Source organism: Penicillium digitatum, chromosome 1 (assembly GCF_016767815.1).
Source record: "Penicillium digitatum chromosome 1, complete sequence".
Taxonomy (NCBI): domain Eukaryota; kingdom Fungi; phylum Ascomycota; class Eurotiomycetes; order Eurotiales; family Aspergillaceae; genus Penicillium; species Penicillium digitatum.
In genome coordinates this window covers 7,072,224-7,894,430 of record NC_089384.1, presented here as the reverse complement: position 1 = coordinate 7,894,430, position 822,207 = coordinate 7,072,224, and the positions used below count along the sequence as shown (strand labels likewise).

The 822,207-nt window shown below is 48.7% G+C and overlaps 266 protein-coding genes and 17 non-coding genes across 283 annotated transcripts; 141 read left to right on the top strand and 142 right to left on the bottom strand.

The window, feature by feature from the left end:
* Window positions 1-903: 903 nt before the first annotated feature.
* Window positions 904-2,279, top strand: Pdw03_5056 (Ferric reductase transmembrane component; the record flags this gene model as incomplete). The annotated part of the gene is made up of 6 exons (XM_014683188.2): window positions 904-1,101; window positions 1,160-1,313; window positions 1,508-1,897; window positions 1,947-2,014; window positions 2,070-2,141; window positions 2,208-2,279. The coding sequence occupies 6 exons, from the start codon at window positions 904-906 to the stop codon at window positions 2,277-2,279; spliced, it is 954 nt and encodes a 317-aa protein (XP_014538674.2).
* A 471-nt stretch (window positions 2,280-2,750) lies between these two features.
* On the bottom strand, window positions 2,751-4,085 carry Pdw03_5055 (Serine/threonine-protein phosphatase; the record flags this gene model as incomplete). Its single annotated transcript, XM_066100932.1, has 5 exons — window positions 2,751-3,040; window positions 3,095-3,426; window positions 3,492-3,676; window positions 3,737-3,879; window positions 3,932-4,085. 5 exons carry the CDS (start codon window positions 4,083-4,085, stop codon window positions 2,751-2,753), a joined length of 1,104 nt encoding a protein of 367 aa, XP_065956332.1.
* Window positions 4,086-4,743: 658 nt separating this feature from the next.
* Window positions 4,744-6,405, bottom strand: Pdw03_5054 (Alpha/beta hydrolase, putative; the record flags this gene model as incomplete). Its single annotated transcript, XM_014683191.1, has 1 exon — window positions 4,744-6,405. The coding sequence occupies one exon, from the start codon at window positions 6,403-6,405 to the stop codon at window positions 4,744-4,746; it is 1,662 nt and encodes a 553-aa protein (XP_014538677.1).
* A 296-nt stretch (window positions 6,406-6,701) lies between these two features.
* On the bottom strand, window positions 6,702-7,929 carry Pdw03_5053 (Carboxy-cis,cis-muconate cyclase; the record flags this gene model as incomplete). The annotated part of the gene is made up of 3 exons (XM_014683192.1): window positions 6,702-7,057; window positions 7,127-7,600; window positions 7,677-7,929. 3 exons carry the CDS (start codon window positions 7,927-7,929, stop codon window positions 6,702-6,704), a joined length of 1,083 nt encoding a protein of 360 aa, XP_014538678.1.
* A 561-nt stretch (window positions 7,930-8,490) lies between these two features.
* On the top strand, window positions 8,491-9,105 carry Pdw03_5052 (4-carboxymuconolactone decarboxylase family protein; the record flags this gene model as incomplete). Its single annotated transcript, XM_014683193.1, has 1 exon — window positions 8,491-9,105. The coding sequence occupies one exon, from the start codon at window positions 8,491-8,493 to the stop codon at window positions 9,103-9,105; it is 615 nt and encodes a 204-aa protein (XP_014538679.1).
* Window positions 9,106-9,441: 336 nt separating this feature from the next.
* Window positions 9,442-10,783, bottom strand: Pdw03_5051 (Glycoside hydrolase, superfamily; the record flags this gene model as incomplete). The annotated part of the gene is made up of 5 exons (XM_066100931.1): window positions 9,442-10,094; window positions 10,139-10,236; window positions 10,294-10,358; window positions 10,421-10,632; window positions 10,687-10,783. 5 exons carry the CDS (start codon window positions 10,781-10,783, stop codon window positions 9,442-9,444), a joined length of 1,125 nt encoding a protein of 374 aa, XP_065956331.1.
* Window positions 10,784-12,990: 2,207 nt separating this feature from the next.
* On the bottom strand, window positions 12,991-14,586 carry Pdw03_5050 (1,4-beta-D-glucan-cellobiohydrolyase, putative; the record flags this gene model as incomplete). The annotated part of the gene is made up of 1 exon (XM_014683195.2): window positions 12,991-14,586. The coding sequence occupies one exon, from the start codon at window positions 14,584-14,586 to the stop codon at window positions 12,991-12,993; it is 1,596 nt and encodes a 531-aa protein (XP_014538681.2).
* A 1,143-nt stretch (window positions 14,587-15,729) lies between these two features.
* Window positions 15,730-16,593, top strand: Pdw03_5049 (Formyltetrahydrofolate deformylase, putative; the record flags this gene model as incomplete). Its single annotated transcript, XM_014683196.1, has 1 exon — window positions 15,730-16,593. One exon carries the CDS (start codon window positions 15,730-15,732, stop codon window positions 16,591-16,593), a length of 864 nt encoding a protein of 287 aa, XP_014538682.1.
* Window positions 16,594-20,537: 3,944 nt separating this feature from the next.
* Window positions 20,538-22,544, top strand: Pdw03_5048 (uncharacterized protein; the record flags this gene model as incomplete). The annotated part of the gene is made up of 5 exons (XM_066100930.1): window positions 20,538-20,604; window positions 20,657-20,667; window positions 20,923-21,048; window positions 21,384-21,911; window positions 22,257-22,544. 5 exons carry the CDS (start codon window positions 20,538-20,540, stop codon window positions 22,542-22,544), a joined length of 1,020 nt encoding a protein of 339 aa, XP_065956330.1.
* Window positions 22,545-28,536: 5,992 nt separating this feature from the next.
* On the bottom strand, window positions 28,537-30,015 carry Pdw03_5047 (reverse transcriptase; the record flags this gene model as incomplete). Its single annotated transcript, XM_014683197.1, has 1 exon — window positions 28,537-30,015. The coding sequence occupies one exon, from the start codon at window positions 30,013-30,015 to the stop codon at window positions 28,537-28,539; it is 1,479 nt and encodes a 492-aa protein (XP_014538683.1).
* A 1,194-nt stretch (window positions 30,016-31,209) lies between these two features.
* Pdw03_5046 (reverse transcriptase) lies at window positions 31,210-32,169 on the bottom strand (the record flags this gene model as incomplete). The annotated part of the gene is made up of 1 exon (XM_066100929.1): window positions 31,210-32,169. The coding sequence occupies one exon, from the start codon at window positions 32,167-32,169 to the stop codon at window positions 31,210-31,212; it is 960 nt and encodes a 319-aa protein (XP_065956329.1).
* Window positions 32,170-32,419: 250 nt separating this feature from the next.
* Pdw03_5045 (reverse transcriptase) lies at window positions 32,420-34,177 on the bottom strand (the record flags this gene model as incomplete). The annotated part of the gene is made up of 1 exon (XM_066100928.1): window positions 32,420-34,177. The coding sequence occupies one exon, from the start codon at window positions 34,175-34,177 to the stop codon at window positions 32,420-32,422; it is 1,758 nt and encodes a 585-aa protein (XP_065956328.1).
* A 909-nt stretch (window positions 34,178-35,086) lies between these two features.
* Pdw03_5044 (putative SAM dependent methyltransferase) lies at window positions 35,087-36,525 on the top strand (the record flags this gene model as incomplete). Its single annotated transcript, XM_066100927.1, has 8 exons — window positions 35,087-35,163; window positions 35,231-35,287; window positions 35,348-35,377; window positions 35,432-35,473; window positions 35,523-35,648; window positions 35,702-35,914; window positions 35,965-36,393; window positions 36,453-36,525. The coding sequence occupies 8 exons, from the start codon at window positions 35,087-35,089 to the stop codon at window positions 36,523-36,525; spliced, it is 1,047 nt and encodes a 348-aa protein (XP_065956327.1).
* A 7,567-nt stretch (window positions 36,526-44,092) lies between these two features.
* Pdw03_5043 (Dihydroorotase, homodimeric type) lies at window positions 44,093-45,276 on the top strand (the record flags this gene model as incomplete). The annotated part of the gene is made up of 3 exons (XM_014683199.1): window positions 44,093-44,147; window positions 44,197-44,276; window positions 44,344-45,276. 3 exons carry the CDS (start codon window positions 44,093-44,095, stop codon window positions 45,274-45,276), a joined length of 1,068 nt encoding a protein of 355 aa, XP_014538685.1.
* Window positions 45,277-45,342: 66 nt separating this feature from the next.
* Pdw03_5042 (MIND kinetochore complex component Mtw1, putative) lies at window positions 45,343-46,499 on the bottom strand (the record flags this gene model as incomplete). Its single annotated transcript, XM_014683200.1, has 3 exons — window positions 45,343-45,939; window positions 46,010-46,336; window positions 46,446-46,499. 3 exons carry the CDS (start codon window positions 46,497-46,499, stop codon window positions 45,343-45,345), a joined length of 978 nt encoding a protein of 325 aa, XP_014538686.1.
* A 660-nt stretch (window positions 46,500-47,159) lies between these two features.
* On the top strand, window positions 47,160-47,636 carry Pdw03_5041 (Oleate hydratase; the record flags this gene model as incomplete). Its single annotated transcript, XM_014683201.1, has 1 exon — window positions 47,160-47,636. One exon carries the CDS (start codon window positions 47,160-47,162, stop codon window positions 47,634-47,636), a length of 477 nt encoding a protein of 158 aa, XP_014538687.1.
* A 128-nt stretch (window positions 47,637-47,764) lies between these two features.
* Window positions 47,765-48,514, bottom strand: Pdw03_5040 (CENP-S complex, centromere protein X; the record flags this gene model as incomplete). Its single annotated transcript, XM_014683202.1, has 2 exons — window positions 47,765-47,812; window positions 47,873-48,514. The coding sequence occupies 2 exons, from the start codon at window positions 48,512-48,514 to the stop codon at window positions 47,765-47,767; spliced, it is 690 nt and encodes a 229-aa protein (XP_014538688.1).
* A 374-nt stretch (window positions 48,515-48,888) lies between these two features.
* Pdw03_5039 (Appr-1-p processing) lies at window positions 48,889-49,706 on the bottom strand (the record flags this gene model as incomplete). The annotated part of the gene is made up of 4 exons (XM_066100926.1): window positions 48,889-48,980; window positions 49,039-49,408; window positions 49,475-49,533; window positions 49,619-49,706. 4 exons carry the CDS (start codon window positions 49,704-49,706, stop codon window positions 48,889-48,891), a joined length of 609 nt encoding a protein of 202 aa, XP_065956326.1.
* A 493-nt stretch (window positions 49,707-50,199) lies between these two features.
* On the bottom strand, window positions 50,200-51,369 carry Pdw03_5038 (Tautomerase; the record flags this gene model as incomplete). The annotated part of the gene is made up of 2 exons (XM_014683204.1): window positions 50,200-50,919; window positions 50,980-51,369. The coding sequence occupies 2 exons, from the start codon at window positions 51,367-51,369 to the stop codon at window positions 50,200-50,202; spliced, it is 1,110 nt and encodes a 369-aa protein (XP_014538690.1).
* A 1,141-nt stretch (window positions 51,370-52,510) lies between these two features.
* Window positions 52,511-52,582, bottom strand: Pdw03_tRNA30. Its single transcript has one exon. It is a non-coding gene; the product is annotated as a tRNA-Glu (tRNA).
* A 268-nt stretch (window positions 52,583-52,850) lies between these two features.
* Window positions 52,851-53,194, top strand: Pdw03_5037 (uncharacterized protein; the record flags this gene model as incomplete). Its single annotated transcript, XM_066100925.1, has 2 exons — window positions 52,851-53,044; window positions 53,107-53,194. The coding sequence occupies 2 exons, from the start codon at window positions 52,851-52,853 to the stop codon at window positions 53,192-53,194; spliced, it is 282 nt and encodes a 93-aa protein (XP_065956325.1).
* Window positions 53,195-53,388: 194 nt separating this feature from the next.
* Pdw03_5036 (uncharacterized protein) lies at window positions 53,389-53,721 on the bottom strand (the record flags this gene model as incomplete). The annotated part of the gene is made up of 3 exons (XM_066100924.1): window positions 53,389-53,461; window positions 53,532-53,605; window positions 53,656-53,721. 3 exons carry the CDS (start codon window positions 53,719-53,721, stop codon window positions 53,389-53,391), a joined length of 213 nt encoding a protein of 70 aa, XP_065956324.1.
* A 912-nt stretch (window positions 53,722-54,633) lies between these two features.
* Pdw03_5035 (BTB/POZ fold) lies at window positions 54,634-55,309 on the top strand (the record flags this gene model as incomplete). The annotated part of the gene is made up of 3 exons (XM_066100923.1): window positions 54,634-54,680; window positions 54,747-54,873; window positions 54,923-55,309. The coding sequence occupies 3 exons, from the start codon at window positions 54,634-54,636 to the stop codon at window positions 55,307-55,309; spliced, it is 561 nt and encodes a 186-aa protein (XP_065956323.1).
* A 3,027-nt stretch (window positions 55,310-58,336) lies between these two features.
* Pdw03_5034 (kinase-like protein) lies at window positions 58,337-59,771 on the bottom strand (the record flags this gene model as incomplete). The annotated part of the gene is made up of 4 exons (XM_066100922.1): window positions 58,337-58,363; window positions 58,432-58,910; window positions 58,995-59,620; window positions 59,728-59,771. 4 exons carry the CDS (start codon window positions 59,769-59,771, stop codon window positions 58,337-58,339), a joined length of 1,176 nt encoding a protein of 391 aa, XP_065956322.1.
* Window positions 59,772-60,971: 1,200 nt separating this feature from the next.
* On the top strand, window positions 60,972-62,478 carry Pdw03_5033 (uncharacterized protein; the record flags this gene model as incomplete). Its single annotated transcript, XM_014683207.2, has 4 exons — window positions 60,972-61,103; window positions 61,187-61,608; window positions 61,666-61,889; window positions 61,940-62,478. The coding sequence occupies 4 exons, from the start codon at window positions 60,972-60,974 to the stop codon at window positions 62,476-62,478; spliced, it is 1,317 nt and encodes a 438-aa protein (XP_014538693.2).
* Window positions 62,479-62,570: 92 nt separating this feature from the next.
* Window positions 62,571-62,955, bottom strand: Pdw03_5032 (uncharacterized protein; the record flags this gene model as incomplete). The annotated part of the gene is made up of 2 exons (XM_014683208.2): window positions 62,571-62,807; window positions 62,860-62,955. The coding sequence occupies 2 exons, from the start codon at window positions 62,953-62,955 to the stop codon at window positions 62,571-62,573; spliced, it is 333 nt and encodes a 110-aa protein (XP_014538694.2).
* A 1,105-nt stretch (window positions 62,956-64,060) lies between these two features.
* On the top strand, window positions 64,061-66,019 carry Pdw03_5031 (Reverse transcriptase, putative; the record flags this gene model as incomplete). Its single annotated transcript, XM_066100921.1, has 1 exon — window positions 64,061-66,019. The coding sequence occupies one exon, from the start codon at window positions 64,061-64,063 to the stop codon at window positions 66,017-66,019; it is 1,959 nt and encodes a 652-aa protein (XP_065956321.1).
* Window positions 66,020-66,066: 47 nt separating this feature from the next.
* Window positions 66,067-70,208, top strand: Pdw03_5030 (reverse transcriptase; the record flags this gene model as incomplete). Its single annotated transcript, XM_066100920.1, has 5 exons — window positions 66,067-66,223; window positions 66,471-66,701; window positions 66,860-67,543; window positions 68,060-69,276; window positions 69,666-70,208. 5 exons carry the CDS (start codon window positions 66,067-66,069, stop codon window positions 70,206-70,208), a joined length of 2,832 nt encoding a protein of 943 aa, XP_065956320.1.
* Window positions 70,209-74,815: 4,607 nt separating this feature from the next.
* On the bottom strand, window positions 74,816-75,625 carry Pdw03_5029 (Aspergillopepsin, putative; the record flags this gene model as incomplete). The annotated part of the gene is made up of 1 exon (XM_014683210.1): window positions 74,816-75,625. The coding sequence occupies one exon, from the start codon at window positions 75,623-75,625 to the stop codon at window positions 74,816-74,818; it is 810 nt and encodes a 269-aa protein (XP_014538696.1).
* Window positions 75,626-77,690: 2,065 nt separating this feature from the next.
* On the bottom strand, window positions 77,691-78,965 carry Pdw03_5028 (Activator of stress genes; the record flags this gene model as incomplete). Its single annotated transcript, XM_014683212.2, has 4 exons — window positions 77,691-78,138; window positions 78,194-78,348; window positions 78,772-78,784; window positions 78,832-78,965. The coding sequence occupies 4 exons, from the start codon at window positions 78,963-78,965 to the stop codon at window positions 77,691-77,693; spliced, it is 750 nt and encodes a 249-aa protein (XP_014538698.2).
* Window positions 78,966-81,800: 2,835 nt separating this feature from the next.
* Window positions 81,801-83,521, bottom strand: Pdw03_5027 (Nonsense-mediated mRNA decay protein Upf3, putative; the record flags this gene model as incomplete). The annotated part of the gene is made up of 2 exons (XM_014683214.1): window positions 81,801-83,211; window positions 83,277-83,521. 2 exons carry the CDS (start codon window positions 83,519-83,521, stop codon window positions 81,801-81,803), a joined length of 1,656 nt encoding a protein of 551 aa, XP_014538700.1.
* Window positions 83,522-84,847: 1,326 nt separating this feature from the next.
* Window positions 84,848-85,927, top strand: Pdw03_5026 (uncharacterized protein; the record flags this gene model as incomplete). The annotated part of the gene is made up of 5 exons (XM_066100919.1): window positions 84,848-84,850; window positions 84,915-85,017; window positions 85,405-85,455; window positions 85,510-85,636; window positions 85,711-85,927. 5 exons carry the CDS (start codon window positions 84,848-84,850, stop codon window positions 85,925-85,927), a joined length of 501 nt encoding a protein of 166 aa, XP_065956319.1.
* A 396-nt stretch (window positions 85,928-86,323) lies between these two features.
* Window positions 86,324-87,585, top strand: Pdw03_5025 (serine/threonine protein kinase; the record flags this gene model as incomplete). The annotated part of the gene is made up of 2 exons (XM_066100918.1): window positions 86,324-86,561; window positions 86,621-87,585. The coding sequence occupies 2 exons, from the start codon at window positions 86,324-86,326 to the stop codon at window positions 87,583-87,585; spliced, it is 1,203 nt and encodes a 400-aa protein (XP_065956318.1).
* A 165-nt stretch (window positions 87,586-87,750) lies between these two features.
* Window positions 87,751-89,487, bottom strand: Pdw03_5024 (Putative SANT domain DNA binding protein; the record flags this gene model as incomplete). The annotated part of the gene is made up of 2 exons (XM_066100917.1): window positions 87,751-89,066; window positions 89,121-89,487. The coding sequence occupies 2 exons, from the start codon at window positions 89,485-89,487 to the stop codon at window positions 87,751-87,753; spliced, it is 1,683 nt and encodes a 560-aa protein (XP_065956317.1).
* A 1,564-nt stretch (window positions 89,488-91,051) lies between these two features.
* On the top strand, window positions 91,052-92,500 carry Pdw03_5023 (Dipeptidase; the record flags this gene model as incomplete). Its single annotated transcript, XM_014683216.1, has 3 exons — window positions 91,052-91,262; window positions 91,322-91,534; window positions 91,593-92,500. The coding sequence occupies 3 exons, from the start codon at window positions 91,052-91,054 to the stop codon at window positions 92,498-92,500; spliced, it is 1,332 nt and encodes a 443-aa protein (XP_014538702.1).
* A 12,675-nt stretch (window positions 92,501-105,175) lies between these two features.
* On the bottom strand, window positions 105,176-105,654 carry Pdw03_5022 (uncharacterized protein; the record flags this gene model as incomplete). Its single annotated transcript, XM_014683218.1, has 2 exons — window positions 105,176-105,500; window positions 105,581-105,654. 2 exons carry the CDS (start codon window positions 105,652-105,654, stop codon window positions 105,176-105,178), a joined length of 399 nt encoding a protein of 132 aa, XP_014538704.1.
* A 2,258-nt stretch (window positions 105,655-107,912) lies between these two features.
* Pdw03_5021 (SWR1-complex protein 5) lies at window positions 107,913-109,035 on the top strand (the record flags this gene model as incomplete). The annotated part of the gene is made up of 2 exons (XM_014683219.1): window positions 107,913-108,289; window positions 108,357-109,035. The coding sequence occupies 2 exons, from the start codon at window positions 107,913-107,915 to the stop codon at window positions 109,033-109,035; spliced, it is 1,056 nt and encodes a 351-aa protein (XP_014538705.1).
* Window positions 109,036-109,560: 525 nt separating this feature from the next.
* Pdw03_5020 (Ribonuclease T2, putative) lies at window positions 109,561-110,524 on the bottom strand (the record flags this gene model as incomplete). The annotated part of the gene is made up of 4 exons (XM_014683220.1): window positions 109,561-109,610; window positions 109,671-109,863; window positions 109,921-110,215; window positions 110,310-110,524. 4 exons carry the CDS (start codon window positions 110,522-110,524, stop codon window positions 109,561-109,563), a joined length of 753 nt encoding a protein of 250 aa, XP_014538706.1.
* A 702-nt stretch (window positions 110,525-111,226) lies between these two features.
* Window positions 111,227-112,929, bottom strand: Pdw03_5019 (MFS multidrug transporter, putative; the record flags this gene model as incomplete). The annotated part of the gene is made up of 5 exons (XM_014683221.2): window positions 111,227-111,745; window positions 111,801-112,227; window positions 112,279-112,411; window positions 112,462-112,575; window positions 112,632-112,929. 5 exons carry the CDS (start codon window positions 112,927-112,929, stop codon window positions 111,227-111,229), a joined length of 1,491 nt encoding a protein of 496 aa, XP_014538707.2.
* Window positions 112,930-121,951: 9,022 nt separating this feature from the next.
* Pdw03_5018 (Regulatory protein brlA) lies at window positions 121,952-123,675 on the top strand (the record flags this gene model as incomplete). Its single annotated transcript, XM_014683222.2, has 2 exons — window positions 121,952-121,964; window positions 122,318-123,675. The coding sequence occupies 2 exons, from the start codon at window positions 121,952-121,954 to the stop codon at window positions 123,673-123,675; spliced, it is 1,371 nt and encodes a 456-aa protein (XP_014538708.2).
* Window positions 123,676-128,080: 4,405 nt separating this feature from the next.
* Window positions 128,081-130,960, bottom strand: Pdw03_5017 (Spt20 family; the record flags this gene model as incomplete). Its single annotated transcript, XM_066100916.1, has 4 exons — window positions 128,081-129,124; window positions 129,185-130,287; window positions 130,340-130,552; window positions 130,612-130,960. 4 exons carry the CDS (start codon window positions 130,958-130,960, stop codon window positions 128,081-128,083), a joined length of 2,709 nt encoding a protein of 902 aa, XP_065956316.1.
* A 753-nt stretch (window positions 130,961-131,713) lies between these two features.
* Pdw03_5016 (Peroxin 22-like, putative) lies at window positions 131,714-133,073 on the bottom strand (the record flags this gene model as incomplete). The annotated part of the gene is made up of 2 exons (XM_014683224.1): window positions 131,714-132,337; window positions 132,390-133,073. The coding sequence occupies 2 exons, from the start codon at window positions 133,071-133,073 to the stop codon at window positions 131,714-131,716; spliced, it is 1,308 nt and encodes a 435-aa protein (XP_014538710.1).
* Window positions 133,074-133,447: 374 nt separating this feature from the next.
* Window positions 133,448-135,233, top strand: Pdw03_5015 (Trimeric LpxA-like; the record flags this gene model as incomplete). The annotated part of the gene is made up of 3 exons (XM_014683225.1): window positions 133,448-133,498; window positions 133,555-133,684; window positions 133,780-135,233. The coding sequence occupies 3 exons, from the start codon at window positions 133,448-133,450 to the stop codon at window positions 135,231-135,233; spliced, it is 1,635 nt and encodes a 544-aa protein (XP_014538711.1).
* A 3,417-nt stretch (window positions 135,234-138,650) lies between these two features.
* Pdw03_5014 (Protein BNI4) lies at window positions 138,651-140,821 on the top strand (the record flags this gene model as incomplete). Its single annotated transcript, XM_066100915.1, has 4 exons — window positions 138,651-139,349; window positions 139,418-140,288; window positions 140,346-140,716; window positions 140,774-140,821. 4 exons carry the CDS (start codon window positions 138,651-138,653, stop codon window positions 140,819-140,821), a joined length of 1,989 nt encoding a protein of 662 aa, XP_065956315.1.
* Window positions 140,822-144,178: 3,357 nt separating this feature from the next.
* On the top strand, window positions 144,179-145,754 carry Pdw03_5013 (MFS transporter, putative; the record flags this gene model as incomplete). The annotated part of the gene is made up of 2 exons (XM_014683227.1): window positions 144,179-145,529; window positions 145,588-145,754. 2 exons carry the CDS (start codon window positions 144,179-144,181, stop codon window positions 145,752-145,754), a joined length of 1,518 nt encoding a protein of 505 aa, XP_014538713.1.
* Window positions 145,755-146,019: 265 nt separating this feature from the next.
* Window positions 146,020-149,316, bottom strand: Pdw03_5012 (Glycoside hydrolase, family 35; the record flags this gene model as incomplete). Its single annotated transcript, XM_014683228.1, has 5 exons — window positions 146,020-146,812; window positions 146,871-147,030; window positions 147,085-147,378; window positions 147,432-148,428; window positions 148,516-149,316. The coding sequence occupies 5 exons, from the start codon at window positions 149,314-149,316 to the stop codon at window positions 146,020-146,022; spliced, it is 3,045 nt and encodes a 1,014-aa protein (XP_014538714.1).
* Window positions 149,317-149,917: 601 nt separating this feature from the next.
* Window positions 149,918-151,614, bottom strand: Pdw03_5011 (Fatty acid elongase (Gig30), putative; the record flags this gene model as incomplete). Its single annotated transcript, XM_014683229.1, has 2 exons — window positions 149,918-150,757; window positions 150,826-151,614. 2 exons carry the CDS (start codon window positions 151,612-151,614, stop codon window positions 149,918-149,920), a joined length of 1,629 nt encoding a protein of 542 aa, XP_014538715.1.
* Window positions 151,615-152,499: 885 nt separating this feature from the next.
* Window positions 152,500-154,173, bottom strand: Pdw03_5010 (glyceraldehyde 3-phosphate dehydrogenase; the record flags this gene model as incomplete). The annotated part of the gene is made up of 3 exons (XM_014683230.1): window positions 152,500-153,843; window positions 153,911-154,003; window positions 154,072-154,173. 3 exons carry the CDS (start codon window positions 154,171-154,173, stop codon window positions 152,500-152,502), a joined length of 1,539 nt encoding a protein of 512 aa, XP_014538716.1.
* A 420-nt stretch (window positions 154,174-154,593) lies between these two features.
* Pdw03_5009 (phosphoglycerate mutase family protein) lies at window positions 154,594-155,049 on the top strand (the record flags this gene model as incomplete). The annotated part of the gene is made up of 3 exons (XM_066100914.1): window positions 154,594-154,723; window positions 154,778-154,899; window positions 154,957-155,049. The coding sequence occupies 3 exons, from the start codon at window positions 154,594-154,596 to the stop codon at window positions 155,047-155,049; spliced, it is 345 nt and encodes a 114-aa protein (XP_065956314.1).
* Window positions 155,050-155,161: 112 nt separating this feature from the next.
* On the bottom strand, window positions 155,162-156,095 carry Pdw03_5008 (Glycosyl hydrolase 71 family protein; the record flags this gene model as incomplete). Its single annotated transcript, XM_066100913.1, has 4 exons — window positions 155,162-155,315; window positions 155,361-155,438; window positions 155,491-155,915; window positions 155,976-156,095. The coding sequence occupies 4 exons, from the start codon at window positions 156,093-156,095 to the stop codon at window positions 155,162-155,164; spliced, it is 777 nt and encodes a 258-aa protein (XP_065956313.1).
* Window positions 156,096-160,250: 4,155 nt separating this feature from the next.
* Window positions 160,251-160,945, bottom strand: Pdw03_5007 (family 43 glycosylhydrolase; the record flags this gene model as incomplete). Its single annotated transcript, XM_066100912.1, has 2 exons — window positions 160,251-160,656; window positions 160,734-160,945. The coding sequence occupies 2 exons, from the start codon at window positions 160,943-160,945 to the stop codon at window positions 160,251-160,253; spliced, it is 618 nt and encodes a 205-aa protein (XP_065956312.1).
* A 1,349-nt stretch (window positions 160,946-162,294) lies between these two features.
* On the top strand, window positions 162,295-163,368 carry Pdw03_5006 (uncharacterized protein; the record flags this gene model as incomplete). Its single annotated transcript, XM_014683232.1, has 1 exon — window positions 162,295-163,368. One exon carries the CDS (start codon window positions 162,295-162,297, stop codon window positions 163,366-163,368), a length of 1,074 nt encoding a protein of 357 aa, XP_014538718.1.
* A 270-nt stretch (window positions 163,369-163,638) lies between these two features.
* On the bottom strand, window positions 163,639-165,885 carry Pdw03_5005 (Pseudouridine synthase TruD/Pus7, putative; the record flags this gene model as incomplete). The annotated part of the gene is made up of 2 exons (XM_066100911.1): window positions 163,639-165,634; window positions 165,686-165,885. 2 exons carry the CDS (start codon window positions 165,883-165,885, stop codon window positions 163,639-163,641), a joined length of 2,196 nt encoding a protein of 731 aa, XP_065956311.1.
* A 1,423-nt stretch (window positions 165,886-167,308) lies between these two features.
* On the top strand, window positions 167,309-167,604 carry Pdw03_5004 (uncharacterized protein; the record flags this gene model as incomplete). Its single annotated transcript, XM_014683234.1, has 2 exons — window positions 167,309-167,372; window positions 167,444-167,604. The coding sequence occupies 2 exons, from the start codon at window positions 167,309-167,311 to the stop codon at window positions 167,602-167,604; spliced, it is 225 nt and encodes a 74-aa protein (XP_014538720.1).
* A 417-nt stretch (window positions 167,605-168,021) lies between these two features.
* Window positions 168,022-171,018, bottom strand: Pdw03_5003 (Hsp70 family chaperone Lhs1/Orp150, putative; the record flags this gene model as incomplete). The annotated part of the gene is made up of 1 exon (XM_014683235.2): window positions 168,022-171,018. One exon carries the CDS (start codon window positions 171,016-171,018, stop codon window positions 168,022-168,024), a length of 2,997 nt encoding a protein of 998 aa, XP_014538721.2.
* A 747-nt stretch (window positions 171,019-171,765) lies between these two features.
* On the bottom strand, window positions 171,766-172,832 carry Pdw03_5002 (uncharacterized protein; the record flags this gene model as incomplete). The annotated part of the gene is made up of 2 exons (XM_014683236.1): window positions 171,766-172,106; window positions 172,157-172,832. 2 exons carry the CDS (start codon window positions 172,830-172,832, stop codon window positions 171,766-171,768), a joined length of 1,017 nt encoding a protein of 338 aa, XP_014538722.1.
* Window positions 172,833-174,644: 1,812 nt separating this feature from the next.
* Pdw03_5001 (Tubulin/FtsZ, GTPase domain) lies at window positions 174,645-176,349 on the bottom strand (the record flags this gene model as incomplete). Its single annotated transcript, XM_014683237.1, has 5 exons — window positions 174,645-174,906; window positions 174,980-175,470; window positions 175,540-175,978; window positions 176,028-176,227; window positions 176,278-176,349. 5 exons carry the CDS (start codon window positions 176,347-176,349, stop codon window positions 174,645-174,647), a joined length of 1,464 nt encoding a protein of 487 aa, XP_014538723.1.
* A 342-nt stretch (window positions 176,350-176,691) lies between these two features.
* Pdw03_5000 (uncharacterized protein) lies at window positions 176,692-178,764 on the top strand (the record flags this gene model as incomplete). Its single annotated transcript, XM_014683238.1, has 1 exon — window positions 176,692-178,764. One exon carries the CDS (start codon window positions 176,692-176,694, stop codon window positions 178,762-178,764), a length of 2,073 nt encoding a protein of 690 aa, XP_014538724.1.
* A 1,175-nt stretch (window positions 178,765-179,939) lies between these two features.
* On the bottom strand, window positions 179,940-182,125 carry Pdw03_4999 (Protein LCHN; the record flags this gene model as incomplete). Its single annotated transcript, XM_014683239.1, has 6 exons — window positions 179,940-181,078; window positions 181,128-181,477; window positions 181,540-181,707; window positions 181,767-181,836; window positions 181,906-181,940; window positions 182,016-182,125. 6 exons carry the CDS (start codon window positions 182,123-182,125, stop codon window positions 179,940-179,942), a joined length of 1,872 nt encoding a protein of 623 aa, XP_014538725.1.
* Window positions 182,126-184,665: 2,540 nt separating this feature from the next.
* On the top strand, window positions 184,666-185,519 carry Pdw03_4998 (Emopamil-binding; the record flags this gene model as incomplete). Its single annotated transcript, XM_014683240.1, has 4 exons — window positions 184,666-184,870; window positions 184,931-185,094; window positions 185,153-185,387; window positions 185,446-185,519. The coding sequence occupies 4 exons, from the start codon at window positions 184,666-184,668 to the stop codon at window positions 185,517-185,519; spliced, it is 678 nt and encodes a 225-aa protein (XP_014538726.1).
* A 728-nt stretch (window positions 185,520-186,247) lies between these two features.
* On the top strand, window positions 186,248-191,410 carry Pdw03_4997 (3-beta-hydroxysteroid-Delta(8),Delta(7)-isomerase; the record flags this gene model as incomplete). The annotated part of the gene is made up of 1 exon (XM_014683241.1): window positions 186,248-191,410. The coding sequence occupies one exon, from the start codon at window positions 186,248-186,250 to the stop codon at window positions 191,408-191,410; it is 5,163 nt and encodes a 1,720-aa protein (XP_014538727.1).
* A 336-nt stretch (window positions 191,411-191,746) lies between these two features.
* On the bottom strand, window positions 191,747-194,761 carry Pdw03_4996 (DsDNA-dependent ATPase (Rad54b), putative; the record flags this gene model as incomplete). Its single annotated transcript, XM_066100910.1, has 2 exons — window positions 191,747-194,429; window positions 194,499-194,761. The coding sequence occupies 2 exons, from the start codon at window positions 194,759-194,761 to the stop codon at window positions 191,747-191,749; spliced, it is 2,946 nt and encodes a 981-aa protein (XP_065956310.1).
* A 415-nt stretch (window positions 194,762-195,176) lies between these two features.
* Pdw03_4995 (DsDNA-dependent ATPase (Rad54b), putative) lies at window positions 195,177-196,890 on the bottom strand (the record flags this gene model as incomplete). The annotated part of the gene is made up of 3 exons (XM_014683242.2): window positions 195,177-195,936; window positions 195,994-196,569; window positions 196,625-196,890. 3 exons carry the CDS (start codon window positions 196,888-196,890, stop codon window positions 195,177-195,179), a joined length of 1,602 nt encoding a protein of 533 aa, XP_014538728.2.
* Window positions 196,891-199,763: 2,873 nt separating this feature from the next.
* On the top strand, window positions 199,764-200,784 carry Pdw03_4994 (ubiD family decarboxylase; the record flags this gene model as incomplete). The annotated part of the gene is made up of 2 exons (XM_014683244.1): window positions 199,764-199,912; window positions 199,986-200,784. 2 exons carry the CDS (start codon window positions 199,764-199,766, stop codon window positions 200,782-200,784), a joined length of 948 nt encoding a protein of 315 aa, XP_014538730.1.
* Window positions 200,785-201,888: 1,104 nt separating this feature from the next.
* Pdw03_4993 (Heat shock protein Hsp98/Hsp104/ClpA, putative) lies at window positions 201,889-204,687 on the bottom strand (the record flags this gene model as incomplete). Its single annotated transcript, XM_014683246.1, has 1 exon — window positions 201,889-204,687. The coding sequence occupies one exon, from the start codon at window positions 204,685-204,687 to the stop codon at window positions 201,889-201,891; it is 2,799 nt and encodes a 932-aa protein (XP_014538732.1).
* Window positions 204,688-208,763: 4,076 nt separating this feature from the next.
* Window positions 208,764-211,865, top strand: Pdw03_4992 (uncharacterized protein; the record flags this gene model as incomplete). The annotated part of the gene is made up of 1 exon (XM_066100909.1): window positions 208,764-211,865. One exon carries the CDS (start codon window positions 208,764-208,766, stop codon window positions 211,863-211,865), a length of 3,102 nt encoding a protein of 1,033 aa, XP_065956309.1.
* Window positions 211,866-213,204: 1,339 nt separating this feature from the next.
* Window positions 213,205-213,648, bottom strand: Pdw03_4991 (uncharacterized protein; the record flags this gene model as incomplete). The annotated part of the gene is made up of 1 exon (XM_066100908.1): window positions 213,205-213,648. One exon carries the CDS (start codon window positions 213,646-213,648, stop codon window positions 213,205-213,207), a length of 444 nt encoding a protein of 147 aa, XP_065956308.1.
* A 3,048-nt stretch (window positions 213,649-216,696) lies between these two features.
* On the top strand, window positions 216,697-218,313 carry Pdw03_4990 (P-loop containing nucleoside triphosphate hydrolase protein; the record flags this gene model as incomplete). Its single annotated transcript, XM_014683249.1, has 1 exon — window positions 216,697-218,313. The coding sequence occupies one exon, from the start codon at window positions 216,697-216,699 to the stop codon at window positions 218,311-218,313; it is 1,617 nt and encodes a 538-aa protein (XP_014538735.1).
* A 60-nt stretch (window positions 218,314-218,373) lies between these two features.
* On the bottom strand, window positions 218,374-218,674 carry Pdw03_4989 (uncharacterized protein; the record flags this gene model as incomplete). Its single annotated transcript, XM_066100907.1, has 2 exons — window positions 218,374-218,407; window positions 218,472-218,674. The coding sequence occupies 2 exons, from the start codon at window positions 218,672-218,674 to the stop codon at window positions 218,374-218,376; spliced, it is 237 nt and encodes a 78-aa protein (XP_065956307.1).
* A 1,678-nt stretch (window positions 218,675-220,352) lies between these two features.
* Pdw03_4988 (polyketide synthase dehydratase-domain-containing protein) lies at window positions 220,353-221,169 on the bottom strand (the record flags this gene model as incomplete). Its single annotated transcript, XM_066100906.1, has 4 exons — window positions 220,353-220,357; window positions 220,405-220,418; window positions 220,670-220,730; window positions 220,779-221,169. The coding sequence occupies 4 exons, from the start codon at window positions 221,167-221,169 to the stop codon at window positions 220,353-220,355; spliced, it is 471 nt and encodes a 156-aa protein (XP_065956306.1).
* Window positions 221,170-221,951: 782 nt separating this feature from the next.
* On the bottom strand, window positions 221,952-223,554 carry Pdw03_4987 (uncharacterized protein; the record flags this gene model as incomplete). Its single annotated transcript, XM_066100905.1, has 6 exons — window positions 221,952-222,162; window positions 222,223-222,385; window positions 222,438-222,677; window positions 222,854-223,317; window positions 223,366-223,374; window positions 223,427-223,554. 6 exons carry the CDS (start codon window positions 223,552-223,554, stop codon window positions 221,952-221,954), a joined length of 1,215 nt encoding a protein of 404 aa, XP_065956305.1.
* A 3,672-nt stretch (window positions 223,555-227,226) lies between these two features.
* On the top strand, window positions 227,227-228,823 carry Pdw03_4986 (P-loop containing nucleoside triphosphate hydrolase protein; the record flags this gene model as incomplete). The annotated part of the gene is made up of 4 exons (XM_014683252.1): window positions 227,227-227,289; window positions 227,359-227,547; window positions 227,831-228,592; window positions 228,680-228,823. 4 exons carry the CDS (start codon window positions 227,227-227,229, stop codon window positions 228,821-228,823), a joined length of 1,158 nt encoding a protein of 385 aa, XP_014538738.1.
* A 1,526-nt stretch (window positions 228,824-230,349) lies between these two features.
* On the bottom strand, window positions 230,350-231,482 carry Pdw03_4985 (Atg27p; the record flags this gene model as incomplete). The annotated part of the gene is made up of 3 exons (XM_066100904.1): window positions 230,350-230,545; window positions 230,626-231,136; window positions 231,221-231,482. The coding sequence occupies 3 exons, from the start codon at window positions 231,480-231,482 to the stop codon at window positions 230,350-230,352; spliced, it is 969 nt and encodes a 322-aa protein (XP_065956304.1).
* Window positions 231,483-232,249: 767 nt separating this feature from the next.
* On the top strand, window positions 232,250-232,949 carry Pdw03_4984 (Prefoldin subunit 4, putative; the record flags this gene model as incomplete). The annotated part of the gene is made up of 4 exons (XM_014683254.1): window positions 232,250-232,267; window positions 232,347-232,478; window positions 232,549-232,616; window positions 232,757-232,949. The coding sequence occupies 4 exons, from the start codon at window positions 232,250-232,252 to the stop codon at window positions 232,947-232,949; spliced, it is 411 nt and encodes a 136-aa protein (XP_014538740.1).
* A 661-nt stretch (window positions 232,950-233,610) lies between these two features.
* On the bottom strand, window positions 233,611-235,742 carry Pdw03_4983 (Heat shock protein Hsp70; the record flags this gene model as incomplete). The annotated part of the gene is made up of 4 exons (XM_014683255.2): window positions 233,611-233,810; window positions 233,863-234,301; window positions 234,350-235,282; window positions 235,344-235,742. The coding sequence occupies 4 exons, from the start codon at window positions 235,740-235,742 to the stop codon at window positions 233,611-233,613; spliced, it is 1,971 nt and encodes a 656-aa protein (XP_014538741.2).
* A 738-nt stretch (window positions 235,743-236,480) lies between these two features.
* Window positions 236,481-237,831, bottom strand: Pdw03_4982 (N2227-like protein; the record flags this gene model as incomplete). The annotated part of the gene is made up of 2 exons (XM_014683256.2): window positions 236,481-237,594; window positions 237,713-237,831. 2 exons carry the CDS (start codon window positions 237,829-237,831, stop codon window positions 236,481-236,483), a joined length of 1,233 nt encoding a protein of 410 aa, XP_014538742.2.
* Window positions 237,832-238,562: 731 nt separating this feature from the next.
* On the top strand, window positions 238,563-239,188 carry Pdw03_4981 (20S proteasome chaperone domain-containing protein; the record flags this gene model as incomplete). Its single annotated transcript, XM_014683257.2, has 2 exons — window positions 238,563-238,646; window positions 238,940-239,188. 2 exons carry the CDS (start codon window positions 238,563-238,565, stop codon window positions 239,186-239,188), a joined length of 333 nt encoding a protein of 110 aa, XP_014538743.2.
* Window positions 239,189-243,286: 4,098 nt separating this feature from the next.
* Pdw03_4980 (C6 transcription factor, putative) lies at window positions 243,287-245,662 on the top strand (the record flags this gene model as incomplete). Its single annotated transcript, XM_014683258.2, has 1 exon — window positions 243,287-245,662. One exon carries the CDS (start codon window positions 243,287-243,289, stop codon window positions 245,660-245,662), a length of 2,376 nt encoding a protein of 791 aa, XP_014538744.2.
* A 625-nt stretch (window positions 245,663-246,287) lies between these two features.
* On the top strand, window positions 246,288-246,919 carry Pdw03_4979 (uncharacterized protein; the record flags this gene model as incomplete). The annotated part of the gene is made up of 3 exons (XM_066100903.1): window positions 246,288-246,319; window positions 246,643-246,767; window positions 246,819-246,919. 3 exons carry the CDS (start codon window positions 246,288-246,290, stop codon window positions 246,917-246,919), a joined length of 258 nt encoding a protein of 85 aa, XP_065956303.1.
* Window positions 246,920-247,045: 126 nt separating this feature from the next.
* On the top strand, window positions 247,046-247,427 carry Pdw03_4978 (uncharacterized protein; the record flags this gene model as incomplete). The annotated part of the gene is made up of 3 exons (XM_066100902.1): window positions 247,046-247,198; window positions 247,255-247,301; window positions 247,367-247,427. The coding sequence occupies 3 exons, from the start codon at window positions 247,046-247,048 to the stop codon at window positions 247,425-247,427; spliced, it is 261 nt and encodes an 86-aa protein (XP_065956302.1).
* Window positions 247,428-248,142: 715 nt separating this feature from the next.
* Pdw03_4977 (Reverse transcriptase, putative) lies at window positions 248,143-250,101 on the top strand (the record flags this gene model as incomplete). The annotated part of the gene is made up of 1 exon (XM_066100901.1): window positions 248,143-250,101. One exon carries the CDS (start codon window positions 248,143-248,145, stop codon window positions 250,099-250,101), a length of 1,959 nt encoding a protein of 652 aa, XP_065956301.1.
* A 47-nt stretch (window positions 250,102-250,148) lies between these two features.
* Pdw03_4976 (reverse transcriptase) lies at window positions 250,149-254,297 on the top strand (the record flags this gene model as incomplete). Its single annotated transcript, XM_066100900.1, has 2 exons — window positions 250,149-251,631; window positions 252,148-254,297. The coding sequence occupies 2 exons, from the start codon at window positions 250,149-250,151 to the stop codon at window positions 254,295-254,297; spliced, it is 3,633 nt and encodes a 1,210-aa protein (XP_065956300.1).
* Window positions 254,298-256,195: 1,898 nt separating this feature from the next.
* On the top strand, window positions 256,196-257,478 carry Pdw03_4975 (Acyl-CoA thioesterase II; the record flags this gene model as incomplete). Its single annotated transcript, XM_014683259.1, has 4 exons — window positions 256,196-256,297; window positions 256,364-256,793; window positions 256,858-257,381; window positions 257,434-257,478. The coding sequence occupies 4 exons, from the start codon at window positions 256,196-256,198 to the stop codon at window positions 257,476-257,478; spliced, it is 1,101 nt and encodes a 366-aa protein (XP_014538745.1).
* Window positions 257,479-257,827: 349 nt separating this feature from the next.
* On the bottom strand, window positions 257,828-258,666 carry Pdw03_4974 (Hsp70 family protein; the record flags this gene model as incomplete). The annotated part of the gene is made up of 3 exons (XM_014683260.2): window positions 257,828-258,242; window positions 258,316-258,438; window positions 258,494-258,666. The coding sequence occupies 3 exons, from the start codon at window positions 258,664-258,666 to the stop codon at window positions 257,828-257,830; spliced, it is 711 nt and encodes a 236-aa protein (XP_014538746.2).
* Window positions 258,667-263,085: 4,419 nt separating this feature from the next.
* Pdw03_4973 (MFS transporter, putative) lies at window positions 263,086-264,993 on the bottom strand (the record flags this gene model as incomplete). The annotated part of the gene is made up of 6 exons (XM_066100899.1): window positions 263,086-263,591; window positions 263,658-263,705; window positions 263,775-264,150; window positions 264,209-264,622; window positions 264,690-264,862; window positions 264,939-264,993. 6 exons carry the CDS (start codon window positions 264,991-264,993, stop codon window positions 263,086-263,088), a joined length of 1,572 nt encoding a protein of 523 aa, XP_065956299.1.
* Window positions 264,994-276,857: 11,864 nt separating this feature from the next.
* Window positions 276,858-277,744, top strand: Pdw03_4972 (Allantoate permease; the record flags this gene model as incomplete). Its single annotated transcript, XM_066100898.1, has 2 exons — window positions 276,858-276,867; window positions 277,191-277,744. 2 exons carry the CDS (start codon window positions 276,858-276,860, stop codon window positions 277,742-277,744), a joined length of 564 nt encoding a protein of 187 aa, XP_065956298.1.
* A 16,024-nt stretch (window positions 277,745-293,768) lies between these two features.
* Window positions 293,769-294,122, bottom strand: Pdw03_4971 (uncharacterized protein; the record flags this gene model as incomplete). Its single annotated transcript, XM_066100897.1, has 2 exons — window positions 293,769-294,009; window positions 294,085-294,122. The coding sequence occupies 2 exons, from the start codon at window positions 294,120-294,122 to the stop codon at window positions 293,769-293,771; spliced, it is 279 nt and encodes a 92-aa protein (XP_065956297.1).
* A 2,195-nt stretch (window positions 294,123-296,317) lies between these two features.
* On the bottom strand, window positions 296,318-298,954 carry Pdw03_4970 (uncharacterized protein; the record flags this gene model as incomplete). The annotated part of the gene is made up of 1 exon (XM_066100896.1): window positions 296,318-298,954. The coding sequence occupies one exon, from the start codon at window positions 298,952-298,954 to the stop codon at window positions 296,318-296,320; it is 2,637 nt and encodes an 878-aa protein (XP_065956296.1).
* A 663-nt stretch (window positions 298,955-299,617) lies between these two features.
* On the top strand, window positions 299,618-299,953 carry Pdw03_4969 (DOC family protein; the record flags this gene model as incomplete). The annotated part of the gene is made up of 1 exon (XM_014674926.2): window positions 299,618-299,953. The coding sequence occupies one exon, from the start codon at window positions 299,618-299,620 to the stop codon at window positions 299,951-299,953; it is 336 nt and encodes a 111-aa protein (XP_014530412.2).
* Window positions 299,954-301,465: 1,512 nt separating this feature from the next.
* On the top strand, window positions 301,466-302,185 carry Pdw03_4968 (DOC family; the record flags this gene model as incomplete). The annotated part of the gene is made up of 4 exons (XM_066100895.1): window positions 301,466-301,499; window positions 301,558-301,863; window positions 301,927-302,055; window positions 302,112-302,185. The coding sequence occupies 4 exons, from the start codon at window positions 301,466-301,468 to the stop codon at window positions 302,183-302,185; spliced, it is 543 nt and encodes a 180-aa protein (XP_065956295.1).
* A 1,340-nt stretch (window positions 302,186-303,525) lies between these two features.
* On the bottom strand, window positions 303,526-304,380 carry Pdw03_4967 (uncharacterized protein; the record flags this gene model as incomplete). Its single annotated transcript, XM_066100894.1, has 3 exons — window positions 303,526-303,782; window positions 303,833-304,291; window positions 304,344-304,380. 3 exons carry the CDS (start codon window positions 304,378-304,380, stop codon window positions 303,526-303,528), a joined length of 753 nt encoding a protein of 250 aa, XP_065956294.1.
* Window positions 304,381-306,305: 1,925 nt separating this feature from the next.
* Window positions 306,306-306,377, top strand: Pdw03_tRNA31. Its single transcript has one exon. It is a non-coding gene; the product is annotated as a tRNA-Glu (tRNA).
* Window positions 306,378-307,423: 1,046 nt separating this feature from the next.
* Pdw03_4966 (Transposable element tc3 transposase, putative) lies at window positions 307,424-307,715 on the top strand (the record flags this gene model as incomplete). Its single annotated transcript, XM_066100893.1, has 2 exons — window positions 307,424-307,636; window positions 307,713-307,715. The coding sequence occupies 2 exons, from the start codon at window positions 307,424-307,426 to the stop codon at window positions 307,713-307,715; spliced, it is 216 nt and encodes a 71-aa protein (XP_065956293.1).
* A 1,640-nt stretch (window positions 307,716-309,355) lies between these two features.
* Pdw03_4965 (ras GTPase activating) lies at window positions 309,356-310,132 on the bottom strand (the record flags this gene model as incomplete). The annotated part of the gene is made up of 1 exon (XM_014674924.1): window positions 309,356-310,132. One exon carries the CDS (start codon window positions 310,130-310,132, stop codon window positions 309,356-309,358), a length of 777 nt encoding a protein of 258 aa, XP_014530410.1.
* A 1,044-nt stretch (window positions 310,133-311,176) lies between these two features.
* Window positions 311,177-312,291, top strand: Pdw03_4964 (Mitochondrial phosphate carrier protein (Mir1), putative; the record flags this gene model as incomplete). The annotated part of the gene is made up of 4 exons (XM_014674923.1): window positions 311,177-311,224; window positions 311,286-311,356; window positions 311,423-311,842; window positions 311,907-312,291. 4 exons carry the CDS (start codon window positions 311,177-311,179, stop codon window positions 312,289-312,291), a joined length of 924 nt encoding a protein of 307 aa, XP_014530409.1.
* Window positions 312,292-313,293: 1,002 nt separating this feature from the next.
* On the bottom strand, window positions 313,294-313,896 carry Pdw03_4963 (Proline racemase; the record flags this gene model as incomplete). The annotated part of the gene is made up of 1 exon (XM_014674922.1): window positions 313,294-313,896. One exon carries the CDS (start codon window positions 313,894-313,896, stop codon window positions 313,294-313,296), a length of 603 nt encoding a protein of 200 aa, XP_014530408.1.
* A 1,487-nt stretch (window positions 313,897-315,383) lies between these two features.
* Window positions 315,384-315,455, bottom strand: Pdw03_tRNA29. The gene has a single exon. It is a non-coding gene; the product is annotated as a tRNA-Arg (tRNA).
* A 754-nt stretch (window positions 315,456-316,209) lies between these two features.
* Window positions 316,210-316,293, bottom strand: Pdw03_tRNA28. The gene has a single exon. It is a non-coding gene; the product is annotated as a tRNA-Thr (tRNA).
* Window positions 316,294-316,579: 286 nt separating this feature from the next.
* On the top strand, window positions 316,580-316,663 carry Pdw03_tRNA32. Its single transcript has one exon. It is a non-coding gene; the product is annotated as a tRNA-Thr (tRNA).
* Window positions 316,664-317,755: 1,092 nt separating this feature from the next.
* Window positions 317,756-320,017, bottom strand: Pdw03_4962 (Poly(A) polymerase Pap; the record flags this gene model as incomplete). The annotated part of the gene is made up of 8 exons (XM_014674920.1): window positions 317,756-317,809; window positions 317,945-318,062; window positions 318,116-318,230; window positions 318,280-318,901; window positions 318,952-319,163; window positions 319,222-319,596; window positions 319,660-319,808; window positions 319,869-320,017. The coding sequence occupies 8 exons, from the start codon at window positions 320,015-320,017 to the stop codon at window positions 317,756-317,758; spliced, it is 1,794 nt and encodes a 597-aa protein (XP_014530406.1).
* A 428-nt stretch (window positions 320,018-320,445) lies between these two features.
* Window positions 320,446-321,843, bottom strand: Pdw03_4961 (Homoserine acetyltransferase; the record flags this gene model as incomplete). The annotated part of the gene is made up of 6 exons (XM_014674919.1): window positions 320,446-320,579; window positions 320,632-320,711; window positions 320,776-320,923; window positions 320,979-321,088; window positions 321,147-321,642; window positions 321,699-321,843. 6 exons carry the CDS (start codon window positions 321,841-321,843, stop codon window positions 320,446-320,448), a joined length of 1,113 nt encoding a protein of 370 aa, XP_014530405.1.
* A 979-nt stretch (window positions 321,844-322,822) lies between these two features.
* Pdw03_4960 (Flavin reductase-like, FMN-binding) lies at window positions 322,823-323,608 on the bottom strand (the record flags this gene model as incomplete). Its single annotated transcript, XM_014674918.1, has 1 exon — window positions 322,823-323,608. One exon carries the CDS (start codon window positions 323,606-323,608, stop codon window positions 322,823-322,825), a length of 786 nt encoding a protein of 261 aa, XP_014530404.1.
* A 930-nt stretch (window positions 323,609-324,538) lies between these two features.
* On the top strand, window positions 324,539-329,967 carry Pdw03_4959 (Endonuclease/exonuclease/phosphatase; the record flags this gene model as incomplete). The annotated part of the gene is made up of 4 exons (XM_066100892.1): window positions 324,539-326,067; window positions 326,190-327,480; window positions 328,216-329,135; window positions 329,526-329,967. The coding sequence occupies 4 exons, from the start codon at window positions 324,539-324,541 to the stop codon at window positions 329,965-329,967; spliced, it is 4,182 nt and encodes a 1,393-aa protein (XP_065956292.1).
* A 612-nt stretch (window positions 329,968-330,579) lies between these two features.
* Pdw03_4958 (C6 transcription factor, putative) lies at window positions 330,580-333,894 on the top strand (the record flags this gene model as incomplete). Its single annotated transcript, XM_066100891.1, has 4 exons — window positions 330,580-330,695; window positions 330,793-330,880; window positions 330,952-333,118; window positions 333,179-333,894. The coding sequence occupies 4 exons, from the start codon at window positions 330,580-330,582 to the stop codon at window positions 333,892-333,894; spliced, it is 3,087 nt and encodes a 1,028-aa protein (XP_065956291.1).
* A 546-nt stretch (window positions 333,895-334,440) lies between these two features.
* Pdw03_4957 (flavoprotein oxygenase) lies at window positions 334,441-336,750 on the top strand (the record flags this gene model as incomplete). The annotated part of the gene is made up of 1 exon (XM_014674916.1): window positions 334,441-336,750. The coding sequence occupies one exon, from the start codon at window positions 334,441-334,443 to the stop codon at window positions 336,748-336,750; it is 2,310 nt and encodes a 769-aa protein (XP_014530402.1).
* Window positions 336,751-337,710: 960 nt separating this feature from the next.
* Pdw03_4956 (Nucleotide-binding, alpha-beta plait) lies at window positions 337,711-338,393 on the bottom strand (the record flags this gene model as incomplete). The annotated part of the gene is made up of 4 exons (XM_014674915.1): window positions 337,711-337,921; window positions 338,070-338,176; window positions 338,246-338,318; window positions 338,374-338,393. 4 exons carry the CDS (start codon window positions 338,391-338,393, stop codon window positions 337,711-337,713), a joined length of 411 nt encoding a protein of 136 aa, XP_014530401.1.
* A 545-nt stretch (window positions 338,394-338,938) lies between these two features.
* On the top strand, window positions 338,939-339,311 carry Pdw03_4955 (Thioredoxin; the record flags this gene model as incomplete). The annotated part of the gene is made up of 2 exons (XM_014674914.1): window positions 338,939-338,961; window positions 339,014-339,311. 2 exons carry the CDS (start codon window positions 338,939-338,941, stop codon window positions 339,309-339,311), a joined length of 321 nt encoding a protein of 106 aa, XP_014530400.1.
* Window positions 339,312-339,740: 429 nt separating this feature from the next.
* Window positions 339,741-341,654, bottom strand: Pdw03_4954 (Laccase TilA; the record flags this gene model as incomplete). The annotated part of the gene is made up of 3 exons (XM_066100890.1): window positions 339,741-340,797; window positions 340,873-341,350; window positions 341,411-341,654. 3 exons carry the CDS (start codon window positions 341,652-341,654, stop codon window positions 339,741-339,743), a joined length of 1,779 nt encoding a protein of 592 aa, XP_065956290.1.
* Window positions 341,655-342,779: 1,125 nt separating this feature from the next.
* Window positions 342,780-345,346, bottom strand: Pdw03_4953 (Homeobox and C2H2 transcription factor, putative; the record flags this gene model as incomplete). Its single annotated transcript, XM_066100889.1, has 2 exons — window positions 342,780-344,284; window positions 344,971-345,346. 2 exons carry the CDS (start codon window positions 345,344-345,346, stop codon window positions 342,780-342,782), a joined length of 1,881 nt encoding a protein of 626 aa, XP_065956289.1.
* A 5,844-nt stretch (window positions 345,347-351,190) lies between these two features.
* On the bottom strand, window positions 351,191-354,133 carry Pdw03_4952 (uncharacterized protein; the record flags this gene model as incomplete). Its single annotated transcript, XM_066100888.1, has 7 exons — window positions 351,191-351,212; window positions 351,286-351,312; window positions 351,529-352,130; window positions 352,476-352,938; window positions 353,762-353,796; window positions 353,848-354,036; window positions 354,089-354,133. The coding sequence occupies 7 exons, from the start codon at window positions 354,131-354,133 to the stop codon at window positions 351,191-351,193; spliced, it is 1,383 nt and encodes a 460-aa protein (XP_065956288.1).
* Window positions 354,134-354,897: 764 nt separating this feature from the next.
* Window positions 354,898-355,899, top strand: Pdw03_4951 (Six-bladed beta-propeller, TolB-like; the record flags this gene model as incomplete). Its single annotated transcript, XM_066100887.1, has 1 exon — window positions 354,898-355,899. The coding sequence occupies one exon, from the start codon at window positions 354,898-354,900 to the stop codon at window positions 355,897-355,899; it is 1,002 nt and encodes a 333-aa protein (XP_065956287.1).
* Window positions 355,900-358,086: 2,187 nt separating this feature from the next.
* Window positions 358,087-358,440, top strand: Pdw03_4950 (uncharacterized protein; the record flags this gene model as incomplete). The annotated part of the gene is made up of 2 exons (XM_066100886.1): window positions 358,087-358,124; window positions 358,200-358,440. The coding sequence occupies 2 exons, from the start codon at window positions 358,087-358,089 to the stop codon at window positions 358,438-358,440; spliced, it is 279 nt and encodes a 92-aa protein (XP_065956286.1).
* A 665-nt stretch (window positions 358,441-359,105) lies between these two features.
* Window positions 359,106-361,285, bottom strand: Pdw03_4949 (Reverse transcriptase, putative; the record flags this gene model as incomplete). The annotated part of the gene is made up of 3 exons (XM_066100885.1): window positions 359,106-359,984; window positions 360,039-361,136; window positions 361,241-361,285. 3 exons carry the CDS (start codon window positions 361,283-361,285, stop codon window positions 359,106-359,108), a joined length of 2,022 nt encoding a protein of 673 aa, XP_065956285.1.
* A 1,353-nt stretch (window positions 361,286-362,638) lies between these two features.
* Pdw03_4948 (Glutamine-rich protein 2) lies at window positions 362,639-362,985 on the bottom strand (the record flags this gene model as incomplete). The annotated part of the gene is made up of 3 exons (XM_066100884.1): window positions 362,639-362,720; window positions 362,766-362,919; window positions 362,979-362,985. The coding sequence occupies 3 exons, from the start codon at window positions 362,983-362,985 to the stop codon at window positions 362,639-362,641; spliced, it is 243 nt and encodes an 80-aa protein (XP_065956284.1).
* A 2,533-nt stretch (window positions 362,986-365,518) lies between these two features.
* Pdw03_4947 (putative RNA-directed DNA polymerase from transposon X-element) lies at window positions 365,519-366,989 on the bottom strand (the record flags this gene model as incomplete). The annotated part of the gene is made up of 3 exons (XM_066100883.1): window positions 365,519-366,077; window positions 366,351-366,793; window positions 366,984-366,989. The coding sequence occupies 3 exons, from the start codon at window positions 366,987-366,989 to the stop codon at window positions 365,519-365,521; spliced, it is 1,008 nt and encodes a 335-aa protein (XP_065956283.1).
* A 2,751-nt stretch (window positions 366,990-369,740) lies between these two features.
* On the top strand, window positions 369,741-370,411 carry Pdw03_4946 (HAT dimerization; the record flags this gene model as incomplete). Its single annotated transcript, XM_066100882.1, has 3 exons — window positions 369,741-369,807; window positions 369,858-369,868; window positions 370,124-370,411. The coding sequence occupies 3 exons, from the start codon at window positions 369,741-369,743 to the stop codon at window positions 370,409-370,411; spliced, it is 366 nt and encodes a 121-aa protein (XP_065956282.1).
* A 38-nt stretch (window positions 370,412-370,449) lies between these two features.
* Window positions 370,450-374,773, bottom strand: Pdw03_4945 (putative RNA-directed DNA polymerase from transposon X-element; the record flags this gene model as incomplete). The annotated part of the gene is made up of 4 exons (XM_066100881.1): window positions 370,450-370,454; window positions 370,508-371,096; window positions 371,832-373,122; window positions 373,224-374,773. 4 exons carry the CDS (start codon window positions 374,771-374,773, stop codon window positions 370,450-370,452), a joined length of 3,435 nt encoding a protein of 1,144 aa, XP_065956281.1.
* A 2,695-nt stretch (window positions 374,774-377,468) lies between these two features.
* Pdw03_4944 (uncharacterized protein) lies at window positions 377,469-378,561 on the bottom strand (the record flags this gene model as incomplete). The annotated part of the gene is made up of 3 exons (XM_066100880.1): window positions 377,469-378,140; window positions 378,202-378,395; window positions 378,447-378,561. The coding sequence occupies 3 exons, from the start codon at window positions 378,559-378,561 to the stop codon at window positions 377,469-377,471; spliced, it is 981 nt and encodes a 326-aa protein (XP_065956280.1).
* A 966-nt stretch (window positions 378,562-379,527) lies between these two features.
* On the bottom strand, window positions 379,528-380,488 carry Pdw03_4943 (Rad9/Ddc1; the record flags this gene model as incomplete). The annotated part of the gene is made up of 2 exons (XM_014680584.1): window positions 379,528-379,940; window positions 379,999-380,488. 2 exons carry the CDS (start codon window positions 380,486-380,488, stop codon window positions 379,528-379,530), a joined length of 903 nt encoding a protein of 300 aa, XP_014536070.1.
* A 558-nt stretch (window positions 380,489-381,046) lies between these two features.
* On the top strand, window positions 381,047-381,771 carry Pdw03_4942 (kinase-like domain-containing protein; the record flags this gene model as incomplete). The annotated part of the gene is made up of 3 exons (XM_014680585.2): window positions 381,047-381,372; window positions 381,466-381,517; window positions 381,640-381,771. The coding sequence occupies 3 exons, from the start codon at window positions 381,047-381,049 to the stop codon at window positions 381,769-381,771; spliced, it is 510 nt and encodes a 169-aa protein (XP_014536071.2).
* A 563-nt stretch (window positions 381,772-382,334) lies between these two features.
* Pdw03_4941 (uncharacterized protein) lies at window positions 382,335-387,308 on the bottom strand (the record flags this gene model as incomplete). The annotated part of the gene is made up of 2 exons (XM_066100879.1): window positions 382,335-384,695; window positions 384,741-387,308. 2 exons carry the CDS (start codon window positions 387,306-387,308, stop codon window positions 382,335-382,337), a joined length of 4,929 nt encoding a protein of 1,642 aa, XP_065956279.1.
* A 1,816-nt stretch (window positions 387,309-389,124) lies between these two features.
* Window positions 389,125-389,660, bottom strand: Pdw03_4940 (uncharacterized protein; the record flags this gene model as incomplete). Its single annotated transcript, XM_014680586.1, has 2 exons — window positions 389,125-389,273; window positions 389,321-389,660. 2 exons carry the CDS (start codon window positions 389,658-389,660, stop codon window positions 389,125-389,127), a joined length of 489 nt encoding a protein of 162 aa, XP_014536072.1.
* A 1,332-nt stretch (window positions 389,661-390,992) lies between these two features.
* Pdw03_4939 (uncharacterized protein) lies at window positions 390,993-391,604 on the bottom strand (the record flags this gene model as incomplete). The annotated part of the gene is made up of 4 exons (XM_066100878.1): window positions 390,993-391,025; window positions 391,084-391,112; window positions 391,160-391,165; window positions 391,223-391,604. The coding sequence occupies 4 exons, from the start codon at window positions 391,602-391,604 to the stop codon at window positions 390,993-390,995; spliced, it is 450 nt and encodes a 149-aa protein (XP_065956278.1).
* Window positions 391,605-392,372: 768 nt separating this feature from the next.
* Pdw03_4938 (uncharacterized protein) lies at window positions 392,373-393,096 on the bottom strand (the record flags this gene model as incomplete). The annotated part of the gene is made up of 5 exons (XM_066100877.1): window positions 392,373-392,377; window positions 392,427-392,780; window positions 392,837-392,876; window positions 392,950-393,014; window positions 393,081-393,096. 5 exons carry the CDS (start codon window positions 393,094-393,096, stop codon window positions 392,373-392,375), a joined length of 480 nt encoding a protein of 159 aa, XP_065956277.1.
* A 466-nt stretch (window positions 393,097-393,562) lies between these two features.
* On the top strand, window positions 393,563-394,567 carry Pdw03_4937 (uncharacterized protein; the record flags this gene model as incomplete). The annotated part of the gene is made up of 2 exons (XM_066100876.1): window positions 393,563-394,079; window positions 394,134-394,567. The coding sequence occupies 2 exons, from the start codon at window positions 393,563-393,565 to the stop codon at window positions 394,565-394,567; spliced, it is 951 nt and encodes a 316-aa protein (XP_065956276.1).
* A 2,831-nt stretch (window positions 394,568-397,398) lies between these two features.
* Pdw03_4936 (CBL-interacting protein kinase) lies at window positions 397,399-398,562 on the top strand (the record flags this gene model as incomplete). Its single annotated transcript, XM_014680588.1, has 1 exon — window positions 397,399-398,562. The coding sequence occupies one exon, from the start codon at window positions 397,399-397,401 to the stop codon at window positions 398,560-398,562; it is 1,164 nt and encodes a 387-aa protein (XP_014536074.1).
* A 1,668-nt stretch (window positions 398,563-400,230) lies between these two features.
* Window positions 400,231-400,302, top strand: Pdw03_tRNA33. Its single transcript has one exon. It is a non-coding gene; the product is annotated as a tRNA-Glu (tRNA).
* Window positions 400,303-401,052: 750 nt separating this feature from the next.
* On the bottom strand, window positions 401,053-401,344 carry Pdw03_4935 (Transposable element tc3 transposase, putative; the record flags this gene model as incomplete). Its single annotated transcript, XM_066100875.1, has 2 exons — window positions 401,053-401,055; window positions 401,132-401,344. The coding sequence occupies 2 exons, from the start codon at window positions 401,342-401,344 to the stop codon at window positions 401,053-401,055; spliced, it is 216 nt and encodes a 71-aa protein (XP_065956275.1).
* A 306-nt stretch (window positions 401,345-401,650) lies between these two features.
* On the bottom strand, window positions 401,651-401,722 carry Pdw03_tRNA27. The gene has a single exon. It is a non-coding gene; the product is annotated as a tRNA-Glu (tRNA).
* A 755-nt stretch (window positions 401,723-402,477) lies between these two features.
* Pdw03_4934 (uncharacterized protein) lies at window positions 402,478-403,279 on the top strand (the record flags this gene model as incomplete). Its single annotated transcript, XM_066100874.1, has 3 exons — window positions 402,478-402,594; window positions 402,666-402,737; window positions 402,869-403,279. The coding sequence occupies 3 exons, from the start codon at window positions 402,478-402,480 to the stop codon at window positions 403,277-403,279; spliced, it is 600 nt and encodes a 199-aa protein (XP_065956274.1).
* A 398-nt stretch (window positions 403,280-403,677) lies between these two features.
* On the top strand, window positions 403,678-403,984 carry Pdw03_4933 (uncharacterized protein; the record flags this gene model as incomplete). The annotated part of the gene is made up of 2 exons (XM_066100873.1): window positions 403,678-403,714; window positions 403,767-403,984. The coding sequence occupies 2 exons, from the start codon at window positions 403,678-403,680 to the stop codon at window positions 403,982-403,984; spliced, it is 255 nt and encodes an 84-aa protein (XP_065956273.1).
* A 2,095-nt stretch (window positions 403,985-406,079) lies between these two features.
* Pdw03_4932 (uncharacterized protein) lies at window positions 406,080-407,910 on the bottom strand (the record flags this gene model as incomplete). Its single annotated transcript, XM_066100872.1, has 10 exons — window positions 406,080-406,145; window positions 406,193-406,236; window positions 406,314-406,381; window positions 406,640-406,717; window positions 406,795-406,858; window positions 406,938-407,143; window positions 407,197-407,538; window positions 407,612-407,621; window positions 407,690-407,756; window positions 407,803-407,910. The coding sequence occupies 10 exons, from the start codon at window positions 407,908-407,910 to the stop codon at window positions 406,080-406,082; spliced, it is 1,053 nt and encodes a 350-aa protein (XP_065956272.1).
* Window positions 407,911-408,311: 401 nt separating this feature from the next.
* On the bottom strand, window positions 408,312-410,153 carry Pdw03_4931 (Protein kinase-like domain; the record flags this gene model as incomplete). The annotated part of the gene is made up of 6 exons (XM_014680589.1): window positions 408,312-409,138; window positions 409,190-409,592; window positions 409,644-409,795; window positions 409,844-409,944; window positions 409,990-410,041; window positions 410,096-410,153. The coding sequence occupies 6 exons, from the start codon at window positions 410,151-410,153 to the stop codon at window positions 408,312-408,314; spliced, it is 1,593 nt and encodes a 530-aa protein (XP_014536075.1).
* Window positions 410,154-410,558: 405 nt separating this feature from the next.
* On the bottom strand, window positions 410,559-410,657 carry Pdw03_tRNA26. Its single transcript has one exon. It is a non-coding gene; the product is annotated as a tRNA-Tyr (tRNA).
* Window positions 410,658-410,928: 271 nt separating this feature from the next.
* On the top strand, window positions 410,929-411,947 carry Pdw03_4930 (protein crossbronx-like protein; the record flags this gene model as incomplete). Its single annotated transcript, XM_014680590.1, has 2 exons — window positions 410,929-411,259; window positions 411,325-411,947. 2 exons carry the CDS (start codon window positions 410,929-410,931, stop codon window positions 411,945-411,947), a joined length of 954 nt encoding a protein of 317 aa, XP_014536076.1.
* A 707-nt stretch (window positions 411,948-412,654) lies between these two features.
* On the top strand, window positions 412,655-413,806 carry Pdw03_4929 (Ubiquitin-conjugating enzyme, putative; the record flags this gene model as incomplete). The annotated part of the gene is made up of 4 exons (XM_014680591.1): window positions 412,655-412,716; window positions 412,768-412,862; window positions 412,918-413,678; window positions 413,726-413,806. 4 exons carry the CDS (start codon window positions 412,655-412,657, stop codon window positions 413,804-413,806), a joined length of 999 nt encoding a protein of 332 aa, XP_014536077.1.
* Window positions 413,807-414,357: 551 nt separating this feature from the next.
* On the top strand, window positions 414,358-416,197 carry Pdw03_4928 (Ubiquitin-conjugating enzyme, E2; the record flags this gene model as incomplete). Its single annotated transcript, XM_066100871.1, has 4 exons — window positions 414,358-414,672; window positions 414,726-415,156; window positions 415,216-415,574; window positions 415,635-416,197. The coding sequence occupies 4 exons, from the start codon at window positions 414,358-414,360 to the stop codon at window positions 416,195-416,197; spliced, it is 1,668 nt and encodes a 555-aa protein (XP_065956271.1).
* A 287-nt stretch (window positions 416,198-416,484) lies between these two features.
* On the bottom strand, window positions 416,485-418,526 carry Pdw03_4927 (GMC oxidoreductase, putative; the record flags this gene model as incomplete). Its single annotated transcript, XM_014680593.1, has 6 exons — window positions 416,485-416,717; window positions 416,778-417,381; window positions 417,444-417,980; window positions 418,048-418,264; window positions 418,314-418,433; window positions 418,483-418,526. The coding sequence occupies 6 exons, from the start codon at window positions 418,524-418,526 to the stop codon at window positions 416,485-416,487; spliced, it is 1,755 nt and encodes a 584-aa protein (XP_014536079.1).
* Window positions 418,527-419,916: 1,390 nt separating this feature from the next.
* Window positions 419,917-421,392, bottom strand: Pdw03_4926 (Oxoglutarate/iron-dependent dioxygenase; the record flags this gene model as incomplete). Its single annotated transcript, XM_014680594.1, has 1 exon — window positions 419,917-421,392. The coding sequence occupies one exon, from the start codon at window positions 421,390-421,392 to the stop codon at window positions 419,917-419,919; it is 1,476 nt and encodes a 491-aa protein (XP_014536080.1).
* Window positions 421,393-422,271: 879 nt separating this feature from the next.
* Pdw03_4925 (CUE domain-containing protein) lies at window positions 422,272-423,156 on the bottom strand (the record flags this gene model as incomplete). Its single annotated transcript, XM_014680595.2, has 1 exon — window positions 422,272-423,156. The coding sequence occupies one exon, from the start codon at window positions 423,154-423,156 to the stop codon at window positions 422,272-422,274; it is 885 nt and encodes a 294-aa protein (XP_014536081.2).
* Window positions 423,157-423,964: 808 nt separating this feature from the next.
* Pdw03_4924 (Peroxin 7) lies at window positions 423,965-425,110 on the top strand (the record flags this gene model as incomplete). The annotated part of the gene is made up of 2 exons (XM_014680596.1): window positions 423,965-424,128; window positions 424,219-425,110. The coding sequence occupies 2 exons, from the start codon at window positions 423,965-423,967 to the stop codon at window positions 425,108-425,110; spliced, it is 1,056 nt and encodes a 351-aa protein (XP_014536082.1).
* Window positions 425,111-425,636: 526 nt separating this feature from the next.
* On the bottom strand, window positions 425,637-426,463 carry Pdw03_4923 (DUF1014 domain protein; the record flags this gene model as incomplete). Its single annotated transcript, XM_014680597.1, has 3 exons — window positions 425,637-426,150; window positions 426,217-426,317; window positions 426,407-426,463. The coding sequence occupies 3 exons, from the start codon at window positions 426,461-426,463 to the stop codon at window positions 425,637-425,639; spliced, it is 672 nt and encodes a 223-aa protein (XP_014536083.1).
* A 404-nt stretch (window positions 426,464-426,867) lies between these two features.
* Pdw03_4922 (GPI anchor transamidase, putative) lies at window positions 426,868-428,064 on the top strand (the record flags this gene model as incomplete). Its single annotated transcript, XM_014680598.1, has 1 exon — window positions 426,868-428,064. One exon carries the CDS (start codon window positions 426,868-426,870, stop codon window positions 428,062-428,064), a length of 1,197 nt encoding a protein of 398 aa, XP_014536084.1.
* Window positions 428,065-429,735: 1,671 nt separating this feature from the next.
* On the top strand, window positions 429,736-432,341 carry Pdw03_4921 (CDC45-like protein; the record flags this gene model as incomplete). The annotated part of the gene is made up of 2 exons (XM_014680599.2): window positions 429,736-430,494; window positions 430,545-432,341. 2 exons carry the CDS (start codon window positions 429,736-429,738, stop codon window positions 432,339-432,341), a joined length of 2,556 nt encoding a protein of 851 aa, XP_014536085.2.
* A 414-nt stretch (window positions 432,342-432,755) lies between these two features.
* On the top strand, window positions 432,756-434,332 carry Pdw03_4920 (3-hydroxyacid dehydrogenase/reductase; the record flags this gene model as incomplete). Its single annotated transcript, XM_014680600.1, has 3 exons — window positions 432,756-433,533; window positions 433,594-434,057; window positions 434,126-434,332. The coding sequence occupies 3 exons, from the start codon at window positions 432,756-432,758 to the stop codon at window positions 434,330-434,332; spliced, it is 1,449 nt and encodes a 482-aa protein (XP_014536086.1).
* Window positions 434,333-434,763: 431 nt separating this feature from the next.
* Window positions 434,764-436,380, bottom strand: Pdw03_4919 (Transcription factor jumonji/aspartyl beta-hydroxylase; the record flags this gene model as incomplete). Its single annotated transcript, XM_014680601.1, has 1 exon — window positions 434,764-436,380. One exon carries the CDS (start codon window positions 436,378-436,380, stop codon window positions 434,764-434,766), a length of 1,617 nt encoding a protein of 538 aa, XP_014536087.1.
* A 386-nt stretch (window positions 436,381-436,766) lies between these two features.
* Pdw03_4918 (GTP-binding protein Obg) lies at window positions 436,767-438,512 on the bottom strand (the record flags this gene model as incomplete). Its single annotated transcript, XM_014680602.1, has 1 exon — window positions 436,767-438,512. One exon carries the CDS (start codon window positions 438,510-438,512, stop codon window positions 436,767-436,769), a length of 1,746 nt encoding a protein of 581 aa, XP_014536088.1.
* Window positions 438,513-439,611: 1,099 nt separating this feature from the next.
* Window positions 439,612-439,685, top strand: Pdw03_tRNA34. Its single transcript has one exon. It is a non-coding gene; the product is annotated as a tRNA-Ile (tRNA).
* Window positions 439,686-442,391: 2,706 nt separating this feature from the next.
* On the top strand, window positions 442,392-442,465 carry Pdw03_tRNA35. The gene has a single exon. It is a non-coding gene; the product is annotated as a tRNA-Ile (tRNA).
* A 576-nt stretch (window positions 442,466-443,041) lies between these two features.
* Pdw03_4917 (uncharacterized protein) lies at window positions 443,042-445,112 on the top strand (the record flags this gene model as incomplete). The annotated part of the gene is made up of 6 exons (XM_066100870.1): window positions 443,042-443,050; window positions 443,101-443,463; window positions 443,655-443,754; window positions 443,806-444,274; window positions 444,326-444,606; window positions 444,652-445,112. 6 exons carry the CDS (start codon window positions 443,042-443,044, stop codon window positions 445,110-445,112), a joined length of 1,683 nt encoding a protein of 560 aa, XP_065956270.1.
* Window positions 445,113-446,236: 1,124 nt separating this feature from the next.
* Pdw03_4916 (uncharacterized protein) lies at window positions 446,237-446,548 on the bottom strand (the record flags this gene model as incomplete). Its single annotated transcript, XM_066100869.1, has 1 exon — window positions 446,237-446,548. The coding sequence occupies one exon, from the start codon at window positions 446,546-446,548 to the stop codon at window positions 446,237-446,239; it is 312 nt and encodes a 103-aa protein (XP_065956269.1).
* A 1,641-nt stretch (window positions 446,549-448,189) lies between these two features.
* On the top strand, window positions 448,190-448,773 carry Pdw03_4915 (uncharacterized protein; the record flags this gene model as incomplete). The annotated part of the gene is made up of 2 exons (XM_014680603.1): window positions 448,190-448,540; window positions 448,600-448,773. The coding sequence occupies 2 exons, from the start codon at window positions 448,190-448,192 to the stop codon at window positions 448,771-448,773; spliced, it is 525 nt and encodes a 174-aa protein (XP_014536089.1).
* Window positions 448,774-449,157: 384 nt separating this feature from the next.
* On the bottom strand, window positions 449,158-450,104 carry Pdw03_4914 (Protein kinase-like domain; the record flags this gene model as incomplete). Its single annotated transcript, XM_014680604.1, has 2 exons — window positions 449,158-449,585; window positions 449,642-450,104. The coding sequence occupies 2 exons, from the start codon at window positions 450,102-450,104 to the stop codon at window positions 449,158-449,160; spliced, it is 891 nt and encodes a 296-aa protein (XP_014536090.1).
* A 3,322-nt stretch (window positions 450,105-453,426) lies between these two features.
* Pdw03_4913 (Transposable element tc3 transposase, putative) lies at window positions 453,427-453,718 on the bottom strand (the record flags this gene model as incomplete). Its single annotated transcript, XM_066100868.1, has 2 exons — window positions 453,427-453,429; window positions 453,506-453,718. The coding sequence occupies 2 exons, from the start codon at window positions 453,716-453,718 to the stop codon at window positions 453,427-453,429; spliced, it is 216 nt and encodes a 71-aa protein (XP_065956268.1).
* Window positions 453,719-456,005: 2,287 nt separating this feature from the next.
* Window positions 456,006-456,079, bottom strand: Pdw03_tRNA25. Its single transcript has one exon. It is a non-coding gene; the product is annotated as a tRNA-Ile (tRNA).
* Window positions 456,080-456,282: 203 nt separating this feature from the next.
* Pdw03_tRNA36 lies at window positions 456,283-456,356 on the top strand. The gene has a single exon. It is a non-coding gene; the product is annotated as a tRNA-Ile (tRNA).
* Window positions 456,357-464,289: 7,933 nt separating this feature from the next.
* Window positions 464,290-464,363, bottom strand: Pdw03_tRNA24. Its single transcript has one exon. It is a non-coding gene; the product is annotated as a tRNA-Ile (tRNA).
* A 4,789-nt stretch (window positions 464,364-469,152) lies between these two features.
* On the bottom strand, window positions 469,153-469,431 carry Pdw03_4912 (uncharacterized protein; the record flags this gene model as incomplete). Its single annotated transcript, XM_066100867.1, has 2 exons — window positions 469,153-469,252; window positions 469,307-469,431. 2 exons carry the CDS (start codon window positions 469,429-469,431, stop codon window positions 469,153-469,155), a joined length of 225 nt encoding a protein of 74 aa, XP_065956267.1.
* A 723-nt stretch (window positions 469,432-470,154) lies between these two features.
* On the top strand, window positions 470,155-471,612 carry Pdw03_4911 (Calcium/calmodulin-dependent protein kinase II isoform; the record flags this gene model as incomplete). The annotated part of the gene is made up of 3 exons (XM_066100866.1): window positions 470,155-470,372; window positions 470,436-471,013; window positions 471,077-471,612. The coding sequence occupies 3 exons, from the start codon at window positions 470,155-470,157 to the stop codon at window positions 471,610-471,612; spliced, it is 1,332 nt and encodes a 443-aa protein (XP_065956266.1).
* A 1,306-nt stretch (window positions 471,613-472,918) lies between these two features.
* Pdw03_4910 (Histone H3) lies at window positions 472,919-474,898 on the top strand (the record flags this gene model as incomplete). The annotated part of the gene is made up of 3 exons (XM_066100865.1): window positions 472,919-473,304; window positions 473,842-474,056; window positions 474,345-474,898. 3 exons carry the CDS (start codon window positions 472,919-472,921, stop codon window positions 474,896-474,898), a joined length of 1,155 nt encoding a protein of 384 aa, XP_065956265.1.
* A 4,279-nt stretch (window positions 474,899-479,177) lies between these two features.
* Pdw03_tRNA37 lies at window positions 479,178-479,251 on the top strand. Its single transcript has one exon. It is a non-coding gene; the product is annotated as a tRNA-Ile (tRNA).
* Window positions 479,252-479,862: 611 nt separating this feature from the next.
* Pdw03_tRNA23 lies at window positions 479,863-479,936 on the bottom strand. The gene has a single exon. It is a non-coding gene; the product is annotated as a tRNA-Ile (tRNA).
* Window positions 479,937-481,245: 1,309 nt separating this feature from the next.
* On the bottom strand, window positions 481,246-485,394 carry Pdw03_4909 (reverse transcriptase; the record flags this gene model as incomplete). The annotated part of the gene is made up of 3 exons (XM_066100864.1): window positions 481,246-482,124; window positions 482,179-483,395; window positions 483,912-485,394. The coding sequence occupies 3 exons, from the start codon at window positions 485,392-485,394 to the stop codon at window positions 481,246-481,248; spliced, it is 3,579 nt and encodes a 1,192-aa protein (XP_065956264.1).
* Window positions 485,395-485,441: 47 nt separating this feature from the next.
* Window positions 485,442-487,304, bottom strand: Pdw03_4908 (Reverse transcriptase, putative; the record flags this gene model as incomplete). Its single annotated transcript, XM_066100863.1, has 1 exon — window positions 485,442-487,304. One exon carries the CDS (start codon window positions 487,302-487,304, stop codon window positions 485,442-485,444), a length of 1,863 nt encoding a protein of 620 aa, XP_065956263.1.
* A 2,510-nt stretch (window positions 487,305-489,814) lies between these two features.
* Pdw03_4907 (uncharacterized protein) lies at window positions 489,815-493,392 on the bottom strand (the record flags this gene model as incomplete). Its single annotated transcript, XM_066100862.1, has 3 exons — window positions 489,815-489,884; window positions 489,947-490,760; window positions 491,412-493,392. 3 exons carry the CDS (start codon window positions 493,390-493,392, stop codon window positions 489,815-489,817), a joined length of 2,865 nt encoding a protein of 954 aa, XP_065956262.1.
* A 1,060-nt stretch (window positions 493,393-494,452) lies between these two features.
* On the bottom strand, window positions 494,453-494,526 carry Pdw03_tRNA22. The gene has a single exon. It is a non-coding gene; the product is annotated as a tRNA-Ile (tRNA).
* An 878-nt stretch (window positions 494,527-495,404) lies between these two features.
* On the bottom strand, window positions 495,405-495,937 carry Pdw03_4906 (uncharacterized protein; the record flags this gene model as incomplete). The annotated part of the gene is made up of 4 exons (XM_066100861.1): window positions 495,405-495,446; window positions 495,516-495,638; window positions 495,714-495,783; window positions 495,840-495,937. 4 exons carry the CDS (start codon window positions 495,935-495,937, stop codon window positions 495,405-495,407), a joined length of 333 nt encoding a protein of 110 aa, XP_065956261.1.
* Window positions 495,938-498,575: 2,638 nt separating this feature from the next.
* On the bottom strand, window positions 498,576-499,235 carry Pdw03_4905 (uncharacterized protein; the record flags this gene model as incomplete). The annotated part of the gene is made up of 4 exons (XM_066100860.1): window positions 498,576-498,730; window positions 498,788-498,960; window positions 499,070-499,119; window positions 499,191-499,235. 4 exons carry the CDS (start codon window positions 499,233-499,235, stop codon window positions 498,576-498,578), a joined length of 423 nt encoding a protein of 140 aa, XP_065956260.1.
* A 3,655-nt stretch (window positions 499,236-502,890) lies between these two features.
* Window positions 502,891-504,894, top strand: Pdw03_4904 (Major facilitator superfamily domain, general substrate transporter; the record flags this gene model as incomplete). Its single annotated transcript, XM_014675200.2, has 3 exons — window positions 502,891-502,987; window positions 503,114-503,987; window positions 504,078-504,894. 3 exons carry the CDS (start codon window positions 502,891-502,893, stop codon window positions 504,892-504,894), a joined length of 1,788 nt encoding a protein of 595 aa, XP_014530686.2.
* A 1,219-nt stretch (window positions 504,895-506,113) lies between these two features.
* Window positions 506,114-509,367, top strand: Pdw03_4903 (C6 transcription factor (UaY), putative; the record flags this gene model as incomplete). The annotated part of the gene is made up of 3 exons (XM_014675201.1): window positions 506,114-508,319; window positions 508,372-508,424; window positions 508,486-509,367. The coding sequence occupies 3 exons, from the start codon at window positions 506,114-506,116 to the stop codon at window positions 509,365-509,367; spliced, it is 3,141 nt and encodes a 1,046-aa protein (XP_014530687.1).
* A 995-nt stretch (window positions 509,368-510,362) lies between these two features.
* On the top strand, window positions 510,363-513,264 carry Pdw03_4902 (Heat shock protein DnaJ, N-terminal; the record flags this gene model as incomplete). Its single annotated transcript, XM_066100859.1, has 5 exons — window positions 510,363-510,459; window positions 510,524-511,609; window positions 511,748-511,835; window positions 511,896-512,295; window positions 512,365-513,264. The coding sequence occupies 5 exons, from the start codon at window positions 510,363-510,365 to the stop codon at window positions 513,262-513,264; spliced, it is 2,571 nt and encodes an 856-aa protein (XP_065956259.1).
* Window positions 513,265-514,253: 989 nt separating this feature from the next.
* Window positions 514,254-514,396, bottom strand: Pdw03_tRNA21. The gene has a single exon. It is a non-coding gene; the product is annotated as a tRNA-Gln (tRNA).
* Window positions 514,397-515,240: 844 nt separating this feature from the next.
* Pdw03_4901 (uncharacterized protein) lies at window positions 515,241-515,441 on the top strand (the record flags this gene model as incomplete). The annotated part of the gene is made up of 1 exon (XM_066100858.1): window positions 515,241-515,441. One exon carries the CDS (start codon window positions 515,241-515,243, stop codon window positions 515,439-515,441), a length of 201 nt encoding a protein of 66 aa, XP_065956258.1.
* Window positions 515,442-517,607: 2,166 nt separating this feature from the next.
* Window positions 517,608-519,180, top strand: Pdw03_4900 (Adenylosuccinate synthetase; the record flags this gene model as incomplete). The annotated part of the gene is made up of 4 exons (XM_014675203.1): window positions 517,608-517,647; window positions 517,700-517,768; window positions 517,882-518,333; window positions 518,470-519,180. 4 exons carry the CDS (start codon window positions 517,608-517,610, stop codon window positions 519,178-519,180), a joined length of 1,272 nt encoding a protein of 423 aa, XP_014530689.1.
* A 582-nt stretch (window positions 519,181-519,762) lies between these two features.
* On the bottom strand, window positions 519,763-521,923 carry Pdw03_4899 (ATP-dependent RNA helicase mss116, mitochondrial; the record flags this gene model as incomplete). The annotated part of the gene is made up of 2 exons (XM_014675204.1): window positions 519,763-521,491; window positions 521,556-521,923. 2 exons carry the CDS (start codon window positions 521,921-521,923, stop codon window positions 519,763-519,765), a joined length of 2,097 nt encoding a protein of 698 aa, XP_014530690.1.
* A 499-nt stretch (window positions 521,924-522,422) lies between these two features.
* Window positions 522,423-523,595, top strand: Pdw03_4898 (Apoptosis-inducing factor, putative; the record flags this gene model as incomplete). The annotated part of the gene is made up of 1 exon (XM_014675205.1): window positions 522,423-523,595. One exon carries the CDS (start codon window positions 522,423-522,425, stop codon window positions 523,593-523,595), a length of 1,173 nt encoding a protein of 390 aa, XP_014530691.1.
* Window positions 523,596-524,324: 729 nt separating this feature from the next.
* Window positions 524,325-525,359, top strand: Pdw03_4897 (Oxidoreductase, zinc-binding dehydrogenase family, putative; the record flags this gene model as incomplete). The annotated part of the gene is made up of 1 exon (XM_014675206.1): window positions 524,325-525,359. The coding sequence occupies one exon, from the start codon at window positions 524,325-524,327 to the stop codon at window positions 525,357-525,359; it is 1,035 nt and encodes a 344-aa protein (XP_014530692.1).
* Window positions 525,360-525,891: 532 nt separating this feature from the next.
* Window positions 525,892-526,882, top strand: Pdw03_4896 (Succinate dehydrogenase subunit CybS, putative; the record flags this gene model as incomplete). Its single annotated transcript, XM_014675207.1, has 5 exons — window positions 525,892-526,030; window positions 526,140-526,157; window positions 526,345-526,411; window positions 526,510-526,629; window positions 526,717-526,882. The coding sequence occupies 5 exons, from the start codon at window positions 525,892-525,894 to the stop codon at window positions 526,880-526,882; spliced, it is 510 nt and encodes a 169-aa protein (XP_014530693.1).
* Window positions 526,883-527,345: 463 nt separating this feature from the next.
* Pdw03_4895 (Acetylserotonin methytransferase-like protein (ASMTL), putative) lies at window positions 527,346-528,185 on the bottom strand (the record flags this gene model as incomplete). Its single annotated transcript, XM_014675208.1, has 1 exon — window positions 527,346-528,185. One exon carries the CDS (start codon window positions 528,183-528,185, stop codon window positions 527,346-527,348), a length of 840 nt encoding a protein of 279 aa, XP_014530694.1.
* A 1,057-nt stretch (window positions 528,186-529,242) lies between these two features.
* On the bottom strand, window positions 529,243-529,836 carry Pdw03_4894 (Helix-loop-helix DNA-binding; the record flags this gene model as incomplete). Its single annotated transcript, XM_014675209.1, has 1 exon — window positions 529,243-529,836. The coding sequence occupies one exon, from the start codon at window positions 529,834-529,836 to the stop codon at window positions 529,243-529,245; it is 594 nt and encodes a 197-aa protein (XP_014530695.1).
* Window positions 529,837-530,115: 279 nt separating this feature from the next.
* On the top strand, window positions 530,116-530,975 carry Pdw03_4893 (Glutathione-dependent formaldehyde-activating enzyme/centromere protein V; the record flags this gene model as incomplete). Its single annotated transcript, XM_014675210.1, has 2 exons — window positions 530,116-530,233; window positions 530,287-530,975. The coding sequence occupies 2 exons, from the start codon at window positions 530,116-530,118 to the stop codon at window positions 530,973-530,975; spliced, it is 807 nt and encodes a 268-aa protein (XP_014530696.1).
* A 968-nt stretch (window positions 530,976-531,943) lies between these two features.
* Window positions 531,944-533,577, top strand: Pdw03_4892 (Fungal transcriptional regulatory protein, N-terminal; the record flags this gene model as incomplete). The annotated part of the gene is made up of 5 exons (XM_066100857.1): window positions 531,944-532,247; window positions 532,298-532,348; window positions 532,428-532,492; window positions 532,552-532,695; window positions 532,744-533,577. The coding sequence occupies 5 exons, from the start codon at window positions 531,944-531,946 to the stop codon at window positions 533,575-533,577; spliced, it is 1,398 nt and encodes a 465-aa protein (XP_065956257.1).
* Window positions 533,578-534,525: 948 nt separating this feature from the next.
* Window positions 534,526-535,569, top strand: Pdw03_4891 (von Willebrand factor, type A; the record flags this gene model as incomplete). The annotated part of the gene is made up of 1 exon (XM_014675212.2): window positions 534,526-535,569. The coding sequence occupies one exon, from the start codon at window positions 534,526-534,528 to the stop codon at window positions 535,567-535,569; it is 1,044 nt and encodes a 347-aa protein (XP_014530698.2).
* A 1,420-nt stretch (window positions 535,570-536,989) lies between these two features.
* Window positions 536,990-538,956, top strand: Pdw03_4890 (anaphase-promoting complex subunit 4; the record flags this gene model as incomplete). The annotated part of the gene is made up of 3 exons (XM_014675213.2): window positions 536,990-537,021; window positions 537,072-537,276; window positions 537,328-538,956. 3 exons carry the CDS (start codon window positions 536,990-536,992, stop codon window positions 538,954-538,956), a joined length of 1,866 nt encoding a protein of 621 aa, XP_014530699.2.
* Window positions 538,957-539,391: 435 nt separating this feature from the next.
* On the top strand, window positions 539,392-542,291 carry Pdw03_4889 (Anaphase-promoting complex component Cut20/Apc4, putative; the record flags this gene model as incomplete). Its single annotated transcript, XM_014675214.1, has 6 exons — window positions 539,392-539,635; window positions 539,742-540,670; window positions 540,720-541,463; window positions 541,519-541,585; window positions 541,640-541,789; window positions 541,861-542,291. The coding sequence occupies 6 exons, from the start codon at window positions 539,392-539,394 to the stop codon at window positions 542,289-542,291; spliced, it is 2,565 nt and encodes an 854-aa protein (XP_014530700.1).
* Window positions 542,292-544,681: 2,390 nt separating this feature from the next.
* On the top strand, window positions 544,682-545,092 carry Pdw03_4888 (Cytochrome P450; the record flags this gene model as incomplete). Its single annotated transcript, XM_066100856.1, has 2 exons — window positions 544,682-544,741; window positions 544,793-545,092. The coding sequence occupies 2 exons, from the start codon at window positions 544,682-544,684 to the stop codon at window positions 545,090-545,092; spliced, it is 360 nt and encodes a 119-aa protein (XP_065956256.1).
* A 1,703-nt stretch (window positions 545,093-546,795) lies between these two features.
* Window positions 546,796-549,774, top strand: Pdw03_4887 (Importin beta-1 subunit; the record flags this gene model as incomplete). Its single annotated transcript, XM_014675216.1, has 7 exons — window positions 546,796-546,894; window positions 546,980-547,786; window positions 547,850-548,475; window positions 548,529-549,078; window positions 549,138-549,375; window positions 549,434-549,542; window positions 549,594-549,774. 7 exons carry the CDS (start codon window positions 546,796-546,798, stop codon window positions 549,772-549,774), a joined length of 2,610 nt encoding a protein of 869 aa, XP_014530702.1.
* A 2,933-nt stretch (window positions 549,775-552,707) lies between these two features.
* Window positions 552,708-553,441, top strand: Pdw03_4886 (40S ribosomal protein uS8; the record flags this gene model as incomplete). The annotated part of the gene is made up of 3 exons (XM_014675218.1): window positions 552,708-552,840; window positions 553,118-553,187; window positions 553,252-553,441. 3 exons carry the CDS (start codon window positions 552,708-552,710, stop codon window positions 553,439-553,441), a joined length of 393 nt encoding a protein of 130 aa, XP_014530704.1.
* Window positions 553,442-553,787: 346 nt separating this feature from the next.
* Window positions 553,788-555,089, top strand: Pdw03_4885 (Histidine phosphatase superfamily, clade-1; the record flags this gene model as incomplete). Its single annotated transcript, XM_014675219.2, has 4 exons — window positions 553,788-553,823; window positions 553,876-554,204; window positions 554,342-554,932; window positions 555,002-555,089. The coding sequence occupies 4 exons, from the start codon at window positions 553,788-553,790 to the stop codon at window positions 555,087-555,089; spliced, it is 1,044 nt and encodes a 347-aa protein (XP_014530705.2).
* A 538-nt stretch (window positions 555,090-555,627) lies between these two features.
* Pdw03_4884 (Ubiquitin supergroup) lies at window positions 555,628-557,346 on the bottom strand (the record flags this gene model as incomplete). Its single annotated transcript, XM_014675220.1, has 2 exons — window positions 555,628-557,010; window positions 557,080-557,346. The coding sequence occupies 2 exons, from the start codon at window positions 557,344-557,346 to the stop codon at window positions 555,628-555,630; spliced, it is 1,650 nt and encodes a 549-aa protein (XP_014530706.1).
* A 383-nt stretch (window positions 557,347-557,729) lies between these two features.
* Window positions 557,730-559,361, top strand: Pdw03_4883 (Phosphatidylserine decarboxylase-like protein; the record flags this gene model as incomplete). Its single annotated transcript, XM_014675221.2, has 1 exon — window positions 557,730-559,361. The coding sequence occupies one exon, from the start codon at window positions 557,730-557,732 to the stop codon at window positions 559,359-559,361; it is 1,632 nt and encodes a 543-aa protein (XP_014530707.2).
* Window positions 559,362-560,012: 651 nt separating this feature from the next.
* Pdw03_4882 (Auxin Efflux Carrier superfamily) lies at window positions 560,013-561,879 on the top strand (the record flags this gene model as incomplete). Its single annotated transcript, XM_014675222.1, has 4 exons — window positions 560,013-560,211; window positions 560,273-560,439; window positions 560,506-561,737; window positions 561,810-561,879. 4 exons carry the CDS (start codon window positions 560,013-560,015, stop codon window positions 561,877-561,879), a joined length of 1,668 nt encoding a protein of 555 aa, XP_014530708.1.
* A 1,011-nt stretch (window positions 561,880-562,890) lies between these two features.
* Pdw03_4881 (Lipopolysaccharide-modifying protein) lies at window positions 562,891-564,834 on the bottom strand (the record flags this gene model as incomplete). Its single annotated transcript, XM_014675223.1, has 2 exons — window positions 562,891-562,942; window positions 562,997-564,834. 2 exons carry the CDS (start codon window positions 564,832-564,834, stop codon window positions 562,891-562,893), a joined length of 1,890 nt encoding a protein of 629 aa, XP_014530709.1.
* Window positions 564,835-565,382: 548 nt separating this feature from the next.
* On the bottom strand, window positions 565,383-567,539 carry Pdw03_4880 (Multicopper oxidase, type 3; the record flags this gene model as incomplete). Its single annotated transcript, XM_066100855.1, has 9 exons — window positions 565,383-565,386; window positions 565,469-565,512; window positions 565,601-565,858; window positions 565,910-566,306; window positions 566,363-566,566; window positions 566,620-566,777; window positions 566,835-567,166; window positions 567,223-567,339; window positions 567,401-567,539. 9 exons carry the CDS (start codon window positions 567,537-567,539, stop codon window positions 565,383-565,385), a joined length of 1,653 nt encoding a protein of 550 aa, XP_065956255.1.
* Window positions 567,540-568,551: 1,012 nt separating this feature from the next.
* Window positions 568,552-570,714, top strand: Pdw03_4879 (Phosphoesterase; the record flags this gene model as incomplete). Its single annotated transcript, XM_014675225.1, has 5 exons — window positions 568,552-568,680; window positions 568,733-568,815; window positions 568,874-569,138; window positions 569,194-569,317; window positions 569,411-570,714. The coding sequence occupies 5 exons, from the start codon at window positions 568,552-568,554 to the stop codon at window positions 570,712-570,714; spliced, it is 1,905 nt and encodes a 634-aa protein (XP_014530711.1).
* A 263-nt stretch (window positions 570,715-570,977) lies between these two features.
* Window positions 570,978-571,627, bottom strand: Pdw03_4878 (uncharacterized protein; the record flags this gene model as incomplete). Its single annotated transcript, XM_014675226.2, has 3 exons — window positions 570,978-571,028; window positions 571,145-571,491; window positions 571,558-571,627. 3 exons carry the CDS (start codon window positions 571,625-571,627, stop codon window positions 570,978-570,980), a joined length of 468 nt encoding a protein of 155 aa, XP_014530712.2.
* A 2,023-nt stretch (window positions 571,628-573,650) lies between these two features.
* On the top strand, window positions 573,651-575,856 carry Pdw03_4877 (Choline kinase, putative; the record flags this gene model as incomplete). Its single annotated transcript, XM_014675227.1, has 4 exons — window positions 573,651-574,408; window positions 574,463-574,982; window positions 575,038-575,181; window positions 575,233-575,856. The coding sequence occupies 4 exons, from the start codon at window positions 573,651-573,653 to the stop codon at window positions 575,854-575,856; spliced, it is 2,046 nt and encodes a 681-aa protein (XP_014530713.1).
* Window positions 575,857-576,144: 288 nt separating this feature from the next.
* Window positions 576,145-577,257, bottom strand: Pdw03_4876 (26S proteasome-associated ubiquitin Carboxy-terminal hydrolase, putative; the record flags this gene model as incomplete). Its single annotated transcript, XM_014675228.1, has 3 exons — window positions 576,145-576,964; window positions 577,072-577,166; window positions 577,216-577,257. The coding sequence occupies 3 exons, from the start codon at window positions 577,255-577,257 to the stop codon at window positions 576,145-576,147; spliced, it is 957 nt and encodes a 318-aa protein (XP_014530714.1).
* A 1,580-nt stretch (window positions 577,258-578,837) lies between these two features.
* Pdw03_4875 (C6 transcription factor RosA-like, putative) lies at window positions 578,838-580,752 on the bottom strand (the record flags this gene model as incomplete). Its single annotated transcript, XM_014675229.1, has 4 exons — window positions 578,838-579,948; window positions 580,001-580,228; window positions 580,290-580,595; window positions 580,643-580,752. The coding sequence occupies 4 exons, from the start codon at window positions 580,750-580,752 to the stop codon at window positions 578,838-578,840; spliced, it is 1,755 nt and encodes a 584-aa protein (XP_014530715.1).
* Window positions 580,753-584,710: 3,958 nt separating this feature from the next.
* Pdw03_4874 (Cyanovirin-N family protein) lies at window positions 584,711-585,194 on the top strand (the record flags this gene model as incomplete). The annotated part of the gene is made up of 2 exons (XM_014675230.1): window positions 584,711-584,843; window positions 584,998-585,194. The coding sequence occupies 2 exons, from the start codon at window positions 584,711-584,713 to the stop codon at window positions 585,192-585,194; spliced, it is 330 nt and encodes a 109-aa protein (XP_014530716.1).
* A 2,160-nt stretch (window positions 585,195-587,354) lies between these two features.
* Pdw03_4873 (Armadillo-like helical) lies at window positions 587,355-590,347 on the bottom strand (the record flags this gene model as incomplete). Its single annotated transcript, XM_014675231.2, has 3 exons — window positions 587,355-587,456; window positions 587,519-590,134; window positions 590,246-590,347. The coding sequence occupies 3 exons, from the start codon at window positions 590,345-590,347 to the stop codon at window positions 587,355-587,357; spliced, it is 2,820 nt and encodes a 939-aa protein (XP_014530717.2).
* Window positions 590,348-591,242: 895 nt separating this feature from the next.
* Window positions 591,243-594,229, bottom strand: Pdw03_4872 (Inositol phosphatase; the record flags this gene model as incomplete). Its single annotated transcript, XM_014675232.1, has 3 exons — window positions 591,243-593,168; window positions 593,234-593,952; window positions 594,016-594,229. The coding sequence occupies 3 exons, from the start codon at window positions 594,227-594,229 to the stop codon at window positions 591,243-591,245; spliced, it is 2,859 nt and encodes a 952-aa protein (XP_014530718.1).
* A 572-nt stretch (window positions 594,230-594,801) lies between these two features.
* Window positions 594,802-596,435, bottom strand: Pdw03_4871 (Magnesium transporter NIPA3; the record flags this gene model as incomplete). Its single annotated transcript, XM_014675233.2, has 7 exons — window positions 594,802-595,252; window positions 595,310-595,601; window positions 595,659-595,819; window positions 595,873-595,963; window positions 596,017-596,107; window positions 596,234-596,303; window positions 596,422-596,435. The coding sequence occupies 7 exons, from the start codon at window positions 596,433-596,435 to the stop codon at window positions 594,802-594,804; spliced, it is 1,170 nt and encodes a 389-aa protein (XP_014530719.2).
* Window positions 596,436-598,148: 1,713 nt separating this feature from the next.
* Window positions 598,149-600,693, bottom strand: Pdw03_4870 (putative glutamic acid-rich protein; the record flags this gene model as incomplete). Its single annotated transcript, XM_014675234.2, has 2 exons — window positions 598,149-599,576; window positions 599,632-600,693. The coding sequence occupies 2 exons, from the start codon at window positions 600,691-600,693 to the stop codon at window positions 598,149-598,151; spliced, it is 2,490 nt and encodes an 829-aa protein (XP_014530720.2).
* A 455-nt stretch (window positions 600,694-601,148) lies between these two features.
* Window positions 601,149-602,864, top strand: Pdw03_4869 (Coatomer subunit delta, putative; the record flags this gene model as incomplete). Its single annotated transcript, XM_014675235.1, has 4 exons — window positions 601,149-601,151; window positions 601,208-601,651; window positions 601,705-601,901; window positions 601,964-602,864. 4 exons carry the CDS (start codon window positions 601,149-601,151, stop codon window positions 602,862-602,864), a joined length of 1,545 nt encoding a protein of 514 aa, XP_014530721.1.
* A 1,413-nt stretch (window positions 602,865-604,277) lies between these two features.
* Window positions 604,278-607,246, top strand: Pdw03_4868 (Fungal transcriptional regulatory protein, N-terminal; the record flags this gene model as incomplete). Its single annotated transcript, XM_066100854.1, has 5 exons — window positions 604,278-604,373; window positions 604,433-604,689; window positions 604,766-604,877; window positions 604,928-605,703; window positions 605,767-607,246. The coding sequence occupies 5 exons, from the start codon at window positions 604,278-604,280 to the stop codon at window positions 607,244-607,246; spliced, it is 2,721 nt and encodes a 906-aa protein (XP_065956254.1).
* Window positions 607,247-608,348: 1,102 nt separating this feature from the next.
* Window positions 608,349-609,955, bottom strand: Pdw03_4867 (plasma membrane iron permease; the record flags this gene model as incomplete). Its single annotated transcript, XM_014675238.1, has 2 exons — window positions 608,349-609,115; window positions 609,175-609,955. 2 exons carry the CDS (start codon window positions 609,953-609,955, stop codon window positions 608,349-608,351), a joined length of 1,548 nt encoding a protein of 515 aa, XP_014530724.1.
* A 731-nt stretch (window positions 609,956-610,686) lies between these two features.
* On the bottom strand, window positions 610,687-611,943 carry Pdw03_4866 (Aldolase-type TIM barrel; the record flags this gene model as incomplete). Its single annotated transcript, XM_014675239.1, has 1 exon — window positions 610,687-611,943. One exon carries the CDS (start codon window positions 611,941-611,943, stop codon window positions 610,687-610,689), a length of 1,257 nt encoding a protein of 418 aa, XP_014530725.1.
* Window positions 611,944-613,969: 2,026 nt separating this feature from the next.
* Window positions 613,970-616,061, top strand: Pdw03_4865 (Fatty acid hydroxylase, putative; the record flags this gene model as incomplete). Its single annotated transcript, XM_014675240.2, has 4 exons — window positions 613,970-614,964; window positions 615,018-615,167; window positions 615,964-616,009; window positions 616,059-616,061. 4 exons carry the CDS (start codon window positions 613,970-613,972, stop codon window positions 616,059-616,061), a joined length of 1,194 nt encoding a protein of 397 aa, XP_014530726.2.
* A 58-nt stretch (window positions 616,062-616,119) lies between these two features.
* On the top strand, window positions 616,120-617,949 carry Pdw03_4864 (RNA splicing factor (Pad-1), putative; the record flags this gene model as incomplete). Its single annotated transcript, XM_014675241.1, has 4 exons — window positions 616,120-616,742; window positions 616,794-617,102; window positions 617,160-617,639; window positions 617,691-617,949. 4 exons carry the CDS (start codon window positions 616,120-616,122, stop codon window positions 617,947-617,949), a joined length of 1,671 nt encoding a protein of 556 aa, XP_014530727.1.
* A 664-nt stretch (window positions 617,950-618,613) lies between these two features.
* Window positions 618,614-620,350, top strand: Pdw03_4863 (Protein phosphatase 2C, putative; the record flags this gene model as incomplete). The annotated part of the gene is made up of 2 exons (XM_014675242.1): window positions 618,614-618,674; window positions 618,744-620,350. 2 exons carry the CDS (start codon window positions 618,614-618,616, stop codon window positions 620,348-620,350), a joined length of 1,668 nt encoding a protein of 555 aa, XP_014530728.1.
* A 257-nt stretch (window positions 620,351-620,607) lies between these two features.
* On the top strand, window positions 620,608-622,033 carry Pdw03_4862 (CDP-diacylglycerol-inositol 3-phosphatidyltransferase PIS; the record flags this gene model as incomplete). Its single annotated transcript, XM_014675243.2, has 5 exons — window positions 620,608-620,670; window positions 620,762-620,858; window positions 620,913-621,176; window positions 621,240-621,616; window positions 621,680-622,033. 5 exons carry the CDS (start codon window positions 620,608-620,610, stop codon window positions 622,031-622,033), a joined length of 1,155 nt encoding a protein of 384 aa, XP_014530729.2.
* A 2,832-nt stretch (window positions 622,034-624,865) lies between these two features.
* Pdw03_4861 (protein translocation complex component (Npl1)) lies at window positions 624,866-625,336 on the top strand (the record flags this gene model as incomplete). The annotated part of the gene is made up of 2 exons (XM_014675244.1): window positions 624,866-625,242; window positions 625,309-625,336. The coding sequence occupies 2 exons, from the start codon at window positions 624,866-624,868 to the stop codon at window positions 625,334-625,336; spliced, it is 405 nt and encodes a 134-aa protein (XP_014530730.1).
* A 1,124-nt stretch (window positions 625,337-626,460) lies between these two features.
* Window positions 626,461-628,865, top strand: Pdw03_4860 (Protein translocation complex component (Npl1), putative; the record flags this gene model as incomplete). Its single annotated transcript, XM_014675245.1, has 6 exons — window positions 626,461-626,490; window positions 626,547-626,631; window positions 626,698-626,924; window positions 626,999-627,656; window positions 627,713-628,651; window positions 628,717-628,865. The coding sequence occupies 6 exons, from the start codon at window positions 626,461-626,463 to the stop codon at window positions 628,863-628,865; spliced, it is 2,088 nt and encodes a 695-aa protein (XP_014530731.1).
* Window positions 628,866-632,237: 3,372 nt separating this feature from the next.
* Window positions 632,238-633,439, bottom strand: Pdw03_4859 (C6 transcription factor, putative; the record flags this gene model as incomplete). The annotated part of the gene is made up of 3 exons (XM_014675246.1): window positions 632,238-633,030; window positions 633,098-633,195; window positions 633,248-633,439. The coding sequence occupies 3 exons, from the start codon at window positions 633,437-633,439 to the stop codon at window positions 632,238-632,240; spliced, it is 1,083 nt and encodes a 360-aa protein (XP_014530732.1).
* Window positions 633,440-635,615: 2,176 nt separating this feature from the next.
* Pdw03_4858 (Sugar 1,4-lactone oxidase, putative) lies at window positions 635,616-637,370 on the bottom strand (the record flags this gene model as incomplete). The annotated part of the gene is made up of 1 exon (XM_014675247.1): window positions 635,616-637,370. One exon carries the CDS (start codon window positions 637,368-637,370, stop codon window positions 635,616-635,618), a length of 1,755 nt encoding a protein of 584 aa, XP_014530733.1.
* Window positions 637,371-637,910: 540 nt separating this feature from the next.
* On the bottom strand, window positions 637,911-643,653 carry Pdw03_4857 (Gelsolin repeat protein, putative; the record flags this gene model as incomplete). Its single annotated transcript, XM_066100853.1, has 4 exons — window positions 637,911-638,163; window positions 638,222-638,546; window positions 638,625-643,397; window positions 643,497-643,653. 4 exons carry the CDS (start codon window positions 643,651-643,653, stop codon window positions 637,911-637,913), a joined length of 5,508 nt encoding a protein of 1,835 aa, XP_065956253.1.
* Window positions 643,654-644,488: 835 nt separating this feature from the next.
* Pdw03_4856 (ADP-ribosylation factor-like protein 2) lies at window positions 644,489-645,301 on the bottom strand (the record flags this gene model as incomplete). The annotated part of the gene is made up of 6 exons (XM_066100852.1): window positions 644,489-644,620; window positions 644,680-644,760; window positions 644,828-644,973; window positions 645,020-645,036; window positions 645,085-645,195; window positions 645,243-645,301. 6 exons carry the CDS (start codon window positions 645,299-645,301, stop codon window positions 644,489-644,491), a joined length of 546 nt encoding a protein of 181 aa, XP_065956252.1.
* Window positions 645,302-646,302: 1,001 nt separating this feature from the next.
* Pdw03_4855 (Acyl-CoA N-acyltransferase) lies at window positions 646,303-648,151 on the top strand (the record flags this gene model as incomplete). Its single annotated transcript, XM_014675250.2, has 2 exons — window positions 646,303-647,954; window positions 648,022-648,151. 2 exons carry the CDS (start codon window positions 646,303-646,305, stop codon window positions 648,149-648,151), a joined length of 1,782 nt encoding a protein of 593 aa, XP_014530736.2.
* Window positions 648,152-648,713: 562 nt separating this feature from the next.
* Pdw03_4854 (RNA helicase, ATP-dependent DEAH box, HrpB type) lies at window positions 648,714-651,231 on the top strand (the record flags this gene model as incomplete). Its single annotated transcript, XM_066100851.1, has 2 exons — window positions 648,714-650,474; window positions 650,527-651,231. The coding sequence occupies 2 exons, from the start codon at window positions 648,714-648,716 to the stop codon at window positions 651,229-651,231; spliced, it is 2,466 nt and encodes an 821-aa protein (XP_065956251.1).
* A 377-nt stretch (window positions 651,232-651,608) lies between these two features.
* Window positions 651,609-654,155, top strand: Pdw03_4853 (Fungal transcriptional regulatory protein, N-terminal; the record flags this gene model as incomplete). The annotated part of the gene is made up of 6 exons (XM_066100850.1): window positions 651,609-651,680; window positions 651,737-651,807; window positions 651,876-652,251; window positions 652,316-652,397; window positions 652,454-653,240; window positions 653,297-654,155. 6 exons carry the CDS (start codon window positions 651,609-651,611, stop codon window positions 654,153-654,155), a joined length of 2,247 nt encoding a protein of 748 aa, XP_065956250.1.
* Window positions 654,156-654,892: 737 nt separating this feature from the next.
* Pdw03_4852 (Sugar/inositol transporter) lies at window positions 654,893-656,716 on the bottom strand (the record flags this gene model as incomplete). The annotated part of the gene is made up of 4 exons (XM_066100849.1): window positions 654,893-655,549; window positions 655,618-656,036; window positions 656,120-656,539; window positions 656,632-656,716. 4 exons carry the CDS (start codon window positions 656,714-656,716, stop codon window positions 654,893-654,895), a joined length of 1,581 nt encoding a protein of 526 aa, XP_065956249.1.
* Window positions 656,717-657,462: 746 nt separating this feature from the next.
* Pdw03_4851 (Amidohydrolase 2) lies at window positions 657,463-658,452 on the top strand (the record flags this gene model as incomplete). The annotated part of the gene is made up of 1 exon (XM_014675253.2): window positions 657,463-658,452. One exon carries the CDS (start codon window positions 657,463-657,465, stop codon window positions 658,450-658,452), a length of 990 nt encoding a protein of 329 aa, XP_014530739.2.
* Window positions 658,453-658,754: 302 nt separating this feature from the next.
* Window positions 658,755-659,172, bottom strand: Pdw03_4850 (uncharacterized protein; the record flags this gene model as incomplete). Its single annotated transcript, XM_014675254.1, has 3 exons — window positions 658,755-658,811; window positions 658,877-658,941; window positions 659,001-659,172. The coding sequence occupies 3 exons, from the start codon at window positions 659,170-659,172 to the stop codon at window positions 658,755-658,757; spliced, it is 294 nt and encodes a 97-aa protein (XP_014530740.1).
* A 1,998-nt stretch (window positions 659,173-661,170) lies between these two features.
* Window positions 661,171-662,943, top strand: Pdw03_4849 (Glutathione reductase; the record flags this gene model as incomplete). The annotated part of the gene is made up of 3 exons (XM_014675255.2): window positions 661,171-661,553; window positions 661,614-662,449; window positions 662,507-662,943. 3 exons carry the CDS (start codon window positions 661,171-661,173, stop codon window positions 662,941-662,943), a joined length of 1,656 nt encoding a protein of 551 aa, XP_014530741.2.
* Window positions 662,944-665,269: 2,326 nt separating this feature from the next.
* On the bottom strand, window positions 665,270-667,189 carry Pdw03_4848 (MAP kinase kinase (Pbs2), putative; the record flags this gene model as incomplete). The annotated part of the gene is made up of 2 exons (XM_014675256.1): window positions 665,270-665,659; window positions 665,714-667,189. 2 exons carry the CDS (start codon window positions 667,187-667,189, stop codon window positions 665,270-665,272), a joined length of 1,866 nt encoding a protein of 621 aa, XP_014530742.1.
* Window positions 667,190-668,464: 1,275 nt separating this feature from the next.
* On the bottom strand, window positions 668,465-669,526 carry Pdw03_4847 (Short-chain dehydrogenase/reductase SDR; the record flags this gene model as incomplete). Its single annotated transcript, XM_014675257.1, has 5 exons — window positions 668,465-668,865; window positions 668,921-668,989; window positions 669,042-669,125; window positions 669,192-669,268; window positions 669,327-669,526. 5 exons carry the CDS (start codon window positions 669,524-669,526, stop codon window positions 668,465-668,467), a joined length of 831 nt encoding a protein of 276 aa, XP_014530743.1.
* A 3,655-nt stretch (window positions 669,527-673,181) lies between these two features.
* Window positions 673,182-674,633, top strand: Pdw03_4846 (Thiamine pyrophosphate enzyme, C-terminal TPP-binding; the record flags this gene model as incomplete). Its single annotated transcript, XM_014675258.2, has 1 exon — window positions 673,182-674,633. One exon carries the CDS (start codon window positions 673,182-673,184, stop codon window positions 674,631-674,633), a length of 1,452 nt encoding a protein of 483 aa, XP_014530744.2.
* Window positions 674,634-675,280: 647 nt separating this feature from the next.
* Window positions 675,281-675,654, top strand: Pdw03_4845 (Spherulation-specific 4 family protein; the record flags this gene model as incomplete). Its single annotated transcript, XM_014675259.2, has 3 exons — window positions 675,281-675,415; window positions 675,467-675,531; window positions 675,609-675,654. The coding sequence occupies 3 exons, from the start codon at window positions 675,281-675,283 to the stop codon at window positions 675,652-675,654; spliced, it is 246 nt and encodes an 81-aa protein (XP_014530745.2).
* An 861-nt stretch (window positions 675,655-676,515) lies between these two features.
* Pdw03_4844 (Anaphase-promoting complex, subunit 10) lies at window positions 676,516-677,887 on the top strand (the record flags this gene model as incomplete). The annotated part of the gene is made up of 2 exons (XM_014675260.2): window positions 676,516-676,996; window positions 677,070-677,887. The coding sequence occupies 2 exons, from the start codon at window positions 676,516-676,518 to the stop codon at window positions 677,885-677,887; spliced, it is 1,299 nt and encodes a 432-aa protein (XP_014530746.2).
* A 263-nt stretch (window positions 677,888-678,150) lies between these two features.
* On the bottom strand, window positions 678,151-679,592 carry Pdw03_4843 (3-isopropylmalate dehydrogenase Leu2A; the record flags this gene model as incomplete). The annotated part of the gene is made up of 6 exons (XM_014675261.2): window positions 678,151-678,383; window positions 678,454-679,081; window positions 679,168-679,263; window positions 679,314-679,379; window positions 679,432-679,452; window positions 679,542-679,592. 6 exons carry the CDS (start codon window positions 679,590-679,592, stop codon window positions 678,151-678,153), a joined length of 1,095 nt encoding a protein of 364 aa, XP_014530747.1.
* A 2,266-nt stretch (window positions 679,593-681,858) lies between these two features.
* On the top strand, window positions 681,859-682,401 carry Pdw03_4842 (Putative Mitochondrial phosphate carrier protein; the record flags this gene model as incomplete). Its single annotated transcript, XM_014675262.2, has 3 exons — window positions 681,859-681,866; window positions 682,116-682,161; window positions 682,210-682,401. 3 exons carry the CDS (start codon window positions 681,859-681,861, stop codon window positions 682,399-682,401), a joined length of 246 nt encoding a protein of 81 aa, XP_014530748.2.
* Window positions 682,402-683,847: 1,446 nt separating this feature from the next.
* On the bottom strand, window positions 683,848-685,486 carry Pdw03_4841 (Peptidase D, putative; the record flags this gene model as incomplete). Its single annotated transcript, XM_014675264.1, has 2 exons — window positions 683,848-685,226; window positions 685,375-685,486. 2 exons carry the CDS (start codon window positions 685,484-685,486, stop codon window positions 683,848-683,850), a joined length of 1,491 nt encoding a protein of 496 aa, XP_014530750.1.
* Window positions 685,487-685,963: 477 nt separating this feature from the next.
* On the top strand, window positions 685,964-687,697 carry Pdw03_4840 (SPla/RYanodine receptor SPRY; the record flags this gene model as incomplete). The annotated part of the gene is made up of 4 exons (XM_066100848.1): window positions 685,964-686,447; window positions 686,509-686,814; window positions 686,871-687,316; window positions 687,383-687,697. 4 exons carry the CDS (start codon window positions 685,964-685,966, stop codon window positions 687,695-687,697), a joined length of 1,551 nt encoding a protein of 516 aa, XP_065956248.1.
* A 1,225-nt stretch (window positions 687,698-688,922) lies between these two features.
* Pdw03_4839 (CAMP-specific phosphodiesterase, putative) lies at window positions 688,923-690,655 on the top strand (the record flags this gene model as incomplete). The annotated part of the gene is made up of 3 exons (XM_014675266.1): window positions 688,923-688,979; window positions 689,161-689,846; window positions 689,896-690,655. 3 exons carry the CDS (start codon window positions 688,923-688,925, stop codon window positions 690,653-690,655), a joined length of 1,503 nt encoding a protein of 500 aa, XP_014530752.1.
* Window positions 690,656-692,660: 2,005 nt separating this feature from the next.
* Window positions 692,661-694,619, bottom strand: Pdw03_4838 (N-acylethanolamine amidohydrolase, putative; the record flags this gene model as incomplete). Its single annotated transcript, XM_014675267.1, has 3 exons — window positions 692,661-693,784; window positions 693,845-694,428; window positions 694,492-694,619. 3 exons carry the CDS (start codon window positions 694,617-694,619, stop codon window positions 692,661-692,663), a joined length of 1,836 nt encoding a protein of 611 aa, XP_014530753.1.
* Window positions 694,620-694,821: 202 nt separating this feature from the next.
* Pdw03_4837 (GPI-anchored wall transfer protein 1) lies at window positions 694,822-696,371 on the bottom strand (the record flags this gene model as incomplete). The annotated part of the gene is made up of 2 exons (XM_014675268.1): window positions 694,822-696,216; window positions 696,276-696,371. 2 exons carry the CDS (start codon window positions 696,369-696,371, stop codon window positions 694,822-694,824), a joined length of 1,491 nt encoding a protein of 496 aa, XP_014530754.1.
* A 420-nt stretch (window positions 696,372-696,791) lies between these two features.
* Window positions 696,792-698,462, bottom strand: Pdw03_4836 (Helicase, C-terminal; the record flags this gene model as incomplete). Its single annotated transcript, XM_014675269.1, has 1 exon — window positions 696,792-698,462. One exon carries the CDS (start codon window positions 698,460-698,462, stop codon window positions 696,792-696,794), a length of 1,671 nt encoding a protein of 556 aa, XP_014530755.1.
* A 2,081-nt stretch (window positions 698,463-700,543) lies between these two features.
* Pdw03_4835 (Basic-leucine zipper (bZIP) transcription factor) lies at window positions 700,544-701,365 on the top strand (the record flags this gene model as incomplete). Its single annotated transcript, XM_014675271.1, has 1 exon — window positions 700,544-701,365. The coding sequence occupies one exon, from the start codon at window positions 700,544-700,546 to the stop codon at window positions 701,363-701,365; it is 822 nt and encodes a 273-aa protein (XP_014530757.1).
* Window positions 701,366-702,026: 661 nt separating this feature from the next.
* Pdw03_4834 (Acyl-CoA dehydrogenase, putative) lies at window positions 702,027-703,466 on the bottom strand (the record flags this gene model as incomplete). The annotated part of the gene is made up of 3 exons (XM_014675272.1): window positions 702,027-702,393; window positions 702,455-703,303; window positions 703,372-703,466. 3 exons carry the CDS (start codon window positions 703,464-703,466, stop codon window positions 702,027-702,029), a joined length of 1,311 nt encoding a protein of 436 aa, XP_014530758.1.
* Window positions 703,467-704,666: 1,200 nt separating this feature from the next.
* Pdw03_4833 (Monooxygenase, FAD-binding) lies at window positions 704,667-706,715 on the top strand (the record flags this gene model as incomplete). Its single annotated transcript, XM_014675274.2, has 6 exons — window positions 704,667-704,721; window positions 704,778-705,019; window positions 705,081-705,191; window positions 705,249-705,709; window positions 705,773-706,121; window positions 706,191-706,715. The coding sequence occupies 6 exons, from the start codon at window positions 704,667-704,669 to the stop codon at window positions 706,713-706,715; spliced, it is 1,743 nt and encodes a 580-aa protein (XP_014530760.2).
* Window positions 706,716-708,591: 1,876 nt separating this feature from the next.
* On the top strand, window positions 708,592-709,650 carry Pdw03_4832 (Short-chain dehydrogenase/reductase SDR; the record flags this gene model as incomplete). The annotated part of the gene is made up of 2 exons (XM_014675275.1): window positions 708,592-709,236; window positions 709,288-709,650. 2 exons carry the CDS (start codon window positions 708,592-708,594, stop codon window positions 709,648-709,650), a joined length of 1,008 nt encoding a protein of 335 aa, XP_014530761.1.
* Window positions 709,651-710,294: 644 nt separating this feature from the next.
* Pdw03_4831 (Malate/L-lactate dehydrogenase) lies at window positions 710,295-711,368 on the top strand (the record flags this gene model as incomplete). Its single annotated transcript, XM_014675276.2, has 1 exon — window positions 710,295-711,368. One exon carries the CDS (start codon window positions 710,295-710,297, stop codon window positions 711,366-711,368), a length of 1,074 nt encoding a protein of 357 aa, XP_014530762.2.
* Window positions 711,369-711,414: 46 nt separating this feature from the next.
* Window positions 711,415-711,933, bottom strand: Pdw03_4830 (Ser/Thr protein phosphatase superfamily; the record flags this gene model as incomplete). The annotated part of the gene is made up of 1 exon (XM_014675277.2): window positions 711,415-711,933. The coding sequence occupies one exon, from the start codon at window positions 711,931-711,933 to the stop codon at window positions 711,415-711,417; it is 519 nt and encodes a 172-aa protein (XP_014530763.2).
* A 746-nt stretch (window positions 711,934-712,679) lies between these two features.
* Pdw03_4829 (Senescence/spartin-associated) lies at window positions 712,680-714,781 on the top strand (the record flags this gene model as incomplete). The annotated part of the gene is made up of 5 exons (XM_014675278.2): window positions 712,680-713,316; window positions 713,374-714,258; window positions 714,410-714,435; window positions 714,494-714,679; window positions 714,746-714,781. 5 exons carry the CDS (start codon window positions 712,680-712,682, stop codon window positions 714,779-714,781), a joined length of 1,770 nt encoding a protein of 589 aa, XP_014530764.2.
* Window positions 714,782-717,245: 2,464 nt separating this feature from the next.
* Pdw03_4828 (Serine/threonine protein kinase (Kin4), putative) lies at window positions 717,246-720,506 on the top strand (the record flags this gene model as incomplete). Its single annotated transcript, XM_014675279.1, has 3 exons — window positions 717,246-718,529; window positions 718,593-718,887; window positions 718,945-720,506. The coding sequence occupies 3 exons, from the start codon at window positions 717,246-717,248 to the stop codon at window positions 720,504-720,506; spliced, it is 3,141 nt and encodes a 1,046-aa protein (XP_014530765.1).
* A 3,438-nt stretch (window positions 720,507-723,944) lies between these two features.
* Pdw03_4827 (tRNA dihydrouridine synthase, putative) lies at window positions 723,945-726,248 on the top strand (the record flags this gene model as incomplete). Its single annotated transcript, XM_014675280.1, has 3 exons — window positions 723,945-724,147; window positions 724,200-726,104; window positions 726,167-726,248. The coding sequence occupies 3 exons, from the start codon at window positions 723,945-723,947 to the stop codon at window positions 726,246-726,248; spliced, it is 2,190 nt and encodes a 729-aa protein (XP_014530766.1).
* Window positions 726,249-726,497: 249 nt separating this feature from the next.
* On the bottom strand, window positions 726,498-727,202 carry Pdw03_4826 (Peptidase M24, structural domain; the record flags this gene model as incomplete). The annotated part of the gene is made up of 1 exon (XM_014675281.1): window positions 726,498-727,202. The coding sequence occupies one exon, from the start codon at window positions 727,200-727,202 to the stop codon at window positions 726,498-726,500; it is 705 nt and encodes a 234-aa protein (XP_014530767.1).
* A 769-nt stretch (window positions 727,203-727,971) lies between these two features.
* Pdw03_4825 (B-cell receptor-associated 31-like) lies at window positions 727,972-728,908 on the top strand (the record flags this gene model as incomplete). The annotated part of the gene is made up of 4 exons (XM_014675282.1): window positions 727,972-727,992; window positions 728,170-728,304; window positions 728,362-728,465; window positions 728,521-728,908. 4 exons carry the CDS (start codon window positions 727,972-727,974, stop codon window positions 728,906-728,908), a joined length of 648 nt encoding a protein of 215 aa, XP_014530768.1.
* A 530-nt stretch (window positions 728,909-729,438) lies between these two features.
* On the bottom strand, window positions 729,439-730,752 carry Pdw03_4824 (Mitochondrial distribution and morphology protein 12; the record flags this gene model as incomplete). Its single annotated transcript, XM_014675283.1, has 1 exon — window positions 729,439-730,752. The coding sequence occupies one exon, from the start codon at window positions 730,750-730,752 to the stop codon at window positions 729,439-729,441; it is 1,314 nt and encodes a 437-aa protein (XP_014530769.1).
* A 2,717-nt stretch (window positions 730,753-733,469) lies between these two features.
* Pdw03_4823 (uncharacterized protein) lies at window positions 733,470-733,806 on the bottom strand (the record flags this gene model as incomplete). Its single annotated transcript, XM_014675285.2, has 3 exons — window positions 733,470-733,568; window positions 733,638-733,648; window positions 733,710-733,806. The coding sequence occupies 3 exons, from the start codon at window positions 733,804-733,806 to the stop codon at window positions 733,470-733,472; spliced, it is 207 nt and encodes a 68-aa protein (XP_014530771.2).
* A 2,905-nt stretch (window positions 733,807-736,711) lies between these two features.
* On the top strand, window positions 736,712-737,023 carry Pdw03_4822 (uncharacterized protein; the record flags this gene model as incomplete). Its single annotated transcript, XM_014675287.1, has 1 exon — window positions 736,712-737,023. The coding sequence occupies one exon, from the start codon at window positions 736,712-736,714 to the stop codon at window positions 737,021-737,023; it is 312 nt and encodes a 103-aa protein (XP_014530773.1).
* Window positions 737,024-742,508: 5,485 nt separating this feature from the next.
* On the top strand, window positions 742,509-744,387 carry Pdw03_4821 (Zinc finger C2H2-type/integrase DNA-binding domain; the record flags this gene model as incomplete). Its single annotated transcript, XM_066100847.1, has 3 exons — window positions 742,509-742,852; window positions 742,953-744,012; window positions 744,076-744,387. 3 exons carry the CDS (start codon window positions 742,509-742,511, stop codon window positions 744,385-744,387), a joined length of 1,716 nt encoding a protein of 571 aa, XP_065956247.1.
* A 1,553-nt stretch (window positions 744,388-745,940) lies between these two features.
* On the bottom strand, window positions 745,941-747,490 carry Pdw03_4820 (Transcription factor TFIIA complex subunit Toa1, putative; the record flags this gene model as incomplete). Its single annotated transcript, XM_014675289.1, has 4 exons — window positions 745,941-745,980; window positions 746,028-746,983; window positions 747,229-747,330; window positions 747,473-747,490. The coding sequence occupies 4 exons, from the start codon at window positions 747,488-747,490 to the stop codon at window positions 745,941-745,943; spliced, it is 1,116 nt and encodes a 371-aa protein (XP_014530775.1).
* A 686-nt stretch (window positions 747,491-748,176) lies between these two features.
* On the bottom strand, window positions 748,177-750,027 carry Pdw03_4819 (Cell division cycle protein Cdc20, putative; the record flags this gene model as incomplete). Its single annotated transcript, XM_014675290.1, has 1 exon — window positions 748,177-750,027. One exon carries the CDS (start codon window positions 750,025-750,027, stop codon window positions 748,177-748,179), a length of 1,851 nt encoding a protein of 616 aa, XP_014530776.1.
* A 612-nt stretch (window positions 750,028-750,639) lies between these two features.
* Pdw03_4818 (Kelch repeat protein) lies at window positions 750,640-752,888 on the top strand (the record flags this gene model as incomplete). The annotated part of the gene is made up of 6 exons (XM_066100846.1): window positions 750,640-750,823; window positions 750,873-750,959; window positions 751,034-751,486; window positions 751,540-751,613; window positions 751,708-751,734; window positions 751,848-752,888. 6 exons carry the CDS (start codon window positions 750,640-750,642, stop codon window positions 752,886-752,888), a joined length of 1,866 nt encoding a protein of 621 aa, XP_065956246.1.
* Window positions 752,889-753,292: 404 nt separating this feature from the next.
* Pdw03_4817 (Beta-glucosidase, putative) lies at window positions 753,293-754,953 on the top strand (the record flags this gene model as incomplete). Its single annotated transcript, XM_014675292.1, has 4 exons — window positions 753,293-753,546; window positions 753,624-754,096; window positions 754,164-754,749; window positions 754,815-754,953. 4 exons carry the CDS (start codon window positions 753,293-753,295, stop codon window positions 754,951-754,953), a joined length of 1,452 nt encoding a protein of 483 aa, XP_014530778.1.
* An 805-nt stretch (window positions 754,954-755,758) lies between these two features.
* Window positions 755,759-756,283, top strand: Pdw03_4816 (UMTA; the record flags this gene model as incomplete). The annotated part of the gene is made up of 1 exon (XM_014675293.1): window positions 755,759-756,283. One exon carries the CDS (start codon window positions 755,759-755,761, stop codon window positions 756,281-756,283), a length of 525 nt encoding a protein of 174 aa, XP_014530779.1.
* Window positions 756,284-757,226: 943 nt separating this feature from the next.
* Pdw03_4815 (MFS allantoate transporter, putative) lies at window positions 757,227-758,941 on the bottom strand (the record flags this gene model as incomplete). The annotated part of the gene is made up of 5 exons (XM_066100845.1): window positions 757,227-758,266; window positions 758,329-758,403; window positions 758,449-758,613; window positions 758,666-758,696; window positions 758,756-758,941. The coding sequence occupies 5 exons, from the start codon at window positions 758,939-758,941 to the stop codon at window positions 757,227-757,229; spliced, it is 1,497 nt and encodes a 498-aa protein (XP_065956245.1).
* Window positions 758,942-761,392: 2,451 nt separating this feature from the next.
* Pdw03_4814 (DNA repair protein Dds20/Mei5, putative) lies at window positions 761,393-762,244 on the bottom strand (the record flags this gene model as incomplete). The annotated part of the gene is made up of 2 exons (XM_014675297.1): window positions 761,393-761,485; window positions 761,546-762,244. The coding sequence occupies 2 exons, from the start codon at window positions 762,242-762,244 to the stop codon at window positions 761,393-761,395; spliced, it is 792 nt and encodes a 263-aa protein (XP_014530783.1).
* A 162-nt stretch (window positions 762,245-762,406) lies between these two features.
* Pdw03_4813 (Ubiquitin-protein ligase Sel1/Ubx2, putative) lies at window positions 762,407-765,102 on the bottom strand (the record flags this gene model as incomplete). Its single annotated transcript, XM_066100844.1, has 4 exons — window positions 762,407-762,801; window positions 762,876-764,804; window positions 764,883-765,014; window positions 765,066-765,102. The coding sequence occupies 4 exons, from the start codon at window positions 765,100-765,102 to the stop codon at window positions 762,407-762,409; spliced, it is 2,493 nt and encodes an 830-aa protein (XP_065956244.1).
* A 935-nt stretch (window positions 765,103-766,037) lies between these two features.
* On the bottom strand, window positions 766,038-771,473 carry Pdw03_4812 (DNA-directed RNA polymerase; the record flags this gene model as incomplete). Its single annotated transcript, XM_014675299.1, has 4 exons — window positions 766,038-770,882; window positions 770,942-771,012; window positions 771,085-771,241; window positions 771,345-771,473. The coding sequence occupies 4 exons, from the start codon at window positions 771,471-771,473 to the stop codon at window positions 766,038-766,040; spliced, it is 5,202 nt and encodes a 1,733-aa protein (XP_014530785.1).
* An 834-nt stretch (window positions 771,474-772,307) lies between these two features.
* Pdw03_4811 (WD repeat protein) lies at window positions 772,308-774,005 on the top strand (the record flags this gene model as incomplete). Its single annotated transcript, XM_014675300.1, has 5 exons — window positions 772,308-772,377; window positions 772,437-772,498; window positions 772,567-772,655; window positions 772,725-772,865; window positions 772,931-774,005. The coding sequence occupies 5 exons, from the start codon at window positions 772,308-772,310 to the stop codon at window positions 774,003-774,005; spliced, it is 1,437 nt and encodes a 478-aa protein (XP_014530786.1).
* Window positions 774,006-775,136: 1,131 nt separating this feature from the next.
* On the bottom strand, window positions 775,137-776,419 carry Pdw03_4810 (Methyltransferase type 11; the record flags this gene model as incomplete). Its single annotated transcript, XM_014675301.2, has 2 exons — window positions 775,137-776,031; window positions 776,088-776,419. 2 exons carry the CDS (start codon window positions 776,417-776,419, stop codon window positions 775,137-775,139), a joined length of 1,227 nt encoding a protein of 408 aa, XP_014530787.2.
* A 2,603-nt stretch (window positions 776,420-779,022) lies between these two features.
* On the top strand, window positions 779,023-780,914 carry Pdw03_4809 (WD repeat protein; the record flags this gene model as incomplete). The annotated part of the gene is made up of 6 exons (XM_014675302.1): window positions 779,023-779,332; window positions 779,606-779,705; window positions 779,853-779,919; window positions 780,063-780,400; window positions 780,543-780,669; window positions 780,774-780,914. The coding sequence occupies 6 exons, from the start codon at window positions 779,023-779,025 to the stop codon at window positions 780,912-780,914; spliced, it is 1,083 nt and encodes a 360-aa protein (XP_014530788.1).
* A 624-nt stretch (window positions 780,915-781,538) lies between these two features.
* Window positions 781,539-782,333, top strand: Pdw03_4808 (Protein TMA23; the record flags this gene model as incomplete). The annotated part of the gene is made up of 1 exon (XM_014675303.1): window positions 781,539-782,333. The coding sequence occupies one exon, from the start codon at window positions 781,539-781,541 to the stop codon at window positions 782,331-782,333; it is 795 nt and encodes a 264-aa protein (XP_014530789.1).
* A 205-nt stretch (window positions 782,334-782,538) lies between these two features.
* Pdw03_4807 (TRNAHis guanylyltransferase Thg1, putative) lies at window positions 782,539-783,939 on the bottom strand (the record flags this gene model as incomplete). The annotated part of the gene is made up of 8 exons (XM_014675304.1): window positions 782,539-782,751; window positions 782,816-782,920; window positions 782,972-783,060; window positions 783,139-783,314; window positions 783,389-783,433; window positions 783,488-783,619; window positions 783,786-783,875; window positions 783,926-783,939. 8 exons carry the CDS (start codon window positions 783,937-783,939, stop codon window positions 782,539-782,541), a joined length of 864 nt encoding a protein of 287 aa, XP_014530790.1.
* Window positions 783,940-784,214: 275 nt separating this feature from the next.
* On the bottom strand, window positions 784,215-787,529 carry Pdw03_4806 (Fibronectin, type III-like fold; the record flags this gene model as incomplete). Its single annotated transcript, XM_014675305.2, has 4 exons — window positions 784,215-784,237; window positions 784,301-787,180; window positions 787,236-787,429; window positions 787,486-787,529. The coding sequence occupies 4 exons, from the start codon at window positions 787,527-787,529 to the stop codon at window positions 784,215-784,217; spliced, it is 3,141 nt and encodes a 1,046-aa protein (XP_014530791.2).
* A 619-nt stretch (window positions 787,530-788,148) lies between these two features.
* On the top strand, window positions 788,149-790,590 carry Pdw03_4805 (Lipin Smp2, putative; the record flags this gene model as incomplete). The annotated part of the gene is made up of 3 exons (XM_014675306.1): window positions 788,149-788,257; window positions 788,322-788,690; window positions 788,753-790,590. The coding sequence occupies 3 exons, from the start codon at window positions 788,149-788,151 to the stop codon at window positions 790,588-790,590; spliced, it is 2,316 nt and encodes a 771-aa protein (XP_014530792.1).
* Window positions 790,591-791,306: 716 nt separating this feature from the next.
* On the top strand, window positions 791,307-792,188 carry Pdw03_4804 (Transcription initiation factor TFIID, 31kD subunit, putative; the record flags this gene model as incomplete). Its single annotated transcript, XM_014675307.1, has 1 exon — window positions 791,307-792,188. The coding sequence occupies one exon, from the start codon at window positions 791,307-791,309 to the stop codon at window positions 792,186-792,188; it is 882 nt and encodes a 293-aa protein (XP_014530793.1).
* Window positions 792,189-792,933: 745 nt separating this feature from the next.
* Window positions 792,934-793,548, bottom strand: Pdw03_4803 (Cytochrome c oxidase biogenesis protein Cmc1-like; the record flags this gene model as incomplete). Its single annotated transcript, XM_014675308.1, has 2 exons — window positions 792,934-793,190; window positions 793,380-793,548. 2 exons carry the CDS (start codon window positions 793,546-793,548, stop codon window positions 792,934-792,936), a joined length of 426 nt encoding a protein of 141 aa, XP_014530794.1.
* A 432-nt stretch (window positions 793,549-793,980) lies between these two features.
* Window positions 793,981-794,946, top strand: Pdw03_4802 (U3 small nucleolar RNA-associated protein Utp11, putative; the record flags this gene model as incomplete). Its single annotated transcript, XM_066100843.1, has 2 exons — window positions 793,981-794,076; window positions 794,170-794,946. The coding sequence occupies 2 exons, from the start codon at window positions 793,981-793,983 to the stop codon at window positions 794,944-794,946; spliced, it is 873 nt and encodes a 290-aa protein (XP_065956243.1).
* A 1,184-nt stretch (window positions 794,947-796,130) lies between these two features.
* On the top strand, window positions 796,131-797,172 carry Pdw03_4801 (Fe-S cluster assembly protein dre2; the record flags this gene model as incomplete). The annotated part of the gene is made up of 2 exons (XM_014675310.1): window positions 796,131-796,785; window positions 796,865-797,172. The coding sequence occupies 2 exons, from the start codon at window positions 796,131-796,133 to the stop codon at window positions 797,170-797,172; spliced, it is 963 nt and encodes a 320-aa protein (XP_014530796.1).
* Window positions 797,173-797,637: 465 nt separating this feature from the next.
* Pdw03_4800 (Phosphoribosyl-AMP cyclohydrolase, putative) lies at window positions 797,638-800,384 on the bottom strand (the record flags this gene model as incomplete). Its single annotated transcript, XM_014675311.1, has 3 exons — window positions 797,638-797,837; window positions 797,910-799,472; window positions 799,535-800,384. The coding sequence occupies 3 exons, from the start codon at window positions 800,382-800,384 to the stop codon at window positions 797,638-797,640; spliced, it is 2,613 nt and encodes an 870-aa protein (XP_014530797.1).
* A 3,553-nt stretch (window positions 800,385-803,937) lies between these two features.
* On the top strand, window positions 803,938-805,654 carry Pdw03_4799 (Mannosyl-oligosaccharide 1,2-alpha-mannosidase; the record flags this gene model as incomplete). The annotated part of the gene is made up of 4 exons (XM_014675313.1): window positions 803,938-804,161; window positions 804,218-805,268; window positions 805,322-805,496; window positions 805,569-805,654. The coding sequence occupies 4 exons, from the start codon at window positions 803,938-803,940 to the stop codon at window positions 805,652-805,654; spliced, it is 1,536 nt and encodes a 511-aa protein (XP_014530799.1).
* Window positions 805,655-806,699: 1,045 nt separating this feature from the next.
* Window positions 806,700-808,301, top strand: Pdw03_4798 (Guanylate cyclase activating protein 2; the record flags this gene model as incomplete). Its single annotated transcript, XM_014675314.1, has 3 exons — window positions 806,700-807,249; window positions 807,306-807,371; window positions 807,424-808,301. 3 exons carry the CDS (start codon window positions 806,700-806,702, stop codon window positions 808,299-808,301), a joined length of 1,494 nt encoding a protein of 497 aa, XP_014530800.1.
* A 2,182-nt stretch (window positions 808,302-810,483) lies between these two features.
* Pdw03_4797 (Major facilitator superfamily, general substrate transporter) lies at window positions 810,484-811,128 on the top strand (the record flags this gene model as incomplete). Its single annotated transcript, XM_066100842.1, has 3 exons — window positions 810,484-810,674; window positions 810,863-810,897; window positions 811,016-811,128. 3 exons carry the CDS (start codon window positions 810,484-810,486, stop codon window positions 811,126-811,128), a joined length of 339 nt encoding a protein of 112 aa, XP_065956242.1.
* A 530-nt stretch (window positions 811,129-811,658) lies between these two features.
* On the top strand, window positions 811,659-812,880 carry Pdw03_4796 (Actin-binding FH2; the record flags this gene model as incomplete). Its single annotated transcript, XM_066100841.1, has 3 exons — window positions 811,659-811,740; window positions 811,797-812,816; window positions 812,870-812,880. The coding sequence occupies 3 exons, from the start codon at window positions 811,659-811,661 to the stop codon at window positions 812,878-812,880; spliced, it is 1,113 nt and encodes a 370-aa protein (XP_065956241.1).
* Window positions 812,881-813,511: 631 nt separating this feature from the next.
* On the bottom strand, window positions 813,512-815,176 carry Pdw03_4795 (Tetratricopeptide-like helical; the record flags this gene model as incomplete). Its single annotated transcript, XM_014675317.1, has 1 exon — window positions 813,512-815,176. One exon carries the CDS (start codon window positions 815,174-815,176, stop codon window positions 813,512-813,514), a length of 1,665 nt encoding a protein of 554 aa, XP_014530803.1.
* A 644-nt stretch (window positions 815,177-815,820) lies between these two features.
* Window positions 815,821-816,237, top strand: Pdw03_4794 (putative mannosyl-oligosaccharide alpha-1,2-mannosidase 1B; the record flags this gene model as incomplete). Its single annotated transcript, XM_066100840.1, has 2 exons — window positions 815,821-815,951; window positions 816,006-816,237. The coding sequence occupies 2 exons, from the start codon at window positions 815,821-815,823 to the stop codon at window positions 816,235-816,237; spliced, it is 363 nt and encodes a 120-aa protein (XP_065956240.1).
* A 132-nt stretch (window positions 816,238-816,369) lies between these two features.
* On the bottom strand, window positions 816,370-817,124 carry Pdw03_4793 (Superoxide dismutase; the record flags this gene model as incomplete). The annotated part of the gene is made up of 3 exons (XM_014675318.2): window positions 816,370-816,477; window positions 816,540-817,016; window positions 817,077-817,124. 3 exons carry the CDS (start codon window positions 817,122-817,124, stop codon window positions 816,370-816,372), a joined length of 633 nt encoding a protein of 210 aa, XP_014530804.2.
* Window positions 817,125-818,015: 891 nt separating this feature from the next.
* Pdw03_4792 (NAD binding Rossmann fold oxidoreductase, putative) lies at window positions 818,016-819,269 on the top strand (the record flags this gene model as incomplete). Its single annotated transcript, XM_066100839.1, has 2 exons — window positions 818,016-818,414; window positions 818,670-819,269. The coding sequence occupies 2 exons, from the start codon at window positions 818,016-818,018 to the stop codon at window positions 819,267-819,269; spliced, it is 999 nt and encodes a 332-aa protein (XP_065956239.1).
* Window positions 819,270-820,836: 1,567 nt separating this feature from the next.
* Pdw03_4791 (Major facilitator superfamily domain, general substrate transporter) lies at window positions 820,837-821,956 on the top strand (the record flags this gene model as incomplete). The annotated part of the gene is made up of 5 exons (XM_066100838.1): window positions 820,837-821,015; window positions 821,215-821,271; window positions 821,318-821,408; window positions 821,466-821,677; window positions 821,731-821,956. 5 exons carry the CDS (start codon window positions 820,837-820,839, stop codon window positions 821,954-821,956), a joined length of 765 nt encoding a protein of 254 aa, XP_065956238.1.
* Window positions 821,957-822,207: the final 251 nt, after the last annotated feature.

Here is an 822,207-nt window from a genome sequence, read left to right as displayed (position 1 = left end):
AAGCCCTAAGCTAAGCCCTAAGCCCAAGCCTAAGCCCCCCTAAGCCCTAAGCCCTAAGCCCTAAGCCCTAAGCCCTAAGCCCTAAGCCCTAAGCCCTAAGCCCTAAGCCCTAAAGCCCTAAGCCCTAAGCCCTAAGCCCTCTGTAGCTTACGGAAGCTCTGGTACAGTACACTGTAATGGAAAGGTCATAATTATCTTATTGACAGTGCGAATGGGAAACCTCTGCCCTGTTCTAAAGTTGTGCTAAAATAGTTGTACTCTATTACCATCGCCCACAAGCCTGGCACCTAGTCATATTCTTCATTGCCTATGCATATCCTAGTTCATCAAACACGGCACTTGTCTTTCATAAACCGGAGAAGTCGATTCGTCCGTATGAGGCTTGCTGCCAGGTCAAGCTTGATATATGTTTTCACCCGATTCGTGAATAGGACGAGGGTATTGTGACTCCTGTACTCTTTGTTGGTCACTCGGTCATTGAAAAATGTAAAAAAAGTAGTATGTACCAAGTTTGAAAGGTCTTTGAGCCACTGGTTCCGCATCGAGGAGTCAAATATATATTTGCCCCTTCCCTCCCTTTGAATTCGCAGTAAGGTCGAATCCATATTGAGTATGAATGTATATGCCATTTACGCAATTACTGTAAGCGGCATATTTCTGGCACTCTTGTTGATTCAAACTCGTCACGTCCTAGTTCACTGGACAGAATCACTTTCTGTTTTACTCTCCAGATATCTGACCCTGCCTGTCCTCGTCCACAGGCACCGAATCCTTGGACCATGGTCCCGAACTGGTGTCCTCCTTCATGTCTCTTACATCGCTGTCAACATTGCTTTGGTATTTTTTCGCACCGACTCGCTCGTAAACTCGGGCCTCAGGGCAAGCGAGCTGGCCCTCATCAACATGGCCTTTCCTCTATCAGCCGCCCATCTTAGTTTTCTGGCTGGACTGCTTGGAATCTCCTGGCGTTCGTGCCGCAAGATTCATCGGGCAACGGGCTGGATGGCCGTTGTTCTGCTGTCATTTCACATCACCGCCGAGCTTCAAGGCCAAAAGTTTAGCTTTTCCCTCAGTGAGACACGAAACCTGCTCACTGTGATCGTATGAACCCTTCTCAATACAGTATACAGTATGAAACTAGCTCCGCTAACAGGCGTAGGGTGCTTCTGCACTCGGAATCCTAGCTCTGTTCTCTATTCCATACTTTCGACTTTGGTCCTACGAAATATTTCTTCGAAGCCACCGGATATTTGCCGGAGTTTTTGTTATGGTACCTTGCAGCATCTCCCGGGCCGCAACGGCTCGGCAAGGCTGTATGTCCATGTTACACTGAGCATCCTGGGGCTAACGACGTTTCTAGAATTGGCAATCATTTTATACAGCAACGGAATACTTTCTGGCCGGGGTGCTCCTCGAGCCCTTATATTCTTCTCAAGCAAAAAAATTGAAGAGAAAATCCTTCCCAACAGAACAGCTGCAAATGTCCAAATTATTTTACCACGACCAGTGCAGGTCGAACCTGGCCAATACATCAACCTCTGGATGCCATCGGTTAGTTTGTGGTCATGGACCCAGACACATCCTTTCACTGTCATATCTTGGTCCAGAGGGAGACAGGGCACTCTGAAATTACTCGTACAACCTCGAAAGGGCTTCTCTGCGGATCTCGTACGTCATGGTGCTCTGCCCACGGATAGCTTGATATCATTCTTGGCCTTATTCACTGGGCCACATGGAATCACCGAGGACGTGGATCCGTACGAAACCACTCTGATCATTGCGACCGGGTTCGGCATCGTGACATCGATTCCATATCTCAAGAAAATGATTCATGGCTACAATACATGTACGTCCCACACTCGTCGACTGCATCTAGTCTGGCAGGTAGATTCAATGGGTGTGTGCATTTACTATGGTTCCTTTTCAGATCCAAGCTAATAAGGAAGAAATTGTGACCGCGGCCGAAGAGCATCTTGATGATATTCTTCAAGACGATATCATAGATAAGGGTTATGTCAGTTGCATCTCACTGAAAGCTCATACTATTTACTGACACAAGACTTTACTAGATACCTATCATATCCATTTACATGGAGTACGGCCTTGCAAATAGCAAAACAGCGATTGGAAAACATGAAAGTGTATGTTATTACCAGGGTGTACCCGATTATCGGAAGATAATTTCAACCGAAGCCTCTGGGAGCCAGATAGAGAGACTGCCTAACATCCCTGATGAGCCGTGCAGAACTCTCATAATGGGTGAGCAGGTTTCCATCTAATATGACCGTTACTACTTCTAATATTATATATATAGTTTCTGCGGCTGATGGTCTTTGAGACCGCTTACGCGACCTTGCAAGAGGCTATCTTCATCAGGGAGTTGAGATTTCAGAACTGGAATATCAGCCTCAGTAGAGGAATGACGCGATTCAATAGCAGATACGTGGATGCTATTTGAGTGCTTTGTGGAGACCACCTTTGCTTGTAAATTCCGCAGTCTGTCATTCCTTTTCTTGATGCTAAAGAAGGGCATTGGCGAGCGGGACAGATACGCCGCGCTCCCATCAAGTCATCAGAAATCCTGTTCTCTTTATTCAAAAATCTTTCATCCATGTTCCCTTTTTGGTTTCTCATATCAAAACACAAGGCGTACGCATCATTAAATCTGGTCTAAATCATTATATAATGCCAATTCTTCCGCCCAATTAACAAACCGAACGCCAGCGCCGGTGTGGAACTCGTATCGCATCTTACAAAAAGTACTCGCTGCGCCCTGGCCGTGAAGTTGGGACATGCCGCTGGTCATCGCTGACTGCACTAAACAACTTGAAGGTAGGTTTGAGATCTTCTCCGATTTCACAGACCGAGGCCAGGTTTCCGCATCGGTAGCAATAATTTGGCGCACTCCACACGGTGACGACATTTTGGTTGTTAAAGTGGTATTTATAGCCTTCGTTGACCAGCTGATGAGCCCGTGCGATCAATGAAAGATCGTTGACATGGCAGAACTCATCCGCTACTCTGTCTCCAAATAACCATCCTGGCAAGATTGTCAGCTCTATGTCCCAAAAAAAGAGACCCGAATAATTCTCACCCGCTCCTCGGGGACTGACAGCCCACGTTTCCACATCATCGGGGTCAGACCATACTAGATCACAGAATGCACCCTCGTGGGGAATCTCCTGTGCGCGGGCTACCACCCGGACTTGGTCCAATGTGCGTATCTCAGGGCTGAGACCGCCATGAACACACAGCACCTTGCCGTCAATGATGGCACCCAATGTCATGAAATCAAAAACTTGGCAGCATGCCTTCCATACTGAAGCACTGCCGTATTTTTGGAAGCATTCTTCGTAGAAACCGTATACCTGAGTGATTTGGCGCGACTCGTGATTGCCACGAACCAATGTGACTCGATCAGGGTATCTAGCATATTGAAATCAACAGTGAACACTTGTCATCAATTCCACCAGGAGGTGTGTGGCACTTACTTTGCTTTGAGACAGAGTAAAAGCGTTAACGTCTCCAGACTAAAGTATCCACGGTCCACGTAGTCACCCAGAAATACAAACTTGCGGTTAAGCTGGAGCTCGGTAGATGTGTTGCTGGCCGATTGGCTTCGCGAGCTCGAGTCTTCCTGCTCGTCATTGGAGTTCACGTTGGGACCGCGAAGCTTCTTGCGAATTTTAGGGTCTGAGATGCTTGAGGGGGGTTCGATATCGGCGGAGGTAATTACAGAGGGGGAGGTCTTCGGGGGATCCAATTCTGTACCATCTGGCATGCCTCCAGAAACTCGAAACAGTTCCAAGAGATCGTAGAATTGGCCGTGGATGTCACCGCAGACTGTGACAGGCGTCGACACTGGTTGGATATTTGATTCTGCAAACAAAGTCAGAAGAAGCAAACAGAGATCAGACTATGCAAGACTTGCCCTCCATCATGTATTCCTTGACAATCTCACACAGCTGCTTCATGTGTGGCTCCGATAAATACTTGCAGTCTTTTGCTGCCTCCAGCCACTCGTCAGGGCCAGCATTGCGCTTGAGTTTGGCAGGACCGGGTTGAGGAATCTTGCTCTCAGGCATGATGAAAAGAAAAGGAACAATTTAGTAGAAAGAGAAATAGTAAATATTGAGTGGAAAACTAGAACTTGGAGAAAAATGCATGTCAAGGAGAAGTGCAGTTGACGTTTCCCCCGCAAGTTGAATTTCACCCTTGGTCGCCTTCGTCTACCGAACCGCTAAGCTTGCCTTTTCGTTTTTTGCGTCTCCTCTTCTCTTCTTCTTTGCGATTGTATTCATCAATGTTGTTTGAAACAGTCCATGCTAAGATCTTTATTTAAATTCCATCTCAGTCTGACTACTTAACATCCGGTTGTTTGAGTGCTTTGAAGCACACCTAATCAGCCTCCGGTCAACTCTCTATCCTACGTGAGACCCCTCGTCCTCTAAATAATACACTCGGACTTGGTAATACGATTTACCATACAATGGAAATGTCGAAAAGGAGTTATCTGACGTTTATGCCCATACATACACATTTCTAGACCCAAAGTCGCGAATGTCTCTCGTGGAATAATCGTGGAATAATCGTGGAATAATCGTGGAATAATTCTTCACACACTTCAAGGGAAGATATGGTCACGTCTCACTAGGGTGACTGTTCAATGAACAAATTCACCACCACTCTCCCTGCAAACGACGGGGAACAAAATCTGTCCACAGATGACCCATAGAAATGCAATCAACCATCGATTTTGCTGAAGAACTCAGTCACAACTTCTGCAAATGCCATAGGCTGCTCCACCATAGGCAGATGGCCTGCACGTTCGATGATCTTAAGATCAGCGCCACCGCGTAGATCTGCGGCCATTTTCTGCATTGTCTGGGGCAGGATTCCGTCATTGGCTCCGGCGACGAAGAGACCTGGTACAGTGGCAGCAGCCATGCGATCCCGGATATCGTAGGCACAAAGGGCCTGCACGCTATGGGCAAATCCCTTTAAGCTGTTGGTTCGAACGGCCTCTTTGACGGGCGCAAGGACCTCAGGCTTGGTCTGGTATGACTCCGGTATGAACCAGCGACGGGTGGTTAATTCGGCCAACTCTTCGCCGACAATGGGCTCCTTGGTCTCTGGATCGATAGAGCCTTCCTTCTCAGAGATGGCGATACGGTCACCCCATGCCTTGCGATTGGATTCGGGGGCGGAAGAGTTGGTGTCGCATGCGATGAAAGCTCCAATGCGTTCTGGGTGAAGGAGAGCCGCGTTCAAAACGGTCACACCACCTAGGCTAACACCGATCAAACGAGCGGCCTTGGGGGGCACACGCAATGCCTCCAGCAACGTAGCTAGATCAGAGGCAAGCAAATCAATATTGACAGCCTGCTCACCACTTTGCGGGCGTCGTCCTCTTGTCAAATACCGCACAACACGGTAGCGTTGGTTCTCTTGATGGGCAAAAAACGCGTTAATGAAACCATCCCAGATGTTCCAGTTGACCAGGATGGAGTTGCTCAAAATGACGACAGGCGCGTAGGGGTCGGTGCTACCCTCCAGACGGTAAGGGATCTCAACGCCGTCAGAAGTAGTAACAAATGACTCGACAGCCGGGCGGGCGGCCGAGGGAAATGTGCGAGTACGGCCATCATTAGAGTTCCAAGGTCCCACAACATCCGGGGCAGCCAGCGAAGTGAGCTCACGAGGAGCAGGGCCGAAGGTGTAGTACCACTCATATACACGACGCTTTTTGGAGATGACCACCTCGCTCATGAGACGCGTTCCCCATGGGGTATTCATGGCGGCTTTGTGGGCGTCACCTCCAAGACCATTGACCGGAGCATACTCATGAAGAGTTAGCGATTCGCGCCGGGCGGCGGAATCGATTGCCGCAGTGACGAAACGGCGACTCCGACGCCATCCAGGCACACGGGAGAGCATTTCAAAATGTTCCTCTCGGTACCATTTTTCCAGCTCAGCTTGTTTGGCGGGTTCGGGATGAGTGGCAACTCGGACGGCGATGAGGACGCTACCCCGCGTCTCGGCATCTGTATCGACTTGATATTCTAGCGGGCGAAAGGTGGGGTTGCTACGCTCATCCACTAGGTCGTACAGGAAACGGCCGACATCGATTTGGGCCATAGTCTTCTTCTCCCGTTCGGTTTTAATCAAGTCGGTTCTTAGATCCAAGTAGGTCTCGCGGGTTAACTCGTCCATATCGGTAATATCATATAAAGCCACATATTCAGGTTGCTCTCCATCGGTAGCACGGAAGCGAAATCCATTGGTGACAAAGGGCAATCGCAGACGCAGAGGTCCATGTTCAGTGTTATACCAGTCGTGGAACTGGGTGTCCGGCAACGAGCCCTGGGGCTGCATTGTCACGTAAAGAAGACCGGGGGTAGGCATAATGAAGACCTTGCAATAGAAAGGATTTCCAAAGTCAATCGACAACTCACAAGACTCTGAAGATGCAAAACATTCAAAAGGAGATCCCAAAGAAAGACATTCAACATGAGAATAAATCGGCTTTTGAGAATTGCCCCTCATTCGGGTGAGAGCATAACCCGACCTTGACTGCCGATGAGATTTAATCTCCGTTTCCTGCCATGATGAAACTAATCTTTTCAAATTCCCAAATACTTCATGTTCATTCTTGGATTTGGCATAAAAATTTGATTATCAAATTTTCTGAATTTATTTATTCAATCATACCAGATAGCATTCATTCCAAATCCTTGCTCGGGGATATCTACACGGGCAACGCGTGCCAGCTTCTCGTCACGCCAGCGGTACATCTCAACGAATCCGAGTTGGTCATCGCATAGTGCGAGCCACTCATCACTGAAGTCGCAGGGGCTGACGGCGTTGGAATGGCCACCACTGGTCGAGGTGGGGCTGATGAAGAGCTGGCGCTCGATCTCGCCATGCGAGCCGAGCTTGAACGCAGTGATGTAGCCGGTCACGTCGAAATGATTTGACCGAGTAGTGGCAAAAAGGTATTCCCCACCTTTGGTGCAAAATGTGACATCTCCACGATACTTGTTGCGGGGGGGGAGACCTAGCGAGGAGATTACTTGTTAGTTGCCAATGTCATAGGTCGCACATGTCCAGAAGGCCTGAGACTTACCCGAAGGCAGTAATGGATACGTGATGTGAGTGAAAACCGGCTTGTGGGTGCGCTCATCGATCACGTAGACTGCCAGTCGATTGCCCGCCTCCATCAGCGCGTACAGGTACTTGCCGCTCGGGTGCATCTCAACCCAGCGGGGGTGGTCACCAGCATCAGGAGCCTCGAGACAATCCACCAGTTCCAGTGCGCCTGTCTTGGGATCCTTGATATGCGTCCAAATCTTGTTGGCCGTGAGATCGGCGGAGTACAAGTAAGTCTCCGTGGGATCGAAAACCATTCCATGGATACCAGTGTTGGGGACATATTCGTAGTTCTGGATGTTTCTATCTAGACATCCGTCGGGCTTCACGGAAAACACGTTGCCATAACCAGCGTGATTGTAGAAAGGGTTGCCGTAAACATTGTATGGAGGCTTGTGAGCAGCAAGCACGAAGATAGCACGAGTGTTTGTCTCGCTGCTGGGAGCCAGCGCTAGCAAAAAAAAACAAAAGAAGAGAGCGTTAGTGAGGGGATTTGGATTTGCATTTCATTGACTTCTTGGACATACGGTGGCCAGCAACCGGGTGCGACACTTGGTGAATGATCTCTGTCGGGCTGTTGACGGCAAAACTGTTCCACTTCTTCATAGCTGCGCCATATATCGCCTTCTTGTCGTGAGAGAAGGTCATCCATGAGATGGGCTCCGCTTCTGGGATTTCGGTCTTTTTCACCAACTTGAGCGTGAGAGCATCATCATCAAATTGCACGGTATAGATGCGCCCGGGGGCGGTCCAGGTACCAACCATCAAGTGATGCTTCATATTCACGATTGAGGAGCTGGAAAATGACCGATGGATCAAAACAGCCGCCCGTGAGAAAACAGAGCGAATCATCCATAGTCGAAACTTGAAGACAGCGAAAGCCCAACGATATCCGCATGCGGGGGAGCTCATCGGCATCCAGGGGCGGCACCCCGCGGGAGTGTGTTTTGACTCCAATGCCGTGGTTGGGAGACAATCGGAATTTGTTATTTTGTCTTCTAATTAGATCTCCGTGGTATGAGTGCAATGCGAAATAGTTACCTATTCCACTACATTTTTAAAACTTCGAGTGCCTTCTACAATAATCCGGGGAAGCATCCATGCAAGGTAGTACGTGGACATTTCTACCCACACAGCTGAGGAAGATGCCGGAGAAACACTCCCCCACAAGGGCGGGTAAGACATTTCCCACCGCCCCTCGGCATCAAGGATTCCCCACCCCGTGTTGCGACTATTGAGGTGCCGCTGAAGAGATCATAATGCTTTGAAACCGGAATCTGATGTGCGTGTATTATCTTCAATAACACACTCAAATCAATCGCGATCAATCATACACGCACCATGCGTCTGCCCTACGCCCCTTCCACCCCGCCTGCCGACGCAGCCCCGGACACCGCCGACATTTATGCCCGCATCGCGGAACGCAGAAACCCCCGTCCTTTGATTCCTCTTGACCTATCCCTTCTTCACAGTCCACCTGTGGCCGATGGTTGGAACAGCTTCATCGGAGCTATTAGGTCGCGCACTTTAATCGACTCTGGTATCATGGAATTGGCAGTCTGCCGTGTCGCTGTACTTAATAACGCTATTTACGAATGGAATGCTCACGCTCCGCTGGCTCTGAAAGGCGGCATTAAGCCGGATCAATTGCAGGCTGTTCTTACACTTCCCTGCACCGCCGAGGGAGACATTGTTGAGCTTGAGAATAGCGTACTCACCGCGCAGCAGCGCGCTGTTCTACGCTATACCGATCAGATGACTCGCACCATCAGGGTTCAAGATGCTGTTTTTGCTGAATTGAAGACGGTCGGGTACGGTGACCGCGAAATCGTGGAGCTGACCACCGGAATTGCCGGTTATAACTGTGTGAGTCGGTTCTTGGTTGCGTTGGACGTCGGCGAGAATAATGCTGGCGAGATGAAGAGTGCGGATGAGTTGGTCGCTACTCTTCAATAGCAAAAAAAAAAATTTCATACAGGAGATAAAATCTGAGTGAAATCTTGCTGTGGGGAAAGAAAACACCAGGGGACTCTCGGTGAACGTTTACAAAACCGGAATTTTGATTCATTCAAGTCAACCTAAACCGTCTGAGCTCTTGAATAATGAATAAACGATGAAACGAAACCTTGATTCGGTAAGAAATATACGACTCTCATCCTACTGTAACCGATGCCTATGTGTTCTAAGGCCCTAGTGCTTTGTCCATAGGCACTGTAAGTAGTAGCCGCTCTGCAGTTGGAAAGGGTTAGAGTTAGCACAAGTGGTTGCACCAGTCCAGTCATTTCCACCACATTATGCATTATGAGCTGCGCCAGTGGTGCCTGATCCAATTGTGGGGGTCTTGGTTGCAGCAGCGACAGTTGTTGTGGAGGTAGTGGTGGTGACTGCAGTGTTTGTCCCACCTGAGCCACCTGAGCCAGGGAAATACCTCTCTAGAAGACCCATGTAGGAAGTATAGCCTATGCCAGAAGGAGGCTCTAAGCTGTACATGTAGTCTCCCCACCATGGTCCAGCAGACCACCAGGACGCGCCAAGCCAAACATCGCTATTCGCTTGCAAGTAATCGAGCATACCTATCACTGCACTTTGACAGACAGAATTGGCACCCCCAGCAAATTCGCCTAGGAAGGCCTTCTTGTCATTGTCCTTGAGCCATTGTGTGGCAGCCACAACTCGTTCTTGGCCGATAGTTGAGCTAACACAAGTCTCTGATGTCCCGGAACCGTCAGAGTCAAGGTACTGGTGCATCTCGTAAATGATCAAGTCCTGTGGATCTGTCAAAGCTTTCATGTTGTCATTAACAGTTGTCCATGTCCATGCACCAGTCCACGAGTTGCCCTCCACGAAAATGTACTGCGATTTGGCTCCTGCAGCTCGAATGGCGTTGATAGCAGCTTGGTTGAGGTTCAGAACCAAGGTTTGGTCCTCCGAATTGAATTCGTTATCTTCAAAGTTAGTACGGCTTAAATTGAGGAATGGGGGTTCTCACTCGTGTCGAAGATGACATTTTTATTCGATGCGAATTCCGATGCGAGAGTCGTCCAAAAGGCTGCAAAGTCGCTAGTAGATGTGATTATGTTGCCATAACTATGCAAATATGGTCAGATGAATCCCCTCACTGCGCAATGCAAGCTGAGAACTTACTATCGTCCAAAATTGTGAGGATCAACAACAGCAAATCCACCGTTTGACGTGATATAGTTGACAGTCTTTTTCAAGATTTGCGTCAGTGTTTTCTCATCGATGGATAGTCACGATTATAAATACATACACTTTTCAATGAAGCCAGGTAGGTGGCATCCGCACTCGATGTCAGAGTTCCGGGAACCAACCGCTCCATTGCAAAGGGAATGCGGAATATGTTCATTCCTGCACTCCGCAGGGTTTGAATACTTGAGTTCGATGGCCAGATATAATCGGTGTTTAATTTTCCTGGAATTTTCCCGCTCCCAAACTCTGCGCCAGCCTCGTTTGCGCCGAACCCTATCAACGAATCAGTCAGATGTTTAGTTAAATCACGACTATGACACTTCATACAAACAAAGGAAGATGCCCTTTTTGATATTGACGGGCCTGGTGCTGCCAGCACAAGGCCTGTGGCACCAGCTAAGATAAGCAAAGAGGTAAACCGCATTCTGAGCAAGTGATCGGACGTCCAGAAGGGTGTTGCAAATTTTGTAAATGTATCGGGGGTTACAATGGAATTTGTATCAAGTTAAAATGGACAAGAACGACAAGGAGCAAATTCCTTGATGAGAAATTGCTCCTTAGCTAGAACTGAAACTCCGAAGCTTTGTTCTCACGTGCACGCAAACACTTCAGCCCAGCTGAGAGGTCTACGGGAATCATCTTCATGTCCTCAATTTGGTTTCTTTCCACGGACCGCCACCCGAACTAAAATTATTGAAAAGAGAACGGCCAATATGCGAAGAAAAACAGTCCAGATTCGACACGGCATCACAATCCCTAGCTGTAATCTCGGCGATGAGGTTTGGGGGAAAGGAGGGCGCCACTGGTGGCACCCTAAACCCCGAAGAATGAAGCGCAATCAATCCACATGAAAACGAAGTGGGATAATGTTACCGACACGAAGTACCTATTACCAAGAGCCTAACGCTTCTCAGAATGCCATGCTTATTTGTGGTGATTTATCCGACAAATCCTACGGGCATGGAGTTTGAACAAGGAATAAGGAAAATTTTGAATGGGGTGGACTTTGATTTTAATCCGACGAACAGAATCCATCACCCAGCCGCTCGTCTGGCCTTTCAGCTGAATTTGCATACCATTTCATGGAAGCATTTTTATTTAATGTAAACGAGATAGATATCAAACAGGAGATGATCAACGACAAGAATAGTTCACATAGAACCCACGATTAAAAGGCTAGGTCAGTGTCCAACTGCTACTGGCGATTGGCATAAATACATCTTGTCAGTCGCCTGCAGTTTCCGCAATTACAAGTTCCCCACGAAATCATTCGACTTCCAATGACTATTTAATTAACTCGCAAGTGTATATCATTTGGCAATCCCTAATGGCACAGAAAAATCCCTACTAGCACAGATGACTAAACCTAAATAGGATAGTCATCCTTGGCGCTCCATTTTCAATACTTGTGCAATTTTCTATAGTATCGCCATAGTTTTAAAACACTGCCCCCTAAAAATATTGGCCATATTGACTCACTTATACCGGGATCTACCTAGCCCTATGTTAATTAACGCCTTTATAATTATGCTTTAATTTTATACCTATACTAAAGTCAAAAAATCTATATAGGACTAATTTACTAGGGCTAGCCGAGTATCCTATATAGTGAAATCTCTATAAACCAATTATCTGTCACGGTGCGAACCGTGATGCTTAGTTAGAGGAAGATCACGGCACGTGATCTCCGACCTGTTTATCTGAACTTCAGTTCTAGATCCTGTTGTAGCTCTTCGAGCTACGTCTTGTATAATAGCCTGCCCCTGCCTGTACCTGTCAAGTGGAATCTGATCTGTTATGACCTGTTCCTACCAGTCATCTCCTATCATACCGTACTGCCAGCCCGCACCCTGACATATTGTATATAATAAACAGAGTGTAAAAAGAAAGCTTTTACTATGGGAGATTAAAATTTATAGACGGTGATTGGTATGTAGAGATTTTTCTGTGCGGGATACTCGGCTAGCCCTAGTAAATTAGCCCTATATAGATCGTATGACTCAATGGAGGCATGAAATTGAAGTATAATTATGAAGGCATTAATTAAAATGGGGCTGGGTAGATCCCGGTATAAGTAAGTCAATGTAGCTAATGTGTTTAGGGGGCAGTGTTTTTAAACTGTGGCGATACCATAGAAAATTGCACAAGTATTGAAAATGGAGCGCCAAGGATGACTATCCTATTTAGGTTTAGGCATCTGTGCCGGTAGGGATTTTTCTGTGCCATTAGGGATTGCCAACTTATATACACTTGCGAGTTAATTAAATAGTCATTGGAAGTCGAATTTCTTGACGGAAGTAATTTTAAAGCCAATGCTGCGTGTTGGAATACAAGTACGTACTCTGTAGAATAGCAGGTAATGGGGTTAACAAAGTTGTTTTCAAGAGGATCCATGAACTAACCAAAGAGAGAATGTGGTTTAAGGGCTTAGAATAAAATTGGAGAATAGAAATTTTAAAGAACAGATGCGGGTTTTGAGTGGAAATGTAACAAATATCCAAACTCTTAACTAAAATTCAAAACACATCAAAAATAACACATAATAGAGAGCGTGATTTATTGATCCAGTAGTCTCGTATTCTTCACCATTCTCCAAATTTCTGCCACTCGACTCCCAGGGCTGCCTATTGCCTAAAGACACTGCGAGTAGTACTCAGTCTTCTTCTGACAGGTGTATGGGCTAGCACAGGTGGTTGCACCGGTCCAGTTATTTCCACCACACTGAGCGTAGTGAGCAGCGCTGGCTGTGTTTGACCCAGCGGTGGTAGTTGTGGTAGTTGTGGTGGTTGTAGGGGTGGAGGTGGCGATGGCGGTAGTGCCGGACCCTGGGCCAGTCGAGCTGAAAGTCGAACCGAGAGGACCAACCTTGATGTTTGAATATATAACATAGGCGTTCGCATGGTTAGCTTCAACATCGGTAGGCTCGCCAGAGGAAATGTCGCAGCTACCACGAACACCACCAGGAGTCGTCGAAGAGGCGGTGGCTGGGTAAGTGCTATCAAGCCATAGCATATTGGCTGCGTGGTCGTCCCAGAGACTCATCACCAAAACCATGCCATCAGCAAGACCAGCCCCCATGCCCGCCATGCCTCCATGTTGAGTGAATACATCCATATCCCCGAATGCGGTCTTCTGAGCAGAGCAGAAAGAGTCGGTGATAGAGTTTCCAGTAACAGTGCTGATGGTAGATACAGACTGGGGGATAACCTTGCCATTTTGCACATAGAAGCGCTTGATTTCCGAGAGGGTGCCAGTAGATGTACCGTCATTGGTGATAAACTGAGTCACGACAGTGAAAGGGGAATTTGTATCGACGGTCTTGCTCGGGCCATAAAAAGACTGGTTTCCCATGCGATACGGGTTGAAATCACATCCATCAGGGTCACAAGTACCACTATAGCGGTCACTGCTGTATGTACCGCCACAGGCATCTCCAGTGCACCTAGTCTGAGATGGGTCATCGCAGGGATGGGGTGTGACTGCAGTGGAGATTGAGTTGGCCTCCCAAATATCCATCTCAGCACAGCAAGAGCCATAATTGCCAGTACCAGCATTGACATCGTTGGAAGACGGCTTCCACCCTTCAACGTTGGCCTGGCCGTTGATGAATTTGAGATCTCGCGGGCATTGAGAATCACAGTAGCCAGTACCATACTTAGCACCGGCTTTGTTGGCCGGATATCGTGCCATGCCACCATCTTCATCCATGGACACGAAGTACAGCGCACCGTTCAAGCCGCAGGGAAGGTTTGAGACGTCGACATCAAAAGTGAACTCCTGATTGAGCAGTTGGAACATTTCGTACTTGCTATCATCTGCCATCAGGTAGAGACGTGAGCCAATGTTCTTCTGATATGCCTGGGTGACAAAGTTCAGCCGCAAAGAGCTGCCGCTGGCAGTAACACCATAAGTGCCCGAGTAGTCGGCACCTTCTAGGGCGCAGTTGGTGGCACAAGTAACATCGTCCGGGCAGATGGTTGTATCCCATCGATTACCAGTATAGCAGTTGGTGGAGCCGGCGGTTTTGTGAACCCAGCGCCAGTTGGCGTCGACGACAACCTTGCCGTTTTGGGAAGTGCAGCTGCCTCCAGTGGTGCACTTTTGCCAAGACAAGGACGGATGGACTTCAGCAGTGTTTGTGCCCACTTGCTGTGCCTGTGCAGCCCCGAGAAAGGCTGTCAACAGCAGGGCATTTCTGTAGATGTTGAAGGAGGGTGTGGAGGTCATGATGTCCATTGTCATGTGCACCGAGTCAAGAACTTGATTGTTGGGTGAATTGATGAGGTATTCGAGACTAATGTGGATAGAGAAGCCCTTTTATATTCCAATAGGAACCGGGGGGAGAGATACCAGCGGATTCACATGAAGCTTCATGCCACGGGTTTCCGGTCCGTATGACCGGATGACAATTAACTGGCATGTTTCCCAATGGAGAGAAGCACGACAAATGCTCCGGGGACACGGAGGGAGCTCCCTAGATCCGCGACGGGCCTCAGATGCAGTTGATATTTTTTTGTGGAGGTTCCTAGGGGTTTAGTACTTCCGAGATGCGCCCTGAACACCCCATCTCTTAGGTGGAAATTGTGTTCAGCCTGCTAAAATAGGCTACGGCAATATAACTAGAATCGGGTTGAACCACATTAGCGGCTAAGTGGCCAGCCTCCAAATTAGGCAGGGACAACGCCATGTTGTTTACAGTTGTTTACAATGCCTGACTGGGAGAAAATGAAAAAAGTTGGCATAATCGGATTAGGCAAATACCTCGGATCCGTGACTAGGTAGTAACTTCCCGGATTCTGCGAGATCTAGACAAGGCATTATCGGTAGTCTGCGTTGGCTGCGCGCTCTGGCTCGTGGGAGTGCAGCAAGGCGCACTAGCGTAGTGAAGGTAATTTAGTTTCACGGGGTTTAAGGAATCAATACCGAGCATCGCCCTGTTACCAATGCAGTTGTAGTCTCATGACACCGACGAAATAGGGAGGTAAGACCAATGCATAATTTTGGTACCGGGTGGCTTTGGGGCGCTAGGGAAACAGTGACTAAGGAGATAGAATCCGGTGCTTCAAGAGGAACGTGGGACTAGCGAGATGATGATTTTGGATTATCAATCCCAAGTCACAATGATCTGGATAGATCTTTGGGAGTATTTGAAAAGATCAAAATGATGAAGATTGAAAAGAAAGGCCAAGGGCGTTCGGGCTGATCCACCTGACTTGGAGCCTTAAAACTGGCCGATGAGATGAGTCATCGCCGAAACCGGAAAGTGGGATTAAAAAAAAAAAAAGAAAGAAAGAAACAGGGCTACTCACTTCCATCATCTTAGCCATTTGAAGAAATAACAGCGGATTCAACACCGTTCTCTCATTTACCATGCCTTCTAGCTTCATTTTGACTCTTTCCGGTCCTGATCGCCCGGGTATTGTCCACGCGGTCACTGCATTCCTCGTGCAGAACAACCTCAACATTATCGATTCGTCGCAATTTGGTGATCCTGCCTCTGAGCGTTTCTTTATGCGGACCCAATTTGCGATTGCAAGTGGAGGAGATGAAACTCCTGCACTTGAGAAATTGCGCACTGCCTTCGAGCCCACTGCCGAGTCATTCTCCCTCGACTTCGAGATCAACCCCACTGTGAAAAAGCCCCGCGTGCTGATCATGGTCTCCAAGATTGGCCACTGCCTCAACGACCTCCTATTTCGCCATTCCACCGGCCAGCTGAGTATTGAGGTGCCTCTAATCGTTTCCAACCACCCAGATTTCGCTACCCTCGCTGCAACCTATAATATCCCATTCCACCACCTCCCCGTCACCGCAGATACCAAGGCGCAGCAGGAGGCCCAGATTTTGGAATTGGTGAACCAACACAATGTTGATTTGATTGTGCTGGCTCGGTATATGCAGGTGCTGTCCCCGACTCTGTGTACCGCCATGTCCGGTCGCATTATCAACATCCACCACAGCTTCCTGCCCTCTTTCAAGGGTGCTAAGCCCTATCACCAGGCCTACGACCGTGGTGTGAAAATCATCGGTGCCACTGCCCATTTCGTCACCAGTGACCTGGATGAAGGCCCGATCATCGAACAGAATGTTGTTCGGGTCAACCATGGTATGAGCCCCCGGGAGCTGACACATGCCGGCAGCAACGTGGAGAGCAACGTACTCGCCACTGCTGTCAAGTACGTGACAGAGCGCCGTGTAATCTTGAACGGCCACAAGACTGTTGTCTTCAACTAAGACACTTGAATCCCACTCTCTTCCCAATTCTGCGATCTATGCTACAATTTTGCACATCTGGCTATCATTAAAACAATCCCTTTCAGCGGCTTTTTTGCGACACCTCTATGGGCAACGTTATAGACCATAGAACCACCGAGAAAAGAGAATCAAAACCAGAAAAAGTTCAGATCTTAAATATGTATAATTTGAATCCATGAACATGTACAACTGCCTTTACAAATGACGTTCAACTTTTCGACGGTTACAATTAGACTGCGACATCGCCCATGGACGGGCGGGTGGGCTTTGCCCACGGGCCTTATGTAAGCGGAAAATTGTCCCTAACGTATTCGGTAAGCGAGCTGGCCATGTAAGCGAGCTACCCACCCCAACCAACTTCTTAATTTAAAATACATTTATATCAACCAAAACGCCATTAAATTTAATATACTAAAATCATCTATCTAGCTAGGCATCTATTAATCTTATGTCCTATTTCTCCACAACCACTACACTTTGGGGGGGGGCCCGTATACGTGGTTGTAAAGTAAAGCTGGCGAAGGGCTTCTTCGTGGAGGGAGAGGAGGTACTTCAATTGCTTCCACCGGCTCAGTAATTAATTGAGAAGCTTCTTGAACTGAGAGGCCTTCTTCAGCAAGTATCTGCCTCCGGGATCTGGTACGCTTTTGCTTCTGCTTCTCGTTGGCGGCGCGTAAATTGTCACGGTGCGAACCGTGATGCTTAGTTAGAGGAAGATCACGGCACGTGATCTCCGACCTGTTTATCTTGAACTTCAGTTCTAGATCCTGTTGTAGCTCTTCGAGCTACGTCTTGTATATTAGCCTGCCCCTGCCTGTGCCTGTACCTGTCAATGAGAATCTGATCTGTTACGACCTGTCCCTGCCAGTCATCTCCCATCATACCGTCCTGCCAGCCCGCACCCTGACACTACGTAGCTCCTACCCCTAGGAGTTGACTGTCTGAAGATGTCTGAACCAGCCCCGCAACCTCCGTTCCTGCCCAGCGACCTAGAACAATTCGCCGAACACGCGAGAGACTAGACTTCCGCACGACCCAGTTTGGGTCGAAGGTCTCGACCCAGAACCCAACCCAGTCTGGGTCTGGGTCGAAACCTCATAACCCAGACCCAACCCAGACCCAGTGACTGGGGCCCCAGAAAACCCAGTATAGCCCCAGTTCGACCCAGTTTCTGCATAAAGTATGGCATAAATATTTAAATAACATACTGTCATTTTCCCCTGTTATGGTTTCTACATCGAAATGCTACACTCTCTACCAACAAGGCAAAGGAAATTTTAAGAAATAACCTCGTTCTCCAAAGTAATATATCTGGTTCAAGATTAATTACTTCTTCAAATGCTTTATTTCATAAGGAAAGGTGGTATGTGTTGGCTGCTGGTTTTCTCAGGCGTAGGATTGCATTCCATTTAAAATACAAAGTATACCCCAAGTTGCAGATATATATATCAACACACATCAACATAATATATATTTTCATCTACAGAGTAAAATAATTTTTGAATTCATTTATTTCTCTTCTTCTGTTTAATTCTAGAGCTTATATAACTATGGATAGATATCTAGTAAACTTTTATATTCAAAACTACTTACTACCTCTTAATCTACTTGGTATATGCGACTTGAAGGGAGGGTAGGAAGAAATATTTTGAGAAGGATTAATGGAACTGGGGTGGGAATTGGGGTTTGACTGGGGTTTTACTGGGTTTACTGGGTTCTTACTGGGTTAAATGGGTTATGACTGGGTCTTGACTGGGTCTTGACTGGGTTATCTCAGGGGTATTTCTTTAGACCCATATAATTTTAGTATAATAGACCAATCAACAAGAGTAGGATGATTTACTATATTTGATATATCAATATTCCTAGACACTTCTACAACTTTAGTGCATTTCTACCTTTGTACGTTAAAGAATTTCTCCCCTTACATCCATTTGTATATATTATATGTCATTCTCATGTTATGTCTCAAAGCCAACTTTCCGACTTTGCATCGTCGCTCTATGGTGGTGATCTTGACGATCTCTCATATATTTCAACTGGACAAGTCACACCATCCGCAAGTCAACACACAATCGACTCAAACTTCCGAAGACCAGATGATCCCTCCCAATCCCCCCTTTATTGAAACGCGTTGGACCCGACCGTAGGAAAGGGTTTATTCTATACGATACAATGTCACATAACGATTTTGTGGACTGGTGGTTAGAGACTGACTACGGGAGGAAAAGCAAGCTTAAATGGGATTCGAACCGCCATACAGAGATCTGGAATAGCTACCATCAGGTAGCTCAGGGTATTGATGGCGCACCAAAGGTTATGTGCAAGCGCTGTGGGAAGATCCTAGAGCATCCTTATACACTAAGCCCGAACAGCACAGGCAAAGCGCAGTATCATGGCACATCAACCATCCAGAAACATCGGAAAACGGCTGGTTGTTTACGGTCGGAAAAGGGGAAGAAAGCGGAGATTACAAACTTCCTACAACGAGAGGTATATTTTCTATCATAAAATCAAGTAACTATACTAATTTATTATTATTCTAGGGAGAAGTTTCAGCAAGCATACCCTTCTTACAAGAAGATTGGGAGGAGGATCTCCTCCAATTTCTTACTCTCAACCGGCTCCCATTCCATCTGATCGAGCATCCATCATTCAAACGCATCATCAATAAAGCTCGTTCCGCCCCATCCCCTCCAGTGATCCCATCTGCCGATACCATCCGTCGCCGATTGGGCAGTCTAGTCAAAGACCGGCAGCAGCGTATCCTTCGTACGCTGCCTTCTGGCTCAAAGATATCCATTGCGCTTGACTGCTGGACATCTCCATTCTCGCAGGCATTTATGGCTATTACTGGCTATTTCATTGACAGTGATTGGGTATATCGTGAGGTACTACTTGGGTTTAAGCCGCTTCATGGTACACATACCGGCTCTTACCTGCGTAGTGTTCTTATAGAAACCCTAGTGGAGCACAACATTGAAGATAAAGTATTCGGGTTGACAACAGATAATGCATCAAACAACAAGACATTAGCTACTGCTCTCCAACAGGCTTTGTCAGATGATACTATTATCACCCGAATACCATGTCTTGCCCACGTTATCCAGCTCAGCCTCAATCAGCTTCTTGCTCGGATCAAGGCAGTTCCATTAAATGAATCAGCCGAGACAAGGTGGACAGAGAAGCAGTCAAGGCTAGCCCAAGAAAATGCGAAGCAAAGTCAGATCTCCTCCACACTGAACAAAGTCCGTTATCTTGCGATTTACGTCAATGCAAGTCCCCAGCGCAGAGAGACCTTTTACAATCTTCAGACAACTAATATCAAGATCGTTCCAATCCAAGATGTAAAGACACGATGGAATTCTACGTTCCTCATGCTTCGCCGGGCAAAGAGGCTACGTGCTATCTTCTCTTTATTCTGTACAGAGTATGATTGTGAGGAGATGCTACTCAGCGAGCAAGAGTGGCGTCAGATCGACTATCTTCTTTGTATCACCGAGCCCTTCTTTGATTATACAACACAGCTATCAAAGACTCGAGATGTCACTGCCCACTATGTGTTTAAGATCTACAACAAACTGTTTGATCATCTTGAGCGATCACAGGCACAGCTACGCCGAAAGCGTGTCCCATGGAAAAAACAGATGCTAGAGGCCCTTGAAGCTGGTCGGTCTAAGCTTGATGAGTATTACTCCCAAGCTGATGATCTTCGAGGGAATATCTATGCAATCAGTACAATGCTTGCACCGGTGAACAAATTCAAATTCTTCCTCTCCAGTGATTGGGATCAGAAATGGCGAGATACCTATCGACTTGCTTTTGAACAAGCCCTTGTTCCATATCAAGCACAAGTTAGAATAAGCAGTCGTGATCTACAAAGCTCTCTAACGATAGCCCATCCAAGCTCAAGGCTAGAGGAGATGCTTGATGGAAGGGATATACAACCACGAGCCATTACTGATGAAATCAGTCAATATCTTGACAGCGGTAAGTAAATACAAAGAGTATGTGTGATAATAATACTAATATATATATATAGATACTGTTTCTGTTAGGCCGCTTACTTTCTGGAAAGAGCACCAGGCTCGCTTTCCGGCCATTGCTGCCCTTGCACGAGATACACTCTCATTTCCAGCAACTGGCGCAGGAGTTGAACGCCTCTTTAATACCGCTCGAGATATTTGTCACTATCGTCGTGGTAGAATGAAGAGTGAGACTGTCGAGGCATTAATGATGTTTCTTTGTACAACGAAATTTGATATGGAGGAGCAGGAAGCAACACTTCTTGAGAAATTTTTCTCCCAGGATGAGCTTGAGGCGGCAAAAGAGGAGAGGGAAGAGAAGCTCAGTGAGATTGAGGTTGATCCAATTAGTGATACAGAGGAGCAGGAGGATGAACTGGAAGATAAACCAGGGGATGCAATTGAGGTTGTAATTGAGGATAGACCAGAGGATATACCGGAGGAGAGGCCCTTACCTACAAGTGAATATGGTCGTCCTTGCTCGCCATCATTACCACCAACCTGTACACAGACACGAGCATCAGGGAGAAAACGTAAAAGCAGGGAAGATGATTTATTTGAATACCATTAGCTTGCTTGACAAAGAATCCTCAATTATACGCATCTCTTTTACCCTTTTTACAAATAAAATTAGATATAATCAAGTAAAGCAAATACTCAAAATTACCGCGAATAAATGCATAAGTTATACATTTAGAATCCTTAGCATGTTTGTTTAGTTTGTAACCCAGTTTGGGGCCCCAGACCCAGTACTGGGTCGAACCCTCCGACCCAGACCCATTACTGGGTCGAAGGGTTCGACCCAAAACCCAACCCAGACTGGGTTGGGTCTGGGTTGGGTCTGGGTTTTACTGGGTCGTGCGGAAGACTACGAGAGACCATCCTGACCAATGGTTCGAATACTGCCGCCGCGCGTACGACTACATTGAGACCACCCAGTCCGAGGCGACCAACGCTCGCGAACGAGTGGACCAAGCCGAACTGCAGCTACAAGCCGCGAGGATCAAGATCACCCGCCTGTCAAGCGAACTGACCGCAGCTGAGCGTGATCACCTCCGAGATGTCGCGGTCCTGGAATACCAGAAGAAGCTTTATGACGAAGCGCAACAGAACATTGCCCGTATCGAGGCTGCACGAATGTGTGCAGCCGAACTCGCCATCCCGACGGGGAATACCGTACCTCCCCCTGTCCCTGAACCTGCCGCTGAGCCTGGTGTAGCTGCTGCTATGGGAACGCCTCCGTCGCTTACTCCCGAATCTTCCGGCTCCCACGTACGATCTGAACGCCTTCCCGACCCTGACAAGTTTGAAGGGGACCGGAAGGATCTCCGCCGATTCTCCTCCCAGATTAAGGAGAAGCTGAACATCAACCGCGACCGTTTTCCGACCCCGCAATCCCGAATGACCTATGTCACCAACCGTCTGAAGGGCATACCCTATGCCCAGATTCTGCCTTACATCCGCGATGGCATCTGCCAACTGAACGACTTCACCGATATCCTGGACATCCTGGAACGAGCCTTTGGAGACCCAAACCGTGCCCGAAATGCCCGAAACGAACTGTACCGCCTCCGACAAGGAAACAAGGAGTTCAGCCTGTTCTTTGCAGAATTCCAGCGTCTTGCCATGGAGGGCGAGATGCATAATGAAGCCCTACCCACGATGCTCGAACAAGCAATCAACCGAGAAATGAAAGGGATGTTACTGCATCATGAACCGCCTAAGGGAGACTACCTCGACCTAGCGAGGTTCCTCCAGAACCTGGAAAACCGCCGAGTCCAATACGACAGCGGTCCGTCGACCGCCCCACGGACCTACTCTGCTGCCATAAGAACCGCCCCGAAAGCCCCTGAACTGAACTCTGGTAGACCCGGTCCTGAGCAGGCGCTACCACCCCGCCTGTGAACCCTGACGCTATGGACCTGTCCACCACCCGCCGACGATTCTCCCGTACCGCCAGCCATCGTCCCATTACGAACAAAATGCCTGCTTCCGCTGTGGCTCGAAGGAGCACTTCGTCCGAGACTGCCCGCAAGCCGATAAGCGCCGCTAGCGGCTCGCCAAATGAATATCCTCCCCCGTTCGCCCTCTCCGATCAGCAGCCCCCGCGGCCGCTTTACCCGTCCCCGCTCGTTATCTCTGGAAGACTCGTTAAAAGGAGTCAGCCTGGCCTAAGCCGCGACCAGGCCCTGCAACCGCGCGTTATCCGTTTATCCGCCGCCGCTATGAACGGCCTCTCCGTCGAAGAGGAGACCCGCCGTTCTGATCTGATGATACTGCCTGTTACACTGAACCAAAGAGAAGAAGAGTTCCCGAGCTATGCTATGCTAGATTCCGGAGCTGAGGGGAAGAGATTCGTCGACCAAGAATGGGCTCGAGAGAATGGTCTTACCCTCATACCACTGACGAAACCTATCCAACTGGAAGGATTCGATGGACAAGAAGCTGAGTGTGGGCCGATCACCCACTATGTCCAAATGCACATCCGCATCAGCGATCACCGAGAGAAGAAAGCCTGTTTCCTAGCCACCCAGTTGGCACACTACCCGATCGTGTTAGGCCTTCCGTGGCTGAAATTACACGACCCCTATGTCCGTTTCGCTGAACACAGCATTGAATTTAACAGCGAATACTGCCGAAGGAACTGCAACATACCCTTGCGGAGCGCGAAGATCCAGGCGCTCCACGAGATACCTGTAAAGTCCCGTCCGAGGAACCTGCCTGCACGACCAACTGGTCTCGAGAAACGAGACATTGCAGCCGTATCGCTAGCTGCGTGTGCTGCGTATGCAAGAAAGAAATACAGCATGTTCGCAATTACAACCGCGGACATCGAGACTGCACTGAACCCCAAGACCGACACTGAACCTGACCCCGTGTCTGCACTGCCTGAAGAGTTTAGAGACTTCGCCGAAGTGTTCTCACCCAAGGAAGCCGAGCGCTTGCCACCCCACCGATCATACGACCACAAGATGGTCTTACAAGAGGACAAACCCTTACCTTTTGGGCCCCTCTATCCCATGTCCCGAAATGAGCTCGAGGTCCTGAAAGACTGGATCGAAGATAACCTGAGGAAAGGGTTCATTCGGCCCAGCTCCTCGCCCGCTGCCTCGCCTGTTCTGTTCGTGAAGAAACCCGGCGGAGGTCTCCGCTTCTGCGTGGATTACCGTGCACTGAACGCAATCACTGTTAAGGACCGTTACCCGTTGCCGCTGACCAAGGAAACCTGAATAACCTGAAAGGGATGAAGTTCTTTACGAAGATTGATATCATCTCCGCCTTCAACAATCTGCGAATTGCGAAGGGACAAGAATACCTGACTGCCTTCCGTACGAGATTAGGACTGTTCGAATCATTGGTGATGCCATTTGGTTTAACTGGAGCCCCCGCATCCTTCCAACGATTTATCAACGACACGTTACGAGAGTACCTGGACTGTTTCTGTACTGCTTACCTGGACGATATCCTGATTTACAGCCGCACGCGTGCGGAACACATAGAACATGTACGAAAAGTCCTTCAGCGCCTCCGAGAGGCAGGCCTGTTCGCAAAACTATCGAAATGCGAATTCTGTGTGTCCGAGACGAAGTTCCTTGGTATTATCATCGGTGAAGATGGTATCCGTATGGACCCCGACAAGATCGAAACGATCGTGAACTGGAAAACACCGACCTGTCTGACTGATGTGCAAGCCTTTATTGGTTTCGGCAACTTCTACCGCCGCTTTATCAGAGACTTCTTGAAAGTCATCGCCCCGCTCGTGAGACTCACGAAGAAAGACGTCCGTTTCGAATGGACACCTGTCTGCCAGCTGAGCTTCGAAGCCTTGAAGAAGGCGTTTACATCTGCCCCGGTTCTGAAAGCGTTTGACTGGTCCAAGGAGATAGTCTGGAAACAGACGCGTCTGATTTTGTCTCTGCCGGTGTACTGTCTCAGTACGATGACGCTGGAATACTGCACCCTATCGCATTTTTCTCGAAAAAACACTCCGCCGCCGAGTGTAACTATGAGATATACGATAAAGAACTGCTAGCCATAATCCGCTGCTTCGAAGAGTGGCGTCCCGAACTGGAGGGCACACCCTCGCCCGTGAAGGTCATAACTGACCACCGCAATCTGGAATATTTCACGACAACGAAACTCCTGAACCGCCGCCAAGCCCGATGGTCTGAATTCCTGTCCCGGTTTAACTTCAAGATCACGTACCGTCCCGGAAAACAAGGTGCAAAGCCCGACGCCCTGACCAGGAGGTCAGAGGATATCCCTAAAGAGGGAGATGAGCGCTTAGCGCATCAGAGCCAGACTGTTCTGAAGAAAGAAAACCTACAGATAAACGTCACAACACGACAGAGAAACGGAGTCACTACAACCACTCCACCTGAACTGCCAGACCTGCCAGAAGAACCGCCTGCTACCGCTGAAGTCCCGCCTACTATCACCGTTCCGCCCGACATTGCCGATCCGCCCATCACCGCTGCTCCTGAAACAAGAGTCCGATTCATCGAGAACAACCTGCCCGAACCACCATCTACGATCAAGGATTTACTGCTGGAAGCCTACAACCAAGATAAAGTAGTACAATCTATCCTGGAAGCGTTAGACAAGAACGCTAGCCGTCACCCTGAGATTACACTTGCCGACTGCGAACGAAGAGGCAACTACCTCTACTACCGGAACCGCTTGTACGTCCCTGACAACGATGAACTGAAAGCTGAAATACTGCGCCTGTGTCATGACAAGCCCACCGTGGGACACCCTGGCCGGTCGAAGACCTATGAACTGCTGTCCCGAGAATACTACTGGCCTAGAGTATACCAGTACGTGAGCGACTGGACCAAGAACTGCCATACCTGCCGCCGTATCACCCCCGCCCGAGAAGTCCGTCAAGGGATCCTGAGACAACTGCCCGTACCTGAGAGAGCCTGGCAAGATATCAGCATGGACTTCATCACGCACCTGCCCCTGAGCTACGGTTACGACGCCATCCTAGTCGTGGTAGACCGTCTGACCAAGATGAAGCACTTCATACACTGCAAGGGAACCTGCAAGGCTGAAGAAGTCGCCCGCCTGTACACCCGTCATGTCTGGAAACTGCACGGCCTGCCGAATACCGTTGTATCTGACAGAGGACCCAGTTCGTGGCCCAATTCTGGAAACACCTGACAAAGCGCCTGCGAATCACCAACCTGCTGTCAACCGCTTATCACCCGGAAACTGATGGCCAGACTGAACGCGCGAACGCCGTACTGGAACAATACCTCCGAGCGTATGTGTCCTACTTACAGGATGACTGGTCTGAATGGCTCCCGCTTGCCGAATTCACTGCAAACTCTCATTACCCCGAGAGCACCCGAGTTTCTCCGTTCTACGCGAACTATGGGTTCCACCCCCGCATCGGGTTCGAACCATCCCAGCCTGCCAGTCACCCTGCGACCCGAGACGCGGAAAAGTTCGCTACACGAATGCAAGAACTGACTGAGTACGTCCGCGCCGAGATACTGTCCGCACAAGCCCGATACGAAGAACAAACGAACCGTCACCGCGCCCCTGCCCGCCGATACCGTCCTGGACAACTGGTCTGGCTGAACGCCAGGAATATCCGAACCCTCCGCCCGCAGAAGAAACTGGACTGGAAGAACCTAGGCCCCTTTAAGGTCCTAGAAGCTATAAGTGCACACGCTTACAAGCTCGAACTGCCTGCTAGTATGAAGATCCACCCTGTGTTTAACGTCAGCCTGCTACAGCCTGCCGCCACGAACCCGGTAAATGGACAAGTTACTGAACCCGCACCGCCTGTCGAAGTCGAAGGACTGGAAGAATGGGAAGTTGAAGACATCTTAGATTCCCGCTGGGAACGACGAGGCCGAGGAGGCCCGCGTCTGAAGTACACCGTCAAATGGATTGGTTACGACGAACCCACTGAAGAGCCTGCTGAATACCTGGACCACGCCCGCGAGATCGTACGGAACTTCCACCGAAGATACCCGCACAAGCCTCGCCTCGACGGAGCTCGGCTCTAAGGGAGGGGGTACTGTCACGGTGCGAACCGTGATGCTTAGTTAGAGGAAGATCACGGCACGTGATCTCCGACCTGTTTATCTTGAACTTCAGTTCTAGATCCTGTTGTAGCTCTTCGAGCTACGTCTTGTATATTAGCCTGCCCCTGCCTGTGCCTGTACCTGTCAATGAGAATCTGATCTGTTACGACCTGTCCCTGCCAGTCATCTCCCATCATACCGTCCTGCCAGCCCGCACCCTGACATAAATCCTTGTTTTCTTTGGCGAGTAAGATAGCTGTTACGGACCTACCCGTCACCAATCAGTGGTGACCCACCGGGTACACAGATGGGCCACCGAGAGCCAATCAAGCAATCACGTGATCACAGGAGGAGTATATCCCTGCACGGAGTAGGATATACTCAGAGGGGTCGATCTACCCCGGGGGGTAGGATATACCCCCAGGAGCACTGGCGACCCCAGGAAGCGAAGGATATATAAGGACACTCTCTCATGTACTTAGTTTAGTTCTTCGTCTTCAATCATACATTGTTACTTGTGTTTACCTTGCGACCTTGTTGACTCACTTACTATATTATCACTTGACAACACCAACGAACAGACCAATACTGCGGTATAGATCTGCTCGGCGCTCTATCTGGCATCGTTCCCTGATACCCTCAAAAGGACTTAGGCTGGATAAGACTGTGCGCAGCAACAGCTCGGTTGAGAGACAGATCATTGACGTTGGAGGACCAGCACAGGCAAGTATAACCAGGAAAGCTTCTAACATAATTGTGACCAGTTAGGCAGTGCGTAACAATATATTAGGCCCTAACATCCGTTAGGGACTACATGTTATGGAATTAACCTGGTTGTGGTAAAGATGATCTTATTACTAGAGAATTGTTGCGTAGGATAAGTACGCTGCTTAATAATACGTATGTCATCATCCATCCCTCACAACTGCCCACGTCGAAAGCGTGCTGCCGCCCTCGGTAGCATCGGATGTGTGCCTAAAAGTCCATTGCAAGCTGGTCGTGCGGGGAAAGGGGCGTCTGTGGTGGCGGCCGGATCAAGGTAGCTGTCGATCTTCCCGCCGGTCGACGGGCCTGGTCTCTTTCCATTGCGTTGTCCGTCAATCGGATGAGACATGTTAGATCTATCCCAACACAGGGCGTATAGGGTATAGTCATCGTAGAACCAGCATATTGCGAGTGCAAAGGATTGTTCGGTATGGGTCGCGAACCGTGTCACGTTAGTCTTCGGTGCGCCGGGTAGCTTAGGCTATGGGTTGTCCGTGGTCCAACCACCATCCGGTGGGCTAAGTACCGCAGTAAGTAGGCCCAGGTCATTGTCATCAGCCACATCATCTGTAAGCGAACCGCTGTGATCCTCAACTAGCCTGGATTCATCACCAGCATTAGTTGTCGCGTCCCCGTCAGAGTCCGTGGTAGCGAGACTGCGGGCGCGTCCACGTCCTCGTGTCTGACATGGGGGACCTCGACGAGATCCCCTTGCCGAGCTTGGGGGGTTTGAGCCAGGGTTGGCTTCTGAGGTGTTTGGGGAGGCATTGGGGGTTGGTTAATGCGTTGGTCTGTTATGTTGAGGGTAGATCTGGATAAAAAATTGATGAAACAGTGATAGTTCTGATGAAGAACTGAGAGATGTGAATGGAAGAAGAAGTAGCAAGAGAAACACATGAGAGTAATAAAATAAACAAACAAGGAGCGGGCATCAGCAAAGGGTATATCAAATATGAACGCTAATATAAACAAGCCCGCTTCAGATGTATGATTAATTTGTGGACTCCTGCGTATGACGCAGGACGTCTTGGAGGTATTCTAGGACCTTTTCTTCTGCTCCCACCAGTTTATCCTCATCCAGCCACTCCAGGTGTTCATTCCCCACTCCGGACCACCGGACTAGGTACTGCTTTCATCGACCCCGTCCGCGGCCTCTGTCGCATATCCAGGACCGCGTCTACGTCTGCACGATCTGTGTCTTCTGGGAAGCGTGGGTCGAACGTGGGGGGAGGTTCAGCTGAAGAGAGATCGCCTTCTTGAGGGGCACGTTCTAGGTGTTGTAATGATACCACTGGGTGAGCTCTAGCAAGCTCTGGCGGCATCTGTAAGCGATACGCCAGGCGTCCGACGCGTTCAATGACACGGCACTTGATATGTCGCTGGGTAAGTTTCCTTGTGATGTTGCGCGATGGCCATACATAACCCGGCTCAGTCCCTTGCGCAAGACGTAAGTATACGAAGTCATTCTTCTGGAAAAAGATAGGCCTGTGACGGCTATCGTATTGATTCTTTATCCACATAGCCGCGTACTTGGCACATTCGTCGGCGTCCTGTCGGCTCGCTTGGGGAGATCCGACAAAAGCCTGACGGAGGAGATTCCACGGCATGCGTAGATCGACACCGAACATAAGCTTGTGTGGTGAGTCGCCAGTGGATACATTGACTGAGGCATTCAGTGAGGCTTGCATTGGCGCGAGACCTTCGTCCCAATCCGCTTCCTGGTGGATATTCTGCCAGTGGCGTAGCCAGATTTCGCCTGTTTGGTTCGAACGTTCAGATTGGCCGTCCGCCTGTGGGTTATACGCCGCCGTGTATAGGAGCTTAGTGCGTAGGGCAGTAGATATACCTTTCCAGAAGCCTTGAACAAAGCGCTTGTCCCGGTCGGAGATCCACACCACGGGGATCCCCCAGTTGCCCTTCTGGAGGTCACGGAGGACCGCGATAGCCCATTCTTCACCGCTCCGGGTCTTCTTTCCGGGCGTCGAGCCGATACGCTTTGTGGATTTACATGTGTAGATTGCCACCGCATCGAAACCCTTCTTCGTGCGTGACAGGCTGGTAACAAAGTCAATTGTCAGCGTATGAAACGGGATCGGTGGCGCGAGAATCGGCTGAAGTGATCCGTATGTTTTGTGACGATGTACTGCGTTTTTCTTGCACTCGTCACACTGGCCGATATACACCGGGAGCTTTTTTGCTCCCTTGTGTATGACAAAGCCTCGCATCTTCTGCCAGGCGCGATGGAAACCGAGGTGTCCGTCACCGTGTGCCATTTCGAAGATATCATCTTTGATCGCCTCAGGAATACACAGCCACCGGTCGCCGTCGGCCTGCGTTGAATACAGCAAGCCGTCGTCGGTTTCGTAGGGTAGACGTGGCTTGATAGGGTCGGGGTCCTGTGTCACCCTTTGGAGCTCGTTGAGGACAATGTTCCATTTAGGGTCTTCCTTGTAAGCTGTTCGCACACGCTGCTTGAAATCATCGGAGGGCTGTACGTAGGGCGTGAGGAAGGCGTAGGCCTCATCAGGAACGTCCCATGTGGATGCCGCGCCAGGCAACGCCAGGCCAGACATCAAGCTGACAGGCCTAACTACGTCAGACGCAGGGTCGGCGTACAGGGCTTCCAGGTCATCGTCTTCACGGGGCTGGGCTTTGTCCACTGCCGATAGACGGGAAAGAGCGTCTGCGACGTAGTTTAATTTGCCCGCCTTGTGATGGACTTGCAGACGAAACTGCTGGAGATACTGAGACGCTCGCACCAGACGCAGGTTTAGTCGATCTGGTGACGCGGATACCAAAGAGGTAGCGAGATTAATCGTCGCTATGTGGTCAGTGTAGGCTACTGGTGTCAAGTCTTCCGGAGCTGCTTCGATCATGTGTCGGATTTTGCGTACGACCCAGACAATGCAAGAGACCTCTAATTCCGTTGCCCAGTACTGTTTCTCGGCTGGGGTCAGCAGTCGACTCAGGAACATGATTGGTTCTACCGCGGTCGACGGTGGGGTCATCTTCAGGTTTGTGTGTGTGTAGTCACGCTTCACATGGAATACCATAGCTCCATGACCGCCTTCCTGGGATGCGTCGATGTCGAAATACAATCGCCGTGTCCAGTCCCAATGCGCTAGCCATCGGGGATCCTGGAAGACCGCTTGGATGGCGTCGAAGGAGGCGAGCTCACGCTCCGTCGGATGCGCGTACCGTGTGCGGGTAGACCACTCTCGACGTGGACGTCCTTTGACTGGGCTTCCACGTAGGAGCTCGGTCTTTCGGATCTGTAGTGGCTCGGATTTCTTTGCATAGAACGGGACGTACTGGCGTAATGCGCCAGTCATACCGAGGTACGTTTCTAGCTGACGCAACGTACGTGGGAACTGCAGGCCGGCGATGGCCTTAATCTTGTCTTCGGGTGTGGTCATGCCCAATGCGTCTACCCGCTGGCCTAGCAACGAGACCTCGGGAAAGGCGAAATACGCCTTCTTAGGCTCCAGGGATACTGAGTGCTTCTCGAGAACACCCAGGACCAAAGACAAGTGCTCGATGTGGAAGTGGAAGGCGTCCGACGCCACAACGATGTCATCAAGGTATGCCCTACAGAAGTCTGCAAACTCCTTCAGAAGCAAGTCCATCTGACGTTGGACATATGGCACGCTATTGCAAAAGCCTATAACGGCCACATGGAACATCTCCTGGCCCCTATGTGAGACGACACATATACGATCGCGGTGGTCACGTCGGACACGCCACTGGTAAAAGAATTTCGCTGCGTCTTACACAGAGATATATTGCTTACCCTGAGTTAGGAGGACGATGTCGTCTATTGTAGAGATAGGATAAATGTCTCGCTGGACGACTTTGTTTAATGGACGGAGGTCGACGACGGCGCGACCTTTTCGCTCAGGCTCACGCCCTGGGTGCTGGACCACGCGCCAGACGACAAAGACTGGGAAACCTGTAGCCGTGTGCTCAGTCGTATAGCTCATCTTTCCTTGGTTGTGTAGAGGCTGGAAAGTCTCATCGATCACGGCACGGTCCCTCGGGCCGACAGAGTAGATTTTGGATTTTGGGAGTTTAGATTCCCAGCCTGGGACCAGCGGGATGGTCATCCATAGATCCTCGGGAACGTCAACCACAGTAGGCCGATTGCCCCAGACATCGTATGACATCAAAAGTTCCGTCAGTTGTTGAGCTTGGGAAGGCTGTAAACCGGCCCATAACGTGATTCCGTTATTTAGCTGAATACCGTCGTCTTGCGCATGACGTTGGCCTTCATTAGGCGGGTTAGCGTTAGGATCGAAATCCGTTTCGGTGGTAGAACGGCCGAGCTCCGCAACTATTGGTTCCACTGCGCAAGCCATAGGCATATCTGCCTCATATAGGGTGCCAATGCGATCCCGCCGGCGAAGGGAGATCGGGTCGGCAGTATCGTTGACAGCTTGGACCCAGGCAAAGTTTGCCTCGACCAAATGAGAGTAAAATGCAGCTTGGCGATGACGACCTTCAAACACGTAATCCCGATCATCGGGCAGCGTTGCCTGCACACGCGCTGGCACACGCACAATAGAGCGCGGGGGAATGAGGACGTGTTCAGCTGCGTAGACTGCCCGCTGGGCCGCGTGGTGGGGCTTAGCGTGTGTGGAAATCGGAATCTCCAGACCCATACATGACGGGATCTTGACTGTCTTCGCGTCAAAGTCCAACCGGAAGCCTTCATGACCTATGACGTCCATCCCGATCAAGAGCTTCGCTTTTAGGTTTTCGACCAAATGAGCCTCGATGCGGATTCAAGCTGCGTTATCCGCGCCGCGGAAGAAGGCATCGAACGAGACATATGCGGACGATAAATGGCGGGATCCGATCCCGGCGACGGGCACTGGTGTACACTTTTGCAGTGGGATTCCTAGGGACTTTGCAAGGTCCGCGTCAATAATGGTCATGACGCATCCGGTAGGTATCAAGGCATGCGACAAGCAGCTTGTGCTAGTCTATCAATCCGACGACGGTCGACGCATATCGCCAGGACTTGTAAGCCATACCCGGCTGAGTAGCTCGTGCCCGGTCTGATCTGATTATTGGCAAGTCCGGGGGTAGGGCATCCGTCTCAGTACCCTCCGGCTGGGATACGTAATACGCAACAGTGGTGTCATCATCTGCGGCTGCTGTGTGTCTCGAAGCGCAGTCCTTTAGGTGCGCATGGAGCTTGTTATTGGATAAAAAGGCGGCAGAGCAGTGTAGGCAGGTGGCGGTAGGTGTGAGATCCTCTGTCACGGAGTAACATGGTTGGTCATGGTCGTCCTCGTTGTCCTCGTTGTCCTGAAAAGGAGGGGCCTGCCAGTACGCTTGAGGATCCTCCTCAGGGTACTCCGCATAGCTGTTGTATTCCTCATCTACGTAATACGCGTCATTGTGGGGGTCATAGAAGTGCTGGCCGTCGTAAAACGCTGGCAAGCTCTCGTCGGGAGGAGCAACTTCCTGTGGCTCCGCTTGGTATGCTGTGGCTGGCCGAGCGCGTGGCTGCCGCGCTACGTAGCCTGTGTTGAAGTAACTGGCTTGATTCCACGGCTTGTCAGAGAGCACGAGCTGGCCGGCTTGGTTGGTCTGGCCCTGCGGCTGCTGCTGACGCGGCTGGTAGGCTCCTTGTGGCTGTTGCTGCTGAGGCGGTACGTAAGACGTACGCTGAGCCTGGGTTTGAGGAACATTTGGCGGTGGCTGGTAAGCATTCCTAGGGAACCGCTGCTGTGATTGACGTTGTACGTTAGGAATCGAATTCCACATAAGCTGGCGATTGTCAGTTTGTGTGTCCCGTGGCCGGAAGGGTAGCTGGTATGCTTGTTCTCCACGACCGTAGGCGTAACCTGCGTTACGAGGATTATACTGGGGCTGGCGTTGCTGACCTTGGTAACGAACTGATTGGGGCTGCGTCTGACGCTGCATCGGTCGGGCGCGTTGCGACATCTCATACCATTGTCCATAACGCAAATCTAAGTCTGCCATGAACTGCGAGATCGTGGTAGCTGGGCTGGGTTCCCGTATGTCACGCTGAAGTGCTGGTTCAAGACGTGTCCACACTAGGCGGAGCACTGTTGTAGTACCTGTTATCTCGGCTGCTTGGGCGTCTCGTAACATGTTTTGGGCCCATTCTGTAACACTGCGCCCTGCGCGTACGTCCCGCCAGGAGTAGACTGATGACGGTGCCATCACTTTGACGATCGCCTCTGTGGCGCGCGGCTTGAACCGTCTTTCAAGGGTGGCGAACCAGCCCAACTGCAGAGAGCGGACACTTAAATCCTGCCTCTCTTCGTCTGACAGCTCCGCGCTGTACCATCGAGCTGCTGCCTCCCGCAGGCACGATGGTAGGTTCGCTCGGACCACTTCCTCAGATTTCAACGGGGTCAATGCCTTTAGCTGGTTGATGAAGGCATAAACATTCGCGTAGTACGTGGTTCCCCGAAGAGTGCGTACATGTACGTCTGACGTAGGGTCAGGTGTGAAGTAACCTACGTCGTCCGTCTTCCAGTGCGCGGTGCTATGTGGTGCATCCTGTCCGTCTCGACCCGGTGGCCCGCGGATATCGTCACGACGCGCCGTGATGACTTTGTCAACTATTGCTCGAACGTTGTCGACCTCGCGTGTACGAGCTCGAGTAAGCGCGTCATCAAGGATTTCATGCAGTTCAGCCCTCGACAGGGTGATATTGGACGAAGGTCCCTGCGGGACGTCCTGCTGTGTGCCCTGCATTGGGGCTAGTGGGGTAGTGAGCTGAGGGAGGCGTAAGTTGTATGCGAAGCGTAGGTGATCTTGTAGGTGATCTGAACCCTTCCACCGCTGGTAACCCAGGGGCTTAGCGACCGGAAAATTCGGTAACCGTATGGTATGCCTAACCAGAGGACCTCTGGCTTGATCAGGACATGCTACCAATGTGTTATGGAATTAACCTGGTTGTGGTAAAGATGATCTTATTACTATAGAATTGTTGCGTAGGATAAGTACGCTGCTTAATAATACGTATGTCATCATCCATCCCTCACACTACAGGAGCAAACAGGGAAGTCACATGACTTCCAACAAGTAGCTTTAAGAGTACAGTATACGGTATAGAGCGGTGCCGAAGGCGGTCTATAATTGAGGTACGCCAAGGCATCAACCCTACAAAACCAGGCCTTTGACCTTTGGCTACTTTGCAACTTCGCACTCTACCATATTTCTATTTTGATAGGGTCACCGTAATCAATTTTAATGTGGGCACCCTTGCTCAGCACTAGTAAGACCCCCGTCAACTAGGTGCCCAAGCATAGGCTAAATTACGTTAATATTGACCAGCCAATAGCAGGTCCAGCGGGAAGATGTTGGTTCTTCCGGGTGGGGAAAATGCGAACGCAAAGGTTTCAAATTCCAAGGTTGACGAAGTTGGGCAAGTCTCGAGAGTGGAAGTTCCTATTTCCCCAGCCAATCAGCAATTCCCTCGCGGGAAACAAAAGTACAAAAGTCCAAAGAGGTCCACGGATTTTTAACATAAACCTTAGTCTCTCCAGGGCTCTGATGTTCTTTTCTCCCTCCTTGTTCCTCAAATTCGAGTACCCTATTATTTGCTTTTCTTACTTGCGCTTCGGCCATATTTATAGAAAGAGAGAAAGAGAGGAAAACAATATGGGTGTGGAGGCCATCGCTGTGGATCCAGACTTGTACCCTCCTGAGAGCATGTATAGTCCTGATGACTGGCAGTCGTGAGTTTGCAAATGATGAATGATATCATGTACAAACATTCTTCACATGTTCCTTACGCATCATTAGGGAGACTACCTCGATAAGGTCCTCCATCTATCGTGGTTTGATGGACAATGGGAGGCGGTAAGAGCTCGAAAATTTGGATCACTTTATGATATTCAAAATAACCTCATTTTCCTATAGATATCAGTCGCTTTCGACCAAAGAATATTGGTATGTTGTTGAATTTTTAAATGTCACATTCAGAATAGACTAATTTCTTTATAGTGTTCCATCCGATGAGCAACAATTCGAAACCTATGAAGCAGGGTATATTTTCCAATCCTTGTCTAGGATACGCGTCTGACTATCACGGTAGACATCTTGTAGATCTCATCATGGACTCGGATCGAGACAATCCATTGTTTCGGTCACCCGTTGGGATAAACCAAGAACGCCCGCTAGAGGTTCTCGACATTGGAACCGGAAAGGGCACTTGGGCCATGTACGTAGACTGTTCCTATGCCATTGAAAAGGCTAAATGCTAATCAGTCTTAGTGATGTCGCTGATATGTTCCCAAATGCTATCGTCCGAGGAGTTGATCTTTTTCCCCCTCCAGTCACCTGGATGCCACCCAATTGCATTATGGAGGTCGATGATGTGCTACAAGAGTGGACATGGCGCAAAAAATTCGATCTAATTCATATGCGCAATATGATCGGATCATTTAACTCTTCTGAGTGGGACATTGTTTACCAGCACTGCTTTGAGTAGGTTATCAATGGAGCTAAGTGACTTTGCCAATCTGACAGCAGAACAGGAAAATGGCCCCTGGTGGATGGATTGAACAGATCGAGGCTGGCCCTTTTATCACAAGTGACGATGAGAGTCTCCCAGCCGATAGTGCCTTGTCCTCATGGGGCCCGCTTATACAAAAGTGCGGTGAACGCGCGGGTCGCTCTTGCGATATCGTCTTCACCATGTCGGAGAGCATCAAGAACGCAGGGTTCGTGGACGTGCACGAAAAAATTTACAAATGGCCAATTGGGCCATGGGCCAGAGACCACAAATTCAAGGAGGCAGGTATGGTCAATTGCCAACATTGGATGTTTGGTATGGAGGGGTGGTGCATGTGGCTGCTGACAAAATTTGGTGATCCCGAGCCGTGGACTAAGGAGCAAGTTCATGTGTACTGTGCTAAACTACGCAGTGAACTAAAGAACCCAAACTATCATGCGTATCATAAAGCGTAAGTTCCGATATATCATCGCTCATTATCTCCGCCATCCAAACTGACCACTAGCACAGAAGAAGGGTGTGGGCTCGTAAGCCGATGCCTGGTGAAGTCCCACCTACAGCAGCCGCTTTGAACCAAATTTGACAATGCTTATTAATACATGTGTAAGATTCACCGCTAGAGTTTCCGCCTTTTGTAGTTTATAACATTGTTGGAAGGTCACGCGACCACCACTGTTTGCTCCCAGTACTTAGTCTCAGTCATAGCATGTAGATAGTTTCTCTCTCTCTCAACGCATCAAGAGATTTCCAGTTACATCTACATTCATCGTAGATCTCTAGTATCTCTAACAAACATAATACATTCCGCCTATTCTAAACTTACCTTTCTTTCTTGGGACCACCTCAATATGCCACCAGCAGTTGATATTGAGCCTTAGAGATGAGATTATATCTCTCTCTCAGGGCGGTGCATCTATAAAGGCTATATGTGACTCACTTCATAGTATGTATAACCTTTAGACTTCCGCAAAGCCCAACTTTGGGCCCAAGGTCCGGGCTCGAAACCCGACCCGCAACGAGCTGGGGGTCGAAATTGCATAAAGCATGGTGTCGAGATGTGTGGTGCCACCCTGAGACATGAACAAATGCCTCAATGGCGTCATGCCGAGACAGATAAACTATATGTGATGTTTAGTCAGCATTGTCCGCACAGATTGCTTAAAAGGCGCGGACCTTGTCATTATTTAGAAGAAATTCAGAGTATTTTTTCATACCATTTCAAGTGTTCTACAATCTCTTTCAGTTATGAGCCCGGCTTTGTTCCATTAAAAAGAAAAGATCATTTTTCCTCCTCGCCCTCGGTACACATAAGAGAATTCATCTCAAATCACCGAGGCAACCCCTGAAACCGAAGTAAAGAAACGGAGATAAATCAACAACAACGACGAAGACATGGATGATCATCTCTCCGCGGGAGTATCCACCCGCGTCATCCTAAAGGATACAACGACGTGGGATTCATGGCTACCCTACATAAAGTCAATTGCAACCATATACAATGTGTGGGAGTTGTGTGATCCATCCCAAGAAACGGCACCATTGCCGTTGACACCACCTGCCGAAGTGCTCTCCATTGACGAAGCAAGAGCAAAGTACAAAGATGACTGGGTCGACGTGAAGAGACTTCTTCAAGACGAATGGGTCGCAAAGAATGCGATCTATACCCAAAAGAAAAAAGGGTTAGGATTGGTAGTCGCAGCGATTAGGAGCACAGTTCACCCAACATATCAACCCATGATTGTCGAGTATGAAACTCCATGGGATTTGCTTCACAATTTGTCTCAAAGATTCGCTCCAGAAAACGATCCGACGTACGTCGCTGGGCTTCGTCAGCAATGGCGCCAACTAGACCGAGGACTAGATCGAAAACCGATATCGACAAGTGGCTTACCAGTTGGGAGACAATGCAAAAGTGGTGCAAGCGAGCCAAAATGCCAGAAGCAAACGATGTTAAGAACCAATTTCTTGATGCAATCTCCGTCATGTCACCTAACTTTCATGAGACATGGGTCTTGAGATTGCAAGACAAGGGTGACATCGAATTCACTGAGCTTCTTAATCGGTATAAAGCTCATTGGAAGATCACATACGGCAAGCAAGCTAGCCAAAGGGGGATCTCAAAAGCAGTCTTTGCAACATGGCAAGGTCATGAAGAAGTGAAGCCCAATGAAACAAAGCAAGAAGAGACACCCCTAGGAGACAGAGCATGCCCTTGCGGAAGGGGTTTCAAAAAACACCAACCATGGAAATGCTGGGAAATCTTTGAAGACATACGACCAAAGAACTACAAACCAGTAGCGTCAGCAAGACAGAAATGGGAGAAAGCTATGAAAGCGAACCCTACCTGGAAAGCTCTTGTTGAAAAGGAGAGAACAGAAATGAGCCAGAGCAAGAAACCCACCGAACAAGCAAATGTTACGCTTGGAGGAGAAGCTTTTGGTTTTTTCACCACCCCGGCCATACCCACCAAAATCAGTGAGATACCAACCGAAAAAAGGTGGGTAGTCGACACCGGCGCACAGGTTCATGTGTGCAATGACCGAAGGTTATTTGTGACTTTCGAGGACGCCCAGAGCGTAGTGAAGGTAGGTACAGAAACAAGTGTCAAAGGAATCGGCACTATAGTCATCTATGGTGTTAGCCCGGTCACAAAGAACCCAGTGAGGATGGAGTTGTATAACACAAGATACTCTCCGAACTTCCACAGTAATCTGATATCCCATGGATTGATGATGAAAGCCAGCTTGCTCGTTAATTTCAGGAGCAACTGCATTGAAACCACTGAAGGGAGACAGGTATACCAAGTGTACCAGGACCAGAAGTTGACTTGGCTAACACAGCCAAAGGGTTTTCAATACCCTAAGTTGTCACCTGAAAACTTGATCCTCGCCACGAAGAAATCAGCTCAAGAACCAAGATCCGAAGGATCTATTCATACCTGGCATAGACGCCTTGGTCACGTTGGGACCGAGCGTATCGAAAAGCTTGCAGAGATGACTGAGGGCATCACCATTGAAAGCAACCCTGGCAAGAAGAAGCAGGTATGTGAAGCTTGTCAATTGGCAGATGCGCCAAAGCAGATCTCTCGCAGGAAGATAGGCCAAGCATATGGTGTGTTCGGAAGGGTACACTTCGACTTGGTACAAAACCAAACAGCACACAATGGTCATATTTGGTTAACGCACTTCTATCTTGATGGTATTAGATGCCACTTTGTGTTCACACACACAAAGAAGAACGAGTGTCAAATGGCCGTCAGAAAATTCATAGCACTAGTGAAAAACTGGTTAAAGATTGAAATCAGGGTCTTTCACTATGACAATGAAAGAAGTGCTGGCAACGAAGTGGAATCCATGATAGAGGCCGAAGGGTGTACCATTGAAACACTCACCACCAGGCCTACCAGAGATGAATGGTCCCGCCGAAAGATTGGGGGAGTGGTTGTACGAACTGCAAGAGCCCTCATCAATGACACCGATCTTCCCCGACACCTTTGGCCTGAAGCAGTGTACGCAGCAGCGTATATACTGAACAGAGTACCCACAAAAATGAACAACAAGTGGATGATTCCATGGAATGAATTGCTAAAGCATGCCGCACCAGATGGTGTTAAGGATCAAGTGATTAACCTCTCGAATGTGAGGTTATATGGCTGCTTGGTGTACTCGAGAATCCTAAAGCGAGTGCAGTCAGAAAAAATGGCGCCAAGAGCGGAGATAGGATATCTTGTCGGGTATGTCTCGAAAAATCTATACAAGATCTGGTTTCCACACAAAGGAAAAACCGGTATTGGAAAGGTTGAAATTGTCAGAGATGCTGTGTTTGACGAAACAAGACGGTATTCAAAATCCAGGCCACTACCTGACTCAGAAGACGCTATTAGTACCATGTCACAGGGACTAGGCGTGCAGCCAACCGTGCTTACCATGGAAGAAGCACAAGTTGAAATGAGCATCCAATCGAGGATGCCAAAGTCAATAGCAAGGATAGCTCTTCATGATGAAACCGAGCATACCAATCAAGGAGAAGACACAGAGGTGGTGGAGAGAGAAAGAACCCCAGTGCTAGCAAGTTCAAAAGCAGCATCCGATCTCCCATTGACCCCGCAGTCCACTATGAGACCAAGGGAGCAAACAAGAAGTGAGGATACACCAAGAGATGCCTCACCACATCTCTCACCACTACAACCATCACCGCCATCACCAATAGTTTCAACCTCTCCAATTTTGTCAACCCAAATCCCAGCATCAGTGCCAGATCCGATCTCTGTTCCACAATCAACCGGATCTGGGGGGGTGGAGACAGTCGATGAAGAAGAGGAGATCGAGAGACAACTCCAGAGAGAGATGATATACTCACCAACACCAGAGTTGTCATCTCAACAACGAGCACCGAGAGACATCTCAGCGAGCATTGAAACATCGAATATCGTCACTGGCACAAGAAGCAGGAAGCCGAGGATCGATCCAGACTATGCAACATACCTCTCACTTGCTCAAGAAGAGCCACCAAGCCTACTTTATGCATTCACAACAAGCATGAATCAAAGGTTTAAAACGAAACCACACAGAGAGGATCTTCCACCACCACCTGAGAACTGGATCCAAATGAAGAACCATCGATTTGCCAAGGAATTCATGGCAGCAGCAAGCTTCGAGGTACAGACATTGAAAAAAAAAAGAGACATACACAGAAGTTCAGACACCGAACCGAAAAAACACACAGGTCCTGAAGTGGGTGTTCACATATAAATTTGACGCCAATGGTGTGCTCGAGAAGTTCAAAGCACGAATCTGTGTTCGAGGTGACTTACAATGGTTGTCTACCGACGAAAAGAGAGCTGCCACACTAGCAGTTAAAACTGCGAGAGCTGTATTTGCACTGGTCGCTGCCTTCGACCTCGACATGAGACAGCGAGATGTGGTGACGGCATTCTTAAACTCGTCCCTACAAAGTGAAACCTACACCAAGTGCCCCCAGGATTCGAACGGGAAGGGCACTGCTGGATGCTTCACCGAGCACTGTATGGTCTTCGGATGTCCCCAAGACTATGGCAACAGGAAGCAACACGGGTACTAGTCAACCTAAGGCTTACCCCAGTACCAGAAGACCCCTGCATTTTTACAACAAATGGCATCATTGTCTTCTTTTATGTTGACGACATCATCATTGTTAACCATCCCAACTTCGCCAAGCAAGCTACGAAGTTGGATCAAGATCTAAAGAAGGAATGGGAAATGCGAGAATTGGATGCCACCTGGTTTCTGAATATCCGCATTCTCAGAGACAGAGATCAGAAGAAGCTATGGCTCTGCCAAGATAGCTACATTGAGAGCATGACGAACAAGTACAACCTCGTCACCACAAGAAAGGTTGGCTCCCCACTAGGAGTTGAACCTCTTGTCCCATATGATGGAGTGGCTACACCGAGCCAGATACATGGATACCAAGCCAAAGTTGGATCTGCTCAGTATGCCACTACCATTTCAAGACCAGATGCCGCAAAAGCAACATCCAAAGTGGCAGAATTCCTGACGAATCCCGGCCCCAAGCATATGGATGCTATCGATCGGATCATCCAGTACCTCTATGAGACCAGGTATTGGGCTATTGAGTACGGTACTCGACCACGTGATGCTTATCCAACACAGTCCGAAAACAATCTGGCCTATCCCTTGCTGCGAAGTCAATTGAATTCGCAAGTGATGCTTCTTTTGGTGACAACCGAGACCGGAAGAGCTCGGAAGGTTACCTTTGTAAGCTGTACGGGGGCCCCATTGACTGGAAAGCGTCTAAACAAAAGACTGTTACGACATCGACCACAGAAGCAGACTTCTTGCCCTCGCAGAAGCAGGAAAAACCATCCAATGGTGGCGCCGAGTCCTCCATTCATTAGGATTCGAACCAGATCACCCACTCTCCATCATGTGCGACAACCAGCAAACCGTCGATCTATTGACAAAGGAGGGGGCAGCAATGCATACGAAGCTTCGACATGTGGACATTAACCGATGCTGGATGAAACAAGAAAGTTAGTGAAGGCCGAGTCAATGTGGACTGGGTTCCCACTGCAGCTATGCCAGCAGATGGGCTCACCAAGGTGCTACCAAAGCAGAAGCAACACGTTTTCGGGAGCTGCTTGGTATGCGTGAAATTCGCGACAGAATCATCCCAGAAAGTGATGGAAGAAGCAGTTCTTGAAGCTCTGAATAGCTTCAAAAACTGGGGGGTGTGTCGAGATGTGTGGTGCCACCCTGAGACATGAACAAATGCCTCAATGGCGTCATGCCGAGACAGATAAACTATATGTGATGTTTAGTCAGCATTGTCCGCACAGATTGCTTAAAAGGCGCGGACCTTGTCATTATTTAGAAGAAATTCAGAGTATTTTTTCATACCATTTCAAGTGTTCTACAATCTCTTTCACATGGTCTTGGCGTTCATAAAATGGCTGAATCACCCAAATAAATGACCGTCTTTTACCCATGTTTTGGTTTATACATGGAATTCTACTCGATTATAATAACAAGTAAGGGGAAACATTTGGAAATTCTAGTGAATAGATACATGTCTTTGATACATTAGCATTATGACTAAGCATTATGACTGTACATATCAGTTTGTTTGGAATGTTCTACGCTTATGAGGTATTACCTACAGAGATATATATTCTGAACTAGGAACTATGTGTATCTTTATGGTCGAGTATCAATATCAGACCAATATCAATTACAAGTGGCTTAACTTGTTCGAATTTTGTATTAAAAGAAAATCTACACATTTATCATTTCTAAGGGCCTTTTACATTACTAGTCCTAATAGTTTTGGATGAGCTACCTATATTTAAAACTTTCTCATGGCTAATCAGTTAAAACATTTTGAGGAAAATCAAGTTCCAACGAGCTGGGAATGGGCCGGGAATGGGCTATTCATGGGCTTTTTTACGGGCTTTTAATGGGTTTTACGAGCTTTCGTCGAGCTTTATGGGTTTTTTTTAGAGCTTCAGGGGCTTTTTTCGAGCCGGCCCCACTTATTATATACAACTCAACTAATCATATACTATTATCATCACCCTCTATTTTGATCTATCGATTATTGATTTAACTAGTTAAGCAACACTTATAGGTGGTAGAGCTTCTTGTAATGTATCGACCCTCCTTTATGCATTCTCAAAAGCCCTTTCTGTTATAGGTTTTATTAACTCTACAATGTCCCAAAGTCAGCAGTCTGAGTTTGCATCATCACAATTCGGTGGTGACTACGATAACTTATCCTACATCTCTATATCCTTTAGGATAATGTGGGAAGTTTCCGCGGAGAGGGGATCTATTATTACATGTCAAACCTCAAATACGGCCTCCCTAGGCCATAAACAGGAACCTTGGTTTTTGTTATGGTCTAGTGGAAAGTACGCTGTATTTCGTTCAACATTATAACGAATCATTTTACTTGTATCGTGATCGAGGTTCAATCGTGGTTCGATCGAGTTATGATAAGATTTCCGATTTTCGATTTTAGGAGTTTACTTCGGCGCTAGTTTATTAACTCGGTGTCAATTTATAACCTCTTCTTCGACGATAGCAATAAGATTTCTTCAGTTAAACGATTCCGGGCTCATAACTGATAGAAATGTAACTATATGAAATATATTGGTTAAAATGATAGGCATCAAATTCTCTGACTCACTAAAAATGACAAAAATCCCTATTTATACAATCTATATAGGATCTGGATTACTAATCTTTGTATTTTTATTATGGAATAGCCGAGTCCCCCGAGGTCACATGTGGTTTCCACTATGTATGGCACCTGGTATTCTGACAGAGAGTAGTCCGTGCGGAGAGAATAGCGCAGGTAAGATTTAGATATTTCTATTTTCAAATCAACCTAGCTTCTTCTGGTCACACAATTTACTTAGAACTCTTCGATGTAGGACTTTTATTTCCAAGAATGTAGAGATTCAAAGAATTCAAGAATGGAGAAGTGCTGGCTCTGGCTCGGGTTCTGAACCTGGGGTCGCCACCGCCATTGGCAGAACTTTTCCAGAAACGGCGGGGCAAAAGTGAAGATTGACCATTCTCTTTGAACCTATCGGCATTTCAGGGATTTCACCGTTGCAATTGGTGCTTGATTGGCTTTGATTTTGAATAATGCCTCTTTCCAAGCTGCAGGGAGCAAAGCTCTCCGCCTCGGCCGACTTCCATGGTACTGAACGATTCCGGGGAATTACTAGATGCAAGCTGACCAAAGATAGTCCATCTTCGCGATGGTCCAATGATGGAGTTGGTGACTCCCACTATCCGACAGGGAGGTGTGAACACCGTTTTTGTTATGGTAAGGGTTTTTTTTGCTTGAAGAAACAGATCCTGTCTTTGAGAGCTAAGTCTAATACACTCGATAGCCCAACCTTGTGCCACCTATCACAACCGTCGACCGTGCTCTAGACTACCAGAGGCGCCTCCAAGCCCTCGAGCCGAATGTCAAATTCCTTATGTCGCTGTACCTCCACGAGACTGTGACCCCGGAGACCATCATTGAAGCCAAGAAGCGGGGCATCAGTGGTGTCAAGAGCTACCCGGCCGGTGTGACGACCAACTCCTCTTCCGGCGTGGTTGACTACACGCAGTTCTACCCTGTCTTCGAGGAGATGGAGCGACAAAACATGATTCTGAACCTGCACGGAGAAAGTCCCTCCGGGGGCGATGTGACAGTGTTGTCCGCGGAAGAGCGATTCCTTCCCAAGCTCTTTGAGCTGCACTCCAAATTCCCCAAGCTGCGCATAGTTTTGGAGCACTGCACCACTGCTGCGGCTGTGGAGGCAGTAAAGAAGTGTGGTCCAACGGTTTCTGGTACCATCACAGCTCATCACCTATCAATTATCATCGATTCGTGGGCCGGCGACCCATTCTGCTTCTGCAAGCCCGTCGCAAAGACCCCGGCCGACCGTGATGCCCTTCTCCGTGCTGCTGTCTCAGGAAACCCGAAGTTCTTCTTTGGCTCGGACAGCGCCCCGCACCCGGCGGCATCCAAGCGTGGTGGCGAGAAGATCGCTGCCGGCGTCTTCACCCAACCATACACCACTCAAGTTGTGATCGATGCCTTTGAGCAGGCCTGTGATAATGGTATCCTCAAGGAGCACGAGATCACGCCAGAGATTGTCGAGTGTTTCATGAGCAAGTTCGGGCGGGCCTTCTATGGCCTCCCGGAGGAGAAAAATGAATTCATCACCATTGAGAGGAAAGGCGAAAAGATCTCGGAGATCCTTCAGTCAGACAAGATTGACGTGGTCCCCTTTAGAAAGACCCAGGAGACATGGAGCATCACTTGGTCTTAGTAACCCGACTAGGACTTGTTCAATAATAGAGTCGTAGAACAAAACAGTTTTCACATGCACATCCTCTTACACAGACTTGTCTTGCGTAAGCATGTTTGCCACGCTTTCAAGGGCGTGGGCCTCTCTGATGTCGATTCTGCGACCTGCGACCACTGGGCTTCCATCGTCGCCCATAGCAAGCTGACCAGCTCGCTCCAGATGAAGGCGAATTCTGCTCTCGATATATTCCTTTCTCTCGTCTCTCTTAGACTTGGTTTCCATTGACACCGTTGAATTGGGCAAGGCTGCCAGTTTCGGCCGGAGCTGCTCAAGTGTCGTTTGCAACGCGGGCAGCTGCGAGAGAATGAAAGTAGTGTTGGTTGTAAGAGGAGTGGGTTTGGCATTTGGCCCAGTATCAACTCCAACACGAAGCTGGCGTGCAGCTGGGGTAGAGGTCAAAAAGGACAAGTCGACGGATTTGTTTTCGGCCGTCTTAGACACACCATCTGCCTTCGCTGTTTCCACTGCCGAGAGGATAGATTGCAGCTGCGAGATTACCGCGTCATTTCGAGCGCGTTCTTCTTTCAAGGACCGGTTTAATTTCTTCGTCTCGATCAACTTCTTGCGTTGCCCATGGATTGTTTCTGGCGTCGGCGTGTCTGGCGAAGATCCAAAATAGAGACCCTAGCACGATGCTTATTAACAAAGGATCAAGCAGAATCAAATCCAGATACATTTAAATGACTCCGCATACCTCGTAATGCTTCAGCCGCACCCAAGAGAGCAGGTCTCCGGGCACGGTGAGAATGTTGCGAAGGACGTAAATCTCGAATTTATCGAAGGCTTTATCAACATTAGCTTCTAGCAGCGTCTCCAGCTGATGCAGTCCATTCTCAATCTCTAGCTTCGCCTCGGGATAAACCACATTGCCATCCTCGTCTGTTTCCGCGATGCTGGGACCACTGCTGTCATGGGAGAAGCCAAGCCGTTCAGGCGGCGTATTCAGGAGTCCGGACTCCAAGCTAGAGATCGCTTGATAGATCAAGTTGTTGATCGAGTTGATAATATCATCTATGAGAGACTAGGGAGCTGTCAGCGAGATTCCTGGTTGCAAGGAGTGGGCACTGAGTCGCAGGTCGCAGGTTGCGCGTGCAGCACGAGTCAATGCAAATCGGTCTCGATCGACGTACCAAGGGTGTGTAACTGAAGTGTTCAGTGAGCAAGGAGGTCGTCGCATCATCCATAGCGAAAAGATTGGTCTTCTCGGGCTAGGCTGGACGTGTCGAAGAAACAAAACACGCGGGGGAAAACCAACCAGCCACCGCCTTCCGTCAACTATCAACGAACTACAACATTCTTGGTGACGTACAGCTTTCGTTTAGATCAAACTGGATTTTTTCGTCTTCTCCCTCCTTGGATTTTATTTTATCATTTCCGATGCATACTGCGGGCTTGCTACATTGTACATAATTTGATGTCAGACTGACACATGAGTCCCGTTCCGACCTCAGAACCCAGTCACCAGGTACCCGGCAGCGTTGATATCCAGCTGAAGCAAGACCCCTGTGCCTTAGCTGTCAACATGTTTTGTACAAGGTGGCAGATGATCACCCCCTGGCAAACGTTCTAGTTTGAACGACCGGGCTGTTGGGCCATTGGAAGATTATCATTTAGTCCAAGTAAGACGCCGACGTTGCCCCTATGTGTCTCCTATCTGTAGAAAGAAGAAATTAATATTTAAATTCTGTTTGAGATCTCTGGGAAATCTTCCTAGGTAGCAGTGCGCCCTTTTGAGATTACTGAAAAGGCGTAGAGACAATTCCAATATTCCCTCTTGTCTATCTCGGTAAGAATTCATTCAGGCAAACCTCCAAAGGGACTACTCCTCACGTCCCCAGCCCAGGATGTCCCAGGGAAACCCCCTCCGAGTCCTAGTCATCGTCTCGCACCGGAGTTCTCAGATTTCCAAAGCCCTAAGCAACCCAGAGGCCCTCATGCCAAAAGCTGTCCGCCTCCTCAAAGCAAGTCATCTCTATATCACACAAGAAGTTCACCCAGCAACAAAATTGGTGGCAGCTCAGAAGTGGCAAACACGGGTATTCTTTGTCTTCGACATCTGCCACACGGCATACGACGCCAAGCTCGGCCATCTGCCCGAGCAGAACAAGCTTCCTGTTGCTGTTGTTCATCTCAGCAAAAAGAACACGGCCTATGTGGCGAATGCGTGGTTGTCGAAGAGGGTTAACAGAGATATTGCACTTTTTCACAATGCCAATGGGTTTGAGGCTGTGCCGCCTTTTGTGGAGGATCATACCGTGGGCAAGCCACCTGAGTATATGAACCCGAGGGATATTTCACTCTTGCAGGCCTCTTGCGTTTGAATATTGTTGGATCAAAAGTGTCGCATGCGTTCTGCTAATGCTGTGGTATCTTGAACAATAAACATTAAGCCCTATGACATGATAAATTTGAACCAACGCCATGGCCATTCATAGGAGAGACGCAGGGACTAGAAATCCATCGTGAGCTGTGGGGCCATTTTTTCAAGATCTTCAACCTATATTACTGATCAGAAAGCCAGAATAGGTGATTGTAGGAAACAAAAATGAAGACTTACCTCGAGGAACCCGTCCCCAAGACTTCTGCCCCCAGTATTTCCGTCCGACTCAGCCCTCTCAAAAGCAGCTCGGGCGATGGCTTCCCTCACAAAGACATCAACATACTTTGCAACAACTTTATTGGCATCTTTCGCGACCTTGGTCTTCTCACTCTGGAAATGCTGGTGCAGTAGGCGTGTGAGCAGTTTTGAAGGTATTTTTGGATCGCTGGACGTCACATCTTCTGTTTGGGTTGAAGTTGTGATTTCAGCAAGGATATAGTCCGGCTCTTGAGAGAGCGAGCGCGAGCGACTGCGGCTCGATCCATTGGAGTCGGAATCGGAATCGGGTTCGGAGGCAGAATTGGCATTGGCTGCCGGAGAATCAGATCGGGGACGTTTCCCAATACTGGTAGATTTACTTTGGGTTGTAAATTTGTTTTCGCCTGTGGATTTGCTCTGGGTTATGGACTTGCTTTGAGTTGTGGGTTTGCTTCTTGTTGCTTTGGGCACGGTTGTGGACGCGGAGGCTTTTGTGCTGGTTTGTTTCGCTTTTCCTTTGGCCTTCGGCGCGGAGCTGGATGATCCCGCGCTAGTCGTGCGACTAGGAGGTTTGAAGGGGAGACGCGGGCGCTTTTGAGCTGGTTGAGGTTCGCCGGGCATTTTGGTATCTTAGATAACTGTGGAAGGTGTGCGATGGGTGTGAAGGTTGGAATGGTGAAAGTGGTGATTCGAGATTTTGGGAGAATTGGGGAAATGCCCCAATGCGCGCGCTCTCTACGGTACGCGCTATCAGGTGATGAGGAGAGGCCCTACTTTTCTAGTTACAACATGCTTGGATCTTGTTTTTCTCGTCTTCGCTCCATTTTTGGTTCTTTCTTGTACCGCAGTTACGTACATGCCTTCAAAGATCACTGGTCTCAATTGTCATCGTAAAATGAATGTGATGCGCTAAACCCTCGCTACTTCTCAACACACCAGGTAGAAACCCACAATCCGAAACCATTGCTGGCAGGGAGGAAGTAGATAATTTTCATTCAGTCCTGTTCAACCTCGCTGGGACGCGCCATGTGAATGGGGCGAGGGCGGCGGTTTCTGGCCTCAAAGGGGTAGGTAGTACACATTGACACTGAGACCGACTGTGTTGATCAATTTACAAATGCGTTCCCAGGGAACATTGAACAAACCAGTGCAGAAGCGACTGGAGTAAATGCTCTGTGGTCGCTCATTACCAGTCTCCGAAGCCTGCTGGGGAAGAACTTGTAGCTGTCTACTCAGGTCTTGTAGGGCAGCAAAGGTGCTATTGACAATTATATCCTCCGAATCGACACGCATTCTATACTTCTCCGAGGTAAATAGACAGATTATCCAATGGCGCCGGCGGTGTAATATAAAGTCGCTCTTCTGGGGTGGGATCAGGAGAGCGGTGCCGAGGGGACCGGGAACAACGAGAGAGGGCAGCGGGTCCTCATCGCGTAGGTCGGTGATCATCTTGGTGACTGGGTGGCTACGGTAAGTGAGGCAGTGATTGCGATAGATCTCGTAGGCAGTGGGATACTATTAAACAGCGTCTTGTTAGCTCTAGGTTTTTGCGTACGGTGAGTGGTCTAGTGAGTGACCAACCCGCTCACGAAATGCACGGGCAATGCCTGCACCCCAGACACCCTGACAGTTGCACGCATCTACAGTGTTTAAGAAGTTAGTTAAGAATCTAAATATATTAAAGAGTCAGTAAAGGGGGGGGCGGAGGAAGGAGAGGGTTCTCACGGATCAGAGCAGCACCATTGGGGGCATCAAACAGATCACCAGGGGTCTCCTGTACAAAGCTAACAGCAACAGGGAAAGACGATGTCATCGGGACGAATGACTCATTGCTATCCGTACAGCCAATCGCGACAACCTGGTCATTACCCGGTCAGACATGGTACTGTGTTGTGGGCAGAGAAAGCAAACGAAGAAACTAGAATTTACTCATGCTCCCTTGGAAGAGCTCAGGGATGCGAGGAGAATATTAATAGGAAGATCATAAGAGAGTTTGACAGAGCAAGATTTGGGTGTTTTCTCAAACTATCACGGTCCCATGTGAAGCCCACAAGGCTACGCATCTTTACCAATTTCAAAAGAAATATGTATATAATGATTGGAAAGGATGAAAGTGAAAGGGGCAAATGCATGCTATATTAGAAAGCGGCCATTGAACTCGATGCACTGTGGCCAAGGATGCATGGTACAATCATACAGAATTAATGGTTTGATACAGCGAAACCACATGCCAAAGCCCTTTTTAGAGGATACCCCAATGCAAGCAAATACTTTTCTTATTGCACTTTCGGATTCTCAAACGGAAGTCAAGCCTTCTTCTTTGTCACTGTGAATGGCTTCTTTGTGGTAATCTCGCCCAATTCGCCCAAACGACGGTTGACAAAACTCTTCAGGCTCTCTCTTTTCTTTAGGCTTCGTTCGCATTTCTCATCCACGGAAGAGATCTGCTGGGTTGGCTCTCCTTTTGGTGACTCTATCGGCTTTTTTGCATCTGTTTGGTGTGGCTTCGGCGGAGAAAGCTGACCTGAGGCAAACGTGACGGGCGAAGTTGAAGTAGGCGTTGCGACATCAGGACTCATGACGGAAGTGAGGGAAATCGGAACACTATTTCCGCTACTCGATTTCATACGACGACTCAAGGATCGTGAGATGGACTTGAGGATCGAAGGACTATTACTAGAATCACTTCGTTCGAGGCGGTCGATCTCACTCCTAGTGGTCATCCCATTTGTTGCAAGATTGTCTTCGCTCACTGGAGTATATATCACGACGCCTCTGTCGGGCCCAATGTCAAACATTTCTTGGATGGTTGATTGGATTATACCCGTGTTGCGGAGGTTGGTGAGCGGTCCGATCAAACTCGAGAGAGCCGTGATCTTCAACAGGTACGCCGAGCCAGAGATATTTCCGAAAAGCAGGTGAGCATTCTGGTCAATGGTTACTAGCATTGATGTTTCCGGACGCTGATAGACCTGGGCAAGGAAGTGGGCGAAATCCGATAGTAACTTGGATACATCATCCTTTACCTAGTTGATGGGTGGGTTAATAGAGAGGGATCATCGAGCAGATATCAACACGTCACAAACTTTGATGTTGGTCTTGAGCTCAACAACAATGACAGATTCGTGAATTGTTCGGTCCTTGGGGGAGTTGTGTGATCCACGGGCCGTAAATGCGTCTTCGTAGTACAACTTCTTCACTTTTGTTAACGGCGAATCGTCCACATTTTTCAGGGAATGATAGATGGGCATGCTCTCCGACGCAAGACGTGTGACAGGCATGATATTCTCTTCGTCGTGCTTGTCTTCCTTGAACAGTGATGAAGTTCTCGCTGGCCTCTCGGGCATGATAATCGGTGGTGCGCCGGCATCGAGGGTTCTTGGTAAAGCATTGCACGATGCATTGATGGACTGCTGCAGTAGGGGAATGTTGGTGGTCAAACTATGCAAATACGATTTCTTCTTAGAATGATCCATTTTATGTGATAATTGGTTTGAGTATGAGGTGATGAGATTTGAAATGTTATAAGATGAGACGAGGGATGACCCTTGGACCTTAGAAGGCACGCCCCCCTCCCCCTCCCCCGTGGAAGAAAAAAGAATCAACAAAAGAAATTGCGGAAGGTTCGAAAATGCGAATTTTCAAAGATGCAAAGGTGGAAGGTACAACTTCAAGCGAGAAAGGCCAACTCCCTGAACGCTGAGTTTCCAATCAAAAAGATTGTGTCAACACGTCTCCTTCGATCCCAAAATAACTTCCCCCTTGGTGTGTCTAATATACAACACCCGATGTTGTGGAATAAAATCCTCGTCGGCTGTCTCCTTCTTCCAACTATCCATGGTAATTTCTGTTGAACGAAATACAGCGTACTTTTCCACTAGACCATTACAAAAACCAAGGTTCCTGTTTATGGCCTAGGGGGGCCATATGTGAGGTTTGACAATTTCCTTAAATCGGTCCACGAATCCAATGATATAGTTGCTGCGTTCAAATGACGAATCCCAGGTAATGCGATTAATAATGTCTGTGCTCCCTAGATCGTGAGATACCTGTCTCAAACTACCTACCTCGAGCCGGGGGTAGTCTGTTTTCGCCAGTCTTGGGGTCATATTTAGGCGAAACACTTCGCTGCTCCCGCTTGCGAGGCGAGTTTTGAGGCAGCCCTCTTGACTCTGATAAATATGGGGCTGCCTCTCGTCCCGTAGTCATAATGGCATCTGTTTCGCTGGGGTTATTCGAAGCCATGCTCTTCAATGATTCAAGAATCCCGGGATCTTCGAGTTGATTTTCACTACCAAACCTGGGAACCGGAGTGATTTATGTATCACCACAATAATTTTTCTATCGCTTTCGCTTTTACGAGCCTCGGTCTTGTCCGGCTGAAGATGCGATATTGGAACGATTTATGTGTAGTCTTAAACAGAGCGATAATGTGTGACTTCTAGTGATGGGCGGAAATAGGGATGAAAATGACTCAGAATGCGATCGTAGCTTGGCCTCGGTGACTCATTGATTCCACTAGGACCAACGACATTCCCATTACTTGAAAAAGGACAAAATGCAAAAAAATGAAAAAATTTAAAGAAAAAAGAACTTTGCGAGCAACTGGAACAGTAGCTCCGATAGGGGGAATCGAACCCCCGGCTGCCGTGTGAGAGACGGCGATGTTAGCCACTACACCATATCGGAGGGGGACAGCGAATTTCCCTCTTAGGTTTAGCCTTGACCCCTTGGGTTTAGCATCATCGGTCGCTGTGCGTGCCCGTACGTGGTTGTATATAGATCCCTGCTTCCCCCTCTCTAGCCTACAGCTCAGATTTTCTTTTTCGCCTTTCTTCTCTCTTCGCCCCGCAGGTGAGGCATTTTTGCTACTGATCCAGATCACCGAGCTCCTGAGCTCCGCCACCCCCTTTTCCGAGCGATTGGTCAGTCAATTCTTCTATGATCCCGTAATTGCATGCAGCCCTGTTTTCCCCTCATCTCCGATCAGTGTGCTCAAGATGATGACTTTTCATCTGGTCTGCAGCACATAGTCTGTCGGTCCATCGTTGACCTTTGTGCACTGAGGCGCATTCTCCCTACTCTTTTAGGACGGCAGTCCCTGTGCAACGAGGCTGTGCATATGGCCCGGGGCAGACTTGTTGTGATAGAGTTAGGCTTACATTGGCTGAGGGTGTTAGCCTCATTTCAGAACCGAAGTTGACCGGGATTAGATTGACTCGTCTACGATTCGCGTCAACCGTTCCCCGAATGTGGGTCATAGGGATGGGTTCTTTGTTTGCTAGACAGAATCATCCATAGCAAACAAAGAAAACTGCGAGCAAGGATATGAAAGGAAAACAAAAAGACCTGAACTTTTCTTTAAATCGCACTGATTCTCCTACAATTCACGTTTCCATAGCCGACTCTGAGATCTAAACATCCTTATCCTTAAAACGCCTGCCACTCATCTGATACCGCAATGTCAAAGAACAATCTTCTGCGCGAGCTCCTGCCTAGGGATAGGTCAACTCGCATGGAGTATTTCGAGAATGAATCGTCGAAAAAACAGCGGCGAGTTTCTCTGGCCTGTACTGAGTGTCAGAAGAAAAAGTCCAAGGTTAAAGATATCGTCTATCTATCCGAGGAGAGAGCTAACCCAAAACAGTGCTCTGGTTCGAGTCCTTGCACAACATGTACAACTGAAAGTCGCCGCTGCTTGTATAATCCAGCCTGTGACCGGAGGCGTTATTTTTTCAACCAGCAAACCTTTTCAGACCTACATTTTTGATAGTCAACGGTTTTGATACGATTGCAGACTGTGACGGGCCATCGCGCAAATCCATCATATTCTCGAGTTGTAACATATCTTCACGTTGGTGTGTGGGACGCCAATTCCTAAGCCAGGTCTGCAACCCAAACCTATTGATCCAGATCGACTTATTGTCATATGGCCATAATTGGTAAGAGAAGTCCTCAGCTAGTTTCACCATTGGATGGACCGCATCAATGTGGCACACCGAGTCGTGCCCGATAGCCCCCTTAATTATCGGTTGCTCGATCACCTGGAAAGACGTAAAACCCGATGGATTGAAACGGTTTGGGGGAGGAGGCGACAAGACTGTAACACTTCCGCCATTGGAAATATACCAAGCAAAAATGGCCGAGGCACCGTGTATATATATTGACTCCACGCATGTGAAGTTTTTTTAGATTTAAGACAAAGCGGATTCTCTGGCATCATCAGTGGACCCATGGCTGTGGTCAGAGTCTGCATTTCATGCTCATCGGCCCATTTTTGAGCATCTTCACGCATCATACCACTCCACAGTACCTGACGATCCTTATTCCAAGAACCAGATCGAAATTGGTGAATAATTTGAGTTGCTTCCTCGACGGTTAAGTAGTATCGGAAAACCTTCACAGCTGGCGCTTGCGCTGAGCTCTCGACGGAGAGACACTTGATTAGATCTTCTTCTCCTTCCATCAGCTTTCGCAATATGCGTTGAGTTCGGTAGTAAGCCTGTTGTTAATCCAGTCGTAAGTTATGCTTTTCGCCACTTAAATGGGAACAGCAAACATGGACCCTAATAAAGCAAGCGGCGGAGGCGCATTGGGTTACTAAGCTTAAATGTCTAGAAATTTCGACCGCTTTGTATAATCTAATGTTGCTTATTGACGACAGTAATACAGCCATGAACATTTTACATTAAATGTCACCACAATAATTCTGAACGTAAATACAACTTCCAAGAAAGGAAATGGATATTTCCTCACAACCTTCGGGTGTCTTAGGAGCTCTTTCACGGTTCGTGAACAAATTTAACTAATGGAGATTATATGGTACAGTGTGGCTAGGCTTACACAGTATCAGATGTCAGAAGTCCGGCGAATTCACAGATCTGACATTTATCTGCGAGGGAGAAAGTTTCAACGTACACAAAGTAGTGGTTTTCTCTCAATCTGATGTACTTCATGCCGCCTGTACTGGCAATTTCAAGGTCAGCAATCTACCATAGGACTGCCGAGAACAAGTTCTCAATCGTCTAGGAAGCGTCATCTGCTCTTTTTGACTTGAACGAAGATTCAAAAATCATAGTTGGAAAGCTAGTCAGCTTCTTTTACACGGAAAACTATAGCAACACAATCCAGGCCTCTAGAACAGAGCAGCCAGTGTCATGCTCTGCTCTTCACCTTCACGTCCGAGTCTTTATCTTGCCTGACAAATACATCATCAAGGGTCTACTCGCATTATGTGTTGAGAAGTATCAGAAGAGACCTCAGTTCTTATCCGATCCCATCGAATTCATTGAATCCATTCCGGAAGTATATGCTTTACCTCCTACAGCACCCAGACCCTTGAAAGAAGTCGTAGCGCGTTTTGCGCGGATCAATATTTCGAATTATCTCCAGGAGAATACTGTTAATATGGCCTAGAACAGTGTTGCCCAGAGCGTGCCCGAGTTTGTCAAAGAACTTCTCGACTTGTTTATCGAAACACCGTTGCTTGGAAACTGTGATAATTGCGGACAGCACGTACCGATATCAGCTTTGCAAGGGAGATGTCGAAGATGTCGACGTAGTACATCAGCGATTGATGGGCGTGTTTAATCTGGGGGACCGGGTCATTTTGATGCACCCTCATCCTCAAAGGCACCTTGTTATCGGAGTACTCATTGACTTCACGTCCGATTGGCAAAGGAAATGACAGGAAAGGAGAAGGTAACTGTGGCACATTGATGTTCTTCCAATTTCTTACTCAATTCCAATCGGCCAGGATCATCTTAATTACCCAGCCAGTAGTTTTCCACGAATTGATGCTGATTTAAAAGAAGCATTGGAGAATGCGAACGTCCTGCAAATTGCACAATAATCTACTCCTGATACCGAACAGCAAACCGTGAGTCTGGGCCGGATTATCAAACCTACATTATCTGAGATAATTTGTAGATTTGATAAAGTTTTAGATTCTGTTCAACGTCTTGGATTGTTCGTTATGTTTACCTATCCTGCGAAGAGTGGAAGGAACATGCAGGCTTGCTTCCGTGTTTCGAGAACCCCTGCAAGGGAAAGAAGAAGTGAGATCAGACGCTATAGCAAACTAAGATTGGTCGAGAACCATACCAGGACAGTGCTCAGGAAAATGAACAACGAGATGAGGGACTTTGAAGGTTTTATATAATCATTGAATGTAATTGACATTTTATGTAATAAATCCAAAAACAAGAAAAGGACAAAGGCAGAATATTTACGGCACATAATCACTCAAGGGCCTCGAAAGAATTTGCAGTGGTCCGTTGCCACACGGTGTGTACCATGCTCTGGGTCATGGCAGTCACAACCAACAAGAACCTTTGCCCAAAAATGGCAAACCCGAGTAACAACCGCCAAAAATATTTCCCATTTCCAATCAAAGCAGCTTTGAGAAGTTGAAGGAGGAGTTCGGCTTTGAGCTTGGGCGTGTACTGGCTGTCCGGATGCTCAGCCTGCCATATCATTATTCGACCAGGTGTTGTCATTTCCAGCATCGAAAAAGGAACCAAAGCCGAAGTATTGCTATAAAGGACTGGGCATAGATATAGTATCCCTCTTTGGGTTTTTCTGGCAACCCGCAACCCGTCGGTTCCGGACAGTGGCTTCCACTCTGGATTCCTCCAATGCTGCAGTGCATGACAAATTGTGCACCAAAAATATCCACCATGATCAAGAAGGAATGCGCACCCAAATATTGAGCCTTTCATCTCGTGGAGAGGGATGTCTAGCTTCCATCCAATTGCTCCTATCCTCACTGTTTGTTCATCCTCCTGCCGGATATGCAAGGTGTCCCAGGGCTGGTCACATTTTTAGTAATTTTCTCGGTGTGGAACAGAAAGCTTACTTCTAATTTCAAAACCATGAGATAAGAAATCGCTGCGGAGAGGCATGACTCCATTTTGTGAGTCCCAGGAGGTTTCAGTTAAATTTTAGCAGGGAAGCAATGATATGTAACAAAAAGAGGGCAGTTGTATATTGCTATCTAATGGTAAGATGTAATTCCAGGTAAAACGTCAAACCCCTTCTTATACCAAAGCCCTGAATCAGATACACCCTCTTTATCGATCACAACCACGATCCGCTCTATCACATCTTTGCTTTCACAGGTTGGAGTTGGTTGTTTCAATAGTTTCAATCTTTGATCCTTTGCCGCATCTGCCACAATTACCGCAATCCTGTCTAAGGTCTTGATTTTTTTCAACGATTTTGCTGCAACCAGGCTTAAAACAGGGCAAGAAGCCCGCGAACACTTTCGTATTTCCACAGGAGAGATAGGTATAGTATTGATTCCAGCACATGGCTGTGCGCAGCGACTTATTCTTTTGAATAAACATTAGCCCTTCGATGCTCAAAGCGTGGATGATTTTACAGCTTGGAAACTTGCTTGTAGAAGGGAGAATGCTCTAAGCTACGAGTTTGCGAGTTCTGATTTCTGGGTCGAAAGTTAGAAGAACGAATGGCAGTAAAATGCACAGAATATAAGAATAAAGCAGATGGTAAAATGATTATGATAAAGGATAGCCCTAAGGTATCCATTTATATCAAATAAAAGGTCAATCGCTTCATTAGAGCAAAAAATATAAGATGTCAGCGTGTATCCTATAAAGAGTTTCTTATATTGTATCATTGGGCCGCGATAGTCCCTTTCATAACCCTCCATCGGGAAACGGCCACAGGGAAAAGCAAGAAGCTATCGAAACTACCTAACACTGGTGGGGCGGAAACTTGGCCTTCTCAGGCGCCATAACAGTATATTTGGTGTTTTTGTCTATATAATATCCCTCAAATTCTTATATGGCTCGTGAGCGGCCATGAATTATGGTAAACAGACAGGTCATTAGAATGGTACCACGAGCAACATTTTTGTAGCAAGGGAAATTCTTCTGGGGTAGTACCACTTGCCCTGATGAAAGAAGAGAAAATTTTTTCTCATACCGTCTTATTACAGTGCTAGGTGAGACTTGAAAATAATTGGGTCATATATGGCGGTCTCGTGATTAAGCAAAAATATAAAATTTGGAGATTCAGACGCGTAATAAGAGACAAAGAGTGAGAAGATCTTCTCATTTTCACAAATAATCTTCCTCGCAAAAGTCTCCGAAAATCCAGTTTTCTTTTATTTTTGTTTTCTCTTCAAGTGATTCAGCCGCGTCTAAGGCGTCCGCGAACAGATTCCTTTCGCGTCGTCTTGCCTCGTCATACAATGCAAAAGGCACCCACCCCTCATGTCCCACTCCAATTGCTTCTTGACAAGCCTGCAGTTGTTCGTCTGCTTCAGTTTGCGCGCTCTGCAACTGTAGACATTTACCCGACTCTTCCTCTGAAAAAAAAATTGGGCAATGTGATTTCCCCTGAGGATCCACCTTTGCCCAATCCCTTGAAAGAGTGATAAGATCAGCTTTGAGGCTCGTATTATCACCTTCCCAAGGATCACTGGCGTGGTGAAAGAGCCTTCGCCTTAGAGTACTCAAATCAGATGTTAAAGCATCGTAATGCTCTGAATTGTACTTTGCCGTGAAATTCACATAGAAGTGGTGGAGTTGGCGCCTGCGTAGAAGTTCGGCTTGTTCAAATTGCTCCCTTTCTTCCAAATTGTTGAAGTTGTCTGGAAGACATGGGATCTGCAATGATTCTGAGACCTCGTCACCATAGTTTTGTAGACTGTTTGGAATTCCGCATTGCAGGAAAAGTGGAAGAACCACGCTATGTTGCCAATCAATCAGGCCAGTGATTTCCAGTTTATCAGAGACGAATATGTTGTTAGGCTGGAGATCAGGATGGCGCATAACAGGACGGGTGATGGCTGAATTATTCTGTGGTATAAGATAAGGCGCAATCTGCAGGTATTTTTCCAGACTCGCAATATGCTCAAGAGGTGACTGTGCCTGGTAGTTGTAGATCTCTCGACGAAGACGCTGAAGAGGTTGCAGAGGTCGCCCAAACTTCGTGAGGTATGCGATCTCTTTCTTGGCACCGGCAGTCAGGGCCGCTAAAGAATCGATGTCTTCAAGAATTAGTTACTGACACATTGCGATGCTGACACGAGTTTGATGGGGAGGAGAGGAAAGCTAGGGAAACAAGCACTTACATGGCCCACGCCCAGCCGGCAAATCACGTCGTTTGCCATACCATAATCCAAGTGTTGTATCAGGACCAATGCAGAAATGACGTTTGCTAGTCGGCAAAGTGCTTGAAATGTCCATCCAACTGGATTTATCTTGCAAATCTTCGCAGTAATAAAGGCTCCCACCTGCTGGGAAACGTAGAGAAAGGAGTCGAGACTCCATCTGAACAATTTGAAACACCAGATTTATCCTCTCTTTTTCCGATAATTCAAACCAGATATCACCTAAATTATTTCCCTGTACGAGCTCCATGAATATGTATTCTGTTCCCGCAGCGTTGTCCGACCTGGCAGAGTACCCGAAGACCTTCGGAACAGGTATACCTTGAGAACGGAGGAAATCCATCGTGGCAACTTCGCTCGCGATGACGAAGAATTTTGGCTCGGTGACCGGGTAAGGGATACGTGCAACAAGTTGGAAGCCATCTTTCATAGTAACAAGGAAACTTCGATTGAACCCCCCCTCAGCTAGCTTTTCGAAAGTGGAGACGTCTTCTTCCTTCCGGTGAACTGATACTGCTGCAAGTCGCTTGAGTTCAGGGACGTTGAAAGCCTGTCTTCTTTCAGATTGCCGTAGATGGTCATTGTAGCTTAAGTTGATCGTTAGTCAATGATACCTTGGTCAAAGCAAAAAAATGCAAGAGCGAAGGGGAAGGGGAAGGGGAAGGCAAAGCAAAGCCATGACAATCCTACGTACATCCATCTCCCGGACGTATATTCAAATAAATGAGAGTCTGGCATCTTCCCTTGAGTCGAAAAATGGTGTACAGCTCCCGGACTCACTTTGCACGTCGTGATAGAAAGTCTAGTAAAGTGGAAAAGGCGAATGATATATTGGAGGTTTCTCATTTCTTGGTGAAAACGAAAAGAATTTTCGCGCGTCAGGCAGTGTCCTTTATAAATTTCTCTCGTCCGCGTTGTAACCGTGCCAAGCGCCCAACCACCCATCCTGGGTAGTTGGGCGCTTGGCACGGTTAACGCGTTCGGACAAATGTCGTGACTGCTACCAATGCTGACGTAATATATTAATGACATAAGCTATCAAGCCATGTTTACAAACATTACCACTCGCTGGGAATTTTATCAGTCTAGAATGGTGTACGTCAATTGCATCTTTGCTTCCTCAACCATATTTTTCTTCTATGCTTTATATTTTTGTCAAGTCGGGTGAATGTGTGAACCCGCTAAGCAAGTTAATAGCGAGGTACCAGCCATGTCTACTGCACGCAAGAAATTATTATAAACGCAATCCACCTAGTTCTCAGCTATCTTCGTGCTAGAGAGTCACAGATATGTTCGCAACAGAGAGCTATTGGTTGGCATTTTCCAAGTACGACGGATAATAGTGAAATTGTGTAATGTTGCTTCTCGGGTCTACCTAGTTGGGACCTCCTAAGGACAAAGTCACATTTAGCGTTTGACGGAAGCCGCAGCTTCGCTCAGCCCCTTCTCGACATCTTCCTTCGTGCCTTCCTTTTTCACCAAGGCAGTAGCTTAGGGCTTTAGGGCTTAAGCCCTAAGCCCTAAATATGATACTTGAACAGTTAAACTGCATAACAGAAGAATATATGTATTTATTTAAAAAAGGGGGCTCGATTTGGAAGGTAGAATGGACGACTTGTGACAAAGAGGGGGCGGCTGGAATATGAAAACGACTGGGGAAACACGGCTTAGTCTTTTTTAGCCCTTCATCAGCGGTTGGAAGAATGACCATCAATGCACACCCTAGTCTTTTGGGATCAGGCTAAACTGTTTTGAGATTTATGCGGAACACGTGTACGAGCGCCAGGATATGACACTTTATTGGCCACTCGCGGCCTAGACTTTGTGAGGGTAAGGGTCATTTGGGGGCTGTGCTCCTGAGTTGCAGCTGGACAAATTGTTATTAAGTACCGCTTTACACTGAAGCCTGGCCTGAATGAAATCTTCACTTTTGAAAACATGACAAGCAGTTTAGAGCAAATTGACGCAGAGCTCAATGGAATCCTCATTCAGCTTTCTCATACACTCCACAAAGTCCAGACGAAGCTCTCCGTTGAAGAATGCGAAAATTATTTTAATCTGACTTACGATGTACGTCAAAAAGTCAGAAAATGAGAAATGGGGATCTAGGAAATACGAGCTTTGCCAACTCTCCAATACTCATTTCGTCCAAGTTCTCCGACATTTTTGCAGAGTGCATGCAAAACCCTCAAACATTTTTCAGCGAGATTGGCCGAGATCTCACCCGAGCCACGGATGACATGCCCGATGTCTTCTTCGAGATACATGACGAAGATAAGAACACTGGAATTCGTGCTGAGCTTTGCGTGCTTTACCGACGATTCAAGCTCCGCAATTTCTACCTATTAGCCGTCCGTCTTGATTATCACACAGGTGAACGATGGTGCAGAAATGCTTCCTCTCAGCTCGCGAATGAGATCAGGAAGAAATATCCGTCACGGAGCTTAGGTGACGATGATCTCAAGCAATGTCTGGATGACTATGTTCGAATTGGTCAAAAGTACAATAGATGGGCAGAAGAACTAGGCGGACCTGGTTATTTACTTGCGTTACCTTTGGAAATTACAGAAAGAGAGTGAGTTGCATAATCTTGGCAGATTCACGTTCGGAGCTAACATAAAACGATATTTAGATACACAGACAGACACTATTCTCGGTATATTCCAGCTGCCATTGAAAGATTTCGAGTGAACGGCATAGATCAAATTGTGAAAACGCAGGGTCTTGATGTCTTAGGTAAACACATTGCCGATAAACTAGCTCAGTCCGGATCTTCACATGAATCGCTCAAACGGCCATTGACAAAGTCAGCAATGAGGTCCAGGAAAAAAAGGAAGCAGGAGTCGGGTGGGCAGAGTAAGTCAACAAAATCATTTAAGTTCGGGATTGACTCAAAGCAAAAGTAGGCAGCATTATCAACGATATGCGGACTTCTTCCAAAGCTCCAAGGTCCGACCTTGGGGTTGCTACTATGACGGAGGATCACTCTGAAAGGTTACTGCCTTTTCCAGAAATACAAAATGCACTCAATGCTACGCCACAGATCGATCCATTGAGTGCAGGGTTTCTTCCTACAGAGTTCCAGAATGCTCTCGAGGCTATTGCACAGATCGACCCCACGAGTGCGGACTTCCCCTCTGCAGATTTCCAAAATTCATTCGACGCCATTGCACAGATTGACCCCACGAGTGCGGACTTCCCTTCTGTAGGCTTGGAGAACGGATTCGATGCCACATCGCAGACTGATCATATAAGCGCGAACTTCCAGACTGCACTCAACGTGACTTCACAGATCGATCTCGTTAGCGCAAGCTTTCCTTATCCGGATTATTCTCGCACATTTGATTCTCGACCAAATCTCGACTTCGGGGCGATAACAGATTGGGGAAATGAAGAGCGTCGTTGGCATCACGACCATTCCAAAGTGGCATCAATAAGCATTTGATACTCGGACATTCAAGTGTCTGCATGTATCATAATAATCTTGATAACATCAATTCACCGCATACAAGATGAGTTCTAGTACATTTATGCTATTCATTTTCCCTCCGGCAAATAGACAATAAGACAATCCAACTGCGCGGTGAAAGTCAAGGTGCTATTCAATTCAATAAAATTGCCAGGTGTGAGTAGTTCGCCTGCCACCTGTACCTCCCCTGACGCTACACTGTCATTCCCGGAACCGACAGACAAAGGAAAGAAAAGTGTCTTCAGATCAGGTCGTTTAATGATTTCTGTCTCCCCAGACGTGCGGTAAATATGATAACCATGGCCCTGTGAATTTTTCAGCTATAGCCCACTAACATGCTGTTGTTCTGAATATTACCGGTATTTGGTCATACCCCAATGCTTTTAGTACAGGGAGCGTCTTCTTATAACGATCCACGTCCACACATTTGATAAGGCTCTTTTCTTGCTTCATTTCGGCACTAACGTAAAGCCATGTTGCCAAATCCTTCAACTTCGCAAGGGCTTCGTCGTTAATTTTAGTTGGTGGCATAGCTGAGATAGGACGTGGCCGGACTGATAAGATCGTGCTAAAAATATAAAGACACCTTAGCATATATGTTTGCAGAAAACGGATGACCCTGGGATGTTACCTTCATTTGAAAATTGAGTAGCTCTACAATATCAACATAGATGCAAAAGGTGACGGGAGGAAGGAGATGAAAGCCCCAACGGCGGGGTAGTTAGGACTCAAAGTGGGATGAGAATGGTTCTTTGCCCGACCTTTAGCTTCGGTATCGGAAAACCTATATCCGTTGAAATATGCCGCCATGTTCTTTTTTACGTTCAGGCTCTTATTGCTAACCAGGTGACATTATAAATTGACATATGACATCAAAGTGAAAGTCCACTCTCATGGGTGTGTCTTCTTCCTCCATATGTTGGCTCTTTCAAAGTTTGAATAGTGTATATAGCTGCATGTACTACTCACGTGATAAGCCGAGTCTGAATTTAGCCAGGTTGTTTCCCTGCAAAGTCGCTTTCTGTTATAGTCCTTGAGATTTTCTTATTTAAGTATCATCTCTATTGCTAATAATGTCTTCTGGTTTCAGTCTACCTGCTTTTTGCGATCTCATATCTGTGGTGGGCTTGGAGACAAGCCTCCTTAGATGCAGTTTCATTGGAACAAAAGCGCGGCGTGCCGGCGACGGCTTCATCCGTCTTCCTTAAAATCGAGCATCATGTTGTGAAGGTGTACCACGACAGCCTGCCGGACCCATCCCTCTTCTCTTGACCACAGTTGGGGGTTTTGAGTTCGAATCTCAGTCAGTTTATTACGAACAGCCGACACCGTTTGCGTATAGAAAGGCATGTTTGCAGGGAGAATTCCTCGGATTTCGGATCCTCGATTGATGAGGATCTCCGCGATCGCCTCATGCTTGAAGCCAAACAACTCTTTTTGCCCAGATTCAATTTTTGTTCTATCTCGCCAACCAAGGGCCTACAGGCTCTCAAAATTAGTTCAAATTCTTTCTAACTTCCGGCTCTATCTTTTGATCCTATTTTATAGGAATTGAAGGATGGCTGTCGCCGGTGGTGGAAGAAAACCAAATTCGCCCCCTGAAACAGAGTTTTCAAAGGCACCCCCCAAGAAACCACGGAACCACTTTAGTACCATGGAGGAGCTCGCTCAGAGTGCTAGAGAGGTGCTGAACACAATGGAAAATGACGGAAGAGGTGAGATATATATTATCAACTTTGTGAAATCCGTCGAGCAATACGCACTGAACTCCCTGAAGGGGGACAAACCGCAGGTTCAGGTCATGGAAAAGGTGCAACAGGCACTCAACCGACTCGACCAGCGTATGGATAGCATCGAAAAAGCTACGACGGCGATCAAAGCAACAGCAACGACACCGTCCACACAAACAAGCAATTCGAACGACTCGGCAGCCTTCTGGGCACGGCTCCAGAAATGGGGACAAGGGACCGGCTCCGGCCCCCCCCCATCTCTCCCGACAAGCAATGGATCATCCTCGATCGGAGTTTCGCCAGCTGAGCTCCGCGAAGATCGAGAGATTATCGTCAAGATTCGTGACAGCGACACCCGCGAAACCCTCCGCCGGCGGACACCAAGGGAGATCGTCGAGCAGGCTGAGAGGACACGGGAGCAAGCCGCCCGGAGGAAAGCCAGTGCCCCCCTTGGTGGTGGCTGCCACTTCTTAGCGGCGAAGGTTCTCCCCTCTGGGGATGTGAAGATGACGGCGAATAGCGCTTCCGGTGCGGAGTTGCTACGAAAGCATGCTGACGGCTGGTTGAAATCATTCGGCCCAGCAGCACATGTTAGGAAGCCGACATGGGGGGTAGTAGCGCGCGGTATCGATACGAAGACGATGCTGTTGACACAGGAGTCGATGGCGGGGATGGCGAAGGAGCTGGTACGCCAAAACAGCCACTCATGGGGTGATACCCAGGTTGAAATCCTCCACCTTGGCTGGCTAGTAAAACCTGGCAAGCGTCGTGAAGGCTCTATCATCATTGAATTCACCGACCCGGTGGTTGCAAACCAGGCGATCACGCAGGGTACGCTCTGGCAGCACCAAGTGCACCAGACTACCCGCTTCTGCCGAGAAGGCCGTTCGAAATTATGCCTGAAATGTCAGAAACCAGGACATGTACACTCACAGTGTCTAAACGAATACCAGTGCGGCCACTGTGCGAAGCAACACCCGACCTGGGAGTGTGCTAAGCAAGGGGACGTCGAAGTGAAATGCGCCAATTGTGGCGGAGGCCATAGGCCAACGAGCGACGCATGCGAAGTAAGAACAGCAGCGAAAGAAGGGGCAAGACTAGCACTGGCTAACAGCCCTCTATTCCATCGTGTGCCACTCCACTTCCGGCAAAGGGAGACTACGAAGGGTAGTACCACTACCTCCCAGTCCCAACAGGGACTCGATACCCCAATCCACGCGCCGCAGCAAACTGCACAGCGCACGACGATATATCGGGCAGCACCTACATCGAATCGGACGGTGATCGCATCGCATCCGACAGAGAACGCACCTCATCCGACAGAGAACGCATCGCATCCGACAAAAGAAATTCGGAGGATGTATACAAAGGTTGGGGTGGAGAAGCCCCAACGAAGAAAGGAGCCCAGCCATGTGATGCGAACTAGATCGAGAACGTCGGAGGATGACGATCTACCTATCATACCAGAGGAGCTCGCTGAAACTGCCTCAGCAGTAAGCCAGTCGGCTCGCTCTTTGAGGTCACAGAACCAAGAGACTATGCAGTTCATGACAGATCCGGAGAAACAGCTCCAGACGTCATATAAGAAGAGGAGGATGACAGCACCAGCTGATGATATGGCGGAGGACTACGTTATGGATGAACAACCCCGAACGACTCGGCGATACCAACTGGTACGACACAAAGTTGCTGAAATCGACGAAGATGCGGAAGAGGAGTTCCATGATGCGTCGGAGCACAGTGATGATCCAGGAACAGACACCAACAACACCACCACATCTCAATGAATTACTTCCAAATAATTCAATACAATGCACACAACGCCCATCCAGTCATGGCCTCATTTCTGTCAGACAAAGCAGTCCAGAAAGCGGATGTGATTGCGGTTCAGGAACCCTGGATCAACTCTCAATCAACAACAACCCACTACCCAAACAAGGCCACCCAAACTAGTCTTCCGAAGGAGTTGGAAGGTGAACGAGCCAGGGTCTGTCTGTTCGTGTCGAAACGGATCGATCCAGGTTCCTGGTCATGCAAGACGGTGTCGAAAGGATACCAGCTGCTGAAACTGCGGAGGAACCATCTAGATGGGTGGACAGACCTCTTTATGCATAACATATAACAACGACGATGGTGAAACGGTGGAAAAGCTCAATAGAGAGCTTGCCCAGAGACCATACGCAGAACATATCCTGATCGGGGACATGAACCTACACCACCCAACGTGGAGTGGAATAGGTTCCAAAGCGAAAGCGACCGCAGCAGCAGAGAGACTTTTAGATATCGCGGGGATTCATAATCTGTCACTGACGACAGAGACTGGATCACCGACATGGCGAAGAAACGAGCAGGCATCGGTCCTAGATCTCACCTTTGTCAGTAACACACTAGCAGAGAGGGTGGTTGAATGCCAGGTCGGTACCGATCATGGGTCGGATCACTACCCAGTAGTGACAACAATCGACATCGGTACCCCGCCATACGAACCACCAAAGAGGAGAAACTGGAAGGCCACAGACGACAAGAAGCTGATAGAATTCATCGAGCGACAACTCACCAACACCACCACAACACGAATAATACCACCACCACCAATACCACCACCAACCCCCAAAACCTCACAACAGCCGACGATGTGGAGGCTGAGTGCCAAGCATTCATCCAAATCATCAACGACGCAGTCGATATCTCTACACCATGGGCGATCCCTTCGCAGTGGGCAAATCCCAGCTTCACACCAGAGTGTCAGGAAGCAGTCAAAGAAGTTCGACAGCTCCGCCGTCGACACGAACGGACAGGGGACCCTTACGACAAAGAGCTATACAAAGCAGCACGAAACCGGAAGACCCGGCTGATCAAGATCGCGCTCCGTCGATACCACCGCCGTAAGGTACAGGAGGTTATCGAGGAGGGTCCTGGCGGTATGTGGAGGATGAGCAAATGGGCAAGAAATCGGCAGGGGGCATATGACCAGGGGGTCACGCCGTCAATCAAGATACCAGGGGGACTAGCCGAGACAGTCGAAGAGAAAGCAGCTGCTTTCCAGCAAGCTTTCTTCCCAGTACCGCCACCGGCAGATCTCTCTGACATCGATTCGAAGGTGATCAACCATGATCCGACGGAGATCAATCGAGGGCCAATCCGCTTCCCAGAGATCACACACCAAGAGATCAAACAGGCAGTCAAAGCATCGCCACCAGACAAAGCGCCAGGAGAGGACGGCCTTCCGAACTCCCTATGGCATAAGCTTATTGAGATACCGACAGTACTCGACACCATCTCTCGAATTTACAACGCGTGCATACGGCTTGGTACCAACCCAACACACTTCCAGAAATCGATTACAGTGGTACTACGTAAGGCTGGTAAGCGTGACTACCAGCTTGCGAAGTCATACCGGCCAGTTGCGCTTCTTAATACACTCGGCAAGTTCCTCGAGGCAGTGGTTGCCCGACGAATTAGCTACGCAGTGGAAACATACAAATTGCTTCCGGATACCCATTTCGGCGGGAGGAAGGGAATCTCAGTCGACCATGCTATCCAGTCGATCATCGGCCGGATACGAAGAGCTTGGGGGAAAGGCAAGATAGCAAGCATGCTACTACTTGATGTATCCGGAGCGTACGATAACGTTTCTCACGAAAGGTTACTCTACAACCTCCGCAAAAGGGGACTCGGTCAGCTCGCACCTTGGGTGAAAGCATTCCTTACATCCCGAAGTACTAGAATCCGTATACCAGAAGGGGTGTCAGAGAGTATCCCAACACCAACTGGTATCCCACAGGGGTCACCTCTCTCTCCAATCCTTTACCTAATCTACAATGCAGATCTGGTAGAGGGCTGTGAGGGTGTGAAGACAAGTGGATGGGTAGACGACGTTGCCTTCATTGTCATCGGGAAGGATGAGCATGAAACCATCTCAAAGCTGCAAAAGGCATGCCAATATGCCGACGCCTGGGCAGCTAGGCATGCCTCGGTGTTCGATCCTAAGAAGTATGCCCTTATCCACTTCGTTAACCCGGAATCTGGGGGGGAAGAGCACACACCACTAGTACTGCAGGGCACCACAGTACAGGCCACCACAACAGCGGAGCGGTACCTCGGGGTCTGGCTAGACCCAGGGTTAACTTTCCAGCACCACCGGCAGCAAATGCTTGCTAAGGCCGGCGTCAGTTTACAAGCACTAAGAGGACTGACTGGCTCCACATGGGGAGCATCTCTCTCCGCTATGCGTGCTATCTACCAAGCAGTGATGATCCCACAGATGCTCTTCGGAGCAGCTGCCTGGCACTCACCGCTGACCAGCACACTAAGAGAACGAAGCTACGTGAAACAATTTGCAAACATCCAGTCAAGGGCAGCCTGTTTAATGAGCGGTGCCTTCAAAACAACTGCTAGGGAGGCACTGGATATTGAACTGCATTTGCTACCTATGCAGCAGCAGCTTGACCGGCTAGTCCAGTTGGCTGCTATTCGTATACGTACAGGCCCGGCATACGCAGTGCCGAAAACAATGCTAGTGGAGAGAGGACACATGCAAAAGCAAAGGGGGGGGTATACACCGATGGAGGCCCAAACCTGGAAGAAGGGTGGCTGCCTCACTACACCCTTGGGGCCATTGGCGAGTACTTGGGAGAGCAGGAAGGCATACATCCAGGCACCATGGACCAAGCCACCAAGGGTATACATTGAGGAGAGAGAGCGAGCAATAAACACACACAAGCGAACCACCGAACAACTCTATGCACCAGCAAGGCTCTATACCGATGGGAGCGGGTATCAAGGCGGCATTGGGGCCGCAGTGTACCCGGCATACCCATACAGGCGGAATGAAGCCAGGCTGTGTAATATGGGGACCGACGACGACGCCACTGTGTACGCTGCCGAGCTACGTGCTATCGAGATGGCATTGGAAGTCATCAAAGAAAGGTTCAATGATGACAACGAATGGCGGGACTGTCTGGCTAAGAGTGGAGTGGTCATCTTTACAGATAACCAGGCGACGCTCAGAGCCATCCAAAACCCACGAATGCCATCTGGCCAGGTATATCTTGAAGGATGTCTCCGGCTGTTGGAATGGTGCAATGATAAAATCCAGGTGGAACTACGCTGGGTCCCCGCACATGAAGGCATTCCGGGGAATGAGGCTGCAGACATGTATGCAAAAGAAGCAGCTACCACCACCGAGACCAACATTCATGATACCAATGCCAATGCCAACACCAATGCCAACACCAATGACAACACCAATGTCAACACCAATGTCAACCACAACCGATCTATCCGGCTTGCCGCCGCAGCGAGCAAGAGTGTGAAGCGAGAATCGACGATCGCGTGGGAGAAGGCATGGACAAAGGAGGATCAAAGAGGACAGCGAGGAGGACGAGGAGGATGATCGAGGTGCCAAGCAAGTCAAATTTGACTTATTGGAAGGGCCTGCGGAAAGCGACAACATCAGTTTTGATCCAACTCCGCACAGGTATCATCGGACTTGCTGAATATCTGTCCAAAATCAAGCGAAGCGACTCACCGCGCTGTCAATGTGACCTGGGAAACCAGAGTGTGAAGCATGTCTTGCTGGAGTGCCCGCTTCTGAAGGAACTGCGGTCGGAGATGGTGGAGGAATTGTTTATGGAGGGGGTGTCGACAACGCTTGGAGAACAAGCAATGTTGACAGAAGTGAAGGCAGCGCCGATCGTGGCGAAGTTCATGATCGCATCGGGACTCTTGGGACAGTTTCAGTCAGTGGACTCGGTCGCCATGGGTAAGGAGCAGGGGGAGGAGGATTCAAAACCGAAACCAACCCAAGACACTGCGAATGTTGGAGAAACAGGGAACACATCACAGTGGCCGGGCGCCAGGTCCGCCGAGGTCACCTCACACCAACGCACATGGAGAACAACGCACGCTGCCGATGAAGACGAAGAAGCATGGCGCCATGACCCGAACCTATTCGTGTTCGACCTGCCGGAGTGATGCAGCAAGTAGACCTGGCAGTCCTGGGGATACAGGGACTCGGTGACTCGGGGAGCTGGATGAAGAAGTGGAGGTAGAGAAGTGAAGAAGTGGAAGGTGCATTGCAGAGAAAGAAGGGGACACTCTGCGCCCGCGGGGACTACGGGAAACCATCTACACCGGGCAGATGGATTGACTTTCTTTACATTTCTTTTGTCTTGTTTGCATTACGCCGGCCGGTTTGTGGCCTTACTTTTCAGGTGGCAGGACCTCGAGAAATCGAGTCCTGCTCACAGGGTGGATCTGCATACTGGGAATGCACCACCATTTATCGTCGGGAGCGGGCTCTGGGACGCAACCCCCGCATAGCAGCATGTATGTAAAGCGAGCTAAATCGGGTCAATGAATTCATCATCATCATCATCATCATCATGCTTGAAGCCCCACATTGCAAAAACAAGAAGCACAGCTGCCTTCTCTTCGGTCCGCCAAACGCCCGTCATGATTATGGCTTTAGTATTTTTATAGGAACTGCGAGTTGAAACCAATTTATAACTTCAATGAACTGGGGTATCTACTGTTGCGCAGGCGTGCGTAGGTGTTGCGCAGCAAGTCTTTCCATAATAAAGAAGCACGCCAACCAATGAAAGCCTTTATTTTGCCGCATGAAAATTGTTAGAGATACTAGAGATCTACGATGAATGTAGATGTAACTGGAAATCTCTTGATGCGTTGGGAGAGAGAGAAACTATCTACATGCTATGACTGAGACTAAGTATTGGGAGCAAACAGTGGTGGTCACGTGACCTTCCAACAATTTCAACTGCCAGCACTTAGGTACATATGTCGAGACCTACAGCTTCCAGACGGATTGAACCTTTACTGTTTCCAAGGTCAACACCGTATCGCTGCTGCGCTTGAGTGGCTAAACCCAAATGATCTTTGGTGGAATTTTGAGATTTATGATTCTGCGAAATTGGATGATGCAGGTCGGAAAAGACTGCGTGAATATGGTCAACGGTCTGAAGACTTTGGCGATGGGGAAATATTTCGGAATTTCAGGCACTATCAGCTCCGAGGAGAGAAAGAAGCTGCCGGGGAATGGCTAGCGAGATGGTCTCCTACGAAGTGCCGTGAATTTAACCGAATCTACGATCCTAAAGCCAGCAAAGAAGCTTTTGCCGCAATGGGAGAAAAGCTGGACCTTCTACTTCCATACGGGGCCCTTTGGAAAGCTTGGTTTATGGGCATTCATCTTCCAAGCCTACGATGCCCCGAAGTAAGTATTGACTCTTAATGTTCACGTATAGAAGAATGGCCATGCGTTCTAATGCAACAACTATAGGAGCTGGCATACTCAATATCTGAGATATACCACGCCTGGCAATCTTTAACCTGTCAAACACCGGATATTTTAGATCCTAAAACTCTTTCACTATTGGAGGGACGGTGTCCCAGTCTTTCGACTACAGATCAGTGGCATATCCAACAAATATTCCTGGATGGAAGGGCGTTTCCGGAGGTTACCAGCTCTGATCGTCGCTCCCAACTTCAGCATGCAGCCTTGTCTTACAATAAAGTTATACCATCTCTCCGGATCTTTCTTGAAAATACTAATCATCTCAGAGCAATGACTGATGTGATGAAGAAGATTCTTCCCTTGAAGTTTAAGGGCACCATGCGGGAGACAATGCTTAAATATTACCAAGAACCTACTGGGACACAGCATCAGATCCAACGGTCTGAGAATGACTTTGACCAGGAACAAGGCTCGAAGGAGTACGGGTTTTGGATGGCCTACAGACAGTTGTTTCTCTTTGCAATGCGGCATTTTTTTGGTCTTACCAACGTTCGGCCACTTGCCCTCAGCTCTCACAGATCGAAATTCGAAACGTCAGAGCTATGGAGAAGGTTCAAGTCATGTGCAAGAGCCATTGGCTTTGTTCTACCTGGTTCGAATTGGCCGAAGGACCGCAATCAAGGTCCTTTTCCTTCGGGGTACACACTCGAATGTGCTGCCATACATCAATTAATCACCCGCCTACGACCCCCTGAGCTGTTCTCTTGCGACCAAGCTAAGTTTTCTGAGACTAGTGGTCAGATAATCTCTCTCCTGAGCACAATCACCGCACGCAAACTCAGTAATATCATAACTCCGCAGACATGCGAAATGATCGAGACGTGGAGTGTGGAGCGGCGCTGCGGTATGCCAACCGCGGATACATTCTTCCACGACCAGAAATATCTTTTCATGCATTACATAGATGCAACAAACCAACCGGCTGGCGTAGGGATGAGCTCCTTTGCAGTAAAGCGCGATATCTTTAGGTCATTCTTTGCGGACTTTGATGATGGTAGCCGCATGGACGAAACCATGGCCCCTGTTACGATGGTATCCATATCAGAGCCACTGCGAGATATACCCGTCAGCCTTGAGCTACAACAGAATCTAGAACTGAAGTTCAGATAAACAGGTCGGAGATCACGTCCGTGATCACAGGAACCCGCGCGGGTTATATATACGGGTTCGGGTTACGGATAAGAACCTCTTGCCAATTCTCGGGTTTTAGCGTAGACCAAGTGTTATGTCATATACTCCATAGCATCACATGTGTAGTATTTTCTCTCTTTTTTCTATACTCTCTGTACAACAATACCACAATGCATCATTGTGCCTTTATGATATCATCTACTATCATACATATCTCAACATGGACCTAAAGTCCGTAAGCATTGGGTGAGCTAACTATTCGGATTTTTGATACTTGAAACGAAGGAGCAGCATGTGAGGGCACTCGCCCACGAAAAGTTTGATGTTTTATTCACCGAGAATGAGACCATCACAAGTTTTCCCCACTATTTCTCACATTAGTTCCTGAGAGATAGCAACCTTGTGTCACGAATTTTGTGGTTCCTCCGGTGCAACACAAATTTAAAACCGAGATTCAATCAGATGCCTAGTATTAAGCTCCACTTATCATCACTAGAATTAAGCCCTCATGCTCAATTGTCCACTAGTACAAATCGACTCCTTTAATCAATTAGCACGTCATTCTATCAAGTGTCAAGCATAGAAAATGATGCCAGAGCGGTGTTCGCGGTTTTCAAACGGGGCGGTATTGCGATAGTTCCCATGACCTTCGACTACGGAATCACTGTGATTGACCCGGATGCATTGAACCGGATTTTTCGCCGTTAAAGGAGACAGCCACACAAGCGATATGCAATGGCTGGAAGTTACTTTCTGTATCAAGACATTCATGTTCTTCCCCCCCCCCCCCCTCCCCCCACCGCCCAGGAAGCCGGTATGATCAGATTATTGACCGTAGACTTGGAGTTTCCTCTGGGGATTGTTCCGCCATAGCGCACTGATCATCCGATTATTTAAAATCTTCCACCAGAGATACTAAGAAAGAGCGCTATTGGGGAAACTCTAGCGATGTTGGTAAACGAGGTGCCTTGCTAGAAGAGTTATCTCGACTTGCTGCCCTGGAAGAACTCCCCCTAATGGGATCGTCAACAATATCACCGGTAAAGGAACCAAGAATGTGGTCGAGGACATCGAGCCAGAGATTCTCGAAGTGGTAGATGTAGTTGTCGATTATGGAAGATAATAGTCTCACTATCCTCGAGCCTCCTCAACCATTATCGATCTCAAAATGCTAGATGATCCTCGGAACGTTAACTCAATTGTCTGAACAGACTTATGAGAACAGGATATGAAATTTCTACTCTAGTTGCAGAATTTCAAACAATTTTCTAATAGAGTTCTGACCTTTTCAACAACTAACCCTGGAGACCAACAACTCAACCACCCCAATAATGACTTTAAGTAATGGCTTTGCATTGCGTGTCCACATTTTACTTTCTGTGACTTCTAAACGGACATCCCATTGCTTTAGTAATGACTAGGATCATTTGAGAAGATGAGAGCAATCTAATGTCCAAGAAAGCTTAGTTTAGATTTTTGGTGTTGAAGTTGTTGCAGAAATCCTACTTTAATTCTGTCGGCATGAAGAAGGATGTAGTTCCTGCGCCATCCTATAGACGCTTATTTGCTAGCAGGCTAAGGGCTGTTGGGCAATTATTCTACCAGGTACAAGTGCCCAGGATTTTTATTGTCAGTTTATAGTATTGTTGGAAGCATGTGAATATTCACATGCTACCACATGCTCCTAGTACTTAGTTTCCCATCTTGTCGATAGTTTCTCTCTCTCTTCACGCACAACAGAGATTTTCCAGTTACATCTACACTTCATAGTAGAAACTGTAATACATCTCCATCAAGTAATCTTCCTTGTCTCTCTACCACTATAAGTTACTAGAGTAGTTATGCCTCTCGGTGTGTTGACAAGAAAGAAGCAGGTCACCCCCTTAGTGTCTTTCAATTGTGTAATTAGAGATACGAAAGCAAGATGAAAATCTTTCACTCGAAGCGAGACGGAAATTCTATGCTTAACCTCTTGTGGTATCCAATCAAAAGTATAAGCACCTGAAACAATGCAGTGACACTAAATATCTGTTCAAATATGTCATCTCAGCTCTGACTATCTGAACGAACGTTGCACCAGGATATTCTAGAGATAGGTTTGGAGAATTTGAACTTGGCCTTTGTAAGAGCTAAAGAGCTAAATGTAACTGACAGTGACAGTGTTTTCAGTGACAGAAGAAGACGTGAAAATCCGATCTTGATAGATGTCCATTATAATTGCGCCCGATGGTCCGTAAGTGTTCCCATTGCGCGAGGCAACTGCATTGGAGAATACCACGTTGCCAAAGTTGGCAAAAGGAGCCAATGCATTGTTTACAGAAAAGTCCTCCACAATCCATTCGGCATTGAACTCACATAGGTCACCCCCAAGGCCTTTACGGAATGCATGCGTGATAGATGCGCCAGTCGATAGATTCTCAATAGTAGCAGAGCCAGAACTTTTCGAAGTTGCATTGACTATCATTCTGATCACATTCCCAGCCGAGATTTGGATATTGCTAAAGTCATGGGAAAAGTCTGGATACCATTCGTACCACGCGCTATATGATGTAGAGCCTCCTTGAATACAGAAATCGATTCCTGTTTGTAGAATGGCCCTACTGCAAGTATCACCGTCAATGCCAACCCATGCGGAGGCGCAGTAATTCGTATAAGAATTTGCATCATTCGGGAGTCGGGGTATAGGAACAACCATCTCTCCGGATACTGAAGTGTATCCTGCACCAATAAGCACAGCCCCAGCCCAGTTTGAGCTGTAAGTCTCCTGAGCCGTTTGATTCAGATAGAATACTTCCGAGGTGCCTGGACTATGAGGCCGGGTTGTGCGGCGCGGAGCTTGGGTATATCGATGCATTTCACTTTCTACCTGTCGGCGATGAGTGAGTGGAGAGGCGATGATAGATCTGGAAAGAAGCGTAGCACTGATTATTGCAACAGCGAACTTCATAGTGAGAATTTGGGAGTTGAGCCGCTATAAGATTGTTCCAGTTAGCCAAAACGAATGGTGGAATTGGCTTTTAGAATGTTGAACTGCTTGTGAATATAAACTGAGTACGAAAATTGATTGTAATGTAGGATTTGCTCCGATTTTTCATTGAGCTTAGAGGGGATAAGTTCATGTTGAATTAAATGATACGAATAGCTATATTAAGAGATGCGAGAGAATGACTCTGAATGCAACTTGGCCGCAGTGTAAGATGGAGACAAAAACCATAGATAACCGCTGTCGGAGACCGAAGGCTATGGTGACGTTGTAAGGTGACAGAAATCTGTGGTGCAACAATATAAGGGACGTTCAATGAAGTTAGCCTATTCCTATAGTCTATAAATCCCAACAGTATATAGCCCGTTAATCTATGTAAGAAACCATCGTCATAGAGTTTACCCTCTACCTTCTACCTTCTACCCCCCTACTTTAACCTCTCTCTCTCTCTCTTCCTATATCCCCTCCCCACCTACCTTAGATTTGGTTAATAGTAAAGTTTTTCTAAATAGCTGATTAGTATACTTATCGACTATAGCTAAGGTCTTATCTTATGGTATCGATTTTGTTATTAGCTTATACCTATTATCTTCTCTTCTATACCTAGGTCTATTTATATAAGGCCTATCGATTTATCCTTATTATTATCATCGGTCGTTACGTACTAGACTAACTCTAATCCTTAAATTACGAAAAGGATAAGATTCCTTACACGACCGTATAGAGGCACTTGATCTTTCTGATCTTAAAGTATAGGGTAAGACTATGTTTATATATTTTTCTAAAGAGAGATAAGTTTAACCCCCAAAATCGGACCCATGAGTAATTAAAGTGTAAGAGGATACAGTTTTCAGGTGCAAGGCTAAGATCCGTAAGCCTCAGAACCTACGTCTACAGTCACTATAGTTTTCCATCACCCTATCGAGCGGCTGTTGTCACTGGTTTGCGTATGATTTTATTCTGATCACATTCAAATTAAATCGAGTGGTAAGCCAAAAAAATTACGTTATAATTACATAGAAGGTTAACCTAAATGTCAGCCTTCAACTGCAGTGTCTGACTGCGTTACCCCAGACAGATTTGGTGTCTGACAATGGGATAAAACTTAACTACCCAACGACACGCCTAGCGCTAATATCCAAACAACTCTCTCTCTAGAATTCTCTCCCATTTTACAGAATATGAGATTGAAAATCCTACTGAATGGCATGGCTTTGGCCTCGCAAACTATGGCTGCACTCTCTGAGTCGGCGCTGCAAAAGCGCTATCCAACAGGATCCTTCTCCATTCTTGCCTATGGTGTCGCCCCTGCGGGAGTCAAAGTTTTTTTTTCTGACGGTTATTACATTTTTTCCACATGAGACTGATTCCCATCTGATCTGATACCTAGGACTTGCATATGTCGGCGATTCGTCTCAGTGGGTGTCTGGATCGGTGACATCCGACGTTATGTGTAGGATTTATCGCTTATTTATCTCTGTTGCACTTGTGTTTTTTTTAAAAAAACCCAAGAAATCTGCTAATCCCCTATTAGTCGTTTTCAAAAATTCCCAAATTATCGCCACAGCTACTAGCAAGGATTGCACCTTCGATGCTGACACGTTCTTCTACATCCGTCCCACACCCAACAAGGTGCTACCTGTGGGATTCACAGGAAACGACGTCGATACACCGGATGATGCGAAGGTAGATCGATTTCTTTTTTACGGCAGATATCTCATGTGGCAAAATGAGAATGGACTCTTGTGCGATTCCTTCCGTCTGAAGGGCACAGCTGTCGATGATATTTACCAGCTTTACTGGGACACTTCAAACATTTATCCCCCCGGCTTCTTGATTCCAACTGTTAAGTCGTCTATTTGAAAAAACAGTGAGCCTAAATCTTGCAGTTCTTCACTTTGCAAGCCCAGATACGCGTATAGTCCTACCAAGCATTATAGGTTCCAAAGTTGCACAGGTAGTTCGTCACTAATAAACTATCATTTCATCAAATCGTACTTGACTCAGCGAGAAATGGGAAACTATCCCATTATGGCAAATCCATACCATCCCGATCAAACAAAGTCCCACCAATCATAGGGGGTGAGGCAGGAGGAGCTGTGCCATCGTCCGAATGTAGCATGGCGCAAGATGTGACAGTCTGCGATAGTAGTGGGTTCTCATTTCTCGTTTCTTCTTCCACACCCCCCCAATTTTGTGTCCGCGGTATTGGCGAGCTCTCGTTCAAGTTAAAGATCCGATTGACGTATTGACCCCGTCGCTGTCGGGCTTGGGCAGCGAGTTGGTGGCGCTGTTTGCCTATAGCAGCCTCTAGCTTCGTTACTATATTCAGATAATGAACTGCCTGGGCAGACTGCGACGCCATCACGTGCAAGATGGTCAGAGCACCGCGGAATACATCATCAATCTCAGAGTCAATGTCGCGGCAAGAGAACATAGAGAACCCGAGCACCAAGGCTGCGGCAAAGAAAAACGCTCTGTTTGATAGATTTTAGTAATGAAGTCAGTAGATGGGTATTCGCGCAGACATACTTGAGTTTACACATGTTCCGAAGAAGAAGGCTGGACTGATGAACCTCCAGGCATGTTTGCAGCATGTATATGGCAGAATCAACACAGGCTGCTGCGAGCTGCGAGTGGGCTGGGTTCTCCGTTAGCACCTCACTAGAATCACCGGCCGAGAGGCTCTGGTGTCACCGGGCCAGCTGAACACTCAGGACCGAGATGAGGAAAGGTCGTGTGACTAAGATCACTGCAAAATGATATGAACATGCAACGTGCATGTTTCCAATTGTACGCTCTCGGAAACTGCTCTGGTCTTTGCGTCCTAAAGATGACATCCTTAACGATGATGGCAGATGTTCACACCAGCCGTTTGATTTGCATTGTATGAGGTCTGCCTGCTGTGCTGATGCGGCCTTTTCATTGTAGAAACACTTGATTATTTCGTCCAGGATCAACGATACCTGATGTGAAGCCACCAGACCAAGATCAGCCGGCGCGGCCACAAACCAGCTATGTGCTTGTCGATTTTTGGGCAATGAAGATTAAATGGCAGAAGGTCTTCCGAGGATCGAACTGATCAACAAATCGAAAATGCATGAGCTCACCCATAATCGTGATCTGTTGGGGATTAGCTGGGCTAAGTGAATCCTGCGAAAACTCTTTACCGTTCATTGCTCTTAGCACTATCATCGGGGCCTACTGACAACGAGAAGTCTGCATGGAACCCAAGCGCCACGGCTGCTCGTGATGCCACTCCCAGGTACATGAATGCCGTGTTTCGACGGCACGCCGCCAGCATGTAGAAGGACATGAGTAGAAAACCTCAGACTAAATCCACGCTAGGATCTTCCAGCACGTTGGCAAACGTTTTTCGTTGACCGCGAGCAAAGTAGAAACGCTCCACTTGGAGATTTGTTCGGTCATTCGGGTAGGATTGTGCTCCGATAGCAATCATAAGGTCTATGATGGCCGCACTAGTCTCTTCCCGGTCCGTTTTGGGCTCTGCTGGGCTAGTCAAGGCAGATGAAATTTCGTCACTAGAGCTCAGATTGAGAAAGCCGCTTGTCTTGTGAAATATCCACAGTTCATGATTGGCGTTCGTCCTACCGCTGCGTGATAATTCTGGATGAATTGGACCTTCTAATCAACAGTGCAACACTCTTTGGAGAAATCCAAAAGATTGCCACAAGCTTCTGCTTCTAGCATATCTTTACTACCCCTTTTGTGAGAAAACTGTGAAGGCACGATATGTTGGGTCACTGTATCCCGAAGCAATTGGAGAAATAATAGAGCGGCAGCTTTCCCGAAGTACAGTCTCAACTAAACAATGCGCATGCCACTCGCAAAATTCCATTCCATACCACTTTTCCCTTGCAGATTGCGGAGCATGCGCGGATGCGTCTGATGCAAACAGGCGAGCGCGATCCCGCCTCCAGCTTGTCGAGCTCGAGATAGGGCGCACCAATATCGCTAGATTGTAACCCTAAGGGATTTTGCGACTCGACTGTAGGTTTAGAAGCAGGAACGGGGCGGCTTCGGCGGCCTGCAATTAGCAAGGACTTGAATGGGGTGCATGAGCGGCCACGCCCTTTGTGAATACAGTCAATTAGTACATGGGAAATAACCACTACAGCGCTTATTGGATGCACGGCAGGTAGTGCATGCGGTGTTCACTCGTAGCCGACTCGCTGGATGGACCTTGGGGCGTGGCATGCTTGAAGAGTCTACAACTCGACAGGTCTTGGGATCCCCGCATGTCAGCGGTGATGACAGATTAGTGGACAAGCGACAAGCATACGCGGCCCGACAATTACGGGTATTTCGGAAGAGACACTTCGACAGGAAGTTTTTTAGGATTACTTTCACATGTGGAATGCTACTTGTGAAATGCGTATGAGACTACTCAGTAAAGTACCACAAATTATGTAAAAGTAGGCCATTTCTCTGGAACTAACGGGCGCCTTCTGGAGACTTGCACCACAAAATTTCACACATGTACCCCCAAAAAAACGTTGCCCAAGTATAGCTACAGTAGTTATGAGACTTGGAACGATAAATTTGGTCTCAACAAAGATTTTGAGTAAACGATGTGGTTCAGAAAAGAACGCATATATGGTAGTTGTGTGACAGACCAAAATCGGTCCCACACCCCCGTGGGGCGATCCCTCCGATAGAAAATTTCTCGATATTTTCATAGGGGGCCTGATGCTACAGAGAGACACAACAGTCCCTCAGATACAATAAAACTATGTTGTACAACATAGATGAAAATTGATAAAACGATCCGATGGAATTGATGACTTGCACGGCGATGATTATTTTGTAAAACTCCACTAAAGTCGAGTGGGGTCAGGTCCCCTTTCCCAGGATGAAGGCGGTGAGCCGCAAAAGCGGTCTCTATACGCCCCATTATCCGTCCAGCAGAAAGATTGCTCTCTTGTCCCTCGTTCTATGTTGTATGTACAACATAGAGTCACATTATGTACCTAGTAGATAGTACCCAATGAGTCGGTGAACAGAACCAAAAAAAAGCCAGCATGTCGAAGGTGAGCTCGGTTCCGCTCTAGTCCCAAAGTTTGTGGGTGACACATAATCATGGAAATAATAACTTTGAGAGTATGTTGTAATCAACCATTGACAAGGGTTGGTTATAGACCACGGAGTAGCAGAAGACCGAAGTTGAAAATTTTTACTCCGTAAGGTGGATCCGCCCCAAGAAATGGTGGCAGATTATTGGATCAACTTTCAAAAGGCGATCCACCAGGAAAAGGCCAAACGAAACCAACTACGCAAACCAGGCAAACACATGACGCTCTCGCTTAGCGCTAGCGTGATCAGCAGTGGTATAAATCGGCCTAGGCACCCGGAACTTCTTTCGATTTTCAAGCGACTCTACGTATGTTCCTACCCCCCCCCCCTTTCCTATTCTCAACAGTTGAAAATTATCTCTCGCTGTACCTGAGAATTACGCTGACCATTCCCGCAGTTCAAAGAATCACTTTAGAGTAGACGTCCCCTTTCTAAACTCTTTAAAAGAGCTACAGAATCTCCACCCTTGCTGATGACTATATGTCCTCGATGCCCTAAAGTGAAACCTTTGACTCCCGCATCGACTGATACGCGTCCTGTTCGCAGTATCTGTGTTTCGGTCCAGGGAGTGGTGATGATCTTGACCTGGATTCGACGTCTGACTTCGGTCGGTTGGTCCTGGTGGGTGTCGAGGAGGTCTGAAAGGTCCTCTTCCATCTTAGTGGAGAAAAATGACGAACTCCAAGGCAGTGGTGCAAATAGCGAAAAAATTCTACTTGGTGTCTATCCAGCTTTAGTCCCATGACGTTTCCATCGTAACGTAGCATGTTGGTAGGTGGTGTGAGCCGGAGCCTTGTTTTCATCCAGCGGTCCAGATCACGTCCTTGATTGGCAGAGCCTTGAATCTTGTGCTTCTACCCTGGCTTCGCTATCTTGACTCTGCTACCCACATCCTGAAAAACTGGTTGATATGCCTTGTTCTTGATTATGTCATGGTTCATCAAATCCTTTGCCGTGGCCATCACACAGTTGTCAGTAAAACTTGTCATGCCTTCGGGTATCATGTCTCATGAACTGCTAAAGAACTAGATATCTCGGCCCGGTCTCACTCTGCCTCGGTGCCTCCTGTCTTCTCTGAAGCTCCAGCGCTCCCCTTGGGTCCCTTGTTTCGTGATCCACGCCCTCCACGAGATCCGCGGAAGGAGCTAGCATTACTTCCAACATTAATGCCTGTTCCTGAAGTGCTTCCAGCAGTTTCGGTAGGAGCCTTGGCCGTATTGGGTGTGAAACTCTCGCGACCTTTCCGAGTTTTTTCAATTCCGGGATTCTCTTTGCGCTCCAAGACCACCACTTGACTCTGTGCCACCGACACGGGACTTGCAGCGATAGCTTTGCGAAGGGCTTCCGGTTCAGCAAAATCTATGTATCCGAAACCCTTCTTCTTGTCAATCTCGACCTTCGTCACTGCCCCGAATAGGGTGAATGCGGACTGCAGGAGCGCTTCGGTAACACCCTGGGATGGGTTGGCATGCTTGAGAAATGCTTGTTTAGCGGTTGGTGGGTGCTTTGCTTTGCCGCCCTTAATGACCTTCACCGGTAAGGTTACAGGCGGCGCAGCTGCCGCATCGGGCCGCGAGGATAACTCGCCGTTCCTGGGCTTTGGAAAATTGGCTGCGGATGATGCGGCTTTGGGAGGCCTGGTTATCTCCTTCTTGAAAAGATCGGTTGGTAGGATAGCTGAGTCTCGAGAGCTCTCATTCTTAGGTGAGGCAGAATCAGTCGAACCACCTTTGCCGCGTCGCCGTCCACCAGATGTCGACAGTCCAAGATCACGCTGAAGGATCTTGGTGGCTACTATGACATTTCCGCGCTCTCTCCTCCGCTCTGGAGCTGCCGCTGTCTCCTTTGTAGTATTTGGTGTGGCATTCGACTTGTTTCCCTTGGCATTGGCAGCGGTTCCTTGCTTGGTTGCCTTGCCTGAGTCCTTGGTTGACTTTTCTCCTTTAGGTCTTTTGTCGGAAGGGTTTGCCGAGTTTTCCTTATCGCCTCGTTGCAAAAGCTTTTTCGCTTGAACTTTCTCCTGCTTTGATTCCTTGTCCGACCGACTGTGTTTAGATTTGGACCCACTGCCGTCCTTTAACTTACTGGCTTTTTTGTCTTTGATAAACTGTACTAGCGGGGTAGTCACTATAGTTTCCTTCTTCTTGTCCTCGCAATCTGCCGTGGAATCCACAGCCGCGGGTCTAGTAATGGGCTGGGTCAGACTTTCCAAGAAAGCGATGAATTCTGAATCTTGATCAATCGTGCCTTGACGAGCATCCTTGCGTGAGCGGCTTCCGGGGGTCTTAGCATAGGGTGCAAATTCCAGCGACGGAGGTCCAAGTAGAATGGGATCATGTAGAGTGTTGCGAGCATCCTGGAAAGAAGCTTGGCGCACGGCATCCGAGAGCGAAGAGACACATTCAGTGGAAACAACGTGAACATATGCTCTTGACGGGCGAGACGATTTGTTGGGGCTATTTGAAGAAGTCTGGTTAGTCGGAATCGATAGGACCTTGCGTCGGAGGATGGTGAATCGTACTCTTTTGACACCTTGCCAGGTTTGAATTGAAGCCAGTCGACGTTTCCTGCCCCGGCCTTCCACTGGTCTCCAAGGGAATTCTCCAGCTCAGCTCGTGTTAAGCCAGGCGGTAAACGCCGAATGAGAAGTTTGAGACGTGGTGCGGGAGGTTTAGGTGTTTTTCTTGCGGGCGCCCCAGAGCCTGACTTTTGCATAGCTCCTGCCGAAATTGGGAGTAGACCGGCCGTGATCTTACCGGGTTGCATGGTAGTGATCCTTTTAATGTGGAGAATTGAGGTTGGGTTTCTGTTTCTCAAAAGGAGGTTCATGGAAATCCCAAAGAGATGTTAAACGGAGCCTACCTTGTCCAAGCTGATAATACTGGGGCATCTACGAGGGCGAAGGCGGTGTGACTTGGCACGAGCTCTCACTGCCTAGTCAATCAGTCAGCATCGCCATGAGCACGTGCTTAGGCAGGTGCCATGGATCCATAGATCACATAATCAGTTGCCATAACGTAACGTATTCGGTAAGCCAGTGGGCCACCCAACCCAAAACGCGTCCATAGATTAGCACTTGGTTAGTTCAACCACCCACTATGCCACCAATTCGATCCCGATCCTCTAGCAATTCAGCAGAGCAAGAGGGTAGGATTTTATTAGCTATCCAGGCTTTTAAAAATCAAGAAATCTCTTCAATTCGTGAAGTGGCGCGCCGTTTTAACGTCCCAAGATCCACCCTTTCTACCCGCCTGAATGGTATACAACACCGCGCGATTTCTCGCGCCAACTCTCATAAATTGACCGATACTGAAGAGGTATCTCTTCAGAAATAGATCCTCTCTATGGATTCTCGTGGATCAGCCCCCGGGCCCTCTATAGTACAAGAAATGGCAGATCTTCTTCTTCAAAAGCGTGGAACTACCCCGGTTCTTTCGGTCGGCGAGAAATGGGTATTTAACTTCGTGAAACGGCATCCTCTCCTATCCTCCCGATTCTCGAAACGATACAACTACAAGCGTGCGAAATGCGAAGATCCTAAAATCATTGGGGAGTGGTTTGGTTTGGTTCAAAAGACAATCCTTCAATTTAGAATCGACCCTGATGATATGTTGACCACGACCATTATGTCTATATGCTACTTCTTCTCTCTACCAACGGAAATCTTAGCAATGATCCTTGGACATATCTCAATTCACTCCGCGTCTGACACTCAGGTGGACGGAACTTCTTGGGTATACAATGGTAGTGTTGCCAATGGACAAAATGCACCTGGTGTTCGCATTCATCGGATGGACGGTGGCTCCGTGACGAATGGAAGCAAGTTTTTCAACGGAGACATGTCCGAAGATGACTTCCGCCGAGTTTTTTGTAATGGCCGCTAGTTAAGAAATTCATTTGTGCAATCTGCCACTCTGCATCTTTACGTACAGTAGTGCACGATTTCACTCAAGCCGAATCATCATCGTAACCTTGGACCAATGACACTCGGGGGCGGTGACGGCCACGTGATTAATAACCCGTGGCCCCGCGCGATCCTTTGGGCAAGACGGGTAGGTGTGAACATTGTGGAACCCAATAGTAACCGCCTCTATGGTATGATACCGGTCTTCGAGCTTGAGAAAAGGCATGGACTAATCCGTGCGCCTGGCATTCGCAGATTGGAAACTACATCTCCCCATTCAGCCGGCGGGGAGCGGATGGTCCGTTCCTGCTCACTCAAGCCGCCGATCAAGCCCTACGTCGCCTGGCCGAGTGGGCTCGTGAGCAAGCTTGTTAGAGATACTAGAGATCTACGATGAATGTAGATGTAACTGGAAATCTCTTGATGCGTTGAGAGAGAGAGAAACTATCTACATGCTATGACTGAGACTAAGTACTGGGAGCAAACAGTGGTGGTCACGTGACCTTCCAACAAATAGCTTGGCCATCGTGGAAACCGCTCAGGCTCCGTCGACATACCAGATTGAAGGTGGTAGGCCCTCTTAGATCAAACCTCGGCCCCACCATCAATGACAGCGCTTAGTGCTAGACCTAAGATCGGCGAGGCTCCTGGCCCACTGTGGGCCAGGCGTTAACAGTTCGCCGTACAGCTTTACGAGTGATATTGCTGCTCATGGAATAGTTGGAGAAAAGTTGCTAGCAGGCAGACTGTTCATACTCGGTCACTAATCAACGCGAATATTCGACTTGGAAATATTGTGAGCGCTCAAGCCCCCTGGAAAGTCTATATATATGCCTAAGTCAAAACCCAGATCGATCCTTTCCTTCCATCTCCACCAAACTTCTGAACCAGCACTCAACGATAATCAGACTCCCTGGTGCCCTTTTAGTCCAACGATCGACATTTAGCGCAAACCCGATTTTTCATTATATCTTCAAGTGGGTATCAATGATTATCGCCAGAGAAATTGCTTTAGCTAATATAGCTAATATGTAATATGGATGAAATATAGAGACATCATGTGTCAGAAGCTCGTTGAGACAATCGAGTATCTGTGCAGGCATAGAGCTGATTCTCCCGGCAGGATCAGAGAACTCAACGGCTGCAACAATTGCGGCATCATCCAGAAAACAGAGCACCTCGGCAAGACGACCAAAAGGGACCCGTGCGATGACTGTATCGCCAATGGTACTTATGTCAAGAGCAATGGCGTTTGGAAGAGGGCCTAGTGGATAATTGGGATTTGCGATCTTCACAGGAGGAGTCTCGCAATTTCGTGGTTCTTATCTGTATCTCCTTGCACTCGCTATGAAACTATCTTTTAGTGAATCCGAATCCTCTGGATTTGGCTTGGAATGCAACACCTACATGTTTCATCTATTCGTATAATCAATCTTCAGTGTTGGGAAAGAAGTCTCCTGGTAAACTTGGTCACTTTAAGCCAGTGTTCTAGCCTGAAACGAAAGGTTAAAAAGGGGTGACTAAGCGCGAGTTAGCCAATCATAACTGATTATGTCACTGCGCCCCATCGCTTCACTTCTCTCTTCCATTCACCCCTTCCGTCTATAAGTACAAACACGTTACCTCTATCCCTTCTTCTCCTTCTCACATAATATTCCTCAATCATGGATATCCAACGCCAATATCCCAGTGTCCACTGGATCTGGGGTGGAGGCATCTCCTTCGTTTACGAGGTCCACCCTCGCATTGTGGTCAAAGTCCCGAAGTCCGGGGAATTCGAGAGGCAACAATTCCATAAAGAGCTCGAGATATATCAAGTATTCTCGCAAAATCCACCTTGCCACTCTATTGTGCAGTGCTTTCTCTTTTCCGACAGTGGCATTTTCCTCGAGTACATGAGAGGTGCGACCCCTATTGAAAATTAAATGCTTGAAAGTGCTTGCCTTTTACTTTGTCTCTAGATCAGTCACTTTCTTCTAGGATTCAAAACAATCATATCCGAGACCAGCAAACTATGGTGGTTACTACCGTGGAAAGATTAGAACCTCTATCCCTACGTTTAGAATGGATGAACGATCTCGCTCAAGCCGTCGCTTTCTTGGAATCCCTCAATCTGGCTCATGGTGATTTACGACCGGAAAATGTTCTACTTGACCGCAACCGACTGAAACTATCCGACTTTGATTGTACGGCGAGGATTGGAACAAATTACGAAGCTTGCATGGCTCCATATGGCAGAATACTCAACCACAGGGAATCAGATCAAGGAGAATGTGGAACATTCGGCTTCCTGGGCCCTCGAACAGAACAATTCGCCCTTGGTTCCTTATATTATCTGATTAACTATGGCTTTGAGATTTATGGCGATCGCTGTCTTGCCGAAGATCCTTACGAACATGGTCCTAAGGTCGTGGACTTGCTACAGAACATGGAATTTCCGAATTTGGATGGAAATCCCTTGATTGATAACATCATCATCAGATGTTGGCATAACAAATATGTCAAAATTTCAGACCTAGCTGCGCACACGAAAACACTTTTGAACGAAAGAACCGTTGCGATGGAAAGTAGCGGAAGCGGAAAAAAGGAAAGTCGCGAAGTGGCAAACCTCGTTAAAACAATGTTGAACGAACGATGGTATATGGTCATAGGTCGCTTATTTCATGGGATATTTTATGGCCTAGGAACGTGGTGGAGATCGTTATTACAGAGTGTCCGCGGCGAGTCCAGAATCGCCAAGCGAGTCTGTGGCGACCACAATGATGTTGTAGATCAAAACTGCCTGGAAAAGGATTTTCTGTCCAAAAAGGAATTCTGTCAAGACCTGGAGAAACGTGGACTTCTTGAGGCGCTTACTTTAGGCGAGCCTGAGGAGATTGGGTTCACTTTTGATTGGTATAGGTACAGCACAGTCTCTCAAAGTTAAATGCTCCTAATAAGCTTGTCTTGTGGCTGAAATTTTATCTTCTTTGTCCGGCGAAGGTCCCCGTTTGGGATTGAGAGACTCAAGATAGACTTAAAGCCCACTCGTATCATAACCATGACTGGTGTCTTCTTCTGTTCTCGTGCGGGAGCAGTAATGTTTCTTTGTTCATTTTCTTTTACGCTTCTTGGTCCGCAGCCGAGGTTGGCCAGTAGGCCGGCTCTGAAGCTTGGTAGAATAATGTACTTGCAACGATGATTTTTTGCGGCCAGGAAAATGTGCCGTAATTTCGTCCCATGTCAGCCTCTTCTCTTCCTTCAATGTCACCAACAGGTAGTTCTCATCGGGCGAGTAACGCCGATTTTTGCCCTTGGCCTGACTGGCGCGACATTTAGTCACTGACTGCTTCCGGTTCTTGCTCGGCGCCACAACTTCATGATTGCAAGGTGTACAGAGGCGATTGGGCGAAGGAATGTTGTCGGGCACTATTGTCAAGAAGAATGTAGGCTTCGGTCCTTCTGAGTCAATTGTAAGAATGGCCCGCCCGATGATATCGCGACTCGTGTTATGACAATTCGGTAAGTCATCACGAGAACCCTGAAATTCGTACGAGGCGTTTGTGCTTGTACGAGGGCGCGGGCAGCCCAAGACCTCATTGCTCTCTCCAACAGACAACCCTGATTGGAGATTGTTTCTTATAAAGCCCTTATCCGTGGAGTCGCCGGACCTCTCACTTTCTCTACTAAGAGACATCTCCGATGAGGCTGACTGAAATTTCGATCGCGCACTTCGTGTTCGTCTTGATCGCACCGGGGGTATGACAACAGCAACAGGAGGATATTTCCTTTTCTGACATGGTTTTTTGCTTGTCTGCTCGTTTTCGAGTCTCTTTTTTCTCCTCTTCAAACTTGTTGTTGTAGACTCAATCTGGGTCCATGCCATCAATGATTTAGACCTAGCCGGCGACACAAGTTTCATCGTCTCAGCTTTCTCCGCCCGTACTGGAGTGACAGACTCAGAGCTGCTTCGGAGAGGAGCGGTCGCATAGCAATTGTCCAAATCGTATATAGCTTCCTTTCCTGAATACTGGTGTGTATCGTATCTTTCTTTGTTGTGATCTTTCGAAGCGAGATTCAGAAAGAAATCCTCTTCTGAGGCTTCAGTTGCGAGAGAAACTGATCGGGAAGAGGACGAGCTTTCTGTGAAGCGCTCAAGCACAGAAGTGGATGTATCGGATGAAACGCAGTCGTAAATCGTGCTTGGATATCTGGGAGAAAACGCCTCTTCTCTCTGTTGCGCGACTTCCACTTCAGGCGATTGGTTTGCATCGCCGATCAAATTTGCAGAGTCCGGTCGAACGATTACCATGGGGTCAATCTCGACGAGCGGCGGATCGCGGGCGCTGGGACGAACGGGTGATGAAGTTTGGGAGGGGCCTATATCGCTTGGCTCAGAGACACGATTTACTCTCGCTGAAAATGGCGCTATTTTACAAACCATTAGCAAGTGGTTAAGCTCTGATTACAGTTGACACTTACGATCAAGGGATGAGTCTCTGTCAAAACCCTCTTCGTGACCCAAATCAAATGTCGGCAGTGAATCGCAAGAGGCGCCTTCGAGAGCAGCGTCATTGGCCAAAGGCGGGAGGTCTTCCTCCAAACTCTTTCTCAGTTCGATATCAAATACGTTCGGTAAAACGGCAGTCTGCTGGTGTTTCTGATTATTTGCGCGAGAAGCAGTTGAGCGACTCGTCAATGAGCAACCCGTTGTTTGGGAGGAATTAGGTCTCTCAGAAGACGGAAATACGCCAGTACAATACCCCCTGCTGCTAAATGTAGAATGCGGTGGCTTGGAAGGCTTTGAAGGGCCGTCATAAAATTGGATATTATCGAGAGTCACAGACATGCTGGTATTGCAGATTGAATCAGAAGAGTTCAAGAATGAAATCAGTACACCTTTGAAACAAGAGATGAATGAACCTGAGGGCAAATAAGCTGAAATAAGCCTCTCGTTCCCCTCTTCCTTCCGACAATGATTTAAATCTCCACTGTTCACACACACAGAGAGTGTCTGGCACGTGTAAGATAGGGACCCCTTTGGCGGGCTGTCTTCCAATTCAGCTTGGCCCGTGTGTTCCTGCTTTCACGCAATGTAACCCTCCCCATGTCCGTCATCTCACCAAATAATTCGATATGAAGCTATTAGGTTTGTCGCAGGGAGTTGGAAACGTAATTTGCGATCTGTGTCCAATGGCAAAAACCGCGCACCACCTACACCAGGCAGACAAGTGGCACAATGAGTAGGGATTTCCGTGGGCTGTGCATTGTCGCCCAGGCCGTCCCGAGGTGCGGTGGGTCAGGTTTGCTGGATCATATGCAAGAAGCACAACGTCTGCTGAACGTCGTTGCAGGGTCTGGGTGGTATCGTTCCGCCAGGTAGGAGTCTGAGACGAGCTCGAAAACTCAACGATGAAATGCAATCCGATTCTGGAGTGTCCATTTCGACGCCAGGTTATATGCCTCTAGACAAGATATTGAGGGACTCCGACAGAGCCTTGTAAGTAACAGGGCGAGTAGCCATTTGGCCGAGAGAACAAAGCGTTGCTGAAAGGATGGTGTGAGTGGGGACGGATGGCAGTGCTGCTAGGAAAACATTAGCAATCAGCCTATAAAAAGTGATCCATCCAAGGCCAATGCCCCAATCAAATCCATGGTGGGCTTGCTGGGAGAAGGGAGCGAGACAATTAGAGAGGGTGACGATGGAGCGACGCACCGCGCCTTTATACAGTCGGGCGGCGAAGTCGCCCGGCGGTGAGGGACCAGGGCGGTCCCGTTGAGGGTTAGCTTGCAGGCTAAACCTCATCTGGAGGCGCTAAACCAGTCTGAGGGCGCGTGGGGGCGGGGGCTAAACCGGGATTGGGGAGCTGCCGTTTCCGGCGGCGGCCCAAATCGATTTATTACCTCGAAAATTATCGTTGAGTGAGAATTATCCTTGAGTGGGGCGCTTGGCACGATTATTGGTCAGAATGAAGACTCAATGGTCCCGACCGTCCGAGGTTAAATCACGCTTATCGATAAGCATCTGTTTCTGCTCTCTGTCAGGCCGAAACCTGACCCACCCTCAGCGAGTCAGCTTCCCCTCCAGAGATCCTTGCCTGATGCCTTCCAGATGGACCACTTTACTGATTTCCGACAGAAGGGAAAATCCAAAGGACTTGAAGCAAACTGATGGGTGAAAGAGATTAACTGAACTCCTAGGATGGATTCTTTTCTTCTTGGGAAACTAATAAAACATGAGGGGTAAGAACATATAGTCCTGGCCCGACGGCAATACTGACCGCCTCCCGGAGGCGGTCATTAAACTCCGTCCTAATTGCTACTCCAATACATGATGATGAGAAGGACTATTCCCCCTTAAAAAATCTTTCCTTCCGACACTCTCTTCAACCTCGTGACACTCTACTTCATAAATGCCCAAAATTAGCGACAAGAAGAGCCTCATCTTGGAGAGCCAAGAGGATGGACCAACCTCTGGGCAAAAAAAGCTTCCCGTTAATCAACTCTGGCTGTTTCTCTGTATCATTCTAGTGGGCGCCTGGTTTACAAGCTCGTGCTCTCCTTTCGCCCCCCTGAGCATTGAGGAAAGGGTGGAGAAGATCCTGTCACAGACTCCATTGATCGGTATGAAGATTGCAGAGAATTATTATATGTGGAAAATTAAGACTGATGGCCTAAAACAGACGGTCATGATGACTTTCCCATCTTGGTCCGGGAACTCTTCCACAACCGTGTAAATGATCGCAACTTCACTGAGGCTTTTGTCAAGGGGAAATTTCCCGGCCACGTTGATATTCCTCGATTGAAACAAGGTAGAGTTGGTGGCACATTTTGGAGTGTTTTCGTGCCCTGTCCCGAGAATGGGACCGATTTCTCCAACGAAAATTACGCAGCAAGTAAGGGAACTTGACACGATGGCTGTTGTACAGTAGGATGCTCATGTTGGAACCATAGGCGTGCGAATGACGATGGAACAGGTTGATGTCATGTCAAGGGTTCAACAAGCATATCCCAAGGTCTTCTCGAGTCCCCTTGATGGTACTACTGCCATGTCCGCTTTCCGCGAGGGAAAGATTATCTCACCGCTTGGTATCGAGGGCTTGCATTCTATCGGCAACTCACTGGCTCTCCTCCGTATCTTCTATGACCTTGGAGTTTCTTACGCAACTCTCACACATAACTGCCATAATCGATATGCCGACGCCGCCGTCATCGAACTTCCAGGCGGTGGATTAAGAAAATCCGATCCTCTCTGGCATGGCGTCAGCGAAGAAGGCCAGAAGCTAGTTTTTGAGATGAATCGCCTTGGGATGATCGTCGATTTAGCCCATGTCAGCACGGAGACTATGCGTGATGTGCTGGGCGCCGGCAAGTCTGATTGGATAGGAAGCCGTGCTCCAGTGATTTACAGCCATAGCTCAGCATATGCACTCTGTCCCCACCCACGCAACGTACCCGATGACATCTTAGAGCTGGTCCGCGAGAAGAACTCCCTGGTTATGGTCAATTTTGGACCAGACTTCATTTCCTGCACGGCTTCAAACGGTGCCAATGGGATCCCAGACCTGGACCCCGTTCACGCCACTCTGGAACGAGTCGCTGATCACATCCTGTACATCGGTAATCTTGTAGGCTTCGAGCATGTTGGGATCGGTAGTGATTTTGACGGTAATCCGACGGTTCCTCGGGGATTGAAGGATGTGTCCAGGTTCCCCAATCTGATCAAGGAGCTACTGAAACGAGGGGTCAGTGACAAAGATGCAAGCAAGGTGGCCGGAGGTAATCTACTGAGAGTATGGAAAAAAGTTGATGAGGTGGCGCTAGAGATGCGATCCGAGGGTGCACTGCCTGTGGAGGAATAATTGGACAGATGTCTATGAGTTCAACACTGTATGGAACTACCAATAGATATGGCATGAAAAATACTCAGAGTTCTCTAACTAACTGAATTGACAAAATCCGCTCTTTTAAACAATTTGTGCGGATAAAGCTGACTAAACGTTATACACAATCTGTGTATGCGACACCATCATGGTGCTCCGTATGGTTTCGGGTATTTTGCACTATTTTCAGCTATAGGTTACACCCTTGGTTTCGACACCCTGTTTTCGGCATTGGTTACACCTTTGGTTGATGATGATGATTTCAGTGACCCGATTTAGCTCGCTTTATATATGTGCTGCTGTAAAGGGATTGCGTCCTAGAGCCCGCTCCCGACGATAAATATAGTGTGTCCCTAGTATATAACTACACTATACGAGTCCTATAACCTAAAAAGTAAGGCTATAATCCGGCCGGGGTAGTCTAAATAAGACAGAAGAAAATAAACGTAATAAAAGTAGCTATCTACCCTATATAGATAGTTTCCTATGGTCCCAGCGGGCGTAGAGTATCCCCTTCTTTTTCTATAGTGTACCTTTTACTACCTTACTTCTTTATCTCTCCACTTTCTTTATCTCTCCACTCTCTTTATGTCACGGTGCGAACCGTGATGCTTAGTAAGAGGAAGATCACGGCACGTGATCTCCGACCTGTTTATCTGAACTTCAGTTCTAGATCCTGTTGTAGCTCTGGGAGCTACGTCTTGTATAATAGCCTGCCCCTGCCTGTTGTTACGCACTGCCTAACTGGTCACAGTTATGTTGGAGCTTCCCTGATTATACTTGCCTGTGCTGATCCTCCAACGTCAACGATCTGCCTCTCAACCGAGCTGTTGCTGCGCACAGTCTTATTCCAGCCTAAGTCCTTTTGAGGGTATCGAGGAACGATGCCAGGTAGAGCGCCGAGTAGATCTATACCGCAGTATTGGTCTGCTCGTAGGTGTTGTCAAGTGATAATATAGTTCATGAGTCAACGTGGTTCCAAAGGTAAACACAAGTAACAATGTAGGATTGAAGACAAGTGTTACGCACTGCCTAACTGGTCACAATTATGTTAGAAGCTTTCCTGGTTATACTTGCCTGTGCTGGTCCTCCAACGTCAATGATCTGTCTCTCAACCGAGCTGTTGCTGCGCACAGTCTTATCCAGCCTAAGTCCTTTTGAGGGTATCAGGGAACGATGCCAGGTAGAGCGCCGAGCAGATCTATACCGCAGTATTGGTCTGTTCGTTGGTGTTGTCAAGTGATAATATAGTAAGTGAGTCAACAAGGTCGTAAGGTAAACACAAGTAACAATGTATGATTGAAGACGAAGAACTAAACTAAGTACATGAGAGAGTGTCCTTATATATCCTTCGTAGACTGCGGCATATCCGCTCCAATGGATATCAGATCGATCCTTATATCCGCAATTTGCGGATATTGGATATGAGTTGATATCCACATCCTGTCACGGTGTGAACCGTAATGCTTAGTAAAAGGAAGATCACGGCACGTGATCTCCGACCTGTTTATCTTGAACTTCAGTTCTAGATCCTGTTGTAGCTCTTCGAGCTACGTCTTGTATATTAGCCTGCCCCTGCCTGTACCTGCCTGTCAATGTGAATCTGATCTGTTACGACCTGTCCCTGCCAGTCATCTCCTATCATACCGTCCTGCCAGCCCGCACCCTGACACTACGTAGCTCCTACCCCTAGGAGTTGACTGTCTGAAAATGTCTGAACCGCCCCGAAAGCCCCCGAACTGAACTCTGGTAGACCCGGTCCTGAGCAGACCGCTACCACCGAAGAACCGCCTGCTACCGCTGAAGAACCGCCTGCTACCACTGAAGAACCGCCTGCTACCGCTGAAGAACCGCCTGCTACCACTGAAGAACCGCCTGCTACCGCTGAAGAACCGCCTGCTACCTGTAAAGTCCCGTCCGAGGAACCTGCCTGCACGACCAACTGGTCTCGAGAAACGAGACATTGCAGCCGTATCGCTAGCTGCGTGTGCTGCGTATGCAAGAAAGAAATACAGCATGTTCGCAATTACAACCGCGGACATCGAGACTGCACTGAACCCCAAGACCGACACTGAACCTGACCCCGTGTCTGCACTGCCTGAAGAGTTTAGAGACTTCGCCGAAGTGTTCTCACCCAAGGAAGCCGAGCGCTTGCCACCCCACCGATCATACGACCACAAGATGGTCTTACAAGAGGACAAACCCTTACCTTTTGGGCCCCTCTATCCCATGTCCCGAAATGAGCTCGAGGTCCTGAAAGACTGGATCGAAGATAACCTGAGGAAAGGGTTCATTCGGCCCAGCTCCTCGCCCGCTGCCTCGCCTGTTCTGTTCGTGAAGAAAACCCGGCGGAGGTCTCCGCTTCTGCGTGGATTACCGTGCACTGAACGCAATCACTGTTAAGGACCGTTACCCGTTGCCGCTGACCAAGGAAACCCTGAATAACCTGAAAGGGATGAAGTTCTTTACGAAGATTGATATCATCTCCGCCTTCAACAATCTGCGAATTGCGAAGGGACAAGAATACCTGACTGCCTTCCGTACGAGATTAGGACTGTTCGAATCATTGGTGATGCCATTTGGTTTAACTGGAGCCCCCGCATCCTTCCAACGATTTATCAACGACACGTTACGAGAGTACCTGGACTGTTTCTGTACTGCTTACCTGGACGATATCCTGATTTACAGCCGCACGCGTGCGGAACACATAGAACATGTACGAAAAGTCCTTCAGCGCCTCCGAGAGGCAGGCCTGTTCGCAAAACTATCGAAATGCGAATTCTGTGTGTCCGAGACGAAGTTCCTTGGTATTATCATCGGTGAAGATGGTATCCGTATGGACCCCGACAAGATCGAAACGATCGTGAACTGGAAAACACCGACCTGTCTGACTGATGTGCAAGCCTTTATTGGTTTCGGCAACTTCTACCGCCGCTTTATCAGAGACTTCTTGAAAGTCATCGCCCCGCTCGTGAGACTCACGAAGAAAGACGTCCGTTTCGAATGGACACCTGTCTGCCAGCTGAGCTTCGAAGCCTTGAAGAAGGCGTTTACATCTGCCCCGGTTCTGAAAGCGTTTGACTGGTCCAAGGAGATAGTCCTGGAAACAGACGCGTCTGATTTTGTCTCTGCCGGTGTACTGTCTCAGTACGATGACGCTGGAATACTGCACCCTATCGCATTTTTCTCGAAAAAACACTCCGCCGCCGAGTGTAACTATGAGATATACGATAAAGAACTGCTAGCCATAATCCGCTGCTTCGAAGAGTGGCGTCCCGAACTGGAGGGCACACCCTCGCCCGTGAAGGTCATAACTGACCACCGCAATCTGGAATATTTCACGACAACGAAACTCCTGAACCGCCGCCAAGCCCGATGGTCTGAATTCCTGTCCCGGTTTAACTTCAAGATCACGTACCGTCCCGGAAAACAAGGTGCAAAGCCCGACGCCCTGACCAGGAGGTCAGAGGATATCCCTAAAGAGGGGGATGAGCGCTTAGCGCATCAGAGCCAGACTGTTCTGAAGAAAGAAAACCTACAGATAAACGTCACAACACGACAGAGAAACGGAGTCACTACAACCACTCCACCTGAACTGCCAGACCTGCCCGAACCACCATCTACGATCAAGGATTTACTGCTGGAAGCCTACAACCAAGATAAAGTAGTACAATCTATCCTGGAAGCGTTAGACAAGAACGCTAGCCGTCACCCTGAGATTACACTTGCCGACTGCGAACGAAGAGGCAACTACCTCTACTACCGGAACCGCTTGTACGTCCCTGACAACGATGAACTGAAAGCTGAAATACTGCGCCTGTGTCATGACAAGCCCACCGTGGGACACCCTGGCCGGTCGAAGACCTATGAACTGCTGTCCCGAGAATACTACTGGCCTAGAGTATACCAGTACGTGAGCGACTGGACCAAGAACTGCCATACCTGCCGCCGTATCACCCCCGCCCGAGAAGTCCGTCAAGGGATCCTGAGACAACTGCCCGTACCTGAGAGAGCCTGGCAAGATATCAGCATGGACTTCATCACGCACCTGCCCCTGAGCTACGGTTACGACGCCATCCTAGTCGTGGTAGACCGTCTGACCAAGATGAAGCACTTCATACACTGCAAGGGAACCTGCAACGCTGAAGAAGTCGCCCGCCTGTACACCCGTCATGTCTGGAAACTGCACGGCCTGCCGAATACCGTTGTATCTGACAGAGGACCCCAGTTCGTGGCCCAATTCTGGAAACACCTGACAAAGCGCCTGCGAATCACCAACCTGCTGTCAACCGCTTATCACCCGGAAACTGATGGCCAGACTGAACGCGCGAACGCCGTACTGGAACAATACCTCCGAGCGTATGTGTCCTACTTACAGGATGACTGGTCTGAATGGCTCCCGCTTGCCGAATTCACTGCAAACTCTCATTACCCCGAGAGCACCCGAGTTTCTCCGTTCTACGCGAACTATGGGTTCCACCCCCGCATCGGGTTCGAACCATCCCAGCCTGCCAGTCACCCTGCGACCCGAGACGCGGAAAAGTTCGCTACACGAATGCAAGAACTGACTGAGTACGTCCGCGCCGAGATACTGTCCGCACAAGCCCGATACGAAGAACAAACGAACCGTCACCGCGCCCCTGCCCGCCGATACCGTCCTGGACAACTGGTCTGGCTGAACGCCAGGAATATCCGAACCCTCCGCCCGCAGAAGAAACTGGACTGGAAGAACCTAGGCCCCTTTAAGGTCCTAGAAGCTATAAGTGCACACGCTTACAAGCTCGAACTGCCTGCTAGTATGAAGATCCACCCTGTGTTTAACGTCAGCCTGCTACAGCCTGCCGCCACGAACCCGGTAAATGGACAAGTTACTGAACCCGCACCGCCTGTCGAAGTCGAAGGACTGGAAGAATGGGAAGTTGAAGACATCTTAGATTCCCGCTGGGAACGACGAGGCCGAGGAGGCCCGCGTCTGAAGTACACCGTCAAATGGATTGGTTACGACGAACCCACTGAAGAGCCTGTTGAATACCTGGACCACGCCCGCGAAACCATACGGAACTTCCACCGAAGATACCCCCACAAGCCTCGCCTCGACGGAGCTCGGCTCTAAGGGAGGGGGTACTGTCACGGTGTGAACCGTAATGCTTAGTAAAAGGAAGATCACGGCACGTGATCTCCGACCTGTTTATCTGAACTTCAGTTCTAGATCCTGTTGTAGCTCTTCGAGCTACGTCTTGTATATTAGCCTGCCCCTGCCTGTACCTGCCTGTCAATGTGAATCTGATCTGTTACGACCTGTCCCTGCCAGTCATCTCCTATCATACCGTCCTGCCAGCCCGCACCCTGACACATCCGCACTGCGGATATCCTTGGATATCCGCACTAGCATAACTCTCGCTTACTTTCCCCCTTATAGCCTGTCACATGATCTTAATGCAGCTTACCAATATTTCCTTACCACTGAAATAAACGCATGTTTGGTCCTGACAGAACCAACCCCTTCAATCGACAGTCGGCCCTTTGAAATTTTAGGAAATAGACATGTATCGAAGGTCTCCTTATACAGTATTTGTAGGTGGTGTCGTAGTTTTCTTAGTCCAACGTTTTCATGTAAAGGTGGCCGTAGATTAACGATTTTGTGGTAAATTACATGTAGAAATATATATTTAACTACTGTTAACTATGATAAACTTCGTAGGAGATAGAACATGGAAAATCAAAACCTTTATTATTGGATAAGTTCGTTCGATTTTAGGCTCAAATAAAAGCTAAGAGTCCCAGCTGTCTACTGATTATTTTCTTAATCCGTTTGACTACTAGAACTTGAGAAACCCGAGATAAAAGTTCTCAAAATGCGGACTTTGCGAGTTTCGATGTCTTGCGGATATCTTGTGGATATCCACAAAATATCCACAAAATATCCGCAAGATATCCTTAAGATCCGCAGGATATCCTCCAATTATCCGCACTAATATACAATACAGCCAATCATTTAGGTAAACCATATCGAAAGTAAGTCTAAGTCAGAATATCCTAGTACGTTTACTTTACCCCTGATTCAGGGGCCCTGAAAACCTCTACTAGTTTAGATGTAAGCTTCTCTGTTCTTTTAAGCACCCTACTACACTATATATTATAATTGTTAACTTCTCAATGTCTCAATCACAGTTCTCATTCACCAATTCGGATGTGGATTTAGCTTCTGATCAGATTTATCCTGACAACTTCTCTGATTTTTTGGGTATCCAAACACCGGTCCCATCGATATCGCCGACTCGTTTAACTCGTTCAACTTTTGCGCCCTTATCCCTTACTCGTGTTGGACCTCCCCTTCAAAAGCACTGGGTTTTATATCCATCTGATTCTATATGTGATGACATGGAGGACGTACGCAATAAATTCGTTAGTTGGTGGCTTACAACTGAGTATGGATCTCAGTCTGATATTAAGAATACAATTCGATGGGAATCAAAAAGCAAATCGGATATCTGGGACAGCTTCTACCAGGTTGCGAATGACAAAAATGGAAAGCCGAAGGTTATGTGCAAGGCATGTCTCTGTACAATTGGCCATCCAAGATTCCGGCGTGCTGGTTCTTCGCCTATGACAGCGCACCTCAAAACTGGCGCATGTTCAAAAAAAAAGTGGCCTAAGAATCGACCAGCTTATCAAAAGAATGGTATGTCAACCAGGGTACTTAACTGGCGTTACTACAGTGGTTAAGTTCTTTACAATTTAGCAGCTAACATTGAGTACTTTAATCTAGCCAGGTACCACTAGTATATCATTTACCCAAGACCGTCTCTCCGATGCTATTCTGAGATTCATTTCGACTGCACATCTACCCTTTCGAGTGATCGAACACCCCCAATTCCACCGCATGTTAGAGGTTGCTCAACAATCATCCACTAAACTTACAATTCATCAGCACGAACCATTCGACGTCATCTCGATATAACAATCCAGAATAACCAGAAGGGGATTCTACAGAGGCTTCCAGAGGGGTGTCGGCTATCAATAGCCTTGGATTGCTGGACTTCTCCTTTCCAGCAGGCCTTTATGGCTATCACTGGTTACTTTATCGATCATAACTGGGATTATTGTGAGATTCTTCTAGGCTTTGAGCCTCTTCATGGCTCCCATACTGGTGAAAATCTCAGTAAAACCGTGACCCAGATCCTAACAGAGCATGGTATCTCGGATCGTGTCCTATCAGTGACTACAGACAACGCAACCAACAACAATACTTTGATGCAGAGTGTCCAGGACCACCTTCAGTCTCAGCATTCATCAGATCTCTCAATCTTCCGCGTTCCATGCATCGCGCATGTGATCCAGCCGAGTCTGAATGAGCTTCTTGGGAAGCTTAAGGCAGTGCCAAGCAATAAGGAGATCGAGTTAGAGTGGTCCGAGGAAAAAACCCACTCTTTCCAGAATAAGCGCAATACCTCCGGCAGTATCCAGATCACATATACATTGAAAAAGGTATATCTTCTACCCCTAGATCCTTATAATGGCTAGACTAATAAAAGTATGGAAGATCCGAGGACTAGCAGTCTTTATTAATGCAAGCCCACAACGTCGGGAGGCATTTATAGCCCTTCAGCCGGAGCCTGCATTGATTCCAATCCAAGATGTTCGGACACGATGGAATTCAACATTTCTGATGCTCAACCGTGCCAAGAAGCTCCAGCCATTCTATGATCAGTATTGTACTGATCATCAATATCTTTATTTCAAGCTCGATCAAGAAGAGTGGCGTCAAGTCGAGTATCTTCTTCTTCTGACAAAGCCCTTCTTTGATTTCACAATGATGCTATCAAAGACAAAGGATATTACCGCACACAATATCTACAGTATCTACAATAAGCTTTTCTCTCATCTCGATGCAGCCGAGGCGAAGCTTAAGAATAAAGGTGTGATCTGGAAGAAACGGATGTTATGGGCACTCCAAACAGCAAAGAAAAAGCTCTCCAAGTACTACACTGCCACCGAATACGAGCCTTATGGTGACATCTACGCTCTAGCAACAATCTTCTCTCCATCAAAGAAGCTCCGTTACTTTTCCTCGACTGATTGGCAGGGCGATATTGATTATGCGAATCGTTATCAAGAGGTCCTGAGCCGAGAGTTCGATCGATATAGGAAGATGCTTACGCATGATACTAATGACCCAGCGGCACTGGAGACTTCTGGAGTAGCCATCGATGAGAATGATGACTGTGATCTTGATGCTGCTTGTGCATCCCAGAACCAGCCATTGGAAGAGCTTACAAAACCAGATGACGACGAGATTGCACAATATCTTGCTCGTGGAATTGAGCGACAGAAACCTCGACTTTTCTGGAAGGAATATGAGAAGAGCTTCCCGACCCTAGCTAGGATAGCAAGGGACATTCTATCTATCCCTGCTAGTGGTGCTGGTGTTGAACGACTATTCAATTGTGCTCGTGATATCTGTCATTACCGTCGTGGTCAATTGAAGCCGAGTACAATCCGTGGCCTGATGCTGCATCAGTTTGCTACCAACTTTGATCTTCGGCAAGAGGAGCTGGAGATTATCAAAGAGCATCTATCTCAAAGTGAAGCTGCTTTGCTAGATCAAACTCGGAGATCATTACCACAGCTTGAGGTCTTAGAGCCTATCAGTGATAACGAGGAGGAGGATCAAGAGACTGGACTCGAGGCTACCCAGCACACTGAGAGCGGTGATAATGACTCGGATGATGATAGGGCTGAGCGATGTAGACGGGCAAAAGGAAAACAACCTCAAAAACGACCATGCGAGGCTGTTGAAGAGGATGATGAGCTTCCAGAGATGCTGGTCGATGGGAGTATTCCAAGTCGTTCAGGGCGGATTCGAAAACAGCCAAGGTTACCAGATGGCTTCCAGTTAGATCTGTAAATAGCAAATAGGTCCTAGAAGATTCAAATTCGTAAAACCCCCCAAAAAAGCATAGACTGAATTTCTGACCGTGGTCAAAGACTAGATTTGCGACCGTGGTCAGAGATTCCAATTGTATACTACTATAAGTAGAGCAGTGCTTAACCGTCTACCCATAATTTCTGACCTCGGTCAGAATTTCCAATTGTATACTACTACAAGTAGAGCAGTGCTTGACCTTCCACCCATAATTTCTGACCGAGGTCAGAAATTATACTTACCTGGTGATATTTAACAACCTCGAGTACCAAGTATTACACGAAAAATACATAGGAATGTATAATAATAATGCATACCCCTTGAGGTCACGAGTCTAGGCATGTTTGTATTGTTTGATATCCATTGGATATCCGCAGATATCCAATGGATATGAGGTCCATATCCAAATCCTCAAGGCTGCGGATATTGGATATCAAAAAATATCCAAATCCGCACTTTGCGGATATGGATTGCGGATATCCGCGGATATTGCGGATCGTGCCGCAGTCTAATCCTTCGCTTCCTGGGGTCGCCAGTGCTCCTGGGGTATATCCTACACCCCGGGGTAGATCGACCCCTCTGAGTATATCCTACCCCGTGCAGGGATATACTCCTCCTGTGATCACGTGATTGCTTGATTGGCTCTCGGTGGCCCATCTGTGTACCTGGTGGGTCACCACTGATTGGTGACGGGTAGGTCCGTAACATAAAATTGTCAGGGTGCGGGCTTGCAGGACGGTATGATAGGAGATGACTGGTAGGAACAGGTCATAACAGATCAGATTCCCATTGACAGGTACAGGCAGGGGCAGGCTATTATACAAGACGTAGCTCGAAGAGCTACAACAGGATCTAGAACTGAAGTTCAGATGAACAGGTCGAAGATCACGTGCCGTGATCTTCCTCTAACTAAGCATCACGGTTCGCACCGTGACAAAAATCGTCCCAAAGCTTAAAGGAGAAGTCAACTAAGCTAACTAGAAACACCGGTTTTACATAGCTTTAAAGGAGAATAATAAGGTATATATTCATGTTATTAAGAGTATACTCGTCCTTCCCGACCTAACTTCGTTAATATCACAGAATGTCACGGTGCGAACCGTGATGCTTAGTTAGAGGAAGATCACGGCACGTGATCTTCGACCTGTTCATCTGAACTTCAGTTCTAGATCCTGTTGTAGCTCTTCGAGCTACGTCTTGTATAATAGCCTGCCCCTGCCTGTACCTGTCAATGGGAATCTGATCTGTTATGACCTGTTCCTACCAGTCATCTCCTATCATACCGTCCTGCAAGCCCGCACCCTGACAACCACCTAAATAGTGAAAACAGGTAGTTCTTGAAGCTCCGAATAGCTTTAAAAACTAGGGGGTGTATCAGAATACTAGGTACAATATATATAGGAAACCATACATAACCTCGGGGGACTCGGCTATCCCACAACAAAAGTACGAAGATTAGTAATCCAGATCCTATATAGATTGCATAAATAGGGATTTTTGTCAAACCTCAAATTACGGCCTCCCTAGGCCATAAACAGGAACCTTGGTTTTTGTTATGGTCTAGTGGAAAAGTACGCTGTATTTCGTTCAACAATTTTTGTCATTTTTAGTGAGTCGGAGAATTTGATACCTGTCATTTCAACCAAAACATTTCAGACAGTCAGATTTCTGTCACTTACCATACGCGGTGGCACGTCTGGGGTAGGGAGAAACATTGATAAACAGAAACCAAGGCCTAGATCTATACAAGGAATACGAGGATACCTCGAATAAACAAGGCAGGTAGGTATGTGGTGTTCCTGAATCATCCTTGCCGCTGATGGCCAGGTACAAATTCTCGGCGCTTCGCCATCTCTTATCATAGGTCACGATGGCCACCCTTGAGACGAAAGAGACCTGTTGTTCAACCACAAATTTGATACAAACCACGCGCAGACTCTATCTGTGGGTCTAGTAGGCGCTTTAGTGCTTGTTCCCCGATGTGTCTGCCAAGTCTGAATGGTAGGCAATTATGCTCCGGGGATGTACAACCCCCAGTTGCAAGGCCACTCACTAAAATTCCCGACGGTCCTGTGAATTCAACTCAAACCCCCCAAGGGGAATTAGCGCGGCCGTTTCCCATTGAGGCGCTCTGCATAGCTTATTGCAGTATTACGGGCTGAATGTCGTCTTCGGAAGACGCGCTCATTTGGTTTACTTTTGTGATAGCATAGCGCTTGCTACACTAGTCCCTTGGATCAATCCTGGGACTATGTTTCCGCAAATTTACATATCACAGCTGATATCTGTTGACATCATTTGAGACAGAGTCGTTTGAACATAGTACCTGCCTTTGCTTTTATCCCCCTCCCTTTCTATCATCGCCCCTGAATGGTTCTTCGTTCCTTCATATCAACTTCAAGGAGTATCCTTGCCGGCAAGGTTGTCATTGAAAGTTACACACTCTCCGTCGGCCCCTCTTTATCATCTTACAAGACCCAACGACACTCCTTCATCATGACCTTAAACTCATCCCCAGACATGGAGGAATCAAACTTTCTGGAACGGAATCCGGTCATTCAATTTGCACGACGTGGTCTATCTTTCTTGATTTTCGGTGTTGCTATTGCCGTTGTAGCGTGCGAAGCCCCGCCCTTGCGACATTATAAGAACACCTCCCAGTAGGCGAGTGCCGGTCTCGCACTGTGGCCTTTGAACTTTGACCTCCATCCAACAATCGTCGCCATTTCGCGCGGCTGTATAATCACCATCTTGAATTTGGTATATATCGCGGTTACGCTTCTGCCATCCCAAGTCTAACACCCCTCCCATTGTGTGGCCACTCCTGCTACCACAAACTAACACCAATCCAGTCACACTCCCGTATCTGATGACTTAAAATCTACGCCTCAGCTTCAGCCATCGCAGGCTTTTCAAACACCCTGGTTGGCATCCTATTTATAATCTGCCTACCGTTCTCGGATTACCCAGCAGGGTTCAGCAAGAACGAATGCCTCCACAGCTGGACCTGCAAGTGGAAAACCGGGACAAGCAGCACTCAGGTACCCCGTCACTTCGATCGTGACTGCATCAACACTCGTACTGGCTTTGCGTTGTTGCGTGTTCATCTTGGAATGGAGGTGTTGGTGGGACTCGTTGCTACTGTTGGCATGTGGTTCCAGCGGGAAATTTCTTGTCGTCAGACAAAGCAATTCCAAATCAAGAGGTAAGAGATTGCTACGAAGCAGGGGCATCGCAACTGACGAGTTGGCGACTTCTGGAGAACTTGGGTGCTGCGTAAGTGTGGCGTTGGTTCATCAATCTACATGTACAAAAATGGTCAGCCGCTTGTGTGGCCTAGCGACGTATCTTGTTTCTTTCTTTCTGGTAGAATTGTTGAATGTCTCGATGAACGTCTTTTTGTAGATTTCTTCTCACTATTGTCAAGGTTGACAGGTAGAATTAAAAAAAAGAGGCAGGACAGGTCTTGAAACGTGTGGATAACTTATTGATGAATAAAAATGTGTCCCTCTGTTCAGTAGAAGGAATGTGTTCATGGTGAAATATATGCTAGGAATTGATTCGCTGAGGGAAACGGGCTCGATTTCTCTGTGGTTTCCTTTCACTTAACCATGGGTCATTGTTTATTGCATTAAATGCTTTGCAGCAAGATGTAGGACATGATTTGCTTTTAAGTATGCTGTCATTCTAACTAATATCCCAGAGTAAAGATTCCAAAGCCATCAGTCTCAAAATGCAGCCCCTATTCCTAAAATGACAAGAGCCAACCAGCTACCAGCATAATTTGCAACTGCAGCTCCCTCTGATGGACTCGTTGACTTTTCATTCACAATAGAGGCTTTAGTCGGTCCAGCAGTGGTAGAAGAACTGCCAGTTATGGTTAGACTAGCATCTGTGTCTGTAGGTTGTGCGGCATTAGACCCGGGCAGAGTCCATGAAGGTGCAACAGTGGTCTCTCCTTGGTCATATGCGTTCGCGGTAGCGCAATCATTTACACTGAGTTGTTTGGCTGCGGACGAATCCGGATCGTCATCGGAGCAGTCTACATAACAGCTGTTCACGTATGTTAGTACTGGGGGTCGGAGGTGCATTCTATTGAGGAATCGCAAGAGTCAGAAAGATAGTCTACTCACCTGGCAATGTTTGCAGCGCCTGAACACTTGCAGTCCCAATCACTTGAAGCACACTTTGCGAGTCCACGCTTCATGATCGCGACACATGAATCTACTACTCTGTTTATTATAAGAAGCAAATCTTAAGTGGCAAATCGTAGGCGATTAGAGGCTCATCAGCTTACTTTTGGGAAGTGCAGTTCGAGTTGCCGCTTGTGCTTGCAGATGTGGGTGTTGCATCTTGAGCGGCGATGAGTGTAGCCGATGCAGCAAGTAGAAGGGAGAGATTAGTAGTAAAGAAATGCATCTGGATGATGAATAGTTCTATATAAACGAATACAAGGACTTAAAAAAATGCGAAGATGCGTTCCGATAGGTATAAAGTAGAATTTGAGAGTGAAAGTTCAAGTTGACTCACTGACGATCTTATATTGGATGTGTGGGAGCTTGGATTTTTGGATCTCGAACGTTACATTCATCTTAAAAACAATGAAACCATTGGGCCCTCTTTCAAGGCCGTGTCTATTCCCGGAGCGTTGACAGGAGGGGGAGTCCGAAGAAAGCTCCCGCATGGAAAATCTTTTTCAGGCCCACACTCTCAGCCAGGCATTATGCACATTTATGCCCAAGCAAACTACGTGGGTAGAAGAGAGAGATTGAATAAGCCAACTATAAAAGATGGTTCCTTGCGTGTGCCGGGTTAGTATGAAGACCTAAACAACAAGTTTGGTTGAAACTCAAGATCGAACCAGAAGACAAATTCCCCCAAAGCAGTATTCTGGCTCAAACAGGATTGCGAGGTACCATGGGAGTTGATTATAAGGTGCTTCTGCGACATCATGACCCCTTTTGATGTCGCATTCCAGATCTCTGGGTTGCATTCTTTAGTCGAAGCCTCTGCTTGCGTTGGCCAATGGTGAATGACCAGAACCGCATTAGGAATATCTGAAGTCTCCACCAACTGGCTACAAGTTCCTATGTTGTACTGTCGCATTTAATATTAGTCATGCAATGGAAAGTAGTTCGCTACTCGCACATCCCTCATCGAGATCTTCTCCATATCCATACTTGGGAATCGTTTCTTGCCTTTGTAAATCATGATACCATGATGTCTCAATAACATAGTCTACCATAGTAGAAAGATGTAGAATGATGTAGAAAGATATTGAAGATCCAACTAAGTACTTCGCACCTTCCTATACAACGAGGTCGATCTAAATCGTACCTGCCATAAGCGCATAAATTAACGATCCCACACCCAAGAATACCCGGAGCGATCGCGATCTTAATAGATACAACATCTGAATTTTAAATTGCCAAACTATTACCACTCAACAGCACAATGGGACAGCTATTTTCCTCACGGTCTGCCCCCAGGTCTGACCGCACATGATGATGGCAAGGCTGGGGCGCCTTAGGCCTCCTTGGGAGACTGTGGGTACATACCTAATAACGCTCTCTGTAGGGCCAGGTACATTTTGGCCATAAGCATTGAGGGATTTGGAGGGCAAATCGCCCAAGTCAACAGACGCCATAATGGCAGTCTTCGGTGTCCATCACGACAGTCGAGGGTTTTATCTGGCAGGAAATTAGTAGATTATTCACTAGCCACAAGGGCCCAGAGGGGAGCTCCATTTTTATCAAAAAAGACACCTAAAAAAAATTGCATCTGAAATATAATGTTCGTAGAACAGAAGGCAAAGCGCAAACGCTCTAAGCTCTACCATTTGAGCGATGGACACCAACTCCTTATAAACTTCTCTTCACACAACTCCACCTCCTAGCTTGGTACTGCTATGAATCTCAACAGTAAGTAGTTCAGTGCGACTCTTTCTTATATTGCTTTCTTGGGTCCTTTTGTTCCTCTGACTACTGCTGTCAGTTTTGGGAAAGATTTATTTTTCTTCCCTATTCTTCTTCTTCTATCAAAACGTGAATGTTATCTCTTTGTTTCATTGCTACCCCAGGTGTCAATCCTCTACCATGCTATCGTGACAATCGCAATCTAGTCCCATGTGTTCATCAAGGGAGCAGGCAGCAGATGGATGTCCAGGACTGCCAATGATGTGGATGGGTTTATGCTTTCCAGAAGTGCCGCCAGTAGTAGCAGCATATGAGATCTCCAGAGATGAGATGTGCCATTTGAGAGAGTTGGGTTCAGCTGTATTTTGTAGGAGCTCAGGCCAGCACAAGTAGAGCTTTGATTGCAGAGATGGGTTGATCTATCCGAAGTTGGAGATGACGAACATCATACATAGCTGCGACACCGCCTTTGGCAGAAATTCATCCTTCTACACTGCACTGCGCCTTGTCCGTCTGGATCTCCTCCTGGCACGCGAAAAGAACATTGACCATGACAACCCCTATTTTGCCAGAAAATCAGGACCTCAATGAGGAGGCCTATGACTCTGCCGAGGATGAAGATTTCGAGCTAGACGCGGCACCCGACGACTCCGACTTATCTTCCGATGCCGATGAGGCCGCAGAACCCGCAAAGAAGAAACGAAAGACAGACACCCAATCTCAATTCCCCAAGGTTGCAGAACTCGACTCTGGAGATGAAGCCACAATCAGAAAAGCGAGGGAAAAGAAAGAAAAGAAGGCCAAGGGAAAGAAACCCAAGGGCAAACATGCGCGCGATAGCGACGAGGATAATGACGACATTGACATGGATGACGATGAAGGAGGAACAGGAGGATTCGTACGAACACGCGCAATGAAACAACAAACGTGAGTTTTCGGTTCTAGTCAAGGTTTACTGACTTATATCGGGTTCTAATACGCGTTTCCCGAGCAGACAAGAAGAACAGCGCAAACCGCTGGCCGGAATTGACGGCGCGACCGTGGATATAGACGCCCTTTGGGAGCAGATGAATGCCCCCCAAGGCCATACCAGCTTGCAGCCACCTCAGACCCAGCAGATACCCGAATCCGCTCCCGAATCCGAGCCAATGAATGCACAGGACCAGGGTGCCAGAGATGCGGAACACAGAATCGGCCATGCCACGCACGTCGATCAGATGATCAAGATCAAGCGCACCTACAAATTTGCCGGAGAATGGATCACCGAGGAGAAGGTCGTGCCCAAACACTCGGCGGAGGCTCAGGCATTTTTGTCGGGTGGGGAGAATGTCGAACACACCGATGAGGATGCCGCAGCATCAAACGCCGCTCGTAACCTTCGGCGACCGCTTCGCAAGATCTCGCGATTCGACCCCAACCCGACCGGTACGATTAAGAAGAGCTGGGAGAAGAAAGTCGTTGCTGATGACAAGGGTGCGCGCGGACCCAAAATCAACACCGTGGAAAAGTCAAGACTCGACTGGGCCTCGTACGTTGACTCGGCGGGTATCAGGGACGAGCTACGCACACATAGCAAAGCCAAGGAGGGTTATATCGGTCGCATGGATTTCTTGGGTCGTATGGAAGACAAGAGGGAAGACGAACGGCGGGCTGCCCGGCTCAAGGGCGCATGAAAACAGCCCTCGTGCGTTCTCTACCCAAACCCCTTCTGGTGTCAGATACACTTTTCCTCCCCGCCGCAGGCTGCTATCAGGACATGGCTACCGGAGTCGTGATATTACGAAACTCTCCTACGGTCTTTGTTTATGAGCAACGGCTCACTTGAATCCGATCGCAAGGGTGAGGTCTCGACCACAAGCCTCACCCGACTCACCGGTGCCTAAAATGGCTTTGTGCTCAATGTCTGCTGCAGGGCCAGGATTTATTCACGAGAGTGGCATACCTCCTTGCCTCAAAACTTCGAGTCCAAACATGACCATGTGGTCAACGGCCGTGAGGTATAACGACCAGTTTACCTTTCTACCCAGTGAAATGTTACGATCAATCAAAAAGATGCTCATAATATCAGATTAACGAGATTTCGAATCTGTGTCAACATGTACTATTTATAACAGTCATCCAGAAATACCACTTCAGCGACACTTTTTGCAAATCCACAAGAACCATCATGACCAGGACACATCAAACCCGTTCCCTATTCACTTGGGCACATACTTGATGCCAGTGTCTGGGCAGCCAGAAGCAGTGACTAAAAGGATCAAGTTGTCAGCAAAAAAGAACCCACCAGAAAGAAAACAAGAAAACTTACGCGCATCGACAGCCTTGTATTTTCCATGAATAGTATTGCCCTTGACATGGAAGAAATACCAAACCTGGTTCAAGTTGCCACTAGAGCAGCCAAGGTAAACCGAGGCGCCATGCATGGAAGTAAGAGCCTGCTGGATCGCGCTGAGAGTGTAGGTTTTGGATGTACTCGGAGTAATGCCAGCAGCGGCAAGAGCCTGGGAAACAGTCAGAAACGAACGGCACATGTCATGAAGGGCAGAGAGAGGACAGACCTTGTGCGTATCCAACCTCTTGAACAAATTAACCGTCTTCTTGAAGAAATCACCCACTTCCTCCTGTGGCTTATAGCTGGAATAGCAGCTGGGGTCGATGGTGTTGATGCAAGTACCGTGCTTGCTCCACTCGTGCGACCAGAAGTTCTCGTTATCCCCATTGATATCAACCCAGTACTCTTCCATGTAGTCGACCAGGTCACAGAGACCCTGGCCCTGCAGGATCGCTGTGATATTTGAGTAAGCGCGCTCCGAGTCGCAGTACGACTGGTATGTGCCATCACAGTTGTCGGGCCTGAAGGGACGGATCAGTCTATGGTCTATGACTTCGGGTATCTACAAGGGGGTGATTGTCTTGTAGACCAGGTTGAATGTCAGTTTTTACGTACCACAATCCGTGGATGGTCCATGAGTCGTCGGGACCGGATGACGGGTTGGTATCCCAGAATTGAGTCTGGAGGAGGGTACCACCTGGGTAATTGAAGCAGCAGGTGGGTTGGGTGGAGGAGCTCGAGCAGCTGAAAGCAGTCCTGCTCGGGCAGGTTTCAAGGTGCCCGCTTGTACCGGTGATTAGGCCCATTGCTGCTAGGGCAAGCATGCCCATTGAGGATTGAGATTGGACCATTTTTTCCCCCCAAGATTGAATAGAGGTTTGTTGAGCTAAGTGAAGAGATGCAAGAGGATCATCGAACGGTTTTATGCTTGGGCTCAGGGATACATTGCCAATGTAGCACATGCACCAAAAGAAAGACGCTGATTTGTTCTCGGATGTCGCCGCTATATTGTACACCGATCGCCTTGGGGGCATAAGTACCATGAAGGACCGTACGGAGTAGTGCTAGTCCAAGTAGGTGACGATCATCGAGCGGGGCAAGGTGAGTGGTGGATTTTTCCCCCCTTCTCTCCAATGACAAGTCAGAAATCCACAACGCACTCAAGCGCTAAATCCTGGTCCGACGGTTTGCGTCTGAAGACCGACAAAACGCCTCTGCATTGACCGGGCTACTCCTTCGGATCTCCGACTGTTGCTCCAAGTCAATCCAAGATGCCTCGACCCTGCAAGATGGAAATCCGCCGATCGCCCAACGCTGACGAACCAAAATGTGTAGCCCTCGATTTGGACTGGATCTGAAAGCCGGTGTTGCTTCACTAGAAAAAGACAATGGCTGTTGTGGGTATCTCTAGGTACAATCCTAGAATTCTACGGGAGTGTCTCGTCCGTGCAGCTGACAGTGCGTTCTCCACATCACGGAACCCGTGTTGGCTTGCTTGGATGTAATGAAATGGAACCAAGAATTATAGAAATTTAAGATAAGAACGGGTCCTGTTCCTCCTCATTGGCCCGTGGAGATAGCCCAAGTCGAATGTGCCAAACGGCGATGACGGCAACAACGAAAAAGAGAGAGGCTTGCAAGAACGGCAGTCCCATCCAGGCAGTTCCAAGATGCATGCCTAACCGGAAGAGGTTGGCAAATATTGGGCCGGAAACAAGTGTTCCCAGGGCCTGTGCAATGGAAATTGCCGAGTATAAAGTGCCAGCATGGTCGAGTTGTACGAGTGAAGTAGCCAGACTGCGTGTGGTGACTGTGAATGATGAACCGATTGACAAGATGACCTGACCACCGATCAAGATAGACGGTGTCGGAGCGATGGAGATAATGACGAACCCAATGATCGAAAGCACGCCGCTACCTTTGCTCAAGAAATGGTCGCTACGTTTCCCATGGAGGTTCAAGTGTTTGACGGTTAAGAATGTCAGGATTGGCATTATGATCAAATATGTCACGATAGAAAATATCCCGCGCAGCGAGATCAAGAGACTGGACTAAATTCTGGTTAATTTGTTTTTCCCATTCGACCGAGAGAGAACGGGCACATACGCGACGAATACTCCAGTCAAACTTCTTTGACACATATTGCAGAAGTAGGTTCGTGGATTGTCGACTCATCATTGTGACGAACATCACGAAAACCATTAGACAGATGTTGGAATCAGTCCAAATGAAACGTGTGGACTGTGTGAACTCGCGAACTTGTCGGATGACCTCCTGCAACACTGTCCGCTTTCTCGGCTGGGACTGCTCGCCTTCGCTATCCTGTTCTGGGCCTTCTCGATTGACTCGCATTCCCTTGGCGTTTCTGAGAGTTTCGGGGAGGAAGAAGACTGGAATACTGCCCACAACAATGATGCAAATTGATAGCATAAAGGGAACCATTGGACCAAAGGTCATCAAATAAGCACTAAGTGGGGTGGCCAGAATTTCTGCGATTTGGATGCAAGACTGTAAACGGAAGAGTGCGGTTGCTCTGGATAGTTGTTAGAATTCACAGCAGAGAACGATCAAATCATCCAAGTACCTCTCATCTTCAGAGAAGATATCAGCTACTACAACCATGGCAATGGCCGTGAGGACTTGGTCGCCACCGCCGATGATCTTGAACACAGCTGACAGCCAGACCATCCGGAGGGGAATGACGGTTGACCATAGACCTAAGTTACGAATTCAGTAAAACACCGGCCAACCAGTTTCACCCACCTACAAACTATCCTGACCCAGATCTCCCCAAGGAGAATGCCTAGCATACTAAGATATACGAGAGGCTTTCGCCCCCAGCGATCCGCCATGACACCGTATGGCAGCGAGAGTAAAAGACCTGCATTTCCAAAATCATTAGCATCCTAAGGTCAGTCTATCGTAAAGGGCACAAACCAGGCACCACATCGAATGCATTTTGGTATCCAATCACAAGCGCCAGTTCTGCCTGTACAGCCTCTGCTTTACACGGGTTGGCCTCTGGAATCAGAGTCCTATTTGCTCTGTGAAGAGGAGCCTGGTTTCGACAGATGATTTCCTCATAGACAGCGATTTGCGGTGCAGTGGACAAGAAGAATCCGAAGTCGACCGATAACAAGAATATAGCACACACGATGGAGATCAGTAGTTTCTTTGGGTGCTGGAATGATTTAGCGTGTGCTAACAGCGGTTCAATTTCTGTGAAGGTGTTCATTGCGTTCATTTGTAGCATTGGGGAAAGAAAAAGAAGCCAAAAGGCAAGGAAGTTGGTGATTACGCCATTCCCCCTTTAAGATTGTTCTCCGAGTCCAATCGCCGTTGGCTTCGGGTGCTTCTTTTCTTCTTTTCTTTTTTTCTTCTTTGTCTTGGCTTTTTGACCTTGTATTGATCTTTCTACTCCGTAATTATCCTGGACACTGGATCCAATGAAAAAATTCCATTTGAAGAGTGTTGTTTAGAACTCGGAGTCCGTCACTTTCATCAACTCCACGTCTTTGACGTATAAGGCTCAAATCATCAAATGGTATCAAAGACAGAATGTCCCTGAATTCTTATGACAAGGACTTCTGTGAAACCAAACCGGCATGAACGCATCCGGGAGGACTAGGAGAAACGTGGTCTTGGAGAATGAGCTGTGTGATCTGTTTCTTTTACGACATCTTCCTAGGAACGTAACCCCACCTTCATGCCGTTCCCATCGGTCTGAGCCCAGAGAGCATGAGCCACTCATTCACCCAGGCGAGGGTGGCGGCAAACCAATACCCAACAAAGATGAGCCGTACAAGTCTCGAGGGGATACAGGGATATCTCACAACGAAGATTGCTGACCGCATTTTCTTGACCACGCAAATATGCAAGTTTCCGTCGGTCTCGCTTTCTGTATGCGCCCGAACCTACACTTTGAGATTTCGAATCTGACCGCCGCCAACACTGTGGAGATCGTGGAAATCCCCGGGGAGTTTCTCGGAGGATTTAGCGAAGACTTTTCCGGCCTTTTTTGCTTTCCTTTTTGGTCTGCGGCTTTCCGTTGCACACGAGCGGGAGTCGGGTGGCGCCCACGTCGTGAAGTCCGACACGTTCGGCTCTGGGCTTGCATTGTCGGAGATGAGATTCTTATCTATCCTGGTGACTTATCCAGATCATTGGTTCTTGGGTTCCTCGTGTTTCACTGTCTGTTCGAGGATTGGTGATACGTGTTCGTCCCGGCTGGTTATCTTTGGGTTGTCACGACTCAAATGTGGGCAATGGACTTTTTTTTTTTTCCCCCGCATGGTTCGGCCTTGGGACACGCGGGCAGCCACTTGCTTGCAGCATGTGGATAAGTTGGCATTTCTTCCAACTTCTCGCCGTGTTCTTGAGTGGTTGCCGAGTCTGTGGTCTTTGGACAGCTATTCACGTTAGGAAATTGATGCGAGAATCTTGGTATTTGCGTCTTTACTTCCTGGATAGGACTGCCGTTCTTGCAAGCCTCTCTTTGTAGGACTCATCTACTCCGTAGTAAAGGACAAGTTCGGCATAGTGAACGAGTGAATCATAACCTCTCAATGTAGAGAGTATCACGTCATATCAACATGTCTACGATTAATGGTTGCATCGCACCTTCCACCTCATACACCCTCGTAAATAAAAGATAGTCTTTTTTGACTTTCTATTCTCCTCTATCTGCAGGGTGAGAATGGTTCATTCTGCTAGGCTGCTGCTACTAATAAAAAGGACGGGATGGGCACAAAAGACCATCGTCGGTACACAAGCCATCAGCCCTGAGTCACGAGCCATGAGCAATAAGCATGAAAGAGTGAAAATGGCAGCAAAATTGTCGATGCGCCATATCAGAGCGAGATTTAGGTCATAGCAAATAGCAAGTGAGAGGAATAGCGTTTTCTTCAATTTGACAAACTATGCCACGTTCAAATATCGTTATCTTCTGCCTCATTGTCGTCTCAGATTAGGTTTTGACTTTATTTCCGTTGCATGCCTCGATGCATTCAAGTTCTACAGCAGACACAGAAGGCTCATTAAAGTCATCGGAGTAAAGCACATTGTGGGTGCCAGGGTCTGTCCAGACATTTCCGACAGCTCAAGTAACATTGACGGCAGTCAAAATCTGCCGAAAGCCGAGCTCTCTCTGTTGGGCAGATACATCCGCCCATCTCCTCTACAACGGTGGTTCCTTTGTTTTGGGAATGACTAGTATGCAGCCATATGAGAATAAGGACGAACAGGTATTCTTCTCCTAGCTCCCAGCTCTAAGAAATAATTCAAGGTTAGCATTACATTCTACCAATGTTTCAGGCTAACTTGCAGTGTGAGCTGGTTGCTCGCGCTTCCACTTCATCTTCGAATCTAAAGGTTATTGGAATTTCCTTGGAACGCCAAAAAATTGGACTGTTTCTTGCCTGTTCCTGCTTAGAGTAGAACTGTAAGTAAGGTGTCATAGATACATTCAAGTCTACTTAGAAACTCCAGTCACATTGGCGGTGGCCGTCTCACGAGTAACCCGATCTTGATATGTCGCTGAACAAAAGGGGAATGAAAAACAAATTGATAACTCGACCGAAAAAGTTTTAGCCTTCAGGGGTCTTTTTCTGTCCTCTTTTCGGTGATATTCCCCAAATCTCTCAAAAAGTGTAGACAGGAGGAAAGGTTAGACCAGCTAGGATGGATGTATTCGAGGGGTAATGAGTGTGGTTGTGGAAAGGAAGAGAAATGTTGGAGGAAGGTGAGGGTAGTCATATGACATCTGTTTATATCATCGCTCACCAACCTTCCCTTCACTTATATGTTATGTCGACTTTAAATTGAGTTAATCTACATTTACTTCGAATTCTAAACTGCTAGAACATGCTATCGTGATGAGCCCGACGCTGCGAAGTGCAAAACACTATCGGCACGGACGCAAATTTCTTAGCAAGTGCAGGCAGAGACCCAGGACAGTGAATGAATTTTTAGTACATCACATCATTCGTCTGGCTCCATCTGTAAAATGATTGAGATTATCTGGTTGCTTTTTTGGCTACTAGAACAACGTGCTATGCTTAAGGTGACCTAGAATATGTTGTTTCTGTACTTGCATTTTTTAAGCTACCGTACAACTACTTAATATATCAACCCACCACCACTTAGAAAACACTACCAGCAGATATTCGGAGTGAGTTGACCTCTACAAACTATAGGTCTGAAATGATACTAATGTAGCAAGTTTTTTCGGTCAAACTAGCTTCGCTAGTAGAATCCCACTCGATAGTGCCACAGTAACTGCAAACCATCTACCACCACACTACAAACGAGCAATGTCCCTCAAGGATGGGCGCATCCAAGAACTACTACTAGAGCCTAGACTAAGCTCGTTGACGGTATTCTTCTCAGATCTTACGAAGGTTGGAGGCTGCCCTGCATCTTTGGTGTTTACAATTTTGCCACTTATGTGTCTGTTGTTTTTGGCCCCAAGAGGATGGGAGAAAGACAGAAAAGACATCAGAAAGGAAATCAGAAAAGATAAATAGATAAGCCGTTCAGAGGAAGGTCAAGTCACCATCTTCCAGAGGTTTGCTGCTATGCTTCATACATCTACGTGCTCCCTAGGACGAACATCCCCTTTGAAAGCCAAATTGCTACAAACTTTGCTGTCCAGAATACTAATTTACAGATCAAAAACGAGATTCTCCTCTAAAAAAATCTGACAGACACCAAGATGATGGCCATAGAGTTCTACGCTATCTGCTCCCCAACTTGACTTGGCCTTTTTGCCCAGAAACCTACACGAAGAGCGTATGACCACTAATCCATCTCTCATCTGATCACATATCGGCCGTGCCTTATCCGAACCCGCAACGAGCATGTAGAAAACCAAGGAAATCAAAAATGGCATACGACAGCCCTGCTTCATTGATCCGCGTGACTAAAGTTCACCCCAAGCACAAAGAACACGCCTAGACCCTCGCAAGCCCAACCTCACACGACACTGCAAAAGCATTACACTATAAGAAGATTACGAAAAACAATCCCCCCCCCCCCATCCCCATGGTCAAGCACCGGGGTGGCGGCCCTGGAGCCAATATTTGGGGAAAACGAAACCAGCATCTAATAACAGCATGTATGTATCCCAAGTAGGCCAGACAAACAGCGGGTAGGCGTAAGGGCCCCAGTGATAATATGATATCACCAGATTCTCACCAATCAGGGGGGAGCCTCGTCGCCGGCCGCGTAGGCTAGACATGGTTCGTGCTCTGCAGAGTTCCTGCAAAAGCACCTATGTCTGACATTCTCCAGAGAGTTCGATGTGCAGGGGTGAACCAGTTCTTATTGAAGCCTCGATTCTTACTTTTGTTTTTTGTTTTTTGTTTTTTTTTTTACGGGCGCATGCTCATCCTACCCTATGTACATCCGTAGCTATTTTGGTACTAATATAGACTGGGCTACATAAGATTGTGGCAGCGGGCATGCATGTATGGGGCTTTGAAGTGAATAGAGCAGATCAGTATGCTTGCACTGGTATGTGATACAGGTGGGATTATTGCAACGCTACATCTTTGCGACACTGTAAGGTTTCCTAATTGTTTTTCTGATTGACAATTCAAGTTCTGGGAACCGATCGAGCTGGATTTTAGTTTCAGACGCGAGTCGCGAATCGCGGTATCAAGTATCGAAGTGTTATGTGTGTGCTCCCTTCATCACGACTCACGTCGGGCCCCTGGGAGCAGACCGGTTCCCAGGTAAGATGTTCACAGGTACACGAGGATGCGTATAGAGGAATCCTCGAAGGGTAACTAGGCTAGATAGAGGAGAACACGGTCCAATAACACTAAGCAAGAACAACTCAACAGGGCTGACCTAGAGCCCTCCCAGGAAGTTGGCACATAGACCTTTGCCACAATAAAGATGGTTCCTGGAAACCGGGAAGAAATCTATGCAAGGCAATGCAAGTCAACGTGGAGTATTCACTGGAGCAACATCGAATTAAAAAAGCAAATCAATAATTTTTTAAATGTCTTAGTGGGCGAACGAGAGGCCGTTATGTGAAGAAAGAAACCAAAGTCAACAAGCAAGGGGAGAGGGGGGATGGGTGTAGGCGGGAGGGAACCCATTGCCAAGGGCACACACACCGAGAGAGAGAGAGAGAGAGAGAGCTACAACGAGCACCGACCAGGTGCCATTTTTGGAGTTGTGCATAATCACGTCTGCGCCAATGCTATTTGGTTGTACTATTGATCACTTGTGCAGCCTCGATCTCTCACGCGTGCTTCCCATAGGCCGCTCCACTTCGTCCCTGCATGATCTGGCCCAAATCCCGGATGTTCTTTGAGAGAAACCACTGTCTGCAGTGTTCAAATTGTATAATGCTTATTTCACTCCCCTGGAGCCCACAATGTGAGGAAATCTACTCCGTATGCCAAGACAAGAGACTACTTCTCTGGCGACACCGATAAAATGATCAGCACTCAGGGTCTTTTTCTACTGCCATTCAACCAGCCGATCGCTGAATTCTTTTGTCGAGAGAGACAGCAATGCATGTTTGGACATTTAGACTCAGTCCTAGCACGGTCCTCGATTAAACAAGCGCTTTGGCTTCAAGAGAGTATACCGTTTATTGGAACATGCCTATCGAACCTAAGTTGAAGTATTGGTATGACATCAGAAACCCAAATTTTTTTTTCACCATGAAATCTGAACGTGAAACGCCCAGTAATGGGCATTCGTAGTGGCGTCAGTGGTACTTGACGGACCTGCTGCACCTGCAGCCCCCCAGACACGGGTGACACTACGGGGAGGAGCGTTGTACATACCGAAGAATGTCAATGTCAATCATCGATCAGTGGTTCGACACCATAATAGGTAGTACAACAGACAGGCAAGTATGTTGGGCCACAATCGAGTGAAAGTTTGCATGGGCGGCCATCTATTGCCGACTCTGATAAAATTGTTTACGACATACGACAGAATAGGCAATTGTGCTGTCATGGCGGGGAGAGGGAGACTTGCATGTCTTGCTGATCACCTAGGCCATCTGGATTATCTGGGCTGCAGTCTAAACTCCGAGTTCTTCGAGCTTCGTGGAAGCGGGGGAGAATCTCAGCAGAGGGCCAAATTTGATAGCTCTATTTGTTTGTTCCGGGTACCTGGTACCTTTCAAGTGAGAAATCGTGCTAATGCAGCCCTCTCCCTACCACATAAGCCCGGACAAGGGTTGCCAATTAGGGATTTGCACGGTGTGTGTGTGTGGACTAGGCGATGGGATTTGCACTGTTTTTCTGGTAGAAAAATCAGTTCGACTATCTACCAGCGCATCAATCCACGATGGTATGTACCCTTGTAGTATGCGATGATAATCAGAAAACGACAACTACTCCGTCACGAGATTATCCGTTTCAGTCGCCACAGCTAGTATACACCTGAAACAAAGTAATGCGATCAACCGAAGACTAGACATCGCAAAGAGCCTCAGTGAGTCACCGCTATCCCAGGTATTCACGGGACCCATTCATCTCCCAGAAGGCGAAAATCCCGTGGTCAGAGCAGCGGTGGCGAGTTGAGCGCTGTAGATCCCTTGTGAATCCTGTAGCCGCAGATGGGAAAGGCATGTACGAAGTCTCGGACGCCTGCCGATCACCCCCAGACAAGCCACACTTTATTCCACAGCCACCGGCGATCGCAGTGGCGTGGCCGAGGAGGCCACTGCGGTTGTGCCGACTACGGTATGACTCGAAGCCACGACAGCCCAGCCATCGAAACCTTCCGATGATAATGGCATTTGGATTGATTGGATGGATGCTTCAGTAGTGCTCTCGGAGGCTCAGGTATTAACCACTATTGCAATCGGATCTTTAGATGATTGTCATTGTGTCTATCGAAAGGCAAAGCCCCCAGATGGATGTAATGTTCAGACGCAGGGGCTCAAAGATCTGGGGGAGCACTGGGATTTGGTCGCCCTTGCTGCACTCAGGTCTGGGCGTTGCGAAATGAATGGACAAGCTCTGGTGGGATCAAAATATCAATGATGCAAAGTTTAAATGTTGAGAAATATTTTGATATCTATATGTAATTTTTTTTTAACTTGTTTATTTTTAATTCCAAGCGGTAGAAATTTTTGGACTTGGCAAGGGTAGCTCCGCGGACGCATATCATCGAATAATCCAATTATCCAATGGGGATCGACAAAAAAAATTTAAAAATAAAAATTTAAACTTCCATTTTGGGTCTTGGCGGGTTTACTTCGAAGGTTCCAAGTTTTCGGGATTCCAAGCACAATAGTTTTGAAACAATTGCATGAATCCATGCACCTTACCAATAAGGGCTTGAAGAAGCGTGTCAAACCGGTTTTTGAGCTCATGGGAGATAGCGCTGGTGCATCAATAAAAAGCATGACGAAGAAAGGGCAAGAGTCAATCTGCACGAAATAGAGGGAATTGGAGTGGGGGAGCCTGGCTCGATCGGACCGTCGATATAGAGCAGTGAGCATCCGGAGTGGAGTATCCGGAGTAGCCCCGGCGGACAAAAGCGAAAACGATCGACGAAAGAGGGGCCGAGAAAACGCCTTCCACCCTGAGGGTCCAGAATTTCCTTTTTAACCCCGAATTATGATGGTTTTAATTGTCGATCCACTAGGCCATACATGTAGGTGATACACAGGCAGTGAAATCACTGAATGATCCGGAACATGGAGACTCGGGACCTGCAGAAACCAACATTCGAGGCCGATCGCTATCCAAACGGAGCAAATTTCAAACGAGTGGTGGCGTGAAACGAGCGAGGAATGTAAAAAAGTTTGCCTCTGACGATTAACCAGATAGAGAGCGAAATGGATGCACATTCAAATGGACAATCATTCAGGTTTCAACTGACGCGTGATAGATCCGACAGAAGTGCCTTAGGCCGACACCATCCGAACCGTTGGGGCGGACTTTTCTTCGACCCAGAGGGATGGATGCTAGTTGTTCCCCGAGGGTTGTAGTTCTTTGCTTTTTTTTCTTACTTTTTTTTGGTCTTTCTCTCACATTCCAAGGTCCAAAAAATATTGATTTGTTGGGCTTGGAGTAGCTCTGGCTGAAGGTATGCACGACCATAGATGTAGAGTCGATTGGGGGTGGAGAAGTGGAGAGAGACTAGACTCAAGGAAGATAATGGGAAAAAACAAAAACAAAAGAAAACAAAAGAAAAGACCAGGGCGATCCACCAATTCCTTGGCAGAAAGAAAGAGAGCGGAGATATAGGGGGAATGTTGCACTCACTGTGGAATCTGAAATTGCTAGAGATGCAGCATCAACCAGGTTCGCACAGACCCGAATTAGTTCAACGTCTGACCTATCGCAAAAGTACGGGTAAGATCGGTGCCTACAACATAAAAGGTCAAATTTTTTAGACCTTTTCTTTTTTTTTTTTTAAGGAAGTTTTTACAACGGTGAAATTTGAATTATGGGATGAGTTTAGCTAATTTTCTTTCGGGGGCAGGGTTTACCTCTTAGACCAGTGGAGAGATCAAGGTGCATTATGATCGACACGGAAAGTCTGGGGACGCGACCTGCATGTCCAAATAGACTCTGCTCACATTTTACGGAACTACAGGACATTCCAAGTGCATCGCTGATTGGAAGAAGATACCCTTCATCAGGAGGGATTCCAAAAACAGATTTTTCCCCTAAATATTTCAAATGTTGAATATCTTTATCTTTTTTAGGGGTGGATTTTTTTTTTAAAAAATAAATATCTTAAAAAACTAAAAAAAAAGAAAAAAAGGTGAGGGATGACAATCCGCCCCAAGTCTCTCAAGCACCAGGTACCAGGAACAAGCTTCCCCGTGGATCATTGCGTTACTGTGACTCTGTTAAGACATCCGTTCAACACTCCTTGCTGTACTTATAATCTCCCCTCCCCTCCATAGAGACCACCCCCCCCCCCCTAACCTATATCAACCCTATGAATCTGAGACCAGCCTCCTTCCACTTATCCAACTTAAACCGAAGGGTAACAAACATCCGATCTTGTTCTTGGTGTTTCACAGCTTCACTGCCCATCGTATTATCCCAATTGGGCAAGCTCAGTCTCATTTGAACGCGAAGCAACGCGAAACCACGTGAAACAGCCTTCAAACGTACCGGCCTCGAACGTGAAGTCGATCCCAGCCACAGATCCGTGACCTTTGCCGCGGTAACGGAGGGGGATCTCAGAGTCGACATTCCTAGCCTTGCTTGGAACTTGAACGCGACCTCGAAATTTGGTAAGTTCGAATCTAAGCTTAGACCATGGAGTATAGCTGTAAGTCCGATTCTCCACCCCCCCCCCCCTCGGGATTCTATGCTGGACCAATTTGTTTATTTGTGCTCGTTTGTCCACCATTCCCTTTCCTTTTGAACATTCTTTCCATTCCCTATCCTCCGGGACATAATACACATTCTCTTGTCTTCCTTTTTCTCTCTTTCCATCCCTGCCTTTCATTTCAACTCTCCTTTCAATCTTTCTTTTACACTGTCAACCCGCGTGCTATTCAATTGACTGGTCGTCTACTTGACCTCGTCTTTCAATCTTACACAACTATCATCAAATCAATTTTGAAAAACCAAAGAGCAAAAATCCAAAAAAAAAACCAATCACTAAATTCCTCGGCGCAGGTGACACCATCAGCCCAGCTGCATCTCGACATTTCAAAACGGAAGACCTGGACGATATGAGATCTCACGGACAGCAAATCTCGGATCGGTTGACTGTGGAAGTGGACTGCCACTCTCTGGGCCCAAGTGACTGCCCCTCGATGACTTCGAGCTTCTCTCCTTTGGACTCTCCGACTCCTACCCCTACAAGTCTCTACAGCCAAAGCTCAATGGCCTCACCTGTGTGGCACGAGCATTCCCACTACCACCATGGCCTCCCAATGGAGCGCCGTACTTCAGCCACCCCGTTGCGCAGCGCATTTAGGATGACCGATCTGACTGCTGGTGACGGCATGATGAACATGCCCTGCGGTCACATGGACCGGCAGGAGCAGATGCCCCTCCCCGATTATCTTCCTGGATACGATGACAACGTCGAACAACTCTGGATTCCCCAGGAGATGCCAAAGACATACCAGGAGCCTCAGTTTCCTTACCAGGCCTCGATGCCTCAGTACAACCAGATGGCTCGCAACTACTACCACCGTCCTCAGCAGGCTGGATATCTGCCTGAGTCGGCCTCCAATCCTTGCTTGTCTCGTCCGATCTTTACCCAACCCATGGAGCGGATGCCCAACTCCGCCTCGATGACCAACATGCTCCACTGGATGCCTTCCCACGAGTCTTTGGTGCCTCAAACCATCACACCTGCTCAGGTCCAACCATATCCGTCAGGACCCGTCACGCCTCCTTCTTCCGCTTACTCCGACTTCCCCACGAACATTCCGACTTTCAAGTCCCACACTCCTTCTACGCCCCATCGATCCGTGTCCATGGGGACTCCGTCGGGATCCGATACGCCAGTCAGTCGGATCTCCGGACACAATGATTACCAAGAAGAGTTCCAGCTCTCTCCTGTCTATCGTGAAGGCATGATGCAACGTCATCGCCAGCCTTCGCGCAAACCCTCCAAGAAGCAACTCCTGCGCTCTAACCTTAGCCTCGAGAACTTGCCGTCCATCATTAAACAAGTGCAATTCAAGTGCAAGGAGCCTGGCTGCAAGGGGCGTTTCAAGCGCCAGGAGCATCTCAAGCGCCACATGAAGAGCCACTCCAAGGAGAAGCCTCATGTCTGCTGGGTTCCTGGCTGCCACCGTGCCTTTTCCCGCAGCGACAACCTCAACGCCCACTACACCAAGACCCACAGCAAGCGGGGCGGTCGCAACCGCTACGTCGCAACCCTAGATGAGACCAGCCAAGATTTCGACCCCGATTTCCGGGGACAGCTTACCCCCGACGGTCGACCTATCTATGGCAGCAAGCTTGAAGATAGTATGCCTGACTGTGGTGAGCTGAGCGTTGATGGCTGGGATGACTAGTCGCACGACCCCACCCAAAAAAAAAAGCAAACCCACCAATCGAAAAACCATGTCCAAAATTCGTTTATACAAAAATCAAAGTCCACGCGATTCTTTTCCAAAGAATACATGGCATCATAGACACACCAACCAGAAACGTGGCCCTCATTGGGCCATATTGATACCCCGTCTCTGGCCCATTGCTTTTATGAAATGGCAGAGGGATTCTGGGGCAGATTGACCTCTGGCCGCGGCGTTGTACATGTCTCCTAGCGGATAGGAGATGGTAGATTTATCCTCTTGTTTTTCTCTTTTTTCTTTTTCTTTTTTTTTATTTTTTTTTCCTTTCTCTTGCATAATTTGTCTGGTGCTAATGGCTGGGAGGTTATATTCTGAACATGGAACTTAGGCGTTGCATATGTCTTTTTTTTTTGGTCCTCGGGGGCATCGCCAACTGGGATAATCATTTGGGAGGACGCACTCGGGGGCGATCGTGTACAATCTGCTACAACTTGCTTTAATCTTTCTGTTGATCGCTTGTACCACCACCCTATTGTCACATACGGGCCTAATATACACAAAAAAATCGAAACTCGAGATCTACATTGTTGCACCGCATTACCAGTGCCGCAGTTCTCTCCCGCATACCACTCTTCAACTTACCACCATCTCGGGTTGAACTCGTGTTACAACATGACAATCTTCTCACTTTGCATCTCGCACGGGTGCCAATATCGAATGACTTGAGACAGGCCCCTAAAATGTTACACATCACACCCCTCGGGGCTCTAGGTCAGTTCCTTGATCTCTCTAAACCGATCTATCCGCAAGTGTGGATCAAATGTGGAACAAATCGGGCCTACTGCAGAAATCGAGCCTGATCCATCTGTACTTTTCACTCGGCTTTTCTCGAAGCTTTCAACACTCCACCCCGAAACGGGGGCCTTCCTATCCGGTCTCAAAATGGCCATGTCATCATCTCTTCACCGCGGCTATGGGCATCGTTCACCATCACAATCCTACTACGATACGATTGATGGGGAACATAGTGTCCCAAACATGCACTGCGACACTACAAAATACTACATACCACAATGGACGAGCCGATACTCCACTCCTTGACCCGCGCCACTTTCGACAGCGCAACAAATATCGCTAGTAGCATGTATCAGACAGCCATGTGGAGCCCCGTTCACCCGTTCTCTGTGAAGACTGAAGACCCCGTGAAAAAAATGGCCTTCAACCTTGTTCTAAGTGTCGCACAGGGCGCAACAACAAAATCAGGACGAAAACGAGACCGGAATGAGAAAAGGCAAAAAGGGAAATTCAACATGCGACTTTGTACCGACTGCGTGGCAAAGGATCCCATACGGTCAAGAGCCGCGCTTCTATGTGCCTGGCCTTTCGCAAAGGTGGATTTCCATGCACCACCCCCCATTTCTCATTCCCATCTCCTCGGGTACTGGCGCTTTCCAAGCAAAAGAACCAGAGATCAACGTCCGATGGCAAAGGTCCCGTTCTTTTCTGGATGAACTTCCATTGCTTTTTCCACCCGTGATCGTCGTGCATGGAATATCTTACCGTTCTTCCAAGCCCAACTAGCGCAGGATGTTGAAGATTTTTTTTTAAGATCCTGCACATCCACTACCGGCATACACATTCTTTGTTCTTGTCGATTGCAAACTACAAAGAACAACATCCAATGGCCTAGCCTTCATTTTGTCCCGATAATTAGGGAGATAATCCACTAGCTCTTAACTGCATTCCCCAAGTCAAACTCAATGATTCCAAATCCCCATTCCAAATAGCCAGAGTCCACCGCTACACCGATGCTCTTGGCAAATTGTGCGGTGAAGAAGCACGCCGTTAAATTAGGCCGACCATGCCCTGCATGTATTGATCCTGTTACACCGAGATATGCATATGCCACGCCGTACAAGTTGGGAATGGGAGCACCCCCCCCCCCTCTTCCCTAACGGCATGATTTGCGGGAATGATATCCAACCGCCTTCCCACTCTGTTGGTATTTCCTTCCTTGATTTCGTCCGTCTACCATGCACAATAGTACCGATGAGCATTAATATCTGGAGATGCACCCACCTATCCGCCAATAGGCTATTGATCCTGTACAGCCTATTTTTTGTTTTTCCTGGTCACAAATCGTTCCATTTCTGGATTGCATGCGTGAACGATCGGTGAACTATTTCCGCTTCGTACTCGCCCTACTACTCTAGACCCAGTGGTCCCATTGTAGCGACCACGAACTTGTTTGGTTTTAATTTCCGCTAATTTCCGCTAATTTCCGCTAATTTCCACTAATTTCCAGATTTGGAACCCGATTTGAAGGCATTATCACATCACTACACTTTGTGCTAGTGTATCACATTCCAGGGGCAAACTCTCCCACTTGGATGATCACGATCACCACACCGAATGGGTATGTCTGTGCGCGTGTACTTTGTGGTCGAGGTAAAATGCAGTGATGGCGGGCATCAAATTTTGGAACAGTATAACGACAAACCTTCCAGCATTCGTAGCCAGTCGTATCCGTGTTGATGCAATGATAATCTTGCTTGGCGTTCATCTGCGACCAACCCTTTTCGATTGACCCTGCATGCACACTATACTGATCTAGGTAGAACTAACTCTGCGGAGGATACAATGTGCATGCCTTGGAATGTGATATTAAAACGAAGCCAGCTCTAGACTGTGAGATTGAGTTGTTTTAGTAGGGTTGGTTTTCTGGAGTGATCTTCGTTTCGCATGCAATGCAACGTCAATACTACTACCCTCTAAAAGAGATCTCTGGCGATTCTTATTCACTCGGCTCCCTTGGTCCTCAGGTGATGTCAATTGCAAAGTCGGAAGACACCCGAACCCCTCATGAATCCTTTGAAATGTGCGTATACTCTGTCCTCGGCTGTTGACATCTTTCCTGGTTGGGAACACGCTTAGTCACTTCCAAACCTCCAGAGGTCGGGACCCACCAACGCTGACACACTATTTACGTAATCACACGATATAAAAATCTCAGCGCTCCGATTTTCAATAGCTTCTTCATAATAAATCTGCCTTCTTTTGTCGGCCACCATCCAGCAACATGCTTTGCCAAGTCTTTGCCCAAGGGATTAATGTCGTCTCCTGGTTATTGGCCTGAGCATTGTCTCTATCTAACCCCCCCTCGGCCTCATGAGACAACTCTGGTCCCTCCGTACTATGATGATCACCATTTCTATTGACATGAACTTCTCCATGAATGTTTCAAAAATTATCAAGCTCAACAGTCTGAGTACCGATTGACCAGAGAAGAGTCTCAAGGGGCGATGGCCTCTGGTCATTTCATTTGGGCCTTGCCAGTGACGATGTCTTCTAAATACCTCCCCTCCCCCCTAATTTCATAGCTCTGCCCGATACCTTTTGTATCCAATTGAATACTTACAAGATTGCCTCGTGCCTTTCCCTCTCCCACAGCTTTGCAGCTCATAGCACGGATGTCAAATTGCGATCCGGCCCTTTCATGGCCGCGGTCGCGCCGAAGAAGTGCTTATATCGAAATGGAGATTTATCTCCCTAGCCAGTGAGTACTAGATTTTTGTCCTACGGTTCGCCCGAGGTGTCAAACATCCATTGAAGATCTGGAACATGAAACATTTCGTAGACTTTGTATTAAACATAAATGAATTTGTCATCGTGACTGAGCTTCGTCTGGTCCCTTCTCTGCTTGAGCATTTGGACTTCTCTTTGACTGGAGCTTCAAAGCAACAGTGAATGCTCCGCGATCAAGTGTCAATGTTCATAATGTCATTCATTGTTAAAATCTGTCAAGATGTCTCCTAGTGGAAATAGGATCGAGCAGAATTGAGCTATCAAGCTATGATCGATCCTTGCAACCAGACTAGACCGACATACAGATGTCTGTCTAGATAAACAGCATCCAATTCTTGCATTTTGTGTTGTCAAATTCGAGGTATTTTCACATTGCAATTTTCAATCCAAACCCCATAGTCGCGTCGTGATGTCAAAATAACTCCTGTACAGAATGGTATCGAGTTTGATAAATCCCAGGGTTCCCACCGAAAGCCACGCCCAAATAGTACAATTAAAGAAAAGAAGATAAAGGAGCAGTTGAAAAGAGACAAAACGCCATCCTCTCCAATCTCCACAATGCCTGGTCCCTATACAAAACCCCGAGATTTCTTTAGAAAAAAAACCCCTAGAAAGAACGAGAAAAGAAAAAGCCAAGAGAGCCAGTGAGCGGTTCTTAACCAATGACCCACTGCCGTGGGGTATATGCTGATCAAAAACCAATCTCGATCCAGATTTTACACTGGCGAAATTGTAAATGTGAAAAAAGCTTCTGACCTCGCAAGTTATCATCAAGCTCATATGTTGCCATGTTATAGCAGTTCCAGCAAACAGACTACGCTCAGTTATTCATACCACCCATACTATGCATCGAGCCCTGTGCTTGCATTTGCTGGGCTTGCAACGCAGCTCGCTGTTGCTGTCCGCCATCTCGCTCACGTCGCATAACCTCGGAGACCCAAGCTTTCGCGGTCTTTTCTAGCCCAGGACCATACTGCTGCGCAATATTTGAAGGGTACTGGTTTGGCGGGCCATACTGAGCCATGTAGCGCGTCGACATATCATGTCGCATGCGAAGCAGTCGTTGTTGGTAGAGCTGAGTGTATCTTTGTGCTTGATTTATGGGCTGTCCGTTTTGACCCATTTGGCCACCATTCGCCTGAGCAGCCGCCATCAGCATCTGCTGCTGTTGGTGGTTTGTTAACTGCTGATTGCCTTGGTGTGGCTGGGCTTGTTGGCCCTGCATTTGTGGGTGCTGGCCTTGCTGTTGATGCTTGACTATTTGCATCTGCGCATATTGAGCACGCATTAACTGAGCCTGGTATGCTTGCTGGCCTTGCTGAGTAATTTTAGGAACACCCTGATGGGTTTGTTGTTGTTGTTGTTGCTGCTGCTGCTGCTGCTGCTGTAGCATTTGGTGTTGATGAGATTGAATATTTTGTTGAGCATGGGCATTGGCTTGCAGTTGGGCTAGCTGCTGTGGCGTGAACTGGTTGTGCTGGATGTGTCCTTGCTGTTGCGCCTGAAGAAGCGCTTGCTGTCGGTGTTGCAGCATCATCTGCTGTTGTGGTGTGAAAGACATGCCCCCGTTCATTTGCGGCGTGGCTGCCATGCCCTGATTCATCACTGGAGTCTGACCCATCGAGTGAGTTGGACTGCCATGACCCATTCGCTGAGTAGGCGTGACGTTCCGCATGATTGGCGTGGCATGCGACATAGCCGGCGTACCCTGGGTCATCTGAGGAGTACCATGACGGCTTGGTCCTTGCTGGCTTCTCGAAGGTGCCATCGGATGGCTCATGACATTCGGGTGCGCATGCTGTAATGCAGATGGAGGTCGCGGTGGACTGCCAGACCCAGACGCAGTCATGGTCATTGGAACCGCCTGCGGCATAATGTTACCAACCAGTGGCGATGGAGTAGCATGTGGGGTCTGGTTACGTACAATAGGCGAAGACTGCTGGCCTTGGCTAATGCCATTTGGCTGAGCCATTATGTGCCGATTTTGCTGTTGCGCAGCGAGTTGGGCCTGCGCCTGCTGGGCAGCAAGTTGTTGTCTACGCGATTCCTCTTTCGCGTGTTCCTCGGCTTGTCGCTGCTCAATCGCACGGCGCCGCTCTCTCTCCTGTTCCTGCTGCTGTCTCTTGGCCAACTCCTGCTTCAGCTTCATTTCATGTTCACGTTTGGCCTTCTCCTCGTGTTGCATGCGAATCGTTTCAAGTGTCTTGAAACGAGAGAATCGGGGTTCAAATGGTGCCACACCACCGGCGTCATCCACAGCAGCAGCCTTCGCGGCACCGCCAGGACCAGAAGCCGTGGGTTCCAGACGCTCGTCCATGATTAGCATGAATCTCTCCTCTTCGGCTGCCAAAGCTTCATCCGCGGCAAGTTCGGCAACGGTCCTCTTCCGGCGCTTGGGCAGGGGGGGCGGGTCGCAATGCAATGGGCTTTCCAGGTGCTTAAACAGCTCCTGGGCAGCTTCAATACTATGCACTGGGTTCAAGAAGAGAGGAGGCGCCAAGGCCTGTATCATTTTTGATTCGCATTCCAAGAGATCCTCTGGTTCAACCAGCATTTTCTGTCTCTTTGTGATGTGTCCGCGATCTGTTTGATTGCCCCCCGGGGTGGCTGAAGAACTGGAGCTAGGTTGTGCTGGTGCTTTGTTGGCTCTCGGATCGGGAGTGGTGACCAGCAGCGTCAACTCTGCCTGCATAGTTCGGGCAGTGGGATGAAGTACTGTGGTGAATACTCGAGGCTTCACAAGAACATTTTTCTGACTTTTGTTGTCGCATTTGTCGTCCATCTGATCACCAATCGCCAGGCCGTCTGTCTGTTGGTTGGCAATCGGTGTCCCATCGGCCTTGGCGCCTTGTGTGGCTGACGTGAGCTGATTTTGCTTTGGGTATGGAACAAAAGCCGACGGGGTAATATGCTCATTATAGTTATGTAGAGAGAATGGTGTGTTGTTCTCGTTGGATGAGGTAGTTGATGCTTTTCTCGCTTGCGCCGAAGCAGACTTGTGATCAATGACACGGACGATGAGGCAACCTTACGATGTTAGCACGGGGTAACCCGACTGTCTGTCAAAGCAGATTATTACCTTCATAGAACTGCACACCGCCTCGCAGAAGTTCCTCGATCAGATCATGAGGAACTGTCCCGGCACGAATGTGCTCGATGATGACCTTCATCTCGGAGTTGTAAGGAAAGCTGCCATCTTGCTGTTCAAATCGGAAGTGTGTAGGATGCAAATGCACAATAAGGGATGGGGGGCATTTCGAATATTTCTTAAGGATATAGGATGTAGTTTTCACTATGAGAAGAAAGTCAATAGCCGCGCATTGGCCTTGCGAATGTTACGGAACTCCTTACCATAGGGTTCTGGTGTTTTTTTTCCTACTCGGTGTGCCTGATCTGTTGCAGCGGTCCTCGTTACTGGCCGGCCAGAGCGCGAGGACTGATCCGTGGGTCTTTGCGACTGGTTCCTGGTCCGATTAAGGGGGCCTTTGGTCGTGGAACTAGCCACACTGGCCACACCATTTGTAAAATTGGAAGTTGCGTTGACGGAGGCCCCCGGGGGAACACGTTTTGCGGCGGATGTGGGCGAAGACGAGAGGTGCTGGCCCTTGACTCCGTTGATCGCGGCCTGGCCGAAAGGCGGGGGCGGCCGCTTCATCTTCTGGGTATGGGAGGCCGGCTTGGAGATTGCGGTCGCCATCATATCTGCGCCGATTGCGCAACCTCGGCGTGACCAGTGGGTTAAGATTGCGACTTATCGGAATGCTGGTTTGATGATGTTGAATGAAAGCCGTGCTCGGGAAATGAGTGAGATGGCCGATGCGCGAGACATGTGGGGATAGGTAGGGCGACACCGGTCCCCAGCACAGCTGGAATCAATGAGAAAAAGCGGCGGAGGTTGACCGAATGGGATTAAAGAATGTAAGAAAGAAAGCACCCGTCCAATAATGCTGCTGGGAAGGGGTGAATAGGAGAAGCCGCTGGACAAGGTCTTGCAAGGCAGGTCAACTGATGATGCCAAGCCGTGGGTCGACGTGAGGTCGGTCACATGACTAATTCTGGATTTGGACTAGCTTTAGTAGATGGAACAGTGAGATATAACAAGGACAATGAGACCAATTCAGTTTTTGATTTAAATAAATAGGTTTCAATACCTGAATAGTTTTAATACGCTGCTGTTTAAGTCATGCCACATTAGGCCTAGTGCTATGTACATATCAGGGCTAAGTGAGCCAATTCCGAAAGTTGTCCATGTGGTAAAAAGGTGCAGCTTGCGACAAAAGACGCATGATTTATTCCGTCAAAGGTGAATTTTATCAAATGAGAGCAAGAAATCCCGGGGGAAAAGGGGGGAATAGGGTCAATCCGTCATAAGGGGGTGTAGAAAGAAATAGGTATAGACATGCAAGCAGACAAACATCAACATCAAAATCATGGGGCCACCACTCGATCTGACCTAGTCCAGACCACGCACTCGTCGTCGCCAGTCATCTCCGACTCGAACAACATCAACCACGTCAATGCGCTTGCCAAGTCCCGTAACACCCTCCTTCTTCCACCACTTCTCTTCCGTTTCTCCAAGTGCTGACTCGTCGTCACTGTCGATAAGCCCGCCACAGCCACCCTCGTCTCCGACAACGACGATAACCTGGCGAACCCAACCAGAGATATGGACGGCAGGTTCCCCCTGATCTCCAGTCAAAGACTCTTGGACATAAACAAGCTCTGGGAATAGATGGCGAGCGAGGTGCACATAGCCACCAGGAGTGCTGAAAGGCATGATCATGCTGTCCTTCTCAACAAGCGCTCGTGCCTGTGTGTACAACGTTTTGAAAAAGCGAGAAGTGCCCTCAAATTCGTCGTCGTGGCGGGGCGCGACCGCAGTCAAGCCTCCAGAGGTCAGTTCTCCGACAGAAGCACCTTCTTCAGTGCCAATGTTCGAATAAGACGAAGCTATAGATGGTGTGTTGGTATATGAGCTTCCCTTCTTGATAGCATGTTTCAATTCCGGGGCATAGATCAACACAAAGATCTTGGATGTTTCCAGATCGACATGTTCAGGGAGATGGGATAGAATTGACTACGTTTGTCAGAAAAGCCTTAAGTGAGTATCAAGGGCGACGACTTCTTACCGCATGTTCAGAAGAAAACTCGTCGGAGTCATCCGATGAAACCGAAGAGACAACAATTGCGACGATCTTCCTGTCCTTCGGAACGGTATTTGCTGGACGGCTCGGCAATCCACCACTCAAAGTCGGCGCAATGGCACCTTGCTGGCTTCTCTCGTGAGCTCTGGCTTGAGCCTCCTCCGACCATCTGGAGTGGTCCTCGTAGTCACCCTCACCTTTGTTATCTTCACGAATTGAGGTGAGAGCGCCACCGACAAAGGCCCCTGCAGCAGTGACACCAGCTACTACTCTTTTGCTGGCGCCATCGAAGATCTGTTGAGGGCTGGGCGTACGGCGCAAAGCACCTTGCATGCGAGCCATCATACTATGATCATAGGAAGCATCTTCAGGCAAGACTTCTGCTCCTGTGCTTCGAGGATAATTTCCGGTGGCATAAGAAGGTGAGTATTCACTCTCGGTTCCAACAGGAGGCGGGTGAGGGCGGCCATCTCCGTGAGGGAGGTCGTTTTCGTCTTCGTCTTCATCGTCATTTCGCTCACTCCAAATCCAGGCTACAATGCTAATAGTTGCAATTCCAGCAGTCAAGGCTAAGGGGAGCCAGTATCCAATGGTTTTTCGTCCGCCGATTGAGCTGAACCCAGTGCCGGCTCCGCCGCGGCGGCGCCGAAGGTCTTGAGGGAAGGACATTGCGATCGCGGGTATTCAATTAGAGGTGGCACGTTGCACGGTCATTGATGGCGGTCGCAATGACTCGCAGGTTGCATTTCACACGTCGGTTTGTAAAATAAGAGGTTGGGGAAAAGGGAACGAGGGAAAGGAGGCAGACGCCCCTCGGATCCCAGAAACATGTGGCTGGTGATTAACCAACTAGTAACCGCGGGTGATCATTTGTGTTTGTCCTGTTTGCGTCCTGCTAAATCTAGAGGCGGGTTTGTATCACGTGATGTCTCCCCTAGGATTATGTAAGTGGTATTTCTGACTCCTCCGAAGCAGAGCATATCGGATTTGGAGAAATATACGACTAGGTGTGAGGACTCGCAAGCGCATCGTTGGTTCAAACCATGCCTCACTCTGTATCTGTACCACCAACAGGCCTGCAGGCCCTAATTCTTGTGAGCAATCAACTCCCACATCTCTGTCTTGAAACAAAAGCTAACAAGCAAACGAGTGTGGCCCTGGTGTATCGCTCAACACATTCACTTCGAACCCCGAGGAATACCCAAAATGCCTCATCCCTGTGGCCAACCGTCCGATGCTCTGGTATGCTCTAGACTGGTCCAAAAGGATGGGCATCACTGGTAAGCGCATTTCCACCATCAAAATAGCGTGCGGGGCATCCCATGACGCCATGTGCCCTGTCGCAAAGCATCGGATAGAAGACTGACTATGCTAGATGTCACTTTGGTCACTCCTCCTTCTTCACTCGCTCCTCTCCAGGCCGCTCTACGACAGAACCCACATCTTACCTCACTCCCTTCGCCATCAGTCATCGCACCGGCGGAACTCGAGATGACGACAGGCACAGCAGAGCTTCTCCGTCTGCCCGAGGTGCAGACATGTATCAAATCAGACTTCCTTCTCTTGCCCTGTGATCTAGTTTGCGAAATACCCGGAGAGTCTCTGCTGGAAGCATGGATGGTGTCTGGCGGCGAGAAAAATCGCCGGAATGGACTCAGCATGTTCTATCAGACACAGGGTCGGGAGGAGAGTGTGAAAGGTGAAGCTACAGATTTTGTGGCAGTTGCACCACTTGAGCAGAACGAGGCTCCCACCGTATCTCATGCCGCGCTTCGTTCCTCGCTCTCCAAGCTAGTCCTCTCTATGCCCATGGCCACATTGAAAGAGAAATTGGAAAATGACAAGGGTTTCCTTATGCGCCACTCCCTGGTGGATACGCATGCGCAGGTGAAGTTATTAACGACATACCGTGATGCGCATATTTACGTCCTACCTTACTGGGTCAAGGACATGGCTCGTTTAAACCTGCAATTCCAGTCGGTCGGTGAAGACTTGGTTGGATGGTGGGCCAAATCGGAATGGCAGCAAGGCCTCAGTGAGAAGTTGAAGATCAACGAAATCTTCCAGCAGAAAAGCCGTCGCCAGAGCCACGGGCTCACTCTAGGCGAGAGTGAAAGCCATGACGGTGAATCCTTGGATGGTGAATCGTTGGAGGAGGAGATTGATCTGGAAAGCATGAGCACTACCAAAGCCACCCCGGCCAAGTTCAGCACGGCCACATCAGACCCCCAATTTGCCTCTCGTGCCAAGGCTCCCACGCAAACTGTTAACAGTCCCAAGTCAAATCTACCACCGATGCTTGCTTACGTCCAAAAGGGTGCAGCGCCTTTTGTTCGACGGGTTGATTCATCTGCCGTCCTTCTCTCTACCTCTCTCCATCTTGCTAAGCTGGAATCCATTGAAGAGGTTGGCCGAGTTGCTTCGTCGGCATTCGCTCACGCCTCCAAGGTGGCGAACACAGCTAGCATCGCGCAACGTTGTACCGTCACAAGGAACGACTGTCTAGTGGATAACAACACGACGATTGAGGAGAAGTGTGTGATCAAGGAGACTATCATCGGTGCCAACTGCCATATCGCCAGCGGTGCTCGGCTGACTCGTTGTTTGATCATGGACGGTGCCGTTGTTGGCGAGCGCTGTCAGTTAACAGGTACAATTGTTGGACGCCGCAGTAAGATTGGCCGGGAAACCGTACTGAAGGATTGCGAGGTTCAGGACGGAAATGTCGTTCCTGACGACACTGATGCCAAAAACGAAAAGTTCATGATCTTTGAGGGTATTGACGATGAAGATGACATGGATGGTTCGGAGGATGACCAAGATTTTTGATTCTAAATATATTTATCTTGGCTGAATGTTCATGAGATAAGATCTATAAGATCAGGTAGATGAAAAATTAGAATTTATACCCCTGCGTCCACCAGGTTATAAAAGTTGAAAGCCTGGCATCCGAGGCAGAGATACAGTCTTAAATGGCTCTGGAAATGACCCGACAATATCAGGCGTGATCCGAGCAAGGCGGGCTAAGCGGCTCAAAAATACCACGGTACAAACGCCTAGTGTATTGCCAATAGTCAATCCGCTCCACCTCGTGCTCCCCCGGATGCATGCTCCAATTTAGTACTCCATACTCCTTACTTACACCACCGCAATGCTGGCGCAAGCACGGGATTTTTTGGGGCATTATCTTGGTTGTGGGGATGTTAGTACATTGGCAAACTGCATAAACTATGCTCCGCACGAATGAGCAGTTTTGAATGCCTTTCTCAGGAACTTGTGGCATCCACCCATCAGACATCAGGCCATAAGGTGTGGATGCGGGATTTGGATAGGGTGCCACAAGGGCAGCATATGGATACTATCTGAGGTGGAAAGATTTGATTAATCATCAGATTTTGAGGTCTAAGGGGGGAGCGTGTCTTCTCCGCATTTCCTTCACGACGGTCCTTGGCCAGTGCCCGAAATAGCCCCTGATCGGCCACATAGCACCGTGCATATTATCGAGGGTTGCCCCATAGATTAGGAGATTAGATTTCGGCGTACAGAGCGCTGGGAGTAAATGAAATTGGGAGGGGGGGGGGGCGTTAGAATGCTAAATCCCTATTGCTTTGCGGAATCAGATGTGCCCCCCCCCTCGGGATGCAATCTAACTTGTAAACACAACCCTACAGTATAAGCTCGGGAAAGGTCGGTGCCAATCTGTATGGAGAAAGAGATACGTTTTGGTATACTCCACAAGTGTATGAAGTATGTTGCACTGAGTACGAAGTACGAAGTTGACAAATGGTCGAAACGATTCGAGTAGGAGAAAAGTGTATGCCGATCACGCGGGAAGTTGTCTTGGATGTGGATCGGCGGATTGGTTTGGCAGCAAGTGGGGAGGGAAAGCGGGACAACTTTTGACGCGGAGATTTCGAATTGCATGAAGGCAAAAGTTTACCAGCACATTATACCCCTATGCAGAGTATCTTTTAGCACGCAGCACACTATAGGCATGTCTAGATTTGCGAAAGGACTTGCAGATTTAGCCCTGGAGTGGCGCCGTACCAATAAGCTGAACTGCACATTGCACCAAGTTCCATGTCAAACTGGCTGTCATTTTTGCGAGGGCTTCGTCATTGTGCATTTACCGGTGAGAGTTTGAAAGCTAATTGGAGGGCGCTGTAATGTAGGCTAAACAGTGAAGTAGAACATCGAATCGCACGAAAATAAATTAAAGTCTCCAAATTTTCGGAGCCATAGAAATGATCACGCCATGATATACGGACGGAGTGCTCGGTATAGAACCAGGAACTTGGCCATTTTTGTTGTAACCTTGGACAATGTCTCAGATGTTTTCCCTTATGGTGACAAGATATCAAAATGATCTAAAACGACACTGGTAGATTAGGTTGAGTGGACCATGGAAACAGCTCGGACTTCCCAAAATTCGGAGCTGTTCAGCGGGTTCTCTTTTGGGTTCGTGAAATTGTCCGATTCGGGCTTTTGATATTGTTAATGAATATATACGGAGTAAACAAAATGGGAAAAACAGACAAAATACGGAGTACAGAATATAGATTAACGAGGGCTCCGTACTGTACACGTTTTCAAAGCAGATGTTTTCATCACATGTGGATTCGAAGGAAAAAGCCGAGATAGCACACTTAGCTTAGTGCAGGCACGAATCTCGGTGGTGCCAGACCGATCGGATGCCAACCATTTAGCTCGCTAATTCCTTCGCCCACATTCTCTGCAGAAGGTTCACTGTTGCCTCAGCTTTTAGTTTGGGGACATGTGATAAGGTACCGGGTTACAAAGTACTGTACCTTCGAAGAAGTGTACAAAGCATGAGATATTTTCCCAATTCTTACCATGGGAATATTTTGGCTAAGAACGGAATGAGTGGTGGCTATGGAGATGTCTAAGAATATCCAGATGGAGCATTAAGGGAAGGCCTATGATTGGCACATAAATTTGGAGGTCGACCCCCTTTTATGAACGGCTTCGGGGGATGAATACAATGCACAAGTATTTGAAGTGCAATTACGGAGTACAGAGTCTTTAGTTAGTCTATCAGGATAATATTTATAGTACATAGTAAAAGTAGACATGAAGTGGTAAACATGAAGTAAACATGAGAGAATGGATTTGCAAGTCAATTATACATAGATTAATGTTGCACTCCTGTATCATGCAAAGAAACGCATAAGCATAATTATTTCAGAGATGACAGGGTTTTTCGGTTTTTTTTTTGGGGCTATTTGATGACTATTTAACTATTTCATTCAGTTGACTATTTCACGATTTCATTCAATCCGATTCAATTTCAATTCCATTTGAGGTTCTGGAGTACTTCCCGGACCTAATCTACCCCGTGTCTACCGTCTACCGTCTACCCTCTGATCTCCCTCCCCCTCCTATTTTCCCTTCTCTCGTCTTTTTCCCTTCTCCTTCTCTTCCCACTGAAGCGAACAGGCACTGTTGTGTCATTTGGAAGGTTCTGGGGTTATTTCTTTACTCTCTTTTTTTTTTCTTGTACATGGCTCTCCTATTCTAGAGACGTCTGATCATCCTGGGGATCTCTCCCTGTTTTTTTTTTGGGCCCATCTTACCTCCTTTCATTTCTTCCAACTCGCCTGGTTTTCGAGTTTCATTCTTCTGGCATCGAGCGTCACTTTTTTTATATCGTTGTACCACTATAGTGTATGTCCACGTTACTTAGAACAGGTATGGTTACCCCCTGGCTGATGCAGTCCCTTATTTTCCCCCAACGTGCACAGCAAAAGAAAGAGAGAGAGAAAAAAAAGGCAAAGCACGCCCCCTTTCTTTCCAAACTCCACCTTTGACCGCATTAACGTGAGAGTCTTATTTCATTTGTGATGGATAGCTGATAGCTCCTTGGCCACAGCATCCCGTTTCGTTCCTCGGATCCCTATTTGACACGAACACTTCTCGGGCTCATATTCTATCCCCTTTTTTTTTATGCGAGTTGCCTTAGATCACAACCCTGGACAACTCGTGATTTCCGTTTCGACAATTTGCTGGAACAACATGGCTGCGTTGGTTCAAACAATTCCGCAACAGAGTGGCACGGTACCTGTGCTTCAGACACGTCCTTCATCCTCATCAGGCACGTTCTCTTCTCCAAATCAGAATCACGGCTCTCGTATCCAGACTATGTCTTGGACATCATTCAATGCTGGTAATTCCGGGAGTTATCGAGCGAGCCACCCGGTAGTGGCTCCTTTTGCCTACAATCCGAACATGGGCCAATCCCCCGTCCAAAATCGGCAGTCTTGGACACCACATCTCCGCCCAGAACATCGCACCTTTTCCGCACCTACCACACCTCAAGTGCCGGTAAATCCGACATACACCGGTGCCAGCCCCCGGCCCTCTCATCCTGCAGCTGGTTCTGTATTCAATTCCTCTAACCCTTCATCCCGTTCAAATGTTTCCAAGGACGACAGCGCACTTCCCTCACGACAACCCAGGAGTGACCAACCGATCCGTCCCCTGTCTACGGCCAACGTCCCCTCCCCACCCATCATGAATATTTCCTCCCCGAAACCCTCCCCGAATCGGTATCGTCGTACCCCACAACGAGCAGAAGCCGCACCACCATCCCCCGTGACTCCCTCTTCAATTCCGACCGTGATTGTCGATGATTTTGGGGGACCTCGACCAGCTCACCAGAACGCGCATAATCGGGTTGCAAGTGTGGATGATTCATCTCATGTCGATAGGGCCCAGCCTGAACGATATCGAAGACGAAGCTTGGGCAACATGGATGCTACAGCGTGCCCAAACGTATCGCTAGATTTCCCGACTTCATCTTCCGCTCAATCTCCATCGGGATCCTACGATTTCATCACATTTGATGCGAATCAGCGACCTGCTTCCGCTCACTCTCAGCGGGACAGCGTGGGTAGCGTTCACTCGACTCTTTCGTCGGCTTCCTCGGTAGGATCATTTACAAGGACTCATGGAAAATTAAAAACAACGCGGAGCTAACGGTGTCTATCTCACAGGCACGAGAAGGGACGCCATCGGACTCCAACTCCGTCACTAGCAAGACCGGCAAGGCAGACGAAAAACGTACGAGCAAGCCATCGCCATTATCGCATCCAGTATCGACAGGACCAGAAGCCCCCAAGCCCAACCCTCCAGCGGAAACCCAGAAGAAACCAACACCGCCTACATTGGATTCCCCCGCTGCAAAGCGTCTGAACGATTTGAAACATGACACAAAGCGCCCCGGGAAATCTCGCCTTAGACGAGCTTTCTCATTCGGCAGTGCCTCCGAGCTCCTGAAGACGTCTGCACAAAGCAACGCCACCAAGCGGGAAGCATTTGCCGTGGAACAGGCGCGTCGGGATGCACTGAGGGAACAACTGGGCCCAGAACAGGCGGCCATTGCCGAACAGCAGGAACTAAGCGGACTAGGTGAAAGCATATACTCTCATCAAGGTCACTTCTTCTCCGGGTCCACCGATAACCTGTCAGTATCATCGACCGCTTCATCGGCGTCGATGATGCTTCGCAAGATGGGCAAAGGTATGAAACGCTCCACTCGTTCCTTGGTTGGAATGTTCCGTCCCAAATCGGTGGCCAGCATCAATTCTATAGAGGGAACGGGCCACGAAGTATCGCCCCCACAAATCACCGTGGTGAACGTGGAGGCGGAACGAAAGAATGTTGCTGTCAACCCCGACCCTGCAGATTTGCCACGTGGGGCTACCGTCTTTCCCAAAGTTGAGAGCAATGCATCGGAGATGAGACGATCCGCTTCCATTCGCGAGAGAGCTGCAGCGGAGAACTCTCAGGCGCGTAAGACCCTCATGGGAGGAGAACGAGAACGGGCGGAGATCCTCGCGGCCGTCCGGAAGGGTATCTTGAAGAGTGCGTAGTTCTACACAAGCACACTTGACATTTTGGCATTCTGACTGACCTAATTAGAAACCCACTTGGAATCAGGCGTTTCCTCGCCTACACAGGGACTGGCCGGTGGTGACTCGCCACACTCCAGTGCTCCTCCGACACCCGACGAGTCGTCTCGTTCCCCAGCCCAACAAAACGATCCAGTGAAGATTGCTGGCGAGGATTACTTTCTCACAAACGCAGGGCGCTTCTCGTCTTCTGAAACGAAAAGTGCACCCATTACCCCTTCAGCTGTTGGTGGTAGAAACATCGTCTTCAGTCCTCGAATCCAATTCCATGAAACATGGCCTAGTGGCGAGTACGATCGACGTGGAGAGGTTGCGACTTGCAACCGTCTCACCCCGCTGCTTGCCCAGCAGATTCGGGAAGAGATAAACAACTTTAAGATGGCAAGTTGCTTGCATTGTTTTCATACCTGAATTGCGCCATTACTAACAATAGTTCAGGAGATGGAAGTCCATGAAAATTCCAAGATCTACACACACTTCATTTAAAGTTTTGGGCAGAAGTCTCTTGCATCGCTCCGTGGCCTAGAAATGGCCGTCTCTGACCAGGATTCTGTCCATTGAGCCTGCGCTCTTGTCTAGACATGCATCAATTCCGGCTGAATAGGGTGTTGGGTGATTTCTTCATCGTATGAACAGAAGCTGTGCGTACTGTCCGGATCTACATTGATTCCATGAATTGGTGTACGCTCCGTTCAGAGTGACTTGACCACTGCAACTGTGCTTCCGGTGGATATTTCGCCAATCTAAAAATGGTGCAGCTCTTCTCAAAAAATCTCGGTCTCTAGATAGGCGCTGCTAGCGCCAGTCCATCCTAACACCTAAGACCTTCCTCTCGTCCCTTCGAGGATCTTATGTTGGGCGTCGATCTAATGAATGTTCCTCCTACCATCTAATTGGTGTGGTGGCGCAAATTTCCTCACTTGCTCTCTGCCGTCATTTTCTTTTCTAAATTCTATTCTCTTTTTTTTTTCCTGCATCGTGTGCATCTGAGTCATTGTCATTGAGTATTACTGGGAGCGTGGGTTACTGGACTGTTTTGTTCTTTCGTTTTATTTCCTTTTTCTCCCGTTATTCTCCTGTCCTTCTAGCACATCATTCCTCATGGTCATCACTAGGCCCATTTCATACTTATCACTCACTAAGCTCTTCTGAATCCAATGTCTAAGCCTTGTTGCATTCTGTCTTGCCCGCTCATTTTTGGTATCTCTTTGGCTGCTGTTTTGGGTAATTATGTTTGATGGGCGGTTCTCGTCTGCACAGATCCAATTTTTCTCGTTCCTCATGACCATGCTTCCACTATGTTGTAATGTAAGGTTGTTCTTGGTATTTTAGAAAGTAGGGGCAGATCCACATCCTTCGTATTGGTTTGTCGCAATTAAGGGGTTTGCAGGCCATCAATGTGTTGGAGGTGTTTATTTTCTTGATCAGATCTCGCGTGATTTTGCTGTTCCCAAAGTTGTTGCCAGGAGGTAACCTAGGCGAAGCAACAACTAGTATAGCGTCAAAATATGAGGGGAATATCGAAGAGTCTACTAAAAATGTATCTGAACGTTGGTGACTTGCCATACAGACGAGTGAAACATTCAGCATCGGTCGTTGTTAGTGGGAACCCATACAGTGACTTAATTCTTCATTACATGAGCCTCATAAGTTTCAGAATTTTTTTCGATATTGTCAGGTTAGCAGATGAGCTATATGAGGTAGTTTCTACCAGTAAACCCTGCTGATAGTTAGTATAGTCAAAGTTTATGTATTTTTTTTAAAAAAAAAAGATCTTGCACACAGTGCACTTTCTTAATCGCCTTCACATTCATCTAGAAAGAGATTTAAATGGACCTAACAAGGTCGCATGAGCGACCGACTATGGTGGAACTAAATTCTTCAACATTCGAGTTTTGTACCTCTTAGGTTGTCAGGCCTCTTGGGATATTACATTCTCTAGGGCTGTTACAACCTAATTTTGAGATTCTCGTAACCCAAGCATTATCCAAAGCTCATAGAGAGCTAATGAAAATCTTTAGTAGCAAATCAGAAAGTAACGGCGAGTCCTAGGGAGGAACACAGAATCAATCGTGGGCAGATAGGGAATACCAAGAGCATCAAACAGTTGCTCAGTGATTGTGCCAGAACCGACATTAATTCCCTCTTCACACCTACCGTGCCGTGAGTAATAAAGCAGATGAGAGGAGATGTAAGAGTGATGTTGGAGGTGGGAAAAGAATCACTTGGTGGCGAAGGATCGAGATAAATTAGATAGATACTGGATCGAAAAGAAAAAAGATATTTGCGGATTGGCAATTCGACTAACTTGAGTTGGAAACTAAGAGATAGCCAGTGAACTAAGTAGAACTAGTATCTTGTTTAGAATTGAAAAATGGATATTCCTATGAAGAAGCCCTATCCCTAGGCCGCCTCAGTTATTCATTAAAAGGAATCGTTAGAATTGGAACTTTGTGTTAACCAGGCCGTTTCTGTCTGCATGTCTCACCCAGTATTTTTCTGTTATAGCTTCTTAACTGTAGTTCTGGTAGCAAGGGCAACATTGACACAATATTTGGTATTCTTTTGGCATCGCAACTGACGGTTTGGTGCACCGCCTGATGGGTCTGATTTTGTGAAGGCCGAAAAGTCTTCAAAATCGAGGCATTCTTGGTCTAGACCTCGATTTGTAGGTAGAGGGATATCGAAGTTAAGTCGCCGGCCTATCAAAAGTTTTACATTTTTTCATAGTTGTTGTCTGTTCGATATTCTACATCATTTCTACAGGCCGGGTGACTGTTCGGTCCGAAGAGGAACCCCCCCCCTCCCCCCCGCCGAAAGCAATAAACGGACCGGGAAACCGAGAATATTAAGACGAATCTTGGGGGTTTAAACCCTTGGTATTACACTGGAAATAGCACACTTCAATTAGAATGCGTGGGGTCGAATGCAGGACTGAACTAGGGTTGATTTTGGGGCCCCCACCTATTGAACAGATTGCTTTAAGATATTGTTCATCTAAAATAGACTTAGATGGGGGACTGACTTCTACAGTCCTCTAGATGTGTTTTCAGAAATGAATGCTGATGAGAAAGCCTTGATATCGATCATTGGAACATGTTGCCCACAAAGGCTATGGAATACAAGTGGATACCATCTTGTTTTTTTTAGCCCTAACTTGACTAGGAGAACCCGAGACACGTCCAACCTCAATGATGGGCTGCATCTATCCTTTTGTGTATCCCTCACTTTGAAATGCCGGGCAAGAAAACACTCACATTGGACTGAGACTCACTCCACGCCGTACAACCTTTAGTCCATAAATACGCTTAAACACGAGCAGCATACTCCACGAGGGGAGATTTTTTTTCTACGCCTAGCCACACCCCTTGTCAGCTCTCCCCGCCAAAATTCGGTAATGATGTGATCAGGATGACTCCTAGATCTGAGATTTCCTAGATAAGTTCAATTTCTCTGTGGGGGAAGATACTTGTTGTCCCATCCTTCAACATAGGCTTGACAGGTAAGACATTGATAGCCAGGCAGGTTTTCGATACGACTTGTGTCACACTCTCTGGAAAATCGATATTAACGCCAGATATTTCGCCCCTGCAGAAAGCAGAAGATTCCAAACTTGCAATTCTTCACTCGCCCCGACTTGCCGCGAGTCTTGCTTCCCACGTTTGCGCTTTTTCCCCTTTCTTCTTCTCCCTTCTTACATCCCTTGCTTTCGCTGGTATCTTCTTATTAATCTCGGCTTAGACTAACATATTAAACAAGCTGGTGTTGTCTTGTCACTTATTGGGGCCCTTCGTTCATCTTCCTACTGAATTATCTTTTCTCACACCATAAAAACAAACACCGATGTCTCTCGGAGACCCGGACTTCGAAGTAGAAGATATAGACAAATCTCGCTTCGACACTGTCGAAATTGTTGCTAATGCCGACAGGCCCAATCCTCGGAAAGAGGCCCCGGCCTACGTTGCCAACCTGAGCCCCGATGAACGCACACAAGCTGAGAAGGCCCTTGTCCGTAAGGTTGACATGCGCTTACTACCCATGATAATTATCATGTACATCTTTAACTACCTCGATCGGGGGAATCTCGCTTCAAGTCGACTAGCAGGCCTCGAAAAAGACCTAGGTCTTGTGGGCGACCAGTTCGCGACCTGCGTCAGCATACTGTTTGTTGGTTACCTGTTGATGCAGATCCCATCCAACCTGATGCTCAATAAATTCGGCAAGCCTGCTCTCTACCTGCCTATTGCTATGATTCTCTGGGGTACCATTTCCACAGCTACAGCCGCTGCTCAAAGCTACGCCGGTCTAGTGGTTATCCGCTTCTTCCTAGGTTTCGTCGAGGCCGCCTACTTCCCAGGCTGCTTGTACTTCCTGAGTGTTTGGTACACCCGCAAGGAACTAGGCTTCCGCACCGCAGCGTTGTATTCTGGATCCTTGCTCTCGGGTGCTTTCTCGGGTCTGATTGCAGCGGGAATCACTAGCAATATGGACAACGTACTAGGAATGCGTGCCTGGCGGTGGTTATTCATCATCGAAGGTGCCGCAACTATTGTAATTGCCTTTATCGCAATTTTCGTCCTCCCCAACTTCCCTCGCACAACCAGCTGGCTCTCAGAAGAGGAGAAGCAACTGGCCGTATGGCGTCTGGAAGAAGACATCGGCGAAGATGATTGGATGGACAGCGAGCAGCAGACCTTACTATACGGAGCCAAGCTTGCCTTTACCGATATCAAGACCTGGGTTTTGATGCTCATGATCTTTTGTATTGTTTCCTCCACCTCCGTCACCAACTTCTTCCCGACGGTCGTCAAAACACTCCAATACGGTGACATCGAGACTCTACTCCTGACAGCCCCGCCGTATTGCCTGGCTGTTATCTGTGCCTTTGGAAACGCATGGCATGCAGACCGTACCGGAGAGCGGTACTTCCATGTCACCGCACCGCTCTATATTTCCATCGTGGCATTCATCATTGCGGCTACTACCAAAGCTACTGCACCACGGTATGTAGCGATGATGCTCATGGTGCCATCTTTCTACTCCAGCTACGTTGTCGCCCTCGGCTGGATTTCAAATACCCTTCCTCGTCCAGCTGCGAAGCGTGCGGCTGCTCTGGCTGCTATTAATTGCGTTAGCAACGCCAGCAGTATCTATGCCAGCTACTTGTATCCTGATTCTCAGGCTCCAAGATTTAGTATGTGTGTCTCGACTAATTGTTGTCTTTCTGGGGATCCCAGCTAATACTCTTCTAGTTCCTGCCATGTCTGTCAACTGCGCAACGGCTTTCATCGCCATCATCTCTGCAACGATGCTCCGATTTATGCTCGTACATCTCAATAAGAAGCTCGACCGTGGTGAGGAGGTCGAGGGCGCTGTTCCTGGCGAAGGAAGTCGTCGTGGTTTCCGCTTTTTGGTTTAAGAGTCGATCCGTTTGATTTTGCCCCGGTCGGTTTTGTGTCGTGGGAGTGAGGGTTTTGGCTCACGATCACACTCGATATACGTTTTTGATGGCTATTCTTGCCATCTGAATACTATTCTTGTAAATTGACGTTGGGAAAATCACAGAATTAACAAGACATTCATGATATTTATGATATACACTATGTAACAAGCTGGAATGCTAGATGCTAAATGCGTCAATCTGAATAATTTCACTCCAGCCACCCTTTGTAAAGCTACTGAACTCAAGCATATTTCTTCCTCTCCTCAGTCCATCCAGGCCTCAAATACTTGGTATCAAACGAAGCCACATCCAAAGAACTGCCGGCAAGATAATTAATCCGCCAGTCAATTCCAATGCTAGCCCCTTCGTCACTTTGCGCCCAAACAGCCACACCGATCGTATTCTCTCCGGTGTAATCCAAAATTCCCACAGGAACAGGATAAACAACCTGATTTCCAATGTAGGGATGGTACCTTCCATACTGGTACCCATTGACAAACAACTGAGCCCGATACTTCGTTGTCGCACCAGCCGGCGTAGATAGAACAAACGAAATAGAGACATCAGTGTTCGCAGGGATATCAAGGGGAATGGTGGTACGGAAGAAGCGAACCGTCGCACCCTTGAAGCTGAGGACAGATGTTGTCAAGTCCTTAGTTTGGGATTTCTCCAGCCCCCAGGCTGAGTCGTCAAAGCCGGGTAGATGCCATCCAACACGCTCGGCAAATAGTCCGTCCTCGTTGTAGACACCGCGCACCGGGTCCAAGTCTAATTCTCCGCCTGCGGTTCCGGCTAGACGCCAGTGCGTGAAGCCCGAGTCTGAGCCGAGAAGTTTTGCGTCCATGATACCGCGCGGGTTGAGAGCGCCGGTGGTTTGATCATGGCCTGTGTCGTCGTGGACGATTAGAAGGACGTTTGGTGTGCTGGTGTGCACGGTTGCGTTTGTGAATGACAGGGTCAGATTTGCTTGGGATGTGGTTGCATCGCCGAGGTAGGAGGTGAGGAATTTGCCGTTTAGCCAGGCGGACCAACCGCTGTAAGTAGCAGGTTAATTTAATTTTGTTTCAATGTGGTGGTGGTCGTAGAACTTACAATGCAGATCCTCCTTGGACGTTGATGAAGGCTCCCGTCGCTGTTCCGTTGAAGTATCCGCGCCACAGACGGACGCCGTTGTGGAATCCGTATTGGTCGGCATAGAGAACAGGTAGGCTTGTCGGGGTGCGAGGGTTTAGCGTTGTCATATGGTTGGCATCTGCGAAGATCAGCTAAGGTTTGTCGATTGATTCTCATCCAGTAGGCAACTTACCAACCCACGCCACACCAGAATCATCATAATCTGTGAACCGCTCTGGCAGACTGTCTTTCGATTTCCATGAAGTGAAAGCTGGCAGCTTGATAGATTTCGGGGCATCGAGCGAGCCCTTGAGACTGCCATACTCGGTCGAGTTGGTAAGAACCTTCTTTCCATTCCAAGTCACAGAGTTTACACCCTTTGGTGCAAAGACATCCAGGGTTGTTGCGTTGACGACGTCGCCTGTTATCGCTAGCTCGGATCCGGTCAACTTAGCGCCGCGGACGAGATACGGACCCTGGACGAGAACTGCAGCGGCAATTAGAATTTTGAGCATATGAGAAACAATTAAGAGAACGCACCACTTTCTGTCTCCGGCACAAATGGATCATTTGTGAGTGCAGGAGCCCAGAAGTCATAGGCCGATGTTCTATCAAGCACGACCACTCTAACATCATCATCGAATTCCAGAACAGTTGTGCCCGTAGATTGCGTGAACGATGTCGTCAGACCGCCATGTTCCTTGATGAACTTCACCCGCGAACATCCCTGACATTTCTTGATAGAACCCTTCTTGGCGCCCTTGAGAGAGAACTCACCAGACTCGCCAGTTGGGACCCAGAGAACCAGGGTAGGCCGCTTATCGAAGACAGCATACGTCAGCACTTCGGCTGTGGAGTACAGCAGAGTCTTCGAACCGAATGTGAAGTCCGTGACGATGATCTTCGATTGATGCCCATTCAAGCGAATAGTGCTAGCATATTTAGGGACAGTCAGAGCACCCACCGAAGTATTGATTTTCAAGTGGAACGGCTCGTTCGTCGCGATGGAAGTGTTCGAGTGGAAGGTGGCATAGAACGCAGCATTTGTCTCCGGATTCCGGAGTTCATAAGCCCTCACAGCGGAGTTATCAGTGTACTGCGTTCCATTACCAATCCACTCCGTCAGGGTCAGATCCTTCGCAGAGCGAGTGAACAATGCCAGCAATTTAGTCTCATGGTATTTCGACCAGATAGATCGGTCCTCTGAGATCGGCGCCGAGTAATCGTAACTGGTAGCCGTCACTGGCGCAGCAAGGGCGCCGTGGTTTTGACCACCGAACATCATGTACAAGGACATTGCTGTCACACGCTGCCCGATGTTCCAGCGGTAGAACAAGTTTGCAAAGTCATCGCCGATATCGCCAGGGCAGCCACCCTCTGGTCCGCCCCAGGGATTGTATGAGCCACCTTGAAACTCGGGCATGAAACTAGGCATACTAGGCTGAGATTCTTGGAAGTAATCGTGGTATTCAAGGACCTGGAAGGGTACGTATGCACCATTGGTGGAGGTGCACTGGCTGATATCGCAGGTCCAACACTGATAAACACAAGGTAATTAGTTTTTGTTATTCTTCCTCTTCTTGTCTCATCTTCCCTCTTGTCGGAGAAATGGAAAGGCACATACCGAAGGATACGAGTCCAGACCAGGGACATCAACATTACCACCAGCATCAGACCAGTCATCCCCCCACGAGTGCGTGGCCATATTGGGATCATTCACAGTCAGCGGCAGCGTGATACCATTCTTACGAGCATTGGCCTTAAGCAGCTCCATGTAGGCAATGGCAGTCTCATTCGGCACACGCAGGGAAGGATCGCCCAGCCATTGATTGCCGTACTCATTTTCAATCTGATAAACAATGGAGTTGTGTCCATTAGTCACCTGGTGGCGACTGGTGATCTCCGTCACTTCGGTAAAGTACGGGGTCCAGGCATTTGTGTAGCGGGTATCATTATTGCGAAGGGTGCCGTACTCACCCGTAGTCAACCACAACGGGAAGCCACCAGCATTAGATTCCGCGTTGACGTACGGTCCAGGCCGAACAATAATGTACAACCCCAATTCCTTGGCGAGCTCGAAAATGGGGGTGATATCGCGGGGGCCGGTTGTGAAGTCCACCGTTGCGTTGTTCGGTGCGTGGTACGCCCAGCTGGAGTAGAAGGCGAAGGCTGTGAAACCAGCGGCTTTAATTTTCTCGAGGATATCACGCCATAGAGCTGGGACGGGAATGCGCCAGTAGTGGAATTCACCGGAGAAGATGAAGATGCGTTGACCGTTTACTTGGAAGCTGTAGTGGTCCCATTGCACGACGTTGTTTAGGCCGTTATCATGCAGTGGCCATTGCGTGACGGCCTGGTCATCTGCTATGGTTGAGGCTCCTAGACAAGCTAGGAGAACTAGCAGGAAATTGAAGATGCGCGTCATATCGGGTCGTGGACCGCTGTTTGACGACTGGCATTAGGGCATTACCGGGGTGGCCATGATGAATTTATAGTCTCAACCAGCCGCTGGGATTTCGAGTAAATGGGGCGTTTGTCAAGATCCAAGCAAGGCGGATGTTTATTTTCCCTTTCGCGCTAGAATTGTGGAATCTTCGGTGCTTGGCCGGTGGTTTTTCCTCCAACGGGATTGCTCCGGAAAATCATGCATACACTGGCGTAATCACATCTGCACTTTTAAAAATGCCGTCGTTTGATCAAACAATAAAACAGCAGTGATTAAAAATGTACCAAAAAAATTTCATATGCTCATATCACACAAAAGACAAAGACGCTGTAAAATCAAAACCACCGTTATTTCTCCAGTCCCCTCTACGAAACTCGAATTGTCGAGTCCCCGGGGAAAAATAATCCGGGGAGATGGCGTTTCCCCGAGCATACCCCGGCCCTAGGCTTGCGGGGAAGATAGCTGCACGTGAATACAAAGCAAAGCTTCGTAGACCACAGCCGACAAAATAAAATTTTTTTTTTCCCCCAACTACAATTTTTATGCGGTATAGGAATATGCTAAAATTTAAAGGTGCCATTCAAGCATTGTTATCCAATACCCCGAATGGGTTCTCACCCTTTGTGCTCGGGCTGGAGGAAGATTGCTTTTCGACCTTTTGCTTCTTAGCGCCCCTCTTGGCGGGAACTTTTGCAAAGCCTTCTTCGGACTCCGACCGACTGACTGATGCCGAGGCAGTCTTTGTCTGGGAAGCAGCAGCCGAGCGGGTACGGACCGGCGAGTCAGGGATGACCTTCTCGACGACCTTCAGGACCTGAGCCTTGAGAACCTCATCATCGGTGGTAACGTCGCTGTTCTCGCCTTCAATGGCAGCCTTATGAATCTCGCGGCTCAGACTCTTCAGAGCATCCATACTGGCCTTCTCGGCGGCCTCCATGTGCTTAAGCTGCTTCACACCGGGGTCCTTGCGGTTCAGGTAGGAACGGACGAAGAAGCGCGCAAAGAGGTAGGTGAGGGGAAGAAGGTAGCAGACGTTCAACCAGATAGCAAAAGCCTGTCCGGCGGTGTCTGCACAGGTCACCATCTGCTGGGAGTAGCCGGATTGCTGGACAGGGGCAGCGTGGAAAGAAGTGCCCACATTCTCGGCAAGTCCTTCTGCGCCCGCAGCCCGGAATGCCAACTTCTTCAACCAGGAGATCGAACCAACCTCGGCGGTAGCAGAGGCGGCAGCGGAAGCGGCGTTCGTCAGCTGCTGCAGGGCAGCGCTACCGGATGGGTAGGGGATAGTGTAGTGGACGAATAGGTGGGCGGCGGCCAGATTGGTTCCAAAGACGAACTGGGTGATTTGCATGGTGGTCAAGCTGCGCTTGATGGCATTAGGGACGCGAATGCGGAGAGCCGTGATGGTGTAGTAGGTGTACTAAAGCGAAGAGAAAAGTTAAGAAGCTTTGTTTAACATATCAAAAGCAATGCAATTGTTCGGCTTACCATCATCGCGTGAATGGCTGAGTTAACCAGGCAAAAGATCCAAATCGGAGCTGCCATGTAGCGGATACCAGCCCACATACACATCATGGCTCCTGCATGGTGGTAGGTCTGTAGGGTAGAGCTCTTCTTGCCCTTGGCTAGAATGATCGCGGTATCGACAACTTCGTAGAACTTGGACAGGTAGAAGAACCAGCCGAAGTAAGCCAAGCCCTGGTTCCACAGACGGCCGGCATCCGTGGGATCTGGCATGCCGTTGGTGAGGTGGAAAGTGGGGTTGGGAATCGACCACTTGTCAGTGACAGGGCTATAGATGGCGGCATTACCGTAACCGCGGGGTCCATTGATCTTGCACAGCGAGTCCACAAATTCAACCAGTCCGTGAGGGCCGTCGCTATCCGGGAAAGAGCTTCTGAATGCCTGGAACATGCCCACGAAGGTCCATGCGGAGTACACAGCTAGGAAGACATTGTGGAGAACGACAAAAAGCTTGAACAAGCGGGTGTTGCTCAAGGCATATGGCTTATACCCACGACTCTTGTTGATGCGATTGATCAGGACCACAGTGAACGCATAGACACTGGCGATTGTGATTGGTAGCCGGACGTCGAGCACCTGGTTGTAAAGATCATTCGGGATGTTGAAGGGCTGCTTCCATGTTGGGGAATCGACATGAGGCGCGGGAATTGTCACCGGAAGCTCGTTAGAAGGGAAGGCAAGAAGCGATGCAGGAGGTAAGGCAATGCGAACAATCGCCTGGCCAAATTTGGTGGGCACGTTGAAATCGTGCATGGTGATCGCCACGCAGAAGCGTTCAATCCAACGCGTCAACTCAAGAGTGATAGAATAAAATATACGAGAAAAGATTGTGTGATATGAAAAAGAGCGAAAAAAAAAAAAAGGAAATCGTTGAAGTGTTGAAGCCCAGTGGGTCCCCGATGAACTGCGGTTTAAATTTCTCAACAAGGGTAATGGCCGACGATCTCGATCCCGCGTTTAGTTTGTTGGGAATTTCAAGACTTGGCCATCAAACGTGCCGAGGTTGGTATCGCCACTTCCCTTAAAAGGTAAACTGTTGACGCTGTGTACAGTTCGATGTACAGGATGTATTGGACTCCGTTTCTCAGTTTCATATTATAGTATTGATCTTCCACTGCGGCATTGGTGATGGGGGAATTGCACTGCTAATAATTAGGGTCTCCATTTTTTTTTTTAAAAAAAAAAACCAAAACCAGAAAGTCCGTACAAGTACGGAGTACTCTGATGTATAAAATCTCTGGACTTGTGCTATGCCCCGCTCGAAAATATTGCTGAGTCATCACATAGATCCGACCTCGGTTCCCTGCAAACTGAAAGCTTGGAAGCTCGGAACCTTCAAATGTGGTGACCTCAGACTATCATTCGGGATCAGCTGCTTGTTGGGGCATTTGTACCACCCGTCCCAACGGGGATTTTCAATCACATAGTAAACTGGATCACATGCAGTCTCGGTCTTTCTCTATGTTGAAATACGTAACCATGAGACTCACCCGTATTGAATTGACTTTGTCTGATGTACAACGTAAAGCCCTCCTAGTTTAAGATTGAAAAGAGAAACACTCATCGAGGCCAGGAAACACCGGGAATACACAAAGTACAAATATACACAGTTTAAAGTACAGGTCTTGAGTACAGTCCTTAGCGGGGCTTGGTGCTATGGGGAATGGGAGGAGGCCCCGGAGCTGATGGTGATAAAGCGTCAACAGGGGAGGCACGAAATTCGGCCCGCTTGGGCGGAGGTGCCGGAGAGGCCTTCTTGTGCTGGGCTTGAGTCTGGAGATCGGACTCCACGGGTGAAACCGCTGCAGAGTTCGACTGGGCCACGGAGAAGGGACGAGAAGGTGGGAGTGGGCGTGGAATCCGTTTGTTGGCTTCGGCGGAGAATTTGCGGTCCTCCACAAATGTGTTGAAGCGCGATGTGACTCCACTCCATTTCTCTTTACCCATGTCGATCTTGTCCGCATGGCGCTCGCGGAAACCTTGCACAGAGGATGTGCCCCGCGCGGGCTCCGCCGGTTCTGAGTTCACACTGGAAGTAGTGTTCGACGCGGGCCGGGCCGGTGGGCTAGGCGCTGCTGGAGAGGAACTAGTGAGCTGCAATGCATAGTCACTCAACTTCTGTTTGCCTGAATCGATCGAGTCCGCGTGGCGCTCACGGAAATCGCCAAACTTCTGTTTCCCTGAGTCGATGGTAGATGCATGGCGCTCGCGAATGTCACCATATTTCTGTTTTCCCGATTCGATGGAGTCGGCATGGCGCTCGTTGAAGTTGTGGATAGAAGAAATGCTGCTCGCAAACTGCGATTCAATGTTCATCGGTGCCTGAGCAGGCGGGGTGGATGTCGACGGAGATCTCGAGGTAGCAATTTGGGAGAAGCGTGACTGTAACTCATTCACAGGTGTATGTGCAGGTGACGAAGATCTCCCCCGACCAATCCCCAATCCAGGAACCGAGACGCCCGCGTTTGCTAGGCGCGATATAGCATCTTGATTGATATAATCGTGGGAGAGTACCGGTGCGGAAGAATAAACGGGGGGCGGGTCGGAGCTGGGGGATCCATTACGGGCGGGAAGTCGTGGCGGGGGTTTTGGCGGCTTTTCCTTTGAGATCGAGCTTGTTGAGGCGGAACTTGCCGAGTCCAGTCGCCGCACTGGTGGAGGAGGGATATTGTCTGTAGATAAGCCGCTTGTGTCGACGCGATACGGTACCTGAGGCGGGGCGGGCATTGGAAGCTGTTTCTCCTCTGCTTCGGTTGCTTGCTGTCGATGAATTTTCTGGGCGTTAATCTGATCCTGGGATAGCGAAGCTCCTAGGCCCCGTCGGTCGGGTGTTGTTTGATTTGGCACCGCAGCTGCTCCATGGTAATTGATATGTTTGGGAGGGGGTCCAAAGGAAGATGGGTCCTTGAGAGATGACAATGGCCGTGAGACATGGTCAGAGCGGTTGGAGTCGTCTTCCTTGCCCTTTTTCATCCACTCAGACTTTAAACAAGCACAAGTCAGCATCAACCGAGGTGCGAGTCTGAGAGGGGTGAGGGGGGGAGCTTACTACAGAACTTCTGATACCCCCTTTGGGTTCGGATGTCTGTTTTGAGCCTGTGCCCGAGGATTCACCTTCCTTACCCTTTCCCATCCACCCAGCCTAGCAGCGAGCACAAGTTAGCATCAAGGGCCGTTGGATATGCAAATTTGCAAGTCCCAGGGGCTTACCACTTGGTTGATGCCTTTAAAATCACCACGCCAGCTCTCTTTTCCACCTTCCTTGCCTTCAGGGTGCCAGCCACTCTTCATAGTATTGCGTAAACCACTCATTTTGCAGTAGACCTCGGGAGTGCCTAGGTGCGGGGATGACGGTTGCTAAGCGGTCAGGGAAGTGTGAGAATTCCCCACCTGGTCACGTGCGATCTTGATACAGTAATTGTAATTCCGTAACGTATTTCACCAATCACCGCGCTATCAATATAACCTAGGAAACTAGAGTTTATGATATATTTTACTAGAATACGCAATTTTCTATGGCGATACCATAGAAAATTGCATCTCACCGGTTCAGTCCATGAAGAGCAAGTTTTTGTGTCTGACGAGCGCGGTATACAAGGACGACTTGAAGGACGATCGGGAACAGTTCTAGGGGCTGTCTTTAGGGCTCAAAATCAGGATCTTAAGCTAGGGCCTCTAAAGGGTGCTCAGCCGCCTTATCAAGGATACCTTAAAGCCCCTGATTTTGTGCTTATGACCTCATCCAATGTTGCTAAGGTCCTAGGAGAAGCCAAGGTCCCCTGGATAGCAGAACACTGTCTCGACAACCTAGTTGATGAATTTGAGAATGGTGACACGGAACAAACGTTGAGGCACGCACTAGGTCAGCATTATAAGCTAATAGTAGGAAAAGACTCTTACTAACATATACCTATAGGCCAAATTGCGCGATACATGCTTGAGACACGCCTGAAGTATGGATTCTTAACCACGTACGAGCAAACAATCTTCCTACGAAAGGCAGATGCTGGTCGAGTATGGGGACTGGAGTATTCTCCAGTAATTTACCATCGCGACAGAGGAACCAAATCGGGTAGAACGGTGTCATTTTGTCAGAGTCTTTATCATATTGGATTGCTAGCCCTCGCAGACTCAGCTTTTAACACAGGCACAGGCATACGGAACCAGTTTTGGACGCGTAACGCCTAAAAGGGGACGATATAGTTCGCCGCGTCTATCAATTACATGATTGTATTGTTTTCTAGCATAGCCAAGCAAAGATCAACGTGAGACTGAACGGAACATCATACCTCTTCCTTGGCTACCATTTCCAGCGTGAGGTATCCTTATCCCAGTCTTTCCATCTGACTGGAGCGTCTGGTAAAGCAAGCTCAAAAGTCGCGATCCGTTGGGCAGGCTCAGCCGAACGTCTGGGTTCACCTACCATAGTCTTGCTTAATCGACCGATGAAGTAGCTATATTGAATCAGTAAGTAAGCTAAGATAACATGGTTCACATACAGTGTTTGAGTCTCCCGGTGCCAAACTAAACTTCTTGCCCTACCCCCGCTCGCGTACCACCCATGCCCCTTCAGCTTGCTAAATTAAAAATCAGATTCAGTGATAGAGAGAGAAGTGTTATCGAACTTACACAAGAGCGTTAAGAAAGGATACGCGGACTTGCTCTCTTTCATAGCTTTCAAGACCCCAAAATGGACCAGCACCATCACTGTCGCTAAGACGTAGCCCCGGAAGAATTTCCCAAACAAGCCATATGATGAACCCACCCGGAACTAGCGCTGAGCGATCTTGAGTGCCAGTCTTATGTCCGAGGAGCTTTGGTGTGACACTTGATCCTTTTTCAGTTAGATCCAGCAGGGAAGCTAATTCTTGCGGGATCCATGACGCGGCTTGTTCGCCTCTGGCGTCCGCATTATCCATTTCAGTTGTTCGATGGGGAACTTGAATGTAGACTCTCATAAAGGCTTTCGTTGGATATCGTTGAGGATCACAACATAGGAATTTAGCCGAGGCGAAAGAACGGAAGCCATATGCCTTATTTTGCTCCACGGTGGCCTAGAAATTAGGGTCGTTCAGATTCTCGAGGATCGTGTAATGGGACGAGAGGGGTCATACCTGATCGTCATACTCATTAAGCTTCTCAAGAATTTTCCACCGGGAAGAGAGGGGTTTATCAAGGGTGATAATAGTTCCACGGTCGGTGCCCTTGCGAAACCAGGGCAACGTGGATGTCATTCGAGCTGCGTTGGATGGGTGCTGTGGGTGTGGGTGTGGGAGAGAGTCGATTCGAAGGTGGATCGAAGCCAAAAGTAGTGGGTGAGGCTCTTATGTGGGTCAAATGTGGGCCAAGACGGTCGGGATCCGGAGGCGGTCAGTCAAACTGGTTTGACCGCCTCGCTCCCCGAGGAACCCCTTGAGAACGAGATACTATCAACTAATAGCAATTTCGTCTACAAAGCTCTCCACCATACAATTTTAGCCTACGTCGGCCTCAACCTCCGAAGCAGATTATATCTCGCCGAGCAAAGTGAATTCGTTGTTATATTACTAGTTTACCTTCTATTACCGACCTGATTAAACTGCGACATCGCCCGTCCATGGGCACTAGGAAGTGTCCACGGCCCGTGGGCTTTTTGAAATTTGACGCCCATCACCCACTTTTATGCAAAAACATTGCAAAAATTACCCTATTAGGCTATTTTTTATATATATAATCAATTCTTGGCAGTATCCACTTTGCCAAGAGTGCCCACATATATCTTGGCGACGCTAAAAGTGTCTCTACTTTAATGGGCGTTATCGCAGTCTAGTATGGTGGGTGGTTAAACTTAGTACCCGGTCCTCGCCAAGTAACCCCACCCCCTTCGGGTGTAGGGTTACCACACCGTAATGGAAACTCTTGCCTAATGTCAATTTTAAAGAACGCACCAAAAATTTTTGTATTTTTCTCAACACACAACGCCTATAAAAAATACTAAAAATTGTCAGGGTGCGGGCTGGCAGGACGGTATGATAGGAGATGACTGGTAGGAACAGGTCATAACAGATCAGATTCCCATTGACAGGTACAGGCAGGGGCAGGCTATTATACAAGATGTAGCTCGAAGAGCTACAACAGTGTCAGGGTGCGGGCTGGCAGGACGGTATGATAGGAGATGACTGGCAGGGACAGGTCGTAACAGATCAGATTCACATTGACAGGCAGGTACAGGCAGGGGCAGGCTAATATACAAGACGTAGCTCGAAGAGCTACAACAGGATCTAGAACTGAAGTTCAGATAAACAGGTCGGAGATCACGTGCCGTGATCTTCCTTTTACTAAGCATTACGGTTCACACCGTGACAGTACCCCCTCCCTTAGAGCCGAGCTCCGTCGAGGCGAGGCTTGTGCGGGTATCTTCGGTGGAAGTTCCGTATGATTTCGCGGGCGTGGTCCAGGTATTCAACAGGCTCTTCAGTGGGTTCGTCGTAACCAATCCATTTGACGGTGTACTTCAGACGCGGGCCTCCTCGGCCTCGTCGTTCCCAGCGGGAATCTAAGATGTCTTCAACTTCCCTTTCTTCCAGTCCTTCGATAGCAGGCAGTTCGAGCTTGTAAGCGTGTGCGCTTATAGCTTCTAGGACCTTAAAGGGGCCTAGGTTTTTCCAGTCCAGTTTCTTCTGCGGGCGGAGGGTTCGGATATTCCTGGCGTTCAGCCAGACCAGTTGTCCAGGACGGTATCGGCGGGCAGGGGCGCGGTGACGGTTCGTTTGTTCTTCGTATCGGGCTTGTGCGGACAGTATCTCGGCGCGGACGTACTCAGTCAGTTCTTGCATTCGTGTAGCAAACTTTTCCGCGTCTCGGGTCGCAGGGTGACTGGCAGGCTGGGATGGTTCGAACCCGATGCGGGGGTGGAACCCATAGTTCGCGTAGAACGGAGAAACTCGGGTGCTCTCGGAGTAATGAGAGTTTGCAGTGAATTCGGCCAGCGGGAGCCATTCAGACCAGTCATCCTGTAAGTAGGACACATACGCTCGGAGGTATTGTTCCAGTACGGCGTTCGCGCGTTCAGTCTGGCCATCAGTTTCCGGGTGATAAGCGGTTGACAGCAGGTTGGTGATTCGCAGGCGCTTTGTCAGGTGTTTCCAGAATTGGGCCACGAACTGGGGTCCTCGGTCAGATACAACGGTATTCGGCAGGCCGTGCAGTTTCCAGACATGACGGGTGTACAGGGGGCGACTTCTTCAGCGTTGCAGGTTCCCTTGCAGTGTATGAAGTGCTTCATCTTGGTCAGACGGTCTACCACGACTAGGATGCGTCGTCGTAACCGTAGCTCAGAGGCAGGTGCGTGATGAAGTCCATGCTGATATCTTGCCAGGCTCTCTCAGGTACGGGCAGTTGTCTCAGGATCCCTTGACGGACTTCTCGGGCGGGGGTGATACGGCGGCAGGTATGGCAGTTCTTGGTCCAGTCGCTCACGTACTGGTATACTCTAGGCCAGTAGTATTCTCGGGACAGCAGTTCATAGGTCTTCGACCGGCCAGGGTGTCCCACGGTGGGCTTGTCATGACACAGGCGCAGTATTTCAGCTTTCAGTTCATCGTTGTCAGGGACGTACAAGCGGTTCCGGTAGTAGAGGTAGTTGCCTCTTCGTTCGCAGTCGGCAAGTGTAATCTCAGGGTGACGGCTAGCGTTCTTGTCTAACGCTTCCAGTATAGATTGTACTACTTTATCTTGGTTGTAGGCTTCCAGCAGTAAATCCTTGATCGTAGATGGTGGTTCGGGCAGGTTGTTCTCGATGAATCGGACTCTTGTTTCAGGAGCAGCGGTGATGGGCGGATCGGCAATGTCGGGCGGAACGGTGATAATAGGCGGTTCTTCTGGCAGGTCTGGCAGTTCAGGTGGAGTGGTTGTAGTGACTCCGTTTCTCTGTCGTGTTGTGACGTTTATCTGTAGGTTTTCTTTCTTCAGAACAGTCTGGCTCTGATGCGCTAAGCGCTCATCCCCTCTTTAGGGATATCCTCTGACCTCCTGGTCAGGGCGTCGGGCTTTGCACCTTGTTTTCCGGGACGGTACGTGATCTTGAAGTTAAACCGGGACAGGAATTCAGACCATCGGGCTTGGCGGCGGTTCAGGAGTTTCGTTGTCGTGAAATATTCCAGATTGCGGTGGTCAGTTATGACCTTCACGGGCGAGGGTGTGCCCTCCAGTTCGGGACGCCACTCTTCGAAGCAGCGGATTATGGCTAGCAGTTCTTTATCGTATATCTCATAGTTACACTCGGCGGCGGAGTGTTTTTTTCGAGAAAAATGCGATAGGGTGCAGTATTCCAGCGTCATCGTACTGAGACAGTACACCGGCAGAGACAAAATCAGACGCGTCTGTTTCCAGGACTATCTCCTTGGACCAGTCAAACGCTTTCAGAACCGGGGCAGATGTAAACGCCTTCTTCAAGGCTTCGAAGCTCAGCTGGCAGACAGGTGTCCATTCGAAACGGACGTCTTTCTTCGTGAGTCTCACGAGCGGGGCGATGACTTTCGAGAAGTCTCTGATAAAGCGGCGGTAGAAGTTGCCGAAACCAATAAAGGCTTGCACATCAGTCAGACAGGTCGGTGTTTTCCAGTTCACGATCGTTTCGATCTTGTCGGGGTCCATACGGATACCATCTTCACCGATGATAATACCAAGGAACTTCGTCTCGGACACACAGAATTCGCATTTCGATAGTTTTGCGAACAGGCCTGCCTCTCGGAGGCGCTGGAGGACTTTTCGTACATGTTCTATGTGTTCCGCACGCGTGCGGCTGTAAATCAGGATATCGTCCAGGTAAGCAGTACAGAAACAGTCCAGGTACTCTCGTAACGTGTCGTTGATAAATCGTTGGAAGGATGCGGGGGCTCCAGTTAAACCAAATGGCATCACCAATGATTCGAACAGTCCTAATCTCGTACGGAAGGCAGTCAGGTATTCTTGTCCCTTCGCAATTCGCAGATTGTTGAAGGCGGAGATGATATCAATCTTCGTAAAGAACTTCATCCCTTTCAGGTTATTCAGGGTTTCCTTGGTCAGCGGCAACGGGTAACGGTCCTTAACAGTGATTGCGTTCAGTGCACGGTAATCCACGCAGAAGCGGAGACCTCCGCCGGGTTTTTCACGAACAGAACAGGCGAGGCAGCGGGCGAGGAGCTGGGCCGAATGAACCCTTTCCTCAGGTTATCTTCGATCCAGTCTTTCAGGACCTCGAGCTCATTTCGGGACATGGGATAGAGGGGCCCAAAAGGTAAGGGTTTGCTTGTAAGACCATCTTGTGGTCGTATGATCGGTGGGGTGGCAAGCGCTCGGCTTCCTTGGGTGAGAACACTTCGGCGAAGTCTCTAAACTCTTCAGGCAGTGCAGACACGGGGTCAGGTTCAGTGTCGGTCTTGGGGTTCAGTGCAGTCTCGATGTCCGCGGTTGTAATTGCGAACATGCTGTATTTCTTTCTTGCATACGCAGCACACGCAGCTAGCGATACGGCTGCAATGTCTCGTTTCTCGAGACCAGTTGGTCGTGCAGGCAGGTTCCTCGGACGGGACTTTACAGGTAGCAGGCGGTTCTTCGGTGGTAGCAGGCGGTTCTTCAGCGGTAGCAGGCGGTTCTTCAGCGGTAGCAGGCGGTTCTTCGGTGGTAGCAGGCGGATCTTCAGTGGTAGCAGGCGGATCTTCAGCGGTAGCAGGCGGTTCTTCGGTGGTAGCAGGCGGATCTTCAGTGGTAGCAGGCGGTTCTTCGGTGGTAGCAGGCGGTTCTTCAGTGGTAGCGGTCTGCTCAGGACCGGGTCTACCAGAGTTCAGTTCGGGGGCTTTCGGGGCGGTTCAGACATTTTCAGACAGTCAACTCCTAGGGGTAGGAGCTACGTAGTGTCAGGGTGCGGGCTGGCAGGACGGTATGATAGGAGATGACTGGCAGGGACAGGTCGTAACAGATCAGATTCACATTGACAGGCAGGTACAGGCAGGGGCAGGCTATTATACAAGACGTAGCTCGAAGAGCTACAACAGGATCTAGAACTGAAGTTCAGATAAACAGGTCGGAGATCACGTGCCGTGATCTTCCTTTTACTAAGCATTACGGTTCACACCGTGACAAACAGGATCTAGAACTGAAGTTCAGATAAACAGGTCGGAGATCACGTGCCGTGATCTTCCTCTAACTAAGCATCACGGTTCGCACCGTGACAAGTACTACTAGAGTTATATATATAAAATTATTTTATTTATATTAAAACACTTAAAGTTATTTTAAAGTATACTGTATAAAAAAGTAAATATAATAAATAAAATTAAACATAGATAATTTATACCGCTTAGACTCTTACTATATTTACACTATTTAGTAACCCGATAGGTAACCCGTAAACCTATATAGGTTACCTAATATAACCCAAAACTTAACCTAGTTACGGCTTAGGTTTTTTCGGGTCTGTGGGTTTGCGGGTTTTAGCGTAGTTTAGTTTCAACACTGTATAGAACTACCAATAGATATTGTATGAAAAACACTCTGAGTTCTCTGACTAACTTGAATGATAAAATCCGCGCTTTTAACGATCTGTGCGGACAAAGCTGACTAAAAGTTACATACAATTTGTGTGTGCGACACCATCATGGTAGTCCGTAGGTTTTCGGGTATTTTGCCCTGTTTTCAACCATAGGTTGTTGCACCCTTGGTTTCGACAGAAATTAAAATGGAAGCTGTACGGAGTACTCTTGATGTTAACGAATCCTTCTTAATGCGGGCACTTATAATTGGCTAATTTAAAGGCACGTTCCACTACTGTCAGCATCGGCGTCAAAGCGTTCCGTAGAAGATGGAAGCCAGCTGATTCTACGTGGACCTATCCTATATTAGCGCCAACGTCGTAAAAATAGCATCTCTGGGGAATTTCTAATCCCTCATGGATTTGAAGCTTGGATGGTTAAATTATAATGACTATTTGTGCGATACACAGTTAACTTGAGGGGTAACTGTGTCAACTTATAGGGATCAGAGTCATGTCACCATTTCATTGACGCCGAATCTAGTACTGCAAGTCGAAGAGCTTCTTTGTTAGAGCGTCTCATCTTGAGAGCAGTGCTTTGAACCCCACTATAGGGGCTTTGAGTCTGTACATTATCTGTGAATGTTCACTTCAATTCTTCGAAAGCCTCGGAATTTTGCAGTTCCTGCTAACTTCCAACTTACCTGCTCTCGAATCGGGGTACAACTGATCCTTTTTTTTCTAAGACATTGGGGAGTTAACTGGAGTGGTTATTGAAAGAGAAAATTCTAAAGCCAGGGTCTTTTGTAATGTCTTTCGTGATTGTTCTTTGTATTCTCTTGGAGGCCTTTGCATAAGACAAAAGTATCCTAAGAATCCAACTTCAACCCACCATACCTGCTACTACTATGGTGAGACTCTTATGATTCTTACCATTTGCAATGTTGAACGCAGATACCCCGAATCCCATCCGAGCGCAAAATAATCCGGCCTCGGTGGCATTAGCAGGCCAGGATGTGGTGATCACGAAGACACACAAAAACCTTGCACCAGAAGCATCAGGTTGGTTAGATCCGGCGGCAATAGTGACAGGTCTCTACCATGGAACGGTTTCATGGCCCTCAGCCAGCGAGTTGACCACATATCCAACACCAAGTGAGACGTCGGCTGTTAGTGGCATCAGCTCAGAAGCCATTCCAACCGGTACACTGGATACAGCAAGCTCATATCAATCACGATCATCAAAATCAACGTTCTGGACTACAACTACAACTTCAAGTTTAAGCTCATCCTCTCTAACATCCACCCCAACAACAAGCAAAATCTCGGCAAACGGCGACTCAACTGCCTTCTCCGGTGGTCCATCAAAAACAACCAAAATCGCCATTGCAGTCCCAGTCTCCACAATCAGCCTAGCTCTTGTCCTCGCGCTCCTATTTTTCCTCTTCCACCGACGATGCCGTGAAAAGGAACGCAATGCCCTGCCACCACCTTACGATATGGCAACAGGCCGTCGAAGCGTGGTTCCAGCACATGAGCTAATGATTTCTCCCAAAACCTTGACGCAGGAGCCAAGGTGTTCACTCTCGACACCAGCAATGGCCTCAACGGCAACGTCAATGCCATTGCCTATGCCGCGGATCCCGATAATCAGCATCTCGCCCTCCACGGAAAATCGGGGCCGAACGCCTACTCCCGACCCCAGTCCTAGCTCGGGCTCTGTGCACCGCATGCCTTTGGCCCATGGATCGAGTGATTCTGAGACGGAGCTTGGTGTTGCGGTTGTTCTTTCGATGGATCAGAGGCGGAGTGCTACGGAGCAGGATTTGAGGGGCCGGGTTGCGTCTGTTACATCGTCGAGAGGGCCGTCGCGGTTGAGTAGAATGCCATTTGTGGATTTTTCAGATGATGATGATGATTGTGCTGTTTCTGTTGTGTCGGATTTCGATGGACGGAGGAGGGAGAGAGACTTTGATGAGGTTTCGCCGATAGGTGAGCAGGAGAGGCGGTTCTGAGGAGTTTGAGGGTGTCCTTAAGATGATATGATTATAATGAAGCTAAGCTTGGTCTAGGGCGTTGGCGTTTTGGGTGAGTTCAGTGAGGGAGGGGTTCATTGTAATATGCTACAAGTTATGGATTTCAGACCACATACACGAACGTTGGAATTTGACTGGAATGATATCCTGAACACAATACTAGCCATAGGATGTTAGTCATAGTATTGGGAGAGCTTCGGCATTATGTGCAGTTTGAAGACGAACTGTTGATGCTGATTCTTGTTGCGATTATCTTCCACCGCCAAAGTCAGCCTTATGGGCTGTGGCCTTGCCGTGAGTCAACTCCCGAAGAGCCATAGTAGCGTACTGGCTTGATCCCAACTGGAACTTCAAGACAACGGCCAGCTTGTCAGCTGCGGTCTCGTCGGTCATGGTGGTATCGGCATTCTCATCCTCGGACTGCAGCTTTTGCAACTCCGTTTTAACGAACTGTTGATCATCCTTGGCATAAAGCTTCACGTCAAAAGAGTACTTGTCACCAATCATGCGGCTGAAGATCTTGCGGTAGCCTCCGCTAAGACTGATGTCCTTCCACTTGCGGCGCATGTTGGACGGGTCAAGGCGACCACCCTGCTCGCTTTCCATGAAGCGACGATAGAATTCCTTCATTTCGTTCTCGGGATAGATGATATCATATCCAGGCTGGGGAAGCACCAGGTCAAAAATGGTATATTTGCCACTGGCTGCCTCTTCAGCCGTCAGAGCACGTGCCCGCATGAACATGTCCTCGACTGCAACGGCACTGTCCTCACCCTGAGGTACAACAATAATTTCACCATCAGCATCGACTGTCTCGGGTGCCTCGACCGTAGAGGCAGATTCCTTGTCACGGTGCTCTTGGATGATGACGAGATCGCCTTCCACTACCCGGTCGCCGTAGAGTCGCCAGCGCTCACTTGCAGCAAAATTCCAGACAAGCGACTGGTATGCGTGTACATACATCAATCGGAGGTTCCGGGGAATGCTCTGCAGCGCACCTAGATAATCCTTGCTGTTCCTTCCGAGGTGGCGGATTAGATTGTTTTCAGCGGAGAACTTGCGGGGGATCTTCTGCAGAGCGTCGGTGACGCTACCGCCGGTCTGGAAGATGTTAATAGCCATGGCGCGATCCTTGTCATCAGTGCCGATGTTAGCAGTGGACATTTTCCCCTCCATTGCCGCCTGAAGAGATTCAGGAGCATACTGCAGAATAGCATCGCATGCGCCCTTGAAATCTCCCTGCAGCATCTTGACGCCGACTATGTCTGTCCGGGTTGCGAAGGTTCCAAATCGCTGGAGACCGTAATAGTTAAAGTATCCTCGCCGGTAGAGGTTCTTCAGAGAGGCGCCGACGACCTCGGAGGCCTTGGAAATTGCAGCCTTGGGGTCACTCAGACTCACGCCGGGAATTTCAACGTCGCGCAGAGTAATCACAAACTCATTGCCCTGCAAGTCCCCCAGCTCCAGACCTTGCTTGCGGTACTCGAAGTCGCCGATATAAGCATTACGCAGTTCTGAGTTCACCTGTGCAAGGCGATCGACCTGAACGCGTACCGCACAGGCACGCTGGACGGTCACACCCCGCCTATCCTTGGTTCCAGCGAATTGTAAACTCTTTGGGTTCATCTTCATTGAGCGAGCGATGTATCCAATGACTTCCATTGTGTCCTTGTTCTCCTTGTAGATGGTGAAATGCAGATATGGCCCACCGAGTTCTTCCCAGTTTGTTCGGTGGCCCTGCATCCGGCCATTAGTCCGTCCTGCGGTCGCACCGCGCTTGAAACGGTTGTTTGCCGCGGTGATCGCCATGTTTCCATCGGCATCGGTAGAAGACTCTAGCTGAGAGTTGAAAATGCGACGTATGGCCTGGTGGATTTTGGTGCGAAGGTCGCGATCCGACACGGCAACAGTGACGTTTCCAAATTCACTGGGTCGACCCTTTGGCTTAGCCATAGCAATCTTGTGGAGTGCAATTATTTCGGCGGCGTTCAGAGGGCCAAGGTATTCTTCCAGAAGAGTGTGGTCCTCTTCCGAAACCTTGAACTCAGCTGGGGTTTCCGCCTCCTTGACCGGGGTACTCTGAGTTTGCTCTGTAGCCTGGATTTCCGCCTCTGGGGCTTTTAGCACAGGCGTGGGCTCTGCTGCAGTAGGCGCAGACTTGTCGGGCTTGATGGGCGCATTGAGGCTTCGGAGGTGGACAACTTCGCCGGAGGTCATGATCTCGTTGACCATGAAATCCGTGTATCTGCGCATGATTGTTAGCGGAATCCTAAACTAGAGAAACGGGATATCTTGCCTCTTTTTCAGGATACCCGAGAATCCTTCGCTGTCGTTGCTCACAAACTCTGTGATACCGACCTCGCCTTCCTTCAGAGCCTGCGCATCGGAGACTGCAGTAGTCTCAGTTGCGCCACTAACGGCGACAGCGACCTCATTTGAGACCACATCTTCGGTCTTCTGTCGCTTACGTGGAGATTCCACATCATCCTTCTCCATATTGTCTCAATCGTTCGTAATGGGTGGGGAGTTGGATGGAGAAGGTTGAGCTTCAGGAACTTTTCTTGACTAATTGGGTTTAGCGCACGAGGGCCAAGTGTGGGGCAGCCCTACTTGCCGTGTTGGGACGGGGAAACATCGACTTCACCTCTACCCTCATCTCAGTGAATGTCTGACTTCAATAGTGAACAGGCCCATCCAGGGTAGCCTTATAAGGCACCTCTTTTTATCTATCAAGCCTATCATTGGAAATATAACCATAACTGTGTGAACACAAACTGACAATCCCTTAAATACCTTCAATGCCCCGAATGGAATTAACGTGTAACAGCAGTGGTTTGACAATTGGTATTCAATATACAGAGAGAGGGAACCCCCAGTGCAAGAACCAAAAATCTCTTGAGGATGGAGTAAATCATTGTGAGCCTTTGGAAAACAATCGCACGTGGACACTTCCGATGCAGCTACCATCACAGAAACCGAGTCTCGGATTTTGATCTCATCACCAGTTGACCATTGTCATCATATACAGGTCTATTATCTCCTAATGGATGCCTTCGACCATTGGGACAAGGTGCAGATGTTTATAGTTGATGAAGGAATTCGGGAAATCGCCCACGATGATGATTTCGTGAAATTCATGAAAATTAATCATTGCAGAAATAAATTGTTTCACAGACTTTTGGGGCAAGCCCTGAGAGACCATTCGTCCAATGTTTTATCAAGTCTTCTCAAGAAGAATAGCCATGCCTAAGCCGAACAAGCTGCATAGGCTTACCTCAGATTGGATCGAGGTTTTTGCAAAATAGCTAGACAAATTTGAAAGCACGTATGGTTTTTTTTCTGAAGGTCTAGAAGGAGCAGAGTTAGCATCTCCGTGCTCGCTGCTTGTCTACTGAACTAATCTCGTTGTAAACCAGAGATCAAGTTAGAAGCAACATGTCTCAGTTTAAGGAGTCGAAGCATGTAACTATTGCGAAAAGTATGCAGCACCTCCCAGATCTCTATGCCTAGCATGAATCAAATACGCAGCATCAAAATCCTAACTCAAAAATCTGGCAAAAGCACCACACTTCATAACCAGGACAACCACCAATTCTAAATCAGACGTGCCGACAGCGCAATTGACTGGATGCTACACATGCAACGCAGCGAAAAAAATTCGCTCAACCTCCGATCCCAGCTGACAAGTCGGGCTGATCGGTCCTGTACTGTGGAAGGAAGATGAAGCCGAACGTCAAGGTATAAAATGGGAGGTATTCGCCCGCTGTTCTGGACATCAGTTCTGTAGGAATCTATCTTCCATCTCTACCAAGTTTACCCGCAGAGTTATTCGGTGAGACTCGTTATTATCTCACATTTATCACATATCTGAAATTAGCTAATCACTCACTGTCATTGCTGAATAGCTCGATCCAAAACAATGAAGCCCAACTTCATCATCACGCTCTTAAGCCTTGCTCTGGCCGCTGTTGCAGCTCCTACTGGTATGTCACCAGCTACTCGGGCTCTGAGTTTGATTTTAAGAAAAAACAATCTAACTGAGTGATCATAATAGGCCCTGGCGGACTTGGCGGCGGCAGTGGTGCTGGCGGTTCCGTGAGCGGTGGCGGCGGTGGCGGCGGTTCAATCGGCGGAGGCCTTGGTGGAGGATTCGGGGGTGGCTTCGGCGCCGGTGCCGGTGCTGGTGCAGGTGCCGGTGCCGGCGAAGGGATCTAAAAGGATCTTTTGAGGCTGGACTGGTGCGCTTAGCATCGTGTAGTCCGTTGAAGTGCTCTCTCGCTATGACAATAGGAAGATAGGACTGATAACAAGCCCTAAGCCCTAAAACCTCCTTTCAGCCCTACTTGACTCCTACTTAATTTGCATTCATGAATTTGTAGACTTCACGTAGTTTTCATAGCGCGATTGGCTGTGAAGTAGAGATCGCGATAGTAAAAGGAAATAGGGAGATTGATGATGATAAAAGTGCTACCGCTCAGCCCAGAATCCATTGTGATTCTTTTTCTATCTTCCAGGATGTGGTGTGTACATGATATATTGGTTGTATTAGGATGAACTGCTCTGTACGAGTTGAGTGAAAAAAAGCAAGCAAATGGAAAATGCATAGTGAAAAGGAACAAGGGGATGTTTATTTTACAGCTCATCTTTGGGAAGATCCTCCGTCTCCTTGGGCTGTTCCTTGCCCTTGCCCTTGCTCTTCTCAGCCTCGGGCTTCTTCTTTTCTTTAGATCCCTTCTTACCGCCACCGTTGCTGCTGCTGCTCTTCTTCTGCTGGCCAGCGTTTGCAGTCATCCTCTCGTACATGCGGTTAAGGATGCGCTCGAACTCGCGCAGCCGCGAGTCGACCTCCACAACGGTCAAAGCAGGGTCATCAGACTCAGAAAGCTTCTCTTGCAGACTGAGCTGGGTCTCGAGCCAGGGGTTGGTGGAATCGTAGGCATCTGTGATGGCCGTGAGGTCGGCGGGAGTAAAGAGGGAGTACTTGGGGCCTGTAGGCTTGGCCGTAACAGCACTCTTGGTAGATGTGGTAGAAGATGAATAAGCGGAGTGTGCGTCTTCATCGAGATCATCGTCAGAGGCGGTGGGGCCTGGGGTCGATGAGCTGGTCTCGGTCTCGGTGGAAGTGGAGGAGGCGCTTGAGGCCGAGAGAGAAGATGAGTAGATCTGCTCGTCATTGTCGATCTGGTTCTTGATCAATTCCTTCATGGACTCGGCATTCTTGAGCATGTCCTTGAGCAACTGCACGCGTGCTGGGCGAGAAGAGCTCTCCTTCATCCGCTTTAGTGCAGGGTTGACGATTGCCTTTAAGTCCTTGAGCTTTGACTCAAAATCGGCAGTCTTAGCGTTGTCACCCTCTTCGTACAACCAGTCACTGGTTTGAGAGACTCTCTGGGAGAGAACAGTCAGCTGATCCGGCTTGACTGCCTTGATGAACTCCTCGTTATCGGCAAGGTCTCGGCTACGATAGATGAAAGATTCCAATTCGTTAATGGCCTCTTCGCGCAGGATGCGGTCACGGTCCGAATTATCGAAAGCAAGGAGGCGGCCGTTAATGCGACTGAGCTCTGCCACTGATGGCGCCGGAGTTCCAAGCGCAACAGACTTTAAGCTGATCGGGATGACTTCAAGCTTGACCTGAGGGGTGGCCTTTGCGTCCTTCTTTGCGTCCTTCTTTGCGTCCTTCTTTGTGTCCTTGCTTGATGAGGGAGTGGACTTGGAACTGGCGGAAGATAAAGTGGAGGAATCCATCTCGGGCTCAAGGGTGATCGATTCAAGAGGCTCGCCATCTTCGCCGAGGGGCTCCTGTTCGTCCTTCTTGCCAAGGCCGAAGAAGCCCTTGACGTCCTCGACAATCCCCTTCTTCTCGGGTTCCACCTCGCAGCTAACGGTACCAGCCATAACTTCAGGAAGGCCGTCCACGGGGCTGAGGCGAATCGTGAACTTCGTGGTAATGTTTGCAGTGGTGCAGCCAAAGATATCCTTGAGCTTTGTAACAGACGCAGTAAGGTTCTGGGTCTGGACACTGAGAATTGGTTGTTCTTCATCCTGGGTAACATGCTGGCTGAAGCTGAATTCAAAATCCTCCAGGTTCTTCACAGTGACTTGCTTCTCAGGACCAACCTGGGAAGTGGCAGTAAATAGCTTCTGATTTCTTTGCTTGCCGTCTGAGTTCCATTTCAAAGAGATGGGATATGTAGCAGCGTCACCAGTGCGGATATCTTTAACACGGAAACTGGGGCTCAGAGCAGCTCCCTTAAAGGCAGCACCAAAGACAGCCGCCTCATCAGCGTTGACATTGGTTCTGATCTTCTTAGAAGAACCGGCGAAGCTCTCCAATTGCTTCTGGACGAACGGAGTCCGAACGGCTCCACCATGAAGCACGATAGATTCGATATCGCTCAGTTGGAGGCCAGCCGCTGTCAGAGCCTGCTCCACTGGGGTTCCAATACGGTCGACATGCTCAGCAGCCATCTTCTCGAAGTTGGCACGGCTTAGCTTGTACTTGAAGTTGACATTCTCGTCGTAAAGTCCCTCGAGGCTGGTCGATGTCTCGGTGTTAGCGCTCAGAACCTGTCGGAGTTTCTCTGCATCCTTCCAGAGTCTGGACATAGTCTTTCCGTGCGCCTTGATTTCAGCCGGAGCAACCTTATCTTTGAGAATCTTGTCCTCGACCAATTGAGTGATCATATCGTTCACGACAAGGTCGTTCAGGGAGTCGCCTCCAAGCGACTTGTCCCAACCAGCTCCAACAACATGAACTTCTTGGATAGTCTTGTTAAATTTACCGACATCCTTTACCTTGCGGCTCTGAAGCCGCAAAACACTCGCGGTCGTAGACCCAGCGCCCATGTCATAGACGATGTGGTATTCAGGCTTCTCGCCATCAGAAACACTGGGGAAAGTGCGACTGGTGGCATAATTCAACCCGACAGCCAACCCATCACTAATAAGAGCCTGGATCCTCAGACCGGCCAGCTCAGCTGCCAACTCGAGGCTGCGCTTCTCCTCCGCGGTGTAGAATACGGGGTAGGTAATGACGACATCGCGGACATCAGATCCCTTTCCAGCCAAAGTATCAGCGTTAGCCTTGATCTGCTTCAACTGCATTGCCAGAATCTCTTCGACTAAGAAGGCTTCTTTCTTTTGCGCCTCTCCTAGCCGGTTGCTACGGAGAGCAACAGAGCCACGACCATCGGGGGCGGCCTCCAATTTCAACGCGGGGAACCTGCTCCAATAGGCCTTGACAGCCTCCTCGTTTCCATAATTGAACGGAACGCCCAAAAGAGTCTTCAAGTTGATGTAAATGTCGTCCGGGTACCGAGCCGCGAGGGCAAGCGCATCACCACCATAGAACCGTTCAGGGAAAGGTGCATCGCTCTCTCTTGTAGGTTTGAAAGCGACCGCAGCTGACTCTTTGCGCTTCGAATCTTTAGTGAGTACAATCTCGAGCGGAATGCCGGGTTTCACGAGAGCAGCCTTGAAATATTCCGTGCCGATGTCGACGCCCAGAACGGCCGATCCGGCGGCAGAAACGGGCCCAGCAAAGCTGAGGAGAGATACGAGGAATGGGATGACCACGAGGTATAGCATTGGCGAGCTCGAAAATTGTTGGCGATTTAAGAACGCCATGATCTAATTCATAGGCTCCGGGCTGCGGGAGTCAGCCAGATTGCCGATTCGGGGAGTTGCTTGTAGTTTCAACAGGGAAAAATAACCCTTTTGTGTACATATATAGAAAAACTGACAGACGTTCAATCACTTTACCGGTGTGCTGAATAGTGTGTTGTCGAGGTCCGGGCTAGCTTTGCGCCAGATGGATGGTCGGATGGAGCTATGGAATAGCTCGAGATTGGTGTTGGGTTGGCAGATGGGGGTAGGGGACGATGGACAGCAAAAGAAAATCAGAGAAATGGCGCAAAATTTAGGCCATTTGAAAGCAAAGGGATACTGTGGCCACCTGGCAGTAACGTAACTTGAAGCCTGAAGAGCTTGGATGAGGACACGGGTCATCATGCAAACACGCCGGACGATGCTTTATGTTTGCACCGCTTATCGTTATCGCTTCATGTCACAGCCCTAATTTCAAAACAGCTGAATTGGACACCAGATGAGATGTTTTATCACCATGATGGAAAGGGTGGGTTAAGAATGTGAGCAAACAACGATTCAATGACTAGAATTAAGATCTTCCTGATTATGGTTAAGAAGCGCCTAGTTGCCAAGAACCCCATTAATCACTGTCATCCTGACATCCAATTTTTTTGGGAAGTTTCTGTAAGTTTTCTTTTGGGCGTTCAAACGTTCGCCCGGTTTCTCAGAGGCCACTTCCAAGATCCATGATATCAGATCTGACAAATCAACTTCTATTTAGATCAATTACAGCAGGACAAACAGAAGGGTCAGGCCAGGAATGAACACCGCAGCGGATTGGTGGATAACTGAAGCACTGTTAAAAGCAGGAGACGAGGAGACATTAGGAGCGGAATTGAATGAAGTAACGAGGGTTGACTGTTCTGGTGCAGTGAGCTCAGTAGCCGAGGGAGGAACTGCGACAGAAGTTGTGGAAACAACAGGGGGAGTTGTTTGTTCCGTGGAAGGGGCTGTGGGCTGAGAGCAACCGTCAGTGCAAATGGAAACAGACGTCACGGTGGTCGTATCAGCGTGGGCCATGGGGTGCGTGTAAGTTGACGAGCAGCTTGTGACAGTGCTCCAGGTGACTAGTTTAATCAGCAATTGTAATTGATGGAGTGATCAGAATTCTACTCACTTGAGCATGTGGTTGTGGTGTAGGTGGTGGTCACGACGACCGGAGGAGACGTGGCTGTGGAGTTCTCGGTCTCACAGGAAGTGATGCTGACAGGAGGAGGCGAAGTAGAATTGTCAGTCACTCTGGGTGTTGAGCTCGCAGGGGAAGAAGCAGGAGCATCAGTCACACAAGGAGTTGAGGTTGGCTTCGTAAAGGGAGGCAGAGTTAAATGCAAATTTGTAGGTTCAGTCTCACATGGGGCTGAGTTATATGTCAGAACTGGGGGATTAGTAGGCATCACACCTGAGAGAATAGTAGGCGTGTCGGTCTCGCATGGGGTGGAGCTCTCAACAGGCGGGGGAGTCTCAGGAGGCGGGGTCGGATTATCAGTTTTACATGGGGTCAAGGTAGCTGTTATCACCGGAGGAATAGTAGGCGTCACAACTGGGGGAATAGTCGGTGTGTCTGTCTCGCACGGGGTGGAGATCCCGGGTTTGGGAGTTTCAACAAGAAGAGTTTCAGTCTCACAGGGAGTCTTTTCTGGGGGACCACCGTCACCGTGACCACCATGGTCACCGTCCCACCAAGGACCATCGTTATGCACAGCAATGTGAGCCTCATCAGCATGTCTGGGAGAAATGACCATGCCGCCTGTCAAGCTCACGGCGTAGAGGAGAACAATTGGAGTGACCCGCATCTTGACAAGCAAATGAATAATCTTGACGCACGGGAACAGATAGGGTTGATATGTTCCTTGAAACGAAGGACGACAGGAACCGAAGTGAGAGAGTTCCTAAGCGGTCTCTATCGACATTTGAAATGATTCTAGGACCGAGGCGTTGAAAGCAGTCGGGGGAGTAGAGCAGACTTTTAAGTGCCTCGGTGGTGAGATCTCCTCAAAGCTCTGATTCCTGTTCGGCTGGCTCACTGATAGCTCCGTTATGTTGGCTAGCATGGACCAGCTGGTATCACATTGGACACTCAAAAAAAAAAGACGAAAGCCAGAAAAAAGCGGCGCTCATGTTCTAAGGTCAACTGGAACTGAAACGAACGACCAGGATTCAGCAGTCGACCCGAAATTTTCCAGCTAAGAGGCTGGTCATGGTGTACAGTGTGTGGATTGCCAGAACCCGAACTTTGCGCACGAGTCTGGTTGAATAGGCGACCAGGTACTGTGGTTGCGCCAGTGATAACTTGACAAGGTCTCAGACATTGACATTTAGATTTTGACCTCGAAACCCATAATCGGAACTAAAATCAAAGTGTTCAGAGCCCAATGCATGAGCGGATCCTGACCCTGATGATGCAGGTCGGCTCTTGGCAATGCGGGAAAATAGCTCTGTGATTTTTCATCACAATATCTACGGAGCACATACGCAGGTTCAGTTAAGATTTGCGGCTTTTAATTTTTTATTTGGTTGTATCTTTCTCTTTGTCCTGATACTCCATGGTGAAATGAAGTCTGTGAAATTCTCTATTACACACAGTATGAGATCAAGCTATGAATGACTCCTAGTTCAGCCGGCCTCAAATTTCCAAGGAAAAATGTGAGGAAACTGGAGAAATATCACCAATGGCTCATGTGGAGATCGGAAGCAAATCTCGATCCAACTTAACAAGAGTGAACTATAGGACTCCGGCGAAGCATTAAAGGCTCCGAGAACAGCCCGACATCGATGCCCTTCTAGAGTCTGGACTGAGGTTATCGGGACCTATTCACAGGCGATGATTGGAAAATGGTTGATTGTTTTCTGTCGATCTGTAGTATGTTAGTAAATGTGATTACACTGCCCCGGTGCCCAAGTGTGTTGTATCTGTAGAGTACAGAGCATAGAATACGGAGCAGTCACAACGAACCCCTGACCAAGTGTATCCAGAGGTGACGCGAGCCCACGCAGTTGAAAGTGTCTCAAAATGACCCAGTTTAAGCCAATGTAGTATAGTGAATGTTGGGAAGTAGCCGAGACCCTTTCTTCCGCAGCCTCTGCATTATTGGAAGTTTACCGTGTTCAAACCTCTTCCGGTCCAGACTATTGGATTTCAAATTCGACCGATGAAGCTCTTAATCCTGTTTTGACAAAAACCAATTGAACAATGGACAATTAGATGAGCTCTAGGGCTTCGAGGGTACACTCCTTGAGGCAAAGCCCTGCGAGTGTGAGATTAGTTTACCTCTACACCAGTAGTGTGATGGATATGTTTTCATTTAACGCAAGTGGACCGAGAGATGGTTAATGAAGGTAAAGATTTCATGTCCCAGTCATCGCACCGGAAAAGATAACGGTAAATGCTACTACTGTATAGGGGTGATTCCTTACACGAAGTGGGCCTCAAGCCACCAGATCCTTTTAGGTATTTTCCTGGGGCACACAGTGGTGATATTACACATCCCGTATATAGAACCAGAGTAAGGATTAATAGTCGGCAACTACCATTTGAAACCGGCAATGTACCCTGTCATTTTGTGACTGCGATAATGTCAACACAGGGTCTAATTCAAGGAGTGTGTCTAATCGTCTTCATCGTCAGAGCCACTACTCCACCCCGTCTCGTAGTACTCTCGAATCTCGCCAAGTCCATTTACTAAGGCCTCGCGCTCGTCGACTGAGACCAGACGTGCGGCAGTTGCCGAGATAGCTTTGATCCTCTGAGCTGTCCTCGTCGAAGCGGTCAATGCAGTAAAAACATTTACTCCAGAGCCTGTCTTAGGAGTCGGGAACATGTTGTACGGGAAACTGTCAAGAATAGGCAAGCTGAGTGACGTGTGGAAACTAAGATAGCGGGATAAAATGTGAGCGTGTTGGATGAGAAAGTGAAAGCAAATGCGCAAACTGAGAAACCTACCTTTGCAGCGTCGACTCCGAGTTGTATCTTCTAAGTTTGCGAAGGTACCCAACGTCCCTATCCTCGATAGATTCACTGTCCCTTTCAGGTTCCTCTCCACGGGTTACCTGAACTTGGTTAAAGATATGGGCGCCCTTGTTGTGCTCGCCGTCATAGGAAAAGTCAATGTCAAATTCAATTTCGGCTTGCGTTTTGCTGTCATTGATTTTGATTTTGTTGATGGAAGATTGCAATTCGAAGATGGTGTGCGTGCCATCTTCGCCGGCGAGAGAGGCCTCGAAATGCCGATACGGCCGCAATCTGGAAGGCATTGTGACGGTCTCAATAGCTGAGGCCAGCAGAGCTGTTTTCTGCCATTCTGATTGGCGATCGACGTTGAGATAGCTGGGCAGCTTATGCGGAATGTCAATAACTGGAGAGTAGACCGATGCCAGTGGAGAGATCGAGCAGAGTGACCTGGCCTTGTTCGTATCCTTCTTGAACTGGTGATGCTATGCAAAGTTCGAAACTTAGCCAACCGAAATCGCGATTCTTCAAAGTGGCACCACTGTGTCACTTACCCGCTGCGTTTTGGTGCTGTCTTCAATAGACCACACCCAAATGCTTTTCTTTCCAAATTCATCTCTCAGTCTTTCCATATACTGGGCAGCGAATCCGCCCCAAGCATCATCTGACCCGGAGAATAGTTGCAGTGCCCGCAAGTGGTCACATTCTTCAAGGAGAGGTCTCAGGTCACGGTCCAGCAGGTCGTGCTCCTTATCAAGGTCTTTGAATAAATCTTCTCCGACATTCCAATCCTCAAAGGGCATAGTCTGAGAGTTGAGGTCGTATTCATTTAGCTGAACAATGGATCTTGGATGATAGTAAATTCTGTTATAGTCTGACCAGTAGCGTACAGACTCTGAGGTCAGCCGAGGGGCTGGAGTGCCTAGATCCAAGCTTTTCTGATATTCACTTTGTTGAATCAGAGTTTGCTTTTGGACAATCTCTTGACCATCCCTGTGAGAAGTTAGATTAGAAGACTGGTCCATCAATTTGAACCACATACCATAATCCTTGGCCTGGCATGGAATCTTCATTCAGCTCGTAAAGTGCATTGTATCTGCGTAATGTTCCAAATCCGCCTTTCAGATCATAGATTACTGTGCGTGGAGTGTAGGTCTCGGAACCATCCGCTCCAACTCCCGGTCGAAAGTGAATATCATGAACAACATCACTCTGTTCTCCGTCATATGTAAAGTACGATTCCTAGTTGTGTATCAGAACCATTGTTTGTATCTGACCGCAGATAGCAGTACCTGCAAATTCCAAAAATGTGTTGCTAGGTAGTTAGCCCGCTGGCCCAGCTGAAGTGTAACAATTTCATGCATGTTGATGGATGAAAATGGCAAATCGCTATGTAGCCCCTCAGTAAATTTTGATATCGAGAATGCCGCTTGGAGGCGCACAGACACAACCAAAAGATGACGCTAGGCCTGATATGGGGGAACACCACACGTGATTGTCTAACCACATGTGGGAAGGTTCAGAGTCACCAGGGCAACAGTCACATGATCCGTCCGAAGAGGGCAATAAACATGTTTCTGTTGGTGCGTCACCACCCTAACTCCACAACGGCGATTTTCCCTCGTGAATCTCCTTAGTCCTGTGATGATTCTTTGACCTTTTGATCTTCACCGGCTGGATCCATTACTTGTCACGAAGCATCTACGATGGAGTCTACAACACGTCCCATCCTGAGCCCCTCAAAAGCGCTCTATCCGGTGTCGCCGGAACGCATGAATCAACAAACCATACCCGCCTCTCCCTCACTACCTTCCGATCTCCTCACACTACATCACAAGAGCACTCGAGGTGTTTCAGAAGTACAAGCTAAAGTGGCGTTTCTAAACGGCCTCTCTCGAGGAGGTAGCCCTGCCAACTCTGCCGCAAGCAATGCCGCCCTACAACGGGCTATCCTAGGCCGCGAGGAAGCAGAGTCTGCCCTAGCCATTGCACAAGAAGAGTTTTCAGAAGCACAGACACGAGAACGCCGGATCAGTGAACGCCTTGAGTCGTTACTGGAAGAGCTACATGGTACGAAAGAACGCCAGGCCCACGAACGGTCAATTTTTGAAAAGGAAATCAGAAAAGCCCGCAAAGAAGCTTTTCGAGCTGGATCGACCTTGGTCAAGCTTCAAGAAGAATTGAAACACGCGAAATCAGAGGTCAGAGCACTGAAAGATGAAGTGGGAGCAGAACGCGAGGCGAAGGACAAGGCCAAACAGGAGGCGTTCGAACGCGCCTATGCTCTCGCTGGTCTTACAGAAGAACTTCAAGTCCTGAAAGAGAAATTCCGTGCCCTGGAAACAGAGAACCACTCGAGCACCCTCGAAGTCCGCGCCCATGAGATTCGGAAAGAAGACTTCGGGCGACTGTCAATAGCAGAGGGCGACCTCGCGTTTTTGACTACTCCACGCAGAACGAAACGAGCTGCTGCGGGATCTGTTCGATCCCCTGCCCCGGCACGTGAAGAAGACCACGTAGAAGCCACTCCTCCCAAACGCCCACGTTTGTCGGACTGTGTACATAAGACAGAGAGTGAACAACCCGAATCGGAGACGGTAGCGGAACTGAACGCGGATCTTTTGGAGGAGATGAAAGAAGAGTTAGTCTACGAGCGTCGCCGCAGAGTCGCAGCCGAAGATATGGTGCATTTCCTGAACATCGAGTGCCAGTTTGAACGCTGCTCTTGCAGGCTTGCTGAGAGCCAAGGTCGTCGCTACATTTATGATGCTGATTACTATAACAAATTCCAAAAGCCTCAGATCGAGGCGGAAGAGAAAGCTCGTGCTCAGCAAGCCAGCGTTCAACAAGCTAGTGTCCACCAAGCCCATCCTCACCCAGCCAGCACCCCCTCGGCTAGCCCACCCCCTCCTCCACCCCCCGTCCACCGATCTCCTGTTCATCAGACCACCGCTCCCCAGGTGCTGTCTCTTCAACATAGCATCTACCAGGAAGAACACGAGCCAAGCCGTACCCCTCTGGCCGCGCCACCTGTTCCTGTCCACCAGCACACCGCACCTACCGTGAAGGCCGAACCTATAGATCTCCACAAGATGCAGATGCCAGCTGAGCCCCTAATTACATTTTCTCCAGAGACTGGCACATTCACGGCATTCCCATCTCCTCTCCGAGACAACGTCAGACCTCCGCGGTTGGATTTCTTCAGCACACCTGATCTCGCCGGGGCTCAGCCGGGTGTCCACAAAGGTCAAGATGATGCCTCTGTATCACCAGACCAACAGGTCGACTCGCTCACGCCCTCTGGGGAGCCAGCTCGGGCTAGAATGCCCCGTCCCGCCCCATCTGATGGTGCCGCCGAACATACTTGTGCACCACTTTCCGCAGCGGCCAATCCGTCAAGATGTGTCGAGAGAAATCCCCTTGGATACCGCCAGCCCATCAACCCCCCGAAGAGAGCTCCGTCCCGACAAGTGCCACAGGCACAGCGTACTTCGCACCCTGGCGTTCCCGATACACCAATTGACCGTGAACAAGCACTCGCACAGATTAGGGCGCGACGAGGCCGTACGCATAGCAAGCAGCGATCAGTCAGCGCCAGCGAGCCTGGCCGTGCAGCTCGCGCCTCAGCGGGATTGAACCCGACCCCTGTTCGGGGACCTCGACGTCTTCCCAACTCCAATCTTCGGGCTGATTCGAGGACCGAGAACGAACTCGGTGAACGCCGAGATATGAGTGCTCCTGTTCGGATGTTCCGACGTCAAGGAATGCCCAGGGATTAAAATCTCATGATGCATGTTTATGTCTTTCTTTTGCATGGTCTGTCGGTACTTGTCGTTTCCTCTAATACCCCCACCCGGCGCTGCATTAATTGTCTTTATTTCATTTGCATGGCGATTGGAAGCAATGTGGTTTGTTTGTTTGTGTTTGGATCTTGCAGCTCCGATGTTATGTGCCTTAGTATGCTACGGATTTAATTTTCCAACTCTCTGTCCTTCCTTTGATACACGTTCGGCTCTACTGTTGGTCCCTCTTTCCACATTTCCTATGTCTGTCTCATTGTGTTTGTCTCATTTATCTTCTTCTCTATGTGGATTCTGATTGCTGAGAGAAAATCCCTCTTCATATAATCACAGTCTTATACCATAAATGAAAGTTTACATGATTCAAAAAATACACCTTACGAGTAAAAGTCCAGCGATGATCAATTTTTGCCTACACCCTCCTACCAACATACATCTCCACAACATGCTTTAAACTGCACATTTGGTTGTTTTTAACACAAAATAGATTAATTAACAAATTTTAAGGCATTTACTGCCTAGTGCATTGCACTTTTACTTTCCGCCTAACTAGTAAGCAATCTCCCAGGCATAGAGCGGATTAATTGCATCCTGATTATCACATATAGCATTCATAGGATGCGTCTGGTCCGCCTAGGTCCTACAAGATACCTATCTCTGCCAATTTGGGATACAGCTTTACCATTTGAAAATTTCATAGCTAAGCGACCCTTGCATGTTTTTTTCTAAGAATAACGGACCCTCCGTTCGGAGGGTCCGTCTCCCAAATGCAACTATACCTCTTACCACAACAGTTTTTAATATTGCAGAAGTTTTGTAACCTAGGATATTTAACAATCTGGTCTCTTTAAAAATACCATATTCGAGTTCCAGCCTAGGTTTTAGCAAGCCCTCTTATAATATTGTGATTTGAGATTTCAACCTACCCTTGTCTCTTGCACAGGATATTCAACTAGAAAAGCACAAATTGTGTGAAGGACTTTTCAACAAATAAGCAAGAATATATCGGAACTGCAATCAAGTGAACCATGTTGAAAAATGTATGGAGTATAGTGACCTACAATGATGTTTAATATATGTCCAACAAAAACGTAAATCCCCCCACGAGGATCTTCAAAAAACAGCTCTCAATGAAAGAACAGCGAATCGGCTTTTTACAAAACTGAAATCCCACAGCATCTAATTCTCGCACTGTCAACCTTAGCGCCACGACCCCACCACAGAGAAACCAACTCCTCAACAAACACCCGATCTGTCGCACTCCACACATCAAGCCCCATCTCCGCCATATCCGCCACCGTAATCGTGACAGTTTCATGCTTACTGCCGTGGCGGAGACCAGCTCTCGACTCGTGACTCGCAAATCCGCTCACATTCGACCGCTGCCGGAGCAGAGGCGAAGTCCCTTCGTCATCGTAGATAGACTGGCGAGACATGGAGAGCGAAGCATCGGTATCGTCGTCGTCATCGATGTATGGCGCATCATTATACACCTCCTCGTCTAAGTCGCTGTCATAGCGCGCGATAGCGTCAGCCAACGTAACGAAGATCTGCGATGTCAGACGACGGAAGTACGCGACCAGCGCGACTTCGAGCGGCTGCTGGTCTTTGCTAAGGGAATTGCGGAGTGGACTGGGCTGTGAGTTTGAGTTATAGGAAGGGCGGGTGAGACTCTCGACGCTGGCCAGAAGGCGGGAGTCTTGTTCCATCTGCTGTTCTTCTTCTTCCTGTGACAGGCCGTCGCGGTTCTCGCCAGCAGATGCCCACCAGATGAAGGATGTGTACGCCAGCCGGGTCCAGGATATAGGCTCGACGACGGCGCTGGAAGAGTAGGTTGAGTCTGTGTCTGAGGGGTCTTGTTTTAGGGATGTGGGGCGGTCGTTGAAAAATTGGCGGAGGCCGCGGCGGAGCATCGAGTAGCGGCGGGCGTCGCGCTGGGTTGCTTTGAGCTCAATTTGTTGGGTCTGGTTGGGTTTACCGTCTGTGCTATGCACTAGAGAGATTTTGGGGAAGGCTCGCTGGGCGGTTTGTTGTGAGTATGGTGCGGGGACGGTGACGAGGACGTCGAAGAGGTCAGTTTTCATGGTTAAGACGGTGTCGGTGGAGCAGGCAATCCAGCTTGGGTCTGTTTCAAGATCTATGATGCTGCGCGACGGATCGAAGGAGGAGAGGTAGGGGATATCATGGATGCCGACGTTGAAGAGGGGGCGGGGGCGTAGTGGTGGTATACGGTCGTTGGGGAGGAGCTGTAGGAGGGAGTTCGGCAATGACGCTAAGAGAGATAGATCATAGACTGGGTCTAAATCAGCAGTAGATCGATTTATATGCGCATAGGATCGTACCGTAGTTGCAGGATGTGTGTACAGGAGCCTCGCCCATGAAGAGAATCCGTTTGCGAAGCAAAGCGGCTCTGTAGAGGGGGAAGATCAAAGGTCCGAAGCAATCCGTGAAGCCCGGAAGCGATGAAGCGGGGTGAAAGGGTGTCAGGGCCGGCCTGAAAGTTTCCAGCACCATTGCATCGCTGAAGGCGTGGTTCCGACTCGAGTGATCTGGTCGCTCGCCGAGTCGAAACTGAAGACTAAGAGGCGAGTCGAGGGGGGAGTCAGGCGCTGCAGAATCGGTCCCTCCTATCTTATAGGTATCCCAGTAGTCGCGCAGATGCTGCATATCTGACACGTTCTCGGCGTATTTCCTATCAGGCACCGGTGTCAGTAATGATCTCGTTCATTGAGCGTGTCTGAAGATGATACGAACAGCGTCAGTTCCTTGAGCCTTGGAGCGTGGCGCCAGCTCTTCCCAAGTCTTCCGGTGCTTAGAGGCACCAGTACACCAATTGCAAACATCTTCGCATTGCGTTCAGCCTCCGTGGCAGGATGATTGAGGAAGGCGCTGATACCAGCATACTGTTCATGGACGAAGTACCTAGAGGAACAGTCAGCAGATATGGCACCCAAAGCTTTTAAAGTTGACGAGAAACATACACTAGGTCTTCAGTCACATTGTGCAACCCCGAGGGCAGTGATTTGTATTCCACAACCCCTTCGACCTCAACTATTGACTCGGCAGTCAGTATGGCGCATCGGAGCAATTGTAGCCTCGGTTAGATAGTTGATTGCTCACCCCCCGGCGCAATTCGCTTCCACGAGACCTCATATCTATTGTCGCAGATTTTCAGCAATATGTTCCTAAGCTTGAGAGCTGCGATGCCCAGGGAAAGGTGTAATACTAACCCGGCTCTGATGTCGAAGCTTATGACGAACAAGGCGGCAATAGCTGGTGGCGACTCCACAATGGAATGAGATTCGTCAATACCCAAAGGCCTAGTGGGTTTAGATACCATTGTTCAAGAGATTCATGGGGTGCGACACGATTCAAGTAGTGTCGATGAATCACGGTAACCAAGTTGAGGGGTGAGCTTCGTCGGGGGACCTTGTGCATGCGGAGTTGGTGCCTGAGGCAGCACTTCGGGAACTAACTGTCGAATCCTATGTTACCGTACAGTTGAAAACAGATGAAAAACCCGGAAATACTCGGACCGCCATGATGAAGTGCAAATTGCATATTTTGTTTAGTCAGCTTTGTCCGCATCTCTGGGGAAACAACCAGAATACGCAGGAAGTGATCGGCATGATATCGTAAGCGATCTGGGACTAGCTCGGTAACCAACTAACCATAGACTAGATTTATAAGTGGCCGCGTATCAGTTCCTCCTACAGTCCAGAGGTCTCTAGGACGCCTTGGGATTCTAGCAAGAATTCGTCTTGATACTTCTGTACCAACACATTTTCGTCTTCCACATCGCCATAGTGTCTTACTCGGTTAGCAGGCCGTACACCTGAAATAGTTTGCCCTTGAACATACAACATAAATTGGCTTCACCCACAAGGGTCTTGCTATACATTTTATCATTGTAATGAAAAACTATGTTGAACTTAGGAAGTACCTATTAAATTTTTGACTTGACAGGCTATAGGGAATGCTCGGAATACCAGCGTTACAACATGCTACAAAGGACTCCTAAAATCTCAGAACTCCTCAATAGCCACATCAGGCGAGAACAAATATCGGATTTAACCCTTAAGATGAGACTAGGTAGGGTCAAAGCTGGTTATAAAGATTGAAGCATACTTGATTACATTGAGATCTTTCTAAATATAGAGTGTCTCCTCGTTAAGGGTTACCAACATCTTCCTCGCGTCGACAAAGTCTGCTTATACCTTAGCTGCAAACTGTTCTTCGGATACTTTGGAAAAAATGACAAATATCGGTAATCCCTTTTCCCCCCGACTTTTATTATTTAGAGTCTAAATCCGTTGCATAAAAATCAAAGCTCTAACACGGAATCAACTGCTAATTTGACTTGAAAGTCGCAAATAGGTATATTGCGGGGATTTTTGGAACTTCATTTATGAAAGGAGACCACCAGACTCTCTCACAACCCTTTAGCTATAGACAGACTATGTGTACCCTATACTGTAATAGTGGATCTGTATCCATGTGACTCTGACCCTTGTAGATCGGAATCACAAATTACCTTCTCCATAGCGAGTCGCACGAGGGAGCATGCCTGGCGACTGGAGGAGTTTCCACCTTTCACACGGCGGTGTAATTCCATGATGACGAGGCCGTCTGTCCGAAAAGGAATGAGCGTGTTGAATGTCAAAGAGGTCAATTGTTCCAAGAATGAAATTTCTTTGGCCTTGTTCAAGGCCTCATCGGTTAATCGCACAAGAGATATAGGGAACGGGGCCCGCATGTCCGCAATAGCCGGGGAGGTAGCAAGGAAAAGAGCTGAGCTTGGTCTCTTTTATATTTGAAACGTGCCTGTGCAGTTTGATCCGCGGGTTTGAAGTAGAAGCAAGATAGATCATGGGTAGATAGAATTTCTGTGGATATAGTTATAAACACTGCAGCGTAGTGATACGATATAAATAATTTCCGTCGACGAATCTTATTTTGTGACGGATTAGAACGGCCTCCTCCCCACCAAATAAAACCATGGCGCAACCATGCTACCCCCAGTCTCAAGTTCGGCACTCGGTTCCTTCAGATCCAGTCGCATGACTTCCACCTTGGCAGTGTCCGATTTGCTGGCATCAAGAGTAAGGTTTAATTTCTTAATACCTATGGGGATTTCAAGAGGGGTCACTTGTATCTAGATTTGACAACTACCATTCTTAGAATTGGACATTCAACTATATACACCTGTATTGTTCCCAGGAAAGATTGTCGTGTTCCCAGTTTTGTTCATTCTGTATACGAGGGTCTCACGTATATGTAGACGAGGATCAGTATGCTCCCAGTGGAGTCCCAAGCCCCTAGTGACTTGTAGATATTGTACTGTAGACCCAAGCCTAGGGAAGTTGCTATGTGTTATGTCTGCGAATGAAGGGTTGAGAAATTTAGTACCTGAATTTGCTTTGCCAATGCTGCATGGCTTCTCAGATCTTTAAAGAAGGAACAGAAGTAGTCAACTTGTTGTATCCAAACAACATACAGCATCACAAGTTGAGTGCGTTGTGAACTGCATCAAGTGTCTCAGGCACTGGTTGTTGCCTGAGGGATGCAAACAGGCGAGAAGGATGCTGAAAGACAAGCACATTAGATACAAGCTTGAAATGCTTGTGTTGCTGGTTATTAATTTTTGCTTGATTAATTTCATCTCCGATTGTCGTCTTCTTTCAAATTGAAGCTTCATTTGTAGATCCAACTAAGCATGTTATTGGCTAAACTTAAATCCACCCCCTTCACAAAAGGAACCATTTCGACGTCTGTCCCTTGACCTTCCCATGCTCCATACTTTTCTATATTGGTGTTCACGAGATATTGAAATTTTCAGCAGATTAGACCAGAGTTCTAATTGCCAGAGGTACTGCAAACATGCCCAGTCCTCCATCCCATCCATATTACCCTCTCGATGCCAACGTTGTGGGCTATGAGCCCAACCAGACCCCAGTGTTGGAGCTTCTCATCTCTGCTGGTGGGGCGTGTACTATTCTTCTCGGTGCGACTTTCGCGTTGGCCAGCTATGTGAAACCGGCACTGCGTATGACGGATCGAATCGCCATCCTGTGGTTTGTACTCTGTAAGGCGCCAAGACAAGAACCAGTTGAAGGTTGTATGTTGACCATATGGGGATATATAGCTGGAGCTCTGCACTGCTTCTTCGAGGGTTACTTTATGTTCCACCATAGCCACATGGCCTCTGCCCAAGATCTTTTTGGTCAACTATGGAAAGAATACGCTCTCTCAGATTCCCGGTATATGACCTCTGACACGTTGGTGCTATGTATGGAGACCATGACCGTGGTGAGTCACACAGCTTTCTATAGGACAACTCGTGGATTCACCGCTGATTCTCACCAAGCTTCTGTGGGGACCATTGTGCTTTGTTGTTGCATACTTGACCGCAACCAGGCATTCTCTGCGCCACTCGATCCAGGTCATTGTGTGCATGAGCCATCTGTACGGCGACATGTTATATTATGCGACCAGTTTGTTTGACAAGTATGTCCATGGCCGACCATATTCCCGACCGGAGCCGTATTATTTTTGGCTGTATTATTTCTTGATGAACTTCATCTGGATCGTTGTGCCAGCCTGTATGTTCTGCAATTCACTGGCTGCCCGTGACAAGCTGATTTTTTTTTTTTTAAATAGACTATCTCTACCACAGTATCTCCACCATCTCGGCTGCACTCAAGCGCCAGGCAGAAGAAGACAAGACTAAGTAACACCTCTTTCGTCATAGTTGGTATAGTGGGGTTCGAGGCGCAGTGGAGCATTGGGCTAGAACTGTGTTGGTACAAAATCTCAAGGGGATTTGGTGTCGAGTAGATGAGAGGGTCCGAAGGGAGAAATTGGTCTCTGTACAGCATCCTGGATCCCATGATAACCTTACGGAATACAGGATGATTCTATGAGGGCTATCTCTAATGAATTCATTCATCTTCCCAGACTTGATAGGTTTAATAGGCTGAGTTTCTTTAACCACAAGTAAGTACCCTATGACGCTCATGCGCAGACCTGACGCGCAACCCGGCAAAATTTTAAAATTCCTCTGGCTCCCCAGTGATTTCATATTGAATTTTCAGACCGAGGTCATCTTCAACCGAGACTCACCAGATCAGACCACGGGGTGTTTCTCCATTTAACAAGAACTTCTGAGGTTCGCACCCGACTTGGTTTCCCGGCAACCAATTCAGTGCGGGAGGGGGCTTATCGACAGCCCCAACCTCCAGAGGGCCTGATTGTTTATGATCCCTGAAAGGATTTTCTTGAGATCATCCAAAAAGCAAATGCTCCAAATTTTTATGAAGATCTTTGGGGGCTTTGGTAAGTGGAGACTACTGTGACTGTTGAAAGTCAACAAACCCCAAGTTTTTGTCGGCTGTTTTTGACAACAAAACCTTGAGAGAGCGCCCTACTAAGTGTCGCCTTCAATTTTGCTCTGTAGGTACCGATGCCACCTCCTGCGACACCACAACGTCCCTCCAATCGTGGAGCAACTACCAAACCCACAAAACCGCTGGACATCGGAGAACCGCTGGGGGCGCACGATACGAATACGGTGCGTTCTAGAGTGCGAAAATGGCAGCAACAAGGCGGCGGGGTGGTGACGATAGACGATCCCTATGCCGATGATGAGGAAAATAATGCGAAGCCAAAACCAATACCTGCCAAGATCAAGATAGAGAAGCTAGAGAAGCTGGAGAAGCTGGAGAAGGTAGAGAAGCCGAACAAGGGCAATCTCCCGACCACAAGAAATCGCAGCCACAGCACGCCGCGCAAACGTGTCGTGAGTGACGAGCATTGGAAACGAACCCGAAATCGGGCCTCAACCCAGTCCTCGTCGCGCAATCTACCCGCTCCTAAGCGCATAGCCGAATATACCATAAATGAAGGGCCCACGTCCTCACGGGGGAAACATGACGATAACGGAGATGAAGATGGGAAAGTTCGTGATCTCCCTCGACCTCAGGCAAAACGTGGCACCGTGACAGGGTCTAAATCTCCTGTCCAAGACATCAAGTCCGCGGGTGCACGACAGAATATCGACGTCATCACGGAGAGCGACAATGAGACGGACCATCCCAAATCAGTCGAACCTTCAGAGCTCTCGGATAGACTAAAGACGCACTCGCCTCCCCCAGAAGATTTATGGGCAGCAAGCGAAGCGGATTTCTCTGAGCTATCAAGGAGACGCAAGCGCGGCCCAGCGAAGCCTCCCAAGGGTGGTATATTCGCACACATGATCGACGAGTCCAGGAAAATGTTTGGGATCCACGAACCCGAACCCCCAAGACCTATACCCACACCGACTGCGGGCCGGGGTGCCAAAATCGAGGCATGGCTTTCTGACACACCGGATCCTTTTCTGGATGAAGCCGGATCTAAAGTTGATATCCCCGCTCCTCTCGATCTGAAATCGGGGCGAGCAAGACGATCTCAAAAACTTGCAGATGGAGACCTACAACCTGGTACCGAGTCTGAAACATCAACGATCAGCGAGTGCCCGAAGAGCTCCGATCGTCCAAAGTGCGCTGCGAGTGAGCAATCCAAAGAAAATGACCGTTCCTCGTCAATCGAAAAAACACCAAAGGCACAAGATGGCGAGATAACCTTGGAGTCAAAGCGACATAGTATAGATATGACCCCTAAGTCATCTGTCAAGAGCAAAGACGACGATCTTGCCCAAGAGATGCCTTGTGAGGATATTCTCGCACCTTCAGAGCCCGATTTACAGCCGTTGTCCGACAGCGGCTCTGAAGTATCGGGACACAATGCACCTGTACCACTTGGCCCTCACAAGACATTCCCAACCACCGGTTACCACCGTTTATCAACAATTGCCTCGACGGACACCCTGGGTACCACCCTGACAGATGGAACCGAGCACGTGCTGCAGTCTACCTCCACCGAAAATAGTCAATCGAAACTTGTCGAGGAGGCAGAAGAAGCAGAAAAAGATGATCAGTTTGATCCAGACTCGCTGCCGGTGGTATCCTCGCAATTGAAAAGACGGCTTACTACTCACAATGACCTAATGTCTGTGCTATCTGTTCCGGCTTCGCGGAGCAGAAGCACCCGGTCGAATCGGAGTATTCGCACTAACAAAAGTCGCCTGGCCCACGCCACAGTTGATGATCTGCTCTATGAGCTGTCGGGTGACGAGACCAAGTATATGCGCGAGCTGAAGACGCTAGTCGGAGGTGTGATTCCGGTCCTCTTGACTTGCGTGCTGTCCCGCTCTGATTCGGCCATTGCAGCAGGCCTGTTTCAGCCGTCTTTGGACCCTGAAGATGATGTGAACTTCTCAAAGCCGATTGTCGATATGGGAGTAGCGATCGAGCGCCTTAAGAACTTGCACAAGCGAATCCCACAGGACAATGCGGATGCATTGCTTACATGGGCGCAAAGTGCTCAGAGAGTCTACCGCGAGTACCTGAACGCGTGGCGCCTTGGATTCAAGGATGTCATTGTCAACCTAGCTCCTCTGGAAGAAGATGAAGTCACGAACGATGCTGACACGAAGAGCCTGGATGAAGGCTTAGAGAGGGACGAAAACGGTGACATTGTAGACAGTGACGGGGAAAAGGTCGATGTGGCCTATCTCTTGAAGCGACCGTTAGTACGTCTCAAATACCTGGCAAAGAGTTTCAAAGGGATAAATATGCTACAGCCGTCCCCAAAGGCCGAAGAAACCGCTGCCACGTATCAAAGTCTTGTGATCGATGCCCGGAAACGCGTTCGAGATGAAAGAGCAAGGTTGGAAGATGACTCTGCTGCTAGCATCGACCCAACACGCACAAGAGACCCGATGACCTTAGGTGTCCTTCGTGGGATTGGCATTGATCAGACTCGCCATGTTCGTGCTCGTGATTTCTTTAATCTATCGTTGTATCACTCAAGTGGCCAACTTGTGGATTGTCGAGCCGAGCTTTTGTATCGAGACAACCCCTCTTGCAAAGGGCCTGGAGGTGACCTTTTGATTTGTGAAATTGACCACTCGGATCGCTGGCTTTTATTCCCTCCCATGGACCTAAGATGTGTTTCAGCCCGCAGGGGAGAAACAAAACATGAGATCGTGGTCATGCTACGCAGCGCTCCCGGGGATGAAATGAAGTACTGGCAAGAATTACTCTCGCTCCGCATTGACGAAGAAGAAGTTGGGGCTGAGTGGATCTCATTGCTAGGATCTGACCCTATCCCGCCACAAATTTGTCGAAGCCAAAGCTTCATAAGCCGAGCCAAGCAGAACAATTCTCGCAAGCACTCTGCCAATAGTTCTCCACCTAGGCCACACCCAAATGACATCGACATCCCCATCGGCGAGAAGGCAACAGGGAAACGACGCTCATGGACCCCCAAAGAGCACTCGTCTGAGCCAAGGACGGTGAGCTCTGCTACCGATGCCAGGAGCTCTTTGTCCTCGACTGCCACTCGGGAGACGGATTGCACTACTGGAGGATCGGAGCTTTCTATAAAGCCCGCCCGCCCTGAGCTACCTCTTCTTTCGCCAAGTGGCTCGGAAAAGACTTCCACCGGGCTCAAACGATCCAAGGCTAAGAGACTCTCTCGCTATGGGGAAAGCTCAGCTTCTGAGACGGCCTCTCAGAAAACCACTGTATCTGATAAATCACCTGAGCATAGCAGGCCTGCATTCGCCTCTTCTCAACCCCCAAGTACGCCAACGGGTGGTAGATTCTATGGCGAAACGGAGCGATCCCTGGCCACGGGATCATCGAGAGAAAAATCTCGTTCGAAGATTCCTCAACCTCAGAAGACGCCTGTTAGAGAACCCGAGCCGGAATCTCCTAGGGTTTCATCTGTGCCCTCAGCAACTCTCCCACTGATTCCCAAAATCCGAACTCCTAGTAGCCAAACTCACCTCTTGAAATCGACAAGCATCGGCCCCGAAGACGAGGAAGACTATCCTCCACTTGAATGTTTGCCCAAGCAAGAAACACTTGAGACGCCAACAAGAACTAGGAGAAAGAAGTCTCGAAGACGGCCAAAGGATGGTGACAGCCCTCCCCCTCCACCGCCTCATCGCTCGCCTAGTCCTGCCAATGGCAAGCGCTCAAATCCTCCAGTTCTCACTCCTAGTGGTAGTGGACTCAAGCGACGTGGCTCTTCTCCCCTGAAACACGAATATGAACCATCTACAGCTTCGGATTACTCAGAGACCGACTCAGACGCGTCAACAGTGCGCCACTATCCTTGCTCATCATCTGGATCCTCACGATCTGGTGGCCTTTCTGACTCAGAGGAGGACTACTCCTCGGTATCTGAGGATGAAGAATTTGTTTATCCCAAGCCAAGGACTTCTGACACGCTTTCTGACACTAGTTCTCTCTCGCCTTCGAACTCTGTGTCGCAAAGTGGATACCGTACTGTGCCTCTGCAGCCTACCAAGACCAACAAAGCCATTGCGTCTGCCTTTGCATGGTCCAACAAAGGCAACTGGGAGCCTTTGCTTCCTGACGAATGTAACATCGTCGTTAGTCCAGGTCTGATCGAGGCCTTTGCGATGGGCTCTGAACCTGATGAGCACTTCGATCCCATGTCATCAAGGCCACTCATCTCTCTTGAATTGACACCTCTTGTTCCTATTCGCCGAGGAACCGCCATCGATATCAGTATTCGCTCTCCTCCCACCGAGCGATCCACGATTTCATCTAGCAACAACATCATGTTCCGGTCACGCAACCCTGATGAATGCGACGCCCTATATAGTTTGATCAATCAATCGAGAATCAACAACCCAACATATATCGCGCTCCAAAACGCCCGCGGTCCGTTCAATCATCATGTCTCTAACTTCGAGCCTGCCCCGAAATCCGGCGGAGGCCCGTTTGGCTGGCCCCGCCGCAGAAAGAGCTATCGCGCATCGGGCTCCCCGCGCTCTTTAGGCGAAGCATCTGAAAGCAGCGTGGGAACCATGAGCAGCGCCTTCTCTGCCCTCAAACGCCTCGGTGCTAGCAGCAGAATGTTCAACATTTCTCGCTCCACCATCGAATCCCGCACCGGCCGCGAAGGAAGCATCCACTCCGGCTCTGGTGATTCCGGAAACGACCCATCCCCCAACTCGGGCATAGGCCACATCGCCGCATCAATCAAAGGAGCCGACGGCATCGGTCTCTCAAACGCCAAGGTCCGCCTGTACGCTCGTGAATCCGCTTCCAAGTGGCGCGACATGGGCGCCGCCCGTATGACCATCATGCCCGCACCACCCAATAACCTCTCCCGCCCGGGTACTGGCGTCAGCGGCCGCAGTGACAGCAATTCCCCGCATGGTGACAATTCTGACACTGCAAGTGGGACTTCGCCTCCCGGATCAGGCTCGGCTTCCCCGCGCGGCGCCACCTCGGCTGAGAAGCGCATCGTCATCCGCGGTAAGACACGTGGCGAGACTCTCCTCGATGTCTGTCTGGGCGAGAGCGCCTTTGAACGCATTGCTCGTACGGGTATTGCGGTGTCCATTCGTGAGGAGAATGAAGACGCTTCCATCGCGAAGAAGGGTGGTGTTGCTACTGGCTCTGGCAAGATATTTATGATTCAAATGAAAAGCGAGGCCGAGGCGGCTTATACCTTTGGACTTGTTGGTAAGCTCAGGTATTAAGTGCTGTGATGAGTTGACATTGGGTTTTGGATCTGGTGTACGTTCATGTGTGTGAATGAAGTGTGGATATGGGGGAGGATGTTGTTGGCTTTTTCTGCCTCTTTCTCTCCTTTCCTTCTTCATATTTTCTTGAACATCTTGAATCACTTTTTTTTGCACAGTTAGATTTACCTGAATAATATCCTGGCCGTGGAATAATGCAATTGTGTCTACTTTCTCTCTTCTTTGGTGCTTGGGGGTGCTTCTAAGGATGCCTTCGAGGAGTGTGTGTACAATATGCCTAGTCTAAATCCATGAACATCGATTACAATACATCATCCCACTGAGCAGAGCTGTCTAACTCCTGATTTCCGCCCCATTGGTCTTTTTAAAAACATATCCTATCAAGTTACACTCATCCTTCAGCATGGAGACCAGCACATCATCATCAATGGCAGCTTCAAGCTCCTCATCTTCAACCTCAGTCCCAGCATTAGAATCGGACTCAGCTGCAAGCGGAGTGGGGTCAATATGCGAGTACTGAGCCAAAGACTGGTGCATCTTATCTTTTTGACTCTTCGCATGGCCTTCTCTCTCTTTCGTACCCTTCTTCCCCTTCCCAGCCATCTTAGAACGATAGGTGCCGTCGCGGATAGACTGCTCTTGTTTCTCTATATCGACTTCAGAAGCTTTAACAAGAGTATGAGGTTTCGGCAGCGACCCATCTGAATCATCATCACCACCCTCATCATCAAAGTCAGAAGGCGGATCCGACAAATCCTCAACCTCAGACCCACTCCCACCATCAACAGTAGCAGGTGTCGCAGGCCCAGACAAAGAAGCCTGAGAATCAGCTTGAACACCCCGTCCACTACACCTACAACCCAACAACTCGTGGGTCTGACATGCTCTATCCTCGTCAAGCCTGAACAAATCCCTCAGCTCAGCAGCAGAGAACTGCGCACCACCATTACTGGTATTCTTCTCCTGCATAACACTATCCGCAAGACCGAGCTTAGTAACCTGTCTCTGCCAGATCTTCTCCTCGAGACTACCCTTGAGCAGAACACGGTAGATACGACAAGGCCGTTTCTGGCCGTCGCGATGAATACGCGCCATTGCCTGGATGTCTGTTGCCGGGTTCCAATCTACATCGAAGAGGATGAGACGGCTCGCGCCGATCAGATTGAGACCTGTGCCGCCAGCTTTTGCGGAGAGCAGGAAGGCGAAGCAGGAACTTGCGGGGAGACGGTTGAAGTCATCAACCAGGCCTTGCCGTTTTTGGGCTGGTGTGCTGCCGTCGAGACGGAGGTATGGGAGGCCCAGGGAGGTGAGAAGGGTGGCAAGGAGGGAGAGGGTTGAGGTATAGTTTGAGACTAGAACTATTTTCTCGTCTGTTTTGTTGCGCATGGTGTCAAGGAGTTGGTCGAGCACGCGGATTTTTGCGCTTGAGGAGGGGGACAGATGGCGGTGGAGGGGTTGGGGGATGGATTCGATGAGGGCACTCATTGTTTCATTGGGTGTGTCATCGTTGTTTTTGGCTGTAAGGAGGGAAGGGCTATTGCTGAGCTTTTTGAGGATTGTGATTAGCTGCAGGGCACTTTCGGCATTTCCCATGGCAGTTTGGAAGATCGGGGAAGTGAGGACGGCTTTGTAGATATTTGCTTGAGGGCGTGTTGGTTTGCAGAAGAGGACGTATTCGGTCTTTGGGGGGAGATATTTGGCCAAGATGTCTGCTGTTCGGCGAAGCATGAATTTGGAGGTGAGTTCTCGCAACTCTTCACCTCTGGACTCTCCTTTCTCGATTTCCTTTCTTGTAGCTTCTGGTTGTCTGCTGCGTACGATTGGAGTTTCGAATTCTCGAATAAAGGATTTGAAATTGCCTAGGATTCCTGGGTTAACAAGGTCCACGGCTGCAAAGAACTCTCTCAGATCGTTTTGGATTGGCGTGCCGGAGAGAATGACTCTCTTCACAGCGCTGAGCGATTGGATCGCTTGACCACTTTTGTTCTGCAATGTCTTGAGCCTGTGGCCTTCGTCTGCGATAATGATATCGACTCCAGAACTATTCGCCAAAGCTTCCTGGACTGTTCTGAGCTTCTCATACCCAACAATCATGATACTATACGCCCTGCCCTTGGTGAAATCCGTAAGACGCTTACTCTTATCATCAAAGACGAAAACTCCAATGCGCTCACTGCCGAGCCACTTGCGAAATTCCTTCCTCCAGTTGTTGATAAGAGTGACAGGACACACAATCAAAGCCTTCTTAATAACAGGCGGGGCTTCAAAGACAGGGTTCTGCTTAAGCAAAGTCCAAAGCAGCGCAATGGTCTGCAAAGTCTTTCCCAAGCCCATATCATCCGCGAGAATGGCACCTTCACCATTAAACGGCCGCATACCCATGACACACTCATACAAGAATTTCACACCCTCACGCTGATGTGGCCGTAAGTTCTTGGCCAAGAGAGGATCAACAACAACATCCACAACCTGCCTCCCCTTGGGCACCGATTTCGGCCGCGGCATAACCAACGCACCAACTGCCTTGGGGTCATGACGTGGGACGACCTTCCCGACAACCTTGGGAGTAACCGTGTTCACAAGCAGCGGCGCTTTATAAGCCGCAAATGCCGCCGGTGCGGCTCCAGGGTTTGCGTTGGGGTTAGTAACTAGAGCTAGTGAACGCTTGAGGGACTTGGTCCGCTCCGCAGCCGTAGGTTTGCGTACTTCTCCCTTCTTTCGGGCAAAAAGGGCTTCTTTTTTCAGTGTAGGCGCCGGGTCTGTTGTGGAGGTAGGTGCTTGCTTTTTGCCTTCCAAGAACTTTCTGCCGGAGATGTATTCCTTTTTTGATATTTCGGAGTCAATTTCAACCTCTTTTCCGGAGATTGACAAGGTTGTTCCCGGCTCGAGGAGGGCTTCGTGCACCTTCCGTCCCATCTCCTTTCCAGCAGTGTCTCGTAGACACACCAGATCTCCACGGGTGGAGAGGATTCCGTCTCCATCCCATGTTTTGTGCTTTTTGGCGCTTGGTTTGCGCCTGTCGGGGTTAGCTGGTTCGGTGTAATTGGCACTCGCCGTGTGAGGGATCAATGTTCTGAGGACCTACCAGAGAACATTGAAGTATCTTTCGTCGGATATATCATCTTTGGTCGATCCACTGGATGGTGAATTTATCACACTGTCTGATCCTCGATTGTTGACTTGTAGGAGTGGCTTTCGACTGGCTATTGGTGTTGATTGCACATCCTTGGGTGCTGGTTCATCTTCGAGGCGGGGCTTTTTGGTAGGGCGATTAATCTCATCGGTGGAGCCGGTGGATAATGTAGCGGGATTCCTAATTAAAGGGGACTTGAAGGGTTTGAAAACCATGGCTGTCTTGGTCTCTTTTCCTTGATCAAGATGGCGTTGGGATGAGGACGCGACATAGGCGCGGAACGCGCAATCACGTGAGACTAAATATCAATTTCGTGCATTAAAGGACATGGTCTACTGCGTAGAATCATGTCACAATTGATTTAGTTTTAAAGACTTTACTGCTAACCCTTGAAGGAAAAGAGTCTATATTAAAAAATTGGTGATTGGACACAAAAAAATGATTTATGCTTTTACAGTAGCTATACATAGAGTCGGGAAAAGCCCAACACAAGGAGAAGTGTGCAAATGGTGTATATAACGTGAAGTCGCATCATGAAAGACGAGCATTTTAAAGCTGACAACGAAGAAATACGCTGTGCCAAGCAACGTTGTAAACGTAGAATGGTTCTTCGAAAATCTCAAAGGAAATTTACCGAGCATCATCAGCCAGGGCCTTGTCAGTTGACGGGACATGCTTCGGGCCAACGTAAGAGCCCTGGTGGATGAACCACCAGATGGCAACGAAGATAGAAAGACCACCGGTCATTAGACTGGCATAGTTCATCGTCGCGGCGCTAGTAGGGATGGCGTAAGGGAAGCAGAAGATAACAGCGAAGACGATGAGGTAGGCACAGGACAGGGAATTGATGACGTAGCCAATTGTGTTGTTCATGAAGAAAAATCCAGGGACGAAGGACGAACGGCGGGTCAAGATGTGAGGGAAGATTGCCATGAAGTAAGAAAGACTGGACAACTGCACGAAGCATCCCACAAAGGCGCTGAAGGCGGTAGACGAGCCAAGGTAGATACACGCTAGCACGGTGATGAGGCCGCAGCAGGCCAGGGTGGCGTTGAAGGGGTTCTTGAACTTGGGGCTGATAGTTCCAAGCCATTGTGAGAACGGAGTGGCGCCGTCGCGAGAAATGGTCCAGAGCGTACGGCCGGCGGTGATGTAGCAGCCGCAGGTAGTGATAAAGGTAGGCAGGAAAGCGACAACTAGGAGACCCACAGAGCCGGCATGAGAGCCAGTAGCTTGGCGGTAGATCTCAGCAAGGGGGAAGAAAGTGCTTGGGTCGGACACCTTGTCGAGGTCGTTTATAGCATAGAAGATTGCGATCATGTAGCAGATACCTGTGACAAAACCGACACCCATCTGGGCTAAGATGGCCTTGGGGATATTTCGGCTCGGCCTGTAATTTCAAGTCAGCATTGATACTATTTGGGAATGGGAAACGAGGAAGACTGACTTCGGGATCTCCTCAGCCAAGTGAGATGAGCAGTCAGGGGTGCCAACACTGTAAGCACCGTTGAGCATACCAGCCACAAAGACGAATCCTTGCTGGGAATAACCGGTTCCATTCTCCCAAGTTGCCCACACAAGATTATCGGTAGCATATCCAGAGCCGGTCACATGAGGCATCACAGCGCACACGATAATGGTAACGAACACGCCGGCAATAATGAAGAACATGCCAAGGTTTCCGATGTGAGGCAGTAAGCGGTTCATGAACAGCACGACGCAGCAGCAAGTCCAAGTGCAAAGGAGCAAGCTGACAAAAACGTTCCATTGTGAGGGCACAAAGTCGGGATGCATCTGTATATACATAGCCACGGTCTGCTGAGCGAGAATCAAAGACATGGATGCGGCACCAAAAATCCAAGCCAGGCAGTTCCACCATCCAGCATAGAATCCACACACGCGACCGTACTTGCTTCCCGCAGTGATAGTTGCCCAGTGGTAGACACCACTGGATGAGGGCATCCCCGATGCCAATTCGGCAATTGATGCGGCGACTAACCAGTAGCAGATAGACACAGCCATGCTGAATAAAGAAGTTAGTTTCAACTTCGTTAGACTAGCAAGGGAGGTCGATATACAATTCATAGATAGTCCCTGCAAGCCCACCATTGCTCAGGGCCACAACGACACTACCACCTTGGGCAATCCATGTGTTTCCAGTGGTCACGGCCACAGCACAAATACTGATGAGGCCAAAGTTGCGCTCTACTTCCTGGCGATGGCCTGAGGCGTTGACTAACTCTCCATCAATTGGGCCATCGTGAGTATAGTCCGGCGAAGGTGTGATTTCCCTCTGAGGGACGTAGCTGACCTCCTTCTCCGGTAAACGATTGATCTCACTCATATTCGACGTATTTTAGGGATTTTCAGAATACTCCTTGACGCATAAATTCCGAAATTCACCTCCCGGGCGTAACGAATGAAGTGGGAAGAATCAAGGTGAACACAGATGCTAAGAAAAAGCAAGCAAAACAAGGCGTACAACGTACATTATCAATGTCACGGCTGAGCCGATCAGATCAGGTTGGCTACAATGAATTCCCTCCGGACTCCACTACATTCTCAATCTTGAGCCAATCAACCTTTACTACAGCACATCATTCGATGGCTAACTGGTTCACTGTGGAGTCGTCCCAGACCTATGATTGGGCCACTTCGGAGGCAAGGGGCATTGCATTGTACTCCGAAAGCTCTAGCAAATAAACGCGGTATAGCTATCTTGCGCTTAACCTAGAAGGGGAGCTTCAACAGAAACCTTGGAAAGAATATTCCATGCCCTAGGGCTTAGTGCCATTGATTTCCTTGATCTTTGACTTCATCTCTACTCCGTACATCTTTCTTATTTGAGATAAGAGATACTTCGAGGCTCTTAGGCGGGTCTAATGACCCCAGACTCGTTAAAAAAAAGATGAAGCCATTCGCCAATACTCTAATTAGATTTCCATCTGTGCCCTCCCCAAAAGGATGCATACTTTACATAAAATTTCAATATGCCTATGTTGTAGTTGAAACCTCCTATATTTTTCATGCAGGTTACGTTACTTCGTACCCACATAGAATATGCGTAGTGTTACTCCGTACACTATTCCAAATTTTCTTCCAAGACCACCCCCCCCCCCCCCTTTTATTTGAACCAAAAAAACTTCGATTTGCCACTGAGACAAGTGATAACTAAAGTACGGTGTACTCCGTGTCTGGTAAACTAAAGCACAAAAGTAGGCTAATTACGAACCCAGGTAAGTCCTCAAGTAGCCCAGACACATGCACTTCCACCTTCCTAATTATGTGGTCAAGTCATACCAAGTGGTACTGGATGTGGGCCTAAACAATCTACGTTTTTCAAGCTAACACGACCGGGGTGTGTCTCACACAGGTCATATGTCGGTATATGGCTAGAGGGTGGCCTTAGATCAGCCTCTGTATCCACTTAAGACCAAAGTCCCAATGTAAAATGTCCAGTACGGAGTAAATGGTGAGTAACTTAATAGGAAACTATCGGACGCAACCCAAGGATTCTTGACCTTGAGCCAAAACCTTTGGAAGTATAAGTATATAGTGCAGCTGAGTGTGGACAACCTTCGATCTAGTGGGCATACAATATAGTGATCTAGTACAACATAGACCGTGTGGTCTATAACAAAATTGATCTTCCGCTTCAATTAACTACTATTAATCCACCAAATTAATTGAGACGTACGTTACTTGGGATGAATTAATTTGGATAAGTCAGGTTCCGACCTAAAATGGATTCTGCCGAAGTCTAGCGAGATAGAACAAAAATTCAATCTGGGTAAAGTCAGTGTACAATGTACGGAGTACCCAACTTCAGCAGCAGTCTTATGTTCCTTCAAGCTGGAGAGTCGATCAGACATAGCATACTTCGAAAAATGGTCCAAACCCTTGCAATCTCAGCCAATTCAGTCCGATATTCTCTTAAATTTTTCAGTCCATATGCAACATGGGGCATCAAGAACTCTCGTCTCTGTAGGTCACGAAAACGATTCAGGAGACTTCCATTCCGAGTAAGGATCCACTTCGTTTCCACCTTCCAAAATGACTTGAGAGGAAAAGGCTCGGACTAGTTGCTGTCTCAAGGGTGTTGTTAGCGCCCCACTCTCTTACGCTTGTTGCTAATGGCAAACTCTGAAGAATCCGAGTGCTCGATCTGGGCGTGGGCTATTTTGAGGGAAGTCTTCAACAAAGTTAGTTACCACGTCTATCATCTACTGCCTGGGATTTGTTTAGAATTTTGGACATTGTGTTGTTGAAAATCGTCGTTGGCAAACCATGGCATGTATTTGCTGATCACCCTCTCGGCTCCTCCACTGTGGGCCTTTCCCCCAGAAAGAGCTCTGTTGCATGGCTATCTTCGCTTGGTGACGGTTTACCATTGGGAATAGACGTAAAAGATCTACGGATGGGCCATGTCCTATTGCCTAGTCAAGCAGGTAGTAATTGAGTTCGTTATGGATCTACATACTATGTTGTGCTCCGTAGCACTAGTACAGTTCTGACGATATAACCGAAAACCAGCCAAATTTGCATATTTCTACTCCAGGCATTAGATGTTCCAGAGCAGAAGGTGAAGTGGACCACTGACCAAAATTGTTCCCAACGTCTTGAAATCAATTTCCCGTACTAATCCTATCCAAGGAAACGCTCGCCATCAAGAGACCCCACTGTCCCATGGTCACTCTCGGTGCTCCATCTTTCAATGATTGGCGTTTTCTTCATCATGCCTAGAGCTTTCTAGTATACTTAGAACCACCCCTATCTTGTGATTATCGGCATATGCAGTGATCGGGACTTGAAAACTATACATAGCTCACAACCCTGCTAGTTTCTCAAGTTGTTTCTCAAATTGTTGGTGTGTCTGCTTACTCTTATTGCTCTCTTGATTCTTGTTAACCTCCTTTTGACCAGGCCCGGGGTAATGTCTGGCTTAGGGGATCGTTATGCAGTGGAGTTCGCTCGTGAATCATGGGCTCTATATTCCGTCGGCGTTCTAGGTGCCATCTTGCGATGGCAAGTATCAGTTGGATCTCCCAATTAACAAACGCCTACTGACCAAGCACTTTTGATAGGGTTGCTCGGGTTCAACGGTTAGGCATTCGAAATCTTCAGTTCGATGACTATTTTATGCTCTTCGCCGTATTTTGGTATACGATACTATGTGTGTCATTAAATAAAGTCGCATCTGGTGGAGGGTCAAACCTTATGACCGAGGATGATAGACTACACTTGACAGATGAAATTATCGCGGAACGGGTGCGTGGTAGCAAATGGGTCTTTGTATCGGAGCATGCCTTTCTTCTTTGCATCTGGAGTTTGAAAGCATGCATGCTGGTGATCTATGCGCGTATCACGTATGTTGAACCTCAACTTAGATCTTGTTCTGTTTTTTTCCTTTCTTTTTTTTTGGCTAACGCCAACCAACAGTGAAGGATTAAAGCAGAAACGCTGGATCAACTATGTCACAATTTACGTTGCACTAGGGTTTGTTGCATCCGAACTGTCGCTCTTCCTACTCTGTCGGCCATTGTCACACTACTGGGCCGTCGTCCCAGCGCCAGAATACCAATGCTCTTCCTACCAATATTACGAAATCGTGCAAGGTTCCATCTCGATCTCTGGCGATGTCTTAATGCTTCTCATCGCCATCCCGATGCTGGTCCAAGTCCGTGTCCCGCTTAAGCAAAAGCTGATTCTGACGATCCTTTTCGGCATGGGAATCTTCGTCATCGTCGCCGCCGTCCTGAACAAGGTCTACTGTCTCGTCCCATCTCTGATTTCCTATATCTACATGAACTGGTACTTTCGCGAAGCAGCCGTCGCCATCATGGTCACCAACCTGCCGCTAATCTGGTCACTTCTCCGTGACGTCTTCCCCATTCTCAAGAGCTGGACCGGAGGATCCAAACGCGGCACCGATCGCTACAAATCCGGAGCCTGGAATAGCCAAGGAAACTCCAATCTGCCTCACTATGGCCCGTCAAGCCTTGTGCGATCGGGAGTCTTTAGCATGCAAGAGTTCGAGGGCACCACCACGATTACCCCAACAAAGGCGACTGCCTCTGATATCCATATCGGCGAAGAGCACGATGCAAGCAGTGATGATGGCTCGGCCCGCGCTTTGCGCATTCGTCAAGATATTACCGTTACGGTGCAGCATGACTCCCAGCCGGAGGACTATGATGCGATCTCTTCGCGGATTACCCGCGCCCGCGAGGAGGTTTAATCGACTCCTCTTGTTTTCGGGGAAACAATTCCTTTTTTTTACGATTCCACGAATTTCCCCAGGGTGGATTGATACTCGGTCCTACACAAATGTCATTTAATTGTGTCTGGACACGCTCACTTCTACACCCTTAAATTTCTCTATAATTTCTCTATAATTTCTCGGAGATGATCGAGATGCCTACCTTTAGATATGGACTTTTCTCTAGAGAATATACACAAGAATTGGCTCAAAATTCAAACTCAAGAATCGCATATGACACTTTGACTTTAATTTCCAATCTCCACTACACCTCTAAAATTCGACTCTGGTCCCAGTAACCTATGCTCAATACCACGCTTTAGTTATTGCCAATTCCCGTCGGTCATGTCTTGTAGAATTTCCAACTCCCGTTTGGTTGTATTGATCAGGAACTTGAATATCTCGAAGGATTTTTTTCGAAGGATTTGAAAGTGTAAATTCTCAAACTGTTTCATTTGACACACCTCAGGAATCAGCCTTTCCTCTGAGTTCAACTGAGTTGCGATATCCTTCCACGGTCTCTAGCATCCATGTATATGGGGTGCGCACCTTCGGGAGCACTCTAAATATGGGGACATATTGCACCATCTTGCTTTTCTAGATGCCGCTTAGACCTCAAATCACATGGTATGGAACAAGTTGAGTAGTGGATGAAAAGGTTGTCATTTACGTAAAGTCTTTCTATGTTACATTTAATGCCCGGGCTATAGATGTAGTGTAGACCTATTTTGGCTACATTTTTCCGAATTCTTTAAACCACAATCAGCCTCGAGTTCGTGATAACTTTTGATAATAACAAGTCTAGGGGTTTGTTTTGCATGGAATTTCGAAGAACAGACTTGTATTAACATGATTACTGCCAAGGCTAATACGATATCGACTCAAGAACTATCTACCCAGTGATTACTGCGCTAGTACATGAAAAGAGAATGCAAAGAGAGGATACCAACGCCGTGCGAGAACATAGAAAAGAAAGCGAGGCCAAGAAACAAAGCCATAAAGACAAATTTGTGTATCATCTCATCGCTGGGTATGTTCAATTCTTTTTTTGGAAATAGGAAACTGTGAGAAAAATTCATCTGTTTAATCGTATAGATCAGGCGAGACGGGGTCATCATCCATCTCAGCATCGAGATCATCCTCATCCATCATGTCGTCATCGCTGTCGTCACTGCTCTCCCCAAGCTCGTGATTAGGCAGGACGTCGATGCGACCTTCGCGCATGACAACTCGGGCGCTCTCGCCATCCTTGATACTTCCGCGCAAAATGAGGACAGCTAGACGGTTGAGGACCTCGCGCTCGATGAGTCGGCCCAGTGGACGAGCACCGTAGGCTGGGGAGTAGCCTGCTGAGCCAAGGTAGTCCTTGACTTCATCCGTGCACTCGATGTTGACATTGCGCTCGTTGTGATCAAGCCGTTTCTGCACCTCGGAGAGACGGAGGTCCACGATCTTGCGGATCTCGCGTCTGGTAAGACGGTTGAAGATAACGGTGCTTGAGATACGGTTGAGGAATTCCGGCAGGAAGTAGTTGCGCAGTGCTTCCATGACCAACTCGCGGGTCTGGGGATCGATTTTACCATCCTTGGCAGTGGGGCGGGCGAGATATTGGGCACCCAGGTTAGAAGTCATGACGACGATGCAGTTCTTTGCGTCAACGATACGGCCCTGGCCGTCAGTGATACGGCCATCATCCATGAGCTGCAGGAGAACAGTAAGGACTTCCTTTGCAGCCTTCTCGACCTCGTCGAATAGCAAGATCGAGAATGGGCGGCGACGCAGGCTCTCGGTAAGTTGGCCACCGGCGTCATGTCCAACGTATCCGGGGGGTGCACCGATCATACGGCTGAGCGAGTGTCGCTCCTGATACTCGGACATGTCGAACCGGATCATTGCCTTTGGATCATCGAAAAGGAATTCAGCAAGCGCTTTTGTGAGCAGGGTCTTACCGGTACCAGAGGGACCGCAGAACAAGAAGCTGGGGGGTGCGTTGGGGTTGCTGAGACCTGAGCGCTGCAAGCGAATAGCGTTGGAGACCGAAACAACGGCATCCTTCTGGCCAACAACAACTTTTCCGAGGTATTTCTCCATGTTGAGCAGCTTGTCCTTTTCGGTGGTCTTGAGTCTCATGACAGGGATACCGGTCCACCGCCCAACGATTTCATTGATCTGGTCAGGACCAACTGCATCGGCAAGAAGGGCTTCACCAGCATCGCCTGACTGAGCGCGTCGTTCAGCATCGGCCTTGGCCCGGTCGGCCTCGAGGCGCTCTATAAGGCTCTTGGTCTCTGGAATGGCGTAGTATTCGAGATCAGCGGCTGTCTGGGTATCGCCTGAACGTTCGGCTTCGTCACGCTTGACCTTGAGAGAGTCAAGCTTGATCTTGGCCTCCTGAACTTGACGGCTGCGTTGCTTTTCACTTTCGTACTTCTCGCGCATGGGCCTGAGCTCCTCGCTAACGTTGGCGGCTTCTTGTTTGGCAGCCTCAAGACGAGTCTTGGAGGCGTCGTCCTGCTCGCGCGAAAGAGCGTGAATTTCAATCTGAAGCTGGCGGGCCTTTCTTTCTAGTGTGTCGAGAGCTTCTGGCTCAGACTCGCGGGTGACTCGGACTGCAGCTGCAGCCTCATCAATCAAGTCGACTGCAGAATCGGGAAGTCGACGAGCTGTCAAGTAGCGAGAGGCGAGAGTGGCGGCAGTAACGATAGCTCCGTCAAGAATGTTGACACCGTGATGAGCTTCATATTTTTCCTTTAGACCACGAAGAATCGAGATGGTCTCTGGGACTGTAGGCTCCTTGACAAGAACCTGCTGGAATCGTCGCTCAAAGGCCTGATCCTTTTCAATATACTTGCGGTATTCAGAGAGAGTGGTGGCACCAATACAATGCAACTGGCCACGAGCCAGCATGGGCTTGAGAAGGTTCGCAGCGTCCATACCACCTTCGCCGCTAGATCCAGCACCCATAAGTAGGTGGATCTCATCGACGAAGAGAACGACGGTATCCTTTGAATCTTCAATCTCCTTGAGAACACCTTTCATACGTTCTTCGAATTCACCGCGGTATTTACTGCCCGCAACCAAAGAGCCGACATCGAGAGAAAGCAAGCGGCACTGAGCTAAGTTGGCGGGAATATCGGCGTTGACAATGCGGCGAGCGAGACCTTCGACAATGGTGGTCTTACCCACACCGGGTTCACCGATGAGCACAGGATTGTTCTTCGTGCGTCGACTAAGAATGCGAATGACGCGACGGATTTCCTCTTCTCGGCCAATGACCGGATCGATCTTGCCCTCCCGGGCCAAGGAAGTCATATCAATAGTGAACTTCTTCAGGTTCTCATTCTCGCCTTCCGCATCGGCGGTCTTGGAGTCGACCCGCTTTGTACCACGAATTTGCTGAATAGCAGTGTCGATCAACTTGAGATTGGGGATGTTGGCATCGCCCAGAGCACGCTGAACCTGTGAATCTTGGCAGACGGACTGGATGAGATGATCAACCGCAACGAAGCTGTCCTTTTGGGTCTTCGATAAATCGGTGGCTGATCGAATGACTTTGGACAGTTGGGGAGAAACACTAGGGTTTTCTGGAGGAGGGTCTTGACTCGGTAGGCGGACCAGTAGCTTCATTAGCGATCGATCGAGGAGCTGAGAGTCGCCATGAGCCCGCTCGACGACCTGACGGAAGAGAGGGGCGGTTGATGAATTATGGGAAGCATGGGCACTAGATGGAGTCTGTTGATCTTCAGACTCATCCGGGGAGGGGTTAAGCAACGCGACTGCCAGGTGAATAGGCATAATCTGGGAATGTGCATATTGCTCACAGAGGCCGCTGGAGTCCAGCAAGGCCTTGTTGGCCCGATCTGTGAACTGAACGCTGTTCATTTTGAACGGAAGAGTTGGGTAATGTCAAAAGTTGTAGATGCTGATGTTCCGAAGTATGGAGTCGTAGTTATGCAAGAGTTGTAATTTAAGAGTAGAAATTAATTGAGTAAGTAGACTTGGAGATTATGTAGCTTGAACCACGACAATGCAAGTTTATATGCTCCAGGCGCGCGGGGTGCCCGAAGCTGCCATCAGGTCCATGTCGTCACTACTGGCTTCCACCGCCTTCCAGAAGTTGCCTGATGTTGCCTGATGTTGCCTGATGTTGCCTGAAATTGCCCAACTGCGCAAGGATCACCCGAATGTACCGGGGAAACTATTGCTCCGGGATAATTATGGATTGCATGAATATCGATACACTCACTCAATGACAATTACATTCTGCTACACACATGTGCCCTAATTTAGTCAATTGCCAACTTATTCCAGAAGGCAACAGGTATCACGGTAGTTGCACAGTCAACTAACGTAATTCCCAAGCGAGCTGGACACCCAAGCGAGCTGGACACCCAAGCGAGCTGGACACCCAAGCGAGCTGGACACCCAAGCGAGCTGGACACCCAAGCGAGCTGGACACCCAAGCGAGCTGGACACCCAAGCGAGCTGGCCACCCCAACCAAAACACGTCCATGAATTAGATCTTAGTTAGTTCAACCACCCACCATGCCACCAATTCGTACTCAATCCTCTCGAAATTCAATAGAGCAGGAGGGTAGGATCTTACTAGCTATCCAGGCTTTTAAAAATCAAGAAATCTCTTCAATTCGTGAAGTGGCGCGCCGTTTTAACGTCCCAAGATCCACCCTTTCTACCCGCCTGAATGGTATACAACACCGCGCGATTTCTCGCGCCAACTCTCATAAATTGACCGATACTGAAGAGGAATCTCTTCAGAAATGGATATTCTCTATGGACGCTCGTGGTTCAGCTCCACGACCTTCATTGGTGCAAGAAATGGCGAATGTTCTACTTTCGCATCGCGGAATCAACCCATCATCTACAGTCGGCAAAAATTGGGTCACTAATTACATTAAACGACATCCCAATCTATCCTCGAGATTCTCCAGACGTTACAATTACGAACGTGCTAGATGTGAAGATCCAAAAATCATTGGTGAATGGTTTACACTTGTTCAAAAAACGATTCTTCAATACGGCATTGACAACGATGACATTTATAACTTCGATGAGACTGGTTTTGCAATGGAATTAACCGCAACTACTAAAGTCACTACGAGATCTGAATACTACGGTCGGCTATCACTTTTACAACCTGGAAATCGCGAATGGGTGACTGCAATTGAATGTACAAATGCTTCAGGTTGGGCACTACCTCCATGCATTATTTTCAAAGGCAAAGTATTCATTGAATCTTGGTTCGACAATCTTCCAAATGATTGGCGCTTTGAAGTCAGTCCTAATGGATGGACCTCTGATGAAATTGGCCTTCGATGGCTTGAAAACTATTCATTCCATCGACTTGTTCACGGACAAAATGTCAACATCGACTTTTGATACTTAACGGACATGGAAGTCATTTGACCCCGAAATTCGATGAACTTTGCGAAAAAAAACAACATAATTCCAATCTGTATGCCTACACATTCATCTCATCTTTTACAGCCACTTGATATTGGTTGTTTTGCGGTATTAAAACGCTCTTACGGTCAACTTGTTGAAAAGAAAATGCGTCTTGGCGTCAACCATATCGACAAACTTGATTTTCTTGAAGCATATCCAGTTGCGCGACTTGAAGCTTTCAAATCAGAAACTATTCAAAAAAAGCTTTGCAGCTGCTGGTTTAGTTCCTCTTTATCCAGATCGAGTGTTATCTAAGCTTAATATTCAACTTCGAACTCCGACTCCCCCATCTAGTCGAGGTAGTGAATGGGAGCCAAAAACACCAACAAATCACATTCAATTATTGAAACAAGCATCCTCAATCAAATCATTACTTCGTCAAAGATCCAGAAGCCTGCCAAGTCCACTCAATTCGGCGATAAACCAGGTTTTGAAAGCTTGCCAAATGACGATGCAATCAGCAGCGATTCTTGAGAAAGAAGTTCACGATCTACGATCGCAAAACGAGAAAAAGAAGCAGAAAAAAACTCGATCTCGAAAGCAGATACCTGCTACAGAGGGCTTATCAGTTCAGGAAGCTACTGCTTTAATTGTGCAACCAGAGGAAGTGATTGAACCTCCCCGCCCCCAGGTCCGCGCGCACAGGAAAGCACCTTTATTACCAAGAACAAGGGCATTACCGAAATGCGGTGCATGTGGAAATCAGGGCCATAGAAGAGATGCATATCCAGATAGACCTAGAATTTAGCTGATTGAATTTGATGGAGTTTTGGTTGAAATAAATGCGTTTAAAATTAATAGGGTGGGTGGGGTGGCCAGCTCGCTTGGGAATTACGTTATTGCAACGTAACCAACCCCAGTACGTACTTGGTTTGATCTTTCAGATTTTCATCATGAATTTTTGCTGACCAAGAAGATCCACCCTTCATATATTCGAAGAGTAACGCAAGACGACTTCCAATTCTTTCTCACTGGGCCCTCGCGAGCTCATCGGTACTATATACCGATCGGTGCGCAATATAGCATATGTCATAGTATAGTTTATGGAAAATTGTTAGAGGGGAAAACACTAAATCAGTATTAGCTATAAATCAACTTCCGTTATAGGGATCACGTACAATACATCCCAGGAAGATATGCATCCATTAGGATAGCGGAGGCAATATGTGATATTATGCCATCATAAGGAATTGTGGCTTTTCCACTTAATCGAAGAAAGTCGATAAGGTGGGAACTAAACGCTCCATCAAGTGGGTTTTGTTGTCTTGTAGCAGCCACAAAGTCAAACTCCCTAAGAGGGGAGAAGCATATTTCTCGTGTAGCTAGGTTAAAGAGGTCACTGAGATGAGTTGCAGAAAACATGAACTTATGCTTTATACGAGTGAATCGAGTGTCATGAAGCTGGCGTGAAATATCTGCGCTATGGGATAGAAAGCGGGCATCGGAAGAAAGCTCGGCTGATGGTAGACGGCAAAAACGGATATCGGAAAATGCCCGAAGGAACTCGGGTTCAGTAGAACGGATATCAAAAAGAAGGTATGTTTCATCAAGTACATCCTGAGTGACACTTTGGGTTGTGGTAGTGGTGACAATAATCACCCTCGGTCGTATAGAGTGTGGGAGAGAAGATGCAGATCCGATGCGCACCCAGTTTGATAGCACATCACGCACACCGTGTAGACCTCCGACATCATCGGCAAATATACAAATCAAGTGAACAAACATGAATAACAAACGGGAAAAAATTATATCTTGTAATGAGTGGTCTTGAGGCAATGAGGTCACAGGCACCACTTGGTCTTGATGACAGCCCCTCGCTCCTGCTATTATTGGTTGTAGCCCTTGCGATACGAGATCACAGTCGGCGAATAGCCGGTGATGTAAGGCATGTAATGTCCGATTGTCAATTCTGATATTGATGGCGTTTTTGCGCAGTGGCCCTTTATAGTTGCTATCACAAAGGGATCGGAGAACAAGATTGTTGGATGCCTCAGGCATCACATGTAGGATAGACCAACTAGATAGTCTTCCTTCCACTCTCACCTTCTCTCTCTCCCCGTCCATCCAATTGAATACTGTTTTACCTGCATACATACTAACATTGTATTTGCATCAGGTTCTGAGCCTCTTCTGCTAGCTGGACCACTAGCAACTCTTTTCTCTGAAGCCATTTTCAACTGGAGACTTTTGACGATCTGACCCCACTGTGGACCCACCTCTGTGTGGGACACAACATTCAGATCCAGCCAATAACATCTAGGAAATCCTTCGAGCCCCGCCGGCAAAAGCTCCGTTTAGCTTTAACATCCAATCATGGCCGACACCGAGACGGACAACGAGGGGGACACCAACCCTCACCCGCTTGATGCACCAACCCATTGGAACCCCAGATCCCGTCCTTTACCAATCCGATCCAATTCACACAGGATGACAGTGATAGTGAAGATGAGGACAACACACCGCCCCATCAGGGACATGGTCTTCCAGCGATTGCAATGACCAAAATCCAGAAAGTTCGGACACTGGGACACAATGACACTGATCCAAGTGGTTGGAAACAGGCACTGGCTTACCAGCCGATCCCATATGCATTGGAATGGTTGTTAGACAGCAACATTCCCAGACCTCACAAGTCGCATACTTCATTCGGAAGATGGAAGTACTGGTCTCGCTTGGTTGCTAGCTGGATGTACAACCAGATCGACGTCACCATACAGAACAAACTACGCAACCTGTCCAAGATGCCTAAATACGCCGATCAACTGTATGACGAACTCATGTCAATGACACAAGGAAGTGATCGGATGCAGACAGCGTTGATCGAGATGCGGAAGTTCGACAAGATGAAACGATCGGACTACAACTCGGCAAGCGAGTACATTGAGGAATACCAGCGACAGTACCACGTGCTAGCTAGATTCAAAGCAGCACCACACCCATCACACAGCTTATCACAAGTTCTTCAAAACCTTGAACTGGAAGTCATGAAAGTACAGTTCATTAGGGAGGAAGTTGCAAGTCTGGAGCCTAAGAAACTCACCCTCGACAAGGTGGAGGAGTACTGGAGAGCACTTCAAGCAGCAGCTGACATGGAAGGTGTCGCTAATTCTACTTACAACAACAATGCCGGCCGAGGCCGAGGCAATGGAAGAGGTGGTCGTGGAGGAAACCGAGGTGGCCGAGGTGGTCACAACAACAACGGTCACAATGACGACAACACCCAATCCAAAAAAGATACCAATGCCGTCGATGATGATACAGCTACTGCTAAAAAGAAGAAGAAGAAGGGTCTTCGCAAGCAGCCTGCCGATGGCAAAGACATTCATGAATACGCAAATGAGATGCGTAATGGCACACAAAAGGATGACAACAACATGTGCTCATTCTGTGGCTTTGGACCACACACTGCGAAGAGATGTGCCTATCTCAGTGAGAACCCTCCAGTTTCGTGGGAACCGTCCGGCAACCTCTGGGCCTATTCAAAGGCAATCCAGAGAGCTCAACGTCAAGATGGACAAAACAATATGGTTGTTGCAGCTGCCAATTCTGTTGATAGGAGGAACGATTGGTTGCTTGACACTGGATCTGACAAGACATTGACGCATGACATCGAAGACTTTCACACATACCAACTGGATCATCCTGACACTGCCTATGCGTACAAAGACTACTCTGGCAATAGAGTTGTCACGCTAGGTCATGGTCAAATCATTGTGAGAACTGCTCTGCCAGGGAGAAATGGTAAGACGCACTCGTTTATGACAACTGGTTACTATACTCAAGGAGGACACGGCAAGCTATTAGGCATGCAAAAGCTTCTTGAAGAGCAAGACATCTCTTATGACACACGTACTAAGTATCTCACAAATGGTGAGGGTGACATTGTGGGGTATGCAGATACATCAGCTGGTGTCCCGTACCTTGTCAGTCCAAAAGACGACGATGACCCCAATGAGGACAAATCTGACATAGATTCCGATTCTGATGATGAAGAAATTGGATTCGTGAACAAAGTGACTGCGTACGAGATCCACCGACGTCTCGGAAATGCTGGAAAAGCACGAATTGCCTCCACATTACAACATGCTGAACAGCTAGGTGATGATGAACAATACGGCTCGGAGCATTTCGACTGTGATGCCTGTTTCCAAGGTAAATCAAAGCTCAAAATTTCTCGTCAACCACAGGCAAGGGTGCAGGATGTGGCATGGAAATTCCACGTAGATACACAACCAATGAAGCCTACCGGACCAAATGGAGAGAACTACTGGTTGCCAGTCGTCGACGATGCATCTCGACTGATCCAGGGAATCATGTTGAAGAACAAAAGTGATGCCTACTATAAGCTTACTGCGTTCTGTGAGAAGATCAAATTGCTCACTGGCAGATACCCAGGCATCTGGCGAATGGATGGTGGCACAGAGTTCAAAGAGTTCATCAAATGGGGTGAGAAGCATGGTATGACTTTCGAGATCACACCACCATACACTGCTGAACCAAATGGCACCGTGGAGCGCTTCGGTGGACATATCAACGACATCCAGAGAACGATGATTATTGATGCAAAGATGACGGAAGAGATGTGGCCGTATGCGACAGACACAGCCATCTACATCTACAACAGACTGATCAATCCGAAAACCAAGATCTCGCCGCTAACACATTGGCGTCAAGAGCTCGAGATTCCAAACGCAGAGCCTTCTTTGAAGCACCTTAAACCATGGGGAACAACTGCATACGTTCATATTCCGAAGCCTAAGAGGATTCAGGCTAGGAAAGCAGCACCCAGAGCATGGAAAGGAAAGCTCGTTGGTTATGAGGGGGACGGTGGTCATGTTTACAAAGTATGGGATCCAGCTACTAGGAAACTAGTGGTATCTCGTGATGTTGGCTTTCCACAACCCGGAGATGACGATAACGATGATACGGGATCAATGCTAGTCAACGGAGTACCTACCGATCCAAAGGACCCAGATGGAGATGACGATGTCGTCGGATTCATGCCTGTCTCACTAACACAAGACGATGAGATCTCGAAGCCAGAGATTAAACAACGACAGATGGTACGTACGCTACCGGTACAGACGCCTACACGATTGACTGTACAGGCACCTGTCACGCCGTCTACAATTCATCTTCCAACAATCTATGGTAGTGCATCTACAATGCCTGAGACACCACAGAAGACAATTGTTCCACCAATGAGACAACGCAAACTCTTTCAAAGTTTTCTTCCTACTGTGGGGGAGGAGCCTATGATGACAGGCGCAAGAATTACTGAGATTACGAACCCTCCTACAGAGAACGTTCCAGATGTCATTAAACAGAAGAAAGAAGACCTTGGGAGGAGACTTCAACAGCTGACTACCCAAGCATCTCAGTTAGCTGAGAGCATGGACGATGTTCGTCGAGATGCTGACAACATTGAGAGATCTGCTAGTAAGGAATCAGATGATTTGACTCCTTCTCCAGAGAGACAGAGAGCAGTTTACGAATACCCGTTCTCGTGTCCAATTCAACAAGCTAGTGTGTCACCTAGTCGTGAGATCATCTCAATTCAATCGTCACCAGACCCTATCTCTCAAGAACGCAGCTGACGGTTTTACAAAAGCATTGGCAAAGGAGCAATTTGAGACTTTTGTTGGTTTGATCGGCATGATTTAAATGCATATTTGAAATGCATGATTTGCAGGATTTTACTATGAAACCCAGAATTCGGGGAGTTTGATGGAACATGGTCTATGAGGGGGATGTTGGATGCCTCAGGCATCACATGTAGGATAGACCAACTAGATAGTCTTCCTTCCACTCTCACCTTCTCTCTCTCCCCGTCCATCCAATTGAATACTGTTTTACCTGCATACATACTATCATTGTATTTGCATCAGTACCAGTCAATATCTAGGACGAGGGCCCAACAGAGATACCCTGTGATTTTTCCGATTAATGAAAATGTACTTTCCGGCTGTCAGCTCCTGAGGGCTGGTTTCGAATTGTTTATGGTCACGTTATTATTTGAGGAACTAGAGCAAGTATGTCATGCTTTAGGATAATGCAGAAAAACAATCACAGTTGATCCCGAGCCTATCACCGGTGCTGTATGCGTAATCTTCGTGAGGGAATCTGTCAGTCGGCCGACAGGTGTTATACTCGAATTATCCGAGAGAGACACGATCAACATATTGCCCTCCGGATTGCCAACTGAACGGTTACTGGGGAAATGCCAAACAGTGTATCCCCATTCCTAACACCAGTTTAGCAACATGAAAAGAGGATGATAAACGCGGTATCCGGTCCGGAATCGCTGGTCCCCTTCTATTTCGTTCTAGGCACTCTACTGATGATCTGCTCAACGACACGCGAACCTAAATTCCATGGTGGCCGCTGAAGACGCTCTTTCGAAATAGACACGAGATTTCCTAATGGATTCTCAGAGAAAACAGGTATCGAAGCCACAAATACTGTAGCACTCGGTACCAGTAGGTAGCGAGCTCTACGTCTCCTTACACGTTGATGGCCCCTCAAAAATCGGCTTGTAAGCTCATTTGTCATTCCGCCCCTGCTTGTTTGGGGTTACATTGGGTTGAGCTAAAAGATTAAACTGTCGTTTCTGCATGCTTTTATCGACTCGCCACGCCGCATCTCTACCATCCAAGTACTCTTGACGAGATCTGTATACAGCGAGCTTTCATCCTCCTGCCATGTCAAAGATACTGGGGCAGTCACATGCCTAAAATGCACAAAATGGACAATAAGATGTCGAAGATGAGGAACAACCACAAGTATCTCTCTTCGCTCGGCGATAGGGAGTATAGTTCCCTGGGATAGACGGTGTCTGTTATAATTTAGGATATGGTTGTCAAATGGGTTCTTCAGGACCTACCTGCTCACCGATATCTTAACCGTGGACTAGAAAAGGGAGGAGCTAATGCTATGTCAAGGGCGAAGACCGCGCGGCTTGTCGTACACGACAGGCTTGGTGTAATCGTCGACTAACGGTAGCGGATCGTTGCCATGCCCTTGATGCATTGCGGCTAGAATCTTAGCCAGATTGTCGTCTTCTGTGGGCTTTCTAGCAATCTTGACATGTCTAGACAGCCGAAGAACATAGACAGGGATTGCAGTAGTGACTTCGTGAGCAGTCTCATAGTCATAATCGACATTGTTGACGTCCACAACGAAGTAAGAGTGACGACTGATTATTCTCAATGCTAAGAAGCGAGTCTTTGCATTTGGGCGGCAACGATTCACGGACTCTTGGACCTTTGTGACGAAGGGCAATATTGACGTTAGAAAGTCCTCGGACTCGAGGATCGCTGTAGGTGTATCACCAACTAGTCGGAAACATGTCGGTATGGTGGTTTGGAAGAATTGGTTCATGGTATCTTGAATTTGGCTCGCAATCAAGCTGCATGTATCTTCTTGATTCATTATAAAATGACGGTTTGTGATAAAGTTGGAAGGGCAAAATCTGAAGAAGGATTTGGGATTGAATTTATCGGACGAGTGGCATTCGTACAGAAGTGAGTTTCAGAGCCGAGCCACGTGATATTACAGGCATTTTCTCGTACCCTTGTCGCCCCTTGCTCAATCACTCGAATTGGGAAGTTGATGTTGCCCAGCCGCTGCTTTAATGGATATCTCACTACCATTACAGGTCAGGAAGGGAAGATTGGACATAGTGGAATCTTAATTTAGGTTGAAGCATACTTCAGGCCTTCTCCATAGGCCTTCTCTCGAAAGAAAGCCTATTCTGAATAGGCTTAGATCCCTACGCCACCAAGAGCCTGGGGAAGGAGACAGCTTGATGACCACGAGAATCTAGTGCACTGCCATCGTACCTGCTCCTTTCCTGGTCATAATCTGCCCTCCATAAAGTATTATCGCGGTCGCCCATACTCCTCCCGAGAGCCTATAAACTCTGCCTCCGTGACGAAAAGCTTCCTCAGAATACGTTCGTACTAGCCGTGCCATCTATATTCATTGTGTCTAATCCGCGACCCAAGTGTCAATCAAGAGCGCATCCGCGCAGGGCTAGTGGGTAAACCCACGGACAGCACGCACCAAGTGACTATACATTCATACATCCCTCTGTTAAAAGAAGTATTGTGAAGCCTTCAGATCAGCCTTTGTTGTCAATCCTCACTCTGGAAAAATATTTTTCTTTGTATCTAGCCTCCTCAAACTGGTCACTGGGTGGTAGTGTTTGTCGGATTCGTCCGCTCTCAAAGTCAAGCCGGACAAATACGCTGCTGCGATGCTCCAGAATTACCTGGTGCGCTTCAGAGATGACCCAGTGTCGGCCCGAACCGGAATAATGTTGATGCAGACATTCCTTCCATAATCCGGAAGGGGTGAGCGAGGCAACCCGGCTGCTTCCCCTCTGCTCCCCTCTTTCCTCCATCTCCGACGTTGGTATTGTATAGCGTGACTCTATACACTACGTATGTACGAATCATGTCTCTCTCGATTCAAAGATTATGCCATCTCCTTTACGCAAACCCCTGGGTTTATAGTGCTGTTTGTGGTCGTGTAAAAGTCATTTCAGCGCAATGAACCACACACAATGTCATGGAAGCTAAAATAGTATCTGCGAACTCATTACCAAGAAAACTTCAACGTGCCTGGGTTCGGATAATGTAGAGCTTCTTCCGTGGCTGAAAGCTGGATTGTGAGGACCATTTGCCAGAAAACCAGGTGAATATTAAAGCCAGCGTCATCTGTGATCACCGCATATTGCCAAGAAATGAATCAATGGCGTCAATTCTATCGTGATTCAGTAATCTTTAGTCGACCATCGAATATGATTTGCTTCAGCTTGTTTGCAATCTGGAAGTCCTGCCTCCCTTGGCCAACCACCAGAACCATGTCAAGAAGCGAACCTACAGACACAATCGTGCCCGGCTCTACAAATATCGACCCAATGATTCAAACATCCTTACAAGACAAGAAGGAAGTTTTAAGCGTGGTCAAAGCCGAGATTGATTTCGGTATATCCTTTTTTCGAAGCCTACCACGGACTCATCATCAACGAGTATGGGCCATACCTGTTATTTTCAGCTCGTCTACGAAAACGCCCTCGGACGATTCATTTTATCTCCTGTCCGATCGAAGTCCGGGCTGGAAATCTCGAACCAATCGATCGATCTATACTCCATCTCAATCTTGATAACGCCCGAAATATGGTACCAAAGTCAGCCTGGAAGATTCTTAGGATGGAACCAAGCGATGCACTTTTGATTTGTCCGTCTGAGCAATAATCAAACCCAGATTGCATTGGTAAATGTCATGTACCGAGTCGCTAAAAGTACTCGCTCCTTTTTTGGGAGAAGGACAACGTGCTGCATGGCTATTCACTTGGAAGTATACAGTGTCTCGCATAATCCAATTTTATATAAAGAGCCAAGTTTATGATGGACCTGCATTTCGAGGATTGTAAGCCATAGCAAATTCTGTCCCGAGTTTGCCGCTTGCCCTAGCTATATTGTGCTGTTGGTCAACATTCATCATTGTGTCTCTTCTCTCCTACCTAATTCGAAGGGAAGCTACGGAAGCTCGCTACTCGCTTTCATATTTTCATTAAGCCCTCCGCCAATGGCACCAAAAGGTCCTTGAAGTGAGAATTTATATTGATAAAGGGGAAGCCCAGGCAATAAGCAGGGAGAGAAACGATGCATCCAAGTCAAATCTCGTCATATGAACAGGTAAGGCAGAACAGCCTGGCAAGAATTCGCAAATACTAACCTGGTTTCCAGGAGATGTACCGCGGAAGAACAGCCCTAGGAAATATACTTGTTCGTCGACATCCTCGAATGCGCGCTACAAGCCTGATGTTTTGCTGTGTCTGTGAGAAGGGAGTAAGAGGAGACGATCCCTCTGGACGCTTTTGTCGCCAGTGCGGACACGAAAATTGTCTTTGGTGTTTGTGGATCAAGCGAGAAGGCTATGCTTTGTGATAACTAGGAGCTTGGAGGTGGTTTTTGGCGCTTAACAGAACAAAACCGTAACGAATATTGCAGTAGCCTGGTTTTTGAGCCACCCTGTTCACAAGCGAGGCAGTAGATCGAACCTATTCTAGAATGCTGCGGCTTACAGACGGCATGCATACACTGAACTTTATTGGATGTAAGATCGCTAATTGGTATGCAGCAAAGCCCTTCGGAATAGAGGCACTGTAGCTGGACGAAATGTCACTGTGAAAAGCAGGAAACGATCTTGTCCTGCAGTGTTTACGCAAGCTCGATAACTTGACAAGACGGGTCATCGCGAACTGCATAGGACCAGAATCAAGCTTACCCTGTACTCGGCTTGTTAGGGTGCCAACCCGCAACCTGCCACGACCGTGTATATAAATTGAACCAATTGCTTGATCGTACATTGTCGACTGAACCACATTTTCGACGCCTCTTTCTTCCAACCCTATCAATCATGAATCCAACGGAAACTGTATCCTTTTTAGAAGCGCCCGAGGCCTTGCTTGAAAGCCTTCTACCCGGCTACAGGTTCTTTGCTCGTCTTGTCAAAATTTACCTCCATGCAAATGCCTCGATCTTTCTCCTTGCATCCGCGGCTCTTTTAGTAGCCTGCATGTATTTTTTCCCGGTACTCTGGACCCGCTCTTATCACTTTCTTCTTCCGTTTTCATCCTCAGTTCAAATCAGATATCACGATGCTATATACAAGGATGTGATGTGCTGGGTCTCACAGTTGCCAGAATTGAGCACAACACAAGACTCAATTGCAGGAACCAAAATCGGCTTTGTATCTCCCTGGGACAAGGATGATCAGAAGACCGAACAGCAACAGGAACTTTCTGAAGAAGAGGTTGTCCAGTTCGAGAAGGACGAACGGGAATTTTGGATCAAGATTAGGGACCTGACGACGATTCAACCTATTCGCTATACACCTGCACCTCCTGGTATTCACTTCTTCCGATATCGAGGTACTCTATTCGGTTTCTGTCGTCAACCGTACAAGGAAGCTGGCAGCCCTTGGACTGATCACCGGGAGAAGCTATATCTGTATGCCTGGAGTCAGCATGCCCTTCGAAAGCTCTTGCAAGATATACAGGGGGCTAACATAAAGACGACCAACAACCGCGTACGCATAAGCCAGGGGCTCAAGGATGGACCAGCGCGACAGTGGATGAGTTTGCCATCTAAGATGCCAAGGCCCCTCTCGACTATCATTATAGATCCGCTTATCAAGAATGCGCTTGTCGACGATCTGACAGACTTCCTCCATCCGCGGACTCGTTCCTGGTACCAGAAACGTGGCATTCCATATCGAAGGGGGTATCTTTTTCAAGGCCCACCGGGCACTGGCAAATCAAGCCTGTGCCTCGCTATTGCTAGTCTGATAGGCCTCGAAATCTGCACAGTCAGTCTCAACTCAAAGAATGTCGACGGTGACAGCCTCACCCGCTTGTTTTTATCTCTACCGGAGAAATGTCTCGTCCTTTTCGAGGATGTGGATCAGGCCGGCATAGAGAACCGCAATATCAGCAAATCGTTCTCCCAGGTTGAAGATACGTCAGACGCTGATAGAAGCCATGAATGTCCAGATCCCTCTGATCGTTCGCAGGGTGGCCTAAGCCTCTCAGAAATCCTCAATATCATCGATGGTGTCTCTGCCCAGGAAGGGCGAATCTTGATCATGACCACAAACGACCCAGGGTCTCTTGACAAGGCCCTCCAACGCCCAGGCCGGGTGGACCGAGTCTTTCCCTTCCACTTCGCTACCCCAAGAGATATCAAGGAGCTATTCCTAACATTCTTTGTGAGGCCTGCAGACCACCTTTATATTGTCGATCCCCATGATATGAGAATATGTTGTTCTCTGGAACCAGCCTCTTCAAGTTGGTCGCTGAAGGATATTGTTCAGTTGTCGAAATCTTTCGCTGCCAAGGTTAAGCCGAATACGTACACTGCTGCGATGCTCCAGAATTACCTTCTGCACTTCAGAAATGACCCAGTGTCGGCCGAGCGTAACGTGACTGTCTGGATGACGTGTATGGATGAGGGCGAGGTATTCGTGGTGGCTTGACTGGAATGGAAGTTTCAAAGCACTGAAGCAAATGACGTTCGTGTGCTTTACAGTACCGGTCTAAACCCCCGGAGTTTCAACGTAGGCAGGACGACTAGAAATGTCGCGAAATGTTAGCTGGAATATAAGATGTCGACCCGAAGGAAATAATAGCCCACCTTATATTTTCTAGTGCCTCTATGTTCATGTGGTTTCGGAATTGGCACGAATTGGAGGATAAAGGATGCGAGTCTTGGGTCACACGAACCCGCAAACGTGCCACTCTGGACGGGTTCCGCACAAGGTTTGATAAGCAATTCAAGTCAAGGTGGCTTCTTCTGACACCAGATTGCTGTTTAACACGGTCGACAAAGAATGTCATGCTGAGAAGTCAATTCAAGGGGATTAAGCTCCCATCCATCGTACCAGGATCTGTATTTTTGACCTTGTGCTTCTCGCCCCTCTGTACACACTCGTCATGGGTCGTCACTGTAGCTGTCGTAGAACTGAACATTCAAGTCCGATAGCTATGCATCATGACCCTGTTTCTAGCCGTCATTGAATGATGCTAAAAAGTATGTTGGTGGTGATGCTTGTTTATGAAGCCACCGACCTACCTCTGGGATCGGGATCATTATCAAATGTAGAGCATACAATCCCTGGTATACTATGTACTGTGACATGCCTTTATGGTGCTGAATTACTACAGATTCGCATGTCCAAAAGGAAAGTAAGGCATTATCACCCATTGTCCCTATAATCCTTTTCCCCAGCAATCTGAAACAGGCTCCTTGGTATTTTCTCCCGCTCACAGCTTGGACATGCAGCCGGGTCGCAGGTCTATAATGACGAGCCTTCTACTATCAAATTGACTAAAAAGTAAAAAAGTAACCGAATGGCAAAACCATGAGCCAGGCCATCGGAGAATTTAAAAATTATTAAAGGTGGACCGGACCGTACCCGGCGGGTCCGACTAGAAAATATCGTCAGTCTGTAAAAGATCGGACTCCAGCAGGATCCCAACCAGCCTCTTAAACGTACGAAAACCAATCGGGTTATGATGAAAGAGAATGCTGAGGTGGAGTAGTTTGTGTTCTACAGGCTAAAATCCAACTTTCTATTAGTTCCTTCCAAGGTTCGTCCTCGATGCGATCAAGGAAGCTCTCGATCGCGCTTAACTTTGAAGTGACCAGAAGAGTACTTGCTAGGCGGGTTACTCATATTGATACTGAGATTGCATCGGACAGCACGCGAATTCCCATGATGTATACAGGAAAATGCTCATCCTGAACCGCCATGTCAGAATAATAAAAAATCTACTGCTGATAAGACCTTGTCGTGAGGAAGCACTGCAATCTAATTACTGCTAGCAAGAACCTCTTAGAAATGAGCAGTACACCTTTGACATGATATGCTTGTCGATAGTCAAGAATGGTTCATTGCGCAACAGCAGCACGGTACAGGTTAAGACCACAATACATCACATTATCGACTGACAGCTTCCCGAGCCACAAAGCAGTACGTAACACTTGAATAATTCTTAGTAGTAAAAATCTAATGATTTCAATAAAAAACTGGCAAATCTTTAGCAAACAATCATCTGATGAAATTCAGTTGTTAGTCTATAGCGAACGTAATCATCGATGCGAGTAGACCCGTCCGAACAGACTCCCCCCGCCTCCATATCTTCCATATCCCGAACCAATTTATCGATGTATTCACCTGCAGCACTAAGATGAAGAATTCGCCCAATGACACGATGTAATTCCAATAGTTGAGGAGAAGGGGGCTCCACACTTCTGTCGGGTGTGATGAACAGCGGGCGGGTAACAGGAAGATTGTCGGGTCGAAACATGCGGTTTGTGTTTATATAATCGATCTTGTACGTATGTGGCTGATCAGGAACCGACTCGAAAGCGATCTCAAAATTACCAAACAACTGATGAAGTTCTTGAGTCAAGGTAAGCGCGTTCATCGGTCGGTCAATGTCAATCCCGCTGATGAGGTAGACAGCGCCGGGGTTAAACATCTTGAGGATCTTGTGCGCTATTTGTTTTCGCTCAGTCTAGAAGACTTGTAAGCAGAAGGCTATAGGCATTGGTAATGACGTACTAGTTTCGACTCTCCTGAAATGTCGCTATGAGACATAAGAGAGTGGGGAATGATATGCGCCACTTCTAGAAAAGTTGTATTTCCAGTTTCCTCTAGCAGGGAGTTCCCATCATCATCTCTAACGTTCGATCCGTCGATTCTGTATCGCGCTTCAGCCTCACGTACGTCGAATTTACGGGTTACGACACATCGATGCCGGTCACGCGTAAGGCAGCATTTTCGCAAGTTGGAGACGCGCTGTGGAGTGCCGATAGCTGGATCGGACAAATCAGGACGAGAAAGAAATGCCGGCGTAGGCTGAGGAGTCTTTGCGGCTAGTGATTTAACTGACAAGAGTTAGCGTCTCACGATTCAGGTACATATCAATGACGTACGTGGTAGGTAAAAATTATCCATCAGAAAATAAGAGAATTCAACCAAGCTTTGACTTAGTTCATGCTGTTCTTCGGAAGTCCATCCCTGAAAGCTGCGTAGGGATGCTAAGGTCTCAGCTAGAGTGGTTTCCGGGACTCCAAGTCGATCGCATTGAATAAAAGTGAAAAAAAGTTCTAGAAACTCATCTCCAACGGAGACTCCTCCTTTCGTGAGGCGTAAAAGTGTTAATGGTTTGTAGCCCTTGTTAGATGCCTGCAAAGGCTCAAAATGCTCGATGAGGCTGTTGAAAAGTTTAGTGGCTTCGTCGTGCTCTTCTGGCGACAAGCGTCGAGGTGGAGGAAAAATGACACCTTCCAAAGAGGTTCGATGGCGATGATGGGGTACAGCCATCATGTTATAAGTAGAATGTAAGCTCGGTGTTGTTTCACGGTTCTAGATACTTGAATCAATGTTGTTCTGGATTCTGAGGCATGTAAGGTGAATTGCAGCTCTTGTAGTCACTGAAAGGTGCTTATCTAGCCTAACATTTGATATCAACTGATTTCGGCTTTACCATCTTCCCGGGCGCACATTAACCCGATAGCCGTGGACCCCGCCCCTTACCCATCCTCACTCATCCTCACCACCGGTATTGCCTGGGCCATCAATGACGTTGTTCCTTTGCGACCCCCCTAAGGTGGTGGTTATGGTTTTGGGGTTGTAGGTCCGACCCCCCCGTCAATCTAGAATACGTAGCGTGGTCTCTATACTATGAAGCTGTGAGCTTCGACCGTACTAGCAATCATTTAGTAAATCTTGCAACATGTTGCATATATAGCGTTTCGTAATTAATATCTCGTTGCTAAGTGCACCGTTGATCAGTTTGAAGCAACCATAAGTTTTCTGCCTGTGTTTGCTCAACAAGACTTGTCATTGGTCTTTTAGGTTCCTTGCCCGTCGATTCTGGTGCACAGCTGATCAACTGGCATTCCATTACTATCATTAGTATAGACAAACCCCTTGTAGCATATTTGACTTGTACGATATGTATAAACACCTACACTGATATACCTCTACGCGATTATTAAAAAACTTGTATGTAAGGTGATCCTAAAGTTCTTCGTACAGGTGGGGTATATCACCAGCAAGCTTTACCGAAATCTCCAAAACCACAGGAGAATGATTAAACAAATCTATGAGAACGTGAATACCAGGCTTCCTCCAAAAGCGAGGCTATGATATGTCCAAGCATTATGAGGATCAAGGTGAGAAAATTGGCAGACAATTGCCCAAGGAAGGACGCAAAAAAGGTTGGAAATGAGACTCTGCACGAGATACCACATCGGACGGGTGGCCAGCAGTGCGGTGGCAAGCTGGGTAGACATCGCATATAGAATGTAACACCTTGAATGCATGAGTGATTATAGACAATCAGGAATTCAGTAGTAGCCACTGGGAACTTACCAGTCTATCGTCTGCCACATATGAGCCGTGATCTCAGCAACCCTTTCGGATTGACTTAGATAGTATGCAAACGGTTTGCACCCTACAGTAGCCAGAAGGATGCAGATGGGTACTTCGATGGCTAAAGCTATACCAGCAGAGAGAAAAGCCGGTCGCGTGACCACTACAAAGCATAAGTTTTGTGCCCGAAAACTGCTTGATGACTTGGAACTTACTTGCAAGTTTTCTCCAACGCCCACTTTGTATATTATTTCCCTTGAAGATAGCCCAGAAATGCCCCACAAAAGCGAGAGACGTAGCCTCCAGTGCCTGAACAGGCACCAGAATCAAACCCCATCGAATTGTAGTGAATATTCCCCATGCTGTAGCATAGTCTGCGGACATCGTCACGATTCCTGCAACCAACCAGAGGTATAGCGCATTTCGAACTGCCGACACGACAAAGGTGATCAAAACTGGTTTGAGAAGCGTTAAAAAGGCAGAAAATTTGGGATATTTCCAATCCAGTGCCAGCTGCGTCGTCCTTCGGACAGGTTTATTGTCTGGATAAAGTATGCTAAGCCAGTAAGAGCCGCGACCATGTCACAGCTTAGACGAATAGCAGCCTGCATGTTAATATTAGGAGACCAACCACCCACATGAAACTCGGATATGATCAGGAGATCCAAGATAATGTTCACGACAGTCTTGACCGAACTAATCACGAGAGGAACGTCGGGCTTGTCCAGGGCCCTTGTCGCGTTGGATACTGCAACTTCTATAGCAGAGCTGAGGGCTGAGAATGCACTAATCTGAACATAGGTAATACTTGCTTTCCGAGCCTCGCGCGGGATGAAGGTGGCCGTGAAGGCTTTGGCAGCGCTGGTGAGAATTATGCTCATGATCAGACCGAGGACTGTTTGGAACGCGACCAGAGTATGTGCGAGTTCTAGACGAGACTCGTATGACCGCGTAACTTGATCGGCGATAGTCACCCAGACGGCACGAGGAAGACATTCGTTAAGTACCTCGGCAACAGTGCCGATATAAGTATAGACATCCGTTGTAACCACCAGGGTAGAGTCAATGTTCGCAATCCAGATCTTGACTAGAGTGCTTTACAACGCAGGGAGCATAAAGGAGCCGACATTGTACAGGAGACACCCTGCATAGCTGTAGACATATATCAGGGGTGAATCCTTCACATCGTTTGCCTTGCACCCACCTGGATCGGCGCCACCAGCCGCTCTCAACGGTCCATCGTAGAGACAGAAGGCTATCGTGTGTATGTTCATCGTCCAGGTCGGTCACCGCATGTACTTCGGCAGTGTTATTTCCCAAGGTCGGGCCCATTGCTAGGAGTGAGATATTCTTTCAACGAAGACAATCGGAGACCGAACAAGAAGAGTGCCCAAGGGGGGTAATTTAGTTCTATAGGATGAATGATGGCGGCAGAGTTGCATCAACTTTCCCCGCTCTATGCCAAGTCAATTGCGCTCCAATCAAAGCAGACTGAAAAGTGATACGAAGTCAGCGACATCAGGGCTTGACATGACGACGACTGCCAGTGCTTCATCTTACCTTGCTAAGTCCCTGCTTAAAGAAGACTGAAACATCCTCTAGCTTCTAGTCGCTGCAACAAATCAAAGACATGACCCTTATATTGCAATCATGCGAGCAGCCTAGGAACCAAGTCAATCTGTATAACGAATGGTTGTTTCGGAATTTACGAGAAAGCTAAGTCGCTGCCTGTTCGCATCCGGTAGAAATTAGAAGTCCGGCATCGAACTCTTGCGAGACCTAACCAACTGGGCTGGTGTGGCCAGAAAGTATTTGACTAAAACCGTCAGACCAGGGAAGCAAGGGGTCAGCACACTTCGTGAACTCCGCTGCAGAATCGAGCCTTCTGTCCGGATTGAGTCGTCTTTTAGGTGGATTATATCGTTTGGTTTCAAGTTCTGTAGGCGCTTGCCATGCGCTGACGATTAGAGCTCTCTCAGAAAAGAAATCGTTCATCGTTCGTGAGGGCGGATTAATTGGTTGATAAAGCCGTACTGTCCTGTATTGTCCAACTCTAATACACTCTATTATTTTGTCTGTTATCGACAAGCCGATGTACGTAAGGTCATAGTCGAGCCACAGTGTGGCGTAGAAGAAGCTGATACGGTACAATGTATACCAAGGAAGCTGTATCGTTTCCAATGAATGGTATATAACCTAGCGGTGAATTTCAGTCTTACCGCCTTGAGAAGAAGTCATCCATCAGGCGATAGATTTAATTCAGGCGTTGTCCAAGCTCGGGCGGTGAGAAAGATTTCAGGCGGTATGTAACCTCGAGCGGTGGACTGGTCAGACCAGTCTAGGCGGTGAACCAGTCGAGGCGGTAAACCAGTCTCAGGCGGTAGACCAGTCGAGGCGGTGGATCTAATCGGAACATCAACTCCAGTAGCAAGCAGTAAATTCACCTCACCGTCAGATGATTTTCTAGTCAACTTGTTGAAAGTCGCATCTTCATGCATGTATACTTTCAAATGAATGTGAACTTGCCTACCACGGCTTTGCAAATGCATTTGTTGGAAGGTCACGTGACCACCACTGTTTGCTCCCAGTACTTAGTCTCAGTCATAGCATGTAGATAGTTTCTCTCTCTCTCAACGCATCAAGAGATTTCCAGTTACATCTACATTCATCGTAGATCTCTAGTATCTCTAACAGCATTGTTGAATGAGCGGCGTTGCTAGCGGGCCAAGGCGCAGCCTTGTTTGGTATTACGCGTGCCCTTGCGCTCGACTTGGGCCCTATTCAGGTCAACCTCGTCAGCCCTGGGACGACGGATACGGAAATCCAAGGCCCCGAAGAGCAGCGCAAAAAGAAGAAGGCGGCCGGCGGCCGCTGCGGCCTTATACATACCTGACGAAGGGCTCGAATAAGACGGGCACTTGTATAAGCACCAGTAGAGGGGACTTGGTTCAGTAGTGCGAAGGGCAGATAGGCCAAAGGTCAAAGGCGTGATGTTATAGAGATCTGATTGCCTTGCTATGCCTGCATTATGCCTTATTTTCAGATTAGTAGAAATCAAAATACCGTTATAACTATGACAGAGGGCTTGATCCGCAACTTGTTTAAACCAAGTTCATGACAAGTCAACACAACATACAATCTGTTTTGGACAGCGCCGTCCTTGTGGTCCGAGAATTTACCGAGTTTTCGTCCCCTGTTTTCAGCCAGATTTTGTACTATAGGTCTCGATAATACCTTGTTGCACCTATCGATTTTTGTCTTAATACACGGTACACGGTATAGAACGGTGTGAAAGTGCGGTATAAAATCAGATTAGGCACGAATACTACAAGAGACCGCATCGGACCACTGGCCACAATACACCTGCGTACACCACCTAGCGGTCTGTATTCCAGGAGTTTCATGCCCTGTTTTCAACCATAAATTGCAACCTAATCAGTTGTTCAATAGCTAGTTGACTAGGTAATGTTCGACCAATCTTGTAAGCCATTTTGACAAGTCTCCCGGAACTTTTAACGAGTCTCCCTCCGTTGGATCGATGATTCGGGATTGAGGCCCCTTGGAGTTTGCGTGCCCTACAGTGGAGCATTGAAATAACCAAGTTCCCCCGGCTCCTCTTACCCGCAAAAATCAAAACGTGAACAAGCGATGATCCATTTTACAATGTGCCACTGACGCCTGCCCAGGCACTATTTACAAAGCTCCAGTCTTCAGGTTACCTTCTGCCCTGCGTCGCTTTACTTTTACATTTTATATCGTGTTCCACGATAGCCGACAGAAAAAAAAAAAAAACATCCCACGGCTAGTGAATGACGTCAGGTCGAATTTAGGCAGAGCAATCAGAATTCGAAGAAATCGATCTCCAACCTTGCCCAGGATCAGACCCCCTGCAAGTATCTACTCATATTGGGCTGAGGGAATTTCTATACAAGATACCTCTGTGCTCTCGACTGGAATTATCACCGTTTAGGAAGTCAACTTTCACCGGGCTGCATGGAAGAGGAGTGTCCCTCTCTGGTGAGGAGCTACGAGACGACTGGACCGTGGACTGTGGACACTTGTTCCAGGTCAGCGTATCCAGAATTGAAGGTCGATCCACCCAAACTGCCCACCAGTTGTTTCCCCATTGGCCGTTGGTAGCCTCTAGATTTTTCTTTTCCTTTTCGTGTCTGCTCGACGAGGGGAGAGGAAAAATAGAAGCGGAAAGGTTCCTGCGGGGGCAAAGAGGGGCAAGAGGCTTTCTGGCGTTCACGATTCTGATGTCGCTTCTCTGACCCTTGCTTAAAAGGTATGACGTTCATGTTGAACACGGCTTCGAGGCTTTTTAGATTCTATCTAGACATTGTGCACAGGTAAGCAGGACTACAGGTGCTGATTCTGTATGAAATCCTCCAAGACAATGCTAAGATGTACGAAAACGGATCTTGCTGCTCTGCTAAAACGTGTATGTACAACTTCGGGTCAATTCGTAGATCTCCTGTTTAAAAGCAGATCCAAATTCATCTAATTTTTTTTTTTTTATTTTTTTTTTTCCTTTTTCCTTTCTGTCTCCATGGAGAAGAGTAATATCCAAGTCTGGTACCTTTCTGTCTCCCGAGGCCAGACAAAAGGAAAAGGCAAGGAAAAGGCAAGGAAAAGGCAAGAAAAAGAAAAGAAATGGATCCTAAACCCTGGTACCTCTTTCATTCGTTCATTCGTTCATTCGTTCATATAAAGAGTTTTTTGCCCCCTCTCATTTCATTCTTCCACCATCGTGATTGCAGTTGAGACCATCGAGAAGCTTTTACATTCCGCACGGTGGTGAAAAACTCGATCCGCCAACCAGAAAAATTTTAATCTCGCCACAGCTTGAACGGCTGGATTGGCATTAGCCTTGCATTCATTGATCAAGAGGCTTGGTCCCCTGCATGGTTATTGACCATTCCCTTTCGTGATTTTCCCTGAGACGGAGCCTGCAGATTGCAGTTTATCTCGGTCGAGATTAAATTTTGTACAGCCTACGAAATGTCAGGCAAGCCGATTTTTGTGGCTACGCATCCGCGAGCATGCTCGACGGCCTTTGAGCGAGTAAGAGATCTTGAGAGACCCTGATTCTGATCAAAATTTCATTCTCAACGCATAGCTAACGGACGATAGGTCTTCATGACTCAACGTGAGACGATCCAATGTGTCCATGAGCCGTTTGGCGATGCATTCTACTACGGCCCGGAGCGACTCTCCAGCCGATTTGCAGGCGACGAACATGCAAAAGCACGTCTGGATAGTGGATTCGCCAATTCGAGATATAGTACTGTGATGGAAAGGCTAGAGCGAGAAACTACTCAGGTCCGACCCTTCTTTCTGCGAAATCGATCGCGTTCTTACCCATCCCCTTCGTAATGCCCTTCCGGTTCTCCTCTGGGGGTCGAACAAGAAGGACGATTCCTTCCCTATTCACGATTTCTATTGTTGTTTGTACCGCGGATGTAGCCCGAGGCAATCTGTTCCCCCGTTCCCCTCTACAGACTTTAGATCGCAGACGGGCTCCAAAATATTGAATCACCCATGGAGATCCACGCGGCGGAATGGAAAATTCGCACGTTTTGAGGGGATACTTACCTCGTCACAGGGAAAGAGAGTCTTTATCAAAGATATCGATCACTACCTGCTGCCACCGAATGGCCAACCCGCCAGCATCGCTCCGTCTCTACTGCGCCTTAAGCGAGGAGTTGGCACCAACGGCGAGTCGCACAAGGCCAACGGGGTGAACGGTGCTAACGGCACTGTTTCCACCAATGGCAACGGAGATCCGAACGGTGTGAACGGCCACATCAACAGCATGATCAACAGTCACACCAATGGAACTTCCAAGGAACCCTACCCGTACGACACGTCCACCGAGCCGGGTAACCCAACCGTGATGCCGCGCGAGCTGCAAGAGGGGTTCCACTGGGCATTCCTAATCCGCGACCCGCACTACAGCGTGCCGTCGTACCTGCGGTGCACGATCCCACCTCTGGACGAGGTGACTGGGTTCCACAACTACGACCCCCTTGAGGCCGGATACGACGAGCTGCGTCGGCACTTCGATTATCTGCGCGAGACTGGTTTGGTCGGGCCCCACGTTGCCACACGTCCGGAGTTAACCGCCTCTCCTGGTGCGCAGGCGACGACTGGTGTCGAGGTTTGTGTCATCGATGCGGATGATATGCTCGACGAACCGGTGAAAACCATCGAGGCTTTCTGTAACAGTACTGGTCTGCCGTATCGCCCGGAGATGCTGACGTGGGATACGGAGGAGGACCATTCCGTTGCTCGGAATGCGTTTGAGAAGTGGCGTGGATTCCATAATGATGCTATTGAGTCGAAGGCTCTGGTGCAGAGAGCTCCTGTGAGTCGTTTTTCTTTTTTTTTCATTCTTTGTTCTTGTAGAACAGCAGGCAAAGGTATTGGGACTTCGGGCTAACACTCTTCATAGAACCGTACAATCAAGTCTGAGGAGGAGTATGACGCCGAATGGCAAAAGAAGTACGGTGAGAAGCAGGCTGCTCTCATCCGCCAGACAGTTGACGCCAATATGGCCGATTACCTGTACCTCAAGTCATTCGCCATGAAGGTTTAGGAAAGGAAACTGTCAAGTCGTCTGTAGTGCCCAAGGCTCACGAAACGGGTGAGATGAAAAAGGAGAAGAAAGGGTCGAGGGCAACTTACCCCAGTCTCCTTTGCTTTGTTTTTTTTAGGTCTCTGTGCGATATGAGAACGATTCAGTCCGGATGGCGCCATCTCCACGGAGATTGGTTGGTAACGATCGTTGCACGTGTTCTTCCCAACTGTTTGCGATTTGCTGTCGGACTTGTCGCGTGTATGTTGTAGTTGGCCTAAAAATACAAGTCGCTGATCTTCAATGTTGTTGTTATATCTGTACTCCGTATGGCACATGAGCTTGAGGTTGATGCTTAGTGTAGGGTTACAAGTCATGGTGATAGGAGGGTCTGCAAAAGCGAAATCTTTTTCATCCATTGGACGTACTCAGAGTCTGGAGATCGGTCGCAACAACCGGATTGAGAGGAGTGAAGTATCTATGAGGGGTCGAGCGGTGTTATTTCGGTCTTGACCTTAGGCTTGTGTCTCCGATGAAAAGCCAAGTCTTGAACTTCTTGAGAGGCACAAGGGTGGGGACCAGGAATTTGCGAAAGAGAAAAGTCAATGGTTTGGGCTAAAAAGGAAGGCACTCCCAAAGGCCATGCAGCTCTTTTCAAGGAATGATATGGGGCCTTCGGTATGTCAAACACGCTATGCGCTATAGAAATCAACTAACATGGGAAGGATACTGATGAATCTATACATCACACCGATCACCAGCATATAGTCAGTATGCCTTTTCAGGCCACAGGATCGTCTCTGACTGTAACCATCAAAGAGATTTTCGACTTGGTCATATCAGCTTTCGATTCATTCTTCTCCTTCAGAGGTGACCTGTCTACTATCTCAGCGGGATGAAACTGCATGGATGATCTCTTTTGGTGTGTAGTGACTAGCCATAAGCTGTCCTCATCGGAGCGAGGGTAGGTAGAAGTCAAGGCATTTGATAGGTCTCAGAGGATTGACAAGAAGCATCGACCACAGCGACTGAGGCCCGCAATCCTCCACGGAGAGCCTGGAAAGCTAGGCTGTTAATTCCTCACCAGCATCCGAAAAATGCTCGAGCCGAGGGTTCAACATCGTTAGACGTTCAAAGAGTATAACGGTAAGGACGCGCAGATTCAACGAACTACACATGTGGCCTTTTCGTGCTACAATGTTCACCGGGAAGAGAGAGAAAGATGAATCACCGTCTGTTCAAACTAACAAGAGCAGGGTAGTTTGACCCTGACAGCATCCAAAACCCCTCAAGCCTACTAGCAAACGGCCTTCTAGGGGATATTCCAACAGCCTTGAAATCACATCATTCGTTGTGGCCACATTAGCTCCTCATCTAGCGCCACAAAACCTCATCAAGAAAACTTGCATTGGCGGACTGCCTGCAAGCAAAGCAGTGAACCCCCGGTCAAGATGGCCTAGTCAGAAAAGGAAAATACACAAATGGATTGTATCTTCAACCAAAAGTACAAATGGCTATGGGAACCAATTTATCCAAGCAAAGGTCCTTCATACCGCACTGTAACCACCCCGTGACCCCGCTCCTTGCAGGGAGTTGACCACACGACGGAGCCAATCCTGGAAAAGGTAGGGGATATCGCGAATGGTGTCGCCGTGAGGGAGGAGGTCCCAGCCACGGGCGCCGTAGCGGTTGTAGTTAAGCCAGGAGCCGAAGATGATGTAGGCAGCGATACAGAGGAAGGCACTGGATACATCGATCAGCAGAGCGTTTCCATGTGGACGGAACAAGAGAAGGAAGCTCCTAGGAACGAGAAAAAAACTCACATGATGATCAACCAGGTGAAGAAACCCCAACTGCTAGAGCTGGAAGTATCACCCTTGTCTTTCTCGTACTCGTCACAGGCGTACTTTGTGCGCCAGTCCAGTCTCAAGATGTAGGTATCATCGTCCGACGGACCAAAGCTCTTGAACTGCAGACTACTGCTGCTGTTGCCCGACGGCGCACTGCCCTCCTCACTCTCTGCTCTTCGTCGTCGCTCTTTCGTCTCCGGGTCCACTTCAAGCGTGTGGAGGCCCTCCAGTCCAGATCGCTCATGGTCGCACTGGAACTCAATGATAGCACCTGCATTCTTGGACTTCTGGTCATTTCCATCTCCCTTGTAAGAGCCACCTTCCAGCTTAACGCGCAGGCCCTCGGTTTCCGGATCGATCTCCTTCAATCGTTTCAGCTCTGGGTTTTTCGAGCCTTGGCCAACCGGGTCGAGGCCGACGATCGGGAAACCGAATGTAGAGCCGCCATTTCCGTCCTTCGCTATTCGGTGCACGAATCCGCAAACTTAAAGAATGCATCAATTAGCGTGACAGCTCCCAATCCGAGGGCCACTTCAACATGGTCGCGTCATCTCGACCTGGAACGTACCGTTTTTGCTAGTCCCGCACGTCGCATCACCGTACCGAGCACCATCCCCGAGAATATTGCAAATGTTCAATCGGTAGGTTGTATTCGTCACAAACTCATCCGTCGTCACGCTGTGAGTCAGCTCGTGAACGCCTTTTAGGGGACTGAGATCGTATTTGTAATTATCGAGCTTGATGTGCGCGCAGTCGAAGCCGGACGCGGATGCCAGGCTTGACAGGAAGGTGGAGAGGAGGAGTGAAACTCCGTTTGATTGTATTCGCATTTTGACCAATTCGCCGCTGGCTGGGTCGCGAAGGGTAGGATGGATTGACGAATGAACGCTGGGATGAGGCTTTCGCGCGGGATGGAGCTCGATGGCCCAGGTGGAGATGGTCACGAGGCCAGGTGTCCACAGGACAAGTTGACTACACACAGTTGAAGCGAAGTTGGAGAGATCGGGTTACCCGGTTCGAAGGTGGTCCCTGTGAAGTTGAAAATTGACAATGACGGGGGTTCCTGCGGAGGTGTTTCGTTTCTCCGGTGGCGGTGTTTTGGCACTACAGATCTGATGCGTACGGAGCACACTCAACTCGGAACTAAGATGGCTCAACATTTTTGAACCCATTTCTTGGAGTTTGATATCTTCGGCTCAAAGGTATTTGGTTTTTTTTTTAAAAAAGAAAAAATTTAGAGTACAAGCTATGATGTCACACCAAGTACTCAACGGCCTACCCAATCCGGTGTATGGATGTAAGGAATATAGAAACAAAATAGAAGATCTGCTACATCCGAGAAAGAAGCAGAAACGAACCCTGATCAAATTCCACACCCTTTATAAACTATTAAAGTATCCTCTCTAGATCGTATCCTCTACAAACAAACATCAACTATCTCATCGCCACGCACGGACCACCCACTCAAATCCGATATCAAACCCGCCAACCAACTAACCCGCAACGAGGACAAAAACAAAAGCCCAAAGCACGAAACACGAAACAACAGACAATTCCCCCAAAGACCAGCCTTATCTCCCTCTACAAGAAAGCCAAAATGGTGCAGCCGCGTATGGTAAGCCCACCCCCACCAAGCTCAAGCGCGACAAACCCCGCCAAATTCCAGCTCTGAAGCTAACCGGACCAACGCACAGCTCACAAAAGCGGACGAGACGTCCGTCAATGATGAGAATGAAGTCCGCCGCGAGGATCAGGAGAAGATCAACCGGTTCAGTCGGTTGCATCAGCGCGAGACTGTGCTCGAGGAGCAGTTGAAGGGGAAGCAGGTATGGAGTTTTGATTTCTGAAGATCTTAGTTTCTGGAATGTATTGGATAGGTTGCTAACTGGTTTCTAGAAGGATAAGGAGGATTTGGAAGAGGTTTCGATGGAATTGGAGCTTGCTGATGAAGATGAGCTTGTGCCGTAAGTAACACCCTCTTTCCTTTTCATTAGTTATCTGTTCTGTCACGACTCTTCTCTACAAGGTTTCTCTTGGAATATGTGAAGAAACTAAAATCCCCAAGAGCAAGAAGTAAAGGGATCATGACTAACAGCCTTCCCAGCTACAAAATCGGCGACTCATTCTTCCAACTACCGCTATCAGACGCGCAGGGAATGCTCTCGGCATCAACAGAGAAGATTGACGCAGATGTCTCAAAGCTAGAGGACTCACTTGGTGATCTACGTGAGGAAATGCAGCAGCTGAAGGTTGCGCTGTATGCGCGGTTTGGTCGGAGCATTAACCTGGAGACCTAATTTTGGATGAGTTGGATGTGTTACCAATCTTCCTTTTTGTCTATTGGGACTTGTTTCTCATTGTTTTCTACTGCCTATCTGAAAAATGGGAGATGTGGCAATCGTCAGTTGTCTGCCTTGGGTGTGCTGAATGGATAAACTTGATAGGTTAGACGGCATGACATCTGCCTTGTATAAACTTATAATCATGAGCAAAGAGATGCATAAACATGTAGATAGGACTGGATATTATTAGTTAGATGAGGACCACAGCCCGTCCATATTATTCAAACAAAACAAGATAGGCAAGAGGTATCTAAGAAGGAAACAGAAAAATCAAGGAAGAAAAAGGGAAAACGCAACTAGGAACCGCTGACGAAGCAAGTAGGCAAAACGAATAATTTCACAAACCTGCAACATACATCTAGGAGCGGCACAGGATTTGCCAAGAATAAACACAGAAAACGCCTATTCGCCGGTGCAGTGATGCCCAATCATCCGGTTAGGGGTACCTGACCAGTACACCGATTCATGACTAACGTGAGGGAAATTTAATAAAACTTAAGTCATGGCCAAAGCTCTGTTCACCGATGATGTCGTGGGTCTCGTTCAGGAGGGATTTAGATGCGGCGCGCGTAAGTGTGTTTTCATCTGTGCCTCCCGTGAGCGAAAAATGGTTAGATCAACGGAACTTGGCACGGCAACGGCCCATGATCTCATTCTGGCAAACTAATTCGGCGCTGAATTCACTGCCATCGAGGGTAAGATAGATGTCGAAGTAAACACGGTAGAAGATCCCCTGAGGTGTATCCATGCGCTCAAAGTCAGTCTCGAGGTTCTTGCGTGATAAATCGGATGTGAGTGTGACGACTTCCTTGATGCCTAGCGAAAGTATTAGTGATTGGTACAAGGGAAATGAAAACTCTCCACTTACGTGGATCCTTGGTGTACTCGGGGCAGACGTCCTCGTCACAGGCGTATAATACATCCTCATACATGAGGGTGGCGCCAGGTGCAACTTGACGGAAGAAGCTGACCTTGACTGGTTCGCCAATCCTGACACGCTCTCCCTTTTGGACAAAAATCTGACGGGTATACTTGCATCGATCGCGACCATCCAAACTCGGAACACGATACTGTTCTGGGTGATACCCCTCCTTGAATGGTTGAAGTGTGGCCATAAGATAGTGCCGGCGTGCTACACGATGTGTGATGACCCGCTCGGTGATACCCGCGGTGACTGCGCCCTTGACGATCGCAGCCACAGAGTCCATCGGGCGGACCACCTTAGTCTGATACTGTGGCGGCACGTGGAGTTTAATCTGCTGGAAGAGATATTCGGAAGCACCGAATCCACCGACGACCAGAACATTCTATATCTTGTTAGCTTGGCGCTGAAGATCATACTGAGATGCTCTTACCTGGATCTGACGGTTCTGTGCTTGTATAGCGATAATCTGGTTGCGGACCAACTCGAGGATACGGTTCACGACAGGCTCGAAGCACTGAAGGATCTCCTCATTCATGAAGGTCATGTAACCCTCCTCAATACCGGCGTCGGGGAAGTCGGCCTCGATACCCACGTCCACTGCCCATTTTTGCCCGTTGTTGCGGAAGTCGGCCTTGATCCGGTTCTCAAAGTCCATGATACACTTCGCGTAGACCTTGCCCGCAGTTCGAGAGCCATCTGGCAGCTTCATCTTGCGGATCTTTGCCCGTAAGATGTTACTGAAATTCCGATTTAGTGCTGTTGAACCACACGAGTCACCAGATCCGGCAGTACATTCCATCACACTGAAAGGCTGCTCTTCCTCGACCTCATATGCAATCAAATCCACGGTACCACCACCGCAATCCACAATCAAAATAGCATCGCCCACCTTCAAGTTGAGCAGTCCGCTCTTGGCACAGAACAAGGCCGCTGCCTCGGGCTCTGACACTAGTGTGAGACGGTTATCGTTCTCATCGCGCAAGAAGCCAGCTTGAATAGCAGCAGTCCGCGTCGCAGCTTTGCCGGCGTCATTCCAAATAGCCGGGACCGTCAGGTAGTATCGGATATTGCGTTCCTCACGCGTGAATACCTCTCCTAGGGCCTTTTGCAGCTGGGCGCGAATGGCTTGTCGTAGCTTGAAAAGGTAATCGGCAGCGACATCGATTTCGGACTTGCCCGGGGGGAGGGGGGGCAGGTTGATGGGATCAATATAGGTGTTTCCGGAGAGCATCAGCTGAAGCTTGAACCACTCGACCTTTTGTACTTGAGGTTTGGGGTATCCGGTCGGAGCGAGAGCATCGGCGATGTCGGGGCCCCATCCCACTACTTTTTGGTATTGGTCGTAGTAGAGGACGGTAGGAATCTAGTAAAATATCCCGTGGTCAGAATTGCATTCATGAGGGAGACTTCTTCGTCACGATCACCTTTTGTTTTGCGTGGGTTCCGGCCCCGGGCCACTCCGTGATGATGTCCTCGCTCGCCTGGTTGTTGGTTGCGAATGCATATGCGACTCCCGAGAATGTTGTACCGAAGTCAATCCCAACAATCAGTTGGGCCTTGCTCCGACCCCCACCCTCAACCTCGACCGCCGGATTGCGCCCTGGATACTGGGTGTTGGACAGTGCCGGTGGAATACTAGGAGCCACCTGTAGCTGCATGCCATAGCCCGGCGGACCGTTCAAGGGAGCACTCGGGTTGTATTGGAGGTTTGTAGTGATAGGCGGGGGCTGTTGTTGGCCATGCACCATTGGACTCGTTGGTCGATTGTTTGTATAACTTGGTGGTCGGCCTAACTGGGGCTGCTGTGGTTGCTGATGGTTCATTGAGAGACTCGTTGATGAACTGTGACCGGAGGGCGGTGGGGAACTAGGGGTGGGAGGAGCAATCGGTTTAGACTTGGAAGATTTGTGTTTGTTCCTAAAGCCAAATGACTTAAGTCGGGAACTCATGAGATCCATGTGTGACAAAACAGGGAAAAGAGTAAGAAACTGGGAAGGGATGGAAAAGATGAAAGAGGGGGAAAGTGAGGCTGAGGTCTTGAAATTGTGGAGATCAAAGAGACTTGAAAGAATGACACAAGTCATGACATTTTATGTTGTAGCTGAAAATTAGTATGGGGAAATTTATATGCAAAATTGAAGAAGCCGGGTTTAAATTCCCGATTGTCTGTGAAAATAGGTCTACTCTATACAGATAGTTGAGGTAACTGTGAGATCTGATCTCTTTCAAGTACGGAGCCATTCAACATAGACAACATCGACAACTTAGATCTTTAATTCCCCAAATTGCATGTCGATTTTACTATTTCGCTTGGCGCCTAGCTCCCCGCGGGGTAGGAACATCTTCGTGGAAGACATGAACTTCGATATATACGGAGCATAGGTAGCATACAAAGATCTAAATAGTTTTAACCCCAAGTCCTACTATCTAATTCTCAGATTAGGCTCCTTTGTCCGAGATTTGGCCCCCAAAGGTGAGAAGAGAAAAAGAAAAAAAACAAAAAAAACAGCAGCTAATGGATCCGAATTACAGGGGTTAGTCCGCTTTCCGACCGGCCCCCATTAAACTGGCAGTTTCCGTACCACCCAGTGGGAGGGCTGATAAAGATTTTGAAGCATGCTGTTGGGATCCTGAATGTAGCCGCAGGCCTTTCGATCTCCACGCTTTTCAAGGCGGAATCCCATCCGCTCCATAAGGCTCAGCACTTCTTCCTCAGACAACTCCACATTACCCGGTTCGCCAATCCCAGCCCCCTCGTATTCGGAACCACTTCCTCGCCGGGGGTGACCGTCATCGAAATGCCATAGCAACGGACCCACGTTAATCCAGAGGCCATTTGGTTTGAGGCTGTGTCGGATTGTCTCGATGTACCGAATAAGGTTTGGTGCCGTGTCAATGAAGAAAACAGTCGCTACGGCGTCAAATGTCTCATGGTTGTTCGGCTGGGTATACAAGACGGTAAAATCCGCCGCGGACATGGACATCGCACCCAAGCGGCGACCAGCATTGGCAGCCTCCTGCATGGCAAATCCGGGGTGCACGTCAGGGATCATGACTTGCTGGAGTTGCTGTGCTCGGGATTGAAGATTGGAGAAATGCAACGCAAAAGGATGAAGGGGGTGCTTTGCCGGCCCGTCGGTGTGGTTCAGAACCCAGCTACTGGCTAGCAGTTGGTGGTAGGAGATCTCGTTTCCCTCGGCGTGATAGCCTGCCATACAAATTTCAAAAACTAAACGGCCCAGGCCAGCGCCAGGAACGAGAACACGGAGTTCCTCTCCGCTATCACCCCGTGTCTGGAACTCCTCATCGAGAGCCCGGAGAACGGGGTCATAGCAGACTTCTCTCTCGGGTCGTCCTTCAAGGCTCCAGTCACGATAGAACTGGCGTATCGTTGAGTGCGCTTTGTTGACGTCCGATGAAGTTGCGATGTCGTACCAATTTTCAGTGGGATCGGTTGTGTCGGGACTCGCAGAAAGACCAAATGACTGGAGACCCAGCTTCAGAATTGCATCGGCGATTTCAGCGTTGGTGTCAATGGCATCGTCGACTTTATTGAAGTTATCAAGGATGGAGAATGGAGGCTCCGAAAGCATCTGCCAGTGGGCCGAGGGCAAGGCATAGAAGGCTTGCCTTCGGCGATGAGTTGTATTCATATGTGCAGTTCGCCGATACTGTCTGTGGATATATTAGCCAACCCCACTGCGATTCTATGTAGGCAACTGGTCGTTTCACTCCGACGCAGAAGCTACAGGCCAGAAAGATGTCTCTTGTTATCAACTGTCTACCCACGTACCTGAACGAGTCAAATGCAGCGAATAGCACTCTACGCTCTTCTGGATCAGCAAAAGGATCGAAGTCCCCTCCCCAACCGCTCTCCTCCTCGGCCTGGGGCTTTTGATTATCGGATGCCATGCGGAGGACGTCAGACTAGGGCCACATCTAACGGTGCTACTTAATGCTACAGTGTGTGACACGCCCTATGAGAGAATTGGCAGCGACAAAGAAGCAACAGTTTTGAAAACACACGAAGAAAGAAAGTATATGGAGGGGCAGACGAAACAAGTGGGAGATCCATCCCCAAGACAAACAATGATTCTTATTGGGTGAATTGGCTTTACCGCTCTACTCTCCACCTCCTTCTTTGGAAATCACACACCACCGAATGGATTTATACCGGCAATCTACCTGGATATAAGAACCTACTGCTCTAATTTTTCGACACTGTAATGGGTAATCAATTGTGTTTTAATGGAAAGAAAGATCAAAGAGGCAAAAAAAGTTTTAAAGGGCAGACAAGTGAGATTCTGCCGGCAATACTGCTCTGGGAGCCAATGGGAATTTGGTCTCACGTGGCTGTGATGGGTTACCGTAACAGTGCCAGAGCGGGAATTCGTCGTTGAATGTCAGACTTTCAGCAACTTGTCTGAATACCATTCTCGCCTACGTTTTCTTTGTAACTAAATCTTTCTTCCTCTCAACCCAGATCTGAAACCCAAATTAGCATGGCGACCGAAGCTACACCAGCGGTTCCAATGGTAGAGCCAGCCACTCCCAGCAGCAAACCTCAAGAAATCTCCTTTACCTTGCCCAAAGCTTTTCATACAACAGCACATCTTCACTTGAACTTCTTGGGCCATTGTACCATGGTATTTCTGGCTACCTCATCGCCAGGCGATTCGGGCGGCTCTGTCAAACCCATGGGAAGTTTCGTCTATGCGATGCCTGATGTAAGTACCTTACCCGCCAACTTTTAAATTCTTATCGGATTTCAAGCAACGGCTATGCGCTTTTCTCATGCTATAATATATGGACAAGTGATGGCATTCTTGTTTTGCATCGCTCTAGACTGGCTTTCCCCTGTTCAGCCTGCAATTGATCTGCTGCACACAACTGAACCTCAAGCTCCAATTAACCAGAAGACTTATCGCGCTAAACGCAAATCCCTGGATTAACTGGAATCTCCTTGCCCTTTTCACTGAGAATTTTTTGCGGTTTCAGGAGATGACTGACATCTATATAGCGCATTTCACCCAAGTCGACAATATCAACAACACTCTACACATCACCATCTAGCATTGAATACACAGCGCGCATAGCCAAGATCCTGGCTCAACGGTTCTCCATGCCAGTCTATGTTGGCTGCAGTATTGACCCGCATGGCATGGGGTTGGAAGTTGCGGAGGAAATGGAAGGGCTATCCAAGATCATCAACGTGATCATGGAGAAATGGGAAGCGCACAAGCAGGAGAAGTCTGGAAGTTCTAGATAAACATCACGAGATATATAACTTTTGTTTCAATCCTCCATCATCAAATATCATCTAATTGAAGCCACTAATTCGCCTGATTTAGATGGAATTGTGCCTTTTTTCCTATCTCGTCCAGATATGTCTTCTTATCCCTTGTTCTACTGCTGCCTAGAGGAGCTGATGATCTCTCTTAGCCTTTGTTGATGCCTGATCACATCTTCATGGTATGCTTATTGCGGGGACACGACAAATGAACCGCCAAGTCGAGAGACAATAATCTCGCCTACCTACAGCAACCCAACTAATATTTTTACTGACCTCAATCCAAACCAACAAAGACACAGCACTCTGGCCTTAAAATGAGTCTTAGCCCCTACGAAAGATCGGTACAGATCTGTCGGAAATTATTTATCGGCTCCTCGGCACGGGAATCTCCAAGGAGTAGTCAAGCAGAGACAAAGCAGCTTTTTGCAGCGAACACCGACTGCAAGTCAGCACCTAAAGCCTTGGCGATAGGGAATTCTGGCGCTTCTCAACACCACACCCAAGCAATTCAAGCACCTGCGACAGCCACGACACACTTGTCAGAGCCACCAACATCATGATTTACGACAGGTTATTTGTGCAGTCAACCAGCAGGCTACGTCGCTGCGTTAGTTGAAACGAAAAGCTTCTTGTTGATCCGCCGTGCCCGCATCGTATACGCATCACACGTATGACTTCTACTGGCCTAACTCCGGCTCCAGTGTCCGGCCATTGATCGGCACTTTTGAGAGGTTTCTATCTCCATGTACTTTACGGATGTAGTCACAAGGTTCGGTGGAAAGCGTGACCGAACGCCCTGGATACGTCGGTTTTTTTAGTCCTGTTGCATGTGCTTTGGCTTCTTGTGGAGTTGTAATCATGTCAGCCAGACCTATAAGAAGCTGTTGGAAATAAATTTGCGGCAGAGTTGGAGAGAAGCTCTAATCGGTCCTGGTATGGTCCTGCATTCAGTTTGGCTAGACAATGCCGAATCTTCCTCGAAAGGTTAGAGTGCAGGAAAATTCTTTATACCCTTGTCGCGGGAGCGAAACACATACGGACTAGTCTCATCCGCCGGGCAAGACGTGATTTTAGTCTGTGAACTGTCAGGGGTTTGCAAAACTGGGTGGTAGACGTTTGATCGGAGTAGAAGGGTACCTCGTAAATTCTACAAAGAGGTGTGTGTGAGTTTGGTTGGGGAAGTTTGTTGGACTGATATTTAACATATGGATATAGATGTGTTGGTATCCTTTGAGAGATTGTCATCAGAAAACTCGTCCTTGCTCAGGGACACACCACCTTTCCAATGTGGATGAGTTCCGACGGACTTCCGCAAGAAAAATATTATCAGCCTGACTTGTCGAATCTAAGACACCAATATAGCTAAGCTTTGATTAACGCATGTGAGACAATGCATGCACGTTGGTTCTAGGATACCAATACGGAGTACGGAGTACTCCGTATGTACCTCCAGCTTATGTTGTGCTTATCACATATTTGAGCGTTGCATCCATTGATTGTGGACATGGATCCTTCAAGCTCCGCGCTGGTATATGGAGACTTGCATGGCCTTACATTTTGTTTCTGCCTAACGATCCCAAAATCAAATGTTGAGCCAAAAAAAAATTCATACCCAAACTTCCTACCAAAACAAGTCAGAGTCCGATTGAAAAAACCACCCAACATCCACCACCGACTCGGTAAATAACTCGAGACATCTCAGATCTTCAACGTAACCCCCTCACCCCCATTTGATCTGAGACACACCCGGGGACTAGCACACGGAAGACATCGGGAGTCTCGGGTTGACAACCGTGGCAATTGCCAAGCAGAGCAAATCGGAATGGCTCGGTTGACGGGTATTTCATCTCGATCGTTGTCCCGCTGTGGGGCGTTGACGCAAGGGCAAAGAACAACGAATTGACACATTATTTAAAACTTTTGGTTGAGTTAAATTGCTTGTGTGCGATTGCTGAGTCGAGGCGGACTTCCACCTAGTTGATTCCAGACAGGGAGCAATGTCCGGTTTAGACCTTGAAAGTGGGGGAAGCCCACACTTAGGGCGCCAAGGTAAATTTTTACTCTTTTCCCTCGGGCTGGGTCGATCTGCGTGCCTATTTGATCGAATGCTGAGTATCAACACGGTTGTGGGCCGAGAGCTACGGTGATATGCAAACAAAGCATATGAACTAGAACGGGAGCGGTACTTGATAGTCTTGATGGTCGCCATGTGGAAGTGTTCCAATTGAAGCCTCCACAATTGGAGGAGATCAAATCAAGAGGTTGCACATGCCAACCGGTGGAGGAAGCGTGGTACACCGCAAGTTCCGATGGCTAGCTTCAATTTAGGCGCCAACAAGTCAGTGTTCCTGGTATCATTGGGAGCATTTGATTAGGTCAATGCTTTACACGTGCTACTACTGAACCCCTGCATGGTATATGGAGATTGGTTCCGGAACGAACCGAAGAGACTGTCTTCGTTAGGGTTAAGCGTCAAGCTGCATGAACACGGGCCCCCTGCAACCAAGGATTGACCATTTCGGTCTTTCCCGAATTGGGATATGATAGATACTTGGTAACTCCACAGTTTCTTGGCTGTTATTTGATTGGTGTTTATCTTAAGTTTGTCGGCAAACAGTTACGCGTTCCGTTTGACTTTCGGAGCGAGTTCCCCAAATGTCGGCTCATCTATAACCAAGGGGGGAAAGAAGCCTAGAAGGCGAAATTGGGTGGCACAACGACTTGCAAAGTACGTTGATTCTGCAAGGACCGAATGTCAGCAAGACAACATACGATTTGGAGGCTTGAAAGGGAAGTGGTTAATTTTTTTTATCGCTTGATGAGCCGACCGGAGAAGTTCCGAGAGCACATCCGTGAGCTGGCAAAGATTAACCAAGGACTGGCCAAGCGGCTGAGGCTGTCTGGGCTCCAGGAACTTTGGTGTTGAAGGGGGGGGTTTCTTTTTTCTTTTCTTTTGGTTTCCCTGCACAGCATTCACACAGTCCGTACCCAGTAACAACTGATGCATGGAATAAAGCACCAGTGGTATTGTACCGCATACATTCTCCGTCCGTTCTCGAGACTAAACCCAGATGGGATGGAACCCCGGAGCTTGGGATATTGCATTTAAAGAGAGGGCTTGGCGGGCTAAGGTGGGCTGGCCGGAGTGCTCTGTATTATTTGGTATATATGGATAACATATCTACTCCGTACTCCATACTCCATACTCCGTACGAAGTAGATAGACGGCAATAGGTTCAAATTCGGGAGAGCAGGGTTTGATACAACATAGGCAATGGACGAAAAAAAAATGGCAAAGAAAAAGTCATCAAATCCGGGCCAATGCTCCAAGTGGTCCCGGTGCACTTCCGAAGTCGATCGCCAGGGCTTGCGGAGATCTTTGTGGACAACTTTTTTCTTTCGGTTTATTTTTGGGTATCATATTTTTACGTCAATGTGCTGTTGTATTAAGATCGTTCCAAGGTGACTACTCCGTACAGATTCTCCATTAACCAAGTGGGACGAAGCTCACCAATACCTAGGACATGACTTTGTCTTTCAAGCAAGATCTAAACACTGCCACTGCCGATCTCGGGCTCACTTGCTTATATTACCAGTATATACAGATGCCACAGACGCCATCCTCAGAAAAGAGTATCTCGGCTTGGATTGAAAATGTTAGGTAGATGGTAAGGCTCTTCTTCGTCGATCTAGTAGTTCTCTCCTTTTACTCTTATGTTCCCCTCCTCTTTCCTTTCAACGTTAATTTTACATTCCCCGTTCTCCCTTTCTTCACAAGATTCTTTGATCTTCATCTTTCCCAAACTCGGCATTTAACATGTACGATCGTCCCCGCCTTTGGGGTGTATTTCATTTTTAATTTTTAAATTTTTAAATTTTTTTTCCTTTTCTACTATCTCAACAATGGCTTCGCCATTCCTATTCGAATAAAACCTGGAGAGAAATCGAAATCTTGAATGCGCTTTGGAACTGTGGAGATAGCCCTTATCTTACGTCGCCTCTAAGATTCTTACCCCAACTCTTCCTTAAATTTGTTCCCCTCATATTTGTCTATTTATCGGAATACATCCAACCATGCAGCCCTCTCATTTTCGAGGCCATCAAGGCTACGGGCTGCCACCCGTGCAATCGATGACGTCGGGCGCATTCCCGGCTCCTGCACTGCTTTCCGCTCCGCCGAGCAGACCTGACAGCGAAATGCGAATGTCTCATTTACTGCAGCCTATGCCCTCAGCCGGGCCGACGACATCACCGTACCCGCGCTTTTATGATTCTGCCTCAGTCTCTTCCGGTGAGACTGCGCTTCCCGATGCGCCACCAATGAACTCAGTCTACCAAACCAGCCCCGGACATGGGCAACAGACCGCCGCGCAACTACAACAGAAGCGCGCGTATCGCCAGCGTAGAAAAGACCCTAGTTGCGATGCTTGTCGCGAGCGTAAGGTCAAATGCGACGCATCCGAGTCGTCCAGCTGCACCGAATGTAACAATCGCAGGGTCCGCTGTCAGTTTACCAAAGAGACGAACCGCCGCATGTCATCTATCAAACAGGTCCAGGATCTGGAGAAGCAGTTACAGAATACCAAACAGCAATTGCAGCACTTGCAGACTGGCATGATGCGGCCGGATCGCATGGTGGATGTGGATGAAGGCATCTCGCAGCCGATGATCAAGTTGCCTGAGATCGAATATCGACCCGTGCGCCGTTCGAAGGCGCCCATCCCACAGGATTTCTCCGAGGTGCGGTCTAATATCCGATATTACGGCCATGGCATCTTGAAGGTGCCCACCCCATACCGCCAAAAGGGTGCAGAGTCATTGGTGACTGGCAATGCGCCGGAGCTGCCGCCAAAGGATCTAGCCGATCATCTACTGGCCCAATATCTGGGTTGCATTCACGCGGTACTTCCGGTGCTCCATTGGCCCATTTTTATCGCAGATTATGAGAGGGTTTATCGGTCGGGGTCGTTGTTGGGTGTCTCGACTGAATGGGCGGCTGTACTGTTTGGTGTGTTTGCCTGCGGCGCCATCCACACGAACGAGGCCAATCGGGAGGAGGAAGGCAAGAAATACTTACGCACATCCTGTGCGATTATTGATGTTTGGCACGATAACTTCAATTTGGATCGGGCTCGCGCGGCGCTGCTGGCAAGCATATTTCTCTACGAGGTCAATTCGAAGTCGGCTAGTTGGGTGTGGATTGGCTCGGCAGTACGTGTGGCTCAAGAGATAGGGCTGCACATCAACTCCGGACCGTGGCCTGCAGTCGAAGGGGAGATGCGGAAGCGTGTTTGGTGGGGATTATACACCTGGGACCGACTACTGGCGCTTGAGATGGGGAAGCCAGTGTTGATCAACGATCAAGATTGCGATATCGATCTACCATGTCCCGTGGACGAACAGTACATCACAGAAGGAGGCAAGATTCTGGAAAGTCAGCCAACCACACCATTGCTAGCTACGATCCACGTCGTCCGGTCCATCGGCCAACTCACGCGCACCCTACGCTCAGCAACCATTAGCCCCGCCACCCTTGAGACCTTCGAACTCCACTTCAACACCTGTCTTGCAACGTTCCCATCTCAATTCCACCCCAAGACCGACCAAGATCTTGACCCCCGCTCCCTCGCCCCGGTAATCTACCTCCAAAACGCCCGCCTCCTTCTCCACCGCCACAACATCTCCCCCTTCTGCCCCGACATCGTCCGCACCTCAGCAATGGACTATTGCGTCTCAACGGCCCTTGACACGGCCAACATCCTCGCCCGCTGCATGCGCAACTACTCAACACACCCAGACCCACCATGTATCAACGATCCCCGCTCTCACTTCGCCTCCTCCGCGGGTTCCCTCCTCTGCACACACATCTGGCGCTGCACGCTCCTCCTCCTCTTCCGAGGCGAGTACGCCGGTGCTCTTGTCTGTGTACAAGCACTCTCATCAATCGGCGACATGCGCACTGTGAACGCCGCCTGCGGGCGATACCTCGCCTTCTTCCTACGGCGTCTGCTCGTTCGCATCCAGCCATCTGAGGGCAACTTCTCCGATGTCGACCACGACGAAGAATTGATGGCATATGTCTCGGGCGACATGCAAGGAACTAGCGACGGCAGCTGGATATGGCACGGATCCGAGACGGGGTCTCAATTGGAGAGGATGGGGATGGGTGTCTCGACGCTGACATCATCTCATAATCGAACGGAAATGAAGATGGATGTCGGGTGGGAGGGTTGGGGTTGGGTTGAGAAGACTGTGCAAGATCTTTTTTCTAGGCAGCATCAGCATCAAAAACAACAGCAGCAGATTGCTTTTGGGCAGCGGGATGTTCCAATGGGACAGCCGATTTTGGAGACGTCTTCTTCTTCTACTCTTGCGCCAGAATCCACTTCTGATACAGACAGACGGTCGAGCTCGGCACATTCACGCATGACGATTGCTAGCATCATTTGAAGCGGACATGTTTTCTGCACATTTCTTTCATTTCTCGTCTCTTGGTCTCGTTGCACCAAGTACACATCGGACTTCACATGCGATGTTTCTAAATCACTGTCTCATGTCTCTAAAGCCTCCACCTACGTCAGTAAACATCGCACATCACAGCATTGCTCTATCAGGCGTGAATGTGTTTGGCTCCGGACTCGATACGGGCACTGCCACTTGCTTCGCGATTCTTTACATATTCCTTGCAAATATTGCATTGCCGATACCCCATACCCAAGAACTTGTTTCTAGCCTTTCTCATTTATATATACACAACCTTCTCGATTTCCGAGAGTTATAGCATGCATTTCCTTCTTACCTTTCCAGTTCTAGCCGAATGAACACTAGGTCTCAACAGTTTGACAAAGCTTGAGCCAACTTTAAGACTACCCGGTCCTCGCCAAGTAACCCAACGATCTCAGTCAGTTTATTTCACATTCACGCAGTTCCCATGTTCCATGATTGCTATGTATACTTTTAATGCCATGAGAGACGGTCCGTTATCAAATCAGTGTGTATTTATAGATCAACATGAGAGGCCTTGTTTAGAAAGACGTCAAAGAGCTTCTTTCCTAGCTTGAGGCTTTTCAACTTCATGGCTTGGCCCGGGCTATGTAACTTTTACTCGTAAGCGATCAGAAACACATGGTCATTGCGACAAAACGAGGCAGAGTCAAAGGCTATGATGAAATCACAGAAGATTAGCATTGTTCTAAAAAATGGAGTGTTTAATCAACGGAGAACCAATTGTGTTGCTGCATAAGCGATAAAGTGAGGTGAGTGGAGACCAATAACAGACATCGGAGGCTGTGTTGCCCGGTTGCCCGAGGCTGTCCTAATCGGGCAGTACAATTCGCACGAGACCTTCCCCAGTTCATGGTTGTCATAAGATATATTTAAGTCCCTGCTTCGGGACGTCTTTTTTTGTCTTGTTCACTATCAGAATCCAGAATTGCGAGCCTCGTCTATACTTATCTTGAAACCCGAGCAGTCGTCGCCTTGCATAGCAGCAACACCTCCAATATCCATCTCCAAGTGCTATACTTGCCGGGAAAATTATTTTGTGTACTCTGCGGTAAGTCTTGAGCCCTAAAAAAGGTGTAAGATTCCACTAACACATTGTCAGTCGACTCGATTAGCTCTGATCCCAATCTTGAAAGATGTTCCTCAATCTCTTTCGGTCCAAAGAAGCCAGGAGAAGAAAGGAAGAAGAGAAACGAGTTGTGAAGCAACAAGAGGAAGACCGAAAGCACCAGCAAGCGGCTGTTGCTTCATCCAAACCAACTTACATTCCGTATTATACCCCTCCCTCCACATCCGCGTCGTCGACTACCTGGAGTGGTAGCAACTACAATGCCATGGTTGGCAGTAGCAATTACGACTCAGGAGCTGGCAGTAGCACCCATCACCATCATTCCAGTGGTGGGGACAGTGGCCATCACTCTGGCGGTGGAAGTAGCAGCAGCGATTCATGCGGCGGAAGTAGCGGCGATTCAGGTGGTGGAGGTAGCGGTGGCGATTCAGGAGGCAGCTCTGGGGGTGGCTGCTAAGCTATATTGCAGCTCATGTTATCGGGTCTGAGTAGCGATCTGGAGACTTTGAACGCAAGGTGAGCTAGTGAAGACACTCATTGTTCACAACGAAAGCAAGCGTTCTGATAGTCAATCATATTAGAACTACTCTCTCTGGGTATCCAGCCGTACATTCCTCTCATGAGGATAGCATACTCTTCTAGACCGCAATTTCATACTTGGATTGATTTTGTTTAGGAGAACCATGGAAATAACGTTGAGTCTAGTCGTTTTGAATCTGAATGTTATCTTTTTTCTACTCCCACTAGAATTCAGCTTGTCCAATTTAGTGTAATCCCACAAGCGCCGCTATAAGCTGCTCAAGTTAGTACAAAGCAATAAACCTCGATAATTCTACATCCCATATGTCTTTTCACAATGTCAAACTTGAGTCAAGCTCAACAAGGTCTTCTTTCCCCGCTGATTCTGCCAAGCCGTTCCCCTGGCTGAGAGCCAACTTGCTGTCGCACACCTGTCAAATCACCAAATTAACTGGATCTCGGGTCTCTGCATAATGTTTCAAGAGAAAATATCTATATCATGTTTGAGGAGAACGCTTAGATATTGAATGACTAAATGAATCTACGCATAGCGTAAAATTCTTCGAGAAAAGTCAGTCATGGTTTATAAATATCGAAATCAGAAGAGAAGAACAGTACAACTATATAGGGTTGACAGGTCCATAGGTAGTTGCATCACAACTTCTTTAGGTGGGATGTGGATTTAAGTATATGATATGATAAAAAAAACAACTCTTTTTGCCCAGATTCAATTTTTGTTCTATCTCGCCAACCAAGGGCCTACAGGCTCTCAAAATTAGTTCAAATTCTTTCTAACTTCCGGCTCTATCTTTTGATCCTATTTTATAGGAATTGAAGGATGGCTGTCGCCGGTGGTGGAAGAAAACCAAATTCGCCCCCTGAAACAGAGTTTTCAAAGGCACCCCCCAAGAAACCACGGAACCACTTTAGTACCATGGAGGAGCTCGCTCAGAGTGCTAGAGAGGTGCTGAACACAATGGAAAATGACGGAAGAGGTGAGATATATATTATCAACTTTGTGAAATCCGTCGAGCAATACGCACTGAACTCCCTGAAGGGGGACAAACCGCAGGTTCAGGTCATGGAAAAGGTGCAACAGGCACTCAACCGACTCGACCAGCGTATGGATAGCATCGAAAAAGCTACGACGGCGATCAAAGCAACAGCAACGACACCGTCCACACAAACAAGCAATTCGAACGACTCGGCAGCCTTCTGGGCACGGCTCCAGAAATGGGGACAAGGGACCGGCTCCGGCCCCCCCCCATCTCTCCCGACAAGCAATGGATCATCCTCGATCGGAGTTTCGCCAGCTGAGCTCCGCGAAGATCGAGAGATTATCGTCAAGATTCGTGACAGCGACACCCGCGAAACCCTCCGCCGGCGGACACCAAGGGAGATCGTCGAGCAGGCTGAGAGGACACGGGAGCAAGCCGCCCGGAGGAAAGCCAGTGCCCCCCTTGGTGGTGGCTGCCACTTCTTAGCGGCGAAGGTTCTCCCCTCTGGGGATGTGAAGATGACGGCGAATAGCGCTTCCGGTGCGGAGTTGCTACGAAAGCATGCTGACGGCTGGTTGAAATCATTCGGCCCAGCAGCACATGTTAGGAAGCCGACATGGGGGGTAGTAGCGCGCGGTATCGATACGAAGACGATGCTGTTGACACAGGAGTCGATGGCGGGGATGGCGAAGGAGCTGGTACGCCAAAACAGCCACTCATGGGGTGATACCCAGGTTGAAATCCTCCACCTTGGCTGGCTAGTAAAACCTGGCAAGCGTCGTGAAGGCTCTATCATCATTGAATTCACCGACCCGGTGGTTGCAAACCAGGCGATCACGCAGGGTACGCTCTGGCAGCACCAAGTGCACCAGACTACCCGCTTCTGCCGAGAAGGCCGTTCGAAATTATGCCTGAAATGTCAGAAACCAGGACATGTACACTCACAGTGTCTAAACGAATACCAGTGCGGCCACTGTGCGAAGCAACACCCGACCTGGGAGTGTGCTAAGCAAGGGGACGTCGAAGTGAAATGCGCCAATTGTGGCGGAGGCCATAGGCCAACGAGCGACGCATGCGAAGTAAGAACAGCAGCGAAAGAAGGGGCAAGACTAGCACTGGCTAACAGCCCTCTATTCCATCGTGTGCCACTCCACTTCCGGCAAAGGGAGACTACGAAGGGTAGTACCACTACCTCCCAGTCCCAACAGGGACTCGATACCCCAATCCACGCGCCGCAGCAAACTGCACAGCGCACGACGATATATCGGGCAGCACCTACATCGAATCGGACGGTGATCGCATCGCATCCGACAGAGAACGCACCTCATCCGACAGAGAACGCATCGCATCCGACAAAAGAAATTCGGAGGATGTATACAAAGGTTGGGGTGGAGAAGCCCCAACGAAGAAAGGAGCCCAGCCATGTGATGCGAACTAGATCGAGAACGTCGGAGGATGACGATCTACCTATCATACCAGAGGAGCTCGCTGAAACTGCCTCAGCAGTAAGCCAGTCGGCTCGCTCTTTGAGGTCACAGAACCAAGAGACTATGCAGTTCATGACAGATCCGGAGAAACAGCTCCAGACGTCATATAAGAAGAGGAGGATGACAGCACCAGCTGATGATATGGCGGAGGACTACGTTATGGATGAACAACCCCGAACGACTCGGCGATACCAACTGGTACGACACAAAGTTGCTGAAATCGACGAAGATGCGGAAGAGGAGTTCCATGATGCGTCGGAGCACAGTGATGATCCAGGAACAGACACCAACAACACCACCACATCTCAATGAATTACTTCCAAATAATTCAATACAATGCACACAACGCCCATCCAGTCATGGCCTCATTTCTGTCAGACAAAGCAGTCCAGAAAGCGGATGTGATTGCGGTTCAGGAACCCTGGATCAACTCTCAATCAACAACAACCCACTACCCAAACAAGGCCACCCACCAACTAGTCTTCCCGAAGGAGTTGGAAGGTGAACGAGCCAGGGTCTGTCTGTTCGTGTCGAAACGGATCGATCCAGGTTCCTGGTCATGCAAGACGGTGTCGAAAGGATACCAGCTGCTGAAACTGCGGAGGAACCATCTAGATGGGTGGACAGACCTCTTTATGCATAACATATATAACAACGACGATGGTGAAACGGTGGAAAAGCTCAATAGAGAGCTTGCCCAGAGACCATACGCAGAACATATCCTGATCGGGGACATGAACCTACACCACCCAACGTGGAGTGGAATAGGTTCCAAAGCGAAAGCGACCGCAGCAGCAGAGAGACTTTTAGATATCGCGGGGATTCATAATCTGTCACTGACGACAGAGACTGGATCACCGACATGGCGAAGAAACGAGCAGGCATCGGTCCTAGATCTCACCTTTGTCAGTAACACACTAGCAGAGAGGGTGGTTGAATGCCAGGTCGGTACCGATCATGGGTCGGATCACTACCCAGTAGTGACAACAATCGACATCGGTACCCCGCCATACGAACCACCAAAGAGGAGAAACTGGAAGGCCACAGACGACAAGAAGCTGATAGAATTCATCGAGCGACAACTCACCAACACCACCACCAACACGAATAATACCACCACCACCAATACCACCACCAACCCCCAAAACCTCACAACAGCCGACGATGTGGAGGCTGAGTGCCAAGCATTCATCCAAATCATCAACGACGCAGTCGATATCTCTACACCATGGGCGATCCCTTCGCAGTGGGCAAATCCCAGCTTCACACCAGAGTGTCAGGAAGCAGTCAAAGAAGTTCGACAGCTCCGCCGTCGACACGAACGGACAGGGGACCCTTACGACAAAGAGCTATACAAAGCAGCACGAAACCGGAAGACCCGGCTGATCAAGATCGCGCTCCGTCGATACCACCGCCGTAAGGTACAGGAGGTTATCGAGGAGGGTCCTGGCGGTATGTGGAGGATGAGCAAATGGGCAAGAAATCGGCAGGGGGCATATGACCAGGGGGTCACGCCGTCAATCAAGATACCAGGGGGACTAGCCGAGACAGTCGAAGAGAAAGCAGCTGCTTTCCAGCAAGCTTTCTTCCCAGTACCGCCACCGGCAGATCTCTCTGACATCGATTCGAAGGTGATCAACCATGATCCGACGGAGATCAATCGAGGGCCAATCCGCTTCCCAGAGATCACACACCAAGAGATCAAACAGGCAGTCAAAGCATCGCCACCAGACAAAGCGCCAGGAGAGGACGGCCTTCCGAACTCCCTATGGCATAAGCTTATTGAGATACCGACAGTACTCGACACCATCTCTCGAATTTACAACGCGTGCATACGGCTTGGTACCAACCCAACACACTTCCAGAAATCGATTACAGTGGTACTACGTAAGGCTGGTAAGCGTGACTACCAGCTTGCGAAGTCATACCGGCCAGTTGCGCTTCTTAATACACTCGGCAAGTTCCTCGAGGCAGTGGTTGCCCGACGAATTAGCTACGCAGTGGAAACATACAAATTGCTTCCGGATACCCATTTCGGCGGGAGGAAGGGAATCTCAGTCGACCATGCTATCCAGTCGATCATCGGCCGGATACGAAGAGCTTGGGGGAAAGGCAAGATAGCAAGCATGCTACTACTTGATGTATCCGGAGCGTACGATAACGTTTCTCACGAAAGGTTACTCTACAACCTCCGCAAAAGGGGACTCGGTCAGCTCGCACCTTGGGTGAAAGCATTCCTTACATCCCGAAGTACTAGAATCCGTATACCAGAAGGGGTGTCAGAGAGTATCCCAACACCAACTGGTATCCCACAGGGGTCACCTCTCTCTCCAATCCTTTACCTAATCTACAATGCAGATCTGGTAGAGGGCTGTGAGGGTGTGAAGACAAGTGGATGGGTAGACGACGTTGCCTTCATTGTCATCGGGAAGGATGAGCATGAAACCATCTCAAAGCTGCAAAAGGCATGCCAATATGCCGACGCCTGGGCAGCTAGGCATGCCTCGGTGTTCGATCCTAAGAAGTATGCCCTTATCCACTTCGTTAACCCGGAATCTGGGGGGGAAGAGCACACACCACTAGTACTGCAGGGCACCACAGTACAGGCCACCACAACAGCGGAGCGGTACCTCGGGGTCTGGCTAGACCCAGGGTTAACTTTCCAGCACCACCGGCAGCAAATGCTTGCTAAGGCCGGCGTCAGTTTACAAGCACTAAGAGGACTGACTGGCTCCACATGGGGAGCATCTCTCTCCGCTATGCGTGCTATCTACCAAGCAGTGATGATCCCACAGATGCTCTTCGGAGCAGCTGCCTGGCACTCACCGCTGACCAGCACACTAAGAGAACGAAGCTACGTGAAACAATTTGCAAACATCCAGTCAAGGGCAGCCTGTTTAATGAGCGGTGCCTTCAAAACAACTGCTAGGGAGGCACTGGATATTGAACTGCATTTGCTACCTATGCAGCAGCAGCTTGACCGGCTAGTCCAGTTGGCTGCTATTCGTATACGTACAGGCCCGGCATACGCAGTGCCGAAAACAATGCTAGTGGAGAGAGGACACATGCAAAAGCAAAGGGGGGGGTATACACCGATGGAGGCCCAAACCTGGAAGAAGGGTGGCTGCCTCACTACACCCTTGGGGCCATTGGCGAGTACTTGGGAGAGCAGGAAGGCATACATCCAGGCACCATGGACCAAGCCACCAAGGGTATACATTGAGGAGAGAGAGCGAGCAATAAACACACACAAGCGAACCACCGAACAACTCTATGCACCAGCAAGGCTCTATACCGATGGGAGCGGGTATCAAGGCGGCATTGGGGCCGCAGTGTACCCGGCATACCCATACAGGCGGAATGAAGCCAGGCTGTGTAATATGGGGACCGACGACGACGCCACTGTGTACGCTGCCGAGCTACGTGCTATCGAGATGGCATTGGAAGTCATCAAAGAAAGGTTCAATGATGACAACGAATGGCGGGACTGTCTGGCTAAGAGTGGAGTGGTCATCTTTACAGATAACCAGGCGACGCTCAGAGCCATCCAAAACCCACGAATGCCATCTGGCCAGGTATATCTTGAAGGATGTCTCCGGCTGTTGGAATGGTGCAATGATAAAATCCAGGTGGAACTACGCTGGGTCCCCGCACATGAAGGCATTCCGGGGAATGAGGCTGCAGACATGTATGCAAAAGAAGCAGCTACCACCACCGAGACCAACATTCATGATACCAATGCCAATGCCAACACCAATGCCAACACCAATGACAACACCAATGTCAACACCAATGTCAACCACAACCGATCTATCCGGCTTGCCGCCGCAGCGAGCAAGAGTGTGAAGCGAGAATCGACGATCGCGTGGGAGAAGGCATGGACAAAGGGAGGATCAAAGAGGACAGCGAGGAGGACGAGGAGGATGATCGAGGTGCCAAGCAAGTCAAATTTGACTTATTGGAAGGGCCTGCGGAAAGCGACAACATCAGTTTTGATCCAACTCCGCACAGGTATCATCGGACTTGCTGAATATCTGTCCAAAATCAAGCGAAGCGACTCACCGCGCTGTCAATGTGACCTGGGAAACCAGAGTGTGAAGCATGTCTTGCTGGAGTGCCCGCTTCTGAAGGAACTGCGGTCGGAGATGGTGGAGGAATTGTTTATGGAGGGGGTGTCGACAACGCTTGGAGAACAAGCAATGTTGACAGAAGTGAAGGCAGCGCCGATCGTGGCGAAGTTCATGATCGCATCGGGACTCTTGGGACAGTTTCAGTCAGTGGACTCGGTCGCCATGGGTAAGGAGCAGGGGGAGGAGGATTCAAAACCGAAACCAACCCAAGACACTGCGAATGTTGGAGAAACAGGGAACACATCACAGTGGCCGGGCGCCAGGTCCGCCGAGGTCACCTCACACCAACGCACATGGAGAACAACGCACGCTGCCGATGAAGACGAAGAAGCATGGCGCCATGACCCGAACCTATTCGTGTTCGACCTGCCGGAGTGATGCAGCAAGTAGACCTGGCAGTCCTGGGGATACAGGGACTCGGTGACTCGGGGAGCTGGATGAAGAAGTGGAGGTAGAGAAGTGAAGAAGTGGAAGGTGCATTGCAGAGAAAGAAGGGGACACTCTGCGCCCGCGGGGACTACGGGAAACCATCTACACCGGGCAGATGGATTGACTTTCTTTACATTTCTTTTGTCTTGTTTGCATTACGCCGGCCGGTTTGTGGCCTTACTTTTCAGGTGGCAGGACCTCGAGAAATCGAGTCCTGCTCACAGGGTGGATCTGCATACTGGGAATGCACCACCATTTATCGTCGGGAGCGGGCTCTGGGACGCAACCCCCGCATAGCAGCATGTATGTAAAGCGAGCTAAATCGGGTCAATGAATTCATCATCATCATCATCATCATATATGATATGATACTTACCACTTAGTGGACATAGTTACCCAACAGCATTACATTCCAATGACATAGGTGATCCGGCACTCATCACTTTGGGAATCGTATCATATGAAAAAGTTGGTCAAATAGAAATTGCTTGTGCTACCGCCGGGATGTCAGATCGCAACTAAGAGACTATTTCTGCGGTTTGCTTAGATGAGTCTCTGAGGGATCACAGACCTCGGCTGCGGTTCTGCGTTCAACTTTCTCTTGTGAGCTCACTCGTAGGCTCACTCATCTTGCTCACTCATCTTGCTCACGGTGGATCCAACTTCTCACACGCTCATTATTTGACATTTTCGTTTGTTTTGCTTAATTTCCCGGATCCTGCATTTCTAGTACTGTCTTTTAAAGTTTGCTTTGCGCTTGCACAACCATCAGTATGCTAGATTCTCCATCCGAGGATATCTGGACCACCTCCCGACGGACCATACCCCCGGGCTAATGTGGCAGATGCCTCATGGCTATGGAAGGTGGTAGCAGCCTGCTTTACAGCTAGCTGGGTGAGTTTCATATCACCATGAGATGTGAGCATGACTTGGAAATTGGAGGTAGCTTACTATGGAATTGCTGTGGTTAGGTAGATGATGCTAGCTGTGGTAGTGGGTTTCCCTCACCATGAGCTGCGAATCCATGTTACTGGATCTACTGTTACTGCATTTGTGTTTGTCGGTTCTTCTTATGGTGTAGTAGCCCCCGACTGCTTTTGTTCAGCATCACTGAGGGCTGTTCCTCCCTCGTTCAATCTCTGTTTAATTTTCAGTGACATCCAGGCCTCTCCCATCGGCCATTGACTCATAATTGCAGCCCATATTTGACGATGAATCTGCTCGCGCACATGAAAATCGTGTTTCATGTCAACGGGAGAAGCCTATAGATGAATACCTTGCAAACTATAAATCTCTGCTTACCCACTGCTTTCTTGGTGTCTTACGCTCTCGCAGGGACCTTGATATCCCGATAATATGGACGTTACTGAGTGGAGAAAGGCACACCGCTACTCACCGAGGAAGAGATACAATTCTCCAATTGCTTGGTTTCTTGAGGGAACAAAACACCGGTGCACCATTGCTTGATCTTGTGCGAAACACTTCTCTCTTCGATTTACCTAAGGAGAGAGCGCAAAAGGGCTGGAGTCAGTTGACTCCTTGAAGTATATCATAGCGCAGCAAACATCGGATATGATAATTTAAAAAAAAGTGTACAACCTCGGGAGTAATTTAGTTTGAGATTAAATTGAATCATATATTATTTCCCGCTCGTTTAGCTGCACCAAATGCACAAGATGTACGGAGGACAATGTTGAAGACCCGTAGTGGAGAAATCCCCACTTGGACCTCGGCTGTTTTTTTGCAGGGGCCGACCGCATTTCAAACCTCCAGAGAAACCGTCATCCCTGATATTCAGTTGAGCATTTAACCCCTTTAACACTTATCTCTCCTGGATACAAACTACAATGTCAAAGCGCGTGACAATCTTCGATCCGCCAGCGCAGGATCATTCCAAGGCTCTGATCGAGAATGTACTCGATCTGACGCCAGTGGTGGACCTCGGCCGAGTATGACATTCCTCAATTCCTTGATCGCGAAATGGATCATATTCACAAATTACTCTTAATTTCTAGGATGTCTTTACCAATACTCGCCCGCTATGGCATCCCCCCGGAGCTCGAGGAATTTACGGCGGAGCCGCGATCGCGCAGTCCCTCTCAGCAGCCATGCTGACCGTCCCCGCCGACTACGTTGTTCACAGCATGCACTGCTACTTCGTGCTTGCCGGTGACTCCGAGATCCCAATTCTGTACCATGTCGAGCGGGTACGTGATGGGAGGAGCTTTGTGACCCGAACCGTGCAGGCGCGGCAACGGGGGCGGCCGATCTTCACCACTACACTGAGCTTCAGCCTGGCCGGCAGTGGTGGGAAGAAGACGCTTGACCACGCCATATCGATACCAGACATCCCATTGCCCGAAGAGGCTGAGCCGGGAAGTCTGAAGGCCCTCAGCAATGCGGGTAGTGGTCCGATTGAATCGAGAAAGGCGGGCATTTTGAACCGTACGTCCCTGACCGGAAGCTCCATGATGTGCAGGTTGTACTTATAGCCAACGGAATCAAATAGGCACATCTCCCAATCAAGAAGATAAGAAAGTCCGGCGATACGTTCGCGCCCGCGGCGCAATCTCCGAACATGGCGGTTACCAAGCACACCTGTCGGCGCTAGCCTACATTACCGACAGCTATTTCATCGGTACCATCTCACTCGTCCACGATATCCCTCGATTCTCTTCCCCGGCCGAACTCGAGAAACTTCTGAACGCACTGAAGAATCCATCCGATCTGGATGATGAGGATATCACGCGAGCTCTAAAGGAGTTGAAAGAAGAGGAGGCAGCAGAATTACATCGCCGTCTAGAGGGGGCTTTCAATAGGGCTACGACGGGCCAAAACGAGGCAGATTATAAAGAAATTGGCATGATGGTTAGCCTGGACCATTCAATTTACTTCCACAATCCCCGGGCCTTCCGTGCCGATGAGTGGATGCTGACGGAGACTGAGAGTCCGTGGGCTGGCGAAGGACGAGGCTTGGCAATTCAGAAGATTTGGTCTAAGGACGGGCTGCTCATTGCTACCTGCATTCAAGAGGTATAAATTTTCTTCTTGTTTGTTCTGGGATTTGATGCTAATTCGATTATAGGGTGTGGTGCGGTTAAAGCAAGACAAGCCACTGTCGAAGATTTAAAGAGCTTATACTATACCCCTAACTTGAAGAAATTATCTTTCTCCTATCGCTTTCCCTTCTGTTTGCATACCTTCACTTATATTATAGACTTGGGTTTGGTTCCTCCTGGACTTCCTGCGGTTTTACTATGTACTGAAGCTGGCCATTCTTAGCCATCCTCACCGCATGATAGCGTTATCAATTCAATAGAATCAGTTTAGAAGCCCTAGTACACGGGAAACGCAAGAGTAGGACACAGTTCAGGAAGAAAAAGAGAATACAACTTTTGCGTTGTTAACCAAAAACCCGACCCAATGTTGATCCCCCGGAGCCAAAATGCGAAAAGAAAACAAAATGATACACTGTCCACTCAACCCTCATTACTCCCATCTTTCTCGGTTGATTTCTTTTCCTGGCCAACCTGTTTCCGATAGTATTCCAAAACTTTAGCCCCCCAAACATCCCTCCCCTTATACTCACCCACATAATCAGGCCAACTCTTCATCTCCTTAGCGAGATTATCTAGCTCAGCCATGGGAAGCTCATCCAAAGGTGTGAGATACGTCTTGACACCGAACACGATCGCCCCTGTCCGCGGTAGACGACGGAAAGTCTGCCTCTCGCGACGGATCAGGATGTCTGATGGTAGTGGGCTGCTCAGCTCTTTCTCGCAGAGAGAGCCAGGCCGGTAGAGGGTTTCGGTCAGGTTTTCGTTTGGCCCCTTGACTTCGACGAAGTAATTTGATCGTTCCATTGGAGATTCGGGGGTTAAGCGGGCGAGGAATCTAAGGATGGTGGTTAGTTTGTTGTTTTCTCTTTGTTGGCTGTTCTGCTTCGTCTCATTTGAAGATCACTTACTTGCTAACGGAGTTGCCGACTTGTTGGTGCCATAGTGGCACAGGGCCATGCAGTTGAGAGATGGTCCAGCCAATTCTCTGGTTCACTGTCCACCCCGTTGGGAAGAGACTGGCACTAGCTGCCCTATGATGGTGTTAGGGTTGGCGAATATGGCTTCTATGCATGGATTTGGACATACAGGTAGAATTCCCCCTCCTTATTCATCATCAAAATACTAAGATCCTCCATCGTGAGACGGACAGCAGCCTCGAGTGCCTCGGTGAATCCCTCTTTGGGGTTGCGCCCGCTGACAGTGAAACTATCGCTGGTCATCCGATTTTCAACGATCTTTCGGTCGTCTTTGACTGACATTTCGAACATATTGGGGAACCTTTCACAGAGAAAATCTGAAACTTCTTCCAATGCTTCCTGGCACGGACCTATTGACTCGGGTAAACAGCGCAGGACCTGTTCCTTTTTTTCGTGAAGCAATTGGGTTCGGACCCGATGTTCATTCATATAGTTCTTGTCAATGGTAAGCCAATTCTGGGCGTCCAGTTTGCGAATGTCCATCATGATGCGATATCGCTCTCTGCCTCTGATGGGCTGTGCTGGGTATGGTGCCATACGCTTGACGTCGGATGGATTGGAGACATTTTTTGAACCACTTTTCCGTTTCAAACTGTGTGATAACAACTGTAAGAGTTCTTTTTGGTATCTAGCCGCAAAAAGAAAGACGAAGATTGGAATCGCAACTAGTGAGAAGGTGGTCATCCTTTTTCCATTCAAATGTTTCAAGTATAGGTCGTTCCGACTGTTTTTTTGGAATTGAAAGGCAATTAATCAAGAACGCTCAAGGACAAGAAACGATAAAAAAATGAAAGTGTTTGAAAAGGTGAAGATGATGAACTATGGCCTAGACTAGACGATATAAATATGATTTTTAAGATAGGCTATGAAGTCACCATCGGGAACAGGCAGCAAAGGAGAAGATCACCAGACGATAATTTCAAGTCAGATTCACTAGGCACAAAAAAAGAATAGCCCCAAGGTATGGCAGCTGCATTCCACATGCCTCATTCAGCGAAGTTGTGCCTACGGAACTGCTGTGATACGCCCAGGGATTCCCCGCAAAAAAAAAAGTCAGAGTTCACCGGGGAGAACTGTCAGCCACATGATGCCAGACAAATTTTTTTTTGGATTTTTTTTTGGATTTTTTTAGAAAAATTGAATTTCCAAAAGTTCCAGAGAAAGAACTGACATTCAGGGCTGTGCATAAATAATCAGCTCCGAGTCGATATAAGTGGAGATGGATTACAACCAAGCCCTGCTAACTGGCTGTTGATCTTACCAGTCGGAGCACTCCGTACTTGGAAGCCATCTGGGCCCATAGTTGCCGGGATCAATTCCGTAGGGTCTCCACGATCTAGACACAGACGGCTGGTTTTAGCTTCCTTTAACTGTCAAGCACGTTTATACCGTCCCATAAACCGCTATGGCTAGCTCACTAGGGGGGAACGATTCTTGCCTAAATAATTTACTAGATAGGCTTCGGATCATGTCGGCACAACAATGTCCAATACATGATTCAAACCGCGTAGGGCGCTTGCCAATTCCTGTTTGCGATCAAAGTCCGAAAGGACCGAATGTTTGATCTGGGGTCACGCAGGTCCAGCTTCAGCTATTAATCAATACCGGTATTGTTGACTGACATGTGAGATCTAATTGGCTCGGCGGATGAGCCGGGGACCGATCTAGTTCAGGTGCATATCACATCCGAGCTAGGTAGATGGGCACATGGAATGATTCTGACCTATCATAGTCATCCCTTTTGTGTGGGGATCTCAAGGGGCTTTTTCTGGCTTTTTTTTTTTCTTTTTCCTCCAACGGGTCCGGTCTCCTCACATCAGCCCCAATTCAAAGATACCAGGATGACTACAGGACCTTCATTTTGTTCGGCTTGAAGCTGGGCTTACGCTGTCATTGCATTGGTCACCCTCACACTTAGCCTCAAAATTCATTTAAAAAAAGAAACCAAAGCGTAAATTTTAAAAGTAAAAGTGGTCTCACTCTCGATCACCGGGCCACAAACCAAATACCCTTTTTAAAGAGGCTCCACAGACTACAGCTGGGGTTCCCGCTACAACCGCACATCCCCTTTTTCACGCAAAGCGCGTTTGCCGCTAATTCTTTTTTTTTCTTTTTCTTTTTTTTTAAAAAAAAAATCTCGGACCCGATGAACGACGTAAGTTCTTTCTATTTCTGGGTCTCAACTTTAATTCTTGATATTTTGGGATTGCCCTATTCCCTGCTTTTTTTGGTTTCTCCGTCATGGCTTCATTCCAGGCTGATGTGCCCCTGTTCATATTTCATAGATCACCATGACTAGCATCGGATCGATCTACTAAGCATAGTATTTCGCAACAGCTAATGATCTTTGCTTGTTTGCGCATTTCACTCATAGCTAGATGAGTCGGTAACGCTGTACGGAGCATATAGTGTTCTAGTGTTCCGTATGCCGTACTCCGCACAGAATCCTCTCCTTGCTATTTAATCAACATAATACATCCACACGGCCGAATCAATTCCTCCAGCTAGACTTTTTCCAAGGTTTTGATAGAGTCTGTACCTCAACTATATTCTTTATATCTTGAATTCGTGAAGTCTTCGTTCTAGATCTGGATCACAACATTTAAAGTGCAGACCAATGCAAGTCACTTGAGGCTTTGTGCAATCGCCCCGTCAGATCCGCAAAGTCGTTTTTTTCTAATTTTTTTTCTCTTTTTTTTTCTGTTACCTGTTTCTTACACACAGACGTTTAGATGACTTGCAGCTGTTCTCCCTCGTTGAGTTGTATATACCCAGGTGGATCTTCTGTCTACTCGGGGCCTTTGCTTGTTTTGCATCAGTAGCGCTCCAGCCGCTAGAAATTGCCCTGCACATATTTACGGAAACACGATCTTCAATAGGGGTTATGTGTCCTTGACAGGGACTTTGGTGGCACAGGATATTGTTAACTGGGCTACAATTTAACAGATCACATGGTGGTTATGTTTCAGCCGTATAGGGGTACATATTTTGCACATCTGGACTAAAGGGTCATTTTCTTTTTCTGTTGTCCAGCAAGTACGAAGTCTTCGATCAAGTTTTTATTCGATACAAGAGAAATCAACCGTGCCGTAGTACTTGAACAAGTATTCACAGCGCGTTTTCGAATAGTTGCGACCAGTGCCGGACTGTTCAATGTTGATTCCTTAGCAAAAAGGGATAAAATTTGCCATTTCCCCGGGCACACCTCAGAACGATACATGCTGCGATTTCTTCGGCAATTAGAGAATGTCAAATCGAAACTTGAAGAATTTCCGTCAAGCTTCCTTTTCAAGTGCATGGACAGCTATAGGCGCGAATCAACTAGATTTTTCTACGAGAGGTACTGTTTGTAGCGTTGGACTAGAGGATCGAATTCGCAGCGGTGTTCGGCTGAGCGCGTGCCGCAGATTCTGGATAGACGACGGAGATAACATTGACCTGCAAATTTCCGGAAGAGAGCCATTTCAGGTCAGATACTGAATCTGATCGCTTTGGGATCGTCAGGGTCTAGAGTAACTCCGACGTCATCCTCACTGGGTACAAAGTCTTGTATGCTCTTTAGTCGAGCAACAAATTCTAAAGAATTTTCCAGAGATATCAATGACCGTGCGAGCCGTAGGAGTGTCGCGTTTGCGACGATAAGCCAATATAAAGCCATGCCAAGCTCGGCAACATTGGTCGTATTCCGATGTAGAACGGTGAAAGCAATCAAGATCACTGCAAGATTCATAACAAGACAATCCGTAATTAGCTTCAGTCAGCACTATAGGGAGAGACGAATGTAGAGAGGCTTTTGAGACAAGTCTAATGACTTGATATTTTCGTTCACAGATTTTTCTTTCCAACCAAATGCTCGGATTGTAACAATGCCACTCGCCTGAAGACTTGTGTTAGAAGCAAGATCCTTATCAGGCTGTAGGAATACCACATACCGTGTCTAGGAATTTGGTGAACACCGATAACTATCCATTCAAGAGACGGCCAGTGAGGGTGTGTTGTGGAACTTTTTCGCATGGGTTGTGGTAGCTTATGACGTTGTGACTTTAGGGACTTCACGAGGCTAGAAAGGTTTGAAGCGAACAAGAAAGGGAAGAAATTCAAATTCATTACAACTAGACTAATACTAATTTCTAGGATCTTCCTGATAGAAGTTAATAAAAGCAATCTGAATATCAAGCAGCGCTCGCCCGATACAATCTCTTGTCCTAGGTAGATATTATGGTGGGATGTCTCAACATGGGGCACAAAAAGCAAAACCTAAATGAAAATGCAAGGACCTGTTCGTTTCTCTCCATTCGATAGGAGCGTGATTTGAAGCAGTTGCTGGAGGTCCCGTGCTGCTCAAACATTTCAAGTATGTGATCATGGTCATGTCACTCGCCTCGTGGAAAGAAAATTCAAACTTCGAATCGACAAACCGATGAAATCAAAAATTATAGAATATCAGATGAAACGTCCCAACACATGTCAAGAAAGTAGTCATGGAGACAATCCTCGATAAGGTAAATCGTGAGAAGCACTGAACCTCAGACAATAAACCGCTGACCATCTTCAACAAATTATCGACACTTTATCAGTGCGAGCAGCATTGATCCTCGTCGTCGAAATTCCAGTATTGTGGAATGAAAAAGGCTCCAGGGTATCATCACCATTTGTGAGACAGTCCTCTCTCTCTCACCCCAACCGCTCAGACTCCTTGATTTACTTGAGCTCCTGACAGAACTTGCTGTTTGTTCTGATGCGGTCGCCATAGCGAATGAAAGCGAACGGGATTAATGAAACGCCCAGACTGAGGAATGCAATCAAACTACAAGCCCAAGGCACGCCGAGCCGGTCGAACATCGGCTTAGCAGCGAGCGGGAGCACAGCACCTAGAATGCTTCGTGTACAACTTGCGGCGGATTGTGCGCTAGCGGAGAGGGTCTTGTAGGCATCGGTCAGGTAGTTGAGCATAGCCATGAAGATCAACAGGAAGCCCATTCCAAACGGGATGCCGGAGAGGAAGGGCACAACCCAGTGGATGTTAGGCGAGGCTGTCCAGCCTATCCAGAAGAGGGAGATCACATATAGGGGTCCGCCGATGCAGGCGAGGGGGAGTCTGCGGTATTCCTCGATGGAGGTCCAGCTGGCGTTGCGGGCCTTTGCTCGGGCTAAGAAGCCATCGTACCATATGAAGATCAAAAAGGCAAGGACAGCACCAATGCCGACTGTTGTATTGACATCAGAATATAAAACTTTTTGACTTGAAAAAATGCGTGTGTGGAGAAGCTTACTAGGAAGAAACATCAAGCCTGACACACCAGGGCTCATTTTGTAGATACCTGAATGATATTTGTTAGTTTTTGGCCCCAACAGGGTTTTGCACACACTATCTGGGGTGGGTTACCAACCTTGGAAGATGATTGGATATGCCTCAAAGTAGAGGTAGAAGATTGCATATGCCAAAGCAAGATACAAAGAACTTAGAGAAACGATATGCTCATGAATAACCATGCGCAAGGGTCGTGAGATTGTGCTAACAAGCATTTCTCGCACATTGCGGATCTGAATCTCCAACGGCGATATGATGCTTAAATTGCCAGTCTCTTTGCGTAGCTTCTGTGCACGACGCTCCAGAATGACCGGGGCATAAGTTTCAGGCATGAAGATAATCAGTGGCAAAGTAGCGCCGGAAAAAATCAGACCAATCCAAAAACACCAACGCCAGCCTACAGCTGCCACGAAGCCAGATAGCAAAGGTCCGATAGTTGGTCCGAAGACTGTACACTATTAAACAATTAGCTTGGACCCAACAACTCTAGTTAAATCTGTGCAGCAAGCTTACGGCCATGAAATAAGCAATCAGGCGACCTCGCAACGTGGGGTCGTTATGTATATCGGCAAACGATGCACCGACAATAGCGATAGGCGCCGACGCGACCATGCCATTCAATAATCGGAAGACAAGCAGAGATGCATAAGAATCTGCCACAGCGCACGCCATCGTGAATATCATGAATAAAACGAATGAGATGAGCAAAGGGGCCTTCCGACCAAAATACTCAGAGCTAGGACCCCATAATAATGGTCCTACAATATAGCCGATGAGAAAGATGGAGATGGGCAAAACGAGGACTGTTTCGTTGGTGATGTTGAATTCTGCTGCAATTTGGGGGATGGCGTTACTACAAATTGACGAGCCGATAGTACTGTTCATGACCTGCAAGATACCAGCTGCGATAACAAGGGACTTCTTCCCCTGGTGGACGCATCAATACTCTCTTCGTCGCCTTGCTTCAATTCTTTTAGAGAATATCCCCACATACCGTTCTCCAGTTGACGGGGTTTTCTGGGTCATTGGGCCCGAATGAAATAACCGTTTTGGACGCCACTCGGTGGAATCTAGAGTACGAAGGGTTTCCATAGCGTTCTTGGATGGGCTCATGGTCTTCAGAGTCATGGGAGTGCTGTAACTCATAGGAAGGAGCCACTTCGTGCTCTATACAACAGATTTAGCACGTCAAACCCTAAAGATTTAACGTAGAAATCATGCACTTGGAATATGGGTGACTGACCTGTTGCCGATATGATCTTCTGCACATTTTTCTCGGCATCTACATGGTCTAACATCTTGGCGACCTTGGCTGAACGACAAAATCGAGAGTTTGCACGCTAGATGACGATCCAGGAGGTGCGGAGGAGTGATGAAGTTTTTGAAGTTGAAAAAGAATATCCTCACAGAGTGCCAGTGGATGATCGACTTGGGACAAGTAAAATTGATGTTTGATTGACATCCCTTCAATAAGTCCTGCGACAACTCCCACATTTTTTAGCACCTCGCATGTCGCCCCCCCAACCACCCTGTTTTGATTTTTCTTCCTACACCCACAATACACTCCTTGGGTGTTTAGATCTCTGAAAGAGGGGTATCTAGAGTGAGCTATCCCCTAAGCAACGTACCAGAATTGAGAGTGTTCTAAAAGCTAGGATATCTACCTCGAAGATTGCGGTCGAATACGCAATCACCATAGCACTAGATCCGTACTACAGAGTGGGTTTGGAGCATAAACCCCCCCTGAAGACATCGCACTGGCTAACCCCAAATCTTTGACTAGAGCCTCAATAAAATTCATTTCTTTAATAGTTTCAGATACGACGTTACAATGCATGGTTAGAAACAGAGCATGAAACCCCGGGAAATGCCCTAACCGCCGTGATGGTACAGTTTCTACACACTGCATGATTTATTCACTCAGCTTGTCCCGTACAGATTGGAAAAGAAGCGGTTTTATCATTTTAATGAGATTATGATATACGAATCCAATGTTGTTGGCTGCCTCAGGCATCACATGTAGGATAGACCAACTAGATAGTCTTCCTTCCACTCTCACCTTCTCTCTCTCCCCGTCCATCCAATTGAATACTGTTTTACCTGCATACATACTATAATTGTATTTGCATCAAATGTTCGTGCTATACCTTGTTGCACTATAGTTTTCCGTCAATGTACATTGATGGGGTGCGGACTCCACATCCATAGAGCACTCTCTGACTATACGGCCTAACTTTGAAAAATCGAGTTTGGGCGCGAGTCCAGTCTAGGAATACAGAACAGACTAACCTTCGATGTCAAATTTGACATTTGGTGGTGTTGATCAGTAGACCTGGCTAAGGTAGGATAGCTTTTCCCCAACTGATTGGGCGAAAACAGGAGCCAAGCAGCTCCAGATTGCTAAAGTTGCAATTGAAAATATGACTACAAGAAATATCACAGTGGATCCCGCACAAACGAGCGACATGACGATCCTTGACAGACTAGCGTGTAGCTTGTGAAATCACAAAAGCAATCTAAGCCCACAAATTCAAATCCTAAAGTAAATTTCTCTACTGCATGCATCTAGTCACTTGGATATTGAATTCTTCATTGTGCTATGAGGGGTGAAGGCCCTGCGGACCAATCATTGGTCTTGCATTGGCAATTGCGCCAGATAGTTTCTCTATAATGTAAATCAAGACCAATGATGCAAGCTCGATTAAGCTGACGAGGACTTGTTCCCATGATGTATGTAAGTGATTTTCGCAGTAGAATCAATAACCCGGTCAAGCTATGGCCGATTTATAGTATGAAGAGGTTCTCTGTAGCGGGGACGCCAAAGCTGGGGCACAACGGGAACGGGGTATTCGGGATATTCGGTGCATTTTGCACAGCGTGGGCTCCACTTGTTTTGCTCTCGGGGAATGGATCTGGAAGCTCTCCACATGGAGTAAGCGAGCGATGCCATTCCAGGGGTATATGCTGTCTCTTTCGATATGCACGGAGTAGGCTTGGGCAGCTCGTTCCTCAGGGCTTTGGCTGATGTCGGCTGAATTCTCCGGTGGCATTTTCAGTTGCCTGCCGACGAGTTCGGCTTTCTGACCGATTTCCTATGACTGCCCAAAAGTTGTGAGAACAATAAAATGGAAGAGTCTCTCGCAACGTACCTGCCTCTAAGATGATGTTCTTTGGGAAGAAATTGAGCTCTAATAATGTGGCCATCCAGTTTTTTTGTAGAGGATTCCGGAACCAAGTGAAAAAATCCAGGTGAATAACAATAGTATGGGACAATCTATTAATATGCTCAGATCTGACTACATCTACCGGGTAATGGTGCGCTCTTGAAGATCCCCAACTTTCACCAGATACCCAATCCACAATTTAGGTATCTTTTGATTTACCCACCTGAGAAATATCTAGTAGCAATTCGAAAATTCTCACCCTTCGAACTAGCTCAAATAACAGAAACAATCCATGTAAATCACATCAGTCTAGCTTGATTAATTTAACGCTGGTGTTGATTCTCGAAATCTAACGCGGAGGAAGGATTTTGATTTTTATAGAAAACGACACTATTAAACGCATTTCACAAGCGAATAGCCATCTCCAAAACACGTTGTAAATGCAGTAGATTAATTACAACTTGATTTCTTGACCACGTTGGTCTAAAAGATCCTTCTCCTCTAGCCTAGTGCCCAATAGGTAAAATATAGCCTCTTGAGGGAGCTTATTAGATTTTCTAATCTTTCTCACTAAGATTTAAATATTTGCAGCTCCTAGTTTTCGGCAAAGCTTGAAACGACACTACTAAGAATTGTTGATTTCTTCGAAACAGACGCAAAAGTGCTAATAAGTTTTGTCAAAAGCTGTCGACAAAAAGTTGGATAATTCAAGAACGTGGTTGTTGAGATAACCTTGAAGCAGACCCTTAAACCAATCGATCTTTTAACTTTCACCTCTTGATCTCTTTTCTTCAGCATTGGAAAGCGTTTTGATGCTTTCGTCTCTTATTACCTCAAAGTTAGCCCAAGTTGAGTCTCCTTGACTGATTTCCCTCAAGTAATTAGGAATGCCCCCACTGTAGTAAATAGGATTTCCCAGTAATGCGTAACGACAAGAAACTTTTCCATAAAAATCGCTTTTGAATGCCGCGTAAACTTTTCTATTCCATGTTTGCATTGCCTCGGGTGAAGGGTGGATGCCTACCAGGCCATCCTTCTCAATCCGATCAATCATCTTGGCAATCCAATTGACTTGTACGTCAATGCACGTAGGCAAATTGCTTTGTTCACTAGGAGCTTGCGGTCCGCATAACACAAAAAAATTGGGAAATCCATAGAGCATTAACCCAAGATAGGTTCGAACTCCATCGGCCCAGCCTTCCCCGAGGGAAACGCCGTCCAGCCCTTTGATTCCCAATGACTTCATGTTCTCAATGACATTTTTGAATCCAATGGCAGGGATTACCATATCATGATGACGAAATTTGCCCTCCGTTGTGACAATTCCATCATGGACAAAGGATGCGATGGGAGTATCGCGCAGATTGACAACGTCAACGTTAGGGCGGTTGAACTGCTCAAAGTATCCATTATCCAATCCTGGTCTCTTGATTCCAAAGAGATAAGTGGGCTCTAAGGGTGCAAGTGCATCACGCTTTCTCCGGTCATGGATCTTCGCTCTTGTTTTCCTTGCCCAGAAATCATAAGCAACCCGATTTGCGGCTTTATTGGTTGTAAGGTCATTGTAGCCGGATACCCAAAAGCTCAGTCCTCTGTCAAAAAGCTGATTGAGTTTCTTTTCACGCTCTTCCTCTGAAACATCAAAAGTTGAGATTTTTTGTGGTTCCCAAATCGCTAGACCGGAAGGGGTTTTCATTCGAAATGCGATCGCTTTTTCCTGCTTCTCTATCGAGTCTTGACCTTCGATTTCATCGAATGGAACTACCGGGATCGGTAAAGCAGTGTTGTAACAACGCTGATAAACAACTAATGACTTCGCTCGCGGACCCCAGTCTTGAACGATTTGGACAGCCGTGGATCCAGTGCCGATGATCGCGATATCCTTGCCTTCAGGGGAAATTTCTCGGTGTGGCCAATTGGAAGGAAAATAGACTTCGCCATTGAGTAGCTTCAGGTCCTTGTCCATAAGAGTGGGCCTTTGGGATGTCACCCCGATAGCGGAAACAAGGTACTTGGCGCTCAATGTTGACAGATTGTCAAGACTGACCTTCCATTCGTGCGATAACTGGCTAAATTGTGCACCGATAACTGTTCTATTGAACAGAACGTGTTCTCGAATGTGAATTTGCCGATCACAGTGGTCCATAAATTGTCTAATCTCAGTGTGATCAGGGAAACAGCTGCTCCATTTCCAAGTCTTCCAACATTCTGGAATGTTGAGCTCATAAGACGGTATGCCAGAATCTGTACGGGCCCCTGGATATCTATTCCAGTACCAAACGCCACCGATGTCTGCCCCTTTCTCCACAATTTGACAGGTGAGGCCAAGCTTGCGAAGATGATACAAGGCGCTGATACCTCCGTACCCGGCGCCGACTATAATCACATCGAAGCTACAAGGATTGTAATCTTCATGTCTCAGCTCTTTTGTGTTGACAGTCATGCTGAACGGTGAATTTTCTTCAAGGCTCTTTGGAGAAAAGGTCAAATTGAAATCCTCTATAAATTGTTGTACTTTCACGTATACATCAAGGCTTGCTGCTTTCCTTGTGCATAAAACATGTAGAAAGACATGGCTTATCCCAATATTAAATATTCCATTTTGCTCAGGTGACTATTAATGTGAATACTGTTTCCAGACATCAATCATCGTGCTGATCAATTTGGCAACCGTGCCTCAGAACGCGCAAACATTTTTCTGGGTGCCTATTCATTGGACCACGTAGATCGGTTCATTAGACTTACGCCGATTACGGTTCTCATTCGGGTCTAATGCATCAGCCGTACTACAAGTAAAACAGGGTTTGAACCAAAATCGAATCAGATATGTACCTCTGCCTAAACTGCAAAAAAGTCACCTTGTGTAACACACAAGAAGCGTATGACATCATCCTTTTCGTCTCCCATTTACAGCAACCCGGGAACTGAACTAGCTGCTAATCAATGTAACTATCGTGTTCCAGAACCGAGGCATAAAACAATTTTTTAGGCTGTCCCCAGGGTTGAACTTGCCCTAGGTGTGTTCGCATCGCGCTAGAGTATGATGATGAATTCATTGACCCGACTTAGCTCGCTATTCTATATATGCTGCTATGCGGGGGTTGCGTGCTAGAGCCCGCTCCCGACGATAAATGGTGGTGTATTTCCAGTATGTAGATCTACCCTGTAAATAGGACTCGATATCTCGAGGACCTATCACCTGAAAAGTAAGGCTATAAACCGGCCGGCGTAATTTAAATAAGACAAAAGAAATGACGATATCGAAAGTAGCTATCTGCCCGGTGTAGATAGTTTCCCGTAGTCCCTATGGGCATAGAGTGTCCCCTTCTTTCTCTGTAATACACCTTCTACTTCTTTACTTCCCTACCTCCACTTCTTTATCTAGCTCCCTAAGTCACCGAGTCCCTATATCACTGGGACTGCTAGGTCTACTTACTATATCACTCCGGTAGGTCGAACACGAATAGGTTCGGGTCGTGGCGCTATACCTCGTCGTCTTCGTCGGCAGCGTACGTTGTTCTCTAATGCGTTAGTGTGAGGTGACCTCGGCGGACCTAGCGCCCGGCTACTAGATTGTGCTTTTTGGTTTAGATAATGTTTTTTATCGGATTTTGATAGTCTTTGATTGGATTATGATCCTTATCCGCTACCGTACAGCTCCCTTATCCACGACCATATCTTGGAGACAGCACGTTGAAACTCCTATTTCTCAGTGAATGACATGTCATCTCGGGGTTTGAACGCTATCCTTAATTCGGGGACTCAAATACAACTTGTTGGAAGGTCACGTGACCACCACTGTTTGCTCCCAGTACTTAGTCTCAGTCATAGCATGTAGATAGTTTCTCTCTCTCTCTCAACGCATCAAGAGATTTCCAGTTACATCTACATTCATCGTAGATCTCTAGTATCTCTAACACAACTACCTTAGAGACCTTTTAAGTACTGGCTGGATCGCCAGATTCCTTCCATTCTAGTCTCCACAATAAATCCCATTTATCCAGGGTATATGCAAGTGTATTTTGAGCTACACTTAATCAATTCCAAATCTACTACCCGGAGTGGAGTCACTCTATTTATTCCTTAGAATTCGAATATCTAGCCATTCAAATGCACCCCTAGAAAAAGGCCAAAGGCTTCTGCCACTTGGGACAAGGAACCTTCTCCCTGAACTTTGCAATTGCTGGTTCAAAGTGGCTTCTGGTAGCTCCCGTCATGACAAGATTTCCCAATGCGTCAAGTCTACCAGGAGCCCACATTAAATGTTGATGCTCATTCGGATCCATGACGATGAGGTAGGATCTACCGTCAGAAGACAAGAGAGATTTTCGAGACTTCATGGCTTCAACTATGAAATGAATTTGTTCAATCCATCTCTTACTTTTTGGTGTATGAAACAAGTCGTTGCCCACTTGATCATGTATGCAAGTAAATTTCAGACCAGTCTCTTCCAGGAATTCCCGAACCAAAGCTTCTAATATCGTTTCTCCGGGATCAACTTTGCCCCCCCCCCCCCATGGCTCGTACATTTTTGGTGAAAAATCATGCTTAGCACGCTGTCCCAGGGAGACCCGTATTTTTCCCCTCTGCCATCTGCAGAGCCAACCTCTCACACTGATCCCAGATACTTTGCGAATATCATCCTGGGGGTTACACTCCTCTTTCCGCTTTCTTAGATATTCTTCCCATGGGACGTGGAATTGTTGGAGGCTCTCTGCGACACGGCAGGTGCCGAATTTGGTTTTGACGAGGAAATAAGCGGCGTTCATCGTTCTCGATCACTAGCAATGGGTTATATCACTAGATAATAAGAGTTAGGATCTCCCTCAAAAATTCATTGTATGTCAAAATTCGAACCTTGAGAAAATGACAAATGCCAAAGTGATCAGCAGAATAGAGCCGGGGACGAAACTGACATGAAACTATTTAAGCCTTTAGTTCATGAACACTGTAGTGTGAGCTAGAAACAGCACATAAGCAGATGATATGACTCACACTCGAAAATAGAAACTAGCACACCGTCTGTTCTAATCAGCTCACCCTTGGCTCTTTATATCAGAAGCCACAGCTGCCAGGCTTATAATGTGATTGCTTCGTTCTACGCACAGCGGAGGTCATCCGGAGCGGCTCGGAGTCTCCTGCTGCGGATATCGTGCCAGCAGTAATGAATGCCGTCCGTTAATATTATTCCTACAGTACAGGAACTTGAGAAACATCGAGCTGACTAGCGGATTCTGGGCGTCTGGTGGCAGATTTGAAAAAGCATTAAAATGACGAGAGCCATTTCGGCACTGAAGCGACTAGACAAATAGAGAGGCATCTCACTAGTCTCGGTCATTTTCCCTTCTTGAGACAATGCTAACAACACGACAAGTTCTAGGGTCGAGATTTTGCTGAGCTCTTAGACGATCACAATATAGATTTACGGCTGTTGCCAATTATTTCCGAAACCTCTATGGCTAGGCAACACATCAAAGAGAATCACTGTAAAAAATCAGGTTTGGTATTACAATGACAAACCTCCAGGATCTGCTGTTCTACATGTTACCGAGCGCGTTCATTGGTCAGCTTAGAGCCTCGTCAAGGCCTCTTATGGCCTTACTGCCTTTCGAATTGTTAGGCTGCCCCTGCGGGGCGCGGCTTCGAAACTTCTCAGCCCAGTCCAGCACGGCCTCGACCGTCCTGACCCGCGACACTCTGTCTGGCCCCGGAGCTGTTCGCGTCTTTTCCTGGTGATGTGTATAAGCTCGGTTCTTTTGGCTGCGAAGCAGGACCCGGTTTGGTAGTAGTCATCGATAAAGACGGATGCACCGCCGGGAGAGTTGACAGGTTGATCGAGTGACCAGTCACTGGCTTAGTGATTTCATATTTGTTTTCGAGATATGATTTATGGTCATTTTGTAATTATAGATATTCTGTCGTATAAAAAGAATGCAATCACGCACACCATGCCCCTGGGAGTGTATACCGGTAAGAATGGGCAGGCGTCAATAGAAAGGTACCAGGGTGCAAATACTAATAAAGCGCCAATGTATTATCCTGCCCCAAACCCAAGAAAGCCTGACCCGCAGATGAGTCGGGAGTTTGAATTTTGAAACCCCGCGATAGTTATCTTGGGTACTGTACACGCGGGTTTCGGAGCGGGTTACGGGTGACTTCTCTTACCTATTCCCGGATGTTGGCGCAGAGTGCCTGGAACCAAGCCAATTGTAACGGTGCTTTGTGGGCATATATCCGAAATAGATTGACAGAAATTTACAGAATAGCTAACTTGATCTGGACTAATATTGTTGCGGGTGATCCGCGTCATCTGGGTGCTGGATGTGGAAGGTGTCTTAGGGCTGGTCAAGTTAGCAAATGTTAGTGACGAAGAAATGAAAGAAACTCCCGATTGGAAAAATGAAACAAGAATGATGCCCCTATCACTCGAAAGCGCTACAAGAATCCGCAAGCTTTCCCTGCATATTATCATGGAAGTCACAGTTAACAAGTGTCGTTGCCCTTGAATGGCAAGTTCGAGGACTAAACCTCGGGTATTTCCCATTCCGATCAGATCGGCTTTGATAACTTGAAAGAGCAATTTGGATTTCAGTCGGAGGTTGTATTGAGGCATTGGGTTTTCAGCCTGCCAAATTATCATTTGACCAGGCGTCGCTTTTTTCCAGCCTAGAGTGCGCAACCAAGGCGCAACCATCACCATAAAAGACGCGACATTCATGTAGTAGCCCTTTTTGTATTTTTCGGCTAGCTCGCAGGCTATACGTCCCGGATAGAAGTTTCCACTCTGGAATTCTCCAATTCCACAGTGCGGGACAAAGTATGCACCAATAATATCCTTTGTGGTCGAGAAGGAAAGGATATCGGCAACTTAAAGACCGATGCACCTAGCCAATGCGCAGGCAATATACATAGCATGTGAAGTTATATGTTCGAGACTAACCAGATCAATAGCACGCAGGTGGGTGTTTCTAACCCAGCTAGTGCCAGATTCTAGGCCTTCGAGTTGAAAGTAGTACTGAATGAAGTGATAAGACTCAGGATTCGCTCATCAGCTGGCCCCTGGTGCCCCACTTCACCACGCTGGCTACCCCTCTGTCAGCTTTGAGTCGACCGCTACGCAGGAAATGTAATGACTCCGCATCGGATCATGCTAGTTGTGTTAGAAGTCACATGACTTCTTTGTTTGCTCCTAGTACTTAGTCTAGCTAAACCTGTAGATAGCTTCTCTCTTCTACAACGCATCCAGAGATCTCCAGTTTCATCTACAGCTTCATTTGTAGACTGAACATCATCTCTCTTAAGTTGCTTATGCAGCTCTAAGTTTGATGTAATGCACTCAGCTGGGTGCCCCTAATCCGGTTGGCAGAGAACTGATCACAACAGACAAACGCCAGTTAATGATCAGCGAGGGAGATCAGCCGAGATCCCAAGGCACAGGGCATTGTTGTTATGTCAACACCGATCGAGGAGGCTGGTGTCTCTATTAATGGCCGACCCCAATTGACCCTCTTGGACTTAGCTTAGTACTAGCATAATCCACTGATACACCGTAATCTTATTGTCATAGAACTTTCAGTAAAATTGCTGAGGGGGCTTAGAGGTAAAGTGCTAGCCGCTGGGGCGTCAATATGGTTAGCGTAAAAGGACCCAGGGCGAAGCCCCCACGGGCCTTCCAGCTATCGGGAGCTAGCGGCCAATGATGGCCAAGTTATCGTCTGCTCACTATAAATAAATAAATGACGGCTCTAACGAACTAATTGTGTCCGCGGTGCGATTATACAAAAACAACATGAGGCAGAGTCGGGGAAATTGAGAGCAACAAGGTTCCTACCTCTGGTGTCTATTGCGTATGCTAGACTCCAACAGCAATGGGTAGCAAGCCTACCGCTTGTACTATACACACTAATATAAATGCCACTAAGACGTCTAGATTATAGTGTGCCAAGAACGTGGGAAAAGAGAAGATTCAAACCAGAATTTGAGGTCGGACCGGGTTACATCGGAACAACGACCTGAGGCAAGAGCGCCTATTGTGATTCACCAGATCCTTGCAAGCCTGGTTCCTAGGGATTTCTTCTGTGAGGGTGAGTGTAGCCAATGTGTGCTTTCAGCCAGAAGCAAGATCTATGTCATGCACATGAACACAGACTACCCCTTCGGAGCTGCGGGGACGTTTTGCATTCTGCTCTCAAGGCAGCACAAAACCTCATTCCTACTCACCAAGCCTGCTCCTCGAACCATATTATAGGTAATCCAATTTCATGGGCTATCTGAACGTACATGGCTCTAAACTAATTTATCATAGCCGCAGTATGTCCCATGACGAAAACGCATTCAACGTCACTGGCTTCCCGTTTATGGAAGTCTCAACAAACCATCCCTATGGCCCAACATACAACCCGCTACCTCCGGAGATATGTTCGGAAGTATGTATCCATCCGAGCATTCCACAATCGGAAAGATGGTTAACAGGATGCCTGTCTTCAACAGTCACTCCTTCTCCCTGGCCAAGTTCAAGGTATCGAAAAATAAGACCTCGGCCGGCACGAACGTCGCCTGCACCGGGAAGCAAGAATGAAGACATCCAGCTAGACCAGAGGCCCACTAAAAAGGCACGTCGAACGCAATATCGGGTTACTGGCACTATCAACCAACCAGCCCGGCGTAATCAAACGAGGTATGCATGGCCCGTTCCCCCAACATTATTCACATTGGCTAACTAGGTTCTTTCAGTGCAGCAAAAACACCGCCAACATCGAGTCACGACTCTGCCACTGAGCTCCCTCACTCTCGCTCACTCGATTACCCTCAAGAAAGCCCTCAAGCTCTTGTCGAGACTCTTCAGAAAGCTTTGAAGGTTCAAGTGTTGCACTCACTCAGGGTTTTGCGCAAGATTGCTATGGATTATCCCGCATTCAACCTGGATTCTGATTTGATTGATGGTTGGGTGGCAGAAATTGAAGGAGTTGATGCAAAAAATATCCAAATTACAATCAGCATGACAGCGCACATATTTGGTCCATTCGCAAGATTGACCTCAATTCTCACGGAGTGCATCACAGCTACGGGCCCCATGCAAAGCGTTACTATCAGAGATCAGGCGCTCGACTTGTTGGAATATATTGTCAAACCTCAAATACGGCCTCCCTAGACCATAAACAGGAACCTTGGTTTTTGTTATGGTCTAGTGGAAAGTACGCTGTATTTCGTTCAACATATATACTTGCTTATGCGGAGAAGTACTACCTAGTCCAAAGCGCCCAGGTGTATTTTGATATTGGTAGATGAATAAAAAGGCTTACCCAAATAAATATGAGGGGATAGGAATGACGCTATTGTCCGAGGGCCTGTCATGTTCCCTTGTTCTTCCTATACCATATCGTGTCGGATAGTTAAATGGAATAGCAATTAGGATGGAGTTCAAATGACCGCCTCCCGGAGGTGGTCATTATTGCCGTCGGGCCTGGACAATGTATATTGTTGGAAGGTCACGTGACCACCACTGTTTGCTCCCAGTACTTAGTCTCAGTCATAGCATGTAGATAGTTTCTCTCTCTCTAAACGCATCAAGAGATTTCCAGTTACATCTACATTCATCGTAGATCTCTAGTATCTCTAACATATATGTTCCTGCCCTTCATGTTTTATTAGTTTCCAGGAAGGAATCCATCCTAGGAGTTCAGTTTATCTCTTTCACCCATCAGTTTGCTTTAAGTCCTTTGGATTTTCCCTCCAGTCGGGAATCAGTAAAGTGGTCCATCTGGAAGGCATCAGGCAAGAATCTCTGGAGGGGAAGCTGACTCGCTGAGGGTGGGTCAGGTTTCGGCCTGACAGCTAACATCGCCGTCTCTCACACGGCAGCCGGGGATTCGATTCCCCCTATCGGAGATTAATCTGTCACGTCTTTTTGTCTGCGGTGCCAATTTCATCTTACACGGGAAAAAGAGAAGTGGGTGAGCGTAGGATTGGCCAAATAATTTTTCAGACATCGTTCTACGATGTGCAAAAGTACGAATCTTTCATTACCTACAACATACACACTTATTGTCACGGTGTGAACCGTAATGCTTAGTAAAAGGAAGATCACGGCACGTGATCTCCGACCTGTTTATCTGAACTTCAGTTCTAGATCCTGTTGTAGCTCTTGGAGCTACGTCTTGTATATTAGCCTGCCCCTGCCTGTACCTGCCTGTCAATGTGAATCTGATCTGTTACGACCTGTCCCTGCCAGTCATCTCCTATCATACCGTCCTGCCAGCCCGCACCCTGACACTACGTAGCTCCTACCCCTAGGAGTTGACTGTCTGAAAATGTCTGAACCGCCCCGAAAGCCCCCGAACTGAACTCTGGTAGACCCGGTCCTGAGCAGACCGCTACCACTGAAGAACCGCCTGCTACCACCGAAGAACCGCCTGCTACCGCTGAAGAACCGCCTGCTACCACTGAAGATCCGCCTGCTACCACTGAAGAACCGCCTGCTACCGCTGAAGAACCGCCTGCTACCACTGAAGAACCGCCTGCTACCGCTGAAGAACCGCCTGCTACCACCGAAGAACCGCCTGCTACCGCTGAAGAACCGCCTGCTACCACTGAAGATCCGCCTGCTACCACTGAAGAACCGCCTGCTACCGCTGAAGAACCGCCTGCTACCACTGAAGAACCGCCTGCTACCGCTGAAGAACCGCCTGCTACCACCGAAGAACCGCCTGCTACCTGTAAAGTCCCGTCCGAGGAACCTGCCTGCACGACCAACTGGTCTCGAGAAACGAGACATTGCAGCCGTATCGCTAGCTGCGTGTGCTGCGTATGCAAGAAAGAAATACAGCATGTTCGCAATTACAACCGCGGACATCGAGACTGCACTGAACCCCAAGACCGACACTGAACCTGACCCCGTGTCTGCACTGCCTGAAGAGTTTAGAGACTTCGCCGAAGTGTTCTCACCCAAGGAAGCCGAGCGCTTGCCACCCCACCGATCATACGACCACAAGATGGTCTTACAAGAGGACAAACCCTTACCTTTTGGGCCCCTCTATCCCATGTCCCGAAATGAGCTCGAGGTCCTGAAAGACTGGATCGAAGATAACCTGAGGAAAGGGTTCATTCGGCCCAGCTCCTCGCCCGCTGCCTCGCCTGTTCTGTTCGTGAAGAAACCCGGCGGAGGTCTCCGCTTCTGCGTGGATTACCGTGCACTGAACGCAATCACTGTTAAGGACCGTTACCCGTTGCCGCTGACCAAGGAAACCCTGAATAACCTGAAAGGGATGAAGTTCTTTACGAAGATTGATATCATCTCCGCCTTCAACAATCTGCGAATTGCGAAGGGACAAGAATACCTGACTGCCTTCCGTACGAGATTAGGACTGTTCGAATCATTGGTGATGCCATTTGGTTTAACTGGAGCCCCCGCATCCTTCCAACGATTTATCAACGACACGTTACGAGAGTACCTGGACTGTTTCTGTACTGCTTACCTGGACGATATCCTGATTTACAGCCGCACGCGTGCGGAACACATAGAACATGTACGAAAAGTCCTCCAGCACCTCCGAGAGGCAGGCCTGTTCGCAAAACTATCGAAATGCGAATTCTGTGTGTCCGAGACGAAGTTCCTTGGTATTATCATCGGTGAAGATGGTATCCGTATGGACCCCGACAAGATCGAAACGATCGTGAACTGGAAAACACCGACCTGTCTGACTGATGTGCAAGCCTTTATTGGTTTCGGCAACTTCTACCGCCGCTTTATCAGAGACTTCTCGAAAGTCATCGCCCCGCTCGTGAGACTCACGAAGAAAGACGTCCGTTTCGAATGGACACCTGTCTGCCAGCTGAGCTTCGAAGCCTTGAAGAAGGCGTTTACATCTGCCCCGGTTCTGAAAGCGTTTGACTGGTCCAAGGAGATAGTCCTGGAAACAGACGCGTCTGATTTTGTCTCTGCCGGTGTACTGTCTCAGTACGATGACGCTGGAATACTGCACCCTATCGCATTTTTCTCGAAAAAACACTCCGCCGCCGAGTGTAACTATGAGATATACGATAAAGAACTGCTAGCCATAATCCGCTGCTTCGAAGAGTGGCGTCCCGAACTGGAGGGCACACCCTCGCCCGTGAAGGTCATAACTGACCACCGCAATCTGGAATATTTCACGACAACGAAACTCCTGAACCGCCGCCAAGCCCGATGGTCTGAATTCCTGTCCCGGTTTAACTTCAAGATCACGTACCGTCCCGGAAAACAAGGTGCAAAGCCCGACGCCCTGACCAGGAGGTCAGAGGATATCCCTAAAGAGGGGGATGAGCGCTTAGCGCATCAGAGCCAGACTGTTCTGAAGAAAGAAAACCTACAGATAAACGTCACAACACGACAGAGAAACGGAGTCACTACAACCACTCCACCTGAACTGCCAGACCTGCCAGAAGAACCGCCTGCTACCGCTGAAGTCCCGCCTATTATCACCGATCCGCCCATCACCGCTGCTCCTGAAACAAGAGTCCGATTCATCGAGAACAACCTGCCCGAACCACCATCTACGATCAAGGATTTACTGCTGGAAGCCTACAACCAAGATAAAGTAGTACAATCTATCCTGGAAGCGTTAGACAAGAACGCTAGCCGTCACCCTGAGATTACACTTGCCGACTGCGAACGAAGAGGCAACTACCTCTACTACCGGAACCGCTTGTACGTCCCTGACAACGATGAACTGAAAGCTGAAATACTGCGCCTGTGTCATGACAAGCCCACCGTGGGACACCCTGGCCGGTCGAAGACCTATGAACTGCTGTCCCGAGAATACTACTGGCCTAGAGTATACCAGTACGTGAGCGACTGGACCAAGAACTGCCATACCTGCCGCCGTATCACCCCCGCCCGAGAAGTCCGTCAAGGGATCCTGAGACAACTGCCCGTACCTGAGAGAGCCTGGCAAGATATCAGCATGGACTTCATCACGCACCTGCCCCTGAGCTACGGTTACGACGCCATCCTAGTCGTGGTAGACCGTCTGACCAAGATGAAGCACTTCATACACTGCAAGGGAACCTGCAACGCTGAAGAAGTCGCCCGCCTGTACACCCGTCATGTCTGGAAACTGCACGGCCTGCCGAATACTGTTGTATCTGACCGAGGACCCCAGTTCGTGGCCCAATTCTGGAAACACCTGACAAAGCGCCTGCGAATCACCAACCTGCTGTCAACCGCTTATCACCCGGAAACTGATGGCCAGACTGAACGCGCGAACGCCGTACTGGAACAATACCTCCGAGCGTATGTGTCCTACTTACAGGATGACTGGTCTGAATGGCTCCCGCTGGCCGAATTCACTGCAAACTCTCATTACTCCGAGAGCACCCGAGTTTCTCCGTTCTACGCGAACTATGGGTTCCACCCCCGCATCGGGTTCGAACCATCCCAGCCTGCCAGTCACCCTGCGACCCGAGACGCGGAAAAGTTTGCTACACGAATGCAAGAACTGACTGAGTACGTCCGCGCCGAGATACTGTCCGCACAAGCCCGATACGAAGAACAAACGAACCGTCACCGCGCCCCTGCCCGCCGATACCGTCCTGGACAACTGGTCTGGCTGAACGCCAGGAATATCCGAACCCTCCGCCCGCAGAAGAAACTGGACTGGAAAAACCTAGGCCCCTTTAAGGTCCTAGAAGCTATAAGCGCACACGCTTACAAGCTCGAACTGCCTGCTATCGAAGGACTGGAAGAAAGGGAAGTTGAAGACATCTTAGATTCCCGCTGGGAACGACGAGGCCGAGGAGGCCCGCGTCTGAAGTACACCGTCAAATGGATTGGTTACGACGAACCCACTGAAGAGCCTGTTGAATACCTGGACCACGCCCGCGAAATCATACGGAACTTCCACCGAAGATACCCGCACAAGCCTCGCCTCGACGGAGCTCGGCTCTAAGGGAGGGGGTACTGTCACGGTGTGAACCGTAATGCTTAGTAAAAGGAAGATCACGGCACGTGATCTCCGACCTGTTTATCTGAACTTCAGTTCTAGATCCTGTTGTAGCTCTTGGAGCTACGTCTTGTATATTAGCCTGCCCCTGCCTGTACCTGCCTGTCAATGTGAATCTGATCTGTTACGACCTGTCCCTGCCAGTCATCTCCTATCATACCGTCCTGCCAGCCCGCACCCTGACACTTATACCCGGTCCTCGCCAAGTAACCCCACCCTCTTCCGGTGTAGGGTTACCACACCGTAATAGAAACTCTTGCCTAATGTCAATTTTAAAGAACGCACTAAATGTTTTTGTATTTTTCTCAACACACAACGCCTATAAAAATGCTAAAAAAGCTAATAAATATTTAAATGGCTGATACATCATCTGGTGGTGGAATCCACGGTATAAAACGGGGTCCTAGTGTCGGCGTATCCTCTGTTGTTGACTGCTTTAGAATTCGTCTTTTTAACCGCCTCTCTTCCTGCGCCTATTCCTTTGATTCTCGCGCCCGGATAATTCGATTGGTATCACTAGCTGTGAGAGGACCACTAAGGTTAATCTAGCGTTTAGCAGTACGAGTATCCTGATTAGACTTCCGCACGACCCAGTTTGGGTCGAAGGTCTCGACCCAGAACCCAACCCAGACCCAGTGACTGGGGCCCCAGAAAACCCAGTATAGCCCCAGTTCGACCCAGTTTCTGCATAAATTATGGCATAAATATTTAAATAACATACTGTCATTTTCCCCTGTTATGGTTTCTACATCGAAATGCTACACTCTCTACCAACAAGGCAAAGGAAATTTTAAGAAATAACCTCGTTCTCCAAAGTAATATATCTGGTTCAAGATTAATTACTTCTTCAAATGCTTTATTTCATATGGAAAGGTGGTATGTGTTGGCTGCTGGTTTTCTCAGGCGTAGGATTGCATTCCATTTAAAATACAAAGTATACCCCAAGTTGCATATATATATATTCAACACACATCAACATAATATATATTTTCATCTACAGAGTAAAATAATTTTTGAATTCATTTATTTCTCTTCTTCTGTTTAATTCTAGAGCTTATATAACTATGGATAGATATCTAGTAAACTTTTATATTCAAAACTACTTACTACCTCTTAATCTACTTGGTATATGCGACTTGAAGGGAGGGTAGGAAGAAATATTTTGAGAAGGATTAATGGAACTGGGGTGGGAATTGGGGTTTGACTGGGGTTTTACTGGGTTTACTGGGTTCTTACTGGGTTAAATGGGTTCTTACTGGGTTCTTACTGGGTTAAATGGGTTATGACTGGGTCTTGACTGGGTCTTGACTGGGTTATCTCAGGGGTATTTCTTTAGACCCATATAATTTTAGTATAATAGACCAATCAACAAGAGTAGGATGATTTACTATATTTGATATATCAATATTCCTAGACACTTCTACAACTTTAGTGCATTTCTACCTTTGTACGTTAAAGAATTTCTCCCCTTACATCCATTTGTATATATTATATGTCATTCTCATGTTATGTCTCAAAGCCAACTTTCCGACTTTGCATCGTCGCTCTATGGTGGTGATCTTGACGATCTCTCATATATTTCAACTGGACAAGTCACACCATCCGCAAGTCAACACACAATCGACTCAAACTTCCGAAGACCAGATGATCCCCTCCCAATCCCCCCTTTATTGAAACGCGTTGGACCCGACCGTAGGAAAGGGTTTATTCTATACGATACAATGTCACATAACGATTTTGTGGACTGGTGGTTAGAGACTGACTACGGGAGGAAAAGCAAGCTTAAATGGGATTCGAACCGCCATACAGAGATCTGGAATAGCTACCATCAGGTAGCTCAGGGTATTGATGGCGCACCAAAGGTTATGTGCAAGCGCTGTGGGAAGATCCTAGAGCATCCTTATACACTAAGCCCGAACAGCACAGGCAAAGCGCAGTATCATGGCACATCAACCATCCAGAAACATCGGAAAACGGCTGGTTGTTTACGGTCGGAAAAGGGGAAGAAAGCGGAGATTACAAACTTCCTACAACGAGAGGTATATTTTCTATCATAAAATCAAGTAACTATACTAATTTATTATTATTCTAGGGAGAAGTTTCAGCAAGCATACCCTTCTTACAAGAAGATTGGGAGGAGGATCTCCTCCAATTTCTTACTCTCAACCGGCTCCCATTCCATCTGATCGAGCATCCATCATTCAAACGCATCATCAATAAAGCTCGTTCCGCCCCATCCCCTCCAGTGATCCCATCTGCCGATACCATCCGTCGCCGATTGGGCAGTCTAGTCAAAGACCGGCAGCAGCGTATCCTTCGTACGCTGCCTTCTGGCTCAAAGATATCCATTGCGCTTGACTGCTGGACATCTCCATTCTCGCAGGCATTTATGGCTATTACTGACTATTTCATTGACAGTGATTGGGTATATCGTGAGGTACTACTTGGGTTTAAGCCGCTTCATGGTACACATACCGGCTCTTACCTGAGTAGTGTTCTTATAGAAACCCTAGTGGAGCACAACATTGAAGATAAAGTATTCGGGTTGACAACAGATAATGCATCAAACAACAAGACATTAGCTACTGCTCTCCAACAGGCTTTGTCAGATGATACTATTATCACCCGAATACCATGTCTTGCCCACGTTATCCAGCTCAGCCTCAATCAGCTTCTTGCTCGGATCAAGGCAGTTCCATTAAATGAATCAGCCGAGACAAGGTGGACAGAGAAGCAGTCAAGGCTAGCCCAAGAAAATGCGAAGCAAAGTCAGATCTCCTCCACACTGAACAAAGTCCGTTATCTTGCGATTTACGTCAATGCAAGTCCCCAGCGCAGAGAGACCTTTTACAATCTTCAGACAACTAATATCAAGATCGTTCCAATCCAAGATGTAAAGACACGATGGAATTCTACGTTCCTCATGCTTCGCCGGGCAAAGAGGCTACGTGCTATCTTCTCTTTATTCTGTACAGAGTATGATTGTGAGGAGATGCTACTCAGCGAGCAAGAGTGGCGTCAGATCGACTATCTTCTTTGTATCACCGAGCCCTTCTTTGATTATACAACACAGCTATCAAAGACTCGAGATGTCACTGCCCACTATGTGTTTAAGATCTACAACAAACTGTTTGATCATCTTGAGCGATCACAGGCACAGCTACGCCGAAAGCGTGTCCCATGGAAAAAACAGATGCTAGAGGCCCTTGAAGCTGGTCGGTCTAAGCTTGATGAGTATTACTCCCAAGCTGATGATCTTCGAGGGAATATCTATGCAATCAGTACAATGCTTGCACCGGTGAACAAATTCAAATTCTTCCTCTCCAGTGATTGGGATCAGAAATGGCGAGATACCTATCGACTTGCTTTTGAACAAGCCCTTGTTCCATATCAAGCACAAGTTAGAATAAGCAGTCGTGATCTACAAAGCTCTCTAACGATAGCCCATCCAAGCTCAAGGCTAGAGGAGATGCTTGATGGAAGGGATATACAACCACGAGCCATTACTGATGAAATCAGTCAATATCTTGACAGCGGTAAGTAAATACAAAGAGTATGTGTGATAATAATACTAATATAGATATAGATACTGTTTCTGTTAGGCCGCTTACTTTCTGGAAAGAGCACCAGGCTCGCTTTCCGGCCATTGCTGCCCTTGCGCGAGATACACTCTCATTTCCAGCAACTGGCGCAGGAGTTGAACGCCTCTTTAATACCGCTCGAGATATTTGTCACTATCGTCGTGGTAGAATGAAGAGTGAGACTGTCGAGGCATTAATGATGTTTCTTTGTACAACGAAATTTGATATGGAGGAGCAGGAAGCAACACTTCTTGAGAAATTTTCTCCCAGGATGAGCTTGAGGCGGCAAAAGAGGAGAGGGAAGAGAAGCTCAGTGAGATTGAGGTTGATCCAATTAGTGATACAGAGGAGCAGGAGGATGAACTGGAAGATAAACCAGGGGATGCAATTGAGGTTGTAATTGAGGATAGACCAGAGGATATACCGGAGGAGAGGCCCTTACCTACAAGTGAATATGGTCGTCCTTGCTCGCCATCATTACCACCAACCTGTACACAGACACGAGCATTAGGGAGAAAACGTAAAAGCAGGGAAGATGATTTATTTGAATACCATTAGCTTGCTTGACAAAGAATCCTCAATTATACGCATCTCTTTTACCCTTTTTACAAATAAAATTAGATATAATCAAGTAAAGCAAATACTCAAAATTACCGCGAATAAATGCATAAGTTATACATTTAGAATCCTTAGCATGTTTGTTTAGTTTGTAACCCAGTTTGGGGCCCCAGACCCAGTACTGGGTCGAAGGGTTCGACCCAAAACCCAACCCAGACTGGGTTGGGTCTGGGTTGGGTCTGGGTTTTACTGGGTCGTGCGGAAGACTAATCCTGATGAGTTTTGTGGCGTAAAAGTATGGAATTGTCCTCGGTAAGCTGCGTAGTAAGCTCCGCTAAGATCCGCGCACTCCGGCATAGTAGCTTTGCTCGATGTCGAATAGCTATATATAGCTCGCTATCTAGTAATTTAATATCGGCTTCTAATTTACGTATACTCTTATTTATGCGAGAGATTTCACGGGGTAGTGATGTCAGGGTGCGGGCTGGCAGGACGGTATGATAGGAGATGACTGGTAGGAACAGGTCGTAACAGATCAGATTCCACTTGACAGGTACAGGCAGGGGCAGGCTATTATACAAGACGTAGCTCCCAGAGCTACAACAGGATCTAGAACTGAAGTTCAGATAAACAGGTCGGAGATCACGTGTCGTGATCTTCCTCTAACTAAACATCACGGTTCGCACCGTGACAAACTACTTAGGATCGGTATCTTATAAATCCGGTGTTTTAGGCTATAGAATACCCTAAGTAATTATATACGAATAATACCGGTTATTAGTAGTAAGGGCAAGGTAGAGAGTAGTTTACTAGTCAGTAAAATTAGATTATCCCCTTAGTTTTAGGATAGAGGCCGAGATATCAATCTCGTTTAGACTAAGAATATAGTCCTCGATCTCGTAGGTTTATTCTATCGGTATCGTGACGATAGCGAGGGAGGGATCAGCGACGTGATTAGTCGGCGACGACGAGGTTGGACCCACCATTCAATAGATAGTATCCAGAAAGGTTAGACAAGGTGTTAATCGTGTCTAAAAAAGGGTTGGCGAGGTGTTAGTCTCGTCAAATGGGATTGGTGAAAACTCTGGTTTGTGGGGTCAAAAATCTCCACCGTGGTGCGACGCAAGCACCAAAAAGGGGTTAACCAGGGTTTCGAGGGTTGCGTTACACAATGGCCTCGAAAGCAACGGCGCTCATAACCTGATAGAGATATACTACAGTTCTACTATGAAGTGTAGATGTGACTGGAAAATCTCTGTTGTGCGTGAAGAGAGAGAGAGAAACTATCTACAAGATGGGAAACTAAGTACTAGGAGCATTTGGCAGCATGTGAATATTCACATGCTTCCAACAGTTAAGTTATATTTAATGCATCTTCCATCACCAGCAATGGGCAGAGAAGTAGCACGCAAGATTGCTATGCTATGAGGCGGAAAAAAAACTTGAGGTCATATGCGGTCACTACTTATACTGGATCTTTCTTCTTCCCTTTACAACTGCTATAACTATTTGGTTTTGATGGAGGCTCATTGTGGGATCATCAATAAATATAAAGAATAAGCCATACTTGTGGTTGTGGTGAAGTGTGACGGAGATATATTCTAACCCTTGCATTCTACATCACCACAACATATCTGCTCTACTTTATTGATTTACGTAGGGAGTTGTGCTAACTTAGCCTAACCTCTTGTTAGATTTCATATTCTCCGCAGCGTAGCTTCCACAACTCCCTACTCAACCAAGCATCTCACATTCCGCCATAAACCTCAAAGTAATAATACCATCTCTTACCAGGTTATAATCCCCCGGAACCTCTATTAAACCTTCCCATCCACGCTCCATAGCCTCTCCATCGAAGCCATCGTCATCCGTCCTCGTCATCAACATTGTCACCATCGGACACCACCATCACAAAAGCCCTTCCATGCGACGCACCAACAGGCCAGGCCACACACCGACCTAAAAACGATATCAGATACCTACAAATGATTTCAACAATCGTGCCTTTGTCTCTCTCCGTTGGTCACCCCTACAGACGGATGTCTCAGCCATTATCAAGCGCTATCATCCCACTGTCCGCTTTTCAACGCGGTCAGTACCTCTCCTTCAACGCACCTCAACTTTGCAAGTGCCTCTCTATTCGACGTACCTCATGTTGCCTTTCTTTTAAGATGTCTTTTACAACCAGCTTCACAGAGCCTAAGCTCTCAGAGCTCGTCCCAATCCTCATCAGCGCATCTAATTTTACCTCGTGGTCAACATCACCCCAATTTCACTACTGACCCCGTCTTTTGTGACGCCAATTCAAGTTTCAAAAGGAAACGCTCCCGCCAAACCGAAGCAGTTATGCACCTTTCACCAGCGTACATTGGCGCCACATCAGAGCAATGCTATCCCAATCTTGCCAATTCCAACACCACATCAGCTAACATGGTCAAAATTCCAGCTAATCACACTCCGGCCACCACCGGCCACCACCCCCATCACAGCGAATGTCGTCACCTAAAGCCTTGAACAATACGTTGCAATAACTTTTTCAACAATTGGGGTTACATTTCGTTTGGGGGGTTAGAATTCATGCTCTTTCTAGCCTAGCTTCTACCAATCTTCGCTCAGCCAAGCATCTCACACTTTACCATGCGCTTCAGCGAGATCCTCTCTTGACACCTTTGCAAACTTTACATAAGCTAGCCTTTTCTAGGATAAACATTTCGTTCTGAATAAAATCTGGCACAAAATCCTGAATGCTTTCTCAAGAGATTTTTTTTGGCTACTATTTCTAAAAGGGATTTCTATATTGCGTGTGGTATAGGCCGCAGCACCTATTAGAGAGACTCTTCTCCCCTATCTCGGGCACCCTCTACGGTGCTGCCCCGGTTATCCACGCGGTTTTTTTCCCTCACTTCTAGCCTAATCACCTGGTCCACAACACAAAAAAGAAGCTGAGGATTCCCTTATAACTAGGTGCTTCATAAGGCGTTGACGTTAAAATGTGGATTTCTCGTCTCTGCCTTGGCTTATAACTATATTGTGCAAAGGCTTTAGCGTAGCTGAAAACGTTGAAGGTCGTGTTCGTGTGCCATTTAGCTGTGCGGAGTCAATGTAAACTGTTCTTATCATCGCCGCACAATCTCTCCATGAATTTCTCCATCCCTCAATTCACCGGAATCCTTACCCCCGTCGAGCCCGTACTACCAAAGCTCGCCATATCCCCGCACTTCCAGAGGTTTCATGAAATCCACAAATGAAAACACTCGTCTTTCGTGCATCCCATAAGGCTTGTCTCCCAACTTTCTCTTTATACTGGCCCCCAGTGTTGATACCACCCGCGGAACTTGTGGCTTGGATGATTGAACTTGATACTGAGGGGTTTAGACCTGGCAGTTATCCCTCGGCTCCCCAAAACTTATGTAACCTGGTTAGTTTGATTTGAAGGTGTTGTTGTTATTTGTGATCGTGTGTCATCCTCACCAGCTGTTGCGGTTGTCTCATCCCATGCCCGTGGCGATAGAATCCACTCCCCGAAACTGTCCGGTTTCGTCATGAAATCCGCGACGAAAAAAATTGCGGATGCCCTCAGTAATCCCACTCTTACCAGTAATCGATATTCCATGGCCATCCAGTTCGTCGAACAGATGTCTACGCAACTCTTTTGAACCCCGGGAATCCAACAAACTATGTGGCACACTCTGGTATTCAATCACAAACAAATCCCAGCGAGTTCACCTTCTTGATCTTTGCTAGATACTAATTTGATACAACGATAATGATACTTGTCTACGTCTATCTCTTGACCGAACAGATTCCTTCTCTCTACCCTTTCCAAAATTCTAGTGTCTGCTAACGCGGAAATTCGATTAGTTTTCTCGATTTCCTCCTCGTTTCCCTTGACGCCGTCTTCCTCCATTCGTCCTCCCCGGTGTCCGGCTCCAGCCTTCCTGTATCCACTCTAAGGCCATTTCAACACCTCTAAGCTTGGCTGCTTACATGGTGGACATGTCATCGGCGCCCATCTGTCACCCTTTTCGACACTCAATGTGCCTGTCACTGCCGCAGCGCCGATGAGCTCAGTGTATCCACTTCCGTCAGTGAATATGTGGGGGTGGGGGTGCCCAGTTCTCTCGCCTTGTCGCACGTTGTCCTCGCTGCTTCACGGTCTTCGATAACCTCTTTTGATGGTGCAGAACATGGTGCCTGGATGAATGCTTGTCAGATTTTCCACTCAATTGGTGGCATAGGATCCCGGAGACCTCCAATCTTCTTCCATACCCGCGCTTTCATTAGTTTCCACACTACCTTCGAACGGTAGGCTGTGCTTATAGCAATGATCAGGAGAGAAATGTATTGCCGAAATTCAGGTAGGGATTATGGACACATGTTGTATTCTATGCGAAGGTTGATTAGTACCTACTGTTTGGCCTAAATGTTTCTCCTATAGCTTTTTGTGTTCCTCTCTATTCCATTCGTCTATAGCTTCGATAAACCCAGAAAACTCTGCATCTTCTTGCCATTTATGGTCCTCGAGTAATACACAAAGAGATTATCCGACTTTGCAGTCTTATCACCTCCGAATCGTCGCAAACCATCCTCTACGCATTTATTCTGCACACTTCGCTGTCGACACCGCAATTCTGCGAGGGAAAAACCAGCAGGACTATTAGCTATCCTCGTCCGCGAGCTTCATCCACGAAGCGCACCGCGCGTCTTCCTTCCTTTCTCCCTTAACACCATAATTTTCGACCAATCCTCATCGACAATGCACACTGCGCATATTCCTCTTCGCTTTCATGACATTCAACCGATCGTTATCGACAGAGCACGTCGTGCTTTCTAGCCAGTCCCCAAACCGCATTCCCATGAGCACCTTTCTCAACACCCGCGATAAATCTAAGCACGCACCCTGGCCTAAGACACCATGTCGGGGGTCTAAAACATAGGGAATCTCTCCCACATGAACTAAACTACGCTGGTTAGGGGCTTTTTGTATCAAGACTTCTCCCATGACTCGGTTTTTTTTCTACATCTTCCCTTCGTCTATAGCCTTCATACACCCAATGAATTCTGTTCATAGCGACGTTGCTTTTTGATCCTTCGATGTCGACTCTTCCTATCATACCGAAGCAGCATTCGGTAAGCGTTGGATTGTTCACCCATTAATAGGGAACGCGAGCTGGGTTAAGACCGTCGTGAGACAGGGTAGTTTTGCCCTACTGATGAAGGTCGCCGTAAAGGTAATTCAATTAAGTACGAGAGGAGCGGTTGACTCAGATAACTGGGTTTTGTGGCTGTCTGACCAGGCAGTGCCGCGACGCTACCATCTGCCGGATTATGGCTGAATGCCCCCAAGTCAGAATCCGTATCGAAACGCGGATATTTTGCCCGTACGTTGTAGTTGGATACAAATAGGCGTTCGGACCATGCACCTCAACAGACTGGCGACGGCTCCCGGGGAGAAACCCTCGGGAGCTGGCTAGCGGATTGTAACGTCACCTCGCGCGGGGATAGATCCTGTGTATCTTCATGCCCTCTATGGTACCCAAGTGGCCCCCAACGATCAACAGATTCATGATCCATCTAGATTACTACCCTTTGTAGACTGCCATTTATTACTTCTCGGTCTCATAACACTTCAAGTTGATGGCACCGTGCAGCCCTCTGGGGTACCCTGCCGTCAAGGTTCTGGAAAGAGCCCAAAGACTACTGATATCTTAGATTCGGCCCATTTTTCTCTTTTACTAAATGTTAGGTACAACCCATGCATAGCCTATGTTGGTTATATGTATAGTGTTGTGGGAGACTACATTCATCATCCAGCCCACCCGGGACGGTCAATATTTCCAGGCAATCCAGCTTAGCATAAAGGCTCAATGAAAGTGATCCAGCTCGGTATCCGATGGTTAGACAAATCCAAAATTAGTTGTGCACCTTTCAGCAATCGAGACCACTGGCTTTTAGTCGGAGGGCCAACTGATCACACCTAAGAAGGTCGATTAGGAGAATCCACTGGCGGATAAAGCGAAGCTGAGGATGAGATGATTGTATTAGATCGCAAGATGGCCAAAAACTATCTGGACATCTTAATTTTTGTGCTGCTGGAGTGTCCGCATGCCACGTCCATCAAAATCTCCATGTGGGATGGGTATCCATGTGCCAAGGCTGCACTGCATAATGCAAGGACCGTGCACGCACGCCATACTAAACATGGCTTAGCGTGTGACCTTAATGATCTATAAATCTTACGGCATCTCAACGACCTGTATCTTCAGTTGGCAAAATGGTGCACTTTTATAAAGCTCAGCTGAACAGACTTATAGGTATGATACTTTTGACGCGTCTAAGTCGATGGATGGGAGCGGCGATGGTATTATCCAGGGGTATAAGCCTATAGAGTGTACACACTGTCGTATCTTCTTTTTACGACTCTAGAGACTATCCAGGACTACAATATTACCTCAATAACCATGAGAAGTGGGTTTCGCTCAACAAGCAATTATTTGAAGAGGGGAAGTTGACAAACGGGGTTCCAATTAAGGACACCCCAGGTACAAACGTTACAAACGTACCTGCCGACCCTTGGGGTATAAATACCCTCTACTTCCCCCCCCCCTCTCTTTTTTTTTTCTTTCTTCTTCCTCTCCCCAACTTCTCATACCATCCAACAAAAATCGTTCTATCAAAAAATTTTGTCTACTCTTGATCTTCCATTAGGTCTTCCATCACATCACTTCATCCATCTTTCCACTCCCACATCTGATAAGATGAAGCCTACCATCACCATGCTCAATGCATTGGCCTTTGTCCCGTCCACATCCATCACATGACTGGTCAGTTATGCTGTCCACTTCCAGCTTTCTTTTCTTTCCTCACTTACATTCATCTTCAGACGACCCACCCATATCACAGCATGTCCCTTCAACATGTCTGATACCCAAGTCACGTCCACACAAGTCACGTCCACACAAGTCACGTCCACACAAGTCACGTCCACACAAGTCACGTCCACACAAGTCACGTCCACACAAGTCACGTCCACTCAGGTCACGTCCACTCAGGTCACGTCCACTCAGGTCACGTCCACTCAGGTCACGTCCACTCAGGTCACGTCCACTCAGGTCACGTCCACTCAGGTCACGTCCACTCAGGTCACGTCCACTCAGGTCACGTCCACTCAGGTCACGTCCACTCAGGTCACGTCCACTCAGGTCACGTCCACCCAAGTCACGTCCAGCCTTGCCATGACAGCCTTCGGCTTCCGAATAATCGGTAGGCTTGCAACGACAGGGAATTTGAAACCAACACGAAAATCAAAAATGAAAATTAAAATAAAACAACAAACCCAAAATGTCAAAAAAGGGTCGAAAAAAAAAGAAAAAAAAAAAAAAACAGAAAAAAAAAAAAAGAAAACCACATTCAATCATTCAATCATTCAATCATTCAATCATTCAATCATTCAATCATTCAATCATTCAATCATTCAATCATTCAATCATTCAATCATTCAATCATTCAATCATTCAATCATTCAATCATTCAATCATTCAATCATTCAATCATTCAATCATTCAATCATTCAATCATTCAATCATTCAATCATTCAATCATCCACATTCGGCCATTTACAACGCTTCAACTTTAAAAGAGGAGGAAAGAAAAGAATCGGTCTTGATCGACAAGAGTCTCCGCAGGAGTGTCTCTGAAGGAGACTTCTCGTCAGGAAGAGGTTACAACGTGTACCCAAATGAAGGAGACTCTCAAGACCGTTTGCTGTGGTGGTAAAGAAAAGTTGTTGCTCAATATCAGCCCTTGGCCACGTCCACTTCACTATTTCGATAAACCGCATCAAACAAGTATCCAAATCCAAATGTCCAAATCCAAATATCCAAATCCAAATATCCAAATCCAAATATCCAAATCCAAACATTCAAGTTCGACTATCTATAACGCTTCAACTTTAAAAGAGGGGGAAAGAAAAGAAACGGTCTTGGTCGACAAGAGTCTCCGCAGGAGTGTCTCTGAAGGAGACTTCTCGTCAGGAAGAGGTTACAACGTGTACCCAAATGAAGGAGACTCTCAAGGCCGTTTGCTGTGGTGGTAAAAAAAAAGTTGTCACTCTAAATCAGTGCCTGGCCATGTATGTCCAGTCAATCATTTTCAATTAGCCACGTCAATCCATCAATCATTCACATCCACGTCATTGTTATTATAACTTTGCTCAATTAATAACATTACATATAGCAGCCCGTTGTGTAGCATACTTAGCCTTTTCTGTAGGCGTAAACCAGAGCTGGAAAGTGAACTCGGCTAGGATCAATTGATGAATCAAGTGGTACTCAATTGATTCAAGCTAAGTAAAAAGCAATGTATCAATCTTAATTATACTATTCTCCCCCTGAACACCATGCACAATCGTGGCCATTCAACCGTCACTACCATTTGTGACCATGTGAAATTTCACGCCTCTTGGCTAAGTGCCACTTTTCTTAGCAGGCATGGCGCTTTTGTTTTTATTTTTATACATGAGAGTAGCGCCGAAAACATCTAGTGTAGATCCCTTCAGCGAATAAACCAACTCCTTTTTGTGCCAAGATCGACCCTCGATCGTCGATATTTCCCATGTTACTACTCTAAACTCTGAATCACTAATGGCGCTAGTGTGCTTTATTTCTATTTTACAAGCTACAATCTAGTTGTAATGGAGAAGTTCATTCATAGCCAGCCTCGTTTTTTTCGGGCGGTGGTTGTTAGAGACCGTAGGTTCCACGCGGCGCTGCTCGTCGAGCCATCCGTGAGATCAGAATCGTTGACTGAGAATAAATTGGCGGTGTCTGAATTCGCGCACACAGTTTGGCCGGCAGCCAAACAAGTGAATGGAATCTTGTCGCATGGTGTGCAGCTTGGTACTAAGAGGATCGGGCTGTGAGCACCAAAATGCCTTTTCGCCCGACCCTAAAAGGCAGTATGCTAGCACCAAAAGGTACCAGAGAACCACGAGGAGGAAATGGAGAAGACCCTCCAGCATGGTGAGAATTGGACTATTCAAAATTGGTTAGGTCCGCGCAATATCCCTTGAGTGTAATCGGTAGCCTTTTCAAATTTTTGGAGCGTACCTAGTGAACAGGCCAGATGAATCTAGAGAATAGTTCATATGATGTGAGAAATACAATTCAAGATAGTTTAACTGAATTCTGATATTCCCGATGTCAGTCAAAAGCATGGATTCAATTGAAAAGATATGTCAAGTCACACGCAAGTTGAAACATTTACGAAGAGATGAGTAATTTTAAATTATGGAGATGTAAATCAACCTAATTTGGTAGAAGTACTGATGGTGGCCTCCCGTGAGAAGAGATATACTATAGAGCAGTACCTTTTTAATCCCAAGAAGTGGAAATAGAATCTTTCTTCGCAAAAACGAGGTTTTAGTATCGAAAACTACTTCTTAATAGGCAACTCATAGGTTTCCTTAGGCGGATAATAATCTTGATTGAGAATATAATTTTAGGTGATTGGCCCTAGGTTTTAAGCATGAAATTTCACTCCTCCGTTATTTTTTCTGTCCCCCTTTAGCTTCTGGGCGTAGCCTGAATGGTAATGAGAGACCCCATTTACACGCAAAGGAAATTTATACAGGACATTCGGTACCCTTTTGGGGTAGCATTTGATTAAGTGGAGTTGATCCAGGTGCGATGGAGTGTAACGCACTTCCGAAAACAAAGGCCGCACCGGTTGGTCGGATGCAGGTGATTTGTGCGTGAGCCAGGATAGAGTAGAAAGATTTGAGATTCGGCGTTTTAGAACAAGATGCGGCGATTGGGGATATTGGACTTTCGTTGCCATGTTCGGGGCTAACAGTTAACTCCGAAGGTTGAAGCCACGCTTGAGCCATGCCTGGAAAAGGGCTAGACGTTTCATTTCTCGCGATAAGAACTCCACAGAAAATCCCTGAAGCCAGTCATCGTCTCGTTTCTTTCCTCTGATTATTCATGTTCCAAATCACGCAGGTAAAAGTGACTGTAGCTAGCTGTTTCTAGATCCTGTAATATGGATGATTCACCGCCAACCTCCCCACCCTTCTACAAGCACTCTGGAGTCCCATATGGCGAGTATAGCATGCCTAATTACCAATTATGAGGCATGCAATCCAAATAGAGGACTCTGGCCTGACTCTTTTTTTGCTATTAGCTCTTTCCGGAGAAGAATAGAGAACAGGCTAGCATGCGGCCGGCGAATCAAGCAACCGCGTTCGACAAGTATCATCACTGCGGTTCCAGCCAAGCGTGCGAGCCTTGCTGACGGTGCTAACAAATTGTGCCTTTATGGTCTCATCTACTAGATCGTACATCCTAACGGTGCCAGTTCATCAGCATTAACGCCGGTTTCACCACCACGCTTGGCCACTATTTTCGACCACGTCGGCTTCTCATCCGTGGCGCAACCAGCCAAGTCCATGGGCTTGGCCTCCGCTGTGGGGGCTTCAGACTTGTCCATCGGGACCTTAAAATAATCCGCCAATAAGTACCACAGCATTTTTTTTTATGCCTCCTCGAGGTGATGATGATATTCGACCTTCAAAAGGCGATACCATGACTGGCAGAGTGACGAGGATCCAGTCGCTTGCCTCTTCGCTGTGTGACTGCTTGACCAGATAGACAGTTATGGCACCAGCCACCAAGTTTACTTCGCTAGTGGGTGCTCATAGAGGGCAAAAGAAAAATGGTGATTCAGAAGAACGAGAAGACCGTGTAGGATTATAAGAAGGTGTAGAGGAATCGAATCTCTTCATAGCCTTGTGTAGATCTTGTCGCTCTTTGAAAACCTGCAGCCATGTTGTGAGACAGAGGCCATCGGTGGAGTGCCTAAATTGTCTCAAGTGTCAAAGTCTCAAGGATCCGCTCTGGGTCCACACAGTGGGCTGACTCTCCACTCCGCTCCACTCGAAAACTTGGAGGTCGATGAGTGGATTATGGTGGGTTGAGAGGTGATTTGGATTTATGGCAAATGCTCGACGACTCCCACTTTTTCGGTCGAATTTTTGTTCCACTTTTTCACTGTACAGCCCTTGAAAACCAAGGGTCTTAAGTACCAATCATCTCGAGTCAATAGGATCGGGTAATAAAATCCACCCCTTTGAAAAAAAGACCTTCTGGATGATTTAGGCATGATTTTTGAGGTTCACAATAGCTATGCTTTGGAGTCTCATCCATACGAATGTGGTCTCTAGTTCTCTCTGATTCACTTCTACTAAGAAAATTCAATGTGTCAAGACTGGGATTCGTTCAATCAACTTTTTCAAATGATACATTTCTTAAGATTCTTGTCGGATCCGTGAAGCTTACAAGATTATGGACGCAATCTTTGCAGGTTCCATCCGTCCACGTCATCTCCGGGTTGTGGAAAGCCAACATCACGAGATACCACTAGTTTCCTAGTAGCTGGATCCCATACTTTGTAAACATGACCACCGTCCCCCTCATAACCAACGAGCTTTCCTTTCCATGCTCTGGGTGCTGCTTTCCTAGCCTGAATCCTCTTAGGCTTCGGAATATGAACGTATGCAGTTGTTCCCCATGGTTTAAGGTGCTTCAAAGAAGGCTCTGCGTTTGGAATCTCGAGCTCTTGACGCCAATGTGTTAGCGGCGAGATCTTGGTTTTCGGATTGATCAGTCTGTTGTAGATGTAGATGGCTGTGTCTGTCGCATACGGCCACATCTCTTCCGTCATCTTTGCATCAATAATCATCGTTCTCTGGATGTCGTTGATATGTCCACCGAAGCGCTCCACGGTGCCATTTGGTTCAGCAGTGTATGGTGGTGTGATCTCGAAAGTCATACCATGCTTCTCACCCCATTTGATGAACTCTTTGAACTCTGTGCCACCATCCATTCGCCAGATGCCTGGGTATCTGCCAGTGAGCAATTTGATCTTCTCACAGAACGCAGTAAGCTTATAGTAGGCATCACTTTTGTTCTTCAACATGATTCCCTGGATCAGTCGAGATGCATCGTCGACGACTGGCAACCAGTAGTTCTCTCCATTTGGTCCGGTAGGCTTCATTGGTTGTGTATCTACGTGGAATTTCCATGCCACATCCTGCACCCTTGCCTGTGGTTGACGAGAAATTTTGAGCTTTGATTTACCTTGGAAACAGGCATCACAGTCGAAATGCTCCGAGCCGTATTGTTCATCATCACCTAGCTGTTCAGCATGTTGTAATGTGGAGGCAATTCGTGCTTTTCCAGCATTTCCGAGACGTCGGTGGATCTCGTACGCAGTCACTTTGTTCACGAATCCAATTTCTTCATCATCAGAATCGGAATCTATGTCAGATTTGTCCTCATTGGGGTCATCGTCGTCTTTTGGACTGACAAGGTACGGGACACCAGCTGATGTATCTGCATACCCCACAATGTCACCCTCACCATTTGTGAGATACTTAGTACGTGTGTCATAAGAGATGTCTTGCTTTTCAAGAAGCTTTTGCATGCCTAATAGCTTGCCGTGTCCTCCTTGAGTATAGTAACCAGTTGTCATAAACGAGTGCGTCTTACCATTTCTCCCTGGCAGAGCAGTTCTCACAATGATTTGACCATGACCTAGCGTGACAACTCTATTGCCAGAGTAGTCTTTGTACGCATAGGCAGTGTCAGGATGATCCAGTTGGTATGTGTGAAAGTCTTCGATGTCATGCGTCAATGTCTTGTCAGATCCAGTGTCAAGCAACCAATCGTTCCTCCTATCAACAGAATTGGCAGCTGCAACAACCATATTGTTCTGTCCATCTTGACGTTGAGCTCTCTGGATTGCCTTTGAATAGGCCCAGAGGTTGCCGGACGGTTCCCACGAAACTTGAGGGTTCGCACTGAGATAGGCACATCTCTTCGCAGTGTGTGGTCCAAAGCCACAGAATGAGCACATGTTGTTGTCATCCTTTTGTGTGCCATTACGCATCTCCTTTGCGTATTCATGAATGTCTTTGCCATCGGCAGGCTGCTTGCGAAGACCCTTCTTCTTCTTCTTTTTAGCAGTAGCTGTATCATCCTCGACAGCATTGGTATCTTTGTTGGATTGGGTGTTGTCGTCATTGTGACCGTTGTTGTTGTGACCACCTCGGCCACCTCGGTTTCCTCCACGACCACCTCTTCCATTGCCTCGGCCTCGGCCGGCATTGTTGTTGTAAGTAGCATTAGCGACACCTTCCATGTCAGCTGCTGCTTGAAGTGCTCTCCAGTACTCCTCCACCTTGTCGAGGGTGAGTTTCTTAGGCTCTAGACTTGCAACTTCCTCCCTAATGAACTGTACTTTCATGACTTCCAGTTCAATGTTTTGAAGAACTTGTGATAAGCTGTGTGATGGGTGTGGTGCTGCTTTGAATCTAGCTAGCACGTGGTACTGTCGCTGGTATTCCTCAATGTACTCGCTTGCCGAGTTGTAGTCCGATCGTTTCATCTTGTCAAACTTCCGCATCTCGATCAACGCTGTCTGCATCCGATCACTTCCTTGTGTCATTGACATGAGTTCGTCATACAGTTGATCGGCGTATTTAGGCATCTTGGACAGGTTGCGTAGTTTGTTCTGTAGGGTGACGTCGATCTGGTTGTACATCCAGCTAGCAACCAAGCGAGACCAGTACTTCCATCTTCCGAATGAAGTATGCGACTTGTGAGGTCTGGGAATGTTGCTGTCTAACAACCATTCCAATGCATATGGGATCAGCTGGTAAGCCAGTGCCTGTTTCCAACCACTTGGATCAGTGTCATTGTGTTCCAGTGTCCGAACTTTCTGGATTTTGGTCATTGCAATCGCTGGAAGACCATGTCCCTGATGGGGCGGTGTGTTGTCCTCATCTTCACTATCACTGTCATCCTGTGTGAATTGGATCGGATTGTTAAAGGACGGGATCTGGGGGTTCCAATGGGTTGGTGCATCAAGCGGGTGAGGGTTGGTGTCCCCCTCGTTGTCCGTCTCGGTGTCGGCCATGATTGGATGTTAAAGCTAAACGGAGCTTTTGCCGGCGGGGCTCGAAGGATTTCCTAGATGTTATTGGCTGGATCTGAATGTTGTGTCCCACACAGAGGTGGGTCCACAGTGGGGTCAGATCGTCAAAAGTCTCCAGTTGAAAATGGCTTCAGAGAAAAGAGTTGCTAGTGGTCCAGCTAGCAGAAGAGGCTCATAACCTGATGCAAATACAATGATAGTATGTATGCAGGTAAAACAGTATTCAATTGGATGGACGGGGAGAGAGAGAAGGTGAGAGTGGAAGGAAGACCATCTAGTTGGTCTATCCTACATGTGATGCCTGAGGCATCCAACAGAGTCCCTGTTCGAGTCTGTCTGCTGCAACGAAACACCGTGTAGGTAGCATCTGAAAGTAATATAAAGATGTGCATCTTCCCTTTCGTTGAAGTTGGACTGTGTTTTCTGTTAGAACTCTCAGAGGCCTTGACAGGTTGCTTATTTCAATCACAAATCTATTTGAACATCCGACTCCATTTATTGTCACATCTGCTTTCTTTGGAAATGGCCACAAAGAGGCTTTGGTTTCTAACAACCAAACAAGTTGAGCTACTCCATACATTACTTGTCATTCCCCGTTCTGCTCCGGTCCAGCCCACCTTGCTGGAGTCTGCAATCTATTCGCCGATGAATTTGAAACACTACGCAAAGACCGAAGATGTTTTCCAGCTTGCTGCGAACTTTGCTGAGAAATTGATGAAAAATCATCCCTTTCAGGACGGGAACAAACGCACCGCCTTAGTGGCGGCTGATATGTTCTTGAAAATCAACGGTTACTCCCTACTAAAGGAACCATTCTCGAATGATCCAAACAACAAGGGGCTAGCAGATGCTCACGTCGCCGTCGTTACCAATCAGTGGACCACTCAGCAGTTGGCAAATTACTACAAGTCTATGGCGGTGCCTGTTGGTCCGTTGACTGCACAAATCTTGGAGTATAAAAGCTCAGTCATTGAGTACTAGCCTCATACTCTCCGTCAACATCGTCGACGTGCACGACATCTGGATGGTGTTTTTGGGGAAGGGAAGGGAGGCTCTTATGATGCAAATCTTTGTTGATTAAACTTACTGGTGTCACTCTGGCTACTCATCTGAGGCCGTATTGAGTCTGCCACGCTTGTCTTTGATAGCCACATTGATACCTGAATAAATGAACATGTGCATCGATTGACTCACGCATATTCTGTAGACAAGTCTGAAAACTTATTACATTTGAGTTGTGAAAGTGGTTTTGTTTCCGGTTCTCCGGGCTGGGGAGTGTTTAACACGAAAAGGATTGTTTTCCACTTTTCAACAAAACACTGCCACTGGATTTGACCGAGACCAAGATCTAAACCATTGGCATGTTTCTGTCCATTAGGCGGCTATTGATTCTGTCAAGCTCGCTGATGGCGTCTCTTGCTTCTTTAGGTGGGATTTGGTTTTCTGTGATCGGGTTGTAAAAGCCAACAGATGGATTGTCAACTAAGGTGAGACATAGAGTATATAGATACCGAGTCGCTTTATGGTGTGCCTCTAGATGATACTGAGATATTTTCGGTTTATCAAGTCTCTGTGGAGGACATATCATGTGGTTAAAGCTAGCATTTACGTTTGTGTTAAGAGGCGTCCCCCGGCTATCTAACCTAGGAGGGCTTGCATATCTAGTGAATTGTAGTGACATCTTACCTTTGACAGTATTCCGAACCTGTTCCTGATAGAGACCCGCTAGCATTTGGCCGAAATTTATAGGGAGGCTTTCGGACATCCCGAGTGCATTGAGATAAATTGTCTTTGACTAACCCGGCAGTCAACTTTAAATAGATGTTATAGAGGAACATGAAAACCGTGGTCAACCACGGTTTCCAGACCATGGTTTCGCCAGCCATGAGATTTCTCCTCAGTGGTCGCCCTATGATGAGCCAGCCCGTCGTACATTCGTTGTTGCGTTGTGGATATTGAAGAGTTTTATTTCGAGGAAACTAATACCCGTCAATGCATTACATCACGTCTTACGAGATTTTGCGTATCTTTTGGATTAAAAATAAGCACCCGGAAAGGGCGGGGTCGACCCGCTCGGGCGGATATTATACCGAACTGTAGGGGCAAGGATCGTGGAGGATCGATCCACTTGATTGGCCCAATCAATGGTCGTCGATGACAAGTTGGGTAGAGGAACCAAAACCCTATTCTATTCTAGAAAAACAAAACATGTATTTTCTGCGCGCAGCTGAAACTTTTTGCACAGAAATTCCCCACGCAGGTGGCCACCAACCAGAAAAGAAGCAGTCGGGGAAAAAAGCAGCAGGCAGGCGGTGAACTCGGTGTTCACCGCCTTTTTTGGGTTGTCGGCTCCGGATGCCACTACTTATCAATTGTCCTGTGCGCCTAACTGGGATTCTCCGAACGCAACTGATCCGCTGATATATTCTTCCACTCCGAGACAAAGGGTATGTAAGAGCACTGCTCCCAGTCAATCCATCACAGACCTTTGTTATGCTTATGTGTTCTGCAACCTGTCCAGCCCATTGTACGTCTTGAATGCGAAAGAATTGCCTGTCCCTTTACTAACTTGAGTCTTCAATTAGTCCGATCCAATATATTTCGCAGCACTTTTCGCCCCCTCTCTTCCTTTCCCTGCTCTAGAAGCGCTCGTAGCGCGCGACTTCTTCATCACGTCACAACAGATTTCATTACCCATGACGCGAGAGGAGATCTGGTTACCAGAAAGGTGCCTGTTATTGTTGGCGACCCGGGAGAAACTTACATTTTGATTGAGCAAGAGGTTGGCAGTGCACTCCGTGCTGCCAGTCCCTTTATATCAGCATCTGCAGCTAGTGCTGAATATCGTTGTAAACTTACGTTTTTCCACGATTCTCAACACTTTGGATTTGGTATGTTGTCAGTGTGCGAGAGTCTTATTCAGCCGAGCCTTACCAGTTTGTCTTCATTGCTAGGATCAACGAGTTATCCCCGTCTCAATGCCCCAAGCCAAATTCCGCGCCAGACAGAGTTGAATACAAGCCCTGCAACTTTGTTCATTGGCGGAAAGATGCACCATCTAGTTCTAGATGGAACACCTGATGGTAACCAATCACTAATCCTCCCGTCTTACGTGTACTGATCCATAATGCCTACCTAGCAATATTTGCGGAGAACGCAAACGCCACTGGACGGAACCTGGCAAGCGTACTCGACCAGCTGAAGGATATGTGATGTCAAGCTTGTTTCCCCTACTGCCATGTGGGGAATCGTTTGATACAAGACCGTCGAGACGGGTTGACAATCTACGACTAGAACCTGGGAGAAGGATTATCGGTAAATGAGAGATCTCATTGTCATCGAATAAGCTGGCTATGATCCTCGATAATTTTCGCGGTAGAACAAGTGGTGCTTTGTAATCTTCGAGGCAACGCCCAAAATCTAGAGAAGAGGGTATCAGCTTGAGATGAACTAAGCATATACGTAGTGTCGGCAACTTCATTCTGACCTCGCATACATGTTTATAGTGCAAAAGAGTAGCATCTGACATATCCTGACACTGGTACCCGAAAATAGGGCAGCTCTTCGGCGTTTCTCTTCGGCGTTTCAAGCTTTCCTGCGTATGACTCGCAAACCATGTGCCCACAAAGAAAGGTCACCCAGTGATATCGCTGCATATAGCAGATCTTGCATTTCAATGTAAGCCTTTCCATTTCCTGGGAAAGCATCACTTCGGTCCGTTTGTGCGCCTCCTTCATGAGATGAAGTTCGTCTCGAAGCATTCGTTTTCTCTCTTGTAACAGTTGAATTTCATGGTCAACTGTCTTTCGGAGCTCTTCAAAAGCGTAATCCTAGCTATTCTTAGTCCGGGTAGAAGAAGATGCTGTGATCAGCGGGAATTGGTAAACAGAGAACCATCGGGGTTACGAATGGATTGAGTGAGCAAGACTGCGCAGCGAAAAGTGCAAGCGGTTGGGTATTTAAGGTTTCCTAGCTCCGTCGGTATATGTGGAACACCCACAATTCCAATAACAGTCACATTTCGGACTCGATCTTCATTAATTGCCTCCATCTGGACAGGTCATCACATTAAAACTGCATCATCCTACTGCCATGAGAAAACACCAAAAGTATTTGTGAAAATTCAGCGATTTCTGAAATCGTGCAAGATCGGGCAGTTCTCATGCAAGCACGCAGCTTCCAAGTACTGGACATCTTTAGCCAATATTGGAACTCAGCACAACTCGAGAAAAATCAGTATTTGATAATCAATCATCAAGACCCTAGTATCTAGGTGCTGTCCACATTCACTGGGACCACTGTTGGTTACCTTATGTGTCACTGAGCATGACGAAAAATCATCTCACTAAATTGACATCAACAACGGTAAAGATGTAGCTAACTTGTTCAAATCAATTCCACATTTTGTTCCAGACTGAATGCTAACAAGAATATTTCGCCATATAGTTGGAATGAGTTTTGTGTGTTAGGAAAAATTGGAATTGGTAAAAAGGATAAAAACAATTCGAAACCAAGCATTGCCATAAATTGCAACGAGCCAATGCAAGACGAGTTCACATTCGAGGTACTGACTGTCTGGCCCTTTTGATCAATCGTTCAGATCGTCTCGGTTCAAGGGAGACGCCGTCAGCATCTGAAAGTTTGCGTTTGGCTGACCATCTGCCATAAGAGCCATGAGGTGGTTCACTCGCAATACATTTCGTGGTGCTGTGTGGTGTTTCCTGCGCCTGAGATTGATCCGTTATCGAGATGGTGTCCGGCACACCGCAAACCGGATAGTTATTATCTTCGTATTTGTTTCGATCAGTTTCTAGCAAAGGTCAACGAAAAGCATGTTAAGAGCTAAGGGCTATAACATACCCGCTTGGCTAGTTTGACCATAGAGAGCAACGGAGTGATCTTCCATCACCTTAGGCGCTCTATCCTTAATTGCTTTATCGTCCAAGCGAGGACAATTCTGCTCAACGATTCGAGGCTCTTCCAGATCCTCGCAGGCTAGCTGCGTAGTGGGGGGTAGAACAGAAACAGAGTTAACGTCTGCACGCTCGTCTGCTGGGGCTGGTAAGCTTTCATCGATCAACTTCTCCCAGAATTCTGGTGTAGCCATGATCTCAGTGTCGGCATCAGAACCAAGCTGCTCTGCCTCATCATGGCCACAATCCTCGTCAACATGAATCACTATAGGGTTGGAGGCCGAGCCAAAAGGAGCAGGATCATCTCCAATCACTATGGGATTGGCCTCAGTGCCTAACTCGGAAGAATCGATGAGTTCGTATATGACCAGTATAGGCCAGTCCGAACGCTCATCGGGGATTGATACTTCGCAATGCCAAGTTGGCAATATCCATAATGCTTCTAGAATATCCCTCACCGAAGGACTCGCGCGCATTGTTTGTAAAAGAGCTCATACTGACTGGAGCGGGAAGTAGAGGCGGAAACAAACGCTTAATGATTGATGTAGGGTAAGACTAAGGGCTGTGATGAAGATCAAAGACCTAATCCGATTCTTGACTGTTGCTGTTGGAGAAACAGCGTGCGAGATACATGGCTTTATATCTCTCGTCTGGCCGATTACGCCTTGTTCAGCCTGCAGGCTGAAGCGGGCACCTTCGTCCAGGTCTCAACTTCAGACGGCAAGACCCAGCAGGATCGCTTCCAGACGAGGCCTGTCTGCCAGTCGTCTCCATATCTAACACACATTGCATAGGAATACCGTATGAAAGACCAGCTTATCGTCCATTTGATCCAATAAAATCACAAAGCGCTGTTGCTATTTACGGAGGACTGCACTCCTGCTCATCGACCGCGCCCAGCAACATCGCCACCGTTTCGACTGAGCTCCGGTTGCCAGTCGTTCCATGGCCCAGGACAGAGGACGAAACATGCAAGACGGACCAACACGGAGACTAAGGACCCCCTCATCATCCCCAGTCCGCGCGACGCAGATACACAGAGCGCCTTCGGTGACAGGGGTTGGGACTGCGTAGATCTCCGGAATGAGGACGACCGCGACTCCGAGATGATACCATAATAATGCTGCTATTCCTGGAGAACTGCAAGTACGCGCATCGTCTGCGCCCAATGTTATCACCACTAGATTGATTGAGCTCTGCTCGCCAGTCGTTCCATAACTCGAGACAAAAGACGAAACGCGGAAGAGCGGACCAACATGGAGACCCATACTACCTCCATCTCTAGTCCGTATGACCTGTTCCTTGTGCTTCTATCTGGTCCTCTGTGCCAATCGATCGTGAAGTCAATGAGTTCGGTCATAAGGAGTCCTGTCAATTGAGCTCTACTTGCCAGTCATTCCGTAACCAATGGCTGTGGATAAGACGCTCATGACGTTCTGACCGAGAGATCAAAGCTGCCTAATCGCCTCTGGTCCATATGTAGCTCCTGTTGAAGGATTCACCCCCTGCTGTCTTATCCGTCCATCTCAGCGTGTCTGCCAATGGATAACCACGCGAAAGGGGTCGTTAAGGACAAGGCGTACTTGGCGAGCTGAGTGGACCTCAGCTATTTCTGAAAATGGAACGATAGAACGAAGGATGGAGAGGAACCGGGGCGTGTAAACGGTCTGGGGAGGTCGGCGAGCCATTTCAGAGATCATTGAAGCGCCTCAACATAGCCGCTTTGGAAGCTTCACATCATGAAGAGCAGGGAAAGAGGGGGTTGATCATATTATCCGGCTCTCGCAGACGCTTGAATCGTTAGCTTGCGCGAATTGTAGAGAGGAGCGTCCGGTCGAATATGCAATTGATGCGTTTTAACCAACATTCCCCGAGGTCCGAAACTGATTGGACACCATCAGCCACAAGGCTCTCACTCTCGTACTGGGCCCCAAGGCAGATCCATAGACCCGCTGCACACAGGCGATTGTCCACAGAGGGTTAGGGCGACTGAAACCAAAGGGCGCAATAGATCGACGACGGATCTGCCGACTGACATGTGATATGACGGACCAAGGGCAAAAATGCCTCATCTCGATCGTAATAGTGAGGGCTGAGAGGGAACGGGGCAGGGCGAAGGAAGCAGCGCAGATTGCGCTCCAGGGCTCGAAGGACCGCAAAGGACTGGCTGGTTCACGCCGGCGACAACGAGGGTGGCGGAGCTCGGTGAACCGGATCAATGGCAAAAATGCCTCATCTGCAAGGCGCGCATGGGGGCGGGCCAGGGGGGGGAAAGGAGAAGCAGGAGGGCCAGAAAGTTGAAGGGGCGATGGGGAGGACTTTATAGAACCACGCACGGCGACGCACAGGGCGCTGTGACGCTAGACCGAAAAAGCCAGCGCTAGGCCTAATAACGTAATTTGCGGAAGGAACTACAACCATCCGATATGGTGTAGTGGCTAACATCGCCGTCTCTCACACGGCAGCCGGGGGTTCGATTCCCCCTATCGGAGTTGTTAGTGTGGTTTTTTTCGGTGTACATTGTGCACAAAATAAACATGAACTGTTAAATAACTAACCGGCCCCTGAAATTTTTTTTTTTCAAAAAATACGGACTCTCGCAAGCGAGGGTCTGCCACCCATTTGCAATACATCACCCAAATGCAAGGTTTTTTTTCTCAATTTTTCATTTTTACTTTGATCGTCAACCACACCACCAAGAATGCCTCAAACCAATAAAGACATAGAGAAACAGCTTCAGCTTGCTCTCGATTCTCTATCTGAGCAGACAAAGCCCAATATCACGAAAACTGCGCGAGAACCCGCGGTTCCTATGCACCGACTACGCCGGCGATAGAAAGGTGGAAAATCCCTTTTTCAACGAGCACCTGATGGTAGGGAGCTCAATCCTGAACAAGAGCAGGCTTTATGTGATTATATTGATTACTTTGATACGGTCGGAGTATCGATAAACCGACGCCAAATTGCTATTGCTGCCGATTCAATTCTTGAGAATGACCATACCGATCCGACTACGCCTGCTCCACAAATTGGTGCCCACTGGCTACCACGTTTCCTGAAAAGACACCCTGAGTGTCAGGGTGTGGGCTGGCAGGACGGTATGATAGGAGATGACTGGTAGGAACAGGTCATAACAGATCAGATTCCACTTGACAGGTACAGGCAGGGGCAGGCTATTATACAAAACGTAGCTCCCAGAACTACAACAGGATCTAGAACTGAAGTTCAGATAAACAGGTCGGAGATCACGTGCCGTAATCTTCCTCTTACTAAGCATCACGGTTCGCACCGTGACAGGGAGGGATATACTCCCGAGAGGTTTTTAGGGTTTATTTCCTCTCGGTACCTAAGGTACAGTCACTACGCAAAAGTTTTAACACCCCCTTTGGCCCCACCTATATACCGCCTTCCATTATAGTATACACCGCTCTATATCACGCGCTAGTGAAGCTCGCCCATGGCGCGTATATCTCGCGTTTTTCTACCTCTCTCTGCTCTCTATACCCCTATAATATTCCTATTTTATGGGCTGCCAGTAATGCCTGTTCGATCTGAGCTTACCCCGGCTCTTAGAGAGAGGATATGTGAGCTTCACTCGGCTGTTCACTGGGGTTATAAGCGCATTCACAACCGGTACCCATGGATTTCTCTCTCTACAATCCGGTATACAATTAAAAAAGAGCACGAACGGCGTGCTGGTGTTACGAAACCTCGCTCTGGTCGACCAAAGAAGCTTGATGCCACCGACAAAGTACGTCTTTTGGTTGCTATCTCGAATAATCCACGTATTACCCACGAAGACCTTCTTACTGAGGTATCTTATAAAGTGAAAATCGACTCAATTCGACGCCTTTTAAATGCTGAAAACCTCCGGAAATGGAGATGTAGCTGGAGGCCTTATTTATCTGAGGAAGCTGCACTTAAACGACTCCGTTGGGCCGTACGTTACCGACACTTTACCCCTGAGGATTGGGCCCGTGTTTTTTGGTCTGATGAGTGTACGGTTGAGCGTGGGATTGGTGTTCGTCGAGAATGGACCTTTATTCGCCCGAGAGACCAGCCGAAAGAAGGACAATGTCAAGGATTACCACACCGAGGCAAGCAAGTTAAACAGATGTTTTGGGCTGCTTTTTCGGGGGCTACGCGCCGAACGGGGCTTATTCCACTCTTTGGGAATCCTGAGGCTGAGCGTACGGGTATAACTGGTCTTGTTATTGAAGAGTAATACCGCCGGATTCTACCTACTTTGATGTCCAATGAAGGTGCTATTTTTCAACAAGATTATGCGCCTACACATACTGCATACGTTGTTCGGGATGCTTTACGTGAAATGAATATTGAAGTTATGGAATGGCCTCCGTACTCGCCGGATTTGAACCCAATTGAAAACCTCTGGGCGCTATTGAAAGCTGAAATCTAGAAGCTTCGGCCCGATCTCATTCATATGAGGAACAATGACGAAACTAAGGCTATTTTGGTAGCTACAGCGCAGCTTGCATGGGATCAATTAGATCTAGATCATCTAAAGCATCTCTTTGAGACCATGCCGAACCGGGTGGAGGCTATTATTGAGAGCCAGGGGTGGTATACGCCGTACTAGATAGATGGTTTTAATCCATGGAGTTTTATTCCGGCAGAAAATTACATAATATATTGGTGTGGGGCCAGGGTGTTAAAACTTTTGCGGAGTCACTGTAGCGGCTTAGGCGGCGCTTACAACATAGGCTAAGTACTCGGTCATAGGAAAAGGGGGGGTTTAATATTGGATAAGCGAGGGCTTAGTTTGTTATATAGTAACCCTATAATAGCTAGTGTTTAGCACTACCTAATAGAAACCATGCGATCCTTATAGAGTCTCACCTATTCATATGAACTGAGAATTCACATTCGTCTGCCTCTTTGTAGAGGCTTGTCTGTGTAGGCTGTCGTAACCGTATCCAGTGAACTACCCCAAAACGCACCCACGTTCCCTCATGAGTTTCCGTACGATTAATCAATGCAATGGGTCAGTGTCACAAAATAGATGACGCTTGTATGAGCTATAACAGATATGGATAGAACATAAAGATCCATACCAGATTGTGCAGGACGAACATCTCGGATCATGGGAGCCTAGGACAAATGTAGCCAGCCACACAACTTGTCAGTAGTGACTAAAGGAGACTTGGCTCTAGGCATTGATTCATGCAAAAGCGTTGTGAGAGCTATACGGAGTAAATGACTAAAGAAAGTTTCCTTCCTTGAAAATGCCTCAAAATAGCGGTCTCGGGTTGTAGCGATAACGACTTGAACGGGTAACAAATTGTTCAAAAGTGTCCACAGTGGGGATTTGGCTTGTGCGAGGCGCGATACTTTAACAGCCAACTGACCATTTTCATTATTTTTTATGCGTTCACATTGCTCGAAATGGAAAGTTCGAGAGATCTTCTATATTGAAAAAGCTGTGGTGAAATTCCCCACGCCTCATGTCTCACTTTTCAATCTCTCCCATCATCCGCTCTGCTTCCCTTGCTGCAATTCTTGCTTCGTCTCCAATCTCTTCAAATTTAGCCAACTCCCCAAACCTCTCTTTCCAAAACTGCCACCTCTCCTGAGAAAACCCATGTTGACCTTTCCAGAGCGGACCTCCTTTCCCTAGGTTGCCATCAGACCCTTTATTCCACCGATAGATGTCTGCCCCGAGAATTGTGATCCACGCAGCAGCTGCAGGAATCAATGCTTCTAGATTCCCACCGGAGGATCGGTCTGCTGGCGTTTCCAGTGCGCCTCGCAGAGTAATCAGGGCAAACCACGAGTATGCAAAGACAGGTTCTTTCGTCGCCATCAAATGTGCGGTGAATTTGTCCCGGTTGACAATACGCGAGATTGCGTTTTGACGAGAGTCGGGAGGTCCAGCTGGCACGGTTGCATTCCACTCATCGCGGAATTGCCAGCCAAGCATTGGTAGGTCCTTCCATACTTGCATATCATAGAGCAAAATGGAGTCTCCGTTTGATGCTTTTGCGTTTGGGAGCTTTGACAGTTGGACTAGCACACTGACGAGTTTATCATGGTGCTCGGGGGAATTGTATGCACATTTGAATAATAAGCTCCATAGACTGGAAATTCCTCCCTCGCGATCTGAATCGTCTGCCAATGAGATTGAAGCCAGATATCCAGCGGCTTGTTGTGCAGATATACTGTCGCTGAAGAGGTCTTGTAGAATAGCAAATCGAGGGGCAGAAAAATCTTCAGTGATGGCGACCATTTTCGAAGATCAACAATCGGGGTTATATGGTAAAAAGCTGCAGTGAGGTTGTAGTTTTTTTCTCGACCCAAGTTCCAGAGGGATTTAATTGTTTCTTATCACCTAGCGTGAATATTGGTCATTTCGAACCTCAGTATCCCACAATGGCCTCGTGTCCTTTATCTGCTGATCTCATTGGTTCTGATTTCCAAGATTGCATAGCTTCACCTAAAATTTTAGCAGCTTGATAGCCCTGAACACGCTAAGCCATACCCTGTACGGAGTAGAGTTCGGGTAATCAATTTTTACCCTGGACTTTTACATCGATTTCTTCGAACCTTTTGTGTCCAATACATGATCCATGGGCCAGATAGTATAATGCATGTTGGTTGTATACCGTACCATATCGAACAATAATCTTAACCGACACTTGAACGTATTCCTATATAGCTTATACACTTCCAAGATTACGAGCATAAATACAACACAACGGAAATACCTACCTTGACATGTCAGACCAATTCGTGTCCACTGTGACGTAGGGAGAGAGATGTGGCACAATCTTCCACCTACGTGGGGCCTGATATTGCATTTATTTTGATTAGTGTAGCAATGTACGGAGTACTATACCAAGACTTCAACTCCAATCCTATTACTCCGTACTATGAATAAATTTCATCGTCAGGGCCACCTTGGAATGTTACCCCTATCCTTTTACGGTTCCTCATCCCGCCTATTCCCGGCAATGAGTTCCAACCACCTAGAATGACGTCTATAGCCCAAACTCAACCTTGAGGCTTTGATAGTTAGATTAATCTAACTAGTATACAACAACTGACCATATGAGAAAGATACTAAAGAGGCTTTGCGGTTGACCGGGCGATCGGAGCTAAGTGTGGCTACCGGGCGGCTTCCGCATTGGCCGCGAAAAGTTTTCGGGTTCGGCCCCATCCCTTTCAAATCCTTTCTTCTTCTTTTCCACTCCTAAAGGCTTCAATTGCATCCCCATCTCCCATCCTCTCCTCTCAATAACGTTTCTCTTTACGTTATTTCACATCCATCAAAATGGCCGCCCCTACCGCCCCCAAGGAGGAGATGAGCGCTCTCAACCTCGTATGTTTTGAGCCCTCAAACTGCAATGCTTTAATAACTGACTCTAGATTCTTGCTTCCAGTACTCTCGTTTCGCTTTCGCCGGTGCCATGTGCTGCGCCATCACCCACGGTGCTGCCACTCCTCTCGATGTGTAAGTTTCTGAAACTTTTTGCCAGCCCGTGGGGTAGAATTTCCGCTCATATCCGGTCCTATACAGCGTCAAGACCCGTATCCAGCTTGACCCCGTCACCTACAACCGCGGAATGCTCGGTGGTTTCCGCCAGGTCATCCAGAACGAGGGTGCTGGCGCTCTTCTGACCGGTTTCGGTCCTACCGCCGCCGGTTACTTCCTCCAGGGTGCCTTCAAGTTTGGTGGATACGAGTTCTTCAAGCAGCAGTCCATCAACGCCCTTGGCTACGAGACTGCCAAGAACAACCGCACCGCCGTCTACCTCGCCTCCGCCGGTGCCGCTGAATTCATTGCTGATATCGCCCTGTGCCCCCTCGAGGCCACCCGTATTCGTCTTGTCTCCCAGCCCACCTTCGCCAGCGGTCTCCTCCCTGCCATGACCCGCATCCTGAAGGAGGAGGGCATTGGGGCCTTCTACTCTGGATTCGGACCTATCCTGTTCAAGCAGTAAGTTTTTTTTCACTTCTCCGGAAAAATCCTCGCGAATTCCCCCTGACTCGATTTCCCACAGGGTCCCCTACACCATGGCCAAGTTCGTCGTCTTCGAGAAGGTCTCCGAGGCCATCCTCTCCAACGTCAACAAGGAGACTCTCTCCGACGGTGGCAAGACCGGTATCAACCTCGGCTCCGGTCTCATCGCCGGTCTCGCCGCCGCCATCATCTCTCAGCCCGCTGACACCATGCTCTCCAAGATCAACAAGACCCCCGGTGCCCCTGGTGAGGGTACCATCACCCGTCTGGTCAAGATCTCCAAGGAGCTCGGTATCCGTGGCTCTTTCGGCGGTGTCGGTGCCCGTCTCTTCATGGTCGGCTCCATCACTGCCGGTCAGTTCGCCATCTACGGTGACATCAAGCGCATGCTCGGTGCCACTGGCGGTGTTGAGATCGGTAAATAGACGACTCGGGTCTAAATGCTCGGGAGGATTATAGAGACTACCCTTAGAATTCCTTTTGTTTTACGCCTTGTCCATCCCCCACACACGATGTACAATATTTTGTCTCAACTTCCTTTCAAGAACAAGCTGGCCATTTTGTCAAATTTCTTTCCATTTCTTTCGTAAAGTGCCAATAATCGATGTGACATTGATTAGGTATACGTGCCTTGGTTACAACTTGAATTGATTTCAAAGATGCAGTTAAAGATGATGGCGGGAATACTTGCAGCGAGACTGTCAATGAGACTGGGCTGATACCGGTCATGTCGGCGCTTGAGAGAGATTTCATGTTGGCCTGGTGAGTGTGAATATACAAGGAGAGTGGAACATCTATCCCTACATCTCAACTATAACGTCTTCTAGGGCAAACAGGGGTGGAGAGAGAAGGGGAGAGCACAAAAAAAAACAAAGACATCGCTTTCAAACGAACGGCGATCTTGCGGCGAAAAGAACAGCAAAAAGGATGAAGTATATATATGGGAGGTCCATTGGTAAGCGGCGCCGTGTCGCTCATGACAGCGCCATGTCGCCAGCTTGACCATAGGCCCAATCCCTAAACCTAAGCACGCACGCTTCAACTTAAGTTTCAATGGGACACCTTAAGATACAGGTATTACACTGCACTACTTCAAACGGCATCTACAAAGCAATGTCCTTCACAGAGAATCCATCCACTCCAAGACTATCCTCCTTCTCTACCACGAAGGAATGATATCCGGTGTAATACGCATATCCCTCCACGCAGACTCGAACGGTCCGCTGGTCTCCTCCATTTGTATAAGCAACATCAAGGACAGACCCAACAAATCCAGAAAGACCTCTCCATTCACGAGTCACCAAGGAGTTGTAGATCCTTCTCTCACCCGCGGGCAAAGTTCCTTTGGTATGTGCGAGAGCCACCCTCGCAGCGACACAGCCTCCAGTGGGAGACCGGTCAATCTGCTGATTTGCAAAGAAATAGAGCTATGTCTCCTCGCTACTAGCATCCAGCTGCGCACGAGCAGCCGCCGTTCCCTCCGGGGCACTAACATGTCCCAGCCGTGTATCTGTGATCATAATCCCGTACAGAGCTCCTTCCTCGGCAGTTCGAATATCCCGAGTAAGATATCGCAAATCCGGATTGGTAACCAACGCCTCCTTGAGCAACTTCGTCGCATTATCCATATTCGGTAACTTGACTTCGCCCAGACCACTAGGGAAGCCCAACTCCTCAGCACTAACCATACAATAATACGCACCGCCATAAGCAAAGTCTGCTGTAACCGAAGTCTTTCCACGAAGCTCGGCCCAGCGATACTTCTCTGGGACAGGAACCTGTACATGCAGACTAAGAGTCGTTGTGCGGGACTCGGGATCAGATCTCAATTCCTTCCGACGAGGAAATACCTCCTCGTCAACATCGACAAGGAACCGGCCCAGCGCGATCGTCGCATGTCCACACATAAGCGAGAACAATTCGTTGTGCATAAACAGAACGCCCATATGGGCTTTCCCGGAGTTGACGAGCTCGGTATCCGGGCGTAAAATTGCGCCATACATGTCATAGTGCCCGCGCGGTTCAAGCATGAGAACGCGGCGGAATTTGTCGAATTAAGCTTTTGCTTGCGCTCGTTGTTCCAGGAGTGTACCTGTCAGGTGTGGGATACCGTTCCAGATGATTCGTGTTAGCTCGCCTGCTGCGTGCATTTCTACGCAGGTGATCGGCTTGATGGGGCCTGGAGCTTCGAGTGGTTGTGGGACTTCCATGTTGTGCGGTGGGGCTGTTGGAATATGGGAGGTATTTTGAGGCTTAAATTGTAGTTTATGTTGTATATTAAAGGAAAGACTTTGCTCTAGTCGATGCGGGCTGATAATGGTTTTTTTATACAAACGGTTCCCCGAGGTCGGAATGTGTTCCCGAAAATTCTAGATCGCCTTTATTCTTCCCCCGAACAGGCAGGTGGGTGCTGGTCAAGTTAAGGGCGTGGGCACCAATAGTCGCTCGAGACATGGGCTTCTCATTTCGTTTCCCTTTCTTGCTAGACACGTAGACTTTTTTGGTCTTGACAATTGTATACATTATCTTTTGTTTGTTTATTGGGGAGTGGGATGGTGGAGCGGGAGGGGTTCTGTCCAGATCCACTTTTACGTTGACATTTCAATCACTAGTCAGCCAGAGCATGGATAAATAGTATCTATTCTGGCATGGTAGTGAATAGAATGATATTTCAAGGAGGATGAAAGTAGGAGTTAATCTAGGAGTGAGTAAGCTGTTGAAGACTGCCATTTTCCGATTGTTATGCTGAATGGCCTTGTGAATTCCAGTACAGTCCGAATATCCTTGTAGCACCGATGGCCAGTGATGATAGCGAGAAAATGAGATAAACTTAACTCTTATGTCTGAACGACCTATACACCAAACAAAAAACCTATATGTTCTTCCATTGTAGGTGCCGACAGGGGGGATTGGTAACATCGAAAAAAGGTATCCCAACACAGTCCCATCTCACGTATTTCTTTGATGAGTCTGACATGTTTGGATGGCCCTTTACGGGGGGTATGCCACTTTACCTCATGGCTATTTAAAAGCATTGACTTTCATTAGATGTGGGGAAGGACTTATATGGGGGCCTCTCTCTTTCGAGAATAAACCGCACCTGGCGACATTTGCGTGTGGAATGCCAATAGGTGGTGAGTGGCACAATCAACACACACCAAAGAGGTTCAATTGCGACAATGGTCAGCTCGCGATATTTTTTCTGGCAGTTCTACTTTGGCGGAATATACATATTATCAACCCTAATGTCACCCACACATATTCACTTGGCAGTTTACCAATCAATCAATGTCAAACGTATGTTGGGTTTATGTGGATCCTACATATCTGAACAAAATCGAACATCTCACATCCTATGATCCAATCTTGGTCTCTCTCTTGGTAACCAGGTAATCACCCCCAAAAACCAAGAGTCACTCAACCAAATAAACCCACAATAGGTTCGGCCGCCATTATAACCACACATCTTCTCGGGCAATACTGGAGCAAAAAGAAATCCAGAAAGCCACCAAAAAATTGACCAACGCAGGGATCGAACCTGCAATCTCTTGATTCGTAGTCAAGCGCCTTGCCATTGGGCCAGCCGGCCATGAAGAACGTTGTCATAAATTTGAAATATAAGACACGGCCCTTAGCCCCACTTGAAAAGTCCGCTTCCAAATTTATGCGCCGTTTTCAATAGCTATTTAGGTATACTAGATCAATTCAATTTTAGATGGTATAACGTTAAAACAAAATGGTGCCGATCGAAATCTTTATTGTGCATCGTCAAATTTGTACTTTTGAGTAACACACAACGACGTTTTCGCATCTGATTCTGAGAAGCGCGGTCTGTGATCTAGGACAAACAGTAAAGACACATTGTCATAATATCAACCCTATGTTGAAGATATTCCGGCACGATGAAACCTCGATTGTACCTTTCGTGCATACCGAATGACCCAACGGAGCATCGCTTATACCAGACTAAGTCACCGGTATACCTCCCATTAAGATGCACCCGAGAGAGTGCGAGAAATTACGATTGAAATCTATTGATGACCGCTTGGAGCTTGCACACTGCGAATAGGACTGTATTCGGTGCAGTTCTCAGTACAAGCTTCCATGCCAGCCACTGGTTCCCTACTCTTGCCTCTAATTTCCTGACACAGTGGCAACGCGCTTCCAACAACATAGCTCCGACTCCTGGCATGCATTGCTGGTTTACAAACCGTGGTCTGGGTTAAAAGTGTTAATGGTCTGTGTTGACACTTTTTTGTGGTCTTGCGGGCAGGAGTGAAAAGAAAAGGCCTTGTTACTAATTGGTTCATGGAGAGAAATTGCGAAAAAGTGGCAAAAAGATATGCTCACATGCCGATTTGAACGACAGACCTCGTGATGGACCAGAGAGTACTAGTCACGCGCTCTACCAACTGAGCTATGCGAGCTTGGTATAAGTGGCTGACGTCAGAGCTTTATAGCCCAGGACTTGAAGTTTTGCGGAGTCACTGTAAATTTATTTTACTTTGTATGTCTGAAACTGTTTGCATGGATCAGCTCCACTTGATTTTAGATTGCGAATGAAGATACCTTGAATGAGTATTATTTTTTAGATGAACGCACTCCTTTCAAATGCGTTCAATTTTGCATTTCTTTGGTTGTGATCCAGTACTTTTTGAGCGATCTGGCGCCCATTTGGACTTAAAGTTAAATGAGCACATAAAGTCAACAATTGCTCGCATAGCTCAGTTGGTAGAGCGCGTGACTAGTACTCTCTGGTCCATCACGAGGTCTGTCGTTCAAATCGGCATGTGAGCATATCTTTTTGCCCAACTGTCATAGTTGTTGGACATAGAAATTACATCTCTTGTTGGACATACATATACTGAAAAGTACGCTAGGCAGCATGTAGAATTTGATTTTATGAAATCTTTTAAATGTCTCCCAAGGTGTAAACCCGAATTGGTACAACTATCTAATCTCTTCATACCTAAAAATGAAGCCACATAAATGGCCTCATTTTCACCTCTGTAGATTCATCTACCTCTCACTAGCTGACATGCATATGTTATGATTACATCAGGAACAAGACATTAAAAAGAGCGATGACAGCGTCAAACGCTGGATTCTTCTTGGTTCCCTGGGTTGTACATTGGTTGGAAGACGACCATGCATTAGTATCAGCAATGGAAGTAGTTTGAATTGACACACCATCCTTCGATATAGGATACTCGAGGGCATCACCGAGGATTTTGGTTCATGCCGTTTAATAATCAAACCGTATTTTTAGCAAATCACTTCTTGGGCTACAACAAACAACGAGGTGAGAAGGATGAAATATAGCCCAAAGAAATATGACTGGGATGCGATCAACATAGCGAAAGACAACTTGTGGATTATGTGTAACCCACATAATGTGGGACACGTCCTTGCATTCGACTATCTGAACTATCTTCAGGGCGACGAATAAATACGCCCACCTGGGCAAAGGGAAGCCACCTGTTCCACCGACAACGAAATACTACACCGACCAAATAGATGAGATAGTGAATAAATCCGGCCCATAAACATGTGCGCCGGGAGAAATATGCCGAGTAAGAGGTAAAGTGCCAAAGAGCGGGGGAAAATAGAGGTGTCTAGTCTAGCTGCTGGGCAAGCAACGCAAAAGACAAAAGACGAAGAGAAGAACGAACCAACCTTGTGCTTCGAGAGCATGGGACGTTCACTGTAGAGAAGGGTAACACTCAAAGATGGCGAGGATTTACATGTTCGGTGGATGGAGGTAGAACTGCAAACAGCAATATTAGGTCAGAGACCACAAGCATTTTGAGGTTCTGGTATCAACTTGATGTTGGGGACCAGCCCCGGCAGGATGAAGGGAGCGAAGGAATGAGAGAGAGGAACTCTCGTTCAGGCGGGAGTTGCGGAGGTAACTTGGCGTTTCGCGGCTCCTTCGGTTGAACCCTGGGAATCGAAGTTGGTATTAGTTATTCTTAGTTGTCGAAATCCTGGGGGTTTGTTTCGCACGGCGTTGGATCACGAATTCCAAGGTTGATGTTTGCCAGGTTAGGCCGATCTCACACGCTTCGGGACACTTACGTCCAACTCGCCAATGCTGCGTTTCTGACCGGCTGCCTCTGACCGTTTGGTAACTTTTTTCTTTGGTCGAGAGGCCCGGGTCTCACCGGGTTGGAAGACATCGTCGGGCAAATCAAAACTAGACAGGTTTAGATGAAATCCAAACAAACCGCAGACAGAAGCGGATATTACCTGCGAACATGGGTGACGGCCAGCTCCATGACTTCTTCCTGATATCCTGGCCATGAGGTGCAAGTTGACTTGAAGATCTGTGAGTCTGTAGAGATATCCAGAGATCTCGATTGGCCTTGAGAGAAACTGTTAGAAGTGTCATGTAGGGAGAGCGATGCAATTACCTGGCTCCAAAGGTTTCAGCTCCAGGCCGATGTAATAAGTCGTCGTGTAGACAGTCTGGCCATCGTTATCGACCGTGCCCTCGACCTTGCCCTCGGCTGGCGCTGGGACTTCTGCATTTTCCAATGTGTTCTGGATTGCGGCCTGGTGAGCATGATCTTTAGTCTCATCGGTCATCGCGGTCTTTGTGCCTTTAGCCTGATGTTGTGTAGACCCATTCTTGACTGCTTCCATTTCTTGCTCGTTCTTGATGATATGGATTCTTTCAAACCCTTTGGGGAATGGGTGGGCCACTGCAACAATTGGCTTTCGATCTAAAGCGCCAACGAGGTGACGCAGCTTGGACTCCACGAGACCTGACCACACGGACTCGGCCTCCTTGGTCTTGCTAGAGGCGGTGATGCTGAGATAGTACTTGTAATCGTGAGTGAAGAATGTGTGGCGCGCAAATAGATCCTGCCACGAGAGCTGTTTCATAAAGATCTTGTCTACTATGTCGCCACCTCGCTGCAGCTCCCTGAGAATTACGGCCTTGGTGGACATACTGATGTTGTGGGTTGCGCACATGGATGGATATGCGGGAGTGATGATGGGCATAAGGTGGAATCGATCACCATGGTAAATCTGCAAGTTCTTAGCCCAAATCGTCAGCGAAAGCAGTGCTTTGTGCTTACCTTTGGGTTCCAGACTTTGATCTGAAGGGGTCCATCCTCGATCTGTTTCAATAAGACAGGCTGAGGCCAGTTCCACTTGTTCATGATTCTAAAAAACTTCCCCACAATAACAGAGCCAGTTGCTTGCGGGTATAGTTGGCAAACCCGAGCCACTAGCATCGCCCATGCAACACCACCAGGGAATCCGACAATGTTCGAGTAAATCGCTCTTCCTAAACAGATAATCAGACAATTTTGGATATTGAAAAACAAAGATTTAGCAACACTTACGCTGGGCCCAGAGTTTTATCGCACGCAATGCAAGGCGAAATGTCTTTTGTTGGGGGACGAGCTCCAGTATTTCATCTGTGACACGAGTCCCATTTAGCGATCGCACCTCTCGTTCATCCAGTCCTCTAAGATAATCATTATTCTTTAAATCCAGGTTCATCGGGATAGCCGGAATGACGAGGCGGGCAAAAATCAGATCGATACTGATTCCACATAGCTCGAGCTTGATAATAGGGACGAACGCATCGGGCACGGGTGTCATCTTTTCAATGGCCCCTTCGGAGGCCATTCTTTGAAGGATAGGGGGGAATTCAGCAAAAAAGTCATCGATCAGGACATGCTTAGGTCCAACGACTAGGGTATCAATATCGGAGCCTGCAAGCAATCATCGTCAATACATGCAAGAAAGCTTGAATCCATACATAGCTCAACACTCACCTGGTCCGTATACACCCAGTCTATAACTTCCATATGTGAAAATTTTACCACCGGAAGCCTCAACAGCAGCAGGAGAAAGACCCTTCTTGCGACTGACAACTTGAACAAATTCTACTGTGACGCGCTGAAGTAACTGGAGTACTTGTTTTCTATTCCGTGATAATCAGTTTCGGGGCTCTGGCGCTTTCTTTGTTGAAATGCGAACACACCTCCGTTCCGTTTCAGTCGGTAGCTCGAAGTTGTTCTGGGCCTTGAGCTCAGCAATGAGATCGTCGTTCGCCGAAAGCTCATCCTTGGTCGGCAGGACGGTCGATATTGGGGGTGTGACACCCCATTGTCGGACAGATGGCGTAGCCATTGCGAGGAGGAGTCCGAGAAGGTAAAAATTCGAGATATAGTCTCACAAGCCGTGTGAAGATAGGGATTAGACAACGAGAGCAGAGTTGTCGACGAGCTTCCGAGGCAAGCAGCCCAGGAAGAGAATTGGGTGCTGCTGGGACAGTGAGAACAATCAATGGAAAACAAATGCAATTCTTGAGCGAAACGGGAAGTAAAAACAGAAACCGAAAGAGAAATGGAATTGGAGAGGGAAGTTGGTCGCCGCGCAAGGTTCATCGGCGCTTCCAGGGCCCGGGCAGGTGCTTACTCAGCATCACCTGATCAGCATCTATCTACTTTTTTTTGGCAACCGGGAGCTAAAATTACGGTTTTCAATAGTTAAGAGATCTCAGTCATGGTTGATCTCCCATTAGAATGTTACATTGTCGTATTTTGCGACTTTTCAAGTCAACTGAGCGTGCTTTGGAGCTTCTCGGCCCGAGAATTGGCACCATCACCATCGTTGTCTGCAAAAAATTGAGTGATCTTGTTGTCAAGCCATTTAACATCCTCCGCACTATCACCTGGACCTCCTGCCCAATCTATTCGCTGGGTTAGCTTTGTGCTTAATTAGTATTTGAATTGCATACTCACGACCCCAGATAGAAGGGAATACATCTAGTGTTCCAATGCCTGGCTTCATGCAAGCAACCTCGTACTCCGAATCTTCAGGCCTAAAATGACAATTTTCAGGTTAGTCTCACTATGTGCTAAAGAAAATAAACCATTCCAACTTACGGGAAATAAAGATCGGTTTTTGACGGCAAAACCAGCACTTTTGCTTTGATGGCTGCCATTGCCATCTCAAAGTCCCCGTTGTATGGATCTTGCTGCGAGACATCACCAATTTGCCAAGTCTGTAGCAAGACTAGCAGATTTTCGGGTTCTTTAGAGCATTTATCAGTTCTTTGATACGACTGATTCATTGGGATCAACAGTACCTTTCGAACAAGCCCAGGTCTCCCAGAAGTTGACCATGAAATCTTCAAGTCCCTTGAAACCCAGCACAGTTTCATACAATCTGTGTCGATAAAAGGCCTGACTGAAGCCCCTGTTTCTAATAAGTCAAGTAGGGGACAAAATTTGAAGGTCAACACAGAGTTTCTTACCATCCAGCATACACACGGCCCAGTGCCTTTAGGCCAACATCCTTCTCTTCGGCCGTCCAAGCATACGCCTCAGCCGTCCTTCTATTGAGTACTCCCTCTCCCGATCCCGCAGAACGGCTTTTCTTCACCGCAATCAAGGAGCTTTTGACGCCCTCAAGGAAGACCTGGTTGTGCAGCGAAGTTTTTGCAGCCGAACAAAAGGGGACCACAATATCCATGAAGTCAGGATACTGTGTTGCCCACTGAAAAGCCTGGGCTCCTCCCATAGACCAACCGATAACGGCACGCAGATGCGTGATGCCCATGTGTTTGGTAACGAGCTCATGCTGCGCCCGCACATTGTCGTAAAATGACACTTTTGGGAATGGTTCGGGGCTCAGCTGGTTGGACGGAGAGGAGGACTGGCCATTTCCGAACAGAGCTGGAACTACTATGAAGAAATTGTTCGGGTTCAGGAGCTTGTCGTCTCCGATTAACCAGAAGTTGTCAGAGAGAGCTAGAGGTAGCATTAGAGCATCGTTGGAGGCATTGTGGAATCGAAACTAGACACACCTCCTGAAAACCAAGTTGGATAGATGATTGCTGGAGTCTTGGGATCGCCAAATGTCTTGTATGCGATATGAGCATCCTCGATTTTCTCTCCGCTCTGGAGCCCCCAGTCCCCAAGCTTGAAAGTTTCGTATTGCTCCTTTGACATTATTGTGCTTTCTCTTATTTATTTCAGATAACCAAAATAAAACGGTCTGTGCTTTTGATAAGTGGGCGTCTTCCGATTTATGAGTTGTAGTACTTGTCAACCCCGCTCTGTCCTCCGCACGAGACACGGCTTGAGTCGGAGCTGCTTATCCTCCATCAATTTGATATCTGTAGTGTGAAACATCTTACCGCGAGGCGTTTTGAATCAATGTTAGAAGCTTCAGCAAGATATCTAGTAAGAATCTAAGATATCGTGGATAGACCTGTGGATTCAATCCCTCCCTCAGGGTCACACCGGGCCCCGGGCAATACGGCAGCCCGGGAGCGCAGGGACATGGAAATTCACACACACATTTTTTAGATAATTAGACACCTACGTAGCTAAGTGTCGGAGCATATGTAACTTCTGACAGCAATCTATTCTCGCTAGTGCGCCACTTTAGATTCTCACAAAGTTAGAGTTTAGTAACTCAAAGCATTGAGAATTCAAAGCATAGAGAAAAAGACTAGTTAGATGCTTTAACAGCCTTAACACTTCTATTTTTTGGTAGGCTCCTCGGTATATAGTCTTTAAATACCTCATTTTCAATCTCTTTCTATTCGACATTTCCACCCGTAATTAGTGTTAGCGGCAAAATGCAGAATCCAGGCTGTTAAAAAGGTGCAAAGTGTTCAACTCCACTTTTCTATTATAACAGATGAAACTACGCGGTTAAGAATTCATCAGTTCAGAATTGGAAGTGTGGAGAACTAGTTCTAATTTAGACCATACTGTTGATAGAGTCTGAACGGGGGGCACTGGCCGTAATAGACTGCCGTAGTACATTGACTTAATATTGGTTCTTAGATTGGGCATCAATCAAAGTCATGCAAGCTGATCTGCTTCCGACTGTATGAGTTCAGAATCTATATATACCCCTCTTCATCCCCAACCCTCTAGATGACATAGCTCCTTGAATTGAAAACCGTGGACTAGAGCCTTAAAATTGCGGTCTAGGGATCTCCATGGCCTCCGTGGTTCGGCCATACGAAATACCCCCTAGGCGACTGATAGGCTTAAGAACCTTCAAATCGACAATACTTCTCTCCTCGTTGATGGCATCATCTCTAACCCAGAAACGAACGCCCTCAATGATAGCAAGCACACCCGACTTTTTACCAGGGGTAACCCGACTCTCAAACTCCTTCAACTCCACGAGCTTGCCCTCGATAGAAAGAATAGACTCCTTGACACGTGCAGGCTTCACAACAGAGGTAGGCGCCTGGTGCAGCCCCGACGTCTCCCATTCAGAGACACCGTAAGGGGCATTGATAGCAGTAGAGTTGGCCGCTTCGATAAAATGTTCCGAGATGATGTTGATGACACACTCCCCAGTCTCGTTGAGGTTCCTCAATGAATCCTTGGCTCTTTCCATCGACCCAGAAAATCCAACCGTGAACAGCGGTGGGTCGTGATTGATGACCTGTGCGTAGCTGAACGGAGCGAGGTTTGTAGATTTGCCGTCTGCAGACTGGGTACTGACGAGTGCGATCGGTCGTGGGACCATTCCTGAAATCAGGAACTTATAGTTCGAGGTCACGGGGCGACCCTCCTCGTTAGGGTCGATCTCGACATGGTCTTTCTCCAGGCTCTCGCCGTTGTCATTCGCGCCATCGCCTTCTTTCCACGTGGGGTTTGGGGACTTGGTGTATGTGATCTCGGTGTCGCGGCGAAAATCTGGCCGCGAGGCCTGGGTTTTCTCGAACTCCGGGCCGACTTTGAACATTTTGCAGGTGTGGCTGAATAGTCGAGTGGGTTGATTGGGTTGAAATGATGCGCGGGTTGTTGGAAAACGATTAGCACTTGAGATTATAAATCAGCTGTGGTGCTCCATGTGGGCTGCCCCGCGTAGGAGGTGTGGTGACGAGAGGGTAACCTCCGTCATGCTGGCTAGAAAGTGAGGGCAGTGAATTACTTACTAAGATTGCAAGAATGAGAGCCGACGAGGATTTCGGTAGGCAAATTCAAGCAGACACATGGAGATAAACGAGGCAGTTCTTTGATTTCATGAAATCCTTATCGCCATGCTATCGCCATGCTATCGCCAATTCAAGCTTCGATTTTAACCTAGTGCCACGCCTGGATCTGTTGAAAATCTATATTACCACGCACGACATGCCGCCTTGTGTCCTGGAAAAATGCGTGGATATATTTCCTCTACCAACTATCGGGCCGACTCCGGGGATCTCCCCGAGGAACTGGAGAGATCACACCGAGCCAAGTCATCTATGGATAGCTTCCTTGCTCAACAGTACATACGTCAACTTGGTGCTTTTAGTGTGTCTACGAGAATGATGAAATGTGCTTCCTGAATTGATACACTACCGTGAAAACGTGGGGAGTGAAATACGGGGGCTCAAATCCACTCTCCCCATGATCGCTCCAGATGCCCCGAAGTCTCGACGCCAGATACTCGGACTTGATGCGACAAATTTCAATGATTTGATCCTGTGCTAGATTACCTTACCCTTACACAAAGACATCGTGAGAGTTCCAAAAGGGGTAAGGAAATGTAAAATGTGCCCTTAGAGTGGCGTAGTACAAGGACAACACCTTTACAACCATCTGCGAAATAGGGGCACCTTTGAGAAAAGGCTCCCAGACTCCCAGACTGTCTCTATTCTAATCGCTCAACCCTTCCGGTGACCCTCCCATCATGGCTGGTCCATCCACCCCCGACCGTCCCATGGACGCGCGAAATGCCGAATACACTCGGCCCCCCGACCCCCCCTCCCCTACCAACCTCAACACGCGCGCTGGAAAACGGATGAAAGCACCAAAGGGCCAGCTGCCCCCCGGTCCTCTCCCAAAAGGTGCCAGCGCCATAACCACAACCGTGTCCGCCTCTGCTGCCATCACCGAGCGGCTGGACGCAAAGGCCCGAGAGGCCAAACTCCTGAGGGAGGTCTTTGAGACCTTCGCCAAGACGGTTGACACCTTCGTCGCCTCTTGCAAAGACGACAAGCGACCCATCGCACACCAGATTAGCTCCCAGGTGGTGAATTTCATTTCTACAACCTACTTTGCGAGCACCGATGGCAACGACTTCGTCCCGATCAGGGCCCGAAGCGACCCGGAGACAACCTCCAAAAAACCCACAACCTGGGCGGGGATCGCCCAGACCCCGAAAAACCCTGACATCGAATCTCAGGCAAAGGGTACCCACCGGGTAGCCATATCCAGTAAGGCCGCCCCGACGTCGGCCCGGAGTGGGTCAACCCTCACCTCCCAACAAAGAGACGACCCTCGCATCCTGGTAGTCCTAAAGCAGGAAGACCGCCTTGCTCGCAAGGAACCATATGCGATACGAAAACAACTCGAGAGTGCCCTCAAAGGAGTCACACCTCACACCGACATTCCTAAGATCACCCGCACTGCCACAGGGTGGGCGATCACGCCCGGCCCCCTAGCCCGCCCTAGCCTCATCACTGAACAGGGGCTCAATGCCATCAAGGACGCACTAAACGCCCACAGCGTTAAAGTCCCCCAGAAATGGTACAACTATGCGGTCCCCGGAGTACCCCCCTCGATACAAGCCTGGGACGGCACCCTTATCCAGACCGGCTCTGTGATTGAAGATGAGGTCTTCGCGCAGACGAAGCTTAAGCCAGTCAGCTGCCGTGCCTCGAGGCATGGAGCCAGCCCCACCAACCACAACATCACCTGGGTGATCTCTTTCCTCAGCCCAGTTGCCCCATTCACGCTCTTCAGCTGCAGCAGCGTCGCCAGGGCCATTCTAAAGAAGCCGCAGATCCAACACCATAATCCTGGCTGCCAAAGCTACTGTCACGCAGCCCGGTGCAATCGTACCCCCCGCTGCTCGAACTGCGCAGCCCCAACGAACGAGCATAACGGCCCCTCCGGGGCTAATTGCACTAACCCGGTTAGATGCGCCAACTGTCACGGCCCACGACCTTCAGGGCACACTGACTGCCCAGTCCGCCCTTCTCGCACTGCGAAGGGAACACTTAGCTTCCCCTCCCGAGCTGAGGTTGATAAATTCCGACGATACGGCGACAGATGGTATAGAGATGCCCACTCTACACCTACTCCACCACAAAACGACGACACCTCCCCTACGGCACCCACCAGCAAGAGGAAAGTCCCCCGGGTCGGGGAGGACGGTTTCCAAACTGTCACTAGGCCGTCCAGGAAAGCAGCCTTTAAAGGCAACTTCGCGTGGACGTCGCTTAGGGGAAACAACGAGTCCCCACCTAGCTCCCAAGTCTCTGTCCCGACACAAGAAATGGACGTCGACAACAGCACCCCCGCCTCGTCTGAATGATAGGACACCCTAATAGACTCAGACGCGCGCGGCGCGTACGACCCTCGGTCCCACGGGAGGTCCTAGTCTTCTGGGCCAACGTCCGAAGACAGACGGCGTGTCACACAACCGCCCTCCAACTTGCTTACGAATCCGCATGCGATGTGGTCTGCATCCAGGAGCCCTACGTCTCTGCTCCAACAAAGAAAACGGGACACCCGGCATACGATTGCTACGCCCCGACCGACGAGTGGAATAGCTCTGACCCTACCTCCTTCGAATTGGAGAGACCACGAGTTCTTACCTACGTGAGGAAAAACTCCGGCCTCAATGCCCAACAACACCGGTCTAGCCAAGACCGAGACCTCCTCTGGGTCAATGTCAATGGCTTTCTCATACTCAATATCTACCGCCAACCGACCACAGACAAAGTCATTGACTATGTAACCAACCTCGCCCCCCCACAGAACTCCCTAATCGGAGGGGATTTCAACGCTAGGAACGAAGCCTTCGAACCCGGCGTCGCTAACGCTAACCGCGGAGGCGAAATTGCACAGTGGTCAAGCGACAGCGGCCTTGATTTCATCGGAGAACCAGGAGTGCCCACTCACCAGGCGGGACACGTCCTCGATCTCACTTTCTCCAACATACCCTACGCCTCGACAGTCGTCAGGGAAGACCTTGCCACCGGGTCTGACCATGAGTCCCTCGTCACTCGCATCCCGGGTCGCGGCAGGGTCCCCCTCGAACAATACAACTATAGAGTTCCCGAGTCTAAGCTACCAAAACTGTCTTCCCTCATCGGGACTGGGATCCGCTCCCTACCGGACCCAAGCAGCATCGAGACCCATGATCAACTAGACCAGTTCGCGGCGACTCTCACAGCACTTTTCCAGGACGCTATAAAGACAGCCGGGTCCCTGAACCGCACTCATACCTTCACCACCCCGTGGTGGACCTCCGAATGCCAAGCCAAGCGCCAACAGTGGCTAGGCGTAAGACACACGGATCCAGATAAGGCTGACACCGCTAAAAGAGCTTTTCTCTCCTGTGTACGCTCCTCGAAAAGGGCCTACTGGAGGGACCGCATTGACAATATCAAAACGGACTCTGACCTATACAATATCATCAGCTGGCATAAATTGGGCACCGACCTTAAGGCCCCTCCCCTTCTCGTCGATGGCCTCCCTGTGGAGGACACCATGGAAAAGGCGGAGGCCCTACGCCGCGCAGTCCTTGGCCGTTTTAGCCCAGACGACGACCTACCAACGGACCCTATCCCTATCACCACAACCTCCAGCCTTCCATGGCTACAATCTGTCACAATGGAAGAAGTTGAGGCTAACACAATTGGCGTCTCCAGCACGTCGCCTGGCTCAGATAGGATAACTGTGCGCCTACTCAAAGCCTGCTGGGAACACCTCAAAGACATAGTCCTCTCTCTGTTTAACCGATGCCTCGCCCTCTGCCACATCCCCCTGGCCTGGAAGGTCGCGGAGGTGGCTATGATACCCAAGGTCGGCAAGAAGGATAAGTCCTCCGTGCGCTCCTGGAGACCGATCGCCCTCCTATCCTGTCTCTCTAAGGGACTAGAACGAATCATCGCGAAAAGAATTGCCTGGACTGCCCTCACCCACGGCGTCCTCAGCCCCCAGCATGCGGGGGCTCTACCCAAACTTTCCGCCACAGACCTAGTCGCCTCCTTCACCCACGATGCCGAAATGGCACTCTCACAGAACAAGCAAGTCACCCTAGTCACGATGGACGTCCAGGGTGCATTCGATGCCCTCCTCCGGAGACGACTTCTCAAGCGCATGGGCGAGCAGGGCTGGCCACGAGAACTGCTACTTCTCGTGGACAGCTTTCTCACCGGACGCAAAGCCCGCGTCCGGCTGGAAGGCTCAACCACCCCTGAGTACGATGTGGTCTGCGGAACCCCCCAAGGCTCCCCATTATCACCAGTACTATATATGCTCTACCTAGCCGAACTCCTCAATATGGACCAAACGCTCCGTTTCGGGTATGCCGACGACCTAGCTCTATACCGAGCCTCCCACGATCTCACCCAGAATGTCAGACTCCTCGCTAAGGACGTTCAGAGCATTCTTGCCTGGGGAGAATATAATAAAGTGGCCTTCGCCCCCGAGAAACTAGAGATGATCCATATCACTAGACATCGAGGGGATGAGTCCCCTTCAATTGTAGTCAACGACCGGCTCACCATCGACCCCGTTCAGGCCAAGAAACCAGGATACACACCCACTCTCCGCTGGCTGGGAGTCTTTTTCGATAGAAAGCTCACATGGAGAAGCCACATTCTCGCCCGGGCGGGCAAGGCACGCGCTGTCGCACAACATATCCGCAATCTGGCCCGCACGACCTGCGGCCCGCCCGCGAGCTCACTTCGCAAAGCAGTCATCACCTGTGTTATACCCTCCCTAACGTTCGGAACTGAGGCCTGGTATGGCGGCCGGAATAGGCCCGCAAAACAGGCTAGCAAGGGCACCGTCAGCGCCCGTGTTGGCTGGCATATCAATGTCATCGAGTCGACCCTGGCACTCGCCATCCGCGGCGTCCTCCCTGTATGGCGCACCACACCAACTCCCTCGCTCTTTAGGGACGCGGGAATCCCGTCTGGATACGCCACACTTGAAGAGGCGAAACTACGGTTCGCTCTAAGGCTTAACACCATCCACAAAGGTCACACCCTTGTCCGTCGCATTCGACCCCCGATGATCACCCGAGGCCGCGGCACCGGCACCCGCCAACCGGCAAAGACAATTATCCAGAGACTTGGGAGCATCCTCCCGGAAGTCCCAAGACCGACCCTCTCCCCCCCGCACTACTCACCGGGCTGCAGAATAGATCCTACAGGGGGTATAGATAAGGCGACCGCGTCTAAAGCTTTCCAAGTCTGGCAGGAATCACTCCCACCCACAGATATCTGCGTCTTCTCAGATGGCTCCGAGCAGTGGCAGGAGGGCATCAAGTACGTAGGCTATGGCTTCGTACTTATGGCAAACGGCACCCAAATCGACACTGGCGCTGGCGCTATCAACTCACGCTCTCATGTTTTCGACGCCGAAGCAATCGGAGCCTGGCGAGGGCTCGAACGGGCAATCGCGGTAGCTCCGCCTAGGTCGAAAATCTGGCTCTGTATTGATAGCACATCCGTTATCTGGTGTATTAGGGGGAATGCCTCGAACTCCTCGCAATGGGCATTTTTAGCCTGCCACCGGGCTATGGAACAGCACAATATCAGTCTCCGATGGGCCCCTGGGCACACTGGGATCGAAGGGAACGAAGCTGCTGACACCTTAGCCGGTGAAGGCGCGCTACGCGGTAGTGCTATAGGGATGGAAGCCGAACCCACGATTAGCGGGATCCGATCCATCTTCCGGGAACTTCGGAACGAGGCTCGCTTGCGCTGGTGGGACACGGTCTCTCAAAAACTCTCCCAGTGGTACCGACGCTGGTCAGACACCTACGAGATTGATTCACTGCCGGAACTCGAACTCCGACGACCAGCGCTCCACCGCTGGCTTGCCCTCCGCTCGTCGCATGGCGACTTCGACTGGTACCACCGCAAGTTCAACCACGAAGACGCCAAACTCGACTGCTCATGCGGCCGCCGAAAGTCACCAGAGCACCTCGCTCTCTGCCACAAAACCCAGAGGTCTTTCCGACACTGGCCAAAACGCCCCCCGACACCTCCAACCGACAGGACAGAGGCAGTCGCCTACCTTCGCAGCCTGGACCCCAAGCAGTTTGTTGAACTACTGGAGCTCACAAGCTTCTACTCGCGGGTCTGCACGAGGTAACTCCTTCATTTGTTTCCTCAACAAAGTCTTTTGGCACCCGCCAATCACCACACACCTGGACCCCCCGGGACCCCCCGGGACCCTCACCCCCATGATGGCCGGCTCACATGTCGGAGACAGCTGTCATCAACTGGCTACTCAGCCCTCGCATTTACGAATGCATGAACTGCAATCTGTGGAGAAAGATCTTTGTATTATAGAAACCATAGCACTGCACGTCCCAATACCCCATGGGAGGTCGCAGGAGCAAGCTTTCGCTTGCTCCCTGCCGGACGTTAAATATATCTACCTACCTACCTACCTACCTACCTACCTACCTAGTACAAGGACAATCACGAAGGCTTGTTGACTTTCCTCTTCCCCATTTGTTCTCCCTTGAACATTTCACACATGCCACTTTGTAATCCCTTACTAGCCTTGAATATTGGCCCCCGTTTGTTGCCATCCTAATGAAGTTTTCTCTATCGCGCACCTCCCCTACTTCATCTGTTCAGTTCACCTCCTCTCCGAACATTAGAATCCAAGCTCCGCGCCGAGATCCCACCGAATTGCTGAAGTTGAAAGTGTGCAGGTACTCAATGGGTCAAGGCCTCGGATAATTATTGGCTCGCTATGAGCTCCCCTTCCCCCAAGAAGAAGAATGGCGGCAATCCTTCTGCTCCCAGACAAATCCGCTTTGTCGCAACTGACGGCCAGCCGCAAACCAAGCGCCGCCGCGTTAATGCTGCGTATGTGGGCTCGAGGACTCTAGTTAATAAATTCGTCGGTCAAGACGCTGACGTCACTTTAATTTGGCATAGTTGTCTAACATGTCGCCGGCGCAAGATTCGATGTTCCGGTGAACAACCAGGTAGGATGTGCAGAATCTCTCGCTTATGGATACCTTGCTGACCGGGCATGTGAGGAGAAGTGTGTAAGACTTGCTCCGACAACAATCATGTCTGCCTCGGTTATTCCGATTCGACCGCACACCTGCGAACGCAGTCTGACTCCGCATCTCGAGCGCCGCCGCGCCTTTCGGCTCTGAACGAATCGGCAAGCCAGCACGCTTCCCGGGCAATCGATAGCAGCTCCCCCGAACCAGTGCCGACAACGATACACAAGGGCCCCACAGATAAAACAGCGAATACACAACCGCCCGGATCAAAGGATGTCTCTGCTTTTGGAGACATTTGTTCACTCCCGAACAAGGGATGGGATACACAAGCCGTTGGGGACAGTCCAGCGAGTGTTCGTACCTCTATGAGCTCAGAGAGTCGCACGAATGTCCCGTATTTTCGATACTTCGGCCCTACCGCGATCGTACCGGGGTTCAAACAAATGATTGTGCAAGTTCGAGGTTCTCGGAAGAGTAACCCGTCAGCGTCCTCAGACTCGCCCTCTCCTCTTCGGAGCCCTAAATCGTCCAACATTCCCACAAGACCCCTGGTCAACACTGCGGATAACCGGGACAGTCGCGATGTGAATCTCCCATTTTATGACCGAGATGACACGCTTCCTGCTTCAAATCTTGTATCTCACTTGTGCGAACTCTTTTTTGCTCACCTGGGTTGCAGCTTTCCTTTCCTACAACGAGAGAGATTTCTTCAGGACCTCAACGAGAAAAATGTTGACACCATGTTGGTGGATGCAGTGTGTTCCTTAGCTGCGAGATTCTCAACACATCCATCACTTGGCCCTCCACAGGCTCCTCCTATCGATTGCTCGCAGCCATCACTCGACGACAGAAAGTGGGATCGTGGTCTGCCCTTTGGTCATCGTGCGATGAGCGCTCTCGTAGATTCACTGCCGTGTCCAACTCTTTCTGCCGCCCAAGCGTGCCTATTACTCGCTTATGAACAATTTGGATCAAATCGTGACAGTGGACTCTGGATGTACCTTGGAATATCCATTCGCATGGCACAGGACCTGGGACTGCAGAAGTTCCAAGGTCTCAAACATAGCTATGGCAAGACCGGCGTTACACCGAGTGAAGTGATGACAGGCCACGCTGAGAAAATGAGAGAGGAACAATATGATGATCTTGAAGTGCATCTAACACCGAATACTGCCCCGAAACCTTTGGTTGAGGAACGAGCCCGAGAGCGTGAACGGGTAGACTCTTTTTGGAGCATATTTTTCCTAGACCGAGTTATCTCTTCGGGGACCGGGAGGCCAGTGACACTACGCGACGAGGATATTGAAATTTGCTTCCCTCCTCAGTATGAATCTCGGCTATCAAATGGGTGGCCCGCGCCATTCCCCCCGCTCATTCGGATCATTCATCTGTACGGCCGGGTGACCGACCTTATAAATGGCATTCAGGATGTCAAGCTCGTCACCCCGGACACATTGAAGACGTTAGCTGGCATGGAAAGCGATCTGACTGGCATCTATCAAGGCTTGCCCCCAAGACTCCATTTCAACGCAGCCAACTTTCAAGCCTATGTCAAAGCCAAGGAGGGAACCAATTTTATTCTTCTCCATTTTTGGTTCCATACTCTAATCGTTCTCCTTCACCAACCGACGTTGTTGAATTCATTTGGTGGATCAATCCAACATCTCTATCTAAACAGTCGTGAGCTATCAATGTCGTCTGCCAAAACTATTGCCGACATCCTGTCCTTCTCGGAGCTTGTCGATGGGAAAAGCTTCATTGGCAATCCTTTCACGAGTCAGCCGATGTACATTGCTGCGTGCGCATTCCTCATGGAAAGTGCTTACTATGCGTCTCCATCTTCGGGGGCTAGGTCAAACCAACCCCAGCCATTGTTGGCGAATCAATCCAGTGGGTTCGTGATGCCCACTATGGAGTCCTCACATGGGACGGAACGAAAGTCGACTGCGAAACATATCCTGCTTGCTTCTGCGGCCAAAGAAAATTACCAGCGGTGTTATAAGGCCTTGAAAGCACTTAATACATACTGGGAAGGCACTGGATATATTTTGACAGTGCTGGATCAGAAGGCCAAGGGGATTGTCGATCCCCTCCTCTACGCTGTGGAGGATATGGAAAATATCGAATGTATCGCCCCAGGGCAACACATTAGGCCAGGAGCTTGGCGTGCAGGCAAATTCCCGGTGGACTCTGGCTTTGATCCAGAACGAGCAGCAGGGGTCGCTGACATCCCATCGGAAGGGAAATGGTCGCCACACATTGATCCAAGCCAAGGTTTGTTGGATCCGTTAATATCCATGATAAACACACCACTGATAGGTTGTGTCTCTACAGCTATCGGATGGGCACTTACAGGAGCAACAAATTCTTCACAGCCAAACTTAAGCCTTCTCTATCAGATGTCCACCACTGAGGCTGAGTCTCCGCCCAGTAGACCAACATATTCGTCGCAGTACAGCCACAGCTACCCAGTTCTACCAACGAATGCTGGCGAAGGGCCAAGCTCTTCATTTCCACCATCGATTGCACCAGCCAGAACTCACGAAGAAATGACACCTTCACTCACGACAGCAAATGCTAAATACCCCAATGTTCAATCTCGAACAACCAGCACCAACTCGTCTTTTTACATGGATATGAATCCAACGTATGCCGAATCAAACACACGGACTACACAGCCCGTACAGATAGCACAGACTACATTCACCGGGATGCTATCCTCCGGGCCACCAACTTCACATGTGACTACCCAGTCTTCCGCCTATAATTACTCGATGCCTCAAACCACAACTGAGCACCCAAACAGAAACCCAATGGGGACTGGCGACCCAGGTACCGATCTCCAATCGACCATGGATGATGCCAACGGCATGATGATCGCGAGTCATGAGGTCGATATGAACTCCATCCATCATCAAGACTCTTTCCCGTTCGTTAACGGCGAGATCATTCCGTGGCTCGAATACCTCCCGCAAGATGTCCTGAGTTTCTTCGGCGACCATCAAGATTATTCGCTTTTGAGCCCCGACGATGTGTCACGGCCTCCGTAATATTTGAAATTCCTTCTTGTCATACACATTCATAGCTTCCGTGCCATTTTCCTTTGCCTGTGTTCGAGCGACTTGCTTTTCCCTTGTGTTTATTATCTTTCTGCTAGATCTACTTTTCCGACGTTAGGTTAGATGGTATTCTTCGCCAGCACTATATCGCCTGCGTTTGGTTGTGGATGTGAAACTGGCATCTTTGACTTGGGACTCAAGCCCCGCAATTTTGAATTTCCTTAAAACGTCAGTAATTCCTACGAGATCTCACCAGAAAGTGTAAAGCCAGGATAATTTTTTACCGTTGAAGATCTAAATGGTTACGCTGTACTCGAGTACATCGTGGGGCCTGATCGAAAAAAAATCCGTTGCCCAGAACAACGGGGGCGGTGAACGACTGGTCAACATACGTCAAGTTGTCTTGGTTTCTACGTTGACACCAAGGAAGGAGTTATATGGAATTGATTTTACCAAGTCCCTAGCTCTTTGGTTCTTACAGATAACCCTCGAAAGTCCCAGAGCGCAATCTCTCGCGAGACATTGCATGAGTATTCCATGGCGAAGTTCAATGACGACAGTCATCAACACGTCGATTGCACAGAAATCCTAAGCCCACAACCTTTTGCCCCTACAGGCAAAGGCTTCCTCGTGTCCACCCTCGAGTCCAGCAACGAGTCCGCCGAAAATGCCCGTATGTCCTCCACTCAAGATTATGAATCCAACTCTTCCCCCTCCTCCAACCGCCATTCAACAAGCGACGTATTCGGCCGTGAAATGGACGATGACCTAAACCAACTAAAATCCAGAGCATCGAGTCGCTCATCACTATCCTCAATTCCAGCCTCCGTCCTCATCTATCCAGTCGACAGGATGAAGCAAATGCCAAGTATGGACATCCACGAAAAGAGAGCCGACTACAGAACAAAAGAGTCTGAAGCTAGCTTCAGCGATTTTAACACCGTTCCTGCTATTGTCTGCACTATCCGCCAGCGCGAAGCTGCCTTCCGAAAGCCGAGTTCCGTAAGAGCGATGCAGATGCATACAGAAGACGAAGCCGACGACGACGATTATCTAACCCCCTCGCGCCGACGACAACGCCTCCACTCAGGGTCATCTGGCCCCTCACCACTGAGACGATTACAATATCACTTGCCCAATACATCGAAACAGCCCAAGACCAGACAGGAGGCGCCGCTAGTATTGCTGCACTGCACCCTGCTTCCGCCGTCCATCCCAGTACCTGGGGCATCGGACCCCAGAAACCAGGGGATCCTGGAGGACGAGCTACCGGCAGAATACTGGAAGCGCTGGCTACGACTCAAAGACCGGGTTGGATCGGGCGTGCTTCGCGATCGCGGAGTGTTGATCTCACACCCGGAGGATCTATACGATATTCTAGAGGAGCGACTGTTAGAGAGTCTCGAGCTGCAACGACCGCGCCTGCAGAATGGGCACTTTGTGGGTCGGGAGGACAACACCTCTGGCTCTGGCTCTGAAGGGGATTTCTCGGATATTGAAGAAAGCGAGACCGACGGCGAGCAGGGCGATGAGTGTCCCGACTGTGGAACACATGTACGACACGGAGATAGTAACCGCAAATGGGAGATTCGGGTATTTGCCGCGAACGGACTAATGCGTTCTGGGGCGTGGGCTGCTGCGTGGCGAGATATGGAAAAGGTTGATGTCGAGGTCGGGCTTTGGTTGCCTTCTGATGTGCGCTTTGGCCTGGAGAGAAGGCTCGCGGAGGAGCAGATGGCGGTCGTAGAGCATGCTCAGACTCAGACTCCGCAGATGCAGATGCAAATGCAGATGTCGTCCCTGATTAACAGTGTGCATCAGGTCCCACCGGAGATTCTGCAGTCGCCTAGGCAGAGCCATGCTCGCATTATCAGTGGTATGGGGTCTTTTCAGGCTGATGGGATGATGTCCAGACAGGGTTTCCTTGAAGCTGGAACTCGTCTTGACCATGCGCCTGAGTTTAGACGGGGAAAAAAGGAACGTGAGGTTGCTCTTTCGACTCTCTCTGTCAATTCTATTCGTGTTCTGGCGGCTGATAGGCGCAACATTGCCCTGCTTTTTCTCAGTATCCTTGTGGCTTTCCTGGCTATAGGTTCTTTTTCTCAGCAGTTCCCGGATGTACCGAGCTTCAGCGTGGTTCCATCTTTGGTTTCTTCTGCTTATTCTGCGAGCTTGGGCAGTGCGGGCGATATATTGGCCATGAGCTCAGCTGACTCCATGCCGACTAAGTCTGTGGGTGGACGTGAGAGGGAGGTGATTCCAATGTCTGAGATAGTAAAGCCTGCTTCTCTGGCTGTTGACTCCCCTGATTTTCATGCTCAGCCTACAATCTTGCTAGAGCCCACCGAAACTACAGCGCCACACCAGCTGCTGGAGAATTCTCAGGCCCAACTAGAAGAGGCAGCAGATTCTTCTTCTTCTACTTCTTCTTCTGCCGTTGGGACCTCAGAGCCCCCTCCTTCCACTGACTCTGTTAAGTCTTCCATTCTGTCGGATGTGTTTGTAGAGACTACACTCCCTCAGTCTGAGGAAAGCGCACTGATTTCTCTGGGAAACACTGTGGAAACCCCTGCTGCGTCTACAGGGCCCTTCCCTTCTTCAACAAACTCTGATGAATCTTTTGTTCTGCCAGACATGCCTGCAGAAAATGACATGCCCCAGCATGAGAGCGAAGCAGAATTTTCTTTGAATAATAGTGTTGAGCCTCTCGCTATATCTGCAGAGCCTTCTCCTTTCATTGGCTCTATCGAGTCTCCCATTCTGTTGGATGTGGCTACGGAGACTGCAGATCCTTATACTCAAGGCGAAGAAGAACAGCAAAGCGAAGAAGATGAACAAATTATATGATCCTGGGAAAGCAATATTTATCTTTCCTAATCTTATGACTACGACTGGAACGATATTAGGCGAAATATTTGGGATCTTTTATGATTGGTACCATGTTCCACACCATTTTTGGCATCTTTAAATGATTTAGCTATAGTCGCTCGTTTGAATTTAATGATCAGGTTTCTAATGGCGAGCCTCATCGGCTCTTTTTCACAAATCGTAGCAAGTACGAGAACCGTAGGCTTCATAGTAAGTAGCCCAGGTTCTAGACTGTAGGGTGGATCCAGACTATAAGTGGTGGATCTCCAGGGCTGAAAAGATGCTAGCGCACAGTGTAGAATTGACTGCGTAGGTCTAGCGTCGTCCCATAGCCTTGGCATTTGGTCAACTAGGCTACGAGACAAGATCCAGATATATTCAAGCAGCCTTTTCCGGTGTATCAAGCCCTCAATACTTTATCACGAGAAGTACTCTCTATTATCACATGACGTTGTTTTTCGATGACCCGCAGTTTGTTGATACGAGCATAGTTGAAGTTGATGTGCTAGGAGAAGTCTATCGAGACGTCGAAATGCATGGTGGAATGTGAATTCACATGTTGCAAGGTGATGGGTTCTGACCAGACGACTGGATTATAAGGCTTTCCAAACATCACCAGAGGTCCCATCCGGTCTGACACCTACCTTGCTATCTACAGATTATAGTCTACTTGACCATTATATCCAAGTGACAATAAGCCTCCGTTGTTACATCACGCACAATCTAGACCAGGAACGAAAAAGGAACGGAACTGATTCAAGGATCGATATTATTGATTATCGATTAAAGGTAAGGTTAGTTGAACGAGTTCGATTTTGTATTGGGCAGGTTCAAGTGTCACTGGCCCAGCGAATTTATCCGTCAACCCATAAGTCACAACCTTCGTAAAAAAAAGTGCTAATCACGTCCAGACCTTCGTAAGCTTCGTGACAGGAACATCTAGTAACCGCCGCCGTAACCGCCCTGGCCACCCTGCTGGCCACCGTAGCCCTGACCACCACCGTAGCCGCCCTGGCCACCGCCGTAGCCGCCCTGACCACCACCGTAGCCTCCGTTGCCGCCACGGTAACCACCACCGCCGAAGCCGCCGCGACCACCACCGGCAGCGCGCTCAGTAGCCTTGTCAACGCGGATCTGGCGACCGTCGAACCTGAACAAAGAGATGGTTGTCAGTACAGGTTTTTTGAGTGGGAGCAAGAGAGCTAGAATAGACGACGCGGATCATGCGCGATTCATTCCAGCCCAAGTTTACTAGTTGCGAAAAGTGGAAGAAATCTTGAAGGAATCAGCTTGCTTACTCCTGGTTGTTCATGGCGTTCATAGCGGCAGTAGCCTCCTCATCGGTAGAGAAGCGGACGAAACCGAAACCGCGGCTGCGGCCGGTATCACGGTCCTTGACGACGGTCTAGGTAAAAAAAAGAAACAAGAGTCTTAGCAGGTTGGGCGATCAGTGTTGGAAGTCAGAGCGACTCACAGCATCCTCGACAACGCCGAATTCCTCGAAGCGCTGGCGCAGACTGTTGTCGTCTGTGTTCCAGGAAAGACCGCTAGAAACCGATGATCAGCGGCCGCATGTTAGTTATTCAGTTAGATCACTCTTACCCAATGAAAAGCTTCGACATTTTGATGGAAATGGGGCAGAGAGATCGAGAGGGGAAAGGGTGTTGGTGTGAAGAGGGGCACAGCCGAGCCTGATCTTAAATACAACCCGGGACGGAACAACATCACCCCACAGATTTCTGATTCCTAGTTTTTCAGGCTCACTTATTTTTTCAGTAAATTTCTTTAAACGGATAATTTGATGTGATGAGAATGAGGTATAAGTATTGCCTTGATATATGGACTTGATGGGGGAATCTGTTCACAGGTATTCTGTAGCGTCATAGTGGACCCATATCCCCACGCTATAGAAAGTGGCTCCAGACAACACATGGCATGATACTCTGCATAAACCTTGGAAATAACATCGAACACACGAAATGAATCCAATTGATCCATACAGTATGATGAACATACCTAAAATTAGCATGGTTCTGAGGTCATTCTTCAACTTGGCCCTCAACATCACCCCACCCGTGGACTTTTATAAATTCTTCCTCTCTTCCTCTCAGCCATAACCATAACCAAACCGACATCTACAAACATTACTATCAAGTCCATCGTAAAGATGCCTGCCACCGAAATTACCAGGTTAACCTCCCTCACGGTCTTTGATGCATACAAAAACTAATCCCCATCACAGCAAAGTCGACTTCCTACAGAAGGTCCTCAGATCAGAAGACCCCGTCCTCCTCAACTGCTACGCCGATTGGTGTTCGCACTGCAAAGCCATCGCACCCAAGATCGAAGAATTCAGCACTGTCTATACCCAGGTCAAATTCTACCAGGTGGATGTCGATAAGGTCGAAGATGTCGGACAAGAGCTGGGTGTACGGGCTAAGCCTACATTCATGCTGTTCAAGGGTGGGGAAAAGATCACAGAGATTGTTGGGGCACATTTGAATGCCATTGAGGAGGGTATCAAAACTCACCTTCTTTGAGTGAGAGGGGGTCGTTGACGTGTTCTTTTTATTTCCCCTCCCTCCTTTTTTTTACCTTATCCACCGAGGTGCTTGCGCTCGTGGAATACATGTGTTCAGCCATTTGAGACGCTGGTCACTATGTGATACGGAAATGTTATCGACCAGACAACTGAGTCTCTGGTCCTGCTTTCAATAGATTTAGCACTTTTATCAAAGCTGCTTGACAGGAATCATATTTTTCCAATTCTTTTGAACTCTTTTGTGGTGCAAAACATGCAGATATTGAGGAAATTTTGGGCACTTCATTGTCCCGTGTACATTCACACCAAGCACCGTGCAACCTACAAAACATCACACCAAAAAAATAGCCTCAGACATCCAACCTATACACTTTCCCGATACCCATCCTCCATCAAACCCTCCGTTTTATATCTCCTACACGATCCACTAAAATCCAGCAGCAATCGCATAAGCTGGTGGCACAGTAGGCCAAACATCAACCCCATCCAACATCGCCAAGACCATCCCGCCACTCTGATGAACCTGAATATGACAGTGCATCAAGAACGCACCGGGGTTTACCACATGGTATCTGATAGCCGTCCAAGTCAGACCCGTGACAGCCGGTAGCGTAGGGAAGGTATCACGATACTGCGGAGTCTGCAGATTAAAGTTCCCAGGAACAGCCTGTACCGCTTCCGCGACCGAATTCCAACTGAAAGTACCATTCCCCTGACCTAGAATGAAATGTTTATTCGAGTGCTTGTGGATCGGATGCGGGGGCTGCAAGATAGTATCTGTTTGGAGAATCAAGTCGATCCAGGTATCATTTTTCGTTCTGACAATCAAGTCACTGGGAATGGAATTCTGGTTGAAGAGCAAGGGCTGTGCTTCCTCGAGTTCGAGGCCGTAGCTGGCATTGCCGAGTCTCCAGCGGTACGCGGTGCCGACTTGGTTGATGTGAAGGAAGAAGGTTTGTGCTATATTGTTGGAAGGGGTGAGCACCGGGAATGGGATGACCTGGGATTCGTCTAGGAAGACGGTATCTGCCGAGACAGGTTCGTTGTTGATTTGGATCCACGGGTTAGATGGACGGGTCATCTGCGGCAAGCCTTGGTATCGCATTATTGCGGTCGTGTTGAGGATCTGGTTTATGCTGGCACTAACCATGCGCACAGTGTAGTCTCCCGCTAGCTTGGTAAGGGGGATCAGAACCGAGTAGCGGTTTGAGTTTGGCATGGTGACCGCGTTGACTCTACGAGGTTGGATATATCGTCCGTCTATAGCGTATACCCACATGTCGTGCTCGTCGATTGAGAAAGTGAGTTCTAGCAGGCCGGCTGTGCTGGTGAGATCCCAGCTGACGTACTGATGGGCTGCGTTGACAGTGAAGATTTCCTGGAGACCTTGGGATGGTACACATCCTTCAAACATGGTTGGGGGGATGGCAGCGTAGTTGTGTGGGAAGTTGAATACTGTGTCGGTAATGTTGGGAGGAAAGCATCTAATGACGAAGTTAATTTATTCATCATGATTATCAAAAATAGTCGTTGGACCATGACGGATCCAAGATACTCACGCCATATCCGTCAATCTTAGATCATTACCCAGGCTCGTTTTTTGAGCGGGTGTTGTCAGAGCATCAATCTCAGCACGTGGTAGGCAGGTGATGGACCCTTTGCCATTGATGAGCAAAGCATTAGCACAAAATGAGTCTGTCCCAGAGGCCATCTCGGCAGCCCATATCTCCTCTGATGTGAGGATACGCCACTCCGAAAGCAAAACGGGACAGGTCACGCTCTCTGCCTGGATCATAGCCTTCAACTGAGCGGGATTGGTGGTGATGAGGCTGAAAGGCTTTTGCACCGAGGCGGCAGGGGTAATATAGATTGGTCCGTAAAGCCCATCTTCGAGAGAACCACGGTGATGCGCGTGATACCAGTAGGCCCCGTACTCGGTTGCCGTCCATTTATAGAGGAACGATGTGTTTGGCCTAATTGATCTCTGTGAGACACCTGGGACACCATCAGACCAAGGAGTTCCCAATTGCTCAATTCCTATAAGATAGTAAGATCGTATGTTCATCTCAAGGCAGACCAAGCTATCCAGAAACTAACCATGGAAGTGTATAGTGGTATTGAACGGGCACCGGTTATCAACGAGGAACTCAACAGTGTCACCTTGATTGATCCGTAGCGGAGGACCAGGAAACTGGCCGTTTGTCGAGATCACCGGCCTAGATACTCCTGCAACAGTTCTATCCGCCCAAGTCAAGGTGACTGGAAAGAACACCGTAGCTGCAGATACCAATTGGACGAGGCACAGAAGCCAGAGGGACAGGCTTCCTAGAGTGAAATTCATGTCTAGAGATAACGCCAGACTGGAAATCTGTATCAAATTGAATGGCCTACTCTTGACATCCCATGACTTTAAAGGAATTCCCACCCTTTTATGTGGGCCCAGGGAGGGCCTAGAGCATTGCATGAGCATATGCATCTCGGAGCTTTTATGCGGGTCTATCGCATGAGATACATGATTTCCATGGGAGCCTCTTGCTTGCGAGCTCGCCTTAGCGCAAAGCAAATGAAAAATCTCTCCATGCTTTTGCCGCGAACCAATCCAACCCTTCGGTGAATGGGCAGAAGGGAAATTCATGCGAGCATCAGTATATTGATCTCGAGTCTTGAAGCCTGTTTCGCAGCCAAGCTCGAATTTTTCCATTGGAAGCAAGGGACGTGATTGGGAACAGCAAGCCGACGCCGGGCGACCGAAGGACTCAAAGTTCAAGATATCGATTCACATCTCGGAGACGGTAGTCCCGAAAAGTAGCTTGGCGGTGCTGTAGGGTTTAACCTCCGAGGAAGCTTTTGGCACCTGCTTATGTGTAAGCATAGAGCCCTCAGAAAACAGGGAACTTTTTGAGCTTCGGTAGATTACTGGTAGTGTGTGTACCCGGAGCTAATGGTGCATGCTGAGTGTAAAGTTTCCATGGCCATGGGAGGGTCTCACTTCAGAGTCTCGGTATTAAACATGTCACACAGGTAGAAATAAATATCACTGGTCTGATCAAAGAACTGCCGGCCTCGGTCATCATCGGACTGTGAGTCAACCAGTCACAGATCAGGCTTCATCGAAAAAGGGGCGGCGGAAACCTCAATCCCGGACTTAACACAGAGCCACGTGCTGATGACCGAATCAAGGTACGCCATTTTCAGGATGAAACAAAAGCCTTAGGTGAGGGAGAAGTTGGGTTCTAAATTGAACCCCTCACCACAAGATTGAGGTATGGAAGCCGCCTGGATGGAGCGAAGATCTAAAACAAGAGAAGAAAAGTGAAAAACGCCGATTGATTCGTGGTATTGTCGAAATGTGATAAACATCCAAGTTACACGTTATGTATGAAACAATGAAATTTTGCAGCAAAGTAGACTCTTTTTGCTAGGCATGATCCTTCATCATGGCGGAATAAAACAACCATCGAAGATATCAAAATTTGCGATTGCCAAAGTATCCTGGCGTATCATCATGGGTGGCATTCGATGCAGGAGGGTGGCCCACTTTGGAATTGAGAAGAGCTACCGGATCTGAAGCAGACACATCACCCAGCAGAGATGAGGCGGTGGGCGGACCAAGTAAGTCTTTATTTGGCCATCCTTGTTCTTCGGGGCTTTTTTGGCCATCGGCGCGATCTAGATGCAAGCCTTCCAAATCATCCGGATTGATTTCACCGTAGCTGTCATTCAGTCGTTGTAGGAATTCTGGGTCAAATCCCATTTGTACCAGAGAGTCAGCTGTGCTTTCCCCCGGGGCAGATTCAGTGGTCGGAAGACTACTAGCCCAATCCGAGAAGGACAGATCAGGACCAGCTGACACCATCCCTGCACTGCCAGCGTAACTGCCTGATAAACTCCCCGGTCGGCTGGGCCCGGCAGAAGAGAAGCCAGTGCCAGGAAAGCCATGACCGCGCAGGCTCGGGTTAGAGATGGCAGGACTGTGGACGGGGGCCCCTTGAAATACTGTTCGCGCTAGTGTATTGATCTCCCGGGGTGCAGCTCGGAGGCCGCCATTGATAGCGAATGGAGGCTGCATGCCAAGATCGGCAAATTGGATGCTGTCGTTGTTCACAGTAGTCTGTAGTCCACAATCGCGCTTGAGGACACTCAGCCAAACAATGTTATCTGCGCAAGTCTGGTTCCAAGGATCATCACATCCATAGATGACACGGCGAGCCTCAGCTTGTATCATTTGATCTGATGGTACACGACCTTGTGCCTTTTGATCATGGATGTATGTGGTGAGTTCGCGAGAAAGCCGATGGTAACAATTGATATCCGTAGGAACAGGAAGCCCAAGTGCGGTGCCATCTCCCTTAGCTTGCTCAGTAGCCCAGGGATCAGGGGACCGCCATTCATAGTCAATCATGTACGGTGGAATGGCGTTTTCGACCCGAGCTTGAATCTGGGGATCAAAGCCCCAATCTCCTTGCCATTGAGCCATGCTAGCTCCATTTTTGAAGTGACCGGCCAAATGGTCCACTCGATCTTTCCATTTCTGGAAGACGGAGCCACAGAATCCACATCGGGATTTGATATCTGTAATGCTGCTTTGCCATTTCTCCATGCATGGTTGAAACTTGGCATTGTGCATCAAGCGGAGGTGTTGGTTGAGATGATCCTTCCGGTAGAATGTTCTCTCTTGCACTGCCTTCTCTTGGCAACTGATGAAGTTGTGAGTTTCTAGGTGTTCATCGTCTGGACTAGCTGCCAAGCAGAAGACACAAAGAGGTATACCGTTCTGTTCAATTGTACCGCCGTGAGGGGAGCAGGTCCATTTGTCCAGGATTAAATGCATGGACTTCTCGTGCCGCTGCCAGTCATACTTAGCAGGGAAGGAGTCGGTACAGAAGGTACATTGGAAAGGACGAGCAGATTTGGCCTTCGAATGGGCCAGGGTATTGACAGGTACTGAGGCCTTGCGGCGACGACGACGTTCTTTACGATCCATTGACCCAAATGAAAGAGAGGATGGATGAGAGAAAGCAGAAGCAAAAGAGATATCAGAAATAGATGAATAAAAACTACTGGCAGAGACGGCGCACAGTTTATGTTCAGAGCTGGCATGGCTTGACTCATTGTTACTAGACCCAGGGCGACGGGCCTCACGTGACTCGACGGGGCCCCGCGTGGACGGGATGGATCGAATGGAGGATTGGCCAGGGCACGGGTAATATCGCTGATCGTAGCCGGTTCGTTTTCGGGAGGAGAGTACTTCCAACGTTCAAGAGGAGTCATGAGGGATATGTTGACGGATTCCTTCATGGGGATATACACAGCTCCTGGAACGGGAGAACTGCCCCCGGGCGACGAACGAACTTTGCCGCGTCGCCTCGCATTGGCAAGCCAATTGGCAATTTGCGTCCGAGTTAAACCACTGTGTTGTTTCAGTTTTTCTCTCTCTTGTTCGGTAGGATAAGGGTTCTCATTGTGGTCCCTCGGCCAGCCCTTCAGGATGCTGGTTGCCTTGCGCGAGAATCGAGCACCGCTTTTTTGAGAGCGTAAATCTGGGTCATTGGGATATGTGTTGTATGAAAATGATTTCAACGCTATTTTTCCAGTCAGGCTACCTGTAGGAACGTAGGCATTCTCGGACACGCTATGTAATGTCTGGAGGAACTTGCCAGGCGCTTCGGCATGAGTGAAACTGCATTCACGCCAAAAAGAGATACAGCAAGTACAGCCACAGTTCATTATACCGCGCTTTGCGACAAAACAGTCCAGTCCCCTTAGCCGGAAATAGTCGCATGGTTCTTGGGCACGGAACATGGGGTAAACCCCGTCGACCCCGACGGGGTCAGTGGCTTGTGAAACATTCACTTCGGACTGCTCCGGCGCCGATTCAGTGGGAAAATCCAATGTCTGATCGTGAACCAGTGAGTGAAAGTTAGCTGTCTGTTCTTCGGCTTCATCGAGTTCAATATCAGTCGAAGCGACATCGTCGCCTAGTTGGTTAGAGTCATGGGCAGACGAGGCGCCTTCGAAATCAAAATACTCCATTTAATGAAGGGTTCTAGCGAGAAATGCTGCATAGAAAACAGCTTTTCAGAACCGGCAGAAGGATGGAACAATAAAAGACACAGTGGAAAGCAGGAGAAGAGTCGGCCAGACTAAGACTGACTGAAAATACCCTTCCAAGGCTGGTCTGGGGTAGAAAGATAGGTGAATAATCAATTCGGGTGGAGCTCCATGACCTCGGAACTAGAGGTGCGCACCATTCAGCCGCTGAGATTACCCGGTGACTCGGCATGGACCGCTCAAAGGCAAACCCGGTGTGGCTGTTTTTTTCACGATAAACATCATAGAAGCGAAAATAATTGCGGAAGCAGATGCTTGCGTATCCACCGCATAGTTCAGGCTCCGGTGGCAGAAGAAGTCTAACACGAGGGAGAAGGGCATTGAGTGGATGAACAGAATCCAATTCCAGAACGCATCTGCGCGCCCTTCGAATGACAATGCTACGCCTATTTAGGTTAAGCCTTCGCCAACATGGGGCTGTTGCCAAGCCCCGGTGATTCATCTCTCGGTCCGCGATATCGGACATCCACTTTTTGTTTTATAGGTCCTTAAATACTAGAACCATAAAAGATGACGCGAATCGTGCCATACAATTCAAGCAATGTCGCATCTCCAAAAGGGCTAGGCCTACCCTCGGAACCGTCGAGGTCCCATAATTAAACGCCATCACCTGTCACGGTGCGAACCGTGATGCTTAGTAAGAGGAAGATCATGGCACGTGATCTCTGACCTGTTTATCTGAACTTGTCAGGGTGCGGGCTGGCAGGACGTTATGATAGGAGATGACTGGTAGGAACAGGTCATAACAGATCAGATTCCCATTGACAGGTACAGGCATGGGCAGGCTATTATACAAGACGTAGCTCGAAGAGCTACAACAGGATCTAGAACTGAAGTTCAGATGAACAGGTCGAAGATCACGGCACGTGATCTTCCTCTTACTAAGCATCACGGTTCGCACCGTGACAGTAACCGTGCCAAGCGCCCAACCACCCATCCTGGGTAGTTGGTGCGCCCCACCAAACGCAAAATTCCCACCAAACGCAAAATTTTCAATTTCTCATTCAATTAAAATACTATTTACATGTAACCACCATGACTATCTATATACCAATTTCCACTGTGACTCTCTCTTGCCACCATTTGTCACGGTGCGAACCGTGATGCTTAGTAAGAGGAAGATCACGTGCCGTGATCTTCGACCTGTTCATCTGAACTTCAGTTCTAGATCCTGTTGTAGCTCTTCGAGCTACGTCTTGTATAATAGCCTGCCCATGCCTGTACCTGTCAATGGGAATCTGATCTGTTATGACCTGTTCCTACCAGTCATCTCCTATCATACCGTCCTGCCAGCCCGCACCCTGACACCATTGAAGCTTCATGCTCAGCTTCTAATAAATCCCTTGCTTCCTGGGCCCGTTGTTGGGCTTCCAATTCTTTGGCCTGTTTTGCCTGTAGCCGCTTTAGCTTCTTAGTATCGGCATCCTGTCTTTATACCATCATCATATTTGCACATATAGGTGATAGGACACTGCCTTTAGTCCTCAGAAGCGATTTCCCATTTTTTGGTGTATTTGCAGTTGATTTGTGGAACTGAGCCTTCTTCAAAGAGGCCTTTAACAATTCAACCTCTTGGGACAAAAGCGTATTTGCATCTGCACTCCGTCGAATATGCCTCTGAACGCTTTGAGATAGATGCTCTATCTTCTTTAGATCATCGAGAAGCTTAGTATTAAGCTTTTTAACCCGCTCAATTGTATCTGGTGGTGAATTGGTGGCTGAGCTTGTAAAATCGAGGGGGGGGGGGCCGTAAGAATCCTAAGGGGGGACCCTTCAGCTTCAAGATCTCTTTGGCGTAGAGGTTTAAGAATAACCTCTGGATCTAGGGGCCAGATACCCCTAGATTTAAAAGATGATCTTGTTGTTCTTTGGGTAAAAGCTTCATCTCTAGCCGATTGAATGATCCGGAAAAAATCCCGTTTTTTGCTTGCACTTCCACCTCACATAACAATCTCATTATTCATCGTACGAAAATGATGTTTTAGGCTTTGGAATGCTGGGCCATCGAGCGGTTGACAGAGATGTGTTGTGTGGGGTAAAAAGAAATATGGGATGATGTTTTTTGGTGTGCAAAAGTCGATAAATTCGAATGTAAGATGGGAGCCATGGTTATCCATTAAAAGAAGCCTTGGACTACCCTTCTTTACTAACTTAATAGTAGCTTCATGAAAGGAGAATAGTGTTACGCACTGCCTAACTGGTCACAATTATGTTAGAAGCTTTCCTGGTTATACTTGCCTGTGCTGGTCCTCCAACGTCAATGATCTGTCTCTCAACCGAGCTGTTGCTGCGCACAGTCTTATCCAGCCTAAGTCCTTTTGAGGGTATCAGGGAACGATGCCAGGTAGAGCGCCGAGCAGATCTATACCGCAGTATTGGTCTGTTCGTTGGTGTTGTCAAGTGATAATATAGTAAGTGAGTCAACAAGGTCGCAAGGTAAACACAAGTAACAATGTATGATTGAAGACGAAGAACTAAACTAAGTACATGAGAGAGTGTCCTTATATATCCTTCGCTTCCTGGGGTCGCCAGTGCTCCTGGGGTATATCCTACACCCCGGGGTAGATCGACCCCTCTGAGTATTTCCTACCCCGTGCAGGGATATACTCCTCCTGTGATCACGTGATTGCTTGATTGGCTCTCGGTGGCCCATCTGTGTACCCGGTGGGTCACCACTGATTGGTGACGGGTAGGTCCGTAACACATGAATCCTAGCCCTAAGCCGATGGTTTGGTACGTCAAATTCCCGCGCTAGTTGGGCGATGTTAGGCTTGTTAGCCTAGGAGAAGGCTTTGACTGCAAGCTAGATTTGGTTTTCCATTTTTTTAGTTCGGTCTGACGTCGTGGTGTGGTGTAAAATAGGTACAAAAGTGACAATAAATTGGAAATTTTGCGTTTGGTGGGGCGCACCAACTACCCAGGATGGGTGGTTGGGCGCTTGGCACGGTTACCCCCTCCCTTAGAGCCGAGCTCCGTCGAGGCGAGGCTTGTGCGGGTATCTTCGGTGGAAGTTCCGTATGATCTCGCGGGCGTGGTCCAGGTATTCAGCAGGCTCTTCAGTGGGTTCGTCGTAACCAATCCATTTGACGGTGTACTTCAGACGCGGGCCTCCTCGGCCTCGTCGTTCCCAGCGGGAATCGAGGATGTCTTCAACTTCCCATTCTTCCAGTCCTTCGACTTCGACAGGCGGTGCGGGTTCAGTAACTTGTCCATTTACCGGGTTCGTGGCGGCAGGCTGTAGCAGGCTGACGTTAAACACAGGGTGGATCTTCATACTAGCAGGCAGTTCGAGCTTGTAAGCGTGTGCGCTTATAGCTTCTAGGACCTTAAAGGGGCCTAGGTTCTTCCAGTCCAGTTTCTTCTGCGGGCGGAGGGTTCGGATATTCCTGGCGTTCAGCCAGACCAGTTGTCCAGGACGGTATCGGCGGGCAGGGGCGCGGTGACGGTTCGTTTGTTCTTCGTATCGGGCTTGTGCGGACAGTATCTCGGCGCGGACGTACTCAGTCAGTTCTTGCATTCGTGTAGCAAACTTTTCCGCGTCTCGGTTCGCAGGGTGACTGGCAGGCTGGGATGGTTCGAACCCGATGCGGGGGTGGAACCCATAGTTCGCATAGAACGGAGAAACTCGGGTGCTCTCGGAGTAATGAGAGTTTGCAGTGAATTCGGCCAGCGGGAGCCATTCAGACCAGTCATCCTGTAAGTAGGACACATACGCTCGGAGGTATTGTTCCAGTACGGCGTTCGCGCGTTCAGTCTGGCCATCAGTTTCCGGGTGATAAGCGGTTGACAGCAGGTTGGTGATTCGCAGGAGCTTTGTCAGGTGTTTCCAGAATTGGGCCACGAACTGGGGTCCTCGGTCAGATACAACGGTATTCGGCAGGCCGTGCAGTTTCCAGACATGACGGGTGTACAGGCGGGCGACTTCTTCAGCGTTGCAGGTTCCCTTGCAGTGTATGAAGTGCTTCATCTTGGTCAGACGTTCTACCATGACTAGGATGGCGTCGTAACCGTAGCTCAGGGGCAGGTGCGTGATGAAGTCCATGCTGATATCTTGCCAGGCTCTCTCAGGTACGGGCAGTTGTCTCAGGATCCCTTGACGGACTTCTCGGGCGGGGGTGATACGGCGGCAGGTATGGCAGTTCTTGGTCCATTCGCTCACGTACTGGTATACTCTAGGCCAGTAGTATTCTCGGGACAGCAGTTCATAGGTCTTCGACCGGCCAGGGTGTCCCACGGTGGGCTTGTCATGACACAGGCGCATTATTTCAGCTTTCAGTTCATCGTTGTCAGGGACGTATAAGCGGTTCCGGTAGTAGAGGTAGTTGCCTCTTCGTTCGCAGTCGGCAAGTGTAATCTCAGGGTGACGGCTAGCGTTCTTGTCTAACGCTTCCAGGATAGATTGTACTACTTTATCTTGGTTGTAGGCTTCCAGCAGTAAATCCTTGATCGTAGATGGTGGTTCGGGCAGGTTGTTCTCGATGAATCGGACTCTTGTTTCAGGAGCAGCGGTGATGGGCGGATCGGCAATGTCGGGCGGAACGGTGATAATAGGCGGGACTTCAGCGGTAGCAGGCGGTTCTTCTGGAAGGTCTGGCAGTTCAGGTGGAGTGGTTGTAGTGACTCCGTTTCTCTGTCGTGTTGTGACGTTTATCTGTAGGTTTTCTTTCTTCAGAACAGTCTGGCTCTGATGCGCTAAGCGCTCATCCCCCTCTTTAGGGATATCCTCTGACCTCCTGGTCAGGGCGTCGGGCTTTGCACCTTGTTTTCCGGGACGGTACGTGATCTTGAAGTTAAACCGGGACAGGAATTCAGACCATCGGGCTTGGCGGCGGTTCAGGAGTTTCGTTGTCGTGAAATATTCCAGATTGCGGTGGTCAGTTATGACCTTCACGGGCGAGGGTGTGCCCTCCAGTTCGGGACGCCACTCTTCGAAGCAGCGGATTATGGCTAGCAGTTCTTTATCGTATATCTCATAGTTACACTCGGCGGCGGAGTGTTTTTTCGAGAAAAATGCGATAGGGTGCAGTATTCCAGCGTCATCGTACTGAGACAGTACACCGGCAGAGACAAAATCAGACGCGTCTGTTTCCAGGACTATCTCCTTGGACCAGTCAAACGCTTTCAGAACCGGGGCAGATGTAAACGCCTTCTTCAAGGCTTCGAAGCTCAGCTGGCAGACAGGTGTCCATTCGAAACGGACGTCTTTCTTCGTGAGTCTCACGAGCGGGGCGATGACTTTCGAGAAGTCTCTGATAAAGCGGCGGTAGAAGTTGCCGAAACCAATAAAGGCTTGCACATCAGTCAGACAGGTCGGTGTTTTCCAGTTCACGATCGTTTCGATCTTGTCGGGGTCCATACGGATACCATCTTCACCGATGATAATACCAAGGAACTTCGTCTCGGACACACAGAATTCGCATTTCGATAGTTTTGCGAACAGGCCTGCCTCTCGGAGGTGCTGGAGGACTTTTCGTACATGTTCTATGTGTTCCGCACGCGTGCGGCTGTAAATCAGGATATCGTCCAGGTAAGCAGTACAGAAACAGTCCAGGTACTCTCGTAACGTGTCGTTGATAAATCGTTGGAAGGATGCGGGGGCTCCAGTTAAACCAAATGGCATCACCAATGATTCGAACAGTCCTAATCTCGTACGGAAGGCAGTCAGGTATTCTTGTCCCTTCGCAATTCGCAGATTGTTGAAGGCGGAGATGATATCAATCTTCGTAAAGAACTTCATCCCTTTCAGGTTATTCAGGGTTTCCTTGGTCAGCGGCAACGGGTAACGGTCCTTAACAGTGATTGCGTTCAGTGCACGGTAATCCACGCAGAAGCGGAGACCTCCGCCGGGTTTCTTCACGAACAGAACAGGCGAGGCAGCGGGCGAGGAGCTGGGCCGAATGAACCCTTTCCTCAGGTTATCTTCGATCCAGTCTTTCAGGACCTCGAGCTCATTTCGGGACATGGGATAGAGGGGCCCAAAAGGTAAGGGTTTGTCCTCTTGTAAGACCATCTTGTGGTCGTATGATCGGTGGGGTGGCAAGCGCTCGGCTTCCTTGGGTGAGAACACTTCGGCGAAGTCTCTAAACTCTTCAGGCAGTGCAGACACGGGGTCAGGTTCAGTGTCGGTCTTGGGGTTCAGTGCAGTCTCGATGTCCGCGGTTGTAATTGCGAACATGCTGTATTTCTTTCTTGCATACGCAGCACACGCAGCTAGCGATACGGCTGCAATGTCTCGTTTCTCGAGACCAGTTGGTCGTGCAGGCAGGTTCCTCGGACGAGACTTTACAGGTAGCAGGCGGTTCTTCAGTGGTAGCAGGCGGTTCTTCAGTGGTAGCAGGCGGTTCTTCAGCGGTAGCGGTTCTTCAGCGGTAGCAGGCGGTTCTTCAGTGGTAGCAGGCGGTTCTTCAGCGGTAGCAGGCGGTTCTTCGGTGGTAGCGGTCTGCTCAGGACCGGGTCTACCAGAGTTCAGTTCGGGGGCTTTCGGGGCGGTTCTTATGGCAGCAGAGTAGGTCCGTGGGGCGGTCGACGGACCGCTGTCGTATTGGACTCGGCGGTTTTCCAGGTTCTGGAGGATCCTCGCTAGATCGAGGTAGTCTCCCTTAGGCGGTTCATGATGCAGTAACATCCCTTTCAGTTCTCGGTTGATTGCTTGTTCGAGCATCGTGGGTAGGGCTTCATTATGCATCTCGCCCTCCATGGCAAGACGCTGGAATTCGGCAAAGAACAGGCTGAACTCCTTGTTTCCTTGTCGGAGGCGGTACAGTTCGTTTCGGGCATTTCGGGCACGGTTTGGGTCTCCAAAGGCTCGTTCCAGGATGTCCAGGATATCGGTGAAGTCGTTCAGTTGGCAGATGCCATCGCGGATGGAAGGCAGAATCTGGGCATAGGGTGTGCCCTTCAGACGGTTAGTGACATAGGTCATTCGGGATTGCGGGGTCGGAAAACGGTCGCGGTTGATGTTCAGCTTCTCCTTAATCTGGGAGGAGAATCGGCGGAGATCCTTCCGGTCCCCTTCAAACTTGTCAGGGTCGGGAAGGCGTTCAGATCGTACGTGGGAGCCGGAAGATTCGGGACTAAGCGACGGAGGCGTTCCCATAGCAGCAGCTACACCAGGCTCAGCGGCAGGTTCAGGGACAGGGGGAGGTACGGTATTTCCCGTCGGGATGGCGAGTTCGGCTGCACACATTCGTGCAGCCTCGATACGGGCAATGTTCTGTTGCGCTTCGTCATAAAGCTTCTTCTGGTATTCCAGGAACGCGACATCTCGGAGGTGATCACGCTCAGCTGCGGTCAGTTCGCTTGACAGGCGGGTGATCTTGATCCTCGCGGCTTGTAGCTGCCGTTCGGCTTGGTCCACTCGTTCGCGAGCGTTGGTCGCCTCGGACTGGGTACTCTCAATGTAGTCGTACGCGCGGCGGCAGTATTCGAACCATTGGTCAGGATGGTCTCTCGCGTGTTCGACGAATGTTCTAGGTCGCTGGGCAGGAACGGAGGTTGCGGGCTGGTTCAGACATCTTCAGACAGTCAACTCTTAGGGGTAGGAGCTACGTAGTGTCAGGGTGCGGGCTGGCAGGACGGTATGATAGGAGATGACTGGTAGGAACAGGTCGTAACAGATCAGATTCCCATTGACAGGTACAGGCAGAGGCAGGCTATTATACAAGACGTAGCTCCCAGAGCTACAACAGGATCTAGAACTGAAGTTCAGATAAACAGGTCGGAGATCACGTGCCGTGATCTTCCTCTAACTAAGCATCACGGTTTGCACCGTGACAGAGGAGATGGTGATTCCAGGGGGGAATGGATAGCGTTAAGGGCGGGCTATGGTTCTTGCCAAATATCGCTTGATTTCGTACTAAGATAAGTGATGCTTTCCCACTTGAAATCGCAGCTTGCCTTTCTACTGTCTATTTAAGCTGTCTTGGGTCTATGTCTTCTTTTTCGATTGGAATACAGAGAAGAGCTATAACCGTTCCAAAAGGAGTTTATCTTTCAGATAGCTCCATACGACTGATGTTTAGGACTAATCTACTTGTAAACTCCGGATGTTAAATCTGCCGCTTCACTATCACCCGATTAACAATATCTAAGTCTTCTTTTCAACGGTGCAATCATCTCTGGTTCTTCACCGTACATAATCTCACCAATACTCGATAACTCCTACCAAGAGAGTTTCTACCGCCAAATCCAACCCCTACAAACCCCTAGCGGCGTAGACTATAGTTGGTCTTCAGAGCACCTAGCGACAGCTACATGCCACTGCGGCGTCATAGAGCTTGCCTTTATGGGTGTAGCGTATACCCCAAAAATCGACAATCGCATAGCACTAAGATTCACCGCAAACTATGGCCAATGTCCTTGACTGGGAAAGTCTGGGAAGACGGAGTTAAGACTATACGCTTAAGGTTGGAAGGTTAGCATACCTGACTCCTCATCCGACGCAGATTAGGGTCGGTGGAGAAGGCTTTGAGGCATGCCCCACACGTGAGAGGAGCAACGATGGCAAGGGGAGTTGAAAACCGCAATGTCAAGGATGGTGCGAAGTCAGTCCCGAGGTTAGCGAAGTGGAGCTTTTTGTCAAGAGTGGGATGTGCCCGAGTTTTGATCAGTGTCTAGCGCAGAATGTGCAAGGGGAAAATGCAAGACTTACTCCATACTCCGTACTTTGTCCTCAACTGCCAATTGTGGGGAAAGGTTGGGTCCTGGCATTGACTCTGGTACTTGACAGGTCCATCTCCGTCTCCCTTGACAAATTTAGAATTTTAAAGTGAGATGAAAGAATACCTATTGGCTTCGCTCATATTGCCGCCTGTGTGAGGTTGGCTTTCTGCACTCGGGTTAACAGATGTAGAGAGGGCGGTAGAACCACCTTGGATTGAAGGCACAATGTTTGAATATGCAAATGGAAATGGGATTTTTAGCATTAAATGACAATGCTTACCTTGTATCCATAAGAATCTTATGCCATGATATCCGTCACAGTGCTGATTGAATTTACTCATCACCCAATTGCTCCACCGCTTTCCTGTGTCATCACAGATCTGCACCCAGAGGCCAGTGGAGCCAATTTATTATGCGGCATGATAGATCCACTGTGGATTAGAATTGTGCTCACCGCGTGTGAGAAAGAGGCAACGGTGACTCGCACTTCATGTGAAGCCAAGGGGAACAATCGATTGCCAAGCATCCAATCACGAGGCTCAGGGCTGGGTTAGCACAGGGAGATCGACCGTGTCAACTCCGTAGACGGGCCATTTTCTCTCACTGCACTCTTCGCTTAGTGGGCCCTTGGGTCCTGAGCTTAAGCCATCCTCACGGAGTTAGCCGGAGATCCACTACCAGCACTGTTGGTGGACACAGACAGCATTAAAAGGTAACCTGATGTGTCGCCGTCACTGGGACATTGAGCGTTTGGCAATCTTGTTTCCCTTCTATCTCAATTTAGAACTCCCTTTCCTTCCGCAAACGACAACATGCGCATTCAGTCATTTTTTGAGGGGCTTTGTTTACTCTCGCCTCTTTTCACACAACCAGCCTTTGCCGCGCCACGTCAGTCGAGAAGCTACCAAACCCGGCCAGCTTCCAAGGTCTTTCAGCTCGAGCGAAATGGCACCTGGTTTGAGAATCTCGCTGTCCGGTCAAATGGTAACCTTCTAGCCACGCGAATTGACAGCCCGGAGCTTTGGTCAATTGTGCCAAGCAACAACAGTAGTAGCCAGCTAGGGCATGGCTCCCTTCTGCTCACTTTTCCCAACGCTATGAGTACTCTGGGCATTACAGAAATCGACCACGATGTTTTTGCCGTAATTGCTGGCAACGTTTCTCTCCCTAGCATCGTTTCGACCACGGGCTCATTTGCTGTCTGGACTGTCAATCTCAACAGTGCTACACCCGAGGCCAAGGTTCTAGCATCTCTCCCTGGCGGTCAGTTTCTTGATGGGATGACCAAGTTCGGCGATGACCTTCTTTTGATTTCCGACGCTCACAAAGGGACAATCTGGCGCCTCAACATCACAACCGGAGAATCGTCAGTGGCCATGTCAGGTGCTGCAATGCTCCCCGCTGCTGGGCAGGCCATTAGAATCGGCGTGAATGGGCTCAAGGTGTTGAAAAACTATGTTTACTACACTAGCACCACCCAGGAAATCTTTGCTCGCATCCCGGTTGACGAAAACGCAACCGCTGTGGGACCGATGGAATTGATCACCAGCGGGTTCTCGTTCGACGATTTCATCCTGACGGCCAACGGAACGGCCTACCTTTCGGCAAACACCCAGAACGAGGTGATTCAAATATCGCCTGAGGGACGTGTTCGTTTGTTGGCAGGTAACCAGTTTAAGTTGTCCGTTGGGGGATCAACTGCCATCGCCATCAATCATGAACATTCGATTTTGTACGTTGCGACCAGCGGAGCCCAGTTTGCGCCAGTTCTTGGACGGATGGAACCTGCAAAGATTGCGTCCATAATCTTGTAAGCTTCACGGATCCGACAAGAATCTTAAGAAATGTATCATTTGAAAAAGTTGATTGAACGAATCCCAGTCTTGACACATTGAATTTTCTTAGTAGAAGTGAATCAGAGAGAACTAGAGACCACATTCGTATGGATGAGACTCCAAAGCATAGCTATTGTGAACCTCAAAAATCATGCCTAAATCATCCAGAAGGTCTTTTTTTCAAAGGGGTGGATTTTATTACCCGATCCTATTGACTCGAGATGATTGGTACTTAAGACCCTTGGTTTTCAAGGGCTGTACAGTGAAAAAGTGGAACAAAAATTCGACCGAAAAAGTGGGAGTCGTCGAGCATTTGCCATAAATCCAAATCACCTCTCAACCCACCATAATCCACTCATCGACCTCCAAGTTTTCGAGTGGAGCGGAGTGGAGAGTCAGCCCACTGTGTGGACCCAGAGCGGATCCTTGAGACTTTGACACTTGAGACAATTTAGGCACTCCACCGATGGCCTCTGTCTCACAACATGGCTGCAGGTTTTCAAAGAGCGACAAGATCTACACAAGGCTATGAAGAGATTCGATTCCTCTACACCTTCTTATAATCCTACACGGTCTTCTCGTTCTTCTGAATCACCATTTTTCTTTTGCCCTCTATGAGCACCCACTAGCGAAGTAAACTTGGTGGCTGGTGCCATAACTGTCTATCTGGTCAAGCAGTCACACAGCGAAGAGGCAAGCGACTGGATCCTCGTCACTCTGCCAGTCATGGTATCGCCTTTTGAAGGTCGAATATCATCATCACCTCGAGGAGGCATAAAAAAAAATGCTGTGGTACTTATTGGCGGATTATTTTAAGGTCCCGATGGACAAGTCTGAAGCCCCCACAGCGGAGGCCAAGCCCATGGACTTGGCTGGTTGCGCCACGGATGAGAAGCCGACGTGGTCGAAAATAGTGGCCAAGCGTGGTGGTGAAACCGGCGTTAATGCTGATGAACTGGCACCGTTAGGATGTACGATCTAGTAGATGAGACCATAAAGGCACAATTTGTTAGCACCGTCAGCAAGGCTCGCACGCTTGGCTGGAACCGCAGTGATGATACTTGTCGAACGCGGTTGCTTGATTCGCCGGCCGCATGCTAGCCTGTTCTCTATTCTTCTCCGGAAAGAGCTAATAGCAAAAAAAGAGTCAGGCCAGAGTCCTCTATTTGGATTGCATGCCTCATAATTGGTAATTAGGCATGCTATACTCGCCATATGGGACTCCAGAGTGCTTGTAGAAGGGTGGGGAGGTTGGCGGTGAATCATCCATATTACAGGATCTAGAAACAGCTAGCTACAGTCACTTTTACCTGCGTGATTTGGAACATGAATAATCAGAGGAAAGAAACGAGACGATGACTGGCTTCAGGGATTTTCTGTGGAGTTCTTATCGCGAGAAATGAAACGTCTAGCCCTTTTCCAGGCATGGCTCAAGCGTGGCTTCAACCTTCGGAGTTAACTGTTAGCCCCGAACATGGCAACGAAAGTCCAATATCCCCAATCGCCGCATCTTGTTCTAAAACGCCGAATCTCAAATCTTTCTACTCTATCCTGGCTCACGCACAAATCACCTGCATCCGACCAACCGGTGCGGCCTTTGTTTTCGGAAGTGCGTTACACTCCATCGCACCTGGATCAACTCCACTTAATCAAATGCTACCCCAAAAGGGTACCGAATGTCCTGTATAAATTTCCTTTGCGTGTAAATGGGGTCTCTCATTACCATTCAGGCTACGCCCAGAAGCTAAAGGGGGACAGAAAAAATAACGGAGGAGTGAAATTTCATGCTTAAAACCTAGGGCCAATCACCTAAAATTATATTCTCAATCAAGATTATTATCCGCCTAAGGAAACCTATGAGTTGCCTATTAAGAAGTAGTTTTCGATACTAAAACCTCGTTTTTGCGAAGAAAGATTCTATTTCCACTTCTTGGGATTAAAAAGGTACTGCTCTATAGTATATCTCTTCTCACGGGAGGCCACCATCAGTACTTCTACCAAATTAGGTTGATTTACATCTCCATAATTTAAAATTACTCATCTCTTCGTAAATGTTTCAACTTGCGTGTGACTTGACATATCTTTTCAATTGAATCCATGCTTTTGACTGACATCGGGAATATCAGAATTCAGTTAAACTATCTTGAATTGTATTTCTCACATCATATGAACTATTCTCTAGATTCATCTGGCCTGTTCACTAGGTACGCTCCAAAAATTTGAAAAGGCTACCGATTACACTCAAGGGATATTGCGCGGACCTAACCAATTTTGAATAGTCCAATTCTCACCATGCTGGAGGGTCTTCTCCATTTCCTCCTCGTGGTTCTCTGGTACCTTTTGGTGCTAGCATACTGCCTTTTAGGGTCGGGCGAAAAGGCATTTTGGTGCTCACAGCCCGATCCTCTTAGTACCAAGCTGCACACCATGCGACAAGATTCCATTCACTTGTTTGGCTGCCGGCCAAACTGTGTGCGCGAATTCAGACACCGCCAATTTATTCTCAGTCAACGATTCTGATCTCACGGATGGCTCGACGAGCAGCGCCGCGTGGAACCTACGGTCTCTAACAACCACCGCCCGAAAAAAACGAGGCTGGCTATGAATGAACTTCTCCATTACAACTAGATTGTAGCTTGTAAAATAGAAATAAAGCACACTAGCGCCATTAGTGATTCAGAGTTTAGAGTAGTAACATGGGAAATATCGACGATCGAGGGTCGATCTTGGCACAAAAAGGAGTTGGTTTATTCGCTGAAGGGATCTACACTAGATGATGATGATGATGATGATGATGAATTCATTGACCCGATTTAGCTCGCTTTACATACATGCTGCTATGCGGGGGTTGCGTCCCAGAGCCCGCTCCCGACGATAAATGGTGGTGCATTCCCAGTATGCAGATCCACCCTGTGAGCAGGACTCGATTTCTCGAGGTCCTGCCACCTGAAAAGTAAGGCCACAAACCGGCCGGCGTAATGCAAACAAGACAAAAGAAATGTAAAGAAAGTCAATCCATCTGCCCGGTGTAGATGGTTTCCCGTAGTCCCCGCGGGCGCAGAGTGTCCCCTTCTTTCTCTGCAATGCACCTTCCACTTCTTCACTTCTCTACCTCCACTTCTTCATCCAGCTCCCCGAGTCACCGAGTCCCTGTATCCCCAGGACTGCCAGGTCTACTTGCTGCATCACTCCGGCAGGTCGAACACGAATAGGTTCGGGTCATGGCGCCATGCTTCTTCGTCTTCATCGGCAGCGTGCGTTGTTCTCCATGTGCGTTGGTGTGAGGTGACCTCGGCGGACCTGGCGCCCGGCCACTGTGATGTGTTCCCTGTTTCTCCAACATTCGCAGTGTCTTGGGTTGGTTTCGGTTTTGAATCCTCCTCCCCCTGCTCCTTACCCATGGCGACCGAGTCCACTGACTGAAACTGTCCCAAGAGTCCCGATGCGATCATGAACTTCGCCACGATCGGCGCTGCCTTCACTTCTGTCAACATTGCTTGTTCTCCAAGCGTTGTCGACACCCCCTCCATAAACAATTCCTCCACCATCTCCGACCGCAGTTCCTTCAGAAGCGGGCACTCCAGCAAGACATGCTTCACACTCTGGTTTCCCAGGTCACATTGACAGCGCGGTGAGTCGCTTCGCTTGATTTTGGACAGATATTCAGCAAGTCCGATGATACCTGTGCGGAGTTGGATCAAAACTGATGTTGTCGCTTTCCGCAGGCCCTTCCAATAAGTCAAATTTGACTTGCTTGGCACCTCGATCATCCTCCTCGTCCTCCTCGCTGTCCTCTTTGATCCTCCCTTTGTCCATGCCTTCTCCCACGCGATCGTCGATTCTCGCTTCACACTCTTGCTCGCTGCGGCGGCAAGCCGGATAGATCGGTTGTGGTTGACATTGGTGTTGACATTGGTGTTGTCATTGGTGTTGGCATTGGTGTTGGCATTGGCATTGGTATCATGAATGTTGGTCTCGGTGGTGGTAGCTGCTTCTTTTGCATACATGTCTGCAGCCTCATTCCCCGGAATGCCTTCATGTGCGGGGACCCAGCGTAGTTCCACCTGGATTTTATCATTGCACCATTCCAACAGCCGGAGACATCCTTCAAGATATACCTGGCCAGATGGCATTCGTGGGTTTTGGATGGCTCTGAGCGTCGCCTGGTTATCTGTAAAGATGACCACTCCACTCTTAGCCAGACAGTCCCGCCATTCGTTGTCATCATTGAACCTTTCTTTGATGACTTCCAATGCCATCTCGATAGCACGTAGCTCGGCAGCGTACACAGTGGCGTCGTCGTCGGTCCCCATATTACACAGCCTGGCTTCATTCCGCCTGTATGGGTATGCCGGGTACACTGCGGCCCCAATGCCGCCTTGATACCCGCTCCCATCGGTATAGAGCCTTGCTGGTGCATAGAGTTGTTCGGTGGTTCGCTTGTGTGTGTTTATTGCTCGCTCTCTCTCCTCAATGTATACCCTTGGTGGCTTGGTCCATGGTGCCTGGATGTATGCCTTCCTGCTCTCCCAAGTACTCGCCAATGGCCCCAAGGGTGTAGTGAGGCAGCCACCCTTCTTCCAGGTTTGGGCCTCCATCGGTGTATACCCCCCCCTTTGCTTTTGCATGTGTCCTCTCTCCACTAGCATTGTTTTCGGCACTGCGTATGCCGGGCCTGTACGTATACGAATAGCAGCCAACTGGACTAGCCGGTCAAGCTGCTGCTGCATAGGTAGCAAATGCAGTTCAATATCCAGTGCCTCCCTAGCAGTTGTTTTGAAGGCACCGCTCATTAAACAGGCTGCCCTTGACTGGATGTTTGCAAATTGTTTCACGTAGCTTCGTTCTCTTAGTGTGCTGGTCAGCGGTGAGTGCCAGGCAGCTGCTCCGAAGAGCATCTGTGGGATCATCACTGCTTGGTAGATAGCACGCATAGCGGAGAGAGATGCTCCCCATGTGGAGCCAGTCAGTCCTCTTAGTGCTTGTAAACTGACGCCGGCCTTAGCAAGCATTTGCTGCCGGTGGTGCTGGAAAGTTAACCCTGGGTCTAGCCAGACCCCGAGGTACCGCTCCGCTGTTGTGGTGGCCTGTACTGTGGTGCCCTGCAGTACTAGTGGTGTGTGCTCTTCCCCCCCAGATTCCGGGTTAACGAAGTGGATAAGGGCATACTTCTTAGGATCGAACACCGAGGCATGCCTAGCTGCCCAGGCGTGGATCTACACTAGATGTTTTCGGCGCTACTCTCATGTATAAAAATAAAAACAAAAGCGCCATGCCTGCTAAGAAAAGTGGCACTTAGCCAAGAGGCGTGAAATTTCACATGGTCACAAATGGTAGTGACGGTTGAATGGCCACGATTGTGCATGGTGTTCAGGGGGAGAATAGTATAATTAAGATTGATACATTGCTTTTTACTTAGCTTGAATCAATTGAGTACCACTTGATTCATCAATTGATCCTAGCCGAGTTCACTTTCCAGCTCTGGTTTACGCCTACAGAAAAGGCTAAGTATGCTACACAACGGGCTGCTATATGTAATGTTATTAATTGAGCAAAGTTATAATAACAATGACGTGGATGTGAATGATTGATGGATTGACGTGGCTAATTGAAAATGATTGACTGGACATACATGGCCAGGCACTGATTTAGAGTGACAACTTTTTTTTTACCACCACAGCAAACGGCCTTGAGAGTCTCCTTCATTTGGGTACACGTTGTAACCTCTTCCTGACGAGAAGTCTCCTTCAGAGACACTCCTGCGGAGACTCTTGTCGACCAAGACCGTTTCTTTTCTTTCCCCCTCTTTTAAAGTTGAAGCGTTATAGATAGTCGAACTTGAATGTTTGGATTTGGATATTTGGATTTGGATATTTGGATTTGGACATTTGGATTTGGATACTTGTTTGATGCGGTTTATCGAAATAGTGAAGTGGACGTGGCCAAGGGCTGATATTGAGCAACAACTTTTCTTTACCACCACAGCAAACGGTCTTGAGAGTCTCCTTCATTTGGGTACACGTTGTAACCTCTTCCTGACGAGAAGTCTCCTTCAGAGACACTCCTGCGGAGACTCTTGTCGATCAAGACCGATTCTTTTCTTTCCTCCTCTTTTAAAGTTGAAGCGTTGTAAATGGCCGAATGTGGATGATTGAATGATTGAATGATTGAATGATTGAATGATTGAATGATTGAATGATTGAATGATTGAATGATTGAATGATTGAATGATTGAATGATTGAATGATTGAATGATTGAATGATTGAATGATTGAATGATTGAATGATTGAATGATTGAATGATTGAATGATTGAATGATTGAATGATTGAATGATTGAATGATTGAATGATTGAATGATTGAATGATTGAATGATTGAATGATTGAATGATTGAATGATTGAATGATTGAATGATTGAATGATTGAATGATTGAATGATTGAATGATTGAATGATTGAATGATTGAATGATTGAATGATTGAATGATTGAATGATTGAATGATTGAATGATTGAATGATTGAATGATTGAATGATTGAATGATTGAATGTGGTTTTCTTTTTTTTTTTTCTGTTTTTTTTTTTTTTTTCTTTTTTTTTCGACCCTTTTTTGACATTTTGGGTTTGTTGTTTTATTTTAATTTTCATTTTTGATTTTCGTGTTGGTTTCAAATTCCCTGTCGTTGCAAGCCTACCGATTATTCGGAAGCCGAAGGCTGTCATGGCAAGGCTGGACGTGACTTGGGTGGACGTGACCTGAGTGGACGTGACCTGAGTGGACGTGACCTGAGTGGACGTGACCTGAGTGGACGTGACCTGAGTGGACGTGACCTGAGTGGACGTGACCTGAGTGGACGTGACTTGTGTGGACGTGACTTGGGTGGACGTGACTTGTGTGGACGTGACTTGGGTGGACGTGACTTGGGTGGACGTGACTTGTGTGGACGTGACTTGGGTATCAGACATGTTGAAGGGACATGCTGTGATATGGGTGGGTCGTCTGAAGATGAATGTAAGTGAGGAAAGAAAAGAAAGCTGGAAGTGGACAGCATAACTGACCAGTCATGTGATGGATGTGGACGGGACAAAGGCCAATGCATTGAGCATGGTGATGGTAGGCTTCATCTTATCAGATGTGGGAGTGGAAAGATGGATGAAGTGATGTGATGGAAGACCTAATGGAAGATCAAGAGTAGACAAAATTTTTTGATAGAACGATTTTTGTTGGATGGTATGAGAAGTTGGGGAGAGGAAGAAGAAAGAAAAAAAAAAGAGAGGGGGGGGGGGAAGTAGAGGGTATTTATACCCCAAGGGTCGGCAGGTACGTTTGTAACGTTTGTACCTGGGGTGTCCTTAATTGGAACCCCGTTTGTCAACTTCCCCTCTTCAAATAATTGCTTGTTGAGCGAAACCCACTTCTCATGGTTATTGAGGTAATATTGTAGTCCTGGATAGTCTCTAGAGTCGTAAAAAGAAGATACGACAGTGTGTACACTCTATAGGCTTATACCCCTGGATAATACCATCGCCGCTCCCATCCATCGACTTAGACGCGTCAAAAGTATCATACCTATAAGTCTGTTCAGCTGAGCTTTATAAAAGTGCACCATTTTGCCAACTGAAGATACAGGTCGTTGAGATGCCGTAAGATTTATAGATCATTAAGGTTACACGCTAAGCCATGTTTAGTATGGCGTGCGTGCACGGTCCTTGCATTATGCAGTGCAGCCTTGGCACATGGATACCCATCCCACATGGAGATTTTGATGGATGTGGCATGCGGACACACCAGCAGCACAAAAATTAAGATGTCCAGATAGTTTTTGGCCATCTTGCGATCTAACACAATCATCTCATCCTCAGCTTCGCTTTATCCGCCAGTGGATTCTCCTAATCGACCTTCTCAGGTGTGATCAGTTGGCCCTCCGACTAAAAACCAGTGGTCTCGATTGCTGAAAGGTGCACAACTACTTTTGGATTTGTCTAACCATCGGATACCGAGCTGGATCACTTTCATTTGAGCCTTTATGCTAAGCTGGATTGCCTGGAAATGTTGACCGTCCCGGGTGGGCTGGATGATGAATGTAGTCTCCCACAACACTATAAATATCACCAAGATAGGCTATGCATTGGTTGTACCTAACATTTAGTAGAAGAGAAAAATGGGCCGAATCTAAGATATCAATAGTCTTTGGGTTCTTTCCAAAACCTTGACGGCAGGGTACCCCAGAGGGCTGCACGGTGCCATCACCTTGAAGTGTTATGAGACCGAGAAGTAATAAATGGCAGTCTACAAAGGGTAGTAATCTAGATGGATCATGAATCTGTTGATCGTTGGGGGCCACTTGGGTACCATAGAGGGCATGAAGATACACTGGATCTATCCCCGCGCGAGGTGACGTTACAATCCGCTAGCCAGCTCCCGAGGGTTTCTCCCCGGGAGCCGTCGCCAGTCTGTTGAGGTGCATGGTCCGAACGCCTATTTGTATCCAACTACAACGTACGGGCAAAATATCCGCGTTTCGATACGGATTCTGACTTGGGGGCATTCAGTCATAATCCGGCAGATGGTAGCGTCGCAGCACTGCCTGGTCAGACAGCCACAAAACCCAGTTATCTGAGTCAACCGCTCCTCTCGTACTTAATTGAATTACCTTTACGGCGACCTTCATCAGTAGGGCAAAACTACCCTGTCTCACGACGGTCTTAACCCAGCTCGCGTTCCCTATTAATGGGTGAACAATCCAACGCTTACCGAATGCTGCTTCGGTATGATAGGAAGAGTCGACATCGAAGGATCAAAAAGCTACGTCGCTATGAACAGAATTCATTGTGTGTATGAAGGCTATAGACGAAGGGAAGATGTAGAAAAAAAACCGAGTCATGGGAGAAGTCTTGATACAAAAAGCCCCTAACCAGCGTAGTTTAGTTCATGTGGGCGAGATTCCCTATGTTGTCAGGGTGCGGGCTGGCAGGACGGTATGATAGGAGATGACTGGCAGGGACAGGTCGTAACAGATCAGATTCTTATTGACAGGTACAGGCACAGGCAGGGGCAGGCTAATATACAAGACGTAGCTCGAAGAGCTACAACAGGATCTAGAACTGAAGTTCAAGATAAACAGGTCGGAGATCACGTGTCGTGATCTTCCTTTTACTAAGCATTACGGTTCACACCGTGACATATGTTTTAGACCCCCGACATGGTGTCTTAGGCCAGGGTGCGTGCTTAGATTTATCGCGGGTGTTGAGAAAGGTGCTCATAGGAATGCGGTTTGGGGACTGGCTAGGTAGGTAGGTAGGTAGGTAGGTAGATATATTTAACGTCCGGCAGGGAGCAAGCGAAAGCTTGCTCCTGCGACCTCCCATGGGGTATTGGGACGTGCAGTGCTATGGTTTCTATAATACAAAGATCTTTCTCCACAGATTGCAGTTCATGCATTCGTAAATGCGAGGGCTGAGTAGCCAGTTGATGACAGCTGTCTCCGACATGTGAGCCGGCCATCATGGGGGTGAGGGTCCCGGGGGGTCCCGGGGGGTCCAGGTGTGTGGTGATTGGCGGGTGCCAAAAGACTTTGTTGAGGAAACAAATGAAGGAGTTACCTCGTGCAGACCCGCGAGTAGAAGCTTGTGAGCTCCAGTAGTTCAACAAACTGCTTGGGGTCCAGGCTGCGAAGGTAGGCGACTGCCTCTGTCCTGTCGGTTGGAGGTGTCGGGGGGCGTTTTGGCCAGTGTCGGAAAGACCTCTGGGTTTTGTGGCAGAGAGCGAGGTGCTCTGGTGACTTTCGGCGGCCGCATGAGCAGTCGAGTTTGGCGTCTTCGTGGTTGAACTTGCTGTGGTACCAGTCGAAGTCGCCATGCGACGAGCGGAGGGCAAGCCAGCGGTGGAGCGCTGGTCGTCGGAGTTCGAGTTCCGGCAGTGAATCAATCTCGTAGGTGTCTGACCAGCGTCGGTACCACTGGGAGAGTTTTTGAGAGACCGTGTCCCACCAGCGCAAGCGAGCCTCGTTCCGAAGTTCCCGGAAGATGGATCGGATCCCGCTAATCGTGGGTTCGGCTTCCATCCCTATAGCACTACCGCGTAGCGCGCCTTCACCGGCTAAGGTGTCAGCAGCTTCGTTCCCTTCGATCCCAGTGTGCCCAGGGGCCCATCGGAGACTGATATTGTGCTGTTCCATAGCCCGGTGGCAGGCTAAAAATGCCCATTGCGAGGAGTTCGAGGCATTCCCCCTAATACACCAGATAACGGATGTGCTATCAATACAGAGCCAGATTTTCGACCTAGGCGGAGCTACCGCGATTGCCCGTTCGAGCCCTCGCCAGGCTCCGATTGCTTCGGCGTCGAAAACATGAGAGCGTGAGTTGATAGCGCCAGCGCCAGTGTCGATTTGGGTGCCGTTTGCCATAAGTACGAAGCCATAGCCTACGTACTTGATGCCCTCCTGCCACTGCTCGGAGCCATCTGAGAAGACGCAGATATCTGTGGGTGGGAGTGATTCCTGCCAGACTTGGAAAGCTTTAGACGCGGTCGCCTTATCTATACCCCCTGTAGGATCTATTCTGCAGCCCGGTGAGTAGTGCGGGGGGGAGAGGGTCGGTCTTGGGACTTCCGGGAGGATGCTCCCAAGTCTCTGGATAATTGTCTTTGCCGGTTGGCGGGTGCCGGTGCCGCGGCCTCGGGTGATCATCGGGGGTCGAATGCGACGGACAAGGGTGTGACCTTTGTGGATGGTGTTAAGCCTTAGAGCGAACCGTAGTTTCGCCTCTTCAAGTGTGGCGTATCCAGACGGGATTCCCGCGTCCCTAAAGAGCGAGGGAGTTGGTGTGGTGCGCCATACAGGGAGGACGCCGCGGATGGCGAGTGCCAGGGTCGACTAGACTTCCGCACGACCCAGTTTGGGTCGAAGGTCTCGACCCAGAACCCAACCCAGTCTGGGTCTGGGTCGAAACCTCATAACCCAGACCCAACCCAGACCCAGTGACTGGGGCCCCAGAAAACCCAGTATAGCCCCAGTTCGACCCAGTTTCTGCATAAATTATGGCATAAATATTTAAATAACATACTGTCATTTTCCCCTGTTATGGTTTCTACATCGAAATGCTACACTCTCTACCAACAAGGCAAAGGAAATTTTAAGAAATAACCTCGTTCTCCAAAGTAATATATCTGGTTCAAGATTAATTACTTCTTCAAATGCTTTATTTCATATGGAAAGGTGGTATGTGTTGGCTGCTGGTTTTCTCAGGCGTAGGATTGCATTCCATTTAAAATACAAAGTATACCCCAAGTTGCAGATATATATATTCAACACACATCAACGTAATATATATTTTCATCTACAGAGTAAAATAATTTTTGAATTCATTTATTTCTCTTCTTCTGTTTAATTCTAGAGCTTATATAACTATGGATAGATATCTAGTAAACTTTTATATTCAAAACTACTTACTACCTCTTAATCTACTTGGTATATGCGACTTGAAGGGAGGGTAGGAAGAAATATTTTGAGAAGGATTAATGGAACTGGGGTGGGAATTGGGGTTTGACTGGGGTTTTACTGGGTTTACTGGGTTTACTGGGTTCTTACTGGGTTAAATGGGTTCTTACTGGGTTCTTACTGGGTTAAATGGGTTATGACTGGGTCTTGACTGGGTCTTGACTGGGTTATCTCAGGGGTATTTCTTTAGACCCATATAATTTTAGTATAATAGACCAATCAACAAGAGTAGGATGATTTACTATATTTGATATATCAATATTCCTAGACACTTCTACAACTTTAGTGCATTTCTACCTTTGTACGTTAAAGAATTTCTCCCCTTACATCCATTTGTATATATTATATGTCATTCTCATGTTATGTCTCAAAGCCAACTTTCCGACTTTGCATCGTCGCTCTATGGTGGTGATCTTGACGATCTCTCATATATTTCAACTGGACAAGTCACACCATCCGCAAGTCAACACACAATCGACTCAAACTTCCGAAGACCAGATGATCCCCTCCCAATCCCCCCTTTATTGAAACGCGTTGGACCCGACCGTAGGAAAGGGTTTATTCTATACGATACAATGTCACATAACGATTTTGTGGACTGGTGGTTAGAGACTGACTACGGGAGGAAAAGCAAGCTTAAATGGGATTCGAACCGCCATACAGAGATCTGGAATAGCTACCATCAGGTAGCTCAGGGTATTGATGGCGCACCAAAGGTTATGTGCAAGCGCTGTGGGAAGATCCTAGAGCATCCTTATACACTAAGCCCGAACAGCACAGGCAAAGCGCAGTATCATGGCACATCAACCATCCAGAAACATCGGAAAACGGCTGGTTGTTTACGGTCGGAAAAGGGGAAGAAAGCGGAGATTACAAACTTCCTACAACGAGAGGTATATTTTCTATCATAAAATCAAGTAACTATACTAATTTATTATTATTCTAGGGAGAAGTTTCAGCAAGCATACCCTTCTTACAAGAAGATTGGGAGGAGGATCTCCTCCAATTTCTTACTCTCAACCGGCTCCCATTCCATCTGATCGAGCATCCATCATTCAAACGCATCATCAATAAAGCTCGTTCCGCCCCATCCCCTCCAGTGATCCCATCTGCCGATACCATCCGTCGCCGATTGGGCAGTCTAGTCAAAGACCGGCAGCAGCGTATCCTTCGTACGCTGCCTTCTGGCTCAAAGATATCCATTGCGCTTGACTGCTGGACATCTCCATTCTCGCAGGCATTTATGGCTATTACTGGCTATTTCATTGACAGTGATTGGGTATATCGTGAGGTACTACTTGGGTTTAAGCCGCTTCATGGTACACATACCGGCTCTTACCTGAGTAGTGTTCTTATAGAAACCCTAGTGGAGCACAACATTGAAGATAAAGTATTCGGGTTGACAACAGATAATGCATCAAACAACAAGACATTAGCTACTGCTCTCCAACAGGCTTTGTCAGATGATACTATTATCACCCGAATACCATGTCTTGCCCACGTTATCCAGCTCAGCCTCAATCAGCTTCTTGCTCGGATCAAGGCAGTTCCATTAAATGAATCAGCCGAGACAAGGTGGACAGAGAAGCAGTCAAGGCTAGCCCAAGAAAATGCGAAGCAAAGTCAGATCTCCTCCACACTGAACAAAGTCCGTTATCTTGCGATTTACGTCAATGCAAGTCCCCAGCGCAGAGAGACCTTTTACAATCTTCAGACAACTAATATCAAGATCGTTCCAATCCAAGATGTAAAGACACGATGGAATTCTACGTTCCTCATGCTTCGCCGGGCAAAGAGGCTACGTGCTATCTTCTCTTTATTCTGTACAGAGTATGATTGTGAGGAGATGCTACTCAGCGAGCAAGAGTGGCGTCAGATCGACTATCTTCTTTGTATCACCGAGCCCTTCTTTGATTATACAACACAGCTATCAAAGACTCGAGATGTCACTGCCCACTATGTGTTTAAGATCTACAACAAACTGTTTGATCATCTTGAGCGATCACAGGCACAGCTACGCCGAAAGCGTGTCCCATGGAAAAAACAGATGCTAGAGGCCCTTGAAGCTGGTCGGTCTAAGCTTGATGAGTATTACTCCCAAGCTGATGATCTTCGAGGGAATATCTATGCAATCAGTACAATGCTTGCACCGGTGAACAAATTCAAATTCTTCCTCTCCAGTGATTGGGATCAGAAATGGCGAGATACCTATCGACTTGCTTTTGAACAAGCCCTTGTTCCATATCAAGCACAAGTTAGAATAAGCAGTCGTGATCTACAAAGCTCTCTAACGATAGCCCATCCAAGCTCAAGGCTAGAGGAGATGCTTGATGGAAGGGATATACAACCACGAGCCATTACTGATGAAATCAGTCAATATCTTGACAGCGGTAAGTAAATACAAAGAGTATGTGTGATAATAATACTAATATAGATATAGATACTGTTTCTGTTAGGCCGCTTACTTTCTGGAAAGAGCACCAGGCTCGCTTTCCGGCCATTGCTGCCCTTGCGCGAGATACACTCTCATTTCCAGCAACTGGCGCAGGAGTTGAACGCCTCTTTAATACCGCTCGAGATATTTGTCACTATCGTCGTGGTAGAATGAAGAGTGAGACTGTCGAGGCATTAATGATGTTTCTTTGTACAACGAAATTTGATATGGAGGAGCAGGAAGCAACACTTCTTGAGAAAATTTTCTCCCAGGATGAGCTTGAGGCGGCAAAAGAGGAGAGGGAAGAGAAGCTCAGTGAGATTGAGGTTGATCCAATTAGTGATACAGAGGAGCAGGAGGATGAACTGGAAGATAAACCAGGGGATGCAATTGAGGTTGTAATTGAGGATAGACCAGAGGATATACCGGAGGAGAGGCCCTTACCTACAAGTGAATATGGTCGTCCTTGCTCGCCATCATTACCACCAACCTGTACACAGACACGAGCATCAGGGAGAAAACGTAAAAGCAGGGAAGATGATTTATTTGAATACCATTAGCTTGCTTGACAAAGAATCCTCAATTATACGCATCTCTTTTACCCTTTTTACAAATAAAATTAGATATAATCAAGTAAAGCAAATACTCAAAATTACCGCGAATAAATGCATAAGTTATACATTTAGAATCCTTAGCATGTTTGTTTAGTTTGTAACCCAGTTTGGGGCCCCAGACCCAGTACTGGGTCGTGCGGAAGACTAGGGTCGACTCGATGACATTGATATGCCAGCCAACACGGGCGCTGACGGTGCCCTTGCTAGCCTGTTTTGCGGGCCTATTCCGGCCGCCATACCAGGCCTCAGTTCCGAACGTTAGGGAGGGTATAACACAGGTGATGACTGCTTTGCGAAGTGAGCTCGCGGGCGGGCCGCAGGTCGTGCGGGCCAGATTGCGGATATGTTGTGCGACAGCGCGTGCCTTGCCCGCCCGGGCGAGAATGTGGCTTCTCCATGTGAGCTTTCTATCGAAAAAGACTCCCAGCCAGCGGAGAGTGGGTGTGTATCCTGGTTTCTTGGCCTGAACGGGGTCGATGGTGAGCCGGTCGTTGACTACAATTGAAGGGGACTCATCCCCTCGATGTCTAGTGATATGGATCATCTCTAGTTTCTCGGGGGCGAAGGCCACTTTATTATATTCTCCCCAGGCAAGAATGCTCTGAACGTCCTTAGCGAGGAGTCTGACATTCTGGGTGAGATCGTGGGAGGCTCGGTATAGAGCTAGGTCGTCGGCATACCCGAAACGGAGCGTTTGGTCCATATTGAGGAGTTCGGCTAGGTAGAGCATATATAGTACTGGTGATAATGGGGAGCCTTGGGGGGTTCCGCAGACCACATCGTACTCAGGGGTGGTTGAGCCTTCCAGCCGGACGCGGGCTTTGCGTCCGGTGAGAAAGCTGTCCACAAGAAGTAGCAGTTCTCGTGGCCAGCCCTGCTCGCCCATGCGCTTGAGAAGTCGTCTCCGGAGGAGGGCATCGAATGCACCCTGGACGTCCATCGTGACTAGGGTGACTTGCTTGTTCTGTGAGAGTGCCATTTCGGCATCGTGGGTGAAGGAGGCGACTAGGTCTGTGGCGGAAAGTTTGGGTAGAGCCCCCGCATGCTGGGGGCTGAGGACGCCGTGGGTGAGGGCAGTCCAGGCAATTCTTTTCGCGATGATTCGTTCTAGTCCCTTAGAGAGACAGGATAGGAGGGCGATCGGTCTCCAGGAGCGCACGGAGGACTTATCCTTCTTGCCGACCTTGGGTATCATAGCCACCTCCGCGACCTTCCAGGCCAGGGGGATGTGGCAGAGGGCGAGGCATCGGTTAAACAGAGAGAGGACTATGTCTTTGAGGTGTTCCCAGCAGGCTTTGAGTAGGCGCACAGTTATCCTATCTGAGCCAGGCGACGTGCTGGAGACGCCAATTGTGTTAGCCTCAACTTCTTCCATTGTGACAGATTGTAGCCATGGAAGGCTGGAGGTTGTGGTGATAGGGATAGGGTCCGTTGGTAGGTCGTCGTCTGGGCTAAAACGGCCAAGGACTGCGCGGCGTAGGGCCTCCGCCTTTTCCATGGTGTCCTCCACAGGGAGGCCATCGACGAGAAGGGGAGGGGCCTTAAGGTCGGTGCCCAATTTATGCCAGCTGATGATATTGTATAGGTCAGAGTCCGTTTTGATATTGTCAATGCGGTCCCTCCAGTAGGCCCTTTTCGAGGAGCGTACACAGGAGAGAAAAGCTCTTTTAGCGGTGTCAGCCTTATCTGGATCCGTGTGTCTTACGCCTAGCCACTGTTGGCGCTTGGCTTGGCATTCGGAGGTCCACCACGGGGTGGTGAAGGTATGAGTGCGGTTCAGGGACCCGGCTGTCTTTATAGCGTCCTGGAAAAGTGCTGTGAGAGTCGCCGCGAACTGGTCTAGTTGATCATGGGTCTCGATGCTGCTTGGGTCCGGTAGGGAGCGGATCCCAGTCCCGATGAGGGAAGACAGTTTTGGTAGCTTAGACTCGGGAACTCTATAGTTGTATTGTTCGAGGGGGACCCTGCCGCGACCCGGGATGCGAGTGACGAGGGACTCATGGTCAGACCCGGTGGCAAGGTCTTCCCTGACGACTGTCGAGGCGTAGGGTATGTTGGAGAAAGTGAGATCGAGGACGTGTCCCGCCTGGTGAGTGGGCACTCCTGGTTCTCCGATGAAATCAAGGCCGCTGTCGCTTGACCACTGTGCAATTTCGCCTCCGCGGTTAGCGTTAGCGACGCCGGGTTCGAAGGCTTCGTTCCTAGCGTTGAAATCCCCTCCGATTAGGGAGTTCTGTGGGGGGGCGAGGTTGGTTACATAGTCAATGACTTTGTCTGTGGTCGGTTGGCGGTAGATATTGAGTATGAGAAAGCCATTGACATTGACCCAGAGGAGGTCTCGGTCTTGGCTAGACCGGTGTTGTTGGGCATTGAGGCCGGAGTTTTTCCTCACGTAGGTAAGAACTCGTGGTCTCTCCGATTCGAAGGAGGTAGGGTCAGAGCTATCCCATTCGTCGGTCGGGGCGTAGCAATCGTATGCCGGGTGTCCCGTTTTCTTTGTTGGAGCAGAGACGTAGGGCTCCTGGATGCAGACCACATCGCATGCGGATTCGTAAGCAAGTTGGAGGGCGGTTGTGTGACACGCCGTCTGTCTTCGGACGTTGGCCCAGAAGACTAGGACCTCCCGTGGGACCGAGGGTCGTACGCGCCGCGCGCGTCTGAGTCTATTAGGGTGTCCTATCATTCAGACGAGGCGGGGCTGCTGTTGTCGACGTCCATCTCTTGTGTCGGGATAGAGACTTGGGAGCTAGGTGGGGACTCGTTGTTTCCGCTAAGCGACGTCCACGCGAAGTTGCCTTTAAAGGCTGCTTTCCTGGACGGCCTAGTGACAGTTTGGAAACCGTCCTCCCCGACCCGGGGGACTTTCCTCTTGCTGGTGTGTGCCGTAGGGGAGGTGTCGTCGTTTTGTGGTGGAGTAGGTGTAGAGTGGGCATCTCTATACCATCTGTCGCCGTATCGTCGGAATTTATCAACCTCAGCTCGGGAGGGGAAGCTAAGTGTTCCCTTCGCAGTGCGAGAAGGGCGGACTGGGCAGTCAGTGTGCCCTGAAGGTCGTGGGCCGTGACAGTTGGCGCATCTAACCGGGTTAGTGCAATTAGCCCCGGAGGGGCCGTTATGCTCGTTCGTTGGGGCTGCGCAGTTCGAGCAGCGGGGGGTACGATTGCACCGGGCTGCGTGACAGTAGCTTTGGCAGCCAGGATTATGGTGTTGGATCTGCGGCTTCTTTAGAATGGCCCTGGCGACGCTGCTGCAGCTGAAGAGCGTGAATGGGGCAACTGGGCTGAGGAAAGAGATCACCCAGGTGATGTTGTGGTTGGTGGGGCTGGCTCCATGCCTCGAGGCACGGCAGCTGACTGGCTTAAGCTTCGTCTGCGCGAAGACCTCATCTTCAATCACAGAGCCGGTCTGGATAAGGGTGCCGTCCCAGGCTTGTATCGAGGGGGGTACTCCGGGGACCGCATAGTTGTACCATTTCTGGGGGACTTTAACGCTGTGGGCGTTTAGTGCGTCCTTGATGGCATTGAGCCCCTGTTCAGTGATGAGGCTAGGGCGGGCTAGGGGGCCGGGCGTGATCGCCCACCCTGTGGCAGTGCGGGTGATCTTAGGAATGTCGGTGTGAGGTGCGACTCCTTTGAGGGCACTCTCGAGTTGTTTTCGTATCGCATATGGTTCCTTGCGAGCAAGGCGGTCTTCCTGCTTTAGGACTACCAGGATGCGAGGGTCGTCTCTTTGTTGGGAGGTGAGGGTTGACCCACTCCGGGCCGACGTCGGGGCGGCCTTACTGGATATGGCTACCCGGTGGGTACCCTTTGCCTGAGATTCGATGTCAGGGTTTTTCGGGGTCTGGGCGATCCCCGCCCAGGTTGTGGGTTTTTTGGAGGTTGTCTCCGGGTCGCTTCGGGCCCTGATCGAGGCGAAGTCGTTGCCATCGGTGCTCGCAAAGTAGGTTGTAGAAATGAAATTCACCACCTGGGAGCTAATCTGGTGTGCGATGGGTCGCTTGTCGTCTTTGCAAGAGGCGACGAAGGTGTCAACCGTCTTGGCGAAGGTCTCAAAGACCTCCCTCAGGAGTTTGGCCTCTCGGGCCTTTGCGTCCAGCCGCTCGGTGATGGCAGCAGAGGCGGACACGGTTGTGGTTATGGCGCTGGCACCTTTTGGGAGAGGACCGGGGGGCAGCTGGCCCTTTGGTGCTTTCATCCGTTTTCCAGCGCGCGTGTTGAGGTTGGTAGGGGAGGGGGGGTCGGGGGGCCGAGTGTATTCGGCATTTCGCGCGTCCATGGGACAGTCGGGGGTGGATGGACCAGCCATGATGGGAGGGTCACCGGAAGGGTTGAGCGATTAGAATAGAGACAGTCTGGAAGTCTGGGAGCCTTTTCTCAAAGGTGCCCCTATTTCGCAGATGGTTGTAAAGGTGTTGTGATCTATAAAGAGCATGTGGGGACTGGCTAGAAAGCACGACGTGCTCTGTCGATAACGATCGGTTGAATGTCATGAAAGCGAAGAGGAATATGCGCAGTGTGCATTGTCGATGAGGATTGGTCGAAAATTATGGTGTTAAGGGAGAAAGGAAGGAAGACGCGCGGTGCGCTTCGTGGATGAAGCTCGCGGACGAGGATAGCTAATAGTCCTGCTGGTTTTTTCCTCGCAGAATTGCGGTGTCGACAGCGAAGTGTGCAGAAAAAATGCGTAGAGGATGGTTTGCGACGATTCGGAGGTGATAAGACTGCAAAGTCGGGCTCATAATCTCTTTGTGTATTACTCGAGGACCATAAAATGGCAAGAAGATGCAGAGTTTTCTGAGTTTATCGAAGCTATAGACGAATGGAATAGAGAGGAACACAAAAAGCTATAGGAGAAACATTTAGGCCAAACAGTAGGTACTAATCAACCTTCGCATAGAATACAACATGTGTCCATAATCCCTACCTGAATTTCGGCAATACATTTCTCTCCTGATCATTGCTATAAGCACAGCCTACCGTTCGAAGGTAGTGTGGAAACTAATGAAAGCGCGGGTATGGAAGAAGATTGGAGGTCTCCGGGATCCTATGCCACCAATTGAGTGGAAAATCTGACAAGCATTCATCCAGGCACCATGTTCTGCACCATCAAAAGAGTTTATCGAAGACCGTGAAGCAGCGAGGACAACGTGCGACAAGGCGAGAGAACTGGGCACCCCCACCCCCACATATTCACTGACGGAAGTGGATACACTGAGCTCATCGGCGCTGCGGCAGTGACAGGCACATTGAGTGTCGAAAAGGGTGACAGATGGGCGCCGATGACATGTCCACCATGTAAGCAGCCAAGCTTAGAGGTGTTGAAATGGCCTTAGAGTGGATACAGGAAGGCTGGAGCCGGACACCGGGGAGGACGAATGGAGGAAGACGGCGTCAAGGGAAACGAGGAGGAAATCGAGAAAACTAATCGAATTTCCACGTTAGCAGACACTAGAATATTGGAAAGAGCAGAGAGAAGGAATCTGTTCGGTCAAGAGATAGACGTAGACAAGTATCGTTATCGTTGTATCAAATTAGTATCTAGCAAAGATCAAGAAGGTGAACTCGCTGGGATTTGTTTGTGATTGAATACCAGAGTGTGCCACATAGTTTGTTGGATTCCCGGGGTTCAAAAGAGTTGCGTAGACATCTGTTCGACGAACTGGACGGCCATGGAATATCGATTACTGGTAAGAGTGGGATTACTGAGGGCATCCGCAATTTTTTTCGTCGCGGATTTCATGACGAAACCGGACAGTTTCGGGGAGTGGACTCTATCGCCACGGGCATGGGATGAGACAACCGCAACAGCTGGTGAGGATGGCACACGATCACAAATAACAACAAACACCTTCAAATCAAACTAACCAGGTTACATAAGTTTTGGGGAGCCGAGGGATAACTGCCAGGTCTAAACCCCTCAGTATCAAGTTCAATCATCCAAGCCACAAGTTCCGCGGGTGGCATCAACACTGGGGGCCAGTATAAAGAGAAAGTTGGGAGACAAGCCTTATGGGATGCACGAAAGACGAGTGTTTTCATTTGTGGATTCCATGAAACCTCTGGGAGTGCGGGGATATGGCGAGCTTTGGTAGTACGGGCTCGACGGGGGTAAGGATTCCGGTGAATTGAGGGATGGAGAAATTCATGGAGAGATTGTGCGGCGATGATAAGAACAGTTTACATTGACTCCGCACAGCTAAATGGCACACGAACACGACCTTCAAGATTTTCAGCTACGCTAAAGCCTTTGCACAATATAGTTATAAGCCAAGGCAGAGACGAGAAATCCACATTTTAACGTCAACGCCTTATAAAGCACCTAGTTATAAGGGAATCCTCAGCTTCTTTTTTGTGTTGTGGACCAGGTAATTAGGCTAGAAGTGAGAAAAAAAAACCGCGTGGATAACCGGGGCAGCACCGTAGAGGGTGCCCGAGATAGGGGAGAAGAGTCTCTCTAATAGGTGCTGCGGCCTATACCACACGCAATATAGAAATCCCTTTTAGAAATAGTAGCCAAAAAAAATCTCTTGAGAAAGCATTCAGGATTTTGTGCCAGATTTTATTCAGAACGAGATGTTTATCCTAGAAAAGGCTAGCTTATGTAAAGTTTGCAAAGGTGTCAAGAGAGGATCTCGCTGAAGCGCATGGTAAAGTGTGAGATGCTTGGCTGAGCGAAGATTGGTAGAAGCTAGGCTAGAAAGAGCATGAATTCTAACCCCCCAAACGAAATGTAACCCCAATTGTTGAAAAAGTTATTGCAACGTATTATTCAAGGCTTTAGGTGACGACATTCGCTGTGATGGGGTTGGTGGCCGGTGGTGGCCGGAGTGTGATTAGCTGGAATTTTGACCATGTTAGCTGATGTGGTGTTGGAATTGGCAAGATTGGGATAGCATTGCTCTGATGTGGCGCCAATGTACGCTGGTGAAAGGTGCATAACTGCTTCGGTTTGGCGGGAGCGTTTCCTTTTGAAAGTTGAATTGGCGTCACGAAAGACGGGGTCAGTAGTGAAATTGGGGTGATGTTGACCACGAGGTAAAATTAGATGCGCTGATGAGGATTGGGACGAGCTCTGAGAGCTTAGGCTCTGTGAAGCTGGTTGTAAAAGACATCTTAAAAGAAAGGCAACATGAGGTACGTCGAATAGAGAGGCACTTGCAAAGTTGAGGTGCGTTGAAGGAGAGGTACTGACCGCGTTGAAAAGCGGACAGTGGGATGATAGCGCTTGATAATGGCTGAGACATCCGTCTGTAGGGGTGACCAACGGAGAGAGACAAAGGCACGATTGTTGAAATCATTTGTAGGTATCTGATATCGTTTTTAGGTCGGTGTGTGGCCTGGCCTGTTGGTGCGTCGTATGGAAGGGCTTTTGTGATGGTGGTGTCCGATGGTGACGATGTTGATATCAGCAGTGGTGGAGTCAGCTGGATCGGCCGGAACGGCAGGATGCATTTCTTCAACAATTTCCTGTCGCCGGTCTCGGTGTGGCCGGTTTCCAGTTTCCTTTCTTCGGCGGCGTCGTATTTTGCGTTGCTCTCGGCATGATTGTCTTTGTGAAGCTGATCCCGTAGCTGGGACCACTCGTGGGTTGCTTGGCAGGTCATCAACTGGTACGAACAGAGGGGATCTAGAAATGTCCGTTTGCAGCAGCTCAGGCGAAGCTTGATCATGGTCTTGACTTTGTGTCCTTGTCAAAGGCTTGTCAAAGAAAGCAAAATACACGCATTGTCTCACAAAAAAGGAGGAGATAGTCTGCAGCCCTGTCGCTTCTTTGGAATGCACTTTGCCTAGGAAAAGGTGAGGTCGATCTATCGGCTGCACATGCTCGAGCGGGGGACCACAACGATGTGAAAGCGTTGGTGTCCTTCCAAGAACGGGCTCTGGCAATGGTAAAGCCTCGTGAGCGACCGCGCTACCAAAACACTCCACTAATCGGTCAATGAGTGAATCGAATGTGGCGGGGTCATATCGGTAGCTACCCGGTTTTCGAGCCTTGAGTAGAGCTTCGCGAGCAATTCTTCGGTCGGGAGAACGATTCAACATTTCAGTGACCGGTAAAGAGTCAAATCCCAATTTCTGTGCGAGTGTAGCCATATTGTGGAGCACTACTTCGTCCGCTCTTCAGCGGATGGTCTTGGCGACAACTTTCTTGCTGGTAGCATCTTTGGCCATTTCCGGGTAATGACGCATAGCAAATAACCAGATTTGTTGATAGGCGAGTTCAAAAAAAATCCGTGCTTGAGCCTGTGTGATTCCGAAAGCTCGCATCTGATGTCTGCACGAGACATGCCCCCCTGGTCGTGTCAGACTTATAGGCATGCTTCAAGGCGGCTCGCACTGTTGGCTGGCTCTTGCTCAAAACAGCAAACTGCCGCACGCCGGTTGCGCACGCCTCGAGATAAGTAGTATCGTGGAAAAAGGTGTGAATTGAAGGAATGATCCCATCATAAATGGACATTCGATCCCATATTCTAGGTCGTTCAATTTCCTCAAACTGGGAGAAGACCTCGCCGCTGAGTATATAGCCTTTGACTTCTCTCGCATCTGCAGAACAAGCCGCTGGGGCTCTCAGTTGAAGCTTTTCCACGGTATGAACATCGAATTTGGCCATCTGATGTCGGTCTAGGATGGATGGATGGGTAAATAAATGGCCCTAAAATAAAGCCAAGCGGCTTTTTGATGGAGAATCTGCACCCTTGGAACGCTCTCTGAACAGACTGTATATAATAAGAATTACAGGTGCCCTTGCTTGCAGAGTTTGCACGTAATGAAAGCAATGGGAAGATGTACTACCAATGATCGAACAGGCATTTTCCAACCAAACTGAAGATGAGGACAGAGTTCTTATGGGAAATGGGAAACATGTCGCTCGAAGGCCAAAAGTAGCTGTGCTATCGTCGATTTCATCCTCCCCCTCCCCCTCCCTGGTAGGATTGTCAATCAGTCGCCCTGACTGTACGTGCCCATAACCTAAGGGCCAGAATACATATAGAATGAATAAGGTATATTTTCTATCTACCCACGGCTGTATGGTCCCAATGAGCATCCTCATTCGCATAACTAGATACCCTTGGACAGGACAAACCACAGCCAAGGGTGGTATACTGTCTCATCATCGACCGGGTCCAAAATAGTTGGCAGGTATCTCGTATTCCATTCTTCATCCAAGTTTTCATCAAAATATTCCGGGTTTGGCCTGACGCGACGCGCCTTGCAATACTCCCAGTAAGCAGGATACCACCCTGCCTGGCCCCAATCAATGATGGCAGCTACAACTGGATTCTTCCCGGGCGATAAAAGGATATTTGGGGGCACAAGGTCGTCATGTGTGAAGACCACGGGCACCTCCCCATCAATCTCGATATCGCAGCCATTCTGAAATTTCTGGACGGCGTCTGCACCGTGGAATGGGCCAGCCAAATCCCGATGACCGGAAAGAAAGATGTCATTTAGAGGTTGATTGTCTAGGCCACCTAAGGGGTACTTTAGCATAGTTCTGCCTAGCTACCGCAATGAATTCAGATCACTTACCCACGTAAAGGACTTGGTCGGGCTGTTCTAACGATCTCCAAGTTTTGACCATGTCGTTGAGCTCTTTACAGACAGCATCTCTCTCCTCATCGTTCAAAGCACCCCATCTTTGCTCCAAGGGTTCGCCCCCAATCAAGGACATGTAGATAAATACTTGGCCACCGTCTTCGGTCCACCCAAACACCTCAGGAACTGGTACTTTGCCTTTCAACTGCTTGTATACCATATTTTGGGTCTCTGCTTCTGTAACTGTTGTGTCGGCTCCATATTTGACAATCAAGCCCAACGATGGAAACTTGACAGGCGGAGGTCGGTTGAACCTTGTACCACGGATGTTGCCTGACTCCTCGTTGATGACTCTCACCTCGGCCGGAGTAGGGAGCGTAGTCGCCCGATGCTCCCTGAAAAAGCTGGAGCCGGAAATGGTCCTTGTTGTTTTGTGGCTTGAATCGTGGAGGCCGGCATCGCCTTCAACCCCCTCGGGCGTCATCTTCGATATAACACAAGTGAAGCAGGGGTCTCGGCGGTTATAGGAAGACCCAGTCTTCGAGAGTAGTGGAATCGAAGTAAACCGAGAGACGATCCATTTCTAGTAAAAGGGAGTTCTTGAAACGACAGTAAGGTCCAGAGATAGAAACGTGTTGCCGCTGGGCATGCCAGGCAGTGAGGTGAAAAGGTGGGGGACCTAGCCAGGCCAATAACAGCTTCTAGCGCCAGACGGGATAATATAAGCGCCGGCCTGCTGTATCCACAATCCCAGGTAGAGTAATTTCACCAACAGCACTTCTCGTCCAATACTTGCTTTCGTAACCGCTAGACCTTAGGGGATAATGAAAGTAGCATCGTTTTATGGCCAGGAGCGTGGTATTCAATATAGGACAGGCCTCTTCCGGAGATTATATAAATGGCCTCCCTTCTCTTGGATTATATTGCTTGATGTATATCAGTCAGTTCATTTTTCTTTTGCCTTTCATCTATAAACTGTCAATTGTTGGCTTTCCGCAGGTCGGCATTGAGCACATTTTACTTTACCTCTTTTTTGAATACCATGGGTCTCTTCTCCTCTAAGGCAGGTGCTCCTCCGCCTCCACCCCCTCCAGGGCCCAGGCAGACTACGGCCCGCCCTCAGGCTCCCTTGCCTCCGGCAGTTGCCCCATCAGGACCTCCGGGTGCTTTCCTTGTCGAGTTGCTGATCTACAACGGTGCCCCCTTCAAAGACCACTGGTCGTACTGGGTACGCTCTCACCAGGACCCGGACCTTGGTGTCCTCATACACGCCGCCGGTGACGTGAGGAACGGCTTTCAGTTTAAGATTAAGCGTGATCATGACTTCCGAGCTACCGGTAACCTCCCAACGAAGAGGATACCGCTACAGTGGGTTGGCAAGTAGTTCTTCATCGAGAAGGCTATGTTCAACTCCGGCCAATACAAAGTCGATCAGACCCCAGTTTGCTACTTCGAAGCTAGTGCACACAAGGTCAAAGTTCCCGAGAAGACCTTGAGAGCTGTTGGTGACAAGGTAATTCTTCCAAACTGTATCTATTGAGCAGCAAACACTCTTACGGCCGTTGGGTTGCATTGCCGGCATCCTATCCGACTTCACCCCTGCCCGAGCACGCAAGCTGACTATGATATCTTTAGGTTACTTCGGCGCCTAGCAGGCTCACTCAGAGGAATTGCCAGACTTGGATCGTCGAGTCGGCCGACCAGCTTGTGAGAGACCGGATTTTTGGCGGTGAGGTTGCTGCTTATGTTCACTCCATCAAGCAGTGAATATATATGCACATTATTTGGTCAGTGTTGGTTGTCGGTCGCATTGCCAAGGATATCCTTGTTTATCTCATTGACTTCTGTTGGATGCCTCAGGCATCACATGTAGGATAGACCAACTAGATAAGTCTTCCTTCCACTCTCACCTTCTCTCTCTCCCCGTCCATCCAATTGAATACTGTTTTACCTGCATACATACTATCATTGTATTTGCATCAATAAGTCGGAGTCAGCAAATAGCTTTAAAAGAAAGTTTATCAACCTACTAGGGCATGTGGTATATCATGTAATCAAGGGGAAATGTGTCTTGTATATTTGAATGATTAATTGAATTGTCAGATTGTGATGCAAATACAATGATAGTATGTATGCAGGTAAAACAGTATTCAATTGGATGGACGGGGAGAGAGAGAAGGTGAGAGTGGAAGGAAGACTATCTAGTTGGTCTATCCTACATGTGATGCCTGAGGCATCCAACATCCCCCTCATAGACCATGTTCCATCAAACTCCCCGAATTCTGGTTTTCATAGTAAAATCCTGCAAATCATGCATTTCAAATATGCATTTAAATCATGCCGATCAAACCAACAAAAGTCTCAAATTGCTCCTTTGCCAATGCTTTTGTAAAACCGTCAGCTGCGTTCTTCTTCGTGTCCACTCGTCTAATGTCCACATGTCCCTGTGCGACAGCATCCTTAACAAAGAACCATCGTAGATCGAGCCATCTATTCGCGGATTTGCCACCTTTCTTAGTGAGCAGCAATTGCGAATTGATATTGTCTGTATGAATCTCAATGGGACGCTGCTCTGGCAGCATAAACGAGCGAGCAATCTTGCCTAGCCACATTGCATCCCGAGTAGGTTGATCTAGTGCACACCATTCTGCGACAGTGGTCGAATTGGCAGTGATGGTTTGCTTCTTTGTAGTCCATATGACTGGAGAGCCGGCGAAGTACCATATACTTCCTTCGGTTGACTTGCTATCCTCCCAGTCCGCATGAGATGCGTCCACATGCGCATAGAATCGAAGTTCTTGCGTACGACCAAGTGTAATGCCAACGTCAGGCATATGTCTCAGGTACTTGACGACGTGTTGCATGGCGTGAAGGTCTTCAAATGTAGGGTTCGCCAAACGATGTTGCAAGCGAGTAACTGCGAAGCGAATGTCTGGCCTAGTCTTGACTGCTAGCCAGTTTAACATGCCGACAACTGATTGATATTGATCAAATGAATCGTCATCTAGCACATTGGATGCATTGGCAGGTGACTCTCTCCATGCGGCTGGCAATGGTGTATCCTTCCATCCAGAACCTGCATTTGCAGTACGTAGAACCTTCTGAATATAGGCTTCCTGAGACATAGTGATCGTGCAATTGTCATAGTCTCTGTGTAGTGCACAGTTCAGATACTGCTTTGGTTCTCCGAGGTCCTTCAAATCATAGTACTGGCGGAGTTCATTGACGACTTTTTCGATATCTTCGTCTGTAGGTGCTGCAATGATAAAATCATCGACATGAATCATCATAATGGTCAACTCAGTGCCTTTGCCTTTGACATAAACACAGGGGTCATCATCCAACGGATGGAAACCAATCTGACGTAGTTTGCAATCCATCTCTTCGTTCCATAAGAAAGCAGAGTCTCGCAGTCCAAAGAGCGCTTGATTAAGCGTGCATACCCATTGGTTCTTGTCACCTTCGGCGTCTGCATACTCGAAGCCTGTCGGTTGTCTCATATAGACTGTCTCCACGTCTTCACGTGAAGCATTGAGATATGCGGCAGTGAAATCAACCTGTCTCCATCTAAGACCATACACTGCAATCAGTGTAAAAACGATTTTGATCATGCATTCGGCGACAACAGGGGCATACGTTTCTCCATCATTCTTGTCCTGGAAGTTGCCACACACGACCCATCGTGCTTTGAATTCGTAAACTTCATCTCTGGTGTTGGATTTGACAGTGAATTGCCATTGACCTGGCAGAATCTTAGCCTTTGGTGGCTTAAGAATCAGGCTCCATGTGTTTTTAGCCACGAGATCACCCAGTTGTCTCTGCATAGCATCAAGCCATTGAGGCCAGAAAGGGCTCTTCTGTGCTTGCTTGTACGTAGATGGTAGATCAACGTCCTTTGCGTATAATGGCTTCCCATTGTAAAGAAATGGCTCGTCAATGTCAACCTTTGACATTTCGGCTTTATCCATTGTCATATCAGCTGTTGCTGACATCGCACTAGGTCCCGCAGACCCCTGTCCATCACCCTCCGTCAAGTTATTACCGCCTGATTCCTTCGCTTTTGCCCTCTTGGCTGTGCGTTGAATGTCTCGGTCTCGCTTCTCGTACTCGACGGCGAGGTGCTTCTGCTCCGGATCGTGGTATCGGTCGGGTGCGATTCCGATATTCGCTCGTCTCGATCGTCGGGGTGGTGGTGGAGCCGGTGTAGCTGGGTCTTGAGAGATAGGGTCTGGTGACGATTGAATTGAGATGATTTCACGACTAGGTGACACACTAGCTTGTTGAATTGGAGACGAGAACGGGTATTCGTAAACTGCTCTCTGTCTCTCTGGAGAAGGAGTCAAGTCATCTGATTCCTTACTAGCAGATCTCTCAATGTTGTCAGCATCTCGACGAACATCGTCCATGCTCTCAGCTAACTGAGATACTTGGGTAGACAGCTGTTGAAGTCTCCTCCCAAGGTCTTCTTTCTTCTGTTTAATGACATCTGGAACGTTCTCTGTAGGAGGGTTCGTAATCTCAGTAATTCTTGCGCCTGTCATCATAGGCTCCTCCCCCACAGTAGGAAGAAAACTTTGAAAGAGTTTGCGTTGTCTCATTGGTGGAACAATTGTCTTCTGTGGTGTCTCAGGCATTGTAGATGCACTACCATAGATTGTTGGAAGATGAATTGTAGACGGCGTGACAGGTGCCTGTACAGTCAATCGTGTAGGCGTCTGTACCGGTAGCGTACGTACCATCTGTCGTTGTTTAATCTCTGGCTTCGAGATCTCATCGTCTTGTGTTAGTGAGACAGGCATGAATCCGACGACATCGTCATCTCCATCTGGGTCCTTTGGATCGGTAGGTACTCCGTTGACTAGCATTGATCCCGTATCATCGTTATCGTCATCTCCGGGTTGTGGAAAGCCAACATCACGAGATACCACTAGTTTCCTAGTAGCTGGATCCCATACTTTGTAAACATGACCACCGTCCCCCTCATAACCAACGAGCTTTCCTTTCCATGCTCTGGGTGCTGCTTTCCTAGCCTGAATCCTCTTAGGCTTCGGAATATGAACGTATGCAGTTGTTCCCCATGGTTTAAGGTGCTTCAAAGAAGGCTCTGCGTTTGGAATCTCGAGCTCTTGACGCCAATGTGTTAGCGGCGAGATCTTGGTTTTCGGATTGATCAGTCTGTTGTAGATGTAGATGGCTGTGTCTGTCGCATACGGCCACATCTCTTCCGTCATCTTTGCATCAATAATCATCGTTCTCTGGATGTCGTTGATATGTCCACCGAAGCGCTCCACGGTGCCATTTGGTTCAGCAGTGTATGGTGGTGTGATCTCGAAAGTCATACCATGCTTCTCACCCCATTTGATGAACTCTTTGAACTCTGTGCCACCATCCATTCGCCAGATGCCTGGGTATCTGCCAGTGAGCAATTTGATCTTCTCACAGAACGCAGTAAGCTTATAGTAGGCATCACTTTTGTTCTTCAACATGATTCCCTGGATCAGTCGAGATGCATCGTCGACGACTGGCAACCAGTAGTTCTCTCCATTTGGTCCGGTAGGCTTCATTGGTTGTGTATCTACGTGGAATTTCCATGCCACATCCTGCACCCTTGCCTGTGGTTGACGAGAAATTTTGAGCTTTGATTTACCTTGGAAACAGGCATCACAGTCGAAATGCTCCGAGCCGTATTGTTCATCATCACCTAGCTGTTCAGCATGTTGTAATGTGGAGGCAATTCGTGCTTTTCCAGCATTTCCGAGACGTCGGTGGATCTCGTACGCAGTCACTTTGTTCACGAATCCAATTTCTTCATCATCAGAATCGGAATCTATGTCAGATTTGTCCTCATTGGGGTCATCGTCGTCTTTTGGACTGACAAGGTACGGGACACCAGCTGATGTATCTGCATACCCCACAATGTCACCCTCACCATTTGTGAGATACTTAGTACGTGTGTCATAAGAGATGTCTTGCTCTTCAAGAAGCTTTTGCATGCCTAATAGCTTGCCGTGTCCTCCTTGAGTATAGTAACCAGTTGTCATAAACGAGTGCGTCTTACCATTTCTCCCTGGCAGAGCAGTTCTCACAATGATTTGACCATGACCTAGCGTGACAACTCTATTGCCAGAGTAGTCTTTGTACGCATAGGCAGTGTCAGGATGATCCAGTTGGTATGTGTGAAAGTCTTCGATGTCATGCGTCAATGTCTTGTCAGATCCAGTGTCAAGCAACCAATCGTTCCTCCTATCAACAGAATTGGCAGCTGCAACAACCATATTGTTTTGTCCATCTTGACGTTGAGCTCTCTGGATTGCCTTTGAATAGGCCCAGAGGTTGCCGGACGGTTCCCACGAAACTGGAGGGTTCTCACTGAGATAGGCACATCTCTTCGCAGTGTGTGGTCCAAAGCCACAGAATGAGCACATGTTGTTGTCATCCTTTTGTGTGCCATTACGCATCTCATTTGCGTATTCATGAATGTCTTTGCCATCGGCAGGCTGCTTGCGAAGACCCTTCTTCTTCTTCTTTTTAGCAGTAGCTGTATCATCATCGACGGCATTGGTATCTTTTTTGGATTGGGTGTTGTCGTCATTGTGACCGTTGTTGTTGTGACCACCTCGGCCACCTCGGTTTCCTCCACGACCACCTCTTCCATTGCCTCGGTCTCGGCCGGCATTGTTGTTGTAAGTAGCATTAGCGACACCTTCCATGTCAGCTGCTGCTTGAAGTGCTCTCCAGTACTCCTCCACCTTGTCGAGGGTGAGTTTCTTAGGCTCCAGACTTGCAACTTCCTCCCTAATGAACTGTACTTTCATGACTTCCAGTTCAATGTTTTGAAGAACTTGTGATAAGCTGTGTGATGGGTGTGGTGCTGCTTTGAATCTAGCTAGCACGTGGTACTGTCGCTGGTATTCCTCAATGTACTCGCTTGCCGAGTTGTAGTCCGATCGTTTCATCTTGTCGAACTTCCGCATCTCGATCAACGCTGTCTGCATCCGATCACTTCCTTGTGTCATTGACATGAGTTCGTCATACAGTTGATCGGCGTATTTAGGCATCTTGGACAGGTTGCGTAGTTTGTTCTGTATGGTGACGTCGATCTGGTTGTACATCCAGCTAGCAACCAAGCGAGACCAGTACTTCCATCTTCCGAATGAAGTATGCGACTTGTGAGGTCTGGGAATGTTGCTGTCTAACAACCATTCCAATGCATATGGGATCGGCTGGTAAGCCAGTGCCTGTTTCCAACCACTTGGATCAGTGTCATTGTGTCCCAGTGTCCGAACTTTCTGGATTTTGGTCATTGCAATCGCTGGAAGACCATGTCCCTGATGGGGCGGTGTGTTGTCCTCATCTTCACTATCACTGTCATCCTGTGTGAATTGGATCGGATTGGTAAAGGACGGGATCTGGGGTTCCAATGGGTTGGTGCATCAAGCGGGTGAGGGTTGGTGTCCCCCTCGTTGTCCGTCTCGGTGTCGGCCATGATTGGATGTTAAAGCTAAACGGAGCTTTTGCCGGCGGGGCTCGAAGGATTCCCTAGATGTTATTGGCTGGATCTGAATGTTGTGTCCCACACAGAGGTGGGTCCACAGTGGGGTCAGATCGTCAAAAGTCTCCAGTTGAAAATGGCTTCAGAGAAAAGAGTTGCTAGTGGTCCAGCTAGCAGAAGAGGCTCATAACCTGATGCAAATACAATGATAGTATGTATGCAGGTAAAACAGTATTCAATTGGATGGACGGGGAGAGAGAGAAGGTGAGAGTGGAAGGAAGACTATCTAGTTGGTCTATCCTACATGTGATGCCTGAGGCATCCAACAGATTGTAGTGTGGTCGTTGCAGCAATTTACAAGAAGTCACTCCACTCTTATTCTTCCAGACTGAAAGAGCTCACCTGAGCCCTGTTCTATATTTGCTGCCACAACTTAAAACGACACTGTTGCTTCAATAGTCAGTTTCCATTCTGGTCTTCCATCTCCATATTGATTCAGTCCCCAATTGCATCAAACTGGCTATCTTCTATTCTCCCAGTAAAGCACTTACCTTTTAAGAGGTGTCCGTTGCCCCAGAAACGCCTCCAAGCCACCACATCTATACCTTTGTTTGCTCAGCAAGTACGTCAAATTGGCACACAGAAGTTCATGCGCACGATCATGCAATCACACAAACTCGCAGCAACAACGATGGCTTTGGTACACATATTACTTGCAGTTAGGATTTATCCGTACCAATATTCGGCAAAACGCAAAGCTTTAAACATAAATAAACTCTTGATCCGCTTTGCCCGACAAGTGATTGCAATGCTCTCCGCTCAGCCGTGGGCGATTGTTTCACTGGTCCCTTGGCAGCCTGGGTCAACGTGACCAATGGCGAAGGAACTAGCCAAAACGGGCTTCATGGCCGACAACAGCAAATTGCGTAACGGAGATGTAAATAAAGGAGGTTCAGTCCGCTCTTCTGCAATGACTACCGGTATGAGCAGGGCTCTCTGGATCATCATTGAGGTGTCCGTAACGGGATATTTGGAGACTCTAGGTGTCCTTTACTATGAAATTTGGTTGGTAATGCAGATCAGTCTTTCCTCTTAGAAGAGTAAATTTGTTCATGACATGCTACTTGCCACCAAGAAGACTGTCTTCATAACTCTGGTACGTTTCGGACTTCACACAAATATCTGTTGGATTACTCATATAGATCCACAGTTTCAGCTCGATTCCATTTCTTAATTAAGATTTATAACATCTTCAAAATGCAGGGGCAATTGATTAGCAAAAGTTTTTCAAGACAGATTGCGAGATATTGCATGCGCCAGAACTTCGGTTTCGGATGTTCAAAGCGCATATTGAGACACCGAGTTATCCCTAGGCAGTGTTGTTGTTCAGAGGTATGAATTGACTTATTATTTTAGAGGGATACATGTGCCTATACATACAACGTTGAGCCAAGTTGGTTTCCAATCAACTTGGTCGTCTGTATAGACACTTCGGAGTGAATTCCGACGGTGCGGCTTGGTTCCTGATCTGCACCAGCCTCATATCACAACAGGCAGCCCTATATGCTGTCAGGTGGCTTACAGCAGAAACCCAAAGTCAATCGGTACTCACGAAGCCTGATATCCGTTTAATAGACACTTCGAATGCAGAGAGTCCATGCTAGAGTCTCTTTGTCTTTTTCGGTGATATCGACGTCATTCCGAGCGGCGTAGAATCTCCCAAAGAGAACACGGCCTTGTTTACTGTAGAACATGTAGAAGAGGACTGTTTTGATCTCTATGGAGTGTCAATGAGTGTAAGTATCAAGCTGCGGGAGCACATACCAAGGCCAGACAGCATTCGAGCACTCTGGTATTCGACTTTATCGGGCCACCAGCTTGGTTTCTTCACGTATGGCGACCCTTTCTTCTTTCCCATAATAATGATCCACTTGCCCAGAAGGTCTCGACACATCTTTGCATTGAGGCTGTTGAAGCCAGCTTGATAGAGCTCTTTCAGTGTGCTGGGGGGTGAAAGTCGTGTTCGCGAGCGCACTCGGCCAAAGAGTTTGCGTACGGCCTGATTTGCTACGACTTCATGGTTCCATTTGGCGCCGTTGGCTAGCTCTTTGTATCCTGTATCAATATTGTCCTTGGAATTCTCTGGTTGACATACTGTTTTCATGTAAACTACTTTCCAAAGGCTTCGCGGTCTTTTGGAACGCAATTCCTAAGGCCTTCGGTGAGATTTGACGCTGCCAAGGTAGTGCATGAGATTGGATTCAAAGTTGAGAGAAAACCTGGAATGAAACTCGGAAAATTGGCTTGAAGTGTAACTGGTGGCTCATCACAAGTGATTGTTGCTCCTGTAATCGAAAATGCTCTTCTCCTTGTGAATAAAGGGCCAAGTTGGTAGGGGGTGCAAACTTACACGCATCTGAAACTGGTGAATCTATGATTAATTGTGTACATGTAGGGTAATGGATTCAGGACCTACTTGGTCTGGAAAATCACCCTTGGCCACCCAATAGCTGGGTTTTCACTTAAACGTTTGGCCACACAGGGCAGCTCGAGTAGTTTGTGATTATACCCCGTTTTAAGAAAAAGCTTGTGGCCTTTCATCTCCATAAGCGCGATGTGCTCGGGATCCCATCTGTCTATAATTATGGTTCAAAGCAGGGTAAATCAAATCACGTACTTCCACGTCCCGTCGGCAAAGTTGAATTGCTGCCACTCGAGATAAAACGGAAGCCCTTTCAAGTCTGCCCTGGGTCCGAGGTGGCTCGGATTTGTATCCATAAGAGAGCTCGGTAAGGTTGGACGATAGTCGAGGATATTTCCAAGGTCTGAAAGGCTGTGTACCATGCATGGCTTGATGACTGGCATCTTCTTGGATATCCCAGTGAGGATGGTGGGTTGTAAGAACGGTAGAGCATGATGGAGGACAGTGGGTGTCCATCTTCATGAGAGAGACCAGGGAGAAATAAGAACAGGATGGCTGTCCGACTTCGATATGAATTAGAGAGCTGTGTTAGGATGAAAGCTGACCGAACTTGGATTGAGCAATGGCCGCTTGGACTGATATACAATGACCGGCGTCTTTGACGCACTGGCTGCGCTTCCGCAACCATTTGGTGCCACAAAAGCATTCGTCATTCGAGGGGGCTGCCCTCCTTTGACTAGATGTGCTCCACTTTCCAATCCAGTATGCATTGTCTCCCCTGGTGGGGACTAATACTAAGCCAGAGTTGAAATCTCGTTTTTTTGTTAATCTTTTTAGTTCATTTCGCAAGTACTAGTGTGCTAGCTCTTGCGTCTCTCGCTCTTTACTTTTTGGGGATGCTTTGCGTCAGGGTGTATGAACCAGTACACTCAGATAGTAGCTTGCTACCGTGGCTGATGGAATCGCCCAATGGCTCACTTCGACTGTCTGTCTGCCTGCTTGATCTAATTGAGCTCTGTAGTTTCTTGGGAAACGCTTGGCAAATGGCGACAAAAGAATATTGCCGCTCTATCCCTAACCCATGGAAAGCCTTGAGATGTGTCCCCACTGTGCAAGATAGCGGTATTAGATTCTCATTAGTCGAGAAGCGCTTTTTGCGACTTACCATCGGGGCCTCACTCGGTGAAATCTCACCTAGATTTTGATCACGGCCAGCCACATTGCGTCCATTGTGTCTCTACTAGGGACTGTGCCCAATATTAGTGAGAAACCTTGAAGCTTTTTTCTCGCAATCATAGACTCACGACACTTTTCAAGCACAAATTCAACTGCAAAGCACTTGTCATATGAGCGCCGTCCGGGGCCGCCTCCCAATGGAAGATCACAGTCAGCAATTGAGAACCCAATAGCCACCCGATAGCATCTAAGGAATTCCGGGAAGTCTTTTTTCGTGATCAAACCAAGCCCCTTGTGAATATCATCTGCTCTGTCGCCTTCTCTGGCCTTGTCGCCTTCTCTGGCCTTGTTGCCTTCTCTAGCCTTGTTGCCTTCTCCTGCCTCTCGACAATGACGATAACATGCAATGATGTCTGAAAAGAGCTGGTAACATCGAGGACAGATATAGTTCAAATCCGATTTCACCAGAGCTTGTAGCAAAATTTCGAGCTGCCTTTCCGCCTCAGACATCTTGAGTCCGAGTGAACGTAAACAGTGAAATGGAACTGAGTCTCAAAATACGACGACAACCTCTTTTATAATAAAGCACAGTGTTGCCAACGCATCCTCGGGGATGGAAATTGTTGGTCGATTAGCCGAACACTAAGAGCTAGAGGTAGCAAAATAGTCCTAGATCGCAGTTTCTCTTGCACCCTCGCATACCGAATGTCCAAGAAATTCCTTTGGCATTCCATTTTAGATCAGCTGCATGACAGAAAGGTGAAGCCCTCTGCATTTCCTATTTCCCGCCACCGTTGACCTTCTCCATGGCTTCCTTGGTCTTGATTAGAACACGGCATCTTGCAGCACTGAGAATGAGCGGTGGAGAAGCAACTTAGAGAATCAAGCAGACTGCCAGAATCTGGACTTAGGTGCAGTGGTGATTAGCTCTGGAACTAGAGAGAACCTCGATGATCCAATTTTTTGGCTTTTAATTCTAAATTGCCTCTAGCGTACAGTTCTATCGCTTCCGCGTATATCGATATTCTAAGGCAAACCACTCCTTAGGCGACAACATGTGCCTGGCCTGGCGGGTTCGATCCCGATTTCTCGAGTCCGATGATTTGGCCCCTTCCAAGACTTCACGCGGCTCAATATACACGGTTTCAATAGTCCCATTATCCATCTTGGCAACAAAAAGCAGGCACTTTCGAAAATCTGGGTAAATCTTCACCTCCCCTTTGTACTCCATCAAAATTCCAATACGAGGCGCATTTGCAGGACGTGTGTTTGAATTTATCAGCCTGTCCGCTTAGCAGAGTAAATTGGTAGTGGCCAAAGTTAGAGGCTTACTTTTGCAGAGAATGGGAAGCCATTTCGCCCAGGTATCATCGAATGGCGGTTCTTCTGGAACAGGTGGTGTACGGTTGTAAGATATCAACTCTAGAGAACGGCGAGTTGAATGATAGCACGGGCCGACAGGCACAGGCTGTGTCTCAATGATTGAAGGTGCCCTGCACACTAGTGAAAGAGGGTATGTAGGCACTTCGAAAGTGTTCACTGCCGGCCCTGCCTCTTCTTCGTGTGTATTCTCTCGAGATGGATGAGTTCCCCAGAAAGAATCGTCAGAGGTATTCCGATGGTGGTTCGAGAAGTTAGATTGGGTAGAAAGCCACACAGAAAGTGTGGTGAAGAAGCCCATAGGATCTCACGCCACACGGTACATTGCTTTCTTGATGGAGACACAAAGCTTTAGACTTCACAAGATCCTCGTAGAAGCAGCTGAAAAACGCATTGCTTTATCTAAAGCATCGAGGCTGTTAGTAATATACAATATTATAAATCCCATGAATCGTATCAATATCCTGTATAGTACCAGGATCGGAACCATTGGCCATGGTTCCCCAAACTCAGGGGTTGTTGCCGTGTGGGTTTCGTTTCCTGCATGAGGCTGATCAGATAGATTTCCTTTTTGAAGGAGGTCAAAGCAAAGTTTGGCAAGTTTACTCGGCCTAGAATGCATTGCTTTCTCATGATCTCCCAAATCCTTTATCCGCCACTGAAGCGGATTTTCATTGTGATCACGAATGATATCTTCTAATCGACTATTCGCGCTCAATGTGAATTTGGCCACCTTGTTGTTTGTATTTTCATGTTTAATTAGATCCAAAATCATATCCCTTCAATGCGATGCTAAGTTGGAATCGGATAGAACGGAACGGAACGGAACACAGAGTAAAAAGAGGACGGAACAAGAACGGGAAAGAAAATCACAAAACCTGTCTCTGTCCGTCTCCTATTTCTGTTATGCCCCATTTTCCCCCTTTTGTTCCCTTCTGTTCCGTTTTGTTTCCCTTCTGTTCCGTTTTGATTCCCTTCTGTTCCGTTTTGATTCCCTTCTGTTCCGTTTTGATTCCCTTCTGTTCCGTTTTGATTCCCTTTCGTTTCCCTTTTGTTCCCTCCCCAATTGTCTTTCACATTGTCTTGCCATGGATTCTCCAGAAAGTGTAACGAGATTTCTCAAGAGTCTTGAAGATCTGATTCTTCTCTTCGAGGACCAAGATCCCAACCCTTTAAGCGGCCGGCAGGAGCGACAATTGCTTGCATGGAACGCTCTTCTCAAAGAAGACGGTCCAGTCAAGAGATCCAGAACCCGCACACATGTTCGAATGCATGCGCGCAAAATTGCCTTTAAGGTCAAGAAAACAGCTGGTTCCGAGACAGTTCTACTTTACATGCTCAGATACTCCATCTCGAGTTTGCCCAAAATAACTTATCATGGGTTCTATCACGGGCTGCAAGAATGGTCATGTAGGACGAATTTTCCAAAATCACTCGAGGAGAAAGCATCCCAATTCTGGGCAGAGTCTTCTCCTTGTCCGGGACATGCTTTGCCAAACAAACAGGTACCTCTGCATTATGAACCCCAACTGCAACAACAATTAGACGCGGGAGATATTTCTTCGGCGAAAACAAGTCCGGATGCACTGATCCCCTTGACTTCTTGTATGGAAGCCAACCCAGATACATGGCAAAACAAGATACTGACCTTGAAAGTAGTTGTTTCAAAGGCCGACCAAACCATAAACCATCGTGTCTCAAACGATCGACTCATTGCCGAACAACAAAATGGTGCTCGCTTCCATTATGAGTCCGCTTATAGCGGAGGCTCGGCAACTACGTACAACAGAACCGAATCACAAATGGGAGGACAAAGAGGAATCGAGGTAGCTTTCGACGTGCCTTCAAACATTTTGGATACCTTCGTTGAGCTACACAAAAGATCTGAGCATTCCCAAGGACACTCGGCAATCCTCACGATTCCCACACAGCAAGACCGTGTTGCATCACTGGTGCTGTCAATTTCGCGGTCCGAAGCAGTGGCGAATGGTGGAAAGCACGACTTAACTGAGATATTCAACGCCGGCTTTCCTTCTAGTTCTGCAGAGCATGACTTGCCTGAGATGTTCAACTCTGGCTCTCCCTCTGCTTGATAAATTTCACATCAACCACCATTGCTTCGATTGCACAATCTTTTGGAACTTTGCCTATGAATGTGTCCCTCGAATCATATACGTCCCAAAGTTTCGCAGTGGTCCCAGCTTGGTACACCCGAATACATCCAAGAAGGTCCCGTGATAGATGTGGGCGAAAAACGATAAGACGATTAGTCAGATGGCCAGGTATCATTTTCAGCGTATAAGATGTCCAAGTTTGGTCGACTTCGAATAGAGATACTTGGAGCTGCCCGTCTAGCTGGATGCCGCTCCTATTAGTTTCAAATGTCTTCCAACAAAGAAAAAAGGGTAGCAGACCTCTTTGGCTTTTCCCAAGATCTCTTCATCCCCGTCTGTATCCAGCTGTATTCTCGAATAATGTTCATTTGTCGTCATCATGGATGTCTTGGGCGATTCAACCAACCCCTGGAAAAACTTCGACTGTCGGGATTCGTGTTAAAGGTTCCGCACTGCGCCAGGCGTTCGATGAGATTGAAAAACGACGGATTGAACAAGATTGTGGGAGTAGATATGATGAGTAGATCCAGAATATAAGCGGCTCGAACGGGTTCTCGGGAGTAGCTGTGAATGCCCAACCTCCATCAACGTGTCGCCTTGTTGGCACACGGCCGCTGACTTTTCGTGGTGGGGCAGAAATCCCCTCCTCACGTGACTATGACATCCAAGATAATCAAAACATTCTATCGCAATTGGAAAGCGGCAGGTAGGTTTAGTAGCAAGTCAATAAGACCATAGCACAAGTGGCTCCATTCATATAAACTTGATAAGGAAGCAAAATGTTTCGACAGAAAACAAATTTTAGATAATATTTCAGAAAATACTTCAGAATTAGAGCTCGGCACCGACCGCGGTCAAACCACTGCGGTGCCTTTAGGGAACCACGAAAACGCGGTTAAGGTTTGGAATTTCTTAATTGCGATCGGTTGGGCCACGTTCAGAAACCGCACTTGAATACTGCGGTTAGACAGTGGTTTAGCAAACAGGCCAAATACAGTAGCTGAGAGCCTATGATTACTTATTTTATGTAGACCACGTCTTCGTTATAGAATGTGATAAATTTAGATTCGTAGATCTAGATTCCACATTTACAAAGTTAAGCAAGATTTCCTTGGCTCGATATGATTCTCACCAACTGCCATGCTAGACCTTGCAATCCAAATCAGTTGTAAACAAGGGTCCAAATTGATATTTGTGAGCACTTTTATGCGTCGGTCGCTTTAGATATACGGAGAGAAGACAAAACAGACCTGTTAGAACAGGATCGGGCGAAACAGAAAGGTGCGAAACAAAAGAGGAACGAAACAAAAGAGGAACGAAACAAAAGAGGAACGAAACAAAAGAGGAACGAAACAAAAGAGGAACGAAACAAAAGAGGAACGAAACAAAAGAGGAACGAAACAAAAGAGGAACGAAACAAAAGAGGAACGAAACAAAGAACGGGTCTGAACCTGAGTTTTGATCAGCCGGATATTCCTGATATCCCCAAGACGAGACCTAATGATGAAAATGCCTCATGCATCTTTCGTTGGCGTTACGGCTTGACCTCGCTTGTGCAGCAAATTGCCGGTGGGCACCATAGGTCGAATCGCCGAAAGCCTTTTTGCATCTACGAACAACAGTGTAGTGGAGGTCCAAGCGGTCCAAAGGTGATAAAAGTCGGACCAGCTCAATATAAAGATAGCTCCATGATACCACAGCATTTTCCTAAGCATATCAAAAACTTATCTTCCGTACTTAAACTGTGCTCTTCTGTCTTCGATTCAAATTTTCTGCCCACCTGAATCAGTACTTTCGATCGTCTCTCACTTCAAGTCCTTCTGAGAACTTTCAATTAATACCCATAATATTTCTCCTATCACTGCAACTCTATCAACATTCATTTTGTGTCATGTTGTGGTTCGCGTCTACAATTGTGGTCACTACACGGCTACACTGATGGGAGATCCATGTGGAGAAGCAGTGGAAGCCGGCCAGATATGTGACCCGCCCAAGGTTACCAAACAATCCACGACGGGAACATTCTGCAACAAAACAGGCTGTGATAAGAAGCCAGGACTCAAAAGAGAAGGACCAAGTCAGTCCTCATTGAGATATTCCATTTCACGTTCTAACGAGCATACAGAGTCCACAGTGAATGGCGGACTCCAGAGGTATCTATAGTGGAGCATAAGTCACATCCAAGTTGCATTGTTGCAATGGAGTGCTGGATCTTGAAAATGGACCCGGGAGGGGGCACTTTCTCCCAAAGCCAAGAACCATTTGTTGTGGTGTACTATTATCGGGCAAGAAAGCTGTCAAGTGATAGAGCGTACTGTAGTATTCTCAGCCAGATTTCTTCCGTTAAGATGCTTTCAATCCAATTAAAAGATTCCTGATATACGTAATGACTGCCAAAGAAAATAAACGACATGAATGACAGCTGCGTACTCGGAGCATATCAAATGATTAGGGCGGAATGTTCCCAGATTGGACTAGCGTACCAAATCTGATCAGTCATTCCAAACTTCTTGTAAACCACACGTGAAGAAATCGAGTCCTGCTCACAGGGTGGATCTGCATACTGGGAATGCACCACCATTTATCGTCGGGAGCGGGCTCTGGGACGCAACCCCCGCATAGCAGCATGTATGTAATAGCGAGCTAAATCGGGTCAATGAATTCATCATCATCATCATAAACCACACGTGATCCAAGCAACAACTCAACTATCATCCCTTCCCCCTTTCCAATCAATTTATCTTAAGAGTTCTTCGATTTTTTTTTTTTTTGGCCAAAAAAAAATACCTCACTTTCTGCAATCGATCGCAATGCCCGAAAAGACGCCCCCCTTACGCAGATTGGAATTCAAGTCTTTTCAAGACCGGAACGGTGACCGTCCATCACAGACCCTGATATTTCACAACAATGGCTCTTCATGGTGGATCAAATTTACCGTAGATTGGTCACTGCCAGAACAAGTACGGGGCCTGGGTTATTTCAAACGCCGTTTCGTCTTTCAAGAATTCCTTGAAGCGATTGATTTCGGCCAGTTGCAGCTTTTGGACGATACTGTGACAAGCATTACTTTAAGCTTGACCGAGCAGAGTCAAAACTCGATCATGATACGGGATGGGCACCAAAATCCAGCAAACTCCTTCATTGCCGTTGCCCATCAAATGCGCTGCAAGATCGCAGAAGATCCAAAGAGGGTCACATACCCGACTCTAGCGCGGGAACGATGTTTACCAATATTTGAGGCTTGTTGTTTGCAGACTGTTGAGATTGTCGCTCCAACAGTCTCCAGAGTTATGTTTAAGCAACACACGTTTGCTTACAAAACTATTGACCGCCCTATCTATGAGCCTGAAGACACGAAACATGTGATGAACGAGATTGGTGTCCTTGCAGAACTCCGCGGACTTCCGGGCATCGCGCAGCTAGTTGGCCTAGTTGTTTCGGAGAACCCGTATAAGACCTACCCGTCAACCAATATGCCAGCAGTGATCACAGGATTTCTTCTTGAATACTATTCCAGAGGGTCGCTTGAGCAAATTTTTGAGGACGAGTTTCGGTTTGATGCTTTGCCAATACAATGGGCCTTACAGATTGGCACAGCATTAAGATCGTTGCACAAGAGAAGGCGAACTCATCTTGACATCAAGCCATCGAATATCGTTTTGGATGCCAATGAAAATGCCGTCCTTATCGATGTTAGCGGAACCGGTGGTTACGTGTGGGAATGGCTTTCACCAGAGATGCAGATCCTCATTCAACAAAACAGTGAAACAAGTCCTGCCAATACGCCATTTGAGGCACGGGTTGCCACGGATTGTTGGGCTTATGGAAGATTACTCTCGGCTCTCGCCGAAAAGAGTGGCACCCCTGGGATTAATAAAAAACTGCAATTTATCGCTGATGGTCTGACCAAGGCGGCTCCCGAATCTCGCATCTCACTATGCGATGCTCTCGCGCAACTGAATGAGAAGGTGTAGCAGTCGTCCACAAGAAGCTGAACCTTGCGAGGATAGAACCGTGTACATCAACTATATTGTTGAATTTTTTTTTTCCATTTAGCAACTCACTTTTCTCCGTCAACTCAAAAATGCCACCCGATGGTCGAGGTCTGTTCTAAATTGTCTGTGTTTCTGTTTTCTTTGCTGTCACCTTCCTTCGACGGCTAGCGGACACCACCACCACCAAATAATGGGTTTCTGCTGGCTTCCCTTTTGACCGCATCTCATGGCCATTTTTATCACTATAACTGTGTCATCTTCTCGCTTTTGAATGTTCATGTCAGAAATTCACTCTGTGCTCCAAAACTGTCCTGTGGTATCTGACCAGATGAATTATTCGATAGTATGCAATCTCTAATTTCCAAGTTTAAATCTTGTCCAAAGCCGTCTTCAAGCTTGAAATATTTCTCGCTTCTATGGCAAGAGGCTCCATGCGTTTCCCTCTACCTCCACAGCTTCAATGATTTATCTAATCATTGACAGAGTGTTCATTGAGTCCAAACTTCAACAGTGGAGTCAGCAAGAGGTGCATATAACAAGGATTTATCCTCGGAGTGCTTCAAAGGCAAATTCGATGCCTTGTGGACGTAAATGATGTTCTCGTTACATTCGATATTCAGCATATCATCGGCTTCTATGCTAGTTCTCCCATCTTTACATTGGATGCGTCTTACATTGGATGCGTCTTACATTGGATGCGTCTTACATTGGATGCGTCTTACGTTGGATGCGTCTTACATTGGATGCGTCTTACATTGGATGCGTCTTACATTGGATGCGTCTTACATTGGATGCGTCTTACATTGGATGCGTCTTACGTTGGATGCGTCTTACATTGGATGCGTCTTACATTGGATGCGTCTTACATTGGATGCGTCTTACATTGGATGCGTCTTACATTGCATTATGTCTCCTTCTTAATACCTCTACATCGTAGGCTTTAAATTAGGTGGGTGCCTACTCTTATTCCACTCGGCATCATCCAATCCGCAATTTGTGCGCAGGCTCTAGGCCTTCAATCAAAAGCAAGGCAAATCCGCTACTCAACTGTATGGAGGATGACTGATTGCTGCATTAAGTCGACAGAAAGCATGCTTTCAGACTCATTGGCACAGCCACTGCATGTAGCTTGCTTCGTATTATTGGGGGACAGGCATATGATGGAGGGGGCCCTTCAGTGTCAGGAATGTAATCCGCCTCGCAAGGGCTGCTGGGAACTGAATGGTCCAGAGGCTCCTTAATCGGAGACAATACGGTGAGACTGATTTCAGGCGCGTCTGTATAAATATGCAGGTCAACTCTCAAACCAAGAGTCCTGCATTGGAAGAATTGGTTAAGAAAAACACGACTCATGAAAAGCTTACGGCGGCGACTTTTGTTTGTCTCTTAGCTGTTCCCAGTCTCCAACTTTTGTTATTCCAGAGAACAGTCAAGGCTGTTCACCGGAAACAGAAAATACTTGGGCTTATCCGATCCCTGTGAAGCTATGTTGACCAGACGGCAGCTCTGAGGTGCGTTTAAAGAGTGTCTTTTCGGCAGGCGACAGGGTGGGGTGTTAAAGTGGATCACGCACGGGTACGCACAGAGACTGATGACGCTAAACCCCAAAGCCTATAGCTAAACTAAATCGGGACTCTATCGTACCCGTCCGATATGGTGTAGTGGCTAACATCGCCGTCTCTCACACGGCAGCCGGGGGTTCGATTCCCCCTATCGGAGATTGATCTGTCATGTATTTTTGTCTGCGGTGCCAATTTCATCTTACACGGGAAAAAGAGAAGTGGGTGAGCGTACGATTGGCCAAATAATTTTTCAGACATCGTTTTACGATGTGCAAAAGTACGAATCTTTCATTACCTACAACATACACACTTATACCCGGTCGTCGCCAAGTAACCCCACCCCCTTCCGGTATAGGGTTACCACACCTTAATAGAAACTCTTGCCTACAGTGACTCCGCAAAAGTTTTAACACCCCTGGCCCCACACCCCTATATTATGTAATTTTCTGCCGGAATAAAACCATGAATTCAAACTATCCATCTAGTACGGCGTATACCACCCCTGGCTCTCAACAACAGCCTCCACCCGGTTCGGCTTGGTCCCAGAGATGCTTTAGATGATCTAGATCTAATTGATCCCATGCAAGCTGCGCTGTAGCCCCCGAAAAAGCAGCCCAAAACATCTGTTTAACTTGCTTGCCTCGGTGTGGTAATCCTTGACATTGTCCTTCTTTCGGCTGGTCTCTCGGGCGAATAAAGGTCCATTCTCGACGAACACCAATCCCACGCTCAACCGTACACTCATCAGACCAAAAAACACGGGCCCAATCCTCAGGGGTAAAGTGTCGGTAACGTACGGCCCAACGGAGTCGTTTAAGTGCAGCTTCCTCAGATAAATAAGGCCTCCAGCTACATCTCCATTTCCGGAGGTTTTCAGCATTTAAAAGGCGTCGAACTGAGTCGATTTTCACTTTATAAGATACCTCAGTAAGAAGGTCTTCGTGGGTAATACGTGGATTATTCGAGATAGCATCCAAAAGACGTACTTTGTCGGTGGCATCAAGCTTCTTTGGTCGACCAGAGCGAGGTTTCGTAACACCAGCACGCCGTTCGTGCTCTTTTTTAATTGTATACCGGATTGTAGAGAGAGAAATCCATGGGTACCGGTTGTGAATGCGCTTATAACCCCAGTGAACAGCCGAGTGAAGCTCACATATCCTCTCTCTAAGAGCCGGGGTAAGCTCAGATCGAGCAGGCATTACTGGCAGCCCATAAAATAGGAATATTATAGGGGTATAGAGAGCAGAGAGAGGTAGAAAAACGCGAGATATACGCGCCATGGGCGAGCTTCACTAGCGCGTGATATAGAGCGGTGTATACTATAATGGAAGGCGGTATGTAGGTGGGGCCAAAGGGGGTGTTAAAACTTTTGCGTAGTGACTGTACCTCTATCACCGCTATGCTTATAGTCTCCTTGATCTCTCACTCTATCCAACTACAAACGTTGACAGTTCATGTTTACTTTGTGCATAATTAATGCACACCGAAAAAAACTACATCGTAAACTCCGATAGGGGGAATCGAACCCCCGGCTGCCGTGTGAGAGACGGCGATGTTAGCCACTACACCATATCGGATGGTTGTAGTTCCTTCCGCAAATTACGTTATTAGGCCTAGCGCTGGCTTTTTCGGTCTAGCGTCACAGCGCCCTGTGCGTCGCCGTGCGTGGTTCTATAAAGTCCTCCCCATCGCCCCTGCAACTTTCTGGCTCTCCTGCTCCTCCTTTCTCCCCCCCCCGGCCCGTCCCCCATGCGCGCCTTGCAGATGAGGCATTTTTGCCATTGATCCAGTTCACCGAGCTCCGCCACCCCCGTTATCGCCGGCGTGAACCAGCCAGTCCTATGCGGTCCTTCGAGCCCTGGAGCGCAATCTGCGCTGCTTCCTTCGCCCTGCCCCGTTCTCTCTCAGCCCTCGCCATTACGCTCGAGATGAGGTATTTTTGCCCCTGGTCCGTCACGACGACCGGCAGATTCCGTCACGTCATATCACATCACATGTCAGTCGGCCGGTCCGTCGTCGATCCATTGCCCCTTTGGTTTCAGTCGCCCTAAACCCTCTGTGGACAATCGCCTGTGTGCGGCGGGTTCGTGGATCTGCCTTGGGGCGCAGTACGAGAGTGAGAGTTTTGTGGCTGATGGTGTCCAATCAATTTCGGACCGAGGGGAATGTTGGTTAAACCGCATCAATTGCATACTCGACCGGACGCTCCTCCCTCCAATTCGCGCAAGGCAGCGATACAAGCGTCTGCGAAAGCTGGATAACATGGTCAACTCCTCCTTTCCCTGCTCTTCATGATGTGAAGCTTCCACAGCGGCCTTGTTGAGACGCTTCAATGATCTCTGAAATCGCTCGCCGTTCTCCCCAGACCGTTTGCACGCCTCCGTTCCCGTCGATCCTTCGTACCGTCGTTCCATTTTCAGAAATAGCTGAGTGGAACTCAGCTCGCCAAGTACGCCCTGTCCTTGACGGCCCCTTTGACGTGGTTATCCATTGGCAGACACGCTGAGATGGACGGATAAGACAGCAGGGGGTGAATCCTTCAACACGAGCTACACGTGGGACTGGAGGCGATTAGGCAGCTTTGATCTCTCGGTGAGTACCTCATGAGCGTCTCATCCACAGCAATTGGTTACGGAATGACTGGCAAGTAGAGCTCAATTGACTGGACGCCTTGTGACTGAACTCATTGACTTCACGATCGATTGGCACAGAGGACTTGATAGAAGGACAAGGAACAGGTCATGCGGACTGGAGATGGAGGTAGCGTGTGTCACCATGTTGGTCCGCTCTTCCGCGTTTCGTCTTTCGTCTCGAGTTATGAAACGACTGGCGAGCAGAGCTCAACCAATCCAGTGGTGAGGACATTGGGCGCAGACGATGCGCGTACTTGCAGTTCTCCAGGAATAGCAGCATCATTATGGTATCATCTCGGGGTCGCGGTCGTCCTCATTCAGGAGATCTACGCAGTCCCGACCCCTGTCACCGAAGGCGCTCTGTGTATCTGCGTCGCGCGGACTGGGGATGATGAGGGGGTCCTTAGTCTCTGTGTTGGTCCGTCTTGCATGCGTCGTCTTCTGTCCTGGGCCGTGACACGACTGGCAAACAGAGCTCAATCGAAACGGTGGCGGTGTTAGTGGGCGCGGTCGATGAGCAGGAGTGCAGTCCTCCGTAACTAGCAACTGCGCTTTGTGATGTTATTGGATCAAATGGACGATAAGCTGATCCTTCGTACGGTATTCCAATGCAATGTGCGTTAGACATGGAGACGATTGGCAGACAGGCCTTGTATGGAAGCGATCCTGCTGGGTCTTGCTGCTGTGACCTGGACGAAGGTGCCTGCTTCAGCTCTACAGGCTGAACAAGGCGTAATCGGCCAGACGAGAGATATAAAGCCATGTATCTCTCACGCTGTTTCTCCGATAGCAACAGTCAAGAATCTGATTAGGTCTTTGAGCTTGATCACAGCCCTTAGTCTTACCCTACATCAATCATTAAGCATTTGTTTTCGCCTCTACTCCCCGCTCCAGTCAGTATGAGCTCTTTTACAAACATTGCGCGCGAGTCCTTCGGTGAGGGATATTCTAGAAGCATTATGGATTTTGCTAACTTGACATTGCGAAGTATCAATCCCCGATGAGCGTTCAGACTGGCCTACACTGGTCATACACGAACTCACCGATTCTTCCGAGTTAGGCACTGAGGCCAATCCCATAGTGATTGGAGATGATCCTGCTCCTTTGGGCTCGGCCTCCAACCCTATAGTGATTCATGTTGACGAGGATTGTGGCCATGATGAGGCAGAGCATCTTGGTTCTGATGCCGATTCTGGGAGATATTAATCGATGAAAGCTTTCCAGCCCCAGCAGACGAGCGTGCAGACGTTAACTCTGTTTCTGCTCTATCCCTCACTACGCGGCTAGCCAGCGAGGATCCGGAAGAGCCTCGAATCCTTGAACAGAATTGTCCCCGCCTGGGTGATAAAGCAACCAAGGACAGAGCGCCTAAGGTGATGGAAGATCACTCCGTTGCTCTCTATAGTCAAACTAGCCAAGCGGGTACATGCTTTTCGTTGACCTTTGCTAGAAACTGATCGAAAGAGATACGAAGACAGTAATTACCCGGTTTGCGGTGTGCCGGACACCTGCTCGATAACGGATCAATCTCAGACGCAGGAAACACCACATAGCACCACTGAGTGTAATACCAATGAACCGCCACATGGCTCTTATGACAGATGGTCAGCCAAACGCAAACTTTCAGATACTGACAGCGTCTCCCCTGAACCGAGACGATCTGAACGATTGATCAAAAGGGCCAGACAGTCAGTAACTCGAATGTGAACTCGTCTTGCGTTAGTTCGTTGCAATTTATGCCAATGCTCGTCTCCGTATTGTTTTTATCGATTTTACCTTTAATGTCAATTTAGTGAGATGATTTGTCCTCATGTTGAATGCCATATAAGGTAACCAACAGGGAGTTCCAGTGAATGTAGACGGTAGCTATATACTAATGTCTAAATAATTATCGAATATTGATTTTCGTCGAGTTGTGCTGAGTGCTACTTGGGAAGCTGCGTGCTCGCATGAGAACTGCCCGATCTTGCATTTTCACAAGTACTTTTGGTGTTTTCTCAATCGATTCCAGGTATCTACGAGTCCCCGTTCATCTCATCAAGGCGTCTTGTGACCGCATTACCCGTTGGTTTTATTAGTGATAGGGTTAGAGGGCGAGATAGAAGAACAAGAAAACTATGAGGCGGACTGGAGATGAGGGGCGTGGTCTGGTTCTACGCGTTTTGTATTCTGATTCAGGCCATATGCCAGACGCGAACCTTGCCTGGGACGGGTAAGCTCGATCTATTGTGGCATAATATATTGCCGCCATGGTCTATTTTCGGTACAAGTATCCTATATTTCGTAACAGACCCCGGAATACTCCCTCGGGAGCGGATAAATATGATACATGCAAGGCCTATCAGCCGAGATCAATGCACGTTGATCACCAGCCCCTCTTGCTCACCGTTGGCGAACTGCTCGCACTCGCACAGATTTGTAGGTTGATCGTAGCGAAAAAGTCGACCAAGATGAAGAAATCCATTTAAGCATGTGGTTTTACTCTGATATATGCAGAGGCAAAGCTCACCAGATGCATATGTATTGCTGTAAGCGGTTTGTTTACAGTTGAGGGGTATAGTGAGATGATTTGTCGTCATGCTCAATGCCATGTAAGGTAACTAACAGGGAGTCCCAGTGAATGTGGACAGTAGCTAAGTACTAGGGTCTGGATGATTGATTAAGAAACCGACCGATCCACACGGATACGGGCCGAAAATGCTTCATGCTTAGTTACCGTGCATAATTGAATTGCTACTTCGTTAAAATGAGCACCCGTCCTCACGTCACATGAAGACGTTTCGAGTCAACAATCTCTGGTTGAGGTAGTCGTCGTTTTGAGACTCGCGGCCGCTGCAAAGTCCACAGCGCCGACGTGGTTCCTTTTCCGATGACGGTATACCCATATACGAGACAAGTAAGTTTGAACGGCGCACCGTACGCCCCGCAACCTCCAAGGGGTGTACATCGGTCAATGTTTTCGTCCAATTGTGCTTTTAGCAAACGCACCAAATCCTCGGACGTAATCGGATGCTGCGGATCGTCATTGCTTCGACGATGGAGCATCACATTTGGACAACAGTCGTCTAGAAGACCGCCAGACTGCAACCCGAGTAAGCATCGCTGGGTGCCAAATTGCGCATCGCGGTGGCGGGACTGGCTGTCTGGTCCTTTATCAATCTTCCAATGCAGATAACGCATTGTTCCGCAACCTCATCTCCCTTGCTTCTATCAACGCCTTTTCACACAAGCTCAAAGCAAATTCAAACAACAGGACTAGGCATCACGCCCAGAGAAGGATCGCATTAGTGGAGGACGTCCACTATGTCAGTCCTGTGGGTTGATACTGAGTTAAAAAGCTTGTTACAAATTTCGTCATCCGCTGAGACTACCGAGAGTCAGACCCTGAAGCTTAAACCATACAATAGGACTTACCTGTGATATTACGACAAGATAGTTTCGAACCCGCAGGCCACCCGCTACGTGGTCAACTTTATGCACCAAACAGGTCTTCTCCAGCAATTCCGACACGCTAGAATCGAGGACGACGACGAACCGGTAGGCCTCACGGCAATGGATCTAGGTGTGGAAGACGATGGGTAATAGACAATGACGAGAATGAAGCTGAGACGCGAGAAACTCAGCTATGGATGCGAAATATGCCAAAGAATTGGCCACCAAGAACGTCACCATCAACCGAAACTGAGGCAGGGGAGGAAGCAGAGAGAGGCGAGGCATGGAGGTGAGAAGGGAGTGAGAGATTGAAGTAGAGGGTGCACTCCACGGCGTTCATCAAACGATTTCTTTTGTATGGGTTTGGGCATGGTTTTGCGGGTATGGGTTGAACGGGTTACGGGAATGGGCTGATTCTGCACTCCTCACTTCGGCATCATCTGTATACTCTGGGAGCGATCCCGCTCGGCGTTGGGTCTCGAGTTCTTGCTTCGGTTGGAGAAGCGCCTGCATAGTCATACGCAACTAGTTAGACTGCAACAGGTTAATTGAACTTTGATTGATTGATTGATTGATTGACTTACCTGTGATGAGCCCCTTTCCTTTCTGATCCCAGAAGCCTTGTCGTTGGATTGAAAATTCCACAGCCTGCAACGCCCGATTAATTGCCTCGCATTGGCACGTTTGCAATTCTCCATTACATGTATTGAAGGTTGACATTGCATACCTTTCAAAGAACAAAAAATTCTTTCACATTCAATATCGCCGGGTGGAATACAGGGCTCAATCTGATTCCACATGTGCCCGAAAATCGTATCTGCTAGACAATCAATGTCATCATTTTCCTTGTTCGATTGATAAACACCGCGACGCGTTAACGAGTCGACCTCTCTCTCCCTGTCAGGTCCTTTGACTTTGAGTTCTTTCAGAACACTGTAATATGGTCAGTTTGGATGGATAGGCAGATGGAGCTTCTCTGGGCTCACAATCTATCGGTCACGTCATCTGGCAAGCGTATCAGGTTTCCTAGATATTTGCAATCCTCTACCACATTGTAATTTCCAATATCTCTGCATAACGCATCGTATTTTCCTCCCAAGTAAGCCCAGTTCTTGATTTTGTCTGAAATTTTGCCGGCGTCGCCGCCATCCAGTCCTGCCGCAGCAACTCTGGTGGCCAACCAGTTTACAGCGTCAGGTTGGAGATAGCTCACACAGAACCTATCCTTCAAATGATGAAAAACAACCTTTAGAAATCGTAATCGGATCGCATCCCCAGCACTCCGAGTTTCGGCGACCGAAAGTTCCTGGTAAAACATGGCAACTGGACTAGTCAATCCAGCGACAGGCTTTTCGTGGGTGGTTGGACACAGGAAAGACTCGGGTTTGTTTGCCCACAAACTCAGGTTGGGCTTTAAAAGTGCAGATATTTCAATTTGCTGATCCTTGACGGTTTTTGGGGATTTTCTGCGGCGCTTACGACCGGTAATTTCGTCCTTAGAAGGCCCGGGCAGATTATTCCAGAGAGTTGCAAGACACTTGACGAACTGGCTTTGATTAGACTTGATTTGTTTTTGCTTATTGATAGCTTACTTGTTTGTCCGACAGAACATGTTGGATGCCAGTTTGTCTGTTTCGCTCTGCGCTCGAACATGCGGTCGCAAGTTTTCCCAAAAGTATCTTGCTTTCGGTGATGCCCATGATGAAGACGCTGAAGCTAGAGCAGAGAACCCAAGCCTGAAGCTCCAGCTCATATAACAAAGAATCCACAGAAGGCTAGACCCAATACATAGTAGCGTGTGATGTGCTCGCAGGATAGGACTCTGCCCCCACACCATGTCTTTACGACACCCTGGAAATTCGACAATTAACAGCCAGTAGTTCTTGTTGGAGGCGTTTATCGATAGGCTCTGAATCGATTACCTCCGCCGCCTCTACTCACGCTAATGCGGCTAACGAAGTGAGGTTGCCTAATGCGCACTGACCTCCCTCCCTTTTCCTTACTCCATGTACTATTTTGTTCAAAATGGCCATATGTCTGCGCGGATGCATTGTATTGTCGAGTAAATACCTCAAGTGAAAGAAAGAAATAAAACATGTTCTCATTGGTAAGGCCAGACCTTTGCATGCAATTCCCGTTGGTGCTCGTTCTCGGCTAAAGCAATGAATTCACGCCTGAAGTGATTGTTCAACTCCATGGCACGGTCATAATACCCTGGACGAACCATGCCGCCCAATGGAATGAGCCCATCATCTTGCAGCTGATGAAGAACCGTGGAAATACCCTCAAGTAGATCCATCTCATCCTGATGCTGTGAGAGCTCTTCTTCTCCGAAACTAACCGGACACGGTGTTCCACCGTGCCCCATGTCATTCCAGTGTGCGACGGCAGTGATCAACGCAGCGCGTAGAGAGAATAGGTCTTCCCGGTCCCAGCATCCAGGTACCATGGTTATGGGATTCGACTTGACTTGATGAAATGGGTCGGCGAGGACTTTCCACCGAACAGGATCACTTTCCTTGATAGCAGTATAATGATGGTCTAGAAGATCACTCTCGTGCTTGCCTTGACGAGACTGCGACGCGGCCGATAACTCAAGCATTTGCGGGTGGGACCGATGTAGAGATACTGGGGAAACACAAGTCTGCTGCCAGTCAATTATGCAAGTTATCTGGTTAGTATCTGGATCGACGAAAATGTTATCAAGGTGTAAATCCGGATGTGAAATTCGATTGGGCAACTTGGTAAAAGGATAAGACACCAGATACGGAGAAAGGGCCATGTAATCCTCAATGAGGGCGATGTAGTCACTAGGTTTTTCGGGAGACGTCATAGATCGGTGAAAATTCATTCTTGGCCTTGCTGTTGAGGTAGCCCATTCAATTTCGTTCATTCCAAGCGCCAAAGCATAATCAGCAACGTTTTCCCCTAAAATCGAGTTAGTATATGACATGATGAAATTTTATATCCAGAACTGACATGGACCTCTGTCTAGCTTCATTTTGGCCTTCTCTCGTTCCCAGTGAACTGGGCTAGCTGAAGGTCCGATCGCGAATAATGGCGACTGTTTGTCTTGGAATGATCCAAACTTAGACGAAGTATTCAACTCAAGACGCTCATACCTAACGGGAGATGATTTCAGATCTGCCTCGTAGTATATGCAGCCATGCTTGGGAATTGAGATAGATGCAAATTTCTTCTCAATATCCACAACCTGGTTCACCATGTCTAGTTTTGCTTCCAAAGAGAGCTTATCCCATATTTTCCCCAAAGCCTGACCAGGAGCTTTTTCTTCGAGGATATATTCAGCTCCCACCGGATTAGATGCCTCAGATGACCAACTGTAAATGCGAGGTATAGGAAGACTCATTTTCTCACGTAACTACGTCTCCCATTAGCTTTTCAACAGATGCGATGGAGAAAAGTAACATACAAAATGGCGCGACGCGACTTCTGACGCAGTTGTGTAAAATGCGGGACCTGCGTTGGGATTGGGTAATCGAGCTATGAGCTCGAAGCCATTACTCATTGTCAGGAGGAATGCCTTATTGAATTGCCCTTCGACACATTTTAACAACTTGATACCTATATTTGACAATTAGGGCCGTAAAGTCGATGTGGGAAACAGCATACAGCTTATCCCATAAATGCCCACAGTTTTGACAGAAGCGTCAAGAAGGCCCTGCAAATTGAACTTGCGGTACCGCGTTGCAAGCTTCTCAGATTCTCCGCTCCTAGAGACGTCAGATTTCACCAAGCAAAGAATACATACGACATACAGCCACCTATATCGTTGATATCTGAATAAATCAGCCACATCGATAGGTTCCTCTAGCATTGGTCAGTTTCTAGACAACCCAACCGCACCAAGGATTTGAAACTTACCCGACCCATCCTCAAGCGCTCTAAAGAGAGGGGTCGGCGATTGCATGACGCGGGACATACTCAAGTCACGAACGCAACTCTCTCTTCTAAACCAAGGGTAGATACAGCGAGAAGTTGAGAGATTCATGTTTGACGGAGATGTATGAAGGGGTACTTAAGTCCAGCAGCGGGTTGGATAAATAATTCGCCGCGCCGGTAACCCTGCAAAGCCCCAGTCACGAGACGGTCATGTTGGCCACATACGCCCGCTGGCTTGCGCCAGATTGAGATTGAGCAATGCTATCCTATAAACCTGTACTTTCCTCTCTCTGATCAGTGGTTTTTGATTGTACGTATCTGCCGACCCTGGCAATCTTCTTTCTTGATCATCGATTTCATCGATTCGACATTCCCATATTTTGACTAATACGTCCGATTTATACCTCTTGGGTTTTTTAAAGTTCTTGAAGAGGAGAACAAAAAATCCTCTGACCCGGGATCGAACCAGGGACCTCAAGATGACAAGTTCTTTTAAGAACAGGACAATTACAGTCTTGCGCTCTTCCAGCTGAGCTATCAGAGGAGTTACTAGAATTTCAAGTTTGTTCATTAATCCCAAGCTAATCTTGGTTCTTGGCCTCGGAATGGATCGGCAGGGATTCTCTTATCTGATGTCTTATCAGTTGGCATTTCGGAACGTTGGAAGTGTGTTGACAAGACAGTTTTGTTAAACTATTTTTAGCACTTTCTGTCATTCGCGATTTAATCCAAATTTTGCCCTCAAACCCCTACAAGCTCACATGAATCTTGGAAGTAGTTAGCTGTCAACTTCAACTCAGATCACCGCAGTGCAAATGGAGTATTCAGGACTCGCTCTTTTCCCCATCCCGGCATTGGTTCGGCGTCGACTACCCCGCCCAAGTTCTTCCCAAGCCGTGTCCAAGATCGCCAAGTCAAGCGGCGATCAACACAATGGACTGAAACCTTCGTCCGAACCTCGTCTACTATGTGACGGTGATCTCTCTGCATCAGTAGTACCCGAGCTCCAAAAGCCTTCTACGGCCATCAAAGACTTGGATTCGTTCGAGTTTGGCTCCGTGGGATCAGATACCGCCCGAGAGGAAATGGGATCCATGACGAAATACGAGACCGCGTCTGGTCTGCGGTGGAATCGAGTCGTGCCCGGTGAGCCCTCGCTGACTTCTTACATGAAATTGTTCATTCCACCACTCTCACTAACATTTGTGAAGCGTTCAATCTTCTCCGCAATGCGGGATCTGAAGCTCAGCAGCCGCAGGCTGACGGCCGTCTGGCTAGATCTCTTTATTTTAACGCTCTGGTCTATCTTCTCGATGCTTTGCCTCCCGATCTGACCGCTGAGGAAACCTCAATGCTTCAGCGCAACATCCCAGAGCCGGTCAAAGTTGGGTTAACGACAGAAAACCCGCTGCCCGGGTGTAGGGATGATGCAAATCATAGCACAAGGCCTCAGCCAAGATCGTATCTGCATAAAATTCTCGCCTCGACGATTGTGCATCTCTTCATTCTATTACGTTTCATAATACCATATGCAAAGGTGTTATTGCGCCAATTATATGAGCATGAGCGGGCACGTCACATCACTGAACGCATCGTGGATACTTCACTGGAGGCAGCTGATATGGTAGAGAAAGGCAGTGCTAATATTGGAGCTGCTGTTTGCAAGTTCAACGAAGGGCGGTTTAGTCTTGCTTTCACAAATTTCGCTGCTTGGTGGATTGAGAGTGTAGCCGGAGGGATATACGAGGGAGTTCGGGAGGGGATGGAAATTTTGGGTATCTTGGGGATACAGGCAGATTTGGATAGACTTCGTTTCCCGCCGACGAATATGTAGGCATGTCAAAGACACGGCTTAGATTAGATTGTGCCCTAACGAGAGCCATGTATCATGCATTATATTCGCGGAGCTCGGAGTGCCAAATCGATAGGGCTCCGAGGCAAAATAAAGTATAGCTCAATCTTTGATAGCCAAATCGAAAGTCGCATGGGAGAGAAGCCGGGTTAGATCGACAAGTTTGATACCACAATTTTTTCCGGTAAAAATAAGTGGCAACTCGGCAAAACGAAGAAAAACACCATCACATCGTTTAGCAAGCTCCTTCGCAATGCGCAAAAACTCGGTTATCGATTTCAACAAGATTTCATTAATTTTTTTCGTTTAAAATTGCGTTCATAAGGATTAACTGGTCGGTGTCAGACGCATAGACCGCAGCTATATTCTCCTTTTGTCGTGGAGACCGTATTGGCCAGTCCAGGTTGTGACTATCATACCAATGCTCTTGTTTTCCTCATTTTTTGAAGTAATTGGCAACGCTGCCGAGGTTACCAAGAACAGGGATGGACTCGGGTCCATTTTTGATGTTCTATTTGTTGACCCTATGTTTAATCAGAAAAACTATCAACCCTTTAACTCATGTACAAGAATTGAAACTCCCAAGCTGCTCAGTGGATTTTTGAGTTCGGATGTATCGGCGATAAGCAATCGATAAGCCGGGCGTCAACCCCGGGATCTTCCCAACTTCCTCCTCTGACAAATTAGACATGTCGACCTCCAAGTTGCCCTGCATACCTTCACTTCGGAAGCAGCAGCTCCACCTGGAATTGTGAGCCTATTTATACCGCGGAGACTAAACCGTGTACTGACTTTCCCATAGCGCGAGCTTGAGACATGCAGCACCGCCAGGGGTTTATGTGAGCCTCGCGCCCGGGGACCCAACACTATGGAATGGAGTGATTTTTGTTCGCTCAGGTGAATTCGAATTGATTCTTCACTTCGCCACGTGTCGGCTAACTCCCGCTTACAGGTCCCTATGCTTCAGCTGTCCTCCGATTCCAACTCCGCTTCCCAGACACTTACCCCGACCTGCCTCCTCTAGTCACCTTTGCGACCGACTTGTTCCACCCATTGATTGTACCTCTCACTACATATACCTTTAGCACTGGCTCAGCAAGTGACAATCCTGTCAGTGCAACAGATGATGAACGATTACCGCCTGGAGGATTCAGTCTGCGCCATGGATTCCCTCACTGGTTTGGCAGGGCAAAGCGGAGCGGACTAACATCTGGGAATACCTCGCGAAATGTAAGCGGTACTAGTGCAAGTGCTGCATCGACGGGACACACAAGCTCTGCCGACCCGGTTGCAGAGGATGGTGATGAATCAAACACGTCAAGCCCTTCGGTGACATCGGCGGCTAGTGAGGATGGCGATGTAGAACCGCCACGTTTAGCACAGGTACCTGCCATGGATCTGTTTGCAGAACGAAGGGATGTTGTCCCAGTGTCGGAGATATTAGATTACATTCGGTCGACATTTGATGACGAATTGGTTTTGGATTCGCTGCCGGTCGAGGTCGCAGGGAACCCTGGAGCATGGCATGCATGGCAGGCACATCGCCGAGGGGGCCCTCGAGGACAACTGAAAAGAGGAAGCCCGCAGGCTCGACTTCCGGGGGATTGGCATTGGGATGGAATTTGGGCTAGGCGGGTGAAAGAAGAGATTGAAAACTCCCACTCTGAGCCGATGCTGTTTGGAGGTGCTGCTCGTGGGGGTGTGGATGAAATGGTATGACCCTTGGTGTGTCCCGTCGAAATAGACTAATTATCTTCTAGATTCGGTTTTCGCGGCTGGATGATGCAACCATGGACTCAGTCAAGGAGAAGATGGCTGCGATGGCAGGGAACGGGATATAAGTGCTATTATGATACCCAAAGTCCTACTTTACCTTTTTTGTGGAATTTTCTTCTACTTTACCTTGGAGAGTTCCATGGATCCTCCGCCCAAGAGCCATGGAAATGATATCGTCGTTGCCGTCTTAGTCGTCGGTTCCCTGGCAAGCGGCAGGAGCGAGCTTATGGCTTCAATGTTGTTTACTTCCCATTCTTCCTCCTCACATCAATAGATTCGAGCAAAATGACCTATAAGCTATCATATGATATCAAAAGCTCAGCTTTAATTATTGCATTGATCCTTGTTCCTATCGTTGTTCTCATCTTCGTTGTTGTCATCGCTCTTGCGTGTTCCAATTACTGGAGCATTCATACACTCAAAGAATCGTGCCTGTCGTGCCTGTCTTTCTTTAGTCTTTGGAAGCAGCAGAGACGCAAGAAGATCCCATCGGACTCAGTGGCCTGCCCCGTCACGCTCCACTCGACTTTTGCTCGTGCGACAGAGGCTTCGGATATTCGGATTGAGTTCGAGCGTCCTGCCACCGACTGGGAGCATGTTTAGATCACCGGAAACCATGAAGGACACACCAACTACGCCGATTACTGTGCTCAAACGTCGCACCCCCTACATCACACACTTACATAGAACCAACTCAACATCTAGCTCTGCGTCGAGCTTGTCATATCCAAAGATTCCTTCTCGCCGTTCATCCCTTTCTGCGAGCGTGGAATACGATTCAAGTGATCCTGCGGCCTCAACCAGAACCCCATCTCTCAGTGATAGCCTTTACAACATCGATGTGGTGAAAATTCGTCAGGGCCATGCCGCAGCTCCCCGAGGTATCCGCAAAGCGGGCCTTGATGTGAATGAAGATCCATTCATCGACCAGGTAATATCTCTCATGATGTCAGTAATTTTGTTCCTGCTGACTGATTGCTAAAGGCGTCGCGGCGCCGTGTTTACCACCAAAGAGGACTCATGACCCAGAGTGGGTATCAATTGGCGCCACAACTTCTTGTTCGTTGGAGCTCTGGGTCTTACGGTTCTATAGAGCCATGTCTATCATCGAAGTCAGCCTCGGCTTCCGGTGCGATAGAACCGCCACCAGACTCGATCCCAAAACACAAATCAAGAGTGCATAGTGGTAGGTCTTTATCGAACATTTTACGCCCAGGTTCGTCCGGATTACTTTGCCCGTTGGAGCTTCCTATCACGTTTGCCAGCGTGAGATCATACACAGGCTGGCCGTCCACGAGCACAGATTCGATGTCTGTATGGACATCAGTAAATGTATCTGCTGATGTTGAGCCCATTTTCTTACCCGACAGCTCGAGCCTTGCACCCCTTGACGTTATAATACTTTTTGACAGCTTGTGAGTTGACCCGCTGGCTTACTTGTCAAGGAAAACCTGTTTTACTGACCATTAAGCAGGCGGCAGGCTTCTGTTAGCCTTTTGACTCCAATGGTCCTGGCATCTTCTGTGTTTACTTCGAATTTGCTCATCAATAGCGACAGAATAGGCGTAGCATGGGTTGACGGAAGTTCTAAAAACGGGCTCGAGGTATTTCTTCCGTTGGGGTTTCACCCATTCGAGACGCTGAGAACTGCTCTGAATGAGTTTTCTCTCCGCCAATTGAAGAAAACGAGAAGGTGCTCGGACGCGGGTAATTCTATTCAACATGCATCTCGACTCTTTCGCCCCTCTCCTAGAGCAGCATTTTGTCATCTGGTATTCATTTCTGCATGTCCCCCAGAAAATCTGTTTATTTCTGGCGTGGACCCGGCTATTGGTATCCATACGATCTCTCCTCAGCTTTGCTTCCCTGTTGACACAGCAAATCATCCACTAGGCTGGCACATTTTCTATGATGCTGATGCAGAAGATCCACGATCCTGCGAAGTTCACTTCATGCGAAAGGTTTCCAAAGTCGTCCGGCAGCTTCGTACTGGTCTCAGTCCTGGCGCCCTATCGGACTTGAAACTGTTTTTTGAACAGGGCCACGGATGCCGGTTTGAGTCGGCAATAGAAGACTGCCATCTGGCACGGTTACGACCAGGAGAGACCTGGATCTTGAAAGCGAAAATTGGTGTGCCGATGGATTTTTATCAAGACACTCAACTGACTGAACATCCCATGCTCGAAGATTTGATCTGTCAGATCAACAGTGTTCTAAAAGCATATTCTTCTGAGCCGGCTGCCCAGCATGTTCTGAGCGCCCGCCTCGAGCATCAGCACTCTCTGCTACCGAAACCGCATACCATTTGTTTGGAAACTCATTGCACCATCTCGCGCACCCCGGGTGTGCCGCCCTGTCCTTCTGACGATCATCGCCAAGTTTCAGCGCTAATGTCGTATGAACTGGATAATGATCCTTTCAGTGTCAGCTTAGGATCTTCAAGCGAACTCAGTTGAGAGATCAACTATTTGAAATTGCTTTTTTGGGAGTCATCAGCCTATTCTTATGGACCTTGTGCTTGGTTTTTCCCTGACAGAATTGAGTTACGTTCTATATTTGTACCTGTATAGGAAGGCTCTCTCTAACTTTTGAGGTGTGCTTTTTTTAAAAAAAAAATTTGGATGCAACTCGCTATTTGGCCAACGAATTGAATTTTTTGTGCTCCACTATAATTCTGGAAGTGGTGTAGCGCAGCATCACTATTTCTTTCCCTAATGCCGGCAAATTTCGAGAACATGACGCATCAGATGCGAGCATAGACATTGCCCGCCATTCGCCATGTCTCTTTAATTAAATCCGCACATTTCTCTCCAATGCCATAAGCCGGCATCTGAGTATGTCCTCCATGCAACGTAGGCATGACACTGCAATCAGCAACTCGCAACCCTGAAACACCCCTGACCCTCAATTTCTCGTCAAGGACAGCCATGGGATTATCCTTTTTTCCCATGGCACAAGTGCCCGCTGCATGGTAGCCTATTCACAAAAATGTCAGTAAACCACAAGGCCGACTGCGATTCCAATACTCCAACTCACAAGTAGTCGCATGCTGCTTCACGTACGGAACCCACTCCTCCCTCGATTTATACGTATGATGATTCAAATTCAACGGCCAAGACCCCTTGACAATATCCTTCGTCCCAGCACCCTGCATAACAATCTCATTTCCAAACCGACAGGCCTCACTCAGAACCAACAGATCAAGCGGATCGGCCAGATAATTGCAATCAACAATCGGGTTCACCGAGGGATCCGCCGATTCGAGTACCACAGAACCACGAGACTTGGGCGCAAACAGCTCTGCAATAATTGAAAACACGTGCTGGTTATTGACCGGAAATTGGTCAAATTGCTTTGGACCGCCGTAACACTCCGTGTTGAAGAACTCGATGTTTGGCTGCTGTGGTGTGAGGCCCATGGGGTCACGGCCTGGGTGGCGGGGTGCATTTTTCCAGAGCGGTTCGTCTTTCAGTCGGTCGTCGAGACGCGCGAAGGCGAAACTGCCGAAGGGGAAGGTGGACAGGAAGCCGGTTTTCTTCTCTTTCCACTGTGCGTAGGTTCGTTCGTAGTTGTCACCGTGGTAAACGTGGTGGTCGTTTGTTAGGCCCTGTTTTTCGGTTTCGTAGAACATGAATACAATCTAGAGGGTGGCGTGTTAGGATGGATCATGTTGGCATTAACGGTTGTGTAGGGAGTACTGACGAGGTGGTCCATGAGGTTCTTGCCCACGCCCGGTAGGTCGACCAAAGAAGGAATATCATGCTGTTCGACCTCTGCCTTGGGGCCAATACCAGATCGAAGGAGGATTGCGGGACTGCAGTAGGCACCTGCGGAGATGATAATCTCCTTTCGAGCGTAGTAGATGTGAGAACTACCATCTGAGGTTTGCGTGACTACTCCGGAAGCGCGAGTCGTATTTGCCTGTTTGCTGAAGATGACTTTGTCGACAGTGGCATCAGTCTTGACGGTGATGTTCCCACGGTGATTCTTGTTGGTAACGAAATCGGCTCCTGTTGTCCGCAGGCCCTTGTACACTGTGCGAGGTACATGGCCACATCCCTGCGCAATATCGCCAGTGCTGAACATGTCGTGATGCAGGGGCATGCCGTGCGAAACATAAGAGTCCATCAGGAGCTGAGCGATGGGCGCTAGATCATGCGGCTCAGTATGAAGGGGACCGGAGTACCCATGACTCTTTTTATCAGCCTGGAACCATGCCTTTGAGTGGAAGGTCTCGGACTACTCACGTTGTCAGTAACTACTAAGGTATCGGCACCCATCCCGGCGTGAAAATAATGTCACCAACCTTCCTCATGCACTTAAAAAATTCCTCTCCACTCCACCCATCTAGCCCCCAGTCATCGTAATCCTGCTTATTGCCACGGATGCACAGTGTGCCATTGCACCCGCTAGATCCTCCGAGGAATCGACCACGACTCAGCTTCACTTGGCGGTTGTCAACTCCCGCCATTGGAGGAGTGATGAAGTTCCAGTCGGTCTCGGAATCGAAATTTTTGGACCACCTAATCTGTCAGTAACGAGCAACGCAACTAGTAGGTGTTTGTAACTCACGCGCCTGTCATATGAACATTCTCCAGGTCCTTATTGTGCTGTCCAGCTTCCAGCAGCAACACGCTGACCTCGGGGTTTTCAGCTAGACGGCCGGCAACCACACATCCAGAGGTCCCTCCTCTATCCCATGGTTAGCAATATCACAAGCTCTTTCGGACGGGTACTTTACCCGCAGACAATATAGTCATATGTATCCTTGATCCCAGCAACCATTTTGCAAGTTCCAAATCAGAATCGCACAAGAATGGCAAATTCCAGATATTTGATCTTGCCAGGTGTTTGCCACCGCACGATTTGAAATGACAGAGTAAGCAGGGGGACTCTACATACATATCACAACGAGGGGTAGGCGAGAGCATTTTTTCCTGTTTTGGTACTCCGTACAGATCGCTTGGAGGTGGCTAAATCCGTTCACATACATTAGAGACATGATTCGGTGAAAGGCTAAAAGCAGTAGCTGGCCTATAATTGGTCCAACTGGGGCTTCAGGCTGAAAAGCCCAAGTGGAGATTGCGGAATTCCACTTTCCGCCTGGTCACCCAAACCTTGCGAGAAGTTCAGCTTCACAATTATACTTTTTTGTACTCCGGTAGAAAATGCTGTGTTGCAAAGTTGATATACGTAGTTGAAAATAGGGTGTTGAAACCTTGGAAGATATCATCCTAAAGGATACCATTGAAAAGCGCATTTTGAGATTAGTTAAATTAGGGAAGTTTTTGCTCGGGTCCTTTTTAGTTCTGCAGATTCAGGGATCATACCATACCCCTGTTGTAAGCCTGGATTGCTATTCGTTCACACCTGTTGGCGCGCCCCACCAGACGCCACTTTTTCAATCTATGAACTCATCAAAGCCTATCAAAGTATTCCGTGACTGCATATATTGCATATATTGCATCTAACTATGTTGTATGGCTACCTACATATCAATTTCCCACCTATACGATCTCTTGCCGCAATAGAAGCCCCATGTTTAGCTTCGACTAAGTCTTTTCCTTTTTGGGCTGTTTGCTCGGTTTGTCTTGAGCATGTTGACAGAAATTTAACTCTATGAAATGTATTGGTTGAAATGATAGGTATCAAATTCTCCAACTAATTAAGAATGATAAAAAAAATTCCTATTTATGCAATCTATATGGGATCTAGATTACTAATCTTCGTACTTTTGTTATGGGATAGCCGAGTCCACCGAGGTCATATATGGTTTCTACCATGTATTGCACCTGGTATTCTGACACACCCCCTAGTTTTTGAAGCTATTCGGAGCTTTAAGAACTGCCTGTTTTCTTGGTTGATACGTTCGCTTATTTCTCTTATGCCGAGTAGCTCTCGAAATATATGCTGCTTTTGTTTTGGTAGCGCCTTGATGAGCCTATCTGCCGGTATAGCCGCTGTTAGCACCTAGTTAAGTAACAAGCCAACCATTTGGCGTAGGTTTAACTCGGAATTCAGGCGTTTCAATCTCTTTATATCACTCCGCTATAGAAAGACTACCCTTTTGCAAAAACCACGGTATTTTAACCTATCCCTGGTCTATTTGATTGACTGTATGGTTTCCAACACGTCATACTTTGTGTACATGTTCTAGCTGAGGTCAAAAGCGGGATCATTCCAGGTCCCCACCATGCATGAGTCTGATAATCTGTTGCGATGCCGAGAAATTCCTCAGAGTAGGGGCCTCGTCCCGGATCGCTTTCTTTCCCCACAGCGGATCCCCATCATCATCAAACTCGGCCCACTGGAAAAAAGAACACCCCTCCTTGCCTGGTGCAAAACCAGCGTAACACATCCACATGTATCTCCCTCGCGTCTCATGCTTGCGTTGCGCACACCGGAGAATCGTATGTTCACCACACTTGCAACGTGGAGTGTAGCGTGGATGTAGAGTCTCACGATACCAGCGATATGTGATATTGATACGCCTGCTCCCGGAGATCGGATGTGGGGAGATCGTTTGAGCTGGGGCAATTGAGTGCTTCCACTCCTCTTGCATCTCTGCGTGCATAATTAGGAGGGAATTGTGTGGAAGATGAATTGAGATTTGGCCCTGGGCGTCAGCGCGTGCAGCTGACGCAGTCTGAGCCCGTGGGGAATGTGAAATTGGGCTAGTCTTATTGTTATCATGACCTTCTTCCGCGGTATTATCGTCGTCTCGAGGGACCGTCCGACGGACTCGAAATTCACGTGCTACGCCTAAGCTCAAGCTTCCTATCACTGGACGGGGTCCGAGATAGGTGAGATGGTCGGAGTGATATCCTACGCTTTGGGCTGGCCCGTCATAGCAGTTGACAAACGCTGCGTTTGGCTGCCACTCTTTCGATGATTGGTATTGTAACTTCTTCCCGTCTGGATAAACCTGCCGAATTCGTTTGTTGATCTCATCGTTGACAGTTTTCTGTACTTGGTGTGAAACTGACCGTAGCTGCGGTGTTGCCTGGCGCACATTTGACCGATATGTGCCACCATAAGTGTATTCTGAGGTCTGTTGCAGGTGCTCTTCGGGTGTGGAGATGTACGTAGCGTGTGTATGGGGACTCTGGACGGTGCGGTTGAAGAGCTGGAAGTCATACCGAGAAAAGTGTTTCGACTCGTCAAGCAACTCAAGCAGAAGTGCGTTTGCTTCTTGAGCTGGCAAGAAGTTGTGGATGATGGTGCAAGGTGTGTATGTGGCAATATCCTCAGGCGAGTAAAGGTACAAAGTTTTGCCCTTTTGTGGGAGTGGAAGCTTTTTCTTGCTCGCATGTTCATGCAACGGTTTCATGGTCCCATCTTCAGCTGTTGTAAAAACATGCGAAGAGAGAGATGTCTGGACACCGAATGTTGAGGTAAGAGCAGTTCGCTTTTTGCTGACGGATCTACCACCTGTGATCCATTTTGCAGAGAGGAGTCCAATGACATTCTCCACGGATCCTTCGCAGGATACGAGCATATCCAATAGCTCATCCTGGTTGATAGTCGGAAATAGAGATAGCAGTATTGCTAGCTTGGTATCAGTTGTATCTTCGCAGGAATCTGATGACTCGTATTTGACCTCGCTCAAATCCGAGAGCCGTGAACGCTTCTTAGATGAGAAAGCATCCATGGTTCAAGTCTTCAATAGTTTGAGGCTCGGAAAAGTGATAAATGGGCCTTGGGATACTCAAGGTGATTGATAATCAATAGAATGCCTATCGGCACATGATTGCAGTGGAAGGAACCAATCAGGTTGCGGCATCAAATATGTAAGCCCATAGAATGAGATCACTACATCATCACCTCCACAGCCCCGAGTGCTCAACGACGAGAGATTTTCTTTTAGAAAGTCAAATTTTTTTTATATAGAGATTTCAGGTCTTCATTGCGGCGACCGAAACTAAAAAAATTTGTGGTGATAGTCATGGATGGGGCGGACATGCGAACTATATCAGTGGCTTGAGCGAGAAGAAAATGACATTGTACGATGCAACCAGAATCAATTGCTTCATAAAGCCTACCAGATACTGGGATTGGACTATTAACCCGTGAAGATGACCAGGGCATGCATAGCGGCAACCTTGCGTGTAACGGTGGCTGGATCGTAGTAGATTTGAAGATCGAAGGAGAAAGAGATGGAGAATGACAAACTCCACCGCTTCCTTAGGAGGGCATATTCTCATGGTGTTTTTCAAGACGGCTCTTCTAATTAGATGGGGTGGTGGGCACGTCTTCGTAGTGCTGGTGACTAAGAACCTTTGAAGCCAAGATGAGCTATTTAAACAGGTCATTGCTCTTTTCTTCTCATAACAAATAGTTCATGGAACCAGGAGATTCAAAAGTCATCGAAGGGGATATTGCACATGTAAGAATGACATTCTAACATCTACCTGACCCCAATGGAGGCCGCATAGAAGGCCAACTATTCTGATAAATGTAAAAATATTGAAAATATTGAAAATATTCGAGAAATAATGCAAAGGTCCAGGCCAATGCACTTCAATCTAAACTAAAGACTCCATTTGCTCTCTCCCAAGTATACCTGTCCCTCCCGATGGTAGTCAACCAAGCATTTCATTTGCCGAAGCCCATCAAAGACCTCCACCAATGCATCGAGTGCTACCATCGTCCACCCACAATAACTCTCACGGTGGTCTCTGACAGACTCAGATGCATGTTCCATGTTAAAGTTCGCAAGCGGCTGATCACCAATCCTCGAATCCGGGGAATTCTCCTCAACAACCTTCACCCAGCATCCACCCATATCTGCATCATTCTCAACCATTGAGGAAAGATCTAAAACGCCCTTCAAGTGCGATAACGCTTCGTCATCTAGCATCAAGCAGATGCGCAGTCTGCTCGGGAGCTCTATTTCAGGTATCCCGAGCGACACCTTGAAATCATGAAAGACCTGTCGGACTGTTTCTTCATCCACATTCGCGTACAGATCAAGTGAGTTGAAAATTTTGGAAGAATATGTGTTGGTGAGAAATTTGATTTCCTCGTCGGAGCCTGGCAATGTCCGGCGCAACGACCGGTGCACGGAGTTGTTGAGACAGCGCAGGAATACGGGAAGGAGTCGTTTGGTTTCGGGGGCATACGACGTGCGGTAAACGATCGGGCCCCATGATAGGGTGATAAAATCGCGCTCTGGACCTGGAGGAAGGGATCTCAGGCCTGGAGCTGCTCCAAGTCTGTAGACTTCTTCTTGGAGGAACACTCTGGCCGGGGATGTATAGTGCCTTGGTACTGCCACTGTGTCATCGCCTCCCAGTTTGGGTGCAATTTCAATATTGTATTGCTTTGAGCTAATCATAGCGGTTGAACTGTATGTTAAGAAGAGTGTGTATTCAATCCGAACTGAATCGAGCAGATTGTTGAAGAGGCCAATCATGGCGTCATTCCCATACTTTGAAGAGTCTGAGGCGAATATGCCGAGGTGGCTCAGATCGTACCCGTTCAAGATGATTGGCTTGAGTCAATTCTATCAAATTGAAGATTGAGAATCTAGAATGGTTCCTTCTTACTGTTGCAATCAGGGCTGGGTGCAGCTGGAGATGGAGTCCGCGAACGTCAACGATCATGAACATCAGAGGTTTTCCATAGAATAGCCTCTTTGCAGCTTTTTTTTTTTGCCGCTCCACATATGTTTTTAAAAAACACTCAAAAAGACTAGCTTATAAGACACGCAAAAAAGGCATTACAAGGCCGCAAACGCGGCTGGACCATTCTTGTTGGATTAAACACAACAAGATTCACTTCAGTCATTGACCTGTTTGAGTTGAAACCAAGGACCGCGAGAAATAGATCTATAGATAAACGTTAGTATGAACAAAAGATGAAAGATGTGTTGATGAACATAGTGGCTTGATCACTGAAGACATCAGAAAAGCTTGATATAAAGGCCCTATGAAGAGCAAACTATAAGATATCAATTAAATCAACAGATGGCGCAACATTCGACGTACATTTAAGAAAATTCCAGTGTGAATGTGAAAGTAAGGAAAAAGGCCGTGCCTGAAAGCCAAGGACCTCGGCCCAGTTGATCCCCGCAATCCAGAGATCATACGCCGAATCCAAACTTGACACCTTCATGACCGTTGAAATTTATTGTTTTGCTGCCCTACCTAGCTTAAAGATTCTCCCTTTTCTCTCCATCACTTTCCTACCCTTCCCTTGAGCTACCGGCGCTATTGCTCATCATGCTCCATTACCGCACACAAGGATTTAATGGTTGCGCTGTCAAATACTCCCCATTCTTTGACAATCGGCTAGCTGTTGCAAGTTCTTCAAATTTTGGCCTAGTTGGAAATGGCCGCCTACATGTCCTAGAGTTGACTGCGAATGGAATCCAGCCGCTAAAATGGTAGGTAGGATACTTGCAGACCCCGGAGTGCGCAACATAGCCGCAAATTGGAACAGAATTCTGACCATTCGGCGCTATCACAACCTCCAGGTTTACGACACAAGACTCACTATATGATCTCGCATGGTCCGAACTCCACGAGAACCAAGTCCTCGCCGCATCAGGCGACGGCAGCATCAAGCTATTCGACTGCGCAGCGAACGACTTCCCAATCTCAAACTGGAAAGAACATGCGCGTGAAGTATTCAGCGTAAGCTGGAACCCCGTCACAAAAGACCGCTTCTGCTCAAGTAGCTGGGACGGCACAGTCCGCATCTGGTCGCCACATCGCCTACAGTCTCTCCTCACTCTCCCAACCCACAGCTGCACCTACTCCGCATCATTCTGTCCGCATAGCCCAGACATCATCTCGTGTGTGACATCAGACTCATACGTGCGCGTTTTCGATCTTCGCACCCCGGCCTCCGCTTCCAACCACCTCGTCACCCAGATCCCCATTCACGCCGGTTCCCCCGCGCCTGCAATCCCCGGCCATCCAGGCGGCCCTTCCCCGCCAGCTGAGGCCCTCACCCATGACTGGAACAAATACCGTCCCACTGTTCTCGCTACGGCGGGTGTTGACCGTGCTATCCGGACATTTGATATCCGTGCCCCACAACAAGGGCCGCTAGCCACTATGCTCGGACATGAATATGCTGTGCGGAAATTGGCTTGGTCACCACATCTCTCTAATGTTCTCTTGAGTGCTAGCTACGATATGACCTGTCGAGTGTGGAGTGATAGGTCAGACACGGGCCCAGGCGGGGACATGGACATGATGCGCGCTGGCCCAGTGGTTGGCGCGGAACTAGGGCGCATGGGTAGACATACCGAGTTTGTGACGGGTGTAGACTGGTGTCTGTTTGGAAGTGAGGGCTGGTGTGCTAGTGTTGGCTGGGATGAGAATCTTTATGTGTGGGATGTGCGAGCTACGATGTCATAGCATGTGTGAATATCAACCCATGATATATCGCTCTGGCAGGGGGCCCAGAAGCGGACGTTCTTTTCCAGGCACAACGAAACTTTTTATATGTAAGAGTACACTGGACATTGGTTCAAGATATGGGGTTGCCAGGCAGCTTGCTGTTGGAAGCGACAGCGTGATTCGAGGGAGATAGGAATCGATTAATTTCAGAAATTTACATACCGGGAAACACAATGCATGGCACGGTGTAAAAACAATTGTGAACAAATGTGTTACGGTTTCTACTCCCCGAGCTAAATGCCTAAAGCCTTTGGTTTAACTCGGCAGCGACTTGATGACTCGAAAACGGATGGTATTCCCAACCCGCGTCAAAACGACTCTGAATCAAGAGAAGACGCTCATAATCTTGAGAAAATCATCTATATAGGGTATTTGAGATCATGAAAACTTAGGATTCACGGTCAGTGCGATAGTATCGGCACATCGCCCAAAGCTTCCCAATAATCCATGCACCTGAATGCTTGTAATCCAGCGACGGGCCAATCTATTTGCCGCCCAGTCTGCTCTCGACCTTCTTGCGCTCGTTCTCCCGAAGCGCAGCAACCTCTTCCTTGGTAGCATTGACAGCCGCGTGCACCTGGTTGAATGGGTTCTCCTCGCTCTTCTCGAATTCCTTCCGGCAGAGATCCATACGCTGGTTCCGGCGCAGACCGGGGTTTTCCTGTTCGATCTCTGGCAAGCGTCTCTCCTCAAATGCGGCATATGCGGCCTTGAATCGGCGCTCTGGGTGTCGGTCGATTTTGGATGTGTCCTTCGAGGCCAGAGACAGGGCATCTAGGGCGTTGTCGATACCAGTGGCACTGAGAGTAGACTCCTTCTTGCTGCTTGCAGGAGCATCATCCAATTGTGAGAGATCGAGGCCGCGAGTCTTCTTTTGTGCGGTCTTGGCGTTTGCGCCTTTGGCTTTGGCTGGTTGAGAGGCTTCTTCCTCGGCGAGTAAGGCATCACGCTCGGCCTTCTTGCGGGCGGCCTCGGCTTTCTTGGATTCGGATTCTTCCCTGTAGATTGAAGGTGATTAGGTCGGTACTCGAGGACAAGTTCTCTAGAAAAATAAGTTCACACACTTCTTAGCATTGCTCTTGGATCCCTTCGACCATTGCTTCTCCTCCTCTGCAGCCTTCTTTTGGTCCTCTGCTGCCTTTTTTGATGCTGCGGCGTCCGCTTTCTGTACGGCACTGTCAGCCTTTGTCCAATGACCTTATGCTCGAGGGATGTGGCAATAATAGCGGGGGCGGGGTTTAAAAAAAAACCTACACGAGCGTTTCCAGCGGCCTTCTTGCTGTTCTCACCGGCTGCTTTTTTGCCTGCCATGGTGAAATATGATGTCCAAACTGAACGCTTGACAGAGCCTGACAAATGGATGCGAAAAGAAAAAGGTGGAATCGAGTTTCTACTACGGAGTACATGATCTGATCTGCGGGACCAATATGCCGACTCCGATGAAGGCGGTGACGCCATCCACAGCCCGTGCGTCAGTCATGCCTTAGTGATTTGGCACCTGGGTTCCCCGACATTTGTAATCTCCTATCTCACCTGGGCAGCTCCTTGAAGCGGTTTGTCTATCTACTTCCGGCCAATTGTGCTATGGCCTTGATATCGCTCTTTCAATATCTCCAGTCTTTAATTTGAATTATCCTTTGTCGCTGCTGATTTCACATTTACTGGCTGGTGATACAAGCAGTGTCCTCCCTACTATGACCTGATCGCCCGTCACAATGGCTTTGCTCTTCCGCTTTCTAAAAGCACTCGCTCTACTGCTCCTTGCCAGCGCGGTTTCCGCTGAACACACTTCTAACTGGGCAGTACTTGTATCTACCTCTCGCTTCTGGTTCAACTACCGCCACCTCGCCAATGTCCTCTCACTCTACCGAACTGTTAAACGGCTCGGCATTCCTGATTCACAGATTATCCTCATGCTTCCCGATGACATGGCATGCAACCCTCGAAATGCTTTCCCCGGCACTGTTTACAGTAATGCAGACCGCGCCGTCGATCTATACGGTGACAATATCGAAGTGGACTACAGGGGATACGAAGTGACCGTGGAGAACTTCATTCGACTCTTAACCGACCGCCTTGACGAAGACGTGCCGCGCAGCAAGCGCCTGGGATCTGATGCCGGTAGCAATGTATTAGTATACATGACCGGACATGGAGGCGACCAATTCCTAAAGTTCCAGGATGCCGAAGAGATCGGCGCGTGGGATCTTGCAGACGCGTTTGGACAGATGTGGGAGAAGAAACGCTACCATGAGTTGCTGTTCATGATCGACACTTGCCAGGCCAATACGATGTACACTCATTTCTACTCGCCCAACATCGTGGCGACAGGCTCTAGCGAGATCGACCAATCTTCCTATTCCCACCATGCGGACAATGACGTCGGCGTCGCTGTCATTGACCGCTGGACGTACTATGTTCTTGATTTCCTCGAGACACAAGTGACAAGTGTCACCTCTAAACTTAATCTTGGAGACCTGTTCGACTCCTATGATGAGTCGAAGATTCACTCTCAGCCGGGTGTCCGGTGGGATTTGTTCCCTGGAGGCGAGCAAGAAGGCCGCCTACGGACAGTGGTTGACTTCTTCGGCAATGTCCAGAACGTGGAAGTTGAGAATGCCAACGCCACTGAGTCTGGCTCTCTGAAGGAAGATTTAGCGGAGATTGCGCGACTTGTCGAGAAGTGGCAAAAACGTGATGAGGAATATTCAGCCATGCTAGGTGATTCCGCTGGAAATGTCACTGAAGGCCTGCATCCATCATCTCTGCATCTGAAGCTGAAGAACACCGTTGGGCCGACAAAAATGGCGGAAGAAAGCAGCTGGGGCAAGCGGCTAGTTGGCATTTCTGTCGTTGGTGCATGCACCGCTATCTGGGTGGCTGGGTCGATTTTGGGCCGCTCTTCTGTTTAATATTATGTAACAAAGGGCCGAGTCTTTTTTGTACTGGCTGAAATCTTGAGTTTTTCCCCGGATTAATGGATGCATGGCCATAATGTCTTTGCTGGAATCGTTTTGGGGAATTAAAGCATGTTCATGGCGAAAGGCGTTAGCTCTGTGATTCTTGAATTTTAAAAATTTCCTCTGATCTATCACTTCAAGAAAAACCACTGTGTTTTCACTATGTGTAAATAAAGTAATCATCTTGCCGAAGATGCAAACTGGGAGTGGAAATCTCGTCTCCATATGTTCACTTAGGGTAGTGAGGCTGTTTGGCTGCATGTCAGCATATATCCCTCCATGTACTGAATTCAAAGGTTGTTGAGCATAGTGCGAAAACAGAAATACATGGAAGGAATTTGTTCAGATAGATATTACACGGCTTGATTCTTGGCTACTTGTTCATAGATGTAGTCCTCTCTGACTTGGAGATGACCAGCTGCTTTATTCCCATGAGATTTCAACCGGCATCTCTCACTTCCAAAGCCCAAATGGATAAGTAACTTAAGACACCAGAGAACATACTTGTATGACGATTTATTTCACAGCAACCTAGCTTTAATCTCCTGGCATCATTCATCTAATTTTCATTTTGGTCCTATTCTGACAACCTGCACACCTTTCAATCATGGCCATCATATTTTTGCCAGAAACACTGTTCAGTGGCTATTCAAAAGTCTCTAGAGAAGGGCGATGATCGTTTGCGAAGAAAAAAAAGGGCCAATGTGCTTTCTCTACATCGTCAAGATGAGACCACGACGATCGGCCAACAAGCCGCTGTAGTGCAGTGGCAATATGCAAGGGCCTGATTCGACAACTCAAAGATACATGCTGGTATTGCGGACTTTAGAGAAATCTAGGGAGGTTATATGTAAGAACAGTCCAATGTGTGTGTGTGGATGTTCTTTTGGATGTTCTTTGAAGATGTAGGCATGAAAAGTGGGTAAAGACGGCGAAGAGTATACACTGTCCAGAGGGCTTTCCCTAGGGAACAGATCAAGTTAACATCCTGAACTGGCAGCATATCTCATGGTTTGGGAGTCCCATCCCTCACATGCCCGAAGTCCGTGATACAATTTCATCTGTAACCATTCACAAGCTTCGGGTGTGATTCTGGAAGCCAGCTCGGGACCTAAGCTTGCTCAGCATATCAAGGATAGTTCCAAATGGCCTCTGCCAGCTGATACTGTGAAAGAACTCAACTTGCTTTGCAAGAGACTGCGTGGTCGGTAGAAAAAATGAATCCAGACAACGGATTTGCGCGTGGTGAGACTCAATTTTAGAATATAGATGAAAAATTTCGCGTAAAGTACCGAATTTGCACTGGACAATAAAAAGAATCAATCCATACTTCAGATAATCTATACACAGAGTTAATTCAAGGAGTAAATGAGTAACACATTCAAATTGCAAGATGCTCCATGTTAAATGAAGGGGAGCAAATGTCGTCGAGGTGATGAAGAGGTATGGAATCCCGGCACGTGCCCCCGACGCGTCGCGCTTGTTCACTTCCCCGGCGCTATGGGAGACTCTTTGCTGCAAGGGCTTCACACCAAATAACCACCTCACATTTCTGCGTTTATTCTTAAGAGTTCTCTATCTTCATGAGCTGTCGCATGAGCATATTAAAATCCCAAGCTGGCCATGTATCTCCCTCGGCAGCTCATCTCACACCTCTACCTACAACTCCTCCGATCTCACCACCCACTTTCTCCACCCGTCTTGATCCTCGTGGCATTAGAGCCAGACGCACTATGTGCCTGTCGGATTCTCACAGCTTTGTTAAAACGCGACTACATTCCTCATAAAATCCAACCAGTTGCAGGATATGGCGACCTGTCGCGTGCGGGGGAAGAGCTAGTCCGCCCAATGCAGACTACCAATGGCGGCAGCGGAGGAGTTGTCGTCTGTCTCGGTGTAGGTGGTCTGGTTGATTTGGGTGAGATATTGGCGTTAAGCAATCCCGAGGACGAGACCGAAGATATGGGAGGCGTGGAGATCTGGGTATTTGACGCGCGACGGCCGTGGAACCTGGGGAACGTCTTTGGTGGACTAGCAGGAATGGGCCAGCCCATGGCTGAGATTGATGCCAATGCGCAACGGCGAGGACGCGGTGTTGATAAAGGCTGCATTACTTCCGCTTATACGTCGAAGAATGGCGGGATCATCGTGTATGACGACGGGGATATCGAGGAAGAGCTTCGCAACGAACGAGAGGCATACTACGCGTTGCTGGAAATGCCAGAGGTAGACGATGAGGAGGAGGAGGAGGATGCGAGCGACGACGGATCTGAAGACGAAATACAAACAGAGTCGAAAAAGCGCAAATCCTGGTCAGGTCGCGAAGACGATGAGGATTCAGAAGGCGATGAGCCGCCACACCAACGGAGGAGAAGCAATTCAGTAGGTCTCGACATTTCTATAGCCTGACAATAGACTGACGCGTAAGATAGGGCTCCTCCATTGCCTCGACTCCGACTCGCCGCAAAAAGACCGAAATCAATTCTTCGAACTCATCGCGATCTGTGACACCGGCAACTGACTCGCCATCCCCAGCCGAGGCAAAGCAACCCTCAGCGCGGTCATTAAAGAAACGTTTAATTAATCTCAAGCGAAGACACGACTCTGTTCTACAATCATATTATTCGTCTGGAACTTCATACTCCGAACCAATTTCATCACTCATGTACTCTCTGGCGTCTGAGCTTGGACGAGATGACAACGACCTGTTGTGGCTTGCTATTGTCGGTGTCTCCAGTCTAGAACTCAGTGGTCGAACAATGACCGGGGTGGGTATTTCGAACACATCAGAATCAGGAGGTTCAGCAGGCTGGGGTGGCCAACGTGGTGAACACATCCGTCAAATACTTCGCGATGAAGTACATCGTTTGAACCCGCCTGATCCTCTAGAATCATACCGTGACATTCGAGGAGAAATAAACGGCGTCATTCCAACAACCGCTAGATCACCCACCGATACTTCGATTCGTCTTTCTCCTGAACCGCGATTCCTTCTTGTCCGGCACTGGTCACTATACGAGAGTATGCTCCACAGCCCCTATCTTGCACCGAGATTACATGTCTGGACTGAGAATGGCCGCAAACGACTGCACAAACTTCTGGCCAAGATGGGAATTAGTCTGACCCAGTGTCACCAATACTATACTCACATGGATATGGAGTTGAAGCGTGTACTACGATCACGGCTGCTCAAGTACGCCCCCATGTACGGCCTAGATGGACTCGTGCCACCAGAAGGATCTGGGAGTGCAAGTGCCCGTGAAGGCTGGGGATTTGTCCGTTGCTGGGGCTGGAAAGCATGCCTTTCTGCCACAGATGTAGGTGTTATCGTTGGTGCTATGCTGGAAGTTGGGCCACATGAGACTTTGGCTTCTTGGGATTCCAAACGTTTGCCACGAGTACGCGATGATACAGAGAACCGTGGAATCACAGGCGAATCGGACTTGGCTAGCCTGCTACCTCGGTTCTGGAGTGCATACGATGCCCTTTCAATAACGTCCGAATCGCCCACTATTCTCCTAGAGTCTCTGCCTCTGGCCCAGCATCTGCACCGTGCCATCCTTCGCACTGGCACCTCCTTGCTCTCTAAGCATCAAATCCGTCACCTTCGAGCATTCCGTATTGCCGTGGTCAAGGATGGACCCGACGTCAAGCTCTTCACAAATCCAGGGGCCTTGACGAAATTGGCCTTGTGGATCGCCGAGGCCATTCGAGTCCAAGAGAAAGAGCGGGGCGACTCAGTCAAGATCGGTCGCAAGAGAGCGGCAGGAACTCCTCTCGTCCTTGCTGGCCTCGATGAAGACCGCGATCTCTATGTAGTCGTCGGCACTGGAGGCGGTGGTGGCGTTGTTGACTTTGCTGCCATGTGCAAGCGCCAAGAGGAGCGCAAGAAGAAGAAAGAACTCAAGGAGACGAAACAGAAAGAGCGATCAGAACGCCGGTCTAAACGAGCAGCAGAGCGTGCCGAACGAGAAGAGGAGACTGACGCCGAAGACGAAGACTCGGAAGAGTCCGAGTCCTCATCAGAATCGGAGTCCGAGGATGAAGAAGATCCGCGTGGAAAGAAGCACCTTCTCCGCAACCGTTTTGGTATTGCCTTCCAGGAGGTAGTCCAGGAGACGAATGCTCGTGTGCGCATCGACAGCTTCGAGCATTGTGTTGTTGAGGTGCAGAAGGATGACCTTGGCGGCTTCCTTGAGGCATTGAGTTTCCGCAGTGTGGTGGGCTGAACCCCCTCTCTACGAACAATCACGCAGTCTACGACCTGTCATCTTTGTTTACTTTCTTTGATGCATGGGATGGGAAGGATATATGGGAGGGGATACTGGACTCTGAAACCGGCTACATGCATAATGACCGTTGCATGGCTTTTCTACGCTTGCAAGCATTCAAACGCCCTTCATCATTCCATCTGTCTCCAATGGCGTTTATGGAGTTTCTTGATCCTGTGAGGAAAACATGTCTGATTTCGATCTAGTCCATAGTTGCATCGAATCTATGCATTTTCGGCCTCGTCTCCGAGAACTCCCCGCACCTCCCCGCTTGTTGATCTCTAGCACTTCGCCTGCTTTAAATCCCACCTTAGAATCCTGAATCAATTAACCAACAAGAGAAGGAAAGGAGCAACAATCCAATTTTTCACCATGTCGCTGCCCGAGTACCCTATCCTCCCTCGTGAGAGTACTCTCGACAATCTTCCCGCAAAGTATCCCACCGACGCGCAAGAGCAAATCTCCCAAATCCTCATCACAGCCCCAATCAACCGGCTAGTGGTGCTAGACGATGACCCAACTGGTACACAGACCTGCCACGGCATCTCCGTTCTAACGGTCTGGGACATCCCAACACTAACAGCCGAATTCCAATCCACCAAGCCGGGCTTCTTCATCCTCACAAATTCGCGCGCCTTTCCACCAAAAGATACAGAAACACTTATCTACGAGATCTGCACAAACATCGCCCAAGTCGCCAAGACAACAAACCAAAAAGTCGACATCGTCCTCCGCGGTGATAGCACATTACGTGGCCACTTCCCCCTCGAAACGGATGTCGCGCAGTCGGTCTTTGGCCCTGCAGACGCAATTGTTCTCGCCCCGTTCTTCTTCCAGGGTGGGAGGCTCACCATCGACGATGTGCATTATGTAACTGAAGGCGACAGCCTGGTTCCAGCGGGCGCGACACAGTTCGCCAAGGATGCAACGTTCGGATACAAAAGTTCTAACCTGCGGGATTACGTGCTCGAAAAGGCGCCCGGTCGGTTCGACGCAGACCAGTTATGCTCTGTGACAATCGAGGAGATCCGCACCGGCGGGCCGCAAACCATCTGCGAGAAACTGCTTGCAGCACCGGTTGGCGGCGTGGTGATTGTCAATGCGGCTGCGGAGTCTGACATGCACGTCTTCGTAGCGGGGTTGCTACTTGGTATACCAGAGGCGCTATTCGTTGTTTGAACATGTAGATCAGATGGCTAACAACATCCAGCTGAATCTAAGGGCAAACACTTCCTGTACCGCACAGGTGCGGCCTTCGTCTCAACTCGACTCGGTATCCGTTCTAAAGCACTCATCACAGCCGCTGAACTTCACCTGCCCTCGCCGCGCCAGACAGGCGGGCTTATCATTGCCGGGTCGTATGTTGCCAAAACCACAGCGCAGCTGAAAGTGTTAATAGATCGGCGCGGCGCATCGGGGAAGTTGACAATTATTGAATTGAAGGTCGAGGAACTCATTGCGTCGCCGGAGAGTGCGACGCAGGCGGTGCTGCGCGTTGCGCAGGAGACGGAATTGCATCTGCAGACTGGGATGGATACGCTCGTTATGACAAGCCGGGCGCTTGTCACTGGTGGCGACGAGTTGTCATCGCTGAAGATTGGGTCTGTAATTGCTGAGGCGTTGGTTGGTGTTTTGCGGCGGATTGAGGTGCAACCGCGGTTTATTATTGCTAAAGTAAGACAAACTTTTCTAGCCTTTTTGTGTTCCCTCGATGGATTTATTGTTGCTAATTTTCTGCATAGGGCGGGATCACATCTTCGGATGCTGCAACCAAGGGCTTGAATATAAACCGTGCTACCATCGTTGGTCAGGCTGCACCTGGCGTACCTCTTTGGCGGTGTGACGAGGAGACTAGTCGCCATCGCAGTGTGCCTTTTGTTGTCTTCCCTGGAAATGTTGGTGGAGAGGAGGCGCTTTACGAGTTGGTGGAAGGGTGGAGTCCGATATAACGATTGGCCTCGTAGATGCGGATTCTTGGGGGCTTTGACATTTCTGGTTATACATCGAAATGTCCCTTCCACGGTTTGTATATTCACTACCTTCGCAGATATCTAAAAGACTCCCAAGAGACTTTCAAAGGGAACATCCAAAACACGTCGGTATGCTCTTACATGTTATGCACCTGATCTCACCTTCCAATCTCAGAATCAACTGATGGAATTTTTAATGTCTTACGCCGTTCAACACATAGGGGACAGAAACCACATGAGCGGCCAACCATTCTGGTGTGTACAATCATCGAGGTATTGTAGAATGACTATATTTCGATTGTGTCAGATTCGTTGTAGAATATCATCTGAGACACCATTTGCAAAATAGCAATAGATCCACCTTATTCTGAGACATCATACCATCGCGAATCTTTCACAGAGCTATTCTCTCACCCCCACCAGAAATTGACGCTGATCCCAGCCCTCAACCCACGGACGTAGTGCCACCACCCGATAGGAATATAAAGACACTCGCCTTCCTTGAGGACAGTCTCCACATAATCGGCATCCATGAACCCAGGCCACATCTCTTCCCATTGCTCATACTCAGCAGGGGAAGTCTCTATAGCTGCCAGGTCCACCTTGGAAGTGTTGGACATGTCAACCAGTCTGCGAATCGTTGGCAGAGCCCCGGACACAGGATCTGGATCTGCTGTCTCGTCAATAGACGTGACCCATTCTTGTTCACGTGGGTGTATTTGAGAGTCAGGCGTATGTGGCGAGTACAGCCGGACGTACTTGGTGCCCACGACCTGCGCAAGGATGTTGTGGTGGGGGTCGTGGTGGAGAGGGGAGATCGTCCACGCCGGTCCGATCCAGGTGTTGATAATGGGATCACTGGGGATTCCCGTAAGTGAGTCTGCATCTGAATTGTGCTCAGCTATGTTTTTTTCATGGGGTACTGTGCCCGCCTGGTGCCCATGCGATGTTTCAGAGACCTGTACTTGAACTTTCGCCTCGCGCTCTCGCTTTTTCTTCTCATATACTGGGGTTCCAGGATCTGGGCCCGGTGGAGTAATGTAGCAGTAGTCTGGAACACTGATATCGTTACGCAAGGCGGGTATTTGAGTAAGGAGATCGTGTTGTGCCATGTATGCTGTCTCTCCATCAAGGTTGGTGACCAGGGACTGGTTCTCTGTCGCCTCAGTCGGGACTCGTTTCCCTTGCCATATGTACTTATCCACAAAATCTTTGAACGGGATGATCTTCTGTCCCCAGTCCTCATCGGTATAAGACCTTCCCACCTCAATGGGAACCAATCTGCGACCCCCAAACGTGCGGTCCCACCAATAGTTCCGCGAAACCCATGGACGCGTCGAGATGGCTGGCCAGTGTTCCATTGCATCTGTTATCACTAACGGAGTGCGGATGTTTTGAACGTGGTGTTCGATGGAATCAAATGACGGTGCCGACAAACGCGGGATCGGATATTCCAGGTGGGGGTTGCGGATCGCATTAGGAGGGAAGAGAGGAGGCAAGAATTTTCTGCGCTTCGCAGTAGGATATTCCGGACTATCAACGTCGTCATATTCGAATTTTGGAGATTCTGTAGCTGCCTGTAGCGTGGACAACAAAGATTCGATCAGCTTCTCGCGGAGGGGGGCTCCAGACATGATCAAGACGTTATCAAGGATTGCCACGACGTCTGATAGCCATGGCGCGTCGGGGGAGAGCTTCGGCTCAGTTGCCTTCTTTATATCGTGGATGAGTTTTGAGACAACTAGGTGCTGAGTTTCAAATCTCGCTTTGGAGGTCAGGGCGCATTTCGTGATGATGATGATGCAGGCCTTGACAATGGACGCGTCCGTGTAGAGTCGATGCCAGCAGATATGCACATCCTTAAATGGAAAGGAGTGTAATTTAGAGTTTGCAAGCTCAAGTGCTTTCTCGGTGTCGTTGAAAAGAAGATCTTGGAGGTGAGGGTTGTCGCATTGGAGGATGGGGTCATCGAAGCTTGGCTCCGCGACAACGGACAGCGCGTCACTCAGGACCGATAAAAGAGCCATGACTGAGAAGAAGGTGACAGTGAAGACAAGAAAGAAATGAAAGAAGGGAGATAATGATAGACGCTACAACTATTTCCACAAAGTAATCCCAAAGGGCCCCCAAGGTATGGTGTTCTGATGAATTCTCCAACTGTGTCGAAAAAAAAGAAAATTCAAGATATCCCAGACCCTCTTTGTGGCAATCAAATACGGAAGAAAAATGTGCTCGAGTTTTTCTACGTCTTGTGGCATCTAGTACAGTAGAGCTAGGCTAACTAGTAATTTCAAACTAAAGCCAGACATGTGTAAGGGTTTTTATAGATGTGAGGGGAAAATTGAAGGTATATTGATGTTTATTACTTAGTATGCTTTTTTCACGATCAAGAGAGTTTTCCAATATACAGGCTTCATTCGAGAAGCTCCATCACCAATTTAGGAATTCGAGAGACACCTTCGCCTCTTTTGGCACTAACCGGAACAACACACACTTTCTCCTTCCAAGCCCTTTCATGGCCCGATGGGTGCCCAATCGAGCCATTCCGAACACCAGACAAGTACTCCTGTAGAGCTCGGAATTGGCCTTGTGTGTTTTCCAGGTCTGCCTTGGTTGCCACGACAAACCAAGGCTTCAGATGCAGAGGTGTCATCGCCAACGGAGGCAGCGAGCCGTCAGGGTTGGTATTCAAAACCGGGGCAGGCTCTCGGTCGAGTACCTGTCGCCGATGACTATCATGCGCATTTTCAGTGAATGGATTCCATTCAATGATGTCGTCTTCCTCTGCAGAGTCAGGATCTACATCGCGCATTCGCTCGTACTCTCCGAGTTCGCGCCACAGTTTCTGGAGTTCCTGTACAGGATCGCCGAAACTGAGATCCACAACAAAAGCAAGAATCCCAGCTCGGTCGATGTGTCGAAGGAATCCAAGACCAAGTCCTCGGTCGAGATGGGCTCCTTCCACCAGACCTGGAATGTCCGCGATGGTGAAGTGCGTACGGCGGACCTTCGACTCAACAAGAGGACGGCCCTTCATGTCGTCGGTGATGACAGTGCCAATACTGGGAGAAAGCGTCGTGAACTCCCAGTTTCCAATGCGGGTTCGACTGTTGGTCAATGAGCGGAGGAGCGTACTCTTGCCGGCGTTCGGTTTCCCAACTAATCCGACATCTGCAAGGAGCTTAAGCTCGAAATCGAGCTCTAACATCATTCCACCTTCACCCCGGCTTGCAAATTTTGGTCGTCCCATTACGCGTGTGGAGAAATGTGGATTTCCTAACCCGCCAATACCACCGGCAGCCAGGAGCATGGGTTTATCCATGGGTTTCGAAAGGTCCAGCCAAATCGGAGCTTTGGGTTCCATGGCTGCTATATTCTGTCGTCGTGGGTACGATTTCGGGAATTGCACCATAAGGAAATCAGACGGCTTTGCGGCGGGGTGTAACACCCAGCGGTCGTGCCTGATTGGGTTGAACTCCGCATCTTCTGTTTCTTCAAATCCTTCTTCGCCATCAGATTCAGGGTAATCAGGATCCCGCCAAACCTCTTTCTCCTCTTTGGCGAGATAGGCACTTTCTTCCGCCGCCTTGATGTGGGCCCACTCCACCTCGACCGGATCGTAACGGCTCACCTCTCGTACCACGGTGCCGACAGGTACCTGTATGAGGACGTCATCGCCTCTTTTTCCACCCTTGCTTTTACCCTGTCCATTTCGGCCCCTGCTAGCCCTGATAATGCCTCTGCGAGCTAGCTTGTGAAGACTGGTCAAGCCCTCGACGGTCTGGATGTAGATACCGCCTCCACTGCCACCGTCGCCGCCGTTCGGGGGTCCCTCTTCAACATATTTTTCGCGCAGGTAGGAAACACAGCCATGTCCACCAGATCCGGCATGTATTTTCACCCGGCATTTGTCTTGAAAAATGAACCGTGAATAATCCTCTGGAGAAGGGTCCAGATGCGACAGGTCTGGTGTTACCTCGTCAGAAAAGGCGTTTTTGCTGGGCTGAGGTGGTATTTCAGGGTCTGCATCGGTGCTCTGGAATCGACCCCGTGCGATATATGGATTTCGAAGGTCTTGTAGGAATAATCGGCTGCAACGGGCTCGTCCTGGAAGGAATGGTCGTACGGGAAGGGACAAATAGACTCGTGGATGCACCATAATGTGTGATTGGCAGCTATCTCTCGCTCATTCTGCAAATGCAGCGTTTTCAAATTTGGAAATAGTCCGGTCAAGATTGGATTTCCATAGGGCACAGGTATCCTGATTTTCAGTAAATTGTCGACAGGCTAAGTTATGACTTCAGCGGATTTCTCAAGAGCCCGATAAGATCACATGATGATACGCCATCTATAGTATCCCCACTGAGTGCGTAATATTTGCCCCAAAGTACGGAGTACATCCCCTCTGGCCGTCTCCATTTTTGTCTCTTCATTCCCCTAATTTGGTAGGTATCCCATTTTTACGTTTCCAGAAATGATCTGTGTAAGTGTAATGCAGCACCAACTTTAACATTCAGGACAAATGAGCTGACCAAGGTAATGCCAAGTGACAAACCCCCTGTTTCGGGGATTACTGATGCCTTGATGCTTGATGATTTCCTAGATGCCTGGGTTAAGACTGGCAGATTTAAGACACAATTCAAACCTGCCAACTGGCAGGCCTAATCGACCACGTTTACATGAACTGTAGATGCTCATTGGCTTCAACTATTTAGTGGAAATCTTATTTCAATGTGACATCCACTTCGAACCTTCCTTGATGAATCGAGCAAATGTAGCTTCCCTAATGGCTACAGCTTCCTCGAGTTGTAAATTCTCATGCCAAATGCAGTTTACCCTTCTCTTCTCCTTTCCTCACTATTGCTTTAAAAGGGTTTTAATATTTAAAAGTGTATATTTTCAAAAGTGGCAAAGCCAAGTCGCATTTCAACATGGTTTCCAAAGCCGGCTGCACCTGTGTTTTAGAACTGCCGAACAGGATTTCTTGCGAAATGGTTTCGTGTTAGGTAGGATCCGACAAAGAAATAACTTAGGCTTTGACGGCTTGCGAGATACGATCCTCGATATTTTCGGTTGAAAGTGACATTGTAACATATATTTACATCTGTAGGAAGTGGATCAAACAGGGAGAAATTCATACGGCTGTCTGTTGAGCTTGTCACTATTGTGTTGTTGATATGTGTATTGGTTGAGCACTGAGTGATTAATTTTTCAGAATTACCACATGTATCCCTAAACTGAACTCGCAATTCATACCTGGTTCCATAACTCAGTTGGTTAGAGTGTGATGCTAATAACGTCAAAGTCGAGGGTTCGACCCCCTCTGGAACCACACTTTCTTTTTGTCCTTTCTTTGCTATTCAGCCCAGTCATGGCAAGTTTGATTCTTGGTGTACTTTGCCAGGCGAGAAGCAAGATTAAAGGATCCGCCATCTGCTTTTGTGACCATGTTCTTCATCTCATTCTATCGGTGGATTTTTGCTTCTTATTCAAATCACAAAGGTAGACACGATATTCTGTAAACACAGTTTGTTCCCTAACTAACGTATTTCACCAGTGAGCTGCGCACACCATCGAGCTGCGCACCCCACCTAAAATGTCACGGTGCGAACCGTGATGCTTAGTTAGAGGAAGATCACGGCACGTGATCTCCGACCTGTTTATCTGAACTTCAGTTTTAGATCCTGTTGTAGCTCTTCGAGCTACGTCTTGTATAATAGCCTGCCCCTGCCTGTACCTGTCAAGTGGAATCTGATCTGTTACGACCTGTTCCTACCAGTCATCTCCTATTATACCGTCCTGCCAGCCCGCACCCTGACAATTGAGAGCGAATTGGTGGTATGGTGGGTGGTTGAAGAAGAAGAGATAAAATTAATTGACGCGTCTTAGGTGGGGTGGCCGGTTCGCCCGTGAAATACGTTATCTATAGGTTAGCTAGACTAAGTAACTAGGAGCAAACAAAGAAGTTATAACCGTGCCAAGCGCCCAACCACCCATCCTGGGTAGTTGGTGCGCCCCACCAAACGCAAAATTCCCACCAAACGCAAAATTTCCAATTTATTATCACTTTTGTACCTATTTTACACCACACCACGATGTCAGACCGAACTAAAAAAATGGAAATCCAAATCCAGCTTGCAGTCAAAGCCTTCTCCTAGGCTAACAAGCCTAATATTGCCCAGCTAGCGCGGGAATTTGACGTACCATACCATCGGCTTAGGGCTAGGATTCATAGCCGTCAGTCCTATACCGACCGTGCCACAATAACCAGATCCCTAAATTCAATTCAAGAAAAGGCGCTCACTAGCTGGGTTCAATCCCTAGATAGTGCGTATACATCACCTACCGCAGAGATGGTTGAAGGTGCTGCAAATGCCATTCTAAAGAAGGCTGATGAAGATCGGGTTGTCGGCCACAATTGGGCCTATCGCTTTATCACAAGACTACCCCCTGGATTCAACTATATCACCCAACATCTAAAGGAGAAATCGAGGGTTGATAGTGAGGATTACGGCGCCTTGCTTCTTTGGTTTAATAACCTTACCCAGGTTATGAAGCATCACCAATTTCTTCCACACGAGATCTTCAATTGGGATCAAACCGGCTACCGAATTGGCAAAGGTAAAGCACGTAAGGTTATTACCTCGCGTACAACCAGTTACATTGCTACCGGAGGCCAGTCGGAATCAATTACTGGTATTGAATGTATCTCTGCCGATGGCTGGTTGATGCTACCATGGTTTTTACCTAAGGGTAATACCCACATGGAGGAGTGGTATGAGAATATCACTACTACCGATTTTCGAATTAAGCCTACTACCAATGGCTGGATTGACGATGAAACCGCCCTTCAATGGCTATTCTCCTTTCATGAAGCGACTATTAAGTTAGTAAAGAAGGGTAGGCCAAGGCTTCTTTTAATGGATAACCATGGCTCTCATCTTACATTCGAATTTATCGACTTTTGCACACAAAAAAACATCATCCCACATTTCTTTTTACCCCATACAACACATCTCTGTCAACCGCTCGATGGCCCAGCATTCCAAAGCCTAAAACATCATTTTCGTACGATGAATAATGAGATTGTTATGTGGGGTGGAAGTGCAAGCAAAAAACGGGATTTTTTCCGGATCATTCAATCGGCTAGAGATGAAGCTTTTACCCAAAGAACAATAAGATCATCTTTTAAATCTAGGGGTATCTGGCCCCTGGATCCAGAGGTTATTCTTAAACCTCTACGCCAAAGAGATCTTGAAGCTGAAGGGTCCCCCCTTAGGATTCTTACGCCATCCCCCCCCCGATTTTACAAGCTCAGCCACCAATTCACCACCAGATACAATTGAGCGGGTTGAAAAGCTTAATACTAAGCTTCTCAATGATCTAAAGAAGATTGAGCATTTAGTTCAAAGCGTTCAGAGGCATATTCGACGGAGTGCAGATGCAAATACGCTTTTGTCCCAAGAGGTTGAATTGTTAAAGGCCTCTTTGAAGAAGGCTCAGTTCCACGAATCAACTGCAAATACACCAAAAAATGGGAAATCGGTTCTTAGGACTAAAGGCAGTGTCCTATCACCTATATGTCCAAATAGGATGATGGTAAAAAGACAGGATGCCGATGCTAAGAAGCTAGAGCGGCTACAGGCAAAACAGGCCAAAGAATTGGAAGCCCAACAACGGGCCCAGGAAGCAAGGGATTTATTAGAAGCTGAGCATGAAGCTTCAATGGTGGCAAGAGATAGTCACGGTGGAAATTGGTATATAGATAGTCATGGTGGTTACATGTAAATAGTATTTTTATTGAATGAGAAATTGGAAATTTTGCGTTTGGTGGGGCGCACCAACTACCCAGGATGGGTGGTTGGGCGCTTGGCACGGTTATAACTTCTAACAGTATGCCAAATAATCATGTGGACCCCACTTCCAAGAATGCCCAGAAGTTAGGGTGTCTGAGCTTCATGTTGGATCATGTGATCTAAAATTTAAAGAGAATGCAAGAAAGTGTGAATTGAAAGATTTTTGTTAATTAACAAAGAAAGGTTCCATAACTCAGTTGGTTAGAGTGTGATGCTAATAACGTCAAAGTCGAGGGTTCGACCCCCTCTGGAACCAGGGTCTTTACGTTTTTCCAAAATTTTTAGAGACTATGTAGTCTCTCTGACCGAGTCATCGAACTCAAAAACCTAAGACAAGGCAGTGCCTGGTTAATAAACCGGTTATGCATTTATACCGCTATAGAATTAGATCAAGTAGGAAGATGGTGTTCAGGGACAAGGGATTTAATTTACTAAATCATTAATCTTTCCCAAAGAATTCAAAAGAACTGCAGATAAAGGCGGCACAATAATAGCTGGTTATACAACAGTACATGGGGTTAATTAGAACTAGTGAAGAATTCTACTTTCTAAGCCAGTTCCTATTGGTTGGGCGAGGTCATAGTGGAGACGGGAAGCAACGTATAATCGTGCCAAGCGCCCAACACACCTTCGTGTATTGGTGCGCCCCACTCAACGATAATTTTCGAGGTAATAAATGCATTCAACTCCATATTTACTTATAACCACCATAACTATCTACATACCAATTTCCACCATTGCTATCTCTTGCCTAGACTTCATGTTCAGTATCAGCTAGATCCCTAGCCTTTTAGACCTGTTGTGTAGCTTCTAAATCCTTGGCATGCTTTGCATGTGCATGGTGAGTATCCGTGCCTTTGACCTGTGGCGATGATATACTCACATCATAAGCCTGCCCCGATTCCTGTCCAACTTCTGTATGGACCGGCAAAAGTCGCTCTAGAGGCAATGATCTTTCTGATAATTGATTCCCCGGTACTCTTGAAATGGACACCTTCCGAAAACTCCAGCCAAGATGCTAGAATGCTGCTGGACACCTGCAAGGCTTTGAGGAACAGCAGGTCTCGGGAAACGTATCTGGATGAGAACATTTCTCTTGAGGAAGGCTTGCGCGCCTTCGAGGGGAATGTTTTGCACGGTCTCAGTCACAGTACTGTTCTAATGCTAGCACTGATGACCTGGCATTTTGATGCTTCGTCTTCTGAAGCCTCGCAGGGCTTGATTACTTTCTTGAGACAGCCTCACGACAATGAAGTGAGGAGAATACTCCAAGGTCGCTACTTAAGCATTATGCGTGAGACGGCCCCTTCGAACTTCGACTTTTTTCTTGTCCTAAATTGAGCCTATCTGGTGATCAGAGAAATTGCATAGCATGAATGGGTTTAGATGTATTTAACCAACGGTATCCAAGCTTTTTCAGACGGCCACCAATGTCTTGGAGATAGCCATCATACCAGTCCCTTAAATCCTCATCTAAGCAGGAAAACCTCAAAGCATCGAAAAGCATATACAAGCACATTCCCCAGCGTATCCGACAAACTTCTCGTCAGTCTGCTATCTAGAAGGCCATCGTACGTTCCTCACAACAACCCCAAGCTCCACAAATCGTCCAAGACCTGCAGGACAAGCGTGAATCGCTTTTCCCCTTGTACTTACCAACAAGCAGCGAGGAGAGCAGCGACGGTTCTTCAAGCACTCGTCAAATTGCGCCTTTCTCTTGCCATGTCCCAACTTCGCTGCAACCATGTCCGCTCGCTGATTTCTACAAACTCGTCGTCTTATGCGAAAATCAACAGCAACTGGGGAAAATCCGCCTCCGGATTTGTTATGTGGCGTTCTTTCGCTTGAATAATGCCGTACAGCCAGGTAGCCAGTACCAATACGATGATGCTTCAATGTTCATAGCCCATCTGATAAGAGATTCGGGCTGTGAAGACTCACTTTCCGACATTGAACGTCGCGTAAGACACTGGGTTGGGCTAGGAGAGCGATACAGTCTGCTAGCTAATGACCTTGGAGGGCTGGGGGTATTGTATCTCCTTCCACAAGATGGTGGTGAGTCGATGTAAGTGGCAATCTAATAGAGAAGGAAGTAACTTTACTGACAACGCTGTAGCTGGACCAAGGAGCTGCCCAGATCGGCGAAGATGGCTAGAAGAATTGCCATGTTGAACCACCTGAGGCAGAAAGGATTGCCAGAAGAAGCTCAGACACGTGGTCTTCATGCCTTGGCAGAGGACGAGGCTGCAAAGGTTCTGGGGCCGATCAAAGCCTCATTAGAACGAGTGATGGAGAGCCAACTATCAGAGGCAAATGCCCATATTGTGGATGAAAGCCGACAGTCTAATAGGACTTGGCCACAATTAGATATCCCTCAAATTCGGCAGCCTAGCGCCGGTATGTCCTGTAAAATGTTGGCGACTTTTTCTCATATCAATTCAGGGACCCCGTGTTCTCAATCTGGATCACCAGTTGCTACACAGGTTGCTTCCACTGTGGGATCCCCATGTAACGCCATGTTTAGTGGTCAAGCGACTTCGGAAATGGTGCAAGATGTGAGCAACTTACATTGTGAGCCTTCGCTCACACAAATATCATTGCAAAATTGGCCGGACATTGTGATGTCACAAGTTCACACCCATGGGCTTGAACTCGTGTACATGCCAACGAAATCGGGATCATGTGAAACTCTCATTTCTCACAAGCAATATTCCGACCCAATGAGCGCTACGAGCAACCAAATAGCAATGATTACACCGGCAGACTTTCCTCAAACTTTCGCAGCAACATCCACCTCGATAACTGCAGATTACCCTCAAATATTTCCATATCAACAACGAACCGTCACTCCCGCGGATTACCCTCTAATGTTTCCCTGCGACCCATCTCAATACCTTAGTTGATCGAACTCCAATGCTGCAGATTTTATAATTCCGCACATTGTATTATGTAGAAGTCGGTGGAAGAGCGAGAATAAGATACAAGGCTGGTGATAGGACAGGTTCGCGTTGAAAAACTGCCGGGGTATTGGGAACAAGCAGAGGCTGGGAAGGCTCAGACAGTAATCGAGGGTGGCCGGAGATAATCGTCACTGGTATGATGTATCCTTGCTTTCCAATTCCCTCCTTTTCCACGAATTTAGTTTCCTCCAACACCTTCCACACTTGAAACCCGTGCCGCTGAAGATAATCAGGCAACTCGCTGGAAGCCTTCACTAACAACGGCTCTAGGCCATCATCATCCCAAAAAAACATATAGGTTGTCCTTGTCCTTTTTCCAGCTAGCACTTTTGAGAAAGGTAGCCAACTCATCCATGATTGATTGAGTCATGCCGAACAGGAGGCCGATCAGGTCTCGCGGGACGCGTGAGGATGGAGCGGACGACCTAATGTAGATGGTAAAAAATCATCTACTAGAATTAAGTTAGATGAGCACATGAGCAAACGATTTTTGCAACCTAAATCACCTTTGGCATCGAATGTTCGCTTTCGCAGGGAAATCGGAGCGTGGTAAAAAGTAACCGCGGGGCACGGAATATGACGTTGGATTTTTAGGCCTAACAAAGTAGGGTTTTTTGTCAAACCTCAAAATACGGCCTCCCTAGGCCATAAACAGGAACCTTGGTTTTTGTTATGGTCTGGTGGAAAAGTACGCTGTATTTCGTTCAACATTTTGCCTAATTCGCACCCCTTGGGCGATAAAGTACAGGACATTTTATCTCCGAGGAGAATGATAATGCGAAGGAGTCAGTTGATCTAACCCAATCTTCTATCCATTAGACGGTCACATCCGAATAGGGATATAGCACAACAAAACCATGCTTTTTAGCATCCAAAAGGGCATCATGATCGCCGGAAAGCGGTAGGAATAAGAGAAAATGCGAAGATTCACGTGATGAGCCGCGCCTCTACCGGTCTTACTTAAACCCGGTCGCCTCTGCTTTTTACATACATGTATAAATGACATGATCCTTAGCTACTATAGTATCGGCGTTTCTAATAGGATCCACAAAGGTACACAGCTATTCTTAGTCTTCGAGCGACATGCGCTCCATAAGAATTATGGCCTCAGCTCGGGGGTGGTTTGGAAACAGCGCGTCATTGGTAACACTGGCAGTTCCGATTATAACAGCAAGATTACAAGGGCTCGCGCTGGAACAGGCCATAAGGCGTATCGGCACGAAGACGTAGGCGGGGAGAGCATAGGTGGAATAATGAGCGTTTGTTGTCGCCGAGTCTTTATTACGTGAAGCGCGCGCGTCGACGAAATTATGTGATCGGAGCTTACTATCCGAAAGTTGTAAAGCACCAAATCCTGTGATGGGACGCTCAGTGTGCATCTTGGCCCCGACTTCCGAATATACCATGGATACCGGCTCGTGCTCCCAGGATTTATGCCCGAGTGCTAGACAACCATCGAATAGCTCTTCATTCTAACAAGACAGACGGGGATCTGTTATCCCTGCGTCGCCTTGGAGCGCTCGCATGTGAGGCTGGCCTTTCGCCATGATGTCACCTATGGTGGAAAGGAAGCTAAGGAGACTCCGTTGTGAGCGTACGATAAAAGGGGTGGCCGTTTGTCGGATCATCGTTTTCCCGTATGGAATTTCCCCTCTTCCAGCCTGACAGCGCTTCGAACTTAAATTCTCCGGCCGGCCGTTCATTCGCTTTTTACCGCATAGATCTGCTCAATTTTCAAAATTTCTGATATGCAACAGAATACGCCGATATTCTGAAAATGAAGTCAATGAATGATCAAGAAAGAACGACCCTTCATTCGTTGTGCGGTCGCACGGTTATCCGAGTCGACAACAATCTCGTCGTGAAATCGGGCAATCTCCGCTCCCACGAAGCCCAAAAATGTAAGTAGAAAACGAATAACTCAAACAAATTTACGCGCGCGGTGCGCATGGGTAAGCAGGGGTCTTTTTGATTTTATTGTAAATTTGAATGGTATAGTAGTTTTTCATTGATCACTTTAGCGCCCGTTTCAAATCGGAGGATGATGAATGCCAACTATTGGTCTTTGGTGATGGATATCTAGGCGTAACACCCACGATCGAAACGCTTCTGACTCCACGTGTACCCATTCATCTCCGTCTTGAAAATTCCAGGCAAATCATTCAATTGTGTGGCTGTATGCCGAGGTGGTTGATTGACTCATCTCGGCGCAATAGGAACAGTCACATAGCCGCCACTAGATGGAGGCGCTTTATTTGCAAAGTTCTTATCCACTTCATTGACGCCATACGCTTTCCGCTAGTGGTCCTTTTATTTTATGCCATTTCTCTCCTCGTGTGGATCATTCTCACGGTCACTAACGCTCCAGATTTTTGTGGGTATATTGCGCAAGCTGATTCAACATCGGTAACTTGAAAAAGATGCGGTAATTACTCAATAAACTTTTACCCCAATCTGATAACTTACCGTCTCAGTGCCAAACTAAAGAGTCGCTCCACTGGGACATCTTTTTTTGGCCAATGGTGGTCATTTAGGTTTTTGCTTTCCCGCTTTAGTGTGGGGTGTTGGAATTATATAGAGGCACCCAATCTGGACAAAGCCAGAGAATAGCCAACGAGTTTTGTATCAACAACCTTCAATCACTTGCCAAGATAAACACCGAAGCAACCACAAGAACTGCAATAGCACTTTTCATCTAAAAGATAGCCGACGACTCAAAGTTCCAGCATTGCCGCCCCAAGTCTGCGGCGCCAAAAATAATTGAATCCCAGCGCTCGGGAATAAACATAACGCTCAGAACGAATGTTATTCGTGCATATGAAACGAAGATGATGCCTAGCTCCCCTTCGAGGCGCCTGGTAGGGTTGCTTGGGACTCCTGATTATTCCTAAGACGTGCTATGATCGAAAAGTTATAAGAGGAGAGACCTTGTTCTTTTCTTGGGCATTTTTACTACATCTCATGCCCATATTATATTGTTCCCTCTCCATCCAAGGAAAAAAAAAGGACCTCACAACATCATGGCCACCAGAACTATTCACCTCATCTCTTTTCGCAATAGTTCATCTCAACGAGCTCACTTTGCAATTTTTGTTCCATCGGCAGCAGACCCTAAACGAGGGACTCTGATCCACGCCGTCGGTACACCCATGGCGGGCTACATCCTCGAGTTCAAACGGAACTACTCTCCTGCTATGACCCAACAGGGCCATGAGACTTTTCCGATTGGCCAAGTTTATTCGTCCAATATCGTTGACTCCGTGGACACAGCGATGACCAAAGACTCAACTCCCAGAGGCAACATTGAGATTGCTGCGTCTCAGGTCCCGACTCCTGGGATCAGTCAGAACTTCATGGCACCTGTCAATGATGTAAGTCCCCAGATTTGACTAATGCTTACTTTTCCGTGCTTTATTTTTATCTGCTTCAGACCACCAATAAGCGATGTCAGGAATGGACCATGGAGTTCGTCCGTCATTTAGTCTCCAAAGGTCTCATTACAGCGGAAGCAATTCAGATTGTTCAATCTAAACGTGATCCCCCAAACCATGGAATCGGTTTTCAGCCCGCCGGAAGACGTTCAATTCATCCTGAGTTGGCTTAAGTACGAGCAGTTGACGGAAGACGGCCTGTGGCGAAGTTTGATGCAGCTTGGCGCATACGTTCTTTTGTTGCATATCCCTTTGATTATCTAAGGACGTAGCTGGCCAATACATTTTATCTCGCTAGACTACTCGGCTTATTCGGTTTCACCGCAGAGGATCCCACACCTTGGCTCCTCACTCGTGGTGTGCTAACATCAAGGGGGATCCGTTTTTTTTTTTTCAATGGTCTAGTTTAAGTATTTCAGAACAGAGATCCAAGCGGTTTACCTCCTACAGTTGTTATAATACGTGCGTACGTGCGTTCTCCTGCCGTTTTGTAATTTCTGCGAAGTATGCTTACTTCTCCTATCGGTGAGTAGCGTTCACTTCCAGGTAGAATTGGTTCACACTGAGCCCATTGCCATTGTGTACTCTGCAAAGACCTCAAATTCTCGTAAGCGTGGACTTAGAAAGTTGTCGACCCAGTCTCGCCGCCATTCGTCCTCGTACCAACAAGTGTAGAGTGCCTTACAGTACTCCCAGTAGTCTGGATACCATCCCGCTTGGGCCCAGTCCACGATAGCAATGATATGAGCTGGTTTGCTGGAAGAGATGATGATGTTCCCTCGGTGGAGGTCGCCATGAGTAAATTTAATGACCCCACCGTCCGGTAACAAAGACCTATAGGGGTCGTTGTATTTCTTCGAAGGAGGAAGCCATGATTGTGGTAAGGAGGAAAACCAGTCGTTGAAATCCTTGATGGTGAAGAAAGGCCCAGTTTTCGGGTATGATTGAAAAACATAATCCAGGAGTTGCTGGTGCCCCAGGGAACCTGGAAACATTCGATTAGATGTAAACAATATCCTTCACATTTTGGCCGGGGCGTACCAATATACTGATCGGAAGGATCTTGTTCAAATCGGCGCAGACGGTTGACTATTTGACATAACTCATCGCAGAGCGAGCTTTTGTCCTGGCTATTGAGCTCATTCCAGCCATCCTGTAGCGTCTGTCCTTGGATAAGCTCCATATAGAGGAACACATAGTTCTCCTCGTCGATCCGCCACCCAAAAACTTCGGGAACTGGAATTTTGTCACCAAAGGTCCGTTTGATCATCCAAAGGCACTGCGCTTCTGCGATCGTGACATAAGGGCCAAACTTGACGAAGACTTTTGACTCTTCAAAGATAACAGGCTGCGGCTGTGGGTTCGCGTGGATGTCTTTCGACAAAGCCCTCACTTGCGCTGGTGTCGGAAGGCTTTTGCTGGGCTCTTTGAAGAAGGAAGAGTCGAGAAAGTTCATCTCTCGCATCGACTCATCGGTTAGATTTTTTGAAGAGAATTTTGTCATTTTGGCTTGGGTGGCTTTCTTAAGGGTTGCTTAATGATATGTGAATGCCTTTGATGAGATTACTTGTTAGATGAGGAAACAAAGCTGATGGGACCCACTCAGATCGGCTCGGTATAGTTGGCTTATGTCAGCGAATCATGACTTCGGCAGAACCATTTTCCGTTTCCGGAGAATGGTGTAGTTGTAGATTGACAATTCGGGGATGGAATCGATGATAGCACAGCTATTTTTGGTCTTCGAGCGACATGTTTCCCATTTCCCCTAAGATTTCTGACCTCAGTTCCGGTTGGTTTGAAATAGCGTGTTCAATCATCGGTAGTACATCTTCTCACTGCTTTCATTACGTGCACACACTCTGCAAGCAAGGGGACCTGTATTTCTCATTATACTGTCTGTTCAGAGAGCGCCCCAATGTATCAGGGGCTCAATGTGCAGATTCTACATCAAAACGGCTTGGTTTTATTCTGGGGCCGTTTATTTACGCATCCATCATAGGCTGAACTCGCTGGTCTGTCCTGACTTGCTGGGGAGACCAAGCCACTCCAAAGTGGAGAAAGGAGCAACATCGAACCAATCATATAAGAGGGTCGTCGGAGAGGTACGAGCCGCTAGGGATCGTTGTCGCCCTCCATAAAACCAGAAAGCGAAAACCCCCAATTTCCCCCAAATCCAACCTCTATACCTACAGATCAATATACATCCTTTTGGCACTTTACGAATTCATGAATAGGAAGTAAACGGTTTAATTGCCTGGCTGAAGCTGCTCTCAAACTACAAATATAGAAATGAAACCAGTCTCGCTTGGAACAGGAAGGCCTCGAGACCTAAGCTTGCTAGCCCTTTTAGCTCTTCTCTTTGAAGACAAACTTTCCCAATTTTCATACAAAGTCAAATCCGAGCATGAAATCCTCGTTATGTGGCCCTGATCAGTAGATTCTTGGAGTATTTCGGCATTTGACGTATCTCCGGGCAACGAAGAAGCGCTCGGCCAGTCATCAACCTCAGCAGGCACTTGGGGAATCGTCCAAAGTCTACCATCCCTGTCAATAGAGAGGCCTTCGGGGACAGGCGCAGGCTCTTCATGGACAAGCCCCGAAAGATGAGACTTATTTGAGATGATGCCATTCGGTGTTTTCACTAACAACGCAGCAAGAAGACTAGTTCATCTTGGTAACCTTATACTTAATTTGTTGAAGATGAATCACCGTGCTGATCTTTCATAGAACATATGCGAAGAGATAATATCTCAAGAACCATTTTCATCACCGCATTGTCAAACTCATGATCTTGACCAATAATATCGTAAAACCCATGTAAACCAAGCCCTGGATCATTTAGCTTAAGTAAATGCTGCAAATTTCCTTGAATGTAACCTGGAAGCCAGGCTTCACCTGGGGGAGGCTTGAGAACACACCCCTCACGACCCGCAAGATCTGATATGCCTTCGCCAAGAGGCGAACTGACTGTCTCGTAGCCACCTGTGTATAAGAAATGCACCACGGTATGCCCGATGTCTTCATCAACATTAGACATGATAAAAGTTGATAAACCAAGAAATACAGGGGCGAATTTTTGGTGACTCCGAAGGAACTGAGCCGGAATGCCATACCGCTTGCTCCCAATAATGAGGGTAACCAAAGGGGATTCGTAGCATCAGTGAATAGGTTAGACAACAACATTTGAATGCTATCAAAGCACTTACGATGATAAAGGCCGGTGATAGTCAATCTTGGGAGAAATATCTGGGGTGAAGGGTCGCCCAGGCAGCTCATTGGCCTCACGCTGTTTCGTTTTCTTTTTTGCCATTTCTTGGCCTTACTGTAACTTTGCTGGTTATGAAGTGATCCCTAAAAGATTTTAATGAAAGATAAACGAGAGAGGAGGCATGACTACATCTGATATAGCCGGGAATGGGGAGAAGCAGGGAAATGCAAGTATGAGCTGTCCTGCAAAGCGGCCGGAACATGTCATCTGTGCAGTGACTGGCAATTTAGTGTCAGTCATTGAAATGTGCTGAACGAAATACAGCGTACTTTCCACTAGACCATAACAAAAACCAAGGTTCCTGTTTATGGCCTAGGGAGGCCGTATTTGAGGTTTTGACAGTTTGACACAATACTTTTTTTAAACACGTTCTAAAAGATGTTCATGTACTGCTGGCGCCATTATCGAAATAGGATCGTCCACTTGGTATAGTATTGCAGGCTCCTGGGATCGTGATGGCGTACTCCTAGTAGCTATAGAGCTCCCAGGACATGATGTCAAACCTCAAATACGGCCTCCCTAGGCCATAAACAGGAACCTTGGTTTTTGTTATGGTCTAGTGGAAAGTACGCTGTATTTCGTTCAACACATGACCTTGATGCTCCTATGAAGCGGTCCATCGGCCCCTGGGAGGTATGCTTGTGGGGTACTTTTCAAAACATCTGTTATGCATTATACGCACGGCATGTACAGTGACTCCGCAAAAGTTTTAACACCCCTGGCCCCACACCCCCCTATATTATGTAATTTTCTGCCGGAATAAAACTCCATGAATTCAAACTATCTATCTAGTACGGCGTATACCGCCCCTGGCCCTCAATAATAGCCTCCACCCGATTCGGCATGGTCTCAGAGAGATGCTTTAGATGATCTAGATCTAATTGATCCCATGCAAGCTGCGCTGTAGCTACCAAAATAGCCTTAGTTTCGTCATTGTTCCTCATGTGAATGAGATCGGGCCGAAGCTTATAGATTTCAGCTTTCAATAGCGCCCAGAGGTTTTCAATTGGGTTCAAATCCGGCGAGTACGGAGGCCATTCCATAACTTCAATATTCATTTCACGTAAAGCATCCCGAACAACGCATGCATTATGTGTAGGCGCATTATCATGTTGAAAAATAGCACCTTCATTGGACATCAAAGTAGGTAGAATCCGGCGGTATAACTCTTCAATAACAAGACCAGTTATACCCGTACGCTCAGCCTCAGGATTCCCAAAGAGTGGGATAAGCCCCGTTCGGCGCGTAGCCCCCGAAAAGGCAGCCCAAAACATCTGTTTAACTTGCTTGCCTCGGTGTGGTAATCCTTGACATTGTCCTTCTTTCGGCTGGTCTCTCGGGCGAATAAAGGTCCATTCTCGACGAACACCAATCCCACACTCAACCGTACACTCATCAGACCAAAAAACACGGGCCCAATCCTCAGGGGTAAAGTGTCGGTAACGTACGGCCCAACGGAGTCGTTCAAGTGCAGCTTCCTCAGATAAATAAGGCCTCCAGCTACGTCTCCATTTCCGGAGGTTTTCAGCATTTTAAAGGCGTCGAATTGAGTCGATTTTCACTTTATAAGATACCTCAGTAAGAAGGTCTTCGTGGGTAATACGTGGATTATTCGAGATAGCATCCAAAAGACGTACTTTGTCGGTGGCATCAAGCTTCTTTGGTCGACCAGAGCGAGGTTTCGTAACACCAGCACGCCGTTCGTGCTCTTTTTTAATTGTATACCGGATTGTAGAGAGAGAAATCCATGGGTACCGGTTGTGAATGCGCTTATAACCCCAGTGAACAGCCGAGTGAAGCTCACATATCCTCTCTCTAAGAGCCGGGGTGAGCTCAGATCGAGCAGGCATTACTGGCAGCCTATAAAATAGGAATATTATAGGGGTATAGAGAGCAGAGAGAGGTAGAAAAACGCGAGATATAACCGTGCCGAGCGCCCAACCACCCATCCTGGGTAGTTGGTGCGCCCCACCAAACGCAAAATTTCCAATTTCTCATTCAATAAAAATACTATTTACATGTAACCACCATGACTATCTATATACCAATTTCCACCGTGACTATCTCTTGCCACCATTGAAGCTTCATGCTCAGCTTCTAATAAATCCCTTGCTTCCTGGGCCCGTTGTTGGGCTTCCAATTCTTTGGCCTGTTTTGCCTGTAGCCGCTCTAGCTTCTTAGCATCGGCATCCTGTCTTTTTACCATCATCCTATTTGGACATATAGGTGATAGGACACTGCCTTTAGTCCTAAGAACCGATTTCCCATTTTTTGGTGTATTTGCAGTTGATTCGTGGAACTGAGCCTTCTTCAAAGAGGCCTTTAACAATTCAACCTCTTGGGACAAAAGCGTATTTGCATCTGCACTCCGTCGAATATGCCTCTGAACGCTTTGAACTAAATGCTCAATCTTCTTTAGATCATTGAGAAGCTTAGTATTAAGCTTTTCAACCCGCTCAATTGTATCTGGTGGTGAATTGGTGGCTGAGCTTGTAAAATCGGGGGGGGATGGCGTAAGAATCCTAAGGGGGGACCCTTCAGCTTCAAGATCTCTTTGGCGTAGAGGTTTAAGAATAACCTCTGGATCCAGGGGCCAGATACCCCTAGATTTAAAAGATGATCTTATTGTTCTTTGGGTAAAAGCTTCATCTCTAGCCGATTGAATGATCCGGAAAAAATCCCGTTTTTTGCTTGCACTTCCACCCCACATAACAATCTCATTATTCATCGTACGAAAATGATGTTTTAGGCTTTGGAATGCTGGGCCATCGAGCGGTTGACAGAGATGTGTTGTATGGGGTAAAAAGAAATGTGGGATGATGTTTTTTTGTGTGCAAAAGTCGATAAATTCGAATGTAAGATGAGAGCCATGGTTATCCATTAAAAGAAGCCTTGGCCTACCCTTCTTTACTAACTTAATAGTAGCTTCATGAAAGGAGAATAGCCATTGAAGGGCGGTTTCATCGTCAATCCAGCCATTGGTAGTAGGCTTAATTCGAAAATCGGTAGTAGTGATATTCTCATACCACTCCTCCATGTGGGTATTACCCTTAGGTAAAAACCATGGTAGCATCAACCAGCCATCGGCAGAGATACATTCAATACCAGTAATTGATTCCGACTGGCCTCCGGTAGCAATGTAACTGGTTGTACGCGAGGTAATAACCTTACGTGCTTTACCTTTGCCAATTCGGTAGCCGGTTTGATCCCAATTGAAGATCTCGTGTGGAAGAAATTGGTGATGCTTCATAACCTGGGTAAGGTTATTAAACCAAAGAAGCAAGGCGCCGTAATCCTCACTATCAACCCTCGATTTCTCCTTTGGATGTTGGGTGATATAGTTGAATCCAGGGGGTAGTCTTGTGATGAAGCGATAGGCCCAATTGTGGCCGACAACCCGATCTTCACCAGCCTTCTTTAGAATGGCATTTGCAGCACCCTCAATCATCTCTGCGGTAGGTGATGTATACGCACTATCTAGGGATTGAACCCAGCTAGTGAGCGCCTTTTCTTGAATTGAATTTAGGGATCTGGTTATTGTGGCACGGTCGGTATAGGACTGACGGCCATGAATCCTAGCCCTAAGCCGATGGTATGGTACGTCAAATTCCCGCGCTAGCTGGGCGATATTAGGCTTGTTAGCCTGGGAGAAGGCTTTGACTGCAAGCTGGATTTGGGTTTCCATTTTTTTGGTTCGGTCTGACATCGTGGTGTGGTGTAAAATAGGTACAAAAGTGATAGTAAATTGGAAATTTTGCGTTTGGTGGGGCGCACCAACTACCCAGGACGGGTGGTTGGGCGCTTGGTGTCACGGTGCGAACCGTGATGCTTGGTTAGAGGAAGATCACGGCACGTGATCTCTGACCTGTTTATCTGAACTTCAGTTCTAGATCCTGTCGTAGCTCTTCGAGCTACGTCTTGTATAATAGCCTGCCCCTGCCTGTACCTGTCAAGTGGAATCTGATCTGTTACGACCTGTTCCTACCAGTCCTCTCCTATCATACCGTCCTTCCAGCCCGCACCCTGACACTTGGCACGGTTACCTCGAAAATTATCGTTGAGTGGGGCGCACCAAAACACGAAGGTGTGTTGGGCGCTTGGCACGATCGAATGAAATCTCAAGCAAAAAAATAAGAGTGGTTCCAGAGGGGGTCGAACCCTCGACTTTGACGTTATTAGCATCACACTCTAACCAACTGAGTTATGGAACCCATATGTATTGTACCCAATTTAACTGAACATTTAAGAAAGCGTGGTTTGCGCTAAAAGAACTCACAGCACTGATCCACTTGGCAACGCATGAGTTGATTTTTTTGTTGGGGAGGGTATACCCGTATTTTAAATGTAAGTGTCGCTGTGAGATTTAGACAACATTGGCTTTATATATGTCACGTTTGGAGCTCTAAAAGAACCTGGTTCCATAACTCAGTTGGTTAGAGTGTGATGCTAATAACGTCAAAGTCGAGGGTTCGACCCCCTCTGGAACCACTCTTATTTTTTTGCTTGAGATTTCATTCGATCGTGCCAAGCGCCCAACACACCTTCGTGTTTTGGTGCACCCCACTCAACGATAATTTTCGAGGTAATAAATGCATTCAACTCTACAACAGTCTACCCTATAAAGATTCACCACCTCCACAGTGGCGGTGTAGAGATCTGCACAATTTAGTCCTAATGAAATTTAGCACTCTGTATTCACCATGTATGGCTTTGCTCTTGAATTCCTCCTTCTTCAACTACCCTCTCTACCATACAATTCAATTCAATTCACTATGGAATACCCTGAGCCCCCTATTGAAGAGGTTCCTCGTACCCCAAGCCCCCCACCCGAACCACCGGATTCCGATACCGAGTCCTTTACCGCCGATACCACCAATTCCGCTACTTCTGCTATGCCTTGTGAGCCCTTTCCGATGGGTAATTATCCAAGTGCTTACTTTGGATAGTATTGACTGGTCGAAACAAAGAATTGCGGGATTATCTTGGTATCACCCGGAACTAAGTACGCTGGGCGATTGCACGAGGTACTCCTACGCCTCGTAAGCCCCCGGGTCGAGTCCCGAAATTGATAAGGAGTGAAGTGGATGATATTATTACTTTTATAACTGTAAATTAGATCAATCGCCGGCTTTCGTACGAGAAGTTAATTGATATTTTATCTCTTAATATTGTCACGGTGTGAACCGTAATGCTTAGTAAAAGGAAGATCACGGCACGTGATCTCCGACCTGTTTATCTTGAACTTCAGTTCTAGATCCTGTTGTAGCTCTTCGAGCTACGTCTTGTATAATAGCCTGCCCCTGCCTGTACCTGTCAAGTGGAATCTGATCTGTTACGACCTGTTCCTACCAGTCATCTCCTATCATACCGTCCTGCCAGCCCGCACCCTGACAAATATCTCTGTTGATACACTTCGACGAACCTTGGCTAGTAGGGGATATAACCGGCGTGTTGCGCTTGGTCGACCTGATATAAAGGAGAAGAATCTCCTTGAACGCCTCACTTCGGCACGAGCTCACGTTAACTGGACTCGTGATGATTGGTGTCGAATAATCAGGATGTTACGCACTGCCTAACTGGTCACAGTTATGTTAGAAGCTTTCCTGGTTATACTTGCCTGTGCTGGTCCTCCAACGTCAATGATCTGTCTCTCAACCGAGCTGTTGCTGCGCACAGTCTTATTCCAGCCTAAGTCCTTTTGAGGGTATCAGGGAACGATGCCAGGTAGAGCGCCGAGCAGATCTATACCGCAGTATTGGTCTGTTCGTTGGTGTTGTCAAGTGATAATATAGTAAGTGAGTCAACAAGGTCGTAAGGTAAACACAAGTAACAATGTATGATTGAAGACGAAGAACTAAACTAAGTACATGAGAGAGTGTCCTTATATATCATTCGCTTCCTGGGGTCGCCAGTGCTCCTGGGGTATATCCTACACCCCGGGGTAGATCGACCCCTCTGAGTATATGTTGAACGAAATACAGCGTACTTTTCCACTAGACCATAACAAAAACCAAGGTTCCTGTTTATGGCCTAGGGAGGCCGTATTTGAGGTTTGACACACCCCCCAGGGGATGCATCGATGTTGTAACTTCGAGGGATGCCATGTCGTATACATGTTCGGTATTGGTTTTTCAGTCGTATTGTATGCTTCTTCGTCCATTTTTTTCTCCCATCTCCTTTTTGTCTTATCGCTGCAGCGAATTCCTCTTTGACTCTGAGTGGGGTTGGATAAGCGCTTCCGTCTTTTTGTGAAGGCATTTTTTTTGGGTTGATCGATGGTTCGAACTAGACTGCGGCACGATCCGCAATATCCGCGGATATCCGCAATCCATATCCGCAAAGTGCGGATTTGGATATTTTTTGATATCCAATATCCGCAGCCTTGAGGATTTGGATATGGACCTCATATCCATTGGATATCTGCGGATATCCAATGGATATCAAACAATACAAACATGCCTAGACTCGTGACCTCAAGGGGTATGCATTATTATTATACATTCCTATGTATTTTTCGTGTAATACTTGGTACTCGAGGTTGTTGAATATCACCAGGTAAGTATAATTTCTGACCTCGGTCAGAAATTATGGGTGGAAGGTCAAGCACTGCTCTACTTATAGTAGTATACAATTGGAAATTCTGACCGAGGTCAGAAATTATGGGTAGACGGTTAAGTAGTCTTCCGCACGACCCAGTAAAACCCAGACCCAACCCAGACCCAACCCAGTCTGGGTTGGGTTTTGGGTCGAACCCTTCGACCCAGTAATGGGTCTGGGTCGGAGGGTTCGACCCAGTACTGGGTCTGGGGCCCCAAACTGGGTTACAAACTAAACAAACATGCTAAGGATTCTAAATGTATAACTTATGCATTTATTCGCGGTAATTTTGAGTATTTGCTTTACTTGATTATATCTAATTTTATTTGTAAAAAGGGTAAAAGAGATGCGTATAATTGAGGATTCTTTGTCAAGCAAGCTAATGGTATTCAAATAAATCATCTTCCCTGCTTTTACGTTTTCTCCCTGATGCTCGTGTCTGTGTACAGGTTGGTGGTAATGATGGCGAGCAAGGACGACCATATTCACTTGTAGGTAAGGGCCTCTCCTCCGGTATATCCTCTGGTCTATCCTCAATTACAACCTCAATTGCATCCCCTGGTTTATCTTCCAGTTCATCCTCCTGCTCCTCTGTATCACTAATTGGATCAACCTCAATCTCACTGAGCTTCTCTTCCCTCTCCTCTTTTGCCGCCTCAAGCTCATCCTGGGAGAAAATTTTCTCAAGAAGTGTTGCTTCCTGCTCCTCCATATCAAATTTCGTTGTACAAAGAAACATCATTAATGCCTCGACAGTCTCACTCTTCATTCTACCACGACGATAGTGACAAATATCTCGAGCGGTATTAAAGAGGCGTTCAACTCCTGCGCCAGTTGCTGGAAATGAGAGTGTATCTCGCGCAAGGGCAGCAATGGCCGGAAAGCGAGCCTGGTGCTCTTTCCAGAAAGTAAGCGGCCTAACAGAAACAGTATCTATATCTATATTAGTATTATTATCACACATACTCTTTGTATTTACTTACCGCTGTCAAGATATTGACTGATTTCATCAGTAATGGCTCGTGGTTGTATATCCCTTCCATCAAGCATCTCCTCTAGCCTTGAGCTTGGATGGGCTATCGTTAGAGAGCTTTGTAGATCACGACTGCTTATTCTAACTTGTGCTTGATATGGAACAAGGGCTTGTTCAAAAGCAAGTCGATAGGTATCTCGCCATTTCTGATCCCAATCACTGGAGAGGAAGAATTTGAATTTGTTCACCGGTGCAAGCATTGTACTGATTGCATAGATATTCCCTCGAAGATCATCAGCTTGGGAGTAATACTCATCAAGCTTAGACCGACCAGCTTCAAGGGCCTCTAGCATCTGTTTTTTCCATGGGACACGCTTTCGGCGTAGCTGTGCCTGTGATCGCTCAAGATGATCAAACAGTTTGTTGTAGATCTTAAACACATAGTGGGCAGTGACATCTCGAGTCTTTGATAGCTGTGTTGTATAATCAAAGAAGGGCTCGGTGATACAAAGAAGATAGTCGATCTGACGCCACTCTTGCTCGCTGAGTAGCATCTCCTCACAATCATACTCTGTACAGAATAAAGAGAAGATAGCACGTAGCCTCTTTGCCCGGCGAAGCATGAGGAACGTAGAATTCCATCGTGTCTTTACATCTTGGATTGGAACGATCTTGATATTAGTTGTCTGAAGATTGTAAAAGGTCTCTCTGCGCTGGGGACTTGCATTGACGTAAATCGCAAGGTAACGGACTTTGTTCAGTGTGGAGGAGATCTGACTTTGCTTCGCATTTTCTTGGGCTAGCCTTGACTGCTTCTCTGTCCACCTTGTCTCGGCTGATTCATTTAATGGAACTGCCTTGATCCGAGCAAGAAGCTGATTGAGGCTGAGCTGGATAACGTGGGCAAGACATGGTATTCGGGTGATAATAGTATCATCTGACAAAGCCTGTTGGAGAGCAGTAGCTAATGTCTTGTTGTTTGATGCATTATCTGTTGTCAACCCGAATACTTTATCTTCAATGTTGTGCTCCACTAGGGTTTCTATAAGAACACTACTCAGGTAAGAGCCGGTATGTGTACCATGAAGCGGCTTAAACCCAAGTAGTACCTCACGATATACCCAATCACTGTCAATGAAATAGCCAGTAATAGCCATAAATGCCTGCGAGAATGGAGATGTCCAGCAGTCAAGCGCAATGGATATCTTTGAGCCAGAAGGCAGCGTACGAAGGATACGCTGCTGCCGGTCTTTGACTAGACTGCCCAATCGGCGACGGATGGTATCGGCAGATGGGATCACTGGAGGGGATGGGGCGGAACGAGCTTTATTGATGATGCGTTTGAATGATGGATGCTCGATCAGATGGAATGGGAGCCGGTTGAGAGTAAGAAATTGGAGGAGATCCTCCTCCCAATCTTCTTGTAAGAAGGGTATGCTTGCTGAAACTTCTCCCTAGAATAATAATAAATTAGTATAGTTACTTGATTTTATGATAGAAAATATACCTCTCGTTGTAGGAAGTTTGTAATCTCCGCTTTCTTCCCCTTTTCCGACCGTAAACAACCAGCCGTTTTCCGATGTTTCTGGATGGTTGATGTGCCATGATACTGCGCTTTGCCTGTGCTGTTCGGGCTTAGTGTATAAGGATGCTCTAGGATCTTCCCACAGCGCTTGCACATAACCTTTGGTGCGCCATCAATACCCTGAGCTACCTGATGGTAGCTATTCCAGATCTCTGTATGGCGGTTCGAATCCCATTTAAGCTTGCTTTTCCTCCCGTAGTCAGTCTCTAACCACCAGTCCACAAAATCGTTATGTGACATTGTATCGTATAGAATAAACCCTTTCCTACGGTCGGGTCCAACGCGTTTCAATAAAGGGGGGATTGGGAGGGGATCATCTGGTCTTCGGAAGTTTGAGTCGATTGTGTGTTGACTTGCGGATGGTGTGACTTGTCCAGTTGAAATATATGAGAGATCGTCAAGATCACCACCATAGAGCGACGATGCAAAGTCGGAAAGTTGGCTTTGAGACATAACATGAGAATGACATATAATATATACAAATGGATGTAAGGGGAGAAATTCTTTAACGTACAAAGGTAGAAATGCACTAAAGTTGTAGAAGTGTCTAGGAATATTGATATATCAAATATAGTAAATCATCCTACTCTTGTTGATTGGTCTATTATACTAAAATTATATGGGTCTAAAGAAATACCCCTGAGATAACCCAGTCAAGACCCAGTCAAGACCCAGTCATAACCCATTTAACCCAGTAAGAACCCAGTAAACCCAGTAAAACCCCAGTCAAACCCCAATTCCCACCCCAGTTCCATTAATCCTTCTCAAAATATTTCTTCCTACCCTCCCTTCAAGTCGCATATACCAAGTAGATTAAGAGGTAGTAAGTAGTTTTGAATATAAAAGTTTACTAGATATCTATCCATAGTTATATAAGCTCTAGAATTAAACAGAAGAAGAGAAATAAATGAATTCAAAAATTATTTTACTCTGTAGATGAAAATATATATTACGTTGATGTGTGTTGAATATATATATCTGCAACTTGGGGTATACTTTGTATTTTAAATGGAATGCAATCCTACGCCTGAGAAAACCAGCAGCCAACACATACCACCTTTCCATATGAAATAAAGCATTTGAAGAAGTAATTAATCTTGAACCAGATATATTACTTTGGAGAACGAGGTTATTTCTTAAAATTTCCTTTGCCTTGTTGGTAGAGAGTGTAGCATTTCGATGTAGAAACCATAACAGGGGAAAATGACAGTATGTTATTTAAATATTTATGCCATAATTTATGCAGAAACTGGGTCGAACTGGGGCTATACTGGGTTTTCTGGGGCCCCAGTCACTGGGTCTGGGTTGGGTCTGGGTTATGAGGTTTCGACCCAGACCCAGACTGGGTTGGGTTCTGGGTCGAGACCTTCGACCCAAACTGGGTCGTGCGGAAGTCTACGGTTAAGCACTGCTCTACTTATAGTAGTATACAATTGGAATCTCTGACCACGGTCGCAAATCTAGTCTTTGACCACGGTCAGAAATTCAGTCTATTTTGTGGATATTTTGTGGATATCCACAAGACATCCGCAAGACATCGAAACTCGCAAAGTCCGCATTTTGAGAACTTTTATCTCGGGTTTCTCAAGTTCTAGTAGTCAAACCGGATTAAGAAAATAATCAGTAGACAGCTGGGACTCTTAGCTTTTATTTGAGCCTAAAATCGAACGAACTTATCCAATAATAAAGGTTTTGATTTTCCATGTTCTATCTCCTACGAAGTTTATCATAGTTAACAGTAGTTAAATATATATTTCTACATGTAATTTACCACAAAATCGTTAATCTACGGCCACCTTTACATGAAAACGTTGGACTAAGAAAACTACGACACCACCTACAAATACTGTATAAGGAGACCTTCGATACATGCCTATTTCCTAAAATTTCAAAGGGCCGACTGTCGATTGAAGGGGTTGGTTCTGTCAGGACCAAACATGCGTTTATTTCAGTGGTAAGGAAATATTGGTAAGCTGCATTAAGATCATGTGACAGGCTATAAGGGGGAAAGTAAGCGAGAGTTGTGCTAGTGCGGATATCCAAGGATATCCGCAGTGCGGATGTGGATATCAACTCATATCCAATATCCGCAAATTGCGGATATAAGGATCGATCTGATATCCATTGGAGCGGATATGCCGCAGTCTAGTTCGAACCGTGAACTTCGATAATTCTGATTTTTTGACCGTTTCGGACATGGCGGGAACAATCCGGGCTCATAACTGTTGAACGAAATACAGCGTACTTTTCCACTAGACCATAACAAAAACCAAGGTTCCTGTTTATGGCCTAGGGAGGCCGTATTTGAGGTTTGACAGTATATCCTACCCCGTGCAGGGATATACTCCTCCTGTGATCACGTGGTTGCTTGATTGGCTCTCGGTGGCCCATCTGTGTACCCGGTGGGTCACCACTGATTGGTGACGGGTAGGTCCGTAACACAGGACTGATGAGACCTGGGTAACCCCTGGATACCACCGAAAGGTACGAGTGACTCGGCGAGCTGATGAAGAAAGGCATCCTGACTGCCTTCGACCTCGAAGCCGGAAATGTGGAGGATGGATGTTTTGGGCTTCGTTTTTAGGCCTTGAAAAAGGCCCGTCCCTCTTTTGGGAGAAGGAATGGGGCTGGATTGATGCCGAAGGCTATGTCTCGCACATTGCTCCTTTAATGGAGGGATTTTTCCGCCTTTGAAAGTATCGAAACCCAATTGTTATGCAAGATAATGCGCCTGGGCATTCTGCTAAAGAAACAATTGAATAATTTGAGGAGCTTGGTGTTTATATAATGGCGTGGCCTGCATTTTCACCGGATTTGAATCCTATTGAATCTGTATAGAATTGGATGAAGGATTGGATAGAGGAGAAGTATGGAGATCAGTATATGACGCCTACTATACTCCGAGGGGTTGTTCGTGATGCTTGGGATGCTGTACCGGAGGATTTCTTGAATGGGCTGATTGAGAGTATGCCTGCTCGGTGCCAGGCGGTTATTGATGCTCAGGGGGGTGCTACTAAATACTTAGTGTTGTATGTAGTAGTGGTATTGTATATGAGAAATTGTTGTATGTGAGAGAAATGGGAGAGTTGAAAGGTTGAACCCTGTTTTTTAAATGAATATTGTAGTATCAATTTGGAAAATACCATATTAAATACCATGCTAGTTTATACGCTAGTACCGCCACTGTGGAGGTGGTGAATCTTTATAGGGTAGACTGTTATAGGAACAGTCGAGGAAACAAAAACTCTGAGACTAAGAAAATACGCTGGTTCCAGAGGGGGTCGAACCCTCGACTTTGACGTTATTAGCATCACACTCTAACCAACTGAGTTATGGAACCTTAATGAGCAGAATTTCGTCTCTTGGGTCACCATCTACACATCACGAGTGCACTTTTACTATTATTCGTGTAAGCGCCAACAAATCGACCATTTAACGTATTTCACCACCGAGCCGCCACTCTTTAATAAAGGCGTCTATAAATTAGCACTGAGTTATTCCAACCACCCACTATGCCACTAAACCGATCCCGAAGCTCTAGAGATTTAATTTTAATGAGCGAAGCGAAGCAAATGTACTAAACACAAGTCTCTTAGACCGCCCTTTGGGCGGTCGCAAGAAAAATGCCAGTGCCAGGCAACCCATAAGGGGTTCCTATAACTGTGTCATCAATTGAAAAAAAAAGAAGTTTTAAAACAGTACCTGATTCACTATATAAAAAAGAAGCCCTTGAATGTTCATTGGAATATCACCATTGGCGCATAAAAGGAATACAAAAAAAAGAATAGATGGATTTCAACAGTACCTTGGCGAACGATCAATTACTTGCTAATCCTGCTCGAACGCGCACGTCCTGTGGCAATGGTAGTACGTATCGTTGCAGTGGCAGATGTATTGGCCAGTTCGTTGTCTATACCGACAGTTAGAAAAACACCCAAAAGTGGTCATTCAGACTCCGAATCTAAATGATCACTTAGTGGCCCACGCTTTGCGGGGGTGGCTGTTTTTTCCCGAGTAGTCTCGTCGGTAGGATGACGGGATTTAGTGTGACGATCTGGGAGGACGATCTGGGAGGATTTCTGCCGGAAGTTTCCGTCTTGACGAGGTTTGTATTGTTTGATTGTTGGATCGTGACAGGACCCTATAAAGGTTCCTGTCTCGCAGGTTTCTTTCTTTCTCTCTTTCTTAGACTGCGGCATATCCGCTCCAATGGATATCAGATCGATCCTTATATCCGCAATTTGCGGATATTGGATATGAGTTGATATCCACATCCGCACTGCGGATATCCTTGGATATCCGCACTAGCACAACTCTCGCTTACTTTCCCCCTTATAGCCTGTCACATGATCTTAATGCAGCTTACCAATATTTCCTTACCACTGAAATAAACGCATGTTTGGTCCTGACAGAACCAACCCCTTCAATCGACAGTCGGCCCTTTGAAATTTTAGGAAATAGGCATGTATCGAAGGTCTCCTTATACAGTATTTGTAGGTGGTGTCGTAGTTTTCTTAGTCCAACGTTTTCATGTAAAGGTGGCCGTAGATTAACGATTTTGTGGTAAATTACATGTAGAAATATATATTTAACTACTGTTAACTATGATAAACTTCGTAGGAGATAGAACATGGAAAATCAAAACCTTTATTATTGGATAAGTTCGTTCGATTTTAGGCTCAAATAAAAGCTAAGAGTCCCAGCTGTCTACTGATTATTTTCTTAATCCGGTTTGACTACTAGAACTTGAGAAACCCGAGATAAAAGTTCTCAAAATGCGGACTTTGCGAGTTTCGATGTCTTGCGGATGTCTTGTGGATATCCACAAAATATCCACAAAATAGACTGAATTTCTGACCGTGGTCAAAGACTAGATTTGCGACCGTGGTCAGAGATTCCAATTGTATACTACTATAAGTAGAGCAGTGCTTAACCGTCTACCCATAATTTCTGACCTCGGTCAGAATTTCCAATTGTATACTACTATAAGTAGAGCAGTGCTTGACCTTCCACCCATAATTTCTGACCGAGGTCAGAAATTATACTTACCTGGTGATATTCAACAACCTCGAGTACCAAGTATTACACGAAAAATACATAGGAATGTATAATAATAATGCATACCCCTTGAGGTCACGAGTCTAGGCATGTTTGTATTGTTTGATATCCATTGGATATCCGCAGATATCCAATGGATATGAGGTCCATATCCAAATCCTCAAGGCTGCGGATATGGATTGCGGATATCCGCGGATATTGCGGATCGTGCCGCAGTCTACTCTTTCTTATCCTTTCTCTGTACTTAGTATTCTCGTTGAAATGCACTCTTTTGTTTAAAGAACTGGCTGGTAACATTTAGAAGCATTCTTCTTCGCCTTTTTACTTGGAGACTGCCGGGGGGTAGAGTCCTTACCGGTATCAACGGGGGTAAGGTTGGTTTCGGGTGTAGATGTTACGCACTGCCTAACTGGTCACAGTTTGAAGCGAGTCGGTGATGCGTCTCGATTTATCCGATATCATAGGGTGGCGACGGAGAGCAGCCCCCTTCAAGTGTACAGCTCGTCGCTAATTTTTAGCCCAACCCAGAGCATAACAAAAATTTGCTATCAAACGGAGAGACCAGGCTGGCTTGTGGATGAATCAGTGATGGCAGACGATTGGAGTTCATGCCTTCAAAGCCTCGAGGGGCACAGCGGGTCCGTCTTGTCAGTTGCCTGGTCGCCGGATGGAAGCCGACTTGCATCAGCGTCAGATAATAAGACCGTTACGATCTGGGATTTGGTCACTGGCCAGTGCACATCAATCCTCGAGGGGCATAGCAACTTCGTCATGTCAATTGCCTGGTCGCCGGATGGAAGCCGACTCGCATCAGCGTCAGATAATAAGACCGTTACGATCTGGGATTTGGTCACTGGCCAGTGCACATCAACCCTTGCTGCTAATTCTCCTGAGGGTGTTCAATTTGATAAAGTCAATCTGAATCACCTGCATACTAGTGTTGGAACATTCAATCTCGAAAACAGTGTTTCTATCAATGCCTCCCTTGACCGTTCGGCTCCTCTGCCAAATCAAACAGGGTATGGCTTGAATGATGACCGCACCTGGATAACCTATAAAGGAGAAAACCTTCTTTGGTTGCCCTCAGAGTGTCGGCCGGCCGCTCTCTCAAGATCAACCATATCTTCAAATATCGCAATCGGCTGTTCGTCAGGCCGTGTCTTGATCTTCGATTTCTCCCAGGAAACCCCTGTCATGACCCCTGTCATAACCCCACAAACCTCAAGGTTCCTTTCCAAAGCTGGCGGATATCGTAGGTGCACAATCTTCTCGCGTTTCTTTAGCAGAGAGTAGGACTTTTCCCTATTCAACTGCTCTGGGTCAGAGCTTTGCTTGTCGATGGTAAAAAAAAAGAATAAGAATCAAGCAAATTAGCACATTGCGTTATCGCAAGGATGAACGGCTGTTTCTCTTGCAGTAATGCAGTTCGATATAATGTCGAGCAGGTTTTAAAATGTTCACTAAAATACATAGCTTCTGAATGCAGTAGGTATAGGATTGTTCAGAAAGTAGCTCGTATCTAATAAACTTGTCAATTGTCAGATTGCAAGAACCTATGGCAACACCCGCTGGCTTGTATGGATGTTTCTGAAATTTCATCTCTTTCATTGGTGACCTCACCCAGTCAAAGGAGATCAGGAACGTGTGTAGTTTGGCCGTGACGGGTCACCTGTCGCTGCGGTCTTAGACCGTAGCGTCAGATAGAGTCCATCCGCACTCCCTTGTAGGGAGGCAATGTGTCTGTATATTTGTGATGGTTTCTAGATACAGAGGGAAGGTGGGAGGGACAAAACGAGTCTTGACTGCGTGAGAGATGACGAGCTACCAACAGAACAGAGGCGAGAAATTGACTCCCGTGAGGCAGTTGCAGGAGGGAAGAACCCCTCCGTAGGCCTGTGGGCTCTGTGCGGGCATCACGCGAGGCAAACCCAATAGAACTCCTTCCTTTTCAAAATAAAGGGGTACTCGTGACTAGCAGGACTGTAAAGTAATTCACATGCGAGCTGGACACACAAGCGAGCTGGACACCCCAGAACACATAGTAGAAGCGATAGATAAATTACAACATGACATCGGAACAACAGTTGTCTATATGAGCTTTTCCTTTTAGCATAATACTTTTTATATTATGTGTAGCCTCTTTAGGGAGTTCTAGGAAATTTAATAAATCAGTGACTAAGATATATAAATTTCTAGGCTTCAACGATGTAAATTTTGATAACGTGAATGCAAGTTTTTGGTTTACTTGAAATTGATATATAATACTAAAAATGCCCATCGAAAGCTATCGGCAAATAATGAAATAAAATAAATATGTTGGTTGTTGCGATATCATGTTGTAATTTATCGCTTTTACTATGTGTCCTGGGGTGTCCAGCTCGCTTGTGTGTCCAGCTCGCATGTGAATTACGCTATTTCGTGCCATGTTCCGTACCATGCGTCAAGACGGTTCGAAACAAGGATAATCTGTGGCCTAGCCCAAACAGGCTTAGGTGGTTTCACCATCGTCTTGGCGGTGCGGCTTGAAATAGTTTCTCTGTGTAGAACATGGAAGCCAATTTCGAATATTGCTGTAGTACCGTAATTTCTTAAAGGAACTGATGGAATTATCGTGCAAACGTATCAAACAAAGGGAAGGTCCTAAAAATCTAGCGATATCCTTCTTTCATTCTCCCATGTTCTGGTCTCTTTGTCACGCGCAGTCTTCATCACACTCGTTCACATTTAATAGAAGGCTGCGGTGACGCTATAGTGAACTTATCCCGGTAGGCAACCTACTTTTTTGTACGCGTGGTTTCTTTTATCTTCTACTACAATTCTCATTTGTTACCAATGCACATAGAAATCCGGTACTTCCGAGAAGCTGATATGACTGTCATCATACTAATATTGCTTTGAATTATCAATATTGCCCTGAGCCAAAAAAAAGGGGGATTACAGCTCTCTGTGTGTACGTACGTATCTGAATCCTGGTCCTGCTGGGCCAGTCTAGACATCGATTATTCACCAAGACCACATCCCCAAAATATTTAAAACTGCGGGCACCATGACTCTCTCCTGTCCCAGCAAAATCAGACAATGTGCTCTCTGCTGAGCCGGTCGCCAGCGGCGTCATAGTAATCGACGGTACAGTGCCGGCGTCTATCGCTTCTACTGGTGTGCCAGCCGTTCCTAAAAACTCTCGTCAGCAGCCATAGGCTGAGATGAGAGATGCGAGCAATTTACACGACAGTGGCACTCGTAGCCCCGGCAGGTGCTTGGCTAATGACCAAGTTGATGACACTCGTTTTCTCACTGGGATTGTTCGAATACATATTCGACGGGTCGAAAGTAACATTGCTGGCATTCATGATGAACCAAGAATTGCGCTGTCCTTGAGAATCCAATATGGAAAATAAGCTTAGAGGAAAAACGGCTGTTGGCATAGGTAGGTCGTGTTTGAATAATGCGGTTAGGGACCATGAACTCAAATCAATTTATATTCCTTGCGCACATCAGAGCCCAGCTGCACAATGGCCATATCGTCATCTATCTGAATTTTCTATGTGATTGTGATCGGGGTGCATAAGCGCTGGAATCATGGCCCCTGTTGAAACTTGATGTGGCCAGCCACGATCTAACTGTCCACTCAATGAACGTGCTTGCTCCGGTAAGTACATTATCGAAATCACCTAGGCTCAATCCAAGGGCAGGGCGCGTATTGTAACCCGCTAGCTATGCTATATGGAATTAGGTTTTTCGTATTCTGTCGCTATCGGTTGATCAGCTTGTAAATTCGTTACTTGGCGGCTTGACCCGGGCCGCATTTAGGCCAATAACAACAGCTCAAGGTTCTTAGTCATATAGCACCGCGATGAATAAAGATAGTACGCGCCATGACGCGTGCTCCGAAACGAACTCCAAGACTTGCCCGTGTCATAGGACTATAAATGTGCCCCGGAAGCCTTGTCCCACGCTTTTTGAGAACGTCTATCCAGTTTTTCCCCAAGCTTTGGACTTCCGTATCACAATCCTTAATCCCTTACAAAACATTCCCCTTGGCAACTTTTAAACGACGCATCTCCATCGCAGTTATGAGCACTTCGTCTCCTCCCACTCCGCCATCCAGGGCCTTAATAGATGATGAACGGCGATTCAAAACCATTACATTACCTTGTGAGTGGGTGGAGGATTATCGGCCAGGTGGTTATCATCCAGTCGTTCTCGGCGACGTCTTCAACCACCAGTACAAGGTCATCCGGAAGCTTGGCGAGGGCTCCTACTCAACGGTTTGGCTCGCCCATGACCTAAAGTATGTCCATCTTTCGCATTTCTACTACCGACGCTATATATCATCGTTACTCATTTCGTTTAGTAACAGTCGATATGTCGCCCTGAAGATACTTGTGTCGGAAATCTCGGAATCGACAACTGAGCTACGAATATTACGCCATATCATCGAATACGCACCAGAAGAAGGGTCCCGATATATCACGCTACTGCTGGACGAATTCGAACACCGCGGACCCAATGGCCTCCACATGTGCCTGGTACTTGAGCCTATGGGCCCGAGTGTCAATACGATGGTCGAGGAGCTGCCCCAGTTCAAACCTCGTAGGCGAGGAATGAAGATCCGCTATCCGCTTCAGATGGCAAAGAGTATCCTTAAGCAATCCTTACAGGCTCTTGCATTTCTGCATGAAAATGGTATTGCCCATGGAGACTTCCAGCCGGGAAACATACTCTTCCCTCTTATCGATGTTGACTCGACCCCTGAGGAATTGCTACTACAAGAGGAAGATGTGCAAGCCCGGTCGATCTCGCCTCCGGTACAGAGGCTGGATGGTAAACAAGATAAATGGGCGCCTCAATATCTTTGCGTTGCGCAGCCACTGGTGCCCTTTACTTGCTACGCCGAAGGGTTCAAGGTCAAATTATCCGATATGGGCGGTGGTCAGTCCCTCCATTCCTTTTTCTTGACGAATATTAATACTCACACCTCAATTCCCTGGACAGCTTATTTCTTTACCGACCCACCAACAAAGCCCGTTACTCCACTCGGTCTTCGAGCTCCCGAGTTGATTCTTACCGGAGCCGTCAACAATACCGTTGATATCTGGAGCTTCGGTTGCCTTATTTTTGAGCTAATTACCGGACAGCCACTCTTCTGTATACCATGTTCCGAGATGGAAGATGACGATCATCTTCTCTCCCTCACCGCCCAGCTCGGTGCCCTCCCCGACGAGTTATTCAGGCATTGGACAACCTCGTCGCTCTACTTTACGCCCGAGAGGAAGCTCTTTAATTGTCAGCTTGGAGGAGTCGCTCCCGGGGAGGAACCGCTTATAGTGGAGCAGACGTCCATGGAAGAGTGCTTCGATCGGGCAGGCCCGGATCTCGATGAGGAGGAAGCTAAGAAAGTGAAAGCGCTTATTCGATGGATTTTGCAATATGACCCCGGGAAGAGACCTTCGCCTACGAAAATCTTATCAGATCCATGGTTTTGCGAGATTGACGTTGAGGACGACCCATCTAAGATATCTATAGTCTAGTATCTTGCGTGGCTATGAGGAAGATATCTAAGTAGGCTGCATATCGTTTCGACGAGAGGACAGCGTAATGAATCACACAGACAAACATACCGTATGACCCAAACATGTTCATATAGAGTACTATTGCTGATAATTCACAGATGCCATTATAATCTCCATTACACTCCTTTTCAGTCTCCAGGGCTGTTAGCGTTTCCAAACCCTTCTCCACAACCTATCAGTCAGCCGTTGGTTGAATTTCCACCTAAAAAAGGCTTCCCATTTGAGCGTGCAGTTGATTGTCTCCTGGGGCCGGCAGAATGCCGTCTGGTGGTGGCAGAGGTTGTTATTTGAGTGGCTTCATGCTGCGCTGCCAAGTATAATTCCTGGGAACTGCGGAGTTGAATGATCTTGGTCAATGGATTATGGTCGCCGTCTTCCACCCAGGAGATACACGGGAAGACATTGAGAAGATAAGGGCCATGGTCTTGTGCCACCGGTGTTGTGTTTTCACCAGCGAAAGGAAAGCGATCCCATTCATTGTCGTCGGGATCAAAAGGTTCTTCGAAATCTGTCTCGAACTTCTGTTGCGATCTCTGAGTTGGAAGCCAAAATTCGGCCGCGTTCTGAACTATTGATTTGATTTTTGTACAAAACAAATCGTGCTGCGCTTCAGGAAATAGGCCATCCGTATACGAAGACATTCTCTGGACCACGGCTCGAATCTGTGCTCCCGAGAGGATTGCAGGGTTGCATACTCTCGGCGCCTGAGGCCGCTACTCAGCGGCGCTCGGACCAAGCACTTGGTCACGGGAAAAAGGGGTTTCATATTGGATAAGCGAGGGCTTGGCATTAAATCACGTGATGATACAATAATCACTCGGCATGAAAGAACCACAACGACGAATGCTCACGTGAGCATCCCTAGGCGGTCAAATATCCTAGCGCATGAACTTGCTTGTAACCGTGCCAAGCGCCCAACCACCCATCCTGGGTAGTTGGTGCGCCCCACCAAGCGCAAAATTTCCAATTTATCATCACTTTTGTACCTATTTTACACCACACCACGATGTCAGACCGAACCAAAAAAATGGAAACCCAAATCCAGCTTGCAGTCAAAGCCTTCTCCCAGGCTAACAAGCCTAATATCGCCCAGCTAGCGCGGGAATTTGACGTACCATACCATCGGCTTAGGGCTAGGATTCATGGCCGTCAGTCCTATACCGACCGTGCCACAATAACCAGATCCCTAAATTCAATTCAAGAAAAGGCGCTCACTAGCTGGGTTCAATCCCTAGATAGTGCGTATACATCACCTACCGCAGAGATGATTGAGGGTGCTGCAAATGCCATTCTAAAGAAGGCTGGTGAAGATCGGGTTGTCGGCCACAATTGGGCCTATCGCTTCATCACAAGACTACCCCCTGGATTCAACTATATCACCCAACATCCAAAGGAGAAATCGAGGGTTGATAGTGAGGATTACGGCGCCTTGCTTCTTTGGTTTAATAACCTTACCCAGGTTATGAAGCATCACCAATTTCTTCCACACGAGATCTTCAATTGGGATCAAACCGGCTACCGAATTGGCAAAGGTAAAGCACGTAAGGTTATTACCTCGCGTACAACCAGTTACATTGCTACCGGAGGCCAGTCGGAATCAATTACTGGTATTGAATGTATCTCTGCCGATGGCTGGTTGATGCTACCATGGTTTTTACCTAAGGGTAATACCCACATGGAGGAGTGGTATGAGAATATCACTACTACCGATTTTCGAATTAAGCCTACTACCAATGGCTGGATTGACGATGAAACCGCCCTTCAATGGCTATTCTCCTTTCATGAAGCTACTATTAAGTTAGTAAAGAAGGGTAGGCCAAGGCTTCTTTTAATGGATAACCATGGCTCTCATCTTACATTCGAATTTATCGACTTTTGCACACAAAAAAACATCATCCCACATTTCTTTTTACCCCATACAACACATCTCTGTCAACCGCTCGATGGCCCAGCATTCCAAAGCCTAAAACATCATTTTCGTACGATGAATAATGAGATTGTTATGTGGGGTGGAAGTGCAAGCAAAAAACGGGATTTTTTCCGGATCATTCAATCGGCTAGAGATGAAGCTTTTACCCAAAGAACAATAAGATCATCTTTTAAATCTAGGGGTATCTGGCCCCTGGATCCAGAGGTTATTCTTAAACCTCTACGCCAAAGAGATCTTGAAGCTGAAGGGTCCCTTAGGATTCTTACGCCATCCCCCCCCGATTTTACAAGCTCAGCCACCAATTCACCACCAGATACAATTGAGCGGGTTGAAAAGCTTAATACTAAGCTTCTCAATGATCTAAAGAAGATTGAGCATTTAGTTCAAAGCGTTCAGAGGCATATTCGACGGAGTGCAGATGCAAATACGCTTTTGTCCCAAGAGGTTGAATTGTTAAAGGCCTCTTGTCACGGTGTGAACCGTAATGCTTAGTAAAAGGAAGATCACGGCACGTGATCTCCGACCTGTTTATCTTGAACTTCAGTTCTAGATCCTGTTGTAGCTCTTCGAGCTACGTCTTGTATATTAGCCTGCCCCTGCCTGTGCCTGTGCCTGTACCTGTCAATGAGAATCTGATCTGTTACGACCTGTCCCTGCCAGTCATCTCCCATCATACCGTCCTGCCAGCCCGCACCCTGACACTACGTAGCTCCTACCCCTAGGAGTTGACTGTCTGAAAATGTCTGAACCGCCCCGAAAGCCCCCGAACTGAACTCTGGTAGACCCGGTCCTGAGCAGACCGCTACCACTGAAGATCCGCCTGCTACCACTGAAGAACCGCCTGCTACTGCTGAAGAACCGCCTGCTACCGCTGAAGAACCGCCTGCTACCGCTGAAGAACCGCCTGCTACCACCGAAGAACCGCCTGCTACCGCTGAAGAACCGCCTGCTACCACCGAAGAACCGCCTGCTACCACCGAAGAACCGCCTGCTACCGCTGAAGAACCGCCTGCTACCACCGAAGAACCGCCTGCTACCACCGAAGAACCGCCTGCTACCGCTGAAGAACCGCCTGCTACCACTGAAGAACCGCCTGCTACCACCGAAGAACCGCCTGCTACCACTGAAGAACCGCCTGCTACCTGTAAAGTCCCGTCCGAGGAACCTGCCTGCACGACCAACTGGTCTCGAGAAACGAGACATTGCAGCCGTATCGCTAGCTGCGTGTGCTGCGTATGCAAGAAAGAAATACAGCATGTTCGCAATTACAACCGCGGACATCGAGACTGCACTGAACCCCAAGACCGACACTGAACCTGACCCCGTGTCTGCACTGCCTGAAGAGTTTAGAGACTTCGCCGAAGTGTTCTCACCCAAGGAAGCCGAGCGCTTGCCACCCCACCGATCATACGACCACAAGATGGTCTTACAAGAGGACAAACCCTTACCTTTTGGGCCCCTCTATCCCATGTCCCGAAATGAGCTCGAGGTCCTGAAAGACTGGATCGAAGATAACCTGAGGAAAGGGTTCATTCGGCCCAGCTCCTCGCCCGCTGCCTCGCCTGTTCTGTTCGTGAAGAAACCCGGCGGAGGTCTCCGCTTCTGCGTGGATTACCGTGCACCGAACGCAATCACTGTTAAGGACCGTTACCCGTTGCCGCTGACCAAGGAAACCCTGAATAACCTGAAAGGGATGAAGTTCTTTACGAAGATTGATATCATCTCCGCCTTCAACAATCTGCGAATTGCGAAGGGACAAGAATACCTGACTGCCTTCCGTACGAGATTAGGACTGTTCGAATCTTTGGTGATGCCATTTGGTTTAACTGGAGCCCCCGCATCCTTCCAACGATTTATCAACGACACGTTACGAGAGTACCTGGACTGTTTCTGTACTGCTTACCTGGACGATATCCTGATTTACAGCCGCACGCGTGCGGAACACATAGAACATGTACGAAAAGTCCTCCAGCGCCCCCGAGAGGCAGGCCTGTTCGCAAAACTATCGAAATGCGAATTCTGTGTGTCCGAGACGAAGTTCCTTGGTACTATCATCGGTGAAGATGGTATCCGTATGGACCCCGACAAGATCGAAACGATCGTGAACTGGAAAACACCGACCTGTCTGACTGATGTGCAAGCCTTTATTGGTTTCGGCAACTTCTACCGCCGCTTTATCAGAGACTTCTCGAAAGTCATCGCCCCGCTCGTGAGACTCACGAAGAAAGACGTCCGTTTCGAATGGACACCTGTCTGCCAGCTGAGCTTCGAAGCCTTGAAGAAGGCGTTTACATCTGCCCCGGTTCTGAAAGCGTTTGACTGGTCCAAGGAGATAGTCCTGGAAACAGACGCGTCTGATTTTGTCTCTGCCGGTGTACTGTCTCAGTACGATGACGCTGGAATACTGCACCCTATCGCATTTTTCTCGAAAAAACACTCCGCCGCCGAGTGTAACTATGAGATATACGATAAAGAACTGCTAGCCATAATCCGCTGCTTCGAAGAGTGGCGTCCCGAACTGGAGGGCACACCCTCGCCCGTGAAGGTCATAACTGACCACCGCAATCTGGAATATTTCACGACAACGAAACTCCTGAACCGCCGCCAAGCCCGATGGTCTGAATTCCTGTCCCGGTTTAACTTCAAGATCACGTACCGTCCCGGAAAACAAGGTGCAAAGCCCGACGCCCTGACCAGGAGGTCAGAGGATATCCCTAAAGAGGGGGATGAGCGCTTAGCGCATCAGAGCCAGACTGTTCTGAAGAAAGAAAACCTACAGATAAACGTCACAACACGACAGAGAAACGGAGTCACTACAACCACTCCACCTGAACTGCCAGACCTGCCAGAAGAACCGCCTGCTACCGCTGAAGTCCCGCCTATTATCACCGTTCCGCCCGACATTGCCGATCCGCCCATCACCGCTGCTCCTGAAACAAGAGTCCGATTCATCGAGAACAACCTGCCCGAACCACCATCTACGATCAAGGATTTACTGCTGGAAGCCTACAACCAAGATAAAGTAGTACAATCTATCCTGGAAGCGTTAGACAAGAACGCTAGCCGTCACCCTGAGATTACACTTGCCGACTGCGAACGAAGAGGCAACTACCTCTACTACCGGAACCGCTTGTACGTCCCTGACAACGATGAACTGAAAGCTGAAATACTGCGCCTGTGTCATGACAAGCCCACCGTGGGACACCCTGGCCGGTCGAAGACCTATGAACTGCTGTCCCGAGAATACTACTGGCCTAGAGTATACCAGTACGTGAGCGACTGGACCAAGAACTGCCATACCTGCCGCCGTATCACCCCCGCCCGAGAAGTCCGTCAAGGGATCCTGAGACAACTGCCCGTACCTGAGAGAGCCTGGCAAGATATCAGCATGGACTTCATCCCGCACCTGCCCCTGAGCTACGGTTACGACGCCATCCTAGTCGTGGTAGACCGTCTGACCAAGATGAAGCACTTCATACACTGCAAGGGAACCTGCAACGCTGAAGAAGTCGCCCGCCTGTACACCCGTCATGTCTGGAAACTGCACGGCCTGCCGAATACCGTTGTATCTGACAGAGGACCCCAGTTCGTGGCCCAATTCTGGAAACACCTGACAAAGCGCCTGCGAATCACCAACCTGCTGTCAACCGCTTATCACCCGGAAACTGATGGCCAGACTGAACGCGCGAACGCCGTACTGGAACAATACCTCCGAGCGTATGTGTCCTACTTACAGGATGACTGGTCTGAATGGCTCCCGCTTGCCGAATTCACTGCAAACTCTCATTACCCCGAGAGCACCCGAGTTTCTCCGTTCTACGCGAACTATGGGTTCCACCCCCGCATCGGGTTCGAACCATCCCAGCCTGCCAGTCACCCTGCGACCCGAGACGCGGAAAAGTTCGCTACACGAATGCAAGAACTGACTGAGTACGTCCGCGCCGAGATACTGTCCGCACAAGCCCGATACGAAGAACAAACGAACCGTCACCGCGCCCCTGCCCGCCGATACCGTCCTGGACAACTGGTCTGGCTGAACGCCAGGAATATCCGAACCCTCCGCCCGCAGAAGAAACTGGACTGGAAGAACCTAGGCCCCTTTAAGGTCCTAGAAGCTATAAGTGCACACGCTTACAAGCTCGAACTGCCTGCTAGTATGAAGATCCACCCTGTGTTTAACGTCAGCCTGCTACAGCCTGCCGCCACGAACCCGGTAAATGGACAAGTTACTGAACCCGCACCGCCTGTCGAAGTCGAAGGACTGGAAGAATGGGAAGTTGAAGACATCTTAGATTCCCGCTGGGAACGACGAGGCCGAGGAGGCCCGCGTCTGAAGTACACCGTCAAATGGATTGGTTACGACGAACCCACTGAAGAGCCTGCTGAATACCTGGACCACGCCCGCGAGATCGTACGGAACTTCCACCGAAGATACCCGCACAAGCCTCGCCTCGACGGAGCTCGGCTCTAAGGGAGGGGGTACTGTCACGGTGCGAACCGTGATGCTTAGTTAGAGGAAGATCACGGCACGTGATCTCCGACCTGTTTATCTTGAACTTCAGTTCTAGATCCTGTTGTAGCTCTTCGAGCTACGTCTTGTATATTAGCCTGCCCCTGCCTGTGCCTGTACCTGTCAATGAGAATCTGATCTGTTACGACCTGTCCCTGCCAGTCATCTCCTATCATACCGTCCTGCCAGCCCGCACCCTGACACCTCTTTGAAGAAGGCTCAGTTCCACAAATCAACTGCAAATACACCAAAAAATGGGAAATCGCTTCTTAGGACTAAAGGCAGTGTCCTATCACCTATATGTGCAAATAGGATGATGGTAAAAAGACAGGATGCCGATGCTAAGAAGCTAGAGCGGCTACAGGCAAAACAGGCCAAAGAATTGGAAGCCCAACAACGGGCCCAGGAAGCAAGGGATTTATTAGAAGCTGAGCATGAAGCTTCAATGGTGGCAAGAGATAGTCACGGTGGAAATTGGTATATAGATAGTCATGGTGGTTACATGTAAATAGTATTTTTATTGAATGAGAAATTGGAAATTTTGCGTTTGGTGGGGCGCACCAACTACCCAGGATGGGTGGTTGGGCGCTTGGCACGGTTACCGCGCCCGTGGACACGGGCGTGTAGTAGCTGGTACGGAACCCTGATTTCCCGCGCCAACGGGGCGATTTTAGGATTTTTGGCTTGACTAAATGCATCGATACCCTTTGAAATTCGATCCTCGAGAGTTTCGATTTAATCGGCCATCGTGGTAGAGTGTGAAACGCTAAGAAAGTTGATATGAACTTGAAAAATTGTTGTTGAGTGGGGCGCACCAATACACGAAGGTGTGTGTTGGGCGCTTGGCACGATTACTATTATTTGTGCAGAGACTGATTCCTATCGAAAGGAAGTTATTCTTAGGAGACTGATCCTTCATACATAATCCCCATTATTGTGTATGTCACAATGATAATTCCACAGAGCCTCCGAACGAAAGTGAACTTGTCAATAATGACGGAATCACAGTTCCTGGGGCAAATGGAACGTCCCTAGCCGCAACGTGGTCATTATATCTATATAGGAATGCTACATATAACTTCTGGTTCCATAACTCAGTTGGTTAGAGTGTGATGCTAATAACGTCAAAGTCGAGGGTTCGACCCCCTCTGGAACCAACCAAACATCTTTTTTCTGAAATTTTTTTGCGGAATCCGTGGTCTTTTTGACCCTTTTTCTCTTAAACACCACCCAATACGAATACCGCCCTTGTCTTGTCTAGTAACCCTTTCAAGATCGGTATAGGCTATCTATGTCTCCGCAAACTACATCCTAATGTTTCTAGGTAGCCTTTAATCCACTTGGTTGTATTTCTCTCTGTGATTGAATAAGTTACTTAATTTTCGCTTGTTTTTCTACATCTGCTTTCTAACGTGGGTGACCGCCTGTGTAGCAACTGAATTTTTCTGACACTCCTATGTACCATTGACTAGTCACTTATTCTTATTTCTCATGTCATTATTGGAGTAGCTAGGTGGTTACGATCAAATAGCCTGACTATTGAACGTATTGAAACGATGTTGTACGTTTACTCTTGGTGACGAGGCTATACATACTTGTACCACATCATCTTTAAAGTCGGCTATCATCTAAATTTCGATTGACAAGGTAGAGGGGGGCTTAATCCTATAATTGTACAAGATCCTAACCTATAAAACAAAAGAATCTATGGGTTTAAATTGTGCGTCACTAGACTAGTTAGTGAACTAAACCAAAAAAGAAATATGGTTGGTTCCAGAGGGGGTCGAACCCTCGACTTTGACGTTATTAGCATCACACTCTAACCAACTGAGTTATGGAACCAGGTTATACAGGAATCTCTGGAATTTGCTACTATCATACTGCAGCACAGAACAAATTTTGGCATTTATCGGTATGACAGTACTTCGCCATTTTTGGTATGACAGAAATCTAATCTATGGGCACAACGAGGTAGGATATGATCAATGAACATTTAATTTTCTAACCGACTGAAATGACAAAAACCCACTCTTTTTTCTATCCTATACCAAGAAAGGTAAGCATAGGTAGTATGGCATTTACATAGAGAGCCCTATTATGGCAGTCCGAGCTTTTTTCTGGAATTCAATACCCTTTTCTAAACCATGTATTGCAACATAGTATTCAATGTATCCCTCTATCTCAATCGCTTAGCATGTTACCCAAGAGTAAGGCTTTTATCCAATCTCTTCTATAAGAAACGGCGGTTTCCCACTGCTGCGCGTCTTAAGTAGTACCCTGCGACCCAGCGAGTCGACTTGAAATGTCGTTCAAATGTTGTAATTATTCCGGCGATAAAGTCGATCAATCGATTCAAAGCTACGAGAACAAACACGCTAGTTGACATACTGGAGGGTATCACTCCCAAAGAGACTAGCTCATCTCGCCGCCATTGGGATGTGAGTCGCACGGAACAAGGAGCACCGCGGAAGATTAACTACACGAACGGGTAGCAATAGCGTGAAAGCAGACAACCAGAAATCATTTATGCGCCATTGAAGCGAGCTACCCGGAGTGTCCGCATTGTGCCGACTATCTCATGTAGGATGTTGATAAAGTCGTCAGCGGAAGGGGATTGAATACCTTCAATCGTCGAAGCCGAGGTTTTGGAAATGCACAACTCTAAACGAGAAGACTTACCTATAGCTACATAGTATGTTATGTCCCACCGGCATCAAATCGAACCACTAGCCTAGTATAATGATGATGATGATGATGATGATGAATTCATTGACCCGATTTAGCTCGCTTTACATACATGCTGCTATGCGGGGGTTGCGTCCCAGAGCCCGCTCCCGACGATAAATGGTGGTGCATTCCCAGTATGCAGATCCACCCTGTGAGCAGGACTCGATTTCTCGAGGTCCTGCCACCTGAAAAGTAAGGCCACAAACCGGCCGGCGTAATGCAAACAAGACAAAAGAAATGTAAAGAAAGTCAATCCATCTGCCCGGTGTAGATGGTTTCCCGTAGTCCCCGCGGGCGCAGAGTGTCCCCTTCTTTCTCTGCAATGCACCTTCCACTTCTTCACTTCTCTACCTCCACTTCTTCATCCAGCTCCCCGAGTCACCGAGTCCCTGTATCCCCAGGACTGCCAGGTCTACTTGCTGCATCACTCCGGCAGGTCGAACACGAATAGGTTCGGGTCATGGCGCCATGCTTCTTCGTCTTCATCGGCAGCGTGCGTTGTTCTCCATGTGCGTTGGTGTGAGGTGACCTCGGCGGACCTGGCGCCCGGCCACTGTGATGTGTTCCCTGTTTCTCCAACATTCGCAGTGTCTTGGGTTGGTTTCGGTTTTGAATCCTCCTCCCCCTGCTCCTTACCCATGGCGACCGAGTCCACTGACTGAAACTGTCCCAAGAGTCCCGATGCGATCATGAACTTCGCCACGATCGGCGCTGCCTTCACTTCTGTCAACATTGCTTGTTCTCCAAGCGTTGTCGACACCCCCTCCATAAACAATTCCTCCACCATCTCCGACCGCAGTTCCTTCAGAAGCGGGCACTCCAGCAAGACATGCTTCACACTCTGGTTTCCCAGGTCACATTGACAGCGCGGTGAGTCGCTTCGCTTGATTTTGGACAGATATTCAGCAAGTCCGATGATACCTGTGCGGAGTTGGATCAAAACTGATGTTGTCGCTTTCCGCAGGCCCTTCCAATAAGTCAAATTTGACTTGCTTGGCACCTCGATCATCCTCCTCGTCCTCCTCGCTGTCCTCTTTGATCCTCCCTTTGTCCATGCCTTCTCCCACGCGATCGTCGATTCTCGCTTCACACTCTTGCTCGCTGCGGCGGCAAGCCGGATAGATCGGTTGTGGTTGACATTGGTGTTGACATTGGTGTTGTCATTGGTGTTGGCATTGGTGTTGGCATTGGCATTGGTATCATGAATGTTGGTCTCGGTGGTGGTAGCTGCTTCTTTTGCATACATGTCTGCAGCCTCATTCCCCGGAATGCCTTCATGTGCGGGGACCCAGCGTAGTTCCACCTGGATTTTATCATTGCACCATTCCAACAGCCGGAGACATCCTTCAAGATATACCTGGCCAGATGGCATTCGTGGGTTTTGGATGGCTCTGAGCGTCGCCTGGTTATCTGTAAAGATGACCACTCCACTCTTAGCCAGACAGTCCCGCCATTCGTTGTCATCATTGAACCTTTCTTTGATGACTTCCAATGCCATCTCGATAGCACGTAGCTCGGCAGCGTACACAGTGGCGTCGTCGTCGGTCCCCATATTACACAGCCTGGCTTCATTCCGCCTGTATGGGTATGCCGGGTACACTGCGGCCCCAATGCCGCCTTGATACCCGCTCCCATCGGTATAGAGCCTTGCTGGTGCATAGAGTTGTTCGGTGGTTCGCTTGTGTGTGTTTATTGCTCGCTCTCTCTCCTCAATGTATACCCTTGGTGGCTTGGTCCATGGTGCCTGGATGTATGCCTTCCTGCTCTCCCAAGTACTCGCCAATGGCCCCAAGGGTGTAGTGAGGCAGCCACCCTTCTTCCAGGTTTGGGCCTCCATCGGTGTATACCCCCCCCTTTGCTTTTGCATGTGTCCTCTCTCCACTAGCATTGTTTTCGGCACTGCGTATGCCGGGCCTGTACGTATACGAATAGCAGCCAACTGGACTAGCCGGTCAAGCTGCTGCTGCATAGGTAGCAAATGCAGTTCAATATCCAGTGCCTCCCTAGCAGTTGTTTTGAAGGCACCGCTCATTAAACAGGCTGCCCTTGACTGGATGTTTGCAAATTGTTTCACGTAGCTTCGTTCTCTTAGTGTGCTGGTCAGCGGTGAGTGCCAGGCAGCTGCTCCGAAGAGCATCTGTGGGATCATCACTGCTTGGTAGATAGCACGCATAGCGGAGAGAGATGCTCCCCATGTGGAGCCAGTCAGTCCTCTTAGTGCTTGTAAACTGACGCCGGCCTTAGCAAGCATTTGCTGCCGGTGGTGCTGGAAAGTTAACCCTGGGTCTAGCCAGACCCCGAGGTACCGCTCCGCTGTTGTGGTGGCCTGTACTGTGGTGCCCTGCAGTACTAGTGGTGTGTGCTCTTCCCCCCCAGATTCCGGGTTAACGAAGTGGATAAGGGCATACTTCTTAGGATCGAACACCGAGGCATGCCTAGCTGCCCAGGCGTCGGCATATTGGCATGCCTTTTGCAGCTTTGAGATGGTTTCATGCTCATCCTTCCCGATGACAATGAAGGCAACGTCGTCTACCCATCCACTTGTCTTCACACCCTCACAGCCCTCTACCAGATCTGCATTGTAGATTAGGTAAAGGATTGGAGAGAGAGGTGACCCCTGTGGGATACCAGTTGGTGTTGGGATACTCTCTGACACCCCTTCTGGTATACGGATTCTAGTACTTCGGGATGTAAGGAATGCTTTCACCCAAGGTGCGAGCTGACCGAGTCCCCTTTTGCGGAGGTTGTAGAGTAACCTTTCGTGAGAAACGTTATCGTACGCTCCGGATACATCAAGTAGTAGCATGCTTGCTATCTTGCCTTTCCCCCAAGCTCTTCGTATCCGGCCGATGATCGACTGGATAGCATGGTCGACTGAGATTCCCTTCCTCCCGCCGAAATGGGTATCCGGAAGCAATTTGTATGTTTCCACTGCGTAGCTAATTCGTCGGGCAACCACTGCCTCGAGGAACTTGCCGAGTGTATTAAGAAGCGCAACTGGCCGGTATGACTTCGCAAGCTGGTAGTCACGCTTACCAGCCTTACGTAGTACCACTGTAATCGATTTCTGGAAGTGTGTTGGGTTGGTACCAAGCCGTATGCACGCGTTGTAAATTCGAGAGATGGTGTCGAGTACTGTCGGTATCTCAATAAGCTTATGCCATAGGGAGTTCGGAAGGCCGTCCTCTCCTGGCGCTTTGTCTGGTGGCGATGCTTTGACTGCCTGTTTGATCTCTTGGTGTGTGATCTCTGGGAAGCGGATTGGCCCTCGATTGATCTCCGTCGGATCATGGTTGATCACCTTCGAATCGATGTCAGAGAGATCTGCCGGTGGCGGTACTGGGAAGAAAGCTTGCTGGAAAGCAGCTGCTTTCTCTTCGACTGTCTCGGCTAGTCCCCCTGGTATCTTGATTGACGGCGTGACCCCCTGGTCATATGCCCCCTGCCGATTTCTTGCCCATTTGCTCATCCTCCACATACCGCCAGGACCCTCCTCGATAACCTCCTGTACCTTACGGCGGTGGTATCGACGGAGCGCGATCTTGATCAGCCGGGTCTTCCGGTTTCGTGCTGCTTTGTATAGCTCTTTGTCGTAAGGGTCCCCTGTCCGTTCGTGTCGACGGCGGAGCTGTCGAACTTCTTTGACTGCTTCCTGACACTCTGGTGTGAAGCTGGGATTTGCCCACTGCGAAGGGATCGCCCATGGTGTAGAGATATCGACTGCGTCGTTGATGATTTGGATGAATGCTTGGCACTCAGCCTCCACATCGTCGGCTGTTGTGAGGTTTTGGGGGTTGGTGGTGGTATTGGTGGTGGTGGTATTATTCGTGTTGGTGGTGGTGTTGGTGAGTTGTCGCTCGATGAATTCTATCAGCTTCTTGTCGTCTGTGGCCTTCCAGTTTCTCCTCTTTGGTGGTTCGTATGGCGGGGTACCGATGTCGATTGTTGTCACTACTGGGTAGTGATCCGACCCATGATCGGTACCGACCTGGCATTCAACCACCCTCTCTGCTAGTGTGTTACTGACAAAGGTGAGATCTAGGACCGATGCCTGCTCGTTTCTTCGCCATGTCGGTGATCCAGTCTCTGTCGTCAGTGACAGATTATGAATCCCCGCGATATCTAAAAGTCTCTCTGCTGCTGCGGTCGCTTTCGCTTTGGAACCTATTCCACTCCACGTTGGGTGGTGTAGGTTCATGTCCCCGATCAGGATATGTTCTGCGTATGGTCTCTGGGCAAGCTCTCTATTGAGCTTTTCCACCGTTTCACCATCGTCGTTGTTATATATGTTATGCATAAAGAGGTCTGTCCACCCATCTAGATGGTTCCTCCGCAGTTTCAGCAGCTGGTATCCTTTCGACACCGTCTTGCATGACCAGGAACCTGGATCGATCCGTTTCGACACGAACAGACAGACCCTGGCTCGTTCACCTTCCAACTCCTTCGGGAAGACTAGTTGGTGGGTGGCCTTGTTTGGGTAGTGGGTTGTTGTTGATTGAGAGTTGATCCAGGGTTCCTGAACCGCAATCACATCCGCTTTCTGGACTGCTTTGTCTGACAGAAATGAGGCCATGACTGGATGGGCGTTGTGTGCATTGTATTGAATTATTTGGAAGTAATTCATTGAGATGTGGTGGTGTTGTTGGTGTCTGTTCCTGGATCATCACTGTGCTCCGACGCATCATGGAACTCCTCTTCCGCATCTTCGTCGATTTCAGCAACTTTGTGTCGTACCAGTTGGTATCGCCGAGTCGTTCGGGGTTGTTCATCCATAACGTAGTCCTCCGCCATATCATCAGCTGGTGCTGTCATCCTCCTCTTCTTATATGACGTCTGGAGCTGTTTCTCCGGATCTGTCATGAACTGCATAGTCTCTTGGTTCTGTGACCTCAAAGAGCGAGCCGACTGGCTTACTGCTGAGGCAGTTTCAGCGAGCTCCTCTGGTATGATAGGTAGATCGTCATCCTCCGACGTTCTCGATCTAGTTCGCATCACATGGCTGGGCTCCTTTCTTCGTTGGGGCTTCTCCACCCCAACCTTTGTATACATCCTCCGAATTTCTTTTGTCGGATGCGATGCGTTCTCTGTCGGATGAGGTGCGTTCTCTGTCGGATGCGATGCGATCACCGTCCGATTCGATGTAGGTGCTGCCCGATATATCGTCGTGCGCTGTGCAGTTTGCTGCGGCGCGTGGATTGGGGTATCGAGTCCCTGTTGGGACTGGGAGGTAGTGGTACTACCCTTCGTAGTCTCCCTTTGCCGGAAGTGGAGTGGCACACGATGGAATAGAGGGCTGTTAGCCAGTGCTAGTCTTGCCCCTTCTTTCGCTGCTGTTCTTACTTCGCATGCGTCGCTCGTTGGCCTATGGCCTCCGCCACAATTGGCGCATTTCACTTCGACGTCCCCTTGCTTAGCACACTCCCAGGTCGGGTGTTGCTTCGCACAGTGGCCGCACTGGTATTCGTTTAGACACTGTGAGTGTACATGTCCTGGTTTCTGACATTTCAGGCATAATTTCGAACGGCCTTCTCGGCAGAAGCGGGTAGTCTGGTGCACTTGGTGCTGCCAGAGCGTACCCTGCGTGATCGCCTGGTTTGCAACCACCGGGTCGGTGAATTCAATGATGATAGAGCCTTCACGACGCTTGCCAGGTTTTACTAGCCAGCCAAGGTGGAGGATTTCAACCTGGGTATCACCCCATGAGTGGCTGTTTTGGCGTACCAGCTCCTTCGCCATCCCCGCCATCGACTCCTGTGTCAACAGCATCGTCTTCGTATCGATACCGCGCGCTACTACCCCCCATGTCGGCTTCCTAACATGTGCTGCTGGGCCGAATGATTTCAACCAGCCGTCAGCATGCTTTCGTAGCAACTCCGCACCGGAAGCGCTATTCGCCGTCATCTTCACATCCCCAGAGGGGAGAACCTTCGCCGCTAAGAAGTGGCAGCCACCACCAAGGGGGGCACTGGCTTTCCTCCGGGCGGCTTGCTCCCGTGTCCTCTCAGCCTGCTCGACGATCTCCCTTGGTGTCCGCCGGCGGAGGGTTTCGCGGGTGTCGCTGTCACGAATCTTGACGATAATCTCTCGATCTTCGCGGAGCTCAGCTGGCGAAACTCCGATCGAGGATGATCCATTGCTTGTCGGGAGAGATGGGGGGGGGCCGGAGCCGGTCCCTTGTCCCCATTTCTGGAGCCGTGCCCAGAAGGCTGCCGAGTCGTTCGAATTGCTTGTTTGTGTGGACGGTGTCGTTGCTGTTGCTTTGATCGCCGTCGTAGCTTTTTCGATGCTATCCATACGCTGGTCGAGTCGGTTGAGTGCCTGTTGCACCTTTTCCATGACCTGAACCTGCGGTTTGTCCCCCTTCAGGGAGTTCAGTGCGTATTGCTCGACGGATTTCACAAAGTTGATAATATATATCTCACCTCTTCCGTCATTTTCCATTGTGTTCAGCACCTCTCTAGCACTCTGAGCGAGCTCCTCCATGGTACTAAAGTGGTTCCGTGGTTTCTTGGGGGGTCCTAGCCTAGTATAATATGCAGCCCCAGCCCATGCCTTACTACTATACCAACTGCCCACTATCCGTTGGATACGTGAGGATTTGAAGCTGGCCGAGCGACCTCATCTTGCAGCAAGTTGCCGAGACAGGCTTAACAGTCTCCGATCACGGCAAATAAGTGGTCATGGCGGTGACCAGATAAGCCATAGCAAAGAAAAGAAAGCACACAACCATTGATTAGCCTTTTCATTATTGATACCTGGCTCGGATTACAATCATGACCTATTGTTTGGTGGCCCTAAATGGAAGAAATTAAATTATTTTCTAAGAATATAGTATGCGGGACAGTGGAAGTATAACTTTATCGAGAAACTGCGAAACTTGAGACTATAATGCCGGCGATAGGATGTGTGTATACACAGACCTTGAGCTGCCCCATCAGATGTCATTCTATCAGCCTTTTAAATTTGATGGTATGATTTAGGTATTTTAGTATTTCTTGCTCGCATAAAGACAGTAAATTTGAATGATAGTACAACGGACTTGGCGATAAAACCGTTAAGTAATCACATGGGTAGGCTGTTCTTATAGAGAAAAAAAATGAACCCATCATTCTCGACGTTCAGCTAAACCGAGTCCAGTGCCCTGCTTTGATTAGAGTCTGACTTGGATTCCGGAAACGATGAACTGTGTGCTTGAATGCGGAAACTCTAACTCTTGATAAGTTTTTACCACGCTATGATGTGCTTGAAATACGGGATAGTATAACTGTTAGAGATACTAGAGATCTACGATGAATGTAGATGTAACTGGAAATCTCTTGATGCGTTGAGAGAGAGAGAAACTATCTACATGCTATGACTGAGACTAAGTACTGGGAGCAAACAGTGGGTGGTCACGTGACCTTCCAACACCCCCCACGACTAGCACTATTAGTCGAAAGCATAGTTTAAACAACCCCAATTCTCCATGTAAAAAACCAGTTTTTGACCTTCATTAACCCCCCATTTGTAGTATGCAAACCGTAAATTATCCATTCAGCGCGTTTTTATAGACCGTGAGGCCCATTTGGATGATCCAGCGCTTGAATAGCGTTTTGCCAAGGGGTTTTGTCAGTCCATCCGCTGCCATATCAGCAGTCGGGATCTTGACGAATTTAACGTTGCCGGCGGCAACCTCTTCGCGTAGCCTGTGAAAGCGGATCGCGATGTGTTTCGTCGCAGCATGAAATTCCGGGTTGGAAGCGAGAGCAATAGCTCCGTTATTATCCGCATAAATCGGGATTGGCTTCCTAAGAAACCCTTCAATTCCAAGTTCCGTAAGCAGCTGTGTTAACCAGATCGCCTCTTGTACTGCGAGGGATTCGGCAATGTACTCTGACTCTGTCGTAGAGAGAGCGACACAGGGTTGCTTTTTTGACGTCCAAGAAATAGCTCCACCAGCCATTTTGAACAAGAAGCCGGATGTGGAAAGTCCTTTCTCACTGTGTGGGCCAGCCCAATCGGCGTCACAGTATCCACATACAGCTGCATCTTGCATGCTGGGGTGAAAAGAGATCGTGAGTAACTTGGTGCCGGTGAGGTAGCGAAAAACACGTTTCAGGGCTTGAAAATGTACGTCGCTAGGATTCTTGGCATGTTTAGCCAGCTTAATAACAGCAAATGAGATATCTGGCCTGGTAGAGACCATTAACCAGATCAGGGTGCCGATTTTCGTCTGGTATTCATGTATCTGTCCCTTCGTTGCAGTGCCTTCGAAAGGGATCAAAGCTTGCTTCTCATCCATAGGCGTAACAACTGGCTTACAGTTTTCAAGACCAAAGCGGACGAGAATCTTCTCAACATAGTCGGCTTGCGACAAATGTATGATGCCATTGGCATAGTGAACGTTGATTGCGAGATATCGTTGAAGCTTGCCCTTGTCGGAAGTGTCAAAATGCTTTGAAATAGCGCTTTTGAACTGTTGGATAGCGTCTTCCGATGGAGAGAGGACTAGCAAGTCATCCACATACACCATGACATAGAGTGGTGAACCACCATGTTGTCTTTTGACGAAGATAGAATGATCTGACTGGGTACGGTCAAAACCCATAGATACTAGGACATCATGGAGTAGTGAATACCACTCCCGGGGGCTCTGTTTCAATCCGTAGATCGTCTTCATAAGCAGCCCAATATGATCAGGATACTCTTCTCTTTGAATCTCAGGCAGTTCAATCTCAATTGGTTCCTTCAATTCAGCGTAGAGGAAGGCAGTGACAATATCTACATGGTGTAGATACCATCCTTTTGCCGCAGCGACTGCAGCAAAAACCTTGAAAGACATCGGCTTAGCGACAACGGCATAGACTTCGTAGAAATCTAGATCTTTGACTTGACGAAAGCCACGAGCAACAAGCCGTGCCTTGTAGGTACCGTCATGCTTAACTTTGAACACCCATCGGAGGGTAAGAGGTTTCTTCTTGCTCTTAGTCCTGGACATCACTCTCCAGGTGCCGTTAACAAGATGACGATGTAGTTCTTTGTGAGCAGCGACTAGCCATTTGTCTTTCTCGACACAGGACATAGCTTGTTCCCAACTGTTAGGTTCAAAGCCTATGTCTTTAGGCGTCAGTTTGGATACAGCGTACTGCTCATTCGAGGTAGCATTTGCGAAAAGACTGATTAGGATCTCTGGCTGTTCAGCGAGCAACCGAAGAACATTGGAATCAAAGAATGACTTGCTAGCCAGGCTTTCAATGTAAGCTCTGCTAGGATTCTTGATCCGTGTTGATCGTCGTAACTGGCCAGTTTCTGGCTGAATGGGCTGAATGGGTTGAACATAGCTTTGATCTCGACTCCTGTCATCCGGTACCGGATCTAGGCGAGAGAAATTATGTTCAAAAGTTACTTGACCATGCTGTAATGGTGATTGATCATGATACTCGTCATCTTGCAGAGGATCTTCCTGAGATAGATCAATGGTTGTTTCCAGGGGAATGTCCATATTAACAACCTGTCGGGAAACAGGCTGTGGTTCGACGAGAACCCCTCGCCCAACTGCTTCAAAGTGGGCACCAGTATCCACCCTTTGTTCCACCACACACCTGCCAAAACTGCCCGCCATTTCATCATTTGACCACGCAAGATCTTCTTCAAAGAGCGCGGGATTCGACGGGTCGAGAGCATTCGGAGCCCTCGTTTGATCCTCGGGATCATCTTCGACCGTAGGAGAGGGTGAGGAGGTAGATCGTATGTTAAACGGATTCTCGAGGTGAGGCCGTAGGAAATCGATTGGGATATGACGATCCTGCGAATCATGTTCATGTTCTTGGTTCATGCCTGTAATATTAAGATCATAGGCAGGGTCAGGCAGACTTGCCGGAGAAGGATTCTCATTGAAAATGACGTTCCGTGAACGTTCAATCTTCTTGGTACGGACGTTGTAGACCACATAGTTGTCTCCTTCGTCGTACGCGAGCAGCCTTGCCTCCTCCATGTGAGGATCTAGCTTTGTATTTCGCTTCTCTTTTGGGATGAGAAACCAGCATTGACAACCGAGAGCACGAAGGTTTGAGAGATTTGGCTTCTTGCCGAAAAAGGCTTCGTAAGGAGACATGCCAATCTTCGACGCGTAGAGGCGATTCATGGTGTAATTGATTCCACCAAGAAGAAGTCCCCAAAGATATTTTGGAAGCTGATACTCGGCCATAACAGCGACTAACGGCTCAACAAGATGACGATTTTTGATCTCGGCGACACCATTCAGTTGCTTGGTGTAGGGAGGAGTTGGATCCCATACCGTTCCCTTGCTAGCAAGGTAAGCAGCAAGTGGTTTATGCTCTGGAGCATCATCGCCGTGGACCTTCTTGATGACGTAGTTAAACTGAGTCTTCAAATAGGTCTCCAATTGTATGTAGACCTCGGTGACTTGAGATCGTGATTTTAGTAGAAACAGCCATGTAAATCGGGTCGCATCATCCGTAAACGTCACGAAATAATGCTCACCTCCGTGAGACGCGATAGAGATCGGTCCCCAGACGTCTAGATGAATGAACTCGCCAGGCTTTGATCTAATAGATCGTTCTTTGCCAAAAGGTAATGCGTGGCCCTTACCCTTAATGCAAGGAGCACAAGGAAAGGTGACGCCGGCGCCTTTCTTTAGCTTGACGCCGTCAGCAAATATCTCCATTTTTCGTACACGCTCCTCGCCGGCGTGACAAGCTCGACGATGTGCCAGATCGATGGAGATAGGTATGATCTCTCTCTGTGTAGCAAAGACAGAGTTTGGAGAGCCAGTAACAAGATTACAGTCAATCATATGATCAATCTTGTCAATGCCAGCGCAGTTCAACCAGTAATGTTCTCCTTCACAGGTAGCAAAACCAATGGTAGACTCTGGGCCATAGAAATCTTGATGTTTGAATGTCATCATGCCATTCTTTGTCCATGTGCCAATGTCTGCCTTGTCGAGAGCAGACATAGAGATCAAGCTGGACCGAAGATCTGGCGCAAGCCACACTTTCTGGAGAGTGAGAGGGGCCATTTTTCCTGATGAATCTTGATCCAGCAGGTGTAGGATTACATCTCCATATCCCTCAGTGTAGAAGACATCCCCAGTGGCTGTTGAAACAGGCAATACACACCGTCTAAAGTTGACAAAGACAGATCTGTGGGGAGTCATATGTGTGCTAGTACCGGAATCGATCATCCAGCGGGTAACATCATTGTTGTCGTTAGCCAATAGGCCTTCCTTCGACACAATATGGGAACCATGAACTGCATTTGCCTGGATACCGGCAAAGAGCACATTCGTAAAGAGATTGTTATACCGCGCTAGGGGATCCCCCGATGGAGGGCCTTTTTGCGGTACGGTGGGGTAGGATGCTGGCGCAAAGATTGCATTCGCTCCCTGGCGAGGCTGTTGTTGCGGTAGAGAAAGGATCCGACCTTGGTTGTCAACCTGGCCTATGATTTGGCCTGGTTGAGGGACTGCAACCTGTTGAAAAAGAGGTTGCTGCTGAGGTTGTTGAATGGTAGTGGCGTTTGCCGAATTCTTTAGCAAGGGACACTTGTTGGAGTAATGATTTCCAAGAGTCCCATGATGTCTGCAAAGGATGACGTTCTCTTCTTTGACGAAGTCGGTCTTCTTCTTCGAGGGTTTGTCCTTGTTGTTATTATTACTCGATGAGTTATTCGAATTGGATTGCTTGTCATTGCCTCCTTTCTTTGTGTCTTTCTTCTTGTCATTGTGCGACGACGACGATGTTTGAACAGTAGTCGAGTTTGCGTTGTAGGAAGGGTTCATAGACCGGTTATGGATGTCTACCTCGAGGAATTCGGCGTAGACTTGGTCCATGAGATTGACATCCTTCTCATCAACCCTAAGGTTCTGGAGAAAGGCATAACACTTGGGGTTTTCATTAATGGCTTTCTTGAACTGGCATAGTACATATACCGAGTTTATCTTGCCATCAATAGATGTGAGATCACGAAGAGTTTCCTGGAACTTGCGTACAAACTCGCTAGCAGTTCCATTCTTAAAGCGAAGATCAGTCCACTTGGTATAGCGGGCGAATGAATGTTGATGGGATGTAACAGCGTACGTCGCACGCAGTTTCTTAAATGAGTCCCGTACATCAGTGTTTTGAGCGATATGAGAAAAAGGCTCTGGAGAGAGAGTGCCTCTTAGTAAGAGATTCGCTCTCGAATTGCACAGATCCCAGTTTGTACATTTCAAGTTATACTCTTTTCGGAGTACAATGTTTGACTCGATGACTTGCTTCACACGATCACGAATTTCAGCAACAGAGATGACAACTGTTGTAGTATGATCACCTGCAAGATCCTGAGCTTCTTCAATAAGAAGATTGCGAACAGCTTCAGGACTGGAGTCCTGATACTCGGGGATCTTTGGGATTGGGATCCCATTAGAAATCATGTATGTGTAGTAACGGTTGTTAGCTGCAAGAGCTATGTAGAGAGCGGTTTCCCAGTCTCTGAAGTTGGATTGTCCCTTCAATTTTGGGACGGCAGATGAGATGTCAATCTCATGGCTGTTGATGGTAAAGTCCTCAATATTGTATGAGGCCTGCATGACGTCTTCTTCCGCACCGATGTGCTCGTCAAGAGAGGTATGTGATTGGCTCGCTACAGCGGGTAGCGAGTGGAATGTGGGGTTCGACGGTCCGATTTTCGGGTTGTCGAGGGTTTTCGGCGACGTGATTTGACGGCGACGAGATAGGATCCACCTACAATGGATGAAGATCCCAAGGGGTAGGCGAGGTGTTAATCTCGTCCAATAGGGTGATGAAAACTCTGGTTTGTGGGGTCAAAACGAGACCACAGAGGTTCCACAGTGGGGTGGTGCGACGCAGTACACCAAATGGGAGGAAAACCAGGGTTTCGAGTCTGTACAGTTATGTAGAGGACTCGAAAGCGCGAGGCTCATAACCTGTTAGAGATACTAGAGATCTACGATGAATGTAGATGTAACTGGAAATCTCTTGATGCGTTGAGAGAGAGAGAAACTATCTACATGCTATGACTGAGACTAAGTACTGGGAGCAAACAGTGGGTGGTCACGTGACCTTCCAACAATAACAAGTCCCTTCTTTCCACAAACGCCGCCGAGGCCTGGTCTTTCGAAACAAGATGATCATCCCCATTTGAGATGAGTGCTTCAACAAGAGTCGCTCTCTCAGCGTGTACAAGGCCGAGATACCGATACAATTACAGCTCGGACTCCAAAGAAATGAATGTGTTTGATTGTCCAGGCCCAGAGGCGTGTTAATTCCCTCTTTGTATTGTAAAAGACCTTGGCTCAGATGTGGTAATCTTCAGGGCTGCGGCTATCCCCTTGATCTTGGCGCTGGGTCTGTGTAGCTCAAAAGTTTGCTGTCAGCGTACAATGGCTTAAAAAGGCCGTTGCCTACACAAAATTAAGATCAGATCCACTGAATCCAGGCATCGTACGTGACTGGCAACGGCACAAGGTGCCATCGAGCCGTAAATCCCTTGGAAAGTCTGGGGAAGCCTTACCCGACTGCATCAAGATGACGTGAAGTCGGGGCGGGATTTGTTGGTTGATCTTTTATAAATGAAAAGATTAAGGGATCGAGAAGCAAAATTCAAAGTGAGGACAAAAAAAGAAAACGTGGTTCCAGAGGGGGTCGAACCCTCGACTTTGACGTTATTAGCATCACACTCTAACCAACTGAGTTATGGAACCGACTATGTTTCACAATGGAAATTTTATGCTATATGAGCCCAGATTTTTGAAACTAGACAAAATCCCAAACTATAGACCGATTTAAAAGCCGCCTACCTTTCAGTTTGAATAACCCAAGGGCAATCCTGAAAGGAACCCCTCGGGCTGCTATCCGGACCCCTTCTCCACTTGCTAAACCCACTGAGGCCTCCTGCAGTAATTGTATTTCCAATGCATTGCCCGGTAAAAGACATTTGTCCTTCACAGTGTTAGCGGTCAGGAACGAAGTACTTCTACTTCTAAGTAGACCCTTAGCAAAACAAAGTCACTGTTGTTTCCCGCTAGTCTCACCAGTCTTCTTAGTGAGCAAGAAGCGGTATGGAGTAGGCACTGACGCGGAAAGGGAAAGCCATCTCGGGCGGCCTAAAATCCAGTGTATATGTAGATTCGAAAAGAATCGTAATTGGAACAATCGCCAACAGGCAAGATGAATCCAAAGAGAATTTGGGAGCGAAGACATATATACATATGCGACAACTGTCTCGAAAAAAAAAATACAAAAATGATGTCCCTAGAGTCGTTTGTAGGGTCGTAGGTGAAGAGAGATAAGGAATCCGTCATTCTTTACTTAGTTGTGTGACGCTCAGTTGTTGGGAAGGTGAGATACATGGATTTGCATATCTTTATGCGCAACACCAGCAAACAACAGTGGTAGTACTCGAAAAGTACGACACTGTTGAAGACCACGGTAATGATAGGCAGCCGAGCTTACGTGAGAGATGATTTGAAATTGGGATTTAGGAATGAAGCTACATGTATTTCTGTGCAACTGGGTAAGATCACACCTTCGCAGTGAGTTACCTGATGATGCACGCAGAGCAAAGCGTGTAGTGGATGTATCATCCAGGAACGCCTTTTCGGTGTTGATTGGTCCCCTGGCCCTAGCTCTGATGTTAGATCCATCACAGGAAGGAATATGTGACCCGCTGTCACATTTGGGGCGCACATGCCGGAAAGGCAGTCACATCGTGGCGCCGGGTGGTAAGCAAAACTCCTAAATAGGTGAATTCTGCTGTACTTTTGCTAGGAGGTTCAAATACTCGAGGATCATGCGGGCTCTGTATGGACTCTATCTAGAGTTGATTAGTGTCGATTTAGAGTTCGTCCAGAATTCAGTAATTTTTACGAAAGTAGGTGTTCATACATACAGTCTGGCTGTTGAGCCTAGGACTTGATATCGTATCGGATGATCTTTGGATTTGACTTTTAGTAGGCACGCTGCTTACCGATTAACAAATTGTAACAATCTGCACGGGACACGTCAAGGGTGATACGTAGATGAAATGTTTTGTAGACTTGACGGTCTCCGGAGATCATGTTGCGGTTTGCGTGGGTCAATTATGTAGATAATCTCTATCCGGAGTAACATCATCCTTGTTGAAGTCACTGAACATTCGATCATCAAAGTACCAGCTTGTCGTAAAGGCCGCAAGATGGCAAACTAATTTGCGTATTGGCTACTTGCGAAATAACGAGACGGAGCTTTTGTTGAAAAGGAATGTATCACTTGAGATTTGGATCCAAAAAACACTTCTTGCGCTAGGTTTCCTTTTGCCAGGAGTATCGATTCAAGTAAAAAATCTAGGAAACTACAAGAAGATGTTGTTATAGTTATTGTAGGTTGGGTTTATAAAGGTGTTGAAGGTGAAAAGTTTACCTGGGTGTAATCTTTATATATGATGTAAAATTTAGTAAGTGTTAACTGGTGATTATCCAGAAACCATCAAAGCAACTTTGAAATGATCGAATGACACCACTGTTGATTTCAGCTAAGCTCGTACCACGCTGTACGGAGTAGAATTCATCTACTACCAGAGGTATGACTACACGTGACTGCTTTGGACTCAACCTTTTTTTGTGCCTAAATCGCTGCAGGGGAACCGATGTCGATCACATTAAAGAGTCCACAGTGCTCCGTACATGAAGTAAGGTGACAAAGTACGGAACTGCAATTGTACGTGTCCAGTTGAGAGACCAAAAGTTCGTGGAACTCGGCTAGCCAGCACCGTGGAGCAAAATCTAAATCAGCAAATACCCTAAATCTGATTCCCCATCGGAGACAAAGAAAAACGGGACAAAATTGATTCCAAAGAACAAGAATGCTCACATGATCACAAGAAGAATCGATAGTCCGAAAATCCTTGCCAAAGACGAGATGTGATTCGTGTCCACTCACGGAACTTTTGTAATGTACCCGTCACCGCGGCACCGGATCCCTACCTTCCGCTCGCCACAGGTGGGGATAAGGGCGATCGTTCCTGTTGGTCACGGAAATAGAAAAGACAAAATGAGATCGGACCGTAATATGGGTATAATACATACCACACATTCTTTGCCCAGATCCCTTGTGGGAGATACCTCGGGAGACACCTGGATACTGGTGCACTCACAGAGCCTTAACATGGTCCCATGGAATTGGACTTGTATTTCCATGGGTTGTTTACCGGAGACCCCTAGACAGAGGGCGAATTAGAGAGTTTATTGGTCCGCGGAAATCCCATTCAGCTGCCGGACCTGTACCACATTTCAGCTTTTCTCGGGACACAACTATGTGTGTTACATGGAGTAAAAGAGACATGCAAGGCGGCTAGTCTCCATCGACAGCTATGTCTGGATCTTGACTGTCAAAGTTTGTACATCGTATGTTGTATGCACTATGCATGAGTACTTTTTTTCGGATACACTTTGCCGATCCTACAAAAGTACACCTGTCAACTTCATGCAGCTCCAAGCAGTCTCAAAAACAACCTTTACAAATTTCAATCTTCCCCAAACTTCCGGGATCTGATACAACGCCATAGGATCTAGATCGGAAATTGCACTTGTGGCGCTTTTGTGTTGTCAAACGGCGATCAGTCCAAACAATTAGATTGAACATTCAGCCATCCATCCTCCGTAGATGTGCGCTGTAGTTTGTGGCATGTTGTGTGCCTGCACTCTCCAGCGCTGCAAAGGTCCCACCAGCATCTAGAATCAAGGGTAGCAAAAGTCCGACATAGATACTATACATCGTGTAGTGATCACGAGCACAATTAGCGCAAGGTTCCAGTTTAGAAGCAAAGGGGGGAATGAATTGCACGGAGTAGTGACGCTCAAAATAGCAATAGACCCCAAGCCTTGTTGTCTCGATCGATCGGGAATACTGCATTGAAGCTATGTTCCCGCCTATAGCCTATACTCCGCGCAGAGTATTCCACACATATCGAAAAGGACGGCATAGCCTGTGGCACTTTGTTGAGATGGCAAGAAATGGAGCCTGATTTTGATTAAAATTGAGGGAAGTAGAATGCATCTATCCGAATCAAGCGGGATCTCGACGGCCATGGGTCTAAAAAGAATGGAGAATCATGAGTTGTCTGCAATGTACATCACCCCACATTGATGTACACATCTTGTACAACCATCGAGAGGGGCATGTTCGTTTGAACCCTTGTTTTTGCTGCCCCCCCCCCCCCCCCCCCCCCCCCCCCGATCTAGGAGGTGTGCCCCTTTTCCCTTGTGCCCATTGATTCCGATGTCATCGAAGATCTAGATTTTGAGTGACGGAATTCGGCCCCCGGGAGTGTGACCCTAAAAGTTGATACATCACACAACTGGATTTTCTTCCCGTCAATCATCATTGCACAGATAAGGAGGCCGCATCGAAAAAAGTCCAAGCATCTCAGTCTCCGTGGCAATTTTGCCTGAGGTCTCTGTCCAATTTAGAATTTAGATACGTCCAAAAGAAAGCTTTCCTATATGCCAGGAAGCATTTTCCGCTTGCAGACTGGATGTAATTTTGTCTTCTGATCGTTGAGGGGCAATCCGCGCCACGCTTCAGCCATCCGGGATCTTGCGACTGTCAGAACCCGACCAAACTGTGCGGCAGCTGCGGTCCAGTGTGGATCAAGGACCCTTGTGTCTGGATTGGGATGGGTTAGCGTTGTCTGCAAAAAAAAATAGTCGACTGATCTACGCGGTGTTTGAAAACGCAGCTGTATCCTTTGGGGCATTGTATCTTGCCAAGTAGGTCAGGTTCGTGGGTAGTCGGATCCGTGGGCCGACAAGCCCCTTCGGTCATCATTGGTGCTGTGTCTGTCCTTAGAGCGGAAGTGTAGGATCTGCGCGTCATGGCTGCGCGACAGACGAGGCAGAGACAGTGTGCTGTGGAAGCTGAACCCGCTCTCTGTTTTGGTCTCGATCAGGAAGTGTTGAGGCGTATTATTCCGACATGATGTAAAACCTTCTTCACTATGGAATGATGGAAACACTGAGGGGATCATACGGAATGTGATTAAAGCTGGTAAATGAACGTATATGAAATTGCGCACGAATTGAGCCGATCGGGCTGCATTATGCCGTAAGCTGTGACCAAGCAGGGCACAGTGAGATCTTGGCAGAGCTAGCGAATCCGATCTAGGGCGATATCAAGAGCATGATCACGGAGAAGTCGGTGTCATGAGGTATGACTTCTCTCTGTACGGCGTTTGTTGACTTGTAACGCGCTTCACCGTCTTTTGCAAACCTCTTGATTTTGGGCAATAATAATTGCAGAGGTCTGGATGTCGATACGGGCTACATACGCAATGTCAGTCCAAATCGCAAGGCCATCGAAAATCCTCGACGATCACAGTCGGACAGCTTACCGGCGGTGCAGACGCAAATGACGGGGCTGTGAGAACAATACCCATGTAGGGCCTGCAGTCTACCGAGTGACTCATGGGATGCCAGGGACAAGTACCCGAGGGAGAATTTGAGGCGAGACGTCAAAGGACCCCTCTGCAGCAGATCATCAACAGAATGCAGCCAAGAGACACACCGCTTGACACCCGCTATAATCAAACCCAGGTTGTTGATGCAGACAGGGTTACTTCATCTACGTTTCTCCTCCTCTCCTTCCAAACTGGCGAGAATCGGAAGAATGATTTTAGCAGGGGCTCTTTCTACCCCACCATACATGGATGATTCGGTTGGCTGCAGGGTAGAAAAATGGCAGCCCACTCACATGATCTCCGTCCCGATTTGAATTGCAATATACATGAAACAAAAAGAAAAAGTAGGCTATAATTTCCGGCCGTTGGGTTGCAATCCTTCTTCCGAACAGTCCGAATGGATATCAAGGTAGACACGACTCTTGTTGACGGAGCCACGGTAGTGCATCGTCGCGTGATGCATGGAAAGATGACGGGTTTTGTTTCCTGAACAGTCACCGCTATATCCGCGTCAAAATACGTCGGGCTCTTTCAGTTGTTGGGTTGCGACTCGCGTGTCGGACATCTCAACGATTGCCGTTGTTCAAGCGCTCCCACCTCCCTTGTAGCCAATCGTCTCCTCGACAGGGAGACATGCATTGTGATCGACGTTTTTCGGTATTTCATGCATGGAAGGATTTGTCAAACACCCTGTCAGACCCTAGAGCTTGTATTGGCCCACTGTCAGCTGGGCACGATCACCCTACTTTCAAATCGAGTGACTCTTCTTAATCGCTTTGTTTGTCCGAGGACCAAAAGCAACATCACGACCCGACATCTTGTATGACTGGTTGTAAAAGAAACGTCAAGGGGAATTTTGCAGGTTGCAGGAGCCCCAGTCGTGTTTACAATTCTTGCTCACACCGTTCCTTGACTTTCCTCCTTTGGCATATTCTAGTTACTGGGCGCACCCCTGAGAGGCTCAAGCCGCTAAACCATGCTCAAGTATGACGTTCTTTTTTTTTTTTTTTTTTTTCTCTCATGACTTCTCACCGGCTTTTTTACCCACTCCCTCGCGTGGCCCCAGACAACTTTTCTGTCGTACAGCAAGAATAAAACCAAAGCAAAATTTAGTTTTTCTTCTACAGAGTACTCCGTATATAAGGTACTCTACTCCGTACATATGTACGGAGTAGACATTGTGTCGAATAAACACAATGGTCCCACTTGTTCCCAGCCCCTTGGGTCTTATGCAGTCCCTTCTTGTTGGGTCGGCACTTTACCGACTTTTGAATTTGATTCCACTTGCATTTTAGAGATCGAAAGTTCCAAAAAAAAGCACATACGGAATACAGAATACCGAATACGGAGTACGGAGTACGGAGCACAGGGAACAAGAATCTAGTTCGAGTGGGATTGCGGTTGAGCTATCCACCTAACTTCGCCCCAATGGCTGATATCCTCTGGGACAATTGTAAGGGGGAGGGAAAGGGGCGGCATTGGTTTCCCCTTTTGCCGATCGACGTCTAACGGCCAATAGATAGGGCTCGGGAGTGTCGGTGAATTTTTGACAAGCTCAGCTGATTCTCCGAAGTCTTCTCGAAGGTCTCAAAAATCCACAATATAGTGCCCAGAGAGTATATTTTACTGGTACGGTGTGTATTCTACTAGGATGATCATCGAATCCCCGAGTGTTTCATTACCTTCTCCCTCTCTGCCGGTTCTACTCAATTGGCTCCATCTGTACCGGGATGGCGGGATTAAAGAGAAACACTTTATGAAATTTGGGTTCTGGGGGACTTGAAAACGGGGTTGACCATTCAACAATGAGACAGTGGACGGGATGGCGCTCAAACATTGGCTAGAGTTTCCCGTACACCGCATCCTGTTCCAGTTGTATATCCTAAACATGGTTCACCTTTGTTTCAACCCAATCAGTGGGTTCCCAACTTATTCGAAAAGTAGTCCGTACTTTGTGCTCCGTACAGATTCTCCTGATCATCCCGGCCATCTGGGAAGGGTGGGTAAGTTAGCTTTCCCTTTCCGTTGAGTGGAGAGTATGACGACATGATGTTTGGTCTCTGTGAATACGGAGTGCATTACGGTTGTAGAGATGGAAAAGGGGAAGGAAAAAAAAAATTTCAAAATCGTTTAATTAATGACATCTTGAATTTGACCCTTTTCTAAAGTCCCCATCAATATACGAAGTACGAAGTAGGTTCATGCTAGTACATATGTTGTAGGTCTCGGGGAGGCGCAGAGATATCGCGGAGCTAAAAAGGCGAGATCTATCATCTCACTAATTTGCACTAAAACCAAAGCTCTGGGAACCACAAGAAAAATTTGATCTTCCTTACCTTACGCTATACGGGTGAGGTATCGTCTAGCGCCCCCTACCAAGAGACTAAGGGTTGGCCTAATGCCGTTCCCCGGGGGCCCGGTGTTCAGGACCGTGGGTCTCGAGGAAATCATTTTGGTGTTCTTTTGTTCTTTTTTTTTTCCATCTCTTGTTGGATCTGGGGGATGGATCTGTCGAATCAAAGATGATAAACTTTCTTTTTTTTTTTCTCTTACAAATTAAATTAGGACATGTAGATGTTCACTATATTTCTGTGCTGGTGTTACAGTTCGAAATCTGATCTGATTAATCGCCATTGGAATATGTTTTCCTTTTTCTCTTGTATAATATCTTAGCATTTCAAGGATACTAACCTCCCTCTCCCCCCGATGAAAGGAAAATCCGAAATAACCTAAGCCAAACATCAAATATCCAATAAATCAAATATGTCAAAAAAAAAAAAAAAGATGACGATATACCGAGTTCTTCCTATTGGATCCACCCCCTTTCCTTACCTCCGGGGGGATTCTTCCGCTTCCCCCTACTCTTCTTGTACGGAAATGTCAGGTTTCTACTCCGTACTTCGTACCTCAGATCCACATAATAGAATAAAGGATTTTTTTTTAATTTTTAAAATTAAAATTGAAAATTGAAAATAAAATAAAACAAAACACAGAATTACAATAATAAAAGAGAATCTGACCCACTTCGTTCGTCTTTATCCTGATCCAATGTTTGCCAACTGCATCCTGTACAGCTGTAACCGAAATGTCTAGTTGTGATGCTGAACGGTTGACATTTTAGTTCTTGGGCGCCTGATCATTTCTATAGACCTATCCACTGTCAAACTTCTTATTTTAATAGCTTCCCCTTTCCCTAAGTTTTTTTTCCCTTGGACTTTCTTCTATCTACTCTTGACAACTTAACTCTTCCTTGGACTTATAGATCCTTCTCTTCTTCAGAACCTCCGAGCCTCTGTCTTCTACAAACTCTCCGGACTCCCTTACAGGTGTCTCATACAATCATCCACCCTACCTCATCGGATCTTGATAGAATTTCCAACCGCAGGGGGAGCAATGCTGAAGCCCTAAAACCAAAAGACCCTGCTCCTTGCTCCAACAACGCTATTACATTCTCTCCCTCTTATTCAGGACTCTGGGGAAATTAAAGAATCAAAAGCACCTTTAATCTGGTACCTTGTTCTTACCTTTTTTCCCCCTTCTTTCTGAGCCATACAATCTTTAAGAGAAGTGGGGTGTCCCAGAAGCCTCTCTTGAAATTCCCTTGTGTCTGCTTCTAGCTCATTCCAACCCTACGATGTTTCAACGACCAGCCTGTTTACAGGGCCGACGCTTCCGCAATGGCTCTGGCGATGAATTCTCTACATTCCCAATTCGGCAACTGTTTGTGTTAGGTAAGTGTGGTACTTTTGTTCTACTATAAAAAAAAATCAAGAAGAAATACGGTAGCCGCAAAATGCGCCGCAACCCACATCTACACGAACCATAAGTGATCTTATTTGCTGACGAATATGATATAGCACTCGTTCGAATCTGTGAACCAATTGCTTTCATGTCAATTTTCCCATATGTGTACCACATGGTCGAATCATTCCATGTGACAGATGACGACCGCCAAATCGCCCTGTACGCCGGCATGATCACCTCCTCATTCACCTTTGCTGAGTTTTCTGCGGGCATGTTCTGGGGCCGCATGAGTGATCGGATTGGTCGCAAGCCCGTCCTCATTATGGGCCTCGTGGGCACCACCATCAGTATGGTGGTATTTGGATTTGCGCCCAACCTAGCCACGGCGATGGTTGCGCGCGCGCTGGGCGGCATGTTGAACGGGAACATCGGTGTTCTTCAGACGACGGTTGCGGAGATCGTGACGAAAAAAGAGCATCAGCCGCGAGCTTATTCGATAATGCCTTTCGTGTGGTGTCTGGGATCGATCATTGGACCGGCTATGGGCGGCGCTTTGGCCCAGCCTTGCGACAACTACCCAGCCCTCTTTGCGCGCCGCACACTGTGGGATAAATTCCCGTTCCTGCTGCCCAACCTTGTTTGCATCACCGTGCTGGTTTGCGGTATCGTAGTCGGTTTTCTGTTTTTGGAGGAGACGCACCCGGAGAAGAAGCACCGTCGTGACCCCGGTCTCGAACTCGGCCACTGGTTGGTCAACCTGTCCTGGGGCTCGCGCGTGCAACTTCCCGATGATTCCGAAGTGGACGTCAAGGAAAAGTACCTTGATGCACCGCCTGGATACGAAACTGCCGAATCATCGCCTTGCCTGCGACCCGTTGAGGATGGCGCTTCGGCTGATTGTGACCTGGAGGGGCAAAAGAGCCCCGCGCCCAAGGCCTTTACCCGACAAGTCATCCTCACTATCGTTGCTTACGGCATTCTTGCATAGTGAGTTGGCTCCTTCCCCCGCTCTTCAACACCACACTCTTTTATCCATTTCGTTTGAACAATTAACTGACATGCACTGCCCTCTTTCAGCCACAGTGTCTCCTTTGATCAGCTGATGCCGGTACTACTGAGCACACCGAGATCCGATGATGACGTAGTGTTACCCCTCAAGTTTACCGGAGGCCTGGGAATGGCCACGAAGACCATCGGGTTTATGCTCGCCGTGCAAGGCGTTTACTCGATGATCGCCCAACTGTGGCTGTTCCCATTTGTGGTTAAGCGTTTTGGTACTTTGCGTACTTTCCGCTTCGTTTTGCTTGTATGGCCCCCTCTCTACTTGGCCGTACCCTACCTTGTCCTTCTTCCGTCCAAGCTCCAAATGCTTGCTGTCTATGTGTCCTTGATCAGCAAGATCACATTCCATGTCATCGCTTTCCCAGCCACCGCCATCCTTTTGGCCAATGCCGCCCCGTCTTCTAAAGTACTGGGCTCTATCAACGGCGTTGCCGCTTCAACCGCCAGTCTCAGCCGGGCCTTTGGACCGACCATAACCGGTCTTCTCCACTCCAAGGGCCTCAATAGTGGATACTCCGTGCTGGCTTGGTGGGCCTGTGGTCTTGTCTGCCTAATCGGTGCCATCCAAAGTTTCTGGATGGAGGAATCCCCGGAGCCTGAACGTTTCAAGACCTGTCAGCCTGAGGTCAGCGAGTCCGAGTTGAAGCGTGAAGCCCTCTCGGACTTTGACAACCAGGATGAGGAATCTTACGAGTTGCCGGAGGAAGAGCAACGTTTGCTTTCCTTGCGCTCTAGTGTCGACCATGACTTCGACATCTCGCAACTCAACTTGAATGCCATCGATAATATCCCCCATCCCCAGGGCGATGTCACCAACGATACCAATGTCTAATACTGTGAAGCTTGCCTGTCGCACCATCACCTTTTTCTTTCTCTTCATCCTTCTGGAAAGGCATGCTCATTTCAGCGCTGAGGCGCAACGCGGATTTCTAATGTTTTTTTTTTCGTTCCCTGTTTTCTTTTTCGTCTTTTCCGTCATCATGATACCTCATTTTGCTATTTCATTCTCATGGCTTTTCTTTGAGACCGGGAAACGGCGCAATTATAGATGGTTGCATTGCATATGTGGAAGCATAACATTTGGGTCTCTTCTTTTCTTTCTTATCATTTGGGAGCATCAGCAGGTTATATTACGACTCTATTCATGTGCATCTGGGAGGCTATTCTTTGGGAGGGGGGGGAGGGGGGGGAGGTTCTCACTTTTGAGCTGGGATCTCTCGAAGTTCGTGTGTCAGTCGGTTAGAGTATCTTGCTACAGACTTGCTCAGTATAGCAGCCGTCATCTTCTCTACCATCCTTGACCATCTCATAGTCTTGTAGACTTGTAGTCTCGTGCTGGACTCCACACAATTGGTTTCACGAAAAGCCAGGGACATGTATTTCCTGACGGTGTCCAGTTAGGAAAATATCCCCTCACGTTAGCGCGATTAAATTAGCAGCCGCACGTTAAACATAATTCCGCTCGCTGTTCTCCCCGTGCTATACATCCCCCATTTGTCCAATGCCGCTATATTCTACAACTGAAAGCGGGGAGTGGGGGAGGTCCACCAAACTTCCCAGATGAAGCTGTATCAGGTTCATCCTCCAAGCTCCAAGCTCCAAGCAAAAAGTCCTGTCCAAGTTGAACTGGAATCCAGACGGCTCAAGAGATCTCGACATGTCAAAGTCTGGAATGCGTCTTCCCGAGGGCAACTCGATTTCCCAACTCCACCAAAATTTCTTGACTACATGGTTTCTTCTCTTCCCCATCTTTTCATAGGGCTCATCTATGGCCCTATATTGCAATTACTTCTTCGGAGGACAATCTAATTCGGGGTTAACAAGCTGCTCCCAAATCCGTGTTTCGGGCCATTTTCTTTTTCATCGCGGTTTGATTGCTGCGAGAATATCTATTTGCCGAAGAAAACACTATCATAGATGAACATCAAAAGTACTTCCTGATCTTATGAAGTTGGCATGGGAAGTTAAATCGCAGTTCCCGACCGCAGTCTCCGCAAAACTCCGCCAAGAAATGATCGCAACTTTGCGGCTCTCGTCTCTCGGTTCTCACAATGCCTGATCCCCCTTCGCCGTCATCACCAGTCTCTTCAGGCAAGAAGAGACCATATCCATCCGACACTCCCTTAACGCAAACCGACCCCACGACCAATACCGCTCCCAAGCCCTCCGCCCCGACAGCCGTACCCTCCGCCCCGGCAGCCGTGCCCTCCACCTCACCCGCCCATTCCAGTACCCCCGCCTCGTCCGCTTCATCCTCATTCCGCAATGTTTCCGCCTGTAACCGTTGTCGACTGCGCAAGAACCGTTGCGACCAGCGCCTCCCGCGCTGCCAGTCCTGTGAAAAGGCCGGCGTGCGCTGCGTCGGATACGACCCCATTACAAAGCGGGAGATTCCCCGCAGCTATGTCTATTTCCTGGAGTCGCGCGTAGCACATCTCGAACAGCAATTGGCGGAGAACAACATTGAATTTAAAAAGGTCGTCGCTTTCGACGAGGAGGAGGCTGTCAAGGTCGAGGCTGATGGCGACGCCGCGCAAGCTCGTTCCGGATCTAACGTTCAGGCCGGAGAGGTGTTTGCGGCAGAGAACACACGGTGGAGGAATACAACGAAAGAAGATGCCGATCGGTCGGAGCGGAAAGGGGAAGGGAACAATCGCGATGCGGACGACGGCCCCGCTAACGAGGATAATTGGCGCCTGCATAATCTGGTTTCGAACATTGGCATGGTCTCTGTACAGGGTACTTCCGACCCACGATATCTGGGTTCGACATCGGGCATTTCGTTTGCCCGTGTTGTCTTTGCTGCGGTGAGGAGCTCACTCCCCGGTAACATGCCGGAGCGTGCAGCAACTCGAACGAGCGATCGATTGCCTCAGAGTGCTGCTGGCATTGCTGGTGGAGGGAGTAGCATGCGCGATTCCTTCTTCGGGCTGCAGACAAGGCCGATGATGAAATGTGCAACTTTCCCTGACCGAGAGCTAGCTGAACGGCTTATTGATCTTTACTTTGAACACGCGAATCCTCAGATGCCGATTCTCCACCGGGGAGATTTCATGGAGCTGCTGGATAAGACATATCTGTTAGAAGAGAAGAAGCGTTCTCCGCGCGCGCTTTATGTGCTTAATATCGTGTTTGCCATTGGTGCTGGAATCATTTTCGAGGATAAGCCTCAAGGCTCGGATGATGAGAATCGCAGTAGTCGTGACCGGTCCTCGTCTGGAACGAAGAGACCGAGACTCTCGAGCCATCAGTACCAGCCGGAAGAATACCATGCCTCCGCAATAATTCATTTGGAATCGTTCCTTGGGTCCTCCTCCAGCGAAGGCTTTGGCGGATTGGAAGAGCTGCAGGCAGTGCTCCTTCTAGCCAGCTTTGCCCTATTGCGACCCGTTGCTCCGGGCCTCTGGTATATCGTCGGTGTGGCCACGCGCTTAGCCGTCGACCTTGGGCTCCACTACGAGGATGGAGCGGGAATTGATTCTGCAACGAAAGACAGCAACCAAGCGCAGTCGCGGATCGATGCTCGTGAACGCGGACGACGCGAATGGGTACGCGATACCCGTCGCCGTTTGTGGTGGTGTGTTTACAGCTTTGATCGCCTAGTAGCCACCTGTGTTGGACGGCCATTTGGCATCAGTGATCAGGCCATCAGCACAGAATTTCCGTCTATGCTGGACGACCAATACATTACTAAGTCTGGTCTTCTTACGCCACCCGACGGAGCTCCGACATATAAGCATGTCGCATTCCACTATTTTAAGCTGCGCCTTCTTCAATCTGAGATCCACGATGTCCTCCAATACCAACAGACGCGTGCTGTGCGGAGGAGAGGCCCTGGTGCAGTTATTCTCCCTCACGCTGAGCTTTCTTCCCCTTTCCTCCAGGGCTTTGACTCCTTCCGCTCGTGGCGCTATGATGTGCATCGCCGATTGGTTGAATGGCAGAACACTGCTCCGACCCGATCCGAAACGGGTGTGAGATTCTCTATTGAGCTGCTCGAGTTGAATTACTGGCAAGCTATCATTTTGCTATACCAGCAGAGCTTGACAGTTCCTGCCGAGTTGGCGGGAGAGCTTACTCCTGCTGATGACGTTTCTAGTCCGTCCTTTTCAAATCCCGATGAGGGTGACGAGGAGGATCATGTCTATCTTAATGTTGCCGAGGCTGGTCAGAAGGTCATTCGTATCTATCGCCAATTGCATAGAGTACGCTTGGTGAATTATACCTATCTTGCTACACATCACATTTTCATGGCTGGTATGTAGTTGCTCTTTGCGTTTTCGTGGCTTTATAACTGACGCTAAATTAGGAATCTCCTTTTTATATGCCATTTGGCATTCGCCTTTGGTTCGAAGCCACTTAGTAGGTACCCCCAGTCCTAGAATTTTACGTTTGTTCTCACTCTAACATTCGCTTTTCTAAGACACTCGATGAAGTCGACTTTACTGTTCTCGCCGCAACTTCTGTTCTAGGCGACCTGATGCACAAATGCCCACCGGCCGAAGCATGCCGAGATGCGTTCGAGCGCATGAGCAAAGCAACCGTTCAAATGTGTCTTTCAACAACCGGATTCGGATCACAGGTAGACATGAGCCGTGTCCACGCCACATCAAATGCCGGGAGCTCACTCCACCCCAGCCGGCCAAGGCAGCCTATGGAGCAACGACCCCGCGTAGTACAAGGGCAGCCCCGACGAGCGACACAGACACGCCCATCCCGTCCCGTCCCTAGGTTCGACATGAACTTGGCTGATCTCTTCACCGATGTTACCCCCTTAACCGACCACTCTCGACCCGAAAGCAGACCCGGAGGACTATCTTACCCTCAACCAGAATCGATAGCCCCCAACTTCCAAATAGACCAGTCCTCTCGGTCTTATGGACAACGTAATCTGTCGATGGATTACTATCTCAAATACGAGAATCCAAACTCCCCACAACCGCATCCGCAGATCTATTACTCGAACTCGCCGCAACACAGTGTTTCTCCCGGTAGCAATACTCACACTCATGGTTTACCACCTGCCAACAGCGAGAGTCCGCAAGGGATGAGTCTTGGTTTCTTGGATTTTGGGTCGGCCGATGCTGAAGATCAGGGTAATGTGGGGGGCGAAGCCAATCCCGATTCCAATATGATGGCTGTGCCATCTTTGGGTCCCAATCTGGGCCAGAATGTTGGAATTGACCTTGGCTTTGGTATGGCTATGGACTTTCAACATGACTGGAGTGAGAATCCTAATTACGATCTTTTGGAGGGCTTTTTCTTTGGTGGTTCTGGGGCTGGCGCATCTGGGGGGGATCTCTAGGATGTCTAGAGTTGTTTCTCTTGAATTTTTTTTTCTACTTTTTGTTGGGTCACTTCTTTAAATTTCCTTTCATACCCCTACCCTGCCTCGTTCTTGTTGCCTTTTTCTAAAAAGCCAGGGCTTAGCAGGGGTTGTATAATTTGGCGTGTGGTTATTCTCTTTTCCTGCTTTTGGATGCCATCAATATAGATATATACTGATACATCAAGATCTGCAAGGAAAGAAATCAATCAGTTCCAGGGTTAACAATAGCATCAAGAATTTTTTAGTATATTGTGGTTGCCTTGCATTGATATACATTAAGGGCCTCGGGCAGCAACAGCGTCAAAACAAACACTCCCGCCTTTTTTTTCCCAGCCCAACAACACACAACACCTGCAATGCTCTCCACTCATTGATCGTGGGACTCACCGCACAAAAGAAACCCGTAGCTCTGTTGGGTGCTTCACCCGATCTGCGCTTAGACCCAACTACCTGATCTCGACATCAGGTGCCCACTCCAATCTCCAATTTTCTATTCAACCTATTTCTGCCTACCTACCCCCGCTTCATTCCCCCGTTCTCACTGAAAAACGCGGTCTCCAATCGCCGAAAACCCCAAGACCAAATTCCGAACTGTTTCTCCCACACCGAGCTTTGACTAGCGCTTTTGGAGTGGAACCGGCAACCAACCGAGACCGCGGAGCATACAAGGAGGCTCTGCCCTTTCTTTTTTTCCCACCTCTGAACTGAACCCGGTCTTGCATCCTTTTGCAACGTTTGGCGAGTGAGACTTTTAGGTTTGCTAGCATTGCAGGACATAGCATTTAAATTTGTTCTGCTTGTCTGGCCCCGTTCAAAAGGCCCTGCCTTCGTGCAACGTGCTTTTTACCTTGCTCTTGGATCGATTTTCTATGACTGGTCATGCGTGGGATCGCCGATTATTTACATGAACACCGATTATGCGATTCGATCTTGTTACAACTGCATAAGTTGGCTGAACCCCCTCGAACAACATGGTGAAATCAGACGTGCGCAAGGACTACTATGCGGACCTTGGGCTGCAGCCCAGCGCGGAGGCCGAGGACATCAAGAAGCAGTTCAGGAAACTAGGTTAGCTTTGCAGAAGCAATGTCACAAAGGGATAATCGTGGTCACTGCTAACTTAGATGGAAAGCGCTCAAGTACCACCCAGACAGGAACCCAGGACGAGAAGTCGAGTTCAACGCCAAGTTTCAAGCCATCCAGGCCGCCAATGAAATTCTCAGTGATCCCTCACAACGACTAAAATACGACACCGATCGTTTACGAGCAGGCTACGGAAAGTGCTACGGACCACCTAAGGCAAATACCCAGCGCAAAACACAACCCCCCACCTATTCTCCTCGCCCTGCGCCCACCTCGGCGTCTGCAAATTCACAATACACAAAGGCGACCCCGAATACCCCATCGGCTGGCGCTCGACGATATGCATCTCATGCGCGTGCCGGTCCGCAACAATTCAAACAACAGGACGACGCGCAAACAAGGGCTGATGCATTCCATGGCTTCAATAACATGAGAGGAGGTCAGGCACCTGGGTGGCAGGGCTTCGATCCATCAACTGGTCGTGCCACTGGCGGTGTCCCAGGTCCTGGGGCACAACTTCATCCCTTTGGAACTTCTGCGCAGTCCACCCGGCCTAAGTCTGCCTTTGAGGCCCACAACTCCCATTCCAATGCACAATCTTTCAAGAAGAAGCAGGGATTTGCGCCAGGTGTAGCTGGAGGAGACGAACCGATGGCCCGCAACACCTCTGCCTATAGCAGCAACCGGGCTGAACGGATGAGCAGTCAGTATTTTAAGCCTGCTGTGCCCCCAACTGCGAAGAAACCAGCCTCAACTGAGCCGCCTCAACCCAAATCTCGCCATTCTTACACCCCGGAGTTCGAACGACCCAGTAGGAGCTACGCCCAGGCAGGCAAGGGTGAGAGGACTTTCTTTTCAAGCACTGGATTAGGACGTTCCGCAACCATGCATACCCCCCCAGGTTCTTCCCATAAAAACGAGCACATAGGGAAAACTAGCCCTGCCTCAGGGCGATCTGGGAGATACCGTAGCGCTAGCCCTTCGCCCAGGCGAAATCCCAATAACTATGACTCTACCAGCTCGAGTGGAGGGGAAGAGACCAGGCCCAAACCGAAGGCTGTACCAAAGAGTCGACTAGGGCCGCATCAAAAGTTTGCCGACTTCTACAAACCAGAAACAGCCAGCCCTGGAAATGGTATGGACTTCATCTCCTTCCCCCTCGCAAATGGTCTTCGAGCCGTCGAGCTACCAGATGGTAGCTACGAACTCCATTCGATTTCTCGGAATCTCCCCCTTATTCAACGTATCCCTGCTGACAAGGATGGTCCCAAAGGACACACCTCGGACAGCGCTGCTTTCCCAAAAAGCTCGTACCGATCAGACCAGCAGACCAACCCATCAGGTTCTTCCTCTTCTGTCAAGTATGTTCGGTATACCTACTATCAAGTTGTTTCGCCTTATCTGACAGACACTGGTCTTAGTACTGACCCAGCAAACAATGCACAAAGACCCCAATCTGTCGCCTATGGACGCAGCAGCGCGAGTGACTTGCACAAGAAGTTTTCTGCGGACGATTGGCGGGATCATTTGGGTCAGTTCGATTTCATGGGCTCTGCCACGCCAAGCAAGGAGTCACTTCCGAGATCGCCTGCCTCACAGAATCGGGGTCGTGCAAATATCCGAAACAGACCTACCCAGACATCCTCGACTGGATCGCCGATTCCAAATCCCTTCGGCCCTAATCCTCCGTATCATGCTTCACAGTCACCACAGCAACCACCAACGCCCTTTGCACAGGCAAAGTTTTCTGCAGATACATGGTCTGAACAGCTTCGAAATCTCTCGTGGACTGTACCCGAGATCGAGAAAGCCAAACAAGCGGTAAACGCTGCGCCTCGTAGTCCAAAGAAACAGCCCAGAACCGGTACTAACCTGCGGAGCGCTCCACAGCCCGCAAGTGTTGTTACTGAAGCAGACGAAGCTAAGGAAACTCTCAATGGTCAGACTCATGGGCCAGCCGAGACAGCAGCGCCGGACGTTGAAGAGATGGACCTCGACGAGGACCTTTCTACTCCGGGTATTCCGCCGAAGGTCCCTGCTGGAATGTCAAGCAGTGGCAGCTATCCCGATTTGGCTTCGCGGGCCGTACCAGACGCCCCTCAGGTCAAGAAGTCCAAGACTCCCAGCGCAGAACACCGCACCCCTCTATTCAACCTCGATAACCTTCGCAGCACCGTACCATTCACCAATACGACCGGCGGGGGCATCGAGAACTTAGAAGACATCCACACCACTCTGCCATTCGAATCCCAAGCCAAGCAGCAAAGAACCACAAGAGACGATATCCGCCCCCGCGTATTGCAACTCCCAAATCCCCCCAAACGACCCTGGGCCCCGAAACCTGTCTTTGTGGCCCCAATCTCCAAACAACTCGTCCTCCCTAGGGACAAATGGAACTGGTACGTCTCAGCAATGGGAACATACATGCACGAATGGAACGCGTTCAACGGCCGCATGCTTACGCATTTCAATGCGCGCCAAGAAGCGAACGAAACTGGTCTCGCGCCGGGGTGGATCAGTGCCGTTGGAGACTCCACTCGTCTTAAGATCAACGGCGCGGATGACGACAGCATTGACGGCACGACAAAGAAGGATCTTGATGATTACCACGTTGACGAATTCCTCATCCCCGGTACCGGCAAGGGTGGCTTCAGTGCATATCTTCGTGGCATTGAGGAGGACATCCAGGTGCGTAAGCACTGGGATGTTGCCTGTGAGCTGCATCGGGAATGTATCCTTGACCTTGGACGATTAAGACAATGGATTCGAGACGGCGGAAAGGTGGTTTGAGAGTTTTGTCCCTGAGCCTGTTCGTGATAATTCGAATCCCATTGCTGAAGCCGCATCTCCAGCTTGCGTGTTGGGAAGCTTTCTGATTTCATCTGACCTGATTTCTGCCTTCCGGCGTCTTCGTTCTTGTTTCTTTTACTTCACTTCTATTGATGTCTTCTACTTGCCTTTTTGGTCTCTCTTTTGCGTTGCATGGATGGCTTGGTGTTATTGTGAATACCCGGGATTCTTTTTTTTATCACGTCTGCATGGATGTGTCTGACTCCTTTCATCAGTTCCATCATTATCGGTGTTTTCTCTGGATTTGTATTTAAGTACTCTGAAGATGATCGTCTGGATGTATTTCAAGCTTGACCAACATTGAATCCATGTTTTCCCAATGCTCTCGTGCTTCTCTGTGCAACACAGGTAGGGTGTCAATCTCTTGATGATGAATGTCATCCGCGGGTGCTTGTTCCTCTATACTTCAAAGATTTGCATGTGTGCAGATATGACCCACGTATACGGCACACACACAGTCACTCTGAATAGTACCAGCAGTGAACGGTGGTCTTGATATTCCCCGTCGAAGAATTCTATACATAGTCGAGTTTCTGGGCATAGAGAAAAATACAGGGAGGTTGACACAGGGGGGAGGTGGCGTATGATTTGTGCAGCACTACTGGTAGTGTTGGCCAGGTCAGTCTGTGGAAGCTAAGCAGGCAGTCTCCAAGAAGAAACTGGAGCACTGGAAGGTGCTATCGAGGGCTCGGCAAAGAGAGGAACTTTCTCTCTTCTCCGGACCAGACTCATTAACAAGATTATAGGATCATAAGATTATAAGTGCAAGGCCAACCCCAGGAAATTAATTTTTTTTTTAGCTGTAGGCACTATCACAACATTGGATTTGTTAGGTGTTTGTTTCGCGAATCAACTATTTTAGTACGGAACAAAAGAGATGATTAACCAAAAAAAATATTGAAGGAAAAAAAAGATGACTGGGCAGTTGTTGCCCGACCGGGGGGTCGAACCCCGAACCTTGTGATTGATGGTGAGAACACACATACTGGGATATTGTTAGTTGAGTTGAAAGGGAAGATCAGAAGAGGGATGCTTACAAAGTCACACGCTCTGCCAATTGAGCTAGCCGGGCTGATTTGTTGAAGAGCGAATGATAACAACAAATAATAAAGGAGGTTTTGATATTTTTGGGAGAGATATTTCTTGGTTTTATTTGAGTCGGTTATAAAATTGGCTACAATTCTTTTTAGAAGTTTTGAAAGCAAAATATCATACAGATTCGAGACATGTACCATAATAAGATAATCTCCTTATTTTCGTGTACATGTGATCATGTACCTTTACCTTGGGCTAAAGGATACCTGATATATATAAACACGGGTTGTTAAGATGGTATTACTTCGTCAGATCTAAGATGGAATCGGGGTTGAAATGCTAACTACAACCTGGAATTATCGCCACGCATTTCTGATGAGCCGATGACATTGATCTTCCGAATCGCAATCAGCGCTTTTGACATTGTTTGACAGCTGCACCATCTGGGGCTACCATAGCTTCAGAAACGAACCATTACATCTGTATGGGGGATTTTTTTTAATCTATCTACAGGGGTGAAAGAGAAGTCCATATATCCATGGCCCCCAATTCAAAGTATGATGAGATTTACAGTGGTCTACCATGCTGAGTTATGCCTCGGTAAGATGATGATCTCTATTCCAATACTCGCTGTATAGTCCCGGTCGCACCACTCAACATTAGAAGCCGGTCATGGTCTACCGGAATACCACATACGTCTTGTCATACCCCTACAGTCGCTGTACAGGTGTGCTGCTTCCCTTGTCAAAAATCAAGCTTTGAAACAAGATTTGAATCATGATTCCCACCAAATTATGAATACATCTCATGGTGATAATGTAGTCATCAAGAGATAACCCCCAGGGCTTCTCCCATCAAATCGCATCTCGGGCTTACATGCCATGCGGAAACCACCATTCCCTCCCTATCCCCTGGAAAAGCTATCACAGACCGAAGAAGTCCATGACCTTGAGTCTGGGGCGGACAAAGCTCTGACCGTGAACGCAACCCTAGAACACTTCGTCTGGGAAGATCTAGAAGACCGCAAGGACGAAGAACCTCACCCCCAAAGACACCCTAAGGCGCAAGCGTCCAATGAGTAGTTTGAGATGTTTGAAGAGGTTACTCAAAGTACCTGGGGCTCACTCGAGGCGATTTACTCAACAGACCTACACCCCTCCCCGAATTCCTCGCGTCAATACCCACGAAAAGCAGGAAGATGTAAGATCAGCTCTTGAAAATGGCAAAGTGAATAGGAGATTCTTGGGAAAAACCCACACCACGTGCCTGAGAGGCAATATAAGACGACCGAAGGAAGGAAAAGAAGAATAAGAAGCGCCGGAAATCCTCACCATCTAAATTCCTCGAGGTTCAAAAAAGGCAGGAACTAAATCTAGATACTCACAAGCAGAGTCTACAAACACAACCTGGTACAGGGGGCACAAGTACAGATGTTAGGAATACCCCATTGAAGCCGATTAGCAAGATGAGTTCTAATAAGTCTATAAAAAACAGCCTGGACCTCATAGAGTGACCCTCTCTTCTCTTAAAACCCTCACCATCGACCTTAGTGAGAAGCTGGCTCAGCCCGATATCGAGATGCGTCTTTTCAAATATCATCAGAATGAGACTCAGTGCCTCGGATCTCTACAAAATCCTAAAGAGAGGATTGACAAGTGTAAACTATCCGAAGTAACAACAACTAGAAGGGCCTAAAATAGCGCGTCAAATGTAAGTCTACACCACTAGAGACATACAAAGGATAAAAGAGGCCCATACCAACTTCTGTACATATTTGGTTAGAGGATCTCCATAACCTCCTCCATACTTCCCCTGAGATAATTTTCTGTCTTGGCTTCCAATCACTACCATTGCCAACCATGCTTCTTAGCAACCAGTCCCATCTACCAACTCTGCGGATTTTCCTATTTGCTATTTGAACCTACCTGGAGATAGATAGGTGGCTTTGGCCTACCAGCATGCAGCCCTCAAACTTTTACAGGCACCAGCCAAGGTGCCAAAAAACCGAGGCAGCTTGGCAGGTAAATTGGGGAGAGCCATACCAAGCTAGGTTAAATTTCAAGTTCAAATGCCAGAGAAGCTACCGATGCCGGAAGACCTAAGACAGTATCTCAAAGATGAATTTGGCTTTGATACTAGAAGGGAAGGCATGAGGGCTGTGAAAATAACGAGAAATATGCTAGTGACTGAGCCCTAACTTCAGGACCGCGTTTGGCCTTGGAACCCATGAATGATAGGTCCTTTGGTCTGTCACACGACGGCATTGACAGAAATCCACTATTTGCACCATCGCTCAGAATTTTATAACACTATGCAAGACATGAATTCTTTCCAGATCAGAACACCCGAGTAGCAATCTCTATCTAACTACATATCAAAATGTGTGTTAATGCTTCCACAATTAAACACCGATTAGTGTATTTCTCATTAAATTTGTGGGTGCTAGCGACCCTGAATGTCATCCAACCTTTGCCTGTCACTTTAGGGGTTTGTTCCTTCTAGTTCCGACTGAATCGAGTTTCTGACACGAGATATGTGGATAGTTTAAACGCTCTGGATTGATTTTTGGATAGTAAGAGGATCCCGCACATTCCTGACCGAAAATTAGAACGTGGCATTTCGCTTTTTGATCTCTATGTTGACATTACGCATCATGCAGATTCCCACTGGGGGCCGTAAGAGTCCGTACACTGCAGTAACATCAAGGCCAAGGCTCGGCCTATTTCGTCTACGAATGACCATTTGTCGAAAAACTCTTTTTGTATAAGGTGTATTGGTATATATATGCAATATGACAATATACAATGCGAAACGCATGGGATATATTGGAGCCCTTGCCCTAACCCTTGCGGCCTCATGCTGCAAGATCACGGCATCCCGGAAACAGGGCACCAAGGCACCAAGGCACCAAGGCACCAGGGCACCAAGGCTGCAACCAAGCTCCGCCACCCCGCCGGATCTGTGACGGCGGGAGTTTGCGGAAAATTGGTCTGACTCACTGAGAAAAGAGATTAAATTGGTAAAAAAAACGCTAGGTCAGTAAAGTATAGATTGATTGCATATCCAACTACAAATCCCTAATATCAGCATCGTTAGTCGATTTGCCCAGAAAACTCAGACGAGCAAACCTGATCTTGGCCCCGCTATCGGCTCCAGACGTATTCTCTTTTGCCTTCGATCCTACCCCACCATCCAAAGCAATTGATCGTGCATAAGTCGGAATTTGTGACTTTTTCAAGCGTGCAATCATGGTTTCAATCGTTTTAGGAAGTCAATGGGGAGATGAAGGTAACAGGAACGAAATTCGACAGAGACTTTGGACATACTAACGAATAAACAGGAAAGGGGAAGATCACAGACGTGCTGTCTCAGGATGCGACACTTTGCTGCCGTGCAGCCGGCGGACACAGTACGTCCAACTTGCTTTGCATTCCCTCTACTGCGATCTGTTGAAGTTTTCAAACGGGCCATCCCCGAGGCTCGACCGTGACTGACCAACCGACCTTTTTCTATTGGATACAGATGCCGGCCACACCATTGTCCACGAGAACGTCACTTACGACTTCCACATCCTTCCCTCTGGTCTTGTCTCGCCAAAATGTATCAACTTGATCGGCGCCGGCACCGTCTTCCACGTCCCCAGCTTCTTCAAGGAGCTGGCCGCTATCGAGGCCAAGGGCCTGAAGGGTGCCGCCCAACGCATCTTCGTCTCTGACCGCGCACACGTCTGCTTCGACCTGCACTCTGTCGTCGACGGTCTCGAGGAGAAGGGTCTCGGTGGCCGCAAGGTCGGCACCACCGGAAAGGGTATCGGTCCCTGCTACAGCGACAAGGCCGCACGCCGCGGTGTCCGCGTCGGCGAGATCCTGGACGAGGCTACCTTCGAGCGTAAGCTGCGCACTTTGGACACCTCATACCGCACACGGTTCGGGGATCTAGCATACGATGTCGAGGAGGAGATTACGCGGTTCAAGGTACGCATGAAATCCGGTCATTTCTTCAGACCGTCAAGGAATGACAAGAAAATTCCATGGCACGATAGTCCAAATGGACCCTGGTTTTTATCTGTTCGTTCAAATGATCAAAACTCATATCGCTGACAATCTTTAGGAATACCGCAAACTCCTGAAGCCCTACATCGTCGACCAGCTCGAGTTCCTGCAGGAGCACAAGAACTCGCCTAACACGTTGGTCGAAGGCGCCAACGCCCTCATGCTCGACCTTGACCACGGCACATACCCATACGTGACCTCGTCATCAACCGGTCTGGGCGGAGCCGTGCAAGCACTTGCCCTGAACCCTGCCAGCATCAAGTCCGTGATCGGCGTGGTCAAGGCTTACACGACGCGTGTTGGCTCTGGACCTTTCCCCAGTGAACAGCTCAATGAAGTTGGCGAGAAGCTGCAGCAGGTTGGACGTGAGTTTGGCGTAACTACGGGCCGTCGTCGTCGCTGTGGCTGGTTGGATCTTGTCCTGTGCCGTTACTCCCACGCTATCAACCACTACACCGCGCTGAACTTGACCAAGCTTGATATCCTTGATGATTTTGATGAGATTAAGGTTGGTGTCGCTTATATCTTGCCGGATGGAAAGCGCACTACTGGTACTTTCCCTGCGGATCCTCATGTTGTCGAGAAGATTCAGGTGGAGTATGTTACTCTGGCCGGATGGAAGTCGAACACTATGGGTGTTCAGCGCTATGAGGATCTGCCTGCTAATGCTCGTGCTTACGTTGAGTTCATTGAGCGTGAGATTGGTGGTGTTCCTGTCAAGTGGATCGGTACTGGTCCTGCCAGAGAACACATGATTGCCCGTGATTAAAGTGCATCGTTTCTTTTCTGTTTGAAGTTTCTTTTTTTCTGTACCCACGAATGACTATTTCTTCGTGCATTTTACGATTAACTTGGGACCTCTGATACAAGGTTCCCGTTTTGTTCCATATCCGACGGTTTAGATGTCTCGAAAATGGATATTAGTAGAGGCGGTTAAATCTTCATCTGTTTATCAACATGCTGTTTCGGTAGAAGGATGTTGGGTCAAGATCAAAATTGAGTCCTATTTAGAATAATGGCAAATAAATAGAAGATATCGTACATGAATTCAATCGTGAAAGTCAGATCTTCGTATCCACAAAAGAATCCCACAGAACAACCAAGTAGAGTATAAGACAAAGAGGAGAGAAGTCTTAATTAGAAACACAGAGCACCCAGGGGTGTATAGTACAAAGTCAGTCCTCAAAAAGAGATGGGAGAACGCCGCCCAATGCCAGAATGGTTGCTTCATCTTTTCGCTTTTCGCTGTTTTGGTCTCACCGAACAGCATCCTTGCTATCCGTTGGAAATGCCAGACAGATTAGAGTTGCCAGCATGGCTGACAAGAGTTGATCTCTCATTCAACCCAAACTTAAAACCGGAAAGAGTCCTCGCCGAAGGAATCGTCGTAAGAGCGGCGAGGACGAGACGAGCGGTCACTACGGTCACCGCCACGAGAGAAGCCGCCACGGTCACCACCGCGGGAGAAACCACTGCGCTCGCCACGGTCACCACCACGGGAGAAGCCACTGCGCTCGCTACGGTCACCGCCACGAGAGAAACCGCCACGGTCACCACCGCGAGAGAAACCACTACGCTCACCACGGTCGCCACCGCGAGAGAAGCCACCGCGGCTTCCTCGGTCACCACCGCGGGAGAAGCCACCCTCGCGTCGCTGGCGGGTGCCATCTCCTGCGCTGACACCGTCGATTCGGTTAAGACCCATTTGCTGCATCAATCTAGGGCTGAGCTCGGGGAGGGTCTGCATGTTGTATCCCACGGTGAACATCTGGTTGAGTGCCTGGATGGCCTCTCTCTTGCTGTTGAAGTTTCCAGTGGTGGTACCGAGTTGGCCCATGTAGGATTTGACCTTGGTAGCACCGTCACACTGGGCCAGACCCTCGCTGATCTGGTTAACAATCTTGCCAACTTGTGTGTCGTTGGAGAAAGGTTGGGAAAGGTCTGCATCAGCAGATTGCAAAGATGTGTCAACATTCAATGGGAGACGGCCCAGGCGCTTCCTGTAGACATCTTGTTCGGCCCGGTGCATAAACAGCCAGCCTTCACCTTCCTTGCCAGCACGAGCTGTGCGGCCGAGGCGGTGAATGTAAGTCTCACGGTCCCGAGGGACACCAATTTGGACGACGTGAGTGACGTCCGGGAAATCCATACCACGAGCAGTCACGTCTGAGGAAAACAAGATACCCTCGCGAGCCCTGCGGAAGTTGTCTGCGCTGCGAGTGCGGAGAGCCTGTGTGAGACGCGAGTTAATCTCGAGCATTCTCATGTTACCCATGGAGGACTGGCGGAACTCCGAAGACCGAGCAATGGCGTTAAAAGCATCAGCGGAAACCTTAGTCTCAGCAGTGGAATTAAAGTAGGCGATGGCCTTGAAAGGTCGCAGCTGCTCGCCATTATCCCGACGCGTTTGCCAATTCTGAGCAAGCTCGAGAAGGGCGGGCAGGCTGTTCTCAAGACCGCGTGTGTAGACAAGCTTCTGGGGCACCCTGTGGTGGGTTGGAACTTCGTCTTCACGAACGGTATTGACGTGTTTGAAGTTTGGCTTTAGGGTCTGACGAACCATCTGCATAACTTCTCTGGGAACGGTGGCCGAGAACATGAGTGTTTGGCGGTCCACTTTTGTGGGGTCGGGAAGCATTGATTGGATCTCTTCAACATCAGGAGCAAAACCCTGGTCCAGCAGACGGTCTGCCTCATCGAGGATCAGAGTGTTCAGCTTGGGGGCAGAGACACCAGTCCAAGGGTCCGAGAGGATATCCTTGAGACGTCCCGGGGTACCGATTAGCAGATGGCATCCCTCCTGTTGGATCTTGGCAAGACCGGCACGCTTCTGCGTACCGCCTACAGCAGTCTGGACAATAAGACCAGTGCCAAATGCAACTTTTTTAGCCTCAACTGCGATCTGTTCCGCGAGTTCGCGGGTAGGAGAGATAATAAGAGCACGAATTTCCGAGGGAGCAGTTCTGACTGAGCGACGGCCAACCTTGGACACGTCGACAGTAGGGTCATTCAAAATGTTCTGAAGTGTGGGTACAAGGAAAGCAAGCGTCTTGCCGGTACCTGTTTTGGCCTGGGCAAGGCTGGGAAAAAGTTTCGCGGGTTAGCGGACCAATCAATGTCACTAATCTGTCAACTCAAACTTACATATCATCGCCCTTGACAATCTCATTCAGAGTAAGAGACTGCACCTCAGTCATAGTCTTAAGATTCATCCGGTCAGGTTGAATGATGTTCTTGATAATCTTGTTGTGAATGAGATTCTCCGCCGCCAGGTCGGAAAACTCTGTGATTATCGCAGGCTTGTAGGACTCAGTCTCTTTGACAATTGCCTCCACAGTAGCCACAGACAGCCTCGGGTAAGAGGAATGAAGCGATCTGGTTGCAGCAAGAGATGAGAGGTTCGAAGGAGCCTGCCATTTCGGTGGCTGAGCCAAGCGTGTTGAGACTGAGCGAGGCGCAGTAGCGCGCAGTGCATGTGAAACGCCGAATCGGCGAACTGTTCCAAGCATCATGATGTAATGCTAGCGGAAATTTTTTGGATGAGGAGATGATGAAGATACAAATTGCACTTGGGGCGTTGCAAGGAGAAGCGCAAAAATAATTACGGAGTCACATGATCCTTATCGATAGACAACATCCCGAGATAGGAGCAAGTGAACATTTGTGGCAAACACAGCAAACAGACCAAACAGGCCAAACACAAACAGAATCCAAGGTTCAGTCCAAATCTCAGAGATGGTGAACCAATTAAAGCAAATTACCATAAGGGCAGACAATGGGGTTGGTCAGGATTGAGGTAGATATGGAAATGGAAAATTCACCAACTAACGCTCTTTTTTTTCAATATGGCGCTAGAGGTTGACAGCGGAAAACATATGTATCCCAGGCCTACTGCTGACCCTGCATGTACGCGCGGAGATAAGATTCAATTTGTCACATATAAGACATCCCGTCCCTTTCATCAAAATCAAAACAAGAAACTTACCCTTGTCCACTTCTCGACTCTATATCATGGCTCCTATCGATATAGTCATCATTGGAGGCTCGTTTGCGGGCCTTCATATTGCTCACTCTGTGCTTCGTGACGTGCCTGATGCTAAGGTTGTGCTGATCAATCCCTCAACCAGCTTCTATTGGAACGTTGCCGCCCCACGTATCGTCGCCAAACCCAAGGCCTTCCGCCCGGAGCAGTACTTGCTCCCAATCAAGGATGCTTTCGCAGGCTACCGGGCCGACGCGTTCGAGTTCCTTCCTGGAGTTGCAACTGCCATCGACATCGCTGCCAAGTCGGTCTCTGTGACCCCCAACGAGGGCGAACGCAAGACCATATCATATGATTACCTCGTGATCGCATCGGGCAGCACTACATCTGCCACTACTGGCTCACTCACCGGCACCTCCATCCCATTCAAGCAGTCGAACCACAATGACATGAAGCAGCTGATCGAGTCGGCACAGGAACAAATTGCTGGGGCGAAGGAGATCGTAATTGGCGGTGCAGGCCCTATTGGTGTTGAGTTGGCTGGTGAGCTTGCTGAGGCAGTGGAACAAAGTGGCAATGCCGGCAAGGTCTCTATCACGATTATCTCAGCGACAGATCGTGTGCTCCCGATGCTCAAACCATCCGCCAGCTCTGCCGCACGCAAGCTGCTAGAACAGAAGAAGGTCAAGGTTGTGACCTCGAAGCAAGTCGTTGGAGTCGAAACTCCGGCCGACGATAGCTCCAACTGGACCGTCTCACTGGAAGGCGGAGACAAGCTTTCGGCTGACCTGTACATCCCCACTACCGGTGCGACACCCAACAACAGCTTTATTCCAGCTCAGTTCCTGGATAAAGATGGCTGGGTGACAGTGAACAAAGAGATGCGTATTCAATCGACTGAAGGGTCAACTCTGCCTATCTTTGCTGCTGGCGATATCACCAATAACTCGATGCGTCTCAGTTTTAAGGCCACGGAGCAAGCGCATGTGGCGGCAGCCAACCTCAAAGCCGCCATTGTAGGCGGCACTGCTATCAAGACCTATGACCAGGGCAGCAGCATCTTGATGGTTGTACCCGTTGGTGAAGCTGGTGGTACGGGTCAGATTTTCGGGTTTGTGCCTTTCAGCTTTATGGTCAAGATGATCAAGGGTAAGCACTACTTTATTGAAAAGGCTGCTGGCGCACTCGCTGGCAAGGCCTAGGTTATCCCTAGGTGTGGTTAGGTGCATTCAGTTCCGTGCATTTCAGGGCCCAGAACGGAGGTGCATATTCCAGCAATGACTATTTACTCATTTACTTAATGCATAATTTTCCAATCCAATAATGTGAATGTCTTTATGGCAAAACAAGAATGGTGTTGGATACTTTGTATAAAGTATCCAACACAGGTCCGAAATATACATCACACCATCTCATTATCCGCTTTATCCTAAAACGGCCAGCTGCTCCGATGCTTAACAATCAGCATTTTCATCGGGGTGTATATTAATCAACAATTATTACATTTTGTTGAGATGGGTCACGGTTTTCCTACCTAAAATGGCTGTCTCCGTCGGCCTGAGTTGTCTTCAATCCATCCGTTCCCCACTGTTTTGTAAAAAAAAAAACCTGGTACCGTTGCCACCGTGATGTGTTCGTCGTACACCTGTTGAATGTACAACATATGCTCGGAGTATGGGAATTGAATTATGCATGTCAAAGTAGGAACTGCAGCAAAGTGGAGTCCATCATTTGGAGAATCACCATCTTGAGAAGCTTCTCCGGGATCCATCTGGTTTGTAATTGAAAAGACAAACCTGGAAAAAAGGGACTGTATTTGATCCTCGGTACAGCCCCGCTATGATGAACAGCTCAGTCATATAAAGAGTTCCCGCCATACTTCGGGAAATTGCTACCTCCCATCTTTATCTTTCCTACCACACAGCTACAATATGTCCGTCAACAAGACTCTCGTTTTCAAGAAGATCCCCCAGGGATACCCCGTCCCCGGGGAGCACGTGGTCGTCGAGACTGCCGCTTATGATGCCAGCGTTGCCGCTCCCGACAATGGTGTCGTAATGCAATCCCTCTACACCAGCTTCGACCCCTACATGCGTGGCCGTATGCGTTCCGCCGAGGCCAAGTCGTACGCCCCCGCCTTCACTCTCGATAAGCCCATTGACAGCCGTACCATTGGCAAGATCGTGCGCTCCAATAACGCCACTTACAAGGAAGGTGACCTGGTCATTGGTCAGGTTCCAATCCAGGAGTACATCGCCTTCGGCGAGCAGGAACTGGTCCGCATCCAAAAGCTTGACAACCCCCTCGGCATCGAGGACATTCGTGTCTTCCTGGGTCCCCTGGGCATGCCCGGTTTGACCGCATACTCATCTTTGTACGAGATTGGAAAGCCCAAGAAGGGTGAGACCATTTTCGTCTCCGCTGCCAGTGGAGCCGTCGGCCAGCTGGTCGGCCAGCTCGCCAAGCACGAGGGTCTGCGCGTCATTGGATCCGTCGGCTCGGACGAGAAGCTCGAGTACATCACCAAGACTCTCAACTTCGACGGCGGCTTCAACTACAAGACCGAGAAGCCCGCCGATGCTCTTGCTCGCCTCGCTCCCGAGGGTATTGACATTTACTACGAGAACGTCGGTGGAGAGCACCTCGATGCCGCCCTTGATGCCATGAACAACTTCGGTCGTGTTGTTGTCTGCGGTCTGATCTCCCAGTACAACTCTGACCCTTACCCCATCAAGAAAATCAACAATGTCCTCGTCAAGCGTATTACTATGCGCGGCTTCATCGTCACTGACAAGGGCTTTGCCGATGTTTACTCCAAGGAACACCAGGAGAAAGTGCAGAAGTGGATCAAGGATGGCTCGTTCAAGGTGCTCATCCACGAAACTGTTGGCATTGACAACGCTGCCGAGGGCTTAGTTGGCATCTTCTACGGCAAGAACTTGGGCAAGGCTGTCCTGAAGTTCTAAGTGTTTTTACGAGACTCATGAAATAACGAGATGCATGGCGCATTGACTCTTTGTTGAAACATTGGATGCATTCAACACCTCGGTTAGGATTCTTTAGTACATGAATGTAGGGATATAATGAATATTGGCAAACCTCAAAATACGGCCTCCCTAGGCCATAAACAGGAACCTTGGTTTTTGTTATGGTCTAGTGGAAAAGTACGCTGTATTTCGTTCAACAAATATCTCTCAAAATAGTCAAATCGAACCAACGTTACACCTAATAGAAGACGAACTTCCAATTACAAATTAGTCTGTAACCAACAACTCTACAACCTATATGCTACAAAAATAGAAGGGAAGATGGTAACTGTAGGGCTAAATGTTTCTCACAAGGGCCATCGGCCAATTTCGGCTGGGCGGAACAGCCATGGACCAATCAAAGAGCCCATAAAAGGATGACATACCGAGTCGGACTCCCGAGGCCTCCAACTTCATCCGCTTGTGTTCGAACGGTGTTTCTGCTTCTTCACAATCATACTCTCCACTCACAATGGCTTCACTCGGACGCTCAACTCTGCTGCGACAGACTCTCGCCTCCCGGGCGCCTTTCCTTCAGAAAAATGTCGGCGTGTCGCAGGTCGTCGCTTTCCACGCCTCCGCTAAGAAGCAGATCCTGCCTCCGTTGCCCCGTAAGTAGAAGCCTGCCATGACGTTTGTTGACATTTTGACAAATTGCCAAGGGGGAGATCTATTGAGTGTGGCGTAGGAGCAGTTGCTAACCTGATTTTCGCGATACAGAGTCTATTCAGGGAACCAGTATGTGATTTCCACGCCCTTCCTATTTCGACCCTCCCCTCGCTTTTTGATAGCATTAAGTACGAAACTGCCTGGATTTTGCGGAGATAGTCAGTCTCCGTTGCTCTCAGCGCGCCAAAAAAAAAGCCTCCCATCGAATCGCAAAACCGCTCTCCCTGAGGCCCTTGATATTAACCTATCTGGACAGTGAACGACCCTGCTCCCATTCCTGCAACCCACCCTTCCGAGGGCAGCTACCACTGGTCTTTTGAGAGGTTTGTACTACCCTTTGCACACTACAATGCCGATCAATGCAACATTTTCCGATAACCTCGGCATGCGTGGAGAAAACACCGACTAACATCTTTCTCAGACTGGTCTGCGTCGGTCTGGTCCCTCTCACCTTCGCTCCCTTCGCCGCTGGCTCCCTCAACCCCGTCATGGACGCCATCCTGTGCTCTCTGATTGTCGCCCACTCGCACATTGGATTCCAGTAAGAGCCTCCCCACGTTATCCCGCCATTCCCCTCAGATCTACCCCAGATCTTCCGGAAATCTTTATCTAACATCTTTCTACCCAGGGCCGCCATTGTCGATTACTTCCCTCCTTCCCGTGTGCCCAAATTCCGCACCACCTGTAACTGGCTCCTGCGCGCATTCACACTCACCACCGCCGTTGGCCTATATGAATTTGAGACGAACGACGTCGGTGTGACTGAGGCTCTGCGTCGTATCTGGACGGCATAGAGTGCTGCTGTGGTTCTTTTGTTTTTTCCAGACATGAAGTCTTTCTTTTTCCTTTTCTCCCCCTGATTACCGATTTGATTCTGGTCTACCCAGGCGTTCCGTTCCGCCTCTGTATATGTCGCTGATTGTTTTTCCTTTGTCTCTCAGGCCAAATCGATTGATTGGTGCCGGATTCCTGCTGTTCGGGTTGTTTCTAAGCGACAGAAAAAAGATCGGAAAGTAACCCTTGTACGAGAAGACACTCTTGGTTTTTGGTTTCTTTCTGTACATAACGTAGATCTGCAGTCAGACTCTCCCTGCACTATCTACACGGTACTCTATTGGTAGGATATACATCGATCACGGTTTTCCCACTCACCCATCATCTGAGTCCTAATCCTTTTTGTTCTATCTTTCACAGAGGCATGATGATACAAAGAGAAAGACAGACAAGACATCATAAACCCTCATCCTGACAACCCCTTCATTCCTCATCCTCACTCTCCTCGCCATCCCCAGGCAGCCCCTTGTCATCATCCGCCTTCAGCATGACAGTTTCAATAACTCTGAGCGTCGCCTTGAGCGGCAACCCAATCACATTGTCATAACTGCCATCAATCTTCTCAACAAGAATAGACCCAAGCCCCTGCAACCCATAGCCACCGGCTTTATCCGCGCCCTCACGCGTACGCACATAAGCCATAATCAACTCATCCGTAACATCGATATCAAACCGCACCGATGTCTCCTCAACGGTACTCTCAATGGCATACCCCGGGTCCCGCGCACTAGCCAAAGGAGCCATAGCCACAAGCGCCGTATAGACCTTGTGGTTTCGGGCATCACGTAGCGAGCGCAGCATAGCCATGTGGTGTGCTTCGGAGCGAGGCTTTTCGAGGATCGAGCCGGTGGACGGGTCGACGACGACCGTGTCTGCGGCTAGGATTAAGGCTGGCTCTCTCTTGGTCTCGTCGTTGGTTTCTTTTTCATAGACAGCATGGGCCTTTTTCGTTGCTGTTGCTAGCACATACTCGAATGGGCTTAGGCTTTTTGGTAGATCTTCTGAGGCGTTCGAGGGAATGATTTCTATGTTCGGGAGGCCCAGGAAGGAGATTATTTGCTTTCGGCGTGGTGACTGCGAGGCGAGGATTACGCGCTGGCTGCGGAGGCTGTTCAGGACTGGGAGATCGAGGGGTGGCGGGCGTGGAAGAGGTGCCCCGCGGTTAACTTTCAAGAGAGGTGTTTCGTAGGCTGGGGGTGGGTCGGACTCAGTGGTGTCAAATTCTTCTATGTGGGACAGAAAGGCTTCTTTGGAGTCTGTCATGTTGGGTGATTTGGCGTTTGTCCGGTGTTTTGGACGTGGGTTTTGGGAATTGCGGGCAGCGAGGCGCTGCGGGGAATCAGGTGCTCTTTCCGTTCGTTTTTCGAGGCAACTGGTCTTTGTGTGCAGTCGATTGATCCTGCAAGGGTGTGCAAAGATATTCAATTGAGGATCCTGAGTGTTCAAATTCTTGAATGTTGCGGTTGTGTAGAGTGTATAGTCTGCGTCAGCTTCAACTTGAAGGGGCTCGGTTTCTCAGGCAGATGCCAGGCGGTAAGCCGAAGCTCTCTGGTATCTCTCGATGTAATGGCTGTTGCGACCCCTAAAATACATGTGCAGTCCATGTTCAGATACCACTTTCGCCACCGCTGCATTGATTAACTACTTGGTCTAACTGCCCGAACACACAGGACATATTCTCACAATCTGGTTGGCTACCTAGAAACTGCATGACTGCAATTATTCTCCGTAGCTCTGTTCACGTGATGCGACCTAAGTACAGCTCGGCCAAACAATTCTGGTTTTGATTAGAAACGAGCATGGCAATACGGGTGCTCAGTCAGAGCTGAAAAGAACTTGATCTCAGGCTAGCCATTGGGAAAGATAAAACGCCCGGTTGCTTCGCAGCAACAGCCGTGACCATGTACATTCTGGTACATAGGAGCAGAAACAAAACAGGCAAAAAGCTTCAATGTACAATAGTCAAAATTAGTAGGAAGACTAGGAGCAGAAAGTGTGTGGCATCGTATTGATAGTCGTTCACTCCACTAAATGCGGTGGAGGATGCGTGATAGACATCAAAATCATATGTGGAGACCAGATCTGTGAGGCAACGAGGATGCTCTGCAATTGATCATTTTCAAGATCTCGTTCGTAATGTAGGGGTCAAATAGATAGACAAGAAAAAGAAAGCATTAGTGTGGGTATAGAGTTATGTAGTCCAAGATTTGAGAAGAATCGCTCGGACTGCAGCCCCAGAACCCTCGTATTGACCAGCGGAGGAGAACAAAGGCCGCAGGATACCGATTCAAAGCTCCATGAGATGCCGGGAGAAATAGGATCACGTTGGGCGGAAAGAGTCGTCCACTCGGCCGCCTTTGCTCTCGATCTCTGCGATAAGATCGTGACGTTCTTGTAGCTTCACATGGATAAAATCCACGGTCTTCTGCAGAACAATGCTCTCACTCCGGCCCTGTCCCTCTAGACCGGGCACCAGTTCTGTCAGGCGATCGAAGCCTTCGCGAATGGCTGCGCGTCGCTTTTGCTCCGAGGCAATGTGATTGCTTTTTTTTTCTTGATCGGTAAGACGAGGTTTGTCCTTGTCCTGGGCTAATCCCTGCTTAGATGTCCCATTTGGTGTCGAGGACGACCGATCGTGGTCATCCTCTGGATTCATCGTGGTGCTTGATGACTGGAGGATTTTGAGAGAAACTGAGGGCGTAGGGTAGATGCGCCGAGGGTATGCAGGGTTCGGGGCTCGCAGTTTCGATTGGATGGCTTGGATGGCTAACACTATTGTTCTGAGTGTTCGAAGAGGTAAGGCATAGAGGGGGGAGGCGACTGTAATCGGTAGGCAATAGGAGAATTTGGAAGGGAGAGAGAGGAAGCCGAGAGACGCGGGAGGGCGATAGGAAGCGATAAGGCCAACGGCCATTGCGGAGTGTAAACCTGGAGGCCGGGAACGGGCCTTGGCAACCTCTAAACGTCATAGAGCGAGTCCACAGAACACTTGCTTTTTCTTTTTTTTCATATCAATTTTGCTTTCGCGTTCTGGATGATCCTAGTCCAATTTGCTATCTAAGATTACCACCCCTCTCTATTGAGATTTATTGCAGACAAAACGAGTGTCAGGTCGCTAATCTCCAATCTATAACCATCTATCTAGCCCCAAACCTTGCGAAGTTACCAACGCCGTGGTAGCTCTTGTACTACCATGGCCTTCAATCCGCTCCGCGGCTCATGCTCTTGTGGCCGAAACGAATACCAAATTCATATCCCGGATGATGTAACAACTCACGCCGAAGTGTACTTCGACAGCAGCCGAGACAATCGTGGGTATATCCAAGTGAAGCTTGTCGATCCCCCGGCTGATCTCGAACCCTAGGTCGATTTCACGGCACACCTCTTTCGGCGTGGCTAAGAGTGCCTCTTGGTTGGTACCAATCCCACACTCGGTCCTTCTTCCCAGATGAATCACACTCTTCTATTCGCCGCATTCATTCGCCCCGCCATGCACCTCAAACCCAGCGTGTCTTCTGTGGCTACTGCGGTACACCCTTGACATTCTGGACAGAGGAGCCCCTCGAAGAGTCTAACTTCCTGTCTGTCACGATTGGAAGTCTGCTAGTGGATGACCAACGCGCATTGGATGATCTAGGATTGCTTCCTCGGGACTTTGACGAGGAAACTCCCCCCGCAGGTATCTTCACCTCATCCGAGATAGCGCCAGCCTCCGAAACCGCTTCATCTTCGGCAATTGCTCCGCTATCTAAGGATTTTGCGGATATTTCAAGGAGTCTACAGCACGGCAGAACTGGGGGGATCCCTTGGTTTGAAGAGATGGTAGAAGGGAGCCGTTTAGGTCGTTTGATGCGTGCCCAGCGTGGCATGGGACGCAGTGTTGAACAATCGACTTCAGTCCAGTGGGAATTTAGCGAATGGCATGATGATGGAACCGGTACAGGTGGGTTTCTACAACAGGATTCGGACTCCAGCGGACACTTTAGGAGAAACAAGAAGCGGGTGAACCAGGACGATGCTCAGATTGAGTCTCCACCAAAGCGAGCAGGATGATATCTGCAAGTATCTACAGATGGATGCGTCTTGAGATTACGACGTTAAATGCAACAAAAAAGGAAATCCATGTTATAAGCCTTTCTGTCGTGCTTTTTGGATAAGTGTAAGACCTAGAGGATGAAGAGCAACAGAAAAACAATCCAATCCCTGATTATACACGGAAAATTTCCCCGGCATGGTTTACACTTTTTAGCACTTTTGTAGAGGACCTCTTAAAAAAAAAGCCACCAAAAATCCTCAATATCGGCCTGGGGATCATTAAGATCTCCTGTCGTTAAGGCCGCACTCATGCAGTATATACTTTTACAGCTAGGTGGAGTCTACATCAATTGAGGGCATGTTGTGAATGCCATTCGCTCTCGCTCGCTGCACTAATTCACATGATGATCAGAGCTAATTCGTCATCAATATCTAAATCCGACACATTGCTGGGATCAATCGTCATATCACACAATGAGGTGTAAATTATAAACTAGGCTGAGTACAACATAGGGACACCTGGTCGCAGTTTCGGAGCATGACAGTCAAGGATATAAATTATATGGCACCTCTTATTGCCCCAGATACAAGCCTGAGGTGATTTTAGTTCTAGCTTATCCCCCACACCTTTTGTTTACTGGCCAAATCAGATCTTTTACTATGTATCTCCAAGGCAACCCTGTGGGAAGTATGTGGAAGATCGACATGGAAAGGGTTGGTTCGCAAAGCATACCCGAAGCGGTTAAGCGCCGTCCAGACAACGCGGGGCTGAGCAACATCTTCTTTACCACTTCCTTCTTTTTTCTAGTCGTGGACAGTGTACAATACTTTATCAAGTGCAGAATATGGTATATTGTGGCAAGCCAAGCAAAGGATGTGGCGAGTGCAGGTCCAGGAAGATTCGGTGTGACCAAGCCCAACCGGCCTGTTCACAATGCACCAGGGCCAAGCGGGACTGTCCCGGATATCGAGATCAGCTGGCGTTAATGTTTCGTGACGAAAGCAAATCAGTAATCCGAAAGGCGGTTGCGGCTTTGACACATAAGAACAAACAAGCAGAGCGGTCGCGTCGCACTGCAATCCCAGAAGGGAACACTCTGCGGTCTAGGCTCAGTTTCCCGGTGGAGCAAGACTTTGATTTCAACTCTGATCCACAGCATGTCTACTTGATGCGACAGCTCAGAAATTACCCGTTGGAGGTCCAGCCGTCACATGAGCTCGAAGCCACCAAGTATGAAGCAGTCTGTTATCTCCTGCGATCCAATGCCATCCCCAGCAGTTTCTGGACTAGTGAGATGATCTCCACCTTTTTTTTGCAAAACGGGGGCTCTACGAGTCAGAGAGCTATGAGGGCATGTGTGGTTGCTACTGCCACGGCTATGCTCTCGCGAGTAAGAGGGATACCATCGCTTAAAGATGTAGCCCATTGGGAGTATGGATCCGCTTTGAGATTGCTTAATGCCTCTCTAGCCGACATAGAGGAGGCGAAAACAATTCAAACTTTAAGTGCTGTCGCACTGCTTGCCGTATACGAAGTATGCGATTTTGCATTCTTGTCCTCTCAGATGGTTGTCGCTGACGCTCTGCCTTATAGATTATCACATCAAGAGCCCCGGAAAATATTGACGGTTGGACTAACCATATCAATGGGGCAACAGCCCTGCTCGATTTACGGGGCACTGATCAACTTAAGACCAACGCCGGTCTTCACTTTTTTTTGTATCTTCAGTATCGGATTGTGAGCGTCGTCAATCGCTCCTTCAATCTCAAGCTAACTCCCTAACAGATCATCAGTTGCCTACAACGAGACGAACGAGTGCCTGAATCGCTACTCCACTGCACAGAAATCGCGATGTTTCTTGACCCAGCACAAGCTCACGGCAATCGACTAGTTATGATAATTGGCAAACTATCGAACCTTCGCGCAGACATCCGCATCAATGAGTATAAAAATGAGCGGGAAATCCTAACAACAGCGTTGGCCATCGAAGCCAATTTAATTGCCTGGCTAGCAGCTCTTCCTCCCGAACTTATCTACACCACCCATATAAGCTCCCCCTTTGACTTTGCCATCCAAAAGCAATTCCGAGGTATATCGCCCTACGACGATCACTACCACGTGTACCCCTCCCTCTGGGTTTGCAGTTTGTGGAACCAATACCGCAGCGCACGAATCTTGGTCGGCGAAATCATACTTACCCATGTCCGAAAACTATCCGACAGTTCCTCTTCGGCCTTGCTATCTGAAGAGTTTCATGTCCAATGCAGGACGCTGCGATTAACGACCCGGCGGTTGGCCGTGGAGATCTGTCGCAGTGTTCCATTTCATTTCAACGTCCACCTGGTAGATAAGGAGTCTAATATCCCGCCACCTGAAAGTTACATTGGGGGTCTAGTGCTCCTATGGCATCTGTTTGTCGCCGGGATTGTTGAGAGCCCCCAACATAGGCTGCGCCGCTGGGTGGTCAAGTGTCTGGAAATGATTGGAAACTCAATAGGCATTGACCTGGCATTGGCAGTGGCGGATATAGTCGCTGCTGATCCTGGAATTTTACTTTCTGTCACCGAAGCAGACACTCCTGAAGTGTTCAGTGCGCCTGATCTGGCGAGAGAAATGTAGTTCAATCAGCCCATTAGGGAGATACTTGTCTTGGGGCAAGCGACTGATGTAGTTATTTTTTTCTTTTCTTTCTCTTTTTTTTCTTACGCCATGTTAAAAGCGTTAACACACGTCTATTTACTTGTGTATTTTCTTTTGTGTTATAGTTCGGATTAGGGCACCTTCTGTTGTGAATCTCATCATGACTCACGACGTGTCACAAAGAAAAAAATTAAAGAGAAAAACATCAGAGCCTCTGTCAAAGTCGATCACAGCTTCTAAAAAAAGTTTCTCGAAAGAACCGTAACAATGGAGTCAGTTCATCCGAAGTAGACTACGGTGCGCCCTGTGCACCAGGATTGCATCTGTGGGGCTGTGTTTGCTCCGCCCCTAGTAGTTACAAAGGACCCTGTCTGTGGTTTCCCAACTCTCCGAAATGGTACTTGGATGATTGGTGAAGTTCAAACGTAACACTGAAGCTCAATGACTTTACTTTATCTAGCTGTGGCCCGGGTCTCCCAAGGTGGGGGCTTATCCACAAATGAGCAACATTGCCCCTCAAGATCCATGTCAATCATTTACATTGGGGCCGCAGCAGGTGAACTACATATATGCCTTGTGATGCATGATAGCATTTTGTGCCATACACATACTTTGGGGGCTAACTGTGAGATTGAAAAACTTGTGTCTTGACCATGTGTTTGGGGTGGATCCTTGTTGGTTAGACGTGTGCCTTGGTCCAAGCATCTCTGCCATATCCTACCCATTCTTTGAATACTGAGGTTCACAGCCGAGACCCTTATAGATGTCAGACGTAAATACCTAGGTATAAAGAAGGTATTCCCTGGCTCAAATCCTTTGTCTGGATTAAACCATTTCAAGACATTCGAATAGCCTCTAGGATACTGAAAATTAAGTAGGCAAATAGTCCTCGTCTGCACTCATCTACAACTTATGCAATATCCCGCTATGGGCACTCATGAAAAGACATCTCTATGGCACTCTCTCTCATCCAACCATCGGAAAGAGCGCAAAGAGCGCAAAGAGCACAAAGACCGCAAAGCAGAGATATCCACCATAGCAAGAACCACTGTGATCACACCAGCACATTTTCCATCATGGCCCCGAGGCCGCATCAATAGCTCCAATACATCGAACATCCTAGGAGAGCAGCCGTCAAATCTTCCACCACCGTACGTGGACGCAGTGATCCCCACAATCAGAATCAGCGCTCCCGAAGAGCCGGAACCCGATTCTCAGTACGCCTTCCTCGGTACATTTCACACAATCTTTTTGGTAGACGATAGCTCTAGCATGAGGGGCGAACTTTGGAACGAAGCCAAAGATGCCCTCGCAGCGATCACGCCAGTCTGCACCAAATACGACAGTGAGGGAATCGACATCTACTTTATCAATCACCGGTCCAAGTCCAACACCAACTTGAATTATAATTACAGCCCCAGCCGATGCCCCAAACTCGATGCCGGTGGATATCACAACATCAGGACCGCGCAACGTGTGAGCGAGATCTTCTCCTCCGTCAGACCCTCTGGCGGAACAGGAGTTGGTCGTCGTCTGTTTGAAATTTTGGACCCATATACCAAGTTGGTGGAAGCAAAGGAGGCAGAGAGGCGAGCGCAAAAGGGCCCATCTGGCCCGGGCTTGTTGGTTAAGCCGATCAATATCATCACAATTACCGATGGGGTGTTTACGGATGATGCGGAGAGCGTTATCATTAAGACGGCTCAGGTACTGGATGGACCTTCTTGTCGTGCTATTCCATGGCAGGTTGGGATTCAGTTCTTTCAGATTGGGAATGATGAGATGGCTCGGCAGTACTTGGAGGTTTTGGATAAAGACCTTGGGAGTCGGTGCCATGCCTTACATCTAAGAGATATTGTTGATACTGTTCCTTGGAGAAATCGGGCTGGAGAATGCTTGGATGGGTATGGGATTTTAAAGACTGTGCTTGGAGCCGTTCACAAGAGGTTGGATCGAGATTGGGAGTGTTAGGTATTTACGGGGGTTTGAAGTTTTTCGGGGTTCGATATTTAGGCTTAGAATTGTTCAATCTGATGCTACGAAGTACATGTTATATTTCCTCTATTTGCTGTAGGGAGTACGGGGAACTTCTCTTCCAATCGCATTATTGTGACCAACTCGGAAAATGACATATCCAAGATTTCTCTCAGGAACCGCCGAGGTGGAGAATTCTCAGACGTGTCCCTGATAGCTCGGTTCTATTTAATCTCCAGGGCCAATGGGAACAACCCGGTGATTCGCTATCAGAGCTTGGGGCCCTTGCAGCTGCGAACTGACATCGACAATGGTACAGAGAATCGACTCAACTCCAGATCAACGTGAATGTTCGTCACACCCCTCCAACTAATGATCGAGATTGAAAACAATCTACTAGATCTAACTAATCTCAGTGGGCGTGCTTGTACCTTGCATGGGGGATCGACGAACCACGATGACGGGCAGCATCGGAGGACCGCAAGCCACACCGTGTTCTGTGAGAATCGGAGATCACATTCTGTCCTTTCTCTTTCTTTTTCTTGTAATGCAATTCTAATACGGTCGACTTGAAGTAGATCAGCACTGATGATTGAACACTCCCAGCTCCACTCCGCATCACCGCCAATTTTGGTGATCTTCCAAAAGTCCTCCCCGCGCTGATCTCTTAAAAAACCTCGAATTCGCTTCTTATCCTTCTCACTTGATTTTCTTCACCTTCAGAAGGCTGAACTGTATTCTACCAGTTATACGGGTTCGATCTCTCTTTCATCTTCCCCCTGTTTCAACATTCCAACCTGCAGCGCTAAGAGGCCTCTTAGCGCCGGACTCCCCTACGCAGGAAACATTTCCAAGCCAAGTGGCTGGCGCTTCCTTCTTCCGCTCCTCATTGGCCAATATTATCGCTCTGCGCTGCGCTGGGGAAATTACACCATTGTGATTCTTGAAGCATCAGCCCATTTGATGGTGATTTGGTTTGGGTCCAGTGTGTCCAGGCCATGGCATGGTGGTGATTGTCTGCGGCGTAGCCCCGAATCCACCTGAAACGAACCGTTTATTCTTAGACCTGTCTCTCAATTCTGAAACAGGTACAGCGTGGTGTGCTTCCAATTCCCCGCTGTAATTACAGACCCGTCTGTGTGGAGTTGGCTTTATTTCTGTGAGCTCCGGCTTGTTATATAAGCTCGGGCTTCCGGCTCAAGTCCCTTTTCTTGACCTCTATATACCACTGTCTTTTTGTTGCCTGGCATTTGCGTGTGTTATACTGGGGTTCGGTCTTTTAGCTTTTTCTTTTGTCATTTGTTCTTTTGCTGTGCATTTCCTTACTCCGATTCATTCTTTTTTTTTATCTGTACTATCACCAGCTTTGCTCAGTGGTCTCTCTTTCCTGGTATTCTTGTTGCTGTCTGACCTTGCGATGATCTCTACTACCCTTATAACTTTTTTGCTGTGAGTACGCTAAGTGCAGTTAATATCTCCATGAGCTGACGAAGATTCAGGACCACAAAGCCGGAGATCCGGTCGGTCAAGCTGCTCGGATCATGGGACAATTTCTCTAAGCAATATGTGATGGAAAGAGATACGCGAGTCGGACCCGGACACTGGAGAGGATGTCATACATTTACCGATATGATAGGCGGTGGACCAGAACAGACCCAATGGCGAACAGGAGGTCTGAAGATGGGCGGTACTTACTGGTATTATGTGAGGCTCATGTTCACGCATGTGAGATGAAAGAGCTAACGAGAAAAACAGTATTTGCTCGATAATGATACAGAATACTATAACGAGGCAGAACCAACGACCACCATGTGCCCACTTCTTCCAGGGCAGCCCATGAATGTGTTGAACGTCCCTATTATTTTACCCGACAGTCGCGCGCATGGACGCTCAGTGAGTGGCAGCTCCCAAAGATCGGAACATCTTCGGACCATGCACCCCGAAGACAAGTTTATGAACCCGCGGAAGCCGCCGCCCCAGCCCCAACCCGTGCGTCTTCAGACATCTGCACCGATAGGCCGCGAACCGAGCCCTGCACACTCTTCGAGTAGATCTCCGATGGCCGGAATTCATCGGAGTGCATCTCAGCCGCCCAGTGCCACTTGTAAAGGCCACAAGAGAGATTCACGTTCTATGTCTCCCCCGAGAGCTCGAGCGCTTCTGGCTGCTTTAAGGCAACCTGCTGATGTGGATAGAAAGTTCGAGCCAGTGCAACCATTGAATGCTCCAAAGATGACACCGCGGCAAAATGAGCCTATTGAGAATTTCAGCAATATCCCAAGAATCAAGGTCAACGCTGGAATCGCAATTCCATTCTTGAGCTCTCCTGACAGACTTGGACCGTCCACCATTCAAAGTCGTCGCGCGATGAAGGCAGCCGCTGGGGAAACGGCACCGGATCGTCTTCTCACAGTGCAGACACGCCCGGAGCCCCGCAAACCCGGTTCTTCTCGCGGCGCAGCAAACGGAAACACCGCGACACATGACGAAAATCGTGCGTTCAGGGAAGCCCTGAAAGATATCCCTAACTCTGGTGACTTGCCCACGCCAACTGCTGCATTTACCAAAGAAAAGAGGCTCCCTACACTCCCAAACACGCCATCTTCAGTCATGGATGAAGCAGTTCGCGCTATCGACGAAAGGGACAAAGCGATGGATGGCGAGATCCCGCGCAGTTATTTCTCCAGCATGACAACAACAACAACAACAACAACAACAACAACAGTCGACTCTTCCCACTCCCACTTCGTGCCTGAATACAGTCGCTTCTCTGAATGGAGCACCGACACCGAAACCGACTATAGCCCGCAGGAATCGACAGTATCGGTCTCCACATCCCGCCACCACCAGGACGAGTCTTCAGCCGAAAGATGGAGAACACCAGACCTCTCGCAGTCCGGGGATGGCGCAACTAATACCGACCCAAACACCCCTCACCTCACTGTCTACTCCAAACTCTCGTCTCCGAACTCAGCATCCGGAGAGCTCCCTCCCTGGAGTGTCGGTCTCCCTCAACTCACACTCTCCCTGTCCTCGCCTGGCTTTGACTGTTCTGGGCTGGGCATAGAAAATTTCGATGAAGTGGAAAGCAATCCCAAGCGCCACGCTGCCCTATTTAGCGCCCTTGAATCCATGGAAGCCCTCGCGATGTCGTGCAGTCCCAATGGCTCCCCGATCCTCCTCCCCCAAGCCTCCAGAGGCTCTGACACGGAGCAAAATATCTTTGCCACAGAGCGTAAAGTGAGCGAGACTTCTCTCGAGCGCATTCGCTCCTGTCGGAGCAATGCCTCGTTCCAGGAGAATGCTACCATGAAGGAGTTGATAGATGAGCTTAGTTATCTGAAGAATCTGATCCAGGCTGATATGGATGGGGCTCCATTTTAATGAGAGACTCCCCCTTCAGGAAATTTGTCTCGTCTTCTACTTCTTTTGCTCTCATCATCATATTGCTGGCGCTGGTCACCGGCATTGGAGGTTTGTACTCCGCACCTGTATCATTTAGCTCTCAATAGAGATGAAATCAGATCAAAGAGAACACAAAAAAGATTTACAGGTCTCCAAGGTATAGTGTCAATTAGCCTAGTAGATGACAGAAGCAAATCGACGCAAATTGCAGAGTGACGTTGGTAAATCCCATACCAGTAGATCGGACCAAACACCAAAACACACGCGCCAAGAATCAATCCCTCTGTATCCACCACCCACGATCAACAGCTTCGGTCAAAAAGAACAGCGACACACTTCCGTTTTTGAACCTTGTTATTCCCGAAATAAGCATGGGCTGAATTTGTTATTTGTCTTGAGATAGAAAAATCCACAATGGGTGTTGATGGCCCCCAACTGACACCTGTCGGGGAGAAATCCCTACCAGCAAAATGCAAGGCGCAGGCCGTGGCGTACTGTCCCACAATGGACCTGATAGCACTGGCGACCGAGGACGAGGAATTACGCGTGTTCCGACTTAATGGACAGCGAGTGTTCGGGGGTTCTTTTGGTGGAGATCCGTACCTAGGCGAGGATGAAGAAGATGGCGAAATTAGAGGGATGGCGTGGAAGGGGAATGGTGAGTTTGAATTTCCTTGTCGCTGGTTTTTGCGATTTTTTGGTTTCGGATTCTAAGGGTCTTGTTGAATGATTCCACGCGCGATCATTTACTAATGCTACACCAGGTCGCCTCCTCGCTGTCGCATGTGGAGATGGCTCGCTCCGCATCATCAGTTCGTACACCGGGAAAACGGTGCACCACTACCAGACCTATCAGCAGAAAGAGGAGCACTCTAATCCCACCGAGAACCCAGCACCCAAGGCAACGTGCGTTGGTTGGGGTGTCAATTTCACCGATAGCAAAGCTGCACAGCGGCATTTGCATGAATCCGCGGGCCAGGTCTCCATTGAAGACCTATTAGCCCCGGGAGCATATCCCTCCAAAGCAGCCATCATGCTCAAAGCTGATTTGCCCCGGGAGCTTGCCTTGCTAGACATTGAGAGCTCGCTACCCAAGCTGAGCACCCTGCCTGCAACAGGAGGCGAGGACGATGTCTTTAGCTCGCGGGCGTCCCTCGATGCCATCTTCCATTCTTCGAAGGATAGCAACGACTCGGTTGATGTGCTCTCCGTCGGATTCGACGATGGTACTGTCCACCTGCGCATCTTTGATTGTTTTGAGATTGGCTCTTTCCCTATAGGAAGCTCCCCTGGTATCTCCGACTCGTGCCGTATCTTGCGGCATGCATCACACCCATTGAGCTCTACGCATGCTCTGTTGGTCTCGCCGGCTAAGGGTGATGCTCGTGGTCCGCTTGAGCTTGTTACGATGGATCTTCGCTTTATAACGAAGTCTGGGAGATATCTGTCTCTTCTTGCGTCGAAGACTACACAGCTTCAGAATTTGCTGCGCTATATTGGCCAGGTGCAGCGACAGATTGAGCTCGAGTGGAAGAATGCCCAGGAACTTCCTGCGCGGTTCTTGCGTAGTGTCAACGAGGAATTGAAGGAAAAATGCCAGTGTGATTTTATCACTGCTATTTATCACTTGGTGGTTACTGGTCATTGCTTTGAGCCGATGAAAGAGTTCCTCACGGATATAGTTGGAGAAAGAGTGTGTGCGCCTTGCGCTTTAGGAGACGATGTGCTAATAAACGACATAGGGCCACAAGAGATGGGATAAGGCTGTCTCCGGCGGCTACGAGAACATCCGGCGACTAACACACGAATGTCTCCTCCCAGCTTTGGAACGCAGTCAAGTGCTTCTCAGTCGACTGCTTGGATTGTCTAAATTCCACAAGCTAAGTGATGTTCTTGGACTGGACACGACCAAGCTCAATGCTATCGTAGAGACACTTGATTGCCTCCATCTTCTTGCGCACCGTGTTCTCACGCATGCCAACGAAGAACTGGGTCAATTTGCTGCTTTCTCTAGGTGGCTTCGTCACGAAATTTACGTTCTAAACAGCGAGCCCTTGTCGCAGACACTCGAGGAGCTGCAGGAGAAGAGAGACTTGTTCGATGTCCCTCCTACTGTCAAGTACATCAAGGGCGCGTTGACCAAAAGTGCTCTGCGGAACTTCATCCGCCAGCTTCCTATGATCGGAGTTGTTCAGCCCCCTGCACCTCCCACTGATAAGTGGCTCCCGGGTGGCCACGAAAGCTCGTTCTTCGATACTTTCAAGTCACTTCTTCAGCAGCAACGCGAGTCTCGGGACAAGGGCGGTGATGGTACATCGGTCGATACGCCTAAGCTGAATGACTTGACGAGGCGTCTAGGCATCCAGTTTGAAAAGGTCTTTGGGGAGATTGCCTTGACTCAGCGCAGGGGAATTCTCCATCGCTCGCCTTTGACGCTTCACTCTGATTGCGACCAAGAGGTTATTGATCTTACTTTCTGCTACGAGGTGAGTCCGAAACTATTGCATTTCATCTGGTTCCAAAAACTTACTTGCGCCACAGGATGCCGTGGAAGACCAGCCTTGCTCGATATACGTCGCGACACGATCAGTCACATCAAAACAGAAAGGTTCGTCATACAGTAACTCTTCAAAATTCAACTGCTTATACCCCTCATAACTAGTGTATCTCTACCGTGTCGTCCTCAAATCAGTCGGCGGGGTCAGCTCAACAAGAAGTACATCTCTCGCAACCATCGATCTCCAAAACGGCGAAGTCCGCCAACTGCAATTCGTCAACGACGATTCACTCATGGTTCTCTGGCGCGACAACAGTAAGTCCCTCACCCATCAACTTGTCCCATCCCTATTTCTATATGCACAATCTCACAATCTATCTAAAAAGGAGGATCCTCCCATCTCCTCAACTTTCCCTTCCAGCCCGCATCAACACAACCTCATAACGAGATAACGGACCCCTCTCCTCTGGTCCTTGAGTACATTGAATGTGACAGCACGCCATCCGCCCCCATACCGATTATACCGACTACGACACTAGATCTCTCAGCTGAATCCCCTCACGCGAGAGTCCTCATACATATCTTTGCTCTCCATGGCCCTAAAGCGCGACCTGTGCATGTCGATGTCAATGGGCGAAAGGGACGACGCGCCATTTGTGTTTTGTATGGGGATTTTATGCGGTATGAGGTTTTGGATCTGGATGCCGCCATGGGAGAGGATGAGGAAGAAGATGAGGATTATCAAGAGGCGGAAGAAGAGGAAGATGATGACGATTCGGAAGTCTTCGATAGTGATGAAGAGAATAATGAGAACTAGGCTCACACAATTACATGGGAATCATTATCCTTCATGGGAAATGGTGGATCAATGCTGCATCGCTATTGACAACTATTGATTTGATAGAGTTCACTTAGTGATCTTCCGTATCTGATGGGCAGTCTGGGCAGAAGGTGATTCGCTTTCCTTTTATGAGGCAATCATACCTATCAAGACATGTAAATTCGCGCATTTACAATTGGAACCTCTCCAATGGTTACCTACACTCGCCTTCTATGTGGAGGTACAAAAATTCCGCCCAACACTGCGGAGGTCTCACTTGTACACAAGACCTGTCGGTACGTGAACTGTTAAACTCCTGGTATGGACTTGAAACAAATGCACTGATTACAACTATTGTACATATGCGAGAGACCCGTTTTGCCCCGGCTGTCTTGACAGCGCAGTGTGGCTCCCACAGCCCCTCACCTCCTCAGCTGAGATCTTTCTTGATCTTGAACTTGGCCTTCTCTACTACACATCTTTTTTCCGAGGAGAGCAACTGCAGATTTTCGCTTTGAATCGGGCGCATAGAGTCCCTGATGGCTTCCGCAATCTCACATCGTTCAACTCACAGCTGGAAGAGTGCTCCCATCTCTCAAATTCAGTTCTCCCGGCAGTCATCGTCATGAGAAACCAGCTCTTCGTCCCTCCCAACAGCCATCCATTCATCTGTGTTAACAGCATTCCACAAAGGAAAGTTGCTTGGCAAAGGGAACAGAAGTTCATCTGCAGCTAGCACAGACTGTACTGTATCAATATCTCCATGGCTTCCACTTCTTATATTGAAGTTGCTTGCCTTCCCACAAGCCTTGTGCAAGGGTTGTATTAAACTGTTCAATTTCCTCAATCCCCACCCAGATAAACGTACCCAAGTCAGCATCCTCATACTTGACAAGAATTGTCGGATAGTAGAACATGCCTAGCCTTCGACAACTTCGGACAAGAGCCTTAAGTAACCACAAATAAATGATTCTCAAGGCTTCACCTAACTTTTCCAATATCTCAGAACATAGAATATTAACCTGCCTCCATATCACACCGGAAAGTGGCCTCCCATTGGTCTCCCACTTGCGGGTGCCATTGCTATAACCAATTTCCGATCGCATGATTCTTTCGCATTCTATACTTACACGGATAACTTCTGTTAGGACTACGCTTTACTGAAGGCTGTAATTTATCAATTCTCAAGGCCGTGCACGAACCTCAGTTCACAACAAGTCCCTCGATAGTTGACACTGTCCCAATTCATCTTCTCGTGCGCTTTGCTTGGACAATCTCTTTCTTGACTTAGCATAGCTCCTATCATTCTTGTCATCGGCGCTACAGGCAAGGATTGTTGAAGCAGCGTGTTAAATCCACTCTCGAAGCTTGATAATTGGTATGTATCCTCTTTGATCATAACCTAATTGGCAAAGATCGCGAAGTTGCTTTTTTTAAAAAGGTCCAAGGTTCTAATCCCACTTCGATTCCAATCTGCCACCTACACACCTCTATTCTCCACAGCGGGAAGTTCCATACCGCTAATCAGCTACCCGTTCGATGCCCGGGAGTTAAAGGTTACGATCTAGTCATTATGGCTTGAAGCGAGTCCTTCCCACTGCGAGGGAAACGTGCAGTAACCGGGGCAGTGACGTTGTTCCCCAGGTTCATCAGCTGGTTATCCTAGATCCCGCTTGAGTTTGTCATGTCACAGCGCTTACATCGCTGCATCACAGACTCCTTCCTCTCGATCAAGCCCACGACATACGACCTTTCCACCCGGCACCAATAACAGGTAGGAAACTAGTGAGATGAGGTCTAGGATAATCTATATCTTCTTTCTCCGATCGTACCCCCTCCTCTGTCTCATAGCTGTTCCTTCACTGTTGTCTGTGGAGGGACTCAATCAAGCATTAAGCGCCGATTTTCTCGGTCTCGGGCTCGCCGTGGGGGATCTCAAGTGTCGACGCCGTCCATTTTTTTTGGTTCAATTTATCACTCGTGCGACATAACGAATCACCGAAAGCGCTGCAACTTATGAGACCGTGGGTTTAGCATCAGGGGGGGAGGGGGGGGGGAGCAGAACAGTTTCTTAAAATCCTTTATTCACACAAATATACTAAGAATTTTCACTAGTTCTTGCGACTTAGGGGCCACGTGTCGACGACAAGGTAGACCAGTTTGCATCTTTACATTGAAAGCAGTACGACTCAACCTATCGATGCTAGTGCTTGGTCCATGTTTCAAAGTTTTGACATCGTGGGAAGTGTTAGGTTCGGAAAAGATTCAAGCAACCTGATATGTCCAGACGTTGCTCCCGGGTTCCAGCTTGCAAGATTGAAGAACCAAGGAGTATGACCAAGTATTCCGAGAATAGCCCCAAGGTCATGAACCCCTTGGTTCGTAGGATGCTCGATTCCTGTAGTCAGCCTCTTTCGGGGGGAGGTAAAAATGAGCGACCAAAAAAGGTACGCAAGTTCATCTCTGCACACATGCCATCGCATTACTTATAAATTCAGGATTGGAATATGGGGAAAAGCCCACAAATTTTGGTCTCGTGGCTATCGAAAGCCTATGCCGAGAAGAAAATATCTGCCGCTCCAACAAAGGCTGCTCTTCATGAAGGTTCACGAGTGGTTATAGTTGCTAGCAGTGAGACTAGAGCTACTACTTTGCTATCTGGGCTTAAATATCTGGCAAAGAATTTCGCAACACCCTCGCAGCTGCAACACCATCTAGATGAAGCCATGTCAGGAAGGTCCGAGGATTGGTCATACGAGAACGTCGAGTCCGTCACCCACCTCGACGAGATCATATAAGATCCATGTCGCCTGCGACCTGCAGTAATGACAGGTACACAGAGCGTTACTCCAGCCGAGAGAATCCACGTTGATAAGGACGCATTTGTTCCAGCTCAATTGATACCGACGGACGAAAGGTACTGCACCAATGCCTAATAATTTATACCAGAATATCGAACTAGACATAGAAATGTGCCCCGAAGGCGCCCCCATTTATACTCGGTAATTACTGTCCCACGAACGCAAGATTCACACCTACAACGTATGTTGTAGTTAACGTCCATCACCCATTCCTTCAGGAGCCTCTAGCTATCCCAATTATGTTGTAAATTGTAGCTATGATGGGTCTTCGCGTTTTGCTTTCCACTTTGGCACAGTTGTTCCACGTCAAATTAGCACCCGACGAGAATAGAAAGATATATGGAACCGAGACCTCAGGTACTTCCACAATCACGCTTGTCCCATTATAAATCCGATTCCACCCGCGCTACCATGATGCAATGACAGGTAGACTTGCGAGGTAAAAACAGTGGAAAAAACAAAACAATAACGAAATCTATGTTGTAAGACTTTCCCACAAGGAATTTTTTTTTTAAAAAAAAAAAATTGTCTGGGGCCCAGTAGCGGTGTGATTCGACACGCACACTCGAATCCCCCCACACCTCGGGTAATGACTGTTTTTTTTTTTCTTAATTTATACGACAGCCGCTCACATTTTGTCCTCGATGAGGACTGGAATAATCTGAATCATCTGGCTCAAGATGATGCAAGGGAGACTATGTGGAAAAATGCTGGGATATCCTTTTCAACGTCTTCTTTTTTTTTTGGATTTTTCAGTGATAAATTTAGAGACAGTGAATCCAACTTGGCGGCATAGAGTATGTACTCTGACACAAAAAATTCGTGAAGACGGAAAAAAGTAAGAGCCATACACAGGACCTTTTAAAGCCCCCCTAGTAATAAGCTAAAATCCTTTTCTGCATACACATACAAAGTATTAATGTTGTAGCTAATTCTCGATACAATTGAGGCCCTCATGGTGGGAAGTGGGAAGCCCGATGAAGATGCAACAGGCGCACAATTTGCATCGCCTTGACACTGATTATGCTCCCCGAGCCACAAAAGTCGAGCGAAGAAGAGAAGTGCAGAACAAGACCTTGAAATTGGAGCTCGTCAAAATTAGAAGATGCCCTCAGATCTATTGTAGCAAGAGAGTCCTTGACTGAGCACGGGAGACTGTAGCCTGAGGCATAAATCACGTGCACATGACTAACCCCCGCACGAGGGCCAATCAGAGGGCGACCCCCGGTAGAACCTCACTCATTGTGGTCTTTCTTGCTTCGAATCTTTGTTTTAGTCTCTTCACAGATCTTACACTTCTACAGACATATTTCATCTTCCCCAGAATTTCCAAACTAATTTCTGTGTGTTGAAATTCGGGCGTGCACTCAAGGCACCTTTTCCTCTCTGTGCCTCTCGTCGCGGAAAGACCTAGTGCATGCCGCCTCGTCATATCCACAAAAACACCCGTCCCTTCTTCCCACTCTTCCACAGGAAATCCTCTTCCACCACTGCTTCTATCGTGGTGATCACCGAGTGTCGAACCCTTTGATTGATCCGGGTCCAGAGGGGTATTCAAGGCTTTTTTTCTAATCTTTTCTCCACCTCTTTTTTCCTTCTTTTTTCTCTCCCCCCCCACATCCTTCATCTCTTTGCACATCATGGACGTCCGTCAGGTGTTGCAGAGTACCCTCGCGCCAGATGCGACCGAGCGTAGCAATGCCGAACAGCAACTCGCCCACGCGGCGGAGGTTGACTTCGTATGTATCTCCCACCAACCCCCCCTTCACGAATCATGAAGAATTTCCCAGGTTCTTGAATGCTGATACTTCTGTCGCTCGATAGGCTGCCTACCTCATCACCCTCGGCCAGGAACTCGCCAACGAGAGCAGCCCCGCTCATATCCGTGTTGCTGCCGGTATCGCTTTGAAGAACGCTTTCACTTTCCGGGACCAAGCCAAGTTGCGCGAGGTGCAGCTTCGATGGGCCCAGAGCATCAACGCCGAGACTAAGACACAGGTCAAAGAGCTTGCGCTCAAGACTTTGCAGTCACCCGACGCTCGCGCTGGAAATGCCGCCGCTACACTGATTGTTTCTATCGCCGCCATCGAGTTGCCGCGTGCTGAATGGCCCGAGTTGATGGGCATTCTTGTCCAAAATGTCGCCAGTGGAAACGACGCACTGAAGCAGTCCTCTCTCACTGCCATCGGTTACATTTGCGAGTCGCAAGATCCCGATCTCCGCGCCAGTCTGACACAACACTCCAATGCCATCCTTACTGCGGTTGTCCAGGGTGCTCGGCGCGAGGAGCCGAACATGGATGTCCGGTACGCTGCTATCGCCGCTCTCAGTGATGCCGTCGATTTCGTGCGAACCAACATGGACAACGAGGGAGAGCGCAACTACATTATGCAGGTCGTCTGCGAGGCTACTCAGGCCGATGAAGTCCGTGTGCAGGCTGCTGCATTCGGCTGCTTGAACCGCATCATGGGATCCTACTACGAGAAAATGCGCTTTTACATGGAGAAGGCTCTGTTTGGCCTGAGCATCATGGGCATGAAGAGCGAGGAGGAAGAAGTCGCCAAGCTGGCTATTGAGTTCTGGTGTACCGTCTGTGAGGAGGAGATTGCCATCGAGGATGACAACGCCGAGGTATGTATCAAGCGCACAAGACCGAGTGACTTTGACCATGTACTGACGTTCTGTTTGTTATAGGCTCAGCAGGAGGGTGTTGAAGCTCGTCCTTTCTTCGGATTTGCTCGCGTTGCTACCCGCGAGGTTGTTCCTGTTTTGCTACAATCAATGTGCCGACAGGACGAGGACGCTGATGATAATGAGTACAATGTCTCCCGTGCTGCCTACCAGGCTATGCAGCTTTACGCCCAGTGTGTGCAGGGTGATGTTATTCAACCTGTCGTGACCTTTGTTGAGGAGAACATCCGCAACGAGGACTGGCACCGTCGTGATGCCGCCGTCGCTGCTTTCGGCGCTATCATGGAAGGCCCTGAACCCACGGTCCTGGAGCCCCTGATCAAACAGGCTTTGTCTGTTTTGCTTGGCATGATGGAGGATAGCTCCATCTCTGTCCGGGACTCCACTGCCTACGCTCTGGGTCGCGTGTGCGACTGCTGCCCCGAGGTTCTCGACCCCGAGGTTCACCTCCAGCCGCTTATCTCTTGCCTCTTCAACGGCCTCGCCAACTCCCCCAAGATTGCCAGCTCTTGCTGTTGGGCTCTCATGAACGTCGCCGACCGATTTGCTGGTGACGATGGCTCGCAGACCAACCCTTTGTCGAAGCACTTTGAAGACAGTGTGAAGTCCCTACTGACCGTGACTGAGCGGTACGTTCCCTGACTGATATCCTTTCGGTTTCTTTAACCTAACGCTCGTACAGACAAGATGCCGATAACCAGCTCCGTACTGCTGGATACGAAGTTCTCAACTCTTTTGTTATGAACTCTGCCAATGACAGCCTGCCCATGGTTGCGACCCTCTCAGATGTCATAATCCAACGTCTTGAGCACACTGTTCCCATGCAGCAGCAGGTCGTTAGTGCCGAGGATCGTATTCTCCTCGAGGAGATGCAGACTAGCTTGATCAGTGTTATTCTGGCCATCGTCCAGCGCTTCGAGGCCGAGATCAAGCCTCAGGCTGACCGTATCATGAGCGTGATGCTTCAGGTCCTGAATACCCTTGGTGCCAAGTCGAGCGTGCCAGATGTCATCTTTGCCACCGTCGGTGCGATTGCCAGTGCTCTTGAGGATGATTTCGTCAAGTACATGGAGTCATTCAGCCCATTCCTGTACAACGCCCTGGGCAACCAGGAGGAGCCCGGTCTCTGCTCTATGGCCATCGGCTTGGTCAGTGACATTGCTCGTGCCTTGAACGAGAAGGTTCAGCCTTACTGCGACACTTTCATGAACCTGCTGCTCAAGACTCTACAGGTGAGATTGTGTCTCCTAGACATATCTAGGTAGATGTTCAATGCTAACTTCTCAAACAGACTTCCACCAACCAGCTCAAGCCTGCGATTCTTGAGACCTTTGGCGACATCGCCCAGGCCATCGGAACCAACTTCGATACGTACCTGACAGTCGTTGGCCAGGTTCTCCAGCAAGCCTCCAGCGTGACCACCAGCTCCGACCTCCCATACGACATGGTGGACTACATTGTTTCTCTCCGTGAAGGCATCATGGATGCTTGGGGTGCTATTCTTCTGTCTTACAAGGGCACTGCTTCGAGTATGTTGCTCTTCACTCTTCATGCAGTTACGATGTCGGCTTGCTAATTAGATCACAGTCACCCAACTGCAACCTTTCATCGAGTCTATTTTCCAGCTTCTTCACATTATCTCCCAGGAAAGCAACCGCAGCGAAGGTTTGATGCGGTCTGCCATGGGTGTGATTGGGTAGGTTTTGGCATCTCCTAGTCTCGATTGCCTATGCTAACTCTTCAATAGTGATCTTGCTGATGCTTTCCCCAACGGCGAGCTCGCTGCCTACTTCCGCAATGACTGGGTCACCTCTCTCGTGAGAGAGACTCGCACAACCAGACAGTACAGCGAGCGCACAATTGAGACTGCCCGCTGGACCCGCGAGCAGGTCAAGCGCCAGATCAACATGGGTGCTGGTATGGCGTAAAGCCATCACTATGTCTCACCCGGTTGACTACCAGTGCTTCCGGTCCGCTTCCGTCTTCCAAAGTAGCTGCCACTCACATCGGGTCTGTTGGCCTCAGTGCCCCAGGTCCTAGGGCTGCTTGAGTCCACATCTAATTGGTGCTCCTGATGTGTACATGGCAGCTGTCTCGTTCTGGACGTTGTCGAATCCGAGCGCTTGGCTGATGGCCTCAAATTCCTCTTCCTTTTATTCCCCAGCACAGGATTCCTCTCCAATCACTTCCTTTGGTCACGAACTTCGTTCCCCAAAACCCTTTGCTGGTGCTCAATTCCCTGATGACACACGTTCGAATGAGTTACTCTTCCCAATTCCTGTATGGCCCTGTCCGAGTTTCCTTTTTCTTCTTGATACAACCCTTTTCACCTTTCCCAGTCCCTTTTCTATGTTGTTTTTAATTAGACAAGACCCCCTCCCTCGCATCTTATAGCATTGCGACTCATGTAGCCCAAGAATCCATGTACCCCCTTCATCCTCTACTGTGCTCCCCCTTCATGTATCCCTTCCCCTCGTGTCACTCCCTCCAGAAAAGAGTCATTGTCATGAAAAAGCTGTCCTTGGTTTCGTCTCCTTTCCTCGTATACGCCGATACTTGCCCACAACCATGCTACCATGCTGGAACATCATGTATAGATCCATCCATCTGAACCTTGTCCACGGATGGAACAAGTAAAGGGGTGCTAATGAATTAGTAGTAGTAGAAGTAAAACTTTTGGTTTCATTGTCGATGTGAAAGTTCTATGGTGGTTTTTTGCTTTCAATTTTCAAGCAATTTCTTTCCAGCTGCTGTACTTGGTATGGTGTAGGAACAGCACTGGAGTTCCAGCTACCTTGTACATTGTAACTAAACATGCAACTACAACAGTCTACCCTATAAAGATTCACCACCTCCACAGTGGCGGTGTAGAGACCTGCATAATTTAGTCCTAATGAAATTTAGCACTCTGTATTCACCATGTATTGCTTTGCTCTTGAATTCTTCCTTCTTCAACTACCCTCTCTACCATACAATTCAATTCAATTCACTGTGGAATACCCTGAGCCCCTATTGAAGAGGTCCCTCGTACCCCAAGCCCCCCCCCCCCCCCCCCTCCGAACCACCGGATTCCGATATCGAGTCCTTTACCGCCAATACCACCAATTCCGCTACTTCTGCTATGCCTTGTGAGCCCTTTCCGATGGGTAATCTTGACCGGAAATTACAACGTTGGAACTGGCTAGAGCGAGATACTGCTATCCAAGTGCTTACTTTGGATAGTATTGACTGGTCGAAATAAAAAATTGCGGATTATCTTGGTATCACCCGGAACTAAGTACGCTGGGCGATTGCACGAGGTACTCCTACGCCTCGTAAGCCCCCGGGTCGAGTCCCGAAATTGATAAGGAGTGAAGTGGATGATATTATTACTTTTATCACTACAAATGAGATCAATCGCCGGCTTTCGTACGAGAAGTTAATTAATATTCTATCTCTTAATATCTCTGTTGATACACTTCGACGAACCTTGGCTAGTAGGGGATATAACCGCCGTGTTGCGCTTGGTCGACCTGATATAAAGGAGAAGAATCTCCTTGATGCCTCCCTTGGGCACGAGCTCACGTTAACTGGACTCGTGATGATTGGTGTCGAATAATCTGGACTGATGAGACCTGGGTAACCCCTGGATACCACCGAAAGGTACGAGTGACTCGGCGAGCTGATGAAGAAAGGCACCCTGACTGCCTTCGACCTCGACGCCGGAAATGTGGAGGATGGATGTTTTGGGCTTCGTTTTTAGGCCTTGAAAAAGGCCCGTCCCTCTTTTAGGGCTTGGAATGGGGCTGGATTGATACCGAAGGCTGTATCTCGTATATTGCTCCTTTAATGGAGGGGTTTTTTCGCCTTCGAAAGGATCGAAACCCAATTGTTATGCAAGATAATGCGCCTGGGTATTCTGCCAAAGAAACAATTGAATACTTTGAGGAGCTTGGTGTTTGTATAATGGCGTGGCCTGTATTTTCACCGGATTTGAATCCTATTGAATCTGTATGGAATTGGATGAAGGATTGGATAGAGGAGAAGTATGGAGATCAGTATATGACGCCCACTATACTCCGAGGGGTTGTTCGTGATGCTTGGGATGCTGTACCGGAGGATTTCTTGAATGGGCTGATTGAGAGTATGCCTGCTCGGTGCCAGGCGGTTATTGATGCTCAGGGGGGTGCTACTACATACTAAGTGTAGTATGTAGGAGTGGCATTGTATATGAGAAATTGTTGTATGTTGTATGTGAGAGAGATGGAGAGTTGAAAGGTTGAGAACTCTGTTTTTTAAAAGAATAATGGAGTATCAATTTGTAAAATACCATATTAAATACTATGCTAATTTATAAGCTAGTACCGCCACTGTGGAGGTGGTGAATCTTTATAGGGTAGACTGTTGTAGAAGACAGTGATGCCTTGCAAGGCCAATCTGCGGAGATCATTACCACGTGACACTTGCGATAAGGGCTGCAGCGCGCCTCAACCCTACCCGCGCACCACCCGAAAAGCAAACTTTGACAGATCATCGATTTCTTCCGCTTCATCCATCGACGACCATCTCTCGAGGTATGTGCTATGCCCTTCCCCAACAACAGCCTCTCAGCTAGTCTGGGGATGCAATCATCTTGTCTAGATTGCTTCCATGTGAGAATTATAGATGATTCTCTGGAACTGTGATCCAGGAAGCCAAGATGATACGCATCTCCCAACTCGGCACGGGCTGAAGAACTCCTTTGCAATGCAAAAAAGGGGCACTCTTTGCGCTCGAAGACTAGTGGTGGCTGACTTGAACCGCCTTCGTCGAACAGATACCTCATAATCTTTACTTTTAAACGTTACGATTTGGGAATCTCGATTCTACTAAAACCGCCAAAATGGTCAAGACCTCCGTCCTCAACGATGCGCTTAACGCCATGAACAACGCCGAGAAGGCTGGCAAGCGCCAGGTCCTCATCCGTCCTTCCTCCAAGGTCATCGTCAAGTTCCTTGCTGTCATGCAGAAGCACGGTACGTGAATTTTGAACTGTTGTCTACCTTTTGATTGACTTTTTGTTGCGTCTCGTATTGTCATTGCTGTTTCTACTCCCTGTTTTGAGCATATTTGTCCCACCCATTCGGGCTGATAACTAGGCGGCCGGTCTCAAATAACCCACGACGTCTGCCTTTTAAGTGTCCGATATATCAATTCGCGAAGATCTTACACGTTTCCAAAGCGCTGTTATGGCTTTTTCAGTATTTGACGACTTTTAAATCTTCGCAACACGCTGACTCTTTTCTCTTCCAGGCTACATTGGCGAGTTCGAGGAGGTCGATGACCACCGCTCCGGCAAGATTGTCATCCAGCTCAACGGCCGGTACGTATTCACAATCATGTTAATCAGTCTCCATGGAACATCAACCTGACTTTCTTACCTCCAGTCTCAACAAGTGTGGTGTCATCAACCCCCGCTACCCCGTCCAGCTCCGTGACCTCGAGAAGTGGGCTACCCAGCTCCTTCCCTCCCGTCAGTTCGGTTACGTTGTCCTGACCACCTCCGCCGGTATCATGGACCACGAGGAGGCTCGCCGCAAGCACGTTGCTGGCAAGCTCCTCGGCTTCTTCTACTAGATGGAATCGTCCTAAAAAGAATTGAGAAAAAGTTCTTGCTTTGACTGGTTTTGCATAGCGTTGGGTTTTACTGGGCTGGGCCCTGGAATGTAATCTGGAATTTGTAGCTGTGAACAAAAATCTTCTGTTCAGCACTTTTGATGGTTTGCAGAGTAGGGTTCGCTCGTATATCAATGCTAGAAGATTCCGGTCTGCAAAGCTTGTACCATTCATTCTCTCACTAGGCATAAATGTCGTAGGCTTGAGGAAAACTTCACCGCCCTCGGCATACGTGAATTCTGCCGATTCCCCGCAACAACAGCAAGGCCAGTACCAGGACATAGTTGAACTCAAGTATCCATACGCTATGCCTTTGGACACCATATATCTGACCCGTCATGGGGTATGCACTCTATAAAACTATCACCGCGGGCTTAAAGACCTGACTATGACAGCACCGCCTCAACTGGACCATTGACTTTCGGACGGGCACATACAAGTCCCAATTCCCAACGCCAACAGGAAACCCAGCAGACCCTGCGCTGACCTCGCACGGCGTACACCAGTCACATGAGCTGGCGGAGCACATTGTCAGCCCCCAGTTCTACCCTAAGCCGTTCCGTGTCTACTCGAGTCCCTTCTACCGCTGCCTTCAAACAATCCAGCCGTCTGTCGAAGAGCTCAAGAGAATATCGGTCGAGTCTGGAAAGAGCCAGCATGATGGCCGGATTGGGTCAATTGATCGGCATGCGAATTTTGATGTACGAATTGAAAATGGGTTAGGGTACGTAGCATGCCCTGTCTTTCTACTTATACTTCCTTCTGCCCTACTTAATCAACCCAACCGTTTCGCTTTCCCGTACTGTACAAACACAGCATTTTACAGGCACCATATCACCAGGAAAGCTAATTGGAGTCTAGAGAATGGTTCGGTGCAACAGATTTCTTCGACCACCCGGCACACCCAACCCTTCAACTAATGTCCACCCACTTCCCAACCCTCCTCCCAGAAGCTAGTCAAACCTACAAAGCCCTACTTATCCCTTCAAGACGCGGCGAGACAATCACGCAGCTCCACAACCGCGTAGCAACAGCCCTGGAAGGCATAATCGCCGACATCGACGCAGAAGTCTCCGCCCTGGAAGCAGAGCTACCATCAGACCAAAGAACCAGCAAATCCGTGCTAATCTGCGCGCATGCTGCGCCGCTTATTGCCATGGGACGGGCTCTCACGGGACATATGCCGGATCATAGTTCAGAAGAGGACTTTGATGTTTTCACAGCTGGGTTGAGTACTTTCAAGAGGAGGGGGGCTTCTTCTACTGCTAGCGTTGGGCGGAGCGGTGATACGGAAGAAGGATCGAGTGAATATCCGCTTGCTGAGGGTACGACGTTCATTCGTGCGCCGAGAACCCCGCCGCAGTGGAGGAATGGGCGCGGTGTTGGAGGTGGATGGGATTGCGTTGCGAATGGGGATTGTAGCTTTTTGAGCAGTGGTGCTGAGCGTGGTTGGTGAGTGGATTTTTTTTTTCCCCTTTTCTTTTTGGTGTCGAGAGAAGATATTGACGTAGACTTTGGTAGGCACTTTGATGGCGAAGAATCCTTTAATACGGGTCCCATGGCTCCACCTTCCGAGCTACCTGCGAGTGCAGGTGTTACGAAGTTGTGAGTTGATGATTCACGCAATTTACCAGGGCAATGGTATGCGATGAATAAAACGAGGACATCATTGCATCTTTCTGAGATCATCAATTATCGGTGACTCTGGAACTATGACTGCGAACCGGAAAGTTGACCTATCACGGGTTGGGCTGTCATGCTCTATTACTGCAATGCTCAACCGATGCCTAGGATGGCTCCCATTCTCAACTCGCTCGTGCTAGCGGTATAAGAGAGTGACATTGTTGCATAAGAACAAAGTTTATTGCTAGCTGCCTAGATTTCCATACCATGTACATTATAGGGGCATCTAGTCCAAAGCGACATGAACAGTTGACTTGAACAAGAGTATAATCGCCTAACTAAATCAATTTGAAGGAGGAAATTGTTAGGGGTATCACTTTGGCCCACATTGATTTCAATTGCACAGAGACTAGAAGAAAGACGCTACCGCTAATGAAGATATGGATATGAATGGCAAATGTACCTCCCGGCATACATCAGTTCTCTGCTGGACTCTGTCCAGACTATGCACGCACGGCAGATACCTACTCTTGTTCGGCACCTGCATTCCCCGCGCCCTCCGCCACACCAGCTTGAGCCCGTTCCTGTTCCTGCTCCTGTTCCTGGCGCTCTCGCTCCCGTGCCTGCTCCTGCTCCTGACTTTCCCGCGCCCTCCGCTCCTGCTGAGCCAAGAAAGCTTGATCTGCCGCAGTGCGAGCCTGGACGTGCCTCTCACCGAGACCGGGAACCAGACTTGCAAAAAGAAAAACGAGGGCTCGCTCCGCGCGGCGTATCTGGTCCCAAATATTGAACTCCGCGGCAGCGTCATCTGCTCCAAGCTGAGTGGCTCGATCTGCCGGTCCACCAACATGAGTGAGGCTCTCGAGATGGCGTTGGACGGGACTGATAATTGTTGTCGCAAACTGCCGCGGAATATTGGTCTCAGAAAATAATGTAACCAGCAAGGCAATGCTGACGAAGATGTAACGCCTCCAGGTGCCAGGGGCACTAGTGAGGTAGCAGAAGAGCCACAGACGGGTGAACAGCCAGATGCGGCGGATGTGTCGTGCCAGACCGGCGTGCTCGACATTATTGCCTCGGCGCTGTTGGTTGAGCAGTGCTTGGCGCAGGGCGTTCTGGACTACCGCTGCGTTTGGGTTGGGTGGCCGGGGTGCTTGAGGTACTCGGGGTGGCTGAGGTGCACCGGGTTCGTTAGCGGGGGCTGTATTGGGCAAAACCGCCTGTTGCATTGTGGGTCGGGTTATCAAGTGATTTTGTCCCATGAGACCACTGTAAAAGTCTCCTATTGGTGAGGACAGCATGAAGACCTGAGTGGGACCTGGTTGGAGCGAGTTTTGGGATAAAATGCTTGTCTGCAAATGCCTATGCTGCACGTATTCTGTTAAACGGGCGCGTTGTTGAGCGTCAAGAATACGGGCAACCAGTTCTGCAACACCGGGTAGAGGAAGTTGTCCCGTAGGCCGTGCATCTTGGATTTCAAGAAGCTGGTTCCGTATACGAATGATATCCTGCATAGAAGGCAAGATACGTCTGTCCAGTTCCCTCTCAATATCCTCAGTTTGACCTCGTAAAGTGCGAATATGCTGAGATAATTCTGCACTGTGGGCCTCTGGTGCGTTTGTGGTTGATGGGTATGGGTTAAGTGAAGAGCCGTTGACGTATTGATTGAATGTGACGTTTGGAGAACCTGGAGTGGCATCCGTTTGCCTCAGGGTGCTCGAGTATGAGGAAATGCTGTCTGTAGTAACCGAAATATCTGGATTGGGGCCATCAAGCCCGGTGGAAGAAGACGTAGAAGCTTGAGCAGAATTCCCGAGAGGCGAATGTTGCGACATCTCAGGAGCAGGAGGTGCTTCTGAGTGTGTTGGCTCAGGTGGTAGCACAAGATGCATACTGTCAATTCCTTCCTGTCAAATCAAATGCCATTCAGTCAGGACAAAATGTCAAACGGGATGAATTGGTGACAAGCTACTCACCTCCATAGACGAGACTACTGCGCTGAGTGTTGCATCATCAACAGTGAGAGGTTTCCCTCGATAGATAAGTCTCTGGTGTGATGCTTGAGGATTATTCGGAAAGGTCTGTTCGATCCGGCCCTTGAGCTGTGCGATTGTGGAGGAGAGTGGAACGTTCTTGAGTGTAAACCGGCTTGGAGGGGGTAGAGACTGGCAAAGTATATGAAGCGTGATTGTGCTCGATGCGTCTCCCTCTACCATTGGCTGGGATGATAACCCTGTCGCCATTGCGTCAAAACAGTTGTTGTTCGCAAGCTAAAAAAGCCCCTATGGAGCTGATCTAGTTACTGATATCTGGCATCAATCGATCGATAAGCGATGTCGATGTTGTAGTGTCCTCTGCGAGACTCTATAGCAGCTAGGAAGCAAGTGGAAAGCACGATGCAAGAGGAGAGCAGATGTAAAGAGTCAGAATTGTAGAATCGCTCATTTATAACATGAAATGTATTTGGATATACAAAGTAGAGAGAAAAGTAGTCCGTCCACTGGCTCTCCACGTGCAATTTTGCCGGGCGGTCAATCGGTAACAACATGTTTCTCCATTCTCGGGAAAAAAAAACGCTCTGGGCTTAGGGGTGATTTTAGCGCTTCAGGCAGATGGATTAAACATTATGGCCAAGCGCCTTTTTACTTCCTCGCCTCTCCTTCACTGCCCTCCCGTTGCCCCTCGGATCGGGGCTGCGTCGATGGAGGTTCTTTCGTTCCGGGCCACGGCCCGCCACAAAGCCAGCCTCCGGCATTTTTCATCTAAATCATGGAGACAATATAACAAAGACAATAACCCTGAAAACAATAGAGGAGGATTCGGGTCACGGCTAGGTTTCGCTCTGCGTAATACCAAAGTCGAATGGTATCCCATCCCAGTCGGACTCGGAATCGGCTTGCTAGGGTTGCTGTCCTTCTACAAGTCACAACGTGCGGAACGGGATCGGCTTGCTCGCGATGCAGCCGGCGATGAATGGGAAGATGGAAAACGGCCACCTCCTCGTCCGAGGATCAGCCTGTCAGGCCCATGGCATATTCAGATCATGTCCACTCTGCCCCTGAAGGCCATATCGCGTCTATGGGGTCGCTTCAATGAAATTGAACTTCCTTACTACCTCCGCGTTCCTGGATTCAAACTCTATTCTTGGGCCTTTGGCGTCAACCTCGAGGAGGTCGCCGAGCCCGACCTGCACACCTACCCGAATTTGGCGGCATTCTTCTACCGTAAGCTGAAGCCTGGCGTTCGACCATTGGACCCCGACCCTCGTGCCCTTCTGGCTCCCTCCGACGGCCGAATCTTACAATTTGGAATGATTGAACGAGGCGAGGTTGAACAAGTCAAGGGAATGACCTACAGTCTGGATGCTCTTCTTGGATCAGCCACGCCTGCGCACGCCGACCACAGTAAGCGGCTCACAGACCAGGGCCGAAAAGAAACCCAAAAGGATGTCGAGAACATGGCTGCGCATGAAGAGTTTGCGCGCATGAACGGGATTTCATACACTCTCCCGAGCCTTCTTTTGGGAGACGATGGTGCCCCCCAACGACGTGCTTCATTGGATGCTTCAACCGCATCCAAAGCAACCTCTGAAATCCAGGTGCAAGAGGACCTGGCTCGTGGCGATGGAACACCATGGTACGCACCCAAAACCACAGCCAACCATGCCTTGTTCTACGTTGTGATCTACCTAGCACCCGGCGATTACCACCGTTTCCACTCCCCCGCTCCCTGGGTGGTCGAGAGCCGCCGCCACTTTGCTGGTGAGTTATACTCGGTTTCACCATACTTGCAAAGACATCTACCCGGTCTATTTACCCTCAACGAGCGAGTTGCACTCCTCGGCCGATGGCGGTGGGGTTTCTTCAGTTACACGCCGGTCGGAGCTACCAATGTAGGCTCCATTAAAATCAACTTTGACTCGGAATTGCGCACGAACAGCCTGTTGACCGATACCGCTGCAGACTTGGCCGCAGCCTTGGCTGCCAAGCGCGGTGAGCAGTATCCTGGCTTTGTTGAGGCGACTTACCGCCATGCCAGCCAGACACTTAACGGACATCCTCTGCAACGTGGAGAGGAGATGGGTGGATTCCAGCTTGGTAGTTCGATCGTACTTGTGTTTGAGGCTCCTCTTGGAACTCGCAAGTCCGTCGATGCCGGCTGGCCGGAAGATGCTCCCAGTGATGGTTGGACTTGGAGTATTCAAAAGGGCCAGCGTATCAAAGTAGGCGAGAAATTGGGCTTTGTGAGCGAGGCATAACGTGTACAATGTTGCACAGCCCCGGTGCACAGCCGACAGCGGTTTGTTGGGAGATATTTTGGCCTAGATGATTTTTGTAGGTCTGTTCTTGTATTATACCACAGTCCTTTGCTCTCGGTATCTTGAGCATTTAGTTTAATCACATTTTGCTTATTTTTTTTTTTGGCCTTTGATCTCCATCTCACTGAAGTAGATAGTTAACTATCTTGCACATGTTTCCTAATCCAATCAGCACAGACCAGGTTGTGGCGTGGTGCTATCGCCTCCCGAATGCGTCATTGAGGCAGGTTTCTACAGCATTTTCACCTATGTTGTGGAAGTATTGGGAGACATTGTAAAATGTCATAAACGAAGAAAGCCGAAAGTTGAAATGACATTTGATTTACAAGCATAGCTCCAATTACACCCTAATTCAACGTAGTGGATGCAGTGTTAAGATAAAACGCAATGTCCACCACAGAGCCATCAAGGTATCAACGTGGGCGAGATTGATGGTGCCAAGCCTTCACATCTAAAAACAAGGCAACTTCTCTTCCTTTCAACTTCTTCACATCCTGTTTCCATCTAACAATACTTGCTTGACTGATGGCCATTTTTAACTCACCCCGATCATTTCAAAATGTCAATGCTATTGCTATTGCTCAGGCCCCAATGAGCAACCGCTTCTTCATCAGCGCCCATGAAAGCCATCCCCCATTTTTTCAATTAGTGCTGCTCGTCTTTTCAGCAGTGCTGGAAGTCGTCTGTGTCAGCTTACCTGGGTATATTGTCGCCCGTCAGGGCATGTTTGATGCCGATGCTCAGAAGCTCGTCGCAAACCTCAATGTGACTCTGTTCACCCCCTGCCTCAGTATGGACTCCTCTGTTGCTCTCACAATGGGATATTTCTGTGACATAGCTAACTCCTACAGTTTTTACCAAGCTGGGCTCACAACTAACTGCTGAGAAGCTGACGGATCTGGCTATCATCCCGGTTATTTTTATTGTCCAGACTTTCGTCTCATACTTATGTTCCTTCGTTGTCGCAAAATGTTGTCGCTTCAAGAAGCGGCAGTCAAATTTTGTAGCTGCCATGGCGGTATGTAGTGGGTCCTGCCATTTGTGAGGGTCGAAATATCTGATTCTAACGACCCCTTCCCCACAGGTGTTTGGAAATTCCAACTCACTCCCGATCTCTCTCGTCATTTCGCTCTCGCAGACCCTCAAAGGCCTCCACTGGGACCGGCTCCCAAATGATAACGATGACGAAGTCGCCGCACGTGGAATTCTGTACCTGCTTATCTTCCAGCAGCTAGGTCAACTTGTGCGCTGGAGCTGGGGATATCACATTCTTTTAGCGCCTAAGGATCGATATCTCGAGCAGACGGAGCGCGACGAGAGTGGCCAATCGATCATCGAGCAGGGCCAGGCGCGGTACAGCGACAACCCGGAACAGACAGACCCGGACGAACCGCTCGTCCGAACACGCAGTTCGGACGATCTACATGCCCACCACGCAACACACCCCGACCGTCAGTTCCCATCCGGCGACCAAACACCAGTGTCAACGCGAACTTATTCCTACTCGAAGCTGTCTACCACCCACTCAGATGAGCTCGACTCAGAAGATACACCGTCAGTAATTGGACCGCCGCCCACCGGCCCCTTCCTTCCCCGCCAAAGCTCCCAAGGTGATATTCTCCAGTTCCCGGATGTCGAAATTACCGCGCGCGAAGCTCAAGAATCCGAAAAAACGCGCTTCCAGCGATGCAAAGCCTCTCTGCGCAAATTGCGTGACTGCTTAAGCCTGTGGCGAGAGAAGAAAACCAATGCCCTCCACGCGCACCTCCCATCAACGGTTCAAAAAGGCCTCGCATCAACCACTCTTGGACTACGTCGCTTCCTCAATGGCTTATGGGACTTCATGAACCCACCCCTGTGGGCAATGCTAGTGTCCATTGTCGTCGCTTCCGCCCCGGTGCTTCAGCGCCTCTTCTTCGACGACGGCACGTTTGTCCGCAACTCAGTCACCCGTGCAATCGAGTCGAACGGACAGGTTGCCGTTCCGCTTATCCTGGTTGTGCTCGGCGCAAACCTCGCGCGTAATACTCTCCCCGAAGAGGCGCTGGCGGACGTGGAACATCCCCGCGACGAACGTAAGCTCATCATCGCTTCACTGGTTGCGCGTATGCTTCTTCCCACTATCATCATGGCTCCAATCTTGGCGCTCATGGCCAAGTTTGTGCCAATTAGTATTCTTGATGATCCGATATTCATTATTGTCTGCTTCCTGCTTACCGGTGCGCCGTCAGCATTGCAGTTGGCGCAGATCTGTCAGATCAACAATGTCTATGTGGGCGCTATGTCGAAACTCTTGTTCCAGAGTTATGTTGTCTGGTAAGCCCTCCCCACCCCCCCGGATCGTCAATTTCAAGCATTGATCATCGCTAACATGGCTTCTCTTTCTAGGATCCTACCCTCGACCCTAGTCCTTGTCATGTGTGCTCTGGAGGTTGTTGAGTGGGCGGCCGCTTCATAAACTCTTTGGGCCTGACCCTGAATGGCGAAGCTGGTCTTTCCCTCTAGTGCTTTTCTTATTTCTACTTTTACTCTCTGTCACTTTCCGTTATCTCTTTGGGGGAATTGGCGTTGACCAAGGCAAGTTTATTTGTACAGACTGTACTTTCTCCACCCATGGACCTATAGTGATCTCTATCTCTATGTGACGTGTTTTATCCTTATTTGCTCCGGCGTTTGTTGGGACAACTCACTCGATGAGGGCCTGTATGATAACAATGACCAATCCATACAACCAACTGCATCTACGCTCTCAACTACATACGCTTGCGTGAGAATTCACACCGCATCAACACCGCAATCAACTGCCACACATCCCTAAGAAAATCGAATGCATCAAACCGCCATCAAAATGGTATAAACGCATCACACATCTTCGACAGCTAAAAGGGTATCTCCATCTGACTTTGATACTCTGATTGTAGGGTAGAACTTGAGAGAGATGCATCTGAAAAATTAACTCAATAAATCCCGTCGAGTCGTATAGACTAAGCAACCACAGCAGGGGCAACTGCAGACCAACCTGTGGCAATATAGGCATTCTCCCATTCAGCTTGAATCGAAGTCTGGAGAAGAAAAAAACCAACCACTGTAGACTGTTCCTTCCGCAACCATTCAACCTTTTTGGTACCAAGCATCACTTTCACATAAATCAGCTCTCGATTGAACCCCACTAGAGTCCTCGAGCACACCGTAACCCCGTGAAGTGTCGAACTGGGTCATTCGATGTACGACCACAGACCATGCTGTAGCTTTCCTAGTAGAAGCGGAGACTGATAGACATTGACTCCATGAAAGGTCCTATTCAGACTGCAGGCAATAGGAATGTGCGCACGTTGTATGGCGATGTATGGGATGCAGCGGCTCTGTTGTGCATAGGACGCGCATTGGCTCGAGTGTCAATCCACCGCTGTCGTAGGGATTTTGTCAGAAAACTGACTATATTCGATAGACTTAACCGTCTACAGGACTTCTATAATTTCAATCCCAGATTCTCTCTCTGGTCATCTTGCACCCGGGCGTACCTGCAAGTTTACATTAGCAGAGTCAACACTGAACAGGCACTCCAACAAACTTACTCCAAGAAAAGTCGAAACATGTAAACGTCGATATCATCATTTCGGATTGTTTTGACCGCCCAAGATTGGCCCTCTTCACCGATGGATCGAGCAATCTGCTGACCAGCAGGATCTTCCTCGAAAAATCGGATCAATTCGGGAATCTCATTGCCGTCTTTGTTAATGGGAACGTAGTGGACCCATGGGACCAAAATGTCCTCATGCCACTCCCGAAAGAAGGTCAACTTGAATGGAACACTCTTGCTACGCATGAAGGCGTAGAACCTCCCGCTGTAGGCATGACCATCCATATCTAATAGATACCGGTATTTCCAGGCCTCACTTGCAGGATCTGGCTCCGCAAGATCGTCGAAAAACACTTGCTCGTCTCGACAGTCCTCGTCACAATCGACGATCTCCATGAAATGGGTATTGAAGTATCCCTCGATCCGGGATCGGTTTGCCACTTGGACCTCCCATCCATCACTGCGGCCCGCCGTGCATCTCGAATCGCCCTTTGACTGCATGAGATAGTGGGGCGATTGTGGATGGGTCAGGTTTCCGATGATACGCTGACGTTGTAGGTTATGCCAGGTGCCGTTCCGACTATGTCCTCCGGTAGTTTTTCCACGCCAGTATAGCTGGTGTATCTTGTTTTCCCATTCAACCGAGGTTTCTGCATCGAACCGCGACATGCCTTCATAATAATACGGCGAGGGAACTGCAATATCCTGGAATGAAGACGGACGGGACATAGAAAACATCGGGATCAACTCGTTCGTCACTTTGAAAGAGTTTGGGTGGTCAAAGACTCCTAGTCGATGTCGTAGGGACGGGCTGTTGCACATATCACTAGCGGCAGTCTGGTTGAACACAAAGCCCAAAGGACCCACTGCATAAGCACTTGAGTTATCCGGCGCGTTACTATCCAGCGCCCGAGCGGGTGAGTCAAGTGGACATGAAAGCCGCGAGTAGAGCCAGGTCTCTTGGCGCTCGATGTCGTTGAATCGGGTCGTGGACACCGGCACTGGTGGGATAGGGTCATGTACATCGCCGGGCGAGAATTGATTTAACAAAGATGGGTTACGATTCAGCCGAGCATGAGCTGCATAGCCTTCAGTGATCATCATGTGCAACTCCTCATGCGGAATTACCACTCGTGGTTCGTCGTGTACATTGAATTCCATGTTCATATCCGGTAACCATTGAGAGAATTTGTCAAGGATCTTCATTGTGGCGTCTCTCTGGAATCCTCCCTGGCCATTGCCCAGATGAATCGCTCTGCCCTCGCGAATGGCAATGCCCATGACGTGATTTTGGTATCCAAGATCCTCTCTCACGCGAGAACGAATCGTGCCGGGTGCAACTCCCCAGAAGGGCAGCAAAGCATGATATATCGTATCGAATTCATCGATCAAGACTGTGTTTCGTGACATTGCAAACGCATACCATTCGTCGAAGTGGGGGGGTGGTGGCATCTTATATCGTCGTTGATACTCCGCCACTGCCTCGTCCAATGACTTCGACTGGTGACCCAACATTTTGTTGAACGTCAGCTTGGCATCAAAAGCAAGTCGAGCGACTGGATGTTGGCAAGCACGTTCATCGAAGGCGTTCAAATCAAGCCGTGGATGCGAGAGAACATACCAAAGGATCAACATAGCCGCTATTGCCAGCCCAGGAATAGTAAAAGTTCTCTTCGTCTTTTGGAAGTTATAGCATTGAGAATTCCGTCGAGCCCCCCGAAGGAGCTGGTATTGTTGTTCCCTCCATGTCCCTGAGAGAATGGCCTCCGTCATGCTCACAAGGCCGAGCTGTAGGGACTTCACCCAAGACCGAACACAACGAGCCGGCTGCATCTTGAGGGAGTAGTTCTTGAGGGAGTAGTACTCTGGCCAACCGGAAAGATACTATCTCCCCAAATTTCGACCCATGGGGGAAAAAGAAAGGAGAAATTGTAGTCGCAAAACACGAAAACCCGAACGCGGGCCATTGGGAGGGGGGCTATCCTATCGGGGCCGGTGGGTCCAGGGATCAAGAATGTAGGTACAAAGTACTTTGTACGCAGTGCACGGTACAATTAAACTGCCGGGAAGTTAGGCCTCATTGTTGTTTTCATAGTGTCTGTCGATCTTGACTGAACCCATCCATGGTCTAGGGCCCTGGGGGCTTCAAATCACAATGTGATCCAAGGTCATCTCGAGGCTATCCGAGTACTAACAAGCGAGGAGGCGCCAATTGAGCCTTTCAAAATTGTCAACATCGTCCCAAAATTGACTGGCTTTGACACGAGACCTCTTTTCCAATAGGCTGTGAGCCATCTCCTTGCCGTACCCCTGACGATCGTCGCTCATCTCCGATAATTTCCACTTCGGGCCTAGAGTTGGTTCGGCAAAAGTTCCCAAAGTTATCTAGAACAGATGAGAAGTTAGAGTCTGGAGTGTAGGTGATTATAATTTGGCTAGTCCACAGGCGCAACGATATTCAAAATACATTTCAAGAAGCAGGGCATAATTCTCCATTGCCAGCATGCGCAACTAATCCCGCCGGGTCCCCCTGCACATCGATCAACATGACCATGCCCGTCGCCGAATGCCAGAGCATATGGCAATGAAAAAGCCAAACCCCGGGGTTATCCGCCCGGAAACGGAGAACGGCATAGCCGCGACTTGGGATCTGGACTGTGTCACGGAAAGCAGCCCGGGAGATGTCGTAAAAACCGGAACTATAACCACGATTGAGGGTCTGGGCGTCATCTGTGCCATTTCTCCACGCATCTGCGTCAGATTTTAGGTGGGGTGGGATTTTGTCAATGAAAGGATTGTAAGAGCCCCAACCAAATTCGGCTTGGTGCACTGCGAGTACGTAGAAGTGGTGTCCGTGCTGAAGTGGATATTAATTAGTGGATAGTCCCCACCAGGTAAGGGCTCTTACCATATGGAAAGGGTGGGATCCTTCGTCTAGATTGTTGATTACTAGATCTATCCATGCAGGCTCCGGCCCTGTAGGTATTGCAAATTGGTTTGCGTCCCATTTGGTTCGTGGTAGTGATGCTAATGGAATAGGTGGATCTTGCTGGGGCTTCCAGGTAGTTTGGTTGAAGTAACCGAATGGCTTGTTGGAAAACCGGGCCATCTTTTGAATCTTCGTATACACCACGTGGGTTTGTTGCGCAGTGGGGGGAATGGCACGGAGAATAGAAGATGCAGATGGTGCTTCTCCGATGTTGAGATGGTGGGCCTTGAGCGGACGTCCCTCAACGGCATTGGAACGATAGTTGATGGGGAAGGTTTGATCTGGGGTCAATGCCGGGTTAGCGTAATTGAAGGAACTGGTGTGATATTAGCAACCACCCGATAGCTACCATGACGCTGGATCGTTTCATACTCTTGATCTAACTGAACCCTCATGTGTGACTGATTTTCGGAGATCGGTAAAAGTGGCCGAAGAACAAAGTCCATGCGTTGTCCAGGGAAGAGGATACCGATGGAATTTATATTTGTCTTGTTGGAGCGTGCTGCATCGACGCTGTCAACCTGAAGCAAATCTAGGAGATGGTTGTCGAAAACGAGACTCAACCCAGCTAGAGCTCTGTCAACTGGTCAGCTAGTAACTTATTTGGCTTTGATAATCCTGTGGAATACCCTGTGTTGACTACGCGAACTCGACATGTCGTGTAGGGATCGAGGTCGATAAATGAACTATTCAGCTGCTGATCAATGCAGTCCACTGGTCTAGCAGACACCGCCATCGTACAGTCAAAATGACCTGCCCCATTAATGAGCAAGGAATCAGGAACAGGCTAATACCAGTATCAGATGGCACTCTCCAATCTCTGTGGCCACACTTCTGAACTCACTTCGTTCCCAAAATTCCCTGGGTCCATATACCATTCAAGAACATCACCTGCAGGGCGATGGTACCAGTCTCCAATGAGTAGCAAAAGTTCCCGGTCATAAGTGTAACGGTAAGGGTCATCATACCTCTGGGGTAATAAGCCCCGAACGGTCGATCTGGATGCTGGCTTGTGGACGACTAGCCCACCATAGAGGCCATCCGCCTGCGAAACCCCCGAATGGGCATGGTACCAAAAAGTACCACTCTGATCGGAAGGAATTGTCAAGTTGTAAACAAACTCTCCCCCAGAAGGTACGGGGCACTGTGAAATCCCCACTGCACCATCCATGGCGTCTAAGTGAGTTAGCTTCAATGCTTTGAATCGAGGTTTGAACGAGGCAGACGCTTACTGGCCACATGAAGGCCGTGCCAGTGAATAGCAATCAGATCACCTGACAAAGCATTGGTCACAGTAATGATCAAGGTGTCACCAGAGCGAGCCTCCACCGTTGGTCCAGGGAACAGGCCTAGTTTGATATCCTCCGGTCAGATCGACAACCGTTATACCAATCTGTTCCTTCAACTAACCGTTGATGAGATAGACCCGCTTCAATACACCATCTGGCCTGCGAAATTCTGAGGTCACACGCCAATACAAATATTGAGTCACCGGCGCCCGGTACACATGATCCTGCGGGTGAAGTTCTATCCGCGGTCGCACAGTCATGGCCTCATTTTCTTGAAGGGTTTGATGATGCTGCCCAGGTAAAACCAAGGGCACGAGAAAGGTGGATGACCGAAGCAGATAAATTAATGCGATCAACAAGCAAATTGCCAATGAGCAGCCCACAATCGGCCATGGCCGCTGTGACAGCGCCGGCATTGGTCGAAGGGCCAGCAGTTCTGGACTGGGGACAGTTTTCCGACCCCGACCGTACTGCCTCTATACAGTTCAAAGCAACCTCAAAGAGAATTTCCCGTTAAAATCTAAGCAAATCAGATATTTAAAGGTCAAAAACCAAGTGATGGCCAGAGGAAAGAACATTCCATCATGCCACCCCTGCTTCCAAAGGGGTCAACATGCAACCTTAGAAAAAGACATACAAATACACGTGCCCTTCTTGATCAATCAGAGCGAAGATAGATAATCGAATTAGATGTCCAAGTGCATCTATCCCATACACATTTAATCAATCAAGCAGGCACTAAAGTACCTGTGGCACCCTCGACTAAGCCAAAAGTGTACAAGATCGTTCCTGCCGAAAGTGTGTTCCTGTTTGGCCTTGATCGAACCATGGAACAGGAACAGAAAATTCACGTGGAGACACCCGCATATCAGATTGGATCAACAGCATTGAATGTACCATTTATGTACCTTCTCTCCTACAACCTGCTGTTTACAACATACGGACTTGCATAATTCAATTGTGCATGATTGGCGCCATGCCGCACCAAGAATGCCAGCCCATCCCTGTATTTGAATCCCCATATTCCGATTCGTTCTTTCCTTGAACCGTCTGGAGCTGTCATGAGGGAACAGCGTAGGGAACAGCGCCTACAGGTGAAACCAAGTCCCAAAGCTTGTTAGGGCGGAGGGGAGCACCCAAAAGTACATGCACGGGCAGTACTCTTCACCCACTTCTCTCCGCAACCTGCATGCTTAGTTGGGGTGTACATAAGTAGCGGGATCTTCTCTCGGTTGAATTCTTTCCCCTTATTCCCTCTACAATCACTGAATCATGGCCTTCAAATTGCCGAAGTGTATCACTATTGCGGTACTTCTTGAAGCTGGGCTCGTTTTCGGTGGATCTTTAAGCGACATCGAACATGTCGTCATCTTCATGCAGGAAAACCGCTCGTGGGACACAGTACGGTTCGCCTGCGCTATGAAACTTTTACGCCATGCTCATCAAATCGCAGTACTTTGGCACTATGCCTGGAGTTCGGGGCTTCAATGATCCCAATGTTCAGGTCAACTCCGACGGAAACTCGGTTTGGCATCAGTAAGTGCCGGGCACTGGAGTTCTGAGGGAAGACATTGGTTCTGACATCCCGCGTCAGACTAGTCGAGCCGGCCCAGTCAAACAAAACCAAGACTTTGTTACCCTGGTATCTTGGATATCAAGGTGGCGACTGGCATGACGCTATTCAGTGCATGGTCGCGGGTAGCAACGGGTACGAGGAGAATCAACAGTCTCTAAACAACGGATTGAACAACCACTGGGTGGCTAAAAACACACCCTGGAGTTGGGGCTACCTGAAGCGGCAAGATATTCCAGTTCAATTTGCTATTGCTGAAGGTTGGACGTCGGGAGACATGTATCAGGTACGTGGCCAGACTCAATTCCAAAAAAATTATTAGAGACTGATTTGCAAAATAGGAAAGTCAAATCACTGCCACAAATCCGAATCGAGTGACTTTGGTCAGCGGTTCCATCAATGTTCCTGGTAGTCCTCAGGGCAAAGACCAGGGAGGTGTCTACATTGACAACAATGAGGTACCAGGTATGTCATGTCAGCTAAATCTTCTGTTTATCTTCCCGCCCCTCCAGACAATCTTGTTTTCGGCTATTTCATGACCTGACCAAAACTACACAGGATGTGATGACCGCGGTATCAACTGCTATCCACTCAAGTGGAAGACCGTCTATGACTTTTACGAAGAGGCAGGGGTCTCGTGGCAACTCTTCCAAGACACAAACAACTTCGACGATAACCCTCTAGCTTGGTTCCAGCAATTTCAAACTGCCGCGAAAGATAGTCCTTTGGCCAAAAAGGGTATGTCCTTTGTCGGTCTTGAGTTCTTCTATCAGGCTGCCGCCAACGGCACATTGCCCGAGGTCAGCTTTATTGTTGGCCCGTCTGAGCTGTCTGAGCATCCGCCATACATGCCAAAGGATGGAGGCTGGCTTCAGAAGAAGATCGTCGACGCCGTCACCAGTAGCCCAAAGTACAACTCAACGCTTCTGATGATCAGCTTCGATGAGACCGGTGGCTTCGGCGACCATGTCACCCCCTTCCACTCGCCTAAGGACACCCCGGGAGACTGGATGCAGGATCCCCTAGGTATGTTCTCGGATCTCTTTGTGGGGCCTGGTTTCCGAGTACCATTCTACATGATCTCTCCCTGGACCAGAGGAAACCGTGTGTTCACTGAGCGTGCAGATCACAACTCTCAAATTCTCTTTGTTGAGGAATGGCTGACAGCGCGGGGGTACAAAAATATTACAACCGATCAGATGGTTTCCTGGCGACGCAAGCACATGTCTAATCTAGTCAACGCGCTTGATTTGAATCACCCAGACTACTCTCTCCCAAATCTTCCCGATGCTGGAACTGTGGACATGAACGAAAAAGGCGAGTATACTGGCACATCTAACTGCCAGTCTCGTCACAAACAAACACGTCCTGATGTTCCATATGGAGAACAGAGCAACGCAACAGATGTCAATACTCTATGGTTCGAAGAGGGGTTTAAAGAGGTAGTCGGCTACCTCACCGAGGGCCGATACCTAGTCTTTGAAAAGAATGAAGCAGGCATCACAAATCCAGCCAGAGGCAACCGCCTCGTGTCTGGCTGTACAAGCTCTGAGCACAGCAACAAAGCCCAGCGGTGGGTGATCCACTACAACAATGACGAGGAAAGTCAGAAATTTACCGTTTCCAGCGCACTGGATGGTCGATGGATTGGTCTCGATGGTGCGTTGCTTCCCCAAAGCCAGAGTTCAAATGCAGCTCAAATACATTTCACCTTCTTGGGTGGAGGCCTTGGCTACACCATGCAGTTTGTGGAGACAGGGGGGTACATTGATATTGACAAGCACGGAAACTTGAAGGCTGAAGGTAGCCAGACTAAACCTACTAGTGGCTACAGGGTGTTCAGTGTCTCCTTCCGTGATTAGATGTGAGATGCTGATTTTATGACGTCACGGAATCCTGTATGGTCATCTCCTGGTGCCTAAGAACCAAGCTATTCATGGTATCTTGGCAATGAAGCTTGAACGATTCTCATCAGCCAGGAGCTCAAAGCCTATATCTATATACACATGCTCCAATTTGTCTGTGCTGTCGTACTGGGTAAAGATCTGGTAGGGATATGACTATCGTTACACGCATAAGGATCATCCCTACTCTTCAACCAAGTTCCAAATCAAGCTGCAGTAGTCTATGCACGAACAACTGTAAATGGCCCAGCGGCATTAAACAAGGAGGGCATCTGCATAGTATTGATTAGCCCCTGGAATCAAATAAAAAGCCAAGATAAACACCGCCTGGAAGTACGTAGTCCCAACCCCTCAAAAAAGAACCAAAATGAAGAGGAAAGAAACTTGCCTGTGGTGCAGTTGAGAGAGAAGTGTCAATCCGCAAATACCAAAGTGAGCCATCCTTGACTTGAGGCAAGTCCTTTGGGATGGTGACATCAACAAGACCCGCCTTCTCCTTGATACCCCCCGTGATCTTGATAGACTTGTCGAAGGATATGGTATCCAGCTTGCGCACGGGGTTGTTGTACAGCCACACGCCGTAGTCGCTGCCAGGGTACTGGCTCAATGGGTCTGGGCAGCGTCCTGTGGGCTGACGGTCGAAGTGGACACGTACGGTCTGGCCGGCGGAGACGGTCGAGTTGTCGGGGATGCCTTGGTAGACGTTTACGCAGGCGTAATCACGTTTGCCCCATGCTAAGTGATTGGAAAGAAGGAGTTGTTAGTTATAAAACCTTGCAGATGCGTATAGAAAATGCATACGCTGGTCCTTGCTAAACAAGGCGGTGCTAGTTCCCACCAGGGAAGCGATGATTGCCGTAGTAAACTTCATTTGGAGAATTTGGCGATTCAATGATGATTGAAAAGAGGGAGAATTGTAGATGAACGATTTTCAATATCAACAAGTGGGTGAGAGTAGCGGGGGGGTTTTTTTTATATATGTAAAGTGGGAGAACATGTGCTACATTTTGTTTGTGATATAGCACCACTGACGAAACAAAGGGCCCTAATTATAGCTTCGGGACCTAAACCCCCGGTCCATCAGATATTAGTGATCATGTTTCACTCAGTTCCTCCACATGGACTGGATTTCAAGTTCCGCCTGCTTGGCGTGAAGAGTGATCGGCGTAGCCGATCTCGATCTGCGGACGTGAGCCACGGAATCTCGGCAGTCTTGGACATTGTACGGCAGAGTACTGTGTATAGGTGGTGTACATTCTGTGCTCAGCTGGGCTTTAATAAGATGGTCTCTAGAGGATGAGCCTCGTAGTCAGATACATGAGTATTTTCCCAACGCCTACAGTTGGGACGCCCAAATACCTTCCCTAGAAGACCACCACTCACGTATCATGCAAGCCAATCCCCGCGATCTTCGTAGATGAGCGCAACAAAGGTCTCTCTTCTCACATGCCCACCGTTCTACTCATTTTGGTCGAATCTTGTTGAGGTTGACTGACGGCAACGTTTGATCCTGTCCAAGTTCAATGTACCATAAATCTGAGCAATACAGTATAAGAATAATCCTGAAGAAAACCTTGAATGGTGGAAGCCATGCTATAAGTTATTTCCTCAATGCCTATCTCTTTCCATGTAATTGTGAAGGCAGCCAAACTGGGATTATCGTTGACCACTTGATACGGTAATTTTACCAAACTTCCCCTCTCTGATGCGCATCTGATTCATCCAACCTTCCTACCTTCTTGTCATTCTTGATGCTCCAAGGAGTCTGAGAATCTGAAAATGCCGATTTTCCAGCATTGTAATCCGTACTGGTTTGACTCCACCATTTCCCAGGAGTAAACCGGAGCTGCCAAATAGAAGCTTCAATGCTCCTTCCAGTTCACCCACAGGTGACAGAAAGTCATGAGCGCCTGTGGTATTGAACCATATCGCTTCTCGGCTTCCTAACCATGCAGTGTTCTCTCTAACTCCTAGTTCTGATGGCGAATCTATGACCACCAATCCTCCAGCAATTTGAGTATGACGCCTTGAGTGGTGCGGATGTTCCGGGACTTAAATGAAGCTTCACCCCACGAAATGCTACGGTGTCTGCCCGATTAGCCAGGCCGAAAACAGTCACCTGAGCGATAAGCATCCAACTTAATTTTTTTTCTCTTCGCCACTTTTTTTTAGAACTTATATTTCCCCCACCATCACAGATTAGATCAGGATTTTCTTTTCCGTGTGCCTGCTTCAACACTTACTCCGAAAGCTCTTTTTGGCACCCATTTCCCCAGATATCGTCATTTGGGATGTGTGGATAAGGGGATCCAAGTTGACCGCTGGGACGTTTCCGTTCGCTTGTCCCCGTCCACTGGTTTAAAGGGGGTCCAATTATTTTTTCCCCCACCTCGGTCTCCCCTTTTTGTCTTGGAATTAAAACGATTCTTTCGACCGGGCACTTTTTGGCTAGGAAAAGCTTTCGCAACTGGTCGCGTGCTCAAAGAGATAAGCCCATTGAGCCCCCGTATCTTGGCTTACACGTGAAGATACCATTCTTCAAAATTCAGGTAGGCTTCGTCTCCTTTCTAGCACGTTCCTTGTGCGATTCTCGTGTAGATAAGGAATCCACTGTATCGCCGTGTGTCTACCATATAAGTACACGTTGTCCCCTGGCTCGTAATTCCGTCTCGGAGGCGACTCGACTCTCGCCCCAGCACCCCATTCGAATCACTCGTCTTCCTTAACCTCAAACTAATTCCCAACAGACTCATCCACTGTGGCAACGGGGTTGGATAACTCTTTGACCAAGTCCTTGCACGCAAGTGGAGCTGTTGCCAGCTTCCCGGTGCAATACATCTGAGACAGGATCGAGAGCACGTGCCCCAAAGCCCATTGCGCAACCATCATTCACCATGCCTTCTCTAGAAGATCACTCGGGGTTCAAGCATCGCGAGGACCAAGAGCAATCTACCAGGCCCGAGGAAGATCCCCAGCAGGGTCTATTCCACCAAGTATACGAATGGCTTCACCATGAGAAAACCAGACGACAGAATCGTAAAGCACGGAAAGCTGAAGCAACCCCCCATGCAACACACGAAAACGAGTCAGCCGAAGAAGTTGGTGTTTTAAAAAGACTCAGCTCGGACACCTCGAACACCTCCGAGAGCACCTTTTCCCTGGAGAAACTGGAAAAAATCCTCCTCCAACATGCGACTGTCCGACCTAGAAGTGCAATGGGGTTGCACCACAAACAACCTGTCAAACGGCAGTCTCGACACCGTCTTAGAGGTCTACGAAGAGGATCGGCATCCGATTCTGAACTCACAGATGTCGACGGCGCCCCGCCAAGCGTGGAAGCTTTCCTTGATAATACAAAGACGCTTGCCTACACCGGTGGCGCGGCAGTAGAAGAAATCGCCGACTCCAGTGCGAGTGTGAAACAAGCAAAGGATGCAGAGGCTTGGATCATTTTCAAGTCCGAGATCGTGCGTCTTGTGCACACTCTGCAACTGAAGGGCTGGCGTAGGGTTCCCGCGGATTTGGCAGCAGAGATTGAAGTGGTCAGACTCAGCGGTGCTCTCACGAACGCCGTATATGTCGTTGAACCACCGAAGAATCTGCCACCTCCGAAGACCGATGGTAACAATTTGGTGTCAAGGAAGCCTCCACCGTAAGCAACGAAATGCCTTCCCTACTTTGGATGCATATCTAACTAGATTTACAGGAAGCTTCTCTTGCGTATCTACGGTCCGCAAGTCGGTCATCTAATCGACCGAGAGAATGAGCTGCAAATTCTGCGTCGCCTCGGAAAGAAGAATATCGGTCCACGCATTCTCGGAACTTTCCGCAATGGCCGATTCGAAGAGTACTTTGAGGCTCGCCCACTCACCCCCAGAGAGCTGCGAATGCCCGAAACGGCGAGGCAGGTGGCCAAGCGGATGCGAGAATTGCATGATGGCGTTGAACTTCTTGAAGAAGAACGCGAAGGTGGACCTATGATCTTCAAGAACTGGGATAAATGGGTGGAACGTTGCGAGCAAGTGACGACCTGGCTGGATAATGAACTCCAATCCCCTCAAAACGATGCCAAAGCTGCATTGGAACCATGGCGTCGCCGCGGCTATGTCTGCGGTGTAACATGGGACGTGTTCCGCAAAGCCGTGGATAACTACCGACGTTGGCTGATTGCCAGCTCTGGTGGAACTGCCGAGATCAAGCGACAATTAGTCTTTGCACACAATGATGTAAGTTTCCATCTCGTGCGCCTTTCTCAATTGTGTGATTGACATGTTTTGCTAGACTCAATATGGCAATCTACTTCGCATGGAGCCGGCCACCGAGTCACCACTGCTTTTACCTGCAAATGAACACAAACAGCTGGTTGTCATCGACTTTGAGTATTCTTCGGCCAATACACGTGGACTCGAGTTCGCCAACCACTTTGTAAAGTCCACCAACCCAATCGCCAATCTCAATAGATGCTAACTGCAACAGACTGAGTGGTGCTACAACTACCACGACGAAGAGCGCTCATGGGCTTGCAACAACCGCAACTACCCGACATCGGAGCAGCAGTACAACTTCGTGGCAACCTATCTTACCCACCAACCTGCCAGCGCCGGTGGACCAATTTCACCTCTAGCCTCGCCGACCATTCGCGCTCGTGCTCCTGTTGCAGTGGCGCCACTGGACTTGGACGATGTGTCAGACAGACCCAGCTCTCGGCTTTCGCAAACTGAGCAGTTCAAGGAGGCTGAGCTTGATGCAGAGGTGCGATTGCTCATGCACCAGACCCGGATGTGGCGGGCTATGAACTCTGCGCAGTGGGTAGCTTGGGGTATCGTCCAGGCCAAGGTGCCTGGCATGGAAGAAGGTATTGCCGAGATGCTTGCTGCTCGCAACGGGCCAAGCAAAGACGACAATGCCGGCGACACGAAGTCACCGCCTGTGGATGCGGATATTGATGAAGAAGACGACGGGGACTTTGACTACCTGGCTTACGCACAGGACCGAGTCATGTTCTTCTGGGGTGATTTGCTGTCACTGAATTTGATCAAACCAGAGGACTTGCCTGCGCCTCTCTTGGAACATATCAAGTCGCGGCTTGTCGCCTATTGAGACTAGAAGAAGGATTAACGATAATCTCCACGACGGAGACTTGTTCATACACATCATCCTGATTTGCAATGTGGACGCCAGTATATACCACGGCGCCAAATCGGTGATCTGTCACTCCTACATGTATCTACTCCACTACAGCGTTGGGGGTTCAACATTATTATTGAATACCATGAATACCATGTCTTGTCTTGTTTCATTTTGATCATCCTAACATCACAAAAAGGGTATCTGAAGTTGTAGAAAAATCAGAAGTAGAAACGAAAGGGCCCACTGACGCCCAAATTTCTACCGACGCATCTCAAGTTTCTTCATCGTCTCCCTCTTCGCACCCTCAACCCACTCCCCATAAGCCTTCCCTTCAGGATCCTTCTCCTTAACCCCAGCAACCCCCTTGATGACCTCCCCAATAAACCCAACGAAATTGCACCGTCTCAGCGTATTCTCCCACTGCCACGCAGCCCTCTTCCTCTCCTCCCTCTCAAGCGTCTCCACATCCCCAATCTCCCTCGCCCTCGCCCTCGGATCCCTCACGGCGGCCATGAGATTAAAATGCGTCTCCCCAGGCGGGTACCGCGCGATGCGCCTCTGCAAAACCTCAATCACCTTCTCAGGGAACTCCGCAGTACCACACGCCCCATGGCTAATGGGATACGGTTGCAGTCCATCAAGCTCATACAGCGTCCCATTGACAGGCGTGTAGGCAATGAAGTGGTAAACATCCGCGCCCTTTTCGTCGTCCTGCGGCCGCGCCGTCTCATCGGCGAAAGGGCTGGACCGCGCAAAGCTGTTGTGCGCGCTCCGGATCGCTTCCGAGTTCGAGAGCGCTTCGCCGCGTAGCTCGGGCGGGAACCCCGTTGTGAATTCTTTGAAGGAGCGCAGTTCTTCGCCGAGCTCAATTGCTGGCTGTGGCGCAGGCGGGTTGTCGTGATTGAGGATGACGGAGAGGATGGCTTGTGTGCCGCAGGCGTTTTGGATTGTCTGCGCCGCGAAAAAGAGATTGTTGTCGGTGGCGGTTTGGTCGTAAGTTCCGTCGAGGGGAGCTTCAGCGCGTGCGCCGGCGGCTTCGCGCGTCCATTTGAAGAGGAAGATTACGCCGTAGACTGGGCTGTTTGGGTGGTTTGGGGTGAGCTTTGGTTATGGGGATTTTCTGAGGGGGGGGGGGGGGGGGTTGGTCGTGGTGCAATTACGGGGTTAGAGCGTCATTTGGCTTACCCTAATGACCGTATTGTATCTGCATCTAGGGAGATGAGTTCTTCAAATTGGGTGTCTTTAACTCCGAGTGTCTCGATCAAAGAGGTGAAGAGACCCTAGCTTGCGTTACTATGCTGCTCGGGTAGATCTTGGGAGTGATAGTACCTCATCTGACTCGATGGTGCTCCAGCCGCCTACATCACCCATCTTGACTGTCTGTGATGGATTCTAAGGGTGATTGAATGGAGGGTGTTGTGTTGTCGATGTGGAAGTTACTTTCTTCCCCAAACGGGAAATGCGGTTATGTCATTCTCACGTGAAGCAGGCGTGATAGCCTCAAGTCACGTGTGTGTCCACAATAATGTAGAGAGGGTCGCTTTGATTTTCTAGTAGACATTAGAACGGCATGCAAGAAGCAATTAGAAAACAGAACTCAGTGGCATTGAAACTCCTGCTAATGCAATGACCATGACGAAGAGTTCCATCGAAGACGCGAATCTTCAATTTTGACATCAAATCTCCACCTCTGACAACAACACAGCGCATCGTGTCGTGATGATCCAACCGCCATGGTAGAAATAAAATTATAATAACAACACTCGAACTAAACCCACTATATTCCAGAAGAACCTAGAGTTGAGTGAAGAAATGTAAAAACCTTCCAACCCGTCTACCAAAAATCGACAACGCTTGATAGATAGGGCTACAGCCACTACAAAACGATTATGTCATACCACGCGGTCATCCTGACCATGCATGAAGGAGACAGAGTACGGTAAGAATTGATCTCCAGAATCAGCCATCACACCCTACAACACTCATACTTTACACTCGATATGCCGATATCCCCTAGCCCTTAGCGAAGCCAAATCGGTGCTAGCTCGGGGATACACTACCCCATTCGGACAGATCTCGAGAAGCGGCCGAATACGAGGTCTGGGGAAAAGTGGCCGGTGGGGTACCAATCAGAGAAGTGGATCTGTAGTCTAAATTCCCTTAAGATTGGTCCCATGGTTTGGAGTTGGTTCGTTTTTGTCAATTCTTAGGATGGGGTGCATGAAGATGGTTACCGGTGGCTGCCTTCGAGGGATGGGTGGTACCTGTAACTCGATATGCGTGACGTGCAAGTGCAGGTGCATTCTTTGTTTATGAGGAGTGTTGGGAGGGGTTTCTATCTTTAGATGTGGGCATGTTACGGAGATGAAGGAATGATTCCTCGTTCTGTCGCGAGTTTTGAGGTCTGTTTTTCGTGATGGCTGGATGGCTATAGTTCTGGGGCTTCAGTTCCGAATATCGAAAAGGCACAATGCTCAACACAGATAAACGCACTCCCAAGTCAGATGAACAGAAGATTTACTATAATCAGGGTATCTGTATCAATGTCAAAATATCAGTTCGAGTCAACCGCCTCCAGCTGACAACTGCAGGCGAGTATAAATCCAAACCAAGCATAAAATCGGACACAAGATCAAACATGAACGCTCATGCTCAACAGAAATGACAAGTCCGAATAAATAAGGATAAAGTCGAGTGGTGAAAACAAATCACTCGCGCATAATGACCAGAAAAGCACATGTTCACCAGATCCAAGTTCTAGTAGGACACAACTCCGTAGCCCTCCCATTTTGGGGAAATGGAAGAAACGATATCTTCCAATTCCCTTCTAGTAGCTAATGGCCAGAACCCGGCTGATCAACCCCGCTCGGGGAAGTAGTCCATAGTTTCCCATGCTGGTTGTCGATTATGGCCTATTTTGCAAGTGCAGATGGCTCAACACAGCCTGGCAGTCAAGTCCAAAGTGAAGTAGGAGCTGCCAAGCCCGGCATTTCAAACGGATGTGTTTGTGGATAGACCTCCAAGTTAAGACCGAGTGTGCCATCCACACGTGGCAAGCCGGCACACAGCACATCGCCACCATACGGCGGGGTGTAAGCCGCTGAATGAGGAATGGAAGCATGATGAGAGTGGGCATGGCCATGACCCATATCCGAGAGACCGAGGTGCACATCGTGGTTACCGAGGAGCTGTGGGGAGGGTGGGTATAGAGAATGTGAGGGTGCGGCGGAGACATAACCGTCTTGAATGGGGAAGGCAGAGTTGGTAAGAGTAGCGGTGGGAGGAGATTGCAAGGGTGGGGTATAAGCTGCGTAAGAAGGCGAGGCGGAAGCGGGCGAGGAAGAGGCGACGAGCGGGTACTCGTGTATATTGTGATGGAAAGGGCTGGGTGGGCCCGGAGAGTAGTGGTCGACTGATGAGCGGGGGGACCAGGGGAGGGGGAGGCGGTAGCGATAGCGGGAAACGATACTGCGAGGCAGGTTCATGAGTTCTAAGGCTAGACGCAGCTCGGTGTTGAAAGGGTCTGCGGCGTTGTGGGTAGCTATTATGCGGTGCATCTCTTCGATGGGACTGATGGATGGGGCGCCTAAGTATGCACCGCCTAGCTCTGGGAAGAAGCGATCGAGAGAGATGCCGACGGCGAAGAATTGGGCGAGTATTGGGAGGGTGTTGATCTCCGATTCGCTATTTCGGAGCATGGATGGTGGGAGCCAGAAAAGCCAGCGGCGGAGGGTTTGAATGCTTTCGAATGATTGTTCGGCTGTTTGGTTGGGGAAGTCGTCCCGAAATTGCTGGATGAATTCGATGAGTTCTCCTAAGCGTTGAGAGTGCTCAAGGTTATGGGAAGTACGCTTTTGTGCCATTCGTAGGGCCTGGATCGTTTGATCTAGATATACCATGTCTTCGTCGAGGGGTTGGTAAACCCCGGCCATTGAAAGATCTGTCGTGCTCAATGCTCGTTGGTTCTCGATCAACTGCGCAACATCCGATTCTTGCTTCCAAAATGGATGCATGGATTCTAGGACGCTGGAGATGCCGTGTTGCAAAGATGCCCAACTTTGCCTGTTTTGTTGTCAGTTGGAATTTTTCAAGGGAGCCGATCTAAAACACTCACTGGTCTGTAGCCTGCCAGGACAAAAGAACAGAAGCTGAGAGAATGGCATCGCAGTTCTCCTTCGAGAAGGATCCCAGAGCGGTCTGTAGTCCTTGGAGGGCTGTGACTTTATAACGGAAAGCCAACTGCTTCGTCTCCTGGTCTTGCGTAAGGAAAGCAAGATGAAACGCCGAAAAGCTCAAGATAGAGCTCATAACGAAGTCGCTGCCCAACGAAATCGCCAGGAAACTAGAGCATATCCCCCGTCAGCACATATCATCAACCTTAGCAAACGTGACAGAGTACTCACTTGGGCATCTTCTGCGCCCACACAGTGCAACCACTCAACCCCCGACGATGCAAGTCGATAGAAATCCCAATTATGTGGTGAATCAGGCGCAAATCCGTCCGTGACAAGCCAGACCACCCTGATCGCGGACACTGCAAGAGCTCCGGATACGGAGGCACGCCCGTGCGATGCCAATTATCTATCTCCATTTCGATCTCTGGCGAAGTGAGGAGGTCGGGACCGCGGCGCGCCGCGGGGGGACTACCACCTTGAGTGGTAGCCGCATCCCGGTAGTCACAGCGGCAGTTGTGCTTTGTACAATTGCGGCTAGGTGGAATTAGTAAAGGTATACCGGTGTGGTGTGATGAACATACCACTGCGGGAAAGTCTCATCGCATCGAATATGTCTTCTCTTGCATGTTTTGCAGCCGTTGCGGGATTTGGTGTGGCTCTTACGTGGTGGACCGCCGCCTGGACCAACCATTTTGGGCTTTTCGAGGGTGCGGAGAGAGATAACTAGGACTGGAGTCAAGGACTCCACAGATGAGGGTTGTGAAAGAGTTGATGGTGGGCACGTATGCCCTGTAGTTATAGAAGAATGAATGAGACGTGATTCCTAAAAGCCTCCCAGAAAGATCTTTGTGGGTTGTTGAGGTTCGAAGAATAGGTTGAATTACGCACGTGGGGGGGGGGGGAATATCTTGAAAGAGAGAGAAAGAGAGAAAGAGAGAAACGAGAAAGAAGAGATGGAAGAAATGGAGATGAGAGAGATTAAAAGGGAAATGTTGAAAAGGAAAAGAGGTAAAAAAAAAGAGGAGTATAACCAGCACTTCGTAGTCAGGCGCAAGACATGATCTGACTTGATAAAATTTCCAATTTCTTACTTTTCCATTATTTCTCACCTCTTTTTTCATTTCCCAGTGACAATCGAGATTTTGAGCCTCTGGGTACAGGGGGCAAGTAAGCCAAGGGAAATGTAAATAATACCGAAAATAAAATGACATAAAATGACATAAATGTGAAAACAAGTGAAAAAATACCCCCCCAAAATGACCGTCTAGTATAGCACTCGGCCATTTCAGGTGGACCACATGGGTAGCGGACACAGCTGCCTTCATAGGCTAGAGTGTCCATTAGGCAGTGAATGGTCTCTAGTAGAGATGTACTCCGTAGTCTGTTTTGCACTGTTCCCGATGGGGGATTCTTTTCTTCTCTACATGACTGAAGTAGGCCGGTTTTCGGTAAGAACCCTTTTAGCCCTAACCTTGGAAGGTATCCTATAGTTCCCAGTTCTACGGAGTACAGAGCACCCTATTGCTTATAAGAGAGGGTTCCCAGACGGTAAACAGAAATGAGAAGGGACCATCGGTGAATTCAAATCTGGTTCACATTTCCCACATCCCATCCCGCGTTCCAGGTAATATAGTTCCAGCCAAGAGAATATAAAAACGCAGGGGCCTACGAAGAAACCCCAGACTTTATTTAAAAAGGATCCAATAGAGAACATTCATGAAGGGATATATAGTGCCCGATCGACCCTTTTTGCCTCGCAAGGCTTTCGATCTTGGCGGACCCTGGATTGTGGGTCGCTGTCTAAGGACCCCGTTACCCCCGTTAGGAAAGAAGACGAGTCAATCCCTGGGCTATCTTGAACGCCATTCCAGGAGTCCGGAGAATTGAGGACTGGGAGTGGCGCTCTGGCTCTTCCCCTCTGGCTGAGATTCAAGCTAAGCCTGACAGGCGGAAATCGGCTATTTCCACTCCGAACCCGCCTGTGAGTCAGATGGGAGATTAAACGCCGAACTCGGTAATCACAACCGAATGTCCACGGGAAACAGTCAACTCGGTTAGGTTTTTGTGAGAAAAAGAAAAGAAAAACGAAAAAAAAAGAAAAAGAAAAGGAAAAAGAAAAAGAAAAAAGAAAAAGGAAAAAGAAAAAGGAAAAAGAAAAAGAAAAAAGAAAAAGAAAAAAAGAGTCCCAGACTTGTACACCAGTTGGAACCTGGGGATTGGAGATGACATGTGAACGTTTAGTCCGCAACCAAGGGGGAGGGGGGATGAGACCAAACTCTCGGGATCACCGCCTCCATCTCTCATTTTTCCCTTTGACGCATCTCTTCTCCTGACACTCCTACGGCGATCGACCTACTGCGATTGTTGCCCCAGGCTGGAACTACTATTTCTCCTTCTGTGGTGAAGTTACCACTGGACTGGAGCGTGGAAACCATGTCTAGTGAGCTTGAAAGGGTGCGACGGCAATACGTCTGAAGGGGGAAATGGAGCCTCCAAATGGTCTAGTCCCCGGGTACTCCGTATTGTTGTACAGGGATCAGAGGGAGTGAGATAAGTTTCAGCATCTACAACATTTTCCATCTGTTAAAAATAAAAATAAAAAAATTCAAATAAAATCAGAGAGCCTAGTGTACTTCGTGGAATGGCCCTCACTCCTGCAATGCCGAGGGGGCCTGAGTCCAGCATAGAAAGGATTGTTGAAAGGCAAAAGGGCCGCTCGCTTGGATTAGCATCATGCACTCTAACCCAATGTATTTCAAGGCTATGTCGGCATCTACACATGTATATCTACCTCCAAATCTAGAGGTGACTCCCCTGAAACTGTACCAGTGTAAAATGCCGATTTAGGTGACACCACCAGATTGGGCCTGGAGACCACGTTTTCTGGGGATCAGACGTGGAACACAAGACGTGTGTCTAAAGTCGGTGTGTCCCACCTTCTGATCTGGACGGGAACCTCTGTCCTACCATCTTTTCCATCTTTTACGGCAGCCATGACGATTATTACTCTCAAGGATGATTTAGCTCACACGTGGCACCATAGTTGGAAAGAGAAGATGATTAGGTCATCCTCCCTCCCCTTGGATCTACGGAGTTGCCCATCTTTGGACATCTTTCAAGGTAAAGATCTAATGGCCCAAAGAGGAATACTGTGCGGGTCACCGGAAATGTTCGGGCGACGCTATTTTCTCCGCAGAAGTGAAGGAACAAGTAGGAGTATCCAATCAGCAACGAGGAGTCTCGCTTGTCGCGACATCGGGCCAAACGTGGTATAGATTGGAAGCCGAAAGTCCCGAGATGTCTTTTTGACGGTGATCACCTTGATTCTTTTTAGTTTCTTTCTCTTTTGAAGGGGGATGATTTTTTTTTTTTTTTTTTTTTTCAAAAAAAAAAAAGTCTTGCCTTTTGGCGTCAGGACATCGCCGGAATTGACGGGAGATGCTTGGTAAGCGATCGTTTAATCTGGCGACCTCCACGGGGCACCCTTTCCTTCTAGTCCACCGTTAAAATAGATGCAGCAATACCGCAATCCTATCCCCCGTGATCTTAAGCCCGTCAGCCATGGTAAGCAAATCGAACTAGCTTTGAATCCAAGTTCCAAAAGAGAAATTCGAATCATGGAGACCCCAGTTTTACCGCTAATTCAGAAACACAGCCCGTGGAAGGGCAGTACGCTACCCAACTCTATATCGCCAAGACTTGGGCCATCCTAGACTTGTGTGGGGACTCTGTGATAGTCGACCTTACAATCTTGCTGGTCTATGAGGCCGTTGGATCTGCTATCCAGGGCTCCCTGTACGGAGTACTCCGTACAGCTTTGCGTATTTCCAATTCACGTAAATCTCTACACTGTAATGTGTAAAGCTCAGCTCGGAAAGAGCCTCGCAGGTGAACGTCAAGATCTAGAAAAGCAGGATTCTTTGAAAAAGAAGACATGGCCATAGGAAACCGAGAGATCGGCAAATTGTGCTTCTGGCAAGGTAAGTCCTGACCGTGGACGAGTGGAGGGATGAACCATCCCAAATAGAGTCCTTAGCGTCAACTCTGTTTCCCAACCCAAATCATCTTGTGGATCTTAATTGCCCGATCGCTGAGACCAATCGCTGACACTTGACACATGTGAATGTGAGGTTGGCAGTACTTGTTCGTATATGAGATCATGATGACCGTTCACCGTGCACGGGGGGGGGATCACACCCTAGTATAGACAGACCGCCTCGCAGTCTGGCATGGAATCTGACATTCCGGCTCAGATGTGACATGGGTGTGCGGTCGACAGTTAATGCCTCTCTTGGGGGTCATAATGAGAAAAGCATGATGGCAGAGCCACCCATCTGCCCGATTCCAAATGAGCACGGTAGAAGTCTACACCATTTCGATGTCATTAGAGGCAACAAATCCATGCAAGACATTTCTCCATATCAGGAGCCTCAATTTCGGGTTACTTCTATCCTTCTCTTTCTCCTAATGCAGTACGACATAGCCTGACGGTTCTCGAGTACCGGGACAAAGAAACAAAAGACCACCTGCACATACAACACCCACCCTTCCAAGTTCCTCTTTGGTGAACTCAATTCAGACCTCACAGAGGTTGCACCATAAGCGCGATTTCCACTGCGCCTGATATTACACCAGTACCCCACACCAAGATGGGCTTCCACGAGTCATCCAAGGGCATCAACATCAAGGATAAGCACATCCTCACTGCTTACTGCCAACGACCCTCCGGGGAACCTCGATATTCAGAACTAGATCTGAACGAATTCCTTGGGGCAAACAAGGGTATGAACAATCCCAATTCTCGATTCGATTCTGGTCTCCGTGGTGTTTCTCTCAACAGCTGGTCCAACATACACTTTCCAGCACCAGAACCGAAATCAGACCCAAAGTGTCTCCCGTATCTGATTCCAAATGAACTGACCTCAATCCAATCTAGGGAAATTGGCCTGGGGTTCCCACAACTTCTCGAAAAGTTCCCGCGATGTTGACTTCAAGCTAGAAGGTCCCAACAACGAGCCCATGCTGTGCGCGCAACTCAATGATGGCGAAGGGAATTTTCAAGAAAGCAAGGTGAACCTGGGCCATTGTATCAAAAACGTGGATGGTCATCTGAGTTACATGGAATGTTTCTAAGTGGCACAGGGATCAGTGCTTTCTGGTTCCTGCTTCGCATATAGATTGTGATTATAGGTAAGGAAATCGAACCGTTGGCTTTCGACCGGAAGTTTCCTATCGATTTCTTGGAAGGGTCCGGCTTCCTATTATCCGCCATTCAGGCTTGTCTCAGGTCGTGAAGGGGGGAGGGGGGGGGAGGCACAGAACGTGGACCGAACAACACCACATAGAATCATACGGCCGAGGCTGAAAAATCCACCCCGGGAGGATGATTGTCCCCGCTTAAAAGCAAAGGCCCCGAAAGCACTACAACTCTGTAACCCCCGAAAGAAGGCCCAGATCGTAGGATACCTATTTAGGGTAGGGCATCAATCACCCCTGACCAGAAATCCGGAATCCTCACCGAAAGAGCAAACAAGACCGACCGGATTGAGGAAGTTTGTCAAAATCCACCAGGGGATAAGTCTACAATAGCCCCAGGCACTCCTATCTGCAAGCTGCAAAAGACATAGCCTGGGTCTTCTAGACTAAAAGGCGAACAGAACCAAAGCCAGGCCACGCCTTGGGGCTTCCAATGGCGCACTAAGAACCAGACGCCCGGTACGCTACCAGTAGGCACACCCTATATCAACGCCTGTCATCGACGGCATTTCAATCACAGGGTAAGATGAGGTGGGGCCGATAGGATATAGAATATGGGGGGGTTCGTGAAAAATCGCAGTTAAGGGAAAGGCTCGCGTCTTGGTGTTTCGGGCGGTCATGGTCTGGCCAGCCAATCAGTGGGTTGTTGGGGAGTTGGGCGTTGACTTGGGGCTTTCGGTGCCGAGTTAGTTGCAATGCCCCAGTTAGGCGACATCCGTTGCTTGGTTGGGCTTATCTTACTGGTTCTGGTTCTATTTCTCTTTCCGTTGCTCTCCGTATGCCGGTAATCTCGTTATAGAATGTTGTGCTTCCTGGAGTGTATGTTGTAGGGCTTTGATGGGTTATAATTAGCAGTGCTGTCTTGATTCTTCCCTGTTGTTTGGCGATCTAAGGGATGATGCACATCTGCTACTGAGTCATAAATGGTAGGTAACGAAGTACTGGCCGCGTATGTTGTTTGTGTCGTCATGACAAGAATTCGGAGATTGCTAGGGCCCTACGGGTCTTTAAATTTTGCCCTTACTTTTTCCTCATCCACGACTCCATCCAAGGTTTCACGAGTTGATCTTGGTATGTGCGATTAATTTTCCAGCTAGGTAGTGCTTGGGGAGATGTGAGAGACAGAGAGATGTGGTCCGAACTGGCGTGGCATACGCTGGCAAGAGCATGCGATCTACTTGTCCGGCTTTTTCCCAGAGCCAGATAGGGTGACTAAAGTAGATAAGAGAAGGAAATTCGTAGTATCTATTTAGGTAGCTGGAAGGAGCAATGTTAGGTCTATGCTAGACCAACGGACTTGGTCAACAACGATACGAACATAACGGCCTTCTCAAGGACAACCCTGATAGTCCTTCATGATGCTTGCGAGCAATGGATAAAATCTTACGAGGCAACGAAACGATAATTAGTGAAGTCAGTGGGACAGTATTTTTCACCTCTTTCATACTACATAAGCCTTGTAAATAGCAGGGGACATATAGGACGGCGCCAAAAAGAATGCTTCAAGATGCTTTCCACCCGAATTAGAGCTTTACTCTTCAGGCTTTTAGAAATGTTGTTGAGATCTTCATTGACGATGAAGATCTATCTAGATATCTATCTAAAGGAGATATGAATATGCCACGCAAAAAAACCTCCCCAAACCAGCGCTGAGAAGACAAAGAAAAGCAAGCTATGAGCCAGCCCCGACTTGATGGTAACTATGCACAATAAATGCAAAATAAGAATCGAGAAGGCAAAGTCAACGAAATCGAAATCAAAAATGGTTATGCGTGCCCATTTTACAATCATGAGATGTAACGGGAAAAAAAAAAAAACAGCTAAATCGCAGATGCTCCTTCCCATGATTTTGCCCCCCTTTCTCCCTCCTCTTTCTATTAACGTGAAAGTCCGGCCGCTGACCCCCCTATGTACTGGTCCCCTCAGGGACCACCCTTCCTCCCCTCCAACTTAACTCCTGTACGATTTGAGACAGGGAAAATTATCAACCGACACCCTAGTGACCGAGGTCTAAGCAGAGAATACCAAGTGCTCGGCTTATACCTGGTAAACAGTGCGCAGTGTCTGAGCCACAGCCGGGGGTAGCTGGCCAAGGAAGTTGCTAAAGTCAGGGATCAAGGTCTTGTATCCCTGGAGGACCTAGAGTGATACATCTTGATTAGTGGGATGTGACCTGAAAACCGAGGGGGGAATGATCTTACCTGTTGGAAGGATACCTGGATATCCCGGTACTCTTCCTGTGCCAGCGAGCGGGCGGGGAACGAGGCAATTGCCTGGAAGTATTCGAGCAAGCTCGACTCCATGGCGTGCGGGTTCTTCATCACCACCTGGTTGAACCCGAGGAAGGCGGAAGCTTTTTCACGCGTGAAATCAATCTTGTCCATTGACTTCAGGAAAGGTCCGGAACACTCGCTCAAATGGGGCGCAATCTGGTCCGCACAGCAGAATCCCAGTCGCCCCAACGCCATCGCGGCGTTTTCATTTACCGAGTCGATGATTTCCTCGTTAGTGATAATCGTAAAGAGCCCTTGGTACAATTGCTCCGCATAGGGCGAAAGCGTGACATTCTCGTGGACGGCGATCTCGCCGCACGACCAACAGGCATTGTTCAAAACACTGAAACCGGTATGACGATCGTCATCGCGAATCAGGTCCAAGTCAAGCTGCTTTATCAAAACCGGGATAAGGGTGGGAAGGAAGGGCTCCAAGTGAGGGAAAATGCTTATGGCGCAGTCTCCCAGTAAAGCGTATGTTGATTGGCGGACTTCATAGTTTTCATCCTCCATACAGTAGCGGAGGAGCTCGAAGAAAGATGGCTGTGAAGTGCTCACAAGCTCGCCGCTCTTTTGTGGGTCGATGGCCTGAATGATTGCACTGAGAAGGTCAATGCTAGTAACAAGGAAGTCCTTATCCGGCTCATCAGCCGCGGCGTGTGTCGGCTGGATAGAAGCCTGCAAGTTTCCATAGATGATCTTCATACAGCGACCGAAGAGAGGCGGTGCGAATTGGGCAAAGGCATCGCCATAGGCTGCAGATATGTATCCGAGGCATTCAAGCAACGGGAAGAGCTCTCGGGAATCATCAGAGATGTAGTTGTAGCGACCGATGAGAGCAGGCATCAAGATCTCGATTAGATGCGGCCTCGCCAGCTCGCTCATTACACATTCGGCGAGCGTCTGCACACAATCATAAAGGATGTACATGTTTCGGTCCTTGTACTTACTGAAGCACGCCACAAATTGGCGCAAGATAGGCTCACAGTAGGGCGCCAGGTTGTCCTCTGACTTCTCCTCCAGGCTAGCGAAGGCTGACGCGGCAGCTTCTTGAACCTTCTTGTTATTGTCCAACATGCGATGGAGTATACCTTCCATCATGGGCTCAAAGAATTGAGCTTTCTGAGCTGGATCGCGGAGATGGGCCGCCCAACCTGAATAGCGAGCCAAGCACCAGCAAGTGATTTGCCGCACAACGGGCTGGTCATCATTCAGGAGAGAGATGAGGTAAGGGACTAATTCTGGGAGATGAGGTGTGATAGCATCCATACAGCCGTCCGCGACTGCACCCAGTGTGAGAACAGCGGCCTCTCGGTTCGGCCACTGCTCATGGCGTAGAGTTTCCATCAGATACGGCAGAAGGATTTCAAAGACGGGACGGTGGTAAACTGTGGAGAAAACATCAAGCGCAGCAGCAGAGCACTTGCGCAAAGTCCAGTTACCCGAGGGGTCATCTCCAAATTCCGAGTCCTCAATTTCACCTTCGCTTAAGTCATCGTCGCCCTCTTCTGTGTGTTGCTCGAGGGTGCGGGAGGATTCCGGTTGGTCGCCTGGCTTAGACATGTTCAGACGATCACCCTTCGATTTGGCAAACTGTGGCTTGAGATCTTCAGCACGGTCCTCGGCATCGGCATCATCTTGCTCGTCCATCAGTCGAGCCACTTCCTCCTCGTCGTAGATCATGTTTTGCAGAAGAACTGGGATGATCTTGTGCATATATGGGGCCAACTCGGCCTGCAACCGCTCTTGCTCTCCGGCACCAATCCAGAACTCAGCAGCATCAAGGGCAAGCTCTGGGTCATCTTGAGATTGTTGTTGCATGATGATGTAGTTGACCAATCCTTCCATATGCGGGGCCAAATTTTCCGGCGCAGTTTCCACAAGTTGGGAGAACGACTGGCACACCATTTGTCGGACTCTGGTGTTTTCATCACCAGCAATTCTGAACAACTGCGAAAGAAACTGGTCAAGCGAGTCTGTCAATGCCTGGGGTTTAAATGGCAAGAAAACGTGGATGGCGTTGAGAGAAGCAATCCGAATGCGCGAGCTGTCAACCGAAATGAATTGTAGCAAGCTGGGAATAATGATATCCAGGGGGCGTTGGCCCTGATAGTCACGGTCCAAGACCTTGCGGTTGTCCTCACAGACCTTGCACAAGGTATCCATTGCAGCTTCCCTAGCCGGCATAGTAACATCCCCATTGGCATTAGCGACTGTAGTCAAGAGTTCATTGACAATCTCAGGCCAGGCCAAGAGGCCTCCATGAAGCACCATTGCGGTGATAATGTTACCGACAGCCCTCGAGACATTGCGGTCGGTGTCGCGTAGGGTAACCAGAGCCGCGGATTTGATGAAGGCCAAGCTTTGGGGGGAAATCGTGCGGTAAGCAAGGGCAATCTTCGTCTTGACGTTTACGGCAGCGGCAAATCGAACAGTAGGGTATTCATTCTCGTTAATTCCTGCTAGGGGAGCAGCTTGCGGATTGGAAAAGATGTAGGTGATGTAATTGACGTAATCAGGAGAAGAGGTCGCCTGTGCGAGCATCTTTGAACCAAAAAAATCCAAGGTTAGTTTTCATCTTGAGATAGTGCATGTGCGGCGACCGCAGTCAAGAGGAAGCTCAACAGGAACGAGAAAAAAAGGAAAAGACATTACCTGCTCAGCCTCTGCTCGAGCTGGAAGGTTAGTTCCATTAAGCGAATCGCAAAGGTAGCGAGCCAGCTGCCTCAATGGCTCTTGCTGAGGTTGCCAATTCATCTCGTCTTGGTGAAGAGACTCGATGCGACAGATGTAAGTTGAAAGTGCGAGTAGCACAGGAGCCCCGCCGAAAATGTGGGAACGGACCCCCTTCGTTTCCCCAGATCAAGGGAACAAGGCCGAAATCTCCGATCCGCTAAGGCAGATCCAGAAATGAGACGGGGAATAATTGGCCAAAGGAATTTTGCATCAAGGTCCGAATCAAATAAAGTCGTAGGGGACTTCAGACTGAGAGGGGTGTATGTGCTGCGGGCAGAAAAAAGCGATTGCTGAAGAAGGTAGGCGGTCAGTCTTCTGGGTGTAGACGTCCAAGGCGGATATAAGAAAAGATTGGCTGCATTTCACAGTATATTTATCTGGAAAAGGTAAGCTTTCTGGGAATGGGAGTGGAGGATTCTGACTGTTGATTGAAGGTGCATTTGAAGTTGGGGAAATGTAGAGAAAAGTCACCATGGAAAGAATCCGAAGGGGCAGCACCGCAAAAACAGACCAAATCTATACAAGAGTGACTGAGCAATTCTGATCCTTTGCAACAAGCTGATCTCACTATGGCTTTACCAGCCAGCTGGCCACGGGTGCCATATGGATCGAAGACTAAACAATTTCACAGTCCCCTCTACGATACTATACCATCGTCCTTACACTTGAATTTCCGGGAAAGCATTCGATTGATCTATTCTAGTGATCGGTTTGGAGTGCCAGACTAGTCTCCTTTCGAGATTGGTGATAGTTAGGAAAGATACACCTAGCTTTTTTCACCAACATGATGCCAAGGCTCTCGAAGAGATGCCAGTGACGGAGGAGGCAAGCTATAACCCGAGAGTGAAGAGCCATGTGAACGAAAGAGGAATCAGTGCAAGAGATCTCGCATCTCATCTCCTTAATACCGGTCAAGTCACGCCCAAACCATCTTCTTAAGATCATAAACCAGATATTCCAACCACCCAGTCCTCTTCTTGGCATCCGCCAACGAGATGATATCAGACTGTTCAACCACAGAGACCGCCTCAAGATTCCGACCCTGACCCGCAAGCATCGCCCGCTCTATATCCAAGCAGACCGAACGAACCCGATCCATCTCCTGGACAGTCCCAGCGCTGGGCCCTAGCCGCGGACTAGCCACCGGGTTCGATAGCGGCAGGCCCTTGAATGCGATGAACCGCGTCGTCGCAGGCTTGCTACCCCGTAGCCAGGAAACGAGATCCCATTCGCTGTTGGAGCTGGCAGTAGTCTCAAGCGTGCTGAGATCGACACCACTCTGCAGGGATCGGGTATTCACACGGAGGGTGTTTGTGTCGCCGTCGCGGTAGACTATGACGAGTCCAACGTTGGCCGCTTCGTTGGCTTGGATATCTGTCAATATGGATGTGATATATGTACCGTAGTGGATGCGCTGGATGGACCGGAGGTCGATGCGCTCAAAGGACAGAACTTTGTCAGTCTCCCAGTCGAAGCGACAGCTGTAGACTGCGGCGTCTGTTAGGAGAAGTACTGATTCTTCAAAGGGTAGAGTGCGAAGGGTGTTGGGTTGGCGGGGTGTTAGCATGGTCCAGCCGCCTAGGAACTCTTCAAAGGGGCTACTGATAACGATCTTGCAGCTTGTGTCAATGGCGTTCTGGCGGAGCTTTTGAACTGAGATTCCTGGATCGGTAGTCTGCAGTTGGATGGCGAACTCGTCGAAGACGTGAGTGGAGACGTTGCCTAGCAGATAGTCGATACAGGCTTGAGAGAAGAAGTCATTTACGATATTGTTGTAATAGCGGGAGAGTGTCAGTCCCAAGTCGTTGAGGGCGCCTCTATAGTCTCGTTTGCGTGTACGGGTGTAGTCCCCCTTCAGGGCTGCGGTTGATGAATATTGCTTGGAGATGGCATCTCCGTTGTCTGCCCATAGCGTATTGAACCATTGGGTGGAAGAGTCACCGCCGATATCAATGTCAATACCTTCATTTTCCAGTTGACGCTCGAGAGCCCATTGGCCGAATGCACACTGGGCAACACCAGTGCGATCGAGACAGTCCATGCAATTGGTTCTGACGATGCCCTTTTGGGTCTGTAGGATATCGTTGTCTGCGACGATGGTGTAGCAGAAGTCATTTAATGTGTCCTTTAGTCGGTCAACTAGGCGCGAAACGTTTTCAAACTTCATGCCCCGGCACTCGCGGTGGAATTCAAACCATTCAAGTTGCAACGGCTTACCATCGATCCCACCGGCAGCATTAAATGATTCGGTATATCGCTCATATTGCTCTCCTAGCTTCAATTCCCCAGCTAGCTTGTCAATAAGAGAGACCGCCTGGATATTTCCATACCGTCGACTGAACTCTCGGAAATGTCTACTGAAGGCAAGGAGATTCGTGTCCGCTGAGTGATGGAGCACTGGAACTGGCTTCAACGCATATGGGGACTGCGAGAAATACAGAGGAATGGAGCCTCGGACTTGCAAATATGAGTAGGCAGGGTGAGATGGAGTCCACTCCGGAAACGAAAGAATCTGCTCGGTTTCAACTGTGTTGGCTGTGTTGCCCTCATCATCGACACCACGGCGCAGGTAACGAAGACCTGGTCGCTTGACAGAACGTCGAGAAATGAGAGTCAAAAGATAATCTCGTTTGCTGACATTAGTCTCAGAAGCTCCAGCAACGTGTTTTTCACCGAGGATTCGGCCTTCCTCGATTTTCACAGAGTCCTTCGAAGGTTGTTTCCTCTCAGTACCAGCGATTGTGAACTCACGTTGGCCGACAAAGCCTTGAATCAACGGCAGAACAAAGCCATGAGCCCCGTGATCAATAAATTTATTCATCAGATGCCTATTCCAAAAATACTACTAACGAGTCAGCAAGCAGATTTTCACGAAAAACATCTTGCGGGCCCTCAAGTTGCACATACCAATGGATCCACAACTTTGTGGAAGGGCAGCTGATCTTTCCGAGCTTCCTGCATATGTAAAGAGCGTGTGAGATCATAATCATATGCAAAGAAAAAATTGCGCGACGCAAATAAGAGTTTCGTGTAGCGAAGCAATTTTGGCAGCAACTCCACAGCCTGGCCAGATTTGGGCCGATCAGGCTCGCTCTGGACCCCGGCCTCTTCAGAAAGAGCTTCATCCACAGCTTCATGTTTTGCCTCACTGGCATCGCCTGAAAGACTGGAAGCTTCGTCGAACGGAGACTCTGGCACATCCTGCTCTAGAGCTCCAGGTCTGGGCAAGCCCAAGTTGTTGCGCGATACCCAATTGGCTGCAAATCTGCCGAAGCGAAATTTTTTCGCAATCACGTCTTCTGAAATACTGCCGACGCTGGTGCAGCAGGCATGGGATGTACCGCAAGTAGGTGATGCGGGCAGGCTGCCGATCTCCACCTCCGCCTCGGCTCTGTCGGTCTCGTTATCGGGGAGATCATCTTCGTCGGAGAAAGTTTCAATGGTGACTTCCTCTTGTGATGATTCTTTCTTGGCTTTTCTGATGGCGCGGGAAGCATCTGCTTGGGATGAGATCGGAATAATCGCGACGTTGGTTACAGCGTAGATCGGGCGGCCTTGGATCTGCGCTACTTGTTGACGCTGTGTGATGGAAACAAGAAATGTGTAAGAAGCGACAGACAAGAGACCTGCAGCGGCAGCGCTCTGGGATTAGTTTCTTATTTCAAACTCCACTCAGTTCGTCGACATACCTATGAGACCGTAGGCCTCAAGGGCGTCCTTTCCGTCGAGGGGCTCCGAGGCGCCAGCAGGCAAGGAGGTGATTTTGTCCGCCTTGTAGTTGATGCGGAGGGATGAGGACTCATTGTTGCTGCTAGCGGTATTCCGTGGTCCGCTGGCCTGAGCATGTAAGATCAGACCGTCGACTGTGGCGACAATCGCCAATTTGTGCAATAAAGCGGGCATTGCGCGAGTTCCCCACGTTCAAGGAGAACAAGATCACACAGCTGCCCTTCCAATGACGTCTATGGGCCCTTTGCAAAAACACATGTAGCCAAAGACACTCAGCCTGAAAATTTAAAGATGTAGGAATTGAAAAAGCAAGAATCTCAGATAGGCATGTTCCATAAACAGCTGACCTGCAAATACATCATCTGCCCAGCCCCACCCAGATAATTCGCCAGTCTGTCTATTCTGCAGAAATCCAACTAGAACTATATACAAGCCTCTCACCACGCCAGATCACCGATAGAGGAAAAAGAAGAGATGAAAACAGACAAAACAAAAAGACATCAAACCCCATCCATCCAGAGAAACCCAGAGTCATATTCAGTCGTTCATACAGACATGTCCAGTGCCTGATGGGTTCGCCCGAGTTTCAATGCAAATCTGACATTTTCGGGGAACAGTAAAAATACAAGTCGAGATCAAGCCCGTGGAAGGGAAACTTGCAGCCGAGTGTGTAGAGAGGAAGGAGAATCATTTCAAAGACCTTGTTACAAGGCGAGGATTGGAATCAGACCTTGACACAACCGCGATCAGAGCTGACTGTTTCGCTTGGTGTGCACTGCAGTCTGTGTGTTGGTCCGCGGGAAAGTCGGACCTGGCTCCCCATCACTTGTTTCGGTCAAGGTGTGCATGCTGATCCCATTCTCCGCATCGAAAGCTTGGATGAGGCCTTCACGGTCGCTGTTTCCATTGAAATATGCGCTCGAAGAACTTCGACGGGACTGCATTGAGCGACGAGTCTGGAAGCTCGTTATACCGTCTGTTGGCACTCCATCCTCGTCAAATTTTAAATTCACCATCGAGTGTCCATCAGGGTCATGCCGTGAGAGGTTCAAGAGGTACACCCCGGTGAAGATGGTAAGGAATCCACAAAGTAGGGATATGGTATTGACGGCGTCGGTGGTGTTGAATCCCTTGAAAAGGATGAAGGAGGCACAGAGGGTCGCGGTCGTGAAGGTGACATAGTAAAGTGGGTTCACGCTGTTGAAGGAATCATGTTAGTCTCGCATCTTTGTATTGATTGAGGCTTACACTCACATCGAAGTCGAAAAAGAGTTCAATGCCTTGTTGAAGTAGTTCATCTGCGTCAGAATGCAAAAACCAGTTACAATAGCAAAGACATAGGTGGATGCGTGGACAAATTGATTGTTGCCACCAATGGTCAATTTCAATGCAATCCCAAAGGCCTTGACGGACATGACAGAAACCGACCCAACAGTGGAGCAAATCGAGATGTAAACGAGAGGGTTCTTTTTGCCATAGATGGGCGCAACCCGGTAGATCATCAGAGTCGAGAAAACCGCAACTGCGACACAGTAAGAAAGGAAACCTAGTCGCAAAGTCAGCGGTGGGTTTCAGGCGCCGGACGCCGATCAAGTCTTTGTACCTGGCTGAACCGCATATCCAAGAATCTCATCGACTGTCTCCACCTGCTTGTCTGGAGGCGCATGGAGAACAATGACAACTGATCCCAGCAAGCACATCGCACAGCCCAATTTTCCTAATACACCAAGTATCTCGTTGAGGAAGTACGAGCTCAGGACCGCACTATGTCATGTCAGCTATGAGATTATGCACGCCATTGGGGAAGAGATCCCGACCCGATCAGAACACTCAGCGCACCAAGGGGCGTGACCAGAATTGCAGGCGCAAAGGCATATGCGGCAAAGTTGGCGACTTCACCAAGGGCCACTATGAGGATATTAGCATCACGGAATGTCGAATTTGGCGAATAGTTTCCATACGTGTCACTATACCACTCCACCACACAGGACTCTTCAGATATGAGAATCCTTCACCCTCAAACCCATGTCGTTCGGAGGCATGCATCAAGCCCTGTATTCAGACGCATTAGCGACTCCGCTCCGATGCTCATCGCTTTAGACCGAATTGCCGCGGTATTTGTCCAGCGCGCCCAAGATCCAAGTGCCCATTTCCCGGAAAAGTTCGTGGTACACCAACCTTTTTGGTGATAACAAAACTCGTACCGATAGCCATGGTGGATACAATGGCTAAAATAAGCCCGACGTATCTACAAGGGCGCAGCGCGCAACCATGTTAGAGTTGACCAGCTTGCCCTCGAGGAGGGGAGGGGGGGGGGGGGGGGGGGGGAGGGGGTTCATTTCATAAAGGAGTTGGAAGAGCCGTACTTATCTGGAAGCATTTTGACGTGATAATTCTAGGAGCCGGGAGCTCCTACTGTCGAAAGACCTCCAATGCCGGTAATAGATCGGGGAATGAGCGAGAGACTCGGGTGAGCAAAGGAAGGGGTTCGTGGTAACAAGCCAGGGACTTAAGGACTAGCGGAAAACAAAGGGAGCGAAAGACAAAACAGAAAAACGAGCCAGCCCGAGAATTCTGTTGAGTAAGTAAGATGTAAAGAAGCTTGGAAGGTAGGTAAATGGCCAGAAGCCAGAAGCCAGAGAGAGAGTGATGTGCCTGCGTGCGGTGGGGTTCCGTTTCAAGCCCGATCGGGGGACGCGTAAGAGAACAACGGGGCTAGAGGGCTTGGGAGGCTTGGGAGGCTTGGGAGGCTTCCAAGTACCGAGATGATTTAGGGATGCTTTAGGGAATTTTTAATTTTGATTGAACCTTTTTTTATTAGATTTATTTACACCATATCTAAATATGCATAGATAATGTAGAGCCTGAAATAGAATAGGTGGCCCCAACCCTTGTACTAGTATTTTATGCACTGTTTACGTCCTACAAGTATGTACATAACACACTGTACCTAGGTCACCACCATGTATATTGTATGTTGTATTCCGTATCACCCATCACTAATATCTATTATATTTATAGTTATGGATACTTGTCGATGTACCCAATAGGTATAGATTCCCAATGTTAGTCTCCTTTATTAGAATAAAAGCCAATTGGACCCTGAAATGAGGCCAAGACCGGCCTTTCAGCTGCCTCCGAATGCGGCGTTGGTTTCTATACTTAGCCCGAAATCCCCAGATACTCGGGTCCACTGCATGGCATTATTTAGTGTGGCTGAAAAACCTACAAACGGGTGACTTCCGGGGTCCGTACAGAGTTTAGAACTACATGTGTGGTACTATTGCAGCTAGCTAGCCAACTATCTATGACCTATACATGTCTCTGCAAAGCATCATTCTATTCTATAATTTCCTGATCTCCGCCATCCCCGGAATGTTGCTCCTTTGTGCCCCATAATATTAGCCAAATTAGGCAGATCAGCATCTCGAACCGTGGGGGATAGCATCAAATGATACCAATTCAAAAGAATTGAGACAATGTGACAATTAAATTATGAATTCAGTTGTGGAAGCACTTAAAGAGCATACATCTGGAAAAGCATATGGGGCAAAGGTTCATTGGTAGAATGCTACAAACACGTGGACTAACCCATCGCGCCGATACGCCAGATCCTAGGGAAAATGCATAGAAAACACGCAGCCCAAACGGGCACCCATCAACACCGAACAAAGATTTTGGGCCGAAGATCGGCAGTGGTATCTCGAATCGCAATGGCAGGGGAAGAGTAGTAAGAACAAAATAAGAAGAAAACGCAAGAATAGATGGTGGGCAGTTGATGGTGTCGAGATCACCCGGAGTTTGATCCAGATGCGGGATGGAGAAAGAGAAAGCGTTTGCCCCCAAGGAGGTTGATAGCATGCGCATGCTGGGGGAAGGGGTCGAACATACCTGTGTTCTGTCAGTAGTCGAACGAGACGTCCATCGGTCGAGGTCATTGCTGGCAAGGATGATTATTAGCATGTAGGAAGGTGATGGGTCGCGTGGAACGAGCATCAAGGGCTAGACTCGCTGGACACCAGGCGTGACGAATGGCGGAGATTGTAAAAATAAAAAGCCCCAGGGGTCGAAGAAAGAAAAGTGGGAGCGTGGTTTACGAAGAGCGGCGACGTTTGATGTCAACTGTGGAAACCACCGGGTCGCAGTCGTCTTCATCATCGCGAGACCGTTTGGCGGACAAGCTCTGGTTGATTCGGGGGATTGACAAGGAAGGGTCTGTTCCAACCAGCTCTACAGCCTCCGAATCGTCAAAATGGGTGTCATAGTCGCCAAAATGGTTCTCGTCAAACTCATGGTAATCAGCGCCCTCATCATCGGCAGCAAGGGGGGCATCGAATTCTTCCTCAGGATCATTGTAGTCTATACCCTCGAAATTATCAAGGGCATCGTCCTCTGTGTCTTTCGGGGGATTCTGCGTCAGGTCTACAGCGATTCCAAGTAAATCATCTGCAGGCTCTGGTGTTTGTTCCTTCTTGTCAGAGGCGCCATTCAAGCCGCTTTCAAGCGGCGGTGCCCGCCGGTCATGGGAAGGGTGGTTGTTCTCATCCTGTAGAAGAATTTCCGAGACAAATTCGTCTGTCGGCGGGGCATCTAACTCATCTGTGTCGTCTTCATCAAGGACAGACGTCTGATCAGCTGGTTCTTGAGCATCAACATCAGCATTTTCACTGGCAGTGACATCTTTTTGGAAAGCCTCTGAGTCATCGACCGAGCCAATGTCCTCGTGCTCATAGTATTCCTCGGCTCCCAGATCATTATTCTCAAGGTCCTCTCCGTAGTAGTGCTCGTTGTCTTGGTCTGTACCGGCGTCCACAACAACGTCCAGAGGGACATGATGGATATGCACTTTGATATCGCTTGCGCCAGGCAGTGCAGCGACCGTGGCAGTAGAATCGCTTTGTCGGCCTTCGGAATCATAGTGCTCTTCGTTCATATCGCCATGGCCATGATCGTGTTCTTGATCTCTTTCAATATGGCGAGATTCATCGAAGTGATCTGACTCTTTGTTCTCAGGCTGGACTAGATGAGATTGAGACTCAGGTGCAGCTTCAACACTTCGCACACTAGAGGCAGATCTATCCTTCTCCTGCGCATGCAAGATCTCTAGTTGAGCGTCAGAGACAACTTCAGCCTGGACCTGAGACTGTTCGCTATTTGGCGCTTGCTCTTCTTCGAGTCCTGGAGTCGTTTGCACTTCCGCGATTGACTGCTCTTTTTCGGCCTCGGCGGTGTAGAAGACTTCGTCTTCGTGCTCCTCAGCCCCATGGGCGCCAAGGTCCTCATCGGAACCTGCTTCGACTTCATCGTATTCATCCCATGTATGAAGCTCAAAATGAAGCTCGGAAAGTTTCTTGCCTTCAATTGCAGCGTCATTGAGATCTGCGATCTCGGCGGGGAACGCACGCTTAGTGCTCAGCGTAAGATAGAGTGCATCGGGATCGGTGGTACCATCATTTCGACAAAGTCTAAGATAAAGATCTAGGATCTGTTGCAACGTAACCTGAGACGTATGGAATGAGTCCTGAAAGCACAAGTCAGTGAGTTTGCCGATATAAGATCATTGAGAAGGCATTTACCTCCGTCATTTGGATACCGAGGGTGTCAATATCGATGACCAGGACCTCATTGCCTGCCATTGTTTTTTGAAGCACATGGCGCAGCGCCTTGAAGATTTCACCAATGTTCTCGTAAGCTAAAGCTTCATCTTCAATAAAGAAGGTGTCCGCCAAGTCTCCCTCAAGGGGAGGGAACAGAGCGATCTCACAGTCCTGATACAGAATTTTGACTGGATGAAGAGACTCATCGATGTATGCGACGTGTTGAAGAGATGTATCCTCATCTGCAACCAGGTGATTTTCCTCAGACAAAGGCTGCGCTTCTGGGTGCGCAGCTTTATGAGTGTGGTTATCTTCGGTGGAATGTTTGATTTGACTAGTCTCCGAGTCTTCCTTGTGAACTTGCGTTGCTTCAGTCTCTGACACAGCAGGGTGTGATGTCTCATTAGCCTCTTCACCAATCTCTGACTTTCCATAATGACCGCTGGTTTCGGAACTGATACAGGTTTCAGATGGTTCCTTAGCAAGGTCATCAGCATCAGCCGTGCTTAGCTGGGCCTGCGTGTCTAGGCCCTCAGCTCCAGAAGCCTGAGCTTCATTTTGAATGGAAGCAAGTTCCACAGAGCCACTTGAGCCTTGAGGTGCTGCCTCGAGGGGTTCCACGTTTGTGACTGTAGCATCCCCCTTGACGGTGCTGGTAGCGTCTTCGATGCTGCCTGCAGGTTCAAGATGAATGACAGGAGTGGCAATATTGACGTCTTCGGCCTGATCAGTCTCAATCATTTCTTCTTCGTATGGCTCTTCTTCAAACTGAACGTCAATATCATTGTCTTCATCGGCGTAGTTGTCAGCGTCGATCATCGATCCTTCGGAGGGTTCATCGGCCATGTCGGCATCGTAGATCGCGTCATTGTTGAGTTCGTTGGGGTGGGAGGTACTTGTAAATTCATCTGCACCCATCATTTCACTGTCCATGTTCGAGACATGGTCCTCCATGAGGTCGATATCGAAGTCGAAATCGTCAACCTGCCCTTGATAGGGTGAAGCCATCTCCATAGAATCGCCTGTAGCCGGGACTTCCATTATGGGGTATGCGATTAAGGAAGCTGTGGTCATGGCAAAAAAACGCGTAAAGATGTGCTCTGAGTTATGAGTAGTGTTGGAAAGTTCAGCAATGGCGTTCCATAAGAGCGGTTGAAACAAGAGTTGAAACTGAAGGAGGAAAGTTTTCGGCGATATCGAGAGCAAAAGGCTAGAGAAATAGCGAGAGAAACGATTTACTGAGCGTTGGTGATGTGTATTCAACTCGTGGGAGAAAGATGAAGTGAAGAGAAAGTGTCTGGTCGACGACTAAGCGAAAGGAATGCACGGGCCAGCCGCCGCCGAAGTGAACAGAGTAGCTCCCTACCGCTGCCAACCATCAACACCAGGGCGTACACTTCTAGCTAACCCTACGCTTCTCTATCTTTCTCTGTACTCTTTTCATTAATCACTCATTAATTGCCCTTTGTGTGCCCCTTTTGTGCTGTTTTCTCACCATGGTAAACCCTTGTTCAAATCAACTCGCGGGGGGATTGGACTAATTAACACACAACAGGTTGTTCTCGCAGCGTCGATATGCACCCGCGGAGGTAAAGCGGTTCTCTCGCGCCAGTTCCGGGAGATCTCTCGGTCCCGAATTGAAGCCCTTCTCGCCTCCTTCCCCAAGCTGGCGGACTCCGGAACCCAGCATACCACCGTCGAACAAGACAACGTGCGCTTTGTGTACCAGCCGTTGGACGAGTTGTATATTGTGCTGATCACCAACCGTCAATCGAACATTCTCCAAGACATCGATAGTCTACATCTATTTGCGCAAGTCACCACCAGCATCTGTAAAAGCCTAGACGAGCGGGAGATTCTTCGCAATGCATTTGAGCTCCTGAGTGCTTTCGATGAATTGGTGACTATGGGATACCGGGAGAATCTTTCCCTTTCACAGATCAAGACTTTCCTGGAAATGGAGAGTCATGAAGAGAGAATCCAGGAGATCATTGAGCGGGTAGGTTGTGAAACCATCGGCGTGGTTAGTTTATCGCTGACATACAGTGGTAGAACAAAGAGTTGGAGGCCAGCGAAGAGCGCAAGAGGAAGGCAAAGCAGCTGGAAATGCAACGTAAAGAGGCTGCTCGCACAGGTCGTGCCGCTGCCCCAAGAACTCCATCCTACCCCGCCTACACACCCCCAGCGCGCCCCTCCGTGCCCGACACTTATGATTCATACGAGGCCGAGAAGAAACAGTCTTTCACCAAGTACGTTTGGTTGATTCCCGATTTAACCGTTACGAGACTGCTGCTGACTGTGTGATGACTAGGCCCATTCCCACTCGCGGCAAGGGCATGCAACTGGGCAAGAAATCAAAGGCAACGGATATCTACGAGAAGGTTCGGGGTGATATGGGCCCTGAAATCGAAGAGGAGAGCCCATTGGCTCCACCAGCTTCGGCTCCAGTGCACGATATTCCCTCGACCCGCGAGTCTCTCAATGCGGAACAGGAGCCCATCCAACTCACAATCGCCGAGATCATCTCAGCCACACTTACTCGCGAGGGAGCTTTGAAGTCTTTCGAGGTCAAGGGTGATATGCAGCTCCGTATCAGTGATCCCTCCCTCACAAAGCTACGACTCGACTGTCAGGCTATTCCCACACATGGCGCACAGTTCCGTACCCATCCCAATGTCGACAAAGCTCTCTTCACCAACTCCTCTGTGATCCAACTGAAGGACACTGCCAAGCGCTTCCCTGCCAACAACTCCATCGGCGTTCTCCGGTGGCGTGTTGCCAGCTCGGCCGACAATGCCGATATTCTCCCCATCACATTCACCGTTTGGGTTAACAAGGGCTCCGACTCCACCACCGTGACTGTAGAGTATGAGCTCACCGGCGATGACAGTCTCCGCGATGTGGTTGTCACTATTCCATATGGCACGACAGAGCCGGCCGTATCTAGCTTTGACGCGGTCTATGAGGTCTCCGGTGACAGTCTGGACTGGAACCTGGGCACTGTCGACGAGTCGAACGCCTCTGGCAGCTTTGAGTTCGAGGCTATTGATGCTGATGAGAATGAATTCTTCCCGATGAGTGTCCGTTTCGCCAAAACCAAGCCTTTTGTGGATGTCGACATCAACAGTGTTTCCCTGCTAGATATGGAGGGTGAGAGTGTTGCATTCTCGAAAGATGTCCGCAGTATTGCGGAGAACTTCCTTATTGAGTAAAAATGGGCTTGGAGTGCTACTGTATAGAGTTCCTAATGATGTTCGGATTTTGGTGTTCTTTTATGGCTTCCAAGATCGTGTTGAGCCAATGCCTGATTTGATTCTTTGTTTTATAAAAAAAACTTCTTCCTCGTTCTTGCAATAATTTTACTATGGTTATCAGGCTCGGGGCCTAACAAACAAGGCCAATGGGCCCAAATTGAGCCTTAGAAGGATATAATCATCCGGACGTAATGGAACGTCAGGATTATGGGCTTGTCTCAAATTGACTCAACGAAGACGAGGGTATACCAGGGAGACGTTGGTGAGAATTGCCGTCAAGCTTTCCCTCCCCCCCCCCCCCCCCCCCCCCCCCCCCCCCTTGGGGCTTATCATCCTCTTTCCGAATTGAGGTATCCTGGCCTGAATGCCAACCAGGGACGAACCACTTTCAACGTCGGTGCCGCCACTGTCTAACGTCAGATTGACTTCGAAGCCCTGGGTCTGGGCCACCTAGACACTATTCACTATTTACGATTTATTTGGCGAAGTCCTCATATTCTATTTGTGAGAGATGGCTAGTCCAAGTCTGCGAAAGTACGTTCATGAGCTCCTTCAAGCACACAATTCAGACTTGTAAGGACGGCCCTGGGGCTCCCCTAGAGGTTGGCACTGCGGACTCTGTAAGGTTCCAAGAATGCAATTTCGACTTGAATCCCATATCACGACCCTTGGTTGCTGCATCGGAGTCCAGAGCTAGTCGGTACTAACAACCGAAAGCTGACCCTGTTAAACGGACGGATCACCGGGAGAGGTAATAAGATGGTTAAGCCAATAATTCAGGCTTTCTGGAGTAATCAGATCCATCCAAGTCCATATAGACTGTTTGGTTAATGGCAAATAGCGTGATCAATAACTAAAACAAGACATTTTGCTCATGAAAACGTTGAACTTTCGCCCCATACCCAACAAGGAGACTGAGGCAAACCCGTACACAACTATTCCTGATTTGGCGAACGAGTGGCCAATGGTGCTCATTTACTCATTACCCTAAACGAGCATTTGGATGTCATCACAGAGTATCTATCGGGCTTGACCAGCTCACGATTCCCAACGGTGCCCGAGCCCGAACCCTTTTTCCCTTCATCCTTCGCCGATACATGCTTCTTCTCATGGGTCAAATACTGGGGTATTTTTTATAAAGTCCCCTTACTTTCCTTCTCGACTCACACCAGTGTACTGACTATTTGATTTGGCATATGTCACGGCAATAACCAGTTGTTGACATTGTCATTTCAATATACATCAACGGCTCTCTGGGACGTACACGACCCAGACTCATCCAAGTAAGTCAATAGAGTGAAGATAACGTAGTCACGAATTCCACTAACATTTAGTGACCAACTTCAGTGATCATATCTTTTGTGGTTCACCATGAGTAATATCCCATTTCCCTCGTGGAATGAGCAACAGAGCCTCTTCAAATTATCGTGTGCTGATTCAGACACGTGTAATCAGTTTTCCAGTGTGGTAAGTGTGAAATCATGATCCTTCCTAGCCAAAAGTGTTATCTGATAGAGCATCGACAGGATTACCCAGTTTCTCATCTTCAACGAGGTGAATCCGAAGTGGGCACCAAGAAAATGGCCATCCCGCGACTAGCGGAAGGAGCCGAATCTGCCTTCACTTCTCCTGGTAGGTTTCATCGTCGACACGTTCGTCGGGCATGCGAGTCTTGCAGACAACGGAAGACGAAATGCACCGGAGACAAGTCCGGGTGCCGCAATTGTCGAGAGGCTGGAATCATCTGCTGCTACACCGATGGCAAAAGAGAGAAGTCCAAACGGTATGCAGAGTCAAGATAAAAGTGCACGGATGTCATTGCAAGAGCTGACGCCTCTAACCAACTCAACCAAAAATAGACAGCTAGCAAGCTTGTCTGCAAAGGTGCAGGCATACGAAGATGTTATTAGCAAGCTGAGCAATCGTTTTGGTGTGTCTGATGAGCAGCTTGTGAACATTGCCCTGGCAGCGGTATGAAGTTTGATTCACATTCGATAACTGTTCTATCTAATGCCAACCAGGAAGCGGCCCCTGAAGTGGCATTCAACCCAGAAACATGTCTTGCAGCAGCTGGAGAACGAAGGATTTCCTGGCATGCGGGTTCTGAGCCACCGCCCTCCCGAGCATCATCCGTTAGTCCGTTTGAATCCGGTGACCAGACCGAGGAAGACTTTAACAGAGATGAAACTGCACGAGCAACGGGCTTCATTGGAAAAAGCTCCGAGATCACTTGGCTTCAAAGGCTTAGCAAAGAGGTCAATAGTGAATGTGAGGCCTGGCCTGCAACTCTTCCCAACACAGATGACGAGAATGGTCTGCCCTCTCCAACTCTGACGCCTCGAACGGAGAATCCAAGCGAGCCATGGGTGGTGGCTTCCAACTATTATCTTGATGATTTGGATATTCCAACGGCAGATCAAAATGACCAGTATGGAATCCCATCACGGGAAACGGCAGGCAAAATGCTCAATGCCTATCTGACTTCGGTGCATCCATCCTTCCCAATCATTGGGGTTTCAACCTTTGTCCCTCAATTCCAGGTCTTTTTCAGTCAACCTTCTCTCAAGCCAGGAAACAAGTGGCTCGCTATACTCAATCTGATCTTTGCTATTGCTGCTAAATATGGGCAATTGACAAACTCAGGCTGGAAGGAAGATGATGATGATCATCAAATGTACTTCTCAAGGGCGCGGGCCTTGAGTTTGGAAGATCAGATGCTCCATCACCCTGACCTACAGCAGTTGCAAGTCGAGGGGCTTACTTCGTTCTATCTGATTGCATCGGGGCATATCAATCGGTAAGTTGACAGCCTGCACATTCTGTAACTCTATACTCACGGCGTTGGCTTGGTAAAATGCAGGGCTTGGAAACTTTCCGGAAGTGCAGTTCGAGGAGCTCTGGCTCTTGGATTGCATTTGCGCAACGTGGGTGTGAGCATATCGGACACTTCCAAAGAGATACGATATCGGGTGTGGTGGTCATTATATACAATGGATCATCTACTTACTATCATGACTGGGCGTCCCTCATGTGTCATTGACAGCTCTTGTACTACACCAATGCCTGTTCCTTTTGACGAGAGTGATTTCCAAAAGGATGAGGTGGCTCGGCTGATAGGCACAGCTGTGCTCCGTACAGCCAGTGGTTCCGAGCGGGTGCCCACCAACAATAGCGCAGAGGACCTAGAATCAACGGCTGATTCTGATTCGAACGATCTGCCTGCTGAGGGAGAGACAAAGATGAGCCGAGCAGAGTATCTCAAGAGTCTTCCGCCTTGCACTTCACTTTACTTCCTACAGTTGGCCTCCCTGACCAGCATTTCCAAGCGGATGACTGTAAAACTCTACAGCCCAGAAGCATTGCAGTCCCCATGGGCAAGCACCGAGTTTACCATCAAGAGCCTGATGCTTGAAATTGACTCATGGTTCATGAATCTCCCTGCTGCATACGATTTCACCTCGACACAGACATCCCAATGCCCCATAAGCCAGCGTATGGGCGTTGCCTTTCTGTTTTACAGCACCAAAATCGGAATCACCCGACCGTGCCTCTGTCGTTTGGATCAACCCTCCTCGGAGGATGAAAAGACTTATGAGTTCTGCAACAAGACTGCGGCAGAATGTATCGAGGCTGCATGTCACATGCTTACGCTATTCCCGGATACCCCCGACGCAGTGCTGCTATACCGCATGTCGCCATGGTGGTGCACATTACATTATCTGATGCAGGCAGTTACTGTTCTCCTGCTCGAGTTGGCTTTCCGGGCCCAGCATGTCCCCGAGAAAGCGACGATGGTCTCCAAAGCTGCAAAGAAAGCCCTGGACTGGCTATCGACGCTATCCAAAACTAACATGGCGTCAGAAAGAGCCTGGAAGCTCTGCGATGGATTCCTCCGCCGTTTGGCACCACACATTGGAATTGACGTGAATGATTTCCCAAGCACCGAAGAGTCAGATCCCCTCTTCGATATTCCCGATACCGCGGACTCCGCTGCAGTGGCAGAAGAGCCAGCAGCGGATGATGTGGCATTTGACCCGTCCGCAACTATTCCTGCATCAGTGGCAGTTGATGCGATCTCCGCCGAGCTGGACTCAATCGCCTGCTCTCCGATGGACCAATCCAACACTACTCCTCTCGCCATGCCTGACTCCTACGACCTGGATGCGCCGAATCTACTCGATCAGTTCATCAAACAGGAGAAGGATCTCTCGGGTCGGAGCTCATTTGATGAATGTTTCCCCTATGATCCAACCACTGGTCAGATCACGGGCTCTTTCTTCCCATCCGGTCCGAATCTGGAACTTGACCTGGGGTACTTCTGGGGTGATCCGGTATGTTGAACGGTTGGCATCCATGTTGGTGACCACATGAAAACAAAAAGCAGCAAATCAAAATGGACGCAGAATCAAATTGGAAAATCTCTCTGCAGTTATCTGGATTCGGGTTCTTTTCTTCTGTCGCTTCATTTGCATGCCATCAAAAGAAAGAGAAAAATTCTACACCTGTCTTCATATAGGCACTATAGAGAAAAGTGATTCGTGTTTCTCAGAACTTTTCCAACTACACTGATTACTGGAGTTTGTATACGGTAGCTTCTTGTACATTCGAACTGAGACTTTGATACTTCCTCTATGTTGGCATTTGGAAAAATCACACGTGTTTGAAATCCTGCCATGTACACAGATTTTGTATCTCACTTGATCTACAATCCAAGTCCATCGTCTACATCTGCTCCCCCTCATAGACCCTCCGATATTAACCCTGTCCCAGAGCCAGATCATCGAGGCCCATGTACCACCGAGGCCTGGATGTATGGAGCCAGCCGGAACCCAGCCGTGGATAGAACATGCGAATTCTAGACCGGGCGAAACAAGTTCGATTCTCATTCTCTTCGTTCATTCTGTCGTATTTCGGACTTGCCGTTAAGCGATAGATTTTATCGTGGTTCTTCGGTCACAGTGACGTGAGTAGCTGCACGAGGTGGACACTGAACCTGGCAACTAAGCATGTGCTCTCTTTTTGTGTTCACTCTGTGTTGACATAGAAAGTAATCGCCACTAGAGAGTGTACTTCGCCTGGGGCCATGCATTCGTTATTTGTAGAGATGTCTTTGGCAATTTTTCCGTCCTCAATCAGTGAAACCCAAGGCCAGGTTGCACACTATTCTCCACTCCATGACCAGTTCCAGCGCACGAAATGATAGTTCAGAGTTTTGACTCGCTTATGATCAAGACACAATCTAAAACGGATCATGCATTGCCAGTAGACTTCTAGAGTTTGGAAATGACAAGCCCCAATCATTCCTTAGAAATGTCGAAGTCATAACATAGTCGGCGAAGTAGCAAATCGGCCCAGGCTCGTACCAAGAGACCATCGCGTTGTTTGTAAGTGCATGGATTGTGGTATAAATAGGCTAGTCGTTTATATCTAGTGGTTGGAACATCAGCCTGAGCCCACCGCACTCCAATCCCTCCGAGCAGCAGTAAACAACAGCCGTCCGAGTTCTTCTTGGGGTGTGGAACGGGTGGCTTGGTTTTTCAACGGTGCTGAAGGGTAGTACACAGCCGTGACTCTCGCAAAAGAAATATCAACCGTGTGTTTCGTACGCGTGAAGTCTTCCCAGAGCATCCATTTGGAGGGTCGAAGAGGGTCTGAAACAGTAGTATCCGAGACCCCTGGGGTGACACCAAGGAGACCGCGGTCATCCCAGACGAATTTCTCAATGCATTCTAAAGCAGGCATGATTCGACGTCGGACACCGCAACCGGTATGGGCTTCGTCGATTGCATAGTCGGGATATTGTTTGAGAGAGGCGATGATGGCGGTAAGATCAGATGGAGGGCCTGGGAGTTGGTCGTTCTTGGATTCGCCAGGTGTGTGATCACTATCGTTGGGAGCTGAGTTGAAGTCTGGATCTATCAATGTTGATCCTAGAAAGATCGTCCTGGCACGCATTGAAAAAAATCGGATCATCTGGCCGAGTTGGAAGAGGTCACATTGGCTAGCGTTGTTGAATCCACCTCGGCATTGGAATCGACGAGATTGAAAAAGCACATGTGCAGACGCGGTGAAAGCTGCGCCCAATGTTCTGTTGCTTGCTACGGACCTTGCAGTGTCGGTTTCCTCCAGACCCCCATAGACACGAAGAAAATGAGCCTGTAGGTCGGTAATGGTATTTAAAACATATTGACGGCGACAATAGATTTCCTCTGCACAAAGATGTTTTAGCTTACAAGAACTCATTAGGATGCACTCTCCGGAAACCCACCTTCTAAACCATTTGGTAAATATTTCCAGCGCAAAGAATCTTCTTGAGGGGCATCCAGACCGTTTATCCAAAACTTGGAGCCCACAATGAGCAAGGCATGGGTCATGATTCTAGTGAGTCTTAGATCATTGAGGAAGGCGGATATGAAGATGATTTGTCGAATCCGATCTTCCTTCATTGACAAAAGAGCTGGGTTAAACCTGGCAAGGAGTGCCGGCTTCGATTTGCCGTATAAATATCCAATCCTCTGCAGAACATCATGGACAGCACGAGGAGAATTGAGTGAATCAGCAAGGTCGATCATTCTCGCAACAAGCGATGCAGACTGGGTTTTCAGCTCATTTTCAAACACCGCTCTTTCCGTTTCGTCGAAAGAATCGAGGCATAGAATCTTCAGAAATAGTTCGATGGCATCTTCTCCACACAGGCTGATAGAGTGCACGCTGGGAAGCCTGACGGTTGGTAGCGCATGCTGTAAAGTCGAGTCTGGTATTTGTGTTTCATTCCAGGCTTGCTTTTGGGCACTGAATTGCCTTCCCTCGGAAAACTTGGTGGGGTCCAGTAGTGCTTGAAAATATGGACTACGAGAAGTAAGACGCTCGCTTGCCACCCGCCATTTGCGCTTGGTGGGTGACGATGAGGAGTCACCGGGAGCGATATATTCGAGAATCAGATCACCATTTTCCGATATGGCTTTAATGGGTGATTGCTCGTTCTGCTCTTGGAGATCATTTTGATCTGAAAGCCCATTTTGACGGCCTTGAGCCTGGGCTGGGTTCATGGCTGTTGAGTTTCCCGAAATTCTCTGTGACTATGATCTGGCGCGAGATGGTGGCCGTGAAGGGAAAACATTGGAAGATAAAGACATCAAAAGGAGTCTGTCGACGGAGTTGTGTTATGTATTGTCGTAGTTCAGTATTTTCCAGTCTCAAGTGTCCATAGTGAAGACAACAGTTGGTGTTCCCTTAAGGTGGATGAGGTCAATTGTTTGGCAACCCAACACTAGTTTGATTCGGTGATCAGACTTAGAAAGACCAAGGACAAAACTTAATGGATAGAGGCTCCAAGTGAAGACAAACCAGGATGTCTATAGAGATGAAAGCACTTTCACTGTTGAATCCATGCCCACTTTGGCGCTCCCGGGCCCGGTGCGATTCCCACAAGATGACTAAGAGCGGATATTAGTGCCTGATAGTTCGGGCGTCAATTTCTTAACAATATTTTTACTTTGCAAATAGGTATGCCTCGCATTCTAGATAGAGCACGGGCACAAGTAAGACCTGTCAATTATCTGTTTATCGAATTCAGTGGTATATGTACAAGACACTTTTGGTGTAGATACCGACACAAGCGAGTCTTGGAAATAGTGGCTGGTGTCAAAAAGTAAATCAAGATGGGCGTAACTAAAGAATATACGCTCAACTCCAAAGTTGCCAACCTTCAGAGATGGAGCCATCAGAATTAAACAACGGCCAGCAAGTATGCAAAACAACAAGCGCTCTCTAAAGGACATTATGTAATAATAACAACTGGAAAGTGCATGATTTTCGGGCCCACTGGTGTTTCCTTTCCAAGCTCGGTGCCTTCATACTCTGCTCGGTTCTTTTCTCGAAGAGCTACCGCTTGCCTGACTATGTAGTGCAGGTATTGCGCAGTATATGGAGTTTCAGAGTCAGGGTCAGATGGTGTTATTCCATCGGGCTTGAAGGTGGAATCAAATTCAAAGCCGTGGCTAAGAATGGGTGACACAAGAGAGAATACACCGAGTGATTTTCGGTCTTCGTTGAGGCAAGGCAACGTAGCGAGTTTGGCAGCGTTGAGACCTAGTTGGGCACTCCCGTTACCATCGAATAATGCCAATTCAAAGATAGAGTTTCCTCGGTGATTTACGAAAAAGGGCTCTTCCGTTGCAAATCCGATGACAAAATCGGAGTTGGCACATGCGGCGACGATGGTGCTTTGGCGGAATTCGGGGGTAAATGCGGTATCAATAGTTCCGGGTAGACAGAGTGCAACGCTGCGGGCCAGTTGCGGGGGGATGGGGACACCGTCATCTGCGTGAAGGTGCGAGTGTAGAGTCACAGACTCAGTCGTGACCGAGATGGTTGACGATTTCCGTAATGCCGATCCCATACAGTTCGGACTGAATTCTTTCCAACCGTTGCTTGTATCTGTGGAGGGGGTGGGGATTTCAACTTCCTCGCCCAAGGAGTAGTTGTTCATCTCGGCAGAGATCTCGGTTTGGATGATCTTTGCAGTGATCGCAACTGCCTCGCGGGCGGCCAATCTCAAGGTTGGAATCAAGATATCATTTTCTTGTTGATCCACTGGAGCTGCGGGTGCCCAAGAGGTGGCCAGATTGGACCACGTCGCCGTCCTCAATGGGCCACTGGTATATGACTTCTTGATCAAGTCTGCCAAGGCCTGCCTTGTTTCCAACGGGGCATCCGCTCTGCCCATGAAATTAACCATAGGATTCAGAATCTTGCTTCCTTCCCACAATAAGAATCTATGTTTCCTAGACAAATCCTGAAGCTGTTCGATCGTATCGCTGGACCAGTCGTCGATCACATCGGCAGGAATTTGTAGTATGGCGATGTAGGGGCCGATATCTGCGGCCAGCTGGACGAGTGAGGCCGAGTCAATGTGATTGACGGAAGCGTGGGCGACGACGGGCTGCCCACAAGGAAGGGTCTTTTTGGTGGCCGTCAATGTCTGCAGGTAGGCCAGAATTGGGTTCTCGGGGGACCAGTCCCCCATGGTCGACATTATGGGGAGATGAAAGGAAGTGAGCGTGGAAGGGTATATCGTATGATGGAAAAGAGAAGAGCGCAAGTCCAAAAGAGATGAGAAAACCAAAGGTAGAGAATGTGGGAAGGAAGAGGGGGCTGAAATCTCCACAACTAATTAGTGCAATGTCTAATCCCTGCTTCAATTTGGAATTGACCACGCAAAGACCAATAAATAAGCCATGATAGCGTTGGAAGTACGGAGTCATCGTTCCGACCATAGCCCCGCGTACCGCGTAGGATAACACTAAACTCTCAGTGGAGACATGAGCCGAGAGCCGGGCGCCTACAGGGATCATCTTACACTGTACTCCGTAAATCGTACGAAGTAGTCCGGAGTTCAAGATACATACTTGATATGTACTAATTAGTATGCTGTACTTTTAATAGATGCTAGGGTGGCCTTTGGCCAGTTCAATGGGTCTTTCTGGGAGATCTCGGGTTTCGCTTCTACCCGAAAGATCAGATTTTCTGTTCCTGTCAGGCCGATACGCTTGTGGGGCTCGTCTCCAGTGATGGAACCAGAATGGGGTCCAACTGCGAATGTCCCTGTTTGTGTTAATCCGATCGATCAGTTGGTCAACGAGAAACAAGTCTGGTACATGGGGCCCCAATCTTGGAATCAAGAAGGATTGCTGAGAAACTTGTCGAAGAAGTTAGCAGTTTGGGTTGTTGAGCGGTTTGGCAGTTTTAACCTGATGAATCTAATCTAAGCCTATTTGGGTATAGTCGACACATCTATTCCTATCTCGGTATAGCCTCACAACTTGCACTATATAAAATATAATTGGCGAGTCTGAAATGATCTGCTCACCTGTTCACAGTGCTCCAGTTGCATGTACAAAGTAGCTAAGTACCTGTCTGGCTATCAAGTACAGAATCTGTACACATGCTACATCCGATAGTGACTGATGTTTAATTATCTCTTATGTTCACATTTACCGTCAGCCGCTGCTGATTCACCAATAAAACCTTTGTCATCTTATGGAGGTTGTACTTGTGACCACTTCAACGGCATTGGGCATTGTTCCCTTCACCAAGCAAGCTCTCTTGCACTGAGATGGACCCTTACGCATTCTATCTCGCCGTTCCATTCCCTATCATTTTCTCTATATGAGGGCTTTGCCAGCCCAGGATTTGGTGGTCCTTCTCCTTGTGGCCTAGTCATCAGCTGTCATAGAGCTATATTTGAGAGCTTTTTGGCGGTAGGTGGTCTCTATCTTTGGCAATTTTCATCTCAACGGTTCCAGGTATCGAAATCTTTGACATCTCTAGATTGCACCCGCATTTAGAACTAAGTAAATAAGATGCCACGCTCGTAGGTACTCTGAAGTCGCATTTGATCGAGAATAGTTGGACTCCGCAACACCAGATTGTTTAGGAGAAAGCGGCAATCCTGGACCCTTGGCGCATCTCATTGGTTGTTCCCATTTCGCGAGCTTTTGACCATTGGTCTTCTTCCCAGACACAATAGATCCGAATGCTTCTGTTTCAGGCCCCCTATAATTTTTTAAATTACATCTTCCTATCCGCTGAGCACCTGAGCTAAGCCTGGATCGCGATGTCCTCCCGAGGTCAATCATCAAGGCGGCTAAGATAGAACAGCCCCACCGATCCAGTTAAAAAGATAAAGTTATGTACATAACTGTGTCCATAACCTAGTACCTTGCAATTTTTTTTTTTTAATGAAAAATGTTGTATGTTGCAAGAATTAACTATGTACGGGGAGTACTCCGTACATAGTTAATTCTTGCAACATAGGCTATCACTCCAACTCTGATATGGATCCCGTTGAAACTTGTGGCCTGATCCAATTGCAAGTTGAGAAATCCAAGTTTTCCTCCGGGAGCGGGCGGATCCCTGGTTCTCGTTTTTTTTTTGGTGTCACGCCACCCCTGTAATTCCTATTAGTGCTGCCTTTCGGATTTTTTTATCTCCCATCCTACCCTATTTTCCCGATTTTCCTTGTTTTCTTTATTTTATTTCTCTATCGACTCTCTGCCAACATGCCTGGGAGAGTTCTGCCGACGTTTACCTCCGCCGATGTTAAATCTCACAACACCGCCAAGTCATGCTACATCACCTTGGGGTCTAACGTTTACGATGTCACCGATTTCCTCGATGCGCACCCCGGTGGTGGTGATTTGATCCTAGAGTATGCCGGTCAGGATGTGACAGATATCCTGAAGGACGAGATCTCCCACGAACACACTGATGCTGCCTATGAAATTTTGGAGGAGTATCGCATCGGGCTTGTCTCGAATGTTTCTACGCCTGGCAAAACCACAACCACTACAACGACAACTGTCATCGAAACTGAAACTGCGACTGAAAATGAGTCTGGCCCCGTTTACGCAGCCACTGGAATGTCGCGGGAGGAGGATATGTCGATTGATACCGACTTTAACCAGGACTTCAAAACACACAAGTTCCTCGACCTAAACAAGCCGCTTCTGATGCAACTGTGGTACAGCAACTTTTCCAAGGAGTTCTACTTGGAGCAGATTCATCGGCCTCGTCACTATCGGGGAGGGGAGTCTGCCCCTCTGTTCGGAAACTTCCTAGAGCCTCTCAGCAAAACCGCGTGGTACGTCGTGCCAAGTATCTGGTTGCCATGTGTTGCCTACGGAATAACGGTGGGAGCTACTGGGCTGGGTAGCGCCACTGCTGCTGCCTCCTACTTCACCGGTGGTGTGTGCCTCTGGACTTTGATCGAGTATCTGATGCACCGATTCCTCTTCCACATTGATCACTGGCTTCCGGACAACCGTGTCGGTCTTACCCTGCACTTCCTGCTCCACGGTATCCATCACTATCTCCCGATGGACAAGTATCGTCTCGTTATGCCACCGACACTATTCGTGGTACTGGCTGCTCCTTTTTGGAAGCTGGCACACGCAGTCTTCTTCTACAACTGGTACGCGGCTGCGTCGGTATTCTGTGGTGGCGTTTTCGGGTATATCTGCTATGATCTCACCCATTACTTCCTGCACCACCGCAAGTTAGTTGAACTCTCTATTTGATACAATGAATACACGCTAACAATAGATCCAGTCTCCCTTCTTGCTACAAGGATCTCAAGAAGTACCACCTCGCGCACCATTTCGCCGATTACGAGAATGGATTTGGCGTGACTAGTCGCTTCTGGGATCAAGTCTTCGGCACTGAATTGGTGTCCCCAACCCCCAAGGGCGTGAAGGCTCAGTAAGCACAATGAATCCAAGCATCAATACAGGGCTGTCACTAGTCCTTTAAGTCACGATTTAACGCCGAGTACGATCGAGATACTACTCTTCGATACTCTTCAAGTACATTGGCTACTATGGAGTTTCCGGTTGGTCTCAGGGGTCTACTTCTTGTACAGTAGACTTCGTCATGCCATCACTTGTGATGGTGCTAGATGCAAGACGAAGTTGATTCTTTTTTCTTTAACAAGCATCACTTATCAGTGTATATGACCGTTAATCATAATGCCAGAAAATAACATTTGCATCTTTATGCTACCTGCTTCATGCTAGACTCACTAGTTTCCCATATTCACCAAGGTGCACTTTTGCCTACTCATTTGGGCATTTGTCACCATTGTGGGATCTTGAATGATCTGAAAGAACAGGCTCCATTCAAAGCGTCGTACAGACAGGGGGAGAGCTAGAGGAAAAGGCATATTCTCGGCAGGTATATTCCATGTATGTAATGTTAGAAGTATAGATGTACAACAGATGTACAACATCAAGGTTGCAAGGTCGTGTGGCTCGAAGGATGTGGCTCGGCGTATTGTTTTGCCACCAACAGAATTTAGGACCCCAAAGCCTTCGCCACGGAAAATATCTCGGCCGAACAATTTTCCGCCTGTCACCGCCTCGGGCCTTTTGGGCCTTGCGACCAACCAAATTATTTAAATACTATACCATACCAACATTCAAGTGCTCATACAACTCCCTCGAAATTAGTCGCACTTAAGGCGTGACCTTGCAAGAAAGAGCCAGAGAGCGCATTAAAGCGCCGGAAACCAAGGGAAGATTCCGCTGATCCATCCCATCATAAGGGTTCGAAAACCAACTCTGCGTCCCCTTCCGCCATCTGACCCCTACAAAGTGATATTACCCCCACCCCGATCAATATTTCTACCCCGACCAGCGACAGGCTACCTCCCAAAATGTCTGGACTTGATGTAGAGGCTCTTCTAGAGTCTACTGCGGCCGCCACTACCGAAGCCCCAACCACTTCGGAAGGCCGTGACGACCACTCCCGCGCGGACCCCAGCGAGCGCCGTGATCGTTCCCGCGACAGACGCCGTCGCCGTGACCACAGCCGTGACCGCCGCCCCGATCGAGATCTCAAGGGCGATGAAGTCATGAAGAGCGACACTGCTAGTGCTAACGGAAGCCTTAGAAGCCGAAAGAGGAGCAAGAGTCGTGAATCTGAGCGACGCCGTCCTCGCCGTGACCGTGACAACTACCACTCCAGTGGTGACTTCTATCGTGGTGGAGGTCGCGCTCGTTCCCGCTCCCGTTCCCCCTATGACGATCGCCACTACCGGCCCAATCGCCGCCAGCGTGAGGAAGAAAGACGCCCCCGCCGTGACGCGGATGCCCGACGTGGTTCTCCCAGCCGCAAGTCCCCAGAACTTAATGAGGATGAACGTGACAGGCGCACTATTTTTGTGCAGCAACTTGCTGCTCGTCTGAGAATCAAGGATCTGTTTACTTTCTTTGAAAAGGCCGGCCCCGTTAAAGATGCTCAAATCGTCAAAGATCGCGTTAGCGGACGCTCCAAAGGGTAAGTTCTCATCTGATTGGTTCATACAAACGCTTGCTAATATCCGTTTAGTGTCGGTTATGTCGAGTTTAAAAACGAGGAGTCTGTTGCCGCCGCCATCAGACTCACTGGCCAGATGCTCCTAGGAATCCCCATCATTGCGCAACTGACTGAAGCGGAGAAGAACCGCCAAGCTCGCAACCCCGAGGCTACTGCAGGCAATCAGCACACCGCACCATTCCACAGGCTCTATGTTGGTAACGTCCATTTCAGCATTACCGAAGACGATCTCACCAATGTCTTCGAACCATTCGGCGAGCTCGAGTTTGTTCAGTTGCAAAAGGATGAAACCGGTAGAAGCAAGGGTTATGCCTTTGTTCAGTACGTTTTCCCCTTTTAAATTCTTAGCTTTTTTTTTAACCGACTGACTTTGACCAGATTCGCCAATCCCGAACAAGCTCGGGACGCTTTGGAAAAGATGAACGGATTTGAACTTGCCGGACGAGCTATTCGGGTTGGTCTCGGCAATGATAAGTTCACCCCCGACGCGCACGCCAATCGCCCCTCAGGTGCTTCCTCTACAAACCAATCAAACTTCCAGGGTTCTTCGTTCTCCGGTCAGGGAGGCCGTGGCGTCCAAGCCGGAGGTTCCAACAACTTTGACCGTGCTGGTGGCAGAGAAACCGAAAAGGGCGCCGGTGCTAGTGCGCTTGACGATACGGATGTTGCTGGTGTGAACTTCAACAACTACTCTAGGGATGCGTTGATGAGGAAGCTTGCACGAACAGATGATGCCCAACCTTCTGTCGACGACCGTCAGAAGTTCCTTCGACCCAAGACCGAGACTAAGCCACTTCCCATCAATGTCAACATGGCCAGTCGGTGTGTTTTGCTTCGCAACATGTTTGACCCCGCCGAGTGAGTTTCTTCAACTTCATATTAAGAGAACAAAAGCTTAATTCTTTGCAGAGAGACCGGTGAAGCCTGGATCAAAGAACTCGAGGAGGATGTCCGCTCGGAGTGTGAGGAGAAATACGGCCATGTTGTTCACATTTCACTAGATGTCAGTTCCCAGGGAGATATCTACCTGAAGTTCGATCGCGTTCAAGGTGGCGAGAATGCTATCAAGGGCCTTAATGGCCGATACTTTGGCGGAAAGCAGATCACCGCCCAACCCGTCGTGGACGCCGTCTACAGCAGTCTCTTCTCCCGGACTAAGGCCATCTAGATGCTCATCCCCGAGTACATCCGCTTTTTTTTCGAAATCTAACCTGGCACATTCTCTGAAGGCAGATCCCTCTGACGTCTTGCTTGGACATAATGGAAGGCTCTGCTACCCGGTAGGTGCCACTCCTCCAGCGTTGTTTTTTCTTGTTTTTCTTGTTCGGCCACTCTCGTGTGCCATTTGTCTCTTCTTTCGTCCCCTTCTGTGGATCTAAGAAGTGGACCTTGCTACCAACATGATCGTTTTTAGCAGCGTGATTTAGCATCTTGTTGCCCTGTTAAGTTATGAATGGAGTTACGTCAAATATGGAATATTTCCCCCTACTTGTAGTCCCCTTACTTTGTAGTCCTCCAGTGGATCTCAAGGTTACGTATGTCTACTATGTCTACTTCCTAGTATTAACGTCTTTCTTCCACAGTTTTCCATTCTAAGCGATCTTCACGGAAATGGTGTTAGTGAAGTATCACAAGCTATGTACATAGCTTTCATTAGAGTTAACGTACAAGTACATCATGTACATGGTCATGTAGTGGAACCCGCACTACAGAGCTAAATGCCGATCCGGGTCTTCTTATCTGCCGACGCTCGGGCCATGTACGTTCTCCCCATGCCCAGTCCCTTTAACCTTCTTTTCCTCCTTGCTATTTCCTTATAATTCGATGAGCCAATGACTCTCCTTTCATCGAGGCGAGTAACAGGCCGGGTCTGGACCTCGGCCGACTGTTACAGTATGTGCGACCAGAGCTACCTGCTCATCTGCGCGAAGATCCTTGAAGTGCCTAGCTAATACAACCCAGGTTTCGCTCTCCTTCGTCGAGCGCAATGCTACAGTACCGAGTCTGTTCAGCCTGGTCAGTCAACAGCTAGGAAGCAACCACAGTTCCGTGATTACTTTGTCTCCCACCTGCCGTCGTCTTCACTTCATCCGGATCCCCGTGGTCCGTCCTCGCCATTTCATAAACTCCCTCGCTCCGCTTCTCTTCCTCATACCGGAGATACCCCACAATCGCCAGCTGCCTTCCAAGCTTTAATAGATCGTGAGACAACAGTCGTGCGGATTCCACTCCGCAACGCAAAGCACCATTTCGGCGCCGTCACCTCCCGTGGAACGCGCCCCTCGAATGAAGACACGTACCAAGCCGGCGTCATTGACATCCCCGCCTTTGCGAAGCGAGCTCCAACTTCGCTAACGATCAGGCGATCCAATCAACAAGGTCCTGTGGCCCACCCCCGGGAGTCGCGTGGTGCAGAAACAGCTAGTGGAGACCCACAAGTGTTCTATTTCGGTATCTTCGATGGTCATGGCGGATCCGAGTGTAGTTCGTTCTTGAGGGACTATTTGCATGAGTATATCCAGAACACGGCATTTGATATCGAACTTCGGTCCAGCCTACGGCCTGGTGCTGAAGTGCCACCCACCACTAGCGAACTACCTGTGATGCAGGAAGGCGACCGGCGAAGAATCGGAGACCTAGAGAAATATCTTATGCAGACTTGGAGACGGGTAGTTGGTGGCTACTTCAAGAGATTCAAGCCGCCGCACTTTGCCTACAATGGCACCGAGTCTGCCGACCCGATTGTTGAAAACCACATATCCATCGAGGAAGTTGTGGAGTACGCCTTCCTGCGTGCGGATCTAGATTTTGTCAACGCTCAAGCGGCTAAGCGAGACGATGATCTGGTCCGTGCCGAAAGACCTCTGAACGAAGATGAAATCTTTCATAGGCCCAGCATGACCCGGTCTCCCCAGATCGGCGGAAGCGCCCGGTTCAAGGGTGGCAGCACCGGAAGCATCGCGATGATCTCTACTTCGACGCCAGCTTCCTTCTGGCACCCCATCGCCCCATCGAGCCTGCTGGTTGCTCATGTTGGCGACACCCGCATACTCCTCTGCTCAACAGAAACTGGCCAAGCTATCCCCATCACATCAAACCACCACCCCTCGTCTCCGATCGAGGCCACCCGACTCCGACGGTATGCCACAACCTTTGTAACAGACTCTTTCGGCGAAGAACGCATGAGCGGGCTAGCCAACACGCGCGCTTTCGGCGATGTCCAATCCAAGCGTATCGGAGTCTCTGCTGAGCCCGAACTTAAGCGTATCGAGCTTGGCCCGGCCGAGTTTTCGTTCTTGGTTTTGGTATCCGATGGCATCAGCGGAACACTCCTCGACCAGGAGGTCGTTGATATCGTCAAGGAGGCCAAGACGCCGGAGCAGGGGGCGCGTGATGTGGTCAGTTTCTCGACCGAGGTCACTAAAGAAGGTGACAATGCTACTTGTCTTGTTGTTCGCCTTGGTGGCTGGGAGCGTCGTCTCGAGGGCGGTGTTGGTAGTATGGGTACTAAAGAGTCTCGCGAGTGGCGTCGGCAGGATGCCACTGATCCGCGCAGGTCACGGACATGAATGGGGGTCTTTTTTTTAAACTCCGTATATCTGGAGGTTATGTTCTGTAAATATTTTTTTTGTGCCTCTAGGCTAGTCGTATATAATCAATGTCTATAAAAACACCCTGCTCAGGATGGTCAAAACTCGCACTTTAAGGTATCATTATATTCTACCTCGAGGACTCAAGAATTTTGTGAAGTATCACAAACAGATTCGACAATTTCTGAGACTCAAATGTTTCAAGTCCAGTTTTTATGTTGTATGTTTCAAACATCATGATCATCTCCAAGTGGACCACGTGGGGAAAGCTCAAGTCCAAGGTTCCGAGCAACCCGCAGGTCATTCCACAATCTCCTTTTCCTTTCATCCCTTCTGTCTAAATTTTTCTTTTAATTTTACATCTTGGAAGTTTCAAGTGCGTGTCAACAGCGCTTGCTTATCTCCCTTATCGTCGAAATCCTTGTTCCCTGGACGCCTCCTATCCTTATCCTGAGGAAATTCGTTTTATTCTTATCTCGGGGACACGGTGCGTTCTCCATCACTACTGCATCTGCAGTACATCCCGACTGACACCACCTAGACCAACTGTCTGGTATCCATACGTCTCCACGACATACACGAGAAAAAGCTCACCTGTCACATCTCTTTCACATCGCAATGAGCGCAAGAACACGACGACAAAAGGCTTCCCTCGCCGCTGAGGAGAGCGAAGATTCACCTAGCAATGGCTCCGTGTCGACACCTTCAAAGCGCGCCTCTTCTAAGAAGAGAGCCAGATCTGCCGCACGGGAAGAGAGCAAGGAAAACAAGGAAAACATATTCCTTTTCACCCCAAATCTTATCGGTAGGATGCCCCGCTGATGTGGCTTTAAGTCTCGAGTTGCCATCTGGTTTAACACGTCCCCAGGATATTCCCGAGTCTTTTTGACCTTCGCCTCGCTATATTACATGCCCCTCCATCCCCGGACCTGCTCCTTCCTCTATACGGTGTCCTGTCTGCTGGACGCCTTGGACGGTTATGCAGCACGATACTTCAACCAATCCACCACCTTTGGTGCAGTGCTGGACATGGTTACCGACCGCTGCACTACCGCGTGTCTCTTGGTCTTCCTGAGCTCCGCCTGGCCCCGGTGGGCCATCCTCTTCCAGGGTCTCATCAGCCTGGACATGGCCAGCCACTACATGCACATGTACGCTACTCTAAGCATGGGCGGATCCAGCCAGAGCCATAAGAAGGTTGATCCTAGCCGTAGCTGGATTATGTACCAGTACTACACCAGCAAGGTAGGACACCGCTTCGCCGAATTGATATTGCATCTCCCCAAGCTTATTTGCAACTTTTCTTAGGTCGTTCTGTTCATCTGCTGTACCGCCAACGAAGCCTTCTTCATCGGCCTGTACCTCCTGTCTTTCTCTTCGCCAACCCTGTCTCCATCGCTCCTGCAGCCTGTCTCCGATTCCCAGCCCGGAAACCCGGCCCACCCCGAGCCAGCCAGCCTCTTCGCTAGTCCCTGGAGCGCCGGTGCCCTCGAGATGGCGCGTGCGAACAAGCTCGAGAGCACCTGGCCATGGATCATCACCGGCATCTCGTTCCCCATCATGGCCTTCAAGCAGTTCGTCAATATCCTTCAGTTGGTGAAGGCCAGCAAATGGCTCGCTGAGGGCGATCTTGCTACCCGCCGAGCCAACCGCAAGAAGTAACGGATTGGAACTACATCAAAGCTACACGGTAGCTAGTCGAATTTTTCGATTCCTTCCTACTTGTCATGAATGTCTTTGGAGCTACGGTCTGTGTTTTTTTCGGGATGCGCAAGCAGACAGCGCTAGGAGCTGTCCCTTCCTCCCTAGGGGAATGGTTCATCTGGTGGTTGGATCCTATTCATGAGCATCTTGGTCAAGAATGATGGCCTTTGGTAGCCATGCATGGTCCGGATTCTTGGGCCCTGTACAATACAATACACACGCGGGTTGTGTACGTCGGTTTTTTTTTCGCCATTTGTTCTTTCTTACTTTTCTCCTCCTTTTCCTTCCTTTCCATTTACCATTTCCTCCTTTTCTCCTTTTCGCTTTTCGATCTCTTCGTCTGCGGCCTGGTTCTTCAATCTTGTCTTCTCTTTCCTCGTTGCCTCTGCCAGTCTTTCGCCATCGTTAACGCCGTTATACATCATTAATGCATTGCTCTTGTATTTGACTTTGCCTGTGACTGGATGGGAAACCTGTTTAATGATAGCTATGGCATCTTGCTCCAGATACTTGATATGGCCGATTTCTTGTTGACTTTTACCCAGGGGAGACTGGTCCCTTTCTTTTCGGCTATTGCGCTTTTTCGAGTTCTCGTTTTGGGATTCACGAACCTCACATCGTATATACATATAGATGCAAATGGTTTTTGGCCATAATCTGCAGACAGTAATGAATATTTCAAAAGGTCTGCCCGGGCGATCGCTTCACGGCCACCCCTTTAATAAAAGAATCTAAACGTGTGTGACACCTGACGACTGACTTTGCTTCCGCGTCGCCCTTTGACTAAGAGTTCTTCGATCCAACCTCCATCCCCCGGGCCTAAAGTGCCTCCTACCGGCTAACATCGAGAATCTCAGGCATTGGTAGGGTGCCGGGGGATTTACCGCGAAATGAAGCCCCAGATCGAACGATTCCTACTGAAGTAATTGGCAATTGAGGGCCAGTAGTCTACTAAGTAGGAGACCAAATTCTCAGGAACTCGCCGGTTGGAACACCTGCAACATGTAAAAAGCCCATCGCCCTCAAGGGACATTCAGATGGCCTTTGGAACACGGGATCGTGACGCCTAATATCGATTGGCAACTATGTACGGAGTAGAAACTCTGTAATTAGTTAAAGCTGGGATATCGCCTACTTCCAGGGCTGGTAAATTTAGACTCCGTTGGATCTTTGTGTCAAACAAGTTCTTTCTATCTATGGTGATATATCCATACCCGATGTGCCCCATCTTTGCCTCTATCGCTCTACCGACTCAAACAAGGCAATGACGTGAATTCATGGTTGCACGACATTTCGCACTGTATCCGTGAATAATCCTAATGGTATTCAAGATCGAGCGATGGAGTAAATCGACCTACGTCAATTAAGTCATTTGGCAGAGTTACGCTCCTCAATGTAGGGCCTACTTCTTTTTTTCGTTCGATTCTCATTCTAGAACTCCTTATGCAATTAGAGCTGATCGATGGAGATCACGTTCTAAAACCACGGACCACGTTTCGGCTTAGCCTGACTTTGCCGTGTTCTATCTTATGGTATTCTTGAAAATCGTGTGTTGGTGACACAGATAAGTAAGCATTTTCCACAATTCTGAGCTTTTGATACCTGGAAATTATCCAAGGTAGACTGGCTGTTTCTCAATCGCTTCGGATCCTTAATCCAACATTGGTGACTATGTTGTTGACCCAGAAGATAAGTGACTCAGCAGATATGTGTTTGCATCTGTATAGCATATGTTTGTTTTGTTTGTTCAAGGGGTGTCGAAGGAGACTTCAGGTGTAGAATCTTCAGGGCTAAATTTAGGGTCCTCACAAATCAGGCACTCGATTAGATTTTTGAAAGTGAGTCAATAGCCAAGGAAGCATTTCTTTCCCGAATTCCGAGGGAAAAAAATTGTTAAAAAAAAACCACTCAGAGCTCTATTGCCTTGGAGCTTTCAGGCATCCATAAATTTCCCCCACGTTGAACACGTTGCACACGTGCGTTCGATGTAAGGTGCAAAAATTTCAAACATCCCTTGTTCCAGAAAATTGACTAAGCTGACCGGAGACGAAGGCTCCGGGACCATGACTCGAATAGGTGCCTTTTTTAGGGTGATTTAGGATGGATTAATGCAGTTTAGGGTAAAGTCGGAAGGCTCTTTGTTGCCTGATCGCCCTTCCGTCCACTCTTGAGGAAATCCGGCATCGGCCCTAGTCAGTTTTCCAATCACCTCATGACACAGTATGGAGTTGTCATTTGACGTTTCAATTCTCTTGTTGTTTCAATTTTTCAAGTTTCAAACTTTTTTTTTTTTTGCAATTTCGGGACCTTATGGCTCATTGTGTTGAGGCTCATTCCCAAGGCAAATCACCTCATTTTGAAAAAAAAAAAAAAAAAAGTAAAAAAAAAGTAGCTTGACCAAGATTTGTAACTCAAGGGGTACTCGAATGACGCGATGGGAATTTCGGACCAAAAATACCGGTTAAAAACCAATTGGAACTAGTGAAGGACCTTGTACTCCGTACTCCGACCGAAGGCCTAGGACCTTGTAGGACCTGGCGCCATTTTTTAAGCCATAAGGTGATCGAAGGTGATCTTCTCTCGGGATGGTCCCACTGAGAAAGTGGGTCTTGCCCATTTTTCTCCTTAAAAGTGACTCACTTGGAGACTCACTCTATAAAGAGTCACCCCTGGTGCATGATGTCTTTCGTTTTTTTTCTCTCAGTGCCTCATCTCATCCTTTCCAGGAGGTGATGGTCGCTCCCCTCTACATCAAAAGTTCTTTCACCACTTGAATCTTTACTTCCGAGAATGGGCCAGAGGCATAACAGACGCCGTACTCGCCGTTCAAACAACCGTAACGCTACACCTCACACTGTTCTCGCTCTACATCCGATATTCCCCGTGGAAATAAAACCAACCCTTCGGAAACCTCAGAAAAGCTTTTATGCACTTGTGTTTACCGATATCTCTCCTGACTCATGCATTTCACGTGGATCTCCGGCAGCCACCCTCGCCCCATCATGGCACTATGGGTATACAGCCTGGCAGACCCGTGAGCGCCCGTCGCGACTGGAACCAGGGCTGGAAGAAGCACAGTGCCGTCTGTTCGGCGGAGAGCCGGGCGACGATGTGAGCCTCTGTTACCGGATGCTTGAGTACTTCGGTGGACTCGACTACATTGACTCGTGAGTATCAGTCTCGTTGCTGATTCACCCGAAAAAATTCATATCAAATTCTGACATCTCTTTCAGAACGAGTGGCCTTGCCCTTGGAGATTGAACGTCCGAAGTTTCCGTTTGGGCTCACTCGGACGGACTGTTTTGCCACCCACTTTTTTTTCTTCCCCTTTTCCAGTCAACAAAAGTAAACAACGATTTTTTACGATTCTGCGACGTCTATGAATCCGCATTCGACAAACAAAACAAAACTAAAAATGCCATCGAAACTAAAACCCGATCACACGACGCCCTGCGTCTTCTGTCGCCCACTCGAAATGCGCCCATACCACACTGAAGTGGCAAGAACGCCAGATCGCACGGATTATCCCGGGTCCCCGACTTGCAGCAATGAAGATGCCTCTCACGGGGTGTTGGATTGGTCCCTCTTGACCCGGCCGTGTGGATTCTGGTCCACTGATCGTATCGCACATGAGAAAATGAGTCACGCATTTTCTGGCTGAAACTTCCTCTGCTTCGTCCGGTTTGGTTGAGTTTGTGTCCAACCTTGAGTTGTTGACGCTTGAACTCCTTTTCTGGGCGGACTAGAGAGGTTTTGGTTATCTTTGTTATGAGGGGAGAATTGTGCGATGGATCTGTTCTGTCAAAACTTCTATGCCGAGAAGGAAATGGTTAAGGCTGCAAGCATGCGGGTTCGATTGGAGATTCGATTATGACGGTAACCTCTATTGAAATGTGTAATTAATCAGCACATGTGCAGCCTTGAGCTCATTCACACCAAAAATTATGAACATTTTTGACCTTGAAGAAACCCTTCCTTAAAAACCTGGCATAAATTGTAAGATAGACCAACAAATGCGCAGTATTTAATGGCAGATCTAGTTCTAGTAGTAGTGACGGGCCTCAGCTCCGTGTCCTTTCACCGCCTCCAGCGCTCAAAGAAACTGCCACGTATTCAATCCCACTTAAGGCAGGCGGTGAGTCGACCCTGCTTGAGGACACGGTCATCACCAGATCAGGAAGAGCGACATTGACTCCCCCTACATCACTCCTTTGTTTCTTGTGAGCCGGGATTTTGGGTTCTTAGTAGGCTCTTTTTTCTTTTCTGCAATCCAAACGTGTTTTCTGGACCGTCCAAAGTGGCTACTGTCAACAGCCCTGTGCAACACGATCTTTAAATTCCGCGGCCAGCGGCCACCGCTGTCTGTACCCTGAACCCGCCGCAGGATGTCGTCAGACTATACCTATGATGAGCAGGTAAGGATTGGGACCTGATTTGATAACGACACAGGCATGCTAATTTTGGCTGTCAGGGCCAATTCTTCCCCTTCTTCATCCTCACCTTGACCGGCTTGGTCACTCTCCCTCTTACCTATAATCTCCTCCGACCTAGCAAAGGTGAGCTTCGGCAAAACTATACTAGAAGTTATTGCCAAAACTCTAACCACTTTATGTGATCTACAGAGCTTGAGAATACCGCTCCCCGCATCAAATCCGATTTCAAACCTAAACATGCGGACCTCATCGACGCGCAGAAGCGCAAGCGCCTGCGCAAAGAGCGCCGAATCAAGCGCATAATTACGGTCATCCTCGGATATGCTGTAATGGCATGGATGGTCTACTTAATTGTCGCCACCGCTAGAACAGTGGTGAAGGCATACGACCCTTATGATATTTTGGGTGTCTCGAGGGTAAGTTCTCTAGCTCGGCGCATGCTCGCCTAATGCACAGAGGATTCTAACTTACTAAACTTTTCGGAACACAGAGCGCAGATGAGAAGGCTATCTCCAGACATTACAAGCGCATGTCTCTGATCTACCACCCCGACAAAATCCGCCCTGACCCCGCTAAGAATGAGACTATCGAGATGCTCAACGAGCGCTTTGTGGAGCTCACAAAGGCCTATAAAGCTCTCACTGACGAGGAGGTGCGAAACAACTACCTCCAATTTGGCCACCCCGACGGTAAGCAGAGCTTTAGCATCGGCATTGCCCTTCCCAAGTTCATTGTCATGGAGGGCAATGGCAAATATGTTTTGATGGTCTATGGTGCTCTCTTGGGCGTCCTTCTACCTTATATCGTCGGCAAGTGGTGGTATGGATCTCAGCGCTACACAAAAGAGCGGGTTCTTGTCGCTAGCGCCGGAAACATTTTCCGTGAGTACAAGGACGACATTACCGGAGGTGGAGTTATCAGCGCTTTGTCCTCTGGCGAAGAATTCAATGATATGCTCAAGGGCGCTCGGGCTGAGTCTGGTCTGGCCAAGCTCGAGAAGCGTGTGCTGGCAGATGGTAACTCGTTCCTCACGGCCAAGGACCGTGAGGTGCTCAAGCAATTGGATAGCTCCTCTCATCGGAAGGCTTTGGCTTTGTTATGGGCTTATCTTGGCCGAATTGATATTGGTGATGCCTCTTTGGATTCCGGTAAGACAACTGCCCCCATGACCTTCCGAAACATACCACTAACTGAGCCCCCGCAGAAAAATATGAAGCGGCTCCTGTCGCCCTTGCTCTCACAGAGGCCTTCACAGCTATCTCACTCGCATTTGGCAACCTTGGACCGATCATCGGGGCCTTCAAAACCTCCCAGAATCTTATTCAAGCTGTGTCCCCGGGCTCATCACCGCTGCTGCAACTTCCCCACTTCACCGATGCTATTGTCAATTCCGTAGAGGGCGAAGACTCCAAGGAGCATTTCAGCGTTCAAAGATACATGGCACTGCCAGAGGCTCAACGGCGCAGCCTTACGGTCGGTGCTGGTCTTCTCTCTGATAAGCAATACAACGACGCCGTCTTAGTTGCCAAGCAACTCCCCATGCTCCACCCGGAGCGGATCTTCTTCAAGGTTATGGGAGAAAAAGTGATCACGCCCAGCAGTCTAGTGCAGCTGGTAGTCAAAGCCCGCTTTATCCCTCCAGGCAGCACATCCGTGCCGCTGGTGAACCCGCTCGACTTGGAGGACATTGACCCCGACGAGGATGACCTGGAAGCCTTGATGGGTCGCAAGCCGGCCAAGAACCGCGCAGCCACGATGGAGGATGGCAAGAAGGTCGAGGCGAACATTGAAACCATCCAGCCGCCTCTTGCCCACGCACCGTACTTAGCGCGCGACCACTCCCCTCGCTGGAACATCTTCCTAGCAGACGGCAAGCAGGGCAAGATGGCCGTGCCGCCGTTCACGTTCACGACATTTGACAAACCGATCTTTGACGAGGCCGGCCAGCCCACCTTCAACGTCCAGACTCTCAAGATGCAGTTCCAGGCTCCCCCGCAGGTCGGCGACTTCACCTTCATCCTCCACATGATTTGTGACAGCTATTTGGGACTTGACGTCACGGCTCAAATTACCCTGCACATTGACGACCCTGCCAAGGCAGCTGCCGTGGAAGAGGAAGACGACATCAGCGAGCCAGACGAGGGTAAGTCCACCTCAGATGCCACCCACCCAAACCGCCACTTCACTTTTACTAACGTTCTCTCTTAGACTCAATCGCCGGCCAAATGCAGGCGATCAAGACAGGCCAAGCACCTAAGAAGAAGTCGAAGGACTCCGACGACTCCAGCGAGAGTGATACCGACGGCGACGCAGGCGATACCAGTGACACCAACACCGAGACGGAAGACGAGGATTGATTCCCTTTCTCATGCATTGATTGATCGATTGTAACCACAGCTTGTGTGATGTGTATGTGTGACATTAGCCTTTGATTTGAACCCTGGACCTTGGCTTTGCCCTTGCCCTTGCCCTTGCCCTTGCCCATGGGGCTTAGGCCTACTGTTGTCTTGACGGCGTTCTGGGGTTTGGTCAAACTCACTTGTTCATCGGGTAGCCACGGAGTGACCAGGAGTGACTTAGGTATGGCGATGTAATTCTTCCACTTCGTCTCTTAACTCATTTAATCTTCTGGGTGATAAGCTCGTGTAAGTCTAGGTGCTCCCGATTATCGTGATACGGTGATTTTTTAACGGGACCACTTGCAGTTTGGTGACAAATCGATTCTGGATTGAATAAATGTATTACTCTTCTTTTAGCCAATCATTCAAATCTCTCAACCTATCCGCAAGCATCGTCGGCCATTCAGATAGCCTCTAACCTTAACCAGGACTTCAAATGATGTACCCCGGACCACCAAGTTGGTTACATTAGCCAAAAGATCGGTTGATTCTGACCAATTTACCGACAATGGTGGCAGTTGACTTGCCAGTATCGATTGGCATCTACTGAAAAGACCACCATGTCAAATCTGCATTGATCGATGACCCATACACATGTTTGGCGGGTGAGACAGCAATCCCTGAGTCCAATTTCCCCACCATCTACTCGGAAGACCTCCCCCGGGTGTCCCCAATCCCCGTAAAATGAGGTTCCAAGTTTTGCCAGTAAGTATGTTCCGGTGAGATATGTGCGTGCTAAGACGACTTCTTTCAAAAGGGGCATGTAGAAGATCAGGAACATGGGTGATCCGGTCGTGATATACCCGAAAAAGTATATGTTCTACCAGACGCCGTCCCTGCACCAAGTCAAGCATCTAGTGGAATTTTATATGCGAACGAACGACCGGCGCATGTTGACGCTTTTTTCTTAAAAACTCTAGGAACAACGCCAACAAAGTCATGCACACAAAGGTCGTTGCATATGCTCGGACAACCAGTTTGCATTCTTTGATCCCCTCTGGCCACTCCTTGTTGCAGCCACGGGCTAGGTTGCCCTTGCCGAATCCCTATGCACGAACACAAAATGCCGCTAGGCAGAGCGCTGTGTCTAGAGACCGTCCAATAGACTGTCGATGATCATCTCCTGGGTGAGGATACCTTGCTTCCTCCAGGGAGGACGGTTCATTATGTCGGGGGCAGTCACCTCTATTTCCAATACCCTTTTCGGACATACCCGATATACTCGTGATCGTCCAGAGAATTTCGGCCACTGGCAGAATCATGCACTCCGGCTCCGATCATCACTGCAACCCCTGGCCATGAAGGGCGTGAATCAGACATCCTTTGGTCTGCGGGGTGCAACTAGCAAAGGCAGGGTCAGAAGCAAATCTTTCTCTCGATCAGGAAGTTCGTCGAACTGACTAGTCATCCTCACCACGGTATCGACAACATCAGCCACTGCATTGAAATGAGCAGGAAGGATTTCCACTTGCCGAGTTATCGTTTGAACCGTGCTGGGGTGATCGCCAGTGACCATGTGGACGGCTATACCAGGTCCCATGTTCTGTTTGATCTTTTGATACCTGTTGGTCATAGGCGCGGAGGCAGATACCTATATGAAGCTGCATTTTCCTGTCGAACTCGCTTATCGTGCATAGGCATCTGATCCGATGTAGCATCTCTATCCTGCTCTCCCGATGGCCACAACGGAGGATCCAGAGCACCATTGCATCCGCATCTCTCCTTGTTCGGTGATCGGTATTATATCGAAAAAAAAATCTTAGGCTGGTAACTGGTCCCCGTGTTTCAAAAAAGCATGGGTGATTTGACCCTGATGTTTATTCCTCGAGGGTTTTCGTGCTCTTTTTAAATTCTCAGAGTGACGAGGCCCCATGAACACAGGCCAAGCTATGCAAAGTTCTTGGGTTTGATTTGTCGGTTCCTACTTCGTTTTCTCACGTTGTCTCTTCCGTTCATAGTAATACCAGAAATCTTGTTTCTGCTAGCACTGGCGAGGAAAGGGCATGATACAGCATTCAACTTGTGGTATACACATCCCATGTTTGAACTGCATTGTCCGATGCTATTCCCTGTCCCATATCACACCACATCCCCAACTGCGAGATACCTCCGTCGGTAGACTACAATCGTCATCGAAATCTACATCTCAACGGGTCCCGGGACCTCCATTGAAGTACCTAAACCAGGGTACACAGACAACCCCAGCAACCGATACATTGCATGTCCTCAAGTCCCACAGACAACCCTTCCCTATGCACTCTAGTCCTTTCTTCCCAGCCTCCAGCCCCTAGCCCCTAGCCCCCAGCCCCCAGCCCCAAGACCGAACGGACAATGTGAGATACGCACTTGCTGCGATCTACGATCTCCGATTTAAACCTCTGATACGGCGGCTGTTCTCTGCCCTAGGTTGATGCTGGAGATATCTGTGTCAGGTCGTGCATGTATGATACCACTGTATGACTTGGTGCGAGATCTAGATCCGGTGTGAAGCAGTTTCGGGGTTTCCTGTGTCATCGTTTCGTCCGGGTTGGTTGTAGGTCAGCTGGGATGGGTTGTATAGTGCACAGAGTACTCAGCCGTTCCGCAGGACCTGTTACGACTATGATGGTTGATGTCGTCGGAAAAAAGACCCGAGATGGGAAGGATGGATGACCTTTCAAGCCAGGGAATGTCCTCCTTGGGATCTCTCTGACGAGGGTAAGATGAGACCATGCTAATTCTGTATCTCATCGTAGGTGGCCCTCCCAGTCCCTTCCGTACAAATCGCTGCCTAAGTCTAATGCGAGCGCTAGGAATTCGAAGAATTTAGAGTCAAAGGCATAAGAACTGGTGTCTAGATTGATAGGGCGATCATCGTTCAAACTAGTTACCAGAATCGAAAGGAAATTCAAATCCAAGATCAAGGATGACGATCCAAAGAAAGACCTGTGTAAACCCGAGAAGTAGAAGTCAAAAAGAAAACGACTGGTCAGGAAAGATTAGGGCTCAACGTGCCAGACATCTTCCAATCTTAGAATCCTGCGTGGATGTCATGCTCAATGCTCCGGCGGAGGAGTCCAAATTCAGACGTGGGGGTATAGAAAGAGGAAAAATGAAAAAAAAAAAAATTGAAAATGAAGAGCTGGACAAGAATGGAATTCAAAATGACTCGGATGAGAAATGAGAAAGTGAAATGGCACGAAGAAATATTGATAAGAAGTGAAATGAAAAGGAAAGCTGCTCAACAGCTTGTACCCCCCCCCCCCAAAAAAACAAAGCAACTAAACGAAGGTCACGGATTTCCCAAACACAGGAGAAACAGTCCATGATATCATTCATACCAAGCCAGAGTCAGCCCGAAGGAAAATTCCAGCCCGGTGTAAACCCGGAATAAAACGAGTCATGTGCCTGGAAATGGAAATCACCCATCATCTCCGCAGATAGATTCCCAGCAAGATGATGGGAATGCACATGAGACTCAGCCATGAGACCGGGCGGTAACCTCGCAATCACGGGCTTCACATCCTGCTGGGAAGTTCCGGAATCACAACATCCATCCAGCACGTACGGGAACGACAGTTCGTGGAGCGCCTGTTGAGGGTGATGCGGTAGGCCAGAAGATGCCGAGGACAGATCAACATGAGGTGCGATATCAGGGCCCATATCTGGCGCACTTAAGGACGGGCGTTGCTGCAGCGCCATGAGGTCCTGGTACCCTGCGTCTGGGTAGCTGTAGCTTGTCTGATGGACGGGCTGGGGATCCCATGGCCAGCTTGTGGGGGCCGTGCGGCTGGGCATGGATATGGGGGTTGGGATTGGGTATGGTGGGCGTGAGATGGTTGGGGAGGGCTCTGGCGGCGTTGTTGGCTCTGGGGAGGGCTCTGCTGTGACGCTACATTCGGTGGATGTTGACAGGAGTCGTAGGTAGCGGAGATCCTCCGAGTCTTCGTCTGGCTCGTCTGCGTTTTCTTCGGCTTGTTTGATCAGCCCTAGGCGGTCGAGGATCGCGTGTGTTAGGGGGTGCCCGTCTGGGGCTTCGGCGAGGGGATCGCCTGGGAAGCCTTCGTTGTTGATGCAGAATTTGTAGAGTTTCTGGAGGGCTTTTACGACCAGGGAATGATGAGATTCGAGCATTTCGACAAATCTGTGTGTGGTTTGTCTATGAGCCTTTGAGGATGGGGCATGGCTGGAGAGTTAATGCCGGCACTCACCCTCGAGAGTATACTTTGGTCTGTGTGGCTTTTCTCTCACGGAATAGGCAAGGGTGGTTATATACCGAGCAGCGATTGCAAGGCTGTTTCCCATCACACTGAGAGGCGTTAGTCACATCACAATCCCCATGCTATTTGAGTCGACCATACCTTGGTCTTCTTCACGCGACAGCGATCACAGGCCTTCAAAACATGCTTACGCTTGACCCGGAAAACACGTTGGTCGCGCTTGTCCTCGCCCGTCCGGGCCCGATGCTCTAGTTCCGACAACGAAGCCACAGCCGCAAAGTCATCAATGCTATGCGAGAAGCCCTTGGGGCGAAGCTTTGGCTGCCACGACATGGTGGATTGTATCATATTGGAAACCCCACCAGAACCCAAGCAAGGGAGGTAGATATTGCAATGCAAGAGGATGAAGGGTGGAGAAAGACGGAAAAGAGAGCACGATTTCAAGTGGAAGAGAAAAAGAACGAGAGCTTTGGCCAGCAACGTAAAAAAGAAAGACGAAAAAGAAAGGAATCGAGCAGGTGGGGTGGATGATAATGAAACGGACTTTCAGCCGCCAGGGCTAAACGCATGATAATTGTCAACGAGAAGTTGTCTCCCGCATCAGCAGAGAAGCCCTCCATGACGTGGAAAGACTGTCCAAAGCATTCAAGGGTGATGAGACCTGATGTAGGCCCTTAGGGGACTGTTGAGGTACCTAGAGATCAGTACAATGACTTTGAGCCGTGAATCCGTGACTTTGAACGATCGTAGGAATTGGGCAGAAAAACATCGATCAAGTCCGGAGGTCACCCCTTGTCACCCGATTTTCCCCTCGCGTGCTGACACTGCACGTCAGAGAGAACGTACCTGAAGATTGGGAAAGACCCATTCCGAGTGGGATGAGATGAGGTCCAATCCTTTTTTTTTTCTCTTTCTCGAATCTGCAGCTCTGAGGTCAAAGCGAGTTTAATAAAACAGGACATATCCTGGCTAGCTGCACCGAAACGTGTTACAACGTGATATGCCAGAAGATGTAGACAGTTCAACTGTCAGGTGGCTCTCTCTCTCTCTCTCTCTCTCTCTCTCTCTCTCTCTCTCTCTCTCTCTCTCTCTCTCTCTCTCTCTCTGCCTCTGGTAACAGAAGAGGAAGAGTTAACGGAGTCCAAAATAAAAAAGAGGCGGATCATTGAATCCGACTTTCTGTCTGATGCGGTGGATGATATTACCCTATTGATCCTATGACGGTTCGTCTCCTATCTCTCTTTATACCTAACGGACTCCTCTATCTTTTTCGTACAGTTTGACCCTGGTACTGCCTGCATTCTCGCACAGAAACAGATCCAATGTGCAATGATCAGGTCCCCCAAAGAAGCAGTCCCAATTCAAACAGGTGTCTAGGCTAGATCTTTGCATTGATCAATCTGCCTTTTGTACGGTGTGTGGCAGCATATGTGTGAGATGTGTATGCTAAGGTTACCTACCAGGCAGCACAGTGCTCAGCTCGAGCTGCAATAACCAGACAGTGTATCACTAATCAACGGAGTAAACTTGACTGTTCTTCTCTCTTCCCTTCCCATCCCGCACGAGATCATCCGAACAGAACAGCAATTCTGAATTCCGGGGGTGCCCCCAAGTTGTCTAGACTGTGAAATGCAATCGGATCCATGGACCTGTATGGGGACCTGTACCATGCCTCGAGGTTGGTTTGTCGAGTACTCCGTACAAGGACCATCTCAAGGTCTTTCAGCTGCAACAGGGAACAAGGAACAAGGGTTAAGAGACAATGCCAGAGACATGGACACAGTGTGATTCTTTTTCCCCGAATTTACAGAAACAAAAGATGAACGATTCCCTGTAGAAGCTAGCCACGATGTGCACAGGAATGGAATGGACTATGGACTATTGAGTGCAATATGCATCTTTTCAAAAGCAAGAAAAAGCAGATTTACGAACCTCGCCCGATGGAGGGAAAGGGCTTGGTACGAGCACCTGTATCGAACATGCAATCCACTAGTTCACCGACAGATTCACATTTCAAGTGCCTAGAGACCACGAGGCCATGAGATTTCTCGGCATTGACCTTGGCAAATGGAAAAAAAAAATGGGGGGTGGGAAAAAGCAAAACAAAGGACAAGGGTAAAAGCAGGGGAAAATGCAATCTGCATTGTCAGAGCGGTCTACTCCGTGTAGGAAGGAGATCTATAAGCCCTCATTTGGGGGGGGGACAGTTGGCGTCAAGAGATTGAAGCCTGAACATCCTCGGATGTCAGATTTGCCAACCCAATGATATTAACCATCAACCCCCAAATTTCTTGGAACTCTCAAAAAAAGAAGAAAACGAAAACGAGAATGGTGCGAGAAATCCACAAATTGACCCCGAGAGTCAATAAGAATCAACACAGCCCTCCAGTGGACCAGTCAGAACAGTCACCGAAAGATCAGCAGATGCAACCGCAACGGAAGAACCAGGACTCTCGCACCCGAAAACAAGACATTGTTTGCTTTCGACGGGAGCCTGGTCTCTCCCCTCTCATGCCCCCGGTCCATCGGGGAGCAAGATGCTCGCTTCACCCCTGGCAAGCAAATCAAAGCTCTCCTCGCTGGTCGCCGTCTCAGACGGACTAGGCAAGTGATCAGACGGTAAAGGGTACGCGCTCTTCTCCAGATCCAGCTCATCAAAGGAGTGTCGCTGAGCCTGACCCTCAACCAGCCATCGGCGATCTCCTACCCATTCGACACCATCTCCAACGCCCCTTATGTCCACCCTGCGACGTTCGTGTTCACGCTCCAGGAGGGGTAGCCTCTTGTCTTCAGGTTCCTCATTTCTTTGCCCAAGCCCTAGGGGCAGGTGACGTCGATGCCATTCGCCCACGAACATCCCGTCCGCATCGACCTCTGAACGCACTTTCATCCATGATTCCATGTCGGACCCGTACGCAGTGCCCAGCTCGGAGGAGCTAAGAGTGCGGAAGTTCTTCGCCCAGTGGGGTTTCGCGCCCATCTCCCGCATCAGCCATTCGAAAGCTTCGTAGTAGCGTTCTTTGCATGGCGGGTCGCGGAGGTATGGACGATAAAGCGTTGCGTTGAGGTAGAGTGTCGGGCCGTCGCGACAGGTCGGGTCGAGGAAGGGGCGGGGCTTGGTGTTCAGCGAGGTATCGGAGACTCGCACTTCGACTGGACAGTGTACGTACAGTCCCTTGGGCGAGAAGGGGATGCGCGCGGTCTCTGTGTCGCCGTGCAGCCAGGCCGAAAGCCGACCGATGGCCTCAGGGCCCTTTTCCAGCGGAAGAGCCCATTCGTTAACGAACTGCGAATACAGGCAGTTCATTAACAATCCCTCGCGTGCGGGTTCAACAGCCTCGGTGATAGTCGACCCAGCCCGGAAGCCGTACTGCATACCGAAGACGAACCATTCGACCCAGGGCAGGATACGCGGGATATACGAAGACAGCGCGAGAAGATTATGGTAGATGTGGTAGCCTAACGAGTCGCCGTAGAAGTTTTTCGGAGGAGCGCGCAGCGGAAGGTCGGTTTTATCAGCCCGCCAGACAATAGCGCCTTTCTCATAAGGCAGCCACCAAACGCGCACAAACTCATGCGAGGTCCATAGACCTGTAGACCATTCGTCCAGCACGCGCGGTAGCGAATATCGCTCCTGGCGCCAGGCGATATTGAACGTGGGCGCCGCTTTGAAGGTGACCTCGACGACGATTCCGAGCGCTCCGAGCGACACCAGCCCCGCGCGGAACAGATCCGGGTTGTTTGTCGGACTGCAGCGGACTAGCTGGCCGTTGGCGAGTACCAGGCCGAGTGAGTCGATGCATTCTGACACCAGGCCGTGGCGGAGGGAGCTACCGTGGGTGCCGGTGGCGATGACGCCTGCTATGGACTGGCTGTCAATGCTGCCCAGGTTCTCGAGTGTTAGGCCGTGTTTCGCCAGTTGTGCGCCAAGTGCGTGCAATCGGATGCCTGCTTCGACGGTTACCGAGCCAGTTGACGGGTCAACGTGGAGGATGCGATTGAAGTCATCGAGGTTGACGAGCCAGGACGAGGTGCAGGTCAAATCGGAGGGCGAGTGGCCGCTACCGACTGTTACGATACGACGACGACAGCGACGGGCAAGAGTCACCAGCTGTTGGATCTCTGGAATAGTTTGTGGACGAATGTACAACTCTGGGCGCGAGAAGAATGTCTTGGCCCATGTGTGATGTAAATGATCGGTCGATGAGCGGAACGGTACCGCGGGGTCGAGCTTCGAGAGCTCGCGAAGGATGGAAGGGTCCATGACTCAACTATTCACATAGCCATCAGAGAGAGTATGTATGTAAAATGTAAGAAAGGAAAAAATTTACAAATCCCAATCGAAAGATCGAGAATGGAGATATCCCAGATCGGACGTTTTTTTTTTTTTTTTTTTTTTTTTTTTCATCTCCGCCCCGTCACTCCGTTCCCGTCCATGAGCCTTCATAGGTACAAAGCACTGTACGCTAAAGTCCCTAAATGGTCCGATCAATCAGGTTGGTCTTAGGTTTAATTAATTTTTGTTAAAGGATGTTTCTAAAATAATCCTAGATCAGCCTAACTAAATAGACAATTTTGGTATGAAAAATTGAAATGTTGAAAAACCATCGCCTAAATACACCCTCCAACGCGAAATTCACCTAATCTACAGATTCCCCAGATGCCCCAGTTCCCTCTATGGCACAAATATGACACAAATACGCAGGACTCCGAAATGCTTGTAGAGCGTGAACAAAATCGGAATATGCACAAATTCAAAGTAGAAGCCCCCACAAAATCCCCCCAAAAAAACACAAGATCGCACTCAATTCTCTTCCGGTGATCGAATCGCCTCGATAACAGCATCCAGAGAGAACACGAAAGGCGTATGCTGGTGACGTGGATTCCATTTGCGGAACGCGCTTTGGCAGCGGTCGGGGACGCCTCCGAGGGCCACGAAACTTTTGGGGATGAATGGTCGATCCTGGAGGGATGTGGCAAGAATGCCATATTCGTGCGCGAAGACCACTGCAGAGGCGAAATCGGCAGACTTCTGCGAGGCTTGGTCGCCGACAATGCTGTGAGGGGAGTTAGTGTCAGTCAAGTGGAGAGCACATTGATAGGGGTAGTACTCACACGTAGATCTCAAAGAAAGTGTCCAGAACATACACATCTTTCTCAGTGATGTCTCGATAGCAGAACGGCTCGATTTCGTGAACGCAATCGTTGGCCTTGACCACTGGTGAACCCGCGCCTGGACGCCGGATATTCCAGAAACGAGTTGGCGGGCTCAGTTCGTGGTCGACCCGGAGGAGTCGCGTGCGGAAGTGGTTGTATTTTGGCTTGTGCTGCCAGTAATCTTGGCACATGTGCGGCGCGGCCTCCCTGGGGCCTGCGAAGACATCAAAGAAATCCTCGGGCTCTTCGCCCTCGGTGACTTCTTCAAACTCCCCGGTCAGACCTAGGTCCATGCCGATAAGTCTGGCTGCACCGGTTTCTTCGGGGCCACTGCCTTTGCCCTTCCATAGGTAGAGCTTACCAAAGGGAGCAGAGACAACGTAAGGGAAACCAGAGCAGAGATTGCGCAGTGAATAGTCCACCTCATCGAAGGTCATCTCGCCTAAGTGTTTCCGGCCGCAAAGCATGTAGAGAGCCGATGAGTTGTGGCGAGAGCTGGATCCCCGACGCGTGATCATAATGCCGCCAAGTGCTTGGATGAACCGTGTGGGCTCATTGCCTTGCCGAATGACTTGCAACTTGGAGTTATTATCACGAACGACTTTGCGTGCGAACGGTTGCTCATTCTCAACCGAGGCTTCAGGGACATCGTCTCCACGCCACAGGTAGACTTCCGAAGTGCTGCCTCGTCCGGACTCGAATGTGTGCACGCAAAGATACATGCTACCCTGGTACAGGATGTACTCCTGGTGGGAAGGAAGTTCCTGGCGCCTCCCGTCACCTGTGAGCTCCCAAATCTGTCGCTTGACGGTCCTGATCTTTACATCGTCCGGCTTACGCATCAACATCAGCTGGGGATCAATGTCCATCCGGTTTCGAGCGTTGGGAAATGTCTTAAAGAAGCCCGCAATCACATCACGTGCCTCTCCACCCTGTACAACCAGTGATGGGGCAGACATCTTTCTTGAAAGTCTGCGCGGATCCGTTGGTTTGGGAAGCATAACATCACCGTCTTTAGGGGGTACCGGCGGGGAGGGATAGCTCATGGGCCGTGAGACGGAACTGCGTGCTGACTCAATGATCACACCGGGGATGCTCTTCTGCTGACTCAAAGGTGAGTCCATTTGGTTTTCTTTATGACTTGTTCGGAGAGGGGACGGCGATGAGGATGCAAACCGGTTTTGCTGGCCCCAATGAGGTGGCTTTGGCGGCACAGGCAAGGGGGGCGTGGGAGGATCGGACTTCGGCGGGACAGGTGGCCCGCTTGATGAACTCACCTCTCCAGGGCTTTCGGGGCCCCTGGGTGTCGCCTCGATATTGGCAGAGGGAACGATATCGAAATCCGTTGTTGTGGAATGTGTTTGAAGTGCTTGGGGGAATCCGCTTTGGGTCGTATCGCGTTCGAGGGTATCTTGGGGAGGAGTGTTCACTTCCGGAAGTTGCTCGGTGACTGGGCTGTCTGAACAGGATTTTTTGATGTCAGGAACTGGGTTTTCATCAGGTTGCGACGGCTTCTCCGAATCGATGTCCAAGAATTCAATGGGGATTGTAGGAGTCTGGGACGGGGTGGCTTCAGAGCATGAAATGGCACCAACCTCCTTAGTGTCATCCCGAGTGGACGGGGTTGAGACATCAGTTGTCTGGGACGGGGTGGCTTCAGAGCATGAAATGGCACCAACCTCCTTAGTGTCATCCCGAGCGGATGGGGTTGAGACATCAGTTGTCTGGGGAAGTCGTCTCTTCGGGCCTCTAGCACGGCCCTTTGTGATATGGGTGAGAGGCGCAGATGGCGAAGCAGGGTCATTCTGCGCTGGGGCGGGTGTTGACAGCTGCTTCTTCGGTCCGTCACCGACAGGCGCGCCACGAGAAAGTAGGCCAGCTAGCGCAGGGTTGATTCGGCCCGCCAACTTGCTTTTAGCTGCCAAACTTGGAGTCACAGTAGCCTCTGCGACAGGCGCCGGTGGCCATTGACGAACTGGGCGGAGTGTCTTGACTGAAGGCTCCTGCATCTTCACTATGCTGGGCTCAATTGGCGTCACAGTTTCGCGGGTTTCCTCCTCGTTCGTTGAAGAGACCACCCCGGAAATTTGCTTGTAGTCGTTCGCCGCTGGGATTGCCTTATCTAGCTCCTCGTCAATGGGGTCATCGGCAGGAAACGGTGACAATGGCTGTGATTCTTGAGATGCTCGCCAAGAACCATTATCTTTCAGGGGCCAGCCCGGCTCATCATTGGCAGGCGATGGCGAAAATGGTTGCGTTTCGTGAGAAGCTCGCGATGTAATGGAGCCTCTAAAAGATGAAGTCGGGGACGACAAAGATGGTCTGTCCTGCGAAGCTCGAGAACTAAAGCGTTTAGCGGGCAAAATCGTCCCATCTACAGGTGTCTGCTTGATGCTATTTGCTCGTGTCATATTTTGTCGCATAGCAATTGCTTCTGGCACGACCTCTGTTGGTTTTGGCGGCGCATCATGCTCTCCAGCGGTATTCCGTCTGATGGAGCCTCCGCCAGCCTTCATTTCCTCTTTGCGTGACACAAGGCTCTTTCTAAATTCGTCGACTCGCTCAGTCTTCTTTGGTCCGCCAGTGTTGTTCAAAGCAGCTTTGCCTCGTAGGATCTTGCCCTTGAGCTCATCGGGGGCGACGTAGTTGCGAGTTTCAGTCTTTTTGAGGCGCCCAAATACATTTTTAAACTCTGGTTCTTTATTATCTCCGTTGTCTTTGACCACTTCTCGTTTCCGTAGGTTCGCTCGAAAGTCCAGCACCGGAGACTGTGGCTTCACCTTGGGTGAAATTGGCTCCCGCGAGGAAGTAGAGATAGAAAAGTTTGGTTTGGGGCTTAACGAGTCGGGAGGGGCCCTGCGAGTGGGAGTAGATTGAGGCTCAGATTCTTCGGATGCCGGTGGTTCTTGCGATTCGTTCTTAATTTCAGCGGGGGAAGCAGACTTGGGTTCCTCCGCGGGCTCACCGCCTGATAGGACATTGAGAGCCTCCACGACAGGCGATGGAGGAGCTGGGGTTTCCCTTTTTATTTGTCCGACGTCAGGGCTTCCGAGAACAGATGAAGATTGTGGGACTATCTCCTTCAATTTGGCTTGAGGTGTTCCAGGGATCGAGGAACTAGAAGTATGGGGCTTCTTGAATGAGAAGTCCGACGGAGATTCCAGATTGGCCTCCTTGGCAATGCTGGAACTAGAGACATTGGGTCTCTTGGCTGGGGATTCTGCTGGAGGCTCCGAGACGGAATTTCTGTGGAGTGATGAATCCGAAGTGGTGGAATTTTTGAAAGAGAATCCCGACGGAGACTCGGGTGCTGTTTCTTTGGGCTTGCCTTCAGAGCTTCCGCTGACTGACCCATCAGCAGTGCCAGGCCTCTTGAAAGGGAATTCCGAGGGGGGATCTGAAACGGAGTTCCTGTGAAGTGATGAACTCGAGACGCTGGTCTTTTTGAAAGGGAATCCAGACGGAGACTCAGAAACTGTCTCCTTCGCAGGGCTCGCAGGGATTGGCGGACCAGGCAGACCAGTTTTCTTAAGAGGGAATCCCACTGGAGTGTCAGGAACGGCATCCTTGGTGGGACTCGTGGGAAGCGATGGACCAGAAACACCCATTTTCCTCAGAGGGAATCCCAATGGAGATTCAAGGACGGCATCCTTCGTGGGGCTTGTAGGAAGCGATGGAGCAGAGAGACCAGGTAGTTTGGTTTGAGTTCCAGGAGGGGGTGTTCGCATCAAACCGAGAGGGGTGACTTCTTTGAAATTGTTAACTCGTCCCAAATCCACGCTGCCTCGCGACTGTCGGTCTTTGGCCCAGTTGGGCTGCGAGGGGGGTCTGGTGGCTTGTCGTGGTGGCTCTGGTCGATTGAGAGCACTCTCCAACCAAGAAGCCTTGTTGGGGCTCCAGCGCCTAGGATCCATGGTTTTCGAGACAAAAGGACTTTGAGAGTCGCTACCTTCTGCGGTAGCAGAGCTAGCAGAACGAGAGTGACCAGGTCGGAATGATTTTCCTGGGCTTTCAGAATTCACACTTTCTTTGTCTGCAGGTGTGACTGGTTGTTCGGTTGTCTCGGTGGGTGCCTCACTGTGACTGGAGCCTGGTCGCTGCAGGAGAGTTGGAGGTTCACGTCCAATTCGCCCAAGAGGTGGAGGGGCCAATTCACTCAAACTTGGACCTGCCACACTGCTGCGATTTGACACAATGGAGTTTGACCGCCCAGGCCCCTGCGGAGTTTGCGCACTCCACCTTTTTGACATGCTATCTGATCTTCTCATCATAGCACTTTGAACAAAGCCTCCCAAGCCCTTGGTAGGTGAGGTCGACCGCGTTCGCTCTGGGGACGTCCGCCGCTGGGTTGGAGAGGGCGACGCAGATTCCTCAAAGGAGGGATCATTCTGTCGAGGCTCGAGCTTTTGAGTCTCTGAGAGGTGCACTGGCGACCCCAACCCAGTGGCTGAAACCGATGACACAGAGAAGGGATGGCTCATGTTGCTATCTCGAGAAGCGGTTCTCGGAGGCGACGATGATCTCTCTTCTACTGTCTCGAGCTTATCTAGTTCAGCACTTGATTCTTCGCCCACTTCCGGTTCTTGATGCCCCACACCCAAATCTGGTTGGCTATCCGTCTGTTCCTCCTTCCCACTGTGTGCTAGCAACTCAGCCCCACGGTCCGGTGATGGAGGGAGTACAGAGGCATCCTGCGAGGGCCGTGGGAGCCCAAATTGGAGTCGAGATAGTGTACTCTCATCCGATGCCGTAGACAAATTTCTCAGGTGGCTTGTGCGAGTTGGGGAGCGGGTTGGGGATGTTGAGGCGGGGGACATGTTGAAATCCCGCGAGGAGGGGCGTTGCTGCCATGACAAAGTCCCCGCACGGCTGCCGGATAAGGGTGACCGTATCCGCGAGGGAGAATCCGTTCCGAAATCCGAAATCGATCCGTGTCGTTTGTCCGTGTCGGAGGCCTCCATGTCTTTACTCAAATCCACGGCGTTCGGGATCGGGGGCTCAGGTTCTGACGTCTGCGGTGTTGGTTCAAGGTGTTCGGGGGGGTCAATCGATCGGGTACTGATAGATGAAGCACTCAGTCGTGCGAGATTGATGGAGGGTGAATCGTCGGTAAGGGCTAGTGATCGTGCACGCTCTGTTTTTGAGTCATTTGGATATCAGCACATTATCGACCTGTAGTAATGCTGTGACTATGCAAACATAGCCTGCATCAAAGGGAAGAAGGCGTATGTACCGGCTCTTCGGGCTTGCCTTTCCTTCCGCCCCTGCAGGATCTCCTCCTCTAGTTTCTTGGTGCGTTCGTCGTCTTCCTTGTCACGGCGCTCGCCTAGTTCTCGAATGCGCTGCAGGAAGTCGTTGACATCCTCAGAACTCTCGTTAGGGACAGCCATGATCTAGGACTCCTGGCGTTCATGCACGCCTCCTAGAATGAGACAAAATGAGGGGGAAAGAGTTGTAGAGTGGAAAGAGGCTGTGTTCTCCGCCCTGCCCTGTTTAAATTAAATCGGGACTGGCAATGATTAACAAATGCAGTGGCTCACACATCACTTTTTTTCCTACTTGTTTCTTTTTCAGTCCATCTATTATTTAACTATAGTAAGATTATTTCCCTACAATGTAGACATAGAGAGATTTATACAAAATGCAATCACACACAAGAGTTCAGAGGTTTGTTTACCTAGCCCATTAGGTGGATGGGACCCGCAGTTTTCCTCTCCGTTCCATGGCTTTTACTCGCTCTTTCGGCTTCTTCTGGGTTTCCCTTGGTTTTCTCTCATTTTCAGGGGCTAAAAGGGTTACGGTGAACATATGGTTGGGTCATATGTGACCAAACTACTCCGTAGTGCACTTGGATATATCAGGTTGTGCCTTGCATTTGCTAGATTGTACGCTATTCAGAGATGAAATGAAACACACGTTACTCTTCTTAATATGCTACTCATTCCGATCGAATTTGAAGAGTGTGGTTTCTTTGCCACTTGAACACTTACTATGTCCTTTGTAATATGTCAACACAACTGTAAAAGGTACGTACAAACATACACCGCTTCGATGATATGGAGAAGACAACGGCGTGTTAGTTGAGATATGGCGGGTAAGACAACACAGCTTAACCGGATGAAGAGATCATTCTAAGATTTAATCAGAGTAGGAAAACTTGGCAAATTAGATATCTGGTAAGCATGGATAGCAAGAGAAAACACAGGCCGGATTCCCCTGAGTTCACTAGTAAAGGAACAGTCGGTCCTTGGCATCTTGCACCACCCATTCTAGACCTTCATTCAGATTCGTGCCTGTCATTGCACTACATGGCAAGATAGTCCACTTGTGTGTCTTGATTGAATCCAAGTCAAGACGCTGCAGAAATATGAGCCAAGTCCAGCAAACAGCCCGAATTCCAAGGAGCTTAGACCTACTTCTCGAATCTCCCGCTCACTCATGCAATGTTCCACATCTGTCTTATTCAAAAATACCAGCAGACTTGCTCCCGTAAGGCGCTGGTGGAATGAGTTCAGTTGACGCTTTCGAGAATTTGCGGATTGCGGGTGGGGACGTCATCCGTACCTCTTCAAGAAGCAGACCGGAGAGCTCCTGTCGACAGTCGTCAACCCGGAGTCGATCTGTGGCATCGACAACCCAGACTAGCGTGTCAGTCTTTTCAAAATAGTTTTTCCAGTAGGATCGAAGTGTTTTTTGTCCTCCAACATCCCCTAGTACTGTCAATATGGGTCCCACTAAAGACCTGGGTCGGCTCACAGATGTTGAGTTTGTATCTGCGCCGAATTAGCAGTGCTCAATCTTAACTAAGTAAGGAGAGATACCCCGTAAAATCAATTGTCTTGATGATGAATCCTAGAGTCGGGCTGACTGTCGTGACATCCTCCTTCATAATTCGCTTGACGATGGTCGTCTTGCCTGCATTATCAAGGCCCCTGGGATCATTAGCCTCTCGACCTGAACAACCAGCCAAAGTCCATACAGCATCAATATACGCATTTCTTTATCTTTTAAACGGGCTTTTCGAAGAATCGACAACATGATTGCGAAAATTTCCTGCTTGGTGTTTTTTTGGAGGGGAGATGCAAAGGGGAAAATGCTGCCAGGTTCCAGATGGGGATATAAGATTTCTCTCCGTTACTAGAACATGACTTTCTTTTCAAATACGTCCATCTGAACGCCATATTATTATATGTTCCGCAATTATTCTGATAGCTGGAATTTCCCAATGGCACTGTATTGGACTCGAGGTCATAGCTTCGATCAGTTGCAACGTTGAGGGCTCCAAATCAAGGCTTTAACGTCATCCCCATAGAAAAGTCGCTTTTTTACCGCCTCTACACACGTCCAAAAGACAATCTGAAAGATTTTCTAAAAAGCTATAGAAAATCAGACAGAAAGGCCAGAGGTTATGCAGTCACCTCGAAGCTTTGGATCATTCCCATCAACATCATCTCCTTGACCTTCACGCGTTTATTCAGATATCCAGAATCCAGCTTTCGCAACTGCAAAGTAGCATTTGAATGAAGACTGATTAGCTGCTTATTTGGATGATAGGGAAATAGGCGCATAAGCAGGAACTCGGGAGGGCAACCTGAAGTTCAAATTTCAGAGAACGCTCGAGGTTTCCCAGTCCCCCAACATCTATGATCATCTCTCTCTCCTCCACCCTCCTCTCTTAATCTTCGCCTTTTCCGCTCTCATCCTCTCTCCCATATTCATCTTCCTAAACTATCATCACTTCGTTCCTTTACTTTCCCTGTCCATATTTTTGTAGCAGACGTGCTCTACAGTCAAGTCTTGACAGGGAACCTACTGCAGCACTTCCTATCCTTTAGGTATGCTTGTACCATTAGTGGATTCACAGAATTTTGCAACTGCTTCCTCGTTCGTCGACGCCACATTTCAGTGAATAAAAGCGAGAGGGTGCCCCGAAACAGGCGAAAGAAGCATCGTGGCAGTGATGTTCGAAAATCGCAGCTGACTTGAGAATATCTACCAGAAACCCCAATTCAATTCCTTGTGACCTTGGTCAAATCTCAATGGCAGAAGAAACTGAGCGGTCTATGCCATTTCGTGGCAGGAATGCCGCCTATCGAAAGCCGCCTAACAAGTTCAACAAGCCAATATCGACGGTAGTCCCTAATGGCTCTAGTTCAGTTTCAGCCATGCTTCATGCTTTCGAATCCATGAACGAGATGGAAAGAAACAAGCTGATTCAGAGCATAGAGAATCTGAGCTGGACACAAACTTGGGATTTGACCAAACAGTTCGACAAACAGAGGAGAGGAAAAATGCCCCCACAGCAGCCTTTGCTTGGCATGGAAAACGAGGGTCACTCTTGCCCTGAGATGCTTCCTGCAGCGAGGGATGGACCTGGGGTTGATCTGGGCAGCAGTGTCTATGAGTTGCTCGCAAAACCCAGGACTGTCGAAGGCGTTGAGGAACCTGAGCCATGGGCAACATCTGACCCACCTGACTACCTTCCTGACGATGAAAATGAAGAAATCAGAAAGAGGATCAAACGGTCCAACAACGTGGATTTTCGGACCCAGTGGGATGCCCAACACCAAATTGAAGCAAAGGCATACGCAAAATCTCGCCGTATTTTCCCAAGTGTCCAAAATGGCATCCTCGCGTTCAAATCGGAATACCACAACACTGTTTACGAACCTGAGAGATCTCTTCTTGATGACTGGACTTTGGACATCCGAGAATTAGAGGATCTGTGGAACGAGCTCAAACACCGAATTTCATCGTTTGAACTTCCCAACACAACTGTCAGAAAACAGTTTCGTAGCTGGTGGGATCAGCTTCCGGCAGGACGCCAAGTCGACATCTATCATGTTGCCTTCTTTGACGGAACAGCGATGCCCGATGGACTGTCTTCCATGTTTTTGCCTGACACCAAGCATATTCCCACCCCTAGGAACATGAAAGACGAGCTAACACGCCTACATTGGCACGAGACAACCGAAGGCTACGTATACAACCTGGGGAAGATCAACAAAAGACGAAAGAAGAAGGAACAGGAACAACAAGAGCACCTGCGTCGCACAGCGGCCTACCGTGCTTGGCTAGAATTACCACCGGATTCTAAAGTTGTTCCACCCGGCATCTATCTACGTCCTGCGGAACAGTGTGATGCTTCATCTATCGTTGAGATCATGAACTGGTATGCACAAAACTCAGCTTTGAGCAGTGAAACCCGATTCATGGAGGTGAATGACATTGGTGATCTTCTTCATTTTTGCCGAGAAAACCACTTCCCCTTTGTCGTCGCTGCCCGACGTCCACCGGAGCGCTTGTGTCGTAACCAGATCGACCCTGTGGTTGGCTATGCCTATGTCGAATTCCATCGGCATGGCAAGAGCGCTGACAAGCACATGGGTGAGCTGCATGTCTTCGTCCAAGAGGGCAGCAAGAAGCAGCACATTGGATGGGCACTTGTCGATATGGTCCTCTCCTGTTTTGTTGTGACCTCTGGACCAAGCAAGAATTATGAGTTTGACCAAACTGGTACAGTGCAGTATGGTGCAGGCTATGGCCGTCCTCTCAGATCAATAGTTTGCGCCATTGCAACATCCCCGGAGACCCAGGAGAAGAATACCTGGATCAAGAAGTGGTTGGAGAGGGACTTTGGCTTTACGGAACAGTGTGTTTTCGAAAATGCGAGGGTAAAGAGTGGCAAGAGGTAAACCTTAGCTTTTCTGTTCACTTTCCTTTCCTCTTGGATTGTATTTGCTGACGCACGTTCATAGTTATGACCTTCGATACGTGGCTCGCCCCATTAAGACCCAACAATCGAGCGATGGGGTCAAGGGCCGATTCCAGGCTCAAGCCCAGCCCCAGGGGAGTGGTACCCGGTCTGCGATACTCAACTACCTCTGATGAGCCTTTGAATGGATGGTGCGGAGACAATGGGTGGACATCATTTTCAGAAAATCCGACGGGTGGGAGAGAACGACGGCCTAGAAGGAAAAAACGTTGAAAGCTTAATGAGACTATTATGACAAACAGCCGGCCTGTCTATGTCCAGGATGTCTCACCAGAAAAAGAAGATGATGTCTTGAATGGGCATACGGGGGATATTACGCGGAGGAAGAATGCCTACGTAAGTGGGTAACTAATTGAAAATGCATGATAATGTGAATTCTTTCTTAAAAACAACGTTGAAATAGAATGTTATGTTCAGCGAAGCAGCATTGAAGCACGGAGCACTCCGTAGAGCTGGTGACAAGCGGGCATCTCGAAACGGATCGATTATGTCATCCGAAATTTTCTTGTCACCGCCCGGGAACTTTTTTTTTGCATGTTAGTCCATTTCCTCTCGGCGAGATTGAGTTGCTTGCACAGTGCTCGGGGGTCTTGGATTTAATACTGATATTGTTTGGGAGAGTGTGAAAGACATTCAGTTACCAGAAATACACTTGAATTTGTGTCAGTCTCCAAAATGGCTCCTCAATCGGCGAAGCGGAGTTCCGCCAAAGACGATGATTTCGTATTCACACTCTCCGACGACGAGAACGAATCTCGATTCGAAGAAGAAGATGACGACAACGATATGGAAGGTGAAAATGAGCCAGTAGCAGATAACAAAAAGCGCAAACGCGAGGTCGAAGTCGTTAAGCCCAAGAACAAGAAGCAAAAGCAGCTGGAAAAGCAGCAATTGAAAAACGCCAAGAAGAACAAGAAGAATGCCGAGCCCGCACCCGAGCCCGAGTCGGAAGAGGAGGACGATGATGCTGTAACAGATGCAACGGAAGACGACGGCGTCTTGAATCCCGAGTTCGAGTTTGATGTTGGCGGTATCGCGAACCATGGTGTCACTGAAGGCTTCGATGGCTGGGGTATTGATGACAACGAGAAGAAGCGCTCCGGCGACAAGAAGGCCGTCGATATTGACGATATCATTGAACGAAGGCAGGCCAAGAAAGATGAGGCTGCTGCTAAGAAGCAGAAGAAGAAAACTGCCGAGAAGGAAGAGAGCGCCAGCGCATCTGAAGATGAGGCTGCATCGGGTGACGAAATGCCTGTTGAATTCGAAGACGATGAGCTCATGGCTGATGACGCCTTCGGTATGGGCGCTGACGGCGAGGAGGAGAGTGAAGCTGAGGGCCCCGAGCCTGGCTCTGGGGATGAAGAAGAAGAGGACGATGAGGACAAGGATGACAATGAGGATTCTGATGACGATGCTGCATCTGACAACGATTCTGTCGCCACACCCGTTGGTCACCCCGACGATATGGGCTCAGACCGGGAGTCCGATGTAGAGAGCGAGGTGGACGAGGAGGAAGCCGAGAAGCGTAAAGCGTTCTTTGCCCCCGAAGAAAAGGTCGACACCAAGGCCAACATGGCCAAGATGACTTTCCAAGAATTCAATCTTTCCCGGCCCATCCTTCGTGGTCTCGCCGCTGTTGGATTCACAGACCCGACTCCTATCCAGCGCAAGGCGATCCCCGTTGCTCTGCTGGGCAAAGACATTGTCGGTAGTGCCGTGACTGGTTCAGGAAAGACCGCCGCCTTCATTGTCCCTATTCTCGAGCGTCTTCTCTTCCGTCCCCGGAAGGTCCCCACAAGTCGCGTTGTGGTCCTGATGCCCACTCGTGAGTTGGCTGTTCAGTGTTACAACGTTTCTGTAAAACTGGCTACTTTCACAGATGTCACATTCTGTCAATTGGTTGGTGGTTTCAGTCTTCGCGAGCAGGAGAATGTACTCAAGAAGCGCCCCGATGTTATCATTGCCACTCCTGGTCGCTTCATTGATCATATGCGCAACTCGCCCAGTTTCACAGTCGATACTCTGGAGATTCTGGTTCTTGATGAGGCCGATCGTATGCTTGAGGACGGTTTCGCCGATGAGTTGAACGAGATTCTCACCACGATTCCCAAATCTCGCCAAACTATGCTGTTCTCTGCGACTATGACAGACTCAATTGACAAGCTTATTCGTGTCGGTATGAACCGTCCAATGCGCTTGATGGTTGATGCCAAGAAGAACACTGTATCCACTCTTATTCAAGAGTTCGTGCGTCTCCGCCCCGGACGGGAGGACAAGCGTCTCGGTTACCTTCTGCACCTGTGCAAAGAAGCCTACACAAAGCGCGTTATTATCTTCTTCCGACAGAAAAAGGAAGCTCACCGCGTTCGCATCATTTTCGGCCTACTGGGGTTGAAGGCAGCAGAGCTACACGGTAGTCTGAGCCAAGAACAGGTGTGTTAAACAACAATTGATCTTTTTAAACAAACACTCACTTCCCATACAGCGTATCAAATCCGTCGAAAACTTCCGAGATGGCAAAGTTGCCTTCCTTCTCGCCACCGACGTTGCGTCTCGTGGTCTGGATATCAAGGGTGTCGAGACCGTCATTAACTACGAGGCTCCCCAGAGTCACGAGATCTACCTGCATCGTGTTGGACGTACAGCCCGTGCCGGCCGCTCCGGTCGTGCTTGCACGATTGCTGCTGAGCCCGACCGCAAGATCGTCAAGCTTGCTGTCCGCGCAGGTAAAGCCCAAGGCGCCAAGATCGTCAGTCGTGTGGTCGAGCAAGCCGTTGCAGACAGCTGGGCACAAAAGGCCGAAGACATGGCTGATGAGGTCGCTGAGGTCTTGCAAGAGGAGAAGACCGAGAAACAGTTCTCTCAAGCCGAGATGCAATTCACCAAGGGCGAGAATCTTATGAAGCACGGCAACGAGATCATGTCACGGCCGAAGCGGACGTGGTTCGAGACCGAGAAGGACAAGAAGGTTGCTCGCAAGCTGGGCGCCGTTGAGTTGAACGGTCCCAATACCAAGAAGAGCAACGTCAAACTTAGCAACAAGGACAAGAAGCGTCTTGATGATGCACAGATGAGACACGACGGTAATATCGGATGGAAGAAGGGTAAGGGTGATGCGGAATCAGCCAAGAACCCCAAGAAGGGTAAGGGTAAGGGCAAGGGCCCGGGTATCAAGAAAGGGAAGAAATAAGGGATCTATGAATCGTGTACACAATTGAATACCATGCAAATAGCATTTGAAGCATATCTACGGAGTAATTGCCTTGCGATATGTACAGCCTCGATACCCTATAGAGATAACCTCCAGTGGGGCCTCGATTCACTCCCGAGGTCCCAAATCTCTCCAAATCCCCCCACCAATGAAAGTCTTCGCCCTGCTCCAACTTGAGCTCAAGCTGATTCGACGTCAATGCTTTTTCATCTCATAAGGCTTAATCCCCGCGCCCCACGTAGGGGCCAAAAATCTTCTCTCCTATTTTTATCTTTTTTCCCTTTTTTCCGTTCATTTTGACACTTTTGGGGGGATCTATCTCGACGAATTGGGACCTTGAAAAGGTGAAACTTGGAATGGCCGAGCCTCCCAAGACTAGTCTCCCCCGGAAGAGTGCCTTCTCGTGCGAGTCCTGTCGTAAACGCAAGGTGCATGCGGATCCCCTCGGACGAAACCCGAGATTTCCGAGCTAACTACTCGCCAGGTCAAATGTAACGGCGCTAGTCCGTCGTGTTCGCGATGCGCCGCACGCAGTGAGCAGTGTGTGTATAGCTTGTGAGTCGATCTCTCTCTTCACGCTATTCTATTATCACAGTCGCTGATACTACTTCCACCCACAAAAGAGCCCCGACTTTATCGTACACCAAGCAGCTTGAGGCGCGTGTTGCGCAGTTGGAGGATGCTTTATCGAAGTGCCGTGAGGGGGAAGAGGTACGGAAGACAAGATCGCCATCGTCGGCTGAGTCTAGCTCGAGTGGGCCGAAGATAAAGACCGATCCTGATACTGAAGACCTCACCCGGGCGTTTGATGGTCTCAATGTGGAAAATGACGGTCGAGTCTCATTTCACGGGCCGACCAGTTTGTTCCAGTTGCCTGGTGGGGTTGTGAGTGAAACGGCGTCGACTTCGTATTATGCGCAGGAATTGGAGGGTCGCAAAGAGCGACTCATCAATAACGCATGGCGGGAAAGGGCGTTCGAGCAAATGGCTGCCATGCCGGTATGGACCCTGGTGGATTGGATTGTTTGAATGTTACGACGCGTATTCTAATACACATCCGCAGGAGCCTTTCCAGTATCTTCTTGACTCGCACTGGTGCTGGATTCAGCCGCTGTGGAATTTCGTCTACCGTCCTTCATTTACACGTATGTTCAACCTTGCCATTATAGACAGTCTGTGACACTAAGCTTCCCCAATACAGGTGACATGAAAATCAATGGGGCTTATTACTCGGACGTCTTGTTAAACGCCATTCTTTCTCACTCGGTACGCTGGTGCAAAGCGGAACCTCAGGTTGGTCCGCTTCTGGACTCCTATGACGGCGGTGCACAATTCTCCCATCGCGCATTGACTGGGGTATTCGACTCGCTCAAAGTTGGTTATGCAGGCATCCCTACCATTCAGACATTACTCCTTCTTAGTGCCCAGGAATGCGGCCGTGGAAATCGGACGCAAGCTTGGCTTTATAGTGGCATGGCCTTCCGGTTGCTGGACGACTTGGGCATATCCATCGACAGCCGGAAATATTCAGGATCTGCCCATCTTAGTGATGAAGATATTGAAATACGCAATCGTCTATTTTGGAGTTGTTATTTCTGGGATAAGGTGGTTTCATTGTACTTCGGCCGGGCGCCGACGATGCAGCACTCTCGCGTTAGTCCGCCACGCATGATTCTTGATGACACCGCTGAGATCGAAATATGGACACCTCATGGGGTGAGCTTTACCGACGGTGCTCACTATCCACCCACACAGGCCCATTCGACGTCATGTTTCATGAAAATTTGCGGCCTAGCGGAAATCTTGAACCAGATTCTGATCCACATATACGACCCAATCCGCCGAAGTACGGACTCGGAGTTCTTTGACTGCGTTCAGGAACAGGCCAAGAATCTGGCCGACTGGTGGAATGAGCTACCGGACTATTTGAAATTGGCGGCGGTAGACCTTCCTCCATATTCACCACCGAGCCATATCGTGATTTTGAAGTATGTCCTCAATCCTGCGTAGAATGGAACACTGTACTAACTCAATTTTTTTCTAGCTGTTTATATCATACTATCAACATCCTTCTTCATCGACCAATTCTCTGCTCTCGAGAGCTGCTCAAAGCCCGCCCCGAGGCACAAGACTCGAACCATCTTGTACAGTGCATGGCATCGGCAACATCGATCCTATCTCTCTTTGATCTATATCGCCGTACATTTGGCGATAGCCACGTCGTCCTCTCTCTCGCATACAGCATATATACAGCGGCATCGATTTTTCTACTTGAGATCCAAGCCCTGAAGTACGCGGCACCAGGAACACTAGCAAAACTCAAGTTCTGCATTTTCGCCCTTGAGAGAGTCAAAGCCGCCAACCCCGTTATCACTACAGCACTCAGTCTCATATCTCTGGAGCTCCAAAGACTCCAAATCAACATCCATGGACCTATGCCAGCTCCCATTCCTCGGACTGAACAGGAGCACCCCCAACATCAGCAATCGCCCCCTCGATGCCATCCAAATATCCACCGCCCTCAACACAGCCAGTCCCCGTCAATAGGCAGCAACCAATCCCGCCACGTCTCTCCAGGCCAGCATCACCACCAATCACAAGCATCGATAGCAACGCAAGCCCAAACCACCGGCCCTGAAAACCAGCCCATGATAGGAACCTACAACACCTTCCAGCATCCAGGAACAGGGTTTAACGTCCCACACTCGGGCGACATGCCCCAGCTGCCACCCACTTACTTTCTAGGCGGGATGTCAAACGCCGTTATGACGATGGACGACCCCGGGTCTTACGAAATTGCACCTGAGGTATATGAGGCATTCTCGTATGCGCAGCCGATCACAACGAACATGACACCCATGACGCCTGTCTTTGAGCAGGGCTGGGGTGGTCCTCCTCAATGATCTTGTATAACATCACTTGGACATGGTTTGGAAGCTGGTTCTTTTCCCCCTCCCCCTTGCTCTTCTTGCTCGCCGACTTGGTTCTGTTCGCATGATTCCCCAATGCACATACACAGCTAGCAGCCTGCCATGATTAGGGTCAATCTGAGGTAGGCATATTGCTCTAGCAGCCAATGATATGACCACATGTCTTCCCATGCGCACATATATGTAGGCAACCTTGCAACCTCGGAAGCTTCGCCGCTTAATGGTTCATGCCCTTCGTCAACTACTGGGCAGAGGGAAGGTATCTCTACTGCTTGTTGCTATAGAAATTCTGGCCCCGACTCACACTCTACGCGCTCGACTTCAACAACGACTAGCATGACTATGATAACACCTATACCGAGGTGACTGGTCTGCCTGTTAATTTGCTCGGGCGATCCCGGACAATGAATATATGGGAAGTATCTAGACTCAAGCCCCAGGATTCAGCGTTGGCTGACCGAGTTGTTGCTGAGAAAAAAATCGACAAAAACCGCCCTTCAATAATTGTCCCGGGACGAGATATTGTGAGGTGGAGGGAAGCTCTAGTTGATTTGCAAAACAGACTGGATATCTTGGAGTTACCGAAATGAACAGAATCGAATTACAGTGAAAGTCAATCATGGGCCAGATAATAACAAGATGGGGGGTATCGGTAAATGAGAAATATACGCCATAACAATGGGATGCCAAAGAAACAATGGAAAGAACCATCACAAGGCCAAATCACCAGACTTTAGTACACGACCGTCTTTCGACGCAACATTCTGCGAGATGTCAGCCGGCGAAACAAGATCCCACTCCCTCGGCCTAGCCCGCCACCGCAGATACCACGGCCCATCAAACAGATCCCCCATCCGTTCAATGGGTACACCCTTCGTCTCGGGCATCCACATGCCGAAGATGACCAGCCCAGAAAAGCAAATAAGTGCCCAGAAGAGATAAGCCCCCCAGACATCCAGCAAGACAAACATATTCGGGGTAACTCGCACAACAGCAAACTGGAAGAACCAGTGCAGCGCCATACTAATCGCGTAGCTAACGTTGCGGATGCGTGTTGGGAAGATCTCCGTACCATAGAGGTAAGGCACTGTGCAAAGGCCGATGGACCAGCCGACGGCGTAGATGAAGACCGAGGCGACGGCTGCGTTGGAGGCGTTTTGGTTATCTGCTGAGCCTGGGCGCAGGCCCATGTACGTACTCATGTAGATGTGCGCGCAGAGCTGCAGGCTTAGTCCGGCGAGGGTGCAGCGGCGTCGACCGAGGAGATCGATTAGGCCCCATGTGAAGGCCATCGTGAAGATAAGTTTGACTATTCCGTAGACGCCGGAGGAGATGAGGGAATTTCCGTCGCCTTTGACGCCGGCGTACTATTTCAGCGCATGTTAGTGCTTTGTACCCAGCTTGGCTAATGATTGCCTTGTCGAAATTGACGTACCTGGAATATGCCCGTTATGTAGTATGTGATGCCGTTCCCACCGGTCCATTGAGCGATAGTTTGCATAGTCATGAGCAGCCAGAAACGCTGTCGGTAATTCGGGTTCGTCTGCGTCTCCTTGAACACAGCCCAATGAGAGACAGATGCTAAGTCTGTCGCTCGCTCCCGTTCCCGCGCATCGATACTTGCGAACTCCTTTGTGACTTCAGGATCATCGATAGCCCTACCACGTAACCGTGCAAGCGCCTCAAGACCTTCCCGGTGAAGGTGTTTCGAAACGAGATACCGAGGAGTTTCAGGGCAAAGATGTGACAGACCATATGCGACACCGACAGGAATTAAAGGCACAGCCTGAACCAGGCGATATTGGGCTCGCGTGGTCGCCATGTGGACCCTGGCGCCATAGTTGATAAAGAACCCTGCAATGACGCACCATTGATTAGATTGGGGCCGAATGTGTCTGCGATGTGTGTTGCACGATGTACAGAGAGTCAAAGCTTACCCGTGGCTAAAAATGCCAGTAGGAATACCATATAAATCCCCACCACTAGACCTCTCGTCCTAGCAGTGGCTATTTCGGTTAGGTACAGCGGCGCAGTCACCGTTAGAGCGCCCGCGCCTAACCCGGCCCACATGCGACTAAACAAGAGCAGTCCGTATATACCGGATGAGAATACTTGAATCAATGTCCCCGTTACCCACACGATGCATGCTAGGCGCCACACCACCAAGCGCCCAAGTCGATCATTTAGATCTAGGACTATCAGGGCACCAAGTGCTGCACCTAGGACATTGAAGGAGCTGATGTTCGCTTTTCGGTTAGCTAGCTCGGTATCGTCGATGCCCATGTGTTTATCGAGGTTGTAGTCGGATTTGAAGGAGGGGAGGGAGACACTGGCACTATAGCCACCCTCGTCATAGCCTTTCGAAGACAATGTGCAATTAGCAAATGTCACTAGTAGTCGCAGATCATCGTCCGATAAGCTAGTGTAGTGGGGGAAGGAATGCACATACCTTTCGGAATCCCGCCACAGGCAATGACAGCAATCACCAGGGCGCAGTAGGGATTGGTCGACCATCGCGACGTGATCCATTGCATGGCCCCAAATCAAAGCGAGCTGTGGGGGCTGTCAACAACAAATCCGGGGGAAATGAAGTGCGATCTTCAGAGTGGACAAAGGAGGAAACCCGGGTGCTCGGCACCCGGGCTAAAATGGAGGTTCGGTCAAGATCCGACATTGGTCCAATTTTTGTCTTACAAGGTCTTGAGCACCATTTGCTGCACTGCATAACCTATGCTGTATTTCCACTAATCCGTATTACTTTCTCGCATCACCTTGTCTTCCAAGACACTCCATACAACAAACTTCAATGGCGGTTCGCGCCGCAACTATCCACTTTTTGGCTCCGCTTGACGGCCCCTCAACTCATTTCACAGGCTCAGATGGCACATTAGCAATTGGAAGCGATCCTTGACGGACAACTTCCGAGCTCGAATTTCCTGCACCTAGTTGCAGGCGTGCTAGGTGTAGGGGGTGGGTCTCACAAGGCCTGTACATCGTGCTCCCTACATATTTCGCTGTTCAGACACGGCCGATGGGTAATTTTTCATTCAAAAAAAAAACCCTGCATTGCAGGCACTTGGATCAAGATCCAGGGATTTTGAAGCGGTGAAACTAGCATGATTCTTCCTAGGCCCTGTCTTAGGGTGATATCACCTTGCTGGACCTGCTCTTCTGTGAGTATCTCCCGAGGACTTTATTTTGGCCATTTTTCTGTACTTCTGCCTACTCGTTCACTATTGAAAGCGCACCGCTGTCTCTATTTACTTAATACTTATTCGAGATGCTTACCGCTGCTCAGCCCAAACTCAATCTACCTCCCGGCCCTTCATTGATATCGTTTGATGCTCGTTCCACCCATTTAGAGCAACGGCGTTCAACACATACTTCATCCGCAACTGTATCCCTGAAGCAGCGACTCCCTTCGAAGTCCTGGGATAGTCACATGCATGTTGTGGAACCTGAACGTTTTCCTGTCTCTCCAAAAGCGGTATATAAACCTGCCGCACATACGTTACCTGAAGCTCTCGCCTTCGAGTCTGAACTGGGCGTTGAGAATCTCGTATTCGTGCAACCGTCGGTTTATGGCACAGACAATTCATGTTTGTTAGATGCGTTGAGAAGACTCGGACCCTCGCGCGGCCGGGCAGTTGTTGTGGTTGACCCTGCCACTATTAGACCGGAGACTCTAAACGAATGGCATGCTCTTGGAGTTCGTGGACTGAGAATAAATCTTCAGTCTGTAGGCAAATTGATGGACAAGGCCGAGTTGGAAGAGACCTTACTCCAGCATGCTAAGCTTGCCCGACCTCGCAACTGGATCGTCGAGATATATCTTCCCCTCACAATGGTCTCGATGGTCGAGTCAATCCTCCCGCAACTAGGCGTGCGCATCTGCATCGATCATTTTGGCAGCCCCGAGCTCGCGCCATGGGACGATGATGCTCCGGATTTTAACCCCTACACCCTGCAAGGATTCTCGTCCTTGATCTCTCTGCTTCGCGACGGTAAGACCTACGTTAAGATGTCTGCACCGTATCGACTCAGCAAAGACCATCAAATGCGTGATCTTCAGGCCATGGCACGCGAGTTCTTGTCTGTTGCACCTAATCGGGTTATCTACGCCACTGACTGGCCGCACACTCGATTTTCCCGTGTTGATATCAGCCAATTTACTGAATGTTGTTTGGAATTGTGTGCGGCAAAGCCGGGGCTAGCGGAGCGTCTCTTTCGCAGAAATACCGAGGAAATGCTTGGGGTAGTCTCCGATTGATGTGGTTGCATTTGCCCCAGGTTGATGGGTAAACAGCATCTTTGGCGCCAGGAAAATGGGGTTGGTGGTCCTTTTCAATATTGCCTTGCTTCGTGAAATTCTGGATACGGCTTGGCTGATTTCTCCAGGCTGTCATCACCCAGAGATGAATCCAAATATTACAACAGAAGCGAAGTGTGATATCTGCTCGATGTCTATCCTCTTGAAATCACTGACATCAAAATGTTGACTGGACCTAGTTTCTCTTCCTACCATGTTCTAACGCGACTGTTTTCAACTGTGCCTTTGTACCCTTCTCCACTCTAAACATCTTCTGCATCCTGGAAGATCACATGGCCCGTACAGATCTTCTTCGGGCCCTGGGGAAAGTAGAAGAGATCAGATTAGCAAAAACTATGAGTCAACTGACTGAAAGAGAACCCACAATAGTATAGCAACAAGCCGGCCGAGACTGATCATCACATAGCTGAGGCTGGTCTAATTGATCGCCTAGAAAAGTAGACCGTTAGACAAATCGTGGTCAAATATTATGAGATTGTTATACGCACAGTCCAATGCCTCGTTTGCCTTTGAGTTTCCCCGTGCAGGCACCAAATCACGGCAGCAGAATGGTTGCTGAACCATGCCAGTGTGGTCCTCGGCGAAGTTACAGTGCATGTTGATCTTTTTGGCCGAGACCAGGGACAGAATGGCAGCGAAGGCGAGGGCTGAAACACGCATTATGGCGATGATGATATGGTAGCTGGTGGAAGATCAGTTGGCGTAATATCGAGGTGAAGGGGAAGTGTTTGGGCAGATCGGCTCATGTATACCCCCAGGGGAGGAAAATTCTAGGGCGAGATTTGTCTTATGAATCGGGACTACGAAGGGGCACTCGAGCGGCCAGATGCCTTGCTCCATTGGCTGGCAAGGCGTTTTCCTGGGTTGTGTTTTGCCTGTTTATTTTGTTTGGCCAGCTATAAAGGCCAGCCCTGGCTGCATTTATTGGATGATAGGAGGCGTGGTTGGTATCTCCTTGCATTCATTCTTTCTCCGTGAATGTGAAGGTTTCGGAGTGTTGTGGTATAGGCTGGATAGGGGCTGCTCTTTGACAAATGTGTGTGAGTAAGTATAGCTAGGGGTGATGCAGTAATGTAGATCGTTGCTGTTGAGATTGGTTGGGGGTTTAAAATGAGCTCATCACGCGATCCATGATATATGGATACTGTCAAGGGATGTACAACACATGAGAACTTGGGACATTGAACGCGAGGTTGTCTTACATGATGCTTTATATTGCAAATCGTAAGGCTAAATTTAGATGGATCAGTTGCAACATCGCACCCAAACTTGGAAAGCCTACAACATACGTATTGTCAAACTTGCAAATGTCCAGTCCATTTTGTACTCGGGGCCTACCGAGATTTAGATAGGTACCACGTGGAATAGTGGGATGTTTTCACTCGCCAACCAAAGCACATGAGGTTTAATATTCCAAAACCAGAGCCCACGGGGACTGATGTTCAAACCTGGTTGCTTGTCCGATGTATCAAAATATCAAAATATCAATTAGTGGACTACAGACTGGGCCCCTTTCTATTTGTTGACCAAACGTCTTCCCATGTTGAGTCAGGTGATGTTTTGTTGAGGCCCCAACGCAGTTACCTGAACAGATAAGGATTTAATCACACACCGCCCTGGACTTCCTTAGACTCCTTCAAACCCCCTCCTTTTCAGGTCTCTGGACACATCACCAAACCACTACATCTCGGTGCTACTATACTTATTCTGAAAACTATGAAACAAAACTCCTCAACACCAGCCGATATGGAACGCTCTGTCTATATTCCTCTCTGCTTCTGTCTCATCTCTTTTGCCGTTATCGCCTATACCCACTAGTTATCCGCCCGCGATAGCGTTCTGCCTCCAACAGCACCCAGACGAAGATGAAAGGATCACCCGCCGTGATTCTGGATTCAAGAGTCTGGGATATCTCTCATTCTTCGAAAATCCTCATACTTTGTTTTTATCGTGATTATACGAGCCAATCTTCTCCAGTCCCCCAAGCGCCGTCTAGTCCTTGATCCAAAAGACTGGTTACTCATGTCGCTCCAATTGAATGTTGTGACGTGGAGCCAAGATATACTTAAGCTTGGACTCGATGGCTTCCGCTTTTACATTCATCGCATTTTGATACCCTCTTTCCTGTTACTGTCATACTCCGATCAACATCTTCAGATTGATAGGGCCGGGACCCTTCTCTAGCTGAAACATCTTTCAACATTCATTGGCCTTAATTCGGTTCAATCAAATCTTTAAATTGGCCCAGTGCTTCAACCCTGGTTATTGAGTTATTGAGTTGTCTGATCGAGATTATTTCCTTGTGTGCTACCTCGAGTTTGATTCTAGAGTGCCGGTCACTCCCTGTCGCTCTTTGCTTGATTTTCCTTTACCCTTACATTACATATACCACAAATTCAATAATCCTCTACATCAAAAGTGTGGACAAAATGTAGATTCCAAATGCAATCACAATCCAAAGCATCCAAGTTTACATCGGCATGTGGGCACGATCTAGATCAGATCACGTAATCCTTGCTGAGAAATCGCCCGCGGTGACGGAAGAACCAACGCGAACCCCAATATCGTCACCACAGCCCTTCTGTTTTTTTTTTTTTTCGCTCCCCTCTCACCTCGGCCTGTATATAATTGCCTCTCTTCCCCTCTTCCCCTCTATCCATGCTCTCCCGCTCTATACAATCATCCCGGATCAGCTTTCGAGCCTCTTCATCTCTATCCCGGTCTTTCGTCGGGCAAATCCGTTCTGGTCGCTTGACCAATCGAACTTTGGCGACCATCAACTCTCCCCGCCTCACCCCTGCAGACTCAATTGGTGCCAAATCTCGTCTGTCTACAATCTCTCGACACCTTAGTTCATCCTCCACCCCGAAGAACCAACAGTCCTCCAACATGGCTCCCATCGAAACACAGCAGTATGACTACATCGTCCTCGGCGGTGGCAGTGGTGGCAGTGGAAGTGCCCGCCGTGCAGCGGGTTGGTATGGCAAGAAGACCCTCATCGTAGAAAGCGGGAGGTCTGGCGGTACCTGTGTCAATGTGGGGTGAGTACAAGGTGTAATACTTCTCTGCTCGATTGGCACCTTTTTCCTGATTACATTTAGATGCGTTCCTAAGAAGATGACATGGAACTTTGCGACCATCAACGAGATGCTGCACATTGGAAAGAGCTATGGTTACGATATCCCCGATAATATTGCTATGAACTACACCCACTTCAAGAACACGCGCGATGCCGTCATCAAGCGGTTGAACGGCGCCTACGAGCGCAACTGGGGTCGTGAAGGAATCGATCTTGTCCATGGTCGTGCTGGCTTCGTCGAGCCCCACACCATTGAGGTCAAGCTGGCTGACGGCTCCGGCATCGCTCGCTACACCGCACCCCACATCCTGTTGGCAACCGGTGGCCGGCCTAGCCTCCCCTCTGTGCCCGGCGCCGAGCACGGTATCACCAGCGACGGATTCTTCGAATTGGAGGAGCTTCCCCCGAAGATTGCCGTTGTCGGTGCAGGCTACATCGCCGTTGAGATCGCTGGTGTCCTGAACGCTGTCGATGTAGAGACCCACATGTTCATCCGCGGCGAGACCTTCCTGCGCAAGTTCGACCCCATGATCCAGAAGACTATGACTGATCGCTACGAGGCCGCCGGCGTCAATCTTCACCGTAACCACGGTGGTTTCAAGGAGGTGCAGCTCATCCGCGATGGCAAGGGCAAGGATCGCCTGCTTAAGCTCATTGGCCATGATGGCTCTGAGCTCGAGGTCAACGAGCTCCTTTGGGCTGTAGGCCGTGCTCCCGAGGTCGAAGACCTGCACTTGGAGATTCCTGGTGTTAAGCTGAATGCTGGTGGCCACGTTGTGGTTGACGAGTACCAAAATACCTCCGTTGAGGGTGTCTACGCTCTCGGTGACGTGACCGGTCAAGCCGAGCTGACCCCAGGTTAGTCACGATCTCCACTTTTCATCTAAAAAGAACTACACTGACTCAATTCTGTAGTTGCCATTGCTGCTGGCCGTCAACTCGGCAGCCGTCTCTTCGGCCCTCCGGAGCTGAAGCACTCCAAGATCTCCTACGAGAACATTCCTACGGTTGTCTTCTCGCACCCTGAGGTCGGCTGCGTCGGTCTCACTGAGCCCGAGGCCCGCCAACGCTACGGTGATGACAAGATCAAGGTCTACCACACCAAGTTCACTGCCATGTTCTATGATGTCGGCTTGTCACCCGAGGAGAAGGCAAAGAACCCCACCGAGATGAAGATCATCTGCGCCGGCCCCCAGGAGAAGGTTGTTGGTCTGCACATCCTCGGTCTTGGCGTCGGTGAGATGCTGCAGGGCTTCGGTGTCGCCATTAAGATGGGTGCTACTAAGCAGGACTTTGATAGCTGTGTTGCTATCCACCCTACCAGCGCCGAGGAGCTTGTGACCATGCGGTAATGCTGATCAAGAAGAGAAAAAGAAGCGAAACAGGTGAATAATAGTCTAGAAGATTCCGACATCCGCTTTTAATCTTTTATGCTCTGTCGAGTGTCTCTCTAAAAGGGGCCAAGTAACTGTAGGTTATTACTGCCTGTCGGAGTAAGAAGACGGCGTGGTCCATTCTTAGAGTGCAAAGGAAAGACATCTGGAAGACGCTACGATCCCCATGCACCTAATACCTCCATCTCTATGTTTAACAAGAACACTGTCGCATACACACAAAGGAACCAGTGCAGTATATATATCGAGAACTAAGTAGCAATCAAGAAGCAAAGAGATGGGACAACCAACTGAAATCGAAAGACTCATTGTGGATGGGTAGCCCGGTGTCGAGCTTGGAAAGTTGGACGTCAATACATTATTCATTCATGGTGGTAAGGGATTGAGAGGTCCATATCAAGATCATGACATGAGTTTTGACTTTCTATCTAGGTGTTCACAATCAAAATCATTCCCAAATTATTCCACACTTTCAAGGCCAGTTGCGCATTGGAATTGGAAACCCCACATTAGGATCGTGATGAGTAATCCCACACAAATGTGCTGCCCCATAAAATTATGATCTTTCCATCTGATCCTACCTCTATGTTGTCTGAACTACTCGTACGCCCAATTGCCATGTCAACTGCCCATACAACAGGCAGACTATTAGCAGCCACGTCCCAAACAACCTGCCCTGGCAAAGTCATGTCCTTGACCGCCCATATTTCAACCCAAACCAGTAGGCGGTACAAAACTGCCGGAAATTGGGTGTTGTAGTCAACTTAACGGAACACTTTTCGCCCTTCGGGGCATATGGTCAAATGAAAATATACAGAGAAGATTAGCATGGCCCCTGCACTAAGGATGACACGCTCAATCAAAGAGAAGCTACCTATTTTTTTTTTCTTTTACCTGTCCTTCGTCATGGAGATAGGATGTGGCTTTTTTGTCTCTGACATTTTTGCTACTTCGCTATTAGGAAGTCACGTGGTCGTAGATGGTCGGGGTTCAACCTGCACTACGCGCGAATGTAGAATGTCTTCCGTTTTAAATTTTGGTTTCTTTTTGGTGTTGAGATTGGATGCAAAACTCTCCTACAACACACTAGAATTAGAGGTGTATGTGGGGCTTTTTTTTTAAAGCGTTGAGGCGTCGGTAGGCCCATATCCCTATTCAGGTGGGAATATGAGCATTTGCATATCTCCACATCTCGAGCTGACAGATGACAACCCACTCTCTCCATACTCTTGTGGCATTCAAGCGAAAAGAGAGAAGATTGATAGCCGAAAGTCTGCCGAAGAACCCTGTTATGGGCACCACAGTAGCTACCTCGCATGACAAGAGCCTCCACGTAGCAAAGAGCCGGAAAAAAGGGAGCTTGCAATATCCTCTTTATGAAAGCTGAAAATTCCCCAGTTAGATCGTTTTTGACCAAGCAACTCTTCCCGAGATCAACAGGTTACCTTCTGACCCAACAGACAACATACGGCGAAGAGACTTGAAAGCGCCCCCCCCTCTCGTCCGGGCCGAGCAGATGGGCTCACGTTGACGTCCAGAAACCTAATCGAGGTACGCAAGAAGATTGCAAACACCAAACTCTCCACCGAAGCTGTCCCTATGGTCGCCAAGTTGTAGGAAGAGTTTGGGTTCAAGGCCGTTACCTCTGGCGAGTCCAGCTGCATCCAAATCTGAAGATTGACGTGGGAAGAGTTCCAGGGTAAATGATAGTGATAGACATGGTTGTGGAACCTTGGGGGGGGGGGGGGGGGATGTACGTGAGCATGATCTAGTTTTAATACAGCGTTTGATATGTTCGTATGAACAGCTTGCTAGCAAATTATTAGAATGAAACCGTTTCGATTGAGAGATTGATAGACCACAGTGACTGTATCTACGAAAACAAGACCCAATCCAGAATACCGACAAGGCCGAGCAGGGCACTTGTATCGGAGACACAGAAAGATTACAGTTCAAATGGAGGAAATTCAGACAACAGGAAAGAAAATGTGTTCCTTGCACCTGATCATATGAAGGGCGGGCGCAGCAAGATCATCCCCAATTCAGTTCAGAAAACCAAACGCTCGTAGATCCAGATGGATGATTTGTCGAAAGAGTCTCAAATCACACGCGGGACCCTGCTGCCGGTCTGACCACGCTCCAATGGACCCCAAACGCCAGGATACTCGCGGATTTGGCCCGGTAGAATCAAAAAGAGATGCAAGTCGTGGGAAACGGCGCCTGCGCCGTGAAAGTGCCCCTGGAGAAAAGGAGGATGCAATGTTCGAAATAGCCGGTGGCAAGCTCAGTCATTTTGAGACGGAGCGTGAGGATTATCGGAAGAGCTCGTGCTGACCTGATCCAGCGCGACAGCGTGAAGGGCTGGTTTCTCGGAAATGTGTAGCAACCCATCTTCTTTGCGTTTCATCTGCGTTGTCACCCACTCGGCCACCTCTTTGTCGGCCGTGGTCACAGATGAAGCGGCATCGCTGGCGCCGGACTCCTCGGATGGTGGGGCGCTGTCACCATCTGACTCGGTTGGTGGCTGCATGAGAGGGGTCAGCCAAGGGTGTCGGATTAGCATGTTGTAAGTTGGTCGATTGTTCGGGTTCTTGTCAAGACAGGCCCGGACGAACGCGTGCGCATCTTCAGAGAATCCCTCGGGTAGGGTTGGGGGTTCTCCGTGGACAATAGCCTGCAATGGAGAATATTAGAATGTTGGACTTGGAAGTCTTGTCAGGGTACTCACGTGTAACTGGCTGAAGATGTTGCTGAATGTTTCCGGTGGGTATGGGTATCGGCCCATGGCACATTCGATGATAGACAGGCCTAAACTCCAGACATCGCTCTGCACGCTGTATGTACCGGCACTCGGGGCACCCGATTGTTGCATTCCACCTCCCGCAATTCTTTCAGGTGCCATATAACTCTGGCAGCCAATGTTGGTCTTCGCAATACTAGAGACTAGATTTCCGCTGACACCAAAGTCGCAGATCTTGACTTGGCCCTTGCTGTTGACAAGGACGTTGGTTGGCTTCACATCGCGGTGAATAATATTGTGGTCCTCCTTCAGTGATTTCAATCCCATGATGGTGGACAGAGCCACCTTTCGCAAGATGTTCTCGGGAACACCGCCTTCGTAGAGCTTGTCGATCGAGCCGCCGTCCATGTACTCGACACACATATAGACGGCACCTTCCTGGAAGAAGGCTCCATAGAAATCGATGATGAAGGGAGAGATACAGCGGTGTAGAATGTCCAACTCCATTATGATTTGAGCAAACTTGGCTTCGTCCAATTCCAAGCGAATCTCCTTCATTGCCATGACCACGCCTGAGAGTTGATTCGACCCAGATTCTGGACTCGTTTCGTCCTGGCCTGGCGGACGGCTGACAATGCCACCCAGCCCCAGACCTGGCTTTCGTAGATGCGGGCGAGAGTGTCGAACCTTGTAGACCGTTCCGTAATTACCCTTGCCTAACTCCTCCAAGCGATCTACTTCATCCAGTGATATCTTGAAGCTATGGCCTGAAGAAAATTCGACACCACCTCCGTGTAGAACGGCTTTGTTTTTAAAGTTGAGAGTGCCCTCCTTCGTGTCGATAAACTCGGAGTATTTGCTGAAGGCAGTATCTCCATTTTGTTCGCCCGGCTTTTGATCCGTACCTGCTGCAGGAGTTGGGGAACCTGTCACATCCGATAGCTTGAGACCCGGCTTCATTCGCTTCGCCGCTAGCCCTCCCGGTCGAGGCGACAAAGCGCCAGGGCCAGTGGCGGTGGCGGAAGGGGAAGACGACCAATTTTGAGGATGGGGCCGTGCGACACTCGGGGGCATGCTGCCAGCAAGTGCACCTCCTGAAATACCTCCTTGTACCATGGGGATTTGCCCTGTTGAAGTAGCAGTATGTGGATGTGGAGCTCCTTGGCGGGACAACGAGAATGCCTTCATTTTTGCCATGATGTCTTGATTTAATCCACCGGCTCCTTGTGAGCTCATTGACGCCTTGGGGTGTGGTGAAGTCCCCACCCCCCGCCGCGCAGCATTGACCTGACCAAGGTGTGTAGACGAGGCAGATAACCCAATTCTCGAAAATTCGCGGGAGGGGAGGACAACGGGGCTCGAGGTCTGCCGGGGAAACAAAGGAGGAGCCGTCGAATTGCTGGGAGAGGTGGCATCGGCGTCAGGTGCGATATCCTCAGAGGCGAAGTCTCTTTCATCAGCCATGGCGAGATGAAGGTTGGTTGTCGGGGAAGAAGTTGAGCCGACACCACCGGTGCAATTGCTGTAATTATGCCGGTTTGGATCTGGCTGCACCAGATGGCAGCGCTATGTTAGAAAACAAGCAAAAACAAAAACGACAAGTGATGGCGAGCAAAGGGCGATCAGAGGAAGAAAGGAGGGGCAGAAATGACAGGTGAAATCGCAATGTGAAGTCACTTCGGGCCGTGATAGAATGTGGGGAAAACCGATTTCAATACTTTGGTATTCAAATACGTTCTGGTATTTTTCCACTCTCCATTCGTTTCGTTCTGCAAATTCCTCTACAGATATATATCTCCTGGTAGGGCTTTACAGAAAGCTCCTTTCTTCGATTTCAGAACTTCTGTACTAGACATACCTGCTTTCTCTCTATATTCTCGTGTGCATTGAGAAAATGGAATCTCCAACCGGGCTACCACACCAGCCAATCATATGACGCCAATCCACCAAAAGCAGGTTTTCTCCGTGTCATCCCCTTTCGTCTGCCGTGTTTCGACTAAACAAGTGGCTTTATCATTTGATATGACATTCCTGTGTTGCTGACGACAGCTTGCATCCCTGTCAATCATTGGCCGGGTTTCAACGTATTTGACGCCCACTCAAATGGCCATGCCAAGATGTTGCCCGGGTTTGACAAACCCCAGTTGTAGAACAACACTAGCAGCCAATGTACCCTTTTGAGATCATCGTGCCAATACGGTACTCCCGGCCGGGCTGACCCTGCACTTAGCAAGTCGTTGACTCATCCTACTCCACTGTTCCCCCGAGCATGGCCGATTGTTGGCTCGGATGAGCGGTTCCATTCCCCGAGGCTGATAGAACTCGGGGCTCTGTTTCCAAGTTGGGGAAGCAGCTTTAACCTGATGCACGTTCCTTCGACCCTGAATGAGATAAGGTTCGATTGGTCCATCTACTTTGCAATACTCCGTACTCCGTACTCCATCCCTATCGCTACAATTGCGAGCAGACAAATGAAGGTAGCAAAATCGTGCCTGGAAATCGGTCCTAGGGCCTAAAAGAGCGCGCAAAATCCCTTTGGGCAAAGAGCGTCTCATTTGAGGTCTTAGCCAAACACTTTATTGCCTTTACTGAAATCTTCGTTGGCCGTTCTTTTGTTGGAAGAGCGGTGTTTCCAGTTATCTGAATCGCATACGTATGTTTGCCGACTTCTGATTGATCTTCTTATTGCAAATACGCCAAATTTGAGCATCTTTATCTTAGCATCATATGCTCTAGCCTTCATGGCAAGACATATCCACCATCGATAAGTACATCACTTCCGGTCATGAAGGTAGATGCATCACTGGCGAGGTACAGATACAATCCCTTGACTTCCTTCACGTGGCCTTGCCTTCCAAGTGATGACATGCGATATGCCTCCTGGAGGGCCTCGGGGCCGGCCCCCATCTTTGTATCGAAGAAACCTGGCGAGACGATGTTGACTCGTGCAAAATCCCGCCACTCACGGGCAAGTGATTTTCCAAAGTGAGTGACGTACGCTTTGGTTGCATTGTAGACAGGCTGATCAGTAGGAACGTTGACAATGTGTGCGCTCATGCTCGAGGTAATGATGAGGTTGCCATGTCCTTGCCGTGCGAAAACCTCACCAGCATATTTAGCACAATACACAATGCCGTCAACTAGTTTTGGTCAATCCCACGATCCAATGTCTCGTCAAAGGAACGAATGTCATACCATTCACGGACATCTGCTTCCGGTACTCTTCTAGAGTCTGTTCCAAGATAGGCTTCGAGATTGCCATGCCTTCTCCGAATCAGCTGTCTGCTATCAATTAAAATGGCCACGAGAAACTAACCTGCATTGGCTATGAACACATCAATCTTGCCGAAGTCTGTCACAACTTTTGTGATCGTCTCTGATACCTGGATGGACTCCGAAACTGCAGATTTAAGCTTAGCATTCTGGCATCTTCTTTGTGTGCATGGAGCTCCAACTGTCCGCTTACCATCAACCTTGTAAGCAGAAGCCTGTATGCCATGTTCCCTTGCCAGGACCTGGGCTTTTTCAACAGCGACGTCATTTCTGTGAATACGGTTAACCGGTTCTACGTAAGACAAATATTGAAGAAGGGAAAACATACGAATTATACCACAGGGCAACATGAGCGCCAGCTTCGGCCATAGACTGTACTATCGCATAGCCAAGCCCATCGGCAGCTCCCGTAACAACCACCACCTTTCCGTTCATTTTAAACTGCTCCAAAACATTTGAAGGCGAATCCGGGAATGGACGAGGGAAGCCCTCCCGGGGTTGAGCGCAGTCTTTAATGTTCATAGACATCTTATATTTTGTGCAGTGGTTGAGGTTGGAAAGATTGATGGGACAACCCCTCTTTGTTCAGCATCCAATGTGGTGTCCCCATTGACCCACTGTCGGTGCCGTGTTGGCCGAGACGATCTAGAGCCCAGCATTCTCGTGTGCCTTCGTGACCTCAATATCCCAATTACTCTCCTGCTTCAAATCAAGTCACAGAAATCGGAGAGCTGGTTGAAGACCTCCATCGGGAACTAGGAATCTCCAGAGTTTCTTAAATCAAATTCACGCCATTGTGCCATGGAGTATCTTCGAAGTGTTCCAATTTCATCGTGACGATATCTAATAACTCCCTGACTATGAGTTATCACACAACCATAAAAGTGACAACCTTCCCCTAACACTTGGTTTGCGTTGGCCGTACCAAACAAATACTAACTTGAAGATGGACAGGGAGGAAAGATGGCATCATAAATAAAATCCAGACTAGCTGAAGAATTTGTTTCTGTACCTCTGTAAGCCTACATCGGCCAACGCTTCAGCCAAGTAACTAGTGTTGTAGTGCGATGGAGTCTGAGAGGTGGGAATGGGGTTTTCTATAAGAGAGACCCGTCAATTTTCTTTAGAAGCAAGCCACCTGTCTTCATATACTTGATCTACCGGCAGTACTCTTGGATTCTTTCATAAGAAAGAGTGTGTTGGATAACTAACACCGCTGAAATGGATGTTTCCCCCCGGATGTACATGCTCCTGTTCGGAGTAAAGGCCTGAAGCCCGCTTCTTCCGTTTCCAGGTCTTTAATTCTCTGTAAATATTAGGCCTTTCTCTCTTTCTCTCTTTGAGGCAGCAGGAGTCTAAATAGCAGTTCTGTTTCCCCCCCCGTGACGATCCTCTGGTGTTCTGTCAGCTCCTGGGCTCGATTGCACAATTTGGTGACTTGGTAGGGATGTGGTTAAGCTCCTCTTCCCAGGCCCTATTGAAGTGAGCTGGTCGCATATCATTGCCCAGAAGCTACACCTAGTAAGTTCAAGACCGCAAAATTTTCACTGGCCACTCGAGGAGATCTCTCACCATGGCCTGGAGTCCTCCAATCTAGCAGAAGCGATCACTACCGATGAACTCCCGGACGATCTTCATTCTCGATGCAATAAACCCATTCCTGTCAACTTCAAATCGAAAGTCTCCTTGCATGCCAGCTCTTGCTCAAAATGAGTCTGACCTCGGATACTCGACCTATGTCAGCTTTTGACGGGGACCGAGCCCTTCCAACTAAGACAATGATTGCTGATGAGATGCATGATGTCTGCTTGCCTTGAGTTTCGTATCTGAGACCTACAGAAATGGGGGTTTCATGAATAGAAACACCAGTTATGCTTCTCTTCCTTCTCATCCTCTTAACAAATTCGACGTTTTTTTTACCTTATGAAAAGCCAACCATAAGCATACTCTTTCTTACCAATGATGAAGATCTCCCTCGACTGTCTCCTAGATGAGCATCAACGGCGACTCAGAAATGCTACTGAAAAAGCTCCGAGAGAAGCACGGACTAGTGCAATCCAATCAAGAGCCTAGAAAGTTACCGGACTCCGATCTCCCTCCGATTCCTTATCCACAATACGCACTGACTGTTCAGCAGAGGTACAAGGATGAGAGCACCCGGCCGCTTCAAGTCTACTCAAGGGGCCTCTATAAATTTCTGGTGTCCCTGAATGTCACTATCATAGGTTAGATAGGCGTTTCACGTAATAGACCGAAGAACCACGCAAAAGGATCATCTCTAGATGGCGACGGTATGGAAGATGAGAGGTTTATTTGACTTGAAGTGCGCGGTAGCGCAGATGACGGAAGTGAGAATGGTGAATATTGAACAACCACTAGAATTCTAGCAAGGAATCTCCTTTCAATCGAATGAGTGTTCACTAATCATGATACTAGACATGGGTTAAACGGACTCCTTTTCAATTTCCACTGCCACCACCCACACCTGCAGAAGTTGGGACCCCAAAGGCAACCCGCAATACGGAAACTGTGAAGATGTTGCGGCAAATTTTTAGACACCAGACTGAAAACACATCCCCATTGATGCGCACGGGGAGCATTTGGGATGAAACCAAAAATGACTAGTTTTATATTCTGGTCGTGAAGATTGACAAGGAACGTTGGTTGCAGAGGTTGGGCCCAGGGTAGTGTCGTTTAATGTCCACTTGGTAACTTTCTACCTACATTCGTATCCCTAAGCCAATGTACTTGATGGCAGAACTGGAGTCAATATCCGCAACCATTCAACCAGGAACGCCATGGCCTGATCAACCTGATCGATTAACCCAGTGCCAGAACCTCATCGATTGCTCAACTTGGAAGAAACACAACTTATTAAATGACTGTAGGAATTGCTTTTCACTGCCTCCTAACCATAACGTCGTTAGAACTAGTGAAGAAGAAGAGTGCAATATAAACATGGTGACATAAGTAAAGTCGTCAACATCATGGAAAGATCGTGAGTCTTTCTCATGTAGGAATAAATCAGGTTACTCACGGCCCGAGGACTTGATGTGGTGTTGAATATACGAACGCGTATCGTCAAGTGTATCTTCAATTATCCCAATTATACTACACAACATTTTCTCTCATGAGGTACTGGAGAGATTGTGCAACGTGCTGGATTTGGTTTGTTGAGGGTCACTGGTGGTCACACCATGCTGCCTGAACATGAGAGTACGAATCCCAAAAAGGAAGATAGTCATCAAGGCGAACGATGCGTTCCCAACTCCTTATCTAAATTGGAATCTATGACAGTGGTAGCATGTCTTGATTTCGATGTTGGTTCGATGTGGTAGCACAGCTATGCCGATCTTGCGCATGACTCTCGTTCGAGTCATCTATTGGCACGCTTTGGGTGTGCTGTGCATCTCTTAGTCCTATTGCGCATGAAATCGATCACGGATGAGCATTCTACTGGCTGTAGGGTAAAGTTGACACATTCAGGCGTGGTGTTGGGAGGCTAATTTAAAGTAGTTTCATGATGGTGCAATTTGTGCTAGGGGAGGGGGAATGGGATAAAAAGCCTTGAACAGAACATCGAAAGGGTTCTACCTTTCAAGAGAGCTTGAGATTGCGTTTCAAGCAAACGTATAACATTGAACATTGTATTCAAAGCTCTTTTGGAAGTCCACAACGCCACTATGCATCTTGCTGAAGTATGAAAATGAGATTAGTTGACTCTGTTTATCCGTGCATGGCTAACAAGTTTACCTCTACGACAGTATCTGTTCCGTCGAATTCACGAGCTTGGAATCCGGTCCATCTTTGGTGTACCCGGTGATTACAATCTCCGCTCCCTTGACTATATCGCTCCCTGCGGTCTCAACTGGGTCGGTAGCGTGAACGAGCTCAACGGTGGTAGGTAGATAGACTTACTTTTCACTCGTCAGAAACTTGTGAGTCTGATAATTTCACACAAACAGGCTATTCCGCCGATGGATATGCCCGCATCAAGGGAATCGGCGTAGTCATGACAACCTTGGGTGTTGGGGAGCTTTCAGCCATCAATGCCCTCGCAGGCTCATGCGCCGAACTTGTACCAGTCATCCACATTGTCGGATATCCCTCGACGGTTGAACAGAAAAATCTACTCCCAATGCACCACACACTGGGAGATGGGGACTTCAGGCGATTTGCCAGAATGAGTGCCGAAATCTCGAGCGCCACGGTCGTGTTGGAAGACAAATCAGATGCGACGAGGCTCATCGATGAAACGATTATTGAGTGCTGCCGTTCCAGCAAGCCTGTCTACATTGGCCTCCCATCGGATCTTGTCCAAGCAGAGGTAGATCCATCTCCGCTTAAAAATCCCCTTGCTGTCGAAGAGCCTAGCCCCAATCCGACGGCGGATGAGGACTATGCCGTGGATCTGATTCTCAGCCGTATCCGGGCGGCTCAGAATCCGGCCATCATTGTCGAGACTCTGGCCGGAAATCCCCACAGCTTGAACGCAACGAGGCTATTCGTGGAAAGTTCCGGATTTCCTTGCTATATTACGCCAATGGCCAAGGGCGTCATCGACGAAGGCTTGAGCAACTTTCGCGGCGTGTACGTGGGAAAGGTCTCGGGCCCTAACGTTTTTGAACAAATCCAATCCTCCGATTTGATCCTAGTGATTGGGCCGCGTCCGGCGGATTTCAACACAGCCGGGTTCAAGACAGATTTACCTCACATCGAGACCATCAAATTTGAGCGGTACAGAATCCAAATGCAATACCAAGGGATTCTGGGGCTCGGGATGACCGGAGTGCTTGAAAGACTCAGCCAGGTCCTGGACAAAGAACGGTCCGAATCTGTCTCCACAGCGTCTACGGCCTCCACTCCACCCCGCAAGTTCGGTGGTACCCCCGATATCCATGGAGCCATCTCCCCCTCCTCCAACTCCCCGAAGGAAAGTTTGAGCGGCGATGAGTTTATGGATCTCGAGGGTCCCGTTGGTGACAAGTCTGAACCATTGACCCAAGAGTGGATCTGGCCGCGCATGTCTGCCTGGCTCGAAGAAGACGACATCATATCCGTCGATATCGGAACTTCTGCCTTTGGAATCTTATGGTCTCCATACCCGCGCGGAGCAGCTTCGCTAGTGCAGATCCTTTGGTCGTCAATTGGATACGCCGTTGGGGCGGCAGTGGGAGCCGCCCTCGCTGCGCGCGAAGACGAGAAACAATCCCAAGGCACTCGGCGCCGACGCACCATCTGCTTAACGGGTGACGGTAGCTTCCAATTGACCGCACAAGAAGTGAGCACCATGGTCCGCCACAGACTGGGGGTGATCTTATTTATTGTCTGCAATGAAGGCTACACGATTGAGCGCGTGATTCATGGCGTGGATGCGGAGTATAACGATATCCAGCCATGGGACTTTAAGCTTTTGCCGGCTGTCTTCAAGGCCGCTCCGAATACTGTTCACACTTATGCTATCCGGACTAGGGCTGAGTTGAATAATCTACTCAACGACCCACTGTTTGGCCCTGCTGATCATTATGATGAGACGAATCCTCCTCCGTTACGCATTGTTGAGTTGTACATGGATAAATACGATGCACCGGAGAGTTTACAGGGGACTGTTGATTCCATTCAAGGTAGGATGTGATGACGGTGAGGCGGTTATCTCGGAAATTTCGGTCATTTCAGTTTCGGTAATTTCAGCCTGAGTCGCTGCGTTTTTTTTTTTTTTGGTTTTGGTTTTGTTTTGGTTTTTGGGTTTTTTTTGTTCTTGTTTTTGTTGTTTTGGTTTTGGTTTTGGTTTTGGATTTTTGTTTTTCAATTTTTGATAGATCCTATTTAGAATTATAGAACACAGACACTTGTTTCAGGATATTTGAATCCCATCTCCCAAGACGTTCCACTGAAAGGGGACTATCTGCCAAGAGTTCGTAAAGCTTGACTGGCCTTGGAAAAGCTTAGGCTCGTGAGATTTTCAAGACAACGCGCTATTCCAGTTGAATCCGAAAATAAAAACAAAACCACTTGCCCTCTCTGGTCATCAGCCGGTAATACCACCGCCGGCCTCAGCCCCACTCAAAACATGGCTGCCTGTGATGGCTGAGCTATCCAGTAGGGTCTGGAATGGACTGAAAAAAAAAAGAGATTTAATCCCACTTTGGTGCTAGTACCGTCCTGACCTCTGTGCTTTAATAGACACGGCTGACCCCGGCTTATTGATCTTTTCCCTTCTTTCACCTTGCCACTCGGATCTTTTCTTACCCATTTATTTTCAACCCAAATTGATCTGCCAATATGTTCGGCTGGTTCAAGTCTTCCACCGAATCCAAGCCCACCCAGGAGCCTACCTGGAATGCGGCCACTATGGCTATGGAACAGCCCACCAACGCTGAGGCCATGTCTTCCACCAACGTCGTCTCCCAGCAGCCTGTATGTGTTCCAGATAGCAGTCGCGGATATCGCAACTAACCGATCTCGTAGAACTCGGAGTCGATGAAGATGGAACTCCGTGGTGGCGGTGAGGGCGGTGATGTCTGCTGTGGAGTGTGAGTCTTCCAAGGCTACTTCGGTGCCTGACGTAACCAACCCGAAGGTGAAACAGTGGCTGACTCTTTGACCACAGCTGCGCCGGTATCGCTTGCTTCGAGTGCTGTGAATGCTGCTGCTAGATGTTCCGACTTTACTACGAAATGATACAACTTGATGGATGAACGGCGTTGGAATGAAACTGGGTACCTGTGAATAGCACGAGCCAAGATGAACACCACTTGGTCACGATAATATACTCCCGATGGATCTATTTCCAGCTCATAGTCCGTGTTCTCGCACGATTCCTAGTAGGCTCGTAAATGGATTTCGTGCGCACCGATGTCAGGCACTGATTGGGATTGGTTGGGCATTTGTTGGAGCCTTGTTACCTGAAGGGAAAATTCAAGTACTCAGTGGGCAAGGGTTGGATTATATGAATCCAACATCGTAGTGAGAACCGGAGAGACAGTAAGTGCATTCTCGAGGTATCCGGCATTTGAGTCTCTAGCATAGGGTAGATAGCTTCCTTTCTTCTTTGCACATCTCTACAGTTTCTAGTGTGCACTACTTGCATAGCAGTCCTTGATTCTCTGTCTCACCCATTCCTTTGTATGTGCCCTCTCATTCCTAACCCAACGAGTAAGACACGTCTAAACTATCGAACTGATGGTCAATCCAAAGAAACAAGACAGGTCATGACTCGCATTCGTTTCCCTTTGGGATTGAGTTGGCCGCCATCATCTTCATGGAGATTAGCAGCACAGGTCAGACTGCAAACCATAATCCAGGCAGTGTTCGACAACCCACATTCCACTGTTTCCAATGATTGGAGATGGCATGTAGTGTCAGGTTTTAAATTTGCTGGGAATGTTCAAACGTTCATGTAGAGAAAATTGAAGAGGCCCTCATAGCTTCCAAACGGCGCTAACCACAAAAGGAAATGGAGCTCCCCTCGATCTGCGCGGAAACATCAACTTCTGCACTTACCTAGGTGTGGAACAATGCCTCACCTACGCCGTCAGCCCAATCAGCGCGACCGAATACCCAATCAAGGCTCCAATGCCCCAGGAACCCTTCGAGCCCAGTTCCAGACCCCGCCAACGCGTCACACTCCCACCAACCCGACCCATCGGCACCAACCCCCCTCTACGGGTCCAAATGCTCTCACACCCGACTCAGTCGCAATGGGGGAACATCCGGCGGCACCAATAAATCCATTCACGATATTTAGGAGACCAAGGGTAGAGCCACCGCCGCAAATGATGGATGACGACGACTTTGACGAGGATTTTGACCCACGCGGGCGCAGCATGCAAGAGCTCGGGAACGACGGGCCGCTCGACTTCGATGATTCCTTTGACGATGGTCACGCCATCGAAAGGCAACTTGATGACTCCGAAATTGATGGCGAGGAGCTGGAGGAAGAAGTTGAGGACCAATTCAATGACGAAGAGGACCCCGACCAAGAGATGCACGATCGAGGTACCGATCCCCGCTCCCATACTTTCCTCATGGCTACGCTCGAAGGTTGCAATCTAATGCTCTTGGGCTACAGAAAAATCCCCCTCCCCCTTACCTGCCAACTTGCGCGAGATCTCATCGCTGGCTTCCTGGACCGTCTCCACCTCCAAGCCGGGCTGCGGCGTCGCGGCCCTCCGCAACCCTTCCCCGGCACAGTACTGGCAATCCGACGGACCCCAACCGCACACCTTAACCCTCCATTTCTTCAAACTGGTGGCTGTCGTGCGCATCCGCGTATATCTCGATTTTGAGCTCGATGAAAGCTATACGCCCACGAAGATGATTTTTGCAGCTGGGATGGGCGGCAACGACCTTGTCGAGTTTGCAACTTGGGAAGGCGATGGCCCATGCGGCTGGGTCGATGTGCCACTGGAGAGCGTCGGCGGTAGGACCGGCGGATGGGTCCGTAATGACCCCGGGAAGTCGAAACGCCGCTCTGCGAGTATGCGTCGGCGAAGAATTGTGTACCGGAACTGTGATGACCCTGAACATGAACATGATGATGAATGTGATCCGTTTTATGAGATTGATGAACCTGATAGCCAGGACGAGGAGGATGATCCCTATTCTGGGAATGTGCTCAAGGCCATGGTCATCCAAATGCGCATTATGGAGAATCATCAGAATGGAAAGGATACCCATGTTCGTGGTTTCCAGGTGTTTGCTTGTGACGATAGCCACCGTCGGATGGCCGCTGCTCCATCCGCTTCTGCTGATGCTCGGCGCCGTCGTCCGTCCCTACGCGGGGCTCATGATCTTCGTGGACGTGCCGCAAGTGAGGAGGTTGATACTGGGTTCACTACTACCGGTCTAGACGAACCGGATTGGATGGGTGAGCCAGTGATTCGATAAGCAGAAAATTTTGTGAAGGTCAACAAAAGTACCGGCGTTGTTGGGCTTGCAAAAATGCCAACGGGAGTTTTATTTTCGGAGTTACAATGTCTTCATGATACCCAGTTTCAAAATTTTTTTTTTGCACGAGTTTGGGTCGCCAGTGAATCATTAGGCATAATTGCGCCAGTGAGATACATGTTGCATATTAAAACGGGTATTCAAATTTTTAGTTTTTTATGCTTGTCATATCTCATATAGAAACATCCAGGGCTGCTTGGTGTTTACTTGAGCAGCTTCTCCAGCTCGGCGGCGACAGCATCGCCGACCTCGGTAGTCTTGGCCGTGCCGCCAATATCGCCGGTGCGGACACCAGCCTCGATGACGTTGCTCACGGCCTGCTCAATCAGGCGAGCCACGTCAATCATGTTGAAAGAGTACTGCATCATCATGGCAACAGAGAGGATAGTGGCGACGGGGTTCACGATACCCTTGCCAGCAATATCGGGGGCGGAGCCTATGAATACCAATTAGCCATGACCAGAACGATGGACGGCGGAAAGCAATGAAGAGGGCAGAACACATACCGTGAATAGGCTCGTAGATACCGTTGACACGGCTCTTGCCGTCAGGAATGCCACTCAAACTGGCACTGGGCAGCAGACCCAGAGAACCGGGGATAACGCTAGCCTCATCGCTGATGATGTCGCCGAACAAGTTGCTAGTAACAACAATACCGTTCAGCTTACGGGGGTCCTTGATCATGAGCATAGCAGCCGAGTCAATGAGGTGGTGACCAAAAGAGATCTGGGGGTACTCCTTCTCCATAACCTCGGTGACGACCTTACGCCACAGACGGCTGGTAGCGAGGACATTGGCCTTGTCCAAACTCCAAACGGGAAGGGGCGGGTTGTGCTGCAGAGCGAGGTTGGCGGCAAGGCGGATGATACGCTCGATCTCGTGGCGCGAGTAGGGCTCAGTGTCCATGGCATATCCGGAACCATCGTCCTCCGTGCGCTCACCAAAGTAGATACCGCCCGTCAGCTCCCGGATGATGTTGAAGTCGACGCCGCGGCAGACCTCGGCCTTGAGGGGCGAGCTCTCGACCAGTGAGGGCGCCGCGAAGTTGCAGGGCCGCAGGTTTCCGAATGTGCCCATCTCCTTGCGGAGTTTAAGAATACCCTGTTCTGGGCGCACAGCGCCAGTGCCCCATTTCTGTTGGACGCAACGTGTGAGTACGTTTGTTTTTGGTGTTTTGTGCGGGTAAGGAGGGAATGGAGGGGTTGAAGATGTAGACGTACAGGACCTCCAATGGCACCGAGTAGAACGGCATCGGCGTTCTTGGCGGCGTTCAAGGCCTCGTCGGTCAAAGGTGAACCAGTAGCATCGATAGAGGCCTGCAACTATTAGCCATTGAGCTTTTGTCGCGTGCGTGGAGCATACTCACACCACCAAGCAGGTGATCCTGCAGGTTGAAAGTAACACCACGGGATTTCTCAATGACGCGGAGGATCTACGATTCAATCAGTACATTTCTTCCGCGCGATTCCAGCTTGCAATGTTACCTTGACAGCCTCAGCGGTCACCTATTCTCTTCTGTCAGTCCTGTGTTCAATTTTCTCCCCCCCCCCCCCCCCCCCCCCCCCCCCCCCCCGGAAAGCTCTCAATGACATACCTCAGGGCCACAGTGGTCACCACCAAAGACAACGATGTTGAAGGAAGACATTATGTAGTAATATGAAGAAAAATGTTTGACTCAATTGACCAGGTCAGGAGCTTCAGAATATAAAGGCGGGTGAATTTCAGGTTCAACCCCACTAACTCCGACATCGGCGCCGATGACTTTAATCCAACAATCGGTGTCGCTTATTCACGGTTACATCGATGTATAGGCCTCCAGTCTCCCTCTACCGATTGAATATTTGATTTGCCCTTCATCCAATCCAAAAAGCTTGTTGGTCTTTGTTTCTATGCCCGCACTTAGGGTGTGGGCTTTTCGGGCCCTATACAACCAGCGACTCCTTTATTTATCTGGAAAATACTAGTGGTTCCGGCGATTGGTCAATCAAGTATACCGAGGTGCTTTGGATCGAGACTACATGATCATGTACAGATATCGTATCCAAAGCTTCCGAAAGATTGTCCATGGGTGTCAAGGTATTCCTGGTCGTGGCCGTGGGCTGTGAAGCAGTATCTCTATGACGTCACAAGCCGGCGCTCCTTCCCTCCAAGTTTCAAGCGACGATCAATGTTGTCCTCTTTTAAGAAACAATGCTTCTGTCAATTTGAAATCAGCGCTGGTTACTCAATCACATCCAAATAAAACCACATCCTTCCTATTGGACACGACTGCCGGTTTGGTTCATTGAATCCATGACAGACTCCATCCCGCTCACTGTAACAACACCATCCGGAGATTCTCAATCTGGTGTATCTGTCCGAAGGCGATATCCAGTATCATGGAGTTGTCTGCCAATGTGAGCGGTTCCACCAGGTATTTGGGAATTCACAATTGAGGGCCCGAAGATGAACTTACAGGGGATGCCCGCCTAACGCAAGGTCGCATGCTTTTTCTTTTTTCTTTTTACCATTGACCGGTAACGATGCGAGTATGCATCACAGCTTCCTTCACTTGATAACTTGTAAGGCAGTTTGGATCTGGTTGCACGATTGCTACATCCAGAAGATCGTCACTTTTTTCGGAAAAACCTGAGCTACTCACGACCCTTTGGTGGGAATTTGGTGGATTTTTGTCCATGTTAAGTGTTTCACCTTCAGGATCAAGTGGCACACCTCTCGCGGCACTGAGATCTTGTTCAAAAAAAGCGCATAGTTCCGAAGACCTACGGCTACCGAACGATGATAATCTGGAGTGTCGTTTTCGATTTTCGCGCACCTTCCATGCGGGGTGGATACATTGACCGAAATCTCCATCTCTGGGACAAATGAAGGGAACCTCAAGCGAGTATTGCTTGGTAGAAGACGAAAGCCTGACCTCACCATTATCTTCAAGGTCGCTGTATGGCTGTGCATTGCAAAATGGTACTATACTCTGCATTCGTTGCGATACCATTCAGTCCTCCGTCGACAATCAAGGCTTTTTCCCTGATGTGATCGACTTTACTTCCTCTCTATTAATTGACAACTGTCGCCAAATAATTGGAGGCTGTTGCTCGCTACACTCGACTAACTGAATCGCATCATTTTCGAGGAATGTTTAGCTCCTTTCTTCCAAATGGAGCCCCGGTCACACCGGTGAGTACAATTCGCGCAGTCATAAGACTCCCACATCCTTTCGCAGTGGGTATCCCCGGCGACTTCATGGACGATGATATCTATGCCTTCTGGGGATCTCAGTCCGAAGAAACAAGATAGCAAGGGTTTCAATAGGCAGATGCTTTCATCTTTGATGCAATCAAACAACGCACACAATAAGCGGGAGCTATAGCTTCTAGCTTAATTTTTGGAGTATGATTGCATGTTGAGAGCAATTACAAGTCCCATTCTAAAAGTTGATTGTGACTGGTTTATTTGACCTGCATCTCCCAGCTAGGTTCTTGTAGCAAGTTGACCGCAGTTCGGCTGCCGAAAGCGGCCACTCCAGATGTGTTTCCAACTTCCTGTCACATCAAGAGTCGCTAGGTAGTATGTAGCCTATCAATGGTAGCAAGAATTCAGATACATCCCCCATCCCCCCTGGTTAATGATCTAATATTCTGCATTGGATTTCTACTTCCTTGCCCAACTGAGCAACTGCTGCGATATACTCTGCTGGTGGTTGGATTCCATTGTTTACCTTACTTGTCTTTATAACCTGGGTGTCTTAAGGCTGGGAGACCGACCTATGAAAGGTAGTCGTTAGTAGGACTCTCTGATGATTCAGATATAAGTACTCCTTGTCAGGAAGATCCAAGGGTTCAAGAAAGTTGAATCGACCTCTTCCTTATCGCGTCGGATCCGACTGATACGATCAATCTCCGATAGATAAGAAAATGGGTCGGTGAAACTTTCTGCTGCAACGATCTTTTCTCCACTCCTCTCCATTTTGTTCCATTCTAACCACATTTGGCATCAATTTGTTGGTCCACTTGGGCACTGATCGGGGTTTCTGCCGAAATCGAAATGTGTTTATAGCGGAAGGTGCTGGTCAAATTTAAGGAACGAGAAATTTCGATTTTGCCCCCTTTTACTTATATTCCTTTCAACGCCCCCCCTTCGTCTCTCGTTCACATCTCACAGCTCATCCTAGGTGCTTCCTGCCCTCTCTCAACAACACACTCTTTCCGCAGTTCACCGTGAGTCTTCCATCTACTCATTTTCTGCCCAACTACTGACCAGATCAGTCAGTCTTCTCCGCCATGTGGATCACCCGTGGAATCTCGCTCGTCAATTTCGGAGTCGCCTCTTCAGCGTTGGCATTCCAAGTCTTCGTCCTATACCCATGGCACAACCAGTTGGACGATGAATTCAAATCCTTGAAAAAGGAACACCAGCGAGTACTGAAACAGCTCGATCTACGCAAAATCACGGCTTGATCTACGCGACCCCCTGTGAGGATGTACACGGAGGGCGAATCAAAGCCAAAGGCCTGGAGGGGACGTGTATAGATGCAGGCAACAAGACGATTCCTTCACTTTTTTTTTTGTTTTTCAGCCTTGGTTGCAGTGATGGAATGATTACGGAGGGTTTTTTTACAAGCGTTTCTTTTATTGACAATTTCGGAGTGGCTCATGTTTTGTACTGTTCGCTGTTCATCTCTCCCAGACACGGAGTAGACAAAAGACTTTTGCATTTCAAATCAAAGACAACCGTATCCACCTAGTGAACTTATAGCCTTCAGGGGAGAATACTAACCTGTCGCAATGTCGTTCTTACGTCATGCCCATCCTTCAAATGGTCTTCCCCCCCCCCCCCCCCCCCCCCACTTAAAAATCATTGAATTGCACTGTATGAACCAATCATAACTGGTACAACATCCTCGCATAAAAGGGGATAATTATAAACGCTGCGTATAAGGGAATTTAAATCTCAGACAAAGCCCCTCTCGGGTGCGAAATGCCGAGACTCGGAAGACCCGTAACCCGTGGTGGAGTCCCAGTAAATCAAGGATATCTTTAAAGGCGCGACAAAGGAGAATGACTACTAATTCTAAAAAAAGGGTTGAAGTTGCAAGCCAATTCCAGTCGATCACTGGTTTGCTTCATGTACCCTTGTTAACTGACTCCTTTGTGAAATAACGATATATCTAGAACCTATATTGGTGAAGACACAGTGAGAGCTTCCTTCCGATCAGCGCCTGAACAAGAAGTACAAACCTGCAACTCCAATTCTTGCGAAAGCGTACAATCTTTGTCCAATCAAATTTAAGCCTTTGTAAATGGTAAAGCTTTGGGAACTGTCTCTCCGATGACTCGTCGGTTCAGCAATAACTCCTGCAACAACACCTCTCCAAACTTCTCTGTTAACCTTCTTAGTCAAAGAGCGGTTTTGCCATTAAACGCCCTCAGTTTAGTACCATCGCCAATAACAAAGCAAGAGACCGAATGCCGAAAATCAAATGAAAACTCAATAAAAATAATATACATCTGATCTAGTTCGACCCTAAGGCAGTCATAAAGTAGATCGCAGTCGCAACAGCGACCCTACCTGCATACATGAAGGTAGGATTCCCGAGGTCTCGATTTGAAATCCCCGGCTGTGATGCGCTTCTGGATAAATCCACCCGTCTTAGCTGGCTCTGCTATGTCTACCGAAAGTGGCAGTGTCGAGGTTTTCTCTATGTGAGACTCGAGTAGGTCATGGCTCTCTGTGGAAACATTTTTTCATGACTCCTAGGGCCTAGGGTCACATTCTATGTACATGTGTAATCCGTAAGTGTCTCCGCCTAACATGAAAGGGTCTAGACTGCAACCCTGTTGCAGAATCTGATACGGATGTATGGTATCTCCCGCATGCCGCTATTGATCTCGATAAATTCTACACTATGCAGATCCTCTAATGATGGCAAGCATTTCCTCGCCCTTTGGTGCAGTGGTGAGATTCTCGTACCCCGTAGCAGTCACGAGGATATCATCTTCAATGCGCACTCCACCAATATGAACATATTTTTCAGCAACGTCGAAATCAATGTATCGAGCGTACGGCTGATGGCGCGCATTGGCAAGAGCCAAAGGAGAGAAATAGAGCCCTGGCTCCACGGTCACAACCATTCCCTCTTCCAGTAGCGACGCGGAAAGAGTGCATGGCGCAAGACAAGTGGAGTTTAAGATCGGGCGATATTGAGGGTGATCGAACCCCCGGTCAAGAGCCATAATTGACCGCTCCGAAACATCGTGGACTTCAAGGCCGACATGATGACCCAGACCATGTGGGAAGAAGACTTTAGATGCGCCAGATTGACGGATCTCGAGATTTGTACCGTTCTTGAACACACCCAGAGCCAGGAGTCCCTCAATGGCAATGTCGTGGGCTAAATCGTGGAGTGATAGATAACGTGCCCCTTTCCGGATTGACTGGATGCACTCCTCTTGCATGCGCTCTACCAGCTTATAGATATCTCGCACGTAATCACTGGGCCACTCGCCGGTAAGCGGGAAGGTGCGCGTCACGTCACTTGCATAGCAATTCCACTCGGCGCCGGCATCGAGACAGACAAGGGGTTTCTTGTCGAGAGATTCGTTATTTCGGTCGTAGTGTAAGATAGCCGCATTGGGGCCCGATGCCGCGATAATTTGGTATGCCTGGTTCCGTGCACCGTGCGAGATGCAGGCGTTCAGAAATAACCCCTCAATCTGCGCCTCGTTGGACATCGTCTGAATGTTCTCTAATATTCTCCGATGGGCAAGCCCCGAGACTTTGTTGGCCTGGCGGATCATCCGGATTTCATATTCGTCCTTGACGCCTCGGGCTGCGTCCATAGCAGGCCCGAGCCGTTCTAGATCCAACGGCAGGTCTTTTGGTAGATGCTCGGGCTTCTCTGAGTCATGAATGAGGTACAGCTCGCTGCCCTGCTTTCGCTCGTCCAGCCACACCTGCAGCTCATATTTGAGCGAGGCTTGATACCGTACATGGTCCACGTCATATCGGTCTTGTGCATCTTCCCGTGAAAGGGTCGGACCCATCCAAATGGCACGGTGGAGGTCGAAATCCGGGACATAGAGAGTTAACAGGTCTTGTTCAATATTATACATCAGAGAGCAGTCGGGCTCGTCGACTCCGCTCAGGTAGTAGAAGTATCGTCGTTGACGGAATGGACGCGATTGATCGGAGTCGCGCAGACTAATTGTCGGCTGTCCGGAAAGGAAAATCAAGCCACTTGAAGCTCCAAGCTTCCGGGCGACGTTGCGCGCATGGTGCTTGGCTAGCGAGGGCGGTCAGGTCAGCTCGAGTTTCACGCGATCACCGATCGAGGTTCAATGGAGCAGTAAACAGGCATGTGAAAGGGCAGAGCAGGGCAAACAAAAGCATTCTGACTGTGCGACATCTAATCTAGGGGGGATTGTAATCACCTGGGTACTTATCGCAGGAGGTAGGTGTCACCACACAGATATTATAGGAGTCGAGGGGATTGATCATGACGTCCTGAGCCACAGGCCCCTGGGCACCTCTAGTTGCACGCATTCTTCGCGTTAAGCAACTTCAACACAGAGAGGGGGGGGGGGGGGGGGAGGATCTAGAGTAAGGAGCTAGGAGAGGGAGGGGAAGACGAGAGAAGGGCTTATCCTAAGCAGGGATAGATAGTCCGTATCAGCCCCAGGTGTATGACACTGCTATATTATAGCTACTTATGCTTGCACGAAATGACTAGTGAATTTGGTTCTTTGCGAAAACCGAAAAAGACCTCTGATTTTCTTAAAAAATTTCCAGGATCCAGGATCCAGGAACCAACTCTACATCTACAACATACATTGCCTTGCATTTTTTAGTACGGAGTTCATGGCTCTAGGTCCAGGCCGAAAACGTCTTAGATAACCCGCCCATTTTATCCGCTGCGCCCACTCTTCTCTCTCACCTCCTCTTTTAACCACATCTCAAAATTTCCCGACTCATCTCGACTTTTTTTTCTCTTTCTTTGTTCTCTCACTTGACATATGAACGATGCAGGGTCTTGAGGCTTCGAGCCTTGATGCGCTCGCAGGCCTGCCCTCGACTCTGAGCACGGTGATGAGCAATCCGACGACGTCACCAATTGGCGTTGTCTCCTCAACATTACCATTACCGACCTCGATACAAACCAATCCATTAATTTCGCAGCAACAAATACAAGCGAGCATTCAAAATGTTATTTCCTCTTTGTCGATGGGGTTCCGTCCCGAACCTATGCTGGTCAGTGGCAACTCGCCCGGGTCAACCGGCAAAGGTATCTTGATTGGGATCTTGTCTGCGTTTGGTTCGGCTGCCGTTGCATTTGTTGTTCTAGCGATCTTTTTCTTTTTTAAATATACACGCCGGGGCCGGATTATGCTCGATCGCATTGGCAGGCCTGGTGAATACGACGACGAGCAAGCGTTTTTGCGCGAGGAAGAGGCAGCTCTAGAGTCAATGGATGACTTAGCGCGATCGGAATATTTGCGAGCAAAAGGTAAGATTGGAGTTGATTTTTTTGTGCGATTTGCTTTGATCGTTTGACTAATAGTCGATAGCTTTTGTCCAAGGAAATCCTCCCGAATCGGTGCAAACCGACATCTCCCTATCGCAGTTCCTCGCGATCCAAGAAAAAGGGGTATCTGCCTGGGAATTCCAGCCAGAGTTGGAAATTGCAAATTGCTTTGTGGAAGGACGAACTGAGATTGAGTTTTTTGACTCTGAGTGCAGTGTACAAACCAATCTGCCAATTCCTAAGCAGAATGATGTCTACTACTGGGAGGCGAAGATATACGACAAGCCTGACTCGACCATGATCGGCATCGGTGTGACCACGAAGCCATACCCCCTTTTCCGAATGCCCGGTATGTGTTGCAACCGAATTGTTGCTACTGAAGAATTCCCGGCTAACAACCGCTAGGCTTCCACAAAACCTCTGTTGCCTACCAATCCACGGGACATCGCAGACTCAACCAACCATTTAATTCCACCCCATACGGACCTCCACTACTTCAGGGCGATGTTGTTGGTGTAGGCTACCGACCTCGATCTGGCACCGTTTTCTTCACACGCAACGGCAAGAAATTGGAAGACGTAGCTCACAATTATCGCTCACAAAACCTCTTCCCCACCATCGGTGCTAACGGGCCTTGCACCATCCACGTGAACTTTGGTCAAATGGGATTCGTGTTCATCGAAGGCAATGTCAAGAAATGGGGCTTGGCCCCCATGACTGGCAGTCTCGCCCCGCCTCCACCCTATGGCAGCGAACAAGGCAGCATTCTACTCGAGTCAGGACGTGAGAGTGCGGCTCAAATCTCCCAGCGTGTTTATCAAAATGCAAACTACGCGGCCTCAGGCTCAAGTGTTAGGATTCCTCCGGCGCCCAGCCCAGGTCCTTCTCGATCACCAACTGACATTTCCCTCGCTCAGCTTACCCACATTCCTTCTCATGAAAACGCTGGCGAGGGATCCAGTCGATTTGCTTTGGCCGATGCAGAGGGCAATGATGCGGCAGCTGCCGACAATCAAGAGCCAGAGGCCCCGCCACCAGAATATTCTAGTCCCAACGGCAGTCGTAGGGGCAGCGATGCCTCTGAATGTCCACCTAGTTTCAGGGCTTCTGAGGACCCCAACTCTTCATCAAATGACTCCATGGATTCTGATGGTCAAATTTTACCAAGTTACCAAACCGTGGCGGGGAGAGATCTGAATGAACACAACTCAGAGGCCAACAATAGGTCTTGATGCAACATCTATTCCCCCCTTTGCTTTTGAACATACCTCGTGGCGCATGAGAGGCTTTATCTGATTATTTCTCTGTCGTTTTATTTAGCGGGCTCACGGAAGGCGTTATAGCAGTTGGTGAAGGCAGATTCTTGGTTTTTGTGAGATCCTTTCTGTCTGGGTTGGTATAGACTTTGTGTCCTTATTGACCCTTACCCTTGGGAAGTCATTCAATGGATTTCTTGTGGAAGGGCACAATCGTTTTGCTCCCGTCGCCCTTTTTTTTTTGACCTCATACCCTCTTTGTGTTAAATGCGTGTACATCTATTTGAAAATCGATTGGCAGATCTATTAATAGGTCATAGACTGATCAATTGCAAACCTTCCGAAGTTGACAGATTCGATTATGAAAACACGCCTGTTTCACTATTTTGGAACATCTGAATCTGTTGTCTATTGTGATTTGGATCATGGTACTCCTTTGAAATCCTTTGAAGGCGAGATCGTAGTGTGGACGTCATCGGCGATCAACTTGGCAACGTCCAAGATCTGATGCCACACCGAATAGATTAAATCTCCCTCCAGGGCTCGATCTGATATCTCACTAGTCCCCAGATCTTCATTCCGTATCCGTGGCTCCGTTGAGATCATACCCCACTAGAGTCCACCCTGGTCCACTCCAGGTGTCCTCCCCGTGTCTCCGATCAAACCTCTCTTCTCTCTTGATACAAATCGCCTCCAATCGGCACTTCAGATTGCTTGCAGTAGTGTCATACGCAGGCGCGCCCCATTGTGATACGAGCCGGGGAAACATCGACCCCACAAAATAGGAGTTCTCTTATCTGCTCTCTGCCGACCCGGCCTCCGGATTTTTGTGGCTTCGCGCCTGTCTCTATCTCTCTTCACTGTCGAGGAACAACAACTTTACTTGCTAGATACTGGCCTGCTCTGTGTATGACACTTGATATGCAGAGGGCCTTTGGTTCTGAACCATATCTTGGAGCAGTCCGAATCGCAACCCCTGTGCGCCACTATCGTGTCGCGACGTAATTTCTTTGTTTCCCCAGCCTTTACTAGCCGCCTCTCATATCTCGCAGTCTGGCCATCAGCCAATCCATTCGAATCTTTGTGAAACAATCTGTCGTTGAGACCCGCCTACTATTTGGGATTAGGCGCGCTCGGACAGCTTCACTTGCTCTTGGGCTGTAACAAGTCTAGCTTATCGTTCGTGTCTCACATATCCATGATGGATGAGACAAGTGAAACAATGGCTGATCAGCCAGTATTCCAAGTCATTGTCTTGGTAAGTTATGACCCGTTCCAAGGTTGACATATTTCTTGTCTGTTGCAGCACCCGTCACGTGTAAGGCCATGTGTTGAGATGCACTTGGGCGATTTAAAAGTGGTCTTCTCAACTTGCCTGATGACGGGCTCTAGCAGATGAACCCCTGTAACTTTACTTTGCTGGATGCTGACTCCCTCAGGGCCCGACGGGTGGACCTCGTGAGGATAGCGTCACAGGAATTCTTGTCCGGTCCACGTCTACGAAATGGTCTACAGACTCGGTGGTAGCCGTGGATGCAGGTACCCTTCTTGCAGGCATAATTCGACTGCTGGAACGATACATCCCCGAATGCAAGGATGATCGCGGCGTGATGACAAGTGGGCCTTTTCAGGGGCTTGAGCTGCCTTGCAGAACAGCACAAGCAAATGCAGCCCATGTATTTCGCGAAATTATCGGCGCTGTTCTCATCACACATCCTCATCTGGATCATATCTCAGGGCTGGCTATTAACACTCCAATTCTGGAGGCGGGTAATGGACCCAAGCCCGTGGCTGCTTTACCATCTGTACTATCCGCCATCAAGAACCACATGTTCAACGATATCATCTGGCCTAATTTGTCGGATGAGGATGGCGGGGCTGGTCTTCTCACATATCAACGCTTGGTGGAAGGTGGAAACCCTCGTTTCGGCCGCGGAGAAAGTAGGGGCTATGTCAGGGCTTGCAACGGCCTGTTGACAAAATGCCTGAGTGTTAGCCATGGCCGGTGCAGGCAGCGATACCACCCAGAAAGCGGGACGCATCATCGAATCGGGAGCACCGTGTTTTCTGACCACCAATTTATGCTTCCTTCGAGAGCGATTTCAGTAGACCATACCGAGGGCAGGTAAGCTACGATTGGCAGTTTTCGCCGGAATCGTATTAACCACTGCTAGTTATTACTCCCCCGCTCGCTCCCCACGTCAACTTCCATCCAACCCCAAAGAATCAGGGATGGCAACAGTCGAGAGCTCCGCCTTCTTTCTCCGCGATCATCACACCGGCCACGAAATCATCGTCTTCGGTGACGTTGAGCCGGATGCAGTTTCCATGGGAACTCACAACAAACGAGTATGGGAAGCCGCCGCACCGAAAATCGCCACGGGCAAACTCCGCGCGATCTTCATCGAATGTTCCTACAATGACAGCACTGACGACTCATATCTCTACGGCCACATGTGTCCACGACATCTAGTCTCTGAGCTTAGTGTGCTGGCCAACAAGGTCACGGAAGTGCGAGGGTTGAGCATCGGCGAGAAAAAGCGCAAGCGTGAACCCGTAGGGCCCGTCGAGATCAGCAGCGAGCAAGTCAGCCCTCGCTCGAAACGGACTTCAAAATCCTCCACCGATAAAGGCAGGGCATTTGAGCCGCTCATTGAGCCTCATTCGCATCGGAGCGAGTCATTCGAGATCCCCCTGATACCAAAAGTGGCTCCCAGGGATGTTCTGGGACATCCAGACTCTGAGAATTGGGTTGATGATACAGCTCTTCCTCTGGAAGGACTGAAGGTTTACATCATTCACATCAAGGAGAATCTTACTGATGGGCCTCATCCTGGAGAGCAGATCCTGAGGGAGCTCCAGGATCACGGCGAAGCAGCGCATCTGGGTTGTGAATTCTTTATTCCGAACCCTCTTGAGGGAATTTTAATTTGAAACCCACGAGATCACTGCGAGGAGGCTTTCTGCTTTGTTTGTTTTGACGCGGCGTCGTCTTCGTTATTCTCTGTATATTACCCCAGATTCGTTTCTAAGCCGATGAGTACTATTAGTGCATCTTTATATACCTGGTGTAGACTCCTGTACATTAGATAACCGATGAAGAGCCATACGAGGTTAGCAGTTCTTCAAGAGTCCCTTTACTTTAACACCATGCGTACTCACCTGTTTACTAGACTTGATGCTTCTCTGGATGACTATCTCAACAATGTTGGAGAAACTCATTCCTCCAAACAGGTCTTAAAGGTTATCAATCTTCAATTGCATTGGAAGTCTTGGTCTACATCAACTCAAAGCTCTGATACCGCGGTGCAGACGAGAGCCAATAGCAGCCTCCATCAATGAAAGCCCAAAAGCCTCGAAGTATTGCAAGATCTCCTTCAAAGCGCGTTTCTTCAATCTTTCCCCTGTAAGCTTTGCAGCCAGGGGCTCTTGTTCAACGATACTGGTAATGGAAAGATTGGATGCCACCTGCGTCTTGTGTGATGAGGTTGAGATTGTTCTGAGATTGTTTAAAATGGGACTAGGTGTATAAGAGAATGTCCTAGGTTGAAGGTAACACGGGCCCTTCTATGCAAGATAGAGACAGTTGAGTGCTATTATATCTATAGCAAATTGTGCCCTATAGATTTAACCCTTTTCCCCAAAAGTAGTGACACAAGTAAGTCTCAAATCACAATATCCCGTTTACCGCCGATCCTCGTGAATCGTGTTAATTGAGCTAAGGACGAGTCCGAGAGCATAGTTATCTAGTAGCCAAACTGAATTGAGCTGGATCCGATGTGCATCAAGGAGGGTCTCGAACTGGGACGTTTAGTGGTATCATTGCTTGCACAACTAAAAACTGAGCATGGACCAAATCATTTGGAGAATTCACCATCTCGCGGTTTCACAGGAGTGTTTGGACTCCCCGGTGTAGGTATCATAAAGTCGAGCATACCAAATGTCCTTTCCGTAGTTCAAGGTCTCCACTTGAAACACTACATTGCAAGGGGGAAAATCTCAATCTCAAGCGTCCGAGCTTATAAGAGATCGTGTTGTATACTAGGCCCAGTGTGACATGGGCGTTGCCCCGATTGGAAAAGAGACCCTGAGAACTTTCAAATTTTCTGTGTGTTATTTCACGAAATTGACTAGAGATATGTATGAATATCGTGCTGCCAAGAACATCCATTATGACGCAACACGCAACTTGGGCAATATGCATAACATTACGCTAGTCGCGATCCATCTACATATGTGGTCAAAATAGCCGATCTATGCATGTTTGGTCGAAAAGGATTCTTAACCGCCAGGGCCATCTATAAAATCACTAAAGTAAATACCACATGCAAGCAATATCAGTCGAATATTAGGAATAGTCTACCCTGCATGTAAGGAGTATTGGGTCGGAATTCTTTCAAATGGAATAATTTGAAACATGAGATGGATGTTGTAGAAGAGTTTGATCTCTTGGTTTCTTCGACTTTGCGGAGAGTCGATCTATCTGATAGGGGGTTACTTTCTTTCCCCTATTATATGGCTCCTCAAAAACCCCTCAGTTCTATAGAGACACATGGATTCAGTATAGCATTGGTTATACGACATGATGCAGGTTATATGTAGAAAACTGCATGAGCGAGAGTGATCTGCATCAGTGGCGTCGATAGCACATCCGTGCAGATCCTCAGTGTCAGATATCAAATTCGGGTTACTCCGTGCAATGCGAGCCAACCAAGTATTGGCAGCAGTTTTCAACAGTAGACGCTCGATAGAGAAGCACGCAATATTTGGGCTTTGCAGTCTATCTACAACACGTCGAACCCCGTAATGGGGGAATGCACAGATAAGCTCATGGGACGTATCTTGTTCAGACGATGCAAAAGCAGTGAATAAATGCAGTGGACTATACAAAAAGACAAAGAGTTCAGTCTCCCAATGTTGGTCGTAGCGTTCCTTCTCCTTACGATATCTTCTCCTTAGCCTGCGCGATGATGTCTTCCCACACAGAGAGGTCATCAGAAGGAGTCCGCAGACCCTGACCTGCCGAGGCAATTTCATTTTCCTCGAGCAAAGGACTGCTACCAGGAAGGCCCAAGATAGGCTCTCCATCTCGAGCAAAGGCAAACAGCTCTTCTTCAGTACCCCATTCGCTCATAGCCATCAGACCGATAGGTACACCGCTATCTGGTGCATAACCAGCGGGACAACTGATAGCAGGGCATCCAGTAAAGTTAGCCAGCCAAACATACTCCATGTTGCGCACAGATGACTGGGCATCAGACAAACCGCGAGACAAGTCCGCCTCGCCGCCGTCAATGTGCCATCCAGGGATGGGCGTTGTGGGCGAGACAATGAGTAGCCCAGGGAAAGTCTTGAACAGATGCGCAAGATGTGTCATGAGGAGGTTGCGCAGCCGCTGGGAGGCTAGCAAGTCCTGTGCGGTGATCTGGTACATGCCCATAGAGACAAGCACCTTGTTTGGGGCTGTGAGTTGGCGGATCTTGCTTGCATCGACGCCGGATGCGATCTCAGCCATGATAGTAAGAGCATGGGCACGCTGACCTTCGGGCAGGTAAGGGATTGTGATATCGACGATTTTGTAGCCTTGCTCGCGGTAATAGTCGAGCGCCCGATCAAGCGCAGCGCGCACAGGGTCCTCGGCGCGGTCATTCCAGTCGCGAACAATACCTATCGTCTTCGTTCTCTTGACTTCGGGGTGCGGGGGAGTAGGATAGGGGAACTGCGAGGAAATCGGGTCCTCTGAAGCCGGTGCCGGGGTGGCCATGATGCGATAGGAGAGGGCGAGGTCATCGATGCTGGCAGCCATCGGCCCGATAACACCAACAGTGGGGGCGAGGCTTTGCGATGGTGCACCGGAAACACGGCCATGCGAAGGCTTCAAGCCCCAGATACCACAAAATGATGACGGGATGCGAATTGAGCCTCCGCCGTCTGCGCCAAGCGCTATGGGCACAAGGCCCGCCCCGACAGCATATCCAGAGCCACCGGACGAACCACCACAATAGTACTCCTTATTGTGGGGATTTCTAGGTGTTCCAAAGTTGGGATTGTTGTTGTTTGTGTCTGAAGAGCATTAGGTTACTACCTGCAGGTGAAATTCGATGAGGACCAATGGGAACCCACCCAGTCCGATCTCATGCATGGATGTTTTCCCGATGATTATAGCTCCAGCAGCCAGCCACTGTTTCACACACCACGAGGTCGCATCAATCCCGTTCTTGAAATCCATCTTTGAGCCTAGCGTACGCTTATACCCGGTGAGGTGCACCTCATCCTTCACTGCGACTGGAACGCCGTCGAGTGGACCCAACGACTGGCCGTTCTTGTATCGCTCGGTAGATTCTTGCGCTGCTGAACGGACCAACTCGGCCTGAGACTCAAGGAAAGCAGTTGAGTGTTTCCCTGGCGGCTGGGTATCACGTCGGACCAGAGGCAAGAGCGTCTCGATGACAGCGGTCGGGGTCAGCTCCCCAGACAAGTAGAGCGCATGATAATCCGCGGAAGTATAGTATCCATATTCTCCCTTTCTGCGCTCCACAATGGAAGACACTGCTTTCGCTGGTAACTCGGCCTGGCTGGTAATGTCGACTGGAATCACAGTTGGATCGTAGCGGCCGGCGTACTGGCCAAGGTGGGAGATTTCACGAATGACGCCGAAACCGGCATTACGCCAGAAATGGCTTTGGATTAACCCAATATGATGGATTCTGATTTGAACCGCGGGGAATTAGCATGTTGCGAATGCCCAACGGAACTCTCCTGTAGCTTACAATGTAGCGCCGATGGCCAGAGGTGTGCCGCGGAAGACCGGTAAGACCTGGTCTTCATACTTGTACGGCACATTTGGACCCTCACGTGCTTGGGGGTAATTTAGAAAAGACTGTTCGTGAAAGGGCATAGTGTTGGTTGCAGAATGGTTTGTACAATTCACGGGCTCATAAATTGCTCCACCATGATATCACATGCTGCGGCTAATCCTCATGTCCAAGCTTCTACGCCCATGCAAGGCTATGTCTGCGGATGCAGAACACATCAGTAAAAACACATTTATATGCAATTTTGAGTTGGAAAATACCCTATCTATGAGTGTTGTAATATATCTACAAGCTCAATTTAATGTTGTAGTTGTCCATCCCCAGAGCAGCACCAGTTAGCACTGCTGCATAGACTACTAGAATACCCATGGCCTGGGGTGTGTTGAGATCCAATGTTGGAATGCTGAGATTTACTGCTCCAGTAAGCAGGTTCGCAATCAGGAACAATGCAAGCCCACCACGGTTGAAGGCATGTAAGATGCGACTGGTCGCAAAGGACGTCTGCTCTGCCTCGCCTTCCTTGCTAGTCGCTCGGTGAACCGAGGGGAAAAAGACAGTCTCGGTAAAACAGAACAGGAAAAGCTGGGCACTGTTGAATGCTGCCACCCAAAGCACGTATGGCATGTTAGCCAGCCGACGCGACACTGGGATGTTGGCACCATAGCCAAATGCGTAGGTGGAATTAAAGAAGAACAGGGTTGACCAGAACATTCCCTGAAGAACCAGTTGCACCAGAACAGAGTTCCGTGCTTTCTGTGGCGACTTTGCGGCCGAGGTACCACGAGGAATGATGCGAACTCCAACACCCCGTCCAGCGAGGAAAATTGCAAAATATCCAATGAAAGAAAAGATTCCCTCGCGGTTCTTGGAGAGCAGATCTGGCCCCCGAGGAGACACCAGAATGTAACCCTTGAGATCGGTCGACTCCAGAGCGACTTGGTAGAGTACCGCTATTCCAAGTGCAAGCACCTCATAAGAGGGAATCAGGGCAACCAAGGAGTCGAATAGCTCCACAAAAGGAGGCAAAAAGCCAAGCGTGAAGAAAAAGTTCCAGTGGACACCATATTCCGTCACATGTTCCGCATAGTCCAATCCTTTGACGCTCCACAATCGGATGAGGCCTAGCACAAGCAGAGGAATGGAGTGCCGAGCCGACCCAATCAATCTCTTATGCAAAGCCAATCTCGGGGATTTTGAGTGCCGACCCTTCAGAACCGCGCGCGCAGAGACTACTCCAGCGGAGAACACAAAAGAGCCCACGCCCAAGTCCATTAGAGATGTTCCCCAGTTCTCTACCTTGGCGAAACGACGTGGGAATGCGCGGAAATCGACTGCAAGAATAGCTATACAGGTGACAATCATCATGGCTGCGCGGTAGGTGGTCAAGAATGGGTGAATAGGCAGGGCCTGCTCCTCCTCCTGGGAGCTTTCATTTTTGGCCTTGGACTTGCGAGGCGGTTTCGCCTTTTGGGGTATGCGCAGGCCGTTCTGGGTGAGGAGTAGGAGAACCGCGGGGGAGATGAGGAAGATGTTGAGGAGAAGCGGTGTGGAGGAGTATGCAGTCGTCGCGAATAAGATGGCGAGTACATTGAGGATGAAGTCAGTCGCGAGTGCCGCAGGACCGTAGGGTGTGAAGAAGGATAAGCGAGACTGAAGCGCAGACCAAAGGAGGACAGATGTCTAAAGCGGCCACTAGTTAGAAGATACTAATTGCAAGGTAAAGCATTGAGCTTTCTCACTGAAGCAACGAGTGTGACTGTATTGATCTCGAGGATTGTGCTTCCCGCAAGATTAGACACAAAGGCCTCCTTGCGAGCTTTGTAGCTCGGATCCATGTTGGGCAGTTATCAATATGGATAGCTGATCGCCCTCGAATGTTCGAATTTAAAGAGTGACGTGGTTGAATGGCGTGGAGGGTTGAAGCTCCAAACGTTGTGTTCACCCGCGATCACCTGACCATTTTGACAGTCTACAATCCCAAGAACAGCTGTCAAGATCAATTATGACACTGTGTCAATTGCTTCAAGGTTTCATGGATGGATACCTAGATGGCTACTCCTACAGATGGCTCAAAGCAATTGTGACTACCGTGGCTAGCTTTGAGGATGGCTTTACGACCTTACAGAGATGTGGGCAACTGTTCACAAGTAATTTTGGGTTCGATTAAGAAATTTTGTGTAGCAGGTCGTAAGTCTCTAGTGTCTATGAATAACTAAATTTTAGCACGCTGTCCTTGACATCAGGATGTGAAAGAATCATGAACTGGGCTTTCCACGTCCACCACCACGACGTGCTCCACGGCCTCCGCGGCCCCCGCGACCTCCTCCACGCTTTTTCTCAATACCGCCTCGGTCTCCTTGGCCAGCTCCGGGGCTAAGTGCATCTCGAGTCTTGCCGCCTCGGGATGAATTGCGAGGTCTAGAGGATCCGTTTCGGGCCATCTCATTTGGGTCTGCATAGTTGAAACCGGGAACACCCTTCAACCCCATCTTGCCAATGACCTTTCTGTCCATTGGTGGAGGCTCAGGACATCCCATGCCTTTGACGGCCATCTCGTTGGCAAGTTGGACAAGGCCAGCCTTGTCGAGACGAAGCTGTCTCAGAAGACCCGATCCAGCGAAGAAACCGATGAAAGACGAGTAGGCACGTTGCTTCGATTCTTCATCAATGGTGTACATGGCCTGCAAGACAGCCTTGGAGCATGAAGGAGCACCGGCATTGATCGCTTCAGTATCGGGGTGGGGCTTAATGGGCAAGTGGCGGTTGTTCTTCATGAAGAACGACTCACCCTCCGTGAGAAGGATGATAGCGCGGCCGTCAGCGCCAGCACGGGCGGTACGACCGACACGGTGAACGTACTGCTCGCCGTTTGATGGCAAACCGACCTGGATGACCAAGTCGACGTTGGGGAAATCCATACCACGACCAATAACATCTGAAGCGAACAGAATGCCGGCTTCAGCCTCCTTAAATTGATCGGTGGTTCTTGTGCGAGCACCCTGGTTGAGTCTGGAGTGGATCTCAAACACCTTCAAATGAACCATGCCCTTGCAGAAGACTCCTGCTAGTAGAGCAACCATGTGTGCAGTCACGCCAAAGACAATGATTTTCGAGCTCTTCTTGATTTCATGCTTGAGCAGGGAGGCAAGTGTGGTGAAGGTATCTGCCACAGATGGCATCAGCACGTGGTACTGGGGAACCCTTTCATGCGTTGGTGCTTCATTCTTTTCGATGGTAGAAATGCTGGTGTAGTCTCTCTTCAACACAATATTGACCACATCCTTGACTTTAGGTGGGACGGTGGCTGAGAAGCACATGCCTTGCCACCCTGTGCTCTTTTGTGGGATGAGCTGGAGGATTCGCTTCACATCAGCAATAAATCCACTCTCAAGCATCGTGTCGGCTTCATCCAAGACCAAAGTTTGGATGTTAGACAGCTTCTTGGCGGTGGGAGTTTGAGATAAGTAGTCGCATAGGCGTCCCGGGGTGGCGACAAGAATGGATGGTGCGCCCTTCATGAAGCGCGAATGAGCCGATGCTCGGGCAGTTCCACCAACGGCAACGTGGCACTCAAGCGGAGTGGGAAGTTGCGACGTTAATTCATCACATGCCTTTGCAATTTGTTGGGCAAGTTCTCGGGTTGGGGTAATGATCAAGATGCCAACCTTGCCTTTGGGTGGCGCGGAATCACCTTGGAGCAGGCAGTGCAATGCCGGCAACAAAAAAGCAAGGGTTTTTCCAGTTCCAGTTTTGGCCTGGACCAGGCAGTCGCTGCGCCAATTTGGAAGTTCAGTCAAAACACGCTGCTGGACAGGGGTCATATGGGTAAACCCCATCACGTCAAGGGCTTTGAGGAGCTTGGAGTCCAACTTCCCAGCCATTGTTGAGTATAACTGAGTGTCATTGCTGAGTTGAAGACCGTCCATGATGGTCAAATGTTGATATTCCTTGAAGAAAACTGCAGTTGATTGTTTCAACGAAAGCTCAAACTCAAACTCGTGAGTGAAGAACGTTTGAAGTTTGTTGACAAAACAAGACCAAGCGACAGTGTGATTGAATGTAGTCTTTCTTCTCTTGTTCCTTCTAAATTAGCAAAAGTCAGACTGATGCTTATTGATGTGAATCAATACAAGCTTACATTTGACAAAGAAGAGATTTGTTGCCAAGCATTTAAGATTGCCCCAAAGTCTGGCAAGCGTCATCTGATTGGTTCCAAGGACCCCACTATCTTCGCTTGATATCACGTGTATTGTGGGCTAGTTCCTGGAAAAATGAGACTAACCGCCTATGGTAATTTGCCTACCTTGGGCGGTTATTTTCCAGGGAATATGCAACCGTGCCAAGCGCCCAACACTTTTTCTAGTGTTGGGCGCGCTTGGCACGGTTAATCTATCGAAAGTCGATGGATGTTTTAGCATTATTTTGGAACTTCACCGTGATGAACCTTTCCTCTCATGGCCAATCTTGCCCGATGCTAGTCTAAAGGCGAGCAACGGATTCAACTTGAAATCCAGTATGAAATCTACAATGGTCGACCAGGGGTCACGGACCGGGTTTAAAACCAGTGGGAACGTCCGCATGCACGGTGCCGGTTAAACTGTATGTTGTAGGGCCACCATTTTCAAAATAACCGTGCCCGATTCCCCACTTGCATACCTCCACATGGATGGCAATTGCATTGTACAACGTATAGGCTAATTGACGTGGCGCCTGTAGATGTTTCAGAGAATAATCCATCGAATGTCGGTAAACAGCGTGCTTTCATGGCGGGGTTCGTAATTTGAAGGTATCATACCCATAAATGATTGGTTCTCCGAGGATCTAAGTCTCCGGGATAGGTGAAATTTCCTGAATGGTTAACATGACAATGGACGAAATCGAGGTGTAGAGATCACCCAACTTCCCAATATTCTGTCAGAGCGGACACAATGCTGCTAGAATAGTCGGAAATTGCAGGAGTTCCCCGCTTAGGTCTCATGGTGAACATAAAATCACAAAAAGGGTCAAAGCCTCGCTGCTACAAATTGTCAATCAATTCGATTCAAACAATGGCCACGTTAGATCGTCTTCTTTAGAAGATATAAGCTTGTTCACAAAAAAAAACATTTATACTATCCAAATAATAAGCCAGGACCTGCGGATACCTGGAGCCGAATCCTCGGGGACCATCGGCGTTCAGGGCCAAAGGATTCTTGTCCGCCTTTTGCTCCGTATCTCCACACGGACGTGGATCATCACCAATGGTTTCTGAATTCCTTGTGGCGCAAGTTGTATTTTAGGACAATTTCTGATGTCCCCCTTGATCGATCAACAGTCGTCAACTTGTAGCGCTCAGCAACATCCAAAATGGAAAAAGAGTGTATCTGGTAAATGCTCATCAAGGTGCGTGGCGGACATCCCACATGAAATCTTGAGTAAATGGCCGCTCATTCATCATGGCAGCAGTCGAAGACATTGGACGTGGAGAATTAGGGTGGCTAACCGTAGTGGCTGAAAAGAGAACGCTATAGCGATTGCCCGTGCTCCGTAGCTATCCACACAGTTCGTCTATTTCTCCACGCTAATTGGGCGTTTCGAGGTCTCACTTTCGCCGCATCATCGGGAGATTTGCCTGGCTTGTTAGTCAATCTGAAGAAATTGAGTTGCGTACTGGGGATTGACAATTTGGTGGTCTTATCGAGGTTATTCCGCCACTGAGAACGTCCCCTGAAACGATCTATGGCTGTACCACACAACGTTCTCTTTTCCTCTCCCCGTACAGTCGTCCAAGCGAATCTAGCCCTGAATTCGCACGATCTGTCACGTTCTACCTTGATCCCTGCTCGGCCCGGAAATAGTCTCGAGCCACCCACACGCGATCTTTCAAAATCAGTGATCCACCACTCCCCCTCATGTTAGGCTCCAGTGCTGGGTCCATGGTCACCAGCGGGGGGTTCTCTTCGAAAGGTTCTAGGCAACGGAGGGGGGATTTGTATCAAGTCTCGGGTGTAGGAGGGTACCAATAACCATGAGCTCTCAAGATGAACCGCCTGTGAAGAGGCGGGAGTCTCGATCGGGGACAAGGAAAGTCTCAACTCTGTCAGCGGAACAACTAGAGCGAAAGCGTGCAAACGATCGAGAGGCTCAGCGGTCCATTCGCCAACGCACCAAGGAGCATATCGAACAACTTGAATCTCAGGTCTCTACGCTCCAATCACAGATTGCGGAGATGCGGCTCCAAAAAAAACGGTTTGATGAAGTTGTACAGCACAACGCCTTCCTAGAGAACGAAGTAATGCGATTGAAGCACCAAGTTGCTTCTTTAACAGGCCGACCGGAATTTGCATCAAACAACGAGCCGATAGCTTCATTTCGAAGTGAGTGGTCTTTGGAAGAAGCCTCGAGTAGTGCATTACCGGGCATCCCAACAACGGGGGCATTGTTACCGCCACAATTCTCTGCAACGTCCCACACTCAAAGGCCATCTGGCCTTTCAGCATCGCATCGAGGGTCTCATCAGCATGACTGGCAACAACCCTATCCGTCCACAAGATCGCCGTCGCTTGGTGCAGCCTCCGATCCCGAATTCCCCAATTGTCTGGAGCCATATCCCGAACATGGTCAAACGCATCAAGCACAACCAATACGCACACCTCAGCAACAATCCGAATCTTCTTTCTCCGAATTCGCTTACAACAACCGGACACTTTCCCTGTCGAATGCCAGTCCCGTTCCTCAGCCAACTCCTGACCGAGTCTACCAATCCTCCGCACCAACGTACCAGCAACAGATACCTCAATCGCAGCAGACAGATCCGGCATACGAGTATCCATGGGTGCCACCATCATAAAAAAATTGCATTTGCCGGGCAACCGGTGGAGTTGAGGCGTATTCTATCCTGGGTAAAAACACAATGTCTTGTGAGTTCAGGCCAGGATGCGAATCCTCCATCCGGCCTCACAGAGTAAGTTTTGTTCAAGAATCTTAATACGGACAGACATACGGAGTACTGATCCATAGTATAGATCTCAAAGCAGTAGTTGTTCTCGGGCTCTAACTTCGTCGCGTAAACCGTGATTGAAATGTCTTTTCACACAAGATAACTACGGAAATAACAGCCGTGCTGAAAAAAAACGTTAGCTGACGGAGAAGCGCCGGTCCCACCTCCGGTCCATCTACAACATATGACTCGGGGGGGGGGGGGGCGCTCGGTAAGCCGACGCCTTGACTGCCACACCGGAAAATTATTGTTGAGATTGGAGATACAAAGAAGGCTAGTCACATTGGCATGATTGGGGGGGAGCATCATCTGCGCTGCTTCTTTCCTCTTGTATACAATTTGGCATTTACACATCTCAGTGAAGCAAATTCGAAATGGTCATAGGGGTAACCCATGATGAGTACATACCTAAAAAGATATCAACAACACGCCATATTTTGCATTCATGCATCCAGGGATGAAATCAAACTATTTCCAAACAAAATCACTTGGGTGGGTATTCGTATCTCGTCTAGTTCGTGTACTGCTTCTGAAGAAGCTTGGCAATAGTCTGCAGCTGGATGTTGCTGGTCCCCTCATAGATAGCACCGATCTTACTATCGCGAAACATCTTCTCAGCAATGCCCTCGCGGACAAATCCCATGCCACCCATCCATTCAACAGCCGAGCTGGATACCCGGCCGGCGACCTGGGAGGCGTACAGCTTAGCCATGGCGGCATCCTTGACAAAGTCCTGGCCAGCCTCCTTCTTACGGGCGGCGTTGTAGACGAGAGCGCGGGCAGCGGCAATCTCGGTATAGGCCTGCGCAATCTGGTGCTGCATGCCTTGGAAGTTTCCGATGAGCTCACCGAATTGGCGGCGGTCGTTCCAAACGTACCTTTGGTGATGGTCAGCTGATTGGATTCATGTGCGGATGGATCTTGTACTCTGAATCTTACCGTGCGGCGTTTTCCCATGCGCCGAGGGCCAGACCGGTCATCTGGGCGGCGATGCCAATACGACCCTCGTTCAAGACGCTGATGGCGTACTTGTATCCCTGTCCCTCCTCGCCGAGCAAATTGCTCTTGGGGATGATACAGTCGTCAAAATTGAGTACACAAGTGCTGCTAGCACGGATTCCAAGCTTCTTCTCCTTCTTGGCAATCGAGAAGCCGGGGGTATTTTTCTCGACAATGAAAGCAGTAATACCTTTGTAACCCTTGCTGGGGTCTATGTTGGCAAAGACGATGAAGATACCAGCCTCCATAGAGTTAGTGATCCACATCTTAGAGCCATTGATCTTATAGCCATCGGCGGTCTTCTCGGCCTTAGTCTGGAGCGCGAAGGCATCGGAACCAGATGCAGGCTCGGAGAGACAGAATGAGCCGACAGTGCCGGTGGTCAACTTGGGCAGCCAGGTCCGCTGGGCCAGGGCATCGCCATACTTCATGATCGCAGTGTTGACCAGTGTGTTGTGGACGTCGACCATCACACTGACACTAGGGTCGACGCGTGCCAACTCCTCGATCGCGACGATCGCCGCGGTGAAGTTCATCCCGGCGCCGCCAAACTCCTCTGGCACCTCAATGCCCATCAAGCCCTGCTCGAAGAGCTGCTCCACAACTTTCAGGTCCATAGTCTCGGCCTCGTCCATTTCTCGCACCTTTGGGCCGATTTGCTCCGCCGCGAACCTCGATACTGAGTCGGCCATCAAGGATTCTGTCTCGGACAAAAGCGTAATCGGCGTCGGGGTCAGCCCGGAGAGGTCGACCTCCCGCCGGCGGGGGGTGGTTGAGAATGCATATGCGCTATAAGGATAAAAGCACTTGTTAGCAAATGTGATTTCATGGGGATGTGCTCCTGGGCTAGACAGTACTTCTGTACAAGCCGACCAGCAGCAAGTCGTTTGCCCGCCAAGCGGACTGAGGGGGTACGCGACAAAGGTCGCAGCGCACGAATAATAGAAGCCATTGTGAACTAAGGGGAGATTAGCTTAATGCACTATGAGGAGGAAAAGAAAGAAAAAAAGACGACCTTGAGAGGGAGGTAGAGGACATGACCGGGGTCAGAGCCGAGGTCGGTTACCGGCGGCGTTGGGGATGCGCGGGGAGAAATGTGGGGCTCCTCTTTTTTTTTTACCTAGGTTGACCATGAAGGGGATGGATGTGATATACGGATTACGGATTTTGATCTCTATTCTAGATACTGTTTATATCCATGTCTTACACAACTAACGGCTGCCATGCTAAATAGGTCTACTGATAGCATCAACCGAAAAGATCTAGACCTTGAATGATTACCATCAAACAACTTTTCAAATATCCCGACTCTACTCACGGATCAGATCCTCGCCAGAGATGCTGATATTCCCTGATGAGGGGGACCCCAGGATCTTCTAACGTCCTCGAAATGACTCACGATATCAGTCCTAATCATTACATCCTTCGGTCCTCCAGATGTGGTAAGCTCGATCCAGCCCGACGCCATCGAATGGCTTCCTCCCTCTATATACGGTGGGCTGAAAATTGGAGTGGCTTACTGGGTTGGAATTGTTCGTGCCATCTGCTGCGTGTGCTAGAAATGCAACACAACCCAGTTTTGGTACATTCTTTCAGCGTCCTACACAGTATCCCTGTATCCTTGAGGACCTATTGTAACTGTAGCCTAAAAGCATTGCTCTATGCATGTATGCATGTCGCTGTCGTAATAATGGGCTGAATGCGTGTGAGAATTAGTTAGCTTTCCTTCATCCCACCCTCGCCCTCCAAATGCGCTACGATCGTTCGGTGGGCTCTCTCTGACTTCTTATCAACACCTGTATAGTTCTGATGGAAATACAATCTTTCAACCCACGGAGAACCAACGCCTAAGCACCCGATCCCAAGCCCCTGCTACATCCATTTCATCTCTTTGATTAGCGAAGAAGTATTACAAATTCTGGCAGACTTCCGGGCTACCCCTCCATTCAGCTTTATACACGTACCCAACACAGGTTGTGCACTTGAAAAGTTCAAACTGAAGCAGCTAATTTCCTCTCATACGTTTTCTCAAATACATTCTGAAAGACGTTAAAAATTCAACGAGATAAAGATAATGGCTCCGTCCCAAGACTTTGCATCCCACAAGGCCGGTAGTTCTGGCATTTTACCAAGTTCTGTGCCAGTGCTCATTATGGGGGGAGGCCCGACTGGCCTGTTACAAGCTCTGCTTCTGTCTCGACTAGGGGGTATGACTGTGTTCGGAGAAGTCGATAGAGGATTTTTGTTGACATGATCCATGCAGTCCAATCATTGATTATCGAACGTTATCCCGAGCGTCTAGCTGCTCCAAAAGCCCACGCGATCAACCCCCGCTCTTTGGAAATCTTGCGTCAATTTGGCCTAGGCGAGAAGCATGTCCGCCAGCTAGGCACTTCACGAGATGATAGCTTCTCGGTTAATTTTCTCACCAATCTTTGCGGGGATGCGATCGGCAGGCTCCCGTATGAGCGTATGGATCCTGCTGTATTGAATGACACGCCAGAGGTACTTTGTCTCTAAAAGTGAGAGAAACCCAGAAACGGCACTGACCAATTGAAACAAATAGATGATCCATAATATACCCCAACCAGCGCTCGAGCAAGAATTGTCCAATTTCATCGCAAAGGATCCCAACGTCACCTTAATCAAGGGATTCAGTATATATGCTGTGGAACAGGTAAGTACACGGGCGATCTTGGTTTGTAATGAAGCAACGCGATTAACCGAAGACCAGACTGAAAATGAAGTCATGGCGACAATTGAGCAACGCTCCACTGGACAGCTCCATCAAACAAAGTCCCGTCACCTCATAGCCTGTGATGGTCGTAGAAGCAAGGTCCGCGAGCTGCTCGGGATCGAGTCTGAAAGCGAAGACTCAGACCAGACAATGATGACCATTCATTTCAACGCCAATCTGCGACCCGTCGTTGGTGACCGGGTCGGCATGTTGTACTGGATAATGGACCCTTTAGCTGCGGGTTTCATCATCGGCTATGACCTTGATGGAAACCAGGTACACATCAGCCAGGTCGACATTAAACAGCATCCAGTCGAGTCGTGGACAGAAGAGATATGCAGAGCCAAGATCCGTGGTGCTATCGGTACAGCAGATGTTCCGTTTGAGGTCCTGAGCTGTCGCCCGTGGGTCTTCCGTCGACAGGTGGCTGTCACGTTCCAGGCAGGAAACGTCTTCTTGTGAGTTTTTGAAAGTGGAGATTGTCCTTGTGGAATCCTTGTTGATGGTTTGAAATCTTCCAGGGCTGGAGATGCTGCTCACTCATTCCCCCCAACTGGTGGACTTGGATTGAATTGTGGTCTTGCAGATGTTCATAACTTGGCTTATAAGATTGCCTTGGTTCATCGGAAAGTGGCAACACCATCTATACTTTCTACATACACTGCTGAGCGACGTGGTGTTGCGGATTCCTATTCCAAGCAGAGCGTTAAGAACGGCAAGGAGGTTTTTGCACTGCTGCAAAGTCTCAAGACTGCTGGTGTTGAAGATGTTGCTCAAGCACGAAAGAATATGGTGGCAGCGTTGGCGGATCCGGCCCAAAGGAAACAGGTTGAGGCAGGTATTGAAGGGCAGAGAGAACATTTTGATAATGTAAGTGGCTTCATTTTGGTTTACCCCTTCTCCTAAAATTTCCGGGTTTTCTCACACTTTTGATCATAGCTGGAGCTTCAAATTGGATACGTGTATGGAGCTACTAAGCCACCTTCTCATGCTTCCCATTATTCTCCGAAATTTGTGCCCGGGGCGCGCCTGCCTCATGCTTGGATCACTTTTCCAGAGCAGGTTTCCTCGGAGACAGAGGCGGCTAAGCGTTCCTCGCTACCTCGGGACCCAGTCGACGTATCCTACGTTAAGGAGCTTGGTGCAGATCAGGTTCGCGCATGTCAGTGGAGTACCCTGGATCTTTGTGGTCCTGACTCTTGGACTTTGATCTTGGGAAAGGAGCAGCAAAATCCTCAGATTTCATTTTTGCAGAAGCACTTTAGCGTGGTTGGTTTACCTCTTAACACCTGGCGCCTCGGGATGGATTTTGAAATCGTCAAGCAAAGCTGGTTCGCTAATGAATTGATTCATGGTGGAGGGATTCTGATTCGCCCTGATCAGCATATTTTAGCAAGGGTCTCTATTGAGGCCAAGGGAAAGGACTTGGTTACAGAAGTGAGCAAACATCTTGGGATTTCATAGGTCATAAATACCCTCGAGCAAAGCCTGGGATATGCATCGACTCCTTGTTCATTCCGACCAACATACGTTCGCAGACATCTCATACTGAGTATTCTAGGCTGTCTCAATAGGCTGTTTCTAAGCTACTGCCCAATTGAAAAAAAAACAACACCTTCTGCTTTTTGAGATCTAAGAATGTAGTATGGTGCTTTCTGCTTCAATCACGTTGACTCGGAATCGTTTGAGCCGCACTCCACTCCACGAAGGCCCTTGCTTTTCCCCACATGGTACTTCGTCTGTCTCTGTTGCCCTACGCCTCTGAAACTTATAGAACTTGATGTTGCATGATTTTCTTCATACAACTGACACAGGCATAGTATCTCTCAAAACCCATGCAGCTTGTCGTCGGCTGGATCCGTCTCAAAGTCAAACTGAACCAAATCCTCCTTGTAAGGAATGAAATATGTGCTTGTGCCCCTTAATTAACGTGAAATAACATTATATACCGGGCACACGACATGCCAAGGGGCAATTCTTACCTTTCATGCTAACTGCTAGCTTGATACTCAGCCAACATTGCTTGGTCCTCGTGGTAGCTCACCAGAGCACATTGATATCCTTTGCGTTTTTCCATAGCTCAGATCCACTCCCAAGTTGCAAAGAAGATGGCATGCAACTTACTTCAAAGTACTTTGCGTCGGTGCATCTCGCATACCCGTTTCTACACCAACCGTCCCACATCAGAGAACTCGGGAGATTTTATTGTAATGAAGTACTGCCTAACTCAGCGGATACCTTTCATCTCTACATGGTACTTGAAATGGTAACCTCGGATCTCTCTAGACGGGTACAAAGATGCGAAGTTTAGATGCCCCTTCAAGCTCGACAAGGCAAGGCATGAATCAATTAATGTCCGGCATAGGAAGATCGCAGCGGCCACATATGACACATGAGGGAAGGGAGCTGCCGTCTACACCTAGGACAGAGTCTGGCGTTGAAAACTTGCCGCTAAACTTATAGATGGATGAATACGACCCGCACGTTGATTACATGAGTTGGCTGCACGATTCCATGCCTGGGGGCTTTATGGAATTTAGCGAGACTCCGGACTTTGACACCTCCATGTGGGAGGTCTTTGATGCCAACTTAGGATAGAAGAGGTTTGGAATATAAAATATGATATAACACACAATCAAGATTTCTTGAAGCATCAATTTTAATTCTATGTCCCCGATGACTGTGGCTCACTAGCTGAGCCGCAATTAAATAGAATTCAAATAGCCTGTAGATCTTTGAAAATGACATTAACCAGGCCAACCAGGCCTTCGACATCAATTTCTGGAGGCGTGAGGTCCAGCGGCGCAGGGTCCTCCCCAGGCTGCCTCCCAAAATTACCAGCTATCATATCTCTGTAACTCTATAAGGACTCGTTCCTTGGTCGGCAATTTACACCGCCGAAACAGCACGTCCAAGCATTTTCGAATCGTCATTAGCTTGTTGGATAGCATCGCAGAATGCCAAGCCTAGCTGCGACAAGGTGGGCTTTCGGCTCGCTGGTATTTTGGCAGGACTATCCTGGATGTCGCCTTGGGTAAGAGATGCTTCCAGTATTTGCTTGGTGGTTTGCATCCTAATATTTCTTTCTACCCCTGCATTTCTTTGCCGTGGAAAATTTGGCGTGAGATATTACTGCACTAGTGTTAGCATTCCACTGTGATATTGTGCCTTCTCAAATTCTCCAGCTCCTTTTTTGGGATTTTACTGCGCACTTGGCTGAATTTTCGGCTACATCTGTGATTGGTCAACTTGCGCCAATTTCCTATTACAGCATCATGACTCTGTGCTATGCCCCTCTTTCCTCTCACTCATTTCGTCTTTCTATGGGATTTCTGAAAATATGGGCACAGTCATTATCACAGGTGCAACTGGCTCCCTCGCGCTTGAAGCAGTGCAACAACTTCTATGGTTGCATCCCTCGTTGACCATTGTTGGCACTGTCCGAAATGCGAAGAAATCCCCCAAAAGTGCTCAGTTACTTCGACTGGAAGAGATTGCACAGCGATATTGTTCCGGGAGGTTCCTGATCAAAAGTGTCGATTTGAATTCTATTTGGGAGGTACGAGCTTTCTCAAACGAAATTGCTAGCCTCGTGGAATCTAGCGAGCTTCCACCCATTTCCGCCATCATTTGCAATGCGTTCACATGGTCACTAGATGGTCAGCAATTTTCCAAGGATCAGTTAGAATCTACATTCCAAGTCAATCAGCTGTCGCACTTTTTACTGGTGCTCAAACTTCTGCGGAGCATGGATCCCGAGGGGGGTCGAGTGGTCATGCTTAGCTCGGAAGTTCACGATCCTGAACACTCTAACGCTCTTTCCAAACTTGGTGCAACCCTTCCCTCTAAAGATGGCCTTGGTGCATTGGTCTATCCTGGCGCAGATGAGGTTGGAACAGAACATGACATGGGCTGGCAACGATACGCAAACAGCAAGCTAGCCAATGTGATGTTTATGCAGAGTTTGAACCAAAGACTGGAACAGGTATGAGCAAATTTTTCAAAGTGCAGGGCATTTCACTGAGCCTGTTTTAAGAATCCAGAACTGAGCAAGATCACCGTGACTGCTATGGACCCAGGCGGTCTTGTGAACTCCCGGGCCCATCTCGCCCAGCGTTCAACTACTCGCGTTTTGTTTAGGCTCCTTGCGCTTTTGCTTCCAGTGCTTAAGCTTTTTACCTACCGACTTCGATCAAATTTAGACTCGGCCCGAGATGTCCTAGCACTGGCTTTGGCCCCTGAGTACGCATCATTGAGGGGCTATTTCAACGGAAGAAACCCTCAACCCCCTGCCCGTGTGACTGAAGACGAGGCAAAACGCGAGGCTATGTGGGAGGCTTGTTGGAATTGGGTTGATGTGAAAGAAGGCGAGACATGTGTTCCTAAGAGACTTTCCTGAATATAGTCAATGATACGAGCACAGAACGTTGTAATGACCCACATAGCTAGAAAACTATATAGTCTGTCAGATAACATTGAGTCTGCCTGAGATGATAGAATTCAAGAACAAAGATAGCCCTTTCTTTGAGACTGCATACTAGCACACTGTTGTCGCCCCGAAATAACAGAAACTTGTACGCGAAATGAGAACGCGATCACTCTTTCTCACGGGGTCGACATGCCACTCCCTCAGCAAGCCAAGTGGCTCAGCTGTTTACCAAAGATTTTGCGTCGATAATTGAAGCCTCACAGTGGACGTCTTGGTAGTCGACCCATTGGTATACTACGCTTAACTGTATGAAAAATCCGCCTGGTCTGATTTTCCATGGCATTTGGCATTGAGTGTAAATGTGATGAGCATCAAGCCCTTATAGTTTGAACGACACAAATAGATGAGGTGGCCCCTGGCGGATAAACTGACGGAACCCCACAAAGCTTGGTGGGGCCCCACCCCGTCTTTCACAACGCATCCGTCCCGCGTCTACAAAAGAACCTCTACAACTGTTGTGCAAACCTTGATACCGTCAGAATCACAACCGACAACTCCACATCTGCCTTTAAAAACAAGAAGAAATCTTCGCGAAATCTTTACTGAATTCCAAAATGCCAAACAAACCCAACCAACTCCAACAAATGCACAACATCAATCCCACAGACCTCCAAAACTTCGTCAAGCAAATCCTCATTGCAAACAACACATCACCAACCCACGCTGAAACTGTCTCCAAATGCCTCATATCAGCTGATCTCCGTGGTGTAGATACACACGGTAGCAACCGAATCCCCTCATATATGGAACGGATCCGACAAAAAGTTCTTGACCCAAGCGCCATCCCAACAATTCGGCAAGTGACACCAGCGGTGGCGCAAGTCAACGCACACAACGGGTTCGGTTTTGTAGCTGCACACGAGGGAATGAAGCTCGCCATCTCGATGGCCCAGACCTTTGGCATCGGGATGGTCTCCGTTAAGCACTCGAATCATTTCGGCATGTCCGCGTGGCTGGTGCAGCAGGCACTGGAGGCGGATATGATGTCTCTTGTGTTTACGAATAGTTCACCCGCACTGCCCGTCTGGGGTGGGAAGGAGAAGCTCATGGGTGTGTCGCCGATTGCATGTGGAGCGCCGGCTGGGAATGGAAGGCCGTTTATTTTGGACATGGCTCCTTCCATTGCTGCCCGCGGGAAGATTTACAAGGCGCTTCGTCGCGGAGAGAAGATCCCTACGGATTGGGCGTTGGATAAGGATGGGGCAAGTACAAATGATCCTGCCGAGGCTTTGCGGGGGGTTATGCTGCCTATGGGTGGGCCGAAGGGCTCTGCGTTGTCTGTTATGATGGATGTTTTCTCCGGTGTGCTTTCTGGGTCTGCGTTTGCTGGACACGTTACCAACCCGTATGATCCGTCGAAGCCAGCTGATGTGGGGCATTTTTTGGTGGCCATTAAGCCGGACTTGTTTATGACTATCGAAGAGTTCAAGGGGAGGATGGATTATCTTTACCAGAGAATTGTTGACTCGGAGAAGATGGCTGGTGTGGATCGAATTTATTTCCCTGGTGAGATCGAGATGATGACCGAGGAGAAACGGTTGGTAGAGGGAATTCCTTTTTCCGCCGCTGAGATTGACAGCTTGAACAAGGAGGCTGACCTCGTCAAGGTCAAGCATTTAAAGGTTTAAAATACACTGCAACGAGAGCAAAGTTGGGAGATTCTATATTGCGATGTCAGACTTCAACTACGAGCTCTCCATCAAATCCATGTGCCTGAGAAAAGTAATAGCCGCGCTGGTTGCTGACCACCATCTTCTCGGTACCCGCTTCAATATAACTGAAATTAAAGTGGGTATGCCCAAATGCCCATAACTTTACAAGTGGACTCTTCCATATCTCCTGCCCGGAGAGATCGCTGGCAAAGCCCGATGACAGCGAGCTATTCACATGCCTTGGATCAAGAGCCCGCGGATCCTGAGTGACTGGGCCATGATGCGTAAAAACCACAATCTTACGATGAGGCTCAGAGGCAGCGATATGAGAAACCTGTCCGTTTAACCACCGCAAGTCTGCTTCGTGAGCAGCTGTGTGATTATCAACCGTCCAGTCTTTAATGTGGTAAAAGTCATTGAGACCATAGCTGACGTGCTCCTTATCAGCCTCGCTCACCCGTGAGAAGAGTGTGCACCCCAGGATAGTCACATTTGGCGAGAGATCATAGCGAGTCTGATCTAAGAAGATAAAAGAACCCATTGTTTTTGAATGCTCATCTTGTTCTGAAGTTGAACGCTGATGATTGACAGAGGCCGAGAATAGACGGAGAACTTGCTTTGTCTCTTCCCAAGTTGAGTGGTAGGGCTCATGATTCCCTAATAGGAAGAACACGATTTGAAATTGACGCAACTGGGTTTCAATGAATGTAGTGAAGCCTGCATCTTTGACCACTCCTATATCTCCCAGCAGAGCAAGATAAGGTGCCTTTGGAGAGACGCTGAACACATCGTATGCCGAGGGATTTTCTAGATGTAAATCTGATAATATCTGGAATGTGGACATCTGGCCGTACAGTGGACGAGGCAAGTTTTGGTGATGTTGTGGGTGTCTGGGGACGATGTTAACCAACCAGATGCAATTCAGAAAACCTGCCAAGTGTGGCTGCGTTGTTCTTGCCCGTCTTGATGTAGTGTGGCGCAACACAGCCTCCTTTTGTCCCGTCAACGAGCCCCGGGGTCATCCCCCAGTTATATAAGCGCCCAGACGCGATCTCATAAAAAAGCCCCTCCTTGGCTAAGGCCCGAAAAAAAGAATTTTCTCTTTCTCTTATTTTAATAACCCTCGTATCCTCTTGTTGTCCTTAGAGGTGTTCTGGAGCCTCTTGCTACTTGCCTAGCTTATCAGCCATTGTTGCAGAAACGACGTCATAGCCGTGTTTATCAGCACTTTAAATTGCGGGCAACCTTGAAAGACACAAGGCCCAAATCGGGACAGCAACCAACGCGATGGCGAGCGCCGCGAACGATCCCCGACTGCTTTACAGCGTCAATAACATCCGTGCTTTCCATATCCAAGATGGCGAGGAGCAAGACCTCACGCCGTCCGGCCCTCAAACCCTTTCACTGCTGATGGTCCCCACCAACACTGCCACTGCTGGTCCAGGGACGGATTGGCCCGAAGATTCACTGGAAGAGGATTTCTATCTTCACCTGTACCTCCCACCTGAGCTCGATATCGCGATACCCGCGACCACACAGATATTTCACCAACCCCCCGACAGTTATCTAATCCCCCGCTGGGACATGGGTCCTGAAGCTGGAGCTTTCATTCGCATCCAGTTCCCTAGCACTGGCGCAGGCCTCAACAATGTGACTCAGGACGATATCGATACCTTTGAATCCATCCTTGCGCAGTGCACTGCATTCCTTGAGCGCACACCGCCCCCGAAGGCTCAAGACTATACTGCCTATAACCCGGCCGACTATGCACCTGGCGAGGGTTATGTTGGGACCCAGAATGCAAAGAAAGCAGATGCGCATGGGAAAATTGTACTCGTGGACGAAGAAAATGGCAGTGTGGTTGGAGAGCTAGGAGATGGCTACAACGTAGTTGAGGATGCCGACGTGAAGCCTGGTTCTAAAAGTAAGCGTTGAGCTATGATCGCTTTCCATTGGCAAGTGACTAAGATATTACCAATAGGACCGGTAGGGATTGAACTACCTGCAGAAGGTAGAGGTAACCAAGTCAGTGTCAGCAATATCTCCGAGGAATACCTGGCTTTGTCTCGGCACCCGGCGTATAAGAACTCGACACTCGTTCAGACTTCAGCTACAGCGTCTCGTCTGCTTGTAACTGGATCGACATATCTGGCAAGTGCCATCGCGAGCGGCGCGGAGAATTTTCAAAAGAAGACGCAGCCGAATATCAAGCCTCTAAAATTCTCAGACGCTACCCACGCGCGCATCCGCAAGGTAGGTACTTTCTCCAACGGAGCAGCGGATATCTCAGCTCGCACAGTCGGACAGGTCGGAAGGGTTGCACAGAACATAGGTGCAACACTAGCGCGCAAGCAAGAATCTGGCCGGAACAAAGGCATCGACAGGCGCAACCCACCACCAGATTATAAGCCCGGTGTCCTGAATAAATCAATGATCGCATTCTCAACCCTGGCCGACGGCATCGAGCAGAGCGCCCGAAACATGCTCTTCTCCGGTGCCGGTGCCGCCAGCTCCATGATCGAACACCGCTACGGCAACGAGGCAGGCTCCATCGCAACCAACTTAACGGGCGGAATCAAGAACGTTGGATTGGTTTACATCGACGTCACGGGTGTCAGTCGCCGCGCACTTTTGAAGTCCGTCGCCAAGGGAATGGTCGTTGGAAGAATGCGCGACGGTCAACAGGTTGTCGTCGGCAGTGGTGACGGCGGCCAAGTTCCAGCTAACGCTGTGGAGTCTGCTCCAGGCCCTTCTGGCTTGGGCATCAGGGACACCGTTGTGCGGCATGCGTCACCCAACCCCACACCACCTCCTGCATATGGTGCGTCGGGGACAACTTCTCTCAACGCGTCGTCTCTGTCAGGAGGTAAGCGGTAAAAAAAAGTGGAGGCTGGCGCGCAAGGCGGTTACGGTGCTTGGGAGACCGAGATCTCATATACGAGATGATTGGGTCCTTTCTTTTGTGCCTGGCACACTGTGCATGACTTGCAGTTTTTTTTAACAATCGTTTGATTGAGGCTTGAGGGATGAGGCTTGTATAATCGTGAGTCTTGTTCGATTCACCTTTTCGGTACCTAGATAATGATCTCCCATATCCGCAGTATCGTCCCGACCGCATCTTATCCACAAACATATCACCAACTGTAGTTCATGATTCTGCAAGAACCATAGGACAGAAATTGAGTTCTGGCCAAGTGACACAGCGCCGGGAGAGTACAGTAGAATGTCGTTTCTATCGGCAATTTGATTTGAATACGGGGTCTTGTCGGCAGATTAAATTCGAGGAGGTACGGGTGATTGGGTGTGATGTAGATGATAACCATTGGCCAAAATTTCTGATCTGCGTTGCCCAGGTACCGCTGAACAAATATCCAACATTGATTGGGTAGTGATACTCCGCAAATAACGTTGTAGAGGCGAAAACTGCCAACGCATCGCTGGATAGTTGTCCGCGGCCCACCTTGGCCCCTTGCCCAATGAGGTTTATCAGGGAGGAATTGATCTCCGTATTATTGGTAATCTGGGGGCTGTCAAAAAAAAGTCGGCGTCCCAGAAGATTTAGCCGATTTTAGCATAATTTTTTGCGTATGTTGTACAGATGGGTTGAAATGGAGACAGACTGTGGGTAAGTGGATAGAGTACATGAAAGATAGAGTAAGGTCTAGTGTTGCAGGCCGAACTATTCAGGAACCGCATCATGTACTCCATACACGGACGGAATACGGAGTGCTTCCATGCACATGAAGATTTCAAGGTTGCAATTGAAGATGAGATCCCTAAAGTCGAACAAGATCTGCTTAGATCGGGATCCAACCGTGGTTGGGGCCACGGTTCCAGGGTTCGTGCGGGTGGCTACGGCCCCTCTTTAATCGATTTCAAAATGCGTACTCCGTACTATACGGAGGACTCCTTCAAAGAGAGTTAAAGCCCGAAGTGAGAAAAAAAAAAAAAAAAAAAACTGCAATTTGACGCTAATTGTCAGCTAAACCAAGCTAGGGAATCGAGCTAATGTACACCATTCTTACAGCTAATCTTAGGGCCTTTGAATCTCACTGGATTGATCTCAGAATCCATCAAACTTCACATTTTACAGGTTGGTATAATTTTTATGAAACAATTTAAATTCGTCAAATTCGTCAAATTCGACCAACCAAGGAGATAAAAAAAAAAGTGAGATCTGAGTTTCTGTTCTGCGAGACGTTAATAATGACGATCGTCCTGAAGTGTCCACTCTATGAGTATTCGAAACAGCCAGTGCGACCCCCTATTTTTTTTTTGGCTTCATTCTTTTCTTGAAACTAAGACCGCTGGCTCCTTCTAGTGCCTGATTCACGCTATTATTATTTCTGTCAAATCTAAAGAGGGCATTGTATTCCATACACTTCTCTCCCTTCTTTCGCACATGCGAGGAACCCTCGGGACTCGAGCCCTTTTTAGCACAGGTTAGCTAACTGGCGCAAGGGATTTGTGATCAATATATGGGCAATTAACATCGAGTCCACTCTATACGCGCGCGGGAATTAGTAATTTTGTCTTCGTTGCCATTCTGGATGTATCATAACCCCCAAAGCCCTTGGGTAGCTAGCCTCGGGCCTGTGTATACGTCTACCGAGTAGGTTCTCTTTCAAAAGATCAAACGTACATAGACCTATTATGAATACCAGAACCAAATCGAAGTAGCTATCTCAATGTAAGATCATATATCATCAAATGAAGAAAATCATTTTTCATATGGATCCCAGTGGTCAATATCAGTCAAGCCCTCATCCAAGGCTCAAGAGCCAAAGACCCGCCTCCCCCAGACTAAGAGAGACTACCACTCGTATCTCACCTCCTCTTTTTCCCTCTTCACCTTCTCGGCCTTTCTCTCTACCCTTGAGGCTTTTCTTTTTCTTTTGGTCTTCTGTGTCTTTTTTTTTCCATTTGATTCTGTACTTGGGGGGGTATCTTCTTCCCCCTTTTTCGACTCAGATCCCCCGACCGGTGCTTCCCGTCTTTTTCCTCCCCTCGCGGCCCCTGTCCGCCCCTCAGTATCCCATCTTCGACAATGTTCAACTGTTGTCAGAATTGAATCAGAGTTCTGTTGATCAGGTCCGCAATCGCGTCTGAGACATTTGTTACCGCGTTTGCTCGATTTCTTGGGCAGCGTGCAACCCCAAACCCCAAGTCGTGGGTCTGTGACAGAGGGGGACTCTGGAGTACTGCAGCGCAGGTATCTGAGATTTCCTTTCTTTTTTCGAGAGACTTGTTGTTTTTTCGACGCGTCTTCACACCCGAAGAAGGTTGCGACCTGGTGTCCTCGTTGACATTCAACTCTCATCCAAAGGATTTTTGCGCGATTGGTCGTAAGCTAGTCCCCCCCACCCCCATTCCCCCATTCCTACGATCGATCTCCTGCTGTCAGTTGCACACCCCCCCATTCTTGGGCAACATGGGCACATTTTGCCGATTGTCAGAATCCGGGGAAAAATTGAAACTGACGGATACCTCACTGTCTATAGATTGCGCTTTGAATGGTCATCTGGCTAGTGCGACCGGTCGCCCCAAACCCCCCGACCTTTGACAGACACCCCCCAGAAGGACGTTGTGCTCCCTCGCGCCAATTGTACCAATCGTAATTGATGCCAGACTATTGTCAACGAGTGCCCGCAGAAGCTGCCTCGGACAGTCACACAGCAAGTCTCTTAAGGCTTTGCGCATTTACTAGACGAAGGTATGCTATCTGCCGCAAGGCATGTTGTTGATTTGCCTCACAGCGTGTACCCATCCTTTGCCAAACTCCCTTATTTGATAAACGGCTTGCTAATTTTTACTAGCCGTTTCTGAGGCCGGTCCCGAACAGCTTTTTTGGCTATGAGCACTTTTCGTCAGCAGGCCGTGCCACTTCCCGCTCATGCCTCGGCAGTATCGACTAGCACGTCACCTCCCGCCCAGAAGAATGCGCGCGCACCCTATCCCGACATGCTAGGCTCGCCGCCGGTCCCTCCCCCGAGGACCTCCTCAACTGCCCACAGTCGCCGCAGTCCAAATGGAACCTCTATAGATAAAACCGGCAGCTCCCACCAAGGCAAGAGCAGGTCTGATCGAAAAGACTCCCGTGATCGCACGCGTGATGACCGAAATGGCAGATCACGGAGGCACCAGCCTGAGGAAACGTCTCGCGAAACACAACAATCAAGGGCGGCACTATCAATTGCAAACCCCACCGAGTCTGAAATGGATAGTCGTCATGGCCGTGGAGACTTTGCCAAAGAACCAAGCGTGGAAGACAATTCTGTGCTGGGCAATGACCACGTTGTGTACCAAGAGCGAAAACAAGTGCGATCAGCCGGCACAGAGAATACCTCTTCATCTGGATTCGGTGCCGCTAGCGCCGACATCGCGGAGGAGGCTCGTGGGCCTCGAAGTCGCCACGATTACAGTAATGGAAACGTTGTCAAGCGCAAGGAAACCACATTTGGCTCGTACATTCTCGGACAAACCCTCGGCGAGGGTGAGTTCGGAAAAGTCAAGCTAGGATGGAAGCGCGACGGCAGCATCCAGGTGGCAATCAAGCTCATCCGGAGAGACACTCTGGGGACAAACCCTAGCCGACTACCGAAAATCTACCGTGAAATCGCTATCCTACGTGAGCTGGCACACCCCAACATTGTGCGCCTCCACGAAATGGTGGAAACCGACCGCCATATTGGCATCATCATGGAATATGCTTCTGGAGGTGAACTATTCGATTACATCTTGAATAATCGATATCTCAAGGACAATTCTGCACGCCGACTTTTTGCTCAGCTGGTTTCCGGGGTTGGTTATCTGCATAAGAAGGGTATTGTGCACCGTGATCTCAAGCTGGAGAACTTGCTACTCGATCGGAATCGCAACATCATCATTACTGACTTCGGATTCGCCAACACCTTCGATCCGGTCGATCCTCTAGACGAGGAAATCGAGTACAACTTAACCAACAAGGAATACGTGAAACGGAAGCGGCTAGACAAGATTGGTACAAATGGGCTAAGGCGAGGTGATCTGATGCAGACCAGCTGTGGCAGTCCCTGCTATGCAGCCCCCGAGCTTGTCGTGAGTGATTCTCTATACACAGGCCGGAAAGTGGATGTCTGGAGTTGTGGTGTGATTTTGGTACGTTCTTTTCCTACAGCCATGAGAAGCTGACCTGCTAACTAACTTGTTCGTGAAATCTAGTATGCTATGTTGGCGGGGTACTTGCCCTTCGATGACGACCCAGCGAACCCAGATGGCGATAACATCAATCTTCTTTACAAATATATTGTATCCACCCCTCTCACATTCCCAGAATACGTCACACCACACGCTCGCGATTTATTGAGACGGATATTGGTTCCCGACCCTCGGAAACGTGCAGACCTGTTCGAGGTTGCCCGCCACAGCTGGCTCAGCGAGTTCTCGAACATTGTGTCTCATATCACAAGCAGTACGACTGACGTTGTGGATATTGCTAACACAACGATTCCGTCTGGTAAGGACTAGCTTTCTTCAAGTGGTCAAACTGCAAGTTACTCACATAAACATACAGAAACCCAAAAAGACGCACCGCCTCTCGTCCGCAGTGCCTCAGTGCGCGAACCACCCAAGACACATCAGAACAATGCTCCTGCTGTTGGTGGTTTGAACCATCATGCTGGAGATGTTTCTCAAGATCCGCCGTCCGAAAAGTCCAGGACCCCCCGTGATGCTAAGCGGAGAACGGTACAAGTAGAATATGTTCCTCCTCTATCACAGACAACACGAGGAGAACCTCCGGTAGAACCGTCTACATCACGCAGCCGAGCCCCGGCCCCAACCCAGGCCCAAATTGCGGCTTCCGTGCAGCAATTGACAGAGCCCGCACAACAGCATGCAGATGCATCGGCACTCAACTTCAACAAGTCACTTCCAGGATACTTCCCGCGCTCGACCTCAGACAATGCAACACTTTCTGGGTCACACACAACTGCGATGTCTCAAGGGCCTCGGCCAGCCACCGGTGCATCTATGAGCTCCCTTGGAAACACTGGTCGTCTGCCTTCTCGCGGCTCTTATGGACAGCCGGTGGCTCCCACTGTTACCGCAACTAACACAGAAGGCCGCTTAGCACAGCCCAAGAGCAAACAATTTGCCCTTGCACAGGATCCTACGCAGGCATCGAGCACATCTATCGGTCGTCCAAGCACCCAGATCCAGCAATTGCCTTCAACCTTCAACGTTACACCTCGACAAGAGCCGCCAAAGGGCCACAAGAGGTCCAATACTGTCTCTAGCCTAGGCGAGAAGCTTTTCGGTCGTTCTGGTTCATTATTGGGTGGCCGTTCGCAGTCTAATGCTACTCGTACAAAGCAGGACAAGCGTTACCCCCCTGTCAGCATGAAGGAGCCTCAACTGAAAGACAACTCTAGAATGTCCATGGATTCCCGCCGCTCGGTGCATTACCCCCACAATCGCAAAACAAGCGAGAATGGCGCAGAAAACCGACCTCGTCGATTCTCACTACTCCCACAATCCTTCTCCTTCCGAGGTTTCTCTAATGCCCGGGCTCAGACTCCCGAAGAAACCTCGCAGGTCCCTCGTTCCGTAGACCCCCGTTCTCCGCAACGCCCCGCCACGGACCCTTCGGGTCCAGCGCAGGGTCGTTCTCGGGCGACAAGCTATGGCACGCAAGATGCCATGGGAATTGTTGATGAGGGACCTGGTGATGATGTTCACACCGAACCCGAACCTCTTAGCTACGAGGCTCAAATCGATCGACAGTTTGCAGACCTAGGATCTCAATTTGATCACCAGAGTGGTTCCTTTGGAGTTCCCTCGGCTGAGCAAGTCTACCAAAACCCTGCAGACCATTCTGGTCACCAAAACCAGTTGTCCAAGTCAAACTACTACGATGACTACAACGGCCCATATGAGAACGTGCCCAAGCAGTCGATGCAGGTTGGTCGATTAGGGCGTGGGCCTGGTGTTTTGCACAAAACCCACCGCAAGTTTGCCGATGCCTATGAAAATGAGCGCGATGGTTCTCACCATTCCGGCAGTTCTGGGGCAGCACGCAAAGTTATGGACTTCTTCCGAAGACGTGCCAAGTCCCGTATCGGTGATGACCGTTGATCTGCGGTTGAACCAAAAAGATAAAAAAAGTAATCTTCCATCTCAAACAGACTGACCGCTGAGATTGGATTGATCAAGCACTCTAAAAGATTGAGATTTGATCTTGGAAGCAGATTCAAACCCTATCATTCAAATGCTTCTTTTGAGTTGCTTGAAAGAGCATCGAGGTTGTTTGGATACCCCGTGATACCCTGCTTTTGTCCTCTTCTTTTGCATGGAGCGATTCCTCTTCATCCGTCGGGTGTTTGATTAATTATCTAGCATCTTTCTTATTTCCTTTGTGTAGCTACATTTTCCTTGCTTCCTAATGTCGTGCCCCTCCTTGCTGTTCTCCCCGTTTTTTACCCCCATACGTGATTTGCATTCCCTTCTACTGTTACTATTATCTCTGGCTGTAAAGTGAGATCTCATTCTTGTTCTTGTTCAGAGCATTTTATTATCCCTTTGAACTTCTTATTCCCTTCTCATTGTCCCTTCTTAACTTCATTCATTCCTCCATGGGAACCTCTTGCCAATGATAATTCAATTGTGACACTATTTCCATTCTTGTGTGCATCCCCTTTCCCCTCTTCACTTATGTCCATGTATCTTAATGTGTTGCTATCTCTTTTAAAATTATCCTGGCGGCTAGTTGTTCCGACCTCGTACCTGTTATGTTGCTAGTACTCTGTCATCTACCCCCTAGGATCACTGATATGGTTGGTACGTAGTACATTGATACTAGTTGAAGCTCTAATGCCATCTCATTGCTAGGTTAAGGGCTTTATAAGTAGCTTGAAGACATTTGGTAGTCAACATGTAGGATTATGTGATTTGCACCACATCTTCCCATTTAATTCGCTCTGTACAGAGTAGGGTACGATATTGCGCGGCCGGTTCCCATTCTGCGTCCTTTTCAATGTGTAGATTAAAGGGAAAAGAATCTTCAAGTGAGAGAACTTTCAATCTTCTATCTTGCAGTGCTATTTTTAAATACTTTTCGCTATTTTCGAAACATGTCTTAGCCAGCTTGCAATCAGATTGTATCATATCAGCGTACGCCAAAGCGAAAATGGCCTAACTTCACTTACAGCAGGGGCCAGCTAGACCTCCTTGGCTTTGGATTGCCATGCTATTTGGGCACTGGGCCCCTTTTCTTGCAGAGAAAGTAAGAAGGCGTCTCCTTCTATTTCGACATATAACCCATCAGCTTGCAAAGATAAACTTGCCCAACAAAGGCTTCTAAGGCCTTGGGGGCGACTTGATACATAGTGACATGTGACAAGCATGTCAACAGGGGGATAGGCACACAAGCCATTGCCGCCACTACCCCCTCAACCAAGACCAGTTGCACTAGGACGCGTCATAAGTCAACAGTCTTTACATTACAAAAACGAAAAGATGCCCCAGGGCACAATTTCAATCTGCAGCGAAGTTCGTTTAATCTGAAGAAGAGAAAAGATGAAGAAAAACCAGAGATGAGAGGAAAGTATAACATGACAACCCCTCCCCATCAAATCTCAAAGGAAACTTGAGGATACAGCATTGGAGGTGGATGGAATTGGACGCGGCAAGTGAGAGTAGCAAATGATCTTTCACACTTCCTGAGGAGCAGTCTCCGATAAGACGTACTAACAGGAGTTCTGCATCAGGGTCTGGCTCTGGAATTTGGATAATCACCTCTACAATCTGGACACATGAAACCCCGAGGAGTAGCCGAGGCGGCGTGGTCATTTGTGGTTGACGGTGACAGATTCGACAGCATTTCCAGGCCAGTCCCCACGTTCGTCAGGTCTACTCGTGCGGAGATGAGAAGGGAAAGGTAATTCTGGATATCAATATACCTACCTCGGAGAACACCCTAAACCCCTCTTGGATAGTTATGGGGTTGCATCCCTACATCTGGCCAACGTTGGGTTCATGAAGCATCATTTGCAGGAGATTGCGAATCTGATAAGCGAGCCTTTGAGAACAAATACAGACGTGCATATTAACGTAGATTAATTTGTGTTTGGATGGGTATATCTCACGTTGAATTTGTTGTTGCTTGCGATTGGCCCAACCCACTAAAAGTAGGCAGGGTTAGCTATTGCCTGTCCAGTTTGCCTATGCCTGTAGGTCCTAAAAGGACTTTGTTGCGCAAAACGTTAGTTTTCTGTATTTCAACACCCAATGAGAATTTAGAGTGACCAGTATTCACTAGTATGTCTAGCACACACATCGGTCAGGGGGAAGGGTTTCATTGCTATAGGTGTGATGATCAGCTGCTCTGCAATCAGTTACTCGGTATCAATCAATCAAAGTTCAATTAACCTGTTGCATTCTAACTAGTTGCGTATGACTATGCAGGCGCTTCTTCCGTCCGAAGCAAGAACTCGAGTCCAGAACGCCGAGTCGAGATCACATATTGTATATACTGAGGAGTGTACAGATGCCAATCGTAAAGAGTGTGGAATCAGCCCATTCCTGTAACCCATAACCCATAAACACATACTTAAGAAGTATGTAATAACTGTCATGGAGTTACTCGGTATATCTATGGCCCAGCGGACCATGAGTGAGCCGCATTTGGAGCCCAGACAAACCGAGATGATGTACACGAGCAGAATTGCCAAAGTCCTCATACCACTTATGGTATGCTCATAATGGGGGATGTATGATAGGAATATCTCAGGTCTCTCTTGTAGTGCGGCCTTGCACGGCTGGGCCAAATAGGCCTGGGCGCGGGCGGGCGGATATGTTGGCGGCGGGGCGACGGCGGGACCCGGGGGGGAAGGCGGTGGGTAAAGCCAATCCATTTTTATTAGCAAGGTACTTATCTATGGTCGTGATGCTGCAAGTACTCCCAACGTGCTTTTTAGTAGTGTCACATTGGCTGAAGTCCTAACGATAATGGCATTATTGCACCAATCGGCACTACAGGCCTCCACGAGCTGCCAAGTATGGCAGTCGGCCTGCAAGTGGCAGCCCGGCTGCTGGCAATATTCGCAGGTGCATGTTTCACTGATTTTCAAACAATCAATTCTCTCGTGAAGACTGCCTTACCCGGCGCTTCTGCGCAATGCTTATGTCGGTGTCGGCAGTTAAACGTGCAATCTGCATGAAGGATTTTTCTACATACAACAAGAGATGTAAGACCTCGAAATCAGTTACGGATGCACATAGTCGTATAATCTCGTGCTATAGCTAGTCATCTTGGATCCACAAGAGGGAGTTGTGTTTCGTGACGAGATGTTGAAAGACATAGAGTCTTGGTGGCCTGAGGCAACAAGCGGGGCTGCTGGATTTAAGTTTGCGCTTGCCCGTTACAGGAGAGGGTCCCGCAAGCGTACCGAGCCAATTGTATCGCGTGCAAACAGTGCAAACACATCGGCTGAATGCGAAATTTTGACGAAATGTCTCTCGCCAACAGGGATTGAGAAGTTTTATTGAAAAGCTCTCGCCGCTTCCTGAAACTCGATGGAGCCAGAAACTACAAATGTTCAAGCCCAAGAGGCCAGCAATGCTGCGCCTATCATAGAGGTTCCGAAGCGCGACACCGCAAATGGTTCTGGCGCGGCGGATATGGAAGAGCCTCCAGCCAAAAAGGCACGATTGGATGAACCATCTAAACCCGCCCAGGTAGATATGCGCGACAGGGGAATTGCGCCCATTAAAGCAGAGTATGTCCGGTTCACTTCCAACGATCGCAAGATACTAACTCTCGTCATTCAGGTATCGCATTCAAATTACACCGAAGCCTCGCCCTGCAGAGGAGACTAGCCCCGACGATGCTGCTGAGGCGGCTCCTCACGATGACCGTGATGGTGGCAAGAAGGATAAGGGAAAGATGAAGAAGAAGAAGGGCCAGAATACCAATCGCACTTACGGCACCTCGAAAGATGCGAAGGGCCTTTGCAGCACGAGAATGTTTGCCAATGAGTTTGCCGCCGGGGAGTGCCAATTTGGCGAGAAATGCCGATTTGAGCACGATTTGCGTGTTTATCTGAAAGACCACAAGCGCGAGGATCTAGCAACCCTGAATAACATTTGCCCCGTCTACGAAGCGCTAGGAAAATGCTCTTCCGGTTGGAGATGTCGTATGGTTGGTTCGCACTCAACTGAAAGAGAAACCGAAGAAGGCAAGAAGGAGTTGATACTGCTCGAGGACGCAGAACGCATGGAGAAAGCTCGGCCTCGTGTGGCAAATGCGACACCCGATGGAATTGTCAACATCATTTCCAACGAAGACAAAATGGCGCTTATGAGAAAGCGCGAGGACACCCCACGTGCTGATGCCTACACTACCTGGGCTACCCAAGTGTCTGCTGAATTGGAGAAGGCGATCCACCAGCGATCCACCATCCGCGAGAAAGGCGAGCTTGTTGAACCGAGCGAACAAGCGAATATCGACCTGCAAGAGAACCGTGCTCAATTCCTTGAGCCTCCATTCATGCCGTCAGAGAAGCGTCGCATTTATTTTGGGCCGGAGACACCCGTTCTCGCACCCCTCACGACCCAAGGCAACATGCCATTCCGAAGACTGTGTGGAGATCTGGGCGCACAGTTCACATACTCAGAGATGGCTATGAGTATGCCCTTGATCCAAGGTTCAAAGTCAGAATGGACACTGTTGAAAGCGCACGAGTCGGAAATGGCACCGCCAACCGTCATCCCAGGTGACAACATTGTCCAGGGATATGATAACTCCAAGGACTTCAAGTTCGGTGCACAAATAGCTGCTAACAAGCCATGGCAAGCTCTCAAGGCCACTGAGGTATTGTCGAAGTTTACACCTAATCTGCGCGTTATTGACTTAAACTGCGGTTGTCCCATTGAGCTTGTATTCCGTGATGGAGCTGGCTCAGCTCTTCTTGACCATCACTCTAAGCTGGAGAAGATGATTCGCGGTATGAACACTGTTTCGCAGGAGATTCCGATTACCGTCAAGATCCGCATGGGAACCAAGGACAACCAGCCTACCGCGCAGAAGCTGGTTGAGCGTATGGTTCTCGGTGGATACGAGTCTAGTGTTCTGGGCCTCGGCCCCCCCGGTGCCGCAGCCATTACCCTGCATGGCCGTAGTAGACAGCAGCGCTACACGCGACAGGCAGACTGGGGATACATCTCGGAATGTGCAGCGCTCATCAAGCGCTTGAACAAGAAGCAGGATGCACTCAGTGACACTATCCGTGAACCAGATGCCCGTTACATGCCCAATGGTGGCAAGACCTATTTCATTGGAAATGGCGACTGTTACTCACATACCGACTATGACGACCACGTCAACAATGCCGGGGTGGACTCGGTGATGGTCGCTCGTGGAGCTTTGATCAAGCCATGGATCTTCGAGGAAATCCAGACCGGCCAGTATTTGGACAAGTCCGCGACTGAGCGTCTGGCCTATATTGAGAAGTTTGCCAAGTACGGTCTCCAAGCCTGGGGCTCTGATGAGCACGGCGTTGGAACAACCCGTCGCTTCCTGCTAGAATGGTTGAGCTTTACCTATCGCTATGTCCCAATCGGACTGTTAGAGTACCTCCCTCCCAACATTCAGGACAGGCCTCCTGCTTGGCGTGGCCGGAATGAGTTGGAGACGCTTATGGGTAGTGGCAACTACAAAGACTGGATCAAGATCACGTAAGTCTTCTTTTACCTCGGACTCTCCTAAAACATCCAACTAACCATCATCGATACTACAGTGAAATGTTCCTGGGTCCTGCACCCGACACCTTCAAGTTCGAGCCCAAACACAAGTCGAATTCCTACGAGGCTGAGGGCTAAAATAAAGCGTGTCTATAAGTCTCACATATACTTAAATTGTACATAGAATCAACGAATGCATTCCCTAGATCTTTTAGCAAGGCGCACAGTTCATCCATGTGTTCGAACAAGATTTTGATGAATCATTTCTGCCACTTCCAAGACATGGTGTATCTGAAAGGAAAGCAGTCGGCGAGACATCGCATGTGGCCACCGTCCACCGGGTTTGCAGGATGCTTGACTTGCGTACACATAAACACACCCAAAAGCCTAATCGACCGTCAAGAGTTGCTCATAGAAACCACCAAACCCGCGTTCCCGATCATGAAGGTGAATTTCCAAAATCCAGTGACGCTTGAAACCATCACGGCCCGACAGGCCCATTGAGTCATTATTGCCCTTGGCGATGTAGAGGGAGATTTTATCCCGCGGAATGCGTTCGTGAGGGAACGAGCCAACGAGATGGCCGGCAATATCCGCACCAAAATCCCAGCCCTCTTGTTTCGCAACCTGGCAGGATATATTGTATAGCTCATCGCCTGACATATCTGGGTTCTCGCAATATTTTGCCTTGACTGTATTCCAGATGGGCTCAAGGGCATCCCGCAGCTTCTTCTTATTAGGATCATCTCCCAGAACGAAAGTGCGCCCAAAGTCAGCTTCCCAGGCTTCAAAGACCGGGCCCAGGTCAACAACTAGGATATCATCCGGTTGAATGACACGATCCGGAGGGTTATCGTTGAACGGGCTCAAGGTGTTTGGTCCACTGCGGATGACTCGCTTGTGCCAGTGGGTCTTGATACCATAGCGATCGAGTCCTAGCTGGTAGATTTCTGCATTGAGGGTCTTTTCGGTGATTCCTGGTCGGATCAAATCGCGTTCGATCTCCTCGAAGAGAGCGACGGCCTTGTCTTGTGCGCTTAGAAGCTGGGATGCTCTTTCCATTTCTTCTGTTTTCAGATTCTTGTGCGCCATGGCTTTGGGAGGAATACAAAATCAATTCAATCTTGAATGGGAGAGTTCAGTGATGTCTCTGTCACCGTAGATTTACAGGCCAATTCTGAACTGCTGACAGCTCCCGAAGCTAACGCACCCGAAGCTTCCCCACTTGAGGGGAATCCTTTCCCGATGACTCACCAAATATATGTACATAGTGCATAACTACTACTCTGTTCTACTTGGCCGAGAAATGTGCATATTTGGAGAATCTTTGACATGAATTATGCTGGTCTGTTTGCTCCGAAGTTAAATCAGGATCTGCGTACAATGTAGATCCCGCTGTCATGACGACATCTGCTGGGCTTCAATTGTAGATACAACAAGAACATGACTGAACAAATTGGTAGTGACCGGACCATTTCAATCAAACTAAAATTACCGTACTTGCGAGACAAAATTGTCTCAAGAACGAAGTCCTATAATTATGCACTCCCCTGAATTAGGGCTGGTGACAGCATCACGTGCAGACCCTCCGAGGCCATGACGTCTTCCTCCGATGAAAAACTTCCCACCACCTCTTCTCTCAATCTCCCTTTCAAGTGCCTCAACTGTTTTTCTTCCAAGGAATCTCTTTTGCTTTAGGATTTGTGTGTTTGTGCTTGTTCACAACAGAATTGCCGCTTCTCGCATCTGTTTACCTTCCCCTCTAAGCTATCTTTCTGAAGCTCTCTCGACACCCCGCCCCTTTTGATTAGGCCAGAACTCAATTTTCAAGTGTTGCTGGGTTGAAAAAAAGCACGGCAAAATGACTCTCTACTACTCCCTTGTAAGTTCATACGAGTCCCTTCCCGAGTTGCCTCTTGTGGTGCAGCAATTCTTGTGTGGTGCTGCTCAAGAATCGCTGCAGCCTGGTGCCTGAAACTGTCCACGCGGCCCAAGCTGCCAACGTTATGTCTCCAGATCTTGCCCCCTATCGACGGACTAACACAATGCTTTTAAATAGGTGTTTCTTATTTTAGTGTTGGAGATGGTTGTATTCTTGGCCCTCGTCATACCTCTTCCCCACACCATCAAGCGCAAGCTGTTTGCCTTCATCTCGGAGAGCCCAATCATCGCTAAGCTGCAATATGGATTGAAGGTATACTGCTAATTGTGAACCCCAATTTTACGGTACGACTGCTAAAATAGCCTCCAGATCACGTTCATCTTCATCCTTATCCTGTTCATTGACTCCGTGAACCGTGTGTACCGTGTGCAGCAGGAACTCTCCGGCTTCGCCAAGGACAGTCCCGGCATGGGGTAAGTAGCTAATCCTTAGATCTTTCAGTATACCTTCTAACCATTTCATCAACAGAGCCGCCCACCTCGGCACCGACCGCATGGAGGTCCAGGCCCGCAAGTTCTACTCGCAGCGCAACATGTACCTCTGTGGGTTCACTCTGTTCCTCTCTCTGATCCTCAACCGCACCTATACCATGATTCTTGAGACTCTTCGTCTTGAGGACCGCGTCCGTCTCTTTGAGGGCGACAAGAAGGCCGGCGGAAAGGACTCTGCCCGTATTGCGGAGGCTGGTTCAATCGGCGAGATCGGTCGTCTTAAGGAGATCATTGAATCCAAGGACCGGGATATTGAGACTCTCAAGAAGCAGTGCGAGGGTCTGACCCGCGAGTATCACAGCCTGGGCGACCAGATTGCCAACGAAAAGGGCGACAAGAAAGAGGGTGACAAGAAAGACCTGTAAAAGGGCCACATTGTTCGATTCTCCCGCTCAGACTGTCAAACCCTAGCTTTGATAGACATTCGCTCGCGCACTTTTTTTTAACGTGTGCTTTTGGGTCAAGGGCCTCGCCCCCTGTCACAGAAGCAAGACCCCTTTCGGCAACAAAATTATTCGACACATTCTGGATTAAGCTTTGTGCATAAATACCCTTTCTCGATGTATGAACTCTACTGTTTGTAGAGGGAAATGTGGGGATTTCCAATTGGTACGGCCTCGACATTTCCCTCTCGCTGTGTTCCTTTCCGTGTACTAGCAGACATTTTAAGAATTTCGGTGGGATTCAAAGTGCTGATTCCTTGGCACTTGTTTTTATCGATTCCTACGCTTTCATATCAAATAGGCTGTTCTTTCCCGTTGCTCTATTGTAAGGCATAGTAGGTACAATCTCACCAGACCGGACCAAGAATCATCATGTCTAGATCACCAGTTGTTCTTAAATGTATGTATTACATGAATCAGCGGCTCACGGCTGGATAGCATGATTCAAAAGTTCAAACCAAGAATGTCCAGAAGCTAGGATAGACGAGCTCCTCCTCAAAGATCCTTCGAACCTGCGCGAGCACAAACCGCTCGACTTTTCCAACATTCTTCAATACCTGCTTCCCATCTTCCTTGCGACCAATCTCACTATCCACCCGGATCTCCTGCAATAACCCACCCTGCCGCTTCAGGTCCTTCTCCTTCTGATCGCCCCCAGCCCGAGGAGGCTGACCATCATCACTGGGATTTTGACTACCCTGAGACTGTTCCGATCCAAGCAGGGCGTCTGCGTCTTCCGCAGAGAGGAAACAGAAATGCACTCGCTTGCGGATATATGCAACAACGGCCACTCCGTCAAACGTAATGCCCGTGACGTTCAACTTCAATGGCAGCCCCACGAAGCTGGGCATCGGGTAGTCAAGGAGGATCTCCGCAGTCAGGGACATGCGTACATCGCCAGCATACTTAGCATGGCACAACACCTGGAAGTCTTCTGGGCGGCGCTCGCGCATGCGAGGCGGGACTGGGAATGATTGGCCCTCAGCGGCAGGGTCATCTGAAATCTCTATTGAGGGCTGTGGTGCATCGGTGGGATCGCTGGAATGGGGATTTGACCCACTGCTGCCAGTGTGCCCAAGGGAAGGATGGGAGGGGGGTGTGCTTGCGGTTGAGGGCCGGGAGGCGGAGTTGGTGGCATCCAGGTCTGGCTCCGTGAGATGATGGCGAGCTGCTTGGGACCTGGGTCCGGCACCCATACCTGAGTCTGACCATCCGCTCGTAAACGAGGTGCCACCTGCTACGGCGGCAAGGGGTGTCTGGGTGCCTGATAGACCGCCCAGGGACCGCATGTGGTATCCCAACGTTGACGTGCCGCCGGGGATTCCAGGTGTGCTGGCGCGGGGCATGAAATGCGGGTTAAGGTGGTCGCCTAGTGGGGATCGAAGTGCGGATGGTTGGAAGCCTTCACCGGGGTATGGATGGTGACTGAAATTATGAAGGCTATGCGCTGTGGGGTTGAAGGCCATGTCGTCTTCGTATGGGGATTTTTGGAGCTCGGACATGAGCTCCTCTGAGGCGACGGAGGTGTCGGCATCGTCATCGTCATCGTCTTCCTCGTAGAAATCTGCGAACGGTTCGCAGATGTCTTTTATCTCGAGATCGGGGGCAGTAGTCCCGAAATCGAAGGAGTGGACCTGAACCGAGCGAATGAAGCGCGGCAAGGTGATCTCCTGGAATTTGTCGTGCACGAACGACCGGATTCGCTCTGCCAGGGCTTCCCCGTCCGGGCCGGAGGTAGCAGCCGCCCAGTCGACTTCGATTGACATCACATATGCAACGTTCTAGCGCTTGCTGCTTGCACCAGGGAGAAATCCGAGGTTGAGGGGGCCCCGGGTTGTGACGGTATCACCACGTGATACACACATGCCCAGTGGGCGCATCCTTCGATACCGAACTGATCTGAAGCAATATTTGTTTGATGGAGTAGAACGATTCATTGTGCTATGCGCTCGCTAACAGATAATCAGAGTGTATAATGTCCTCTCATTCAGAACACCTGTAAACGCTTTCCATCATCTCTATTGGGTGCCTCTGTCCGATCCGATGTTCTTTTTCGCTGGTCGCGATCGAGTTGATACTGGTCGGGGATCCAATTTAGACCAGTGAAAGCCAATCATCGATGCTCGATCGAGTTCATGGGTCCAACGAATATTTGTATGCCGACGATCATCTTGAATCACACTCAGCTCGAGAATCTCCTTTTTCGACCGGTGAATCTCCCGGCGAAGTGGTGAGGTCAGATAAGCTCTCACCTCCCCAGCCCATAACCGGCATCTGCGAAACATCTCCCGCATCATGGAAATTGATCAGTGCCAAATTGATTGTACCGAGAAAAGCAGGTACTGCGGACCCTCGGGCTTTTCCGAAGAATCTGGTATGTTTTTGTGCTTCGCGGGAGACTTCCTTCCAGTGTCCCGTAGTCGTTCCCTTTCTAGCGACCATATAACCATAGGCAGCACCTGTAAATTTAAATGGCGCACCGTATGATCCGCATGCTACAAAAGGCGTGTAGTACAGGTCAAAAATTCTCGTCTAGTTGGGCTTTCAATCAAGGCACGAGCTTCTCCACATGGACGGGATATTTTGAGATCATTTTGACTTTATCGATGAAGTATCACGTTTGGGGCAACTCTCATCTAGATCACAGCCAGTCTGTAGCCGGAGTTTACACTTCTGGGTGCACAATGGCGCATCTTCTAATTGTAGGTGTCCACATTCAGCGTGGTAACGGTCTTGCTTTTGAGTTGTACAATCGGCCCATAGTTCGAGTCGGATCGCAAGGAAAGGGCTGGGGGCCCCGGGATGATATTGGCTCCTAGTAAAAGGGACAATTCTGGGCAATATTTGATTGGTAGTAGCTTCTATATGTTCACGGAGAATCAGTCATCTTCTTTGCTCCCTTAGCATTCAGATCATTCGCCGAATTTTGATTTTGAATTTTCAGCTGGCGTAGAACTGTAAAATGAAAACAACCCCATCAAAAGACGCTTAAAAGACGCCTAGAAGAACACCTCAAAAAGACATTTGGTACAATATCTTCAATAACCGGGTACGAATCTCATAGCTAATGTTATCAGTTTAGCAATTGAGGCGTAATCGGAGAGTGAGGCCGTAAAATAGGCTGTCCAATGTGCTGATTGTCACAAAAGTATACACCGCAGAGGTTCAGCCAGATATCTGTCAACGTCTGAACGATTTAGTTGGTTGAGACTTTACCACGGTGTTGAGGATTTTGAAGCCAAAGCACTTGTGGAGCTTGACTGAATTTCTCGGTTGTCCTGTGTTGGTCAAGGTATGAATCGGTAGACGACTTCTGTACAAAATGGCGACATTGAGGCATTAGCCAGACGGTGTGAATTGAGATCCCATCCGGTCACTCTCAAAGACAATCCCAGGGGCAAATCATGTAATCCACTTGCTCCGCTGGATTTAGCAAGGCATGGTCGCCAATAATAAATCTCCCGACGTCCGACTTTTACCGACAGTAACGTCATAATTTCCTTGCTCAATCACTTTGATAGCCTTGTAATTCTCTCTGGAAGACTAAGAGAGGATTCTACGATGTTCAAAGGGTAGACTTAACCGACTGATGGGAGTGTTTCATAAACTCCAAACATTCAGAGCACTTTCGACTGTTTGAAGACCTTAGTTCAGTTTACTTCACATGCAAATCGACAAGCATAGACATCTTTCATCCCTTGATTTTTGGCCTCCATCTTGCAACCATCTCTCAGATATCCGGGGTTTATCGTAAAACTCACCAAAGCTTTGACCACCAGAATCGGACGTTCGCCCTATTGCTGGTTGTGTTTGATTCGTCAAAATGCAGCATACCGAATATCTTATAGGTACACCATTCCGGTTAACCATTCCGGTCAAGACTCGAACGTCAATGAGTATGTTATGGCACGAAGAGAACGGATTCCATCTGCTGTGGGGTTAGCTGGTAGATATTTTGAATCCACATGAGATGCGAATCTTTAAGTATCAAGACACGGTCAACTGGTTGGAAAGCATGCAGTTTAATGCATTGTCAAAGGTCAAAAGACTGGTACCGTAGCCCATGGAGTTTTACAAAACTAGAACGATTTGCGTTGCTTCTTGGTATCGCTGTTTTAAATTGAAATCAGCACAAATCAACTATCGAGATAAGATTGAGGTGGCACTATAAAGATGTAAATATCAAAAAAACCAGGACAACAAGATATACCGCATATTTAAAAACATAACTCTGTGGTCTCTCAATCCATTCACGAGACGGTTTAGTCCAAGGAGAGAATAATCCGAGCACGGGTAGAAGATAGATCTACACAGAGAACCCCCGGCAAACAAGGACAGAAAAATCATCAAAAAAAAAATCAAACCCAAACGACATCCCGAAGTACCAGGTCTAGAGAAATGTCCCATCCAGATCCCAGAATGACGGATGCCAGGCAACAAATAAGGTTGCCCCAGAATAACAGATGTGATACAGTGCCATCTTCTAACTTGAAGCAGACACGGATAGGGCAGGGAAGCCAGACAATTGATGGCAGCATAGGGCATAGCGGTGGACTGCCTCGCACCCCGAGTCGTTGAGTGCCTGTTGTATCTTGTTAGCCAAACTCTGTGCAGCGCCATGCGGCCCAAAATAGGAAAGGATGTTACTCACACCAGAAGCCACTTTAGCCACCGTGACGAACGCACTTGACGCCGACTCGTTTCCGAGGCTGCTCCTTAACACCCTTGCAGGCCGGAGTGTTTTGATTAGCACAGGGGACCACGCCCCCTTCTTGTTGCTTGCAGCCGCAGTCGTATTCGTAGATGTAGATGGAACACATGTTGCGGTGAGTGGAGAGATAAAGTTGCAGAGGATGCAGAGGATGCAGAAGCAGATGTTACAAATTAAAGGTCACTGAGTTTGAAGGAAATATTAAACTTTAGATAGTGATTGATGTGACGAGAAGCAAGATGGGGATCGATGCCTGGCTTTATAGCCTTCGATGAACACACCAAGAGAAGTAAATTGACTGCGCACCTCAATAGAACAAGAAGTGAACACACCATCAACAGTCGCAAAAATGGTTCCGTTCTTCCATCTCCTTACAAGCGCTGTAACTCAACCATCCAGATGCGCCATATGCAGGCAGCAACTCGGTGGTCACTTGTTGCGCAGTCAAAGAGAAAGTGATGGAGGGCACACAAATGGGACACACATGCGCCATATCCAGGGCATATACTTTTACCAACAGAAAGCAGAGTTTGTGGTAGGTGGACTGTTAGAGTGTGGTGTGCCTCCGGGAAGAGGCACGATAAGTGACATGGGGCTCGCTAGCAGCAGAGGTTGGTCAGGGCCACCGAGCCCTAAGTATGACTACCGATGCAAGTTCCAAATCCCGCAGGCTGCAGGGAGCACTTGACATCACTCTAAAAGTGCTGCAGCCAGTGTTAGGGCTCAAGTCCCGAGCGCCAACAGTGACCCCTCTGTGGATGGTACCCAATAGGGCCAACGCTGCGGCCGAAGCGTGGATCAGGGACATGGTTTGCCCCATCTGACAAGCCTCTATGATCCTGATGCCTAGCCCTAAAGACATGGCTTATACACTGGGAAAGGCACCTGCCACAGCGTTTTCATGATGTGTGCGCATCACTGTGCACGGCGCAGCAGGTGTGACTAATTGACAATCATTGGTGAGATTGCCGTGACTCTTCTCGAATTCGGTGTCTGGGGATATTCAATGTGCTTCCAAGAATGACCTCGATTTTCCGCATAAACTTAGAGAGTCTTGGCTCTAGATCCTCATGATGTGGTACCGCAAGACTAGATAGGCAGACCGCAGTAAGTAGCCCTAGGAACCAACCGAATTTCGAAACAGGTGGCCCTCCAAGCAAGACTTCACCCTAAGTCGGTCTCGATATGGCAAGAGATGACTTGATTGGGTCTATTGTAATGCGCCTCAACTTGTGGATGTAGGCGAATAGGGCTCATTTCTATGGCGCGGTTGGTGATAGTCGCAAGTTCTGCGCGATTAGAATGCGAAAAACTGCATGGTGACAAGACTTTTTCGTAAGGTTGAGGTTAAGCGAGTAAAGAATAAGAATCCAAGAAAATTCAGACGTGTTGTGGTAAAGTATGGTCGGCGTTGGCCGAGTGCCGATTGCGATAATAGCCAGAAGGCATTCTTTGTTTGATCTAGCGCGATCGTGCTGCAGGGCCTAGGGGAAAAAGAAATCAATGCTAACCTATCAATTGATTCTAGAGCGCTAATTTCTGGTGACAAGCACCACGTTCCTCAGCCATGGCACAGTAACGTTCATATGGGTTCGACTGAGGCTCTCCCCTTGCTGAGGCGCCGACCCACTGGGAGATTAACTCCGAGCGAGTAGAGACGCGTCAGGCTAGGGGCGGCAAGGCACAGCAACGCAATCGACAAGTCGAGACCAGTCGCTGGGCAGTCTGTTTTGCCGCTGTTGGTTTTTGTGTTCTTGAAGTCTTCCAGAGAAGGGAGATAGTGCAGATAACGAAAACTACTTCAGTAGTGTTTGGATTTTGCTGCATGAGGATTTCGCCACGTGATAGGTGTTCCCAAGGTTCAGTTTGAAGGTTAAATAAACTCAAGAAAGGAACCATGGAAACAAAAAGATCAATTTCAGTTTAATTCCAATCGCTTCATATCTATTTCGAAATGACCCCAGTGGATCAATTTCAAATAACCTACGGAGTACTTACAAAGTATTTCTCACATGCTCAGTGATGCCCGGAGTGACAATTACCCGAGTGTAGACCACTTCGGTTAACAAGAACTCGATTTTCCATTCTCGATTCTGGCGGAAATTCGAATTTGGTGTCACTTCCTTGTCTTTTTCCCCTGGAAAGAGATCGAAATTTGCGCTATCGGGTCCCTAGGAGAAAGGCCGAGGAGATCAAATACCCCAGCATAACCGATGGTCCTAGCGCCCATGCAGCGGTTGGAATGACAGGCGAAGAGAACTGTCGACGAAACAACTCGGAATGTGTAAAGCTTTCTCGTCCGAAATCGTCATTAACACACATACTGCATAGGTGTGGATGCATACAGGAGCCTATGAAAGCCATGAGTTTTCGTCTTTCGGCCCCTCATCCTGGCTGTTGATCTTCCGAGGTCCTTGAGTTTCGGCTGGCAGCGGGTTTTCCTCGGCAAAGCATATTGCGTAATGACACAGGGTTTGATACGCCAAGTGAGCATATTGGCCATGGCTGCTGGGAATGAATGCCAGCCGCCCAGACTCTGGTGTGACTATGCCAGAGCCAAGAGAGGCGAAGTCGAAGCATTTAGAAAAAGATAGGGTGATAGTCGGCCAATAGTGAGCTCTTGGCCATGATCCCCCCTTTTTTAGCCAAGACATGTGAAGCTCCCCAGCCTATTTGGGATACTCCTTTATGGATTTAATGGGAGAAAATGGCGGGGAGTGGATTGACTGCATGACCGCATACCCACTACTCCGTATCCCCGGCCCAGATATGATGTGCTGGATGCGTTGGATCGGCGTAATTCGGGCTTATCATTGATGCAGCATGCCCCTCATTCCCCAGGGTCCCTCTTGGCTTATCTTGGTCTGGACTATATAAGTGAGGTGGAAACTCCCTGAGATTTCCCACTTTCATCCAAAACAATCCATTTACAACTTTCTCTTCAATTCTCCAAAAATCCCCGTCTTTAGCCGAGTTACTTCTTCGACACAAAGCCTTCAAAAAGTTCTTTCAGAATGTACACTTACACCCCCACCCACCGTTTCTTGGTTCTCTCTGCCACTGAGTCTGGCCCTTACCACCCTGGCAACAAGTTCCTCGTCTTGTCTCCCACTGAATCTGGCCCTGATACCCGGGCCTGGGAAGACCAACCTCAGATTGAGACCAGCTCCGTTGAAGAAAGCCCTATGTTTGCTCCTGTCAACCGTGCCCGCACCAACAGCTCTCTTTCTACCAGCTCCACCAACTCCACAGTCTCCCTCAATGACCTTACCGCCACCCTTCCTAGTGGTTTCCTCTACCTTGGTCATGGCAAGAAGCAGCACTAGATCCTCTATTACTGGCCCGCCTAGTCGCCAAGGCCTTCTTTTCTCGTCCATTTCTCACGATATATAACCATCACAGCATCTGTTTCATCATTGAGCCTACTATTTGTTTTCTTTTTTCTCTCCGTTTGCAATCTTTGTCAATTGAGCGACTCCAATCAGGAAGTTTCGGACACTCTCTCAGGGGAATAGGGCAGGAATATCAACAGGGGTGTTTTTTGGCGCTTAAAAATGCCATTTGCTTTTCATTTAAAACTTGTCTACACCATAACGTCTTCGCTTCTGGGAAGCACACGTATTACCCTATTCGATAAGCTGGCAATAGACAAGCAACACTTGAATCCTTATGCATGATTCCTTCCCATTCCTTTTTGCCACACATGTTGTGTCTGTGCATCTGACATAGCCCACCCTGACCCAGGCACAAGGTTGCAAAGGAATCCCCATCCCGCCGGACGCGAGGGAGACCTCCAAAATGCTTGCCAAGTTCTGCCAAGATGGTGATTTTCCGCCAAGCCTTGTGTAGTCTGATGCTCCCGCCTTGGCCGGGAGGGCTGGGCCATGTTCCACGACCTAGACAACAGTTCCTAGTGAACATCGTAGATGTATTTACGAAGTAAGTTGTACTTTATACACCCAAGCAGCACCTTTTTTGGAGCATTTTGTGAACCCTGCCAAGCCTCCCTGTTGCCAATCTTACTACGACGGCTTATCAGTCCATACTTGTTTTGTTTTACTTTTTTTTCTCTCCCAGCACGTTGATAGTTTCAGGGATTGGATTGGCTTGTTCAAGTCACAAATTATTCTTGGTCCACAATTGCCAGCTGGATTTTCAACTCCTTAATTTTCCCCGGTGAGAAGATCTCCTCGTCCCCCTTTTACCCCTCATCGCTTATTATTTACTTCCCCACATGTTTCTCCGGTGAAGACTCGGGCCAACGGAGCACTTTTTTAGCCTACCACATACTTGAGCATTAGTTTCGGTTTTAAGTACTTTAAACTGCCCCCATCCAACAAGATCCACTAATTCCAACCACATGACAGATGTTATGCGAGGTGGACTCTGTAAGAAAGGAGAATTAGCCGAGTCGGTTTTCGAACTCCGAGATGGCCGAAACTTCGTCTCTGTCTATATTGTAGGTACTCTGTACTTATTAGGGCATGGACTAGCACGAGTGTTCCCACCGGTTAATTGCTATTATCACTAGTCAGGTAAGCAATATGAATTAAATACGTGCTAGCATGTGATTTGCTTTTTATCAAGAAAAAATCTGTAATATGGTTTGTCCGTGAGCCTAGTGGGGACCGCACGTACTTCATTTTCAATTTGCTCAGGAGTTGTCCCACTTTAGCTCGTCGAGATATTACCCGTTCATATTATCTATATTTTTCAGACCTCTGATTATGTTTCCCCGTCTTGGGGTGTCTTCTCAGGATATAGCCCGAGATATAGTTTGCCTTTTTATCTGCTTACCATCCTTATATATATACGAACAAGAGCAACTTCACAATTACCTTCCCTTGCCGTCATCTAGAGTCGTGAATTCCATGTGCGTCAATTCGATTCGAACAGACTACTGGCACCAAAAGTCCCACAATTCTACGCTCTGTGATAACGAAATTCTTCTTGCACACCTCTAAATAAGTAGGATTGGTTTTAACTCGATTCTTCATCTCAACTTTACTGCAATTCCGTTCCTACGGGTCTGTTTTCCATCAAAACAGTCAACCCTCGAATGAGGCGCATATCAACGTGGATAGATATCCGCCTCCAGACAAGTCTTCTACTTGTCATCTCACTGCATACTCCTCTGGGAAACTTTTACACAAATCAAGATCACGCCCCCACCAACAAAACAGGGTCAGAATCCAGGCCATACCACACACGATGGTTGGACCCCTCACAAGTTTTGTATGTCTCTTATGTATCATACTGCGCCATAGTGGTAGGTTCCTCAATCTTTCTCTACTTTCATCTTAATGCTACAATATCATCATGTTGTACTTTATGGGCTCGTCTACTGGTTTGTAGACTTCAACAACAATATACTTTGATCTAATCTTGACAAGAAACCAAGTCCTCCACGATATAGTTTAATTGGTGCTAGTCCCAACATTGGGTGCAAAACAAAAAGCTTGTCTAACATCATACCTGTCCGTTGTATTGCAAACCGCGAGAATTCTGTCTTCGGAGTACCCCGGAAACGGTGCCCCCGCAATAGTCAAACTACCCTGCACCGCCTAGCCCGGGGCTCACAAACCAAAAGACCTCATGTTGACCGAGATTGCATACACGCTATAACCAGACAGTATTAGGAAGGAGGACGCACACACTGGACTTGAATCCTATCGCATGCCGACGTATGGAAGCTCTAACCAGTTTTTTTTTTGGCTAGTTGGCCTGTTCAACCAAGGGCATTTCTAGATGCCATTTCATTTTCTGAATCAAGCGCCTGTGAAGAACTGTGGGGGTTGAATGGTCATGTTTGACTGCATGCTGGCTTGCGGTGTTGCCTTGGATGATGTGGCGGCCAGTATGTGAAATTTGGTTGAGATTGAGGCGGTCACGATTGACAGAGATTGTGGAATTATTAGACGATAGGGGTTGATATTGCTGTCGTATGGACCTTTGCGCGGTTCCCATAAGTGAGCCTAAGAATGAGGGCTTCTCCGCGATGGCGTCGTAGAATCATTTTTTAGGCACCTAGAGTCGCACCTTGAAGACTGTGCATATTAAAGTTAACATCACTCTCGCAACATTGAGCAATATTGAGTAGGCATGGGAAGATGACTTGAGTTGCTATCTGCATCGATCAGCCTAGGCTGTGAAGTGATCCCAGAGCTTTTTGTTGTACGTTGCACGCCATTGATCCAAATGTCTACTTTCAGTTATCACCTTCTTTGCGCATCTCGTCAACTGTCTCAGGTAGAAGGAGGTCGAGAGAAGGGGACTGCTGTTTTATATATTTGGCGGCACACATCACATCAACCTGAATCTGAATCTGACGACCGATCTAGAATCTACAGAGTAGAACGCGATAATCATGACTTAGTATTAGTGGTGCGGGGATATTACAATACAGGACACGGGCCAGATTTTGGCCTATGATATTCCCAGGGTGATCGAACGAGGGCTGAATGCAGGGAATGAGCCTTGATGCTGGTCAGAAAACCGGGACATCCGAGACGAGGTTGTTGCACCTGCATCATCCCATTGTGAGACGCATCATACAATGGTAAACACATTAAAAAGAAAGCCGAGAAAATGTAACATCTGCTTCAAATTGGTTAAGAAAGAGACCTACGGAGTGCACAGCAAATAGATACATTGTATGTTGTAGGCCGAACGATACTTTACGAAGAATCTCCATGTGTGTTTTGTATATGTTGTGACCGGGCTGTGCTAGAACACATGTTTACTTGTTGACACTTTGAAATAGTACCATAATTACTCCAATACAACGTAAACAAGAAAAAGATGGGGCTCTTTCGAAGTTATCGGGAAACGATGATACATGGTGGTATGATCAAACGATTATTACGCGGGGTGGCGATGCTTTTTTTTTTTAGAATCTCAGGGACCCGAAGTAACCCCGAACGGATAGAACGGAAACTGGAAATCAAAATGGTGTTATACCTTTGTAGCATCCCTAGTCTGGGCTCAGACTAGCTTCTTTTTGTTATACATGTTCTTTATACCCAACCGGCATAGCGGGCGGACTCCGAACTTCGGAAGTTTCATCTTGTCCGGAGTGCACGGGGCTTCCGCGAAAAGAGGTCGATCCTTATCATTTATTGTGTATTTTTCTGATACCCAGGTGCCTTATCCAGTGTCTGTAACAATCCTAATAAACGGGCATTGTTCGAATTTTGTTTTGGGGTTTTTTTTTCGAAAAGCTCACACTTGAGGGAAACGAAAGGCGGTGTGCTTCAAGAGGGCATAGAAGGCTGCCCAACTGCTTCTGCTGCCTTTCTAGCGCCAAAGCCAAGACCCCGTTGTGTTCTGACTGAAACTTGAGAATTGTCCCTCATGTTCAAGATTGGAACTTGTGCTCTGTAGTTCCCGAGTCAATTCCCTGGTCAAGAGCTCATGTGATGATTCTGAGATCTCCCGTACAGTACTCTGTAGAGGGTCTTAGAATGGACACCAGACTCGGATTACATATGCATCGTACTCCGTACTATATTGTCATACTAGCAGCAGTACTAGTCCCCCCCGCTGTTGGCACTTATTCTTTTAAAGGCTGCGCAATGACAACGCGAACGCAAACTCGCCACCCAGATCTCTTATCTGTGATTACCCCTTGCAGATGACCCCGGATTTTACAGGGTATCTGAGTAGCTCCTGGATCTATCTGTCACTGTACATCTATAGATCTACTGATGGCCACAATACCCAGCAAAAGATACCCAGAAAATGGAGAATTTTTCTTCACAACGAACCAGGAAAAAGCTGAAGTGTTGCTAGCTGCTCCACTTTAAGGCGATGGTTGGGAGGCACAATAATAATGAATATCATTCCACTTCGGATGGGGTAATGTTATCCAGTCAGTGTAGCTCATTGCGTAACTCTGCATAATTCAGCCATACTATTTGTTCAAGAACAGCAGGAGATCTTATCCCCGTTGGTCCGCAACCTAAAATTAATATCACCATCATCGACTCGGGGCAAGTTGTGTAGGTAGTCGACCAATTAAACCAAACTAGTCATAACATACAGTACAGTAGCCGTTTCAAGTAATTTGTTACATTACCGATCATGACGTTCGCATCCTGCAAGCGGTGTATAGGGAACATTATTAACTACGGAGTACTTACTGTTATATGCGCTTTCAGGTAGCCTGGTTGTCATTCCTCAGTGACTTGACCGTGATAGTCGAAGATCTACGAGTAAACCCATCTGTACTATTGATACATAATTTCTCGGGGTCAACTCGGGGCCAAGATCCGCTCGGAGAATGATCACGTGGGTAAATACCGTAACAGCGCTTGTCCCAAACCGGAAGCGTTGCCATCTCATACCCCCATCTTCATGAGCCCTTGCCCCTGCTGTTTCTGACTGATCACTCTTCGATCGCAATATAATTCTCCTTGATCTGAACCCATTCCTCCAGGTCTTCAGATTGACTCGATTTAAGAAAGGGAGCTGCACTTGTTCAAGTGACTCGACAAGTTTCTGCCAAAGTGGGACATCATCCGAGGGTGGACTCCTGCGTGTGAACCCGCCCAAAAACCGCCATCCACTCAAAAGCCCACTCAACGAGGGGCACTGACTGTCTCAAAGTCGCAATCTTATTTTCTTCAGATTTTATCTGTGTGAGCCTCGCGCTACTACGCGGGACTCAAAGACACCCTGCCATCCATAAGCCCCTCGGGTTTGGCGTGACATCGCGCAAGACCGGACAGGGAACTAGGAAATTGATTCGTCAAACCTCGACTTGGAATTCTCATTATTTTGACCAAACATTGACACCGGCAGTTCGTCACGATGACTGGTGCCATGCCTATTGATATTTCGACTCGGCAGACAACCTCGGTGTCGCCGCCGGGTCAACAGGCATCTAATCTGACCTCGGCGCTGCAAAGAGCGGGTAACGGCGAGCGTACAGGCAGCTTTTCACATCTTCCCGGGGGAGGACTCGGCGTATTCAAGGCTCCGCCACCTCGTAAGGACTCGTTTGGCACAACCACGGCACAATGGGGGAACGGGACGAAACCAATCTCGATGTCGGGATCTGCCCGCGACAAAGGTCGCCGCGAGTCGCTCGCTGGAAGCTTGGTGGGTGGTATGAGCTGGGGTGGTGTATCCGTTGGTAGTTGGATACGTGATGAGTGAGTGGCCTGTCCGGACCTAGAAGCCGCGGGGGAACCGCCCACCGTGTGTTGCTATTGTCGCACCGCATCAAGAGCTGACCAAGGAAAATTTCCGCAGTATCATAATGACTGGCACGTCACCATTTACCTTCCAGTCACCATCTTTCCACTCCTCATCGTATCTCCCGAAGCTGGAAGCGAATTTTATGCGAGACTTTTCGTGCTGCGGTGTGACGTTACCGACGCTCCATGACCTTTTACAACACTACGAAGAAGCCCATGCGACCAAGTCGCCCAATCAAGGCCACCGACAAAGCCAGGGTGAAAATCGAGCTGCCTTGGCGGCTGCCGCAATTGCCCAGCAACAGAACCAACAGCATGGCGGCCAAGGACGCGGTCTGCAGCCCGACCGGACCCTAGACATGCAGCGCAAATTGGGCCAGAATCCATCACCATTGCAGCACGCAGACCTAGACACAATCGATGACATGGAGATGGACGACGCCTTAGGAGATGGAGACGGCTCAGCCTCGCAGATGTTCTCTTCTCAGCTGCATGAGGGTGGACAGGGCGGATATGGTAACTCCAACCAGCAGCAGTTAAATCTGAGTATGCTTCCAAATCACCAAGGATATAGCACACCCTCGCAACCTGGTACACCGATCGGATCTGGGCGACCGCTTTCATTGCAAAACAATCCGACTGTCTCTTCCGTCAACACCCCAACTTTGATGGCCAACCCGCTCCAAAATTCGCAGTTCCGAAATACGCCCGATTCATCCGGACCAGGGACCCCGGCCGAAATTGACGAAAGCATGATGGGTGGATTCGGTGATCTCAGTATGCAAAATAACACCATGGGCCAAAACCAGAATCAGTTTGGTCGCTTCAGTGGGAACAATAATGACATGGTCGATCTTTGCATCGATGAACCGGCCAAGCGGCTGTTCAGCCCCAGTGGTGGCATGGGTTCTCCCAATGCTCACTTTAAGCTCAGTGGAGCTCAGTATGGCCCGAATAGCGATATCGCACGACGGATACGCGAACAACAGCTGCTCGCTGGGGTCCCCGACACCACCGTTATTCTTCCTAACGAAGAACCCAAGCCGTTCCGATGCCCCGTTATCGGCTGCGAGAAGGCATACAAGAACCAAAACGGGCTTAAATACCACAAAGCTGTAAGCTTGATTTGATGCTCTCCTCATTCGTCTTATTCTTTCTAACCGCTCCTTTCATTGCAGCATGGCCATAATAACCAGCAACTTCATGACAACGCCGATGGCACTTTCTCAATAGTCAATCCAGAGACATCAGCGCCGTACCCTGGCACACTTGGCATGGAGAAGGAAAAGCCCTACCGCTGCGAGGTATGCGGCAAGCGCTACAAGAATCTGAACGGACTTAAGTACCATAAATCGCACTCACCACCCTGCAACCCGGATTTCCAGCTTGGAGGTCGTAACCTCGCCCTTGGCGGTGGAGTCATGCACGGGCAGAACATCAACGTTGCTGGAGCTGGCCTCCCCGGAATTGGCGAAGAAGGCCTTATGTGAACCCGTGAACAAATCTGTCATTATTTCCATACATAATTCCCAGCTAATTGATGCGAACGATCTCGACGGCTTTCGGGGGTAAGAGCACTCCTGCACACACACACGATGTCATGATTTTGAACTGGGTCCGGTGACGTTGGAGTTATTGCTTTTCTTTTTCTCTCTTCGAAAATTGTTCCCTCTGGCTTACCTAGTGACGGGGCTTTGTGATGCCCATTTGATTTTCGTTCTGCAGTCTGGTATATTCTACTGGCATGGTCGTTTTACCCCCACGCTTGATATCCCTCGCCGTTTCCAGATCCTATCTACTTGGCCTGGTAATAGAGCTCTTCTTGAGCGATCAAGACCCTCTCTCAGCAAAGAGCTGTATAGAAGAAATTGCTTGCACTTTCCTACTTTTGCTCTCTGTTCCTCTTGTTTGGCTTCTTCATACGGCATTCGCGTCTTCCATGGGAGACAAGTAAGGGGAATTGGACATCTTTTGAAATCCCCCCTCCCCATCCTGCTCTTTTTTTTTTTTGCTGCGTTCTTACAAGGACTGGATTCGTATCTTGCTTCAATGTTCGCGTCCCTGTTCATTGCGTTTATGTTTCCGCTCATGTCCCTCTTCCAACGACGACAGTCGCTCACGCGCTCGCCCGAAACCTTGAACACCAGGAACTGAGCACCACCGAAAAGTTGGCGGAATGGAATTTGGCGGGGTTTAATTGGAATCATGTGTGAGGCACGAAATTCTGGGTTGGTCATCATTCTCTCCCCCTCTTTCACACCCAGTCGGTGATCGCCTTTTCTTCCCTGCGTATCTTTTACCCAGGGACGGGAGATGGACTGGACCTGGGAATCTTAAAAGTACGGTTTCTCGGCGTCGGATCATTGTAGATATGATTATTTTTTGACGTGATTTGGCTCTTTTTGCCCAATGTCACTTATCTTCTTTTTCCCCTTGTCTTGCTATTCATTTTACTTTTCCTTGACTTTTATTTTAGTTACGTTTGTCATAGTAGATCCGGGTTCTGAACTTAGACCTAGTAAGCTAATTGGATTTTTAGCACTCACCATCTAATCAATGGTGTTTTGCTGTTAACATTTAGCGGATGGTTGGAAAAGATACCAAAGCTGGTGGAAGTTGTTCAGAATTATGGTTTATTGGTGCTTATTTTCGAAGCCAGTAAGATCGGTCTTACAAAAAACTAACCTTGAAGGCATGGCAAGGGACAAAGAGAAGCAAGCATGTAAAAAAAAAGCAGAAGCAGAATCCATCCTCACTTGTAAGCGCCGTGAGCTATTAGAAGCTCAAAATCAAAGAAAAAGCGGAGCAAAGACCCGGTTGCTGACCATGTCGATATTTGGGTAGTGAGAATCATGAGAAATATTTCGCTTGCACAGACCGTTTCGAGGGCGTGATTGAAAAGACGTAGGGATTGGTTTTCGTTTGTGCCATGGAAGAGAGCACTTGATGAGTAGGAAATTGTTACAGAACGAGGAAAGAGATGTCGTCAATGGAAATCAAAGATTGGTTGAAAGAAAAATGGAGTGATGGTGTGTCGTTTCCACTACCATTCGAATTCACCTTGACCCTTGTGGAAGACGTATCTAGTAGAGTTAGTATTTGTGTAGCATGGCAGAGTGAGATGACTTACTCTTTGCCTCCAGTGGTCAGGATGCCATCCTTCAAGGTGCACTTCCACTTGTTCTTCACCCGCTGGACCTTGTCGTATGTGCAAAGCATGACCTGGCCCTCCGATTCATCTGCGTCATGGTCGTCAGCAACAAGGTCATCTGGATCATCCAGGTCCGAGTTGATGGCGTCTTCATCTTCCTCCTTAACATCTTCTTCTGCGCCGTCAAATTGGCCAGTGACGCGAGGAGCAGATGAAGTTGACTCGGTGGTAGTATTTTGGCTGAGGGGTGCGGTGAGAGCCACACGACGAGCGACCTTGGAAGAGGACTCATGGTCTTTCAAGGGACGAAGGAGACCTCCGCCCTCATACTGAGACATGCGCTGCTTGAGATGCTCGCGCAGAATCCGGTCACTTTCTCCACTTTCGGCAGCTGCTCTGCGGCGTGCTACCTCTGCCTTCCAGTTGGTCATTGGGTCACCTCCACCATCGGTCTGTCCAGGACCCATGTGCGGGTAGTTCTGCTCTTGTTTGATCGGTGGCATTTGCCCGTGGGGGTTGGGGTGCATCTGCGGATATCCTTGTCCAGCTTGAGCCTGGGCCTGCATTTGGTGGACGGAGTTCGCGGCTGCGGCACCGTATTTCTGTTGAAGCGCATTTGCAGCACGATCGCGAGCCGACTGAGGGTTGAGACCATGCGGGGGCATGGGTGTGGTCAGATGCGGCATTCCGGGTTGGCCATTGATTCCTGGCTCGGTCTTGATGCGAGGTACACCCATGGGGGGCATGGTGTGAGAGGGCGCGGCTTGGGGGATTGAGATAGGCGGTGGAACATATTGCTGCTGGGGAGGTTGTCGGGGAGCGTTGGAGGGGACAGTAGCCGTAGGGAGGGGAACAGAGTGCTGCTGAGGAGGCAGAGGAGCAGGATCCCAGGGGAAATGAGCGACGTTCACAGAAGAAAGCTTATGTTGCCAGGTCTATATAATAATTAGTAAAGGTGTCCAGGTTTGTTGCATGATATGATAAACAGAATCTTGGCGGTCTAAAAAGCGCCTAAGCCGGGTAAGAGCGGCACATATAAAAGGAAGACTCATAAGCCGGGTTTCCCCCATAAGCACCGCCTCCCGCACCACCTCGACCATCTCCGCTTTTAGGGGAATCATCCACACCAGATTTTGAGAACACAAGACAGACAATGTAGAAAGGAAAATATGCTACTGACCTCTCGCAGATCATGAAGAGTCTGCTGATCGACACCGCTTTCCTCAAAGTCGACCTGGGAAGCATCACAGACCTCCTGGATGACCTTCTCAAAAACCGCACCCTATGAAGCCACATGTGTCAGCTCTCACCTCGGATGAAATAAACTTCTGGGAGAGAACGTTTATAAGTGAAGAGAAAACACTCTTTGCGAGCGACAGCTGAGGATGGACAATGTGGTTGTTGAAGAAGAAGCTGGGACTTACCACTTGCTGGTTGGACATGATTGCTGAGCAAGAACACCTCAGTGAGCTGGTGTATGATTATGTGAGGGAGCGGAGAGCAGAGAAATTGGGTGCCCGGTGAATTGTACTAGGTAAGGATAACTTGACTAGGAAGTAAAGTGCTCCGTCGCAACTATCAAGTTGCCGAAGTGCTGATCGATCACGCCCACGAATGAATGACGCAATATCAAGCAAATTATGAATCCGTAGTCTTCACCCAGGTAGAAAGGAGAAGAAAGGCCTCAAAGGGAAAGTGATGCAAGTGCAAATGTCAAAGGAAAACAAGACAGTGAATTTCCCGATGGGATGGCGAAGGTGAAAGTCACGGCTCTGCGGTCGAAATCGCACCGCACCCCGGAGGCTTAGTCATCGGCGACCAACCCACCTGAGCACTCTTGAGTAGAAATTTACGAAGCAGATAGAGAGAGGCCAGAGACAAGATGCAAACGAAAGAGAGGAGAGTCGAGCAAAACGAATTAGAGCAACCGTAAGAGTGGCATTTAGACAATTTGTACAGCCAGCGTACGGGAAAGTAGATACAAAGAACACCATCAGAACGCCGAATTCATCACCAAAAAAGACCTCTACACCGAAATTAATGACCTAGCCCATCAATGCTCAATATCACCATGAACCAGGGTATCCGACGAAAAAAAAAACCAAAAAGAGTGAAATGTTGCAGGCGTCTAGCGGATGGTCATAGACTTGGTCATCTTAGCCTTGCTGCCGACACCACCCTCACGAGCGGATGAGGCACTGCTACCAGCCTTGCGCTCAAAGATCTTCCAGAACTTCAAGCTTTCATCAGCAGCAGTGGTGGCCAGCATCTGTCCATCAGGGCTGATGGCACTGTGAAGTACACGAGTCTCGTGGGCGGGGATCTCAACGTTGCGGACCAAAGTTGGGTAGCTCCAAATACTGAGCGAGTTGTCTGGGAAGCCACTAGAGCTGACGATCTCGCGGTAGTGATTGCTCCAACGCAGGGAAGTGACTTGGGATCCAGTGTCAATGCTGTTGGTGCGGGCGCCGGTGGTGGTGTTCCAGAAGTGTATGTGACGGTCGTAGGAACCACCACCAGTGGCAAGGAGGTTGGATTGCCAAGGGCACCAGCTCAGAGCCTTGACGGCGGCGCGGTGGTTGGTCTTAGTAAACTTGGGAGCACTTAGAGAGCGAGCATCCCAGATGTTGACGAGGTTGTCGTTTCCACCAGTGGCGAGCTGAGCGCCGTCAGCGCGCCATTCGAGACCACAGACCTCAGAAGTATGAGAGACCAGTTCAGCGATCTTGTGCTCTGCGATGCGAACATCGTGGTTGAAGACGAGCCCACTACGAGCACCAGTGGAGAGAGTGTGCTTATTCCATCCCATTACACCGACACGAGAGTCATGGCCGTACATGCTGCGAAGCTTGGAACCTTCCTCGACATCCCAGATCTGGACCTCACCGGTTCCTAAGCCAACACCGACGTAGGCACCATCTCCACTCCACTTGACGCTACTCACGTATGTGTCAGGGGAGGTTTCCAAAAGGCAGTTGACAGATCCAGACTCAGCAGACCAGACATATACATTTCGCTCGAGACCGATGGCGACCTGGTTGCCAGAGCTCCAGTCAAGCAAATTGAGATAATAGTCATCCAAAAGACCCGGGGCATCCAAGACCCGTTCGGGTGCAGTTTGCACACGGCGGCGGAACTGGGCAGCTGTAGATTTGGCAGGTCGGAGAGGGCGGTTATATTGAGCACGAAGGTCAATGGGCTTCGATGACTCTGGAGGGGGAGGTTTAAAAGCGAGGATGCGAGTGTTCATATTCACTCCGCAAGCTTCAGCCAAAGATGATTTGTAGGCCACGGCATCAGGAGCTGGGCGAGCATAGGTGGAAGGCTCATTGTCATCCAGACCCAAGCTCTCCAAAGCAGCAGCAAGGTCATCATCGGATCCACGTGCACCAATGTCAAAAGCGCTAGCCGCCGAGGCGAGGACCGACGATCCGTCTGCCCCGCCATTCTTAGGGCGCTGTTTCTCTTCTGGCTTTGCGGCCCCGCTAGTGGCTAGACCCTCACTTGCGGTCCGGTTGGGAATAAAACGGTCACCAGCGTTATGAGGCACGCGCAAAGTTGTCTTGCTAGTACGGGAGCGGGTAGGAATCTCTCGGCGAATGTGCTCCTTCGACGGAGTGTTCGCTGTAGTGGCACTTGTGCCGGTCAAAGTCCAGTCAGAAACACCAAGCTCCAAGTGTTTGGGTGACTTGCGGGTGCGGGTGCTGGCAATATTCGACTTGTTCGTCTTGGGAGAGTCACGGTGAGTGGTGCGGGCTGATTTGGAGATGGACTTGGCGAAGTGGGCAGTGAGGTTTCCACCATACACTGACTTGGTTTGACTGCGGCCAGCATCACACTGGCGAGGAGGGGTGAAGGGTGACGGGCCGCTTGCACGGGGGTTGGGAGAAGGGCTTAGAGGCATACGGCCTCCAGCAGTCTTGGAGGAGAAGAGCCCATGGTGGCTCTTTACCGGGGTTGATGCAGTAACAGAAGCCATAGTAATATATGATCAAAGTAGATGTAATGGGACCAACCCAAGTAGAAGATGCTATACGAATCGATGCAGAAGTTGATGTGAAACCAACCAACGGAAAAGTATGCAGATAAATGCGGATAGTAAAAAATTGATGAAAAAAGGGAAAGTGAGCTCAGGAGAAAAGCGAATAAATAGAAGGTAGCTACTATACTCGTTGCTGAAAAGTATGAGGCTCTCCCCATAGCAACGGTTACCTGAGCTACATGGCGCACTAACCCTTATTGGGACTAGTGTTGACATACCGCGCTTGCCTCCTTTAGTAACATTTGTCTTGGCAATTAATCTCATGACAATTGCTTGATCCAGTGAAGCAAGAACAAAGGTAAGAACCTACACAGAATATATCTTCCATAGACCTTCAAGGAGAAGTTGTCATGACTAATTGTGCCGGTTGCAGATACAATTCAAGGCTCCCTTTTTTTGCCATTGGGATGGCGCATCCATCTCCTCTTTGCAACCCCCCACCACGTTCCTCTCACCCAGTTCCACGGAGACCCACCACGACTTCTCCCTGCCTGGCCGGGATCTTCGAGGGGCTTAAAGCCAATATCCTGCTGTACTCCCTCTGTAGCAATGCAGGACGCCTTCCTAATGCCTGCCAGTCAGACTGGTGATCGCCGGAGCAGCACGGATTATCGACCCAGCATAAAAAAAGCCCAGGGCCATGTCCCCGCGTGTCTGGTCAATGCCTCGGTGACGTACTGCAGCAATGATTGTATTTATGCGTTTGGAGGGTTTGACCAGTTTACTGATGAAGGTTGACTTCCTTAACTTATCATCTTTAAAATGACACTAAAAACTTTTAGTTTACAACCACGTGCTCAGGCTGGACTTGGAGACTTTGCGCTGGGAGCTTGTGGACAACTACGGCGACATCCCCGGAGTTCGCATGGGTAACGATTCTCTCTTCTTATTCGTCCACTTTTTAGTGATACATACTCTGACTTTAAATGTTTAATTTTGATAGGGCACACGGCAACATTATACCAAGGGGATAAATTGATTGTGTTTGGAGGCGAAAATGAACATCGCGAATACCTCTCTGACGTCGTCATCCTTGATCTCAATACGTTCACCTGGGCACTTCCTGAAATTCGCGGCTCGACCCCGCGCGGCCGAGCTCGTCATGCTGCTGTCATTCACGAAGACAAGCTTTTTATTGTGGGTGGAGTGGCAGGCGTAGGAGGCGTGACAGGGGAGAAGAATGTGATCTTGGACGATTTGACCTATCTGGATCTACAAACATGGACCTGGTCTCGGACATGGAGCTTCACTGCTCGCTTCGATCATACAGCCTGGGTTTGGGGTACACGGCTGTGGATATTTGGTGGATTGGGTCCGAACATGGAACGAACGACTGACATCTGGTGGCTCGATCTCAAGGGATCTCCATCGTTGGCCGGAAACACTACTCCCAAAGGTAACGTCAACTCCCTGTATGTCAATCTGTTTGCGGCTCAGCTCATCTTCCAGACTCTATCTCTAGCAGTACCCACCAAATATCTCCCCGCTCCGGAATCTATGCCGCCAACTCAGGCAGTGTGCAGGTACGCAATTTGGGTCGACGCAAGCCAGTTGCGCCCGGTGCCATATCTTGTCTTAGGTTTGATTCTGGTCCTCATGTCCCCTCACTCTTTTCAGGTACTCATTTTCACTCATTTTCCTCTGGTGTTCTGCTCGATCTAATCACACCGTCGGAGACCGTACGTTCGCATGATTGTAACCTGTCTGCTCTAGACCTCAACTCGCTGCGCTGGCAACGGCTAGCTGATGGTCAAGAGATCTTCCGGCCAGGATATCGATGGCACTATTGCACTGTCAATGACGCAGGCACCAAAGCATGGCTCTTGGGATGTAGTCTTGATATCGCGAATGCTCCAGGAGGTAGCGACGAGAATCATATGAGCGAAGTCCTGACTATCGATCTGGAAAATTATGGCTTACTAGGTAACGGCCTGTCGGCAGAATCTCACGAACGAGGTGCACATTGGTCGTCTGATCAAATAGGCTTCTCTCAGGTTTCCGGGTTGGGAACCGATTTAGCTGCTGTTTTTGACAATCCCGCCGAGTCTGGAAGTGGCACGGACTTTGTCATTACTGCTATTCGTGACGAGTATGACGGGTACGCATCAGAAGATATGGGTGACACGCTATCCGTTTCCCCAACTCAGGCCCAGCCGACCTTTGTGGAGCAGAACCCCTGGACCTCGAAGCCCATCCATGTCCACCGTATCATTCTTCAGCTGAGGTGGCCACATTTCAAGCGCCTGTACTCCGCCCATATGGCTGAGTACCATACTAAGCGGATGCACATTCCCGAGTCTTATTCTGTCGTGCGCGCTTTTCTCTATTACCTGTACACAGACAGTATCGCCGGCCACCCAGATTATTGCTCGACCGTTATTGATGTGGCGGGTATGCTTGTTATGGCCAATCTTTATGACATGCCGAAGCTTCGCCTGCTGTGCGTCAATAGGCTAGGACAAGAGCTTGATGTAGACAATGCAGCCATCGTTTGGGAACGTGCGGGGCGGACCAATGAGCACTGGCTGATGCGCCGAGCAGCACAATTTTGCATGACATACTGGGGCCGCGTTGTACGGACAGACGGTTTCAAATCTCTCAGTCACAAGAGTTTGATCCAACTCTGCGAGATGGTGGACACAGAAGGCCGCATCCTCGCAGGGCCTGAATTGGAGATGGTTACTTTTGGGGCAGATGGCCTAGTTGACCGAGACAAAAGCTCTCGAATGCGGCTGGGATCTACTGCAGACGAGATGTCCGAGGTCGACGCGGACGATGAAGGGATGGAGATCTCATGAATTGCATGAAAGGGGCACGCATAATTTTCTGGAGTACTTGGTGGGGTCGTTTCTATATCAAGTTGTATTTTATTTGCATCTGCGCATCTTTATCGTACATTTTTGGAATATGCACCTTTTCTATCAATGTGACCGGGCCGTTAAACCGCTCCAAGGGCTGGCGCTGAGCCCATTTGTCATCACGAGATGTGGAGCCTCTCGACGTTCTTGACACGGAGTTCACTCCTGATCGCGGAGGTCATTCCTGTCACGATAAGGAAGCTCTGCATAGTTTCTCGCGCTTGTGTTTCAGCCAAAAGAAAATTGAAATGTTGAAATTATATAACTCTTGATGTGCGCTCGAATTCGAAACAATCTGGTTGGCACACGGCTTCTGCAGCTATCCCTTTGATACTCACTTCATCATGGGATCCACCGAGCAATCCACTCTTCCTTCGGATTTCCTCTGGGGCTTTGCAACAGCCGCATACCAGATTGAGGGCGGCGTCAACGAAGATGGTCGCGCCCCGTCGATCTGGGATACATTCTGCAAGATTCCCGGCAAGATTGCCGGTTCCGGAACTGGAGATGTAGCTTGCGACTCGTATCACCGCACACACGAAGACATCGCCTTATTGAAAGAATGTGGTGCTCAGGCATACCGATTTTCCCTGTCATGGTTCGTCTCTTTGTGACTCCCACTTCGAGCTTCGATCCTTAGATAATTCGCTAACCTCGGCTTGTTTAAATCTGTAGGTCCCGCATTATCCCTCTCGGCGGTCGGAACGATCCAATCAACCAGAAAGGCATACAGTTCTATCAGAAATTTGTAGATGACCTGATTGACGCGGGCATTACGCCCATGATTACCCTCTTCCACTGGGATCTTCCAGATGAGCTCGACAAGCGCTATGGCGGACCTATCAACAAGGAGGAATTCGTTGCCGACTTTGCACATTATGCTCGCTTGGTGTTCGAAGCGTTTAGATCCAAGGTCAAGTACTGGATTACCTTCAACGAGCCTTGGTGCATTAGTGTCCTTGGATACAACAATGGTTCCTTCGCCCCGGGTCACACGAGTGATCGCACCCAGAGCGCGGTGGGAGATAGCTCGATTGAGCCTTGGATTGTCAGCCACAATTTGCTCGTTGCCCACGGAACTGCGGTGAAGATTTACCGCGATGAATTTAAACAACGTGACGGTGGGGAGATTGGCATTACGCTCAACGGTATGCACCCATGCTCCCCGCTCCCGTGGATGTATGAAGAGCGTTAACTAAACAGATCATTGAACAGGTGACTGGGCTGAGCCCTGGGATTCTGGGAACCCAGCCGACGTGGAAGCCTGTGACCGCAAGATTGAGTTCGCCATATCATGGTTCGCCGACCCGATCTACTACGGCAAGTATCCAGACAGTATGATCAAGCAACTTGGCGACCGTCTGCCAAGCTGGTCACCAGAGGACATTGCCCTTGTCCAAGGCAGCAATGACTTCTACGGCATGAACCACTACTGCGCGAACTTCATCCGCGCTAAGACGGGAGAGCCAGACATCAACGATGTTGCGGGCAACCTGGAGCTCCTGCTAGAAGACAAGAACGGCGTGAGTGTCGGGCCTATCACACAGTCCCCCTGGCTGCGACCATCTGCTATCGGGTTCCGGAAACTGCTCAAGTGGCTCAGTGAGCGATACGGGTACCCCAAGATCTATGTCACTGAGAACGGAACAAGTGTCCTGGGTGAGAACGATATGCCACTTGAGGAATTGCTTAACGATGATTTTCGCGTGCAGTATTTCCAGGATTACATCGGTGCTGCGGCTGATGCGTATACCCATGACGGTGTCAATATACGGGCTTACATGGCTTGGAGTCTTATGGAGTACGTTTAACGCTGTCCCCTTGATTCTTATGGCAAAAATTTCCGACTGATTGGTTTAATTACAGCAACTTCGAATGGGCCGAGGGCTACGAGACCCGCTTCGGTGTGACGTTTGTCGACTATGAGAACGACCAGAAGAGAATTCCAAAGAAGAGTGCCAAGGTGATTAGCCAGATCTTTGATCAGTTGATTGAGAAGTCCTGAGCTAGACGCGCTGAATTGATCTTTACACTGGTGGACTCCGGCAACTGCCATGATACCTGGATTCCATAGGAAGGGTTTGAGTGCACCTGATATTTGGCTTTCCAGTCATTCTGTACTTTGGTGCATAACGTAGCAAAACCTGCATGGTTGTGGCAGATAGAAACAGTAGAGACGAAGGGATATCACATGCTGAGTTGCGAAATCTTATGAGAAGAGCCTGGAGTGAAAGAAGATAGGGGTCGACTATACATGCAGACGTATAGGAATCCTCATGCTTTACGTGGGCTTGACATAATCCATCTCATCAGAGTACGCCCTGAACCCTGGCCGCTTTTATAGGATACCAAATTTGACCATTTTGTTTAGAGCTAGGTGATCTTGTGACATGTATTAAAATGTACACTGCACAGCGAGACCCGGATTGTTCACAGATTTGACCTGAGCTATGTCACTTTCAGATATCTGTTTGAAGCATCAATCACACAATATAAACCAAAGCTAGTCGATTGTACAATTGTAGAGTTACAACCGATTCCCCGAAAAGGCAATCTCAGTGCCTGAGAACCCAGCCCCGCCCAAGATTTCACCAACTCCCCTAAGATAACTCCTCAAAAAACTTTAGATAGAGGCTCTATCCTTTGACTCAGGTATCATCAAGTTTTACCTAGACCTCCTGTGGATTGGAAGCTTATACACCTGATGCAAATTCCGATCGGGAGCTTAGTAAATCCGCCTCCGATGGAGATATTCTCTCCATTCACACAGCTCGAAGTTACGTGTAACAAATACAGTCCTGAGGAACAATATGGACATATCTCAAATCTCCAAGCAGCTTTTGCCAGCACCCAAGAGATTCCCAGATTGTTGCTTGGCCATCTCCAGCACCTTGATCACCTACCTTGCTTCGCTCCTGCCAAAAACCCCCAAATTCACCATCTCAATTGGTAGCGGATCTGGTCTCCTTGAAGGTCTCCTTGTGCATTGCGACAAAAATGTATTAGTGGAGGGTGTTGAGGTGGATTCAACCATCAATCGGTACATAGCCGAAGAAGATATGAATATCGTTGGCGGAGGCTGGAGCCTTTGGTCTGCCGCTGAACAGGCTACAGCGTGGATGTTTGTCTACCCACGCGATCCGAAACTCATCACCAAATACGTTGATACACATGGTCGTGAAAATGTTGATTTTATCGTCTGGCTCGGGCCTCGGGTCGATTGGCCGGACTATGAGCCGCGTTTCGGTCAATCTCCATTCTCCGAGTTGAGCTTTCCAGATCATATCGGACTAACACCATACGAGACTGTGGTCATTGCTAGAAGGCCAACTTGATCGAAAGCCATTCCGTGTCGTGACTTCGGAAGATTATATATTGTATTGTACACCTCGTGCATTGAAGGTGGGTTTTCTTGTGTTTTGTTATTCACTAAGAGCTTAGTTTCTCTTTTTCTTCCCTTCGGTCTTCATATATTACTAGAATAGTCGACTTATGCAGCCTTGTGACGTCTATTTGGTAGTTGTGAAATTCGCTCTCAAAATCTTTTGCGAAGTCTTTCGACAGGTTTATATTGTTATATAACAACCCCCCCCCCCCCTTGTTGATGTGTTAGCTAGAATATAAAGGGTGCAAAACGGCAAAAAATGTGCAAAACAACTCTTACGTTTGACCTTTGACAAGAAGTCTCGGCCAAGTTTGCGACCTTGTCAGGTATTTCTATAGTCTTTCAATATGCCGTCACCTGCCAAATACCCAATGGCTAGTGGCATCGTATTGTATTCAGGTGCGAGAACCTGGTATGTCGTTTCGTATGTCTCTTTTTAGATTAATTTCCCATTGTTTGTCTTACAGCCCGAGTACAAGCAGTAACAATAGCCTAAAATGTACGAAACGACTTTGCCATGTTATGCAAAGATGTCTGCCTGAACAGATTCCACCAAAGGCTTGGGAATTTCTTGAGATTCCTAGCGAATAAAGCAGAGAATTCTACCTTGGAAGAGTCAGGCCAAGCGTGGCATTGTGTTGAGTTCACATAGCCAATTAGGAAAAATTCCCGAAGAGATTCTAGACATCTTCGAAGAGATCATGCCGCCTCAACGAGGATGATACTCGGGTGCCTCAACCGTCTGGGCACATTATAGCCCTACCAAAGTTAGAACACTTGCAATCTCTTTCAGGGGTCTATTTGATCATGTTCACAGAAAGAATGAATCAGCAGCCCCTCAGCTGTATTGACTAGTGCCTAGCTGTCTCTGAAAGTAATTCAGTTATTTGAATCTAAAGCGCATACCTAAAATGCTTGGACTCTCTATCCGTCAAATCGTTAAAGCCATCGAAAATAGCATGAGAGGCTATCTCCTCCGGTGTCTCCAGACGGCCCGCCGCAACCTCTGCAGCATCCCTCCTTGCATTCTCCCATTTCATCGATATATATGATGCACATGCTAGAACAACAATTCCCGCATAACAAATGAGCAGGCCCAGCAAGCCCGAGTAATAGCGCGGGGCCTCGCGAGTGAAGAAGATATTTGCTCCGGCGACATTACCAGCCGCATATAGCGAGAACCAGAGACCATTCGCGACAGCACGCTTGGTGTGGCCGGCGACATTGGTGGCAAGTAAATTCCACGAGATAATGACGGGAGCACCGATGAGATACTGCAGCCAGGTGCATCCAACTAAAGTCCAGGGATGGTCGAGACTGGTAAAGCGGATGCCCAGCAGACCAGCGAAGGGAATCAAACAGACAACTGCGAGAACAATGCAGCGTGAGTCTTTAACGTATGTTGCGATGATGCCGCAGATTGGAACAACCACCGCTTCGACCGCACCTGTAGGTAGCTGGAGGAGTGTAGCGTTGATCCCACTGAAGCCAAAGCCTTTGATCAAAGCGGATGCGAAATTCGATGAGCCGCCGTTAATCACACCGCAGGCGATACCGACGCCCGCGCAGCAGAGAACTCTAGGGTCGTAGAGAATCTCCAGTGCCTGGCGTGGTTTGATATCTCGGGTCTTCACCCCGATCATGTTCTCGGCGACACGCTGCACGGCGATCACGCGCTGTCGGTGGGTTAGGAAGCGGGCAGAGCCGGGTGAGTCGGGCATGACCCAGACGAAGACACAGGCGCAGAGGAAGTTGAGCAGTCCGATGGTTAAGAAGATTAATTGCCAGCTGCGGAGCGCGGTGTTGTGTGAATGGCCGAGGCCGAATCCTAGAAGTGCTCCTACCATCGTGGCCATGCCGTTTGCGCTGAGCCAGACGGCCATGCGCAAGGGTTGTTCAGAGCGCTTATAGAACATTGATGTAAGATTCATCACTAGATCGAACAAATCATGTCAGTGCTTCTCGTTTCTTTGGTTTGTGCTGTGGGCTCCTCACTGCACGGACTGACTCCGGCTTCTGCCATGCCCAAAAGGAATCTCAATACCAAGATCCCTGGGTAGTTCCTTGCTCCTACATGTGCAATAACGAGTACACTCCAGAAAAAAAGCATCATACCCATGTACTTTGCAATTGGCAATCGCTGAATTAGGAGGTTGGCTGGGAGGGCCCAGAAGAGATAGCCGAAATTGAAAATAGCCGCAACCCATGAGTATCGCTGGCCTTCAAGAGCAAGGTCTGGGATTAAGGAGTATGCCGATGCATAATTAAGTGATAGCTTGTCTACACGGACATGTTAGTTACGGAATAACAACGGAGACATGCTCTTGCATACCGAGGAATTGAATAACATAGGTTAGGTAGAGCTAGAACACAGCAGACTGTCAGAACTAGTTCTCACCAAAAAAACAGAGTGATTAATTACCATGGGCATAATCCGCCAGTCAAGAATTTTCAGCACCTCTGCGCCCTCAGTCTCCAGTTCCTCGGGAGTTAACTGCTCTGCCTCCAGGTACAGATTCGCTCCGATATCGTGAGTCTCGCCAAGTACAACATGGGTAGTATCTTTCTCTGCGGTGGATCGATCCAATTTTGTGTCGTTGGAATTCATTTCAAGTAGCGAGGATCAAGTTAAACAGAACTGAGAAGTCCCCACATGCAAGTCCAGCGATTTATTGTACACAAGATCCGAGCAACGATATGACTCGTTACCTCCGCCAAGAAGATAAGCATCAATGTTTCTCCATCTGCAAGGTAATCTTTGGTCAAGTCGTTGAGATAGGAGATACGGCCAATAGTCCGCAAAAAACGTGTGGGGAAAGCGGACTATCCCCCGCTACGGGTTGTTATACTTGGTCCTGTCTAAGACTTGGAGAATCACTCAAAAAATCACTGGCATTTTACTTGCATTTCACCTACATCTTACCAGCCTTTTTAAGAAGTATATACCCCTTGCCGCCTTGGCCCACTAAGTCTCAAGCTTTGCGCGATTAGAGACTAGTATCTCTGAGCTCCAATCCGCGCTTTCTTCAGGGTTTCTCACTAGCGTGGGCTTAGTAGCACGATAATCACGAAACATCGGCGCGTACGATATAAGTGATTCAAAGCTTTCTGCTATCCTAGTCCTAAATCTATACACCCTCGATAAAGTAGCTAGCTCCGATACCCGGCGCGTAGTAGGTCTACTGCCGCGTACATAAGAGGGTGTCCCTTACCTCGTAAAAGATAGTATCAAAGCTAAAGGTATAACCGTTATAAGCGGCTAGCCTACGTTAGAGACTCTTACTGCTAATAAGGATACTACCTATATCCAAATTCTCCGCGAAATCGGCGCCGCGCTTCTCGACCGGACGAATATACTCGCCATAGCGAATGGTTATTCCAGGCGCCCTAAAAGTTTATATAATCCTTTATACCTAGCTATCATAGTTTTATTCATAATTACAAGATGGAACATCTAGTGTTCCATCAATGTACATTGGGGGCGATGACTCTTCTCTTTCCACGGCCAGCGAAGTTAACACCCGATGGTCGAGTCCTGCTTTAGCGCAGATTATCGTAGTTATCACAGCTCATACGAAAGAGAGCTCGACAACGGGCAAGTTGATCTTATAATGAAGACCTGGTATCGCCAAAATAGATGCAAACTTTCCTTCCACTACTCGATTCTTTCACACTCCTAAAATACGTGCAAAGCCCTCCCCGAATTTACAATCTCGAATTAAAAATCATACTCTACCAAGCTTTGATGCATGCTCCCATAAATCATATCTTCAACCATCGCCAAAGCAGTCTGGTGCACATAATCCTTCCTCAGCTGCTCCAAGTGCATTTCAGCCCCTTCCAGAGACACCGTAGCACTATAGTTGACTTCAAGTGTGCCGGAATTCCACATGATCTTCTGTCGTACGAACTCAAGCCAGCCAGAGTAGCTATACATGTAGCAACAGCCTGTTGGTTGTTCTGTCTAATGCGCTGTTGATCCTGGATATCAGTGACATGGGCCGTCGCCCAGACAATGTGCAGCATCATGATTCCTGCTCGGAATTGGAAGACAAGCCAATGACAGATTGATTATTAGCCAAACCAGATCACCTCAAGTACATCACGATGGAAGAAAAATTGGGGGTTGACGCGTATTGACCAGGTATGCACATCACATGTCCTTCTTCCTGTACGTGGCGAAAATTGAGACAGACTTCGGCACTCGTCACTTGAATTTCCTCTGTTCCATCCATTTCGGTGAAATCACGTTTCTGGTCTATCAAGGTCAAGAAACCATAAGCATACAAGCATTGAATCCTGGAATCTCGTGTCGCCATGCACCAAAAGCGGACTAGAATGAGGAGCTACAGTCTCACTATATCTAGTGAGAGATTTTAGGGCTGCTCCTCTCGCGATCGTCCGATCCTGGCTTGGAATTTGTGTAGTCGGAATAAGTGGCTTATGGCGAGGGTTGTGGTTAGGATTGGTAAAGGCTTTCACCCCGATTGCACATTTAACTTGCGGGTTAGTAACCGAGGACATATTTCGATAGTATTTGGGATATATCATCTATTACCCGTTCCTCGAGCTGTCTCAAGCATTCCAGCGAGATTGTGATGTTATCTCCCGTTTTCTCAGACTGTGCAGGCAAAAAGTTCAGCACCCTTGCGACGACATTCGCCACATGAAGGATTCGCATTGATCACATTTCCTCTTGTGTTGAAAATAGCGAGCGTATGCTGTTTCACTATGCTTCAAGGGGCACGAAGTACAGCAATTGGGCATATACAAGAGTGAGAGGAAATGCAGGGAGACTCACGAAAACGAATTTGACCCGCGCCGGTGCGATGTAAGTGCCTGCAACAGGATGGTCTCGGCGATGTTGCTAAGAAAGGTTTTTTAAATCATATATGCCAATTCCCTGGTAAGTATATAACATTGTAAGGAGAATTTAAAAGATCATCGTCAAGTCAGCTCAACTGGAAATAAGGTCCAAGGCCATAACATCGGTCATAACATTCATCGTCTCATCGAGCCCGTGGAGAACTCTCGCCAGGCCAGGAAGCGACAGCGATGATCATGCTTTGATCCATTTTTGAGCCTTGGTGTCATATCCAATCAACGTAGGATCAACATGTAGATTCTTGAGCATGAATTCCATTGTGAACTCCTAAGCAAAAATGTCAGCTCACAGATTCCGCCCAAACCACTGTCTTATCACAACACGTACCTCATCCTGACTCTCCTCCTCGCGATTGTTCTTGTTCAATAGATGGCCAGCAATATCCTCAGCGCCGGAATTATCAACGTTTTCCTCCTCTTCATTAACGTGCTTCCGCTCATAGCCCTCCTCATCAAACTCCCACCGAGCGGCATCACGCTTCGACTGCTCTTTCCAAGCCGCCATCCCTCCCATACGATTGACCCTTTCCTTGGCACCGACAAATACCTCATCAGCTGCGTCCTGGCTAGCGAGACGCCATTTGGTGATGAGCGTTGGTATCTCGATGTATTTGGGGTTTTTCTCGAGGTTGAGGGCCTGGGTTGCTATTTCGAGTTCAGTGGTGAGTGCATCGACCTTTGACTTGATCTCCCGGTGCTCCTTTTGCAGTTTTAGGATCTCTGGGTCGGAGGTTTGGAATGATTGTGAGAGTGGGGAACAGAGCTGTAGAATGCGTTTGCGCCTAGGAGGTACTGGAGTTGTTGTTGTTGTTGTTGTTGATTCTGGTGGATTTGATGTTGACTTGGACTCTACGGGGATGTCAGGAGTCACTGGGATATGAGTATCCTCAGGGGTCCTAGATGCGACAGGCTTAGATGGTGTGTCGCCTGTGTTTGTTGGTGCAGATCTGCGTAGCGGGGACTTGAATGGCTTTGAGAGTGCAGTAGCTGCGTCGGTGCGACGACGTTTGCTAGATGGCTTGTCCATGGTGTAGCAATTGGAAACAGACTTCAAAGGTTCGATGTGTTTGACAAAGAAACCCCAACATTTGGAGAAGCCAAGTGAAATGCGGAGATGCGAGATTCTTATCGATAAGCAACGGATTTTATCTACGAAAGGTCACGCTGAAATGCACACGCTATTATCCCTTTAATGACCAACTCCTCCTGCCACCCATTGCCCAAATTCAGGATCACCAGGCCGAGGGAAAAAGCCACGGTCGTTAGCGTTCTCGTTTCCATTCTGGGCATCGGCATTGGCATTGACATTCTCATTCTGTCGGTTGCGTTGTTGCTGTTGACGGAAATAAACCAAAACCAACAGCGTCGCAGCCAATCCAACAATGAGGAGACCCTCGAGCATTCCCTCGTCGATGTCGAGGTCCAGGTCATCATAGTAGCCATCCTCATGGCCTTCGGATTCCAAGCTACGATATTCATCATCTTCTCCCCGCTGTTGTTCGTAAAGGTCTTCGTAATAGCCCTCCTCGTCGTTCTCGATGAAAGCCTTGACCCATTCCTTGAAGGTACGACGGGGCTTTGAGTCTGGGGGCAAATCTAAGTAAGAAACTAGAAGGAAAGAATTTTGTTTCACGAGTAAGTGGAAATGAGTAGCTTACCTTCCTCCTCGTGAATGGGATTAATGTTTCCGTTGGTGATGCGATTCCAGTATCCTCGGACCCGAAGTTTGATCAAGCTGAGTTTCACTGGCAGATACGCTTCGGGGCTGAGGTCAAGAGCCAAGTCGTAATACCGCTTGGCCATGTGGAAATCCTGATCTACTGCCACACCGTTCTCGTGCATCCAGCCCAGATTCCAATAGCCCTGCGCACTATGGTGGGCTTCAGCAGCATTGTGGTAACAGATGGAGGCCTTGTCAGCATCGACCGGTGTACCCGTACCAGACAGGTAGTAATCGCCCATCTTGACCAAGGAGTCGATATTAGCTTGCTTCGAAGAGCGGGTCCAGTAAGTCAACGCCAGTCGCGAATTACGCATCAAGGAAGATCGAGCCTTCTCCACCCATGGAAGAATAGAACTGAGCGAGAGCACAGAGCGATGGTCATCAAGCAGATAAGCCACATTAGCCTGTGCGTTCTCATAGCCCTGCTCTGCTGCCATCATCGCTGGGATGAGAGCGCCCTCCTTGTCACCAGATTCGTAAGCAGTGTTTGCCTCCACAAAGGCTGAGTGGACGATCTCTGCTTTTTCTGCAACCATTTTGTAGTAGGCCGCGGCCACACCACAGTGCCGCTGTCTGCCAACACCGAAGTTGGCCATTTCCGCTAGGTAATAGTATGCCTCCATCCACCCCCAGCGGGCAGCGAGCTCGAAGTAACGTGTTGCGGTTGCCACGTCTCCTTGATCCAAGAACAGAGCACCCAATCGTGATTCTGATGCCGGAGAATCCTGCTCTGCCGCTGCTTTGAAGTACTGAGATGCCTTGAAGCCATCCTGAGGCACACCATAGCCCTTGAGATACATGAGACCTATCCAGTGCTGGCACAGAGAGTCCCCGTTTGCAATACCCCGTCGGAACCATGTGAGGGCAGTCGGGTAGTGTTGCTCAACCCCCTCCCCGCGAAGGTACATCAGACCAATATGGCCTGCGGCCTTAGACGCCAGCTTGTCGAGCCCTGCGGGGGGATTTGAGTTGATGGTCCCATCCTTGTTCCAATATTTCTTGGTAACAACCTTGAAATACCTCATAGCCCGTCGGAAGTTCCGCGGCAAGCCCCGGGCACCCTCGAAATTCATCTTACCAAGGGTGTACGTAGCCTTCAGCTCCCCCTTCCGGGACATGAGGTCCAAGTACTCCAGGATGTCTTCCACGCTGGCCTCGGGACTGGCATTGGCAGCGTCCCGCGCATTAACACCCGAGCTCGAAACACTGGCTCCTGGTCCGTAGACGCCACCTTCTTCATCTGCCCAGCGATAAGATTCTCGAACAAGAGCCCTACCACCAGGAGGACCTGAGCGGTAGTACTCGATCGCCTTGTCCGCAACCTTCTTGTAGTAGTGGATCGCGTGATCACAATCCTTCGGTGTTCCGATGCCAGTGTGATATCGATATGCAAGTGTCATTTCCGAACGAATGTTCCCTGATTCCGCTGCAAACTCATGGTACATCAGGGCCTTTGCCTGGTCGGGTTCGACCGCGCCGCCGATACCCGTCGCATACATGAACCCGACCATGTTCTGCGCTGTGTTATTTCCATCCAGCCATGCCAGTTCATGGTACCAGCGGAAAGCCTCTTCAAAATCGCGGGGATGGGAGAAATTGCCGTAGAAGTTCATCTCTGCTAACAGAAACATTGCATCCGGGTCTCGGTCTTCATCAGCAGCTGTTCTCAATTCCTCCACTGCTATCGCGAGATGTTTGTCCAGTTTTCGCTCTGGTTTTTCGGTCGAGGGGCCATTCAAAAATAGTAGTCGGACCGTTTGGCGGCCATAGTAAACCGCAGTCCCTAACAATCCTCTCGGTTTGTCGGACTGAAGGACTGGGTTTTTAGTTGTGCGAAGAATATCCCAGGCATTCTCAACTCGTTCTATCATCAGATGATCGAGTTAATCAGTATCAGTGGTCGGTCGATAAGGCGCGAGATATGGAAGCTGTCTCTACTCACGAGTCATGTGTCGGGGTTCTGCTTCCTCTGTCTGGAACGTGAATTCGTGATCGGCATCGTGGCCAGTTGCCCCAAACACTGTTTGGTCGGTGAGCGGCTGACCAGGCCCAGCTGCACAAGTCCGCAATAGCACTATAAGGGGGTGTCAGCTGTTGCTGTCCTGTGGGTGCGGGCAACTCTTACGTAGGGCCGAGAGAAAGTGTGAGAGCGGCGTCCTCATAATGCCTGCAAAATGTTGGTGTAATGTCGGAATGTGAAGCACATTGCGACCCTCAGAGCAATGTGAATCACAAAAGCGATAGAGCTGGGGTTCGTGATATGATGTAGTTCCAGAGTACGGGCCACTTGGCTTGACGGAGCTTCATTTTGCCGAGGGCCGGTCAAATTGTACCTGAATAGAATACATGTTGTACGTTTTCTACGTTTACGCATGTTTTGCAAAACAAGTACACAGTTAAGTCTATGTTTCAAGGTTCTATTTGTCCATCTTTTTTAACGTCTTCTTTAATTTATACACAAAATTAGGACGAAAGCCTTCCAAGATCTAGACTTCTCTTTAGAGCATCTTTAGAAGCGGTGATACAAGCTGTCAAAGCCTCGAAACCCAACGATCTCGAGGCATGCTTGTTTTCGACTCCCTACGAGTTACAGGAAAAAAGATTGGAAATGTCACAAACATTGTTGGAATCTACTCATCCCCTCTGCAGGATGTGTACAAAACAGAAAGCAGCAGTCAAAATACATCCCCGGTGCGCTTTCCCTGCGATAAAAAAAAATTTCGGGCAATTCCCCAATGGGAATCTGAGTCCGCACTCCTATTTCACAGTATCTATGAACGGTGTCCTCGATTCTGATCAAATTAGGTGGGGTCCCCGTATTCGCATTGGAAAATAGTGCACCGGGAAAGCAAAGCAATCTCAAAATGATGGCGGCTGGAACCAAACTGGCACGTGTTGTTGGTTAATTGGTAAAAAAAAAGACTAAACAGATACAAGAATGGGTAATCCCCGAGTTCGTGAAAAAAAAAAATTATCAATCATTTCCGAGATGTGTAGCGCGAAAAGATCTTTTTTGTTTAGTGGTTGAAGTTCAAGTTGATGATGGTACAGGTGCGGAACACGAGCCTGAGAAAAGCAAGACGTTTTCGTACCATGTTCACTGGCGCGGCGAGGTAGGGCTGTACGCCGGGGATGTCGGACTGTACGCCGGAGATGTAGGCGACGTTGGGGAACCAGAGAAATTTGGAGAAGTCGGCGAGTATGACTGCGGGCTCGTGGGGGACCAGCCAGGTGAAGTTGGTGTGTACTTGGGAGAGGTGGGAGATGTTGGAGACAAGTGCCGAGCGCCACTGATCGCAGGACTGGTGGGGCTGTAGCTCGGCGAAGTCGGACTGAATGCAGGCGAAGCCGGACTAAAGCTGGGGGAAGTCGGACTGTAGTTAGGCGATGTCGGCGAGAACCCAGGCGAAGTTGGAGAGTATGACGGAGAGGTGGGCGACGCTCGGCCATACGCGGGCGAGGTCGGCGAGTAAACCGGAGACGTCGATTGGAACGTTGGGCTGGAAGGCGAGAAGCCGGGAGAGGTCATCATGCGCGGGCTTGTCATGCCGATGACAGGGGAGGTCGGTGAATAGCTGGAAGACGGAGAGAACACAGGAGACGTCGGGCTAGTGTTAAAGGGACTTATTGGAGGGTAGTCAAGGGGGGAGAGCCCATCACAATAGGTAACGGTAGACTGGTACTCGGTGAGACCTCCAGCAGACTCCTGGCCAGTGTGGTACATGGGCGAGAACGGCGCAGGGAGGTCGCCACTGGTCATGCACGGGGAGCTGGCCATAGGAGAACCAGTATCATACTGGGTGGCAGCACCGTCGGAAATGATGGCATCCTTCGCGCCAACCACACCCATAAGGCCGTAGCTTGCATTGCTAGACACGACGGTGTTGAGCAAGTTCTGGTCCAGGTAGACGTCGAACTCACCCGTTCCGGCGGGTGCCATCTGTCCAAGGATCAAGTTCTCCGACACACCACGGCAGTCGTCGAGCTCTCCAAACGCAGCAGCCTCGAGCAGGATCTCAACTGTCTCTTCGAACGAACAACGCATAAGGGCACCGTTGTCCGCACGATTGATACCATGACGAGTGACAGGAGTCAGATAACCACGAACAGTCATGACATCGACCAGCAGAGCCAAGTGACGGTGATTAACGTACGAACCGTCAAATGCAAGCACCAGGGTCAATTCGCGAAGCACAGCTGTACGGGCAGCCTCAATACCGAAGACTTCGAAAATCTCGATAAACTGATTAGAGTACGTGCGGGAGGCGTCAACTCCCGGAATCGTAAGCACAGCAGCCAAAGAAGATCCACTAGTTTCCAAAACCCATTCCTTGCAAAGAGGATCAGACTTGCTGGTGTGGAGCGTACCATCCTCGATGACTCGAACCTTGCTCTTCTCGTTGATGAAAGCACGGTCTACTCCAGGAACACCACGAAGGGTCAAAGTGTCCAGCAGGTGCTGCTCAAGCTTCTTGAGTGTGACGTCGTACTCAACATCTTCGTCATCGTCATCTTTGTAGTCTTGGACCTGACGAATACGAATAACTTGCTCGTCGGCGTTGTTATCACTGAAGATGACTGCAATGTCACGAGGATATGCCTGCTTGATCCTGGTAGCAACATCCTGGACAGTGAGACCCTTGTCAAGAAGAGAGCGGCGACTAAGGACGATACGGAGTAACCACTTCGACTGCTGAGATACATCATCTGCATTATCTTCAGGGATGATGAAGTAAGACTCCACCATATCTCTATCATTCTCGATGACAGTGGACTGAATGTCGGGATCATAGTAAATCTCTGTCGACTCCGTCACAGACCGTAGACTAGTGTGCTCCACAAGACTTCGAAGAAGTTTGGCACCCTCCTTATCGTGGGTCATCATGCCTTCTTGGTAAACAGTCATGGACGGCGTCTTGATGTTCGTAGCAACGTTGAGAATTTCTTTGAGACGTGGAACTCCAAGCGTAACGTTCTTGGATGACACACCAGCAAAGTGGAAGGTGTTCAGTGTCATTTGAGTCGCGGGCTCACCAATGGATTGAGCCGCAAGAACGCCGACCATCTCACCAGGGTTGGCTGCCGCACGAGCGAAGCGACTTTCAATAGCACCCAATACGTGCTGGAATGCTAGCTTGTTGAGGGAGTAGTCTGTGACAAGCCGGCGGAAAGCGAGACGACTGCGCAGTTGTGCCTTGAACAACAAAGTTGCGTTAACCTGAGCCTCCTGTGAAATGGGATCGTTACCACGAACGATCACCAAGCGATCCAGGAGCTGTTGAACTTGAGGGATGACCTCAGCAGGGTGCAAATCACTGATAGTGCCTTCGCGAATACGGAAAGTGGTCCGGGCCATTTCGAGGATACGCTGGACATTGATGGGAAGCTGCATCATCTCCTCATCCTCCTTGACAACAGTGCGCAGGAACTCACGGTCTTTGAGAATGGCCTCCCATTCCTCATCAAAGTATCTCTGTACCTCGATGTCGCCGGCAATTTCATTGGCTTGTTCTAAGATCTCTGGGCCGAGAGTTCGCTCAGGATCCATAACATCAACACGGAATCGCTCCATGAGCTTCGCATCGGAACACTTGATGTGGTCGACACGCTGGTTTTCAATGTGGGCACCGTCAAGACCATCCTCTCCGTAGATGAACTGAATGATATCTCCAAGGGAGTTGCGCACAGTGCCATCGTATTTGACCATGACTTCCTCAAGTGCCTTGACCAGCTTACGCTGGATGTAACCAGTTTCGGCAGTCTTGACAGCAGTATCAATCAGACCTTCACGACCAGCCATAGCGTGGAAGAAGAACTCGGTAGGAGTCAATCCACGGAGGTATGAGTTCTCAACAAATCCACGAGACTCAGGAGAGTAATCATCCTTCGTAAAGTGAGGAAGGGTACGATACTTGAAGCCAAACGGAATGCGCTTGCCTTCCACGGACTGTTGTCCGACAAGGGCAGTCATCTGCGAGATATTGATGGCCGAACCCTTAGAACCGGACCGCGCCATTTGGATGGCATTGTTCAGATCCTTTAGACTCTTTTCTGTGGCATCACCGGCTTCATCACGGGCATTGTTCAAAGCACGAGAGACCTTGCTCTCGAATGTCTCACGCACATTCATACCAGGAAGGGCCTCCAGTGTGTTCTCAGTGGCACTAGCCGTAATCTCCTCGACTTCCTGTTTTCTGTTACGAACGGCCTCTTCAATCTTGTTGATAGTGTGTTGATCAGGAATGGTGTCACCGATACCAATGCTGAAACCGTTGTGCAGTAACCAGTACCCGACAATGGTTTGAGCTCCACTGAAGAATTTGACACAAGTGTCAGGGCCATACTCATTGAAGATGGTGTGAATCACACCACCACCACTGGCACCGACCGTCTTCTTGGAGAGCATTCCATACATCAGCTGTCCGCCGTGAATCAGGAGACCTCCATCACTGAGAGGACTAAACTTCTCGGCCAAAGGCGAGCCATCCTTGTCAACACGTAGAAGGTTGAGACCCGAGGGGAAAGCCATACTGATCATCTGCTTTCCAGTCCAACGAGGGCGAGGCTTAAGAATTGCGGGAGGGGGAATGGCACCATCCCAGTCAGGGACCCACAACATGAGGTTCATAACTTGGTCCTTGGTGAGGAAGGTGTCACGACGGCAAATCTTGTAGATACCACAGAGGGTGTCCTGCACAATACCCATCAGAGGACCGTTACGCTGCGGAGAAACAATGTTCTTCGGGACCAAAGTGAGCTCAGCGAGCTCAGCGCGCGCCTCTTCACCCTGGGGGACATGCAAGTTCATCTCATCACCATCGAAATCAGCATTGTAGGGACTGGTAACAGACAAGTTCATGCGGAATGTGGAGAAAGGCATTACGCGGACACGGTGACCCATCATGGATTCCTTGTGCAAAGACGGCTGACGATTGAAAAGAATGTAATCGCCGTTGTCAAGATGGCGCTCGACCTTCCAACCATACAGCAGTTGCTGGGCACCCGCACGCTTAGCGTGACGAAGATCAATACGTTCACCGTTGTCACGAACAATGTATCGCGCACCAGGGTGAATGTTGGGTCCATTTGCAATCAACTTCTGAAGTTTCTCAATATTCCATGGGGTAACAACTTCCGGGTAGGTGAGAATGCGAGCAGTTGAGTATGGAACACCAACTTCGTCCAGCCTCAAATTGGGATCGCCTGTGATAACGGTACGAGCGGAGAAGTCGACACGTTTTCCCATCAAGTTCTGACGCAGACGACCCTCTTTGCCCTTCAAGCGACTACGAAGAGCCTTCACAGGGCGGTTTCCCTTTTGCATCGCCGTGGGTTGGCCTGCAATGTCATTGTCCATGTAAGTGGCAATATGGTACTGAAGAAGAGATTCGAATTCACGAATGACGTGCTCGGGTGCTCCCTCCTGCTCACAGCGTTGAACGTTTTGGTTCGCACGGACAATTTCCGCAAGCTTATAAGTCAAGTCATCCTCACCGCGAGCGCCACTTGTGGCCCCCATCACAACGCTAGGGCGGACGGTCGGGGGAGGGACGGGCAAGACAGTCAGAATCATCCACTCGGGACGAGCGTAGTCATTGCTGAGACCCATGATGCGGACGTCTTCCACAGAGATGTTTCGGAAGATGTTCAAGGCCATTGTGGGAGTGATGACTTTCTTCTCCGGTTGAGCCATCTCATCCTCCATCATAGCCTTGCTAGGCTTCCATGTTCCAACCAAACAGATTCCTTCCTTCCGAACAGTGGGCTGGGCGTTGCCGCAGCCGCCATGAGACCGGCCCTTCTGGGAGTCCTTCGAAAATTCCTCATCATCAACAGGCGCGTCGGCTTCACATATCAGGACGTCCTTAGAGAGTCGCCAGATAGAATCAAAGCGTCGCTTGGGGTCACGGAAACGGAGGGCTTCTGTAAATTTTGAATCGGCCTGGTATCCATGTCAGCAAAAACCATTCAAGATTTGCCATCCCAGTAGGGATGACTAACCGTGTTGGCCTTGATCTTTCCACAGTTGTGGCAAACTGTCTCCAAAAGCTTCTTGATTTTAGTCAAAAAACCTAGAGTGGGGCCAAGAGTCAGCACGAACAACAAAAACGAATGAAGGAGACCGAGGCAAACAAGTTACGCACCAATGTGGAACACTGGAGATGCGAGCTCAATGTGACCAAAATGTCCAGGGCATTCCTTTGGACCCTCTTCGCAAGTCTCGCAGTTGTATTGACGGTCAATTGTACCCAGACGAGGGTCATTGATACCCTTAGTCCGAGGCCGTTGACGTTGGTCGTCCTGTTGATCACTTAGTAATCAAGTTTCAACACGCATGGAAAAACGAAACTTCATTCGAAAATGATCCATGAACCAACAAAAACAGGGAACAAAAGTTACTCACCAGCGTTTCGGGGTATTCAATATGGACCACACTCATGCGCTTGATCTCTTCGGGGGCGAAGAGACCGAACTGGATTTCCTTGATGGTGCGCAAAGGCGCCTTGGAATAAGGGAAAAACACGTTAGACATGATGTCGAAATTGTGGTGACAAAAAGTGAGGATGAAAAAAAGGCGGAGATGACCGGTCAAGAAAGCGTATCGTAAAACCAGTGGAAACGACGAAGCTCAGCTTTCAAACGTCGTGAAAAAGCAAGTGATAGACTTGCTCGTAAGCTTAAAGTCAGATTTATACGTAGCAGCGATGAAAAGAAGGTGGTGTGGAAGCAGCTGGCCGGCTGAGGCCTTGGGCAGCCCTTGCCACGAGGGCGCCGGCGACCTATAGGTCCCGAACGTCACGGAGAAGAGAAGAAGGAGAAAGGGAGCGCGGCAAAGAAGATCGTCTTCGCAGTATGTTGAAGAAGTATCGCGATGAGAAGGCGCGATCCTCCTGGGTTGTGGAGGCGGTGGGTGGATGGCGTGTCGGGGAGATGAAAGGGTGATGTTCTGAGGTTGCCTCACTGTGATGGGGCTTGAGTTTTCCCTGCACGATGGTTGCCGTCTAAACGATGCCTCACCGCTTTGGCAGAATTGTGGGTACCTTCCCAAAAGTGCAGGAAAAGGCAGACTGACCGTACCTTTGACTGTGGTAGGTGGGAGCGGTGAATGTTGGAGGCATCAATCTTAGGCATCAATGCAGGTTTGTTTTAGATGGCACTTGTCACCGCCTTTGCATCTTATCCTATGGCACAGGCAGAAGGGTCTAAGATTATCACCATCATTACGCAGAAGATATCTCAGGTGTTTCACTATATTCTGGAGTTTTAATTGGATGTTTGAATACCAATCACTATCCTGGTCTATCTTATAGGCCGAGGATTCACTTTTAATTCAGATATCTACCTCCATCTACATACCTCTAGCGCAATGAACCTCTCGCTTGTCGATCCGTTTGTCCTGGCGCAGGAATACCCAGATACTTTGACAGAGAAGCTGAGTATGTACCACCCACATTTGCTGGCAATAAAGAATATTGACCGAGTCAACGCGATGTAGGCAGCGGCCATGCGACATGTTTAAGCTTCAACCACAAAGGCGACTACCTTGCCTCCGGACGAGTTTGTGGACCCCAATTCCAAAGATAGACATCCTCAAGCAACGGCCGGAAGACTAAGACAGGCTCTAGGTAGATGGAACAGTGGTAATCTTTGACATTGAGACCAATGGCGTGGCGCGCAAATTGCAAGGCCACACACGGCAGATCCAGTCTTTGAGGTACAATTCCCTCAGACTCAAACCGCTGATTTATGTTAGACCCCAAAAAATTACTAACTACAAATTCAGCTGGTCTCGTGATGGCCGCTACCTCCTCACCTCCTCCCAAGACTGGAAATGCATCCTCTGGGATCTCAAGGACGGCTCACGAATCCGCACAGTCCGATTCGAGGCGCCAGTATACATCGCGGAGCTACACCCATTCAACCAGTATATCTACCATAACTCCCCGACTATCTAATAAACCATAATGACTGACCCATTCTGTTCTCCAGCCTCCTCTTCGTCGCCTCCCTCTTCGAAGATCAACCAGTACTGGTTGACGTCTCCAGCACCAAACCAATCAAACGAATCATCCCCTCCGCCCCTCTCAGACCGCAAGCCCCAAACGGTGAAGAAGTCGACCCGGTCGTAGCTGCCAAACAAGCAGCACAAGATGCCAAGCACTCGACATGTGTAACCATCTTCACAGCTTTCGGCAACCACATAATCGCCGGCACATCAAAAGGTTGGATCAACATCATCGAAACCCAAACCTGCACCACAATCCACTCAATGCGCCTCTGCAACGGAGTCGTAATCCTCCTCCGATTAGCCAGCAACGGACGCGACCTCCTAGTCAACAGCTCAGACCGAGTAATCCGCACAGTGCTAATGCCAGACCTATCACAGCTGGGAATCGGCTTGGAACCATCCGCGATAAAACTACACGTGGAACACAAGTTCCAAGACGTGGTCAACCGACTCAGCTGGAACCACGTGACATTCTCATCGACAGGCGAGTTCGTCACCGCCACAACATTCATGAATCCTGATATCTACGTGTGGGAACGCAGCCACGGCTCGCTGGTCAAGATCCTGGAAGGGCCTCGCGAAGAACTCGGCGTTGTGGAATGGCACCCGAGCAGGCCGATGGTTGTAGCGTGTGGACTAGAGACTGGGTGTATCTACACGTGGTCGATAGTATCGCCGCAGAAATGGTCGGCGCTGGCGCCAGATTTCGGCGAGGTCGAGGAGAATGTCGAGTACATGGAGGCGGAGGATGAGTTTGATGTTCACCCCGCTGAGCAGGTGCATCAGCGACGACTGGATCAGGAAGACGAGGAGCCGGATGCTGTGACGCTTGATTCGGTGAAGGAGGATGTGGATGCGGATGGCGTTGAACCATTTAATCTCCCTGTCTTGCTGGATATTGAGGACAGTGACTCTGGTGAGGATGTCGTTGCTGTTGGACCGGGCACCATGCGGCGGAGGACCCCTGGGGCTGGAAGGGAGGGTGTCAATGGGGATGCGGAGAAGCCTGCGACTAATGGGGCTTCGAGGGGTACTACTAGGACTCGACGGCGCTAGTTGGCTGGGTCTCCTTCTTGTGTCTTGTCTGTTTCTGCCTCCTACATCTCCGTTGTTGGGGGACTTTACTAGCATACTTTGCATAGTGGCGTTCATATTTAGGGCGGAGATGATTTGTTTATAATCTGGCGTTGGGAGGAAAATCCTCTAAGGGGGGGGGGTTAGAATTCTGCTGTGACCAATATACATGATGATTAAAATGTTCAGGGCGCTACCACATTCAATGGGGCTATATGTAGATACCTTTTGAAGACTCGAGATCTCCTTTACAGAAGAATGGCAATGGCAATGTTTGAAAATATGATCAAGGGAATGGGCAGCTGTTGTCGTATTAAACTGGACTTGCTGGTCGGTCCCAGCACACTAAGCCAATTCAGCTATCAGAGAAGTAAGAGACACAGGAGATCAGAAAGCAAAAACCAAAGGTAATTCTGAAGAGACACTGATTGACTTGTCATTCGGTAGCAAATGGAAGTGTCGGAAACTATAGGAAGGTAATCTGGGTATATATCACAAGCCAAAAAGATTCGAGATCCGCGGCCGAAAGCCCAAAACGCCACGAGATGCAAACTCCAGCATGCAGAGAAAAGAGACAAAGAAAAAGGAAGGATTCAGTGGTGTCGAAGGAAAGAAAATTCATGACCCGAGTGGGCCGTGGGCACAGAGAAAGAAGCACGTCGAAAGAACATACACATCGTGTCAGCCGTCAGCAACTCCCCCAAACCTCCTCAAGAAGTCAATTAAACGATGTTCATGGTCCCGTCAGCAGTTGGGGTCTATAAGGCCAACCCTTTTCCAGAGATAGTATATCTCGGCAGACCTGGACACGGAACAAAACAAAATCATAAAGCTACGCTGAAAAGCCGTTGGCTCTGGAGCGAACATCTAGTTGCAGCCACTTGCAGCAGGAGCAGATTCAACGTAACGCGGCAAGTGCACTCTGGGCCAGCCAAAGTCTGAGAGCGGTCCGGTCTATTTTTGAATCCGATGATCAGGTGAGTGTGCTTTTCGAGCAATAAAGCCAATAGTGTCGAGATCACCTCCTTCAGATCAAAGGAGCTGTCCTTCGGTCGACTGCGACGTTCCATCCCAGCCTGCAGATGCAACTGCCATGGGGTACGATGCACCAGCTTATTCCTCGACAGGTTTTCGCGCTTGATAGATATGCAGAAGGTTGTATGTTTTGATCTTTTTGTCGAAAGCTTCCTGCTTGACATCGAATGCAATGCGGTCGATCTGCTCCCTAGACCACGAAAGAACACGACTGAAAGGAGCTAAACATAATGGCTGAACGCTCTCAGAGATCGCCAAATTGTACCAGCGCGCCACTTTCTGCTCGTGGGAATCGGGGTGCCATGGATTCATAGGCAGTCCCACGATCTGATGGTCGATCTCGGTGAAGCCCGCTTCTTGCAAATTCCGGATCGTGTCGTTGGAGCTGTGAGCCAGGGGCCGCATGGTAGCTTCAGTTGCATGCTTCAAGGTCGAGTACCAGCTAGCCATGGCGCGTCCCGGTTCACCGTCTTTGTCCTCAACGCGGGGCCGGAAATCAATTTCGACCTGCTCAAACCAGGCACCCGGCCGGAGATGCTGAAAGACACGTCGATAGAGACTTGGCCAATTTGCGACACTACCACATCCCATCTGCATGTGGATGATATCCCATGAATCTTCCCCCATGGTCCAGGGCGCCTCAAAATCGAACGGGGCATAGAAATCGCAGTTCTTTGGCAAATTGGACGGTTGAATTGGCGCAAGGTCAACTCCGACTACGAAGGAATCCGGATATTTGTTCGCAACCTCAATGCTCCAGATCCCCGTTCCACAGCCCAGGTCGAGAATTTTGGATCCCGGCGGGTGCGGTGCATAGATCAAACCATCTTCGGCCCGTGCAACCGTGAACAATTTGTGGAATATGTCGAGACGGTCCTGTTCTTCCTCGTCGCACGGGAGCGGGTAGATTCCTTTTCGATAGCCATGGTACATCCGGCCGTTCTCCATGTGATTCGGATACTTTTCCGGTATTCTGTTAGGATAGAGGTCAGCCATTGAATTTACACAATAAAGTATAACGTGACATACTTGGGATCGGAGATTATGATGGGAGAGGATCGCGATGCTTGAGACGTGTTCGAGGTGTGGGATGCCTGTGTGGCCACCGACCCATTGCTGGTGAAGCGAGCATTCCTGCGAGGGTCTTTATCGACCGGATCTCTGTCGATCAGCGTATACAAGTCCATTGCGGAAGACGGTTGTCGTGATCTGACTCGATCACTCGCCGCCACGGAGTGCGAATAGTATCTGGAGTGGCCTGCATCGCTCGCTGGGATTGACTCGGACTTGTATCGTTTGGGCGGGGGTGGAGAAGTGATGGGAGGCAGGTGTCGCATCCTGGAGTCCCCGTTCGTAAACATCTTCGGCAACGATGTGCGGTCAGGCACGGGAAAGGAACTAGAAGACTCTCTGAAGGCCATCGTGACCGTTGATATCGATGATCAATCAATGATCGCGCAGAATATCCGAGGCAATTGTGCATCGACCGACCATGCCAGTCAGGAAAGGGAAACAAGCAGATTCAAATAGCAAGTTCGCTGTGAGACACTAAAGCACACGAGCAAGCGTGATAAGCTTGGGCCAAATGAAAGGTTCTGCGACAGGGCGGATCGCACGGTCGGGTGAAGGTTAGGGAGTCGAAATTTCGAGACAACTAGCTCGAATCGCAGGTGAACTTACTCGGCTCTAACTCCAACTTCAACTCCAGCTCCAGCTTCTGTTCAAAAGAGAAAGCTGAGGGGTGAAGAGGAGGAGGTTTTTTAAGGTTGTGAAGCTGCGGTTTCCTTCCCGTCGGGGCCCACGGGTAGCGGGGTGCGGGTAAAGCAGCCAGCAAAGAAAGAATGGGAAAGGCACAAGGATGAGAGAAGGGGAAATGAGAACAGCAGTATAGTGCAGGATCCTGTGCAGAAGTACAGGGAAAAGTACGATCCGCACTACCGGTACTCGTATGGTGTATGGAATACTTCCAATGAAAAGAATATTAACAAGTTATATTTGGGTGCCAAATTTGACACTTCAACCCATAATACTCCGCATCGGGTAATCTCACACTGTATTTATCATGGAGTCTATACATCGTATGTGCAAGACTTCATGCACAGGCATCCCAAAGCACCGGTTGAAGAAGCTAAACCAATTAGGGCTTGAGATTCTTGCTAGGTCTCCTGATAATGTAGGTAAATCCGTTGCCTTTCTTTTAGGCCCATTTTGGCATTGTTGCTTTGCTTTTTGCTTTTCTTTAGATCTGTCTTTTTGGGATATTCCTAATATGAATACCAATGGAATACCAATTGCTCTGTATTCTCAACTCCGCTAGATCGACGTGGACCAAAATGTCGACCCACGCCTTAGCGGGATGCGGACCGTCTGGGCCTCTCATTTCCAGGGATTCCACTTGGTGAGGGCCCAACAGAGTGGTAAAGACGTCAAGCCTCGGGTAAGCGTGGCGCTTTTCATTGTCCCTTGGTGTACTCCGTATCTTCTGTAAATAGATCTGTTCTGACTGCACCTGGGGAATGTGCATGTACACCGACTGTCACATCCACACTCTACATTATGCTCGTTTTGAAAAAAAAACAAAAATAAAATAAAATGTTAAAACAAAATAAAACCAAAAAAAAGGGAAAAACAAAGTACATCCCCTGCAATTTGTAGTGTGCACTGGTAAATCTCCCCCTCACCGCAACCCATGGCGCTGGGTCCGTGGATGTGACATTCGAGCGAATCAAGTGGGATACCACGTCTTGGCCACCTTAGCGCTGCACCTTAGCTGCGCCTTGGCCCTAATCCTTTAAGGATTCTTTTGTGATATGTAAGAATGACCCTAAGACCACCATGCTGGGTCGTGACTCGTGTCAAAACCTTCCCTTTTTTTTTTCTTTTTTTTTTAAACCCATACTCTGTACAGAGTACTCGGTACTCCGTACACCTTAATCCATATACAACACACCATGCATTATACGTGTCAACAGTCCCCAAGCCCAGTAATGATCCAGGGTCTTTCCCCATCGGGATACTAGGCTTCCCAGGACACCGGTTCCACCCCGGGCGCTGATTCACATTAGTAATAACCCCCGATTGTTGAGGATCTCTTCCGTACTCCGTACTCCGTACTCCTCCGTCCCGCAAAGAGAGGTGGTCAAACCCCGACTCGGTGTCTCCTTGCATATTACATATTCTGTACGGAGTACGGAGTACTCCGTGCAATGATAATGTGCAACAGTTAAAAATCTCACGCGACCCGGCGCTTACCGCGCTGATCACCGATCTTTCCAGATATTGAGGCCGACTCGTCTTTGAAGGATGTTGATCACAAACTCAGGTCTCCTGGTACTGACAGCTCATGGGATTGGGTTTCTCAGTGCATGATGCAGTGTTTGGGACTAATCTCTAGCGTACGTTGTACGGAGCACTCCATGCTTGCTTTTTCTTGCCCCTTATTCTCGGGAATTCCTTTTCAATTTCAAGACTTTTCAACAAGACACTGGAAACTGTTGTCATTTCTTTCTACATTTTTGTGATACACATGTCATATCGGTGATATACAACATACATAGACAGGTGTGTAGTGAATGATCAGTCTCCAAAATGTACTCTGTACTTCGTACATTGAAGCACATCACCTCAGTACATCGCACGCGGAAGCCCCACGTCCCCGCCAGGAAATTTTCCCTAGCCAAACTCTGAACCTCACCTTCCAAAGGAATTGATTAAATTGCCACAATAATACGTAAAATTCATACAACAATACACAACACACACACACACACACACACACACACACACACACACACACGCTCGGAGACATTAATCTACATCTCGGAAACAGTAATCGCGACCCCTCGCATCAGCCACAGCGGGTTAAACCCCAGAGATCAGCGTCTCTAGATCAAATTCAAAAGCGAGAGCGAAATTCAGCCGCGCTGAAGGTAAGGGGACTATCAGCTCTCCCTAATCATTCACAATGCACACGCTCAAAGCAGTGGCCTCATCGACTCTGTCGCTGCCGGCGGAGAATTACATCTACTCGATCGTCCCTTCAGCACCGGGGATCTTCGCCGCCATCTCATCAGATGATTCGCTGCGAGTGTTTGACGCCGCCGATCTTGATCGCGGGACTGTGATTTCGAACGCTACGCACAATGGTGTTACCGCTCTGCGGAGCTTCGCCATGGGCGACGCGCACCTTTTGGCTACGGGTGGCCGCGATGGAAAGGTGAAGGTTTGGGATGTTCGGGCTGGAAATGGAAGTCCGGTTGTGGAGATGGAAACGGGTGAGTTTGTTTTGGTTAAGCCTTTTATTTTTTTTAAAAAAAACGTTGGTTTTCTTTTTGGGGTTCTATACATCTATTGCCTGTTTGGGTTGTGTTCGGAACCCTGCTTGGGACAAGTGCATATTGTGTTTAGCTGCTGCATTTCTGCTGGCTTATTACTGGGTTTCGGGGAATTTATCGGCCCTTGGATTCAAGGATGTTCCTGGCTTGGATGCGGGTTTCGTTACTGTCTTATCCAATGCATGCTTGCTAATTCATTGTCGATTTATCTAGTGAAACAGTCGCCTGTTCTGTCTGTGGCTTGTAACCCGGAGACAAACACGATTGTTGCGGGAACGGAGCTTGTCTCTTCGCAGGCGATTGTTGCATTCTGGTAGGTTTCATCTTATACCTTAGTTTTGACTTGAATGCTAGGCCTAGTATCATCATTCGATAAATGTATCAGGACCTGCCTTCAACCCCCACGACAAGAATAGCCATGCTCTATCATCAAACCCAAATCCCATTAACCAACACACAGGGATATCCGCTCCCCTCAAGAATTTCGCCTCCGATATGTGGAGAGCCACAACGACGATGTCACCGAGGTAAGTGTGCCTCCATTCTAAGCTCGACGACCCTCTCCCCCTCCTCCCCCACGCCACCGTCACCATCCAGTTCAACATCCACATGGAGAAATAGCCAGACTAATCATGATATCGGCACCTTGCCTGGTACCGGTGGTACACAGCTCCAATATCACCCGACGCGTAGCAACATCTTACTCTCCGGCAGCACGGACGGACTGGTCAACATCTACGATACGACTGTAACTGATGAAGACGAAGCCCTGGTGCAAGTGATCAACCACGGCTCCGTACACCATGCTGGGTTCCTATCGGAGCGCACCATCTTCGCCCTCAGCCATGACGAGCACTTCTCCGTGTACCCAGCCACGGACCCGGACGATACCTCGCAGGAGCCCGAGCCCGTCCATTTTGGTGACGTGCGTGACCCACTAGGCTGTGAATACGTTGCGCAGCTTTGCTGTGGTGCGCAAGGGCCGTACATAGCCGCTGGGAATAAGATGTATGTTTCTTGCTTTGCTTTGTCTGGTTTTGTGTTTAGTGCCCGGAAGAAGAGGGCATGACCTGCCCGTGTGCCGTTGTGCTTGTGTATTTCTGGGCTCTTGGGCTAGGCTCGTGGGTGTGTGCTAATCAATGTCTTGCAGTGACAACCGTCTCGATCTTGTCCCACTCGTTTCCAGCCCGTCATGGAAGCTAGACCGGGATAATCTGTGGCGCTTGCCCCGTGCTCATTGCGAGGAGGTTGTGCGCTCGGTTTATTTGGATGAACAGGTACGTGTTTTTTCGGGAATGACTCTTGTTGTGTATTAAATCAGTTTGCTTGTTTTCTGGCTTTCGTTACTTAGAACCCTCGCTAATACCACTACCTCGACTAGAGTCAATCAGTTTTCACCTGTGGTGAGGATGGCTTCGTACGAGTATGGAGACCTGCCGAGGAGAGTGATGCCCCAGTTCAGCCTGGGTCTTCCAAGGCTCGCCCCAAGGAGAAGAAGAAGGATAGGTTCAAGCCGTACTAGTCTGTATACTTTGGGCGGGTGAAGGCATCTGCATCTGCTGCTGACGTCTGTCTTTTGTATATCATTGGGTATCTGGGGTGTGGGTAAAAAAAGATAGCTCTGCGTTTAGGTCAGATGAGACTCTGTTGTCAGGATTTTAACTGCTTGGTTTGAAGGATTAGCTGGTAGTTGTTGGCACGGTAGTAATACACATCAAGGTTAGAAATATATACTCCGTACCTAGATCGCATCTCTGTTAGGGCACAAAGGCTAAAATTGAACACGATTTTTTTCGTTCCAATCCGTCTTTTTAAAACACTCCAAACCGAAGCACACATCCTAAAAGCAAATCATAGAAAACCAATCAGCATAAAGAAGTAGTCGTATCCCGGATCGAACTAGGAACCTTCTTGGACTGAAGCCAAGCTGATTCACATGACCTCTGGACGGAAATCACAATCTTATCTCTCAACCTTTTTTTTTTTCCTATCGAAACTTTTCAAGGGACTCCCTCAAGTCTCTATTCCACAACATACAAGCCCAAGTATTACGTGAAACACACCAAAATTCCCAAAAAAAAAAACAAAACCAAACCTCATTGCCCGTCAAAACCACCACCTCAAGAGCAAACAAATCACTCACCAAATGGACGCCCAAGCCTACCTAATCAAGCACGGCTGGTCCGGCCCCGGCAACCCACTGAACCCAAACAAACGACCGGGTGCACACAGCGGATTAGGCCTTACCCGACCGCTCCTCGTATCACGCAAAGCGAATAACCACGGCGTGGGCAAGAAGACAACAAAAGACCCGACGAACCAGTGGTGGCTGCGCGGGTTCGAAGATGCGCTGAAGGGCGTGGGGAACGACAGTTTCGAGGCCACATCAGCGCGCGAGAACAATGCGCTGACGAGTGAGCTTTATCGGCACTTTGTGAGGGGAGATGGGTTGGCTGGTACGCTTGAGGGAACGGATAAGAAGAAGCAGGACGAGAGCGGGACGTCGACTTCTACCTCCAAATCGAAGCGCAAGCGGGAGAATGAGGATGAGGGCGATCGCAAGGCTAGGAAAGTGGCCAAGGCTGCGCGGAAGGTGGAGAAGGCGGAGAGGAAGGAGGCGAGACGTGTGAAGAGGGCTGCGAAGGCTGAGAGGAAGGAGAAGAAGATTGCTGGGAAGCTTGCGAAGAAGGCTTTGAAGGAGAAGAAGCGCACTGCTTCTGAGGAGGATTATCCGACGCCTACATCAATTGATCAGGAGTCTGATCAGACTGGGGCGGAGACGACCGAGACAGATGAGGCTGTTGCGCGGTTGGAGAAGGCGGCGAAAAAGGAAAAGAAGGAGAGCAAGAAGACCAAGAGCTTAGGAGGTGATGGGGCTGCTGAAGACTCAAAAAAGAAGTCTAAAAAGGAGAAGAAGGACAGGAAGGACGCTAAAGCCTGATGTGTCCATTTCGTTTCAATTATTTTGATATTCCAGCGCTTTGCATGCACGTCAGGATCATGTACAAAATTCTGCATATACCTGTTTTCTCTTTACACCATATATAAGCCAATATACCCATTTTGTTTGGTAGAACCACGACCATAGCAACCAAAGAAAATGTAAATGTCATTTGCTTTTTATGCATGGGGCTGTCGGAGCTAAGCTACGCTGGCAATTTCCCAGGATTACCTGATAGAATCCAAGGTCGTTTCTCCCAGAACTCATCTTTGATGATATCGACATGGTCAATCACGACCTGGGCTTTCCGGCGCAGTTTGCGAATCTTGTCTTGCTGTGACCTTGACAGCTTAGACTCGACCACCGGCGTGTCATCATCCACAGATGAAACATTAGCCTTAGGTTCCTCCAGCTCGAACTGTTGATAGAGGTATTAGATCGGGTCGGCACAGAAAGGAACAATAATATGAATTCGTGCATACCTGGCGATATAGAACAGTGCCCTTTTTATAAATCTCCAGCTCGTTGTTGTAGTTGATTCCAAACCGCTTGAAGAGAATCTCATTCTTGTCTGCAGACACAGTACCCTGATATCAAGTCAACTGCTTGTTCTTCGAATTGGAAGAGCAGTAGCCTACCTTTAACTCTTGCTCGGCGTCTGTGTTGCTCATTCCACCTTGAAGCACCATTGCCCAGAAGGTAGTGTTGTAGAGGTTATTGATATGACCTAGCCATCTTGTATTAGCCTAATGTGGTTCGAAACCAGGGCACTGCAAGGCTGTATAGCCGTGACAAAGTTACTAACAGTCGACCTGTCTCCAGCTCATGTAATCGCGGAGAATTCGGTTATTTGGGTAGATGACTGCACGTCCATCAAAAGATGGCAGAAACGGTGGCAGAAGAGGTCTTTCAGGGAAGTACTCGCTCCACTTGTAGATATAGTGTGCTGTGAACGTAGAGACAATGGTGGTCACTAATTTTCTGGACGGAAGAAGCTCTGTCAATGGCTGTTCTTTGAAACGACATCGCACATAGAACCAAAGAAGCGCACTCACCCATTACGTCGCTCAAAAAGTTGGCAGTTGGGGTGGAAGACAAAACTGTGCGAATACTGTCAGAAATTGCGAGGATAGCGATGAAACAAGCGAAAATACCTGAATTCATCACTGACTCCATAGGCGATACATAGGTCCGGAAGCTCTTTCATGACCTCAACTGCCGCAGCATTCATCAAATCCAGTGCCCGGCGGTCGTTGGGTTTCGCGAAAGCGTAGTGATCAGATAGTCTATGAATGTTAGACTCGGCACGCACAGATGGTTGCATTGTTGAACAGCAGTCATATCGAAGTGAAAGATATGCATAGAAAGATGGATATGTAGATGCCGTTTTTCCTCAATGTACGAGAGTTCCTTATGCAAAGGGCATCCCCGCAACGAGAGATGGGGACTCACTTGTGAAATCCTCGTCCATCAATGCGGACCACAATCCACGTATTGGGGAGCAGCACGTCCGGCTGCTCGAAAGACTTGACGTACTCAAATCTGTGTTCTTTTAGTAGGCGGATTGGATTTGTTGGAATTTCAAAGCTTACCTTGAGTTCGCCATTTTTTTGGATTTACTGGACTTTTGATGTAAAGCGAGGAGTAGGTCCGGAGATTGGAAGTGTCATTTGGTGCGGGCGATTTCTGCCCGCCCGGATCTGCCCCCAGTCACTTGAGGATTCTTGATTTGAGAAAAGCGGGTTGAAACTTTCTACTAAGACTATGGTTCACTACAATATCTAGATATACCAAGGTAAATGCAATATAGAATGCAAAAAGTTCTCGAATAAAACTAGCATGTGGTTGAGACGCATTTCAAAAAACCCGAGGATATGAAAGTCAAAGGACAGAAGCAAGATAGTCTATAGATACATGTGAGAATCATCAGTTCTCAATCTCAAGAATCTCTTCATCGCCAGTCTCACCGGCTCGCTCGCTAGTCTCGCTGGCCTTATCAGACTTGCGGGACTTACGAGAAAAGAATCCGAGGCTGCTGCGAGTTGAGCGGTCGGTGGAAGTCACACTTGAGACAGTGCTGTCGACACTCTTACCGAGTTGCGCCTCGCTGGCGGCATCCACGTCAATGTCACCTTGTGAGGATTCACCTTTCTTAGAGAAAAGTCCAGAACGATCTTTCCATGAGCTGAACTTGCTAGAACTGCCCTTGCGCGTGATCTTGCGAATAAACGATTCCTTAGAGGCATTGTCCAGGGAAGCTCCAGATGGCATGCGCTCCAATGATTCATACGAATCGCCAGTGAAAAGGGACAGGGAGTGAGATGTGCGAGAGTCCGAAGGAGATCCATCGTACTCGTGGATATCAAACGGACTGTCGGGATCATTGCTCTTGTCTGTGTCGACTTCCGACTTCTCTCCGGCGAGAACCGCCGTGAACGCCGGAGCAGTAGGATTCAGTTTTGGGGTCACCGGTCGATGAGACGATGATGGACGAGTGCCAATCGGGGCTTGGAGGGGCCGATGATGGCGGTCAAACGTATCCTCCACGAAATCAGGCTCGCCGGTTAGACCGAGAGGAAGATGGCCTGACGATCCATACTGGATTGAAGGTCGCCGAGAAGGAGCACGAGACCAATTGGATGGTGCGGCCCAGTCAAATCCAAGCGGGCTGTTGCGGTGTCCAGCATTATCAGTTGATGGCCATCCGAAATGGCGGTTGTCTGTCGAGGGGTGCGGAAGCTGATTTGGTGTGTCGAAGGAGGTCAACGAAGGTCGCGGGGACAGAGAACCACGTCGAACGCCACCAAGAAGCGATGATGGATCAATAGGGTCATGTCGAGGACTGAATTGATTGTATCCACTGCTAAGATCGGGATTCCCGCGTGTGCCAGCACCACCGAAGCCAAACTTGCTGGATGAGAAGATATTTGAAAAAGCAGCTCGCCGGGAAGGTGCATGATCCGAAGAGCTGTCTAGGGTGACACCAGCCGTGTTGCTTCGAGGGAACAATGACATCGGGTTCGCCCAATTACCAGTATAACTCGATCGTCGCCGGCGCGCACCGATTGGATCTAGCTCATCGACATTGCGAGGGAAGGATTGACTCTGACCGGGTTTCAAAGAACCCAGCATAGGAGATTCATCTGCCAAGGTTTTCCCGCGAGGCCGGTGAAAGCCGAAAAGTCCAGAGAGCTTTCGGGATGCGCTTTTTGGGGCTTCCCCAGCAGCAGACAAATGGGCACCTTGAGATTCGTCCTGTCGATTTTGAGTTTCTAGTGGACTGGCAAAAGTACTGCCCGCTCGACTGTCTGAAGAAACAGGCGACACTGGGCCGTGACCGAAGTTGTCTAAGGGAGTACTAGATGCCTCCATAGTTGGAAATCTTGGACGAATTATAGATCGTGGGAATTCTGGGGACTCCTCGTCACCAAGGAGATCGGATGGCAAGAGGGCGTCCGCACGGGGACTCATTTGTGGGTTATTGAAAGCGACTTCCGTATCGGAGCGCATGATCTCAGGGGGATCGGACAAGCCTTGAAGAGCCATACCGTTATTAATATTGAAAAACGCAGAGCTGGGAGCGAATGTAGGTGAGTGACCGGATGGGTTGTAGTTGACGGTACTTGGAAACGATGTTTCGATACCCGGAAAATTCAGAGGGGAAGACATATTGCTGTTAAGTGAGCTGCGATGGCGACGGGGACGAATGGTGGCAGTATTCGACATGTCGAGATCCAAGGTCGGGAAGGCAAAGGGTCCTGAGCTGCTGGGTCGTTGAGCCGTAAGCCACTTTAGACGTTCTTGGGCTTCTTGATATTGTTGCTGGGCCTGTACGTGCAGATTCACAAGTGTGGCATAACGTGCATGTAGGTTTCCTAGCTTGTGCTCCCACTGACGAGCTCGCTCGTTGTCAATCCGATCTAGCTCCTTGCCATCTTCACCATCGCCTTCTTGTAATCCCATTCTCTCTTCTTCGAGCTTCTTGACCCGTCCCCCTTTATCCTGAATTTCATCATCGATCGTCTTCATCTCCCCCTGCTCTTTCGCGATCTTGGCTCTGACCTCATCTGCGCGCATCGTCGCCTCTTCTTCAATCCTGGCCTTTTCATGCTTTGCCTGTATAGCATCGGAGTTCATGCGTGAAATCTTCTCCTGCCATCGCAAAATGTCATTCTTGCGCTTCTGGCGCTCCGCCTCTTTCTGCTGAAGAAGTCTCATGCGTTTTGACTTTTCGCCCTGCACTGTCCGGTTGACGCTTTCTAGCTTGTAGACATGCTTTTTCAAGTCGCCACTTGCTTCGTCTTTCTCTCTGACACGCTTTCGCAGTTCGCTGCGCTGTTTTTCAAGGTCCTTTAGGAGTGCAATATGTTCTTCTTCCTCCTCTAATCCCTGCTTCTCCACATTCTCATTCTCGTGCTGCAACGACTTCAAGCGGTCTGCTAATTGCTCCAAAGTCTCATCCTTGGCAGTTTTTGCTCTGCTCCTGAGTGATTCTTCGAAATTGCCGTGTGAAACGTCCGTGGTTCCAGCCGCAGGCGAAATTTTCCGTCCAGCCGAGGGCCGCTTCCCCGGTAATTGGCCTGCACTGTGCTCGCGAGCCATTATCGGGGCAGATGGCGTTGGTAGGCCGACTGTAGACCTGGGAATTGAGGCGCGGATAGTTGGACCCCCGGCGTTGCCATTTTGCTGGGCTTCGGACAACGGAAGTGATTTTGTGCGGACATGCAGGATCGCACTGGGCGTTTGAAAGTTTGCGGCACTAACGGAAAAAACACAAATATGATAGATATTCCCAGGTAATAAATTCGATATTTCCACCGCTGTTTCTGCTCGTTTGGATTCGCCGACTAGAAACCGTTAGTGGTTTGTTTAGTGACAGGAAATAATCACGGCATCTTATACCTTTTACATTATTCACCTGAATGATATGCTTATGTATTGAGTTATGGAAGTCGGGCTGTTTCCAAGCAAGGCGGATTTCACGGGCTGTAATCTCTTCGAGTGTGACCTCTGGTGGCGGAGGAATGTCGAGACCAAGCTTTTCGACTAGAACCTCATTTGAAGTCTGACAGACTTGCCATGCACGATAAAGAAGCCTTCATACGTTGAGCCAGTCGAGCAAAGAAAAAGCTGGAACAGACAAGTGACTTACCAGATCAAAGCCCATAAGATCGATACTGCGAGAAAAAGGGCCATGACGCCTCGCACTCTCACGCGAGGGACCACTGCTGGGTAAGCGTCAAATGCAAAGTATAGCGGCTCATACATCCCAACTTCTGTGACCCATTGGACGAGGGCAGCGGGATACAGGAGAATTGCAAGGATCGCCGATGCTCTCCGGAGTGGGCGGTAGAATATTTGTCACGTGATCTTGAATCTCAGCCCCCCAAAACAGGTTAGCGCCAAACGGAGATCAGCCGCAATGGGACCTCGGCATTCTTCACGGCTGACATAATCGGAATTGTTGGGCGTTGAATGCTGTTGACGAAACCAACAAATGTAGGAAGTACGGAGCGAATCAGAAGAAATCTTCTTTGTTTTCTTTTTTCAACAGACTGAGATTTTATAATCCCATTTGCGTGGCTGATGTTGTGCTGACAATATCCCGTGACAATGGTTATGTGGCCGCGTCCATTGTCTCCTGGTGTCAGTCACATGGGCCTTTTAAGTTCCTGATCCTCCATAAACCTGTCTCAGTCTTTTTTGACCGTTCATACCCTTTCTTTGCCTCTCTGCATTTCTAGAATTCGCTTCAGATTGGTCTGAAACTTTACCAACAGCCGCTATCAAAGGTGCTAGACCTCCATTTGGCGGGATGCAGCTCTATCGCTCTATAAGTGGTTCCGTCTCCAAGACATGGAATTCCATCAACCCGGCTACCCTTAGCGGGGCTATTGATGTCATTGTCATAGAGCAAGAAGATGGTATTTACAGTTCTCCGACAGGCAGCATTCATGCATCATGCTGATTTGGCTTTTCCCTCTCTAGGCACCCTTGCTTGTTCGCCCTTTCACGTCCGGTTTGGCAAGTTTTCCCTCTTGCGTCCGTTTGAGAAGAAGGTGGAGTTCAAGGTGAACGACATAAAACAAGAATATGCTATGAAATTGGGAGAAGGGGGTGAGGCTTTCTTCGTCTTTGAGACGACTGATGACATCCCCGCATCCTTGCAGACCTCGCCGTTGGTATCTCCAGCAGCCAGTCCGAGAGCTCAGAGCGAACCGGACATTTTGCCTTTGCTGCAAGAACCCGATTACCTTGACCTGGACAAAGGAAACAGGGATGCATTGTCAGAGGGCGCAAAGACCCCACCGGCGATGGCGGTGCCATCGAACAAGCTACGGGCAAACACGGATTTAGGTAAGACACATTACCAACCCTTAGATTTAATCGAAGTCTCCCATAACTGACCGTTTTGACAGGGATATTAACACCATTATCTGGATCTCCCGATGAATCCAATGTGTCTCGTTCGCGGCACGGCTCCTTGAGCGCTAATCCGACACTCGATCACACACATTCGGACGATGTGCTTTCGACCAGCTCCCCTCAACAATGTCTTTCTGGTCATTCAGAAAATGGGAACAACGAACCCCATGACATTGATATCGAGGGCGAAACACACCACCGCTCCCGTAGCCCTACTTTGTCCCCCCAGGAAGCGGTGTCTCGTGCCATTTCGCTGTCAAAGAAGCTGTCTGGTTCCAATATTCCATCACATGTCACTGAGACTGGAGATCTGATGTTGGATATGACCGGCTACAAAAGCAATGAAGAAGATGCCCTTCGCGCGGAGGTTGTTGCGCGCAAAATTCTTGCGGAAGAGCTTGAAGGAAGCTATGACATCGGTGCATTGATTGGAGCTGATGAACATGGCAATTTATGGATATACAGCAGCGAAGAGTCCAAAGAACTGGCTGATCGGAGAGCCACTCTTCACTCCATGCGACCGAACATAGGGATGAGCGATGATGCTCTCTCCGACCCAGGATACCACAGTGAAGGCGAACACGCTGTCTTGGAGCCATCATTGACTACGCGCCATCACCGAACGAAATCAGATGTTCAACCCGGCTTTCCCACACCCCCTGATTCACCCTTGCATGATTCTTTCCCCGTCGAAACCCGCAACTATGCCAAGACACTCCGCTTGACAAGCGATCAACTTAAGGCCTTAGATCTGAAGGCTGGCGCCAACACAATGTCTTTCAGTGTCAACAGAGCAGTTTGCACTGCAAACATGTACTTGTGGAATGGCAACACCCCGATTGTGATTTCTGATATTGATGGAACTATTACTAAGTCGGATGCGTTGGGACACGTTCTCAATATGATTGGACGTGATTGGACGCATGCGGGAGTCGCCAAATTGTACACCGACATTGCCAACAATGGGTACAATATTATGTATCTTACGAGTCGGTCTGTAGGTCAGACAGATCTCACACGGGCCTATCTTCACGGTATTTGCCAAGATGGATACAGACTACCAAGAGGTCCAGTGATCTGCAGCCCCGATCGCACTATGGCCGCTCTGCGGCGGGAGATCTATTTGAGAAAACCCGAAGTTTTCAAGATGGCATGTCTGCGGGATATCCTCAACCTCTTCTGCGGCAAAGAAAATCCTTTCTACGCTGGCTTCGGAAATCGATTGACAGACGCACTGAGTTATCGCTCTGTGAACATTCCATCTACTCGGATTTTCACAATTAACTCTAACGCTGAAGTGTCCCTGGATTTGCTTAGTCTCAACAAGTACAAGAGCAGTTATGTGACGATGCAAGAGCTGCTCGACCATTTCTTTCCACCAACTAGCCTTCTTGTGCACGACGGTGGTGAGGAATATACGGATTTTACATACTGGAGAAATACACCGCATGAACTCGCAGACTTCTCAACAACAGACAGCGAGAAGGAGGACGAAGATGAAGACGAGGAAGACGCAGACGAAGACCTGGTCGAAGAAGAAGATGGTGGTGAAGAATATGATGAAGACTTGAGCGAGGGTGAAGGCAGCGAGTATCTCGATGAGGCTGAGTTGGCCGAGGAGGATCTCGGCGCAAGCTACATGTCTCAGGACTCGGTTGCCTTGTCTAACCCAGCAGGCTCAATACTTGAATCGGTGGAAAAGGATCTCGGAGTCGAAGAGGGGGCTATTTGTGAAGAGGAACTGTCTCCCATCGCTGAGAAACCACAAGAAGCATCTAAGCCGAGCATAACCTCTCTTCCCATCCGGTCAAAGATGCCCCAGAATTCTTGAACATACATTCACTGGCATGCCTCTTTGATAAGGGATTGATTCCTGGGCATTTTTTGCGTCTAGATACCCATCTTACGAGTGCTTTACTGAGTCAGATTCTGCATCAGACTGCTCTGGCAGCGAGATATTCAAGTTCAACACTATTGCATGCAGACCTGGAGTTGGAGACTACACCATACACGGCCGTTTGTGCCTGTCTTTTTTTTAACTTCATGGCAATCATGGCGCTCATGGGGTTTCTGGATTTGTTATTGTACATTCATGGCGCACATACTTGGAGGATTGAATAGGACCATGATATAGATAGTGTGTAATGAATGTAATGAGTGAATATACTTGCCCAGACAAACTAAATGTCCCAACTAATCATCCACGGTTACTCTAAAAAGTGATGTCGCAACAGCGTTACTTGACTGTCTGTCTAGGTGGTTACGCAGGCAGCGTGCTTACCTAATCATGATATTGGCCGGAGAGCCCTGGAGCTCATGCTTCTTTTCGGCCTCATTTAACCAACACTTTCTTTCTCTCCATCCCAACACTGGAGGCTACTCGTATCTCTGCGTATTTCCTAGCCTCTGAGCACTGTACCAGGAATGCTGTTCGACCATATTTTCCAGGCCTTCTAATCATCACTTAATTCAACATCGACCACATTCGCAACACCGCAATTCGCTCTTAGCCTTCTGTTTGATCTTTGATCAGCAATCAAAGATAAAATGGCATCCCCGGGCCAAACACAGGGGTCAGCGCCCACAGCCCAACCTCTCACTCCACCCGCCGAATCCTCTTCCGCCGCGAACGGGGCCTCCGCACCGGCCGCAACAAGCTCCCAGACCCAATCCCATGTTCCAGCAACGGGCTCTTCAACAACAGCGCCACAACCACCATCGATCCCCGGAATATCAACTCAAGACAGTGGAAAAACGCGACGGCCACGGGACGTGCGGCTGGTCCACATGCTCCTCGCCTCACTCGGGGTAACTTCCTACCAAGACCGGGTGCCTCTCCAACTGCTTGACTTTGCCTACCGCTACACCGCCAATGTGCTACAAGACTCCGTGCACCTTGCGACGGAAGGATACGCCGCGGCAACAGACGGTACTGCGGCCGCAAAGGGCTCCGCCGAAGTGAACAGTGTTTCTCTGCCCGCATTGCGACTGGCCATTGCCTCCCGCTTGCACTTTCAGTTCCAGACAGGGCTGCCGAAGGAGTTCCTTATGGAGGTTGCTTCAGAGAGGAATCGTATCGCTTTGCCCGGTGTATCGCGAGGCTTCGATCCTGCTGCTGGCGCTAATGGCGCTGGTCCCGCGGCGAATCAGAGTGTTGTTATTGGTGGCATGCGCCTGCCTCCTGAGCGCTTCTGTCTTACTGGAATAGCGTGGAATATGAAAGATGAGTGGGATAGTGAGGGCGAGGAAGATGAGATGCCTGATGTGATGCAGCAGCCTGGGGCTGGGAAGGGTGTTGGTGGTGATGGAGCTGAAGACAACGAAGACGAGGATGACAATGATGGGAAGATGGAGGATCTCTTCGGTGAAGATACCACCATGGGTGAGGCAGGTGATGGAGACGAGGACCGAAACATGACTGATGTTTAAGGGAGTGCATATACGTCCGGAGGTTCTTCTGCCTTTGGTCTTAGGCTGGTGGTGTTTCTGGCGCTTGGTGTTGTCATCCTTCCTTTTCCTTTAATCTACGATCGGACGGTGTCCTGGCTTTTGCTATCATGAAGAGCATCTATTTCATAACTTGAGTGTACAACTTGCGGTCAAAGTCCCCTTGCCTGACCATAAGGGCAATTGAACCGATAAAGACATTCATCTGATCAATTAAAACAAGACATGCAATCGTCTGTGTGTATATTGTACATAATTCAGTCTATTTCATCGCTCGCATTCGGGATTATCATGCAATGTAATAAAGATGCCCAGCAAAACGCCAGCTTTGTTTGCCTTTGTGCGCCGTGAGAAGAGGGAGAACAGAGATAAAGTTCGAGTCCGGATTGACGATAAAGGTTCAGGGCCGATTCGCCCAGCGGGATCAGTCTGACATCTGTCTATCAGACGGAGAGGGGAAGAAGACCAGGCTGGGCCACCAGGATTGTGGATTATGGGTCGAGTACCTTGCAAGGTGTGGCCAATCAGGCAGTCAGGCCAGGTACCAGTCCAACAGCTCCCTTTCCCTCACTCGGACTCAGCCAAAAGACCATTCTCCTCGCCCTCCGACCTCCAAAAAACGCAAGAAGCAGAATACTCAAGACGCCAAAACCCATATAGACAAGAAATACTCACATAAGAAGTGAAGAAAGTAAGTGAGAGAGGGGTACACGGAGTGATTCTCCAATCATTTCCCTGCCGCTCGAGTGCGCGCTTCATCCTCACGCATCATGCGAATAACTTCCTCGCGCCGCTTTTCAACACGTGCTAGATCCTCCTCTTTCGCGCGTCGCCGTTCCTCATGCCCCGCGAACCACTCCTCACGTGCGCGATCCTCTTCTTCCGGCTTCGCGTGGGCTACCATGCATGAATTCATTGCGAGGCGTTGCTGGCGACAGATCCATGTTGCAGTGACAGTGCGGTTAACGGCACACTCGGCAAATGCTATATCAAACTTGGATTAGCTGGTTGCTTGAGGCATCTTCGAGGTGTGGAGAGTGGGTGGGTCATGGTCATGAGATTCGGAGGTGCTCCTCCGCTTGAGACTCATGACCAGATTTTGCAACCTGAAAGCTATGCAGAATTGGCAAAGATGAAGTGTGTTTGGCGTAAAAAGCAACTGAAATTGCATACCTTTAATCTCGGGGGCGCAATAGGCGCGTACTCTCTTGTAGTACAGTTGTTTCACTTCTTGTTCTTGGGGAGCTGAGAGCGGAAGCGGATTGCGAAGATTATATTGTCTGGATACACTCTCGGGCGCACCTGCTGGAGAAGTATCGGTCGATGTGGAAGATGTAGCCATTGGGGCTGTATGTCGATCTCAAAGATCGAAGTTGATCGGGTTGATTGTATGGGCTGGTCGATCGGAGAGTTTGCTTTGAGGGAAGGTAGTCCCAGTTGTTGAGGGACAAGAAGCCAATTCAGCTGCTCTAGAGCCCAGAAAAACAAACCGAGAGATGTAGAGATAGTTTCAAGAGGGGTTCACTGAATTGCTTTGCAGTGAAGATCGAGGCCAAGTGGGAGCATTGATTGCGAGTGAGCCGAGCTCGGGCGGAGAGAACGTTACTATTGGCAGAATCAGAAAAAAAAGTTCTCCGACTTTGCATCTCGACTTCGACTTGCACTCTTCTGCTAGAGACTTCTGTGTCTCTTCGTTCTTCGATTTCTTAATTTCTTCCACAATTTCTTGCGCTCCATTTGTTGTCTCGGGAATTAATCGACACCAAAATTCATCATGTCGTCCATGCGCAATGCCGTCCAACGGCGGAACCACAAAGAGCGTGGTCAGGTTCAGGGCCGCGAGAAATGGGGTCTCCTCGAGAAGCACAAGGCAAGTTCCTACAGAGGATCGCTTGGAATATTCACCAATCATCTGAGCTTTGTTTTTTGCTTGACCTCAAGACAACTGTTCTAACTTCAACAGGATTACTCGCTCCGTGCCAAAGATTACAATGCCAAGAAGGCTAAGCTGAAGCGCCTCGAAGAGAAGGCGCGGGATCGCAACCCCGATGAGTTCGCCTTCGGCATGATGGGAGACAAGAACCGGGTCCAGGGTCGGCACGGACGTGGCACAGGCACAGCACGAGACTCTGCCGCCGCGCGGGGATTGAGCCACGAGGCAATCAAGCTGCTCAAGACGCAAGACACGGGCTACCTTCGGACGGTTGGCGAGCGGGTACGCCGCGAGATTGAGCGCCTGGAACGCGAGGTGGAATTGCAAGTTGGCATGAACAAGGTCCTTGGCAAAAAGGATGGGGAAAAGGGCGAGGAGAGTGATGAGGATGACGGAATCGACGATGATTCCGATTTCGATTTCGGAGCCCCGGTGCAGCCGAAACCAACCAGAGTGGTGTTTGCCGATGACCGACAGGACCAATTAGCAATGAAGAAGCGGAGGATGCAAAAAGAAGAACCTGCTTTGGAATCAGAAGAAGAAGATCAGACGTCAAACAAGACCCGCAAGACACCCAAGCAGCTTCAGGCTGAGCGGCAGGCACTTGCAGATGCTCGGCGGGCTCGCAAGCTCCGGAAACGAACCATCGAGGCTCGCAACAACAAGCTGACTGCGTTGCGCAAGCAGCACGCCGAAATCCGGACTGCAGAGCAAGAGCTTGATTGGCAGCGGGCTAAGATGGGAAATTCCGTGGGAGGTACCAACAAGGATGGAATCAAGTGGAAGATCCGTGAGCGCAAGCGCTAATCGTTTTTGTTTCGATGGAGTTTATGAGTGATGACTCGCTATCATCTTTTTTGTATATATTGATACCAACCACTATAGAGGCAGTCCGGCGCATACAGTAGCATCCAAGGAACCCACTTCGATCCTGGCCATTGACTCCTGAGAAATCTCGGTAACATCAGGTCCTATGTGAAGCGATAGCTGGGACCTGCGACAAGGCATCGCTGCTTGTACTAGGAGATTTGACTACCATCCGAAGCACTGTTTCGTTGGTTGTTGAAATAATGTCAAAGCTAGCTTCTCTTCCTGTAGTGTACTATCACTCCAAAATTGAAATCAACTGCTCTATCTCTCGTCCATGCGTTGTCTTCCTTCCCGATCAATGCCCCAAGACGCGTTTCCTAAAATGCATCTCGAACTTTGCCACATGACATTGGAACAGTTTTCATCCCTTCAAGTTATCACGATATGTCCGCGGGTATACCAATCTACAAGCAGGGGACAGTAGCTCTACAAGTATTTCTATTCATCTACATTTGATGGCAACATAAATCCTACGAATCGCACTTATTTCAATCGGATTTCTATGCTGATCGATAGCACCCGGGTTCATTCTCGTCCCATCGGTGGTCCCAATGTGTTGGCTTCGTGGATGTGGACTCCACAACACAGCTCGGTATATACCCAAAATCCTGTTGATCTGTGCCGAGTGAACTTTTGGCGAGCCGAGGTCAAATAAATTGAGTGCATCGTCGGCCTAAATGTGGATCTAACCCCGAAAAGCCCCTCAATGCATTGAAACTGCAAACCAAAGGGATTTCATAATAGTCGGAAAGATAAAGGGTAGGAATGCTAGATCAAGCCCAAATATCCCCAACCTGCCACATGCGTAGGCGGGTTCGATTCCCTATTGAGGAAGACGAAGAGTAGTGGGGGTCATGTGATAGCCTACAAAATGACCTAGTTCAAACATTTGAGTCACGATTGCTTAATCTTTGTCTCTGAATAGCATCGAAAAGTGCGATATCAAGTATTCTGACACTGACGTCGTAAAGAGTGCAAAACGTTCACAGTAATCACACTATCGCTGATAGGACAATCTCTCTAATCAAGGCTTAATAATCAGTTGCCACCCCTCCAAGGGAAGGTTATATTCCCCATCTCGCTTCTCTTTCTGCTTCATATCTCAAAGAAAAACTGGTACAATGGCTCCCTCCTTTATAACCATCGACTCCAACGAGATGGACGTGGATTTTTCCACGCCCAAGCCAGTCCAGACCAAGCGCACCCTCCTCTTAGCGCCCCCCTCCATCGCCACTAACGAGGACAAACTCCGCGGTCTCTTCAACACCTTTGATCGCTCAACCACAGACCTACAAATGCTCGACCGCCTTTCCGCAGGCCTCGTCTCCCTCCCCGCAAATACCTACGACCTCGTCCTCATCCTCACCGATACAGATGGCTCACGGCGCTCCGAGGCGCTGAACCTCCTCACTCGAGATGTATACGCCACCCTAGTCCCCGCCATGAAAGCGGGCGCAAAGCTGCAAACCCAAGACTCAGCTCTCAATGCCTCGGACGCAATGGAAGCCGTTCTGGCGGGTCTCGTGCAGTCCGTTAACGGCTTCGAGAAACCAAACTTCGATCCCTCCGCCGCGGTTCCTTTAAAATTCGGCTTCAAGAAGAAGAATAAGCCCACCCCGCCAATTGCAGTCCCTGTTATTCCCAGTATTCCCACAGGGTTCGCGGTGCCGATGGGGATAGATTCTCCGACTGATTACGATCGCGACGATGATGACGAGCTCATAAATGAAGATACGCTCCTCTCCGAGGAGGATTTAACAAGACCCATAATGCCGCGTATGTCTCCCATCTCCTGTCAGTTCTTGCAGCTTGAAATTTTCTGCAAGATCTATGTCATCTAACACCATCTTTGCAGCCCCAGAGTGCCAACCCAAGACCGGCCGTCGGCGACGCGCTTGTAAAGATTGCACATGTGGTCTAGCCGACAAACTCGAAGCAGAGGATAAGGAGCGTCGCGCGAAAGCTGACAAAGAATTGAACGTCTTGAAGCTGGATACGGGCGACTTGACCGAGTTGGACTTCACCGTGGAGGGCAAGACTGGTTCTTGTGGAAGCTGTGCTCTGGGTGATGCCTTCCGCTGTGACGGGTGTCCTTACATGGGCCTTCCTGCCTTTAAGCCCGGCCAGGAGGTTCAAATTCTGAATGATATTGCGCAGCTTTAAAATCTAGTCTTTACTTTACGACTTACTTTCATTTCGATTTTTGATGACGGAAGTGGGGGTATTCGGTTGCATTGGGTTTTTTTTGGGCATTTTCTTTTGGAGATTCGTTTAATGGGGTTACATACAAAATTATGCTAGGGGTGTTTGGCTTAAATTTGACTATATGATTTTCTTTCCTATCTGATCGTGACTTGGAAGGTTTCGACTGGATTTTCAAGTGGAGCCCAACGTCATCTCTTGGATCAGATGGTGGCATGATCGGTCTGGTATTTACATGCTGCTGGTCTGCCGGAGGTGATTGACTTCCGTTATTTGCTTCCAAAACATTCTATTGAGTGGCGGTATATGAACAAATTTAAGCCCAATGGCGAATTGCTTTTTTTAACTATGCATCTGTGTTCATGGCACATCCCATCATGATAAAACCCAAAACGATACTTGAAGAACAAAAGTGGTTTACTTGACTTATGACTGGTCCTTCTTCATGTGGGCAACACGGATGCTGATGGCACGCTTGTGCGCCTCCAGGCCCTCCACAGCGGCGAGGGTCTCAACCGTCTTGGCAAGACCGAGCAAGCCATCGGCGGTCAAGTTCGAGCTGGTGATGTGCTTCAGGAAGGAGCCGAGGTTGACACCCGAGTACTGCTTGGCGTAGCCGTAGGTAGCTAGAAAGGAGTTTGTTAGCACAAATCAAGCAGAGAGATAAGATGGAAAAGTCATTGCAGAGAGATACTTACGCAGCGAGTGGTTGACTCCGGCGGAGTAATCACCAACACTCTCGGGGGTCCAGGCGCCGATGAAGACACTGCCGGCATTCTGGACATCCTTAACCAGAGACTCGGCGTTCTCGACCTGCAGAATTAGGTGCTCGGGCGCGTAGTCGTTGCTGAGGGCCATGGCCTCGTTGATGTCGCGGACAACAAAGGTGACGGAGTGCGCGAGGGAGCCGCGGACGATATCCATGCGGGGTAAAGCCTTGGCCTGGGCATCGACCTCATCTTCGATGGCACGCAGCTCGGCCTCGTTCAGGTCGACAGCGATGAGGATAACCTGTGAGTCGACGCCGTGCTCGGCCTGGCTGAGAAGGTCGGATGCAACAAAGGCCGGGATGGCGGTCTTGTCGGCAATCACGAGGACTTCACTGGGACCGGCGGGCATGTCGATGCTGACGCCTGCGGAGGTATCGTTGGACACGAACATCTTTGCGGCCGTCACGAACTGGTTGCCCGGACCCAGGATCTTGTCGACCTTGGTGATGCTTTCTGTGCCGTAGGCCATGGCAGCCACGGCCTGGGCACCACCGGCCAAGACGATGCTCTCAGCGCCGACCTTGTGGGCCACGTAGACAATTTCGGGGGAGATGCTGCCGTCGGAGCGGGGAGGCGAGGCCAGGACAATCTTGTTGCAGCCTGCCACCATGGCGGGAACACCCAGCATCATGGCAGTGGAGGGCAGCACAGCGGTACCGCCGGGAATGTACAAACCGACACGCTCGATGGGACGCGAGAAGCGAGAGCAGACCACACCAGGCATAGTCTCCATCTGGAGGGTTTCGTTGCTTCCCATCTGTGCGGAGTGGAAGCGGTCGATGTTGCCAATGCTGATATCAATTGCCTCTTGGACATCGGGGGACAGCTTCATGAGTTCAGCGGGGAATGGTGCGTGAATAACAGGGGAGGTAAGTGATGTCGCATTCTCGAACTTGTGGGTGTATTTGAGTACAGCAGCGTCGCCGCCATCACGGACCTCCTGGATGATTGGCTTCACCAGGTTGACAATGGCTTCGTTAGATTTTTGGGAAGGACGCTTGAGGTAATCAGCGACCACCTGGGGGGGTGTAGAGGCAGTGATCACGCGCCTCATCTCAATTCGGGATGTGCGATCCTCAATCGGGGCGGGTACGGGAGCCGGGGTAGGGGCAGGCTTTGCCTCGGGCTTAGCCAGGCCAGCCTTTTCAGCCCAAGGTCCCTTAGCGTCGCCCTTTCTCCGCTTCACCTTCAAGCTCTTGAGGTCAAGGTTCCGCTCGATATCCTCCAGACTGACACCGGCAGCAGTGCACTTGGTCAGGGCAAAGTAAAGCAGGTCGGCGGCCTCGAAAGCAATCTCCTCCTTCGTGTTCGCACGACACAACTCATCAGCCTCCTCCATGATCTTAGCATCGATGAGCTTGGGCTCATTGAACAAACGCGCGGTGTATGATCCAGCCGGAGCATCCGCCTTACGGGCATCTAAGGTCTTTTGGAGACGAGACAGACCGGAAGATGCGCCGAAGCAGGTCTCCGTACCAAGGTGGCAGAATCCTAATGAGTCACCATGGTCAGCATAAAGACATCATCCACCAATGTCGAAAGCTGGTTCTTACCACGTCCAATCTGCTTAACAACAAAGACCAAACAGTCGGCATCACAATCGAAGCCAATGCGGATCAATTCCTGCACATCCCCGCTGGACTGGCCTTTGTACCACAGACCACGCTTGCGGCTCTGGTAAACACCGGTGCCAGTGCGCAAGGCCTCGACAATGCTCTCGTCACTGCTCCAAACAAAGCCTAGACAAGCTCCCCGCTCATCAGTGACAGAAGTGGCATACAAGCCATTGGCCTGGTCAGTGACGGCGGTCGATGCAATAAGCTTAGCGGCGGAGATCTGGCCAGCCACATCTCGCTCAACGGTCAGTGCCTGTGAGGGAACGACAGCAATAGCACCCTGCTTTGTGACTTGTGTAATGGCATCCTCCGACAACGCCTGAGTACCGAAGGTTGTGAAGAGACGTGGGGAGTCCGAGCTAATCTTCAATTTCTTGGCGGCGGCGGGGACGGTGGAAGGTGCGGTGCAGACGCTAGCTTCGCTGCGCTCGGCATTGACGGCAACCCATTGCTGGAGAAGATCCAACTGAGAATCTGACGGGGCGTGGACGAGCAGACGGGATGAGGGCACGGATTGTTCTTCGGAGAGGGTGGTCAATTGATCCAAGTTGATCAAGATCTTGGCGGCACCGGCGTTGAGAATATCGACAAGATCACCAGAAGAGGAGACCTCAGTTGCATCGATGAAGATGTCGAGGGCGCGGAAATTCTGGCGCAGGAATTGCTCTGCCTGGGTGAGACTCGAGACCTTGATCAGTACACGGCCGAAGTAGGCGATCTGCTTGAGCGAAAGTCCGGAGCCGGAGGTTGAGGAGGGGTCGTGAGAGATAAGGAAGGGGGTCGCCATAATGGGCAAATGTTGTCGAAGGTGATAGAAAGATTGAAAGGAGAATTAAATCCCCTAATAGGACCCTTTTGAATAATGGGGGAATTGTGGAGGAGAGCGATGACTCCTCGTGCAACCTTTTTTTTCCGGCCCCGCTGAATCATCGATTAGCCGCTCTATCGTCTGATGTATGTTGCAGTGGTTCGACCGTTGTGATTTACAAAATTCTGAGACATCCAATTTCTGCATTTTGTATACTCTAAAGTGATTGTTTCAGTGATGAGGAATGTATCGGAAATCTTGCTATCCTGGTACTCCTAGAATCCTTGAGCTACAGGATCTTAACGTCACAGAGTTACTTGATGGCCAATTTTGCCACGACCGTGATCCTTCAAGAAAGCAGTCCAAACGAGCACATTGATGACGTGCGTCTTGCCAGTGATCTGTTCTGTTTTTGTCTGGCCTGGGTGCACATTACACCAATAGCCGTCACGGTCGTCAACGGCCCGAGAAGCAAGAGCGGATGATGCTGTGTTTCCAAAAGTGTCAAACCCGTATTCGAGATCGTCGGCGGCCTCGTGATCCTCCTAGTCAACTTCGGATCGTATGAGTCAAAGAGATGTTTGGCGCTGCCGGAGTGGACAAGAGCTTCATTTTGCGGACGACAAGTCGTGATCACGTCGAGGCCGTAGATCATGGCGAGTTGAATGGCGTTTACGCCCACGCTTGCTGTTGATATTCATGACGCCAGAAGAATGCTCAATTCTCCAGCAGATATAGCACTCACAGCTGCCATCCACACTAAGACACTAGTGCCTTGGGCTTTTGAGCGATTAACGTTCAAGCAATCCCAAGAGAACACGGCAAGCCATGATGTGACCACAGCAGAAGGAACGGTGCTTGCCTCCTCCCGGGAGATGCTTGCAGGAATCTTGAGTGAAATGAGGTGGTCCGCGATTGGATATTAGCAACATCCGCTCAGCCCAGTTGCTTCTGACAGTCCTGTGTCAAAGGTTATGCATCTCCGAGGCTGACACGGCGACATTGCTTTTGGAGGTCACGACCTACACTAGATCAGTCCTTCCGCAGTGTCACCCTTGTCCAGTCGAGTGACCGTGTCTCCCAACTCGGTGACTTCTCCAACAAACTCATATCTCAGCATGACTCCATCCCCAAATGCATTTACATCCAAGTCCTGAACTGGAGATCATGAGGGACACATTTCGAAGGGGGGTGGAGTATCAGATTATACCATCTGGGGAGTCCTGTGCCACATGCGACACTCATCTCGACTTGCACTTGACCAGTGCCGGGTATACGGTAGGAGAAGTTCTTCTTTGACCAATTTTAACTGTCTTTCTAGAACCCGGACAATCGGTGAGACCTTGGATGATGCCATGGTGCAGAATGCGGAGACTCGAATATTCCTGTGCAGATTTCATCCAGCCCAATCGATATATCTTCAAAGTTGACAAAAGAAACCTTGGCAGTGGCCCCGTCCCGCCCTTGGGAATTCAGAAGTGGGATGTCTCCCCGTAGATCGCTACACAGTGCAGGTAACGATAAGCGCCGGGGCTTATTCCAGGTGTCTTGAAATCTGGAACTCCAAGGAGCAAAATGCAGATGCAGGATTGGTCGGACACCGTAATTAAGGAAGATCACCCAGTCAATAGTAGATGCACTAGTAGATGCAAGGTCCCGACGCGCCAGAGGATAACCGGCAAGACGCGTATGAATCACAGATGAATACGGAGTACTAACCGACGACAAATGGAACTTGTTTGGAATCCGCTACAACTTGTTTCATCAATTAATCAGGATGTATGGTGTGAATAGTCTTGAAGATAAGCATGCTTAGCGTAAGCGTGTCAATTTCAAAAGCCATTCAACCCCCCAGCAGGTGATGATACCTTGAGAAAAACCGCCGATCCCATTTCAATATTGTTATGCTATTCCCGCCCACCCCCACCGCTGGCAGCAGCTCCGACTCGGGCAATGTGCCATTGCGGTGCTGTGCGCTTCAAACTTATATCATCTCCGCCCCTGCACGAGTCCCACACCAACAACTGCAACTGCTCCATCTGCACACAGAATGGCTGCTTGTTAGTGTACCCGCTCAGCAAGGATTATGCTATCATGAAAGACGAGGCTGTACTGAAAGATAATCGCTTTGCCAAGCACACCGATTTAGTGGGGAGTGTGGAAGGTAGTTGTTTCAGTCGTCTTTCAGAAGAGGAATCCCCACCGGTCACTCCCATCAATGTTCGTCGAAGTGCCCTTGTTACAGTTGGCAGCTATTAAGTATGTCAGGTGCGACTACGATGGGGACATTAAGATTGAGAAACTGTTTTTTTTAAAAAAACAATTTGGAAAGTCCGCCGGGAAAGAGGATACAATCTAGATCAGTTCTTTGCCTGGTCAGATGATTCTATAATTTCGGTCAATTGATGACTCAAAAACGGTCCACTTAGGTCGTGTGGAAAGGATGGCAGGTGAAGTAGAGAGCATATCATGAATAAGGAATCCTAAGTAGAGTTTTACAACATGGATGCATGGATGCATGGATGCATGGATGCATGGATGGTGATGGAAAGGAAGTTTGGTAGGGCACAAGGGAACAGGAATATCTTAAGATGAACACATTGTATTCTCAACCGGTACTTCCGAAGAGTACTTGGAGTACTTGAGACATGTGGTTGGAGTTCAAATGCACAATAGGCCGGCACAGACTTATCCACGATCGACATGACTGTTCCTCGCGTGGGCATCAATTCCATCCGGATCTCAGAACCTGGAGACTGGAGAGAGTGACTGGGTGGGTTGACACAGTCAGACACTCTAGCCTGGTGACAAACCCCCCCCCCATCACATTGAGGGGTATGTTGCATGTCAAAGCACCCGCAAGTGGTGTTTTTTTTTTATTAGCCAAGACCATGCCAGTCAGGTACACCTCGGTCCCTGAAGATGGGGGGCATCCAAAGACCGGCATGTTTTCATGTCATCTCAAGGAGTCGTCTGGCTTGGTCACCCGTGTAATTAAGGGTTTCTGGGGGAATTCGAAAGGTGACGGAAGGTCCAGAACAGAGGGATCTAGAAATTGAAACCCTCTGTCTATCCCAAGATCTCAAATATGTTGTATCTGAAAACTGAGACCAAAAATACTTCGGCCACTTGCATTCTTCGGTGTGTACCAATAGTTGGTGCCCTTGTAAATCCCCAACGCCCCTGAATCCTGTCCGATTGGATCCTTTAACGTTTACAGGAATGACATCCTAGCCAAATGTATTTAAGGAGATCAGAATGCAAGTGATGTGGGAAATAGTAAACAAGTCCGGATCGCGTGTCGGCGTGCCCGCGTGCTGCCTTCCCTTTTCGCCCTCTGTCATGTCGACTGCAACCTCACTAGATCCTCATTTTGCAATCCCGGCATATTTAAGAATTGCATTGACCTGCTGCGTCGCAGTCCAGGTAGTCCCTCGTTTGCGATTGAAAATATTCCTAGTGGTGCCCCTTGCACCGATCCTGCCTAAATAAAACCCGCATCTCTATACCTAAATACATCCACTGCGTAGTCATGCGCATCTCTTCTCTATCATTTCCTTTGGTGCTGGGCCTTGTTGGGTCTTCTACCGCATATCCCTACCGGGAGCCAGAGGTGATCTTGCGTCGCAAGGCGGAGAATCAGGCCAAGGCCGATGCTGTCAAGGAAGCTTTCCAACATGCATGGAATGGATACGTCAAATATGCGTTCCCCCATGACGAGTTGCACCCCGTGAGCAATGGGTTTGGTGACTCCAGGTGAGCATTTCTGATTGTACAGTTCTTGCGGTGAACCGACTTGACATTTGAGGTAGAAATGGATGGGGAGCCTCTGCTGTCGATGCGCTGTCCACCGCCATTGTCATGGGTAACCAGGACGCGGTCCAAAAGATCCTGGACCACATTGAAACGATTGACTTCTCCAAGACCGAGGATGAGGTCAGCCTGTTCGAGACCACTATCCGATACCTTGCTGGCATGTTGTCCGGCTATGATTTGCTCAAGGATCCGGCAACAAAAAGCCTTGCCCCTAAATCAACCCAAGTCGACGCTCTACTTACCCAGTCCCGGAAACTTGGCGAGATCTTGAAGTTTGCGTTTGACACACCATCCGGTGTTCCTTACAACAACATTAACATTACTTCGAAGGGAAATGATGGCTCAAGAACCAATGGTCTTGCCGTAACTGGAACTCTGGTGCTGGAGTGGACCCGATTATCCGATTTGACCGGTGATAATGAGTATGCGGAGATCAGTCAGAAGGCCCAGTCGTACCTTTTGAACCCTCAACCATCCAGCGGAGAGCCGTTCCCCGGCCTGGTGGGAAGCAACATCAACATCTCCAACGGTCATTTCACTGACGGTGCTGTCTCTTGGAACGGCGGTGATGACTCGTTCTACGAGTACCTGATCAAGATGTACGTGTATGACCCGAAGCGATTCGAGTCGTACAAGGACCGCTGGGTTCTCGCAGCCGAGTCGACAATCAAAAACCTCCAGTCGCATCCCGCCCCTCGCCCAGAAGTGACCTGGCTGGCCTCATACAACAACGGCCAATTCGATCTCAACTCACAGCATCTGACCTGCTTCGATGGCGGCAGCTTTATCCTGGGTGGCACCGTGCTGGATCGGCGAGACTTGATCGATTTTGGCTTGAAGCTCGTGGATGGCTGCGAAGCTACTTACAACCAGACCCTGACCGGGATTGGACCAGACTCCTGGGGCTGGGATCCGAAGAAAGTTCCATCCGACCAACGGGATTTCTACGAAAAGGCCGGATTCTACATCAACAGCGGCTCCTATGATTTGCGCCCTGAAGTGATCGAGAGTTTCTACTACGCGCACCGCGTCACAGGGAAAGAAATTGTGCGTCAACTCTCTCTTCTCCTGATCTCTGATTCACACTGACCCAGAGACAGTACCGCGACTGGGTATGGAACAGTTTCAAGGCGATTAATGCTACCTGCCGCACTGACTCGGGCTTTACTGCTGTAAGCAACGTGAACACAGCTGGCGGCGGCTCGAAGTACGATAACGAGGAGAGCTTCCTCTTTGCTGAAGTCATGAAATATGCGTACCTTACACATGCAGAGGGTAGGTTGCTCGCCTGGCCGATCATCTGTCTCCTTTCTCAAATCTTTGCTAATGGGATTTGGTTTTATATAGATGCCCCATGGCAAGTTCAGAAGGGTCAAAAGAATGCGTATGTGTTCAACACTGAGGCCCATCCCATGCGCGTCTCGCATACCTAGGCTTTAGGATTTTCGAGCTGTCAGTGCAGTATATAGTGCAAGCAGCAAGCTATACTATTCTCCGTCACTCTATTGATTCTTGTAGTCATGTTGAGCATTGCCGCTTCGAGTTGCAATCCGCCCCTAGATCACGCCAGTCATTCAGCCGTCATCCCTCTTGTGGCCCTCAATCACAGGTCTGGTTCTGTCTTCGTGGGGAAAGTGGTCGTTGTAATTTTTTTGTAGTCTTATTTCATGTACCGGAATTGCGGCGGGCGATCTCAACTGAGATGTCCGAGGTCGTCCTCTCCCTACCGGATCGATTGCAGGAGATGGTTCATGGAATCGCCAGTAAAATGTCCAATACCATTGCCTCCATGGACTGGGATCTCAAATCCGGATGAGAGAATGACATTAATTTCATCTATGGGAGCTGAAGTCGGATGGGCCGGGTGCTTGGTGGTAGGGCACTAGGTAACCACATATGCAATTGATAAGCGATGCTTCGTTGACGTGACTTCATGACCGAACTTTCTGCTTTTTTCATTCTTAATTGGCCATTTTGCGCTCTTGAAAGGATAGCCTGTACAAATTATGAACTGAGCAGGAAGAAGTTTCGCGCACGCCAGGCTTTTCGACATGCAGAGAAAACCCGCCCTTCGTCACTGCTGATCGGTTTTGGAGCTGTTCAAGGCCTTTTTGCTCTTCTTCAAGTGGGAAACAAATTGACGGGGAAAGAACCAAGTCCAATGAGATTGGCTCGACTGGTGGAATTGCGCCATTTGTAGCGCTGGTGGCACAATTACTCGCTGAAATCAAATCAAACCCTGGATGCTTCGTATCCATGAAGGCGGAAGGCTGCCAATGCACGAAGTCCAGACAGAATGGTGTTATCCGCGAAGGGTATCACGAAAGCGCTAAGTTGCTAGATGCCCGCAAAGAGTAAGCTGCAGGATCGGCTTTGGAGATGGCTATGCAATTCTCTTGTAATACAGAGAGAGAGTGGGTGGTAATTTTGATTAAAATCCGACAACTGCCCGCCCAACACAGCCAGTAACCCAAAGATATGGCTTCCCTCAAACAAACAATCCTAGCAGCGCTAGTAACAACCTCCTCAATAAACACACACGGCCACTACCGTTCACGACCTGACCTCGCACCACCCCAACTAAATATCACCGTCCCCGCCGCACACTCCAATGGCTCTGAATACGTCTTTATCGCCCCATATTCTTTGGGTGGGACTCTCGAACGGCCCGGTCCGTATATCTACCGTAAAGACGGCGACTTGGTGTGGGCCGGTACAGGGTACTATGCCGGATTCGTGGCTAATTTTCATCCGACCACATACCAGGGGAAGCCCGTTCTCCAGGCCTTCCAGGGTAGTATAGACGGTGCCCATGGTGAAGGGTTTGGTCAGCATCTCTTGCTGGATCAGAGTTACCAGCACGTTGTTACCTCGACTGCCGGGAATCATCGTGTTTCGTCGATTCACGAGTTCAATGTCATCCAGGAAGAGACGGCTTTGATTGAGGTCTTTTATACGACCCCGGCAAATTTATCGGCATATGGTGGGAATTCCTCACAGCTATGGTTGGGGAATGGGATGTTCCAAGGTTTGTTGGTCGTGAAGTCGGGATGATGACTGGGCTGATTCTGGGTCATTTGCTAGAACTTGAGATTGCCACGGGAGAGTTGATTTTCGAATGGAATGCTTTGGAGCACGTTGACCCGTCTGGTAAGATCATTTTACCATATAACTCGACAAGCAAATCTAACCCCGCAACTAGAAAGCCTAGTGACATTAGGTTCCACAAATGCCAATAGCGGATTGTCTTCCGCCCAAGCATGGGATTACTTCCACATCAATAGCCTCGACAAGAATGAGGAAGGAGACTACCTTCTCTCGTCCCGTCACACGAGCACGATCTTCAAGATCAACGGCACAGACGGCTCAATCATCTGGCGACTCGGCGGCAGGTACCCCAGCTTTGCACAAATTGGAAATTGGACCTTCGGATTCCAACACCATGCCCGCTGGCACCCACAGCTCAGCCAGCCTGAAACGGAGGTAATCTCCTTCTTTGACAACTCTGGCGATGGCACTATCACCTTCAACAATGTGTCCCGGGCATTGGTTGTCCAGATCAACCAGACAGATCGCACGGCGACAGTCCTCCGCAAGGCAACAGCACCGTATGCTCTCCAGGCTCAATCCCAGGGAAATACACAACTACTTTCTGACGACCGCATCTTTGTAAACTGGGGATCGGAGGGTGCTTTCACGGAGTTCGGTGCGGACAATGAGATTCTGTACCATGCTTTTCTCCCGACGGGATCGGTCAGCTACCGTGGTTACTTATCGAACTGGACTGGTACACCGAAGGAGACTCCGGCACTGGTGGCGCTGAAAACAGCTTCGAACACTGTTGAGCTTTATGTATCTTGGAATGGAGATACCGAGACTTCGGCTTGGAGATTCTTTTGTGTCAACGGGAAGACGAAAACGCGGGTCGGTCAAGTGAGTAGAGACTCTTTTGAGACGGCTGTTACTTGGAAGTCAACTTTTGCACTGTCTTCTTCTGCTAGATTCATTGCTGAGGCGGTTGGTCCGAATGGAGAGTCGCTTGCACAGACAAGGTTGACTGCTGTTACTGACTCCATTTAATTTGCTGGCGTGAGAGCTAACGTTGGGTGACTCGAGATAAAAGACCGGCCTGAGACTATGCTATTCGATTGCGGTTACTGAGATTGCGCGGTTGTGGAAAGTTATCTTAATGGCAAGGCTTTCACACGTCAGATGAAAATTACCTCAAGGGACATTATAAAATGAACAGATTAGACTTGAAACGTTGGAAATTTCCCCGTAGCAAACCCTCGAATATGCCATACAGCTTCTTGAGAACATAACACGTATAAGGACAACTCCCAGTGGCCATCATGCATCGAATGCCTGTTTGGCATGTAACTGCTTTCCAGCCTTCCGAAGCCTATGACAGGCGGTGCAAACACGCACGCAAAGGATGAGGTCGAAGAGGCTGAATTGTAATCTCCTGTCAGATATAAACCGACGAAAACTCATATTCCAAGAAGTATCATAGAACACCCCAACTGGCTCGGGCTGTTCTCTTGCATCTTTTACCAAGGTATTGGTCAGAAGTAGGTGATCAGCCCACAAGATCATGGTAGTTTGACTTGAGGATATCAAACCAGAAAAGGGAAAACACCCGACGAGTAGTCTTTTCCATTCTGGTGATTGGTTGCCCTTGTTCAAGCGCTTGATTTCAATGGTATTAGGGCTTTAGGGCTTAGGGTTTTTAAATTGCGTGTCTGGTGGTCGAGCATTCATTGCAACTTTTACCAATCGAGTTCTTTTTTTTTAAAAAAATGAGTCCAACGTCAAATTAAAATACGATCTAGAGATGTATTTCCCATTTGAGTATCAAAGCTGTGAAATATGCAAAATCTATCCAGGCAAACTGTATTTCAAGATTAGGATCATGATTCCAGCCCGGCAGATCAGCGAGATCTTTCGCCGGGGCACCACGTGTAGAGTTGAGAGCATCACCCCCAGGTCTCCACATCCACGAATTAGCTAGGTCTCGCGGAAGAGACCCTTCTATCAGCTCAACGACATGTCTTCCGATGTTGGGCAGAAGCTTGAAGCCATGACTGTAGCATATACTGTTAGCAAGCCGCTTATTATACAGAGATCCGCATTTTAATAGTCAACGCACCCGCTGTCTCCCGTGGCCAGAATGAAGTTTTTCCACTTGGGATGTTGGATGATTGCGCCGCCCTAAAATGCGCGTGCTTTTGCATAGACCTCCAAGACCCCAACGGCACTTAAGTGAACCCCAAGCCAGAGCGCAAGAAACATACCCCCTGCTCGGATGAAAAAGATAAGCTCAAAGCATATCTAGAAGCGAGGTCCTACAACTGATTTATAGATGTAAATCCAAAACAACTGAAAACACTGTCATAGCACAAGCTAATGATAATGACTGACACAGAGCCTCCGATCTCAGAGTTACACCATGATACTTCTTCATTCTCGGATGATGCAATCAGTCATACTCAAGGGATTGACATGGAGCATTATAAGGCCACTATTCCGCTATGGAAGCGAGTGTGGCAGCATATTTTGACACAGATGATACTTTTGAGCATTCGGGCATTCTGTGGACCAGCAATGGCTGATGCAATTACCGGTGAGAGGGATTTATCCTTCTCCACTACCGAGGCTACAAAGTGATCTGGACCTTTCGCTGATATTTGGCAGGCCTTGGTGGTGGTATGAAAAAGGCGACAGTGGCGGAGTGACTTCTGATACCTATGTTGCCTTTATGATCATCGAGTGTGTTGCGTGGGTGCTTCAAAAAACGAAACCCTGGACACAGGGGATGGTCTTATACTGACGGTATTCCAATAGCTTACCATTCGCACTGGTGATCACTCCCTTCAAACGCGTTGTCCGGTCTGACGGTACCAAGATTGTCACTTCAGAAACGCTTTCCACCAAGATGGAAATCAAGCGTATTGGAAAAATCATAACCTCAAAACTAATAGTGCCATCTGCGCTTTGGGCACTTTGGTCATTCTTTTATTCGCAAGCCTGACAGTCAACACCGGGCTCAACATTCAAAAGCGACAAAGCTGATATATTTGAAAGCGGTACTTGGAACGCACATCTCGAAACCTATTTCACCGTTCGTGCTCGCGCTCTCTCATCGCTCATCTCGAAACCTATTTCACCGTTCGTGCTCGCGCTCTCTCATCGCTCATCTCGCCTTTCTTTTGCATGTAAGTTGAATCCCGCGAAATTATTCCATCAACCCCAACTAGTAATGATGCTGATCAGCATTGGCTGTTTCGGCCTCGGATTCATTCTCGACAGGAAAAGTCTCAGCCAGCGCCGTCGTGCTCAGGCCGGTCTCTACACAGTCGTAATCCTGAATGTCGGCGTCTACGTCTGGTCCATTATTATGCAGAGCAAGTTCAAGCACCATGATCCTGGCGCCATCGACTGGGACAGTGGACGGTACGCTTCGTCATTCCTACTATAGTTCTTTGTGCAGACTACCGGTCCGCTATCCCAGTCGTTAATGTATTGGCTGTTGTCGTCTTTTACTACGGACGCACAGGGTAAACAACTCTTCTTAGACTCTGACCCAGATGTTGGACGTTAATGGAAATGTTAGAAAACGTTCGCAATGGCGCTACATTTAGATGCATCGAAGCTATTGGTCAGGCTATTGCCTACGGTATGAATACCCAGATAACAAATGATCCTTTGGTTGGAGTAAGTTCAATACCCTATTCATCTCCATTTACCGATAGTTAGCAGAGCATTTTCAAGCTGCGTGACATTCGCCCTACTAGGAGCCGCTTTAATCCCCATGATTATGCTTGTAAACACAACACCGGACCATATCCCTGCAGATTTGGTTACTGAAGAACGGAATACTGCTTGTGAGAAGATTCGAGATGTCTGAGATTGTTCTCAACATGGGGTTGAGCTTGACTGTCCATTTCGTGTCCTCAACTCGTTGGTTTCTTTCACAGTAGCGTCTTAACTATCTTGCTCGGTATAACAACAAACAAGATCCCATGGCTTCCTGGATTTTGGAATGGAAGCCTATCAACTTCTCATAGCACAGTATGATAATTGCTACGCCCTGGCTTCGGCTTAATTTTGACCTGGTTGATGCCCCAAACACGAGCCTTTGCATCCAGTGATTTTTATTGCTACTACCTCTCCCTTTTTGTACCATTTTTTAAACTTGGCTTTTCTTGTTAGCTTAAGTGAATCTTGGCATGTGTATTTCATTGTGGTCGGCTTCATTTCACAATGACCATTGACCGTAAAGTAATCGCTCAGAGCAAATTGAACAACACGGGTTTTGTCACTTCCTTCTCGAGGGCTGACTTTAACTTACACCCTCCCACCAACCAAACAACAGGCATAACTCAAGTGATAAGACTTTTTCTCCGTGCCAAAGATCATACGGCAATAACTTTCGTCATGCCTATAGGTCCATGTCATTCTTACTGTGACAGTGGGTGTCCTCGTCAAAACGAGGCTGGCCAAGATGGGACCAGACAAGGTGAGAGAAATCAGACAGCGAGAATGTCGACAAGACAGCTAACTAGCCAGCTCTAGCACAATTTCTGACTTTAAAGCCCAGTCTTGAAATAACGGCTACCAAGAACAGCACCCAGAGCCTTGACCTGCGCCATCAATCTCTCGACGGACCCGGCGAAACCCCAGGAGCTCACCTATCACCCTTCACACCTCGTGGTAGGAGATCAAACCGCACCAGAGATGATGCGCATTCTCAACAGTCCACTCGACAGCGCAATTCCGACAATGAATCATCCCAATTTGCGTCACCTCCATCTCAGGCACCTCGAACTCCAGCAATAAGGTCACTTCGACAAACAACCCCAAGCTGGCAGCTCTCAAATCCCATTTCAATACCACAACCACGCCCGACTGACGGAATTTGTTCCTCTCAACCTCCAGCGTTCCCCTCCTTCTCCGGAAGCTCTTGGGAAGATTTTGTCTCAGATGAGACAGTCGCCAATTACCGAGCCATCGGAGCTCAATATCAAGCATGGATAGCAGGACCAACTACAACACCATGTCCAATCCGACAATCAAAAGTCACCTGGACAGACCTGGTCCACCACCCGCTCGAAGAATTTAGCTTTGAGGTGCATCTCGACGACTTCAGATCAACACCCGAGGAGGTGGGCAACATCGCATCAACCGGGCTCTCGACAGAAAATACTTGGCGTTATATTTTTCTGAGACAATACGGATACTGGGATGGTGGTCGCCAAGAGGGCTACACGGTGTACCAGCACCGTACCGGTCTCGGCGCGATCTTTGTTGAGAACATTACCAGACGATTCGGGCCTTACTGGGCTCAAGTAGCGCAAGCGCAGTACCAACTCGACAACCACATCGATACTCTCCGTTATGTTTACTTCACCAACGTTCAGAACCTGCACACCTGGCCCTACGTGGAATGTCATCTATACCCCCGTCATGACTTGCACTGGTTTGATGACCACGAGCCCCAGTGCTGGGCGTATGGTACTAGGGAGTATCAGGAGCTCCTGGGCACGAAGCTGGGACGGGGGGTGGCTCGTCTGGTTCTGGGGGCTTGGCCGCGAGGTACGCATCGTATCGACACCATTTCTACGTGGACCTTTGTCGGAAACTTACAGATGAGGTTTGACATAAAGCAAATTTGATTCACTTGTTCAGACTCTGTGGAGCAAAAAGCGCATATTGATCCAGTGTAGAGCCAGTTATAGAAGAGCGAGAAGCTCTAGGCCCTACTCGCTTTTTCTTTTTTGACAGAACCTGGGCCTCTTTTGGCCATGAGGATAGTGCTATCATGACCAAGGAGCATCTAGGTGTTTTGTAATTATTTTGAGCCCCTATTTAGTGCTTACTATCGTCAGTCGTGCGAAAAATCAGCTGAAACCGGAGCCTAAATGCGGCAGACAAGAGAAAACTTGTGAAATTCAACCAAATGCCACCTCTTTAGCACCGCCGAATAGGTACTGAGTCGGCATCTTATCCTAGCCCCTTAACATTGTTATCCAGTCTCACATTCGCATCCAACACGGGAGCAATAGGACATGATCAAAAGCTTACATGGTAGCTAGCAGTTTGTAGTGCGCGGCGACTTGTCTATCTCACCCTATATCATTGAATCAAACAACTTGGGTGTTTATTAAAAATGAATCGGTAATACAGGACATCTCAATCTCACAAATGGCATGATGGATTTCGCTACATCAAAAACATATGCACTTGAATCAGTCTTTGGACCCTAAAAGACAGAAAGATGTATATATGCATCACGCAGTGCTCTGCCGACAGAAACATGACGATTTGATAGGCACATCCGTCCAAGTCAGAGAATGCTTTAGTTGCTGTAACCTGGCACGCGCGTCACGTTTCCGACCCAACCTGACCAAACACTCATAATATCCATGCGAAGCCCAAACATTACCCGGATGCCGCAAAGAACGAGGCAGATCATCCTCGACCCCAAGGTCTGCAGCATACACAGCTGCAGCCTCCTCAACGCGATCCTGTTCCAGCAACAACGCCCCCAGCGCGTGTCTAGCTGGCTGCATCCAGCCCCACGGTTCATCATACGGCAACTCATCATCTCTCTTAACAGCGTCCCGCAGATACGAAAACGCAACATTGTATTCGCCACGGCGATACGCAATCTCGCCATCCAACATCGACTCACCAACACGTAGTATGTCGACGCAGCGGTTATTGAAGATCGTCCGTGAAGCCGGGACACGCTTCATTGCCCGTAGGAACCGTTCTTGCTCTGCCTCTGCTTCCAAAACACGGCTGGTAGCAGCGAAAGCGACGCCCTTGGCATAGTGAATCATCGCAGTGGTGACACAGTACAGCCCAGCATCTTCCGGCAACTCCACAGCAAAGATATCCTCCCAGCGGCCGAAACGCACAAATCCATGCATTCGCATCGCGACAAATCCTTCCAACCAGTCTGCCATGGGCGGAGACGTGATGCGCAGAAGAGGTTCAGTAATTATTCGCGCAAGTTCAGCCCCTGACTCAAGTGCGAGCTGCGACCGGCCGCCCATCATCGCAGCGTACATTCTGAAATGATGATCATGGGCAAGGTACAGAATATAGAAATGGCCGAGGGGCTGGTTGGCGAGGAACTTCTCGTCCGCGCGGATTGCATCGGTATTGGTCATGGCAGCCCTTTGGTAATCGCCACACAAGATATCAATATGGGAGGACATATGCTCCAGATGGCCAGCATCAGGCACAAGGCCGCACAGGTTGCCTGCTATCGGCAGGGCGATTTCAGGCGTGCGGGACATTTCAATCAGATGGATGTAGAGATGCAAGATACCGGGATGATTGCGGGCCTCGTCTCGTTTTAAAGCCCTATCTAGCGCGTTTTTCGCCTCGAGTGTTTTTGCGCCTGGTGCAACTTTGCCAGTCTTCACGTCCCATAGACCCCACGGAGTGAGGTTCATCAGCGCGTCGCAGTACAACGCGGTCACATCGAGGTCATCCGGGTAGTCTTGGTAGACTGATGTCATTGCCTCGGCGTAGCTTTTGTCCCATTCTGTGCAGTCCGGTACGGGCTGTTCTTGCGGGTATCGGTACTGCAGTGCATCGATAAGAGCACTCTCCAAAGGTGTCGCGGCGTGAGCGTATTTTTTTGCCTCCAGAATCGCGCGATGCGCGCGAGTTGTCGTAGCAGAGAGATCTTCTCCGTCAAAGAGCTGCCATGGCTTGTTATAGTTAGGGCCCAGGGCGAGGGCAAAGCCCCAGTATCCCATGGCGCATGTCGGGTCGAATTCGACGGCCTTTTGAAAACATCGGGCAGATTCTGTGTGATTGAAGGCGTACGCCCAGATCAAGCCTCGACTAAACCAGAGCTGGGCATCTTCGTTTGTTGTGCTCACATTGCGACGGTAGCCACCTAGGTTATAGTAGTCCTCGGCAAGTGGCTGGTCCATTTTGTTGATGGTGGGTTGTGTGTGTTGTGGCGGAGGAGAAGGAGGAGGAGGAGGAGGAGGGGTATGGTTGCCCAACACGGCCCTACTCCTGAGTCACGAACCATTTTGATCACATCCGACACTGGTATATGTGCCTATGGAGAAACGGAGTATACGGAGTATATACGGGGTTATGTAGTGACATATCAAACAGGTGCCTAAGGCAGTGTGTCTTTTATGAGGCATCAAGGCAGCAACTAGCCCCACATGAGCAGATTTGAGGAAATCCGCTTTTAATGTGCTCACTCATGCTCGATCGCCCTCATGAGCACCTTGGGGGCCTTTTGAGATTCCTATTTAGGTGCTCTGCCTGGTCACTTTGTCCTTTTCTTTGCGTTTTGTTATTTACAGTCAACATAATCACTTGCGTGTATATCAACCCACTTACATAAATATCAACCCTTTTCCCTCTCCGCTCAAATCAACATCTCCACTCTCATAGATCAGCCAGCATGTGCGGAGAAACCAACCGCCCAACGTTCGGAGGCACCATTGCCGTCCTTTTTCCTAGAGGAACTCATCAGAGCTCAAACATTCCAGATACGTCATTATCCTCGTCGCCAGCATCAGTATCATCCTTTGCATCATCATCGTCGATTGCCTCAATGTCATCATACTCTCTCTTCTTCCGTGACTCGGATGCAACCACCCATAAAACGAGAGCAATCTTCCGAACGGATGATATCGAGACATACCACGCACTCAGAGCGTGTCGAAATGTCGAAATGCGCATTGAGTGAGTAAAGCATGTCCTACACAGTACGGACATTATGCTCACAGTTCATGTCAGAAAATACGGCGATCTTTCCACTACATCACAATTTACATCACCACTCTATCAGTTCCGACTGAACATGGAAAATGACAAGAACCCCACGTCCGCAAATCCGATGGAGATCGAGCTCGAGTTGCCCGAAAGGCTGGACCTGGGCGTCTCGGAGAAGGGTGTCATTGGCCGACAAGTGACGGTCAGAGAGCAAGGTGGTTCGATTCTTGGGATTGGAGTGGTGGGATATAACTAAATTGACGAGCCCCTTCTATTTACGAACGTGCCTCCTACAAGATTGGAATTACAAATCATCTTGCATGAGTTGGACATAGGTCTGATCAGTCAACCTGAACGAAATCGAAAACGTTGGTTTTTAAAAAAATCCTCACAGCTTCAGCGGGTTCTCCACGCCAGCAGTGTAACGCTTCTCCGCTTCCGCCCAGTTAATGATCTTCCAGATTCCCTCGACGTAGCCAGCCTTGTTGTTCAAGTACTGTGGCCAACACAGATTAGCAAACAAACACACAAGTAACAAAGGCAGGAGACTCGACTTACCTGGAGGTAGTAGGCATGTTCCCACATATCTACACCAAAGACAGGAACATCAGGCGCATTGACAGGGTCCTGATCCTTAGTCGTAACAATCTCAAGCCGTCCCTTAGGACCACCTTTGCTGACTAACCATCCCCAGCCACTACCCTGAAGACCGAGCAGCTCAGCGCCAAAGGCCTTGACAAACGCTTCCTGCGAGCCCCAACGGGAGATGATGGCTTCACGCAGAGCGGGGGCCCCGCCGAGATCATTCCCAGGCGTGCCGGGGGGAGTCAGGTTCTTCCAGAACAGGGAGTGGTTGATGTGACCGCCGCCGTGGAAGCGAATCTTTTGCTGCAATGAGATCAATGTGGGGACATCATTCGATGCAGTTGCGGTGGTTTGAGCAGCAAGAGCTGCGTTTAGGTTGGTGATGTATGTCTGGTGGTGCTTCTGATGGTGCAGCTCCATAATCTGCTTGGAGATGATGGGCTCCAATGCCTTTTGATTGTTAGCTTCCTGGCAAGAGATCCTCGGAATTCTTAATTAGACGAGGCTTACATCGTAAGCGTAGGGAAGAGGAGGAAGAGTGTGAGTTTGGGAAGCCATGGTGGAATTGTGAATGTAAGTGCGTGTCAAGCGTAGAGAAGAGTAAAATGAAAGAATAAGAAGTGTAGACAAGAGATAAACCACCAAGGTCCCTCTAAATACCCCTCGTAGTACCCCCTCTAGAAGTGACGTGATAGCATGGATCTTGGGGCCACCAAGGTAGGCATCCACAGGTGGGGGTCGGCATTTGGACTGAGTTGGATTGAGCACTTTTTTGTCCAAGTTGCTTTACTCGGCTCCCAGTGTGATTTGGGGTTGAAATCACTGGCCATAACCCCCTTCACTTGTCTGTAATAATATTTCATGATGTAATATGTTCGTTGTCCCTTGAGAGTGTTCTCGAAATTATTCAAAGCTGTGCAATCCTTCAAAATGATCGTCATCTCCCACAATGATCTCCTTCATCTGCGGAGAGACAAAGACGGGACATCAACCCGAAGAAACCGAAGGGAAAGAAAAACCAACGGGAACCACCATGTGGACTGGGAGTGGTATGGAGAGAAGTGGAGGAAAATGGAGATGGATTTGCCCTCCGTAGTCAAGGTTCTGTGTGGATCCTGTAGATCTGATTAAGTTGGCAATTTGGATCTTCATTTCCTTTGCATACTTTCTTTTTTCTGCTCATCAACCTGTAAATACCTCCAGACTTCCGGCAAGGGAGGGTATACCTTCCCTATGGCTAACGTAGGTTCTAAATTTGACAAGCTTGGCCATGTCGATCACGATGCTACACTCGGTGGATCTACCTTGTGTATCTCTCAACATCCAGAACCCACTACATCGGGGAGACTTTTTCTTTCCGTCAAAATCTCATTAGTTGCATTGACTGCTGCGTGTTCCGAACATCTTCAATATCTAAATTCCTACCAGTACCTAGCACATTCGAACATCATGGGTGACTTTGTTCTGTCGCAGAAAAAGCGCTATGCGCTGATAGGTACTGATGGAAGATCGACATTGTTCTACACGAGCATCGCAAACGATTTTCACAAGACCAGTACTCTCGTTGCAATCTGCGATACGAACCAGACTCGACTGAACTATGCAAGAACTAAAATCGAGGCCTGGGGTCATAAACGGGTTTCAACTTATATCGCTCCCGATTTCGATCTCATGATTACGGAGACCAAGCCGGATGAGGTGATCGTTACCACCATCAACCGTACCCACCACACCTATATTATCCGTGCTTTGGAGCTTGGCTGCAAGGTCATTACCGAAAAGCTAACGACCATCGATGGACCGCAATGCAGCGAGATCCTTTCGGCTGTCGATCGCACCAACCAGAGGGTCAGGGTCACCTTCAACTACCGTTGGGCGCCACGTAACACGAAAATTTTTGAAGTCGTTCGATCCGGGGCGATCGGTACCGTTACAAGCATGCACTTCGAGTGGATGCTCAACACATCCCACGGTGCAGACTAATTCCGCCGTTGGTACCATGATGCTCGGAACAGCGGCAGCCTTCTGGTTCAGAAATCCACCCACCATTTCGATCTAATCAACTTTTGGCTGCAATCCCGACCAAGGACAGTCTATGCATAGGGAGATCTCAAATTCTACGCGAAGAAGAATGCCGAGGAGCGGGGTGTGACCCAGTTCTACTCCAGGACTCACAGCAGCGAGGCGGCTAAGAAAGATCCATTTGCACTGCACCGGGATGAAAATCCTCAGTTGAAGTCTCTCTACCTGGACGCCGAGCATGAAGATGGCTACTTTCGTGACCAAAGTGTCTTTGGCGATGGAATCAGCATTGAAGACACGATGAACGTGCTTGTTAGATACGAGAACAGGCCAGTCTTGACCTATTCTCTCACTGCGTATGCCCCCTGGGAGGGCTTCCGTGTCAGCTTCAACGGAAGAGGCGGTAGACTGGAGGCAGGAATTGCCGAGAGTAGCTATGTCAACTCTGGTGGAGAACAATCATTGGAAGGTGCCGCTGAAAGTATCTCTCTCCTGTTGCGACCTTTATTCCAAGAGCCGCGCAAGATTGAGATTGTGCAAGGCGCGGGTGGACACGGAAGATGGGAAAATGTGCTGCTTCGTGATCTTTTCGGAGAAGCTGAGCTCAACGAGTACATGAGAGCTGCTAGTCACATTGATGGTGCGGCTTCTATTCTGACCGGTGTCGCTGCCAATCGCTAGATCTGTACTGGGTAGGCGATACCCGTCAAAGACATCCTCGACCTCCCTTGAATAATGTCGGCTTGTCGGATTGAATGGTAGGCCTCGTTTACATCGGCTTCAAAGAATCATCTTCTGAGGAATAAGCAGATCAATCTTGTGAGGAACTCGTAATTGGCAAGCGAACCAACCTTGTAGATGTTTAACACTCTCACAGGGACACGTTGGCTCTGTTTTTCTTCGCTTGAACAAAAATGATACCCTTCCAACACAGAAACCTCAAGTGTCAACCTCGTGCTACTCAAATGTTACACGCGAAACACTATCCGGACCCAGCATCCTTGACAGTTCGTGTATGGTCAGTGGGAAGAATCGGTAGTCTACATGGGACGAGCAAACTATAAACGAGGGAAATGGTTGGTAATTGGGAGGCTTTGCCCCAAGGATTGAACCTGCCAAAAACTACCAATCTACCGATTCATTGTCCTCAATATATAGCCCCGGATGGGAACCTTGGAATGCGGAGAGGTGATAAGAATGTTTCTGTTCCCTGGATTTCGGGCAATTAACTAGCGATGAAGGCATTGTCTGTGCAATGCTTCCCCGCAATATCAGCCACCAAAGAACCTCCAATGGTTCTTTCATCCCTTTAACCCTAGCGTTAATAGCATTGAATCACAAGGTCGGTATGTGTTCCGTCGCACGGTCGGACAGAGTGGTGGTATCCGCATCTATCGCGAGGGTTGCACCTATCAAGGGCAGCTAAAGTATGAACTAGAACAAACATGAAAAATCACCATAGGCAAGCACCGCTTGGAGTGGTTAAAAGAGAGATATGAGGCTTTGCATCCCTCCGAGAATCGAACACAAGCAACCCCTTGTTACTCTCCCTGCCATGGCTGCCCAAGCGAACGATGAAAATCTCAACAGTTCACCTGGAGCCGGAAGAGCGTCATGAACGGGCTACACGTTCAAAGGCGGTTTGGTTTTTGACTAGCCATGCGACTGAGACTGCATTCATCTACAAAGAGGAGAAAGCCGTTCTCCGTCGAATCAACAAGCGAATCTTCGTTCTTCTTCTGTGGGCGTGTTTCTTCCAATAGCTTGACAAAAGTTCCATGAGGTGATGATGATGATTATTTGTTCTAACCACATCAGCTTTTCCCTAGCTCTCATCACACTAATACATTGTTGGGTAATTATGTCTCCATTTTCGGCCTGTAAGAAGATGCCCATCTAGTCGGGCTACAATATTCCTGGCTCGGGTCCATTCTTTGTCTTGCACAATTTGTAATGCAACCTCTAGTGGCTCTCATTTTGGTGAAACTCTTTACCGGAAAAGTCCTCGCAAGTGCTATCTTCCTCTGGGGATCAGCACTTACCATTATGGCCTCTTGCACCGATTTCCCCTCGCTTCTCGGTGTGTGTCAGCTGCTGGAATGCCATGAATGGCCTGACCTCCATTATTGGTAGTCTTCTCACCCACGGCCTTGGACACATCCACAGCAATACTGGACATCGGTACCAGACGACTTTGATGTTTTGTGGCCTTTTGGTAGTGGGTGATTCTCTTCTTCTAATCTGGATAATGCCTGACTTCCCGATGGACGCATTGTACTTGAGCGAGCGAGAGAGACTCATTCCCACAGAGAGACTGCGTGCCGACCAGATGGGTATCTCCAACCAAGAATGGCGATGGGATCATGCTCGGGAGGTTCCATTCGATCTCATGACTTGCTGCTGGTTCTTCTCAATCATGACTATCTCGTAAGTATTCGTCGCTTGTCAAATTCATAGGTGAAGAAAACACAGATGTTTGAACTGACTTCTGTAATAATATTGCAAGCGGAGGCATATCGAGCTTTGGTTCCATGATTGTCAAACCATTCAGGATTTGATAGCTTCCAAGCGATCTTGTTAAATATTCCATTTGGAATCATTCAGATTGTGTTTATCTTACCCACAGGATGGCTAGCCACGTCGACCCAACGAATGGGTCTCGTGATAGCCGGAGCGAGCGTCTGTTTGTAATTGCAGCGGCATACACATCAGGTCCTAATATCCATTAGGGACCCACACGTCCTGCCGAGCGCCGGGGCTATCATGATGCTGAGCGTCCCGCGACATAAGAAGGAAGTCCTCCTCTTCGGCTACTACTTGGTTTGCCCCCAATGGTTAAATATGGTCATTAAAAAGATCTCAAACTAACGGTTGAAGGTCTTCACCATCACTCCACTGATTTATGCCTACCAAGCGCAGAATACCGCGGGTGGAACTAAAAAGAAGTGTACCCCTGGTATTGTTTTCATCGGCATGTGCGCTGGCAATGCTATTGGTCCGCTTCTTTACTCTACCAAGGATGCACCGTTATATCGAACGGGTCTAATAGTCAGTCTTGTCATGTTTGTCACTGTCGGGATCATCGCTGGGTATGCTCTAACTTGGTCTCTGTGGGAATATTTTTGCTAACACTATTTGGTAGCCTAACTCCTTTCTATCTCCTGTACCTGAATATGATACACGAGAAGCGACGCGTGGAACTCGGCAAAGTGGGCCCCGTGGCTGACATGTCTATGCTGGACAAGGATCAGCGGAAAGAAACCAAGGTACTGGAGCTGGAAGATATTCAAAAGGTCTCGGTGGGACAAGAAAACGGTTTACAGGACATGACCGACCTGAAGAACGAGGACATCTTCTACGTTTATTAGCCCACTAACGATGTGCAGAGCACGCTGAATTTACTGGATGAAATCATGCTTCATAATCAAGACAACTGCATTCAGACGAATTGAGGATCAGGGCTCCCTATAAAGAACATGTGTGAGGTTTTCCACTGGCTAAGAAAAATCGTAACCGTGTGCTCAAGTGCGTTATCCCAGCCCGCTTCCCCAATAGCTCGCTCTCCATTGAATCAGGTCGGTGCCTCCTTCACTCCTGATGATTGAAGAACCTACGTGAA